At 39.0% G+C, this 984184-nt stretch overlaps 1 protein-coding gene and 2 non-coding genes across 8 annotated transcripts; 2 read left to right on the top strand and 1 right to left on the bottom strand.

Annotated features, from left to right (window-relative positions):
* The first annotated feature begins 113604 nt into the window (after positions 1–113604).
* Positions 113605–982892, top strand: ADAMTSL1 (ADAMTS like 1). Of its 6 annotated transcripts, none has more exons than XM_017660032.3 (30): positions 113605–114097; positions 353314–353433; positions 653273–653400; positions 669938–669983; positions 702309–702545; positions 738030–738156; positions 750866–750940; positions 754811–754968; positions 763974–764085; positions 767097–767235; positions 779748–779798; positions 784149–784353; positions 785638–785785; positions 788250–788334; positions 804782–805083; positions 810792–810921; positions 856824–857034; positions 870871–871050; positions 876095–876248; positions 877112–878237; positions 896250–896377; positions 913140–913268; positions 921190–921369; positions 925213–925347; positions 965891–966103; positions 967401–967581; positions 969856–970063; positions 978223–978335; positions 979139–979359; positions 980946–982892. In XM_017660032.3, exons 1-30 carry the CDS (start codon positions 114011–114013, stop codon positions 981050–981052), a joined length of 5436 nt encoding a protein of 1811 aa, XP_017515521.3. In that variant the 5' UTR covers positions 113605–114010; the 3' UTR covers positions 981053–982892. The 6 variants fall into 6 exon arrangements, with proteins under 6 accessions (XP_017515521.3, XP_017515524.3, XP_073084550.1 ...); XM_073228449.1 differs by lacking the exons at positions 113605–114097; positions 353314–353433 and adding exons at positions 623138–623204; positions 623474–623670; XM_017660035.3 differs by lacking the exon at positions 779748–779798.
* On the bottom strand, positions 474645–474751 carry LOC140848100 (U6 spliceosomal RNA). The gene has a single exon (XR_012128650.1). It is a non-coding gene; the product is annotated as a U6 spliceosomal RNA (small nuclear RNA).
* Positions 523711–523816, top strand: LOC118972428 (U6 spliceosomal RNA). Its single transcript, XR_005061406.1, has one exon. It is a non-coding gene; the product is annotated as a U6 spliceosomal RNA (small nuclear RNA).
* Positions 982893–984184: the final 1292 nt, after the last annotated feature.

The following is a 984184-nucleotide window of genomic DNA, read 5'->3' as shown; positions in this document are numbered from 1 at the left end:
ATGCACCTTTCTACTGGTCAAGTTCTCCCTTCCCTGCACGTTGCTGGGGATTGTTCAAGTTATGAAAAGATTAAGACTTCATTTTATAAATGAGTTCACACCACCACCTCCCTTTTTCTCTTAAAAATGTGGCATTTTATATAGTTTTTGATGCAGGTTAACTAGAGGGTCTGAAATCTTGAACACGGGGAGATTCTAGGCCTTAAACTCAGCATTTGTTTAAGTGCATGAAGACTTTGAATGGCCCTTGTCCACACATCTGGAGAGGGTCATTGACTTAACTTTCCAAAAATGATCACTTCATTCTTCTGACCTGAAGGACAACAGACTCTTCAGAAGGAACATCTATTTCGCAGAGTTGATTGGCTTTCTGGGTGAGAAAGTCAAATCAAAGTTACATGTTTGAGGCTATGATGACCAACATCAGACTAAGGATGTGTAGTGACTAAATCCAACTGATGGTCAAACACTAAGACAGTGTGACATCACATTTTCCAGGTAACATTAAATCAGTGAAACTCTTATATGGTGCCTATGCCATGTTTAAAAATCTCTCCAGCAAGTATAGTCATGAGAAGCATATCATCATGACATTTCTATTGAGGAGGTGCTTTTACATCTGAAAGAATACAAAACTTTTCTTTCACCTTCCCTTCACATCAATTTATGGAGAAGAGGAAGCTTATCTGGGTTAAAAAAGTGCCATAATTAGACAAGTATTTGTAGGAGTAGAATTTCTGGTGGGCAGATAAATGAATGATGAACAACATTAATTAAGTGCATATTATGTGCCAGGAACAGTGCTAAACATTTTACTTAGATGGTTTCTCACAATTCCTCAGTTAGTTAAGAACAGCCCAGTTAGAGAAGAATTATTGTTGATCTGTCATAGACTGTTCAGGCTGCTATAACAAAAATACCAGAGTGGGTGACATAAACAACAGAAATTTATTTCTTGTAGTTCTGGAGGCTGGGGACCCCATGCTCAGTGTCCTGGCAGCTTTGGTCTCTGGCGAGGACCACTTCCTCATTTGTACATGGCTCTCCTCTCCCTGTGCCCAATGGCAAAAGGGATGAAAGGACTCGGGAGTCTCTCTTATCAGGGCACTAATCCCATTCATGAGGCCTCCACCCTCATGATCTAATCATTTTCCAAAAGTCCTCCTTCTAATGCCATCACATTGAAACTTTGGATTTCAACATGTGAATTTGGCGGGGGAGCACAAGCATTCAGTCCATAATAATCCCCACCTTACTGCGGAGGAAATGGAGGCCATTTATCTGGAGCGCATCTTGTGAGCCAGGAACTGTCTTAGGCATCTTGCTTGTATTATTTCACATAATCTCTTAGATGACCCTGAGATAGATTATTAGAAATCCCCACTTTATGTGTGAGGAAACTGAGGCCCAGAGATTTAACAATTTCCTTAAGATCATGCAATAGTGAGTAGTAGAGCTGGCATTTGATACATAGTCAACCCTCTTAAAGGGCTCTTTTGTTCTTGGTATTGTTTCAGCATCTTAGAATCTATCTCCTGCATGACAATATGTAAGCTGTGTTTGGGAGGAAAGAAACATCATCTTAGAAATCCATACAAAACAACGATGGGCTTCAAGGCAAAAGAAGCAAGAAAAGGCACCTGTCCTGGCGTCTCCCAGCCCAGCCAGAGTCCTTGTGACCCCACGGTGGCTGGGAGCTCACCCTAGGGATGCCGAGGGGGCCCTGTGGGGAGCCCTGGTTCTAGATTTAGGTCTCACTGGCAATTTCCATGCAGCAAGTGCTTTCAAAGCCCGTGTCTTCCAGAAAGCCTGCACCACTTCTTGCTTCTGACAGGCTATTATTATTGGTAATGACAGTTTATAACTGAGCAATGTTTTGGAATAAGTGCTGTCTCTTTTTTGGCTTAGTGTTAAGGCAACTATAAAACAAGAGAACCCAGCATGAGCATCAGGGGGGCGTAGTGGAAAGACCACCAGGTGGGGACCTAGATGACAAGAGCTTGCATGTCACTTGTTTTCTTTGGCTCTTCATTTCCTCAACTGAAATGCTGTGTTAGGCCAGACCCAGCGGCCCAGTCAGAATCTCTGGGGTTTGATGCTGAAATCCTCCATAGATGCTCCATGGGTGAGAGGCAATCCTGAGGACCACCTACTGAAAGGAGTGAGGTCGGTGTCCCCCAGCCTCCCTAAAGTTGCTTCCAGACCACATCTCTTCACCCTCCTGGAACCACCCTCTCCCTGCCCCTGCCTTGAGGCTCATGCTGTCCGGCCCTGCCCATCTTTACTGTTCCTGTCCCTCACCACCCACCACATTTACTGCCAACTTTGACAGGTGGCTCAGAGACTTCCTTTCTAGGGTCTCATTGTCATCCTGGTTATTTTCACTGTCTGCATGAGTAGCCAGCCCGACTTCCTAGCCTCTCACTTCCCTGGTTTTTTCACATCCATTGATCTTCATTTCTCCTCCACTGCCACCACCCAGCACTGCACTGCCTCACGGATCTTGAACTACAGAGATTTTGCAGTCTACTGTCTTCCTGCTGCCCTGGTCTCCTGCTCTAACCAGTCGTGCACCAGTTCCCTTGTCTCCTTTGCCCCCCTTGTCTTTCTGCTGTGTCTTTGCCAGCATCCCATCCCATCCCAACTCATGATGCATCCAACTGTGTGTTCTCTTCTTTCCTGCCCTTGGGCTGCCAACCCGCTGGAGGAAATCACACAGTAGTGCAGATGCATGCCATCACAATGTGTGTTTTCTAACTCCAGCCAAGAACCTAACAGTGCCTAGCAATACCTCCACATTCTCCTGCCTGTATTACAACAGCTGTTTTGGACTTGTACCGCAGTCCTCACAGTATCTGTCTCTCCACTCTGCCATCTCTATCTCTTTTAGTAGACAGCCTCTCCAGTAAGCTGGAAAAAAATTCTTAAATTCCTGCCTTCCCCCTCCCGCCAACTGTTAATTTAGCAATACCCAGTAGGAGAGACTTTTTCCTCTTGTGAACGATTCATTTCTCCACCTGAATTTTGGATTCTACCCCCTGTGACAATAATTTATTGTAATTTTAATTTGTCCTTGCCTGTGTTCCTCACCTATCCCTACACCCATCACCCCTGGCCTCAGAGATGGTTTGTGGCAACGTGAAAAACAGAGACTGCTAGAAATCTTGTTCTTTGTAAATGTCCAAGCTATTGAAGGAGGGAGACAGGTAGAGAAGGGCTGGCAGGCAAGAAGAGAAGAGAATGATTTCCTGTATGTCAGAAGGGGCCTGGAAGTAGGGGAGATGGGAATTCCCACCAGCGATGGTGGCAGTGTCCTGGGGAATACTAGGCCATCTTTGTGATAAATGTAAGAATGCTGATTCCCAGGCCTATGCACTCACAGTCTCCCTCAAAGCAGATTGGGCTTTGCGAGCTTGAGGAGTGAGCGTCCCTGTGCTAACCACTGTGGTTAACAACCAGAGTGACCATCCAGGTGTTTTGAGACTGTGCTAGGATCCTTACATGCTCCTTGGGAAATGGGAGAGCCCCAATATTGGTGATGGCTTAATTTTCCACCCAAGAGTTAGTTTGCTTTAGAAGAAACTGTGATCTGAAGTGGTTTGCAAAGTTTATGCCTGCAACTCTCCTTGAAACCTCAGGGACCTCAACCCTTCTTCCATGCCTCTCTGCCCACCCTCCTCTGCTGGGTCTTTTCCCTCAATATATAAGTACACTCAAACCTCCACATTTTGAAAAGATGCTTTTCTCTGGGCCCCATGCCTTCCCCAACTATTGTTCCATCTATCTCATTCTTTTTATAGCCATTTTCTTGAAAGAAACATCTACTTGGGTCATATGCTTTCCATCTGTTCAGCGTCGCTGACTCTGGCTTCTTCCCTCAGCACTGCACAGAACCACTTTAGTTAAGGTCACCAAGGGCACCCTTTTCTGACCCTGTGTCACTTACCTTCCCTGATGTGGGTATTCTCCTGGAACCTTTCTGATCCTGTCTCACTTACCTTCTCTGCTGTAGGAGGTCTCCTGGGGCCCTCTCTGTTGTAGGATGTCTCCCAGGCCCTTCTCCACTGTAGGATGTCTCCCGGGCCCTTCTCCGCTGTAGGAGGACTCCTGGGGCCCTCTCTGTTGTAGGATGTCTCCCGGGCCCTTCTCCGCTGTAGGAGGACTCCTGGGGCCCTCTCTGTTGTAGGAGGTCTCCTGGGCCCTTCTCCACTGTAGGAGGTTTCCTGGGACCCTCTCTGCTGTAGTTGGTTTCCCGGGGCCCTCTCCGCTGTAGGAGGTCTCCTGGGGCCTTCTCCGCTGTAGGAGGTCTCCCAGGGCCCTCTCCACTATAGGAGGACTCCCGGGGCCCTCTCTGTTGTAGGACGTCCCCCAGGCCCTTCTCTGCTGTAGGAGGTCTCCCAGGGCCCTCTCCGCTGTAGGACATCTCCCGGGGCCTTCTCCGCTGTAGGAGGTCTCCCGGGGCCCTCTCCACTGTAGGAGGACTCCCGGGGCCCTCTCTGTTGTAGAACGTCTCCCGGGCCCTTCTCTGCTGTAGGAAGTCTCCTGGGCCTTCTCATCTGTAGGAGGTCTCCCGGGGCCCTCTCCACTGTAGGGTCGTCTCCCAGGCCCTTCTCTGCTGTAGGACATCTCCCAGGCCCTTCTCTGCTGTAGGACGTCTCCTGGGCCCTTCTCTGCTATAGGACGTCTCCCAGGGCCCTCTCCACTGTAGGAGGACTCCCGGAGCCTTCTCTGCTGTAGGACGTCACCTGGGACCTTTCTGTTTCTTTGCCATTGGAAACACTTCATTTTCTTTGCTTTATCCCTTTTCCATTTCTTAGAATCAAAGGGAAGAGGAGTTAGCCAGAAACGTTTTACTGTTTCTAGAATGTGGATTTTCTTCCTGTCTGCCTCTGAGTGTTGGTCATCGTGAAGTCTCTTCCCTGATTCTCTTCTCTTGTCCCTTTTACTCTACATGTGCTCCAAAAAAGTCATGCTCTCTAGTTCCATGGCTTCAATTATATTTCCATGTGGTATGTTAAAAGTCTTTATCTTAAATCCAGATTTTCTGAACTTCCAATATAAAATAGAGCTGTTCCATGACTCCACTTGGCTCCTCAAAACCGGTGTGTCCCAAACACAATTCATCATCTCCATCCCATCCCTGACCTCCTTCTCCTAGATTCTGTATATCAAGGAATGACTTATCCATCTTCCTCTACCCAAGCCCCAAATTTGGGATTCGCTCTTGACTCCTCCCTTCATCCCATCTTTTAGTTCCCTCATGAATGACCAAATCCTGTTTTATTTTTTAAAGTTTTAAAACTATCTCCCTGTGCTCCATTGTTAGAAGTTTAGAGGTCAGGCCTTAATCTGGGCCTGCTGTCCCATCCACACTTAAATGTTTATGAGTATCCTAAGAGGCTTTCTGATCTCTTCCATTCATTATCTGCTTGTTATCAACCTAATCTTTATGAAATACAAATTTCATTTTGTTACAGCCTTCTTAAAACCTTCCACTACCTTCAGGTCATAGGATCAGAGCTTTATCAATGAGTGAGCTTTGGCTCTCAGTAACAGAATATATAACCTTGAGTGCATTAAGCGATAATGGTTATTTTTTCTCTCAAAGTAAGTCTAGAGATGTGTGGTCCCAGGGATGGCTCAGCGGCTCTGTAATGTCATCAAGGACAGCCATCCTCACTGTGTTGGTGATGCCCCTCCTCGTAGCCACTAGATGGTTGCAGCAGCTGTGAGGATCGCATCTTTATGGGACTAGTAAAGCAGCAGCCTGAGAGCGGTGGGCTCCCTTCCTTGGCATCTCCTCCTTTATCACGGAAGACATGGTATCTCACCATCTCTCCGGCACATGACCTCTTACATCTCATTGGCCAGGACTGGGTCACATGGCTATCTCTGGCCAAAGAGAAGTTAGGAAAATCAGTGTCTGGTACTTTCTGCTACCAAGATGAAAGCAGACCAGCAAAGAAGAACAGATCAGGGAATGGCTCGTGAGTAGGCAAACGAGTAATTGTCACAGCTTTGAACTCCTAGAGCTCTTAAATATATTCTCTCTCACCTGCTTGCCTCTGTATCTCTGGATGCATCATCTGGAGTATAACTGCCTTGTACATCACCCTCCCTTCATCTGGCTGAGTCCTACTCCTTTTTTGAATAGCTGAGACATCACCCCAAACCCCTGCCTGATGGATTATATGTCTATCTTGTGTTCTAGATTGCTTCATTTATCCGGCTCTGTTGTAATTTCAAACTTATGTTCCCATTAGTTATAGTCAACCCTCTTGAAAACTGGGAGTGAGTCCTTTCCCCTATTATAGCTGTAGTCCGTTTTCTTGAAAGGACTGAAAGATTTTTTAATAATCCTTTTTTGGATTTGAATATAAAGCTGCTCCCTCTGATTTTTTCCTTCATGGCTTTTAGCTGCCAATAGCCAGTAGAGGGCACTCTGGCCTTTGACTAGAGTGCCCTTTTGAAGTAGTTTGAATTTTTTAGCATTAAGCTTGCTTTTATTTTTATTTTCCCCAAAAGAGGTACTGATTTTGGGTTTCTTAATCAAATCTGAAATCATGCATTAGTTATTTAAAATTAGATTTTGTTTGTCTAATGCGTCCATGGAATATATTGAGGTCATTCAGAGTTACAGCATACCTTCACTTGATCTTCTGAAGTTTATTGCTAGAATGAAGCACACCCTAAAGTTCCCTATTTAGGCAGAGTTAGTGCAGCTGTTGAATTCTTGACAGTAGCTGAAGTGGTCTGAAGACCATAATCTAGTGTCTTGAAAATGTGCTAACCTTTCACCAGCTCCAAAGCCCACTCCATCCTCTCATTGTGGGAAATCACTTTGGCTAGGTTGACCTGGGGTGGTTTTGATAAGTTGTAAGAGTGAAGAAGAATGTTATTTCAGGACTGGAGGAAGAATGAGTCTGGGTTAGGAAGTGAGGATAGTGTATCATTCATTCATTCAGCCTTTCATGCATTTAGTAAATATTTGAGAACCTACTATATAGTGTGCCTGACATTACTCTAGTCACTGGGAGCAGCAGTAAATGAAACAAATTAAATTTTCAACCTCATAGAACTTACATTCCAGGGAGGAAGATAAACAAAGAAACAAATACATAACAAGATATCAGGAAAAATCCCATGCTGGGGGAAGTATGCTAAAGGATTGGGGGTGGGGGGTGCTGTTTTAGGTACATGCTATAGAGGGAAGAACCTTCTAGAAAGAGGGTTCAACAGGTGCAGAGCGTCTAAAGTAGAAGAGTGCCTGGGGTGTCCAAGGGATTGAAAAGAGGCCAAAGGAGCTGAAGCAGTGTTGTGAGGGGAAGACGACAGGAGAAAAGGTTGGAAAAGTAGCAGAGTTGAGTAGGGAGGACCTGGGAGGGCCTGCTGAGGAATGGAATTTTTTCTTGGTGTGATGAGAAGGCATGGGAGGGGAGGGCTAACTGTGGAAGCAGAGACAGCCCCAGGAGATTGTTGCAGAGGCCAAGATGAAGGAGAGCTGGTGGCTGGACCACAGGGGCAGGGACAGAGGTGCCATCGAGGGGTCAAAAGGACTTTAGAGACAGAGTGGGATTTGCAATGGGTAGATTAGATGAAATGGTGTGTAAGATTGAGAGAGTTGCTAAATCCAAGGTCTCATTTTTCCCTTTCTTTTCTGAGGATGCAATTTAAACTGAGGCCAAAGTAGTCACGCAGCTTCAGCTCTTGTGCCCCAGAACCAAGCCAGGCACCCATCTGTCATTAACAGTGAGGATCTCCAGGATCACAGCTAGGGGGCTTCCTGTGTCGTTCTATGACTGACAGCAGTCTGTGTCAGATCTGGATGATCTGTGTCAAAGTAGGACCAGGGGCTTAACCGTGGTGGCCTCTGTTTCTCCATACTCTGCTTTTGCCCTTTTATCTGAAAGCAGCGTTTCATTTGGTAGCTGAAGCAAACCACCTTTTTAATGTTCATCTCTATAACCCAAGACAGAACATTTTCTATCCCCTCTGAAAAAGCAATGAAACCTCAGTGTGTCATTTGTCATTATATGAAAACAGGTCATGGTGGATTCTAATACTTTCAGGTCCTGTGTGTGTGATTCAGAGCTGTCACAAAGTGGCACTTGCAGAGCCTTGCGGGCGAGGCCTCCTCAGGCCTAGGTAACAGAGCTAATCAGAATAGAGGACAAATCCAGTCATTTTTCCAACAACTTGCAGTTTATAGAAATGAACCTTATTAAAACAATACCAATAACTTGGACAGAATAACAGCATAGTAGCTCATAATGAAAAAGCCCCATCTTTAAATGTTCCCGTATCTCTCATCTTCTCTGCAGCTCCTATCTCCCCAATTCCCCCAACATGAGCCTCTTAATTGCCCTCACCAATCCTGCCCAATCATTTTCTATTTTTACCTGCACAGTGATGCAGTGATCTTTCTAAATCACAACTTTGATTGTGCCACTCTCCCAACAAAAAAAAATTGTCTACAGAATCCATCCAGAACTTTAAGTTCTTATAATGTGGGCCCAATTTACCTCTACATTTGCATCTTCTTCCCCCATCTTTTCAACCCTGTATTCTGTTGCCACTGGCCAGGCTCAAGCTTCCTTTAGTAAGATGTAAATTCAAGCCTTTGCTTTTCTCTGTGCTGTTCCTTCTGCCTGGAATGCTCTTCTGTGTTTCCCTGGAAATGCCATCCTGGTCCTCCCATGCTAAGCTCAAAGAACTTCCTCTGTAAGATCTTACACGGTTCCCTCAGGACAGGTCCTCTTGGTGCTGCCACAGCAATTTTAAAACCTCATGTGCCTCTATTACAGTCCCAATGCTACTAACCAAACTACCATTTGTTAGGGGCTTTCTGTGTGCCAGGGACTCCTAGAAGCCCTTTTCCTTTGCAGTAATGTGAATGTATGTCTCACATGTGAGACTGCTTGAGGATCAAGTTTTGTTTACATTCTGCAACCTTACAGCATTTAGTAATGTACCAGAGGCATAGTAGATGATTATGAATTGTCCATTGATTAAAGACCCAAAGATTTTGGTTTGATTTCGTTGGAGGCACCTCCTGATGACTGTAAAGATTCCTGTGAGATTCTGTAAGACTTCCTTATAAGAATTCAGAAAACATTAAAATATGTCCCTTTTCACTGGGATAAGGTTTGAGAAATGCCTCACTTTATAAACTATGAGTTGCCATTTACCCCAGGAGGAAAACCAAGTCACCCCTTTCTCCTATTAAGAGCATTTCCAACTTTCTGGCATTAATTGTAGATTTAACATGTTTTGGATAATAAGATGAAATGTAATCAAGTTACCCAATGTGTTCTCTTCACATGTGTGCTAAATAAATAATTCCATTATTGTCTTCCCCTTCTCCCTTGTGCCATTTAAAATGTTTTAGAAATTCTGGTATAAAAATAGAGAGCAAGTGAAAAACATTCCCTTTACTCTGAAGACTTTAAGGGTTACCAGGAGTTTCTAAACAGTTTGCCAGAATTAAAATGCCACAAATACAGGGAATTGTTTGGATTTAGTTTCCCTGTCATGATGCTTTTGGACCCAGAAGAATGGAACACCTGCAAATACCTGCTTTTCTGGTCACTGCAGGGGGAAGAGGTTAATCTAAATGCCTATCCTGGGAACTTGGCTGTGAAGGAATATTCTTTTCCTGAGAGAAAGAAAAGGCGAATAATGCAGCATGGAAGTAGTTAGATGATAGACTAATTGATAGATGTGTAGTTAGAACCTTTGAGACCTGGTTTAAGTCTCTTAAACAATGTAAGGAGACCAAACTTAATGTTTGTATAGGGGTGGAAAATTTTTCCCTTATTTTCTTCTAAGTTCTTTGGCTGGTCTAATAATTAAATTGATATAAGACAGATTTACCAGGAGAAAAACAAACTTCATACATATGGGAGCCCCATAAAAAATATAAAACCCAAAAGGCAGCCAGGTAATTGGGGTTTATGTAATATCCCTATTTAAGGAAAGGAATAGGGGTTTGAAAATACAACGAGGAAGAAGGCCTTTCACAGGAAGGCATGGGAAGTTAAGTAAACAAAGGTTGTGCTGTTATGCCAGTAAGTTTCTGAAGTAAAAAAGGTATCTCTGAGAATAGCTCCCTTCCTGGTACAGGCCCCCTTCCCAATGTAAATGTAGGCAGTTGAAGTGGGGGTAAAGAGTTTTCTTGAATCTGTTGGGTTTTGACTGCCTTCAGCTGAAAATAATCCCATGCCAATGTGACATATTTTGGGTGAAAGATTCTGCTCCCATTTACCTGCCTCTGAGATGAGTGCCCTGAATATGCAGAGGTATCTTATTAAGAACCAAAGTGGTATGATCTAGTTCAGGGTCAGAGGGAAAAGTAATTTTTATTGTAAAACTAGGTAGCGCCATTCAGATGTCTTCAAAACAAACCCCGAGAAGCTTGGACCTAAATTCCGCAGATGGGAAACTAAAATATCAGCAGGGCATGTTCCTATCCTGGAGCCGAATAAAGAGCCACAAATACTGGTTTGGTGAAGCCCTCCCCATCAACTCCAGAAAAGGAAAAATAGTGGAGGAAGGGAATCAGCAGCAGCTACCAGAGAACGTCCACTCGCAGGCACGCAGAGAGCCCTGTTAATGGAATTGGGAGAACCTCAATGGCCTCTCGGTGAAGTGAAGCTTGTGGCTAACCTGAGATGAGAGGGAACTTCAGGCAGCTTGGATTTCCACTCATTTTACTGAGTGTCCAAAGGAAGCTGGAGTTCGGCTTTTTATTTAAGGATTATTTCTTATTTAAGCATAAGAAATGTAGAAAACACTGAAAAACTTATCCGTAAGGTGGGCTGCCCATTAGGCCCAGACATAGTTCACATTGACCGATCTGGTGTGTGTATGCATTGCGGGAAGGCATAGCTTAAAAGCATTTCCCTGCAGCTCTTGCTATGTTGTACTGTGTGTTGTTCTCCTGTCCTTTTTGCCAGATTGTGAGCTTTTTAGGGAGAAAGAAGCAAGCACTATTCATTCTTGTACCTCTACAACCAAACTCAGAACCTGAACTACCAGCGGATCAACAAGTTCTGATCAACAACTGGTGAATGAATGAATTTATTAATGAATTGGTGAGTGAATGGATGAGGATATGGGTTGGCACTCTCTGTCCCTGAAGCCTGACTCCACATTTTGCTTTCTAAAAAGTATTTCAGTTATAGCTGAGAAAATTGATCTCTAGCACAGTCCTTTGCATTTTAAAGGTTCAGGATTGAGAACAATTGCTTAACTATGTAGATGGGGCTGGAAAGGACTGGTTACTGACAGGCCCCAGCAGTGACAGGGCCCTTTGCACAAAGCAGACTTTTTTTTTACTCCTCCTCTGGATGCTCCCTGAAGACCCAGCCACACTTCCCGTGGCTCTGACAGTGGGCTGAAACACCACCCGTAACCAAGTGAAGAAACCTGGCATCTCTGTTACCTTTACTGCCTTAATCTTTGGGTGAAAAACTTCTGCTCAGCCTTGCAGCCTTGCAGCCCTGCATGTAGTCTTGCTGATCATCACAAGGAATTTTGCTCATGGCTAATGATTGATGCAACCAGCCCCTTACCCAAAATTCGCCTGCCTGAGGAGATAAAGTAGTACAAAAATGATGATTGGATTGTCCTTGAATATGTCAAGGACTTACAGGAACATAATGGCCAGGCCATATCAATGAAATGGCTAGAGTCAACTAACCAAGAACAAGAAGTTTCACAACTGTCCTCAGACCCTTGCTGATGTCTAAATGTCTGAGTCCATCATCACCTCCTGAACAGATACCCCACTGGATTCCTCCTTTCCTAATATAAAAGCTTGAAATGAATGCTAAGTTAAGGTGGCTGTTTGGAACATGAGTGTGCCATATTGGTCTGCTGGCTTTCTGAATAAAGTCGATTTCCTTGCCCCAACATCTTGTCTCTTGATTTATTGGCATGTTGTGCAGTGAGTGGCACGAGCTTGGACTCGGTAACATACCCACTTCTAACGCAGCTCTTTCATCCAGTAGCTCATGTGATTTTCAGGCTCTGGGACTGGGTGGGCCAAAGGGAGCTGTAAGGAATGCATGTACGGGGTCACCTGCAACAACCCCCTTGTGAAACCATAGCAGATGAAGCAAGTTACTAGTGTATTTTTTTGTTTTATTTTTGTTAGTTTGTTTTGCTTGGTTTTCTTAAAGATTGTTATCATCATCACCTCAAAACACCTGCATGGGCAATTTAGGTTTCAGATAAACAAACTGCAAATAGAGACAAGCACATAAGAGTATTCAAGAACAGGAAGTTGGTGGAAATAACTTTTACTCTCGACCTAATCTCTGTGTGGATGGATACCAAATGAAGAGAGCTTGGGAGACATTTTTTCATGATGAGCATCTTTGTGTTTCATGAGGAACTTGGGGATAACTTACCCTAAAGATGGGCTATCGAGAATCCCTGAATGAGAATTGTTAGCAAAAAAAATCTACTATTGTTTCTAGAATAATTATAAATTAGTTGACAAGTTTTTGTGACTCCAAAATGATGAGAACATTTTACCATGCTACAGTTATTCTAGCATGTGCTAGGTTGGAATTTTTCATCACTTTACAATTATCCCTCTATGCTAAATTGCTCTAGAAGTAATTAGATTTAATTATGGGATTAAAATTTCTCTAAGGTTTGCAGGTCTCTAACATTTAAGCTTCTGTAAGACACAATAGTAACTGCATCTTCTGGAATGAGATTTCTAGGTGGCTCAGAACCTTATTGCTCCAGCCTCTAACCCCACTGGAACCTGGGGAAGAGAGGCTGAAGGCAGGCCCAGGGCATGCTGGGACCTAACATGGTGTCTGACTTAGCCACCTTCTGGACTCATAGGGTCTCTCTTGCCTGTAGTGTGCTAGCCTAAGTAAGGTTCAGCTTTCCAAAAGAAGGGGAGATGTCCTCAGCTCCATTTTCTCCAGTCCACACTGAAATCTCAAGTCTCTGAAGCTTACCCTTAAGGCAGAGGAAGGACAAGCCCAAGAAAGAGTATTCCAGGAAAGAGAAGGGACCAAATGCTGCAGGAAGATTTCTAAACAAGAGAACCTCATTCCCCAGAACCAAACTAAACCAAACCAACAAACAAAACACCAGAAAACAAACCAAAAAAAAACAACAACAAAAACCAAAAAACAAAAGCCAATTGTGTTTTCATGTAAGACTTCTTCACACACAGTCTTGTTCCTGGGCTTATTTTTATGTAAGTGGAGAAATGATTCATGTCATTTGATCAATTCTATCCAAAGTTAGTGTTGTATTCATGATGGATTTTATAGTCTTTGAATTAAATTCTGCTTTATAGGAGTCAGATAATTATATGGAAACAGCCAAATGTTGTTTCATAGTTATTAAAGCAGTGAACATGTGTTAAACATGTTTTTTACTGTAGCTACCCAAACCTGGCTAATCATTAGGAACACTTGTGGAACTTTCAGTTTGGCCCTTATAAATCTATGTTTTTCAAACTTACCAGGGCTTTCTGATGATTGGCCGGGTTTGGGAATACACTGTGCCATTCTATGCCACCTCACCCAGTAGGTGTTCTGTTTATCCTCATATTTTAAGTGCCTTTCTCTGTTCTTCTTCTAAATCCCAACTATTCTTTAGGCCCAGTTCATGTCTCTTATTTTTGATAAGACCTTCTCTGAATACCTGATCAAGCAAAGTACTCTCTATTATCTGAATAGTCAATCTATTTCTCACCCTATATACTTAGTTATCTTTCGAGGTGTATAATGTGGTTCCCCCAGACCTGGAAACAGTCAAATGTTCTAAGGTCACCAAGAGATTAAAGGCCATGTGAACCAATGCTCAATGATGCTGTTTTTTTAAAGCAGAATTCCAAACCAAAATTGATCGTTAAATACTTAAACTTTGAGCCTACTTAGAAATTTGTCTGTTGCTAAAGGTAACATGAAATTACAGTGAAATTGATGGTCTAAATGGCAATGATGGGGCTTCTTTTACAATAGAAACCTTCCAAGCCTAAGGCTGGTAATATTGAAAGGGACTGTAGGCTCTTTCTGTACAGATCTCAAAGATAAGCCAGTCTCTGGGATAGCTAAGTGGACCAAGGGATTTGAGAATGTCCATATTGAAGTTCTTACATGAGGTAGAATAATGCTCTCAGTCCTCCCTGTGTGTGGCTCCCATATGCATGCATTTCAGTTACCAAAATTAAGTTAAATAACACCAGTCCTACAAAAATATGATTTGAATTTCATTACCATAGTATACTAACTATGAATAATGGCATAATAACACAATTTGCTCCTAGCTCTTCAGGCAACAGCTATGTAAATAGCATTCACACATCATGATCAGTAACTAATCATGTCATTTATTTTGAAGTCTGCATTTATTTTCAATAACTGATCAGTACACATCTGTTTTTTAGTTTGCACAGTCAACAAAGCATGTAGTTGTGTTATCTTCTCATTGCCCAGTGATAAACCCACATAACATTTTGCAAAAATGGAGAACTGAAGAGGGAACTGGCCAAGAAAAATGCAAGGGTAACAAAACAATGAAAAATGATAACCCTGGAAGTGAAATTTGAATCAAACACAAACGGAGTCACAAAAGAATTGTTGTCTGTGGGAATGTTGACCCTGCTGCTGTTCGAGGGATTCTAAATATGCAGCTGGAGGCACTTGGGGAAGGGGAAATCATGGATCTGTGTTAAAGAAGAGTGGTCGTGACAGAAAGAATGAAGATGCCCCAGAGGAAATGGGAACAGCTGAAAAAGAACGTCACCTTAACGGAACTCTTGGAGATATTTCATGACACTGAAAGTGCACAGGATAAAATATTGAAAGTAGAATGTAGCACAGACAGGAGCATGACAGTTCAGCAACACATAAACAATGCTTGTTCTGTATCATAGAGAGCAGACACTGCTCCAACTACCCTTGACAGGTTTCTTTTCTTTCTTTCTTTTTTTTTTTACAAACAAAACATTTTAATTTTCAATATTTCTAATGTACCAAATATATATTAGTTTTATGATTTCCATTTCCCTATCCATTTCTAACCAACAATAGGAGCATTTTTAACATTTTGACAAAAAAAGTTTTAAAGGTCACAGAATAATTGTAGTTTTCCCCCATTTATTATTAAGATCACTTCACACAATTTCAGTCCTGTGGTCATTTTTACACTCTTGTGCTGTCATGCAAAGTGAGGACTGCCTGTATTAATTCAAAATCCAAAGTGTATAAATCCACTCTACCAATCTCTGTCTTCTAAATGATGTATGTGAACAATTTCTTAGCTAATGTTAGGCCTTAAACCCACCATTTGTTCTGTTTTTCTGTTCTAATTTTTCTTGCCTTCTTGTGAGTTACTTTAACAATTTTTAGAAACCTATTTTTATTTGTCATTTTTACTTATTATCTGTAGTGTTTCTGAGTCTATCACTTTTATATTACTTTTTTATTGACTACTTCAAGTATTTATATATCTATATTTGCACAGTCTACTGTTGTCAACATTTTACCAGTTAGAATGAAGCATAGAAAACTTATCACACTTTATGTCCCTTTGCCCTCTTCTATTTAAAGTACAATTGTCTTTAATAAATAATAAATTTTAAAAGTTCCTTTATATTTATTGAGAACCAAATCAGAGTCTTGTAATGTTGGCTTCACTGTCAAACATAATTTAGAAAACTTAGGAGAACAAGTAGTTTACCTGTATTTTTGCTCTTTTTCTTGCTTAATGATGTTCTAAGACTCCTTTTATCATTTTTTCTCTGTTTAGAGGAGGGAGACATGGATGTCACTGACAGGTGGGGTGGAGATCCAGGTTCTCCAGTTGGGCTCGCGTGACACCTGGTGGGGGGGTGACTCCTCGTTCCTGCAGGGTGGTGGGGCGGGGAGGGCTCAGGACCCCCACTAAGCCTCCACTGATCTCACCCCCAGTGCCCCTTCATGACTCTCATCTCGAGGTTCCTAGCCTGTCTTCTGTTCAGTCTTCTTATTATTTCTTTTATATATAATGTCCAAGATTTTGAACTGTACTTAATAGAAAGAATAAAGAAAAAATGTCTACTCCATCAAGACAGGTGTGGAAATCCTAGAAAATATTTTTAATGCAACGATAATGAAAATATGTCAACATTTGTGAGATGCAGTTCAAGTAGTATTTAGTGGGAAATATGTCTCTAAAACCTTACATTATAAAATGAAACATTCAATAATTGGTGATCTAAACCTCCACCTTAGAAAGATAGAAAAAGAATAATAAATTAAACTCAAAGTAACAAGAAAAAGGAAGTAATAAAGAGCACAATAAATGAACTACAGAAGAGAAAAAATAGACAATACTGAAACCAACAGAAATTTCTTTGACAAGACCAACAAAATTGAAGAAACTCTAGCTAGATTGATCAAGAAGAAAAGATGTAAATTACCAATACAGCCAATTCTGATGTAACACTTGTTTTGAAGTATGAATCTTTTCCCAGTGAGATTGGTATACTAGGTAGCACTTTGAATAAAATGCACACTCTTGTACATGATTCTGTAACGAGGAAGCACTAGGTGAAGGCAGAAAAGTACACACAGCTGAACCGAGACACCTAGGAATACACAGTGCGCACCTGTGCACACCTCAGACTTCTACCAGCTACCTCATTTCACCACGTGTGTGACAGGCCACCACTATCCATCTTTGGTGAAGGAACTTTCTATCCAATTTTAGGTAACCCTATTTCCGTCACTTCATAGTAACTTACAAGCTGCAGCCTTTCTGATGATCACTTCCACAAGCAAGCTCTGGGTCTATTTTTCAAGGTAAAGTGTCATCTGTGTTGCAGTACCTATGTATTTCTTAACCATTTGACATATGTAAAACTGCTCCTGTTTTTAGAGGATTCGTATCTTTTTTGTCATTATTCATCATTGATAGAGTTTTGGAATGTTACACCCTTTCCTTATTTTCCCCATATTGTGGTTTTTATAATGTAATTTTGCATAGCATAGTGGTGTTTATATATGTAGCATTATAGGGATACTGACTGTACTTGCCTAAGTGATGAAATTCAGTGTCCCAAATGGTACAACCAGACATTATGTGCCTCCTGCTATACTGCAGTATGAACTACACAGAATCACATATGAAGACTTCCTACCAAAAATCTTGAACCTGAATCTAATCAAGTCTTTACATCTAACCTCCAGTGTAAAGAAAATCAGGGGAGAGAGAAGTAAGTTAAATGACACCGCAAGGAAACGATTAGATAAATGTAAAATGTTACAGTCAACCAGATAGTTGGCCTGTTCTGATTGAATCCTATTTTGCAGAAACTAACTAAAAAATACAATTTTGGCATCACTGGGGCAGTTTACTAGAGATGGGGTATTATGTGATGTTATAGAATTATTGTTCATTTTAAAAGTAATAATATTATTGCCCTTAAATCCCACAATGTCCTTATTTTGGGGATATGAAAACTTGAGTATTTAGAAGTAAAGTGTCCTGAGGTCTGTAATTCTTTTAAAATGGTTCAGCAATTTATATATGTGTGTCTATATTCCATATACATATGTGTACACATGCATATATACACACATATATGCATACATATATGTATATGGAAATACTTATGAAAATTTAAGAAAGCAAATTTGGCAAAATGTTATGGATCTTCTTTATACTAGTCTTTATTTTTGTATGTTTGGCATTTTTCATATTTTGTATTTTTATAATTTTACAAAACTGACATGTAAGAGGAATTAAAATATTTTCACCTGCTCATTTTTATAGAAACTTCATGGCTTCAGGGGTCCCCTTAGGTCTCAGGGTCAATTTATCCTGCCTCCACCAAGTGGACACGTTCCACTCTGTCATTGCTCTGGTGTCTTCTGTTATAAAAGCACTCAGCTGAGGCAGCCAGGATGTAAGGTTCTCATTGTATTCCCTTGTTTAGCCCCAGGGAAATTTAGCTTAACTTTCTCTCTGTGAAAAGGAGCAATCAGATCAGAGCAAAATCTGGAGAAGTAAATGAAGTAGTGTTTAATAATCACAGGAGAAGATACAATGTTCTAGAAGGTTGGGACTTAGGGAAAAGTCCTTTATGCCTTTAGCAGACTTTAGCACTGACAGCAGCTCAAGGGGGAAAGGCAGAGCCTGGAGAATGATTCTGCAATGTGTATGCCTCAATCCTGCTTTCAAAACTGGGCACAGCTAGTCTCTCTCCCAACTCCTTGAGGACTCAGATCTGCTGAATCTGAGCCAGGCCTGAAGGAAATAGATACCTGAGCATACCAGACATAGGGGGACAGCTCATGTGTGCTATTGCAGAAATCTCAGAGATGAAGGGCATGGGGGAGGGGGATCCAGGGAAGAGGTAAGGGTATTTGGGGTATTTTTTGCGTTTTATTTCTCCTTTTATTTTTCACTGGAAGGGGTGATTAACTGTAGTGCATCCAGAAATAGTTTAAGGCTAAACATAGCATAGCTGGCAGAGGTTGTTATAAAATAGAACTTGGGTGTGGGAATGCTGCCTCTTAGCCGTAATCCTTCCTCTGGGTAAAGCAATGTCAATGCTGTGAACTCAAACTGAGGTCAAGCTTGAAAACTGAATACAAGATCTCATCTCTTTAATTCAGGGGGAAAAGTTCATTCTCATGGATGTGCAAGCTATCTAAAGCCAGAGGGGCCTTTTCTTTAATAACCACATCTTTTTGAAAAATGGAAGAGACCACTATATTCAGATGATTTTGTTTGGATTCTTGATTTAATGAGTGAGGGCTATACAAGTGATTTATCCAGGCTCACAAAGCTAGTTGGTGGTGCAGGTAAGAATAGTTTAGCTTAAACTGTTTCTGGATGCACTACACCTACAATTAATCACCTCTCCAGTGAAAAAATAAAGGAGAAATAAAATGCAAAATTCAGGGCTCTTCTCACTAGAGTATTTCTCACTATAAATTTCTCCCAATTTGGTATTTTTTCACTAGATTATGAAGACTAAACATGAACACAAATAGAATATGACTAAAACTCTGTTGACATTGTACATTGGCCTAATCAAAACCTTGTAAAACTTTAATTAGGTTCTTGGAAATGGGGATAAGAGAGTAGTTAGAGAGACACAAACTGCAAAATAATCACAGCCTCTGGTTAGAAGCAGGGGTTGCCCTTGTGGTGGTTTAATCTCAAGGGATGCTCTGAGATGATTCCAGGTGTTCCATCTGAAGAGCTACCTGGGCATTGAATGTGTGGGTGCCTGTGTGGGGCTAGAGAACCAGTATCTCTTGGCTGCATTATGGAATTAGATGAAGAACCATTAGGAAGTAGAAAATGTGGCTCTGTGGACCCTCACTGAGTACAGGTAGAAGAAATCTTTTCTAGTCTCCAGTCTTAATCCTGTCCATTCTGCCTGTGATTCCATGAAACCTTCTTTTTCCCACCCAGTAGGATTGAAAAATTCTTATTTATTTATTTAAACTTAAAGTTAAAATAAAATAACTTTTATTTTGAAATAATTTTAGACATACACAAAGTTTGCAAAAAATTTTGAAGGATTCCCATATACCCTACACCCAGATACCCAACATGTTAACATTTTGCTGATTTGATTCATCATTCTTTCAGAATCATTGGAAGTACATTGAAGATATAATGCTTCTTTATGCCTATATTCTTCAGTGTATATTTCTTGAAACAAGGACATTCTTTTATACAACTACAGTAGTTATCAAAACCAGGAAATTAATATTCATGCAGCTATTATTTAATATACAGACATTCACATTTCATCAGTTGTTACCCTGCTTTATTTATCACAGAAGAAAGAGTTTTCTGGTGGAGGATCCAAATCTAGGTTCACATGATACAGTTAGTTGTCATGTTTCTATATTCTCCTTCAAGTTCCTCAGTCTTTGTTGTGACCTAGGTATTTTTGAAGATTACTGGCCAGCTAATTTGTAGAATTGTTTTTCATTTTTGGTTTACCTAATGTTTCCACATGATTAGAATCAGCTTATATCTTTTTGGAAGTAGTATCACAGAAATCATGATGTGCTTTTCTCAGTGCATCATCTCAAAAGGGAAATATCTGTATATATACCTGTATTGCTCATTGTAGGTTATGTTAGCTTTGACTTGCATGACATGTTGTCTATGAAGTTCCTATGCTTTAAAGTAACTTTTTTTTCATTTGTAATTAGTAAGAGTTTTGTGGAAGATAATTCCATACTATCTAAAAATCCTGTTTCTTATCAAACTTTCACCCATTGGTTTTTCTCATCTTGGTGATGTTTGCATACAATTATTGCTGTGGTTGTTGCTAATCATAATTGTTTTCTTAACTCCTATCATTCCTCCCACATTTATTTCCATCATTTCTTCTATATCTATTAGTTGCCCTTCTACTGCAATGGAAGAAATTTCTCTCCTTTCTCATCTATTTATTTATCTATCTATCTATCTATCTATCTATCTATCTATCTATCTATCTATTTATCTATCTATCTATCTATCTATCATCTATCTATCTATCTATCTATCTATCTATCTATCTATCTATCTATCTGTCTGTCTGTCTATCATCTATCATCTATTTATGTGTTTACAGAAGGACAGACCCACAGATTCTTACTATATTCTGTGGGTTATAATCCGTACTATCAATCTTTATTTTGAGGCTCAGGTTGTTCCAGATTGGATCTCTGTAAGCTGGCTCCTTATCCTTTTGCTGTGCCCCAAATTCTTTTAGTACATCTCTACTTTCTGGCCCAGCAAGATGTTCCAGGCTCATCTCGTACTTACCCAGCTCTCTGCCTGAAATCAGCCATTTCTTCAAAAGACTGATTCCTTTCAGTGAAGAATAGTATTTAGGATCTAATAAGATCTGGGTGTTAAGTTCATGTGTTTGTACTGGGATGTGACAAATGACACTTTTACAAGCACTGCTTTTATTATCTCACTTCTGTGAAACTTCCTGGGCTTTTCTACTCGATAAGACTCAGGCTCCACTTTTCCAGTCCTAGGCTGGTCCCCGTGCTGCCTCCTGTCTTCTAGGAAGAAGCCCCAGTCTGCTGTTCTCATGTTCATAGTAACATCTCTCTTCCCCACGGCCCCAAGGTTGAATGCAAGCTTCCCAGAGCCCTTATTTCCAACCAATTACTATAGGAATAACCATACATTCTGAATCAAACCTAAAAATTGTAACATAGTACCTCCCAAACTTAAATACGCGTAGGGGTAGAATGGAACAGGTATTTGAAATCAGGGAAGTCCTAGAAATTGTATCCATCAACCAGCACAAAAACCTCACTCTCCTTTAAATAGGGACACAGACATGAAGGAACAAAACAGGTAAATGTGGGTAGAGCTCAACATTTCCAAACATTGCTCATGTACCTGTAGCCAATTCCTTAGTCTATGTTTCCCAGCCTTTTTGCTGAGAAGGTTCAGAGGGGGTCTCTAGCTCTTATGCCTGTGTAATTCCTGGTAGTAGAGCTCATAAATCCTTCTCTCTCTCTCATCCTGGATATTTCAGGACTGAATTAGGCCCCTGTTAAAACACTTGCTCTCCATACAATTTCCCACATGCTCTAAATATCACCCCTCCAAAATAAGACCAAATACAGTGAGTGGCTGTGCACGGGAAAAATAACCAACATCACATATATGTGTCATTTTCCCAGCCCTGAAAGTTTTCCCTGGCCAAGTCTGGCATTTTTATTATGTCTTAGAGTTGTGTTTTGTTATCATTTCATTGGAAAACACATGTCTTTGTTTAAAAAAGTTTGTTAGTTGATGCCAGTTGTATATCCTGAACCATCTTCCTGGAGTGATTATAGTTTTCATCTCAGAAACCATGGCCTTTTCTAGTGCATGAGAAGCAGAAGCACAGAGGAAGCTTGTCAGAGCTGACTCCCAGCTCAGGGTTTGATTTCAGTGTGATTTTAGCAAGTCACGTACCTAGTGTACCATGCTCACTGCTGCCTCTAGAAACTGGAGGCGCCTAGAAGGTCTCACACTCACAGGTACTTAGTTGGTCATTTCTACCCACAACTCATTATCCAGAATTAAACACATGACTTCACCCAACCACAAAACGTTTCAAGAAGTATTGTGTTGCCATGTATCCAGAATGGGAAAATACCAGGAGAGTTGGCAAGAAGATTAATGACAATTAAATACCTTATAAATGGTTGTATTTTATAATTAATCAGCAATGTATTACTTTATTGGTGGTAGGTAAAATAGTAGTGCTTTTTATAAGATGTGGCCTCTTAGATGCTATGAAATATGGTAGCTTTTATAAAGAGTATCAGACTATTAACAGTATTCCTTCCTAGTCCTCCAAATGCAAAGGGGTAAAAACCAGAGTCTGTGGATATAACAACATTTATAGCCAATAAATTAATCCAGAAGCTCATGGGATATCTTTGCAGGAGCTGCTGCACTGAGGCTGTGCCATTTGCATGTGTATAGGAGGAGATGAGACCTTGGCCACCACAGATGTTTCACCCTCTCTCCTTGTCCTGTATTCTTCCCTCCATCTTGTGCCCATTGTACTGCTGCCTGGACCCAAAGTCTTTCTGTCAAACGTTAAATGGATGCAGGTCTGAGCACAGGTGGTCTTGGATCCCCTGCCATGACTACTGTTTTCCTTGGGACCCTGGACACCACGCCATGTCCACTAGAGTAAATTAGCCTTATTTCATGCAGGAACTGCACTTGGACCGACACTTGGGATTTAGGTATGACTGACTACCAGCTCATGAGCCATGGTGCTATTCCGAGGCAGCTCCTCTGGCAGTCTGCAGCCCTGGCTGGTATTGGCATCTGCACCCAAAGCTAGATTCCCACCCAGCTAACTCCCAGGAATGTCCCCCCTTCACTGTACAACCTACTGTACTCTAGCAGCAAATACTCTCACCAGCCAGCAAAATGTCCTTTTTCGGGGCACCACATGGTGCTGCTGAGGAGGCTGTGTTTCTTCTGCTCCAGACTGTTCGTCAGCTTCTCCTAGGGGAGAGGGCACACAAAAAAGGCTGTCCTATTGTCTGTGAAGCTTAAACACCATGCAAGGCCTAGCAATTACTCTCTGAACAAATCCCTTACTCTCCCTGCACATGCACCACAAACATTCCTGTCCTTGCACATCAGCCTCCATCTGTGCTAAGCTGTCTGAAACTACCCATTTGCTGACACTCCAGCCCTCTCACACCTCATCTCTTTACATGGTCTTTTATTTAGCATATCTGCTGCACTTTGCTTTATCCAGCCGATTCTTATGCATTGTTCAATCAATGTCAGGGCAAAAGCAGCCACCTCTGGAACCCCATCCCTGATTTCTGCAGGCTTTCTGCCCTCCTATCCTCCTAAGCCCCACCAAATTTCAGGCACACCTACATCAATCTAATCATTTTATCATATTGCAGTTGCATATTTCTGTCTCTTTGCTGTGAGTCCCTTGAGGGTATGACCTTGCATGTCTTTGTATTGGACTCTAGCACAAAGCCTGGCACATTTTAGAGCTCAGTAAGTGTTAAATGGGTGCAGGTCTGTGGTAGTCACCAGGCATGCACACTTGAAGGCTCTAACAGAGTCCTCTCACTGCAGGTGGGAGTGATGCCAGTGGTTGAAGTAGAACAAATGAGAGATGGAAGAGGGCATTTTTTAATAGGGTTATTTGCTTTTTTTGGTGTTGAGGTGAGTGAGTTCTTTATATATTTTGGATGTAAATCCCTTGTCAGATATGTCAATGCCTTTTTGTTCTGCTGATAGTGTCCTTACTGTACATTTAGAATAGATGGACCTAAACCCATTTGTTGCCCTCTAAACCCATTTGTTCATTTTTTATTTTGTTTCTCTTGCACGAGGAGATGCATTCAGGAAAAAGTTGCTCATGTTTATATTCAAGAGATTTTTGCCTATGTTTTCTTCTAAGAGTTTTATGGTTTCATTGACTTACATTCAGGTCTTTGTTCCATGTATGGGGTTAGACAATAATCCAGTTTCATTCTCTTTCATATAGCTCTACAGTTTTGCCAACACCAGCTGTTGAAGAGGCTGTCATTTCCCCATTGTCTGTCCATGGCTCCTTTATCATATATTAGTTGACCATATGTGGTGGGGTTTATATCTGGGCTTGCTAGTCTGTTCCATTGGTCTATGGGTGTGTTATTGTGCCAGTACCAAATTGTCTTGATTACTGTGGCTTTGTAGTATAGCTTGAAGTTGGGGAGCATAATCCACCCACTTTATTCTTCCTTCTCAGGACTGCTTTGGCTATTCGGTGTCTTTTGTGGTTCCATATGAATTTTAGAACTATTTGCTCTAGTTCATTGAAAAATGCTGTTGGTATTTTGATAAGGATTGCATTGAATCTGTAGATTGCTTTAGGTAGGATGGCCATTTTGACAATATTAATTCTTCCTATCCATGAGCATGGGATGTGTTTCCATTTATTGGTATCTTCTTTAATTTCTCTCATGAGTACCTTGTAGTTTTCAGAGTATAAGTCTTTCACTGCCTTGGTTAGGTTTATTCCTAGGTATTTTATTCTTTTTGATGCTATTGTGAATGGAATTGTTTTCTTGATTTCTCTTTTTGCTAGTTCATCATTAGTATATAGGAATGCAACAGAGTTCTGTGTATTAATTTTGTATCCTGCAACTTTGCTGAATTCAGATATTAGATCAAGTAGTTCTAGAGTGGATTCTTTATGGTTTTTTATGTACAATATCATGTCATCTGCAAACAGGGATAGTTTAACTTCTTCCTTGCTAATCTGAATGCCTCTTATTTCTTTGTGTTGTCTGATTGCTGTGGCTTGGACCTCCAGTACTATGTTGAATAAAAGTGGAGAGAGTGGGCATCCTTCTCTTGTTCCTGATCTTAAAGGAAAAGCTTTCAGCTTCTCACCATTACGTATAATGTTGGTTGTGGGTTTGTCATATATGTCCTTTATTATGTTGAGGTACTTGCCCTCTAAACCAATTTTGTTGAGAGTTTTTATCATGAATGGATGTTGAATTTTGTCAAATGCTTTTTCAGCATCTGTGGAGATGATCATGTGGTTTTTGTCCTTCTTTTGTTGATGTGGTGGATGATGTTGATGGATTTTCAAATGTTGTACCATCCTTGCATCTGTGGGATGAATCCCACTTGATCGTGATAGATGATCTTTCTGATATATTTTTGAATTCAGTTTGCTAATATTTTGTTGAGTATTTTTGCATCTATGTGCATCAGAGATATTGGTCTATAATTTTCTTTTTTTGTGGTGTCTTTGCCTGGTTTTGGTATTAGAGTGATGCTGGCCTCATAGAATGAGTTTGGGAGTATTCCCTCCTACTTTTTGGAAAACTCTAAGGAGGATAGGTATTAGGTCTTAACTAAATGTTTGATAAAATTTAGCAGTGAGACCATCTGTTCCAGAGGTTTTGTTCTTAGGTAGTTTTTTGATTACCAATCCAATTTCCTTGCTGGTAATTGGACTATTCAGATTTTTTGTTTTTTCCTGGGTCAGCTTTGGAAGATTGTATTTTTCTAGAAAGTTGTCCATTTCTTCTAGGTTATCCAGTTTGTTAGCATATAATTTTTCATAGTATTCTCTCATAATTCTTTGTATTTCTGTGGTTTCTGTAGTGATTTTTCCTTTCTAATTTCTGATTCTCTTTATGTGTGTAAACTCCTTTTTTCTTGATTAAGTCTGGCTAGGGGTTTATCTATTTTGTTTATTTTCTCAAAGAACCAGCTCCTGCTTTCATTGATTCTTTCTATTGTTTTATTCTTGATTTTATTTAATTCTGCTCTAATATTTATTATGTCCCTCCTTCTACTGACTTTGGGCCTCATTTGTTCTTTTTTTAGTTTCGTTAATTATGAGTTTAGACTTTTCATTTGGGATTGTTCTTCTTTCCTGAGGTAGGCCTGTATTGCAATATACTTCCTTCTTAACACAGTCTTTGCTGTTTCCCACAGATTTTGTGGTGTTGAAGTATTGTTGTCATTTGTCTCCATATATTGCTTGATCTCTGTTTTTATTTGGTCATTGATCCATTGATTATTTAGGATCATGTTATTAAGCCTCCATGTGTTTGTGGGCTTTTTCATTTTCTTTGTGTAATTTATTTCTGGTTTCATGCCTTTGTGATTTGAGAAACTGGTTGGTACAATTTCAATCTTTTTGAATTTACTAAGGTTCTTTTTTGTGGCCTAGTATATGATGTATTCTAAAAATGTTCCGTGTGCACTTGAGAAGAATGTGTATCCTGTTGCTTTTGGATGGAGTGTTCTATAGATGTCCGTTAGGTCCATCTGTTCTAATACATTGTTCAGTGCCTCTGTCTCCTTACTTATTTTCTGTCTGGTTGATCTGTCCTTTGGAGTGAGTGGCGTGTTGAAGTCTCCTAAAATGAATGCATTGCATTCTTTTTCCCCCTTTAATTCTTTTAGTATTTGTTTCACATATGTAGGTAATCCTGTGTTGGGTGCATAGATATTTATAATAGTTATATCCTCTTGTTGGACTGACCCCTTTATCATTATGTAATGTCCTTCTTTGTCTCCTGTGACTTTCTTTGTTTTGAAGTCTATTTTGTCTGATACAAGTACTGGAACTCCTGCTTTTTTCTCCCTATTAGTTACATGAAATATCTTTTTCCATCCTTTTAGTTTCGGTCTGTATGTCTTTGGGTTTGAAGTGAGTCTCTTGTAGGCAGCATACAGATGGGTCTTGTTTTTTTATCCATTCAGTGACTCTATGTCCTTTGATTGGTGCATTGAGACCATTTACATTTAGAGTGATTATCAATAGGTATGTACTTATTGCCACTGCAGGCTTTAGATTTGTGCTTACCAAAGGTTCAGGGATAATTCCCTTCCTATCTAACAGTCTAACTTAACTCACTTAGTATGCTTTTACAAGCACAACCTAAAGGTTCTTTTTTCCCCTTTTTTCTTCCTCCTCCATTCTTTATATGTTAGGTATCATATTCTGTACTCTTTGTCTATCCCTTGATTGACTTTGGGGGTAGTTGATTTGATTTTTCATCTGCTTAGTAATTAATTGTTCTACTTTGCTGTGGTTTTATTTCTCCTGGTGACAGCTATTTAGCCTTAGGAAGACTTTCATCTCTAAAAGTCCCTCCAAAATGTACTGCAGAGGTGGTTTGTGGGAGGTAAATCATCTCAGCTTTTGCTTATCTGAAAATTATTTAATCCCTCCTTCAAATTTAAATGATAACTTTGCCAGGTAGAGTATTCTTGGTTTGAGGCCCTTCTGTATCATTGAATTAAGTATACATGTCAGTTCCTTTTGGCCTCTAAGGTTTCTGTTGAGAAATCTGATGATAGCCTGATGGGTTTTCCTTTGTATGTGATTTTTTTTCTCTCTCTAGCTGCTTTTAAAAGTCTGTCTTTTTCCTTGATCTTTCCATTTTAATTATTATGTCTTGGTGTTGTCTTCCTTGGGTCCCTTGTGTTGGGAGATCTGTGCACCTCCATGGCCTGAGAGACTATCTCCTTCCACAGACTGGGGAAATTTTCAGTAATTACCTCCTTAATGATGCTTTCTATCCCTTTTTCTCTCTTCTTCTTCTGGTACCCCTATAATATGAATATTGTTCCATTTGGATTGGTCACACAGTTCTCTCAATATTCTTTCATTCTTAGAGATCCTTTTTTCTCTCTGTGCCTCAGCTTCTTTGTATTCTTCTTCTCTAATTTCTATTCCATTTACCGTCTCTTCTACTACATATAATCTGCTTTTGAATCCCTCCATTGTATGTTTCATTTCAGATATGGAATTTCTTAATGATTGAATCTCCATCTTAAATTCATCCTTGAGTTCTTGAATATTTTTCTGTACCTCCATAACCATGTTTAGGATTTTTATTTTGAACTCATTTTCAGGAAGATTAGTGAGTTCAGTTTCATTTGGCTCTTTTTCTGAGGTTTGTGAGATTTTGGTCTGAACTAGGTTTCTTTGATGTTTGATATTTCTATGTGGCACAATCTAGTGCCCACAAACTCTAGTCTCTGGAGCTGCTCAGCCCCTGGAGTGATGTCAGGGGTCACAGGGGAGCGGTGCTGGTGACTGGGGTAAGGAAAGAGCGATTTCCTGTTTCCTGGCTGCAGTGCCTCTCTCCACTGTTAGAACCAGTGGGCCGAGCACACAGGTGTAAGCCTTTGTGCTTTGTGTCTGTAGCTGTTGTAGGTGGGGCCTTCCTCTGGCTGGCCTGACCCCAGGGCATTTACTGCTGGATTATGAGCTGGTTCCAGCAGGCCAGGAGGAAAGTGCAGCAGGCTGCATGTCACAGTGGGTTGCCTTGGAGCTGAGTAGCCAGCCAGGGGCATGGAGAGCCTAAAGTTCCTCAAAGTTCCCAACCTACTGGGCAGAGCATGCCCAGACAACCTTTTCTACCTATCCCTTCTCCTGTGCAGCAAGCTCCATGCAATCCCTGCCCCTTCAGCAGCCCTCTTGCTGCTAGAAAGCCTCTCAGACTGCCCACCTTACCTTTGTCCGAGAGCAGCTGGATGTGGATCCTTGTCCTCCACAAACAGCTGTACTCTCAGTCTCTTAAGTATTCTGTCTGTCTTAGCTTTCCATCACCATTAATCTCCAGAGCACCACACAGTGTAGGTTTCTGCTTGCAAAGAAAATCTCCAGGGGTAGGTGTTCAGCAGTCCCAAGCTTCCACCCCCTCCCCGCTCCATTTCTCTTCCTCCTGCCGATGAGCTGGGGTGGGGGAAGGGCCTGGGTCCCGCCAGATCAAGGCTTTGGTATGTTACCTTGTTTCATGAGGTCTGCTCTGTTCTCCAGGTGTATGCAGTCTGGTGCAGCCTTCTTTCCTGTTGCTGTTTTAGGATTAGTTTCATTAACTATATTTTCATAGTATATGTAGTTTTGGGAGGAGTTCTCTGTCTCACTTCTCACACTGCCATCTTGAATCGATCTCCCTGGATTTTAGCTATTTAAAAACATTTTATTTGTCTTTGTTTTATTTTTTATTGGTTGATTTAGGGATTAAAATATTCATCCTAACTAATCATAGTCTACCATGAATTAATCTATATACCATTTCATATACAACTAAAGATCTTTAACAGTATACTTCCATTTACCTCCTTTCTTTTGTGCTGTTGTTAGATTACATTCCACTTTTATGTATATTATAAACCATTCACTACATTGCTTTAATTTGTACTTTATACATATAATTATGTGAGCACTTTTACTACATAGACACAGATCCATCTTCAGCTCAAGAATATTTTCTTCTGTGACTTATTTAATTATGTTTAATGATGGGCTCACCTCTACCTCTCTCCCCCTCTCCTTTTTTTCCTTTTGGAACTCATTCTTCTCAGGTTGAATAAATTATCTAAGCCTTTTATGTTTTACTTCACAGCTTTATCTTTTTGCATTGTTGCTTGGTTCTTTAAAACATTTCTTCTATTTGTCTGACTTGTGATTTTAATTTCAGTGGTGATTATTTTGTCCATTAACTTATTGGCTTTATTAATTCTAAATCATGTTTTTTCAGTACTGAGAGCCATCATTGTGTTCTCCTGGAATCTCTTTAATGATCTTTTCCTGCCCTGTTTGTTGTTGCCCGCCACTCCCCCACCCCCACACACAGCTTAGTTTCCCTTAGGGCTTGGCCAGACTATTCTGCTTGTTCTCCCACTCTCTGACTGCCAGACACCCACGTGTGTAATTGTTGTATGACTTGATGGTCTGCTCACTTAATCTCAGGTTCAGCTGTTGATGTACTTTAAGTGGGATTGTCCCATGAGTGACAGAAATCCTGGTGGTCTCTGCTCCTTTGAATTAGTTGTGGAACAATAGGTACTTTATCATCCTCTACTGAGGTGTCAGCATTGGGAAGAAGCCTTTCTGTTTCTTAGTCAACTTGAGTTTTCCTACCTTAGGAGGAGAGAGAAGAAATCCCCCTTTTCCAGCTCCTCCTAAGCATCTCAGGAACAGGAGCCCAGATACACTTACTCAGGCCTGGTTAACCTTCCCTTGGAAATGTTATTGGAGTTAGGGGTGGGGGCCCATGGAGCTCAGTATACTAAATTCTTCTCCTGGATCTGTATGTTCTAATCCTTGATCTTGAGGTCTCCAGCAGTGTTTCCATGTTCTCACCTTGCTCAAGTGGAAAAAGTTCTGCACATGTAATGATCTCCACCTTTACATTGTCAAGTGCGGCCATGACAGTGCTTGGCTCAGAAGTAGCTAGATTGGAATGAAGACATTCAGGATAAAGTCAAGCTGTCATCCTTCCAGAATTTTCTCCTCTAAGAACTATTAAACAAAAGAAAACTGACCAGAGACTGCCAAGGTAACCATCACATTCTCCATTGAGTGGTATGTGAAGCAATGTGATATAAAGTGGAAGCTTTGGGGTTATCCTGCCCTGGGTTGGAATCTCAGTTATGCCATATATTCATAGTAGGCTAGTTATTTAGAGTCTGTGAGTTTCACTTTCCCCCTCTGCAAAATAAGGAAGATGAGAGCTATTTTATAAAATTACAAAATTAAAATCTGATAATACATAAAAGCTCTTATTACATGCAGGTGATACCTTGTAAATCCCTTCTTCTTTTATTTAAACCTCTTTTGGTTAATGTTCTATCTTCATGCCTCCTTCATGAGCTGATAGACATGTCTCATAGCGCAGAACAAGGGCACCCACAGGATCTCAGTTCAAGCCCAAGTTTTCCTGTTTCAGCATTTTCCCAGTTGTATGGCTATGCAATACTCCAATGTGTTCTTGTACCATATACAGCAGTGCACCACACCCAGGATGTCCCGAAATAGGAAAAAGGGATATTTTATGTAGAAGCAGGATTTGAAGTAGAGAAAGTATATTTCTTAAAGCCCAGAAGTTAGCTCTGTAGACTAGTAATATGTAAAAGTGAAGCTGTGTAAGGACAAAGGTAGGACTATAAGGGTGAAAACAAATGGAAGATGAATTGGGACTGTTAAAAGGAGAGGGACAAGGATAGGTATTGAGAGAGGGAGAGAGCCTGGAATCAAGGAAGGGAATGTGGATCTGAGCTGCCTTCCTCTTTACAGGCCCTTTAGACTATGCATGTGCCTCACAGATAGGCCACAGCACCCGTTCCCTATGCACTGCACACAGACAGAGGAGACTGCCAGCTGATGGCAGCTTTCCTGTAAACTACAGTCTCCACACAGTTGACACAGCCTACATGCCTGCACGACCCATAAGGCCACCTGCAAACTAATTAGAAGTATCTTCCACTCAGGGCTCGCTTTCCTTTGTCCCAAATACTCATATTCTGTCCTGCTCCTCATATTTATTCAGTATTCTGTTTTAGCTCTGCTTCTGACCTTGGTGTTCATTGACTGAATTTGGTTTCCATGTCTTGGTTCTATTGCTTGCTAAGGAGGATTAAAGTCATCTCTCCCTTTAGCTCCTGGTGGTAACCCCATCCCCGCTTTAGCACCTGCTCTTGGAGTATAGGTTGCCCATCAATCTGGCCACTAAATTAAGTCTTCCTTTTTAGTATGCCTGATTATACCTCCCCTGTCATTCCATGACTTGAAAATGTCCTTGTTTTAAAGTCTATTTTTTTCCAAAAGACACTTCCTTTATTGTCTTTATTCCACCAGAACTATGATAATGATTACCTTAGCAGCTGCTTTTTAAAATTAATCACTTATGTGTACCATTCATTATTTATAGCACTTAGAAAAATAATATTCTCTCATGTAATCAGAAATTTCTCAATAAGATTAGCTAATCTATTAGTGTGAGTGAATAAAAAGAGGTCAGAGGATGTCGATGGGAGATGAAAAAGAAGTTGTAAGAAGAGGCTGACGATTCATGTCCTCTAGGGTAGCCAGTGTTATTAGGTTAGAGAGTTGGTTAAATTTCACCACAGCTAAGTTTCTTTTACACAGTATTTTGCTTAAGGAAGGCAAAATTAAGGGCTGGGGAAAAGCTTTTCTCTTACCATTTTCTGTTTATTAATATATAAACAGTTCTCCTAGCTAAGAGGCTAGGTTTACTAAAAATCCAAGTTGTTCAAAATGCAATTTGCCTTAAAAATATCTTGGGTACTTCAAATTAATAAGCTAAGCTTCCACCATAGGTGACTAGGAAAAAAAGGTGAATTAAACTCAAAAGCAAGTAGAAGGTGGGAAATTAAAGATTAGAGCAGATACTAATTAAATGAAAAACAAAAACAAAAATAGTTGCAAGCAATAAAAACGAAAGTTGATTCTCTCAAAAGATCAACAAAATTAAAGCTTTGTTTGGACTAGTGGTTCTAAACCAGAGATAATTTTGCCCTCTGGGGGACACTTTTCAATGTCTCAAGAGATTTTTGTCATGCCTTGATGTGTGTGTGAACACACACAGGCTATTGACATCTAGCAGGTAGAGACCACAGATGCTGATGAACATCCTACAAAGCATGACAACCCTTCCATAATAAAAACTATTGGGCCCAAATATCAATAGTGCTAATGTTGAGAAACCGTATGTAGTCTGACCAACAAAAAAAGAAGAAACAAACTACCAAAATCAGGAATGAAAGAGGAGACACTGCTACCAACCTTACAGAAATTAAAAGGATTATAAGGGCACAGTATGAATAACTTTATGCTACAAATTAGACAATTTAGATGAAATAGGAAGATTCACAGAAAGACACAAATTAATGAAACTGACTGGAGAAGAGATAGAAAATCTGAATAGGCCCATAACAAATAAAAAATCTGATGAGTAATTGAAAATCTTTCCTCAAAGAAAAACCTAGCTCAGCTGTCTACTGATGAATTCTAGAAAACATTCACTGGAAAAATAACACAAATTCTTCAAAAACTCTTCCATAAAATGTAGGAGAGAACACTTCCCAATGGATTCCATGAGGCTAATATTACCCTAATGCCCCAGCCAGACAAAAGCATTACAAGAGAAAACTATGGATCAATATTTCTACTGAGTCTAGACAAAATACTATTCATGAGTCCAGACAAAATACTCTACAAAATATCAGCAAAATGAATCCATCTACATATAAAAAGGATTATACACCATGACCAAGTAGGATTTCTCTCAGGAATACAAGATTAGATTAATACCTCAAAATCAATGTAGTAACACATTAACAAATAACATGAAAAAAGGACAAAACTCACATGATCTTCTCAAAAGATGCACAAAAAGCATTTGATAAAATCTAACGTTAAGTCATGATAAAAACTTTCAATAAACTACAAATGGAGAAGAATTTTCTCAACCTGATAAAGGGATTCTGTAAGTATTCTATGGCTAACATCATACTTATTGGTGAAAGACTGATGGCATTTCTCTCTAAAATTGGGAGAAAGGCTACATATTGTGTTATCCCACTTATATAAAATGTCCAGAGAAGTAAATCTACAAAGTGGATTAATGTTAGCCTATGGTAGGAAGGGGGAATGACTGAAAATGGGCACAAAGAATCTTTATAGGATGTTGAGAATGTTCCAGAATTGGATCATGGTAATGGTTTTACAACTCTGTATATTTAATGAAAATTATTGACTATTACAATTAATATGGGTGGATTTTATGGTATCTAATTTACATTCAACAAAGCTCTTAAAATATCTCCATGTGGGCTGTGGTATGTGTATGTACATGTACATGGGAACAGCCATCTGAATTTTTGAGGTCTGGGCCCTACTCATGGCCTGATGATCTAATTAGCTGTCAGTCCTAGATAGAATTACTTGATCATTCCAAGTCTCGGTTTCTTCATCTATAAACTGAAGGGGAAGGCTGTTTCCAGGGTTTCTTCCAAGTCTTCTAACATCACGTGCACTTGGATACTTTCATGTGAATTGTGGCTCATGGGTCAGGTAACTAAGGATTAGATGTTAGGCTTCAGAGAAACATGTTCCTCCCTGCTTTAGAGAGCAAGAGACTGTTAGGATGAGAGAACCTCATGGAGATTAATTAGGACTAGGTTACCTAACGGGCATCCTGTGAGTGAGAACACTGACAAATTAAATTGTTCAAGCCCAGCCAATTACTTAAGTAGCCCAACTGGGACGAGAATGCACTCACCTGGCCCAAGTCAGTGTCCTTGCTCAAGAGAAAACCAGTGACCCCTCCCAGGGAAAAGCTGTCCTTTTATATTCTTTACTAGTAGTTGGAGGGGAGGATGCTTGGAGGACGAGTAGGCAAGAAAGGACTCAAGTGCCTGTATGTGTAGGGTATATCTTCATGCAGGTGATAAGGGTCTGAGTCTGAGTATGGTGGGAAATGGGTTACTAAATACATATCCAGTATTTTCCTTGCACAACTGTAAACATACACTTCTCTTTTCTAACCGTCTTTTCCCACTTGTCTCCCTATCACTGAGCAAAATCACAATAAGCATCAGCTTCCAGGAAAACCCCTATTTATTATTCAACAGATATTTCATTCCTACAAAAGCCAAACAAAAAGTAATCATATAAAAGTCAAAGTATAATAAACTCCTTGTAAATTCATGGCCTGATTTCATGGGTCCCACCCTGTTTTGTTTCTGGCTGTGAGGATATGAATCCAGATTTATTTCTCTCTCCCCTTTCATCATTTATTGATTTCTTACTGCTTCTCACCCCCACGCTAGAGATCTCAGAGCATGAATTAGGGTGCCAATCTGTCTGCCACTTGCAGTCAGAAACATATGTGTTGTAAATTAAGTTCCCTGAATCTAGAAAATTTGGAAAGTTTATGTTTGACTATCAGGCTAATAAAAATCCTAATACTCATGACTAATGGTAAGAATAGCTGCCATTTACTAAACACTATGTGGCAAGCAGAATGTGAAACTCCTTTGTATTAAAGCATTACTTTTCAAAACAACCTTATTGGATAGGAACTGTTACCTCCATTTCTTGATGAAGCAACTGAAGCTCAGAGAAGTTAAAGAGAGTGTTCAGGGTCATATGAAATAATTAGGTAAGGCCTCCAAATCTGTGTGCAGAGCTGAGCTTTTAATGTAGCCATTGCACCACGCTTCCTCCGAATCCCATTTCCTCTGAACCCAGTTTCATCGATTGCTCAAATTCCTCTGACATACCACCTTCACATCCATCTTTAGTATGGCAAGAAACTCACTACCACTGGAGCACCCCATTCCTTATTTGGGTGATTTTCTGCAGCCTATATCCAATATTTTTCCTGGAACTTCTTCACAAGTCAAACCACATGAATGCCTTTCAAATTCAAAAAACAGAAAATTTCAACAAGCATCATGTCTCTTTGCCCCTTCAGCGCCCCACTCCCCACTGCCAAATAGTCCCCGTTCTTGAAGAGTCTTGGTGTGGCAGGGTTTTGCACCTCCCTTTGCCTGGTGCCTCTCCTTCGGACATGCCCAGGTTCTCACTACTCCCTCTTAAAATGTGGTGTGGAACCCACAGCACAGAAGGGAACAGTAGGTAGCATCATCTTCCTCTTTTTAGTTCCTATACTTCTTTTAATGCTGCCTATGCCTTGTTTAGTTTTTGGTGGTCACATGATTTGGTTAACGACTTTGAAAAATCCATTTTCCTCTCTACATGGTTCAAATAAAATAGATTTAGAAATCACAGCTGAGCACATAGTTCAGGCTTCAAGAAATACTTGTTAAATGACCTTATTCATTCATTTCATCTAATTTCAGATTAATTGATTGCCTCTATGTCTATTTCCACTAAGGCTTGCTGCTGATTTTATTCCTTGATCTCATATTCCAAATTTGGCCAAGGATTTTTGCTGGTCCTTTTAAAGAATGTGCTTCCCCTCAGAGGAAGAAGAAACAAACAGATGCTTCTTGTTATGAAGAGCCTGGCTGAGCCATGTGGCTGAGCTGAAGGGGACACATCCTCTGTGCTCATTCCTCTCCTGACTGATCACCAACTATGTAACTGACCACTGAAGATGTTGAACAACTCTGTCTGCTCCAAGTTTAGCCTTGATGTTGTTGAGCAGCAAAAATGTCTCTGTGTCAATGGCTAAAATTACCTTGTCAGGCTTTCTCTCCACCCCTGGCCTGTGTTCTCCATCATTTGTTTACTTGTAGTGGGAAGAGATCATTTTCCAAAGTGGGCCAAAAGCAGATAGATTCAACTCTACCCCCTGTTGAGGCATAATACTTTTAAAAATCTGCCTGGGGACTCACATTAGTTCTGGATGCTATGCTTTCCTGTCACTTGGGTGGAGGGTTTGTCCCTAGCATAAATACTGATGGAGATATGAATTATTACTGCCTATCCGGTTTTTAACCAGTGCTTAAAGTTGAGTTCTAAAGCCCCACAAAGACTTAAAAAAGAAAAGCAACATGCTTGCCAATTTCTGTGATTCTTGAAGCAGTAGGGTCCTTGCTGCTGCCCTTAAGTTGTAGGACCATTCCCCCAGGCAGGCCCCTGTCCTGCAATTCTACCTGAAAGCAACTTAATCTGTGTTTGAGGTTGTTGCCTTCTTCCCAACCATTGGTGCAGAAGGCGGTTCAGTGACTTGAAATCTGAGCGGGGCCTGGCGTGCCTGATTTTTAACATATGTCTAAAGCATGTATTTAGCTGTCATGGAAAGATCTGACAGTTTATGGGAGAGGTGCTGTGTACAAAGGACCAGCAGTGGGCATTTCCAGCACACACCCACTTGGAGCATGCTGTGATCTGAGCTTCTCCTTTCCCCAGAGCCAAACCAACCACTGTCATTAAAAAGAAAAAAAAAGAAAAACCATTTACAAGGCACTAGAAAAAGTCATGACTATAATTTTATTTTGGGGACGTACTGCAAGGACATTGATGCAGGTAGGAACAAGTAACCATAAACAAGTGTGCTCATGAAAAGTTAAGCTTTTCTTTCTTGGATTAAAATAGTATAGGGAATGTTTGATTCTAGCCATTGCTAGCCATCGTAGAACTGACTGAATTTCTTAGCCCTGTGATTTTTCATTTATTGAGCTGCATCTAGGCTTGCCTCCTGAAACACTTCCTCCTGCCCTCACTGAACACAAGCATCCTTTAAACACAGGGCATTTCACTTTATTATCTGATTCAGTCTTTGCAAATATTCTGCAAAGTAGGCATTATTAGCCTCTTTTACAGATGGGAAAAATGAAGCTCAAAGAGGATAATGCTCTGCTCCTAAACCACACAGCTAGTGAGCAGGAGAGTTGACACAGTGGCAAAGCATCTGATAGAGTCTGTGGTCTTCATCTCTAAAGCCCATGTTCTTAACCACTATCCCCTACTGCTTCCACTGGGCCTTCTTAGCCCTTTGCCTATCCCTGTTCCCCCCTACCCCCACCCCCTGCCATCCACATTATGTGTTAGGGCTGTCCCAAATCACCTATTGTTACTGCCAGGGAAATGAATTGTCAAGCTCAAAAAAAATACCTTACCATTTTCTCTGACAAAGGACAGGCCCTACCAGGGGAGGGATGCTCACCCAGTCTCACCGGCCATCATCATGCCAGGACCTACCCAGCCTTCAGAGGACTCCAGCCCCAATTTGCCATCTGACCACAACTGCATAGAGAGACCTCAAGTGAGGACTGCCCATCTGAGCCCATCAACCCCCAGAACCATGAGAAAGAAACTAAATTGTTGTTTAAAGCCACAAAGTACTGGGAAGTTTGTTATATAACACAAGACAACCAGAATTCTACAATTAGTGGTTTAATATTCTTTCTAATTTACTCAGTCTCTCATAGTACCTAGCAGCTAATGCAAAAATAGCTCCAACCTCCTGTACACACACACACAAAAAAAAAAAAACTCAAAAAGGTTCCAAACCCTCAGAGGACCACTAGACACTCAATTAAATTTTGTTGTCGTTAAAGGGCAGTGAGTAGAGTTTTGAAAAAATTCATTATCAACCTTTTACTCCGATGTTGTCATAATGTAACAAAACAAGTGCTGTCTGGGAAGGGAAGGGGAGAGAGGATTGTCAAAGCTTCATTACATTTATGTAGTTCATTACATGACATTTATACTTCTGACATATCCAACGTGCCTTTGAATTTGATTTTCCAAATGATTTACTGGGACTGCTAAAGAATATTTCACATTATGAAGGAAAGCAGGGTGTAAATTCTCAGAATGACCAGATGGGTCAACAGCAGAGAAAAATGAGAGTGGAAATCATATTTTACAGATGTAGATGTTTCCTATATGTGCAAATACTTTTTATGTGCCAGGGGCTATCAATGAATCATCTCATTTGATTCTCAAACATCTAAGGGAATTGTACTTCTCTCCATTTTAGAGATGGGAAAACTGATGCAGAAAAGTTATAATTTGAAGGTAGCTGGAGGAGCCAATATTTGAACCTCAGTCTGATTCCGATGTTTGTTCTCTTTTCACTTTTTAGAGTCAAAATCCCACAGCCAGCCAAGGAGGCTTCACTATGGATGTCAAAGCAATGTGAATGGAATCTTCACTGCCTCCCTCTGCCCTATTCTTTGACTTCTCTCCAGGAGTATATGGCCATCATTGAACCAAATGTGTGCCTCATGGGTAAGAGCTGGTGCTACATGCGGTTGCCTCTGTATCCAGGTCTAGGATGCCATGTCCTGCCCTGGGGGAGACAGCTGCCTGTTAGTCTTGGTGCCCCCTGGGTGGACACCACTCAGGCTCACATCTCTTGTTTGATCATTCAGAGCAGAGTCCTAGATGGCCTTGCCTCTTCATTCACAGAGAAAATAGAGGCTTTTGCATGGGGACCCTGGTCTTTCTGGTGCCACTAATCTCCATCCCCTCCCACCCCACCACCCACTTACTCATCTTAGCAGAAAAGTCCCCATCGCAGCTTAGATGTAGTCATATACCTCTCCTTATTTATTTCTCCATACCTAGACTAGAATTTCTCACAAATCCCCCTTTTCCTCTAATAGTGACACATACTTCTTTTGCTACTTCAAAATAACTCAGTCATTGTTTTAAATATGGTCAATCTCAAATTTAATTATTTCGATTCAATCTAACTTCCTGGTGGCTTTCCCTGCCCAGGGGAGATGCTCTTGTCCTTGTGTTGTCCTTTGTTCTTCACTGAGTGTTGCTCTGCTGTCCTGTGTCCCCAGGCCATGGCCTTGACCTCAGTGCTTTCTGCGACTTTTCCTAAAGCCTGTGTGGTTGGTGGTGCGTGGATCTCCCCTTGGGCCCCACTCCACCCTGCAGCCTAGCCCCACCTTGGCTTGGTGAGTTAGTGACCCTGACACTCAACACTGTCCTCATTCAGTCCTCATGATTGTCACCTCTCCCTGAGCATCCTGATACTTTGGCTGGCATGGTGCTTCCTTCTCCTGTGGAAAATGCAGTGATCATTAGTGTTGCTCACCAAATATCTCTGAATTATGCCTTCTGGGCCTTTTATGGGTGGCTGGGACCATGTGATTCATTTGGCCAATTAGCAAAAATGAAATGATTCAAGGTAAATGTCTCATTGTCTGGGCAAGAGCACCTCAAATCCTCTTTCGTCTGCCAGAACAACTATCTGTATCCAAAAATGCCGTTGCTCCATCACCCTGGGTCCCTGAGTCTCCAAGATGGGCAGACTCCCTGCCAACTAGTGATGGTCATGTAGGCCATACAAAAAAATAATAATTTGTCAAGTTTGTTGGACTTCAGAGCAATTTGTTATAAGAATTTTTTTGCACATTTTTATCCATGCCTCACTGGAGGTCATGAATACATTTAGGGTGAGGAGAAAAGAGCCATTTCAGGCTTTCTCAGCCTAGTATACCACTGGAGATGCCATATTCTCTCTACTCCAGCTGCCCTGTGGTGCCTGAGGCCCTCTGTGAAGTACTTCACCTCCCTAAGCCTACATGGGCATTTCCCACTCTGTTTCCATCCCTCACCTGGTGCTGACCTTCAGGAGTGATGTGCAGAGTAGGCCCACCTGCAGGCTTCACTCCCTTAATCCTCCCTAAGGCTTCCTCTTAGCCAAGGAAGGGTCTTCCCCTGCTTCCTGTGTGATAGGAAAAGTTACTCTGACATCATATCCTGCTTCCTTCCTCAGGCTTCCTCCTGCCACTGCATGGCTGACTGATTTTATAGGCTTATGCTTGCATCTTCCAGCCCAGGCTTTTTCCTTTCAACAAGCCCTGGTCCTTACAAATCAAAACACAGCCTTCAGGCTTACCTTAGCCAAGGATTTGAGGTGCTCTATTTTGAAACTGAAAGCTGAGTTTTTCCACTGAGGACAGTGAGTGTCAAAAGCCATCTCTGCTGCCTGGCAAGTAAAGGAAGAGAAATAGAAAAGACATTTAAAAAATAAACCATTACTCAGCGTTGCAACCTCCTGCCCATCACACACCCACACCTGCTCCTGTCTTCTCCCCTTTTGGCAGAGCTCTGGTCCCATGCCTGCAGTCTCTCCCTCTTCACTGCTTCTGTGCCCTCAACATTCCATTATTATGTTTTCCCTGTTAAAATAATTAAACAAGGAGGCCAATTAGACTGAGGTGCTTCTAATGCGTTAGCATCCTACATAAACAAACCAACACCTTTGCCTGTAGTGCCTCAAGGTTAAGAAGTCAAATCCTAAGGACAGCCACACACGAAGAGCCAGCGAGGCTTTCTGAAGTAAGGCAACTGCTTATGCTACAGCCAATCAGATAATTTCCCTGCTTTGCTTCTGTGCCCTCCCCAGGGAAGTCATGCCCCAGCTCCTGTCAGTGGAGCACTCCTAAGCACTTCCAGTCTGCTGCTTCCCAATGTGAACAGATTTTTGCTCAAATAAACTCTTAAAGTTTTTAATATGCCTCATTTTACCTTTGAACATCTCTCTCAAAACAAACTTACTCAGCAAAATTCCCTGCCTAATTGTATGTCCATGTCTCTCTCTGTCCCTGGGGAATGTCTTGAAAGAGGGGCATACTCGCCATCCACGACCCCCAAGTCCTTGCATTTTGGCATCAGAATCCGGGGGCTATGTTCCGCCTCGTCTCTCTTGGCCTCGGAGGATTTGCTCTCATTACCTGCTGGCCTCCTAAAGCTCTCTGCTCTCCTGGCCTAGTGCTTCTGACTTTCCTTCCCCTTCTCTGGCCATTTCTCAGCTCCCTACGGTGCTCCTCCACCCTGACCTGCTTTTGTGGGGGCTGCTGCCTGGTTCTGTCTGTGGCTCTCTTTCTACTTCATCCTCCCCCGAGGACTTAGAGGCCCCTTTGCACTGCCGTGCAGCTCTTTAGAAGTCCTTTGCTCTGCTCCTCTGGGACTTGGCCCTGAGAACCCATGCCTCCTCAGCCCTGGATGAAAGCAGAGTGCAGGGCAGGCACTCCTCGTCCGGGAAGTGCCACACCTCCTGTCACTCTTCGGTGACAGTGGGGGCTGCTGGCATGGGTTTGAGGTGCTCTGGGAGGCCTCCTTTGACCCTAAGCACACCTCTGATCCTGTCTTTTCCATCCCAGTTTCTTGCAGGACTAAATGTAGAGTCTCTCTCGTCCACTCCCTGATGGTAACAGTCCTGCTGTTGCCAGAACTCAAGAGTTCTCCAGCCCAACACACACAGGATGTTCTGCTCTGAGGTCTCAAGCATTTCTTTCAAACAGAGACATATAAAACTTCCCTGGGCATGGGGGTTGGGGCAGAATATTACCTCAGTTAGGCCTTATCCCAGAACACAGCACTGCCTTCAGCAGAGGCTGGCATGGCTGATGACAACCTCTGTGTAGGGAAGGGAGTCTTCCTGACAGCACCAGCTCTAGCCTCAGAACCTTTGCACTGGCAGTTCCCTCTGTTGGGAATACCCTTTCCCTTCCTTTCTCCACTTTCTGCAGGTGTCTGCTCAAGGTTCACCTTCTCTGACCACTCTGTGTTACCCAGCAGCTCTCCACCACTCTCCATCCTCTTACCTGCTGACTCCACCCCCTGCCCCTGCCTTTTTTTCTTAGTAATTATCACCATCTGGCACATTTTAATCTATTTGTCTATTGCCCTCTCTCTATAGGAATGTAACCTCCCCCAGAGCAGAGATTTCATAGCCTTGTTAGGGACCATTTCTCTAGTGTCCAAGAGAGGGGAAACACATGTTTGTTAAATGCATGAAGGAAGGAGGGCCTGAGTGAATCATGATATCTCTTCCCAGGTAATTTGGAACTGTACATTTTCAACTGTCCTAGATAAACCAAGCCACAAATTTAGGATTAACCCTCAGCTCTATCCTCTCCCCAACGTTCGTTATTATTCCGTTCTACTTGTTGTATATCTCTGTGTGTAACCCCCACATCTCCACCCTTATTTCCAAATCCATATCATTTTTTATCAAGTTGCAGCCACAGCCTCAGGCCTGTTCTCTTTGACTTTGTTTCCTTACAATCCGAACCGGCCTTCCTACTGTGGGCAGAGGGTGTGGCACACACAGAGCAGCAAATGGCACTCCTGAGAGTAAAAGACATCAAAACCTTCTCATTCCTTCCAGGGTAAACCCACCTCCTTTCACACAGCACACCTAGCTCTGGGGATCTGGTTGACACTTAACTTTGTAGTGTATCTCCGGCAGTTTTCCCCTGAACTTGTGCTCTACCCCCGGCTCCTCAATTCTCCACACCCAGCCAACCCCCTTCACCTGGTTCACTAACCAGGACTTTCCAGACAGAGGACAGTGTGGATTGGGAGGGGCCGTTCTGAGCAGAGAGTCTTTACAGACTCCATAGCACACCCACCAACAAGCACCACCCAGCCCTGGCTTCCTTCTACCTCACTTCCCGCTCTGTGTTCAAAGAGGGCCCTGTGCTTCCCCTTGCCAGCTGTGGCATTATAACATTTCATTTTAGTTGTCTGCTTATTGCTCTTTCTCACCCATCAGACCAAGTTCCTACAGTCATGGTCTTTTTTTGTATCATTTGTACACTCAGTCTCAAAGGGAGACCTGTATATGGTGGGCAAAGATGATCCATGAATATAATTTTAATGAACACATTTATTTTATTTATATAAACTGAAAGGAAAATACAGTAATCTTTTAAAAAGAAAAAAAAGTTACTTAAAAATTACCCTTCTTCCTAATAAAACAATTTCAAATTTTTCATATCTCTGGTATATCAAATTTAACATACCAGAGTTAGCAGTATTACTGAAGGTATTATTTTGTATTTTTGTACATAATTGCCTTTAAAAGGGAATACAGGAAATATAACTCATCATTCTGAAAGAAATCATCAACATAATTGCACAGGCATTTAATTTTTGGACTTTGAAGACTGCGGTGTGCTTAGCGTGTTCCTGGTGCAGGTGTGCAGCCAACAGGGCAGCCCTTTCTGTGGGCCACCTTCCCAGCACCCCTTCTCCTGCCCCAGGGTTGACAGCACTTAGGAACGGAAGTGGTTGTACAGTCTCCAGGGTCTGTTTAATCTTTGGTCTAGTTATTGAATTTGCCAAAAAGGAGGCCAATTAGTTCCAGGTGTGATGCTGGGGTCTCTGATGTGGAACTTCCCTGCTGGGAAGTTGGCTCACACCTGCCTACAAATGGCCCCAGCATCATTACCAAGCCTTTCTCTTGCCTATGGGCTAGGAAGAAAATTATATTCACTTGCTCTGTTTCAGAGTCAGTGTCCCATATCTCCTGGAGCATCAGGTATATATTTGGTAAACTTTATTCCATAATTTGAGAATTTGATGCTATTTAGGGGCCTACAAGTTACAAGCAAGAAATAACTTTCTGAAAGAGTAGATCTTAAAAAGCACAGTTTTATTGAAAAAAAGCATTTCCCTTTCACCACTTCAAAAAAAGACATCTGTGTTGATAAAGTAGTTCTTGCCCCTTGTTCATGGTGTGGCTCTTTTTATCCATATGGGTGATTTTTCCCCAGGGATAATGATGTAACAGTTTCATTCTCCACAAAGGAGCATAAAGTAAAAACCGTGCTGAATTTCACATGCTGTGAAACCCCTTGCTTAATGCTTTCCAGTGGAGAACACTCATCTTATACACCCCTGCAATGTTCCCAATTACAGTGTTCCTTTTTCCAGCCCCTGGGAAAACCAATTTCACTATTAGTTTCACACACTTATGGATCCATGTTTTCATTCTTAACCAAGAATCATGGCAAATTCTCAGCAGCTGATGTATATATGGGGAACTAACATTGTTCATTCTCTAAAAGCTCCCTGGAGTATCAAATGTATCATGAATTCATGGGGGCAAGAAGGCAGCCCCAATTCTCTGAATGCCTGTGTCTCACTGTTCATTCCTCCAACTCCTGCCAGGCCTTCAGTCCCTGTGGTTTAAACAGAGGCCTGTGACCTCGGACTTGAACTTTGGGGAGATTGTCCCCACCCAAATATAAAAAGCATCTATAAGAAGAACATGAGGATTTGATTAGGAAATGTGTTCAGGAGGTTGGACGGCTATGTACAAAGAAATATACTCTCCTTCTTATATGGTGTATAAAACCATTGAATAATGTATGGTTGGTTAAGAAATATTGGAATTCTGTAGAGTAAAATATGAACTCTTCAAAATGGAAACAGGGAAAGCATCTTATTTGTAGCACTAGAGTCTCACTTAAAAATCAAACACATTTAAGAGTAGAATCAGGAGAGTGTATATTTTCTGCTCCATAAAGATCACAATTATGAAGCAGGTATCAATCTTTTATAATGTCAAGATGAACTCCAATTACTGGAGCTCTTGTAAGACAGATATTTTCATAACACTAAGAAGTGACCGTGTGAGTCTGAGACCACAGTCTTATGTAGGCATACCTCAGAAATAGTGCAAGTTGGTTCAGGAAGTCCAATAAAGTGAATCAAATGAATTCTTTGGTTTCCTAGTGCATATAAAAGTTATGTACACACTGTAGTCAATCAAATGTGCAATAGAATTATGTATAAAAAAATGCACATACCTTAATTAAGAAATATTCTTAAAAATGCTAACCATCATCTGAACTTTCAGCAAGTCATAATCTTTTTGCTGGTGGAGGGTATTGCCTCCATGTGATGACTTTTTATTTTTCTTTTGATATCATTAATATACAGTTACATGAACAACATTGTGATTACTAGATTCCCCCCATTATCAAGTCCCCACCACATACCCCATTACAGTCACTGTCCATCAGCATAGTAAGATGCTATAGAATCACTACTTGTCTTCTCTGTGCTATACTGCCTTCCCGTGCCCCCCTGCTACACTATGTGTGCTAATCATAATGTCCCTTATTCCGCTTCTCCCTCCCTTCCCACTCAGCCCCCTACCCCCAGTCCCTTTCCTTTTGGCAACAGTTAGTCCATTCTTGGGTACTGTGAGTCTGCTGCTGTTTTGTTCCTTTAGATTTTGCTTTGTTCTTAGGCCCAACAGATGAGTGAAATCATTGATACTTGTCTTTCTCCACCTGACTTATTTCACTGAGCATAATACCCTCTAGCTCCATCTATGTTGTTGCAAATGGTAGAATTGGTTTTCTTCTTATGGCTGAGTAATACTCCATTGTGTATATGTACCACATCTTCTTTATCCATTCATCTACTGATGGACACTTAGGTTGCATCCATTTCTTGGCTATTGTAAAATAGTGCTGTGATAAACAGAGGTGATATGTCTTTTTGAAACTGGGCTCCTGCATTCTTAGGGTATATTCTTAGGAGTGCAATTCCTGGGTTAAATGGTATTTCTATTTTGAGTTTTTTGAGAAACCTCCATACTGCTTCCCACATGGTTGAACTACTTTTACATTCCCACCAGCGGTGTAGGAGGGTTCCCCTTACTCCGCATACTTGTCAGCATTTGTTGTTCCTATTCTTTTCTATGTTGGCCATTCTAACTGCTGTGAGGTGATATCTCATTGTGGTTTTAATTTGCATTTCCCTAATAATTAGCAATATGAAGCATCTTTTCATGTGCCTGTTGGCCACCTGAATTTCTTCTTTGGAGAATTGTCTGTTCATATCCTCCAGGTGTTGAGGCATATAAGTTCTTTATATATTTTGGATGTTAACCCCTTGTCAGAAATGTCATTTACAAATACATTCTCTCATACTGTAGGATGCCTTTTTGTTCTGCTGATAGTGTCCTTTGCTGTACAGAAGCTTTTTAGCATGATGTAGTCCCATTCATTCATTTTTTATTTTGTTTCCCTTTTCCAAGGAGATGTGCTCAGGAAAAAGTTGCTCATGTTTATATTCAAGAGATTTTTGCTTATGTTTTTTTCTAAGAGTTTTATGGTTTTGAGACTTACATTCAGGTCTTTGATCCATTTTGAGTTTACTTTTGTGTATGGGGTTGGACAATGATCCAGTTTCATTCTCTTACATGTAGCTGTCCAGTTTTGCCAACACCAGTTGCTGAAGAGGCTATCATTTCCCCATTGTATATCCATGGCTAATATATTAATATATATATAAATATATATATATATATATATATTAATTGACCATATGTACTTGGGTTAATATATGGACTGTCTATTCTCTTCCACTGGTCTATGGGTCTGTTCTTGTGCCAGTACCAAATTGTCTTGATTACTGTGGCTTTGTAGTACAGCTTGAAGTCAGAGAGCATAATTCCCCCCACTTTATTCTTCCTTCTCAGGATTACTTTGGCTATTTGGGGTCTTTTGTGGTTCCATATGAATTTTAGAACTATTTACTCTAGTTCGTTGAAGAATGCTATTGATATTTTGATAGGGTTTGCACTGACTCTGTAGATTGCTTTATGCAGGATGACCATTTTGACAATATTAATTTTTCCTATCCATGAGCATGGGGTGTATTTCCATTTATTGGTATCTTCTTTAATTTCTCCCATGAGTGTCTTATAGTTTTCAGAGTATAGGTCTTTCACTTCCTTGGTTAGGTTCATTCCTAGGTATTTTTTTTTAATGAAATTGTGAATGGAATTGTTTTCCTGATTTCTCTTTCTGCTAGTTCATTGTTAGTGTATAGGAATGCCACAGATTTCTGTGTGTTAATTTTGTATCCTGCAACTTTGCTGAATTCAGATATTAGGTTTAGTAGTTTTGGAGTGGATTCTTTAGGGTTTTTTATGTACAATATCATGTCATCTGCAAACAGGACAGTTTAACTTCTTCCTTGCCAATCTGGATGCCTTTTATTTCTTTGTGTTGTCTCATTGCAGTGGCTAGGACCTCCAATACTATGTTGAATAGAAGTGGGGAGAGTGGGCATCCTTTTCTTTTTCCCAATCTTAAAGGAAAAGCGTTCAGCTTCTCACCATTAAGTACAATGTTGGCTGTGGGTTTGTCATATATGTCCTTTATTATGTTGAGGTACTTGCCCTCTTACCTATTTTGTTGAGAGTTTTTATCATGAATGGATGTTAAATTTTGTCAGATGCTTTTTTAGCATCTATGGAGATGATCATGTGGTTTTTGTCCTTCCTTTTGTTGATGTGGTGGATAATGTTGATAGATTTTCGAATGTTGTATCATCCTTGCATTCCTGGGAAGAATCCCACTTGATCGTGATGGATGATATTTCTGATGTATTTTTGAATTCAGTTTGCTAATATTTTGTTGAGTATTTTGGCATGTATGTTCATCAGGGATATTGGTCTCTAATTTTCTTTTTTTTGTGGTCTTTGCCTGGTTTTGGTATTAGAGTGATGCTGGCCTCATAGAATGAGTTTGGAAGTATTCCATCCTCTTCTACTTTTTGGAAAACTTTAAGGAGAATGGGTATTAAGTCTTCACTAAATGTTCTTTAAAATTCAGCAGTGAAACCATCTGGTTCAGGGTTTTTGTTCTTAGGTAGTTTTTTGATTACCAATTCAATTTCCTTGCAGGTAATTGGTCTGTTCAGATTTTCTGTTCTCCTGGGTCAGCCTTGGAAGGTTGTATTTTTCTAGAAAGTTTTCCATTTCTTCTAGGTTATCCAGTTTGTTAACCATATAATTTTTCATAGTATTCTCTCATAATTCTTTGTATTTCTGTGGTGTCTGTAGTGATTTTTCCTTTCTCATTTATGATTCTCTTTATGTGTGTAGACTCTTTTTTTCTTGATAAGTCTGGCTAGGGGTTTATCTATTTTGTCTATTTTCTCAAAGAACCAGCTCCTGCTTTCATTGATTCTTTTTATTGTTTTAATCTTCTCAATTTTATTTATTTCTGCTCTCATCTTTATTACATGTGATGACTTTTGACTGGTCAGGGTGGTAGTTGCTGAAGGTTGGGGTGGCTGTGGCAATTTACTAAAATTAGACAGCAATACAGTTTGCTGCATGGATTGATTCTTCCTTTCATGAGTGGTTTCTCTATAGCATTTCATGCTGTTTGATAGCATTTTACCCAGAGTAGAACTTCTTTCAAGGTTGGAGTCAGTCCTCCCAAATCTCGCTAGTGCTTTTTCACCTAAGTTAATGTAATATTCTAAATGGTTTATTCTTATTTCTACAATCTTCACAGCATCTTTACCAGAAGTAGCTTCTATCTCAAGAAACCACTTTCTTTGTACATCTGTAAGAAGCAATTCCTTATCTGCTAAAATTTTATCATGAGATTGTAGCAATTACAATATAATAATAGAAAAAGTTTGAAACATAACAAAGATAACCTAAATGTGATACAGAAATGTGAAGTGAGCAAATGCTGTTGGACAAATGTGCGTGTATACACACACACACACACACACACACACACACACACAGAGAAACTTAAAGGTAGTGGATAATACCTTGTGATGAGTTGCTAAATAAAATATATGGACTTCTGCTTCAAGATTAAATTTATTTAGGAAAGTTAGCATTTGGTTCTCTGTAAACTTAGATGGCACTAGTCCTAACTGATATAATAAAAATTTTTTATCTAGAAGTTACTGGGATTAACAGCATATGTCATAGATAATCAATATACCTCTGAACCCATACGAATGCTGGGAAGGAAAGGATCTGAAATAATGAGGAGAGAGTTGCTATGCAATAGTTCTTTCAAAGACATTTAAAACCTTGTAACTATAACTCATTTCATTCTTTATACATAATTTAGCCACAAACCATTTTGATAATTGACATTGAGAAAAGATTTAAAATCAGTGGTAAGATACATTTCAACAATCTTCCATCTGACAAAAGAAGACCTTCATTTCAGTTGGTATGGGTTAGTGATTTTGGAAACTTTACCCCTGGTTATGAATAGCAAGGAAAAGAGTGAGACCTATTATTATGGGAAGTTGCCAATGTTTATATCACAACTACTTATATTGAGCATATCACATGCATCAGATTCTTTTGGAATGAGGTGGAACACAGACACAATTTAAGAACACAGGCATAATTGAACAAAGATTTTTGTTTCAAACACCTAAAATCAGTTTTCAGAAAATACTCCTTTCTGATAATACTTCTAGATGTCTACTTATTTATTAGCTTTGTTTTCTTAGGAACTTTTTTTTTTCTTTTCTACAACCTTTCCTATTTTAGCTGAATTAAAAACAACAACCTTACTTGTTTGGGAAATGTGATATGCTATAGTGATTCCCTGCAGGAATACAGAGAATGTCCCCAGTAGTTAAGCAGGAAGACATGTCATCTGGGGCATGTAAATCCTCCATGGACAATTTTGAATATGTGTGTATTTGAGCAGATGTTCCCTTCATTTGAAATGGTCCTATGAGTAATGTACTGGTAGAAAGCAAAGGTGTTTTCAAAATTTTATACACATTGATGAGTCATCCTGCATGAATCATGCACGTATACTTTTAAGTCTCAGGAAAGATCTTGAAATTATTAGATTTATCCTGCATTATGTATACTTGTTAGCCCAGAAGGATTTTCTCAGCTTCAGTTGAAATCGGTGATTGCCTTTTGTTCTTTCCACTTTATTAACATCTTTCCTTTTTCCTTTTGCTGTGCTGTTGTTGCTTTTCTTTTCTTCCTTCTCCCTTCTCTCTAAACAGTTGTCTGGCTGGCTGTGGTATCCCACTGGCCATAAATCCTCTTGTTGGCCTCCTTGAATATCCTGCTCACTCCCCTCTCCAATATTTCAGACCCTTCCCCAGCATTCTCCTGGTCTGCAGAGCACTTGGCTTGTTGGAGAGGAAGACAAAATGTCCTTCTCTTTGTTTTGGAGGTAAACTGAGAATAGACGTCCAGCAAATTGTTCTCACTCTCAACCTCTTCATCATCAGCTATGAACATCTTCTTTCCAAAAGCAAAAATAATAGTCCATAACCTGGCAGGTACACTATCTTCTAGGTTGAGATCACAGTTTTAGAATTCAACGCTAATGTGGCAAAGCAATACTTTTGAGTTATTAACCAATGACTTTTCTGCTATCTTCCTTTAGTTAATTTTTCCCCTCTTCCCTCACTGCTGTTCAACAAGCAGACAGCCTGAGAGGAGGGATGCAGTAGGATTGAAAGCTTCCATGGGGTTGTGTGTGCCAAACACCTAAGCACATTAACAAGATTAGGCTAGGTGCCTCTGAGATAGAGAAGGAGCCTCATTCGGGAGTCTTGGATGGTAATAAGCTGATATCTGCTCCAAGAAACCGAATGGCTTCCTTTCTCCCAGTGTCCTTAGGCAAGAAAATATTCCCAAGAGTTAGGGTGGGACTGGAGACGGAGGGGTGTTATTACCAGAGCTCTGGAGGCTGCTGATCTGTGCTCAGGGCTGGGAGCAAGAGGGGACTCGGGCCTCACATTCTTATTGCCTGTGCTTAGCTTCATGTTCTCTAGAGGCCAACTTGGCCTCATTTCCTACTTCTGGAGTAGAGGTCCCAGGAACCTGTCAGGACACCAGAGAGGGAATCCTTCCTTTACTCATTTAGGCAGGCAGTGCCACATTGAGCCTCACTGACAGCTGTGTGGTGTGCTTCACATGTGGAGGGAAGAGGAGGAGAAAGCCACCAGCCTGCATGGGCCATGTAGTCATGAACACGGTCTGTGGCAAGACGACCAGCATAGTGAGATGAGTTGAGGATCAGATGTTACCACTTTCTCCAGTGTAGATCCTCTCCTGTGACGTTGGTACATGTTCCTGAAATTATGGGAGCCTGAGGAAGAAATTAAATTTTGTTGAAGAACAAAGTTAACAAATTAAAAAAAGAAAATTCTAAATAGTAGGTGAGACATACATATACTTATTACCTTCAAGTTTGGCATTTTGTTGCAATTTTACAACAGTGACTTTAATTTATAAAAGTGATTAGTCCTTATTATAAAAGAAAATAAAGAAAACCCCACATTGTACTAAATATACCATACCTTAGAGATAACCTACACTGATGGATATATTTCTATGGGTAGTCATAGATAAAAGGTTAGATAGATATAAATCATCTTATTAAAGTGGGATATATTATATATGCTAATTTAAACAAGGACAATACTTACCTTTAAATCAATTTAATACAGGAAAAAGAATACTGAAGCAAAACTATACCTCACAAAATTATTTCTTTACCATATGAGATACTAGTTTGTATCAGATTCCTTGCAAGTTAAGGGGGAAATAAGGAGGAGGTTTCAATTTTTATGTTTTGTTTATAATACCTTTTGATTTTAGAGTTTCAGTTGGTCTGATAGAAAAGATAAGATTAGTGCTTTTGCACTTCCTCTCACTTCCTATTTTCCCAAGTCCCAAATTTAGTTTAAGTTGGTCTCAGGGACTTTGGGTTTGGCGAAGTGACCTGCTTTGGCCAATGAATGGTGATGGAACATGACACTTGCCTCTTCTAAGCCAAATGTTTTAATGCGAATGTGTGCTTTGACTTGAGACGTCTTGCATTAGCCCTCCGCAGTGACAGCAGCATGTTCTAAAGAGGGGCTACTTTCAATCTGTTTCCTGTGAAGAGAAACCGTGAGATGAACCCATCAGAGCTCCAGCTGATTCACAGCCCTTACCTAATGTGAGCGAGGGACACATGCTTGCTGTTACAAGCCAGGAGGTTATTGAGTTTGTTTTTTACAGCACCAAACACAGTAATTATTTTTAGCTTTATATATTTATATTCTGTCCTATAAACACTCCAGTTATTTAGAATTAGTTTTACATTTACATGGATTTAGCGTTTAGCACCAATTCTTTTGCTAGGGGTTGTCTATTTCTGGATTTGTTTTTGTTCATCTTTTGATTAGCTAGATTTTTATCATCAAGTAGTTTTTTTTTAGAAGAGTTCATGATGGCCATATTCTGTGTATTTTCAAGTTTGTGAATACCTTCTTGTGGCCCTTCTCTACTTGAATACCCACTTTGCTAGGTATAATATTCTTGTATTATAATTTCTTTACCTTAGAGTTTTGAAAATAATGTCAAAAGAATTAGAACAGTAAGTTAAAAGATGCTGTGAAAACATCCGGAGGCCAGGCTGATATTTGTTCCCTCATAAGTAACTTTTACTTTTGCTTGATTACTTGATACATTTTTTTGTTCATTTATTTGAAGTTCAGTAAAAAAACATAACAAAACAGGATTATCTCTAAGTGGATCACTATATATAAATTTTTTTCAGGTTCTTTTCTATATCCAGGTTTTTCATTTCATGGAAACTTTCCTTTATTGAAGTTTGAATTTTTTTTTCTGTTTCATTTGGATTCTCTACTTTAAGACACTCAGTTATCTACATAATGAATTATTGCCTTTTACATTTTAATAATTATTTTTAAATTGTAAAATATGCATAATACAAAATGTACTATTTTATCCATTTTTAAGTGTTCGGTTCAGTGGCACTAAGTACATTCACATTGTTGTACAACCATAACCATCATCTATCCCCAGAACTTTTTCATCTTGCAAGACTGCAGCTCTCTACCCATAAACAGTAACTCCCTGTTTCCTTCTCCAGTTGCTCCTGGCAATCATCATGTGCTCTCTGTCTCTCTGAATTTGAATGCTCTAGGTACGTCTAGAAGCGGACCCATACTGTATTTTGTCTTTTTGTGACTGGCTTATTTTGCTTAGCGCAATGTCCTCAGAGTTCATCCATGATGTAACATGTGTCAGAATTTCCTTTTTCAGCTTAAAACTATTCCATTGTCTGTATATACCACATTTTGTTTATCTACTCATCTGTCAATGAACATTGGTTGCTTCCATCTTTTGGTTATTCTGCATAAGGCTGCTATGAACACAAATACACTATGTATACAAATATCTGTTCAAGTCCCTGCTTTCAATTCTTTTGAGTATATACTCAGAAGTGGTATTGTTCGATCATATGGTGGTTTAAAAATTTTTTTAAAACAATTACCATATCATTTTCTACATCACCTTTACCATTTTACATTTCTACTGATTCGTACAGATTCCATAATCACCATGTTCTTGTTAACACTTGTTTTCTGGTTTTGTTTGTTTTTATGATAGCCATCTGAATGGGCATGAAGTAGTGGATCATTTCTTGATTTATTCTGTCTGTATACCATCTCTTCTTTATTTGCTGCAATCTCTGTCATTCTCATCTATATTTATTATGAATATTTCAGATCTTTGTTTCATTAATGAAACAAATACCTGTTTTTTTGGGTTTTTTTGTTTTGTTTTTTGCTATTAACTTATTAAACTGGTTATGCTCCTGTTTAGGCAATCCATTAATTCCTTTAGCTTTGCAGCATGTGTTTTCAACCCCTTCAGTAGTTTTATGACCTTCCTTTATAGAATTTAGATATTTAAAAAATGTTGTATCTCAGAGATTTCCAAGGAGTAGCGTTCCATCTCTTCTGACGGATTTTCTTTCAGACTAGGCTCACCTGTTGTCTTTTGCCTGTGATGCTCCTTTGGTTCTTTGCTTTCTCCTTTTTTCCTAGTGTGTTTGTATAGCTGCCATCCACTTCTCTTCTTGTTTATATTTAACCATAGTACAGGCACCTCTAACTAGTCTCTTTGTCCTGACGTGTTATGAGTACAGAGTCCTTCCAACCTTCCTTCTTTTCCCAAACCTACTTTTCTTTCTGTCTTCACCTGGAATTTGAGGGATAAGTGTAGATTTCTGTTCATTTTTCTGTAGCCTGAAGGCATTGAAGTTTGGAGGAAGGGTTAAATTAGCTGGGGGCTGAGCGCAATCTTTATCAAAGGACGTGAATTTTCCTTGTTTTAAGAGTCATTAAATGCCACATGAGGGAGCCCATTTCTTCAGGAATATGCCCCAATCCCATTGCTTTTGGTTGTTCCCCCAGTCAGCTCAGATCCCAAGCAGCACTTTTGGCCTGGAGCTAAGGTCTTTCAGGCATATAGGAGCTTCTACCCTTGAAGACATTTCCCTGAGCTGCTCTCTCCCACAATTTGCTTCTGTTCAAACTGGTAAATATTTCTGTGAAATACTGAATTTTGTCAATTATTCTTCCTTTAGTATAATTTCTGGAAGGGTGGGTTAGAAGGCAAGCCACAAAGAAATCATTGGTTGTCTTTCTTTAACATTTTATAACATTCATGTCATGAGACTTACCCTTTTTTCCTTTTTTTGGCTGTTCTGGTTTGTTCATCTGTTTATTAACTTTTAATTCATTTTTTTTAGACACCAAAAGAATATAATAGGTGGCTTTTGAACATCATTGTAATCAGGATTTGTTCTGCTGTCTTTTCCTGAAATCCAACATACCATTTGAATTTCTGCCCCTAGGCCATGAAGAGACTCCTGCCCTCTAAGGAGAAGCATGCTGTGGTTCTTAAGCATCGAGGGTATGTTGGTTTAGAACATGTGTCAGGCACACTGACATTATGTTTTTCACTTACTGTGCATTTTGGTAATGCCTCGTAACTTCTCCACCAGTGGATTTTAGAGGGGCCTGTTTTTTTCATTTTAAATGCTAACCTCTTGGGCTGGGCTTGATGTGGATCATGAGAAGACCTTTTACCTTCTATGATATCTGAAATGCCAGTTTTCTCTTGAATTCTATTGAGGGAGACAGTTGAAAAGAGAACATCAGGGGCTGGAGAGGATCTAGGCTGAGGAGCTGGAGAGGTTGGGGCAATCAATTCACTGGCTGAGGAGAGGGGCTGCTGCCCCACAAGGCTGTCAGCGGGAAAGGAGCTGTGGGAGGACATGCAGCGGCTCCAGGTTGGGAGGAGTGGGCCCAAGCTCAAGTCTCTGCTGGCCCATGCTGTTTTACTTGTCCACCTGCCTTCTCTTCGTCTTGAGTCTACCTCTTTCCTGTATGCTTCAGCTCTGCTCAGTCCAGGTCCAGTTCTATGAGGAACTAACACAGCAGTGTATGCTGCAGAAGGAGAACAAGTAGCTTTTGAACATCACTGCATCATTCCAGGTGTCTGTGATTTTACACTCACTTTCATCAGTTACTTTAGCCACTTTGCAGGCCTTGTTTTAGTCTCTTAAATGGCTTAAGATGTTTGGATTTGTATGCCTTACAAAAAAGAAAAAGGACTCTTGACTCACAGAAGAGTTCATGCATTTACCACTAAAATACCACAAATGCCAGAGAGAGATAACACCATAATGTTCACACTAATCTGGGGTGAAATGTTAACAATCTTTTCTGATATGAGAAAAATCATAGTAAACCTGGATGATCTACCATGTCTGAATTATCTACACCTTTTGGGTTCATAAACAAGTAAATTGTGAACATGTGGGAAAACACTCAGAGTCCTAAGAATTCACATAGAGCCCTGGGCAAGGGAACAGTCCCAGAACATGGCTTGCTCTGCTGGTGTTAGCTGGGCTCACCCGATTTGTATCCATCAGATCCGGCCTTCTGGGGATGCCTTTCAGAGGTCCCCTCATCACTTCACTTGGCTGCGTTTGAGACTTTCCCCTGGATGACCTGGGTGACTGCACAGGCACCATTGTGTTAGTTTTCCCTGCTGAAGACTGATTCTGCCACAAACTTGAATTTCAGTGGCATTCTTGCCTCTCTGTGGTAGGGGCCTGGAGGTCCCTGATGGGTGCTTAAGATCAGTAAGAAAAAGGGCTTTGGATGTTCACCTGTTTCTGTGCTTTATGAGAATTCTCCCCGGCAGCTCTGGTGGCCTGGTCAGGTTTTCAAGGGCTTCCAGTCACACAGCATCATTTTGTATCTGAGGCTCCTTTTTCTTAAAAAGTAGTTTTGTGTCATGCCAGGTGCCATCAGCAAGATCATGGCTCTGAGTCCATGTTCACTCTGTACTCTTTTGGTCTCATCAGTAAGTGAGTAGCTCATCTTACTGTGCATAATATTTCCAAGTAAATATATTTTATTTGAAAGGATAGAGGTAGGATAAGGTCAAGACTTGAAGTCTGGACCCATTCTCCCTGTGATTCTAATTATTATTATTATTGTAATAAAATAATGAAAATCCCAAGCTAGGATTTAAACCCATTGAGTAAGGCTGTATGAGGATTAATTTGAAATAATATATGTAAAGCACATAGGTTAGTTTATGAAACATAGTAAGTGTTCAATAGTAAAAATAAATATGGATTCTTAGAAAGTCACTGTAAAAAATGCAGGTGTCTGTATGCCCACATATATTTATTAGTTGTTTTAATCACTTGCACAAGTTAACCAACATCAAACCTGTGTAGATTTTCTAAACCAATTATGTAGGCATTTTTCAACAATTCATAGGAAATAACTATAATAATACTATATAGGAGATAAAATATATATTATTATTACATATTATAATATGTAATTATGCATTATTATATATTAATAAGTTGAATAAACTATACAATATATTAATATATAAATGAAAATATTCTGCATTTATAGTACTAATTATTTTAGATATTATAGCTGGTTTATGGAGCTCTGTCTGTATACTAGTTATTACACAAAGCACTTGACAAATGTGATCTCACTTAATCCTGCATGAGCAGTTGGTGCTACTGATATTCCTGCTTTCCAGATGAGGGAATAAACTCACCTGTGTGTGTGTGTGTGTGTGTGTGTGTGTGTGTGTGTGTGTGTGTGTGTGTGTGTGTGTGTGTGTGTGTGTGCCATAAGTATTTTCCCTGTACTCACAGAGCTACTAATTTAACAAGGCAGGATTTGAACCCGGGTGTGTTGGGGTCCAAAGCTAGTGTTCTTATTCTCTAAGCACCAGTGTTCCTCTCGCTAGTGACTTGCTTGGCTGTTCCCTAGGCTGCTGCCTACAAGCTCTCTACCCCTCCAAAGGGCTTTGATGTTGACTATAACCCCAAGTGTTTTCCTTATTCCTCTCCACAGCTCTGCATGGTAACTACTAACATCCTCCTGTTATGGTCAAGGAAGAAGAGGCTCAGGGAGATGAAATTACACCACTCTTTAGGTGGCAGACCAGAACTGACCACGAGTCTAACTCCCGATTTTTCATCTTCTGTCTTCTTCCCCAGACCCATGCCCACACCCCCACCACTAACCCACCGACCTGGGAACCTCTCCCCCATGCACGCAGCAGGACAGCTGCCAGGCGCGGCCACCCCGACAGCCCTTCCTTCTGGTCATACCTATGCTCCAGTCTCATTGAAAGGGAAGGGGAACACCCGAAGAGTCAGCCGCGTGGCTTTCTCAGGAAGCCTGCCTCTGACCCTCTGCTCTAGCCCAGCCCTGCTGAGATAATGGGGCCTAGAAGCCTCACTGCTGGGGGCAGGGCCAGCCTGCTGGGGTCTGATTGCTAATGTTTGTTACGGTTCTGACATGGGTGTTACTGTCTTAGCACTTCATCTATTTCTTTTTAGATGGTCAGTGGTGAAGATTTTCATCCTTGTCTTTGGGTTAACCTCAAATAAAAAGAAAGTTAACAAGTACCAAACATGTTTGGGAGGATTTCAACCCCAATTAAGTGTATATTTAGCACAATTTGATTTGTAGGAGAGGCATACTAAGGAATTCAGAGAAAATCGTATCTAACATGAAACCAGGGACTAAATTTAGATGCTTAGCTACATGGAATGTGAGGTTGCCCTCCCAGGAACACAGCTATTCCCACAAATTCTTAGAGGCTGCTTATAGGCTCTCTAGATATTCATTGACATCTACCAATTTTTTTTCCCTATCAACTTATGAAAATAGGAATCACCCCTTAGCTGTTAAGAGAACCGTTGTAAGGTGCTGCTGTCTACCTCCTTGACAAAAATCTGATGCATCAGTGCAAAATTAATCTCCCATTATTGCATACCCTCAATTCTGTCTGGGCCTGGGGAAACCAACATAGGCCTGGTCTCAATGTACCTAAGGTCCACTAATTAAAAAGGTGTGTGTGTCAGTCCTAGTCATCCTGTTTACATACCAAGTTGTTTCTTTATATTCTCCCTCTCCTGCCATGAACCTTTTATATAATATTCACCAAGGTAAATGACAACCTCACCCGCTACTCATTTTTCCCTCCAGTCAGTTGCACTGAACAGCATAGTGTTTTTGGAGGGGACATAGTTCTGTCCACATTCTTTTAAAACTCTTTTTTGCATAATTAACAATATCTATTGAATTCACTACATAGTACTGTCTTGAACTATTTTAGTGATTGTCAATTTTTTAAAATTTCTAATACAGATTGAAACTCTGCGCTTCACTCTTCACTCTAATGGTAGTTAGTCTCTGTCTTACCTGTTCATCAGCTATTTCCTCTTATTGTTGGTTCATCACTTTAGCCAATTATTAAAGAGTGTTTTTCTTCTCTACATTTTCCTACTGAGAATGAGAAAGAGTTTTCTTAAATTTTCTTCTGGTTATTATAATAAGTCATCTTCAAATTTTGACTCATCCTGTAAGTCTTTAGAACTAGGATCTTTTTTCTTTGGCATTTTTATAGGCCTGGTCTTAGTATTTTTCTCCTCTTTCCTAATTTTTTTTTTTCTTGTAAGTGCAAATATATTTTGAGGGATCCTATGGCAGGGGGGTGAGTATCAGTAGGCATCATTAGAGAATCTTTTGAATAAATTAGCAGATACAATCACCATTTCTGCAGTTGCTAGCTTTTGTAGAAAGAATACACATACACTATAAATACACAACTGAAAATTAATGGTAAGCAAGTATTGTTTCCATTTTTGTTGCTATATGGAAGTTATTACAAATACTAATTTTCCTTTACCTAAAAGAGATTATCTCTTACATAAGTGGCTGTGACAAAGGAAACTACATATGCATGGACCATTATCTGTCTTGGCCATCACTGTATCTCCAGTACTGAGCACAGTTTCTTGTACATAGTAGGAGATAAATACCTGTTCATCGAATTAAAAGATGACTACTGGCTTTATCTGATCTTTCTCTTTGTATTCTGTGTCAAATACTGAAAAGTGGGTATCATTTTTTACGCTTGCAGTAAAAAAGGTTATGAAACAGACCATAATAACAGTAGTGGGATCTAGGGACAATTAAACATCAAAATAGGCATTTATGCTATACAATGGGATTCTGGTTAATGGTTTCATTTCTTTTTTTTTTTTTCTTTGTGAGGGCATCTCTCATATTTATTGATCAAATGGTTGTTAACAACAATAAAATTCTGTATAGGGGAGTCAATGCTCAATGCACAATCATTAATCCATCTCAAGCCTAATTCTCATCAGTCTCCAATCTTCTGAAGCATAACGAACAAGTTCTTACATGCTGAACGAATTCTTACATAGTGAATAAGTTCTTACATGGTGAAGAGTACAAGGGCAGTCATCACAGAAACTCTGTTTTGATCACGCATTATGAACTACAAACAATCAGGTCAAATATGAATATTTGTTTGATTTTTATACTTGATTTATATGTGGATCCAACATTTCTCCCTTTATTATTATTATTTTTATTTTTAATAAAATGCTGAAGTGGTAGGTAGATGCAAGATAAAGGTAGAAAACATAGTTTAGTGTTGTAAGAGAGCAATTGTAGATGATCAGGTGTGGGCTTGTAGACTATGTGTTAATCCGAGCTAGACAAGGGCAATAAAACATCCACGGATGCAGAAGATTTCTCTCAAAACAGGGAGGGTGAGGTTCTAAGCTTCACGACTGTTGATTCCCAATTTCTCACCTGATGGCCCCCCTGCGACTGTGCCTGTCTTAGGTTGTTCCTCCCTTGAGGAATCTTACCTGTCTCTGGTTAACCAGTCATCTTCCAGGGCCATACAGGGAAATGTAAAGTTGGTAAGTGAGAGAGAAGCCTTATTGTTTGAAAAGGTTGCTTTTTACTTCTTTGGATATTTATACCCTGTGGCTTCTATGCCCAGCATTTGTCTTGAGGTATCTTTACCACTTAGAGGAATTATGATACTTGGTAAATTTGGTATGAGGCACGAATTCTATTTAAGGGTTGTAATTAGGAAGGAAAAAGAAAAGCTATAGAGGTAGCAGATGGAAGAAAACATGGGAGGATTGATTATTTCTTTGACATATCTTCTTGTAGAGTACCTTAAGCATGTATAGGTTTTAAACTGCTACCTAAATTGTGCACACATATTAACATAATAGGAATACAGTTACATAAACAAAGCAGATCTATAATTAACAGCCATCTCCAGTGAAGCCAAGAAAACCAGTTAGGCACCCTAGGCATTTGTGAAAATTTGTCTATGATATAATGGATATTGTCCAACTGTACTTGAACAGTCTGAGAGAAATCAGACAAATTAAAGCAACCCATTTCTGGGAACTGTTCACATCCCATATGTTCTTTTAACCGTAGATAGTCTGTAGTCATAAGATTTTGGAGCGCTACAACTTGCACTTCTCCTAGTTCTTGGTTGAGTTCCAACAGTATAGATCCAGTCAAATTTGTTATTTTACTGTATGCACAGGCCATCTTAGATATCTCCTTCATTCCAATGGCAAGTCCAGGAAATGGTGGGATGGATGCAGTTACAACTGCAGCATCACCTGGATCTTTGTGGAGGTTTTTTGATGATCATCTTCTGGTATGAGTCTTCCAGAGAGTGCTGATGTTGGAAGTTCTTCTTCATATCGTATCTTAGTTCATTTTCTGGGTAGCCAAATTAGGCTTTGATCTTCTGTATAAAAACAAACAGACCCTTTGCCCACACTTTGACATGCCCTTTATACCATTGTGTAGAACTCATTGGAGGTCACCACACAGGAACTGCTTTTTTTTTTAATTAAGAGAAAGGTATATTATCAGAAAAGTATACCTCCATAGCCGATCATCTGACACCCTTTAAGTGACCAAAATTAAGGATATTTAAAGCATGCGTAAATCTTTGATTTACCATTAGTTTTATCCTATCAAGGAGTAATCCCCCTTTTCTTTCTTTCTGTCTTTCTTTTTTTTTCCTAATCTTTAATCTACACTTACATGAAGAATACTATGTTTACTAGGCTCTCCCCTATACCAGATCCCCCTATAAACCACATTACAGTCACTGTCCATCAGCGTAGCAAAATGTTGTAGAATCACTACTTGTCTTCTCTGTGTTGTACAGCCCTCCCCTTTCTCCCTCCCCCCCATGCATGCTAATCTTAATACCCCCTTTCTTCTTCCCCACCCTTATCCCTCACTGCCCACACATCCTCCCCAGTCCCTTTCCCTTTGGTACCTGTTAGTCCATTTTTGGGTTCCGTAATTCCGCTGCTGTTTTGTTCCTTCAGTTTTTCCTTTGTTCTTATACTCCTCAGATGAGTGAAATCATTTGGTATTTCTCTTTCTCTGCTGGGCTTATTTCACAGAGCATAATACCCTCCAGCTCCATCCATGTTGCTGCAAATGGTAGGATTTTCCCTCTTCTTATGGCTGAGTAGTATTCCATTGTGTATATGTACCACATCTTCTTTATCCATTCATCTACTGATGGACATTTAGGTTGCTTCCAATTCTTGGCTATTGTAAATAGTGCTGCAATAAACATAGGGGTGCATCTGTCTTTCTCAAACTTGATTGCTGCGTTCTTAGGGTAAATTCCTAGGAGTGGAATTCCTGGGTCAAATGGTAGGTCTGTTTTGATCATTTTGATGAACCTCCATACTGCTTTCCACAATGGTTGAACTAATTTACATTCTCACCAGCAGTGTAGGAGGGTTCCCCTTTCTCCACAGCCTCACCAATATTTGTTGTTGTTTGTCTTTTGGATGGCAGCCATCCTTACTGGTGTGAGGTGATACCTCATTGTAGTTTTAATTTTCATTTCTCTGATAATTAGTGATGTGGAGCATCTTTTCATGTGTCTGTTGGCCATCTATATTTCTTTTTTAGAGAACTGTCTGTTCACTTCCTCTGCCCATTTTTTAATTGGGTTATTTGTTTTTTGTTTGTTGAGGCGTGCGAGCTCTTTATATATTCTGGACGTCAAGCCTTTATCGGATCTGTCATTTTCAAATATATTCTCCCATACTGTAGGGTTCCTTTTTTGTTCTATTGATGGTGTCTTTTGCTGTACAGAAGCTTTTCAGCTTAATGTAGTCCCACTTGTTCATTTTTGCTCTTGTTTTCCTTGCCCGGGGAGATATGTTCACGAAAAGGTCACTCATGTTTATGTCTAAGAGGTTTTTGCCTATGTTTTTTTCCAAGAGTTTAAAGGTTTCATGACTTACATTCAGGTCTTTGATCCATTTTGAGTTTACTTTTGTATATGGGGTTAGACAATGGTCCAGTTCCATTCTCCTACATGTAGCTGTCCAGTTTTGCCAGCACCATCTGTTGAAGAGACTGTCATTTTGCCATTGTATGTCCATGGCTCCTTTATCAAATATTAATTGACCATATATGTTTGGGTTAATTTCTGGAGTCTCTAATCTGTTCCACTGGTCTGTGGCTCTGTTCTTTTGTCAGTACCAAATTGTCTTGATTACTATGGCTTTGTAGTAGAGCTGGAAGTTGGGGAGTGAGATCCCCCCTACTTTATTCTTCTTTTTCAGGATTGCTTTGGGTATTCGGGGTCTTTGGTGTTTCCATATGAGTTTTTGAATTATTTGCTCCAGTTCATTGAAGAATGTTGCTGGTAATTTGAGAGGGATTGCATCAAATCTGTATATTGCTTTGGGCAGGATGGCCATTTTGACTATATTAATTCTTCCTAGCCATGAGCATGGGATGAGTTTCCATTTGTTAGTGTCCCCTTTAATTTCTCTTAAGAGTGACTTGTAGTTTTCAGGGTAAAGGTCTTTCACTTCTTTGGTTAGGTTTATTCCTAGGTATTTTATTCTTTTTGATGCAATTGTGAATGGAATTGTTTTCCTGATTTCTCTTTCTGTTGGTTCATTGTTAGTGTATAGGAAAGCTACAGATTTCTGTGTGTTAATTTTGTATACTGCAACTCTCCTGTATTCTGATATCAGTTCTAGTAGTTTTGGAGTGGAGTCTTTAGGGTTTTTTTATGTACAATATCATATCATCTGCAAATAGTCACAGTTTAACTTCTTCTTTACCAATCTGGATTCCTTGTATTTCTTTGTTTTGTCTGATTGCCATGGCTAGGACCTCCAGTACTATCTTAAATAACAGTGGGGAGAGTGCGCATCCCTGTCTGGTTCCCGATCTCAGAGGAAATGCTTTCAGCTTCTCGCTGTTCAGTATAATGTTGGCTGTGGGTTTATCATATATGGCCTTTATTATGTTGAGGTACTTGCCCTCTATTTCCATTTTGCTGAGAGTTTTTATCATGAATGGATGTTGAACTTTGTCAAATGCTTTTTCAGCATCTATGGAGATGATCATGTGGTTTTTGTCTTTCTTTTTGTTGATGTGGTGGATGATGTTGATGGATTTTCGAATGTTGTACCATCCTTGCATCCCTGGGATGAACCCCACTTGGTCATGGTGTATGATCCTTTTGATATACTGTTGAATTCTGTTTGCTAATATTTTATTGAGTATTTTTGCATCTACATTTATCAGGGATATTGGTCTGTAATTTTCTTTTTTGGTGGGGTCTTTGCCTGGTTTTGGTATTAGGGTGATGTTGGCTTCATAGAATGAGTTTGGGAATACTCCCTCCTGTTCTATTTTTTGGAACACTTTAAGGAGAATGGGTATTATGTCTTCTCTGTGTGTCTGATAAAATTCCGAGGTAAATCCGTCCGGCCCTGGGTTTTGTTCTTGGGTAGTTTTTTGATTACCGTTTCAATTTCTTTGTTCGTGATTGGTTTGTTTAACTTTTGTGTTTCTTCCTTGGTCAGTCTTGGGAGGTTGTATTTTTCTAGGAAGTTGTCCATTTCTTCTAGGTTTTCCAGCTTGTTGGCATACAGGTTTTCATAGTAGTCTTTAATAATTCTTTGCATTTCTGTGGAGTCTGTTGTGATTATTCTGTTCTCATTTCTGATTCTGTTGATTTGTGTTGATTCTCTTAATAAGTTTGGCTAGAGGCTTATCTATTTTGTTTATTTTCTCAAAGAACCAGCTCTTGGTTTCGTTGATTTTTGCTATTGTTTTATTCTTCTCAATTTTGTTTATTTCTTCTCTGATCTTTATTATGTCCCTCCTTCTGCTGACTTCAGGCCTCACGTGTTCTTCTTTTTCCAGTTTTGATAATTTTGACGTTAGACTATTCATTTGGGATTGTTCTTCCTTCTTCAAGTGTGCCTGGATTGCTATATACTTTCCTTTTAAGACTGCTTTCACTGCGTCCCACAGAAGTTGGGGCTTTGTGTTATTGTTGTCATTTGTTTCTATATGTTCCTTGATCTCTATTTTAATTTGTTCATTGATTCATTGATTATTTAGGAGCATATTGTTAAGCCTCCATGTGTTTGTGAGCCTTTTTGTTTTCTTTGTAGAATTTATTTCTAGTTTTATACCTTTGTGGTCTGAAAAATTGGTTGGTAGAATTTCAATGTTTTGGAATTTACTGAGGCCCATTTTGTGAGCTACTATGTGGTCTATTCTGGAGAATGTTCCATGTGCACTTGAGAAGAATGTATTTCCTGTTGCTTTTGGATGTAGATTTCTATAGATGTCTATTAGGTCCATCTGTTCTAGTGTGTTGTTCAGTGCCTGTGTGTCCTTACTTATTTTCTGCCTGGTGGATCTATCCTTCAGGGTGAGTGGCGTGTTGAAGTCTCCTAAAATGAATGCATTGCAGTCTATTTCCCTCTTTAGTTCTGTTAGTATTTGTTTCACATATGCTGGTGCTCCTGTGTTGGGTGCATATATATTTAGAATGGTTATATCCTCTAGTTGGACTTTGCCCTTTATCATTATGTAGTGTCCTTCTGTATCTCTTGTTACTTTCTTTGTTTTGAGGTCTATTTTGTCTGATATTAGTACTGCAACCCCTGCTTTCTTCTCACTGTTGTTTGCCTGAAATATGTTTTTCCATCCCTTGACTTTTAGTCTGTGCCTGTCTTTGGGTTTGAGGTGAGTTTCTTGTAAGCAGCATATAGATGGGTCTTGCTTTTTTATCCATTCTATTACTCTGTTTCTTTTGATTGGTGCATTAAGTCCATTTACATTTAGGGTGACTATTGAGAGATATGTACTTATTGCCATTGCAGGCTTTAGATTCATGGTTACCAAAGGTTCAAGGTTAGCCTCTTTAGTATCTTACTGCCTAACTTAGCTCGCTTATTGAGCTGTTATATACACTGTCTGGAGATTCTTTTCTTCTCTCCCTTCTTATTCCTCCTCCTCCATTCTTCATATGTTGTGTTTTGTTCTTTGCTCTTTTTAGGAGTGCTCCCATCTAGAGCAGTCCCTGTAAGATGCCCTTTAGAGGTGGTTTGTGGGAAGCAAATTCCCTCAGCTTTTGCTTATCTGGGAATTGTTTAATCCCACCATCATATTTAAATGATAGTCATGCTGGATACAGTATCCTTGGTTCAAGGCCCTTCTGCTTCATTGCATTAAATATATCATGCCATTCTCTTCTGGCCTGTAGGGTTTCTGTCGAGAAGTCTGATGTTAGCCTGATGGGTTTTCCTTTATAGGTGACCTTTTTCTCTCTAGCTGCCTTTAAAACTCTTTCCTTGTCCTTGATCCTTGCCATTTTAATTATTATGTGTCTTGGTGTTGTCCTCCTTGGATCCTTTCTGTTGGGGGTTCTGTGTAGTTCCGTGGTCTGTTCAATTATTTTCTCCCCCAGTTTGGGGAATTTTCAGCAATTATTTCTTCAAAGAGACTTTCTATCCCTTTTCCTCTCTCTTCTTCTTCTGGTACCCCTATAATCTGATATTATTCCTTTTGGATTGGTCACATAGTTCTCTTAGTATTGTTTCTTTCCTGGAGATCCTTTTATCTCTCTCTATGTCAGCTTCTATATGTTCCTGTTCTCTGGCTTCTATTCCTTCAATGGCCTCTTGCATCTTATCCATTCTGCTTATAAATCCTTCCAGGGTTTGTTTCACTTCTGTGATCTCCTTCCTGACATCGGTGATCTCGCTCCGGACTTCATCCCATCGCTCTTGCATTTTTCTCTGCATCTCCGTCAGCATGTTGATGATTTTTATTTTGAATTCTTTTTCAGGAGGACTGGTTAGGTCTGTCTCCTTCTCAGGTGTTGTCTCTGTGATCTTTGTCTGCCTGTAGTTTTGCCTTTTCATGGTGATAGAGATAGTTTGCAGAGCTGGTACGAGTGACAGCTGGAAGAGCTTTCCTTCTTGTTGGTTTGTGACCTTCCTCTCCTGGGAGAACAGCGACCTCCAGTGACTTGTGCTTGGCAGCTGTGCACAGACAGGGCTTCTGCTTCCTGCCCAGTTGCTATGGAGTTTATCTCCACTGTTGCTGTGGGCGTGACCTGGCTTGGGTTGCCCCTCCAAAATGATGGGGCCCTATTGGAGGGGGAGCAGCCGGTAGGCTATTTATCTCCGTAAGGGGCCTCTGTGCTCCCTGTTGCCCAGGGGGTTAGAGTCCCCGGAGATCCCCAGATTCCCTGTCTCTGGGCTAAGTGTCCTGTCCTGCCCCTTTAAGACTTCCAAAAAGCACTCTCTAAACTAAAACAACAACAGCAACAACAATAGAAAAAAAAAACTAAATAAATAATTTAAAAAAAAAAAAAGGAAAAACGCACGATTTTCTTTGTCCTCTGGCGCCAGTCTCAGGCACCCGCTCACCGGTCTTGCTCTCCTGTTTCCCTAGTATTAGGGTCCCTGTCCCTTTAAGGCTTCCAAAAAGCACTCGCCAAAAAAAAAAAAAAAATTCCGCTCCTGTTTCTTTGTTGTCCGGCGTCGGCGTCAGGCACCCGCTCATCGGTCCTGCCGCTCTGTTTCCCTACTATCCAGGACCCCACGCATGCACTGTGCCTGCGCTCTGGTCCGGATGGCTGGGGCTGGGTGTTCAGCAGTCCTGGGCTCTCTCTCCCTCCTTGCTGACTCCTCTCCACCTCCCAGGGGCTGGGGGGAGGGGTGCTTGGGTCCCGCCGGGCTGCAGCTTGTATCTTACCCCCTTCATGAGGCGCTGGGTTCTCGCCAGTGTGGATGTGGTCCGGATGTTGTCCTGTGTCCTCTGGTCTCTATTTTAGGAAGAGTTGTCTTTGTTATTTTTTCATAGATAAATGTGGTTTTGGGAGGAGATTTCTGCTGCTTTACTCATGCCGCCATCTTGGCTCCGCCTCCCCTCTTTTCTTATTTTTTAAGAAGGGGAGATAAATCCTTTCCCAAAGGCAAAATTTATTGGTTGTCTTAATCTCATTCTTCAAATGAGCAGCTGAGCAGCAGGTTCACATGCATAGCTTCTAGACCCATTCTTAAATTCTGAGCTGAGAAAGCTCAAGTATTTGTTAGACTAACATTTCCTTATATCCTATGCCTACCTCCGGATGCTGACCCTGATAGAAATCATACAGGGCTCTCATTCCTAATCTGTGGTGCTCCTGGGACTGCTGCTGGAAAACAACCCTGCCTGTTATGTTTTACTGTAGGGAATTGCACCTTCCGTGCATTTTCTGGGGATTCTTATCTATAACTGGGTATAGGAAAAACAGATATGGGCTAGGATAAAAAGTGGACAGACAATGGCATCAGTCCTGAAGACTGTCAGCCACATAGAGAGATGGCTGCAGTTATCCTGGTAGCAGGTATCTTGCATTTCTGAGCCAGGGTATCTTCCATTTCAGATACCAAGAAGAAGCAGGGATTTCTTACCTGCCTCCCATCAGCTTTCAGGGTGGGAGGGGGAATGTAGCCATATTTCTGGTGGTTCTCACATAAGGGGTCATGGACTGTGTTTTTCATACCATTTTGCCAGTCTTATATTTAATGGCAATTGATTCTAGATTCTGAAAATAGGTTAGTTAATTCCAGTTTTGGTGATGGTAAAAGTTTGCATTTTATCTGTGTTTTTATAAATACTCTGTTGAACTTCTGGGAGAGATTGAATAAGGGCCTCTAAGCCAGATGCCATTTTAAACCCAGCTTTCTCCCAGTCTTCATTTCTTGAAAGTCAAAAGCCTTTTAGTCTAAAATATGGCTATGTTGATATCCTTGTAGATAAAGCATCATGTACCTGACAGGAAAGAAAGGTCTATTCAGCTGGGACTAGTTCTCTAAGGCAGGGAGACTTCTAATGGAGGAAGAGGTTTCCTGTAACAAAGTTTCTCATTGTCTGGGGAGAGCACATTGACAGAAGGTCTACATTGATGAAGCCATCTGATCTCTTAACCCATTCACTTTATGTGGAGAAGTTCTGTAAGTTATAATGACCTAATAGCAGAGCTTAGAAACACCTGAATGAAAAAGCCATACAATCCTAAGAGCAGATTGTATTCATCTTGCTCAGGGGTCAGTTACCATGGGATGTGGGCCAAGGGCCAATTTTCCTGTCTCTCCAGAGGATTGGCACTGCAGTTCATGTCGAGCTTGTGCATCCAGCCCTCTGTGACTTCATTACAAGGGGACACCTCCCACAGGCGGGATGGGAGGACGAGCACCTTCCTTAGTCACACGCCTGTTGACAGAGCCTTTGCTGCAGGGGAACAGCATGTGGACAAATGTTTGGCATCGGAACAGGGCTTGGTCTCCAACAGTGGAGCTGCTGAAGCCAGCAGAGCCCTGCAGCCAGCAGCGTCCTCACAGCTTGCTCTGCAAATCCCGAATCCAACACTTGTCAGTCTAGACTCTGTTTGATGGATTGCCCTGCATACTGGTGATTTCGTTTAAGGGCCTCAGGATGAGTTCAGTCGGGTGGAATAGAAAGATAATGTGCGAGTGTGCTCACGGCTGTTGTCCAGCTTCTCTTTCACCAGAACTCAACAGCTCTGAACCTGATCCTCTGTAGTTGTAGGAGAACAGCACAACCGGGAGGAAGGATCATATGAAAAGTTTAAAATATCTTTAAAAGTCATTTTGCTGATGTCACAGACTAGTTTTTAAATGTGTCTAAGTAATTAGGTGTTGGGTTTGTGCTAATGAGAAGGCAGTGGTCATCTATCTGGTCACTGGTACTCCATCATCTACACAACTCCCAGTAAAGAGTTCATTACGAGTATCTGTTGATTAGACCTCGTCGGGGTTGGCATTGAGATTGTGTGACCAATAACTAAAACAGTGTCCTCACAGGAAGCCTTTGTAGGAGCAAGGAAGTGTATGCTTGTTTCTGTGTTATGGATTCAAAAAGTAGAGATGCTCTCAGTTATCCAGAGTCTGGATGTCAGCCTTGTGAACTGCCGAAGAGCTTGTCATTTTCCCATCTTTTCTGTTTTATATCCATCTTACTTCCCTGCTCCACACTGAAAATGAGGAAGAGAAGGGAAAACCCACAATCAAATTCTTAAATTTCTCTCACCAAGGGCTAGGTCCCCAAATGGCATTTGCCTCCCATCTCTCCCTGGAGTCTGAGCCCTGTGCTGACAAGACAGGAAAAGAAGAAACCAAGAATCCTGTCCATGTTGTCCCCTACTTGGGGCAACCAGGTTACTTCACGTGGTTCTGGAATTTTCCCTGGTGTCATTTGAGCTCCTCTGGTGAGACTTAGACTCTTGATTGGTCTCAAAATCTTGAGGCCATGCTTTAGCAACTGTCAAAAGTCAGGGTTTTCTCTGGTAACAACCAACCTCAAAATCTCAATTACTTACTATAATAAACACTCACTCCTTACTCATACTTCTCACATTAGCTGCAATTCTGCTCGGCTGGAATTGCCTACAGGCTGCAGGTTGGGTCGCTGTCTGTCCCATGTATCTTCTCATTCTACAATCCAGGCTGAAGGAACAGCCACTACCGGTGGCAGGTTGTTCTTTGGAGGAGGGAGAAGATCAGAGGAGTGAGAGAAATCCCACCTCCTTGGAGCCTCTGCTCCAAACTGGATCACTGATGCCAAAGATATTTCTCATTCATATTCCACTTTAATGAGGCCAAGTACAAGATCAGTGGGATGGAAAGGTATATATTGCCCACTAGGAAGTATGGGCAAATCAACTGGAAAATGGATGTTCTTACAGGGACAGAGCAAAAAGTTGAAAATGCTAATTCTCTTCTACCACACCAACCAAATAATGGCCTGAAAAAAAATTCACCACAACTCACACCAATTTTACTAGATGTCCTCAGTTCATAGGTAATAATATCAACAGTATAGTACCTATTTCAATCATGGCCTCATTTAACTTAATTTTCCTAAGGAGCTAGAAGAGAGTTCTTTTATTACTCCTCATTCCTAACCTCTCCATCAAATAAGGTATGCATAGTAGAAGACACATTCATAAGATTATAGAAGATTTATTTTCTCTCTTCAGTTGAGTGTGTAGTGGAAATAGCCTGGGATCTGTTTTCATTCAGACATGAGTTTCAATCCAACCTAGGAACTAAATAGCTGAGAATCATCTTGGGCAATTTATTAAGCTTTCCCACTCTCCATTTTTCTAGCAAAGAGGACAAAATACCTTCCTTACTGAATTGCTCCGAGATTAAATAAGATGACATATAAATTACTTAGTATGTCTCTTATAAATATTTATTTCCTTTCCCTTCTAAATTTCACCCGCCATCCAAGGTAAATTTTAAATGACAGTGCCTTCCTTAAACCCACCTATAATTTCCTCTTGAATTAAATGAGCCCCCTGTCCTCTGAACTTCTATAGTTCTTAGCGGAGGGATCCATGAACTGTCCTGCATTCATGAATGGATTTCAGGAATTTCATGGACCACCCCACTTTTTTGGAATCAACAGGAATTTTTGTGTGTACGAACCTTATGCGTATTTCTGGAGAGAGACCACATAGCCTTCCTCTGAACTTCAGAGAGCTCCTAGACCCAGAAGAGGTTCTGAACTGTGTTACTAGATGAACTGGATAACTCAACTCTCCTGATATACCACCTTGTACAGTGGGTGTTACTTCAAGTGATTGGCCCTCTTTCTCCATCTTAATGAACTTCTTGAGGGGGAGCAAATATAATTTTCATGGCTCATGTATATTCTACAACTTCAAGTGCAGGCTGAACACTTGGTGAGAATTCAAGAAATATTTGTTGATTAATTACTCAGGTAAGGGTTTAAAAAATACCACTACTACCACTGCAGTGAATCCAAAAAGTCAAACATTTAACAGCAATGCTAAAATCACATAGAGATAAAGATCATTGAAAGCAAAAGCAAACAAAAACTTTGGTGGTAGCAGAGTTTGTGTGTGGACTCATTCTGCAGTGCAAAACATTGCATCAATTGTGACTGAAGCACATCTCCTTGCAGATTGAAACTGATGTCCTTGCTTCATTTCCTAAAAGAAATGTGGACTACTTTAGTAATTATGAGTGTGGCTACAGGTTATTGCTGGGAGAGGGAGGCTGTTGGAGAAAGGGACATTTTGACAGTATGTTGGAATGTTACATAGTCCTTAGAGAACTCTTGGCTCTTTTTGCAAAAAGGGCCTCTCCTAATCCATAGGTTGATGTTTGGGCCACACACAATCTGAGAAGAAAGGAAGAAAATAAGAAATAAAGATATATATTTGAGCTTTTCTTCTTTGGGAAGCAAAACAAATATAGGGTTGAGAACATTAACCAGAACCATAAGTACCACCCAAAGATATTTCTCAGAAAGTTTCTAAACATTTAAGATCCTTCACCCAGTAAGCTTGGAGGACAAACAATGGTCAGGAAACTCTTCACAGAAGACATAAGCATGCTGTTAAAAGTCAGGGAGCCCTCGCTGGTCTCTGGTTCCTTATGAGTTATGACTTCCAAGATTCACAGCTTTGATTCCCCAAGATCTGCATGATAATTTTAGAGGACATCATCCTCAAGGACAGTGTGGCCATAGAATTCACAAGACATACTCTCGACATAAAAATTCGCAAGCACACGTTTTCACAAGTCAATCCTGTAACACATTCAGAGGGCCAGATTTCGTATGCCTAGCAACAATCTTATTTTTTGTGTGTTTTATCCTTCTTTTCAGCTTCCTTGCAAGGCTTTAGGGAATTAGCAGGACTTACCACCAATTGGATTGCAGAGCTTTTTGGCCCACAGTAAGGCTTGCTATCATCAGGTATGTAAAATCTTGCCCAGTGTAGTCAGAAGTTAAAACCAAACCATCATAAACCTGCAGGACTTATGACCCTGAAAACCTTGGGGGAGTTTCCTGGACCAGACCTCAATGGAACTTTGCCCAAAACCCCAAATGGGAAATATACACGAACTGATTCTGTGCAGTGTGAAGGCTGAGGCAGCAGCAGATGCAGTGATAGATTAGTAGACATTTAATCTGAGGTTAGGGGTTTAGAGGAGTCAGTCTTCCTCAGTCCCTCCTCTCTCTCTGTTGGTGTTAATAGTCCAGAGTATGGGTTTAATGGTAATGGGCATTTTTCTTTTGTGACACAAATATCTAAGCCAATTAGAAAGTCATTCCATAAAGAGAAGAAGTGCCAGTGGGACACCATTATATGGTGTGGCTGAGATTTGGATTGGAGGAAAAGGAAAGAACATAGGTAGTTTAATAGTTATTTGATGATAAAAAATAAATAACATCACATTTTAAAGTCTATAGATATCACTGATTTTAAGAAAGTCTGCTGACGTACAAACTTACAGAATCAGTGAATTAGGGACTATTGTTTACATTATAAAATTTCTTTGCTTTTTGCTTTAGTTTCCATAAATGATAACTTTCCTGGTTATGTTTAACACATAGTTGATTTGTCAGCACCCAGTGGGTATGCTTCTTTTCAGTAGTCAACGTATTGTGAAAAGCAAGATACTTTGCATAAGTATTAGAGCAAAAAGATGCCATGTTGGAAAATACTTAGGACATAAACACAAAGTTCTTGGCCACAGTTTATGAGGGAGAGAGTTATAGGCTGTTTTGAGAAAAGCTGAAAAAGCAGACCCATGTGACTGAGTTTGTGAATCTGATGTCTGGTGTGTAGGCATGAGGAGGTATTTTGATCACAGAAATCATGTAGCTACACACCCCAAACAGGAAAATCCAGGTGAGGTCTAACCTGCAGGGTTTAGCACTCTTGGTTATATTCCGTATCAGATTCTACATTCCACCAGAGCTTAAGCAAAAAACAAAAACAAACAATTCTTAGATTACAAATCCCTAAAGGAGCATCAGAAACCCCTTTTAGATAAACAATTTGCCTAACAATGTTGAGTTTCTTGCAGTTTGGTATTTCTAATACCACACCCTTACCCTGACTTCTAGATATTTTAAGTCATTGGACTTGTCAGAGGCTCTAAGTATCAGCATTTGCAACCAAAGATTTCTATATTCTCTTCCTATGTTAATGAATATGGAAGTAAATATATTGGCAAGTGTGGTGGGTCTTCCAGAAGAACTAGAAGCAGTGAAAGCTTCTCCCCTAGGCTTTGGGATACTGCCCACTGATCTGTCTAATAAAGGAAGGTTGGCTGCCTCAGGGCCTGCAAACTACCTGATATTTTTTCCTTCTGGAACTTTTTCTTCTCATCTCTGAGAAGTGCTCTGGAAGGCATTAAGGGGAATGGAAAACAAAACAAAAACCTAGGATTTGGAAATATGCTGTGTTAGAGTGACAGTGAGAATTCAGGGTGCTCTGTCTAGTTCAGAGTGCAGATCCAGATTTCAACTGCTGCTGGCTGTGTCTAAGATCTTCAAGTGTTTGGGCTACCTTGCCCTTTAAGATGTAGTACAATTGGTTTGAACCTCATGAAATATACAGTGTTATTTCTCTGTCTTTACTAGTATATCTAGAGGTTCTTGGTGGTGATGATGAATAGTGATGGTGGGGAGTAGGGGTGTGTGTGGTTGTGGCAGTAAGGCTTTCTCTTACTGAGCTCTGACCTGATTTTTACATGTAGTGAATTCTCTGGGTCCTCCTGGATTTTTCTTCTGTACCTTTGCAGCACCATGTCATCCCACGGGCACAATCCTGATCCCCCTTTATCCAAAGTGCACTGACCCAAGACTGTACCGGGCAGTCTTCACTAAAGGTTTGAAACTAGAATTGCACAATATAAAAATCCAAGATGGAAACTTCACATTCGTCTTCTTAAGTATTGAGGCAATTTCTGAAACCAGAACTTCCCTCTTTCATGGTGTTCTCTGCCTCCAACTCATTCCTCATTCTTTCCCCGCCTCTCCAGCTCATTTATTCCTTATTGCCTTCTCCTCAAATTCCTATTCCTTTGTATGTAGAGATCCTCTTAGCTCACTGTATGTCTTAATTCATACCTATCTCAGTTTATCCTTAACTTCATTCCCAGATAAACCCATTAAGTCTGAACAAAGATGGTTCTATCCCTCAAAGGAATTCATTACTTACCAGGAGTTAAATAACTATGTTTGATGAATTCTCACTTCACATCAATGCCTCAGTGTACACCTGTCACTCACTCCGTTAACAGAAGTACCATCTGAGTACTTTAAACTCTTATCCACTCCCTCTGGGCACCTAAGAAACAGTGTCCCTTTTTCATTAAACTGCATCAGCCTTGAACATGGAATCACAGAGGCCCTGGGCCTTTACCTGCTCAAACTCACTCCCCTTTTGTGTGAAAGCTAATTGGGAAGAATACTTAGGCTATTCTTCTTTTTTTTGTTAAGGTATCATTGATATACAATCTTACAAAGGTTTCACATAAACGACATTGTGGTTACTACATTCCCCCCTATTAACAAGTCCCCACCACAGGCCTCATTACAGTCACTGTTCATCAGTGTAGTAAGATGCTATAATCACTACTTGTCTTCTCTGTGCTATACTTCACAGGCTCTTCTTTTCAACACTTTACCTAAAATCTCCTGGTGGTTTCAAGAGACTCCTACTCTCCAGCCCTTTTAGCTTCACATTCCTACCCTTACCATTCCCAAAACTGGGGGCCAGACACTCTTCTGAGAACTGCCACTGTTCTCACCCCAGATGTGACTGTTGTCTTTCTGCAGTGGACCATCTCCAGGGATGACACCTCTTTTAGAGCACTACAAGATAGCTTTAATTCCTCCCAAACACCTTTACTTTCACTAAAGGTAGGCTTTAAAGGGCTGTTTGTAGGTCCATTTGTTTGTATATCCTTTGTGATTAAGGGTTTAAATGTCAAAATCAGGCACAGTATTTTCTTCTGTGCTAATATGTGTTCCTTTGGACAGCTTTTTGAAAAAGTAAACTCGTTTGATGCACATTGAAATTTTATTGCAGCATGACTACCCTCCATTTACACCCCATCTCACTCTACCCCATGACCTGTGCAAGTGATGTCAGGAATATCCTAGCAGCTACAGTATTCACACTGACAGCCTTATCAACACACACTGTGATGTTCAGACTTGAATGGGCATGTAAACAGTGGAACCCTAGGAAACATTGAGACAAAAAGGTTTCTGCAGCACACTTCCATAGTTCTCCAACACCTTCCTGGCCTTCTACTGAATTAATATTGGGCTAATAAGCTTTTGATATTAAGGCTAAGTAAGTATTGCATTCTGTCAATCATTTGTCTTGACTTTTGCTGATTACTGTCCTTTGCTTAGACCCGGAGGTTTTCACTTTGCATGGTTTGCTCTTTGTCCTTCAGAATTGCTCCTGCTAATGAATGAGTCATCCCATGAATCTGTGGGCATCGGTCACCTTGCCGCTTCCAACTTTTTCTGAACTTTTGCCTTTTGTTTCCATTGTCATCATAGCCTTTTATTATTGGCACTTTCAAAGCTCACAGTGCCTTCGTACTCATCAAAAATGAAGCACTTAATAGGAATAATGGAAATAGAAGCATTCACAAATATGGGCTAACACACCAAATGATGGTTGAACTTAGAATGACCAGCATGACCAATGAGAGCATCTGTGGTGGTAGGTAGAGTTCATAGTCTTTTACTATATTGTGTATCACTTTGTTTATGATTTTTTTTTAAAGTACTGAAGTTGAACATTGGTATGTCTGTATATTTCCCTTGCTATTTAGGAGTTCATGCTAGGCTCCCCAGGGGCTGGGTCATAGTGTAATGCCAGCCTGTGGTACATAATCACCATACTGAATTGAATCTCTGTTCTAAGGTAGACTCAGTAATCCTATGCCTCAGTGCAGCTAGTCTGTTTCGTAGGGGTCTCCTCTGAGGTGCTGGCAAGGTTTGCTCTGCCTTTCTTTGTTTTAGAGTCACTCTTTGTTCAAGAGTGGGGCTGAAGGAAAGGAGGTGGAATGACCATTATCAGTATTTCTGCCAGAATTCCCCTCACTGGTCTTCCAGGAGGTCTAGATGCCATTATGCAGATGACTTTCCTGGTGGCCAAATCCTGAATCCCAGACTTCCCAAGTTAAATTCTCCAATTAAGTTCTTCATCATGATCCTCGCTAAAGTAATATGAATTAATGTCAGGACTTTCAACCAAAGTTTTCCCTCTATTCCTCTCTATATTAGCCAGTTCCTGGTGCTGAAATATAATAACTGAAGATTCGGTGAAACTTTGCTGTTTCACTGCTTCTCTGTCCCAGGGAATCACAGAGAGGGTGGGCGGGGGAGGAGCTTGATGTGCTCCCAGAGCCGAACCCTGGCTCCGGCTGCTGGATACACTCAAAGACCTTGAAAGAGCACTGCTCCACTAATTTTATAGGATTTTGCCCTATAACTTAACCCAAAAGATGCCAAGACTTTGCAATAAATGGTTACCCTGGAAACTCAAGGAAACCCAGGGTAAACCCAAAGTATGAAATCATTGTTTAGAATGTCCCTGGCCTACTATTTCTAATTCTTGGTTAACACTTTTTGGAAAGGCTCTCTGTTGCTGAGGAGGAGGCCTGAAACTGCACATGCTTCATAAACAAATGAGAAGTCAAACTGCTTCCGAGCAGACCCAACCTAACAGGCAATGGGCCCTGCTTTGAATTTCATCAAAATGCCTCATTTTCTTAGAATGCCTTATCAAATAAAATGCAAACCTCTGCCTGTCTCTCTTGTGTACTCTCAGTCTGACACCCACTAACATCCTTTGTTTTTCAGTTTTAAAGGTGTTACATGCACATTTGTTAGACTCATTTTGTTCTAGGAATTACTTGCTACTTTTTTTACTTATCACATCTGTTCTTCCTTGTTTTCTCTCCTTCTTTTGGATTAATTGAGAATTTTTTTGGCCACTGTTGGCTTAAAAGATTATTGGGCTGATCTTGTTGATTTAGTTTTTAGTGGTTGCTCTAGGTTATAGGCTCCTCCTTAACTTTTCACATTGTATTTAAAAATACTATACCATTTCTTGTATAATGAAAGGAATTTATAATAATCTATTTTCATTTCTATCATCCTATTGTTTGTTGGGTTCATACAAGTCATAAACCCATATATTACTATTATTTTTGCTTTAAATATACATATGTTATTAACTCCATAATGTATTGCTAGTAGTTCTGCTTTATCTCTTAAGTAAAACCAAAATGGAAAAGTTTTAAATATCTATGTCCTTACATTGGTGGTGAGCTTCATTCCTCCAGAAAGAAACTGGGCGATCCCAGTTTCTTTCTGTTATCATTTTGCTTGCTCTTAAAGAATTTCTTTTAACAAATCATATTATCAGATTGCCTAAAAATGAATTCTTTCAGAATTTTGGTTTCTTTGAAAAATTCTTGATTTTTTTCCTTTCAAAAAAATGAAAGACATTTTTGCTGGATTTAGAATTTTAGGTTATTAGCCCTGTTTCAACCCCTACTCCCAACAATCCCCTTCAATACTTTAAAGATGTTCTGTTATCTTCTGGCTCATATAGTTAATGACAAGAAATCTATTCCATTTTTTTACCCTAGTTCTACTTAAGTAATGTGTCTTCAGAAATTTGATTTTTACATGCTGTGATGAAGGTTCCTTTTTGTTGTTTGTTTTTCTCCACCTCTCTGGTTTTTAATCCTTCTTTGGGCTAACTGAGCTTTGTGTATCATCAAATTTCAGCCATTACTTCTTCTAATATTCTGACATTTATCTCTTAATCCTTCTGAAATTCCAAATAAACATTAGACAACTTGCTATTATCTCCCAGATTACTAAGATATGTTCATTTTTTTAGTCTTTTTTTCCCCCTTTCTGTTTTATTTGGATAATTTTTTTTTAGTGTGTCTTCAATTGCACTGATCTTTTCATTTGGAGTATCTAATACTTTTCATTCAGATCTTGTGGTGTTTTTTATTCCAGAAATTCCATTTATTTCATTTTCCTATCTTTCACTTACATCCCCACTCTGTTCATTTGTTTTGTTAAATACTTGAATGTAGTTAAAATAGCTTTTAAAATGTCCTTGATTGCAGTTTCATTATCTCTATCATTTATTAGTCTGTTTCAATTGAAAAATTCTTATCTTGGTTATGGGTCACATTTTCCTGCTTCTTGTGATGTCCAATAATTTTTGTTATATTGCTGGACTTTGTGAATCTTACATTATTAGGGTCTAGATTTTTTTCTTTTTGTCATCCTTTAAAGAATTTTAACTTTTCCTCTGGTGTTCAGTACAGTTTGCTGCTCATTTTGAACATTTTGAGACTTTGAGACTTCTAAAAACTTTCCTTAGGGCAGTTCTAGATTTTCCTATACTTTAGGAATATTTTAGCTCTCTCCTAAGGGGGTTCTGCTGAACACCTGAAGTGATTGACAAGACTCACCCACTTGTATGGTCAGAAACAGAACACCTCCCAGCTCTGTGTGAGCTCTGTGAACCATTCAGTCCAAAGCTCCTAGGGTGCTACTTGCCTAGACTCCTGGATTTTTACCCTATTCATACAGAGCTCTTAGCATTCAGCTAGACTCAAGGGGACCCCTATGAAAAATTTTAAGCTATTTTTTTTCATAGGTCCCAGCACCCGGTATTTTGCACTGTAACTTCCAGTTACCTCAGTCTGCCAGAAATCAGATATTGTCTCCTAAACTTAGCAAGTCTGCCATGCTCTGCTTGGGACCCCTATCCTCCTATGGTCTGCAGTATGCCTCCACACAGAAGGCAAGCATGATTGTAGAAATTGTTTCTCTTCTCTCGGATCAGAATCCTCCTGCATGCATTGAACAATGACTGAAAAGAGCTGTTGCATTCCCCCACCCCACCCCCTGTTTTCTAATTATCTATTTGGGGAAGGTAAATCAAATCTTTGTTACTTCCTCGTGGATGGAAGTAGACCTTCTCAAACAAATCTTTTTATAGTCAATTTGTTCGAATCAGTATCAAAAGAAGGATCACATATTATATATGGAGGTTTTGTCCCTAAAAATCTCTTTTCTATAACTCATCCCTTCTCCTTTTTTTTTTCCATGCCATTGATTTCTTAGACACACTGGGGAGTTGTACTGGGAAATTCTGGATTTGGCTGATTTCTTCCTTGTGTTGTCATTTAACTTGTCCCTCTACTCCTGAAGATCTGTAGTTAGATATAGAGGTTCAATAACTTACATGAAATTCTTTAGGCTATGTACTTCATAGGTGCTGTGTACACTCCTAATGCAGTACAGCATGGGGCAAACTTTTGGTACTGCAGAGATTGATCATTGAGTTCAGATATGACCAATCCAATCCCTATTATAAATTCTACAAATCAAAATTCTCGTTTAACTAATAGTTTTGGCATTTATTTGTGATATTTAACATTACTTCATTAGGATTATAAATCATAATTTTAAAATTCTATCATCTGTTATGGATTTCATTAGCTAGAACTATATAGCAGCTGCTTCTCAATGAAATTTCTTAATGTTCTGACATTTTAAGGAGTATCAAGTTGGAATTTTGCAAGGGGTATTCACAGGAAAGGACAAATATGGTGTTATATAAACTAAACCATTGTTTTTGAATTTTAATAAGTTAGGACTGTTCCAAGTATTCAAAGGAAATCACATAATTTTTCTGTTTCTACTTGTCATCACCTAGCATCTTTGCAGATGATACTGGGGGCAATACTGAACCACAGTATCATATTTTAAAACTCTCTGTAAAAGTAGAAAAATAATGGTTCTTCAAACTGGAAGTCCCCCTGTTTTTATTGATGAGAAAAATGAAGCTCAGAGAGGTTAAGTGAAGTAGAATAAAGTACTGGTGAACGCAAAGGCTCTGATATCATTATAGACTTGTTTATTATGACTCCATAATTGACTACCTGTGTGACCTTAGGACATTACTTAACCTCTTAAGTCTTAAGTTTTCTCATTTGGGTTACATGATGGCTAAATGGAGTAAGACATGATAAGCTTCTAATGCAGCCTTGAAATATCTTAGCCTCTTATAACAGCAAAGTTATTACTTAAAATGTATTTAATAGATAGCTATACAGTGTCCTGTTCCTGGAACTATGCTACATACCAGATACAATTTTTGTGGAATGCAGAATAATGGTCCCTCCAAAGACATCCACATCCTAACCTTCAGAACCTGTGAATATGTTACCTTAAAGGGCAAAGGAGACTTTGCTGCTGTCAGAGTTTAGGCTCTTAAGACAAGGAGATTATCCAGGTGGACTCCGTGTAGGCACAAGTATCCTTTATCACTGCAAGAGGGAGGTAGGAGAGCCAGATTCCAGAGGGAGATGTGATGATGGAAGCAGAGGTTGGAGTGATGTGGTCATGTGCAAAACGATTGTGGCAGCTTTCAGAAGCTGGAAAAGGCAAGGAACAGATCCTCCCCTAGAGCCTCCAGCAGGAACACTGCTTTACTGACACCATGATTTTAGCCCTGTAAGACCTATTTCTGACCCTTGACCTCCAGAAATGTAAATAGTAGATTTGTGTTTCTTTAAGCCACCAAGTCTTCAGTTATTTGTGCAGCAGTGATAGGAAATGACCATGATTTTAAAGAAGACATAGTCCCCATCTTCAAGGACACTGTTATTACTTCCTAACCATTCTCAATTGGCCTGTGTTAATCCTTCTCAATTCAGTGGTCTTTGTGCTACCTTAGTATTTCCCAGGAATTGAACCATCACCATCATGCCTTTTATTATAGCTTCATATCCCCTGACACCAACCACACTTGTAACTCTGAGGGTTAGCATAAGGTTACTTACCATGCTGTTATTGGCTTCAGCCTCTTCTCAGCAAATATGCTGGTCAAAATCACAAGTTTGATATACTAATTATACTTTCTGAATATGCATTAAGATATGTCTATATCCACTAAAGTTATTCTCCGTAACCCCCACCCTGAAATTATATTGCAAACTATCAGAGATGCTCATCAGTATTTTGGCACACCAAGCCATACTCTATTCAGCACTTAGGAATTTCTTATCTTGGAGCTTTTTGTTAGGAACTGTAGCTCACTTCAATGAGGTGTGGGTTAACTAGCATGACTACTAACCAGCAGAGCAGCAATGTTGTAAAGATGCCAGGAACTCGGTTCCTTGCTGATCTATGATGTTATTAGGCATTGCTCTTTAATAAACTCTCCTGAGAGCTTGTAGATATGTGTAATTTGGAAAAGGAGCCTAGTGCCTTGAACTGTTTTGAACACTCCCTCACTTGGGCAGCCCCTCTCAGTCACTGCTTGCTAATTCTTTTCTTGAATGAAGAACATTAAGAAAAAAAAAAACTTAAAAAAGAGATCTTATGTCAGCATTGAAACTCCTGGAATTTGGTGTTGATTTAGGTAAACTTGCCAAATTCTTGCATGTCCTAAATAAAACGATGAGCTAGAGAGACTGGATAAGACACAGCCCAGTTGAATACATGACACAAATCCTCTCCAAATTTCCTGCATTTATAGGAGTGAGTTGGAACCGCATGCAGAAGGCTATATAGATTGCAGCTTCAGCAATTACACAGCTGATCAGACCAAGCCTAACTGAATTTGGCATGGCTTTGAGGGCTGTGGTTTTCTTATTTTTTTCCCTTCCTTTCGGGTAAGACATTCTCAGACAGTCTCTCAACTGTATATGCCACACTTACTTTTCCCCCTCAGGGACACGGGCCTCTCTTCTCCCTTGGCCCTAATGTCTTCCGTAGGGACTGCAGCAGTGAGGAGGACATTATCTGGCCCCATCCTGCCCCTCTTAGTCTAGTTTAGCAGAAAGAAAACAAGAACAGAGAACCTGGATTAAATGCCTAGCTGGGGCACATATGCACAGTGTCACCTTTAACAAAATCCCAAACTTTTGTGAGTCTTTTTCCTTATCTATAAAATGGCAATGATAACCTAAAATGTTAGTAATTCAAATAAAATTATGCTCTGAACAAAGGACAAATTTTTGTGAAAGCAATTTGTAAACTAGTGTCTCTCTTTGCTCTATAGTTGCCTTTAAACACACTGTCCTCCGGCATCTCTTTAGACAAACATCCTAATTAGGAATTCTTTCATTCTCACAGATGTAGGGTAGAGTGGGGTATGTAGTGAGGTCCAGCTTGAAACCCTTAAATATTTTCACATGTTCATTGAATCGCCATCATCTGGCCACTGCTTACCTCTATAACTTTATTTCCTTTTGGCTTATATCTTTTTAGCCACACTGGCTTCTGATATTGTTAACATCATTTCCATTTCATAGCCTTTACAGTACATGCCTGCTTTGACTAGAAGTCTCTTCCTACTTCACAGCTGGCTCCTTGCTCCCTCAGGACTGGGCTTACACTGCACCTTCTCAGAGACCCTTAGTGCTTTAACTAAAGGGATTGTCTTGCTTCATAATTCTTTATCACAGTAGTCTATATTTTCTTCATATTGTTGATCATAAACTGTAATTAATCTGCATGTCAATTTGGTGGCCAGTTTACTGTGTGTTGTCAATAAAATGTAGGCTCCATGAGGGCAGGCACCATTTTTTTCCTCTTTAGATGTAAAGAATAAAACTCAACAAGGTAGTCATTCATTCTGGCAAAGCATGTTGGTGCTTTGTTTAGGGCTGTAAGGCTGTGGTGGGGGTCAGGTGAGCATTCCCCTGGGCTTCTGTTCAGAAGGATGCAGTCCTCTAGGCAATAAGGCTAATACTTCCTTCTCCCTCAGTACCTTCAGCATCTAGCATACAGCCTGGCACGTGGTTGGACCTTAGTATGTTTTGGTTTGGAAAACCTGTGTTTTTTGTGTGAAACCTGTCTGTTTTCTGAAACGGACTTGTGGGTGGACACACGGCTGCTCGTGATCCAAGAGAGCTGGTAGCTCATGTTGGCCTCTCTACCCACCTCAGCATCTCAACCTTTGATGACATGACATTCCTGGAAATGCCTTCCTCTTCTCCTTCCCCTCACCCACCAGCTTGTACCAACCAAATCCCTCTGAGTTTGTTAACAAAAAGTAGGGGCTTTCCCATTTCTATACTACTTGTTAAAGGAAACACTTATGAGAACTTGTTAAAAATAAAAATAATTGATAACACTCATAATAGGATAAATTAAAACAGAGCATTAAAATAGGCATTAGGCACTATTCCAAGAGTTTTGCATATTAGTATTTGCATATTAACTCCTATGATCCTTACAATAACTCCATGAGGTAGGTTACAATTATTTCTTCCATTTAATAGTTGAGGAAAGTGAGATATTGAAGGGCTGAGGAACTTGTCAGTGACACAGCTGGGACATGAGCCTGGTCAGTCTGGTTCAAAGGACTCAGCTTAGCTGCTCAGCTGTCAACATTGGAATCCTTAACCACAGATCTTCGCGGCCTTTCATTAGCCCAAATGGCAGAGTCTCTAATTAATTGTTTAATGTTTTATTATGTAAGTAATACATGAAATAAATTCTTCTGTAAAGCAGTTAATGCATCCACATAAAGTAAAAGTCCCACTTTGACCTCCTTTCATAACTTGACTGCTTCTCTCTTTTCCAGGGGTAGCCATTATACCCAATTCTGTGTATGTCCTTCCACCCACTGAGGCTCCTGCCTAACATGAGCCAACCTTCTCACACACAACTACAAAGACTATCTCTCTGTCCTGGAGGCAGCAAACTGCAGTCCAGCTAGTGCATGCATGCAGAGGTAAGTCACAATGCCAAGGCCCTTGGCAGCCACTGTCTCCGATGATGTTTGTCCCTGAGTCCAAACTATTTGACAAATGATTAGCTAAATGATCAATTTAGATACCATATATAAATAGAAAAGAATAAGGCAGAAACATTAAGTATATTGTCAATCTTTGTATACTTGAGCAGCATACACAAACTTACAGGTGGTTGTTAAACACCCTATTTCTATAACTGGTTATAAGGCTTTGGCTGGTATTTTGAGTTTAAAGGAAATTATACACTAAAATAACATTCTGGAAGGCAGTCCTTGGAAACTTTTCAGGTCTGTAATGAAAATATTAAGGAATCAATTGCTTGATCAAGGAGCTAACTTATTTTCTTTCAAAGTACTTTCATGTCTTCCTGGAAATTAACTTGTTTTACCTTAGCCTCCCTTGGGAAGTACTTTAATTTGAATCCTAAAGTCATCATTTTGTCTAGGTTAATAGACTGGAGAGTCACTAATCTTTTTATTATCTTAGGACCGGATCAACAAAACCTCGGTGATTGCCCCACGGTGTGTGTGGTCATTTCCAAGCCTCACTCAGAAAGAAGGCAGAACCAAGCTGACACAGGAGGTTCTCCCTCCCCTGATATGGGGGTAGACTTAAGAAGTTGAACTCCATGTCCGTGGGGCTAATAAATCAAAGTTGGGAATGGGATGAGCATTTAATAAAGACACAGAATCCAAATGGTGATGACTTCCTTTCCAATTATAAATGAAAACCTGGGAGAATGACTCAAGCTGGCTGTATATATACAGCTGTCTGGAATTGTTTTATTAATTACCTATAGACACTTGAATATGATACCATATATTAGTAATATTAGTATATGTAAAATACATATGTAAAGAAGCAGTTTATAAGATACAACCTTGGACTTAAAAATATGTATAATCCAATAGTCTATGGAATCTGCAACTTAGCCAAAAAGGTGAAGATAGCACTTGAATATAATTTTTAAACATTTACTGAGCTCATTTTCCATTCTGATCATGAACTGTTTATATACACAAAATAACATGTTACAACATGATTACACAAAAAACTCCCAGAGTGTCCCCACAACACAGATGTTGCCACATAACTCTGTAATGAAGGGTAATATTGTAGGATAAAGTCTTGGTGAAAGTATTCTTGTTTGTTTTCTCATGAGGACAGAATAACTATGGAATGTATATAACGTTATTATAAGACCACATGTGCTGCAGTGACTTGGCACAAGGCAGCTGGCTTACAGGTGCTCTGGCAAGTCATACCGGGAAGGCTTCTTTCCTTTTGTATTTCTAATAACATGTGCATGAAATTATTTTAATGTGTTTTTTGTGCTGGGGTAGATACTGTAAGTATTCCCTTTGGGCTGAGCAGTTTGTTTTTGAATGGGGTTTTCGGAAACAGGTGACAGTCTTTCTTTCTTAAGAGGATTCTTTGTTATGAATTGTATTAGGGGCTGTTAGCTGGAGGAGCTCTCTTTTCGTCTCTGTCAAAATTGAGGAAAAGAAACTTAATGACAAAATGAACCAAAAAATTACCTTAGAAAAGACAGCTTCAGCAATGCAGCTCTAGAAGGATTTCAGGCCAAGGCAAGAGGGTCATAAACGATTAGCAAAAACTTTTATAAGCAAAGAGGCAATTATGCACATTCTTAATAGCCTTTATGCAGAAGTGTCCCAATGTTTGTTTTTGAATCAGATGGTCACGGCTTTTACTGCAGGAATGCAATCAGCCTGTAGGGAAGAGGACAGCCTGTACGATTCAGCCCAAGCAGAGCTTCAGATGTATGAGAAGGCATTTGCCTTACCTAGATGCTGCACTGTTCTGGGGGGATGAGTCTGCTTGGAACTTGGCCATCTAAGGGCTGTTCTTTTAGCATGTGCAATGAAGAGAGGAGGGAGGAAAAAAATAGCCACCCATACAACCGAGCTGAAATAAAACTGTTCTTCATTAGATTCTGAGCATTCCTCCATTGTGCATTCTCGCTGGTTGATGTAAAGTTGTTTGGGTGTGGGAAGCCATACCATGAAGCACAGGAAATAGCTTAAATCTTTGGAAATGTTTTTAAGGTTAAATAAATGGGGAAATGACTATAGTTAAAGTTGCCGACCACTTTAAAAGTAATTTTTACTGGCAGGTATTTGTTAATTGTCAGTGTTTCTCTGAAAACATCCACAACCGAGTTATACTGGTATAGCCTGCCCCCTGGGTACAGGAGATGCTTTTTAGTGAGGCTGTGGATGTCCACTGATTTCTCTCAGACTTGACTCAGACTTAGGCAATCTTCTGGGAGTCAGTAAGTTAAGTATGGTTGACTGATCTGATAGTGTGACAGGGATTTCTTTATAGATGATGACAAGCAGATGAGATTTTAGGGGTTTTGCCTTCAGTAAAGCCAACAAACACATGTGTAAGCTGCTTTGATGGAAATGTTACACCTGTTTCGTCAACTGTTCGGATATGATGGCTGCAAGGAAATTACGGGTTGTTGGTTTTGATGACAAAATATGAATTCAATTCAAGACAGAAAGTGAAAACTCATTGGCTAAAAATGCTTGAAAAGTTGTACTATTCTCTGAGACAGAGTAGCCAACATGATTATTTGGCCTAAAAGCAGCAGTTTATATGTGATCCTCATGACCACCAACTGTTGATGGTGGAAATCTGGGAAAACCAGGCTTCTTGACTTCTTGTTTCTCTTCCATTTCTGTAATTTCCTCCCACTTAACTGCTTGATCTCCAAAGAATAAGGCAGGGAAGGTAAAAGGAATTAATTTTAACACCCTTTTGTTATAGGTCAGAGTCTTAGCCATATGTCATTATTATGGTTTACATATCATATAATATTATAACTATGTTAGTGTTTCTGTTAGTTCCTCCAGTCTATTAATTCCTTAAGGCACTATATCATGTTCAAATTTCTATTCCCAGCACCTAGAAGATTGCTTATAAATAGCAGGCTCTTAATGAATGATTGTTGAATAAGTAAATAAATGATAAAAGGTCAACATAATATTTAGATAATGGGCAGGTGGTTATGTCATCCTATTACTATGTCTAATTATGCTTTAACAAAACAGTTTTGGATATAATTAACATATCATAAAATTTACTTTTTCAAAAATGTAAAATTCAGTGGGTTTTAGTATATTCAGTGTTGTGCAACTTCCACCACTCTCTAATTTTAGAAAATTTTCATCATCTCAAAAAGAAACTCTGTGATCATTAGTGTTCATTTTCCATATGCTCCTGCCCTCAGGCCCTTGCAACCACTAGTTTACTTTTTTGTCTCTATGCATTTGCCTATTATGGATATTTCATAAAATTAGAATCACGTGATATGTGGCCTTTGGTGTCTGATTCCTAACAGTCAGTATGTTTTCAGGGTTTATCCATATTGTACCATGAATCAATACTTCATTCCTTTTTATGGCTGAAAAATATACCATTGTATAGATATACCAAACTGTGAATCTGTTCATTCATCAATTCATGGACATTCTGGTTGTTTCCACTTTGTGTCTATTATGGATAATGCTGCTATAAACATTCATGTACAAGTTTTTTGTGGGCATATGTTTTCAGTTCTTAGGTATATATCTAAGAATAGAATTACTGGTATAAAATGTAATACGTTCCTTAATTTTTGAGGAACTCCAAAACGGCCTTCTAAAGTAGCTGCATTGTTTCACAGTCCCACAGTGCATAAAAGTTTGATTTTTTCCACATCCTCATCAACACTTGTTATTATCTGTCTTTTTTTTTTTTAATTTTAGCCATCCTAGTGTGTGTGAAGTGTTTTCTCATTGTGGCTTTGATTTATATTTCCCTGGTCACTAATGATATTGTGCACTTTTTCATGTACTTATTGGATATTTATATACCTTCTTTGGAGAAATGTTTATATGAATCCTTTTGCCTATTTTAGTTTTTTAATTTTTAATTATTTTTTACTGTGGCACATATAATGCACAAATCTCAGTATATAGCTCAATGAATTTTGACGTGTGTATACTCCTGTAACCATCACCCAGATCAAGATATCAAGCACATTCTCACTATTTTTTTCCCCTTCACCTATTTCACCCAGCCCTCCACTCCCATTCCTTATGGCAACCACTAGTCTGAGTCTATTTGTTTTGCTTGTTTGTTTATTTTGTTTTTGAGGTTCCACATAAAAGCAAAATCATACAGTACTTGTCTTTCTCTGACTTATTTCACTTAGCATAATACTCTCTGGTCCATCTGTGTTGTGACACATGGCAAGATGTCATTCATTTATGGTTGGGTAATATTCCCTTGTATATACATGCTACATCTCCTTTATCCATTCATCTATTTATGCTTTGCCCATTTTTAAACTGAGTTATTGTTCCTTTGTTTAGTCCTAAGATTTGTTTATGTATTCTTAATACAAATCCTTATCTGATATATTATTTTAAAATATTTTTTCCCAGTCTATAGGTTTATTTTTTACTTTCTTGATAGCATCCTTTGAAGCACAGAAGTTTTTTATTTTGATGAAGTCCAGTGTATCTAGGTTTTCCTTTGGTTGTTTATGCTTTAGTTGTCATATCTAAGAAACTACTGCCTAATTCAAGGTCACAAAGATTGCACCTATCTTTTGTTCTAAGACTTGTATAGTTTTATCTGTTAGATTTAGTTCTGTAATCCATTTTGAGTTAATATCGTATTTGGTATGAGGTAGGGGTCTAACTTAATTCTTTTACACATGGTTATCCACTTGTTTAAGTATGCTTTTAGCACAAAGTGAATATATCAGCAGAAGTTGAATGGTGTTTGAGAACATAATAAAACCTCAATATTTCAGATGGCACTACACTAAAAGCTAATGATAATTTGGATATTGGCTTTTAGTGTTAGTTACAAAGAAAGGCTTTACCAAACAAATTATTAATAGGAGAATTTCAGAGAGGAATGTTATTACACTTAGAAAATTCTTCTGAATATCCATAAACTGCATCCAGCCACTCTCAAAAGTTATTTATAATATTTATATTGCTTTCTTTTAAAAAAAATCATTGAACACTTGGGTTAGTTGGGCTCTCCAAGTGGCAAAGAACAGACATGTTCATCATTAGCCTTAATTAAAAAGGAGTTTATTGGAATGAATCTGTAAAGCTATCAGAATCTAAGTCTGGTGCCCACATCCTTAAGTGGGGTCTCTGTTATTTAGTTCTAGTCTGAGAAAGAATATAATATAATAAGATATAAAGCCATGTGGGAAGGAGATTAGCACCCCATGGCAGAATGTTCTTTTCCTTTGGATAATTCATCCTGAGACCAGAGTGCCTTAATGGTCATCCTCTTCTCCATATTCAGGAATAAAGGCATTCCTGTTCCAGCAATGGAAATTAAGTGCAGAAGGTAAGCAGGACTTACACCTTAGAAGGTGTGTGCTTCATGAGAAGGGAAAGTGATAAAGAAACCAAGCGCTGCAGAGTGAGTCCGAGGGAGCAGCTCTCTCTCTACCTTGCCCAGGGAGTCCCATGTGGAACACTCTGGAAGGCTGGAACAAGGGTCCCAGATTGTAGAAAGAATAAGAGCACCAGACCAGACTTCTCCCCACATTCCTAGCTTTGTACAGGTTCGATTTTATTGTGTGATGCTGGAGTAAAAAATCACAAGTACAGATTGGTCTCTTTGCCTGTGCACACACAGAGAGAGCATGTGAGGATAGCAAGGAGATGGCTGAAGACAAGCCAGAAAGAGAAGTCTCACCAGAAACTATGATGACACCTTGAAAATGGTCTTCTAGCTCCAGAATTGTGAGAAAAGGTATCTCTGTTGTTTAAGCCACCAATATATGGGATTTTGTTGTGACAGCTGCAGCTGACTAATAGATAGAGTGAAGCAAATGTTGACAGGGTCAATCTAACTATCTCTAATGCTGAACTCAGTTTTTTTGTCCTAGTTCTATATGAAATGAACTTATTTAAGTGCTTACTTAATGTTTACTGGCAATCTTTAACAAACTGGGACAAACTCCATAAGGGGAGGACTCTTCCAGACATGCAGTAAACAAACACTGTTTACTGAGCAAATGCATAGATGATGAAATAATTTTGGTACACTTTTGTGAATAAGAACATAGGAGATGTTTTCCATAAATATTAATATTTGACCCAGTTGATCATTCTCTTCTCATGATGCTTTCTACATTTGGCTTTTAGGGGCCGTGTGCTCCTGGTTTAATCTCTTATCTTAAGGGCTGCTCCATCACCATCTTTACTAGCTCTTTTACTAGCTCCTCTTGTATCTGGATGTAAAAGTCTGAGCTTCCTGTCTCAGACCTGTGCCCCTATGTCTTCTGATGGAAGATGAAGCATTGAGTACTGATCAAGAGCACCAATTCTTGAACCACATTGCCTCAGTTCAAATTCTGGCTCCACTACATATGTATATGTAGAACACGTATACCTGCTGCCAAGTTCACTTCTCACATCCAAAAAGAACTTCTGATTTCTTTCCACCATCCTACATTTTCCTTTCCTCCTCTCAGAAAGTTGCTCTGGCCTAAAAATTATGTAGTAGCCTGTGTTTGGGCAAGTGCGTTAACGTCTCTGTGCTTCAGTATTCTTATTTGTGAAATGGGGATTGCAGGTGCCTCAAAGTATTGTTGTGAGAGTTAGATGGATGATAAGTATAAACCACTTACGATGATGCCTGGCAGAATGGACTTAGCAAATATTAACTACAAGAATTTTTTATATTAATATTTTTTGTCCTCTATGATCTTTCTCCAGATGATTTTATCCAATCCCATTACTTTAATTCCCTGAACTGCCTCAGAGCTCTGGCCTCATATAAACATCGTGTGGCAGGCAGGATTCTAAGATGCCCCTAAGATTCCTGTCCCCTGGTGTACATACCCTCTCTAATCTCCCCTCCTTGAGTATAGGTGGATCCAGAGAATATGATGTGACACTGTTATTAAGATGCTAATTAGTCGACTTGGAGATAATCAAAAGGGAGATGATCTTGAGTGGGCCTGACCTAATCAGGTGAGCCATTAAAAGAAGGTGAAGCATCAGAGACACTCTGCTGCTGGCCTGTAAGAAAGCAAACAGTTATGGTGTGACCGACGGCTGGGAGCCACATGGCAAGGACCTGAGCACAGCCGCTAGGGCTGAGAGAAATCCCTGACTGACAGCCAGCAAGAAGATGGGAACTTCAGTCATAACAGCTGCAAGGAAATGAATTCTGCCAGCAACCAGTGAGCTTGGAAGAGAATCCCAAGCCTTGGATGAGACTCACAGCCCTGGCTGACACCTTGATTTCATCCTAGTGAGACCCGGAGCAAATGGCCCAACTAGCCTGTCACTGGAATTCTGATTTGCAGAAACTGAGAGATGACAAATGGGTATTGGTAAACTGCTAAATTTGAGGTAATTCATTACACAGCAATAGAAAACACATATACCTGTGCCAAGTTCACTTCTCTACATCACTGTGAAGGAAGAACCTCACACTTCTCACATCTAAAAAGAACTTTTGATTTCTTTCCACCATCCTACATTTTCCTTTCCTCCTCTCAGTAAGTTGCTCTGGCCTAAAAATTAGAATGGTCCTTGATGTTTCTCCTCACCTTAGACCACACATACAACTCATTAGCAAATCTGATGGTGTCTGTCATCAAAATATATCCTGGCCACTTCTCACCACCCCACCGGCTGCCACCCTGGTCCAAGCCACCTCCATCATTTGCCTAAACCTCTGCACTAGCACCAGCTGCTTGCCACAGTCCATGCAGTTACCCTATCACTGCAGGCACTGGGAGTGCCGCAGTGTGAATCACGCTCTGTGCGGGATGCCTCAGTAACTTCATGACACTCAGAATAAGATCCAGACTTCTTACCATGACCTCAAGGCCCTGCATGATTTGGTACCTGGCTCTCTCTCTCATCTCATTTCCACCACTATCCTTTCCCCTCTTTGTGCTCCAGCTACATAGGCCATTCAGTTTTTCCTCTATGATGCCAACCAATCTTGTATTCCAGGACCTTTTTAAGTCTTTTCCCTTTGCCTGGGACAAAACATTCCACCCCATATCTTCCATTACTCCTTCTCACACTTCACTAAGGGTTCTGCCCAAAGGTTACCTCCTCTAGCAGCCTTCCCTGGTTGCCCTAGCTAAAAACCCACTTCCCCATCACTTCCTGTTTGTCCTCATTGCACTTAGCACCCCTGGCATTGGTATATGTGGTGTGTTCTTTCTCTATTGCCTTGTTCGTTTATTCCCTGTCTCCACTATTAAACATAAGTTCTATCAGGACAAGGACTTTGACTTGATCATCACTCAATCTCAGGTTTTATAACACTGTCTGGCATATTAAGTAGGCACTTAAATAACCTTTACTGATTAAGAGTAAAGAGAAATATTTGATAAGTTGACACTAAGAGCAGAGCTGAAGCTTTTGTGTTTTCTAAGCAAGTTCTGATCATGATAACTGTTAAAAACAGGAGTTGAGAAAATACATTTATTGAATTGAGAAATATTTATGCTATCAAATTACATGGTGTTTTAGAGAAGTTTAGTACTATTAAAACAATATGGACATTGCTGATGCCATTTTTGCTGATATAAGGTCATAGGGATTAAACTCCAAGGAATAATATTGCTCTCATGATGGCCTCTTTTTATTTTGGCAAGGAAGAGCTGATTTCAGTAATCCAATGCTGAAATCTAAACCCTAGCCCTGATAAAGACAGACATGAAAATAGGGCTGTGTTGAGACCATGTCCTCTGTCAAATACAGACTGCCTTAATCAATAGTAAACAGAGCTAAAAATATCCAAAATATATGTGACATGGAAAATGGAGTTGTTTAGAGCTCATCTCATATTTTAAATATCTGGATGGATCACAAGTTCGAAGTATCAGCACAACAAATAGATGCCATTACAATGAAGTTTGAAATATTGGAAAGTTTTTCCCAGTATAAAAAGGACCTAAGTAATATCAGTTTTTAAGTTTAAATTTCCAGGTTTAAAATTATCACTTCACATGTAGATACATATTCCTTCCTTTTCTTCCTTTTCACAATGGAACTTAATTTAAAGACACTGGTAAATAGTCTCCACTAATCAGTATCTTCCCTGCAGTGTTGAATATGGCATATTGATTACAAAGAAAGCTAGCACAATATGGTGTGCTCCTTTCCGTCGGACAGCTTAGATTTCTACTCGTTCTAAACTAGCATATCTGCTCAAATGATGCATTTACTTCTTTTTCTCTAGGAGATCAACTCCTTGCCAACTTGAGACTTTTTAAACAATACAAATATTGTTTAATTTATAAAAGGAATGTTTGTGGTAATTTGGAATGGTTTCATTAAGCAAATCAAATTCAACTTCCCTCTAAATTATCACCAAAAGAGTACAATGCAATTATTTATTTAAGGTTTAAAATGGATATGAAAATATTTGTTTACTAAAAAGGGCCTTTTTTGAGCTCCAGTCAAGTATGGAAGCATGCTGTGAATTAAAAATCTGATCTGGTAAAGTGACACATAAATATTTTAGCAGGAATTTTGGTCCTAATGCCCAGGAGATGGCTGTAAATCTGTCTGTAACACAAAGCCCTCAGTCTTTTGACAACTTCAGAGAGCCAACTATTTGGGTATTAAAAACTCCTGCCCAGATTATTGTTAATGCTAATCCTGAGGGAATTACTTAATAAGTATGATTTTTATCCCTTTTATAATGTCATAGCTGTATGGCTGTTATATTGCATGTCTTCAGTCTGACAGGATTCTGCCTTTTTCCATTGTGCACATGGACAGAAATTATGGTCTGTTTCTTGTCAAGGTGAGTTTAGTGCTAGTTGAATGAACATTATAAAATAATAATTTTTTTAAGTGAATGTCAGTGTTGTGTCCAAATCCTAAAAAATAAAAAATAAAAAAAATCCTACATTTTATTTAGACAAAGAGACAGGACAATATATTTAAAATTAAAAAAAAATCTGTGTTGACCAGAAACAGACTCAGGTCAAATAAGCAAGTGGTTAAAGGACTCAGGTGTGTAAGAGCATTCTAAATTGCACTCACACCACACATTAGCAGGTGCTCTAGGAGGAGGGAAAGCGTGGACTTTTAGGCACTAACAGGCTGGGATGAAATGTTCACAAATAGACCAACAGAGGATGACTAACATTCTCCCCTCATCACTTCCCTATTATTTTCTCAGTGATCTTCATACTACTTCTGAGAAGGGTTAGAGGTGTTTACTTCCATTTGACAAAATAAAGACACTGATGCAAGGAGAGACCCAAAGATTTTCCACATGTCACCATAAAAGCTGAGGTAGGAAAATGGCAGCAGAATCCAGATTTCAAGACTCCCTAAATACTGCTAGGTCTACAGTGGTGGCATAATCCATTAAATTTCAAGTTTGAAATTAAATATCTTTACCTATCCAAATAGAAACAAACAGGCACCCTGGGATTATGCTGCCCTCTTTTATGAGAAGGACCTTTTCTTGTTTTACCTTTTACAGGGAACCTGGAGAGCCTTCTTTATGGAATTTGATTTTTAATTATATAAATTGTTCACTTTTAGAATTAAAATTTGCGCATTTGGGCAGGTTAGCAGGCAATGTAGATTGCTAGAGTACTACTACATGCACCTGTGGTTATTCAGACCCTTGTCTTCACACTTGGTGACCGATTGCACTGCTCTCAGCATACAGAACACTCGCAGCTCCTCCAGTCATTCCTCTTAAGGCATTTCTAAGCTTAAGACATTTCACTGGTGGTTTATTACAAAATGCCACATCTCAACTAGTAAAGCTGGCCATCAGGACTCCCCACTAACTTTACCACCCTACATTCTCACTCATTTATTCAGTTAATATTCACTGGTTATCTATGTCACATATGAGGCACACTACATTAGCCCCCGCCCCACCCTTACCCAAAGCCATGTAAATTATCATCTTTTATCTCTTGAGGAACTCACACTTTAATAAAGGGAGACTAAATAACTATTTGACAATGAAACAAGTTAATTAATGCATTGGAGGGTGTAATGAGAAGACTGTGTCTAAACAAAGAATAAAAACAGGAAATAGATAATTATCTAAAGAAATTTATAATATTGAAGGGAAAAAGGATTTGGAAAAAGATTGAGCTGTAAGGCTATTCATTACAGGCTTGTTTATTATAGAAAAGAATAAAAATGTATGGTAAGCAATTGTCCTAGAATGGGCTATGGGTTAAATAATTGTGGTACATTCACAGATTGGAATACTTAGGCCATTTGAAATGTATTGTTCCTAACCTCTTTCCAGCCTCTCTAGGAGTGAGATGGAATCTTCCTCTACCACTACTGCTTGGTTCTCCACAAGGTGCAGCACACAGAGTGCCTGATGATGGAGATCTGTGGGAGCTCTTCCCAGCATGCATAGCAGAGCCTTCCAAAACGCCCACGAGCTTTCTGGAAGTTATAGTCTGGTTGGTAGAGATGTACTTAAGAGGAACAAGGATAGTTCCTCAATTTTGTGTTTGGACTAGGCTTTAGAGTGGACTGACAGTGAAAAACAGAAGAAGGGCTCTCTTATGGGCCCCTAGGTAGGCATAGCATGATTATCCTCCCATCATTTGCTTAAGTGGAAATTCTTTTCAAATTCTGGCAATAGCTTGATTGATAGTACTATTTTTCACCATAATCATTGCTCTTCACCTTTTTAAAAAAGCTTCTGAATCATTGTAGGTACTTTAGAGGGAGGTTCAGGAGAGCTTTTTTAGGACCCATGCCAGCAGTATTTAAAACCCACTGTTTTATTTGACTTGTATGATTAAAAACAATTCCTTCAGGATGGACACCAATTCTCCACTTTGCCGTAGTTTCTACCACTTCCCACTTTTTCAGAGTGACTTATTCATTTATTCAGATTACCTTCCTGGCCATTGAAGCTGTCTGTGGTTGCCATCCCTGTTTTACAGCTGTAACAGTAATGGGGAAAAAAATCACTTGGACAGGTATATTATGCTACTATCAGGGATTTCTAACATTTCCAACTTGGAAATCAATAGGAACCAACAATAAATTCATATGGGGAAACTTTAATGAATCCTAGCATTTTCCACTCATTTCTAGATACAGGGAGGGAAATGTTTTAGTACTTGTAAAGTCTGACTTTAGTCCTTGAATGGGAGGAAGGAATGTGAGGCCTAACAAAATTGATGTACGAAAGGACTAGGAAATGCAAACTATATAAGAGTGATATGTAATGGGAATCCTGCCAAGTAATAAAGCATTTGCCTTTTAAGCCAGGCACTGAGCCCAAATCAACTAGCTGAATCCTTCATGGTTCAGATCCTCCTTGTTTTCTTTCTAACTCTCCATCTTGCTAGTCAACTCCGATGTTTTCCAAACATTTCGAAACTGGAATGTTATCTCAGAAAGAGAGGGATTTCCTCTGGGCAGCCACCCTGATCTTGGAAAGAGACAAGATTTTAGATTTTACACCCTCTTCCTGGAAAGCCCATTTCAGATTCTTCTCTCATAGGCTATGGAAATGCAGATGCCAGTAAGGAAGATGTACACCTTCCCAGCATTCAGCAGAATCCCTGTGAAAACCCTTCTGGTTTCACTTGGGAGAATTCTTAGTAGAATCAGAAAAGATTCATTTTATCATTCATTAAACATATGATCAAGGTTGATCAGATAACCCATTTTTATCCAAATTGCTAATCTGTAAAATTTCAAAAATATTAAAATGGAGAAGGGAGATTCTGAGACATTGTTTAAAACAAAAAAACACAATGATTGGGATTTTTCAGTGTTAGGTAGGACCTGGGAGTCTGCACTCTTGACAGGCGCCTTAGGTAATTCTGATGCAGATGGCCCATAGACTACACCATGAGAAGCACCAAGACTTTATGTACATGTGCAATGTATCTGTAAACTTTTCACTGTGAACTTATGATTATTCTTGATTATGAGGAAACTGGGTAATACAAATCTTCTAATAATTCAGACTTCTCATTTAGCTATAGATTCCCACATTTCCCCAAATCTCCATACCCTAACAAAACTCTTCACTGAGATAAGGAAGAGAAGTAAATGCTATTGATCATCCACGCATCAACTGGATAATCCATCCAAGTTCACTATTGAGATACAGTTAGATTTCTTCTTTGGGTATTAAAGTTTCAAGGGCACAAAAATTTGCTGATGGAAAAATCAGTTTATTGAAATGTGACTTCAGTATTTCATCAATGGAAAACAAACACAAGAAAGTGATTGGAAACGTGGGCTTATTTGTTGCAAAAGTAGAATAACAGCAAGAAATATGTTACTTCTAATGAAATTTGAGGATTACAGTGGATTATGTAAAATCACTTACAGAAATGTAAATATACAGTTGCCAAATTGGCCAGAGTATTTCAAGATCACATCACTTGCATCAGTCAATGCAAAATAAAACTGCATCCTAAATGTATGTATGTTAAAATCTTATAACATTACCTTTATCAAGATCAATAAGGACTGGAGTTTTGAATATATATAATGTTAATATGGTATGGGTTTTAATTAATAGGCATTTCTTTGAAGATTTTCCTCAGTTTGTGTATTTATTTTGTTTTAGGTCTTGATTGAATTCAAGAGGAAAACGAACTTCTGTTAAAACGTTATGTGGAAGTATTTAGGAAAGTGCAAATGTTGCATAAATGAACAAATTCCTGAAATAATTCACAATTTTTACCCTTGTAAGTACCCCTATAAGCCTCATACCTTATTTTCTCAAATAAGTCTAGAGTTCACTTAAGATGACTGTTAGTAGGGGGCTTTATAATCTGATAAGACTTAGAGACTTTGAAAAGATTCCAGATATTGTTCTATCAATGACTAAAGTAATGTGTCATTGTTTGCACTGCCAACACCATAATTTGCTCATGTAGCTCGATGAATATATTCATGTACTCAAAGTAGCAGTATATGAGGCATAAGGATTTTAGAAGGTGTTGTTTGCTCTGTATATTTGCCCACAGATTTCTTTCTTTCCCTTTGGAAAGGATGAAATAAGGCACAAATATCATTTACTGCCAAAGTAGTTTTTATATATTATAGCTAGATAAATTAAGATTGGCAGTTTAATTCTAGTATGTTTCTTCCATAAACTTATTTTCATCTAACAGAATAATGGAAAAGCTTAAAAGCAAAAATAAAATTGAGTCTGTCCTTTTCCCCAGAATAAAAGCACTTAAACATTTAGATTTATCATATTTCTGTGATATACTTTCTAATCAACTTACTTTCTTACACAACTAAAAGATTATAGCTAGAGTTTATCTTCTAAGTTTAATGACTTTCAGAGTTCCTGTGATTCTCATCTCTCTCCATTTTTCTCTCCTCCCCTCCATCCATTCCTTCAATGAATGTGAATAAGCACATTTTATGTGCCAGGCACTCTTCTAAGCACTGGAGATGCAAATGAGAAGATAAAATTCTTGCTCTCAGGGACTTACAGACTAGTTGGGGTTAAAAGAAGTAAACAAACAATTACACTGTAGTGTGTTATGAGCAGGATTATAGAAACAGCATAGGAGGGGAAGTGTGAGTTGAGAGGAAGCATTTGCAATCATCTAACCTAGTCTTGGGAGGTCGAATAAGGTTTCCTGGCTTTTGTTAATTTAAAGCCATTTCAGTCTTTTAATTCCAAATGGCATCATCATCCCTTGGTCATTATACGGATATTTAGTTTCCTGTAAGTTGCTGTGAGCTTCTGAAAGGATTTTGCACATATGGCAGCTACCATGCAATTTATCTTTAACAGCTATTTTATTATGCCAGTAAGATTTGGGGCTTTATTTGGTGTAGCAGTTACTATTACCCATCCCTTGGTCCTTACTTAGGTCGGTTGTGGGATCTTCATATATGCCTCTGAGGCTGAACCCTGTGGAAATCCCTGACGAAGCCCGAAACACGTCTTCCCTCCTCTCTGGTACTGGCACCTTGGTGAAGGTAACAATTTCCATGTTTTATTTAATTTAGCTTCTTCAAACTTCAATGTTGAAATTTCCTCCTGTGTCTCTTTGTACATCTTGTCTAACATTTGAAAAGTTTAAATGTACAATTTAAAGAGGAAAATATCCATTCAAGAAATTTTGATGCAAGAGGTAGATACTATGAATCACAATGAAAGTTTCTTATTTATATTACTGTATCATTTTCTGCTGATAATGAAGTGCTAATAACCTGAAGGCATATGTGATAAAATTACATGAGTAGGATAAAATACAACTATGAAACTTTTCTGAATTTTGTCAAGGCCTGTAGTACTTTGTCTATGCAACTAGTTGTTTTCTTTCTTTTTTTCCCTCCAAGATGGGCACTGTAATTTATCAGGTTTCATGACTGCCTGAAAGTTGAGAGCCAAATTTCTGGCTGTAGCTCTTTAAGGAATGTGCATTTGTATTAACTTCATCCCTGGCATCATTTTAAGGCCATATCCATATTTTTCTTTCTCATCTATTTTTTTTCAAATGGAAATATCTTTATTGTTTTATTCAATTATGAAGTCAACTCTTGCTCCAAGTAACAATGTTCATACAATATTGTTAACCAAAATAGAACCTGAAATCTGCCCCTGTAATTCTAGGGGGAAAATATTTTCCCAACCAGGGGCAAATTACCTTTGAAGCCAAAATCAGTCAAAGGGAGAAATAAAGTGGGAGAAGCCATTTCTTCCTTGCATGTAGTTGCCCACTTTTGCTTGCCCACGTCTCTTGTGACCTGACTGCAAAAAGGGACCCCACCCAACCTCTCTGTTCCAGATATGCCCTCGATCCCCCTTATAATTACCTATTGATATAGAGATGGAAACTTCTCTCCACCCCTTGGAAACACCTATTGATATGGAGATAAACTAAGACCAGGTGAGAGATTCTGGAAATATTGCAATTTTACTCACAACCCATCCCTTCAGAAATCTCACCTCACAATCTACTTAGTCCCCATCTTCTGCAATGGCCCCTCTGCAAGAAAACTGAAGCACTGCAGCCAAACTAATAACATACAATAAATAACAGCAATAAAATCACAATCCTTAAGCCAGAGGATTCAGCTAGGTTCAATGTCCTATGCAGATTAAGTCCATAGCTCACCCATTCCACAAGTGACCAGTGGCTGAATGGGTAGGGAGATCACATGGCAGCTGCAGCCAGGGGGAGGGTCCGGGCCACAGGGGCTGCAGAAGAAAAATAACCTTAAGGGTGATAGGATACATGTTTTAATAACACCAGCACAGGCAAATCTTGTCCATCAGGTGGGATGCATGCAAGAGAGTGGTCCTGTGATAGGACAGTGGCAAGAATGATATCTCATCCTGCCATCTCTGTGGGAGTTACAGATGGCTCAATATATAGGGATATGGGAGGCACATGCACTGGCCATAGAGATAAAACAAAACTTCTCCATAAGATGCTCTTACCTCCTGGACATTTTGGGTACACTACCATGATCTTTGGGAGCCATTCTGCTCCCAAAGGAATACACATGAGGCTAGCTTCCATGACTTTCCCCAAGGTACCAGAAGGGCCAGCCATCACTGGTCCATGTGTTTAAATGTCCAGGGCCATGTCCATTTAACAGTATCTCCAGGGTTTAATGCAGTAGGGGCTGGCAGCAGGATGTTGCTCTGTTGGCCATATCCTGGCTTCAATAACTCCTCTTTGGTTTGCCCATACAGTTGAATAGGAGAGGCAGCAATGTGTGTTAGCATGTCCACAGGGCACAAGGCTCCTTTTCAGGGCTTCTCATTCAAACGCCGTAGCACTGTACATAAGTGAACTGACCAGCCCTGTAGACTATTAGTGTCTGACATCAGGCCAGATTTCAACAAACTGCTGTACTTTTATATCATGCCTGTCCCAGTAGGGTTATATGATACATGAAGTTATATGAAACTTCTACTTTATTCCTAATTGCTGCACCCATTCTTGTAATACATGTCTAGTAAAGTGGGTGCCTTGATTGCTCTCAATCACCTGCGGCTGACCATAGGCTGCAAAAAGATGCTCTAGGTCCTTTTTGGTTGTTTGCTGATATGTATGATGTACAGGAAAAGCAATCAAGAGTCCAGTAGCTATGTCCACACAAGTCATGGCATACCGATTTACTTCTGATATGGGCAGAGGCCCAGTATAATCTATCTGTCACCTGACAAGGGGTATCGGCCCCTCTTCTACTGTCCCATGTTGCTGCATATATGCCCTTGCTCCCCCTTGTAATTACCTATTGCTGCAGGACTCCATGTAAGTCCCTCTTAGAGCAACACAAGGCACTCCTGGGCTCTGCTGACTTCTTCAAAGGTCATTGGCAAGCTCCAACAACGGGCTACAGTCCATACTGTCTTTTCCCCTGTGTGTAACAAATGCTGATGTAGCCATTGGGCTACATCAGTGGCAGGCTTTCTTTGTAACCAATTCACCTGGGCCAATGTGTCTGCTTCATCATTCCCTGGGGATGCCAAAGCAAATGGCCAGTCACATGATATATGGTAGCAGTCTTAGTCTGACCAGAGGCCCATAGGTTTTGCCACAACTCTTGCCCCCAAAGGGGCGAGTGACCAACCATCCAGTTGGCATGGTACCACATCGGTAGTCACAGGGTCAAGCCCTAATTGATGGCCCAGCTATCAGTGCAGACAACAATAAGGGAGGGCCCCTGGGTGATCACAAGCCATACTGCCCACAACTCAGCCCATTGGCTGCTCTTCCCCTCTCCATCCTCCATCCGTATTGTCTCAGTCTTAGGATGGAAAGCCACAGTCCTCCACTTCAGGGGCTGCCCATGACTGGAGATGTCTGTATACCAAGGATCTTCAGGTATAGGGGCTTTTCCCTCCTGATAAGGACTCTCAGCTACCAATGGCTCAAAAGCAAGTTCTTTCTGCTTTCCACTGGTATAGGTCACTGGCCCCAATAAGCAATGGAGTTCTCCATTTAATGGGCTAGCAGAGAGAGCACTACACTGCTGTAAATATGTGCCCCATTTGGCCAGTGTAGGTGTTTGTGCAATGCCACTCCATGGCCTTTGGGTCCAGTCTCTCACCCACCCTGTGATGAGATAGGTGGTTATTATATTAGTCAGAGCTGTTGCAGTCAGTAATGGGCTCTGTTGCCAGCACTGTGTGGTACACAGCAGCTGGTTACTTCTCTATCAGGGTGTACCAGACCTCTGCTCCTTTCTATAGTTGTGGACAGAATCCAAGAGATTGGAGTGTCTGTTTAGGGTGCTGCTAAAAAGCCCCATACATAACCATCTTTGGCTGTAGGAGCATCTAGCCCACAGGGCCTTGAGGAGTCCATTACACTCAAGGGCTGTACAGCCTTGACTCCTTGCTTAGCAGCAGTAAAAGCAGTTGCACATATTTCATCCCAGTCCCACCTGATGCCCTTTCATACCAACCCATATAAGGGCTTCAGAATTTGTACCAAGTGCGGGATAAACACTATACAGTAGCCTCAAAGACCCAACAACTCTTGTAATACTGTCAGGGGTAGGGAAAGCCTGGACCTTGTCTATAACTGCTTCTAGGATAACTAGTTTTACCCCACCAGAAAACCCCCAAGAACTTTGAGACAAACCAGGTCCCTGAACCTTGGTGCTGTTCACAGCCCATCCTTTCTCTTATAGATGTTGCAGCAGTCTAGGAACTGCCCCCTTTAAATCTGCAAGAGAAGCAGATGTGAGCATAATATCATCAGTGTAATGATACAGCCACACCATTTGTGGTTCCTTCCACATGGCCTAGTCCTGGGCTATGAGTCCATGACAAATGATGGGACTGTGGAAGTGTACCTGTGGAAGAACAGTGAAAGTCTATTGCCATCCTTCCCATGTAAAGGCAAACTGTTCCTGACTTTCCTGTGCTATGTCAGTAGAGAAGAAGGCATTAGCAAGGTCCACAACATAATGATACATCCCTAGTTCATGACTGAGGGTGCTCTAATGGCTGTTACAGAGGGAACAGCAGCATGCAAAAGGGGTGTGAGTTATTCAATTCCCTGTAATCCACAGTCATGGGCCAGGAGCTACCCAGCTTCTTCATGACCACACTGAGGAATTACAAGGACTATGAGTGGGCTTTATGACGCCCACCTTCTCCAACTCCTGTAGAGTTTCTCCAACTTCCTTGTATCCCCCAGGCAATTTATATTGCTTAGTATTTGTAACCCACCGAGGTACAGGTAGAGCTACAGGCAGGTGCTTAACATATCCCTTCAGAAATGCCTTTACCACATGGTACTATCAGTCTGAACTCCCCTGCAGTGCTCTGTAACCACAGGTCCTGCAGGATATCTACCCCCAAAATATATTGAGGGATGGGAGAAATGTACACAGTATACTCGTTTGATGGTAAACACCCTATCCCCACTGGGATTTGGGCTTACTTCACTCTAATTGCTTTACCCCATAGCCATTTATCACAGCAGAGGTCCTAGGAAAATGCTCAGGGTTGCCATAAATCAAAGAACATTTGGCTCCTGTGTCCACCAGTGCCAGGACACATTGTACCTTCACAGGGGACCAATGAATTGGTAATTCTGCATGTGGCCTCTGGTCCCTACCATGCCTCCCAAGGTGAGATGACAATACCCAATCATCCTCCTGTGGGGTGAGGGCCCAGAAAAAGCCTGATTACTGTCTCCCAGGAAATCTTGCAGGGACACATGCCAGACATGGGGCTTTGCCTCCCACTTCCGTGTCCTGGACCTTAGCAGCTGGAACTGCTGCTCTGGCTTTAATTGGTGCCACAATTCTAAAAAGATCCTGTTGGGTTGCCGATCACTAACCTGGTCTTTATCAAGTCAACCCACATTTGGGTCCTTGAGAACTTCACGGGACCCTTTGCACCTCTCCTTTCAGTTGTAGCCCATACTTCCTTCCATGCTCTTATTGTTTCAACCTCCCCTAGATCTGTTAAAGTACATGTAGCCTCACTTATGGGTTGCCCTATTTGAGGGGACAAAAATTGTCACTAGAGACCCAAAGAGAGATGTGGGAGTTGTATGCAGCACCAGATTTCTCATTCCTACAGTGAACAACTCCTCATCGAGGCCCTGGGGGTTCATATTATAGATGGTATTTTTCATGCCCAGCTCCCATAGCACCTGCTAGAGCTCCGCATATGTTTTCTAGCTAGTGGGTAAGTATGGTAAATCATCCTGATTAGGCCAAACTACCCTGATGGCTGCTGTTAGCCAATCCAGAAGTGCCTGATTCCCTGAGGTGTGATGGGCACTTTGGAACTGCTGCTGGAGGGAAAAACAATATTTCCCACCTCCATATCCCAAAGACACAAAAGCTGTGTAGGCAGAGGTTCCTACAGCTTCTGCCCAAACCGGATGCTCATGTCCACCAGCTCATCCTGTGCATAGGGGTGGAGCATGGAGTGCTCCACAATCTGGGGAGGGCACCACCCCTCCCCCTGAGGAGCCCATGGTTATTGCATTTTTATTTTCTTAATTACAATTGGGTAGGCCTTTAATACAGGAGAGACTGGTGCCTTAGGCAGTGGGCTCGGCAACAGTTTAGCCCTCCACCCCACCCCCTCATCCTCTCCCAACATCTCCTCTACCATCTCCAGGGCTGAAGGCATTGCTCTTTCCTCCCCCTCCCCCGTGACCTCCTGCAATGCAGATCCTCCTGCTGCCTCCTCCCTTTCTGCTAACATATCTTCTAGGAGCATGACCTGTCTTCTCAATAACTGTCTCTCTTTCTTAGGTCATTTTCCAGTTACTCTAAGTGATGCCAAATTGTGTCTCTCTCCTTGATAACCCTTTCAACATCCCACAATCCCGGCTGCTACACTGTGACTCAGGGCCTCTAAGCAATCTTCTGTCTCATGGAGGGATAATTCCACAGCTTCCTGTGTCTCCACCCTTCTGTAATTTTGGGGATGGCCCCAACCCTCTAGGAGGTGCTTTACCCTAGACCAATTCCCCATGAGGGGTTCCCCCATTGGAAGCCCCATGGATAGGGAGCTCCCAGGTAAAGCCACACCCCTCACCACTGCAACCACTGGGGCCTCCCCACCATCCACGGGGTCTTCTGGGTATCTCCCCACCATGTGTAGGGGCAGCCTGCCTAAGAGTCGCACCCATGAAGACAGATTTTGTATTCAGAGGTCCTGCTGACTACTGCCAGGTATAATTCTGAGGAAAAAATACATTCCTGGCCCAGGGCAAATTACCTTTGTAGAAGAAATCAGTCAAAGGGAGAAATTAAGTAGGAGAAACTTGTTTATTGCTTACAAACAGTCACACACTTCTGTTCGCCTGTGCCTCTCAATCATGATCCGGCTGCAAAAAGGGACACCACCCTATCTCTCCAGTCCAGATATTCCCTTGCTTCCCCTTGTAATCACCTACTGATATGGAGATGGACTACTTCTCTCTACCCCTTGGAAACACCCATTGATTCGGAAATGCACTAAGGCCCAGCAAGAGATTCTGGAAATATTAAAATTTTACCAACACCCCCAAATCCCTTTCTGACTCTTATCCCCTGAGAATATTAATTTTCTCACCTATATTTAGATATCTTAACGTATTTTTAAACATGTATGTTTATAAGCTGCCTTAAAGTTTTCTGGAACATAGCAGTGTACCACTACTTAAAAAAATATAAAATAACAGGCCCCAAATGGAGTCACATGTACTAAGCCCCACATCAACAAACCAGGACTTAATACCTAACCTGATTGCAGTTACATCATCTCCTAAGAATGTAACCATTAATCAGTCAATCTGGAATTACCTGGTTAGCACCAGTGAGATATCTGCATGTTAGGCAACCCCTACCACCTTCCCCTAAAGGAAAGTGACCTTGCCTGAAACGATCCATACTTTTCTGGAAATAATTTCCTTGCCCTGCTTCCTTCTGCCATTTTGTACAGCTACTCAGAGCTCCTTTCTAACTGCTGAGATAGGATGCCGCTTGATCCATGAATCATTAAATAAGCCTAATTAATTCTTCAAATTTACTCAGTTGAATTTTGCTTCTTAACACTACTAAATAATGAAAAAAAGTTTGCTTTTTTTTTGAATATGAAAAATAATGAAAAAATATTGCTTCACAATTTACAAAGTACTTCTACAAGCTTTGCTCATTTAATCTTATAAGCAAAGATAAGTATTTTCTAAAACATGTTTATTTTATTATTGCCCCAAATCTCATTGATTTGGCTGAATTTCAATTTTTCTCCAGTGCTTTTTTCTTTCTTTTCTTTTGGCCAGTACATCCAGTTCAGAAAAAACTAAGTCATGCTCCAAAGTTTATGTTCATTCTTCCTAGGGAGTAATGCCATCATATACAGGTGCATCCTAGAAGAGGGAGGGCAATGTATGAGAATATGTAGGCAGTAGAACAGGTCAAAGTATATCAGTCATTAATTGGGGGTCAAAAGTGACAATTGCCTTCAAATTATGTTTCATATTGCAATTTGTTTTAGTTCTGATTGAACTAAGTTTTTAATGAGAAGCAAACAAAATCCTGTGTCCCTGTGTATTTATTCTTATGGTGTGATTTTTTTTCAGAGCTATCCAGGGACTCCGTGTTAATTTTTCTAGCAAAACTAAAGGGAATTGTGTCCATATATACATTGATATTTCTTTCAGAATGAACCAAAGAGAGGTATAACTTATACCACTGCCTTCTATAGATACCTGTAGGGAAACTGAGGATAACTTAGTTCAAAAGAAAAAGGGTCCGTTTTCCTTTAGTTTGGACATTGATTTCAAATAAAAGAGAAAAGATGAGAGTTTCTGGTTATAGCCAATATCCAGCCATGAGCAACAACTGAAAAGGGGAATGTTGCTTATTGCACAGATGGAAAGTACTTTGCTTTTGTTGTGTTTGCTGGAGTGAACCAGCTCCTGGGACTTATTTTGGAGGTCTTGGGATACAGTCGAGGATTTTGAGATGCTGCTTGTGGAATAAGTACTGTATTTTATCTGTTAGCTTTTTAGCATGCCTAGTGTGCCTGGGGGCATGCAGAATGGTAAGAAATGCTGTGCTGGCTGATATTGTAATGAAGCAAAACATACCAAAACACATGAAATACTTGGATTTAAAAATAGTATTCTTTTATACAAGAACAAACTCCTCTAATGAAATGTTGATTTAGTTAACTACCTACTAAACCACTAGTACTTTCTATGTAATCGATTTAAGTTAAATCTCCAAATCTGTAGTATCAGCACTTTAGAGAATTAAGGATTCTGATCCTTGACATTCTCTGATGGGGGCTTTAGGAAGCTGGTCATAAATACAGAATCAGTGTTTGTTTATCACAGTGCCTATCTATGGATGTGGTATGCACTCGAGTAAGTGTTTAGTGTAGTTCATCAAACACATGCCGAGTGCCTGCTGTTTGGTAGGTGTTGCAAATACAAAAATAACTACAAACACGCTGCAGGGAAAGATACCATGCTTCCAAAATAATGAAATAATGGAGAATGAATATTTTCAAGATAAACATTTCTTTCATAAATGTATTTTGCAAAATTTAATTGTTCATTTGAAAGAACAGGGATCATGTATTTTACTTCTTTTATGTATTTTCATAATGGCTCGTACAAAATAGACACAGAATATTACTGTTGACAGACTCACTGACTTGTGGAAAATTATTACCAAGTTCAGGTAAACTGTTTCTGAGGTGTTCAGAGAAGATGAGAAGATGAGCAGATTTAATATGTCTGTTTATAAATTGTTGATTCCTTTGTAATTTGTTGTCCTTTGCTATATTATTTGGACAAAACCTTCAACACATGGAGAAAGAATGACAATATTTTTGAAAAGGTTATTATAAGATTTTCTGTGTGATAAAACCACACCCAATGGGCCTCACCCAGAGAAGCTTATATATGTTATTAGATTCAGGAATGTTAAGTGTGTTAGATTTGGTCCCTGTTGGGCGGTCATATGACGCAAACGGTGACTCTGAAGTAAAGCCATAATATATGGTTTAACCTCTTAACAGTTTGTGATGTCATTTTTTTTATGTGGTAAGAAAAACAAATGCTGTCACATTTTATATTTGAGACTCCCGCAAGCCAACATCAAGAGATTAAGTATGCACATTACTAACACACTATCATGAATGCAGTTAGATGGATGCCAGGAAATCACTGTGACCTCAAACAGTCCTCAGTAACTCAGTGTTATAGAATGGAAAGATAAGTCTGCTGATAAGTTATAACGCTCATGAGATACTGTGTTTTCCCCTTAGAAGGAAGCAGAGGTAATTTGAAATATTTTGATCTGATTGTTTATTCATATAACTATGTTTATGTAGTTTCAGCCCACCTTTATGCTTATAATTTACAAATCCAGAAATACAGTAGCTAAAATTAAATAAAAATATGTATCTTCATATAAAAGACAAAATTAGAACAGGGCCTAAATTAGGGCAGCAAGTAAGTAAAACTGTTGGTTTCCAGGGTTTACTTTCCTGAAATATGGTTTTGAGTCATTTCTGTGAGATATAAACATACTACTTTGTTTCCTATCATTTCTCATATTAGGCACATAATTTAACAGTTTGTAATAGTTGAAGCCACATGTCTCTATGGACTGGAATATTGTTGAAACAGCTTCACTCAAGTGAGGAGACTTTCACCTGTATAATTCAGGTATGTATATTTTCTTTGAACGAAGTGTGTGACATTCAGCTTGTCAAAAGTGAACATTTTGCTTGACTGAACAGCTTTGCTCTGTGTTTTGCTTGTCTACCGAGGCAAATAAAGGCTGACAAGAAGGGCATTTCCAGCTAGTTAAATACCAATAAGGGAGGGAAGCAGGATTTGAGCCAGTTATCCCTTCTTGCTGAACATTTTATAACATACATGATATAATGTACTAACTATAAATAATTCCGATAAATCTTAACTATGGGTAACAGAATGTGTACCTCCACATTCCACCTGTTTTGTTTAATAAAAAAGTGTAATTTGTATTGTGGTGGATGTTCTATATATATTACTTACTTGATTTACTTGATTATTTACTTTTCATTTTTTCCTTATTGGGGACACCTCAAGGTGATGATGAGGAACATAACTGACTCTGTAGCAAACTTCACTATACATTTTAAAAGGAAAAGTTGTTGGAATGTTTTATTATCTATTAAAGAATTATATAGCCTATGGATTTTTATTTGGCATTTGCCTAGGAATTCATATAATTAGCAGTTTCCCATTCTCTGTCCATTGATTTAGTCAGTCAGCCAGTTTTTGTTTTTTCTTTCTTTATGTCCCGAGGACTTCCGTAAGTACTAGGAAAAAGGTCAATAGCTTATAATGTCTGGTTTCAAGGAGCTTGCAGTTTGGGTTCTATTTGGCAGTTTAGTTTCCAGGTCAGCTCACTGACAGATGTGAAGTACTAATTCATCCATCTATTAATTCAACAAGTTTTGATATTTGTCAAACATGATGTGCCAGGCGTTTGGACTGGGTTGGCACTGGAACCACAAGAGTGAACTGCTCCTACAGAATTTACAGCCTAGTGGGAGAGAGAAAGACACATTTTGGTCAATTAATCACATTAATAAAATTACAATTAGAAATTGGAATAAATTCTCAAAAGGAAAATAACCTACATGCACAAGTGCAGATAAATAAGGAATCCAACCCAGAAGTGGTAACGAGTTAACTAGGTAAGGGGGCCACTCATACAAAAGACATGTTTCTGGAAGGAGTGTGCCAACGTCTGAGGAGCACCCGGAAGGGAAGAGTGGCTGACCGTGCCTCATGGCTTTGGGGGGGTGGGTGGAAAGAGGACCAACCTTCATTCACTGGATGTGACAGCAAGGAGGGGAGTGGTGACTGGAGCAGGTTCTATGTCTGTAGAGGGATGGTGGCTGAATTCTGACTGGAATGGGTTAAAGATTAAATAGGAAGGAAGGAAGGAAGGCAATAGGAATATAAATAAAACCTTCAAGAAGTATGGTTATAAAGGAAAGATGTGGGGGGACTGAAGGAGAGTTATTCATTTCTTTATACATGGGAGAGGCTGGAGCATGTTTGAATACTGAAAGATAGGATAGAGTTTACAGGGGGTTGTTGAGTACACAGTAGAGATGGGAAGCCTTGTAGTAAGTTTCCTTACTGGTTGAAGGTCTTGCTAGATTAGATCCAGAGTACTGGAGGGACTGTCCTTAGAGAAAACAAAGGAGATGATGATTGCAGTTTTAAGTCAATTTGGTGGGTGGGAAAAGGTAAGGACCATTCAGCTGATTTGGTTTTCTCTGAAAAGTTGGGGCTTTGCATATCTGTTGAAGGGGACAGAGGTAAAGTTGCTGGAGGGTTGGAGAAAGTTTCAAACAGTCATTGTGGGGAATGCAGTGCTGTGAGTGAGTGGACCAGGAGGCTTGATGGGCAGTGTGAGAGCCCATTTGAGGTTGTTGATGATGATGCTATGGTAACAGTTATCTTTTCCATTCTGTGGCTCTACCCCGCAGTGTTTGGCTCCTGTAGGGCAGGTACTGAGAAAATAGACAACTGAGTTTGAGGTGAGGTATGAAGAAAAGACTCGGGGACAAGGGAGGGTAGAGTATTAGGAAGAGTGTTTAATGAATAAATAAAGTGATTGGTAAAAAAGGACAGGAAGCGAGGGCTGAAGAAAGAATAGGACTTTGTAAACAGTCCATGGAGCAGAAGTGCACTGAGCAGGTCAAGCCAGTGTGAGGTATTCTAATGTTTCATGGAAGTGCTCTTTGAGAGGTCTGATTTGTGAAGCCCAAACACATCTGCTGCAAGTCTCATTGAAAGGGCTTGGGGTCCAGAGGAAAGACTCTGCCAAGACTGGGACTGGGGTGAGATTGAGAGCCATCAGTGGGGGCTGGGGTCTTCTGATGCTCCATGTGGATTCTAGTACCTGAGGATTATGACATGTCTTAGACCTTGTGTCACACTGAGTTTGTTAAGATGTTAAGTAAAGACATGTTTTAAAGCATCCTCCCTATATCCCTATATCATGCAACATCAAGGAAACTTCATCTTCAGTGGATCTTCTTCCATTCCATTCAGTTATTTCTTAAAGTACCAGTGATGCATATTGATTGGAAAGTAGTAGAAGAACCTATAGATGTTTAAGCAAACAATGAACAGTTAACAGATTCAGACTATTTGCTGACATTTGAGTCTGGTGTCAAGGATCTGAAGTTGGACCTCCAGTATGGAGATGCTCTAAGGAGGTGCCATCTTCTCACATAGAACAAATAATGCTTTCCTTCTCCTGGCTGGCTTTCCAAACACTAACTGTGTTCTCAAGTAGCTAGAGCACATCTCCAGTAATGGATGCCTTCATCAACTTGTGGCTGGTTTACAGCAGCATCTTCTTAGCTGGTCTCTCTCTTTTTGCACTTTCTACCTCTTTCTACTTACACATAACTGCTTTGTTAATTAGCTTTACATTGCTATTTTCTTTTGCTACCTCATAGTTCAAGGAACAGAAGCTCACTTTTTCTTTACCACACTGAGGTAGGAATAAGTTCATCTACCTCTTAAGTGTGTTACATTGGACAGGTTGCTTAATTTTCCTCTGCCTTAGTTTCTGTCTCATTTAAAAATAAAATCATGGCTATTGATCTAGATGGGCAAGGTCTTTGGGGTTTAGAATATATACTTGGTCTAGAGTTCCCTTCCAATCCTGAGATTCTGTTACTGTATTCTCCTCCAGGGTGTGGTTCCAATCTTGGTAGTATAGCCATTGAGCTTCAGGATTCTCATATGCCATGTTGAGATAATCTGCACCTGTCTTGAGGGTTATTTCAAGATTCAATTCAGTTAATGTTGCCTAGCACTGCCACCTGGTGCCCCAATGGGGGTTCCCTTCTTTCCTCCAGCCTGGTTCTTTAGATTCCCCCACCCCACCATTTTAGGACCCCCCTCCACCACCACCACCACCACCACCACCACCACCACCATCACCACCACCAACACGCACAGCCTTGCCTTTTGTTGCTCAACTCTGTGGCTCAAACATCCTAGCAAGACAATCCATTTGCAGTCTACATAGGAACACTTTCCTATTTCCAGCCTCTATGGTCTTTGTTATTATTTTTGTTATTATTATCTTACCTTTTCCTCTTAACCAATTCAAGTTGAAAACCTGGCCTAAAACCACTTAAAAAAAAATCTTTAGACATTTTGACCTTCCAGCTTTGACTTGCTGGGATTCTGGGCTATAAGGAAGACTTCTTGCCACTTCAGATTTTTCCTTTCATTTTGGGAACTTAAATACACACAATGAGTAAACAGATGAATTCTGAACAGCAGCTCCTTTACCATATACAAGAACAAAATCCCCCTATTCTGGACACAAAGACTCAGGATGGTATATGTAACATTCACTCCCTGTAGGCATTTTTGCCCTGACTGTGCCTCTCTTTGTCAGCAGTTCACGTCTGGTCTGTTTATGCAATTAATATGGGCAAGCTCCGAGTCTGTGTAGATCACTGATGGGTTACAACGTTTGGGCACAGTGTTTGGCTTTAGGAATACATGGACTGAATGAATGGTTGCTAGGAAGTATGGCAGCGTCTTCATTTTATGCTGGGCTCATCTCAATGCGCACACGTGGGAACTTCACAGAAGTTATTTCGCGAGCGCTATGCTATGCTGAGTCCTCGTATCATACAGAGTTTACTGAAGTAGGGCCAGCTCCCCGCCTCTGCTAGTTTCACTGCCAAAGTTCGAGAGGGGTGGAGTGCCTGGGAGAAGGAGCGCGGGGGTAGGGTGGGGTGGCGGAGGGAGAGGGGGGAGCGTTGCTTTTTTAGATGCTTTGAGAGACTGGCTTTGGAGTGCTAGGTTTTCAGGAAGAATTGAGCCTGGTTCCCAGCGGCAAAGAACTCCGTAAGGGCACGAAGTATGCTTTCTGTTACAGAGAACTCAAGTCCAGTGGGTAGGAGCGTAGTCCACAAGAGAGAAGGGAGCACCTGGTGTGCCCCCAGAAACCCGCTGGCACAAGAAGGCAAGTGAAGTCAGTCCCACTGAGCCCATTTCCTGGGCTTCCTATGCATGACGCCGGTTGCTGGATCACTGCGCCCTCACCTAGCTGTCGTGGGTCTGTGCTACTGTCGAGTGAAGTCCTCTTTCCCCAAACTTACGTTGCAAAACAAACTAATTCCACGGAAGAATCTCTTTGCGCACAGAGCGAATGGGTCCCCACGGACAGAAAAACACACCATAATGTACATTTCTACCCTACTGTGTAGGCTCAGGACTTACTTAATCTTTGCCCCTTCGCACACGCACAAACGCTTCCCCAGTCCCTGGAGGGTATTGCATGGTTCCCAGGGCAGCTGCAGCGCACGCAGCCTCGAGCTCCAGGGAAAGCGCGCAGGGAATGGCTCTGAGGACGCTTCCCGGAAAGCGCCAGCGTCCAGGGCGAGCCTATCCTTTTGCATCCCGCAATCTCCCAGGACAGGCAGGGTGGCATTCCGAACGCGAGGAAGGTGTGCATTGCGACATCCTCCCTTTAAAAAGAATAAATAAATAGAAGCCAGCGCCTAGCTCCGCACCGGGCTCCCGAAGAGCGCACGGCAGTCGCTGCCGGGGCGGCTGGGTGTCTGGGCTCCCCGCCTTCGCTGTGCTGACACAAGAGGGGAGGAGCGGGAGCCGGAGGGGGTGCTGAGTGGGGGAGAGGTTGGAGCGCGAAGCATCCCGAGCCAAGACAAGCAGCACATTCACAAATAACGCTCCCACCCCCAGCGCACGCGCTCCCATTCAAAGCAGCGGGCCTCCGCGGGCGCAGGGCGGCTCCGACGACGCACGGCCGGCCCCAGCGCAGCCCCGCCGCAGGCGCACGCCGCGAGGCCGCCCGCCGCCTGCCTCCGCCAAGCCGTGGCCGCCCGCGCGGGAGGCGGCCACCGCTTCCAGGGACGGGTTTCCCTCGGGACTCCCCTTGCACCCCGCCGTGGGACCATGGCACGGCTGACTGTGCCCTGGCGCTCGGGGCTCCTGGCCCGAATCCTCGGCGGCACCTGGTATCTGCTGTACGTCGTCGGACAGGTAGGGCAGTCTGCGCGTCTGTGTCCCTCCCCCTCCCGGTCTTAAAGTCTGTGTTACGGCGGGGAGCTTAGTAGCTTGGGGCGCGCCCTCTCCGGGCAGCGTCTGTCCTGGGATTGCGCTGCCACCCGAGCTGGGACAGGTGGCTCGAAGTTGGGGCTACGGCGGCCTCTCGCGGTGAGCTCCGGGCTGGAGAGGTCAAACCCTGCACCGAGTGTCAGCCCTGCCTCCTGGGGCCCCGCTTTCCTCGGGGCCCGGGTCCTGCCTCCAGCTGGACAGGGTCCGGGGGAGGAAAGGGCGCCTGAGTCAGGGTGCGGCCTTCTCCCACGGAGCCCACGTCCCCGGGCCCTTAGGGACAGCCCCGGAGCCCTTTCTCTCCTTGGAGGAGGCTCTGGCGACACTGGGAGGCTCGGGGGCTGGGACGCGCCTCCTCACTCCGGTCCTTCCCCAGAACCAGTGAACTTCTGACATCGTCACCTAGGTCACTGCCTCCAAGTGTCGGGGGCGGAGCGTTGTACGGGGTACGGAGCCCGGATACCAGGTGGGATCCCCAGGTACCTCTGCGGTGGAGCAAAGGAGGTTCTGGCCGGTGCGCGTGGACCCGGCCTCACCATGCCCCCTGTGAATGCCCCCAGGGTTTCCTCCGAGATGGAAGGGTGGTACGAAGAACGGGGACTTCTCAGTGGAGGCTCACGCCCCGGGGCGAAGCAGAAGGACCCTGGGAGAGTGTCTTATTCACAGTTGGCTTGACTATGGCTTGTCACTGAAAAGACCCTGAAGGGAGCTGTTTAGGGAAGGGGGCGGGGGCCAGTCAAACCCATGATACATGTGGTGTCCTTGGCATTTACGCTTTCCAGAGTCAACTAACTTTTGATTAAAACTCAAGATTTAGGCAGTTTGTACATAATTTGGCCTACACAGATTTGCTTTTCACAGGATTACTTGGGTAATCTGGGAAAATGCCCAAATACTCTTGGCGGGAATTATGGCCAGATAGCCTCCTTTTCCTCTGTTTTGCTTATGGAGACTTGTCCAAATCGGGGGATGTCCTTCCCTTTCTTTTACTTAACGTTTTGAAACTTGTTTTCAGATCCCTGTTTTAATGGTCATTTTGATGGAGGTTGTGCCCTTTTACAGGCTGAGCGAGGACCAAGAATGATGGCTAAGAAGGGCCTAGAGCTATTATATATAACTTGAGGAGCAGGGACTACCCTAATAAGTGACAGAAATACTCAATAGAGAGCACCTGCTTAGACTGGAGATTGAAAACCATTTCAAGAGCTTGTCTTAACAATCAGCAAGTTTGATTGCCAATATGCTTTGCTCCATGGCAGGGCTTCTCAGAGATGGCTGTGCATTAGGATTGCCTAAAGGAGCTCTTGAAACTCCTCCTGCTGGGGCCACACCCCAGCTGGATTGCATCAGAATCCTTGGGGCCGTGGGGGTGAGGCCAGGCATCACAATTTATAAAACTCCCAGGTGATTCCATTTTGCAGCTGGGTGGAAAACCATGGTGTAAAAAACGGGACTGCCTTATAGAAATGACCTGTTCCTATAGAATCATGACCCCAAAAAGAAAATTAAAGGAGAACACTAAAGAGGGCCTAAGATACAGGCTCGGTAGAGAGTCTTAACATGTAGCTTCCAGTCCTGGCTCTGTCTCTAACTAACTGTGTCATTTTGGTCAAGGCCCTTAACCTTCCATTTCCTCGTCTGTAAAAAGAGGGTGTTGGTTTGTGTTCTCAAAGGGACTGCAAGCTCCAACAACACCAGGCAGGTTGACAACAAACCAAAATCAAGACAGAACTCCTTATTTTTAAATAATCACAGGGTTAGAAATTTTACTTCATCCTTGAGATGTTGGCAAAATACCTGGTAATATTTGAATCCAGCAAAGATGCTGAAGAAGATGTGAAGATGCATAAATGTGGTTTCTTAGGCTTGTGGGTTTCTTTTTTAAACATTTTTGTTTTGTTTGTTTCTTACTTTACCACTCTGCCTGTTGAGAGACCTATTCCAAGCCATTTGGTGCCTTGTGGACACTCAGAACAAACTTTATTTTTCCTAGTATTACACACCTGTTCTTCCTTGCTCCACTCTGGATGAAGGTGATGAACGCAGATTTGAGCTGTGTGTGCGTGTGTGTTGGAAGTGGTTTATTAATTCCAATGACTTTTTCTTGTTCCACTTGGCAGGGCTGCTCTGCACTTGTGAGAAGCCTGACTAAACTTGTCACGGAAGGGAGAGCAAGGAGTTTAAAGATGGGTTCTGTATGCTGGTGGAATGCCATACACTCAAGAGTTATCTTAGTCGGGTGTTGGTCGGAAGCAGCTGGTCTTGCAATACTGTTTAATGTCCTCACTGTTTTAAATTGAACCACCTGGGTGTTATATCTAATCAGCAAATTAAACACGAGAAATTTGAGGATAAGTAATATCAAGAAGAAATCATTCTATAATAGCCTGTGCCAAATAATTTGAACATTGTTTGGAATTCATACATTCTTTAAACTGTTTTTAAATCAAAGCACTCAGTACACAAAGGCTTGACTACCAGAGTATCAGATCTTTTGTATATATTGTAGCCAGAGTAAAAGTAGAGTCTGTTCAAGAGTTTCTGTCTGCACAAACTGAATTACACCTGAACTGTATTCTCCAAGTCCAAAGAACAGTTTTAATACAGAAAATTATCTGGAAACACCAGCATTTCTCTGTTTTCCTCACTGAAATTCTTTCATGGGTTATTTCCCTTTCCTTCTGTTCTGACTGAATTACCCTCCTCAACTGGGAAGAGTCTTTTCTTTTTCTGTGCAACTTGAAGGTAGCTCACTCTTAGGGTTCTTATGAAACTGATTACTGATATCAGTTTCATTTCATCAGTTCAGCCCAAATTCATCCCATTGCCCAAACTGCTCCCAGGTAAGGAAGTACATGATTAACAGTCCTAAGCACTAGGGGTTATCAACTACTTAATGATTTCTACAACCCACATGTAGCAATCCACTGTACAAACAAGGTTATTGGAGAAAGTTGTGGCTAGAATCCGTTTGTGGCACAAATCCAGTACTATTGCTTAAAAATGTCACTTGGTGGCAATTCGGATCCTTGTGGTGGTATAACAGTGATAGCTTGTGGATAAAATGAGAGTTCCTGTGGCCAGAATTCTCACTTGGCCCTGGTTGACTAGCTTACTGCACAGCTGTGGGCAAATTGACTCTATATAAAGAGCTCCGCCCAGTGCTCTGAGCACAACACGGTGGCAGAGCTGCAGGAGAGCAGAGCAGAGGCTGGGGTGGTGGCAGTGCCAAGGACAGAGGCCCAGAGGATGGCTGTGTGGGATGGCTGTTCAGAGAAGCCCAGAGTACAGCTGTGCAGACAGAGGGACCCAGAAGCAGAGACTGGGATGCTGCATGCAGACTCACTCTGAGTGAATGGGATTTTAGTGACTGACCTGCCACCTGGAAATAAAGTTGGGTATAACCCTTTCACCCCAAGAACGTTTTCCTGTCATTTTCTTTGGTCACACTGAATCCATAGCAAACTTGCCCAGGGCTGAAACCCATTGGCAAGACAATTGGTGTAGTCAGCAGGATTCATTGTTGACCAAGGAAAAAGACAGGCTGCCCTTATGGGAAGGGTACTTCAGCGGGCTGCCCCTGTGAATGGAGAGACAGTGGGTCATCCCCCAATGGGTGTGTGGTCTGAGGTGGCATGCCTCCTAGAGGACTGGGCCCCACCCCAGGACAGGAGGCAAGTGGAGGTGACACCTGAGGCAGAAGGGGGTGGCCCTTGGTATAGTAAGCAGATCCTTTGAGAAGCAGAGTGCCCATGAGGCAGCGGGGACTGTGAGTCGGCTGCTTCTCACAGTATTAAAAAGTCTATAGAGGAGACCCAAGAAATGGTGGCACGAGAACACCAGCTGCAAACTTATGTGGGTTCCCTGAGGAAGGAGATGGCATTGATGTGGGAGGAGGCGGCACGAGAGTGCCGGCAGCAAGGTGCCATTGGAGGTGAGACAGCAGTGCTGCCAGGTGTTCTGAAGGAGGAAGAGGCCATCAAGGAAAAAGACAAAATCCTGAGGGAAGCACAGGCAGAGGTGGCACAGAGAACGTCAGCAGCAAAGCATTGAGCTGAAGGTAAGAGAGCTTCTGAAGACTGAGCTGACATAGTTGCTAGGCACTGTAGCAGAGGAGGCACTTGGGGGAGTGGAGAGAAAGGTGCCATCAGCCCCAGAAATGGAGGATCTGGGGAAGGATGAAGGGGTGGTGCTGGAGGCACTGGTATCTTCTGTATTGAAAGCACACCCAGTGGTTGTAAAGAAAATAAAGACCCAGCAGCTGAAAGTTTTCCCAAGGAGAGGAGCAGCCCCCTCCCCAGGTTGTGGAGCACTCTATGGTCCACCCCTATACTCAGGCTGAGCCGGTGGCTGTAGGACTTAGGGGTGGATGGAATTGTTCTTTCGGAATCAGAGATGGGAAAGTTGTCTTCCCTGACAGTGCAGTCCGCCTTGAGGCAGCGAAAATGTGAGGCGTACAGTAGCTGAAGCAATGAGAACCCACAAAGAAATAAGACCTGTTACTCCAGGAGGAATTTGAGGGGCCCTGTGAGGTTACAAGGACCCAGATGTGGGCTGATGTGATATAGGCAGGAGTAGATGGAAGGAAATTAGATGGGAAGCCAAATAGGACCTTACTGGAGCTATGGCAACAACTGGAATCAGAGCAGCAGTTCCAGTCATTAAGAGTAAAGAGGCAGAGGTCAGAGACAGAGCCAATAGTCTGGCCTGTGTGTCTGCAAGACTTTTTGCTGGAGAGGCTGGAGAACAATGTTCGAGCTTCCTTCACAGGGACCACTGCAGAGGACTAAAAGCACATAGATTGAGAGGAGAGAATCCTGGAGGGGTGGAGTGTGGATAAAATGAGAGTCCCTGTGGCCAGGATTCTCACCAGGCCCTGGTTGACTAGCTCACTGCACACCTGTGGGCAATACATGGCTGTTGACTCTATATAAAGAGCTCCGCCCAGTGTTCTGGGTGTGACATGGTGGCAGGGCTGCAGGAGAGCAGAGCAGAGGCTGGAGAGGTGGCAGCGCCAAGGACAGAGGCCCAGAGGACGGCTGTGTGGACAGAGGGTCCCAGAGGCAGAGACCGGCTTGCTGCATGCAGGCTCACTCTGAGTGAATGGGATTTTAGTGACTCATCTGCCATGTGGAAATAAAGTTGGTTATAAACCTTTCACCCTAAGAACGTTTTGCTGTCAATTTTCTTTGGTCACATTGAATCCACAGTGAACTTCCCCGGGGCTGAAACCCATTGGCAAGACAGAGCTCATTCAAACATCAAGATTGAATATTTTCATTTCCTAAGGTATTTTTAACTGCATCCTTGTTAGGAATTCAGTAATGAAGTAAATAGTTACAAGGTGCCTAGAAAGAATTTGTGCCTTATGGTCACCTGATCTTCAACTGAACACCTTGAGGAAAAGATGACTCTTGTCTCTTTTGTTATCCTCTTGTATATTCTTGCTTTTGTTTTACTTTTATTTTCATTTTTACCATAAGAACTCTGCATGGTTTAAAAAAACAAACACTACTAAGGGCTTATAAAGAAACAGCAACTTCTTGTTCTACTTCTCCTAATCTGATATCCTACAGCCCAAAGGCAGCCATTCTTGTTTATTGTAAAGTATCTTGAGATATAATTGACATATAATAAACTGCACATATTTAAAGTGTGAGATTTGGTGAGTTTGGGCGTACGTGTCCACCCATGACACCATCATGGCAGAGCTCCCTCACTTCCCTTTGCAGTCCCTTCCTGCCACCCTTTCCTGACCCTAACATCACCAAGACAACAGCAATCTACTTTCTGTCACTATAGATTATTTGGGGTTTTCTAGAATTCTACGTAAGTAGAATGATACAGTATGTACCCTTCCCACCCCTGTTTTGATCTGGCTTTCTTTTTATTGCTCAGTATGATTATTTTGTGATTATGCTACAGCATGTATCAATAATTCTTTACTTTATATTCCTGAGTAGTATTACATTGTATGGCTATACCACAGTTTGTTGTCCATCGACATTCACCTATTGATGGGCAGTGTTTTTTCCAGCTTTGGCTTTTACAGATTAGGTTGTTATGAAGAATAGTGCACATGTCTTTATATGGATATGTGGTTTCATCCATCTTAAATGCTGGGAAAGGAATAGCTGTGTCATTGGTAGGTGTATGTTTAAATTTTTAAGAAATGGTCAATTTTTCAGAAGGTTGGATCATTTTACATTCTTACTAGCAGTTTGTAGTGTAGAGTTCCAGTTGTTCTGCATCCTTGTCAACACCTGGTGAGGTCAGCCTTTTTTATATTAGCCATGTAGATAGGTATAGTAGCTTCCCTGGGTTTTAATTGTGGTTCCCTAATAATTAATGGTGATGAACATTTTTTTGTGGGTTTATTTAGATTCCATATACATCTTTGGCAAAATTTCTATTAAAATATTTTGCCCATTTTTTTACTGGGTTGTTTGTTTTCTTATTATTGTGTTTTGAAGTTCTTTATATATTCTAGCTATACATCTTTTATTAGATGCATCATTTACAAATATTTTCTCTCAGTCTGTGGCTTGTCTTCATTTTCTTGACAGTGTCTTGATGGCAGAAGTTTTTAATTTTGATGAAGTCATTACATTGTTTCTTGGTAGATGGTGTTTTTGCTCTGGTTTGTAGGAAATGTTATTTGCCTAACCCAAGATCACAGAGGTTTTCTTCTAGAAATTTGATAGTATTATATTTTACATTTAGTCTACTTTTATTTCAAGTTACTTTTTGTATTTGATGAAGGCTCTGGATTAAAATTCATTTTTTTGCCTATGGACAGTCAGTTGTTCTAGCATGACGTTTTCAAAAGTCTATCCTTCCACTGAATTGCCTTTGCACCATTGTCAAAAATCAGTTGTTCATACATGTGTATGTTTATTTTGGGGTTCTCTATTCTATTCCAGTGAACTGTATGTCTTGTTTTGCCAGTACCACACTGCCTTTAGTACTATAGTTTTATGGTAAGTGTTTAACTCAGGAAGTGTGATTCCTCCAAATTTATCCTTCATTTTCAAAGACACTGAGTTGACTACCCCATGAGAATTTCAGGTTGCCAATTAAAAAAAAATACATGCAGGGATATGATTGGGAGTGTTTTAATTTTGAGAAAATTAACCTCTCAACAATATTAAATTTCAAGACCTGTGAGTTTCATGATCATATTCAGGGATAAACCCCATCACTGTTTAGGACTTCTTTAACTTCTCTAAGCAATATTTGGTAATTTTCAGTGTATAGGTCTTGCATATTTTTGTCAGATTTATACTAAGTATTTCACATTTTTGATGTTCCTTTAAATGGCACTGTTTTTAAAAATTTCTGATTTTTCCTTGTTAGTATATAAAAACACAACTGATTTTTGTATATTTTTCTTATTTTCTGCAACTATCCTGAACTCACTTATTAGTTGTAGTAGTAGTTTTTTGGTATATTCCATTGAATTTTCTACACATATGACCATGTCATACAAATAAAGACAGTTTTTCTTTACCCATCTGGCAACTTATTTCTTTTTCCTGTTTAATAACACTGACTAGAATCTATAGTACAAGGTTAAGTAGAAGTGGTGAACAGATATCCTTGCTTTGTTCCTGATCTTAGGGAAAAATAATTTGATGTTTCACCATTAAGTATGATGCTAGGTGTGGGTGTTTGTAGATGCTTTTTGCCAGATTAAGGAAGTTCTTTTTATTCTTCACTTGATAGTTTTTATCAGAAATGGATGTTGGATATTTGTCAAATTCTTTTTCTGCATCTAGTTATTAGATGACTTTTCCTTCTTTGTTACTACAGTGCATTACATTAATTAATTTTTGAATGTTAAATCCGCCTTACATTCCTAGGATAAACTTTATTTGGTGATAATATTTTACCTTATTTTTTTATATTATTGGATTTGATTTACTAAATTTTGATGTGAATTTTCATGTCTGTGTCCATGAAGGATATTTGTCTTTAATTTTCTTCTCTTGCAATGTCCTTGTCTGGTTTTAGTATCAAGGTAATATTGGCCTTACAGAATAAGTTGAGAAATATTTCTTTACAGTTTCCTGGAAGTTTGTGTTTAATTTTTTTCATTTAATGTTTGGTAGAATTTACCAGTGAAACCATCTGTATCTGGAGTTGGCTTAGTGTAAAGATTTTTAAATAACTATAAATTTAAAAATTACTGAGTGGATATACGGCAATTCAGTTTATCTATTTCATCTTGAGTTAGCTTTAGTCATTTGTGTCTTTCATGAATATGTCTATTTCATCTAGGTTGTTGAATTTTCTGGTATAAATTAGTTTATAGTGGCCTTTGTTACCTTTTTAGCATTATTAGAACATGTATTTTTCATTCCTGTTTTTTCCTGATCAGTCTGCTTAGTGGTTTATCAAAGTTATTCTCAAAGAACCAGCTTTTGATTTCATGGATTTTCTCAAGTTGCTTTTTATTTCATTCATTTCTTCTCTCATCTTTTTTATTTTCTTTCTTTTACTATTTTGAATTTCATTTGGTCTTATTTTTCTAGTCTGTTAGTGGAGATACTAAGGTCATTAGTTTGATACTTTTACATTTTCAAACATAGGTATTTACTGGTACATATTTTTTCTCAGTGTTGTGAACTAACCATTAGTGTGTTTTGCTAATTTTCACTGTATAGGTCTTGCATAAGTGTGTTTTCATTTTTATTTGGTTCAAAATACATTATTTCCCTTAAATTTCCTCTTTGACCCATGGTGTTTTTGAAATGAGTTGTTTAGTTGCTAAGTATTTGGAAATTTTGCATATATCTCTGTGTTCTTGATCCTAATTTAATTCCACTGGGGTCAGACAACATGCTTTATATAACTTGAATTCTTTAAAATTTATTTACACTTGTTTTATGGCCCAAAATATGTTCTTGTAAATGTTTTATGTGTATTTGTAAATAATTAAACTTTATATAAATGTGTGTCTTCTAAAGTTTCCTGATCCGTCTAACTGTTGATGGGTGGATTATTCTATAAATGTCAATTAGGTCAGGTTAATTGAGAGTATTGTTAAAATTTTCTGTATCTTTACTGATTTTCTTGTACTTTTGGTGTCAATTATTGAGAGAGGGATACTGTAGTCTCCATTTACTGTTGTGGATTTGTCTATTTCTCCATGCAGTCCTATCAGACTATGCTTTATTTTGAAACTGTTATTGCATGCATAAGGATTTAGACTTGGTGTCTTTTTTGGTGTATTGACCTATTTGTCATATTAAATAACCTCTATCCCTAGTAATAGTCAAAGTCTACTTTGTGGCTATATTAATGTTAGGTGAGTTTTTAATTCTTGGAGATTTTTAAAAATGTTACCTCCATAGTTCTTACAGTATACATTTGATGTAATTTATTCTATTAAATTTTCCATTATGGTGTGATTTCCTATTCTCTTTTGCATTTTACTTTGTCATTCTTTCATGATCTTTTATTGCATTTTAAAGATCAATGGTCAGTATTAGTATATTGTAATGGCTACAATGTGCCAGGTAGTATATTATTCTACTTTTTCTAATTTATTTCCTTTTTAAAAAAACAGCTTCATTGAGATATGATTCTCATATAAAATTCAACCATTTCAAGTGCACAATCCAGTGGATTTATTTTATTCACAGAAAAGTGCCTTTATTACCATAGTCAATTTTAGTAATTTTTGGTACCTCAAAAGAACCTTTTTACCCTTTAGCTATTATACCCATACTTTCTCCTCACTCCCTCCCAACTCTTAATCTGTTTTCTTTCTCTATAGAGTTCCCTGTCCTGGATTTTCGTATGAGTGGAATCGTATAACCTGTTGACTTTTGGGATTGACTTCTTCCACTTAGCATGTTTTCAAGGTTCATCCAAGTTACATCAGTACTTCATTCCTTTATGGCTGAGTAATATTTCATTGCATGAATATACCACAGTCAGTCATCCATTTGTCTGTGAGTGGACATTTAAGTTGTTTCCACCTTTTGGCTATTATGACTATAATGCTGCAAATAAACATTCATGTGTAAGCTTTTGTGTAGACAAAAGTTTTCATTTTCCTTAGAAAACTATTTTAGGCTTTGTAGGCTATGTAGTCTCTGTCACTACTACTCAGCTCTGTAACATGAAAGCAATTTTGACAATATGTAAATGAAAACTGGCTGTATTCCAGTAAACTATTTACAAAACATGGTAGTAGTCCAGATTTGGCTGATGGGCATAGTTTGCCTACCTCAGAACCAGTTTCATGATGCCATGCTGGGGTGTGGGTTATTTAAATTCAGCATGCTAGGTTCTTCATGGACCTTCAGTAGATCTATGTCCTTCAGTCTGGGAAATATTGGTTTTCATCTGGCTTTGATAATTTCCTTGCCAGCATTGTATGTGTCTGCTTTTTGTGAAATTCCTTTAGTTGTTAAGCCTCCTGGATTGACCATCTTCTCGTCTTTATTGTTATCTTTTTGTTATACATTCTAGAATATTTTCTTTATTTTGTTTTTCAACAGAGTCATCTTTAGATAAGTTTTCAACCAGCATTCCTGGTTGCATCCAACATCTCACCTTTTGCTGCACCAGGTGCCTTCAAGTCTGAAGCCTTTCTAAAGTTTTACAGGCCAAATGGTCTTGCTTCTCATCATTCTGTCCCTCTGCAGGCACACTTCCATTAAGTCAGTTACCATTCCTTCACCAGTTTTTCATAATCCAAAAATTTGTTGGCATCTTTTGTCTGTTGTTGTCTCCTTTCCAGTTCTCTTGTCATCTTTATTTATTTAGTGTCATTTTAGCAGACATTTGGGAGTAAGTGGAGCAAATACGGCATTCAATCTGCCATGTTTGACTGGAAATTAGTACTATTTATTCTCTTTATTTCTATTTTTCCTGTCCTGATTCATCTCCAAATACAATTATAACTCATTCTGTTTATTATGCACACTTTTCAGAGACTCAAACTTTTTGTTTTCCAGTGTTAGTAAGACTTTGGTCAGTAAGACACAGACTTGAGGTCTAAAGATACTGGACTTGCTGAACTTCCCCGCAACTGAGAGTCAGATTTTTGTCAAGGAAGGAAATCCATGCTTACCAACTGCCTGCTAGTTGGCAGACACAATAATAGGTACTCCCTATTTTTATGTTTGTTTTAATCTTTCAGTAACTCTTTACTTCTCATTCCTTGCTTAAGTAAACATAATCTAACCTATTTGCTTACAATACAGCACAGAAATATTGTTTTACACATTCTGATGTTTGGAAACAGTTTTATGAGAGAACATGGAGTTAACGATGTAAATATCTGGCATTAAAATATCATGTGTTATTAAAATTTATTCTTTAAAGCATGATTGGGTTCAGGTTTTTTTGTGGTGGAAATGGGGATGAGGTCAAATGAATGGGGAAATAGTTTTAAATAGTAATATTATATCAGTTTTAATACATTAATTTGCACTGGGATGATCATTAAGAAGAGAAGTTTTGGGGGTGATGGAGTGGGAAGTACAGGAGCAACATATTTCTTTTCAGCTTTGCTCACGACTGTAGGATTATAGAGCTGGAAAGAGCCTTAGAAATTCTTTAGTTTTATGGTTCATGAACTTCTTATGCATAAGTCAGTTTGGCTGAATTGCCTAAATTACAAAGGTTAGCACAGATTAAGAGCTGTGCAGCTAAACCTGGACTGCTTTTAAATGCGGAATCCTGGGCCTCACTCTCCGAGATTCTGATTCAGTAGGAGAAGTATTGGGTCCTAGGAATCTCCCATTTGTTACAGCTACACCTTCCCCTTCACCCACATATCCACAGTGGAGTCAGACCTAGTTGGATCAAGGACCACATTTCAGGAAACTGATTTTCTCTGTCCTGTTTAGGATAGGAGAAACAGCGTCCTAGGAAATTGAGTGACATGTCCTAGTTTGTTAGCGGGAGAGGTAGGAGTGGACCACAGGTCTCATAACTTTTTTCAATGATTTTTCCCACCAGAGCATACACTATTATTTTAGTGTCTAGTTACATCATGAGCTAAAGATATGAACCACCAGCTTCAAGTATCTTTATTTGTAGTAACCTCAGTTTTTTTATAAATGGTTTTCAGATGTTTGGGAATAGCTTTAGCTCTCAGTCACTGCCTGCAGCTGAGGAATGATGGTGGGGGAAGGGGAAGGAAACCCTCCATCCTTACCCCTTGCATAACCTGTTAGAAACTGGCTTCTGTGTATTTTCTCCCCAAGTCATCATGCCCCTGGAAGATTAACAGATCCTTATTTAGAAAACCGTCCAAAGCATCCAGGAACTTGACACTTGCTGAGAGGGAGAGTACGTGCTGCTGAACACCTTCCCTACCCAAGTGTGATGTAGCAACTGTTGCTACGTTCTTGGAGGACAGGAAAGAAATGTTTCATGTGCCTATTATTTAGGATGTTCTCCCCATCTTTATCACAAACCAGCCAAACAAAATATACACACACACTCTACTGAGTCATCCACAGCCTATGATGTAGTACTACATGAGGAAAGGAAAGAGGCTTTCTTTATTGCTAAGAGTCATTGTTAAACATCTTGTACATTTTATGAAGAATGATTGTGAACTTTCAGATATTACTCAAAGGTGCTTTCTCCCCCTTTCTTACTATTAAAGACTATCTATTTGCTCATATTCAGCTATGTAAGCTGAAATTCAACTTCTCATCCTATTGGTCCTTTTAAAATTCTGTATTAGTCAGCACGGGCTGGATTTTGCTGTGGTAACAAACAAGCCCAAATCACAGTGGCTTCACACAAAGGTTTTTCTCCCCATCAGTCTCCATGTTCAGTGTGGGTTGTCAGGAGGGCTTGGCTCACTGTGCACCCAAGAATCCTTGCTGAGAGCAACTCCATCTCAACTTCTACCCTTCCACAGTAGCCAGGACAGGGAGAGGAGACTGCGGCTCTGCCTTCCACTGGCAACTAAACACTTCTACTCAAAGTGACAGATATCATTTCTACTCACATTTTACTGGCCAAATTAAATCAAGAGGGTTAAAATGTAATGTTATCATGAACCCAGAATTTTTTTTTATTGCTTTGGTTTCAACCTCATTCACTTTTCCAAATTTTCTGACTTCCAAGATGTTGCCTGAACATTATGTTTTCTGATTATGTTTGTGAACAGAGGTTCTCTGACATTAGTTTAAAAATATTTAAATTTATCTGTGCCTTATCTTTAAATTGAAACATTATAATCATAAAATGTGCATAACCAAAGATTTGCCATCTTAACTTTTTGAGTGTAGAGTCCAGTAGTAAGCACCTTCACCCTGTTATGCAGCCAATCTCCAGAACACTTTTCATCTTGTATAAAAGAGAAGCAACACCTTCAGGCCTGTAATTTGCTATTTGGGAGGCCCAGGAGTTATTTAAATTTGGACTTATAGGCTCAACTTCAAGAATCTTGTGCCAGTTGTTGCAATAAAAGCTAAGCAATACTTTCAACCAAATTAACAGTGCCAGTGGGTTCTGGTGTTAGTCGTGTATGTAACCTGCAAATCTTGACATTTTTCATGATAGGCGTCAATATGTGGTTAGGACATTATTTGCCTTCTAAAAATTTGAGAGCATGGCGAAAAGAAATATCATTTTCTTCCTTCTTGTACATTGGACTCAAATACTATATGAAGGGAGGGCACATATGAATTAGCATATAAAGTGCAGCCATGCAAACTAATTGCATAGATAGTGTAGATCAGTGAAGGGAAAGGGTAGAATTTTGGGAACAGTATTGAAATTTGGATCTCTACAAAAAAGGACCTGGGCTATATGATTTTGGTGGATTAATACCAATTAACCATAACTTTTGAAATGAAGAGGGGTTTCTATTCTTTTCTAATATGAAAACTTTTTAAACAAGGAAAAATATTAAAAACTCTCATGGAACTTTTAGAAATGTTCATCAGATTGTGGCACTCCCTTGCCTGACACCTTTAGTGGATTCCTGTTGCCTTTACACCAGTATCTGAGTCTTTTTTCATTGTTGCTTCCCTTTTCAGACATTGTTAGACATTTTCCCTAAATCCACCTCTACCCCTATGAAATTTTGATGCTATAAAGTATCTGTTTGCATGTTCTGGGGTCTATTGGGTGGGGGGAGGTCTCAAACCATTGTATTATCCTCAAACCATTGCTATGAGGAGGTGTCTTCTCCCCCAAGAACCAAGTTTTCACCCCCATCAGAGGCATCATGGCGCCCCTTGAGGAAGTATGGTTTACACTAAGATTGAAGATCCTTACCAGTGTTCAAGGCCTGGTGGGCTCCTTCCGCTGCCTCACTCTTCACATTCCTGCCCGTCTCCCCCCTCATCCCTCTGCTTCCCCTTGCTCATCACTGTCCCACCGCCGGCCTCCTTGTAGTTCCTCAAGGGGATCTAGCTTGTTTCTACTTCAGTGTTTTTGCACATGTTGTTGTCTTTGCTGGAGAGCATGCTCTTATTTTTAATTAATCAGCTGATGCTCATCCATCTGTTATCTGGTTTAAATATCACTTCCACAAAAGACCCTGTCCCTCCAGCTCCTCTTGCCCCAGTCTTTAGATCTCTTCTAACCCTCACAATGTCCAGTTTCCTTCAAGCACTAGTAATTTGTAATGATACACTTATTTGTACTTTGATGTCTACCCTTCCTAACCTATTGTAAACTTTTGAGGCCAGCAATTGACTTATATCCTCTGTATATGTCACATCTAGCTCAGTGCCTGAAATTATTGAAAAAAGAGTGTTTTTGAGAAAATACACAGTGACAATAAACTGCTCTGAATTTGTTGCTTTTTAAATATATATACCCTCATATTGTGTTCTTACCAAAATAAAAAATAAAATAAAATGAATGTATACCTTATTAATCATAACAGCACCTATGTACAGGTATTATAATTAAGGACACACTAGGTGCTATCACTGTAAAACCAAAAGAGTTTGTTTTGTTCACATGAAGTCCAGTTGAGAGGGCTGACATGGGGGTAGGTGATCTGTTCCAAGCTGTCATTCAGGGACTGGACTGATGGAGGTGGTGCTGTCTTAAGGCATGGCTTCCACGATTACCCTCGTGCCTGCATCTGGATAACAGGGCAGGGCAAAGAGAATGTTGGGAATTGCTTGGGAGCCATTTTTCTTGGGGGTAATCTTGGGAAAGGCATGCATCACTTCTGCCCACATCTATTTTTTGCATTCCCGACTGGACTGACATCTCCAGTAGGATCCCAGTCCCTGATATCCCACCACAATAACTCACATGGCCACACCTGCTAGCCAGCAAGGTGGGCAAGACAGCTGTGAACTCAGAGGAGCTGTAGCCTTTGCTACAATACACTTGGAAAGTCACACATATGTGTGCCGGTGTGTAGTTGATGTCTAGATGTATGTGGGTTTGCAAATCCCACTCAGCAACTTAAGGGCCCTTGAGTTCAAGACCCAGAGAATAAAAACCACTAAAGATAGGAAGATGTGAATTTATTTTAGGAGAGGTTTTTGTTTCCTCCTTCATTTTCAAAATTATAAGGTGAAAGATGTTAGATGGGTGGAGAGGGGAATGGGCTGTGGATTAGAAATGTACTATATACATCTAACTGAACATAGCTATTGCCCTACAAATGCTTATTTTCCTAGGCTCTTGTGTAGCTGTGTTCAATTTGGGCAGAATTAGCATCTTGTCAGCTGAATGTGAGCCCTAGTAGGGTTTTAGCTGGGCTTTTGGCAGTATTGTCCTTAATAAAATGGAGCCTTTTTACCAATGGACTGTTCTCAGTTCCCAAATCACCTGATAGGTTCTTTTCTTTTGATGAACTACAAAGAAAAAGTAGTTTTCCATCCCATGGGGCTGCTAATAAAATAGTGTCTGTTTAAAGAAGAAGAAGAAAAAATAAGGCCTATTGCATGTCTGGTTCATAATACCACAGGCAGTTGTAATTGATCTAGGAAATCATGATACTGTACTTTTATCTGGGCCAAAGCTTACCTGGCCATCCTTCAGGTTTGCCATTTTTCCCGATGCCATGACATGGGAGTGGAAATATGAGCCGGGCATTTCTTTTGTTTACAGTTGGTGAGCCTCTCTCAACTCCTATCCTTAGGAGAAAGAAAGAACTCAGAGCATGGTGGCTGAGGCGGACTGCTGAGTTACTTCTGTTTTGTTGTGTTGAGGAGCTTTTGAGATTTGCCCTGTTCTTTTCTCTTCTGCCATCCACCTAATTCTATAACCTAGGTACTCCTTTGGAAAAGCTGGGAGGAAAAAAACAGCATTTGGAGACCAACTATATGCTCCAAGTAGAACACTGTTGTACGTTTTGAATTCTGAAATTCCAAATAGGTTAATTGGCAAACTGAATCTTTTAAAACATTTTCCACCTTCCTCTTCCAGCAATTTTGTTTTTTTCCTATTGCATCAGGTGTATCCTTTCAGATCAGTGGTGCCCTGCTGTCTCTGCTTCTGATGAAGCTGGGAAGTATGTGACTGACATTATCAGAAAGTCGTGGCAGTTGTGAACATGACCCCGAAAGCAGGCTGGTGCGGTCACACCAGCATCATTCGTGGTGCCTTAGTGGGATTAGGAGTTCATGCTGAAGTTCCAGTCAGGGCCAGAGCTGGACAAGGGACCTCCCAAGTCCAAGGATCTAGACAGAACTGCACAGGGTGGTGACTTGCAGCAAGTTGGAGGACAGTCATCTGTGTATTATGAAGAATGGTCTTAGGTAGAGCTAGAGAACACTGTAAAAGCTGTGAGGAAACAGCTCCGTGGACCCCTGCAACAGTAGGACTGTTTGTTACATTCCTTCTGGACCTGCCTGTGAAGAACTTTAGGGGTCCTTGTGTTTGGCAACATGCCATTTCCTGCTGGATTGTGTGCTGGGTCTCTCCCTGAGTAGAGGGGGGCTGTCGAGAGGAGTGCGACTGAGTGGGAATCCAGGAGCCTGTCAGCCAACCAGGAGTTCAAGCAGTGCTTCTTTCTTACAGCTGGATTTGATTTGTTTTTAGCTGCTGCTGTCAATGAGTCAAAAGCAGCATCTGCCGAAAGCTGGGTTGGCACTTCCCAGACCCCCTGCCCCCTTTCCACCGCTTGCTCCAAAGAGGGCCCAGGGGCTGAAGCAGATAAACCTGAATGTTGGGCATGTGGTTCTTTGAGGCCATTTTGAAGGAAAATGATTGACTTTGACGTTGAGTGACTTGTCAATGACAATTTACAGCTCTTATGTTTTTTGTGTATTGGTTGCTTTTGTTTCAGTTAGAAGGTGTTCAGGGGTAAGCTTGGTTTTGGTTGAAGTAGAGTTCTAGCTCTGAATTTAAAGGCTCATTAGATTTTTGGGTGATTTCTCAAGTTGAGACTTTGAAACAGTTGACAAGAAGCCCTTCCACTAAACTTACTTTATTCATTTTGTAAGTCTTTTCTCTGTTGGGTGGGTTCCCTTTAGTGCAGGCTATCTCAGAAAATGTTTTCATTTTGAATAGTATGATCTAAGCAATCAGGTTATTACAGCATGCTAGTCTCCATGTTTTGTTTTTTGAAAACAAATATAAAGTGTAAACTCTTTGGAATTTATTCAGGAATCCGTAATCTGGGTAACTCCTCTTGTACTGTGACCTAATATGTGATCTTTTCCCCACATTGTAGGACACTTTTCTTAAAGTAGCATGACTTCTGGATTTGATCTGTCACTTTCTTCAGAGTAATTAAATTATATATTTAAAACCTTCAAGGAAAGGACTAGGTCCCCTGAATCTAGGGCCTTCCCAAAGTGCCCAGCCCAAGCCCCAGCTGATACTCTTTGGTTAAGTTGTATGTGTTTCATTTGGCTGTTGAAATAAATTACCACCAACTAAGTGGTTTAAAAGAAAAATTGATTCTCTCACACTGCTGGAGGCCGGAAACCTGAAATCAAGGTGTCAGAAGCCATGGTCCCTCAGAGGCTCTGGGGGAGAATCTGGCCTTCGCCTCTGCCAGCTGTGGTTGCCAGCCTTCTTTGGTATCCTTGGCTTGTGGCTGCATGGCTCCAGTCGTCACCTCGGTCTTCATGTCACCTGTTCCACCAAATGTGTCAGACCTCTCTGCATCTCTCTTGTGATGGCATTTAGGACTCACCTGGATAATCTAGGATAAGACCCTCATCTCAAAATCCTGAACTTAGTCATATCTGCAAAGATCCTTTCCCAAGCCATTATCAGACTTCCACATCCGTGTATCCTTTCTGCATAACCATGTGGCCAGTCATTGGATCTTCATCTAAAGCCCTCACCCTCAAGGATATTTCTTGCTCTTTTATTTTTTTGTGGGCTCTTTACTTCAAGTCACTTCTGTTTTGATATTCTTTTGTTTATTCTTTTGCCTTCAGGATAGCAAGTTATTTGCGGTGAAAATGGCTTTCACTTCAGTGGGAATCATTCTGGCCTTGGCAGTCTGTTGTCAGTAGTGAGTTTTATGTGCTGTTTGGCGCTGAGGGCAAGACATTGAAGCTGTTATGCCTGAAATCAATGAAAAGCTGAGTGTGGTGTTCAGAGCAGGCTTACTGTGCATGTATAGGTTAGATTGCATCAAAGTCTTGTCATCAACAATAAATGTAATTCCCCCCCTAATCTCAATCATTTTAGTCTCTAAGCTTTCTCTTATCTTCCACACTTACTTCCTCTGGAATTCTCAGCGCCCATTCTTCAGCCCCCTGGATCCCGCATGTGCTCACTCCTGCCACCTTCTCCCCCCGCGCCTCGCTCACCTTACTCCTCCTTGGCTCCCTGTGGCAGCTCCCACTTTCTTTCCTTTCTTTCCTCGTCTCTCTGTTCCACTGATGACTAAACAGTCAGCCAGATCCACCACACCTCTGCAGTTGCTTGTCATGGTGTTAAATTCATGATCGCTGTCCTCAAGTGGGCCCGCAGGCTGCTCAGGGTCAGGCTCTGTCTCCCTAGGCCATGCACTCTCCTGTTACCTCAAGTAAACATTTGGTTTCTTTCCTCTGATTAAACCTGACAGTTTCTTCCCTGTCCCCAGTCACAGGTTCTTCTTTAATTGGAAAAATAGAATCTGTCAGAAGAAAACATCTACATTCCGTCACCTACCTGCCTCTGGTTCCCGTGTTCTGACTTCTCTCCAGTTCTGATGGGTGAACCATCCATTATAACAGAAGCCAGTCTTTCTACTTGATGTCCAGGATCTTGTCCCTATTTGCCTATCCTAGGATATCCATCTAATAATTCTGCCTTTCTTTTCTGCCTGCTATTTTTTGTTGTTCTTTTTTTTTAAGCTCATGTACTGGTCTTTCCCTGGCAGCCCAAAAGCATACTGTTATTTCTGCCACCTTAAAAATTTTCTCCTGATACTTCTTGCCTCTTCATTTATGACTCCATTTTCCACTTTCTTGTACAGTAAAACTTTGAAAGAGTTGCATATATTTGCTCTATTTTTAATTATCTCTTGAATGCATTGTAGCCAAGCTTTCACACCATTGCTCCTTTGAAACGTTTTTTTTTTTTATTAAGGCCATCAATAGCCTTCAGAACACCACATCCAGTGGATAGTTCTCAGTCTTTATTTTACTTATCATCTTAACACTTAACACCACTGAGCGTGCCCTCGTCCCACACAGTCTTCCGTCTCCTGGCCTCTGGGACACCGTGTTCACCCCTTCTCCTACCTTGTGGGCCTACTCCCCTTTGGTCTCCCCTGCTTCCCAAGAGGCAGTTCGTGGACTCTGTTTTTTTCCACATTTATTTGGTAATCTCACTCAGTTTCAGAACTTACTGACTAATTAGACTCTGATATCCAGACTTACATCTGCAACCCAGAACTTTTCCAAATGCCACCCTCATGTATTCACTACCTAGTTAGCATTCCTACATGGATATTTAATAAGCATCTCAAACATAACATATAAAGCTAAACTCCTGACCCTCAACCTCCCCACCCCCACCAAAATTACAAAATAAACATACTGCTTCTCCTGTAGACACACCCATCTCATTGAAAGTCAACTCAGTTCTCCCATTTGCTCAGGCTAAAACATTGGGGTTGTCCTTGACCCCTGTTTTCATCACACCACACAAACCTCACCTAGCAATGCTCTGAACTCCTCTCTGTAGGTGCAGAAAAAAAATCACTTCTTCTCTCTTTAATGTCACCATCTTGGTTCAAATGGTCTATCTTTTGCCTGGATTTTTGGAAAAGTGCTATCCAATAGGCCTCAGCCTCTGCTCCTGCCTACCTTTAGTCTCTTCTCAGTACAGCATCCCGTTAATCTCATTAACCTCAGTCAGGTCATGGTACTCCTCCACTGATACCTTCCAGTGCTTTCCCATATCCTGAAGAATAAGTGCTAAAACTTTAAAATGCCCTAAAAAAACTTCTAATGCCTAAAAATACGGCCACCTCTCTGATCTTATTTTCTGCCCTCCTCCTTACTTACTATGCTCCAGCTGCGTTGGCCTTCGTGCTGTTCCTTGAACATGCCAGGCATGCTCCAAGCTCCTATCTCAAGGCTTTGTATTTAGCTTTTTACAAAAACAAAACAAACAAAAATGGTGTCTTTATGCTTTTTCTACTTTGGTGATATGGGGACAATATGTATGCATATGTGGATTTTCTAAGCATAATTTCCTTGCTGTTTACTAAATGAAAGTTATTTTTATGTGAAATGATTTTACACATAAGACCCTTGTGCTTTTATGTTATTTTACAGACTTGTTATCTGTCCCCTTTGGACCCCTACAAAATAGTTGAAATCCTCATTTTCTTATGCATTTCTTTAACCTTGTGGCACATTCTTAATTATGATTCATTATTGTTGTATGCTCAGTACTCATTGGCACCATGTATATAGAAGAAGACTGACAGTCCACCTAACATAAGTAGTTCATAGATAAGAAGAGCCCTGCTTACGACCAAGTCTTGTCGTATCCAGGCCCGATGAGAGGAAGTATGCAGGCTGGGTCCTGGCTCAACCATGTAATTGGCAGTGTGACCTCAGAGAAACCCCTGTAACCACTGAGAGCCTTTGTTTCCCATCTGTGAAGGCAAAGAGGCTGAACCAGTTGATCTCTGAGGCCCTCTTTAGCCCTAACCATCTGTGAATGTGGACAGGGGCACCATTAAGCTATAAATGCCTACTAGATTATATTGACTTCTCTCCCCTGCCTTACCTACTTTCTTTGCCAGGTTTCATGTTAAATTTTTCCACCCATCAGGAACACCAGAGTCAAAGGACTTACAGGCAGGTACCAGCCCTGCTGACTGCCAAATATCCCTGCAACCTAGCCCCTGCCCGCATGGACAGGTTTTTGCTAAAACTTGGCCAGCTTAAGTCCCCTTCCACAAATAAACTTTAAAGTACTCCCTTGAAGAGTGAGAAGCTGCCAGTGGTACTGGCAGTGAGTTTTATAATTATTTTTTGATGTTTTCCATGTGACTTTTGGTCTGACAGCAGGGTGTTTGGTTGGGTTATACTGACGGGTTTCCTACAGACATGGTTCACACCTGCTGGCCGTGTGGAAGACTATGGTAAGGGAGTTGCTCATTTTCTGGCCCTCTGCTAGCCTGGGTACACATGGACAGCTATCCCTGCAGCTGCCAGCATGGCCAGCCTGTCTGCCTTTGTTTGTGCCTCACACACGGCAGCTGCGGAGAGTGTGCGCTACTCCACTCAGACCTGCCGCAGCAGCCTTGGCATGCATTTCCCGGCTACTGGGGGGTTGGTGATGAAGGATGACCCCAGAAGTGCGCCACTGTAGGGCCTACCCTGGTTGGTCCTATCTTTAATCCTCACAATGGCCCCTCCAGGGGAGGCTTATCTCCCTGTTCAGATGATGAAAGTGACCTAAATGTTAATTAGCAACCAGCAGAGGGTTGAACCAAATTAGAACCCAGACCTCTCTGACTTCACAGTGCATGTTCCCTGTGTTGCTCTGCCCTGCCTCTTGGATATAGTCAGTGCTAAACTCAGATCCCTTGTTGTTAATTAGATTTTGATGGGTTGATCGAGAACCTAGATCTCAATTCTGAATCACTGTTTTGTGAACAAAAGGAATTCCTCTTTTTGAACAACTTAAAAACTTTTGAAATACTAATGCTTTATAGGTTGGGGATCTTGGCTTCTTTGTTGATTTAAGTTCCATTTTTTTGATCATTACTCAGGCACCTCTTCCAATAAAAAATTAAGATAATTGAAGTTAGTCGAAAATTGGTCTATGACTCGTGGGCTGTAGTTTCCTCATTTCTCTCTTAAAATAACAAAGCATTACCTCTACCAGCAAAATTATACAAATAAAAATTAGGGAAAGGGGAAGACTAGTGCTTCTTTTAAAACAATGGATCTTGAGGCTTGAAACAAAATGATAATGCTTTACAATTCATATCTATTTAATTGTGACATGGTACACCTGCTTGCTTTGAAGAGCAGTAATAGAAGTTTAAGGTGGGGGGAAGATGATGTGGACACCCAATAACGCTTCTCTGGTGATATCCTGATGAGTTAAGCATAAATGAATAAGAAACAGATGGACTTCTTTCTCCCTTGAAATACACATGGGTTTAAGAACCAAGGGAAAGTGTGCTTGAAAAAAATGTTCTTTGTTAAAGCCCAAACATTTGAATTATAATTTAAGATTCTCCTAGGTTCCAGCAGGTAGTTGTGTGCATTCATCTCGGATGCAGACAGGGTGTGTGCATAAGCTGAGCTCTGAAACTATTCTGTGGAGCTGCTGTCAGGGAGGTGTGACAGTCCTGTAAAATGACATAAGGCACAAGGGCCTTATGTGCAAACTCATTTCACATGGCTTCTTGAGTATTGAGTAACATGAATTTCATGTAATTTGATTCTTGAAAATTTCATAACATTTACCTCAGTCTTTATGTGTGAAAGTGGAAACAGTTTCAAAGGGATACTTCCAGGTGCTATGCTGGGCATCTTCTTCACTTTCCATCCTTCTGCCAAGGGTGGAGTATCATCTCCATGACCTTGTGCTTAATTGATTTTCCTTCAGTTTCCTTGGTTCATTGTTTCAGATTCGATTGAAGCTGGTATTCCCCAAATTTGTTCCACTAGCTGCAGGGGTTCCCATGGACTTCTACTTCACATCGACTTTACTGTAAACTGTAAACTGCAAAAAGTGTCAATTGGATATCAGGAAATCCCCCTCACCAAACAGACGCTGAGTACTAGAACAGATCACCAAGTCATCTTATTCTCGCAAGGTCCTTTGTTGTTGACTGGCTTACCTTGTTGTAGAATCTATGATTTGAGAAACTGTGGGAATGGTGACCTTTTGATTTTGAGAGCAAATTTTTCCAAATTATGAAGATACTAACTGAGCAGATCTGCTGCTTTTCTTGATATTTCTGGCTGGGTGTGTTACTACCATCTTAAGCTAGAAATGGAGAAGATGCTTTGTTTTGTTTTTTTTTTTGAAAATCATTGAAGAGCTGCTCTGCCTAATGCCTTTGTCTCTGTTAGGAGGGAAAATATCCCTTATGCTGTCAATCTGAACTATGAAATCTTTTCTTTTCTTTCTCACAAATACCCATCAGTTTTCCCACTTCTACTCTCCCTTTGCATAGCTTGGTAGCTGTTGCATAAGTTTTGTCATCTGGTTATACAAAGACTGCCCTACTTCTCTAGAAAATTCTTCATCTCCAAACCATTTTTATTTAGTTTCTTACTTCATCCCTTCCCTTTTGCTAGTCAACTAGTTCTTTTAGCATAAATTTGTTATTTCTGAACCTTGCAAAGCCTTTCTTCATTAAACTCTTTTTAAAAAACTCCTACCGTCAGCATCAGATTTCCAGTTTGTTTCTTTGTTTTTAATCAAATTAGTTTTCTTTTTGGGTCCCTTTCATTCTTTTTCTTACTTACTATGTTCTATGCCATCTCCAGTGCCTAAAATACTGACATTTCCACCTCATCAGTGTCTTTTCATCTCATTAAAAATCTTCAAGATTCTCTTTAAAAATAATGTGTACTTGGCTGGTAACAATGATGTATGCCTGTGATATATAAATTCCATCTCAAGAAAGCTTTAGTTCATTAATGAAAGAGTGATTATAGTGATCATAGTGAATCTTGCTGGGATTTTGTTTTTTTCAGCTGGTGTTTGATATTCTGCGCCATTCATTCATTTCCTTAGAGCCCATATATTGAACACACACCATATTCCCATATTATTTTAAATACTAGGGATAAAAATAAGAATAATATGTTACCCTGCCCTCTGAAAGTTTATACTCAGAGGAAGGCGGGCATACATAAACTATATTACAGTATACTGTATCTACTATGATGAATGTTTTAACAAAGTCTTGTGGGATGTGGAGGAGGAAATAATAAAGTCAGCTCAAGAAAGGGAGGACATCACTGAGAAAAATCACATTGGACTTGAGTCTTGACTGAGTGGTGGAATGGGGAGACCCAGGATATTGCAAGAGGCATGTAAGCGTGAAAAGAAGGGTGTGTTGGAGGAGGGACAAAGAATAAAACAATAAGTGGGGTTAAAATGTGGAGTGTGGTAGGACTAGTTTGTGGTATAAAACAAAAGGCAGAGTAGTAGTTTAGACCAGATTTGTGAAAACTCTTTAAACCTTGATAAGGAGTTTGACTTTAGTCCAGAGTTCTTAGAGGTTGATTCATGCTGTGTGTGTGTGTGTGTGTGTGTGTTAGCATAATGCAATGATCTAGTTTGTTTTTAAGATTGTAATCCTTGTACCATTATGGAGGATGGATTTGAGAAGTGAAAAGATTCAACTGGGATATGAGTTGGCATAAGTATTCCAAGGATCTGGGTGAAAGATAATGAGGCCTTGAGTTGTGGCAGTAGGAGGGAAAGGACAGAATAGCAGATAGAAATCAGGGGCCAAGTACAAAGGGAGAGGCAGCTGATGACTCTAAGAGATACATAGCTTGTGGGGATGGTGATGCAGGTTACAGAGATAAGAATACAGGAAGGAAAGCTAATTTGGTGCAGCTATAAAGAGTTTATTTAGTTGTTTACTTGGTTAATAGGCTGGGAGGCATCTAAGTAAATCCGGGTAGGCATTTGGAAATGCAGGATGGGTATGAAAAAGAGGGAGTTTGCCTTACAAATAGCAACTTATCATGTCCTTAGACTTCCATCTCCTGAACAATGGTACTTTACATATACACTTAAATAATACTGATTATACCCACCTTACTCTTTTCCCTTGGCCATTTTCAAATTTTCTTGATAAATTGTTCCATTAATATCTCTTCTGTGGCTCCAGATTTTGATGTTGGTTCTTTTTTTTTTTTAATAGTTGTTATTCTTGGCTTCAACTTCAGACCTTTGGAAACGATAACAATTTCCTTTCTATGTGCCATTTTGAAGTTGCAGTTCTTTGCCAACCATGTTTTTTTGTGTATCATAAAAGAGAAGCCAAGCATATTTCTCTTGGCTTCAACATTTCAGACAGGTGATTTCACAGCTGTTGTCTATTGAAAATCTTCCCATTATTCTCCTTATCACATTGAGCAAAATGGAAACTAGCAAGGTCTGTAATTTTTAGTTTGTAGTTATAAAAGTTAATGGTTTGGTTCCCAAAGCAGCCAGTGTTGTAGTTAGCCAATGTTACTTCAAAAGGCTTCAAGCATTACTATAGCTTTTGAATACTCATAATTAATCTATCTATCTTTTAGTTGATGCAGTCACCAAGAGACATCCCATCACTGGGGAGAATATCCTATATGCTACTATCAAACACATGTCAGACCTCACTTTTCAAAGATGTGGAGCTTTGAGTGTAGAGTCAGTAATAATATTAACAGCTAGTATGTGACATGTAAATGTTTGTTTATTTAAAAATATATTGCCTTATGAATGTTATTCTCATCTATATGAAGTATATAATAGGCAAATTCAAAGAGATGGGAAGAACAGAGATTAACTAGGAGGCTGGAGTAATGGAAGTTATTTTTTAATGGGTACTGAGTTTCTCTTAGGACAAAGAAGTTCTGGGAATGAATAGTGATGATGGTTATACAACATTGTGAATGCGCTTAATAGCACTGAATTATGCAGTTATAAATATTGCCTTGTAGTCTCTAAATTATAAATATACATCGTAAAATTGCCTACCAAGTGTGGTTCAAATTATCCATCAAATTATTGTAAAAATTTCCTAGTTATTTCTGGATGCTTAGAAATTGTTGACGCAATCTTCTCTTTGACAGAAGATGTCTTAGTCTGAGCTCTGATGTAACACAAAGAAACTGTTTTAAACTCTTTCAAGTTCTCCATCACTGATGAGCAATCAGGCCCCTAGTGCTGGTGCTTTGTTATAACTCAAGGAGACTGACTGATGCTCACCATGTGACCTGGGAAGACTCTGTGCCTTGACTTGTACCAAAAAAGCTACTACCAACCTTCTCATTGTAACCCCTCACGCACCCCTCACACACATGCCCTGTGCTGCCATCACCAAGGTGGTTTCAGCAGCCATTGGAAGTAACTCACATCTGTGCTGGCACCACTCCAAGGTCTGTTACCTGCTCCCATGGTGGCCACTGGATGACATAATTAGGTAGTTTGTAGTCTCAATAAATATAGGATTTCTTTTTACCAACTGGTATGAAAGTACTTCAGTATTTTTACCATCGGTATATATGATATGAATGTCAGCACTGGTTACTTACTGCAGTGTGATTTATATAAGAGAATTTACAAGAACAGTGTTCACTATTATAATGGTTTAGTCCTTAGAGCTTAATGTTTTATACCTGGACTTGACCTGGATTGCATGTTGAACTTTTGGATTTTGGGGAGTTCAGAGGTATTGCTACTGATAATGAAATGGAGTAAAAGACCATTCTTACTTCATCACAGGTTTGTACAGAGATAAATGTTTTTTTAAATTCCTAAATACTCCTCTCCTATCCCTCATGGGATGGTAGCAGAATATCCTTGCTATGTTACCTTGTCCCATCTGCACATGGATGTATTCCTTTTGCCTCTATTCTGCATGAATAAGAATAGCTTATAAGTTATGTGTTTGAATCATTTTCAGAATATGAAAATGCAGTGAAAGCTCTTCAAGTCATTTCCAAGAAAACTTCATGGTTCCACAAGTGCAGATTCTTATTTGTACAATTGCGTTAAACTTTACTGGCATCTGTAGCTCCGGAAGTAATGTGGTTCCCTGCCCGGGGCAAATTCCTTATGAATCTGGTGAAACCAAAGGAAGACAAGGGAAAGGGCAGATCGGTAGGAAGGGTTTTATTGCTCTTAGCTCAGTCTCTTGCTTGTCTGCACTAGCCAGCCCACACTCTGTCCATGTTGCTGCAGCACATGCCCTCTTCCCCTGTCCACCCCTTCCAGGAGAAACTCTGTGGGTGGGTCCCTGGTGACTGGCTGGCACCAGACTGATTAGGTACCAGGAATGGAGGGGAGGAGAGAATAGCCATTTTCCCTCCACCCCTTGCCCCCCACCACAGGCTCTGCTGTGGTAAACATCCATTGGTATGTAAATGGCCCCTTATCTGCCCACCACTATGGAAGTCAGGCAGAAATTCTGGGTGGAAATTTCCATTTACCCCGCCCCCCAGCATCTTTTAGAAAATCTGGTTCTACCACAAATGACTTTTGCATGTGTTTATAATTCTTTGTACTGAAAGACAAACTCATGGTTGTATGTGAACAAGAAGAGTGGAACCAAGTGGCATCACTAACTTATTAACTACTTGTTCAAATCACTTGTGCGAACAGCCAGATCAACACGGTTCTAATTAATGATACTTACAATTTACTGAGCAAGGCATTATGTTAGGCTTTTTCTATAAGTTATTGCTAGAGGGATCATAAGATTTAATGTTCAAATAAATGAACTTCTGTGAGTGAAAGTTGGCAGTAAAAAATTATAATGATAGATTTCTGAAAAACATTAATCAACAGATTGGCTTTATTATATACAAAATAGTGCTATTTAAAAATAATTTTGTAGAACAATTCTAAGAAATAAGAACAGTGCATATTAAAATGTAAAAGTTTCTTTATATTGATTCTCTTAATACTAAAACCAACAAAGGCAGAATAATTATAACATGTATACATAATTTAAACTATTACCTTGCCATTCATTTCTCTGATAATATATCTAGTATTCTTCTGAAAATTGTACTTTCAAGATATGGTTTATATATAAACAGTTGCCTGCAAACTTTTGTTCGATTAATACATTTGAAACTATTGTGTCCTTCAAATGTCTCTTCTCTGTAGATCTTAATATTTTTGATAGAAAAAATACTTTGTCAGCTGGTTTTTAGGTACCTGTTGAGTCAGAGAACATTCTGGTAAATAAAAATATTCTCATTTCCATAGCTTTCCATAATGATATGTAGAATTATTTCAGCTTCAATAAGCTTATCATTTTTGAGTCTCCAGTTAGAAAACTTTTCTTTCACAAATATTTTCACAAGACAAAATTCATCAAATAACTTGCCTTTATTTATGATCCTTTTTAATGTTTTGCTAAATTTAGATGCTGTGAAATTTGAGGTCTTGTGTATTTTTTCATTATACAAATGCAAATTTTCCTATTAAAGATAGGAATTCTAGAATTCCATCAAAAGATTCTTCCCTCCAGCTGAGCTAATGCAGAGGGCGAATGGAGAATTTAAAATGAAATCTTGTACACTATTTGAGAAGATCTTATTTAATTCTATCAGTTGCTACCTTGCTTTTTTGGGAATTAATTCCAATGTCTTCCTGTTTGAAAGCTTTGATTTTATAATTGCAATTAGCTAAAAGCTTCAAAAGCTTAAGTGTTTTGGCATTTCATTGACTGGTACTTTGATAACTACATATTAAAGATTTCTGATGGATTTTGAGCAGGATGCAATAAAATTTAGAGGATTTGTTTATAAAAATAAGCCAGTGCATTGTACAATACTGATACTAGGTTTGATTTCAGAACACTCGCAGAACTAATTCATAAATATGATTGATAGAGAACAAGGAGAGAAGACACATACTGCCATGCAGAAGCATGTGTAAGCATTGACTTGCCATCAAAATATTGTTTCTAGTAGCTTTAACTGTGTGTGTGTGTGTATATACATATATAAGCTATTTAACTATATAGTTACTTAATTATAAAACTACATACTATGCATTATATGTTTGTGTATAAAATAAAATATCTATAAAACTATACATATATGTATGTATGCATACACGTATACTGTAACTATATATTTAAATTATTTTATATTTATAAATATTCTTTATATATATATATTCTGTATATAAATGTACCTTATATGTGTGCATATATATAAATATAAACCTAAAAATTACAAGGCATTGACCTTATAACAGACACACACATGCACACACACACATTACAGTTGGTAATTTTATACCTACAGTTATGTTTTCATTAGTTGACTATCACAGTTTGGACATAATTTTTAATTATGTCAAGTATATTTCTGTACTATGCATTTTTTAAACACATTTTTTGATTGGAATAAAATTGATACACAATATTATATTGGCTTCAGATGTACAACATAGTGATGTGACAATTATATCCATTGCTAGATGCTCACCATTGTAAGTATAGTTCCCTGTGACCAAACCAAGATATTACAATATTATTGGATATATTCTATATGTTGTACTTCCATTCTTATGATTAACTTATTTTACAATTTGCAGTTTGTACTCTTTATTCCCCTTTACCTGTTTCACTCATCACCCCACCCCCTCCCTATGGTAACCAACTGTTTTCTATAGTTATAGATCTGCTTCTTTTTTGTTAGTTTTGTTTTTTTAGATTACACATAAGAGAATTCAGATTGTATTTGTCTTTCTCTGCCTGGCTTCTTTCACTTAGCACGACATCCTCTAGGTCCATCCATGCTGTTGCAAATGGCAAACTTTTCTTCTTTTTTATGGTTGAGTAATATTCCAAGGTATGTATGTACCACATCTTCTTTATCCATTCATCTATTGATGGGCACTTGGGTTGTTTCCATATCTTTGCTATTGTAACAATGCTGCAATGAACATTGATGTGCATATAATTTTTTGAATTCATTTTCTTTGGTTAAAATGATTTTGTTTTGTTTGGGTAAATTTCCAGAAATGGAATTGCTGGGTCATGTGGTATTTCTATTTTTAGTTCTTTGAGGAACCTCCATGTTGTTTTCCACAGTGTTGGGCCAATTAACATTCCCACCAACAGTGTAGGAGAGTTCCCATTTTTCCACATCCTTACCAACACTTGTTATTTCTTGTCTTTTGGATTGTAGTAATTCTGACTGGTACGAGGTGATAACCTCATTGTGGTTTTGCATTTCCTTGATGATTAGTGATATTGAGCATCTTTTCATGTGTCTGTTGGCCTCTATGTCTTCTTGAAAAATGTTTATCCAGATCCTCTGCCCATTTTTAATTGGATTATTTGTGGCTTTGGTATTGAGTTTTATGAGTTCTTTATATATTTTAGATACTAACCTCTTATCAGAAATATTGTTTGAAAATATATTTTCCCATATAGTGGGTTGCCTTTTTGTCTTGTTGAGGTTTCCTTTGCTATGCAGGAGATGTTTAGTTTGGTATAGTCCCACTTTTTAATTTTTGTTTCTGTTTCCCTTGCCTATGGAGACGTATCCTTAAATAAATATTTTATGTTGATGTTATGAGATTCTTGCCTGTTTTCTTTTAAGAGTTTTATGGTTTCATATCTTAGGTTTTGGTCTTTAATTTATTTAAAGTTTACTTTTGTGTATGATGTAAGATAGTGATCTAGTTTCATTCTCTTACATGTAGCTGTCCAGTTTTCCCAACACCATTTAATGAAGAGGCTGTGTTTTCACCACTGTGTATTCTTGCCTTATTTGTCATATTTTAATTGATCATATATATGTAAATTTATTTCTGGTCTCTCTTTTCTGTTACATTGATTTATGGGTCTAGTCTTGTGCCAGTAACATACTGTTTTAATCACTGTAGCTTTGTATTATAGCTTGAAACCAGGGAGCATGATATCTCCAGCTTTGTTCTTCTTTCTCAAGATTGCTTTGGCTATTCAGAGTCTTAGTGATTCCATATAAATTTTAAGATTATTTGCTCTAGTTCATGGAAAAATGTGATTGGTATTTTGTAGAGATTTCATTAAATCTGTAAATTGCTTTGGGAGGGATAGTCATTTTGATAATATTAATTCTCCCTATCCATGAACATAGGATAGATTTCCATTTATTTGTGTCTTCTTTGGTTTCTTTCATCAGCTATGTTATAGCTGCTAATTTGCCCCTTCAGCTGAGGAGATGGAAAGGGTGTGTACAATTCAGATATTTGTGAAATGTGTGTCGGAAATAAAGGCTAAGTAGTCCTACTGGTGAGCATACTGAGGGTACTTTGAACATTCTTGTTAACAGTGGTTTCATCATTTATTGTCAAATTATCACAACAATCAAGATAATGAACATATCCATAACCATGCAAAACTTTCCTTATGCCCCTTTATAATCACCCTTTGTTGACCTTTTCACCTTCCCCTAAGCCCACACAAGGCAACTACATTGATCTGCTTTCTATAACTATAGATTAGTTTGTATTTTCTAGGGTTTCATATAAATGGTATCATACAGTATATATTTCTTTGTCTCTTTTGTTCATTCAGAGTAATTGTTTTAAGATCCATCCCTATTATGCATATCAGTACTTGATTCCTTTGTGTTGCTCAGGAATATTCCATTATATAGATATATCACAATTTGTTTAACCATTCACCTTCTTTTGGGCATCTGGGTTGTTTCCAGTGTTTGGTTATTTTGCAAATAAAACTGAACTCTTGAGCATGAGGGTTTCACATACTAATCGATAAAAACATGGCAGAAACTCAAAGTACAAAGTGATTTATTGCAATATTAGAAGTAACTGGAAACTAGTTAATCCATGGTGGTTTAATTTAATGCTAATGTTAATAAAAATATTTTAAAATCAGAAACAGCAACAATAGAACAAATGTTAAATTAGATAGAATGCTAGGACAATAGGTTTAAACCATGACTGTAATGTAATCCTCTCTACAAGGTTGGCATCATTATGCCCATTTCAAATAAGAGGAAACTGAGGTTCAGGCAGTTGAAGCACCTTATTCAGGATCACATAACTAGTTAGAAACATCTGTATGATTCCAAACCCTTGTCCTACTATCAATCACTGCCATTCTAGTATCTGGCAACTTTAAGTATATGATGAAGGTAGAAAGTTAAAGACTATGTATCTGAGCTCTTCATTCATATTTGTATTTAAAAAAGTATTTAAAATATACATACATATAGAATCTTTATATTGGGACAAGAAGGTTGTATGAGAGGTTAAGTTATGATCTCTCAGGGAGGGCATCTTTGGTCTTGGAGAACTGCTGTACAAGTGGGGAAGGTGTTCAACCTGGGATAGAGATAGCAGGTGAGAGCCAAGCTTCAGTGTAAAAGGCCTGAGTGAATGGATAGAGAGTGCTTGCTGTAACAGTTGCCTGGCAGGTACTGACAGGAAGGTCCATTGGTCAAAGAAAAACAAATTTGATTATTTGTACTATTAAGCAGGGCTTTGAATGAGAGTGAAGGTCTCTATTCATACTTCAATGGGAGAGCATCCTCAGGTCCTAAGTGGGGGGCTGGCTAACTTTTTTGTTTTTTCCTTTTATTAATCAACATATTGTAACATTTTAAGATCCTTATTCATTTGTTTGGAGATAATGCTATAAAAATATTTATGTACCTACCACCTAGAATTAATGTGCATTATGTTTTACCACATTTCTTCTTAGTTTATTAAATAACTAAATATTACTGACAGCGAAGTACTCTTTGAACCTAATTTTTCCTTATCCCAAACTCCCCCAGAAGCAACTGCTATCATGAATTTCATGGGTCTCCTTACATTCCCCCTTTCCTACTGTTAGCCACACATTTATGTAAATTTTACATACTACACTGCATGAAACAACTTGTTACTACTTTATGCCACACTATTCTTTGTGATCCAGTCATATCCACACATGGAGATCAAGTCATGAATTTTAATGACTGCTTAATGTTTCCATTATATGAATATATCAGAGTTGATGGATTTCTCTGTTGATAAACATATGTGCTGATATAATTGAGAGTCACAATAAAAAACAGATGGCACACATGCTGGGTAACTGAGGAGAATTTAACAAACGGTCTGTTTACAACTATGTGGGAAAGGTTTCAGAATACGCCGAGGGAGGATGTATTATCTCAAAAGATGCAACAGTGCACCTGTTACTAACCCTATGCCTGACACAGTGCTGTTCTTCCCAGAGAGAGAGAGAGCTGTCTAGAGAGGCCTGACATAAGTTGCAGCCCTCTGCCTCCTGTGACCCTCAAAAAGAGAGGAGAGTAAATACCTTGACTGCATTCTCTTCCCTCCTTCTGACTTCCTGTTGGAATTCTCCATTGGATGTTCTCAGCTGGAAGACAGGTCAAGGGAGTCATTGCTCTAGCCCTTAAAGAATTGCTTCCCAAGATACAGCGTCATGGAGAAGGGTGGGTTTTGGATCTGGAAGGGTGGAGTAGAGATATGGAGCACACCATTGTTTCACATACTTTGCAGCTATACTCAATACTTGAGGGGCCATTTTTGTCATGATCCATATCCACCTGCCCAGAATTTCTCCAGGGTATGTGTGCACCAGTGGAGTTGCTTAATCTTAGGATTGTAGATTTTTCACTGTATATATGTTGCCATGTTGTCCTCCAGAGTGGTTGTATTCTCTCCAGGTCTGCGTGGGAGTTCCTTTTCCCATGTCCTCACCAGCACTTGACATTTTATATTTGCCAAAATGATGAGTTTGAAATGCTATCACAGCCTGGATTTTAACATACTTTTTCCTGTTTATTAATTTGGGCAGAAATGAAATTTTTATATTACGTCTTTCCTTTTTTTAATTTGGTACTGTACCTTTCAACTTAATCAGGTCTTCTTGCCTTTCATTCAAGTTTTGTCATTTTCTCAGAAAGTCTTCTTTATCATTGGTTGGATTTCTCTATAATTGCCTCATTATCATTATGTAAACTCAATTACTTAAGAAGCTTGTAAGGACACAAAGGGTCTGGGGTATTAGAAAGACTTAAATTTCATCCTATAGTTTTCCAGAATGGTTTAATTTGAAAAAAGGTCATTATAATTGTATGACATTTTTTGATTGAATAAACAGTCTCCAAACATAGTTATTCATAAAAATCTAAGGGAGCACAACATTGTACGACTGGTTGAGGCATGGCAAGACGCTGTACTCAGTCACTGAAATTGTCCCTCAGTGTGCCCGTGAAGTGTTTGCTCTCTTGCACAAGTAAGGGGTTAGATCCTATAAATAGGGGAAGTAGAAGGCAAGGTTTTAGTCTAAGTTAACAACCCTAAGTGCTAGAAGGGAAAAAACATTAAACACAGTTAGGTCTGTTTAGGGTTTTCACTTGAAATGGAAATCACTCTCTACAGGAAAGGTTCATGTTTCCCCTAAACTTCCTGAATTCCCATTCCTCCCAGTTCAGCTGTTTGATGGTCCTGGACCTGGAGTCTGTCAATCCAAAGGTGAAAAGGTACTGGGCTGCTCTTGAACTCCTAAGGCACCTTAGGAAGTGTAACAGCAGTATCTAGCTTGCAACACAGGGGTTAGGTGCACATGGATGTGGATCCAGTTAAAAGTAATGAGGAATAAAATAAAAAATACATATGCACATGTGTATGTATGAATATTTTATGTCATATATAGGTGATATCATGTAGACAGAAAGTTATAGAAAGATTGAATCTGCCACCTTGCACATATACATGCCATGACTTTCTTTTAAAAACGCAGATGAGCCTGCTTCTCATATAACTGAAGCCTGTTCCTTGTGGCCCTGGGTTCTGATAACCTTTCAAGTTGATGAGTCACCGAAGTGTCTCATTCCTTCCTGGGACCTAGGATAGGAGACTCTGACCATCAGCAGAAAGGAAGGAGCGCTTTCACTTCCTTAATTTGCTTGTTTTGCTGAGGCATGAATCTTGAAAATTAAGGTTGTGTTTATAATGTCTTGGGGCTTATTTTAAGTTTCTTTATTCAATTTTTAAATTAGGAAACTTTTTCTTTAGTTTGAAAGCTTTCAAAGGAGAAAAGAATTCTAAAAATATTTGCTGAAATTCTTAAAAACGACAACTAAATACCATGGAAAAATCTGAATTATTTCATTTTATTTAATTCAAATATGCACAGTTACTAATACAAGTCAAATGTTTTATTTAAGAGAAATTTGCATTTTTCAAGAATATATTTCACCTATAATGCTTTTTGAAGTGGTTTAACCTTCCTTGGAGACACATGCCTTTGCTGTTCTGCAGAGAGATGGCCTAAATCTCATAATCAATTAACCTCCATATAAGAAATAGTTTGAGCACTGAATTCTGATCTCGTTGGTTTGGCTATACTTCTTGGTACAAATGCTAACAGTAATATTGATAGACGATTGGTAGAATTGATAGAATTGACAATGTTGTTGGCAGTGTGCTCTTCTTTTGCCCTATAGCAATTAGAAACTCTAATGATGTTTTACGTTATTTAAACAACAACAACAACAAAAGAATTGAAGATAGCAAAGAACGTTCCAAAGTAAATCACCTCATGGTAGGTGACTGGCTTTGGTAGGTTTGTCTGCTGGCAGGCCTGCCAGTCTACGGGAGGGCACAGAGGACGCAGTTTTCCTGCACTCTTCCTCCACTGGGACTGCTGCAAACCTTCTCTGTGTCACCGTGGGAGGGCTGTTGCCTTTCCCTTGGTTTGGACATGAAAATTAAATATTGAGTTCATTGCTTTTCCTTTTCTCATTGGCTTGCAATAATTAAAATCATAGTACTTTGGTGCCACTAACATGTACACTAATTGTTGCACTTAATTGTTACCACTAACATGTACACTACAATAGCATAGCTGTCAGATGATCCAGAATGTATATTTCCTATATTTTCAAGAAAATGCAGAGTGAAAATAGTGCTCTAGTGTTCTTAAAATTAGTATTAGAATGGAATTCAAAGATGGAGATTTATATGCACATAAACACATACATATGCATGTATATTAACATGTGTATGCATATATAAAAATTAATGAAATGTTTCAGAGATTTTCTTAGACCCACACACCCTCAGTTTGAGAAACACTACTGGAGAATCAGTGTAGACAAGCCCATTGTAATCTCCTTGAATTCTGCCTTCCACCTACTTCTGCTTTCCAGGTCTTGCCATTGCTGGTCTTTCACCCAGTGTTTGCAGTATTGCAGAACAGCACGCCTTAGACTCTGCAGGTACGACCCCCAGGACGAGGCTGCCATCAATGGCCTTAGAGCTTTTGGGGCTTTCTCATGTTCTCCACTGCTTCTGCCACTGCTCTATTGCCAGCCTAATTTTTGTCTCTCCATAGGTTCATCTCCAATGTTTGGGGAATCAGTAATGCAGAATTGACCTTTGTTCCCCACTGTAGCAGATGAATAATGTCCCCCCATATTCATGTCTACCTAGAACCTCAGGATGTGACCTTATTTGGAAATAAAATTAAGAGGCTGTCACACTGAATTAGGGTGGGTCCTAAATCCAGTGACTAATGTCCTTATAAGTAAAGTAGACAGAAGAGGCACAGAGAAGATGGTCATGGGAAGGAGGAGGCAGAGACTGAAGTGATGCAGCTATAAGCTAAGGAGCACCACAGGTTGCTGGGAGCCACTAGGAGCTAGGGAGAGGCAAGGAAGGATCCTCGCCAGATGGGTGAGGAAGTATGGCCCTGGCAACACCTTAATTTCAGACTTCTAGCCTGCAGGACTGTGAGAGAATACATTTCTGCTGGTTTATGCCTCCCTGTTACGGCAGCCGTAGGAAGCTAATACCTACAAAAATAGATTGATCTTCCTGTCTCCATTTACTCCAACTGCTGTTCTTTCTAGTCTTTTTCCAAGTGTCTCTTCTTCCTTGTGTCTCAAGTCATTTCACCTCCTTCTAGTCCAACTCCACTGTATAAGAAGGAATGGGTAAGTTTTAGCCATACAGTGCAAGCCTTCCTTGCATACAAAACCTGCTTTCTAGTTCCTAGTAATAGTAGTATAGACAATAGAGCCACAATAAATAGTGTTAAGATTTGTTTTTCCACTAGACACTCAGATGAGATAGTGGGCAAAGAAACAACTTGCAGAATAGTCCCTCCATCTTGGGAAATACTTAGCAGTCTTGTTTATTAAAGGCTCAAGTTTTGTGATCAAGTTCATCTCATTAATTTTTGTTACAGGAAGATTATTTTAGCTGACATTTTTTCTTCCATGTAAAATTCATGGAGTGCTAACAATGTCTCATCTTTATCCTGAGCCAAAATAATTTGCTTTTCCCTAAATGAACAATGGCTCATTAATTGGGCCCTGGGCAAATGTTCTTTTCCTGTATTTGTCCTTAATTACATTAATTAGCTGCAATTTCTATGGCCTTGTATGTTCTGTGCATAGCACATTCCAAGGCAGTTCAAGTAAGGTGATTTCAAAATTGGATTTATGTATCAAAACCTAAGACCCAAAACCAAACCAAAAGCCACATTCCTTCCACACCAGTGGGAAGGAAAGCAAGCCTTAAAAGTTACATTTGAGGACATGTGAGATTTTTGCCTGATATAAAAATGTGTATTATTATAAAAAGATAACACTATTAAATTCCATGAGAAATTTGGGTTTGTCATAATTCCAGGCAGTAGTTGAGAAAACCCATATCAGTTTGATACTAAGACTGTTATACTTTAAATCAGGGCTAAAGCAAATTCTGACTGGGCAAAAATTTAAATTTTTAATTTTATCAGAACCCTAAAAATATTGAATTGAGTGCCTCACAAATATTTTCAGATTTTAGAAACTTCCTGAATCAATATCAGTTTTTGATCTGTGAGAATATTAAAATAATTAGTACTATAGTGCATTAAAATATTTTTAAGTGACAACATAAGTTCTATACATATTTTAAAATGTGAAAAGGTACTTGAAAGGATTGCTAAGTATCTTGAATATGTTTAAGTTCTCAAAGAGGGTAAAGGAAAAGTACAATTTGGGCTATGATTTTGCCATTTAGACTTTTAATTATATGATTAATGTCATTTTTCATTTAGTATATGACTTAATGTCATAGTTTTTTCTCAGCTCCTAACGTCAGCATCTGCTGCTTTTAGCTTTTCTGTATAATTATATAATTGATACTGTAGAAATAGGTGATAATGATAACCCCTCTTTTCCTACCCACTACTTTACTATTTGAAATACATCACAGTTATGGTCAAGTTTTTTCTTTTCTGCATTTTCTTCTTTCTTCTCCCATGACCCATGTATCCCATGTATCTTATGCTAGAGCATGACTTTCTCAGTTTGGGTTTCCAAGTCTGATCTGACTTATTCATAAAATGGGTCTTTGACTTTCTGCTAACAGTGGTTTGGGCACTTTCTGGTCTATTACAGGAGTCCCTGGGACAGAGAATAGGGTAATTTTAGCTGTGCCAGAGAACCTGAAGTTCTACAGTGCCTCAAACAAGATATAAAAGTCCAAAGTCGATTTCTCTTTTTCATCAAACATTGATGGTCCAGGCTGGTTATATTTTAAATCATGGCTTCATGATCCCCGGCCCCCTCTTTCTTGCATCTCCATTGTATTTTCTTCCATAACAGTTTTCTGATTTAGTCCATCATGGCTGCTCCAGCGCCACTATCATGGTTATATTCCTTCTGGCAAGAAGTGAAGAAAGAAATACAGGAGGGCATGCCTCTCCTATGGTGGGCACTGTCTGGAAGTTTTATGTATCATATCTGCTTGTATCTTACTGGTCAAAACCTAGTCATATGAACACATCTAACTTGAGGAAGACTGGGAAATGTAGTCATATTCCAGGAAGCTATTTGCCCAGTTAAATACTTGGGGTTCTATTCTTGTGGGAGAAAGGGAGAAGGAATACAAGGAATAACTAGCAGTCTTGGTCACAGTTATAGAAAGAAATGCCAAGATACCTAAGGGAAAGTCTTGAACTCTGCCATTGACTTCATGACCTTCTGAAAGATACTTGCTCTGCATCTCCATTTCTAAATCATCATTAGTTTTATAAACATTTATTGATCTCTCCTTTGTGCACAGCACCGTCCTCATCATGGAGTAGATAGGAAAGCACGTAACATTGCCTTTTTTCCTCAAGAACTAATAATCTACCAGATAAGAAAGAGGTTCGTTTCCCTCCTTCCCTGTGCTCATCTCACACTTTAACATCTGACCCGGAGATGCATCACCACCTCCACCTTCACTTCACTGGCCTCCTTCGTGCTTCACAGAGCTTTCATTGCCATTCTGCTGTAGGAGCTTGTACAGCATGTGGCAAGTGGTAAATGCAGAATGAGCAGGAGCTGTGGCAGGTCTCTGGACTGTTCACCCCTTTTCCTTTCCTGATCCTAAAGCAACATGATTCTGGTTCACTCACCGAAGTCTTTACTAAGTTAACATAAATCTGGAGACAAATAGTTTAGTCAGTCTAGAAACTGATTTTAAAGTATACCTTAAACCATTTACTTCTGTGTGTATTTGAATTACACTTGAAATTCAGAATTTTCATGCAACTTAGCATAATGCATCAAAAGGGCCTTGGAGTCCTTTGTTCTTAGGTATGTACTTGGGCTCTGCCAGTTTCTTACTATGAGAACTTGGATGAGTTTTCAGTTTCTCTGAGCTTCTGTTTTTTTTCTTCTTTTTAATGGGTAGAATAACTTTTCATGAATGTTGTGACTGCTTATAAGGAGACAGTGAAGGGTGGTGGTGAACTACTTGCCATTTGTTGTTTTTGTTTCAACAGTTTTAAAATGATTACTTTAAGTCTGCTTGTTTGGTTTTGGCTTCAGATGAGTTTTGATCTGGAGCCCCTTGTCATTGTGGGGCGTCAGTGGTGGGAAGAAGCACACTGAGAATCTTCTCTCTCTGCCTGTGGCCCTTTAATCTGGAATCCAGTCCCATTTCTGCTCAGTCTCAGGGAGTTTAGGGTGGAGCAGCAGGGGTGTGGTTACCCCAGCTCTAGCTCATCTTCAGAACCCAAGAATCTGGGTTCCTATTCAGGACTCCCTGGGGGTAGAGTATGTGTCTAATGTAGAATTCCCATGCTAATTCTAGAAATACAATAACTTACTCTATACAGAACTTTATCATATAAGGACATATTCCTTTGCAGCAGGGAGATTGGTAATCTTTACTGTAAAGATGACAAAATCTGAGTTTTGTAGAGGTTAAATGAGCTATCCAGAGGTCACAAAACAACTAGAGAGCAGAGCTGGGGCATAGATCCAGTTGTCCTAATTCCCAGTCCCACTTTATTAGGTGTCTTGATCTTCTCCCAGCAGACCAGGGTGAAAGCTGAAAGACCAGGCAAGGTCTCACCAGCCTTAGCTGGTATCTGAAGGGCTGTCCTGAGACCACACTCCAGGATTGGGTGGGCAAGAGAAGCTTAGCACAGAAATTTACTCTTCACTGTGAATATACTTCACTGTGTGTATCACAAGATGCCTTCTGAATACTTTCCTGTTGATCTTTTTACATTTTTCATCTTCTTGATCTTTTGTTCAATATCAAGTGTTATGATTTTTGTCTGTGGAAATAAGCCCAGGCTAGAATTAACTCTGACATTTCCCATCTCAGTGCTATGCTTTGCCTTATACTTCTAATATGAAAGGAAAAATCCAGGACCAGCTTTTGTATGTGTGAAGAAAACCTCCTATGAAGTATGTTACCTAAATCATTAATGGCTGTAACTGTGACACAGCAGAAAAATATGAGGTCCTGGCGCAAGCAGTGCTTAAAGTTCAGAAATTCCAAGTTCTAGATCTGCTTATGATACCCTTTTTGGAGGTTCCTTGAACCAATTACACAGTTTCTCTCATATGATATTTTTAAAATTATGATTTCTGATATAGTTATATATTTCCAATTTTCAAGTATGTTTTCATCTATTTTTCTTAAGAAACATGTTTAAGATTTTTTCCTTTGGAGACAATCTTGCACAGCATGTAGCTATTTCATTGGCTCAACAGTGACGTCATACTCAAAGTACACAGCCCTGTTGCCAAGTTTCCTGGTGAGGTAATTGTCAGTTGGTATTTAAGAACCCACATCAATTGAAACTATTTCTCATGATGTCACCCTGTCAGGGCAGTGGTCCAGAAGATATGACTCCCTTTGACCTTCAGGGCACAGAAATGTGCAATCAGCTACCTTTGGGCAATATGCCCTTGAGATAAGTAAATGAGATTAAAAGGTCCGTTTGAACAATTCATTAATGTACTTTGACATTTTTTATTTATGATGATTTTCCCAATTCTATCTGGTTCCCTTTCTGAGGATGATGTTTTTTGTGCCTTTTATTATGAAAAATTTCAAACATGTGGAAGAGTCAAACATACAGAACAGTACTATGAGAATCCATATACCTTTGCATAGATCCTACAAATAACATTTTGTTGGGTTTGCTTTATCACATTTATTCATCTATCCCTCTGTATGGATGGGGATTTTAAGCATCATTATATACTAAAGAAGGCTAACTATTGGACTGTACACATTTGGTACTTTTAAGGGGAAAATTAGAGTATGGTTACTTCCTTGAAGAAGTGCTTCAAGAAGATGCTTCATTGCAAAAGAGTGATTTCAAGATAATCATTGTACAAGTAATGAAATAACAGTATTGAAATTGGGTTTGAAGGTGAAAAAAATTCAATATGAAAAAATAATAGGGAATAAAAAAAATGAATACATTTTTAGGAAGTTCTTATACTCTGATGTCTGCGCGTTCTTAATTAATTGTAAAGGGACAGACATTCAATTCGGGAAGTGTGGGTCCTAGTGGCTTCCTGCTTTTTATAAGGGTCACCTCATTATGTAACATCAGGTAGTCCAGATGGAGATCAAATTGAAAGACACTAAAACTGTTATAGCCTTTTATTCTTCTGGCCTAACAGAATTCTTTGTTAGTAGATCCCTTCAATTTTATTGTTGAACGATTCCCAGGAATAACAGAATTTTATACCCTGGCTTCTCTTTTTCCTACTTGAGAGCCAAATTTTTTAAAAAAGAAATCCTCAATTGTAGCTGGAATATTCTGTTGGCACCCACTTTCCAGTTCCCTTTAGTTATTTAGTTATGCCTTTGACATACTAACAGATTTATATCCCACAAATTATTATTTTTTAGTTTAGTGGAACACATAGCATAAAAATTAGACAAACTTTTATAATGCATGGTGAAAAATTTTTTTGATAAGGAAACTGAGGGAAGCATGCCCCCCTTGACCACCCTGGTCTTTGAAAATTAATACAAAAACTTACAAGATTACTTATTAGTGACACATTATATGGAAAAATAGCTCTTTCTGGTTAGTAAAAATAAATTTGTTGGTCCCTGGATGTAAAATTATGTGGTCTGGGTAGTTTTAGTTAAAAACGGCCACCATCTTGTTCAGAAGCTAGGTCATCTCTGTGTCCTCCTTTCTTCAATTTTTTTTTGCCTGTGACTTTGAAATTGTTTACTAGAACAATATATTCTCCAAACTCCAAAGTCAGTGTTCTATATTGTATGATTCCATTTATATAGCATTCTTGAAATCATAAAATTATCGAGATGGAGAACAGATTAGTGGCTGCCAGAAGTTAGAGGGAGAGAAAGAGGCAGGAGAGAGTGTGATTATAAAAAGGGCCACGCAAGTGATCCTTGTATGGTGACGGCACTCTTCTGTGTCTTGGCATGTACATACATGAACATACACATATGACAAAATTGTATAAAACAGATACACATGCAAATGAGTATAAGTAACACTGGAAATATAAGGTAGGTAGATTGTATCAATATCCTGGTTATGATGTGGTACTGTTTTTGTGTGAGATGTTACCATTAAGATAACTGGGTGGGATATCCCTGTGTTATTGTTTTACAACTGCATGTGAATCTATAATCTAAAATTAAAAGTTTAAAAATGTTTATTTAATCATTTTCTCTTTGGGGAAATAATTCTTTTGTTTAAAAACAGAATTCAAGCCCTCATTTCATCTAGTTTTTTTTCCATGTAGCATTTTTACAATTACGATGACATATATTGGATAACTTTGAAATGAATTGGAATCCCAAGAAAAGTAAGACTTAATTTTTTTTAAACCTCATGGTAATTTTTATTTTCTACATATTTTCTGACATCTATTTCATTAGGATAGTCTCAGTTTTTTTCCAATGAACATTTTACAGGAAAAAATAATTTTATACCAGAATAAAAGGGAATAATTTACTAAAAAGAAGAAATATGATGTAACCAAAATTGAGCATATTTTATGCTTTATATCTTCAGAGAATATACTTACATTAAATATAGATGTATTATTTATAAACCATAAGGGCATGCGTATTGATTTCTCATTGATTACATGCTGAATTTCTGGTGTTGTGGAATAAAAATGTTCCATCAATGTTAATTACTAGCTGATGTGCTCTTTATAGACTGATAAGAAAATAATCACACCATTTATTATTTTATCTAGTTACAGGAGACAAAGCAAACCAACGGAGTTCTGGTGAAGATTGCTAAGGCATCCTTAAAGAAAATTCCATTATGTATGTGTGATAAATTGGGATATCGAAAGCTTTGATAATTTCTATGACTAAAAGGAAATAATTTTCAGAATTTCAATTCAGTGGGGCAGAATAACTGATTCTGTAAGAGGTTGGAGGCCCTAAGGGCACGAAGTAGTCCTCCAAGTCCATGTGGTTGACTGTCTCCAGGCTATGGGAATGTTAGGCAGCTCTGGGCGGCTCAGAACTCTGCATCCCAGTCCTCTGGGTGACTTGATCCTCCATCCGAAGTAAAGCCAAGCAGCTTTTTTTCGCTGATGACTGCACATCTACTAGCCAGGGACTGCTGCCTGTCTAATCACTGTGTCGTCTTTGCTTTGTTTTCTTTGGCCAAATTTTGAACTAGTGAAAAGGAGCAAATTAATCTCCTATTACTGAGTATCAGTTCAGTGATAAGAGTGATAAATTCAGTATAACAAGAAAAGCTGTTTGTTCACTGTTGCAAGTCTAAAGCATACACATTTTAGGAATGCAGAGGCCCACAAAGAGTTTGTAGGATAGATCCAGATCAAGATGGGTTGAGGGTACATTTTGAATATATGAAATGAAGAGCTCAAGGCATAGTTCTTGCTTTAAGGAGACAAGTCCATAGGGAAGACTGAGAAGCAATAGTAAACATAATCAGAAACAGGTCAGAGTGCTCTGCTAGAAGTTTGTTCATTCATTAATTTTTTGTTTTGAACTTTTTACTGTAAAATAGAACATACATACAGAAAACAAATACACGTTTAATTAATTATAATTGATTAATTATAGGCTACTCAGGCTACTCAGAAGCCTGTTTCATGTGCCACATTCCAGTCACAAATCCTTCCTTTCTGTATATTCTGCCTTTTATACTTTTTCTTTCCTGTGTTTTTCTTTTTCTAGTTTTATCAATGAAATGTGATTGTGTAAAATGTGCATCTATAGATAATATAGTTTAATCTTGCCTTTTAAAAAATATATGCCTTTTAGTGTTCTATCTGTAAATCCTGCAATCCCCATCTTATCTCTTTCTTTTGCTTATAATTTTCCATTGTAGAATGAGGCCCATTTGACCAGTATTGCTTCCCTCATTTGTGTTTTGTTGACTCTCCACTCCTGGTGTAGTTCAGTGTGGTCCTCTGTCCTGGTATTTCTGCAAATTGGCCACTAGACCCAGAGATTGGATCAGACTCTAGTTCCATCTTTAAGGCAAGACTTCATCACTTGTAACACATAATTCCTTGTGATTTTAGCAAATGTCTTGTTTTGTGATTTTAGCAAATGTTAATGCTTAATGCTTATATCTCTTCATCCACTGAAGGTTCCAAGTAATGATATTCTAGCATTTCTGTCTTTCATTTATTAGTTGGATTACTTTTTAAAGAAATATTTCCATTCACCCTGTTGTTGATTACATAATGGTGTAGTTCATGTAAGAAAAAATTATGTGTCTAATATTTCCTTTTACTTAGTAATTGCCAAGGTAATGACTTAGTTCTCTATCAACTTTTGAAATTAACTAACATTTTCAAATATCATTATTAACTCATGGACTTAAAGGAATGTGGCTTCCAAGCCACTGATGTTTTTATTACTGAAGTTCAACTTGATTGAATTCAGATATCTCTCTAAAAGCCATAATTACTTTTTATAAGAATGGTTTTTCAGGACCATAACATGACATTAAGGAAGTTTATTGTTACTGGGTCGATCATCGTCTTCAGGGCTTTCCGTAGACACAGGTGGCAAACAAAGAAATAAAACACATGTTCACATTCATTCCTAGAATTAAAATTTGTAGGAACTCCTGATATATACCGTTTCAAGGCTTTTGATACTTCTTGTCAGATTTCTTTCCAGACAGTTTATAGCCATTTATATTCCTACTGCTGCATTATCTCTAACTTTATGGTTAACTAGTTTGCTAATCCAATTTGCCATGATTTCTTATTATTATGTTCTTAATTTAGATTAATCTCTAAATTGCTTAGTATGTGTGTGATTCTTTAAAGATGGGCAATAACAGCAATAATAATAATAATAACATGAGTACCTGCTGTGAGTCAGGAGCTCTATATAGCACTTCACATATAGTTCTCAAAGTCACCCAGTTAGGTAAACATTTTTAAATTAATTTTCTAGATAATGAAAATGAGATACAGGGAAGTTAAGTAGATTATAAATTTATATTTGGATTTTCAGTTTCTGTATCTTCATACTTTATATGATTTAGTTTGCATTTTTATCTTAGCTTTTTCTTTATAGATTTCTGTTCTGAATTCACAGAGGTCTTTTTGTGTCCAGTTGAGGACATCAGCTGGTTTTCTAAATACTCTTTTTGTTTCTGTAGTAAGTAATTTTTGAATGTACACATTTTCTACAGTTTCTCCAGATGTTGCCTAAATTTGTTTTCCCCAGGTTTTTTTTTTTTCCTGTTTATTCACCATGGGACAATGAAAAATCTATCCAGACTTGGTATTTTCCAACAGACTGGGTGTGTAGCCTGCTCTTGGCCTTGCTCGCTGACCACTTGTGAAGTGTCAGAGCTCATTTTCTGTTACACAGCTGGAAAGCAAGTCTCTGTGCACTGCTTCCACTTCCACTGCAAGCTTTCTTGAACAGACATTTGTCTAATGTAACTTTAGTTTGAGGAGGAATCTCATTTCTCTTCCCAATTCTCTGAAACTGAACCAATTGGTTACAGCAAAGACTACAAATCTTAGTGTGTCCTGGGCCATCCTGTCTTTTTCCTCCATCATTCCATAGTAGTATACATTTTGGTTCTACACCTCACAGAATGCATGTGCCACTAGCAGTTCCCATCCGTTTTCTGGCGTGTGTGTGTGTGTGTGTGTGTGTGTGTGATCTTTCTTTGTATTTTCTTCCTGTGTATTGCAGTTTGTAAATACATGTTGAAAGAGAAGAACTGAGAGGATGGGATGAGAACAGAATGCTGGACATTGCTCACTCATGTTTCAGAGGTGTGCCTGCCCAATTTTCTGGTTAGTTCAAATGCCCAGCCAAAAACTAGGCAAAGTGGGGCAGATGAAATTGTATCCCTGTGTTCACTCAGATTGGTGAGTGTGCTTTGATAAAGCAGGCATTGGCTACTGATGCTTGAGTCTTAGTTTACCTCCATTAGCAATGTAGTTAGTAGAATTTTCTCCTAGATTCTGGTATTGTGTGTTTCTCATTTACTGGAGATGGTTTGACTTCATCTATTTTTGGATCTTTAAAGAGATTTTAGTGTAATGTTGGAAGGGCTATGTTATATACTAGCTAGCACCATGCCATTTTCAAACCAAGATCCAATGAGTTTTGATTATCAGTTATTTTTTAACGATGTTTGGAAGACTTCTAATATCTTGTCAATCCTTTAAATGCAAAATAATGTATAACTAGCTGAATGACATTCCATATAGGCTTTTGTTTCTATCCAGGTATTGCCAGTACCACCTTTTAATTGCATTGACCCATAATATATTTCTGATGTGCTTCACTAGTTCTTCTTTTGAGACCTCTTTTTGAATCCTGCTTTGGGAGTTCTGTATGATAAAACTTTGTTCTTCCTCCCAAAGCTTCAGACACTTACCTCCTGATTGAATTATATACTCACTGTCTAGAATATTTTTCTTTACATATATATATTAAGCCTAATTTTGATAATTTGCATAGATACTAACTGCATAAATATCAAAAAACAGATAGAATAGAAATGGAGTGCTTGCTAGATTGTCAGTTAGAATCAGATTTCTGTCTCCTATTGGGAGAAGAAAGCTTTTTAGAAAATAGGAAGGAAGTGTAATACTAGAGAATGATATTTCTTGGGCGATTTTTATCCTTCCTCAGCAAGGAAGACAATGTGGCAGTGATTCCTGGAAAAGTAAGTGAGGCTGAGTTATGAGGACGGAAGCTCTTTGAGAGAGGAGGCTGACTTTGCCTCCAGGAGGTCTCTGGTTTCAGACACTTCTTTCAGCCATATTCTAACAAACAAAAAGGAATTATAGTCAGTAAATCAGCACCCTTTAGGATTTAAGATCTTAAGGCAGTACTACTCTTTTTTTTTTTTTTTTTACACATCGTACCTTTTTATCAGAGCTAAGAAAATGGACATGAAATTCTGTTGAGTATTAAATGTTGTTTAATCAGAAGATCAGAAGAAATATTTGAGTGGTGTACTAAATGAAGTAGAACATCTACTTGTAGTTAAAAGCATACATATTGTCTATAAGTTATTAAATTATTCTTAAAGAGTGTTTTAAATAGGCTGGATATAGACAATTTTAAGTCAAATATTTGTAATTAACAAAGTAAAAAATAATTTTTTAAAGGAGGAAGGTATTTTAGCCATATGTAAACTTCTGTTGGTGTTACAAGTCCATATTACACGCTATATTAAAAATCTATAATGAAATTCTTTGTAAAAGTGAAATGAAAATAATTCACAGAGCACAGTGCTAACATGAAAAGTCACAATGTACTGGTATATGAAATCATGTCCATGCTTTACCCCATGAACAACTTACATAATCTTAGATAAAACCCACTAGGGCCTCAGTTTTGTTTGTTGAATTAAAGACACATCGCATAAATTCTTACTTTTGAAAAGATAATATAGCGTATTATGTTTTGTTACACTATTATAAAGTGCTTGGAGTGGACATACATTTATTTAAAATAGAAAATTGTTAGATTTCTATTTCCTCAAATGCCCTTTTTAATTCCTTCTGGTTAGGAATGTCATATAAATTCAAGAACTTGCTTAGGGTATCCACAGAATAGGTAAACATAATTAAAGAACATGGAGCACTCTTGCTTATATAATGAAATACAGGCTTAGGAGAACATGTGTAAACAAAGGACATACAACTGGGATTTTCATGGAGACAGTGTGAGAATATTTTATGTATATGTGGCTTCATACACAAAGATGTAGCGATATGGCATTATCCTATGCGATATTGTACAAGTCCAATAAACATTAGGTCCTCTTGAAAATTTATTTTCTTAGCCAAAAGGAGGAATATGTTAAAGGAAGACCTGTTTGCCACATTTCACATGTTCTAGAAATGGTTTACATGCAGAGTCAATGACAAGGCAACATATTTCTCAGAAGTAATCAGGCCAGGCTGGCTTTAGCTGTTGATTTACATCAATGGGTTCTGAGGCCCCCTGGGGTTTAACTTGGCTTCATTGTTAAATGTCTCTGTATCTGGTGCTGGTGCCTCTTTTTTTTAAAATTTAGATTCAAGTCCTTCCTGACCTTTTACCTACCTATCTAGCTAGAGAAACAATCAATCAGGACAATCATAGGTCACAGTAGTAGCCTCATGCTGGACCTGTGGGCTCATCTGTTACCTGTCATCAGTTCTTGGCTAATCTTCAAGTAATGTATTCAGATGCCTGCTGTACATTTCCATTTGGGTTTTGAGACTGATTTTTCTTAATTAATGTGACCTTATCATCTTTCCACAGCTCCCATTGTAGACCATCAGTGTTCTTACTTCAGTTATTCCACCATTTATCCAGTTAAAAAAAATCATGGGAGCTATTTTAGACTCTTCCTGCATGGACCCATTACATCTTATCAACAAGACTTTAACCATCCCCTCCACTCTACCCTGTTTGTTAGTGCTTACTCAGAACATGGCCATATCCTCCTTCCATGGTCAAATGATTCACACAAGCATCTATGCCATTTTCCTCTTTAAAATCCTTCAGTGGCTCACTACTGTCCTTAGGGTGAAATCAAAACCCTTGGGCATGGAGTACATGCCTCATGGTGACCTGTCCTGAGCCTTCTGGACAACCTCTCCTCTGTCTTCATCACCTTTAACTCTATGCTTTGGTGATTCTGAGCTGTGTAGATGTTCAGGCTCCCATACCGGCCTCTCTTCTGTGCTGTATACACAGAATGACAGTCCCTTTCTTCACTAAACATGCTCCTCTGACCCTTCAAGTCTCAGCTCATCCATTATCTCCCATGAGATGTCCCTGGCTCCACTCCCCACTACCCCGTAGACTGGATGAGGGGCTTTTGTGCTCCATTAATGCATGGCACCTACTCCTGTCTTGGCAGTGGCATGAGTGTAACTCTGCACTCACCAAAAATCTGCTTATGTGTCTTTCCCATGAAACTCCATGGTGTTTGAGAATTGAAATCAAGTCTGATGTGTCCTGGACAGTTCCTAAAGCATGGAAAATCTTAAATTGAATTATATATACAATTATAAAATGTCATGCTTTAATTAATAAATGTTTCCCTAAACATTGGCATATATATATGCTGTTTAGTAAATTTAGTTATTGGTACATGTGTATGTGTTTATATGCATACACATAAATAGCTAATTCTGTTTATATACCAAGACTTTGATTTTTGAAATACAGCTTTAATGCTGTGTTGTATGTTTTGTGAGGAGCAGTCAGGTATGAGAAAGTGAACTGTACCATCAGAATGTAATTTTCTTCATTTTTTTTTTTTTGGATAGGGTTAAGGTGCAAAAAATGTAGTTGAACAAACTGCCAAGTATCCTTCGAACATTAGAACAACCTTCTTCCTAGAGTCAGCATTTGGCTTTGAAGAATAGTTCCTTGTCTTCTCATCTGACAAGAGCAAATTCCTTAGGCTCTCCAAACTAGTGAACAGTTTTGTGACTAAAATTTGTTTTGGCTTGTTAGTCTCCAGATGCCTGATAACTATCAATGCTCATTTAATTCTGATTTTAAAGGCTTTTAAAGCTAGGATACACACAGCCATAGCTAATTAAAAGTCTTAGGAGTCTTAGAATTGGTTCATAATTTAATTACCTTATGGGTATAAAATAAAAAAACTTAATCCACAAAATACTTATGTTATTACTAGAAAGGTAAATATGTACAGTATATGACTTTATTAAAGTTAATTTTTCCATGTCAACAGCTGCTTTTAAATTGTGGCCAACTTTAAGTAGCTCTACAAATTTAACTAAATGGAGTTTTTATTCAATTTTACTTTATTAAATATACTTATGTTTTAGTGGTTCTTCTGCTGGCTTACTTGAATGTGCCTATCCAAAAGATACATTTTTTAACTGCTTAAATGTGACCATTGATCAATCAGGAAGAAATCATCCTTTGTGTTGCTTATTTTTTTTTTAAGAAAGCCGATTTAAAGCATACTATCTGTGTATTTTCCTTTTGGAATTCTAACCAGAACTAGGTTACACCTTCTCCCTATATCCTCAATATCTTTCTGTTCTGTCTTCCATCTTTTTGTTTCTCTATGCCATATTCTAGGCAGATTTTTGTCTTTTTCCTTTTTTATCTTCCAGTTCACTAATTCTTCTGTTACCAAACATAGCCATTGAATTTTAAATTTGATCACTGTATTTTCAATTTCTATCACTTACACTTGACTTATTTTCAAATTGTCACTTTTTATGATTCCCAGTTCCCTGGAGGTATTTTCAAGCTTGTCACTTATTTCACTAACGTGCCATTAAAAGTTATTGTGATGATTTTTGTATCTAAAGCCTCTATAGGGACCTTACTGCTTGTTGTTTGACTGGTTCTTGTCCATGTTATTTTGCTTCCCATGTGCCTCAGTTATTTCACTGCTTGCTTATCATCAGCCTTGGAAATTGTGTGAGCCCTCTTAATGGTCTAGGATGAATGTGCCCTTTTCAGAGATGTTCTGTATTTTCTTCTGCCAGGTACTTGGGGGTACTACCTTTAGAAGGCACCACTGTGTATGGTTGAGGTTCCCTGGCCCACTGGGTACCACCTGGTTCCACTCAAGGTGCAGATCTACTCAAGGCCCGGTCTGTGCCCACACATGCTTAGAAACAGGCTCTTTTGATCCTTTGTCTTCTGTGCTTTGGACCCAGGCATTCTTCTCTTTAGTCTCTGGAAGCTAATGAGGGATAGGGCAGAGCTTAGTTCTCGGTCTTTTACCATAGGGTATAGCTATTGGGTATCTATTTAATGTGGGAGACTTGGTCTTTATTTCTGCAAGTTAGGAAACAAAGGCTCAAGGGTAAGGTATAAGTGAATGCCCTTGGGGCAAAAATGACTAGAAGCTCCTAAAAAAGAGAAAAATCACAATTCATGGATAAATTGCACTACTTACATTTGCTTTGCTTATAACTATATATTTGTCAGCTTCTGGTTTTACACATTCATTACTGACACCAAATGACATTAGTTTTGTGATGATGCCATGAAAGTCATATAGCATTCAGTCAGATAATTTAAATGTCTATAAGTGGTGGCTCTGCCAGACAGGAAGACTGAATAGAATTAAGAATAAAATCACACAGGGACTACACTAGCAAACTGAGTGTGCAGAACTGCAGACTCCATTCAAATGGCAGAATCAGCTGACATGTAACCCGTCTATAAGGCCATTCTATTTGTGGGGAATGAAATATTTAAAGGGACTCACTTGTCTTAAGTTTCGATACATTCAGCCTTACCGCCAGCCCCCAGAACTCCATCATAATCAACAGTTCTCTTATTGCCATTAAGATAATTAAATCAGTTATTGTCTGGATTGGTATAATTATTTCCTTCAAACAAAGGTTCTCAATCCTGACTTGCTTATTTCCATCATCTGAACCACTTTGGGGAAAAAAGAATCCCTTGAGATTCTGAGTTAAGTGGGTTGGATTGACATTAGACTTTAGTCATTTTTTTTTCTTTAAAGAATCCTAGGTGATTTTAGTGTGTAGACAGGATTGAGAACCCTTTTCCTTATTGGGTGTTTCCTTTAACCCTTAAAAGCTTAGCATTAAGTATAAGGAAATAAATGCATTGTATTAAAATGTTGCATTGTGTTTGAGAGTAAGCTCTGTATGTGGTTGGTTACTATTTAAAATTTTTAAGAGAATTCAATGTTATTGACTAACCTTGTAAATACATTTTAAATTATGTACTCAGTTTTAGGACTTGGGATTTTAAAATTAAAATGTATTAAGGTAATTTGGCTGTATATGTAGACAGAATTGGACTGTTAAAGAACTTGAGAGGCCGTATTTATGTCTAATTGACTAGATTTATTAGGATTAATAACCAAGGAACATTTTGTTTGTTGGTCTTTTGAAGTTTTTGAAGAGAAAACTCCACATATTAAATTTCAAAGTGTAGTTTGAAATGTTTAGGGGGCTTAATTATCTAACTTTGTAAATGGGACCACATGACACCACATGTTAAATCATCCCTTGAAGATGATTGTAAAATATACATTACTTGTTTTATAAACAGATAATAGGATTTATAAATTCAATATAAGTGCTTTAGTAATACTAGAAATTTTAATTTATAATTTTAGTTAATTGAATATTGTTTTCAAGGTTGCCACAGATGGTCTATTTTTGTTGTTTAAGAACCACTCAAGAATACCAAAAACTTATATTAACAATTGCTGGGTCCCATTGATTTTTCTATTTCCTTTGCAGAAATGAAAACATTTTATTTTCCTATTTATAAAAGTGACACATAATTCAGAGGGCAAAAAGATGGAAGGAATGAAGTAAAACTCACAGTCACAGTGCCTCAGTTACAGTTGTTAGCAGTTTGATGTGTCCTTTTGAGTGCCTGGTTGGCTGACTGATGGGTTTAATCTGTGTATCTTTATCTGTCAGTCATCTATCTGTTAGTACAATTGACCCTTGAACTGACTTATAGGTACTGACCCCCATGCAGTTGAAAATCTGTGTATGATTTTTGAGTTCCTATAAACTTAAGTATTAATAGATTACTATTGACTGGAAGCCTTACCAGTAACATAAATAGTTGATGAACACGTATTTTGTATGTTATATGTATCATATACTGTATTCCTACAGTAAACGAGAGAAAAAAGAATGTTTTTTCACATCATCACAAATCTCAAAAAGATTTCCAATATATTTATTGAAAAAAATCCACATAAAAGTGGACACATGCAATTCAAACCCATGTTGTTCAAGGATTAACCATATTTGATTAAATGTGATAATACCTCGTCTTGTTTTACAATCTTCTTTTTCCTTTTGGATATGCTCTTTTGGACATTTGTCTTTATAAATTTTAACTATAGGGATTGCATTGCATTCATTATTGGGATTTAGCATCATTTATGTGAGCAGTGTACCAATTAGTAAGTTATTTGCAAACTTTCCATTATAAACATTACTGTGAGGTACACACTTGATTTTTTACCTTTAGGCAATAGTGTGATGATCTCCAAAGGATTCATTTCTAAAAGTAGAATCTGTTCTATGAGTTATGAATTTTTGGATGTCAGATTGCTCTCCAGAAGTGTCCTGGGCCTGCAAGAGTTGGAGAAATAACCTGTCTTTTGATGGCAGTTAAGTATTTCCAGATAAATTTTTTCCTCCTTTTGAAATGAGTTTGTGGCTGTATTGTTGTTCTGATTTAGGCTGTGCCTTACTTGTGGGAGTTTGGAGGCCTGGGTAGAAATCTAGCCTCAGCACCAAATACCTTTCTTATTTAAATAAAATAAATACTCAGTTTCTTATGCCATAAAGTGAAGATAATAACATTTACCTTAAACCATTTTTGTGGGAGAATGATTTTGTGAAAGTAGCTACAATGGAGCCTAACACACAGAAAAAGCTCAGTATGTATTTATTTTTTCTTTACTTGAACAAGATGAGAATTCAATTAGTTCCTCCTAGTTCCATCACTGAACGGAATGAGAGATTGGCTACAATTTTCAGCTGTTGCCTGAGACTTCACTCTGACATTTCATTCTCTTTCCCAGTACCTGATATTTACTAAAATTTGAATGAAATGAAGTAATCACTCTCTACTACAGAAGTTTCTTACATGTCTTTTCATGATTGAATTACATTTCCCTAACATTCAAACTTCCTTTGAAAATGTAACTAGCAAAAGCATTTAAAAGAGTTATGACAGTGTCTCTTTTCCTACTCATAAAGTTTACATAGGCAGATTTAACTACAAGGAAAATAAAATCTTGAAAAACACTTTATAGTTCTGAGTATTACACAAAGAGGTATTTGGGCTAAGATATAAAGGTAAGAGTTCATTTGCAATATGTAAGACAAAGAGGAAGTGGATTGACTGAGTGCAGAAATGTTTTGCCTTGCGGAGTTTGAGTGGATACAACTTAGTGAAAATAATTCTTCCTCTGAGCAACTTTGCATGATTGCATAATTGAACATGGGATCCTACAACTTTAAATATCACATAGGAAGCAAGTTTAGTGAGATCATATAGTTCAGTTCTTCTATTTTATATGTAAGCAAAATGAGACTCAGAAAAGTTCTAATGTATATTTGATTTGTTTAAAAAGAAACCCTTGGTGTTTTTGTTAGAATGAATTATAGACACCAACTTCTTCATTTTATGCAAGAGGAAATTGGTAACTGGAGAATCTGGAATGTGTTGGTGATAAACCAGAGTCTAAGCCTAAGATTCTTACTCTAGTGTTCCTCTTAGCACTGATCAATACATATGCTGAATGGGCAAGAATAATAAATGGTTTTATTTATCAGCCTGAAACTTTTCTATATGTGAAGGAAAATTCAATCCATTTAAATAGGAAATCAATTGGCTAACAAAAAACAGTCAACTGTTTGCACACAGTTTTGTTGATCCTTGTTTACTTCTTGGAGGCTCTGAGTTTATAAGTGTGGAAAGGTTTTCAGGCATGTATTTTAAGGAATATTAGAGCACCAGTCCCATGTTCCCAAGTGTTTCTACTTAAGGCAAATTGGTCATTAGAAGACACATTCCTTTAACTGCTAAGCTGGAGCAACGATTATCCTTAAGAACTTAGCTGCCAGCCCTCTCTTGTAGTCTATGTAAAGGCTGAAACCACTCATTCAGCCCAGTTGTCCACATGGTAGAAGTCTAGGAGTTTTGGAAGAGAAACTCAAAAGAAACAGTTCTGAGTACATACCCAAGTAAGAAGCAGTGGACTTAAGCTGAAAACTCAGTGTGAACAAATATCAGAAAGTAAGAACGATCTGTTATCCACAGTTATTGCATAAATAAATGTTCTTAAGTCTTCTCCATTTTCTCTCACTTGCATTTGTCAAAGATAAGATGCATGTCTGAGTTAAGACTATGTTGAATTTAAAGAGGTCAGATGAAGAGATCCACTTAAAATTCTGCTTACTGTCCTTTAGGAGGTTTGAGGTTTCAGGTAAGCCCTACCCCTTTGCCCACTCTAGCAAATGCTAACCAAGAGCATGGCATTGCAGCACAATAACTTATTTCAAACTCCAGGTGTGTATGAAGTACCAGTATTTGGCCTTAAAAAAATTTATTACAGATGTCTGGAACTGAAGACTGTTGACTAGGTGCAAACATTACCTCATACTCCATTTGACACTAGCACAGTTGGGGGCAGATTATAAAGGTAAAAAAACTGTGTTAAAATGTAAACGTGTGTTATTTCTTCAGCAAATTGGGTTTTCTTGTTATAGCCATTTCAGTGTTTTATGAGTCAGATAATAGAAATCCTGAAATTAGGTACAGATTTACAGCTTGTTAGGGGTGCAGTTCCCACTGATCCCTCAAATATTTTATACTCATGGTTTCTTCATGGACTTAAGAGGACTATGTCATGTGTCTTTTTAAATTTTTTTATTAAGGTCAATGTTGTGGTTACAACATTCACCCTTATTATCAAGTCCCCCCACACCCTATTGCAGTCACTGTCCATCAGCACAGTAAGCTGCTATAGAATCACTGCTTGTCTTCTCTGTGCTATTCTGCCTTCCCCGTGAGCCACCTACATTATGTGTGCTAATCATAATGCTCCTCAATCCCCTTCTTTCTCCCTCCCCACCCCTCCTTACCCCACCTTCCCTTTGGAAATCGCTCGGTCCTTTTTGGAGTCTGTGTCTGCTGCTGTTCTGTTCCTTCAGTTTTGCTTTGTTGTTAAACTCCACAGATGAGTGAAATAATTTGGTACTTGTCTGTCTCCGCCTGGCTTATTTGACTGAGTGTAATACCCTCTAGCTCCATCCATGTTGCAAATGGTAGGATTTGTTTTCTTCTTATGGCTGAATACTATTTCATTGGGTATATGTACACATCTTCTTTATCCATTCATCTACTGATGGATGCTAGGTTGCTTCTGTGTCTTGGCTATTGTAAATACTGCTGCAATAAACATAGGGGTGCATATGTCTTTTTCAAACTGGGCTGCTGCATTCTTAGGGTAAATTCCTAGGAGTGGAATTCCTGGGTCAAATGGTATTTCTATTTTTAGTTTTTTGAGGAACCTCCATACTGCTTTCCATAGTAGTTTAACTAATTTACATTCCCACCAGCAGTGTAGAAGTGTTCCCTTTTCTCCACATCCTTGCCAGCATTAGTTGTTCCTCATCTTTGGATGTTGGCCATCCTAACTGGCATGAGGTGATATCTCATTGTGGTTTTAATTTGTATTTCCCTGATAATTAGCAATGTGGAGCATCTTTTCATGTGCCTGTTGGCCATCTGAATATCTTCTTTGGAGAAATGTCTGTTCATATCGTCTGCCCATTTTTTAATTGGGGTATTTGCTTTTTGGGTGTTGAGGTGTGAGCTCTTTTTACACATTTCGGATGTTAACCCCTTGTTGTCATTTATCAATATATTCTCCCATACGGTAGGATGACTTTTTGTTCTACTGATGGTGTCCTTTGCTGTACAGAAGCTTTTTAGTTTGATGTAGTCCCATTTGTTCATTTTGCCTTTGTCTCCCTTGCCTAAGGAGATGTGTTCAGGAAAAATTTGCTCATGTTTATATGTGTCTTTTAAAGTTTTCAGAGTCTTTGTAAATTTTGATGACAGATAAAAGATTGCCTGACATTGAGAGATCTAAAGCAATGGCAGTGGTGGGTTCACCAGGACAGCATACACAGACTGCTGTTTCTATCATTGTGCTCATATTGTGTTTTCCCATCCTGACGGTAGGTCCCCAGATGGTAAACACTATTTGTAATTATTTTGCATCCTATAGCGTCAGAGCACAGAGAACTCAATACCATTTGATAATTCTCAGCAACAAAAAGTGGCTAAAGGAAATTAAATGTCACAGAAATCTGACCTTATTGTCATATTACATAGGTTGAAAATGACATGCGTATCTGATCTGTACAGCTAAAGCTAAGAGGATTTAAAAGAAATATTAATGGATGAGGGAGGTGCTTGGAATATTTGGATCATTTTGGAGTTGTAGACTTAGAGATTGTAATGCTTTTTATTTTGGCCAAGGGAACCACCTGAAATGTGCCTGTAGAATCATCTAGTAATGAAAGAATTGATTAACCATCATATCCTTGTAGAAGTCAGCCAGCAGCATGCTTATGATGGTTCCAAATGCCCGGCTCTTGCTTTGGAGCCATTGCAATCATTTCCTGCCTGTCTTCCAGAGGTCAGCAGAATCAAGTTCCCTAATGTGTTGCTTGACTATTGGAGTCAAGTGCAGACTCAGTCATCAGGAGTTGAGACAAGTGGCTCTTCAAAGAGCTCCTATATTCTTGTTAGTCTCTGTGATAACCCAGGCTATGCATCCTTGCTTTTGCAGAGAGCCCATCCCAGGATCCCAGCTTATTTTGCATCTTTCTTTCAGTTATACAGGTTATGACAAATGTGTTTTGGTCCACTAAAATAGTCATTGCAAAAGTGTACTCTTAATTCAGTTCTGTAATTTCTAATTCACATTGTCTGGTGTTGATCGTCAGTTCATTATTCTGACATCTGTGTCTGTGTTTCATCTTGGAAGCCATGTACAGTTGTAACTGGGAGTTGGCAGGTGGAAGAAAAGACTAAGTAAAGCTTTATTGGCATTGTTTTATTCCTCAAGATTCCTTTTAGAAAGTGAAAGAAGAAATATTGACTAACTAGGGAGGACTGGCATGTTAAAGCCTGTTAAAGGTGTGACCTGTTTCTGAGTTTATATGTTGCTCTCTGTTGATATCAATGTCATTGACAATTATAACAGAGGATTTCACATTTGTATCCCAATAATTATTCTTTCCCACAATGAACAAATCCAGTTCATGCAGATTTAGAGATCAGAAGGCCCTTGAATTAATATATTGTAAGTTTCCTTAGGGGTTATTACACTGATGTGAAAAATCAGATGTGTTCACACCATTCCATGTGTTGCTAGTTGTGTAATTTTTTTATATGAAATCCCTCATCAGTCATTTAAAAAAACAGTTTATTGGAGGAGGTAGCCCAAGAGTACCATCACTTTTAAGTGAAGTATTTGACTTCACCTGCCAAGGGTAGCCAATTTGATAGGAAATTCTGTTAAGGATTTAACCTCTGCTGGCATCAGCATGCATATGTTAACTGCTTTCAATTATCAGTGAGATCTTCGCCTTTTTTCAGAGGAAGAGAATTTATGTTGACAGTACAGATTAGCATTATGATTTGGGTTTTTATTATAAATAATGATTTTTGTTTTATATGAATAATGGTAAAACATTTTATCTTAGTCTACTTCAGTGTTTCTCCATTTGTTTTATCAAACAAATACTTGTTTGAAATACTTAAAATAAAGATTTGTTTTTTCAAGCAAAAAATGAGCTCCTTATTTATTTTGTCACAGATAAGGAGCTTACTTTTAGAAATTATTTTTCCTAATTGCTCTCCCTTTCCCTTAAATGAAATTAAATAAAAAAGAGGAAGATTTTGTGGGGCAGGATTTTGCACACACCTGCAAGACTCCATTTTCACTCTCTTGGGTATGATATGCCCCTTATTAAAAATGCATGGTGTATTTGAACTTATGTACAATTAAATAATTCTTAAAATTTTCTTATCCATTATAAAACAAATTAATGTTCATTGCAGAAAAATCAGAATACAAAACAAAGAGAACATAAAACCCATCTGTAAGCTCACCTACCCAGACATAGTCATTGATGACTCTTTGATGTACACTTGCAAATCTTTGTCTTGATATGTTGTTTGTTTAGCATTTTAGACCAAGAGAAAAATAGATTGTGCCACATATAATGTCCTTGCTTTATTCAATTGATATCTTTGGACACCTTTTCAGGCCAAAGGTAGACTTGCACAACATCATTTTTACTGACTGAATGCTTCATTGCTTTGCCATAATTTATTTCACCAATACCCTATTTTTGATATTTTGGTTATTTAAAAATCATTGCATTGGTGAAAAAATCATTTAAAAAGTGACTGTACTTTCCTTGTAACTAAGATTTTTGGCACATAAATTCCTTAAAAATTTTCAGAAGCAGAATTAAAAGCCAGGCACACTTCAAAGACTTTTTGCAAAAATCTTACACCAGTTTACATTCCCACCAGCATTAATTGTAAATGTTCATTTTCTCTCAACTTAACCAATAAAAAGTATTATCACATTTTAAAATATTTGCCACTTTGAAAAGCAAAGCACTTGTTTTAGTAGGTATTCTTTTATTTCTAGAAAGAGTGGTAGTATGTCAACATTTTTTTCATGTTTCTTTGCTGTTCGTATTTTGTTTAGCTTTTTTCTAAACTAAAAAATGAGCATCTGACTTTCTTTGGTATTCAGGTATACAAGGTCAGTGTAAAAAATCATGATGTGAAAGTAATTCCTGAGGATAAGTTTACATTATTGCAAAACAAATATTTGTTTTTAAGATGAAGATATGTTAAAAGAAAACTCAAGATTATTTAAACAGAACCTTTCTTGGGACAAGAGAATATTAGGTGGACCGAGCAAGAATGACCTTCAGACTTAGGGTTTATTAAAATAAGTAATGTTTTTTGAAGTAGAGATGTCTTGTAAATTACTAACATGGCATAGAGAAATTATCTTTGGTCACATGTTAATGGGCTTACTTTTTATGTGACAAATTTGACCTTTTGAAGAGTTGGAGAAATAGTTCTGCTGCTTGGGAGATTTTGTATATGACCATTTACATAATTTAATTCATGTCATTGATCTTCAAGAGTTTACATATTTTTATCATTGGGATTTTCATAGTCCTTTTCATTTTGTTTTTGTTCAATTTATTGACTCAGTGAATTAAGTCAATTTATTGCTACAAAATAGCAACTAATTGATGCTAAGAGACTTAGTGGCCATTACTTCACAAGAGGAACCTCAAGAATTATGATTCTTTCTCACATTTTTTGCAGTAGATTTATGTATCAAAATCTATCCTTGCACACATTTCATTGGCCACACCTTGAGATGAGCTCATTATACTTCCAGTTAACTTAACTTCCAATTAACATTTAATTATTAAGCCCCTTTTTCAACAAGGAGAACCCAGAAAGTCAGATGATGTTTTTTAAGTGAAATATTGAGAAATGCTTATTTTTAAGCTGAGCCATGTCTGTGGATAATACTGTTTTGTTTTTGAAATGACATGCTGTCAAATGGCTGATGGCATTATTTCTGTCCAAAACTATGACATCAGTTCTCCACTGTTTGGCATATTAAATATTAGTTACACCAATTTGAGCAGGTAGGAAGGTTGTAGGTAGAAAGATGCAGGCTCTTAATCTATGGTTAGGATCCTTTTATTAAAAATCTCAGTAACAAAGCAGATTATAATACATTAAAATGAAGGAAATGTTAACTTTTGACAGAAAATCCCAAATACTTGCTTAGCTTCATTAAACCTTTTGCTAAGATATGGTCCTAAAATATAGTCAAGGTTTTATATGAAATTTACATGTGGATGTACTTTATCCCAGACACTGTACTGGGAGTTGAATATATCTTATCCTCACAACATTAGACTAATACCCCTGTTCAAAATATGAGGAAACAAGTTCAGAAGGGTTAATACCTTCCCAGCTTAATCTACACGCTTTGTGAGTGTTCTGGAAGCAGTGTTGATGTCATTGCAATTCTTTCCCTTTCCATGACCATCTGTGTAAACATGCAGAAATGCAACATTCTCATAAGAGCAATGATAAACATCACATGGTCATATATGTAGGCAAAGGGTCTGAAAAATGCCCGGAAAAGGGGTTCTAAGCGTCTGACCAAGTCAGGGATAATGGAGTGATCACCTCGGGGCTTAACAATTTACTGGGATCCCAGTCGCAACTACCTTAATCTTTTCTCAGATGTTGAAAAAGCCATCTTTTAAGGGGTGAATGGTTAGGGCATAGCTCCTATCTCCCAGATTCCCCTCTGGTTGGCTTCTGTTTGAGTAATACCCATTTCCTACTGCAATGCCTGAGTTCCTTAATAAGGATATAAGTAGCAACTTGAAAATCTTTGATTTTACTAATAGGATTTCATTCTTATATGAAAGTTGAGAAAATGTTCATCAGCTCCTACTGAGTTTTGCAGTTGACTTCCCCTGCACGCACATACATACTTGTATGACTTCTGCTAGTTAGCCTCACATGGTAAGAAAGTCTGAACCTGGGCTGTATTGAAAGGGAAGAAGACTACATTTGTTAAGTCCTTCTCCTGTGCCAGGTGCTTTCATATTCTCGTACTTCTCAGAGTTTGTGATTAAACTGTTTCACATGTGTGTTTGCCTTTCATGTTGTAACTCCTGGGGCAAAATACCTTTGAAACTGAAATCAGTCAAAGGGAGAAATAAAGTTGGAGAAACCCATTTATTGCTTACAAGCAATTGTCCACTTCTGCTCACCTGGGTCTCTCTCCACCCAGCTGCAAAAGGGGCCCCACCCAACCTCTTAGGTCCAGATATGTCCTCGCTTGCCCTTGTAATTACCTATTGATATGGAGATGGACTACTTCTCTCTACCCCTTGGAAACACCTATTGATACGGAGATGTGCTAAGGACAGGTGAGAGATTCTGGAAATACTGCAATTTTACACACACATGTAACTTCATTTACTAAGCGATATGTAGTGTAATGAATAATTGAGCCTATTCATGACTGTTTCTTGCTTACACTTGGAGATGTTTCTTGGGGAATACAGACAGGTCTCTACAACGCCAATTCCTGTGCATCACCTCCTTGTCCCCCCACCACCTGCCATTTCTTCCCTTTGGGATGGAGCCCCTCCAGCCACCATGGGCTCTATGCTTGATCTCTCACCCCTGGAGAGGTCCAGGAAGTGTGATGCCTTTGCTGCCCAGGTTCTTATCCTACTAACTGAAGTTTATTCTTGCCACTTCTATGGCATGAGACCCTGCTAGCTCACAGGATGTACAGGTGGGCATAGAAAGCAGCAAGAAAGACCCCTTTCCTTTTAAGGGGTGAATGGTTAGGGCATAGCTCTTATCTCCCAGATTCCCCTCTGGTTGGCTCCTGTTTGAGTAATGCCTTGTGTAGGGCTTTCCCTCCCTGGTTGCCTACCAGAGAGCCCTGTGGAGAGACTGGGGGTGGGGGGGCAGGGTAATGGCTGGAGGAGGCGCCTTTCCTGGTGGCCAGCAGCCTGTGGAAATTTATCCCCATTTGCTGTGTTGTCTGTAATGCTTGTTTGTTTTAGAAGTGGGTGCCTTCTAGTATTTTGTTGCTTGTATAATATACTTAATGTCATTCATATTATTTAATCTCAGCTATCCCTTTTTTAAAAATGATTTAAAAAGTATCATAGAAGTTTGTACTAACTTTGTTTCTTTTCTGAAAATTGCTTGTACTTGGTCTCTCTAACCTGTAGGAGGTAGATATTACTGTCCCATCTCTTATGATGAGAAGAATGGGGGTCACATAACTGGGGGTGAAGGCAAGATTAAAATGCAGGTTTGTGTAATTCCAAAAGTGTTACTCATTGCTTTGTGCTGCTATCCCACATTATACATGATCCTTTACTGAATTTGAAAATTAAACTGAGTGGAGAATAGTAGATGGGGAGAGAGGGATATTCATCTATGTGAATTTACATATGATGCTAAAGTTACTAAAGTGAATAGCCAGCTTACGGGTTGTAAGTAACATACTCCATCCCAATGCTGTATTCAAAAGATGACAGAGGTGATAATACATTCTTACTAGCTTGGGATTTACTTCTCTAAAGATTTATACAGCTACTCTTCATGGAAAGGAAGGAAGATCATAAAAATGCTGGTAGGTTATCTTGTCGGGTGGAGTAAGAATTATGAAATCATGCAGAAGGGTGTAGCACACATCTGGCCTTTTATGAAGTTAGGGGAAAGTGTGACATTCATTCATATTCAACAAGTTAAGTTACATATTTGGTCATGACTTTTTTCTCTTTTATTTTAAAGGTTTTTCTCCATGTGTGTTTCCTAAGAATCAATGGGTGCCCCTAATGGCCTGGTCGAAGTAATGGCTGAAGTTCATGCCTTTCAGATTGTCCATTAATAATACAATAGGTGCCTCTCTCAGCTTGCAGAATTCTATTCAAATAAAAATTCTTCAGCTATTGGAATTGTGTTCATATTCATATCTATTGGCCATATTTTTCCATTTTGGGGCAGCCTGTGCCAATTTAATGAAAAGGGACAGTATTCCATCACTGTCAGTAATTTCAGCTTGGTCACTATTAGTTTTTCTCTGAGTTTTCTTGCAGGACTTACTTACATAGTTATGTTGTTAATGGGGGCAATTTGGGGGTGGTTGATCCTTGAAGTTTTTCTAAATCAGAGTGCTATTTGATTCTCACTTTATTAATGAACTTGCCTATTATATTATGCAAAAGTTTGTTTCTTCAGCATTTTCAAATTTCTGCTGTCCTGAACTTCATGACTCAAGTTGTGCACCCACATTTTCTGGGATTTAGATATGCCTTTGTTGAAGAATGTTGAGTTTAAGATATTCCTTAATATCTGGATCTCCATATTAGTAGGAATCATCCCTCCTTGTTGTACTTACCTTTGTATATTTTATGAGCATTCAGCGAGGACTACAGAAACCAACTTATGTTTGGATAAAGTGGGTTTTTTTGGGGGGGTTTCCTTTTTTTAGACTCATAGTGTGACTTTGCTGTGTTTTCTCTCATCAGAGATTATTTCTCCACCTCAGGAAAAGTAGCCCTTTAAAATAAAAAGTTGTCATTTTATGTGGTTGACAGGAGTGATACTTAAAATATTTAGCCATTGGTTCGCCAAAGGCACTGACTGTTCTGAGCAGTCACTCTGGCCAACAGCAAGGGGCAGGGGCTGTCAGCAGCTGCGGTGGTTGTTTCCCTGCACAAGGAGTGGTTGCTGGTTGGGGATATATGTGAAGCATCTGCATCAAATAACTTTCCTGTCTTCTTGCTTTTTACTAACTATGCAATTAGCATAGATATAGAAAATGTTGGTGGAGAAACTATCCCAATAGTCATTGAATGTGATTATGATGAAAGAGCAATTGGAAAATAGCTTCTATGTCATTTTCATGTGGCCCTGTGATAATTAGATGGTTCAGTATAATTAAAAAATGCATTTATTAGATTTTTGGTGCATTCAGTTCTACTTTTTTTCCATCTTCTGTGAGTACAACACACTTAACAAATATAAATTTGTAGCGCTTGTACATAATGTATGAGAGTTAACTATCCTGTATTTAAGATGAAGTTAACAAAGCAGAGAGATTAAATTTGAATGCTGTCAGTTTAGTGGTAAATTTACGGTCAAGGCTCAAAAGAGACTGTTCATTTGCAGTCTTCATGTTCCTCTGAAATCCAGGCATGGGCTCTTTTAGGTAGACTGAAATGTTTATTTAAACATTTTAAAGTGATTTATTAAAGCAGATGCATCAATATTTTTTGTATGCATGTAAAATCCTTGAGAAATTATACATTTATAAAGGAAATAGATGAGACTTTGCCATTTACAGACCAAAATTCCCTTCAGCTAAAACTATACTTGGAGAAAGAGATTCACCATTTTTAAAGAGAATGTCATCTGTTTATGTTTATTTCTTATTCTAGGAATTTCTTCTGACAGAATGTGTTGCTTAGCATTACCTAGGGAATCATGAGCTTTTCTCCCTCCATTGTCTTCCTTACTTTGACAAAGAAATGGAGCAGAAGTTCAGGGCTCGCAGTATCTTTTTTTCAGCCATGCTTTGTAGTAGTACTTACATCTCCCTTTCCTTAAGCTGTGATACCCAGCTTCTTTCCAACACTTTCTTTCTGAAGGTCAAGGAAAGAGGAGGTGGTCACACCATAGTCACGTTACCCTGCTAGGTCTGGCCAGGGGATGGAAAATCCTATTTCTGATGGAAAGTAGAAAGATGTTCTTTGACTATCTTTGAATATCCGTTTTGATCACATATATGCTACCAAGAAAAATGCTGCATTATCTCTGTTGGCAAAAGATGGGCCGCTAGTGAAGTGCAAGGCAGATAGGTTGAAGTGAAGAATTAAAACGGACTGAAAGACTCAATAAAGAGGAAGTTGAATTTTTGGACAAAAGGAAGTTAAGTGCCTTAATACTACAGTGATTTCAGAAAACATTTTATTTTGGATTAATTTGGAATAGTTTGGTCTGCAGGAAAGACTGAAGATAAAATGTTAATGATCTTGAGCTTATTATTTTAAAAATTAATTTAATTCTTTTTCCCACTAATTCCTTGTCAAATTACTTCTTCACAGAAGGTGTTCAAGAAAAGCTTTGCCAAGATTGCTTAACTTAATAGAAGGAATACATGTATAATTGAAAGTATGTATGTATCATAGGAGTTAGAATGTAAAAACTGAAATACACTATGTTAGGTAGGGTATAGATGATCCAGACTTAAATCCTGGCTCTCCCCCTCCTGGACTTTGAGGACTGACTTAGTCTATTTCTGCCCCAGTTTCCTCATCTCTAAAATCACATAGTATGTGTAGCTAATTCACAGTGCTGAGGTGAGGGGTAATGTAATCCAAGTGCCTGAGAAGAGCGGCCAGCTCAAAGTGCTCAAAAATGTCAGTTGTTACCAGGTGAACATCAGTCTTTTCACACTGCTCATGGGTAAACTTCTGTCTCATCACTATTAGGTGATCACACTCTAAATCACCATGCCCAGAGTGTTTGTACGGGTTTTTGTTTGGTTTTGTGACAGAATCTTCTGCGAGCTTCCCCTTGTGTTTAGTCCTGCTCCCACCCCACCCGCTGCAGCCCCTGAGCCTCGTTAAGGGACCCAGCACTGTATTGATGATGGTGAGGAGGACAGACTTTGGCTTGTTTTTCACTTGATTGCTTTTACTTCCCTGGCACGCAAACCAAGATGTTAGACAAGATGGGTTTGGGGATAGCAGAGACCCTTTTAGTGGGAGGTGAAGATGATACTGATTGCGCCACAATGTTAGTTTCAGTTCAAGTAACTACCTCTTTTGTTACTTTTTGAGAATGAGCACAGAGGTGAAGATTAAACACAGGGATCATTGGGCAAGGAGGAATGCATTCTTGGAGAATTTTATAGTACACTGTGCTTTAGTTTAGAAAGTTCATCAAAATGCCACCTAATAGTCTCAAAGTTATGGGTATTGTTTTCTATATTGAATCCCAAGTGCTGTCAGCTGCTTGCTACTTTTTTCACCCCGCATTTTCTGTTCCTTTATCTCCCTCACTTGCGTACCCCATTTTCTCTGCTTTATCCTTCTAGGTCTTTGTGTCTGTATCTCACTCCCTGTACTCCCTTCTTACCTCCACCCCCTGTTGCACTTTTTCATGGTAAATAAAATAATTGTGTGGTGTAAGCTCACCAGGGTAATGTGGCATTGGCTTTTGCGTATCTTTTTGGTAACATAAGCCAATATAAGTGAATATTCTCTTCTTTATAAACAATGTACACATAATTCCACTTAACTAGAAATAGCTTAGGGTGCTTTTGAATTTAACCTTCTTGCTACTTCAGATAAAGAACCTACACAAGCTTTCATTTGAGCAGGCATTTTGCCTAAAAATTGACCCTTTGATAGTGAGCTTTTCAGGGCAGTTCTGCATTCCACTGGTGCCATTAGCCTTTAGTATGCATGTTGAAAAGTAGCATACAGAGTTGGATTTATCCCAATCAGTTTAGAGTCTAGCTGAAACTTGCACCGAGAATAAATGGAAAAAAAAAAGTCAAGCCAATTGGTTTAAAAAATAAGCTCCCCAAATAAAATTTGAAGTTTTTGGTTAAGGACCTTTCTTGCATTTTGATATTAACTGTAACAGACTAGGATGTTGGTTATAATTTTACAGATCTCAGCTATCTTTTGAACAAAGAAGGAACTGACACTGGTTGTGATGAAGAACTACTGTGTCGTATATATGGGTGGGAGGATACATATGTGTCATATTATAGATGAGAACATTTGTCCTTCCTCAATACTCTAGGCAGGAAATTAATTCCTTGGAAATCTTATTTACACATATGTGGTAATGTTTATTACTTGTTAATTCTATGTAAGTGGCTTGACTTTTATTAGAGACAAGTATCTGTTTGAAAAGAAAAGTATTTCTCAGAAGAGTCCCCAAATGAGGACATCACCACTCGGTGATGTGGGTGTTTCACCAAGCCTCATGTACAAGTGCTGCCTCTTGAATTAACACATAGGACAGTTCTGCACAAAAAAAGTAAAAAAGCACTAATATCTCTCTTGAAGAGTTGTTTTGAAGATCAGACATGTAATACATGGCATATGCTAGCATTTCACAAATGGCAACATTGTTTTAAGGAAACAGATTTTTTTCATAAAGATGGGACCCATGGGAATATCACATCTGTCCTACTGGACCTCTTGTCCTCAAGCTCCTGATACCCCGAATTAGCTGCTGCCTCCAACTACTGTCCCCTTCTGAAAATGCCATACTGACAGCTGTGCCTTAATGTTACCGGGAATGACTGGCACCACTGTATTCTCCATTAATAAAAATGAAAATAGTATTCACCATTAATAAAAATTGGGCCATTCTCTGTTAACAAAAACTAGATTAGTTAGGCATCTCACATAGTCCTAGCCTTGCTATTATTAGCAGCCTAAAAAAAGCCAGTTTAACCTAATAAGTGGAAGCAGACATGTTAAAAGTATACATATTTAGCATATCCACATATGCTTACAAACATATATCCACACATACTTACATTTGTGGAAATTCAAGCACCATGTCATTCATTAATGGAAACCAATCTCTCAGAGAAGGCAAGGCATAGTACTAAAAAGGAAAGTAGTGAAAATAAGAGAAGATGAGAATAATACGATCAGCATAAATATGTAAGGAAATGAAGAGTCAGGTGACAGGTGGGTAGCAGAGCTAGGTACGCAGGGAACAGGCTGCAGAAACACAAGTGGCTTGTCAGCAAAGTCACCCTGGGCTGCTGGCCCATGATACCAAGAATGTCTAGGAATGCTAATAGACTTGCAGGTAAAACTATATTAATTGAGAGGCCTTGCTTGAGAGGAAGAAAGCAGTATCTTCTCATGCTGTGTGGATTTCAGTAGTATCAGGGTATTTTGTGTTATATATTTTTTTCTTTTAATAATAATCTAATATTACTGGGTCATCTGGGGAAGGAAATAGCTTGGAAAAGAAACTTTTAGTAAAGGGGAAAAGTTTTAGAAAGTCAGACTATGGAATGGATTGGTGGGTTCTTTATAAGTATTTAATTTCCTGTCTGAGAGGTAGGAATTAAGGAATTACCTATCTGACTTTGTGTCTTAAGAGTGAGGTGACCTCTCAAGCTATTTGCTGTGACCTCTGCTCCTTTCCTGCCTGTTTTATCTCCTGGATGGCTAGAATAATCGGAGAGGAGACAACAGAGAGCAAGCATATGTTCAATACAAAGGCCTTGTGAAATCTGTGAGCCTGCTGTGCATCAAGTTGATGTAATTCATTTATTTTTTTACAGTGGTGATGATACACTTTTTCCTCTGGATGACAAATTACAGAGCACATCTGAAAAGCCCTCTCTTTGGGGAAACATTCTGCCTCTTTTTTGTTTTTTGCATAGTATCTTTATTATGTATAATGAATTAAAAAAAGCATTGTCTAAAAAGCCCTAAAAAGAAAAAAAAAAGATAAAAGAAGTAGATATGAATATATGAATATAGTAATGAGCACAAATACACATGCACTAAACGTAGCATTTAACTAGGAGAAACAGTCCTTTTAAAGTTTTTGCAACTGTCTAAAATATGAATTACAGCATAGTCCTATTGTGTTTTCACTATGTTGGAATTAGAGTCTAGAAAGAGCTAAGTTTAGGAGTAGGAACCACAGTGAAAGTGTATCTCTGTAGGATCAAATTGGTTAGCAGCAAACTGTGATGCCTGCCTAAGTACACCAAGAGAATAGTTTTATTTTCCTCAAAGAATATTTTTTAAAATTAATTAATGATTTGTTTTTATTTTGGTATCATTAATATAAAATCACATGAGCAACATTGTGGTAACTAGATTACCCCCATTATCAAGTCCCTACAAAGAATATTTTTAATAGTCATTACTAAGAGTTTTGGTAGTCATTGTAGATATTCATTATATTTGCAATGGGAAAGATTTTCCACTGATGTTTTAATGTTATGATATATTGATACTTGTCTTCAAGCTGCCCAGCAGTCCTCATCATCTTTGATTTCTCAGTGTCTTCCTTAGACAACTATTTACCTGTCTCCTAAGAACCTCTAAAAACCCTCCCCTCCCATAATTTTCTTCTTCTTTAAATAAAAATTGAGGGACCAGCCTAACCACCCTCATCTACTTTTTCCTGTAGTTTGACCTCTCTCTCCTGTGGATCCAGAACCAGAGGAAGGGGAAGGGCATGTCTCCTCTGAGCCAAGCCCCCTAGTTAACTGCAACTGATAGCCTCTGTCTTCCTGCCCCAGGTGTTTTCCCATGTTCACCATCTTTCTTTGTAGCATATGTGTTTCCTTCCAAACCTTCATGCTTCTAGGAATTTATTGGTCCTTTTTAACTTGGGAAAAACATTCCTTTGATTCAAATACTCATTCATCATCATTCATTTGGTGAACATTTGCTGAATATCTATGTATCTCTTAATGTTGGTTGTTTGCAAGCCACAGAAACAGACTTTGGTTACCTTGAACAAAGAAGGAATGTGTTGGAAGGCTATGAGGCAACCCACAAATGGACAGAAAAGTTAAGGATCTGACTTTGGAGATGACATTGGCAGCAGCAGTTCAGGAGAATCCATGTGGCAGACTAAAGAAAAATCTCTTCTGGGATGAATTAATTCTAATCACCCTCAGCCTCTGTATTAATGTTTCCCAAAATTTAAATTTCAGAGAGTGACTGTCTGATTGGCTTGGATCTCAGTTCCATCCCTGGACGTGAGTGAGAAGGGCTGGATCGACAGTCTCTCTGGGACTGCACCCCCAGTGGGGAGGGATAGTTTCGAGATGTTTATGGCCAGGAGGAAGGAAATGGGTATCAGTAAGGCAGAAACCATGGCTAGCCCTCCAGTATGTCAGGCAGCCACCATGCTGGTACTTAGAACAGAAAGACAAAAAAAACCTAACACCTACTAAAAGGAAAATAATGTGAAAGTAGTAGAATTGAATGTGAATTTGCAATAATGAGTCCAAAGATAAGAAGATTCTGTTCACATATCATACATAGGAGAAATAGTCCCTTTTCAAAGATGAAGGAAGACGACTGCCAAAACATTCAATTATGGCCCCATCACACTGTTTTGTCTCAGTGAGAAGACGAGAAACTGGAACTTGTCCACGATGAATAAGATAGCACCTGACCTCAGGGAACTTATTGTCAATGGGGAGTCCAGTGCAGAAAGAGGTAATTTTTAGAAAATGTAGAAAACTACTGATGTAGGGACACTGAGATGCACCTAATGTTAGAATGGGCTGATTCTGAGGACGTTTCCTGGAAGAAACAGCTGTAATTTAAGATCACCTCATCTGTGGTAGATGGAATGGTGCAGTGGTGGGAAGAGCACCTCTAGGAAGAGAGAATAGCCAGAGGAAAGGAAGTGAGGTGAGAAACAATTTTTAAAAAGAACTTTAGTTGTGTGGAGAAATGACTTGAAGGAGCAGAGGCTGGAGGTAGAGTCTTTGGAGTAGAGTCAAAACAATCAAGGAACATGCTAGAGAGGACCAGTGGGGTGAGCAGTGGGAAATGCCTGCTGGTGTTGGAGGGCAAGGAGCTAGTGGTGAACTCCAAAAGGGCAACTGGAGTGGAGCAGGGCAGGTGGCAACCAGTAGTGACCGAGGGAGGAGTGAATTGGAAGTCAGGAAGTCAGCTGGAAATGGAAGCTACTGTGCAGAGAAGTGTAGGTTAGAAGGAACAAAAGCAGATGGGCTCATAGCTGGAGAGGATTGGAGTGAAGGCTGTATTTTTATGCACTGCAAGGATGAAGTCAGAGAAGAAAAGATAGACAACACAGAGGGAGAGTGAACTTACAGACCAGAGGAACAGGAAGGAATGTTGACCTTAAATAGAAGACATGACTTATCCTCCAGTATTGGAAATTAGGACATAAGAATAGGTATCAGTATATGGAAATCTGTGGGTAAGAGGATGAGGATGTTGAGGGGGGATTTTATGAATAGCCTCAATATGAGACTAGATATATGTTGGAATTTAAATAAAAATGGGTTCAAATTATAGTTCCACAGTGTAATAGCTGGGTGACCTTTGGAAAGCTTCTTAACCATTCTGAGCCTCAGTTTCCCCACCTATAGAATGGAGACATTAAAGAACCTAACTCAAAGGACTGTGACAAAATTAAAACACAGAATTGTCCCTGACATCCAGGAAGTACTTAATAATTAATTAAGTATCTCTTATTATTAGCAAAAGTATATATGAAAGTATTACTGAGTTATTTTATAATATATGTGATCTCATATTTAAGAGAGGCTCTGGAGTGAGTCCCAGCTGTGCCAGTTATAAGCTGTGTGACCTTGAGGATGATCATAGTATCTACCCTACAGGGTTACTGTGAAGATTAAATAATTCATATAAAACACTCAGTGAAGATGCTCCAAGTGTTAACTGTACTAGTATTTTAATTTTTATTCAATATCCAAAACAGTACTCTTCAGCATAAATTGTTACCTCTAGCTTGTAAGGGGGTCCTTAAAGTACAGAAAGGTTAAATGACTTACCCAGAACCAGGTAACTACCCAATGACAGAGCTGGACTGAAACCCAGATTCCCTGTGTCTCACATTTTATTCACTTGGCATTAGCTTTGACTTTGACCCAATGTGTACCTTTCACCTTTAGCACCTGTTTACCTGTATTCTCAATTGCTCACCATCGCATACTCTGGAGAGTTCATCTTGACTGTTAGCCTCCAAGCTCATCCCTGAGTCTAGGCAACCAACTCTATGTCCTGCCTTTGTGATCTGCTACTCCAGCTCCAGCTACTGGCACTCTTTATGTATTGAAGAATCATGAGGGTAAATATACATTTGATTTACCCAAAGATGGTTCTACAAGTGTGCGGTGGAGGTCAGAAATAGAGGATACCACTATGCCTACAAATACCAAAGGTTACATTTATTTTTGTAATGAAATGTAGTTTAAGAAATCTGCCCTGGCCAGTCCCAAAGATGCTGCACATCTGTGCTTCTTCTGCCTACACACGCCTGCATTTCTTTCTCTTTGGCAAGGCCAGTTGCTTTACTGCAGTCCAAGTCAGCACATTGGAAACACCCAAAGACTTACCATGTGAATTGTGGTATGGATGCTTGATGATAAAAGTCTGACCCTATTTCTGCTCTTTTAGAAGATCTTATGGGAATCTCAGTTCCAAATGTTACATAATATCATGACCTTTCTTTGAGGTATCACGGTGTGGCAGAAAGATGTACTTAAGCATCAGCATCCGGAGTATTTCTAACTACCTTTGTTCTTCCTAACAGGATTAGGAGACAGAATGGACCTTCTGTGCAATCCAACTTTACCATGTGAAATAAAATGTATGTAAAAGAAAATGAAATCTATGTAAAAAGCAGATTCTCTGTATTTAGAGATGAGGTTCTTTGGGGTCAGGTTTTATTTAATTTAAATACACTTAGGTTTTACATTCAAAATATATTCCCACTTCATGGCCTTAAGGAGTCAAACATTAAAATTGAAAGAAGAATTCCAATAGCATTTTAAATCAATTAAGCTGCAGAATGTCAATATTTGGTCACCTAAAAAGAAAATATTTCTTTTAATGAGTGTTAATATAATCACTAATATGCCAAAGGAAGGGTTCATAGGGACCATTGAATTCACTAATGTTTTTAAAAAGGGCAATTTTAGTTCAGCTGCTGAAGAAAATGTTTTATTTCAATTAAGAATAAAAGGGTTTTGTATACAAATGAAATGATTCTACAAAATGGGAAGGACTTGGAGTGAGTGGGAAAAAACCCCTAAGGATCAGAAATGTTAAGTGGGGAATGTGAAGGAAGGATGAGAGTGACAGAAAGCGGGGCGCTGTCTGAAGAAGGGGTCAGATCCTTGGCTGTTTCTACAGGCTGCTAGTTGGAAGCCTCCTCTGTATGTGGTAGAGGGCTTCTCACAGGTGGCCCAGGGCCACCTCATACATTTACGTGAACCTCACTAAACACAGGCTGAGGGAGCAGAGGAGGGGATCTGTACATGCCAAAGGGAGGGTGGACAAATGTGCAGAGGTAAACCACACATGTGCCGCATGAAAGGTTTCCATTTCACTGTTATCTCAAACCCACTGGATGGATACCAGTTTTAAGCCAGATTTACAACCCGGAAGTCTAGGATTCTTTGATATCCCTTCTATCATTAGTAGGAAATTTCTATGTTCATCAGTCTCAGAGGGACTATAAAATGGTACCTCTGATGGATTACATGCTGTGACTAAGTATTAGAATTTGGTCATTAAATTTTCTCAGAAAATGAGGGAAATTCAGTATCATTTGTTAGAACATTGAAACAATAGGTTTTACAAAGTGTTGACTAGAGGGAAACTAAATAGAAACCTGGGGGCCAAAAAGGTGAAGAGATGTAACAAATGGAACCAACTGTCTAAAAAGATCTAGTAAGATGATTAATTTACTCAGCATATATTATTAAAGCACCTACTGTGTGCTAAGCATTGTGCTGGGTTCTTCATATACATTGGCAAGTAAGATAAGCATAGACCCTGACCTCATGGAACATACAGACAAATACATAGTGACAGTGAAGTTTGACCTGTGTACTGATGGAAGATGGCACTGTTATGAGGCCAAACTGAGCTTACCGTGTATCATGGACAGCTTCAAGAGATGCAGCTCTTCTTAACTGATAACTGAATGGGAAGAGATAGCCAGGCAATACCAGCATACGTGGGAAGTTGACCAGCTGAGACCTGGAGATGACCCCAAAGACCTGCACAACTCACTAGAGAAGCTGCAAGAAGGTAGATCATGGCTGAAGAAGGAAGCGAAGGATGAGAAGTAGTATTTACTGAGTACCCACTTTGAGCCATGTGCTTTACATACATGATCATACTTAATGTTCAATAAAGCAGATTTACTTTAATATTATGGATGAAGAAAGAAGTTGAGGGTAAATAGGTGACTTGGCCAAGGATACACAGCTTAGTATAATACCAGCCGTATCTGGAACATAGCTTCAAATATTGCTGTTCCTCAGCCTGTGCTTCTACTGGACTACCCTGTCTCCTCCGGATTTAAGGAAACAATAACCTATTCCATGAAGATGACTATTTAAGTGACAGGCCAAATAGGCCTTAGCCTTTAAGTAATACCAAATCTTTCCCATAAAAAGGTTTCATGTGGTGCATGGCCACTCAACAAATGAGTGGTAGGTCATATTGGAAGCCAAATGGTCTTAGTTTTCTGGCATCTTCAGTATTATCACCTCATCTTTAGGTGAATTTACCAAATCCAGATCAAACTGCCTCTTCTTGTATTCTCTTAGCTGCCATGCAAAACTCATTGCTTCCTGCTCTGTTCATCTTGTGACTATAGGACTTTTTTGTATTATATTACTTTTGCTATGTATCTTTATAATATATATAAATATAATTATACATATGAATAATATATAAAATATATATAATACAAGTATATATTAAACAGGCCTCTGTCTTATATGGGTCATGAAATCTGTCTCACAGGACTTGAAAGAGTGTGTGAGATCAAGAATATGTAAATTTCTAGTCCTACTGTAAACTACATGCTACAGTAAAGTACAGTCTATATCAGGGGTGACGTGATAAAGGTTGAATGACCACCTCATAGGAAAAAAGATTGCTAATCTCTAGCATTTGTCGATTTCCATAGTGTAAATGCTCCCTGGATTTCAAACTGCCAATATGATATCACTGACAGTAGACTTGGGAAGGGATATGCCAGAACATTCCATTATCTAGTTTTTTCACTGTACACATGCACTAGATCTAAATAACCACAAAAGCATGGAAATATGGTAAGATAATTAGGAAGTACTGTGGTTTGAGTGTTTGTTACCTTGAATTTCAGTATAATGTAATTGCTAGTTTATACAACTTGACTTTTAATAATTTCTGTGTTTAATTATTGGCTCACAAAATTAATCAGCTCATTGCAACACACTACTGAATCATGAGTGTTTGAGGCAGTCAACATTTTGTGTTCCTTTTTGTGCTTTCCATGCTTAATATATGGCCTGGAACTCAAATATTTGGTACATTAATAAATAATAAAAAGATGAACAAGTGCAAATGTGAAACAGTCACTGCTGCATATGAAAAAAGACCTTAGATGTACCCCATCACCTCACTCGGCCTCAGTTTCTATAAGGCAGGGAGTTGGGTGATTTTGACTAACCTAAGGCTCTCACACATTACATGTTTCTAATGACTTAGGAGCAAATTCTGTGATTATGTCAACTCTCTTCTTGGCTGTATGCTTACATTGTGATGACATCGTTACGACTACCTCATTTAGGACTTAGGCACTAAATGAACGGGAGGTTCAGAACTTTATCCTGAACAGAAATGAAGATTACTTATTTTGCTTTGGTTTACTATTCAGTCATTAGAATATTTGTCTAGATTTGCTGTAACAAGGCATTGGCATGTGCTCTTACACATTTGGATTTAATGAAAAAATCTGATTGTTTCTTTCAGTGATAGAAAAAAGAAAAACAGAGAAATTCCTCATTTTCAAATGCTTAGTAAAGTTTAAATGCTAACTTTTGGAGCTGTGGGTTTAAGATGAATTTTACCTATCATTTTCTTTGAAGGGGAGATCAGAATAAACACTAAAGATAAAGTCTTTAACATAGTTTAAGTCATGTTCCTGAAACTCATCTGATCCTAGAACCCCTTTCCCCTGCGAGATACAGCAACATCTCACAGAAAACACTACTCTTGATGGTTCTTTCTGACAACTGGCCATGAATTGGACCAGAAAAAAAAAATGGCTTTACTATTTCTTTACATATGTTAAATAATCCATAATTTTGAAGTTTCATGTTTGCAATTATTAATTTAGAATTCTACCTTTCCAGGTGTCATATTGTCAAGTTCCTTAACCTGATCTGTAGGAAAAATTAAGAAGGAATGTTGTATTAGCGTAACTTCAGAGTAAAGGTAGAAAGACTAAGACATTTTCCTCTTCCACATTTCCTGAAGATACCCAGTCTAATCTGCCGCCTCAGTCATCTAATTTGTAAAGTGAGATGGATTAGATAGGCCCCAGAATCTGTGACTTATTTATGCCATTAGCCTATGTGTAAGCACTGCACAGGGAGCGCTGGCAGCGGGAGGATTATGGTACTAAAACCTTGAGAACATTCTCGGAAGTGAAGGGGAAGCCAGAGAGGAGTTTAATTAAGCTACATGTTCTGATGTTGAATGTTGACACACTCAACTGTGCTTAGGTCCAAGAGAGTTCAAAACAATTTTCTCCTGGGAGAATAGACTTGATTTACATGGGACTCTTTCATTAAATTCAGTGAAGCCTGTAAAACTTGTTAATGAAGGAAAATTATGAAGTATGCTGGTTCAGTTTACTTGCTCTTTCCATAATTATTTGGCCTCAGACCATCTGAACACAGAATCTAAAGTAAAAAGATTTCAGAGAATTAACCCCTCATTCTTCAGCTTAAAATGCAAAGAAGGGTGTTTTGCTCTTATCAGAAAGATTAAGAAGATGTGGTAAAGCTGTATTTCATTGTAAGATATTTAGATTATGTTTTACATGAGATTTTAACATATTTTTAAATATCTCTCTAGAGATTTTCAACTTTTCTGAGGTAAGTTACTGCTGTCTCAACCCTTAGAAAACAGGTCTAGAAGAGTTGTTTAACTGGGCAATGAAATGGTGAAATTAAGACTTTGCTGGTCAGGAATTTGAGATTTTTATGTTGCCCCTCCAATCCATTCTGTACTTTGCAGTCAAAGTGATCAATATTATCATGAAAATCTATGTAAAGCCTTTCTTAAAGCCCTTTAAAGGGGTCCCAGTGCCTTAGCATAAGCTACACACTCCTTAGTAAGTCTGGGAGGCCCTGCATGATGTCTCTGCCACTCTCATCTTGAACACATTAGGATGAACTTTATTTTGGTTACTGGTTATTCCATGGTATCAACAACCCCAATTCTCACGAAGTTAGCACAACACAGGTTACTCAGGCGCCAAGACCAAGTGGTTAGCACTGGGAATCTGCTCACTGTAGTCTACTCTCGGACTCAGGCAGCCTGAACATCTCCACGTTGAATGTTTCTTGTCCTCCCAGAGGGAAAAAGCTCTGGAGGGTCCCACATCTGCATGTAGGAGCTTTGGCCTGTAAGTGACATTTTGCTCACTACTTCTGTCCATAACTAATCACAAGGTATCATCTAACTGCAAGAAAGCTGGAGAGACAATCCTGCTATGTGCCAGAGGAAAGAGGGGACTGGGCGCTGGAGAGCAGCCCTGACTGCCCCAAGCTTTGCGTCTGTTGCTGTTTACGCTCCCCTACAATCTACACTCCAGAGTCAGTAAAGCACCATTCATGCAGTTATGCATGTCCTTCATCATGACACAAGGTATGTTCACTCAGATCACCCATGCAATTTCCTCATTCATTCCTCTCCCTCCCTCCTTCTCCACTTTGCACCAGAGCCTAGAATATTCTTCCTTTTCTTCCCTTCCTCTCCCTCTTCCCTCTTTGTTTACAACTCAGTTTTACCATCACCTTGTTGAGGAGGCTTCTCTGTTTCCACCCCACAAAGCTGGCTTTTCAGTCCTTCCTATGGTCTCTCTAACGTAAACAGTAACACACTGCATTGTACCACTCCGAGACGGTGATGGATACATAAGCATGTACAAGTCACTCTTGTGCTCAGGGTACCTTGCATGATACATGGAAGAATGTCAATTAATAAGCACTTAATCACTATTTGCTGCTTGAGTGAATTAGCTACAAGAGATTGTTATAGTGAAGAATTTAGCATTATTATGGATCTGAGAAATTCCTTGTCCTATGGTTTTCAGAATACTGCTTTAGTTAAAAATTATGCAACTGTAGGTCTGTTGGTTTTACTTGATGAGAACAATTCAGAGAATGAATTTTAGCTTTCCAAGTGGCTGTGATTATAACTAGCTACTGATGCTAGAGGTGTTGGAAATAGGGCTTAACAACATTAAGACTGAATTTAAATTCAAAGTAAAATATTCTAACTCAATGGCCCTTATAAAAATTAAGCAAATTGTCACCAATTAATTCTACTTGTATTTAGAATCCAGCCTTGAAAATACATGGACTGAAAATATGTCAATTTTCTTTAAATACATTATTTTCTTTCTCTGAACATTTAGAAAATAGAATAGAGGAAGAAATAATATAAACATTTTTTTTACTTATAACAACAATCTTCAAGAAATTTCTAAACTGTTTTCAATTACATGGGAAATTTATACTCAAAATAAGAATAATTCTCTTTCTCATTCCACAGTTGATACTGTGTATGGTTAAATTACCTGGGGGACAGCTGAAAGCATCAACCACTATACACAGTCCTGGCTTTCAAATTCTGTCCCCTAATTTTGCCAAGTTTCTCAGATGAAGTTCAAGCAGCTCTCAGAATTAACACAATGGTTAAGGCAGATTCTTTAAGAATAAGCATTAAGGATTAGTTCTGAGCCTTATGTAGAAAACCTGCCAGTAAAACTAAGGGGATAATAGCTTCTAAGCAGAACAAATTCTGACTATACACATACACATGTACGTAAGTACTTATATATACATTATATTACATGCTTTAAAGTCTAGAGATTCTTACTAGAATATTAAACACCAGGGAAAATCATTTTATGGAAAAAGAACATATCCAGATAAAGGATTAAACAGCAAATAGTTTAATTCTGTTCAATGCTTAGCCAGTAAGGACCTGTACTGATTTCCTTCAGAGCCAGAACTTGGAGAGATTTATAGTGAGCTACAGTTAGTTATTTCTGACCCTAAAACTTAACATCTGTGAAAGGATAGGTATCAATTCCATGGGACGCTGGGGAAGAGGAAACCACAGTATTTTCAGTGCTGCTTCTCTGCTTCCTTAACCCAGGAAGTGCTACAACCCTCAATGACATATGCAGGGAGCTAGCTTAGCCAAATAGGGTTCCCAGGCCTCCATGTGCTCCATTTGGTCAGCGTAATCCTAGACCTACGGGTATTCTTTCCATAATTACCAAACCCAAATACCACTTTGCAATGTACCCAAATATTTTTCAGCTTTATATGTCATATATATATAATGCACAGTTAACATTGTTCATGAGTTTTATGCAATTGCTGTATCTTGATATACATTTACTTTAGTGGGCCACATTTGTTTAGATTATTGTGATTTCTTTAGGTAGTCAGTTTCTCAAACATGTCATGAAAATTATGAAATTTTTCATAACAGTTTCAGGTATCTTATGAATGGTAAAAACATTGTAAGAATAATAATGACAAAAATTATTAAAAAATAGCATGAAAGTGCTGAAAGTTCTTAAAACTTTATAGAGAGCCTAGAACTGATGTTTGATATTGGGACAACATAGATACAAGTCAGAAAAGATCTTTCCCAACTATGAAATTGAGTTGAAGGTAATCTGAGATCTAATACTTATAAAAAATGTCAGCTGAACTTTTGTTTAAATTATTATCATAATATAATAATCTCAGTCAAGTATTATCTATGGATTTTAACAGAAAAAATGTTCAGCAACTTAGACTCTTCCTGAGCCATGGAGTGGGCCAGGCAAACAACTCTTACACCTAGAGGTTGCAATGGAGTATTTATCCTCTGGAAAGGGAGAAGGAGATCACTCTCATGCCCATGAGATGAGGATGGAAGAGGGCAGGTAGCTGCCCCCAGTGTTGGAACTTAGGTTCTCAGTTAGAGAAGACACGTCTTGTTGAGTACACTGGCTCAAGAAATCTGCCTTCTTCCTCTCAAGTCTTTTGCTAGATGCATCTGAGCCTGCCAGAGTTCAGGGTCTATTTAAAGCCTTCAGATAGGGAATATATATGACAAAGCATTTAAAACTCAGTTTTAGAGCTCAAAGAAATGGTAAAGATCACTGAACCTCTTTGATTTTGCAGATGGGAAACCTGAGGCCAAAGGGGTTGTGTGACTTGCCCAAGCTCATACAACGACTGAGCAACACAAGAGCCAGACTTCAGGCTTCTCGCCCAGTATACTTCTCATGACACAGGCAACATGTGAGTCATCTGGAGAAGGAAGCCTAGAGTTAGGAGGGTGGGGCAACCGGTGAAGAGAGACTTAGGTATGTGGCTTTGGCACAGTGCTCCCTCTGAGACAAAGAAGCCATTCTTGAGCAAATGTCCACAGTGTTAGCACTAAAAAATCCAAAATACACACTGGGATCTTTAGCTGTCAGAGTGAGAAGGTTCCTATCTAGAGAAAGAAACAAATTTGTCCTGGCAAGGGTCTGAACATTGCAGGGGCTCTTGTGGAACCACAGGTATCCTTGCCCAGGCTTGTTTGAGAGGACCCCATCATGGAAGGGTTTCCCCAAGAGCTCTGACCCGCGGACCCACGGCTACTAAGAAGGTGGCTTCTACCAGATGGCTCCCATCTGACCACCAAGTCAGAACTGCCTTTATGAAAAGGCTGCCACTTTCCAGGGTTTCTGGCATGTACATTCCAAACAGAATCAAGAACATCTGGAGAACTTGGAACCAGAATCAAGCTTAGGTCATGGCCTCTAGGCAAGCAATCAGCAAACTGAGTCACTGAAATCTCTCTTTTCTGAAGCATTAGCTGTAGGTCAGGACACAGCACTGAGGCAAGCCCATGTCCATAGTCAACTTCTCTCCATCCGTGTCCCTGGATGCACTTGTGCTGGAGCCCAAGGCCTTGGGAACATGGCCTCCCAACCAAGGAATTTAAAAGCATGAGGAAAGAGAATAGTCATGGATTGTGGGGGTGCTGAGATGGGTGGCAGAAGACCCGACCCTTGAGCCCTTCTGAGTACCTGTGGTGGGTTTTATGAGGGAAGATGTGGGGTGTAGGCTTCTCCCATGAGACTGAGAGACCTCTGGGGAGTTTTGATCCTCTGTAACATCTTCCACAGTTAACTGAATAAGTGTCACCAAGTGGGGTCTTTGTCTTTCTCACTCCTCCATGTATTTTCTCTGCCTAGAAAGAAAGGAAAAAAAGAATGACAGGAAAGTTGATGTGCATAGTAGAATTTTACTCTGAAATGGCATTTGTAGGAAAGTACCTTTACAGTTAGGACTGGAATTCAAGACTGTTCTCTGTTTTTGAGCTCCCCACTGCCACCATCATTTACTGACACAGCAGTTACATTTTACATATTACTTTGTAATTTTCCATGTTCTTGTTTCTGTTAGTTACCTTTAGATTCTAAGTACCTTAAGAGCTTTCGTGATCCATTCATCCTGTCCCCTCAGCACCTGGAATTGTACTTATTGGAAGACTAGAAGTAGTGATTCTCACTAATCAATAATTGCCAAAAATGACTGTAATTACAATAACAATTATACATGTGCAGCATTTTATATGTAGTGTGCAAAGCACTTTCATATATATTTTACTATTTCAAACTTTGACTACGCTCTTAAAGCAGAAGAGTGAAGGTGTTCTTTGAGAAAGTTAAACCTCCCATGGAAGCACCTGCCTGGGGGTTTGCAGCTGACATCTGGTGGAACTCCGATTCCTCCGATTATCATTAGGTCTTCCAACTCCAGATCAGATGCTTTTTAAATGCAGGAGGATATCTGGATTTCAGAACAGTGTGTTCATCAGACCACAGAGTGATCAAGATTGCTAAATTTATACGTATACATTGTGAGAAATGGAGGTGTGTACAGTCTTGAGTGTTTAAGTAAAATTTCAGAGCAACACATTTTGTAAATTTTTAAATGAAGGAGCTTTATAATGGTGAAGAACCAATTCAAAAAACCAAACAATAATACAAATATCAAAGGGACTCTAAAACATTAAATGAGGAAATTCTTGAGTAAACCATTAGTTTTTCAATTCCTGTTTTTGGTGCCACAAGCAATTATGTGTCTCTTCATATCACTTCACTTTAATTTTCCCACCTGAAAAATGGCATAGAACCAACTGGTGCCTCTGTCACATTGTGTCTTAGTGCATTCAGGCTGCTATAACAAAAATACCTTAGGCTGGGTGACTTACACAACAAACATTTGTTTCTCACAGTTTTGGGAGGCTAGGATGTCCAAATCAAGGTGCCAGGAGATTTGGTGTCTGGTGAGAACCCTGGTTCATAATGGCCATCTTCCCATTGTGCCATCACTTGGCAGAAGGCATGAGAGCACTCTCTGGAGTCTCTTTTATAAGAGTACTAATCCCATTCATGAGGGGTCCAGCTCTGTGACCTGATCACTGCCTAACGGCTCATCTCCTAAAACCATCACATTGAGGGTTAGGAGTTCGACATTTGGATTTTGAGGGGACACAGATAATCAGTCCATAACACTTCCCATAACAAAATTCCATGCTTCTGTTATTCTAATTAAAAGGCTTGGAAGGTTGTCACTCAGTTGTAGAAATGAGTGGGGTGACTTCTCCAATCTGAAACTTCAGAGTTACTGAGATGCTGCTAGTTAGGACTCAACAGTTAAAATTCTGCATGTACAAATGCTTAAAAATCAGAAAACAAGGTTTGAGAGGTCACTTTTCATGAGTCCATAACTATGGGAAAATAGAGAAACTGGGGGGCATGTCCTTCAAAGGTTTGAAATTTATGCCCCTGGAAAATTTTCTTATGCCATCTTCCACAGACTATCATCAGTCTAGGACATGGTCAAGCACATTTGGTCAAACTGCACTGAAGATAGTACTCTGCAAATATGAAGTTCATTAGAGACACCTCTGCACATCCTATTTATGCCGTCGCCCCTTCTCAGCTCTAGGACCTGAGCACTGCCACTTGAGGATCACATCAAGGATGCCATTTCTAAGCAGGACCAGCACTACATTGGCAAGATGTGCTGCTAATAAATCACATTCAGAGCCTGAAATACACATATGAAAATTCAGTACTGTTTCATTAACTTCATGGAAGGGATTGACAGTCATATCAAAGCATAATTTGGAAATAGAAGCCTTGATTGTCTAGGAAATATAAGCATAACAGGGGCTCTTATTCATGCACAGAATTTCCTAAAGGGCATCTATTTAAATCCTCTGGTGAGAATTCAGAACCTGGAATTATACCAATAAAATATTAAAATAGTGTAGTGAAAATGAATTCACTAAGGGCTTATACCTGATATATTAAAAATTCAACACTTTTCATGCAAGCCAGGTGTTTGTGAAAGGCCCAGAAAATTGCAGGCTGAAATCTTAATGTGACCATCTCTGTATGCAAAATCATAATAACTAACTGTAGGTTTCAAAGCAAAGTTGTTGATGCTGAGGATCACGTTGGATCCGTGGAAACTGCTTGCAGAGGAACACAGAGGCTAAGGCAGTGGAGGCTGATAACATCTAGGGTCTCAGTCATCTGAGTGGTGTCTGCTGTTGCACCTGAATACATCAGAACTGTCTTCTCCATTCCAGAGTCATTTCTAGAAGTGTATGGAGCTGCTGGAAAAATCTATCAATCTGTAAAGCCTTCCATTGTCTGTTAATATTTTTAATGACTAAAACTCAAGGAGGGTGAACTTCAAGAAAAACCATGATAAAATTAGAGTGTAGGTATCAGGAAAAGCCTGTAGGTTATAATGGAAAAATATTGATAAGAGAAGTAGCCTACATTGAATGTTTACTGCAGAAATATGCTGAAATGTTAATGTGCACAACATCCACATGGGTTGGTATTAATTTTCTGAGTTTACAGAATTCAGGAACTAAGACTGGGAGAAAAGCAGCAGCTTGCTCTAGTGCACATGCCAGTGAGCTGAAGAGTCACAGTTGGAATGCACGTGTGTCTGTGCTCATGTTCTCTCTCTCTCTTTCCTTGCTGGGGGCGGAGGAAATCTAACCAAAGGATTGTAAATAACCTGAGCAAGTTCCTAGAGGAAAATGGAGAAGTTACATCATTAGGATGATCTCATTTCATATGCTGATGGCAGTTGAATTAAATGTTAGGTTCTAGCTATTAAAAGCCCTGTTTTCCTCCTATTCATAGGCTGCCTCGGGGTCTCCTGAAGCTTGGAGATTAACCATGGAGCAGAGGCAATTTTGATCCTAGAGCACATTTTATTTAGTGCTGTTTACTACAAACTGCTGGTGGCCCAAGGACTCACTCGGCACACATTATTGCTGTGAGTTGCCCCATGACGCAGAAAGATGGATATTATTCCCACTTTACAGTTACAAAAGAGTCTCAAGTAGCAAGTTTTAGTAATATTCCTAGTATCCTGTGCTTGGTAAGTGGCAGGATAAGAACTAAGGATGCTGATTCGGAGACTTTTCCTGTAGGACAGGAGTCATCTCATCCCAGGCTACTCATTAGGAACACCTATGACTTCAAAAAGTAAAAATACCTGGGTCCCTCCCTGAACCAGCCAAATTAGAATACCAAGATGAGGGACGACACGGACCTCAGTATTTTCCAAAGCTTTATAAGAGATTCTAAGTGATTTTAATTGAGAATTATTGCCTTACATAGCCACCGATCAAGTTATCCTGTGGAGCACAATAACCTCATAATCTCTTAAGAAAACACAGTGGCTAAGTGATGATGATGATTATTATTTTTAGTTATTATGACAGAACTAATCCCTTCTGCATAGCCTTCAATGCTAGGTTTGTGAAAGTTGATACAATCTACTAAATTCTTCAAGGATTTGAATAGACAGGAATTTTCCTGATAGTTGTAAACGTAAGAGGACAGTCAGGAGAGGTCTAGTGAATGCCCATCCATTTTGACAGTTGCTTCGTTTCTCTAGTAGCAATAGAAATGGAATTTATAACTATTTTATTCAGGGCTCATGTCTCTGTGAATACCAGAGTACCTGGACCCCAGGAGGGCTTGCAAGAGCCTTTGGTGGACTGAGAAGCGAGTCCTTGGCATTGTCCTGACCTCTTGCTTCAGTGGGCCCATAATCTTGATGTCAGTAGTCAGGTAATTTTTTTCCAGTATCAGTCTTCCTTCAACAAGCTAATGGTTGATGTGGCATGGGATGGTATAAACTCTATTATACTTGAGACTCAGAGAATCATAGAATGAAGGGTCCTTATTGTTATTGGGCAGGTGCATCTAGGGAGGTCTCTCCCTGTGCACCAGGTGAAATCTCAACCTGGATAGGGGAGGGTTCTTGACTCAGATCAAGAAAGAATTCTTGAACACGTTCGACAAGTGTTGGTAAGGAAGGAATTCATTAAAGTGAGAGTAGCAGTGAATGCAACAGTGGTGCGCGTAGCAGAGAGCAAGGAGGAACAGAGGGAGGAAAGGGAAGCTCATTGAACTCCTGCTCAGCACAAGGCAGAACCCACCAACTCTGAAAGCCGGGGTCCCTTGGTGTCCAGTGTCCACTTGAATCTGCATGGCATGGGAACAAAGCCCCTGCCACCCCAGGATTTGGGGGAGCCACACAGGACTGGATGGAGTGATATTATATTCTGACAACTTCCCAAAGCAAAGAAAGGAGATTTTGGGGCAGGCTGCTAAAGAGCATGACTGTGCGGCTGCAGTCCCGTCCAGGTCACCCAGGTGATGGGAACTGGCAGGCCCAAATCAGAGCTCTCAGTAGCCCTTCCCTACTTGTCTAAAGTAGAACAGAGAAAGTGAAGACTTGTGCTTAAGTCTAGAAAAATGGAATGAAATAGCAATGTAACAAGATGCTTACCAATGGGAAAAGGGGGTCTCATTAATCTCCCAGGAGGCTTGGAAGAGCACAGAGACAAACTGCAGTAAGTTGAGCATCGAGAAGGCTTTATTTAAGGCAAAGCACACACTCAAAGAAAGGGGAGTGTGGGCAAACTCAGAGAGGAGGTGTGCTTAAAAGGTTTAGGACTCTGTCCTTTAAGAATCTCAAAATAGGGCAAAGGGCCAGGGGCGGGTGTAGGCCTGACATGTGGTCTTATGATGTCTGTCTCCAGTGAGAAACATTATGTTATTATCCATGGTCAGTCCTCTAGATATTCTGTAAGACAAACGTAACACAAGGAATCTCTTGATCCTGTTCTTCTCCAAGATAGTGGTTACCCTCAAACAATGAAAACATATCATTTAGGACTGCTCACCCTGCCCTAAGATGGGGGTGGTTGTTGATTGATTACCATAAAGTGTGCTGGGAATCTTCCCTCCTGACTTCCTGGTTTTTAAAATAGAATCTTAGCCTTAACACAGAGCCCCTCCTGTTCTTACTATACTGTTTATAGCTCAGTGTTTTTCATCATAGCCAGGAAAATTAATCATGATGCTTGTCCTATGTCACTGCTGTACCCCACTATGGGTAAATAATTTCCCCCAACAACATTTGCAAGGTTTGTGACTGCAGAGACTATTATGTATACAGTATTTCTTCTATTTCTTTCTTCCCACCCAACCCTCTTCCCAACTCTAGACACAATAAATAATTATGGAGTGGAATATAAATTCTGGTATAAAACTATTCCAGAAGTAACAGACTCAGTTGTGTTTTTTAAAGATTGCTTGAGATGATTATCATGCATCCCATAAAGGTGACACGTAAAAAAAAAAAAGGAATGCTTTGTGTTGCTAATTATGATGTTAAATTTAACTTCAAATTGGTGGATGGCAGCAGAATGTGGTCTTTGAGTTTAAATTATTGGTATTCTGTGTCAAGTTTAAAGCTAGTATACTCAAACTGTGGAAGCTGGTTTGTAGTAGAGTTTGCAACTGAAATGATGAAAAATATTTTTTTCTGGAAATCAAATAACAAATTGGAGGATATAATAATGTGCACATTTGCATATGACTGGATGGATGGCAGGTACCTAGTATATTTACCCTTATTCCATTCTCCTGGGCCCCTTGAAGACATTATTAATTGATCATGATATTTTACCTCCTCTTTTTCTGGTTAAGCACAGGCATGAACTCAAACATTTTCAATATTGTGACCCATGTAGTGACTACCAATAGATCAAATTTGGCATGAAAGATAAAACTTATTTTCCATCTCTATCATAGCAGGGTACAGTTTATAAATGATATTTATGCCCATTATCTTGCTGATACTGCTTTTTGCAAAATTAAAAGCCCTATTAAATATATGGTGGGGAAGCTTATATAAAAGATAGCTGAGCTTCTCCTATTCATTTTGAAGGATAGGTAAATATTGCAACCTGTTGTGTTTTTGAATATGCGTCCATGTTCCTAGATCCAGCAGGGGGAGTACCCTGCTTTTTTAGACCTTGCTTTTAACACCTGCTTACTTTCAGTGCTGACAGTTTATTTTCTAATCCCCCCAAATTGGAGGAGCCAGTTGGGAAAAATCACATTCAGTTGTTTTAGACTATCAAGGAAATTAGAGCTCAGTCCCCCACAACTCATGGAGTCCCATTTGTGGCACCTCTTGCTCTTCTCTTGGATTCCGCACCCGAGCCACATGCCGTTAGTTCTAAGGACGTGGGCAGCCAGCATTCTTGTTGGAAATCCTTTCTTTATAACTGAACATGGGATCATGATCAACTTTTCTCTTGAGTCTAACAGGTTACATGATATCCCTGTGTACTGGCTAGGTTTCAACCCAGGTAATTATATCCAACTTCCCAAATTCCATCTTAGCTTATATGGTTCTCTTTCTTTACTTGCCCCCATGAAACCTGTATTGGCAAGGAGAGATTGTGGCATTCCTACAGGGGCAGGCTGCCTTTTCCTGGCAAGTGAACTAATGCCCGTTTGCTAAATGGCATCATACCTGTCAGATCAGCGTACAAGTGATGGTATGCTTTATAATATAAGGAATAACAATCTCTTTGTTGCCCTCAAAATTGTGCTTAATATCAAGCATTGTAAAAATTAAAATTAAAAAACCCTACATATACAAAGAAGAAAATGCAGAGACTGTATGTGGCCTGCAAAACCTAAAATATTTACTAACTTGACTTTTACAGAATGAGTTTTCTGAGTGCTGCTTAAGGTGACCATAATAATCGTAGTAGTAATAGGATGCCTGTTGTACACCTGAAACCAATTGTATATCAACTGTATTTCAATTTAAAAAAATAGTAGTAGTATGAATAAAAGCCCACTTATGTAGCAGTCAACTGTGTAACATTTAAGCATTCTTTATGTTTTTACTCAGTTAATCTTCATAGAAACTATGAGATAGTGTGGTAGGCTGCCCGTAAGACTGTCTCCAATATTCCCTACTTACGGCCTTCATGTCCTTATAGGATTTTTTCCCATTTAGTATGGGCTGTATTTAGAGGCTCCCTTCTAATGAATAGTGTTTTCCTTCTAATAGAATATGGCAGGGGATATAGAATATGATGATGGGTTATTATTGAGATTACATTATGAAAGACTGTGGCTTCCTTTTTGAATTTTCTTTTGGGCTCTCATACCCTTCCTTCTTCCTCTCCTTCTCTCTCTCCTTGTCCCTCTCCCTCTGACTGATCATATACCATGTAGAGATGCCCATGTAGAAAGAGACTGAAGTCTGCCACTTAACCCTCTGCATGAGCCAATTCCTCCCTCCTCACCCCAGTTGAGCCATCAGTTGAGACCACAGCCCCAGCCAACAATTTGACAAGGAGAACTTGAGGCACAGGCAGCCAGCAGCCAGCTATGTTGCATACAGATTCCTGATCTACAGAAACTGAGATAAAAAATGCTGTTTAAAATGTTAAGTTTTGGGGTAAATTGATAGGTATCAACAGATAAATACAGGTTCTGGCACCTAGAAGTAGAAGTATTGCCATAACAAATACATAAAAAGTGAGAGTGGCTTTGGAATCAGGTAGTGGCAGAAGCTAGAAAGATGTAACAGTTTTAGGAGAATGTTAGTGAAAGCTTAAAGTACTTTGAACACATTCTTCATAGAACTGGAGCCTTTGAGGATACTGAGGGTGAGAAATTGAAGGAAAGTGAAGAATACTGGAGGAAGGGGAAGTCTTATTTAGTGGCAGAACTGTGGCCTGCAGGTGTGTGAAAAATAGAAAATGTGGCTAATGGACTGGCTGATTTACAAGCAAAATGTTGAAGATGCTGCCTCACTACTTCTTGATAACAGTAAACTGTGAGAGGGGAGAAATAAATTGAGAAACAGGAGCCAAGACTTGATGGCTTTGAAACTTTTCAGTCTCTATAAATAGAAAATGATGCTAAAATTAAGAAATGGCTTCTAAGCAAAGATCAAATATAGGGCACAGTCAGGAAAACATGAAGATGAAGCTGAATGACTGTATATTTTTTGTTATGCCCACAGAAAAATAAGAAATAGTGCCTCAGCATTCTCTTTAGCCATACAAAGGCTATTTAAAGCAATTGAGGGTGTATCTCACACTTCCTCTCAGTTTATCAATAGGGCCTCCAGGAAATTTAAAGCTGTTGTCTCTTAGCCATCTCAGCAGGCACCCAAGGTAGAGAAGGACTAATTTGGAAGAGATTTTTAGGTGTGGCTTTTGTCTAGTGGAGTGAACTCAAGCAGATTCACAGGAGACTCACTAAGGTTTCATAATAGTTACACATGCAGAGACGTAAAAGTAACAGAGGGGGACAGAAGGCAGAGAGAATAAATGCCTTGGGATGCCCAGAATACTGTCAGGAAGCAGGCTGGGAGAGTTGTTTAGCTGCAAATATGTACTACTTTTCATTAACATAAGGAAAGATGACTCAGAGACTAGAGCCAAAAGTCCCAAGGATGTAGCTAAGAGCCATGGAGAATTATTTCTCCAGCCTTGAGAATTAATCAGGGAACTCTCAACATTTTCCTGGCTAGATTTAGAATTCCTTGGACCAGTGACTCCCTTGTGCTTCCCATTTACCCCCATTTGTACAGGAATGTGTATTATGGTTATGCTGTGCTTGTCTCACCTTTGGATTTTGGGTATATATGGAGCAGGGAAAAGTTTTTAGTGTTAGTCTAGAATCTGCATTTGACAGGCTCTACTCAGGAACTATATGTGAGGAGAATCATCTGCATTTGGACCTGATTTAGATAATAAGATTATAGACTTGAGTTGATGCTGTTATTGGGTGAAACTTTTGGGACCCTTGACGGAGGTAAGTGAATTTTCCATGTGGTAAGGATGTCAATCACTGAGGGGCAGAGAGAGGACCGTGATAGGCAGCTTCTAAAATAGTTCCAATCTATTGGCATTCATGCCATTGAGTGTGAACAAGATTTAGTTACTCATCAACTTTATTAACAAATAGAATATTGCAGAAATGATGGGGTGTCACTTGCAGTTATAAGTTATAAAAGATTGTGGATTCTCTCCCAGGTACTCTCCTCTTATTCTCTTTTGCATTGCTTGTTCTGGGGAAAGCCAGCTATCATGAGGAAGTCCCATGTAGAGGGACTGAGGCTTGCCAGCAACCATGTGAGTGAGTCTGGAAGCAAATCTTCCCTCACACTGGGCAAGCCTTCAGATGAGGTCATAGCCAAGGCCAACAGTTTGACTGCTGAGCTAGGGCCTAAGTTAATTGCACCTGGATTGCTGACAAAAAGAAATTGTGAGAAAATAAATGTTTATAGTTTTTAACTGCTACGTTTTGGGATAATTTGTTATATATCAATAAATAACTAATACAGATGGGTGTAATTGTTATCCAGATTTTATAGAAAAAAATTGTAATATCTGAACCTGTCCAATGCCAAACCACTGAAGAGGGGGGAGTTCAGATTTGAACCCAGGCATACTGGCTTATATGCATTTTGAATCACAATGATCATAAAAAGACTGAAGTAAAGTAGATGAGAATGGGAATTCATTAAATGAATGAATTGGGAGCATAAGCATTGAGCCCCGTTGCTGGTGTGTGTATGGGTGTGTAAGCACCAAAATTCAGTGACTGTGAGCATATCTGAAAAACAGGGAGGATCCTTTTGGGAACTTGGTCTGTTGTCAGGGGGTGCTGGGTACAGCATATATTTTTAAAATGGCCCATTTTTTTCAAATATTACTTACCAAAAGTTGAGTATAGCATTCTGCTTCAACCTGGGGATTACTGAAACAGCTTTTGGCCTTAAACACTGAAAATTTAGGGAGAATATGTGGAAGTAAGCTTAAAACAATAGGATAAGTCCTATAGCCAAGTTCCCCCTCCATCAATGTTTATAACTTTGTAAGTGTTATGAATAAGATGTGGATGTCCAACTACTAATTCAGTTAACTTTTTGGCACATGCAAAGGATGATTGTTGTGATGTCATGACTTTCCTAGAAAAGGAAGTCAGTTACATTAATCACTTCTGTGTTTAAACTGATACCTTTAAAAGAGTTTAATAGACTTTATTTTTTAGGGCAGTTCTCGATTCACAGCAAAATTGAATGGAACGTAGAGATCTCCCTTATATTCCCTGCCACCCCTCACTGCCCCCTCAAAGCACTCAACTAATACCTTTTAAAAGCAAAGTTGAATTACCATGTTCTCACTAAGAAATCTCCAATGGGTACCATTACATATTAGTAATTTAGTCAAATCATCAGGTATTAATATGCCAGGGAAACATATATTCTCTTTGGTTCAGGGCTCCAATAAACTGCTAGGTGGTAATTTTAATTTGAAGAATTTAACAGACCTCACTATGTTTATTTGCATGTTCTTCATATTTCCTTTTTTTTGTACAAAATGTCACCAGGATTCCAAGATTCTGTAGACACTTCTCAATAAATAATTACAGAACTTCACTTAACTTCTCTTCTTCTGTGGGGTTTGAGGTGGGAGTGGCAGGGGCCCTGGGATGTGGAGTAAGGGGTATATGACTTTCAGCTATGGGAGGCTGTTGCTGTAAGACGTCTGTGTTATATTAAAGACATCTGTCAGCTGTCAGTGTATTTTCCTGGGTTCCTTAGAGTAAGTGTTGACTGACATAGAACGGACCTCTTGAAATGTGTATGCACCTTGCTGTTGCTCCTGAGACATCATTTTGGATTGCTTGCATCAGCTACTGGTGACTGAGTGAGCAAAGCATCCATGACTTGGAAAATCATTTGCACTGTAGCATTTTCAAAGCCATGATCATACCAAGGAGAAAGATACAGATGCTCCTTGGCAGTATAGCTTCAATGCAGCTTTTGTTCCCAAACTGCCTAGTGATCAGGGAATAGGTCCAGTGCCACTCAGAAGGGAGTCTGTACATGTCACCTTTGAGCTGATTAAAAATGCAAATGCTCGAGGCCCATCCAGGTATAGAGTCTCTAGGGTTAACCCAGCAAGCTCTGCCTTGCCTGGGATTGCTGCACACATTAAGTTTGAGAAGTACACTTATGAACTTGTGCTATAGGTTTGATTAACATTGTCACGGTTCCGAAATCTGAAATACAGGTTTCCCCCACTATTGGAAAGTAGAGCTTTCCTATGAGACCTTTTGTAAACTGAAATGGTGTAAAGCAAAGAGTATGACAGCCCCATGTTAGTGTGGTAACGATTTCCTTTTTGAATTTCTTTTGGTCAGTGCAAACGGGTACTAATGCAGGCCTTTTGTAAAAGCGAAGTAACCTACTGTGAGCTTTTGGATAGCTGACAGATACCTGAGTACAGTTTTAGCCCTTCTGGCAAGAGTTACTTTGTTCACAATAAATTTCTGTTTTAACACCTCATTTTTTTTCTTCTGTGTAGTAGTGCCATTTGAAATGCAGTTTGCAAGAACTCATTTTAAAAGGGGAAAATGCCTTAACAAGTTGATTCTATATAACTCTGTTTTTCCCTGTGGATTCTGCTATGATTTCTTTTTGGCTATCTAGAGATTAACTTTTCATTTGAAAATGCGGTTAAAAACGTGGTTAAATATACTGATTGTAACAGCATCAGAATTTAAAATTGTGGCTAGAACTACAGTGTCTATTCTTAAATTCCTTCTTTACAAAACAAGTGATTGTTGTCATGGTTCCATGGAATAAGCATAAACTTTGAGTGCCGTTAGAAAACAATTATTAGCAAGCTTTAATAACCCTTTATTATAGATAAAAAGTTATTTAGTTGTGTAACTTTCTCAGAAGACACTATTTAAAAGAAGATAGATATCTCTTAATCTATCTGGGGGTCTTCTCATTAATTGTCAGTTGAACTGTGCCAGGAAATTATTCTGCCTTTTATATACTATTTTAAGCGTATTGCAGATGGGGAGCTTCACGTCGAGGCTGGAACATTCTTAATCTTTCCTGTCTCTTCCAAACAAGAAGATAATAAACATTTCTGACAAAATGTAATCAGAAACTGGTCTTGTAGTTAATGAACGGGTAAGGGGTGGCCGTCAGGGTTTATGAAGGATGTTCATAGCACATGCTCACTGGCTTAGACCTAAAGCTTCATGGAAGTGGTGATAAAAGGCATTGGGACCGGGGTCGGGGGAGACCATGGATTAGAGCCAGGAAGATTCTACATGACTGTAGGAACCACAGTGCTCACTCTTCTCTCATTTTGCACTGGTAATATTTCAGAGTCTTGGATGTGTCTAAACCGTCCATCCGGCACTGATCACCACCTTGGAGGGCTAGGTTTGGTTCCACACCTTCTTTGTGGCCTTGCAAGAAAGACCAGCATAAAGTAGGAGGAAAAAATCTGAGGTTAAATTTGGGTTTGGGTACTACTTTTGCCTCCGAGTGCCCTTAGGAAAGTCATGGATATGCAGACGGCTGTCTGGAACGGATACCATGCTTAGGCCCGGGCAGGAGGCAAGAACTTTTGTCCTGCTTTCCTCCCTTAAGAGCAGTCCCATCACCAAGAACTGAAGCTTTGTTCTTTGACACTGGCACTACCATAGCACACCATCTTTGCCTCCCGATGCCACATCTCCTCTCAGGCCAGGGTGGGGGATACCTAAATCCTGCAGTAATTCTTGCTACTTTCACACTTCCTTCAGGTTGTCGCATAAATGAAACAATGTTCTTTTTTTTTATTTGAAGAAGAGGATGTGATTGAAGCTGAATGTGTGCTGAATCTGAGTTGTGTGTCTTACAAATCTTGTGAATTTCAGGTGTGTTCCATAGAAACAAGTGCTTATTTACTAAGGGAAACTATAAAACAAAGGCAGTTTTTAAAAAGCTAACAGACTATATGTAGCTTTCTAAAATATATGTAGAAGCATAATTTATATGTTAAGTTGATTTATGTGTTATAATGTATATATAATGTATAACATGATTTCTATGTTAAATATGAAAGATATGTTAAATTATTTCCCACTGTGAACATGAACCAGAATTGTCTTCTCTATTAGTATTTACTCTGAACATATTTTTTGAGCACCTACTATTTGCCCATTTTGGTTCTGGGACTACCATGCGAGATTTGGTGCCTGCCCTCTTGGGTGGGTAGCAATTGATCGAGGTCACCAGCTCCCAATCTCCCTTCCTATTCCCCTTCCCTGGTCCTCTCTCCCTCTCTTTGTGTTCTTAACACTTTTTGTGTGAGTCAGTCAGTGGTGTGACTGGTTTGGAAGTCATTCCAAAATGGCTACTTCTTGAAATTATTACTTACCGTCATGGATTTCTAGATCTCTATGTCAGGATAATTTACTATGCATATATAAAGTAGCAATTTACCTGAGATAATGACTCTCAAATTGTAGGATACATTAGAATCACCCAGAAGGCTTGTTAGACCACAGACTGCTGGGTCCCACTCCCAGAGTACCTGATCTAATAGGTTTGGGGAGGGGCTCAAGGATTTGCATTTCTAATAACTTTCCAGCTGATGTTGCTGGTACTGGGATTGCACTTTGTGAACCATTGACTGAGGACATTGTTTCAGGGGGAGACTTTGTTAATGTCTTTCTTTGTGGAATAAAGAAAAAAATAACTTGTGGTAGGATATTTTCTGGGGATGAAAGACCAGATGGGGTTAAGAACCCCAAGATCATCTACTTTCTCCAGACTGCCCTTAATCTCCAGGAAATTCCCTGTATCGGCTCATTAACACATAAATTTGCATTCCTGTTGATGGAGCCGGGGTGGCTGTTGGCTTTGGGATTTTATTTTCAAATTTCCCATTTGGGTGGTATTGGAATAGTATCATAGCATATCATCTCCCCAGATTTCCCCAGCTGTGTGGATTGTGGCCATATGTGCATAATATTCTGGTTTAGAACACTTGTGTGCTTTTTTTGTTTCTTTGTGTAAAAATTCCAAATAACTGCACGTATGTCTCTTCAAAGACCATTTTAATAATTTGCAATGAAAGCAGACAGGAAATGTGCTAAATGATCTGAACATTCAAATATGTAGTAATGTCAGGAGAAAGTCATTCAGTAAAATTTAATTAAGGAATCTCAACTTATTAAACTGTCATGTTCAGAAAGAAAAATGAGAATAGGTGTTCTATTTTTAAATACTGAGATATTCAACTAAAATACTTTTTCCTTTGTAAGTATTTCCTAAAGGTCTTTCCTCCCTTCCTTTCTTCTTTTCTGTTTTAAATTATCATTTTGTGTTTGACTGCATCTTAATTAATCAACTACTTTAATATAGTTTACTGCTTAATTTTTTATTGGTAAAAATGGGACAATAGCATTCTTTGTCATGAAAATTGTAAATGTTTGGTCATAAAACAAAGGGAAAAGAGTGTTTTACATTTGTATGAATATTATGCTTTCTTTTTCTTGACCCTAATAGTTTGTGAGAAATAGATCTCTCCATTCTCCATTTGACCCCTCCATCAAGGACAATCATTAATTACTTTTCAAAATTAGTGAATAATTTTCTTTCAGATTAAGTTAGTACACTTTTCATGAGCTAGGCAATGGTTTGTAGGAAGGTAGATTCAGTCTTACGATAACACTTTAATGATAAGAATCACTTACCAAAGATTAGCAAGTGGTGTAAATATAATTTTGGCACATTATTTCCACATCTTTTCAAAGCTTTTAGTTGTCCAAAGGCTGCTTCAAATGGAGATATGCATCCGTGAAGAAAAAAAAGAGGGTTTAAGGAAGACCACCTATCTTGCCTGTTTCCTGGTTAGAAAGCTAGAAGTACGACTCCAGTGGTAGCCATCTACTGAAACAGAAATGGAAACAAGCTCTCAATGTGCTAATCAGTTTTGAACTTTGAGACAACCAAGTCTCATTTGTAGTCCACAATTAGCTCTTACTCGCACCATCTGTTGATCTTAGGTCCAAATTTGCACTTTGCATCTTTTCGCCTACCATTTGCACCTTTTAAGAACATCCATTAGCCTTAAGTTCCTTGAAGGGGAGAGACTACCTTTGACATGCGTCTGTCTGCCCCATGTAACACAGCATCATAGGTGTTGACTATGATTTTATTGGTTATTTTCATCTTTTCACTTTAACACTGACTATCACAAAGTCTTCCTTTCCAACTCATGTTTTGTCTATGTTCTCACTCCTTGCATTCTCCTTCCCTCCTTGCCTCTCTCGGACAGAGGACAGAAATCAAATCTCAGAGCTCTTACTCAAACAAACTGGTTCTCTGTAGTACTTTAATCTCTTGCCTCTTCAGTTGCTTCTGTATTTTTTTTTTTTCTCTTAACCTACTTTTTCTCTTTCTCACCTAAGAAACAGCTACAGAAACTTACTCTTGGAGTTAACACTCTTATTCACCCTTTTCTCTACCAACCTTCTGGAGAAAATAGTCTCGACTTTATTGTCATCTGTCCATTCATTTCGTGACCCTCTTGCCCCTCAGCATCTGCCACATGGCTCACTGAAACTACTCTTTAAAACCTTACTCTTGAGTTTCTAATTCCTAAACTGGACCCCTTAAGTCACCTTCCTGTCTCCCTTCAAACTCTTTTCTCCTGGCTTCTTGGGCACAGTGCCATCTGGACCCCACTCCATCTGTATGGACCCTTCCAGCCCTTATTTCATTGTCCCTGCTTCTTTCTGGTATTTAAATGTGAATATACTCCAAGATTTTGTCTTTTGTCCTAGCCACTTAGGTTTCTTTCTACTCTTTCTCCTGTTTATTACATCTGCTTCCATGATTCAACTTTCACTTGTATATAAGTAACTCCTACATCTTTATCTTAATCCCACAATTTTCTACCAAGCTTTGGTTCCATATATCTCTCTGACTCCTAGAAATACCTATTTGGGTTTCTCACCAGGAGGTATGTATATAAATATAAACTCACCATCTTCTTTCTCTTCCCTCAAACTGATTTTGCCTTTGACTTCTATACATCTGTGAAGAAGATGATCATTCCTTGAGTGTTCTTGGCTCAAAACCTCAGCACTGTCTTTGACGACTTCCTCTCCTTCTCCATCCAGATCCTGTCCTGGCGGCTCTTCCTCGGCTACTCATGCCTTCACATCCACTCATGCTCTTTCCGCCCTGCCTCCATCCCTCCTTGACTCAGACTTGAGCTATTGCTACCGAGACTACCTTGATGGTTCCATTTCTGATTTTCTCTATATTCTACCTACCTGAGCCATCTAAGACACCTACCCATCTGAAGACTTCTAGTCTTATTTTCCTAAACAACACAAAATTTGTATACTTGGCTATTCTGAAAATGTCAGTTTCTCCTCATGTCCTAACAAGTAAGTTTTAAACTCTTTGGTCCAGTAATCAGAATGTTCTAGTCGTAACTTGTCAGTCCTATGATACGTAATCCATATCGTGTTCTATCCATGTGCACTGTTACCGTTTTCTCAGTGACCTCTCAGTTTACCCAGACTGTATAGGATGTTTTTTTATAGGGGACTATAGTAATTAAAATTATTTTTGCAATTAAAACCATTAACATTTTATCAAAGAATAATATATTCTTAAATTAGTGTGTCATTAAACAAGGGCTATGCAAGAAGAGGACTTAAAAATTCCCTAAGCTGCTCCTCTACTTTCAGGTTCTACACTTAGATGAAAGGAGAAAAATGATATGCCTCAACTGAGCGGGGCCTATCCTTGGCTCTTGGCAGCCAAGTGGCATTGCAGAAAGGCCATATTCTGTCCCTGTACTGTAGGATTACAACAGCAGGAATGGGTATTGGGAAGAAATGTGGTAGCATAATTTATCCTGAAGAAAGCAGTCCATTTGCTTTGTCTGGTATGTCCAGTTATTTGTATGGCTTGCTTCCTCACCACCTTGTCAAGTCTACTCAAATGGCTGTGGAGGCCTGCTGAGATCATCTTATTTAAAATTACAGCGTCTTTCCCTTGGACACTCTGATTCCCTTTAAGCCTGCACTATTGTTTCCCCATAGTACACCCCACCTTCTAACATTCCTTATCATTTACTTGTTTGTTGTATTCAGTGTCTACTGTTTCTACTAGTAGTTCAGCTTTATGAGGACAGGTACATTGACTATTTTATTCTGGTAATTCTCCTAGAAGGATGACTGACCCTAGTAGGTGCTCAGTGAACATACGTTGAATCAAAGAAGAAATTAACTTCTTCAACAAATAATTGTGTTATGCCAAGTGCATGCCAAGAACTGTGCTGATTATGGGGGCTGATGGTGGAAAACTAAACAAGCATGGTCCTTCCCTTGCCTACCTTACTGTCTAGTCAAGAAAACCTACACCAAAGTTAGAGTGAAATAAGGTGAGTGCTCTGCTCTGAGAACACTGAATTACACAAGGGATCTCGATAGGACATCAGCGAGGGCTTCACTGAACAAATTATGACCGAGCTGATACCTGAGGATGAAATAGGAGTTGGCCAAGTGAAGAAAGATTTTAGAAGAAGGAGGAGGTCTCTTCAGGCATGGTTTAAAACATTCCTAGTTCAAGGAATTTTAAGAAGTAAAATGGCTGGACTGTAGGAAGTAGAAGAAAAGCTAATGCTAGAAAGAGAAGCAGGTAAGTTCGGAGAGGTCTTTTCAGGTCCTTCTAAGGAGTTTGCACTCTTCTCAAAGGCCAGAGATGTCTCAGTACACACTCCATCACCCCATTTAATGCAAATCCATTTCAGAGTGTGAATGTCTTGCAGTTGACTTTGCTCTTCAGTGGACTGGAGAAATACTTTGTGAAGAAGCATGCACTTGGTCAAAGTAATTCTAGGTATAAAATCACATTTTTATTTTTAGCATTTGTAGCTGTAGAGCAGTCACAGTTCTGACCATGGTATGTTTGGCTTGGCATTAGCCAACAGCTTGTTGCTTAAATAATAATCACATCTTGCTTAAAACAGCATCGTACAATTTTACTTCATTCTCCAGGGTAATCAGATCAGTGACATATATTGGGAAACTAAAGAAAAAATTTTAGGAGATATCAGATATCTTTCCTGGTAATGACCTACTGTGATATAGGTCTCCTCTAATTAATTGTGTGTTAAAATTCTGCTTTCAATATGTAGGCCAAAGCCCAGACCATATTATTGACATGGGTAGAGCTTTGTTTTCATCTTTCTCTTAATTCTCTGTTTTTTTAGGGTTCCCTATGGACATATTAGTGTCCTTCTGCAACTTTCTGGTTACCTAGAGGGACATTCTACCTTATATTGTATGTGCACACACACACACCCTTATTAATACAGTGTTAGTGATTTTTCACTCCACCTATCTGTGAACCTACATATACTAATGCTAATGAACCTACAGCCTAACCCTCCTCTGTCCCATCCCTTTTGGGTCTTCCTAGGTGATTTGTTAACTAATCTCTAACAACACTTATTCATTCTAATGCCTTTATGACTACTACACTTTTCGGAAGTATTTGTGTTGCAAATGGTGAAGGGTTGAACCTTCAAACTTCAAGCGGCCATGTTGGAGAGAAATCTTGCTTCTGAAGGGAAACTAAGCATACAAGGTGGGACTTGTGGGCCCTTTAATTTGACCCTTAGATGTCTAATACTCGGTCTTTATCTAAGACCTGTCAGTTTCCACAGAATCTGTCTTGATGATAAAATGTCACAAGGGCTTTACTGTCTCCTGAGTGTTTGTGGCAGACTGCCCTATTTTGGGTGGAAACTACTTAGCAGTAGAGGGTAAAACATCAGTGTTAAAGGTAGAAAATCTCTGGTTCCTGATAGTCACAGAAATTGATATGTTGCCAAACTTCCTGGAGGCTTGCTTATTTTTCCTCCTTTTCTGAAATGTACTCCTTCCACAAAATATTAAATAAATATTAAATGAATATCAAAGTATTTCAAAACTACAAGTGCATACAGATAGGAGTTGGTATTTAAATGCTTTCTTTCAGAGTTTTAAACATTTTATTTGTGTACGATTTTGGGTGGCTTCTCAAATGAACAATTCCAATCTATTACATCTCAAATACTGATGTATGTAATAAAGTTTAAAAGGTTTATATTTTTCTTTATTTAACCAGAACTCTGTTACAACTTCTTACTTGACTGAAGTAAAATTGTCCCATATAAGAGAAATGCATCCTCTCCAAATAGAATGTGCAGAAATAGCATCTGAAAATTTATTACAGAAACAAAACAAATGGCGCTCAACTAAAATAGGCATGTTCTCCAGGAAAAATGTCTCTCGCCAGCCTCAGCATTATGACTCTACTTTTGGATTTGTCTGGTCTGTCATATATACCAAGAATATAAAGTATTTTAGAGTGATGCAATATTTTATTTTAGTGGTCATGACATGTGAAATCCAAGGGCACCCAAGAGAGTGTGATTCAAAATCTGGCCCAACAAGAAGCAGTATCCACGGGCATCAGTGACCTGACCTGACCCAACCCCTGAGCTGCCGCCCTTGTGGCCATTAATCATGCCTACCCCTCCCTGGAAGTGTCGGCCGCACCTCTGTCATCAGGTGGACCATCTGCTCATGCTGCTTGCCTGTGTGAGCCTGGTTGTTCATTCCAGAATAGCTATTAATGGGACAACAGTTTGGGGACATTTCAAAGTGGCATTTTTGTCTGTCACTGTTCCCTGGGCCTCTGGGGATCTTAGAATAGTCCATTTTCCATGTACTCCAAAGCCAAAACCAAAATTAAAACCAAAACCATTCCTGCCAGCATTTCAATTAATTAGGAAACCAAGAAGGCCCTTATCTCCCTGAAAGATCAACTTAGAAAGACTTTTTTCACATCACATAAGTCTGATTCCAGAAGTCTTCAACGCATTGGTAATCATAATAGCTTTAACCTGATGGCAATTTAATATTTATCTTAACCTGTAACTTTTATATCTGGTATCTTGCCTACAGGATTTCAAAGGAGGGCTAGGGAGAAGACAGAGAACAGAGAAAGCAGCTGGGTGGGGCAGCAGGACCTGGGGGAAAGACAACTAACTGGCTTGGACGCTGCCTGACATGGGTTTGAATCCCAGCTCCACTAGTTCCCAGCTGTCTGACTTAAGTTACCACTAACTTTTCACATGGAGCTTTGGATTAGATAATGAACATTAAACACCTAATAATGAGGTTCAGAATACATGTTAGTTACACTTCTCCATAGAACAAAAACGTTCTGGAGAGAGCATTGCCTAAAATTTACTGATACCAGAACTTCCCACATAGCTGGTCAGATTTCTGACAGCAATTACCAGTGACAAAGCTGTGAACATGTAAATCAGATAAGGAATGGGGTGGATCACCTGCTAAATAAACTCATGCACTTCTCACCATAGAATAACAAAACATTAGCCCTAGAGCATAACCAGAAATTTGTGAAAAGAAATTGAAGTCCCAGGACTTTGGGAATCACAGCAACAAGGACTGGCTGGCACTGGCTGAGAAAGAACCTTACAGGAAAAAAAGACACTAAATTTCTGGGTCATTATTTTAGGAACAAATTGCGTTACTAACCTCAACAGAATGGTTATCTTGTGCCGTAAAGAGAAGACCGAATTATGTTTGGTCTATATATATATCATTATATAATACCATGAAGTCATTAAGATTTGGACATACAGTTATCTTTATTTGGAAAATGTCACCATGGGGAACCTCACATTGACAGATTGATGGGCTATTACTGTATTTTATTTTTAATGACAATCAGTATCTTCCTATAGGTTATTTTTGAAAGTAATTCCTCCAAAGAATCATAGTAGGTCAATAGAGTTTTCTGATAATTTTGGTGGGCTCAAGAATTAGTGTGAGTATATTATTATTTTTTTGATCTCTTATTATAGGATGGAGGTTCTTTCTGTAGAACAAACATTTATCACAAGGAGCTTTTCTTCTTACACTACATAGAGCGAACTGAGTTTGTTTCCAAGGCTGTTACTGGAGGAATTTGAAAAATTTAGATTAAGAAAACTATCAAGTTAACTCTAGGGAGATATGGACACAAAAACACCTCCCCCCAAAATAAACTTGATTGTTTCATCCCATTTCTCTTAATGACTAACATACATCAAGTGGTGTTGTTAAAATTAGGATTTTTAGGATGCCCATTTAAAAAAATCAACTTTATTCCTGAGTCAGGATAAAGATGAGGGAAGGAAGGCAGGTTGATTGTGAGGATGTTTGTATATTTAACTAGCTAATCAGATGTATAAACCTGGGAATTTTTCTCTTTAGGCATATGCTACTATATATTGCTATGATAAAAAATATATATATGTAACGGTGGGGTTACCATAGATCCTTGTTTCCTCAGGACAGCCCTTATTTATGTGTTATGTCTTATTTATGTGTTATTTTTTATGTGTTATTTTTTCTGGCATAGTATTTATCCAGTTTTTATTTTATTTTCTTATTTATTATCATTAAAGTTATTTAAAAAAATAAACGAAGTTGGGTTCTACCATAGTCTATTTTGCAGTGAGCAGAGCTCTCCCCTTAAATTGTGACTCAATTTGAAAGACACTAGTGATGACTTCTTTTCCCCATCCCTTTTTAGAAGCAAGGTAACAGCCCTTCTCTTTCAATGAGGAAATGCTCTCTGATTAAAAACAAGCTCTCTTGGATGTGAGGAGATAGGGAGAGCTAATTGCTTCTGGTTGCTAAGTTGTGGTGGAAGAATCTTGATACTGCTGTCCCTGCTGGCCACTTGGTTTTCCAGCTAGTTGGGCTGTGGCCCAAGCATGCAAAATGCACAGACCCTTCAGGCCACCAGTGTGCAGTGCCAGTGGCAAACAGAGTAAATTATACATGAGGAGTAATGAAATATGTGTGGGAGAAAGAGGTTGAGTAATCCTGTATTAGCACACATAGAGAGTGATCTGAATACATCTGCTGTCATGATTTGGTCATTTACTATACAGTACAAATCTATACCTAAGTATTTGCTTTATCCAGATTGTCAGAATTATTTCAGTTATCAGAGAAAGCTCTTACAACCCAAATGGTTCACTGTTTCAACTCTTATTTGGTTTATATTTCTTCCTGGAGCCAGGTGAAATGAAAAGTCAATTTGGGGGGAAGATAAGATTCACCAAAGCCTGGAGATGTAATTTCTATTTTGTTGTCAAAGGAGAGCCCAATAAGATATCTCAAAAGTCCAAGGCTCAGTTTAAGTTAACTGTTGTGCTATTGTTCTGTAACACTTTTATTAAAAATATTTCAATAAACCTATTTGGCCCCAGTGAGCTTTAAGTGTAGTGTAATGAAAATACATTTCTCAAGTAATTGATAATGAATGGGAAACATAGAAGAAAATGCTTATTGACATTTACCATCCACTAGGGGGGCTGCAGTGTTATCAGTAACCATAAGAAAACCAAAGGCAGAAATCTGCTGCAGGAGCATCAGAAGCGATTTCGGAAACTACTGGTTATGTTAAGATGATTTAGCACATAAAGCTGCAGAAAGTGCTTCTACCATTACTCTGTGAAGCCTGCCCTGAATTAGTTAAGCTCATTTACTTCAAATTTCTTTTGCAAAAAGTGAAGCAGGAAGAGTTGTTAATGTGTTAATTTCATTAGCAGGAAAAGAATTTTGCAAATATTAAATGGTACAAATTTTATATCAATGTCATCAGCTGCTTCAAATACAAAACTCAATTAAGCTAATTTCAGTAATGGTTTGATTATTTCCATTCAGTTTGTGGAATAAAGATAAACATTTGGAAGTGAATTCTGTAGAAGATAAAACACTTGACACTATTTTTAATGCTGTTGTAGATTCAATTAAAAATTTAAACATGATGAGATTATTCTCTACCATAATTATACATTTACACATGTTGGTGGAGGACTGAATCATCTTTAAAATGGCCTTGAAATTAAACCTATAGAACAAAAATTACTCAGAATTGGTTGGGTGTGCATATAAGTCACAATTATGTTCAAAACAAGCAGATATTATACAATTGTGATATTCTCCAAATTGATAGGGAAATTATAACTTGCAAGATTTATAAAAAGTTTGTATATCCAGAGTCAGAATAACTCACAAAGTCAGCTGATGTTTAATATAAAAATAAAATAAAACGCTTCAGCGTGGTAGCACATGATCTCTTTGCTATTCACAAATCAGATTTTAGGAATGTTTGCAACTTTGATGAAGCTCTTTGCATGTCAACTTTCCAGTCCTATAATCACACTGAAAATTTTTATAACAGTATTCTAAATTTTGGTTACATTTTGTTCAAAATCAGTGAGGTGAAATCTTTGAGTAAATTTTTCAATACATGAAATGTGTGAATTTTTACCTATACAGTTTTACTGAATTGAAATTGCAGGAAAACTAAAGAGAAAATGCTTACAAACAGTAAGAAATTAGAATGTCCTTCCATACATATGGGATATACTGAAAATACTAAGCCATGAAAGCTTAAATATGTACAAATTGTAAATCAGAAATAGTTATAGTTCATATGCAAAAGTCTACCTATATTGATTTAGGGAAAATTGCCTAATATAGAAAATACTCTTTTAAACATTTTATTTTTTAAATTATTTTTGTATTGAGGTACATACAATAAAATGCAGAAATCTTAGTGTACAGCTTGATGAATGTTGGCATGTGTATAGTTATGTTTCACATGTAACCTTAACCAGATAAAGATAGCAAACATTCCTGCTAATATTTTCCCCCTTCACCTACTTTACCTATCTCTCCAGTCCCTTCTGTATGGCAATACCAGTCTGTTCTGTTCTCTGTGTCTGTGAGTCTATTTCTGTTTTGTTTGTTTGGTCTTTTTTTAATATACCATGTATAAGTGAAATATTTGTCTTTGAATTATTTCACTTAACATAATACCATCTAGGTCCATCCATATTATTGCAAATGGCAAGATTTCATTCTTTTTTGTGGCTGATTAATATTCCATTTTATATATGTACCATGTCTTCTTCATCCATTCATCTGTTTATGAACACTTAGGTCTCTTCCATATTTTGGCTATTGAGAATAATGCTATAATAAACATAGGGGTGCATATATTTTTTCAAATTAGTGATTTTGTTTTCTTTGGGTAATTTCCCAGAAGTAGAATTGCTGGGTCATATAGTATTTCTGTTTTTAGTTTTTTGAGAAAACTCTGTACTGCTTTCCATAGTTGCTGCACCAATTTGCAATTCCACCATCACCATATGAGAGTTCTCTCTTCTCCACCTTCCTGTCAGCACTCGTTATTTCTTCTCCAATTAGCCATTCTGATTGATATGAGAGGACATTTCATTGTGGTTTTGATTTGTGTTTCCATGATGATTACTGATGAGGAACATCTTTCCATGTGTCTATTGGCCATCTGTAAGTCTTCTTTGGAAAAATGCCTACCCAGATCCTCTGCCCATTTTTCAGTTGGATTGTTTTGGTGTTCAGTTTTATGAATTCTTTATATATTTTGGATATTAGCCCCTAATTGGATATATTATTTGCAAATGTATTCTCTTATACAGTAGATTGACTTTTTGTTTTGTTATATTCCTTTTGTGTAGAAGCTTTTTAGTTTGATGTAGTCCTACTTGTTTATTTTTGCTTTTGTTTCCCTTGCCTGAAGAGATACCCAGAAAGAAAAACTAATGCTGATGTTCAAGAGTTTACAATCCTTGTTTTCTTCTAGGAATGTTATGGTTTCAGATCTTATGCTTAGGTCTTCAATCCATTTTGAGTTTATTTTTGTGTACGGTATCAGACAGTGATCCAGTCTTATCTTTTTGCATGTAGCTGTCCAGTTTTTCCAACACCATTTATTGAAGGGACTGTCTTTTCTCTATTGTATATTCTTTTATTTTTTGTCATATATTAATTGCACATGTAGGCATGGGTTTATATCTGGGCTCTTTGTTCTGTTCCATTGATCTATATATCTGTTTTTGTGACAGCACCATACTATTTTTATTACTGTAGCTTTGTAGTATAGTTTGGAACCAGGATGCATAATATCCCCAGTTTTGTTTTTCCTGGTCAAGATTGCTTGGTCTATTTGAGTTTATTTGTGGTTCCATACAAATTTTAGGATTATTTGCTCTAGTTCAGTGAAAAATATCATTGGTATTTTGATAGGGATTGCACTGAATCTGTAAATTGCTTTGGGAAGTATGGCTATTTTAACAATATTGATTCTTCCTATCTATGGCATGGAATAGCATTCCATTTATTTGTGTTTTCTTCAATTTCTTTCATCTACAGTGAATAAGTGTCTAGTGACAATAGTAACTAAAAGCAATAGGATTCTAGTTATGACTGAGCTTAACAAAAATAATGAATTCTTACCAGAGGAAATTTTAAAATAACATTTACTGAGCATTCAATATGTTGTAGAAACCAGTCATGGACTATCTCATTAAATCCTCTGACAGTTCTCTAAAATGAGGTAAAATGATCTCTTTTTTAGATGAAGACATGAGGGTTGAGAAATCAAGTCATTTATTCAAGATCATCACTAATATGTGGGATCTGAAACCAGATTTGCTTGATAAGAAAGCACCCCCAATTAATTACTGCCCTCTACTGCCTCTGTGTAGTTAGTATTACATCGAGAGATATCAGAGAAAGTTCTAACCCTAGAGGTTCATTGTGACAGTCTTTATTTAGTTTGTGTTTCTTTCTGGAAGCCAGTTGAAATGGAAAGTTATATTTTGGGGAGATTAGACTCATGAAAACTTCTATTTAGATGTCAGAGTGTATCTAAAGGCACTCCTAATAAGATATCCTTAAAAGTTTTGCAGCTCAGTTTAAGCATAGCTAATATGTAATACATGGGTGAGATTGTGAGTGACTTCATTCCAAGTTTGTGGTGTCCAAGGCCTCTTTAATTTCAGAAATCTGCCAGCCAGGAAAAACCCACAGGGGAACCCACGGAAATGTTCTGTGGTAAGGTGAGTGGTTGAACCCAACATTCATAGCTGGGTAATTAAATGAGGATTCCTTCTGTAAGGCAAAAAGAATCAGGAAACAAGAACATTTACAATCTAGAAAACATGAATGGGTAAAACCGTGTGATATAGGCTGGTCTTTTCCAGACATGTCATATATTGGAATACCTAGGACACTTAAAGTAGTATATATTCATATGCCCCACTGGGGAGGAATTGTGTTTGATTTCTGGTAGTGGGATCCATGTATATTTTTAAGAGCTTCCAAGATGATTCTTTTATCAGCCAGATTTGGGAACTATTAGGCCAGAATGCTCTCAAGGAATAGGAGGCTACTATACTTTGGTACATTGGAAAAAAATTATCCTGGGAAAGTAGTCAAGTTCCTTAAAAAATAGAAGTATATATTTTTAGGCAAGTTTAGAACAGAGAGACTTTCTGGAATAAATAGACAGTTCAAATTATTTTATGTGTTCTGCTAGTAAAAGCAAAAGATAATTGGATATATAAGAATAATTCCAGATTTTAGTGAATTTTCCTAATACTACACTTGGATGATAGATAAGAAAAAAATATAACTTAGAAATGGTGAATAATTTTACTGGCACCAATGCAAAAATAACCTGATGGCCACCCTCTTCCTTCACCTAGTGCCTAGTGAATTTTTACAACTGTACATGCCTATCCTCACATATGCAACCCCTCCCACCCAGTAACTTATTTTTTATCATTTCCTATTTGTCACCCTTGGGAACCACTGTTATCATCATGATCAACAGCAAATATTTATTAGGCACCTGCTATGTGTAGGCTATTGCATGAGATACAAAAATAGGGCTAAGTCATTTCCTGTAGAGCATGGTCTTTGATCTAGTTTGGGACAGAGGGCATTCACCAAGACCAAGTGCCAAGTGGCTATGGATCAAACAGATGGTCAGAAAAAAAAGACATGGCAAAGGACTATGCAGATGCTATGTGGAGTAGCTGGGGCTCAAGTCGGGCTTTGAAGGAAATACCAGGACTTAAGTTCATAGAAATGAAGAGGGTGTTCAGCAAAAGCCAGAGGTAGAGAAGTTTATGGTTCTCTATAGAACAGGAAACAGACCAGGTGGTAGGGTGGTTTGCTTGTTTTTCTTAAGAGGTAGGATTTGAGCTAATAGTTTAAGACTGGGCTTTATAGATTTTGACTAATGTTTTGGTGCAGAGAGTTTAAGGTGGAAGAAAATATTAATTTATTTGGATGATTGGATTGTTTTTTATTTCTTCACCACTTCCTTTAACATCATATTACAAGTCGTATAAAGATTAGAAGATAAGGAAGATGGAATAAATTAGAGTTCAATCTGCCAAGCTAAGTCAAGGTGTCCAGTGGTCTTTCTCCAATTCTGTAATCATAGAACCGGGGCATGTAAGGGGCATTTAGGAATGTATTAAATCCCTTCATTTTACATTGTCTGAATTTAAATCAACTCAGAAAGTTATTAGCAGAGTCATGCCTAGAACAGAGATTGACTTGCTCCCATTTCAAAGGTCTTTCCTCTGCAAAATGTGGCTTTCTTCAACTATGCAATTGTAACTCTGGGGGGAATTTACGTTCCCAGCCCAGGGCAAATTACCTTTGAAGCCAAAATCAGTCAAAGGGAGAAATAAAATGGCAGAAATCTGTTTATTGCTTACAAGCAGTCGTCTACTTCTGCTCGCCCATGTCTCTGTGACTTGGCTGCAAAAAGGGACCCCACCCGACCTCTCTGGTCCAAATATGGCCTTGCTTCCCCATGATATGAAGGTGCACTACTTCTCTCCACCCCTTGGAAACACCTGTTGATATGGAGATGCACTAAGGCCAGGTGAGAGATTCTGGAAATATTGCAATTTAGCCATAGCAGTATTAGAACATTTTATTGTTTTTTCAATTCTGACTATTTAGAAAGATGCCAGCTCATTTTTACTTATTAGATTTCATTCTTTATTTTGAATATAAAGCAGTGAGAGTAGAAGTAAGACCATTACTATGATGTGAGATACCAGATTCTTCTGCAGTGTCTGTCTTCTGCCAGTTTACAGAACCTTAGTTAAGTTCTGGGACCCCTGTGGGCCTGGAGTTCCTCATCATCAAAGAAAGGAGGTTACATTAGAAGCACATTAAAGTACTGTAAACATTTATTTGTTCTGAATTTAATATTTTTTAAGGTTAGAAGTGTCATTTGCAAGAGAGTTGGACCGTATCACAACTGAGTATATACAGTCAGAGAATTGCAAGATTTATTCTCTTGCTAGATGTATACTGATGTGGTGCATTGTTCTATTCCTTGTCAAGTATTTCTTAAATCAGCAGTTGGAGTTGGCATTAGTGAATGGGACACTGATGAGTGTAGCTCTGAAATCTTAACACAAAGAAAGTGATTTTGCCTTCTTTTGCTGACTCTAGGCAAATTCAGCAAGAAAGAAAAAATCTTCAGAAATGGTTTTGACTAAAACTTGGCATTTTGCTTTAAGTCTGTCCACAATGATACCCATTCATGATCAATGAATGCTTATTAAATTAGATGAATGGGTAAGTCTCAGAGGGAATTTCATTGCCCAAATACAAAAGCGTTGCTCTTCCATAGAAATTCTCACATGTAGTGATAGGTTGTAGCTTTCTACAGTGAGTTTAACTCTATTTTACCCTCATACATTGTAGTCATCATTTTCCATGGATCAGCCTATCTAACTTTATATTTCTTAAACCTTGGATTTTCTTCTTTAGTTTGCCTGGTTCTTTCCTTTCGTGTGTCCTGAGACTTGGCTGGCACCTTTATTTTCTAGACATTCATCTGGCATCTTTATTTTCTTTGTGATATTGATATAGGTAAGTTCATATATGTCAATATTTTCATCTCAGTCAACAACTGTGGAACCAAAAAGATCTCTGCTCTAAAGAGAAGAAAAAAGAAAAAGATATCGGAGAAGCCACTTGTAATTAAAATAGGGAGTGTTAATACTTCAGTGGGGGAAGATATCTGTTCGTAGCCATAATGCAGAGAATCATCTTATTCCACAGTGGATTTTTAAGGAAATGGCAAGTTGAGGCTAAATTATGGGAGGCACACAGATAAAGGAAATGTACTAGTTAAAAGTTAAGATACAGATTTGGCTGCCATAATGAAGAGATTATGAAACAATAGTGGCTTAACTAAGCAATTTATTTATGTCTTAAGAGTTAGGCTAGATAGTTCCAGGGTTCTGTGGTAGCCCCAGAAGCTAGAGGGACACAAGCTTCTTCTGTCTTGTTGACTTGCCGTGCTCAATGCATGGCTTCTATTTAGTGGTTCAGGATGCTGTTCCTGCTCTGGCCATCACATCCGCAGTCAGCAGGAGGAAGGAAAAGAAAGAGGCAAGCGAGCTCACTCCTATTAAGGACATGGCCCAAAGTTGCACCATCACTTCTCTTCTCATCTAATTGCTTAAAACCTAGTAATGTGGTCACATCTCACTGCCAGGGTAGGTAGGATATATAGTTTACCAGCCCATTATGACTCTTACATTTGGGCTATTCTTGAACAAAAGTTTATTTTTTCATCAACCCACTTTTTGTTTTTTTGTAGTCTGTACAGTCTTTTTGTGATCCCTTCCTGCCCATGTTTTCTTTATATGAAAATGTATGAGTACATAGATTTCATGATGATTTTTATGATTATACTTCATTTTACAAAGAGATAAAGGTTTATTTCCAATTGGTTTTATGCACATTATAACTACTATATACTGAAGCAAAAATGACATTTGGTAAAAACTAAGGAAATCCTAATAAAGTATGGACGTTCACTCATAATAACATATAGATATTGGTTCATTAATTGTACAAACATACCTTGTTAATTTAAGATGTTAATAATAGAGGAAATTCAGTGTGTGGTATATGTGAATTCTGTCTTCACAATTTTTCTGTTATTCTAAACCTTTCTAAAATATTTATTTGAAAAAGGAGATTTTATGAATGGTTGTGGTTTGAAAAACAGGAAATGTCTATAGCAGACATCCTCAGTGCCCACCTTCCACCTACCAGCCTTGTTCATCCATCTACTCTCTTCCATGTCATCATGTGCTTAAAGACTAGTTCAGCAGCAGAGGGTAGATCCTGTGTATCGGTTTCCTAGGGCTGCTGCAACAAAGTGCCACAAATTGGATGGCTTAACTAAGTTATTCTCTGACAGTTTAGGAGGCCAGTAGTCCAAGATGAAGGGGTCAGCAGGATTGGTTCCTTCCTGAGGGAGACTCCATTCCATGCCTCTCTCCTAGCTTCTGAGAGTTGCTGGTGATCTCTGATGCTCCTTGACTTGTAGCTGTATCCCCCCAATCTCTGCCTCTATCTCCGTTTACCACCTTCTCTGTGTCTCTTCTTTCCCCCTCCTTTCTCTTATAAGGGCACCAGTCATTGGATTTAGGTCCACCCTAAATCCAGTTACTAAAATTAATACTAATTTTAGTATTAGTTGCAGTATTTAGATAAATACCAAAATCCAATACTTAAATTAATAGTAGTAGCCAGTGATCTGTTTCAGCCTCTACTAGTGATCATTTCATCATGGGAATTTATCACAGTTCTGGCCAAAAGATGAACAGAAAAGTTGGGGGTTTTCTAGGAAAGAAAACGTAGGGAAGGTTTTATTGCTTTTAAAACATAATAGAGGTTAAAACAGCCCCCCTTCTTTCTTAGGCCATGAATATGTTGCTATGTCCAGATATAATGACTGGAATTACACAGCCATTTTATGATCATGTGGGGATCTTGTCCAATGGTAAAACCATTATATGGGTAAAGGCAGAGCCAAGAGTGACAAAGAAACAGAGCTAGAGCCTTGATGAAAATATACCTGAAATTTTCTATTTTTAGACTTATTCTTTAGGGCAAAAATGTCTTTATTGTTATAAGGCATTTGTCACTTGCATCCAAAGGAAGTGCAATAGATATATTATCTATGTTTACATATCTCTTTAAAGAAAATTTAGTGGTCTCCATCATCTAATGGAAAATTTTAGATGATGTTTGATTTTTTTCACAGCCAGGCATGAAATTCAATGAAAATTAAATTATATGGAGTTTACATCTCTTTATATAGAAATCATAAAATATTCTGTTTACATTATTAAAATTAAAGTAAAAATATTGTCTTTTAAGCATTGGCTTGTAGATTTTAATGTAACAAATGCTTTAAGTTGACTTTTCAACTTTTTAAGTGGATAATCCTTTCTAAAAGCAAATATGCAGACCGGTAAACCACCTTACTTTAGTTTTCATCTATCTATATCAAATTACTAAATACAGTTGGGTTGAAAGTCAGTAATCTACTTTCCAAAAGTATTCCTGGGACTTGCAGCTAAAAGACAGTGGAGTAGAAAGGCAAATTAGAACCTCCTCCCACATACACATCAAGAAAGCAATATAGCAAAAACAACTACCCGTGAAAATGACCTGAAGACTGCACAGACCATCTACACTTAGTCTTGCAGATTTTCTATTTTTAGACTTATGTTTCCATAGCAGATCTCCACTGGCAGGTGTGCAGAGTTCCTGAGTACTTATCCCCTCCCCGCTCTATTCCTCTCCCTCCTGCTTGTGAGCTGGGTTGGAGGAAGGGCTTGGGTCCTGATCTATGGTTTCTCTGCCATTTTACCCTTCTCCCTGTGGTCTTCTCTTCTTCTAAAGTGGAGCACTCTAGGAGGCTGAAACTAGTCACTGGTGGAGGTCAGGCATGCTCTGTCAGTCCCACTGAGATCCAGCACAGAGGCAGCAGTGTGAAAGATTTACCAGTAGCAGGAAGGATACAAGAGGGGCCAGGGTTGGATGGAGTGCTCTCTGCAAGAGAAAGGGCAGGTAGACAATGCTTCCCCAGCCCTCCCTCAGTCCAACTGGTTTGGCATTTACAGGAGCCAGCCCCAAATGCTCCATCCCCCGTGCTGGTGGCTCAGCCCTCAGGCACTTCTTTGTGCACCCACCTGCCTACCCACCTTGCCTGTGCAGCCCAGCAGCAGTCAGATTTTGCTGTCTGGCAGGCAGAGGGAGGCTTTCTTAGCTTTCCTGGCCCTCTTTCAGCCCAACTGGGGAGGTGCCTGTGAGAGTCAGCTCCAAATGCTCCTTCTTGCTTACTGGTGGCCCAGCCCTGTGCAGTGCTACCTGTGCACCTGCCCTGCTCACCACACCAGTCCAGCGGTGTGGTCATTGCTGCAGGGCAGGAAGAGGGTGGCCCCACCCACAATGATCCCAGCAGAAGCACAACTGCATGGCCCACAAAGGGCCTCAGCTTACAGGATCAATCAGTGCTTGAAGACTGGCAGAAACACGGACCCCCCCACAACACTTTCTGCAGAAGCACTGTTGCATGGCTCACAAAAGGCCTCTGCTGAGAGAGATCATCAGATAGGAAGATAGGCAGAAAGGCAGTCCTGCCCACTGCCCACCAACAGCAACTGCAGATCTGCTGCAAAGGAGAACCAGGCACAGGTGAGCAAAGAGCCTTGAGCTTCTCATTTCCACAGGCCATCTTCTTCATAAAGCCATTAATCTCTCGGCCAGGAGGCATAGTGGATCTAATGCAAATGAAGAACACAGAAACATAGACAAAATGAGGCAAAGTAATATGTTCCAAACAAAAGAAAAGGATAAGACACAAGAAAGAGGGCTAAATGGAATAGAAATCACCTATCTTCTTGATAAAGATTTCAAAATAACAGTCAGAAATGTGCTCACTGATCTGCAGAAAAGTATTGACAATCTCAGGGAGGACTTCAAGAAAGAGAGAAGAGCTGTAAAAGAGTGACTCAGAGCCAAAGAATACAGTAACTGAAATGAAATGCACAATGGAGGGAATAATAGATTGCTGCAAGTAAACGAGACAATCAGTGAGATGGAAATTAGGGAAAGAAAATCAATGAAGCTGAGGAACAGAGCAAAAAAAGAATCTAGAAATGAGAGGATGCTTAAGAGAGCTGTGTGACAACTACAAATGACATATAATAGTACCCAAATAATATGGGTACTAGAAGGAGAAGAGAAAGATGAAGGAGTAGAAAGTCTCTTTGAAGAAATAATTGTTGAAAACTTCCCCAATCTGGGGAAGGAAATAGATCCTGGAAGCTCAGAGAGCTCCTATAAAAAGGAATCCCAGAAAGACAGCACCAAGATATATAATACTTAAAATGGAAGATTAAGGATAAAGAGAGGGTATTGAGAGTAGCTAGAGAAAGGCAAAAAATTACAAGGGTAACCCCAAAGGGCTATCAGCAGATTTCTCAGCAAAAACTTTTACAGGCAAGAATGGAGTAGCATGAAATACTTAATGTATTGAAACAGAAGTGCCTTCAACCAAGAATCCTCTACCCAACAAGGTTACCATTCAAAATTGAAGGAGAGATTAAAAGTTTCTCAGATAAATTAAAGTTAAAAGAATTCATCACTAAACTGGCTTTACAGGATATAGTAAAGGGACTTCTGTAGATGGAAATGTTCTTAGGCCTAAATAGCTTTCAGCAGTGAAAGTAAATCCACAGTAAAGTTAATTGGCCAATTAATTACCAAGCAAGTATGAAATTAAAACAAAAGCAAAATCAACTATTTACAAAATCAGTCAAGGAATGCACAAAAAATGCAGATTAAGACATCTAATACATAAAGTGTGGAGGAGGAAGAAGAATAAAATGTACTTTCAAGCTGTGTTTGAAATAGAGCAGCCATCAACTTAATATAGATTGTTATGTATTTAGGAACCTATCTATGATCCTTGTGGTAGCCACAAGCCTAAAGCCTACAGAGATACACAAAAAAATTTTTAGAAAAGAAAACCTATCACAACACTAAACAAAACCATCAAATTATAAGGGAAGAGCATAAGAGAAGAAGAATGGGTCAGAGAGTAGTTACAAAACAACCAGAAAACAGTTAACAAAATGGTAGTAAGTACATACCTATCAATAATTACCTTAAATGTAAATGGACTGAATGCTCCCATCAGAAGACACAGGGTGGTAGATGAAGACCCATCTGTACGCTGCCTACAAGAGACTTATTTCAGACCTAAAGACATACATAGACTGAAAGTGAAGGGTTGGAAAAAGCTATTTCATGCAAACAATAGAAAAAAGCAGGAGTAGCAGTACTTGTATCAGACAAAATAGATTTCAAAACAAATAAGGTAATGAGACAAAGGACATTACATAATGATAAAGGAATCAGTCCAACAAAAGGATATACAATTATAAATATCTATGTACCCAACATAGGAGCACCTAAATATATAAAACGAATACCAACAGAACTAATGGGAGAAATAGGGACTTCAACACACCACTCACATGAATGAGCAGATAAATCAGACAGAAAATAAATAAGGAAACAGAGGTACTCAAAAACACACTTGATCAGATGAACTTAACAGATATATATAGAACATTACACCCCAAAACAGCAGGATACCTATTTTTCTAGGGGCAAATGGAAAATTCTCTGAATAAATCATATACTAGGACACAGAAAGAGCCTCAGTAAATTCAGAAAGATTGAAATTTTATCAAGCATCTTTTCGGGTCACAATGGTATGAAACTAGAAAATTATATAAGGAAAACAGAAATACCCATGGAGGTTAAACAATATGCTTCTAAATAATCAGTGGATCAATGAATAAATCAGAAGAAATCAAGCAATACATGAGACAATTGAAAACAAAAATAGAACAGTTCAAAATATGTGAGATGCCACAAAAGCAGTTCTAAGACAGAAGTACATACAATGCAGGCCTACCTCAAGAAAAAAGAACAATCCCAATTACATAGTCTAAACTCACAACTAAAGGAACTAGAAAAAGAACAAATGAAACCCAAAATTAGTGGAAGGTGAGACATAAAAAAAGATCAGAGCAGAAATAAAAAAAATAGAGAAGAATAAAACAATAGAAAAAAATCAATTAAACCAATGTTCTTTGAGAAGATAAACAAAATAGACAAACCCCTAGCCAGACTTATCAGCAAAAAAAAAGCACACAAATAAACAAAATCAGAAATGAAGGAATAATCACAATGGATACCAGAGAAATACAAAAAAATGATTAGAGAATTTTGTGAAAAATTATATGCCAATAAATTGAACAACATAGAAGAAATGGACAACTTTCTAGAAAACTACAAACTTCCAAAACTGACCCAGGAACAAACTGAAAATCTGAACAGACCAATTATCAGTAACAAAACTGAATTGGTAATCAAAAACTCCCAAAAAACTAAAGTTCATAACCAGATGGCTTCACAGCTGAATTCTGCCAAACATTTAAAGAGCTAATATCCATCCTTCTTAAAGTATTCCAAAAAATTGAAGAGGAGGGAACACTTCCAAACTCATTCTGTGAGGCCAGTATCAGTCTAATACCAAAACCAGACAAAGACACTACAAAAAAAAAAATTAGAGACCAATATCCCTGATAAACATAGATGCAAAAATCCTCAACAAAATATTAACAAACCAAATTCAAAAGTACATAAAAAAATCATCCATCATGACTAAGTGTGATTTATTCCAGGAACTCAAGGATGGTATAATATTAATAAATCAATCAATGTAATATACCACATGCACAAAAAGGATAAAAACCATATGACTATATGATCATCTTAATGGATGCTAAAACCACTTTATAAAATTCAACACCCATTCATGATAAAAACTCTCAACAAAATAGGTATAAAGGAAATATACCTTAACATAATAAAGCCCATACACAACAAACCCACAGCTAACATCATGCTCAGTGGTAAAAAACTGAAAGCTTGTCCTTTAAGATCAGGAACAAGACAAGGATGTCCACTCTCACTGCTTTTATTCAACACAGCACTGGAGGTCCTAGCCATGGAAATAAGACAAGATAAAAAGGTAAAAAGCTTCCAAACTGGTAAGGAAGAAGTAAAACTGTCACTATTTGCAGATGACATGATACTATATAGAGAAATTCCTGAAGACTCCACCAAAAAACTATTAGAAATAGTAACTGGATCCAGCAAAATTTCAGGATACAAAATTAGTATGCAGAAATCTATTGCATTCCTATATATTAACAAAAAACTAGCAGGAAATCAGGAAAACAATTCACTTTACAATTGTATCAGGAAGAATGAAAAACCTAGGAATATAAACCTAACCAAGGATGTGAAAGACCTGTACTCTGAAAACTCTGAAACACTGATGAGAGAAATTAAAGAGACACAAATAAATCAAAATCTACCCCATGCTCATGGATAGGAAGAATTAATAGTGTCAAAATGGCTATCTTTCCCAAAGCAATTCACAGATTCAATGCGACCTATCAAAATATCAATGGCATTTTTCAATGAACTAGAGAAAATATTTCTAAAATTCATATGGAACCACGAAAGGCCCTGAATAGCCAAAGCAATCCTGAGAAAGAAGAACAAAGCTGGGGTTATTATGCTCCTTGGCTTCAAGCATACTACAAAACTATAGTTACCAAAATAGTATGGTACTGGCACAAGAATAAATCAGTATTATAAAATAGCCCAGATATAAACCCACTGATATATGGTCAATTAATATATGATAAAAGAGCTATGCTTATAGAATGGGGAAAAGACAGTCTCTTCAGTAACTGGTTTTGGGAAAACTGGACAGTTTATGCAAGAGAATGAAACTGGTGTGCTGTCTAACTCCATATACAGATGTAAACTTAAAATGGATTGAAGTCCTAAATGTAAGACATGAAACCATGAAACTCTTAGAAGAAAACATGGTCAAAAATCTCTAGAACATAAGCATTAGAAATTTTTTTCTGGACACATCTCCCTGGGCAAGGAAAACAGAAACAAAAATGAACCAGTGGGACTACATCAGACTAAAAAGCTTCAGTATGGCAAATGACACTCAATGGAACAAAAAGGCAACCTGTGGTATGGGAGAACATATTTATAAATGATTTATCCAATGAGAAGATAACATCCAAAATATATAAAGAACTCATATGCCTCAACACCAAAAAAAGTAAATAGATAATAAACTGATTTAAAAATGGGCAGAGGACCTGAATAGAAGAAGAAATACAGATGGCCAAAAGGCACATGAAAAGATGTTCCACATTGCTAGTCATTAGGGAAATGAAAATCAAAACAACAGTGAGGTATCACCTCATACCAGTCAGAATGGCCACTATTCAAAAGAAAAGAAAGAGTAAGGTAGGTGAGGATCTGGAAAAAAGGAAACTCTCCTACGCTGTTGGTGGGAATGTAAATTGGTGCAGCCACTGTGGAAAGCAGTATGGAGGTTTCTCAAAAAACTAAAAATAGAAAAACCATTTGACCTGGTAATTCTACTTCTAGGAATTTACCCAAAGAAAACAAAATCCCTGATTCCAAAAGATATATGCACCCCTATGTTTATTTCCACATTATTTACAATCACTAAGATATGGAAGCAATCAAAATATCCATCAACAGATGAATGGCTAAAGAAGTGGTGCATGTGCACAATGGAATATTATTCAACCATAAAAAAGAAGAAGGCTGCCAATTGCGACAACATGGATGGACCTAGAGGGGATTATGTTAAGTGAAATTAGCCAGGCAGAGAAAAACAAATACCATATGATTTCACTTATTTGTGGAATCTAAAAATAAAACAAAATGAACAAAATAGAAGTAGATTCATAGACACTGAGAAGTGACTGGTGGTTACCATTGGGTAGGGGTTGGTGTAGGTGAGGGGAGAGGGTGACGGGAGATAAAGAGGCACAAAAATTCTCAATCATAATATAACTTGGTCATGGGGATGGTAGTACAGCATGGAGAATAGAGCTAGTGATTCTGTAACATCTTCCTATGTTGACAGATAGTAACTGCACTAGTTGCAGTGAGGATTTAATAATGTGGGTAACTGTTGAACCACTGTGGTATATACTTGAAACTAATATAAGACTGTATATCAACTATACTTCAATTTAACAAAAGAGTACTCCCACATGAGAAGACTTTTTAAAATTTCATTATTTTGTAAAGGATTCCAGCATCAATTCATATGACAAATCTCTATATTAGTACAGTTGCTTCCATATTAGAATCATTTCCTTATTTCATCAAAATAGACTCTGTGAAATAATACTGGAGATTGAAATATGTTTTTTTCTAAGTTAGACTATTGCAGAAAAGTGCTGTGGAAGTCTAGACTTTTGTAAATCTTCTGATTTTCAGACTGATTTTACTTTATTTCTATTTTAGCTTCGGGCCATTTATTTTTCATTAGTGATTTTATTGATGTTATGTACTGGTTTTATTTATTACTTATTTATTGGTGTGACCTTTTCATTATTTTCACTCTTATAGAAGCCCAGAGGAAGATCTAAAGGGACAGACAGTGCCACAGGTGGCCCAGGTTGGGGGCCCAAGTTACCTGAGTGTGAGGGGAAGAGTGAAGTGAGAGCTTCATGACCATGGCAGAATGATTGGGCACCATGCTTCCATGTCAAAAAGCTTGTGTTAGTAAAGTAAATCCTTTTGTAATTCTCACACTGGTAATATGACGATTGCACATCAATTGTGATGTGACATTCCTTTTTACCCAATGGGACTTTATCACTTCACTTGATCCCTAAAATATAAGACTATGAAGGCTATCATTGACTGTGTGACTCTAGGCTGGAAGCTGGTGGAGCACATGGGAAGGGGGTCATCAGTGAAGGGAAAGGTAGGAAGACTTGGAACATTTGGCCAGCAGTACGTCCCAAAGGGCCATTTCAGTAGCATGTGTCCTCTTGGGCTGCGTGGCTTCAGCTCCAGAATTGAGTTTTCCCGGGAGAGAGAGAAAGATGCAAGAATAAAAACAACTTTTAGAATTTTTTTTTTATACAGAGAACCCCTGAATTAAGTGGGCCTTTTCAAATACAGTTAGGTTTTCATTTAAGTATTTTATACTTAAATGGTACATGGCTATCAAAACCCTATCCATATTGTATAGCATAAATGGTATAAATAATATAGATGAGAATTTTTTGTTTTGAAGCTTTGGAAAGAAGAGTGTGTCAGAATTTTGATTCACATCTATTTGCTAAGACAACTATCCTATTTCTCTCCCTGGCAGAGAGCAAGTCCAGTAGCCCTTTACCTCCATCTTTTGGATATCATTATTATACTCAATTGTTTCAGGCAGTGAGTCAGTCAGTCAACAAGTATTTACTTAACATTTGTATTTGCAGACATGGCCCTTGCCTGTGTGGAGTTTACAGTCTAGATCAGAAAGCATTGGCATGGAAGTGAATACATATGCCACACTACATAAATGTCCTGTGGGAAAAGAACAAGATGCTGGGCAAGAGAATAACATGGTACTTACTTAGGTTGAGTGGACATGTGAGGCTTTCCTGAGGTGTTGACTTTTAAGCTGAACTTTAAAGGATGAGTAAGAGTTGTCCCAGTGGAGATGGAGGGGAAGGGGAATGTTCCACGCAGAGGACCCAGTATGTGCAAAAAAGAAAAACCCAATGGGCAGACCAGTTTGCTGGTATTTAGAGATTTGGGGTCAGAATAATAGCCTAGACTTCGGTTTGGTCTGTGCTCGGCAGCTCTGTGAGTTCAGTCAGGCTGACTGCCTTCCCCATGTCTCAGTTGCTTCATCTGAAACATGAGGCCAGTGATACACCTTTGCTGTATTGTACTGGGGATGAAAGATGACCACATAAAGCAATTGTGTGTAGTCAAAACTATATTAGTGTCATTATAATTATTTTTGCTAACAAGGAGTCTTTATGTCATTTTGTAGTTAACCCAGTTGTGTTTTGTACTTTGGGGTGGGGTCACATTTTGGAAGTCAGAGCAGTAAGTCCTCTGTACATTTTAAAAACGATTAAAACAAACCAAAGTAAAATCATCTTCACAGCTCTGTCATGCCTACCACCTTTTCAGGAGCTCATAGGTTTGAATGTGGGAATCTTACTGAATGAGAAATGGGTTATCTTTCTTCAAATATATCTATTTCTTCAATTTGTCAAGTAAATTTTAAGAAAACTTCTTGTTTCTTTGATTCTTGCCTTAGAATACTGGGTCAAAATTAAAACCCATAAAGCTAAGGGAACCCCACATGTGCAATTCTGTTCTTACCTATCTGTGGGGAAGTGGGATCTCAGAGCTGCAGGCCTGTCCCCGGCGTGCACAGGCTCACTCACCTTCATGGGGGTGGGTCTTAGGTTGGGCCCATGCCGCAGGGTCAGCACTGCTTTGATGAGTAGAGTCTCTGCTCCAGATTTTGTCCTAGATCTTCTAATGAGACAAAGAAGGCAGGGGAGGAGGCAACATGTACTTCACTGCTCCTTACATTGTACTTTTATTTTCTCAAAAAGAGTCCTCTTGGGAGTTAAAGCTTTTCATGCTCATTCACAATGTAGAGATGAATCTGAGTCCAGAAATTATAAGAAAATTGGTTCAGTATGTTTCATACGTGACACTATCTTTCTTCATTTTTAAAAACATATATTTTCTGATTTCACAAAAATTTGTATATTGTAGTAATCATGTAAGGTACTCCACCTTCTGTCAACTCTCCTTTTCTCATTCTGAATATATTTCTTTGAATATATATGTATACATTTCTTGGACTTGCTTGTCCACGTGTTTTTGTTACCAAGAAAAAAACAAAATAGAAATCATGAAGGCCATTATAATTATCCATCATTCTAATGCTGCCTTCATTTATTAGTTCTCTGAACCAGTATTTACTGAACGCTTACAATGTACCAGGCTCTGAGCAGACTTCAAGGATAAAGTATGGGTAAGACTCCGATTACTCTGGTCTGTATCCTGGAGGCCATAACAGTTATCAGACAGTGTTTTTTGAAGTGGGAGTATCTTTTGATTTTTCTCTTTAACTGTTGGTGTTGAGCTTTCGCTTTTTATGACATTATGTTCAGTATTCTGGTGGTGTTAAAAGTGTGGAATGATGGCATACCACTCATCTTTTTCCACAGTGTTTTGGTAGCCTGATAGCTCCAGACGTTCAAGAGCACAGACACTTATTTATAACAGAAATTATTTGTCCACATCATTTATGTAGCATATTTATCTGATTATGCAAGATATTTATATATATAGACACAGATGTATCTTATATATGTATGTATGTGTGTATACATTGTGTATGTCTGTACAACACATACACATTATAGAAAATTGAGGAACTATGAAAAAATCCAAAGAATAAAGTTACTTGCAATCCAACCTCCAAGAGTTAACCTCTATTAATATTTGGATTATGGTCTTCCATGTTTTATTCCATACATATGTAGTATATATGTGTTGAGGAGTGGAACTAATATTTATTGAGTCTTACATTCAAGGTGCCATTATTCTAGGTATATGTTTTCTCATTGAATTATCCCAACTTACCTTGGAGCAGGAAAATGTGCTATATCCAGCATGAAGTTCAGGGGACTTGGACTTTCCCATGCTCTCTCAGCTATTAGGTAGAAGAGCTGGGGTTGCACACACATGAATATTTTTAAAAACCCTTTTGATTTAAGCTGACTTTTCATTATCTAGATAGTTCCTTGTATATCCAGATGCTTGGCAGGGTGAAGATAAAATTAAGAATTGAGGGCCTTATGGTAGTGAGGTGGGGGTAACAGCTGCTTTGTAATTTGTCAATTTTTTCTTTGCTTCCTTTTACTGAAAGAAGCATTTTTAACAAACCAAATCCTTCTATAGAAATAACAACTGGTCCAGATGTTACTTGGAACTTCTTACAAAGTACTGCAGGACATTTATTTTGACATTGGTGCATGTGCCTGGTGCCATCTGGTACTGCTGGGAGAAGGGGATGGATTTCTCGTGAGTAAGGCTTCCTGCCCCAGTGAGGAGGAGTCTGTGCAGGGTGACCTGTCTCTTCCAGTGTGAGGACTCAGATGCCTGCAGGACTGTGCGTCCTGGGAACAGACGGTGGCATGCACAGTCTCAACTGTCTTCCTAAATAGCAGGGTAAAATGGCAAGACCTGGTATCTCAACCAAAATACTAAAGTAGAAACAGTGTTCTTTTTAGCACCTATTCACACTCAGTTTAGTAAAAGCAGTTATATCTCTTTTCTTATAATCTGAGTTGTAAAATATAAGACTCTGGGCCTCATAATCACAGGCTGGTTTTATTGCTTCTGTTTTCAAAGCCCTTGTTTATAATCATTGTATTTGTATTACTTTTCCTCCAGGTGTAAGTGCTGTCACACCCCTGTCAAAGGAAGTGTGTAAAAGTAGGTAGGGTCAATCTCTTTGTGCTTTTGTGGATTAAAGCTTCCTCATGGAAGTATAAAGGCTCATCTAAAAACCCTTCTATAAACTTCTATAAGCCCCTAAGACCTACTTGAATGATGATACATTAAATGTTTAATGTACATACAGAGACAAAAGTGATTTCCGCTTTTCCAGGGTTCCTTTCTAAAATGCCACAAAGTCTTTCAAAGTCACAACCATTAGGAATCCTAGATGCAGCTTCATCCATGTGTCACCTGACTGCCAGGTTGTCACGCCTTAGAGAGTGCTGCGCATCACATCACCCAGTCCACACATGCCTCTGGCCCTTGAAAATATTCATGACAGGAAAGAATAACAAGGTAAATTAGGATGGAGTCCTGGCTTTGGTTTTGCCCTGCCAAGATGTTACAAGTCTAAGTCACTCTTTGCCATCCTGTCAAGGTTTAGTATTCAAGATCCTAGCCTGAAGCCTTTGTGAGGGTAACTAGATATTAACTCTGCTTTCATGTTTAGTTCTTAAAGAGTTTAACAGTGTACTCATGAATTTGAATTGCTACTACTGCAACCAATAATATTTGAAATTCTACTGTCTGAGCTATTAACTGGTAACCACGGCAAAAGCACTTACCCAGGGTCAGCTCGTCCAGATGGACCGCAGGCCTCGGCTATGCATGTCACCCTGCAAGGGCAGAGGCACCTTCAGGAACTGGTAGATATTTAGGAGGGGTGACATTTTTTTCCTCTCAGGAAGAGCAAAAACCTTTTCTCCTCATTTGCCTTTCTCTTAAAATTTCGATATTATAGAACAGACTCTTACACTAAAAAAAAAAAAAAAAAAAAAAAAAAAACCTAACACCCCCTCAACCCCACCGGTTTTTTCAAAGTTGTAAAATAAATGTTGATATAGAATGGGAAGTTTTAGTGAAGAAATCCGAGTGTCTGTCCTTAGGAACATGGAGCCGGGGCTGGATCCGTCTGTGCGCAGCAGCCTGGCAGGAGCGTGTTTCGGGTCCCTGGTGCTGGCGCTGGCCCCGCCAGGGCTGCCGATAGCAGCGGCCGAGGTTCATAGGACCCCAGACCGGCCGAGAGCTCGGAGTGCTTCCACCTTGGGAGGGTGACCAGCTGGCTCCTCCTCTCGTGTTCTCAGTACAAACCACACCCGGGGAGTGTCTCATTTGTTGGCAAAGTATATTTATGCGGGAGGCAGGGAGAGAAAGAAGAGGCAATAAAAAGAGACTTAGATAGTGGAAAACTGAAAATCTCAACATAGCAAACAGTCCAGAGCATGGCAGCCGGCCAAGAGGAGGACCCTTCCTGTGTGAACACACGTCTACTCGCTGAGCCCCCTCCAGGTGGACGTATAGCAGGGAAACGTCCCGCTGCATTTCAGTAAGCACGTTCTCTCGGCCCCACAGAGGAAGCCCTGCTGGGTTCTGCCTGGCCTTCCTGGGCCCACTGCCATTCTTGTCTCGCTCTTTAGTTCCCTCTCTTTCACCTTTAACTGGTCTCCCGATACATGCGTCTGGAAGGCTGGGGCCTAACCCAGACCGCCATTATTTTTCGATGTGCCTGGTTTTCCCTTTCATCAACCAGGAATCTCTCACAGTGGAACAACCTTAAGGGGTATCTGGAAATATCCAGGGAAATATCCACTCCCCTTGTTCTTGTGGAGAACTTTCATATCCATTAAAGCAGAGACACTCCCATCTCCTCCCCACCAGTAGGCGGCTGGTGGCCTCTGAAGAACACAGTCTTATTGAGAGTTGAGGAGGTCACAGACTTTGCATTCTCCACCTACAGAATCACTCTACATCTAGTTTTCATGAATGTGAAACTGATGTACAGTGTTGGTTCAGAGGATTTTTTTCCTCTGTAATGAGAAATCTAGAAATATAATGGGGACATAACTATTTCCCTGTCTGCATCATTTTTAGGCAATTGGTTATGTGGTAATACTCTAAGGAATGGTTTTACAAACCATTTACAAACTATCATGCATGAGGGGTTGATTAATGATTGTGCATTGAGTCCCCTATACAGAATTTTATTGTTGTTAACAACCATTTGATCAATAAATATGAGAGATGCCCTCTCAAAAACAAAAACAAAAACAAAAAAAACTATCATGTATGAAGAAATGCTTTTTAATAAAGTACAAAGATCATTCTGGTCTCCCAACATAATGGTTAGAAGCATATTCCTAAAATGGCTGTGAAGATCCAGGGAAAGTTGTCTGCAGATGGATTTGCAAATTTCCTTACCTGAACTAAGGAGTATTTTTGATTCATGCATTCAAAACAAGGGAGTAATCATGTAAGCAAATCTGGTATCTAGTTCCTAGACAGAGCGGTTTTTGTGATGTTTGAAATAAGAATTCAACTGTGGCCTGGCCATGGTCTATAGATGCTGAGTCATGTAGGCCCAGTCAGAAATCATGTCTCACTGCCACCACCACGTTCTCAGAGCTCCAGCCCTACCTGCTGACCCCACCAAGTTCCTGTCTGCCTCAGGTCCTTTACACTTGCTGTTTCTTTGTCCTTCAAAGTCTTCCCAGCCACTCTGTATCTGCTGAATTCTTCCTTATTCTTTCAGATTCAGTTTTAAAGTCATGTTTTCAAGCTGGCCATCTTTGAGCCCCAGGACTTGTTTAGATCTCCTACATTATCCATCTTAATTTCTTACAGTATTGTTCTTCAGCGCTTACCCATGAAAACATGGGCAAATGGAAAGTTGTTTTCCATTGTCTCCCTGTCTGGCTACAAGTTATAAGGTCCCAAAAACCTGCTTCCTTGTTCGTCTCCAGCACCCAGCTCAGAGTCACATACATAGAACAAAGGACCTACATAAATATTTGCTGAATGAATAGTAGAAGAATGGATAGTTGAAACAATGGGTGATTGGAAGAACAGATGAAATAGATAGAAGAATGGATGAAAAAATGCAAGAGTGGTTAGTATAGTAATCCAGGATAATCTTTTTGTTTCTACCCAATTAGTAGTCTGAGCCCAATCACCTTAAACCTGCGATCAGATGAGCTTTCCCATCCCTAGATACCAAATAGATTTATATTCTGGATACCTGAAAATAACATTCCCATAAAGAGAAGAGACCAGATGGGCACAGTGTCTACTCCTTGAAATCTTTGTTTAATTTCTAACAGCTCTATTTACTTTAGTCATTGTCCAATCATAAGATTAACGATTGAAGAGAAAATACTACATCTCGTTGGTGTGTATGCCATTTGTTACATTTCAGCATATAACACTCCAACACTATGAATATGGTGTACATGATCCTTTTTCGATGACTGTAACTATAAATGAGGATTTGGGGATGAATGGACTTTTACTGGTACAATATAAATATTGACATTGCTCACACAAGGAAAAGCTATGTAAAATCCCACACCTTTGACCCATGAAATGGGTCTCACTGGTTCTTGCCACAGCAGAGAACTTGCTTTGTCCTTATGTTGTGAATGCACATTGAGATGTTATTAAAACATCTTTTTCTGTACATCTATTGTATTTCTACACCATTTTATTTTATGAATAAGCCACGGAGGAACGTTTGTCTCTCATAAATCTTTTACAAGAATAATTCCGGCAAAAGAAACCACAGTTTTAAATTTCTGACGAATAACTCTGCCAGCCCCACGTGAGCTTCCAAGTTGAAAGCTTGCACTACTTGGAAATTTTATGGAGATTCCTGCATTTTAGCTTTGGGATGAGCTTTGCCAATGATAAAAACATGTTCTTATTTAAGTCTTAGGAATACTGTGGCATTTAACGTTTACTTGAGATTACTTGGCTAATTTGTCCCTGTCCCTCTTGCCCTCCTTTGCTTCCTTCTTTCTCAGATATCATCAGTTTTCCTTTAAACTCTGTGCTTCATTAGTTTCAGGGGTATCACAAACACAAATTTCTGGTTTCAAATGTAAAACTTATCACATAGTTTCCTCTGAGTAAGTTAATTTTCCTACAGGACTGTTAGCTTCTTGCAAAGATGGGATGCAGGTCACCGTTGATCTCAGTGCTGGAACAATGACTGGTATAGGACATTCAGTAAGGCCCATAGGGTCATTTTACAGATTATCTGAATTACACACAACAGAAACTGAACAGACTTGCAACAAACATTCACAAGAGCTCACACATGGGAAGTCACTGTAAACACAAATACTTGTCTCAGGTTAAAGAACAAGCTAAACTGAGTATCTCTTTTCTGTTGAGTCATTTATGGTACTAATTTTGTGTTGCAGATTTCATAGAATTTTGAAATGTGTATAAAACTGCCACCTATTAATATGAAAAAATGGTGCTGTGGAAGCAAGCATATTCAAACCTAGGAACATTTTGACATATATGTCATGTATTAGTGCACAGTTTATAGTATGACTTTGATAGGCTTTAGCAGAACATGAAATTTTTTCTCACAGACACTGATAAAGAAGTGAATAGTTTTATGCACAGATATGCACAAACATGACATTAGGTTCAAGAACTAAGTATAAAAGCAAGTACAAGGTCTACATTTGAATGATTATTCTTGACCTTGTAAAATCTTACCCAGAGATGTTTGTGTATCCCATGTTTTTATACTTTCCAAGTCATAAAAGTGAATTTCTACCTCACCTCATTAATTTTGAAACATTACAGTTTGGAATTAAATAAAAATACAGAATTTGGCTTGATTTTTCAGCCTGTGTTATAAATCTTACTTTGGTACCATTTTAAGTTCTCTTTATTGCATTTGTTTTCCTCCTAACTCAAAAGTCCTTAACAAACTTTCCTTAAAAAAAGTGTATTTTATTTGCTGAATAGGTAATTTGACCACATGGCATAAAATTTAAGAGCTACAAAAGAATATATATTGATAAGTCTCTTTTCCTCTGTTGTCCCCCAGCCACTCTGTTTAGCTTCTTGGAATTACTTACTACTGGCTATGACTCCAGTATCTTTCCAGAGTTGGTTTATGCCTACATATGCTCACTCGCACACACACACACACACACACACACACACACACACACACACACACACACAGTTTATGTGTGTATTTTTATAAATGCAGGTGGTAGCATCTCCTTTTGCTTTAGAGTATATGTCTAATCACTTCTTTAACCTGAGACAAGTATTTGTGTTTATAGTGACTTCCCATGTGTGAGCTCTTGTGAATGTTTGTTGCAAGTCTGTTCAGTTTCTGTTGTGTGTAATTCAGATAATCTGTAAAATGACCCTATCGGCCAAAAAAACCTGCCATATATTTTGCTTTCTTCATTTCAAAAATGTATAAGAATCTGGCTTCTGTCCACTGAGGGTCATAGTGGCTGTGAATACCCTTATGAAACAGCTTCAGCTTCTGACATGTTGGGCAAGACCAGACATAAGACTATTTTAGTAAGCTGCCTATAGAAATCTGGCAAAGAAACAAGAAATGGCTATCATTTATTTCTTATATATTCTGCCTCCTTAAAAAATATGTACTTTACTTTTGCATGGACATGTCTATTGTACTGATTTTAGTCAGGTTAACATGCTAATTCTCACCACCCCTACTTTTAGAAATTCTCAGATCCTCTGTTTATGTGCATAGAATCCTTGCTGGACCAGAAAATGTCAGGGTGGAAACCATATTTTTTCCCCCTCCTTTTTATTTCTTCCCACAGAATTTAAAAAGGCACTATGTCCTGTAACTAAGAAAGTGATTCAAACTGAACTAGAGGATTAATAGTGGGAGCTAGAGGTTAATATTGGAATAATAATTCTGTGACTCAAATTCCTTTGCACTGTGGTTCTTAGTGTCACGTATCCTAAGAATGGACTTCTTCCTTTTTTTTTTGCTCGTTCAGAAAATCCAAGTTCTGTACCTCCTAGGCAGGGAGTGGGAATAAAAGAGGAAAGAGCAATGACTTATTTTCAGAAAATAATGATATCAGACCAAATCTAAATAGTTGTATTTAACTAGCTATGTGACATTAGACAAGTCACGTAGCATCTCTGATGGTAGCATTATCAGCTACTATGAGCAGAAGAGGGATAGTCAGGTGTTTATGAAATGCTTTTGTGGTTAAAGTTGAGTAGATTTACTTTCATGCAGTCTTCATTTGCTTCCCATTGATTTCTCATTTTTTCTGATGTCTAGTTACATGTATTTGTTTGTACCACAAATCATGGTGGTCTCAGTTTTTACTAGTGGTACTAGTAACACTATGTCTGGCTGTATTACAGAATTGCTATGAGATCAAACCAGGGTAATATATGTGAGACTGGCTCTATCAACTACAAAGCGCTGTGCAGATGTAAAATAGTATATTGTTTCCTTGCACGTGGCCTGGAACTGCATCGTGTGAACCAACCCTGTTTTCTCACTAAGGATCAGGTGAGCTGGCCCCGGACAAGCTGGAGTTGTGCTCCATGCACCATGCTCAGTTTGAAAAGGATATTTTTTCATTCTTTGAGAAAGGAATTTGTCTGAAATTGGTGTCATATCATTTGAAAACATCTTCTAGTTTCTGGTCTCTACAGATCATTCCTCTTTGTATTTCAGAGATCAGTTCATGGTCAGTCTCGCTTAGTCTGTGCAATAGATGGAAGGTACTAACAGTGTGGGAGTCCCTGATGATAGAAATGCTTTGAATCACCAAATGGTAATTTTTCTTCAGTTTCCAGCTGAACAATGACTGATCATTCATGCACAGAATCTGAATAACAGTAAAAGGCTACACAGTATTTGCTTTAGCATTTACCAGGGAATAGGACAGAGAAGTACAAGTTGCAATTCAGTGAGTTGGGGCCAGCTACAAACTACACACAGCTTAGGGGCTCCTTTGTACTCAAAGGCAGATTTATAAAAACAGGGAAGAATGGGAATTTTATGATCCACAGAGGTTCCCTAAAGAAGCATGGCTAAGATAGGCCTAGAGAAGCTGGTAATTTAGGATATTGCAAAGTATTTCATTTTTATTTTCTGAATATTTCAACCAAATGACTTCGTTTCTGGAATATTTCAGGTTTATAACATTTTTGCCTAAATGCAAAAATGTCATGATTGTCTTGTGTATGAATATTGGAGAATATGCTCATTTTATATGAGTCTGTTCAGATAAAGGCAACTCTGATTTAGCAATTAAAATCATCAAGTTACTGAATATTAAAATAGCTTGCAGAGTATCACAGAATATATTTGAATGCTCTTATTAAATTATTGAGAAAATAACAAATTAGGTATAATATAAATATGATAGAATAAAAATGAAAAATATATGAAGGAAGTTGTACAATAATCAATTATGCTTTTATTCAGCAAATACTTATTAAAACATTTACCATGTATAAGCTATCTAATAAATGTTGGCCATGTACTTTTAATTGTAAATGATTTAAAGAAGAAAATCAGAAACTTATAAGAGAAATAAGAAATCATTTTGAACAGTCTGAGTAAGGAGAAGAGTCACAACATAAATATTTGGAATTAGGGAATTATGCAAGATTCTAAAAATGTATAGTGCCTAATTGAATAATTTAATTTTATTAAATTCAGTCTGTGGGCTTTAGGGATGACATTGAAAAACTTATAATATCTTTAAAGATTCAGCTTTTAAAATTTTTTCTTCAGTTTTGTACTATGATTTGTGTCCAGATACTCTAATGAAATTTCCATTAACAGATACTTGTTAACAGTATTTCCTCCTTGGTTTTGCTGACTTCCTTAATTTCATATCATCTTGTTCCCTAGGTTGTTGAAAAGAAAAGTATTTTGCATGGCCCATTATGCCAAGAAAAAATTCACTTTATTAAACACCCTCAAGTAATATACTGTATTCCTATTATATTTCATATTTTAAAAAACAAGCTGGTGTCTACCCTTTTATTTTGGAATAGTTAATGAAGGGAAGACTTTAGTAACCAGGAGGAAAATACTATATAATGAAATGAATGAATAACTTAAATATATTTTCTCTGTTCCCTAAACATGTTTATGAAATACTCATTTTCTGTCTTGGAAGAGGCCACAGGGAAACAAAGTGTTCAAAACAGGGGTAATTCGGAGCTCTTTTTCTGTTACTGGAGTCAGTGCAGGGGAAAGCCGCGTTGAGTGGAGCGTGTCAGCACGGTGTGGACATTAACCAGGAGAGAACAGTAATCCTGTCATTGGGCCGCAGGGAAGAGCTTGGGGATAACCCACACGGATTGCATCCTGTGATTTCATTCACTTAGGTAAAATAACTAGAAGAACTAAACTAGAATCTTCTTTTGAATATCTGCCCACACATAACATTTTTGGGCTGAGTGGTTTGGTTGTCAGAAAACATCCTTTTTTCTCACAGCTTCTGTCCCTTGTTGCTGCAGAGGTTTGACCCTGAACCTCTCTTACAAGCTGGTGTTCTACCCCAGACCCAGGGCCCCACTTTCCATCCTGGTTCAGAATCAGCAGTCATAGGAGTCACATTTTATTCCTTCACTGCCTCCCTTCTCTCCATTTATGGCATCATGTGTATTTTTATGAATCCCTTCCCTTTTCCAAAGTTAAAAGAAAGAAGTAGGTAAACACAGATGCTCTTGCTATAACTCCATATGGAAACCCACTTTCTAAATGAACAAGTTGTAGATCTGGGAAGTGCACTGAGCTGTCTGGCTTGAGCTATTTCCCCTGGGAATGTGCAGCTGGATGGGATTCTTAATTCAAAAGAGCAGAGGAGAAGGGTATATGTGTTGGGGGCAGGAGTGCATGCAGTGGAATGATCAATGTAGTCAGTAGGGACATAGAAGGAAAATCTGCAAAATGTTAATCTCCTCCATTCCAAATGATTCTCAGACTATCCGATGTAAGTTTACAGTAGCATTCTAGAGACACTTGGAATTTGAGGAGTCAAGTTTAGATGAACTTCCTGGCTGTTTCTTTCATTGTTCACAATTTAGGAGTCCTATTTCATCAGAATTAATTCCAAAAGGCTATCTGTAGGAATATAAAGTCAAAGTCCTATTACTACTTTCTTGATCCATAGTTACTATATTTACTTTTAAAAATGCAATATATTAATACAGATATAAGGTTTTTTAGAGCAGAGACTCTCTCCCTTTTTATATGTCCTGTAGCATAAGCCTAATACAGTGAACACTCATGAATGGATAAATGGGTCAGTGAAAGAATTATGATACATGACCTAAAAATAATGATCAGATTGCTCAAAATCCCATTGGCTTCCTTGTGTCTTTTAATTTATAGATTCATATCCTTTTTTTTTTGAGGAGGAGGTTTGTAAATGCTTTGTAAATGTGTTTTCAAATTATATATACATATGTTTGAAAACTTTGTAGACATTAGTTTAGGTAGATTAATATTTTCTGGAGATACTCTTGAGTTATGAAGTTGGAAAGGAATACCAAATAGGATTGTTGCTCATTCCCAACTGAATGACACTAGTACTTAAAGATTGATTCATAAAATAATATTTACTGTAGATTTTGTTTGGTAGGTTCAGAATAAATCTGGGAAAAAGATGTTTGATAAAGATATGGATTTTTAGTAAATATATTTGAAGCAATTCAGTACCATTGGGAAAACAATTTCAAATTTCCAAGAGCCTCTGTGCAGCTGGGAAAGTAAATTCATATAAAACCTTTTTCACAGCTAACTCCCAAACATGAAGTTATGTCTTATCCAGAGGGACAGAGTCCCATCTCTGTTGAGCTGTGCCTGCAAGGATTTCCTGCACATAGAGATGGAATAGTATTGCCTTTGCTGGCAGTTTCTAATCTCAAAGTAAGGAGACTGCATGTCTCTAAGAATTTGGTTTGTCATCTTTAATTACAAGTGGGTTAGCCCATGGTGCTTTGTCACACCCTTCTCAAACTTTAGTCATTTGTATACCTGCTTTATAATTATTGCTATTTTCATGTACTATTATAATTTTGATGCATTTCATTGAATTAGCTCATTTGGTAATTTAGTCAATTGAGAAGCAGTCTTTTATTACTACCATAAATGGAAAATCAGTGACACAGGCCACAGATCAAAGGTAACTGTAAAAATGCACACAAAGAAAACAAAATAATGTCATTAAATTCTGTTCTGTTGTCTGTCCATATCTCTCTGTGCTTGGGGTCTGCTTGCATTTTGTTAAGTGGGAGATTATCAACTGTTGGAGAGAAGTTAAAAATAGGCTTCACTTAATCAGAATGATTGAAGAGATGAGAAGAGCAATAAATTTATGACAGTGTGATATTATTTAAAACAGGGTTGCTATGTTATTTCAAATCCTCTTGCATTTTCTTTAAAACAATTAGAATATACCTGCAATCCTAGGTACCATCAGAAGTGAGGCATCCCAGGTTTGGGGAAACACTGCATTTTAATTAATCAAGGATAAAAAAGACTTCAGCACAGAAATGGAGGCAGCAATAACAAACTTACTGCGTGATATTTCTCATATTGCTAGGATGCTAGCATGATCTGGTAACTAGTTTTGAGTTACATAAGGAAAGATAGTTGTAAATGTTCATAAATTTAAGATTCGGAAGGTAGGATTATTTAACCTGGTTAAATTTAAGGTGGCTTTAAAATACCTAAAATAATGGTTATGTTTTTATCACTTTGTGTATCTGTACTCCAACTCTTTTGAAAATAATATATGATACTTTTATATAATATGTACCTGTATGTACAGAATGTGTATAATTATTAAAAGACTAACTACTGAAATACTATTCCTATATTTTTAGGTAACTGATGACTATTCTCAGTAGATGTTTTGTTGAAATATTTTGTTCTAGTTTGTCTAGTTTCAACTTCAACAGCAATTTGTGGAGAGATAAAAAAGTATATATATGGCTGTGAGGTCCTAATAAGGATAGATGCAGAGGGTTCAATAAACAAGCTATTAGATTAGAGACCAAAGTGGTGAACAGACAGGCAGACTCATTAGATTGCATCCCGGCTTTTCCATTTATTATCCATGTAATGTTGGTCAAATTTCTTAGTCTTTTTGTGCCTTTTTTTCTCACTGGTAAGGTGACAATAATTTTATTTATTTATTTACTTTTGTTTTACTTTCAAAATTAATACAGATGGCATATAAAACAACACCTGGCATGCAGTCAGAATTCAAAAATATTAGCTGAAGTTACTACTGCCTTTTTGCCATAATACAAGATAAGAAATCTGAAATCCTAAAATGCCACACAATTACATTGAAAGCATAATCATTATCATCTCACTGTCATATTTTAGTGAGTAGAAGCAGTGGGCAATTCAGTTAAAGATGAAAAACTCCTGATTTTGAGAATTACCACCATGCTACTTCCAGTTTTCTTGCAAGCATTATATAATGCGAAGGGGGGATGATTCACAGTAAGGCTGGAGTACTTCTCGGCACATGGAGCTGTCAGCAGTGCTAAGCTTTACAACAGCAGTAGGACATAGGAACTTGGAGAGCCGAGTCTGGAGGCATGCCACTGCAGTGGTTAAAAGCTTGTAAAATAAGATCTGTGGAGGAAGGCTAAAGAATTGTGGATTGTTTACCCTGGAAAAGAAAAGACTTAAGAGTGATTTAATGATGTTATTGAAGTGTAAGAGGGTCCTTTTTTAGCATCTCGTGGTAAGCTCTTCTGTAGCTCTCCTGAGATCCAGAAGGGAGGAGGTGGGCTGACAGTGCAGCATGAAGGATTTAGGGTAGGTAAGAAAAACTTTTCAACAGGGGATTTTTTAATAATTTGAAAGGGAGCCTGTATAAGTTCTTTTCTGGAGTTTTAAAAAATAACCATGTGAAGTGGTTTGGTCTGGTCCTGCCTTGAGTCATAATGGTGAGCATGTTGCTGGAGAAGGTACCTCCTGCAAATGAGTAAAGGGCTAGCCCACCCGGCTGTCCAAAGTAGGAACTTTATTGAATTAACAACTCTTACCATCAGTGAGAATGTGAATAACTCCAAATAGTCAAGCCCACAGGGAAGGGTGCAACCCAGGTTTAGTAAGTAGAAACAAAAGCATATCAGTCCTGAAGTCCAAGACTCTCAGCTCCAGCCATGACTGTGTGTCCCCCAGATCCTCCTGTAAGTTTTCCATATTGTGAACCTAGAAATTTAATATATTTAACACATTTTTGCTGAACACCCTCAATATAGTAGTAACTATGCTAAGTTAGAAAGATGTAAAAAAACGTAGGGTATATGTTTTGCCTTCAAGAAGCTCACACTCTAGGTAAGGCAGCATGGAAAAGAATAATTACAGTGCAGCAGTCTCACTGTAGGAGAGTTTTGCTCTAGGATCCTAGAGGAGAGTGTCGAACTTGGTCTCGTTGGGTCATGGAAGTTTCCAGTGGATGTGGCTGGCCCTAGATATAAATATTTAGAGATGATTTGGATTTGCTAGATGGATTTAAAAACAAAAGAACAAAATTGAAGGAGACTGGGCATAGGGAACAGCATGAGCAAATTCCGGATGGTATAAGGAAGAATGGATTGCTTAGGTAGTTAACGGTGTGTCTAGGACTGCTCTAGCAGTATGGTAGCCACTAGACACATGTAGCTGTGGAGCACTTGAAATGCAGTATCTGAATTAAGATTTACTTTAAGGGTAGCATACGCATAAGATTCCAAAGACTCCACACAAAAGGAACATACATCATTATTTTTTATTTATTGCATGTTGAAATGATAGTATTTCAGGCATATTGAGTCCAAGAAAATATTTCATTAAAACTCCTTTCACCTATTTCATTTTACTTTTTATAAAATGTGGTTAATAAGAAAATTTAGATTACATATATGGTTCATGTTGGTGGTTTGCATTATATTTCTGTCAGAATACCGTGGTCTAGAATATAAAGTTCTGGAAGAAGTGAGGCAAGCTGTGGGAGATGAATCTGGAGAAAGTATTCATGGATCAGATTACTGTAGAGTAGTAGATTTAGAATTTTTTTTTTGCAATCCAGGAAAGTACATAATATGCTGCAACCTATTACATACATACATGTGCACAAAACACACCAAAACATGCAAAAACTGAAACAAACATTCACAGATCTACCCTCTGCTTTGCAAATACACTCTATGATAGTGTCTTTCCAATTATGTTTCATAGTCTTTTAGTGCCAGTTGAAAGCCATTAACTTGATTTCAAAATTCACTATTCCACTAACAGGTCATAATGTACAGTTTTTAAAACTCTATCCACTAATCTGGGCTTTATCCTTTAGTAGCTAAACTATTTTTTTTCAATTCTTTGATATTATTGGATTTATCTTTGGGATCTGTTGATACGTGTAAGAAGTGAGCAAATGACCAAAATCCAGATACGGAGTTGAAGCCATAATAACACTCCGTGAGAAAGATCAGGAAGCTCTGAACTATAGCTATAGCAAGTGGTGAAGAGAAGATAATCAGTAAAAAGGTGGTGAAGAAAAAGGCAAAAGCCAGTTAGAAGGTATATTAGTGGGATTTGGTGAGTGATTGGATGTGGGAGGACAGAGCATAGGAGTCTATAGCTGAGTCTTTGTTTCCTGATTTGAGTACTGAGATGGAGGCAGAGTCACTTGTAGTGATAAAGACAGAGCCAGTTTGGGGAAGGTAAGGAATTCAGGTTTGAACATATTGATTGGAGATGTCTGCGTAACTCCCAGAGTGAACCACTGAGCGAAGTCATCAGTGTTGAGCTTAGATGTGGGACAGCAGGTGTAAATGGGACAGCCCAAGGACGGTGTGTGGAGTGCAAAGCGCCTGGTGAAGAGGACTGAATTCTGAGAAGGAAATATGAATGTAGGAAAAGCCAAAAGAGCCAAAAAAAAAAAAAAAGGGACAGGAGAGGAGAGCATGCTCTAGTGAAGCCAACAGAGGAGGGAGTCTAGAACAAGTGGGCAGCTAGTCATTCTACAGAGAGTCTGGTGCTGGGAAAGGTTGGTTGACTTAGTCTAGGAAGCTGTTCATAAGAGACACTTCCATGGAGGCCTAGCAGGCACTGCACTGGTTGGAAAATATAAAAGAACAGAGATGATAGATTTTTAAACAGTTTTTCTGGAATTTTGGCTGGGGTGGGCATGTGAGATTAAGGATAGGGAAGAGAGAGGCAAGAAATAGAAAGGCATGAATAAGTGAATGAATGGTAGAAAGTGGAGGATGCAACTTTCAGCCAGTGTTTTGCCATTACATTTATTGTTTGTTTTTTATTTTAAGGAGGGAGAGATTTGCTTGGCCTTATGAGCTAAGCTAAATGAGCCAATGGAGTGGGAAATGTGAAGATGAAATTGTGGGTGACGAAAATAAAACAGAGCCCCTCAGGAGACAGAGGCATCTTACAGTTAAACCAAAAGCCATGGCCTGAAGAGTGCAGGGGCAGGACTGGACGAGGTGGCTGAGGAGAAGGGAATGTTGTGGGGATGCGTGATGAATTCTCAGCAGAATCAGAGCCCCTCCCCGCCCCCCGCACTGGGGATCAGGCACTCCCTACTGCTCGTGGGTTAGGTACAGAGTGGGGGCCCTTCCTCAGCCACACCCCTCAGTGGAGGCCCAGGACAGGGAGGAAGGGTGGTGGGTTGGTTCAGGGTAGTCATGCCAGAGCTGCAGAACCTGAGCTAGGCTAGACGGGACAAGGACAGCATAGCAGGAAGAGAGTAGGGGTCAGAGGGCTAGGACCTTAGTGAGGTCAAAGATCAAGTGTGTTTAGAATAAAGGAGGAAGAGGACAGAGGGAGAGGAGATCGCAGACAGGGCTTGAGGTTTTAGATCAGTTTTCTGAGATAGAGGTTTTGTGGAGAATGGCGATCTATTCATGGTGATGATAATTCCCCAAAAACAAATGAGCAGGGGGTAGAACTACTTTGTTGCTGCTGTTATTGGATGTTCTCAGGTGTAAAATATTTAAAAATTTGGTTCTCTGGAGAATATCCATGTGAGCTCTTTAGAATTTGTTTGGATAACAAAGAGGTGTGTGTGTGTGTGTGTGTGTGTGTGTGTATGTATAGACATGTGCACATGCACTTCATTGTGTCCAGATACTTGGAATGACGGGGGTCCCCGTCTTACATGAAAGGAACTCTGTGAGGAAGAAATAGTTAAGGGAACTGTATTTCAGGGTTCACTTAAAAAATTAGTAAGCTGTTATGTTATTTTTACAAACTCTCAAATGTGACAAATACTTTGTAAATGTATTTGATATGATAAAAATGCAAGGAATGCTAATATACTCAGAGGGCAGTGATGATAAATCTTGTGGCAGGTTCAATGGAAATGACATTTGTACTGGCATTCTGCTATTATCCTTGCACCTAGCAGAGCACAAATGAAGCATGTGAAGGGAATACATTATCAAGAAGTTTTCCTGTGTCAAGATATTTCCTCAAATAAGTAGATTAACTGTTGTGAGCAGTACCTCAGAGTACAGCCAATGAATTATTTGATATACTGTGTGTTCCAGGATGACTCAGTCTGGTGAGTGTGGGTGTTGGTGCTGGAGAGATCTGGTGAAGGATGCTAAATAATGAGATTCATCAGCATTACTTCTTATGTGCCCCTTGCTAGAACACGATCCTCAACTTCATCCCCATTTGAGAAAAGAGGACTCTGAGTTCTATTTTAATATAGAACAAGTCTAACAGTTCCAAACCCTTGACAGTGCCAGAAACCTTCTAAGGCTCTTAGCTGTTCTGGAAACTTTAGAACAAGAATATTGTCCTTCATGTGGCCAAGCTTGGGCTTTCTGGGTGGTCCAATAGCCATGGGCCTTGGGGATCCCACTTTTGGACTGTATTTGTCTGTTTTGTTTTTCAGGGAAATGATGGTTGCAAAAGCAAAAAATGGACAGATTGAGGGCCTCTCTGAATATTTTTCATTACTTGCAGTGGCAACTGGTGGTTTTATGTTTCTTAACTACTGTAATGCAAAGCATAACATCATTTCATGTGATAGGCCCATTGCTGGATGGGTAACAAGAAGAATAAAGTAAATGTGACCCTCACTGTGAGTCACAGTAGAGCAAGCTGAGCCTGGAGAGTGTTACAGTGTTAGATCACTTGCGCACATCCTGTAGAGTTTCCTGGATTTATAACTGCAGATCTTGACCCATTCTGCAAACCTGAGAGTTTGCTAGGACACTGGGGGAGCTGTATATAGGAACTCAGCTATAGTGTGTTTTGCTTTTGTTTTTAAAGAAGAGCTGTTGTTTTCTATCTTAACAAGTACTGTGCCTTAAACAGTGGTATTGCCAAAGAGTAGTTGTCAGCAGATATTTCAAAGTCAGCATCTTAGACCACCTGTATTTTTTATCAAGATGTGTATAAGGTCCACTTATCCATAAAGGGTTGGGAGCTATTGGCTGATGATGTTTAGTGTCTACTGGGGGCTGAGAAGGGTGATGAATTTAGTCTTCCAGGAAGTGATGTGCAAAACCATCCTCTGGCTCAGACAGCATCTCTTCTCTTTTCCAAAGACAAAATGATAATTTTCCTTTCCAGGGAAGATTGTAACTGTTACCCATTTCTAGCTTAGGGGCAACATTAAGGATATTTTGTGGGATGTTCAGTTTGTTTGGTCCGTTTAGGAGCCGAGGTACTGGAGAGGATGTGTAGAGAGTTTCCTCAGGTGGATTGATAGACTTGCCAACTTGCCACATGTTGTCTCCACCAGTGAAGTGTGCTTCAGGTCATGACATTCTGAAAAGCACAGAATGGGCACACTGTGCCTGTCACCACAATTCCCTTTCTCCCAAATGCCAGGGTTCCTTGGAATTCATGGATTAATTGTACCCACTCTCTACTCTTGAAGGTAACCCCAAAGTCCATGACATGCAGCAATTTGTAACTTGAGTTGTGTGCCCTGTGAGGAGAGGGCTGCGTGGAGACGAATGGTCCAGCCCAGGTGGGTGCCCAGCCTGTAAGCATCTACATCTCAGCTGGTTTTGCCGTCTTCTATTTAGTCACATGAACTCTTGTGAAGAGCTGCTCTGTAAGTCAGTCTAAGTGACATTAAACAACCATTAGGATCTAAAGCGGTCATGTGTATGTTTTATTTGTATCTATGTACTTGCAGAGGAAATTACATGTCAGAGAAGTATTTGCAATTGGGGCAGTGGTGACGGCCTGTAGACAGGGCCATTGTGTATGCCCACAGGCAGTGTGGTGCTGAGGAATCGGAACTCTTTCTTGAGTGAAAATAGGAATACTTTCACCCAAAATTAAATCATGCTGTTATATTTGTAAAATGTGCATGTATTTTCCATACCCATAACACTGTACTGAGATGAGAGACACATGGTATACTTGAAGGACCCCTGCCTGGCAAGGAAGGAAAAGCGATGGGTTCTGAGTCCCAGATGACCTTGAGGAAGTCACCTGGCTTCTAGGCCGTGGCTGTCATCATTTGCTGAATAAGGTAGTTTTAATTATAACTTCAGAATATACTTGGGGACTAGGTATTCTAGTCAGAATCCTGAAGCCCTATTTTAGGTTAATGCCTTAAAAGATGGCTTTGCAGTGAGATCACCAGCCTGTTTTATGCCTGGCTCATAAAACTGAGTTTCTTGCATTAACAGGTGAGGATGCAGGAGGAAGGAGGTTCATTTATTTTTCAGTGAATGGTCTAAGTTGTTAGGTTCATTTCTCATTTCTTGGAGCATCTCAGAATTCCCTGTTCTTTGAGCTTTGGGGACAGGTGATTAAAAATCAAGCCCCTCTGCTCTGATATGGGTCTTAAGTGTCCAGCAGCTGCCATGTGCCCCATCTGCTCATATGACAGGCAACTCGGACTCTCCTTTGGCTTAAAAAAAAAGCTTTGGAGCTTCTAAGGTCATTTCCTTTTATAAAACTACAAACAGTGCAGGAAGCAGCATCCCAGGCCTCCATATGCTGCTAAAGGTTGCTGTGCTTGGGATGGAGAGGTCTGCAAATAGATGTCACATAAGCAGAGGGCAGGGTCTGTTTTCAGGTGGTCGCGGGAGAGAGGGCTCGCCAGCCCTTGTGGGAGGTGGGTGCAGGGGCCTGTTGGCTTTTTGGAGGCCTTGACTAGGTGTGCTCTGGAGTTCCTCCCTGGAGGGAGGTGAGCTCTGCTGCTCGCCTTACCTGAAAGCTCAGAAATCCCACGGGTTCTCCATGGGCCTGCTGTGTTTGTGCAAAACAGATTCGAGTGGGGAGACAGCTTCCTCTGTAAGCCTCCTTTTGGGTCTCACTTTGGCTGTTTTTTTTTCTTTGGCAAATGTATTCATTTCTCTTTGTGTTCTCCATCTTCTAAAAGTGATCATACTCAGCCAGGCAGAACAAACATATTTAATGTGCATTTCTTATTTCCCTGCCTCCCTTCTCCCTTGTCACTCCCCTCCTACCTTCCCTTCATTCTTCTATCCATCCTTTCCTTTTTTTATAAAAGTTCTGTGAGGGAAAGTAAACTCTTTCCTTTTGGGCCCTGATGCAAATTTCTTTATTATAATGGTAACTGACGTTTGTATAATTTCTTATTCTAATGAAAATATTGCAGTAGCTGTTACTCAACTTATTAAAACTCCTGTGATGTGAATAAGTATGTATAGGACACTTGTATGCATTTTTAAAAACTAAGCACCTAACTTGAGGTCACAGTCAATCTCCAAACGTTTCATTTGAAGCAAAAACTATGGCCATTTAACCTGTGTGGGAGCCGCAAAGGATTCTCAGGACCCGTTCCATCCTACCCTGCTCCCCCTCCTGAAACTATAGTTTGATTACTATGTAATAAAACAGGTTTAATGTGTATAGTTTAAGGAAGTCAGTTTCAGTATAAAGGTTTTATGAAAGTCAAGTACATCACCTTACAGCACATCAAAATCATTTAATTTTGGCATATACTCTGCTGCCTACACTGATTTATCCAAGAAAGAAAACAGTTTCATTTGTAAAGGATGAAAAGGCAAAATCATAGCCAATATCAGGAAATGGATTAGGGAAAGGAGCAACATTTTTGGCCCTTTGCCCACCCTGGGAGGGCTGTGTGACCCTCCCAGGGGGCTGCAGCTCCTTAGAGCTGACCTAGCCTTGGGGGCTTTTCCAGGCTGAGGGCAGCCTGTGCATGTTAAAAGTGCTGACTGGATATTTATTGATAAGCTATTAATTAAGTCCTAAGAACTCCAAACTGACATTCCATCCATCCGAATTCTAGAGGAAGTAGTATAGTGTCTACACAAATAAACTGAGCTAAGTAATGAGCAGCTAAAAAGCTTGTACTTTTTAAACATCCCCTCAAGTTGAATAACCAATTCAATAATAAGGATATCAGTTTTTCTCTTTTTTTAGGCTGCCATTTGGTTTTCCTAAACAGTGAAGCATTAAATAATTGTCGTTTCCTCAAATGCTTTCAAACAAAGGCCTATTCCTATTGTTTGGCCTTTATTTGATATCTTACCCTTCCCTTGTGTGGATAGCTGAGCCCTAATAAAATCATTTTTCAACATAGGAAATACTTGCAAAGTGTTATGAAATTTAGGTCATGGCCCTGTTGATGATGGGCTCTCAGAGTAAGACCTCATTCTGAACATACTATCGAGATCCTTCTGTAGACCAGGTATTTTCCTCCTTGTTGGATGGACACAGGTAAACAACACTGACATGGCTCCTATCTTCAAGGTGCTTAAAGCTTGTAGGAGAAGGTAATGTAGGCATGTTTACAAATAGCTGTAAGCACTACAGCAGAAATAAAAGGCAAGGACACAGTGATAAAAAAAAATGCAGTGACTCCTGGGATGATCAGAAAAGGACTCTCTGAGGAGTGGAGCGTGGAGCATTAGGCTGAGTCTTAAAAATGAATCAGAAGCAGCCCGTGTTTGGATGGAGTGCTTTGAAGTGTGTTCCAGTCAAAACAGAACATTTCAAGGTCTCTTTGAGGCATGTACAGACGATGACATTTGGCCAGTGTGGCTGCATCGCATGAACAAGGCTCTGGAGCTAATGGCTGGAGGACAGAACTTGCCTGAGTGAACTGAGAGCTTTCCTGTGTGTGCACAGGAGTTGGAAATGATACGTTCATTGCTGGCCTATCACTTTTGATAACCTGGAATGTGGGTTGTGGAGAACAGGAAGACAATAGGCGGGACATGATTAGGCTTTTGCTGCAGTCAGGAGAGCAGTTTGATGGCAGTAGCAATGGAGATGAACAGTTCAAGATACACTTGGAATCACCATGTGGGCAATGAAGAAAGAGAAGGAATACAGAATGACTTCCAGGTTCCTAGTGTATTAAATGGAGGTGACATTTACTGAGGTGGAAAGTGTAAAAGAGAAGCAGTCTGGGAGGAGGTGGAGGGTAGAGATTTAGTGATCTATTTTGGACAAAGTGGAATTTCACATGCCCATGAAATGTTCAAGTGGGAAGAAGTGGTTGGATATAAAAACCTAAACTTCCCAAGAGAGATTTGGACTGGAAATATAAATGTGGTAGTTATCAATATGCAGACAGCATTTAAAGCCACAAAGAGAAAGAGAGGGCAGAGAGCAAATATATGAAGGCCCAAGGGCAAGCCCCGAACTCTCCCACATTAAGAGGTCAAGTAGAAGAAGAGGGGGTTGCAAAGGTGACTGAGAAGCAGCAGCCAGAGAGTGAGGAAAACCAGAACAGAGTGATACTGTGGAAGTCAGGAGTAGAAAGTGTTTTGAAAGTAGAGAGGAACTGGTAATATTGAGATAGTTGAGTCTCATGACCAAAAAAAAAAGTCCCTTGAATTTAACAATTTGGCAGGTGAACTTGTTGAGCAGTTTCAAAGAAGGGACTGGTGAGCCACAGCCACAGTGGAGTGGCGGAGGAATAAATGGGAGGTGGAGAAGAATAGACATCAAGTAACTGCTACCTATCTGAGAAGATGGGTGAAGAAAAGCCAAGAAATGGAAAAATAGCTGCGATGTCATGTGAGACCCAAGGAAGATTTAAAAAATATGTGTTTGTCTTCAGTTTGTGAATGTATAGATAAACTATGGTATATCCAGATGGTGGAATATTTTTTTTAAAAAGGTGTCAAGCCATGAAAAGACTTGGAGAGATCTTAAACGCATATTACTACATGAGCCAATTTGAGAAGGCTACATACTGTATGATTCCAACTATATGCTCTTCTAGAAAAGGCAAAACTATGGAGACAACAAAAAGATTAGTGGAAAGGAGTGGAGTGGGAGATGGGGGGAGAGATGAGTAGGTGGAGCATAGGATTTTTAGGTATTGAAAATACCCATACTGTTATAAGGATGGATATATGTCACTGTGCATTTGTCTCAATCCATAGGAAGTGCAACACCAAGAATGGACCTTAGGCAACTATGGACTTAGGTGACTGTGATGTGTCAGTGTAGGTTCATCCTTGGTACAAATGTACCATTTTGGTGAGTGACGTCAATAAGGGGAGAGGCTATGCAATGTGTAGGGATAGAGGGTATGTGGGAAATCTCCATACCTTAATTTTATTGTAAACCTGAAAATGCTCTAAAATAAAGCCCTGAAAAATGTGTGTGTGCTGGTAGAATGAATAGGTTGGAAAGGCTGCTGATGGGAGAAGGGGCTAATCCAAGGAGGTGAGACGGGTGGAAGGGGATTAGCCTTTTACAGAAGAGTCATCCTGGAATGTAGCAGAAGATGTGGCTGATATAGGCATTTTCATGGGTGAGAAGTTAGAACATCACCATCCTGGAGTTTCTGGTGTCTCAGTGAAGTATGGGATGTGCTCATCTAAGAGTGAGGTGGTGGGAAGTGATGGAGCTACGTAGGAGATCCGAACTGAGAGAGGAGGTATAAAAGTCATACAGGGGAGCAGTGGGAGAGCAAACCTACTGGAGAACTGCAAAGAGCCGCGCTGTGGGCTGCACCAAGAGCTCACACAGGGCTTGCGAGCACGCAGTCAAAGCAAGACCAGTACAAGCAGTGTATTTACAAGCATGATCATGATATAGAATATGGATACATTTAGATTTTTTCAATCTGTTTTTTCTTGCCCATTGTCCCTTTTTTAGTCATACAGTGGGGGAAGTTTTATCTCTGCCACAGATAGAAATCTCTTGACAGTCCTTATGTCTCCTAGTGAATAGAAGGCCCTACAGGTATTGTAAATTAAAAACACTCTAGGTTCAGAAATTAGAATGTTCAATTGTACATATTTGTCAGTACTTTAGCCTTAATCGTCATCCAAAGTAAGACTTCTTTTCTCCCCATCCCTCATTTGTTCCCACTCCTGGGGCTTCCTGACTGTCAGGTTCATGCAGGGTTGATGCTCAGGGAGAGAGGAGACGAAAGGAGGTACAGAGTATTAAGTGATTTGCTCAAATAGTAGGAATGGACTTGAATGTAGATTTTCTGGTTCCAAATTGTTCATTTCTACCCTGTAGTCATCCTGTCATTTATCCTGGACAGCAATGCCCATCTAGACGGTAAAAGTTGTATTTTGAATTAAGAAAAAAAAACACACACACTTCTCTCTTATTATTATATTGTCAGCCCTAAAAATATTTTAACTTGAACTTAAAAATATTAATATTTTAAGCATTGGTAAGTCAATTTTTATTAATGAGTATCTGGTTATATAATAACTACATTTAAACCAAAAGGTATTTTTAGTTGTGTGTTTCAGGTAGAGATTACTTGAGATGTTTAACTGACCTTTCTCCTGGAAGAAAGAAAACATTGTATAGCTTATTAATATTTCTGCAACTTGTGACTTTGAGTTGTGGAGGACTTTGGCAAGTCCAGCCTATCAGAATTAGTAGGCAGAGAATGAATGTGGTCCTAGGGTGGAAAACTTCTCTTTTAATTCTGAAGACTCCTGAGATGCCAGCCAATCTAGTTCTTAAACTGTGTGCTCCCAGATATATTTATTACTGATTTTTCTACCTTTAGTCATATTTTAATGTGAAAGAGTATCTTTTTCAAGCTTGTAACACAAATAATTGTTTTCCATTGTTTTTTTTTCCTGCCTTACATTACTCTCACTTTATAAAACATTCCCAATCTTTAAGAATTGCCATCCCACAACTGACCTTGCACACAAGAGGACTCAGTAGTCCTATTAAACATTTAACAAGGCTTCATGAAAATTGTGTGCAGGTGGATCAGAGCAAACCTCCTTAAAAATCAATATATCTGAATGACATGTGTGTGTATTTTCAGAGACTCAGGGCATTTGTTACTTGGTCAAGGCTATCTTCTTGAAGAAACTGAGATCAGGCACAGAATTTTTAAAATGAGCAAGTAACTTTCTCATTTTGTTTTCACCAAGCCAAAGAACAAAAGTAGAATCCCTGATTTTTGTTTGTTCACATTTTTAATGCAATTTTAATAGTTTGGTTTCTTTAAAGATTATGACACAAGTATATGTTAAGTGTGTCTGCATCATTTTAACCACTTGTATTAATATAATGAAGAAAAGCTATATATCTGTGAAAATACAAGAGTATGCTTCTCATGGATAATCTAAACTCTTTAGATGCATTTTTGGCATAAGTACAAGGTTAAGATTATCAAAGAGTCTTTATTATGGTAAAGGTTATGAATTGGTAGCTTAATGTGTATTAAACTGCTCTTTGTTATGATATGGATCATTCTTTTGGAGTACATTCATTGGAGTAATTTTTTTTAATGAAAGACATGAGTAAGCACATTTTCAACTACAGCTATTTATAATGTTAAATATTGAATTCATAATTTTTAGGACAGCAGGCTTATAGAGAGCATAACAATACCTTTATTTTGTCTAATAACATACAGAGCACAAAGAGGGTGAAACTAAATATGTGCCCATATTAAATTTTGAAAGGGTAGAAAACGTCAACTAAGGTGGAGATTTGCATTTTGATCTCTTCTTGTTCCTAGACTACTCCCTCATTTTTAGGTGCTTACGGACACCTAAAGAGACTGTCTTGCACATGTCCCTTTTTAACCTCCCCAAACCAGCTGGCGCCCCCAAGCTGTCCACAAATCCCTGCACCTCTGACCTGTCTCCTGCTGTGTACTCAGATGTTGAGTTTATTCCTCTGCAGTCCCTCTTTTAGCTGATGTGAGAGAGATGGCAGAAGAAGGAGCAGCTGAAAAAAGGAAGAGGTAAAGAGAAAGGAGTTAAAGAGGCTCAGGGAACCAGTTAGAGTGTCTGGCTTCTATTATCTAAAATCCTTAAGTGACGAAGGACATGAGAAAATGTGATGAGGGGTAGAAACACCCATAATTAAAGTGAAAACCAGTGGGACCAATTGCAAATGAAAATGGTATGTCAGGAGCTTGGACTCTGAAATAACTCTAAGCAAAATATTATTAGATGAGGGTTGAATAAATGGAGAAATTAAAAGCATGCCTTTGCTACAGCAATGTTATAGCCCGGCATGTGGAACATAAGACTTGAGACCAATAAAGTCTCAAAAAAAAAAAAACTATTTTTTGAGGATTTGGGGCCAAACATGAAATTTTATACCTTTAAGTTTGACTACTATTCAAGTCAATCCATGAGTCTTTAGGACCACTGAAACAGTGATAGTCTGAGGAACATAAGAGAATTGGAAAAAACAGTGGTTAAGTGTAGGTTCAGGTACTCTAAAAGCGGGTTTTTCTTATATAGCTTCAGGTCTCAAGGTTAGAACTGTAATGCTGAAATACTCATCTGACATTGGCTAAAGTCATTGAAGAAGAAAGTTACTGTGTTAGGAAATCTCTCATTGCCAATGAGACTAGGTTTTTCTAGATAAAAATGCCCATAAGCTTGACTATTGGCATACATCACCCAAGAAAAATCTATGTCTGGTTTTAATGTTGATATTTAGCCTTTGGCTAGGTTCAAATGCTGTAGGTAATTTCAGGCTTAAACCCCTGCTTGTGTAAAGCTCTGAAAAATCTCAGAGCACTTAAGAGTTCTATGAAAGACAGACCTGCAGTCATCTGGAATTCTAATTCCAAACCTGGTACAACCAGGGCTCTTTATGAGGAACAATTTGCTTTTTTGTGCTTGCTATTCAGAATTGTGTGAATAACCTTGTCCACAAGACATTCATTTTAAACAATGGTTCTGGATATTCTGCATAACTTATAAATATCATTCCTGACATTAATGTTAGCTTATCCCCCCACTCTTGATGAATTCTTGCTCTAATCCTAAAATTTGGGTTGTTTCTTCTTTTTTTTCAGGGTTTACTATCTTAGAAAATCCTTTGCCCCAATTCTCATTTCTATAGACCTAGACCAAGACAGCAGTCCTGCATTCTCTGTACCCAGAGAACTCTGGATAGGATTCAGTAAAGATGAAATAAAACATTCTGAAAAATAAGAAGGCTGATTAAAATATTCACAATGAAAATCATACTTGCTTTTGATTCTTAAGAAGGACACTTCCCCGTGTCCCAGGTAAATAAGCTTTCCTAATTCCCAAGCCATTTCACAGAGTGAACTCCAATATCTGGCCTTAGCTAAACCCAAGACTCTTATCTCGGGGCACTGCCTCCCATAGAGATTAGGTGACTGTGGTCTGCTCTTTGTTGTCAGATTAGGAGGTGATGATGGAATTCTCCTAACATCTCTTTAGTGTTCAATTCATAGTCACATCTGAAGCTGTGAAGAAAACCAATTATAACCTACAACTCAGGCTGCCTGCCTGCCTCCCTCCCCACTTTCCTTCCTCTCTCATCCTGCCTTCCTTTCTTCCTTCCTTATGTCAAACACTATTCTAGGTATTGGAGACAAATAAGGAACAAAACAGACAAAAATCATTACCATCATGTAACTTATGCTACAGTGGGGTCGGGCAGAATACAGTCCTGTCAGGTGATGCTAAGTGTGAGGGGTGAAAATAAAGCAAACGAGGGGGATAAGGAATGAAGGACTGCAATTTTATACAGGGTCCTTAGGTAAGACTCTACTACTAATCTGATGTTGGAGCAAATCGTGTGGGCAGCCAGAACAGTGTTCAAATTGGGGAAACTCCAAGTGTCCATGTGCTGAGCCAGGGGTGCTGCTATGTTCGAGAAAGAGCAAGGAGGCAGTGAGCCTGGAGGGGAAGGAGAGAGGAAATTAACAGGACACATGTTGAGAGAAGGCTGGATTATATAGGAACTTGTAGACTTCTTTTTACTCTGAATTAGATGAGAAGCTTCTGGAAACTATAGAGGAATTAATGCCCAGATTGCCTGGGTTTGAATCCCAGCTTTGCCACTTACGGGCTCTGTGATCTGGGGCACTTGGCCTTTCTGTTGCCTCCTCTGTAAACAGGGATGATACCAGAACCTTCTTCACAGAGTTGTGATAATGAAATGACTTAATATGAGTGAGGCACTGTGCACAGTGCTGGCTACATGATACACATTACATGCGTGTTAACTGGCTGGTTGGCCACTGGAAGGCTCAGGGCTTTTGCCCTAAGCCAATTTTCATTTGCCAAAAGGCAGGAAGGATATGTGAGAAGCAATTAAAAAAGAAATCAGAATTTCTGTTTTTAGACATGCTAATTTTGATGTGCCTATCGGTCATCTATCAAATAAAAAGAGTGGCATTGACTAGACAGTTTGTTCTTAGTTACGGGGCCAAGCAGGCATCAGATGGTCCAGAATGAAGGGAGCACAGACCTCCCCACAGAAGACCACAGAATAGAGGGGGAAGTGCTCAGGCATTTGGCAATCGTAATTACGGTAAAACAGAATGACTAATAACTTGAATTTTATTGCCTGTGCGTGATATAGGGGAATTCATAATAAATAAAGAAGCAAAATAGAAAGCCAAAATTGATTCCTTTTAAGAGCCATCACATAATCCTAAACCTCCGTAAAAGTTAGAATAGAATCTCCCAAATGCTGCCTCTCTGAATTTCACAGCTGTGGTAACTACATTCTTCTACCTTCTAATTTACTGCCATAAAAATAAAACAAATACTATTAAACAGTAAGATGAGAACTGTACATTCTGATACACAGCAGGGTAAGCACAGTCTTAAGTGATTGGTAACTGTTGTTTGGTAAATTGATTTATGTGTACTTTAGAAGACATTTAAATGATTTTATATGACAAGGATGGTTCTAGCTGATTAAAGTACTGCTTGTGACAATTTCTGTAAAAAGTTGGGCGTTGGACCTTCATTAGAGATGCCTAAGTTGTGTTGTAATTTTTCAGATCTGTTGACTTTGTCTTATTCATTTGATATCAAGCACTTAGAAAAATAGTGAACATTTCTTCTTTTTCTACCTTTTCCAGATTCAGGACTTAAGATTTTGATGGCTTACATTTGTTGATTTCTTGCCATTTTAAGAATACTCAAATATTAGCCTATTATGTAGCTCCATAATCAACTCTTTTTTTTTTTTTTTGTGAAGCCATCTCCCAATCAAAATTCTCATGGGGCTGAGTTAATTTTGTTATTAGACATTTCATTCTTGCTTTGCCTGGCTTGCATTAGATAGTCACTTTGTTGTATGAACTTTATGTATTTTTTCATTTATTTTTCTCATTTACCACACAGTGTAGTTAATTTTACTCATAACCTCTTTGCACTCCCTCCCTGAATACTTTTAAAAAAGGGGGGTTTTCAGCCAGAAATTTTTCATGCTTAATTTCATCTTAAAGCACTATCTTCTGGAAAGTTTTAATAAAACAAATTTAGCAACGAGTGTATTTTATAGAGGAAAATAATCTTTCCACTTTAAAGAAATTAAGTTTTATGCATGGATAATTCTTGAATTAATGAACTATAGATTGGGCATATCCATGTGTTTAGGTAGATTTTAGTGAGGAATTCTGGGTTACTCAAAGTAGAATAATATGAAAGTAGTGAGTCCTACAAATCAACCTTAACTTTAAAAAATTTAAAAAAAATTTACCTATCTCTTTATGTACTTTCTTGTTAATAGGTCAAGAGTCATGCTGCTATGTAGTTTCAGGTCATTTCTGTCATTTCATGTTAGAAAATTTTGAATGTTTAAACTAGTAGACATGTTTGAGTAGGATATAGAGAGTTACATAGCAATTTAACAGAGGTCGTTTTGGGGTAGGTGAGATAATGGATATTTAAGTAATGTGCTTGACAGTGTATTCTGATTTTCCTGTAAAAAAAGAATAGTATAAATTTTACTTTTAAGTGGAAGAAACAAAGCAAATCATGTCAGTGTCATGTCTTATTTCCAGATGTTCTTGGTCTTTTGCAATAAGAAGCTGTAGAAAATATCAATAGTGTCAGCTATTGTCTGTCCTTCAGGATGGAATAGAAGGTGGCTGGTCATCTTAGGGGGGCTTCAGTGAAATAACAATCATCTATACATAATATCTTTAGGTCCTGTTATTTAAATAAAACAACTAGCCTATAGAAATTAAAGTTAATACAGTTAGGAAGTTTTTACAGTGTTTTTTACATTTGTTAGCACTTTGATCTTCAGTTTGAATGCTTGGTCATTAAAAATTACTTGTTCATACCTATTAGCATGCTGTTATTTTTAAAAAAGAAAAGTGTTGGCAAGGATGTGGAAAAATTGGAACCCTTGTGAATTGCTGGTGGGAACGTAAAAGGATGCAGCTTCTTCAGAAAATTGTATGGCAGGTCATCAAAAACATAAGCATATATGGTCTAACAATTCCACTTCTGGTCATATATCTAAAAGAATGGAAAGCAAGGACTCAAATAGATAATTGTTCACCAATGTCCACAGCAGCATAAGTCATTAGTAGCCAAAAGGCAGAGCCAACCCAGTGTTCACTGAGGGATGAATAGATAAAGAAATATGGTATAAACAGTACAATGGGCTATTATTCAGCTTTAAAAGGGCAGAAAATTCTGGAGCATGCTTTAACATGGGTGAACTTTGAAGACATTATGCTAAGCGAATAAGCCAGTCACAAAAGCACAAATACTATATGACTCCATTTATGTGAGGTACCCAGAGTAATCAAACTCATAGAGACAGAGAATAGAGTGGTGGTTGCCAGAGCTTGGGGGATAAGGGAATAGAGGTTAGTGCTTAATGGGCACAGAGGTTCAGTTGGGAGAAATGAAAAGAATTCTGGAAATGGATGGTGTGGTGGTTGCCTAAAAGATCTGTACACTTAAAAGTGGCTAAAATGACAAATTTTATGATATGTGTATTTAACCAGGATAAAAAAATACTTGTAAAATAAAACCTACTCCACTGTACTCTAGCTTGACATTTAAAACCCTTTCCAGCTTTATATTGACCTTCTTTCCTGCATGTCCTTGGGATATGAAGACGTTTTTGCTGCTGTTTCTCATCACCACCCTACCCTTCTCTGCATGTGCACATCTGGAATGGCTTTATGTTACTTCCCTACCTCTCACCTACCCTTCCAGGTTCTGCTCAAGACCACCTTCTCCATTAGCTTTTCTCTCCGACTGGAGAGAATCTCTTGTTAAGTTGGTAGCATTCTCTCTATATCTATACCTAACATCAAAATAGCCAGTCTGTTATTGTATATAACTGTCAACAATTATCCCCACTTTTCTGTTTATATTATTAATTTCTTTGGTATCAGGCATAATTTTCCATTTTAAAAATGGTTGCTTCTGTAATGTTCAGATGGTGTCTTACCTATCTTATTGTTGTTAATGTTACCTATCTTTTGCAAAGGGTCATACTTTAGCGCCATGAAAAGAAGTATTTGAATTAATAAACCTACCTAGAACCTTGAATTCTACTACTGCCTCTGGCTGTGCCTCTTAGATGAATGCATCATTAAACTTCTCTCATCCTGAGGTTTTTATCTCTGTGAAATCAGAATGTTCTTTTACTAGGAGAATAAGCTGTAGTATCATTAGACATTGTTTAAGATACTATTTAAGACATTAGAGAATCAAAGATATTTTGATCTTGATCTCAGCTTTGTCATTAATTAGCTGTGCAAATATTGTCCAAGTTGCTTAATTTTCTTCACACTCAGTTTCTTCATTTTCAAATGAGTATAGCTGACATAATAAGCTACAGAATAATGTGGTTAACAGTGGTTTGTAAATACAATGTGCCATAAAAAGGTAAAGGAACGTTATGATTATTAAGGTACAGCCCCATCAATCTAAAGCATAATGCTGTGAGTGGTGTGAATAGTGAGTGCTGGAGAGGTCAAAAGTAAACCGTAAATGTCCAAGAAAACCTTTTTTATTTTAAGAATCTAATGAAGTTCTTTCCTAAGTGAGTTCTTTGGGAATGGTCTGTGTCAATTTCTAATCCTAATTTTTTATTTCACCTGGTATTCTGTTCATCTATAGATATTTCTAAGATAACTCTTTCCCAGTCAAGCTGGGATTACCTAGGAAAAGAATCATTCAGAAATGTTTACAGGGCATTATCTTGGCGTGAGGCTTAGCTCTAGAGACTGCAGTATAAATCAGACATTGGCTTTGCCTCATGGGTATCCCAGGGGAGTTGGGGAGGACCGGCACGTGAAGAGACAATTACATTTCAATGTAATTCATTCTCGAATCCATTTAGGCACCCAAGGCTGTGAAAGCACAGGAGAGAGAGATTATCTCCTTGGGGAAGGCAAGGAAGTCTTCAAAGAAGTGACATTTATGTTGGTTCATAAAGGATGGTTCTCATAGTATGAGGAACCTTGTCAAACCAATGACAGTGTCGTGTCTTCCCATGCAGAGAAAATGACTTAAAGAACAGAGTTGACTAAAGGAGTGTGTGTGTGTGTGTGTGTGTGTGTGTGTGTGTGTGTGTGTGCGCGCGCGCATTTGTTTCAAAGTCAAACATGAAAAATTTGGGGATTATCTGCTCTCTTTGCTGTATACCCACTGCTACTTTTTTCTTAATGTGGATAATTGAAAACTGACTCTAATGTCATAGGAGCTTTTAGAATCAGCTTGTATGCCTGGTATTTGCACTTTAGGTTTTCCCAGTCTTTCGCCAGTGCTCATGGTCCACGTGGCTCCTAATAAGGAATTTTTCCTTTGCTCTAGAATCCCCAGTTCCACCTCCCACAAAGATAGTCTACTCAGGATACCTTGGGGCCACCAACAGAATAGCAAGTTGCCAAAATAAATGTTTTCCATCAAGATTTCACACTTGAACTTAATGAAATAGACATTTTCCAAACTGTTTCTTTAGAGCTGAGTTTTTCTTTAAGATTTGTAATGAAAATATTTCATGACCTGTTGACATATTCATATGGTGATTTTCAAAAAGCAGATTTCGTTTACAAAATGGACTTGGCAACAAGGAAGAATATTTGGGAAGTTGAACAAGGCCGTTGACAGGGAAAATTAAGGCTGAATCATAACTGAAATTGTTTTGCAGCTGTGCCATTTTTTAAGACTGACCAATGGGACAGAGTTTATAGAGGTCTTGTGGTAATAATGCTGTGATTGGCAGCTAATGACCATTCAAAATGGAACTGCATAGGTAGTAGCTGACAAGTACAGAATAATTCGTTCCTGAACTGATATTTCTTGGTAAATGCTAAAGGAGAAATTATGCCATTTAGAAGAAAGATAGTAAAGAAAAAATTCTGTAGTATTTTTCAAAGTAGCAGATTAAAATCAGAGAATTTTCTTTGTATTCTCCATTCTGTAGTATCTTTTTTTTAAATCTCATTCAGTTTGCTCTTTTGCTGGTTAAACTTATTGACTAACAGATGTCTAATTTTAATTTATTATTGCAATGCAGTTTTGAGTAGAATTATTCTGTACTCACTCCAGTAGTTGAAAATTAGCAGGGAAGGATCAAATTCAGATGACAAGGCAGCTTTGGAAATAGTTCTAAGAATTCATCAGTTCCAACTATTCTTTTAGGTTTAAGAAATTTATATTAGATCTATTCTCATTTTTCTAAGTTTCTACTCCCCATAACAGTAGGGTGAAAGGATATAAGAAAAATAAAAACGTTGTTACTTGGAGTTCTCTAGTGATAGATATTACTATAAAAACTAGGAAATTCTTTAGGAACTGAGAGACACATCTAAAGTTTTTAAGCCATTTCTGAAAATGATATCCAATGACTCAACAGAGTGTGGTTTTTGAGGTTTGGTTTTAGAAGCAAATAAAATAACTTTTCAGTGAGGAAGATATCATAGAGGGCTTCTTGGAGAAAGCGGCATTTGAAGAAGGCTTTAAGTAGGGAAAGTACTGCTGGGTGATGATGGGGTTCACTGGGGGCAGAAATATGCATTGTTCAATGGGACGACTTCAAGAGGAAAGGAAGAGAGGTAATTCTGTCATGCAGAGGGGTTGGAAAGGTAAGAGGTCCCAGATGGAATTTTAGATTTGAAAAGTTGATGTAGTATTTTATTCTGTCAGACACTGGGAAAACACTGAAAAGTAGTTCTCATTGAATGATGTACACAGAGTAGGTTTCAGAAGTTAGAAACTGAGGCCAAGAAACCTTTGAGTAATAGCTACCACTTCTGATTGCCTATCAAATGCCACTCACTCTGATACAAAATTTTTGTGCATTTATTTTAAACCCTTTAAAGCCTAGAGAGATTAGATCTCTATTTTATGGTTACTCAGCCCATAGGCAACAAGCTGAGAATAGCCAGCTTTACCTCATTCCATCACCATGACTTGACCTCCCAATACTACCACTGTGTGGGCTACTTAGTTGTGGGATTGGTTTTATCGTTCTTTGTCTGCTTCCTTCCTTCTTCCTCCATACGCACTTCATTGGCACATCTTATTTTTTGTCCACCTGATTGTTTTCCAGTTCTATTGAGATATAATTGACATATGATATTGTGCAAGTTTAAGATTTATAACATGATGGTGTGATTCATGTGTATATTGTGCAATGATTACCATGATAAGGCTAACATCCCTACCACCCCACATAACTACCTTTTTTTCCTGTGATGAGAACATTTAAGATCCACGCTTTTAACAAATTTCAAGTATTTAGTACAGTATTGTTAACTGTCATCACTCTGCTGTGCATTACATTTCCAGAATTAATTAATCTTATAACTGGAAGTTCGTATCCTTTGACCAGTATCTTCCCGTTTTCCCCACTCCCTAGACCCTGGCAAACACCATTCTACCCTCTACTTGTATGAATTCAGCTGTTTTAAATTCCATATATAGGTGAGACGGCACGGTGTTTGTCTCTCTTTGTCTGACTGACTTCACTCTGCATAAAGCTTCCCACGTCCATCCATGTTGTCACAAATGGCAGGATTTCTTCCTTTTTGTGACTTATAATAATAAGTCCATTGTGTTTATTTTCTTCAACCACTCATTTCTGATGGACACAGGCTTTTTCATGTCTTGGTTGTTGTAAATAATGCTGCAATGAACATGAGAGTGCAGATATCTCTTTAGGACAGTAAATTAATTTCTACCATGCTGGACCACATGGTAGTTCTATTTTTAATTATTTGAGGCACCCCATACTGTTACAGTAGCTGCACCAATTTACATTTCCACCAACTGTGCACAAGGGTTCCCTTTTTCGCCACATCCTTGCCAACACTTTTTATCCCCTGGCTTTTTGATAGTATCCATTCTGATGGGTATAAAGTGATAAATACATCACTGTGATTTTGATTTGCATTTTCCTAATGATTAGTGATGTTGAGCACATTCTTGTGTACCTGTTGGCCATTTGTATATCTTCTTTGAAAAATGTCTGTTCAAATCTTTTGCCCATTTTCAGTTTTTTGTTTTTTTTGCCTTTGAGTTGTATGAGTTCCTTGTATATTTTGAATATCACCACTTTGTCACATATGTGGTTGACAAATATCTTCTCCCATTCCATAGGTTGCCTTTTCATTTTGTTGTTTCTTTCGATGTGCGGAAGCCTTTTAGTTCAATATAGTCTCACTTTTTTATTTTTGCTTGTGTTTTTGGTATCATATCCAAAAAATTGTTGCCAAGACCAATGTCAAAAAGATTTTCCCCTGTGTTTTATTCTTGGAGTTTTATGGTTTTAGGTATTACATTTAAATCTTTAATCCATTTTGAGTGAATTTTTGTGAGTGCTGTAAGATAAGGATCCAACTTCATTCTTTTGCATGTGAAGTTGCTATTTATTGAAGGTATAATCCTTTCCCCATTTAGTATTCTTGGCTCTCTTGTCCCATATTAGTTGACCATATATGTGAAGGGTTATTTCTGGGCTCTCAATTCTATTCTATTAGTCTGTGTGTCTGTTTTATGCCAGTGCCACACTGTTTTGATTACTAGAGGATTGTAATTTATTTTGTAATAAAAAAATGTGATGGCTTCAGCTTTGTTCCTTTTCAGGATTGCTTTGGCTATTCAGTGCCTTCTGTGTTTCCATTCCAAATTTTAGAATTCCTTTTCTATTTCTGTGAAAAATGCCATTGGAATTTTGAAAGGGATTGCATTGAATCTATAGATGGCCTTGGGTAGTATGGACATTTTAACAATATAACTTATTCTGATCATCAACATGGATTATCCTTCTATTTCTCTGTGTATTTTTCTGTTTCTTTTATCAGGTGTCTTATAGTTTTCAGTATACAGGTTTTTGACCTCCCAGGTTTAATTGATTCCTAGATATTTTATAGTTTTTGGTTCTATCATAATAAAATTATTTTCTTAATTTATTTTTCAGATAGTTTATTGTTAGTGCATGGAAATGCAACTGACTTTTTTTTTAAATTAAGGTATCACTGATATGCACTTTTCTGAAGGTATCACATGAAAACCGTTGTGGTCACTACACTCACCCATATTATCAAGTCCCCGAAACAAACCCCATTGCAGTCACTGTCCATCAGCATAGTAAGATGCCATAGAGTCACTACTTGTCTTCTCTGTGCTATACTGCCTTCACTGTGACCATCCTACCTTATGTGTACTAATCATAACACCCCTTAATCCCCCTTTCCTCCCTCCCCACCTTCCCTCCTCACCCCCTTTCCATTTGGTAACCCCTAGTCTCTTCCAGGAGTCTGTGAGTCTGCTGCTGTTTTGTTCCTTTAGTTTTGCATTGTTGTTATACTCCGCAAATGAGTTATATCATTTGTACTTGTCTTTCTCCACATGGCTTATTTCACTGGGCATAATACCCTCCAGCTCCATCCATGTTGGTACAAATGGTAGGATTTTTTTTATTCTTACGGCTGAATAATATCCCATTGTGTATATGTACCACATCTTCTTTATCCATTCATCTGTTGATGGACACTTAGGTTGCTTCCATGTCTTGGCTGTTATAAATACGCCTCCAATAAACATAGGGATGAATATGTCTTTTTGAATCTGTTATCTTCTTTTCTTCAGGTGAATTCCTTGTAATGGAATTACTGGGTCAAATGGTATTTCCATTTTTAGTTTTTGAGGAGCATCGGTATTGCTTTCCACAATGGTTGAACTAATTTACATTCCAGCAGTGTAGGAGGGTTCCCCCTTTCTCCGCATCATTGCCAGCTTATGTTGTTCCTTGTCTTTTCGATGTGGGCTATCCTAACTGGTGTGAGGTGATATCTCATTGTGGTCTTAATTTGAATTTCCCTGATAATTAGCAATGAGGAGTATCTTTTCATGTGCCCATGGGTCATCTGAATTTCTTCTTCGGAGAAGTGTCTGTTTATATCATCCACTCATTTTTTAATAAGGTTATTTGCTTTTTGGGTGTTGAGGCATGTGAGTTCTTCACATATTTTAGATGTTAATCCCTTATCATATATATCATTTACAAATATATTCTCCAATATGGTAGGATGTCTTTTTGTTCTACTGATGGTGTCCTTTGCTTGTTATTTTGATGCAGTCCCATTTGTTCATTTTTGCTTTTGTTCCCCTTGCTCAAGCAGATGTGTTCAGAAAAAAGTTGCTCATGTTTATATTCAAGAGATTTTTGTCTAATTGTAGTAGAGTTTGAAATTGGGGAGTTTAATACCCCCAGGTTTATTCTTCCTTCTCATGATTGCTTTAGCTATTCAGGGTCTTTTGTGGTTCCATGTGAATTTTAGAACTATTTGCTCTAGTTTGTTGAAAAATGCTGTTGGTATTTTGGTAGGGATCGCATTGAATCTGTAATTGCTTTAGTCAGGATGGCCATTTTGACAATATTAATTCTTCCTATCCATGAGCACAGGATATATTTCGATTTATTGGTGTCTTCTTTAATTTCTCTCATGAACGTCTTGTAGTTTTCAGGGTATGTCTTTCACCTTCTTAGGTTTATTCCTAGGTATTTTATTCTTTTTTATGCAATATTGAATGGAATTGTTTCCCTGATTTCTTTTTCTTCTAGTTCATCAGTAGTGTATAGGAATGCAACGGATTTCTGTGTATTTATTTTATATCCTGCAACTTTGCTGAATTTAGCTATTACTTCTACTAGTTTTGGGGTAGATTCTTTTGGGTTTTTATGTACAATATCATGTCATCTGCAAAAAGGGACAGTTTAACATCTTCCTTGCCAATCTGGATAACCTTTTATTTCTTTGTGTTGTCTGATTGCCATGGCTGGGACCTTCAGAACTATATTGAATAACAGTGGGGAGAGTGGGCATCCTTGTCTTGTTCCCAATCTTAAAGGAAAAGCTTTCAGCTTCTCACTGTTAAGTATGATGTTGGCTGTGGGTTTGTCATATATGGCCTTTATTGTGTTGAGTTACTTGCCCTCTGTACCCATTTTGTTGAGAGTTTTTATCATGAAAGGGTGTTGAATTTTATCAAATGCTTTTTCAGCATCTATGGAGATGATCATGTGGTTTTTGTCCTTTTTGTTGATGTGGTGGATGATGTTGATGGATTTTCGAATGTTTTACCAACCTTGCTTCTGTGGCATAAATCCTACCTGATCATGATGGATGATCTTTTTGATGTATTTTTGAATTTGGTTTGCTAATACTTTGTTCAGTAGTTTTGCATCTATGTTCATCAGGGATATTTGTCTATAATTTTCTTTTTTTATGGTGTCTTTGCCTGGTTTTGGTGTTAGAGTGATGCTGGCTTCATTGAATGAGTTTGGAAGTATTCCCTCCTCTTCTGATTTTTGGAAAACTTTGAGGATGGGTATTAGGTCTTCACCAAGTGTTTGATAAAATTCAGTGGTGAAGCCATCTGGTCCAAGGGTTTTATTCTTAGGTAGCTTTTTGATTACCAATTCACTTTCATTGCTGGTAACTGGTTTGTTCAGATTTTCTGTTTCTTCCTTGGTCAGTCTTGGAAGGTTGTATTTTTCTAGAAAGTTATCCATTTCTTCCAGGTTATCAAATTTGTTAGCATGTAATTTTTTAAGTATTCTGTAATAATTCCTTGTAATTCTATGTAATTCTAGGTGTCTGTAGTGATTTTTCCATACTCATTTCTGATTCTGTGTATGTGTGCAGACTCTCTTTTTTTTGTTGATATGTCTGTCTAGGGGTTATCTATTTTCTTTATTTTATGAAAGAACCAGCTCCTGCTTCTATTTATTCTTTCTATTGTTTTATTCTTTTTTATTTTATTTATTTATGCTCTAATCTTTATTATATCCCTCCTTCTACTGACTTTGTGCCCTTTTGTTCTTCTTTTTCTAGTTTTGTTGATTGTGAGTTTAGACTGTTCATATGGAATTGTTCATTCCTGAGGGAGGCCTGTATTGCAATATACTTCCCTCTTAGAATAACCTTCGCTGCGTCCCACAGATTTTGCAGTGTTAAGTTTTTGTTGTCATTTTTCCCTTATATTGCTTGATCTCTGTTTTTATTTGGTCATTGATCCATTGATTTTTTTAGGAGCATGTTGTTAAGCCTTCATGGGTTTGTGGGCATTTTTGTTTACTTTGCATAATTTATTTCTAATTTCATACCTTTGTGGTCTTAGAAGCTGGTTGGTACAATTTCCATCCTTCTGAATTTACTGAGGTTCTTTTTGTGACCTAGTAGTATATGATCTATTCTTGAAAATGTTCCCTGTGTACTTGAGAAGAATGTGTTGTGCACTTGGGTGGAGTGTTCTGTGGATGTCTGTTAGGTCCATCTCTTCTAATGTGTTGTTCAGTGCCTCTTTCTTGTTACTTATTTTCTGTCTGGTTGATCTGTTCTTTGGAGTGAGTGGTGTGTTGAAGTCTACTAAAATGAATGCATTACATTCTATTTCCCCCTTCAATTCTGTTAGTATTTGTTTCACATATGTAGGGGTTCCTATGTTGGGTGCGTAGATATTTATAATGGTTATATCCTCTTGTTAGACTGACCCCTTTATCATTATGTAATATCCTTCTTTGTCTCTTGTTACTTTCTTTGTTTTGAAGTCCATTTTGTCTGATACAAGTACTGCAACTCCTGCTTTTTTCTCCCTGTTAGTTGCATGAAACATCTTTTTTCATCCCTTTACTTTCAGTCTGTTTATGTCTTTGGGTTTGAAGTGAGTCTTTTGTAGGCAGCATATAGAAGGGTCTTTTTTTTTATCCATTCAGTGACTCTATTTCTTTTGATTGATGCATTCAGATTATTTACATTTAGGGTGATTTTCAACAGGTATTTACTTACTGCCATCGCAGAATTTGGATTCATGGTTACCAAAGGTTAAAGGGTAACTTTTTTACTATCTAACAGTCTAACTTAACTCACTTAGTATGCTATAACAAACACAATCTAAAGGTTCTTTTTTTTCCCCTCCTTTTTTCTTCCTCCTCCATTCATTGTATATTAGGTATCATATTATGTACTCTTTATCTATCCCTTGACTGACTTTGGGGGTAGTTGACTTAATTTTTCAGTTGCTTAGTAATTAATTGGTATACTTTATTTACTGTGGTTTTACTTTCTCTGGTGACAGCTATTAAGCCTTAGGAACACTTCCATCTAGAGCATTTCCTTTAAAATATACTGTAGAGACAGTTTGTGGTAGGTAAATTCTTTCAACTTTTGCTTATCTGGAAATTGTTTAATCCCTCCTTCAAATTTAAATGATAATATTGCTGGATACAGTATTCTTGGTTAAAGGCCTGTCTGTTTTATTGCATTAAATATATCATGCTACTACTCTCTTCTGGCCTGTAAGGTTTCTGTTGAGAAGTCTGATGATAGCCTGATGGGTTTTCCTTTGTAGGTGATCTTTTTTCTCTCTCTGGCTGCCTTTAATACTCTGTTCTTGTCTTTGATCTTTGCCATTTTAATTATTATATGTCTTGGTATTATCTTCCTTGGGTCCCTTGTGTTGGGAGATCTGTGCACCTCCATGGCCTGAGAGGCTATCTCCTTCCCCAGATTGGGGAAGTTTTCAGCAATTACCTCCTCAGAGTCACTTTCTATCCCTTTTTCTCTCTCTTCTTCTTCTGGTACCCAAATGTGATGTGAGTATTGTTCTGTTTGGATTGGTCACACAGTCTCAATATTCTTTCATTCATAGAGATACTTTTTTTCTCTCTGTGTCTCAGCTTCTTTGTATTCCTGTTCTCTAATTTCTATTTCATTTACCATCTCCTCTACTTCACCTAATTTGCTTTAAAATCCCTCCATTTTATGTTTCATTTCAGATACTGTATTTTTCAAAGTTTTGTATCTCATTCTTGAATTCCTCTCTGGGGTCTGGAATATTTTTCAATAGCCTTAATGAGCTTGTTTATGATTCTTTTTAAAATCTCTTTCAGGAAATTTGGTGAGTTCAGTTTCACTTGGCCCTCTTTCTGCTGTTTGTGGGAATTTGGTTTGAACCGGGTTCCTTTGACATTTCATATTTATAGGTGGTACTCTCTAGTGCCCAGAAGCTCTAGTCTCTGGAGCTGCCTATATCCTGGTGTGATGGTGGGGGTTGTAGGCGAGCAGTGTTGGTGCCTGCCAGGAGGAAAGAGATATTTCTTGCTTCCCAGCTGCAGTGCCTGACTCTACTGCCAGGGCCAGTGGACCGAGCATGCAGTGAGGAGCCTCTATGCTATGCACTTGTAGCTGCCATAGGTGGGGCCACCCTCTGGTTCATCTGTTACAATGATGGGGCAGCCATGTTGTGAGAAGGACCAGGAGGAAGGAGCAGCAGGTTACATATTGCAGTGGGAGGCCTCATTGCTGCATTACCAGCCAGGAGGATTGAGTGCCTGAAGTTCCTGAAAGTTCCCAACCTGCTGGGATGAGTGAACCAGGACAATTCTGTCCACCTGTCCTTTCTCCTGAGCAGCAAGCTCTGTGCATTCCTTGCCCCCTTAGCAGTCCTCTTGCTGTTGGGAAGTCTCTCATAGTGTCTGCCTTTCTTTTGTCCCCAAGCAGCTGGTTGTGGTATCTGTTCTCCACAAGTGGCTGTATTCTCAGTCTCTCCAAGTATTCTGTCTGTCTAAGCTTTCCAAGCCCACTAATTCCAGAGCACCATGTAATGTAGGTTCTTTCTACCAGAGTAGATCTTTAGGGCTGGGTGTTCAACAGTCCTAGGCCTCCACCCCCTCCCTGCTCCATTTCTCTTCCTCCTGCCAGTGAGCTAAGGTAAGGGGAGGGCTTGGGTCCTGCTGGATCACAGCTTTGGGACGTTACCCTTTTCCATGAGGTCTGCTGTGTTCTCCAAGTGTAGGCAGTTTGCTGCAGCCTTCTTTCCTGTTGGTCTTTCAGGATTAGTTGTATTTGCTATATTTTCATATTATATGTGGTTCTGGGACAGGGTTTCAGTGTTACTTCTCATGCCACCATCTTTAAGCCAATCAAAATGCAACTGATTTTTGCATATTGATTTTTATCCTGCAACTTTACTGTATTTATTTTAACAGTTTTTTCTCATTTGATGGAGTCCTTAGGGTCTTCTATATATAATAATATCATGTCATCTGCAAATAAAGACACTTCTATCTCTTCCTTTCTACTTTACATGCCTTTTACTGATTTTTCTTGCCTAATTGCTCTGTCTAGGACTTCCAGTACTATGTTGAATAAATATGGTGAGAGTGGATATTTTTGTCTTGTTCCAGATATTGGAAGAATAACTATTAACTTTTCACCATTGAGTATGATGTTAGCTTTGTGTTTGTCACTAATGGCCTTTCTTTTGTTGAGGTAAATTCATTATATGCCCGATTTGTTTAGAGTGTTAATCATGAGGGGATAGTAAATTTTATCAAATGTTTTTTCTTTATCCATTGAGATGATCATATGATAATTTCATTCCTTTTAATGTAGTGTATCACATTTATTGATTTTCATGTTGAGTCATCTTTGCATTTCCAGAGATAAACCCACTTGATCATGCTATATGATCTTTTATTGTGCCATTAAATGAGTTTGCTAGCATTTTGTTGAGCATTTTTGCATCTACAATTATCAAGGATGTTGGCATACCTGTTGTTTTCTTTTCTTGTGTCTTTGTCTGGCTTTAGCATCAGGGCTTGTAAATGAGTTTGGGAGTGTTATGGCCTTTTCAGTTTTTTGGAAGAGTTTGAGGAGGAGTGACATTAACTCTTCTTTAAATGTTTGTTAGAATTCACCAGTGAAGCCATCTAGTCTTGGGTTTTCTTTGTTGGGAGGTTTTGATAACTCATTCAATCTCCTTACTTGTTACTGGTCTGTTCAGATTTTCTGTTTCTTCATGATTCAGTATTGCTGGTTGTATGTTTCTAGGAATTTATTAATTTCTTCTAAGTTATCCAATTTCTCACCATATAGTTGTTCACAATTGTGTCTTATGATCCTTTGTATTTTTGTGTTATCAATTGCATTGTCTCTCTTTCATTTCTGATTTTATTCAAGTCTTCTCTCTTGCTCATGGGAACAATAGTATCCAAGGTTTTAAATAATTATCTTTTCCTGAAGTGAAATTTATATGAAGTGTGCACAGTAAAAATTCACTTTAATGGGTTTTTGAAAAATATATATATATATATATATATTGTATAACCACCAACCAAATCAAGGTTAGAACATTTTTGTTCATTCCAGAAACTTCCCACGTGCCCCTTCCCAATTATTTCCTCATTACTCCTGCTCTGAATAACTGCTCATTTGATTTCTATCACAATTGGTTAGCTTTACCAGTTCCACTCCTTTGTATAAGTGGAATAATATCTTATGTGCTCCTTTTGCGTCAGCTTCTTTTACTCAGAATGTTTTTAAATCAACTTTGTTGAGGTATAATGTACATAAAATAAAAGGCAACCAATTTAAGTTACACATTTTGATGATTTTTGACAAGTGTATACACCCATATATCAGATATACTATCAATATATACATTTGCATCATCAAAAAATATCCCCTTGTCCTCCTTCCTAGTCAGTTACCTATCACTACCACAAGCAAACACTGATATTCTGTGTCACTCTAGATTAGATTTGTCTTTTCTAGAATTTCATATAAATGGTATCATATGATATGTACTCTTTGGGGTCTGGCTTCTTGGTATAGCATAGCATTTTTGAACATTGTATGTATCAGTATTGATGTGTAGCATTTCATTGTAGGCATATATTACAATTTGTTGATCCATTCACTTGTTAATAGATATTTGTATTGTTTCTAGTTTTTTGGTTATTATCAGTAACACTGCTATAAACTATAGTGTATAATATTTTAGTAGTCATGTGTTTTAATTTCTGGGTAAATACTTAAGAATAGAATTACTATGTCTTATGACATCTGTGTATTTAACTTTATAAGAAACTTCTAGGTTATTTTTCAAGATGATTATACCAATTTACTTCTCAACCAGAAATTTATGAAAGTTTTGTCTCTATGACCTTGCTAATACTTTATGTGCTCTTTCAAATTTTAACCAGTCTAATAAATGTGTTTTGGTATTATCACTGTGGTTTTAATGACATTTTCCTGATTAATGATGTTGACTGATAATAATAATATCACTAATAATGATGAATTAATGTTGATTTTTTGCATGAATTTTTACCATCATAAATTTTTTTTGGTGAACCTTTTACAGACTCTTTAAATTTAGTTTTTGTCTTCCTATCAGTAGTTATAAGAATTCTTTACATATTCTGGTTATAGTCTTTCATCAAACATGCTTTTACAGGTTTTTTTCCTTTTACGGTTAGTACTTTCTTTGTGTACTGAGAAATCTGCATTCTCCCAAGGTGGTGAAGAATTTCTCCTATATTTTTCCCTGAAGTTTCATAGTTTTAGCTTTTAGCTTTAGTTCTGTGATCCACTTTGGATTAATATTCTGTTTATGTGGGAAAGTAGAGATGGAGGGTTTTTTTTTTCTCCAGACTGATACCTAATTTTTATAGCAACACTTATTATAAAGATGATCCAATCTCCTTAATGGATTAGTGCCTTTGTCAAAAATTGTGTGGGTCATTTCTGGAATCTATTTTGTTCTATTTATTAATGTTTGTCTTTATTGTAGCACCACAATGACTAGATTGATATCATTTTATACTAAGTCTTGAAACCAGATAGTGTATATCCTTCAACTTTGTTCTTCCCCTTACAAAATGATTTTGACTATTGTAAGTCCTTTGCATTTTCATACAAGGTTTAGAATCTGCTTGTCAATTTATGCAGAGGCCTTGCTGAGATTATAATTGGAATTGTGTTGAATTTATTGATCAATTTAGAGGGAAAGGAAATCTTACCACATTTGGTTTTCCAATTCATGTTTGTGATATATCTGTCCTTTAATTGAGATTTTCTTTAATTACTTATAGCATTATGTTGTAGTTTTCAGTGTAGATAACTTGGATATTTTTTGATACATTTATTCCTTGTTATTTATCATTTTTGACACTATTGTAAGTGGTATTGTACTTTAAATTGAATTTTTCCAGATGCTGTTGCTAGTCTAGAGATATGTAGTTGATTTGTGTATTGTGACCCTGTATCATACAACTTTGCTGAGTTAACTTATTAAACCTAAGTTTGTTTTTATAGATTTCCTACTATTATTTATGTAGAAAATGATGTTATCTGCAAACAGTGACAGTTTAACAACTTCTTTTCCTATCTTTGAGCCTTTTATTTCTGTATCTTGCCCTATTACATTGGTTAGGACCTCCAGAGTACAATGTTCATTATTACTGGGGAGAGTAAATATTCTTGCTTTGTTCTTTATCTCAGAGAAAAGCAGTGTTTCATCAAGTATGACATTAGTTGTTGTGTTCTTTGTAGATTTATCAGGCTAGAGGAAGTTTCTATCTATTCCTAGTTTGCTGAGATACTTTTTAACTGAGATAATTTTTAACTATGTAAATTGATTTTGTGCATTCCTGAGAAAACCTTATTTGGTGATTATGTATTGTCCATTTTACATATAGCTGAATTGTATTGCTGATTTTTTGGTGATATTTTGCAATAACATTCATGAGAGAATTGGTCTGTAAATTTGAGTTTTTGTAATATCTGTTAGGTTTTGATATGAGGGTTTTCTTACTCTCAGAAAATAAGTTAACATACAACCCCTCCTCTGTTTTCTGGAAGAAATTTATGTAAAATTATATAAAATTTAAGATTTGATCAAATTTACCAGTAATAATCTGGACCTGGAGTGTTTCAGGAGAGCTCTTTGGTTATGAATTTAATTTCTTTAGTAGACAGGACTGTTGATATTTTTTAAGTATTTTGTGTTTTCTCCCTTTCTTCATTAACCTTGCTAGGGCTCATTAATTTTACTAATATTTTCAAGTAATCCACTCTGTATTTTGTTATATTCCTTTAAATTGTTTTCCATTTAATAAACTTTTGCTCTAATCTTTATATTTTCTTTCTTCCTTATTTTGGTGACAGTTAATTTTATTTCTAGCTTTTAAAGACAGACTCTTAAAAATTAACAAAGAGGTCATTGATTTTAAACTTCCTTTCCTAATATAAGTATTTAAAGCAGTATTTATTCTATACAGTTTTAGCTGTGTCTTATAAGTCTTGATAGTTTCCATTTTCATTAATTTTGAAGTAAGTCCAATGTCCCTTGTGAATTCTTCTTTGACTCATGATAGACGTGTGTTAATTTTAAGATGTTTGAACATTTTCTAGGTATCTTATTTTTAGATTTCTAATTTAATCCTGTAGTGATCAGAGAATACATGAATATTCATTTTAGTACTCAGCATGTGGTTTATCATGGTGTACTTTCCTGGGCAAACCTCATATGGTCTCTCTATGCACAGGTACAATCTAGCCCTTGGCCAAGAACTAAAGAGGGAAGCACCCATACCACCCACACATAAATCCACAGAATTCTGGGCATCTTCTTTGTGTCTGGTATTCTCCCCTACAGATTTCAGCCTATTTAGCTACGTTGAACTCTGATCCATGCCTTCTAGTCTCCGCAAGACCACAGTGCTCAGTTGGTACTCTGGCTCACTGACGTGTAACAGGTAATTCAGAAATGTCCCTATGCAAAGAATCACATCAATCCTGGGGCTCACTTTGTAAGTTTCCTTTCTTTCAAGGATCACAGTTTTGTGATATCTGTTGATAAATGTTTGAAAATAGTTACCTTATATATTTTGTTCAGCTTTATCAATTATGGTGGGAGGACTAATTCATGAATTCCATCATACCTGGAAATAAAAGTCCATTCCATGACTCCATGAATTCTGGCATGTTGACAACAGTTTTTTTCTGTGCAATTTATATTTGGAAATCAGTTTTGCAGGATATGAAATTCTTGGCTCCCATTTTCTGTTCTTGAGTATTTAAATATGTTACTCCATTTTCTTCTGGCATAATGTGTTGCTCTTCAAAAAGGTCTGATGATAATCTGATTTTCTTTCCCAATTAAGTCATTGGCTGTTTTTGCTTCAGTGCTAAATGGACTTTTTTAAAACTTAAAGTCCAATAATTTTACTAGAATATGTCTTCATTGTGGTTATTCTGGAGATAAATATTCTTCAGTATGGGGTATGTTATTTCAATAGGAATTTTCCATTATTTTCTGGAACTTCTTTTTAAAGCAGTTTTAGTCTTTTTTTTTCATTCTCTTGTAGTTTTCTTCAGGGACTCATATTAACTGCATCTTCAGTTTTCTTGCCTATCTTCATTATTTGTCACTTTCTCTTGAATCCTTTTTCTTTTTCCCTTCCTTTTTCATTTTTAAAGTTCCCTCCTGTTCATTTTCCATACATATTAAGGCATCATCATTTATTATCATATTTTTGTGTTTTTCCTAATTTAGTTTCATTTCTGATGCAGCTTTTCTTATATTTCTAGTTTTAATTCTGGTTTATGTTATCGTTTATGTATTATACCATTTTCTTAATATGCTTAAATTTAGTGAAATTTAGCCTACTTAAATAGGTAGTCTTGTTAGTGAAATGGAATATTACAGATTTAAACTCTTGTGTGGATACGTCTTCCAGGCATATTTTCTTTGTAGGAGTCTCATTTAGTTCCTTTATCCCTTTTTTGCTTTCAATAATTTTTCATGGGATTCGACACAGTATTTTTATGTTACTCATTTTTATGTGAAATTTTTTTTCCCTGAACTTTTAGAAGGAGCATCAGGGCAGTTTTTCTAACTTCACAGAGCTCCATTTTTTGTTTTTTTTTTTAATGCTCTATTAAAAAGTATGGCAAAAGTACAAGTGAAAGACTGAAGTTTTAATGAGACATCAGGCCTAGTGAAACATTATTACATAGATGTAATAGCTGAGATGTTTGGGATGGATGAGATCCCCAAAGGAACAAGTGAAAATGACAGAAGTCCCAAAACAGGAAACATTGAAAATCTACACTTTTGGCAAAAGCAGAAGAAAGGGAGGAAGGAAGAAAAGGAAGGAAAGGAAGGAAGGAAGGAATAAAAGAAAGAAATGAAACCTAGAGTTAAGGAGAGAAATGGTTTGGTGCCTTGACAGTTAAGAGAAAGTTATAACTAAAAAGACATGGCAGCAGGATTAAAGGACATAAAACAAGTTAGTAAAATTAGGGCTGAGTAAAATCACTGGTACTGTTGATTAGGGGAGGTGAGAGTGGCAAATGAGAAACACTCATTTGACTAGTTTAGGAATGGAGAAAACAGTGGAGGAGTTAGCATGAATGATAGAGTTAAACAAAGCCTTTATTCAAAGGTGGTTGCAATCTGATTATGTCTGAAAGCCAGGAGGAAAAAATCTGTTAAGAAAAAATGAAGATGCTAAAGAGAGAAGGTAAATGGTATGCAAAGGAACTTTGAGAAAATTAAGGGGAATTTCTTCCTCTGAAATAGAAAGTAAAGAAGAAATACATAAGGACAGATTTTCAGTTAAGAAGGCCAATGAACATTTTGAAAGATGCTTAATCTAAAAATAAAAATTAAAAAAATGGCAGCTTGCTTTCTGAAATTGCCTGGCTCTGTTCCCTTCCTCCACTTTTTTCTGTACATTCTCTTTCCTTCATCTTTGTTTTCCTCTTCCTGTTCAGTTTTGATTCCACTTCCAGTAGTTCCTCTTCCATGTAGGGCCCTATATCGGCAGGGAGTCCGGGCTGTTCAGTTCTGACGTTCATGTGGGCAGACTCCTCCACGTCCTTAAGGCTCTGCCAAGGGTCCTTTGTGTTCACTGATGAGTGGATTAACCAAACCCTTCTCAGCTTCTCTTCTGTTCTGAAGTTGGCCTGCCAGTATTTTACAGTAAGTACCTGTTGGATATTTTGAGATTATTCTCTTCTCTGGTGTTTCAAATACCCATTTTTTTCTATCTCCCCCACAGGTACTGATACCATGCCAGTTTGGCTTATAGCTGGGGACTCATGCAAATACTCTCGCTGTGTATGTTTATGTGATTTCTTTTCCTCTCCCTTCCTTCCTTGCTTTCTTTCTTCTTTCCTTCTATCTAGATGTGAGGTCTTTTTAAGCCCACGATGGTTTCTGCCATCTTTCTAGATTTCCTACGTTATTTAAAAATGAATTCTAACTGAAGTCAAATACAGAGGAATGCCTTAAATGTGCACTACGTTTTTTGAAAAGTTTGAGAACTAGTTGCCCTATGTAATATAATCCCATCAAAATACCTGCTAGTGGAGCCACTTCTCAGGGCTCTTGTTCCCTGGTCCAGCATAAGTTCAGGGAAGGAGAATCACAGTGAAGTTGGATGTAAGGGCAGAGGACAGAGGTCTAAGAGATGGCAAAGATAAGGGAGATAGACAGTTATTATAGGTAGGAGTGAATGAATGTGTTATATTCAAGTAAGAAGGCATAGTTGAAAATCTGCTCTATCAGAAAACAAAAGGAAGAACTAGATGGGCCCTAGCTCTTGTGCTCATATGATTGGCTATATTTCCGACTCAAGATCAGAGGATGAAGTTCCTTGTCTCGCACTGGTGTTTTTTCCTGGTAAGAATTTTGGTTCTATGTATAGGTTAGATAGTGGTGATAAAGATGCACATAAGCAAAGACTTACTGTATTTAAGGCAGGGACAGAAATTTTCATTTAAGATCAAAATATATAGGAGTTTATTTTTTGTTCCTTTTGCATTGTTCATTGAGTGCTTTTGGGGAAAAGTGCTACTTCATCATAGTTCCAAAAAACATATCATTTTAAAAATATACTAAAGAAACTACTAACAAGAATGCCATTCTAAATCCATATGCATATAATTTGCCACCTTCTAACGATTTTTTCATACATTCAGATGTTTTTCTCAAGTGTCTGTGTATATGTTTTGATATAAAAGTCTTGAAATTCATTTATTTATGAAAATACTATTTACAAGTACCTCAGATAAAGACATGCTGTGTCTGGTCTTTTCTACATGTATCATATACAAACTTGGCAGATCCTAAATGCTTCAGAAAGGTATCAATGTGGGAAAGGGCTATTGGTTCAGTTAGTTAGTGGTCACATATACATGAAGAAAACAGAGTTTTCAGAGAAAATCAGAGAGTAAGAAGTGAGCAATGGCTTAGATAATGAATAAGATTTGACCAGCAACATATGGAAGTAGGGAATGAAGAAAGAACAGAGGGTACCATCCAGCAGAAGGGGTCGGCTTGGGCAAAGGTACTAAGAGGAAAGCATAGAGTGTACTCAGGTAATACAAAATAAACCAGTTTGGCTAGATTATTTGACGTGTCTGAGGAAGTTGTGAGAATTAGCTGAGAAAGGCTACACATACTATCAAGGGGTGAAAGGCATCCTTTTAAGAAGTATTTTTGTAGAGAAAGGGATCCTTCAAAAGTTTTCAAATAACCCATTTTTGTGATTAGAGGTAGAGGATGACTATGTGGAGGGTGGATCAGAGAGGAGAGGGTGCAGAGGTAAGGAGCCCACAGGTATGAGACCTTTGGGCTTGATTGTGACAAAGTTGGTTGGCTTTGTTTAAATTTGAACTGATGCCCTTCATTCTTAGACTTCTCTCTTCTCTATGCACATGTACACAAGTCACTTTTGTGTCTGAAAAGTAGACTGTTCAGTGAGAAATGGTTTCTCTATATTCCTGGGCCATTTCATAATAAGCAGAGATGCCAAACATTTTCAGGATAAAGAGACCATTAATGATATGTAACAAAGTAGATTGCAAAAAGTCAGGAACATACTTTTTTTCATTGAAAATTAAAGACATCTGTGCTTTTCATTGTAAATATTTTATATGCTTAAGACTAGGTTAACTGATGATTTTAGGGACAATTTGCAGTAAAATATATGGCTGTTTAAGCTTATTACATGCTACATATATTTTAAAAATTGGAGTTGGATACCTATAACTATGTTCTCTCAAGAGATGATAATCTTAGGATTTTTATGATGTCAAGAACATGAATGTATTTTAAGAACTAATCAAAGGAAGAGATTAGAGCTAAACTTTTTTCTCTTTCCCCTCAGGCCAGCACTATGAATTTCTGAAAAATAGGTACAAGATCATCTCAGGTTCCTATGGCAATAGGACTATACTCTGCTTGTTGAACAGTTTTAAAGTGTAAGGATTGCATATTTCAGGCTTGCCAGCTATGAAGTATCTGTCATTTTAGGTTTATAGTGGCATTTGACTGCCTGCTGTAAGAAAAGCAGCAAAAAGGAAAATGTTGTTTGAGATGTAGGCAATTTTTTGAAATGAAATTGAGATCCTTTAATCTACCTTCCATGGACTCACACATAAGAATTTAAGAGCTGGAAAGAGCACTAGCTATCTTCTAGGCCGGTGTTCTGTGTATGTGCCCTGTAGAACACTAGTCCCATTTCTGTGGACATGGCTGCATGTAACACCCCTCACCCTGGAGATTTACACCCATACTAGCATACTGAAGGCTCTGGGACATTCCTAGTGATGAAGCCAGTTTGACTTTTTATAAAACCACTTTCTCAAAAGTATTTATCAAGTTATGTATGTCTGCATGAGCACATGTGTGTGTGCATTCAGCAAATTAACATACTGTGGAACTCATGTTATTTAGAATATGCTTTGGGAAAGTAATTGTTCAATATCTTCATTTTATAGGAAACTGAGACCTAGGAAGATGTATTCACTTTCTGCAGGTCACATAGCTCTTGACAGAGCTAGAGATCGTATTTCCCAATCCCATATTGCCACTTCTCTTTTTAGTGATCTTATTATCGGTAGGTAATATACCATTAGCACTGTTGTAATATCCTTTTCCTTTTTTCCCTAGTTACTATAAATTTCCCTTTCAATGAAAAACTTTTCACTGAAATAGAAGGAGGAAGTCAGGGATGAGAAACTCAATCCTAATTATAAAGCCTCTAACTTGATTCTACAGTACTTTGCACTGAAGAAGATAGTGTCTTGAGCATCTCTATTTTGAGTCTTTCCATGATCTGTCCTCTTCCAACTACCACCTGTGCTTCCTGAATGCTGCATGTGACCATAGTTGAGGCATTGGATTGCCTCTTTAATTGCTGAAATGTAATTATTCATGCCTTGCATATTCCTTTTGCATATCACCAGTACTCTATGTGTTCTTTATCTTCCAATGCCTATTTGTCATTTATCACTTACATGATTCTTCAGACTAAAAGTGAACAGGAGTAAAGTAAGGCAAATTAGACTTAAAAGGTGAATTAGGGTATATTCAGCACCTGTGCCCCTAAGAATTATAATTTGGGGGAAAGAGATCAAGGTTGTATGTTAAAATGAATAAATAAAAAAAAAATAAAGCCTGTAAAAATAATCCACAGTAGAGAGTGAAAGGAGAGATGCAAACTGTGAGTCAGAAACTCAGTTCTGCTCTAGGTTTTACCCATTGTTAGGTGCGTAAATTTGTTCAGGTCACTTAACCTCTCTTATCTTGGTTATCCCATCTGGAAAATGAATGAATTGAACTAACCTTTCTGACCCCCCCTGCCCCCTGCCCCCAGCTCTAACTTTCTGAGTCTCTGGTCTGCAAGTGTTAGTTATCCATGACTTGATCACTGTGGATAATCAAGATTTGGCTGCACTTGTTCAGACTGACAGCATCTTGATGGAATGACTTGGAAAGAGAAGGAAGAGCAGAATCTCTGTTCATGTTTTCACAACCTTCCAAATTACGTATTTTATTTAATTTAATATTGAAAAATTAATATCACCTTATTGTTTTGATAGAGCTTGTTTAAGCCTGTCATTTTATAAGACACCATCTTCTTAATTTTTGGAGGGTCTGGCCTTAGAAAAATATGGCTCTGTAAAGAATATTAGTGTACTGGAGAAATCTCATAGCAACAAGAAAGCAGAAAGAAAACTGGCCTCCCAAAGAGTTCTTTGGAGACCTTACCCATAATGCCAAATGCAATAAAAGACATTTGCTGTTTCCATGGGGAAGATGTTGTAGGAAGATACAACCCATTAGAATGTAAACACAGACATAATTCTATTTAGGTTAGTGACATCTTATATGGCATAGCCATTTTTCCCTTTGGGGAGACACACTCACTGACAAATTAGTTAAGTAATCTCCCTGGAGAGCAGGGCAAAAAACACAGGCTCTCTGGACCATGTCAGGATTGTGAAAATTAGAGAACTCATCAAACAAATTGGCTGAGGGACAGGTTTGGTTATAGTGGTGGGATGCTCAGTTCTGTAACCAAACTCACACTCAACTCTGCAACATCAGTCAGGAGGTTCTTTATTCTCTGTACAGATATTTCTTATCTTTGAACTGGTAGGGTGACTCTCATCACCTTCTTTCTTTCCTGGGAGCTTCGTGCAGTGCTAGTTCAAGGCCCTCCAATTCGTCACTAGGCAGGCCAGTGATAAAAAGCATGTGCTTGCAAGAAAGTGGGATCATACTGCTTAAGGCAGCATCTTGCTTTAGCCCCTTCACTCCACATCTTGTTCTCCCAGCTTCTCAATGAAAGCAGCTAACTAGGAGAGAGAGAGAGCCTCACATGAATAGACATTTGTTTTCACATACAATGCTAAACTGGGATTGCTGGCCCAGGCTGTTTTGCATCAGCAGATGCTTTAAGAATGCAGTGAAAACATCTTATAAAGTGAAAACCTATCATTTGTAAAGCTGCAAAGAGAGAGCTTTGTTTGCCCACACAGCATTTCTCAATGAAACCCCTGAGGCCATGAGTTTTTCAGGACAAGTTTCAACTCTGCTTAGTGCACATTTATTGTGCTAAGGAGAAAAGGCCCAAATAAGCAGGGCATACTATTGTGAATCTTGTAAAGACTGCATGAGTTTAAGATCTCTGTCTGTCTGTCTTTGAACTAGAGCCAATTCACAATTACCTGTGATCAAAAAAGACAGAGTGTAGACAAATTAAAGTGGAATCCAGATAATCTCTTCTTGACATTGAAATTGCCACCCTCACCTTCTCTTGTTTAGTTATTTGCAACAGAGCAGCTTGCAAGTAGCAACAATTGTACATTTGAGTTTTTGGATGAGGTTCTATTCAACAGGAAAGAGAGTCTAAGTTTTGATAGTAAGAATGGGCCTCAATGTCCAGTCTAAATATAATCAAATAGGCTATGTATTGGTAGGACAATTTTTTGTAAGAGAAGATCTTACAAAGGGCTTGTAATACCCACATTAAATCTTTCTTGATTGACTAATGAGAATAGATTGTAGACTACATAGGTTTGGGATTTTTAAATGCAACTTCTTGCAGTCATTTGGAAACAGAATTTCATTTTTGTTCATTATTCTTCTGCATTACCTATTCTTTTGTTCTCCTCTTCTTCTATATTCTATTAACTCCACTCCTAAACCTACACCTGCAGTGCCACACCCATCACAGGAGTATAGAAAGGCTAGATTAGATATTGTAAGTTACTTTATTGATTTAGAGGTAGAATTGATCCACATACAAGGCTATGATCATTCTTATGATCTTCATGATCTGTGAATGGATGGCTCCTAATCTAGCAATTTTACATTGATTGTCTCCATGTGTATAGATTTTGCAACTTCCAGGGTCTTAATGCAGATTTTAATGACATTAGTACTAATTTTCCTCTAACTCCTGCAATAGAAGCATTGCCTCACATGCATGAAGGTGAAACAAAACTTCCTGGATGGGAATCCACAGTGAGAGACACTGTTAAATGAGAATAATATTTTGCTCTGGTGCCAAACATGGCAGGTATTTGAGCAAAAGGGTTCTGAAGTTCTAGATGAAAGTGGAAATAACATGATTTTTAGAGCTGAATCTGAGAAGAGAAGAATATAGACTCAAAAAAAATTAAAAATAAAAAGAGAAGTAACAGGGGACTTGAAAATATGCAAAAACAAAACCAAAAAAAAAACAAAAACCTTTTTTAAACAATGATCCATTTCCTGGAGCTTCAGACCAGAAAGATTCATAAGGGCCAGAATGTGTTTCATGTGCTGCCTTTTCCCCTAAACGTTATATCATCACTGTGACTGTGATTCCAGTTGCCTGCCATAAGACATCACCTAGAAGGCAGTTATATAACCTGGTAGGGATTAGAAAGGTAGGCCAGCAGGTGTTAAATGCTGAGCAAGGAGTGAGTCTGGACTAGCCCAGCTGGTCACGCCCACAGGCACCAAGCCCCTAGTTTAGTTTCCTGCTACCAAACCACTGATTTCCACTGGGCAAATAGAATAAAATGATACCAGAATAATCCTGTTTCTAAAACATAAAAGGAGTGGCTTTATACATCATCATTTAGGTCTTTATTAGACTAGAGCAAAGAGGATTTCCAGGGCTGCGTCTGAAGAAAGAATTTGTGGTGTTTACATTCCTCCAAGACCCAAGACTCTTAAATTTGAGAGAATTGGGCAAAAAAGTATTCATATTAAGTCTTAAAGACAAGAATTTTGAGAATGGCAATCTTAAGGATTTTTGGAGGCCAGATCATGGAGAATGTTAAAGTAATAGATATTGGCTTGTATTGAGTAAACAGGAGGTTACAGAGCCTATGGAGTTCTATTCCAGCTTCTTGCATTTACTTAAAAAGAAAACAACTGTATCCTTAACATCAAGGATGAAATTCAGAGCTGTTTTTAATTTTATGCCTAGAATCTATCTGCATCTTACTAAGTAAAACTCAGTCAATGGGATGAACCACTTAATAACCTTGGTCATGGACCTTGGGTGAGAGGGTTATCTAGATTTTTCTTATTTTTCATTGTATAATTATTTTTCTCTTGAAGTGAAATTGTTTTCACTATTAAAATAAAAATTGTAAGACTCATTTGCAGTTGAATTCACCAGTGTTACTCATGACTGCCTTGGTAACAGTGTACAGGGGGAGAGGAGATGCACTTTACTATTTTCTTTGCCAGTGGCATAGAATTACTAAAAGTGTGGGGTTGTAATGAATTGATAGGCATTATCCAGTCCTGCAGTCTTTCACAAGCTGTCATCAATTTCATGAATGATTTAAGAGAAAGTATGGAAGGCTCTTCTCAGCCACATATGTAGATACTAGAAGTTTAGGACTCTTTAGGACTCTGAATACAAGATTTTTTAGACAAATTTCTATCCCTCATCTAATGGGTAGTTTGTTGGAAGGACTAAATTCTCATTGTAATCTTTCCTCCCTCACTTTGACATCTGTTTATTCCTATGTCTTATATCTTCTTTGTAAAGATATTGGGGATTCTGCAGATGTGCAGTGGGCTCTGGTGCTCTATAAGGCACTGCCAGGCACCACTCAAACATTCAGATGTTTCTGTCACACAGCAGATCATCCAGGAAGAGTCTGCACCCTGTGCACCTTAGCCCAGGTCACAACTGACTGCCGCTTCCTTGGGACATATGCTTGGCCAGGGTGGGGATGTTCTGAAGAAGGTACGCGCCCCACACAATGTATCAGCTTACTGTCTTCTGTTACACAACTTCTGCTTAGGACTCATGCATTTCCTCTTTCTGGAAGATAAATTTAAGGCATAGCCAGGTGATCTCTTGACCATGTCTTTAAAATTTAGAGAATATGGAAAAAAAGGACAACCTTGCCTTGGAACTGGAGTCCCGGGGACAAACAGATCCATGATAGTAACAATAAAACAGGCATCTGTGGTTTATACTGGTAATCTTTATGCCCCTCGTTACCAAAAACATGTAGCTTAATTCTCAGACCCTGTGAGCCCAGGTCTCTGAACTCTAAGCTGTCGACAGCATTGTGCCACTCTTGCAAATGAATAGTGCTTGGGAGTGATTTATAGTTACATTCCTGCAGCCACTGCCCTGTCACATGAAACCAAAAAAGCAGAGAGAGGGACAGACTGATGCCATATTTTCTTTCATTAGCAGTATTACCTTTCACAGCTCTGTGCAAATTAGTTTGTTTTATGAATGGAGTAGAGAGTGATCTAGAAGAGAGGAGGAGGAATACAGACAAGGGAGGAAGTTAACCTGCTTCCTTTGTCCAACCACCCAACAGACAAGGAGCCCTGGCTTCCAGACACCTTTCTCTGTGCATTAATGCTTTGCTTTCCTCTTTCCCTAAAGACCACTTAAAGGGTTACTAAATTTTCCTTGAGCTGCATTCTCCCCATTGGTGCCGGAGGGCTCCATTTCTATGAATCTTCTCCATAAGCATCTGTTGTTTGTTTCTGACCTGGATCTGAGGGCAGTTGGTTCTAGAGTGTCCAGTTCTCAGCTCTCAGGCCTCTCATGGCTGGGTGAGGCTTATTTATGGTCAGTCAGTCTTCTTCAATTCATATTGATTCCAGGTAGGTCAGGGGATCCTCAAGAAGCAACTGGTTCTGAAAACTGGTCCAGAGAATACTTGGATAGGGAAGGTATAGGACTAAGGAGTCATAGAGAATCTTTGAGAATTCAGGCTACCAGGGTCTAGGACTAAAATCAAGATCCTCAGTTCAGGGGATGAAGCCTGCAGATGGATGGTCTCCTGGTACCTCCTTCCTTTACACTGTTCTTTGAAACAGACACAACTCTCAACTGAGACATCGTAAGCCAGAAGCTTTTAGGGGTCCAGATTTGAGGCAAACATTCATTGTGTCTCTCTCTCTTTTTTTTTTTCTTTCCAGGAAAATACTGGTAGGATGGAATTTCAACAACAGCCGTATTTTTCATGAGGACTCTTGAGACTAAATGGAAATAGGCCCTTTTTGCTTGTTAGGAAATGCCACCAATTTACACAAATATAATTTAGCTGGACTCCAGAGTCTAGATTCTCTTTGTCCACTCATAGATGATAGTTAAGGATCAAACTGAATCTAGCCACACATGAACAGTATATGTTAATCCACCCCACCCCTATCAGTTGACTTGGGTGGGGAGCAGATATTGAAATTTGGTGGGTGATCAACTTTGTATAACAAACTTAGATGAAGGAAACACCCCTCTCATCTACCTCTAATCTGGTTTTAATTGATGTGAGGAAAGTTGTAATAGTTTCATTCTCTAAAAAGATGCTCTTTCCATGTGCTCATTTTTCAGAGTCAAGTACAGAAATACTTTTCTTTAAGCTTCCCTTGCTAAAAATAACAGCAAGAAAATTGATCTCTTTGATATTTTAATGTGATTGAAGAATTTTCTCCATCCTAAGTCATGGCTAAGTTCTTATAACTGATTAACTATAGTATCATTTATATATATATATATGTATATACCAATTTTTGTATGACAGGAGTTATTTTATATATCAAAAGTTTATATTGAAGCTAGACACATTGAATTGCAATTTGTTTTAATATCCAAAACTAAAAATAATTTTAGCAGTGGGCAAAATACCAGATGTGTTTTGTCAGTCTCTTTTTCACTTAATGTCTAAACCTTTATGTATTTAAGGAAATTTTTATCCATGTGTTTCTCATTTATTTACACTTAACCCATCAGTGTGTTTACTATGAGTTATTTGATGTCCAAGGAGGCTTTTTAACCATTTTGTGTGCTTATTTTATGTGCCTTTGAAATGGGAAGTTATTTTATGCCTAAAAAGCACACTGTGCAAAGCCTATTATTATCATTGTCAACAAGTATTTATCCCTAAAATTTCAAAAATGATCTAAAAATCTGAACATTTCTGAATAGTTTAAGACTCATCAACACTGTCCTTTGAAACAGACACAACTCTCAACTGAGACATCTGTTCTCTGCAGAGAATCTTGTGTGTTCAGGGACTTTTATAGTTATATGCAGCCTTGTATAAAGAAAGAATTGGGGGTCATGGTCTTCATAAGGATCTATGTCAAGTGTTGACCGCCCAGAAGGAAACACACTGGCTCTTGCATGCAGCATTTCCCTGATATCGTTGAGCCCACCTCACCAGAACCATGCATCTCCAAATGTGCTCATCTTAGTTTGCTTGGGCCCCATAGCAAAATACCACAGACTAAATGGCTTCAACAACAGAAATTTATTCCTCACAGTTCTGGGGGCTGGAATGTGCAAGATCAAGGTAGGGCAGCGTTGATTTCTGGCGTGGACTTTTCCTGGCTTGAGGAGAGCTGCCTTTTCACTGTGTCCTAACATGGTAGGGAGAGAGAAAGTAGGAGCTGTCTGGTACCTCTTCTTATATGGACACTAATCCTATTGGAAAAGAGGGTGTTGCCGCCCCCTCCTCTCTCCCACCACCTGAGCATTTATGACCTTGTTTGACCTAAATTACCTCCATAAAGATTCTATTTCCAAGTACAGTCACATTGGTGGTTGAGAGATTCCACATATCAATTTGGAGGTGCAGTGTGAGGGGAAACAAACATTCAGCCCTGAGCAGTGGTCAGTGGTTAGAAGAAAAGAAAGGAAGAACGAAAGAGATCTTTTTAGGTATCTAATCAATGAGTTTTTATCAAGAAAATATCTGATATTTTATCAAGAAAATATTTCTCCAAAAGGTGCCTTCTCACCTGTGCCCTCATAGCCCTCAGTGTCACAGAGCAACAGCCACATGTTGGGCACATCTGTGTCATCATGCTGGGGTAGCAGTCAGTCGTCCAGGCAGTCAGCATGCCTCTGAGGGGGTTCACGGTCAGTGTGCCTCGGGCACTCTGATAAGTCCTGTGAATGGGAAGATGGGTCACGTGTACTCCTTGCGAAGCTCAGGTCGGCAGGGGACTGACAGGGACAGGGCTGTAGATGCTCCTGAGGTCTTGCCCATTCTTGCCTTGGCCTACTTGCATCAGCCCACATGCAAGTATAATTTGGAACTGCAGAGGAGTTAATGTCCCTGAGGGGCCGCACACCATCAATAGGGACATGGTGCTTTGGCTTCCACACCATCCGATGTGATGGTTCTGAGATAAGTTCCACAGAGTTTCTCCGAGAGATTTTAGGGGCACTGAGACCCAGCTCCCCATAGCAGGCATCTACTCATTCACACACCCCTTACTGGGTTTCTTTCCTTGTCTCACTTGTCCTCATCTGTGCTTCCTGAGATCATTCCCCAGCATCCGAGTTTCTCTCTGGGAGAAACCTAAGCGAAAGCCCACAGAAAACCAGGAGTTGCAGTACAGTGACATGAGCTGTAACAGCAGTGTGCACAGTAGAAGGAGGCAGTACCAGAACACCAAGCAGTTACTTCTTTTGGTAGCAGTTTGCAGGGAATTTACTGGCTCAGAGCAACACTCCCCACATTCCCCCTATAGGGTAAGGCAGGGGGACCATCAATTCACTGCCGTGTCCCTAGAGCCTAGCAAATGTCTGGCATATTAGTTTAACATATATTTGTTGAAGGGATGTCCTTCTTTGACAGATAGAAAACTGAAGTTTAGAAGGGTACTATACTTGTGAGGTCAGTGTTCTAATGTTTAGTTCTGGCTCTCCCCCCAGCTGACTCTCAAAGGGCAGAGAGTTAACTGGAAGGTTATGAGGGTCAGGAAGTGCTGTGGTATGTACTAAAGCTGAGTTCTGAGCAACTATAGTATCCTGGGAAAACAAAGTCATTTAAGTATGACTGTGTTGGAGAAGGTGAATCTTCACTGGAAAAGCCAAGATGCAGGCGTTTGGTAATGGGAATACAGGCTGAGCCATGCTAAGCACTTGGGCTCTCACTGACTGGTGATGCAGGTGGTGGTAAGGAATTATGGGAAGAGTTTTGTTGGGGAAAAATATATGATTATGTCTTAGAAAGAACACGTTCTAAGTTTTTTTCTTCTGCAGTGAGTAGGACAGATGGGCTTGGGCAAGATTGGAGATAAGAGGATGGATTTCAATTATGTCGAGGAAAGTGAATTAACAGGATTGACAGTGAGATGTATTGGTGAGGGGGAGGGAAGAGTCAAGGCTCATGTCCTGGTGTGAGCAACAGGCTGACGCCTATTCCTGAGACAGAACAGGTAGGAAGTAGTCGCATGAGAGGTTATAGATCTCAAGGGATGCATGGAGCATCTACATGAGGATGTTTGGGTTCTAGAAAGAGAGATTTTGGTTGGAAATATGGATCTGAAAAGTCATCAGCACATGGGTGGTAGTTTGAAGCCATGGAAATTAATGGAAAAAACGAACATTTAAATAGTGCTTACTATATGCCAATCACTATTTTGAGTACTTAAAAATATTAACTGTAAGTATTAAGTATATTTAATATTAAGAATATTAGTATTAGGTATTAAGTGAGTAAACTATTTTGTACTTAACTGTTCAGATACTACATATTAACTTAGTATCTAACTCAACAACCTTATGAGGGTAGGTACTGTTACTCCATTTTGTAGATGAGGAAACTTAGGCACAAAGAAGTTAAGTGACTTTCTCAAAGTCATACAGCTAGTGGCTGGTGGGGCTAGGAGCACTCAGTTGACTGAACAGAGAAGGGAAAGACAAGAGTTCTAACTGCAGGGAATGGAACAGGAGCTTGAGATTGATTAAGATCAATAGGGAGCAGCAAGAGAGATAAGAGAAGTAGCAGGAAAAAGGCAGAATCTTGGAAGATCAAAAAGGAAAAGGCTTTACACGATCACATGCCACTGAGAGATCCAGGAACAAGAAGGCTAAGAGGTACCCATTGGGTTTCACATGGAGAAGAGTCACTGGTGACAGAAGTTTTAATCAAATTCAAGTTGGCCATTCAACCTAATACTCCCCAGGCCCAGGGAAAGTATGGGCAGAGCTCTAAAAACCAAACGGTTTAACCAAACTAGAAGACTTGATTCTAGAGAATGAGTTTGACTTGACAGGTTTGCGTTGCAGCTATTGTTGAGAAAATTTAAAACGAGCCAAACTTTCTGGAGGTGGACCTGCCCTGATGCCAGACTGGGCAAGCCTCAGGCAGCAAGAATGCTAAAGAAGGAAGGGAAGAGGGAGGAAGGGAAGACCTGAATGTAAAACAGCAAAACCTGAAAATTAAAGAAGATTCTCTCTTAAGGAATGTTCTCAAAATTATTATTCTTGAGACCCAAATTCTTTGCTTTTGGTATTGCTCATATGTGAAGAAATAAGTGTTACATCAGACTCTGGAGCTCCAGATATCAAGAATAAAAGAAGATTCATGTTAAATCCCTTGCTGATGGATATTGGCGGCCTACAAGAAACATGTGGGAGAAAGTTCTCAAGCTTAGAGTACAAGCGGAATGACTTTCACACATGCAGGAGAAAGCACGCCCAAAGCCAGTGGTGAAGGCTGAAGGGGATGTGGGTGTTTGACATCAGTGTAGGCATGCCTGGTGAGGTGGAGGCAGTGCTTTCCCTGGGCCTGTTGTAAGCTAGGTCGGGGGTGTTTGGACACAAGCTGCTGTGGCCAGCTTTCTCCATAAGATATTTTTGCTGATAGTTGTCAATGATAATTGAATCAATTGGGGGTGTTTGCCTGGAAAGAGTCTCTACTTTCATTCTGACTTGCCAGGTTTTAAAGCATGAAGCTTTAAGTCGGTCAGCTGAAATTAGTTTATGAGTTGCTAGAAATCCCTAGACAGACTTCCATCAATTCAGAACATCACGGACAAGCCTGTATATGCAGTGGGCTTTGAGTTATTCATGAAATCCTATTGAACATCTTTTTTGCATTAATTTAGTGATATTTCTCACTGACGTCAAGGTGATGAAAAATAACACTAAACCTTACTTGGCTGGCCATGGGGAACCTGGAACCCCACCAGGCATGCTGCAGGCAATTTCTAAAAGGCAGGCAGGGAGACCCGGCATGCCTCAGAAACTACCTCAGAGAGGAGCTTTAGAGAAGAACAAGTCTACAATTATGGGAATAAAACTCAAAAATACTTAATAGCTGCCAGAAGTTTCTGAGAAGTTATAAAAAATACGGAAAACATGCACAAATGGCAGAAGTAAGCACAAGGAGGTACACTTTAAAAGAGAAAAATCAGCACTTGTAACAAACATGTCTATGGGTTTCACTGTTTTGGGTACTTTTCTAATGACTTTATCAGTATTAATTAATATTCTTGACAACCCTTAGAAAGTAGGTACTGTGATTATCCTCACTTTACAGACAGTGCTGGAATGGCACAGAGAGGTTAAGTGGCTTGCTTATGGTACTCACACAGCTGGTACTGAGGTGGGATTTAATCTTAGGCAGTCAGCTCCAGCGTCCAGGCATACCGCCACTGTGTATGCTCTGACTTACAAAGGAAAGCAAAGGAAACATTTCCTTTCAAGACTCTAAACATTTTATGTCTAATAATACTCAGAATGACTTTCCCACATGATAGCTTCTCCTTGATTCTTGTTTTATTACAATGTACCTTATAAAACTGTTTGTTTTTTTGGTATTATGGAAGTAGCCATCTATCACACCATACTGGAACGCTTAGAGGAAACAGAGACACAATGTTGGTAATCTTAAAGAGTGGGGTGATGTTGGTCACCTTCTCTGTGTAGTTGAAAACTTGACTCCAGCAGATGTTGAAAGATTATAAATAGGAATAATTTCCACTGCATAAACTGTGAGCACAGACATTTCTGGGTAATTTATGGACAGCATAGTTCTAATAGATTGTCTTCAGAGGATCAGTAGCTTCTACAAATTATGAGAAGCAGAATATAAGAGGGTGGTAACTTCTGCAAAGGATTTTTCTCTTGAGACATACATTTCTTAGAATGAAATCACTGTATTTGCATCAGTTATGTTGATTATTTCAAGCAAGTTTTGTGTTTCTCATTAACTCAACAAGATAACTACACCTCCACATTCACTGCAGCATTATTTACAATAGCCAAGACATAGAAATAGCCTAAGTGTTCACTGATGGATGAATGGATAAAGAAATTGTGGAGTATATATATACGCATACACACACATACACACACTCACATGTGCGCGCACACACACACACACACACACTGGAATATTATTCAGCCACAAAGAAGAATAAAATCTTGTTGTTTGTGATAACATTGATGGACTTTGACAGCATTATGCTAAGTGAGATAAGCCAGGGAAAGACAAAAACCATCTGATCTCATTTATATGTGGAATTTAAAACAAAAACAAAAAACTCAAATGCATAGAGAAAGAGACCAGTCTTGTGGTTACTGGAGGCAAGGATTGGGGAAGGGGAAACTGGAGGAGCAAAAGGTACAAACTTAGAATCATAAGATAAATAAGTACTAGGGGTGTAATGCACACCATGATGACTATAGGTAATAGTGCTGTGTGATGTATAGGAAAGTTACTAAGAGAGTAAATCCTAAGTTCTCATCATGAGGAGAAAATTTTTTGCCCTCATTCTTTTCTTCTTTCTGTTTATTGTGTGTAAATGAGAAGATGGATGTTAGCTGAGCCTACTGTGGCAGTCACCTCATGATACACATAAGCCAAAGCATCATGCTATATGTCCTGAACTTATACAGTTGGCATATAGTAACTATTTCTCAAGAAAACTGGGAAGAAAATGAAAAATATTTGTGTTTCTGACATAAAGACTCTTGGTTACTGAGTTTTCATTTTGCATAAATATCTGTCCATCTGATTGAAACGTTGCTTGGCAATGAGGTTCTTCACTTGTTATCATGAAGTCTCCCTATTAGTTTTTCAGCCAATAGGTCTCCCAAGAATCTTGTGGTTCATTTTGAAGGGGACTTTCCCTTTATGTAGTAGATGTGTTACATAATAGTCAAGATAGTCCATCTTAATTAAAATATCCTATCTCCAGTCACAACTTGTCAGACTCATATTCAACTGTCTATTCTGTTATCTTCATTTGGCCTTCTTCTAATTGATAGCTAAAATTATGATATCTAAGATGACTGTCCATCCACCTGCACCTCCCCCGTCTTACCTGAAGGGACCTCTATTCTTCAAACTTCTGACGCCAAAAACTTCAGAGGCATCTTGACTTCTTTCTGTTTCTCATACTCCTCATCCAATCCTGCCGTGAATATTGTCTCTACCTTCTGCCTATGTCCAGTATCCAATCTATCCTTATTCTACCTCAAACTATCACATATTTTGAACCACCATGTGCTTCTACTGGGATTGCCACAAGGGTCTGCTAGTGGTCTCTGCACTCCTCTTGTCCTTCCACAGCAGCCAAAGTGATTCAGTAAAAATCAGGTGACCTGTCACTGTTCTAAAAACCCTGTAGTAGGTCCTCTTTGGAGTGAAGGTCGAGTCCTTTGAACAGCATCTGTTGCCTCCTCTCGGGCCACTCTCTCCCTCTCTGGGTCTCTACTTGCTGCTGCTCCCCATACATCAGGTACACTCTCCCCTGGGGTCTTTGCAGCGGTTCTTTCCACCGACTGGCAAGCTCTTCTTCCAGATGCCCCATGACAGATTCCTTCAGCCTCTTAAATCTGACCTGAAATGTCACTTTCTTGATAAGGATTGCCCTGGCCACCTTGTTTATAATGGGATTCCCAGTCCCACCAACTCCTTGGCCCCTTCTCTTTTCCCACAGCACTTGTCACTAAACAGATGGCAGAATTCACTTATTAGAGTGTCTGTCTTCCTTGACTAGAGTATGTTTCTCAGGGGCAGGGATCTTTGCTTTGTCCACTGAAACATCCTAAATGTCTAGAAGAGCATCTGACATGGAGCAGACACTCAATATTTGTTGATTAAACAAAATAATTAACTTAAAAATAGGTGTTATATTGGACCTCACTAATAAAACCAACGTTGACTATCTTGCTTCTTCATTGACCCCATGGTTAGCCACATGAGTGTCACATTTTGTGCTAGCTATACATTCCACTTTAACATTTGACTATTTAAAACTTCACATTCTTTAAACCTCCATTTAATACATCTGTTTACATCACGGTCCTAAAAATAGCCTCCATGTTTTAATTAAGCCCATCATGAAAATATCATTATCTAAAACACAAAAATAAACTCCTAGAGAAACATCTGGCAGGTAGGGCTAGGTTTGTTATCATTTCTTGAGTTTCCTAAATTGTCTTTCTATTCTGAGAATCAAAAAAAGGATCTCTTGTCTCTTGATTAAAATAAAAAAAGAGCCATTGCCACTTTTCAAAAATGGAGATGATGGACAACAATTCTGGTACAGTCACTGATTTTTATCAAAGAGCAGATTTGCTGCGAGGGGATTCCAGCCTTGCCTAAGGAGATATACACTGGAAGCAGAGGACCCAGTGTGAAATCTTCTATTTTGATTTAAGATGCTGAGTAATAAACAGTCCTTGAAGCTACCGGTATCCAAGGACACAGACGTAGTGTTTTCCACCTTGTTTAAATGTTCAGTTTAGGCAACATATGGCAGCTGGACTCCATCCTGTTGTTAGGAACATCCCTAAATGAAAGTGCCTGGTCATCACTCATGAGCCGATTGGTATGCTTAGAAAAGTGGGCCAGCCAGCTTTTAGTCTGGGATGGCCTTTAATGGGGGAGAGGGAGAAAACTTTGGAGCTAAGAGGCAGAAAACAAAGGTAAACATAGAAACAGCATGGTCGAGTGTCAAAAATCACAAAATGCAGATGGGGCAATTTTATCTTTTATTACATAGCAGTTAAGATTAGGTGGGACTTAAAAAGCTGCAATGTCATTTGCACAGTCAGTTTAACACAGAGGGGAGGCAATTACTCATAAGCCTCTCTATGCACATATGCCTTTATTCAAAATTGTAGTTAATTTGAAGGTACCACTATTCCCAAGCTGTCTAGAATCCCTGTATTTCTTAACTAAGAGAGTAAATGCTATAAAGCATGTCACTTGCACTTTGCCAGTCCATGATTTTTGAATGCATGGTATTGTAGTGTACTAAACACACTTGTCATTAATGAGGACTGGGATAGAGGTGTTGAGAGCATGGACTCTGGAGCCACACTGGCTCCTCACCTAACTGGCTGTGTGACGTCAAACAAGTTACTCAACCTACAATTTCTTCATCTGTAAAGTGGGAATAATCATTTCACCTACTTCATGAATTATTGAAAATGGCAAGAGTTAATATATAAAAAGGGGTCAGCTGGGTAATAGTAAATATTTTGTAAGCTCTTGCTTTAATTCAAATGAATAATTATTGTCATCATACTGCTCTTACTTTTGATGTAGGTTAGATGTTATCATTTGTACCTAGGAATTTGTTCTTGCCTTTTTTAGGTAACTTTAGCATAAAACTGTAAAAATCACTCCAAGGAAGGAAAACAGACAAGGTGGACTGCTGTTTCCTAGTTCTTTAAGTCACTGTTTGCTTTCTGCAGAAGGCCAGGCCAGGAGGCTGAACTGGGAGCCTGTGCAGTGATAATGTTGCCAGGTGTGGTGTTCAGGGCATGTGTGCACAAGAAAGGGCTGGCTTCCCTCTTACCCTCTTCCAACATTGCTCTGTGAACAGAAACAGAAAGAGATTGACAAGACATTCTAAACCACTATGCAGTGTGTTCTTTTAACTATGAAGACCAGAACATCATATTAGGAAAATCTCATGAGTTCTAGAAATAGAACAGTTTTCTATACACACACACATATATATATGATATATATATATATATCATTTTTGCCCAAGTATTTATTATCTATTTTTAAGTATGTACTCCTAAATTTGGTACTTTAAAACAACAAACTTTTATGAACTCAAAGTTTCTGAGGGTCAAGAATCCATGAGTAGCTTAGTTAGGTGATTCTGCATCAGATTCTCTCAAAGGTTGTAGCCAAGATGGGGGCTGGAGCTGTCATCATCCCGAAACTCGATGGGGCTTAGGGTTCCCTCTCCAAGTTCATGCACGTGGCTCTTAGCAGGCAGACGCAGCTCCTCACCCTGTGGGCCTCTCCGTAGGACTGCTCGCACCTGCTCACGCACAGTGGCTGGTTCCTGCCAGAGCGAGAGTCCCAGGGTGCCTGTGAGAAAGCCCACAACAGAAGCCACTCTGTCTCTGTGATGTGATCTCAGAGGTGACATAGCATCAATTTCACTCAATTCCGTTGATCATATACCAGCTCTGGTGTGATACGGGAGGGAACAATAAGAGATTAAGTACCAGAGGTGGGGAATCACTGGGGGTTTATCTTGGAGGCTGGCTGCTGCAGCCATACTTAACTTTTCAAGATGAATTTATGTCTCCTTTTTAGAATGGGGCTATAGCCATAGAAGAATCTGAATTAAAACTGAAATAATCAAAGTTCTGTCTAAAAGCATGTATTCTCCATTAAGCATTGTCATTTTGTCTATATAGGCATAAGATTACTATATCTGTACACACACACACACACACACATTAGAAATGCAGACTATTACCCTGCTCGACATATTGAATGAGAAATTTTACATTTTAATCATTTTATATTTTAAACAAACTCTCAGATAGTTCTTATGTGCATTATGTTTGAGAAACACCAGGGTAGGTTTTAAACATTTTAAATCTTGAAACCTAATATCTTGAAAATTAATGGAGCTAACAAAATTACCTGTTAATATTTGATACTAACACTCTCTATTCTCTCTGTCCTTCTCCCTCCCATGATTTCTTTCCTACTCTACACAGAAATACAGTCTGGTTCTCCAGAATGTGGAAGCCGACCAAAGCTTTTCTTTTTTTCCCTCACACACACAAAAAATAGGTGGAGTACTGCAATGACATTTCAAAAAAACATGTTTTGAGATAAAGTTTGTTTTTATTGATGGCAGATGGGAATAGACTTCCAAAGGATACAGTTGGCTCTAGGAAAAAGAAATAGTTTTGAAAATCATCGACTGGTATTTGCAAAATGTCATTAGGGACTTTCTTTTCCCCTCGCCTAAAACAAATACAGACAATTCTACATAAAGAGAAAGCCTGTGTGTAAAATTTAGCCATGTGTTTGAAATGGTTCCATTTTTATTAGACAGTTTGAAGTACCATGACAGTTGTGCAGACAAAAAAACTCAAGCTAATTTGTTTTTGTGGTATTAATGAACTTGTATTGGTCATGTTGGCATTGGAATTAATACCCACCCACTATTTCATTACAGGATCAGTCCCAAGAGAGGAAACCTTGAACTAAAAACAGTTATGCAGCCTGCAGCTTATTAAACTGTTAAAATATATTTTTCTCTGATTACAAAAGTAATACAAATTCATTGTAGAACATTTGAGAAATATGAGAAAACTATAAGGAAAATAAGTTACTTGAAATCCCACTGACAGAGAACCACTTTTAAAAGAGAGATTTTTATTTTGACCTTTTCCTTATAGTCATTTTCTATGGTATGCCCCTTATGTATGTACATCATATTGATGTCCTGCCCATACATATCATATAAGAAGGAAATGTGTGAGACACTGGCTATCAGGAAAACAACAAGTAAAGCTAAAGTATATTTTTTCCATGTTAACCAGACTTCCAAAACTGTGGCATTTCCTGCCATCTATACACTGTCAGACTGACTTTGCACATGATGTTTACAACAGTTACCACTCTTAGAACTCTCTAGGACATTTTGATCACCTCAGAAAGAAACTCCATGCCAATTAACCATCATTCCCCTTTTGCTTCCTCTCCCTAGCCCCATGTAACCATTAACCTACTGTCTGTCTCTAGGGATTTCCTCTTCTGTTAATTTTGTATTAATAGAAGCATATGATATGTAGTCTTTTGTGTCAGGTTCCTTTCACCTAGCATAATGTTTTCAAGGTTCCTCCATATTGTATTATTAATCAATACTTCATTCTTTTTATGGCTGAGTAGTATACCATTATATGGACAGACCATGGTGCATACAATCAGGAGTTCATAGACATGTTGATTGTTACCACTTTTGGGCTGCTTTATAAATAATAATGTTGTGAACATATGTGTACAAGTTCTGGTATGGACATAATTCTTTTGTGTATATGTGTAGAAATATAAGTACTAGTCATATTTAGCTCCATATTTAAATAGACTTCATGTTTAGCTCTTTATGAAACTACCAAATTGTTTTCTTTCCAAAGTGGCTTCACAATTTTGCACTTCACTAGTAGTGTATGAAGTTCCTATTTGTCCACATTCTTGCCAAGACTTGATATTATCAGTCTTTTTATTTTAGCCATTCTATTGGGTATGAAGTGGTATCTCTTCATGGTTTTGATTTTCATTTTCCTAATGACTGATGATGTTGAGCATCTTTCTGTGTGCTTATTGGCTATTTGTATTTTTTCATTGGAAAAATATCTATTCAAATCTTTTGCCTGATTTTATTGCAGTGTTGTAATAGGTTTTTATTCTGAATACTAGGCCTAGTCGGATACATGATTTGCAAAATTTTATTTTGTTCTGTGGGTTGTCTTTTCACTTTGTTAATAATGTCTTTTGTGCAAATATTTTTAATTATGATGAAGTCCCATTGAATATGCCTGAAATATTGTAGCATGTGGATGATATGTATATGTACACACATGTACCTAAAATTTAAAGAAATTTAAAGTCATACTTGAACAGGCCTTTTAAAAAGGTAATTATTTGAATAGAATTTCTGAGTGCTCAAGAAGTGTTTTTTCAGAGGAAAAAAAACTGAAAGCCATTTTAAGGCGAGGCATACTTGACTCATTTGCAACAGAAAAGGCAATTTAGTAAGTGCAAACATTTCTTAGTGCTTTCAAAAAATTGTTTCTGATCCTAAGTTCTTTCTCCAAATATTCTCTCCTTTGAATATTATTAAGGGAAATTCTAGTGTCCAATATCCAATAAGCACTGTTGAACTCATGATAGAATATAGATTTTCTTCTTTTTTGTGAATCTTTTGGAGGAACTCATTCACCCAGTTTGATATTGCTTGGAGAAGAAAATCTTATGCTTTTGGTCCCATCTCTTGTTGTTAAAAAAAAATTAATGGAAGTACAGTTTATTATTTATTTATGCTTTTGGTGTCATATATGTTAAATCATTGCCTAATCCAAAGTCATGAAGATTTACACCTATGTTTTCTTCTAAGAGTTTTATAGTTTAGGTCTTCAGTCCATTTTGAATTATATTTTCTATATGATATGGTAGGGGTCCAAGTTCATTCTTTTGCATGTGGGTATTCAGTTGTCCAAATACCATTCGTAGAAATGACTAGTTTTACTGCATTTCATTGTCTTGGTGCTTTTTTGAAAATCCGTAAATGTAAGGGGCTTTTCTCTGTTGAATCTTTTCTTTACACTGTTGGCAGTGATAATTTTAAACTATAGATGTGATCATGTTTTTCTGCTACTGAAACATCTTCGATGGCTTCTATGGATTATAAGAAAAAGATTTTATCTGGCCTACGCTGTGTCCTAGGAAGGGCGAGGGCTGTAGAACAGGCTGAGTTAGTTTGAATCTGGCTCTGCCTTTTATTAAAAGTGTGACTTGGGACAAATTAATCACAACTAGAGTATGAACCTCACACTGGCAGGGACCTTGCCTGAGTTGCTCACCATCAAAAGCCCAGCATCATCACAGAGCCCAACATATTGCCAACATTAGCAAAATATTTATCGAATGGTGAGTAAATCTCAGTTTCCTGATCTACAAAATGGAGATTATTATAACTATTTCAAAGGGTTCTGAGCCATGTTAAATTACATAAGACACCCCAGTGATCTTTTTAAAATGTTTTCTTAAATATAAAATGCTGCCAGAAAAGTATGCAGATCATAACTGTGATTAATTAAAGTGAACACTCTTGCATAGCCACCACCCAGATCAAGCACTCCAGAATCTTCTGCACAAACCCCTTCTTATCACTGCTTCTATCCCTCTTGCCTATATATAGCCAGCTCCTTTTAAGATTTGGTTCCAGCATTACCTTCCTCCTAGAGGTCTCTTTTGAGCTTTCCATTTGGGGCTCAGTGTCTTCCTGTATGTTTCCAAAGCCCCTTTGGCAGAGTCTTTATCACACTGTACTGTAGCCATCTGCTTACTTGTCTGCCTGCCTTCCTTACTGTTGCATCTACCACATGTAGCAGAGTACCCGCCACTTGTAGTAGGCCTTCAGTGATCTCTTGGGGACTGAAATCCGCTGATGTCGTTTTCAGCCCGTGGAGACAAAAACTATTTAACTTCAAGCAATTATTATAATATTTTAGAAAACTTGAAGCAACAGCCATTTGGCTTCACAACATAGAAATGGGAGAAAACTGAGTAAACTAATGATTTGGGTAAATCTAATATTAGGCAGTTATCTGAACAGCTCTACTTGGGTAGTAATTAGTTATTTTTGAATCTGTGAAAAATCTGGTTATGGTTATGCCTGTGGATGCGAAGAGCGTGTTGAAAACCAAAATTGCAACAAATAGTTGCAGTGTGAGAAGATAGAGGGAGTTTCCTCCACAAGACATTTCAGTTTATCATCAGCAGCCTGCATGATGGCCACCAGTCTGCCTTTTGCCAGCATGGGTGGGGAAAAAGTGACAAGGGCGTGCTTCTAAACTGTGTCCACCAAGAGGCAGTGCAGCTAGCAGGGAGGCATCTCTGAGTTGTAAAGACAGCCTGTCAGCGTGTAAATTTCAGGACTCGTTGTTAAAAATGTTTGACACACGGCACAGCTGTCAGAGTTTTGAGCCAGGCAGGGGTAAGCTAGTGGGAAAGATGGGGAGGCAGGCAGACCAATTGGACTTGAAGAGAAGCCCTTGTTGCTGGTAGAAAGAAAGCAGGTGATAAAGCCATTTTCCTTCATAGCACAGGGAAATCACTTTGTGGCTCACTATCTAGGCTGCCAGATGGATAGCACTCTACTACATCCCTGAGAAGGCATTTTCTGATGTAATAGCAATGTAGAGTGGGTGTGGGTGTGTGTGAATGGAGTGGGAGTGGATGAGGAAAAAATTAAAGGGATTCTGTTAACAAATGGAGTGTGTGTGGTTGTGTGGATGGGGTGGGGGCAGGGGGCACACACAGGTACACATGCATGCACATACTTTAATAGCAGCAGATTACAAACATTTTCACCAGAGCCAAAATGTTCCTCGAGCCTGGTGGGCTTGAAAAGTAATACATCCAGTTTAGTTGCTTGGCATGCTGCATATGGAAATTTTTCACGTTTTGTCATCCTTGTTTTAAGGAGGGTTTGCTGTCAGTGCTGAGGAGCTTAGCGACTTGGGACTGGGTGGGGGAAAAGAGAGGTGCTTGTCAGTCTGGCTGTATGCAGAGTAGAAAATGGTCAGCAGGAAACTTACCATGATCTCAGAAGTGCTGCTTAGAGCAAAGACCCCAGGCTACCACCGTAACATCATCTCTTTTTCCCACAAAGGAGTCTTGAGTGTGTCTCCTTCATGTTTCTAGGGCAATAGAGTGGCAGTGCCCTGTCTTAAGATTGGGCCTTCACCTTTGTTTAGAAGAGGTCTCTGCAAATAGATTAGGGCTTAAGTAGGTGATCAGTTTTAGATGTTTTTGATTAAGAGGTGACAAGTTGCCTGATGGTTGCTGAGTTTTCTGTAAAGTTTTGGTCTCTTACATGACTAGTACATAAAGTTGGCAAGTGGTTTGTGTATTGGGAGAGTTTTAGGTAGAAAGACATCTGAGCATACAAAGTTTCAAGTACAGTTTAAACTTTGGGGGAATTCTATTAGACTATGATTTTGGTGGGATGTGATCAGGAAAATCAGAAAATTATCTTAGATTTCCTCCTAAGCTATTAATGGGCTCCCAGGGTATTGAGATTTGCATTTATAAACACAGCAGCAATGATAGTACTCTTGAATATCTCCTGTGCTGGTAGGAACAGCTCAAGTTAAACAAATTTGAACTAAATCACTGAATATAATACATGAGTCACTATCTGTGATGAAATAGAGAATCATTAGAATTCTACAAATTTAGCAATTCGACTATGAATAAAAAGTAAGGATTTCTCTTCCTTTCTTTCACCCTGCCATGTCCCTCCATCCCAATCCCTATTCTCCTTTTCCTATATCGCCCCAGCAAATAAAGAAAGTAAGTATTTAGGCTAGAGGATAACTCTAACATACAGATAACCCTAATAAACAGCACCAAAAAGAAGGTAACTATAAAAGGCTTTTGTGGATCTTATTTAAAAAATACCAAGGTAATCATCAGAGAAATGCAAATTAAAACCACAATGAGATATCACCTCACACCAGTTAGGATGGCCAACATCCAAAAGACAAACAACAACAAATGCTGGTGAGGATGCTGAGAAAGGGGAACCCTCCTACACTGCTCGTGGGAATGTAAATTAGTTCAACCATTGTGGAAAGCAATATGGAGGTTCCTTAAAAAACTCAAAATAGAAATACCATTTGACCCAGGAATTCCACTCCTAGGAATTTACCCTAAGAATGCAGGATCCCAGATTCAAAAAGACATATGCACCCCTATGTTTATTGCAGCACTATTTATGATAGTCAAGAAATGGAAGCAACCTAAGTGTCCATCAGTTGATGAATGGATAAATAAGATGTGGTACATATACACAGTGGAATATTAGTCAGCCATAAGAAGAAAACAAATCCTACCATATACAACAACATGGATGGAGCTAGAGGGTATTATGCTCAGTGAAATAAGCTGGGGGGAGAAAGACAAGTACCAAATGATTTCACTCATCTGTGGAGTATAACAACAAAGCAAAAACTGAAGGAACAAAACAGCAGCAGACTCACAGAACCCAAGAATGTACTAACAGTTACCCAAGGGAAAGGGACTGGGGAGAATAGAGAGGAAGGGAGTGATAAGGGGATTAAGGGGCATTACAATTAGCGCACATAATGTAGGGGGGCATGGGGTAGGCAGTATAGCACAGAGAAGATAGTGACTCTGTAGCATCTTACTGTGCTGACAGTGACTGTAATGGGGTATGTGGTGGGGACTTGATAATGGGGGGAATCTAGTAACCACCCTGTTGCTCATGTGATTGTATATTAATGATACCATAATAAAAAATAATACCAAGGTATAAAGTGATTTCCTTTTAAAAAGGAAGCTGTATTTTGCATGCATTGCAATAAAACAGAGATAATCTAAAAAGTCTTTTCAAAAACAGACAATAAATATATTAATAAGTGTCTCCCTATTGTTTTTTCTCTAATAATATATATAGAAATTTCTTTTAGTAACACATTATTTTGCCAGTGCATAATCTGTTTTATATCTACATATATAGGGAAGAATGAAGAACTCTGGTCAGTCCAGCATAGTATTTTTATTAAAGTAGACAAGAGATCTACCTGCTAAATAAATCTTTCCCTCTGAACACAAGACTTACTAATGTTAAACTGTGAAAACCTAAAAGCATCTTGAAAGCAAATGTGCATCCTGGAAATTCATCTTATCACAGGAGTGAGGTTCAGAATCACAGACTGATAGAGCTGAAGGAGAATTTGTAAGCATTTTGACACTACACCCCTTTTAAAAACGAAAATATTGTAGTCCAGAGGGGATGAAGGCTCATCCTAGGTCACTTGGTGTGTTGGGACATAGTTGGGACTGGAGACAATTTTCCTGGAACTCAAGGCACCCATGGAGACCTTCTGTGTTCACCTTCTTTCTTTCCTCATTATCTTTTCAATCTCATCCCTTTACCATAGGTATAGATCTTTCATTTATATCAGTTCATAGATGAAAGGTGGGTCTACAAGCAGTAAGACATAAGAATGGATACGTTTTTTAGACTTTTATATTTTTATTGTTATATTTACAGTAAAAAAGCAAAATATTAAGCACATCGTAAACTGAAAAACAGTTGTCCTCCCTTTAACACCAGGTTTTTGTGAGGGAAAAAACACCAGGTTTTTTTTTTTTTTTTCCACTGTGGAGTTCCTTTTCAACCCTGAGATTCTGTAATTCTAAGTCAGAGCTGCAGAGTGGCTAGAGACTGGGATATTTGCTGTATGTGCCAAACAGGAAGCAGTTTGAGGTCAAGAAAGCTTTCCTGATCTCCAGGGAAACAAGGAGAGGAAGGGAGTGTTTAACTAGGGAGATGCTTCCAGCAACTGGTTCTTATCTGCAGTCCTTACTCCAAGTTGCCCGTTGCTGGACCACATTGGCCCCTTTTGGCCCCGCACACTGGAGTCTGGCAAGGCAAAGTGTTCCTGAGCTGGAGGGGCAGGCACCTCCACCCAGCCCCAGGGCACCAGCTCAGACACAGGAGGGAGGCCCCCACCTCCTGTGGAATTTCCAGCCTCCTGCTAACCCCTCGCTGGCTCAGTAACCTCCACAGCTTCCCTCTCTCCCTGTCCCACAGGCCTTCCTCTGACTCCTCAGTATATCTTTACCTTGTGTCACATTTTCTCAGAGGGCAGGAAGTGCCATGGCCATCAAGCCATCTTCTTGAAATGGCAAAAGGAGGTTCAAGGAGAACAAAAATAAATTAATATTTAACAAGTGCTGCTACTTTTATTTTGCAGCTTTTTTTTCCTTGGTCCTTTTAACCAGTTGTCACGCTGCTGTTTCTTATGAAAGCCTGACCAATTGTATATACACATTCGTCATGCCCCACTGGGTGGAATCCAGTTGGCAGGGGCTGGAATAGAGTGTTCATTCAGTTGTCAAATGAGGGTCAAGACTTTGACAGGCCCGACTGCATGATTTCCTCCATTTCATGATTTATCTTTACAGAGAGACGCTAGCACGTTTTTAAAAGACGCTGATTAAGTATTTTAGATGGGCAGGAAAGATATGTTATGAAAAGTATTTAGAGAAGATTAGGAATACAGACTGCGAAAGAAGATAGAAAACCAAGCATTATCCCCAGACACGTAGAAGCATTTCTCTTCTAACGCACAGTGGCCTCCTCCAACTCCCTTAGGGTATAATGAATAATCGGTTTCCCTTCTCCAGGCTTAGACCATGAGCAGAGACAGCCCAAGCAAGGACAGTCTCCTGTGGCTTGGCAACTTATGTCTCTATCATCTTTTCTGGACTTTCTTGAAAACTAGTTGCCATTCCTGGCTTGTGGTTTTACTCAGCTCCATCAGAAACTAAAACCTGGCTGGCCTGGAGGCCTCAAAAGCATGTTAAGAGGCCAGAGACTGTCCCCAAGGTGTAACCAATCACAGAACTAGAAAAGGGAGCTTGTCCTGGCACCCTGCTGTCCTTGGGAGAGGCCCCATTTGGCTTGAAATCCTGTGTTCTGTCCACAACACCTCTACCTAAAACATAAGTGTCGGTGTCACTAGCTATCTTTGGGTCTTATTTATTTTGACAAAGTTATTTAAGGAAGTTTTGATAAGTTATTTTAACTTTTCTCCCCACATCTTATGGAATAGTAGGTCATTTGGGGATTCTCTGGGAATGAAATCCAAAGTTATACCAGCATTTCTATGGGAAATTTGTCTCTGAATAATATTGTTTTAAGTAAAGCTGACCTGTCCAAGAACATGAGCACAGCATCACTGAACTGAAGGCTGTGTGAGGGCTGAGGGGTCCTGAGGCAGAGGTGTGGCGACTGTTTGTGAAGGCTTCTTGGGAGCGGTCAGCCTAGTGATGCAGGAATCCAGGGACTCAGAGGATTAGTAGAAATGAGGCAGGAAGTTCTTTTCTGAGCTTTCGCTTTGAGCTTCCAAGTTCATTCTTGAAGCTCGCCCTCCTAGTCCTTCGTCATAGACCTTTGGGGACCTCTCATCTCTCCTTGTCCCTCACAGACCCTGTAGATTGTGGCTAGTCTTCAGAATAACTGTTGCCTCTCTCATCCTTTCCTCAGGCATCATTTCCAAGGAGTGTATGTTCTTACTTAAATGTAGGGTGATCCTCCCAAATAAAAAAAATCAAGTAGAAAGACCACTGGACTGGGCTTCAGAAAGCTTAGTTCATTCTCTGGCCGACGTTGTAGGAGCCACTGCACTTCCCTAAGGCTTGGCTTCTCCATCTGCCAACACAGCTGAGATCAAGTGACCCTAGTGAGTTCTTCAGAAGCACAGTGAAAACACCTAACTTTAAAATTCTATTTTGTAGCATCAGTGATGATTTTGGAATTTATAAAATCATTTCTGATTATCACCCATGCTCTGGTCTGCGTTTCCATCTCCTGAAGGTCAGTCATTTTTCCTGACGTGCGCCTCCAGCCCCCAAGTGCCAAATGCCCATGTCGGGATCATCGTCCTCACCAACACGGTGTCCCAGCTCACTCCCTATTTTCTGAGAGCGCTCTCCCCCGCACCCAGGCCTGAGTCTTCACGGTCTCTTGTCATCCATCGTTTATCATCGGTATCCTGTCAGTGATCTCATCTGCCATGTTTTCTTTTAAGATACCTCATGTGTTTGTGTTTATTTCTTCCTGTCTAATAAGGATGTGTGTGAGTGGCATGGCAGAGGGGGGTAAAATGTACATAATACAAAATTTATGGTCTTAACCTGCTTAAGTATACAATTTATTGTCATTCAGTGTACCACATAGTCTGCAGCCATTACCACTATCCATCTCTAGAACTTTTCTATCATCCCAAACTGAAACTCTGTTTCCATTAAACAATATCTTCATGTCTACTCTTAAATGGAATGTGAGAATATCTTATAATGTCAGAACTAAATAAATTTCTTCAAGATTATCTACCACAATCCTTTACCTAACAAGGTAATGTAAGGTAACCACAGCCCCAATGGATCGAACAGTGTACTCACCAGGCCTTCATTCTCCTACTCCTGGATTGCGTTATTACTCTGCTAGGTGGCTTTGCAGCTTCAACTCCAACTTCCCATCTGTTGCATATATTACTTTGAGCTAAATCTACTTATTGTACCCTTTTTTCCTTTCCCTCTATGCTCCGAAACTGGAAGATTCACAGTTATACCTCACTCAGACATCAGTTTCTCACCATTTGTGTTACATATCTTCTACTTTCTCAGGTTGATGTCCCATCTAGGCCTCCACCCCCATACTTTTCCTTGGTGGTTATAACACACTTATTTTTCTGTTTCTCTGTGATTTAGACAGGTTCAGGAACTTGCCCAGGATTATACAGCTAGGGTTCAGATTCTCTCCCAGGTTGAGCCCATACCTCATGTGATACAGTGAGGTAGTGACTAAGACCAGCAGTGAGGGGCCCACCCAGTCAGCTTAGCTCTAGCTCCAGGTGGCGAGTCCAGCTCGGCTCACTGTTCCTTCTCTACCTTTTGCCTTAACAATCATAACTACCAGCATTACTGAGCTGTGTGGGCCAATGTCTGGACTAACCCTTTACATAAGTTACTGTGCTGAGTTCTCATATTTATCTCCTTTTTACAAATCCATCAACTAAATATTAGACTATTGATTTTCAATCCTGGATGCACATTTAAATCATTAGGTGTTATTAAAAATAACTGATGTTCAGGCTTCACCCATTAAGCTTTTGATTCTGTTGGTCAAGAATGAGACCCTGAAGCAGTATAACTTAGTCAAAGTCTTACAGCCAGTAAAGGCTGAAACCTGCACTCATTCTGGCTTCAGAACCCAAGCTTTCCTCCAGGGTCTCAGCCCTAGTTGTGGATCAGAATCACCTGTGAATCCATAAAAATTACATAGGAGATACCTATAATACTGAAAAATTTCACATTTTAATATTATAAGAGATATCTTATGGTATTAAAGGTAAGAGATATTAAAAAACAAGCAAATAAACAAAAATAACTCCTTAGAGGACCAACAGTCAACAATAATTGAGAACATAGCCTTAGCCATGATGCAATATTATATCTCTTTGGGTCTGATTCAGCAAATGCACTACTTCTTCAGCCATTACTAAAAAGGCATTTGTGAGCAGGGTGTTTTTCAAAGAGTGTTGGGAGACAATGGAGTAACAGTAACAGTATAATATTGTTGAATATTAAGGAATGAAAATAGGACATGCAATTCTTCAAGTAACCTACAATTGCAAGCCATTATTTGAAATAAACTTCCATTAAGCCATATCTTTGTAAGTCTGAGTTGACACAATGCAGTTCTCATCATTTGATAGGAATTCCACATATGGAAGTAAGTATCCATTGTGAAAGGAAGTAGGAGTATGCCCACAAGGGTTTCAGTGTGAGGCTTGTGACTGCTCTGGGTGCAAAGCTGACAAGCGCATCCGTGTACTGCTACTTATTTGACCTTCTACAGAGGCAAGTTTGTTGCTCTGCATCACGGGCACTGTTTGATTATTAATGTCATTAAGCTGACATCTTGGGAGTGAAGCCATTATCCTATTTTGGCTTCAGATTCAATTCTGGTTATTGACAAATGGTGGGATGGAAGCAGAGACTGACTTTGCTTCAAGAAAAAGGCCCTAAGAATATGTCTCTCAGGGCCCTGTAGAAAGTGCAGTTATATAATTTGTTGAGATGACTTAAGTGGTAATTATCCTAATGTTTGACATTTACAGATTCTTCCCACAGTACTAGACATTTAACTTAGCACACATTTGACACTGAATAAGTGCTGTTCTATGTAATATACTCAAAACTTGCCAGTGGGCGTGGTGGCTTTTTCCTTAAGGTAAACAAACAGCCTGAGATTTACCAAAGCTGCTATAGACTACAGGAAAGCAAGTTCACTAGAGAAATGAAAATTAAGGCCACACATCTTGAATAGTCCTTTGATCTTCAAAACAGGAAACAGAATGGCAGGGTTTACTGTGGAGACAGACACCTTCTGCAGCAGTGACAGCAAGGCCATCAGCCAACACAGGAAGGTTACTGGGAACAGCCAGAATCACTAAACGTGTCACAGTCACACCTTCAGAAACTGTAGGAGAGGCAGTGTCCATACAGAATCCCACCAACATGCCATCTAGTTGATTACCCTGGTCACTTCACTTAGGAGAAAGTCGTAACCAGATGCGGAAGCAATGCAGTTCTTGCCTTTCCTCCTGTCATCGTTGGTAATGCCTGGTTTTCCTCTGGGGCACGTTCTACCTGTTTATTGTCTGCTCAGATGGGCTATTTCTATATTGTTAATTGCAGACATCTCAGTTGAAGCTGGCCTGCACATTCACCTCCATATATGGAAGCTGCTGTAGTCCAGTGAGGGAAGGAGTGCGGGAGGGAAAGAGGTCACAGGGGCATCATTACAGTAGAGCACTTGATCTATACTGTTCATTCAGATCGAGTTTTCAAGAATAAACCTCAACACACAAGCAGTATTTACTAACATTTATGAGACTGTCAGGAAAGCAACTATTGTAGAATATAACCAGAGATGCAAAATGTAAAATGCCTTTGAAAAAATTCAGTTACTATGAACTGTATTGCAGGGAAAGAAGCAGGGAGGTGCTCACCAGTAAGACTCTTATTAAAACAATAAGAACAAGCAAATATTTGAAATCTGCTACCAGTCAGATGGTTGAAAGTAAACATAATTTTCACACTGAATAGTGAATATTTAAATAAGGTGCTACAGCTTAAAGCATGTACTGCTTATTAACAGCACTTTTTTCCACTGAGGGGCAAAGAGAACACTTAATCATTGCTTATAAAGTGTAAGATATATTTCAGCTTTGTCCACACTTCTAAGTTTCAACTTGTCATGTGCCCGTCTGCAGATTGTTGACATGTGTTTGCTTTGCCTTGATTCTTTTGCAACCTCACAGTAGATAAGAGAATTGATCCCATGCAGGGAGCTGCCGCAGCTGGGAGATAGTAACAGTGTGCCTCTTCTCTGCCTCTCCTGCGTTCTCTTCTCCCACCACTGCCATCACTACCTCTGTCCCTCCAGCTCTGGCTTTGTGTAGCACTGTCTTGCCAATGGGTTTCAGCCCTGGGCAAGTTCACTATGGATTCAATGTGACCAAAGGAATGACAGTAGAATGTTCTTGGGGTGAAAGGGTTATACCCAACTGTATTTCCACGGTGGCGGGTCAGTCACTAAAATCCCATTCACTCAGAGTGAGTCTGCATGCAGCAACCCGGTCTCTGACTCTGGGCCTCTCTGCCTGCACAGTTGTCCTGCACAGCCATCCTCTGGGCCACTGTCCTCAGTGCTGCCACCACTCCAGCCTCTACTCTGCTCTCCTGCAGCCTTGCAGCCTGCCACCTTGTCGCCCAGAGTACTGGGCAGAGCTTTTTATATAGAGTCAGTAGCAACATATTGCCCACACATGGGCAGTGAGCCAGCCAACCGGGGCCAGGTGAGAATCCTCGCCACAAGGACTTTCATTTTATCCAACTAGCACTTTGTTAGATTTTACAGGAAATGTTACAGAATGAGACTATCAAGAAAGCAACTACTATGGAATATATGACCAGAGATTCGTGAGGTGAAATGTCTTTGAAAAAGTTTATTTTATGAACAACTATGTTGCTAGAAGGAAGGAGGGCAGAGCTCGCTAGCTGGAAGGTGGACAGTTACTGCATCATTTACACATCATAAATGTAAATTCTCTTATAGAGAGTGAACTTTCACAGATATATCCAACAGGAGAGGAGCAGGCTCAGACACTCAGCAGGAAATGGAGGCCTGGTGACTCTGAGCAAGGGAGGGAAGGTGTGCATACCTTGAACTAACCTAGTACATTTCTAAAAGATTATCTGCAGAGTATTGTGGGGAAGTTGGGGTTCCTATGGCCAGGATCCTCACTGAACTTAAACCACCTGATGATGTAATTGGCCTGTTGCTGGGCTGCCGCTTCCACACCTGTAGGCAATAAACTATTACTGCACTATATAGAGAGCTCGGCCCAGTGCTCTGGGTGGAGGCAGAGACGCTAGAGCTCGATCTACCCGGAGAACAAGCTGGTTAATAAACCCTTTCACCCCAAGAACGTTTTGCTGTCAATTCCTTTGGTCACACTGAATCCATAGTGAACTTACCCAGGGCTGAAACCCATTGGCAAGACAGTATGATGATATATTACATTGGAAAGGGGTCATCATGTTTGTCCATTGAAATGTTAAGGATGCATTGTTCTGTTAAGACTTCCACTTCTTTAACTATGGACATGTAGTGTTCTCTTCCAGCAGTGGGGCTGGTTTCATCATCACAGCTCAAAATTGTGATGAGCTCCCTGTGTCCAGGTGAGGCTATAGTAAGGGCTTTATATAAAGTACCCCTCACAAACAGTCCCTGAGAGACACAGCATTTCTCTCATTTAAAATGAGAAATCCAAGGTGCAGATTAGTCCATTTATTTGCCCACATGATCATGTCACTAAGATGTCCAGAGACAAAATTCAAACTGTCTTACTCCATAAGCTATGCCCTCCACTGCCTCCCTCTCAGTAATATAATACTGATATAGACAAGGGTAGGAAGAATATTCACAAAACTCAGTATGTCAAGTAAGTTGCACAAGGGTGCACTCTAGAATCCCTGGGGAGGCTTATTAAAAATGAAGATTCAAAGGCCTACCCTTAGGTTGATAAAGGAGATGAGAGGCATGCCTTGGGAGTCAGGTCATAATTGTTCTCAGGTGATTCTAATGTAGGCAGTCACCATGTTCAGGAACCCCTGCATGAGATGATATGTGTAAGCAAAGTGCATTTGGGCCAGAGGAGGCTGCACTCTCTACAAACACCATATTCAAAAGGGATATGACCTGAATATTGAAAACAGCCCCTGACATGATAGTATGTTAGGAGAGGCAGGTTGGTAAGCCAGAGTGCGCAGGTAAAGCTCTGTATTAGAATGATGCCAATAGGCCCAGGAGAGAAGGACTATCCCAAGTCAGCAAAGGCTTCTCAGAGGGGATAACAGTTCAGTGGGACTTTGCATGGTCTCTACAAAGAGAAGAAAAAGAAGAAATGGCCTTCCAGGAGGGCCGTAAGAGCAGTCTGTAAGGCAGAAACAGCGATGTGGGTAGCAGCTTGGAGGCACAGCTGTGCTTGGCTTGTGCACTGTGGGAGAGGTGAGGACTTGTAGTAAGCGGCAGCCACTGGCATATTTAAACAGGGCAGCGGAGGATGAGGGCTGTGTTTGAAAAAGACCCCCGTGGCTGAAGTGTGGGTCTGGCTGACAGAAAGTGAGTTTGGAGGGAGCTGCAGCTGGAGGTGGGTGGGTAGGCTAAGCTGTAGTCACAGTGCAGCAGGGAAAGGGGCAGGACGAGAGAAGGGCAGGCGGAGAGAAGGGCAGGGGTGACTCCACTCATCTGAGGGAACATCAGAGAAAGAGAACAAACTGAATGTGGTGACACAGATGAGAAAACGGAGGGGTCAGTGATGAGACTGGAATTTCTAGATCATTCAGGCAATGGCAGGAGCCCAGGCTTCTGGGCAAATAGCTCTTATTGCTGGAGATGCTTAGTCTAATCCTAGGTTTACTTTCTATTTATTGGCACAGTCTACCATTTTAAATAGAAAATAAATGTGAGTTTGAAGGTAAATTTAAAAAAAATTTATTGAAATAATTATTACATTTATAAAGATGTGCTTTATTATTTTATTCATACTAATTTGAGACAGGTCAAACAAAGCCTTCGGTCTTCAATATACATCTTTGGCAAGCACACTGGATCTTTAAATAAATTTTTTTTTAATGTTTTCTGATAGACTAATATTGAAAGCCCAATCTCCATTAGTCCCAGTGGCCAAACTTAAATCTCTTAACATGTAAGTCTTTCTGTAGTTGCTTTCCAGTAATAAAGTAGGTGATGGAATTTTTAAGAAAACATTTCATGGCTCTGCAATAGATGGATTTTTCCACTGGGGTTTATATAATGACTTTGGAAAAAGCTAAAACAATGTATAAAATAAAACCCTGTGGAAGAAAAAAAATTATAAGGAATTCCCACCTGAAATGATGGAATGCCTATAGTTGTACAGTTCTGTATTTTGTTTCACTATCTGTTTAAGAATTAAAGGACCCTCTTAATAACCAGAAGTTCCATTTTAAAGCATTTTATTCTAGAGTGCTAAGAATTCCATTGGTGGAGAGCAATAACTTTTTCCAAATGTGGAGAGAAAAATTTTCAAAGGAAAGGCACCTTTGGCCTAAGACTCAACCAAGTGAATACAGTCAGAAGGATTGTGCTTATTGGGTAATTATGGAATGCCTATAGTCAAGACAAGCAACACATATGAAATCACAATTTTTCCCATTGCTGTTGGGCTACTAAAGTTTGAAATTTGAATTCTACATTAGAAAATTTCAAAAATATATCCTGCATTTTTTCCTCTAAATCAAGATGTGATCCCTCATTTTTTTCTAATGACCTTCAGCCAATCACAAAAGATTTTTATCTTCTGTTTCCAGAGGTTCCTGGAATTTTTTTAGGCTCTAGAAGTTTAGGAGATGCTAATGAGCTCATATTCAAACAGGCTAACTAAAGTACACAGTATTTTGAGTCAGGCATTGTAATTGGGAGAAATATCTAAATGGCATTCATCCATTCATGTACCAACTATTTACAGGTGCATTTTTTGTATAAGGCATTGTAATCAGTGAGACAGAGCTTGATGAATCAAGCCCTGGCCTATTCTTAAGGAATCAGCAATCTAATAGGGAAGTTAGCTGTAGACAAAAATGACCAAAATACAAAGTAAAAAGAGCTCAGACCATAAGAGGCATACAAGGGAAGCAAGAAAAATGTCTAAGATTTTAGAAAAGCTTTTGTTTTCTGTACCCTCTGTGTTGGGGGTCCCCAAGAGTATCCTCATGTTCAGGTATTTGCTACAACTCACAGGACTCAGCATGTGGTTACTCATGGCTATGGTACAAAGTAAAATCGACAGTGGGAAAGGGACTGTATGTGGCAAAATCCAGAGGAAACCAGGAGCAAGCTTCCAAGAGTCCTCGCTCCCAATGGAGTCACACACGATGAGCCGAATTCCTTCAGCAACAAGTTGTGAAAATGTGTGAAATGTATCAGGGAAACCCAGTAGATTCTCAGCCTTAAAGAATTAAGGGAAAGGGGTGCTTGTCACAGGCACCTCTGTCTAGCATATTCTAGAATTCCAGACTCCCAAAAGGAAAGCTCCTAGCATTCAACATAAATGACATTGTTTGTACAAAGACTTGGGGCACAGTGAGCTGCTCTTTATCAGTTCTGATGGGAACATTCCCCCAAATCCAAGTTCCCAGATGCCAGCCAAAGATTAGTCTTCTAAGCAGACCTTTTGAAGGATAGCAGTGTTTCAGCTGGTAGATTAATGATTTTCTGTGCACCATCAAAAAATTATCTAAAAAAAAAGCAGTAATGGAAAAAAAGGTCCCAGAATAATTATCTTATAATTAATAGAGCTGCCCCAAATTGGGCTTACTTGGAATGCATTCAAAAGGAGGCAGAGTTCCATGTAACCACTTAATTCATCTATTTGTTTATGTGTCCATATACTGTATGGTGAGCTCTGAGTAAAGGAGTGAAAACCACTTGTCTCTTTAAATGCCATGTGAGTTAGCACGCTTGTGTCAGAAGAGATTTCATCTGGACAGTTACAAGTTTTCACTGAGTGACTGGGGCCAGTCACGGTGCTCGGTGCTGGCAGCATGAACCAGTCATGGCAGGCTCCTGACCTCACGGAGCTCACAAGTTGGCACTCTCCACGTCCTGAATCCCAGCTCCCTGATGCTCAGCTCAGTCAGCAAAAGAGCAGAGGAGGAAGGTTTGGGTTTTGCATCAGGTAGGGGGGGACATGGGCCCTGGGACAGCTATGCCTGTACATCCTAGGAATATCTAGGCTGGGGAAGAAGGCTCTAACAAAACTGCTCTGGACTCCATCAGTCTGCTGTGGGTGCCCTGGAACACCATCCCAGCCTTTCTAGGACACAGCTTTTGACCTGAGGTTAAAGCAGTTAAGACAAATACCAGTCTCACAGTTGGAGAAGATGAGAGCTCTTCACTCCAGTTCAAGTAGCCAACTATAGGCAGCACAGTGGTGCCCAGCATCCCAGCCACACAGGCGTGGCCAGCACCTCCTCCAGGGAGCCCTCCATCTCCAGATTGGTGGCCTTCTCTTTGTGGAGGCCCCTTTCACTGGACTGGAGAAGTATTTGCTGACATGCCACTGTGGGCCAGTTCCTCACAACAGCTACCCAAACAGCATCTCTGGCGCATCGGATGTCCCCACAGCTCTCTGTCACCGTATCTTTCACCAGCAGGTGTTACTGAACAAGGAATTACTACTATTACAAACTCAGGAAACTGGCTGGATGCTACGTCCCAACAAACCACTGTGCAGCTGGGGATGAGTGACTTTACCTTTCTGTGTAGCCATCCTCTCACTGAGAAAAGAGGATAGTATTTCTTAGGGCTGTGTCCAGATTTAAGTGAAACAACGTGTTTATGTCACTTTGCATGGCCTCTGTTATATAATAAGCAACCTCAATTAATAGCTTACTAAATCTCCCTGTCTTTGGCTTTGCTAATAATGAACAAAGAAGAAGCCAGTGGATCAGGAAACAGTGAAATTAAGCCAGGTTATTCTTCCTCTAATGGTATATGTTCTCTCCCATTGCAATTTCTTCAATTTTCTTGCTGCTGCTTTAAAACTTTGAAAAACCTCTCTTGCAACAAATTCCCATTCCCCTCCTGTGATCTACATGGACAGTGCATATTTCAAGTCTTCCCTGTAGAAGCTGAAGAGTAGACTTGGGTGAGGGGGTTACACCTCTGGTTTCTCAGCTGAAGTTTTTCTGGAAATCTGAATCTGGCCATTGGAATTTATCTTTTTTATTCTGGACTGGAACTGCAGAGATATCCATGGTGCACGTCTAGCAAACCCATGGAGAAATCTTGGGATGGCTGCATTATAGGATGTATCTTTTCTCTCTTTTCTAGACTGAAGCTAGAATTAGGATGCTCTCTTATGACACAGTCCAGCCTTCGATCCAGCAGACTGCTAGAGTTGTTTTCTGCCCCTCTTGCTGCCAAGAAGCCATCTATTCCATGACAAGGGGCACTGACAAATGGCTTTTTCTGGTTAATTTCTCTTGCACTGGTTCTTTACATAACCTTAAGAAGCAACTTGTTGTTCAGTGGGGATGGCGGGAGAGCAAGTACTAAGTCAGAAAGCCGGACTGGTAATGTTCTGTGAGGCTGCATGCACGGTTACCTTGGATAAAATAATTAAATAACAAACTGATGCGACTTGCTTTTGGTTTATCCTGGCTCCACAAGTTTATTTCTATATGAAAGTTTTGTTTCTTCCCCATGATTTTTGAAAAGTTGAAGACTTCTCAAACACCGCTGGGAATGCAGTCCAAAAGAAGCGTGACTCAAGAGGAAGAGGAGGCGGGTTGAGAATTGGGAATTATGGGTTGTGTTTAGAGTAGCTATTGATTCAACCTCGGAGCAAGTGACTTAACCTCTGTTCTCAGGAACTCTTCCCCACCTTTTGTGTAATAATTCTTGACTAACAGATGTTTTAACAACAACATAAAAGTTGGTAAGACAAGTGACTGGCTCCATAGTGCTTGGCCCTGTCCACAAGCACGCTCAGAACCATCAGACCTTATAAGCAATGACATAACAGGACCGAAAGCCCATTCTGGAATTTTCAAACTTCGTAAATCTGTGCTCTTTTGCAGAGCACTGTTCTTCTCTCTCAGAAAACTGTGAGCAGAAGGAGTGATCTTCTGTGCTTTGCTCTGACTTGTCTCTTCTTCAGATTCCTTCCTGTAACACAAACAAATACCAGTAAACACTTCATGAGTGTCTTTTATATGCCCTGTGGCCCTCTACTAGCTTCACACTAGTGAAGCCATTCCAGCCACATTTACAACTTAGGATGTAGAGGCAGCCAAGGAATCTGAGGCAGAGGGAAGATAAATAACTTGCCAAAGTTGCTCAGCAAGCAAGAGGCAGAGCTAGGATTTGATACCAGGAAGCTTGGCCTCAATGCACTTACCTGTGACATTGTGCTGCATTATCAAAAATAAGGGTTGCAACAGGAAACCACAGCAGGGTCACACCACAAAGTCACCTTCCCACCAATGACCAAGGCCATAGTGTATAAGAGTATGAGCAGCTACTGGAATTGGAATGAGACAGGCATGAATTCAAATCCTGACCCAGCCAGTGTTAATCCTAATCTCTGAGTTTCAGTTTTCTAGTCTGTAAAGTTGGGTGACTAAAGATTAAATGAACTAGGGTACATGCAGCACTAGTCAGTGTTCTGGAATGCAGGAGGAGCACAGGAAATACTAGCTGAGATGAGGAGGATGGTCTGCACGTGACAGTGACACTAGCCGTGACTGGGCAGTACAGAGCCTGGGTAAAGTAGGGCTGATTAGAGTTGATTGAGCTTGCTGTCAAAGGGTTTAACCACCAGCCACTCTCTACTGCCATCTAGGACAATGGGGCCAGAGCCACAAGGACACACTGATTGTTTTAATACTCCCCATTGGCACGTCTGTGCAAGGGGAGAGAACAGAGGAACCCGGGGACCGCGGGAGCAAGGTCCCTTCTCCTTCACTTAGCAATTACTTCTGAGCCCGGGTCAGCGGACTCTCACTGAAGGATTTTAGAGAGCAGGTTTGCTGTTTCTCTCCATCCCGAGTACATCTTCCTTTCCCACAGTCAGTAGCTTGGACTTCACTTTATCTTTTATGGTGGTCGGGGGTTGGGGCTGGCGAGCTGGGACATTGTTGCTTAGCAGCGAATCTCAGAGCTGCTGTGTGCTTTTGTGTTTTTTTCAAGCCAGGGTTTTTGTCACTCTGTCCGATGGAATCATATTGGCGTTCCTCCCTGTCAGGACCCCGTGGGTCAAGTATAGGCGTGTGTGTGCTTTATGGAAGGGTCCCCGTTCTCGCCTGGTGCCCGTTCAAGAGGATTGCTGCTGGTTTTGTTTAACAGACACTTCACGCTGCAAATTCTCAAGTGCAAATCACCTTTTGTTTCTTTTATCCCTGGCAATAATGAAGGGCTGAACTGGAGCTTAAGTAATTCTTTCAATGAACACATTAAACAGATTCTTGCATTATAGATGTTAGAGGAACGCAAATAATCTGCACAAAGCCACATTTCCTTCACAAAGTTTTAAAAGAAGTGAGTGAACTGCCATTGAGGGAACAATTAATTTTGTTTCTGTAGGAAAATGGGGAGGGGGGTGATGAAATATGTTTCAAGACTTTCGAAAAGATTGCTGGTGGGAACATTTAACAACTGAGTTAAACATTCCCTGGGGAAAGAGAGTGCTATTTGGATCTGGGTTTCTATGGCAGTTTCTTATTATCTTCAGAGCTGCCGAAGAATAGAATTCCTCCTGCATTTGAGAGCTACAACTTAACTACAGAAACAAATTCTGAGAATGGCATTTCTGTAGAGGCTTTGGAAGCCACTCAACATGTCATAATATTGTATATATTTCTTTATGGCTGTTTGCTCTTGAAATCTTTTCTCCTATTCCAGTGCTGCTTCCATCCTTCCTACTGTTTTCTTACTCCCCAGATACCTTTCCATTATTGACTTCAACTTCTAATTGAATTACAACTAATTCTTGCAAATTTATTAGCTTGTTTAGAAAGAGAATTTGAAAACTTCCTCTTAAATCAAAGAATTAAGACTTATGGGAATGAAATACATGACACAGAACCATCTAGCTTGGACCTGGTCCCTTGATATCGTATATTTAGTTGGTGCTGCTTCCGAGATGTCACGCTGAGGATGTTCTCTGTGTTTAAAAATGATGGGACTTTGGTGGCATTGCAGGGAAATAACTCTGGCTTAGTATGATGTTGAAGGTATTTTCCCCCTAAAGTTGGAGCTGTCAGGAGGTCACAGACTGCTGCCAAGGAGCAACCCATAGATAATAGGGGTGTCCCAACAGCAGCTGTGAGGGCTACTTTCAAGTGGGGAGGTAGTGAGCTTCATTCTAGCTAAGCGTCTACAGTCCTATGTTGCAACCTGGTCATTCTAACAACTGAAGTGATGAAACAACTCTCAGTGGTACATATATGTTCAAAGTGGACTGTTGAAGACAGGAAAGACTCCAAAAGCAAAAGTAAGAAGCCGTAAGGGTACAGTAGTAACAGAAGAGGTGAGCCTTCTTGAATAAGACTGTAGGTATTACACACTGGGCACAGTTACCACCAGCACTGTTTTTGGTTTTTTGAAGACCATGCAGTGGTTGACTTTAGTAAATTACTACATTACTCAGTTTCTTTGTAAATGGCTCACATTAATGATTCCTAGTATATATAAATTTAGTATACAAACTAGCATCTTTTCAGCATGCTTCAATAGCATACTGGTTATATAGACAGGTAAATTGTCTCATGTTGAAATTATTAGCCCTACTTAATGCCTTAAATGAGGGGCGGGGAAGAGAAACTGAAAGAGTGAGACAGAGAGACACTGAGAGAGAGATTCTGATTTGGATCTCCCTGTATATATTTATATACAGGGATACTTTCTAAAGAAAAGGTTGTCATTTCAAAGCTTCTGGTCTTGTAAAGTACTCCCATGTTTTTTGTTTTACAATCATCTTTATTCCTCCATTTCTATTCCCTTCTGCAATGACTTAATACTTTTTAAGAAATGCTTTCTGGAAGTTTAACTGTGAGGACAAATACTCTGATTTCTTTGTATGGTAATTCCCCTATTGCCATATGTTGCAGAACAAAACAAGAAAAACCCTGAAGGACAAAGGTGTTTTTTACAAACTCAAATGCATTTTTTCAAGGTCTAGAATACACTTTCCCCCCCAGTTCTATTGAGAAATAAATGACATACAACAGTGTATAAGTTTAAGGCATATACTGTGATGGTTTCATTTATATATTTTGTGGAATGATTGCCACAATAGGTTCAGCCTAACATCCATGTTATCATTCTCGTTCATCTTTTCATCTTCTCATGTATACAGTAAAAAGAAAGGAAAATAATGTTTTCCTTGTGATAAAAACTCTTAGCATTTACTCTCTTAACAATTTTCATATATATTGTACAGCAGTGTTAGCTATAGTCATCATGCTGACCATTATATCCCTAGTACTTTGTTATAACTGGAAGTATGTAACTTGCCATCTCCTTCCTCCAATTCCGCCCCTCCCCCACCTCTAGTAACAAGTTGGATCTCTTTTTCTATAATTTTTTTTATTAGATTCCACATATAAATGAGATCATAAAATATTTGTCTGTCTTTGACCTTACTTAGCAAGACACCTTCAGAGTCCATCCAGTTTGTTCCAAATGGTAGGATTGACTCACTTTTTTATGGTTGAATATTTCATCATGGATGTATAACACGACTTATTTATTCACTCATCCATCAGTGGGCACTTACGTTGTATCCATGTTTTGGATATTTTAAGTAAAGCTCTTATGAGCATGGAGATACAGGTATCTTTTTGAGTTAGAATTTTCATTTCCTGTGGATATATTGCCAGAAGTGGAATAGCTAGATCATATGGAAGTTCTAGTTTTAATTTTGGAGGGAATCCTTCATACTGTTTCCCATAGTGATTATACTAATTTGCATTCCCATCAGTAGTACACAAGGGTTCCCTTTCTCCATATTAACACCAGCATTTACCTCATCTTTTTGATGATGGCCATTCTAACAGGCAAGAGGTCAAAGGTATTTTAATTATCGGGTTGGTTAGTTTTATTCATTATGCCATTAATGACAATGGATAGCTTACAATGATCCATTCATTCTACTGATATTAATTAATATTACCAATATTGCATGCTTATGATGGAACAACTGGATATCCATATGCAGCAAGATGAACTCAGACTCAGACCTCACATCTTTCATGAAAATTAACTTAAAAGTGGGTCACTGACCTACATGTAAAGTGCAAAACTATAAAACTTCTAGACTACAACATACAAGGAAACCTATGTGGTCTTGTGTTTGGTGTAGAGTTTTTAGATATAACATGAAAAGCGTGATCCATTTAAGAAAAATACTATAAGCTAGATTTTATTAAAATGAAAAGCTGCTGTTCTGCAAAAGACACTGCTAAGAGAATGAAAAAACAAGTCACAGACTGGGAGAAAGAATTTATAAAACACATACCTGAGGAGGGACTTATATATAAAATATGCAAAAGCATTTAAAACTCAACACTAAGATAACAAATGGGCAAAAGCCCTGATTAGACACCTTAGCAATGAAGATATAAATGGCAAATAAGCATATGAAAAGATGTTCAAAATTATTTATCATTGGGGAAATGCAAATTAAAACCAGCGAGCTACCACTATACACCTATTAGAATGGCTGCCATCCCAAAACCTGAAAATACCAATTGCTGATGAGGAAGCAAAGCAACAGGAACTCTCATTGTTCTTGGGAATGCAAAATATCACAGCAACTTTGAAAGACCATTTCTTACAAAGCTAAACAGAGTCTTACCATCTGATCCAGCCATCATGCTCCTAGGTATTTACCCAACCAATTAGAAAATTCATGTCCACACAAAAGCATGCAGGTGAATGTTGATAGCAGCTTTCTTCCAGTCATCAAAACTGTCCTTCAGCAGGTGAATATGTCCTTCAATAGATGGGTAGAAAATTATTCAGCAGTAGAGGAAAGAAGCCATCAAGCCATGCAGAAACATCAGTGAATCTTAGATGCATATTGCCAAATGAAAGGAGTCAGTCTGAAAAGGCTACGTATTGTTATGATTCCAATTTTATGGCATTCTCCAAAAGGCAAAACTATAAAGATAGCACACAGATCAGTGTTTGCCACGGGTTTAGGAGGAGGGGGTGGGTTGATTAGGTGAAGCACAGGGGATATTTTAGGGTGGTATATTCTGTATGATTCTATCATGGGGGGAACATTACACTAAGAACGGAGATGTTTTGAGAGCATGCCCTCTACAAAGTGTTGTGTGCTCAAAATATCTTTCTTGAACATTTTTGTCTGCAGTGAATGTGGTAATGTGCTGTTATAAAGAATAGACAGGATTCAAGGGCTTAGGGGACTTTCATTTTATATTCTCTATATGCTTCTATATTATTGAGGACAATGTATAAGAATGTATTTATATATATTATATATATGTAAACATAAAATGTATTTTGTGGCTTTTTATGGTGATTTTGTACATATACAAAGAAATCTCTAAGAAGTTGCCACCCTGTGTTTCCCCTTTCTCCTTTTGTTTTCTCATTTTTTGAGGGCTGGCATCTTATCTCTGGATTGTTTGCAGCTTCTAGCCGTGTTTTTCATGTCCTTAAGAGCTCAGGAATATTTACTTAAATGAGTTTTGCGACTTAATTTCTAAGAAAACACAGTCCAGGATTCAAATTCCAACTCTCAACTGGGCAAGGTATGTAATGTCTCTGAAACTTAGTTCCTTTAACTGTAAAATAAAAATAATACTGAATGTGCCCTGCTAACTCAGGAGGATTTGAAAAGACTCTACCAAAGAACAGTTTGACCAATTTCTGATGTAAGTTAGGAATCCAGTAAATAACCTGGAAGAATGTAATGGCTACAAATTGATAAAAAGAGAAGCTAAGTATTTTAATAAGGAAAAAAAAGGCTTAGTAATGAGAACAAGGAAGTTGGAAGGTGATACAGTGTGGAGGTGGGATGCTAATTGTTCAGCACCTGTTGGACATAGTCTTAGTTTCCATCAGCCCCTTCACTGCTTGAGACTGAGTTGCAACCAGTCTGTCTGCATTATGGTGGAATGGGCATAATCGCTGGGGACCCCTCTTCCTAGCTGCTGTTGACACAGGTGTAGGTACCCAAGAAGTGGGTATGCTCGCCCTTTTATAGGTCTCATTTTCACATGTGCCCAGCCAGTGGGACAGGACTTTCCATAGAGTCTTGCACACAGAGTGGAGGCTCAATTGCTATTTTCTGATTGATCTTTCCCTGAGATTGTTATGATTCCCTGAGATTGTTCCAAAAGACCAAGGCAGTCAAAGAAATTGTTATCCAGAGGCTGTTCCCTTCATGAATTGGACTTAGGCGTACACGTTAGCAGGCCTGAGAATGAGCATGAGTGGTTTGCAGTTCTCAGACCACATGCCATTTTTCTTGGAGAGAGCACCCTGTTCCACTGTTTCCTTCAGATCCAAGGCTATGGTATCTCCACATAGCACAGACTTCTTTCTTCGTGGCATTTTGGCATCTTGTTACTATTGCACTTTAAGGAAATGCAAATTAAAACCAATGAGATACCACCACACACATACCTACCACGGTTACCTCCCATTCTCCTTCTACCAGACTGTAAGATCATGAAGGCCAGAAACCATATATATTTTTGTATCCACCCCCTCCAGCACCTGGCACAACTCTTACAATATAGTAGAAGCTAAATAATTATTTGTTAAAATAAAATAATGTAATAAAGGACCAAAAGCTGCCTCATCAAAGTAAAGGAGTCTTAAAAACCTTAGAAACATAGTAATGTTGTGACAACAGAAAACCTGACAGACTTCTAGAATTTAAAAACGTAGCTTTGGATGTGGAAGGAGTGGGCTTTTTGAAACTGAAGGGGGAAAAACTCACATTTTTTCTTGTTTACATAGTACAAACAAATGGAACATCTTATTTTCAGTTTGAGTTAGAAAAAGAATGTTTATTTAACATTGTCACTTATACTTCACTGGCAGAAAAAAAAATGATTAAAAGAGTGCAGGAATTTATTTGGTAGTTATAAACTAGAAATATCTTTCAAAGTCAAGATTAGATAATAAAGTTGAGTCAACTAGGAATTTGAAAAAATAAAACATGCAACATTTATTAAGGGTGAACAAAATGTTTGAAGAATCCATGAATTCTGTTTCGGAAAGACAAGAAGAACAAGTCATGCAGTTCTAAGGAATTGTACCTTTAATAAGTAAATAAATATATTATTTTACTTTTCTCACTTCTCCCAGGGTATTGATAACAGTTGATGATTAGGTTCAGGCAATGAGGCCATAAAAATGAATAGGCAGGCCCTTCAAATGACTCATTAGCTAATCCTTCATTATTATCCATTTTGTAATGGGTGACACATTTAACACATTGAGTAATATGCTCAGGGGGCATATTTAAATGAAAGAGTTTGGTGAAGCAATTTTTAAAATATGAAAATATTTTTATTAGTGGCAAATCTGCTCAAATTCCCTTTGATTAAATATAATATAGGATCTAACTCTATATGTAATATGTGTTTACATTATAGAGATTTTCTTCATCTAGTCCCACTTTAATGTTTGTTTTAACCTCTACAAGGAAAAATCTTTTATGCTTTTCTCATTTGGACTTCCGTTTTATGATTAGCAGCATGTTCTCCACTAGGAAGTGGTAAAGGAGTGATGAGAATTTTAAGGGGCTTATGCTGTAGACAAATACATCGAATACCAATTCAGCAAACCTTGGAGACTAGTTCCTCTGGACCAGGAAACTCTGCTTGGGTAGGGGAGACTGGAACCAGACTCCTGTCTCAAGGAGTTCATGGTCCAGTGGGGAGACACTTGCCAAAATAGAGTTGAGCTGAGTAGGAGTTAGCCAGTAGACTTTGATAGGTGAGCATAAAAGGCAGATGGAACTGCAAGTATATAGGCATAAAGGAGTAGGTGATCATGGTGTGTTTGGACAGGCACGAGCCAGTCAGTATTGCTGGAGCATTAAGAGCAAAGAAGGAAACGACTGGAGAAGAGGCTGCAGTGGTAAGTAGAGGACCAATGGAAAAAGGCTTTGGGGGCCTTGAAAAGGAGGTTGGGCTGTATTCTGTAGAACCTGGCCAATGAATGTGGTTGTGTCAAGGAATGTGATAAGAACGCAGAATCTCAGGCTCCAACCCTAATTCAGAACCCATATGACAAAGAGACCCCCTGTGGGCTCACGTCTACCTTAGAATTTGAGGGACTGTGTGTAGAAGGTAGAGTTGTTGAAGCATGTCATGCCACAAGGAGACACAATTGGAACCGTGTTTTAGAAAGTGCATGCCAGCAGCAGTGCAGGTGTTGGTCTGGAGAAGGGCTGATTAGAAACAGAGACTGCTGAGAAGGGTGCTGCAGTGGCCCAGGACACAGCCAACCCAGCCTGGAGACGCCGAGGCCAAGCAGCAAAGACATTCAAAACACAGCAGTGTCAGAATGTGGCGAGCAGTGGAATGTAGGAGGAAGATTAAAGACAGATTCTAGGCAGACGAGAACGTTTCTGGCACGGGCCACACTGGAAGGTGGAGTGCCAGCGTAGATGAAGTTGGCCGGAAGAGGAGCTTACTTGGAAGTGGGGGACACAGTGATGAATCCTCTTTGAAATATTCAACTGAAAGCAGTGGTGGGACATTTGGAAGGTGATGCTAAATAGGTAACTGAATGCATGTATCTGGAGTTTGGGCTAGAGAAACGTACAGTTGACCCTTGAACAACTTGAATTTGAACTGCATGAATCACTAATACACAGAATTTTTTCAATAAGTATATTGGAAAAATTTTTGGAGGTTAGTGACAGTTTGAAAAATCATTTTCTTTTCTCTAGCTTAATTGTAAGAATATAGTATATAATAAGTACATAACATACAAAATATGTGTTAACTGTTTGTATTATCAGTAAGACTTCTGGTAAGGCTATTAGTAGTTAAGTTCTTGAGGAGTCAAAAGTTTATATGGACTTTCAACTGCATGGGGGTCATTCTCTGGCCCCCATATTGTTTCCAGTTTTAAAACAGACACCCATGTCCATAGATGAAGGACACCAGATGCGTCCTTCATCTATGGACCTTCCCAACCGGGACAGGAGCACAACTGGCCTCTGAAGGATGTGGCACCTGCCCCAACTATAGCTTATCGGTGCTATCTGAATCCACTGGTCATAGCAAAGAATTCCAGGAATACCTGGTAGGATGACAAAATTGGTGTAAAGATGGAGCAGCAGAGAACACTAGCATTTAAGGAGTGAGCAGATGAATATCAAACCATGGGGAAGATTTGGAAGAACTTGAAGGTTGTGGGGTCATAGAAAGGAAAGCAGAAGAGAGTTTCAAGCAGGAGAGAGTGGCCAGCTAGGTTATGATTCACGGATATAAGATGAAGACTGAAAAATGCCTATAACTAGGAAGTCATTGATGACAGCTAGAGAAACTTCAGTTGATGACTTATGTCTAGAAAACTGGCTTAGAGGAAGGAAACATGTTGGATACTATATGTGAGAGCACAGAGTCAAGAAGCATACTCTTGACTTAAATATGAAGACATGAACACAGAAAAATAGCCAACTGGAGATATATAATGATAATATGTGGAGGCTTGGGGTGGAGAGAGCTAATGACTAATGGAGCAAGATCCCTATAGGAGCATTAGTGTATGGAATTCAGAGTACAGGTGGAGGAGATTTGCCTTAGCCAGGAGGAAACTCATGTTAATGTGTGAGACCAAGGGAAGCATGAGAACAGGGATGTGTAATTTGGAGAAGGCAGTCATTTTTAGGTTATTCACACCTAAGGGACTTATTTTTATTTTTATTTTTTGCAAAATAGGAAACCACATTCACATAGAAGGGAAATGGCTAATAGAAATAGGAGCTCCAAAGGAGGATGAAGGAAAAAGCTGACCAGGACTGGAATTGGGAGGTGAGGGGCATAGCACTTAAAATCACTCTGCTCAGATTCTTTTGGTCTAGAAAATGTATTGCGGTAGTTTCTGCATTATCTTGTCCACCTATTTAATGAATAACTAGATTCTAGTGTGTGTGTAAATTATCCATCACCTGTGATTCAAATGCATGATCAAAGAAGTCATTATTCATTTGCCCCAGAACCAGAAAGTACTCCAGAGATGCAAAAACAAACAAAAAGACCATTTCATGACTGTGGTGTAGGGCAAAGTAAATGTCACCACCAATTGCTGAACATCTATTCTATGGCTGTTATTAGAGAGGAGGTGGAGAATGAGAGCAGAAATAATAGCAGTAATTTAGTTACCCACAGAATCTCGAAGTTGTATAAATGCTTTCTTCAGGTCCTGTGTGAATACTTACAGTGTGAGAGTCTTCATTACTTAGTAAGTAGTCAACTGCATGCTCAAGACATCATATTTAAATTGTTTGAAAAGTTTATTTTATAAGGATGAAATGAGGCTGAATTCCACTTCCCTGAAACTAGATGTGCCAAATTTATTTTCATTCAACAAATATTGTGCACATACTAAGTTTATGGTATTGTTCTTGGACTTTCAAGATGATCAATAAGTCAGTTTCTGACCTTGATATTGTTGCAGACTAGTAGGGAAAGTAAGATGAGTTCCCAAATGACCACAGAAGAGATGAAAATACATGTTATTAGAGATAATCTGCTGTACTTTTTTGTTTAAAAATTAGGTGCCAGGACTCATATCTCAATAAATTATGACATGTGTCTACTACACCCCCTCCCCAATCCTGTTTACATTGGAATGTCCACATGTTTTTCCAGCCAAGTGAATCAGTCAAGATGGAAATATTAACTTCCTTGACTGGACATACTCTGCTAGCTCATACTGTCAAAAAAAAATCCCTGGTAGTAATTATACTACCAAACTGTTTGCATAGTACTTTATAGTTTTACAGATCACTTTTTATATGTTAACCCATGTAATTGTCACAACTCTGTAAAGCAAATAGTGATGTTCTCCCCCATTTACACATGGAGGACCTAAGACTCAATTTGAGTAATTTACTCAAATCACACAGCAGGGAAGAGGTGAGCCAAGACTCCAGGTCTCGTGACTTCAGATCTCAACCAGAAAAGCAGGACCTCTGTTTATTCAGTGGCGGAGAAATTACAGGTGCTTAGAGATGATGATGAGGATGCATAGAAGAGGCCTCTAAGGACTGATACAATTTCAGTCTGAGGAGATGGAAGGAGGTCATTCCAGGCAGAGGGCAAGGCAAATTTCAAAGTATAGATAGGCAGTGCAGGACATGCTCATGCAAGAGCCATGTTCCATGTATGGGTTTGGGAATCATCTGTCCAGAAGAGAGGGCTGACTCACTAAGAGCTAATAAGAATCCCAGGCCAAGAAACAAGAGAGAGGAAAAGATGCCCATGGACAGAGCCCTGGGATCACTTATGGTTTGTGGGTGAGAGACATAAAAAAGAACAAATGAGAAACCAAAGGAATAACCAGAGAGTTAGGATCATTTCCAATTACTACAGAAACCGAGGGGCAGAGACGTTTGAGAGAGAGCACATGAGTGGCAGGGATGACCACTGAGGACAGGTGGGTGAAAGACCAGCCCTGGTGAACTAGCCTAGAGTGCAGCACTGAACACAGAAGTGAGAAGCAGGTGGGTGGGGCGAACATGGAGGTCACACGTGGGAGAGGAAGACTGAGGCAAGTTTAGCTTCATCTCTCAGAAGACACTGGAGACAGCTTCTGCATCTTCCCATCCTTCCCTTTGTCAGGCAGAATGCCCTTCATTAATTCAGCCGATTGTCACGTGCCTTCCAGGGAGTCGCTGTTGTATTTCTTTGGGAACTGTTGTTGTCAGTCGTCCTTCTTAAAGTTTAACATCTAGAAACTAACTGTTCCTCATGTTTATGGTCAGTTAAGCACAGAGTAGAAGAAAGCTGTCATATGTTTTATATCCTACACTGCGTAACTACCAGCAGCCCACATTTAAATGAGCCACATTTTACTGCTGATGCACTGGGCTTGCCATCAGTTCTGATTCCACGTCATCCATATCCTGCGCTTGCCAACTATTTGGGGAGATAACCCGAACAGGGAAGAGGGACACTGGAGCCATGGGGTGCAGAGGCCGCGGGACTGGCATCTGGAAATCTACAGTTTAGTCTGGACTTTGACACATTAAATATATGCTCTTGGGAAAGTCAGTTTATTTCTCTCTGGGTTTCAGAGGGAGCTAAATTGGATGATTTCTAAGCCTCTTTCTGGCTTAAAAAGTTCTGAAATTAATAACTGATAACCAAAAAAGGCCTAACTTCCTACTCACACATTCATAGAACTCAACCCTGTGCCAGCCATTACTAAAATTTCAGCATGTAGTGGCAAACAGGACAGATAGGGTTCTGATTTGTGGAGCTTCAGGTCTCACGGTGATGTTTGGAGGCTGATAAGTCCTTGGTTAAATGCCAGGATGGATGAGTGAGGAGCAAATCATTACCTGCCAAAAGGTGTGTGGAAGGGCAGTCGCACTGAGGATTTTCAAAATACGAAACGAAGAACAAAGTCTGTACATTTGGAATTAGACCAAGAAGTAATCACTTGATGTTATTCCATAGCTATTAAAATTGTGTGTGGAATAATACAGTGAACAAGAGACTAGAAAAATATGGCACTGAAACATTTTCCAAGGACCTAGTATTTATGGTAACTACAGTCACTTATGTTGAGGGAGAAGATGTTAATAATGACACCATCCATAATACGGCATCATTATCTGGCTTTGATGTTATCTACCCTTAATGTGATAGTGAAGCATTTAAGAAAATTCTAGCAGCAAGCAATCTTGAAATTTATAGAATAAGATGCAAAATCAGAGTGGCCTACTAAAGTGCCATTTTTTTTTTCTCTTGGAATGTCAGTTGGAGGTCAACACAGGAAAATCTTAAAATTCCACTTCTCAATAGATATGGACAACCTAGAAGGAAAACCACCCTGCCTTGTGTGCTGAAAGCGAACATGAGATATAAGGATGAAGTTTCCCTTCACCCTTCAACCTATTCTACCATGGTATTTCAGTTACCTATTGCTATGTAATCAGTTAACCCCAAACTTAGTGGTTTAAAGCAGTAAGTGTGTTATTACCTGTCATAATTTTGTGGGTTGACTAGGTGCTACTGAATATTTCTTCTACTCCATCAGGTATCAGCTGGGGTTGCACCCATCTGGGAGTTTAGCGGGACTAGACTGTCCAGGATGGTTTAGTCACATATCTGGTATCTGAGCAGGGACATGTAGAAGCCTGGATTCATTTGGGGCACTGGAACATCTGATCCTCTCTATGCATAGTCTTAGGACCTTCTCCACTGCACTTTACCTCTCCACTTGGTTGGTTCATTTAGACTTTCTAGCTGGGTGCCTGGAATTCATATTTGACCCAGGACTCCCTGAAACACAAAAATGAATGCTGCTAGGCCTTAACACTTAGACCATTAACTGCCATCATGCCATTTCCACTTTATTCTATTGGTTAAAGTGAGTCACAGGGCTGATTCAGATGTAGTAGTATGTTGTAGGGAGTTAACTGTGGACATCAGTGCTGGGGGGCTGGTTCTATCAGGGACATTTTGGAAGGCAGTTACTACCTGTGATCACTTGATAAGTATTAAAAACGGATATCAGAATCAAGGACTAGACCCAGTTTAATATGGCCTGCATCTATTGAACACATTTTCTATAGATTAGAAAAGAAAATAAGAAAATTTGCTGACTTTCTATTAACTTTTCTTATAGTATAAACCTAAATGTGGATTTTGAAAATTGGCAGTAAAAAATTATTTGTAATAATTTCATGTTCAAGAGGAAAGGCAGGGTAGCTTGTGTATGTAAATATGTGTACATATGTATACACAGACACACACGTGTGTGTGTGTTTGAATAATTGATTATCTGAAGGCTATTCCATTCAAAGATTTATAAAAAATTCACATTAATATCAATAGCTTATGTGACTTTTGTCTTACCTTTCACTGTCAGCCTTTCAGATCCTTGCAAGCCCTTCTCCTTTCAGGCTGCTTCCATGAGCTGTATGTATGAACAACTACTGGTTCATTTTCTTCCTCTCCTGTTTCAGCCTTTATGGTGATCCCCACTGCCAAGGCCTCCATGCTCAGGAAGCTGGGGGGAGGCACCAGGTCCCTGCCTGCAGTGATCACAGCTGATCTGCTTCCTGCCACAACCCCCCTTTTCTCCTGGTTGCCCCATCCCCAGAGAGGGTGCTGTTGTCAACCCTGGGAGAGCCACTGGCCTTGCTGGGCACTCTTAGTCGTCTGTAACACTGGTGTTCCAAGACTTGAGGGGCTAGAGCTTCCACCTGGTGAATTGGAAAGCCTGTTTCCATGCTATTAGAGGAGGTTTTAGCACCGTGACTCTTTTTTCTTTTTTACTTAAAGTCTCCCTCCACTGAGTGAAAGTAGAGTAATAGCCACTATGCTGAATGTAAATTGCTCTTCTTTGTTTTGATATCCAAGGTTCTGAGACTAGACCAAGCTGGGATGAATTCTCTCCCAAGAGGCCCCTCCATCCCTCATCTATCAGACATGCCTAGGTCTCACAATTTAGGGTCACACTGGGATTTCTGCTACTCACACAAACACTTACACACATATATACACTGATAACATAACTACATATACAAGTGCTTTCAGTTTCTTACAAAAATCATGTTCTTTACTGGGAACAGCATATTATTAATAAAAAAGAGTGATGAAGAAATAATGCACAAATATATTCAACATTCTACTTCTCTTTCCCCAAGAAATACATGGACTGAATTTCAGAAATAACTGGGAGTTGAGAGACAGAAACATTTTGAAGAACCAGCTGCCATCTGTGTGAAGTACACAGAATGACAGAAATGGGTGAGGAAGAAAGAGTAGACATTTAAGAATGTTTGCTATGCATTAAGTATAAACCTCCCCATTATTTGAGCATTTTCTTGAGATGCTGAGTAAATACTTGAAATTCTTTAAATTGCATATGCAATTTAAATTCTGATAAACATTTCTCCCAATTTTGTGTTAACATTTGTTAGTCTGGGGTATGTGTGTGTAGGGGGAGAGGGCATCATGAACTCACACATATCTGCATTAAACTACTGATACTATTAAAGCACTCTGCATCATATTGAGTTTTGAATATTTTTTTAAAGAGGAAATACATTTGCATGAGTCCAAACTGTCCTATCTTTTTTCTCAGAAATATTGGGATGTGTTGGAGAGACTTCTAGCCAGGCATAGGAGAAACCTAGAATTCATGACAGAGTGAAATCTAACTTGCCCACAGAATGATTTAACTTATTGCCTTAACTCTTTTATATGTTTTTAATGCCATTGAGCCAACTGAATACAGTGAGTATCTGAGGTACATCTGCATTTTTCAGTAGTAGGATGAAGAGGCTTGCTAGATGAGGAGTGAACAGGAGTCTGGGTGAGAATCATGGGGGCAGAATAAGAGCTATCTCTTATCCACCAGTTCTAATCATTGTTTCCGAGTACTAGAAAGAATTAACCAAGATATCAATGCAGAGAGAGTAGAGAGAAGATCACAGTGTTCACACCATTTCTTTGGCATCATCGAAACTATGTAGCCTTTTTGATAAAGATGAGGATGGTGAATCAGAAACATTAGGTCTAGTCCCATAGTACTCAGGTTAAAAGAAGAAGAGAAGCTGTATTAGTTTAAGTCCAGAAGCAATTGCCAAGACAGGATTAGGAATGTGAGAGATTCATTGGGGAAAACAGTGAGGTAGGCAGAAGAGGCCAGAAGAGCCATCAGACTACAACTCAAGCCAGCCCTGGTGAAGGGGAGAGAGGAAACAGTGAGGTTGAATAGGGAGAGTCTCAGACCACAGGGCAGCGCTAAGGAAAGTTTGGCCGGGCAACGAGGAGTCCTTGAGCAGAAGGCACCCACCAGAGGATCTCTGTATCACTCAGGGAAGAACCTGCTTTGGTATCTCTGTCTTGCTCTGGGAATAGCCCAAGGACAAGAAGGAAGTGAACTCAGAGTACATGTGGGGCCATTTGTCATTTTAAGCTCTCTGTAGCAGGACATCTGAGTGGCACTTCTTTGTGGCCACCAAAGGAATTAATGTAAACTAAGCAAGGGTAAGGAAAGAAGCTCCTGCCCTAATTAATCTTCATTTTGATTCAGAATAGGAGAAATACTGTAACTTCCAATTCCCTCTTAGCTAAGCAATTCATTTTAGAAAAGCCTAGATAATAATGTTGATTTCTATAAATGCTTGCCAAGCATACAACCAAGAAAGATTAATTTGTACCACTGCATGTGTATGTACACATCTTTATGTTCTTCCATTTTATTCTTCATCTTTAACTGCACAACTCTGTCCCTTAATTCTTGGCATTAATAAGTGTTACATTTTGCATGTAATATTTAAAACATACACAAACACACAAGCGATTTTAAGACCTCGTCTGTCTCTCCTTGTCATTAGAAGATGTGACAGTAATGTGCCCATTGAGAGCACAGAGAATGCCCCCTTTCTGTTTGATATTTCATTGTTTAAACGTAGATCTGAATCACAGTTGTTACCAGCTTTCTGAAGCCAAGTGTCTTCAGAACTTTGGAAAGTGTACTCTGTTCCTCTCTCGATAGGAATGGGGTGTGATGTGTCTTAAAATGTTTGAAGAACATAAGGAAGGAAGAAGGGAATTGACTATGAATTTTGGTAAAGTTGCTGCTTCCTTGAGTTATTTGGATGTTTTGTCATCTTATAAATGGCAAAGGCAGTATCTCAAAAGCCATGATTTCTCTACCCTATGCCTAAGAAGGTGGTTTAGGTTCCCTGTCATCTGAAAGAAAAGAGCTTGGTGACGAGGGTGTCCAAGTTTCTGCATGGGCACGTCACTGCTCACGTGACAATGGCACGGTTACCCGGAGATTCGGTTCTCACTGTGCACAGCGCAGACCCTTTCCTAGAATTCCCTTTACTGCTGCCTTACACATTGTTCTCTCAGGGCCAAGGTCCGCATGTTTTCGTTTGTTCACTTTTTCTTTTCTCCCTCTTTTTTTTTTTTTTTAAGAATCCTTGTCCTTATCAAATGATTTCACTCATCTGTGGAGCATAAGAACAAAGCAAAAACTGAGGAAACAAAACAGCAGCAGACTCACAGAACCCATGAATGGACTAACAGTTGCCAAAGGGAAAGGGACTTGGGGGGTGGGCAGGAAGGGAGGGATAAGGGGGAAAAGGGGCATTACTATTAGCACACATAATGTAGAGGGGCACAGCACAGAGAAGACAAGTAGTGACTCTATAGCATCTTACTACACTGATGGACAGTGACTGTAATGGGGTTTGTGGTGGGGACTTGATAATGGGGAGAAGCTAGTAAACACAATGTTGCTCATTAATTATATATTTAATGATACTGAAAAAAAAAGAATCCTTGTCTTGTCAAAGTAGATATCTATCTACCTTAATGTAGATATTTTTAAGCATAACTTTTCTCTCCCCAGAAAAGGTTATTTTGTTAGGGTAATGGAGTTCCTTTTCATTGACATTCTGGGACAGACCTTTAAATTCCACTACATCTGGTCACCTAGTCTCAAACCCATATTGTAGCTCTTTCTCCAAATCAGACCTGAACGAAGCAGGAACATCTGTACCAAAAATTAAGAGGCCCAGCTGAACATTTTGGACCGGCATGTTCCATCTCACTTCTTTCTGCTCTAACCTTTTAACAATTATCTTTATAATCCTTAGAAACAGTAATTAAAGTTGGTAAAAGAACAAACAGAATACTGAAATGTTTTTAAGTTCCAAATACCGGGTATATAAATGTCAGTGGCTTAAATATGGCTATACGAATGTTTTTACTAACCGTCCCCCCACCCCCCACTGATCTTCTTGGGGGTCATGATCAGCCTTTCCTTCCAGGAGTATAACGTTCTGATCAACTCGCATACTTGGCAGCCATTCACTGGGGACGCCTGAAGCTACTCCAAGACTCTTTTTCTTTTCCCAGACAAGCCTGCTCTAGCGGGAGGTATGGGTAGGCATATTGACATCATAAAGTATCTGTCCAAAAAAATTAAGTCACCCTCCCCTGCTCAGTGCAACAACCAAAAATACTTTCAAAGATAAGCAGGTGGTTTTCTAAGTGGACCCTTTCAACAATGAAATCGGATTATTCAGTGACACTGTCTCTCTGCTCTCGGTAAAGATTTGTGAATGTGTAGAGACAAAGTTATTGATTCTCATACATGATGAGCTAATTGGCCTCTTCTGGTTGGTAACCATGAGTTTGGAGATGTTTGGAAATAATATTTTGATACATATTCTTGGAAACTTCTGAAATATTCCTTCTGCATTATAATGAGGAAATTTTTTTACTAAGATTATATGCTCATAATTTTTTCCTATCTTTACAATTGAATTAATGCTCACTCATTTCCTCCTCTTACTACACTATAATAATCCAACTAGGAATGAGGTTTATTGAGATTAAGGGAATGGGACCCATTGAAGTAGTTTGGATTTTTTTTATAACATGTTTGTCCATTAAAAGACTGCTCCCAGGAAAAGGCTATCAAATGGTTAATTTCCTTCCAAAAATCAGAGACCCTTATTTATTACTAATCTACTATTATCAAGCAAACTCAATTTGTTATGAAATTTCAGGACCTTTAATAAAGTTAAAAAGACCTATATTTATTTTTATTTAGAACCTACTTCCTAGTGAATTTAGTCCCAAAATTTCCTTTGACTTTTCTCATTTTTGGCTGAACATATCAACATTTTAAGGGCTGTGATAGGATGCTTATCCTTTGGCTCAGTTTCCTTCAAACCAGAAGTTACTTACACTTTTACATTGGGAACAGATTTTCTCTGCCTTCCCTTGGTCTCTGAGTCCCTTTGATGCTCAGGATCAGATAGTAATGCTATTGGGAGGCAGGGCTGTCTGGGCTCTTTGGTCTCATAAAAGTTCTCATCATTTTCTCCTATTACTTAGTAACAATGCTCAGAGCTGGAGCTAGAGATTTTTTTGGCTCCAGGCAAACTTTCTGTTCAGTTATTGATTCAGTAAACATGTGAGTGTCCCCCTTGTGCCAGGAACTCATAACCCTGGCACAAATCATTCCACCATCCATTGGTATTTAAATATAGGTGTGTATCCAGGTAACATGCTAGCCTATTAAGTTGTTTTTTATTCTAATCTGATGAGAATTTGCAGCTCCACTAACTTAATTCTTAATAAACTGTGAACCAAAATATGGGTATAAGTAGGCTTTGCAAAATCCTTGTGGAAAAAAAATTTAACAGTGTGGTTTTCAGTGCTACACATTGTAAGTAATATTGAAACCTAGATCATACCCATGGGACATAAGCTTGGCTATATTTCAGTTTTCACAGAAAAATTAAATGAAGAAAGAACAATAATATTTTGAGGGCATGTGTGTACATTTAAATTTCCATTATTTTTATTTACCTTTCTCCTAGCCTGAGAGTAAATCCCCTCTCTCAGAGTTATAAGAACATTATAGCCACTTGGAAGCTCTGTTTATAATGTACTTTCATCATCAGTATTACAGTTTTCATAGAAATAATGTTTCTTCCTTAATGATGATTGAGATTCCAGACTTGTATTATTCAGCGACTTTTGTTTTTAGTTTTAAACTACCTTTAACTACTCATTCCCTCTAATAGAGTATAGAAGAGAGAGTTATTTGAAAGACTCCCTTGTTTCCTGTATTTACCTATATCCCTTCATAAAATCACTAGTGGTTGATTGTTCAGCCCCATTAGAGAGAACATATACCACAGCAATAAATTGCTTCCATGCCTGAATCTAATGAGATTCTATTCTGGGAGCTGATATTTCTACATTCGTGGGTTCTCTAAGGAGCACTTTGGTGTGCCAGTGATGAGAAAGAGGAGTCACTGTTTGAAGCAGAAAATCAGACTGCAATTGGAGAAGCTATCTTCATTACAGGGCACAAATTCTAGCCCATGGAAGTCTGCATGCTTCCTGAAGAGTAGTCCTTTGGAGTCCAGAAATCCTGCAGAAACAGCTAGGTGTCTCAGTAGTTATTGCTCATTTCTTGCCCTATTCCTGTGGGAAATATCCAGATTCAAGTCCAGCAGAGACTTGAGTTTTTAAGAGATACTGTTTCTGGTCCTTAATCCTAACATAGCCTCTGGCCATGTACAAAATATCTTCACTTCTCACATTTCTGTTTTCCCAACTGCAAAACTAACACCACTGAACCATAAAATACAATGGAGTACTGGTTTTGATGCATTTTTATGATATGCTAGCTACCTTATAACTGCAGGGGGAGTTTTGACATATCAAATGCAAAGTAACCATATTTTCCAAACCAAAACCTGGTCTGACTAAGGGAAATAGAATTTTAAAAATTTGAGTTGTCTTAAAATTTTCAGATTTCAGTCAACATTTAGCTGAATTCAGGGACTGTGGGTTAATGGCCCAATGAGCCATAGTCTCTGTTCTCAAGGACCTAGTTGTTATAAACTGGAAATAATGCTGTCATAATGTGTTTTCATAGAAAATCAATAAGAGGAATCCTGAAAATGATGAAAATCAGTATAAGTTTGGATTCTCCTTGTTAATTGTTTCTGTTAGCATAAATGGGCCATTAGAAATGGATCCATTTCCATGTTAAATATCAATGATCCCCAAGGTTCTTATCCCAGCTCTCTTATATCTTCTCATTCTCCCTACTTCCCCTTGGCAAGCTCCTTCATGCCAAGCACCATCTCATGCCAACAGTTATATATCATCTCCAGACCAGTCTGTTTCCTGTGCATGAGGCTCCGATTTCTTTGCCCAGAGAACCTCAGACTCCACTTCTCTGGCCCCAACTCCTCATTTAATCCATAAATCTGCTCCTCCTCTTTTATTTCCTATTTTGCCAAAAGTACTACTATCCACTGTGCTCTTCTGCTCAAATCCAGGCTAAAAATACAGACATAACCTGAGACTTACCCCTACATTTAGTTGCCCACCAAATCATATGATTCTTTCCTTCCCCACCAGCTCCTTTGGTCTTTCTAAGTTCTCACCTGAATAAGTGCAATGGTCTGAAATTGGTCACGCATTCTCCAGTCTCACCTCCTGAGAGCCACCAGAACACACTTCCAAACTCCTGAGTCCAGGTCACACTTGGCCTGCTACATCTTTCAGTGGCCATAGTTCATAAACTGGCCCCTGCTCACTGTACAAATTGTGTTCCCTTCCCTTGCTCTCACATAGTCCATGCTCCTGCCTGTCTCCATTACTTAAAACACACCAAACAAAACAAGATATCTCAAGCATCATGCCTTTCCCCAGGCTGTTCCCTCTTCCTGGAACAAGAATCTCCCATTCCCCTTTCCTATTCTCCTTGTCCAGCTGGTAACTTCCCACTCTTCCCTTAAATACACTTGAAAGTCTTTCATAATCCTTTCTGAGAGAGTTAATCACCCTTGTGTATTTTTGTAGCATTCTGTGCTCACCTAGAATTTTTCATTTTAATTAATATTAATCACAGTAGGTTAACTGTAGTAACAAATACACTCTAAAATGGATAATGGTTGAAACACAGTAGACTGTTACTTCTTGATCATGTTACAGTATAAGGTAAATAAAAAGGTCATGGACTGGCCTTTCTGCATGCAAGTCAGGTTAATGGTGCCTCTGCCACCTTTAACAACTGACTCCAAGATTTTCCTGAGGCTATCTCCATTCCAAACAGATGTGAGAGCAAAAGAGCATAGAGGAGGGAATATGGGAGATTTTTATGGGCTGGGCTTGGTATATCACCTATTACTTCCATCGGTTAAAACACTGTCTTGACCACCTTAACTGCAAAGGAGGTTTGGAAATGTACTCTCAGTGTTTACCAACAGTAAAGAGAAGGTGGTGTGTTTGGTGAGCATCTAGAAGTCTTTGTAATATCTATATACTCATAAGAATGCCTGTGTCCTAAAAGGAAGAGATATGTCATATAGTGAAGCTCCTGCCACTCAATAGTGCTTGCGTAATATGTATACATATGAATGAATGAACGAGTGATGAGTGAAAGTACTACTTTAAATTTAAATAAGAATTTTAAAAATAGCTTGAAATAGAACTCTAAGACTTATATACCTATGCATTGTTATGTATATTTATATATTTATGTATCTCCTTCATTGTAACAGTATTGCTAAAACACACAGAATATAATTATTATCCATGGCTGATAGGTACAGATATTCAAAACTAACTTAATATTGACCAAATTAATTTGGATCTTTTAAATTGCCTAATTAGAAAAGTGTTCATAGACAGAAATTAAACTAGAAACAGATATGCACAAGATATCCATACGGGGAAAATGGTTATAATTATATTCATCTAACTTGTATATTCTTATCTGTCTCAGGATTAAATTTAATTTTAGCTTAATTCAGACCTTCTGTGTTGGTATCACATAAAAGTCTTTGCTAAGTTGAGCATCCTGGGGAGAATTTTAAGACTTACAGAATGTCAGCATTCTTTGGAAATACAAAGAGGCACAAACTCTAAAACAAATACACAGTTATGATTGAGAATTAAAATATAAACCAAGTGGATAAAGTGTTTGCTGGTGGCCCCTCATTTTTGTAGTACTAGGGAGTATTCAGTCTTTATATTTGACATCTCACTGTCTCTTTTGGAGGATGTTTCAGTTGTTTTTGTCTATTTCTTTAATCAGTTTAACAAAATACATTTTTCACAGGCACAGAAGTTCCTATAAATAAAATGCACCTAAGCTTACTAGACTTCTCTTCAGACTTTAGCTCTTAAGGACTGTGGCATTGTTTGACTAAAGGTGTCCACCATTTTGAATAATTGAGTTAGGATTTAAAATAGTGTAGGATTTTTTTTTGATATCATTTATCTACAATTACAGAAAGAACGTTATGTTTACTAGGTTCCCCCCTACACCAAGTCCCCCCCACATACCCCTTCACAGTCACTGTCCATCTGTGTAGTAAGATGCTGTAAAATCACTACTTGTCTTCTCTGCGTTGCGCAGCCCTCCCCGTGTCCCCCACGCACTATACATGCTAATCGTAATGCCCTCTTTCTTTTTTCCCTGCCCTTATCCCTTCCTTCCCACCCATCGTCCCCAGTCCCTTTCCCTTTGGTAACTATTAGTCCATTCTTGGGTTCTGTGATTCTGCTGCTGTTTTGTTCCTTCAGTTTTCCTTTGTTCTTATACTCCACAGATGAGTGAGATCATTTGGTACTTGTCCTTCTCTGCTTGGCTTATTTCACTGAGCATAATACCCTCTAGCTCCATCCATGTTGTTGCGAATGGTAGGATCTGTTTTTTTCTTATGGTTGCATAATATTCCATTGTGTATATGTACCACCTCTTCTTTATCCATTCATCTACTGATGGACATTTAGGTTGCTTCCGTTTCTTGGCTACTGTAAAACAGTGCAGCGATAAACACAGGGGTGCATCTGTCTTTTTCAAACTGGAGTGCTGCATTCTTAGGGTAAATTCCTAGAAGTGGAATTCCTGGGTCAAATGGTATTTCTATTTTGAGCATTTTGAGGAACCTCCATACTTCTTTCCACAATGGTTGAACTAATTTACATTCCCACCAGGAGTGTAGGAGGGTTCCCCTTTCTCCACAACCTCGCCAACATTTGTTGTTGTTTGTCCTTTCGATGATGGCGATCCTTACTGGTGTGAGGTGATATCTCATTGTGGTTTTAATTTGCATTTCTCTGATGATTAGCGATGTGGAGCATCTTTTCATGTGCCTGTTGGCCATCTGGATTTCTTCTTTAGAGAACTGTCTATTCAGCTCCTCTGCCCATTTTTTAATTGGATTATTTGCTTTTTGTTTGTTGAGGCGTGTGAGCTCTTTATATATTTTGGATGTCAATCCTTTATCGGATCTGTCATTTATGAATATGTTCTCCCATACTGTAGGATACCTTTTTGTTCTATTGATGGTGTCCTCCTTTGCTGTACAGAAGCTTTTTAACTTGATATAGTCCCACTTGTTCATTTTTGCCTTTGTTTCCCTTGCCTGGGGAGATATGTTTATGAAGAAGTCACTTATGTTTATGTCCATGAGATTTTTGCCTATGTTTTTTTCTAAGAGTTTTATGGTTTCATGACTTACATTCTGGTCTTTGATCCATTTGGAGTTTACTTTTGTGTATGGGGTTAGACAGTGATCCAGTTTCATTCTCTTACATGTAGCTGTCCAGTTTTGCCAGCACCATCTGTTGAAGAGACTGTCATTTCCCCATTGTATGTCCATGACTCCTTTATCATATATTAATTGGCCATATATGTTTAGGTTAATGTCTGGAGTCTCTATTCTGTTCCACTGGTCTGTGGCTCTGTTCTTGTGCCAGTACCAGATTGTCTTGATTACTGTGGCTTTGTAGTAGACCTTGATGTTGGGGAGCGAGATCCCCCCCCCCCCGCCACTTTATTCTTCCTTCTCAGGATTGCTTTGGCTATTCGGGGTCTTTGACAGTTCCATATGAATTTTTGAACTATTTGCTCCAGTTCATTGAAGAATGCTGTTGGTAATTTGATAGGGATTGCATCGAATCTGTATATTGCTTTGGACAGGATGGCCATTTTGACGATATTAATTCTTCCTAGCAAGGAGCATGGGATGAGTTTCCATTTGCTAGTGACCTCTTTAATTTCTCTTAAGAGTGTCTTATAGTTTTCAGGGTATAGGTCTTTCACTTCCTTGGTTAGGTTTATTCCTAGGTATTTTATTCTTTTTGATGCTATTGTGAATGGAATTGTTTTCCTGATTTCTCTTTCTATTAGTTCATTGTTAGTGTATAGGAAAGCTACAGATTTCTGTGTGTTAATTTTATATCCTGCTACTTTGCTGAATTCCGATATTAGTTCTAGTAGTTTTGCAGTGGAGTCTTTAGGGTTTTTTATGTACAATATCATGTCATCTACAAATAGTGACAGTTTGACTTCTTCTTTACCAATCTGGATTCCTTGTATTTCTTTGTTTTGTCTGATTGCTATGGCTAGGACCTCCAGTACCATGTCTAATGACAGTGGGGATAGTGGGCATCCCTGTCTTGTTTCCGTTCTCAGAAGAAAAGCTTTCAGCCTCTTGCTGTTCAGTATAATGTTAGCTGTGGGTTTATCATATATGGCCTTTATTATGTTGAGGTACTTGCCCTCTATGCCCATTTTGTTGAGAGTTTTTATCATAAATGGATGTTGAATTTTGTCAAATGCTTTTTCAGCATCTATGGAGATGATAATGTGGTTTTTGTCCTTCTTTTTGTTGTTGTGGTGGATGATGTAATGGATTTTCGAATGTTGTACCATCCTTGCATCCCTGGGATGAATCCCACTTGGTCATGGTGTATGATCCTTTTGATGTATTTTTGAATTCAGTTTGCTAATATTCTGTTGAGTATTTTTGCATCTACGTTCATCAGGGTATTGGTCTGTAGTTTTCTTTTTTGGTGGGGTCTTTGCCTGGTTTTGGTATTAGGGTGATGTTGGCTTCATAGAATGAGTTTGGGAGTATTCCATCCTCTTCTATTTTTTGGAAAACTTTAAGGAGAATGGGTGTTATGTCTTCTCTGTATGTTTGATAAAATTCCGAGGTAAATCCATCTGGCCCGGGGGTTTTGTTTTTGGGTAGTTTTTGATTACCGATTCAATTTCATTGCTGGTAATTGGTCTCTTTAGATTTTCTTAGTGTAGGAATTTTTGTAACTGATTCTTAAATTGAGATTTAGTAGCAATCAGTATTCACTGGTCCCTCTGAAAACAATAAAGTTAAAATGCATTAATTCTAGGTCACTTTCCTGATCTTTTTCAAAATGTAAGTTATACCAGTGCAGCTATTCGTAGTCTAGAACTTGAGCTGTGAATGGTCCTGAATACCAAACTCATCAATTTGGCATGCACCCAGAAGTTAAGTAGGAATCACTGAATGCTTCCAAACCGGAAGTTATATGGGCAAGAAGTGTGTTTAGCTATAGGCTCAAGGAATGACTGGCACTAATGAGAAAAGAACTAAGAGAAATATAATTTCAAGTGTAACAGGAATATGTTCATCTAGCCAGAAGGATACATTTCCAAGAATTAGTCTTTGCAATTCTATCTCTGCTTCTTTAGTACTGGTTAATTCTTACAGAACTCAGTGTAGGAGAAGAAACAAGATAACCTCTCATTGCACCCAGCCTCTTGATGATTATATCAGTTTTCTGCTGCTGACATAACAAATTAGCACAGATTTAATGACTGACAACAATACAAAAGTATTATTTCACAATTTCTGTAGGTCAGAAGTCTGGCAAGGCATGGCTGGATTTTCTGCTTGGTCTCACTGGACTAAAATCAAAGTATTAGCCATAATGTAATTCTTCTCTAGGATGAGGGGTGTCTTCCAAGTGAACTCGTTTTCTTCTCATGCTCACCTTGTGTCTACTCCATCTTCATGACAGCAAGGGCAGGTCAAGTCTTTGCCAGACCTTCAGCCTCCTCCAGTTCCTCTTCTGCCCTCAGCCCAGAGAGTGGTCTGTTTTAAGGTCTCCAGTGATTACCTTTGTCCCATCTGAATAATCCTGGATACTAACCCTATGTTGAATTCAACTATAATTAAACTTCATTATATCTGCAAAGTCCCTTTTTTCCATGTTAAGCAATATGTTTGCAGATATGACACTAGGGAGTGAAGGGGCCCAAGATTCTGTCCACCACAATGCTGTTGACTGTACTGTACAACGACAGAGGTCATTTACCTGTAGACATTGGAAAACTATACTCCTTTCCAGGAAGACTTAGAGTTTAAAATGATTTTCATTTATTATGAACTATTGCAGACATCCAAGAAGGTAAATATAACATGATGAACACCCATGAATCTCTTAATGATACTACCAATACCATAAAAAGGTATAAAATTCAAAACACATAAAAGTTGAAAAGTTAAACCAATACAAAGATAATATAAAACCCATGACAGATATAATAAATATGATCAAAGAACTTCATGTATGTTAAAAGCTTAGATTTTTACTTGTTCCTTTAACAGAATGTGCTTTTGATGATAATAATGGCTGTTATTTATTGAATGCTTACTACATGTAAGTTGGTTTACAAAATACTTTACATATATTACCTCCTATCTTGTCAGCAATCCAATAATGCTGATATCATTCCTGTGTTAAGATAAGTGAACTGAAGCTCAGAGAAGTAGTGGGAGGCCTGGGTGAAGTGATTATTTCTTAAATTCATAGACATTACTTAACAGTATGGCCTTAACCAGAGGAGGTTTGAGTAGCTCAGTAGCACAATAAGATGATGAAAAGGATTTTAGAGTCAGACCTGTATTTGAGTACTGATTTCAACACTTACTGACTTGGCAAATTCCTGAAACTCTTCTGCCTCCAGTTCCTAATTTGTAAAGTGTGGCTAATAACAGACACCTCCTCGGGCTGGTGCAAGATAAAATGTGTAAAGAAGCTGGTATGTGATAAACTCTAGATAAAAGCTCTCCAATGCCAACCTCTAGAGCAGCTAAAGTGCATGTGGTTCTAATGCATGTGGATGACTCAGGAAGTCAGTTCTGAGCTCTGGCCAGCTCATACCTAGTAGGTAATTAACAGGACATCAGGAATCCACCAAGGTGCTCAGATCAATGGCAGTAGGGATTGATCCCTGAGAGGCTAAGAAACCCCAAGTAGCACATACATATGTAGAGCCCAGTGGAATAAGTTTGGGAGCCTGACCCTGATGGACCTGGCCTCAAAGATAATTTATAATCACTGAATTTTGGCATTGTACACCAGGCAATTAACAGGTGCCAACTTATTAGGGGAATTTCCTGGCATCCATTCAAGAAGCCACATTCCAGAATGTTCTAGTGGCTCTCATATTAATATGTATTTGCGTGGGTTGTTTTTGATTGCTCTAATCAGACTTGAAATGAATCCAAGAGGTTTCTGCAACTCTGGGACATTAAATCCTTATTGCCCCCTCCATCCAGGCTCTGTCTGAAGGCTTAATTCACTATCTTATCTCTCTAGGCATGTGGAGACCAAAGCCAGGGGGCTGTTTTCCTGCGGGAATTTACACTGGTTCGAAGAGAAAACCTTCATGAAGATTTCCTGACTGATCTCTTGAATAGTCACAAAACTGAAGATGCGGTACAGTGCCTCTTTTATTTATTCTTAGAAACACAGTTCATTGCTAATTCTGACTTGTGGTGGTGGTTGGTTTTAGCAAATCTGAAGAGGTTTGGATGGTATTTTCTCATCCGTGAGAAGCAGAAGGAAGTGGAGCGATAGGACAGTAGGCAGATTGTATGGGGCAACTTTCTGACTTCTCCTGTGTTTGGCAAGCTTCAGACATTCTACTTGAGTGTTAGAGTTTGTTTGGGGCACAGCATGTGGGGGATTCACACTGAAATAACTGATGTTTTGCCAGCAAGTCTGAACATGAAATGGTAATAATTAAATGAGTGAAGAAAAAAAGGACATTTATATGTAAAGCCCAAATTGTTTTATGAGTCAATGGAAATTCCACCATCTCCAATCCTGGCTTCTTTGTGGATATTTTTACTTCAAAGTGTTAGTCATATTTATTTTATAAATGTTTGTTTCTCTGGTGGTGGTTTTGAAAAAAAAATCTAGAAAATGAGCACTCAAATGAAAACAAGTAGTATAGTTGACTGGACATGTCAAGACGCAAGTACCTCTCTATTTGAAAATCAAGCTTTGATTTGCAGTTTGTATTTTATGTGAGAGTTCTAAATGTGGCTCTTCACAAGGTGATGACCTTGTGCTCAGAAGTACTTACAGTGAAGTTAGAGGATGCTAAATGCATGAGCCAGTGGTTTTCTTTCCTAATTATACAATGGTAGGATCCCAGAAAATAATGCCTTAGAATACCTCCAAAGCAAATAAAGTGGCTTTATTTCTGTCTCCTCTACCCTGCCTCCTCACAGCCCTTTCTCAAAAGGGTGGTCTGGGCATATTTATCTTGTAAACCTCTCTTTGAGACATGGAGTAAATTAGTTCCCTCAATAACCACTCACAACCTCTTACTGTTTTTCTTCTTTCCATCTTCTCTCTGACGGACATGCACATCTTTCTCAAAGTGTGTGTCCCAGCTTGGGCAGGAATAGTGGTGAAGTTTCTCATGAACACTAAAATTCATTTTCAAATGGTTCATATATATATATATACATATATATATATATTTTTTTCTCAGTAAACTCTGAAAATGCAGAGCTTACCTTTTAAACTTTTATTGTTTGCTCAAGGCTTTTTTTGTGATCTGTGGTGCACTCACATTGCCGTGTAAGTTTTATTACTTCTGCCTGTGAATAGTATCTTGTAATTATATGTTGATTTTGTTCCATTTGATGTTATGCAGACTCTGAAATGCCTTAGCTCATTTTGGATTCAGTTTATGCAAAGTCCTAGAAGAGCTGCTATATGCATACTATATGTAAACTTTATAAGTAAGTCTTATTATTATGTAATCTTCACCATAAATCTAATTGAATAATATGAATTGATTATGAACATAATGAAACTGTCATAGTGGGCCATAAAAAGCAATTTTTGTCACTTAACAAGCATTGAAGGGTGCATTAACATTTTTATTACATGGTAATGCATTGATTTATGCAATAATGAAATGTGTGCATGCTGCTGAATTTTCTCAAGCCTACTGAGGTGGTAAGTAATTGAGGGGCTGGAAGCATTTAACCTGCTTAAATAACCTACCAATGCAAATTGTCACAACTGGGATTGGACAAGAAAATGTGAGGGAAAAGATCAAAGCTTCCTAAATACAAGAAGCTAACTCAGTCTCCTAATAAGCTTATGAAATTCTAATAATTTATTTGGAAGGTATGTGTCTCTGAGGACTTCATTTGGCCCATAGGATATAAAAGTTTTGAAGTGTAACTTCACTTTCTAAATAGACATTTAAAGATGAGTCATTGCAATCTCTATGTTTGTCTAAGGGGAAGGGTTCACACCTGAGTTGTTACTTGTATGAACAGCCAGAAAAGGCAAACTCCTTTTGTGCCCCTTATATACGAGTGTCTGTTACGTTGGGAGGAAGCTCTGCAGCACAGTGCGAGAAACATCAACAAGAAACCTTCCTGGTGTAGGTCACAAAAACCACTTCACAGAGGCAGGTGAGTGAGAGAGGGAAATTGGTTGAGCAACATAATCTGGTTGTATAATTCTATCTGCTTCCAAGTAGGTCCTCCCTTGTGGAGCGCAGTGGTATTTATACACATACTTCACTTCCCCTGCCCAGTTAGTAGCTCTGCTCCATCAGGTTGAGATCCAAATTGATTCTCACCCCCACCCCAGCAACTAGCCCTGCACTTGCACATGATAAACACTCAGTTGTGTTGTTTGTTAACGGAGGAAGTCCACCATGACTATTCTCTATTGCCCTGTTAGCATTTTTTTACTAAAAACACTGTGAGAATTCCACCAAAGACTGCATGAAAAAGGCCTTATAAATATGAAAATCCTTCTAAATGCAAAGTATTATTGTTAAAATGATACGAATGCCTTCAGTTCTTAATAAGGTGATGAAAGAATATTTGGGATTTTCTTCCATGATGTCCTTTCAAGCCAGCATATAGGTCTATAATAAAGTGAATTCAGGGATGGTTTTCTCCCAGAAATTTAACAGTTGTGGAAGTAACACATTTACCCCCAGTACGTGTAACATTTTGGACAGAAGTAGCATGAACTGTAGGAAACACCTCATCACACCTCTGGGTAAAATAATTGCTCTCCTCTTTTTAGTTCTTTAATTTTTATTCTCTCATACCCATTCTTAATCTTTTCAAATAATCTCTGAAAACTTTAACAGCCTGATTTATCCTATTTGTGGAACTCTTTCACCTAAAAGCTTAAATTATTTCAGTCATTTTTGACCCGTAAGTGACACTTTCTCAACTCCGGCTTTTTGGCACGAATTGACTTTTACGTTGACTTAGAAAAACTTTCTAGTTAGCTTCCTCTCAGAGGGCTAATTCCATTGACCACATATTTTGAAAAGCAGTCTAAGGGAGCCATTTGTCCAGAATCCACAGCAGGCATCTAAACTTCTAATCATTGCCTGAAACTGCATGTGTGTGATTTTGTGTTGTTTGCGGAAAAAGGATATTTGTCCAAGGCTGTTACTCATTATTGGAAGAGCCGAGAAGCACCATGTTGGCTCTGGTTGTCAGCTGGATTCAAAATTAGGATAATAATTAATATGAAATTCATTACAGAACAGGATTTTCTTTGATATGTGAAACCGCATTTGCCTGTAGCTTTGGGATTCGCAAAGCTGTTATTTAAGCCGCTATTGTACCTTAATAGAAAAGAAATGTTACTTAAATCATATATTAGTTAATAATAATTTATTTTCAAATGAATCTTAATTTTATTGCCTTTGAAAGTTAAGTCTTCCTTTTAGTGACTGATAAAGTAGAGGTGTCTTTTGTGGAGCAGAGGTGAGCTTTCAGGAGGAGATCCTCAGAAATGCCTATCTTTAATGACTGTGTGTGGACAAACAAGGATTTGTTTTTAAGGTCAAGTCGGTAATTCTCTGAAGCTCAACTGAAAAAAAAATGCAATTTATGAAAAATGATTTTGCTTTAAAGTGAATTATTTTCTCTCCCTCAGTTTGGTGGGGGTACAAGAAGGAGAGAGTATTATTTCTATGAACTGAACAATCAGTTTGACCTGGTACATAATACACTTACGTAAAATGGAATGTAACTGTTTCCATATGTTGTCAAGGTGTTCACCAACCACCCAGCCCTGCCAAGGAAAGGGAATATTAGAATTTAACTGCTGACATCTGAAGATAATCACTTAATGTGCTTCATCATACTTCTAAGCTGGCTACTATTGTAAAGTATTTAGTGGACGTAAATATAAAGAAGTAGCAATGTGTCAAGGGCATTTAAGTTACCAAAGAATAACTCAGACTCACCCTGTTGCTCTCTTATTACATCTTCCCACTTGAATTTGTTTAACACACTCTTGACAGAATTGCCTTTTCCCAAAACAAAATTTGATCTATTTGTTCCCCACAAATGTTTGTGGAATAAAGATAAGAACAAACTAACATTTCATGGCAATGTACATGTGCTCAAAACTGCTTATGGCTTCCTTCATAAAGCCTTACTGATCAGCGACTTTATTTTTTCTTAACTGATTTTATACAAAGGAAAAATATGTAGTGATATTGAAGAAGCCAGATGTTTAAAAGTGGTAGTGCATTCCAACTCAGTCTTTCATGTTGTGGCACATTTGTTAGCATAACTTGGATTGGCTACTGAAATTCCTCCTTGGGAAGAGATGCTGAGATAAGATTAGGTTTGATTTCTAGTATATTTGCTACTTTGAGTTATATAAGATGGACATCATGAAGTAAAAAATCAGAACACCCCACAAAGTATATATAATATGTCACCTTGTGAGGGTTTTCAAATGTTTTTCTTTGCCTCTGCTTGCAACACTTACCTGATGCATCATGACTCTACCAGTCATGAACTACTAAAAAAATACCTTAAGTTTGGCATACAAATATTTTATATAACTTCACCTTTCTGATTATTTTTGTTATTCTAAACTAATACTCTACATCATTTCTAGATTTCTGTGAGGACAGAAAAAGCTTGAAAAAGGCCATAAATGCATTAAGCACTTTCCTAAGGGACTTAACGCAAATCCCTCAACAGCCTGAGATGGGCAATAGTAGCTCAGTTTTGCAATAGTAACAACCAATTGTAAATGCAGCTTTTGAAAGATATCACTCATAATTGCAATAAACCTGTAAGAACTTAGGTCTGAAAAAAGCTATACAACCTGAATGGCCTATCTGTGAATGACTCAAAGATAAAAGAGTTCATTACCAGTGTGTTACTTACTTGTGTACATATAAAGTCAATGGAACCAGTAACTGATTGCATGTAAGAAAAGCAAAACAGGATTTAGAGACAAGAAAGAGAAAAGGCGGGAGAGAAAAAAACTGCAGAATGTTTGCAGTAGTCAACTGTGTTTTAAAATTTTTGTTGTTTGAAATTGTAAACTACTGGCTAGCTGGTAACTACCAAAGGGGCCAGTCTTCTACCTTAAGCAATGAACTAAGTCATCAGAGAAAACGATTTGTCGTCTGTGGATTCTCTAGGAAAACTAGAAGTTCAAGTGTGTGTGAACATGCGATAGACTTTCTCGGTACTATGCTCAGTCAAGTTTCTGTTAGTGCCTCCATTATGTCAGGGCTACATCATTTCCCTTATTTATCAAAATTTCTCAGGATAAAATCATAAAGCTTTACTGAAGGATTAAAAATTACTTTAAAAATGAAGAGAGATACAGTGTTTATGAATGAGAAGTCTTTGTATCTTAAGGATACCATTTTCCCCACAAATTATCTATGTATCTAGTATAAGCAGAATAACTTTGAAGGAAGAAAGAGATGGGGCCAGTATTAAGAAGTATTACAAATTCTGACCAGTTCTCTAATACCAATATTAAGAGTTATTTATTACACAGTTGTAAGAATTAAAATTGTGTGACATTAGGACATAGGAAGACAAATAGACCAACAGAGATGAGTAGAAAAGACCCTATTTAGACACACATAAAAGGGAACTTGGTATATGACAGAGGTAATGTTAAAATTATTGGGAAAATGTTTAAAAACTTCATGGACAAAGTAAAAAGACATGATACAAACTAGGAGACATTTTTGCAATGTATAAAACTGGCAAAAAATAGTATCTATGATACATAAAGTACTCCTAGAGATTGTTTAAGAAAGAAAAATGGCCTGGGGATAGGGAGGTGGTGGGGGAGGAATGGATCAGCAGAAAGAGACGTGGATGGCTAATATTCTTTAAAAACATGTTCCACCTTACTAGTCATTGGGGATTTACAAGTTATAACAAGGATATGGCATTTGATGCCCGTCAGACTGGCAAAAAAGTGAAAAGAACTGACAAAGGCAAGTGTCAGTGAAGCAGAAAGGTAATACTCCTGTATTCTGTTGGCATACAAATTGGTTATAACCATTTTAAATAGCAACTTTCCAATGTCTATAAAGTTGAATATATACATGTCCTAAACCTCACCACTTTCAGAATCTACCCCAGAAAGCACTCAAGACATATATTCAATGAAGGATTGAATGCTCTTGCCTAAAATTCAAGGAAAATGTTAAATATCCTTCAGAAAGTAAATGGATGAATCATCTGTGGTTTATTCATACAATAAAATACTACAGAAGCAATTCAAATAACTAGATCTACATGTATGAATACGGATAAGTCTCAAAAATACAATGTTCAGGGGAAAATGATGCCATTTTATAATATACCATTTATATCCATTGTGATATCATATATTTATTAACTACTTAGAGAAAATGCTTATGTATAAAAACAGGGGTGGAAAAATATGCTCCAACTTTGTAATATTGGTTACCTGCTGGATAGGGAGAGAAGAAGGGGAATTGGATTAGGGTGTGCACAGTACACTTCAACTATATCTGGAATATTTTTTAAAATAATACAGTAAAATGATAATAAATGTTTGGAATGGCTAATGGCTACAAAAAAGTTTATTATTCACTGCACTTTTTAAGATTGAAATATTTTAATATACATGTATAATAAAACCTTCAGAATAATGTCTGGCAAATAATCTGCACAAAATGAATGTAGTTTTTATTAGCAGTGGTTGAACTGGCAAATCACAGAAACATAAAGTGACAAAGCTCAGTTCCCAGGACATACTGTATACACTGTTCACATTTTTGACTCACGGTATAATTGAGGAGTAGTCAAATCCATGACCACAGAGCCCAAGACCACGGGGCCTCCTATCAGTTCATGAACTGCAACTCTAGTAAATAATGTCATGGTGATGAATCTCAGTATTAAGAAGAAGGACTAATTTTTTACACTTGACCTTTGGAATTAACTGAAAAAACCATTATGCTTTAAGGAAAAAAAAGGATTTATTTCTTATCAAGTTCTAATTTCCTTACAGCTTATACAGTTCCTATCTGCTGTTTATGAGATGTCCACCATTTGCAAGGATTCTGCCATCTACTCCAAACAACAAATAGATATCAAGATTAACTGGAATTAATAATATCTGAAGCATTAAAAATCCTAATTCTCATATAGGGAGATTTTAAGATCAAATAAGCATACACACACACACACACACACACACACACACACACACACACACACACAAATCCTGTTAAAAATATTTAACATCAGTAAGAAAAACATAACGTGTGAATTTTAGGGCTCTTTCAACACATTTTCAGGTTTCACTTAGGTCCTTTCCAAAGAGAATTTTGTCAGTAGTGGTGAAATTTTAATATTAAATAAATTCTGCTTAGGCATGAACTCCAACATTTTTCCTCTAAGTTAGCTTTCAAATTCCTGAGATAGTCTCCACTTACAGTTATCCTAAAGTAAACTAGCATACTTTGAGATGAATGTCAAATATCTTTGGTAAAAGTTATAATGCAAGGAGCTATTTGCTGCTTAACTGGATCTTTCCTAATAAGCATAAACTAATTCCACAGACTGGGATTTAAATGACATCTCAGAATAATCACCTGGGGCACCAAAGAATAATTTAATGCTTCCTTAATATAAAGAGCTATTTCATCTCATGGAAAGACAAATAACTTTCAAAGGAGTTCCATAGTTGTTTATAAGGTAGTGCTGAAACTTTCAGCCTGTGTGACGAGCTTAAATGCCTGTCCTAAGAGGCCTTTTATACTTGGTCATGCATGGAAGCACTGCCCATCAGTAGTTGGAGTCAGGGACTAAGGAGTGGTTCCTGACTCCTCTAGTGGCTGGACAAGGTCATTTGGCACCAGATGTCTGCATACAGAGGAGCTGAGTAGAATCTGAGAGGTCAGGGGACAGCCTAATGGAATCATGTGACTGAGAGTCCAAATTCTGTCACCTGAATATAAGAAAATAGAAGAGAGTACGACAGGTTGTGGGTAGGGGCAAAATGTCCCTTCAAATACAGCACTTTTTCTTACAGTTTATTTGTTTAATCTTTTAATATGGACAGACATGACTTTTTTTTTTAGAGCAGGTGTTACTTCAGAATAGGTAGAAACTTAAGCCTTAAACTGACATAATTGGGCTGACCATTTGAAGTAAAACGTTGAAAAGACATTCTTTATTAGCATGATGTTACTAAACAGAGGTAATCCTAACTGTTGATTTAAAAATTCTGTATACCATTTTACTTTTGTTAATAGTAACTCTTAAATAAGAAGGACATTGCCATATTTTTATTCAGTTTTTAAAATAACAGCTTTATTACTCAATGGAAACTTTTGAGAAGGAACACATTTTAGTTTTCCTTTGTGGTAGAAATTTAATTTCAACTTGATTTTGACAAAGAGGAAATCAATTCTAAAAAAGACAAAGATTTGTATTACTTAATATATATATATAACTTCAAGAGAAAATATTTTTATCTACAAATAAATTGTTTTACCAAAATAAACAATGTAGGGTTTGATTAAAAGTGTCACTTAGCAGAGCCTAAAACCCAGGGAGAGGGTATGTTGTCAGGTTGAGGCTTCATTTCTGTCTGGCTGTAGGACTTCAGGCAAGTCATATAATTTGCTGAGCCTTGTTTTCCTGGCTTTTAAAATGAACATTTTATGTATGATTTTACAGCTCTAAAATACTGATTTTCATATCATAGATTTAACAGAAACTTTATATTCCTTATACTTGCTACTTGATGAAATTTTCTGATTTCTACTGAAGTTATTTGTTGTGTCAAAATCAATCATGTGTTTCTGGAATCAGGTCTTCCTACCTATCGTAGACTCACATTTCTGCCCAGTTCTCTGCAAACACCAATTGGCTGCCCTTCCATTTTATCTGTCCCTTTACTAACATAATATTCTTACAGCTCCACATTACCCTTCATACAATGAGTACGTGTACATCAAAGCCAATTTACATGTTCTAGAAAGTCAGGTTCCTCAAACACAGTTTAATGTCAGAACGCCTTAGCATGGCACCTACTTAACTCTTCCAACAACATTCATTTAGACCTTCTTCACTCCAGCTTGCTGAGACCATGCTTTGTTCCCACATGAAATTATCCACTCAGTGTTTTGCTTGCAGGGCCTTTTCTGCCTGGAATGTCTTTCCTCTTCTCTCAACCTTCCTTTATTTATCTAACCCAGTCTCACCTGTTCCAGGGAGCTGGCCCCCAGGCTGATCCTCAGGGTGGGCTAGTTTCTCTGAACCCCTGTAGCATTTACTGTCTTTGCTCATGGAACCAGCTGGTGCTCTGCTTTTCTCAGGCTGCCTCGAAGACCCTGCAGAGTTGTAGAGAATCCTTGACCCAGGCCTCAGGGTCGTCCACTACAGGCTCTTCATGGATCTCAGAGGGCAGAATATGATGGAGGGACCTCAGTGGCAGTGGGGAGGAACAAGTCAGGTGAAGGTTTGGCTAGAGGTACAGTAGGGTACATACAAGGCAGTCAGACTATTCAGACTAGGAGTTAATTCTGGGATCCTGTTCCTAGAATGTTGCCCATTTGTTGTAGCATCCCTCCTACTTCACGTCTTCATTTATCTTTTCATACATATAGACCATCTGGCCTTGAAATCTTATAAGCAAGGACTATGTTTTACAGTATTTTGTTTTCCCACACACAAAATATAATCTCAGGCAGAGTAATAATAACATAGTAACTATAAAAATATCAGCAGTGGTACTGAGAATGCTCCTGCCGTACCAGGTGCTGCCCAAGGGACTTTGCACACATACCTCATTAATCCCAGGAAAAGAGTGATAGTCTCTCCTAAGAGATGAAGAAATGAAAAAGAAAAGTAACTTTTCCAAGGTCACAAAACTGATCTGTCACTTAAATGATGAAAATGATGCATATTTCAAGAATACTGATTTATCCCACCAACCATTTACTGAGCACCTGCTATATTCCACACACTAGTCTAGGTACTACCAAGGATGTGAGGAGTTAAACATTTTTATATATAAATATCTCTGCTCTCTAGAAGTTTAGGCTATTAACATTTTAATTCTAACGGTCAAAATGTTTTTGTTTTTAGGTAAGCTCACCAGGGTAATCGCAGAGTGCTTAGATTCAAGTATCATTTTAAGGCACCTCATCCTTTTAATAGGAAAGTCTTCAGAAATAGCACTTGATTTATTTTGTTTTCTTTAAAGGGTTGAACTTGACTATATCTGAAGTAGGTTTGAAGGAGCTGCTCAACGCAAAATTTAAGTGGATTTAATTTTAGTCTGCTGTTAGATTCCCATATAGAGTTATTGCTTTGCACACTCCATTGCCCTTTAATGGATTTGAGTGTGGATGTACATGCGTACAGACGGCTGCTTGCCCCTCCAGTTTAAAAGTATAATTTAGTAGATTGATTTGAAAGTATGACCAGTTACCATTGCTGGTTAGTGTTTCAAGTTTCTATGGGGACTATTGATCTTCATGATTACATATGCCCCGAAGTATGAATGTGTGAGTGGGTGTGGAGAATATATGTAGAAACTAAGTGAAACAAGTTGCTGAAATCAATGGTGTTATGTGCTGGACTCCAATTTGGCATAATTCTTGTGAAGAACAGAAAAACTGGCCTTAGCTTTTCAAGTACTTCACCTTCTTGGCAACTCAAAATATATATGACACTGAAGGGAATATGGTGCAAAGGTAGTGTCATTTAGTGTTAAGTCCACTGTATGTGACCGAAATCTTTCAAATAGTGGCACAAACATAAGACATTTGTTTCTCTCCTATGTGAAAGTTTTCCAGAAATAGAAATTTCAGGGTATGTATTCCAGGGACCCAGGCTCATTCTATTTTTCTCCCAAATCAGCCTAGCCTCTGACTCCAATTGTCAATCATACCTGGTGACCCCAAAAGGCCACTAGAGCTCTGGCCTTCGCACTCATTTCCTAGGCAGTGGGATAGTGGAAAGGACAAACAATGATGTGGTCATAGAGAATAAAGCATAACCCAGCTGGCTCATAAGGGCTTTCCTAGAAGCTGTTGATTAGTATTTCCTTTAACAGCTCATTAGCAAGGGCTGATACCTATGTGCATGGGAACCTGGGCCTTGCAGTCTTTATGCTAGACAGCCATATACTTAGCTTAAGGAAGAAGGGAGCATAAATTTTGGACTGAGGAGCTAACAGTCTCTCCCACAGTGATATACTAGGTGAAACAAAAATTGAACAAATCCCCAGAGTTTGTGTATCGAACTCAAAATTCATTTCCCAGTGGCTTCAAGAGGTTTGCGGGTGATAAAATTGTTCTGGATTTAGATAGCAATGATAGTTGCACAATATACTAAGAACCACAGATGTTTATGCTTTATAAGTGTGGATTCATGGTATGTGAATTACATCTGAATTAAAAAAAAAACCAACTCTGTAGTCTACAAAGTTTCAGTCTAAGAGGAGAGGAAAAAATGCAAAGATCTTTAGTTCCCAGAATGTAAGGAAGGTGGCTCAAAAGAGAGAACAAAAGGTATCACAACCTATTTCTGCAGGTCTCTTCTGTGTATGGAGAACTGCCCCTCTGCCTGGTGTTGGAGGATGAGGGAAATGCTGGAGTGTTAGAGCAGGTGGTAGTGGCAGTGACGGCACTGGGCATAGCAGCCACCAGTTAGCATCTCTCAGATTCTGACTAAATTCGTTAAATATATGATCATCATAATGGCAAATGCTTCAGGTAATAACAAGATAATCTTAAGGGAAACTGTATCACATATTGGTTAACTGACTTGTCCACATCATACCCTGTGTATATTGCAGAGCCTGATTTCAAATCCAACAGCCTGGCTCTGCAGTCCCTAGTCCTGACTGCTACACTACACTTCAAAGCTTTCTCTTGCTTGCTCTCAGAAGGTATCTCTCTAATTGGGAGAAAAAGTCATCTTCTTTCTTGGTTTTTGTAATATACTTAAAACTAAATTTGATTATAGTTATTCATGTGATTTTAGGACGTAGGACTGGACATCTTCTGTCTCCTGGTTGCCTCATTCATTTTCCTACTAAAATGCTATCCCAGAGTAATTAGGAACCTGAGGTCGATTATCAAACACCACACACACACACGCACACACACACACACACACACCCCCGAGGCAGTTGACCTCAGGCTTGCTTTTAATTAGCTGTTTAAAGCGCAGATTTCTTTTGTCGAGCCTAATGCAAGGCAAAAAGACAACATTCTTTCATTCATTTTTCTCCTTCCAGATGATTCCATATCGTCCTGGTAAGTGTATGGCTTGTTTTTGACAGACATAGCATCTTTTTGAAAAATTGAAGTTGTTTGTAGTTTTCTGACCATTTAGGGTATGGATATTTATTGCACTCTTGTTGCTATAATTAAACAGTACATGTGAGCCAGAGAGTTTGTCAAGGCAGTCAAATCTCGGGCAGCCCTACCTTAGAGCAGAAATATTCTCCTTCAAAATGTAGGTCCATGGAGCTGTTCTGTAAGTAATCAGTGTACATGGGTTGCACAGCATACATTAAAACTCAGAAGAATTTACATTTTCATAGAAGTACAAATTTGAATTTCCTTTTTAGACAGGTGCTGCTTTATACCTATGAGAATAGGTTGTTTTTATGTACTTAAGGCATATCTGATTCTAAACCATCATTTTACTTACTCTGTGAGTATGTTAGGGCAAGATTAGGACAAAATTTATCCAAATATCTTAGTTGCAAAACTAAAAATAACATGTATGGACATGTGATCTCAATGGAGATAGAATGAAAAGGTGGTTTTAATGGGAAGACAGTAAGAATCCTTACCCAGCTTCTTAAAGTCTACTGAATATCCATTATCTCCAAAGAAAAAGGACTGTTATTGTACACTTCTAAAACCATTTTTAAAAATCTGTATTTCAAAATGATTTTGAATTTTGCCTGAGTAGGTACACAGATGTGTAAAGGTGACGCTCACATGCACAGGTATGCAAAAGACTGATTTCGGTTCATTTTTGTAATCTAACTTAATTTCTGTTTTACACTATCCCCTCCCCATTTGTCCAGATGCAGGAAGCTAATTTAGTCCTGTCTAGGTAAATTTAGTCCAAGTTAGTGGTTTGGGTACAGGATTGTCTGTTGTATAGCCCCTGCCCCCCATTTAAGCATGTATAAATGTCATGGCAGAAAAGAGGGAAAAGGTCCATAGTTCTAACCTGGCCTCTCACTCAAGGTGTTGTGCAGCCCACTGGTTCTTGTTACAGATGAGTCTTGTAGCCACTCAAAAGGACTTGAGGTGGAGAGAAGGCTGCTTGGACTTGGACCTCCTGCCAGTGCTGACAGAGCCTGGATTCTTGGGCTAACCTCTCTGCCAAGGAGCAGCCTCACGCATCAGATACTGGTGGGAAGCGTCTAGGCCTTGTCCACCTGGCCGAGCATTCTCAGTGGCGACCATTCTGGCAGACAGGACACCATTTTCTCTTTCTCTGGTGATCCCTGGGTTCCACTGGAATCCATAGGTGTTTTAGGTGTATTCTAGAACCTAGAGGAAACCAGAGCTGAGGGTATGAACATATGAGTGATGGTCTCTTTCAGTCCTAGATCCATATGTCATGCCACCATTTCCATTCTGGCCCCCAGCGTGGCATGAAGGACTTTTCTCAGAAGCCTGGTATCTCCTACCACTAAGACAAAGTGGCAACGTCTTTTCTTCTTTAAGATTCCCAGACTTAAAACTTAGGGACACACTCTTCCCTTTTTCCCAAGCAAGACTCTTTCTGGTGGGCGAGAAGGGCATATGGTTTTCAGACATGTCTATCTTGCCCTCTCTCCATGCCCTACTTCCTCAGCTTCTATAGAAAGTTATTTTCATGAGGTAGTTGGGAGGAGAGTGCATGGGGAAAAAAAGGTATGCTAGATCACATCTGTTATTGAATATTTAATTTTTAACCTGTATCTCAGCATTTGAATTTAGGATTCTGGAATTCAACATCTTTGTTCTCTGGCCTGATTTGATATTCTCTCACTTGGGATGAATGATGACTCCCCCATATCCCATGGAGCAACATTTAGTAAATTACATAAAAATGAATAATCCAGCATGTATTTACAAATTGGATGGCTTTGGGCATGATTTCATTGTTCCAGTTACAATTTTGAAGATTTCTGTACTGCTAAACTTACTATTACTTTCAGTTTGCACCATGGAATTAACATTTTATGTAGTTGTAATAAGCACACACTAATTAAATACCGTGACTGGGGGAAAATGTTTTAATTGTTATTTAAAATAAGAGAGAATGTTTTCCAGATAGGACTTGGTCATAGAATGAACTTGTGCTGTTGCTTGCTGTCCGCATGCTGTCTAAACGAGGGATTATTTTCATCAAGCAACAAATAATTCCCAAGTGTACCAAATGTTGACAGAAGTGACAAGCATTTGACTTTCTTTGAATGAATTCCAAAATTCATTCTACTTGCTGCATTTATTTCTTGTTCTACAAATAACCAATCAAAACAAGTCTATAGTGTGCTAGCAACTTTAGTCGAAAATAGTTATGCACTAAATATGATGCCTATGACTGCTACCTCATGGTACCAAGAAGGCATAGGCATCTGACCTTTTAAAGTCTGGAAGAAGAAACTAATTTAGACAAGTTCCAGAACTGGTGGGTATAGTGCAGGAGATACCAGTGTTGGTCAAGTTTATCTGGGATTATTCAAGCATTTCCTACACAGAACCTTTCTGAGAATTTTTTTTAATTACCACTATCAAAATATGCCATAGGCGGTCAAATAACACAGGGCTTAAGAGGATAAACTTCCAATTTTCCAGGAGATAGAGAAAAAGGAAGATGTATACTTTGCCTGTTATCTTGGGAATTTCACTATAGCAAATGCCTAGTCCTGACCGGCTGTGGGGTTAGGTAGTCTTTAGTAACTAAAGTAGCCAGAGGTAGATTCAACCTACTTAATAACAAACTGTTTTGATGTAGGAATTGACCAGCATTTTCACAACCTATCTAGTGAAGGAAAATTACAGGCAGCAATGTTATTCCTTGAAAGTGATGACCTCTTGCTTGAGAACTCATTCATATATCTAAATATCACATATTAAATAGCCTGGACTATCCAGAACATGGTCAAGATTCAGACATTATAGTTAATTCAGAAAGGTCCTTTGGTCTCTTGTTTTTGGGTGTATTAGACTAATTTTATATTTGATGCTCAGTAGATTAATTAGTATGACTAGTAAGTTTTAAGGTAGCCTCCATGATCCCCACCTCCTGGTGTACCTGTAGTACCTTCCTTTTGAGTTTGGGCAGGACCCGTGACATACTCCTAATCAATAGATGTGGCAAAAGTGATCCTATGTCATTCCTGTGATTATGTTACATAAGATTCCATCTTGCTGGAAGACTTACTTGAGAGTCTTGCTCTCCTTCCTGCTGGCTTTTAAGAAACGAGCTATCATGAGTCCTACAGACAAAGGAAATGAATCCTTCAAACAACCTATAACTTCATAAGGGGACCCTTCCTCAAATGAACTGCCAGATGAGAACCCAGCCCTGGATGGCACTTCGCTGCCTTACAGAAGATCCTGCTAAGCCAAGCTCAAACCCCTGATCCATAGAAACTCTGAAAGAAGCATGTGTTGTTTTTAGCCTTTAAGTTTATGGTAGTTTGTTATGCAGCAATAGCAAACTAACACAATTGGTTTCATAGTTATAAAAGGGATTGCTACTTGAAACGGATATTGATAGCAACAAGAAACAACTGACAAGGAGACAAAAGATATGAGACCATAAAAGATATAGGATATAAGAACAAAAAACATGAACTAAAAAAAAAAAAATCAGATCATTGTCTGAACCAATTTAGCATACAAACCAGTAGCCTTTTACACCTGTAGAATCTGTGAAAGCATAGTTGAACAATTAAATGGTATTCATAATTACTGAGTCCACAAGCAGCAGATATATCATGTAAAATACATCCTATACAAGATGGCAGAAATCTGTATAATACAGTTGTAAAAAAATCTCATAATCATTGACATAGCACTGAATGTGTTTGACCATGGATCTTGGAATTATTTGAGAACTTGATATTTATCCTAGGATTTATTCAAAGAAATCATAATATAAGTAAATATTTGTGATCAAAGAGTTACATGGGCCTTTTTCACAATGTGATATGTCAGAGTGCTTACAGAATCTAGAGTGAGAATTTTAAGTTATAAATAAAACTTGAGCTGAAAATTCAAATCTCCACTTACTTCCAGGTAGCCTGTGAACAGCTTGGCCTCTGTTGCTAAGCAGGAAACATACCTGGAATTGGAAACAATAAATAATGACTAATAATGGTAGTGGGCTGGAGGCTGGCTTTTCCTTGGGCAAATAGGGTATGAGAGAGAGAGAGGTTCTTTGATCTAGGAAGGAAGCTAGTAAGGAAAACAACTTGCATGCACTGCTTATTTTCAAAGTGAAAACTTGAAGTCCATTTAGATAACTGTGCCATAAATCTGCATGAAGTATATTTTTCAGGGTGAAGTGAGAATCTTCTCTGCATCCCATGAGTTTGCAGTAGGCAGAGATCATGTGAGTAAATGTTGGAAATGTCCTGAATTCTGCAGAAATCCGAAGCCCGGTAATCTAGTTACAGCTCAAACACATACTAGTCACATCACCTGCCTTTAACAGACTGTAGGAAAATTTTGTTGCAATAATTTTTGTGAAGGTGCTGATAAAAAAAAAGAAGCTGTCTAACATGTTTATGAAATCCATACGATGAAGAGTTTTGAGGAATCTCTTTATGTGATTTGGGTGTGGAATTGCATTTCACATGATAAAGGACTTTTCATTGTAGCTAATCATTTGATGTTCTTGGTTATCCCAGGAGGTGGGTATTATCATTATGTGCCTCTTATGGCTGTGTAGAACACACACATTAATCATTATTGAAGGATGGAGTTGCCCAGTGTCCTGTAACTGATGAACGGTGGAACTGGGCACACAACCAAAGCCTGTCAACGATATCCCACATCTAATTCTGGAATATTTCAATGGAAAGATATCACTTACATATAAACAGAAGTAATCATCTCTTCAGAGAAAAGGTACTGCTGAGTCACCACACTGCCTTCTCACTCCAGCAACGGGAATGGTCATGTTCCCAGTTACTGGCTCACATGTGATGCAGCAATGCACTCCCGGGCCTGACTCCACGTGGACTGAGTTCTAGGTCAGCAGGAAAGCCTTCATCACCCTCTCTCTAGTAACTCTGCTAAGCGGAGTCCATTCCTCACAGAAGATGGTAAAAACATGGTCTTTATCCTTGCCCCTAGAGCCTGGAAACTAATTAGCTCACAATTAAGTATTATTACTCTAAGAAAAACTGTATTCATTTCTAAACAAAAAAACAGAAGTTTAAATAAACATGACCTGTCAATACATTTCATATAGGGGATTATTCATTATTTAAATTATTTATTTATCTGAAGGGTTTAAATATGTAAATATAATAATAAGATTGTACAAAAATGCATATAATGTCCTTACTTCGGGTAAAAAAGAAAAAGAAAAATTTAAATACATGTGTATGTTTATATAAAAGCAGGAGAAACATGAAAGAGGCAGCTAGATTATTCTCAGGTACATGAGAAAAGTTGGAACTTAAGTGACTTCTTTATATATATATATATGGATTTTTTTCATTTGGAACGAGGATCAAATAATAATTTTGTAATTTAAAATTACTCAACAAATAAGCTAATAAGGAAGAAGGATGGAAAGAAAGAAAAGGAAGGAAAATGAGTAATCATTCTCATAGCTGACACGGACCTCATTTGCTAACTCATAGCCGTTATCTTGTTTGTCATTGTGAAAGAAATAATATATTGTCATATTAGCGTATTTATCCTGTACCTTCATAAATGTGTTTAAATGCAATTTATACATTTCCTGTGATATCTTTTGCTTATATCACTGAAATTTAACAACACGACACTTTGATATCGTAGAGTGTGTGAAATGTATGAAAAAAGCCATTTAATCATTCCTTCTTGCAGCTAGGTGCAGGGGAGCACAGGATCAACACAGTACGATCCTGACCTTGAAAAATAAAAAAGACCTAGGATTGCTCACAGTCTATTTAACAGAGATAGTAAATAGTTGGCTCTCCTACCACCTGCCGTTTCCCAGGTAGAAAGCTCTAATTGTGTTACTCTCGGCTGCTGAGTCAGAGCATCCTTTTCTGCCTTAGGCACAAGCAGTCATTAGGAATGGGTGGCCTTCGGCATTCACTCTGTAGTGGAATTGAACACTTCTTGGGAATTTGAAGGCTATGAAGCCTTTCTATTTGCCTTGTTACTTGTGTTTTCTCATTGGCGCATGAAAACATGAACTATGCAAGTGACCTTCCGTGAGAAGGTATCTGCAACATGATAACTGTCTTCCAAATAGCTTCTCAAGTTTCTTTTTTTTTTTTGCACACCTGTTTTGTGGACTTTTAAACTCTCTGAAAACTGCTGTGTGTGGAAGATGAATTTGCTTTAAGTGGATGAGAAAAGGGGGCAAATGGGGGAAAATCAGTGGAAGGCAACTTATGAAGAATTTTAAGACTTATTTTTAAGGGGAAATGGTGCAATAATTAGAGCTGCCCATAAGGTGTGAGTTCTTTTTTTGCCAAAGCTATTCTAATAGATTCTAGTGACAAATTGCAGAGATATTGTAGAGGAGATTTATGGATTACCCCTCCTTGGGGCTTGCACTGTATCTTGTGCACACACTCTATGGTTTCTTTATTTCATTGTTTTTGTAGTTATTAATCTGTTTATCTACTATTATGTGATGATGATTAATTCATCAAAAACTGTTATAAGCTTGACTGTCCTTAAGTGCAATTAACATGTTTTTAATTTATTATTCACAATAAAAGTATGAAGCAGACATGAGCCCTATTTGACAGTGAGGAAACTGAGGCGCAGGCAAGCGAAGTAACTTGTTAGGTCATTATGGCAGCCACTTTGCACTCTTTACCACTGCACAGTATGGTTTCCTAAGACAATTAGTGGCTGAGTGATGCTTGGATGAGAATGGTAATAAGCTTGAGTAAGTGGGAAAAGCTGTCTCATAAGTAAATCATTTCTATTTCCCACCAGCTAATTGGAGACAGGCGCTAAGAGGAAGGAATTAGTTCCACTCCACAGTTGCCAGGCCGAGCCATGTATTTACTGCCTCCGACAGAGGTCCGGGGTGAGAAGCACAAGAACGTTGTTCTAATAGAGATCTAGAGGAAATTGCTCTTGAATCAACCATGAATAGCCATTGTGAAAATTTACTTGATATAATTTTGTTAACTTATAAGGCACAATTATTAGATAAACTTGCCACTGTAATTCACAAAGCAGCAAACTTCCCAACTGATCTAAGCTATGCTCTATAGTCGGCCAGGTAATGTCTGTGTAAGATTTTTCTCAAAATAACTTCCAACCAAATCAGTCTTTGTATCAAGCCAGGTCCTACCTACATCTTTGTATACTACTCCAGAGGGCAGACTTGAATGCTTTTTTGTTCCAATTTCATTTTTAAAATCAATGAAACAAAAAGTACAATACAGTTCAAAATACAATTACCCTTCTCATTCCCCATACACCCAGATTCCTGTGACTGTAAAATAGAAGCCTGATGTAAAATAATTTCCATCAGGGATTAACTCTTTTAGCTCCCAGAATTATACATGAGTTCTACTTTGTTACAGAACTGTTTGGCAAGATAAGGACTTTTTTTTTAACTTCTCAAGTTTCTTTTTTTTTTTTTTCATGCCTGTTTTGTGGACTTTTAAACTCTCTGAAAACTTCCCTCTAAAAGGGTTTGTACTCTCTATCAAGTATTATTCAAGAAATCATTCTCAACAGCTAAGTCAATAAACATATTAGCCTATGTGTTGCATTTAAACTGGGCTGTTAACTGGCTGCATTTTGGCAGTGTGCCCAATTAAAAGCTGTTATAATGAATCTATCTACAGCAGGAATAAGCCCAGTCAGGTTTCAAGTGAAATGTGTGTTTTTGTACAAGTGACCTCTGAGGGGATCCCACACTGCAAATTGTATAATGGGACACAATAGTCCCAGAAGCTCAGAAATTCAGGAGAATGAAGTGCAGCACAGTCTTCCAGCTATGGCATTTATTAATCAGAATGTTTTAATGTCCACTTTTGCTTTTAAATTCCAGTGAATAAGACAGCTTGTTTTCATAAGGATATCATGATGTCTATGTGTACTTTAAGTGGAATGTATGAGTGAGTAACGCTTGTCCAACCAACTCCTTTTAATTCTTGATCATTTAAATGGAAAATCCATCTAAGCTGACTTTATTCCATGGAAGTCAGTTTTCAGTGAGGGAGATTAGAAAGTGTCACTGTGACCAGCACACTCTTGCCCCTTAAGCAAAGGGCTGTTGCTATGCTTGCCTTTATTTTGTTAATTAGGGTGGCTATTTCGACCAAATTTCCAGCCAGGCTTTTATTGATTGTTCCCAAACATGGAGGGAATTCATCTATTTACAAGATAAGAATTAATTCCCAGTCCTATGTGTAGAGACAGCTTTCTCCAGATTTAAACTTACTAAATAAACATGAGTGGGTCCTGCTCAAGAATTACAATTATTTGAAATGTTATCATATGAATTTTTATTGCATATTAATTTTTCAAATCAGCCTATTTGGTTTTCCCTAACTCACCTCTTTGGTTTAACAAACTGCTCCTCCTCAGTGTCCATAAATTCTGTGGTAAGACTAGGAAAAAAAGTTCTAACCACCCCCCCCCCCCCCCCGCCGTGCCACGGGGTGGCACTCTGTCTTTGCCATTCAGAATAATGGGTTTTGCTCTAACACACCCCTAGGGCAAATGAGCCGGTTTCTTGTTAACCTGCCTGCAGGTGTCAAAATAATCCAAATTTCTACATGAAATCTAGGATGATGTTACAAATAAGCAGATGAAAATTATCCTCTTCTAATAGTTTTTACAGTGGTAAAGGGAACAGGAGAAGACTCCAAAAGAAATATTTAGGTCATATATTTCTACTGGAAGGTGCCAGTTGGGTACTGGTTTCAATGTGGAATGCTTATGAACTGGCCTTGGGTGGCTGCCTGCCAGGCAGTCAACTGGCCTGACGGATGGGGGTGAGGGGAAAAAGAAATTAGCTTATGTGCTTTTCCCTCCCCTTCGTGTACTCTCCGAAAATTGCTAGGAGGAGCTTCTGTTCTTGCCTCAGAGTTCCAGAGTCTTTCTTGCCAGGCCCTTGTTACTCTTCAAGGCTGAGGAGAACATGCCTGTTCTGATTAGGAGGCCCAGACAGCATAGCTTGGAGACTGGTGGCATCTCTGACAAGAGAGAGCACCCATACTAGGGTACTGTTTTCCTTAATCCCTGGAGACACAGACTTCAGTAAAGGAGCCTGGCAGGTTGAGCCCAGAGCCTGGAGACAGTCTCTAGTTGCCTAGGACAGTGTCTCTTAACTGAGCATCAGAACCCTGAGTTCAAACAAGCTGTAGCAGGAAGGCTTCATCATTGACTAATTACCAGCTTAAAATTCAGTTGCCAGCACTGAGACCCAACTTCCATGAATTTCCAGGCCTGCTTATTAAGATGTCACTTAAGACTGCAAATAATTGTGGTAACTGGCATCCATTCCTAGAGGACTTTGTGAAGCTTCTTGTTCCAGAGACTAGTCCTATTTTATTTCTTGAATATTTTATTTTGCTCATATTCTCTCTCCATTTCTTGAAGTTATACTACAACATTTGAAGGGAGGCTTCAAAAGAAAAGAGCTATAAAGGGAAGTCTTAGGATCTTGCAATGGAAACTTTATTATTACTTTAGTCATAATTGCCTAGCTGCCTCCATAATTAATGCAATTAAGATCTACTTTTGATGAAGGAAACTTGGAATTAGGGTGATGTTTGTTATTGATGGCATAGTCTTTCCTGAAAGTGGTATATTTTTAATGGTCATTTAAATTTTCTCATCCTGCTCTCTTTGTGCTTGAAATAATTAAGTCTGTTTAAATTTCCTCATAGGAATACTTGGATTCCTAGTCACTGTCTTTTCTGCTCTTACAATGACTTATTCTGTTTCATCCTGCAAAAAAAAAAATTCAGTAATGGTGTTTCTATAACCCTCTTTCTTCAGACTTTGTTATTGAAAATGCCACCACTTGGAGCAAATCAAGAAGGCTAAATTTCAAATGGAGTCATTCTCTGACCTGAGCAAGAACTGCTTATATTTCAGTTTCTTCAAATGCACTAAAGAAATATTATCAAGTTGACTGAATTAAGATCATTAACAGATCAGATGTAATACAACTTGCACATATCACAGGGAGGGACAGAAAGTTATCCCACCATGTGTGTCTGATGCTTATAAGAGTATTAAGCTTGTTGAATCCTTTTCTGATTGAATTTTCATAATGATATTTGGAGGAAAGGAATAAGATTTTGGAAGCTATAAGATCCTTCAGTGCTCTTCCATGGCACATGATAGGGACCTGTGGTTCCTGGAGAAGACATTTCTAGATTCCTTTGATTGTATAATATGTGCATCACTTTGCAAACGTTCAGTGTTGCATTTTTACTAGACTAAGGAAACATTTAGAATACTGTCTTGAAGAACTGATACAGAAGAAAATATGAAACAAATAAAAATACAAATAAAAAAACCAAACAGAAGTGTATGGTTTTTAAAGAAAGGAGGAAAAGCTTGACCAACTTTGAACATTTATAGAACTCTATCCCCAAAAGATTTTACTTATTTAATATACATTTATTGAGCAGCTTTCACGGCATGCACTGTACTAAACACAAACTTTCAAAGTTGATTATTCCTGCTTTCTATAGTTCCTGTTTTAGTTTTATGTGTAACATAAAATAGAAATTATCTAACCATGAAAATGAAAGATGTAAAGAATATTTAGACAAAATGTGCTGAAGAAATTAAAATAAGAGTAAGATCGGTGGCCTACTCTTGTACCAGATCTGGATTGCCTTTCTCAAGATTTTAGGTTGGGCAAAATAAATAAGGCTACAGTTGTTTAGGTTTTCTATTCCTTTCAGAACACATTCCCAGCAGATTCAAACTATTTTCAAGGTTGTAGTTGAACCTCAAGAATCACTATAGATTTGTTATGTCATAAGATGACAATGGTTCTACATAATTTAAAATGGTTTTAAAAAGGTGCTCGGATGAGTTGAAGAAAGATGACTAGGAACTGGTAGCCTCCTAACCTCCGGTGGGTTAGAATTAATGAGGAAGAATCATGTAGAAGCAATGTGACAGCCGACAGCATGAGGGCACGTGGTAACATAGCAATGCAGGATGAAGGAGCGTCTGTCAACAGGATGAGACACAGCAGGGGCGGTGGTGCCTTCTATGAAACTGAGCTGCTGTGGGAACCTTCTGCCTTGGATGAAAGCTCTCTCCTATTTCCAACGCTCCACTCCTTTTCTCTGCTTTACCTATTAGATTTCAGGTATTTCTATAATGTCCAAATCTGGATGTGAGGAACTAAAAGAAAGAGGGGCCAAAATATAGAAAAGTTAATGGAGAAATGGCAAGAAAAACAGAATTGCAATTTGCCATGCACATCAAAAGAGAAGGAACTGGCGTATTTGGACAGCCCTCTTGCAACAGCTTATACAACTTTCCCACCATTGATTGAGCCAGCTCTTCTTTGCCATAATCTAGGGGTTTTTCGGGAGGACTTAATATCCCTCTCCTTTCCTTCCAGCTCCTTATGGTTTCAATCCTTGTATTAAAATAGTTTGCATTCACAGAACTTTTATCACCTTCCTTCTGTAAGGATGGACAATATGCTTAATAATCTCTTACTGTGTCCCCTTTGTTGAATAGCACTGCATTTAATAGTATTTGGTGGCTAGTTATTGCAGCGGACCATAACACCAGCCATAATTACAGCAGAGAAGAGCTATTGGATTTGACTAGGGAAAATGTGATTGATAAACCTAGTGACACTAGAGCAATAGTGAAGTTGTAATTGGAAGAAATTAAGGTGTTAAGGAGTGAAGTCTGTGGGGAGAATAAAGACCACTCTTGAATTTAGGTACTGAAGTGATGGCCTGAGGTTCTTCCGTAGGTTGAGGGAGAAAGCATTGCTACCTCTTCAAAATGCCCAAGTTAAAAACACAGGGAAGACTACTGACCAGTTAGTCCTGTTTTAATAATAGTAGTACCTATAAATTGTGAGGATTAATTTAAATACGTATAAACACTTAATATGGTGCCTAGCATATGCACTCAATGAGAGTGAGCTGTTATTATTTTTATTATTTTATAGTGTTTATTTTTGGAAGGGGGAGGTTTTAGCCACCCATGTCCATTATCAAGGAATAAAACACATAGTCAGCATACTTGAGTTCAGCAGCTCTTCACCGTGGAAGTAGTTCTGCCCCCTAGTAGCCTGGGCCTAGTCGCTCTGTAGTCAGACTGGTCAGCATTCAGGTGTCCAGATGGCGATGTCTGCAGAGCTGCCTCTCCACAGAGCTCTGCCTTGGGTGGTAAGGATCAACACTGCTTCAGGGATGGGGTGGAGGGGTGGCTTCCGTGTGCCGGGCTGCATGCCAGCCATGTCACTTTCATGATTTCATGTCATCCTCCTGACAACCTAGAAAGCAGGTCATCATAGCCTTCTTTTAGGGATGAGGAACTAGGGTCAAAGGGCCGAGTGCCTTTGCTAGTAGGTGACAGGACTAGAAACACACACGAGTTGTCTGACTCCAAGTCTCATGCTGCTTCTAAGGACATAGCTGAAAGTTTTAAAAAAGGCCCTAAAGAAATAACGAAGAAGCAGTCTAATGGAGACATTTCTCTTGGTGAAATGTTTTCTCTGGCCGTATAATCTCAGAAGAGCTGGTACACGTTGATCTTTATTTGATAGTTAAATCCATCACTGTAAGACAATTCACGTACAAGCAAATGCTATGAGCCATTAGCCTTATTCGTAATGGGCCCAAGACATTAGCTTCACACTTGAAAACTTGTTTATCTCAATGCTCTTTTAAGTTATTTATGTTTTTTTTTTGCTAAAATGGAAGTCATATGTTCAGTTGGTAAGATGTTAAACAAATTGTTAATTAGATGTCAATATAGAGTGATTTTCTCTATACATTTCCCTCTTTATTCTTGGAAACTATTTTAGCTGATTCACATTGTCCCATGAAAAGTTAAAACCACATTTTTGAACCTTAGGAGAAAAAAACATTTCATGTATCACTTTCCGCTTTCTGTTTAGGGCCAGTCAGGGAAGTTTATGTGTTTTAGGACATCGAACGTAACATGCCCCGGGTGCAAGTTTTGTAACAAAACTCAAATCCCAGGGCCTTCGCCATTCATCTGCAGCAGAGAGCTTTAGTTCAGTTATGTCTTGTATGAAGTTAGAGACTTCTCCAGGTTTCCATTCCTCTTGCTACATACCGCCTCCCACGATAAATCCACTTGGCTGAGAAACAGATGCGCTACTAACAGGAATAACTTAAGAAATAACATGAGTTTATTTGCATTTTAAGATGTGTGTGTGTGTGTGTGTGTGTGTGTTATCCTTTGCCTCATTATAAAAGACAAATTCCTGAAGTTAGAGTTCTGGGAAACTAAACTCAGAGATATTAATGAAACAATATATTCAAGTTCAGTTGTAGAAACTATCAAAGCCAACCAAACTGAGTAGATGGACCTCCTTGGAGATTCCTGAATAAAATCATATGAAAACCAACTTTGTAGGGCAGGGATGCAGAAATCTGAGATTATAGAAATATCTGCATGAGTGATTCAGAGATGCCTTTGCTAAATCTTGTTACAAAACATTAGCATATGTTTAACTTCAGTTTCTTCAGTGGTCAAAACCTCTAATTACTTCTCTTAAAAAGTCTATAGATATCACTGAAATATTGGACAGTGTTTATATAACAAATGTTAATTTTATGCTGGGAAGGTATCTTTCTTAAAAAATAATGATCAGAAACTCCTGAAAGTTACACTAAGGAAAACAAGCCCATATGCTTTTCTTGATTTGCACTGTCATTTAACCATAACAAACAGGATATTGTACCCATCACCTGACTTTATATGATGGGTTACAGTAATTGTTCACTGCAAAATTACCATCCCTTTCATGCTTTTGCTCTTCCGGGAAACAGTACCACATGTAAATAAATGTAAGTTAATGGAGTACTGCTTCAGGGCACAGTTTCCAAATGAGTTATGCTTATGTTGAAAATAAGTTTAATATATACAAAAACAATCACACATCTCTTCTTCGCCTTCATAGAAGAGCTAACTAAGGAGGAGCAGTCGCGATGTTCTTTTGCAATGTACTTGTCTTGTTTTCCAGAGTTAAACATGGTAGCCCTCAAAAACCACTTGATTTGCATGAATCAGAAACAAAATTATGCTACTTTCAATACTGTAGTTCTAGTCTTCACTCTGCTGATCTTTTGCAACACTGAGAGACTTCATCAAGCTATGAAAAATTCAATATGAAAAAATCCCTGATTGTATGCCTCTGAAAATCCATCTGTGTTGCTTAGTATACTATAACTTAAGATATCAGGGTTTTTTTTTCTTTTTAACTGAAAGCATAGACAGTTTATCAAACAGTGTTTTGGACTTTGAAGAAAGAAATTGATTTCCCACAGAGAGTGAAATTTGGTCCAGAAATGAATTCAGCACATTGGCTTTGTTAAGGAAATACTTGGCTGTATCCATTTGGGAATCTCTTTGAGCAATAAATTGGATGATTTAGGTATGTACCTTCTAGAATGTCTACTGGATTGGATGATGTTGAGTTATCTCTGATTAAGGGGAGCATGCTTCGTTATGCTAAATTGTTTTCATCATTATTCATTTTTTAGCTGCTTTCATGTATTCTCCTGATATTCTCTCATTAATAACAAAAGTCAACTTGGATTTTGCCAGACATTTTTGGAAGGCTCCTAAGAACATTCCTGTCTCACTTTTTCTCCGCCCCACCTTCCCTCCTACAGGCTATAGAGTGTCATGTCTTTAGAAGGAGCAATGGACTCCAGAAGTTTTTGTCTTGTTTTATTGAGATAAGAGCAGAAATTTAAGGGACTAGCTCAAGGCTTTGTATATATAGCAGCCAAATAATAGGAAGTATACCATCTGCCTCTGCTCTCTGGTCTCGTTTTCACAGCATAATATGTAAGAGTAAGAATAAGGGGTTTGGGATCTGGAAGACCCCAGTTTGAATTCTGGTTCTGCAACAATTGCCTAGATGCCTTTGGATGTGTTATCAAACCTGTTAACCTGTAGTTTCTCTATCTGAAAAATAGGAATAATAATGTCCATATTATTTTTTTGCCTTGAGAATTCATTGTGGAAAATACAGATGAATCACTTAGTAATACAAGACATGTATTAATTCAGGGAAAGGGAATTTTTCCTTCTTTTAAAACGTCATACATTGAATTGTTATACTTTCTAAACAGGCTTTTCATGAGAAAACCATTTAGTATGATTTGCTATTACCATATTACTCAGGCTTGTTGTGATTACTCAGGTTACAGTTGTTGAGTAATTTACAGTGATTGTTCCAATGATGAAATAAAGTGGGTTATAAATAAAGCCCATACATTTCCAGGCAAATGTGAAGTTATAGAGGAAAAACATGAGTGTAGATTCATAAAGAACTGCTTTAAGATTCTGTTTTTAACATATTAAAGCTGTGTGACCCAGAGACATTTAATTAAGCATGTTCCCTGGTTTCTTGAGAGAAAAACAAAAACAAAAGTAAAACTCAAAGAATTGTTTTAAACAAGATATACCTTCATATTTGAGTGTTTGGGCCTTCATATAGAATTAAATTAATGTTAATGTCCTTTTGGTACCTCCCCTCGATCTTCAGTGGAGCAGTTTACAAAGCAGATCCCTGAAACAGCTAGTTATCTTTGAAGATGGTCCTATCATTGCACTTCATCTGTTGCTTTAATTCTGTCTGCCCACTGGATCATGTTCTGTCTCTCAAATCTCCCTTCATGCTCAACCTGCAGATAGTGCCTCATCTGTCAAGAGCCAGGCGAAGGCTTTCCTGACTGCCGGTGAAATGGATGGTTCCTCTTCTATGCCTCTGCCACACCCTGAACACACCTCTGTCTTAACTCTTGTATCACTTTTGTCTCCTTCTTCATTTGTGCATATATTTTCCTCTTTAAGGCTAAATGCACCTCTTGGAGGCCAGGATCAAGTCTTTGTTTTTGTGTCTTCAGTGCTTGGCACAAACTAGACATTCAGTCTTTTGTTGAGTGGGTGGATGGGTGGATAAGATAAATAAACAAATTGTCAGGTAAATGATCTCAAAAGCTCTTTCTAGAGTGCCTAGAAATCAGCTAGGTGAAACCAGGGAAGTGGCCCTCCAGTAGGAATGGTTATATGCAAATGCAATTTTCCTTGAAATCTGGGGCTGTCGAGATCTTCATGTCAGGTAGCCCCTCTTCCAGCTCTCTCCTGACCAGGGTATGTCCAAGTTCAGACTTTGATTCCAAAGCTGCCCATGAATCCCACAAGGCCATACCCAGTGCTTGCTCTACACCGGAAGGACCATGAGCTCTGCAGGAGGCCCTGTGTTGCAGGCTGCACCTTGGTGCACCAGCTGCACCGCGGCCCTCAGATGCCTATAGCAGATGCCGGGAGGGTGGGGGAGAGACTGCATTCACTTGCCGCTCTTTCTTCCTATACATGAGTTCCCAGCTGCACCAAGGGATGCCATTGGTGCTCTCCCCAAATCCCTTTGAAGATGGGCAAGTTGGTTTGACAAAGGCATACAGGCTAAATGTTTTCTGTGATAATTAATGAATACAGGACTTATGTAATGGGGGCATTTGGGTAGTATAAAAAGGAAGGTCATTGTAACAGAAAGCCTAGGCTCAAGATAGATATTGGATTGGAACAGACATTTGAGCACTGGAATTCCTAAAACATAAGATCTTAGAGTTGAGCCCTTAAGAGATTAAAACATATTTGATTATATATTTATGCACATACACATGTATTCAAAAATGATTTGAGGCAGCTCACAAGCTCACATATAATAAGACAGAAAAATATAAAATATTAGAAAACCAAAGTTAGGGGAAATACTGGCTACACTGAAGGGTAAACCTGGAGGAAATGGGGATGAAGTTCTGTAGGCTACGGGGTTGGAGTGGTTAGTGCAGGTGTTGTGTCAGATCTGATCGAAGCTTCACAGACAGACATTGTCAGTGAAAATCTGGTCAGAAAGGAGTCTTTGCCCAATATTTCTTTGTTCGAAATAGAGTTGAGAGGGAAAGACCTTTGTGTTCTCCACAGTTGTCACACTAGCAAAAGAAATACTGAGAACTGATTTGGGGGGAGACAGGAAGAAGGGAAAAAGCAGTGTAATTTACTGCACTATTCTATAGACATAAACCCAAGACTCTCACAACCTGTCATCTTGAGCTCAGCACTAAGGACCATCTCTGTCTTTTAGTAAGAACATATAACTATATTAATAATACTATTTAATGTCTACTGGGGCTAACTGCTCTTTGAATTTCTTGTGAATTCCTTAAACAGCCCTATGTGATGGATACAGTATGCACTTGAGAAAATTGAGAGATCCAGTGACTTCCATGCCTAGGTAGATAGATCTGTAAGACTGCTAAGCCTCCCTGCTCACCATCAAACCATGTTGCTTCCACATAGACCCATCTGAATCTCTAAAGAGTGATTTGCCAGAAGCCTTCTATTGCTCCGCATGAACCACACATTTACAAGTGAGGACAGTCTGTTGGCCATGGTAAAGCGAATGGTGTCCAAAGCCAGCAATCTGATTGCTCTGGACGATAACTCCAACATAGGACTTGAGAGGCACCATCTGTTTGGACTTGTTTGTTACAGAATAAGCTTGTGAGAACATCTCTGTTCATTTTTACCCACTATATATTGTGGCTCTGGTGGGGAGGAATGACTGTAGTTGGGTTGGTATTGGAATTGGGCATTATCACAGGTAAAATGCCACAGGCACAGTTACACCACAATCATCTTTTGTAAGGCTCCCAAAGGCTAAGGAGAGTAGAACCAAACCCACGGCCGAGCTGCCAGCATGAGCTGTGGACCTGCCTTGTATCTCATCACAGGGCTCTCTTCCAGGGAGAGATCAAGCCCAGCCGTTTTGCTAATGAGATCTGAGAGAATTATGGCCTAGGGTAGCATATAAACACTGATTTTACTCTTTTAAAACAATTAAACAGCCATCAAAAGACTTTAGGCATCAGTTATAATTATATACACTATAATGTTCTTAGAAATACAGTTTACCAGTTTAATTGATCTCAGAATTAAGAAAGGTGAAAATGAAAACACACACTGATTTTGTAGGATATGCATTTACAGTTCTCAGAATTTGTATTTCCAAAACAAACATCTTTTATTTTTATTATTTTTAAATAAATATAGTAATAGATTTACGTCCTCCCTTTGTCTCTCAAAAAAATATTGCAGTGTGTCTTACATTTTACCTCTATTAGATGATTTTTCATTAATTCTTTTTAAAAAATTTAATAAAGTTCTTAAGATAGTATTAACTATATTACCTATGGTGCACATTACATCCCCATGAGTTATTTACTTGTAATTGGAAGTTTGTAACTCTTAAGTCCCTTCACATGTTTTTCCCACCCCCAACCCCTCCCCACGCTGGTAACCAACAGTCTGTTTCCTGTATATAGTAGTATGTTTCTGTTTTGTTTTGTTTGTTCATTTGTTTTTTTAGATTCCACATGTAAGTGAAATCATATAGATTTGTCTTTGTCTGGCTTACTTCACTTAGCATAATACCCTCTAGTTTCACCCATGTTGTATATGGCAAGATTTCATTCTCTTTTATGGCTGAGCAACATTCTGTTGGATATATATACCACATCCTCATTGTTGGCTATTGTAAATAATGCTGCATGAACATAGGGGTGCATATGCTCTTCAAATTGGTGTTTCTGTTTTCTTCAGACAAATACCCAGAATTGGGGCTGGTAGTTCTATTTTTAATTTTTGAGGAAACTCCATACTGTTTTCCAGAGTGGCTGCACCAATTTACATTGCCACTAGAATGTAAAGTCTAAAAAAGTGGTTCAGTTTCATTCTTTGGCATGTAACTGTCCAGTTTTCCTAACACCATTTTTTGAAGAGCATGTCTTTTCCCCTTTGTATATTCTTGTCTCCTTTGTCATAGATTAATTGGCCATTTATGTATAGGTTTACTTCTGGGTTCTCTATTCCATTGATCTGTGTGTCTTTTTTTATGCTAGCATCATACTGTTTGATTAGTTGATCTTTGTAGTATAATTTGAAATCAGGTAGCATGATCCCTCTAGCTTTGTTCTTCTTTCTCAAGATTGCTTTGGCTTTTTGGGGTCTTTTGTGGTTCCATACAAACTTTAGGATTTTTTGTTTTAGTTCTTTGAAAAACATTATTGTTATTTTTATGAGGCTTGCACTGAATTTGTAGATTGCTTTGGGTGGTATGGAGATTGTAAGAATATTAATTCTAATCCCGAGTAAAGAGTATCTTCCCATTTATTTGCATTGGTTTCAATTTCTTTCATCAATGATTTATAGTTTTCAGAGTACAGTTCTTTCACTTCCTTGGTTAAATAATTGGGAGCTTAATATTTATATAAACCTTGAAAAGTCTGAGGCACAGAGAGTTCAGGAAACATGATCAAGATCTTAGAGGGGAAAAAACAGAGCCAGGTTCTCTGGTAAAGACCCTGTTCTCTCCATACTGTATGTTCTTCTCCCCCGTGAATTCATTCACATTTTCTGGAGCAAGTTACTAGCGTTCTCTTCAGAAATCATAGTCTTGTGCGATTGTTGATCAGGAGGCTTCTTCACAAAAGCCAAGCTCTCAAATTTTTACATGAAAACTTCCCAGCATTAGTTTTGTGATATCTTATTGTTCACTAAGGATCATCTTTTCATTGCGGACGCCAAAAGTTGGAACCTCTGGCCAGGAAGGTATCCATTAGAAGCTGATATACTTTTGGTCCTTGACCCCTGCCTTCTTTGATTTGAGGCATTGCTAGGTACACTTTTTGACTTACTTTCTCGGAGCTGTGCAGGTGACTGACATGGAGCCAGTTTGCTGTGTGTCCTGGAGCATGTTTGCTGGCTGAGTCCTGTAGTGCCCTCTTTCCTCCTATCTCAGATTTCTCTCCTCCTCAAGCTGCTGCTCTTTAATGAGGCTTTCAGTAAAACCCTTTTTCTTTGTTTTCTTTTGATTTCACTGAGGCTGAGTTATTATATTTTCTAATTATTGTTGTCCCTCCCATGTTTATGCCTCAAAACACTCTGTGAAGACTTCCAGCCCTGCCTTCATCATATCGTGTCAGAATGATGTTTATTTTACCAGCACCTCCCTTGAAGTTGCTTTATCCACTCCCATATCCCCAGCTTGCAGGCTTTAAAAATATCTATTTGTCAAGTCAGTCAAGAATATAAAATCCTTAAACACAGAATGTATTTACTGATTTTGCATCCTAACTTTTCCTTAGATAGTGCTTGGCTATCTTAGGTAGTAATTTGGAGTATATCCCTAATGAATCCAGAAATCTTTTGACTTGGCCAAAATTGATATTAATCTTATAGGTGACGAACCAGGGAGGGAAGGGAAATAAAAGGGAGGGAAAAGAAGAAAGTCATAGGAGGAGAGAGGAAAAAGGAGGAAAGGTGAGGAAAAAAGGTATAAAATATGGCAAGAATATGACTATAACACCACTAGTTACCAATTGTGGAGTTCTTACTATGTTATTTGTCCGACAGTGTACTTGGTAGTGCTGTAGCCCTTTCAGCGCTCTCATTCCCTGTGAGAGACAAGTACTCTTCTACGGCTGAAAAAACTAAGGAACTGCCTCAAATCACCCAGCTAGTCAGTAACCGAACTGAGATTAGAATTCAGGTCTATTTGGCTAAATAATGGTGGCTTTTGACTAGTTCAGTACTTCTCTCTTCAACAGTAACTAGTGTGTGCCTACGTACGCATCACACGGGGGCCCTGCATAATATTAATACTGCATGATGCTGCCACGGGAGAGGATAAACAGTTAAACTCTTTAATGCTGATGAGAGGTGATTTTACAGTCTGGTGCTAGTCATTTTAACATGCCTTGAAAGTAGGTGTTTCACTCTGACCTCAATTCTATTTTTGCTTTCCTGTTTGTCATCCTCTTAGAGAATTTGTATTTAGCTTATGTATTTGTGTAAGGAGTCTCAGGTCATTATGAAATAATACCGAATATAAAACAAAATAGAATAAATTTGGTTTCTTCCAGGATAAAACAAGATAAGATAAGTCAGTATGGCATGCCTTGGCCTTAGGAGGAAGGAAGCACTGTCTGATGTCATGGGCACAGTGTGGAATCAGCCAACACCTGTGAGCCAGTTGAATGTTGGTTTTACAACTTGCATGTGTCTTTGGATAAAGTAGCTCCTCAGAGTCTCACTTATTAAATGGAGGCAATGATGTGTATTTTTGTAAGGAATACAAAAATTGCTGCAAACACTTAGCACAGGGTTTTATATCTGTTTTACTGAGCAGGTGCTCAATAAGTGGCAGCTGTTATTCTTTACAACAAATTGAACTGTAAAAGATGTAACTTCTTGAAATACAATATGTAATTATTACCTCACATTACAAAGAGGCTATGAATCCCAAATGGCAGAATTTCTCCTTGCCCCTGGATAGGATACTATGAGATTGCTCAGTAAAATGTAGAGAAGGGAGCTCCCTGCCCCCTGGTGGCAGGATTCCTGAGGTGATGCTGGAAGTTCTCTTTTGCTGGGTGGCAGGGATCAGGGGGCAGGGGGTTGCACCTGCAGCCCATGGATCATCAGATACATGACAATCAGCAAGTGTCCCACAGTCCACCCCACCCTCAGGGTCAGTGTGTTATTTTGCTAAGATGAAATATGGAGAATTTTATTTACTATGTGCCAGATACTGTCTTAGTGCTTCATAAATAATATAATCCTATGACAAGCTATGAGATAGGTGATTTATTATCCCAAATTAATAGCTGGTGAAACAGGCACCAGAGGTTAAATCACTTGAGTAAGATCACATAGCCAGTAAGTGTTAGAGTTGGGACTTTAATCCAGGCAGGATGAATTGTTTTCATTGCAACAATGAATAACATACCGTAATAATTTTTATTTCACTTGGACAGGTTATGTTCAGAGAGTAAAACATGTAAATTGGTAACACAAGATTTTGATGGATGTCTAACTTTGCCTCTGTGGCCACAAGGTGATATCTAACTTTTGTTTCTACACCTATAAAAAGGGATGATAAAAACAAATGATCTTGTGAGGATGTGAGAGAGATAATGTACTCAAAGATGTTTTGTGAATTGTGTGATATGTTATATAAAGAGAAGTATTACTGCTTATGACGTAGGTTTATCATATGCCAAGATATGGGCATGTATGTCTGTTTATGTTGCAAATTCAAATCTGCATTGTATAAACTTGTAGGAACATTGTACAAGTTAATTTTTCCCCCTTTTTGAAGTGTTTGTTATGTTTGCTTACAGTTAAAAAAAATCTTTGAGATAAAAATACATACAAAATTAATTCATTCCAGTCAGAATTGATTGTGATGATTGAAAGAAGCCACTTGGGTTTATTATAATGTATTATGATATCATCATTAGAACCTTCAATATTGGTCTGCTAAGTATGGCACATTGATGCATTTTATGTTCTGAAATGTGTCGTATAATGCCTTTTTGTTACAGAATCCATACCTACTACTCAGACGTATGTGAACACTCACTTGAGACCTGTTGTAAATATTTACACCCCAGAACCAAAACTAAACTCTGCTCGAACTCTGTGTCCAAATTTAGTAAATGGAATTTGATTTTATAAAACTATAGGGGTGCCCTGATTAGCTTAATTAATCTAAATAAGCCACCTGAATCCAACTGAATTATCTTAGCTATTCTAACTAATAAGTTTGTGATCTTTAAGAAATGCAAGTTTTAGCTTTCTTGAAGTGACTTTTCTCATTGAAAGGTATCCTTGTTTATTCAAACACTCTTCCAAGTAGTTGCCTTTTGCTGGATAATACTGACTTTTCTATTACTTCCTCTTTGCTCTATTCAAGTGACAGATCATAATGGACAATGAGTTCTTTTTTGTTAGGTGGTCCTTTTGATGGGAGCTATGCAGGACACATGCCAGCTTGTGTATAAACAATGGAAAAAATGTAACTCTCCCCTGAAGCATCCCTCTGAACCTGTGTCAGGTTCCCTAGGCTGTGGATCCTAGCAATGGCTGTGTCTTGCCAGTTCAGATTACATGGAAGGAACATGTATTGGTTCCCACACGTTATATTTATGTTTATGCATTTCTTTAAAACCAGGTGCTTTATGAGTGCTATGCTGCAACCTCATGTTAAACTTATAAAAAGGGCCTTCTTTCTGTTGCCTTCCTTTTCTTCCCTTCATCAGCCTCTTTCTCTTAGTATAACCACAACTAGATCACATCAGTCCTCAAGAATGGGCACATGTGCTTTCCAACTAGCCAGTGCTCCATTTTCTTTCTTTCCTCCTGTGGGGAAAATGGAAGTTCCTATGGCCAGGATCCTCACCTGACCCTAAACTGCTTGATGATATAGTTGGCCTGCTGCTAGGCTACTGCTTCCACACCCTAGGCAATAAGCTATTACTGACTGAGTCACTATATGAAGAGCTCTGCTCAGCGCTCTGGGTGGAGGCAGAGATGCGGGGGTGGATTACTGACCTGCAGACTGATGGATGCAGACATGGTTCTAGTACTGGACCTAGCACTGAGAATAAAGCTGGGTATAAACCCTTTTACCCCAAGAGTGTTCGGTTGTCATTTCTTGGTCTCACCAAATCCATAGTGAGCTTGCCCAGGGCTGAAATCCTCAGGCAAGACACCTTCTTTCCCTTCTATTTGGGCATAATTTTTTTAAAGATAAAAATCATGACTCATACAATATAAAATAAACACATATCATAGATTTTATATGACTTATTAGAAGAACCTGTAAAATGCTACAACTGGTTTAAAAGAGACCTCAGAGAATACATACACAGAGGCAATCAGGAATGCTGCGATGAACTTAATAGATGCAAAGCTAGACATTACTCATCAGTTAAAATTCAATTGCCCATTCACTAAAACCATTTACATTTCTGTAGATAACAAGCATTTGCATTACCATCAGTTTTTTATAATTTACAGAGTTGAAACTATTCAGCCGGTGAACTTCTCTGATGACCCAGAAGGGACACTAGACAGGACACCTTGTAGTCTTTTTGCTCATCTTAAAGTCTTCACACTGTCTCCTGACACTGTTCCTTAAATATGAATTGAGTGCCTGGCCAGGCATGCTGTACCAATCAATGACAGAAGTAAAACCTGCCACTGTAAGAGTTTAAATTGGAAATCAAGGGAGTAACAGATAAACAGAAACGATATTTAATTACACATTGTGACAAGTGGTGTAAAGGAAAGGTGAAGTGCAGAATGAGAGATTATAACAAGAGGAGTGGCAAGAAATGTCTGAGGAATTGATATTTAAGACATTTTTAGGATGAAACAGAAAAACATCCCAGCTTCACAGACAAAACCAAGTTGAATGAATTCCTACGCTAGCCTCTAAACCCTGGAATACTGTTTGATAGTTCCAAATCTTCTTACTTCCAGTGCTTTTTAAAAATATATTTTTTAACTTTTTAATTGAAATATAGTTGGTGTGCAATATTAAATTGGTTTCAGGTGTACCACAGTGATTCAGCAGTTATATATATTACTAAATGTTCACAACAAATGTAGTTGCTGTCTTTCAACATACAAAGATACTAAAATATTACTGGCTGTATTTCCTATGCCATACTCTTCATCCCTGTGACTAATTTATTTTATATTTGGGTATATGTGACTTTTCATCTCCTTCACCTATGTCACCCATTGCCCCCCACCACCTCCTCTATGACAACTAACCATCTGTTCTCTGTGTTTATGAGTCTATTTCTGGTTTGTTTGTTCATTTGTTTTTTAGATTCTACACATAAGTGAAATCATATGGCATTTGTCTTCATCTGTCTGACTTATTTCACTGAACATTATACCTTCTAGATTCATTCAGGTTGTCACAAATGGCAAGATTTCTTTTTTATGACTTAGTAATATTCCATGGTATACATGTACCACTTCTTCTTTATCCATTCATCTATCAGGGAATGCTTATACTGATATTAGGTTGTTTTCATATCTTAGACCTTGTAAATAATGCTGTGATAAACATAGGGGTGCATTTATCTCTTCAGATTAGCAATTTTGTTTTCATTGGGTTAATTCCCAGAATTACTGGATCAGATGGTATTTCTATTTCTAGTTTTTGAGACACTTCCATACCGTTCCCCATAGTGGCTGAACCAGTTTACATTCCTACCAGCAGTGTACGAGGGTTTCCTTTTCTCCACATCCTCATCAGCACTTGTTATTTCTTGTCTTTTGATAACAGCCACTCTAACAGGTATGAAGTGATATCTCATCGTTTTGATTTCCATTTCCCTGGTGATTAGTGATGTTCAACAATCTTGTGTCTGTTGGCCATCTGTATGTCTTATTTGGAAAGATGTTTGTTCAGGTCCTCTGCCCATTTCTTCATTAGGTTATTTGTTGTTTGGTATTGAATCATGTATTCTTTATATATTTTGGATATTAGCCCTTTACCACATATAACATTTGTAGGTATCTTCTCCCATTTAGTAGGTTGCATTTTCATTTTGTTGATGGCTTCCTTGGCTGTGCAGAGCTTTTTAGTTTGATGTCATCCCATTTGTTTATTTTTGCTCTTATTTCCCTTGCCTTGGAGACATAACCACAAAAAATATTACTAATTTTTATGTTCAAGAGTGTGCTGTCTGTATTTTCTTCTAGGTATAATCCTCACATGCTCAAAGGGCTACGAAGGATATCATCATCAACTATGAAGTTCTATAGTTCAGATATACACTAAGAGAACTGAAAGATGTTCATTATATAACTGCAGATCTGTGTCCTTTTGCTAGGTCATGTGGCCTCTAGGGTGCTGTAAGTTAATATTTTCATATATCCTACAAATAGGACAGTCATTGTGTTTTTATATTTTTGGCTTGTTAAGTGTAAAGACTTAAAGTGCACCACAATTTTGGCATATTCTTTTCTCGTTGTTTCATTTTTGAAAATAGATTGGGAGCTTAAATAAATAGAAGTGGGTGGGGCCACTGTCTACCTCCTAACAGGATAACTGTAGGCATTGTTGTTGAATGAGTGAGTGAGTGAGTGAGTGAGTGAATGCTCCATAGGTCACATTAGTCTGATGTTGGGCAGGAGGTAAGGATTAGGGCAAGAATAAAGAAACATTATTAGTAATAATTTCCACCTTTTACTTTTATGATAACATATCTGTGTGCTGAGACCATGATTTGACCTCATGGACCTATGTTTCCTGTGTGATGTGACTAAGTTCCATGTATGCCCAAGATTTTAAACTTAGTATAGTTTATGTTTGGCAAATGCATCTATGACTAGCTGTGTTGACCAGCCAAGAAAAAAACTTCATGGAAGTAATATTTTACCTTTCAGTTTCATCAAAAAGCAGGTTCATCCTGATGGTCTTCAAGAAGACTGGATTGATCAGCCTAAAGTGTAATTTAAAAAGTTGTATTATAATCACCCAATACAATGTTCTCTTTGCAATTTTATACGCAATTGCAAATACATATATGCAAATTGACATCAGTCCTTTTAAAAAACGCTTTCATATCAAATGTATAAGAAGCTACTAAATTATACATTTCCTATAATGCATAGTTAGCATTTGCATTGTCTTCCGTCCAAAGACAAGACAACTTCTAGCTCTGGAATGAGTTTCGCCTTCACCTTTGTGGTGTGGACGATGTCCCTTAGGCAATGAATGCTGAAGTGGGAAGTCAAAAAAAAAAAGTTTTCACGTCAGTCATAACACTAAAAGAATATGGGACAGAATGACATCTCAAAGTCATATTTCCATTTTGCCTTTTTTATGTAATTGTCAGCTATGGTCCTATGTGCAAATTACCTTCCCTTAGAGATGTTATTATAATGGAATCTACTGTATTTATGCTCACAGTATTTTGAATGTCAACTCAGCCTAACTTTAAATAATACAGCGTGTGTGACCATTTGCAAATGTTTGTAAAGGTATATGAGTATTTGATATTTTAGCAGAAATTCCCTCACATACACACACACCCTCCACACCTAACATTCACTAATCTTCATGACTTGAACCGAGGAACTGTAAGCTACAAGCTCTGTTCTTGCCCCTTCACTCTTCCTGGAATCTAATTAGTGTCTTTTTCACCTGGTTAGACTATGGACTATTATATTGCTGGAGCTTGAGAGAGTCTCGTTCTCTCTCATTTTGAGTTCAGGCAAAACACACTAAAAGGTTCGTGATTCATTGGAGCCGCGCTGGTAAGGGACATTTTCAGGGACAGAATTAGATTTTACTTTCTGTGGGTAAGACGTTGTGTGTTCCTGCTGAGAAAGCTTGAAGTTGCAAACTGCCAGCGCCCTCTAGTGTTGTTTTCACTTCGGAACTGCGAAAGCTGGAGCTTTTGCTCTGATGAGAAAATGCTGAAAAGGAGATTCAGGCTGGATCTGTTGGGTCCAGTGACTTGACAAGAACGTGTAAAGATGTATTTTTACTTTCTTCTATTCCATATCTGAAACTAGAAAGTGAGGACATTCTCTGCCTATTTTTTGTGGAGTTCTAATGAGTAAAACAGTCTTCATTACGTCTCTTGCAGGAACTTGCAGGTTTTCAAGATAGCATATATGGAACAAGGAAGTTGTATCTGAGAGGCTAAAGACAGAATCTTGGTCCAAAGAAATGTGATCATAATTTTAAAATTTTAATGTATGTAATATATTTAGATAATGTTATACGTAGTTAGCTTTTACTGATCTAGAGGATAATTATCCATGGTCCCATTTTCACCCCATATTTTCTTTTCTCTTTCTAACAACCATATTCCCTCTACCGTGTCCATCAGTCAACCCAGAATCATATTTACAAAGCACATTTAAAATTTTATTTTTTAAATGAAATATAAAGAGCATAGTAATACTACATGTTAGCATAAAACATATTCCACAGTCAAGTATGATTTATTTTCAATAGCTTATTTGAAATTACTTAGAGTATTTGTTATGAGGAGGTGAAGGTTCTAATGTGCTCACAGCCCTGACATTTGTTTGGAACAGTTCAGAGATCATATGTACCATGGTGTTTGGATCTGTCTGAAAATGGAGTATCTTGATGAAACAAACACTTACCAAAATTCACCTTTTAGCCAGTTTGGACATCTGATGCCTGGCATTGCCAACTCAATGTTATTAAAATATTTAGATTAAATGTAGAAAAGATACACTAGAACAGCTACATGACACTACAAAAGATCCATAAATGAAGAGTGACTCATGGTCTTTTGAAGAAATGAATTTTGAATTTGTGCTATCCATAGCCATTTAGTGTGAACTATTGCTTGTTATTAATAATAATGCAGAAGTTTTATTTCATAAAAACCCAGAAATATCAAAGTTTGATTACATCATTTGATAAAAGACTTAAAAATATTTTTGAACATTTTAGAGAAAATGGCTTTACTGAATAAAAAGAAACTGAAAAGCAGTGCAACAAAAGTGGCATTCTAGTATATGTCATAGATACTCTAAGGGGGAATATTTTTATATATGTAACCCTGACACTATTTTCTATAAACATTATTTTCTGGCTCCCATAAATCAAGGGATAGTGTGGATTGAAAGATTTTAACAAATTGAGCAATCTACTCCTATTTATTAAGTTTTCTTTATAATAAGTTAGTCTTGAAAAACTTGAAAGAATACCTAAATGCTTTATGGACTTAGATTATTGCTTCTAGGGATAGTGGAAATTGAGCATGAGAGGTGGTTTGAATGATAAAATTAAAATACTGTTACATGTTCTTTAAAAATGAAAAATTATCATTTGTGATTCCATTATAGCATTTGAACAGTAATATGTAAAACTAATGCATCCTTTTAAAATTAGTTTTACTTTAAGAATTTCGTTGACAATTCCAATAGTTATTGCCTCAGCAAAAATAAGTTTGTTTCAATTAAAATGAATGGAAAATTATAAGAACAACAACAACTGAAGAAAGATGATCTAATTTAGCATTATTGTCAATATAAGAACATTTATGTGAAAATCTAAACCTTAATAATGATTATTTTACAGAAATGAAGGCAAGGACAATAAAATTTTATGAAATAAACATATAATATCTATGAATTTTGTATGTGTTTATGACTCATCTACACATTGCTGGCCTATCAAGGGAACCCTGAGACAAACACATTAGTTATCTTTGATATCTCACTGACTATCATTCATAAAAAAACCATAGCTCTCCACCTTTTTCACTTTTGTTGTCATGGAGGCTTATTCATCAAGGTGGGAAGATAGAATATTTTAAATATATTTAATTGATAAATTGATTTTTTGAGCTTGACTTGCAACCTTTTAACTATTTAGATTTGTGGTGTGGGAGAGCCCCCCTGTGTCCCCTTGTTCCTGCTCTTGAGAATGCTAGGGCTGACCTGCAGAGAGAGCTTCTGGGTGTGACCCCAAGGCTGGGCAGCTGCACCTGGTGTCACCAGAAGTCTGGTTCACAGTCATCCACGTGAGTCAGCTGCCTCAAGAGCAAGACAGACACCTCAGGTCAGCTTTACCAGTTCACTGCCTGGTAGGGCTGTGAACCCGCTTCTTCCTAACCGAGGAGACCATCATGAGAGCAGAGTTGAGATTTCAAACCTTCATCTATACAAGGAAAGATTCTGGGATGAAGTCCTGTGATAGCCCATCTTATAACACCACCACTTCTGGTAAACATCCTAGTTATATTTAAACACATTTTTCAATGAATTCCATTGATTAATTTAACCACAGTATGTCTTTCATAAGAGGATCCTCAGTGCAACATTAAAAAATTACTAGGCTTGTACAGAGTGAAAAATGATATGCAACTTTTGTTCTTCCTTTTCAGGACTCTTTACACATCCTCAGGTGTGTCCTGTTTAGAGAGAAAGGTTGACTGTAATCTGAGATTGGAACACAGCATGAGGTGTAGTCATATATAATGTTTCATTTTAAACAATTTGCAGGTAGAGATGGAAATAAAATCTCTGCCAGGTTAGCTGTTGACTGGGTGGCTTTCATCATGACTAATTCTTTTACACTTGCACTGATGCCTCCAAAAGAAACATAGAGTATCAACAGGAGAAGAACTTAGCACAGACCTTAGGAGAGTAAACAACTTAGGGTTGGCAGTAACAGCAGGCTCGCTCTGACAGGTAGGCCCGTAAGCCAAGGCAGTAAAGCCAGAACAAGCCAGCACGTCCCCAAACTGGTTTGGGCACACAGCAGCACCTTACTTACACCCTTGGGTGATAATCCTGAATGCCATCCCTTTATAAATTTTTTTCTTTTATTTCAAGAAGACACACATTTCATAATTTTCTTCCTTTTTCCACTACCATCTTCCCCACCCTTGTGGTGAATGAATCCAGATTTTAAATTTTTTTATTTTCAATTTTTTTAAATTAAAATACAAGGTCATGTACTATAACATGAGAGTTAAGAGCAAGCAAGGTTAAAATCCTGGCTTTATGCCTTACTAACTGTGTACCCTAGCCTTTCTTGAGCTCAGCTTTCTCACCTGTAGGGTGGCAGTACTATGAGTACTGTGAGTACCACCTCCTTTCATTGTCGAGAATTGAGATAGGGCTGTGGGGAAAACAAATAAAAGGCCAAGCAGAGAATAACAGACACTTTCTCTAGGAAGGTGATCAGGGAAGACTCTTGGGAAACAATATTCTATCTGGGCCCTAAAGGAAGAGAGAAGGGATCAGTTACAACATCTGTCCTGAGAGGCGTCCAGATCAAGTTGCCTGGTTTTTTTAGTAAGAAAGTTTGTCATGGAGCTCCTCGGTATTGACAGCTATTAAGGTACTTTCACATACTGTATCTGGGCTCTTTGTTCTTCATAACAATCCTGTGAAGCTTAGATGAGGAAAGTGAGGCGCAGAGTTCATTGTTTTGCTCTTGTGTTGTTTCCACAACACCTCATGACCCCTCCTGGAGCGCCCCCTCGTCCCTCTCCTCCCTGTCTCTCACTTTAGAAATCTTGGGGTCTTGTAGTTTCTTTCCTGTGTTTTGGAAGCAGTGCAGTGAAGGATCCTATGGCCTTTTCCTTTCAAAAGACTTAATTGCTCCCCATCTCCTTACTGCTTACCATTCCATATCTCTGAGGAGATATGTGAACAGTGTGGGCATGACTGGTGATGTCTAAAATGTAGTTTGGGTTCATACATATTCAACTCTTGCCCTTGACTAATCATCTCTCCTGTTCACTCCAAGGGCCATTTGCACCTGACCCTTTGGTCATGCCCCATGGTCTTACCAGGATGGGCACTGGGAAATATGAGGTTTCCAGAAAATACGGCCAATGGCTGAGTTCTTCACCACAGACAGAGCTTGCCCTTGATTTAGATACAAGAAAGTTTTCTTTCCTCTGTGGGAAGTACATGCAACGCTGAGAGGCATGTAGAGACACCCAACTTCAGGGGGATATAATTTCTAATAGCTAGAATTTTAAGTTCTTTTTAGCAACTAACATAGTAAAATCATAATCAGCTGTGTAATTGAAGTGGGAGAAAGAAAAATAAAAAATAAGAAATCTGGACTCCTTCCCGACATTTTCAAAATGCTTCCTTAGGGTAAGTGGAAACCAAATGCTCTTAAATAGTCTCTCCAGCTATACCTATCTTACAATTAGTCATGTTCATAATTGAATCATAGGCTGAAGATCCAAATCTTATAAAAGAGATTTACTCTCATTTTTTCTGACATACCCAACACAACAGAAGATACAGTTAAGTCCTACCAAGTGTTAGTACTTTCTTTTAACCTGATTTATCTGGTATCACCACTTAAAGAGGCATTTCATTTAATTTTGAATATTAAATCCATGCTATTTAGCTGATAATTTTTATTATAAATATTTTTCTGCCACAAATCTATTTACTACTTGTTAGTTCTTTATGATAATATTGTTTCTGCATTTTTTTTAAAAAAGGTTCAAATGTTACAGAATGATGTGAAATGAAAGGTGCAGCTAATCAAAGCAGAGACTTTCTTTGATTAGAAATGATGGTGGTAGTCTTTATATATGTTTATTGATCATTTCTGTTTCCTTTTTTGTTGATTGTTTGACTCCTTTGCCGAGTTTTCTATTAGGCTGATTGTCTTTGTCCTATTGATTCGCACGCACTCTTTATATATTCTGGACACTAATCATTTGAAGATATCTTCTTTAGGCTGTGGCTTACTTTTATTTTTGTCTTTATTTTTATCTTTGTAGCATTTGATTATAAAATTTTAATAGATTCAAATTGTCTATTCTGTTATAACACCTGCTTTTAAATCTTATTTAAAATACCCTTATCTATTTTGATTTATAAAGATATTCTTTATTTTCTTCCAAAATTTTAAAGTAATATTTTTACATTTAGATGTTAATTACTCTAGACTCTAATGAGTAATTTGAAATAAAGATCCAATTTTATCTTTCCTAATATGGATTACTCATCCTCCCATCTTCCTGTCCATGTTGATTTGTAATGCTACATCTGTCAAAAATCAGATCCATATATATTCTCTATTTATTTCCACTACTCTATTGGTTTTTACGTGTGCCAGTATTATACTACCTTAATTGCTATGGGCTTTTTGAGTCCTGCCTTTTTTTTTTTTTTCAGTATTTTTTCTCAAACCTCTTCCATCTCATTACTGTTAAGCATGGATTAGATTTGACTTTTTAAGTCCTATAAAAATATCCTTTGGTATTAGTATAGCCTTGGCTTTATCGATCAATATATGCATAGTTTGGGTCTTTATGATATGTTTTTATCCTCCTAATATATGTAGCCAGTTAATTAAAATAATTTTCTTTTACTTAAGTTGTCTAATTTTTCCTAAAATAACTTCAAATTCTTTGTTAGCTTTATGTCAAGGTTCTTTATAATTATAGTGCCATTATAAAGATACCTTCTTCAAATTAAATATTTTACTTGTTTGCTGGTAAATAGGAACACAATGTTGTTTTGCTGGCCTTGTATCTAGCAGTCTTTTCTTCTGTGCAGTTGCTTGGATTTTCTGTCTGCCTTAACCTGTCTTTCAGATTTTTCTCCTCCTGCTTGACTATCCATAGAACTTATCCACAGCTGTGACAGCACAGTGACTACGGCCCAAGATACTCTTAGGGTTCATGAAAATATTTTAGTTTTAATGTATTTTGAGTAAGAAAAAATGAATGATAATTATGAATAATAATCATGAAACTAACCTGCATATATTTAGCTTTACACTAACCAAATTATAAAATATAAATTTTAATGTTTTAATGGCAGAAGGGGCCCATAAATGCGAAAGTGCCTGGGATCATGAAAGTTATAATGCATCCCTGTTTGTGTACATGACTTGTAGCCCAATGAGATTCCTCACTGTTCCGTTAAAACCTTTCCTGTTTATTTTCATCACTGTTTTTCTCTTCACCTTGAAGTCATATCCAGACTTAACCCGACCAGTTTTCCCTTAAGTTATTTTTCTCTGTACTACCCAGAATTCACTACATTGTGCTTTATCTCCCATTGTGGCTACAGAGAATATGCTGCCAGTTTAATGGCCATGCCTTTATAAATAACCTGTCTTTTGTCTTCTTTTAAGTCCTCTTTTTGTTGCTATTGCTCTGCAGTCTCTCTGGGATGTATCTAGGCATAAATTTCATTTTCTTGTTTTTGTGTGTGTGTTTATTTTTAAATTTTAATTGTGGTTTATGCAATGAAATTCACACATCTTAAGCAATGAAATACTCACATCTGTATAGCTTGATGCATTTTGACATGTGTATACACTCATGTAACCATAACCCAAATCAAGATACCAAATATTATCACTAGTATTTTTCCCTTTTACCTCTTTCACCCACCTGCCCTCCCTCCACCTCAGGCAACCACCAGTCTGTTCTTTGTGTCTGTGAGTCTTTTTCTGGTTGGTTGGTTTGTTCATTTATCTTGCTTTTTAGATTCCACATATAAGTGAAATCATATGATATTTGCCTTTTTCCATCTGGCTTATTTCACTTCGAAAAATGCCATCAAGGTCCATCCATTTGTCACAAATGAGAATATTTCATTCTTTTTATGGCTGGGTAATATTCCATTGTATATATGTACCACATCTTTTTTTACCCATCCATCTATAGATGGATATTTTGGTTTCTTCCATATCTTGGTTATTGTAAATAATGTTCCAGTAAACATAGGAGTGCATATTTTCTGAGAAACCTCCATACTGCTTTCCATAGTGGCTGCATCAGTTTACATTCCCACCAGCAGAGTTCCCTTTTCTCCACACCCTTGCCAACACTTGTTATTTCTTGTCTTGTTGATATTAGCCATTCTGACTGGTGTGAGGTGGTATCTCAATGTGTTTTGACTTGTGTTTCCTGATGATTAGTGATGTTGAGCAATCTTTTCATTTGTCTATTGACCATCTGTATATCTTATTTAGAAAAATGTCCATTCAGGTTGTCTGTCCATTTCCAATTCAGGCTATTTTTTGTTTGTGTATATTGAGTTACGTGTTCTTTATATATTTTGGATATTAGTCTTTTATCAGATATATCTTTTGCAAATATCTTCTCCCATTTAGTAAATTGTCTTTTCATTTTGTTGATGGCTTCCTTGACTGTGCAGAAGCTTTTTAGTTTGATGTCATCCCATTTGTTTATTTTTACTTTTGTTTCCATGGCCTGGGAAGACATATCCAGACAGAAATTGCTAGTGCCGGTGTTCAAGAATATTCTACCTATGTTTTCTCCTAGGAGTTTTATGCTTTTAGGTCACATTATGTATGCCTGTAATCCATCTTGTGTCTATTTTTATGTATGGCATAGGATGGTGATCCAGTTTCATACTTTTCCACGTACTGTCTAGTTTTCCCAACAGCATTTATTAAGGAGACTGTCTTCTCATTTATTCTTTGTGCAATTTTTTGAACTTCCAAAATTTAAAGATTGCTATCTGTTATAAATTCTGGAAAATTTCCAAGTAATTTATCTTCAAAACTTTCCTTTACCCTATAGTATATCTACAATTTCCTTTAAGAACTATGACGATATAGGTCAAAAATTTTCATTTTGTTTTCCATGTTTCTTTACCTTATTTTTGTTTCTTTTTGCTGCATTTGCTTTAATATACTTAGGTCTCTGTTTCAGTTCACTAATTCTATCCTCAATAGTGTCTAATCTGCTCTTTAATCTGTAATCTATGTTTTTAAATGTTTATACCTTTAATCCCTAGAAATTCTGCTTGGTTACTTCTCAAATATACATGATCAATTATGAAAGTATCTGTTACTTAATACTTCCAATAATTTAATTTGATTCCTTTAAATATATTATGCCTATTTTATATTTTGTGTCTGAAAATTCTCATATATGCAGTGTATCTAGCTCTAGTTCAATGCATATTATTTCTACTGCCTCTTACTTGTGGAAGCTTGTTTCCTCATGGGTTCAGTGATTTTTTTCCATTGTGCATTCACTTTCATTTGAATTTATCTGTAGGAAATTTTTGAAGCCTAGGTTTAGAACATGTTCCTTTATAGAGGTTTTGTGTTTGTTTCTGATAGACAGTTAGGAACATTACTAACACAGGACTTTTTGTATTAATTTTTTTAACACATAGGTATTGTTAATCCAGACACCAAACCAATATGAATAAAAAACCTACATCCATTTTTCCACTTTTCCAGAGGTAAGGCTGAGATTGCAATATATCCTACCCACTCCTCAGAAGGGATTTTTCCTAGTTCATCTGTTGAGCAAGTTGCCATCTGTTACATGAGATTCTCCAGTTATCCAATTAATTTTCCTAAGGCCTCTGGCTTGGCCTTCTCTTCCCAGAATGAATAGCTCAGAAAACAAACAAATAAGCAAACAACAACAAGAACAACATACACATACACACAAGCTCAAGGCTATCAGCAGATACCTACATAGCAAATATTAACTGCAGAACTCATTTACTTCCCTTAATTTGTACTTTCTGAAGTTTCTGGTTTCTGGGTATTCCCCCCCCGCCAGCCCTTTTTTTTAAGGCAGGGGAGCCAAGCAATTAAAAATGTTTTGTTTCATATGTATTTGTCTAATATTTTCAAGTCTGTGCTCCTAGGAGGATATCTCTGACTATTAAGTCTACCAAATTGTTGGGACCCTACCCTTTAAGTAGAACTACTGAACATTAATCTTTTTTGTGTGAATTCTTGGTTATCAGTATCAACAACAGTTATTGTATTGCATCAAATACAGTGAGACACCCAGCACATAGTAAATGCACAGTAAATTATGTTGGATAAATAATACTCTCAAGGTTGGTTTATTTATATAAAACTACTTTCCCCTGTATTATATCATCCCAAATTTCTATGATTATCAATTTAAATAAAATGCTCTTAGTATTTTTTCTCCCTCTTAATCATCAAGCTTCCTTCCTTGTACTTGCACCTATAAGAACACTCTGCTCTCTGACTCTAACATTTACCAATCTTACCTCATGTTATTCTACTTATAAAAGTAATGTTTTGAAAATAAAATAGGTTGTACTTGAAATCCCATCTTCAAGAGATTATCACCATTTATACTCTGATTCCTCTAGTCTTTTGGTTTGTATGTGCCCCATCTACCTATGACTGACCTCTTGGACCAGCAAAAGGGGAGGGAGAGTTCTTCTGCAGCACGCTGGAGGGGTTGCTCAGCACTCTTGTCAACTGACAAAGGGCCAGGGAGACGGTGCGTGTGCCCTTTCTGAAACTATGGTTCTTCCCCGAAAACAATGCTAATGAAAGAACTAGGAGAATAACTAAATTAAACAACTGCATTATTTATCGTCATAGAATATATTAGTCAGTAGGAAAAAAAAACTCTAAGTCGAGAGAAGACTGTTATATTGGCAGACTCAAAAGCACTTTCTATATTTAACTGAAATCCTCCAGTTTCATTCCATAATTCTTTGTAGTGTATATAATCTTCTCTAAGTAGGCTACCTAGGGCACTAGTGGCCAGTCATCCAATTGCTGCCTCATTTGCATATGGTTTTTCTCACTATAATACTATTACCATAAGTGAGAGTACGTCACATGTATGTCGCCTTCCTACTATGGGATACTGGACATAGTTGAGATTTCACTATACTGGAAATCTTATAACCTACTTTTTTCATTTAACAAGATATGACATAAGACTTATCCATGTAACTGTTTAAACAAAAATATACTTTTCTGTCATATTGGTGTTCTACAATTTATTTTCCATTCTTTTTCTGTTGAAGATTTTCCCAATTTTTTACCATTTCAGTTACCTTATTATGAACATCTTCATGCATAAAGCTTTTTTTCCAATCTTTTTAAAGGACATAAAACTACTCCTATAAACTCATTGCTGCTTATAAACTGCCCTTGAATAGGAAGTAAACCTATTTACTTTTTAGAAGTAAACCTAAGTTAAAATAGGCTCTAAGGGAAAATTAAATCCATGGACTCTGTGACATTCTGATGTCAGAAAAGTTGTGTGTATGTGTGTGTGTTTCCTGCTTCCAGGCCAGTCCAGAGGGTGAGTTTTGCCTAATAAATGCCTTCCCGAAAAAAAAAAATCCGCTAACGCTGTAGACCTGGTCAAAGGCAAAGGACATTTTGTAGCTCAAATTGTTAATGTGGTTTGGAAGAAGCATAGACACCAAGTAAAACCTCATTAACAGAGATCCCATTAGGTTATTATTTACATATTACTATGCTAGGTAAAAAAAAAAAGTATTTGTCCTGACAAATATGGAAATAAATAATGTGAGTAAGCATTTTTAAAACCTGGTGTTTGCAAAAAACACATATTTAATATTTATCCATTATATATATCTTTGTTAAAATTTTCCATGCAACTCCTTGTTAGCACATTTTGAATTATTCTCTGTATTTAAAAGCAATAGAATCATGTATTTCTAGAATATTAAAAAATGCTGAGCTATTATCCATTCAGATGATCCTCAATTATTCTAGTTACTGAATTTTTATAATAGCATAGTGGAAATATTTCTTTATTCTGAAATACTTTTAATAATGCTGAGGTAATTAGTGCAGAAAAGAAAAAAATTGAGGTGGCTCCTGGGCAGTGAAAATTAAATATGATTTATGGAATAATTATTTAATTATCTAATTATAATAATTATTCCACTTGTGGAATAATTATTATTTTGCTCTGCTTAATTAAAATCCCTAGATACTTATCTTACTTTATTCTTGCCTGGGGTATATATTAAAATATGTATTTGTGAATTGAAGGAATGTATTTCAGTTCTCTTTATGTCTGATTAATCTTCTTTCTCTTTTACTCTCTGTAACTATTTGCTACCCCAGATAGGTGGGTGCATATTTCATAGTAAAGCTTATATTTTGAGAGTAAAGGTTTATATACGGTAGGCACATAGCTGTTTTCTCTCATTGTGCATGCCTTCTATAAAGAGAGTGGCAGAGAGCTGCAAGTAGCAGAGAGCTAAAGAGCATCATTTTTGAGGCAACTTTATCTTTAAAGTGTTTAGTAGTGTTTCTGCTCTTGGAAATATGTTTAGACCCTTCACCCTGGTGGACTGTCTCCGTCAAATCCACTCATCCTCTTGCCTTTCTGTTACTGGCCTCGCCACTTTCCTGGTTACTGGTTTGAAATGACAGTTATTTTCCTGACTTCCCCTTCTCTCCGCATTCTGTCTGGCTCAGTTCTCATAGATTCTCTTTCTTTCATAACTCTTCCGTTCACCCTCTTTATACATTCTAGCAGCCTAAGGATCTTTGACTTCTGATCATCTTTCCTGGATGGTTGCAATTATATCCTAGTTTGTTTTTTAATTTGCTGAACCTTCCCCCTCCTTCTAGATATTTTCATCCTTATTCTTTCTCCTTGTGGCTCTAGTCATGTCATCCCCCTGCTCGTAAGTCTTCACTGCCCTTCTTTTGACCTCAGCATAGCATTTGAGGCTTTCCTCATTCTTCTTTCAAGATTTATCTCCTCTTGCTCACTTAATCCCTAGAGCCAACTTACCCACCAAGTGTGATAGAACAGTGCCTAGGGCCCAAGATACTTTTAGGAGTTGGTGAAAATATTTTCATTTTAATATATTTTAAAACCAGGAGATAAAAATGAATATAATAATAATGATTAATAATCATGAATCTAGCTTGAATATATTTAGCTTTAACCAACTGAGTTGTAAAATATAAATTTTAATATGTTTTAATGGCTGAGGGTCTGCAAATGCAAAAGTGCATAGGGCCCATGAAAGTTGTATTGTATCCCTGTTTGCGTATGTAAATTCCAGTCTGATTAGATTTTTCACTGTTCTTTACACACCTTTCCTGCTTCCCCCCTCCTTTTTTTTTATCGCTGGTGTTCTTTCCACCTAGGAGTTGTACCCAGACTTAACCCATCCAGTTTTTCCTAAGAAAATTGCACCTGTACTTCAAAACACAAATAACTATTTTTCCTTCATGTTCCCTAATCTCTCATCTATTTTATATTCTAAATCAATTCTGCATTGTCAGCCATTTTTTAATTCAGCAATTATTTATTGAACACTTACTTTGTGTCAGGCTGTAGGCTCTGTGGAGTCCAAGAGGAATCAAATACCTGATTCCCTATGAATTATTATCTTAGTGGGAGCAGAAAGACAGGAAAGTAAATAATTATTAGCCAATCATCTGATAGTGCTATAGTAAAGGTGCGTTCATGGTGTTGAACTGTAGATTTTTGTCTGTACATTGTAAATTGACTGGAGTTGATTGATTTGCATGGAGATGGTCCTTAACTTAGAAACAAGATGGGTTTCAAATTATTTTTAAGTCCATACTTCACTTACATATTTAATCTGATCCTATGCAAGGTAGCCATCTATCCCATGAATGGCCAGGAAATATGCCTGTACATTGAAATCTCTGTTTCTTTTTCATGCTGGAGTTTTTACTTAAAATACTCCTTAGGTCTTTTACTTCCTATTAAAGGCTTAAATTGAAAGCCTCTTTGAAACCTTCCCTAACACCCAGGTAACACTAATTACTCCATCTCCTCTATTCGCATAGTATGTTAAATGGCATGTATTATAATACAGTACATCATAATTGTTTCAGAATGAGGAAGAAAAAGGTATGGTTGGTAGCTCCTTGAGGAAACTGTGTCTTCCTTCATTCTTAATATTAAGATGCTCAAGCTGTATTTATTAAATTGCTGAAAGAATAATAAGGTCAATTGTTTAGAATTTGGAGTGTATTTTTCTATTTCATCATAGAAACATATTATACAATGAGTTAGCTCTTCCAATCTAGCTTACGAATAGCTAACCAATAGCTGAAATATAAATCCAGTAGTCCTCCACCTAATTACCATGGATTGCTTAATAATGTTTCTCTATAGAAGTTATTTAAAATGTCAGTGAAGGTTACAAGAAATCTTTTTTTCCATAGAAATTGGCTATTGTCTTCAGTGCTTGCTGGCTGGTGGAAGTAAGAGGAAAGTCTTACAGACCTTAAGGTTTGATAATAGTACCTGTGTGGCCTGGATTCTATATTCTAGAAAGGTTCACCATAGGCACATGTCTAAAAGGACCAGAACTGGCACCTTGAGAAGGAGGAAATGGTGAAATATAATCCTGTCATAATCCTGTTATTTACAAAAAATCTCATCCACACTGCCACCCCTACCCCACCACACCAACTGATCAAGGCAAAGGCCAAGTTCGCTAACGCTGCTTGAATTTGTGTTCTCATATAAAGGTAAACTCCACTCCTTTCATTCTTATATTTCTCCCAGGAAACAGATATATGATTGGAATTGAGTAGTTTCATCTTTTTGTTGTTTTTCTGTGCTTCCCCTAAGGTTAAACCATCTGCTTTAAACAGCAAGCATTTGCCTCCTTACTGGATTACTACTTCCTTGATCTCAGCATTACGAATAAAGTCTTTAAAGTGTTCTTAGCACATTTTTTTTGCAAATCTTAGTGATTCTTTTGTGCTTTAGATCCATGTTTGTTTTACATATTCAACCTCGATTATATATCCCTTCTTTCATCATAGAGATGTGCCTTTTGTATGTAAATTCACCACTGCCTCCCTAGACAATATGTGGTGGTTGTCACCACCAGTAGTGCTATCACTCATGACAGACCTATCAGATGCCAGTGCTTTGCCAAGCGTTCCACATTATCATCTCATTTAATCCTTAATTTCCCTCCAAGCCTTCCCTGATTCCCCCATCTGCTTTATTTATTTGTTTTTATTGATACATAATTGACATATATTAGTCTCAGGTGTACAACATAAGGATTCATTATTTGTATATATTGTGAACGAAAAGCACAAGAAGTCTAGCTAACACTTATCATATTTAGTTACAATTTTTTTCCTTAGAACTTTTAAGATTTACTCTCTCAGCAACTTTCAAATATACCATACAGTATTATTAAATACATTTACCATGCTGTACATTTATTCCCAGGACTTATTTATTTTATAACTGGAAGTTTATACTTTTGACTTCCTCATCTGCTGTATATTCATCCAAAAGCACTTATAATAATATTCTGCATTGTCATCTGCCTTTAGAAAGTCTTTCAGATCTTAAGACTTAAGTGACCTGGATCTCAAACTCCAGAGAGATTGGTTATAGGCTTGTGAGGATAGAAGGACTAGAACTAACTCCAGGGGCTTAGGCAGGAGTAACTGATGGAGACCAGCCCTGCTTGGTGGCTCACACCCCATCCTCCTTCTCCATGTCAAGAGCTAATCCTGTCATCCTGAGCAAAACTGCCCACAGACGGTTAGGTCTCTGGAGAGTCCAGAATGACAGCTAGAAGTTGACTGGGAGAAGAATAGAGAAAGAGCCCCCTGGGCCAAGAAACAATGTAAGGTCTGGAACCCAGAGAGATAACGGCATACGTGGGGAACTGCCCTCATATGACTGGAATGTAGAATTCAAAAGGAAAAACAGTGCTCAGGAAATATGAATATATGAGTATGAATAATTGAACATATGAATGAGACTGAAGAGAGAAGATGTACCATGAAATCCTCCTTCTTAAACTCTAGAAAGGAGTTTTTGCAAGAGGGAATCCATAGAGCCATGTGCTATGAAATGCTGTCTGTAGACTGGAAAGATAATATAGAATGTCTCACACATATACATAGTAACATTTTTTCATTTTTTATTATCATTAATAAAACACAAATTCAAATAAAAGGATTGCTGAACTTGTGAGAGCTTTTTGTCATAAATTTTTAGGCAGTAGATGTTAAAATTACATCCTTCCTCCTGCGAGTGACTGGAAATACACTTTGCATTTCATGAGAGTTGAAAGGCTGAAATGTATTAGTCTGTTGAGGTCATTTCCTTCCATTCCTAGTTCATTGAGAATCCTTATGATGAAAGGGTGTGGATTTTTGTCAAGGGCTATTCCTGCATCAACTGAGATGATCATGCAGTTTTTCTCCCCTCACTCTGTTAATGTGGTGTATCTCATCCATTGATTTTTATGTGTTGGTGAAATTCACTAATCTGGAACACACCTTCATGTCTCAATAGGCTCATTCTTTCCTATTCTCCAACCGGGCATCATTTATCAATTTTGTTTATGAACTCTCTGTTTAATATACCACTTCCTTTCTTGAACGTCCTCTTCAGACTGGGCCAAGCCTGCTCACACCGGACTTCCCAGCAGGAGCTCTGTCTTCCTTGATGTGTAACTTGGAAACCCCAGGCAATTTTGCTGCTTTTCCTTCAGAGGAACTACTTGGAAACTACCATTGCCCACTCCGCTTGTGTGTACCCTTTGGTACCAAACCTTCCGGGCATGGTCTGTATTCTCGATTTATGTGCCAGCTCCTCTCTTTCTCTCTCTTAGTGTCATTTTAGTCAGGCTTTCACCCCCATTATTCCACCAAAACTATCCTTGTTAAGGTCCCCGGTGGTTTCCACATTGTCAGACTCCACAGCCAGTTTTAGGCCCGCGTGTTCTGTGGCCTGGCAGGAGCATTTGGCCAGCTGACAAATAAGCCTCTGTCCTTGGAATCCTTTTGCACTTGGCCTCTAGGACAGTGCATCCCTTGGTTTCCCTCCTTCCCCTCTGGCTGTTTCTTCTAACCTACTTTTGCTTGTTCTTTCTCATATCCAGGACTCAGAACTTAGATGGTTTCTTTATGTATATTCGTGCCTTGGGGAATCTCAGCTAGTCTCGTGTCTTTGAATATGATAAGTACACTGAAATTCCTAACCTTTCACTCTGCTCTGAGCCTTTCCCCTGAACTCCAGACTGTATATTCAGTTGCCTCCCTGATAGCCCATTGCATATCTACTTGAGATCTCCAACTGGAATGAACTCCTGACCTCTCTCCATGCCAGTTTGTGGCTACTCTGTCCTTCCAGTTACTCAGGCCAAAAATCTTCAATTCATCTTTGATTCTTCTGGGCCAGGCTTACTACAAATCTTACTGGTTCTACCTTCAAAATATTTCCTGTGTCTTGCTCTTTACCCACATCACCACCACCTGGTCTAAGCCAACATCACCTTTGCCAGGATGATATAGCCTGCTAACTGGTCTCCAAGCTTCCACTGTCGTATTTCCCCCTAAAGCTTGTTCTCAGTACCACAGCCAGAACGTAACAAAGTGATGTCAAACACAAGTGAAATCATGTCACCTCGCAGCTCTCTGTTTCACTCAAAATAAAAGCCAAAGTTGGAGCACTGGCAATAGGGCCCTTCAGGGGTTTGTCCCCTGTTTCCTCCCTGGCCTTTTTCACCACCTTTCTGCCCCAAATACCTCCCATGGGTAACCCAGGGTTTCTTTGCTATTCCATAATTTTGCCTGCCTGGTTGTTTACACTTCCTGTTCCCTTTACTTGGACTGCTCTTCCCCAGAGAGCCACAGAGTTAGTTTGCCCACTTGCCCAATTCACGCTTTCTTTGGTGAGTCACCTTGTAGGTAAGGCCTTTTCTGACCACCACATTTAAATTGCAACTTCCCGTCCTGGACTGCAGCTCTCCATCTCCTTTCCTTGTTTAATATTTCTCCATTTGCCATTCCTGTCTCATTTTCTCAGTTATCGTATTTATTCCATGAAGGTACTGTGTATGTCTATTTCTTTCACTGCTGTATATGTAGGGCCCAGAAAAGTTCCCCATGCATAGCCGAAGCTCACTAAATATTTGTAGAATGAATGAATGAATGAATGAATGAATGAATGAATGAAAGGAAGGAAGGAAGGAAGGGAGGGAGGGAGGGAGGGAGGAAGGGAGAGAGTAGATACCTGTAGTCAGACCTCTAGGGTTTGACTCATTCACATTCCTTCTATTTCCACTCTGAATCATCCTGCCAATAGAATGTTTGGGTCACCAAACTTGTCTTTCTGAATGTACATGGCAGCAGTGTTATTATCTTAATAATGTTTGGCATCTTTATTTAGAGATATAGCATCTTGCTCAAGTGTACAGTAGAAACTGTTAGGAAAGCCACTTTGGTTTCAGAGAAAAACTGTTCATATTTCAGTATATTAATAGATTTTTATAAACATAATATTTTCATCTCTTCTGGGAGGTTTTGGTAGCATACAGATTAGATGAGAGGAGATAATAATAACTAAATTCTTTATGACATTTTATAGTTCACTGAAGACAAATGTAGGGCAGGCATTACCACTGTCACCTCTATTTCTTATCCAAGGAATCTCTGTGAGGTTTCTGTTTGTTAAACACAGAGCTACCTGGTCAATGCTGAAATTAAAACAATAGCTTCAGATTGCAGAAACCATGTGTTCTACAGAATAAGATAACAAGAACCTCCTTAGATTGAAGCTGAGAAAGAGGTTTACTTACCCAGAGGGCACTATATACTTTTTATCATAAATTCACTGTTCCATGTTTTAACATGAAATAAAAATTCTTTCTTAACATCATCACGAAATTGGCAAGTACAGAAACAGGATTAACAAAATTTAAATAACCTCCAACTCCATCAGTGAAAAGTAATAACGATAAACACTTTTGTGGATTTTATCTTTTTTATTTGTATGTATTCTATGATTTATTTATATAAAATTAGGATCAGGCTATGAGTAAACATTTTTATGGTGCTTTTCATGAGAATTGAAAGACACCATACTTACTGATTCATTGATTCATTCAATAAATTGGGCACCTGCTTTATACCAGACAATTTTCTAAGCACTAGGCCTGTGTCAGTGAATGAAAGGGCTCATTCTTTTCCCTCTAGAATCTTACAAAATTGAGAGGTGAGACGACAGCAAACAAGTAAAGAGAAAGAGCATTATAAAACATGAAAACTGCTATGAAGTAAATGAACAGGAGTCAATAAGAGAGGACAAAGAGCATTTGAAAATCTTACTAGAAGGGGTGAAGAGCGCACTCCCGACAGAGGAAACAGCACAGGAGACTGAGAAAGGCCAGCAGGGCCCTGGGTGACCCAAGGGAGGGACAGCAGTGTGCCACGGAGCAGGGAGTGGATTTTATTCCAAAATCTAGAAGTCCTTGAGATATGGTAAGAATGGGAATGATAGTCCCTGAATGTTTTTGAAACTGCATTCTAGCTGGTATGTGGAAAATTGATTGTGAAGGGTGGAAGAGGAAGTAAGAAGACCACAAAGGCACGAATTACCTGGAATCTGCTGGGGGGCAAGGCAGATGGAGAGAAGGGGACAGAGCTGAGAAATAGCTCACAGGTGGAAAGGCTGAGACTTGTTAAGGATCGGATGTGGAGAGTGTGAGTGAGAAAAAAGGACGGAATCCAGGATGCCTCCTACATTTCTGGCATTAACAAGTGGGTGTCTGGTAGACGGGTGGTGGCATTTACTGAATTGGGGAAGTCTGGGAGGAAAACGAGTTGGCAGAGGAAGGAGCGTGTGAGGAGGTGTGAAATGAATCAGTTGAGCCTGAAACCTGTTAAGTCCGAGATATCTGGGAGACATCCAGGCAGAGAGGTCAGAGAGGCGGTTGGACGGCGGTAGCTGAAAATAGAAGTAGAAAGGGAGGAAGCTGACGGTTCTGAGCATCTGCAATCCTAGATCCTGTGCATATGGTGTTTGATACTCCTCAGAGCCTTGAGAGATAAGTGAACCTGTTCCAGAAAGAAGCTGAGATCAGAGTGCTTGGCTTCCCTTGCCCTAACTGGTAGTAGTTTAAGTGCCAGGGTCGGACTTGAATCCAGAAGCCACTGTTTCCACTCTTCCATGATTGACAGTTGTTCTCGTTTGACTAACATTTAGCTGAGCTAGAATTAGCTAGATGTGCATTCCACTAACCATGTTTTAGTAGTGTTTAAGAATATAGCAGTATGTATGTTTGCTTAGTACAGCAGATTTCAGAATGTCTACCTGTGAATGATTTAGAAACAGATTAGTCCTCCGGCAGTCTCACCACTGCACTTCCAAGTCTTGTATTAAAGGTGTCCAATACTTGCCACAATAGCTTAAATACCATATTTGCCAGGGAGCCTTCTTTAAGATCAATGTTTCATTTTAAAATAGTTTTAGATTTATGAAAATATGGCAAAATTAGCATGGAAAGTTCCCATATACCCCACACCAAGATTCCCCTGTGGCGGACACTTCATGTTGCTAGGGCACATTTGTCACAAATAGGAACCAACATTTGTCCGTTATTATTCATTGTAAACATTATTCAGATTTCACTAGTTTCCCCCAGTCTTTTTCCTGGGCAGGCTCCCATCCAGAGTTCCTCCTTGTATTCAGTCATCCCACCTCCTTAGGTTCCTCTTGGCTCTGATGGATTCTCAGACTTCCCTTGTTTTTCATGACCTTGACAGTTTTGAGGGATCCTAGTCAGGTATTTTGTAGAATTTCTGCAATTTGGGTTTGTCTGGTGTTTTTATGATGGTGAGACTGGTGTTGGGGTTCTTGGGAGGAGGACCACAGAGGGAAACACCCTCCTCTGTGGTCTTCTGTTAATTATTTGAAGAGTTAGTGGAGGCATCTGGCTCGGCATATCCTCATGATATTAACCTTACTCACTTGACAGGGTGGTGGTAGCCAGATCGCTCCACTGTAAAGTTCCCACCCACCTCTCATGAGGCATATTTTAATTGTCTTAGGTTTTCTTCATGTGCTTCTGGAGCTGACATGTTGCACCTACTCACATATTAGCTGTAATAATTAACAGAATATTGAGTACTTGCCAAGTACCAGGCATTGGGCTAAGGGGTTACTTTGAAATAACCCCACATGGAGTATTAACATTTCCATTTTGTGTCTGAGGAAAAAAGCGTATCCATGATGAGAGAGGTACCCTAACCTGACCACAGTTGCACAGCTGTCAAGTCCAGGCAGTGTGACTGCCCATCTTTCAGGGATGGAGCTGACCCCTCACTCTGCCTCCTGCATTGATCTCAGCAGAGCCCAAGACAACAGAAAGGCCAAGCAGAAAGCCCGAAAGACTCTCCTGTCCCTTTGCTGGGGATTTCTCCCCATCTTTGGGGAAGTCTTTAGGCATTAGTTCTCTGTTCCTTCCCTTTTATTATTTGTTGCTCATGACCACATTGCTAGAAACTAAGGAAAAGTACCTTCCTGGCAGGGGCGATGGTACTTTTGCCAGTTTCTACTCTTAGAAAAGAGGTCCAGAGTCTTTACTGTGGTCTATTCTGATTCTAATGGAAATGATTTTTTTGAAGCCCCCACAGCCTTTGCTGCCTTTCTATTTATATTGTGTGTAGCTACATCTGTACATGTCAGATTCTAAGACCCAGTTGAGTATCTCTGAATCAAAAGGCTCATACTACTCACAGCAAATGCTATTTCAGTCTTAGCAGTATGCCGACCTACTTCCCTTAAGTGTGATAATAATGGAAAATGTGTGTTTGCACTTTTCATTAAAGTTGGGGAGAAATTTCATCCAATTGTAATTTTTAGGTTGCTAAAAAAAATGAGAAGCTACAATCTGTCTACTAAATCCAGTATCTATTCATATAGCCAAGAGTAGATCTACATGGTTAATTTATTTCAGAAGCACAGAAATTAAATTAAAATTTGATTTATTTTCAGGAGACTATGAAGAAAAATATACATCTCAGTCAGATATATTCTTTTGGAAAATGTGAAATGCAATGCAAACATCGATAATCTTGACATTTCAGTACTATTCAGTTTCCCATCATGTAATACATCTTTTCTCTTGAGTCATAAAGGATATGGTTCAGAAAAACTTTCAAACTTATGTGCATCTACAACTAATCAATGTGAAAATTTTCATAGTTTACTCCAATGTGAGCGGCAGAATCTTCACACAGGTAATCTGACTCTGTTCTACCCATTTTTAAGCTGCCTAATAAATAGGAACATTTTTATGTCTGCACATGAAAGCAGATCTATATTACAAACAAATACCACCTTATGTCAGTCTTTAATCTTATACTCCTCAGATTTCCAACAAGGTGTGTCAGGTATGTTCCACTTGGGAGACAGTGAGCCTTCCTATATGGGAGATGGGTCACCTGCCCATTTACACCCCTGGAATTAGCGCCTTTTGCCCTGTATCACTTCAGACACAAGTGGAGGCATCTGGCTTGGCATATCTGTTTACTAGCTCACGAGGGGGTGACATGACCGTGGTGATTACAGACAAGTGTGGGAAGGATGGATTTACTTCATGTTGGCATTTTTAGATCTATTTGTATCTACACTCTGTTATTTTCTCACTGTGCTATTATCCCGTGCCCTACTGTTCACCTGAGTTGCTTTTGGCATTTTGGCAAGTGTTTGGTGTACTTTATATAAATATTATGGATAAAGCACTTGGAGCTCTCCAGAGGAAAATCACTATATGTAAATCTAATAAATCTAAGATGTCCTCCTGTACAGAAACCTAATGTAGACCGCCTCTGAGATACACATACTTGATTTACTTCTATGTCAAATAAGTGAAATGTAGGTATTTAGAAAAACTTAAGTAATCAACTTAAACCTTTTAGTTGCACCCGACTGCATTTGAAAAGATTTTGTAAACCCAATAAACTGCTCTATTCCATTTTAAATGGAGCATCAATACTAAATGGCTTATTGTTTCTTCAATTATTTTTTTTATTTTAAGCTCTGTATTGGATGCATCATTTGATAAGACAATGCAAAAGTAAGCATAATTGTTCTGCTAAAAGTCATGATTGTTTTTTTCATTCGTTCTTGGAAACTACCCGTGTACTAGACCATAAGCCAGGCGCCCTGGAACATACATGAAAAAAGATAAACTCAGAGATTTAGCCGTTGCTCATGCTGTTATCGCCCTCTAGAGGCCAAAGGAAGGAGCTTCAATCATCTTCCCTGAAGAACATTTTATCTGGGTTCTAAATACTTCTTTGAAGAAAGCCACTTTCCATGTACAATTCTGATTTAGAGTCAGAGGCCTAGGAGATGTTGACTATAACCCTCCATGGGGATAATTGCCGCATTGTTTTCTTTTAAGAGATCTTAAATGGGTAAGTTTTAGGATTGTGTGGAAATAGTCTTTTAGGAGATAGTCAAGATACTTATATTTAATTTCGAAATGTGGTTAATTGCAATGGAGAAGAATAAGAATTAGGAGCCCAGCTTACACTGGCAGTGATTCCATCTTCTGTTGTTGGCAGTTAGTGAGTGATTTCTGTCAAGAATTAAAAAGTCAACTGTGTTAGTTTCAGTTGACTAAAAACAAACACAAACCAACAAACCAGTGTTCCTTAATTATTTCAAATTATTTGACCAGTTCTGAAACACAAACAAGTTATCAGGAAACAATATTGATAAACCAATTTTTTTGCAACACTTGCAACACAGCACCTACGGGGTCGGAAGACAGGCAGTTTGAACGACACCACTTTGCACAGCCAGCACAGTGGAAGGAGTGGGCACAGGGCCATGCCTGGTGCAAATCGTGCCTGTGCACTCCAGCTGTTATGCCATCTCTCTGAGAGTGTGTTTATTCCTCTGTAAAGTGGGGATAGAGTAGATTGTTAGGCATATTAGATGAGATAGCACAGTGCTTCGCTTGTAATAGGTACCAAAAGACGAGTAATTCACTTTGCCATCCCTTCTCTATTATTATAGAAAGAAGAATAAAGAAAAACAGCAGTATAACTCTGTAGTAAAGAGACCCAAGGGGAAGGTGGGCAAAAAGCCCCTTAATTGTTTTGTGATTACCAGTGTCCAGTGAGAAGCTGGTGTTTGGAGAGCAGTTATAATTCCCACAAGTGATAGAAAACATCTGTTCTGATATACTTGGTTTATCAATATTGTTTCCTGATAACTTGTTTGTGTTTCAGAACTGGTCAAATAATTTGAAATAATTAAGGAACACTGGTTGGTTTGTTTGTGTTTGTTTTTAGTCCACTGAAACTAACACAGTTGACTTTTTAATTCTTGACAGAAATCACTTCAGATAGGAATAAACCTCAATATTCCAAGGTAAAGGGCACATAGAGGAATATTCTGATTAAATTTAGGGGAATATTTAGAACACTGATCATGAATTGGTAATAATGTGTTTTTTAATAGATGAGTATGTTCTCCAGAGGAGCCGAACAATTAAGATAAAGTTGGTTAAGGCTGCCTAAAGCCCTAATGGACAAAGTCGTGATTCCAATAGTAAGATTTTAAGAACACCAGCTATTACCTCTTTTTTCTTTCATCTCTCCAACCAAAGTATAAGAGTTATTTCATTAGAGAGTGATTCCCAGAATTTGTCTCTTTTTAGCATAGGCTAAAAATTCAACAATAAGCCAACAGTAGTGGGCATTATTGAACTAATTTACTGTAATGTATGTAGTGTTGGTAAGGATTTTTCCAATTCATTTCCTTGTATGAAATGAGATTGGGATTGGAAGTGGTACCAAAGAGAAACAGATCAAAAGAGATAAAACCTTCAGGATATCAAATTCAGAGTGAGTTGTAGAGCAACAGAGTGGATTTCCTGTAATCTTGTCTGTTTTTACTGTAAAAATGTTGCAAATAATTTACCTTAATTATGCTTAATGAGGTAGCTACTAGGTTATGTTTTTATTGTCAGGGAACTTTATTTTTACTGTGAGTAAAAATAATCTTTAATTCCAATACTTTTTGTAAATAGAAAATATTTGGGTAAAGAAGAGAAGCCCTTATTCTATATTGTTTTAATTAAGCAGTGTTTGAAATACTTTTTAAGTTACAAATTTTTATTTACATCACCTCCCCTTTGAGAGCTATATAACAGTTTTGCTGGCATGAGTGTGTGTGTAGTTACTTATATTGAGATAAGCTGGTAAAGTAAATGCAGTGGTGATAGACCATAGATATATTGAATGTCATTCTTTTTTCACTCTAATTTATTATTTAATATGCAGACAACATATCAATATCATGTACATTCCACAAAAGTTGAATAAAGTAGTCTGCATTTCCCCCCCTTTGGAGCCTCTGTCCTGCATGCTTGAGGTAGCCAGACTCACTCAGCTGTGTCCGAGGGTGCAGGCTGACCAGTGGATATAGTCCAGTCAGCCTGAGCCAAACTGAATGACCAGCATTTTGTGTAGCCAGAATAAGAAACCATTAGAGAATGGTATTTCCAGTGATTAGTAAATATGTTGCCCATTTTCTTATAGCTTCTACATCTAAAGTGCAATCATATTCCTTCTTTCCAGAAAAATGCCAGATATATGTATATATATATTCAACTTCTGAGATGATTCTCTCTTTCCCTCTTCTTCCAATGTTGATCAACCTTAACTTAAATGTTCCTCACACTTCTGATAAGTAAGAGAGAAAAATCAGTTTTCTTCCATGTACTGATTTATAGCTTTCTGCAGCACTGTTTTGAGAAAAATCCAGAGGTTGTATATGGGAAAGAGTGCCCTGATCAGCTGTTAATGTTTACTGGGAGTGTGGAAGGGAAAACGTCAGCCTCTCTGGCATAGATTATTCCATGAGTTTCCTAATTGGTCTCTTCAGTTCTAGGCTCTTCCTCATTCCACTTCAACTGTACAACATTATGATTATCTCCCTTAAGTGTGGCTATACTGGCTCACCATTGTCTACCACATTAAGTACAAACTCCCTAGCCTGGAACCCAGGGTTCTTATATTCTTAAGTTCCAACCTCCATAGCCTTCTCCAGCTTTTTGATCCCTCTGCTGCAGCCAAATTCAATTATCCATCCTCCCCCAAGCATTCTCTATACCTCCCGGCTTCCTCCTCTCTACCCCAAATAAGTGATCCTTCACCTTTCCACCTCAACCTTCAAACACGAACTCATGTATCATTTCTTTCCTGAAACTATTCCTGATCTCCCCACCTCTCCGGATTTTCTCTCATTTCTAAATCCCTGTGGTACATTATAACTTTCTGATGCAAACAGGCAGCACGGATGAATGATGTGCTGGGTAAGGATCAGATCACCCAGGGGCTCATCTGCTCTTTCCTGCAGAGTCATGCCCTCCCTTCTCTCAGCCCAGCTCAGCTCACTTGCACTTCCCTTTCCACTGGGCTGTGCAAGCTCCGTCCCCCAGGAACTGTGCCTGAGCCCGACCCTGCTTCCTCAGAGTCCACACAGAGGCTTGAGTAGTTTATTGTGTGTTGGCATTGGAGTGAACTGTCACAACTATTCTAAAATAATGTTATGTATTGCTTTTTATTTGCATTTCACTTAGATGTTCTGAAATGGAGCTTATATCTGGCAAAAAGCCTGACCATCAGGGTGGGGGTGAAAAGTTGAGGTCAGGTGAACTCCTGCATAGCAGGGCTTGGATCAGGGAGTTTTCAGCAGGGAAGCAAATAGCCTTAAACCATATGGAAAGCTGAAATCCAAAACATCGTCAAGGGAGCCTAGCGTAGTAGCCTCCAATGGAAATATAATGCAAGTCACACATGTAATTTGAAATTTTCTGGTTGACATATTTTTAAAATGTAAATAGTAACAGGTGAAATCAATTGTAGTAGATTTTACTTAACCTAGTATAATAAAAATATCATTTTGGCTTTTAATCAATGTACAAAAGTATTAATGAGATACTTTATATTCTTTTTATTATAGTAAATCTTAGAAATCCAGTGTGTATGTCACACTTTCAGCCCATCTCCATTTGAACTACCCACGTTTCAGGTGCTCCACAGCCCCTTGTGGCTTATGGTGACCTCACTGGGCAGTGCAGGTCTAGAGTGCTGCCCGACCAAAGGTACCACAGGCATATATCTCACCTTGTGCTTCAGTTTATTGTTCTCGCAGATAAGGTGTTTTCTCAGATCAAAGGTTTGTGGCGACCCTGCATTGAGTAAGACCATCAGTCCAGTAGCATTTGCTCCCTTTGTGTCTCTGAGTCACATTTTGGTAATTCTTGCAATATATAAAACCTTTGTATTATTACTATATTGGTTATGGTGATCTGTGGTCAGTGATCTTTGATGTTACTAATGTAATTGTTTGGGGGATCCACGAACTGAGCCCACACGATGTGAACTTAATAACTGTTGTGCAGTGTTCTGACTGCCCCACCCGCCAGTCATTTCCTCATCTCTCTCCCTCTCCTTGCTCCTCCCTACTCCCCGAGACAACACTGTTGAAATGAGACCAATTAATAACCCTACAGTGGCCTCGAAGCATTCAGTGAAAGAGTCAGACATCTCTCACTTTAAATCAAAAGCTACAAGTGATGAAGCTTAATGAGAAAGGCATGTCAAAAGCTGAGACAGGCTAAAAGCTAGGCCTTTTGCACCGAATAGTTAACCAAGTTGTGAGGGCAAAGGTACAGTTCTCGAAAAAAATTAAAAGTGCTACTCCAGGGAACACATGAATGGTAAGTAAGTAAAACAACCTTATTGCTGATATGCAGAAAGTTTTAGTGGTCCGGAGAGAAGATCAAACCAGCCACAACATTTTCTTCCACCAAAGCCTCATCCATAGCAAGGCCCTAAGTGTAATCCTGTGAAGACTGAGAGAGGTGAGGAAGCTGCGGAAGGAAAGTTTGAAGCTAAGAGCAGAGGTTGGTTCATGAGTTGCAGGAAGCGGTTTCCATAACAGAAAAGTGCAGGTGAAGCAGCAGGAGCTGATGTAGAAGCTGCAGCAAGTCATCCAGAAGGTCTGGCTCAGATAAGTCATGGAGCTGGCTGCACTAAACAACAGATTTTCCAAGTAGACAAAGCAGCCTTCTATTAGAAAAGGATGACACGTAGAACTTCTATAGCTAGAGAAGTCACAGCCTGGCTTCAAAGTTTCAAAGGACAGGCTAACTCTTTTGTTAAGGGCTAATGCAGCTGGTGACGTTAAGTTGAAGCCAGTGCTCATTGGCCATTCTAAAACCCGTAGGGCCCTGGAGATTATGCCAAATCCACTCTGTCTGTGTTCTATACATGGAACAAGAAAGCCTGAATGACAGCATATCTGTTTGCAACATGTTCACTGAATATTTTAAGCCCACTGTTGAGACTTACTGCTCAGAAAAAAAAGATTCCTTTCAAAATATGACTGCTCATTGACAATGCACCTGGTCACCCAAGAGCCCTGATGGAGATGGGCAAAGAGATTAATGTTGTTTTCAAACTTCCTAACATATCCATTCTGCAGCCCTTGGATCAAGGAGTAATTTCAACTTTCAAGTCTTCTTACATAAGAAATACATTCTGTAAGTCTCTAGCTGTCATAGATAGTGGTTCCTCAGGTGGACTTGAAAAGTAAATGGAAAATCTCCTGGAAAGGATTCACCATTCTAGTGCCATTAAGAACATTCATGATGCATGGGAGCAGATCAAAATATTGACATTAATAGGAATTTTGAAAAAATCAATTCTATCCCTCGTGGATGACTTTGAGAGATTCAAGACTTCAGTGGAAGAAATGACTGCAGTTGTGGTAGAAATAACAAGAGAACTAGAATTAGAAATGGAGCCTGAAGATATGACTGAATTGCTACAATCTTGTGATAAAACTTTAACAAATGAAGAATTGCTTCTTGTGCATGAATAAAGAAAGCAGGTTTTTGAGGTGGAATCTGCCCTTGGTGAAGATGCTGTGAAGATTGTTGAAATGGCAACAAAGGATTTAGAATATTACATAAACTTAGCTGATAAAGCTGTGGTATGGTTTGAGAGGATTGACTCAAATTTTGCAAGAAGTTCTGCTGTGGGTAAATGCTTCCAAGCAGAATCACATGGTATGGAGAAATCATTCATGAAAGGAAGAGTCAACTGATGTGGTAGACTTCACTGTTGCCTTAATTTAATAGATCATGGCAGCCACCCCTACCTTCAGCAACGGCCACCCAGATCAATGAGCAGCCATCAACATGGAGGCAAAACCCCCACCAGCAAAAAATATGGCTGCTAAAAGCTCAGATGAAGATTAACATTTTTTAGCAACAATGTATTTTTTAATTAAGATGTACACTGGGTTTTTTTAAAACATAAGCTATTGCACACCTAGCAGACTATAGTATAGTGTAAACATAATTTTTATATGCACTGGGAGACCCACAAATTCATTTGATTCACTTTATTGCCATGTTCTCTTTATTGCAGTGGTCTGGAACTAAACCTGCAGTATCTCTGAGGTGTGTCTGTATAGGTTTAAACAGAGACAGTGGAGTTCAAATGAAGAATCCAGGAATCATGGGGATGAGCAACATTGGGCCAGGATTTAACCAGTGTCCCATTTAGGAAGTCAGGGTAGGAGAAGTGAGTAGGGCTTCACAGGCTCCACTTTAGTATTTGTGTATGAGTTTATTCCAGAATTGACATAGGAGCACATAAGCAGCTCATTCAAATTTTGAGAGCCAAGAAACAAAATCTACCCCAAGCACTGATTCCAAAGTCTCAGGCTTATTATGATTGCTACAATTCCTACCTTTTGCTGGAAGGTTAAGCAAATTCAGTAAGTGATCATTTAAGGGTCTGGGGGAACTTAAAGGATATTCACAAAGGAATTTGGCCAATGTTTGGTTGGCTGGTTGAATTTTAAAGGATTTATCTTCTTGCTTAAATCACGTAATTTGGTTCGGATATATATTTATATATGACTATCAGTGAGATAAAGGGAAAAGAAATCTCATAAGGGAAATGAAAAAATAAAATCTTCATATTTCCTAAGGAACATCCCTTTTTCTCTCCTATCCTCTCCGCAGGGGAGTGAGTGATGTAACCTCCTAGAAGACAGACCATATCTGCTTTGTTCTCCACTGAGTGCCTACGACCTAGAATAGTGTCTGGCACAAATAAGAGCACAGCCTTTTTGTTTACATTTTTAATTTTTTGTCACTGAAGGAATGAAATTACAGAACAAAGGATATGATCTGAAGTTCTTAGACCACATTTTGAGTAGCAGCACAATTTACCACTGTGTTTTTTAAATTTAAATTGAGCATCTGCAAGCAAAATTTCATTTCTTTCTCATCCTTGGACCTCAGTTAGCCCCTGTTTTAGAATCCTGAGTGTCACCATTTTTTTTTTCGGTCTACAGTGAAGTCTTCAAATCTTTTTAGAGAAATGAACAGAAACTTTTGTTCTTTAAAGATTGGCAAATTGTTGCTATTACCATAAATTAAAATACATTTCACTCCTGTGTCCCTCAATTGGTTGCTGTGGATAAATTACAGATGCAAATTAGACACAGATTTTGCCCTAGGGGAAACTATAAACAATCAGGAAATTAATTTTTTTTAATAATCATGTCACCCTACAGCCATCTGGTGTATATTTAAAGTAATGTAATTTCTACTCTTGCTTGATGATATTGATGTTATGTAGCAAATATATTGCCATTTTGAAGAATAATTGGGTTAATTTCTGCATGTAATCCAACAGTGATTTAATCTTTCATTCTGTGTGAACCACAATAAATCCTGAATTAGTTCCATTTTTAGAAAAGTCAAAGAAAAAAAGGGTACACTGAATGGCCAATGTGTATTAGTATATGAAATCAGAAAATGATTTTAACATATGCTCATCTAGGAGGCTGGTCTAAGCGTATCCAAATAAGAGGAAGATGAAACATCAGGTAAAAGAAAAATGATATCTAAACAGGATAATAATGATAATTGTTACAATTTATGTTGTGTGGTTACCTATGTCAGGTACATGATACCAAGGAGAATTTATCTTATTTAATTTTTATAGCAGTGCTCTAAGTTATGTCATTTTTCTCTTTTTAAAGATAAGGCAAGCGAATCCGAGAGAAACTAAATTACTTACCTGCAATTTGACAACTCCAAAATGATGCAACTGACATGCACAGCTAGGTCTCTCACTACTTTTCCACCTATTTTAATATGTGAGGTGTAGTGGGAACACACACACACACACACGTACGACCATCACACTTTGCCACCACCATCAACCACATGAAAATTAAGATAATTCAGCAAGTTCAATGTAACAGATATATTGGTGTGGATGGGAGACTTTCTGAGTGGTTAACTCTGCAGGACAATACATGCATAGCTCTTTCTAAAGGCCAACAATTAGGGACATCTTACCTAGGCCTCGGTTAGCCTTAGGAGAGGTCATGAGCCCAGAAATTTTCTAGAGAATTTAGGTGTATCTTTCTGTTATAAGATCAAATAGTTTTAATCAGATTTCATCATAATCTCAAAGGATACATGGTGATCAAAAGTTGAAAAATAGCTGTGTTAACGAATGTAAAGAATGGGGAATGTTGGCAGGCATGAGATACATATTGTATAACATTTTCTTTATAAGTAATAGGATATAATATCCATTCTCCCATGTTCTAATATTTATAGTAACTGGTAATAGCAACTGTAGCATTGACAGCTAAAGCAGTTATCCACCTATGGCATTTATCAAATGTGTCTGGTAGCCTAGTGAGAAGTAGGATATAATCATCGTCTTATTTACCTACATTTTGAAGAAACTGGAGCAAAATGTCACTCATCAATTCTTTTCAACAATATTGCATTCATTTGTTCATCAAATGTATATCGAGTGCTGAATTTGGAGGTGTTTGGGACATAACAGTACCACTGGAGTTCCCTCTTGTGTGGAGTTTACCCTGAGAGAAGGGGTGGGTAGGAGAAGCCAGCATCTAACACTTCGTGGCGGGAAGTGCAAAATGAAAATTGAACAAGTGGAGTTCAGAGTCTGATGGTGAACGATGGTTGTCAAGGTGATGTCCGAGCAGAGACCTGAAGGAAGAGGGGCAGGACAGTGAGGATGGCGAGCACAGGCGTGGGAGGAGGCCTGTGTGGCGGTCGTGAGGGGAAGAGGGGCTGGACTGGGGTAAGATAATGCAGATCAGTGAGAAGAGCGGAACCCGCAGGGCCCTGCCGCTTGCTAAGAAATGTGGATTTTATATTAAGAAAGGAAGGCGATGGTGTGTTCTCTGCAGAAGAGCAACTTGACCTGACAAGGTAGTAATTTTATTTTTCTTTTCCATAGATTGGGGAATATATTCCAAAGCTGATTTTCTCATAAGTGTATTCATTTTCAAAGCTTTCTCATTTGTATACTGGCTGAGTACATTTTGGCTACATGTAAGAAACTCCCTTATTTAGGCTTTATTTTAAATTTGAGGGATGCAACTTTGAAAATCTCTAGATGCCATGATTTCAGTATTTTCAAAAGTAACAAATCTGAGCACTCACGCTGCTCCCTATGGATGGAGTGCAACATGAAAGCTATCATTGTAACAGCTGGGAGGGCAGAGGCTAGCATGTGCCCACTTCCTTCTTTCTGAAAGCAACATCAGGCAGTCATAGATGCTGGACCATGGCTTACGTAGTATGTGCAAAGGCTGGCTTCCCACATTTGCTGTTCTAGGCTTCTGCACTGCGAGCAGTAGGCCAGGTGTATCCAACCAGTCCAGGAACCTCAGAGCAATTTCCAAAACACTGTTCTATCTTATATTCAGAAATACTAAGTCTGAACAGTAAGGAATGGCCTGAGTCTGACAGTGTTGATCATTGGTACAAAAAAGGAATTGAGTAGCTCACAGTAGTGACCTTTAGTATAAAAGAGGAATGAATGGCAAGCAAACTTTTTAATTGATGCAAAGGAAAAGAGAGAGAGTAAATCAGTAGTATGTAAATACCTCAGTCAAAAGATTCTGGAGCCCCAACAAGGCCTGGGCCCTTTCAACTTTGTTAGGTTCCTGAGCTGCAGCAAACATATCCTCCAGCAGGGGGCCTCATAACCCTGCGTTGGTCTGTAGGCCTTCTCAGACAAAGCGGGACTCATTCCCTCCCCATCGCTCTTTTGCTCTGTGTGTCTCTCTTCCCTCCAGTTTCTTTGTCTCTGCCTCTCTCTTTCAGTATCTCCCTCTTATGGAGAAACAGATCTGTTAAGAATGTTATGTGTATGCATTTTTTCCTACATGGTTGTGTAATTCTCAGTATTTGAAAAAGAAAACAAAATACTATGTGATACAACAAGGAAACATCATCAATATGTTACGTTTACATACACAGTCCTGAACATTTATGTCATCAGGTTGGGGATAGTTTCAAAACAGACTGAGACATAATAGACTATTAAGAGAAACCTCGGGTGTTTTGAGGAATAGAGTCTTGGCCCCCTGGGGAGGCTGATTGTGCCAGAGAGCCTTACTTTATACCCCTTCATGTCCAGACATGGAGCCAGGAAGCCAGCTGAGTGATTGTTTTATTACTCCTAAGGTATGAGCAGTTAGTTGTAAGCAAAAAAATAGGAATGATGCGGTATAGATAGGACTCTGTAAAAATATTGCTGTTTGCTCAGATCACAAACACACATTCCAGACTTGCCAAGTGGAAATGAACAGCTTACAAAAGCATTTTTAAACTGTTTGATCCTCGGTTTATTTCCTGGATCTACAGAAAGGTGTGGTCACTTCTGCCAGTGTGTCTTTTGAATTTAATACAAAATGCTTCAAACCTACAGAATAATATATAGAGAGAGACACTACAAATACCAATGTGCCCATCCCTAAATTTAGCAAATCCTAGCATTTTGCCATATTTGCTTTAGGATTTTTCTTTTTTAATAGGTCAAGGGTTCAAGAAAAAAATTAGGCTAATGTAGCCTACTGCTAATACTTCATGCTAGTTAGAAGATTTCATATTCAGTGGAAATTCTTATGTGGTATTGCAAAGCATTGTGACTGAAGGATAATCAAAAAATGATAGTTCTTGAAAACCCTAAGGATACCTAGGTCTCAAGGCTCCTCATGTTACCCTTAACCAAAAGCCAAAACCAAAATGAATGCCTCAGAAATGATTAGACTGAAATGTTCTTTGGAAGGAAGAGTTCAGGGCAGAGAGTTTGGCCTGGACTCAGTGATTGACGAGGTTGTGATTCACAGCCATGGATGGAATTCTCTCAGCAGCAGTGGCTGAGCTATTTGGAATCCTCGATGGAGTCCCCGATTGAATCGTGTATTGTGAGGCTTCTCAAAAATACACATTCCTTGGAAGTAAAACAGGAAACCTATATTTATCTACATTAAAGCCTTATTATCCAATCTCCTGCCCCATTGTATAGAAGTGTGAAATAGTCATGAAGCAGAAAAGTGTTATCAGTTGAGCTTATAAAAATTACTATTCAGATTCTCTGTAACTGGAAGAGAACAGAGTATCTGACAAATGGCATAACTGTCCAGTGTTTGCTCTGTTCAGATCTCCTACTGGGATGTGTGGGGGGGGACACTGAATGCCTGTCCCTGTCCCCCTCTTCAGGAGGGGTTGGGAGGGCACCTGTGAGGGCACAGTTCACTTGGAATCCCCGGGGACTAGGCAGGTAGGAATATTGTTGTTCTGGTGCCCAGTGAGAGCCTGGAGCAGAAGAAAAGATTGTCCTTTCCCAAGTCAGAGTAAAAGCAGCCTTAGAAACTACTTCTGAACCCTAGGAAGCCTGGGGGTTCCTCCCCTCAAGGAGGATCCTACCCTATGCAGTTGCTCCACGTGACCCAGGAAGGCCTGCTCCGTGCCCAGAGGTGATTCCTGCTGGAGGCAGAAGTGTTCACAGGCCTTGCTCTTAGGAAAAGGGGGCTGCTTGTTCTGGGGAGGCTGGGTAGCTGAGGGCTGGATCCCTAGGGCACCACCCCCGCCACCCCCGCCTACAAAGGGCTGTCCGTTTGTGAAGTGTTTCACTGACAGATAGTAAGGGAAGAAGCTGCTGTCTTCCACCCCTGGCTGGGTGTCTGCTGTTCCACAGACTTTAGAATCCTGAGCTGTGTGACGGCTGAAGGAGTGCAGAGTCAGGTGAGGATGATGACAACTCCCAAAAGAGAAGCTCATCTTGAGAGGGAACCCATTTTAGGACAGCAGGTTTCAATGGAGCAGCAGTGATGGGAGAAACAGGAGAGAACCTGAGCTAAAAATGGCACAGAACTGTCAGAAAGATGTGATTAGGGCACAAAAATTAAATTCCAAAGCCAAAAAAGTTCATCATTAAAAATTAATAAATAACCTGATTAGGAGAATGATTATTGCAGAGAACTGAATTTGTGATATGGAAGACCCAGGGTAGAAGTACCCCAAGATGCAGGGAAGGCATAAGGAAGTTAGAGTCATAAGATAGGAGACTTGGAGAGCATATTTAGGAGACGTAACATGCAATAATAGAAGTTCTGATTCAGCAAATGGGGGTAGAAGAAAGAAGATAGTTAATAATAGAAACAAAGTTTTCCTAAGCAGAAGAACATTTTGAGTCTCTAGACTACATTTTGAGTTTCTAGTTTATCAAATCATTAAAGAAGATATATATTTGACACTTCCTAGTAATTTTCTGAACTCCAAGAAAAGTGCAAAAAAATCTTACAATCTTCCAGACAGAAATTACAGGTTATTAACAAAAGATGCATTTCTGTATATAGGGAAGGGAATTTTTTAAGTGTTTATCCCTTTAAAATCATTGTTTAAATTGAGTTCATTTTCTAGTACAATATCAGTTCGGTTTCTGTTTTGTTTATTTTCAGGAAGGGACCTGATAAAATTATTTCAAGGTTCACACAAAGGTGTGAGAAGAGCCAAGGAAACAATAAGAGAAGAATAGTGTGGGGAACCTTGCCTTCCTGGACATCAGACGTTTCTATAAAGCTACTGAAAACCAAATAGGATAGAATTGACACAGAGACATCAGCACAACATCACAGGTGTCCAAAGAGATACAAACATATGTGAGAAAATACTTTTGACAAAGATGGCATTGCAGTTCAGTGGGAAAAATTTGGTTCAGTTAGACAAGACTGAATAGCATTGATGACATAATTGGCCGTCCAACACAGGAGAAAACAAAGCCCAATGTCAGTCCATGTTAGAAAGTGAATTCCAGATCAGTAAAAGGTATAAATATAAAATATAAAATAATAAAGACATTAGGAAAAAACTCCTAGCAAGACAGGAAACCATGAAGCCAAAAGAAAAAATATATTAAACTGTGTAACTTTTTAAATGGGATGTTACAAGATACTATAAAAGAAAAAAATAGGAGGCTGGGAAGGAAAGTTTCAATGCATATGAAAGAACAAGGGCTAATGTTAAAAGAATTTCTAGAATTTCTTAAAATGACTATAACCCAATAGAAAAATGGGCAAAGAATATGGAGGTGGAATCCAAATAGTCTGTTGATATGCACATGCTCCAACCTCATTTATCATTCATAGAAGAAATGCAAATTAAATAAAAAATGAAAATAGTTAAACATCTATCCCCCTGACAAAACTTTAAGTTATCTATTGCTGGTAAGAATGTTAGGAAATGGGCAGTCTTACACATTGCTGGTTGGATATTCACTTGTCACCATCTTTGAACAGTATCTTGTAATATCAGAGAAAATTCAAAATACACATGTACTTTGACTAAGCTGTCCAACTTTGGAGAATCTCTGGAAAGTAAGTATCAGGAGGTAAAGATGTATGTTACAGATAAGTTGCCTCAGTATCTCCTAGGGCCCTAAACTGGAAACAAAATCATTTTTCACTGTCAGGGAAACACTAGAATTAGTCTCCTCCATGCTATGTAACGCTGGACAGCTATGAGAAAAACTCTTATTGATTTCTGCCAATTCAGAGGGGTATCCATGATGTAGTGATGAAAACCAAGTTGCAGATAGTACATTTCATTTCCAAAAAATTAAACCTGGCATATGCCTGCCTATATATGAGTGTCCCTTTAGGTATAGAGAGAGTAGTGGAAGGATTGACATTGAATGCTAACATTAAAAGGGGACTCTGGGTGGATGGAGATGACTCACTTTCTTTTCTACCTCTTCTGATGGTTTGACTAGTAAGAATGACCATGTGTTAGCTTAGTAATGAAAAATAACAAGAAATTTTAAAAAAGATTTGTCCAGTATTTTCAAAGACAATATAAAAAGCTAAGTTTCTCTTTCTTATCTGAAATCAGAGCTAAAACTCTTGCTTTCTCCATTACAACGGAAACAGTCATTGATTTCTTTCTAAATCCCTAGAACAGAAGTGGCTTATCCCCCGACCCCCAAAAGAAGTGTATTGTCAACTACCTGGGCTGTTATCTCTGGTTTCTCTGTGGTAATTCCAAAGAAAACGTCTATTTTCAGAGGCTGCCAAACCTCTCTGCAGTTAGGGCTCCAATTTTCTCAACATGGTTCCAGCTGTGCCCTTGTTTCTAGCCAGAACTGTGATTCAGAACTTTCATTTTAACCTTATTTTATGCTTTAAAAACTGCTAACTGAGGGGAGCAATCCCAAAATTTCCACAAAACTCTCCCCTGTAAGCAAGCATTCCAGTAGAATCTCACCTTCAAGCAGAACATTAGGGGAAGGGTTGCAGTTGTAGTTCATAGGTGGTGGAATGTGGCGAGCGCCAGTATGCAGAGTGGCACCCCTGTCTTCTAGGTCAGTGTTCATACACAATTTTTCAAACACATTACCATTCACATCTTGGTTCTTAGTTAACAAAATTATGCACCAGTCCATGGGTGTACAGGGTGATCCCCCCTATACCCTTCCCCTGTGGACCCTATGTAGTGTCATCGCATCTGGGAGGCAGCACATCCCAGACTGAGCGCTCAAGCCCTGGAGTCAGACTCCTTACCTCAGCTACCCTCGAAAGCTCTGTGGTCTTAGGCTCGCTTTCCTTCCCAGTAAAATGAGATAGATACTAATGCCTCCATCCTGGGTTTGCTCTGAGACAATCTCTGTAACATTCTTGGTGGATAGTATATTAGTCATCCTCATCCTCATTATCGCTACTAGAAGGCTAATATTCATTGAGAAGTAGTCAGCTTTTCTTTTACTAGTATCTTAAGCAGCCATATCTGTGAGCCTACCCTGGGCACTCTTGGACTTGGAATAAGGCAAAAGTAAGGAAGGAAGGAAATGTGAGAGCTGCATTTTATAATCTGTCAGCATGGCTCATTTTAAAAACAAAAACAAAACACTGGGAAGATATAGTGTTAGTAGCTATATATGACAAGAAACAGAAAGCTTCATCTGCTGTACTGATTTACTCTTTAATAAATTTAAGTCCTATACAAAGAAACTAAATTGACCACATCATCTAGAGCAAGAATTAGCTCCCCTTATCCTGCTCCCAGAGTCCCAATTTTTGAAAGCCAACTCACTTTCACCTGATAATGTATAGGCATATTTGCATCTGTATTCCAAGCGTAACCTTGCTATATTTGCAAGTCTGCATTGATCTTCATTGTGATGGTAAAAATTGTTATTAAAATGCTTCACTGAAAGTTCATATTCCTGACTTGTATTTATTTTTCTTTTTAATAAAAGCTCATATTGTTTGAAGTTTTGTTTGAAATTGTATTAACAAATCCAAGCTTTTGGTGTTTTTGTTTTCTGGCAATCTAGGGATGAAAACTGGAAGGTCCCATCTGTCGGCACGTCTGTGGACTATGAGAACTGTGACTGAACTCAGAGGGCACTAGGGGGTGCTGCTACATTCTTTTTCCCTGTGACAGGCGTGTCAGCGTTAGCTAGCATCTTTAAGCTTAGAGCATGGTGTGTGTATGCACATACTTAGACAAAAAGAATGAGGCATTCAGAGTAAAAACAGATGAAACTCTCAGCAGGTTTCACATGTCAGTACTTAATTTCTGCAGAGTCAGAAAGAAGGCTTTGTTTTTTTGGCTCTACTCCTTTGACTAACTACTTATGTTAACTTCTAGAAAAGCTTTGAGCTTCTCTGTGAAAGCTCTTCTGTGAATCCCCAGTGCATTTAGCATTTCCTATGTAATGAGAAATAGGCCTTTACATTACAGGATATGTATGAATAAAGGTGTGAAATATGAACCAATCATAAATACTGTGGTTTCCTCTCTAAGGGAAATATCTATGTTTGCAAATCCAGAGACAGGTGAAAATAAGGACTTCGTCTTTTCATACTCTTATTAAGTCTTTTTTATTTGGATGCAATTCATCGTCCTGTCACAATCCCACTGTCTACCTACTCACTCTCTCCCACCTTCCTGTCTCTTTCCTGATCCCCAGCAGACCCTTGGTAAGCCTTACCACCAACCCTGTTTGCCAGAAGACCCATGGAGTCTGTTTGACAACAAATCTGAGAAGGAAAGATTATAATCTGTTTCTAAATCCACTTGTGGTCTTGTTCCTCAGATGCCACTGACTTTTACTTCGTCAAAGGGCTCTGTTTTTTATGTTTCGTGTCTGGATGACTGTAACATTACCTTTGGCAGTTCCTTGTTCCCTACCCTAAAATGCTCTTCCAACCAAAAAGTGTGATATCTTTTGCTCTTATCATAAGATTCTATTACTTAAAACCTCCCTCATGACACTATACTTCTCTGAGCATTGTCTACAGGCAGCACCTTTGAATTGATGGTCCTGTTCCCTTTCGGCCTTCCCCAGCTTCTGTGAAACTTCATAAATGGCCTTAAGGATGGCTTTGTTGTGCTGTGACAAAGTCAAAGGGCATCATCATGCAGGCTGGGTGGTTTGGCTGAGCATGACAAGTCTGATAAAGATGAGAGATCTAGGCAGGCAGTAGGTTGGTTGTGCTAAGAAAGAGCAACTTGGACCCTTGAGATCTTGGCAGGGTTTCTAGGAGTTCTCAGAGATAGGATTTAAATACTGAATGCAGAGAAAGGAAGCTGAGTGCAAGGTCTGCTGGGCCCTAAGGTTGGAGTATATAGTTGCTTGAGGAGGCTTCCAAAAATACATTGTAGACCTTTTCTGTCTAAAACAGTATTCTAGGTGTTGGGTGTTGACATGAAAAGGAAACAGGTACAGAAATGAATAGAACATGGTCCCTGACTTCCAAGGAGTTAACCCAGTGGGGAAGACCAGAGAGTCAGTGCAGTAGGAGGAGAGGGGCAGGGGGGCTTACAGCTATTTCTGGAAGCTACTAGCCTCAAGCAGGGTTACTTCTAGCCCCTGGATTCCCTGCTTACACAGGCACCGGATGAGCTAGTGGTTGCCCAGCAACAACAGTAATATACAGCCCAGCACTGTGATGGTGACATCCCCCTGTCAGCACTGCATATTCCCTGGGAATACTTTCTTTGATTCATTTTCCCCAGAAATTTCATTAAGCCATGTTCAAAGTAAAGGAGCTAAACCCTCACTGACTTTTAATGATCTTCTGCTCTTATACTTTATCTGCCAGAGAAGTCCCAGGAACAGCTGTGCCCCTGACTCAACCTTTCTTATAGATTTTATGAGATTGCCTTTTTTATTCATTTAAAAATCATTTCTTGATACCTGCAAGTTATTTAGAAATTTACCCACAAAATAGGCTTGACTGACAGACAGGTAAAAGCTTGGGTAGAGGATATACAGGTATAAGATATGTCAAATATAATAAACTATTAAGTTTAGAAGGTAGGTGTTAGGTATAATGATATTCACAATGTGACTTTTTTCAACTTTTTTGAACATTTAAAATTTTTCATAACGACATCTTAGAAAAAAATAATTTCTTAATTCTTTCATTTATCAAGAGCACCTTGCTGTGCACAAAAGTGGATCCAAAAAAGATAATTCAAAAGGCAAGAAATTCCATCTACAGCATCTCACTACACTGATGGACAGTGACTGCAATGGGGCGTGAGGGGGACTGAGTAACATGGGTGAATGTTGTAACCACAGCGTTGCTCAAATGAAACCTTCATAAGATTGTATATCAATGATACCTTAATAAAAAAAAAAAAGGCAAGAAGTTCCACAGAAAACCAAACAACTCAATTCAAAAATGGGCAATAGACTTGAATAGACATTTCTTTTTAAAAGATATGCAAATGGCCAATAAGCCCATGAAAAGATGTTCTACATCATTAGCCACTAGAGAAATGCAGAGCAAAATCTCAATGAGGCACAACTTCACATTCACTGTGATGGATCTTGTCCAAAGTAATAATAATAATCATAATAATATCACAAGTTTTGGTGAATATGTGGAGAAATTGGAACCCTCATGCACTGCTGGTGGGCAAATAAAGTCATACAGCTACTACAGAAAATAGTTTAGCAGTTTCTCAAAAAGTTAGACATAGAATTACTGTGGGATCCAGCTGTTCCCCTCCTAGGTATATACCCAAAAGAACTGGAAGCAGGGACTCAGAGAGGTACTTGTGCATCCACACCCACAGCATTGTTATCCACAATAGCCAGAAGGGGAAAACAACCCAAGTGTCCATCAACAGATGGATGGGTAAATAAGATGTGGTATATAAGTACAAAGAGAGATTTTTTGGACAGAAAAAGGAATGAAATTCTGGTACATGTCACAATGTACACGAATTAAAACATGCTAAGTAAAATAAGCCCAATATTAAAGGAGAAATGTGATTCTACTGGTATGGGTTACCTAGATTAGCCAAATTCAGAGAGACAGAAAGTAGAATCAAGGGTACCAGGGATTGGGTAGAGGGAAGGAGAGTTATTGATTAAAAGGTACAGAGTTTCTGTTTCGGGTGATGAAAATTCCTGGAAATGGAGAGTGGAGATGGTTGTACAACACTGCGAATGAATATACTTAATGCAGTTGAATTGCACACTAAAAAATCGTTAAAGTTGTAAATTTTATATACACTTAAGAATTTTTTAAAAAATAAGTTACTTTCCCAAACAAAATGTATACCTAAAAAAAAATGAAAGAGCAAGTCAGAGTGCTATTATGCAAAATGAGGTAAATGAGAAAGAAAAGAAGATGGAGACAACAAAAGAACTCTGGAGGAGGTAGGTCCTGCACCAGATATCCAAGCAAAAGAACAGGGTTGGGAAATACAGGGAGAGTTTGCCAGATACGCTTTTCATCTGCAGCTTTCCCAGCATTCTTTGTTCTTCCCTTAATCTGCCCATCCTTGCCTCTTGCCATCCAAGGTGTAGGTCCCACTTGACAAAGACAAGAACATTCATGTGTGGCCTGCCCGGATCTCCATCCACCTTCTTTAGGACCGTGGCTATCCAGTCATCCCCTCCTGCGTCATCAGTCTCTCCCTGGATCCTGGGATCTCCCGTAGCTACACAAGTGTGTTCAGACTGCTCTACCAAATCAACCAGCCCACAAAGCCTGCCATCCTTCCTGGTCCACTCCCCATCTGCTTGTCTCTCATCTCTCTCCTTCCTTCCTAGCCAGCATCTTCACTTGCCTTCCACACTTCCTTCACTTTTACGCAGCCCTTAACCTGTTGTGTTATGGTTTCTCTCTTGATCATCCAGTGGAATAACTCTTGCCCAGGTCAACAATGACCTTCATCTTACTACGTTCAGTGAACACTTCTCTGTCCTGATCAGAATTGCCGAGAACAGTCAACACAATTGATGACTCCCTTCTGGAAATACTCTCTGCCATTGGCTTCTAGGAAGTGGCCTGTATTTTACTCTGTCTTCATTGCTCCCTTTTATTTTCTGCATGTTCCTCTTGACTCATTATATCCTCTCCTCTCTATATCCACTTCCCCCCCTGCACATAGCTTAAAATACCATCCACACACCTACCAAAGTTAGAGTCCCAGCCCAAACTGCTTAAGAACATGAGGCCCTATAGCCTAACTGCCTTCTACCCATCTCTGTTTAAAATACTCAGCTAGTGTGTTCCCTTCATGCCACATACAAGGCTCTGAGTGAGCACAGGCTTCCCCCCGCCGACGTTCTCGCCACACTCTCTGGGTTTCCCAGGCCCTTTCTGATTCCCAAATGTACCAAACTCATTTTCTTTGTAAATGGAGTCTCATAACAGTTAACCTACAGAGTTTTCGTAAGAGGAAATAAAACAATATGTGAAACACTTAGAGTACTGGGAACTGCTGCAGTCACTCTTATCTTTGCCGTGAGTTTGCATGCTGGCCCACTTAGATGAAGAAAGCAGAACAATTAACTTCGATCAGATTCATGCCTGCAGTTGTGTTCTAGTCACTGAGAGAACCGGATATCTTTGATCACTCCTTGGCATTTCCAACTCCTTCAAGGCGTTGAACATACTTCTTTGATAATACCGCCTCTGGAAATCTTCGATATTAGTTTTTAATCTGCCTTTTAAAATTGAGAAAACTGAGGCTGGCAGTTTGGTTATCAAAGGGATCAGTCAATTCAGGGCACATAGTCACACCATTATGCATTGTTCAGCCTCGGGTAGAGCTTTAATTCCATTTCAGCTTTCCAGCTAGCAATGCTGGCATTGTGCAGACACCACCATAGATGCTAAAAATGGTGACTGGTCCACTAAAGTCCCCTGCTGAGCTTTCCACCCACTGAACAAGATTCCTTACTCTTTTATGAAGGACAAAGCAAGAATGTTTCAAGTACCAAACCGTCTGGCAGTCTTCAATGGCACAAAAAACAACTGTTTGTCTAGCAAAATATGTTCCAGAACTAGGAGCCTATAAAGATTATTGCCTTCTTTTTAGTCCCCAAAATATTCCTCAGGCATGACTCCTCAGCTTTCTGCAGTATGGCACCCAGAAGGGAGAAGGCTTTCTCCTCTTTCCGTGTGACGTTCTCAACTTCGTCATTATCTTGCGCAGCCCGGGCCCCTCCCGGTGCCTGCTCATGGGCCCTGCATCCTCCCCGCCGCCGCGGAGAGAGCAAACCCGGCGTGCGGGCCCTCCCTGCGGGTGCCGCGGCCTTGGCACTGCCCCGGCTGCCAGTCTGGTTGCCTCTTTGCTGCCTTTGGAAGCCTGCGCTGTCTCTGTGGCTTTTGGGGTCGTTTCCACCCGCCAGTGTGGTCCCTCTCAGAGGCACTGACGTGCCAGACCAGCCTATTTGAATTGGTGCCAGGCCACTTACAGGGGAGGTGAAGCCAAATCCCATATATTTAAAAGTGTAATACTTTGCTTGTCCACCTCGCTCCTGTCTCCTGAAGTCATTAGTTGTGGTCTTACTTTACTGTTAAAACACTCTTCTTTGTTTCATTTCTCTCGGCTCTGGCTATTTTCAGCTCTGTATATTTAGCAAGCTGTATGTAGGTAGAGATTCTGCTGTTCTGCTTAAGTCTCTTTATTTTTTCTTTCTTTGTGTGTGTGTGTGTGTGTGTGTGTGTGTGTGTGTGTGTGTGCATCCTAAGGAAAGAAAATGTGTTTCTTATTAAATGGGGTGAAAGGGGGAGGAAGAAGATAGAAAGAGCCGATGTTTGACTAGAATAGAAAGTACGAAACTAATGGCAGCCTGCCCGTTTACACAGGAGTAGGGAGAAGCCCATTTATATGGCCACGGGACAGATGTCGTTCTGACCTTGAATCACCTCAGTTGTCTGAGAGATACCTTTGTCATCTTTTGGCTTGGCATATTTTAAGATCTTTAGAATGTCACAGGAATTCTTTTGCTTCATGTTACGTTTGAGGCTTTGCAAAGATGGAGCCTAATTGTACAAGGTAAGGCAGATAAATAATAACATTTCCATTCCGCAGCTGAATTAGGGAAGTTAAGTGATTTTCCTGAAATCCCTCAGGAAGCTGGAGACACATCTAGGCATACGACATGTGAGTTCTGAGGCTCGGGCCTTTCACCCGTGGCCACATCTCCCTGTCTCTGTTTACTCTAGAATTCCACACATATGTTGGTCAAGTAAATATTTGGTTCTGGGGCGATTTGGGGTGGAACAATCTTCTAACCTTTGCCAGTTAAAGGTGCTGGATTAACGGTGCTTTGACGGAAGTCTGCTATTGATGGAGCTGTAGCTGCAGCTTGAAGAGCAGCTGTCCCAGCTCCACAGGACCTAGACTGTAGTCCTAATACAACACATATTTGCTGCAAGCAAAATGTAATTCTTATATGAGCTGGCATTTGTATAGTAAGCCTTTTCTAGAGGCACCCTACATCAGGAATGGAACTCAGAGCACAAAGAAAATACCCTTCAAAAGGTGATAATAAAACAGCTTGCCAACAGTGGGTAAATGTGAATGCTCCACGAAGAAAACATGGGTTAGTAAGTCCCTTTAAAACCTATGAACCTATGAAGCTCATCCTCTGAAAAATATGTGAATTTCCCATCTTACTGAAAGATTAAAAAATATATGGGACATGCCAGAAATTATAAAAAGTGAGGATTTTATTAATGTAGTGCATGATAGATAGAATTGAGCAAACCCAACAGCTTCACCTTAGATGGGTCTTTCCAGAGCTAGGGTCACATATGACACCTACAAATGTTTTAAGAGCCTGGTAAGAAACAAAAAAAAGTAGTGACTAATGGATTTTAAAGGTGCTGGGAACTGTGTTAGGGAGTGGTGGAGGCTGGGGACTGGAGCACCAATGTCTGCCCACAGATCTAAGCAATGCTTTTCAGGCAGGATTATAGGCACAGTGTGGTCAGATTGTCTGTGGTCAGGTTGTTGAAGAGAACATAGAAATCCAGGTTGTTATGTAAAAAAAAAAAAAAAAATCCCAATTTTTAAATGTTAGAAACTATTTTTTTAAAATTTATAACATTGTGTTGGCCAAAGACAGCATATTCTGCAAGACATATTCAATGAACAGACTGCCAGTGAATTTCATTTTACTCATGGAGGTGATGATTTATGTGATGAAATACGGGAGCTTCTAGGGGGAGTTCGTAGGGAACCAGGAGAGGAATGGGATGGTTTTGTACATGCCAGAGATTCACATATGACACCTACAAAAGCAGTATATTGATTCACAAATAGGAAGTCTACCAAAAATATTTCAATAGAAGAAAAAAAGGAAACCTAAATTCCAGACTCAGTGCCTCCTCCTGCTCCTTGAACATGCCAGGTCTGTCCAACCTCAGGGCCTTTCCTCTTGCTATTCCTTCCTCCTGGATGCTCTGCTGCCAGGAATCTGCATTCCTTGCTCTCTCAGTTCATTCACAACTTTCCTTAAGACTCACCTCCTTGAAGAGGCTGCCCTGACCATCTCATCTGAATTTCACCACCACCCGCCCAGCACCAAAACTTTATACCTTTCTTCCTGACTCACTTCTTCTCTTGAATACTTACTGCTAGCACATGATTTTACTTACTCATCCTTTGTTGTCTCTTTATCCCATTACATGAAGCCAGGGGCTGTTGTCTCTTTTGTTCTGTAGCATTAGTGGGTTCTTAGTAATATTTATTGAATGGTTGAATAAATAAGCTGTAACAAAACATTCAATATAATGTGTACACTCTGTGAATATGATATGTTCACTTAATAATCTGCTCAGATAAAATTTTTACTACTAATCTTTTCAGAAAACCAAAAAGAATATACTAGCTGGTATATTTATACAAGCAATGATGAATTTTTGCAAAAATGCCTTTTAAAGTAATCTAAATTAGAATGTTTTCACATACATAGTGTGCAATTCTAAAAGGAAGGAGGACACTTAAATGTTTAAGAAAATGAGAAAACTGTGTTAAACTGCAACTTATCATTGTAAATATTTGTATATGGCACAGGACCACTCATTTCACCTGAACCATAGCCATCACCCAAAATGAAAAGTCATACTGTGAAATTTAGAAGTGGCTGCTATCCACAGGACTCTATAGAGCTCACTGTGTTTTTAGAACAATATTTTTTATATTAAACTGAAATAATTTAAATTTAAAATAAAAATAATTGGAAGTTAAACGATATACTAATTTTATCATTTTAAAAACATTCAAATTAAAAAAGAACAGCCTAGCTTGTAAAATTATTCTTATTAGGCATTGACAACCCGGAGAAGTAATTTACTAGGACAGCGGGAGCCCCTGTTGTCTCTAGCTGTGTACTTCTAATTGTCTTGCCTTCTGCCTAGAAAACATTATTTTATCATCTGTACTTTTTTGCTAGCATAACTTTTTCACTTATGTAAATTGTGGTTTGGTGGGAAGGAAGTTACAGCAAGGGGCTAGGTCTGGTGACCTTAGTAAGGATTACCATGACCTTAATAAGAAACCATGCTTCTCAGACCAAAAACAGCTCTGTGGGATGATCCACGGGAAACGAATGACTAACCAAACTGATTTAAATAGACAGAGATGGATATGCATATCCATTCATAATAAACAATGATACCTCTTGAGTTCCTGGTGTCATATAAACTGTCAAGTGAAGGTTGGGCACTCTCTCCCTATGGGAGAGCTCTAGGAATACTGAAACAAGAATCAGTAGTTTTGTTTGTTGAATTTTTACAAGTATCAAACCAGAACAGAAGAATTCAGGTGTCTCTAGAGGGTCACCCTCAGGGAGGAAGACCTGCATGCACCTCCTTCACCACATGATGATCTCGCTTCAGGGGCCATAATGATGAACCCTGTTGGCCAACACTGAGTAAACACAGCCATCCTTTGGCTCTCTTTGGAATTTTTCCATTTCTGTGCTTCACCTCACTGGTTCTTTTTTTTTCTTAAACCTTTCTCTGGACAAGTGGAATACAGTTAATTAGTCTTGAGCTTGCCAAATTGCAGTCACTCATTGAGATGACTACCCCTAGGGCCTCCTCTTTGGAACTGGGGTGCCTCTAATCCTGTCAGTTCCTCAGCTGCAGGCACTGCACAGCCAGGGTGAGCTTGCTCAGGTATAAGAGGGACTGCAGGTGACAGGATCTTGCCACTGCTACATTTGACTGGACTTGTGTGTGCTGTGCCCAAAGAATAGCAATGGCATCTAGCTGGTCTACCATACAGGACCTTGCAACATCATTTTATAATACTCTTATCCCAACTACATTGGACTATTTTGAATCATGTCTGGGCTCCCAAGGCCAAGTTAGGTGCAGTATCATTTGGGGACTATTTTCAGAGGCAATATAGTCAGTCATGCAGTGATTTCTTACCTCATAGTATGGGTATCAGCCAAGTGCAGTTCCAGATGGTATTTTAAAGGTAACGTTTTGAGCTTTTATCTTTTACAGTTCTTACAGGTGAGAGAGCTGGTAAACAGAAGACCTGAATCTTGCAAGTGGCTAAATTGAATTCAGGTTAGCTCATACTCAAAAATTTATCAGAAACATGTTTTTCTTGCCACTAGAAGAGGGGACAAATGGCAGGAAATGTAAAATTTGTGCATTAGCATGCTTCAGCGCATGGCTTACAGAAATGAACCTGCCATTGTATTCAGGCTCACAGGAGTCCTTAGTTAAGAGGCAAGTGCTCTATGAAACTAAAGAAAGAACAGACAAAATTCAATATACAAATGTGCTAAATGTAAAGAACTAAATTCCTGAGCCATCTTTATAAGTATGGTTTTTAATATTAAGTTGACAAAAGTAGCAGGACATTAAGTTATGAATTATAAGTACTTATGCCTTTCTCACACTGCTCAAAGGCTATCTATATTCTCTTCTTAGAAAAGATGCTGAGTCTAGAAGCCAAAATAATTTTCTTGTAGTATCTTTGGTACATGAATTCCTCTTTGAATGAAAGATTCCTTAGAAGTTGTTTTACCCTGAGTTCTACTTTCTTATAATCTTAGACATATCTCTAAGTAAACTCTGGGATCAATTTTATTTTTAAACATTTAGACCTAGCAATTTCTAAGGTGCACTTTAAAAATAAATGTGCAGATTTTAAAAATTTAAGTATTGTTCTAGGAACTTCATTTAAATAGGAAAGATATTTTTTTAATTAAAATAATCCCAAAATATGGACCTTCTGTTGGTATAACTTGACACATAAAATTATGTGTCTTTTAGCATAAGCTTTGAAAGCTGAAATATTATGGTCAACATTTAAAATACAATTTACTAGCTGCCTTTGGTTACTGTGTTTATTTCAATATCTCTGATTTCCTCCTATCTATATTCAAGACTTCAGAGTTGAAGTTCACTGGTATATGTGTTGATTATAACAGTATAACTTGTGAACAAAATAATCTCCTTTTGATGTGTATTAGTCCAAAGATCACTTTTTCCCTCTGCTAGTTTCTTCCTACTTGGATTTAGTCAGTTTTAAATTACAAAAATTACAGCAGCTGCACAAAAATACACATGATGAGGTTTTAGAACTGCTCTTTTATGTCATTTGGTAAGGTATTAGTCATTTAAAAACATTTAGGGGAAAAAGGAGGAGGGGACATTGACAAGAAGGCTCTGATACACTTGTGAAGCTTTCCTGTCCACTCTGGGCTGACAATGCCTCCATTCATTTCTCTAGTCCCTGGGGAATGTGTTCTTCCTTCTAGGAGAATTGGGTTAGTCAGAGAGAAAAAGGAAGAGAGAAGGGCAGGAGATTCCTCTCTAAATCACGTTAATACCTTATCAGCTGACAGACCAGCTCATTGCCAGTGTGCACTTTTAAAGAAGGAAAGCTGAAATAGGTTCTTTCTAAACAGCACAGGGTGATTCCTTTGCTAGTAAGATCTTTCATCAGTTTTTTGGCACTGAAAAACAAGGCAATTGGGTGATAGTTCATTGAATATTTTCTTATTTTTTTTCCTTCTATGGTGTATAAAATTGAATGTCTACTCCTTCAAAAACTGAACAATAAGCTAACCTTTCAGTAACATATAAAATTTCAAAAGACCCTATTGGAAGAAGACTGTTTTTCATTATACTTCTGTAGTTCTGAGATTCTGTATAAAGCATTTAGGATATCCTAGTCTGTCTATATTATCATATAGTTATAGGAAATGAAGAAAATCAGATGTTAAGACATTTTTGATCAACATTTATATAGCAGTGATAAATAATCCTTGTGGTGTGGAAAATATGCTATAAAGAAGGAGATATTATGATATGATATGACAAATTAAAATTTGTAGACTCTTGCTTTCTAATTATTTATATAAATATCATATCTCTCCAGCTATATTGTACATTGCTTAAGAAAAGGGGTCACTTCATTTTTATATCTTCAGGGAACTTAGCATAAAGCTTCTATGTCGGAAGTGCTCAATAAACATGTACCAAAGGGAGGAATAATACTATAGGATCCCTCTGCTTGAATTTCTTGAGTCCTTCTCTATCAGTCCTTCAAATAAACTTGAAATTTGGAGTTCTGTGAAAATACATAAAACATCAAATAAAATACCTGACAAATACCAGTAAAGAACACCTGAGGCAGAATGTGTAATGGTTTTCTCAGAACAGATAAATGTGGTCTCATCATTGATATATTTGGCAATAGTTTTCCTTTAAAACACATAAACCAATTAGAGCTTAATCATTTTAGTCACTAATTGGCTTTGCAAAATGTCTTTTATTCTTTTATAACTAGCCTACTTGAAAACGTGATGAACCATAAGGACCTTTTCCTTGGAAAGGAGTACGGACAAGCCCCTTGTAGTTTTGTTTGGGTGCCATTCAAAGCCAAACATTAAACCTTTCCCAAAACTTGAAACAAATGTAAGTGCTGCCACAAACCAAAGTGAGAGCCTCTGAGGAGAGATTGTTTCCACTTCCTCTTTTTAGTTTTTTATTTGTGAATCCCAACTGTGTAATTTATCAAGATGTATCCTGCTTTCTCATGGCCATGCTACTCGCTCTGTCCAGTGAATCTCAGGGCCTGGGATTTTGGAACAGTGCTTTGGGGAGGCTTATATTCTGATGCCGTCTATATAGGACTCCTTCCAATGAGAGGCCGGAAGGACTTCCAAGGGGGCAGGTCAACTGGAATCCTAAAATCTATAAAGATAGGATTATTTTATTATCTTTCCCTAGCCCAAAAGACTTTGTTGGGGAGCTGAATCTCTAATAAGGTCCTTATAGGATGACACTTGTATGGAATGAATGCCTCCTGAGAAATGTAAGTATTAATCTAGAATAATTGACTCCTAGGTAAGCTTTACTAATGGTTCCATCATATCCAGTTGGCCTATTGCTTTTATGGGGACTTTTATCCAAAAAATTAGACCTAATGACCTAAAATATATATATACTTTTTAGAGGTGCCAAAGGGGAAGATAGCTGACGATCAAGAGTTTCATGTGCCCCTTCCACAATGTTGAGTTGTCACAGAAAAGTAACTGTCCAGGCAGGGACCACATTTTCTAGCCTCCTAGCATCTAATTAGGGTACTGTGACTGGTTCTAGTGAAAGGAAATATGAGTGGAAGTGATATATGTCATTCTGGGAAGTGCTGAAGAGGCAGATGTATCTTCTCCACAGTCTCTTCCCCTATTCTACAAGGGGGTGTAACTACAATATCAAAGAACCCTGGGTTTCAGAATGACCACGTGGTGTGTGGGTGGAAGGCTACCCACTGGGAGCATCTACATTGGTCTGTGCCATGAGCAAGACACAGCATCTAGAATCACTTTAACAAACCAGGGGGGAAGATACAAATGTCCCAAACAATGGTTATTGTAAGATGGAATGTTTTTTTCCTATTCTCTATGCTAAAAGTTAAAGGTTTGTACAAGTGAAAGCATCTTTTGAGATTTATATTGAAACTGCAGGACTTGGAGACAGAGAAGGCACAAACATTCCCAGAATGCGAGCCTGTCCTAGACCATGGTTTCTCTAGACATTATGAAGGCCATCTTAGATGCTCACCTCTCTTTAATCTACATGAACTTCTCCTATCTGTTTTTCCCACCCAATTCCCATCTCTTCCATGAAGCATTCAGGTATCACTGAATGAATCATTCCTTTCTCTGAGTTCATAACAATTAAAATCTGTAAAAGCCTTTACACTGCCTCATCTGGCTCGTGAGTGCACTCACATTGTTACATTATTTTTAATGAGTAAATGCATCATTTGTTTCAAATGTAAGGTATTGGAGAGAGAGAAATAACTTTAAAAAAATGGGAAAAGGACACTGGAAATGGACAAACTTATCCTTTTGTCTATTTGATGATCTCAAGGGGGAAGAAAGGTTCCAGGATATATGCCTGCTGTCTAACTGACCTCCATCGTAGAACACTTTCCATGTTCTATCCTAGAAGGGTATAGCTGTTGCTGAGCCTTCTACTTTCCCACAAAAATTAAGACATTTATTTAGAAGCATAGAAGTGGGAAACTGGTCAGGAGTAGTGCAGGTAGCTCTAGTAATTTTGGCTATGCAGGCCCTGATCACAGTCATCTTTTGAATTTGAGGGTGTGTTTTTAGCTAATTTAGTCCTTGGCATCATTCTTTTTTCACCAATAAGAGTGTCAGTTGCAGTACCATTCGGATGGCAAGTTTTATGTGTTGATCCCACCTGATAGTTGAAACCAGATTCATTCCACCCACAGTGCCAGCCATGTAGTAAACCCCATCTAGTTCCTTGGATAGGACCTGCTTTTCAATGGACAAAATGTAATGTGAAGGCTCTACATCCTGTTAGCCAGCTCTGAGTGATTAGTGCTCCACAGTTGAGTATCAAATGTCTGCATTTATCATACCAGCTCTTAATCATTGTCAACTGTGCAGAAAGACCCTTAGAGGTTTTTATATTCACTAAAATCAGGAAATTCTCAGGTATGTTTTTCTCCACAAGGTAAGCCATGCCCCTTGCATGCACACATTGCAAATCATAATTTGAAAGACCCATTTGACATTTAGGCTTACATAATTTTGGAAGGTGAGTCCAAGAGGAAGCCATAGAGGAGAAATTTTGAATGAAGGTTTTTAGATATTTCACACTTGAATTGCAAAAGCAAGAACTACAATTCTCTTCCATGCAGTTTAGTCCAATTATTTCAAGTAATTATGGAAAAGCTTAAATCATTAACCCTGTCTTTAGACATGGTTTATTAGAGGTATTTTTTAAAATGTGCATGATATCCACTGCTTTTTCTTCTTACACATTAAGCTTCAAATTAATGTGGTACAAATGCAGCATTATTCAGTTGTCTAGTTCTTTATGTAGCATGAAATAAACAGTACAAAAGCTCATGTGGGCAATCTGAGCTAGTATTTCTTTTCCCCAAATAAGTAACAGCTACTCATCTAGATTCTTTTCAATTATAGAAATTGATGATATCTTCATGGAAGTTTAGTTTAAAAGGAGTTCTAGATGAATTAAAAAGAATTCTACAGTGTTTGAGTTACTTAACAAGACAACAGAAATGAGCAAAATGAAAGTTTGTTCTTGATACAGAAATTATGCCAATGGACAGAAAAAAGTCTGAAAAATTTCAGCACCAAGGTTAATTTTTATTATATAATGAATGCATAAAAACAGGGTTTGGAAAAGATGTGATTTTCAGCTGCTTTTCTAGTATAATTCTGCAATAACAACGAAAACTAAACTGAGTGAAATTGTTGCAAAGGAAGGAGACTATCATAAAAGATAGTAAGTAGGTTTACCCACCATTTATTATATCAATCTGTTTGCAGAGCTGCAGTTGAGATTGTGTTAGCACTTCCATTATAAGCCTGTACTTTGAGGAATTTGGAATGTGGCCAATAAAGGATCATTCTGAACCAAAAGTTGGCACAGAAAGTTTCCTCCCGTGAGCAAAAATTGTTTTCATTATTTCTTCTTCATCGTCTTCTTTTTTCCCCTCTTTACAAAATACCATAAAATTTCATCTGGTTGCTTTTAAACTTGAATATCTAAAATAAAAGTTAAGTATAAGAGAGCCAACCCAGTGATTTGAAGACAATACATCTTTTGTCCATCTGGGCAGAATTTGTATTTGGCATTTTATATGAAGGAACCAAATACCATTCAGTTGGGAGTATTTAGAGAAAGAGTAAAAACTAATATCAAATGGCCCCTTAGTCATTGCCTCTGATAATGAACTTAAAATTAATGAATTGAGGGTGAAAGAGAGCTTATTCATTTATTCCCATTATTGTGCACATGACCTTGTAACTATTTATACAAACTGTTCTTCACAGCACTCTGGCATAGTTTCATACCCATTTATCTTACACTTTTATAGATGTGCAATTTACATATGATAAAATCAACCTATTTTAAGTATGCAGTTCTATGATTTTGGTAAGTGTATATAGTTGTCCAACTATTACCAACCATAATCAAGTTTAAGAAAAAATTCCATCACAGTGAAAAGTTCTCTTGTTGCACTTGGCAGTCCTTTTCCATCCCTAGCCCCACCTCAGCCCCAGGCAATGACTGATCTTTCTTTCAGTATAAATATGCCTTTTATAGAATTTTAAATAAATAGAATGAGAGGATATGTCATTTCTTGTGTCTATATCTGAATTCTTTCCTATAGCATAATGTTCTTGAGGGTCCCTTATAGTCTTGGACATCCAAGTAGTCCATGCTTTTTACTGCTGAGAAGTTCTCCATTGCACGGGTACACCTGTTTGTTAATCCATTCAGGAGTCATGGGCATTTGAGGCTCCTTCCAGTTTGGGACTATTATTGGTAAAACTGCTATACATATTTGAGTAGAGGTCTTTTTTTAGGTGTGTTTTCATTTCTCATGGATAAACACCTCGAAGTTGCTGGGTCTTACGATGAGTTTATTTTTAACTCTATATGGAACTGCTAAACTGTTTTCCAAGGTAGACATGCCATGTGGCATTTCCAACAATGTATTGAGAGTTCTGGTTCTGCACATGCTCACTAACAGTCTTTTTCTTTGAGCTATTCTTGTGGGTATGTACACATATCTCACTGTGTTTATTGGCCATTTGTATATGTTCTTTGGTGATTTTTATTTTCAAATCTATTTTCCCTCTGACTTTCTTTTTGGGCATTGGTGTTTTATTATTGAGCTGGAAAATTCCATTATACATTTTGGAAAAGAGATTTTTGTCAGATACATACTTAATAGATGTTTTCTACCAATATGTGGTTTGCCGTGTCATTTTATTAATGGTATTTTTTGATAAGCAAAATTTTCTAAGTTTAAAGTCTAATATATAAATATTTTTTCTTTAATGGCTCATTTGTTTTTGTGTCCTTAATTCTTTGCCAAACCCAAGGTCTCTATGATTTTTTTCTGGGTTTTCCTTTAGAAGTTTTATGATTTTACTTGTTAGGTTTGGGTCTCTGGTCCACTTCAAGTTAACTTTTATGGTGTGAGGTAAGGATTTAAGTTTACTTTTTCCCATGTGGAAATACAGTTATTTTAGCAGCATTAATTAAAAAGCTTATCCTCTCAACATTAAATTTGGCACCTTTCTCAATAAACATTTCATATATGAAGTCAAGTATGAGTCTTTTTTTCTTGACCTTAATTTTTGTTCCATTGATCTATATGTAAGTCCTTCTAAAACTACACTGACATAATTACGGTAGCTTTATAATCAGTGTTTAAATCAGGAAATATAAGTTGTCTGACTCTGTTCTTCTTTTATTTTTTATTTATTTTTATTGAGGTATAGCTGACATACAACATGTGGGTTTTAGGTGTACAGCATAATGAATCAACAATTATATAACTATGAAATGCCCACCATGATAAATGTAATTATCAGTTATCACCACACAAATATTTTACAGTCTTATTGACTATATTCCTTATGCTGTACTTTCATTACCTTGAGTTATTTATTTTATAATTAAAAGTTTGTACCTCTTTATCCCTTTCATCTATTTTTTCCCATTCCTCCACTGCCCTCCCTTATGGCAACCACCAGTTTATTCTCTCAGTTTGAGTCTGTTTGTGTTTTGTGTGTTTGTTCTATTTTTAGATTACATGTATAAGTGAAATCATACGACATTTGTTTTTCTCTGACTTATTTCAGTTAGCATAATACCTTCTGGGTCCATCCATGTTGTTACAAGTGGCAAGATTTTATTCGTTATGGCTAAGTAATATTCCATTGTATATATGTACCATGTCTTCATCTATCCATCTGTTGATGGACACATAGGTTACTTCCATATCTTGGTTATTGTAAATAATGTGCAATAAACATAGGGGTGTACATATCTTTTTGAATTTCTGTTCTTTTTAAAAATGATTTTGGCTTTGCTAATATTCTAAGTCTCCACATAAATTTTAGAGTTGGCCTATCTATTTCTACAAAAAAAAGGCCTGCTGAAATTCAATTTGTATTGCATTATATCTGTAGATCAGTTTGGCAAGAATTGCTATCTGAACAATATTGAGTCTTCTAACCTATGAATATGGTATATCTACTTAGGCCTTCTTCATCTCATCAAAGATTAATAGATTTCAGTGTTCAGGCCTTATACATCATTTGTTAAATTTATTCATAAGTGTTTTATTTGATGGTATTATAAATTTATTTTTAAATTTTATTATCAGATCAATCTTTGCTACTGAGTAAAAATAGAATTGTTCATCAATGCTGTATCTTGTGATCTTGCTGAATTCATTTACTAGTTCTAGTAGGTTTTTGTTGGATTCTTAGATTTTCTAATACAAGCATTTATATTAGATTTATATTATATATTTTTTTATCTATTAAATAAATTTCCCTATAGGCACTGTTTTAGCTGAATCCCACAGATTTTGATGTGATGTTTTATACTTTGTCAATTTAATATGTGTTCTTATTTCTTCTTTGACCTGTAGGTTATTTTGAATTGTGGGAAATACATGGAAATTTCCCAGATTTATTTCTGTTACTGATTTCTACTAAATTCTGTTGTTGGAGAACATAACTTCAGCTCTTTTAAATATATTCAGGCTTGTTTTATGACATAGCATATGCTCTCTGCTGGTAAATGTTCCATGTGCACTTGAAAAGAATATCTATTTGTTGTTACATGGAGTTCTCTGTAGATGTTAATTAGATCAGGTAGTTAATAGAGTTTAAAAACCTGTAGTTTCATGGACTTTATTTGTCCTAACAACTGTTTATAGAGAATTGAAATCTTCAACTATAGTTGTTGACTTGTGTATTTTAGTTTTCAATTCGATTTTTACTGTATTTGTTTTGGATATCTATTTTCAGGTAATTAAATATATATAATTGGTTTATCTTGGGTGACCCTTTTATCATTATAACATGTTCCTCTTTTCTCTAGCAGCCTCTTCTTGACTTAAACTCTATGTGGTCCAATATTATTTTAGCCTCTCCAGCTATTTTGTGCTTATACTTTATGTAATACATTTTCCTATCCTTTACTTAAAGCCTATCTTGTTATATATTTAAAGTTTCTGTTTTAGACAATATTATATACTTGGATCTTTATTTTTAAAATCCAGTCAGACATTCTCTACTTTTGGTTGGGATATTTAAATATTTAGTCAATTCACATTTTAATGTTATTATGGGTATGATTAGAGTTAAATATTGGCATTTTGCTGTTCTCTCTTACTGTTTATACCTCCTCATTGTTATATATCAAACAAATACTTTTAGTATGCCATTTTTACTATATTTCTTTGATTTAGTTCTTGTGATTGTTCTAGGAATTATAAATAACATTCTTCCCTTACCATAATCTGCTTGAGGTTAACTGAGTTCTGTTAAAATATAGGAACTCTGAATCAGTGTACTCTTTTCTACACTTTGTGTTATTTTTGTTATTTTATTACATCTATATAAGTAATAAATCCAAAAATATGGTGTTACAATTAGTAGTTTAAAGAATAATGTATCTTTTAAAGTAATTAAAAGAAGCAAATACACACATAAATATACATATACATATGTACACACACACATTTCTGGTGCTCTTCATTCTTACTTGTGAGTCTAAGGTACAGTCTGTTGTCATTTCTTTCCATTTTGAAAAATCCCTTAAACATTTCTCATAGCACTGGTCTGATAGTAACAAAATCTCTTATCTCAGATTGTCTATATTTCACCTTTCTCTTTCTATGATAGATTCAATGAATACAGAACTCCTGGCTGACAGTTGTTTTATTCTTTCTCTTTATGGAAATATCATTGATGTACAATCTTATATTAGTTTCAAGCTACTACACGGTGGTTCAACAGCTACCCATATTATTAAATCCTCACCCCATTAGTACAGTTACTATCTGTAAGACAGTTGTTTTATTCTTAAGCAATTTGAGTATGTAATACCAATGTCTTCGGCCTCTTATGTCTGATAAAGAGTGAGTGGCTTGTCATTTCATTTTTCTTTGTATGTAATATGTTGTTCTTTCCTTGATGCTTATAAGTACTCTTTAATTTCACTTTCAGCATTTTAACTAAGATGTCAAACTAAGATGTTTTTCATTGATTGGTCCTACTTGTGTTTTGTTGAGCATCTTAGTTAATAATAATAATTAGCAGTTAATGTTGGTTACTTTAACTATCTGCTTAATATCAGTTGATTTAATTAGTTCATTTAATTTATTGCTCTTAATCAATATTATTTAACAAATTTGGTAAGTTTTAGACTATCCCTTTTCAATATTTTCTGACTATTTTTTTATCTCTTCTTATTTTGAGATTCCTATAATATACATATTGGAATACTTCAGGTTTATGTTCATTATTCTTGAATTTATTTTCTCTGTGTTCTTCAAGTTGAATACTTTATACCACTCTATCATCAAGTTTACTGATTATTTTTTCTTTTAAAATCTTTTAATAAGCCCATTTAGTTTTAGGTTATGGTGTCTATTAGATTTTTTTATAATTTCTATTTATTTGTTGGCATTCTCTGTGTTTGTTCATTAACAGTATATTTTTTAATCATTTGAGCATATTTTTTTTAGTCTTTTAATATACTTTTAATAGCTGATTTAAAGTTTTGGTAAATTCAACATATGAGCCAGCTTGGAGTCAGTTTCTAGTGAGTATTTTTTTTCAATGAGTATGAATCTTTATAATTTTTTTAAATATCTAGTAATTTTTCATTGAAATGTGGACATTGTAGATAATATGCTGTAGCAATTTTGAATTCTATTTTGTATTAAGAGGGCAGTATTGGTGGTAGTTTTTATTTGTAGGTAATTAAATTTTCTGGATTGAAATATTTCTGAAGTGAAACCTGTCTCCCAAGGATGTGGACTCTCACCACTTTCATTCAGTGTAGTAGTGGAAATCCCTGCCATAGCAATCAGACAAGGAAAAGATGTTAAAGTCATCTAAATTGGTAAGGAAGAAGTTAAACTGTCACTATTTGTAGATGACCTTATATTATACATAGAAAACACTTAAGAATCCACAAAAAACTACTAGAACTAGTTACTGAATTCAGCAAAGTTTCAGGATGCAAAATTAATAGACAGAAATGTGTTGCAGTCCTATATACTAACAATGAACTAGCAGAAAGAGAAAGCAGGATAACAACTCCATTTATAGTAGCATCAGAAAGAATAAAATACCTAAGAATAAACCTAACCAAGGAGGTTAAAGACCTGTACTCTGAAAACTATAAGACACTGATGAAAGAAATTGAAGAAGACACAACTAAATGGAAATCTATCCCATGCTCATGCATAGGAAGAATTAATATTGTCAAAATGGCCATTGTACCCAAAGCAATTTATAGGTTTAGTACAATCCCTATCAAAATACTGATGGCATTTTTCAATGAACTGGCACAAATGATTCTAAAATTTATATGGAATACAGAAGACCCCAAATAGCCAAAGCTATCATGAGAAAAAGAAAAAAACTGGAGGTATCATGCTCCCTCTCTTCTAGCTATGCTACAAAGCTACAGTAATGAAAACAGTATGGTACTTGTACAAGAAAAGACACATATATCAATGGAACAGAAAAGTGAGTCCAGAAATAAACCCACACATATATCATCAATTAATACATGACAAAGGAGGCAAGAGTGTACAATGGAGAAAAGACAGCCTCTTCAATAAATGGTGTGTTGGGAAAACTGGACAGCTACATGCAATAGAATGAAACTAGATTACTCCCTAACACCATTCACAAAAGTAAACTCAAAATGGATTAAAGACCTAAATATAAGACACAAAACCATAAAACTCTTAGAAGGAAACAGGCAAAAATCTCATGAACATAAGCATGAGTAATTTTTTTCTGTACACATCTGGCTGGGAAAAAAAAAGCAAAAATAAACAAGTGAATCTAAATCAAATGAAAAAGCTTCCGTACAGCAAAGGAAGCCAAACAAAAGGGCAACATACTGTATGAGAAAATATATTCATAAATGATACATCCAATAAGGGGTTAACATCCAAAAAATATGAAGAACTCATGCAAATCAACATAAAAAAATTAAAAAATAGGCAGAGGACCTGAATAGACATTTTTCCAGAGAAGACATACAGGTGACTAACAGGCACGTGAAAAGAAGCTCCACATTTCTTATCAGCAGGGAAATGCACATCAAAACCATAATGAGATATCACTTCACACAAGTCAGAATGGCCACAATCTAAAAAACAAGAAACAACAAGCACTGGTGAGGATGTGAGAAAAGGAAACCCTCCTACACTGTAGGTGTGAATATAAATTAGTGCAGCCACTGTGGAATGCAATATGGAGATTCCTCAAAAAAACTGAAAATAGAAATACCATATGATCCAGTAATTCCACTCTAGGAATTTTCCCAAAGAAAACAAAATATCTAATTTGAAAGATATGTGTACTCCTATGTTTATTGCTGCATTATTTACAATAGCCAAGATATGGCAGCACCCAAAGTGTCTATCAAAAGATGAATGGATAAAGAAGGGGTACATATAAATGGTGGATATTATTAAGCCATAAAAAAAGAAATCCTTCCATTTACAACACTATGGATAGACCTAGAGGGTATGTTCTAAGTGAAATAAGCCAGGTAGAGAAAGACAAAAATAGTATTTCACTTATTTGTGGACTCTTAAAAACAAAACAAAACAAAATGAACAAAACAGCAGTAGACTCATAGACACTGAGAAGGGACTGGTGGTTACCATGGGAGAGGGGTTGAGGTAGTTGGGTTGGGAGGGTAAGCGGGATAAAGGGACACAAAAATTCTCAATCATAATATAAGTTGGTCATAGGAATGGTAGTATAGTGTGGAGAATATAGACAGTGATTCTGTAGCATCTTCCTATGCCGGCAGATAGTAACAGCACTAGTGGGGGGTGAGGATTTAGTAACAGTAGTAACTGTTGAACCAATGTGTTGTATATTTGAAACCAATATAAGACAGTATATCAACTATGCTTTAGTTAAAAGAAAATAAGCAAAAAAGAAAAAGATGTTCTATTATTCATCCAAAGATAGAAATTCTGCCATTTGCAACAACATTGATGATCCTAGATGGTATTATGCCAAGTGCAATAACTCAGGTGGAGAAAGACAAATGCCATTTTTTATCAATTATTTCATTTATATGTGGAATCTAAAAACAAAACAAAATAAATAAAACAGCAATAGACTGACAGACACTGAGAAGAGATTTGTGGTTACCATGGGGGAGGGTTTGAGGTGGGTGAGTGAAATAGGTGAAGGGGATAAAGAGGTCTCAATCACATTATAAATTAGTCACAGGGATGAAAGTACAGTATAGAGAATATAGTCAGTAGTTCTGTAACATCTTTCTATGTTGACAGTAACTACACTAGTTGGGGTAAGGATTTAATAATGTATATAACTGTTGAATCACTATGTTGTGATTTGATCCTTGAAACCAATATAATACTGTATAGCAACTATACTTCAATGAAAAATATATTTAACAAAAGAAATCTGTCTCCCTTGTGATGTGTAGATGCTGATACCTCTGCTTGGTTTCTTTTTTTCCTACTTCATTTTTTTTTAGTATGACTTCCTCAGCATCTCCCTGGCACCTGTGTAATTTAGTGGCCAGCCAACCAATAATTGGGCATGGGCTATGCTCATACAGTCAAGCCAACAAAGTTTCTATTATTGTTATTAAACTGTGGGTAAGGGACACAATCAATGGTACAACATATTCTTGTCCTCAGGCTTTCAATTTTTATCAGACATTTATAGGTTAGCAGTCAGCCAGACATGTATGTATAATTTATTACCAGAGCACTTCTATAGCTCTCCCACTTCAAGAATCCCCTCTCCATTGAATTTCTAGTTGCTCTGCCACCTGCCCCAACTCAATTCCACCATCTTCAACTGGTAAATCTGTGTATTTTTGTGTCCCAAACTTGAAGGAAATGGGAACACTTTCAAGTCAGAAGGTAATCACTAGTCCCTACACAAATAGAGTAGTAGTTTTACATGAATAAACACTTACAGACTGTTGCCAGCTTTTGGCTACTTCCAAAATATTCTGCAGTGGCTGTTTTGAATCACTTCATTCAGTTTTATACTTGTTTTCCACTAAGAAAAATTGTCCGGTTCATTGAACTGCCTATTCCCAGAGGTTGGACTTATACCTATTTGATAATGTGAAGTAAAAATAAACTTATCCTTCCTTGTTATCAGTAGAAAATTATAAGAGAAAAACTGAAAGAAAAATACCTACTGTTGGATGAGGATGTAGGTAAACAGACACTGTGGTAGATGATTTTGGAAAACTTTCTGAATGGTATTTTGGCTATAACCTTGGAAAGATAAATACCCTTTGTTCCAATCTTTAAATTAAAAATTGACCTAGCTATTCTACTTCTAGGAATTATCCTAAAGGATAATTAGAAATGTGACCAAAATTAAAACTACACACATACTCACTGAAGTAGTACTTACAACAGGAAAAGTGGAAGGAATCCAAATGTCCAACAATAGGTTTTCAGCTTATCTGTAAGATGAAACACTATGTAAGTAATTGTAAAGAGTAGTAGGTAAACTAGGCTCAACTTTTTGAAGTTCATATAGATACATTTTAAAAACTCTGAAAGATACATATGAAAGGTTATTGTAGCTATTGAGTTTAGGTGTCATTTTTGCTATTGTACTTCAAATATGTTTCATAGTTATTTCCTGGAACATGATTGATTTATATATAAAGAAATGTGATGGCATCACAGCTCTGCAATGAGCCTTATGGTTGTTTAATGTTATTAAATAATATATTTAAATAGATTCACTGCTTGATTTGCCTGCTGAATTAGGGATTATGGATAGTCTCATCCTTGAAAGTCACTCTGGCAGAGGCTGGCTTTTCCAGTGCTACAGGAGGGCAGAGAAGGTGGGAAGAGTAAGATGGCAAAGTTATGATATCAGTAGCCAAGAGGAGGCCTGCATTCCCACCACTTGATGTGTGAGTTCACTGTAGATTATATGGATATCAAAGACAGCTAGGGTTGAGTTACCTGAAAGTATCCCTTCCCCTTGCCCTCTCGAGGGTACTAGCCATAGTGGAGGCTTGGGATAGGGTAAGAAAGAGGTCAAGCCTAAGATGGATCTCATACAGGGGCTATGAAGCAAAAGGGCACAACAGGGCCTTCCCCCAAACCATTACACATGCTCCACAAAAGGACTAAGATTCAGAGGCCAACCCAATGGCTAAAGCTATGCTATTCAGTGCTAGACCCAGAAATGAAGACAACTGAGTCACTGAGGGCAGTGTTTCCTTTTCATCCTCCTCTGTGGAGTGTTAAGGGCCTGGGGTCAAAAGTTAATTTGTGAATCAGGTGAGAGATCAGATTTTACCCAAATCATCTAGCTGAGACTGTAGGGGAAGGAAAAGGAGAACACAGAGCTTAGAATTAAATAGGACACTCACATTCTAGAATGAATGAGATTAAATTCTAAGAACTAGAATGAAGCACCATACCAAGTGGTAGGAGTTACTGGAAAATTAAAACTGATTTCAAATTTATACCGGAACAAGTCAAGACCCTTCAGTATCAAGTGGTTCCTCAGGTAGCAGAAACTAGCTTACAAACTAGAAGCTATTGTGCTATCATTTCATTTATCTGGTCAACAAATATTTACTAAGCACCTAGATATGCCAGGCACTGTTCTAGGTGAAGACATAGCCACATATATGGCTCTTAGAGACTGTCCTTCTCAACTTGCTGTCTTAAAATATCTACTCTGGCCCCAAAGAGCTTGAAGCATTTCAGAAACACCTGATAGAGACTTCCTGTTTCCTGACTTTATACTCACAACTGAGAAATCTGTCTGATGGATTCTTGCCACTGATAATGAAGACCAAAAGACAGACCTCACCATCCTCTCACACATAGATATGCAGACACTTCGATCTCTAAGGGAATCTCTTTAAATTCTATTTCACAGTCTAAAGCACATACCTCTAGATACTAACAATGACCTTAGCTCTAAGGTGAGACACTGCCCCTTCACACAGGGATGTACCTTTACTCTTTACAGCCAATTAGTATTGATCATATGGATCTTGCATCCATATTTCAAGGATCACATATATAAGGTATGTATCAGGTAGGTGGTGGGCCCAGGGAAACTGGAACAAATCAAAGAAAGCACTAAAGGATGAGACTCAGCAGCACGGTGTGGTCTGCCCTTGATGGACCAGCCTGGGTCAAGCCAGTGTCAGACACAGGAAGATTACCCAAGTGAGGAACTGGTCATGTGATAAATGGAATATTAATCCAAAGAAAGACCTGTATTTAGATCATCAGTTCCTAAAGGAAGCTTCACATAACTCCCTAAGAACCATTAATTTAAAAGTTCAAACCAAGTTCAGATACTGGGCAGGGCTAGAGCAGGTGAAGAGTAGATAATCAGCAAAAGCCTGACCAAGCTTGCTGTATTGGGGCCTATAGAGAATTCCCTGGAAGAAGTAGAGTATACAGCATTATGATCAAATCATAGCAAGATTCAAGGCCAGTCATGGTTGTTGAGGAATTGGAGGTGTCAGGATTAGAATAATTCTGGATTAAATAGATTCAGAATACCGGGTAAAGAAGAGAAAGCATACTTATTGAGGGAGTTCTAAGTGCCAGACTTTCCCTCCTAAGCCATCTTATTTCTCTCTCAGCAACTCTGTGAAGAAGGTGATATCTTCCTTCTTCACATCCTTCCTCAAACATGGCACAACAGTGTGCCAAACTTTCTTTAGGGGTGAGCAAATTGAGGCCCAGATTGATTAATAACTAGTGAAAAGTCACACAGCCAGAAAATTCTAGAGCCTGGAAGAGAATTTAGGTCTTTCTGACCCTAGTGTCAATTTTTCCTACTTGCTTATTATGCAAAAGGTGAAAACAGGAAATAACTATCCCATGGATTCCTATTCTGTGTGGATGCAAATAGCATTTAGAAACTGGGACCAGACCCCACTCACAGTGGACAGATTCATAGAATTACATGGTCAGGAGGTAGGCAGCTTATTCTAGTCATGTTATGTCACCAGCCTTAGAGAATGAACACAGTTTCTACCACTGGAGTAAATAAAACTTAATTTTAAAAAAAAAGCTGCAAGATGAATTTGGTTGACAAGTTATAGTTTACAGCAGTTGACAGTAGTTTATAGTCTCCTAGTCTAGAAAACATATAGTGTCTACCATAGTGGAGGCAGAAGCGTTTAATACCTAGGGACCTGTTAACTCATGAAATCATAATTGATTAGGCAGGCTGCCATCATCTTTTATTATTTATTTTTTGCACTTTTGGGTTTTTATATTTTTTATGGAATAAAGTTGGTATACAATATTATGTAAGTTTCAGGTATACAACATAGTGACTTGATAATTACATGCTAATTAAGTGCTCACCACAGTAAGTGTAGTTTCCCCCTGTTACCATACCAAGATGTTACAATATTATTGGTTATATTCTCTGTTGTCCTTTCATTCCTATGACTAATTTATTTTATGATTTGAAGTTTATACCTCTTTATCCACTTTACCTATTTCACCCATCCCCCTACACTGCCTCCCCTATGGTGACCAACAGCCTGTTGCCAGTATTTATGGGTCTATTTCTTTTCTTGTTTGTTTTTTGATTCCAGATACAAGTGAAATCATATGGTATTGTCTTCATCTGACTTGTTTTGCTTAGGATGATATCCTCTAGATCCATTCATGTTGTCTCAAATGGCAAAGACTTGTTTCTTTTAATGGCTGAGTAATATTCCATGGTATACATGTCCCACATCTTCTTTAGCCATTTATCTGTCAGTTGGCACTTGGGTTGCTTCCATATCTTGTCTAATGTAAATAATGCTAGGTAGCCATCATCTTAAAAAGAAGGTTTCATGTGCTGTGGGACTCCTGGGAACCAGAGAAACCCAGGGGCCTGGCTCAGAGGAAAACACTGAAAGGCACACATCAAGGGCTCTGTGACTAAGAACATGAACTCTGCGAACCCCACATTTTTTCTCAGGCTGTGCCAGTGTGAGCAAATGAAGAGTCCTGGGAAAAATCAGATACTGAGAACCTCATGTGGAATTTGGTCTGTCTTCTCCTTTGTAGGGTTGTAATATGAATTCTGGCCCATATCAAAGGAGGATTAACTTCTGCTTAACTGGTTTTTGTCAGGATGCATTACCTTCTTCCCAGAGAGTGGGCCTTAGTTCTAGATACTGCAAGAGTTACTTATATAGACTATATAACTGAAGGATTTGTAAGTACTAAATAAGGAATACAGTGCTTCTATTTGGCCAAAAATGGGTTGGTGGTGGAGCTGAGGAGGAGGTGATATATTGTAATAGCCATATTAAACTGTACTAAACTTGAAATAAAAGGGAAAATATTTCTTTAAAGCTAATAGGAAAAATCAGTTACCAGACTCAAAACTATGAATCTAGGTTGTCATCCAGCTGCATGAGCTTATAGGGAGAGTTCCTGTGCTGAGGTTTTCATTATAAAACACAGAGGCATTATTGGGATTAAATGAACCAATATGAATAAAATACCTGTAATTGCCAACCTGAAATTTCATGCCAAAAATCATCTGAATCCCAGGTTGATGTGGAGTGGCTTTTCTCAAAGTTCAAAAAGAATCCACTTTGTTAGAGGAGTGGGATATTTAACAGGATTGCGTTTATAAACTTGGATTCTTCAGGTTTCCTCTGATATTAGAAACAGAAGAAAAGGGAAGTTCTTCCTTGAATTGTTTTCCCTGAATCTACTTATTGTAACCCTTTGGTATGATAAAAAATAACAGAAGCAGTGCCCAGCCCCTGGGGCTGTAAGGCAAGATCCTACCAGGCTCTGATGGCCAAGTTGGGAGTCAGCGGGACTCTCCACCCAGGTTGCGTACCTTTGTCTAATTCATCGGCCAGACGGGTTACCTTTCCCACATCTGCACAAAGGAGCCATGTATTCTAGTGGTGACTGTGCCTGGTAGCGCTTCTGGGTCCATCTTGGACTTGCTGGGAAGGGAGAAGGCTGTGATAATACTTGAACTTTTTCTAGTGAAACCTCCCAGAAACAGTCAGCAGGACCCAGTGGGTGTTCTGAACTGAGCTCTGCACCCACATCCCAAGGGCATAACTTTGAAAAATGAAATCACATGATAAATAAGACCCAATGGGAAACTCATGAGAGGAGAAAGCTGACTGAGCAAAAGCTTTACTGGAATCCCCATGGTTGTAAGAGGAGCAGGAAGGTCAGCCATGCTTCTTCTCATTTGCCTGTATTAGATTTCTGTGCCCTTCTCTTCCCTTCTTTTCTCTTCCCTCCTCCCTCTTCTCCTTTCCTCTCATCAGTACCGAGATCAGCTTAGATCACAGCATTTGGTTGACTTTCCCTCTCTCCCCTCCCCCTCCCGTTCTCAGGCACTTGCTCCCATAGTTCCCCTTGCTACATGTGCACGTCATGCTCCGGTTTCAGTAAAGCTTTATAGTGTTTTCATAAACTGTCAACCTATGTGCTGTACTATATATATCATGGTCACAATACAAATGGGTCACACAGCTTTATAATCCAAAGTGATGAGTGCATTAATTGTGGCAATGAGGCCACATGTCCGTAAATCATTAACTTTATTGAGAGGGCCCAGGAGAGGGGGCACCAGATTGCCAAAGGAGAGGGCAAAATGAATAGCCCTAAAATTGGATCCAAGGATGAAGGCTTTGGCCTGCAACCATTGTTTTTAGTCACTTTTGTGTCTTCATCCCTTTTTAAAATAGCATAAATATCATCTTCTCTGTCCATATGCATATACACAACATTTTGCAAGCAATTTAAAGAGTTCATGTACATCCTCCAAGCCCCTCCATGGATTTGAGGTTAAAAATGATTGAGTGTGATGAATCTATAATGATTTATACACCATATATTAACATCAAAATAGGGACAGATTGTTAAAAATGTAATAACAACAAGGAAAAAATATACTTTATCATGGGGAGTTATGTCACTTATCACCTCAATTAAATGATTAAACTTAGCATCACTAACAGTGGGCTTGGCATTATGTGTCCCCTGTTAATGATGCAATGTAAACTTAAATGAATAGCCAAAACTATCTACCTTACATCTAAACAAGCCTTTAGACCTAATTTTTAGTTGACAGGAAACTATAGGAAATAAACAAGTTAAATGATATTTATCTGAAGGAAACAATTTAGACCAATTCAAAATGAGAAACATTCTGAAAGACAGCTAGTTTGGTCTTTTGAGAAAGAGAAGATCTTTAAAAACCAAACAAATAAACAAAGCAGCTGTGAACACTGTTCTAGAGTAAAAGAAACTGTAGGAACATTACAGCCAAATGCAAATATGAATCTTAATTGTATCCTGTTTCAAATAAACAAGCTATAAAAAATACTTGAATAACAACAAAAATTTAATACGAGCTAGGTTCTAGATGATATGGGGGAATTATAGTCATTTTCCTTAGGTTGATAATGGTATTTAATATATATTATATAACTTGATGTGTGTGTGTGTGTGTGTGTGTGTGTGTGTGTGTGTGTGTGTGTGTGTGTGTATTTAACCAATGCATAGGTGGTATACATATAAATTAGGCACATATGGCAAAATCTTAATATTGTACTGTAGCATTCTTTCAATTTTTCTTTGACATCTTTAAAATAAAATGAGAAAAAATGAATTAAATGTAATTTTTTTTTCAGAAGTAATTGCATAAGAAGTTTTGGTTCTTAATCACATATTATATCAACTTAAAATTTTTTTCTAGACTATCTGGTTCTGAATCGTTCACAGAAGCAAGACTGAGCATCTGGTTCAGGTCATCCTTGACCAAGAAATCATAGGGAAGCTCTCTGTTTCTCTCCTTCATACTGGAAGTGAATGTGATTAAGAATATGTACCATTAATGCTAAAAATGCAGCATTGCTTCAGGGGACTTTGCATCTCAGATGCTTAAATAATGCTTTCTGGAAAATGTTAAAGTTGAGTCTTTTTTAAAAGAAAACATACCAGAACTGCCACTGGCCAGCACCTCTACCACCACCACCAAACTTCACTGATGCAATAAAAGGAGATACACAGAAGTTAAGGAAATGTTATCACCTGAGATCATATTTTCCAACTGGAAACCATTGAAAAATAACAAAGTTGGACTTAAAGAGTCACGATTTGCCGGCATCCCCAGGTCTAATTAAGTCAGTGCATATTATCTCATGTCCCGTCCGGTGCAGTGCTATGTAATGCTACAGATTACTGGGGATTGCCAAGGATTTACTGCACAGTATTAAATTGTATAGATAATGGCTTTTGGCATTTTTGTTAGAAGGGACTGGTTTCAATATGCAGTAAGGCAACATTGTTTTACTCTCAATGGTTAGTTCATCACTGGCTTTTTTCTTGTTCTTTTTTTAAGTCCTGAAAATAGCTTACCAAAGATTTGTCATTTCCTGCCTGGAGAAGGTTCTGGGGTATTTGTGTTTTTATAAATATCAGATGTGTAATCTCAGACATGAACTTATTATAACTAGCCCCAAGGCATCAGGAACTGCAAGTTGCCACATGAAAATTAAAGGGGTCAGATTCAAAGGGGATGTGTGTCAAAAGGCTCTGGAAAATGGCATGAGCTTAATAAGCCTTCCTCAGATGAACCTGTGATTGCTGTGGAACTTGCCATCTGTCTTTTGCTGTTGGTTAGACTCCCATATACATTTTATAGCCACCACCCCCCCGTAGTGAACAGGGTCCTCTGGGTGCAATTGGAAGAAAAATATATTAAGTTGGCTCTTCTTAACTGAAGGGGAAAGGAGAGAAGTGTTTAAATGACTTACTATCTCTTGGGCTCTATATGCTACATTAAAAAATATTGTACCCAGTATTTCAGAAGTGGGCACCCTTTGAACCTCCAGCAAAAGTCTTTTGGGGGTGATTTGGTATCCTTTTGGAGCAGGGGACTTGATGCTATTGTTTTATTGACAGCATTTATCATTCAGCCCCACTTTCCTATTTTACCTTTTTGCTTTAACATGGATTGATAAAGTTGCATCATAAAAACAGACCTGCAGGTTTGAATTAGTCTCCATTTAGCTTCCCCATTTTTTCTCAATTGGAGCCTGCTACAACTAGGTGCAGGTTCTCTGTGCTAGGATATATTCCTGAGGGAGTAAACAGAAAGGGTCTACCTACTGGGATAAGGGTGGTGATTAGAATAAAAAGAAAACTCTCAAGAGTCTAGAATTAAGGCAACTGGTTGGAGAACAGCAATTACATACACACAGGAGAGACCAAATACCCAACGTGCCAATGACCAGTGGAAAGCTAAAGAAAAGTGGTCATGAGTCACTGAGAGAAAGAGATTCTTCTTTTTTAATTGGAAGGGACACCAGAAAACAAAATCAAATGACAGTAAGGGGTCATGTTAAAATCAAAGGAGTGGAGACCCACTCTGAATCCAATAGCAGTAACCACAGGGCATCAGGCACGGAATTTTGATTCAGAAGTATGATCTCTGGCCTGGGTAGGTCAGCTCAGAAGATTAGACCAAAGAGGGGCATATGTGTGTGTGTGTGTGTGTGTGTGTGTGTGTGTTTATTTACATAACTAACCTTTATTAAGTGCTTACTGTGTGCAGGGTCTGAGCACATGCTTTGTGATCATTTAACCATTTAGTCTTCGGAATCATCTTATGAAGCAAGCACGCTAAGTAATCTCATTTTCCAAGTGAAAAAAAAAATCAAGACTAGGGGTAAGCAGTTTGCTTAGTCACAGATTTAGGGTCAGCCCAGGACTATAATAATAGCTGCTGTTTCTACCAGGCAATATGTATACTTACCTCATTTAGTCCTTCCAATAATGCTTGATGTAAGTATAATATTATCACCATTTTACAGGTAAGGAAAATGAGGATTAGAGGAGTTAGGTAAGTTTCCTGAGATTCTGCAGCTAGTAAGCATGAGAGCCAGAATTCACACCAAGAAAGCCTGATTACCATGCCTGGCCTCTGAGCTGCCACACTATTCTCCCTCTTTATATAGTTTTTACTGTTATATATTTAAGCTTTTCTATCCTCAATGTCCATCTGTATCTTCTCCATTGGTAGAGAAAATGGCTTAGGGAAAAAAATTTGATAGCTATAAAATTAATTGGGTTTTAACTAAATGCCGTAAAACAACTACTGTCGTCAATTGGAATGGTAGTTGATGTTACCACAAATATAAAGATATTAATAGTTTTTGTTATTGTTTAGAACTGAACTCTAGGAGCTCTGACCTCCACAAATGAGAAGAGGGATCTCAGGGACAGAACATAAGAAACTGGCTTATTTCTGAGTCCTTCCATGTTCTTTGTGGGACCAGGGTACACACTCACTATTTCCAAACCAGAATTCTTAGCTTGTACCAGAATTGGCTGCAAAACCGAGACTGGCAACCCTGGGTGATGGATCAGAGTCTGAGTGTGAAGGTTCCCCAAGGGTCAAAGAGGACTGGAAGCTGCAAAGTCAGACCTGCAGCCCCATAGCCAGGTCAGTGGGAGCCAGAGGGTAACAGAAATCTGGAACCAGTGACATGGGGAAGAAAAAGATCCACACCAAAGCATACTATCTGCTGAAATTTTGAAATGCCAGGGAAACTGGGGCAATGCTAAAGTGTCCCAGAAATCTAGGAACCAGAATCACATCAGTCTTCTCACTAGCAGCATTGGACTAGAAGAGAGTAGAACAAGGCTTTCCACGTTCTGAGTGAGAATGGTTTCCAAGGCCTCTATTACCAGGCGTATGCCACAAAAACAAGCCACAGATCCAGTGAGCTGATGACCCACTATGGGTAAAAGCACAATAAATTTTCAAGATAAAGGAAAAAAGAAGTCCCAGTATGACAGCTAGATAGCAAGTGTAAAGCACCCAGCCCAGATTAGAACAGAATAAGTGTGGGATTCCTGAGAGAAACTTGAAGAAATTAAACCCAGAACTATCTGACAGGGGCTATGTAGGAAATTATGTTGAGAGGCATTTTACAGATGTTTGGGATGAATTAGTTTGAGTTTTAAAAGTTTTTGAATAGTGAAAAAGTTGGACAATTATTTTAGTGAAGGTGAAAAAATTATAGAAGAAAAAATATAATCAAGTCACTACTTGATTCTATAGTCTTATTATTTTTTTTGTAGTTATGATCACAAAGGCCTCAGATTTATATCCCAAAGGAAAAATATGGAAGAATGTATTCATTTGCAAACAGTTCAGGTTGTATCATCTTTAAAGTTTCAGTGGAATCCCATTTCATGGAAGCTTGTCAAAAGTTCTGTCATCATGTGACCTTTCCCTTTTCTGGGTTCCTGTTGTACTTCAACCATTCCAGTGGTTCTCCATTCCACAGGGGAGGGGAGGGGAGGGCTGGGGCCAAGGAAGGAGAGAGAGCTCAGCCTGCTGGTGAGGGTTATCAGGTCACCTGTGGAGCATTTTCAAATATAATATGGCCTCAATGAGATACTGATGTTGTTCCACGAAGATACTCCCCAACTCCAGTAAGACCCTGTTTTGTTGAGGCATTCCCATTGTAACTGATGAAAGCCTTTCATATTCCTTTAGTACTCTGGGGTTGAAAAATATTGAGAGTCATTGCATATGACTTATCCCTTCATTCTGTGGGTTTCCTATTTAGATGTATGGGTATTTCTTTTCTCATATCTTTAGGTGTTGCCTTTGCAACAAACCTGTAAAGTACTTGAGGTCCCACCCTCCTAATGCTCTGGTGCTAAGCACAGTGCTAGGTGCCGCAGGTACACAACAAATATTTGCTGGTTGATTTTAATAGGATTTCACCTCTTTTATTTGCTTGTGGCTGATAACAGCTAACTGCACACCTAACAGTCTGATTAGGTGTTTACTTTGTTGTCTTTTAATGTCTTTGTTTCAAGTTTCTTACTAATAGTTAAGGATGATTTAGATTTATAGGCATCTTTTACAGTCCTGTGCTTGGAAAATTTATAACAAGAAAATGCTCTTTGAAACAAGGCAATTTAATATTTAACTTTAAAATCTTAGCAAAGACTTTTGAATTTTGGTTCTCATTTTTGTAATTGAGTGCATATTGTGTGTATTAAGGAGACAGATTCAAGTTAATGAACACCTTGGGCACAAAGTTAACTATCATTTCCATGAAGGAAAGTTCAACTGAAAGGGGTTATTTTATATGTAAGGACAGATACATTGAAACTTACAATTTTGTCTGTTCATCAAATATCTTCAAACAATTAATAAAGGCAGAAAATGGGAAGTGTCCAGCATGGTCTGGGTAGTACATAGGCACTTATTCACAGAAAATAATAAAATAGATGCTGAATACCAAGTTTGACATTTAAAGAAATCAAGAATCAGTTAAGGAGTGTTCATGTATAAGTAAAAAACTGAAGATTAAAAAACGTGCTAATTTCTTCTCTTAAGAGAGCTGCCAAATTATACCCCACATTGAATTGCTTACCTCAGGGACCTTTCTCCAAACTTTCACTCTTCTCAGGACGGAGAACTTGTCTGGCTTCCCAGCCTCCACCAGGAAGTGATAAAGGCCTTCTTTCCCTAATAAGCCACCCCGACCCCCACCCCCCACCTTCCCAGTTTGGGATGCTCTACAGTGAACTGGGAGCATGGGCAATTCCATTCTGCAGCACACGCAACGGGGGTCTGTTGCACTCAGTTCAGACCCCGGCCCCCCGCAGGCTTCTCCAGCTACCAGGAAGGTCAACAGGGTCCCCGAGGAAGTTTCACGTTTAAGCGCTTCCGTGTACTTGCTGAAACGTCCAGCTAGGGGCGCAAGAGAGCCCTGCGGGAAAGGGGAAGGCAAGAAGAGCAGTCAGAAGGGGAAGAGAGGGCCCCAAGAAAAGGCAGTTATGTGGGTGCGAAAGAGCTGACATTGCTGAAACCAAAGAGAATAAAGAACAGTCCTGTCTAATGAGGAGAATGGTGACATTTTTATGACCATTAATGGATTTAGCAGCAAGATTTCACTTTTTAATAATCATGGAGTCCATTTGCAATTTTGACCTGGGCTTGGAATGGCCTGCTTTCCTCTCCACCCCCTGCTAAGCTGTCTTCCTTTCATCCTACAGCCTCTGAGTTCTTCCTTCCTCTGCCAGGCCTTCTCTGGTAGACCCGTGGGGAGGTGACAGCTCCCTTCCCACAGCTCTCTACCCGTTTAGACAGTTACATTGCTCCACGCCAATAAAATGCATTTAACCTTTGCCTGCTGGGGATGTAAATCTTTCAGGGTCCATTTCTATATCAGTTTAATATTTTTATTTTCCTGTCTCGATGTCCTCTACATGTCCATCAGTGTTGTAAAACAGTGGCTTTTAAACTTTTTTTCTGTTACAGGACACTTTGTTCAAATTCATTCTCACATAGACCCCTGTGTTTTTATAAAGCAACATGAACCTGGGGTTCTTTGATGTGAAGGTGGAAAGAAGGGAGTCTGCACACTGGCCCACTTCTCCACTTCCACCCCTACCTCCAGCAAGCCCTGGGGGGCCTCAAGGAGCAAAGCTTGGTAAAAGCTACATTTTTAAAAAAGAAAAACTTGTGCGCCCCTGAACGCTGGAAATGTCTATTTTATTTCCTCTCTACTGTGCCCCTGATGGTTGGTCATGTGATACTGAAATAGGGGAACCTCAGTTGAAATTTCAAATCAATAATCCTTTTCAAAGGATACAGGCTCCACTTTATCTTGTACGATTAGTAAGGCAAAGGATTTTCTCAAAAAATCTTACAAGTACAAAAAAAATACAAGCAGTTTGCGTACTTACACTGAGGGAATAAACTACTTCAAACATTGTTGGTGCTGTGAGCATAGACCTGCTTGGTAACACACAGCCTAAACTTGTATTTTGAGGACTCTTTTGTATGCTAATTATAATTATGTTTTTCTAATGAGTAGTATGATTCCAAAAAAGATTCATCTCTGTTACATGTACAGGTTTTAGGAATATTCTATAATTCATATTTTCATTCATTCAAAATGACTTTCTCATATGTCTGAAATAGTTTTACTGTTAATTATTTTTATAAGAAAGATGCAGAAAAATGTTTCTCTTTAATACCTCATAAGTTATATACTTAAAAAATACCCTCCAGAGCATTATGGTTTTATTACTGTCTTCACCTTGGAGGAGAGCTGTTTGAATCAGTTAGCATTTCAGTGTGTTTCCAATACAGAGTATCAAATGAGTCTCAAATGAGGTAACATACCTCATGAGATCAATGAGATAACAAGCTATCACGGTGCCTGGAAATAGTGGGTGCTTGCTAAGTGGTATCTCCTGGCCTTCCTTCCCTTCAGACCCAACCTGACTCTACCATGTTTATTCAGTGTGGATTGGACCCTCAGGGCTTTCCCAGATCTGAATTGCTAAATTACCTGACGAGTTAAGAATTGGTCTGAAGTCCCAGGAAGGCTCCAGACCATAGAATCCTAATGGAATCCCATGTGGAATCACTCACTGCAGATACCATATTAATAGAGTCCTGTTCTCAGGACCCTCACAGTACAGTGGGAAGGTAGACATGAGAACATTTATAGTTGTGTCACTAGGGCTGCCATAAAGGGGTCCCCTTCCTACATTGGGCTAGAACTGTGGCCTCATGGCCAAGAAGGCACATGGCAACTGGGCGAGTCAGCACTGTGCAACCCAGAGACCAGAGACAGAACAGAATGTGGAGAGGCACAGAGACTCACATACTGATAAAATATCTGTTACATACTGTTCTGCCCTATGGATAAAACAGCATTTGAAACAGAGTTTCAGTTCCTGGTAGCTCACATGCTGGTAGAACCAGAGAAAGTACAGTGCTTGGGTACTGACAAATGGCGTATTGTAAATGAGGAGAAGAGGGGAAGATGAGGCTGGTAATACAGCTTGGTTCCCATCTGTAGAGTCTTGAAGGAAGGACAAACTTAAGAATCTGAACTTTAACCTGTAAGGTGGTACCAGGGTTTGTTGACCAGTTTAGTCTCTGGAGGGCAGGATTGACGATGACTTCCTGTGGATGAAATTAAAACCACATGGTATGTCTGAAGTTTAACAGTATTTATCCTTTTGCTTGAGCAAAAGTCCATGAGCTGATTTCATGTCCTCTGTTGGATAGGTATTAAAATGCTACACCATTGCATATAAGAGGATTTAAAGAGAAAAATTAAAGTGAGAATAGGAATTAAAGGAAATGGCTGCAAAGTTGTGGCCTTGTGAATTGGCCTTGGATTTGAACCTGAATTCCTATTGCCTGCCAGTGGCTTGGAGTGTGCACATGGCTTCACCTGAGGTAGCCAGATGGATAACAGCAAATGCTAGGCCAAGATGTTCCCACTGGGTACTTTAAACTTTCCTGGAGCAACACAAGGCTTCTGTGCAAAGCCTGAAAATGTGTAATTTGGGAACCCATTTTTCACCCGCAGTTTGAAAACAGGAATCAAATCTGTTGACTCTTGTTGGCCAGCCCCCACCCCAGCCTGCCCCTGCCACAGCCTCTCGCACTGTCTTAAGGTTCCTTGAAAGTGCCCCACATACAACTTTCTGCAGAATGATTGATTTTTTTTTTATGGCAGTCACTCTACTACTTTAGCCTCCAGTGGAAAGTGTTTTTAATGAGATTTATATGAGCAATGGGCTACTCTGGACACCACCCAACAAAGCATGCACTTCTATTCTTTAAAGTACTAATAAAGGGCCTGGAGTCATTCACACTGCCTTTAACCAAAGGCTTAGATTGAAAGTATGGTCTGCCGCAGCAGACATAGTTAAGGATCTCGTTTTATGAAGATTTGCCCTATGACTACCAGTGGCTCTCAAATTTTTGCATGGTAATTTGTGCATGAGAATCACATGGGAACTTTTTAAAATAAGGATTGCTGGGTTGCACTCCCAGAAATTCTGATTCAGTGGGTCTGGGGCAGGGCCCCAGAATTTGCATTTTTCATAAATTCTCAGGTAATGCTGATGCATCCCATGGACAGCATTTTGAAAACCATTCATCTTGTATTTCAAATTTACCTGACCTACTGAAAACAGAATCTTCAAGGGAGGGGCCCTCAGATGCTGATCCCCCACCGAGTGAGTTATGTGATCATGTTGGAAACTTTTCTTAGCATTCATTCAGAGTAATGAATCTCGATGTTGCATGCATATTAGAATCACTTGGAGATGTTTTCAAAGTACTGATCTCTGGGTCATACTCCCAAAGATTCTGATTCAACTGGTGAAGTTAAAAAATAGGCATCTGTGTTTTTAAAAAGCCTCCAGGTATTCTTCATGTGCAGCCAGGATCTGGCTGCTAGAAGGCCTTTAGCACCCTCTACCAGACTATTAACTTAGGCATCCAGCCAGATACCCTCCTGAAGAAGTCTTTCACCTCCACTGTGAGGCAGGGTGAATTTCTTCTCCTCTGCAGAATCAACAATTCCACCTAGATAGTTAGCACACATTGGCAACAATGGGGGACTTAACCAGTGTGTCCTGTGCAAATGTTGCAAACTTCTAGAGAACAGACACTGGGTCTGAATTTTCTTTGCCTCCCTATGTCTGGAGAAAAGAATTCAGTCCGCTTTAAAGGAATGAGACAAACTTTTGTTTTCTGTGATACCTCCTGCATTAGAGCAGAGGGCGTATCTGACTCTCTCTTACCTGCCCTGGACATTGGACATGTTACTCAACCTCACTGAGCCTCTGTTTCCTTCTCTGTAAAATGGACACCTTTGGGGTAGTTATGAAGTCTAGATGAGTGTAAGCACATCTCATGACGTAAGGCACGTAGTAAGTGATTTGGTCAGTGTTGGCTATTTTTCCATTTTTCCCATTCACATGGGTGAGTTTATGTTCTCCAATATTATCACTGCCAAACTAGGTCATAGTTCATTCCTACCTAGTATTAGACAGTGGCCCCAAAGTGTCTTTATGGATGGTCATACCTATTTTCTCATTCTTAAATTTTTACAGTAATAGTTCTAAAAGTGTGGTCTGGACTGGCAACATTTACGTCACCTGGGAACTTGTTAGAATGCAAATTCTTGGGTGCAACACCAGATGTACTGAATCGGAAACTCGGAATTAGTCCCTTTCATCTATGTTTCCACAAGCCCTTCATGTGATCTTGATATACACTGGAGTCTGAGAAACACTGACTTGAAGACTCTCTGCTTTAAAAACACTTTTAGCGGTCTGCTACACATCCCTAAGTTTATCTGAACCACTGGTTCCCAACCACGGGCAAGAAGGATGGCACCTCGTTCCCACAGTGGTGTATCAGATCTCCAGGGGGCATATAGGATTTGAGAAAGTGATTCTGAGATTCGCATTCTCTGAAATTCCTTAGAAGCCATGTTCTCTGTAGTTTTTTTTTTTAAGCCATAATTTTGGAAGTGATTCAGATTCAGTCAACTTTAACTGAAAGAATATCATATGCCAAGCTCTATGCTGAGTGCTTTTGCATGTAAAATATTATTTAATGCATACATTCATAACTTTATCACTGACACTTTACAAATAAAGAAACTGAAGGTAAGGCAATATAAGTAACATGTCTTTGGTCACACAGTTAATAATGATAAGGCTGGGATTTAACCTCATTCCATTTTTAATCACTTGGAAACCTCCCTTTCAATTATTATATTTATATTTTCTACTACTTTATGTGCCCAGTCTACTTATCTTGGGAATGGATTTCTTTAAATGTAAAATAATCTCAATCAATTTAATCATCTTGCTGTTATCAATAATTTTGCTATGAACTACAGCAGTAATATTTCTCCAGCTTTAAAACAAAGGCAGAAGGATGAATTTCCAATTTTGGTAATAGTTGACACTCCTAAAAGTAACTAAATCTCAACAAATATTTAAAAGATCAAGTTTTGAAGGCAATAGAAAAAGACAAAAAGCTGGCAGAAACTGGAGAGGATTTGACCCTTAAAGAAGAGAACTGAATTTGCCCAGATGTACAACTGTCCATTTCATACAGGACAACTGCTGAAAGGAAAGCAGAAGTCTCACCAGCATGGAAGCTGGGGTTGGCGGGATAATACACTCCCATCTTAAGATAGTCACATTCTGATCACCTGAAGCTGTCAACATGTTACCTTCATGGCAAATGGGACTTTGTAGATGTGATTAAGAATATGGGTCTTGAGGTGAACAGATTATCCCTAATTATCCAGGTTGGCCCTATCTAATTACCTGAACCCTTAAAAGCAGAGAAGCTTTTTCAGCTGAAGCCAGAGAAATACAGGAGGAGAGGCAGGAGAGATCTGAAGTGTTAGAGGCTTTGAACTGCTCTTGCTGGCTTTGAAGGTGGAGGAAGGGGGCCATAAACCAAGGAATGCTGTGGCTTCTAGAAGCTGAGAAGAGCCCTCAATTGACAGCCAACAAAGAAAGAAACACCTTGGTCTACAATTGCAAGGAACTGAATTCTGCCAACACCCTGAATAAGGAAACTGATTCTCCCTGAAACTCCCCAGAGGGAGTGAAGCCCTGTCAATGGGATACTTTTGGCCTTGTGAGTATCTTAGCAGAGGAACAGCTAAGCCATGCTCTTACCAGAATATCTGAAATATAGAGCTGTGAGATACGAAGTTGTATTGTTCTAAGCCAGTGTTTGTAATAATTTGTTACGGCAGCATTAGAAAACTGATACTAAAGAAAATGTATAAATATCTTTAAATTCCTGAAAGAAAAACAAGTCCACATAGAGCTCTATATCCAACAAAAATAACTTCCATAAATGAAAGTGAAAGAAACGTTTTTCAGATAAATGAGAGCTGAGATAATTTGATGCCAGCAGACTTACACTATAAAAAGAAAAGCTAAAAGAAGTTCTTCAGGATGTAGGGAAATGAAAACAGGTAGAATTCTATCTAGATCCAGAGGAAGAAATGAGGAGCCCCAGAAATGGTAAGATTTATTTTTTAAATTTATGTAAATTTTTATCTGATTTTTAATGCAAAATTCCAGTGTATTATGAGATTTGTAATATAAGTCAGTGGAAATTATATAAAAACATCACAGAGAATGGGAGAGGTTAATGTAATTGTATAGTTGCAAAATACTTATATTTCATGTAAAGTACAATATTCTAAGTAGACTTTGATAAATCAAGGATGTATATGTATAGTAATCTCTAAAGCCATACAAAAGATATAGCTAAAAAGCCTTTAGAGAAATTGAAATGGAATACTAAAAAGTAGGTATATATCCAAAGAAAGCAAGAAAATAGGGCAAGAGATGAGACAAATAGAAAACAAATACCAAAATAGTGGACTTAAATAAAATATATCAATAATTACATTAATTTTAACTGACTAAATCCAAATCAGTAGAATGAATTAAAAGCAACTAATGTAGGTTCGTGAATTGTAACAAATGTATCACTCTGGTGAGGGCTGTTAATCATGGGGAAGACTGCATTATGCATAGAGGCAAGGAGTATATGAGATATCTCTGTACCTTCAGCTCAATTTTGCTGTGAAATATGACTCTGTTTGTGTCCTACAAGGTACATCAAGACAAAAGGTATTACTGGAGACAAATAAAAACACACCATAATGATTTTTTAAAAAGCTAATAAAACAAAAGAATCATAAATGTAAATGAACCTAATACCAAATCTTAATGATATATGAAGCCCAAACTGACATATAAAAAAGAGTAGATAAATCTATAAACAAGGTTGAAATCTTTCATATCTTTCTGTTAGTATTTCATAGAATAACTGAACAAACAATAAATAACCCAAGGATATATAAGATTTGATCAGCACTATCAATCACACATTTAAGGAAAAAGTAATATCAATTTTACATGAAATCCTTCAGAAAATAAAAGAGATATCAGAATGTTTTTTCTCCCTGATTTCATTGAGAAATAATACATCACTGTGTAAGTTAAAGGCTTATAGCATCATGGGTTGATTTACATGTATTGTGAAATGCTTACCACAATAGGTTCAGCCAACATCCAACTTTCATTATAGATACAATGAGAAGAAAAGAAAGAAAAGATAAAAGGGGAAAAAAAATTCTCCTTGTGCAAAATTGAACTTTTGAGATTTACACTCAATGACTTTCCTGTATATCACATAGTAGTGTTAGCTATAGACAAAATAGTGTATATCTCATTCCTAGTACTTGATCTATTTTATAGCTTAAAGTCTGTACCTTTTGATAACCTTTCTCCAGTTCCCCCTTCTCCCACTCCCCAACCTCTGGTAACCACTGCACATTCTCCTTTTTTATGAGTTTGTCTTTTTTGTTTCAGTTTGGGTTAGTTTAGTTTGTTTTTTTATATTCCACATATAAATGAGATCATACAATATTTGTCTTTCTTGATTTACTTCCCTTAGTATAATATGTTCAAGGGTCCACCTTGAACATGGCTGAATAATATTCACTTACATATATGTGTGTGTGTGTGTATCTGTGTGTGTATATATGTGTGTGTGTGTGTGTGTGTGTGTGTGTGTATCCTACAACCTCTTTACCCATTCATCTATCAACAGATACTTAGGTTGTTTCCATGTCTTGGCTATTGTAAAAAAATGCTGCTATGAATATGGGGGTGCAGATATCTGTTTAGTTGATGTATTTTGTTGGCTTTGAATGTATTCCCAGAAGTAGAATTGCTGGATCATATGGTCATTCTATTTTTGATTTCTTAAGGATCTTCCATACTGTTTTCCGCAGTGGCTGTACCAATGCAATTCCACCAACGATGTAGAAGGGCTCCCTTTTCCCCACATTTACACCAGCATTTGCTGACTCTTGTCTTTTTAGTGATGACCACTCTAATAAGCATGAGGTGATATCCCATTGTGGTTCTAATTTGCATTTCCTAATGACTAGTGATGTTAGGTATTTTTTCATGTACCTGTCAGCCTTTTATATATCTTCTTTGAAGGAATGTCTATTCAGATCCTTTGCCCATTTTTTAATTGGGTTATTTGCTTTATACTATTGAATTGTATGAATTCTTTATGTATTTTGTACTTTAACCCCTTATCAGGTATATGGTTTACAAATATTTTTTCCCATGCTATAAGTTGTTATTTTTACTTTGTTGACAGTTTCTTTTGCAATACAGAAGCTTTTTAGTTTGATGTAGTCTCACTTATTTATTTTTTATTCTGTTGCTTGTGCTTTAAGTGTCATATCCAAAAAATCATTACCTAGGCATGTCAAGGAGCTTTATTCCCATCTTTTCTTCTATGAGTTTCATTATTTTCAGTGTTACATTTAAGTCTTTAATCTGTTTAAAATTAATTTTTGTGAGTGATATAGGTAGGGGTCCAGTTTCGTCCCTTCACATGTGACTCTCCAATTATCTCAAGAGGTAATTGACAGGACTGTCTTTTCTCCATTGAGTATTCTTGATTCCCTTGTCCAGTATCTATATATACTTGGGTTTATTTCTGGGCTCTCAATTCTGTTCCATTTGTCAGTTTCTCTATTTTTTTTTGATCAATTAAAAATGTTTATTAATCAAGATGGTCTATATTATTAGCATTCAATTACAAAAAACTCAAAATTGTATGGATGTTTTTACTTGCATATATCACTAAAATACTATACAGTGCACATAAATTACACCTTTAATTATGCTTTCAAAAAAATAAAAACAAAAAATTATAAATGGTGCTTTCAAATCATATAGTAAAAGACTTTGGGTCCCAGACAGGATTTCCAAGCAAATTTTGTTATATTTCCTTTTCTGTAGACTTAAAAAAGTTTACCTCTTCACAAATTTGCATGCCATCCTTGTGCAGGCACCATGCTAATCATCTCTGTATAGTTCCAGTTTTAGTGTATGTGCTGCTGAAGCAAGCACACTTAAAACTTTTTTTTTGAGAGGGCATCTCTCATATTTATTGATCAAATGGTTGTTAACAACAATAAAATTCTGTATAGGGGACTCAATGCACAATCATTAATCAACCCCAAGCCTAATTCTCAACAGTCTCCAATCTTCTGAAGCATAACTAACAAGTTCTTACATGGTGAACAAGTTCTTCTATAGTGAATAAATTCTTACATGGTGAACAGTGCAAGGGCAGTCATATCACAGAGATTTATGCCCTGTGGCTTCTATGCCCAGCATTGGTCTTGAGGAATCTTTACAATTGGAAGAATTATGATACTCGGTAATTTTCGATATGAGGCACAAATTCTACTAAAGGATTGTAATTAGGAAGGAAGAAGAAAAGCTTTAGAAGTAGCAGACGGAAGAAAACATGGTAAGATTGATTAATTCTTTGACATAACTTCTTGTAGAGTAACATAACATGTATAGGTTTTAATAAACTACTAATTAAATTGCGTACACACATTAACAGAATAGGAATACAGCTACATAACAAAAGCAGACCTACAATTACCAGCCATATCCAGTGAAACCAAGAAAACCAGTTAGGTACCCTAGGCATTTGTGAAAACTTATCAATAATATGATGGATATAATCTAACTGAATTTGAACAGTTTGAGAAAAATCAGACAAATTAAAACAACACATTCCTGGGAACTGTTCACATCCCATATGTTCTTTTAACAGTAGATAGTCTATAGTCGCACAATTTTGGAGCACTGCAACTTGCACTTCTCCTAATTCTTGGTTGAATTCAGACAATATAGTTCCAGTCAAATTTGTTGTTTTACTGTATGCACAGGCCAGCTTAGGTATCTCCTTCTTCATTTCAATGGCAAGTCCAGGAACCAGTGGGATGAATGCAGCTACAACTGCAACAGCGCCAGGAGCTTTGTTGAAGTTTTCTGATGATCATCTTCTGGAATGACTCTTCCAGAGGATGTTGATGTTGGAAGTTCTTCTTCGCATCGTATCTTAATTTATTTTCTGGGTAGCCAAATTGGGCTTTGATCCTCTGTATAAACACAAACAAAGCCTTTTCCCACACTTTGATATGACCTTTATACCATTGTGAAGAACCTATTGGAGACCACCACACAGGAACTGCTCTTTTTTTTTCAAGAGAAAGAAATATTATCAGAAAAATGTTTCTCTATTTTTATGCCAGTACCATACTGTTTTGATGACTAGCTTTATAGTATAGCTTGAAATCTAGAAGTATGAACCTCCTGCTTTGTTCTTCTTGGGCTGTTTGGGGTCTTTCATGGTTCCATATAGACTTTAGAAGTGTTTTTTCTATTTCTATAAAAATTGATGTTGGAATCTTGATAGGGATTGTACTGAATCTATTGATGCCTTTTGGTAATATTGACATTTAACAATACTAATTTTTCCAATCCATGAACACAGGATACCTTTCCATTTATTTGTGTCCTCAGTTTCTTTCATTAGTGTCTTGTAGTTTTCAAAGTGGAAATCTTTTACCTCCTTATTTAAATTTATTCCTAAGCATTTTATTATTTTTAATGCCATTGGAAATAGGATTGATTTTTCCTTCTTTTCTGATAATTTATGGTTAGTATATAGAAACACTAACGATTTTGTGTGTTACTTCATTTTCTGCAGCTTTACTGAACATTGATTGGGTCTAACAGTTTTCTTTTTTTTGCTTTAGTCTTTAGGATTTTTCTATTTTAAAAACCACATAATTTGCAAACAAAGACACATTCACTTCTTCCTTTCTAATTCTAATTCCTCTTACTGCTTTTTCTTGGCTAATTGTTCTAGCTAGAACTTCCAGAACTATGATCTTAGAGGAAAAGCTTTCAGTATTTCACCATTGAGTATGATGTTAGCTGTAGGTTTTCAAATATGGCCTTCGTTAGGTTGAGTCCCTTCTATGCCAAAAAAAATTAAAAAGTTTTTTGTTAAAAGTGTTCATCATGAGTAGATGTTGAGTTTTGTCAAATGTTTTTTCTGTCTCTATTGAGATGATCATATGATTCTTTTCTTTCATTCTATTAATGTGATGTTGAGCCATCCTTACATCCTAGGAATAAATCCCATTTTAATCATAGTAAGTGATCCTTTTAATGCGCTGCTAGTAAATTAATGAAAGCTACAGAGCCAGTTTTGCAGATCAGAGCTCTATTTTCCATATACTGACCTCTTTATGGTAGTTGACTATGTCCCAGAATGTATTTTTCCTAATGTGAAACTTTTGTGTAAGAAGGTCTCTAATATAGGGATATCTGCCATTATGTAAGTGAAATATGACCTGTTGCTTGCAGTCAGGTTTAAGTGCAACATCAACCTTAAACAACAAAAAAAATTGAGTTGGTTTTTTTCCAAAAGCTTTAGTTTTGCCAATGCAAAGGACAGTAAAAGAGCCAACAAAATTATGTGTTTAAGATCTCTTTAGCAAACAAGGAATGGCTGTTTGATTTGCAGTGGACAGGAAACTTAGGAAAATCTGATAACATCTTCAAATTATTGATCCTCCACTTTTACTGAGTTTCACAGTAGGTCATTTTTAATTACATGCAGCTTCTTTCTAAAAGACATTGACACTCCTATTTCTGTAATAACTGAGCAAAAACCTTTGCTCTTCTGTATTGCATTTTACAAAATCAACTGAAACTTAAATGGAATTGGACTTATGGGTGTTTGGCATGATGTCATAGTGTGGTTGTGTTATTCTTGACTTAAATGACCTGTTTTAAAGAATGAACTGAAGAGACCTGTTAATGACCTATGTAGAGTCAGACCCTGTGGACATACTTTCTTTTTATATTTTGGGGATTTAGAAACTGACCCTCCACTTTAAAGCTGGGGAATGTGGGGTCTTTCTTTGGCAGAATCAAAAGTCCATACTAAGGAGCAGACTGGCAGCAAGGGGTTTCAAAAGCCACATGATGAGACAGAAATAGGCAACAAATATATTTTAGATTCCCAGTTCTTGCTTCAGTATTTTTAATGTTTGTCTTGTTAGGCAAGTGGATTATAGTCCGTTGATGTGAGTACCCTTGGGATAATGTTAAAATCATTATAAAGGTCCTGACCTTGAGATTAAAAGATAAGGGAAAAGAATTACATTTTGGGTTCAAGTAACACAAAAGCAATCCAATTAGGAAAATACATGTTAGGAAGAAATATAACTTGCTTACCAATCTAACCTAGTTGGCTTCTCATTTATTCATTCAATAAGTATTTTTAGCATGGTTTTACATTGTGGGAGTTAAAAGATATTTAAGATGATTTTGTTTTAAAATGACATACAGTCTAGATATAAGATATACCCACTAGAAAACTTGAATCAAATCAGTATGAGACTCTTAACAGAATACATCTGTAAAAGGGGTGTTAAAGTCAATAAATGTGCAAAAGATCATCATTAATTAAGATAATCTTGCAAAATTTGAGAAAGAAACTGAATATCAAGGAAGAATTGAACCTTGTTTTTAACAAGTGCTTGGTTGGGTATCATTTAGCCAGTTAACCAATGTGTTAGTTTTCACTACTGTAGAGAGGACATGTGTGCGCTCAGGAGGCTCTAATGAGCTATGATTCTTATTGTGAATGTATATATTTCCCCACCAGAGTTACTTATTATAACTCTGATCACAATGTATTATAATGAGTTACTTTCCTATTTGTCTCTCTTTCTCTATTCTGTGACCCTGAGGACATTAATTGTGACTTATTAACCAACATTTATTAGGCTCTTACTGTATACCAGGTATTATTTTGAGTTTCAATTACTTTCCATTTATTAGTCCTCCTAATAACATGATAACATGGATATTTTCCACATCTTTACAGATGAGGAAACTGAGGTATGGAAAGGTTAAGAAACATACCCAGAAGGTATATGTGGCAGACCTGAAATATGAGAACACATGTTAATTCCTACAGTGTACCTCATCTTAGCATCATTAGTGCCTAAAATAATGGCCAACACAGTATCACTGGCTAGATGAACAAATGGAGGATGAGTCGTATCTATAATTGTAAATTTTTCTGGAAAGGTATGTCAGGATGCATGCAAACATTGATGGAGCAACTCCAGAAAGAGTTGTTTCACCCTGAAGGACACAGAGATGTCCCCCAGAAAGGGCAGTGTGTCCCAGTGCATGGATACCCTTAGGCTTTCAGTGCCCCTGTTCCCTCCTATAGCTACAGCCTACTTTATAGCATGCATAATTTTCTACTCAGATCTCTTTATGTGAAATAGAAACCTCTCAGATTTGCTCAAGTGTTAAGTTTAATGTAGAAAATTTACTGGGAGTGGAGGACAGATCAGAGAATGGGATATGGCCCAAGCAGTCCCCTAAAATGCGTGTGTCACAATCAAGTAGAACTTATATGTTTAAACTCTATAAAGTATCTGTCATTAAAGGATTTATTTATTTATTCTCATAAGAAGCTAAACAGTACTCAAAATGAAGGTAGTGCTTAAAACTCCTCATTGAAACATGCAGTGGCCTGTCTTTATCAGCCATATTCATCTATTCATGTACCCAAAGGACTTTGGTGCAGACCAAAGCTTTGTGCTTTTCTCTTTAATGTACAGTTGGTTCATTCATTTATTCATTTCCTTGTTTATGTGCACATTCATTCATTTGGAAACCTCACTCTTCTTTGCTTCCTCTTGCCATGAATGGCACTGGGGCAGGGGGTGCACAGTGGTGAGTAGACAGGCTCAGGTCATGACCTCTTAGAGTTTATAGTGTCAATATATAAACATATGTCTTAGTGAATATATGTACATCTCACATGTAATTCTTAGGCACTTAATTACTGAGTCCAGCTTGCTCATCTATATAACAGGGCTAAAAACTGGCCTGGCCTTTCTTACATGACGAAATGAGGCTTAATGTATATGAAATCCCCTTTTTAAGTATAAAAACTGAACTTAGAAATAGAATGCTCTTATTTTGTCCATTAACAGTAGTAGGTAATGATGGCAGCTGGAGCGGTTGACTGTTTCACAGGTTTTAGGAGATGGTCTGGTGTAGTTCAAGGATGGTTTTTTTGAAGACTGACATCTGAGCTTGAATTCAGACATCAGTCATGTCTCCCTGGGCCCCAATTTCCTCATCTCCAAGAGAAGGAAAATCATGCCTGCTTTGCAGTGTATTTTTGAGGTCCAGAGAGAGTTTGTAAACCACATTACACTGTTGAGTCTTCGATAAATGCTGGCTGGTATTGTCTGAATCCTGAAGTATTCAGGAATTATGTGTTAGGACTCTGAGCTTTCCTAGGTATCCTCTTTCTTTCTACCGCACCCCCTTCCCAATGGCCATGCCATTTCCTGCATCTGCCTAGCCAGCCTTTGGCCTGACAGCCACCCACTGCAGCTCCAGGGGTCAGGTGCAGGTGTGCCTCCCCAGTTCTATTCCCCACTCCACTGGGAGCCTTGTTGGTTTCACCAATGAAAACCAGTGTCCCTCACCCATCCCCTCAGGGTCCTCTTCCTGTGTGGGTGCTCGATGCCTAATGTTATCTATCATCCCAGGGATGAATGCTACTGACCCATTTGTTGAGCACTAAATGCATGCCACGTATTTTATCCTTATATAATATTTTTGCCAGGCAAACACTTTTTTCCACTTTAAGGACAGATGGAATATTATCCCAAGTTCACACAGTAGAAAGTGGTGAAAACTGGAATCTGAACATTTTCCATTGAATCCTATGTCCGGTGACTCCCTACAGACAAGGTAAATCCCACTTACCAAGAAATACAATCATTGGGTGTAGCGCTAAACCAGCAAATTGTTAGGGGACTACATTTTAAGAAATGTATGTCCTTCCTAGAAGGAAGTTCTAGGAAAATCACTGATTAACCAATATTTATTAAGCACTGTTTGCAGGCCTGTGACTGTCCTAGATTTTATCATACAAAGACATACATAAGCATGATATTGCCCAAAGGCGTTCATATAAGTGAGGAAGGGGAAGTAAGGGAACAGGAGGGTGAATATGAACACAAGGAAGAAATAATTAGTTCAGTCTGGATCAGGGATGACAACGTCAGGGCACATTTTTCATGTACGTTCTGGTAGAGCATGTTCACAGGCAGAGAAAGGAGGAGAGGTGCATAAAAGACAAACAGCATGATGACGTGACAAAGATATGAGAATATAGGAATTATTCAAAGGGACTCCAAGGAGGAACCTGGCTAGAAAGATTCAAGAGGAAGGAGAGATGAGACTAAGGAAGTATGTTGGGGTAAGACAAGATGATAGAAATGTCTTTGCTGCTGTCCTAAAGCACAGCGTTAGCACTAAAGCATTTGGATTTGGGCTTACAATTGCTGAGCAACCATAAAAAGCCTGCCTTTTGAAATGATGACTTTTGTGATAGACATGTTAACTAACTTTACTGTGGTAATCATTTCACAATATATATGCAAATCAAATTATCATATTGCACAACTGAAACTTAGATAATGTTACATGTCAGCTATATTTCAATAAGTTTGGGAAAAGATAAAAAAATAAAACGACTCTGTATAAGCATCATTCAACTGCATAGTGTTGCCTTAGGGTTTGTTTTTTTTTCTTTTTTAAACATGTTCAGGGTTTTATTTATTTATGGAGATTTTATTTATTTATTTATTTATTTATTTATTTATTTATTTATTTATTTATTTATTTATTATTAAGGTATTATTGATATACACTCTTAGCCTTAGGGTTTCTGAGGTCAGATCATGCCTTCCTCCTGGATTTGCCATAGGTAAAAGCTTAGTATGACCCAGTCAGAATGAACGAATAGGCCTTGGTCCTGAACCATGGCTTGGCTTATAATCTACTACACGTGGTGATAAGGAATATGGGCCCAAGGACCCATGAACATATGAATGACTTATTGAGGTCCTATGCTAATTTTAAGTATGACACAGAAGTTGAACTAGCCATTAAAGCAGGTCCTGGAAGAAAACCAAGGAAACCCCATTTGCCACAAGACCCCACACTTTCTCCTCCACTGCCCTCTTTCCTTTCCATCATGAGTTCTATTTTAAGCCCTAACTTCCCTAAATCAGATGCTAGAATTGTAGGAGCTAAGCATCAGTAGCTCTGGCATGGCTTGGAATCTTCCTCAATCCAGCAATGGAACTAAAATGAAATTAAAATTATGGAAAGGGCAGATGCAGTATCTTATATCACTTTTATTACATTATATTTTAGCAGCTGAGACAGGAGGGGAGAATGTTATAGAATCAGCTTGCTGCAGTCTCGTCTATAATTATATTTTTCCTTGATAAGGCATTGGCAAGGAGCCCACCAAAATATTGATGCGAAACTTGATCTCCCAGTGCTAGGGAATTTCTCCAGGCCTGGGATTGAGACTGAGAGGTTTTGGAAGTGTTTGGCAGCTGCAGTAAATTCAGGAGCTGGAGGCAAAGAACAATTCCTCTAGCACAAGCCCAAGGTCAATATATTATATAACTACAAAAGACACACTCCTCACTTGGCTTTTATATCTTGATTGGATCTCATCCTACATAGGTGTAAACACACACTTTCCACAATATTTGGAGAAAAGGGTGGGAGTCTTATAAGTATTTAGGGATGAGTGTGTTACTTATAGAGATGCTGAATCTGAAGTTCTCCAAAAACAAGTGGCAGTAAAAACTGTGTGCCCCATGCTGTCACATATTTTGAGTTTTGTTCTCCCTTGCTATCTTTTTTATAAGTACAGTCCACTTTTTTTTATTCAAAAAAGGTATTTGCTGCAGTATGGGCATACATCATGGGCAGAGTTTGCTGAGGAGCTACACATTTGTAAGTCAAGTTATTTTAAATTAGAGCCCAAACAGTTATTTCTGCAGTCAAAGCTAAAAGGCGTAGTATGCTCTGGCCCATCACAATACAGAGTTCAATGTGACTCTATCAGGAGGCTGCTGGCAAAGCTAAGAGAGCATAGGCTTAGGAGCCAGATGCACCTGAGTTAAAAATCCTGACTGTGGCACTTACGAGCTGCATGAACTTAGTGAGGATCTGACTCCCTTTTGTCATCTTTGAGAATGTGAGCAATAAAATGGGGTTACCTACCTGAAACGCCCAACTGTGGTTGCTACCTAGCAGGAGTTCAATAATACATTCTTTTCCCTTCCCTTACTTTGTCTTTCCACCTCAGAATGTAATTGTGCAGGAGTGGGCAGAATGCCAGGAAATTTACCTCACAGATTACCTGGCAATGAAGGGATCTTCTTTTTAAATGGCTTCAGGTGTGAATTTTTAATGTTGCCATCTGTTTATACCATGCTACTTTTGCAAAAATGATTTTCAAATAAGACAGATGCAGCAAGCTTGATAAAATGACAGCAGAGAGAAAAGATAAGGCAACAGGGAACAAATATTCTAACCCATTTGCTTTAACTGAATACAGTATTTGGCCAGGGAAATTCCTTACAAATCTCCGTTATGTGTTGCTTGCATTATAAGAAAAAAGGAAAGATGACAGTCCATCAATGAAGACAGAGTTTTGCCTGCTAGTCAAACCAAGTTCTTATCTAGGTAATTTATTGGGACTATTTAGTGGCACATTGATTTTAATATGATAGGTGATATTCTTAATTTCTACCCCTGAGACTGCAGCTAGTACAGTAGACCTGGTCAAGGCAGCTGGACCTTAGATCAGAGGCCTTGTCTCTAAGAATCAACTAGCTTCCTAGCCATCCCAGGGAAGATGCTGTGGTAGAGTGGACATTTCCTAGGCTTTGAAGTGGAACCAGCTCTGCTACCTACTACCCCATGAAGCCTTCATGTTTGCTTAAGCTCTTTACATCAATGTAAAAAGGGGATAATGAAACCTACATCTTGGACTGTTAGCAAGCATTTAATGAAAAAAATATATGAAAAGAAAAGGAAATGTGCCTACACGATCTGCCTCTGGTCCCAGAAGTGCCATGGCATTCGTTTCCTAAGCATAATACAAATTTGTATTGTAAATCCCTGATGAAGGTTCCATGCATCCTTTTGTTGGCGATCCCATGCACAAGAAATGCCTGTGAGCACTCACCTCCTTAACAAATATTTGGACACGTGGGCCCACCCACACCCCCACACAGGAGTGGCCCTTGTATATTACTTCATGGATATGAAAAAATCACACACAGAAACTATTTCTATCCTGTCTGTCTACAGTGCTGTTGTTTCCACTGTAATTCTGAAATTACATCCTGCACACTGGCTAGTTTGTATATTTGAAATTCTTAGTCCTAATAGTGGTATTATCTTGTCAATTTGTTTTGGTTTTTTTTCAACATTTGACATACTTACAAATCATTTTCTAAATAAGCCAATCCATCGAGCTAATTTATGTATTTCTTCCAAATTCATATAGTAGACAAAGTAATCTTTAACAAACAGAGTCTGATATCAATTTAGGTCACAAGACGGAGGCTTGGAAAGAACAGAAATGCAATAGAATTATATGAGTTCTCTCTTTTATTTAGTTTTTATTTATTCTTATTTTATTTTTATTTAATGTTACTACTGCTAAGTGTTCTTTTCTCCAATTCTTTATTTAGAATATTTTCTGTTGTTCCATTAACCAAGACAAATCCTTGTGCATGTAACCAATTAATACTCTTCAAGAATTATTTGTATATAATATATAATAAAAGGTCTCGATCATTTAGATTGTTTAATAACCTGAAAGCTGTATAATACCTTGTGAAAAGATGTCAGCCTCTCAGTGTAATGACAATCAAAGGAGTAACTGCCATAATAGACCCATGAAAACAAGAAATCTTATCCATGGGGCTATAGTTCTGATGTGAAAGGAGCCACATATTTACATACTTGGATTTCTTATATGGAACATCTTCCTAATGTTGTTAGGTTAAGACAGGCTACTACAGCACAGTGAAAATATTCTAAGCAGATATTCAGCTCATTTTGCCCTGGTTTTATATTTGCTAACAACCTACTGGCCACTGATAAATTCCAAACTGGGGAGGCAATGTATTTCAGTCTTCATAATAGACTTGCCATACATTGTAACCTATTGTAACTCTGGGGAAAAATCCTGGGGCAAAATACCTTTGAACAGAAATCAGTCAAAGCAAGAAATAATTACCTACAGATATGGAGATGGCTACTTCTCTCCACCCCTTGGAAACACGTTTGATATGGAGATGCACTAAGGCCAGGTGAGAGATTCTGGAAATTTTGCAATTTGACCTATACAGAGGTGTTATGTAGGTTTGGTTAATATAGCCAAATTCTCTGAAGATAGATGACCCCATAATAAAGGGACCCTCCCAAGGCACTTCACATGTTGAAAAGCCCAAATCAAAAAAATCTTAATATTTATTCACAAACATCATTAAATAACTTCATACCTTTGCCATTTTAGAACCAGTAATTCCAAAAACAAACCTTCAAAAATGAAAATCTGAACTATTTATGCTGTCCTTATAAAGTGTTATTAAAAATAGGTTAATGCTGTTAAGCTTCCAAACTATTTGGAGGCACTGCCATATTTAAAAGGTTTTCTTTTCTTTTTAATACTTTCAAACTTTCATGGAGTAACAGAATAGTTGACGATGTGAAGGTTTGCCTAATTGAATTTGGGAAGTCATAGAAATTTTTCCCCAAAGAGGAAAGTAAATTCTGGCCCCCTGATTTTAGCATTTACTCATAGTAGGAATGAGAAAGTTAACTATACATCTGTAGTCTGTAGGGAAACTAATCAACATAGCATTAATGAGAGGGGCTCTGAACAAGTCTCTAAAACAGTCTTATGAGTAAATAAATTCAGCTTTTATTATATTATGCATAGCAGAATTAACTGAAATTTAACAATTTGCCTAAACCTTATACCAAAACTTATGCCATACAGTTGAAATAAATCCTGGTGAAATGCCTAAAGTGCTTGTGTTCCAGGTATCTGGATCTAGGCGAGAGCTTAGAATTGCCTTTGGAGAGGTATTGTTTTCTCTGTAATTGGGCTATAAGAAATCTTAGGCAGTTTGTAAGGATTAATCATGATTTTTAATTATTTTGCTTTTAGGGGGAAGTCATAATTTCACATTTTACTACAGGCACCATTTACCACAGGCACATGAATAGATCAAAGGTGAAATGTGGAAAAAAAACAAATATGGTGTGGATATTTGAAATTACTCAAGAAAGATTCTTAGATATTACAATTTTTCTTCAAAAATTGTAATAAAATTACTCTAGAATTGTCAGAACAGTACAATATTCAAGAATTTATTTGTAGGGCTAAATATTTAAAAGTAGAACCCTGTGGTTTATATAAAATTCTACAGATGATACAGTCTTTTACATCATGGCATTTTTAATTTTTAATGTAGTCCAACATCAGGTTTTTTTTGTTATCATTAATCTACAATTACATGAAGAATATTATGTTTACTAGGGTCCCCCCTTCACCAAGTTCTCCCCACAAACCCCATTACACTCACTGTCCAGCAGCATAGTAAGATGTTGTAGAATCACTACTTGTCTTCTCTGTGTTGCAAAGCCCTCCCCATGCCCCCCCCACATTACACATGCTAATCATAATGCCCCCTTTATTTTTCCCCACCCTTATCCCTCCCTTCCCTCCCACTCTCCCCAGTCCCTTTCCCTTTGGTAACTGTTAGTCCATTCTTGGGTTCTGTGGTTCTGCTGCTGTTTTGTTCCTTCAGTTTTTCTTTGTTCTTATACTCCACATATGAGTGAAATCATTTGGTATTTGTCTTTCTCCGCCTGGTTTATTTCACGGAGCATAATACCCTCTAGCTCCATCCATGTTGTTGCAAATGGTAGGATTTGTTTTCTTCTTATGGCTGAATAGTACTCCATTGTGTATATGTACCACATCTTCTTTATCCATTCATCTACTGATGGACACTTAGGTTGCTTCCATTTCTTGACTATTGTAAGTAGTGCTGTGATAAACATAGGGGTGCATCTGTCTTTTTCAAACTGGGCTGCTGCATTCTTAGGGTAAATTCCTAAAAGTGGAATTCCTGGGTCAAAAGGTATTTCTAATTTAAACTTTTTGAGGAACCTCCATACTGCTTTCCACAATGGTTGAACTAATTTACATTCCCACCAGCAGTGTAGGAGGGTTCCCCTTTCTCCACAACCTTGCCAACATTTGTTGTTGTCTGTCTTTTGGATGGTAGCCATCCTTACTGGTGTGAGGTGATATCTCATTGTGATTTTAATTTGCATTTCTCTGATAACTAGTGATGTGGAGCATCTTTTCATGTGTCTGTTGGCCATCTGAATTTCTTCTTTGGAGAACTGTCTGTTTAGCTCCTCTGCCCATTTTTTAATTGGATTATTTGCTTTTTGTTTGTTGAGGTGTGTAAGCTCCTTATATATTTTGGATGTCAACCCTTTATCGGATCTGTCATTTATGAATATACTCTCCCATACTGTAGGATACCTTTTTGTTCTGTTGATGGTGTTCTTTGCTGTACAGAAGCTTTTCAGCTTGATGTAATCCCACTTGTTCATTTTTTGCTTTTGTTTCCCTTGCCCGGGGAGATATGTTCAAGAAGAGGTCACTAATGTTTATGCCCAAGAGATTTTTGCCTATGTTTTTTTTCTAAGAGTTTTATGGTTTCATGACTTACATTCAAGTCTTTGATCCATTTCGAATTTACTTTTGTGTATGGGGTTAGACAGTGATCCAGTTTCATTCTCTTATATGTAGCTGTCCAGTTTTGCCAGCACCATCTGTTGAAGAGACTGTCATTTCCCCATTGTATGTCCATGGCTCCTTTATCGTATATTAATTGGCCATATATATTTGGGTTAATGTCTGGAGTCTCTATTCTGTTCCACTGGTCTGTGGCTCTGTTCTTGTGCCAGTACCAAATTGTCTTGATTACTGCGGCTTTGTAGTAGAGTTTGAAGTTGGGGAGTGAGATCCCCCCCCCGCCACTTTATTCTTCCTTCTCAGGATTGCTTGGGCTATTCGGGGTCTTTGGTGTTTCCATATGCATTTTGAACTATTTGTTCCAGTTCGTTGAAGAATGCTGTTGGTAATTTGATAGGGATTGCATCAAATCTGTATATTGCTTTTGGCAGGATGGCCATTTTGATGATATTAATTCTTCCTAGCCAAGAGCATGGGATGAGTTTCCATTTGTTAGTGTCCTCTATAATTTCTCTTAAGAGTGTCTTATAGTTTTCAGGTTATAGGTCTTTCACTTCCTTGGTTAGGTTTATTCCTAGGTATTTTATCCTTTTTGATGCTATGGTGAATGGAATTGTTTTCCTGATTTCTCTTTCTATTGGTTCATTGTTAGTGTATAGGACAGCCACAGATTTCTGTGTGTTAATTTTGTATCCTGCAAGTTTGCTGTATTCCGATATCAGTTCTAGTAGTTTTGGAATGGAGTCTTTAGGGTTTTTTATGTACAATATCATGTCATCTGCAAATAGTGACAGTGTAACTTCTTCTTTTCCAATCTGGATTCCTTGTATTTCTTTGTTTTGTCTAATTGCCATGGCTAGGACCTCCAGTACTATGTTAAATAACAGTGGGGAAAGTGGGCATCCCTGTCTTGTTCCTGATCTCAGAGGAAAAATTTGCAGTTTCTCACTGTTCAGTATGATGTTGGCTGTGGGTTTATCATATATGGCCTTTATTATATTGAGGTACCTGCCCTCTGTACTCATTTTGTTGAGAGTTTTTATCATGAATGTATGTTGAATTTTGTCGAATGCTTTTTCAGCATCTATGGAGATGATCATGTGGTTTTTGTCCTTCTTTTTGTTTATGTGGCGGATGATGTTAATGGATTTTCAAATGTGGTACCATCCTTGCATCCCTGGGATGAATCCCACTTGGTCAGGGTGTATGATCCTTTTGATATATTTTTGAATTCGGTTTGCTAATATTTTGTCTAGTATTTTTGAATCTACATTCATCAGGGATATTGGTCTGTAATTTTCTTTTTTGGTGGGGTCTTTGCCTGGTTTTGGTATTAGGGTGATGTTGGCTTCATAGAATGAGTTTGGGAGTATTCCCTCCTCTTCTTCTTTTTGGAAAACTTTAAGGAGAATGGATAGTATGTCTGTATGTCTGATAAAATTCCGAGGTAAATCCATCTGGCCTGGGGGTTTTGTTCTTGGGTAGTTCTTTGATTACCACTTCAATTTCTTTGCTCATAATAGGTTTGTCTAATTTTGGGGTTTCTTCCTTGGTCAGTCTTGGAAGGTTATATTTTTCTAGAAAGTTGTCCATTTCTTCTAGGTTTTCCAGCTTCTTAGCATATAGGTTTTCATACTATTCTCTAATAATTCTTTGTATTTCTGTGGGATCTGTCATGATTTTTCCTTTCTCGTTTCTGATTCTGTTCATGTGTGTTCATTCTCTTTATCTCTTAAAAATTTGGCTAGAGGCTTATCTATTTTGTTTATTTTCTCAAAGAACCAGTTCTTGGTTTCATTGATTTTTTCTATTGTTTTTTTCTTCTCAATTTTATTTATTTCTTCTCTGATCTTTATTATGTCCCTCCTTCTGCTGATTTTAGGCCTCATTTGTTCTTCTTTTTCCAATTTCCATAATTGCAACATTAGACTATTCATCTGGGATTTTTCTTCCTTCTTGAGGTATGCCTGGATTGCTATATACTTTCCTCTTAAGACTGTTTTTGCTGCATCCCACAGAAGTTGGGGCTTTGTGTTGTTGTTGTCATTTGTTTCCATATATTGCTTGATCTCTACTTTAATTTGGTCATTGATCCACTGATTATTTAGGAGCATGTTGTTAAGCCTCCATGTGTTTTTGAGCCTTTTTGCTTTATTTGTACAATTTATTTCTAGTTTTATACCTTTATGGTCTGAAAAGTTGGTTGGTAGGATTTCAGTTTTTTTGAATTTACTGAGGCTCTTTTTGTAGCCTAGTATGTGGTCTATTCTGGAGAATGTTCCATGTACACTTGAGAAGAATGTATATCCTGTTGCTTTTTGATGTAGAGTTCTATAGATGTCTATCAGATCCATCTGTTCTAGTGTGTTGTTCAGTGCCTCTGTGTCCTTACTTATTTTCTGTCCGGTGAATTTATCCTTTGGAGTGAGTGGCGTGTTGAAATCTCCTAAAATGAATGCATTGCATTCTATTTCCTCCTTTAGTTCTGTTAGTATTTGTTTCACATATGCTGGTGTTCCTGTGTTGAGTGCGTATATATTTATAATGGTTATATCCTCTTGTTGGACTGAGCCTTTTATCATTATGTAATGTCCTTCTTTATCTCTTGTTACTTTCTTTGTTTTGAAGTCTATTTTGTCTGATACTAGTACTGCAACACCTGCTTTTTTCTCCCTGTTGTTTGCATGAAGTATCTTTTTCCATCCCTTGACTTCTAGTCTGTACATGTCTTTGGATTTGAGGTGAGTCTCTTGTAAGCAGCATATAGATAGGTCTTGCTTTTTTATCCATTCTATTACTCTGTCTTTTGATTGGTGCATTCAGTCCATTTACATTTACGGTGATTATTAAAAGATATGTACTTATTGTCATTGCAGGCTTTAGATTTGTGGTTACCAAATGTTCAAGGTTAGCTTCTTTACTATCTTACTGTCTAACTTAACTCCCATATTGAGCTATTATAAACTGGTGACTCTTTCTCTCCCTTCTTATTCCTCCTCCTCCATTCTTTATATGTTGGTTGTTTTATTCTGTGTTTCTTTTGCATTTCAATTAACTGATTTTGTGGGTCATTGATTTTATTTTTTGCCTATAGTTAGTATTTGGTTGTTCTGCTTTCTTTGCTGTTTTTATTTTCTCTGGTGACATCTATTTAGTTTTAGGAGTGCTCCCATCTAGAGCAGTCCCTCTAAGATACCCTGTAGAGGTGGTCTGTGGGAGGCAAATATCCTCAACTTTTGCTTATCTGGGAATTGTTTAATCCTTCCTTCATATTTAAATGATAATTGTGGTGGATACAGTATTCTTGGTTCAAGGCCCTTCTGTTTCATTGCATTGACTATATCATGCCATTGTCTTCTGGCCTGTAATGTTTCTGTTGAGAAGTCTGATGATAGCCTGATGGGTTTTCCTTTGTAGGTGACCTTTTTCCTCTCTCTAGCTGCTTTTAAAACTTTGTTCTTGTCCATGATCTTTGCCATTTTAATTATTATGTGTCTTTGTGTTGTCCTCTTTGGGTCCCTTCTGTTGGGAGATCTGTGTACTTCTGTCATCTGAGCGATTATTTCCTCCCCCAGTTTGGGGAAATTTTCAGCAATTATTTCTTCAATTACATTTTCTATCCCTTTTTTCTCTCTCTTCTTCTGTTACCCCTATAATGCAGATATTGTTCCTTCTGGATTGATCACACAGTTCTCTTAATATTGTTTCATTCCTGGAGATCCTTTTATATTTCTCTGCATCAGCTTCTCTGTGTTCCTGGTCTCTGATTTCCATTCCATTAACGGCCTCTTGCACCTCATCCAGTCTGCTCTTAAATCCTTCTAGAAATTGTTTCATTTCTGTAATCTCCTTCCGGACTTCATCCCTTAGCTCTTGCATATTTCTCTGAAGATCCATCAGCATGGTTATGACCTTTATTTTGAATTCTTTTTCAGGAATATTGGTTAGGTCTATCTCCTTCTCACAGGTTTTCTCTGTTATTTTCATCTGGATCAAATTATTCTGCCTTTTCATGGTGATAGAGGTAGTTGTGGGGAGCTGGTACATGTGTCTCCTGGGAGAACATCCCTTTTTGCTGGCTCATGGCCTTCCTATCCTGGGAGAGCAGTGACCCCTAGCGGCTTGTGCTGAGCCGCTGTGCCCAGATGGGGTTTCTGATTCTTGCCCAGTTGCTGTGTAAGGAGCTCTGCCCGGTTGCTGTGGGCATGGCCTCTGCCGCTCTTGTGGAGTTGCGCCGGAGGGGGAATGGGTGGGAGGCTGTTTATCACCATGAGGGGTGTCTGAGCTGCACTGCCACCCAGGGGGTTGGTGCACCCGGAGTTCCCTGGGATTCCCAGTTACTGGCCTGATTGCACCTGGGCACTTCCATCCAGCTGTGAGGCCCCTGTCCCTTTCAGATTTTCAAAGGGCACTCGCTTTTCTTCATCCCCAGGGTGCTGGCTGCAGGGACCCACTCACAGGGCTTACTGTCCTGTTTCCCTGTTATCCAGGACACCATGCACTGTGTGTCTACACTCTGGTGCTGATGGCTAGCGCTGGGTATTTAGCAGTCCTGGGCTCCCTCTCCCTCCCCACTCTGACTCCTCTCCTCCCACCAGGGACTTGGGGTGAGGGGCGCTCGAGTCCCGCAGGGCTGTGGCTTGTATCTTACCCCCTTCGTGAGGCGCTGGTTTCTCGCAGGTGTAGATGTAGTCTGGCTGTTGTCCTGTGTCTTCTGGTCTCTCTTTTGGGAATAGTTGTATTTGTTGTATTTTCAAAAATATATATAGTTTTGGGAGGAGATTTCCGCTGCTCTACTCATGCAGCCATGTTGGCTCTGCCCCCAACATCTATTTTTATAGATAGATGAAGTGATTAGATCAGACTTGCAAGTTAATGCAAACATCAGACTAGATTCTAGACTTCTGTCTTTGGTTACTCATAAACAAACATATGGTCCTGTTTATAGAGTTGTCCATCTTGTTAGGAATGTGTAGAAACAGAAGAAACTCTAATAATGTCAAGATAACACCACTTACATAAACCTCACTGTATGCCAGGTACTGGTCCAAGCTCTTTATTTTATGAACTCATCTTGTGAGTTACTACAATAGGTTATTATCTCCATTATTTCTCCCCTATAGTATCCTCATTTTATGGATAAGGAAACTGGGACACAGAGAGTATATTGTTAACTTAAGGTCTGCTAGAAGGTGGAAAAATCAGGATTTGGATCCAGCCAGCAAATCTTAAGAGTCTGCAGTATTCTTAACAGCCATGCTATAGTCAACGTTTAGAATCTTTGTGTTATAGGATGAATATATTTCACAAATAGATTTTAGTATGGTGCTAATCACTGGTGCTGCAGTTCATGGACTAGCCAGCCTTTGGGTGATCTGCTGTGGCTATGTCTTAGAGGCAACTGAGGACTTAATCCTGAAGAGTGGTAGAAATGCTAGTAGAAAAAAAGCTGTGGTAGAAATGAACTTTGGGAAGTAGTCAAACTCCTTCCTAGCCAAGTGGGGAGGTGGACTCCCCCTGAACTGGGTTCCAAGAGCTCTGAACACAGTGGGCAAGCCTGGATGGTTTTGAGGATGGACAAAGATGAAAGGGCACAAGATAAAAATGATTCTTCAGGATACTGAGGTGCAGTGCTGAAACCATACAACTTTGTAATTATTTTCTCTATAATGCATAGTCAGCTGCCTTAGCTGGGCCCTCAGTGACTAGGGCTACCTAGTCACTCTTCTACTTCCCCTTGTTGGCTTTCTCTTCCTGGTGTTCCACAGTGAATACTCTGTTCTTTTTCTGACTCCTTACATGATTTGCAAGGCTCTTCATGAGCTGGTTCCCACTCATCTCTCCCTCTCATTGTCAATACTCCTCTCTCAGGCTCTATGGTCCAGCCATACTCAGAAAACTTCCCATCCTTGAAAGTTGTGTTAGGTCTCTTTTTACCTTAGTTTTGCTTATGTTCTTCCCTTTGCCTTTGCAACACTCTTACACATACTATTCATGTTCCTCTCATTTATTCTTCAGGTTCCAGATTCCAAACACTTTCCTTTGGTGAGCACTTTCCTTCCACATTCAGAAAAAATGTCTCTCCCTAAGCCTTTTGACTTCTTGTGTGATAGCACTTAGCACGCTGTTATAACTGCTGATATCATACTTCAATTGAATGATTTATAAATATTTAATAAATACTTAGTTACATAACATATATTTTGTCCTCTCATTCTTTTAGAAATCAAGTCAATTAAATTTGTCACCCATTACCTTAGAAAATAAGCCTAAATCAATTATAGCTTTGTATAAATTTACCCTGTATTTCAATCGGCCTCAATGAGTGTTTCCCCACTGCTTGTACAGATATAAAACAAGGTATACCAAAGACAGAAAGAGACAAAGAGCTGAACTAAGTGTGCATGAAAGCCAAGATTATGTTGAATGAAAAACCATCTGTAGTTATGAAGGGATTAATTAGGTAATACATTTGGTTGATGTCCATTTTGCTTCAATTAATAGTTATTGGGCATAACTCCATATGGCACTATGTTCTCTCTGTGGGGAACTTGTTAGTGTGAAATACGTATTTGTGACAAAATAATGAGTTAGGTAGATACCATGCTGTCATGCTAGTCCCCTTGCTTCCCAAGCCCAATCCTATTCCTGTTCCTCCATTCCTAAGGAAGTTGTCTCACCCCAGTATCTATACATAGGGCTGGTCTCCACTGCAAAGATGAGAGAGAATAAGGCAAAGGCCAATGAAATTACAAGCTAATTATAACTTGGGAAAATTGTGATTATTTTTTTCTTGGTCTTCCTTTGAGCAATTTTCATAACTTCTTTAGGCAGTGTATAGATCATACCTTTTAATTCTTATCTCATGACTTTAATGTTTAGAAAGTTTCAGATACATTTCACAGATATCACCTCAAGTGGTAGTAACATTAAGGTAATGGAAATGACAAAGAAGAATCAGAGTAGCATGGCAATAGGGACCGCAAGGAGTGTGCATTAATTTTTGTAGCGCATCTCATCTTAGCTGCTTCCCTCTGACTTAGATATTCAAATTAGAAAATACCACACAACATTTAACTTATTAAATTATATGCATATACTTTAAACTTTTAGCCTTGGCCTTTTTCTCTTTTCACCTTTAACAATCTCACTATGATCAATGGATCAATGACCAAATAAAAACAGAGATCAAGCAATATATGGAGACAAATGAAAACAACAGCTCAACAAACCAACTTCTGTGGGATGCAGCAAAGGCAGTTCTAAGAGGAAAGTATATAGCAATGCAGGCTTTTCTCAAGAAAGAAAAACAATCCCAAATGAGCAGTCTAAACTCACAATTAATGAATCTAGAAAAAGAAGAACAAGTAAGGCCCAAAGTCAGTAGGAGGGACATAATTAAGATCAAAGAAGAAATAAATAAAATTCAGAAGAATGAAGCAGTAGAATAAATTAATGAAACCAGGAGCTGGTTCTTTGAGAAAATAAACAAAATAGATAACCCCATAGCCAGACTTATCAATAAAAAAAGAGAGTCTATACACATAAACAGAATTAGAAATGAGAAAGGAAAAAGCAATGTGGACACCACAAAAATACAAAGAATTATTAGAGAATACTATGAAAAAATTATATGCTAAAAATTCAATAATCTGGAAGAAATGGACAACTTGCCAGAAAAATACAACCTTCCCAGACTGACTCAGGAACAAACAGAAAACCTGAATAGACCAATTACCAGCACTGAAGTTGAATTTATAATAAAAAAACTACCCAAGAACAAAATTCCCAGACCAGATGGCTTCACCACTGAATTTTATCAAACATTTAGTGAAGACCTAATACTCATCCTCCTTCAAGTTTTCCAAAAAGTAGAAAAGGAGGGAATACTCCCAAACTCATTCTACAAGGCCAGAATCACTCTAATACCAAAACCAGGCAGACACCACAGAAAAGAAAATTACAGACCAATATCCCTGATGAACATAGATGCAAAAATACTCAACAAAATATTAGCAAACCGAATTCAAAAATACATCAAAAAGATCATCCATCATGATCCAGGGGGATTTATTCCAGGGATGAAAGGAGGGTACAAGATTTGAAAATACATCAACATCATCCACATCAACAAAAAGTAGGACAAAAATCAAATGATCGTCTTCATAGATGCTGAAAAAGCATTTGACGAAATTCAATATCCATTCATGATAAAAACTCTCAACAAAATGAGTATAGAGGGCAGGTACCTCAACATAATAAAGGCCATATATGACAAACCCACAGCCAACATCATACATAACAGCAAAAAGCTGAAAGCTTTTCCTTTAAGATCAGGAACGAGCCAAGGATACCTACTCTCCCCACTTTTATTCATCATAGTACTGGAGGTCCTAACCATAGCAATCAGACAACACAAAGAAATAAAAGGCATCCAGATGGGTAAGGAAGAAGTTATACTGTCACTGTTTGCAGATGACATGATATTGTACATAAAAAAACTTAAATAATCCACCCCAAAACTACTAGAACTAATAACTGAATTCAGCAAATTGCAGGATACAAAATCAATACATAGAAATCTGTTGCATTCCTATATACTAACAATGAACTAGCAAAAAGAGAAATCAGGACAATTCCATTCACAATTGCATCGAAAAGAATAAAATACCTCTGAATAAACCTAATGAAGAGGTGAAAGACCTATACCCTGAAAACTACAAGACACTCATGAGAGAAATTAAAGAAGACACCAATAAATGGAAATACATCTCATGTTCATGGATAGGAAGAATTAATATTGTCAAAGTGGCCATCCTGCCTAAAGCAATCTACAGACTCAGTGCAATCCCTATCAAAATACCAGTAGCATTCTTCATTGAAAGAGAGCAAATAGTTCTAAAATTCATATGGAACCACAAAAGATGGAGGATATAAACAGACACTTCTCCAAAGAAGAAATTCTGATGGCCAACAGACACATGAAAAGATGTTCCTCATCGCTAATTATTGGGGAAATGCAAATTAAAATCACAATGAGATACCACCACACGCCAGTCAGGATGGTGAACATCGAAAAGACTAGGAACAACATATGCTGGTGATGATGTGGAGAAAGGGGAATCTTCCTACACTGCTGGTGGGAATGTAAACTAGTTCAGCCATTGTGGGAAGCAATCTGGAGTTTCCTCAAAAAACTAAAAATAGAAATACCATTTGACCCGGGAATTCCACTCCTGGTAATTTGCCAGAAGAAAACAAGGTCGCAGATTCAAAAAGACATATGCAGCCCTATGTTTATTGCAGCACTATTTCGAATAGCGAAGATATGGAAGCAGCCTAAGTGCCCATCATTAGATGAATGGATAAAGAAGATGTTGTACATATATACAATGGAATTCAGCCATAAAAGGAAAACAAATCCTACCATTTGCAACAACATGGATGGCACTAGAGGATGTAATGCTGAGTGAAATAAGCCAGGCAGAGAAAGACAAGTAGCAAATGATTTCACTCATTTGTGGAGTATAACAACAAAGCCAAACTGAGGGAACAAAACAGCGGCAGACTCACAGACTCCAAAAAGAGACTAGTGGTTACCAAAGGGAAGAGGGGTGGGGAGATAGGGAGAAGGGGATTAAGGAAGGGGTATTATGATTAGTACACATAACGTTAGGAGGCTCACGGGAAAGGCAGTACAGCACAAATACAAGTAGTGGCTCTCTAGCATCTTACTATGCTGATGGACAGTGAGTGCAATAGGATATGTGGGGGTGACTTGTTAATATGGGTGCATGCAGTAACCACAATGTTGCTCATGTGAAACCTTCATAAGATTGTATATCAATGATACCTTAATAGAAAAAAACCTCCCTATGGTTTAGTAAGACATTTGTGCAGTGAGGAGGAGGCAAACAATGCCAGTCCTGCCCAGCCATCATCTCACCCAAGTGGTTCTGTGTGTTTGGAGAAGCTGAGAACTTTGAAAATGTTTGTACTGACGTTTTTTTCTGGGTCCTCATTTGCTTCAAGTTAAAATACTTAAAATCATCCCAAGCCTTGACATACAAAAATACCAGGATTGAGAAAGGCAGAGCTTGAGAGAAAGGGTTACTTTGTTTCCAGATTTTCTATCCCTGGGACTGTATCCAATATCAACTGAGGATCACATCTCTCTGAGTTTAGAAGGAAAGGGACTCAAGACAGATTCCATCCCAGGCTTCTGATTTCCCAGTTTCTCCCTATCAACAAGCCCTAGCATTAATACTTCTTACAATATGGCCACTGGAGAACAGATAATAAGCTACACTTTCATTTCAGTGGAAGTGAGCATAATTCTCACTAGCCTAACAACATTTTTCATTGTTTAAAAAAAATTCTTCTTTAATATCAACTGGGTGGACAATTTTGTAGGTCTGATGGATTTTAGTTCTCTTTTAGGAAAGCTTCCCCCATCTAAATGTTTTAAGAATATTTCTCCCCCTTTCATTTTTCAAACCTGATCCTAAGCCTTAATGCTTTGCTTTCCTTTTCCTTTTTTTTTCTTCTCTCCTTTGCATGTTAATATCTAAAAATGAGGTTTCCTACTTCTCCGTCTGAACCCTAGCTGTGATCAATGAAGTGAGTATCAATTACAAGCACTCATCCAGCAGGAGCCAGTTTGGCTTCCAATCAGCCTGCCTTGGTAAACCAGGAGAAGATATAATCCTGATTGATTACTCCCAAAGAATATATTTGTGTCACTGGTAGTCACTGCAATTGATCTAATACAGTTCTTAATTCTAAAAACTCTTTTGGATTTTTACCTTCTCACATGTCTATGCCACAGGTAAAGAGTTTGGATGAAGAATGAGGAGATGAAAGCTTATTTCAGAATTTGTACAGTAGTGAACAGCTAACACCATCTGAGATCCTTAAGCTTCTTAGAATGTGGCTTAGAAGATGTAATAAACTGTGATGGATTTGATCTGGCCCAGGAGCCCTGTGCATGTTAACTTGAGAAAATTCCACTTATTGACTCTTTGACTCTAATGCAGGTACTCCAAGCACAATCTATCACTAAAACAGCTTTACTTCTGAAGAATGTGATAGGCATGTTCACTCTCCAGGGAAGCAAGGTTCATAATAACCTGTATGGGAGTCCCTCCTGCAGTCCAGCATGTTTCTTGGTGGAATACAACTTTATTTCTTCATCTTTAGTACAGAGTACTAAATTCTCATTTTTCCCTCAGAATTACTTCATCTATTTTAAGGAAACATTGAACAATTCTCTTAAAGCATGTCTGTGCACCCTAGAGCCCATTCATGTCTTGAGAATGGAAAATGTCCTGACCCCTAAAGTTTAGGATCCACCCCCCAACACACACAAACTGAAATTCTTTTGTGCAACTAAAATATCTTAGGCTGTAACAATGTATTTTTCATTTGTACTCTGCATCCCCCTCATAATTACTCTGTAAATCCTCAAAGGAGTAATCTAACTTTTGACTTCTGCTGTTTAAGAAAACTTTAATTATTTCCATTGACAACTTCTGGGTCATGCCTGTATATGTCTTTTAAATTTGGGAACTTTCAAGTACACAATGAGCATGTGAGATTCACAAATAGGTTTGTTATTGGTGATGATAGAATAAACTTTGGCATTCCATATGGAGGGGACCAATCCTGAGAACTTGGGGTGACAAGCAATGGGGACTTGTTGAACCCCAGATTTCCCTGTGGCCTTTAACACTGATACTAGAGTAGTGAGGTAAAATCCTGGGGAGGACACAAGTGGGTCCACAAGGCTGGGTAAATACATGAGCAGTGGGGTGTAGGGGTGAGCACTGCATCAGCAGCAGCAGGTGCTAAGTCTAAGCACAACACATACTTGAAAACTAACATCCAAGACTTGGTCTGAGTTCAGAGCCTGGGGGGTTCTGGGGGAAGCTCAGCAGGAGAGTTTGGAAGCTCTCTTTTCATCCTGAGGGAACTGTTTATGCAAAGTTCTTCTCTGGAGGGCCTCCCTTGAAGGCTGATGGATATGGATATGTCTCTGCTAAGCTCAAAGGCATGGTTCTGGGTTCTGAAGACCTGATGAGAGTGGCCAGGTGACTCAGACCTCCTCCTGTGCCTGGAGGTTCATCTGATCCACTCAGACACAGTGCTGCACCTGCAATGCTACCCTGACCTTGCTCCCTGTGTGGGTCCAGGGCATGGTAAAGAATATTCACAGGTCATACAGCATATTGACTGTTGCCTAAACAAGGACACACAAGTTAATGACCCAGCATCTCAGAGGAAGAGTTGCTGCCTCCACAGCAGCTACCATTGGGTGCCACATTGCAGGTGCATTCATCACTATGCAGAACCCTGAGCTGCAGAACTGACCCCCTCCCCATAAACTCAAGTGGCAAGTCATACCTCAGATCAGTGATGAGGACAGGACAAGGAAACCCCCCACCACCACCACTGCATGTTCATCCAAAAAGAATTTAAAAAGTCAGGGACTTCAGACCACTTGATGGCAATGGGCCTGGCCCTCTCACTCTGCTCCTACTATAGTTGTCCTCTCCTGGATCCACCCAGTGTCCAGTCACTTCTAACATATACCTCCCCTTTGCTTCTTTCACACTATACCTCCATTAGTCTTCTACTTCTTGGAGGTTCTTGTTTACTTTCTCTAATATAACAAATACATCTGTAGTGTTATGTTACTATGTGCCATATACTGGATTAAGTTCTTTACAAACATTATTTCCTGCATTTAAGAGGGCATCCTATTGTAACCCAACTTACAAATGAGTTTGTCCTGGCTTGTGGTCCTGCATGTTCCTGGGCACAGCATATGGCCTGTGCACTGGGGACCCAGCCAGGCATATCAGCACTGTCAGTACCCTGTCAGCGTCTTCGTCAAAGCAGGGCTGGACTGTGACCATTGTATAGCTGCAAAAGAACTTCAGCTTTTGGAGCTGGGCAGTTTGGGTTTGCATCGCTGGTCTACCACTTACCGGTTGAGTGACTCTACGCAGGTTAAGTTTTCTCATCTATATAATGGGAATAATATCTAGCTCAGAGGGTTAATGAGGGGTTAGAGATCACACAGGGAACATTTTAGCGCAGTGCCTGGAACAGTTGGCATCTAGGACGTGACAGCTGCTGATGCTTCCTCTGCCTTCCGCTAGGAGTATAGACACATGTTCCGCTTGATGACACTGCACCCAGCAGAAGCTTCACTGAAGTGTCCTTAGATTTCAGCTAGTTGTATTCCCTCTTTTTTGAATGAGGACACTGAAGCCCAGAAAGCTTTAGATTTCTTGAAGTCATCTAACTAATTAACAAGAGAAGTGATAAAGAACTTCCTGATTCCTGAGTCTTTACCTCCTGCTTTATCTCCTGCAGATGTACTTGAGGGGCTCCATCTAGCACAGACGGAGTCCCAGACTGTAGATGATCTGTCAGAACACGGAGGCCTAGCACATTATTCTACTTCCATTCATTTGCAGTAGAAGCAACTCCCCATCTCTGATCTCTCCCTTCAGTTTCCTCAAATAAGAAAGCTATTGTTCAGAGGCACACACAGAGCCCCTGCTGCCACCGCCTCCATGAGCTCTTGACTCCGTTCTTCTCAGCTCTGTAGACGGCCGTCTTGGTTAAAACGGAAACATTGCTCAGAAGACATGCCTCTTCTGTCTTTCCCCCACTATTTCTGTAAGTGGTCAACCCCTCTTCTAGAGCAGTAAGGTACATTCAATAGAACATATTACTTTAGCTTGTATCACATGTATTCTCTCCTGATAATTTAGAGATTGAAATTTACATCTAAGAGACAGGAAAACATTCCTGGGTGCAGGGTCGAAGTTGAACTATCTGATGTCTCTGGTAGCAGGAATTTGGTTTTGGTAATATTGTTACCATATGGATGGATGTGTACTATTGAAAACTGGGATGAGAATTCCAGGGCATTTTACCAAGACCACCAAGATGATGAATGACATATTAGAGTCTAAGAAACTAAATCGAAAAAGAATTTCACATTTTAAGTTGGAGTATCATGTCAAAATGAAAACCTTATTATACATAAAAATAAAATACATCCATGCATAGGAACAAAACCTCTTTAGCTCTGGGAAGGATCTACATGACACCAACATAATAGTAAGAATGTTCCAGAATTATTTAAAAAAAAACAAAGCATCAGCATAGCTGTCACCATCTTTGTTCCTTTCTTCCTCTACCACATAGCCCTGCTCTTTTTCTTCCTCTAAAGGAAAATTGGTCATCCTAGCCTGGAAATGTTGAACTATTTGGGGGTTTTCAGGCCTTTTTGCTCATGATATTTATCACTGGGACCACTCATTGGTGAGCTGGACCCATCATACTCTGAGTGGCTTTTTCTTTCAAGCCCTGCTTTGTTTTAAGTTAGGTGTTGAATGCAGCATCAAAGGTAGGCAAGCAGACATTCAGAGGCAGATGTGGGCACATTCCCAAAAGCTCAGTGCCAAAGGCCTTGTGTTTCTTAACAGAGGTGACCTGGAAAGACTCCAAAAACAAGATGAAAAATATAAAGTTGAATTTAGTTAAAGAGAAGGAGAAAGGAAAGCATTGAAAGCTTGAACCTGTTAACTTGAAAAGTTGAGTCCTGGCCTTTTAAAAGCTTCCTTCCAAAACAGACCTGTGTTAGTTTAATCTCTGGCCAATAGTAGATTTAAATTGAGCTTCTCACACTTATTAATCTTTTCAGGAGTGAAAATGGCCATTGTTGCTAGTAGGGGACTGATTTAGTATTTTCGGTTTTAATGGACTTGTACTTATGTGGATGGTTAAAACAGAGACCATTGTGATTATTTTATTCATGGGTCCCTAGCCAAACAGCCTGGCAGTAGAGCACAGTGATTGGGGCCAGCACGCAGAGTCGGTCAGACCCGAACACACCTTCCAGGGCTGCCACTTGGCGATGTAGCATGGAGGGCACATTATTAATATCTCTTAACAAAACTTCACTGTCATCTTCTATAAAATGGGAATGTTTTTGTGACAAGTAAGCAAATGAATGCAAATTGTAATGCTTGCTATACAGCAAATAAGTTCCATATGTCACGGACACGTAAGTTGCATATCTTTAGAAAGATCTGAAAGTAATGTCAAGTCCAACTGCTTTCTTTATTTTATACTTGGAAAAACCAGGATAAAGTGGGATGCTTCCCCTGATATCAGTCCTGTGGCCCGTAAGTTGCAGAGCCATGAGAACCCAGCGTCTTTGTCTTCTCTGCATTGAAGCCACTCTGTATAATTATAAAAGGCTGTTTTAAATGCAATTATTATAAAGTAATTATTTGTAGCTATATAAAAATGCAGTGGTACATATATTATAACAGATCTGTAAAATAAAAACCATCCTGTTAAGCATATATTATTTGCAAGTCATTCTACTAGATCCTTACATTATTACCTAATTTAATCCTCTTAGTGGCATTGAACAGTAAGTATTACTATTGCCACCTGTTTTTTGTAGTTGAGGAAAGCTAGGCACAGAGAGTTTCAATAATTTGCCACAGTCCTACACTTACCACTGGTGGAGACAGGACGTGGATTCAGGAGCAGCTCTCACAGCCTCCACACTCACTGCACTTCAGTACTTGTCCCAAGTAAATGAGAGACACATGAGTGGTAATCACTGCTGTCTCCATAGACAACTAGAAATGCAAGACCACAATGCAAAGGGCAGTAAGCTTGGACAGCCACACAATGTATGGATTTATTTAAATGCTTGCCCAGTGTGTACAGGTAGTTGTTGCTCATAAGCTACACCCAGAGCTGCAGACCCTGAGCCATTCACTGTGTTGACTTTAAGAGGAGAATTGCTGCCCACAGCCTCCTTGGTGTGTTTAGCTTTCAGGACACGGGGCCCCCATTTAGTCTGAGAGAAGTTTTCTAACTTTCCTTGAGCCCAGACCTCTGAAGACAAAAAAGCACAATGTGGGTGTTAGCCTGCAGGAACCTGGACCCTGGCACAACCAGAAATGGAAAATACCCCCAACTAGTTGGAAGAGGGGGGAGCATATTTGAAAAGTGTTTTAACTAGTGTGGCAAATGGTCCGTCACACAAGCTTCTCTCCCAGTTTATTTTGATACATCCCCACCTGGTCCCCAGGTGTGTGAGAACCACAGAATGCAGTTCATGCTGCTTCTGTGGACCAGACTTGTATGGTAGAAGCCAGACTGCACACCTTGGAACAATAGCTTTATTCTTTCAGGTGCCTGAAGAGAGAGGTCTGAGTGTAGAAGGAGCTGCTGCTAAGAAAGGCAAGGGAAGAAAAGGAGAAAGAAAGAAAAAAGAAAGAAATGGTGTACTTGAGGGAATTTGGGCCCAAGGAAAAAATTCATAATGTAGAAAGAAATCCCACTGGAAAAATGTGAATCCAGTCCTATCCTCCCAACCTGTACTTCATGCCTGAAATAAATGTCAAGGTGAATTGGCCGCATATTAGAAAGGAGAGGAGCAGGGAGAAGACCTTTTTCTTAGAAAACCCAGGAATTTAAGTCTAGAAATACATAACAGTTGCCAGAATGGAAAGTTGGGAGTGTTCTTGATTCCACATATGGATTTGTAGGAATAAGGAAAGCCCTAAAGGGTTTGATTTGGCATTAATTATCTTACATTGGAAACCATCACAACAAAATGGCAAATTTTGGAATTTCTGCTTTTCCTTCACCTGAAGAAGGTGTATGTTTTACTTTGGCCAGACAGAGACCTCACATTATTAGAGACATGAGTAAATTGGAAAGAATAGTTTTCCACCTCTCTTTTATGGAATTGGCAGGAAAACTTTACTAGTCTCAAGGCAAAATGCAGTCTGTGATATTTTCAAATTTTTCTATAAGGAGAAAAGGTGGTGAGAACTTCATAGAATTTTGTCTGAGGAGAATTGGAAGAGTACTATATATATATATATATATATATATATATATATATATATATATATATATATATACACACACACACAGAAATATTAATTTTTATATATATGAGATTAAATTTCTTATTTTTTATTTTTAGCAATAAGGAAACAAGTTGTATCTCACATTCATGGGATGAGACTTGTTAGTCTATCTGTAACTTCACTCTTTTGAAATTACTAAAATAGTCAAAAGACATTAAATAACAAGCAGCCTGCCCCAAAACAGATTTTCTGGTTTGAAACAAATGCCTGCATCTAGATTAATAAGGTGACATAAGACACTACATCATCTGGCAGAAGAAGATTTAAAGCAGGTCAGGTTCCTTGGGAGGAGAGAAAAATAACTTTAAAGATGAAAGACCAGAAAAAAATAAATCTGTGTGTGGCTCTATTTTGTAAAAGAAAAATTTGCCAAAGGTGTTCAAGCTGCATAGTTTTCTTAAAGTTTCAATGTTTCACTTGCAAGGTGTGATGGGTCATATATTTGACCAGAAGAGGAACACATAAATAAGAACTTTTTAAAAAATCATTAGTGTTTGATTCTAAGGGTATTGGTAAATGTGAAGAGAGAAGGTGCACCTAATAATGCCTATTCTCAAGCTGAAGTAAGGGGTTGTTGGCATGTAATAATAGCACATTACACTTTTAAAATATAATTATAAATACTTAGTAAGTTTAGAACCAAAGGGGAGGGCAGACCTCCCAGAAAGCTTAAACAGAGGTCAGACCTTCTGGTTCTGAGACTAGTAATGGGTCTGCTGGATAAGACCTACTTAATCTGCGGCTCAGTCACATCTGAAGAGGAGTATTTGCTAAAGTTATTGTCCTTAAAAAATATGTATGCTGATCTTCCTGACACCACATTCTTTGAAAGAGCTAACATGTATTGGGTAACTTTGTCTCAAGAAAATTAGATTTTTTTGAAGAAAAATTTATATAAAATCCTTTTGCATTTCACTTGGTAGTCAGGGCCCAAAGACAATAATTTCAAACATCAAGGATCATCTAGTTGTTCAATTATAACCACTGTGTATTTATAGCTGCTTTGAGAGCTGGGAGAAATAATAGATGGGATTACTTGTCCTAGCACTTATGGAGTTGGCAGCATTTAATAACTGTTCTCATTTAGTGTTATGGGAAGAAAACTGAACATGGGATCTACCCTCATAACAAATTTTTAGGTGCATAATACATTATTGTTGTCTATTGATACCATATTGTACAGCAAATCTGTAAAGCTTATTCATCCTGCCAACTGAAGCTTAATGCCCATTGATCAGTAACTCCTCATTTCCCCCTCCCCTAGCCTCTGGCAACCATCATTCCAGTCTTTGATTCTATGAATTTGGCTATTTTAAGTACTGCATGTAAGTGAAATTATGCAATACTTGTCTTTCTGGGACTGGCTTATTTCACTTAGTGTCGTGTCCTCAAGGTTCATCCATGTTGTTGCATATTTCAATATTTCCTTCTTCTCAAGGTTAAATAGTAAGTATTCTATTGTATGTACATCCTACATATTCTTTATCCATGCATCTGTTGATGGATGTTTAGGTTGTTTCTACATCTTAGCTTTTGTGAATAGTGCTACAGTGAACGTGGGAATGCTAATGTCTCTGAGATTTTTATTTCAATCCTTTTGGAAAAATACCCAGAAGTGGTATTGCTGGATCAGATGCCAGTTTATTTCAAATTTTTTTAGGAATCTCTATACTGTTTTCCATAGCAACTCCACCATTTGCATTCCCATAGTGTACAAGAGTTCCAATTTCTCCACATCCTTGTCAACACTTGTCTTTTATTTTGTTTTGTTTTTGGTAACAGCTGTCCTAACAGGGGTGAGTTGGTGTCTCATTGTGGTTTTGCTTTGCATTTCTGATGATTAGTGATGTTAAGCATCTTTTCATATACCTGTTAGTTAGTTGTGTGTAGAAATGTCTATTCAAATCCTTAGCCAATTTTTTTAATCAGGTCGTTATCTTTTTGTCATTGAGTTGTAGGAATTCCTTACATATTTTGGAGATTAAAATATATTCTATAATTTTAATAACATTGTAATTATTAATTAATTATATATTAAATATAAAATATATAAACACAATCAATTAAAATAAATATATATTTATATATAAGTATATAAATATACTGATTATGGAATCATTAATAATTATAATATGATTATTTAAAATTATTACTATTTTATAAAATGTATTTTGGAGATTAAAACCCTCATCAGATAGATATATGATTTGAAAATATTTTCTTGCATTCCATAGGTTGCCTTTATACTCTCTTGATTGTTCCCCATGCTGTGCAGCTTTCTCATTTGGTGTACTCCCATTTCTTTATTCTTTCCTTATTGCTTGTACTTTTGGTGACATACCCATGATATCATTGCCAAGACCAATGTCACAAAGCTTTCCCCCATATTTTTTTCTGAGTTTTACAATTTTGGGTCTTATGTTTAAATCTTTAATCTATTTTGAGTTGACTTTTGTGTATGGTATTAAAAAGGTCAAATTTCATTCTTTTTCAGGGGGATACCCAGTTTTCCCAGAACATTTGTTAAAGAGATTAACCTTATCAATATTACTTTAAATGTAAATGGATTAAACTCCCCCATCAAAAGACATAGAGTGACTGAGTGGATAAAAAAATGAGACTCAAATTTTTTTCCTTAATATAAAGTTGAAATTATAAAATCAGTTTATTCTCTTTATCCTTATTTTAAAATAGTTGTATTTTCTACATTACTATCTTTAGTGCATCTTTGAATAAAGAAACAAATAGCATACTGTAGAAATTGATGTTAATAGCAATTTCTTTTAATATTGTAAGAAATGTGGGAAATGAAAATGTACAGTGAACTTTATGAGATTGAAATCTTACCATGTGGGAGAAATGTTTCAAAAGGTAGATACTGTAAAATTTTGACATTATTTGTGAGTATTCAGTTTATAAGGATATTGTTCTATTTTTTCCTTCTACCCATATCATAGATTAATATCCAGAGAACATGTGCCGATTCAGGTGATTCCTCAGCTTTATGGTCCTAGCATTGTCCACATGGTATGTAACTGTTATTAAATATTACCATTACAGCCTCTGCCTTCCCCCTGGACTGCCAGTTTTTCCAGGTTAGGGATTGTGTTTGAATTTTCTTTATATCTAGTAGTTAGGATAACTGTATGTGTAAGTGTTCATATCCCTTTGTTTTTGTACTTCAGTAATATTCAATTTGCTAACCTTAATAAAAAAGGTACTACTCCATATTAAGCAGTTTCAACTTATTCCCATAGGAAACCATCAAAAGTTATTTTATTTTTTATTAGTAATAAATATACAGGGTACAAGAAATAAAAGCTTCAAAGAGCATACAGGAAAAAAATAAGTATTCACCTCTATCCCTCCGTCACCTAGCTTCTCTAAAAGGATGCAATACCTCTGTTGGATATCTTATTTCTTATGAATATCTCCCAGATATATTCTATATGTATATAAGCAAATACATATATTTGGCAGGGCATGACAACCCACCACCATAGGCCTTAATGCAGTGAGAAAGAAAATATGGCAAGCTAAAAAATATCCTTATACAGTTGTGGGCACAGACCCTCGAGTATTAGCATCATGTGTCCATCAGGAACCCCCAGAAAAGTAAGTTCACTTTTCTGGGTTCCTCTGATGTAATGATATCTCACTCCATGTGGCCATCCTTGACACAAAATATCAGGCATGCATATATAGGAGAACAGGGAGGCATAGAGGAACTCAACTCATTTGTATTCTTACCTCATAGATATCTTTTGCAGTGTTCCTTTATCACAGAGGTAAAAATAGTAGTCATAGTAATATGGATAATAGTTACATAGTACTTACTATGTCTCAGATATGATTTAAAGTATTTACTTTTTCTTAACTTATTTAAATTAAAGTCAATCTTAAACTTGAACTCAGGTGTTCTTTCCTTTAGTGATTAAATCTGCAGCAGACGAGGGTCTAATATAGCTTGCTATTAGGAATTTACCCCCAAGTGCACAGGATTGATAGGTTTACACACTTTCAGGTAAATTCATGGCCTTGCATAATTGTTCAGTGAGGATAAGGGGATGTTGTTTGGTCTAATCCACCAAGTTAGGTTAGGATGAGCGGTTAGGATGAGCAAGGCATGCCCTCAGTTATAAAGCTATCACTTATCTGACTTGGAATTTAATTATTTCTTGGGTTAAATTTAACTAGGAAGGTTGCCCATAAATTCTTATATTTCTCCACCAGGGGGCAATGGAAAGTCACAGTCATAGCTTCTATTCTCACAGGTTATAAGGCATAACCCAGTGGTTGCCATCTTGTGTGTGTGTGTGTGTGTGTGTGTGTGTGTGTGTGTATATAAAATTTAATCTTTTCCTCCAAAATGAGACTATCCTTATTATTTCTTCTGATTGTGAAAGTAATATATGCCTATTGTAGAAAAAACTTAGAAGATGCAATCAAAAGAAATACTTTACAAGAGTCATAACCTTACAAAAACAGAAATCACTGTTAACAGTTTAAGGTATATCCTTTCAGACCTTTTCCTACACATATATATAACTATAAATATTGATTTTTTTTCAGAAATAGGATCATATTCTGCATCCTTTTCCTTCCACAGTACATCATGTATATCTGTTCCTGTTATAAATACATATTTACATCACCTTTTAAAATGGTTGTATAGTATTCCATTGTATAGATATACCGTAATTTAATCATCAATAGATATACTGTTAGATATAGAGGTTTTACTAGTATAAATGTTACTACACATACTTCTCTATCTGCATCTCTGGTTGTTTTATATGTATTTGGTTAAGTTATTAGGCAGATTCTTTAACAGCTGCTAACCACATATCCCATAAGTAAATTTGTATATTCATGAGAAGAGATACTTTAGAAACTCTGATGCTATGATGAATGGTCACTTCTTTTTATTTTAAATAAGAATCCATTCCTCCTGACAGAACATGATCATTGATATGTTGTAAAGTCAAGATTGTATTATTCCTTTCTCCTTTTTTGAAGAGAAATAGGATAAAAAGTATTGCTAGTGCAAAGAGGAAGCAACACAGATATAGAAGGTGGGTGTGGTGTGTCTCATATGATATGGGTTATAAATAGATATTTAGGGTAGGGAAATAGACAAAGCACTTTGACATTGCCCCACTCTCCATGCTTGGTTCTATAGAAGCCCCAGAAGACCAGGTCTGGAAATCCCTGAGTTCAGAGGCCAGGCCTGGAAGACCCCCCCCTGAGGAGGCCCCCGAATCCTGCTGTCCCATCTCTGGGTGTCTTCTCTGTTTGTGATATGGTAGCACTTTGCCACTTTTCTCAGGTAGTGTCATAAAAATGAACCAAACCCTAGCTATTTGAAGATCCTTGAACTTCTAAGAGCAATTTCTTATGGTATAAAGGGTAATATGAAATATGTATGTATATATGTATTTTTAATTTTTATAAAAATTCTAAAATAGATTAGTCAGTTGACATAATATGTCTCAATACGCATATTTTAGAAGTGCTGGTGAAACATTAAGCTGGCTTAAAAATTGGTGGTGGTGTTTTCATCCATCTCAGTTGTCATTCCATAGCAATAAAGATTCCTAAAATCATAAAAACTCTTTTGAAATGAAAATGAGAGTATGTTTCTAAAGCTATTTTGATATGTTTTTGTAGGTAAGGAAAGATACTGATAAGTAATATGTATAGTACCCAAAGCTTCATTTTATTTCAGTCTATGAATATTCCCAAAAAGGGAGGGTGTTCCTGAGCTTGTTCAATAAATGTTGGAGTTTCCACTGTCAGCTCACATTGTAGCACCAGACTTTAAAAGGGTTGTTTAGATTAAGCTTAATTTCTTTTATTTTCCCTAACTACGCTAAGTAAGGATTCCTATAAAAAAATTCTATTATCTCTTTCCTAAAAATTTCATTTGTCTACTCAATGTGTGCTTTCTTTTAAAAAAAAAATCTGTATTTCATTTTGCACTACTTTCCAGAAGGTGTTAAAATGAATCAATAAAGTGGACACATACCAGAATTTGTAAGTGAGGAATAAACTCTGTTGTCAGAGAGATAAGGTAGCAAGAGGGGATCTAAGTAGATGAAGAGTTTAGTACAAGCTACTAAATGGCCTCAAGGAGAAAGAAATATATGTAGCCCATTAATTCATGTTCTAAAAAGCATAAAAGTTTTCTCATACTTTTCACATTGCATACATCTGTGCTGAGATCTACTCTGAGTTTAAAAATCCAGCACTCCCAACACAACTTGCCCTGGTGCTTCTTGAAACAGTATCTTAGTAATATTTACATGGAACTCTTTGAATACATATTAAACAACATTGTCAAGGCTGAGAGACCTTAAATTTGTTATTGACCCCATCTCCCAAGCTTATATATATGTCAGCCACACCAGGGCATTTTCTTTCTGAATTTACAAAAAGTTAAAGAAATACTTTTTAATAGAAAAATATCTTGTATTAACAAGACCCTGGAATGTATGCCTTAATCAGAAACCTCCTTTGGAGGCTCTTGATTGGAAATATAAGTAGGGTTGCCCAGAACAAAGTATTTTTATTTCAATTAATTCAGAAGATTTCTGTTGAGAGAACTGAAAGTTTTGATTAAGAGCTTTAATTAAAAATATGTTGAGGTCCAACACTTTGTAATCCCTTTGATAGAAGCATTATTAACATATTCCATTTTACTTCAACAGAAAATTTAAAAGGGATAAGGACTGAGTTCCCATGGCCCAGGGACTCCCAGAGGGCAAGTAGTTCTAGATGAGGGTTTTGCTAATCAGAGAATACCTCAAGTGCTTCCTAGAGTTCTTTGGAGTATTTTGTAACCAGAGATTAGCTTTGAGTGTTCCCATGACATTCCTGGATTTTTATTTTTTTAGGTATTTCAAGTTTCCGTAAGGATAATATTTAAGGATATGAATCTAATTCCTCCTTCTTCATCTGAATTGTATTCTTTAGCTATGTATTTGGTCCTAAGCATAGTCAAATGTAATGCCAGAAGCTCAGTAGTCTAAGTATTGCCAGCTACAAGGTAGAATATGTATTTCATTTGTTTTTCCATAACCTAGGAAAACATGAAATGAAGGAGTTGTCATTACAATCTTGTAATCTTCATCTACAAATTTATTATTCTAATGGAATGATGCTACTATCATACAGACTCTACATGCTCCCCACTCCCAAACCCTACTCCCCTCTCTATGAATTAGACTCCAAAGGAGAATGTGTTTCATTTTATTTCATTGTTGCTCAGTCTAAAGCTCCGTCTCATCCTGCTTTCCAAGAAAACTATATTGAATAGTGAATGAAAGCATTAGGCTTTGGACTAAATAGTCCTAAAGAGTCCAAATCCTGGCTCTGCCATTTATTAGACATAAAACTTTGGTCAAATCAGTTCATCAGTTTCCTCATCTGTACAGGAAGGATAAAAATAGCACATTTAGGATTGGTGTGAAAATTAAATAAGATGTGCATTAGGTATGTTGTAGTGCCTGGCATAAGGAAGAGCTTAATGAATGTTAGTTAACCCAAAACTCCTTTTCCCACACACTGAAGTATAGAATATAGAGGAAATGGCAGTTAACTTCAGTGGTGTTTCTGTTCTTTGTTCCCACTATGAGATAATTAGGACTATTAAGAATATTTTCTTGCAATTTTTTACAGTATGAAATTCAATTTTTTCTAGTGCATTCACAGTGTTGGGTAACCATCACCACTAACTAATGCCAGAACATTTTCACCATCCTAAAAAGAAACCTTGTAACTGTAAGCAGTCACTGTCAATTTCTCCCCTCCTCAATTCCCTGGCAATCTCTAATCTACTTTCTGTATCTCTGGGTTTGCCTCTTCTGGATTTCATATAAATGGAATCATACAATAGGTTACATCTGGTCTTTTTCATTTAGCATAATGATCACAAGGTTCATCCATGTTATAACATGTATCACCACTTCATTTCTTTTTTTTTTTTTTTTTTTTTTTTTTTTTTGATAGCTTATGCTTCCTTTAATCACATCATGATCCTTTATGACAGTTTCAAAATACGAAACCACATCCCAACACACTGCCATCACTTCAGGAAAAAGAAAACAAAACCCATAAATTTTAATACAGCACAATGAATGCATTTTTCAAATGGAACACAAATTCTAAAGAACATTACTATTATAATAGTATATATATATATATATATATATATATTTTTTTTTTTTTTTGGAAAAAAACCATAATTAATCTACAAAACCATCTTTAACAAGCTAATTTAACCAAGGTATGTTTTTTTTTTTTTTTTTTTTTGAGAGGGCATCTCTCATATTTATTGATCAAATGGTTGTTAACAACAATAAAATTCAGTATAGGGGGGTCAATGCTCAATGTACAATCATTAATCCATCTCAAGCCTAATTCTCGTCAGTCTCCAATCTTCTGAAGCATAAAGAACAAGTTCTTACATGGTGAACGAATTCTTACATAGTGAATAAATTCTTACATGGTGAACAGTACAAGGGCAGTCATCACAGAAACTTTCGGTTTTGATCACGCATCATGAACTATAAACAATCAGGTCAAATATGAATATTCGTTTGATTTTTGTACTTGATTTATATGTGGATCCCACATTTCTCCTATTATTATTATTATTTTTATTTTTAATAAAATGCTGAAGTGGTAGGTAGATGCAAGATAAAGGTAGAAAACACAGTTTAGTGCTGTAAGAAGGCAAATATAGATGATCAGATGATCAGGTGTGTGCCTATGGACTAAGTATTAATCCAGGCTAGACAAGGGCAGCAAGACATCCACGGATGCAGAAGATTTCTCTCAAAGCAGGGGGGGTGAGGTTCTGAGCCTCACCTCTGTTGATCCCCAAATTCTCACCTGATGGCCCCCCTGCGACTGTGCCTGTCTTAGGTTGTTCCTCCCTTGAGGAATCTTACCCGTCTCTGGCTAACCAGTCATCCTCCGGGGCCATACAGGGAAATGTAAAGTTGGTAAGTGAGAGAGAAGCCATATTGTTTGCAAAGGTTAGCTTTTTACTTCTTTGCAGATTTATGCCCTGTGGCTTCTATGCCCAGCACTTGTCTCGAGGTATCTTTACCACCTGGAGGAATTATGATACTCGGTAAATTCGATATGAGGCACGAACTCTATTTAAGGTTTGTAATTAGGAAGGAAGAAGAAAAGCTATAGATGTAGCATATGAAGGAAACTTGGGAGGATTGATTATTTCTTTGACATATCTTCTTGTATAGTACCTTAAGTATGTATAGGTTTTAAACTACTAACTAATTTGCACACACATATTAACATAATAGGAATACGGTGACATAAACAAAGCAAATCTATAATTGCCAGCCATCTCCAGTGAAGCCAAGAAAACCATTTAGGCACCCTAGGCATTTGTGAAAATTTATCTATGATATGATGGATATTGTCCAACTGTACTTGAACCATCAGACAAATTAAAGCAGCCCATTTCTGGGATCTGTTCACATCCCATATGTTCCTTTAACCATAGATAGTCTATAGTCATGAGATTTTGGGGTGCTACAACTTGCACCCCTCCCAACTCCTGGTTGAGTTCCAACAGTACAGATCCAGTCAAATTCGTTGTCTCACTGTATGCACATGCCAGCCTAGACATCTCCCTCCTCCTTCTTATGGCGAGTCCAGGAGATGGTGGGCTGGATGCAGCCACAACCGCAGCATCGTCCGGATCCCTGTGGAGGCTTTTTGATGATCATCCCCCGGCCCGAGTCCTCCAGAGAGTGCTGATGCCGGAAGCTCCTCCTCATATCGTATCTTAGTTCATTCTCTGGGTATCCAAGCTAGGCCTTGATCTTCTGCGTAGAAACAAACAGACCCTTTGCCCACACTTTGACATGCCCTCTATACCACTGTGCAGAACTCATTGGAGGTCAGCACACAGTAACTGCTTTTTTTTTTTTTTTTTTTAATTAAGAGAAAGGAATATTATCAGAAAAGAGTACCTCCATAGCTGATCATCTGACACCCTTTAAGTGATCAACATTAAGGATATTTAAAGCATGCGTTGATCTTTGATTTACCAATAGTTTTATCCTGTTAAGGAGTAATCCCCCTTTTCTTTCTTTCTTTCTTTTTTTTTTTTTTTAAATTTTTAATCTACACTTACCTGAAGAATACTATGTTTACTATGCTCTCCCCTATATCAGGTCCCCCCTAACAACCACATTACGGTTACTGTCCATCAGCTTAGCAAAATGTGGTAGAGTCACTACTTGTCCTCTCTGTGTTGTGCAGCCCACCCTCCCCTTTCTCCCTCCCCCCCATGCATGCTAATCTTAATACCCCCCTTCTTCTTCCCCCCCCTTATCCCTCCCTGCCCACCCATCCTCCCCAGTTCCTTTCCCTTTGGTACCTGTTAGTCCATTTTTGGGTTCTGTAATTCTGCTGCTGTTTTGTTCCTTCAGTTTTTCCTTTGTTCCTATACTCCTCAGATGAGTGAAATCATTTGGTATTTCTCTTTCTCCGCTTGGCTTATTTCACTGAGCATAATACTCTCCAGCTCCATCCATGTTGCTGCAAATGGTTGGATTTTTCCACTTCTTATGGCTGAGTAGTATTCCATTGTGTATATGTACCACATCTTCTTTATCCATTCATCTACAGATGGACATTTAGGTTGCTTCCAATTCTTGGCTATTGTAAATAGTGCTGCGATAAACATAGGAGTGCATCTGTCTTTCTCAAACTTGATTGCTGCGTTCTTAGGGTAAATTCCTAGGAGTGGAATTCCTGGGTCAAATGGTAGGTCTGTTTTGAGCATTTTGATGCACCTCCATACTGCTTTCCACAATGGTTGAACTAATTTACATTCCCACCAGCAGTGTAGGAGGGTTCCCCTTTCTCCACAGCCTCGCCAACATTTGTTGTTGTTTGTCTTTTGGATGGCAGCTATCCTTACTGGTGTGAGGTGATACCTCATTGTAGTTTTAATTTGCATTTCTCTGATAATTAGCGATGTGGAGCATCTTTTCATGTGTCTCTTGGCCATCTGTATTTCTTTTTTGGAGAACTGTCTGTTCAGTTCCTCTGCCCATTTTTTAATTGGGTTATTTGTTTTTTGTTTGTTGAGGCGTGTGAGCTCTTTATATATTCTGGACGTCAAGCCTTTATCAGATCTGTCATTTTCAAATATATTCTCCCATACTGTAGGGTTCCTTTTTGTTCTATTGATGGTGTCTTTCACTGTACAGAAGCTTTTCAGCTTAATGTAGTCCCACTTGCTCATTTTTGCTGTTGTTTTCCTTGCCCGGGGAGATATGTTCAAGAAGAGATCACTCATGTTTATATCTAAGAGGTTTTTGCCTATGTTTTTTTCCAAGAGTTTAATGGTTTCGTGACTTACATTCAGGTCTTTGATCCATTTTGAGTTTACCTTTGTATATGGGGTTAGACAATGGTCCAGTTTCATTCTCCTACATGTAGCTGTCCAGTTTTGCCAGCACCATCTGTTGAAGAGACTGTCATTTTGCCATTGTATGTCCATGGCTCCTTTATCAAATATTAATTGACCATATATGTTTGGGTTAATTTCTGGGGTCTCTAATCTGTTCCACTTGTCTGTGGCTCTGTTCTTGTGCCAGTACCAAATTGTCTTGATTACTATGGCTTTGTAGTAGAGCTTGAAGTTGGGGAGTGAGATCCCCCCTACTTTATTCTTCTTTTTTAGGATTGCTTTGGCTATTCGGGGTCTTTGGTGTTTCCATATGAATTTTTGAATTATTTGTTCCAATTCATTGAAGAATGTTGCTGGTAATTTGAGAGGGATTGCATCAAATTTGTATATTGCTTTTGGCAGGATGGCCATTTTGACGATATTAATTCTTCCTAGCCATGAGCATGGGATGAGTTTCCATTTATTAGTGTCCCCTTTAATTTCTCTTAAGAGTGACTTGTAGTTTTCAGAGTATAAGTCTTTCACTTCCTTGGTTAGGTTTATTCCTAGGTATTTTATTCTTTTTGATGCAATGGTGAATGGAATTGTTTTCCTGATTTCTCTTTCTATTGATTCGTTGTTAGTGTATAGGAAAGCTACAGATTTCTGTGTGTTGATTTTGTATCCTGCAACTTTGCTGTATTCCGATATCAGTTCTAGTAGTTTTGGAGTGGAGTCTTTAGGGTTTTTTATGTACAGTATCATATCATCTGCAAATAGTGACAGTTTAACTTCTTCTTTACCAATCTGGATTCCTTGTATTTCTTTGTTTTGTCTGATTGCCGTGGCTAGGACCTCCAGTACTATGTTAAATAACAGTGGGGAGAGTGGGCATCCCTGTCTGGTTCCCGATCTCAGTGGAAATGCTTTCAGCTTCTCGCTGTTCAGTATAATGCTGGCTGTGGGTTTATCATATATGGCCTTTATTATGTTGAGGTACTTGCCCTCTATTCCCATTTTGCTGAGAGTTTTTATCATGAATGGATGTTGAATTTTGTCAAATGCTTTTTCAGCATCTATGGAGATGATCATGTGGTTTTTGTCTTTCTTTTTGTTGATGTGGTGGATGATGTTGATGGATTTGCGAATGTTGTACCATCCTTGCATCCCTGGGATGAACCCCACTTGGTCATGGTGTATGATCCTTTTGATATACTGTTGAATTCTGTTTGCTAATATTTTATTGAGTATTTTTGCATCTACATTCATCAGGGATATTGGTCTGTAATTTTCTTTTTTGGTGGGGTCTTTTCCTGGTTTTGGTATTAGGGTGATGTTGGCTTCATAGAATGAGTTTGGGAGTATTCCCTCTTCTTCTATTTTGTGGAACACTTTAAGGAGAATGGGTATTATGTCTTCTCTGTGTGTCTGATAAAATTCCGAGGTAAATCCGTCCGGCCCCGGGGTTTTGTTCTTGGGTAGTTTTTTGATTACTGTTTCAATTTCTTTGCTTGTAATTGGTTTGTTTAACTTTTGTGTTTCTTCCTTGGTCAGTCTTGGGAGGTTGTATTTTTCTAGGAAGTTGTCCATTTCTTCTAGGTTTTCCAGCTTGTTGGCATATAGGTTTTCATAGTAGTCTTTAATAATTCTTTGTATTTCTGTGGAGTCTGTCATGATTTTTCCATTCTCATTTCTGATTATGTTGATTTGTGTTGACTCTCTTTTTCTCTTAATAAGTTGGGCTAGAGGCTTATCTATTTTGTTTATTTTCTCAAAGAACCAGCTCTTGGTTTCGTTGATTTTTGCTATTGTTTTATTCTTCTCAATTTTGTTTATTTCTTCTCTGATCTTTATTATGTCCCTCCTTCTGCTGACTTTAGGCCTCATTTGTTCTTCTTTTTCCAGTTTTAATAGTTGTGATGTTAGACTATTCATTTGGGATTGTTCTTCCTTCTTCAAGTGTGCCTGGATTGCTATATACTTTCCTCTTAAGACTGCTTTCGCTGCATCCCACAGAAGTTGGGGCTTAGTGTTGTTGTTGTCATTTGTTTCTATATATTCCTTGATCTCTATTTTGATTTGTTCATTGATCCATTGATTATTTAGTAGCATGTTGTTAAGCCTCCATGTGTTTGTGAGCCTTTTTGTTTTCTTTGTAGAATTTATTTCTACTTTCATACCTTTGTGGTCTGAAAAATTGGTTGGTAGAATTTCAATATTGTGGAATTTACTGAGGCTCTTTTTGTGAGCTAGTATGTGGTCTATTCTGGAGAATGTTCCATGTGCACTTGAGAAGAATGTATATCCTGTTGCTTTTGGATGTAAAGTTCTATAGATGTCTATTAGGTCCATCTGTTCTAGTGTGTTGTTCAGTGCCTGTGTGTCTTTACTTATTTTCTGCCCGGTGGATCTATCCTTTGGGGTGAGTGGTGTGTTGAAGTCTCCTACAATGAATGCATTGCAGTCTATTTCCCTCTTTAGTTCTGTTAGTATTTGCTTCACATATGCTGGTGCTCCTGTATTGGGTGCATATATATTTAGAATGGTTATATCCTCTTGTTGGACTAAGCCCTTTATCATTATGTAGTGGCCTTCTTTATCTCTTGTTACTTTCTTTGTTTTGAAGTCTATTTTGTCTGATATTAGTACTGCAACCCCTGCTTTCTTCTCACTGTTGTTTGCCTGAAATATGTTTTTCCATCCCTTGACTTTTAGTCTATGCTTGTCTTTGGGTTTAAGGTGAGTTTCTTGTAAGCAGCATATAGATGGGTCTTGCTTTTTTATCCATTCTATTACTCTATGTCTTTTGATTGGTGCATTAAGTCCATTTACATTTAGGGTGACTATTGAAAGATATGTACTTATTGCCATTGCAGGCTTTAGATTCGTGGTTACCAAAGGTTCAAGGTTAGCTTCTTTAGTATCTTACTGCCTAACTTAGCTCGCTTATTGAGCTGTTATATACACTGTCTGGAGAGTCTTTTCTTCTCTCCCTTCTTATTCCTCCTCCTCCATTCTTCATATGTTGTGTGTTTTGTTCTGTGCTCTTTTTAGGGGTGCTCCCATCTAGAGCAGTCCCTGTAGGATGCCCTGTAGAGGTGGTTTGTGGGAAGCAAATTCCCTCAGCTTTTGCTTGTCTGGGAATTGTTTGATCCCACCATCATATTTAAATGATAGTCGTGCTGGATACAGTATCCTTGGTTCAAGGCCCTTCTGTTTCATTGCATTAAGTATATCATGCCATTCTCTTCTGGCCTGTAGGGTTTCTGTTGAGAAGTCTGATGTTAGCCTGATTGGTTTTCCTTTATAGGTGACCTTTTTCTCTCTAGCTGCCTTTAAAACTCTTTCCTTGTCCTTGATCCTTGCCATTTTAATTATTATGTGTCTTGGTGTTGTCTTCCTTGGATCCTTTCTGTTGGGGGTTCTGTATAATTCCATGGTCTGTTCGATTATTTCCTCCCCCAGTTTGGGGAAGTTTTCAGCAATTATTTCTTCAAAGACACTTTCTATCCCTTTTCCTCTTTCTTCCTCTTCTGGTATCCCTATAATACGAATGTTTTTCCTTTTGTATTGGTCACATATTTCTCTTAGTGTTGTTTCATTCCTGGAGATCCTTTTATCTCTCTCTATGTCAGCTTCTATACGTTCCTGTTCTCTGGCTTCTATTCCTTCAATGGCCTCTTGCATCTTATCCATTCTGCTTATAAATCCTTCCAGGGATTGTTTCACTTCTGTGATCTCTTTCCTGACATCTGTGATCTCCTTCCGGACTTCATCCCACTGCTCTTGCATTTTTCTCTGCATCTCATCCCATTGCTCTTGCATTTTTTTCTGCATCTCTGTCAGCATGTTCATGATTTTTATTTTGAATTCTTTTTCAGGAAGACTAGTTAGGTCTGTCTCCTTCTCAGGTGTTGTCTCTGTGATCTTTGTCTGCCTGTAGTTTTGCCTTTTCATGGTGATAGAGATAGTTTGCAGAGCTGGTACAAGTGACCGCTGGAAGAGCTTCCCTTCTTGTTGGTTTGTAGCCTTTTCCTGGGAGAATAGCGACCTCTAGTGGCTTGTGCTGGGCAGCTGTGCGCAGACAGGGCTTCTGCTTCCTGCCCAGTTGCTTTGGGGTTTATCTCCGCTGTTGCTGTGGGCTTGGCCTGGCTGGGGCTGTTCCTCCAAAATGGTGGAGCCCCGTTGGAGGGGGAGCAGCCAGGAGACTATTTATCTCCGTAAGGGGCCTCTGTGCTCCCTGCTGCCCAGGGGGTTAGAGTGCCCAGAGATCCCCAGATTCCCTGCTTCTGGTCTAAGTGACCTGTCCTGCCCCTTTAAGATTTCCAAAAAGCACTCTCCAAACCAAAACAACAGCAGCAACAATGAGAGAGGGAACAGAAACAAAGAGAAAAAAAAAAGGGAAAAAAAAGGAAAAAACAAGCGATTTTTTTTTTTTTTTTTTTTTTTGTCCTCAGGTGCCGGTCCCAGGCACCCGCTCACTGGTCCTGCTGCCCTGTCTCCCTAGCACCAGGGTCCCTGTCCTTTCAAGGCTTCCAAAAAGCACCCACCCACCGGTCCCGCAGGGAAGGAACGCTCAATATTCTTTGTCCTCAGGCACTGGTCCCAGGCACCCGCTCACCAGTCCCGCCGCCCTGCCTCCCCAGCACCGGGGTCCCTGTCCCTTCAAGGCTTCCAAAAAGCACTTGGCAAAAAGAGAGAAAAAAAGGGGAAAAACGCGCGATTTCTTCCGTCCTCAGGTGCTGGTCTCAGGCACCCACCCACCGGTCCCACAGGGAAAAATGCGGGATATTCTTTGTCCTCAGGTGCTGGTCCCAGGCACCCGCTCACCAGTCCCGCCGCCCTGCCTCCCTAGCACTGGGGTCCCTGTCCCTTTTAGGCTTCCAAAAAGCACTCGCAGAAAAGAGAAAAAAAAAAGGGGAAAAACGCGCGATTTCCTCTGTCCTCAAGTGCTGGTCTCAGGCACCCGCCCACCGGTCCCGCAGGGAAAAACGGGGGATATTCTTTGTCCTCAGGCGCCGGTCCCAGCCACCCGCTCACCAGTCCCGCCACCGTGCCTCCCTAGCACTGGGGTCCCCGTCCCTTCAAGGCTTCCAAAAAGCGCTCACCAAAAAGAGAAAAAAAAAAAAAAAGGGGAAAAACGCGCGACCTCCTCCGTCCTCAGGCACCGGTCTCAGGCACCCGCCCCCAGGTCTCGCAGGGAGAAACGCGGGATATTCTTTGTCCTCCGGCGCCGTTCCCAGGCACCTCCTCACCGGTCCCGCCACCCTGCCTCCCCAGCAACGGGGGCCCGTCCCTCTAAGGCTTCCAAAAAGCGCTCGCCAAAAAAAAAAAAAAAAAACCGCTCCAGTTTCTCTCCACCCGCCGGGAGCCGGGGGGAGGGGCGCTCGGGTCCCGCCGGGCTGGGGCTTGTATCTTACCCCCTTCACAAGGCGCTGGGTTCTTGCAGGTGTGGATGTGGTCTGGATGTTGTCCTGTGTCCTGTGGTCTCTATTTTAGGAAGATTTTTCTTTGTTATATTTTCATAGCTCTATGTGTTTTTGGGAGGAGATTTCCACTGCTCTACTCACGCCGCCATCTTGGCTCCGCCCTCACACTTCATTTCTTTTTATACCTGAGTAATATTCCATTGTGTGCATATACTATGTTTATTTTTCCATTGTCATTTGATGGACATTTGAATTGTTTCCATGTCTTGACTATTATGAATAATGCTGGTATAAACATTTATGTATAAAAGTTTTTGTGTGGGCATGTTTTCAATTAGAACCATTAAGAATTTGCTTTCCAATATCACATGCTGAGTAGTAAAGATTATTGTAATTGTCTGAAGCAGGCATTCAGAGTCAAAGGGGGGTGTTTTAAGTGTCTGTGACTTCAGAAAGTTTGATCCCTTTCCCCCTTTTTGGAGTATATGCCACAACAGATGTACTGTCATGCTCTTAATCAGTAAACCTTAGTAAATTTCAACTCAACGATTTCATTTTTATAGCAACTATATACAATGATATGGCACACAGACAAACATACATACACGCAGCCCCTAAGCTGTAGTGACTTTTCTAATACAAAATAATCGTGGTCCTGGCTGAATTTTTAAAAGAGTGTTGCATGTGAAGATATCCACTTCCCACCATCTGGGCCCTTTCTGATTCCTTCATTCCCCATCTCTTCCATTCCTCCCCTCCAAGATTCCAATGCTCTCCTAAGAATGTTTGGCCTCCCACATCTTCAATGAAAAGTTTCATGATTAAATCATTCACTGGGCATTTATGGCTAAACAATGTGCTTCTTTCCCAGAGATAATCCTAAATAGAGGAGAACAGAGAGCAGTAGACAAAGGACAATGCTTAACACAAAAGGTGATTACTAATGATGGTATTTTACAAACCAGAAAGATATGTAAATTAGGGTCCTTATTGGTGTTCATAGCTTTTTATCAGGGAGGTGACTATACACTATGCTTCTTGTGCACCACAACTGTGTTTTCAAATCTTTTCCCACCTTTTCGGTGCCTTTAGCCATTTTGATCATGTCTGATATGGCTTAAGCAAAATTCATGCTATTTTAACCTTTCTAAGGTTCCTCATTAAAATGTTGGCCAGAGGTCCCCACTCAGCAGGATCATTATCTGCCCCCCATCCCGCTAACACACATACCTTGCTTTGACATTCAGATACACTTGGGCTCAAGTCTTTTATGTAACCTTGAAAAAGTTACTTAACTTCTCTGAGCCTCAGTTTCCTCACCTCTAAAGCAGTCACAGTGATAATGTAAATAGTGCAGAATCATTGTGAGGATTAGAGATGAAAGCATCTGGCAGAGTTTCTAGCACATAATTAGTGCTCAGTAAACAGTAACCTTTATTAGTGCTGGTATTCCCAGTGAGGGGAAGCCAGAAAGTGGTGTCCGAGGCCCTACCTGTCCATGGATGGCTCATGTGTCTGGTGTAGCTTTGCTCAGAGACAGTCTGCCTTCCCCATCCCCAAGCAGCTTTCTCTGTCTGCTTATTACCCTCTATGGCTTTATCTGCAGACTGAACTGAGTTGAATTTAAAGCAAAGTTGAAATAATAGTAAATTAAAGACATATGATCTAGGAGCTACACAAAATATGTTAAGGGACTGAGAAGCTGATTTCACGAGTTCAGTCATGGTTTCTATGTAGCAGGTTGCAGGGAATCATAAACCTAAGTTCTAGTCTGGTTCTGCCATTTTCTAGGTACAAGAGCCTGAGCAAGATACTTTAACTCTCTGATCTTCTGTAGTAAGAAAGAACTAATGGTATTAGCACTAACTACTCCATGTCTTGGGGAAATAAATGAGAAACTTTATATTAATTGTGAGCAAAGGGAGACAACTGTAAAATTAGCAGAAAGATTTTGATTATCCCAGTGGCTGGGGGGATTTAATTACTGGCTAATTAAGGGTATAGGAACAGGGACACTCAACACTCTGCAATGTGGGGGTCCCATGCAACAAACAACTTTCCCAGCCAAAATGCCAATAACATTGCTATTGAGAAAGTTTGCACCATATGAATATACTTTGCAAAATCCAACATCTACCATGAAAAAGTCACATAATGCCCACTGATTAATGCATGGATTTGAGTGGCAGGCGATGGGTTTCCCTTTCCTTTGTTGTGTGACTCACAAGTCTTGGGCATAATCTTAACCTTTTTATTTTCCCTTAGAAAAATGGGCAAGAAAATACCTTGTTTTTTAATTTCCCATATTCTGCTTCTGTGCTAACAAATAAATAAATGACCTTAATTTGAGTAAGTCTCAGGAATTAACAATAGCTAAGAAACATCTCAGAAAAATAGTGATCAGATTCATGAAATGAAGCTTCTTCAATGTGTTTTGAGTGCTCACTTCAGCAGCACACATACTAAAATTGGAATGACACAGAGAAGATTAGCATGGCCCCTGTGCAAGCACACAGGCAAATTCCTGAAGTGTTCCATATTTTGAAGGATAAAGAAGTGTAATAACTCAATTATAATGGAAATAAGTCATGGGGATGAAAATGCAGCATACAGAATATAGTCAATACTGTAATGTCTTTCTATGTTGACAGATAATAACTACACTAATTGGGATGAGCATTTAATAATGTAGATAACTATTGAATCACTATGTTGTATACTTGAAACCAATATTGTATATCAACTATACCTAAATAAAAATCAATAAATAAATGGACTTATGCAATGGGGGAAAAAATGCATTTTGAGCCATTTGGAATGAAGGAGTTTCATAAAATACAAGATGGTATTGTTTTTCCCCTGAATGGAGGTGACTCATACTGTCAACATGTCTGTATTTTACAGCAGTATGCGAATGGCACAAGAAGAAACAAAACTATTTTAAAGTTTCTAGGGTTCTTTTCCAATAAATGTATTTTTCTATTATAAAAAATATTAAAGTCACATTATAAAAAATTGGAAAATAGAGAAAAGAACAGAGAAATCATCTATAATCATTCCACTCCCAAAATAACCACTGTTAAAATGTTGATGTTCCTCTTAATGTTTTTTTACTTGGTATAGTCTCAATTTTTCACCAAGAGTTTTTTCACTGAACATCATATCTAATATTTACATGATTCCTTTTGAAATTAGAGGTTATTCTCTGATTAATATCTTTGAGGCTGCAGGCTTTTGAGGAATGTATTGTAGTTTCTTCCATTTAAATGACTTAGAAATTAACAATGTGTTGCTCCTTGAAGCAAATAATAAGGGAAATTAAATTTCTCAGCATCTAGAATTGTTTATGTTATATTCCAAAGCCACTTCTTTTTTCCAACCTTTAATCCCCTAGAGTACTTCAAGGAACATAAGTCTGAAAAGCAACATCAAACTGATTTAGATTTCGTGCAAAGAATATTGTAGTGCTGGATTCAGATATTTTTGTGAGCAAATAAAAGCTCCAGAGACTTTGTAGCTTAGCGAATAAAGGGTTGGCCTCCAACCAAACCCAACTAAATGATTTTGGTGGTCTCAGCTGAGTTTCCAGCAAGTTTTAGCCTGCATTACAAATTCATCATGCACAATTATGTGCAATTTGGCACAATTTTCCAATCCCTGCTTAGGAGAGGCCTTCAGTTTGGGGCTGAAGGGAAGAATAAAATACCTCTTATGTCTAAAGGAAACAGTTGTCTTAGGTCAAAGGTTGTGGTGCATCTGGAAGAGGGTGAGGTAGAAGCATTGTCAAGCACAAAGAATGTAGGGATAAGGGGGTACTGGATGTCCACTGTGCTTATCATTTGAAATTCCCCACTCTAAGAGTCTTCTTTCAAACAAAAGATGTTGATAATTCCAACACTGATGGGCACATGGACTCTTTTCCACTGATAATTGGCACAGGTGAGTAAGATGTATGAAAATTTCCTATTCACCTAACATGGGAATGCAATGAACAATGCAAAATCAGTTTAGAAGGTAGTTGGGAAAAAATTCACAAACTTGATGAGGTGCCTAATAAGTTGGAACAAGTATACTATGAATCTCCAGAAATCGCAAATATTTCTAGTATTGCAGTAATGCAAAATAATTGTTTGATTGAACAGAGGCCAACTCAGGAAATGAAAATTCTAGCAATTAACTTTTTTTCCATGGTGCACTCCTCTAACATTCCATATATTCAATTGGATATGTTTTAATTATTTGGAAAGAGCTGTGCTTAACAGCAAAATGTTCCTTACTTTGTGTTCTAGTTCTTAAAGAGTTGGCATATTCCTGGCAAACTCATCATGTCTAAGACTAAATAGTTAGCTTCCTGAACAAATAATCATGATCCATAATCAGAGATTGGGCTGTGCCTGTCCATCCAATGTCATTCATTAGCTGGGTCTGAGTGGGGGAGATAAACCCAGCCTGGAAGTTATGCTATTGATAAATCGATATTTCCTTCTCTGAATGAGGCCTGCATCAGTATAACCAAAAACTCAGACTAGAGTTTGTTGGTAGTTGGACATAACCTGAAATAACTCCTGTTGATTGCATTATCAGTAATTACAGCTTAAATAATGGAAACCAACAAACTGTTAAGATGAGTAAAGCAATCCAACTAAGCAGCCAAAGGAAAATAACTTAAATAAGCATGACGTTGACATTTCAACTCATATTCCAAGAAACTCTGGCATGGGTATCAAACATCTTGTCTTCCTAATTAAGAACTAAAGGACTAACGCTAAACAGGGGGTCATAGGTCAATAATGGGACTTCCTCTACTCAGCTTAATATCTGAAAATGGTATTGGAGACAAATCAGGTGATTATGGGACTCACCCACCCAGAGATCCCAAAGCATTTGGTTGAGTGGGAGGTCCAGCCATCTTACTGAGGAAAGTCAGTGCCCTTCCTGTCCAGATGAGGTGTTACTGAAGGACTCCCACCACTCCCACATCTCACTGCTCAGGCATCCCACCACAGATTGTTGGCAATGGCTACTGCAATTCTTCTGAGGTTTCTCATAAGTAAACGATCATAAACCCAGTTATGTAGGCAATCTACTCTCTTATTTGCCTGATCTAAGATGACATATATGTATATGTGTGTGTGTGTATGTATATATATATCTTCATTTATATATGGGAATTAATTAATTCTTTGGGAAGCATCATAGAAAGATCCTAGGCCTAGAAATCAGATTAACATTTTTTGATTTGCCTCTTCCAAGCTGTGTGATCTTAAATTAAATTATTTCAGATTTTGTGGTTTTGCTTATTCATTTGTAAAATAGGAATAGATAATGCTTCATGTTTTTAGTAAGGAATGCTTATAAACCGCGTAACACAGAACTTAGCTACAATGTTTACATGACTACAGTTATTACAAGTGATCTTTAAAGTCTTGTTGCAGTACTTGTAGCAAATGTGTGTTATAGGCAAGGCAGTACGTACCAAGTCCCCTGATTAATGCTTGAGGAATGAGAAAGTCAGAGCTGACAGCTCTTCCTTTCTTATATGCCACGCATCCAACTAATACCTAGCTGCATGGATCAAGAGCAAATGAGAAAGGCAAATTAAAGGAAGAAAAGGAAATATTTAAAAAACAAAATAAAGAGATTGCAGGGTGTCCTCAGGAAACCACAGAGAGAGGAGAAGTAGAATTAAAACCACTGAAAATAGTGAAAGCACCGTCCTTTCTAAAACGTAGTAGTCCAGACATCCTAGATATGATGGAACACTTGAAGATACTAAAATATTGAAATCACATTTTTACAGCATGTCTGAGCTGGAATTAAAAGAAAAGAATCTTTAGAAGCTAAAAATGAGAAAAAAACGTGAATCCAGAGAGGAAAGCATGGGCTGGAGTCAACTGCCAAGCCCTGATGGTCATACATTTAGGACAAGAGACATTTAGGTCATACAGGGAAGAGCAAGAGATGAGAGTCTACACTTTATCACAAATCTGAGAACCCATGATGGTAGTACCTTCAGTGGGAAAAACAACTTCACAGGGACATCTTAAGTCTCCTTATTTTTACCTTGACTCTGAATAGAATGAGGAAAGAGTTCTTTCTAACATGTCTACTTACAAGCACAAGTATGAGGCCCCAAATAAAACTCAAGTGACAAATTAGGTTAAAGTGGGTCTGTGCTGATAATGCCCCAGGAGTCAAGGCAAGCCCAAATTTTTTCTCAAAGAATAAAGTGTAATCTCTGACCTTAAAGAATCTCTGACTCCAAAGAATTTTGAGTTCATAGTCTAAGCTCGCTAAACCCATGTATGTCTCCATGAAGTATAATAAGCAAAAGCAACAAACTATGTAAACAGACCCTTAAAACCTACAGATATTGGAATTATCAGATACAGAATAACATGCCCATATTTCATAATGTTAGGCACTGACATATACCCCCAGGAGATATGTACAAAAATATTAATTGCAGCAATTTTCTTAATAGCTCCAAACTAGAATCAATCTAAATTTTCCATCAACAGTAGACTAAATAAGTGTGGTATATTTATTGAATGGAATTCTTTCCATCAGAGCCCCTAAAATTAATGAATTTTAGATATGTTTATCAATATGGTTATAAATCAAAAACATTGAGGAATAAAGGCAAGTCAAAGTATAGAAAGTCCTGGAGAGGGCTTTAAGCCTGAGATGAGGTACAGAGGTATTCATTTTTAAACTTCATTCATATCGCACATGCACGTTGTATACATTCCTTGGATGCATGATAATCTCACAAAAAATATGCAAACAGCAATTAGAAGTAAGTGTCAAGAGGGAACAAGATTTATCTAGGCTGAGTTAGAGGAAGAATTTGAGAGTCTTGAAGTGGAAATGGAAAGTGAATTTGAGAGAGAAATAGGGGGTTTATTTAGTTTTCTAAATTACTGTGTATTTTGAGTATAATTTCCATTTGGCATTTTTCTCAAGAGATAGTAACAATAATGTAATCTACTTTTTACTTATTGGATGCCAGAGTGAAGTTTCTTTGAAGGCAACCAAGCAAGAAACAAGGCAGTTTAAATTTTATATGGGTTGTACCTTTTCTTTTTTCTATTTGTTTGAATAAATTTTTCATGGCAGGAAAATATTGTACCTCCATCAGCTGTTTAGCTATGTATCTATGCCTGAAGTTATCACAATGCTCCCCCATTTCAACATGTTCCTTTTTTGTTAATTCCATTTCTGTTCTCTCTCCTCATTCGTCCCTTTTACTATAATCCTCATTCATATGTACATTCTAAGTATCATCATGTACTATTTCCTCATTTCTAAGACACACAGGTTTTTCATATTATAACTTCAGAAAGTTGGAGGCATTGCATAATTAGCACATACTTTAATTGCAGTATAATATTTTATCCTCTAAAAAATCCCTTTCTATTGAAATATAGTTGATATGAAAAATTACATTGTTTTTCTAAAACATGGTGATTGCACAATTATATGTATTACTGAATGTTCACCATGATAAATGTAGTTACCATCTGTCAACATACAAAGATATTGCAGTATTATTGACCCCTAATTTATTTTATAATTAAAAGTTTGTACCTCTTTATCCCCTTCACCTATTTCACCCATACTCCAGTCCCCCCTTTCCTATGGCAGCTATTGTCTGTAAAACCCCTCTGTTTTTAAATTGATGGTGTGTCTCTTAAATCAACCTTTTAGAGGAAAAATATCAGAAAATCAATATTTAGTCCAATTTTATTGTCTAATCCAAGTGTGGGCAAATACATTTCCCCTTCCCTGGATTCACCAGGTATTAAAATGGTAACTTTCTTCATATAAGCAGCCCTTACTATTTGACATTTTTCCCATTAATCCTCTATTGAGTCTGCTCAGAAAAATCTATATCTCTTCACCTAACAAAGTAATCTGCTCATTTAAAGGCTTCTACCAATGTCCAAAGGCAACAAACAAGGGCAACAACCAAAAAAATTGGGATATAATAATTAGCCTATAACATATAAACATAGGGTTTGGTTTAAAAGAAACATATCTATGGTCCCCAGGAATGCATGAAGTTCAAGCTTTTCCATTTATAATGAACCATAATGATTTAGTTATTGGAATTAAATTAATTTGGGTAAATGAATCTCTCAAATATTAGAAGATGAAATTTTTTTCAGAGAGAAACCATTATAGGATGGAAAGAAATGGAACTTGACATGAAGAAACCTACCTGGGTCCAAGCCTTAGGGTTGCCATTTACTAGCTGTGAAACTCTGGGGAAGCTATAGTATCTGAGACTGTTTTTTATTCTCTAATAAGAATATTTTTAAACACTAACAATTTGATGAACAGCTACAAGTTGTTCCAAGTGTTGTCTATGTAAAGTGCTTAAGTAAGCACTTAACTCCTAATCCTCAAAATAACCCTATGAATTAGGTACTCTTATTATCCCCAATTTAAACAGAGTGAGAAAACTGAGGCACAAAGAGTGTAACTAATTATACAGAGTTGCACATTTAATGTTAGAGCCAGGTTTGGAATCCAGGCAATGATGGGTGGAAGGAAGGAAGGAAGGATTGATGGATGGATTGTTGGATGGATGGATGGATGGATGGGTGGATGGATGGATGGGTGAGCAGGCAAGCAGGCATAGATATGAAGTTAAGGCATAAAATGTATTACATGCATTCCTGCCTCACAGATACCAGACAACAGTGAATCTTTTATGACACTACAGGACTGTCCCCATGAGCTCATGCTACAACACAATGCTGTGTCACAGCCATGCTTCAATAGTAGCAAAATGGGAAGGGCCTGCTGATCCCAGGCTGTCTGCTGTGGTGCTGGAGTGCATCCTTATAGACACCTGCAGTCCATGAACAGGGGAAAGAACAATGGAAGTCATATTTGTTGCATAAGCACAACACATCTGGCAGTGTAACCATTTTTTTCCAAAATTTATTGAGGCAGATTTTATTATTACCATTTTATACAGGAAGAAATTGAAACTCAGAAAATTTAAGAGATTTGCCCAATGTCCCACAACTCTTAGATGGTCAAGGCAGGATTAGAGTGCAGAATTAGCTGCCTCCAAGGTTTGTCTGTGCTCTTTATGCGCATGTGCTGTCTTCTGTGGTGAGGTTGAGCCTGTGGATGGAAGGTGAAATTCTGGATGGGTGTGTTTGATTCAATTAAAGATCAGTGTATAAATCCATGCTGTGGTCATTTCAATTACACTCATAAGACAGATACAGTAAAATTGTGGACTTCAAGGAAGATAAAAAAAATAATGACTATTGAGACCTTAGGGTAGTACTATTTGGTCCAAGATTTTTCTAGGAAAAGCACAAAACAGTTCACTAATGGCTCACACTGATGGGTATTTTTTTGTCATTTGCTCTTGATTAACTTTGTTTATACCCAAAACAAGGATTCTATTCTATAGTTGCTTATCTTTAGTTGGAAAAAAAATGTCTAAATATGACTATGAGAGGATCTGGAGCTATGTAATATTATAGGATAATTTATAAACTGACCGATTCACTGTAATTTATACAGAAAAGTGATTTTTGCCAAATTTAGTATTTTTTAAAGGAGGGTTCAGATTTTAGGTAAAGTTCATACTCTTTTCACCAGATAATAGCTTGAATAAGACTGCCACTTACTATTCATGAGATCTTGTGTAAGATAAGTAGCCTGACTCAACCTTACTTTTCTTATCTGTTAAGTGGATATAATGATTATATCTATGTCATAAAGTTGTATTAAATTATATAAGTCATGTGCCTCATACATGCTTAAGGCTTAGTAAATGATAGTAGCTCATATTCATATTGATAAGGTTAATAACAAATTGCTATAGCTTTCATTTTATTATCACTGGGCATCTAAGCAGTTATTTCCTTTTTTAGGTTGTGTGTGTGTGTGTGTGTGTGTGTGTGTGTGTTTCACACATAAATAAAGGTGTGTTATAGAGCATCTTTATTTTAAAGAGAACACAGCACTTTCACATTGAATCCTGCAATGCCCATGAGGTAGGTTCAATTGTCTAACTGAGTGTAGATGGAGACTGAAGACATTGTCCTTGTTTTTTTTTAAGGTGGAGAAACTGAGGTAAAGTAATCTTAAATGATTATGTCAAGTCATGATGTTAACATGTGAGTTGAGGGAAGCACATAGATGGAAATATTTTAGCTAGAGTCATTTTTAATAGATGTATCCAGGTTGGTACAAAATACTACATTGGAAACCATTGCTTAAGAGAGTAAATGCTTTTTATAGGTATCCCATGTTGACCTTCACATTTAATTCTATTTTATTGGCTACATTTGGGCAACAACCTTCCAAAATTTAGAAAATAATTTCTTGCATTAAGCAGTACATTTCTCAGGTAGAATAAGATCCTTGGCTTTGCAATGTTCTTGAGTTTTTATTCCTGTTCTGATGCTTTGTATTTTGAGCTGTGTATGTGTATTTGCATTATCCATTCTGACCTTGTTCAAGATCTTGGTTTAGGTTTACTTCTTGATATAAAACTCAGCATAGCTATCATACATTCCATCATTAGAATAATACTTTAGGATTATATACCAAATGTCTTTCTCCTACAGTTGGTATTTTAATAAGGGTGGAGTGCATCTGAAACTTATATCACATTGCAAACTGCATATATTGCCAAACCTTAAAAACACACTAGGCACAAGAAGGAGGTTTTTCTTTTTATTAGAATCTGATATTATCTGAGTTGTTACTCTTAGGTTTACTAGGTATTTTTATTTGCTTTATAAATACATGTTCACTAAAGCATGATAATTTTATTATTGTGATATGTTTATGTAGTTCTTCCAACATATATTGTTAAGCACAAAAAGATAGTAAAGTTATATTAAACAGTGTTTTAGAATCGTGAAATACATGACATTATAAAGTTAATCAACTTTTTTGATATGCTGTTGTAAATTTTAGAAAATGTACTTCACAATCACAAATAAATGTGAGCATTAGGGTGTTAGAAGGCAAATCTTATTCCAGTTTAGAATCACTCTCTGGAGCCAGATTCAGTTTGGATGAAAGCCAGAACTTAGAGGGTAGATGTGTTACATAAATGAACTAAGTTCCTCCCCAAAAATGGCTCACAGCTCAGCTCTGATGTTAGGTCGCTAAACAGCCTCACCATCAAGCACCACAGTGGGGATGATGAGGCTCTAGGTAATTCTAAGATGAGCAGAATTATATATATATATTACAGACAATGGGAATTTTTAATCAGTGCAAGAGTAGGTCTGCACAACAAAGCAACTGAAAAACTAGTAGAGAATCTTTTAACCACACTTCCCCAGTGACGGATTTAGAAAGCAAAAGCTAGGAGTTTGGAAGGAGCAGAATAAATTTTGTCTGCTATACAGCATCTAAAACAAGAGGGAATGCATAACTAAATAAACTGTAAACTTGAAAATGGCACTTCTCAGGACTAAGTAATGCCAGCAAGAAAACCACTAAATGTCATCACCAAGGTTTAGAAAAGGAGAAAAGAGAATAGGGAAAGATGCTAATGGATAATCAGAAGGATAACTGCATGCCAGGGCTCAGACTCTTTTGGAATAATAACATTGTGTGTGTGAATAGCATTTGCAGCTTAAAACCCTATAAAGTGTCTCTTTTGATTGCCCTGATCACCTTATGCTAAGTAGAGCAGGAATCATCTATATTTTGTAGTTGATAAAAAAAAACTAAGGGACAAAGAGGGGATACAGGCTGGCCCATGTTCTTAGTAGTGGATTTGAACTGCAATCTTCAGACCCCTAGTCCAAGACCCTTTCCATTACCACACATCCAAATTCCAAATTTCACAAGTCTCATTTTCCTATATTTAATATGTGTTCCCCAACATTATAAAAACACATAATTATTAAACTCTATCATCAAGATCCTTTGGTTTGGCTCATAATTGAAGGGTTTACTCCCATCTATTACAGATACAATACAATATGGAAGGGTTTGGTTACACATGGGTCTCTCTAAACTATATGCTTTCTGTGTACACAACCACATCCTGATTCCAGATTAAAATACTGGACAAATCATAATAAAATCATAACCATAGGAAAAATAACAAAATAGGACAAGGTCGCACAGACTATGGAAGCATCTCACTTGCTTATTCACAGTGCTTGCTTGGGAGGCACATCATAAATAAGAGCCTACCCTCCTAAAGTGAGAGGAGGTGAGGCTCGCCACAGAATCCTCAGGAGACTCTTTCTCTTCTAGAACTTGCTACTTTGATTTCCAAGATTATAGGATTAAATTGGATTATTTCTAGAACCCCTTCCCATCCAACTCTAGGATTCAATTACTCTTTGTTGAGCCTCCCAGAACCAAAAAATATGATCATTAATCATTATGCCACAAAATGACCTCTGAATTAACTGTCTCAGCTGCCATGTATTGAGAATTTACTCTAAACTGAACACTGGCCAAAGAACTTTTCATTTTCCTGTGGAGTCTGGAATTTAACCTGGTATATACATGCAAAAACAAAAACAAAAAAAACATTGCATCACCTTGTAAAATTATTTAATCTTGATAATAAGTCCTTAATTCTGCGGGACAGTTTATGGGGAAATTTATACGTAACCTTATCATGTTCTAGTCACCGTATTTCAGCTGACAACACTCCAATATTCTCCACTCCTTTTCTTCCCAAAATAGTTTCTTGAATACAGGGTGGTTTAGCTCTCTGCCTTTGGGGGGTCAGCAGAGGGGTCAGGAATCTGCAAGCTGATTCTTGGGCTCCCACTGTTCCGTATGATAATCTTCTATTAACCACCTCAGCACTGCCAAAAGGGGGTCTTCTAGAACCAACGGAGAATTTGGAGGTTTAAATTCAGCATCCCCCCAATTCCATAACATAGCTACATGTGCATGGATACCCTAACCAAGAATTCCATCCCTGTGCTGATGAAATGAGGTAAGCAAGATATCCCCTAATACCCTGAAGGCTGCTGGGGTAACCTTGCCAGCATCATGACACTTAGTTTGCATTGTACTCCCTGAGTGGTGCGAGCATGACCCTTCCCTGGCAGAAAGCACCACCTTTCTCCCTTTCTTTCTCTTCTGAATAAAAGAGTGATAGGAGGAGGCTATAAAGATTGTTTTTGTTTACTCCTATCTGTTGGCCCAGCAGTATCTGTGTAAGGCCAAAAATTAAAGGAGAAGGGACCTGCTTTTGGTTCTGCCTTTTGCCTGAGGAATAAGTCTTCAACCGAATTAAAATACACACACTGTTATTTGAGGACTAAAGGAAATACTGTATATGAAGCTCCGGTGTGTAGCACATAGTAAACACTCAATAAATGGTAACTATTTTGAGCTGTATTTTCAAAAGTATAATGAAAGTGAGCAAGTAGAAACTTTGAATAAAGAAATCTTTCAAGTATCTTGGCAAGATAGCCAAAGAGGAATGTAGGATTGAAATGACTATTAAGATTTTACTTAATGTGTTTTGCTTTTGAGGATGGGGAGATAGAACTTTATTGAAGCCACATCTTACTGACATTTTTCTGGTTTTGTGTCACACTAAAAGAAGCACATCCAAACAAAAAAATGTGTCTTTACTGACATATTTTTCATGATTCTAAAGCACTTTCTCATCAGTCCCTCAGGAACTATCACATTTCTCACTTACCCTGCTCTGCGGAACAAACTCCTACTTTACCTCCAGGCTGAAGACTTGGTCCCCCTCTCCCTTCTCTCCTCTCCCCATTCTTTATTATGTATATTACTTTCATCTCTTATTCAGTGAGTCCTTCCTTCCTCTTCCTCTTGAGCCCTGTCATCCTCTAACTAGATGCATTGATTTTTTTTTTTCATCACAAAAGCCAGTAGGATCAAGACATGACTGACGAAGAAAAGTTTTGGGAAGGATGGGATTTAGAGTCCAGGTGTAGGAATTAGCTTTGGGTTGTGGGAACTTGATCCTCTAAGACTGGAGAGAAGCAACAAGTAAGAGGGGTGGCAGATGCTCCAGAAAGATCAGGAACTTCAAAGAGCTCCTGACCAATACCTTTATTTTTTTCTGTGAATGAAGAAGCAGGGTTATCTTCTGAGTTGTAAGGATGGTGGTCACTGAACTGTGGGGCTTAATGGGGAAGAGTTGGAATAACAGGACAGCCATGGATAGCACGGAAGAGGAAGCTGACGGGGGTGCTGAGGAATCTACAGGCTGCCTTGAAAGTCCAGGAATAGGAAAAGGGAAAATTTTACTTATAAGGGATAAGAAGATAAGAACATAGAAAATTATGGGAGAAAGGCAAGAAAAGAAAGTATGTCATGGAACAAAAAAACGGCAAGATTATTACGAGGAGGTGTAAAGGTGAATGAGGAAATGAGCAGCATTTTCCATATTTGTATTCTTGGGCCATTTCCTTTACTCCATCATCCCATTGGAGATTAAGTGCTTTCATTAAAGTCTCCTTTCCTGTTTTCCCTTTCCAGGGGCGTAAAGAAATAAAGCACATACTGAATGGGATAGCTGAATTTGGGAGTACTCCAAGGCTGTTAAAATAAGAAATATTGGCTATTTCCCTACTTTCTCATTTTTCTCCTTCCCTCTTTATCCTTGCTGTATCCTTTCCTTTCTATGTTCTTATTTCTTCATCTACTGTATCTGTTTTATTATTTATTTCTGTAACAGCCTTTCCTCCATTTATTCAACCCCTAAGCATCTCTTTTTCCTTGAATTTGTTAGTATAAGAATTAGAAAGAAGAATATGGGGAAGAAAGATTACCAAAATTTATAAGATACTGACTAAATGTGAAATTAGAAGTTTTAGAATAAATGCACAATTTATAAAACAGAAAGAGGATGTACAATACAATGAACAGAAGATTAATATAAAAATAAAAAATGTTAAGGAAATGAATAAATGAGAGAATTAAGGAATATGTAGACTTTATGTGGAGATTCTAAGGCCAATTTGGCGTTTGTATCCCTTCCCTCTACCCCCTGTTAATAGCCCTAGTAGTTATTTTTGAGTTATAAATAATTTTTTACTTGACTTTACTCTTCTGGTCATCCCTTCTGGGAAAAGAACATTAAAAGTTGCTACTTTTTTACATTAGGCAAAGGGCAGTTCAATGAAAAACTCGGGGAAGGAAGAAAGTGCACATTTTCACAAATAAACTTCCAAGTGACTCAGTCAGTCTGGAGAGTTCACATTTTATATACTAGCGTTTCATTTTTTTTTTAAAGTTCTCATGTTTTTCTCATTAAGGCAAAATTCACCTCCATTTCTATCCATCCTATTTTCCTCACTTATTAAAGTGCTTCAGGTGAACTCATATCACAAACAATGCAGCCTGAGCCATTGCAAAATGGAGCAAGAAGAGTTGCTCATTTCCACAAAGGAGAGCCCTTTATTCTGAAACGCATCCCAATCAGACCTGATGGAAAACCCATGCGGATAGCACATAGTTGCGGCAGCTCCCGCTCCTTTGTCCTATAAGGTGTGCTAGAATATTTAAGTATGTATTTGGGTTTCCCTTATTTTCTCTAGACCATTCAGTTCTCCTCCTGGCTGAAATCATGCAAATGAAATGCATTTGAATGGGTGCAAATAATTGGAGTGAAATAATAATGTTCATATGTTTCACTTAAACAATGAAAGCTTCCACTGAGCTTAAAATGCTTAAACTCTCTCAACTGCTTGGCCCTCAGGCTACCGGCTGACCCAGGCAAAGCAGACCTCCTTCATATACGTGGTTTTACTATGTGGAAAGGATAGAGAAGACATTTACTGATCTATAAATTGTTATTTGGTTTTGTCTAGTCATCCTTTCCCTCTGTTTAAATATTTGTTTTGTTCCTGCATTGAAAAATTAATAGTTCTTTGTGTGGGTTTTTTTTTTCAAGGTACAATAGAAGTGTCTGTAATAGCTCAGAATTGCTGAGTGCCTATTCTGTGCCATGTAGTTTTGGATGTTTTATATTTAGTGTTTTGAGCAACTCTCTGAGGCAGATAATATTAGGCCTATTTTATAAATTATGAAGCTGGGGCTTGGAAAAGTTAAGGTTCTTACTCAAGGTCTCATACCTGTTTGGAGTAGAGCACATTTGAAGCAGGACAGTATGATTCCTCTGCATCCTGCTGTCTCTCGAGGCGGTGTAATCCCACATTGCTGGGTGATGGTGGGAGAACAGAGCTGGAGAAAGAATGTTCTTCACCTGAAGAAGGAAAAATTTTCTTTCACAGAGAATGAGAAGTTTCCTTTAATGAAATGTATGCAGAAATCTGGAATTTACACTTGATGAAGGGCCATGGTGTCATTAGCTGTGTAAAGAGGTAGGGAAAGGAATTGAGCCCATTTTTAATACTGTGTATCACTAAGAACTTATTTAAAGCAGGGGAGGGGAGAATTGGACTTCAGTTCTTCCATTCTTCTGGTGCAGTAGTTCACCATGATCAGCCAGGATCATTTTAATGACAGCCGAAGGATGAAGGAGAAAGCATCCATGTTTGCTCCTTTTACTTAAAATGCAGTGGTTTCCTTTTTTTTCCCTTCCACAGCCTGTAAAGTACTCTTTCTAGACAGCTCAATGAAATGTTCTCCCTGTACCATATCTTGGCTCCTTTCTACAGGCTTCTGTTTTTCTAATGACTGGTGGTGTACAAAGGTAATAAAGTATATTCGTGTCGCAGATTCTCAGCCTGCTGCTGGAGAAAGGTGACAGGTGGCAGGTAGCTTGCTCTTCCTTGCAGAGTAAAACTAAGAACTTTCCATGATTAGGTATGTTTCCTAGGCTGACACATACAAAAGATTAGCTCATGTTCAGAGATCTGTGAAGTCTTTAAGAAGCTAGTGAAGATGTCTTCCTGGTGTGAACTCCAGGAATGCTCATATTACTCCATTGGTAAGCATCCAGCTTCATATTAGTCTTACCACGTGTGATTTTCTAATTCAGAATTGCTTGGAAATTTTCATTTTGCCAGAATCCTGGCGGGAGAGAGGACTCTAAAACTTGGGACTAAATTTAGCCCACTTTCCCTTTCAACGGTGGTTAAAATGACTTTTTCCTTTTCTTTTTTTTTAATAGCAAGAACTGCTTTATATTGGGAAGAGTGGGAAGTATGTTTGTTTTGGAGACCCTCTACAGGCACACAGACTTAGAGTACAGAGAGGAAAGCCATGTCGGTATCTCCAAAGAAACAAAGGAGCCATAAAACGCAGAGCCTGTTTAGGGGTATGTTAATGGCTGAAAGGAGACCAGTGCTTCAGGATATATCCTGACTGTGTGTGAGACTGGCTTATGAGCAACATCAAAATGTATTTTTGTGGTTTCCTCAAAATCACTACCTAGCCCTGATGCACACCTAGTGGGAAGAGATCCCCACTAAAAAAAGTCTGAGTGATGATGAACGATTCTCATAAAAACAGAGGTCTGCTGGGCCGGCCTTCTATATAGGCTGGACTTCCAAAGAATGGTCGCAGCCAAATAGAAGGATGGCAAATACACAGAAGGAACAAGTGGAAAGTGCAGTGGGTGTGCACAGCAGCAGGACATCAGCAATACAACATAGCTGAGGGTGAATGCAGAATAACAACACTGTGCTCTTTCCTTAAATGAGGTAGAAAGAGACAGACTCGGTTCCATTTCTGGCCCCACCACCTACAAACTGTGCCTGAGGGAAGTTAGTCAAATAACACTGAGGTGAAAGGAGCCTCCCTCACCTGTTAATACATCTGTTACAGGCTTGTGGGATTTGTGTGTATGGGTATGTATTAAAAGCGGTAACTTGCACTAAGATACAAATGCAGTGGGTATTTTTAAAATGAAAAATGTTCCTGTTCTCCCACCCTGGTCTTGCCCTTGCTCTGCAGGCAGCTTGCTGTACAAACTGCCTTCGGCTGTACAGAGAGTGGTGGGGAGGGCTGATGAACCACCCTAGAACAAAGACTTGTACTTTGAGTACCTTAAACCCTTGAAGTGCTGACTCACTTGCAGGAGCTAGGCCCAGGAGGACAGGTGCTGCTCTAACTTCGGGGCTATCAGCTGACTGCGGAGATCCCTCAAGCCAGCCTAGACTAGAACTGCCCAGCTGACTCAGAATCATTAGAAAAATTGCAAAAGTGTGAGTTATCTTTAAGCCCCTGAGTCTCAGGGTCATCCATCACTGAGCAATATATAACAGCTGCAGGACTTTGGAATAGTGGAGCTGCCCTGACTGTCCCATCTGACTGAGGCTGAGTCTTATATTAGTAAAAGACTTGTCCCAGAAGCAGTTTTAAATTTAAAGGCTCTGCTGCCCCTGGAAGGGACATATGTCAGTAGCTCCTGCTCCCACCAGCAAGGGGAACTTATGATGAGGCTGAGCTCAGGTATAGAGCTACAAAGACAATTCACATTCCCAGACTTGTGAATATCTTTAAAAGGGAATTTAAAACAGTGCTCCTCAAACCTTGGTAGCCATGTGAATCGTCTGGTTAAATGCACATTCTGCTTCTGTAGGTCTAGATCTCTAGATCAAGCTTCAGATTCTACATATCTAATGAGTTACCAGGTGATGGGCATCCTACTGCCCTGTGGACCACACCTAGAGTAGCCAGGCTTTACATGACCAAATGCTTGGTACCTGATCATGGGTGATGATACTCAACAACTGGGAGCTCTGCCCTGCCTCAGTGTCTTCTTCCCTTTCACGAGCCATTCCCAGGAAGTCTTATATGAAGATATTTGACTGCAGAAATTCCCTCATGTCCGCTGGGACCGTGTTATCTCTGCTACTGTGACCTGTTTCTCCCTTCCTCCCCTGAAGTCTCTAGTCTCATTAGCACATCTGCCGTCCACGGAACTGCTTAGATCTATCTCTGTTGTCCTTCTAGTCAAACCCAATGGGATTATTTTTTTTCTGGTTTACCCTCTCCTTAACATTTCCCCTCTATTAGTCATGACTGGCCACTTCTTTGCTCTTGAAATGGTCTCCTCATTCTGCTTATACATCTCCCAGATGTGTTCATTACTCTTTCCTCATCTTCTACTATCTCCTATTCCCTTCCTACACTCCTTCTAAACATTTTACAAAGAACTACTCTGTGTATATCTTCTTAATCTACGCTTTGGGCCTTTATTTCCCAATGTTTTTGTCTACTCAGCGAGAAGCATTCATTGACTCCTCCTATTGTGCCTGACTCACCAGGAATACAGATATAAACCCTGTCCTCTAGGAGCACACGGTCAAATGGGGACAGGCTACAGGCAAAATCTGGAGGGGCAGGGCATTTAAATGATACTATTACGGAGATTCTGGGTTATTTTTCTCTTTTACCCACCATAGAAAATACAAATCCATAACTTTTCTACCTAAGTGCTTCCTTGGAATTGAACTGTTACTAACATTTCTTGGACAGTTTCCTGGGCCTCTGGCTTTATCATCTACCCAGATTCCACATTAGCCTCCAAGATGTAGTGTTGCCAGACATCAATCTAGGGTAGCTATGGCTCATTCTATGGTGAATGAATCAAGTGTCTCCTCTGTAAGTGATGAGAAATTTACTTTTCTATGTGTTTAAGAGATTTTGCTTTACTTTTATGTTACTTCTTGAATACACTTCGAATAATACCTTAGTAACAGTGAACTTTTTAAAAGTCTTATGTTTATTTACCTTTCATTTGCAGAATATGTTAGAATAAAGAGTAAAGCTTCTCTCTCACCCTTCCTTTTACAATACCTTTTCCATACAAGAGTCCCAAATGCTTTTAGTAATGTTACCTGTAAAATGAATGTTAAGTTTTAACTTTCATTATAAAAAGGTAATTATTCACCTTCAAAACTTTAGCCCTCTTGTTAAAAAGCACAGAATTAATTTTTAAACCCTTGATACATGATGAATTGTGGTTTTCCCTACTCTGGTAGTATTTGGCTGACATTTCACTTTATGCTTCTCACACTTATAGTCCCAAACTAGCAACACATGGTGCAGGAAGGGAGTTATAGGCAATTGGTGGCAGGATTTGTTTTAAATGATGTGAGAATGTCAGTTACTCATTCTTGTTTCCCAAGTAGCTTTCTCCCACCTACATTCTCTCTATTCCAAGCTGAAATGATAATAATAATTTTATGACAACACATAAATGCCAGTAAAGTCAAAGAATGTATAATAAAACAAGTATCTGAAAATCATTAATTCATAATATCTGTGCTTAACTATTATTTTTTTAAAAATCAGTGAATATGCTTATTTTAGTTCTGCTTTCCTCACTGCTTTAGGAATAGTCTTTTAGGAGTCCCTGTCTAAATGGTTGTTCAATAAAGAGTGCTAAAAATATTGCAGAGTTGAAAATACATTGTTGGCTGACAGAAAATGATCACTAATTCTACCATTGCAAAGTAATGACAACAAAATGACAAATTTCTGAGTCTTGAACCTTTGATTTGACATGGTTTTGCATTGAGCCCTCTGTGATTTCTAACCCCTGATGGTTAGTGGGGAGGTAGCTACTGGAGCCATGCATAATTAGGCACTATGTCACATTAAAGAGCCAGAATTATTTCCCTTTTTCAAGGTGGTGGTGTGCCTCCCAACACATTTGCTATCAGACTTCATGCAAAATTTTAAAATACTTCTCTCATCTTAGAGAATCTTTAGGGTTCCCTTGTTAATAAGGGGCCTCTCTTTTCCTTTTCTCTTCCTTTTTTTGTTTCTCTCATTCCTTTTTTTCCTTTCTTTGCTTGATGCATGTTTACCTGAGCTCTTTCAGTAATTTTGTCTATCTGAAATTGCCTTTATTTTGTATATGCTTAATAATCTGATCCAATTCAACATTTCTTCTTCACTTTGTGGCATTTTACTTTAAATTATAGTGTATTCTGCATACAGTCATTTATTTCCTTTTAATATATACTTCCCTTTTTAACATTTCAGGATGAAATGGTAAGCTGACCTGACAGGATTTCTTCACTATTCTGCATTTCTTCTCAATGATCTTCATCACTTATTCTTGAGTATGATTAGCTGAATTTCTTTAAAATAGTGTTTTTTAGTACTCATATTCCTTTCTTTTAATCCCAAATTCCTTCCACTGCATACTCAAATATTCTTTGCTTTCATGGACAAAATTCAAGGTGTCAAGAAGTGCAATTTGTTGGTACACATCCAAGGTCTTACAGATGATGTGTAGGATGTATACTTATTGATGTGAAAAGGATGTTCAGGAAATGTTGTTGCATGAAGAAATACTTGTCTAAAATCAGCATATACATTGGGATCTCATTTGTATGTATTTATACAGAACATGTAACAAATTTCACATTTTGAATATAACATCTAAAAGAACACCCTCTAAGGATAGAGAACATAAAAGATAATTTTATTGTGAAATATTTTAACATATAAAATGTTTAGAGAAAGCATAAAATAAATAAACAATGTAATAGTCACACACCTGTGTTCCCATTTGCCAAGTTTCTCAGTCTAAGTATTTCACTGTATTTTCTAGACACACATTTTAAAAGATATATAGCAGTGATACCATTTAAGTCGCCAGTACAGCCTTTCTGTGTCTCACTGCCCTTCCTTCCTTACCTGGGCTATCATGATCCTGAAGGTAGTGTTGATCACTTTCGTCATGTTTCTAAGTTATTACTCAAATTTTAGGCATGCACAGGTCATATATAGTATTGAACATTTTAAATTTTATTTACATTGTTTCACTTAGTACATAACATTACATGACTTGCTTTTTTCCTCTTAAATTCATCTTTTAGATTTATTCATATAGACACTTATAATTCTAGTCCATTTGTTTTCATTCCAGTATAATCTAACATATGAATATATATTAATGATTTAAAGTTTTCCTGCTGATATGCATTTGGCTTGTTTGCAGTATTTTTTGGTTCTATACATTGCAAATAAAACTTAAATTCCCATAGGTACTTTATCTTTTTATTATGAGTTTTTTTATTTAATTACATTATGACCAGAGACCATTATCTGTATGATAATGATTCTTTAGATTTTCTCTGGGTCTTATTCCATGGTCACTTTTATGACTATTCAGGATAGGCTTGAAAAGGGTCTATTCACAGACTATAAGTTAGGTGAGGGATATGAAATGGATTTTCACATTTTTTCTCTCATAATATTTTTGTTTTATCTATCAGCTAATGACAACGTTTTCATTTTTTCTCCTAAATTTCTCAATTTCCTCTTCTAATTCTGGAAATTTTTGCTTTATGTATTTTGAAGCTCTATTATTAGGTACATAAATATCCAGAATTGCTATGCTTTTCTTATGAAGCGCTTGTGCATTTTTTCATATGCCATAATCTTTGTCATGCCCACTATACATTTTGCTTCAAGTGTAGTTTTAATATTTAATATAAATAGCCCTGTTTTATTTTGGATAATATTTGCCAGCTAGTTTTTCATCTCTGTACTTTCAATCTTTCTCCACCCTTGAGTTTCACATATGTTTCTTATAAATGGATATTGGAATTTTCCTATTTTTTAATTAATAATATCCGTGTATTTAATAAATAAATCTAGTATGTTTACAATTATTTTTAGTAATGACTTATTTAGTAATGACTTATCTATTTTTAAATTCTTAATTTGTGCTTTATGTTTAATAGATTTTTCTTTGGCTTTTTTTTTTTTTTTGCTTCCTAACATTTTCTTTCTCTGTATTTTCACTATTATCCTTTTTTTCCCCCCTCTACTGGCTTGGAACTTAAATATTCTATTTCAGTTTTTTGCTGAGTAATATGAAACTTTAACTCCTATATCTGATTTCAGTAAAATTAACCAATATTTCCAAACTTTCCCCAAGCAATACAAAGCACTTGGAGTTCTCTTGACCCCAATCACCTCTACTTTTCTTTTTTTTAAGAAACTGAGCAGAGTTTCAAATTCTTTACTTAATTACTGAAGTATAAAGACCTCCTCAAGGCTATATATGGGTCATTTGAATAAATTATTCAAAGGATTGCTTTCTCTGTTTCTTCTAGAAGATGTAAACTGGTTATATATGTAACCCAATTTCAATCCAGTCACCAAATTAAAAATTTGTATTGAACATCAAATATATTTCTAGAATTGAAGCAAGTATGCTGAGGTATGTAAAGAGGTGCCCCTCTAGTTGCATCTTCTGTCTATCAAAATAGCTATTTTAAATCCTAATGACTGAAATCATTTCACCCAGACTTGGTTCAGCCAATGACGTCGTAATTCTTGTGAGGAACCTTGAGCTCCACCCTTCTCATGGCTCCACCTACATCCTAGATCCTGAGTATGAGAGATTCATATGCAATAAGTAGAGATAAAACTTTGACAACCCCACTCATAGAAAAAGATATTTCACATTATACATTCTCATCAATATATTAACTTCTGTACACTGGAATTAGTGTTTATTAAGTACTTTACAAATACAGATATGGATGAGCATGTTATTAGAATAGAAAGTAAATGCCATAAGGAGAAAAAATTAAAATTGTGATCTTATATTAAATAGTTTCTAAGAGCATTTATTTAGAGACAAAAGTAGTTGAAGACTCCCACAGAAAGGCACAGATTGCTTCTTCAGAGCAAGAGCACTAATCTTACAGTCATGTGTAGTTTATATTGTTCCAGAAAGGGATTTTAAAAAAGAATATAAAGGAAAATATGCAGTGAGATAAAATAAATTATGAATAAGTACTAGGTAATGAAGCTTGGGTAAGTTAAAGATTGAAATAAGAGTATTTAAGCCAGAATTTAACAAAATATCTGCCACAATGTCCTCTATATTTATTAGAGGTGTGATACAAATGTGGCTCTAGCAGCTAATGCAAAGGGGAGGGATCATTATATAATCCATAGTGTCCATGAGATTAAAAAACATCGTTCAGGTAAAACCATTTCTGGCACAGAGACTAGGAAGTAATGTTTTCCTCTGGGTAATCATGAAGCACTGAAATGTAGCACACAATAACCTGGACAACTAGCACGGTAAATCTACCACAAGATGCACAGGCATTTTCAGTGTAGACAAGTGGTTGTTTAAATCAACAAAGGCAGTTTGTGGTATTGAGTTCTAAAGTGATCTGAATTTGTTGGACTATTCTGCAGGCACCCTAACCTTCCTTTCTCTCAGGCAGCCTTGGTTTATGATGTGCACGGCAGTCAGCATGAGATTATTTACCCCACCGTGAGCTTCTGGAATGCAGCTAGTCGTCCAGGTTAATGATCGTGCAGAACCGCAGGCTGTAACAATCAGCAGCACGGGAGCTGGCCAACATCCTCTCAGAAGTGTTGACAAACTCCCAACAAGAACCCCTAAGGGGACGTCTTCTCATTTCCCCATGGAAGAAAACCAAAATACCTGTATTCAGGACCAGCGTTTTCTCAGGATGCAAGTTGGAGCTCACTTTATCACACAGATAAATATATGAAAACCTCAAAAAATTTGCAGTGAATCATCCATAGAATTTTAACCTTTACTAATGTATGCAAGCCTGTCCAAGAAAGCTCTCCAAGATAAACAGGATTGTATAATGTATGCTGAGATAGCTGGAGGTGTTAATTTGTTTATGTTTGTTAACTATAGGCCTGATGTTGGGGTCATCTAGTGGAAGTGACTGCTTTGGCTGTAAAATGCATAACCTCCATGACCCTTCCTTCCTGGAATTCATGAGTGACTTGGATCCCTGTCACTCCACATCTTTTCCAAGTAATAACAGCCAAACCATGCCCTATAGGTGAGGATCACATTGATTTTGTTGGATCTGAAACATGGTGGATACTTCTGATATTTAGACTCTTCTTTCTTTATTTCCCTTTCAAAACTCATATTTTAAAATCTATTTCTTTGCCATTTCAAATTTTAAAAACCTTTTTGATAAAATTCTTATCAAAATTCTCAGAGGAAAAAAAATATTTATTGGGCATAATATCCTTGTTACCCCAGTTTGTTAAATTTTCTAAACTGTATTGTGTTTAATTACTCTAGAATTCCATTGTTAAACTTATAAATACTGAGCAAGATGTTAGAGTGTAGTTGGTAGGTCTTTTTTTTTCTGTAGAGATCCTGAGTATAGTTTTCTTAACTCCCTGTGAAAGAGTATTTTTGCATGATTCAGTGTTAACCTTTCATTTACACTTGGATGAAGAAAATGTTTTACTGGGGCACCTCTTAACAAGATATTCCTTTCACATATCATGGTAATGATTAATGACCCCTCAAGTGAGGTACCCCATAAGGCAAATGGAAAGCCCTTCACTGTGTGCATGCTGGAAATGGCTGCTGAAAACTTGCATCACACCAGTTTTACTAGGAACTTTGATTTCATGGCCCTTTTTAGAGAAGTGCATAATCTCTTCAAGAAAGTTTGAAACTCCAACTCTATTTTTCCTCAGCAAAAGTAGAACTTTTATCTTAAAATATTTACTTCCCCCCCAAACTTAAATACCCACATGACTTTACTCAAATTTCCAGTAAGAAAAGTCATCTTTGGATGGCATGGATGAGAGTGTTTGGAAATGTGCTGTAAGACAACCGTATTAACAAGTCAGATGTAAATACCTGAAGAGTGGGCTTCTCTGGCCATCACATTTATTGGCACAGCAATGACTCATATGCTTAACACTTAATGCCTTTTCCAAAATCAACATATGGGAGTACATTTCTGTCCTAAAGACCAATTTTCTAAAGTTCTTAAAAAGAAGCTTTAATTAGAAAGGGAGTGTTGGTGTGGTTCAGCGGAACAGACAGTGACTGGAGACTCCTCAGACGATTTTGGTTCAAGTCCTAGATCAACTACCTTCTAGCTTATTTTGGACAAGTCACCTAAATTCTCTGAGTCTTAGTTTCTTTATCTGTTAAAAATATAATTAGTGATACTGGTCTCACTATCTTGCAGTATTGTGAGGACAAAAGCAATGTAAAGTGTGTGAAAACATTGAAGCTACCCATGCCATCAATATGTTGCTTCAGGAGCAATAGTCTGTAAAGTGGCACTCTACTAGCCCAGCTTTGTGGTAGGAGAAAAAAGAACACTGTAGTAGGTACTTAGAAAACTTTCTCTGCTCTGGGACTTAGCATACAAACAGTGCCCTCTTAGCTCTGACTTTCAAACGAGTATTGCTTCACTTAACCCTATCCCTGGGTGTGGCGTAGCTTGCCCTGCTAAAACTGCTCTGTTCACTTCCTTGATTTTGCTTGGTATGCTGACAAGTTTTCCATGCTGATGGCCCTTATCTTCATCTCTGCTTTTCACTAGCTTTTTTGAAAGTTCTGTCATTGGCCCTGCATTCAGCTTCCATTCCAGGCTTCTTGTGTTTACATGTTCAAGTTACAACAGAGCCTCAATAAAAAGTATTAGACCAATTGAATTAAGCAATCGTGTATAACTTGTAGAATGATGAAAAAAATCACTTTTACATGTTTTTAATTTTAAAGGATACTGTAAATTTATATAATAAATACATAATCCTCTGCCTGACATTATGGGTCAAATATCAGTCTTCTTTCTTTTTTTCACTTATCTGCTCCTCGGTGCCTGACTTCTTCCTTTTTCCAGTAGAAAATCAGTAAGAAAAGAAAATCTGTCTCTTCCAGTCTTAGGTTGTACCACAGCTTGTTCACATGCTAACCGAGGCAAAAAGATTTTTTACCTTTATCTACATGTGACTACTCAATTCAGGAAAATATTTACCGAGCCCTTGTCATATTCCATGCATAATGCTATTTGCAAGGGACACTTGTATTCCCTCAAAGAGTACTTGCAGTCTACTTGTAGAAAGGGTTTTTGCTTTGAGTGTTCCCCTCTGTTGAATGAAAGAAAGAATGGGAGATTAAGCAAGGAATTAAGCAAAGTTTACTGCAACTCACAAAGTCTATGAGTCTGTGATGCACATACATGATATAATTATTGCAGATTATACACACATATAATGTGCTTTTTATTTTTTACTAGAACTCTAATGTGGACACTTATAAAAGTGCTGTTGGTTTTGCATTCTACTTACTTGCCTGTGAATGTATTACTTCCTCTACTAGTTCAGGAGGGGTCATGATGGCTTGAACCTGGCAGGGATTAAAGGGCAGGCAGAGTAGTAATAGGGTGACCACCCATCCCAGTTTGCCTGGGACTCAGCCAGTTTTAGAACTAAAAGTCCCACATCTTGGGGATCTCCTAAATTCTGGGCAAACTGGGATGATCATCTGGATCGTATTTCTCCTTGTACCTTGCATCATTCAAATTTAGTAAAGATATTAGAGAAGACAGTGTGGTAGCCACCAAGGTTGACTCCCAACATCCATTTCACTTCAGTAATCGCTCACCTTTTTGCCAATGTCTGCTTAGGGGCGGGAAAGTCTAAACAAATTTGGGTCAAGGAGATGTTAAGAGAAGTTTGCTAGGGGGCTTCTGGAAATGGCAATTTCTTACTTTTAAGAGAGAAACATAGAGAGTCAGTCTCTCTCTCTCTCTCTGTCTCTGTCTCTGTCTCTGTCTCTCTCTGTCTCTGTCTCTCTCTCTCTCTCTCTTTCTCTCTCCCCTGTTAAATGTCCCGGTGTCCTTGGCTACCATCTCACAACTTCAAAGGGAACAAACTTGGAATCAAGCCAGCAGTGTCAATAGAAAAATAAAAGAACATAGGATCCTTGGTGCTATTGTTGAGTTGTCAAATAAACCAACTCTGCAGCCCAACCTATCTCTCTACCTGTTAGGTAAACAAGTAAATGTCCTAATGTGTAACCAGTTTAAATCAGATTTCTGGTTTGTTTTTTTCAGCAGAAGGAATTGCAGATGATGCACATATGTATGTGAAAGTCATAAAGCCTTTAATTGATGTCTGTCCTGATGGGGTGAAAAATTTAGCCCATTGTAAGGAAATGATTATGCAGGGGATGCAGAGACATACAAAGGTGATTGCTTCAACTTTAAATGTACAACTGGGAAAGAGAATTGTTTTTAAAAAGGAGAGGAAGGTGAAACAATATAATGAACCACTGAACAATAAAAAGCTCTCAAAGCTTGTAAATGTGGAACTAAGATCCCTGACTCCAATAGCAGACCCTCTATCCATGGAAACTTTTTTTGGTCCCTGTGGGGAAAATGAGAGTTCCTATGGCCAGGATCCTCACCTGAACCTACATTACTTGATGATGTAATTGGCCTACTGCTAGGGTAATGCTTCCACACTCACAGACAATGAGCTATTACTGACTGAGTCACTATATAAAGAGCTCTGCCCAGTACTCTGGGCAGAGGGAGAGATGAGGTGGATTAGGGGCCTGCAGACTGCTTGTGATTCTAGTGTTTGATCGACTGCCATGAGAGTAAAGCTGTGTATAAACCCTTTTACCCCAAGAATGTTTTGTTGTCATTTCTCGGTCTCACTGAATCCATAGTGAACTTGCCTGGGGCTGAAACCCTCAGGCAAGACAGTCCCATACCTCAGTAAGTTCCTTTTCACTTTTCAGATATTATTTGTTGACTGGATATAATATCCTTGACATTAGAAGTATAAGACCAGATCAAAAAGGATAGAAATATAAATGAAGAGACTTTTCTCTCTCTCTCTCTCTCTCTCTCTCTCTCTCTCTCTCTCTCTCTCTCACACACACACACACACACACACACACACACTGAAAGAATGACATTTATTATAAACAGTTCTGCTTTAAACTTATCACAGATAGTCCATTTCATATTCTCAAGTTACTAACATAGTGGCCCTGAGTGTAAGTAATAGAAGGTTGATTAGAAATTCAACATGAAGTTAATTATTCATTCTGTATCTCAAGATTACATTTATCACAAAGGCATACCAACTCAAAAAATAATTACCAAATCTCCATTTTTAGACAACATTCTGAAGTAAAAGAAAGCATTCTTTGCATTATGCTATTATATGGAACACTTAATCAGCTTTTTTGCCAAGAGAGAACCTCCCATTATGTTAAGTTATAAATAGGGCTGTGGGGAAAATATCTGCAAACTGAAAGGATATGGACCTGTGTCTGTTGACTTTGGTTGTTTCATGAAGTGTTACAAAGTCAGCATTCGTCAGAAAGAGTAACCCACAAAGGTGCTTGGAAACCTTGGTTTTAAGGAATTCTGTTTACCACTTAATCTAAGGTTTGATATACCATCTTGGTAAATAGTGCATTTTTCAGGGCACTATTTACTGAGCTTCCTCTCCCCTGCCCCCTTCACTCCTGCTTAATCCTTCAGCTGTGTCCAGGTGTGTGAGTATAGCAGCTTTCCTGCATTATGTCAGGGAAAAGCAAAAGTTAAGATTTGTAAACTGCATTTCAAAACACCCCTCATAGGAGGCCAGATTGAATTTACTTAGGTTTAAAAAAATCAAGTATATGTTCAACCAGTAGTGGCTTTAAGTCCTACTTTTTCTACTAGAGATAAAGAAATGAAAATACATGAGTATTGGTTGTTGCTAGGCCAGATCTTGACCTAAAGTGTATAGCATTCAGGATAGAATTAATTTCCCATGCTTTATTCAGAAATCTCATCCATTGAGGAATGGGATCCTTTAATTACAGGACTGGTGGATTACACCTACTCCTCTCCAATGAACGACTTTGGAGGTGCACTTTACATGACATAATGGAAACTGACCCATTTTCTGACAGGCCATTTATTTGGCAAAAATGAATAAGTGGATGGTTGGAGAGTCAATGTAGAATCACTTCTGGAGTCTCTGGAGCAGCCCTAGACCAACTTACATCATGAATTGGGTTCATCTCAAGTGACACTTCTTAACTGCAAGTGAGCAGAGTGCTCTGAGTTTAGCTTATCTAGAGCTGAAGAATGCTGTGAAGGGTAATTTAACTAGTCCTGATTCAGCCTGGTTTACAGAGGACACATTTTAGTTTCCTAGGGTCTGTGACACAGATGCCTGTTGAATGAGTGGTATGCTAGAAACTAAACTAAAATTTTTAATTGTGCCATTTTTCTGTGAAGGTGATCTGTATATCAAAGAGAAAATGCAAGATCCCAATATACTGTCTTCTGCTTTCCAGATGTTGCTGAAATGACTCCCTTTCATACTGGCTTTGCTCTAGAAGGGAACCTCTGATGTTAATCAGCATTCCAAATAGGCCATTGAGGCTGAGAATTCCTAAGGCTGCATCTTGCCTCTGAGGAGGCCTTTCATAACTCATCTGCTGTAATCCATGAGGCAGACAGGATTGTACTCCATCTAATCCTGAAAGCACTCCTGTTCTCTTCATTAAGCTGCTGGACTGCCTCTCAGGTGTTCCTGCCTTTGCAAAATCCCAGGTGATGCTCAAACAGTTGGTGTTCATGGCTGGGAAAATTGAGCTCACTAGAAGTGTTCCAGAGGTTGGTGGAATCCTGGAATATAGGGATTAGTCCCTAGTCTAACCCAACACAAAATTAGATTCTGGCTTAGATAGAGGAAGTTTGCTGTGACTTCTTAAAACTTAAATCTCTTTATGCTTCAGTTTTTAGTTTCACATCAACATTGTTCAGTGCAAATGAATACAAACCTTTACCTAAAAACTGTGTCCCTACACAAGAATATACCTTTGTTTTGCCATGATGATCTTAATTGGCAACTTTTAATCACTCACATGTTTCCAACCCTGTTTTAGTTTATTCACTTTGTCATTTTTAAACTGAGGGCATCAGAACTCTGCCCAGCTCTGAAAAAGGATTCTAAGATGTGCACGTATTGGTTCTATATGCACCACACCTATCTTAGTATTGATCTAGCTCTAACAGAACCCCTGACGACGATTTCTATTCTTCACACCACACCATTCACTGTGATCCTGGGATCGCTTATGTTTCAAACCATATGCATAAATTAGATATTATCACTAGGTTCAGGTTTGTTTAGAATTCTTATCCAGTGCTTACTTCCCTTCTCTCCCCACACTTGTATTCTTATCCTTAAGTGGTGTTCTTGAAAGATTTCCCAGTGGTCTATGAAATTAACGTATGAATGTAGCCTGAACTGAGAATGCCTTGCTTCCTTTCCATTATGATATTATCATCCCAAAAGGAAACTCTGCCTTTTGGTATTACTCTTTACAGGGAAAAAAAAAAGGACAAATTCTCTGAGCTTCATTAAGTATCATATTTCTTGAATCCATGATGCCTTGATGAAAGATGCACCATTATTATTTTATGTGCAACCCAAAAAGAGAAAAGTTCAAGGTAGGGAATCTAGTAAGAATATAGTCTGATAATATAAGAGGACCTAATAATGTAAGAGAGCTTACTGCACATGAGGGCTACATTCTTAACTATATGAGTAAAGGAAGACAAATAAACAAAACTACCATTTTGGAAATAGTGGAAAACTTGCATTTCTCAGTATCAGCACTGAGTAGAGGGAGTAAAAATGTCTCCCTGATTATCTGAACCAAAACCCATTATAAACACAAGTTTGCAGTCTGAATTCACAAAAATGATTGTAAGTTGATATCGGATTTATAAGACATATCTCAATTTCAGAGATGTTTGAAATGTGAGGAAAAAAAGTTTTAGAATTTTTGAAAGGAATGAATTTAAATTATTTAGAGGTTTGTGTTGTTCACATGTTGGCCTATATTTTCTTAACTTCCTAAAAGGTTTGGATAAGCATATATACCTCATTGTTCTACTTCAAATGGGATTTCCAGATGTCTTAAGGTTATTTATCACTGGATAAAACTCTCTGGGTTCAACTTGATGTTTTCTTCTAGCCTCCTTAAGATGGAACATTTTAGAGGCTGACGTCCATAATGAAGTGTCTACATTTTAAAGACCCGTGGAGCAAGCAATATTGTCTTGCTCAAGGCAGTGCACATCAAGATGCAATTGTCAGATGTAAAATGACACTAAAAATATGCTCAACCTAACAGCTGACTTTATGGTATTGGTTTTCAACACTTTCCATCAGATACACAATAGACTCTCATCTTATTAAATTTCTCAAACTAAGTGGAGTCAGCCTTCTTATTCACATTGAATGGTTGACTTTCAAGAAATACCCTGATGCTTCATGTGACATATGTGCAGTTGAATTATTTTGCTACTAACCCTTATGTCCTCCCATGGTGTCAAAAAAAGATAATGTCCTTCTGATAAAATAGAAGTATGAGATTACATTGAGTTAAAATTTACACTAAGAATGACCTGAACACTTTTATATTCATCAGACACTAGATAAATGCAAATTTTTCTCTACTTTGACCTAGATCAGGGTTTTCTACTCTGGATTAACATTAGAGATTAACATTAATTAAATTTAGAAAATTCTGCACACTCTGTTACCCTCTTAAAAAGTCACAGTCCACAAGTTGAGTAGTAAATGCTGTGAGAAGCACTGCAGGCCCTGACAGAATGAAACCTCATCATCTTTTCCCCGTCACGTTACCATGAACCTATGTCTTTCACATAAAGTTTGTTCTCACTCTGCATTGCACAGTTTAAGATGCTGAGCTAGATCACAATTATTCTTTTGACTTTATTAGCAAGGACTAGAGAGATAAGAAAGAGGCAGCTGGGATGGGACGTTATGGGCTATTTTAATGGGAAAGCACTGAAGGGTATTAGATAAGGGAGTGATTAATCTGGTATGCCATAGGGAAAAAGAAACCAAATCCTTTTCATCAGTAAGGAGTTCATTCCTTCATTTATTCACTCTCAACAAATTTTTAATGAGTGTCTATTTTATGCCAGACATTGTGTTAGATGCTGAAGAGTGAGGCTCAAATGATAGAGTAGATGGTCAAATGTAACCTTGATAAAGTGATGGTCATCCCCAAGGCTGGAATCTTAAGATAACATGTTGGAAAAATGTCCTCATTGGGAAATTCAATACAACACACACTGGCTGGAGTACCGCTCACTGGCTCTATAGCTATTCCTTCCCAGAGATACGGAGGTGGATCCAGTAGGTTCTGGGCTGCTGGGGACCTTACAAGCTTGTGGATGGAGCCACATCTGTTTGGTACAGTATGTCAGAAACATTTGTAGAGCAAGAACTGAAGAAAGCACAACAGTCTTTTCTTTGCCCTGAAATAATTCCTAAACTTAAGGATTAAAGGATACTATGAATTTCTCTAGCTCCATTATCCAATTACAGGAATTGATCTAATATTTTTTAAGTCCCCATTCTAGAATATTAGTAGGCCACAGCTTTACAAAATAATTTATTTTTTAATCAAAGGTTATATAAAATCATAAAAACATTTAAAAATGAACTACGGAGCTGGCTTGCTCCATGACAGAGAGACCAAGGTTTCCTACGGTTGTCTTGGTTGCTGAGATTCCCATTTCTATTCCAGTGCACATAGGTTCTTAAAATAAGCTCCCTTATTATAGGAGGTAACTTGGAAAGGGTCCCTGTTTATGCAATAAAAAGCACAGTTAACAATGACACAAAAAAATCTAATTGGATGCACTGTAAGTTAATAGAGATCAATAAATTCTATCTTATATTTTCCATTAAAATGTATGATGTATTTATAATTGTATATAGAATATGTTTCTAACAGGTGAATTTCCATTTTGACTTAGTCAATGAAAACTAAATCCTCAGCTTAAAAATTTTATGTCTAATGAATGGAAAATTTTTCCACAGACCAGCTTCTGGTTCTATATATTCCAAATGTTGTTTCTACTCATTAGACACATACTTCTGGTGTTATGTACACATACTTCTGGTGTTATGTGCCCCTTACATCAGGGTAAATCTCAGTAGAACCTCTGGCCCTGCACTTTTGTGTCATGACATTGGGTGAGTCAATACTGGGTAGTGGGAATATTTCTGGAAGCCATTTGTATACCAGGACAGCTAGCAATAAGTGAACTTTAAACAACATAAATGCACCTCACTAAAGACAAACTGAATCTACCCCAATTTCAACTTCCCCTTACCTGGCTCTCAAAAATGTTCTTGATCACTCCATTGAAATTTGACCAGACAGAAAGTATAATGAAGAGGAATTGGAAGTGGAGAGAGAAAGCAGGCTTAACCAATTGTGGTTTAATTATTGTATTTCTGCAATAATTTGTGAAACTTATGGTCCTGTGAACACATAGATAGGGCCCCTCCCACAGTCTTGGGAGGGCCTCATGTAGTTGAGTTTGAAGCTTAAACTTAGGGGTGCGTTTTCCTACATACAAATCGAACAATAATAGTATCATACACGGCAGTAGTAGTAGTATAACTCCATTTAGGTTCCTGGACCGATTCCAAATGTGTGTAAGTATGTGGGAGGGGGTCTTCCCACCCATAACACCAAGTAATTCTGGAACACCAACAGAGTGTTGAGAGCTCAACTCGATTTTGACACTATCTGCCCAGAGACAGCACCAGATTCCCCAGGTTAAGGGGTCTGTCCTACAAGACTGCCTTCTACCCCCAACTCCAGATGCCAGATGGAAGCCCCAGGCAGTTCTGACCTACAGGCTACAGGTTCCCACAGCCTCCCCCTTAGGTTCAATTAATTTGTTAGAGCAGCTCACAGAACTCAAGAAAACACTTACATTTACCAATAAAGGATACTGTACAGGAATACAAGTGAACAGCCAGATGCGGAGAGACACAGGGCAAGGTCCCAAATAAAGGAGCTTCTATCCTCGTGGAGCTCGGGGCCTGGCTCAGTGGCACATGGAGACGATCCGGTTCCCCAAGCATAGAAGCTCTCTCTGACTGAGAAGCAGGACCCAACAAAGCATAGAGTGATAACCTTTTCTCAGGGGTTTTGTGAGGACTTCATTGCATAGTCATGATTGACTAAATTATTGACCATTGGCTGATCCAGCCTCCAGCCCTGCCCTTGGGTGGTTCAAAAGTCTCTCTCATTCACATGACAAAACACCCATTTCATCTTTAAGACTCTGCAGTGCTTTCAGGAACTGTGGATGAAGATCAGATACACCTGGGAAATATGTATTTCTTATGACTCATTATATTGCAACTTCATTAACTTTCATTTTTTTATTTCCAATAGATTCAGGCCTTTTTCTATTGCATGTCTTCCTCTTACGGTTTCTGTTGACTCACATGGAGCCCAGTTCTACCTTCTAAATTTTTTTATTGCAGCCTTTCAGCTTAATCTCTCACTGCTGACTTCTTTTCCCTCCAGAAGTAGTTGCTTTTGATGCCAGTACCAATGCCTCAAACAGGTGCTTATGACAGGAGTAGGGGAGAGTAGGGGGCAGTATCCCATGCTCTGAACAGGACTGCCCCCAAGCATCACCAGGTGCTAACATCAGGAACATAGGAAAGCAGGTCAAGAAACTAGCCCAGCTAGGTGGTGAGACGTGCCCCTCCTGGTTAATGGTGGAGCAAGCACAATTAAAGGAATACCACCGCTTGATTACTATGTTTCTCAGTTTTTCCATCACATTAAACCCTTTTCATCAGGATATTTTTGATATATTACCTTTAAAACGATAAATATAATACCACTGACCTTGGCTGTGCTTCTGGGGGCTTCTCTTTAATGAAAGTCATGGGATAATAATTCTCACATACAGGGGCTTGGGGACAAGCAGGATCCATGACTGGCATTTCTAGTACAAGTAAATATTTAAGTAAATGTGCATATATAATGTAGGATATTTCATTTTGCAGAGTGAGTTATATATAAATGAACGCAGAATTATTGTGTGCCATCTGGTAATACATGAAAGTTCATTGTCTTCTTACTCTTCTTGTTCCTGGGGGTCATCCCCCAGATCTTTGCCTCCACCCAGGTCTTCCCCCGCTGAGCTTCCCATGAAACTATCCAGATGACCAGTTTGTCTAAAGCCATATTTATTCCAGATCTGCTTTTGCTCCATTATTTATTTTTGCCGTGAATACCACCACTTGTCTTCCATACCAGCTGCCCAGGACAAAAAAGGAGCCCTTTATACTTGACTGGTATGGTACCCTTCTCATTGAACTGGTCAATAATAGTTATCAGTTCTAAGTTTGAATGTCTCTCAAATACACCCACTTTTCTCCATCTCACCTCTGCTATCATTAAGGTGACCCTCATCATTTCATGATGAATTAAAGCATTTTTAGCCCTGTAAATGGCCACTCTTCCATCCATCTTACCTCCCCTGTTTCTGGTCTAAATCTTTTAAAATTACTGTCTAAGTCATCTCTATAAACCACTAATCTTTTCTTGTCTCTCTACTGCTTAGGATTTCTCAGGATGAAGTTTAATTTTTAGTTATCCCCCTGATACCTTTTACCAACTTTCCCCAGCCATTCTTAACCCTTTTCAGTCCATTAAACATGTCATGCTCTTTCTTCTCCCTAGATCATTGTTTCATTTGTTTACCCCCTCCTGAAACACCCTTCTGGCCTTCATTACCCAGCTTGGGTCACTCCTTTCAGAAAGCCTACCCTGACTGCAGACCCCACCCAGCATTCTGAATTAGAGCTTCCCAACCTGCCCGTGCCAACCAGTACTGTGACTGTCAATGGACATTTACAGGATGCTAGTGTTTGTACTTGATACACATTCTTTTATTTAATCCTCACAAAATGTTATGAGGTTGACTTCATTAATTTTCCCATTTTACAGAGGAAACTAGGGCTTAGCGAAGTTAATGAACTTGCCCACATTGACATTGCTAATAAGTAATAAGTGGCAGAGCTATGATTTTAGCCTGGATTTATCAAATGGAGTCCAAAGGTAATGCTGTTAGTGTCATCCTCAGTGCTGCCCATGCATCTCACTTTCTTGTAATAATCTTTCTTTAAAAAATTGTATAATAGACTTTATTTTTTAGAACAGTTTTAGGCTCATAGCAAAATAGAGAGGAAGGTGTAGCGATTTCCCATCAACCCTCTGCCTTCACAGAAGTGTGACCACCCCCAATATCAACATTTCCCACCAGAGTGATACCTTTGTTACAATTAGTAAACCTACACTGGTGCATCATCATCACCCAGATTTCATTCACCATTTTATTTACCTCAGGGTTCACTCTTGATGGTGTACATTCTGTGCATTTGGACACGTTTAGTGATGTATTTACCGTTATACTATCATACAGAATAGTTTCACTGCCATGAAAATCCTGTGCTCCATCTACCCATTCCTCCCACTCCCTAATCCTGGCTCACAGTAATCTTTTTACTGTCTCCACAACTTTGCCTTTTCCAGAATGTCATATAGTTGTGATCAAATAGTACATAGCCTTTTAAGATCAGCTTCTTTCACTTAGTAATGTGCATTTACATTTCACTATGTCTTTTCAATGTTTGACTGCTCATTTCTTTTTAGTACTAAATAATGCTCTGTTGTCTGGATATACCACAGTTTATCCATTCACCTCCTGAAGGACATTTGGGTTGCTTCCAAGTTTTGACAATCATGAATAAAGCTGCTATAAAAACCCATGTTAGGTTTTTGTGTGGTTATAAGTCTTCATTTCCTTTAGATAAATAAATACCAAGGAGCATGACAGCTGGATTGTATGGCAAGAGTATGTTGACTTTTATAAGAAGTTGCCAAACTTTCTTCCAAAGTAGCTATACCATTTTGCATTCCTACCAGCAATAAATGATAGTTTGTGTTACTCCACATTGTAGCCATTCTAATAGATGTATATTAGTATCTCATTTAATATGTCTCATTTCCCTAATGATATATGATATGAAGCATCTTTTCATATGCTCTTTTGCCTTTTGTATATCATCTTTGGTGAGGTATCTGCTAATGTTACCCATTTCTTAATTGGGTGTTCATTTTCCTATTGAATTTTAAGAGTTCTTTGTATGTTTTGGATAAAGTCCTTTATTAGATATGTCTTTTGCAAGTATTTTCTCCCAGTCCATGGCTTGTCTTTTCATTCTCTTGAAGGTATTTTTAACAGAGCAGAAGTTTTTAGTTTCAATGAAGTCCAACTTATCAATTCTTCCTTTGCTGTCATATCTAAAATGTCATCATTAAACCCAAGGTCCTCTAGATTTTCTCCTGTTATCTTCTAGGAATTTAATAGTTCAATCTTTGTGAAGGATCTTGTAACTCCTGGGGAAAATCCTGAGGCAAAATACCTTTGAAACCAAAATCAGTCAAATGGAGAAATAAAGTTTAGGAAACCCATTTATTTCTTACAAGCTGTCTTCCTGTCTCTCTCTTGACCAGGCTACAAACGAAGAGAGAGCTCCACCCAACCTCTCCAGTCCAGAAACCCTTTCAGGCCCTTGTAATTACCTATTGATATGCAGATGGATAATTTTTCCACCCCTTGGAAACACCTATCAATATGCAGATGCACTAAAGCCAGGCAAGAGATTCTGAAAATATTGCACTTTTACCCACAGGTCTGTGTCTAGATTCAATTTTTTTGCTTGTGGATATCCAGTTGTTCCATCACCACTTTTGAAGAAACTATCTTTGCTCCACCTTCGCTTCTTTGTCAAAGATCAGTTGACTGTATTTATGTGGGTCTTTTTCTGAGTTCTCTATTCTGTTACATTGATCTGTTTGTTTAAACTTTCACCAATGCCATACTGAGCTTTTGACCTAAATCATGTTCCTTTTCTCTGAAAAACTTTATAAATTCCCTGAATTTTTGTTTGCCGCAGAAAGTGTTTATTTCTCCTTTATTTTGAAGGGTACAATATTCTGGTTAGTACCTTTTTCTCTCAAGACTTTTAAGGTCTTTTTTTTTTTTGCTCCACTCTCTTCTTGCTTGCATGGTCTGAGGAGAAGTCTGATGTAATTCTAATCTTTGCTCCTCTCTAGGTAAGGTATTGTTTTCCTCTGGCTTCTTTCAGGATTTTCCCTTTACCTTTGATTTTCTGCAGTGTAAATGTGATATGCCTAGGTGTAGTTGCTGTGGGGTTTTTTGATTTGTTCTATGTTTACCTTGCCTGGTGTTCTCTGAGCTTCCTGGGTCTATGGTTTGGTGTGTGACAATTTGAGGGAAATCATTGGTCATTATTGCCTCAAATACTACTTCACTTCCTTTTTCTTCTTCTTCTCCTTCTGGTATTCCTATTACACATGTGTTACATCTTTTGTAGTTCTCCCACATTTAATATTCTCTTCTGGTATTTTCTCAGTGTTTTTTCTCTTTGCTTTTCAGTGTTGGCAGTTTCTTTTGAGATGTCCTCAAGCTTGATTCTTTTCTCAGCCATAGCTAGTCTACTAATAAGCTTGTCCAAGACATTGTTTACTTCTGTTTCAGAGTGTTTGATCTCCAGCATTTTTTTATTTGTAAGAATTTCCATCTCTATGCTTACAGTGCCTATTTTTGTATGCTGATTACTGTGTCTATTATAGATCTTAGCATATTAATCATAGTTGTTGTAAATTCATGGTCTCATAATTCTAGTATTGCTGCCATATCTTGTCTGGTTCTGATACTTACTGTGTCTTCAAACTGTGTTTTATCTTATTTTTGCCTTTTAGTATGCCCTGTAATATTTTTTTGGAAGATAGATATGATGTTCTGGGTAAAAAGGACTACTGTAAATAGGCCTTTTAGTAATGTGGTAGTAAGATGCAAGGGAGAGGAAGCATTCAATGGTCTGATGATTACATCTCAGTCTTTTAGTGAGCCCGTGTCTCTGGACTGTGCACTTCATAAGTGCTTCTTTGTCCTCCCCCACTTCGTGGAACAGGATGGTTAGAGTCTGCTGGAATTGAGTATTTCCCTTTTTCCAAGTCAGTTAGGCTTTGATAAAACCCCAGCCTGTTGGGTTCTGGCTGAACAGTTTCTCTTGAGGGCAGACCTTGTTAAGAAGAACAGAGTGCTCTGCAATATTTCAAAGTGGCTTTTTTACCCCACTGGCTGCCAGAAGCATGCAATTTTTCTCTGCTAGTCACTGTGAGAACCTGATTAAACTTCTAGAGGTAAAACCCACAAAAGTGTGAGGGCCACCCTGTGACTAGGTCCTCTTGGACTTCTTGACTCTCAGAGTTGTTCACACAAAGCCTCTAGGAATTCATCAATGGCAGGTTAAGTTTTCTTACTGGACACTGGTTCCCATGGATGTTTCTGCTTGTGAATTTCTGCCGCAGTAAGTTGTGATTTTCTGGATCCACCTGTCTGTCTCTTCGATCTAGGGGACAGCAGTTTGCCCTATGACTGTACTTCTCTTACAGATTAACAAGGGTTGTGGATTTCTCAGTTGGCTTAGTACTCCACATGTGAGGTTGGAGAGACAACTTGCAAACACCTTACTCTGAGCCAGTCCCTCAAGGGAAGGGAACTTGCCTAATTTTCTGTGTCTCAGCAGCACCTAACACAGAGCCTAACACATTGACAGCTGTCACTAGAAATGTGCTTAGTGCCTGAGTGGTGAACATAAGTGAATTAAGGACTTCAGCATTTTAATGACATTGATTTATTAGACATAGGGTTCTGTACTAGAAGCAATTTTGTCTCTTTTTACCACACTGTCCCCTCCATCTCAGATTTCTGTGTCCCAGTCAACTGGCACAATCTTGCCATTGAGCTGCTTCTGACATTTTACTTCCTTTACCTGAAGTTTAAGAACAGGTCTTAGATTACTGAAAAATATTTTTAATTAATATTTTTATTTTGCTATTTTACATGTATTAACTTTGGGTGGTTTTCTTCTGGGGAAAGGATGGTTATAATATATGAGCCTTTCATGTAAAAATAAACTTCCCGGGAATTTCTTAAATATAGCTCCACATCAAAAGATCAATAGCAAGAAATAAAGATGAGGTTATGGCCTCTCTTCCATCATTTTATGGCTTACAATAAAATAATGCTATATAATTTTCATAAGGGTGAGGTTATTTATTCTGTCTTTTCTAATAGGAACATCTTTCAAGAATATTACTCTCCACCATAGTCCATTTTCTCTAAATCTAAATCATCAAACTTTTATTTTAAGTATCTGAGATAGATTTGTGCTTTTTTTATAGTGGTCATTATTTTACAGAAACTTTTTATCTTTTTGTCTCATTGTTCATTGGTGCGATTAACTCCTGAATACTTCCAAAGCCCTTTCTCCTTTGTACCACCAAACAGTGGGATATAATTATAGCAGTTAATGGTTGTGAAGATTTTATGAATATTGGAATCTGAAAAGCATCATTCTCCCATAGCTCAAAGAATGGAGATTTAATGTGTTTCTGGCTGCTTGAACCCGCAGGAACGCAGGTCTAAATCATCTCAGAGTTTTGTTCACTGGGCTCCTGTCAGCCTCTGAGGAGGTGCCCTGTTAGTCTTGGTTTCTGTCAGAACAGCCAGATGATGAATTCACCCAGGTTTTCCTTTTCAGCTCCATTTCTCTCTAGCCACCTAAGTGTCTTTTAACAAATAGTCTGAGCATCTTAATCAGTTTTTCTCCTCTCTAGACCCCAATCCTGTCAGGACCCTGGCATTGTGCCGAGTGGAGGAAAAATTAGTAAATTTCCATATAAGCTCATCAGTGGGCTTTCCATTAGATTTCTAGGTGCCGCCGCTGCAGTGGCTAAGTCTCCCATTACAGGAGCTAAACAAGTAGGTGTTTTCAGCATCCCCGACTCCCTGGCAGGGAAAACGATTACCCGCCTCCGTATTCCATTTCCCCCTTTCAGACTGTCTCTCACTGCTCCTCATGCCCCACTCCCCATCCTCTTTGATTCCTGTTCTTCCCTCTCTCCCTCTGGCCCCTGGATTCAGTCTGCCATCAAGTCTTGCCAGCAGCTCTCTTGACTAGACTCTCCTGGCTTCTCCCTCCTCCTTTATTTCCAGAACTCAACTTACTTCCCACCTGGTCCCTAAGTACCTCCAGGATTTGCCTCCCTACAGCCTTGTGACACTAGTCCTAAGGCTCATCTTGCATTGCTGTCTTTTTCTCACAATGCCTATCATACAATTCCAACTATATTCAAACAGTGACAGAAAAAATTTTTTTTCTGAAGGCAAAGAATCACTTGACTTTCCAGTCACATCAACTACAGTAAACCCCTTCTATGTACTGCCCTGCAGCGTCTGTTCCTCACCCTCAACACAGCTTCTGTGTTTTCTCCATTTGCATAGACAGGCAGCAACTCAGTTGTCTCCAAACCTTGAAGCTCATGGGAGGATGGAAATGGATGATGCTAATGATACCACAGGGAGATCAGGCAGCAGATTGCGTGGGTACTTTTCTTACCTCTATGAACATCTACAATTTAAATTCCAGAATTAACTGTACAAATGTGGCCTTGGACCACCCTGTATGTTGGGATTACAGATTCTAGTCAGACCAAGCAGCAGCTGAGCTGAGAGGGGAAGATCCTTCTCACATCAGGGGGAAAGGTCATGTCACCCTGTGTTCCTGCAAGTATTCCCTTTGGAGAGAAGAAAGGGAAAACTTGGAAAAATAGTAGGATGGGAAAAACAGTTCCATATGGCTCAATTTTACTTAAAAATAGCACAATAGTACCAGTTATTTTGAAAATCTTCTAGCACTGACTAAAATTTCACAAGACAGTGTACATATTAAGATAAAAGAGAAGTTAAAGCAGAGGTGAATGCAAAATCATGTCAGTTAATGAAATCTGGGGAGTATTCCTTTTTGTCTGACCATTTTATGGCTCTGAATAGCTTGGTTTGTTTCTATTTCTTTCTGAAAAGCAACTCTTTTTGGAAAATATTTCACTTTCTCTATAGGATTATAAGCAGATAAGTTACTCCACTAATTTATCATAAAGATTTTTAAACCTGGTTGTTTAGCTCTTGTTGGGAATGTTAAGTCTTGAACAAATTATATATCCATTATTAAATTGGCCAGACATGCATATTGAAAACAATCCAATCATGTCTTAGATATTCTTCCCAAACACATCTGTTCTTCGCCAATTCATGAAGGTTTAGGTCTGAAGAGCAACCCCATTTTCCATGTCAGAAAGCATGACAAAGAAGTAATGCAGCCTTTGGTGAAGAAAACTCTGTTCAAAATATAATCATCAGAAAAGTAAAATGGCATGGCTCATCGTTATAAGGGACTTTTCCTTCCTCCATGGAAAAATACTCATCTCTTTGTATTAATTAATAAGCTCTAACCAATTCAAGGAGTCAAAGTTGTTAACACCCATATCCGTTGTATTTTACTCAAGCTGCTCAATTATATTTTGCCCCAGTATATGTGCCTAGAACCCTGGGAACGGAGAACGAAGCTTGGGTTTGTGTCCTTAGTCTGCCATTTAACAAATGTGTACTTGTGGTAAAGGTTCATTTTTTTCTCATTTGTAAAATAGGAATCATAATGGTACTTACTTCTCAGGGAGGCTGTGAGAGTTGAATTTATTAAGGAATGTAAAAAGCAGATTTAAAACAACAGCAAAGATGTATTCATTCACACAACAAACATATTTGACATATTTATCAAGCTCCTACTTAGTATCAAGCTTTGTCCTAAAAAGTGGGACTATAAAAATGGCACTTTGACTATGCAGAGTCATTTAAATTCAAACATTTAAATAAGATATTTAATTAAGTTGTATATAAGTTCAGAAAGAGCAGACAAAAAAACTCAAACCTTCCTGGGGGAGTGGGAAAGAGCTTCAGAGAGGAGATAAGCATTTGGGCTAACTTGAAAGAGGAGTAAAATTTTGCCAAATGAACAAGCAGTGGGAATTGATCTAGGAAGAAGAAAGAGAATGTGTGCAGACACAAAAACAGGGGGGAATGTGGTGCATATATAATCTGGAGCTGAGGGAAAAGAGCTGAGCTGGAAAGATAGATTTAGGTGTTCTCATCACAGGAAGCAGTTGAATCTAGGACAGAACAAGAGGAAATGAAAGCTAAGGACTGTTTCAGAGGGCAAAAGAATATGAAACCCATGGTGGAAAATGAGAAGTAGCTGCTAGAGAAGTAGAAGGAAAACTGGAGGAAAGTAATTTAGGAAGTACTGAAGAGATAGATGTGGAAGCATTACTGCAGTGTTTGTAATGGTGTGAATGTCACAAAGGTGTGAAAGGGAAGTCAGAAAGTAAAAATAGTAAGTTATTTGCTCTCCTTTGGTTGAGAATAGGGAAAGAAGGATGGGGTCCTTGTCAGAAAAAAGTAACCAAGGTGTCAAGGGTGTTAGCGAATGCCAACTATTTCCAGCAGCGAGACTATGAAAAGAGGGAGCTGTGTGGGGTTGTAACTAGGGAAGACAGAACTGTTGTAGGGAACATTAAAGTTCAGTAGAAAAGACTGAAACATGGTTATATTTTACATATGTATATGGTTTATATATGTACGTAATTTAGAAAATTTTATTAAGTTGTTACAAAATACATCTTTGTGGCTTTACTAAAATGTGAGTCTGCTTATCACAGGATATGGCCGAAAAAAAGTTCTAGAAATAAGAGTAATTTTCTTTAAGTGAAAGCCAGGATGGAAAGCTATATATTCTTTCATTTAAGTAATATACTGAGCATCTATTATGTGCCAGTCACTGCACAAGGTCCTGGTGATACCATGTGGGCAAAGTAACCATGGTCCCTGCCATGCTAGAACTTAGTCTGATGGAGGGGGAGGACACCAAAGAAAAATTGTTATAGAAATAGTTACTGAAACATAATTGCATTCAATTCTTTCCTAGATATGCTGCCTTGCTTTTCCATCTTTCAGTTTTCTAATATTACAATTATTCCCATTACTATCCACAAATCTTTTAATTTTATTTAAACAAGCATTTATTGGCATCAAATGTCATGCAATCAACTAGGCATAAGAGGAAGAAGGATTTGGAAGGCGTACATTCTGCCATGATGAGGCTTATAGCTAATTGTGCAAACTGGACCTAAACCTATCAAGAGTAACTATAATAAAGGATCACATATAATAAGTTTAAATAGGGATAAAATTCTTTTTATAGGAGTACTACAATACACATGAAACATTTTAAATTGCTTTTTTTAGTTAATTAAGATGCCATTAAGTTAGAACTATAAGGGATCCTAATGATCAAGTAGTATGTTAATTAATTTCATAGATGAAAAAACTAAGAGTGTGAGAAATGAGGGACTTGCCTAAGATCCTACAAACCTAACAAAAAAATATTGCAAGTCTCATCAAATACTTCTGGTTTTGTGTTATGCATCCATTAATCTGTAGATTAACAGGACGATGTCTATGATACAGGGTTAAATTATTTTATTACCAATTCCCTGCAATATTCCAGTCCAAACATGGTTGGTTGGTTTTTTTTCTCAATACCTGTGGTATCCAATTTGGAGATTTTCTAAGTAGACAGGGATAACCTACAAAAATATGTAATGAGAATTTGTTCCTTGATCTCCAATTCCTGTATCTTGCTTCTTTTACTTTTCAAATTGTACTGGCTAGAATATACATTATAATGGAGTACTGACAGTATCCTCATTTTCATCCTGAGTGTAAGTACAGTATTTTAAGTATTTTAATAATGAGTTTGATAGTATACATTTTTATTGCTGCCATTTATTACATTAAGCAATTTTCCTTCTACCCTAGTTGAAGTATTTTATTATAAATAACTGTCAAATTTATAAAAATTAATTAAATTTATTAAAATGTAAATTAAATAATTCCCAGATCTAGTGAGATACCTGAATCTTTTTATCTATACATGTATTAAGTTACATTGGTAGACTTCCTAATGTTCAACCTTAAAATTTTTTTATCAATTCAACTTGATTATTACCATATGGTCTCTTTGGAGTTTTGGCTTTATTCTCATAATTGTCAAATATACACTAAAAAAGAGAAAGCAGTAAAATATATCCTAATGTTATCATCACCTAGGTTTAAAAATTATAATTATTTTGCTATTCTTGCTTTACCTATTCCTCTCTTAACTCCAATTTGTTTTTCAGGGGGGATCATTTAAAAGCAAATCTCAGACATCATGTCTCTTCACCATAAATATTTCAATAAGCATCATTAATTGATAAGGTATTGTTAAAATATATAACAACCATCTCACTATTGCATCCAACAAAATTAATGGGAATTCCTTAATATAATATAATATAATACCTATTTTATATTCCCATTGCCCAGAGAGTCTTAAATATATCTTTTTACCTTATCACATTCCCCAGCAAATCTTATCTAAACAAGATCCATACATTGCAAATTATATACCATGATTATAACTCTAAAGTTTTCTTTATAACAGTTCCACCTACATGATCCCTTTTTTTTCCCATGACATTGATTTGTTGGGGCATTTGGGGTATTTGTCTAAGAATGTTCTGCATCTGCATTTGACTGATGGCTTCTTTGTGGTGGCACTTCAGTTACTCTTCTAGGCTCCACTTTTCCTGTTAACTAAAGTTCAGATTTAGAAGCATTATTGAATTTAAGTTTGATTTCTTCATCAGGGATTCTTCATAGGTGGTGCTGTGTCCTTCCTGTTCCATCACATTGTGAGGTACAAAATATCTGATTGTCCCGCACTTAGTGCCACTAACATTGCCCAGTGGGTCCAGGTGGGGTTAGCCTAATCCTCCATTGTAAAGGTCTCCATCATCACTTATTAATGGTTTTAGCAGCCATCCATGGTTACTACCCATATGTATTGTTTCATTTGGGGTTGTAAAATAATAGTGATGTAATATTCAATTTTGCCTTTGTTAACTGAATTTTTTTTCATAGAACTTTCTCTCATCAACCTTTTAGGTACAAGGAAATAGAGTTCACACAATAAAGTCAGCATAAATGCTTCACTCCCTCCCTTTATCAATTCTCATACTATGAGTTTTTTTGTCTTAGCAATCACCAGTGATGACCAAAAGGCAGGATTGTTTTTGGTTTGGTGTTTTTAGTATCATTATGGTTTTCTGGATATTATATTTTTTGTGTTTTAGTCCAATATAGTTATTGTTTTCATTCTCAAATTGTCCCATACTATGCCAGTGGAAGCCACATTTTATCCTGTGCCCTTTGATATAATTCTACTCACCTTTACAAGCCTCTTTACTTTCTGACAAAATAAGACTTAAACTTCTTTATTTCCTTCATGAGATTTGGAATTAGCAATTCTTCTAGAAACTTTATTTCTTTTATTTTATTGGGCGAGATTTGTTAATATATTGTATGTGACTTTTGCATCTCTATTCAAAGTGAAATTGGACCTTTACACACATACCTGCACATAAACACACATACACTGCCTTGTCTTGTTTGGTTATGATTTAGTAGCCTCACCTAAAATCTAAGGAGTGATTTCTCTTTTTTTCCATACTCTGAAAGAATTTGTATAAGAATGTAATTTTTTGTTCCTTAAGTATTTAGTGTATTTACTTCATAAACCTTCTTAGGATGGGGATTTCTTTGTGAAAATATGCTTACTTACTCATTCCATTTCTTTAATAGTTTATCATCAGCTTAACTGTGATTTAAATAAAAGGAGTGGTTTATAATATTTTCCATCACATTTTTAGATGTTTCCTATTGGGAGAGTTATCTCAGCACATCTGGTACAATATACTGACATGAATTTTTTTTTAAGTGAGGCAAAGATGGAAGAAAAAATTTCAATTACCCCAGAACCTAACTCTTCATTCCATTTTATTATTGAATTGTTGTGGCTTGAAAGTATGGTTGTAAAGACTCTTTCCTCACTCAACTTCCCATCCATTTTTCTTGCTCTCCATCAGAGCAGAATTACTCAAGACATGTTTATGGGCTTTCCTACAGAGCTTTAAAATAGAAGTTAGGCCACAGTATGATATCCTGGCTCAATTTTGTTTCTCAGATACCAGTTAAAAAAAAGAAAGAAAGAAAATGGCACAATTCTGTCTAGCCAACTAAATCATTATTAAAATTACAGAATCTGAGTTGTTGGAGCATTATTGTGAGTGGCAAAAAAAGCAAAAGGAGTCGCCCATTGATCCTGGAGAGTGAGATAGTGGGTACTGTTAAAATTTTAAATTGTTTCTGCAAAAGATATTTCTCAGCAGTTGACTGTTTAAGTATTAGTGCAATAAAGTTTCTGAAGCTTGTATCATAAAATTCTGTCACCTCATTAATTTTAAATTTTAATTCTTCCGAAGAGGTTTATGCCTCAAATTAAATCAGAGATGTCACATAAAATATGTTGACTGATGCATTTATCAACATCTGTAATATATAGAATGCTGTCTTTATTGATTGGTTCTAAAGAGTTTACCATAGTAGAAACACACTTTGAATAAAACAAGAATGTCTTCATTATATTTAGATAAAAGGTTATGTATTTTTTCAACATAAACAGCTTCTGTTAAACATTTTTACAAAAAATAAGGGCTTCCATCTATTTTTCCACTCCAAGATGGAGTAATTTACTCTCATCTCAGAGGCAAATTTACTCTCATGCCTGAAACAACCTAAAACAGACAAAGTCTATAAAACAACAGTTCTCAAGACACTGGCTGTCATTGAAGGACAGTGACTTTGCAATGATGGGAAACAGTTTGGATGGGCCCCATGATTGCTCCAGCTTACCTCCTTGAGACAGTTTCTAGGCTGCGGGGCAAAGAGTGAAGACTGGGAAAAACCTGGTAAATTCCCTGAGTTGAGAAGATGACCTTTGAATTGGGGAAACCAAGACCTTGTTCATAAGAGAGAGTACCAGCAAGAAGAAAACTGCACAGAGGAAAAAAACAGAGACCTGCAGAAGGTCCCCTCTGACTGTCCAGCAAAAGAAGGATCAATGCATGCATGTGAGAAAATTACTCACTGGCAGGAAAAGAATTCCCCGAGAATATTAGAGAGAATACCCAAAACTCACAGAAAGTGAAAAAAATGCCTATTCCCATAAGCCAAACTCGAATACTTCCCAATCTGCAGTGCTTTGAGTGAAGCACTAGAAGCAGTACTGCAGTATTAGGGCATAAATGGCCCTAGTCTAAGCACATCTCTGACTACAAGTAATTTAAATGCAACCTAGAACAAAGTTTAAGAATGTTTACACAAACACAAAAATGTCCATTACCCAACAATGTAAAAGTCACAATGTCTGGCATCTGATCAAAACTAAGCAGCTATGGGGAAAAAGGAAAAAGTAGAAGTCATGAAAGATAAACAAAATCAATCAATCAATCAATCAAAACCAACCCAGAGTTGACACAGATGTTAGAATTAACAGAAAAAGACATTAAAACAGCTTATGCGATTGTATTTCATGTGCTCAAAAGTGAAGTAGAGACATGAAAGATACAACAAAAGAACTAAATCAAATATGCAATTGTATTTCATGTGCTCAAAAGTAAAGACATGGAAGATATAACAAAAGAACTAAATCAAATATCTAAAGATAAAAACTGTAATATCTAAGATAAAAGATCTAGATGAGATTAACAACATATTAGATTTTGTGAGGAAAACGGTCAATTTAAAGATTTATTAATAGGAATATCCAAAATGAAATTCATAGAAATATAGAATTTAAAAATTCTGATGATAAAGCATCAGTGAAACCACTTCAAGTGGCCTAATACACATGTGGTTTGAGTTCCTGAAGATGGGTATTGGTCGAGAGAAAATACTATTTGAAGAAATGTCAAGAAATTTTCCAAATTCCAGTTTAAAAAACAAACAAATAAACCTCACATATCCAAGAATTCCAACAAACCCCAAACATAAAAAACATGAAGGAAGCTACACCAAGAGACATAATAATCAATTTACTCAAAATCAGAGATAAACAGAAAAAGGTAAATGCAGTCAGAGAAAATGACATGTTTTGAATAGAGAGGCAAAGGTAAATATGCTAGTAGATTTTTCACTGGAAGCAGTATATACAAGATAACAGTGGAGCAATATTTTTAAAGTACTGAAAAGTTTTTAAGTGTCAGTCTTGGTCTCCATATTATCTCCAGCATAATATCATTCACAAATGTATGGCAAGAAAAGCTTTTTCAGATATGAAAGCTGAAAGAATTCATCACTAGTAGACTCACACTAAAATCAAGAAGAATAAAAATTATGCCAAATAGAAAATGTAGAGCTTCACAAAGGAATAAAGAGTGGTAGAAATGGTAACTTCATGGATAAATACAAATGCTTTCTCTTATTATTTAAATGTCTGTAAAAGATAATTTACTAAACAAACAGTATAATGTGGGGGTTATAACATGGGTAAAAGTAAAATATATGTTAACAATAACACAAAAGTCAAGAAGAGAAAAACAAGACTACATTATTGTAAGGTTCCTATACTATATGAGAACTAGTGTTATAACATTTGATGACCAACTGCAAGAAGTAAAAGATGTGTACTATAAACCCTAATGCAAACGCTAAAATAAAAGAATTATCACTAAGTCAATAAAGGAGGTGGTATTAGTAATAAGTATTACTAACAATTACTAAACTAACAACGGAGATGAAATAAAAATATGAAAACACTCATTCAAAAAGACAGAAAAATGGGAAAAAGGGGAACAAAGAACTGATGAGGCAAACATAAAATAAATAGCAGATTATAAAATTAAAATTAACCATAATAATATAAAATGTAAAAGGTCTAAACACACTAATTAAAAACAATTTATCAATTTGGATAAAAAAGCATAACCCAACCATGTGCTTTCTACAAGAAGTATACTTTAAATATAAAAACACAAATAGGTTTAAGGTAAAAAGATAGAAAAAGACATACCTTGTTAACATTAATCAAAAGAAAGCTGGAGGGGCTATATTTATATCAGATTTCACAAGAAGAAATATTACCAGGAATAAAGAATGTTGTTTCTTAATGATAAAAGTGTTACTTCATTAGGAGGCCATAATAATCCTAATAATTCATGTAATTAAAGAAATCTTCAAAATGCATGAAGCAAAACCTAGTTAAAATTACAGGAGACATAGACAAATCCAAAATTATAGTCAGATTTAAATATCCCTCCTTCAATAACTGATAGAACAAGTAAACAGAAAATCAACAGGATATAGAAGACTTGAATAACACAGTCAACTAATTTGACCTAATCAACATTTGTAGAATACTCCATCAGAATACACAGTCTTTTCAAATGTAGATGGAACAATTACCAAAATAGGCCATATTCTGTACCATACAACAAGTCTCAATAAATATAAAATGATTCAAGTCATATAAAGTATGTTTTCTAATTAGTGTGGAATTAAATTAGAAAATAATTACAGAAGAATCTCTACAGAATACTCAGAATGCTTGAAAATGAAATAACCATTGCTATGTAAACCATGGATCAAGGAAGAAATTAAGGGAAATTACAAAATATTTTTAAAAGAAATGAAAACACAACTTAAGTAAATTTATGGGATGACACTAATGCATTATTTGGGAGGAGAAATATAGTATAAAATGCAGATGTTAGAAAAGAACTAAGTAGAAATATGTACAAAAAGCATGTGTTAGAAAAGAAGAAAGGTCTTAAATCAATTACCTCAGCTTCCACTTTCAACTAGAAACTAGAAAATTAAGACTAAATGAAACCTCAAGAAAGCAAAAGAAAAATAGTAAAGATCACACCAGAAATTAATTTAAACAAAGAATGGAGAAAAATCAATAAAAATGGAAGGTGGTTTTTAGTATTGGCAAAGAAAAAGAGAAGGAAGATTTAAATTACCAAATCAGAATGATAGGTGGGATTTTACTACACATTGCACAGAAATTAAAAGAATAGGGGAATACTATAAACAACTGTGCTCATCTAAATTCAACAACAGAGATGAAACTCCTAGAAAACCATAAACAACCAAAACTCACCCCTGATGAAATAGATAAACTGTGTAGTCCTGTAACTATTAAATAAATGGAATTTGTAGTTAAAATACTGTCAAAAAGGAATTTCCAGACCCAGATGGGATAACGGAATTTTTCTACCAAGCATTTAAAGAAGAAAAATACTAATTATACAAAAATCTCTTCCAGTAGATAGAAAAGGAGAGAAAATTTCCCAATTCATTTTATGAAGCCATTTTGATACCAAAACTAGACAAAGAGAGTAAAATAAAAATTAAAAAAAACACTGGTGAACACAAATATCTTCAACAAAATATTACCAAATCAAATTCAGCAATATAGAAAAAGAATAATACAATATAACCAAATACATCTTATCCTGGAAATGCAAGACTTATTTTTTAAATTGCTCAATGCAATCTTCTCCCTTATATTTAAAGAATAAAGACTGTCAATTAATACAGAAAAAGTAATTAAAAATTCAACATTCATTCATGATAGATTTTTCTCATCAAATTAGGAATAAAGGGGAATGTCTACCTGATAAAGGGTATTAAAAAAATCTGTAGGTAATATCATACTTAATGTGAAAAACTGAAGCTTTTTCCCTACTCTTGGGAATAAGGCAAGAATGTCCATTCTCTCCACTCATATTCAGCATGGTACTGGCATTCCTAGCCAGTGCAATAAAGCAAGAAAATGAAATGTAAAAGCATGCAGATTTGAAAGCGAGCAGTAAAACTATCTCTATTTGAAGAACACCCAGTTATAATAATCTATGTAGAAAATCCTATAGAATCTACCAAAAAAACCCTCTTAGACATTTAAATGAGCTTAGCAAGATCATAGGATATAAAACGATTATACAAAAATTAATAGTATTTCTGTATACTAGCCATGTAAAGATGGAAACTGAAATTAAAGACCAGTAATATTTTTAAATAGGGATAAAGTGGAAGAAAAATTAAATAGGGCTAAATTAATTAAACATGTCCAGCATCTGTTTGCTAAAAACTAAAAAATGCTGATGAAAGAAGTCAAATAAGACTGAAATAGATGGAGAGACATACCTTTTTCATGTACTTGAATACTTAACATAGTAAATGATCTACAGATTTTATGTAATTCCAGTCAGAATCCAAGGAGGATTGGTTGAATATATGGACAGGCTGAATATAAAATGTATAAAAGGAAGTAGAACAGCTGAAACAATTTGGAAAAGAAGAAAAGTTGGAAGAATTAGCTGGTTTTAATATTTACTATAAAGCTGTGGTAATCAAGAGAGTGTGGAATAGCAAAGAGATACATAGATCAATGGAACAGAATACAGAGTCCAGAATTAGATTCATACAAATATGGCCAATGAATTTTTTTTTTACAAAATTTCAGAGCAATTCAATGGAGCAAGAATAACATTCTGAACATATTCTGTTGAAAAAGATTGGACATTATATGCAAAAAAACCCCACAATCTAAACCTTGTATCTCATACAAAATTAATTCAAATGGATCATATAATTCAGTGTAAAATGTAGAACTATAAAACTTTTAAAAGAAAACATAGAAAATCCTTGTGACCTCAGATTAGACATGATACCAAAAGCATAATATTTTTTTAAATGATTAATAAATTTTTCTTTAAATTCAAATATATTGCTCTTACAAGTACACTTACTGTATAACCCAGCAGTCCTACTTCTGGTTACTCTAAAGAAATAGAAACTTATATCTGCACAAAAACATACACAGGAATATTTATAGCAGCTCTATTAATAATCACCCAAAATTGCCCAAGATACATTCAACAGAGGAATGGATAAACAAATGGTGATACATCTATACCATGGAATACTACTCAGCAATAAAAAAGAGACAAACTACTGATTCATACAACTTTGATGGGTATCAAAGGCATCATTATTCTGAGTTAAAGAAGCCAGTCTAAAAAAGTTATACACTGTATTCTCCTATTTATTACCTGTTCTTAAAAAAACAAAATCATAGTGTAGAGGAACAGATTGGTGGTTACCAGGGGTTAGGAGTAGGGGTGGAATTTGACTATAATTGGATAGCATAAGGGACTTTTAGGAGGATGAAAAAACTGTTCTGTATCCTTAATGTCATGCTGGCTATACAAATCTATACATGTATTAAAACTCATGGAACTGTAAACCAAAAAGTAATTCTTATTGCAAGATAATTTAAAACATATTTTTTAATTAAAATAAAAAATAACTCAAATCTCCTTCTTAGGTAACCCCTACTAATAGATTCCCCCCTATGAATGTATTATATGCACATTTTTTAAAAAGGTGTTGAGGAAGAAGTCAGACTGGGAATTGGGACCTTACCAGTAGAAGTAAAATCTGAAGCTTTATAAAAAGGTGAGCACACCTGGAGGAGGAAATATGTAAATGGGTCACACATTACTGATTTCCTTTCCTGATCCCCTCTCTAACTCCCAGTCATCTTTTGGCTGGGCTGGGTGGGAAATGTGTCTGTACCTATTTTATTGAGTATTGAATATTATGAGTACAGATTACCACTGATAATAGAAAGAGCACAAACTTTGCAGTCCTAGGTTTGAATCCTGGCCTTACCACTTACTAGCTATATGATATTGGACAACTTTCTTAACCTTTCAGAGCTGGTTTTCTCCACCTTTAAGAATAGAATGATAACTTGTAAGACTTTTGCAATAGCACAAATGATGTATGTAATAAAATAACTGTTCAATAAATGCTGTTTATTACAAGTATTGCACAGTCATTCAAATGCAATATTCTATTTACCAATGAGATATTACTTCATTATGAAAGTAGACCATTACATATGGTCAAGGATTTAAGAATATAATATTTGCAAGATGTTTCTTTCATCAGAATTTGCTACGTAACAGTAGCAGAGTAATTAACTAAATGCTAGAACTGGTGATAGGTTTGTGATACAGAATTAAGTATAATAATCATGGCTTTTTAAATGTTATACTGCCTATATCTGTTCAACAATGTTATAAAATTGGCAACTTATAACTGCATCCGGCTCATCTCCATTTCATTTCTCCCTGGTCTCCTATAAACTCTCCCTGGTGGCCTTCTTAAGTTACAAGTGCTGTATATTCTGGCTTTTGAAGGAAATCCTTTTCTTTTTTTTTTTCTAATGAAATCTTATACATACATAAGCAACCTTAACCATTAGAAAGTATATTTAGGATATTTTCCATTTTTTTAGTTTTGGTGCAGTCCTTAAAGTTGTCAGTCACATCTAAACAGTCTCTGGGATCTGATTGTCTAGCATCTCCTGCAAGTTCCTCACACACATGACTGAATCTGCTCTTCTGCTTCAGGAAATATATATTGGCTTCTCTCTGAATAATGTTAAGCCAGGTTTCTATGGCATCCAGACACATCCTCTCTGTGGTATTTATGTGGTTTCTTTATCATCCCACTTTAATAACATAAGCCATGATCTTGCCCCTGCTTCCCTGAGCCTCCTGACTCAGCCTGTGTAAGCTGTGTGCAGCTCCTCCTGCCGCACTGCATGTGCAATGTGCCCCCTTCCCCCTCTGTGCCGTATCCCATCTTGCCCTACTACAAACAGTATCTTTCTCTGTCTAGTCTTCACAAAAGACACACCTGAGTCATCCTCTGGGAAGCCTTCCTGGGTGTTCACGAAAGGATGTGGATCTTTCATCCTCTCTTGTTCCAATAGCATCTGGTATGGCCTCTGTCATAACCCTTATCATATTGTGGGTAGCAGGTGGCTTTCTTGTCTATCTTCTCTTCCCTAAGGATAACTTTATTGCAGCTAAGACTTTACCTTGCTTCTTTTTGCATTTCCCAAACTTTTGCCGGTGTCTTGCCCAGAACAGATAAGAAATGCTACTGAATGACCTAATGAAATACCTTGCTGTGTAACCTCAGGGTTGACAAGAACACTGAGTTATTAAGTAGTGTTACTTATAAATCTGAAAGATCCAATTTGTATCTTCCAGACTTTGGTGCGTCCTGTGTGTAAGACCTTTGTATAGGATATAAAAACTCATTCGTGTTGTGGTAGCCAATTTTAGTTTCTCTCTCTTTCCTGGAAATCTCTTTAATTAAATTTCCAAGTTCTTTTTCTAGTGACCTAAAGGCCCCAAGGGATTACATGTGTAGGAACTAACCTGGCTTTGAGCCTAAAAACGGTTTATTGCTTCAGGGAGAGAAATTACTTTCTGGACAATTTAAACTGGATTTTCTTTCTGTATATGTTTTAGATAATAATGGAAAAAATTATAAATCAACCAGAACGTAGGAAAGAGGGCTTTAAATTTGTTGTATGGCATAGGTCACCCATATAGGAAATGTGCATTTTAAGAGATGCCAACAAAGAATTGATTACCTTGTAGTTTCTGGTCCACTTGATACCCCCTTAGATTTTCACTTCCAGCTCCCTTAATAACTGAATGTGTAAACATAAGCACTCAATCTCCTTCTTTCTTTGACATTTCTTGAAAATAAAAGTTGCTTACATAGCATTATTTATTCATTTAACAAACCTTAATTGAGAACCTGTTAGAGGTAAGGCACTTGGAGGGTTACAGTCTTTTAAGGACAAGGTAGTTACAATTGGCAAGATAAGAAACATTTATAAAACAAAATAAAAATGGTATATGCCATATTGGAAGTACAGGTATGTGCTTTTAGAGGTCAGAGCAGGGGAAGGTACATTTGCTTGAACTGCGTTATAGAATATTGAATGTTAAAAACAAATTGTCTCACAAAATAAGTAAGAAAGGCATGTCTTATTGACTATGTAGGGATAAAATAGGATGGTTTCCATGGCCTTTTGAAGAAATTTGAAGATTTACAATGTATATATTTATCTTCACTTATCTTCAATCCTAAATTTCATATCTTCGGTTTTCTATTATAGGGTTAAGATAAACATATCCTTTAATAGCATTTATCCTCCAAGTCTGTATCCCACAGGCTAATGGGTGCAGTTTTGGTATGTTGATAATGGTTCTGAGAAAAGGGCAAAAATGTAGCTCAACATGAGAACATTTGAGCTACTTATTCAAAGATATGCCAAATTTAACCTCAAAGAAATTATTACTTCATTGGTATCTCTGAATGTCTTCTAAAATAAGATCAATTTCCCTCAGTCTGGGATGTTTTAGATATGGCCTTGCTTAATGGTGAGGGAGTGAACAAGAGCTGAGCTATTAATGACCTTGCATTTCCAAGCTCTCTGCTGACCTTCCCGGCCAATCAAAGCACCAGCAAATGAGGCTGGAAGACAATTGCCCTGTTGAACTCATGCTATGAGAAAATGCATGCAGTTCCCAGCAACACATTCAATGAAGACTCTTGGCTACATGCTGTGCTGGAAAGATGAATCTTGTTCAGTCTTTGTGATAGCACTCATAGCTTAGTGGGGCAGTAATAAGCATTTATTACCATAAATCAGACATAATTTAATAAGCTCACAAGATATATGAAATAATTACTGTGGAGTAGATAATTCTCTAGGCCAGCTTGCACAGAAATGATGGCATTTGATAATATTGGATAATAAACCTTAAATTTAGAAAAACAGAAGAATCAAAATAAGCATATGTAAGAGGAGGAAATCCCTACCTATGTATTGTCCTGTTTATTACAATGAACTAAGATGATTCACTCAGTCACAATCCTGAAAGAGGTGTTGTAGACTATTTTTCTGGTGGTGGTTGTCACTGAGACATTCAGACACACCTACCCAGGCTCACCGGTGGCTGGTATGAGCCCATTTTCAAGCAGAATTTTGAGATTTGTGAAATGTTCTGGAGCCACCCTTTCTGATCCACTGTGCACTTCCACACTGTCATGATATTTGGAACTCCATCTCTCAAAGAGTATTCCTTGGTCTTGACGTCTTATCCAAATACCCCTCAGAAAGTATTTGGTTGACTACCTGTGGCTTAGATATTTAGTTGGCAACTGCCTGAAAACAAAGCTGAATTATTAAAAGAATTGCAACCTTTCAGAACACTACTGAAAGTAATGAGAAGAGGGATGGAGTGGAAATTAGGAATTAATATATCTGTTTTACAATTTTGCTGTAGCAGTTCACATGTATGCTCTCACATGCGCATACTCTTCTTATCTAAAAAAAGAATTGTAACATGATTAGAGTTATGGGAGTTTCCATACTAAAGTGAAACAACCTGGGTAAGATGTATAAAATGCACCATTCAACCTTCTCACTGCCATTCCTTAAGCAAATTTGCTACTCTATCTAAGAGTTCTCTTTTGCCAACACTCCTCCCAGAAATATACCCTTAGACAAGCACAGGACATTTATTAATCCTCAAATATTGTTAAAATAACGAAGAGAATTTCCAAGTTCTGAGAGAATTTGGTGGGGAAAAAAAACAAAATAGCTTCTTACTTTACTGTAACCCTGACACTGGTTGAGTATAGTTGTTAGTTGTGCAGCAGTATTTCTTTGTGAACTAAAAAAGAAAACTTTATGTATTTTAAATTAAAAAGGGGTGTTTTGCGGGCAGTAGGTGTTATTACTGGAAGTGGAGACCTTCAATGTAAAATTTTCCAGAAAAATTCTTAGAGATAGCTTAATCTTCAACACTGAATGTAGGATGCATGTATTTTTCCCCCTAAAACATTCAGTTGGTTCCATTAATGGTGTGACTGCAGAAATCCTAATTAGAATTCTTTGGTGAAGGGGCACTGACCCCTAAAGTTCTCAGAATTATAAATAGATCAGATGAGATAGCCTCGTTCATGGCACTGGTTAAGAACAAAAGCCTAGGGTTAGGAGGGATCCTTGCCAAGGAATTCTGTCCATTGGCCGCCTATGATCCACACAGGAAATCTCCATGACTCAGGACAGTGGGGAGCTGGGGTAGAGGAAGACTTGTTAATAGTAACTTTCCATTTTGCATTCAAGTTATTTCTCCTTCCTAAGAAATGCCTGCATTTTCAACTTCCCTTAAGTTAGATTGGCAAGTAATCCCCTAAGTATATGAAAAGACCATTTCAAAAGACTCAGTATTTCTTTTGCATCTTGGTACTCAGCTCTTAACTTCCTGGTGGTAATTGTTGGAAATTATTTACTACTAATAGCTATTACTTATTGATTGCTTACTATGTTTAGGAGTTTTTTTAAGCTTTTTAAACACAGTTTCTGCTTCTGAGGTAATAACATCTTAAATGATGATAGTTTAGGTAACCTGCCAAGGGCTACAGAGTTAGTTAATGCAGGTATGCATAACTCTGAGTGCAGGGGTCCCACTCAACCACAAAGTCACACTGTAACCTGTGAGGAAACTGAGACTCAGAGATGTTTCCACCTGCCCAAGGTCACTCAGTTAGCTGGATCCATACTCAGGCCCACAAGCAGAGCCTGCACACTTCCAAAACGTCAGTGTCTGTAGTCCGGAAGAGTAGACCCAGCCTCTAAGCAAATGAAGAATAGGCAACAGCTTATCTCTATTTTTTCCAAGGAAGGCTATTCCTTAATGAATCAGGTTATCATTACAGAAGATTTTATTACTAAGCTTGGAGAATTGTAATATCTTGGGAACATTTTTATCACTTGATGTATTTTTCTCATATAACCCCTTGTTCTGAGTAATTACAGATCTCTTGAAAGACTTTAAGCCAATGGCTATATTGATGCCTCTGTGATTATTGTACCCAAATAGTGTTTTCTTCCACCTACTGGTCTAGGCATCAAAGATGTATTTTGAAGCAAACTGGAAGAACTAGGAATTAAATAAATCTAGCTAAAACTCTGTGCACAGAATCTTTACTTAAGAATGGCTCTGTAATTATCAGCTTTGGTCAGTTTAGATTTATATTAACTGAGTTGCTCAGTTGCTGAATAGGGATATATTCAGTTAGATATGCTGTCAGCAGATGCTTCCATGGGTCATTCTAGGGATAATCCCTGCATTTGCGGAATGAAAACAATTTGATAAGTATCAAAAGTAGGTAACCCTGCGATTTTATAGATGATGTTGCTAAAATACTGGGAAGGTGATATTTCTATCAAAGCAAATAATAAAGTCGGCATAAATAGACATTAAGTGGTAGAAAAATTTGATCATCTACAGCAAAAAGAAATGTGATTTTTAAAATTTCCATAATTTTGTGCCTGTCATCTTACAAACCTGCTGCTTTCAGAGCAATTGAACTTAAACGAGAGTAGCTAACTGCCTTTGCCCACATTCTTTTCTTGCTCTCTTAAAAGGTGAGACTTTCGTGCCCAGACAGGAGCCTAAGACCTGCCTTGAGGCTCGAAGCTTCAAAAAATAGGCACAAAGACCTCCAGGTTCCACTTTCTGAAACCTTTCAATTAGCTACACTGTTATGTGTAAGCCTGTGGCTCTGTGCTGATTCTCCTTTCTAAAGCAGGGGTAGGGCCTGCCATGCCATCAAAATGAATTCAGAGATGATGGGTGCCACTCAGGACCCTCTCACTTCCCATGATGTGTTCAAGAGGATATAGTGTGTGCTTAGTACATGGCAAAGAGCAAAGTCCCCATCCTTCTTCTGTGCCCAGTCTAGGTCTCTGATGTCTGATGGTGCCAAGTGTCGCAGTACCGGAGCTGTCAGGCAATTTGCCACCCTCCTTCTCTACCTACCCTGCTACCTCACCCTCTAACTATGTTATTGCATGAGGGTTCCCTTTTGTTTTCAACAACTTATAGTCATCCAAGCATGGTAAAGCAATTTCAGATCATTATATAATTTTTCCACAAAATTCAGCTGCCCTTTATAAAATCTGTATGTACCTGGCATTGTACTAGGCACTAAAGAGAATACAAAAGGTAGGTAACATGGTCCCTGAAGATTGCAGGGATTTCTCTTGTTTGTGGAAAAAAAAACATACATATACAACAATTGCAGGGCATCTTAAGTCAGAACACAAAGAGTACCATGAAAATAAGAGAAGGTAATTTATGCTACATTAAAAAATGAGGCAATATACATGATTTTTGACCATTTTAATTTGATTTTTCTTTAATGTGCATAAATAAAAAGCCTCAGTTCTTTTGAATGCCTTCTTTCTTACTCATTCTGATCTTTAGCGTGTAATCCATAAAAGACTATTGCTCCCTCCATAAATCTTCTTTAATTCAAAGCATAACTCTCAGAGCTCAAAAACTGAGCAGATTAGCTATTGCTGCTCCTCAGTGAAATTGTCGGTGTATAAACACCTCCCTTGAGTCACAACTACAGTTGGTGTAAAAATAAATCAGAAGTCAGCTATAAGTTCCAATGATTTATCAATGAGTTTTTTAATGGTGTATGTCTGAATTATAGTATTTTTGCAGACCCCACCACCAATTGCTATTTTGGTTAGTTCATAACATTTATAGAGTTTATGTGTATACATAAATATACATACACATATATGTGTATTTGCATCTATAAATTTTACATTTCATAATGGCATGTTCTTTGCCCCTAGATCAGCTACACTATTTTTGGAAACATTACTCTCTTTACTTAGAAATCATAACCTCTTGGTCAATCTAAATATGACTTCATAACTTTTATAGCTTTTACCCCCATGCTTTTGCAAAACCTTATTGTGATTGCAAAAGAGCTCTGTGTAGTTAAGATAAAAAAAAAAGTGATTTTTCACAAGAAGCCCTAAAAAATGCCTTGGGTTTCTGTTTGCTGTTTGGATCCTAATTTAACTGATATGTTTGGGTGGCAGTGTGTGAGCAGAAAATCCAAGAGGCTGTATAAGGAACATTTATATGTGAAACTGAAATCTTGACTCCATTGCTTCTCCAGCCACTAATTAAATTAAAGTTGAATCACCCAGAACAACACTTTCAGGAGTCTCTCTATCCTGGAAAAAAGATTAACATTAGCTTAAAATGCAGAACATCATTAATTTTATTCATTAGGCATAAGTAATTCTTCTACTAATTCATCATTCCCCTTTAGGGGAAGGAGATCTAAAAGTTTTGTTTCTGTTTTTAAAACACAAAGGTTCTTTTTTTTCCATTAAATAAAATTAATCTGTTGTAGTTTTAAGCAGAGCATTTAAGAATTTCATATAAAAATCCTGGAGATCTTGTTGAAAGGTACATACTGATTCAGAAGGTCTGGAGTAGGGCCTGAGATTCTGCATTCTTAACAATCACCACGTGATGTGTCCCTACTGCTGGACTGTAGACAACATTCTAAACAGCAAGATTTCCAAGTATCATATACATGTATTATTGCAAAGCTTCATCAATAGCATTGTTTTTCTGTGAATCACAATGGCTTCCTAGAGTATGTTTGTCTAAGTTCTCATTCCAGTGCCAAGTTCAGCATTTCTTACTCTTTGCATTGCTTATGGCAGAAGTTGCCAAGTCCAGAGGAATGTACCAATAAACCTTCTTAGTGAATTGGAACTGATCATGTTTTGAGCTTTCCGTGTGTGTTTGTCCAGACTTTGAAACTGTTCTAGCTAATGTAGAAAATGAAAACATGCTTTAGATATATACATTAAAGTGAGCTCAGTGCAACACCTAGTCTCATCCCAAACTGATCTCTATTTCCCTTACCCCCAGGCATCACAGAACTGAAAGCAGCTCTGTGAAGTCCTGTCTACCTGGGATCCTGAGACAAGGCCAATCCATCCTCCTTCAGCTGCTCTAGTCCCCAGAAAACCCCTTGCACCAGGCAGAAACCCCTAACAGGAAATAAATTGTGCATCTCAGGGAGGGAAATAAATGTTTGCTGAACTTGTGTGAGAGGGTTAAGAACATGATGTCACTTGTACCATCAACCAATACTTACAAGTGCTTTAGCTGGGGTGGGGAGTGGGTTAAAATGATTAGCCCTATAATGATTTAGCCATAAATTATCTATACAGATATAAAATAGCAGGTCGATTGGGTCATGTGACTGTTGTATATTTTAGGTTCCCACAGAGATGAGGGCAAAATAGTGCCAAACAGTCCAAGTGGGCTTACTAATCATCAAATGCCAGACAGACTAAGCACTGAATGCCAGACAGACTGTGTGGACTGGACATGCAGAATAATTGTGGGATGTACTCTACTAGGTGTATTTCACACCTCTGCCACCAGCCCCTGGTCACCCGCTGAACAATATCAAGTAAAATTTAATCAAGACAGGCTTAAGGGACAAGCTCAGGTTTAGAAATGCCCCACTGGTGTTTCTACTTGTTGAGATGTTGAGTTTGCTAGTCCAGAATACAAGTGTGAAGGAGTGCTGCTTAGATGATTTTCAAGTCTGGTGCTGTCAGAAGCAAATCCCATGAAATATGCCATTTATGAAAGATGCTAAAAGTGTTATCAGCATTGCTCACTATTCCCAAGTCTCTTCTGGACTAACCTTGTGCATGTTCATTAAGAGATAATCATGAATATCCTCTGAGATGTTAAAGACCCAGATTCCTGAGCTTGGAACAAATTTCTCTGGTTATAAGAATTTGTATACATAGGACACTATACTAGAAATATCAAATCTTAGAGTTGGAAGTGACATTAGAGGTCATTAAGTCCAAACTTGCACTCAAAACCGGAATCTTCTCTGCCATATCTATTGGCAGATGGTCATCCAGCCTCTTCCTGAAATTTCCAGGCATGGGAAACACAACACTTTTTGAGATAATCCATCCCCTAATGACAGATGCCAGTGTTGAAACATTCTCCCTAGAACAGAGTCCAAATGTGCTTTCTGTAATTTCTACCAATTGTTCCAAATTGTGCTACATGGAACCACAGAGGAAAACCTTCCACCTTCTTCCATCTTGACGAAGAAAATCTCTCAGCTGCCCCAAAGTCTTCTGTGCTGCACCTTAATACCACTGGTTCCTCCATCCTTTCTTCCCAGGACTAACCCTTACCCACCCAGATGAGCAGATTATCAACATCCTAAAAGTGTGATATCCAGAACTGAACCTAGTAATAAAGTGATGAAATCAGTGCTGATACAGCAGAATTACTGTGTTCATACACTGGAGTTTTATTCATGCGACATAAAATTGTAAATTTTTTTCCACTAGGCACATGAGTCTGCTGACTTTTACTAAGTTTGTGGAAAACTAAAAACCCACACACTTCCACATGAACAATAAATAGCCAAACACTGGTCTCTTCCTCATTTGGTATTGGGTGATAGATTTTTTTCCCTTCATCTGAATTCAATCTAACATATATCCCTTGAAGGAGGCCAGTTCAGTAACTTTGGTCTATTGTTGTTCTAGTTGATCAAGATTTTTTTTTAGCTACTCATCTTGGCTGGGATACAAACACAGATTACATAAAAAATATCCTCCATGTCTTTAATCGGATCATAGCTGAAGATGCCGAAGATGGCCAAGTCTTTCACTTCTCTCTTTATACTGGCATTAATTTAGTAGTTTCACTAGACCTAGCAGAAAGCCTGGTACATAGTAATTGCCCAATAAATGTTCAATTGAATGCACATGTTTTGCTTCAGCTAGAACCCTATGTGGTTCATATTGTTCTGTCTATCACCAAAGAGTATCAAATGCTTTGCTAAAATCAAGCATGGTCATATAATACAAATGAGCACTAGATTGAGTAAGCAGACCCAGATTCTAGTACTTGCTTTCTGTGGACCTCAGATAACCTTTTTTAGTTTGTGTTTCCACTTTGTTTTTAAATAAGAATTACTATTATCTGCCCTGGTAACCATACAATTATTCTAAAAAGCAAATGTGATAATATAGGTGAAGGTAGTTTATCAATTACCAAGTTGCAACTGCACAAATGTCAGGGCTCATAGTTATATCATCCCTCTGATCTAGTCAGTCTCATATTGCTAGTAAAAATAAGTAAGATTTGTTTAATATCACTTGTCCTAAATGAAGCCATGCTGGATGCTAGTGATTATCACTTTATTTTTCTATATGCTCACAAAGGACCCTCAGATATGGTAATTCCAGATCTGAAACTAGCTGCTATTTTATGCTTGAGTCTAAATCTAATTCTAAAGCTTTTCTTCTTATGAATCCTCCGCTGATTTCATTCCTTTTCTTAAAAAACAGATGGTGTGGCTGACAACTAGTGTGTGTATGAAATTGCTAAAGCAGTATGAAGTGGAGCGCCCTATTTCACATCTCTGCTAATGCTAATCGTCTGCAGTGTTTTCATGTTGTGGTTTTAGGTCTTAAAACTAATGCCAGTACCTTTAATTGTGGGTTTGGTGTCTTCAGATACCAGCAGATACCCTACTTCTTTGTTTCCAATTTTGACTTAGCTTTTAAGACCTTACCTGTACTGGAAAATTTCATTTTAGTTTGCATTTGTTTACTCAAAACATGCAACATTGGCTAGTAGACCAGAAGATTCAAATAAAATGTTTTCATCTTTTTCATCCACTGTGGGCACACATACTACTTTTAATCTTTAAAATAAGTTTGTCTAGATTTTTTAAAGCAATAAACCCCTTACTGATTTTGTTTTAAAAATAAGAGGAAAGTACAAATCATGCAAAATGAGAATAGCTGGATAGGCCCTCGTAGGCCCTACCATACTGACTACAACTAATAAACAAAACCCAAAAGTCTTCATTTGTATAATTCCATCACTTAAATGTTGTGAACCATTTTAATGACCTTCAACTGGTTCTTTTCTTAATGCATTTTTAATAAAAGTATAGTTGATATACAATATATTAGTTTCCAGTATACAATGCAGTGGTTCAACAGTTATAAACATTATTAAATTATCTCCTCAACTAGTGCACCCCACCTGTCAATATAGAAAGATGTCACAGAACCATTGACATATATTACATTTTTAATGCCATGCTTCCCTCCCTGTGACCAACTTATATTATGATTGAAATTTTTGTGTCCCTTTATTCCCCTCACCCTCCCTACCCACCCACCCTAGCCCCTTACCCATGGTAACCACCAGTTACTTCTCGGTGTCTATGAGTCTACAGCTGTTTTGTTCCTTCTGTTTTGCTTTGTTCTTAGATTCCACATATAAGTGAAATCATATGGTATTTGTCTTTCTCCACTTGGTTTATTTCACTTAGCATAATACCCCTTAGGTCCATCCATGTTGTTGAAAATGGCAGGATTTCTTTCTTTTTATGACTTAATTATATTCCATTGTGTATATGCACTACCTCTTCTTTATCCTGTCATCTATTGATGGACACTTAGGTTGCTTCCATATCTTGACTATTGTAAATAATGCAGCAATAAACATGGAGTCATTATAACTTTTTGAATCAGAGATTGTTTTCTTCTAGGGAATTCCTAGAAGTGGAGTTCTGGGTCATATGGTATTTCTAATTCAGTTTTTTCAGGAACCTCCATACTACTTTCCATAGTTGTTTCTTAATACAGACTGTTGAAAGCTCATGATAATCCAAATGGTATCAATATTTGTATTTGTCTCCCCTGAAAGGACGAACACTTTTGTGAAATGAAAAAATATAACGGAATTATTCCTTACTCCCTCTAGCCTGGACTGGAGAGTTTTACCCCAGGACTATAATAAAAATTATTGGAATTTCTCAGGGACTGCAATGAATTGATTTCATTGAATACTGCCATTTAAAAAAAGTATTTTGAACTTCCTTGATGGGGCTGAAATTAGGGAAACCAAATCACTTTTAATAGGCCTGATCTGGATGTATGTCCAGATGGTGATATACCTCAGAAAAAACTGGGCAACCACTCGTACAGGTCAAATTAAAGGCACAATTTGAAAAGGAAGTCATGATTTTATAACCAGTTTTATATAAATCCCAGAGATCTGAACAGAAAACTCAGTTTATTCATACAAAGCTAATTAAGCCTAAAAACTGGCTAAACTCTAAACTACACACTTAACAATAGAGTAGGAGAATTTTCAAATAGTTCCACAAGTTTCAACAGAGTAACTCGTAAAACTCTAACAGACCTGGTCCATAATTTGTGTATGTCCTGACTTATAGAACATGAAATTTCCACTGGATTCAACATAGAATGTGTCCACATAATGCTTTGCTTTTTAGGAGGATATTAATTGCAAATCTCATATCTTTCCACCAATCCAAAGAACTTTTCAGAAACTATAAGTTATAGTGCCTCACATAGGTTGGTTATGATAACAAGTTGTCTGGCAAGGAAACGCTGAACCTTTATGTAACTTTTCCAACTCAGGAAAGGTAGTTGGTAGGTCATAGCTTCAGCAACTTCGAAAAGAAAAATCATAAGGAGGGGTACATGTTTATATTTAGCTCCACTCTTTGTTCCATTTTCAAGACAGACCTATTAAGAGGTTTTCAAAATTCCCTTGTTTAAGAGTTTAGTGTCATAAAAGCTTTAGGCAGGGTCCTTTAAGTCCATTTCCATGGAAAAACCAGGACACCATTATAAATTGGTAAAGAAGAAATGATATTGTTCCCAGAAACCCAAGCACATGTCCCTCCATGTCCCACCCCCAAAACAACAGAAGTGAAAAGTCAATACTGGCAAATTTTTATGAACACCTACTATGGACCAGGAACTAGTCTACAATAAAGAACAAGAAGACAAGATTCCCGGATTTCATGGAGCCTATATCCTATTTGAGAAGGAGGATGGGAAAGACAAGAACAGATTATTGTAAGAAGAAAGCAAAATGTTCATTAGCGATAACATTTTTGATAGAAACAAAACAGGGTGGTGTGATGAAGAGCCAGGGAAGTTCCTGTAGATTGAGGGAGCAGTCCAAAAATTCTGTGATGGGTGGCTCACCCAGTCCATTCTCTAGCCTGAAGACAGAGTGAGATTTTAGAAATGCAGTTGCTTGATTTCACTCCCACCCTGACTCAAATAGCTTTCCTTTGCCATCAGGCCCAAGTCTACATCCTTCATATGACCCACTGACCCTGCTACATCTGTGTGTGCCCGCCCCTCCCAGTGCACCTCCTACCCTGCCTCAGTTTGCTGTCAGCGCTCCAGTCAGTAGTCAGCATTGTCTACACAATCTTGGTCACAGCTGAAATCTTGCATCTGCCTGCCTCCGACTGGTATCTGAGTTCAGTCGTAGACTGGGAACTCCCTGGAGACAGGCTGCACCTGGTTTTGCTCACCACTCTATCACCAGAACCCGGCTCAGCTTCTGGTGCGTGATAGGTGCTACATACACATTTTGAAATGTATGAATGCACTGGCAGAGTAAAGTGGGGATCTCAGATCTCACAGCACAGTACTTCCCGATACCAGTCAGCAGCATGACCATACAGTCTAGGGATTCCTTTTAAATAATGGTTAAAAACTGTTGATTGCTCACTCAGCTGAGGTACATTGGGTGCATATTGTGTGCACAGACCTGCGCTAGATACTTTGGGAAATTAAAGATGAAAATGCATAGCGTCTGCTCTTATGGAATTAGATAGTAATTATTCTTTTCATATGTGAGATAACCCCAGGGTAGCTTGTAGCAAGTATTCAATTATTTATCCAACTAAAAAATGTGTCAGGCACTGCTCTACAGTGTCCTGACTTTACAGTGTTATGGTCTAATGGGGAAACCAGTCTTAGTCAAATAATCACACAAATATGAAGCTGTCACTGTGGCATGTGCTGTGAAGGAAAGCACTGCTGTGAGGCTGTCCAGTAGGACTGCGGAGTGGGGATCTGATACGTTTGGTTCACTAGGAGAATCGTAGTCCAGGGAAGGTTTCTGAGGAAGAGAAACCCAAACAGAGGTAGAAGTCCGCTGCACCCTGAGAAGAGGTTTATAGGGCAAGGACAGAGAGCAAAGAGGAATGTGTTAATAATATTTGACCTTCTACTTTAAAGAAGGGGTAGAAATTTTAAAACAGACAACCCTGGATAAGTTCAGAGGGCAGGCCAAAGAAGTGGTAAGAACAAGATGTAGCAGGAATAGAATCTGGGGAGCCTTGGAGTGGAGCGTTTGCAGTGGTCTGGAGTGGTCGCAAGTCTGAAGGAGATTAGTGGGAAGTAAGGGCTGAAAGAGAAGCTGAAGAAAATTGTGCAGGCCCTGAAGTGCTAAGAGAGGGATCCAGGGCTTGAGGTAGGAGGTGGTATACAGCTGGCCTCGCCCCTTCCATCTTCTCCATACTTGGCTGCAGCCAGCATAAGAGAAAGACATGGCCGGGGATCATACCCCACCCCAGCTCCTCAAGTTCATTCTTCCCTTAATATTTTGCTCTTTCTCCAGTGCCATCATCTTTCTTGCCTTTGGCTGTTGCACCTCAACTCAGGTCTTTTCTGCTCAGGAGACCCTTGGAGTTGTGTCTTTCTTTAACTTCCTCCTCCTTGTCTCTTTATCTCCACAGACAAGCCTCTTTGAGCAGGTAGTCTGCACTGACTCTCTCCAGTTCCCCATATTGCTCTGTAACACTTCAACCCGCTGCCAGCCCTCTTCTACACTACTGCTCCCTTACATTGCTCCTGCCCAGGTTACTCGGAGTTCACCTCCTGGCTGTTCAGCACATGTTTTGCAGCCCGTATTTTACCATGCCTCTTCACTGCTGGCAACTCCTTCTCCTGGAAACTTCCTTTTCAGAACTACCTCTCTTCTATTTTCCAGCCATCCTCATGGTATCCTTTTCCTCTAAGCATGCTCCTGTGCAGTGTTCCCTGGAACGGACTGTGGGGTAGAGTTACCTGCAGAATGTTTTGGGGGAAGAACCCTCAGGAGATACACTGTAAGGAGAACGGAAGGCAGGAGTGGTCAGAGGGAAAAGCTGGCCCACAGTGAGGCTGCACCCAAGCCTAAGGTGAGCTTGAGAGCTGGAACAACCCTTCAGCTTGCCCCAAATTGAAACCAGGGCAGGCCTTTGTAAGTGTGCATCAGCCAGGCATTGGCTGTGGCCCCCCCCACCCAATCTGGGAGAGAGGTGCTCCTGGGCCAGGCAATTGCTTGTGGCTGAGAGGGACTTGCACTGAGGGGCACTGGCTATTATGGGGACTTAACACCCTGCATATCATAATGAACTCACCACCTCCCCTCCAACCTCCTCACAAACCAACTTCTTAACTCCCCATCTTTTTAAATGGCAGCAGCAGATCACCAACTGGGTTGCTGGTGCCAGAAATGTTCTCCCTTTCCTTCTGTCCCATTTCCAAATAGTCACCACATGCTATAAACTTTACCTTATTAATGTCATTGCATCCATCCCCTTCTCTCCATTTCTGCTGCAGTCACTTGGGTTCAGACCTCCTGTCCCTCCCATTTCTCCCAGCGAGGACCTCTTCTTCCTGTCCTGTTTGACAGCAGTCTACCCCCTGTTTTATTCACAGCTTAAAATCCTTTAACTGCCTTCTCACTGCTGCAGCGCAAAGTCTTTAGGATGTCAGGAAGGCCTTTCCTGATCTGCCCGCCCGGCCCTTCCCTCCCTTTCTGACTTCTTGGATACTTGCTCTTAGCTAAGGCTTTCCAGAGTCTGACTTGTGAACGCAATTCTTGAGAGTTGAGAAAGGCAATCCAACACTAGACACATTGTATTTGAAGTGATTTCTTTTCAGAAACAAAGCCCTTGGCCCAGAACAGTGATGAGCAAGTCATATCATTAAATACCAGTGTTAATCCCAGGTGGTCACATGACCTTTGGAGCTGCCCAGCCTCGGCCAGAAGACAGCTCTTTCCTGGGCTAATGGGAGACTGAATGTTGCCGCTAAATGCTTATTGAGCATGACTTATGCACCCAGCTGTTAACACTGTTACACACGTGGCACCAAGAACAAGGCGCCATTCCCCGGGCACTTACACAGCCCTGCTTTCTGATCCGGGCAGCTCGCTGGGGTGGGAGGGACAGGAGCAGGGTCAGCGCCAAGTCGGCGAGGGCAGCGGGCACTCCTGGCATCGTGTGCCTGGTGGTGGTACGCTGCGTCTTATTTGTTCTCCGGGTCAGGATAACATCAAGCAGAATGTGAATTCTCTTCATTGGTGTTATGTGAAAAGAAAGCATCCATTGCACATTTCTGGTCTTAATCCTGGGTGGAGAAAGGAGGTGGAGAGAGAACTAGAACACGGATGACAGGAGAAATGGAGAGAGAGAGTGTGTGTGTATCACCCCCAAACTTTTTAATTTCGAAAAACAGCTTCTGGTGGAAACAGAATACCTCTCTGAAAAATGCGTGCCAAGTTATGGGTGAAAAGTAGCGGACTCCCCTTTTGATCTTTTGCAAGGAACCCAACACGGCCAGGGCAGCCACCCCCACAGACAGCTGAACCCCAGTCTGGAAGCCCCTCCGGAGGGAGGGATGTTTTCTTTTGGTGTCAGCAGAACCTGACGGCAGTGTTTTAGAACCACGGCACGCTCCGCCTTCTCCCCTCCAGCTCCAAACCCCGCGTTTCGAGCCTGTCCCTTCCGAGCCGCCTCTCGCATTCGCTTTCTTCTAAAGCTCCCCAGTGTCACCCCAGAGGGGGCTGCAGCACCGCCGGCTTCCTCCTCGCCGCCCCCACGGCTGTTGCTGGCTGCGAGTCCCTGGCCGGCTCCAGCTCCTGGGCAGCCAACGGCGACCCCGCGCGCTGCTCACCCAGCAGACGGCCGGAGCAGGGAGACTGCACGCGGGCCCCGCCTCGACCCCGCGGCCCCCAGGCCGCAGTCCCGGGCCGGGGGCGCGCCTCACCCGCGTGCCCGGCCCGCCGGCTCCCGGCGCCCCTCCCCCGTTCGCCAGCGCTCCCGGCTGTCTGTGACGGGGAGCTGGCGGGTCTCTCTTCTTTTTTCTTTTTAAATGGATCCATATCAGTTTTCTGCCAAGTTTCTTTTGGAAGCTCCCCGGGCATTGCGTTCTGAAAGCGTTTTAATAAATACAGTGCATTCTTCACTAGGTCACGGCCAGCCTCCCTGCTGGGAACCCGCAAGTCAGGCATTGGCAACTAACATGTCCCCTGAACAGTGTGCTCACCTCTGGTGCCTTTGTCTTCGTTTTCTCTTAAAGATATATTCCAGCAAGAGCAGTAAAGAATATATAACTTCCTAAAGGCTGAATTTGCTGTTATTCTTTGCTGAAGATACCGGTTTCTAGAAACATATGGCAGATATAAGGAAATGAGAATGCCATCATAATAGCTAACTTAAAAAAAATTGAACACTTACACTGTACTTCGTTCACAGCTATATCCTCAGACTCTCAAGTAGTACCTGGCTCCCAGAGGCTCAATCAGTACTCACGGAATGAATGCCAGGCAATATGCTAAACACTTTACATTATTACTAACCCATCTCATCTCCATGCAGTCCTATCATTTGATATATAATGAATTGGAAATGTAGAGAGGATAGTTAGCATGCATAAGCTCATATAAGAAGAAAGCAATTGATCTTTTGACCTGCTGTGTAGTTTAAGTTGAGGCCCTCAAGTCACTACAGGACACTGCTTCATACCATCCAGTAATTTATTTGTACTTGATTTTAAGTCTTCCCCCAAATCCTGAGATACCTTCTCTCAAGCATTGGCTAGCTAGCCACTGCACATCAGGCTTAGAATTCTCTTGTTTAAAATGTTCTCAAGTAGCCTTCCTCCCATTATACTTGTTATTATGCTTTTACATATACAGGTAGTTCTACTCTAGTGTGATTGGCATTTCTGAAAAATCTTGCATCCTGGGAACACACCCTAAAACTAATAGGATTTGTAAGAAAATCAGGGCAGGCCACTCAACACCCTTGGAACTTTGTGAGCAGAACATCCACACACAAAAAATAACAAACCTATAAAAACACTAGCACCGTTTAAAAGGTGTGTTAGATTCCTGTCAAATACTACTATAAATATAGGACTTACCTTTAAAAAAAAAAGTAAAAGTAGCTGAATGGAAGGGGGAGATGAGGAAGGGTGGAGGTTGCTGAGTAATGTAGAGAAGGACAAAATGTACCAAGATGAAGAAGCAGTAGCAAGCACTTCCCAGCAGAGCATGTGCCCCTGTTGGCAAGAGGAGGAGATGGAGTGAAATGCATGGGGCCCAGAACAGCAGCCCTCCACAGCTGTCCAAGGGCAGGTGCGTTATCACACGTGACGCACAGCAAGGCTTGGGGAAATCGTGTATCAACCAGCCAGCCTCCTCAGGATTCTGTCATCATTCCCCCACCAATCACATACGCACTTCTGTGTGATACAGGAACATTTGTTAGGACACAACTCTTCCTCCCCAAGAGAGGGTAAATAATGAGCGGAACAAAGGATATAGCTTATTTTTTTCCATATCACCAGTGCTTAACAATTTCCATATTCCCAGTCCTGGTATTTACTACTGTTTCAAAACATGTTAGTTTGCATATTCTTCTCTCATCAAAGAATCGTGTACATATACCTGTTACTATTATATTATTATAAAACTGTATATGGATATTGCACAAATAAATATTTGGGTCCTTGTTTCAGATGGAATACAGGAGTTAGCTGTAATATGTCTTTCCTACATACCTTTTAGCTTCATTATTTTAGGTACAATATTACTTAGAAGAAATGTTTAAACCAGGACAGGATGTATTCCATATCAGCACTAAAGATTACTTAGTGTTAAAAAAAATGCAGTTTGATTTTTAAGTCATTGTCAATCCATCCATTCATCCATTCATTCAACAAGTACCTGCTATGGACTAGACACCATGCTGAGAATTAGGATAACAGTGATCAGTCTAACAGGCTTCCTTGATAAAAAATAGTTCAGGTTAAATTTTTGGGTAAGTCAAAGTGGCACTTTACTTTTTGTAAACAATAGACTATTTACAAATGTTTATCTCTTTATTTTAAAGTCAAATATTTCTCTCTTACTTTATTCTTAGGCTTTCCTAAAAATTGACCAAAATTTAACATGCACACCACCTTGAAGAGATGATCATGTTTTAGAAATTTTTTTCCAGTGATCATTATTGAGAAGTGAAAGCAAGAGATGGGGAAAATCAAAAGGAATTTTGTTTTATTTTTATTTACCAGAATATCAGGCATTTCTGGATATCAAAATCTTTTGATTAAACAATTAATATTTTGGCATTATGTCTTCCTGGAGACCATTCAAAGACCATATTATAAGCAGTAATTTATCAAGATAAGCAATAATTATCACCCAAGATAAGCAGTGTTTTATCATGAACAATTAGGAAAATATTGGCACACTATTTAGCTCTAAAAAGGAAGGGGGTACTGACCATGCTACATGGATGAACCCTGAAAACATTATGCTAAATGAAAGACATCAAACATAAAAGGCAAAATATTATGTGATTCCATTTGTAGTTAATGTCCAGGATAGGCAAATCCATAGGAACAAAAAGATTAATGGATGTCAAAGGCTCGGGAGAAGGAGGAATAATTACCCTTGTGCATAAGGCTTCTTTTTGGGGTGATGGAAGTTTTTTGGAATTAGATGGTGGTGATAGTTGTAGAACTTTGTGAAACATGGTCAAAACTACTGAATTGTGCACTTTAAAAGAGTGAATTTTATGGTATGCAAATTATATCTCAGTTTTAAAAAAAGAAAAGAAAATGCTGACTCCACTCATTCTTCTAATAGCTGAAGCTCTGTGGGGAAATCCAGACTAGCGAGAGATTCATGTGGGCTGGCAAGTATTAGTTCTTAGTCACAAGGCTGCTACACATGTCTTAACTTCTAATCAGTTTTAAAATAAGGACTTCAGATACAGTATTTTCCTTCTTTTGGGGATAGACAGGAAGATCTGGGAAATTCACCATGGACTGTTATGAGAAGGAAAAGAATTCACTACAGAAAATACAAACAAAGCTAAAGCCTCATGTGTAATGTCAGGAGATGAAGAATGGCATGATGCCTCTTCAAAGGCCTGCTGAGTTTGTAAAAGGAATCCATTTTCTTTTCTATAATAAGAGATTCTAGAAGATAAAAAACGTCAGATATGTGTGTCCCTGGAGTCTTAAGAGTGTAATGATCTCAGCCTGGGAGGGATAAGATTTTGAAATGCAGTTTCTCCAAACAGTTGAACATAAAGTTTTAACCTATGTTACCTGGAACAAAAGGTCCTCAGTTCAATTTTTAAGTAGATTTTTTTTGGTATTACACAAGTATGAAATATTTAAAAGGCAAAAAATATGATAATGTTAATGCTAAATAAAAATTAAATCCAGTAAATGGCTATTTTGGAATGGCTGAACAATTATGGATATTATGCTAATCTGTACACCAATTATAAATAAAGTTTTGTCTGTAGGAAAAGAGCTGCTTGCTTCTCGTTGTACCCTTGAGTATTAAAAGTGTCCTTCTTTAACACCCTTCATACATAGAACTCAAAACCTTCTGAAGACATAAGGTGGAGCCTTCTTCTAAAAGAACCATTATATCAAAAAGCTTGGTTTAAGTTTTAGAGGGAATGTTACACCTGTTAGGATGTGTAATAAATGTTTATTTTTATCTACAAAGCAGACTTTGGGCTTTAATCTTCATGTAGTACAATTTCCAAAGTTGGAGGAAAATATGAGAAGACAAGTATAACTTGCCATTCTCTGAAATTTTGCCATATTTTTTTTAAAGGCTTGTCATATCTTCTGTGGAGATTTTCAAAGCAAGTTATTAAAGTTCAAATTTGGGGGACACTGTCTTTGCAAGTGACTCCAAACATCATTAGCTCAACTGAATGAATGTTTTGTGCTCTCTCAAAAGGGAGAAACAATCCTCTATCTAGTTACCTTTAACATGTATTAAATCTCCCAAATATGCTAGTTATTTGTTTTTACAGTTTCAGAGGAGGAGCTTAACTACAGGATTCCAAAATGGGCCTAATGATTTACCTCCAGTTGCTGTGATAAGGGAGAGAACCTGACAGTTTATTCTTTTCCCTTTAAACTTTTTAATAAGATGGAGCTCTGACAGGCGCTTTGCTATCACGTATGAGTGTGATAATGCAATAGAGCGCCACCTAGTGGCACGGTAGTCGTCCGGTTGCGCTGTGGACCGGGGGAGAGCCCAGCTGCGGAAAAGCAATAGGAATTGAGTTTCTCCTAGGCCTTCTACTGTACCTGCCGCAAGTCAGCACAGCACCTAATTTTATGGAACTAAACGGTGTTTCCTGCTCCCTGCATGGCAGCCCCTCGCCAGCCAGGGCTGGTGTTAAACAGTGTCTTTACAAGCCTGTGCTTGCCATTTCTAACCTTGCCATCGCCACTGCCATCTGCTTAAAATGAAGGCTTTTGGGGGCCTGGATATACCTCTTTCCATACAGGGCTTTGAAAATCTGGCCTTTGATGTATTTTATAGGAATAAGGAAACATATATTAAAGTCAGCCCTGCTCTACACATGAGGCTACATAACTGAGTCAATACTACAGCTGTAATTTCCTCTTCAATTCTGGGGGAGCTTAACTGTTCTAGCCTTCCTGTTGTTGATGACATCATAGGAAGTCACATATGAGCTGACAACTTTTGGTGATCTACCTGAGGTTATATTGTCTTTGTCTCTCTCTTTCAGCATGTAATGAATTCCAGTGCCTATACAAGTGTTAAGGAATTTCCTGCAAAAGAAAATTGGGCCTTCGTCAAAGTAGACTGAAAGGCAAAGCCAGTAAAATATTCTTTCCAGGGGTTTATCTTCTGCTCCATAATCAGCCATGGAGGTTATAGGTATAGAACTCATTCAGGGTTGGAAGATGCACTGGAGGGAATATTTGTAAACAGACGAAAGCTGGAGATTATAGAATCAATAATGTCTTCCTAAATTAGTTTGGGGTGAATCAAAGGTCTGGCTAATTTGAAGTTCTTTTCAGCCTAGATGTATATTTATTTTTTAGTTTCTTGGTAAGGTATGGAGAGATATGCTCTACACTTGTGGCCCAGCTCATGAATTCAGCGTGCATGGCTTACAGCTCCATGTCCACAGCAAGGGGAACTACTGTCTTAGAGGTGAAAAGCTAAGACTTTTCTGTATATATTTTTAAATATTGTGTCTTTTGCTTTTCTTTAAGTAATTGTAAAAGGAGAATGGATGCAGGTGAAAATGGTGGTTTGAGGAGGGCCAACTGATACACAGGGTGGACAAATATCCTTAAAACTTCCATCCAAGTGTAAAAATGTCTTTAATGTCTTCCTCCTACTAATTAAAGAAAAAGTGTGCATCTTACCAAAGGACTAATAATATCAGCAACCACTAATTTTAGCAAGCACTTTCTTTGTGCCAGGCGCTTTGCTCTATCCTTTACAGGTTGTTTAATTTTCTCCCAATAATCCAGGAGGATGGGTTTAATGATTAATGTCATTTTAGAGAAGAAACTAAAATTCAGAGTTTAGGAAAATTGTTTAAGGTCAAATAGAATGTTCTGAATCCAGGATTCAAACCCAGCCAGTTGGACTCCAAAGTACAAGTTCTTAAACACTTTGCTACTCTTCAATAAAATAGATGTACAAACTCATTTTCCTTGAAGGAGATGGTTTCTTCTCAAGATTGAAATTCTTATGGGATTCTTCTGACAGTGATAACCAGATTTTCTCTTCACTGGCTCAGTTTGGTGGTTCCTTAAAGTACAAACTTTGGATCCAAAGCTCACAAATCTTTCACTGCCATTAAGCATCAAATATATATTTTATCCTCTGGGAAAAAATAAGATCATTGATAAAGAATGCTTCGACATGCTTCTTTAATATGCAAAATGAAAAAATTGAATGTTGGATTTGATAATATGAAATCTTCATTGTTCATGCTTAAATATAAAAGGTTGCCCTGTGGTACTTTTTAAAATCACCAGTATAGGTAAAATAGTTCTTCAACATTCCATTATTTACAAAGTAAATAGTCATCTTTGGTATTTGCTTTATTATAAGGTTTCAAAGTTTCATCATTCCATTTCATTGATGGGAAAACTGAAGACAGAAAATTTGCTATAAACAAAAAGTTTACCAAATGATGTCATAAAAGAAAATACTAACCAAGACTCTGTACAAAATACTGAAAATATTTGACACTCTGCTTGATTGATATCATGAAAATTTTTTGCATCAGTTGCATTTTTATAAAATATCTTTACTGAGCTTTCTTTGCATGTCTATAGAAAGTTCAGTATTTTTCAAAACCTGATTATTCATCAGAATAATCAACAATGCACTAGAATAAGGAGTCAATGCTTACTATACACATAATACAGTATCAAATACTTTTTAGACTTTATTATGTTTAATCCTTAGAGTAACCTTATGATATAGGTGTTATTTTCCTTATTTAGAGAAGAAACTGTAGTTTGGGAGATTAATAACTTGCTTGAGATCGTACAGCCAGGAAGTGATAGAGTCAGAATTTGATTTCAGATCTGACTCTAGAGCCTAGAACTTTTCCTTCTGTTGTACAACACTCACATTGCCCAATTGTGTGAGCGCCTCTACCAGGAAGGCAGAAGTTTTACAAATACCCTTTGAAGTAGAGACAGGAAAAAAGCAACTCCAAAGTGATCTGTTAGGATTGAAGTTCCAGAAACTCTACATGTGGACTTAAGTCTAAGACCAAAACTAAATCTCACTCCCAAATTCTCAGTGGTACATCCTGGGGTGTGGAAATGCTGATGGAACTATCAGTCTGGATTCATGCTAGTGTACATGATTTTCTCAGAATTTAAGATATGGACTGAAAATGTTCTGTACTCAGGTTTATTTTTTGTTCTTTAAAAATGTAAAAATAAACTGGTATGGGACTTAGAAGTGGCTTAAAATTAGTCAAAGTCTACCAAATTACAAAAAGTATTCATCTCAAAGTCAAAGAGCAAAGATACAGATGCAGACAGTCTGAACTGACATGTTCACTGTAATGTGAATCTGCAGAAACTAAATAGTAGGCCAAATGGGTCCATCTCAATTCTGAACAATTATTTAAAACTAGTTGAGTTGCACAAGGCAGGTTGGTTCCAGAACTAAATAGAATCAGCAATGTCTGTACCATGTATCTAAATATAGATAAAATGCATCTGGATACAAACATTTATTTCCAATAACACATGTCATCTAAAAAATAGCACTCTTGATGTTTGGGGGCAATAGTGTTTGTCTTAGAGCCAACTTAGGCCTACTCTGAACTTTACCAAAGAGAAGGCTTCATTCCAAAAGAACCTTAAGAAGACTTCATTGTAAGATGATGTCCCGTAAAAGGTAGTCACCAGGATGGACTAACGGCAGTCTTGAGGGGCCAAAGTTGCTTTAATGTTGACATGACTTTAAAAAAATTTTTTAACAAAACTTTGCCTTTTCTGGAAAAGGTGAGGCAATCACAAGATCTGGGCCACAAATCACTATGCTGATTGTTTACATAGTTTTTAACTAGTTTGGAACAATGGTAATAGAGTGTGTTTTGAACTCTGTTTACCACAAGGAACAAAAATCAAAATAAATATTCAGTTGGCTTCATAATGAAGCAAATATTTTCTGTATTATGTAGTAATAAAAGTCAGCATGCACTGTAAATAAAGTTTGCTCAAGGGCTCTGTGACAAAAATCCAACTGTCGAGTAACAGCCAGAATTCTAAAACAGAGTAAAGACAGCTGAGAAATTAGTCCCAATCCCTGAAGCCGAATGTTACAGCGAGTTTGGTTTGGTTCTCTTTTATTTTGGAGAAAAGGGAAAGTGTAAAGCACCGGTAGGTTTGGCTTCATGCCTGTGGTGTCATTACTCATTGAAATAATGGGGGAAATGACTGCCAAACCTATAGGGAGGAGGGAGGAGGGAGACGCCACGCAGACCTCAGCTCAGTATTTAAAAGAAAGGGGGAAAAATAGAATCAATGAAAGAAAGAAAAGCAATGGCATTATCCTAAGGATCGTTAACAGAGGAATCAGGGCGTTTTACCTGATGCAAAACAAAATGTTCCATAATTTTAAGTGTACGTTTGGGGGCTCAGGAGGACTTGGAGTCGATGTGCCCTTGTGGAGCTCTTTGCTAGACCCTCTCTGAATGTCTCTCTGTTCATTCTCTCTAGAAACAGAGAGCCTTCCTCCAAGTCTGACACAGCTTTCTGCCAGCTGAGTGTGCGTCTTTTCTGTGTGCATGCACCTCGGGGGCCTGACGAGGGCAGCTTTTTGAATGCACAAGAGCTCACACTTTGATGTATAAAAAACTGCAGGTGTCGCGTACACATGGTTGTGCATTTGTGGGATGTGAGTGTTTCAGGTTGGTTTATAGGTTTCAGTCCAAAGCTTTCAAAACTTTGGAAAACGCTTTTCAGGACCTCAACAAAACAAGAGGTTTTGCGTGCACTCTCTCCCTCTTTCATCCCCTCTCCCTCTCTTGCAAAATATTTGACCAATAAACAAGAGAGAACAAAAATCAATTAATAAACAAAACCCCAAGCCTCAATAATAAATCCTTTTATAGATTTCTGAATACCCAGTTAAGAATCACTCAGAGTGTTTTGTTCTTTTATGATGCTTTTGTCGAGCTGCCCAGGAAGAATGTCAAGACTGAGCGCTGGAGAAAGGACCTGGGCATGGACAGTTAAGGGTCTGCAGCCAGCCAGTGTGGGAAGGACACAGGGCACTGAATGAGCTAGTCATCCACTCAGTGTCCAGAGAAAATTACTGCTGTTGTAACCAAAAACTGAGAGGCCAGAAAACTAGAACAATGAGACCAGGGCCAAATGTCACAATTGCCAGGGAGAAAAGGGAAAGAATGATAAAGGTCATGACCTATCTTTCAAATTTTTTAAACTAACTGAAAGAATTTAGAAAAATTATCTGCACATTTCTAAGTTAATATGTAGAATTTGTGAACATAAGTTAAAATTTACAAAGGATATAATATCCGAGAATTATGAAGATAATTTTAGATGTTTCCATTGGAATCTTAATCCTGTACCGATTCGCTCATAATTATCCATTTAAAATATATACTGGACATTTATTTCATTTTTTTCTCTTTGAACACATATTATCTTGTGCAGTACATTTCATGACTCAAATTTCCCCCTTACTACAAAACAAAAAGGAACCAAAAGTATGATCACCAATACTCATATTTTCTACAAAAAGAAAATATGTATATAAAATGATATTTAATCTTTAAATTTTCTTTGATCACAGGTCTCTAAGCTTTGAAAAAAAGTTTTTCTGGGTGGTGCTGTTTCAGTTATCACTACTCAAACAATAAAACAAATAATACAAATTTTTATAAGTAACATACTTTATTGAAAATGTTTCTCTAAATAAAATTTACGGGGCTTTCTTTTTCCCCAAGTAGTCCCTCTATCAGGGGACAAAACATTATTTATTGCCAGAATAAGACAGGGTTACTCATAAATCCTATTTCTGATGTTCACACTTGTTCATGTCAGTAAAGAACATTGATAAAAGGAATGAATTTGTGAGTTAAAGGAAGGAATTTTATAATAATGTAACTCAGTTCCTTGAACTCCTTTGGAGTTATAAGACAAAAATCCCTTATTGATCAAGCCATCAAAACTAACATTAAATATCAAGCCATCAAAACTAACATTTAATAGCTTATCACCTAACAATTCAATTATATCATTTAAAAGCAAAGAATTACAAATGGCTTCACCAGCAAAATGATTTGTGACATAAGCTTTAGAGCCATTACCTTCTCAGTTTCTGCTTGACCAAGACTTATCAAATGTCTATTAATTATACCTGTTGCTCTTTGTCGTAAAGGCACCTTGCTTAACGTAATATATTCAGGAAGAATTAGGAAATTGAAATATAGTTAATATATCTTTTCCAATACAATGCATATTTTGATAAAATGTTATTACTGCATCCCATGTTTTAAGTACATTTTTATCAAAGCCTTGTAATTACAAACACACATCTGATAAAGGATTTCTATTGAAAATATATAAGTACTTCTCACAACTCAGCAATAAAAGAAAACAACACTAAACAACAAAAGATATAAACAGACACTTCACTGGAGAATAGATACAGGTGGTGGATTGACACATGAAAATATATTCAACATCCTTAGTCAATAGGGAAATGCATATTAGAACCATAATGATGGAGTATTTTATACCCAGCAGAATAGCTAACATTTTTTAAACTGACAATACCAAGTGTTGACAAAAATGCAGAGAAACTGAAACTCTCTTACATTATTTTGGGAATGCAAAGTAAGATAACCACTTTGTAAACAGTTTGGCAGTTGCTTCTATTATGTCAAATTTGTTCTTACCATAAAATCCAGAAATCCCATTCCTAGGTGTCTACAAGGGATGAAAATATATATCCAGGCAATTATATGTACAAGAATGTTAGTGCCAGCTTTACTCATAATCACCAAAAACTGAAACAATCCAAATGTCCATCAACCAGGAATAGATAACAAATTATATTACATCCATACATTGGATGTATATTCAATGGTAAAAAGTAGGGAGAAGACTCACTTCAAAGGGACACGAGGGAGCTTCATGGGGTTATGGAAATAGTTCTATATCTTGAGTATCATGATGGTTATATAACTATGTATGTTTGTCATGGACTCATCTACCTAAATTGGGTAGATTTTACTCTATACAAATTATATCTGATGTTTTTTTAAAAAAAACATTTTGTAGATGTAGACTTAAATCACTCAATAAATGGAAAAATATTTCCCATATAACTTAGTCAGCAAAGTCAGTCAGAAAAAGCCAAACTTCATTTTTTAGTGGAAATGGATAGATTAATTTTTAGCTAGAAGAAAACCATATCATTTTTAATTCTAAAAAGACAGATCAATACATATATTCATTCATACATACATACATATACATGTACATACCATAAAGATCTCCCTGTGACCTGGATAAAGGAAATTGATATCCTTTAGTATTCCTTACCAAATTCTCTTTGCTTTGATCTCACTGGATGCCCTCTGGATCACCAAACCCATCTATGTGAAAGGAGTTCAAAGACCTTAGGTTCAGAGCCCCGTTTTAAAGTTTAAAGAAAGAGACCCAAAATGCTTGCCCTCTGAACTGATTCCTTCTTTGTCAGTGGTTGGGGAATGCAAGAGGCAATATGGCTGAATGAAATTTGTCCTCACTCCCATTGGCCACTCTGAAAAACATCTGGATTCAGAATACTTTTACAGAGACCAAAATATCCTGTTTCTAAAGCCACTTTTTGTTTTTACAGAATATTGCATGAAACAGGGAAAAGCAGAAACTCTACTGTGGGTTTATGGTGCCTTCATTAAAGAGACTTCACTGAAACCAATATTTTCAATCATTCTTTTGTGTGATGCCCCTAGTTTTATGCCCTGGGGTAATAAGCCAATGTAAGTTTCCAATACATTTGAAAAGTCCAAGAAGTATGCTCTGAAAAGGGGACTGGGATAGGCAGCCACCAGCACTTTTTAGTGGAAATGGATAGATTAATTTTTAGCTAGAAGAAAACCATATCATTTTTAATTCTAAAAAGACAGATCAATACATATATTCATTCATACATACATACATATACAGCGTTTTCATTCTCCTGCAGTTCAGTTTTAGGGGAACATACGTATGGAAGTTGAGTACATGGAACTGCTTCCCCCCAAAATAATCATGTTTGCATATTCCTTGGAAAGGCTTTGTATTTTCATGGGTGCCTTCCTGGGATACCTTAATAGGTACCTCAATATAAAGAACACACTTGTGCATCGATTTTTATGGTAGGAGAACCACACATGATAACTGGCTGTCGTATCAATATCTATTATCTATATCTATCTATTTATCTGTCTTTTAACCTCACACATCATCAGTTCAGAGATGATTTTATGCCTGTAATACCTGTTTGATTTTATACCTGGACAATGAAGTACAGCTTTACCTGTCTAAATGACGTTCTTTATTTGTACCTATGTTATGATGATTATGAGTGAGTAGAAAAGAGGAATTATATTGCTGAAACCATTGTTTGGGCAACTTTCAGAAAAGCTGTTGCCACTTATTATATTCTAGTTTAAAATTTGTATGACTCAAACAGCTCTTGTGCAAATAAATGTATTTATCTAGCTTCCCCAAAAAATGAAACCTTAAAAATTTCTGTTCTGTTTGGTATTAATTTACTGTATCTGAACTCATCATTTCATTGTTTACAATTCTTCAAGTCTGTAAAGGATGGAGACCAATGACTTGATGAAAAACATCTCAAATATGTAATGGGAATGCATACCTATCACTCTCAGTTATTATTCTGACAACTCACACTTAACATTTTTTGCTACCAGACCAGAATTCCAGAGAACAAAGTTCTAATCCCATTTTACCTCTCATTATTTCTCATTGTCAGTTTTACTACTAGTTTGTACTCTTACTCATCCTTTTTAATAATGGAGCCAGAACTAAAGGAAATTTAAGATTTCATTATGTTTTATAAATAATTATTCATATAAAAGATGAAATGATTACTGATGATCAGATAAGAAAAATGATTGCAGACTTATGCACAATCAACCACATTTGTACATTTGTGTATTCAAAGATGCACATGAGTTTTGTGGGCCTCATAAACTTTTTACCTTTTGTTTTTGCTTCAAACGTGAAAGAGAAAACAAACTATAGAACTTTGTGTTTTACCTGTTTCATGAATGCTGCAATTTTCCCCCTTTGCACAATTACAGAGAGTAGATGTATATGGATATCTATATGCCCAATTGATTATGATTTTTATTACATCACTTCCTGGGGATCTCTGAAATTTATGCTATATTGAAAACTGTTTAATCCATCAAGTTAAAATTACTGTTCATTGCAAAGTAAGCTTTAGGTATGAGAAATTTAATATGGAACCTGATAGTCTCCTACTTATTAACATTATGATTTCTTTCAGTGTTTTACTGCTTGCTTATAAATACATTTTTTGTTGAAACAGAATAGTGCATTCATAGTCACGATTGTATACAGGTACAAGCTGTTCACTTTTCTTAAACATTTGGAAGAAATACAAACAAAAAACATATGTTTTGAATATTCGACAGAATACCTTTCTCCCATTTGCTCATGTGTTGCAAACATTTTTTAAGCTGGTACTATTCCCAAGGAGTACCACTTACCCTCCAGTTTATGACAAGTATCCCTATGTATATTCATAAATGCATTTTTCTCTTAAATGTAATTTTTTAAACCTAATATTAGTCTCCTAATCTTTTCCTTTTTAATCTTTAGAGCAGTCATACATGCAAGTCTCAAAGTCTCCTAAGCAGCTTGTAAGATACTAGGCAAATTTAAGAGGCATCTAATCCACTCTCTATCTTCAGTTGGAATGTTCTTCAATTGATCAGAAGAGGTGGGAATACAATTGGTTTTTAAAAAGCAGTGATTTTTTTTAAGCATAGACTCAAGTGGCCAATCCTCTTTTCAGCAAAAAAAATGTACATGTATACATATACCCACAAAATTTTACACTGAATTTGACAAGGATCATCAAAGCCATCTATGTGAAAGGAGTTCGAAGACCTTAGGTTCAGAGACCCATTTTAAAGTTTAAAGAAAGAGACCCAAAATGCTTGCTAGGTAACTCACTCTGTTTTGGATAATTTATAATCCAAAAATTCTTCTCTCTCACTAAAAGCCCTCCCTTTTCAACGTGTCCTCTTCATAGAGGTCACGGAGAACAGTTACCATTACCTTTCATGTTCTTGAAGGCCGTATTAAGCCACCCCTTGGATGTGTTCTCACCAAGATAAATAATCGCAGCTAAATAATTCCAGTTTGGCTATACCTCTTCTCAGAGGCCCTGTTATTCAATTCTTGATTATCTTTGTTGACTTCCTCTGAACAGTCTTCAAGTTTTCCGTACTCCTCTGAGATGATCAAGCCTGTCGTTATTACTCGGACTGTAGCAAAGCTCTGCCTAAATGACCTTGGTGCTATTCAGTGTGATGAGTGCACCCTTTTCCTGCCATGTTGCAAATCCTGAGCTAACAAGTTGATGTAAATTTCATAAGCGGTCCTTTGATTGCTTGGTCTACTAGATTTTCCTTTTTGGATACATAATCTCATAATCTCTTCCAACCAGCCACCAAGGTTATGAGCTGCACTGTGCAGCTGTGCCATTTCCAGAACTCCAGTCGCATTGTTAACATTCTGCCTAAGAATTAAGTGAGGCCCTTCCCTTAGTATTTAAGGGATTCATTTAAAATAAAATATGAAAAATCTTGATCACCTAGATTTCTTTTTTTTCTGTTAACATATCTCTTTCTCATTTTCAAGGTAGGAGATTTTTTAATAACACCTATCTAAATACTAGTGCTCACACCTACTTGCTTTAGTCTCCCTGGAAACTCTGGCTACCTCCTTATTCACTGAGATATTTGTTTAAAGGTCACCCAACTCCACCATGAGGTTACTTCTGTTTTCTGTTTTTCATAGCACCTACCACTGTCTGAAATTACCCTGCTTATTTGTCCAATTTTTTCCCATATCTTTCCCTCTGACTAGAGAAGGTACCACAAAATCAGGGATCTTGTCTAGCTATTTTCATTCATTCCTGTAGCATCTAGAATAGTCCCTGACATATGCCAGCCCCCAAGTAAATGTATATATTTGTGAGTATGTTTTATTAAAAGCAACCAACTCATCCCCTACATATCACACTTCAAAATCTTAAACTCTATGTCTTTATGAAAAAAAATACATTTTTCATACACTCTATGGACATAATTACTTATTAGGTCAGAGTGCTGTGGACTGTCCAGTTATTGAACTAACTTTAAGGCTTTACTTTAAAAAAACACCAAAAAATCTTTTGATAAGTAAAAGGAGATGGAAAAACTGAATCATCAGTTAAAGTAAAATCAAATTACAGAATAAAAAGTTTTATAGACATGCACCAAGAAGAGAGGACTTTCTGTCTGAGGTGTTTCCACTTCTAGAATATGACTCCTGTCCTCCAGAAGCCATTACTGGTTCTGAGAAATCCCTTAGACAGAAATGCAGGATGCCAAAGGAGAAACAGGAGGTGGAGAAAGCTACAGTGCCTTTCCTTTCCCTTCAGGATGAAAAAAGAATTCCTAGTTGTACTTTTCTGTGTGCATGCCTCAATAAGAAGTTTAAAGCAAATCCCCTGGCTAGCCTACATTCTGTCATAGCTCACGTACAATCACAGTTAGGCACAGCTGACATCCACCTTTCACCAGGGATGGAACAGGGGATGTGCCTGTGTCTCCAGTCAGATCCATTAGATTGAAGAGTCTGGGTTTAGTGATTTTAGCTTCTGGTGTTCATAATTAAAGGGCGAGTTTGGTGCTCATTCCTTGAGGAAAGAAACCTTTCCATTCACACCCTACTTAATTTCTGCAATTGCATAGGATGCCCATGAGATCTTCAGGATTTCATAGAATTAATTATAGAGTCTGAAAGGACTTTGAAAGTATGTTTTCATTTAAACCAATAGTTTTCAAAGTTTTTTGAATGTGTTCCACAAGAAGAAATATATTGTGCATGGTGACCTAGAAACACACACACATGTATTCTTGAATTAAAACTTTCATTGAAGGATACTTATCCCTACTATATGAGACTCACTATTTTCTTTTCTACTCTGAACTATTTCTTTCTCTTATTTTTAATGCTGGTTGTTACACACTAAATTGATTTCATGACCTATTAGTGGATCACTACCCACAGTTGAAAACTGATGCTTTAACCATTCCACAGAGTGGGGAATGTGTGACCTGAGTGCTTTACCTAGTTTTGCCCTAACTTTCCATGATATTTAGTGTCTTCTCTCATTGGGACACCAATCCCCAAACTTGATTATGGTTCATGTTAGGCTTTCCTTGGCTTTTTTAACAAGATTTCTAGAACATCCTTAAAAGAAAAAGTCTAAGCTAATATACCGTGAACAGGACTTGAGCCAGAATATGCTGACTCCACGAGGAGTCTCTACCCAATGACAATGAAAATTCTAAGTTACAAAGACACTACTTCCCCATGGATAATTTTTTTTTAATCCAGAGTCATACAATTTTTTTTAGAAGAGACTTTATCAGATCTAGTCCAGCCCTCTGATTATAAGACAAAAATATCCCCATGCGCATTGTGAGGAGTTCAGAGCACGAGTCCTGTTCCTTTATCAACAATATTTTAAAAAACAGTATTTGCTGTCATGATCCAACATAGTTAAAACAAACAGAATTTTTATGTTTTAAGAAATAACAGAGGACTAAAGTTCTTCAGTAGTATACAAATGTTGGAAATATTATAATATCTTAAAGGGGGGAAAGTTGTTATCTTAGCTCTATTTTTTAGAAGTTGCCATAATAACTGAATTTTGGAGCCTGGATTTTCCATTATTTAGATATGCAACAAATATTATTTGGGAACCTATTATCTGTTCTCAAGCAAGTGATATTGTAGTAAGGATAAAATACTTGTATTTTATATTAGAAATTATATTATCCAGGAAATAATACATCATAAGCAATGTGTATTTCATTGGTCAGACTTTATTGTTTTTTCACTGGACATACTTGATCTACTTCTCAGGATCCTAGTTTCTTGGCATGGACCTAGACCTTTGACTTCAAGTCCTCTGTAGTGCTCAGGACCCTACCTTACTAGTTATTTTATTCATTAATTTAATAAATACTTATTGAATACCTTAGATCTGTTGAGCACTATTCTAGACACTGGAGTTCACAGAAGTGAACAGGAAGATTAAGTCTCTGCACTCTGGAAATTTACTTTTCAAAGGGAACCATTAGGAACAGAAAATCCCCCTCAGGCTTAGTTAATCACACACTTTGGGATAGTATTGAACTATGTCAAATTTTACAAAACCTGATTCCCAGATCTCCAACAGCACTAACCAGATGTGTGTTTAAGAAGTTGTATTCATTAGGTTATTTAAAATTTTTTGAACTCGTTACCTCACATTGCTGGGTGTTTAGACATGCATGTATGATTCTTCCCATTTGATTTTAACCCCTACAAGTATAATATTATTAAGGAACAATAATAGACAAAGAAACAGGAGGGAAGACAGGGATAGAAGAAATGTGGGAGGAAGGCAGGCTGCAGGGGAAGAAAATATCCTCAGAATGGAGAAGCTAGTATAAGATTCAAGATTTGCCGGTAACATTTTCAGTCATGACTAGACATTATAATGAGAAAGCCTACTAGTGCCCGCAACTTGAAGAGTTGAATATAGCAGATGTGGGGAAACTGTTGGCACGCTCTTCCCAGAATTGCATTGTTTTGATGTTCTGACTCAAGTCTTAAGTATGATATTTCAGGATCAGCTAAGCCACAGAGCAACCACACCCTATTCTTGGCAAAAATATATATCATATTACTTACCAAGAAGGACACAATGGAAAGCTTTTTAAAATAATAAATAAACAACGTATCTTATTTATAAATCTTGTCAAGATTTTCAAGAACTTGCCTAGCTCTGTGGCAAAACCCCATTTGTTTGCTGTACACAATGCAGCCTACGGAGAAACCACTTGAACAGCAAGTTCCTTTTCAATTTCAACTTCTGCAACCCTAACTAAGGCGGGGTGCTATCCTCTTTAGTGGTAAAAGCAGAGCCAGATTTTATGGTTGGAGAGAATCCAGGCACTCAAAGTGAAGCAGACAGTTGTGAAGAATTATTTACGGCAGCTTTTGTGATGACTGTATTGTACTCTGATTTAACGGGAGGAAAATGAAACCTGAAGCAGAGTGAATTCAGTTTCCAAATTTTACTAGATGTACATGCAGGTTTTATACCAGGGTATCTACCCCCAGCTTCTTTTCATGGCTTTCATTCTTTGCAAAAGTAAGTTCTCCCGTGAACAGACCTGTGAAAATACTACATTGGGTCACCCACAGGAAGTCCCCAGGATAACACTGTGGATGTCCACAGAGCAGCACTGTTCTACTATAAAACACACATTGGATGGCATCCCTGTCTAAGGTACACAAATCCACATTTCAGTGGAAAAGACCCCTTCAAAATTTTGAAGGGGAAATAATTACAGAAACCCAGTGGGAATGTAAATTGGTGTGGTCACTGGGGAAAACAGTATGGAATTTTCTCCAAAAACTAAAATAGAAATACCATACAACCCAGCAGTTCCACTTCTGGGAATTTATTGAAAGCAAACAAAATCACTACTGCAAAAAGATGTATGCAACTTATGTTCATTGCAGCATTATTTACAACAGTGAAGAAATGGAAGAAACCCAAATACCCATCAGTAAATGAATGGGTAAAGAAGATGTGGTGCATAGACACAATGAAATATTACTTAGCCATAAAAAAGAAGGCAATCTTGCCATTTGTGACAACATGTTTGGACCTAGAGGGCATTATGCTAAACAAACAAGTCAGCTAAAGATGAATACTATATGATGTCACCTATATGTGGAATCTAAAAAAACAAACAAACAGAAAAAGAAATAGACCCACAGATATAGAAAACAGACTGTTGGTTACCACAAAGAGGGAGATGAGGAGATGGGTAAAGCAGTTGAAGGGAGTGAAGTGGTACAAACTGCAAATTGTTAAATAAGTTAGTAACAGAAATGGAAATACAGCATATACAATATAACCAATAATATTATAACATCATGGTATGGTAACAGGGGAAACTACACTTAACTATGGCAAGCATTTAGTAATGTATATAATTACTGGGCCACTATTTTGAACATACATTTTGTTTATATAGTGAAACAGTATAATTTTACATATCAACTTTATTCCAATTAAAAAATAGTTATAGAAGACTAAAGCAAATGGCACCACAGATTACTTTTTCTGACTTTTCATAAAAACATAATATTGACCATGTAAAGATATTAAAACATTGTCATTTGCCAAGGAAAATTAAGTACATGTCCCCAATCTAATTTTTAGTTAAGTGTAACTTACAAAGCAAGTCTTGATTATTTTCCCACATCTCATCTTCAAAGGGAATACTGTGAATCCAAGCAAGTTGAGTAATTAAAGAGTAAGCAAAATCTTATCTTGTTAAGAAACATAATACATACATTTACAGCTTTTAATAAGTATCAGTGTCAAATTTTATTACATATCAGATTTTAGCAGATATTAAAATTATTGGTAGGAAAATTTCATGTACATCATCTTTTTCTTTTTAATTTAGTAAGCAAACTGTGGCATTATGGTTCTATCATTATGAATAGACTGCCCAGTATATCATTTCATTCGTTTGTAAGGTACATGTAGATGAAGTTCCCTTGCCTTTTTATTTAGCCTACTCAATATCTTTTATTATTAAACTGCTATCACAGAATAAAATTTAAAAAGGAAATGAAACCACATTCACTTTCAAAGCAGTAAACTATTTGCCCTAACCTAACAGAGAAGGGAGAGAGAGGAGGGAGAAATACAACAGGATGATGAACCACAGTAGTGGTTTTTGAGGAAGCAGGCCAGAAAGGGAGTAGCCACACAGAAATAACATTTGGCTTCCTTGGTCTACTGATCAACAATTGAGAAATAAATATATTTATAAATAAAAAAGATTTATACATGCATACATATATACATGTAAATACAATGTTCATGTGTGTTTAAAGCATATAGAATTATAAATTATATATGTGTGTGTGTATGTGTACAAAGTATTAAAAAAAGTGATATGCTGATTATCCACTACCCAGCTTAAGAAATTGAGTGTTACCAATGTCTTTTCTGTTTAGAAATGAGTTTATTCATTCAACAAATATTTATTGAGCACTTACTGTGTGCTAGATCTGTGCAACGTACTAGGTTACAGTGGTTAACAAAACTGAGGTGGCTCTGCCTTAGGGAGTTTACCATCTAATAAGGTGGAGACATTAAATATGTAATCACACAAATAAATATATAAACAAATACAAATGAATTATAACTATGCACCATGATGGATTCTGTGCAAAGCATTATAAACAAACACTAGGAAAGGCCAGTTTAGACAGACAGAAGCCAGAAGGCCTTTCTGAGGAACTTTTAAGATGAGACATGACGAACCCTTAGAATATAATCAGTAGAAGAATGAGGGGGAGAAAATTCCACACAACAGGAAGAGTGAGTCCAAAGGCCCAAGGGCACAGCCTCATTCACATTTAAATTGAGAGAAACAAATCCAATCTACAGATGTGAAAACTTAGTCCATAGAAATACCTTGCTATTATTTGCTTGCCTTTTGAGTGAGGATGACATTATTGACATAACATTGGTAAACCTTGTGTTTGTATTATTTTTAACTTATAAGAAAGTTAGTGATGAGACATGGTTCGTCATATCCATTATTACATTGAGTTCCACAATTATTCAGCACAAGGATTAGGAATTCACATCAGGAGATTTCATTGGGATTGTTTTACATAGATAAATTATTTTTTATATTGTTTTTTCTCTTCTTTAACTTTTTTATTATAGTAAATATACATCACCATTTAAAAATTTGCCATTTTAATCATTTTTAAAAGTATAGTTCTGTGTCAATAAATACAAATTATCATGTATTCATTATCACTAACCTCTTCAGTACTCTTTCATCTTCCCCACCTGAAATTTTGTACCCATTAAGCATCAACTCCCTATTCCCCCTCCCCTTGTGTTTGTATTATTTTTAACTTATAAGAAAGTTAGTGATGAGACATGGTTCGTCATATCCATTATTACATTGAGTTCCACAATTATTCAGCACAAGGGTTAGGAATTCACATCAGGAGATAAAACATTCAATTTCACCCACAAGCTTCTACGAATGACCCTTCTACTTTGTCTCTATGAATCTGAGCAACTACCTCATATAAATGGAATCATACATATTTTCAAGGTTCATCCATGTTGTAGCATGTGTCAGAAGGTCCTTCCTTTTTGAAGGCTGCATAATATTCTGGTGTGTGTGTGTGTGTGTGTGTGTGTGTGTGTGTGTGTGTGTGTGTGTATGTGCACGCACGCACACCACATTTCACTTATCTATTCATCCATCAGACACTTGGGTTTCTCCTACTTTTTGGCTATTATGAATAATGTTGCTGTGAACATGGGTGTACAAATATTCATTTAGAGTCTTTGTTTTCATTTTTGTCGGGGTATACCCAGAAGTGGCATTGTTGGATCATATGGTAATTCTATGTTTAATTTTTTGAGGAATCAAACTTCTACTTTTATAATTCAGATATTGGGCAAGCACTTTATTAGACTCTTACTGTGTGCCAGGTAATCAGGTCACAAGTTGGGAATGAAAAGGGAAGACACAAACACTGCCTTCAAGGCTTACAGTCTGATGTTTGAGTAGTTTGTTGTTTTTCTTTCTCTTGATGGTAGTAACGATTTGCAGTTGGTTCATTAACTTTCCTTCTCAGGCTTCTTGAGACAAGTCATATATTCATACAATGTATGGCAAAATTGCCCTCATGATTCCAAGCTTTGCTGACTTGAGACTTTGAGCAACCTAGTCAACTAGACCCAGATGGAAACAGTCCATTGTCCCATATGACAGGTGACTCAGGACATTGTCAACCCCTCCCCTATATATGTGATCTGTAATCATAGCTTGAAGAGAAAGTAATTTCAGCAGAAATGAAATCAGAAATTTGATTAATGGAACCTGTGCAAATGAAATTATATTGTTATATGAATTCTACAAAGATATTAAATTTGATTATGGGAGAACTAATTTTTCCACTTGAATGGCATTATATCAATGGAAATAACATGTAGGGAAGAATAATCCAGTTTGAATAAATTTTCTTAAAGAACCTCTAAGTTTCTACACATAAGACAACAAAATGTGAACCTTAGAAAGGGTAGCAAAACCTTGGAAAGTTTAGTAGATGATGACAGCAACAAAAATGAATTTGGTTAACATAAGGAAAAAGAAAAACAGTGTTTTCATCAGCATGAAATCACTCTTATTCCACCACCTCCTTCAGAGTGCTTCATAGATGGCTTGTTTTCTAAAATCACAATGTTTTATTTTATATGTTTCTATGTCACCTTCTTCCGCACAAAGGAAAAGGTTATTTAGAGTAAATTGCTATTCAAAAAAGACCAAGCCACTTATATCTGAAATAACAAAATGTGAAAATCAAGGAAGAATGAGAGGATTTTTTAATCTTTAGTCTGAGGAAAGATTTAGCCATTGAATGCAAATTTTTGTTCTGAGCTTCTTAGTAGCCAAAGTAAAGATGGAAACTCAGGAGTTATATAGCTCTCATTATTTAAAAAATAAAACATTCCAATCTGTCAAAGACATACTTTTTAGTATCTGACCATTATGTTCTGAGAATTTGTCATAGGGATTCTTATATGACTGAGCTAGTTAAACAAAATTGTCCTAGGTAATTTTACAAGATCTCAGGAGTATTCCACATAAGTACATTTCTATATTGGCCATTAGTCAAAGCCAGGGGCATCGTGTTATTCACAGATATATTAAGGCAATTTTGTCAGAGATTAGTATGCAATGGGCCAGGCTTGTAGGTTTCTGATCGTCTAAACTGTTAGAGGAATATATAGCTTGGCCTATTTATTGAATAGCTTTCCACTTCCCTGTGACCCATGTATTATGTTAAAATGTACATGTTGTATTAAACACATTTCTTTCTCTCATAAAAGTCTAGAGGAGCCCTGTGATATTCCAGAGTCTCAGGCAGCCATGGCCCTTTTTTGGTGTATAGTATCTACTTCAAGGTTACCTTATGAACCAATATGGCTGTTCCAGTTTTATATCATCATTCCAGCCACAAAAAGGAGGAAAGGGTGAAGCAGGGTATCCCCCTCTTTTTGGGGACATCACCTGGAATTGTACCCACTATCTTCCCTTACTTCCTCAGGGAGAACTTGGTCACACATAGCTGCAAGACAGGCTAGGAAATGTTCTCTTCTGGGTGGCCATGTATGTTTGTTACCAAAGCAGAAAAATAATAACAGATAATGGAAGGCAGCTAATATTTCTGCCCCATGTATATCATTTTTTAAGTGTTTTCCTTTAAAATGGAGGCATGAGTTTAAAAGCCAAGCTGTTGAGAGCAATAGTAAATGCATATGATGATAGTAAACATTCTACTTACAAGTCCATGCTGACGTTGACATTTTTATCCCAATCCAAATGATGGAAAAGTGAGGGGGTGTAAAGGGAGAAGTGAGAGGTGTAACAGGGACAAAATGAAGGTAAATAACCAAACACCAAAGCTTTCAGCTAGGCCTATGTGACCATCTGGGCAAGGATGTACTTCTCTAAAGTAGACCACGACACAGACATGCTCCTTGGACCTTCCTGCCTCTTTATTTTGCACACCCGAGACATGTCCGCACATGTATTCCTCCTGGAAGTATGTGCAGTAAACTTAGTTGCCTGGCCTTAAATGCAAGAAACCTCAAGCCCAGGACTTGTGCCCCTTCCCACTGTTTCCAACGGCTTTTGTGACTGGCTCCCACCCTATGATCATATCTAAGGAGGGTTCTCCCCTTTATTCTTGGAATACTATACTTTCTATAACTACTAGTTTCTCTGCTGGGAAACCAAAATTGTATTTAAACTTCTAGGAAACACACATGTAAAAATGATAAATCTCTGGATTCTTTTACCTATGCCTCCCAATTGCACAACATATTTCCCTCTCAGGACACCTGCATATTGGCAATGTTTTTGTTGTTGTTAACCTGTATTCAATTCTCTGTTGTTACCCTGTATAACTTTTTTCCCTTTTTGCCCTACTTACCAAGTTCCAAATTCCTTCATGAGATTCTTTTCAAAAGAAAAGTCCACCACATTGTCAAGAATGAAAGATAAAACATTCAATTTCACCCACAAATTCTATGTCCTTTCAGAAACTTAAAAAATAAACTATACCATGAATTATTATTATAGGTTCTTTTTCAGTATTTCATTATTTGATAGTTTTCAATATTTCTTTGACAGTGTTTATAATTGTGATATGAGATAATCTTTCTAACTTAACAGAGAAACCATTCATCTAGTTGGTGTTAGCAAATATAACCAACATGTAACATGAATAAAACTTACGACTTCGCAGTGATGTATTTTAGTTTAGAGGAAGAGTGCTCTGATTTTCCATGCTTTAATTGCTATTCTGAAATTCAAACTTTATTTCAATTTTAAGCTACATTTTTCCTCAGTTCTCAGAGACCATCTTTTCTAATTCTCCTGCTTGTTTTTTGTTCTCTGTTGTTTTTTTCCTGCTGCCACATCTGTAGACATAGATATGGTCATCAACTCACAAGTTAAGTAACAGGTATTTATCTAACACCAATTATGTACAAGGGTTGGTGGAGGAGCTGACATTTGAGCTAAATTATAAGTTAAAAAGGATTTTAGCAAGACAGAAATGGGAGGAAGGATCTTCCAGGATGAAGGGACAGTATGAGCAAATACTCTGGAGTGGAAGAGCTTGCAGTAGGGGGCAATATCACGTAGTGCCGTTGGGCTGGAGCACGACTTTCTATTACCCTGGAACTGGAAGTTGATCAGTGATGCCAAGCTAAGGAATTTGGTTTTTGCATTTTTAGCCCACTCTCTCTGTATTGTCTATAAATCTGTTAACACCCCTTCACCTTATTGTCTGGCTCTGGTATAATTATTTTATCTGCGGAGAGTGATGTCATGGAAATAGTACTAAACTAAGAATCAAGTGCCTTGGTTTTATATATTACACTTGGGTTTCATACATAAATATTACAACCATAATTCAAACCTCAGTGATTAAATTGGTATCTCCCTATGTCAAAAAAGCTACAAAAGACAGTTTATCTGTTGCCAGAATTCTCTATTTATCCTGCCTTGTATACAGTAGGCACTCAGTAAGTGTTTCTTGAATCTAATTTAGTAACAAACCTCTGAGACCTGTGACACAATACCAGCAATGTGGAAAAAGGAAGAATGAGGAACACTGGTTTGGGGGCGGGGAGCAATTCTATTTTCCCAGGGCAGCTCCAAGCTCTGCAAGTTTGTTTTTTCAGTGAGGGACAGTTCTAGCACTAGACCCTAAATTATGATAATGATTTTTTTCCGAGAATTTTTTTAGGATTTTCAAACACATAGAAAAGTTGACAGACATGTACAGTGGGCACTCATATGCCCACCACCTAGCACAGTGATGATTTATTGATCTTTATTACATTGTACAGGCTCTGAGGCAGACTCTGCAAACCCCTCATGCCACTGCCCACAACCGCCTTGCAGTGCGGAACAATACTTTCATCATTTAACAGCCTAAAACAAAAACAAACAAAAACCGGGCTCAGAGTCTCTCAGCAATTTATTTCCTTAAAGCCCTCCAGTAGTAGGTAGGACAGCTAGGGTTTGAACTCTCTGGCTCCTAAATCTGGATTCTTTCCACTATCCCAAGCAGCCTCAAGAATCCCTCTCTGCCACTGGCTAGGGTCCCAGATTCTAACCAAGTACCTACAGAGTGAGCAGCCCTGAATTAAGCATTCTAGGCAATAGGAAGAAATGTAAGCTGAGGCTCTTAGTGCTTCCCAGGCAACCAAAGATGAGAGAATGAATCAAATCAAATTTTAAAATTTGTTGAGTTCCTTCCATATGTAACGTGTAGTGCTAGACATTTTGTAGGGAGAGATCACTGAGTATGTAATCTGAGACTGTGGGACAAAGAATATTTTTAAAACCTGTTTTCCCTTTTAAACAGACTGAAACTGTGGGTCAGGGTGAGACAAAGCCAGGGCCTCACATATTCCTGTTTTTGTCTCTGCTTCCTGGGTCCTCATCTGCAAAGCCTTTTCCCTTTTCCTCTCTGAAAGCCTCTGTATATCTCAAAGTCTATGTCAATTTCTTTTTCTCCCATTGGATATTCATCACTGAGTCCTCAAATGCACAATGACCTCTCCCTTCAGTGAGCCCCTGCAGTCCTCTGCTATACAGAGAAGCAGCAGAGCCTAGTGGTCAGGCACAGATGTCCCCAAGGTCTTGGTCCTTCCCCTTTCTGCATATGAGATCTTGGAAAAGTATTTAATTCTCTGGGTCTCAGCTGCTCTGTTGAAGGGGATACGTTGGTCAAGGATTCTTCTGCAGAGTGCAGCATTTACTCTTGCTAATTTAAGCAGAAAGTGTGATATTAATGGGTATTCATTAACTCACAGAAAATTGAAATTGCCAACAAATAAAGGATATAATTTGAGCTATCTGAAGACTCCTATGCAACTCTACAACAACCTATCTGCTGCTCTTCCATAACCAGGAAGTCACTTGCTGAGTGGAAATGCAAGGGCTGCAAAGAGGCTGCCCACCTTCTCTGTTCCAGCTAATAAACTACTTGCCCCAAGCCTGCCTCTGGACTGCCACAAAGGTAGCAACTGATTCTCATGGCTGTAGACAAACTGCATTGCTCTGTGGCTATTTTTATAGGCAGAGAGAGCAAAATGTGGTCTCAGCCTCACTTCCTCCTTCCAGATCTTATGGGAGTGCTTCTGAGTAACCCAATCTAAACTACACCCAGCACCTTAGCTGAAAGGGAGTCTGGGAAATGTAGTTTCTGGGTTTCTGGCCTCTGTGATTCAGGAAGACACTGGTGGAAATGAATGTTGACTGCTAATCCACCATGAATCACATCCATCTGAGAAGAACAAGTGTGCTACTCCACAAGGTGGTTGTAAGGATTAATGAAATAGTAAGTATAAAGTACTTAGAATAGTGCTTGGCACATGGGAGACTCTCCATAAATGTAGCTGTTTTCATCAGTCAACTTCGCAGAGAGTTGTCCAGAAAAAAGTCAAATTACCTTAGATATAGTAGCACCAAATTCCCACCTGCTAATAAGTAACTGATGAACCCACTTATCACATAAGAATACCAGTTTCATCATCTATAAACTGAGGCTCATAATCACTCTGTGGTGTAGAACTTCTGTGCATCTCACATTAGCTTATATGTGAAAAGTGGTTTGAAAATTGTAGCAAAGGCTCCAATTACTTTGGCATTAAATAGATATTAGGTGAATTAGAGAGCTACAGACTCCACCACAAATTCCAGCCCTGCCCCTGAGAATAGCAGTCAGCTTCCTATAGTTTCACCTTATTCATCCTCACACCATTTTTTCCTCTCTTTAATTTTCAGAATTAGCCAGGGAAATCAAACTGCTCCCGCACATGCCCATGAGGGTGGTAAGGCGCAGGCACTGCCATCACCACCCCCTCCCCACCCGCCTGGCTAGTGCTCCCTAGCCCGAGCACTTGCCAGAAGACCCTCTGCCCTCTCAGCGCCAAGCACTGCGACTGGAGGGCCCTGCGAGGAGGCTCAACCTCAGGAGTAGACAGGTGGCTCTGGCATGAACACTGTAACGCATTCTCCCCTGGGAGAGAAATTCCACACGTTTAGCTCACTCTTTCCTGCCATAAAGCACACTGAATGTTAACAGCTTGCTTCTGTCCAAGCTGGTGTTTTTAAAATTAAGTATTGTTAAATCCATACCATTTGGAAAGATGCTTCAGACAGCCCTGACACTCTCTCCCTTGCCTATGCTTTCCTTTCCCTGCTATATTGTGCAGGCAGCTGGGAAGTGGCATTATAGTATGGCAGCCACCACCGCCGCCCAGACGCTAGCAGACGGCTTTAATTTAGACACCTGAAGAGGAAAACGGAGCTCGGCCAATGCCCAGCTCCGATGCCATAGGGGCCTTTCCCAGGCTGCTGCTGTTAGTATGGATCTAGCTTACTTAGGGTTTTATGTTGTTTTTCCTTGGCACTGAAAAAGGTCTTAGAAATGACAAAGTTGGGAGACAAAGAAGCTATAGATTAAAATAAGAGATTTCCCATTGTCAGGTAACAGACACCCACAATAAAACCTGGTAGCCTGCCTTCTGCTCCCTTACTTTCTCTATAAACACCCCCTGCAAGCAGCATGACACCACAGCCAGCATCTGAAAGTGTGTGCGTGTACACATATATACACATACATGTACATGTGTGTGTATATATGTATACTCCCATGTATACACATCTATATGTGTGTGTATATATATGTTTGTGTGTGTGTGTATATATATATATGTAAATGAGATGAAAGTGATTTAGAGTGAGAAGACCTGATTCAAAGGCCAGTTCTAGCCAGTGGGACCTGAGGTAAATCTCTTATCTTCTCTGGGCCTCAGTTTCTACATATATAAAATGGGGTGAGTACTCAACCAGCTTCACAGAGTTGGTCATACAGACCAAAGGAGATTGTGGGTGTGAAATCATTTTGAAAACCTTGAAGGTACCACATAAATTTTGCAGTATTAGCTCATCCCCAAAACTGACCTCAATCCCCCTAACCCTGCTTGAGTTTGTTCTCCTTTTTCTGGAGTTACAGTCAGCTTGGTGTTTGGCCTGTGCTGTGTAGTGCTTCACTGTACAATTGCTTTTGCTAGTTACTCTGGGCATTTCCAACAGGAAAGGAGATGCGACAAGCATAGGGACCAAAGGCGTGAGATGTTGTGGTGGGCATCCTGCAGGAATTCAACAAATGTTTGAGGGCTTCACTTTAAGATATTGTACTACTCTTCCATGACTTCACTGAGGTGACTATCTTGCCATACATTGGCATGTCCATCAACCCTTGAAAGCAGAAATCTCTGACTCAAAATATCCAGACAGCTGTTATTTCCAAAGCAGGAAGAAATCTAGACTAGCATACTGGTGGCTACCAGTTTTTCTCTGAACATGACAATTTTCTTTCTCTTCTTCTGCTTATGGTATTATATCATTACCATTGTTGCTACTATTCCTTCTCCCACCTCCTGTTCTCTTCGGATCTACCTAACAAGTGATGGTTATGTGTGAAGAGGCAGGAAAGAGCGCTAAGTAACATACTCTATTTTAAAGAACTACTTAAAACTCTTTAGCTAATGACTCTCATGAAAGAAAAAAACCCTGTAACTGAAAACTCTAATTTGTGAGAGAGACATTTAACATAGCTTTATGAATAGAAGTTTATTCCATCAGTTCTCTTTTTTTAATATGAGGATTTCAGATAACACTAGTTAAGCATTCTTACATCTACTCGTGAATACTCTTGAGCTTATGATCAGTAGCAAGTTTTTGAGAGATTTGTAAAACTGATCTTTCTGCAACGGAAAATCAAACCTAAAGAATAAGATTCTTTGTTGTGGATATGTAGTTTCCAGTCTCCCAGCTGAGGAAAAAGGTAGATCCTTGTATGCAGTGACTTTCCTAACATGTTGAAAATGGGAATTTTAAAGCCCTTCTGTCTTTAATTGGTATACCAAATGAAGTAAGTAACCTGACATTGAACAACCTGCTTTCCTTCACCTTTCTGAAAAGCAACCCAGCAGGTATGTACATAGGCAGACCTGCCTGTATTCACATGCCTATAATGGCATGATCCGTATTTGTGTGTTTTCTGCCTCTTGTCAGTGTTTCTATTAATGAAAAGAAAGAACATTACTTCTAAATGCCTTCTACCTTCACCATAGATTTTTCTGGACTATCAGGAGATCTACAAAGGAAAACTTCCTGGTGACACACACCTATGGAAATGGAAGGCCAGGTTTGCTGTTTCATTCTTTCAAAAAACTCAACGATTTCCTTAGCAGATAAGGAGAAAGACATCCTTGTTTGACACTTGACACTTTCTAAAGCTGTAATAAAATCCTCCTCTGGTAGAGTCAAGTTTGCTTGCTGGTAGGATAACCGGACTCAGAAGCTTCCTGACCTTCCCTTTGCTGTCGCTGGCCTTGTTGGCATTTCATTGCTCATTAGCACTTCCTTCAGGGCTGACTGGATCTAGAAGGTCAATTCCTGGTCCAACCCTCTTGCCACAGTAGAAGGGAAAGGAGGTAAATTTCCCTTCAGCCTTTCCTGCTGTCTTATAGCAGCTCCGGTAAAGTACGTGATAAGGAGGAGCCTGAAACTGTTGGTTAAAAGGTTTTAGGATTAACTGAGGACTTAATTCATCCTTTCTTTCCCTGACCCACTGAAGCAGATAGCTGAGAGTTGGCGGTGTGTCAAAACCAAGCTGTTCCTCAACCTCAAATTTCATCTCCACTCATCCCAGAGTCTTTGTTAAAGGGCTTCTTTTTAAACTAGGGGATCGAAATTTCTGATTGTGCCATTAGTGTAGTACACTTGGATGTTTTCAACTGTCACTTTACAAGGAGGCAACTTACTTTATATCCCCCAGACCAAGTCATTAATACACATTGTAACTTCTGCCGTTATTTAGGTTTAGTGAGGAGCTCTCAAACACTTACATAGTCTCTCCTTTCCAAGCCAAGGGGGAAAAGAAAGAGGAACTTTATGGGAGAGGAAAAAAGCAGTTGTACAGAACACATTTAAAGGGCATGTTAAGTCAGTTTTGTCTATGGTTCTTTCCCTTTATGGCATATGTTATGTATTGACAGGGATTAAGTTTCTCTGCTGAATGGAACAATACAGAGTCACAGGGAGCTACTGTACCTCACAGAGCAACAGGCAGCAGCACAGGCAAGTGGCATGTAGAAATGCCTCTCACAAAGACTAACCAGGTCAGTGCAAAACACAGGGCTTTGCTTCATCTCTTGCAGTTCTGCATCTTTGGCATTTCTCTTCTCGCTCTGCTGCGTGCTCTGCTCTCCTTTCTCTCTCCTCCTTTCCCCCCTTTTTCTGCTAGCACTGTTACACTTTCTCTGTCCCCCTGGCTTTGTTATTCAGCATGTCTGATTAGCAGGAGCCTGATTGGCTGGCTGCCTGCTCCGAGAGAGATTCCATTCAGCTTACCCCCCACCCGTCCACCCACCCACCCACCCTCGGTCAGGAAATGTGAGCGGAGCTGATGGAAGCTGATAGTCAGGGCTGGAGTGTTAGCACCAGTACTGGATGTGACAGCAGGCAGAGGAGCACTGAGCAGCTTATTCACTGTCTGATTCGGATTCCGGCAAGGATTCAAGCATGGAATGCTGCCGTCGGGCACCTTCTGGCACACCGCTCCTCTTTCTGGCTTTCCTGCTCCTGGTAAATGCCTTTTCATTTCAATATGTTGCCATTGTCATTTAGTCTGGGTGCTGTTGCGGTGCTGTGTGTGTGTGTGTATCTTCAAATGCCAGGTAAAATAATTTACATAATTTTTAAAAACTTCCTTCCAAACTTTAACCCTAATTTCCCAAGCAGAATAAAGTCTGCATAAGTTTGTGGGATTCGTTAGAGGTATATAATAAGATTGAGACACCAACTTTGGGGTATACTGCATAGAGCTTGTGAGTTGAGGACTGTATAAATGGTGGTGTGTGTGCTTGGAATTTGGGGAATAGTCGTCCTGAAATCACACTCACTCACTGTGGTGCTTCTGAAGTTTTGTGGAGGATGGGCTGTGAGGGGCTTTCCCCCACCGCTTTTTGTGAATTCTTCTCCCTCTGTGCACATGTACTCCTGTACTCCGGGACCAGGTGAAAGAGAGAATGAGAGCCTCTTTGCAGCCAACCCAGATTATAGCTCATAATTACTGCAAATCATCTATGGATACAAGTTAATGCTAGTATTTATGCATTGAGGATTATGTTCTTTGATCTCAGATCTGCTTTTGAAGAAAAAGAAAATGCTGACTTTTTGTTCGGCTGCTTTCCACCTTCACAGTGATAAGATGCTCTGCTCTTGAACATCAGCACACACTGCATTTTTGACTCAAAGTAAATGTTCCGTTGTGACTCATACTTGGTTTTATGGGCAGAAAATGAACATTTACTGTCCAAAAAATATCCACACTCAAAATATTAATAGCAATGCACATTTTTTTAAACCAGAGTATTCTGGGCAGGCAGCTTAGTAAGCCTCATATGAAGGTTTGATTCCAATATTTGCACAAGATATCCAAACAAGCATGATTGTAGCTCTCCCTGTCACATTTATGGCATGCCACCCCTTCCTCAGAAGGTGACAAGGCAAGAAAGGAACAAGGCAAAAACACGATGAAGATATAGGTTGCATTGATTTGTTGATGGTGAGGAAAGCTTTGTTCTGATTACACAAATTTGATCTGTGCTATCATTTTGAAGAAGGGAAGCAAGCCATTTGGTACAAATTGGAAAACTCCGGGACAATTCATCAGATAAGAGTAATCAGACAGTGTTTAAAATATTTTATACATTCCCACTTCTTATTTGCATCACTGTGGCCAAGAAATCATAATGCTGTTGCAAATGTTGTAAATACAGAAAGCGATTTTCAAGCTTTCATAGAAATTTAAAGGCAAACTGAATTTTAAGCATGAATGGACTGTAAATTTTAGCTGTTCGAGGAGTATGAAAAGCACAATGTTTAGGTGTGCCTTATGACTAGTGGAGCAAGCAGTTTATGAAAGGTGTCTCATTTTTTCCATATGGGACGTGTCACTAATATACACACCATTATTTTGCCTGTCTTTCCTGCTTTGTGATTTTAAAAAAGTGTGTGCTATTTTCCCATCTAATTGCAGCATAAGGCAAATCACCAGTACACATTACTTTTTTGGTATCTTCATATGGAAATATGATCTCACTATACTTTGGAAAAACTTTTCCATTCAGGAATAGATTGTTCTGCTACCCATTTGGCAAATGCATTATGTCCTCCTTTGATACCTTGAATATTCATATGTGTATTTGAGCATATAATTAGGGAGGAAAAAAGTGTTTGCTTAATTCAGATTTATAATAATTATAATAATTGTATTATGAGGATAAAATGAAGTTAAACCCAAGTTTGTTTTGGCCTATATTTGAATGATTTGGGTTTCTAAAGTGATGCTAGAAAAGAAGGTGAACTGACTGGTGAGCACCAAGATGGAGCCCTGTGCAGTGTAATAGCACATGTAATATGCCACGTATGGTGTGTATGAGTGTGCCAAACCCAAGGCTGGTTGTTTGAAAAACATTATAAGGAATCCTCGCAGTAACTTTGCAAATAAGGCGTTTTAAAACCCATTTTACAGATAAGGAAACAATGAAGCCAAAGGTCAAATAATGGAGAGAAAATGTCTGTTTTGTACTATGTCTGTAAAATGTTTAGCAATGATGGAACAATGGCATAGGTTAGCCAGTAGTCTTTGTGGGAGTTATTTTAGGTTTCTTGCATCATCTTGGCTATTAAAGACATGTACAGTATTACAGGCATTTGTTTTACTTACTCATTACCCTCCCCCTTCAGCTCTGCAGCCAAAATTAAATGATTGCCCTAAGAGAAAGTGACTTTAGCCTCTTCACTAGTTGACTTAGAACTAGAAGTGTGATGTTGTCCTGCTCAACCTTCAGTCTGGACAGAGAAATTGAACTGGATGGCTTATTTTTCTTATAATTCTTTCACATATTATGAATGTCTGTCTACTCTTAGAATTAATATAAGAAGTTGTTAAAGATCCCTTTAACATAATTGGAACATACCCCTTTGCTTAGCAGCAAGAGCCCTTTTCTACTTCAAAACAGCCTTCATCTCACTGGTAGCTAAATCATCTGTATAATGATGTGGTTCTTAAGTGGGTACAGATATCGAATATTGTTCACCCTTAGTTTTGTCAAAGTCCTTTCCCCTTCAAGTATTATTCCTGACAGAATAAGGTTCCTGTGTCTTTTGTATCTATTTTAGGTTACCACCCATATTTTCATGCAAAGCTTACACATCATAGCCTTCTTTTTCACTCTGGGCAGTTGTCCTGATCAAGAGATTTCATCCTGATATTCAGGTCAAATTAAGCCACATAACCCAACTTTCCCCATCTTCCTACCCTGCTCCCCTTTTTCATTCTCCTTCCTTTGTCCCAATTGTTTAGCTCCAAAGGAATGTGGCAAAACCATGACCGGCCATTGACATATGTGTCCATCCAAATTTGAAGTCAAATCACTTCTTGTCAGAAAGGCATTTAATCAAATTTGCATTTGCTTTTTGTTTCTTTTAAGTGGTTTTAAGCTCTTTCGCCTGCTATTGTGGGAGGTGCAAGAGTAACACTCAGAATTATAATAAAGTACATGTGTTTTCCTGTTGAATTTCTTTTTCTTCTCTGCGCTAATTTATACATGGAAAGTAGTCAAACACAATAGCCCATTCCTTTCAGTCTCTCTGGCCCTCTCCTCCACTATTATCTAAGTAGATCTATCTTGGATGGCGAGAAGCACCATTAGCTTGTGGAATGAATGTTAAATCCCTTATTCACTGTGGCCTGCTCCAATAAGTGGTATGTGTGTGTGTGTCTGGGTGCACAAGGGCCTTTCTCTAACTGTTCACTCTACATCTATTTATTATTCTCATGCCTAGATTGTCCTTAAATCAAGCTTCAGATATTGCATGTAAATCTGCAGAGCATATGAGATATTTATTTAAACATTATTTTCTTCAATTCTCTTTTGAAATTTCTTGTCTAGACATGGTCAGCTACAGTTTTGTTTTCTCAGGCTCCTGTTTTTAGTGTTTTGGTCAGCTCAGGACCATTTTCTGGCCCCTGTTACTGTTTTCATGTGAACCACGTCTGTCGCTTCGTATATGTTGAGAGAAGTATGTCCAATAGTGGTCACTAGTGAACTACAAAAGAATCCTGTTACACCAGGAAAGTTTTTACTTGAGAGACTACATGGATATGGAAGACTTATGAAAGAAAAAAAGGGAATGTATTTGTTCATGCATTTATGCAAGTGTTAATAAGTGGTGATTCCCCTTTACCAGTACATATGAACAAAGTGCAAAGCAGTCAGACTTAGCATCTGCACAAAGTTTGTTCTTATATCCTAATGACAAAATTAAACTCAAAATTTGTGCAACTTTTATCAGCAAAGAGTAGTTAACCCCTGTACATGTTACTCATTTTTTTAAAAATCACAGTTAATATTGGTGAATTTGCATAGGAATTATGTTTAGATGAGACATAGTCTGATGTTTTAGTTCTCCCCTTTATTGTTGTTTAATCAAAATATAATTTTAAACTCTTTCAGGAAAAGCACTGCCCTCTGCAGTTCTGCGTGTCCTGTATCACCTGGTAGAGTGCCTTACATATACAGGTACCATAACTGCTTGTGAAGCAAATTAAGAAAGGAAAGGACTTACCAAGACTAACACATGGTTCTCTTTCTCCACACATTCTGTGTTTCCCAACTTGATATGTATGGTCCAGCTTCTTAGGTCAAGTGACAGCTCTCTTTTAGTTTGTCTGTTTCAAGTTCCAGGTCTGTTTAAGTTTCTCACATCTCACCATTCAAGTTTCATTCTACCTTTCCCTCATTATGCACATTCTACCATTTCTTGTGGTCTCCTGAGTAGAGTGACCCAGAAGTGACCTCTTCCTAGTATGAGGACCATAGTCTTTTCATGAGTGAGAGCATTCCTTGAATCATCATGCATAGTCTACTGGTTAAGTGTGTTGAGATAATCACAGGAAAATATGTCTAAATCAAGTGGTACCATCTAGCTGACTTTACTAATTTTCTTCTAGAGAGCTGGCATCAAACTTGGTGTTTTCACCAGAATGAGACAAATTCATGTCATTTCTGACTACATCATAAAAAAAAAAACATACCATGTGGTTGATTTTTGGCTTGATTGGCAGTACTGGCTCATGAGCAGCTTAGGACTGGCATACCAGAGATGATGTAAGTTCTAAAGGATCCTAATTGAAATAGGCCAGCACAGCTGTGTGGGGAGCCTGCCTGCTAACTGGGGTAAGCTGTTGCTATCAACCCCTTCTTTCCATGAGCTCAAAAATAAATGACTAAATCTCCCCAGTTCCCGAACTTCAAGATTAAAACCTACATTGAATAAAGCTCAACTGTTCTGGTTTCCCCTCATAGGGCCTCTGCTGATGGGAGCACCCAGCATGTAGGTCAATTAGAAATTTTTGGTCATGTCAGGATGTCCCCATCGCAGCAGTCTGCAGCCAGTAGTGACCTCTGGCTTTTTATTTGTTGTATTTCCAGAGGCTCAGTATTTATAAGTCAGTTTGAATGTTTTCCTGTTTTTACTAATGGCCTCTATTTCAGTCATAGACATATATCTTTTCTCATTAACTATTCCAACCTTCTTCAAAAGAAATACTATAATTTCTGTGTTTACCTACCCCACCTCCCAAACTCTACCAATGTGTAGCTCTACACGTGTAGTAAGCATTTAGTAATTGTTTGTCAGAGGCAATAATGAAGAAATGTAATCTCTACAATATTTTTAAATGAATTTCTTTGAGTTCTTGTGCTTCCTTGCATTTATTTCTGTCATTGTACTTCCTACTGTGTTTACAATTCTGTCTACTCCATGAAACTGTAACAGCAGGAGTGACTTGTTCTTCCTACCTCCATCAGAATGCCTGGTAATTAGGTCTCAATACATGTTGTTGAATGAATGAATAAATGGATGAACAAGAAGGACTTGGCAAGAAATGATGAAATGAGGGTAAAGTACAAGTAAGAAGGGAAAATGTGAATATCCATTTCACATGTGAAACATGTCACTAATTCTGGTTTTGGTACGATCAAGTCAACAACCTAGTAAATTCTAAAGAGACGACATATATTTTGTTTTTCCTCTCTCTCTCTTAAACCCGTATCTCCACACACTGAACAACAATGGAACAACAATCCCTTTTGCTGTTGTTAATTATAATGAATTTTTCATGTTTCATATCTTCTTAAATCCATTTAGTCTCAAGTATATTACGAAATTTGTCCTCAGGGGAAAAAAATGACATTTGCATTAGTCACAGTTCTATAAAACTGGAAGGTAGTTGTAAACTCTTATTTTAGCAGGGGTAATGCTATAGATTCACCAAGACTCATTTCTTTTTACTACTGGATGCAAAGATAAACAATATTTCCCAGCTTTCTCTGAGATTGGATGGTGCAATGTGAATGAGTTCCAGTCAGTGGAATACAGTTAGAAGTGATATGTGGCACTAATATTTCCCATATAATCCTCCAGGCACCAAGGACTCTCTCTTTACTTGTCTGCTGGGTGCAGAGAATACAGTAAGAAGGATAAAGCTCTAGGGAATGGCAGAGCCACCAAGTGGAAAGCCAGGTCCCTGAATGACTACATGGAGCAGAGCCCTCATCTCCACTCTCACAGAATTACATTTGTAAGCATTCATTTAAACACAAGCAAGAAATAAACCTCTGTTGTGTGAAAACACCAAGATTTAGGAGAAAGTGTTGTTTGTTATACTGAAAACATTTTAAAATAAGATATGCTTCAAATTTAGATGCTATTCCTGTTACTATTGCGTGTAAGTACAAAACTCCACTTTCCATTTATTATATGGGAAAATTGAAATAAGCAGATGCCATGTCATCCTAATGGTGGTTTAATCTTTGTAGTTTGCCACTTATTACCTAGAGTGTGCTAAGTATTGAGGGGTATGTGTCATCACTGCAGGAAAAATAGGAAAATGGGTCCCTGTTCATTTTTCAAACACAGAATCCAGGAGTAAGTGAAGCAGTAAGAAATGAGAAAAAAGAACCAAGGAAGGCATGGTTGTGGTAGAGAGAATCTCCTGGAGGAGAGCAGGACCAACGAACCCAGCCAAGGACACAGAACCACACAGACCCAAGAGTAAAGGAAACAGAGAGACTGAGAAACTCCAGAAGATGACACTGGGGCTGCCCTAAAGCCACAATGTCAGCAAATAAATGAGTGAAAAAGTGTCAGAGAAAGAAGAAGCTCATAAATGCAAAGAAGACAAATGTTTCGCACAGCAGCATATAAAGTGGAACACACTTCTGGAGTGTAATAGGTCTCAACTATCTTTGATACCTTTTTCTTAGAGGTGTCCAAGGTGTCATGAAAGAGCACTGGCTCTGGAGTATAAGCATCAAGACTATAGGTCCGATTCCACCTCTAAGATCTTGGCCTAGTCGTATAACTCACTTTAGCTTTTGTCTCCTCAGCAACACGCTGTTGCCCATCCCACCTAACTCTTCAGGACACCATGGAAAGCAAATGCAGCATTAGATGTCAAGGTGTCTTGTACACTCCAAAGTAGTATCAAACTTCAAGTGATTACTTTCATTCATGTGAAAATTATTTATCTGTCACCAACTGTATACCCAACACAGAGTCAAGCTCCAGGGAAGATGGATTAAGATACAGCCCTTGCAATGAGGAGCTCAGTAGTTTGTTGGACATTTTGTTGTCAAGTGTTTTAAGTTTTCAAAAAAACTGTTCTGTAGGAAATAGTTCTGTAATGAACATTATTATGTTCAATTGCCCTAGAAGCAGGCACATCTTGAAAGTAACTCTGTTTCACCTGCTGAGATCCTGTTTAATCTTATCCATGTGTAACTGTAAATCATGGCATCCCACAGGTTATTAATGTATTATCTTGGTGGATGTTATCAGTCAATATTAGACTGCAAACATTAAATTTTTTTCAATTTCCATAGTTCAGAATATCAATTTGTGCAGCAGAACACACTAGAACAGTTTCTTAGTTAAGACAAATTCTTTGGGGAAAGCTTTTCTCAAAGCAAATTCTTATTATTGTGAGAACTAGCATTAATTTTGTGTGACCGATCATATCTAGAGTGCTTTCATCTGCCTGCTGCCATTGGGGCATCAAGCTGGCAAACGTCTGCCCTCTCTAGCGTCCACTACCTCATGCTTCCTCTGCAATGACCAAAGAATCTATGCACAAATCAAGCATATTCCATTTGGAATTGTATTTCTCTAAGAGCAGTTGCCACAGGAGGTTGGATCTCCCTTTCTCACTGGATTTTTCTCTAGAATTCTTATTAAAATAATTACAACAAACCCAAAAAGATCTTGTGCATGGAAAGGGGAATAGTTGAAATAAAGGGACTAGCAGAAAAATCATGCATGTGAGCATACACCATTTATAATAAAGGAGATTTATTCCACTTCAGAGGCAAGAAATTGCAGAACTCTAATAGTTTCACCACCTGTGAATTATTTGGGTGCACCTCATAAGCGGGCTCTTTCTTCTATTTGTTTAAAGAAATAAGTGGTATGTTCGCCAATTCTACACTACATTAATTTTCACAGGGTTTCCATTTTCGTCTTCATTGCTTTTTCAGATTTTTTTCCAAAGCTTCTGCCATTCTCTAACTAAAGCTTTGGGTATTTTCCCCTTCATTTTTTGTCCGGGGACTTTCTCTATTCTAGTCTGTTGGCATAAATGTTGGGACAAAGGAGAGAAGGCATGTGATAACCTAAGACATCCTGACATAAATTCTAAGAGCACTAAAGAAATGAGACAGGAAATTATGAGCAACCTGTAATAAATTCAAACTGTCCAATAAAATAAATATACCTCACTTTGTTCCCATAGTAAGTTATGGTAGAGTGTCCAATTTCTCAGTCTACTTTGCCGGCTGTAATCTCAGTCACCACTTGAAGTCTGCCAGAGTATTGTTCAAATATTGTACTTCATCAAGAGAACCCAAAATGAAACAGGGTAATGGAAACAATAAGAACTCCTACTGTTCAGGTGCTAAAGTGAGATTTGGAGGAAAGCTTTTTAGAAATAGTCTCTTTTTTCATTATAGTTATTATAACCATTTGTCATTGAGCCCTGATATAATTTTCCTGATGTGCCACACACTTTTGTTTTCACTCTGGGTCTTGTAGCTGGTCTGAGATAACAAACATGCTTGGAACTTACTGTCACAGAGTTAGTTAAATTGACATTTGGATTCACAGGACATAGATTCATAGTGTTTTAAAACTAAAAGAAATCTCTGCAATAGTGTAAAACGTGACCTCAGTTGACTGGGATCTCTTTGAAACCAGGAGTTTGGTTTTATTTTGTCTTGAGGATCTTTGCATCTGCAGCACTGGGCAGTGAGTTTGATATATACAAAGTATTCAGCATGAGTTTGTTGTTTGAATAAATGAATTCATCTCTTCCAGCTCTTTCATTTTTCAGATAATCGAATTTAACCTACAAGTTTTTGCAAAGAGATTTGAGACATATTTTCCAGAACACCTCAGAGGTGGATCCAGATTCTGGAATCTGGAATCTCTTTCCTTTGAATTCATACCCCCTTGAGAAAAAGTTCATTCTCTTTGTATTCTACTGTATGGCCTCTAAGGACCTTTAAATAAGAGCCAGCCAAGCTGGCCATGGTAGAGAGGGGTTGAAATGTTGAACTGTTACAGGCAGCATAAACCAAGGAACTGGTGAAGCTGCTGGAAAATCATCCTGAGTTAAAACTCAAGGATCATTGTTGGTTTTTCACCTAGTAAGAAGAGACTGAGACTGTAAAGCTTGTCTCTCACCCAAGACCTGTGTCATAGCAATAAGCTTCATTTCTCTTGCTCTCCATATCCATGGAGAATGTAAAATACTTGATGATGTATATGTGAAAATAACTTCATGTGGGACTTTGCACAGTGCAGGTCTTCAAGTCATGAAGTGTTAACTTCCTTCCCTTCCCCTCAATGCAAAATAACATATTCATTGTGAGCCTGCTGTTTACCTGGCTCTCTGCTAATATTGTGTTTACTGTGATGAACAAAACAGACATGGTCCTAAAGATGGGTCTTTCCACACATAATATCAGAAAGGATTTAAGCTGGAGAGTGGGGAGGACAGGGATTAATGAGCCCATACTTTCCATTGGTTTCATGTTGCTGTCATGATATTATTTTCTTTAAACTGTATATTTAACTATTGCTGATGTAAGAGGGTCTTTGCCTAAAGAAATAGACACATCAACTCATTATTTATAGTGATTTTAGAAAGAATGTGTTAGAAAAACTCTGAAACTCTAAAAATTTATATTTAAAGTCACTTGAGTTATGCCTTTTTTTCCTGGAATCCTCTTTTTTAGTAATATTGAAACCTAAGCTTAATAAGTATATTACTTTGTCTTTGTTTGTTGATATGTAAACACCTGTCTCTTCATTTTAGAACTATGCTTATATAGTGAAACCTTTAAAACAGTCCCTCATTTAAGTGAATAAAAGGCCAATCAGTGGCATATAGAACACTAATGACAGTAGGTTTTTGCTCTGTGGAAACTATTTGCAGGCAGGAACTTTGTGAATCCTTGGGCATCACCCTGAAGACCAGTTAGCATGTACTCAGCTTTCTCCTAGGAGGAGTTCTGGTTTTCCAACACCTCCCATGTCCCAGTTACTAACCCCAGCCTACTCTAGTCCAAGGCAGACATTCTTACCTCTGGTGGTTCCACTTTGCTAACTTCAGTTTGGCAGAGCTGGTACTCCTGTCAGTGGGACTGTTTTGGCTCTAGACTCGAAGGTCTTGATGTTAAGAAACCCATCCTACTGATTATGTCTGTTTTAGATTTCCATGTAATTGGAAGAAGTGATTCTCAAACTTGGGGATTTCATAAACTATCAATATTTCACAAGTAAATTAAGGGTATATTTGCAGGCAGGTAGGAAGTAGTATGGAAAACAGTGTTTCTAGGGTTCTGTTTTGTTGAGCAAGGAAATTAAATCAACCTCTGTCACCTTAGTCAAATAAATGAAGAGAGAGTGCTTGCTTCAATGCAAGAACCATTTTACCTACATCTAATTCTCAAATTCTCATATCTTATGATATAGTCGTGATTACTTTTCCCATTTTACAGATGAGAAAATTGGGGCAGAGGGAGATTATATAGCATGCTTCAAGTCACTCAGTCAGTAGTGGCAGAGTACAGATTTGAAGGCGGAGTTCATTCTTGTACCAACTCTGCCATTTGGTTTTACAGGTGCAAGTTTACATGAATTAACCAAAAGTTCCAAGTGCAAGATTTCAGAAGAAAACCTAACTAAACACAGTTAGCTTTTTGGAAAACTAACCAGTGTCCTTATTTTTGTCTTTACTTGTTCTTTGTATCAGTGCAAACTTTGTTGTGGCCTGACCTGCTTAATGCCCAACACTTTCCTTGGGTCACAAAGATAAACAAGACAGTCATAGCCCCCAGGAAACTCACAGACTCCAAATAAGCTTTAAAGAAATAACCCAGAGGCCAGGGTGGTGGGGGATCAAGGGTGTTGCTATGGCACCAAGGAACAGGACAAGGAAGCTGGCATTTATTGTCAGTGGTGTCCCAGGCTCCATACTAGGCAGAGAATAACTCAGCGTTGAGGTGGGTCAGTGAGGATGACACGAACGAGAACACCTGAGGTGAGGCTCACAGGATTGTGGTAGCTTGCCAGGTAGACATGGGAGGACGGGCATTCCAGCAGAGGGGCCTGCATGTGCAGAGGCTCAGAGGAAGGAAAAGGAAGGTGAACAACAGGATGGGCGAGTAGATCCCAGCGGCCGGAGCATGGCCAGCCCAGGCAGGGCCCTGCATGCCACACCTAGGAGCTTTGACCCATGTTTGTGTTTTAGAAAGACAGCTGTGGTGTCCGCATACAGTGGAGAGACCTGGCAAATGGAGGCCAGAAGTCTAGCTAGGAGACTGTCGCTCCCTTCCTGGTAAAGCCCATGAAGGCCGCAGCAGCACTGGGAAAGAAAAGAAAGGCTCCATTTGCATGGCTGCACAGTCAGGTGCAGGAAAAAACCCCATGGCCTCCCTTCACCTCACGTCTCGAGGCTTCCAAAGCTCCTAAAGCGGAGCTGGGGGCTCAGGCTCTCCGGCCCCACTTTGGAGATGGCCTGTAGCCTGGCACCGAGGCGGTTCTCAGTGTGTGCTCACTCGGTGTGTGACAGAGGGAATCATTTTCCTCAAGGCCTCCCTGTTCAGAATTGTGACCAGTTATCAGAGTTTTCTTTTCCCCAAATTATGGAAGGCCTTCTGAAACAACAAGTGCATCAATCCCCTAAAAAGTTAAGAACTTAGTATCACCCTCTCAGGAAAGAGTGAATTCAGGCCCAATCTCTCTGAAGAGACTGCCGCACTGTGGTGACTTAACCCTTTATTTACTCCGAGTAAAGAGAGGCTCTTTCAAAGAGGGCACTCTAAGTCTCTCTGAAAGCTTTGTGACCCGAGCACAACACAAAGCCCATAATGTGGAGTTGTTTTGGTACCTTGGGTGATCACTGCAGTCAGAAACTGCGGGATTTTCCTGTGTGTGGTTATTTATCTGTTTTCTCACCAAACAGTGTCATTCAACTCTGCAGATTCTCGTCACAGCTATGATCTTTCCATGGGAAGCCAGCAAATATCTTTGTCCTAATTTTTGCAGCTCTCCACATTATCTAATATGGGATCCACATGTGGCATCCCTTTGAAAGCTGCTGAAACTCCAGTAAAAAATGCAGCATTAAGGGTCTAAATTTATCTGCCCTGATTAAGTGTTAACTGCTGTGGTGTCCAGAAAACAATCAAGCTCTATCTGAAATTCACAAATTCATCATTTTGTACAAAAAAAAAAAAAAGCAACTGAAAAAAATAACCCACAAGTTTTATAAAAGAAAGTGTGAGTGAACTGTCACATAAATTCTTCATAATTTTTTCTTTATGAATACAATTGCTAAGTCATCAGATTTTTAATCAGGCATTGGAATCCTGTGGGTATAAAATTTCTTCTCCTAATTATGAATAGTCTCCCATGTGCACACAGTTCTTCATTCAGTAATAATACAAATCTGATTATAGTTTGGCCTCACCTCATAGAGTAGATTTGCTTTGGAATAGCATCAAACAGGTGTTTGTTTTAAATCATATGGTCCTTCTGATTTTCATTCTGATTTTGGACATCTACCACTTTTACTCCTTCCTCCTTCTCCAAAACTGACTGCAAAAACATAACAACCTGTTCAGACTTAGCAAAGGGGGAAAAAAATGTGATTTTTTTCAATTTCCTCCTATGTGCCAAGCATGGTGCTATTCTCAGAGAAGCCTTACTACAGCCCATTTCACAGAAAGAAATCTGAATACTGAAGCCTCAAGAATCTCTCTACTCTTAGCATATGTTTATTCAATTCTTATAGCAGACAAATCATACTAAAATAGGCAGTACGGACCATTTTTCCATGTTGTTGGAACTGTTACTTGGACTCTTGTCAGCAGGAGACTCCCCAGGGTGCTGAGGGTTTGCGACAGTTTCAGAACCAAGTTCATTAGAGTTCACTGTGTGTACCATATTTCATCGATCCTAAGACACACAATTCTGTTCTGATTTTAAAAACATGGGTGCATCTCATAACTGATGCACAATTTAATGTGTAGCTTTTCTATGGGCACAGCTTGATGAGTAACTTTGTACATTCTTCATGGTATGTAAAATAATAATGTGACTTCGATCTATGGCATGTTGGACGGAATACTGTATCAAGGTTTTTCCAATAGTAGCTAATGGGAGCAAAGCTAGGCTTGAGATTCAGATGCAGAAACAGGGCTGCAGACCCCTCCCTGCTCTGTCCTCCCATTCACCATGCTCTGATGCCAGCAGCTCCTGAGTTTGCCTTGCCAATCTGAGATATTGAGAGTTTGTCCATTGAGCTTACCTCACTTCTGTTCTATTGCACACCAAGGTCAACACCCTCTTGAATAGAACCTCGCTGTTTAATCTGTATGTGCCTCAGTGGCTGATCTGTAAGCAATACACTGTAATGCAGTAGTTCCCAACTGACAGTCAGTATCACAATCAGCTGAGCACCTATTAAAACGATGAAGGCCTGGCTCCTCCTGTCTCCACGAGCCTGGGCCCCTGTGCGTGTTCTTGGATCCCCAGGTGATTCTGATAGTGGCCAATATGAGACATGCTGATGTGGTTGTTACCAGCAGGAACTCGAGCTTGGGATTAAATCCTTGCTCCACCAGTGTAACTTTTATTTTCTGTGTTTCCTTGTCTGTAAAACAGGGATCAACAATAGCATCTACCTCAAAGGATTATTGTGACGTTTAATGAAACGATTCATGCAATATACTTAGCACAGTAACAGACACATAGCAAGTGCCCAATAAACCTCAGTTGTTATGACTGCCTTCCTACAGGCTGAAATTTCCCTATCACATTCCTAGAAACCAATCTCTTAACTTTTCCTGGATTCAAGGCAGCTCACAGTTTTGCCTAGTAACTAAAGTCTCCTCTGCAAAGAAAAGAGCTGAGAAAAAATCTGGGATTCCTTTTTACTTTTGGGTGGAGTGGGGAAAGGGGGTTCTGGGGCCCGTTGAAGCCAGGGAGTCTAAAACAAAAAAGGATAAAGGTTGTTTTAAGAAAGTCATCCTGTGAATTCACTGGTAAATGCTTGTCTAAATCAGAATTCTAACCCTCCTCGGTATCAAAATCATGGTAGGAACTTGGAATTGAAATTTTTTTGAGTAGCCACCAGCTTCCTTCCCTAAGAGATTCAGTTTCAATTGACTTGGGGTGGGACCCACACACTGGCAGTTTTCTCTTGAGTTCCCAGGTAATTTAAACATGTAGCCAGAGTTGACAACCACTGATTTAAGCAAATATTGTAAAGGTTCTAAACACACCTTACCTCTTAGGCAATTTGTCTCTTACCTTTGAAGATGCTTTATAGAACCCTCTCCACCTCAAAATCAAAACAAAACAACTTAGGAGCCCCTTTTTCCTAAATAAGGATACTGTACCAGCTTGAAGAACTCATGTAGTTTATATAAATGCATTTTATAAATTGTAAATACATGTGTGTGCCATGTGAGAGAGAGGAGAGTATGATGCATAATATAAAGAGAATTCTCCTGTTATGTCGTGTGACGTGCACAAAGGGACCTGGAGCTCTTCCAGTAAATAGGGTGTAGTGTAAGCCAAAGTATCATCTACCAGCCCTTTGATTGTATAAACTTTTTATCTGAAAACAGGAACCATGAACATTTTGGACAAGATAGAAATTAGAACCTTCCTGATTCTGATTTGAACAAACAAAACAAAACATAATCTGAAGATATCCAGTCTTTAGCATATACTAGTCATCTAATCTTTACTTTCCTCCTTCTGGATGGCCATTGTGTTAGATTAAATATTTGGTCTTATTTCCCATTGCCTTCCTCAGACAGCCAGGTTTAATTCCTTTCCAGATGACTGATTTACTCTTATCCATCCTTATCCTACTTGCTTAATTAGACATACAGAGATTCTAAATTCCTCTTATCTCTTGGGGAAGTGGTTATAAAGTGTATTTCTCTCTTCTTTTTACAGCAATTCTCCATCTCCCAACCTTAGTAATCCTTTTTCCTAAAATGCCCATAAACCTGCTGTGTAAGTACTTTGTAAAACTCCAGTCAGGCCATGCCCTGCTCAAAAGACTTCATTGGCTTCAGCTGTTGGTCTGCTCAAGGACTAATCCCTCAGCATCTCAGGCCACAATTCCAACCTCATCTACTGCTGTTCTGACTCTGAGAGTCCAGCAGCAGAGGAAGAGACCTGCCCAAAGCTGGAAGCAGACCAGGCCACCAGTTGTGTATCATGTCGATGATGTTAATTAAGAGTTCAATTTATGGCACCAGCAGATGGAACGGAAAAGAGGGAACAGAAGATATGTTACCAAAGCAAAATGTGTAACACAGGCAATTGTTTAGGTATGTGTGTGGATGGATGGGGCGGGGTGGGGTGAAATGGAGGACAGAGAGGTGGAGGGATAGGAAATATGTTACAGAAACGTTTATATCTTTAAATGTGCTAAGACGAAGGACTTTTAAAGATTGGGGACCCCAATATTGAGTTTGGTTTGAACACGTTGAGATTAGGTACTAACAAGGCATTCAGGGAAGTGCAACTAGAAGCCTGGAGATTGAGGTGGAGAAGATTTTGCCTGTTGTCTACCAAGAGAGGACAGTTGAAGTGAGGGAGAGTGGACGAGCTCAGCGGGAAAGCAGAGGGAAGAGCTGGCCCCAAGGGAAAAACCCTGCGGCTGCTGGTGTTTACCAGCAAGGATGAGTACCGAAAGGCGGGGCAGGAACAGGCCGGTTGTCTGTCGCTGCCAGAGAAGCCACAGGCTGGGCCAGAGCACAGCCCTCAGCAAGGTCTGAGGGAAGGTCATAGGATGTGGCGAATTAGGGATCCTGCCGAATTTTAGAGGAGCCACGTCACTCGGGGTGGGGCAGCAGCCAGCTTGCAAAGGGTTAAGGAATTTGAGAAAGTGGGTGCAGTGGGTGTAGATGAGCCTTTCAAGAAGTTGAGAAGTGAGAGGGAAGGAAGCAGGAGACAGTTTAACTCTCACCGCTGACAAAGTGGAAAGGAAATGCAGGGAAGCACGAAGCAGGAGCCGAGATAAAAGTGAGCTTGCTTTTAATAAAAAGAAGAGAAAGTGCTTTTGTCTTATAGCTCAAAAATGCTGATAGCGGCCGTCTGTGAAATTGATTTCTGAGGCCCCGTACCAGGGACAGAGAGGCCATGAGGCAAATGGGGTAGTAAACCATGATTTAGCACCTTCACGTTCTCTGCTTATTACAAAACAGGCTTTAAAAAAGATGCCTGTGGTGTGCCTCAGCAATCTTGATATTGTCCATGGCCAAGATCCATTTTAATGCATTCCTGAGGCATTTTAATGATTATAAAATTACAGTGACCTCAATCTATTCACTTTTCACATTGCTAAATATGTTAAATGCAATGCATATAAATATTCCTATCATTAACTAATAGTGATGCAGAAGAAAAAATTATTCTCACTGAAAACAAAAAGGTGACAGACTCAATATTCTTGCCCACTGACAGCAAAATTTGAATTTTATGAATTCTCAGAGAAACAGTATTTGCTTCTCTTTTATCAAGCATTGAGTCAGAGAAAGGCTCAGAAGAATCACAAAAAATGTATTGTTTCATAATAAACATTTAATAAGTGGGTTTTCTCATGGCTTCTTGACATTATCATTTAATTTACAAACAAATGGAAGACTATGACTTCCATATGTACAATACTGAATAATATTTTTCAATTATGATTTTAAAATGCTAACAGTACAGGGAATTTAGCCAGTTCAAAAATAGACTTTTCATGAACTTGACCCTGAGAGAGGAAGAGATGATTGGTATATTTCTCTAATCACCAATTTTATTTTCCATCTCAAAACCAGTAGATCTGTTTACAGATAATAATGATAAACTATAATTGACTGAGAAAGACAAGTCTTTTTAGAAAACAAAAGACGTGCAATGATTTAAAGTAAGGAATTTACACTATAATCTGCTCTGCACAATATTAGTGAAAAAAACTATAGGCTGTTAGGTTTGCAAAATAAATATCATTTAACTAGAGAATGCTTGCCCTGATTGCTGTAGTTACAACAAAAACTATACCAGGCAAGAGCAGTTGACTATCAATTGTTATTGATAAAGGACTAAACATACTGAAAATATATCTGTAAATCTAAATACTTTTAAAAAGTTGTGAATTGTACCAGTAGAGAACTGCAGTAACATAGTTCTGAGACAAACTATGTCATGAAAATTATTGATAGACATTATTATAGTAGAAACATCAGAAGAAAAAAATATTACTCTGTAACACTTGGATAGGAAATAAGTTAATACAAAAAGTAAAAAACAGCAAATGAAGCTAACTTTTATCTCACCATTTGGAAAAGTTTTGCTTTATCTGTATTTACTGATTTGCAAAGAATTAAATAGAACACATTTAGTAATAAAATGTGCAGAGTATAATTTAGCATTTTTTTCTTCAAAAGGCACTTTAGGATTTCATAGAGGTACTGCATGCTGCTAAATGTATTACCAAAAAAAAAAAAAATGGTCCCAAATAGAGATTCTGTTTCAAGAATTACTTTTTAATAAAAACAATTATTTTAACTAAAGCATAGGATCATTGCTATTAGAATTTCATTTAGCAATTGGACTGGTCAACACTTTCATATTTTAGCACTTTTATTTTTTCAGTAATCTTTACAACAACCTCATGAGCTAAATCAAGCAAATGTTCATGTCCCATTTTACAGGTTAGAAAATTGGTCTGTAAATATGCTGAAATGAGATAGGCTAATTTAGGATCATAGACATTTTTATGGCTAATGATGTCCTAGAAAGTATCTGTCCAAAATTCCTTCTTGTGGAAGTGAGTAAACGGATGCCTGGAGAACTAAGTAGCCCAAAATACCACTATGGAAAAGGCAAAGTATCTGAAAAAGAGCATAATGACCAAGTCCTAACCCCCAGCCAGTGTCCCTGTTCAGAAATTTTTTACCATCAATATTATCCATGTCCATTCTCAGAAACATTTTATTTATTTTTTCTACCCATTTCACCTACCTTCCTATTTCCTGCCCTATGAAACAAAAAGAAAAAAAATCAGTTAAATATTAAATATCCCCTGAATGTCATTCTCCTTACCAAGCCCCACATTAGCCATTAGGCAGAATATCACAGTCCCTAGCTTTAATGGCTCATAGCAATATTTTACCTCTATTAATTTTTTTCAACATCAGAGCTCTATGATTTGAATTTTTAGATTTATTTTTGCATGGAATCCAATGGAATATATTCTCCCCAGTCTAGAATCCTTACTTTAGAACTTCTATCAAAACTTGTTTCTATCAAGTAATTTTTCCTGATTAATTCTCTTCAACATTAAGGTTTTCTGTGCTTTATGGTTATATATTCTGTGCTAATTTTTGCCTTCATGGAAGTATGATTTAATCAAATATTCTTTACTGTTTTATTGGTAGAGCCTATGCTTTTAATTAAGTCAGGACCCCTAACCCACCGACTTTGTTTCCTCATATTCCCAGCACACTCATCTCCACAAAGCACTGCTTCCCAAGTACTGCGGAAGGACTGACTAGGGTTTACTAGCAGTGAAGACTCTGGCCGACAGTCATCTAGGAGTTGGGTTAGGCTAGATGCAGGCAAGATGTGACAGGTTAATCAGTTTTCTGCTACAAACATTTTTGTTTAAATTTAAAGTTGGCATAAAGAGACAAGTGAATAAGCAGAAATATGACTGTCTTTTTCTTTCATGGGTTAGATTAATTTTTTTCTTCTTTGATTCCATTGCTTATCTGCAGCTTCTGCTTATATATAAATATTCCCCCACTATCTCCCCCACTCCCATCTTTAGAGAATCTGAAAGTATATGAATAAGTGTGAAAGCTGACAGCCATTGTGATTTAGATGCTCACCTACAACTTGTCCTAGCCTGCCTTGTGTTAATTATTCATTTGATGAATATGCACTGAGACTGATTACATATCTGGTGCTCTATAAGGCACTGGGGGTACAAAGACATAGTCATCTTCACCAAGGGCCTCAAGAAACACACAGTCCATGCCTGGGGATAGATGCATAAACAAGTAACTACAGTACAGTGGCTGACAAATGCTAAACCAGTCATGTGTATGAAGTCCTGGCAAGATGCTCACAAGACAGAGGGGAGGCAGTGACTGATTGCATCTGGAGACTAGAGACCATTTCATTAGATGATGGTGTTGGAGCTGCATCTTAAAGCAGCAGCAGGAGTCCACAAGGTGAAGAAAGTAAAAAGATGCAAGGAAGATGGAGAGGAGGGAAGTGTAGGCAGCAGCAAGATCATGGACAGAGTATCAAGAGAGCCCCCGTCAGCCTGTCTGAGCAGCAGTGCCCAGTCACTGGAGTGTAGAGGACATGAGTTACCAGGAATAGCAGAAGTAAGTCTAGAACATTGACTTAGGGCCAGGTTAGGAAGGGTGTTGTCTGCCATACTAATAATTTGGAATTTGTACTATACCCAGTGGTTCTTAACCTCTTTTGGAGAATCTGACAAAAGCTATGAGTTCTCTTTCCAGAAATATAATAACACATGCCCAAAATATTGCATACAGTTTCTGAATCTTCATAGCCCATCTGGAATCCATTACTAGATACCACCAGCTCTAGACAGTGGAGCCAAAGAATATCTTTTACCAGGGAGGGAACAGTTTAGCTCTAGATTCTAGAAAGACAACTGACAGCATTGTGGAGGACAGACTGGTGGAAGGAAAAGCTGAAGGTCAAAAAATCAGAAAGGAAGCCTGTTGCAAAGTGCCAGGCACAAAATACTAGAACCAGAATTAAGACAGTGAAAGTTGGGGTAGAGAGGGTGGAATTGGAAGAGAGAGGCATTTCAGAAATGGAATTGATAAGACTTAGTGTCTGATTAAATGTACAAGATGTTGAACAGTCAAATATTTGTTTTTGTTTATCTTACTTCCTCACTAAATTATAAATCCTCTCAAAGATGTTGCTCCACCAGGCTGGGCTCAAGGGAGTGAGCAGGAGTAGAAAAATAGCGTGCAGGATGAGAATTTAACATTCAAGAGAAAGTTAACAAGTTCCTCTATAAGCCAAGAGGCAGAGACTATGGGGTAATAAGCTCTGGAGCTGATGGGAAATTGCTAGTAGACATAGAATCAAAGAGGGAACTGTTGGAAATGGTAAATCCGGAATGGAAACCATCACTTGCTGGTTGCCATCTCTGCCTTACTTACAAAGCTCCCTGGCCCCAGAGCATCTAGTCGGGTGTAGATGCTAAAGAAATCTGTTGATTATTGGCATAAAACTGCGTTAAACAATTACGATGCTTTTGGATTTCTGGGATGTTTGGTTGCTTTGCTTTACATTGATGGAAAAGTATTACCAGGACCCTAAGTAGACCCTCAGAATGATGTACTGCCCAACTGCAAAACTTGCAAAACTGTGCTAATTATTCAAGCTGCTACCAATAACTATAGGCTAAAACTAGAGGGAAATGTTATCTATGGAAGATAAAGACATATGGTGATTGAAAGAGCTAGTGCTTTTTGAAACATGCATCTGAGTTACAGGTGCAGTGTTTTTTTACATCATCCATCTCCTAGTGTGTAATAGGGGGTTGGTGGTACATATATGAGCTGGAGAAAAGAAGGAAGTCCCAGAACTTAAAACCACTTGGAAATTTCAAGTAATGCAATCTTCCTCTCTCTCCCTTGACCTACTCTACCCTCTTCTTTTCTCTCCATCCACCCTACGCCACCTCCTGGCTTATCCCATGCCCTGTGTATGTTTTTGAGAAACAAATGACAGGTAAGCAAGTGATCTAGAATTTAAAGCAAAGCATTTCACCATCTATTAAATATTTGTCTAAATCTCATATTTTATTCTAATCATGCATAGTGACTGTTTCCATGGTAACTGTAGGAAGCTCCTAATCCCTGCCCTTGAAGAATTTGCAATTGGGAAGATAATTGTTATGTAACATGATGATTCTAAATAGCTACAAAAACTTGTTTAAAATTTATTCTGTATTAAGTCTTACAAATTGATCACACATAGATGGAACATCAAATAATTGCAGATTAAGTAAAATATTGAGATAGAGTTTATTCTGCTTTTTCTAGGTAAAGATAATTTCATGGAAGCAAAAGTAGAAACAAAAATATAGAAAAGAAGAACATATAATGATGAGTCAGGGAGAATGTTTAGATTTCAGTTCCAAGCATTCATTCCATAATAGCTGAATGGCACTTGAGAGGGGCAGCACCTGATCATGAGCACAGGAATAGAGCCCCAATTCCACCCAGATTCCCTTTGGAGCTTCGTGCAGAACCATGACAGCCAATTTTTTTCTTGGCTCAGATGGCGCTATGGTCAAACGAAGAAGAATTAGGTTAAGTTCTGATAAAACCACAGTCTTGGTAAAAGGCACGAAGTTAACTGGTGTGGTTTTTTTTTTTTTTTACAGCTTCTCTATTATCAATTATAATTAGGATTTTTGTTCATCAAACTGAGGCATATTAACTTTCCAGTTTCCTTTCCTCAACAAGTCACAAAGTGAGCTTTTTCTCTGTCAGGAATTCTTTCTCCACAATTCCAAACTCCAGCATGTGCTTTACAGAGCCTCAGATACTTCGTTAGTTCTACAGATGTTCTGTAAATGCATTTCAGCAGAATTTGCCAGGGCTGCAGAAAGTATCTATGGCTGATGGGAGTCACAGTTTGGACAGGGCTCTAGTTAGGCTGGATGGAAATGGAAACTGAAACTTCTAACTGGCTCACCAGGCAGTCAGGAATTCACAAAAAAGAGCAGAGAAGGAATTTCATTTGCAGGGTGTTTCAAACATGCCTGTTTTGAGGAGTGCAGGGGTGTGGAAGCCCCAGGAGACGATACTCCACTATTTTATCTGGTGCTTGGGCTACATATTATTCCCACCAGAGATTTTTCCTTTCTAAGTATAGAAAAAACAGCCATTAAGAAGAGAAGCTTCATGTTTAGAACCCCAGGTAGCACAACTTCAGTTTCACACCTGAGGTAAAATAGTAAAATATCCCTATGGTACAAGGGACAGGGAGGCCATGACTGTCAGCACAAGCATGGGAACAAATGATTTTGTTTTTTAATTACTACAGCTTGTTTCTGCAGGATACAATTCTCCTATTGTCCAGTTTTCCTTTGTGAAAGAAGTGGAATGACTGGTTTCAGCCTTCTATTCCTAATTGAGCAGCCCCTGAGTTCAAGAGTTTGGCTTTTATAGTTGTTATTATAAAGCAAATTATACAGTGGAAAAAGAAAACCAGACTGACAGGGTTTTTCTAGTAGAAAATCTCTTTAAATCTTCCAGACTCTATATATAGAGAGAGGGAGTCTGGAAGATTATAGTGTGGAAGATTAATATGTAAATATGTACACATACATATTTATGTATATATGTCTATATGCACATGCATACGCACACACATACACAGACACACACAGGTTTCCATCCAAACTTCAAGTTTGAAATCTCTATCAGGAAGAATGCATAATAATATTTATATTAATATTCTATCAATGTTACAAAGCAGAGCATCTCTGTTTGCTAAGTTTATGCTCTGAAAGGAATAGAAACTGACAGTACCAGAATATTTTACTATGCCTGTGCCTGAGATAAGCTGACTCAAAATACTCAGTGACCAGTTGCAGATTTCTTCAACACTAATCTTTGCTCATATCAGCAATTATGGATTTTAATTCAACTGGCTGTGAAATTGTGTTGTGGTGGCACTTTGCAAAACAGCCAGAAGTTTCTCAGCAGTTTCCTAGATGAGCTGTAATCTAGCCTTGTCCTTGGATAGAACACAAAAAAAATCAAGTTATCATAGTTCTGAAATAAAAATCTTACTGAAGCATTTGACGTTGAGCAGAGTCAGGTTTTCGTTTCCTAAAAAGTAATGAAGTTGTCTTAAATCCATCTCCAAGTTGTTATTCCCGGACTGAGAAAAAAATCTGAGGACAAAATGATTTCTTCAAAAGAAAGGCAACATTAGTTGTTTTTCTATTTAAAAAATTCATGTACTGATAAATGGGAAAAAAGGTCAAAATTGACCAGCACAAAAGATAGTTAGAGAGGGTTTAAAACCTGGCTCCACCAGATACTAGCTGTGTGATTTGTGGGTGGGTATATTTGTGGCATGAATGGAAAGGTGAAATAATTAACACTAAAACACCAAAGACTCTACCAAATGTTCTCTCAGTTAATGTTCACAGTCACTCAAGTAAGAAAAATATTAATGTTCCCATTTTACAAATGAAAAAACTCTGGCTCAAAGAGATAGGCAGTGTGCCCAAGTTAAGTTTACTGGTATATGATTAGTAAAGTTGCCTGACTCATAAGTCTGTGCTCCTTCTCCTGCACCATGATACACAGGGTTCAACTTCTCTGAGCCTCCCATTTTCTTATTTATGACATAGGAAAAAAATCTCCAACCTGACATGGATCATTGTGAAGATTAAATATGATAATTTGTGTAAATTCTAGCATACTTCCTGGCACATGCGTACTTAATAAATCCCAGCGTTTTCCACCAATCCTCCAGGCTGAGGAGCAGTTAGGTGACCTCACAAGAATGTGAAAGGGGTATACTTGTGTGCGTGCATGCATAGGCACAATGGGGAAAAAAAGGAAGACAGGTACCCAAGAGTCCTTCCTTAGCCTGGACAGCTTTTATACCCTGTTACAGAATTGACTTTTCTCCTCAGTAGCAGGGGACAGGCTTCATGCAGTGGCCTCTGAAAGATTGTGCACTATGTCACTGGCAGTTCATCATATCCCCCAGCAGTGCAGTGGTGATAAGAACCAGATGATTGGAATTTCCTAAGCAAAGCCAGCAGCAAATATCTGGGAAGGTACATGCCTCAGTATCCACACATTCTGCTCCTTAAGAAAGTGCATCAGAAATGGGCTTTTACAAGAGCCCAGTAACTGCTTACTGTCAGTAAGCTCTCCAGAGCAGGGAATCCCAACCCCTGCCATGTACAGTTGGTGGCAGAAGCACTATTCCAAGTTGTTAAAGAAGCCAAGGATTAGATAAGATTTTATAGAGACCCACTGTGTATAGGGGAGCTAAAAATGGAATCTGCAGGTTTATTTCCAAAGCTTGGTATGTGGACAGGATGTTTCTGAGTATAGATTTCTCCCCTTTGCAGAGCATAGGCACACCACAGGATAAATGGTTCTCTCATCACTGGAGGAGTTGTCCGTCCTTGTAATTTAGAAGTGTGTGACATCCATTTCATGCAGTCACATACGTAGCTCCAGATGGCTTGAGCTAAATGCTGTCTGTCTGGGAGGAGAGGAAAACCAGAGACTCAGGTGCCTTCTTGCTGATCTTGAAATAGTAAGAACAGCTCTTTGCCTCATCACATAACCCATTGTCCTACTTTTGAAGATCTGTTGATGTCTGAAATACTTTGTTATACTATTACTTCATCTATTACATGACTTCAATTTTACAAAACCCTATCATCCATTTCCTTGACACCTACTTTCATTTTCATTTAGTCCTATTGTATAGCTTGACCTCTCGTTACAACATTTGGAAAAAATATTTTCCAAGTACACTGCATAGGTATGTGTCTATGAGCAAATATAACTCTAGAGTCTTTGTTGCTGATTTGTGCTTCCCCCTATAACATCTACTGTAAGTCCTTCATAAGCTGTCCAGGTTCCAGTGAAAGAGGTTTCTGGACAAAGTGATACATAGGTCACTCTAAGGTTAAGTGTCCATTGGGCAGTAAGATGCTGGGAAAGAAAACTATTGCTTCATGTGATCAAAGTATTTAACTACTGTGGTTGTCAGGCTCAATGCTGTTCACCTGAGACCTGGTTGCTGCATTTGGCTCTGAAACCAACCATGAAGCTCTCAGATGAAAACCAAGCTTAGATAAGCCAATCCTGCAGAGGAAATGACACCATTCTGAGGTTGATGGGTGGAGAGAAGATCCTCTAATCTTCTGATAATCCTAGGAGGTATATAATGATCTATGGCCACCATCTATATTCCATGCAGTTTGCTTTGACTGGGGCTTGGAGCCTCTTAACTGACCAAGAGCAATGGATGGAAGGGACAGAGGAGCTGATTGCTGACTCAAGCAAGTAGTTGATTTAGGAGTCATCATCAGTGCTACATTCAAAGATTTAGAAATACCTAGACTTTTTAAATTACTCAGGGAAGTATTCAATTTTCATAGAACCAAGATTTTCTTCTCTCAGTGTTCACTGGACATCTGAAATGCTGGCTCAAAAGAAGTGTTCATCATCATTCTAACCCATCTAATGACTATAAAGTAAAATAAGTGCTACAATAAGAATGAAATTTGTAACAGGCTTTTTGTTCAAGTTCAATATCAGATGCAGTTTTGACCTTTTCTGATAAGTCTACAGGTGAATATTTATGTGTGCTTCAGTGGCTGAGCATCCTTGCTCTCTCACTATTTAATAAAGCTCTAGAACCAAGAACCCCATGTTGCCTTGATTAGAGATTGATTTTATGAATTATAAAAATCAGGCTTTGGAGCTCTGTAAATACTTCTTTTAGAAATGACAGGCTTTGAGGTACCCAGTGTGTTTCTGTTACCTATTCTCTGCACATTTGATAAGAGCCTCAAAGTACAGACAGATCATATCACCAGGCAGACGCAGTGGAGCAGGTGGCTGGGAGGTTCTGCTGTGGGAAAGTCAGGATTTTCAGGGAGATGGTAACCTTAAGTGTGCAGTGTCTCAACTAAGCTCAGCAGGAAAAAACACGGGTACTTTCCCAGGGTACCTCCTATAACCTCTCAGAGCACATACATGTTTATAAGTTGCTGTTAATAATAAATAATGCTGGTAATAGCAAATGCTTATATAGTGTTTATTGAGACCCTATTAGCTTTTAAAAATGTTTATGCATATATTTTTATTGTAATAAAATATACATAGTATAAAATTTACCATTTTCACCATTTTAAGTGTATTGTTCAGTGGCATTAAGCACATTCACACTGTTGTGTAACCATTGCCACCATCCCTCTCCAGAATTATTTTCATCTTCCTAAAGCGAAACTCTGTCTCAATTCAATAAATGCTAACTCCCCATTCCCCCTCTGTCCCATGGTAGTTACCATTCTTCTCTCTGTTTCTATGAATTCAACTACTCTTGAGTACCTTGTATTAGTGGAATCACAGCCCTATTTGTGTCTTTATGACTAGCTTGTTTCTCTTCACCTAATGTTATCAAGGTTCATACACGTTGTAGCATGTGTCAGAATTTCCCTCTTTTCCAGACTGAGTACTATCCTATTGTATGTATACACCACATTTTGTTTATTCATTCACTGATGGATATTTGTTTTTCTTCTGCCTTATGTACTTCGTATATATGAATTGTGATATAATGAGTTATAAGAAATACATATTTGGTCGTTCATCTGACCAAATATATATTTCCCAGGTATATTTGGTCTTCATCCACAGTTCCTGAAAACACTTTGAAGTCTTAAAGGTGAAACAGGTGTTTTGTCATGTGAATGAGAGACTTTTGGACCCCACCCAAGGGCAGGGCTGGAGGCTGGATCAGCCAGTGGCCAATGATTTAGTCAGTCATGCCTATGCAGTGAAGCCCTCACAAAACCTGTGAGAAGAGCGCTCTCACTTGGCTCTGCTCCACCTGTTCTGCTCATTTGGATCCTACTTCTCGGTGGGAGAGAGCCTCTGTGCTTGGGGAACCGGATTGCCTCCACATGCCACCGAGCCAGGCCCTGAGCTCCACGAGGACAGGAGCTCCTTTATTTGGGACCTTGCCCTGTGTCTCTCCTTACCTGGCTGTTCACTTGTATCCATTAAGGTATCCTTTATTAAACGTGTTTTCCTGAGTTCTGTGAGCTGCTATAGGAAATTAATCGAACCTAAGGGGGAGCTTGTGGAAATCACCAATCTATAGCTGGTCAGAAGCACAGGTAACTGCCTCGGGCTTGCAACTGGTGTCTGGAGTTGGGGGTGGAGGGCAGTCTTGTAGGACCAAGCCCTTAACCTGGGGTATCTGGTGCTGTCTCTGGGCAGATAATGTCAAAATTGAGTTGAGTTCTCAACACTGTTGGTGTTTGAGAATTGCTTGGTGTAAGTATGTGTGGGAAGACCACCTCCCACATATTTATACACATTGGAATTAGATCCGGATACCCAAATGAAGTTACACTATTACTGCTGTGTATATTGTTACTGTTATACATATATACAAATACACCATTGCATTTGGTATTGCAAGAATGGGAATTGCAGAATTATTTTAATCCTCACAATGACTCAACGATGTAGGTCATCTTTATTATCACCGTTTCATGACTAGAAAACAGACCATTAAGAGGTCACCGCAAGGAAGCTCTGGAACCAGTATTCCACCCCAGGCTTAGGTCCACCAGCTCTGCTCTTAACCACTATCTTATGAGAGTCCCTTTCCAATGATTTAAGAATCTAAATAAAGTATGCACCAGTTAGAGAATCCTTGATACAACACTTTGAGGCCTGGTTTGTGACTTGACATGACAGGTTTTTAAAAGGGCCAAGGAGTAGTCAGTTTGACAACTCGGCACCATAGCAACTGATTTCTAAAGAAACCCTTCACTGCAAAATAAATCATTTTCTAGGGCAAGAGGATGTTTTCTTTTCTGGGGGCCCCTCCTGCTTGGATGATACAACCTTGAATGTAACTAAGTAGGGCATGAGAAAGTAATTAAAGATTAAAATAATAGCCATAACACAACAGCAACAACAATAATGACAGCTGCCATTTGTAGAGCCTACAACCTGCTCGTTACTTCCATCACCTCTAGTCCTCAAGATGCTTTGTATGAGGCAACCCCCTTCTGGCCTCCGTGGCCCGCTCTTTCCCAGTTACCACACTGCCTCCGCTCTCTCTTCTGAGAGAAAGCTGGGGCTGAAATTGTCATATTGCCTAACATACATATTTTATGGTGTGTTTTCTGAGAATACAATTTTTAAATATTAACATTTGTCACATGTACGTCTTTGACATGAGAAGATACCACCTTTAACATTTAACATACTCGATTTATTCAGTAAAATAATTTGGCCACAATTTACATTTGTTCTTAGTAGAAATGTTGCCCTGTACTGAACTGTGTCCGCCCACCAGAAATCAGACCAGTTCTATCCCTGATGTGATGGCATTTGGAGGCAGAGCCTTCAGGAGGTAATTAGGTTTAGGTGAGGTCGTGAGGGTGGGACTCTCCTGACGGGTTAGTGCCATTATAAGGAGAGACACTAGAGAGTTGCTCTCTCTTCTCTCTCTGAGCTCACACAATGTAGACGATCTGTGAACACACAGTAAGGCAGCCTTCTGCAACCCCAGGGGAAAGCTCTCACCAAGAGCCTCCCATGCTGGCTCCCTAGACTTCCAGCTTCCAGAAGTATGAGAAAATCAGTTTCTCTTGCTTCAGTCAACTAATCTGGTATTTTGTTAGGGCAGCCTGAGCAGACCTACAACTATGTATGCATATAGGTGTATGCTGTGCATGTGTATTCTCAATTTATAATAACATAATTATGGGTAATATTTTTTAGTGCTTTACTTTGAAACAAGCCTTAGGCTTAGTTAAATAAACTAAGTTAAATAAACTAAGCCTCGGGCTTGTTTCAGAATAAAGCACTAAGAAATATTACCCAAAATATATATATATATATTGTATGTGTGTGTGCCTGCATTTATAGTGGCATGGTTATAATATTGTCCCCATTTTATAGAGAGGAAAACTGTAGTACAGGCGGGTGGGAAGTTAATTGTTCAAGGACCCACAGTAAAAACCAGAATCCGTACCCAAACCCAGACAGTTTCTAACTCCAGAGCCTGTTTTATTAACTATGGCTCAAATTCTATGTTTGTCTCTCCTAAGAAGTGTGAAGTACAGCACGGGTGCCTCTGCATAGTGACATTCCTTAGAGTAAATGCAGATTTCGTTAGGAGGCCTGTCAAGAACAAGCAAATCTTTCTGTCAGGAGGCAATCCCTGCATTACTAAAGTTACTTCATGCAGTTATTCCAACAAGTCTGAAATCTGGAAATGACATTGCTTTATTTAAAAAATTGTCAATTGTATAAAATGTCAGATTTTGGAAAGTGGTGCTGGTATGCACATGTCGAGCTTCTGAGAGCAGAAGCATCTCTGAGTGTGGTTTCTCTCTTTTCATCAAGACATGACAAGTAGACTCATGAACCCGGCCCAAATTGTGCCTTCAGTATAATTTTTCTTTCTCTAAACCAGATTCCCATTTCTGGCCCCCTTTTTCATGTGCTGCATTAGTGCAATCTCTTGCTGCTTTCAGTCATGGCCCAGGGTCCCTTAACTCAAATACCCCCACTTCCCCACATATACACATTATTAAATTGGAAAGAATGTGAGAATCTGATGCATGTTTTTATCCCCAGCAAGGCCACCATGTGTGGACATACAGACCACCCATACTTTAGGACACTTGTTTCCTGGTTGGATAGGGACATAATCATGACTGTGCTTTCCTTTCTCACAGAGCTCCAGGACAGCACGCTCCGAGGAGGACTGGGACAGCCTGTGGGATGCCTGGGGCCCGTGGAGCGAGTGCTCACGCACCTGCGGTGGAGGGGCCTCCTACTCACTGAGACGCTGCCTCAGCAGCAAGTAAGTCCTGCACGCCCGGGGCCAGGCTTTGTAAGGTGCAGAGGCAGCAGGTCCAAGTATACTTTGTGGCTGGGGTCATGCAGAGCATTTTGTTGCACACACAAATCCAGATGAAAGAGTGGAAGGAAAGCACAAAGAATTAAATATGTGCATCTCCACCTAGGTATTTATAGTCATATATGATAAGAAATATAGGATTATTTCATTTACCAAGCATATATGATCTGTTTTCATGTTATAACTGGAAGGAGCATATATTGTTAGAATAGATCTAGTATCTTTAGCTTCAAAATATACTGTATTTTTTGTATCATCTTGACAATGATGATAATAAAAATAATATTAACAGAGAAGTTAATTGTTCAAGGACCCACAGTAAAAACCAGAATCCATACCCAAACCCAGACAGTTTCTATCTCCAGTGCCTGTTTTATTAACTATGGCTCAAATATTGGATTCCAATGTTACCAAGTATTTTGTAAATGCATGATATATTGGTTTAGTTTTTTAGATGTTATAATAGTCCCTAAGTTTATTCAGTTCAATGAATGATGGATTTTGAATATATTGAGATTTGGAAAATAGAAGCTGCATTGGGAGTTGGAGCATGAATAGCGAGACCAATGATGGAGATAGAAGAGAGCGCCTAATGGCTTACAAGCAGAAAGGAAAAAGCCCAAGGCCTCAGAATGGAAAGTCTTTACTTAGAATAATAATAATTCAAAACTGCTTCTTGAACTGTGTGGTCTCTGACTAGATTTTTCTCCAAACTATAAAATATAAAGTACCATGGTAATATTTTTTAATGAAAGATTTTATTTGACAATGAAAAGTGTTATATGTGGCAAGTAAGAGGTTTGATCAAAATTACTATATATTATAAAACATGAACCAGAAGAAGAAAAAAAAATTTACATCTGCTGACCCTTTTAGACTCTTCATAAGTTGTAGAAAGTACTGAGATGTGAGTTTAGGAAAATGTCAATTTATTCTAATGAATGAGAATTCCTTAAAATCAGGGTCCAAATCTTGTTCCTTTCTGTATTCCCCCCAGGCCTGAACTGGGTCTGACAGATATTAGGAGCTCAATTATTGTTTCTTCACTGAATCCATAAGTTAACGCAAACCATTTTAGTTCCGGAGGGGTCCCAGTGGAAATGACTTACCCGGAAAAACATGACCAAAGGGCATGTCTTGTAAGAAACCAGATCAGTTCCACTATTTAGCCATTCCTGTATTGGGGTCTGCAGTGAGGACGGATCCATAAGATTGCATTTACAAGTGAGTTTGTTATTGGAGGCCAGCTTCATATCATACCAGATTCCTGAGCTGATTAGAAAAAAATAGACCTTTCATCCTTCATGATTCACCTGTGGTCTTCATCTTGAATATCAAAAACTCCCTAAATCTGCACTACACAAGGCTACATGGTGCTGGCACTCTGAGGCATAACTGATAGTAAACATACATCAGTAAAGCCAAATGTACACACAGGGAATGTTCCTGTTGTGTACATTTCTCAAATTAGCTTGCTTGATTTTTCTATAGGGCTGAGCCAAAACATGTGTCTCACAAAGCTAGTAAGAATGTATGGGAACTTTCATATTGGCTTAGTGATGTGAATGTTACATTGTGAGAATCTTGTACTGAGCAAGAGATGAGAAACAACTTAAGGAATAAATTAAAATCACAAGTAAAATTCTGTCATTTGGCAATTCATCAAATACTGATGCTGCATGAAACTCACAAGTACTATTTTTGTCACCTAGTAAATTAAGACTCCAGTTGTTAGCATTTTATTGAGACACTATAGAAGATACTGGTTGTCATCTACTTATAACAAATTAGAAAAAGTAGAATGTAAATTTTAAAATTATAAACATATAGACCGTACATCCCTATTTGACTGTCAAATATTGAAACAATACATTCAGTAAACTCATCCTGGGCTGGATAGGAAGTGGAAAAAAAAAAATGGAGAGGGAATAGATCATCTACTCCTTAGGGATTTGAAGAAGGGAGTGAAAAGTTTCCAAACCTGGCATTTCCAAACCAGTAAGAACATAAAGAAATATTAAAAGAACAGACTGAAATGACTGAATCAACCCATGTGTTGTCTGCCTCAGGAAAACCAGAATCAGTACAGTTCACCATAAACTCACCTCACAACACAAGCCCTATTGAAGAATGGTGTCAGAATATATGCTGGGCCATAGATAAGTGGTCCTGTCAGGACTGTTTTTTTAATAAGGTGCACATTGGCCAAAGTAAGTCACCTGGCCAAGCTCAAAATCCAAGTGGGAGAGCAAAAATGTTATGTGGAAAAGCATGCATTTGTAGGGAGAGTGAGGAATTGGGACTATTTTTATAATCCACCATGGATGGTCTTCCATGGCTTTCTTGTTCATTTTCTGTGGCTAATGAACTTAATGGTTTTCTCTTACCTCTCTACTCTAGATTTAGACATCTGAACTCAATTCAGTCACTCTTATACTCTTTGGAAAGATCAGAGGTTACAAATGAATAGGTCTGTAGAGGCCCAGCAGGTAACCAGAACATGTGTTGTAGTCTAATGGTAAGCATGCAAATTCTGCCCAAACAAATCCCATCCTACTGCTGAATTAATCACCAGGCCAATTTTCCAGCCCTGGTGATGTGATCTTAGAAGTTGCTTTTGGGTAACCTAAAGAATAGCACTGTGAGGGGAGCTAAAGTACTCAGATGTTGTGGAATCAATAAATACTATTCTATTTCTGAAGTGAAATATGTTCCCTGATGGATTGGGAGCTTATGAAGAGGCTTGGTTAACCTTCTGAGTAGAGAACATTTTCTCTGAGTGGTCTTTTGAAGATTGCATGGGAAAAAAAGCAGTGGAGGTGAAGCGGAGTGAAAATATAAAGCCTTGAATATAAAATCCTTCATTCTTAATTGGCAGTGCTCCGTGCTGTGGGGAAGAGCCTGGCCCAGCCAGATAGATACTGAGCAGAATCCTTTCTTTGGCTTCTCCCCCCTCCTTTTTCTAGGCTTATAGAAAGTAAGCAGCTCTTGATTCTCTCAATTTCTGATATTGTAACACTGATAATCGCCTTTACCTGAAGTCCTGCTTTGAACCATAATGCAAGGCACAGTATAAACATTTTCAATAACACTTACTACGATTGTATCAGGTTTCTTGGAGTAAATGATAATGTAACTGTTGCTAGTCTTGTATCACCAAGTAGTACACAATGTCTGCTTTCATTTACTTTTTTAAACTAGAAAACAAACTATACCCCTTGTACTTGATGTTGGTTCTTTATTTTATTTCAAGTGAATTTAAAAGTATACCAATTACTTTGAGAAGCTGCTGCTTCGTTCTCTCCAATTCTCCACCCCCACCCACTAAATACTCAGAAATAATATATTTAACAAATGTATTTTTCTGAACTATACTTCTGTGTTGTTCAGTGGAAACTACCCTTCTTCAAACTGAGTTACTTAAGCAGATATTTTTTAATTTGATACTAAAGATCTGCCTCTGAGAGCTTTTAGATTTGTCTTCAGCCAGTGAATTTAGCTTTAGCTTTGCCCATAAGGAGTTCCAGAAGCATAAGGCACTCAGGCATACTGTGTATAATGTCATATGTACCATTGCATTAGGTCTTGACAAGACCAAGGTCAAAGGGACAAACTGCAGCTCATTTGAGACAGCAGTGAATCCACGGAGTGCCAAGTGTGCCATTGACCTTTGTACAGGTGGCTGAAGCATATTTAAAAGTTGTTTATGACCTTTTACATTTTCTGAAATGCCAAATTAATCTCCAAATTAGTTCACAGTATGGATTAATATATTACTACCATAAGTTAATTCATATATTAAGCATATGAATGTTTTGTTTGATTCCAACTGGCTTAATAAAGGCCTTGTCAACTTCACGTATATCCAAATAGCAAAATACGGCTTACTTATAAAAGATGAAAGCATTTTTTAAAAGGTAACTTTTGAATTGAATTTTTGAGTTGAAGAAAATGTTTTTGAGCTGAAATAAAATTATTAGTTGAGGAAGAGATAAAATCATCACACTGTGGAGGTGCCTAAAAAAAGTAAGATTATGATATTATTCCAAGGGGATATGGCTGCCAGAATGTTGTCAATATCAACACAGAAAAATTAAAATAAATAGCCCCAAGGAGTCTTATCTCACAGGAGTGGGGAAGTTCATTCAAGATTGTCATTTCATAATAATTGTGGTGAGGGAAAGCAAGCTAACTCCTCTGATTTTTAAATTAAAAACATAATTTTTCTCCCAGACAAATACTGATATTTACAGTAATATAAGCTTGAGTTAGCAACTAAAAATTCTATATCACTTAATAATGAATACCAAAAGAAAAATTTTAATGTTTAAATTTGGTTTCTTAAACAAATATTTTTTCTTTTAAAATTATCTCATGTCTATCATAACATCCAATTAAGGTTCACAGGACTTGTTTTAAGAAGTTTTAGAACTCAGCTCAAGAGAGCCCCAAAGCAAGATTTATGTTATTCATCTAGTGTTTTATGTTATTTGCCTTGTTTTCTTTGGAAATGTTTAAGGTTTTGTTTAAAAGAAAGATACACGAGTCTAGAGTGGGTCTGACTACTCATGTCATTTATATGAGCTGGTCTTTTCTATTGTGTTAGAGATTTCACATATTAGGATATATGCTTAAGAGTTTGTGGTTGCCTTCCTTTTACCTTTTGGGTCAAAGCCTAGTCTAAATGTATTACCAAGACTTCTAATATTCTAGGTAATATATGATGGATGTTTTGTTCCAAGATCAGATCAGATCTCCTTTCAGGAGGAGAATGCACTAAGGCCAGTGATGGAATGTCGGGACCAATTTATGGCCCACAAACCCATTTGTTGGAATAAAAGATAGTTGGAAATGTGTTTGGTGTCCATAACCTTTACTAGACATATAAGGGAACTGTAACTCTTAGCTGTCTTTTTCTATTTATTTAAAAATTCCTTATTTGGTTAGTTTAGTAGCCTTTCTGAAGTTTTTTTTCTCCTTAATTTTAACTACTTAATTGAGATACTTTTGACATGTAAAAATTATATGTATTTAAGGGGTACAACTTGATGTTTTGAAATATGTATTCATTCTGAAAATATCACCACAATCAAGCTAAATAACTTATCCAACACCTCTGCATAGTTACTATGTGTTGAGGAGATTTAAGATCTATCCTTTTAGCAAATTTCAAGAATATATGCAGTATTGTTAATTACTGTCACCATGCTGTACAGTAGCTCTCCAGAGCTTAAGATCTGTTAAGATTAAATAATACTACATTTTACACCTCTTCTACATTGTCTTTATCCATTTATCAGCAGACATTTATGTTGTTTCCTTGTCTTGGTTATTATGAATAATGCTGTGCAGATAGCTCTTCAAGATTCAGGTTTCACTTCTTTTGGATATATATCACCAAAGGAAAGATTGGATATTGCTGAATCATATAGTTATTATATTTTCAATTTTTTAAGGAACTTCTACAGGTTTCCCATAATAGCTTTACCAATTTACATTCCCACTGGTAGTGTACAAAGGCTCCCTTCTCTCTACATCTCTACGTGTTGTCTTTTGTCTTTTTGATAATAGCCGTTCTAACAGGTATGAGATGATATATCATCATGGCTTTGATTTGCATTTTGCTAATGATTAGTGAATTGAGCACCTTCTCATGTATCTGAGAGCCCTTTCTATGTCTTCTTTTGAGAAATATCTTCTCAAATCCTTTGCCCATTTTTTAATTGGATTATTTGTTTTTTACAATTAAGTTGTAGGAGTTTCTTATATTTGTTGGCTATTAACCTGTTATCAAATATAGGTTTGTAAATTTTTTTTCCATATCATGGATTGCCTTTTCACTCTGTTGATTGTTTCCTTTGCTACACAGAAGCTTTTTAGTTTAATCTAGTTTCCCTTGTCTATTCTTGCTTTGGTTGCCTGGACTTTTGGTGTCATGACCAAAAAATCATCGCCAAGACCAATATCAAGGTTTTTCCTTTTTTTCTTCTAATAGTGTTACAGTTTTAGGACTTACAGTAAGTTTCATCATTTTGAGTTGATTTTTGTTTTTAATGTGAAATAAGGGTCCAGTTTCATTCGTCTGCATGTGTATCCAGTGTCCCTAACATCATTTATTGAAAAGACTATCCTTTCCACAGTGTGAATTATTGGCACTTGCTAGATATAACTAAGTATAAAAAGTGCAAAGGACAATCATCTGCTATTGATAATTTACCAAATTTACCAAATTAAGATTCTACTGATCATACTGAGTTTCTACTGATGAGAGTTGCAAGATATTTTAAGGAGAGAATTTTCCCCAGTCCTGTAAATAGATAATATATCTGTAGCAGTGGTTCTTAATGTGAGTTGTACTTTAGAATCACCCATAAATCTTTGAAACAAAAACAATACAAATATCTGGGCCACACTGAACACCAATTAAATTAGAATCTCTTGGGCTGGTGCCCTGACATCGATAATTTTTTAAAAGCTCTCCAACTGATTTTAATGTGTATCTAGCATTATAACTGCTGCTCTCTTGGAGGGGATGAAAGTGAAATGATGAAGTTTGTCCCTACCTCTCTGGAAATTTAGAGATTGGTGTAATGCAAAATGAAGGGATTTTTCTGATAAAGATATTTTTTTATGTTTGACTTCCTCATTCAAGTTTCTGTGCAATAACCCTGCAGCATGAAAGGAAAGTAATGGTCACCAGCATGTCAGGACATAAAACTGGTGATTGCCTCCATACCTCTGTGAGCCAAGAGAGTAACTTTCCTGAGTAGTTACACAGTTGTCCAGTATTTAGCCTTGCCAAAAGTGGCAAATGGACTAAATGATTTCTGAAATTTTATTCTATCCCATTATTAAGGCTATAAGTATGACCCTTTGAGCCTCCAGGTTGTTAGTGAATGACTAAGTTAATGCCCAGTGACTGGGGAGTTTTATATAAATTCTCCAGGATCTATTTCACCTTAAATTCATTAAATTTCTTATCCACACAGTAGAGGTTAACGTTCCACTTTCAATTCAGCATCTATCATTCCCCCGCTCCCCCTAAAAAAAGAAAAGCTTCCTAATGGTACTTGAAGTCTGTTATTTCCTTTGTTTGTGCCCAATACATATGGTAGAGAAGAGTTTATTTAACACTGTTTTGCTTAGTTTCAATCACTTAAGGGTGGGAGTGGGGTGCTGTGTAAAGGGGAGGGGGGAAATGGGAAGGAAGGGCTGAAGAAAGAAAAAAGAGACATTGAAATTAAAGGGACAAGAGATATTCAAAGCAAAAAAAGAGAATATCATACACTGGGAGGGGGATTCTTTACCTGGGGGCAGAAAGAATAAGTATGGGATGTGAAGTAACCTCATATTTATGTGTGATCATCTACCGAAGCCCATAACTACATACGCCCACCTCAAATCGCTGCAGAGCTGATCGCCACATCTTGCTTTGGAGTAGGTCTCTCTGGTCACGATAGATGTCATTTCCTGGTGGGAGAGAGTCACGTTTGGTAACCTGGCTCTCATCACAATGTGTTTCATTGCCTCAGAGAGAACCTTAATCCTATTTTGTGGATTGTACCTTCATTTTTTTAAATCAAACTACTAATTTTAAATCTTGACCCCCCTGTTTTCTAGCTGTGTGACACTGGCCTGGGTTTTTGGTTTCTCTGGGGATTAAGTTTGCTTGTCTATGATGTTAAGTGGGCAGTGCCTGGAACAGAAAATATGTTCAATAAATATTTATATTAAATGAATATCTAAGGCACCCATCAACTCTAAAATTGAATGTGTGAACCTGAGAAAGAGCCTTTCTCCCCCACATATGCAGTTAGAACCCATTTTGCTGATAGATAGGAAGAGGAACAAAAGCTGCTTTAATATGATGGTTTGGAAGAAAAATATTGTTATTCTCTAGGCCCCCATTTTGCAGTGGACATTTGGATGATATGGGCAGATTGAAGAAATGCTTTTTTCTCTAGCCAAAATAATTCATAAATTCCCAGCTCCAGGGTTGTACCGTGTGAGGTTGTGAGAGTCCTAGAGTTTCATAATATACATTTTCCTCATGGGGAAGATGGAAAAGTGGGAACTGATGTTGCTAAAACACGTTTGTTTTTATTCACATTCTTTTGCCTCTTTTGGCTACTGAGCAAATGTAAGATCATTTGCAAACCTTATGGTTTGTGTGTATGTATTATAAAGTGCATGTCCTTCCTGCTGGTGTAGCTCAAGCCAAAGGCAGCAATATCCCTGGCCTCCACCTCGCTCTGTCTTTCAGAGGGAACAAATGCATTGCAGTGACAGATACAACTTGGAGTAAATATGTGAAAATAAACATGTCCACAAAAAAGAGCCAAAGTTTCTGTCCTTTGGTAGCTATTCAGTTTCCTTTTAAACTTTTCATCTTTGGTTTATTATAGAAAGATTTTAATCAGGTTTCAGGGTTCAAAAATCAGAGCAAATATTACACCAAAAGTTCTACATGCCCTGAAATTATCCTTATAATATTTTCCTTCTGTTCTAGTCCTTCCCTCTACCCTTTCCTCCTTTTTTTACCCACCATCCTTCCCTCCCTTCCCTTTCTCTTTCCCTCCTTCCTGCTCTTCTCTCCCTATTTTCTTTTCTCAATGCTTATGAAGTACTAATAATACACCAGGCACTTTGCTAGGCTATGGGGCTCAGAGATAAAGCACATAGACTGCAGGGGAGAAAAACAAATAAAGAAACAAAAATAGGTCTTTGAAAAGTGAAGAGTCCTCAGTAGCTACAGAAGTGTGTGCCAGTCCTTTAAAATGCTGGCTACTTTGCTGTCTCTCTTCCTCTTCTGTGCCCTCTGCCTACAATGTTCCCCCCATGTCCACACCCAACTATCAAAATGCTAAATGTTATTTAAAGTTACTTTCTCCTGTGGTCGCCCTTAGTCTCACTTTGCTATGTTTGTAAGGCATTTTGTTTGTACCACTTTGAATCACCTGTTCGTAGTCTGCTTATGCTATGGTATGTATGGCACTGTCCCCCACTATACCATCAGCTATGGGCACGGGCTTTATCTTACTTTTATTTATATCTTCCTGCCTTGCACATAGTAGGTCCCCAATCAATGTTGGATGAGTTTACTGAATAGAATATTATTGTAGTCAGAAACCTGACGTGGTACTTTGGAAAACAGGAAGGAGTAGTAAGGAAGGGCTGTTTCTGGAATTCTCCTTTCTCCCATCACTCTCTTCGGACTCACATAGCCCATACAGGACATCCCACCTAAGATATAGCCTTCATAAGTTACGTCCTGCTCATCAACCTGTCCCTTTGATTCCTCTGTACTTAGTATCCAGACCATGTGCATTAGCCATTGACTCTGCATTACACGTTGTGTGTTCTCTTTGGACTGATGTGGATTTTTTTTTCCTAACTAGATTATAACTTTGATAAGGGTCAGAAATGTCATCCTTTTTGTACTTTTCACGATTCCTTGCTTGGCACTGGTTCAGATTGGATGCTCAAAAAACATCTAAGTGACTGCAAATCAGAAAGCATATACAAAAAAGCCCGTTAACTGGAGAGCCCTGCACGAGGGTTCGTTTTCACTTCAGACTGCCTATTGTGCAGTCTCCGTGGATTGTCTGAACAACATGCCCAGAGCAGTGCTGGCTTCATTGGAAGCTGGGCATGATCGTTATGGTTTACACTGTCATGATACCTGCTTTTTTGTTTTTTGATTACATAACACACTTATTTTCATAACCTCAGCCCATATCTGTGAGAACTTGACGCTTTGTTGTAGAGTGTCTGTCTTTGAAGTACGGGCAGAGATATGTAAAATAATACTTGTTTGAAAAAAAATTGGCAGGTATTTTTCTAGTTGTAATTTAGAACACACAAAACACTCATAATAGCAAGTAAACCAATTTGAAACTCATAGGACAAACTCCAAAATTCAGCCTGTAATATCCTCACGTAAGTCTCACTCTTCAGCCTCTTAGCTCAAGAATCTATGGAAGAACAGAGAAGGGTTCCTTAGTTCCCTATGGTAATAGAAGATCAAATAATCAGAGGGGATGTCTTGTTAGAATGTTTTCCTCAAACCTACATCATTTCCATTTATATTGAATTTGGTCTCCACTTTAAGCTTTACTCTCTTTGTATATATAAATCAGGGTCCCAAGCTGGCACAGCACACAGAATGTTTTTATAATGAGAGATTAGCATAGAGCAGAAGTGTTGAATTATAAAACTAAGGTTACAAAAACATGTTACCTATGCCAAAGAAACACTTTTAAATCCAGGCCTCAATTTATGGAACCATTTTTTAAACTGGGCCTCTGCCACCCCCTATTCTGTTCAAAATTGCTTTGAAAATGCAACTTTAAGGCTGACTCTTCTTTTGGCTCCTTAGGCTATTTTAGGGCCTCTGGCAGATCGAGAAGAGCTAGTGTGACACCAGAGCTGTCTGTTCCCAGCCAGCTCACCTACTGATGGATGACACCTGGCAGTATGCCTCCTTGTTGTTTGTTGTGTTATTACAACAGAAAGCATTTTCAAAAGCTTCATTTATCAAAGTGTCATAATAATTTGGCTTGTATATCTATCTACCCAGAAAAAAATAAATAAATCTCTCCCTTAGCACTAATCTGTTTGAGCCTCACAATGCATGCATGCAGAAGAGACTGTGCAAAATGAATAGGCATCCTGCGTGGGATTCAGGCACTTTTCAACGAAATGCTTAAGGGAAGAGATAATTTTTAATGTATGCATTTGAAAGTCCCACAGCACCAAAAACCAGTCTCCTTGTTTCAAAGGTACTTTACACGAGTGGCCCTGTGCGCTGGGGAAGCCTTATTCCTAGAGTTCTGGTAACTTTGTCTAGTGAAGGAGATTTAACCTCAAGTGAGAAAAACTGAAGTTTGCCACAAAGAAGGTCAAAGACACCTTTTAATGTTTAAGCTCAGTTTTTCATAGGCAAGTGTTACCAGATTAAACATTACTTGTTACGGAGAATTTGAGAAGCAGCTTTCTTATTGTTTGAGATTGCTGGTTGGGAACACGTGGCTGTGTGTGGTGGGGGTAAAAGTCAGCAGGGAATTCAAAGTCATTGTTCTAAGTAACTGTGCATATTCATTAAATATTTGTTAAAAAGTACTTCTAATCTTTTAACATTAATAAAGTAATCACTAGAGATGCATATACTAGAACACCCCCAATTACTTAGAGATACTATATAATATGCAATATAAGCATGGTTATCTACAGATATTTTTTGAAATATAATTGGCATATGACATGTAAGTTTTAAGTTTACGAACATTGTGTTAATTTAAGGTGTTGATTTGATACCTTTACATATCAACAATATGATTGCTACTTTAGCTAACACCTCTATCACATCACATAATTATCACTTCTCTTTTGTGGTGGGAACAATTAAGATCTAGCTTCTTAGCAACTTTGAAGATAATAATTCAGTATTGCTGTCTACAGTGACTATGCTGTGCATAGATCTCTAGGGCTTATTTTTCTACTAGCTGAAAGTTTGTACCCTTAAACAACATCTCCCCAATTCCCCCAGATCCCAGGCCCTGGTAACCACCATTCTACTTTGTTTTTACATAGATACTTTTTGATAAAAGGACAGTGTTCAACTGACTCCTGTTGTGGGAACCAAGTGCCACACAAATGTTTCCACATGAATAGGCTCCTTCTGATGGTCATGAAAGATACTCTAATTTAGAATTAAATGACAGCTGTTTTAAGCATGGAAGAAAATGGAGAGCCTTAAAGAATGACTTTTTTAAGTGCAAGAGCTAAGGGGAAGATGAGCACATGGGACTTAAGAAACCCACAGGGATGGTGTGTCACCTCCTTTCCCTGCCCCTGCATGGCAAGCCCGGCACTAACCTCTGGCGCCCGGACTTCAGTGGCAGCCCCTGTGTTTTCAGCATCCAGTTTGACCCATGGATGAGGACAGTATGCATCTGAGGATAACTTTACACACAGGGCCTAGAGGTTCAGATGACTTCCTTTTTAATAGCTAAGTTGATGAGTATCAAGTGTTTTTTAGTGAAAGAACCTCTCACAATAATGTGTTTGTGGGAAATGAAAAGCAGCCCAACAGTGCATTTGCACTGATCTCTCTCAGGTGTTCTCAGAATTTGTTATTCCCCTTGAAGTCTTTGTAAAAAGCCCCAGAAATGTAGAAGTGTTTTAACTGGGTCCTTGGGGCCACCGTCTTGCAATGGCTCCGGTGGGTTCTGAAATGCTCCCTTGAAGGGAGGGCGGAAAACAGTGCGCCAGTGCTACATGCAATCCTGGCTGTGGCTGTAAATCTGCTTGTCTTGTCTAATCCATGCTCACTTTAGGACCCACAGTCTGAAGGACCCAGAGTCCCTCCAGCTTGAATTGCTGACATAGTTTTATGTCTGTTCTCTTGTAAAGAGATCATAGTTTCCTTTTAGATGACTGAAAAAAGAGAGAGGTATAAGCAGAGGGATTGTCCAGTTTTAGAATTCTTTGTACATGAGTCCACATGTGAAAGGCAGGAGGTAGTCTAAGAAATACAGTAACCTGTTCTTCCTGAACAGCACTCTTTGCTTTTTGGAAATCGAAGGCAAAGCTTCTTGAGCCTAATACAAGTGCAGTTGTATTAGGTTTTCAATACATGGTTATCAGATTTTCTTGAAACTGTTCACTGACACTGAGGGTGAATCTGGTTATGTCACCAGAAGGATCTATTTGCTTAGAAAAGAGATGAGAATTTTAAGGTGAAAACTGATGTATTTCACACAACCTTTTTTTATTCCTAATAAGAGATAAGTTGAATATGCCTCTTTTTAAAAACATTATATAAGTAGGGGGGACGAAGGAAGAAAACAACAGCCAACAGATTGCTAAAGCCTGGAAAGAGAGCTTTTAATAGCAGTTCTTTTCTTCTAAAGCTGCTAAATTATGATAATTGAAACTAAGATAATATCAGGATTTTAGGAACTGGAAGAGTGTGGATGGTTTGTTATGTGTTGATGAGAGACCAATAAACTATGTCTCAAGTCTATGCTAATCTCGTTGTAAGTGAATTAAAGTCTGAATAATTCACAAATAATAGCTTGTGATTGAGGTGATTTCCATTTTTGAGAGAAGGAATTAAGTCAAAATTAATAAGTGACTGGCTAAGAGTAAACTGCTGAAATAAATTAGGGACTTTCTGTACAAATTTGGTTTGCAGTGTATTTTAATTTTTATATTTTGTTCTTTCATACTTAAACTAGTTTTCTGAGTCCTTACTTGGGATTACTTAGCTCACTATAAGCATAGACCTGTAACTGTTTCATAGTTTTCAGGGAGAGGATGCATTACCTTAAACCATCTGTTATCAGTAGTCTCTAACTTTCCTCAGAAACCATTTTGGACCAAAATTTTGATGTTTGTTTTCATTTCCAGAGGTGAATTTTATTTTGTTTAAATGTGAAAGAAACCATTCAGCTGTTTTACATTAGCAAACTATTTAAAAAGTAAAATAAAATATTTTTTTATTGCTTGTTTCTCAGATGAGGCTTTTCTGCCTAGATAAATGCCTTGTATGAAGAAATTCACACTTAGCAAGACTTAAATCCTTGTGGTGAGATAGTCACTTCATTACTTAAGTAAAATTTATATTCAGATTTAATAAATTTGATCTTTTAGAAAATATAAGTTTCTCTGCACACAAGTTATTTCACATTACATTTTATTGATGAGTTTGCTCTCTTGGAGATGTTCCAAATGTACAATGTATGTGTAGGTATCCTTTACTTATGAGAAGTGGATTTACCAGAATTGAGAAGCAGCTGATAAATTGATATAGTAAAACAAGCTACAGTTAATTTACAGGCCAACTCCCTCCCAGCTGCCCAGATTTAATCTAGTGTTAGTACTTTACACATCTTAAGCACATCTTGTTCCATTTTAAATTGCTTTATATGCTTTGGAGTTAGATAAATCTAGCTCCCAATCCCTGTTTCTCTCTTTTCTGTGGATATGTCTTTAAGCCTCCTTATCTCTCTCAGCCTCAGTGTTCTCACTTATTAACTGGGAATAATAAGACCTTGCAGAGTTGTTGAAAGATTAGAGATAAAGTATATGGAATATCTAACACTGGGCCAGATACCTACGATATATTGAGTATAAGTATGTTATAGGCTATCATTATATCATAGAGGCTAGGATTATTGTGGTACCCACAATTTGATAACACCTATCAATAATGAGGACTTTTCCAAACTCCTAATTCAGAATTTGTTTCCATTATTCCTTTCAGGGAGATAAGGTTAGGAAAAGAAAGTAAAAGGAGATTAAGGTCTTAGTTATTAACACCAGAGTTCACTTCTTTAAAGCAAGAAGTCATCACTGTATCTCCTCTGTTTTTAAACCTTCAGTGGTTCCCTTTGCCTATTGCCAAGTTCAAAATTAGAAGGTATGTCTCTCATCTTCTACAATTACCAACTTAAACCCAAAACTCCAACAAAACAGAACTGGTTGAAATTTTGCAAAGACACCAGATCTTTTTATACCTCTATGCCTTATATGAAAAGAGGACTCTGGTTTCAAAGCAGGCACTCTTAACTATTACACTATGCCATATATATACTTGGTATTTCAAAATTGAAAAGTATAGCACACTCAGCCTCAATCATTTCTAAATGGCACACTACCAAAAGCCTCTGGGTTGTAGAATTCATTACCTTGTAAATTTTCCGTCAATCAGAGCCTCACTCTCATCCTTTTAGACTGAGAAACTGATATTTTTCAGCCATCATACAAAGAACAGATCATTCTCTTGGAGGTGGACTCACAATGACTTGGCTCACAAAATCGATGTTTTAAACTAGAATGCCAGTTTATTAATGTACAGTGAAGAATAAAACTGTCTTATCACATAGACTAGAAACCCATGTCAGCATGTTCAGGATATTCAACCTCTTGGCAGTCATGAAAAACCAAATCCTCCTGGCAAGTTGCTTGGTCAACATGGCATCATAACAGGCGGTTTCCCTGGGATGAGCAGCACCTCATTTGTATCAGTTAGATTGGCATAAGGCATCTATGTTGTGATAGCAACAGCCCTGCAAATGGGACCTGAGGCTTGAATGTCATTGGCCTTTTGCCTGGGACATTGCAAGGCTGGTCTCTGACAACAGTCTACCTCTGTCATTCTCTTTTCTGTGATTCTAGTACCTGGCCAGCCTTCTTTTCCTTTGCCACATTCTACTGTTAATGCATATTCATATAGTCAATCTTTGTACAGTCAGGTTTCAGGCCTGGGACCTTTCTATCTCTTTAAGATAGCCTCTGTGTAACTTAGGAATGTACCTAGAATTCTATAACTATGAGTTACTAGTATAATCATTCTCTCATAATTTCATATTGTATTTTTACTTGTTTTATAAAAGGTGTGACTTATTTTGAAAAGAGCAATGTTGTTATTTTAAGTGTCATTATTCAGTGTTTAATCAAAAGTTGTTTTTTCTCAAAAGATTCAGTAAAATAGAAACTCCCATGATGGTGGTAGTATGTAATGGTACAAACTTTATGAAATGCAGTTTGGCTGTACTTATCAAGAGCCTTATAAAAGTTCACTCCCATTAGTCCAGCAGTTCCCCTTCTTGATATTTTTCTATCCTAAAGACACAGTCAGAAACTTGGAAAAACATATGCATGGACATGGTTTATCACACTATTCCTTATCAAACCCCAAATTGGAAATTACTTAAATGACAAGTAATAGAATGATTGTACAAATTATATCATTTGATGGAATAGTATGTAGCTCTCAAAATGATGTCTTTAATGTTATTTAATAATGTGGCAAAGTGCCTCCAAAAAATTTTAAGGGAAAAAACCAAACTACAAAATTGTGTAAATGATGTGATTTCCTCCACATGCAAGAAATCAATCAATCAAAATAATGAGTGATTATCTTTAGATAAAACAACTAACTACAGGGAATGTTTTTTGCAGGAGGTAATCATTCTTTTCCAAAACCTCTGCAATGAGCATTTTTTAGAACTAAAAATAATGCTAAGAATTATGAGTTTTCATACCCTTAGATGTGTAATTTTAAAAGACACTGAATATTAAGTCCAATTATTTGTCATATTCAAGATGTAAGTTTTTATTGAAATCTCTTCAGCTGTATACCATAAATAATTAAGACAGGATTCACATATTTTAAATAAACCTTGCATTAATATTTGTTTGAATGAGCACTAACCATTCATGCTTATTACTTTGAGCTCCTTTGAAGCAAAATGAATGCTTAGTTTAAACCCTCATGGCGAAACTGATTTACATGAACCAGTCTTTAGATCTGTCCAATGTTATGTTTGACAGTGACTTCTCTACGAACATAGAAGAAAAGAGCAGCTCTTACAGTAGTATTAAGGGATAATTGTTTTTATCAGAAAATAATTCAAATTTTGAGCCTTTCTCAGGTAGTAATGAGGTTCTTCTTTTTCTTTTTGTGACCTAGGAGCTGTGAAGGAAGAAATATCCGGTACAGAACCTGCAGTAATGTGGTAAGTAATGAGGGCATGATGGTGATGATATATTTTTTTTCGCACTTAATAATGCTGAGCAGTTTTATGTATCCTGAGCAGGAAAGCAGTCAATTAGTGTTTCACTAAGAGCTATTTGTCTTAATCTATACTGATTATCCAACCTTAAAAAATAGGTGTTTTTAATGTTCCTCAACATAGATTTTTAATCATTTGTTCAGATTGAAACTAAGTAGACTATTTCAGAACAAAGACACTGTATTTGCTCTATGCTTTCTGACTTTTCCTATCTAGGTCTCTTGAGAATGAGGAAGAGGAATGATAAAAGGGTAACCACTTGGGGTTTCATGAAATAAATGTTAGTTAATCAAACTCAGATTTGACAAATTCATTCATTCAACAAATTCGCTTCAATGCCAACTCTGTGTGAGGCACCATGCTAGTACAAGGATAAATAACATGTGGTCACTGTCTTAAATGTGTGACATAGTAAGGGATGTAGAGCAAGAAGACAGATGTGCACCTAACTTCTTTCCAGGGCAAAATATGACAATGCTATAAGAAAGGGATAAAGTTCTTTGTGGATTGAAAATGGAGAGCTCTCTGAAAGGTCTTCAAGGAGAAAGGTCATTTGAAGTGGGGCTTAGAGGACTAGGACAGCTGCGATTTGCCCAGACTGGGCATGAGGAACTGAAAGTCAGACCAAGGGGAGGAAACATACTAGGCAACTTGGTGGCAGGAATGTGTTCTGCATATGAATGTGGGTAGAACTGTGTTTATCAGTACTCAAAAGGAGAATTGCAAGATATTTTGAGGTTATACCATGAGCAGATTTGAATGTTAGCCTTCCAAGTTGATGTTATCTCAGTGAATAGTGGGGGTTTCTAGGGGTTTGGGAATGAAAGTATGATATTGTAGAGTTTCACTTGAGGAAGATGAATTCTGTGGTGATGTGAGAGATGCTTTGGAACAGGAAATGGATGGGGAGCAAGAAGTAATGAGGGCTTCAACCAGGAGGAAATAGATACCAGAGAAGTCAGAGTCACTTTGCAAGACCTAACAATTGAAATTAGAGTGATAGGCTGAAATGAAAATAAAGGCTTATGCATATTTAGAGCTCTTGCACTGCTGAATCCCTCTAGAAGAGATGCTCTTTTTTCAATATGTTCATGATTGACATTTTCCTTAGAAGGATTCTAGTCTCAGCTCAAATGTCACTTCCTCAAAAAGGTTTCCTTAACCACCTTATCTAATGTGGTTGTCCCAGTTTTCAACTCCATCCCTCAATATTGTCAATCTTTCTTTCTTGATAGCACTTTTACTTTCTTTATGGCACTAATCTTTACCAAAATGTATCTTATTTGATTTCTTGTCTACAATGTAAATTCCATGACGTTAGGAGCCTCCTTCACTTAGTCTTTTTAGATCCAATGTCTAGACCTGTTGACTTATACATACTAAGCACACTATTTATTGAATGTAAAATGAGTTCTTAGGCTTCTGGAAAAATATGGTGAATGCCATAACCAGAAGTAAGAAAGTCGGGAGGAGATTTGGGAGCGGAAAATGATCAGTTTGATTTAGGGACACCACTGAGTTTGACATTCAGGCTGGACTTGGAGGTGGTATATTCAGCTGTGCAACAGACAGTTGATCTCAGGAAAGAGATCGAGGCTCAATCCATAAAAACCAAAGGAGAAATAGAAAATTTGGAAGCCATCTGTAGAGCATACAGAATCATGAGAAAAGGGAACCTCAGAACTTTGGTAATATCTATATTCAGATAGAGAAACATAGTGCCAGGTAAACCATAAAAGGCAATATAAGAGAAGTAGCAGAAGAAATAAGAGAGAATTCTTATAAATGTTTGTTTGGGTGAATGTTGCCAATAGGTTGAAGACTGAAAAAAGGCCAGTAGGGGAGGAATTTCTATAGTGTATTAGTAACTCAATCAAGAGCACAGTGGGTAAACAATATAAATGAGGAAATGGAGTCAATGGGTATAAGCTATTCTTATTAAGTGTTAACAGAGCCATCTCACCATTTATGGAGTCACAGAAGGGTGGATGGGTTGACTCTCCACAGGGAGAGGCCCTTGAGAGGTAAGTTGATCTACAGGGAGAGATGACATGAGGAGGTGAGGGTATACTGGATGCCACTGGTCCAAAAGGAGATGGTGAGTCACAAGAAGAGGAATCTTGATAAGGGAAAATGCCATATACTTGATTCTTACAAAACAGAAAAAAGGAACGATGACTATATAGAAAGATTTTGAAGAAAACTTGAGGCTGCTCAGAATGAATGAGCTCGAGCTTCTCTGTAAAAGCTACAAGATTTTTCCAACTATATTTCTAAGTCATCTACTGAAAGTAAAGGAGATGAGTTGAACTTTGAAAAGTGAGCATGAAGGCCTAGAAGAGCCACTGGGGAAAAGGAGTAAAAGGCAGAAAAGCAAAATAAAAGAATTTTAGGATGGCAAAGAGGACTTGGCTGAAGTTGGAGAGCTTGATCTTACGGAGAATGCGGTCAGCAGAGTGTTAGGACTTAGTCCAGCAACACTAAGATGCACTGAAGAGGGTATAGAGAAAGTGGATGTTGCAGGTGCCCCACAGCCAGAGTATAGATGGCATGAGAGAGACTAAAATGAGTGAAAAGTATATATTCTTAAGTACTTGACCAGGGAGAATGTAAGGGACTAGAAGGCTCAGTAATTGGGAATGAGAGTAATGGCTCACTGAAAAGTTTTGCCTAGTTCATTTCTCTATTTCCATTCAGTTCATAGCCACATAGTTCAACTGTCAATTGATTAGAAGGATCAAATAACTGAGTTCTCTAATTTTCAAAGAATGGTACTGTCAGTTTGTTTTTGAAAAAAATTGGAATGGTATGAAAAACATTTGGATGGAAATATACTTCAGCTCTTTGGTTTTCTTTACTATGTAGTATATATATCAGGTTTTTTTTTTAAAACATACCATAATATTATTAAAGAAGTTAATTTCATTCTTTTTCTTTTTACCTTTTGAAATAGTGGTAAGGATCCAAACTATCCTAAGGAGATAAATGCCTACAGCATCATGAGCAGATGTCTGTCTACCCTTTCCTTAAAGCACTTAAGACACAGCCCACAATTTCCTTGTATTACCAGCATTTTCACAGACAGATTGCAGGCTGAAACTCTGACCTAATAATATGTAAAATCCATAGCATCATACAAGCCAACTTTTTACAGCTTGTAGAATCAACTGACACTGAGTTTTTATGAGAAACTAGAGTCTTCAAATAATTTAAGCTGTTCTTTTTTTTCCCTGGCTTTAGGCCATGACAGAAGCAACATTGCCAAAAAAACAAAAAAACCTCATAAGAAAGGATTTTTTCATAATCACATTCCAGTTTTTCAATCTAAGAAGTTCAGAACTAGTCAGGTATATATGCCCTTTTACATTCGTGTTTTGGAAAAACATGACGGTCTCTTGTTAGGTTAGCCTCCAGGGCCACTGGTTAATCCCTGATAGCCAACCAGGGCTCTTCTGAACCACTTCTTCTCCAAAGCTGCGCCCTTTTTGTCTGTTTTTTGTAGGCACTACGTACAGAATTTCTTTGTGTTCTTGTTCCCCAAGGCTAAAAAGAAAATGTCTCCCCAGTTTCCCAATTTTTCTGGGTTGCCTGAAAAATCAGTTCACATAGTTTTAAGGTTTTATAGTGAATCACGCTACAGAGTATGTCAATAAAGTTAAGGTTCCATAATGTTTGCATAGTTCTTTTAGTAGTGTACCTTCTAGTACTCTTTCTAGCTGGCCCAAGTAGACTATTTTCATGCCTGAGAACTTTTCCATATTATAGTCCCTATACTTTTCAAGGGAAGTGGCAAGGCCCTCTTCTGGAAGGAAAGACTAAAGCTGCTATTGGGAGAAACGTAGGTGTGAGCTAGCCAACCATTCAGGTGAGGCATTTAGGTCTCAGATCTGCCCTGGGGCCCCTCCAAAAGGTTTTCTTAGGTTATTCAGGTTTATTCAAATCAAACTTCAAGTCTAAACCCCTTGATCTTAATTAGGCATTTTAAATTGACTTGCAAAGTGTTGAGACTAATGCTGTGTTGCTTACAAACTACTTCTTTATCACTATCTTAATCTTCACAAGAATTGAGGTCTAGGAGACAGTGCCCACAATTAGCAACATAATAGGCCAAGGTAGCTGCGGTCCCTGGTGGTGCTCTTAAATTCTCTATAAGATTTTATAGCTCCACTGCCAACACTTTACTTAAAAAAAAATCTATAAAGTTAGGAAGTCATATTTCCATATCTCTTTTAGAACTCTTAAGAGAGGTGAATGGGCAGGATTTCTGTGCTAAGATGTTTCATAAGGACCATTTCTGATTCTTTCACCACTACACCCTGTTCCTAGCACGAAATGTTTAACACCATGCTACTGAAACTGTGTGCCAGGGAACACAGAAAACTCACAGAGCTGCCATGGATATTTTGAATATTCAAGGGAAACATCACAATACTTGACATCTGTTAGACACTATGCAAACTAGTGGATAGTGCTATTATGTTCCTATCTATGGTGTCTTATTTTTGCAAATTTTATGAATAAGACCAAGCCCTAATTCTCCTGAAGCTTTGATAAGGAGCAAGTACTGGGGGAAAACCAATGCAGGGCAGAAAGTGCAAGTGGCATTGTCCAATCAGATTTCATACTTTAAGAAGTGCAGGGCCCAACAGGTGCATACAGACCATTGATAAATAAACCTCATTATTTATGAATAAAATAAAATATTTTTCTTTCAAGTTATGTGTACTTTTTTACAAATCGCTACTAAGTTAAAAGGACACAAATACCTATTAAGTTGCTTGGACCTAACTACTTAATAAATGGAACTGTCAGGTATTCCTTTGGGCCTGGGATGCCATAAAAAAAATCACCACAACATTAAAGGGGCTGTAAATAGATAAATTTAGCCCCCTCTATCACAGGGTAGGCACTCGACACATAGGATGGACTAATGAATGACATCCTAAATAAGGTCATATTTGAGCTGAGCCTTTCAAAATGGTAGGAAATTTTCCAGCCTACAGTGAGAGACACTGTTAGGAAAAATGGGAATGGAATTCATTCAACAATTTCTATATGACCTACTAGGTTCCAGGCACTTGTTCTAGGCACCAGGGTATAATATTACAGGAAAAGATAGGGCCCTGTTCTCATATAGCTTATTCGCTAGTGGGTAAGCAAGTAAGACAGTTTCAAATAGTGAAAGATACTGAAGGAAATAAAGCAGGATAATGGTATAGAGAGTGGCCCGGAGGAGGCCACTCTATTTGGGGGTGGTCACACAGTTCTCTCTGAGGTGACTCTGAGGCCCAGTTAATGTGTGCGAATGGCAAGCCCTGAGGAAACCCAACTTGTTTTGGGTCCTTGCGGGTCAGTACCGTACAAGATATATTGTAGGAAAAGCGGCGTTCATCTGTGCTGAAGAGTCAGCACTTACCCTGAAAGGTTGTTTCCTCAGGGGCATTCCCGGCCGTTCACTAGGGGTTGCAGGCATCTCTCCAAAAGAGGACCAGAAGGCGGGCAGACACCTGGGTTGCCCTAACCATCCCGTTCTGTGCATTTCTCTTCTCCCCAGCCCAGGGCCAGTCAGCCTCAGACTGAAACGTATGAAAGGCAGTGGAGGGATTTCTTAACCTCTGGTGACCAGTCTCTTAACTGGGAAAGAAAATATGAGGAGAAGAATGTTGGCTTCTTCTTAATTAATATTCTAAACCCCACCTACTTATGGGGGCTTCCTGCAGGCACCCGGGCATTCCGTGTGGTTCTCCCCAAGGCTGACTCACTCTCTCCAGCAGTGAACAAAGAAGTGTGCTTCCTACGAGGTCCATTCATGCTTGCCTCCCTACTGGCCCATCCAGCTGACAAGCAGGAACTTCCCTGATAGTACAGTCTTCACTGGGAAGGAGAGGGCTCTCATTTTAAAGTCTAAGAGGGCATGTCTTTTTCCAAGTAAATGAATTAGGACTTCATTTTGTAACTTAATATAACAAAATTGGGACCAGGCTCTTCTACCTTTAGATTCCACATGCATTTTGTATCTTAATTGTCTCTGAGAGGCCAGCAAGATGGATGGGTAGAAAGATGGGAGAATGATTTGAAGGACACACTCTTTATTGTTCAGTCCTGTGGACACTGAGCACCGAGCACACAATGTGTAGCGGAAGGGACATAAGCTGTTCTGAGTCCTGAGGCTGCCACTTAGTAATTATGTGTTGGGGAACAATCTTTGTTAACCCCTCCGTTTTCTTATGTGTAAAAATACCCTTCTTACATATGTACAAAGAATTTTTGTTAATACAGTGTTTACAGTAGTTTAAAAATTGATAACAAATAGAAGAGGGCTGGTTAAATAAATTGTGGTGTATCCTTGCCATGGAACACTCTACAATTGCTAAAAAGAATAAAGTGGATCTCTATAAACCTATAAAGATCTTCCAAGGCATATTTAGTGTGAAGAAAGGCAAATTGTGGAGTTATGTCTTTAATATGATCTCAGTCAGTTTAAAAAAATCCACAAACGGAAGTCTGTCTGGGTGGGTGGCATATCACAAAGTCCTGGAGGACACATCAAACTGATCACAGTAATCGTGTGACACAGAGAGAGATTCTGAATGACCTAAAAGGCATTTTCCTTTTTTTAAAATTACATATACTTTTGTAGTGTTTCATATTTTTTATAATTAACATGTACTCCTCTATTAGTGGCATAAGTTTTTAAAATACATAAAATGAGGTTGAGATAAAAATACTTTAAAAGTCATTAAATAAATATTTATTTTTGAAACACTGAAGAAAAATGCCACCTCACAGGTTTTTTGGAGGATCACTTGAGAAAATATCTGAAAAACACTCGGCATGGTGCCTACTCAGTGATACTGGCTCTGCCCTCCCTCGATCCCTGTGTTTAATTTCCCCTTTCTATGACAAACTACTGTTTTCCGGAGAACACCCTGTTTAAAAAGTTAAAATTAGATCACCTTCAATGTTGGAAGGTTGGTTTTACTGTGTGGCATCATAGAGAACTTCTGATTATTTTGCCAAATAATAGGTTCCAGTTATTCTGGCACAGGAACACTGGCTCACCTGTGGCAAGAGTACAGACTTATTACGCCCTTCCTTTGGATGAACTATAGAAAAACAGGCTTTCTGTCTGATGCCCAGGCCTCAGGCTGGACAGTTAGGTGTCTGGCAGCTTTAATGCATGGCTGTTCTCTGGCCAAATACTGGGTTGGAATTGCTGTATATGCTCAGAGATGTATCCCAGGGGACCAGTCAGTGTCCCCACTAAGGAGCCTGACTTACCCCAAGGTCAGAATGGTGCTGCATGGCCGCTGAACTGCCCACAGGGCTCTGTGGTTTGTGAGTGTGTGTGTTTCCCTTTCAGCACTGAGCATCGCTGTTGCTGAAATGAAAGGATGTTCTGTAGGGAACACATGTTCAAAAACATCCTAATTTCCCTGACTTCAGCCACGGTTCTTTCTGTTTATTCTGAAATTAGGTAACAAAGGGAAATAATATTTAGGAAGTGAAAAGTGACAAATGACCTTTATTGCTTCTCTGAGGACCGAGCCCCTGTCCCACGTAGCACAGCATAATGGTACCTAAGCTTTGACCATCTTGCAAATGGATTAATCTCTAAAGGCAAGAACATCGCATGCCATGTGGATAACTAGAGGTTGGTTTTGGTTCAAAACAAATCATTTCTTTTCCAATAGTTTAACACTGAGCCTTTAGAATAATGGTTGAGCATATTTGCAACACTTACTCTGGGAGAAAAAAAAAATCACATATTATGACTAACTGTTTTATCATTTGTGGCATAAAGAAATAAACATTTTTTTAATGATTCACAGATTCCCTTGTTTGGAGGATCTGGTGGATGTAGATCTCTGTGCAGGGCTGGCTGCCAGGCGGCCAGCCAAGTTTGTTTAGGATTTTCCCTCCCAGTGGGTTGGCTTTTCTGCTTCCCTTCTCCCCTAGTCCTCCTCCTGAAGGCTGCACACATTTCTTTTTCTTTTTAAAGGCTTTTTCTGACATGTCTGACATGTCGCTCCTCAGCCTCTCCACTTTGCCTTTCTCCTTAAAGTGCTCTGAGTTTCTCCTCCTCCACTTCACTGGGGGGAGTGGTGTGATACGGCCATGACTCCGTGCGAGGGCACAGCCTCGGGAGCTCTGTTGCTTACTCACTTGGTGCCCGGGCACTCTTCAACTTCCCCCAGCCTCAGTCTCCTTGACCATGAAGTGGAAGTAAGTGTAATAGTCACTCTACAGTATTTCTTTGTAGGAATCAGTGCAATAATGTAAACACATGGGAGATGCTCAGTGAATTTTAGTTCTTCCTTCCATCTTAATTTGGCAAAGATAAGTAAGGGATGGTCTTCCAGAAGAGCTAAATTCCCCAGCTCAGGACAATTTCACCCATGCCTGCAACTGAAGGTAATGAAGATGTCCAGATTGTTGGGGAATGTATAAAAGGAAATATATTGATACCACTGAACTTGTGCTCATTGGCATCCTTTAGGTATATTTAAAAGGCCATGGGGATTTTTTCCCCCTAGGTTGACCATGGTTTTCTCTAGGCCAGCAAAATCATCCCATAGAAACTGCTAGAGAGAGTATTGGCAATGCTTGTAAATGGCCTTTGAGTGCTATGAACTGGCCTTCCTGCACTGAAGACTCACCTGTTCCAGTGCACACATGTAAAGTTGACTGATAGGAAATCGAAGTGCCTCATGCAACAGCTCTGTTCATTTCTTGTGGATTGATAACTAACGTCCAGCCACTGCTTCACTAAGGAGAAGTATGAACATTCCTGTTAGTATGGTTGGGAATACCTACTTGGTCATCCAGAACTTGTTTCCTTCAACATTGTTGTGATCAATTGCCATACTGAAACTCTCTGAAGAACAACTTGAGCTAGTCCTGTAGCGAATGTGGGTCTTGTTATTAATGGTACAGTACTGGCTTGATAAATTTTTGAAGGAAAGAAAATTTCTTCATCAGTTTAACCACTGAAGAGGATTAAAGGATGAGTCCATAATTTCCTAGAGTGCTGGGGCTTAATTAGATTGAGAAAAGCTGAAGAGAGCCCCATCTCCCAGGTAGCTCCATGACTTTAGGCTACCAGCTTTCCCCTCTATGTGCCATCATCCTCCTTACTGAAAATGACAAGAACACTGATCCTGTACCTCAGAGAGGTCCTGGCAAAGTCACAGACCTCGAGAATGTCAGGAAAGAACTTGTAGTTGGGGGACATCTGCCCCCTGTGGGGCAGGCATGGTGTTGACAACTTTTCAGTCCCTAATACATTTAATTCTCACAACCTCGTTGAAAAGTCTTACCCTGATTTTACAGACAAAGAGCTTTGAACATTGAAAGAAGACATGACATACTTTATCTTGGCCAGCACTAAGGCACAGTGCTGTGAGGTCTGTATAATGCCGAAGCCCATGCTCACTTCACTGTAACACAGGAGGGGTAGGGATGGTGTAGACTAACTCATTTAGCAAATAACAAAACTGAGCCAAAACAGAAAGTTTAAGGCTCGAGCATTCTCATAACATATGCTTTTTCTTTTTGAAGGAAAGATGTACTCAAGTAAGTTTACTATAGCAATTATAATTCTTCAAGGCTAGAAGTAGATGAACTGCTGAGACTTTTAAATCTGAAAATCAAATACAGCAGGAAAGGCAAATCCAAGAATCCTTGCTGAAAGTACCCCCAAAATCTCTCCCCTTTGAGCTTCCCACCTGTCAAGAGGCTATAAATTTATTGAGTCAATACTCTTCAAAATCTGCTTTACCAAGTCCTCATTTCTGAATTGCCTGAGATGTAGGCTGGCCTCTGGTGACCCAGCTAGAAGCTTGCAGAGGGGATTTGACAGTGACTTAGAAAGAAATTACTACTGCAGGTCTTCCTTGGCTGAGTGCCCCATGGAATGAAACCAGACAAGCTGCCATGCATAGATTGCTAACGTGTAAATACTTGTCTCTGCTCAGCCTGGTTTCCATGAGACTGGAAATGATAAGAGGCATCAGGTCTTCCGATTAACACCAAACTGTGTTGAAACTCAAGCAGCCTAAACTCCCATGTGTCTCTGCTCTGAGAGATCGCTCACAGACCTTTGTGCTGAGTCTCAGGAGCTAGGCTCCTTATTGAATTAGTTAACTCTCTTTTGTTCTGTGTTGCACTTCTAGGAATCCTGCCTTCATATGTTTTTCTTAGCTTTTTAAACATTGTCTTCCTTTTCACAGGAAATTGTGAAGTATCAAAAAGGTGATTTTTGAGGTTTGGCCCTATTTTTCTTTATAATCTTACTATGAACAGAAGCTACTCATGGCTCTTAGAGTGTATTTAGTGTGGGTGTCAAATTCCACTTAGAGTTTTGAGTGAAATACAGTCATCATAGAAGAAAGAGGGAAGAGGCATGCTTTTGGTACCTTTTCCTTTGAATTTTCAGTTAGTAAATATGCTTCAGAAATTACTCAACATCAGTATGCTATCACTTCTCATCCTCATTTCCCCAAGCTATATAGTCACTATAAAAACTCTTTCCCTCCCCAGAGTTTTAAAATGTTATATCACTGTATTTCTCAAAATGTACTTTATAAATTTTTATCTTTTCTTTTTCTTCCTTTAAAATATTACTGGGAATCACTTACTTTAAACTGTTTCAGATAATGGAAGTAATTTAGACAAACCTCTCAATCCTTATAGACCTGTAATTTGGAAAACAGTTTTCAAATAACTTTGTGCAGAGCCACCTTAACATCACTGCTGGGTGATAAAGGCTAAGCAGCCATGTTTCAGGGCACATGACCCTCTTTCATCCAGAATAGCTCTGTTTTTACCTGCCTTATTGATTAGTATCCTATGTAAGATTCTTTGGGGGCAGAGATTCAAGATGGTGGCATGAGAGGTGAGATGGAGAATTCCTCCCAAAACCACAAATAGTATGAAAATATAGTTAATTGCTACAACTAACCCTAAAACAGCAACAAGAAAGAAGGCTGAACCAGACTGCACACAGATCTCACCAACACAGGATAACTACAAAAGCCTTTACTCAGCGGGACCCAAGCCCTTCCCCCATCCCAGCTCACCAGCAGGAGGAAGAGAAATGGAGTGGGGGAGGGGGTGGAAGCCTAGAACTGCTGAACACCGAGCTCTGGAGGTCTGCTTTGGGAGCAGAAACCTACACTGTGCAGTGCTCTGGACGTTGGGGAGCACAGACAGGTGGAGTGCTTGAGAGACAGATTCCAGCCATTTGTGGAGGACGGAGATCCACACCCAGCTGCTCTGGGACAAGGGAAAGGCATGCGGTTTGAGAGGCTTCCTAGCAGTGAGAGGGCTGCTGAAGGAGTGGGGTTTGCATGGAGCTTGCTGCATGGGGGAGGGGAGAGCTGGACAAGGTTGTCTGGGTGAGCTCTGCCCAGCTGTTTGGGAACTTTGAGGAGCTTCAAGCACCCCATCCCCCTGGCTACCTACTCAGCTCCAAGGCCCCCCACTGTGACACGCAGCCTACCGCGCCTTCTTCCTAGCCTGCCAGTACTGGTTGGCAAACCGACAATCACTGTACTGGCACCAGGCCAGCCAGAAGGAGACTCAGCCTTCAACAGCTAGAGATGCAAAGCACAGAGGCTTACACCTGTGTGCTTGGCCCACTGGCTCTGACACTAGAGACAGGCACTGCAGTAGGGAATTAGGAAACAGATCTTTCCTCCCCCCAGGCACCAGCTCCACTCCCCTATGACCCCCAGCCTCACTATAGGGGCTGAGCAGCTCCAGAGACTGGAGCTTCTGGGCACTAGTGGGTACCACACAGAATCATGAAATGTCAAAAGAACATGGTTCAGACAAAAATCTCACAAACTCCAGAAAAAGGACCTAATGAAACTGAACTCACCAATATGCCTGAAAGACAGTACAAAATAAAAATCATAAACATGCTTATGGAGATACAGAAAAATATTCAAGAATTCAGAAACGAATTTAAATTGTAGATTCAATCATTAAGAAATTCCATATCTGAAATGAAACATACAATGGAGAGACTTAAAAGCAGATTAGATGTAGTAGAAGAGACAGTAAATGGAATAGAAATTAGAGAAGAGGAATGCAAAGAAACTGAGGCACAAAGAGAAAAAGAACCAATAAGAATGAGAGAATATTAAGAGAACTGTGTGACCAATTCAAATGGAACAATATTCATATTATAGGGGTACCAGAAGAAGAAGAAGAGAGAAAAAGGGATAGAAAGCATCATTAAGGAAGTAATTACTGAAAACTTCCCCAGTCTGGGGAAGGAGATAGTCTCTCAGGCCATGGAGGTGCACAGATCTCCCAACACAAGGAACCCAAGGAAGACAACATCAAGACATATAATAATTAAAATGGCAAAGATCAAGGATAAAGACAGACTTTTAAAAGCAGCTAGAGGGAGAAAAAAGATCACATACAAAGGAAAACCCATCAGGCTATCATCAGACTTCTCAACAGAAACCTTATAGGCCAGAGGGAGTGGCATGATATATTTACTGCAAGGAAGCAGAAGGGCCTTGAACCAAAAATACTATACCTGGAAAGGTTATCATTTAAATTTGAAGGAGAGATTAAACAATTTTCAGATAATAAACAGTTGAGAGAATTTACCTTCCACAACCCACCTCTACAGTGCATTTTGTAGGGACACCTATAGATGGAAGTATTCCTAAGGAAAAATAGATGTCACCCAAGGGATAGACAAAGAGCACAGAATATGATTCATAAAATACAAAGAATGGAAGAGGAAGAAAAAGGAGGGGGGTGGAGAGAAGAAACTTTAGGTTGTGTTTGTAATAGCACACAAAGTGAGTTAAATTAGACTGTAAGATAGTAAGGAATTACCCCTGAACCTTTGGTAACCACAAATCTAAAGCCTACAATGGCAATAAGTAAATACCTGCTGATAACCACCCTAAATGTAAATGGTCTGAATGCACCAATCGAAAGACATAGAGTCACTGAATGGATGAAAAAACAAGACCCGTCTATATGCTGCCTACAAGAGACTCACTTCAAACCCAAAGACATACACAGACTGAAAGTAAAGGGATGGAAACAGATATTTCAAGCAACTAACAGGGAGAAAAAAGCAGGAGTTACAGTACTTGTATCAGACAATATAGACTTCAAAACAAAGAAAGTCACAAGAGACAAAGAAGGACATTACATAATGATAAAGGGGTCAGTCCAACAAGAGGATATAACTATTATAAATATCTATGCACCCAACACAGGATCACCTACATATGTGAAACAAATACTAAAAGAATTAAAGGGGGAAATAGAATAAAATGCATTCATTTTAGGAGACTTCAGCACAACACTAACGCCAAAGGACAGATCAACCAGACAGAAAATAAGTAAAGAGACAGAGTCACTGAACAATGTATTAGAACAGATGCAACTAATGGACATCTACAGAACACTCCATCCAAAAGCAATAGGATACATGTTCTTCTCAAGTGCACATGGAACATTTTCAAGAATAGATCATATATTAGGCCACAAAAAGAGCCTCAGTAAACTAAAAAAGATTGAAATTATACCAACCAGTTTCTCAGATCACAAAGGTATGAAAGTAGAAATAAATTGCACAAAGAAAATGAAAAAGCCCACAAACACATGGAGGCTTAATAACGTGCTCCTAAATAATCAATGGATCAATGATCAAATAAAAACAGAGATCAAGCAATATATGGAGACAAATGACAACAGTAATTCAACACCACAAAATCTCTGGGATTCAGTGAAGGCCGTGCTAAGAGGGAAATATATTGCAATACAGGCATATCTCAGGAAAGAAGAACAATCCCAAATGAACAGTCTAAATTCACAATTAATGAAAATAGAAAAAGAAGAACAAATGAGGCCCAAAGTCAGTAGAAGGAGGGACCTAATAAAGATTAAAGCAGAAATAAATAAAATTGAGAAGAATAAAACAATAGAAAGAATCAATGAAAGCAGGAGCTAGGTCTTTGAGAAAATAAACAAAATAGATAAACCCCTAGCCAGACTAATTAAGAAAAAAAAGAGAGTCTACACACATAAACAGAATCAGAAATGAGAAAGGAAAAATCACCATGGACACAACAGAAATACAAAGAATTATGAGAGAAATACTTTGAAAAATTACATGGTAACAAACTGGATAACCTAGAAGAAATGGACAACTTTCTAGAAAAATAAAACCTTCCACAGCAGACCCAGGAAGAAACAGAAAGTCTGAATAGACCAATTACCAGCAAAGAAATTGATTTGGTAATAAAAAAGCTACCAAAGAAAAAAGCCCTTGTACCAGATCATTTCACTGATGAATTTTATCAAACATTTAGTGAAGACCTAATTCCCATTCTCCTTAAAGTTTTCCAAAAAGTAGAAGAGGTGGGAATACTCCCAAACTCATTCTACAAGGCCAACGTCACTCTAATACCAAAACCAGGCAAAAACACCACAAAAAAAAAGAAAATTACAGACCAATAAATATCCCTGATGACCACAGATGCAAAAATACTCAACAAAATATTAGCAAACTGAATTCAAAAATTTATCAAAAGGATCATCCATCATGATCAAGTGGGATTCATCCCAGGGATGCAAGGATGGTACAACATTCAAAAAGTCCATCAACATCATCCATGACATCAGCAAAAAGATGGATAAAAACCACATGATCATCTCCATAGATGCTGAAAAACCATTTGACAAAATTCAACATCCATTCATGATAAAAACTCTCAACAAAATGGGTATAGAGGGCAAGTACCTCAACATACTAAAGGCCATATATGACAAACCCACAGCCGACATTATACTTAACAGGGAGAAGCTGAAAGCTTTTCCTTTAAGATCAGGAACAAGACAAGGAAGCCCACTCTCCCCACTTTTATTCAACATAGTTCTGGAGATCCAAGCCATGGCAATCAGACAACACAAAAAAATAAAAGGCATCCAGATTGGCAAGGAAGAAGTCAAACTGTCTCTGTTTGCAGATGACATAATATTGTACATAGAAAACCCTAAGCAATCCACTCAAAAACTACTACATCTAATGTATGAATTCAGTGAAGGTGCAGGATACAAAATTAATACACAGAAATCTGTGGCATTCCTATAAACTAACAATGAACTAGCAGAAAGAGAAATCAGGAAAAAAATTCCATTCACAGTTGCATCAAAAAGAATAAAATACGTAGGAATAAACCTAGGAAGTGAAAGGCCTATACTCTGAAAACATCAAGACACTCATGAGAGAAATTAAAGAAGGTACCAATAAATGGAAACACATCCCATACTCATGGATAGGAAGAATTAATATTGTCAAAATGGTCCTCCTGCCTAAAACAATCTACAGATTCAATGCAATTCCGATCAATATACCAACAGCATTCTTCAACAAACTAAAGAATATCATTCTAAAATTCATATGGACCCACAAAAGACCCCAAATAGGCAAAACAATCATGAGAAGGAAAAATAAAGGTGGGTGGATTATGCTCTCCAACTTCAAGCTCTTCCACAAAACTACAGTAATCAGGACAATGGGGCAGAAGAACAGACCCATAGACCAATGGAACAGACTAGAGAGCCCTGACATAAACCCAGCCATACATGGTCAAGTAATATATGATGAAGGAGTGATGAACATGCAGTGGAGAAATGACAGCCTCTTCAACAGCTGGTGTTGGCAAAACTGGACAACTACATGCAAGAGAATGAAACTGGATTATTGCTTAACACCATACACAAAAGTAAACTCAAAATGGATCAAAGACTTGAATGTAAGTCATGAAACCATAAAACTCTTAGAAGACAACATAGGCAAAAATCTCTTGAATATAAGCATGAGCAACTTCTTCCTGAATACTTCTCCTTGTGCAAGGGAAACAAAACCAAAAATGAACTCATGGGACTACATCAAACTAAAATGTTTCTGTACAGCAAAGGACACTATCACAGAACAAAAAGGCATCCTACAGTGTGGTAGAATATATTTGTAAATGACACATCCAACAAGGGGTTAACATCCAAAATATATAAAGATCTCACACACCTCAACACCCAAGAAGGAAATAACCCAATCAATAAATGGGCAGAGGATATGAAGAGACAGTTCTCCAAAGAAGAAATTCACATGGCCAAAGGACACATCAAAAGATGCTCCACATCACTAATGATCAGGGGAATGCAAATTAAAACCACAATGCGATATCACCTCACACCAGTAAGGATGGCCAGCATCAAACAGACTAAGAACAACAAATGTTAGCAAGGTTGTGGAGAAAGGGAAACCCTCCTACACTGCTGGTGGGAATGTAAATTAGTTCAACTGTTGTGGAAAGCAACATGGAGATTCCTCAAAAAACTTAAAATAGAAATACCATTTGACCCAGTAATCCCACTCCTTGGAATTTACCCAAAGAATATATATGTTCTCAGAGTCAAAAAGACATATGCGCCCCTATGTTTATCACAGCACTATTTACAATAGCCAAGAAATGGAAGCAATCTAAGTGTCCATCAGTAGATGAATGGATAAAGAAGAGGTGGTACATATACAAAATGGAATATTATTCAGCCATAAGAAAGAAACAAATCCTACCATTTGGAACAGACAACATAGATGGACCTGGAAGATACTATGCTCAGTGAAATAAGCCAGGCAGAGAAAGACAAGTACCAAATAATTTCCCTCATTTGTAGAATATAACAATGAAGCAAAACTGAAGTAACAAAATAGCAGCAGACTCACAGACTCCAAGAAGGGACTAGTGGTTACCAAAAGGGAGGGGTGTGAGAGGATGGGTAGGGAGGGAGCGAGAAGGGGATAGAGGGATATTATGTTTAGTACACATGGTGTGGGGGATCACGGGGAGAACAGTGTAGCACAGAGAAGGCAAATAGTGATCTGGGGCATCTTACTGCACTGATGGACAGTGACTGCATTGGCATATGGGTGGGGACTTGATAACATGGGTAAATGTAGTAACCACATTGTTTTTTCATATGAAGCCTTCTAAAGGGTGTATTTCAATAATACTATAATAAAAAAAGTTTTTTAAAAATAAACAGTAAGACCCCAAATAGCCAAAGCAATCCTGAGAAGGAAGAATAAAGCGGGGTATTTACACTCCCTGACTTCAAGCTCTACTACAAAGCCACGGTATCAAGACAATTTGGTTCTGACACAAGAACAGACCCATAGACCAATCAACAGACTAGAGAGCCCAGATATAAACCCAAGCATATGTGGTCAATTAATATATGATAAAGGAGCCATGGATATACAATGTAGAAATGACAGCCTCTTCAACAGCTGGTATTGGCAAAACCGGACAGCTACATTTAAGAGAATGAAACTGGATTATTGTCTAATCCCATACACAAAAGTAAACTCAAAATGGATCAAAGACTTCAATGTAAGTCATGAAACCATAAAACTCTTAGAAAAAACATAGGCAAAAGTCTCTTGGACATAAACATGAATAACTTCTTCATGAACATATCTCCCTGGGCAATGGAAACAAAAGCAAAAATGAACAAGTGGGACTATATCAAACTAAAAAGCTTCTGTACAGCAAGGGACACCATCAGTAGAACAAAAAGACATTCTACAGTATGGGAAAATATATTCATAAATGACATATCCGATAAGGGGCTGACATCCAAAATATATAAAGAGCTCATACACCTCAACAAACAAAAAGCAAATAATCCAATTAAAAAATGGGCAGAGGATCTGAACAGGCACTTCTCCAGAGAAGAAATTCAGATGGGCAACAAGCTCATGAAAAGATGCTCCACATCACCAATCATCAGAGAAATGAAAATTAAAATCACAATGAGATATCAGCTCACACCAGTTAGGATGGCCAGCATCAAAAAGACTAAGAACAACAAATGTTGGCAAGGTTGTGGAGAAAGGGGAACCCTCCTACACTGCTGGTGGGAATGTAAATTAGTTCAACCATTGTGGAAAGAAGTAAGGAGATTTCTCAGAAAACTAAAAATAAAAATACCATTTGACCCAGGAATTCCACTCCTCGGAATTTACCCTAAGAATGCAGCAGCCCAGTTTGAAAAAGACATATGAACCCCTATGTTTACCACAGCACTATTTACAATAGCCAAGAAATGGAAGCAACCTAAGTGTCCATCAGTAGATGAATGGATAAAGAAGATGTTGTACATATACACAGTGGAATGGTATTCAGCCATAAGAAGAAAACAAATCCTACCATTTGCAACAACATGGATAGAGCTAAGAGGGTATTATCCTCAGTGAAATAAGCCAGGTGGAGAAAGACAAATACCAAACGATTTCACTCATTTGGAGCATAAGAACAAAGAAAAAACTGAAGGAACAAAACAGCAGGAGACTCACAGAACCCAAGAATGGACTAACATTTACCAAAGGGAAAGGGACTACCATTTACCAAGGGGAAAATGGGTGGGAAGGGAGGGATAAGGGAGAAAAAGGGGTATTATGATTAGCACACATAATGTAGCAGGGGACGGATACAGGGAAGGCAGTACAACACAGAGAAGACAAGTAGTGTTTCTATAGCATCTTACTACGCTGATGGACAGTGACTGTAATGGGGTATGTGGTGGGGACTTGATAATAGGGAGAGTCTAGTAATCCTAATATTGCTCATGTAAGTATACATTAATAATATCAAAAAAAGTTAAAAAAAACAGTAAATGAGGGAGAAAAGCTGGACAGAAGTGAAGTAATAGATGGATAAAGAAAAGCAACTATTAGAAATTTACAATAAAAGAACATAGTAACTGAAATAAAAACCTCAATAGATAAGACAAATTGTTGACTGGGCACACAGAATTAGTGACTTTGAAGATCACAGTTCACAGTTATAAATTTACCCAAATACAGCTCAAATTCCACAGATACATATGAAAAAGCCCATAAGGGACATAGAGAGTGGATAAAAGGTTCTCTACACATGCATGTAATAGGAGTTTCCAAAGAAGAGAAAGAGAGGAATGACTTTTAGAATATTCCAGAAAGGAAAACAGATTTGAGTCTTCATACTAGAATTACAATGTGTCAAGAGAGTTTACTACTCAGAGACTTTCACTAAAATAATTATTACAAGATATATTGCAGAAAGAAAAAGGTGGACCCTAGGAAAGGCGGGCATGTAAGGAAGTGATGAGCGCAAAAGCATGTGAGAACGTGGCTGTATGTTATGTTGCTGCCCTTCACTAATGTCGCTGGTTCTCTTCCTAATGAGCACGTGGAAGTATTGAGTGTTAGGCATGTCCATACGACTACTTTGAGTTGAAATGATGTATGTTATGTTCAGGGGGAAGCAACGAAGTGTCCATTTCAGTGGTCTCCATGCTCTCTTTTCCATGCCTTTGTAGTAGTGACCAAGGAGACCATGTGTTCCTAAACCTTGCTTCTCAAAGGGTGCTTCGGGTACCAGCAGCGTCACCTAGATTCAGGTGAGAACTGGAGAATCTCAGGTTCCATTCCAGGCTTGCAGAATCAGAATCATCATTTTAACAAGATCATCAGATGCCTCTCATCTGTACATTAAAGTTTGAGAGGCACTGTTCTATCAGACAGTACATCCTCTCTCAGTCTGGGTCACTGAGCCACCCTATATTTTAAATGTGTTTTTCAAATCTCTTACTTCTTCAATGATTTTTTTTTAACCTGCTTGAGAGAGGATATTTTAAGTGTTCTGTTTTACTGGTTAATTTTCTAATTTCACTTTGTGGTGTGTTTGGACTATTTTGAACCTGTCTCATTGGATAGATATATATTTTAATCTATATAGATAGATACATATCTGTAGATATATATAATTTTATCTGCCTGGGGAATTTAAGCTTTCTTCATAATGTAGTGACCATCTTTATCAATAGTAATGCTTTTGCCTTAAAATCTGTTTTGTCTGAAACTAGTATAGCTAATCCACCCTTCATTTGGTTAGATTTGCCTCATATATCTTTTTCCATTCTTTTACTTTCAACATTTCTCTATGCTTAAGTTTGTGAATATCCAGAGTAAACATTTTTAATTGCAATCTGATTGTTTTTGTTTTAATCTATTTGCCTTCACTATGATTCTGATAAAATTGGAATTATTCCTACCATCTCCTTTTGTAATGTTTGTCCTGCTTTTCCAGTATTTTTTCCTTTCCCCTGCCTTCTTTGAATTATTGAGACTCTTTCATTATTATTTTTTACATCTTTCCCTCTACTGGTTTTACAATTATGCACCTATTTCTATTCTTTTAGTGGCTAGTCTACTTTTTAATACACATACTTAAAACTAAAGTTTAGTAGTAGCTATATGTGCATATCAAACAATCCAAGCCTCATAAAACATTTTAACTCTAATTACCATCCTACAATTTATGTGCTTTAGTTATCATTTTAGCCCTATTCTTATTAATCCCACAGATTAGATACTTTACATAGTCAATGTTTATTTAGATATACTTGGAAATTTTCTATTTTGTTTGTTTGCTGTTCTTTCTTAGATCATAGATCTTCAAGTCTCTTTTTTATTTCTGCCTGGAATACATTCAACAGAAGTTTTTTTAGTGAGGGTTCAATGGAAATAAGTGCTCTTGTTTTTGTTGTTGTTTGCATAAAATATCTGTATTTAGTTCTCTTGAAGGTTAACTTTACTGTGAAAATAATTATAGGTTAACAGTAATCTTCTCTCTACACTTTGAAGATTGTCTGCTGACTTCTAATTTCCACTCTAAGTGCTCTTCCATTGTCTTTTCTCTCTTAGTTCTTTTATGATTTTATCTATCATTGGCATTCTGCAGTTAGCTATGGTCTGTGTAGGAACAGATCACTTATTTTTACTGTTTGATTTTCATTTGACTTTCTGGTTCTGGGATTTATATTTTAATTATTTTGGAAATGTTTCAAAAATTATTTTCTCTGTATCATCCAGATTTTTGAACAACAGTTCGTGTTTTCTATATCTGCGTCTCTGTGCTACATTTTATATTATTTCTTCAACGCTTCATTTAGTACTATGTCTTCCTTACTGTGTCTAAAATTATTTTTAATCTATCTACTGAGTTTCTGAAGACACATATTTTTCATTTGCCTGTTCAATTAGGTTCTTTTAAAAATATACATGATCATGCTTGTCTTTTGGTTACAATTTCAACATCCTTTTTAAAAATGTCCTTAAGCACGTTAAGTTTTATGTTGTATTCTGTGTCTAATAATTTAACTACATGAATTCTCTGTATTTTCTTAATTCAATCCTTAACAGACACTCTGTGCCAGACTCATATTGGTCCCTAAGTAAACCAAGAATGCAATACAGTGTGCTAAGTCAAGGGATGGAGGTATGTCCAGGGTGCTGTAGCACCCAGAGGGAGTGGGCTCACACAAGCCGAGGATAGGGAGCTGTCAGAGATGACCAGGAAATGATACTTAAGCTCTAAGGAGTTGGCTAGGTGAATAAGGGGAGACTGCATTGGATAGTGTCAGCCAGAGGAACACGGCATCGAGAGAATGGCAAATGTTCTGATTAAAGTGTGGGGTGGACAGGGACAAAGGAGGAAAACTGAGGCTATGGAACAGCAAAGCCAAGTCAGCTCCCACAGAAACCTGCTTAGGTATTTGTTGCATTGCCACACCGTATAGAACAGAGTAAAAAGACTGAGAGGGTTCTAAATAATACTGATGACTCACAGGATGGGAAGCGTTTCTGGCAACGCTTTACCTTCACTACCTTGTCCAGCTTCTGTCTTAAAGGAAAACAAAATAGGAAGAGGGGTTGCCTCTGTCTAAAAATTATCCCCCAATTTTAGCTGCCATTCTTCCTGTAATCTTATCTGTAGAATAAAAGTTTGACTCATCACCTCAATGCCTATCTTCCCTCTTTAACTGTAAGCATCCTGCAGGCAGGAAGTACTTCTGACTCTCACCTCAGCCTAATGTTTGGCAAATGTCTCTATGTTTTTTTAACATACATAATTAACAGTTGTTGGGAGTGATTAAATAGAAAACGTTATTATCTATTCAAAATTTACTCCAGATGAGCTCAATCAGTTTGTGTTCCTTTTCACTCTTACCTAGCACAGCCCACTGACAGCAGTAGACATTATATAGGAAAAAGAAAGGAAAATCACCTTTGCAGCAAAGCTCTCTTTAAGATGAGGCTGGTGCTCAGAAACTTAGATTTCAAAGAACAACCTAAAAACACTGGGTTTTAGGGATCAGAAAATATATTTCTGTATTATTATTATTATTATTGTTTTCTTAAAATATGTCCATGGTCCAAGATCAACAGACTAAGAAGTATGAGCACATATGAACAATCTTGAGTGTTGTCATCCATTAAACTTCTAACCCAGCAAATTTGGCACATGACACTGTTTGATTAGACTCATATGTTAAGACACTCATGTAAGTCATTTTAATTTAAATTAGGTTTAAACAAGTAAATAAAGTAGTTCTAGAGGCAGCAAAGCAATTAGAAAGGCAAAACTGGATGAAACAAGCATAAGCTCGGGTTCGCCTGGAACCATGAATGGCCCTCCCCTCTGTGGCGCTGGTAGGGTCAGTAACCCCGTACATTCGTTGAGTGCTTACTATGTGCCAGTACTGATTCAAACATTTCACGTGTATTAACTTAGTTGTGCCCCATTTTTGTCCATAGAGCCACCATATGACAGTGCCAGCCATCTTTAAGCCGGGGCAAATACTAAGACCCTAGGGACAGACTGACCCCTTTCTTTGGTTGAGGAGCTGATTCCTTCCTCTGTGTTCTGAAAATAGTGCCCCGCAGACCAATTTCTGGCTGCATATTGGAAGCTAGTGAGAGAGAAGCATTACAGGAGCAGTGAGGGACCCGTCCCCTCTTGCAGGGGAAAGAGGAGGTTTGGGAGGTGGAAAGAGAAGGCAGAGGTATGCCTAGTGATAGTGTGTAACTTCTGGGCCCTGAGTAAAGGAGAAAGGGTAAAATGAAGGAGATTTAGACAGCGAAGTGGGAAAAGATAGCAAACACTTTGTAGATCCCTTTTGACCAGAGTGCCTGGGGTAAAAGGAAGGGTGGACTCCTTGCTCTGGTCATGTCAGGGAAGCCTCTACTCCACCCTACAGTAAACTATGCTTCCACCAACCTCTGGAAGGGCCTCCCGCCACCAGGGCCTGCTGCCTGCATCCCCTCAAAAGGAAGCTCCCTGCTCTGCTTCCTTTCTCTTGCTCACTGCTGTGTTCTGGTTCTGCGGCCATCAGATTTTTCTGAGATGATTACCCTTTAAGCTGGTCTCCTGGTGTTCCCATGAGTATCCTCAAATATACAGGCAGGAGTTTTGACATTTGGTAAAGTATGGTCACCCATAATCCAACGTCCAGAAACCTGAGGATGCTTCTTTTACAGAATCCATTAATTTAGTATTAACCATGAATTTGGATGTCCAGAGTAGGAATTCTCATCTAGAAATTAGAAAGAGACTATGGAAGGAAGAAGAAAAGCATCTCAATCGCTGTACCCATATAGTCCTATCCCATTCCCCTCATTCCAAAGTCTATAAGGACAGACCCAGCTAATCTTCACAGGGACCATGGCCAGTCTGAGAACACCTTGTTTCATCTCTTTGGAAAGTGTGACACGACAGAGAGAGTACCTCCTGTCTCTTGCCAGGATTTAGTGGTCTGGGTTAGAGTCTCCCATCCAGAGAGGACCCTGGAAGAGAGCAGACTCTATCCTGTTCCAGTGATTGGAAAATAGATACCTTTCTCCTTCACCCACAGACCTGGAACTTTCCCCAACCAGGAAGGCCTCCACTCCTAGTACCGTACTTCTGTGTACTGGCTAGGTAGTCATTCAGATAAAAGCATGACCTCAGCTTTGCAGGAGCTGACCAAGGAGAACCTTGTGCTGTGTGCTCAAAATCTTACCTAAAGAATTCCCAGAGGTATCGTAAGCCATTCCTGGTGCTGTATTACAAGCCTGGAGAAAGGAGCATTGATTACAGGCAGTGCCAGGAAAACAGCTGAAAGCCAAATGGAGTTGGCTTCAGATGGTTTGCTATAGACCGGGAGGGGGACAAGGTGAAGAGAGGGTGCTGGGTCTCCTTTGAATTGTCTCACCTGCTATTTATCTTTGAATTGCTCTAGACAGTATCTTTTTGCATTTTTCTTTTGTGACTAGCATAAGCCCTCTGTGCTCCAGGAAACAACTTCAGGCTCTGTATTTGCTCCTTTATACCAAGCTTTATTACCCTTTCCTTCTTATAAATAGAACCGTAATGAAATTGTTATGCAACAGGCCCAACAAATAGTAACAGTTTAAGTATTTATGTGCTAAAATGTTTCCCTTATACTAGCCCTTCCTTTAATCTGACTCCCTACCACAAATATTCTGGTAAATATGGTCTGGGGAAAAAAAAAACACCTGTGTAATTGTGTACTTATGAAATGAAATTGTATGCTGTGTCCAAAAAAGTTGACAAATTACCACTTCAGATATACTAATTTGGAGGAGGGGAGGGAGGAACATTTTTTTTAGACTGTAATAAAAAGTAGTAAAGAGGCAGAAATGCTGATTTAAGAAAAGATACTGCTAAATTGGAGCTAATTCAAAGAAAGGGACTAAAAATAATAAAATGCCTCAAGGAATGGATATTTTCAAAATTGAGAGAATTTAAGAGTCTAACATGACAAACTACAACCAGTCCTACAAATACCTCTGAGGATTGGATTCCAAAAGTCTGCATTGTTCAAAGGAGAAAAAATAAAAGCACTGAAATAAAAGCTACCCAAAGGGGGGAAAAATGAACTTTTAAAACTAAGTGTTTTCAATGTTTTTACTTAGATCAGCTCTCAGATGCCTGGAGACATTAAAAGCTAGGCAGGCAAAGCATTTATTTTCAGATAACAAGCTCTAATAGAGTAAGTAGGGTAGGGCCAACAATTTATCATATCATACATTTTGAGTATTTTATGTCTGGACCTGAATAAATCCATTGGAATGAATGATGTAGAACCGTTTAATGTACCTGTAGCCAGTGTTCACTTAGTAGGCACAGAGTGGGGCATACCCTAAGCCTGAATAAATTAGAGTTCTGTATCATTTTACAGGGTCACAAATCTGTAAACATGTTATTTATTATGAAAGGAGAATAAAGAAAATTTGTCTATCTTTTACACCAGGGAAAAAAGATAACAAAAACAAAGACTTTAAATATATCTTGGATGCATGAAAATATGGTATCTGAAGAAAGTCGGTTAGCATTTTCAAAAAGGAGGAAAAATGAGCCAAGAATGGCTTTTACCTACTGCGGTAGCACCCTCCAAAATCGATCCCATTTTCTGTGCTTTGCGCTCCTCGTGATGTGTTAGAGATTTAAATATTATGCTCTTGAAATACAGTAGAATTGTCTCCATCCAGACTGTCTAGACAGGGCAGGGACTATGTCTGTTTAATTTCATTTTACATAGCAGCTAGCAGTCTTTTACAAATAAATGCTTTTGATGATGGTGTTGATGTTAGTATAAGCAGGTGGCCAAAACTGGGATAAAGCTTGATAACTTAACATGAGCACTTTATAGCACATGCCTGCAACACTGAGTGTTATAAAATTTACAAATGTCTGGCTATTTATTGAATAATAAATCATTTTAGCTCATTTTTTGTTTCTTACTATTTCCCTGTTACCTCTGTTTACATGGAGGAGAAAATGTCTATCTGCTAACTCAGAGAGCAGGCACGAATCCCTACTCAATTTTCCTAGTGTATAAAATGTACAAGCATTCTTGCAAATGCATATTTAAGGTAAGAAAGAAGAAAAATTAGGTATTTTATCAGTTGGAAAGCTGTCAAGATTTAGATTTCCTTTAAGATTTAAGAAGACAGAATTGGAGTTTCTACAGTTAAAAATCACGACCTCCGTTTCATTTTTTTTATGTGTTAGTCATTCATTCTTTCAACAAATATTTGAGTACCTGTATGTAACAGCAAGGCAAATGTCCCTGTCCTCTGGGAGCTTACACTTTTGTGGGAGGATACAGAAAATTAAAAATGAGCATAATAAATAAGTAAATTCCATGGTATTCTTAAATATAATTAAGTGTGATTGGAAAAAAAAGGAAAAGTTAAAAAGGTAAAGGGAAATCCATAGTGGGAGTGGATGTTGCATTTTTGCATAAAGTAATCACGGTAGGTCTCATTAAGCAGGTGATATCTGAGCAAAACCTTGATGGAAGTAAGGTAAACTGCTTGGACTCTGTGCAAAAGAAAATTCCAGGCAGAGGGGATAGATAATGCATATGTCTTAAAATAAGAGTATTCCTGGAGTGTTCAAAGGCAGCCGGGAATCCAGTGCGGCTAGAACCAAGTAAATAAAGAAGACAGTAAGAAGTGAATGGACCAAATCTTTACCTCTATCTGAGATGAGGATTTTGATCTTTAATCTGAGTGGAGTAGGGTGCCATTGCATAGCTGTAACAGAAACATGACACAATGTTCTTTATGCTTTAATAAGATCATTCTGGATGCTATGTTCACCAAAGTCTCTAGGTCAGCAAGAGCAGAAGAAAAGACCAGTTAAGAGACTGTCATGGGTAATTCAGGCAGCATGATGTTCGCTTGGACTAGGTTGTGGTCAGATTCTGCATACTTTATGTAGGACCAGCCTCTCCTGATGGGCTTTCTTGGGAGTCAAGGATGACTCTGACGTAGTGGTTCTCAAAGTATGGTCACCAAACCAGCAACATTGGAATCATTGGGAAATTTGTTAGGAATGCAGATTCTTGGTCCTACCCCTAGATCTACTGAATCAGAAACTGGAGAGTGGTGCCACAGAATTCTTATATTTTTAATAAGCCCTTCAGGTTATTCTGTTGCAACTCAAGTTTGAGAACCACTGCCTTAAAATTTTGGATCTGAAAACAATGGAGTGCACATTGACTGAGATAGGAAGGGCCACAGAAGAAATAGATTTTTTGGAAAAGGGAAGGATCAGGGTTGGAGATGAAAAGTTCATGCTGTCTTAGACATCCAGACGGTGAGGAAGTAGTTGTATATACAAGTCTGGAGTTCAGGAGAAGGGGATCTGAGTTGGAAATAAAAACTGAAATATTGATTATGTTTCTGAGAACAAAGGATCACATTAGATTGGATTGCATCAGTGGATATTTACTCTTTAGTGGATTCATCTTTATTTTGAATAAAAGAAGCAGAAAGCCAAGTAACAGAGAAACACATATATGAAAGTGGCAGTCCGCCATCTACTTAAGTGTACTAAGTGATCTGAGAGCTTGAGGGAGTATATTTTCCAGAGCCTCCATCCATTTATTGTAGAGGAACCTTTTATGGTAGTCTTTTCCTATTTTACCATCAGTACACTGAGGACTCCTAGTATTTTGAGGGTTAAACTTAGAACTAATAAGATTTTCTGCAGTCACCAAGCAGCTAATAAATTTCTACATGTTTTGATCATGCAGTGACAATCCAGAATTGCTGGAGGATAGAGATGTCTTCCTAAGCAATTCTAATTTTGGATTCTTGCATAGTAACTTTTATGGAGGGTGAAAGATTTAGGTCAGATTGAAGGGGAGATAAAAGATTTAGATAACAGTTGCAAGATAAGGAAATGCAGTGAGAAGGATAGATTTCTTCAGTTACTGCAGTTCATGTGTCACCTAAATATAATTTCCAGTGTTTTCTTGATACTATCAGGTATTAATATCGACTGTATAAATAAAGCCATAGAATCAAAATATGGAGTCTACACCATGACACTCATATAATAAATTTAGCGCAACAGCAAAATTAGCAGAACAGGCCAACCAATTATGAGTACGTCCCTTTTCTAGAAGGACGTCCCTTTTCTAGAAGGAAAAGATCATCTTTAAAAAGAGAGAAAATGAAGAGGTAATGCTTGTCCTGACCCTGAATCTATATCCTGTATATTTTTCAAAACCATTTTAAAGGCCTGTCAGATGCTACCACCTTAGCTGCTAAGATATCATCTTTTACATTTCACCCAGTGAGCAAACTCTGGAAAGCCTGACCCTCCTTTGTCCCACAGTATAATCTGACCCCCCTGTCATCATCAGGGGACATCTGGGATCCACCTTATCTTTCCCACTGGCTAGTTGATTAACCAGGAAGTGTTCTGAATTGGAATCATGTATGGCAGAACTCCACAGACTGTATGAATTATAATGGGAACAAATAAAAGGTCAGATACTGTGTTTTAATGAAGAAAACTCTGACACTGTTAGGATTGAGTGCCTAAAAACTGGAGAAAGAAACTATTATATTTTATTAGTGGCTAAATACAGTAATTCATGGGATCATCTATTTTAAATATATTTTTTTCAGAGCAAGGAAATCCTAGCTCAGTAATCTGACAGAGAGTTGTCAATCCTCAGATATATTACAGTTAGTTGAAAATAGAAGGCCAGGGAAAGCATTAGATTGTTCTCTCTTGCTCTGTTTCTATTGATGGTGTTTCTGGAAACATATATGAGAGACTGAAAATTTGGGGATCTTTAGTTCAAATAATCACTAGACTTTTCAGTAATTTTAATGGTCCTCATCATTACTACCTATAAGCCAAGTGCAGTGCAGAAATATATAAATAATAATCCATTTGCTTTCTTCTTTATTTTAAATTGAAAACTCTTGATTCCTACCACTAAGGTTTTATGAAAGCAGAAATCTCACTATGCATATTCAGTACATTCTACATTCCATTTACCCTAAGGGAAATGGCCTTTTATGGTCTGGACTGATGACTTGTGATATCATAAAGCAGCATCAGCATATCTGAAGCAGATATTTCAAAAGTGATGCCCAGGATAAGATGCTAAATGTTTCCCCAAAGGGCATCAGTTTCTAAATCTGACTTTTAGGTGGACCAGGAATCATAGTGGTTTCATGACCAAATTGTAGCTAAAATCTAAAAGTTTTGTGCATGATGCATCTCTATACAAGTAAGTTATACTGCTGTAATTATTGTTATGATACTTTTGGGATAAGAGACGATGATTACTTTGCTTGAGTTTCCACTAAGGCAGCTGGGTCATCCCAGATGCATCAGGGGTTCACTGAGTGTCTTGAACTGTTTGAGATGTTTTGGGTTCAACAAAAGAAGCTTTTGCCAAATCCTTCTTCCCTTAATTTTTAAACATGTGTATTTCAAGGGAAATTTGATTCATGTGTTTCTGATTCATTTACACTTAAATCATCAAAATGTTATTTTGTAAAAGCTATCTGATGTCCAAGAAGCTTTCTGAACCTCTTTTTTAAGTCTTCTTAAGTCCTTTTTCTTAAAACAGGAAGTCGCCTTTTGCCAAGTGCAAATACACTCAAACATTAAAAAGGTTCAAGTTCAGTTTCCAACTCTGAACTCAAGGTTTTAAGTGCATTCTCAATTTAGCAAAATATATTTTCCCAACCCCACAGAAAATAGAGGCAGAAGAAAGACAGTAGTGATGAAAGTGAGTAAAGGTATTTACAACCATTGCTATTCTTAGAGATATTTCTCCAGTTATGTAAGTTCATAAAACCTGTAACAGGTGATTTTGCAGCTATTGGATACAAGTAAATTGCAAACAAGAACAACTGTCTGCTTGTTAATTCTCTATGTTGTGTCTAAATAGGTTCACTGTTTTTGTCATAGAAAAGAAAACCTAAGTCTCAATATTTTAACTAAAATTTTTACTAATTTTGCCTTTGATGGCTTTTGAGTCTTATTTTAGCAAAGAAGAGAAAACTGAACACATTATGAGAAGGGACTCATAAGAGACTTTGTAGGAGTTTATGTCTGAGATGATGTAACATCAATTTTAAAATGTAATTAGCACCCTTTTCTTAGAATTGCGTTAAGTACAGGAAATTATCTCTGGTTCCTACCAGGAGGGCTCTTATTTATATATTACCCTTATAATTTTGATGCAGAAGTGATTCAGACTGACCCTAGAAATCCCTTATAGCTAGTTCCCTTTATTTATAGAAAAAGGAGGTGAAAGTAATTATGGTGATGGGGATTCAGGGGGACTTTCTAAACAATTTCCTCATTGTTCTGCTTTACTGAGAGTCCACTTCAGTATTTCTACTGAGTAATCAAAGGATTGACAGGTGTTATGCAACTGAAAACACTTTATTTAAACATTATTAATTAAACCATCAGTTTCTGTGGAGATTCCCATGGATTGGCCACCAGGACTATCTGTAGATCATATAAAGCTGGTTTTATTAAATTTCCTAAACAAGGGAGAGCAGTACCTTGACCATCTTTCTAAATGTCCCAAATGTAGGAATTTAGGGAAGAGAATGGGTAGCGTTGGGAGGCTGTGGTAAGCCATGGTTATTTCAGGACAGAAGCTAGGAAGTGAGGTCTAAGCAGAGACTGGTAGGATTGGTAAACTAGGCAAGTTGTGGTCTTGCCTTTAGAATGTGAGTCCACAAAGAATTAATATTAAATCAGTTTGTTTTTGCTCTTCAATCACATGGTCTGAAAGAATCTGGTGTTAAAACATTGAAGTTCAGATAGTTTGTGTTGCCATCATACAATTTACCTGTCTTGAGATTCACAGTGTAATTTTACAGGTTATGGTTTATTTCTCATAGCAAATAAGTAAGTATCACAACAAAGTAAAACACACACTTATTGATTGGTTGACCTTTAAAAAATTTACACTGTAATATATCATTTAAGAAATTAATAAGTAATGAATTTTAATGATACTTTTTTAAGACAATATTCAAGATCACTTAAGCCTCCTTGGATACCTATGTTACAGAAATTCTTTTCCTTTAATACTGTTTTATTTATCTGCTAAGAGTAAAATGCCTCTGAGATTTTATATTGTAGTTTAAGCTACTTTTTGTTCATCCTAAATAAGGATTTACTTGTTTACACCCCATCTTGACTAGGAAGAATTTATGCTTCCCCAAATATTAGAGCATTAAGCTTAAGAAGAGTCAGGAATTCCATTTTATAAAATAGAGAAATTCTGTTCTCACAATGCTTATTTAAATGTAAAGAGATTTTCAGAGAAAGGGACCTTGATAACTCTCAAAAATGATCATATAGTAGTATATGTACTTCAAAAGGCCACATGCAAATCTCTATTTAAGATTAAAAAAATTATAATAAAAACTTCAACAGATGGATATTCTACAATCTCCCATAGTCAATCCTAATCTGAACATAGGTAGAATAATTTAGACATATTAAAAAGCCTTTTCAAGGGATCAGTGATATTTGTCTTTTTTAAGTTGAATATCATTTGCTTACACTGAAGTTTATCAGTTATTGGAGAATAGCCATTGCTAGTTACAGTTTTAATCTTTATAAAATAAACATTTTAAAGAGTCTTGTTTCCTACTGGTGTCTGCCAATATTCTTTAAAGTTCAAATCCAAATAATCTTTTTCTCCTCAGTGGCTTCATTAAATAACATAGTAATAGCTACCATGTACAGCTTCCTTATGCCAGTTTTTGGCTGATATAAGCTCATTAAATTCTCCCAGTGACCTTGAGGGTTGAGTATTATGATTGCCTCTGTTCTAAACATAAGGAAACCAAGGCTCAGAGACCCACCCTTTTGCAGGCACACTCCCATCTGATGAGGAAGTCTATACCTTTCCACACGGCCATGCTGCCTTCAACTTAAGAAATTTAGGTGTAAATCCTGTTTTCCCTTTTTTGTTCCACAGGTTTAATTCTAGATGCCATGCAGCCTAAGTTTTAGGAAAAAAAAAAAAACATGCAAAGAATGCTATAAAAATATTTTAATGAAATTATCATAACTTTTGTTCCTACTTACTAAAGTTTTGCCATAGTTTTTGGTATCATAACAAAAGCACTATTGCTTTGCAACTAACGCTCTGACTTTATACCAAGTTCTACTTAAGTTAAAAGAGAAACAAGTGGCATTAGACTGTGGTGGAAGCAGAATCCATGAATCAGTCAACATCTTTCAGAAAATATATTTCAGGGTGGTTACTTTCCCAGCTAATATCATTCACACCTATCTCAAACTGGCTTCTTTCCCATATAACTTAAGTCAGAAAATATATTTCAAGGTGAATACTTTGAAATCTCTACTTTTCAAGAGCTAAATAATCACATGACCTCTCAGATAATATGGGAAGATCCGTCAGCAATGGCCACAATATCTGCTCTGTTTTCTAGCACCTTGACAGACCACAGAGCTGCTCCAGTTTCCTGTTCAGGCTGCCCTCATAACCTGTGTGTGTCCTTCCTGCTTTCTTCTCCAGGACTGCCCACCAGAAGCAGGTGATTTCCGAGCTCAGCAGTGCTCAGCCCATAATGATGTCCAGCACCACGGCCAGTTTTATGAATGGCTTCCTGTGTCTAATGACCCTGAAAACCCGTGTTCACTCAAGTGCCAGGCCAAAGGGACAGCCTTGGTTGTTGAACTAGCGCCTAAAGTCTTAGATGGGACTCGTTGCTACACAGAATCTTTGGATATGTGCATCAGTGGTTTATGCCAAGTAAGTAATGGCTTCTTTTCCGTCTATTTTTCCAGAGTTTTGGTGTCTATGTGTAAATAGTTTGTATAGTCCTGCTATCCAGATCACTCACTGTTACCTTTCCTAGAGTTTATAAATGATGAAAGAATTCAAATTCCTGAATATGTCTCACTTTTATAGTAGACTCTGAAATTACCTCTACCTTGTTTGTCCCTAAAGTATTTGTGTGTGTGTGTGTGTATAGGTGGAGACATTGATTTTCATTTACTTATAGCTTCAGACTCACTTGAGTGTGATTAAGTCTCCAATATCCAAGTAAATTGTAGGGGAATTTACTGCTCTTTTATTGTAACATTCATTTTGTTGAAAGTTCAGACAAACCATAGAGAAAAGCATGGCAGTGTCAGCTAGGTCAGATTTCAGCCAAGCAAGACTTTAAAACAGAGATAGCAAAGAAGTTTGATTTTTTCTGATCAATTTATCAACATCTACTTTGAGTGGGGAGTTAGTAAGATGAGGGAGAGTTAGCCTGTTTGCCATATATTTGCCATCTTTATTTGGAAGTCTACTTTTTGGATTAAGATGACCAGCCCTGTTTTTGGAGCCAGCAGTTGCTGTACTTTCCTGTGTACTGTCCTTGACCTATACTTTATATTGTATACAGTAGACATTTTGAGAATCTTTGCCTCTTTCAGGAAGATATTGGTTATAATTTTTCTCTCTTCAGAATCTCTAGTATCACAACTCGCAACGTAAGAATAAACATAAAATATGCTTTGATAATTTGTTATTTCCAATTCACATGTTTATCTAAAACTCAAATCTACATTCAGATCTAAAAGAAATAACTCATGTGAATTGCTGCAAAAGATGTGTCTTGCAAGGGTTCATGTATACGAGAGGGAGACAGACATTCTAAACTTTTAGTAAGTCTCAAATCTGAGAGAGGGGTAGTGTGGCATGTCCAAGCCCTTCTTAGAGAGGAGGGTGGAGATGATGTGTACCATATCTGAAAGTTTCTTTGTATACAAGAGATAGAAGAACTTTAGATATAAATTTGAATATACAATCTTACTATTTTTAAGCTAAGAAAGGCCTAGGAGACTAATCAACATCCTTAAAAAACACTGTATTTGAACTTGTGATGTTTGAAGTTTACTGCTTTCTCAGGGCTTCTCAGTGGTGTTGAAATGAAATCATGGAATCTGCAAACACTTTGTCAATAATAGAGAATTCTAAAGCCAGTGGATCCAGAAAAGGGGCTTATGTTATAGGCGTGGCTAGTAAAATAATAATAAATCCTTATGTGCGTTTACTGTTTGACTAAAGCAAGACAGATCTCCATTTTGCAAATGAGAAAACTGAGGACCAGAGAAGTTATATGATTTTCTGAAAGTTATGTGGCCGGTCACAGCAGAAATGGGACTAAATTCCAGGTCTCCTGATATCTCAGTTCAAAGCTGTTTGAATTACATTATACAGATAAATGAACCAAATAAAAGTCAGGCCAGCAGATTAGGTTTTGTTTGTTTGTGCTGCATGGGGGGGTTCAGCATGGTGTCTTCTCTTCCTAGGCTAATCCTCCAACTAGCCCCAGGCACCTTGGCAAATGAAAGGAAATCCTTTCTCAGTGGTGAGAGAATACATTTTATATACAGTGAATGTGGAGTGATAGTGCTGAACTTTTGGGTACAAGTATAAGCATGCCTCCTTAACTGAGATTCATATGTGTAACTTAGATTTGGGGGCAAATGTAAGTTATAGGATATCTGAAAAGAATTATAACTGGTCAGCAGAAATTATGATCAGCTATTGCTTTTTTCTTCATTTATTTGTCTTGTTAGAGGTAACAGTGTAGTAAAGGAGATGGAAAAGCTAAGATTGTGTTAGATACTAACAAGTAGTACAGCTGGAGAGCAAGGTACCCCCCCCCCCAGGTAAACGGGAAGAAAGAGGAGGTAGTTTGGGAGAAGAATGTGGAGGCTCGAAGGGCAGCAGGACTATGGTAATCAGTGGGTGGCCAAGAAAGAGTTTTAGTGGAGAGAAGACATAATCATAGTTATTCTTCAGAAAGATGAATATAATCCTGCAACTGTAAGATGCTTGAGATGGAAGGTCCTAGAGGCAAGGAGACCAGCTGAAAAGGAGGCTCTTCGAGCAGCTGAGGTGAGGGTAGTGTGAGCCTGGGCTAGGCAGTGGCAGCAGGAACAAAAAGAAAACTAAGTCTGAAACCTAAGTCTGAAAGGAGGTTTTCATTTTTATTGTAACTGTAACAGAGGGCAGAAAGCAATTAATCAAATTAATCATGCTCAAGAGATCAAAACTACTTCTTAATATGAATATATAATAGATACAATTCTGGATCATTGCTGCTGTTACCACATAGCCTGTGTTTCCATGATTAGAACCTACTTGAGTTTTATAAAAGGAAGGAAGACATAGAGGCTAGCAGGGTCACAGAAGAAGAAAGATGGAGCACTTAAATGCAGTATATGTTTTTTCAGAAGAACAAGGGTAAGTCAGTCACCACCAGAAAAGCACTCACTGCTATCTTAGTTTAATAAATTCCATTCTACTTAGAAAAAAATTCCTTTATTTACATTACATCTGCATACTAGTGATTAGTATTTTCAGTCTTTTCTAAGACACGAGAAAAGGCCAGATTTTCATAATTTTTAAAACAATGTCAAAAATTTTAATGCTAACTTAAAGGTGAAGTTTTTATAAATAGCTTCTCCCATATTTCCTAAAAAAAAAAAAAAAAAGTCATCTCCGCTGCCCTATAACCTCCTCTCTTCCATCTTGACTGCATTTTTTAAAATTTATTTTTGCCTCATTATAACTTTTTGGTAAGCTGCCTCAGATATTTTTGATGCTAGGAAGATATAAATTATAAACTATTAAGAAGTGAATATCTAGCTTTGGACATAACTTTGCCTTGGTAGGAAATGACAGCATAACTCAGAAATTTGTCATTGATAAATACCAGTTATTTCAGTAATGCCTGTTGACTACTCAGTTAAGAGCCACTTCCTCAAAACTGTTCAGGTCTTTAACCAAAAGCTATGGAGTATTAGACTTTTAGAGCCAGGAGATACTTTTGCAATTCATGTATATTGCTATCTCACAGAGGAGGAAACAAGAGACCTGGACACTGTCCCAAGGGTATGAATGAGGAGGTTATCTGTATTCATTGTGAATTTGCTACAGGAAAATTCTAGAATCATCGCTTTTTATGATAGATACCTTCTTCTTATTCAGTAATATTAGAGCATCATACAAGGCAGTATATTTATTCTAGTATAGTAGTAGATATTAATAATAAAAATAAAATAGATTCCATTTTTGAATGACTATCATATCTAGGCACTTTAAATGTATTTTTCTAATATTTACAACTCTATAATTTATTAGGCAGCATTATCTTCACATCACAAATGAAGAACTGAGGCTCAGGTAGATTACGGGACTTGCCCAGAGACACCCAGTTCTGTCTGACTCCAGAGCTCCTATTCCTTCTGGTGAGGCTGGTTGAACAGAGCCAGGTACCATTTGATGTCGAGTAGTGGTCCCCAAACTAGGCTGCAGGCTAGAATCACTTGGAGAGCTCTTAAAAAATATAACTCTTTTTCAGATTTATTTGTTCTCTGTATATAGAATACTCTCTTTATGACCCTATTGCTTGGCCAGATTTATGAACAACTTCTAGATTAGAAAACAGAGAAGATTTAAAGTCAAAAGACATGGGAATGTGGCTCTTTAATGACCTGTGTGATCTGACCAAGTTTCTTAACCTTCCTAAATTCTGTTTTCCAATCTGTAGAAAAATAAGATTGTCTCACAGACCATAGAGCACCAGGCAAGATAATTCATGTGGAAATACTTAACAAACTGTAAAGGGCTGTGGAAATATAGAGTACCCTGAACATTTTGAATTGTAGAATATATTGAGGTAGTTGTCCCCTGTATGGGATTTTTACCCTAGAACAATTCAAAAAGTTTATAAGATGAGATAAAGTAATCATCTTCTTATTCTGCTAAGAACATTAAAGAAGAAAAGGAGACTCCTTTATCATGTAATTTCACCACCATTAATTCATAATTGAAATGTCAATAACAAGGAAGGAGTAAGAATCTGATTTTGGAATCAAGGACAATCCTTTAAGTTGAATACAGTTTCCCTAAGAGAAAGTGACTGGCCTGTATGTATTTCTCTCTTTTTCTCCAGAGCACCCAAGTAGTCGCTAACAGTGCTTCACAGATCAGCATTTGGAAAGCACTGCCTTTCCATCATCTAGTCCAGCCCTAAGAACTAGTGCCTCCAGGTTGTGTAATTTTCCCAGGATCTTACCCCCAGTTAATGGCAGGCTAGAGGTCAGAAAATGTCAGTGTGTATCAACATTTTTAGACTATGCACCCTGCAGTACTGCTTCCGCATATCCCACAGGCCACAACTTTGTTCAGCTTTAACTCTGTCATTTACATATGAAAATGAGTCTCTTTTCAAATCACTTTCTCCCTTTTCCCTCTACCCTACAATCTGATAACTGTCCCCAGCAGGTCATTGTGTTGGTGTCTCTCCTCACCTTGCATGTCAGGCTGAGAAATAACTGCAATTTCATTTGCTCATTGTCATTCTAGACTAGATGAAGTTAAAGATGAGATTGAGCTAGGGAGGCAGTTGCTACAGTATGGATAGTTAGGGGCAAAGGCACTAGGCTCAGACAACATGGCTTGAATCTCCACCACTCATTGGTATGTGACTTTGAGCAAGTTCTCCTACGTACCTCAGTTTCCTCATCTGCAAAATGAGGCTAATATTTGAGACTACCTGATTGGGTTGCTATGAGGATTAATTACTCAAATGCATTTGAAGTGCTTACTATGAACTTGATAAAGACTAGCTTATGGTGATAGTCAAAGTAGTAGCCAAATCACTTCTTGTCGATGACTTTCCTCTTTTTGAGTGCATCGTTTTTGTGGTTATACATATAAAAGATGATACATCCCAGCAAATGAACAGACGTGTTAATTCCCTATTGCAGCCTTCTTTTGCTAATAGCCCCATGTTGTACCATTATCAACTCCTGGTCCAGGGAAGTGAATTGCATCCTGTACAGAATTAATGAGCCATTACAAATAGGATCAGCTTTATTAGTACTGCTGTTATTCATTTATTTTCATTATCCAAATTACCCCATTTATATTTGTTGTAAAACACAATGTGGGTTTCTGCTTTAAATAGGTATTTTAAAAGAGCATAAATTTACATAGAACATGTGCTGTGATTAAAAATAATTTCGAGGTTATTTTGAAGTCAAATGCAGAAAAGTGTGCTTTATTTTTATAATTAATGAAATTCATCAGTTGGCACCAAATATACATATATCAAAAAGACAAAGTATGATTATAAACCAGCTATTTTGTAATGAATCTGTATATTTATAAATTTGCTTGTTGCTATATCAAAATATAAGGCACTTCAAAAAAGGAAAAGGAATTTATTTCAAGTAGTGCCTTATATAACATTGTTTAAAAATGAATAATACAATAAAGAAATGCTATAAATTGGAACATGGGGTTTTGACACCTATACTGTGGCAACATTAAAATGAACCATACTTCTAACAAAGAAGTTCTTTTCATTTTTAATAATTCCTGTGGTGAGTAGTTGGAAATGAATTAACTAGGATGATTATTTCTCCATCTCTGTCTGTGACCTAAGTCACTAGTATCAAATGTCTACCAGTCATTCTAAAGATGGTGATGTCAGAAAAAAAGGAGCTGGCTGTTTTTCCTTCTGTGTTTTGTAACCTAATTCCACTTGGAAGCATGGCATTTCTTAAAAGATTTAATGCATAATCTTTCTTCCCTTTGCATGATACGGTAAGGATGAACTGAGCTAACTTGCTACTTGCTAGTTATATTTGCAAATCATTACTTTCTGAGCATTTTCTGTTCTCTCAAGAATCTGCCGTATATTAGGTACTGAGGATACAAAGTTGAGTAAGATCTCTTCCCAGGGGTGGTACCGTCCTAGAGGTAGTATGAAAAATGCAGTCATTAAAAAAAAATGTATTTGTTTAACAAATACAGACTGAAGCATTAACAGTGTGTGTGCTCCAAACTGGAAATACATGAAAGGACAGAAAAAACAGTCCCTGCATGTATACTCTGATGGGAGATATGACAAGTATACAGGAAAGTATACTATTACCACTGTATGACGTTTCTCTCACTGATTACAAGAGTACTCTAATCACTGCACTACTCTCCTCACTGTAAACAGGATTATCTTTTTAAAATATAGATTTGACTCATTTCTTACTGCTTGAATCATTTCGGTCACACTCTTTGGCTTCTGAGTAAAGAAAGCCCAAAGTTCTTTACATAGTGGGTTTCTTTACTGGATAGTTTAAAACAACAGCAATTCATTCCCACACCATTCTGGAGGCTATGAATCCAAAACCAGTGTGTTGTCAGAGCCATGCTTCCTCTGAGGCTCTGACTAGAACCTTTCTTTGCCTCGTCCTAGCTTCTCGTGGTGGCCATCAGTCCCTGCCTCTATCTTCAGGTGGCCATCTCCCTCTCCATCTTTGTTTCCATGTGGCATTCTCCTTCTGGAGTCTCTGTTTTCTCTTCCTATAAGAACGACAGGGATACTAGTTTAGGACCCATTCTAGTTGAACATGACCTCATCTTAACTTGCTTATATCTTATTTATCTTAATTATACCCTATTTCCAAATAAGATCATATTCACAGGTATTGAGGATTAGAATGTCAACATATCTTCTTAGGAAACAATATTCAACCCACAAGAGCCTACATCCCTGTTTATTTGTACATAGTACAAATACACACATACACATGTATGTATATATTTGAATGATGTGTAGGAACCATAGTGGGAGCAATTTAGACTGTGATAAACAGGAGGAATTTTTAACAAAGACATGGAAATCAAGGAATTCTCAGAAGGAGAAAGCCAAAAAGACCTAACCAGTACCTAGAATTGAAGGAGAATGAAGAGATGAAAGGCTAACAAAGATGGCAGGGCTTATGTCACAAGGAGATGTGTAAGTTACATTAAGAAGGTTTGGGATTTGTGGTATTGAGGACAAAACAGTACCCTTGAAATAATTCAAGCAGATGAAAGATAAGGGAAATGTGTGTTTCAGAAAGTGTACTCTATCTGCAGTGATGACAATGGGTTGGAAGGGGCAAAAAATGGTAATGGATGGAAAGGAGAGATTTTTTAAAAAATCAGGAGATAGAATATGTGGACTTGGTAATTGAGATGTATAAGAGGAGAGAAAAACTGAGAGCCAAAGATGTGCCCAGGTTTCTAGTTTGAGCAAAGTGTGATGCTTCCATTCACTGGGATGTAGCAGGAGAAGGGTCAGACATTGGTTTGGGGCAGTGGTGAAGGATGAGAGGGTAATATATGTACACTGATATTCAGTCAGTAAATTGCATCCTTTCTTTTTCCCTCTTACATGTGTTTAATTGAAAGGTGTGTTTCCATTAAATTTGTATAATCACAGGCCTATTTACGTATGATTAAATATTGGTTAAGTAAAACTTCTCTGTAACCATGTACCAGTTAGATAACAAGTCAACTTAAATGTTTGTCTCTTTTAGGAAAAACCGAAGACAAATTGATGCATAGTGTTTTGAAATTCCTTGAGGTGTCATCTCTTTTTACAGAGCTAAGAGAGAAAGAAAGTAACATTCCCTCCATACTCATTCATTTCATAATAGTCCCTTCCCGCCAACCAAGTTCAGTACTTTGTTTCTCCATGTATCTTGTCTACTCATGGGAAGAGTTACTCCACTATATCTGAATTTCCATTTGACAATCAATTTGTAAGGTGCAGAGCCTTTCTATAGCTTTCATAGAAAAACATTTTGGAAAGTTATATATATTGAATTTTTCCTTTGAAATTCAGCATGGACTTGGAAAGACAAAATCGTTGATTTTGTTTTCCCAAAGAGATTCAGTGAAATAGATTCAGTGAAGACAGAGTTTATCCAATGTAGAAAATTTTTCAAATTTCATCCTTTTCAGTGCTGTATAGTTTGCAGAGTGTACTACGCATATCACCACATGCCTCTTGTGCCAATTCTTTGGGATATCTTTATTGCTTTTATTTTATAAATGAGGAGATTGAGGCTCATAGAAGGTCATACAACTAGAAAAAGGCAAAGCTACAGTTCAAATCCTGTTATTTCTATTCTATATTACCCTTTCCTCTGGGAAAAGACATTTTAACAATGAAGCACAGTATCCATAAGCCCACCTCTTTGTTAATGGGGGTATAACTGACTAGCACAGGTAAACTATGGCTGAGTAATTCTGTGTTCCATTAAATGAAAGCTCCACCAGTGTCTGGCAACTTTCTCGATTCATCCTCTAATGCTGTGTCTCATGATTTATTTTTCAGGCCACTTCTTTGTGGAAATACTGAATGTGCCAGGTTTTACCTAATCATCTTGAAGAGTGTCTCAGCATAGCTAGTAACTACAAAGTTTGAGATTCCCCAAGACCACCCTCACTTCTAACACTGATTTCAAGTTCAGGATCTCCAAGACTGTCCCTAGGTTTGATAATTCACTAGGACTCAGAACTCACTAAAAGCTTTATATTCAAAGTTACAGTTTATTACAGCAAAGGGAAACTGATTAAAATCAGACCAGGGAAGAAATGCATAAAACAGATCCAGAAAAGTTCAAGTGCAGACCTTCTAGTTGGCCTCATGGAGTACAGCTGTGTCGATGTGCTTAGTACTCCCAGCAATAATATGACAACGTACATGGAGTATGGCCAGCCAGGGAAACTCACCCAAGTCTTGGTGTCCAAAGTTTTTATTGAGACTTGATCACATAGACATGGTTGACCACTTGAACAGCTGACCTTAATCTCCAGACCCTCTAGAGATTGAGCTGATGTCATGTGGCCACATAACATTGTTAGCATTAGACTATCTGGCATGGCCCAAGGCCCCCAGACAAATAAAGACACTTACTGGTCAGGAAATTATAAGGCCTGAGAGAGTAACACCCAGGAGCCATGGGCAAAAGCCAGACTTCTCTTCAGGCAGTTTATCCTTTACTACACAATGACTTTCAGAGCTATTCATTCATGTAATAAATATTTAATGCTTACTATTGGTCACTAGGTTTTCCACTGAGGTATACAGCAGTGCACAGGACTCAAGCCCTCCCCTCAAGGAGCCCAAAGCCTAAACTTTCTGCAGCAATCATAGCTAAATAAATTAATATGTCCTATTTTCCCCCATGTATTGTTTCTAACTTTGGAGAATTACTTCATAAGAGAACTCCATAAGAATTACATCTTATATACGCCATATAGCCGTTTGTGTATGTGTGTCTGTGTGTGTCTTGAAATGTGCAGAATGGTACATTCTTTGGAACACAGTCTAGCAGTGCCTCAAAGGTATATACTCAAAAGAAATGAAAGCTTCCACTCCTAGGTATATACTGAAAAGAAATGAAAGTTTATGTTCACACACACAAAAAAACAGTTCTCAGATGTTTATAGCAGCAGTATTCATAATAGCCAAAAAGTGGAAACAACACAAATGTTCATCAAGTGATGAATAAAATGTGAAATATCTATACTATGGAATATGATTCCACAATAAAAAGGAATAAAGTGCTAATACATACTTTAACATGAATGAACCCTCAAAACAAGGTGCTAAGTGAGAGAAGCCAGGCACAAAAGGCTACATGTTCTATGACTCCATTTATATGAAATATACAGAATAGGCATATCTGTGGAGACAACAGGTAAATTAGTGGTTGCCTGGGGCTGTGGGTTGGAGTGAAATGGGGAGTGGCTGATAATAAGCATGCAGTTTCTTTTGTGGGTGATTAAAATGTTCTAAACCAATTTTGGTGATAGTTTTGCAATTGTATGAATGTATTCAAACTATTGAATTGTATACTTCAAGTGGGTTAATTTTATGGTAAGTGACATATCTCAAGAAAGATGTTTTTAAACTGTATTACAAAGATTCAAAAGTCTCGTCTAAATCAAAAGATTGCATTGGCTTTGAGAGCAACTGGACCTTATTCTCAGAGTTGATGTGACTAAATCCACTGGTCTAGATGGATGTCCCCATCATTAATTATTGTGCCAGGTCCTTTCTGACCCTAAGTATTTGTATGTATTCAAACTGATTTAGAAGCCAGCACAGATCTTCAATGGAGTATATGCTGAATGAATGGGTAGTAATATCAGGCCAGAAGTTGAACATCTTTTTCTTTTTTTTCTTTAAGGGAAATAAATTTAGGTTTGATAAGTTCTTTTCCCTAGTATAGTAAATTCTCAACAAAGCATTATTCATTTAGCTACATGATATATCAATCTGCTACTTCATTCACTGAGTGATTTCATAGAAGACAGTTTTGAAACTAAAAAGGGCATTTGAAATCTTGCAGTTTAATTAATCCTTCCAATTTATACTGGAGATGTCTGAGGTTCAAATAGGTGCAATCAAGTTTTTAAGTAGGGCTGCTATGTGGTCCTGAATAGGCTCTATGGGGATATGAAAGTAAATGTCATGATCTCTGTCTTCAAGAAACTCACAGTATTAGAGTGATGAGGCTCAATCACAAATAACTATAATCAGCAGCAGCATGAGATGGGAGAAAGGGCTTGAGTTTTGGATCATCAGATATAAATTTGACATCTGACTTCTAAACTTACTATTTATGTGATCATGGACTAATTTATTAGTTTTTTAAGCCACATTTTTGTCTGTAAAAATAGAGATAACACGTATGTGCCAGTCACTGTGCTATACATAAGTATTTTACATATGTTACCTCCTTTAATCCTCACAGGAACACATTTGGATTATATTGCTCCCATTTTCATAGAGAAGGAAAATGAGGCTTAGTTAAATATTGTTGATTCATTCATTCAATGAGTATTTGTTGAATCTACTAATGCTAGGCATTATGCAAAACACTAGGAATGCACTGTAAGTACAGCGTGCGGCAGGAGCAGAGAGGAGGTGCTCCTAGGCAGAGCCATGTCATTTGGCTTTGCAGAGGTTGAAACTGTCCAGCTCTCAGGTTGCGCTCTTCCTGGTGCTCAAGTCCTTCAGTGACACTCCCCAGGGGAGCTCATATTACTTCTCATCTCTTGCATCTGATTTTCTCTTGTTTTCTTTGTCTTATATAAATTTTCATGTCCATCTAGCTAGTTACATTGAAACCTCCTTACTGGCAGACCCATATTACTCATCTTTTGTTTCTTTATATCAAGTTGCTCAGTATAAGATTGTTGCATGATGGATCAACAGATCAATAAATCTCTCTACTGACTATTTTCGTCTCTTGATGACAGATCACTCTCTAAATCACATAAATTATTCATCCTAAATGTCTTTTTTTATCTTTTAATTTATTTGGGCTTTGCACTCATTTCCTTCAGGCTGTGAAACAAAGCCCATTTAAGTGACTAAATTTTTTTGTTTTATGATACTAGGCCAGAAATAATTTAAAATTTGGTGTCTCCTGCCATCCATTCTTTATGGACCATGGCTTAGGAGATGGCCAAGATCTACTCAGAACCTTCTCCATCAAGGTAACTGTTGGTTTATTTAGTATATCAACTAGATTCTCTGAATGAACTCTCATTGCTGAAACCATTAGATCTTTTCTGGGATTAAACTCACAAAATGCAGGGATTCCAAAGGCCATAAATATCAATCAGGATTTCAGTGTGATGTAGTATCCTTTCCAGTTATATACTAGAAAATAGGTCTGGAGACTGTTTTCTCCTAAAGGGTATTCTATGATTAAATTAGATGATCTTCATACATATTTTTAATTAGTTTAGCTCTCTCCATAATTAATGATTATCAAGTTTCAGGTCATAAAATATCCAAAAACTAGTCTTCCCAGAAACTTGAAAATGCAAGGTTTTATATGAGAAATTTGAAACACTTGAAACTTTGCCTTAGGTTTAAAAAATAGAGTTTAAATTAAAATAGTAAATGAGAAAGATTTTTTTTAATTGGGTGCCTCAGCACACTTGGTATAATTGTTTACGAATATTAAAAATCAAATCCAAATATGAAAGGTAATTAGTAAGTTAATTGTACATTAGCTGATTGGCATATTTGCAAGGAAATATCAAGTTAGGTAAAGGCATAATTTTTTTTTAATGTTGTAGCTACTTTAATTGTCAAAATCCTTAATAAAAACAATTTAAAGCATCAGGTACCTTCCAAATTTTGAGCCATGAACATAATTTTACCCAAGTTTTAGCATACTCATGATTGCCAAAGACTGTCCTGGAACATTCCTAAGGAAGGGGCACTTGCCAGCTTCAGGAAAATCCACTGAAAGCATCTAAAATTAGTGTAATAAACCCCACCTGTCCTTTCTATTGCCTCTGGTTAGACTACCCTGAGGAGCTCAAATCAAGAAGGATCAAAGTGTTTTTGCTGTGGGCTGACTACCTATGATTCAAGAGAACACTTAAGAATCTGAGAAATCTAGAGAAAAAGGCAATAAAAGATCTGTGTGGTTAATAGAACACAGAGGCCAAGACAAATTCAGAAGCCTAGGGAGATATTTGGAACCTCTTTGCAAAGCTAATCACAAAACAATGGCTTTGAAAGGGAACTTGGAGATCACCAGCTATGTCTCTTCATTTTATTCCTGAGGACACTGAGCCTTGGAGCAGGCATGTGACTTAGCCAAGGTTTCTCAACTAACAAGTAGCACTTCCAAGAAGACTCAGACCCAGATCTTCTGGCTCCAGGTCCCGGGCTCCTTAATCTATATTAAGTACAAATGCTTTTTTGTATGTATGTTTTTAAGAACTTCTAAGAGTTTAAGATATTTTCTTTTGATTTGGATTATTTATTCGTTGTTAGTCTTTTTTCACCATAACTAAGTGCATTTCAGTCCCCAAGCTAAATTTCCCTCCTTTGCAGCCGAATTATCACAGAACATTCCATTCACTTAAAAATAGTTGTAGTATAAAAGAAAATAAAAGGGGAAAACCTTGCCAACAATAAACATTCTAAAAAACTTAATGCAAACCACTTCCTTTCCTTCAGAAATGCCAGGTTCAAACCTACTGCACCTGCAAACTGTAGCAATCACACAGCAGCCAGGACCTGGTGGCTAGTCCAGTGTGCCCTAGGTTTGCACTTGTACTTGAGAACTACCTTACTTTCTTTGCCAGCAGAATTACAGGTGACTTAAAGAAACAAACAGGTATTTCAGGGAAAGAAGTGGGAAGTAGGGAAGCCTGGGTCAAACTCAACATTAAAATGAATGAAGACAGCCAGTGTTTTGTTTTGTTTTGTTTTCCCATGTTCTCAGCTATAATGCATTACTGTCCTCCTCTCTGCCCCCTAAGGTTCTCCTGGTGGGGAAGGAATTCTTCTCATTGAGCGTCTCTCAGCTTCTAAGGCAGAAACTTCAGTATCACTATTGGTTGACAGAAAGACATGTTAATTTGTTCATTCATCCAGCCACACAACAGTCTTTTATTGAGTAACACATTTGCAATATAATGTCTGTGCAGCCATTTCCACTCTTGACTTTTTATGTGACCTGAGATGGAAGAGTTTTTTTTTTTTCCTTTCAAATAGGGGTAGCAAGGATATACTTTGCTTGGGTAAAGGTTACCATGTGGCTAGTCAAGGCAAAAACACACTCAATCGTGCAGCCTGTGCAGTTCTTCTGACGCCTGCTGCTTTTTCCTTCACCAAGATGTGCCCTGTGGTAGGCATGCATGGCGCATGCCGAGGGGTAAGTGCCTGGAAGAGGGCTGGATCCCACCAGGGCAGACGAACACTGAGTCTCTTCATTCATGGGCTCTTTTTATAGTCCAGAGAAATATTTTTATACTTATTTAAAACATGCTCTCCTAGGCGGTGGGTATGTAGAATGGTTTCATCAAGGCTCTGTAGGTCCAGCCCCCTATTTTTCCAGATATTCTTCATGTTTCTTTCTATCATTTGGAGTATAGGTTTTAACTTTCTCCCCAGGTGATTTTCATGGCTCTAAAGCAGGAGTTGCACCCTAGCAACAGTCCAGCCAAATATATCCCATTGACAACTTTTGTTGAGTGCACATAATATGATTTTATAAAATCTGAATTAATTGCCTGTATATACATATGGTATTTCTGATAAATATCCAGATTCACAACATATCCTTTACAAACTCAGATCTGCAGCATTTGGTCTACACTCCAAATGGCAAGTATTTGATACAGCTGAATAGTTGCTGCAGTCTTGAGATGGTGTGAACACAGCCTGAACTTTGTAGCCATTTGCCTTTCTGACCCTTCCCCAAAGGATAGGTAGGCTAGGTATTTCTAAGGGCAAGATAGTATTTCTGAGCACTATCTATACCAGATACTGAGCCAAGCACTCGACATGCCATTTAAACCTCATGAGAACCTCACTGGCCGCCCCAAAGGTTCATCTGCTTGCCCAAGGTCATACGGCCTCGGAGTGGCTGAGTTAGGAATGAACTTAGATCTGTCATACTCAAAAGCCTGTGCTTTTCATTTTATCACACCACCTCTCAGAATCATACCTCCCTCCCAAACAACCCTCTCTGAATTTAGACCTATAAGGATCTATGTTGGATGCTAAGAATTGAGGACTCCATGGCCACTGGTTTTCCAGTTTCTATTAGGAAGAGGAGAAAGGAGGAGCTTGATTATCACCGGCAATGCTTCTCTGCTCTGATTTATCCTCCAGCTGAGGAACAGCCCTAGGTGGTAATGCATAGAGCCACTCCCTGGGTAAAAACAACTCTTGTGAAAACTTGTTCTAAGTCAGTTTGGAGCCACTTTAAATACTTTAAATAGAGCATTTGAATATCAGGTAAGGAGCAAGTGTCCAAATTTTTTAAAACCTTTAGATATGAAAATACAAAATCTTAACCAGAGCTGATGATTATTTCAAAAGGAAAAAATGACATTTCTTATTCTTAGAATTCTACGTATTATTTAAGTTATCCTCCTTTCCCTTGATTCCACCCTTCTACCATTTTTAAAGCCTCCTGCTTTTCAAATCCAGAATATTGTAGATTTGCTCTTGGTTTCCTTTGGCATTATTCTCCTTCACTTCTGTTCTCCTGGATTTCTCAAAACCTTAAACTAAAACTCCTTCGGTTTTCACATACTTCTTTCAAAAATGCTGGGAATATATATATCAGCAAAGTTTCCTGCTATACATTTAGCTCCAGGGTAGAAAACTAGATGCCCCTCACAATAAAATACATATGCTCTGTGCTAAGATTCTTTTGGTTACAAGTAATCGAAATGTGCTCTGTTCAGCCTAAATTCAAAAAGGGGGGATTATGGAAGGATAGAGATCAGTGACAGAACATCAACTATTTGTTTAGAAAACACTTACTGGGTGACTAAAATCAAAATGCAAGCTGAAGAGTCTGTCTTCAGGAAGCTTAGGAACTAGGGCAGCTTTGAGGTCCTCAGCTATAGAGGTGCACAGAGTTGGTAAAAGATAACTCCCCCTCAACTGCCTCCTGTCTCTTTCTGTCTTCAGTCAGATTTCATATCCCCAGGAAGACAATCGGCCTAGTCTCAGAATCTCTACCATTGAACAAATTACCCACGGCCAGGGGATGGAGTAACTAACACAGTCATAGCCCCTGGAGATTTATGGGTGCTCTGTGTGACTACGGACATGCTGCAGTCTGTAACTTTTAATTTTCTTGTATATTTATTTCTAAATACATGCTTCAGTCTACATAAGTAGACAGAAGGCTCTTATAACTTTAAAAAGTTCAGAAATTTTGTTATTTAGAGATTCAGTCTGAGAAACATCCCAGATATTTTTCTGGGATGTTTAGTAATAGGAAATAATTTATTAAGACAGTAATTTTTAAGTTGCATTAAACTTCTACCACCTTCATGGTTCTTAGTAATTGTAACATGGCACTGCTGAGTGGGCTCATGCATAAGAAATGTGTTGCAGGTTAATAAATGGATAGGATTTCACTACTGCCTGTTACCTAGAAGGGTAGTTACAGCTTGAGTCCTTCTCCTGTTCCCTGGACAGTGAGATGCATCCTTCATCCTTTGGTGGATGAATTTCATGGGCTGGAAATGCTCAGAATTTAATACAGAGAGGCAAGCCATGGAAAACCTCTGCCTTGGTTCATACTTAAAATCTTTTTGTACTGGGACAAGAAGAACCTTCTGGTGCAAATATGAGCCTCCTCTCTTCTTCAGCCAAAAGTTCACCAAGGTTCAAACAGTGTCTTAATGGATTCCAGCAAGATTTTTGTGGGGCTGTAAGAAAGAAGTTTCTGGTTTGCAGCCTGGAGGAATGTGTACCAGCACTGGAGTCAGGACCCACCTGGATTCAAGCCGTGGGCCAGCCTCCTAGTCTGCTTCCGATTTGAGGGTGGGGGGGACACTTGGCAGTCTGCCTTTATTGTTCCAAAGTATTCTGCCATTCTTTAATTCACAGCTCACATCTCACCTCCTCCATCAACCCTTCCCAGGCTGATGAGAAACCAGTCCAGTCCCATGTGTACCCCAAATCTAGTATAGAAGACCCTTGTATTCTTCCATTCAAACAGAAACAGACAGTTCTCAGTTGTCTGCATTGATGAAGGAGTACATTCCTATAGATAATCTGTTACGTAGTCTGTCAAGACTTTTCTTCCTCATCAAGAGGTATATGACACATGAAGTCAAGTAAGTCAGACACTGAGAAGTGGCCAGACTGGAAGGCAGGCTAAGAGCACAACCAGTTTGTTGTGGTGGTGAATCTCTGAATTTCTAGGGCCTACTCTTTGAATAATTCCATTTTTTTTTCTTATTGTAGATCAGTGGATGTCTTCTGAAAGGGAAAATTAAGTTATTTAATAATGAATAATATTTTTGAAGAACAGCAAAGAATGATTTTTAAAAATACATTTTAGCCTCCCCTTTCTTTCCTTTTTCAGTTCTTCAACTTTTACCATTATATTTGTTGTTATAATGGTAGTAGCAGCTGCTCCCATCAGTAAACTTTAAGAGTTTTATATTCTTAGGGTCCTCACAACTTTTAGAGGTGTAATCGATACTATTTTGCAGAATAAACCAAGGCATGTGGAGCTTTGGCAGCATGGACAAAGTCATGCAGCTAACAACATAGCGGCATTCACATGGAGAACCTTCCAGCTCCAAAGCTGGTACACTCAACTGTACTCTACTATACTATTCTGTACTATACTGTACTGTACTATGTTATACTGTACTGTACTATAACATACTATGTATGCTGTACCACACTGTACTACACTTTACTGTGCAGTACCATACTATACTGTATTACACCATACTTTACCATAATATACCATACTGTACTGTGCTATACCACACTATACCATACTATACTACACTGTACTGTACTGTACAGTGCCATACTATACTGTACTAGACCATACTGCACTATATTGTACTATACCATATGATACTATACTATTATACACTATGCCTTACTGTACTATACTGTGCTGTACTGTACTATATTATACTGTACTGTGCTGTGTCATACCCTCCTGTACTGACCTGTACTACAGTTCACCATACAGTACTATACCATACTATACTGTAGTGTACTCTGCTACTGGCTACACTGTGTTATACTGTACTATACTAACTGTACTTGCTATATTGTACTGTTATACTGTACTATGCTGTGCTGTATTATGCTATATTATATGGTCCTATATTTTCCATCTGTATGTTAATTATTTGTGTCAGTTGCTTTTCTACTTCCTATTGTAAACATTTTTATTGTAGTTAATATGTATAACATGAAATTTATCATTTTACCAATTTTTAGGAATATAGTTAACTGGCATTAAGTATATACAGTGTTTTGTAACCATCACCATTATCCATCTCTGGAACTGTTCCATCTTCCCAAACTGAAATTCCATGCCGGTTAAGCAGTAAGTCCCCATCTCCCCCCTTCTCAGCCCCTGGTTGCTCTCTTTCTGCTTTCTGTCTCTATGAATTTGACTGTTTTGGTACCTCATGTAATTGAAATCCTTTGGCATCTTGTTTATTTTACTTAACATAATGTCTTCAGGGCTCATCCCTGATGTATCATGTCAGAGTTTATTCTTTTTTATTTATCGCCATGAGGGGCCTCAGAGCTGCGCTGCCCCCCAGAGGGTTAGAGCCCTCGGAGTTCCCTGGGATTCCCAGCTGGTGGGCTGAGTGTGCTGGAACACTTCCATCCAGCTGTGAGGTCCCTGTCCCTCTAAGACTTTCAAAAAGCACTCGCTTTTCTTTTGTCCCAGGGGCGCTGGCTGCAGGGACCCACTCACAGATTTTACTGTTCTGTTTCCCTAATATCCAGCACACCATGCACTGTGTGTCTGTGCTCCCGGTGCGAATGACTAGGGCTGGGTATTTAGAGTTTATTCTTTTTTGTAGCTTGACTAATATTCCATTATATGAACTATTAAAGATAAACTGCGGCATATTAAAAATTTTAAGCATTTATCAATTAGAATGCAGAAGCATTAAACTGGACATGGTTAGGAGTGCTCTGACCTCAAGAGCTGAGGGAAAGACTTATTTAAAGATAAAGTGCAGAAGCAAAGGAAGGAAATGATCTGATTGGCTAGAGCTTAAAGCCTAGTTGGCTGGCTGTGACTGGTTGTCCTTAGCATTTTGATTTTGCCAACTTGAGGCAATTACAGGCTTAGATTTTGGGTTGCTTATGGAGGCCACCTTGGCATTAGAGCCACATCAGTGTAACAGCCTCCTTGTTTGATGAATTTAACAGTATAGACCACATTTTGTTATCTGCTCATCTGTTGATGGACATGGGGTGTCTCCACCTTTTGCCTATTGTGAGTAATACCTCTATGAACATGGGCCTGCAAATACCTGTTCAAGTCCTTGCTTTCAATTCTTTTAGGTGTTTACCCAAAACTGGAGTTGCTGGATCATGTGGTAATTCTATGTTTAAATTTTTGAGGAATCTCCATGCTGCTTTCCCCAGCAGCTGCACCAGCTTGGCCTCCCACTCTTGCACCCATACCTCTGGCTCAGAAAGCTCTCTAAAGCATGGCTGTGACTTTTTCACTCCTCTGTCCTTTAACAGCTAGTACAATGCAATACCCATAAAGGATGTTGAGTAAAGGACTTGCTCATTGTAATGGAGATCAAGACGCTGACACTTGCTCAGCTTCTCTAGGCTATTTACAAATGTTTGGGCATGGAATTCCTGTAGCCCGTATTCTACCCTACCTTTTCTTCCTCTGCTGCTCCCAAGCTCAGAGAATGGCTATGAAAATAGTGAGATGCTGTCTGCAGGAGAGAAATAAATGTATAGTTGTGCCTCTTTGCATACCAATGAGGTGTTTCAGAGTGTAGCAGCTGCTGGAAATGTGGGTGTTGATTTATGATAGCAAGTACATGTTTTGGCAGGCTGGGAGTCCACATCTGCAATTTAAATGACTACTTAGAAAATAGAGCCTATTTTCCTTAATATCTAGTTAAGCCCAATGGCTGCTTTATAGTTGAGAAAGCAGTTAGGTTTAAAACCAAGTTCTAATCCCACTGCAAAAGAAGTTAACACTTGTGGGACTATCAGGTAAGTACTTGGTGCAGGAATGGAAGCTTGATAGTATACACATTTTAAAGTAAAGTGTGATTACCTTCAGCAGTGGATTCTGCCTTCACTTTAGGAAATTTGAACAGAAATGTCATGGACTGCTTTTGGTTCAGGCATGGAGACGGAATTGCATCTTCAAGAGTACACGTGGGATGCAAGTTTCTCACATAAATCTTCCCAGAGTCCTTATTTTGTACTTACATCAGCACTGCTACTGTCATCTTGAATATTTTTAGAGCCAATCTTCCTGCTTTTTGGAATTGTGTGAGGTTCCCAAATAAAAACAGCTATGAAAAGACCCTGTTCATATACTTTCTAAATGTTTTTATTTTACCTTTGACAGAAAGGATCAGAGCTGAGTGTAAAAGTGCTCTGATATTGCACCTTTTTGCTTCAAACCTTGGCCCTTGACCTTGGCCTAGCTTGGGTGGGGGAAGCAGAGGCAGGTACTATGTGGGTGGACCTTGTGTTCAAGTCAACACGCTGCCGTAGAACTGACAGTGTGCCATTCTAGGTTTTCTTCTTCCTGACGCTACGTGGGACAAATCAGAAGTTCACACAGAGGTCATCCTCACTGGCCATTGGCAGGGTTTGTAAGGTCTCTGCCGGGTTAGGCTGTCCAGATGGGAACTGAGTTTGCACTGAGTTCAGTTTGTTTCCATTTTCTTGCTCCTAACGCCTCCCTCTCCTCTGTCATGCCAACTGCTACTGGAGATGTTTTCCCTCTATTTAAGGTAATCACCAACTTACTGCTGAAGCCAAACTACTGACAAGCAGTGGAAATACAGTTGCTGGGGGCTTATTTTCATATGACTGGAATCTTTCTGGGAAGTTGTCTCCCAAGATATTGCCCTTCTGGAGCCTCTTGTCCTCTTGCGTTTCCTTAGTTGGGTGCTAAGGAACAAACTTGGTGAACAAGATTGATACATGGTGGGCTAGGTTTTGAAGAGAATGATACAAACAGCCCTCAAAAATGATTTCTTTAAACAATTTTTTCTCAGAGCTGCTGTGTAATATGGCACTGCTCTACTCTTTTGAATAGCACACTGTTGACTTAAAAGTCCTCTGGTGTATTAGGCAACCCAGTGTAATAAGAATGATGGATTAGAAAAGGATTGGGATCCCAATTCTGGCATTTTCTAGGTAGGAAATTTAGGAGGTTGCTTTAGTGTGTCATCTGTGGAGTCACTGAGTTTGTACAGGCTTTGTGAATGCTGCAAAACACTGCTACTACCTCCCCCATAAGTGGGGCTTCCTAAGAACTCTGATTCCTTCCCCTTCAGTACTTAGTTGGTATTGTCTCTTTGTCACATCAGATTTGATAAGGGAGACTCACCATTGCAACAGTTTACAATTTCCTAGTGTAATTCCCGCTCTCAGAGTGAATGTGGCTGACAGTATTTATTTCCTATTGTCCTGCCAACTCAGACACAACTGCCCCCCACTAACTACAAAACAGATAGGCTTCGTGGACTACAGTTGGGAAGACCGCACCTCAGTGAGACAAGCGACCACTTTAGGGAAATCCATGTGTCTTTCCTCTTGACACTTTTTTTTTTTTAGAAAGAATTAGAAAACCAAGGTTGAAAATCATCAGAGAACTCAATGCCCAGATGTTCTGGGGAGCCCCATGTTCATAAAAATTCTCATGCTGATCCTAGCAAATGCGTTTTCATCTACACTGTGATATATATCCCAGTGATTTCTTATAGTACACCTGCACCTAGACAAAATAGTTGAACTTTATAAATAGTGGAATTTTAATGTAGAAAAATAGCATGAAGACTAGGTCACAAATAGGCAAAGGATCCACTAGAAATGACAACACTTGGACATCTTAAAATGAATGGTTAAATCATGTTTTCTAGCAAACGTGGTGTTCAACAGACCCAGCCTTGTATTTTGGGGACCTTTCTGTTTAGAGTCACATACATATATTAATAGGGACATACTGCTTATTTTTAAAATACAAAGCAGTTATTTCAAATTACATGCCTTGTACATAATACATGTGCAAGAAAAGTTACTTGATTTAGTATAGCCAAATTATGCATGATTGTTGCATGAATCACAAAAATTTCTTCTCTTCTTTGCTCCTAGTCTGCCAGGAAGTAATAAGGTGAGGACACTGAAGCAAGTGATTTGGGCTCTTTTAGAGAGAAGAAGACAGCACATTTATAAGCTTTCTGTGTTAACTTTTATCAGGTAATTTTAGAAAACTGACCAAAAACCATTTATAAATACTATAAAAACTTGAATTTTAAAATATTTCTACATTTAAATGGGAATTTAATTGTGTTCTTGAATTAGACATATGTTGAGTGTTGAATTCTGTCAGATTTGAAATGTAGTTACAGCTGGTTCTAAATTAAGACTACGCGAGGAAAGAATAAGAAATCATTTTTATATATGTGAATGGGTGGCTAGTGGAATTTTCTTAATCTTTCTGAATGGGAAAAATGTATGTAATCATTCTCTTTTATTTCAGGAACTTTGAGTGAATTTGTTTTTGTGTAAAATGAAAGAAGCAGCAGTTCATTTTGCCACTGTCAATATTGCAGTGACTCAGCAGAATATCATTGATTATCTACCCACAGCCTAGAGTGTTTGGAAGGGTACTCGCGCTGAGAGCTGTTATCGGCCTTCTTCCAGCCCTATCTTGTCACCGCACCCAGCAGCTATCCTTTCTTCTGGCTCAGGAAGTGTTCGGTCCATTAAAAATCAGCCAGTTCGCTTTTCTCTTAGGACTGTGTAACTGCAGTTTGACTGGTTTACTGCTAATTCTGATTAATAAGCAATCCAAATTCCCAGTTTCTGGAAGGCTACTTAAAAAAGAAAAATTAACTGATTTGTTTTGGGCTCATGCATTCAGATTCAAGCCGTCTTCCCCATTAAAATAAAAAGATTTTGGATATTCCCTGTTTGAGATGGATTTGTGGAGTACTCACTCTCTTTCATTAAATTCAGCTGTTAATGACAACGCACTGACATGGGTGCAGGCTCCCTGCAGGAAACAGGACCCTAAGTTTCTCCTGCAGCTCGTGAAAATAGATCCTTCCCCAGAATGTCTTTGAGAAATCTGTATTTTGTGTTGACAGATACAGTTAGGGATTGGTACTTGCTTTACACATATTTGAAAGTGGCCCTGAATTAACTCTGGGTTAGTGGTCTAGAACTGGAGAGCTAAGGACAGATATTTTAAGAATCCTAAGCATGTCCCTCTCATTTGAGTAGGCTGCAGAGATCATTTGCTACTCCACGGCAATTCCAGGGAGGTGTATTTTTTGTTTTTCATTTCAAACATAATCTTTAAAATATCCTTTTAAAAAAAACTTAAAATAGCTCTTTTAAAGAGTCATCCAGACTTACTGCTATTTCATTGGCTGCTTTAGCAGGGCAGAGGGAAGTTAAAAATTCTCCAGTGAAATTCCATCTGCTCTCCCCACTAAAGGCCCCTATTTCTTCTCCACGACTGGGGTTGTGATCTTACTTCATATGTGCTGTTGCCCAGTGCAGAGGAACTGAAATGGAACTGTGCTTTTTTTGCAAACATGACCCTGAACCTAGAACTGTGGGACTGGTTTACATGCGCTCTGGTCACCAAGGCACCCTTTACAGCTTGAGACACACTTTCACAAATAGGAGCAAATATACATTATGCATCCCCTCAAAGTAATTTAGCTCATGTGGTCTGATAATTATGGGATTATAAATTAGAAGATTTGAAAATAGAATTGTCCCAGAATTTCCAGGATATGTGGTCAGAGCTGTTAATATGCTAGGCCCTGTACTAGATCTTTTTTTATATAAGCTATCACATCAAATCCTTACAAACACATATATGAAGTAGACCTGATTATCCTCCTATAACTCACAACAGAACTGAATCTCATACCGAGAGTGTGTGATAGTCTAGTAAGTAGTGCTGAACATCACATCCAAGATGAGTTGCTTGTTCCTCCCACATGTCCTGCTGCCTCTTTCATGGCCCAGGGCTACACAGCACTTAGATTCGTGGTGTAAGTAATGCTGTTCCAGAGTGAGAAGTGGCCTGGGAAGTGAATGTGTAGATAAAATGCTGATATGGGACACTGTGATCTGGTTGGTCATAAGTGCAACACTTTCAGAGGGGAAAGAAAATACTTTAAGCAACTCTTCAGACTCATGGTGGAATTGAGGATCACGTCATAGCTCTGTTTGTTCTGCGACAGTAAAAATATCTTTTTTTATAAATAAAAGTTCAGTATCCCATCCAAATATTTTGTGATATGACTTATTCCTCTGTGAATAATCTTAGATTAACAACTTCTAGTTTCTCAAGCTGCCCTGAAATTTTCTGCCTTGTGCGGGCATGGAGCCATATGGGATATAAGTTTATAGTTTATTTTACAGATGATTTTTTTACCTAAATTCCATTTTGATCAATTTGCTGTGGCTTTACCCTGAGTCATAAAGGGCAGGAGAGAAACCAGTAAAAGGAAAATAAATAACTATATTAATTGAGGACATCTTGGACTGACTTTAAGTCAGAATACTAGTAGCACCATCCAGAAGCTCCAAATTAGTGTAAAACAGTATGTTTAAAAGTGACTAGGAAATGACCTGAGAACCAGGGGATGGTGGAGGCCCTCCTGACTTGGAGAACTGAGACACTTGAACAGTTATAACAGAAGGAGAACTATTTGGGGAGACAGGTATGTCCCTCTGTACCTTTCATTTCTCTTTATCTCTAGCCTTGGCACACACACACAGACATCAGCATGTTTACTGCTTTTGAAATACTGACCTCAGCATATCCAGACACATAAATGAGAGGTTCACTGCATTCAGAATTTTTCTGAATTATGGCCCATATTTGAAATTTTGAACTCTTTGTACATTTTCAGAACATTTCCCAGTTCTCAGGTATATGAGTGAGTTCTAACCATCATAACAGAATGAACAGACACATTCCAGCAAGATCCATGTTTGTACGAGGGCGGAAGACCAGCTGCTATCCTTTCTTCTCAACAAAGACTCTTGTGTTTGAACAGAAACTGGGTACTGTATGCCCAGGAGCAGAAGGGAATCCGAGCAGTGATGTCAGAGTATACCTTGATGTCACCACTATTCACAAAGAATTACAGTTAATGCCATGTGAAGTGGGGCCAAATTCAACACTTTCCCTCTTGGGTACTTCACAGTCTAGGAGGCAGAAGCAAGGCCAGAGGTCAGGCCTTTGTATAATTTTGTTTCACATTCTCCAGACACCCTAATTTTGGAAGCAGGGGAGGAAGAAGACAGCCTGTTAAAAAAAATTCCCCTGGCCATGTGTTGAGAATGAATGCTAATGTCTGCATGCACAAATGTCCATACTAGGTTAATTCTTAGGATTTCTGCTAAAGACTACTAGACAAACAAATTTAACTAAAAAAAATATGCAAAAAAATTCAGATGTTTTTAGCAATGAATTCACACAAGAATTTGGCCGAGACCCTGAAATAAATAAGAAAGGAACAAAAGTAATCAGACTAGGAGCACCCTAGAAATTTAATAGAGCTTGGAAAAAAGGGTGTTTATCCATCCATTAGATGGGTTGATTCCTGATCTTAAGAAAGGCAGCACTAGAGAAACTCTTTAAAATGTTTGTAATTTAATAAGTTCACTGCTCTATCACCTATTTCATATCCCTAACATTGTCATTTCCATTCTCTTTCATTTACTTAATAATATAAGGGAAAGCATCATAAAACCAGTGACGATCCCCCAGCACCACTAGAACTGCAGGATAAAGAGGCTAATAAGGAGCACAGGAAAATACCAATAGCTCCAACCATAAAAATAGAAATAAACCCCTTAAAAAACAGCACCTGGGTAAATCTCATCCCACTAAAACCAGGTCCTCCTTTAGACTTTAACAGTGGTGGTCAAAGTCCCTACCCTTTGATGGGGTTGGGGCAGGTAGGTTGGAGAAGGGCCGTGGCTCTGTCCCAGCCAGACAAGCATCCAAAGCACTAATGCTCACACAGCATAGGGGAAGTCAGGCCAGGGCTAAAGGCCCTTTAGGAGGAGCCAAGTGTCAAGTGCTGGGGAGATAGAGTACAAAGGAGTCTCCAGGTCCAGAGTTGGTGTCTGAGCTAAGGTGTGAAGCCTCTCACTGTACCTGGTGGAAAAAGAGGTCAGAGGGAGAGTCACTCAAAAATAATAAGCATTCATAAACCAAGAAGATTTGGAGTAATGGATAAAGAACTAGAGACATAGTAGGCAAAGTGATGAGCGGAAATTAAACTCTTAGATTACAGTGCTATAAAATGCATCCATAGAGATCTCCTTTTTGACAGAGAGCTCTTTATTGGTCTTTGGAACTAGTGGCAGAGTGTTTACATGGTGGAAGCCATTATTAAGTTCTGGGATAAGGAGGAAAATTCTTCAAAACCATAATATATCCCTGTCCCCTGTGGCCTTGCTTATATGTGGAATTCATCCATTAATTCAAAAAATTTTTATTAGTTACTTGTGATTATTAGACAACTATGGCCTTACGATGTTACATTGTAGTAGGAGAGAGAAAATAAACAATAAAATTAATAAATAAAATAAAACTATATAATACTGTGAAATACATACCATAGAATCGAAAGAAAACATGGGACAGGGTTGAGAACTTGGGTCTGGGAAGGAATGCAGTTGTTCAGCATTTTGTCAAAGTAGGCTTTGCTGAGAGGGTGAAAGTTCCCAGCACAAGCTTAAAGGAGGCAAGAAAGCTGCTGTAGAGGTGCCTGGGGAAGAAGGTTCTGTCAAAGGCAACCAGCAGTGCCATCCGACGAGGAGACAGTACTTGGGTTTGTTTGAGGAACAAAAGTAGAGTGAGCCAGAGGCAGATGAGGTCACAGAAGTAACTCAGTTGGATGATAGAGGACCTTGTGGACCATTGTAAGGACCAGTAAATCGAAAGGAAATTGAGTAATCCTACTAGGGATTGGTAAACCCAGAAGAGAGACCAGCATGTATTGGGAGGATACCTTGAGAAAATCTTTGTCTGGAGAAAAGGGCATTAGTGCCCTCACATAATTTTCTTTCCACATTGTGGTGTATTACAGTGCAGGAGAGCTGCACTTCATCCTCTTAGCCCAGTGACTACAGGTACCAATATTTCCCTGTGGCATGTGTTGTGTGCCTGCTGAACCAAAGCAACTCATTTTTGCTTAAATCAACTTAACTGCTCCCTCAAGAAAGAAATCCTGCCCATTGAAGGTACACTTTCAAAGTTATTGAATGTAAAAACCTTACCTTTTTCTGGTGTTCAATCTTAGTACTAAGAGCTGTAGGCTGGTGTTGCTTTTGGCAACAAAGTATAGGTGACAGAAACATCTTTGTGCTTCCCAGCCTTTCACTGCCTTTCTAACTCCAAGAGGAACACAATACGTCATAGAAGAGAGGGATCACTGGTCAGTGACATAGTGCTGTTCAATGTGGACTTCACCTCTGGCTACACCAATGCCTAGTAATGTCGTCTTGGCCAAGTAGTCCAGCCTTTCTGAGTCTCAGAATTATTTTTGTAAAATGGACATAATTTTAGCTAATTTTTAGGGATATTAGAAGAATTAAGTAATTTTAACTAGACATATTGTGGTCATTTCACAATATATACAAATATTGAATCATTATTACATTGTATACTAATTGTATATAACTACATTGTATATAATCTTATATAATGTTAGATGTCAATTATATCTCTATTAAAAAAAGAATTAGGTGAGAAGATATATATTGTACCTAACTATAACAAGTGTTTGGCAAACACCAGTTTACTTTCCCTTCTTTAGGTGGCTTTCCCTTCTGTCTTTCTCCTCCCCCAGACCCCTATTGACCTTAGTGATCTTGCTCCTTTCTGTTCTCACCTATTTTGAGGAAATGATCTGATTAAACCCATTCACCCTAGATTGGGACCATACCTACTCCTTATGTGTATTCCCACAGCACCTTAATGGCCAGCAGCATGCCTTCAGCGCACTTTATTTGGTTTAGTTTAAGTATAATCAGCAACTTCATGTATTACTCCTCCCAAGGGCATTTGAACAACAAACAAAGGACTATACCAAAGGTACCCAACTTTCTACCACAAAGGGGTCCTGTATTATTTTTTCCTATGGGCCTTGCGTTTTGGAAGTTTCCGTCTACTCAAAACACTGCATGTATTAAGTGATCATTTGTTTTCCTGTTTTATGACTTAAAGACCTAAATACATTAAAAAAATAAATGCAATAAAGTCAGGATTCAGGCGATTTGTATAATGAGATGGTTTGAGTTTTGTGGTTTTATTGTAGGTAAATATATTTCCATTAGCCTTTTGGAAATACTGCACATAGCTCATGGGCCACTATTAGCACCTTTGCGAATAACCAGTGGTCCTGTTCTCCTAATGGAGAGGTGGGAAACACAAGGTTAGGTGGGAATGGTACCTTCCCATTTACTTCCTATGTGTTTCCAAATCACACAGTGCAGATGAAGCTGTCCATCCCTGTGCATCTTGTTCTGTGTGTCTTGTTCTGGTGGTAGTGATCTTGATAAGACCATTCAGCCTTGTTATCACCATTCACCAGTGCCATAAAAATTGTATATGTCTTTCCATGGTTCATAGGCATTATAACCTATAGTCAGAAATCTCAAATTGGAATGTTGTTTTTGTTAATTACCGACTATGTTATCTTGGAGAAGTTATTTATCATCTCTGAACCCCAGTGTTATAATTTGAACTTGAAATCATTCAAACTCTAAGAGAATGTTAATCTTAAAAGAAATATTTGTGGAGAATTATCTAAGAGATAGTTCACTTCTCTGATGCTGGAATAGTAAATTGGCTTCGTCCCCTCAAGTGACAGCCATCATCTATCAGATTTGGCCTCTAGAGCACAGTGTCATAGAGGATCTGGGGCTGCATAAAATCTCAGTGGAAAGGACTACAGCTGATTAAGCAATGTCTGCAGTGAGACCTGGCAGGAAAAGTAGCTGTACATGTGCCATAGTTTTGCTAGTCCAGCCCTAAGATTAAGCCTGACCATTACAATGCTCTCTACCTGGATGATTTGTTTGGGCTTCTTAAAATTTGCCCTTACCAAATGTTCCCTGACCATTAGGGTTCAGCCAAGGTAAGGTTATGGAAGAGCCAGTTCTTCAAAACTTCTTGTACTTATTTGCTCACATATTAGCAAGACATTGTTACATGGTATTGTCTTTCAAAAAAGTCATGGCAGATATATGTCTAGGATTTCTGTACTTTGAGTAATTATGGTTTTCCTAAACCAGTTTGTCATTTCATTCATTACATAAATATTTGTTGAACATCTACTACAAGGAACACATTGTCCTATACATTTCCTAAAAGACCAGTCAATGTTGTGACCCTGGTAATTGTGCATGGTTTCCTCTTTTCTAGGAAGCTCACATCCAGATATGTGACCACCATCTGGCTAATGTATAGGACTTCACAGCGTGCATTCTGTACATTTGTCTCACTTCTGACTTTCACTTATCTTTATTACCCTTATTTTCTCTTTACCCCATCTTCCCATTTTTTTTTTATTTTGTTATCAGTATGTATATGTTACAAATATTTTTATAAAAAGGTAAAGCATAAACCAATCAATATCTAAGTCTTCTGACAATAAGGTTGGAGATATACTATCTTTCCTTTTAACATAAATAATAAATGAGTTATAATGTGTATAAGGGCACATTCTTCCCCATAAAGTTCTATCTGAATTAAATAATTATAAATAAGAGCAGCTGTGAGCAGATTTGCAGAGTATAGTTTTCCATATTTGTCTTTCCCTGTGCTGAAAATAAAGGGATTTAAAAGTTTCTTACTTCATGGTATTGGATCAAGAAAAGCTTGACATCACTGGCTCAGTATTTGATGCTAGAAATTGAGATCCTTATGGGAAACCATTTGAAATGTGGCCAGTGTGAACCCATCTAAGCATGTCAGTCTGGGGCTGGTATCTGCTTAGTGTTTATTTACATTCTCCAAATTATTCACTGGTGGTAATATTTCTCCTGTGGCTCCTAGAGAAGACACTTTTAAATATATATTTCAGTCATATGTTCTGCCTATTCACTTGCTACCAGCTCTGTAAAGTGAAGGAAGAAACTTCTATCAGCACATACTGTAGCCCTAGTGCCGAAATCTGCATGATGTGCTCAAAGCCTGTGAGCCAACTTGTTTGGATATTGTCATCCTAGTTTTTTTGTTTAGGGTGGATTTCCCCCTCTCTAGTCCTGAAGGCAAATGAAGTAAAAGCACAGTGTTAAGTGTGTATGTTTTATTTAAAAATAGGACAGAGGATTGCATGTCTGTATTCATACATTCAAGATAGAAAGGCAAAAGTTGATGACCCGCTAATGGTGTTTAAACAACAAAACATCTCCGGGCTTTTCACCTTTTATGTAACCTGAGATAAAGTTTTGTGTCAAAAAAGACAACCCCGTGCAATCATTTTTGGATGAGGAGGCTAGATGCTTAGATTGAGCCGACACCTGGTAGCAAAACACTAATAAGCTGCAGTGGGCAAAATATTCAGTTAGTGTTCCACCCTTTATAAAAAATTCCATGTAGTTGCCAAAGCTATGAGTGGTCATTATCTCACTTTAATGTTTTATCCAGAATGGGGTGTGTCTGGCAGAATGGGGTATGTCTGGGAAGTCAGTGACCTAAACATAGCCTTCCATGAGATTTCACTAATAATGAATGAAGGTGCACTCAGGAAAGAGTCTCTTAAAAGTACTAGCCTGGTACAGTAATTCTTGTTCACGCATCAGGGCAAACATTTAGGTTTGGCCTCTAGTTCTCATTATCGTCTGTCTACACAGACTTCTCTGTGTACACAGATATAAACCAGCACACATAAACATGCACACTCATATGCACATTTTTGTATACATGTGTGTCATCAGTGACTGCAGTCTGAGGTTACCTTTCTGTAACCTATAATAGAATTATTAGCAAACCATTATGATTGTTATCTGTTTCATTGATTCACCAGCATTTACTGTGCATTGCAAATGTCAAATACTGTGCCACACAACAGAAATACAAAGATTCATAAAGCCTGGGATCTCAAAAAGCCTGTTATCCAGTGTGGAAAAAGACATGTTAATAGATTAAACTCAATGTTAGTTATACAAGTCTTTGAATTTGGTGTATATAAAAGAAATCTCCAAGTGATAGTGGTTTCAGCACACAAAGGATTTACTCTCATACAAGAAAAAAGTCAAGATGTAATTAATCCAGATGGGGTTCCAGAACCAGGCTCTTTCTGTCTTTCTGCTCTGGCATATTTAGAGCAAGGCTTGTTCTCTCACAACTGTGTCATTTTTCAAGGTAGTAAGTGAAGCCAACAGGAAAGAAGGAAGGCAGAAGGCAGAATGAACCTTTCCCAGCTAAGGCAGCTTCCTTAAAGTAGCCTTCCAGAAGTCCCCCACACCACTTCCACTTTAATCCACTGATCACAACTTGGTCACAGAGCCAGTGAGACATACGCTCTTTTAACTACCTCAAATAAAATTGGAGTTCTGTTACTGAGAAAATGAGGAAAGATGGATATTGGGTGCTAACCAGTCATCTCTGCCACATGGAATTATGAACAAATGGTTGAGGAAGCATAAAACAATAAAGCCATTAACGGTGCAATCTAGAAAAGACTTTTCTGAGAAGAAGACTCTTAATTTGTGATTTGAAGGATGAATAGGAGTTTGCCAAATAAAGATTAGGAAAGAATACTCCAGGCAGAAGTAATAGCCCATGCAAATACACAGGGGCATCTGCCATTATATCTGCCAGTTAAACCCATTTCTGTATCCCTCTTTATTTTTTCTGTTATTAATGGTAGCTCTTAAAGTAATAGTTTAACTAATTTTCAGTTACTCTAACAGTGTCAAGCTCAACATATTGAGATAAGTCAACAATGATTTTCCTGATACAACTGCCAACAATTTTCCTCTTGAATCAAAATAAGAACATTTTATTTGACGATAAAGTATTCCACATTTTAAAAATAAGTGAGTTAGAATATTTTGGCATCTTAATAAAGAATTGATACAGAGGGGGGAAGAAACAGTTTTATCAGGAAGATGTTTGTCTTTTTGATTCCCAAGTTAAACAAAGCCCAGTTAGAACAGACTTGATTTCTATCCTGGGGTCCATGTACCCACAATGAGTGCTAAGTTGGTGGTCTGATCACGTTAGCCTTAGAGTATTTAGTCACCCTCTATTTAGTTATTCCTTATATGACTGTTAACTTTGGATCTGTGTAGTTGGATTATTCTTTCCTTAAAACAGTTTTGGAGCCATAGAAATCTTTAGGATTAGAGGGAGATTGTCTTGATTATCTCCTTTTGGACTCCTTTAGAGATATTACAGCCCATTAAAAATTTTTCAGAGAAAGTTAAATACTTTCAGAAACCTAAAGTTTCTTTAATTTAAGGAGCACACTCGTTAGGTTTGAGACAACTGAGAGTGTAAATTCCCGTACCTACTGCCCATCATCTTTCTACATTTTTTAGTATCTTGTAATATTAAGGTCATCTCTTTCTAACCCCATACAACAACTGTAGAGTTGATGATTCTTTGAATACTGCCTAAATGAAGATTGCCATTTTCTCAAAGCATTCAACTCTACTAAGGTAATCAGATGGGTTTGTTGTCCGGCAGTTGTGTAGGTACAGAAGGAAGTCATTAACGTGAGAGTAGTAGTGAATGGCAGCAGCCATGCAGGCTGTAGAGAGCAAGGAAGAGCCGAGGGAGGAAAGGGAAGCACATTGAACTCCTGCTCGGCATGGGGCAGATCCCTCGCCAACTCCTGAAGCCAGGGTCACCTGGTGTCCAGTGTCCACTTGAATCTGCACAGCATGGGAACTAAGTCCCTACCACCCAAGGATTTGAGGGAGCTGCAGAGCGCTGGATGGAGTGAGATTATGTTCTGAGAATTTCCCAAAGGCAAAGAAGGGAGATTTTCAGGCAGGCTACTAAAGAGCATGATCATACAACTGCAGTCCTGTCTGAATCACCCAGGCAATGGGAACTTGCAAGCCCAAATCAGAGATCTCAGTAGCCCTGCTCTACTTGTCTAAAATAGAACAGAGAGAGTAAAGACTAGTGCTTAAATCTAGAAAATTGAATGAGGTAGCGAAGCAACAAAGATGCCTACCACTGGGAAAAGGGGGTCTCTTATTAATCTCCTGAGAGGCTTAGAAATATAAAGAGACAAAATGCAGTAAGTTGAACATCAAGAAGGCTTTATTTAAGGCAAAGTACACACTCAAAGAAAGGGGAGTGTGGGTAGCCTCAGAGAGGATTCACACTTAAATCTTATGATTTGTATCTTTTAAGGATTTAAAGAATGGGGCAAAAGGCCAGGGAATCATAGGCTTCATATATGGTCTCATGTCTTTCTCCAGTGAGAGGCATTATGTCACTATTCATAGTCAGTCTTCTAGATACTCTGTAAGATAAACCTAACACATGGAATTTCTTGATCCTGTTCTTCTCCAAGATAGCGGTTACCCTCAAGCAGTAGAAACATAATTTAGGACTGCTCACCCTGCCTTAAGATAGGGTTGGTTGTTGGCTAATTACCATAAATATGTTAGGAATCTTACCTCCTAACTCCCTGGTTTTTAAAATGGAACCAGCCTTAAGATGGAGTCCCTCCTATTGTTACTATACTATTTATATCTCAGCATTTTTCATCATAGACAGGAAAAATTAATCATAATGCTTGTCCTATGTCTTTGCTCTACCTCAGTTTAGTTTTCTGATACTTTGGGAGCTGGTTTTCTGTTTTTGCTTTTGTCTTTTTGCCGACTTTGTTTTTTGATTACTTTCTAATTAGTATCTAGGCATGACTAAACTACGAGGTAAATCTCTCAGCAACCTCCTCTTTTTCTATATAATTCTGATTCCTCATTCATATCTTGGCTCAAAAGACCTCTCTGCCCTCTCTAACCAGATCAAATTCTCCATATTTTATGTTTTCATAAAATGATTATCATTTTACATTTCTTGGGTATGATGACTTGAATAATATGTGCCTCTACCACTAGATTCTAAGTCCCATGAAGCTGGGCCCTTATGTGCTTAAACTCACCATTAAATTTTGCTCCTAGCATAGCACCTTGCCCCTAGAAGATCTTGATCATTGTTGGCTAAATAATTAAGTGATTTTTTTAAAGTTACTTCTGCTTAAAATATGAGTAAATGCAGAGTTGTTCAGCTCATGTGTGGGTTCATCCACAGATAAGAATTTTGAAAATATTAACTTTCCTGCAGTTTCATGGAGACAAATCAAAGTGTTAGGCCAGCATGTACTGAAGTGACCTCACTGCTGCCTCTGAGCCTGTTGAGGAAAACTGCAGCCTGCCACAGTGAACCCCTAGGGATGGAAGCAACCCACCTTTGTTCTCCACTTAAGAGCTGGGCATTATGTTATTCTGATATCTTTGCATTTCAAACAATGTGCAATTGTTGAAGGAGTTTTTGCTTTGTCATCTATTTTAAAAGATGCCTGTGTGCTCTTAATGAAAAAATACACATTACCACAATTAAAAATACAGCACATACATAACACCATGCTAAATAGTTATATTTTTCCAAAACTTTGCCCACACATGTGTTGGCAATTATTAATTAAATGTACAAAAAGGAAAAGAAGCCTCAAGGAAAGTTCATATTAACAACTGGATTTTGGAAACAGAACAAATTGTGGGCACTTTGTCAAGATAAGCCCCTTCAAATGTCATTACAGTTCTCATTTTACTTTGTCAAAGACAGCAGTTGAAGCCATTTGGGAGTGGATTAAGTCTTTTCATATTAGGCCTAACTAGAACTCAGAGGTACAGCCTGCTAGAGCTTGGATTCAAATTTTTTTAACTTGAACATTGAGAAGTAAAAAGTACAAATAGGTATCTGATAAAGGCTTGTGATTTTGTTAAGCCTGTTTGGATAAGCATAAATATTTTGTTAGACATATTTAGAACTCAGCTTATTATCTATGTGACCTTAGCAAGATTCATGGCCTCAGCTATAAAATGGGGGTATCTTCTGTAATTGTTTTGAGAATTAACTAGATATTTGTATTGTGCCTAGTACAGGACAGGGCCAGGCAAAAAGCAGGGTCTCAGTGTTGTTTTATCTCTGCTGCCTTCCAAGTCAACCCTCTGCTCCCTCCACACACACAAATGCTAACCTTGTTACTGTTGGCTGATTCTGTGATTCTGTTTCTCTTTGCTTAGCTGAAGTGCTAGCTAGAAAAGAGCTATTTTCATTATTCAGCAAATACTTATCAAGGGCCTATGCTTGCCAAGCACTGTTCTAGTTGCTGGGAATACATCAGTGAACCCAACATACAAAGCTCCTTCCCTTATTCTGCTTACAGTCTAAGGAACATATGGAACATGAAAAGTGTCCATAAAATCTTTCCTGTTACAACTACCTTATGATTGCATTTTTTATGATTTGAATGAATCATAATTATTGACAGTGGAAATTCCTTTTGAATTAAGGTTCTATACTATCAGCAGTTCAGAATCTCCCTCTTTCCCTCACCTTCTCCCCATGCCTGCCTCCTCCTTCTCTCTCTCTCACCCATCCTTCTGTTTGTATATTTGAACTGTAAGAACATTTTTACCTATGCTACATTTTTTTCTTCCTTAGCTTGCTTCAAACTCCAGCTGAATTCAGTCCCCTCCATGGAAACCGTGTTTTATACCTCCTCAAGGATGAAAGGAGGGTCTTTCGGGGGGGTCTCACAGTGGATCCTTCTGGCAGGCACCTGGTTGAATTACACATCTCTCTTTCCTGTTAGATTGTTGGCTGCGATCACCAGCTGGGAAGCACCGTCAAGGAAGATAACTGTGGTGTCTGCAGCGGAGATGGGTCCACCTGCAGGCTGGTCCGAGGGCAGTATAAGTCCCAGCTCCCCGCAACCAAATGTAAGACTCTACAGAGATGGGCCAGCCTCTGGGTTTGCCGGCTGGCTCGCCTCCTCTTGCTTAGCTCTGGCTCTCTCAGCAGCTGGGGAATAACAACTCCAGCAAAATGAAGACACATCTGAAAATATGTGGGAAGTTTCATATTCTTGCTTTGTGGGTTAGTTTAGGTAGAACAAGTCAGGTCACCCATGGCAACCGCAAAAAAGAGACCTTTCCTTTTGGGGCAAAGCACAAGTGATCCAGATATGGATCTAGGTATGCTCTATTTCTAAACATAGGCATGCAGTTTGCTGGCTAACATGAAGACAGACTGCATCACGGCCTCTGATGTGCCTGGTGGAATATAGCAGGGAGGGTGGGCAGATCAGAACGGTCACTCCTGCCACTGTGAAATCACCTCGTCTTACTTTATACAGTGACCTTTGATCAGTACCAATCACAGTTTCTTATAGAATTAATAGTAAGCAATGCTTATGTAAAGCCATTTATTGACTTTTGTGTCCTAATCTCTCTATACCAGCACAACAAATATGTGCTCACTATACATGTATGTACTGGGAACTTTACATCATCATCTTATTTATCTTTATAAATATGTATATGTAAAATATAAATATATAACATATAAAATATTAAAAGGTACTGTTCATACCCATGTTACAAATGAGATAACCAAGGCCTAAACAGATTATACGACATGCTCAGAAAGTCATACAACCATATAGTAGTAGGGCCAAGATTTGAGCCCAGAGCCTGATTCCGGAGCCTAAACACTTACTCGTTCTTCTGGACAGTCCCATAACCTTGCTGACTGTTGCCATAGGACATTTGTAAAGCAGTTGGATGGATCAAGGCAAGGAACCATAGGCATCTGCCCAGCTGGATCCTACTGGGGTGGATGGTTTAAGTTCTTAGAATACTTAGGCCAACAACAGAGTCACATAGCAATCCAGATCATTTTCTGGTACACTGTCCTCTGTAACAGCCACTGTTCTAGGTACTGAGAAAGATACAGATAGAAATGAGACAGACTTGTACTCAAGGACATGCATTATTTTTTTAGAATAATTTGACCTTGCTTGGTATATTGTCTCCAGATTTTGCTATTACCCAAAATCCTTCAATAGATCTTTGATTATCTCTTTGCCAATGTCTCCCCTCGCATGGGAAATGAGAATAAATACGTTTACTGAATGTTGTTCTGTTCTCTTGTTGACTAGCTGAAGGAAAACAACTGACATATGGGGGGCTGTGGCTTTAAACAGACATGTAGGTCAAGAGAAAGGCAGTGTGCAAAAGATCTGTTCAAAGAAGTCAGGAAAAGGCAGCTTACCGAAAGGACTAGACGCTAGGGAAGCAGACGGGGCAGGGAGAAAGACTAGGGACTTTTAAACACATGAAACATTGAAGAGGCCATCTTAGGGAACTCTCCACATTCTGACACCCCTGTAAGCAGTGAAAAATGGGATTCTTAATAAAAGAAATGACTCCAGCAGAAAGAATGAAGAATGAGAAAAGTTAGACATTGACAGAGTACATTCAGGTGAGGGTTTTTTTTCTTTTCATCTATTGGTAGCTTCTTCTATATGATGAAAAATTAGAGAATTTAGAAGATGGGGACCAGAGAAGGATAAAGGCATAATTCTTTTGTAAATCCCTGAAATCATAATGGGATATTTGGAAAGAAAAGTTTGGACTTAAAAGGTCACATTTATAGAATTCTGTAGGGAACAATAGAAGAGCTAAAGTCTTTCTAATTATTTGTGTCATAAAATCGAACCAGAGCCTTTTATCTAGGAATCTAGGTGTTTCTGTTAGGCACACAGAGATGGCATGCATTTGGGCAGTAACTGCTGTGTGGCACATGCTGAGGTGTTCACTGTGAATCCTCTGTTATCTGCACCCCTGTCCCCACTCTTCTCGCTCTCATAGAGGAGCCTGGACACTGTATGGACAGATATTCCTCCTCCCTCCTGTAAGGGGGTGATCAGGGACCTTTGGGGCCTGAATCCCTGGAACACTAGCGGAGAAACTCTAAAGGAACAAACCAAAGCAAACTGAGAGCCATAAGTCATCTCCAGGCCTGCACATAGATACCTCAATGAAAAATATCTTTCTTTACAACCAAGAGTAGGTAAATTATATAAGACACAACCTGATGATTATCTATAACAACCAAATGCAATTGATTCATTTACTTTAGCACTGACGATGCCTCATGACAAAATGATTTATCAATAAAGCCTAGCATATGCATGCACCTCACCACAATTTATAGCAGATGCTGAACAAACTGCCTCATTTATGTTTTCTCCACCCCAGAAGAGCCTTCCACTCTGTGCTTACAGACTGTGAGGTGACCCACAGGCAGGGGAAGATCAGGCTGTTCTGCGGGGCCCAGTGCGCTGGCCAGGTGAGCAGTTCTCCACCCGTGAAAGCCTAGAGGAGCTCTGCCAGGTCTCTCCTGTGCTCTGCCAAAAGGCACTGTAAGCCAGCCACATGCTCATTTCGAACTCCTAGTGCTTGGATTCCCCACATTGAAGTCATTTTCTTCTGAACTTACATCCAACTTTTTTCCCTTATGTTATCAAGCCTTGGGGGAACATAGAAAAAAACAGAAGAGTGGAGAAAGACTAAGGTATAAAGTGCCAGAGGAAAAAGAGAAGTAGAAGGAACTAATCCAAAGGCTACCATTTGCTGGCAGATAAAAAAGAAACCATCTTTGTATTAAAAGATACTATAATTGCCTAATGTAAATAGAGATAAGAAGAAGAGTTAGTTTAAGACACGTTTTCCCCTATTTAAAGAAAAAGTCTGTCCACTGATAGGATTCAGTCTTTCCATTTTTCCTGATCACTTCTCAAATTCTCCAACCCAACAAAGAAAGGATCAAATTTAGCTAACATTAACTTACTTTTGATTCTAGAAATTAAAGGCTTATATTCTCATACATTTTATTGGCTTGTACCATATTATGTATTTTCCAAGTATACTCAGAATACACGTAGAGCTGAAGCCAGCCTATCTATTATCAATTTGATGTCTCCAGTTTGCAAACCTATCATATGTACCTATGTGTTTTGAAATCACTTGGGTATCCTAAAGTACTCTCTCCACCTCCCTTGAGTGGTAAGAGCTGGAAAAACTAATTTATATCAAGATAAAATGAAGCACTTAATACCTGGCTTTGCGTCTCAGACTGTGGCTTATGCTGATTTATAATGGCTATAGGATTTATTCCTGGACCATCATTTTGGCTTAGTGGTCTTGAGGTAAAGTATGTTTATAATAAAGTGCAGGTCTATATATTATAGAGTGAAAAATACATATGAATTTTAGAAGAAATTTCCCCCTTGCACCTGAATTCAGGCTATATTCACAAGCCACTCAATCATTCATTTATTCAACAGCAATTCATTTGTTTATTCATTCAACAGCAAATATGTACTAGACACCTGCCATGTGCTGAGGAACCAGTTTAAGTGCTAGAAACATAGGAAAGAGCAGAACAGACAAAAATCCATTTTTCTTGTGGGGCTTACATGCTAGTATGAAGGACAGACAGAAAAACAGATGAAACAAATAACTAAATAAAAAAATACGTATGTCATGTAGTGTAGGATTCATGAAAAAAAGTAAAGCAGGAGAGAACAGGAAATAGAGATAGGCTACCAGCCAAGGGTGTTGGAGGCGAGTTGCAATGTGGAGGGTTAGTAAGAAAAGGACTCATTGATAAGATGGCATTGGAGCTAGGATCTGAGGAACCATGCAATAGTCAGGGGAAAGAGAATTCTGTGCGTAAATAAAAGCAAGTGCAAAGGCCTGAGGTAGTTATATTCTAAACATATTTCTTGAAGGGCAAAGAAATGTGACTGAAGTCATATGAGTTTAAAGAAGAGTAGAGGAAATGATGAAGGCAGGAGGGTTGTAAGGTGGTGTGAAGGATGGCACAGGGGTTGTAGGACTTTGAAAGGACTTTGGCTTTTAGTCAGAATAAGTTGAGAAGTCATAGGAGGATTTTGAGCAGAGGAATGACTTGATTTGCTTTTTAGAAGGATCATTCTATCTATTATGTTAAGAATAGACTATAATTGGTCCAACTGTGGAAGTAAGAAAGGCAGTCAGGAGGCTGTTACAGTAAGCCAAGCCAGGAGTGATGATGGCTTGGACCATGGTAGTCATAGTACAGGTGACGAGAAATGATCTGGTTCTGGATACACTGCACTTCATTAGATCTAAGAGATCATGACTAAGAGATGTACCATTAACAAAGAAAAAAGATGCCATTGAAATTAAGAAGCTATGACATAATGCCTTCTTAAGGCTTTTACTTCTGAACATGTAGGGTTTTCACTTGACTGTTCTTAAAAGGCCTATAAATTTAGATACATATCTTTTTACCATATGTTACTCTTATGTATACAAAAAAGAAAGCGAAATTGAAATAAAATCTTTTTCTTCAACTTATTAGTCATTTTGGACTCAATGTCCACATTTCATAGGACTACTTGTGATATGACATTTTTAAAAGAAGCCAAAAAGGTATGAGATGCATTGGTACTATGTTTTTTTCAACAGCTTTGTTGAGGTGTGAATGCTGTACAGTTAATAGGGCATTTAAAGTGTATACTTTGGTGAGTTTTTACATATACATACACCTATGAAACCATCGCCATGATCAAGATCATGAATATATGCATCATCCCAAAAGCTTTTTGTGCCCTTATAATACTTCCCTTCTGCTTTCTCCCATCCCTATCCCCTGGCAGCATAATCTTCTATTACTTTATTGTATACACTCTTTTCCATCTGACTTCACTCTTTCAGCATAATTATTTTGAGCTCATTGATGTTGTAGCATATATCAGTAGTTCATTTTATTTTGTTGTTGTGTAGTAATTCCCCTGTGTGGACATACCACAATTTGTTTATCCATCACCTGTTGAGGGATATTTGAGTTAGTTCCACTTTGGAGCTCTTACAAATAAAGCTTCTATGAACATTCAAGTGCATTTTTTGTATAGACATATGCTTTGATTTTCTTGAGTAAATTTCTGGGACTAAAATGGCTAGATGATATGAAAGGTGTATGTTTAACATTTTAAGATATTGCTAAACTATTTTCCAGCAATTAGTGGCATACTGTTTTGTATTCTACCAGTAATGTATGATATCATACACCTTGCCATCACTTGATATTGTCAGTATGTTTTAATTTAGCCATTCTAATTGTTGCATAGTAGTATTTCATCATTATTTTAATTTGCATTTTCTAATGGCTAATAATGTCGAACGTCTTTTCTTGTTGTTTAATTTCCAGTTGCTGCTGTATCAGATTGTTGCAAACTTAGTGACTTAAAACAAAACACTTACTATTTTACAGTTCTGGAGGGTGAGAAGTCTGAAATGAGTTTTTCTGGACTACAATTACAGTGATAGAGGGCTGTGCTCCTTCTGGAATCTCTAGAGGATAATCCACTTTCTTTATTTTGATTTTCCAGCTTCTGTAAGCTCTCTACATTCATTGGCATTCTCAGAACCAAGAGAGCATCTTTAGATCTCTGATTCTAGTCCCCTCTCTGCCCCTCTTCCACTTTAAAGAGCTCTCATCATTATATTAGGTCTACCCAGATAATCCAAAATAATATTTTTATTTTAAAATTAGTTGATTAGCAATCTTAATTTCCTCTCTCCATGTAACAGAACATATTCATAATTTCTGAGGCTTAGGACATGGACATCTTTCATGGTGCCAGGGGATAAAATTATTCTGTTTACTCTACAGTGCTTGCTTATTCTTTGATGTAGTGTAGGTTCAAATCATTTGCCCAGTTTTTAAATGAGTTGCCTGGTTTCCTACTTTGGAGTTTTGAGAGTTTTCTTTAGCTATTTTAGGTAGAAGTCCTTTGTTGGATATGTGATTTGAAAATATTTTCTCTCACTGGGTAATTTTTTCTCCCAAAATCACTTAATATTATTTTTCACAGAGCAAAAGTTTTAAATTTTGATGAAAACTAATTTATCAATTTTTCTTGCATGAATTGTATGCTTAACATTATGTCCAAGAACTCCCTGCCTAATCCCAAGTCACAAATTTTCTCTTATGTTTTCTTGTTTTCTTCTCTAAGAGTGTTATAGTTTTATATTTACTTTTTTATCTATCATCTTTTTTCACCTTAATTTCTGTATAAGGCATAAGATTTATTTATAACTAGGCTATTGTTTTTTTCTTGTATAAGAATGTCCAGCACCATTTGTTGGAAAGATGACCTTTTCTCCCTTGAATTGACTTGAAATCTTTACTGGCCATTTTTGCATGAGTCTCTTTCTGGACTCTCTCTTCTTATTTATGTGTTGATCCCTTCATCAATACCACATTGTCCTGGTTACTATGGCTACAAAGTAAGTCTTAAAATCATGTACTGTGATTCCTCCAACTTTATCACCATTTCAAACTTATTTTGGCTATTCTATCCTAATTCTTTTGCCTTTCCATATACGTTTTACAGTCTGCCTTTCCAATCTACAAAAACAATCTTACTGAGATTTTGATTAGAATTACATTAATTAGATTGAGTTGGAGGAAATTGACATTTTACTATATCAAGTCATTTAACCTATGAGCAATTCAGGCCTTTTTATGTATTTAGGTCTTCTTTGATTTCTTTCATCAGCCTTTGTTAGTTTTCTGCATACATATCCTATATATTTAAGTTAGATTTATATCTTTTTCACATTTTTGTCCTAATGCAAATGGCATTTCATTTTTTATTTCAATCCCAATTGCATGTTGCTGTTTCATTTTTGTATGTTGGCCATGTATTTTGCAAGTTTGCTAAACTCATTAGTCCTGAGAGTTTTTGGACTTCTACATAAACAATCATGTTGTTCACAAATAAGGATGCTTTTATATCTTCCTTTTCAGTTTGTAAACCACTGACTTATTTTTATGGCCATATTGCACTGGCAAGCATATCCAATACAGTGTTGAACAGAAATGGTGAGAGTAAATATCCTTACCTCATCCCCAGTCGTAAGGAGGAAAGCATCCCATTTCTCACCATTGAGTATGATGTTAGCTATAAGGGATTTTATTTTGTATATATCCTTATCACATTGAGAAAGTAGTTTTGTCTTCCTGAGAGTTACTATCATGAATGGATATTGAATTTTGTCATGTTTTTTCTGCCTCAACTTATAAGATCATGTGGCTTTTCTTCCTTAGATTTTTATTGTGATGGATAACTTTTTTACATTTCAAATAACTAAACAGCCTCGCTTTCCTGGGATAAACTCTAATTGGTCTTGGTACATTCTTCTTAATTACTGAATTTGATTTGCCAGTATTTTGTTTGAGGGTTTTACATCTATGTTTATGAGAGATAGCTGTCCACAGTATCATTTTCTTATACCATCATTGCATTTGGTATCTGTATAACACTGGCCTCCTACAATGAGTTGGGAAGTGATGCCTCCTCTTCTGTTTTCTGGGAGAGATTGTGTAGAACTGATGTTATTTCTTCTTTAAATGCTTGGTAGTATTCATCAGTGAAATTCTCTAGGCCTTGGGCATTTCTTTTTTTTGCACTTTAACTTTTTGAACATGTTGAATAAAGTCATAGTATATATTTTAATGTCTATCCTGTGTTTTGACTGATTGATTTTTTTCTCTTCAATATAGGCTGTATATTTTAGTTTCTTTGCAATGCCTGGTAATTTTTGACCTGATTCCAGACATTGCAAATTTTGTCTTGTTAGATACTAGATATCTTTGTATTCCTGTAAATGTTCTTGAGTTCTGCTCTGGAAGCAGTTAAGTTACTTGGAATAAGTTGGATCTTTTTGGATCTTAAAATTTGGCAGGATCAAAGTCATGTTTGGACTAGAACTAATTGTGCCTTGCTACCGAAGCAAGACCCTTCTGAGTTCTCAGTGTCCCATGAATTATGAAGTTTTCCAACCTGGATATCGAAAGAAAATGCTGTTCCCATCCCTATATGCATGCCTGATACCAGTCCCTATAATTCTTTTGTGTGGTTCTTTCCCCATAGTTTGTTTCTTCATATGCTTGTTGAATGGTATGACTACGCTGCTGGAAACCTAAAGGGAACACTTTTTTTTTCTAATATAAAAGAATATATTATTAGCATATCATGTAAATATTTTCTCCATATTGTGTAAATATTTTTCCTAGTTTTATTGAGAAAAATCAACATATACCACTGTATGTTTAAGGTGTACAGCATGATGGGTAGATGCTCTTAATTATGCAGCATTCTCTCTGGGTGGCTCTCTCCTCTGGTAATCTGTCCTTCAGACTCTATTTGGATCTTCTCAGATTCTTGGCTTTGTCTCCTCGACTCAGGGAACCCACTGGGCTCTGTCTGAGTTCCTGCCCTCTGAGTCACAGCCTGGAAAGCCTTGAACGCAGTAAGCTGGGGCAGTGTTCAGGCTCACCAACTCTGTTTCCTGACTCTCAAGGGGTCACTGCCCTTCTTTCCACAGCATCCAGGGTCTTAAAAGCCCCAGTTTCACATAGCTTTTTCTGACTGTGTGACTGTCTCAAGCAGATTAAGTCTGGGCCCTGTTACTCCATCTTAGCCAGAAGCAGAAGTTCTGATGCCAGGCTCCTCAGTCAGGTTTACAGTTATGCAGAGCTAGCTGGCTCTTGACTCCCACTTTGGAAATGTTGTTATCCCTCATCTCCCTACAACCCCCACAGCTATTTGGTCCCAAGAAGTTAAATAAATGTGTTCCACTAGTATCTTGGAATCTCCTCCCAAGCTACTGACCCCCATTTTGCAAGTTTGATACTGGCCATTTTGGTGTTAGCAGTGTACAGGCAAAGATAACTATGACAGGATTACTGCTGCAGTGAAAGAGAAGATAGTGCACCATTGACTGTGGGATGCATTCTGATTTCATAATATTAAAATGTGGAAGATTGTTTCTCTTAGAACCAAAGAAATACGTATTTTGACTCTAGTGACAATAGGACTTTCTAACTGATTAGATATAAAGAGGAAGTTAAGGATAGCTCCACAGATTCTGGCCTAGGCAGCTGCAAGGATGAAGTTCCCCAGATGTGAAAGAGGGGCCCATCTTGTTTGGCTTGTCCAGTATACAATCTTCATTTGCAATTACTGATACCCTCACGGGGAGAGGAGCGGAGTATTTGAAAATCTCGAATGTTCAGCTTCACCTTATTTTGTTGGGTATATTTTTGAAGTAATAAAGTTGCCATGAAGATTAAAAATATACTATTAAAACCTGCTCAAGACTAGCAGACTATTTTTATATATGGCCTGTATTCACAATGGCCCTTCCATTCAAAAAAAAAATTAAGCATCTATTCCATAGGTGTAGAAGGAAGAGTACTTTAAAACATGAACACATCAGTAGGTCTAACAAGAAGACATACTGAGGTCTCAGAATAGGAAATCCTGTCTTTTCAAAGATTATCATTGTCACTTTCCTTTGATAGATACATCAGTGAATGACTCAGAAAAATCCACATATTACAAGATTTTTTAAAGAATCTAAAATGTTCTATAGAAAATGTGAAATACACATGTAGCTATACAGTTTTTGAGGAAATATTTTAGGTACAATCATTAAGAACAATTTTCTTAGGAGAAATTTGGAACCTATGTATGTGACAGACTTTATGATGCCCATGAAAAGCTTATCCATTTAACTAAGAAAGAGGTGTTCTGGTCTCTGAAGTGGATCTTTTAAAATTGTGGATTAATAACCTAGAGATATGTCCTGAAGATGGGCATCATGGTTCTGTCCACAAAGCCAGAATAGATTAGGGCAGATGCACTTGATCACAGACCAGTGTGCCTCTGTGGGAAAAAGCACCCGGAGGAATGTGCAGCATGGTGGGAGAAGAAACAGCCACCTGCCTCGCCAGGCATATCCATTGAATTAACCACTGAGGAGGCAGGTAATAAATCCAGACGGCTGGCACATTCTTGGATGTCTTAGGCACTGCACTGTGCACAGTTCTGTACTAGATGTCAGGTACAAGAATACCCCAACCTATCCCTAATCATTGAGAGTTTATCACCAAGTGAGGCAATTGTTAATGTATATACAGCTCAAAAACTGGCTTTTTATCTACATGCATAAGATGAATTTTTTTTCCTATCTTTTTTTTTGTCAAGTTAAAAGCACCTTTCCTTAAAGTATATTTCGAGCTGTATCAGCTGGTGCTAACAGATGACACATAAGAAACAATTTCCCTGGGTAAACACTTTGGGGATAGTGCTGGATTTAATGGGTAAAATGGGTTTCTTTGGTTCAGAGCTTCAAAGAAACTAATGTACTTTAAGAATTTCTGTGAGCAGGGGATAGCATGTGGCATTTTCCCATACATTTTATCTTGGGTACCTTTTTCTGGGACCATCTTGTAGGGTGGGTGCTTTGCTTGACTTTGTTACTAAATCTCTGGTACCTAGCATGGAGCCTGACACTAGGAGACACTCAAAAAGTATTTGTGTAATAAAGTCATGAATTTGCTGATGGCCTGATGACCTGCCAGTTTTCTGTGAGCCCTTTACAGACCCATAGACGAACCATTGACTCTTCCTACCTCTAATCAGTGTGTGGCTGACTGTTCAGATTTGCCCCAGCCTGAGTTGCTGCCTATTTCCCTTTGACTAGGCAAGTGCAGAGGGGTATCAGGAGACATTCCATTCTTGCATGTCTACTCTTTCCTACCCTCTTCCCCCAACAAGCATCTACTTTCCTCCCCATCTTCCTCAGGGAGCATACAAAGGTTACTGCAGCAGCCAAGAGCTAGGGTTAATGCCCCAGCATGCAGAACAAGAGGGAGGCCGCCTGAGCAGTGTGTGGGTCAGAAAACGGCTGCTGAGCAAGGCAGGACCGAACAGAAAGCTCCCCTTTTACTTGCACTTTACTTGACCTGTGAATAAACAAAGACTTCTATTTCCAGAAATCCCATTGTTTTAACTGCTTTGAGTTTCTTCTGTAAACTTAAAAATCCATGTCTTTATGCAAGGCATTTAAAGCTCTGTGGGGCCAGTCTGAACATTTTTTGTTCCTTTTCTATGTTCCCCCTTATGTGTTTTGTTGTTATATGCCACATACCCTCAGCTCTCTGAAATTCAGCCTTTTCTTCAATAATGTATGACATTAAAAACAGCCAGAAGGTTGTACTGTGAGTAGAATATTCAATATTGTAGAGAACTTGATAAATGTAACTACTTTAAGGAAGGAATTGAAAGCCTATGATTCTTCTTTCTCATTCAGCTGGCTATGTGCTAGGTGCCTTGGGACATTAAAAACATAATAAAAATAGTTTTTCAGTGCCTGTCCTAAAGAAAATTTGGAATATAGGAAGGAAAATAGTATTTACAAAATACTTCTTGTGTTTCAGGCTATTATACATCCATGTATTGGTATCAACATTTATACTCATATCTATATCTCTTCACAACATTATGAGATGAATGTTGTTTACTCTGTTTACAAATGAGAAAACTAAGAATCAGAGATATTAGGGGATTTAAGATTATTTTTGAAACTAAATTCTCCCAAAGACAGGATGATAACGTTAAGATTCAGAGAAATTGAGTACCTTTTGGGATTCTTTCTTTAAAACTAAATTCTTCCAATGTTAGGAGGGTAATGTATAATATTAGAAAGATATGTGTGAAACAGAATTCCATAAGGCTTCCAAATATGCTGGTGAATTCTAAAACAGTTGCCTTTTCCTAGTCTCCTGGAATGCCCTCCTGTTCTTGGATCTTGGGCTTCTCATTATATTTGTCAGAAAGCTTCATTTCTTCATCATAAAATCATAAAATGGGGGTGATAGTGTCCTCTTTCCTGTGTTACGAGTTTTGGGTAAAGGCATAAACAGTATAACATAAGTGAAAGTGAAACTCTCTAGTGCCATGTAAATATATGGCAGTGCTGTCACGAATGGTGTTCTAAATAAGAATGCCTGTGATGTGTTTGGAGTGCATGCAAAGAACTCAAAACCTTTTTTAACTGTAGATTTCGAGACTGCTTCCAATGAATTGAGGCTCAATTTGCAAGTAGAGTTTAAAGTAATCCATTCCTAAGTGATCTATGATTCAGCCAATGTTGTTTTTCATTTTCAAAACAGGGTGTGGGGGGGAATATTAATAGCCTTATATGGGTCACTTGCTATATATAGTATTAGGTGTATTATTAAGGCTGTTAAAGAATTGGAAGGCATGATTTCTGCCTTTGAGAGGTTTAAAGAACAAATGAATTTATGTTCTTCTATTCTTATCCAACCTATTTTGGATGGTCCAGATACTGATATCAAAAAGCTATCCTTGGAACATTATAATTTATTTTCCTTCTGTAATTCAGCACAGTTGCTCTAATTCTAGAGAAATTTGGCACTTAAGACCAGGGTTTAATATCAGAAATAAAAACTTACAAACACATTTTTTCAATATATCAAAATGTATACTTATTTTTTAAAGGGCCAGCTCCCCCATGTATTAACCAGTGACCAGCTTTTGAGCATATTTTATTTTGAGGAAAGTGGAAATTTTTATTCCCAAACATTGGCATTCATGTTTTCAAATACATAAAAAGGACTGTCATCTGGGGGAGTATGTCTGTCAGTGCGTTTATGTAGGAGGCAATCGGTGATTTTATGGCAAAGGATGTGATTTTAAGACTTTGCTTTGTCTCTCTCCAGTGGATGATACCGTGGTTGCTGTTCCTTATGGAAGCAGGCATATCCGCCTTGTCTTAAAAGGACCTGATCACTTATGTAAGTAAACTCAGTTGTTTTCCTTTGGAAATTGGGAAATTTTGTCATTATTTATTTTTTGTTCCCACAAGAGATTAAAATACAGTAGAAATCTCTCTACTCTATCATAATAAGATATTGTGAGTGCTTTTGTTCATCTTTTGGGCTGCCTGATGAGATAGCAGAAACCTCAGTGGTAATTAACCTCTAACCACAGCCATCCTGAAAAATACAAAATAGATGCTCCCAATAGGCTGCTCATGACTTAAGCACATGTTTACACTTTTGTGGATATTATTTCTCATCCGTTCTCTTCTACCACCCCAATCAGTCTCAGTCCTTTTCTTGCCTTGCCTCTCCTTTTTCTTCCTCCCAACCAGCCCTCCTTCACCTCCATTCTTTCTCTTTTTCTTCTTACTCTCATGTTTCATTACCTTATCAGTTCAGAGAACATAGAAACACCAAACAACTTTAACCCTGTGGCTGGCATTCTAAGGAAACCATTGTGGTATAATTAAGCATTGCTTTTATTAATGACAATACAAGGCCCCCATATCTTGAAGACAGCTACTGGGACTCAGGACTGAAGGGTAATAATCATACCCCAAACATCAAAGAGTAGCATGGTCCCACCAGAATTTGCACAAGAACTGATCTGCAGCCATGACAAGGCAGCAGGACACAGCTACATCTTTTTTTTATTTCAATTAGTGCCATTTAGATGTAGACCTGTAAATTATAAGCAGAGAATCATAGGCTGTAAAGCAGGGAGGGGGAATAAAAGGATATGCCAGTATTTTAGGTAAAATTCAGTTTCACAGAAAGGCTTCACTTCATTTGGTCCCTTGTGCATTTCTGATCTCCTACACTGTGATTGTTCCTGGATTCCTAAAGAACCATTTATCATCTTCTGCACTTTCTCCCCTCCTACTCACATGCCTATGAAACCAATTTAGGTAGCAAGCATTATCTTTTGGCAACTGGATTATGAATGGAATCATTCCAGAAAGACAAACAAGAGAGAGACAAATTGGAGCCTGTAAAAGGTCAGATAGCCTACTGTAGGCTTTCTAAAAATAAATACATTTCACAGGAGGGTCATGTGAAGTAAAGGAATAAGTAAGGTACAGTTCACATAAAGCCAGAAGATGCTGATAAGTCACCTTATATGGATCCAAGTTCTTTCCTAACCCTGAAAAACCCCCAAAACTGTGGTGCTCCCATGTCAAGGATGATATATGTGTGTACACTATTACCATCCCAATGATTTGTTCTTCCCTCTGAGAACTGGACAGAGGTAACTGCTGGTGTAACAACCCCACTCAAAAAAACAGTATTTTTCTGAGCAGTGACAGGCTGAACTAAAACATCCAGGCCACGATCATCAGTAAGTGGGGGATTAACTCCTCACTGAAGAAAGAAAAACCCAAAGGAATAGATTTTTAAGAGGAAAATGTATTTTTATAAATATATTAACCTTCCAGATTTCCTAATTATTTGATCTCTATGAAACCAAACACTGGCCTTGTTTGGTTTAATTCTTACAAGAATTTGATGGGCAAAGCAGCAAGATGATATTCATAAATGGTGAACAGCAAAATAGAACCTGCTTTTTTGTCCCAAACAGACATAATGTTAATAACATGTGTAATTAGGAAGTTTTTGTTTTGTTTTTTTATTTGGAATATAATTCAGCAAAATAAATGTGTGCAGGGATCAACAGTGGTGAGGCTTAGAACCTAACCCCCCCTGTTTTGAGAGAAATCTTCTGCATCCGTGGATGTTTTAAGGCCCTTGTCTAGCTCGGATTAACACATAGTCTACAGGCACACACCTGATCTTCTACAATTGCTCTCTTACAACACTAAACTATGTTTTCTACCTTTATCTTGCATCTACCTACCACTTCAGCATTTTATTAAAAATAAAAATAATAATAATAATAAAGGGAGAAATGTGGGATCCACATAGAAATCAAGTATAAAAATCAAACGAATATTCATATCTGACCTGATTGTTTATAATTCATAATGCGTGATCAAAACCGAAAGTTTCTGTGATGAATGCCCTTGTACTGTTCACCATGTAAGAACTCATTCACTATGTAAGAATTCGTTCACCATGTAAGAACTTGTTCGTTATGCTTCAGAAGATTGGAGACTGACGAGCATTAGGCTTGAGATGGATTAATGATTGTGCATTGAGCATTGCCCCCCCATACAGAATTTTATTGTTGTTAACAACCATTTGATCAATAAATATGAGAGATGCCCTCTCAAAAAATAAAAAATAAATAAAAATAAATAAATGTGTGCATAAGTGGCACCCTGTTTCTCTTGCGACCCTTTTGCCATTTACTCCCAGAAGCTGGTCCAGTGTGGAGTCAACCTTACATATTTAGGACCAAACCAGAAGACTGAGCGGGTGGTCCAGCCCCAGCTTATCTTTAACCAGAAGTACCTTGAGAAGTACAGCTGGGAGGCCTGGTGATAAAATTGATTCAGATGCTCAGATCAGACTTAGATCTCTAAGGTTTTTCCAAAACTAAGCTAATTTATGTCCTGGAGACATTTTCACCAGTTAGTGCAAATATGTGTAAGACAGCTTGAGGGATGAAGGCAAGAGGAAGGAGAAGGTGTTGGTGCTTTCCTCTCATGACTGTCTCCCCCCTGCAGTGTTCCCCTGGTGGGCCTTGTGTTCTTCTCTGAGATCCTTTCTGCGCAGGGGGTGAAGCCTGAACTACTGCAGAAGAGTTGCTGCTACAGACTTCATGCGGGTCACGGGCATTCGGGTGGACACTCCCTACCTGCTGGTGTTCCTTAGAGTGGCCAACTTGGAGTAGACAATATCTAGAATAATTTAGTAATCAGTACTTTCATACCTCCAGAGACCTTGAAATTCTCCCAGAAGTCTCTGAAATATATGAGAGGGGGCATTCTGATTGACTGTGGGATAGGAAACCCAGAGCCCCACCAAGCACCTTGTTTTTCTGCTGAAGAACCACAGCCAAAACCAAGGGTTCTTGTGAAAGTGTCTTGAGAAACCGTTAGCATTAGCCGATATCTTACTTCATGCAGAGGGCAACACTCTAAATCACTTTTCAATCACATGAGAATTTAATCTGCTCTGAAATACACATCATAATTACCATCATTCCCAGCATGCTCTGGTTTCTTGCAACAAAAAAATGCTCATTAGGCTTTCTTGTTGGCCAAATTAAGATGGGAATGTTCCAGGAATCAAGAAGTTCTCTCTGTCTTAAACACTTACAAAGTATCTCATACATGCAAAATAGTGAATTAAGTACCAAAAAGGATTTTTAAAAGAGAACTAGAAAAGATACGTTGTTAGTTCTCTGTCTTTAAGTCACTATAGTTTCCTCGTTGTGAGAAATAGCACATATGCAACAAGAAAGCAGCAAGTATATATAAATACAAGGTAATGTGTGAATATAAAATCACTCAAGTCCTGAGGGAACTCAGAGATGCACCCTGGATCTCATAGATTAAAAGGAAAACTTTTGAAGGCATTCTAGACTGAGGGCCATAAAGACTGAAATCAGTAAGATATGTATGGGTGATGGTTTAGTTAAAGGAATAGAATTGTGATAAAGGGGGGGGGTACCCAAACAAGGTGTTCCAGGGAGTCAAAGATTTTTTTCACAGAGAGCCTTGAATGCTTGGTTGATGAGCTTTAAAATAATCAGTCACTTGTGTGATCCAAATGCACCTATGTATTTTGTTTATATCAGAATTTCAACTGTGCCAACTCTAGAAAGAATGATACTTCTCCTTATGTAGCTCTAGACTCTGCTGCATAAAGTGTGCTTGCATGTAGTCTATGGTGCCCTGGGAATATCTTTCTCTCTTCTTCATGTGTTTGATTACGTAGATCTGGAAACCAAAACCCTCCAGGGGGCTAAAGGTGAAAACAGCCTCAACTCTACAGGCACCTTTCTTATGGACAATTCTAGTGTGGACTTCCAGAAATTTCCAGACAAAGAAATACTGAGAATGGCTGGACCACTCACAGCAGATTTCATTGTCAAGGTGAGCCCACTTAGGTACCTTGTTTTTGAGCCAAATCCAAACTGATGTTGCTTATAATCGCCTGAAGAGAGAGAGAGAGACTTTAGGCTTTGACATAGATGTGGAAGGCCTGTTATGCAGGAAATGTTTAATTCAAGGATGTTGAACTACATTGGACTTAATGAGAACATTTGATAATTTCAAGGCCCTAGGAAAATCCTTATGTGTGTGTGTGTGTGTGTGTGTGTATACACACACACACACACACACACACACACACACACATATGATTTAATATAAAGACTCAAATGCTAACATCATTAGCGGGGAAATATAAGCTGTTTTTTAACAAGTTAGGATACAGTCATTGACTCATGCAAGGTGTCCTCAGTCAAAGAGAAAGATAATCTAATGATCCATAGGCTTGGTCATGATTCTAACTGCAAGTTCTGTTTTCTCTTATACTGGCAACAAGACTAAGTTGTTTCCTTCTATCGGAGCTTTCCTACTCTCAAGGTAATATAAAACACATTGCTGGAAGCAACATATACATTCTGTAGGAAAAATGTACACACCAGAAGAATGTTTGGGAATTACAATAAAATAAAACATATTTTTCCTTCAGTAGGTCAGAAGGACATGAAGGATTTCAGCTGTAAAGCTGTAAACTTGTAATGTGTCCAGGACTCCATAAATTTTTCATCATGGGACCTGGAGCCAGAGGACCTTTGATTTAAGCTAAGGCTTGATGACCCCATGGCAGCTGGGAGTAAGAATGCATAGGAAAATGTGACAGACAGTGAGGTTGGACAGAAGACAGGTTCCAGAGCACTGTTCTCTGTCTCTGTCTGCATGGTAGCTCTTCTTCATCCAGGCCAGATGCCAGGCCACATGAATGTGAACAGGAAGCCACAAACCATCAGAGATAGCCCACAATAGAAATGATGCTATAGGTACTTAAATAATTTAAAAATGCAGATATAATAAAAAATTGAGAAATGTCTTTACTTTTTTGAAACCCTTGGAGTACTGTTGAGTAAACCATGTATACTGATTTCCCTAGTGATCTTGCAAGAGTTAATATACATACTGAAAATATAGAATTGGATTCAAGTATGTTATTCACATTTGAATATTTCACAGCATTGTGGACTACATTTCATATAGCCGGCTGCCTTCTGCAGATCACCACTTGCACAAGTTCAATATGTCAAAAACTACATTTGTCTAGCCCAGAAACTGATTTTATCTTCTTCATTTCTTATTTCATGTAATAATATATTATTTACCCAAGTCAAAACCTTTGACTCACACCAATTTCACCTTCTCCCATATACATTAAACTTTGCAATTCTCTCTCCCTACCATCTCTCAAGGTGTTTCTTTCTTCTCCATCTTTGCTGCCACTGCCTTAATTCAAACCATTGTATTTCCCACCTGAATTAATACCATGGACTCTGAATTAGTTTCCCAGCCTCTGATCCATTGAACATGTTGCCTTCAGAGTGTTTTTTAAAACAATAAACTTCCCTCTTCATGGTCCTTCACTGTCCATCACCTCGACTCATTGCTCTGAGGTTTAAATGCAAATCCATACCACAGCATCTTACTCTCAACCATCTGCATTCTAAATTTCCAATCACGCTTTTGACTTTTAGCCTCTTCTTTCACGGGTCCTCAACATCTTGTGCACTCACTGACATTACTTTTGCATCATGCTGTGCCCTCTGACGTCAGTGCTCTGATCTTTCCTTCCTCCATTCTCTTCACTAACTCATCCTTGTTCTTTAGGACTTTCCCCTTCCAGAAGCATGTTGTCACTTGACCCCAGATTCCTGTCTACATTACATCTCCCCATAGGTAATCTTTTGGGCAAGTGCAGAATTGTATCTGTCCTCATACCTCCATAAGAAATCCCAAAAAGCACTAACAAGTGTTGGATGAATAAAGGACTTTTGCCACATGGTGATTATGGAAGGTGGACAGATGCTGGTATCTTCATTTTGCTGCAAGGAAACTGGGCTCCAGGGGAGCTGGTGACATGACATGCCCACACTCACAATGATGATAAGCCAGGACCAAAATCACTTCTCCTTACCTCTGCCCAGAAGTCTTTTTGGTATTTTATGCCACTATATTTCTTCCTCTATGTATAAATATACATATTTAAGAAAAAACATACTTTAAAGAAGTTTTTGATAATTTCCTGGGTACCTAGAATCTGTAAATATCTTCATTCAAAATAAGCTACACTATCACTCTAGTGATTTTTGCTTTCTACATCCTCTTTGGTAATCTAACTTCAGGTTATAATGTTTTTTTTAGAAAACATCACAAATCAAATAACCATAACATTATCCTAAGACAGATTATATAATTTTTTTTAATCAGCTCACTTAAACTTGAAAGTGAACCTGATAATTTTAAAAGATGTATAAAAAACAGAAGAAAAATACTGCTTTCCCAATGATGCATCATATAGTGAAGCAACTTTTCCATCTCTAATTTCCCTGGGAAATAGCTGAAGATGAAAGAATATCATCTGATTATTCATCATCTTTCATGATATAGGTGTTTAGAAATTATACACATAGTTTGTAATTCAGTTTTTACTATCATCCAAAGCAGAGTCTCTTTTGCAATATGCATTGAATTAATCAATGTCTTCCTTCTAATATGAAACACAAAAGAATCAGAATAGTCATTTGTCAACATCTCCATGGAATTTTATTGCCCAAATAGCATATTTTTGCCTATTTAAAAGGAAAAGACTTTTTTTTTTGTTTTTTATAAAAGGAAGATAGTCTCACAGTGAGAATTACTGAATATTGCCATTGGTTCCGAAAAAATATTTTGAAATCTCCTTTTCTGGTTCCTTTAAAAACTGGGCTAAATTCTCATCTTGCTTCCTAGGAAAGAATTTCTTCCAAAAATTTAAACTTGATATGCTGGCTGTACATACATTTCCGGCAATGCTAGTGTCCACTGGTAGAAAGGATAAGCACTCTCAATTTGGTATGTTTTCCTGCTTACTGGGTATATGACTTGGGGGTTAATTTACCTCCTTGAGCCTATTTACTTGTTAGAAAAATGGTAATAAAAATTCCCCTTAACAGTGTCTTTGTGAGGAATTGAGTGAGAGAGTGTGTATAGAAGCAAACAAACCAAATTACCTCCTTTCCATCTTTTTGAAATGCTTTAACTTCAGGTGCAACATACCACAGTACTCTGCCCAATGGCAGAAAGCTGCTTCTCTGAAGATGGTCAGAGGCTGCTCCATTTACAAGTGGTATACCTAAGAATAATTTAGCAGGTGTAGCTACTAAGACAAATGGATGAAAGCAGACCTGCTATGACATATCATCACATCAGTTGTTAGGGTGATTGGCCATTAGTTGGAGACCAGCTGGCTTGGTATCCACTTCCTCCCTTCTTTGTCATGTGCATTTTTCTGAAGCTGCAGCCCCAGTAAAAGATAATGACCTTCCCAGGTAGAAGAGGATCTTTTTCTGTCATAGCCCATCCTTTATTAGCACTTCCCACTTAGCTCTACTTCCTAAAGCAGCTAAGGCATATCTATTCATGTTTGGTCTGCGCCCCTTTAAAAATTTTAAGAAACCGTGTTACAAAGAGAGAAAAGTGATTAATGAGTACCTAAGCCACCAAAGTAGCAGAAATACACAGCAGAATAGTAAACGATAAGCCTACTCAGAGCTATGAACACTGACTCACAATTCATGCACCAATAACTAGAGAACAATTACTCCCTACAGTGGATAATTTACTAAATGGGTTACATTTTTATAGTAGGGGAATTTGGTTAGGAAGATTGGCATCATCCCCATTATGGCCTAAGTAGTGTATCTGAGTACTCGAGGGAATAGAAAGGTCATGATTTCCATTTGCATCAGTTAGAGTATTAGGCATAGATGACATAAGGAACATAGGAAACATCCAAGGCTCACAAATTACCCTTTTCCCAACTGAAAAGATATAGGGTTAAATTCTAGACAGCCTTGAACTTAACCCTACATATAATTCAGCACCCAAAAAACTTTTTATTATGAGAGGAAAAAATAGGAGGAGCCTCTGGAGAGGAATCATACATACAAAGTTCTGGGAATTCACTTCATCAATTAAATTTATAGAACTTCATCAATTAAATGTATATCCTTCTTTTAGGAGATGCTTGATGCATGCGGCAGGCTGACTTTTAAACCTCTCCTTGCTCATAATGTCATTTGAGAAATAAATACTGGGTAGGACATTTTGAAATAGTGATGTATATCATTAAGTACTAAAATAAAATGAACAGCTAGTAAATGCTGTAGACACATCAGGCGACTGTGATCAGAAAGCCTGTGTGGGATTTGCACAGCCAGTGAATCTTAGGTAGGACCAGGATAATCCATTCTTTTCTCCACTATAGGCTGAGTGTTGGCAAATGGTTAATCCTGGGTTGGTTTTGCTCTGCCACCCAGCCTGCTCCAAGATGGCCACTCGATACCAGTCAACTTGTGCTCATACAATGGCAAAATCATTGTTGTAAAACAAACATTCTTTAGAGGGAAATTTTTAATTAGCTGCAGGAAAGAAAAGAAACATGTAATAAATAGTTTTCCTACCCAACTTTTAGAAGTAGTGATTCCCCCAATAAATATGTTCCTGTGTGCTAGTAGATTCTGAGAGTTTAGAACTGAGCTAATTAAATACACTGTTGGGTTTCTTGTTGGGTTCCCACATTATTTCACCAGTCGTACAGCTAGGTTAAGGAGCAGGATCAGAGCACCAACTCCTCGCCTTTCTCTCACACTCAGAGTGGTGGACCCCTGATGTACTGTCAGGTGAGGACTGTGGTAATGATGCTGCTTCTTTTCATGAACTTTGTCAATATTTTATCAAAGAGCAATGATCAGTAACATCTTTAAGAAAAGTGGCAGATATATGTAAAAAGATGATAACTACTCAAAACCTGTCACAAATATTATAGTTTGCAATTCTATAAGTAATTTAAAGAACTACAATTAGTACATAAAACATTTGTTCATTCACTTTTCCATTTACTCAGCAATTATTTAGACACTACAATGTGCCAAACATGGTAAATGATACTGAAGAAAGAGTGGAAAGCAAGATAAATGGTAGCTACCTTTCTGGAGTTTACAGGGTATGGAGGAGAAAGGCACTAACATAACAATTGCATCAATATGAGGTGTAGTTGACCCTTGAACAACACATGGGTTGAGGATGCCAATCCCCCCATGCAGCCAGAAATCCATGTATGAGTTTTAACTCCTCAAAATATCAACTACTAATAGCCTACTTGTGACCAGAAGCCTTCCTGATAACATAATCAATTAACATGTATTTATTTTGTGTATGTTTATATACTATATTCTTACAATAAAATAAGCTAGAAAAAGAAAATGTTTTTTCAAATTGTTGCAAATTCTCCCAAATTTTTCCAGTGTATTTATTGAAAAATAGCCATGTATTAGTGTACCCATGAAGTTCTAAATTGTATTGTTCAAGGTCAACTGAACAACATGTAAATACGTTAAGTGCTATTAGGCAGATGTTGTAATTTTCGCACATTTTTGAAAGCCCAAAAAAAGCATTCATTATCACCATCAACTACCAGAACAGCCCCAAACTGAATATATAGACTGAGGCATTTAATAAACAGATCCACCTCTCCCCATTGTTCCCTCCCTAGCAGACATACTGATTTATTTCCACCATTTCCAAGCCCTCCCATATCATGCCATCCCCAGCTGCCCTGACAGTAGTGTGACTGTGGCAAATACCACTGTGGATCCCTGCTCAGAGGGTCTCTAGTGGGTCCACCCACAGCTCCTTTGTCCACCTCTCATCAGGCCAGAGCAACAACTCAGTAGCAGCCATGGTGGGAAGGAGTCCCAGACTACCAGCCCCTTTGCTAGCCTATCCAGGGCAAACACTTCCACATCAGTGAGAGAAAGGAACATAGGAAACATCCAAGGCTCACAAATTACCCTTTGCCCAACTGAAAAGAAAGAAGTGTGACATTTCATAGTGCTTCATCTGGGAGAGTCTTTCCATACTTGATAACTTTCATGTGTTTGAAATTTCTCCTTGATTCCTTTGATTTTACATGGACTTTCAACATCATCCATCCATTACCCACACACCCATTTGGACTGCCCTGCAGCTCTACAGTGGCCGTACAATTAATTGCTATGGAAAGTGAACAGTGTTTGTCTTCTCCTTTCCTTTCAGTGTGAGAAATCATTATATTGAGTTAGAAATGCTAATCCATTGTAACCGTAGGAAGAAAAGCTTGGTTCAGAATATTCTTTTTCTTTATTAACTTAAGGAGGCCAAAATTACATATGCCAGATGTGTTTTGCTCCCTAAAACAAAATTCTAATACATCAAACTGAAGCTTTCAACATACTCCTGAGAACTAGGAACTAATGCTTGAGGATTTAGGGTTTATGAAGCTCTAGAGCTAATGATAACAAGGGGTCCAGCAGCCCAGAATTAATAAAACCAGAAAAAAAGGAATATGGCAGCCCATCTCTGCAAGCAACAATTCAACGTCAAAGATGGACATCAGGTTAATCTCTCCTTTTTATTTGAAACACTCTTTTCTCCTTTGAAATTAAAATTTAATACACTAAAAGAGATGTATTGTTAGTGTTGTGAGGATACAGGCATTTATCTTTAGCAGTACCTGATCTTACAATAGTTTTAAAATCAGATTTAATACCAATATCATGTACCCTGCACACAGTAGGGGTATAATAAATGCTGGTTGTTGTGGTAATTGTTACTATTAAAGACAGAAGGTGACTATAGAGAAAAGAGCAGCAGGAATGTCATTGGTGTAGAAGGAATAAAACAAGAGATGACGTGGATACAAGCAAGATTTGGATACATAGTGATCACTTTTCTATTTGCAATGCCAGTGTCCCTTGTTCGCTTCTAGTCTCTTTCAAATCCAGACATACGGTCTCAGCAGTTATGATCATTATACATGCATTTCATCAAACTCACTGAGAATGATACGCTTTCTAAGCTGCTTGCTTTCTTTCCTTCAACATGGTGTTTGCTGACCACCACCCTTTTAACCCCAAAACCTGCAGGCATTCATCCCTCACTGTCAGGGCAGAAGGGGTTTTATTGGGAACTTTCAGGGAGCTGAGAAAAGGACCTGCTCTGTCTTTTGCCTTCTTTAATCAGATCAGAAGATGAGACCAGACACTGTACAGATATTCTAGAACAAGGTTTCTCCAAGTGTTTGATGTTATATCCTTCTCATTTTGATTTTTCCTTCATCTAGGACTTAATGTAGTTCTAGCATCTCGAGAGAGACCCCTGTAAACCAACCCACCTCTCTGGGTCTAAATAAATTTACTGGTCTTTTGTTTTTTCATAGAGCATGTGTTCAAATGAGGGCCCTCTCCTAATAGCTTTCCAGCATGTTAACTGCACATCCCAAGGGAGTGATAGGCTTTGGCTTTTGTGAGCTTAAAAAGAAAAAAATCCAAAAAAATGTGAATAATACCACATCCCTAAGCAAGCAATTAAGCATCCTGTATCTGACACATAAGACTGAAAAATACTAATTTGTAGGCCAGGCCATGCTCCCCTTTTGTGAAAGACCCTGTACTGACTGCTTCAGCTGGTTTTGCTTTATAGTTGGGAGTTGCCTCACTGTTTATTCTCACTAGAAAAGACCTCAGTGTTCCATGGGTCAGAATCCTAGACAACATGAAATATTCTGTAGCTTTACTCTCTTTCTTCTTTCTTCTTTCCATCTCTTCCAAATTTCTGAGGAACCTTTCCATATTCCCATCTGAATTCCAAAAACTGATCTATGGTTTAGTACTATACCTGTTTCCTCAATGGTCCTATTTTCCTCTGCCCGTTTAATGTTTAATCCAGTTGTTAAACTCAGAAGCAGAAAAATAAGGCTATCATTTAAAAACTCTGAAGGCTAAGCCGCCCATTGATCCTACATAAAGAGTAGCTGGGACAGTGTAAGGCTTGAAAACATTCAAGACTGGGCCACAGGATGCAGATGACCCGATACTTCTCTAACACTGACATAGGTAAGAGGAGGTTCTCCCAGTTGTCCAAGGGACTTCCTTTAGTTTAATAAAAGGTCCCAACCTTGCCCAGCTGCCTGCATGTTATATGACAGGTCATCCTGTCTTCATGAAATGAAGGCGTTGCTCCTGTTAGGTACTTTTTCCTTATCTTTCACTTTGAGTACATTTTCTCCACCTTGTGCTCTTAAGAAGCATTAAAGAATTATTGCCTTACATCCTCCTCCCTTTTAAAAACAAAGGAGTTGTGATTTCCCTAAGTATGTGTTTTATTTGAAGTTATTTGCTTTTTGATATGTGCAAGTTGTTGCTTTTTAAATTTGGTTCTTGGAGTATCTGCCCTGGAATTGCCTGAATCTCTGGGCAGGAGCCCAGGAATTTGCATTTTAGCAAGCTTCCCGTTGGTAACGTTGGTAACTTTGCATATTAAAATATGAATCGTTAAATTGCCAGGAAACTCCTTGTATGTCTCCGAATGGGCAGAGTTGTTTAATTCTTTATTTTTTTTTCTCTTAACCAAAGACAGTGTCTTTCATTTTCTATAGTGTATGGCATTTATGATTTTCTTAGAAAAAATTGTGTATTTATGAACCTACATGTAAAAATCCACATAAAGCTCCCTGTTATACCAGAGAGGTTGGAAATAAAGGAAGGAATGGAATAAGTAGCCTGGGCAAAGATCCTACTGCATCACAGTTAAGACATCACTTTGGCAACAGAGCTGAGAAAGTGCTAGTGATGGGCCATGCAAGGGCCAGTAGCTGGTCAGTTGGTAAGATAGCTACTACCTCTGTACACTTCTCTCCCAATACAGTCCTGCATACAGTCTAAGGCCATCAGTACTACCACACCATCCTTATCCAAAGTTGCAAGAGTCTGAGAAAACACCATCCTGCCACCCTAGTGTCCCTGCTTTGCTATTGTCTCCTGCAGATTCACAACGTGGGGCTCACTAACAGTACAGTCCAGTTCATTTTCTATCAGCCGATCATCCATCGATGGAAGGAGACGGATTTCTTTCCTTGCTCAGCAACCTGTGGAGGAGGTAATGGTATCCACTTGGGCTAAGAACTACTGGCTTCTATGAGGGAAGAGTCAGGTAATCTAAGCACAGAGTCATGTTAGCTGGAAGAAATTCGGTGCTGTGATGGATCGGAGCCTTTGTTCTGCCTGAGACCAAATCCTGAAGCCCTCCTGTGAGACAGGTCCCTTGGTCTAGATGCCCCATGAACATTTTGTGTCTTAGGGTCCCATCAGAGGAAATGGTCTTAACTCCTTTCCTTGATTCCGTGGAAGGCCAGGACCAGAAATATCAGAGCTTGGCAAAGTCTTGGTCTTGAGGCGATTCTGTTCTTTTGAGACTCAACTGTCATCTGGTTGAACTGAACTTATTTGTTCAGGAATTAAGCAGAGAGTGTGTGCCTGGCCTACTACATAGCATGATGTGTGTGTGCAAAAAGAATCAGATTAACTTAATTAGAGGAAATAGATAATTACCAGAAAAAAGAAGTCACTGCCCTGTAGACTTAGGCTCAGGTATTTTTTGGCATGACCCCATCATTCATGTAGTGAAAGGAATGCCACTTGCTGTATCATTAAAACACACCTCTCCTGAAAATCACCGAATGAGCTGCTATCTCTGCTCCATCGCATCTGTAACATGGATGGCATTTTGTGTTACTGGAAAAGTCTCCTGCCCCCACCATTTCTGCTCTTGGTAATTATCATAATTCCTCTGAATTATTTCATAATTTATCCATATGCCTATAGAAGATTATTTCCTTCATTTAAACTTTTCTATTATAATGTAATAAATAGCTTAATACCTAAGTATTTTTCTCCTTCAAATTATTTACTTGGAATAAATTCTCAAGAGTAAGTTGCAAAATTTTTGTGGCTATTGGCATATGTTACCAAAATTCTTTCCAGAAGGGTAATAGGCAGTGTATGAATATTTGTTTCATTGCCAACCCAGCCAGTATTTGTGGGTTATCATTTTTTTTAATTTTACTAATTTAATAGTAAATTATACTGCTACTCCTTTAAAAATTAGCACATCAAATAAATTCTAGCTCCAGTTTCATGGAAGCCTGTTCATTGGCTGGCTTTAAGTGGCTAATCCATGTAGGTATGAGTAGATTATTTCAACAAGGGAAAAGAAGGATGGCACTTCAAAATGGAGACAAATGATTATCCAATAATTTTTATAAAACAAGAAGAACATGATATAATTAACCTTCAGCTGTGTTATCTACATCTGCATAGTGTGAACCAACCCCTGAAAAAAGAGGTGCTATGGAGCAATGTTAGATAAAGCAGTTAGTCAAAAATACCATCTACTGCTTTAACTTGATTGCTAAGTATTCAAAACCATTTCAAACATTTCAGTAAAATGTGTTTCCAGTTGCTGTGTCTGTCCTGAATAGAAAATTACTTTCAAAATTAACTGCCAATTACTTTGAGGTTTCATGGGAATATGCTATTGTGAAACTTTAGAAAACAGTTATCTGACAATTTTGGCCATTTATTTCATTTTTTCAAAACTTTGATTTCACACACTCTAGAACAGTTTCATAGCATCATTTTTAAGTTGACAAGTTATGACTTTTAAAAATCAGAATCTCAGATTTATAATTTATGTATTGCTATACCCACATTTTACAGTATGCTAAATTCTGTCCTTGAGTGAAAACGATTATATGGAAAATCATAAAATGATCAGCTTGTCATGAAATTATCTGCTTTAGAGTATAATGTAATTGAAAAATAAAAGTATGTTTACTTACATAAAATAACATTTTGCTCTTTGATTTTCTTATAAAACACAAAATTTAATGGCATATGTGTTCTTACCCGTTACTTTCCATGCTTTTCATCTTTACAGTAGAATTGTTTTAAGGTCTTTTTTAGGTCTTAAATGAACAATTAATTTTTGTGGGTGGTCTGAGAACACAGCTTCAGGCCAGGAAATCTAGTTTATAAGCCTCCTTCTGATTTCCTAACATCTTTTGCAAGTCTTTTAACCACTCTAAATCTGACCTTCTAACACATATTTAGCAATAGCAACATTCAACCACCTGCCAGGGAGAATACACTTTGGAGGTTGGTTCAACTTGCAATGGTACAAAAACCTAATTCTAAAAAATTATCGGTGTACAAGAATCTAAGTCTTCACCACCACCACCCCAGAAATCCATAGGACAAGAACGAGGCAGGCAGAAAAGGTAAAACACATTATAAACAGAATTAAGTATTATTTAGCAACATTTTTTTAAAAAAGGATGCTCTGAACAGTGGAAAATTGTGCATAGAATAAAAAGTATTGGCTAGAGACTTAATTTAAAGAGAAATGACAAAGGATTTTAAGTCAAAATTGCAACAGTAGAAAAACAATGAATAATGAGGTGTGGTTTTTTGGTTCTGGGGTTTTTTTTAGTTCTGTGGAAATTCCTGGTGGCTACTTTTAGGACCTTAATCATCCACTTACTCAGCTTAACCAATTCAGTTTAAGCAAAAAGTAATGTTCCCAGGCAGCTGGAAGGTCTGAGACATATATGTATATATTTTTTATTTATATATATCCTGTGCTATATTCCCATTGACCAAGGAGAAGAGTGTTGGGATTTATTTTATTATTTTTTCTATTTGGGAGTTTATTCCCCTTGGTTCCCCAAGGAGGCAGTTTGTATCTTTGCATGAGATGGTTGATAAATAAAATACTGATGATCTGTTTTGGATACAGAAATCTGTGTCAGCCTTTAAATTATACAGAGCACATTAATAAGGATAGTTCTTATGACAAGAGTTTCATAATCTGGCAATGCCCTTACGTAGTTCAAGCCCTATGATGTAATTTAATTAAAATTCGAGTGGAAAAACACAGCATTTGAGGCCCACAAAAATTAGTGAGCCTTCCATTTATCTGCCTTTTGTCCTGGAACTGACTGGAGCATTGGGGAACAATTTCCATTAATGTGACATAGCAAAAAGCATAAAGAAATGTACTGTGATGATATGTACATTTAAACTTGCTTGGATGGTTTGGTACTACTGCAGGTTACCAGCTAACATCGGCTGAATGTTACGATCTTCGGAGCAACCGCGTGGTTGCTGATCAGTACTGTCACTATTACCCAGAGAACATCAAACCCAAACCCAAACTTCAGGAGTGCAACTTGGATCCTTGTCCAGCCAGGTCAGTCAAATTTACTAGTTCTCTCGTCATAAACATAGATCAAGTTCCAAATAAGCTTCTTAAGTTAAAAAAATTTTTAGTTAAAAATGAGTAAGTATTGTTGTCCAGTGCCCATGACTAGCCATGTGTTATTAGTCCCCTGCCCCTTGCTCTTGCCGCTATGTGAGCCATCTTGGGGTCTGTGGATTTTCCATTTGTAAAGTTGCAGATGAAAAACCCTCCCCAGTCATTTTCTTTTCTGAGTTCTTTTTATTCTGTATGTTTCTCCTCTTAAGAAAGTCCAGGCCAGTGGACCTCAACAAATGTGACGGCACAGTGTTCTCAGGATTGTTTCCATTTTTGCTCTCACCTGATCAGTGACATGATCAGAGCAGACCATGTTTCAAGGTCACAGCTGACCCACTTTAGCCTGTGGTGGTCCTCACTTATTGACTAGAACCAAAATCAATCTTAGAGCAGTTTTGCATTTGAACAAACTCAGCCTTGGGTACAGAGACAGCAGGACTTATTTCCAACAGTCAGATTTTTTGAAAGGTCTTTATCGTTAGGAGCTTTGAAGAGACACTTCACACTTTTCAGCTATCATTGTTGGCCTTTCGGAACCATAAGTGGCCCTCAATTATTAGTGGGATCAAGAAGCAGACAGAGGAAGGAAATAGCCCAGATGATGAGTAATCCCAGAAGTGCAGGTCGGGGATCTTTTTCATGGGTGTAACTTTTGCCCCTATCATTGTAACACTTCCTAGTAAATCTCTGTTAGCTTACTCATCCTCAGCATAGGAGAGAATATAAGAAAACTCATCTACAAAACTAATCACAAAGACCGAAAGATAAAGAATCCTTTTCCAAGCTCCTTGAACTTGAGAAACACCTCAATATTATTTTTAAAATCATTGCCAATTAACTGTATATGCATAAAATGAAACTTTGAATAGTTAAAATACTATATGAGCAATGTGAATGAAAATCTTTCTATCTTTGAATTGTAGGCAATACAATTTAGTTTTTGTTTTCTGCTGCTAACTTCTTAAGGTTTATTTCCTTGTACTCTTTCTGCCTCATATTCATGAATTCTAAATTCTGTATGTGAGGTGAAATTGCCTATTGTATACCTAGTTCATAAAAATGAACTTAGAATAACACATTTTCATTAAAGAAACATAAATAATACTTTATAATTACATAATTTAAGTGAGGTTTAATTTAGCTTCAATTATAAAATAATGTATTAAAAATTGGGTATGGTATATAAAACTGAGTTGTTAAAATTTTGCTTGGATTTCTTTGTTTTATTACTATTAAGGGTATGAAGCATTTTTAGCCAAAATAATTATAACTTACACATTTCAACCCTATTTTAAAATTATTCTACTTATTATACATCTTTTCCATATCTTTACAAGGGAAATAAGGATGTGAAGAGCATAGTTATCCCAACTCAGACAAGTCAGCTCAATCATAGAAACACTTCGAAAGTCTTATACACGCTTCCATGAAAATTTTTCTGTGTACTTCTAGAAGAAATGAGGGATTCACTTCCACAACTACAGAAAACTTTTCCCCACTGGGAAAAAACTTCAATGAAGAGATAGCCATGTAAGACAGTTCAAAACAAAAACATTTTATTGTCCGTTTTAAGAAAATGTTTATGATTAGAAAAAAATGGGTAAATTTTTTCTGGCTTCTGATTTTCACCTGTCTCTCTTTTAGAGTAATATTGGTGGCCTGTTCCTTATTATCCAAAAGCAAAGGTCATTGCACATGGAAATAAGTTTGCCTGTGAAATTTATGCTGTTCCTGCATCCTATGCTATTTTGAAACATCTAATACAGCATATGGATAAATGTTGGGACAGGTGGCTACTCAAAAAATAAATAAAGGTGAGAAAAGGAGGAAAAAATAAGTTAGAGGCAAATATCAGGAAGCCTCTTTTTTATTGCAATAGTAATAGAACAAAGCTGTGCAAATTAAGACTGAGCAGTAGGAGAGGTTTACGAGGAAAGTGCTTTAGGAAATACAGATAGGCTGCTCTAAGGTTAAGATACTTCTGGATTGCTGTGAAATTCATTGAACTGATTTGCATACCTGGGATCAAAGCACCCTTTCTGAATTCCAAGAGAATATAAGAAGTTATGGTCTAAGAAAAGCAGATAAAGAGACTCTAAAAAATAAGTCAGCCCTCCCCATCACGCATAGCAAAATCAAAGCCTCAAGGGACTGTTTTCTAACAACAGATTTAACTGTCCAGTAGTAAAATCAAGAGTGACACAATGACATTAAACCAATGTTTCTGTGTCTAAAATTAGAAACCCCCCAAAGCAAAAACATAGGCATTCTTAATGTAATAAAGTCATATACTTTTGAATTTGAAAAGAAATTTATTTTACCTAGGCATTGAGATATTTGTTCACTCTACTTATTTAGACTAGAATTTTGGTCCAATTAGATAGTATTTGATAGCAACATTCCATTCAGATAGCCAAGTTTATTCCCTGTCAAGACTGGAAAGTACTATGGACAAAAAAAATGGGCACTAAATAATTAAGTTTGTGAACAAAAGTTTGTTGTTTTACCCTTCTAGGACTCAGTTTTCTCATCCACAAAATAGATATGAGAGGGATGGTTGTTACATTAATGGTTTTCAGATGGTGCCTACAGAACCCTGTTATTCCACAGGGTTGCTTCATTAAATTTCATTTTATATATTTTGAAGTATATTTAAGCAACAATTCACAAAGAGTATATATTCCAACATGTTAAACTAATCTTATTCAATCTAAGCTAAATTGTAAGAATTGTTGTAACTGTCTTAAAAATGTTAATACAACCAAAGTAAATACTTTTTGCCCTCATTAGTAAGTTCCGTGATTATATCTGTTTAATTTGGAAAAATTAATTTCCTGAGATTGCAAGGTGAACTGTAAAAACTCTCACTCTTAGCAACTACTTCTCTCTGACAATAAGAAATTTTTTATTACTACACATCTAAAACTAAAACCAGTAAGAAATAAATTAGGTGTGACCACCCTTAGCCACAATCCTAGGTATCCATTTTTTTTCTGGTTACCAAAATAGCCTGACTCTTCTCATTAATGTGCTTTATAATAGGTGAGTATTTATTTGAACTAATGAACTCACTTAAATGACATCACTCATGTCGCTCACCAACACCATCTGCTGGCTTCCATGGTTATAGATTGGTTCATCTAATGATTTGGGGGACTAAAGAGATTGTTGATATCCAGCCCATTTTTCAAAATAATTTTTTATATTGTATAGCTTTTTCTCATACTTAATGCTACCTTAGAAATGTTTGAGTTAAGAAGCTGTAACAAAAACAATAAAACTCACTAATAGTGTTAAGTGCCCGCAAATAACCACTGTTAATGTTTTTGCTGTATCTCTTTCCAGCCTTGTCTATAGCTCATAACATAGATGAGATGCTACTGCACACAGCAGATGCTTGGCACTCAGTGGTACAGCATTCTTGGTTTCCACTTTTCTAAAGCAAGCCTGAAATGTCTTGGCGCACAGGAACGTGGCATTTTGCTAAGATAGGAACTTGAGTCCCCTATCCTGGAGCAACAGTCAAACATAGCTGGCTACCAAAAGTTCCATCCCCAGAGAGCTTTGTTGCTCTCTGCTGGTGTCATTTGTACAGTCATTTTTAAGAAAGTGATAGAATATTTTGTTTCCTAGTCAAAAATGGTCTCAAAAAGGAAGCTAATGGTAATGGTATGGAATAGAAAGTGATGTTAACAGTTTAATGACTTTTAGCTAAAATTAAGAATGTTTCTCACTGGTGACTCAGAGCGATGACATTGCTAATCCCATCATATGCTCTATAGACAGTAGAGTCTGCGTTCTGGTGGCAGTCCAGCTTGGGCTCTCCCACAAGTCCAGAGGCATGCTCCTCCTGTACATCAGGGATTTGCCGCATGAGCTTTTTCTGCTTCATTCATTTAACACTATAGTATGAACCCTTCCCCAAATAATAGCTAAGACACCTGGAATCTAATCAAATGTCAAATTGTCTCTTGTGCCTGCCATGCATAATCATAGTTTCTGTCTTACGCCAGGGGAATTTTTTTTTTTAATGCACTGTCTGCTGGTTTTAGCAATGGTGTATGTCATTCATCTTTGCCTCTTGGGTGAAGGGTGAAGTCTATCGTGTGGCCAGAAAGCCTCAAAATATTTGTCTATGGTGCAGCAGCAACGAAAAAGGCATAGGTTTAGTTCAGCTAATAAGCCCCTTATGTTGTCAGAGTGGTTTTGAATGTAAACTGTGCTACATTTGGCCTTACATGTCTCAGTCTATGAGATTATTAAGGCTGTTAAGGCTGTCTGGGGAAACTGTGTAAGACATAGTTTGTGAGAAGATCAGAGAACCACCTTTTCAGATTTTTCTGGCACAGAACTCTGAGTTCCTCTCCAAGACAGTAATGAAGGTGGCTTAAATTGGCAAAGGCTGGACGAGTGAAAGAAGCTCTCACTCATCACACTATCATAGTCACGATCATTAGTAAAAATGACCTGTTTCTAGCTGAAACTGCATCCAGATTCCCACTTCACTCAAGGAATTCACAGTCCCAAGCAAATGCCCAAACTTGCATGCCCCAAGGGGCAGTTCTTGGTGAGTGCCAATGGACTACTTTTTATTTTGGCCGGCTCCATTTAATTTGACAACAAATCATATAAGTCATCCCTGGCCATGGAGCAAGTTGTGAACAAAACCTCAGAATTGAATCCCAATGCATCTTTAAAGAAATGACCTGCATCATGTGAGGCAGTGTGTACAGTGAGCATATCAAAACCTGGTCACTGACTAACTAGTCCAAAGGCCATACAGCCTGGTCGTTAGGAAGGAGTTTGGAGCAAAAGAGCCTGGCTTGTGATCCTGGCTCTGCTGCTTGATGGTTGAGTGCCTTGGGCAAAGTGCTTGTCCTCACTAAGCCTCAGTCTTTTCATCCTGTGAACCGAGGAGAGTAACAGTACTTCCCTCATAGAGTCGTCATGAGAAATAAATGTGTTACACATACATTTAAGGAGCTTAGCAGAGTGTCTGATGCATGACAAGTACTCAGAGAGTGTGAGTTGCTGCAGCTATCGTGACTAAGATCACAGTTATGATAGTGTTGATGCTACCTCAGAGAAACTCCTAAACTCTCAAGAAATCTGCTTCTTCCTTCATGAAAGGAAAAGAGGGAAGTCTAGAGTCATACATGGGTCCAGAAATGTAGCTCTCCATTTGTTGTTTTAACAAAAGGAGATGCAAATTCCTAGGAAATATCTTCATGAAAGAAAAGCACATTTACCAAATTTGTTCAATAGAATGCCCATAAGAAATTAAGATAATCAGCAACTCCTGAAATCCCAATGTACTTGTCTAATAATCCCCACTAAGCCTCCTGTGAGACATTGCTATTTACATGGAATTCATACCATCTCCAAAAATAGGAGAACTCTGTGTAAGGACTACAAAATGGTTGGCTTGGTTTGCAGTTTGAGTATAAGGAAATGTTTTCCTAATCAGAGAGGTCTTTTTGCTTTGTTACAATAGGTAAATCATTTAGAAAAGTAACAACTTGTTTTCATTTGTCAACCTCATTTAAAATGTACTGCTTTGTGCAGCTTATGAGTAAGCAATAAGGCCACCATAAAATCCCATTTCCACTTTCATGCATTATTTATAATGAGATAAATAAAGCAAGGTTCTGGTATTTTTAGAATTTTAGAATTTTTCTAAATATGCATGGCCATACCCTTCCCAAGTTTATGGACATACTACACATGGCCAGACAATCGGCTATGACTCAGTTATTAGGGCTGTTCCATTCTTCCACCAAGAAAACACATCACTAATAATATTGATAACTTCTTATATTACATTTCAAACTCTTCAAAAGTATAATTTTTTAAATTTAATTCTTTTAATTAACTTGTGAGTCAGAAGCATTATCATCCTCCTCATTTTTTATCCCAATCTACTAGTTTGACTTTCCTAGGTAAGTAACTTCATTACTTAACTTTTCTAGGCCTGAATCTTGCCGTCCGTAAAATGAGTATAATATTCCTGTCAGAAAGTAGGCATGAGAATTAAATGAGATAATGCATGTAAAGCTCTTATCAAGGTACCAAGCACCCAACAAAGGTCGGCTATTATCACATGATAAATTCAGAGCCAAACCTGTATGATGACTTGTCTGATGTTGCTTCTATTTGAAGTTTATAAAGTGCTTCCACATCCATGATCTCAATTTAGTTTTACAATCCCTTAGAGGCTAGGAGGACAGAGATTGTCACTGTTATTTACAGATGAAACAACTGAAGCCTGAGGAGATTCAGTGACCTGCCCCACATTAGGGTGAGCAAAAGAAAGCAGGGTGATGTTTCCAGTTCCCTATGTGACATAAACTCCCTACACTACATAACACTCAGTAACTTGGCCCCGGGTGCAACCATGTGCCATCATATCCACAGGTACGCTTGTTCTTCACGATGCTGTCAGCACCCTGTGAGATCTGGTTTAAACCCTACATAGGCCCTCACTGCCAACCCAGAACTGCCAATCATATCAATGGAAAGTTTTGTGCCCTGGATCTTTGAATTGACCACATACCCAGGCTAATTAAGCAAGCCTCTTATATATAAGCATACATACTGACATTTCCTTGAACCAAACAATGACCAAATCACTTGGAACAGTACAGGAAGAGAGAAACAAAGCCCAATAAAATATTAGTCCCACTTTTTGAAAAGCAGTTTGTAAAATTGCATTCATTAATACAAGAATCCATAGAAATACAGATGTGAGGAAATTTAATATTTTGGGTCAAATGATCAAAAACTCTCCAGTAGTTGGTTTCATAGCAGAAAATGAGTATGTGCTTTAAAAATGTTTTCAAAGCAGGACAATGAAGTGGGGTTCTTTTGGTTTCAAAAGGTAAATGAATGTTGCCTAGAAAGTACAATGGTTTTAAAAAAATTGTGACATGTTTACAGAATATCTTCTCATTGGCTGGATCTCAACTTGCTCTTTGAATAATACACAACTGTACTGTGTTTCATGAAGTCACCAAATGTTACAGTTGGAGAGATTCTGAGATGATCACCTAGTTCATTGGTTTTCAATCTCTGGTCTGCAGAGCTCTGAGCTCTGCCCTCTGCAGTCTAGAACAGACACAGGTAAAATAGAGCTCCATGAGATGGGATTCCAGGGACCCATTCTTACTTCATCCTACAACTCCTAATTTCATCCCTACTTAGATTTTGCAGAAGACCAAAGCAGAAGTCCAAAGGTAACACACTCAAGGTCACACAGAAAGAGAGTGGTGGAGAGAAGACATGGTTTTCCATCTCCCAACTGTTCAGGGCATCCTTTTTCTCATTATACCATGATTCTTTGTCTCTGCCACTCATGAAAAAGCAAATGCTTGCATCTCTTCCAACTTTTTATTACTTCTCTCCTGCCCCATTCTAAACTGCTGCTTAGGAAACAGTTTCTGTCACCCTGGAGTTGTCAAGAGAAGATGAATTACCCTCTTCTGTGCCAGAAATCCTTCCACTACCACCAATTTCATCATTTTTTTATTGAGTACCTACCTTGTGCCAAGTTCTGTGGCTGGTACCATGGCAGAGGCCAAGAAGGGCCAGCTGGAGTCTGGGCCCCAGCACTGCGCAATGGGAGCCATACAGTTACAAAGCAGCATGATATGTGAAAGACACATGAGACAGAAAGGGAAGAAAAAAAATTTTTTAAAGCTGTCCTGCCCATTTCTGGGAGATACCCAGTGGAAGACATCTAGGGTTAAGCCAAGCAGGCTAGAAGCATGGTCGCCATTAAGCTGTCCTTTCTCTGCCTCAGATTGCCCCTCAGCTCTGCCTGCCAGAGCAGCCTTCCTAACCTGCCATGCTCCCCTCCAGCACAGTCCATTCCCCCACACAGATGGCAGGGCTACACAGGGCAAGGAGTGGGATGAAAGATGTGCTCAGCGAGCAGCAGATTGTTTAGGGGTCTCTCCAACCTTGATTTGCTTCTGGTGTTTACTTTAATTCTGAATGGAGGTTGTTCTGCTTGCTTTTGTGTCTGCACACTGATGGCATGATTTCACTGAATAAATATTCACTAATTGCCTCTGTGTAGGGCTCTGTGTTCAGAACCAATATGGATTGTAAAGAACCAATATGGATTCTGTCCCATGGTGTTACACAGAAGAAAACTTAAACATAGTTAAAAGAGATGAGAGGAGTTAGTGCTTCAGAAGAAGAGAGAATTTCTGCTTAGATGTTGAGAGGGCAAATTAGAACAGGCTTTCAGAGAAGTAGCACTTGATTAAGAAATTTCATTGAGCATTAGGAGAGCCACTTTAAGACTTCTGAATTGGAAATTAAAACGGTGGTTGCTCTGACAGCAATGAGGGGCAATGCCCGCAGGCAGATCTGTTGGGAGCTTTCTGCAAAAGGAGCAGCGTGTCCACATCAGGAGGAGATGTACGTGGCAGACATTGCAACTAGAATAGCTGAGTGCCTGTGGGGACTTGGGAAAGAGAAGAAGCAGAGGTGTCCCATGTCATCCAGCCTGGGAGGGTGGCAGCTCTCTGCATAGTAACGATCACAGGAGGAGGCAGCTTTGCAGGGGAAGACAATGAATTGTCTGGTGGCGCTCAGCTTGACAAACCTAGAGCATATCCAGCTGTCAGGAAGTCAGAAATGAAGCTCTGCAGCCCAGAAAAGAAGCAAGAGGTCGTGAGAGATTCACTAAAAGGGAAAGTTCAAATCATGAAACGGACTCCTTATGGTTCATTTCCATGTAAAAAGAACCCAGAACCCTATAAATTGGTTGCCCCTGGGGTTTGTTAAGTTAGGATTTTTCTTGGAGGGAGAGATTTATCACAACATGTAAATTCCACAACTGAGTAGTATGAGCCTAAATATGGACTGATTTTTAAACTCACGGATATTGTTCTAAAAGTAACTTCAAGATGATTTTAAGACAAAGAATAACCTTTAAGCGACACTGGGATTTGAGGTAGTGGCTTAATGTCATCCATTTATATCATATTGCCAAATATTTCTTATACTTCCTCAGACTTAAGTTTTGTCTTGCTTGAATGGTCTTATTTCTGTGACTATGCATTACTGAAAACTTAGAAAACAGAAACATAAAAAGAAGAAAGCAAAAACACCCAAGAATCCAAACACCAGGAACTGACAACTGTTTTTGGTCTTTTTCTAATATGTGTATTTCATATATTTATTTATTTATTTATATTTGTATTTATATTTCATACACATATATGGACTTCATGAAAATGGTTGTACAGATGATAATAGACATGTGAATTTTCTTAGTGTTGTGGATCACATGTATATTCTATTTTGTATTAAATTTTTTTCAGTTGACATTTGAATATTTTCCATGTCATTAAAAATGTTTCAAAAGGCTTCATGTTTATGTATTGCCCAATATTTCACTACATGAGCCTGTCATAACATGGAAGCATTCTCCTGTCATTGGACCATTCAGCAAGATGTAGACTTTAAGAGCATGGGGTGCAATGTCTGTCTTCTGCTTACACCACCTGAGTCCAGAATGACCACTTGCTCATCCTTATCTTTCTACCTTCTGACATTGGGGATTTTCAATGGAGTCAGGTCACTGCCCAGTGTAAGTGAATGAGAGCTCAGAATAGGTGAGGCATGGAGAACAAGAGGTTCTTCCCCAAAACTGTTTCTTATATCTCCCCTTTGTGATCATTTTTAAAATTACCTTTGCCCTTTTGTCACTCCACACATATTCAGATGCATGTCTGCAAACGTGCGCGCACACACACACACACACATCCAAATCAAGACCTAAACAAGGGAAGAATATCTTAAAATCCCTAAGTGACATCCTTTTTCATCATTCTTCAATATGTATACCGTTGCCTAAGAAAAAGACCAAGTGTGTTAAAAGTAAGCAATAGGAAGTGAAGTTTAGGCAACATTGCCTGCCCCTGTGTGACAGTGTGGTGAAAGGCCAGGACCATACCAGGAAGCCCAAGAGAGAGCTGAGCCCATGTACACGGATACACATTAGCAGGACTGGACAGAGCACCATTGTTTTGGTATCTTTCTGTTTTCACAGGTGCCATAGAGTCATGTTATGGGTCTTCACCATGAGCCATGCCATAGAAAGAAATACAGCTTTAGTTTGGCTGAACCCAAGTTTAGAACTCCTTGTTCAAACAGAAACATTTTCTAAATCAGTCCAAAGCAAAGCCCAACATCTTGAATTCTATACATACACTCCCGCTTTTATTCCCCTTCTTCTCTTCTAGCCTGTCTCCTCCAATATTACTGCCTCCATTTTACATATCATCAGCTAATAAATCAGTTGGCAGAGAAAACAGTGATCTACAACAGTTCATTCTAATGTTGAGGATGACAAGTTATAGCTATAAATTTTTTCAGGAGAGAAGGCAATGATATGCACTCCTGCATTTATAAATTGATGGAGACCTGAGTAAAGATACTAGGGTTGGCTAAAATAGAACTGTGAAGTCAATTTGATTTATTTCCTAATTAATTACTATTATATGTATGTCCAAAATTATCAGAAGAACTTCGGAAGTTTGGAATTCTTTCAGGCATAGTTCTTTTAGAAAGAAAATTCCCCTAATTACTCAGTATAATAATTCTTGGAAAGAGAGCACATGATTCTAACAAAAGACAGGGTTGGCCCTTCACATATGATTTCTTGTCTGTCTAAAGAAAGCAGAAAATAATAGGAAGTTCCTCTAACTTGGAAAAACAGCGAGAAAAGTTTAAGGTCAATATTCATTCCCTTCTTGTGTTAGAGCTGTGGGATTTTGAGTGTCCTTTGAGCATCCTCAAAAGGCAGCAGCCAGTTTCACGAACATTGTTATGTAAGGGTAATATACATACATATATCATGAAAACTTAGTCATACAAATAAATATAGAAACCTTATTCATCTAAGATAAATAAGGTAAATTAATATCCCAATGGTTGTCCCCTCTGTGAACAGAAATCTATCTTCATAGCATGTTTTCCCATTTTCTTTAAAATTTAATTTTCCCTTATAGATCTCCTTACCTTTCAATAATTTCTTCAGCAACTACTGTCTTTATCATTCCCTCTTTCCTCCCTGCCCATCATGATCTCCTGTCAATGCTATCTTTTTATCTTTCTGATCCACAGTATGCCCAGTTCACTCTTTCCATCCAGAAGCTTTGGTTTGCTAACCATATAAAAAGAACATATATCATCTTATATCAGAGGATGGGAGGATCAAAATAAAAATATTTATTTACTTAAATGTAAATAAGAACATTTATATTGACTACAGACACATAAATATATATCCATTCATCCAAGAATACATACAGAATACATGAGTTTCTTCAGTATTAAAAAGGGGGATTTCCTATCATTCATCAGTTGTAAAATAAGTGTCTTCTGCTCCTGCCCTGCCATGCTGTGCTCCAGGGTGACATCCATGTATTGAGCTCTCTCTGTTTCCCACTCTTGATGGAGGGTCTGTTGTGATAGCCCTTTTATCCAAGACACCCATGAGTCATAAATCTTTCACAAGGCAGGGGGCTCAGTAAGAAGAAAGTTTTGTCAATTAGAGACTTAAGTTGAAATCAGTCAGGTAGGTTAGTGTAGTTTATTGAATCTTAAGACCTCTGGGGACTTCCATACAAGCCATAATATCATTTTTTGCAAATCCATTAGCCAAAGAGCCTATAATGTCATTTCTTACAGCTTCTTTAGGCTCTATCTCTAAATCTCATAGGTTTCTCCAGGTACTAGGTGTGCTAACCAAGCTAACTGCTAGTTAACATTATATCACATCTTATAGACCACAAAAAAGATCTTTTATATTTATTATCTCATTTTAACTGCCCTACCTTTATTTTGGTGGGAAACTTGCTTTTGTTGATAGTTCCTCTTCATTTTATAAAATAACCAAGTGGCTGCTTTCCAGGTATTTCTAACATCCTTAAATCTGCCAAGAGAAGAAATCTATATTCTAATGCAGATTACATAGGATTGTCAATTCCCAGATATATACTCTTATATCTAATTCATCAGAAGTGAGACAGTAACTATAATTGTTAGGTGAGCACCTAGAAGTAACATTAGTAATGATGATAATAATGACCTCATATAGGATGTATAACTTGAAGCATTAAAGAACAGGTATAAGGTTATCGTGTCATAGTTCATGACGAGGTGCCAAGTTTTCTTGCCACCACCCTATCCGGGTGGTATTTCCTGCTCCATCAGAACTAATTATAGTAAATGGTGCCCTTTCAAAGAACTTGACCCATCCTAAAACATATACTAACATAAGATATTGAATTGTTTCAGTATTGTGTTTCAGAGACTATTTATTGATGTTGTTTTGCATTTGTCTGAAAAATTGTATAATGTAATCATTTAGTGTTTATTTTATTGTGTGTACCTTCTACTCAGAGGGTTGGCATTATTGTTCCTAACAGTGGCGGATACAAGCAGATCATGCCTTATGACCTCTACCATCCCCTTCCTCGGTACGTAAATCAATCATCCTGATGCTAGAAGTAGTAAATCAGTCTTCTGCCTCTTATATATATACATATATATATATATGTAGATTTTGTGGGTCTTTTTGTAAAAATAAGATGGTAGGTAATATACTTTGCAATCCATCCTGAGCTCTGCTTTTGAATAATCCTGGCCCGCTCAGACTGTAAGCTTGCCATTCAAAAACCATTTTAAGATAGGATCATATTAAATTAGAGTGGACGCAGTAATTCACTCTGATTGGAAACAGTGTATGGGGTTTATGTTTTGTCTTTCTTTCACTCCCTTTGTCCTTTTCTCTGTTTCCTCTGCAATAGGACTCTACTCATTATAAAGCACTGTTGCTGTTAACCAAACAGTGCCGAAGTATTATCTCAACACCACAAATGTGGAATTCCAGATGTAGTATGGCTCTGTATAGGGGCTTTAAATATCCTCATTTTGTTCCAAAGAAATTATAATTAAATGCCAAAAGGCAGCTTTTTCATATCTTTATTGTTCAGAACATTCAAGGGGACATTTTTTTCCAAAACATAAAATTCCATGCACTGTGCTGCTTTTTTAAAGTACAGTATTTTTTAAAGTTAGAAAATATAATGGTAGTGAGGAACTTTGAAAAGAACATGCTCTCTTTATTAATATGCTCATATGAAAACTGGAGAAGCTGAAAAAAGCTAGCCACTGAGTGTGTTGTCTGCCACTCTGGAAACAGTTCCCCAGATAAAAGAAATTGTTTGATGTAACCCTTGTGCTAAGAGAGACCTTTGCTGTATTCTCTTTGCTCATTTGGATTTCAGTGAGTCAGCTGCTCTTTAGAGCCCAGGATTTAAATCAGATCACAAATAGTTAAAATAATCCATGGCAGTTTGCTCAGTCTCAAAGTAAACAAATCCCAGAGAATAATTTTATTCTGAACTATAAAAGAAAGCAATGTTTGATTGAAAATCCATAAATAATGCATTCAAATCTAAATAGAGACCCTTGAGGTCATCTCGTCCAGCCCTCCTTCCCATGGCCCAATGATGCTTCCTTCTCCCTCCCCTCCCCAACAGTCATACTTACACACCACACATGTACAAACATGTATTCACACATGTATATACACCTATATGTATGTATTTATATAACACATATACACTAATGCAAGTTGTCATCCAACATCTACTTAAATACTTGCAGTGACTAGCAGAGAACTCACTTTTTACCATTTCAATGGTAACATGTAGAGAGGGGCATTTGATTTACACTATATATCTTTGTTTATCATTTTTTGGACTTCTTCCACTAAAAGGTTACCTCATTAATCAGCTCCCTCCCACTTTCCTATGACTATGTTGATAAAGATGATAAATGACTTTAGAATGCTATTCATGTATCATTTTGCTGATTTATCCAGAACCAAACTTATATATTAAATTCTTCTTGAAAAAAAGCAGAATGAAAATATTAAAAAATGAATTTAACTGAACCCAGATTTTATTTTATCTCAATTCCTGTATCTGCAAAATAATTATCCATAGGACACATGTATCTGTTTGTGTGAAGGCCATCAATTTCAATATAAAGGCAAAGCAGGACTTCAGGGGTACAACATCAAGTCTGTTTTTCCTGTAAGGGCACTCCTAAGTTTCTCTCATTCTACGGTCTCTTATTTATATTTCTCTGGTATGACTAATGCCTTCCTTAGATCAAACTTAATTTCTTATATATTCAGACTTCCTCCCAATGCCTGAAGTCCAGTATTCTGAATCATAGAGTGAATACGCTTCCTCAGTGTTTCTTTGAACCCTCTCCTGTGTACACATTGGCCTGTCCATTCATCACAGTGGGAAAGGACAATCAGTACACAGACTGTGTTTCTTACCCCATGCACTTGTTACTGAACTAACTATAAAGTTAGATATTCTGCTTTATTGAGAAAGTCTCCATAAATGGAAGGTATTTCTACAAGTAATGTCTTCATTTCATAAGAAGAATTGAGACTCAAAAATGGTTCTCAGTTGGCAGCTACCTAGTGATCAAGACAGAAGACTTTACTTATTGAGATTATTTAAAGGGGTTTAAGACCACAAATAAAAGACACATTAATGAATTTTTAGATTGTGTTTTCTTGCATTCAGTCTTTTGCTATAACACATACCTGAACATGATATAAGAATGTAGTCTCATGAATTATATTTAATTCAAACTAATAATATACAACTTTTCCACATCATTCTTAATTCTGAGACTTTCTTAAACACACTGTGAGTGTTTAAAAAATTAAAAGCTAATGGTGTTAAAAAATATATGATTTATAAACTTACTTATTATTTTTTCAGGGCAAGATTCTTGGATATGCTTTTTCTTTTCCAAGAACTTACCAGGTCCCTGTTTTAAGATATCCTAAATGATGCCCTCTCAAAACTTCACATTATACTTTTTTTAAAGCTCCTAGACATGTTTTGCTTTGAAATCCCACATAACCTTAGTATTGTTTAAAGATTCACATGATAATTTTTCACATATACAGCTGTAGTTACATGCTGCAAACAGACTATAAATTCTTAGAATAATATTAGCATCATTTTTTTTCTGTGATCACTGACATTGAAAAGGATACTTATTGCTATTTATGAAATTACGCTATGCATCAGGTCCAAGTGTTGAGACAGAAATTAATCACTCTCTCTTTAGAAGGGTCAAGTGTAGCAATGTTCGAGTACCAATTAAGAAAATGTGCTCTTTTTATGGCATCTTAATGGTCTAAGAGATTAAATGTACATTCAGAAACATATTCCCACTTCACTGCCGAATCAAATCCAGTGCAAATATGTACTTACATATTCAGCCCAATTTCAGTCTGAACAGACCTGTTACCACCTCCAGACCAGAGATTTACATGGAAACAAATGAGAGCTGGTCTTACCTTTTGGGAAAAGAAACTCTCTACAGAGCTGTTTCATTCTCTTGAAAGGATCAGAAGGCCTCAGTTTCCCCACACTAACATTTTCTTATGTGTCTCTTGGGGAAACATGGATAGGAAAATATTGTATTTGGCAGCATGTTTAGGCTGTTGGCAGTGGAAATAATAGTTGTTGCCTAGACTTGAACAATATAGGGAAAATGTGGAGAAAATTCTCTATAACTGGGAAATATACATTATCCAGTCTTATGCACAAGAGAAGTCAGGCTCACAATGTACATGAAATCCTACTTATAGAATAATTAATGTCTCCACGGTATGCCTGTGCAACATTTTTAAATCTAACTATTCAAGTGGATCGACTTGGTGACATTTTGGTTTTCGCTTATTAAAATTATCTTTCTCATAATTCTCAGAGAAATCTTAAAAGTTCCTTAGCAGTCCTCATCAACAAGCAAGAATAGATACAAGAAAGACTAGGTAGTCCCAATGTTTCTATTCTTAAAAATTCTACATTACCTAAATCTATATGAGCAGAGAAGAGAATCAGGCAAAGATATCTCTCGGCATATGGTCCCAGATACTTCAGAGCTGTCTAGAGATCTGAAAAATAAATAGAATTCTCTTAAATGTTATTGACAATATTGTTATTTTCTCTCTCGGTTAATTGTATTTCTAGATGCCAATGCCATCAGCCTTCTAACCGAAACCAAACTTCTTCACAATTCCAGGATTTCTCAATGAGTAGATAATGCCTTTAATAACACCTTTGCTTCTTAGTGTAATAATGGCATGGTTTGAACATCAGAATTGTGTTGAGTTCATGTAGTCCCAAAGTTACTGATTGTAGGTGATTGTAGAAACAAGTGAGAAAGTGTTGGTTTATTTTGACCTTTCAAGAGGAGTTTCTCATGTCAAAGTATCCAGAAGCTAAGAAAGTGTTGCACTGAAAATAAAAAGTATCAGCCCAGGTACAAACTATTAGTGTTAATGGATTAAGCAATTTTAGTCTTGACATAGGTTCTTAACGGGATTTAACAAATATGTCTAATATTGTATATGCAGAATACATGTTTATAAGATATAAAATAACATAAGTATTATACACACCCAGAGAATAATACTGAACCTAGAAAGGAGGACAGCCCTCTGGAGCAGGTTACGCACAGCACAGATTTCCTTATGCACAGCTCTCAAACAGTCATTTCTTACATTTGTGTAGAGCTGTAAGGATTACAGGGCACTTTTGACAATGTGGAGTCCTTCTCTCTTACTCAGCAGATTTCAGGCAATAAATGGCTTTGGTTCTCTTGACCACAGCCTCTCAGAATCCAACTGCCCCAATAGGCCCTGGGAACCGGGTTGGTCAAAAGATCGCTGAGGAGATTGACAATGTGCATGTCTGCCCTGATGACTCCCCTTGCTTCTGTAGGTGGGACGCCACCCCGTGGACTGCGTGCTCCTCCTCGTGTGGGGGGGGCATCCAGAGCCGGGCAGTTTCCTGTGTGGAGGAGGACATCCAGGGGCATGTCACCTCCGTGGAAGAGTGGAAGTGCATGTACACCCCTAAGAAGCCCATCGTGCAGCCCTGCAACATTTTTCACTGCCCTAAATGGCTGGCACAGGAGTGGTCTCCGGTAACTGGGCCTTCTTTCTTTGTTCGTTAGGAGAGTAAGTCCACTCTTCCCTCTCATCATAGTGACCTCGCCAGCTATCCCGTGTGCTCCCCACTTCTCCTCTTGAGGTGTCTAGGGCCAACTAGTTTAGCTCCTGGAGTAGACATGCCCCGAATCCAGCATAGCCAAAAATAATAAAAATCTATGAATAAAGCATACATTTTTTTTTCAAGTAACTTCAAGAAGCCTGTATCACTCCCCATAATGTTCCCTCAGTAGCAAGGGAAGGCAAATGTCTGTCATGAGTAAATGAGGTGAATAACTGATCCTGAATCACTAAAAGCTGCTCTGACTGAACTAGCAGACCAAAAGTTTGGTTTCATTTTTTATTTATTATACTTTGTCTATATCCAAAAAGGGTCAGAGTAGATTGAAATTTAAAATGTATAATTTCATTTTTACTATAATTAAATTGAAAAAAGGATGAAATGAAAGCAGCAAAATAATTGGAATGAAGCAGGATAATTAAAACCAAAATATTTTAGATGTTAGGGAAGCTGCGGCAGCAGCTTAAAAATAAAAGGTTATTTTGGGTTTCCTAGCTGTTAATGCAAAAAGGTTTGAAATGGCAAAGGAGAGAGAAAGAGGAGATAAACCATTGTCCCCCAGCCACAGAGATGGCAAGAGACTATTCGGTGAGCTATGTGCTTTGTGGCAGCAGATCAGAGCTAATGACATTTCTATCTATCCATATGCTCCCAGGCATGTTGGACCACCAGAGGTGCTGTCTACATCTAGCCATTGAATCAGTTCCTTTAAACATTTTTTCCATGTCAGTATAATCAACTGGATCAGCCACGCTGCAATACAAATTAGCTATGACGTTAGTTTAAAAAACTGCTCATGTCCACGTGGGAGCTAGCATTTCCCATATTCTAGACCTAGCAGTCATTAGCAAAGTGACAAAATAAAATTAAACTGCCATATTGGTAGTCAAATTTGAGCACACTCTACAATTACTCTTCTCCTTCTTTTTGCTGCTTGGTTTGGGACTTGCACACAGTGGTTACTTAAGGGATGCTGACTGAGTAATAACCTAAAGCTAAGAAAAAGAGTGATATAATTTCTCACCAGCCTCAGCCTAAATACCAAGTAGAACACAGATCCCATGATGGGTAAGAAGTGGTGTAAATCTACCAGGAGTCCTTGTATAAAAGCAGCCCTTGAAAGGTCTTAGGTGGGAAATGAAAAGAAGTAAACAAGGCTTTGCCTATGAGTCTCCTTTCTCTTGCATTCTCCTTCCAGTGCACGGTGACATGTGGCCAGGGCCTTCGATATCGTGTGGTCCTCTGCATTGACTACCGAGGAATGCACACAGGAGGCTGTAGCCCAAAAGCCAAGCCCCACATAAAAGAGGAATGCATCATACCCACTCCCTGCTATAAACCCAAAGGTAACTTGGTGGATCTTTTCATTGTTACATGCATTCGGGTGCTGTTTTAAACTCCTTGAAATATTTTTAAGTATCCTGAATGTTCTTATTAACTATTCTTTGTAACTTAGACTCTACTAAATGGACTTAACTCTTTTTAACAGTCTTTCAGACAGTTTTGCTTGCAAATTGTTATTAAGCACTCCATTTTGTAGAATCCTCTCACAGGTCATAAAGTTGTTTGAAGGTTATTGCTGAAAAATATCAGATATTGCTGCCTGAAAGGAGATACTGAGATATTGTAGAAATAGTTGTATAATTTACTACCCACATTTCTTGCTGTTAGAAACAATGCTGTTAGAATCCAAGAGTGTCTACTTTGCTAAGCACAAAGTACACTGGGAAGTCTCTTACTTCAAACTGATGAAACAGAAAACTGTTGCTTTTTATACTGAAAATTAAAACATTAATACGAGGGTAGATTTCAGAATCATGATTTGAAATGAAAAACTGGAATAAATCAAAATTTAATAGGTACTGCAAATAATTTATAAAAAGTAAATTTCAGAAAAGTTCTACATAGTGATCAAGATTTATTATAATTACATGGGATCTCTCAGATTAGCATGAAACTAACCTGACTTCTTTGCTAATATTGTTAGTCTGTGTCATTGAAATAGAAAGTTCCAAAGTCACAAATCATTTGGAAGAACTTACTATAAGCTTCTTCCTATTTATAATATTAAATATCATTCCTATTTGTAATTTCTTTCATTAAGCCATTACATTTCTCTGAAAATTAGCTGCATTGTAGCTCTTTATTAAACTATAGGTGACTCTTGGTGGGATTGAATGGCATTATGAAATTCAAATTCATGATATAAAAGTAAACCAAAAAAATAAAAACATCCCAGAAATCCTGATTAATTGTATCAATACATCTCTCTCTAAGCCTCAGTTTCCTCATCGGTAAAATAGGGATAATAATAAGAACCAGCTCAGATAATAATAAAATAGAGATAATAATAATAATAAGCACCTCAGAGATCATATGAGGATTAAATGAGATATAATGCAAATAGGATGTTTAGTTCACTGCCTGGCTAATAGTAAATTTTCCACAAATGTAATCTTCAACTCTTGACTATCATTAGCATCCTCAAATATGGGAGGAGTGGCTTCTAGTACATCTGATGGGATTTGGTTCAAATAGACAGCAAAGTATTACAAGCTTACTATTAGTGTCGAGCTGAGGGCCGCAGAGAGCTCGCACTGTCAGGGATGGCACTGTTGACTGAGTCATTTGGTTGGGAGAAGTGGACTAGTTGTAAAGTGATGTATGTATAAAGACCGTGTTGCTGCATTTGAATTGTTAGTAAACCCTTGTGGCTTCAGCAGTTTTATATTTCTTACTTGCTTTGTTTTCTGACTATTAGCAATTGCTGCACATAAGGACAAGCAGTGATGTCCCCAACTTAAAAGAGTCAATTATTTATTAGCTCTGTCTTTATCAAGCCACTTCAGAGAAAGGAAAATAGTTTGTGGTTAACTATCAATAATAAAATCTTGATTTTCACAACTGAGTAGTGAGTGTGGCTCTCTAAACATCATTAAAATGTCCTATAATTTGACGACATATGCATATATGAACATATTTCTTTCATCTTTACAATTATGTGCTATAAAATGGTGAGGGAGCTTCACTGGCTCATACTATAAAGGCAAATATTTAAATGACCCCAATAAATATGTCAGAATGGGAATCTTGGCAGTTACTTCTATAGGAGCAGTTAAAGCCTCCCTCTTTCTTTTTCTCCTCCACAATATTTTTTTCCAGGAAATAATTAGGAAGCTTGTTCTGAATTGTTTGACCAAAGCTAGATAAACAGGTGAAACAAGTCAATTTATGGGGTTTGGACCCTGAGTTGCTATTCAGTTGTCAGAGAGCTTTGGGATGGTATTGAATGAGTCAGATATCTAGAGCAATGACTTAACGAATTTCAGAGTACCAGGTTTGTTTGTTTTTGACAATACGGCATAGATCACCCTTAGCCAAAAGAAAAAAGAAAAAAAAGTTAGAATTTATGAAAGTATCACAATATAACTTATTTGTGTTTATTTTAAAAGGGAAGTATTACCAAATCTTTCCCAAAGGAAGTAGTGAAAGATACTTTGATGACTCTTTATACCCACATTGAGCTAGTGCTCCTGTGATTATGACTTTCATAATAACAAGATTTGCCTTTGCTCTTCAACATAAAAAAGAGGAAGCATATACACAGAGACTAGTATCATTAAATATTTTTAAATCTGATTCTTTTTTTATATGACCATCATCAGAGGCAGAAGTTTACCTGTTTGCATTTATCAGTGTAGTTTCTAGGTAGTACAAAATCAAGAACTGGTAAGGAGAAAAAGTAATTCCCCTCAAATCCCAAATTGGGTCTAACCTCTTCTCTTTCATGTGCATTCACTTAATTCTCAGAGAAACTTCCAGTAGAGGCCAAGCTGCCATGGTATAAAGAAGCTCAGGAGCTAGAAGAAGGAGCTGCTGTGTCCGAAGAACCTTCGTAAGTTTTGAAACCACAAGTCATTTTGCTTTGGAAGCTGATTGGTTTAAATAAAGCAGTGTCTCACTGGCTTTCTTGAGTTGTGAGCTAATCTAATCTTCTTACCAAGAGCAAGATGATGCTTTGGGACAGTCAGGTTAGATATCTATCAATTTCAAAGTGCTTCTCAAACTTAGGATCACCCCTCTAAATACTTTTCAATTTGGAAGTAGGTAAATGAAGGTATAGCACTTACCAACTTCTCCAAAACCTGACCTCCCCTTTTCCAAGAAGCCAAAGTGAAAAGGCCCAGGGGCATCTGGTGATATAACATAGATTGGTGTGAAAGTCTGAGCAGCTCTTCACACTCCTTATCTCCCAGCTCTGCAATATAGCCATTCACAGAAAATAAAGGGTAAGTAAAACCCTTTATCTGATACCTAAGTATCTGAGGGCAAGGGACATTTACTACCTTTTCTTTTCCCTTTCTTACTGGGATTGATATCAGATGGACACCAGGTCTTTGCTACACTCAATCATGCCCCATACCCACTCACTCTTATCAAGGCCATGAAATTTAAGACCATGAGGCCCAGATTTCCCAGATGCTTCAGAAGAGGAAATGAGAGACTAATGTTGATTGATTGGCTGGTTGATAGATAGCTGTATATTGATTCTACTAGAAAACACCAATGGGTATATCTACTGCATCATTTTAAAAATAAGGGAAAGCACTCTATTAATGAATTTCATTTGTGACCAAAGCTATTTCTAAGATTGATGATTTTCTACATTAATTTGTTTAATACAAGTATGAGGCTCTGTGTTGGGCGTGCGTATGTAGGACGAGTTACCTGTTATCCACCCTCCATGAGCTCACAGTCTAACATGTAAGATATGACATGGTTTCCAAATTTCATCCCATAGTTTAAATTTTGCTAGACATATAAGTTAACATGGTAATATATATATATATCAAAAAACAATTTAGAATTTTCTCAGATTCATCCTTTTTTAATCTAAATCTGGTATGATTTGCAAGAACACAAATTGTGTTCCTGAATCACCCCTTCAACAGCAAGAGATTAGGAAAGAAATCGAGAATGCAGAATGGTACAGGGACCAAAGTTCATTTGGAAAGAAACTATGCGCAGTCACTTGGTTTCACAAAGAAATGGCTCCTACACTTCTTACATAAAAGGACAATGAGCGAACATAAATTATTTCTTCACTACAAAGTTCCTACAGCAACTTTGTCTACTTCTTTGAGGAAAGCCCATAAGAAAAAGCAACTAGTCATTGTGGACCTTTAGAGGAAAGGAAGTGACTAAAGATCACAGCACAACTTTTACATGAATATATGAAGTCTTAAAATTTTTTGTTTCTCTCCTACCAGTACCTGGCTTGACAGGCCTTCTTTCTGCTGGAGAGGAAGTAAGCAGTTCATTTTAGGAAAAGTATTAACTTTTTAATCCACTAAGGTCCTATTTAAGACACAGAAAGATGCCATGTATTTGGAGCTAGTTATTCCTTCTATGTATTCTCAGGTTAAATATGCTTAAAACCAGATATGTATTATTTTAAATAAATTAACTCTGCTCTTCTGTAGCTGTACTTTGTCATTTGGACTCAAGCATAATCCTCTATATAATTTTGCATTATGACTAATGTTAAATAATGTAACCAAGTTGAAATTGAGTCAAAACATCTTACATCAATAATTAAACATCTTCCGCATTATTAGATACGTTTCAAGCAAGAGATTTAAGTGGAGTTTAATGCTTCTACAGAAGCATTACATAGACCGTGGTCAACCATATTTTGTAATGAGTGTTTTCTACTAAAAGTCTGATTAAGATGCACTGTTTAACTTTAATCTTAATAAAATCCCTAAAGTAGTTAAACATATAGTTTTAGTCATTGAAACTATAGCCACATATTAGATTATTAAATTTTACTCTTGATGTAATGGAATTGCCATCTTGGCATGATTAATCTGAGCTGAAGTGGATTGTAATTGGAGTGCTGGTGCCGGGTAAAGGAAATGTATACTATTATGCTCAGAACAATAATTACTTTTATACCACAATGAAATAAATGACAGCTGTAGAATAATGTAATGAAAGGTATATAGTTTCCTCATTTTAATACACTTTACATGTTTAGTGCCCTGAGCCCTAGGAAAGGTGCTACATGTCACATTATTTTTGTATTGATTTTGAATTTTAAAAACATAATTTTTCATGGTCTTCTTTCTTTTTTTAAACCACACAGACTAGTTTCTAAATGTATGTAGCAGTCTATAATTACTCTCTACAGTATAATGAAAAAATGATATATTGTCAGCAAGTCTTTCCTTCCCCCTACCAAAGAGACTGACATTGCTTAAATTAAATGGTAACGTTTAGAAGCTGTGGTTGTCCCTTCTGAACTGGTACAGAGAAGCAGGAGCAGGGGTCCACACTATTGTCTCTTGCTTTGGCTCTAGCTGACATGGAGAGTTCGGTAGCAAAACAGCAAATATCAGTTATTTTCCCTTATGTAAAATGAAAGTATCACCAGCCTGTCTCATTAATTAATATAGGACGATCAGCAGCCACAAGTCTTCAGCATGTGGAGATACTGTTATTGAATATACGATACTTTTGGTAACCCCAAGACGAAAAAAAAATAGTTGGTTAGCATTCTGGCCAAAAACATGTTTGTAAGCAACCACTCTAAGATATGTTTAGAAGAAAACTATGATTGAAGTTATAGTTTAACTGCCAAGAATAATTAAAACTTTATAGAATGAGAGCATATACCAATGTTGTTGTCCCACTAAATGAAATGCCATGCAGAAGACATAAATAAAGATATCAGTCTCACAGAACAGCTGAAATAAGTATCAAGATTCATTCACATTACGGTAATGTCTTTCGTATATTGAGATTCATTTTATAAAGCTGCAGCTGCATTCAGAAAGACTTTCAGACATTGTTCTTTTCTTGGCAACAGACTGGTTTATTCATGATGTATTTGATTCACATGGGACAAAGGTAGGACTTAAGATGAATATATTTTCTTGATATAAAAAATGATTTCCTGACCTATTTGTTGGAGTCATACCCTCTCAGCTGATTTTTCTCTGGTGGTCATGGTTCGTCTTGAACCAGGCACATGTTTTGATCAGGTTTCCTTGACAAACAAAAGCAGGAATCTTTAAGCAGAGTATTTTTGTGTCTCTCCATTGGACTGAACATGGACAGACCAAAATAAAGTGATGTGGGGCTTTAGCCACAGAAGCTGATCAAGCACACATGGTCTTATAAATAAATACAGTAAAGTGAGCTTGCTGTGGAGGAATCCATAGAAATCTCTACTACCCAATTAACACAGAAGGAACTGTGGTTAGAGATAGACTTATACAAACAATAAGATTTTGGGAGACATGGATTTTTCTGAGGGTAACAACAGTGCCTTTCTAGCACTAGAAAGGGGAAAATGGAAAAATGACTGGTGGAATTCTCTTCTGCTCTTATTAGAACTATATGTTTTTGAATTTGCCTCCAGCTGATGAGAGTAATGTTAGGTTTTAAACACATCATTTAAATGACAGATTGAGCCCAGATGGTTTCTTCTACGGACAAATAAAAGGGAAGAGCTTTCTAGGTATTTTTTAAATCCTCAGAATTTTAGTTTACTTGGTGAGGGATCCAAACTCAAATATGGTAGTACAATTATATTCATTAATCAGGTAGAAGCTAAAGAAATGACTGACTTGATTTCCCATCTCCTATTTTTATACCTTAATTTCAGTCTTCGTTGAGTGTCTGCATACACATCACAACCACCTCAAGCCAATACACATTACAACCACTTCAACAACTTCATTTCTTGACCAAAACTGATACTAGGGTGATCAGTAGGCCACATAAAGATAGCTGGTCTACTGTTGCTGTACAGGAAGTTACTCAGCTGGCCACCTTAGAAAGCCCAATCAAATTCAGCACAGAAAGGATATTATTCATTTCTTTGACTCCTTCTGGCCACTAATAGGCCATCCAGTGCCCTAGAAGATATATCCTTTCAGGGAGGCATGGGTAAGAGAAAGGTATGGCCTGGGTGCCCATATGTTCTGCCTTCCTCTTTCCAGACTTTCTGCTCTCTGATCAAGTCATCTCAGAGAGAGGAAGTAAGGACTAACTGGACATCTAGGGAAGCCAGTTTGCTCCCAGATTTATTTCAGTGACCAGGAATCCTGCTTGGATGGCTCAGACAAAGCAACAGGAGATAGGTGATTCCTTTGGGCACTATGTGACCAACACAGCCATTTTAACCAGCCATCCCTCCATAAAACCCTGGGACACACCAGGTGGAGAACCTTAAGAGTGCCTTCCTCTTCAACGGTAGGATTGGGTGGTCCTATGCCTTGATCTTGCATTTAAAATATCTTGAGTTAACAGCTTTACTACATGGTTTAGAAAAACATTTTTGTGCTTCAACACAATACCTGGCCTTAAATATATTGCCATAAATAATCTTGGTGTGAGCCATTTAAAAAAGGAAGAAGATTAAGGAAAAGCAAAGCAGGCAGAAGGCAGAAGTAATATCTGGATGCCAGATGGCATCAGCTTAGAGATGGGGTTGATTCAATAAGAGAAGCAAAGAGAAATTCCTGTCATGCATCTGTGTGAACGGAACCCACAAGGAATTAGATACAGAAAGGAAAGCCAATAAGAGTCACCATGGAGACCCTGCAGTCATGAAATGCCTTGTTTACCTTGTTAGAAATAGGATTTAAATACATAATATTTAAGCATACATTTACATTAGTCCATATTTATATCCACTAGGTTGTCTGAGAATGTGGATGGCTTAACTCAGTCGTTAAGAATGATGTGAATTCATTTTTTTTAAGTGGCTAGAAATGTTAATTGTGTGACATGTGTTTTTATATTTTCCCCCAAAGAATATTTAGGGAATCAAACATCAGTAATGGATCCAGATAGTTTTGCTGTTTATATCCTCAATACAAAATGCCTGAATTACAGTCTCTTTGTGAATCTCAGGCCACAGAAAATCAAAGAAATATCTTACATTGGTGGATATAGATATGTATGTGTGTGTATGTACACACAGATATATTTCTTAAGAGTCAAGAGTCATCTCACCTAAGATTGAGAAATTTTAACACTATTTGCAGATCATTAAGCCAACATAAAAGGTGTTCAAGCAGAACAAGGTTGAGCATTAGAATTGCAGGATAAAAAAGTACAAAAGCCTTTGATTTTGAGAATTAGTACAAGGCAGAGCTGAAGCCTCACACTGGCCACGCTTTGTCCCTGTAACTTTTGTGACCTCTCTTTTCCAGCTCCTTCCTTTCTGCTCCCCATCTACCCAAGTCATTACATCCTCTGCAACAGCAGAATGATTTGTGTAAGTTCTCTGGCTGATTATGTACTTCAGACAACAATGAAGAGTCACTGGACCTGCTAAGTTTTCATGCCTCTTAATGAAAGAAGCTAAATGTGCTCATAAGTCGTCTGCTCCATGCCATGCTTTGTATCAGGAGTAGTTACTATAAAAATAAACCCAGTAGTCCTTGCCCTCAAGAAACCTTGAGTGTGTTCTTCTCACAGAAATGATAGAACTGTAACAAAATGCTGAATATTGGCCAATTATCCACAGACTGAACAAATGAGCTAGCTTTTTTTAAGTAATGCCATTTGATATCCGGGATACACAGCATGGTAGTGTTATTGATTTAAAAAGGTATGTAGGAGAATTATTTATTGAATTCCCAAATTCTCTCCACTGCCATATGTTTCTCCAAGCTAAATTATCAGAATAGTTATGCTAGTATATGGTAATTCACAAATGCGAGAAATAAATGAAAGAGTGTGATATATTATACACTGAAAGATTTGTTGGGGGATGTTAAGGCGATGTAGATATAACTGAAGTTTGGCAGATTGTGATAGAATTTGAATCTGACTGGGACTCCAAACTAGTACTCGGGGAAAGATTACTGGATCATTTTGTATAGCAAATGATCAGCTATTGTATATCAGTATATGCACCTCAGTGATTCCTGTCTATATGTTGAAAACAGGCTATAGGAACCACAGATGATTTCCTAAAATTTGAATTGTTTTTCAGACAGTCATGCTGCCAACTATGTGAGTTGATGAGGGGTGAGTCTGTCTGTGTGTGTGCTCAAACAAGGGTACAGCCTTGCTGGGATCAAAGTAAAACGCAGTTTAATTATCAATCACACTTCCATACAGAGCAGCAATGTACACAGTGCTGAAAAGTGTGGTCTCCTGTGACAGACTGCCTAGCTGTTGATCTTGGATCCCCCACAAGCAGCAGAGGACCCTGGGCAAGTCACTTACCCTTATAGGCTGCAATTCCCTCATTTGTAACATGAGCATAATCATGGTACATACAGCATAGAGTTATGTGAGGAGTAAGTTAACACATGCACAATCACTAACATGCAGGAAGCTGTCTGTATGTGTTAACTGTCTTATGATTGGGCCTTTTCCAGCATCATTCATCTTCCTAGACAATGTGTAAGAGAGTAAAAATGTACAACAGTCACTCATTTACAAATGGAGAAGTCAAGGCAGAAGTTGTATTTGTCTTATATGCATTGTACCTAATGGAATGGGAGTGAGAAGTACTATTTAACTCAAAATTCAGGCACTGGTTCCCCAGCTAACACCACCTCCCTGCCTCTCTGCTATACTCTGAGTCTCTTTGAAGACTCACTTGTAAGCATCACACTTTGACTTTAGCGCAGAGTTGATCCCGAGGGACAAAGTTTAGTTACCCTTATTTGAATAAAAAGGGATCTATAGAGAATGCCAAAGTTAATCAGAAAAGTTTAGAAAATGCTTGGGTGGACAAGCATCCTCTCTCAACAATGCGTTAAATTCAGCTGACCCCCATAGATTGCCCCCAGAATGTGCCAAGAAAATTCAATACAAATTCAAGAGAGAAGACAGAGTCATTTTTATGTAGTCACCAAAAAAACCTTTATTGCAAACCAAGAAGTTCTAAATTTGTCAGCCCTTCCTATAGTCCCCACTTATTGCCCATTCTGTAGCTACTTTCAGAAAGCTAAATCTGAACCGTTGCTCTGCTGAGCCCTAGAGAGTGACAAAGACAAATTAATGGGATCTGTGTGAGCCAAAATAAAGCATGGACCCTGTCACCACCAATATATGTTAAGTCCATTAAGGTCGTTTTTAATGACTAAACTTTTCGTTGGGAAGCTTTGCTAGACTTGCTGAATTAAAGGAAAGAAACCTTTACAAAACTGCAAGATAAATGGATTTCACTCCACATAAAGAACAAACAGCTCGTGGAAAGTGTTCTGAGTTTATAATATTGTAGATTTTTATCAAAATCAGGAAAGATGATCTGCATTAAAAACTATATCATAGGACTAAGCTGAGAACTACAAATGCATTAATAGCACTGGAAACTATAATGGCATTTTAGTGCCTGGGACGTAGCTTTTTAAACAATCAGACTAGCCTCAAGGAAACCCTAATCTTTAAATCACGTTCTATCTAATAGATCAGAAAAGCAATGAGAGAGAAACATGCTCTGAAGCAAGTGTCATACCCTCATTTTTCATTTGTAAAGAGAATGATCTGGTCCCATTTATATCTGCTACATACAGGTAGTGGCTCATCTTCTCTTTTTCCCTAAACTCTGTGCATGTGGAATGTATCAAATACACAGAAGCTTTCTTTGGGCTCCTCTAACCTAGAAACAAGTCCAGAATGCTCCAGAGCCCTTCAGTGTTGGGTACCTGCTGGTAGGATAAGGCCTTGGCAGACCTGAGGCACATATAAACTACTGAAGGCAGCCACTGGCTTAAAGCCTAAAGATCCTTTCTTCTATACAGTAGCCTTTTTATTGACACTAAATGAAGTGTGATAGACACAGAATTTTAACTTGCCTCAAGCTACATGATAACCCAAGACCCCTTCAAGATGAAATGAGGCCAGCACACACTGCTTAAGTTCAACTATGGGAAATATAAAATGAATAACAGCCACTATAGCTAAGTTTGGACACAAAAACTTTTTAAAAGACCAAAAGGAACTCCTACAGCCAGAGAAGGTTTTTGTTTCCTCATGCCAATGCCTGGAACTGGGAGACATGATTTAATTTCTTTGCGTTATGAGGCTATTGCCTCTTTATCTAGCTTGGTTTCAGTCTTTGGGCTCAAATCAAGCCCAGTACCAAGTCACTTATAACATCAACTCTTACCCTCCTATTTATCCATTTATTTATTCATTTGTAAACATATTTGAGTGTCTGGAATGCAAAGTTCTGCCTTCATAGAGGTTTGGTCTACTGAGGGAACCAATTAATACATAAAAAATTCATACTTGATTTTCAAAAACAGAGAACTGCTATGAGAAAATGAAGAGGTGCTCTAAGAGAGCCTGACGGGACCCCAGTAGGTCTGGGTGCCAGGGAAGCCTTCTTTGAGAGGCACGTGTCAGCTGAGCCCCGAAGGATGAGTGGAAATTATTCTGCTCTGAGAGAGGGAGGAGGGTCACCCAGGGAGTGACCCAGAGATGCCGAGACTTTCAGACAAGAAGGAATTACACACACTGCAGGAAGACAGGAGGTAAGGATGGAGAATGGCAGGATGTAACCTTTAAGGAGTTTGGCTTTTTTCTGGATCTAGAGGGAAACAACTGAAAGCTTTACATTTTAAGATTCCCCTGGCTACAAGTGAAGAATGGATTGGTAAGGGTTAACAGAGAAAAAAAAACAGACCAGTGGCTTTTGTGATAGTCCAGGAGAGAGAGAGAGTAGCTGCAGTGATCATGGCTTGTGTGCAGCCTCAGAGCCAGTACGGTCAGGTGATGAAGAGCATGGTTCCTGGAGTAGACGGCCACAGTTTGAATCCTGACTCTGCTGTTTATTTAGCAGCATGACCTTGGAAATCTCTGTGTCTCGATTTTAGCATTTGAAAATCAGTATGAAAGTAGTACTGTTAAAATATAACTTTCAAAGAAGTAAAATCATGACTCATATAAATATACAATGAGCACCTATCAACTTCTTTCTTTTGACTCATGCATTATTGAGAGGACCAGTAAGATGCTAAAACTAGTTCAAACAAGAATTGGAATCAGAAAAGTTTTTATTTTCTACCAAATTATTTGCATTAACATGAACAGGAAAAAATTCCATCACTTTGGACAAGGACCATTTGTACCATCACTCACAAGGAAATTTCTATCTGTACAGAGTTGCAAAATCAATTAGCTGATGACAAAGACTCACACGTCCATAGAATAGCCAACTCCTGAAAGTCAGCAGGGCAATGCCAGCACTCCACTGGAAGGGCAACCAATCATCTCTTTTGCCCATTTCACAATGTTTATACCAATACTTACCTCCTAACAATATATAGTTAAAAGATAGAAAGGCTTAAAATGCATCAGAAAGCATGAGCAACTGTTACTATTTTTGTCATTGTTGCAACTATTTTTATAACAAGGTGGTATGGATGGAGAGCTGTAAATGAGTTTTAGAAATATTTTTGAGGGAGAATTAATAGAATTTGGGAATCATGTGGAAGTAGTTGGAAAATGAGGGGCCACAAATAACTCCTGAATTTTTACTTGAGCAATTATATGGCCATTAGAATCATTTCCTGGGATGGAGAAGATTGGAAGAGCAATAGGACACTGAGGGAAATCAAAAGCTCCATTTTTGACATTTTCAGCTGCAGATGCCTTTGAAATATCAAAGGAAAAATGTCAAGCTGGAGAGAGAGCAATGGGTAGTGGTGACAAGCACTTGAAACCTTGCTAACTGTGTGACTGACTTACACTTAAGTTTCGTCACCTATATATTAAGTGAAGATAATAATAGTTCTTATCTCAATCAGGTTGTTAAAAAAAGATTTAACACCTTTTATGTTTAAAGTACTTAGAATAGTGTGTGGCACCTAAAAAGCCCTTAATAAGTTTTTGGTAGATGAATTATATTAAACTAGTGTTCACTCCTTTCCAAGAGTAAATGGCTCTCTATCCCAAATCTTACCAAAGAAAGTTTGGTTATAAAACTCAGGAAAAGAAGTCTAAAGATTAAATACTCAGAGGCTGCCCACACATCGGTAGTGTTTGAAACCAAGAATCACTGAAGGACACATCAGAAAACAGCAGCAATCTGAGCTCCCAGGCGCTGCCGCATTTAGAGTTTGAGGGGAGGAAAAGCAAGTCACCAGAAAAGGAAAGAAATCCAAGAGAGGTTAGTGTCCTGTAGGCCCAGAGGAGAGCGTGATTCCAGAAGAAAGGCATTGCCCGGTGTGTTGGATGCTGTTGGGAACAAGAGAGCTGAGGACTGGCTTTGTGGGAAGGGAGGCAAGTTAGGGCCAGCGCTCTTAGAAACCGTTTATTAACTGTCCTCCCACCAGCTTTTTTCTCACTGTTTCAGAAGCACAACCTCCTAAGGGTCAACAGCATCCCTCCTTTAGTGAGTGAGACCCCTTCTAATGTCTTGTCTGGAACCATGTCAGAGAAGGTCAGAACTACAAGACGAGCTTGACGGAGTCCTCAGACAGGAGGTCCTATGCCCTCAAAGAGCCTGGTAGTCTGTCTCAGAACTTTGAGAGAACTCTGATCCCCCACAGTATTTCCTTCTAGTGTGAAGTCTCCTTGGAAGGAAAACGTGGTCATTAATACAGTCAGCTTTTCTTCCCCACTTGTAGACCTGAGCATTTCATCAAGAAAGTCCTGAGGGCATTCTTGCAGAAGCCAGCTGCCTCTCAAAGAACCCAAAAGGGCATCATTATCATGAGAAAATGAAGTCTACTACTTGGAAAATGCCACGGAGTATCGTTCTCTCAGCACTGCCTTTAAGTGCATTTCGGAACTGTGTCCGTCCTTCACGTTTATTTATTTATTACTGCTTAGGGGCATGAAGTGGGACTGTCACTGAAGTTTGTTTTCCCAGTAGTTATGTTGGTGGCTGCATCATAATTGTCATTTGTTTTATTATTTTAATCTCTAGGATTCATTCTATTCTTGGTTGTGATCATTCTTTCTCATGGGGCACTTTACAGGGCTAAAGAACCTCACAATCCAGACATGATACTTAAGGATCTGAGGAACCTATTAAAAAAAAAAGAGTGGTGCTGTCAGCTGTTTTTGGGGTGGTGTCCTGGACCCCTTTGAAGAATTTTGCTCAGAGACTTCAATATGAGTTGCATAACTAGCATGAATTATTTGCAGCTCCAGAGAGCTGTAAGCTAACAACAGCAGTTGAGAAATATTTTCATAATTCCACATTCAGATCAAGTATCCTTGACTAAAATCTTTCACAATAAGTTAGGTTCTCATTTATTTGGAATGATTTAGGTGTGGTTCTGAGTGAATGTAGAGGCATATTTTGGAAAAGTGTTCTCCCAAAACTTTAATGCTTGAGCTGTATTTTTAAATAATCATTTTAAGGTTGTCTTGCTATTATGGGTTTTACAAGGAATTCTAAAATTTCTAAGTAATTCAGTTAAAGAGCTGCCTTCCTTTGGAGCATTCCAAAGTTTTTGTTTGTTTACTTATTCTGAAGAGTTTTACAAAATCTTCCCTTTTTAATTTGAGGGACATTAAGTAACTAAAAAGTTTTTCATGAAGCCTTTGATCCCATTGTAAAATTGAGACTTAGATGAAAGAAGGTGTTTCTTGTTCCCTTTTCCAATTTTCTTCCCACCCAGCAGCAATTTTTTTCTCATATATCCAAATGCCAAAATGCCCAGCTTTCATTTAGGTAACTGTACCTTTTCCTAAATGTCTCAAGGATTGCCCAGAACCAGGAGAACAACCAACTTTTTAAAGCCAAAGAAAAAAAGGACTAGAGAAAGAAAGATTGGATCAAAACTTAGATGAGGCAGGATGGACTAATATCTTACCAATAACACCTGGTGATTTTTGACCCCCAATGACATATTTATGCAGAAGACTTTCTGGTTAATCTAGGGTAGGGTAGAATTACTTATACGATATTTTATTTTTCCAGATCCCTCTATGGCCATTAGCTAAATGATAAAATTTTAGAAAGAGGAAAATGCATGATTCTCATGCAAATATAAAATGAACATCTTTCAAAGACTTTATTTACCTCATTAATTAATGAGGGAATCAGGAAGATGTTACAACCAATTCCAAAGGAAAGTTCAAGAACCATGCATGTTTAGGCAAATAAGAAGGCTGCATTGAATTTACAATGAGATGCAAAATGGGTCTTTCCAAAGGACAGGAATCAATTGCATTCCTTAGACACAATCTGCATTTCTGTGGGCAAGAATCATTTGCATTATCCATTTTCTGCAGTTTATAGAGTGGCAAAATAGCTCACAGTCAATGAAAGATTGCAATAACTAGGAAGGATGCCCTTACCAGGATACCCAGTAATCTTTTGGGTTCATTTTAGTCTTTCATAATATTTTTTTCCTACACTGTTTGGTTCATTCCCTCCACCCTTTCCCCTGTCACTCTCACACACAAACGTACTCCAAAACAAAGAGGGAACAGAAATCCACAGCCCCTATCAACTTATAACTCAGATGTAATAAAATTGAAAAGTAAACCAAAATTAAGTATTTCTGATGTGATTTCCTGAAAGTTTCAGTTTGCATTTTTAAACTAGAGAATGAGGCTCTAAGAATAAGATTTGTTCTTATTTTGAATATATAAGTATATATTATATAGTCTACACATATAATATATACCTTATGAACAAGATTACTCTTATTTTGAATAATCCCAATGAATTTTTAAACAAAAATGTGTATGAGAAAGGAGGAAAAAGGAAAATAAGGGGCAAAAAGGTAAAGTTAAATATCTTAGTTACAGACCATGTGTGCATTAAACTAGAGCCTACCTGTGGCTAATGTCTGCAGTGACATGAAACTAATTAACCAATAGTGAATTGTTTCTGTTGAGCATTATTATTAATGAAGTGATTGTTTTTATTGTTTCAGTCTATGCTTCTGACTCCATAATAGCCACAAATAAACTAAACCACTGTGGGATTTTACAAGTGTATTTGATTATTACTCTTTTCTGTTTCATAAAAGGACTATAGTATTAACTCTAATTAAAGGATCAGCTTTTTGTTAATGAACAATTAATTTTGTAAATCGGAGACCAGACAGATACATATTATTTGCCTTCTTACAAAAAATTCTTAGAGATAGGAAGATTTTCTGAAGTTCAAATCCATCTTTTAAAGAACTCTCTTATCCCGTTCTTCCCATCTAGGGCTGCTACAAAAAAAAATTGAAAATTACTCAAACTTCAATAATAAGAACTTTTTCAGTGCACATTTGTGCATCAAAATATTTTTTTAAACCTACTGACTCCATTTTAAAGGTCCCACTTTAAAGGTTCTAACTCAGCAAGTACTATTCAAATTGAGTCTTTTAAACCTTATGCTTAAACCTCCTGGCTCACTTGCCTGCCCTCTCACTGACCTTGCTTTCTCCCACTTGTGGCCAGAAAGCTCAAGTTAGTCAGTACAGAGCTGGGAGATGGAGGGATGTGGGGAAAAGTTTCATATGAAAAACAGATACTATTCATTTGGCTATTTGCACTATTAGATATTTTTCTTTTGAAATATAATCTCCTGCTTTCAACAAGAGAGAATATGCTGTATCATGCAGCGTATGCACTAGAGAAATGAAGATGACTGCCAAAAGACAGCACCACTTAAAAGGCAAATTGTTTTTAATTGGTGTGAACTTGATGAAGACCTAAGAATAGTGGGTTGGGAGATAAGCCCGTAAGGCTATTTGACATTTGATAAGACTCTCACTTGGGAAACATAAAGTAGAAGTTTATTGTTTTTGCTATTAACCCTAAGTGTCCACATAGTCACACACACACACACACACACACACACACACACACACACACACACACACACACACACACACACTTCATTTTGATGCTGCTTAAAAAAACACAAGTTTCAACCATTGCAACAGTTCATGGGGCTTCAGTAGCTTCCTTTCTGCTCTGTGTGCTTTTGTTGTATCTTGCTCACAGTAGAAAGAGATCAAATGCAAAGTGATGGATAGTATAAGCAAGGAGAACTGAAGGTTTTGTTTTGTGCATCCTTTATATTCTAGATTTCATCTGAGACTCACTTTGGGAGATAAAGCATAAGCAAATCAATTTAGCTACTTGTCATTCTTATAAGCTTATATATGTGGGAAAAGATGGAACCTAAGATCTAAAATCAGCTTGGAGATATTTATGATCTCAGTGTGCCTGGTATCTCCACTAAACATCCTATAGAAGAAGTTGGAACACAACAGCCCAGAGGCGAAATTCAGACCCTTCCACCAGTCTTCCCATCCCCATTCCCCATTAAGTTTTACTGGAACACTGCGGCATGCACCTGTTTGCACCTTGCCTCTGAATGTTTTCACAGTAGGTTGGCAGAGCTGAGAGGTTGGAACAACAGAGACCCACAAACATAGCCCACATAATAGAAAATATCTTCTATCTGACCCTTTACAGAGAAAGCCAGCTGATCCTTGTTCTCTTCTAATGGTCATTGAGAGTTATTATTGGAGAATAACAATAACCTTTCCAACATAGGAAAAGCTGATGCGGCACAATTCTTTTTGAGCTCTTGTCATTTTTTTTTTCTTTTTGAAAACAAAATTCACCAGCACATTATTAAAGAAGCATTATTCATCATGTTATTACCAAAGTTGGCAGACTTATTTGCTTTTGGTTTTTTTCTTTAATATTCAAAGGAATTTAGTATACATTTTCTTTTATGTATATACCTGGATCGTAAAACTCAGTGCTCATATTTTGTCATGATTCTTGTTCCAGAAGCTAGGCAGACCTATGAGAATGTGTGATAAGAGGGATAAAATTATTTTGATTGCAGATTTTGCTTTTATATTTCTAGAAAGCTCCTATAGGTAGCATGATTTAAACAGGAGACTTTTTAATCTTTGAGGATGCTGTTTTCCCCCACGTTCCCTACGTGCCAGAAGATGGAATCAATAATTCAGAAATAAGAGAGGGAGGTGACCTTGTGATGAAACTTTCTTACAAATAATTTTGGGTGGCCCTTCCTTCCTATCCAGGTTGTATGTGACCTTCATTCCGTCCTAGGAGATGGATCTGCAAAAGTAGCAAGCATGGGGTCCTTGCTGAAGGGACTCCTTCCATGCCTCCTGACATTATGAGCTGCTTGGGGGTACATGTGGCTCTCCCACCAGATCCCCGGGCTCCGCACACAGCCCAGGCTCAGGCCTGAGAAGCACCCTTATTGAGCAACTTCCAGTTTGAAAACTTGAATTGGTTTCATGTTAGAATTTCAGTTGCCTTAAACTGGATATGAACCATTTGCGCTTGCTAGAACTTCATGCTACAACTATCTTATCAGTTCTTCCCTTTTCTGCCAAAGTCAAGGTTAAGGAGCCAGACTTGCATGCCACCTCAGCATGACTCTGTGTGAGAAAGCAGTAGCGTCGTGGAAAAATAAAATTTTTATTCCAAAATTCTTCCTCCAGATTATTATCCTAACTTTTTGAAAATGAGAGTGGTTCCCTCCAGGTTTTGTCCCTAGGCCCCTCTCAAGGTCATTGCAATTATGGCCATTGTTGATTAGTGGGAGGGGGGAAAAAAGCCTTGTTTTGGAATTTGAATAGTGTCCTACATTCTAGAGAAACTCATAGAAAAACTAGGTTCTCACTAGTGTGGCTTCTCTTGGGGGGTGGAAGCTCCTAAACAGACATATGAATGCAGAACCTCTCATTTACGGTGACATGCCTGTGGATTTAAATTTGTAGCACAGCTTTTCTCCATGATATAAAAAGGACCGTAGTCCAGACTAATTCAAAGAATGTGTGAGGCACAAGACTTTGCTCCATTCTTGGAAACTTACAAAAAAAAAACCTCTTTCCACATATAAATAAATCTTGGGAAGCACATAGAGCAGAAAAGCAAAGAAAGTTACAGAATATGAGATCCAGACTAAAAAAAATACTTCCTTAAATATCTCCAAGGGCTTATTTTGTTATAGTTTTAATATCAGTATTAGTCTGCTGTAAGAATAGCCAGCATCTTGCAGGAGGCACAAGTGCTGGGATTCTTGAGCGAGTGAGAAGAAACCACCAATCCCCTGCTCTGAAGAGCTGCCTCTGTGGGTGCAAAGCAGAGAGAAAGCAGGTGGCCTGTGGCTGGAATGCCTTGCAGCTGGGAGTTCATATGACACTCACAAAGAAACCAATCCAGAAAGAGTGGCAAATGAGTTTGTGAACTAAAGCGAAGCGCCCATCGCAGGACAGGGCGGCAGAGCCCTGAGCACCTCCTGTGACAGCACTGAACTGTGGGGCAGGTGCTATGCGGCCCCTCGCAAACCCCACCATCTCCCATCTGGGGCTCCTCATCCTGCCCTTTTGTTTGCTTGCTGACTGCAGGTTCATCCCTGAGGCCTGGTCAGCCTGCACCGTGACCTGTGGCCTGGGGACCCAGGTGCGAACAGTCAGGTGCCAGGTGCTCCTGTCTTTCTCTCAGTCGGTGGCTGACCTGCCTGTTGACGAATGTGAAGGGCCCAAGCCGGCATCCCAGCGTTCCTGTTACACAGGACCGTGCAACGGGGAAGTTCCCGAGTTCCACCCAGAAGAGACACAGGGCCTCTTTGGCAGCCTGCAGGATTTTGATGAGCTGTATGACTGGGAGTATGAGGGCTTCACCAAGTGCTCCGAGTCTTGTGGAGGAGGTAAGAAGCGGGGCTCTGGCACAGATCCCCACCATCTTTGTGTCCTTTTCTGTATCCGCTCTCCCTGTGTCATGTGACTGCCTCTAGTCCAGGAATGATAAGCAGGGGAGAGGGGAGGAAGCTGTTCTCAATGTAAAGCACACTGAATGAAACACAGATGTATTTCTCTTTGGGCTTGAGTGGCTCTCAGACTGTCAGCTGTGAGTGGCCAGCACAGCTAATGCTTTTACTTTCAGTTGTCATTCTGATATTTCACAATATATCCTAGCATTTCTGACTGAGAAACACAGTTGACACTGACTTGGCAATGCTCTCAACATCCAGTTTTATTTATCTATGCCCTTGCCTCAGTGCATGTGGTGGGGACCAAGACCCAAAATGACAAAACATTCTGCTGTTCCCAAGAAGAGGTTGTAGTCCCTCTGATTTACTAGTTGATTTTCCAAAGTCATATCTAGTCACAAAGGGGAAGGGTGTATTAAATGGCAGTTAACACACTGGTTACCTGGAACCGGAGAGAAATTTAAAGTCTGAAGCCACCGCCATTTCACAGATGAGAAAACTAAGGTACAAAGAAGCTGAGCGACTTGTTCAAAATCACACAGATAGTGAGTGACAGCCTGGACTAGGCCTTCTATTTATTTATTTCTGTCTAGAGTATTTCCATCATCCCACACTTCTTTAAGCACTTAGAGAATTCCTGAAGCTTTCTCATTGTGAATATTATTGAACTAATGTTAAGTATTTCCATGTATGTTGGTTGACCTGGTTCTGTTAGATATATTCTATGGTGATATCAGGGCCAGTGGCTCTTTATTTTAGGTGTTACAAATGGGATTGTAGTGAGAGACAAAGACATTGAAGTCAATTCTTCAAGATTATGATCTTTCTTACCACTATAGGGAATACATTAAATTCGTACTGCCACTGTCTCCAAACCCTACTCCCAAGAGAGATTGTGATAGGTGAGGACATGCTGGCTGGTTTTCTGCCAGATCCTTCTTACTGGCTGTCAGTAACCCCTTTTGGCACATTAAGGTTCTTTATTCCCAGTTAAGTTTCTTACTTCATCAGTATAAAGAAATATTAAAATTATTTCCCAGAAATCTTCTCTAAACCATGACTTTCAGAAAGGCATCTTTTGTCCTTATTTAGAATGTTAAGAGCAAATGTGCCCAAATTATTCTCACGTAGTTGAGAAGCAATGAATAGTGGAACAAGTACTAGCAAAGAATTGACTTCTCCATCAGGTCTTTTAGTAAGTGTTTAATAGTTTTGACCATGAGGTTCTTGTTTGTTTCTAAGTCTTCCAATTTCAAACCATGGAATTCTAAAGTGTTTTAATGGAGAGCCCTGTTATTTTAAAACCTAAAATTTTCCATGTGATTCTGGGAGAGTTTCCTGGAACTCAGCTGATGTATGTTCTTATGGTGTTGTCCACACACATGGAGGACGTCTTTTCTTCCAAGCTTAACAAGGGAGAAGTGTTAAATAAGCTATGGTGATCTCTGAGCCCAGACAGGAGCTGAGAGGTCAGGTGGAAAGGTCACAGCCAGTGGCTACAGTTGCCTCTTTCCATTATAATGAATGACTCAAAAGTTCAGATGGTATGTGTTTATCCTCAATTTCCATGATCACCTGAACTGAATAATCATTATCTCTAGTCTAAAATAAATGCACTTAGAAAAAAAAATATTTATGGTTCTCAGTTATAAGTCAAACCTGGAAGTTTATGAGCAGATGGAAAATACAGACTCAGTAATGAAATATATAAATAACCAGATATGTTTATCTTTAAGATTCTGACCATTCTGCTGATCAACCAAGGGTATAAAATTCAAAGCATAAAGAGTATGTGGAATGTTTTTAATTTAAAATGTTTTCAGAAGACACTGATTTGGAAATCAGATTTAGATGTGTGCTATACAATTGATCTCTACCTGTTGGAATTCAGCATCATTGCATAACATAAATTGTACATCCTCTATATCCAAGATAGGGTAAAGCTGCTGAAATGTCTTAGGTCTTTAACTGTCAGCAACTGTGCACACTTACATACAGGTATGTCCCTGTGCCAAGAGAATATATTTATGCCTAAAATGATAGAGTTAAAAATTCCAAAGTGTTGAAAATACACCAGGGTTATAAGGTCCATGTGATGCCTGTACACACTAAAAAATTATTTTGCTCTATGGGACATGTATATTTTCAAGTAAGTGTTTGGCAGTCACACTTAATTGCTATATCAACTTTGATCTTTCACCAAAATATAACCCACAAGGTCATATATAATTTTAATCATCCTGACTGAAGCCAATCAAAAATGTGCAGGATTAACAGATTTTATATCAATTTTGGGTTGTAAGGCTGGTCAGCCTAATTTTATTGTCTTTGCAATCTCCAGAGATGAAATTGGACAGACACAGAAGTAACCTGTCACCTAGCAGAGGTAGTGGGCAGAAGGAACTGTTAGCGATGTAGGCTGTAGTGGTGGCTGCATTTCCCCATGCTGTTGTCAACTATCATGCAACAATTATGCTGTTCTCGGATATATAAACACAGAAAAATTCCATTTTCTGGAAGACTGAAAGGGACCCTAACCTGTTCAGATACGTGTCCTGTGTCACACTATCATCTCCTTGTTATGTTTTAATTTCCCACATGTGAACTAATAGGTGTGGCAAGGAGAGTGGATTTGAACCCGAACACCTTTATTCCATTGAACTCCTAGGTGGTAAAAATCAATATTAAAATCAAGCCAAAGGAAAACTTGAAATCTACTTCAGAAGGAAGGAAAGGTGAAGTCTTGTACCTATTGCTCTTTTCTGAATCCTCTCTCCTTTTGCTCCTGTCAAGAACAAAACTCAAAGTCATAAAGTACTGTACTTTAAACATGTACTCTGTGTTAGTTAAAAATTTCCTTCTAAGTGCATATAGTAGCCTGTTTGGAAAAAGCACAAACTTGGGGAGGCTAACTTTTCACATCCTGGCCTGACTCCCCAGGGCCAACTATCCTGTGAACTCACAGGTGAAATACTCACACTGCCTCTCTCTTCCAACCTCTCACCGCCCCATTCCAGGCAGTGCCCTCACTCCGTGTCCCTTCCTCCAGCCATCCCATCCCCACCTCCCCTTAGCCTAAATTGCCCTATGTCTAGCCCTGCCCTTTAGACTTGTCATGCCACAAAAATGTATTGTGTGTTGACCGCAGGGCTGGTCCCAGATACTCCTTAATTATCGCACCACTCTGTCCTCAGTCAGCCCCCACCACTCAGGCCCCACCTAGGAATGCTGAGGCAACCAGCCCCTATGGCCATAGACATTTAACGCACAGCATTGCAGAGGCCAAATACATTTGTTTTACAATATTTTAGATCAGAATTTAGTAACTCAAGAATGCTTCCTTATCTCTGCACTCACTCACCCCAAAAGTGATTTTTATCTTGAGCTAGGGTTATTGGTCTGGGGTCAGGTAAATTTGTGTTCCACATAGCTAAAAGAAGACACTACTGAGGTGCTTTGAGTCTTCAGCACTTGCTGCACTTGTTCCTTGCACTCCTAAAAGAATGCACATAATATAAACAAGGAGCTCACAAGTCCTCACTCATACACCTGAAGCACTTTAAGTAAGGTTAACGACAAGCCCTGTGGTCACTTCCTGCCTCAGATCACCAACCCAGCTTCATAAGGTGTTCAGTAGCTGCATAGGGCAAAAATTCATTTTATTTTAGAGCAACACTTAGAATCTCTTGGCTTTAAACAGTCAGTGAATTTAAAATGTAATTTCTAACATAATCACCACTCTCGATTCTGTATGGAGTAATCAGCTTCATCCAGCCCCTTGTCGTCCCTACCTTAATAATGCCAGACTATTCCAGTGGGAAGTATCTGTGATGATATCAGCAATTCATGTGAAATGTTTTGCTTTATCATTATACCATGAAATTCAAATGGCTCATCCCAGCTGCAACCAAGAGAACACCGCCCTATAGTCAACATTACGGGATATGGTGGAGTGACTTGAATATCTAGTACAAATCTCAAATGTTCCACCCTGAACTGGCCACGGTATGTTTAAGTGAAATTGTGAAGCTCATAGAAAGCTTAGAAAAAAAGGAAAATTATATTCCTGGCCACAGGGTAAATATTGCGACTAATTTTTTAAATGTTTGACTTATCAGACTTACTAAGAAGAAAGAAAGGAACTCGGGTTCTGGCTTTAACATGCCACTTCTTATATGATGGTCTCACTGAGTGAACTGTCTCAGTAAGTGCAACATCACCTTAGGAAGCATTAGCCTGTTGGTCGGGGTGATGAGTTCTTGGAGAAACATCAAGGAGATAAGAGGGAAGCAGCAGTTCTAATAAGCAAAGTGTCAGCTGTCCTAGATTAGTTCCTAATTGACAAAGCAAGGCAGAAAATAAAAACAAATGTGTATGTAATTTATATATAAAACTAATTACACAGACTGTCACATACTCTACTACAACTGTATACAAATATTTGACTACAGATAGATATCTTTAGACGTGCACATCTGTATATACATAGGTAGCTATGTATGACTGAAAGCATATTATCCAGAATGACCTGTCTCGCCTCTTCCTTACACTGACCTCTGCTGAAATTATCCCAGACAAATGTCTAGGCTATTCCTGAAGCTCTCCAGCAGATACAACAGCCTCCTAGTACTTTTAAATGTTAATGCTGTCAGTCACTAAAGCACAGCCTCACCATTTATCAACTGTATGACATGAGCAAAACTTCCCACCATTCCATGCCTCTGTTTTATTGTCTGTAAACTGGGGAAAATAGTGCTTACCTCATGGAATTGTTGAGAGGATTAAATGATACATGTCAAGCTCTACCTTGGTACCAGGCTGATAATACACAACCTATGGCTTTTGACTATTGTTCTAAGTGTGGGCATCAGAATCAAATGCCTGGCCATTACCTTACAGCTACATGTTTCCTTGCTCCATGAGAGTCCCCGTTAGGGATCCCATACGCCACGTTGGAAGACCTGCCAAGTGACCTTGCACCCGTCGCTGCTCAAACCCTCATTTCACTAGCACTACATCAGCAGGTGTCAGTGGGAACACTGTTTCCCATGAATGTAAGGATATTGTTTTCCATGGATGTAGTCCTTGTGCATCTTGTTCTCTTTCTTTGTTCCAACTTCCAAAGTTGCCCTAAATCATGAAAAAAAATGAACCAGAACCAAAAGAAAACCAACAGACTGGAGTGAGGGATGCAAGGCCCCAGGAGAAAAGCAGCATACAGAATGTTGGGTATTAAAATGTGGCTCATGGCATCCCTTCCAAATATGATGATCTGTTGGTTAAAATGTAACATGTGGAGGTCTTGGCCATTTTCTCTTGTCACCCTGCCCTCTTTCTGCATTAAATAATCACTTTTCAGCATTGGCAGCTACTGAGCTTGGTGGCATCTTTAAAAGCACTTCAGTGGTACTGGTGGCAGCCTCCCCTCCTTGAGGGAGCTGCCCTCCCCATGGGGCACGAGCTTTTGAGTACTTTCTCCCACAGCCAGCAGGGCTTGACAAGATGGGCAGTCCTGGACTTTAAACTGCCGTCTGTAACAGGCAGCGAGAGTCCTACTGATCCCAGAGACCTCCCACCACTGCCTTGTCTACACTTCATCACCGCACACATGCCCACTCTGGCCTGACAGCGTGATTTGCACACAGGTCTCCAGGAGGCTGTGGTGAGCTGCCTGAACAAACAGACGCGGGAGCCTGCTGAGGAGAACCTGTGCGTGACCAGCCGCCGGCCCCCGCAGCTACTGAAATCCTGCAGCTTGGACCCCTGCCCATCAAGGTAAGGGGCTTGCTGCCTGCCTGCTACCCAGGGGCCTATTCAGGGCTGGGTGTGTCTGAGCATGGGCAAGACCAGAACACTTATTGTTACCAATGTTTTGAAAAGCAATTAACATGAGTTCAAACTTTTAGTCAAATCCACTTAAATTTAATTGAAACCAGGGCCTTGGAATTCTAGCCCAGTGGTCATGCTCGGGGTCCAGAAGGCTCCGTGCACTGAAACAAGCCCCGTGGCATGGCTGGTGTGTCCACGTGCCACACTGCTGCTTTCTCCTGGAGGCAACAAGAACTGACCACACTTCCTGGTCTTTACCACCTTTTAGCCTGTGTCTCATGCCCTCACACCACAGTAATCGATTGGCATGTGGATCGCAGGGGATAAGGAACTGAAGCATCTCGGTAGTAGAACTGATCCACTGTGAAATCTATATGCACACAGCATGCAGACTCATTATAGCATGCTCAGGGTACGTGTGTCATCCCACATGCACAAAATCAATTAGAGCATTTCATTGTTTAGCCCTGCCTGGGTCTAATTATTGCCCAACCTTGAATCTTACATAATCAGTCCAATCACTGCTTCATTCCACATTATTTTATGGTGTCTTGAGACTTGCTTTCAGATACTTCTTTGGAGCGAATCTCTGTAGAAGTTAAACCATCTCATCTATGATTCTGGTTTCAAAGGGAGATGTTTAAAGAACCAAATTCAGAGTTCCAAGCCAGATGATGGGGTGAAGAACATGACTGGACATGGACATATCCTAGATGCAAAGGGGAATGCTGTTTCTGAATATTTCATCTCTTTCTTCTTTTTGTAGAGTAGCATGTAAACAGCAGTGTGTTGCCTTTAGGAATTAACAGTGTTTTACTGGTCAAGCTGAGGTGGCTTGTCTGACTCCTCTGCCAGCTAGATGCCTTTCTCTGGGACTTACAGATTACAGGCCTCCTCAGATCAGATTGTGGCACACTCTCACGGTGACACTGCCAGAGTTGTCCCATGTACTGATCTGCATGGTGGGCCTGGCTTCCCCTCTCAGATGTAGAAGTGAGGAGGACCACTCACATTCTCCAAGGCAACCAGAAAATCAAATGCTGCTTGGAGCAGAACCCAACCCATGAGAACAGCAGCCAGTAAAACAGAGTCACGGGCTGGATCCAGTGCATGGAATCCTGAGAAACATCTTTTCTGTGCCTGTCCAACCTGGTCCTACATCTCTGTCCTAACCTCACAGTTCTCCAGTTGAGTGAACCTAAGACCTAACTGCATGGGCAAGGGATACAAACCCCTTCTATTTGACTGCATTCTCCCCTCAGAGGAAAAAGCAGAGTGCTTTTAGCATGGACAGCTTGCAAGAGCCCCAAGGCTGGCTTCTCATCCAAACTCTGTCACCTACTAGCTGTGTGGCACTGGGCAAGATGTCTGCCTTTTCTGTTTCCACATTTACAGAATGACCCAGCTGTACACACATGCCATGACTCTTCATTACACTGTAGGCAGAAGCATTAGACCACCAGGGCTGCTTTTGTGCACTGGTAATTGGGATAATTTCTGTTCTGCTTATTTACCATCACTTTAAAAACAAATCTAAGTGTCTTTCTCACCACATTCTAGTGCTGCAATGGTATCCAAATGCTGTGATGAGCTGAGGCAATGCAAGTACCTGGGACTAGCTGAAAATCTTCTGGGATTTGCAGCTGCTAAACCCGTCCCTTCCTGGGGCAGCAAGAGTAATAGGACTCAAGATGTTACTCCCCACCCTCAAGTACTATGGCTAAATTAGATAAGCTAAATTCACTCTCCGCCCTTTTTATTGACTCCTGGGAAAGGACTCTTGTGAGGCTTAAGTTCATTGCATTTACTTCAGATAAACTCAGTGCTTTGATTTTCCACCAAGCAATCGTCAGACTGACAGGCAAGTCATCTCTACTGGGCTCAACCAGGCATTTCTTGGGCCAACCATACACCGCTGAGCATTTGTAGATTGCTGTTAATTAAAACAACAAAGAGGGCCAAAGTACAGTGGCCTGATATGACTCACTCTCCTCATCTCCCATTAAAGAGCCAAAGCACATTTTCATCTTAGAAGTGAGGAATGTATGGAGGGGCCTTTCCTTTAGAATATTTCAGTATAATATCAGGGGGGGGAAAAAATCTCTTTTTGAAGGTTGATGTAGGATGTATATGGAAAAGGAAATGTGTTTGGTAGAGGCATAATGGGTGCTGTTTTCCCAAGCACCTTCTGTTCAGTTGGGAATAATTTAAATCATTAATTCACAGTTCTTACTGCTCATGAACCAAGGTTCCCTGCACATTTTTGGGTGTCCTCTGATGGACCCCGAGTTTCTGTACACTGATTTTTGGGCTCTTGGTCTATGCTGATTTCCATATGTTAAAAAAAATTAGTAATTTTTGTGAGACATACAGAAATGATATTTCTAGTCTTTGTCACTGAGCTTATATCTCTGAGAGGCGGTGCTGGTTAAGAGTAGCTTTCTCAGTTTGCCAGTCCTATGCCAGTTAGGAAGTTGTTTTTCTCTTGTATGTGATCAGAGTTATCAGATCACACGGAGAATACCAAAGTCCCTGGAGGCTGTGTCCTATCAAAGCAGCCTTTCTAACATTAAATCTACCTCCTCCTGACTGACTCTGTGTGAATGGCAGAGCTGGTATCAGAAGCACACATCCAACTTTCACCAGGTTTAGGCAGAGACGTTCTCAGACCTAGCTATCCACAGCAGGAAGGTGTGTTGTCAAGCTGGAGGTATTCTGATTGTTCCAATTCACCTATGCACATGTGTGTGTGTGTGTGCATGCAAGCCCACAGATGCCTGCATATTTTTTTAGGGCACATAAAAAAAACAGTGGTTTTCCATTGAGGAGAACTAGATTTTCAAGTCCTTGCTGTCAGCTTTATGTCTCAATCCTCCTCTCGATTCACATAGTGCCTGGCATATTATCTGACACATAGCAGGTGGTTGTTAAGTGTCTATTGAATAAATAAGCATAAAGGACTAAGGCCAAACTGAAGTAGTGATGTTTAGGCTCAGTGATTAATGATAGCTGAAAAGCCCTAAATGCTATTTCTGCTCTGCATCCCCCTTATCCCTTCTCTCCCACCCACCAGATGGTGCTGAAAATGCCATTATTAGAGTCCCTCTCTTAGGCTTTAAATAACAGTTTGAAATTTAAATAGGCAAGGAGTAGCCCTTTACATTAGCAGCCACAATTGGCAAAAGATGCTCAAAATAAGAATGGGGCAAGCTTTACTAGAAGGGGAGTAGACGCAGTGGGAGTGGGTGAGCTGTTAGCATTACCCAGGGAGTTGATTGTCGGGAGAGATGGAAGGTAGCACATGGAGGATAGGTGTTAATCCTTAACAACCTTGCCTGAAATTGGCCAGAAGAAATTAGGACCTTTTTGCTTATGAACTGACAATGAGGATTTTGCATCAAAGTTGATAGCAAAGAAGTTATCATTACAAGGAAGAAAAATCACTTTAGGCACCTTTACCACCATCTGAGTCATCTGGGTCTGGGAGCCCCACCACCTTGCCCACCTCCACTGGTGGGTTAGACAAGCTTAAGTGAGGAGTGTCCAAAAAGGAGCTAAGATCAGTTATTAGCAGAGAAGTCAGCCTCCTGTTCCCAATAAGAAAGCTTCCTGAGCATTACAATCATACAAGTAATGCACAAAAATTCTTTCTTTAAAAGTGAGGCCTAGCAGAAGTAATCAAGACAGACAGATACATGCTCTACTTTCCCCACCATGCTCTATAGTTCCACTCAATTCTTCTCCCCAGAGATAATCACTATTAATGGCTTGGTACATAACTTTCCAGTCTTTTTTTTAGGAATTTATATACATATATGATCATATTAAAATATACAAGACTTTCTTCCCTCTGTAATTGGGATCATATTGTGTATATTGCTCGGGAACTTGATCTTTTGCTGAATAATATAGCCTACAGGTCTTCCCCACCCCCTGAGACCACCAATATAAAAACCAGAGGATTTAGACCTGTGTTCAAATTCTGCCAGTCATGTTTAGCTATGTGACCTTCAAGAAATCATATACTTTCGGGGTCCTCAGATTCCTGAGCTCTAAAATAGGATCCTGGTGGGCACTCAGAAAAATTCCCTTTTTCCCCCTTTCACTTCTTGGTGAGAAATCCTTTAAGTTTGAAATGAAACAGAATTTTTTGTATTCAAGACTTAACTCAGATTTGATTAGATTTTCTCTCTCATTCAACCAAGTCTTAATAATTAAGCTTTCCTGACCGTCTCCCTGGTTTATACTAGCGATGACATGAACAGCCCAAGGAAAGCCAGAAAACACTACCTTAAAAGAAAAAAAAAAGGAGTATGACTGTTATTAATTATAAGCATTTGATAGCTTGGCCAGTGTGTGTTGAAAAGATTTGGTAAACGGACATGGAGGAGGGGAAAGAAGTAAGCAATGAAAGCCAGATGGCTGAGAATGAAGGAAATTCCAGGCAATTTCTGCAGCTTTGTTCTAACATACTTTTTAAACTAAACTTTTATTTCTGTGCAACAGAGAACAGCTGAGTGGTGCAGAATAGATAAACATTGAAGGGGGAAAAAAAGCCCTTAATTCCAGGAACAGTGCCTGGTTTCTGCCCCTAGCCCCAACCCCAATCACTTCTCTCAGACTTAGGGTGGCTTCTCGAACCGGCAAGAACTATAAAATAAGTTTGAGAATTCCAGTTTGAGACAAGAGAGTTAAGAAAAACGTCGTAGAGGTCACAGAGTGTCCTCTTTAAAAGCAAATTTCAGAATGCCTATTTCATGGTACGCTAACAAAATCCATGCGTACTCGCAGCAAATGATTTCCAATTTCTAATTTTCTTCTATATTAGCCTGAAATGGCTGGAGCAGAAGGTGTTGTCCTTTTACACAACCATGTTTTAATTTGCTTTCTGGTGGAGCTTTCACAGCTTTGCAGGCACCTTCCCTTTGACAACTTGTTTTAAGGGTTACTGTTTCAACATGCTCTCTAAATATTAGTTTATCTGCTGCTGTGTTCCCAAAGTTTCCATACACTGCCTTTGGCTCTGTCCACACTAACCGTTAAAAAGCGTGCCAGAGCTCACTGGCGTCCATAGAAATTGAGTCCAGATTTGGAGGCCATTTTTGGGTGCTTTTGGAGAGCTAATGTTATTACTATGGTCATCCTCCTTGGTAAATCCAAATGCATAATCACACTGTCTTTCCCTTTCTTCCCCTGATAGACAAGTTACAACAGAGGAACCTGCCAAGACCTGTTTCTTAACTTTGGGACCTGATTGGCCCAGTGGCAGGCTCTGTTATTTCTCTACCCAGGAATGTGTTGGCCCAGTGATGAGAATTGTTCCCAGCAGCATTTTGACATCAACAAGGGTAAATGTCACATGTATGCTGGCTTTAGGGCTTCAATCTTCATTTCTCTTAAAGACCGCCCTTCCCATGTCACCTGTTATATCAACCTTGAACCTCTGGGAAATGAGCTTTGATGTTATTAAAAATTGCTTTGCATGCATAGATTTAATTGTTACATGAATCTAGAGTAAAAAACTCAAGGGATTGAATCTATCATCCTGTCATGTCCCCTGAAAGCACAAATGACTTGTTCTGAAAAGACAGAATCAGCTTTAGGAAAATCCATTCAATTAAGCTCTGAGAGGGACATGTCCCTGTTCTCTTGACATCTCTGTAATTAGATAGTGCCTTAGACCACATAATTCTGCTAGGGCTCTGGGGAAGTCCTATATAGACCACTGATTGAAGATAACCTTCTGCACAAAATAGTAGGGTAGAAAGTGTTTTATATCTCAATTCAGTAAAAAATGAAAGTGCACTGGGCATCTTCAGGTGCAGCAGTCTGCTTGTATTTGGTCCTCAAACATAACTAGAAGACAAAGACACAACCCTATTCTAAAGGAGTTATAGTTACCAGTTAGTGGAGGAAGATTTCAAAGCAGTAACTGCGGTGAATGAGGCAGGCACAGGCTTCAGTGGGAGCATGAGACTGATGGAAGGCTTCCTGGAGGAGGTGATATGATGCCTGTGCTGAATTGTTAAGGCATAAGTAAGGGCTTCCCAGGGGAAGAAGAGAGAAAAGAGATGTTGCAGGCAGAAGGCAAAGCATGAACACAAAGGAAAGGACAAGAAATGGAAGCTAGTGTTAGCTGGTGAGTAGGGGCCAGATCCAGGATAGACCAGTATGGTAAGTGGAGGTGTTTGGAGTTTATGTCCTATAGGCAGTGGAGAGCCCCTGAAAGGAGTTAAACAGGAGAGTGAAACAGAATCACTTAGAGAAAGATGACTCTGGCTGCTCATGCCATGGAGCTGAAGAGCTAATGGTCACTAGCTTTTATATTATAGGTAGCTTACACTTTTTCTCATGTAGAGTCACAAATAAATAGTGTGTTGTGTGAGATCTACACCATTATGTTTTCATTAAATAAACAAGGACCCCTTGTCCTAGGGCTGTTAGCATTATGCATGCCCCCAGTATGTTGTGGACTCAGCCAGTCCACCTGGCAGGAAGAGAGAACCCAAGTACGGGCATCACAAAGGCCATAAAAAGGTGCAGCTGGATGCCCCCCAAGGCCCTTCCAGGTCTAACATTCAGTGACTCTCTGAACGTAATGATAATTATCTGCAGAATGGAAGCTTCTCAGGAAAAAGAAAAAGTGAATTCTATGAGGGAAATACCTTGAATTAAATTTAAGTCCTTAAGACAGAGCACTGCTATTAGTCCCAAAACAGGAACTGGCTTGAACTATAAATTAAGCAGCCATGACAAGTCTACAGGGAGTAAGATGTACATTTCTATAAGAAAGATTCAGGCAAGGGCACTCAGCAGCAAGGAGGGTGAAACACTGAAACCATGGCCATTTTTATAATACCTTAGTGGTGTTTGTCCTTGTGTACAAGGTCCAAAGTATTCTGCATCCCCCAATTTAGAATTGTATAGTGACCTTTAAGATAACTAGAATTTCTCTTCTTTCAACCTCATTGAACAAATATGTATTGAAGGTCTACTTTGTGCCAGGCATTGTGCTGGGGATGCAGTGATGAATAAACCCACTCTGTTCCTTGGAACAGGTAGCCAGAGTTTGGGGAATGGTCCTGGAGAAGCTATTACATTTTTTATCTTGGATCTTTAAGTGCTGCCCTTCTAAAGATAATTATTAAACTAAACAATGTCCGGCACACTTCACCACTTGAAGAGCTGTCATATCTGTACCAGCCATCAATCCCATTGCTCATAAGCACCATGGGGTGGAACTATCACCACCCGATAGCTTTCTGCTCTGGATATGGTGTTGAAACATTGGCGTTTTGCAGTTCAAAAGCCCTGCAGCTTACAGTCAGTCAAAAGTAGAGTATAGACTCCCAAAGTAAATCTTTTTTTTTTTGCCTTTCACTATAATCCAGTGTTTGTAAAGACCTGAAGTAGTAATTTAAGGGCAAGCAATGATTTGGCTGTAGCTTCAAAATGAGAATTATTACTGCCTAAGTGTACCCAATGCCTTCTTTGGAAATTGTGAAGGAAGGCCTTATGCTCAATTTGAGATGAAGAACTTTTCTGTGACCATAGTGTTAGAAATCTGTTCTGTGACTTTGTTCCTTATACTGGGAAAACAAAGGAGTAGGAAAAAGACATAAAAAAAAGAGGTGTTTTTAAGCCACATAAAAATAAAGAAGTGAAAAAGAGAGTGCACTGATTTGTGCCCAATAAACCAAAGGATGCAGTTCAGAAACAGTTCATCCTTCTAAATACTTCCTGTCATGGTGCCGGCGCAAGGGCAGGCAGGCCTTAGCTTATCCGCCATGGCTACAGAAAGATCTGTCAGAGATCAGAGCCCGCCAACTACTGCTGTCCTGCCTGTGGTGAATCAGTGTGCCCCCTTCGATCTTATCTTTAACATTCCTTCGTTCTCTTCGTTATTTTGTCTAGTTATCTTTACCAGGGCTGCAGGGAATTTGGTGGTGTATTCGGGACATAAGAAGCCTAGGATGATTATCATTGGATTAATACAGCTCCCGGACCCACCAGATGCTCACTGCCTTCTCATGGGGCTTCTAATTTCACTCATGGAGTGACTTGTCCTTAAGGCCAAGACAGGCGCGGACACAGGCCATAGGCTGCGTGCTGGAACAGCTAAGCTGGCGTGTTCTAACTGCTGCTGGTGATGCTCGTTCCTGGGCGGGTGGGCAGAGCTGCTTCCTGGCTGGCCAGGATAAACACAGCCTGACACTGACCCCACCACTCCCACTCACAATCATACTAAGTACCAAAGTCATGGTCCGCATGGCTCTGCGAGAGACAGAGCCCATTATCATCTCAGCATAATTTTTTTTGTCAGACGTCATATTTTTCATAATCAGAATCTTAGCAACAATCAGGAGAAGGATGACTTCAGGACAGGAACCAAAAGGAGATGTGGCAATGCCATAGCTGAATATTCCCCACTGGGGACAGGAAAGCTACCTGGGAAAAGGGAGAAGATGTGGGTTTTGAAGTCAGACAAATGTGGACTCCCTCATTTGCTTTGTGGTCTTATGCTGGCCATTTCAACCTCCCTAAGACTCAGTTGTCCTGAACTGTAAAACAAACAAACAAAAATTGTCCATACCACAGAGGGGAGATTGTAAGGACGATCATGTATATAAAACACTCAACCAATTCCTACCTCATATAATAGATGCTCAAAAAAATAGAGGTCCACCATCCTTCTGAGTTCCCTATGCAGAAAACCATATGGTATAAAAAGACCTTCCTGTTCTTTATGGCCATTGCAGTTTATTGCTAAAATTTCCTGAACCAGCTAGTATGGGAGCAGAGTAAATGGGAAAGTGTAGGTAGAACCCAATTTCAGGGCAGTCTCTCAGGAAGTTCTAGAAAAGGAAGCAAAGCAGCTGGTTCTCACAGATTCCACCACACCTGCAAAGGGTAGCAGTTGCTGAGCTAATCCATTCGACTTTCACACCTAATCTAATAGGTGTGTTTTTTTAAGAACAGTAGTAAGGTGGTGAAGTGGGAATAGGAGAGACAGAGTCTAAATATTCCTGAAAAGTTAAATCTCCTGTGTGACACGATTGAAGGAAGTGAGGCCAGTGGGCATGTAAGGTGTGAGTCCTGGAAATGAACAGCTGTGTCCTAATGGTCAGAAAAGCCTGTGGTAAGTCAGAAAGAAATCGGAAAGCTTCTATAAATAATTATGTTATTCCTAGCCACTTGTCAACTCAAATACTTTTGGGAGACGGGAGGAAAGGGAAGAAGAAGGAAATGAAAGTAAGAGGAAAGGAGAGAGAAGAGGTCAGGTTTAACCCAGGGCATGTTGCCCCCACATCCTTGCTAACTGTCACAGGCCATCTTTCAGCAAGGTAGGGTTTCCCTAGTAGCTTCCATTTATTGGGGGCTTATAATATGCCAGGCACTGTCCTCATTACTTTACATTATTTTGTTTAATCTTCCCCACAGTTTGAATGAGTATTTACTATTCTAACTTTACAGTTGAGGAAATAGTTTTTAGAGGAATCATGTAACTAGTGAGTGGCAGGTTCAGATTTGGAACAAGGTATGTTTAATTCCAAGGTCATTACTAAACAGCTATGGTTCAGTATTTGCCTCTATCAATGATATTTATAAATCCTCCTTTTCTTCTTCCCTCTCTGTCCCTCCATCCCTCCATCCATCTTTCCCCCATCCTGTTCTAGGCACTCAGCTCTAAGCACGGGAATTATCACAGTAAAAAGAACCAGCCGTTCCTAGCCCCAAAATAGCTTATGACCTAGTGAAGATCACAAACAAGTTAACAGGCTCTTCTTTTTTTTATCTCCAGCAGAAAATCTTCATGTCATACTCTCAGTTGTCAAGGGTAGAACTAGACTTTGATGAAAGCTAGTGCTTGAGGGATAGTGACATATTGTTAGAGCCCACTCTGCTCAGGGCAAAGCCAGTTCACTGCAGGAAATGAACCTGTGAACAGAGACACTGAATAGAACTAGAGTGAATGGCTTCAAACCCAGCATGGAGTCATTGGACAAAGCACAGAGTTCCTAAGCAAACATTTTTATAAAGAAATACAAAGTCAACCAGAGAGGTGCAGCCTGGGCCCACAAATCCGGAAGACACTGCTGACTGTCTTGGGGCTGTGCATCTTTGCTCTGCCACTGCTAACAACCACTGACTTAGTTTATGCTTAGCTGATGGCCTGTTCATGTAAATTATCAACACCATTGCCTTCTTACACGCGCGCGCACACACACACACACACACACACACACACACACACTTTTCCTTCTCTTTCCCCAGTTTCCCCAGTGCAGCCCTGAGTCTTTGCCTCCTTTTCTGTGCTGTTCTCTTCTCTCTTTCTAGTGCATCTTTCCTCTCTTCCCCAGACTTAATCCTAATTACTTTGCTGTCTGACTACTCAAATTCCCCGGTGGCCACTTGTGCAGGGCTCCAATTCTTTCAACCCTTTTCTCCCACTCCCTCCCCCATTCATTCAGTTCAACTCAACTAAGAAAGCAAAACTACCTAATTCACACTAAGATGTATGTGACTGCTCCTAACTCCTTCATTCCAGCTGTAAGAGCATGGCTTGGGAGTCATACAAATCTGGGATAAAATCCAGATCACAACACTTGCTCATCAGCCTTAGGCTGATGGGTTTAACTTTTCATAGCTTCAATTTCTTCATCTTTGATTCATTGATATTTGTTGTGAGGATATGTATGTTTTGTGCTCTGCATGGTATCTAGCTCATATTACACACTCAGTAAATAACAGGTGTTAGCTGTGTTTTTTTATGTATCTCTGTAAGAAGTTGGAGGATGTGGGTGGTTTGTCTGCCTTTAAGGGAACTGGGGCTCTCATCTTTTGTCCTGAAGGAGGAGGGACCAGCTCTGGTACAGAGGAGAAGGGCTGCCCAGTCTAAACCAAGAATGCCTGGCCCCTGATTATCTCCTGTATGCTCTAACCCCTGAGGAGTCGGCATTTTCTGCTGGTTAAGGGAAAATCCAGCCTAGTTCAGCCAACGTTTATTAAATTCTTGCTGTGTTTTAGGCTCTGAAGAAATGAATAAGCCTAACACATGGACCCTGGTTGGAGGCACTAACAGCTTATCGGGATGCCAGGCCACAAACATTACATTACAATGCACAGTCACAAGGGCCTTAGTAGACGAATGAATGACTGTCTTCTGGGAGCACTGAGATGAATCACCTGATCCAGATCAGGAAAGGTGACCACTGAGCTGAATCTCTTGTTCTTATAGATGTCAAAGTATTTTTTCCTAAAATTGTAATTCAAACATGTTATTGATATACTATGTAGATATTCCCCACAAGGTCCCAATTCAGGCATTTCAAAATTCAGCTTTGTGTCCTGCCTTCTGTCACCTTTCAGTCTTCCATATGAGCCTAAAAATGCTTAATTATAAGAGGATCTCTGATGGCTCTCAATTAACTACCAGGGAGCTGATAACATTTATGTCCCAGAACCACATAATGGAATGATGATTATGCCAACTATTTTAAATGGGCCAATTAATCTATTGCCAGTTTATTGGCTCTCCATCCCTAAGGGCAATGTTGGAACTTGAAGCCTGAGCATTTGTCTGTATATTCCATGTCCTCTCAAAGATACTATGCCACCCTCAGATAGTTCTGATGGCTCAGGAGATTCAGAGAAGAACCCAGAGGGCAATGTATTTGTGGTGCATCTTGCAGCACGGGTAGGTGAAGAATTACGGAAAACAGAAGGACCCCTGATTCTTACAGCCCCAACACCCTGCCATTTCCCTCTGATGTAAACTCAAGGTCGTGAGCTCTTGGCTTAGACAGTTTTGCAAAGTTCTCTGAGTTCTGTGAAACTTGGTGTTGCGTAAACACAAAACACTGACTTATTATTCCCTCTTTCTTCTTCTAAGTCACTGCTTCATCTCTTGCCATGTGAGCTATTTCAGAGGGTTGGTTTTCAGGGCCCTGCTTTCTAATCAGCCCTCCAAATCCTTGCTTACTGTGTAGATGTCATTGAAAGATCTTCTCAGCTCCCAGAGACAGCAATATTACAGAGAAATCTCAGTTTGGGAACTGACACTCCAGCTGTTTAGAAGTGTAAGGAGTGAACAAAAAGGAAATTTATACTCTGGCCTTGGTAAAACTCCACAACCCAAACATGGACCTCTTCTTTATTAGAGTCACAAGTGTAGTGAGAGGACTCTGTAGATCCCTGCTGACTATGCCTTGGTAAAACTCCACAACCCAAACATGGACCTCTTCTTTATTAGAGTCACAAGTGTAGTGAGAGGACTCTGTAGATCCCTGCTGACTATGTCTAGGATGCTCTTTGAGAAACTGCATCAAAGTTCTTAATGATAGAAAATGAAGCTAATGCATTGCTGATCCATTTACAAGGGGGATTTCCTGGAATTTAAAAGAAAAAAACCTCTGTGGGTGGTCTTTGGCCCACTCCACCCCCACAATACTTCTCCTGCCTCAACTCCTTTCCCAGACTAATAAGCCAGCAAAATCAAAGATGGTAATAACCAGAGCTTGTACAATTTCAAGTCTCATCAAGCTATGGAAAATCACAGAAGGAAACTGTTATGAAAAAGGTATTTATTGATGTAAAACCCCCCACAACCAGACAGATACTATTTATCAATGCTCTTTTGTGAGGAAAATGGTGCCAGAACTCTGATGGGAGGGAGAGACTGATAGTGGAGCCAGATCTTCCTTACAAGATGTACCCCACTGTCAAGCTCAATTTTGTAGCATTTTTTTTGCACTAATAGGCCGTTTGTGTGCACTTGGAGGAGACAGTAAGATGACAGTTTGGGAGCCAGAGAAGCTTCCACTTCTCTTGTCTTCATTCTGTTACCTGCTCGACACTTCCACGGGTCTTCTGAAAGCACATCCCAAGTGCACCTACAAACACGTTATGCAAAAATGGGCACTGTCATGCACTTCATCTTTAATTTGATGGAGGTTGACTATCTAACTGACCCACAGTGGAGTGAAGTGAAACCACATGTGGGCTGGATTGACCCTCCTTTGATCTAGAAAGAAAAGTGTTGTTTTCCAGCTCACCCTTGCCTACTTAACGCCTCCAGGAGGGTAATTCTGCAGAACAAGGTTGGCAAGAAATGGACTGCTTTTCTCCACACGTGGTCTTGCCACAGCTGTGTATCTCTAGAAAGTGGGCCTATGGCTTGAATTCCTTTCCCTTAACATATGGAAAGGGACTATGTTGAAATCGTATGTACGTGGTTATGATATCTTGCTGCATCTTTTAATCATCACATGTATAAAATTCCCTTTCCATTGCCTCTCTGGGCACAGGTAAACTCTAAATGTAAGCCTATCCCAACATTTATGCCAGTTCCATAATTGCTTAATTATTTGCTACTTATTGCATTTGAGACCCCAGACCCTCCTCTATGGACAAACTAGTGTCTGAAATGAATGGGTTTTCTGAGCATCAAATGTAGCCATTTATTTACAAAGAACTCTCTCTACCTGCGAAGCCAATTTAAAAGGTGAAGCATAGGGTGTGGATTTCCACTCTGAATCCCTACACGCATGCCTGTGCTCATGGCAGATAATGCTGATGGTTCAAGAGGCTTGACTGTGAGTCCATACTCTTTAAGTACTGTTGGGAATCCCTATTTGTTGGGGCAATGATTTTGAAAAACGGTTACTGGAAGCTGGGTTCTTTCACCTCTGGTGGTTGAAGGATTGTAGTCACAGGAAGAACTTGTTGGACATTGAATTCTTATCACTTCCCAGTCGGCTCACTCAGAACTGTTAGCACCATTTCTACCAAAATACCACAGGGCTTCATTCTTTACACTCTAAAAAGCCAGAGAGCAGCAAGGAGCTTAGCTGACAGACTTGTCTAGAATCTAGAACTTTGACAAATAAGCCTCCCTCAGTGACTGGGGTTATAGAATCCCAGAATGCAATGTGGGCCAATTCTCTCATTTATCAGTGAAGAACAAGAGGCCAGTGGTATTAAGTGAGTTGCCCAAGTGATCATGGCTAGCAGAGCTTGAGCTAAAGCCTGAAAAATGTTTCCCAACTTTGAGCTCAGTGTTTATCACAAACAGGTAGACTCCAAAACTTGTATAATGAATCGGAATTTAGGATCTAGAGCCAGACTCCTTGTTCTGGCTCTGCCACTTATCAACTGTGTGTCCTTGACCAAGTCCTTAACCCCTCTCTGTCCTTGGCTCATTATGTGTAAGGTGAGGATGAAATGAAACCTACCTCAGCAGATTACTGAATTATCACTTATGTCAGTGCCTAGTTATTGAAGAGTAGGTTCTATATAAAAGTTTTCCAGGGCTGCAGATGCACTAAGAGCTGGAATTGGGTGACAGAATAGGAGACCCAGCTGGTCAAAGGTGGACACAGCATACTCTTAACTAGGATAAGAAAGGATTTTCTTACCAAACTACTGAAAGAAGTTTTTATTCTTTCTCAACACCTCATTAACACTATAGAATCTGATTGAATATTTGACATATTAAAAAGATACCAGTTGCCCCAGGTAGAAATCTTTTATCTTTCTGAAGATATGCATATTTATTTTTAAAAATTCTTTACTTTTTGAGAGTGAAGAGTAGAGGGTAAAAGGTCAAGTGGGACATAAAAGGGAAAGAAAGAAAATAGCCACATTTGTAGGGCATGAAAATTTTTCTAGTTATTTAATATGAGTGAATGATAGTCAAGAACTCAGAGTTCACTTGACCTCCATGTGGCAGGGAGTAGAAACCCTCTCCATGGGTTTTTGTGGCAGTCATATGGGTACCAATTCTCATTCAGAATTTAGTTACTGTGTTACCCCACTCTTTTTCTTTTTCCAACTGGAAAAATGGATAATATGCTCTGAGGATCAGAGGGCAGCTAGAAAGTTCTCTGTGGCCTGGGGAATGTTGGGCTGCATGAAGCTGAACTGTTAATTATTGTAAGTGTGTGACAAAGCAAGTGAAATTGAATAGCAAAATAGTTCCTCAATTTGGGTGTAGTAATGGCAATAATTCCAAAGAACCATCAACAGGCAACAACTATAACAAGAAAGAGAGCCCATTCTTCTTATTCGACTCTCTTGTGTATGACAAATAATATTGTCACAACAATGGCCACAGTTCTAAAGATGGCAGCTACCATGTGGTATTTTGCTCCAGCACCTGTGCCAGCTAGAGGCCAGCAGGTCAGAGCTCCGGGGGCAGATCACTTAGAAATGAATCCTGGATCTCTCACTGGCTAGATATGAGACCTTGATCACACTACTTCAGTTCACCCATATATAAAATGGCATAATAATGCTACCTGTTTCTTAGGTGGCCATGGGGATTAAGTCAATTAGTACATTTAAAGTTCTTACAGTAGAACTTAGCACCTAACAAGCATCCCATTGCTACTGGAAGCTATTATTGTAGTTGTCCCATTTTCAGGAAAAGACGTTGACATTCAAAATGGGTAACTTGTCCAAAGTTACAACACAAGTGGAAGTAGATCCCAACCCTGTTCAGCTGGAATCAAAGTTTGGTTCATTCTAATTCTTTGATGTCGTGCTCCTGTGTCTCCTGCTTGATGAACATAACTCAGAGATTTAGGGCATTTAACTCATCAGTGCTATTCAGATCCAAGGGATAACAATATGAGCAATAAACGAGCATCATGGATAATCAGAAACAAATGAGGGATTTAATAAGTCAATATAAATCCTAATACGAGGATTTGAATTTATTCTTACTTTAGCCTGATAATAATAGTCCCTTAACCCACCCCAAGATAACAAAACATCAAAGAGTAAAACATACATTCTACTTGAAGAGATCTTTGAACCTAACTTGAAAAATACTTGTCAGTCATTTTTGTGTGGTCAAATATGAAAACATTTGTGAAAGGCCTCACTCTTCCTGCTCAAGTAAACACCCTTGAGAGGGCCTGGGCTCCTGCTCTCCATGTCCTGTGGATAGAATATCTGTGGGAATAGAAAAATTCCTGATCTGCGAAGAGCAAGTGCTGACTGTAGGGGTGTGTGTGTGTGTGTGTGTGTGTGTGTGTGTGTGTGGAACATCTGTGGGAATAGAAAAATTCCTGATCTGCGAAGAGCAAGCGCTGACTGTAGGGGTGTGTGTGTGTGTGTGTGTGTGTGTGTGTGTGTGTGTGTAACATCTGTGGGAATAGAAAAATTCCTGATCTGCAAAGAGCAAGCGCTGACTGTAGGGGGGTGTGTGTGTGTGTGTATGTGTGTGTGTGTGTGTGTGTGTGTGTGGAACATCTGTGGGAATAGAAAAATTCCTGATCTGCAAAGAGCAAGCGCTGACTGTAGGGGTGTGTGTGTGTGTGTGTGTGTGTGTGTGTGTGTGTGTGTGTGTATAGCATCTGTGGGAATAACATCTGTGGGAATAGAAAAATTCCTGATCTGCAAAGAGCAAGCGCTGACTGTAGGGGTGTGTGTGTGTGTGTGTGTGTGTGTGTGTGTGGAACATCTGTGGGAATAGAAAAATTCCTGATCTGCGAAGAGCAAGCGCTGACTGTAGGGTGTGTGTGTGTGTGTGTGTGTGTGTGGAACATCTGTGGGAATAGAAAAATTCCTGATCTGCAAAGAGCAAGCGCTGACTGTAGGGGTGTGTGTGTGTGTGTGTGTGTGTGTGTGTGTGTGTGTGTGTGTGTGGAACATCTGTGGGAATAGAAAAATTCCTGATCTGCAAAGAGCAAGCGCTGACTGTAGGGGTGTGTGTGTGTGTGTGTGTGTGTGTGTGTGTGTGTGTGTGTGTGTAGAACATCTGTGGGAATAGAAAAATTCCTAATCTGCGAAGAGCAAGCGCTGACTGTAGCTGTGTGCGTGTGTGTGCGTGTGTGTGCGTGTGCGTGCACGCACGTGCGCATGCATACTCTGGACACCGAGACAGGGAGCTCTCTCCAGGGGAAATGGCTCTATCTTTTGTTTCCCTCTGCCACACTGGGTTTTAATTGAATTTATGGTCTGACTAAACACAATAGAGGGCCCGTTTAAAGCACTGAGTAACCCTGTGTCAGGGGCCTGCTGGAATCCTCGCCCAGGCCTGATACCCCTGGAATGGACAGAAAGGGACATGTGGGCACCCAGCCCTCAGCAGCCGGGGCAGGGAGCACACAGTGTCCCAGAGGCCGAGAGTTAGACCTACCATGAGCTATGTCCTGAGGCTTTGGCTGCCCACAGGGCCTCTGGGTCCCAGGCTCCCTTACCCACCCCATGATTACACCAAAGACAGAGACTGGAGTTTTCTAAGGACTTACTGAGCTTTCTGTTCAGTATTCTTTGTAGCCCCAAGATGGAAATAGAGAATCAGAGTGCCCCAAATGCATCCTGCTTCCTTAGACCTCATTCTGCCTGTAATACCTTTTCTTTACTTCTGCCTTTGCCTGGCCATCTCCTACTCACCCTTCAAGACTCAGCGCAGACATCACCAGCCCCAGGAAGCTCCCATGACTCCCTCTTTCCTCTTGACTCTCAGAAGGGCTTTCTGAACCCCTCGGACTTACCTGTCTCATAGACTAAACTCTGAGCCCCGTGGAAATAGGGTCTATGTCTGTCTTGTTTACTTTTCTGTTCATACACATGGAGTCTAGCCACAATACTAGTTGAATGAATTGCACATGTTATGGTGCCTTGTGGTTGTCTGTGAAAGCCCTTAAGATCAAGAAATTTTTTAAATCTCTGTGTCCCCATCATTCAACATAATGTACGTTGCATAGTAGGTTTCAATAAATGAATGCATGGCTGTAGGCACACATACATACATGAATGGCCAAATTCCTGGGTAGAAGTAAAAATTAAGTCTAAAAGACTGCACAAAACAATCAATGATGAAAAGAAGGAGGAGGCATAATTTTACAGGAGGTAATAGAGTCATATCTGCAGATCCTGGCATGAAGGACTGACTTTCCCAGGCATTTCACTTACAGAGAAAACACATGAGTACAAATGTCTGAAAAGGTTTTTGCCTACAACATAAATGAATGCATTACACATTAAAAATAGCTCAAGAGAATGAACTCAAGGGTGTGTATTGGTTTTCTAGGACTACTATAACAAAGTGCCACATACTGGATATCACAGAAGAGCAGACATTTATTCTCTCACAGTTTTGAAGGATAAAAACCTGAAACCAAGGTGTTGGCAGGGCCACGCTCTTGCTGAAACCTGTAGGGGAGAGATCCCTCCTTGCCTCTTTCCAGTTTCAGGTAGTTAGGGCAGTCTTTGGTGTTCATTGGCTTAGAGATGTATCCCTCTAATCCCTGGTCTTCATATGGTCATTTTCCCTCTCTGTGTCTGTGTCCAAATACCCTCTTTTGAATAAGGACACCTGTCATATTGGATTGGGACTCATCCTAATGACCTCACCTTAATTTGATTATCTCTACAAAGCCTTCTTTCCAAAGCAGATCACATTCTGAGGAATTGGCAATTAGGAATTCAACATATCTTTTGGAGAGGAGGACATTTTTAGCCCATTGCAGGGAGAGTGTTTGAGTAAGAAATAACACCTGCAAATCACCCAATGGACAGAGCTCTTGATTTGATAGATGCTTGACAATTCCTTTAACCCCAAAATGTTTGATCCCAAATCTTAAAAGCCTTATATTCTACTTGGGATGATAGCTAGAGAAAAATACTGAAGCAAACAGAATTGTGTAAATAAAATAGTCTAGCTGGCTTTGGACAGCTGTGTGGTCAGTATTGTACAGTTCAAACGAGGGCCAAGTGATAGTGATTTCAATAGGACTGCAAAGACGGTTTGGTTGATAATGGGTTGGGATAGTGAGCGAAACCTTCCCAGATGAAGGGCTTGAATCAGACCTTGAGGTAGGAACATGGAGAGCATTCTAGGCAGGAGAAGTTGGAAGTAAATTCATAGATGTGAAAAAGAAAAATGGTATGTTGAAAAGCCAACAAATGGTCAAGCCTGGCACTCAGTCCATTTGAGGGAGGTAATTCTGGAAAAAGAAGGGAGCTCATTTTATGGAAGACATACAGTGAGGATGCTAGTCAAGTAAGATGATACAGAGAAAAACTGGAATAAAAAAACAAAAGATGGTTAGGAGAAAAAGAAAAACAACAGATGCCACTTGTGTTTATGATCTAAGTAATTCCTTCTTTGATCTGGACCACAATGGCAACAACTATTTTTAATAGGAAATTTCCCTCTAGTATCCTAAGTAACCAACTAAAAATCCCGAACTGCTGAGGGCAAAAGTGATCTTGCAGGTCATTGAACCTACTAATCTGTTTATCAGAAAACTATATCTGAATTGTCACAGGCAGCAGAAATTCTCTCTCATTTTAATGTACTAATGAAGACAAGGTGATCAGAGAATGTGAAGCAGAATTTAGAAGTATTAATTAAATCAAGCTGCATGTAGGTAGACAGGCCCGTGGGTATTTCTTGGACAAGGGAATGTCATAGAAAATCTTAAGGGGCGTAGGAGGGGAGGCTGAAGATACTCTTTACAACTGGGCCTGGTTTTGGTGCCACCCTGCTGTTTGATATGCTTTGTGAAGGAAGTAGGCTTACAGCAAATATGATGCTTGCAATAAGATAGTAAATGTATTTGCTGCAAGTGCCATTTTTTTTCAAGATCTATTCATTAATCTTTTTAAAGCAGAGAAGACCTGACAGGAGTCATTTGCAGTGTTGGTAACCTTAATTTACTTTTTCATTTAGAAATGTGTGGCTAAAACAGTCACTCTGGCCACACTGTTCTCCAGTGAAAATGAGTGCTTTGACATCTTAGGTGTTTAGTATTGTATCTGTAAATATATTTCATGGAGCCAAACCTCATGTGAAGCCAGCTGACTTCCAAGAGAAGCATGGTTCTGTCTTCTGTTTCTGAGCCTTGCAAGCTACCCTTTTATAGAAAGCTCTGATTCTCCTGGTGCTAGTTATTGTATGTGCTTTTGGTTAATTTTTGGCCTTCAAACTTATTTTTACTGTAATATATAATGTTTCCTTTGATCTTTTCATTTGTTTTTCCTAGGCCCCTTGAGTTTTCTTAATACAGAGGTTGTATGTGAGGGTAGCAAACCCATCTGCTATGGAGTAGCTGCCTTTCTAATTCTGTCTGTCTTGCCCTCTGTGAACCTTCATGTTTCCCTCCTCCATCCTTATGGCTTAGCAGGGTAGAAGGGGTCACCTGAGTTCCCTTCCCAACTTTGGGGAAATCACTTGTTTCTCTGAACCTCTGCTTGCTTGCCTGTAACAGGGAGATAGGAATGCCTGCTTTGCTTACATCAGGATTAGGAGGATCCAAGAAGATAGCATAGATGAACGACCTGGTGAATTGCAGTCACATAAATGCAAGTGGTTATAGGCGCTGCACTGCCTGCCTTCTTAAATTCTGCAGTACTCATGGTTCAGCCAAATAATTTAACAGTTAGCTCATTACTATGACCTGACATCGCTTGCCATGTCTCCTGGGCGTTCGTGCATTCTCCCCAGGTCGAAGGTAGTGCACACGTTTCCTGCTTCAGTGTCTGTCACAAGGCTGAGCCGTGGATGCTTAAATGATAAGTTAATGTGGGCAGGTCACAAATGTCCTTTTCCTCAGCCTCTGTAACTGATGGCAACTTTGTCTGACTCACTCCAGGAAGAATTTTCAGTCTACCCATTTAACCTTCATCGTCGCAACAGTCATCCATGCACGAAAACAAATATTTACTGAGTATCTAGTAGTAACAATCTGCATTAGCTAGTGTTTATAGAGCCCTTAATCTGTGCCAGGCACTGTGCTTAAGCCCTATAAATAGATGTTTCCATTTAAACATCCTAACTACCCTTTGAAGTGGGTAATCCTGTTATTCCCTTTTTAAATATGAGTCGATTGCTAAGTAACTTAGGGTTATGCAGTTAGACGGTGGTAGGGGACAGTCCAGTCACAGATGATCCAGTGCTGCAGCCCATGCTCTGCTCCGTTACGCTCCCTGGGCATCTGTGATGTGCCAGACATTGTGGTAGGTGTTGCAGTGCACAATCCAGTGAGACAGACAGACTAACAACCACAGTGTGACGAAGGCAAGCTTGCTGCCATTAGGAGGGAAGAGACAGTAGCCTGCTGCAGAGGGAAAGTCTAGCCCGGCCTCGTGGGAGGGCTGTCAGAAGTGTTCAGGGAGGGGAGTGGTGTTTAGGATCTGGCCTGAGAGGCCGAGGAGTCGGCCAGCCAGAGTAGACGGGTACTCTGCTGGGTACTCGGCAAAACTGACTATAGCAGTAACCTGAGATGAAACCAGAAGATACGTTCAGACTTCTTTGTGAAGCACATTAGAAACAAGCCAAGGATTTAAACCTTAGCTTGTGGGTATCAGGAAACCAATAGATTATTTTTAAGCCTTTATTTTGGAATGATTTCAGCTTTAAAAAAATGTTGCAAAATAGTACACAGAGCTCCCTTATACCAGTCCCCCCCATTCCAGGGTTCTTAACATTTTGGGACCATTTGAGAATAATTTCAGGTGATATTCCATTGTGTCTTAACACTTCTGTGTTTATTACCTAAGTTCAAGAATGCTCTTGAAAATAACCATAGTGTAACCAACAAAATCAAGAAATGACATTAATTCAGTATCACTATCACATCCATTCAAATTTTGCCAGTTGTCCCAACAATGTCCTTTATATGTCCAAGATCTAGTCTAGGGTTACATGTTGCATTTGGTTGTCATTTCTTTTTAGATTCCTTCCATCTGGAACAGTCTTTCCTTGTCTTTCATATCCCTTTTTTTCCTTGGAAGAGTACAGGCCTGTTTGTAAAATGTCACTCCTTGTAGATTGGCTTTATTTCCTTATGATTTTTGGATTTTTGACAGAAATGCCACCAAGGTATACTGTGTAGTTATTAGTCCCTTGTATCTGGAGACGATGAATTGATGTTGTGTCCCACTCATTACCAATGATGTTAACTCATTACTTGGTTAAAATGATGTCAGTAAGGTTTTCCACTGTAAAATTAACAAGCGTGTTGCAGTTAATAGTAACAAAAAAGTATTGTTATGGGTAGATAATCTGAGACTAAAGAAATACCCTGTTCCTTCCTCATCAACTTTTCACCTATTATTTATAGATGATTTTTGCTTGAATCAATAATTATTACTGTTGTGGGTATTACTCTACCCCTCGAGGTTCTTCCAGCTGGTTTAAAAACCAAATTGACACAAGACAGATTAACAGGAGAAGAAAAACATAGCTTAATTATGTATGTATGGGGAAGCCATAGATATGAGTTCCAAGGAATGTCAGGGAGAATGAGGTCTATATGTCATCCTGAACCCGGGAGAAGGGGCAGAGGGCTGAGACTTCAAAGGGAAAGGGAAGTAATTCACAGAAATATGGAAAGGGTAAATGTTTGAGAAACAAAATTTTGGTTTGATGGCCTCACAGAAACTATGAGGGGCACAAAGAGGAGTTTTAACAGACTCAGCCACATCCCTCCCTGCCTACCTCACCTAGTTCACCCTATAATACAGCTGCCTAGGGTGATATACCTGGGGTGCGAGCTCTCCTCCAGGAATACTTCCTCCATCTACATTCTTGTGATGCAGTTGTGGGGTGGGAGGTCAAAATTTCTTTCTGAGTCTTTTGGGCCTTGATTGTTCCCAACTCTGGAATAATCTGCATGTCACAATGACTCATCTTGTGCCAGCCTGCCCTTGGTCTCTAAACTGTAGTTGACAAATAGTAACTTTCTAAATTCTGTCATTCCTTCTAGGTTATAAATAGGCACTCTCCTATCAAGTAGATATTTCTCTTCTTATTTATTCCTTTGTTTAATTTTACTTTCTGTGTTAAAATTCCTTACTGTCAAATACTCCTAGACATGGTCAGTGGAAGCACCTTCAAATTGGTCCCTGTGTCCTTCTGACATATACCCCATCATTTTTTAAGCACTTCCCAGTTCCAAGCCCACTTTTCATTTTTTTTTTTTTTCGGTATCATTAATCTACAATTACATGAGGAACATTATGTTTACTAGACTCCCCCATCACAAAGTCCCCCGCAACATAACCCATTACAGTCACTGTCCATCAGTGTAGTAAGATGCTGTAGAATCACTACTTGTCTTCACTGTGTTGCACAGCCCTCCCCATGACCCCTCCCTACATTATGTCAGCTAATAGTAATGCGCCCCCCTTTTTTTCCCCCCATCCCTCCCTTCCCACCCATCTTCCCCAGTCCCTTTCCCTTTCGTAACTGTTAGTCCATTCTTGGGTTCTGTGATTCTGCTGCTGTTTTGGTCCTTCAGTTTTTTTTCTTTGTTCTTATACTCCACACAGATGAGCGAAATCATTTGATACTTGTCTTTTTCTGCCTGACTTATGTCACTGAGCATAATACCCTCTAGCTCCATCCATGTTGTTGCAAATTGTAGGATTTGTTTTCTTGTTATGGCTGAATATTCCATTGTGTATATGCACCACATCTTCTGTATCCATTCATCTACTGATGGACACTTAGGTTGCTTCCATTTCTTGGCTATTGTAAATAGTTCTGCGATAAACATAGGGGTGCATATGTCATTTTCAAACTGGGCTGCTACATTCTTAGGGCAAATTCCTAGGAGTGGAATTCCTGGGTCAAATGTTGTTTCTGTTTTTAGTTTTTTGAGGAACCTCCTTACTGCTTTCCACAATGGTTGAACTAATTTACATTCCCACCAGAAGTGTAGGAGGGTTCCCCTTTCTCCACAACCTTGCCAACATTTGTTGTTGTTTGTCTTTGGATGGTGGTGATCCTTACTGGTGTGAGGTGATATCTCATTGTGATTTTAATTTACATTTCTCTGATGATTAGCGATGTGGAACATCTTTTCATGTACCTGTTGGCCATCTAAAATTCTTCTTTGGAGAAGTGGCTGTTCAGATCCTGTGCCCATTTTTTAATTGGATTATTTGCTTTTTGTTTGTTGAGGTGTGTGAGCTCTTTATATATTTTGGATGTCAACCCTTTATCAGATCTGTCATTTATGAATATATTCTCCCATACTGTAGGATGCCTTTTTGTTCTATTGATAGTGTCCTTTGCTGTACAGAAACTTTTTAGTTTGATATAGTACCACTTGTTCATTTTTGCTTTTGTTTCCCTTGCCCGGGGAGATGTGTTCATGAAGAAGTTGCTCATGTTTATGTCCATGAGATTTTTGCCTATGTTTTTTTCTAAGAGTTTTATGGTTTCATGACTTACATTCAGGTCTTTGATCCATTTCAAATTTACTTTTGGGTATGGAGTTAGACAACGATCCAGTTTCATTCTCTTACCTGTAGCTGTCCAGTTTTGCCAACACCAGCTGTTCAAGAGGCTGTCATTTCCAATGCTCCTTTATCATATATTAATTAACCATATATGTTTGGGTTAATATATGGACTCTCTATTCTGTTCCACTGGTCTGTGGGTCTTTTCTTGTACCAGTACCAAATTGTCTTGATTACTGTGGCTTTGTAGTAGAGCTTGAAGTTGGGAAGCAAGATCCCCCCTACTTTATTCTTCCTTCTCACGATTGCTTTGGCTATTTGGGGTCTTTTGTGGTTCCATATGAATTTTAAAACTATTTGTTCCAGTTTGCTGAAGAATGCTGTTGGTATTTTAACAGGGATTGCATTGAATCTGTAGATTGCTTTAGGCAAGATGACTATTTTGACGATATTAATTCTTCCAACCCAAGAGCATGGGATGAGTTTCCATTTGTTACTGTCCTCTTTAATTTCTCTGATGAGTGTCTTGTAGTTTTCACAGTATAGGTCTTTCACTGCCTTGGTTAGGTTTATTCCTAGGTATTTTATTCTTTTTGATGCAATGTGAATGGAATTGTTTCCTGATTTCTCTTTCTGCTAGTTCATTGTTAGTGTATAGGAAAGCAACCGATTTCTGGGCATTAATTTTGTCTCCTGCAACTTTGCTGAATTCAGATATTAGTTCTAGTAGTTTTGGAGTGGAGTCTTTAGGGTTTTTTATGTACAATATCATGTCATCTGAAAATAGTGACAGTTTAATTTCTTCTTTACCAGTCTGGATGCCTTGTATCTCTTTGTTTTGTCTGATTGCCATGGCTAGGACCTCCAGTACTATGTTGCATAACAATGGGGAGAGTGGGCATCCATGTCTTGTTCCCAATCCTAGAGGAAAATCTTTCAGCTTCTCACTGTTAAGTATGATGTTGGCTGTGGGTTTGTTATATATGGCCTTTATTATGTTGAGGTTCTTGCCCTCTATACCCATTTTGTTGAGAGTTTTTCTCATGAATGGATGTTGAATTTTGTTGAATGTTTTTTCAGCGTCTATGGAGATGATCGTGTGGTTCTTGTCCTTCTTTTTGTTGATGTGGTAGATAGTGTTGATGGATTTTTGAATGTTGTACCATCCATGCATCCCTGAGATGAATCCCACTTGGTCATGGTGTATGATCCTCTTGATGTATTTTTGAATTTGGTTTGCTAATATTTTGTTGAGTATTTTTGCATCTGTGTTCATCAGGGATATTGGTCTGTAATTTTCTTTTTTGGTAGGGTCTTTGCCTGGTTTTGGTATTAGAGTGATGCTGGCTTCATAGAATGAGTTTGGAAGTATTCCCTCCTTTTCTATTTTTTGGAAAACTTTAAGGAGGATGGGTATTATGTCTTCTCTATATGTCTGATAAAATGCAGTGGTGAATCCATCTGGCTCAGGAGTTTTGTTCTTGGGTACTTTTTTGATTACCGATTCAATTTTGTTGCCGGTAATTGGTCTGTTTAGATTTTCTGTTTCTTCCTTGATCAGTCTTGCAAGGTTGTATTTTTCTAGAAAGTTGTCCATTTCTTCTAGGTTTTCCAGCTTGTTAGCATATAGATTTTCTTAGTCATCTCTAATAATTCTTTGTATTTCTGTGGGTTCCATCGTGATTTTTTGTTTCTCATTTCTGATCCTGTTTATGTGTGTAGATTCTTTTTCTATTAAGAAATCTGGCTAGGGGCTAATCTATTTTGTTTATTTCCTCAGAGAACCAGCTCTTGGTTTCATTGATTTTTTCTATTGTTTTATTCTTTTCAATTTTATTTATTTCTTCTCTGATCTTTATTATGTCCCTCCTTCTGCTGACTTTTGGCCTCATTTGTTCTTCTTTCTCTAGTTTCAGTAGTTGTGACTTTAGACTATTCATTTGGGATTGTTCTTCCTTCTTTAAATATGTCTGGATTGCTGTATACGTTCCTCTTAGAACTGCCTTCTCTGCATCCCACAGAAGTTGGAGTTTTCTGCTGTTGTTATCATTTGTCTCCATATATTGCTTGATCTCCATTTTAATTTCATCATTGATCCATTGATTATTTAGGAGCATGTTATCAAGCCTCCATGTGTTTGTGAGCCTTCTGTTTTCTTTGTACAGTTTATTTCTAGTTTTATACCTTTGTGGTCTGAGAAGTTGGTTGGTAGAATTTCAATCTTTTTGAATTTACTGAGGCTCTTTTTGTGGCCTAGTGTGTGGTCTATTCTGGAGAATGTTCCATGTGCACTTGAGAAGAATGTGTATCCTGCTGCTTTTGGGTGTAGAGTTCTGTAGATGTCTATCAGGTTCATCTGTTCTAGAGTGTTGTTTGGTGCCTCTGTGTCCTTACTTATTTTCTGTCTAGTGGATCTGTCCTTTGGAGTGGTGTGTTGAAGTCTCCTAGAATGAATGCATTGCATTCTATTTCCTCCTTTAATTCTGTTAGTATTTGTTTCACATATGTCTGTGCTCCTGTATTGGGTGCATATATATTTATAATGGTTATATCCTCTTGTGGGATTGACCCCTTTATTATTATGTAATGTCCTTCTTTATCTCTTGTTACTTTCTTTGTTTTGAAGTCTATTTTGTCTGATACAAGTACTGCAACAACTGCTCTTTTCTCCCTGTTGTTTGCATGGAATATCTTTTCCATCCCTTGACTTTTAGTCTGTACATGTGTTCAGATTTGAGTTGAGTCTCTTTTAAGCAGCATATAGATGGGTCTTGCTTTTTATCCATTCTGTTACTCTGTGTCTTTTGATTGGTGCATTCAGTCCATTTACATTTAGGGTGATTATTGAAAGATATGTACTTATTGTCATGCAGGCTTTAGGTTTGTGGTTACCAGAGGTTCAAGTGTAGCTTCTTTACTATCTGTCTAACTTAACTTGCTTATTAAGCTATTATAAACACAGTGTGATGATTCTTTATTTCTCTCCCTTCTTATTCTTCTTCCTCCATTCTTTATATGTTAGGTGTTTTATTCTGTACTCTTTTGTGTTTCCTTTGACTGCTTTTGCGAATAGTTAATTTTATTTTTTGCCTTTATTTAGTATTTGGTCAGTCTGCTTTCTTTGGTGTGATTTTATTTTCTCTGCTGACATCTATTTAGCCTTAGGAGTGCTTCCATCTAGAGCAGTCCCTTTAAAATACCCTGTAGAGGTGGTTAGTGGGAGGCAAATTCCCACAACTTTTGCTTCTCTGGGAATTTTTTAATCCTTCCTTCATATTTAAATGATAGTCGTGCTGGATACAGTATTCTTGGTTCAAGGCCCTTCTGTTTCATTGCATTAAATATATCATGCCTTTCTCTTCTGGACTGTAAGGTTTCTGTTGAGAAGTCTGATGATAGCCTGATGGGTTTTCCTTTGTAGGTAATCTTTTTTCTCTCTCTGCCTCCCTTTAATACTCTGTCCTTGTCTTTGATTGTTGCCATTTTAATTATTATGTGTCTTGGTGTTGTCCTCCTTGGGTCCCTTGTGTTGGGAGATCTGTGGGCTTCCATGGTCTGAGAGAGTATTTCCTCCCCCAGTTTGGGGAAGTTTTCAGCAATTATTTCTTCAAAGACACTTTCTATCCCTTTGTCTCTCCCTTCCTCTTCTGGTACACCTGTAATGTGACTATTGTTCCGTTTGGATTGGTCACACAGTTCTCTTAATATTGTTTCATTTCTGGAGATCCTTTTATCTCTCTTTGCCTCAGCTTCTCTGTATTCCTGTTCTCTGATTTCTATTCCATTAACAGTCTCTTGCACCTCATCCAATCTGCTCTTGTCCTTCCAGAGATTGTTTCATTTCTGTAATCTCCCTCCTGACTTCATCCCTTAGCTCTTGCATATTTCTCTGCAGATCCATAAGCATGGTATGACCTTTATTTTGAATTCTTTTTCAGGAAGATTGGTTATATCTATCTCCCCAGTTCTTCTCTTGGGGGTTGTCTGGGTGATTCTTGTCTGGACCAAATTCTTATGCCTATTCATGGTGATAGAGGTAGTCATAGGCAAGTGGCATGTGTGTCAGCTGGGAAAACAAAGTCCCTTCCTGCTTGCTGGTCATCTTGCCCTTCTCAGCTGCCTGTGTTGGTTACCGCACACTGGGAGCAGCCTCCAGATTAATCCCCTGAGCTGCCATGGGCAGAGCGACCCTCAGGGTAGCCCAGAGCCCTGCGGGGAGTGGCAGGTGCCCCGGGTGTGCTCTCCTGTGAGAACAGTGTCCCTTCATGCCTTGCCCCAGCTTCCTTTGTCTGTGCCAGGCAGCTGTACACCAGCAGCCCTTGGGTCTATCCTGGGTAGCTGAATGCTGGGAGGATTCTCTGGGTGGTTGCTGTGGGTGGGGCCACTCTCCGGCTGCTATGCCCTGTGGTGGGGCAGTGCCATCCAGGAGGAATGAATGGCAGGCTGCATATCACCATTAGGGGCTTCCAAGCTGTGTTGCCACCCAGGAGGTTAGGGCGCCTAAGTTCCTTGGGATTCCCAGCCTGCTGGGCTGAGTGTGCCAGGATGATTCCATCCAGCTATTAAGTCTCTGTCCCTTTAAGACTTTTGAGAAGCACTCACTTTTCTTTTGTCCCAGGGGAGCCGGCCGTGGGGACCTGCTTGTAGATTTTACTTTTCCATTTCTCTAATATCCAGTACACCATGCAATGTGTGTCTGTGCTCCCAGTGAAGATTACTAGGACTGGTTATTTAGCAGTCCTGTGCGTCCACTCCCTCCCCACACTGACTCCTTTCCTACTGCTGGTGATCTGGTGTGGGTGGGGTTCTTGGGTCCCGCCGGGTTGCGGCTTTGTGTCTTACTGCCTTTGTGAGATGCTGAGTTCACGCAGATGTAGATGTAGCCTGACTGTTGTACTGTGTCCTCTGGTCTCTCTGTTAGGCATAATTGTATTTGTTGTATTTTCAAAAATATATGTGGTTTTGGGAGGAGATTTCCACTGCCCTATTCATGCTGCCATCTTGGCCCCACTTTCATTTTCACTGTCCCCACCTGAGTCATTTCTGTAGGAACTGTTTCCTTAGTGGAGAATAGTATTTAGAACCCAAGATCTGGGTACTTGATGTGCTCAATGGTACTCGGACATCATTGTTTCCAGGCCTCTCAGTAGAGAGAGCTAAGAAATATTGTGTACCTATCTGTATATCTATACAAAGTTAATTATATCTGTTGATACATCTGCCTGCCTAGATTTTCTGTCTATTAAAAAGCATGAGTTCACACTTTATATCAATCCAGTTCAACAAGGCTTATTCTAGTCTCCCTACTTTCTGTATTTGTAACTCCCTCTCTGACAATAAGGAATCTGGTTCCCATTATCCTTCATGTATTTATTTATGTATCTCTTCAACCGTCCCTAAATGTTGGGTTCCCAGCTATCCTGGCCTAGTGGTGAGCCTAGTCGCATGCCAGTGGCCCACCCCCCACCAAGCTTCAGGCTAAAAAGTTCAGTCCCTACAAAAGGGAGGAAGGAAGAGTCATTTAGAAAGTTCAGCTCCAGCCATGTAGAACCCCCACATCTGCACTGGGTATGCTGAGCCAGACCTGAGTGCTGGACATGTTATGGGCTCTGTTTGTTCTCTTTGGTTCTTGGCCCCACAGCAACAAAGAATTGAAAGCCAGAAACACAATAGTGTAGCAGAGTAAAAGTTTTATTTGAATACACTCCAAGGCAGGAGTGGGCTAGTCAAAGTAGACAAAGGCCCTGAACTTTTAGGGGAGGGTCTATTTATCATGTCCTAGCTGGGAGGCACCTGTTTGATTGACAGTGTGAAGTTATTTTGTTGCAGCGGGGACAAGAACAGAGAACAAACTCTGTCCCTGCAGTAACAATCTGATTAGCAGTTCTAGTTATAGACCCATTCCTCTTGATGGGCATGTCTTTTCCCAAAATTCCCACAGAAAAGCCCACAGCAGGGGTTGAGAGGGGCAAAATTGCCATTTTATTTTAATGAGATGATGATGAGGTGTGGTTTGGGTAGGTCTTAGTTTTGTTGGGTTGCACCTGTGTGACCTGGTTGGGACTTGTTTGGCCTGGTCCCCATTGGCAAGAAGTTATCTCCCTGCAGAGCTTTTTTGTCTTTAAGCGAGACTCCCTAACTGGGAACCTCATCTCTCCCTTCCCCAGCTCTCATGTCTATCTTAATAAGTAACACACATATTGGTACCACCCCTCTATAATCTCAGCTCAGACTCCTGTGGAGTTTGTTAATCAGAAGAAGTAAAATGACCAGATGTACATTTTGGAAGCATCAGGCTGTGGATAAATTGGAACCTGGGAGATGGAGAGAGAAATTGGGATCCCTTTGTAATAGTCCAAAGACCTTAAAGTGGGACAGGGCCCTAAGCAGCATCCCAGTGGGTAGAGTTCTCTTCACCCTACCTTAGGCTTTCTCAATCTGGCCATGCTCCATGGTCTCTAATTTATTATTGCCTCATTGCTGTCTACCTTCTGACCTCAGGGGCATTCTAAAGAAAATAAATATCTTGAAAAGTTTTTGTAAAAAATCACAGGAGAGAAAGGTTGAGCAGAAACGTCAAGTTGGAGAATTACAAGTTTAAAGAATGCTTCTAAAAAACAACTGAAATTTACAATGTTTTGCCTCCCCAGAATAATGGCATTTTAAAATCTCGAGTAAAGAAGCAATGCCTACGCCGTTAGAAACTATGTATATTTATATCAGGAATAGACAGTGAGTTGCTGGAGGCAACAGCCATTACCTTCTCTGAAAGAGTAGGGGAGAAACACCTGGGCAACACCCAGAATGAGCCCTAGTCCAGAGGCAGGCAAAAATTCCTCCTTTTGTATAGCTAATACAAACACAAGCTGCTAAGAAGCTCCAACCCCATGGGGCCTTGATTGCCCACATTATCTCCAATGGCCACCTTTACAAAAAACAAATATGCCCTTGGGAGGACCATCCTTGCTCTTCTGGCTGCCAAGTGCCTTTACTCTTTACTGAAATAATAACTGCAAGTGTATTCATAACCCTGGGTGGCTTCAGGGTGTCTGTTTCTATTATTTAGGAACAAATCTGTCATTTTGTCATTTGGCATTTTCTGAAGTTACAGGCACCAGGGATCCTTGAAGTTGCAATCTCAGATCTACTTTGTATTGTGATAGTCATCATCCTGACGCTAAGAGGCACGCAGCAACCAGGCTGCATGGATTTGAGTCCTGATTCTATTGTTTACTAGCTGTGTGACTTCAAATGAGTTACTTAAGCTCTCAGAGACTCTTATTATGTCACCCTGTACAATGAGGGAACTCACAGTACCTTGTTCATAGGGTTGATATAAGTAATAAATGAGTTCATGTATGTATCCCACATCTAGTTATGCAATTAGAGAGTGGTGAGCTTAGCTCTGAGTCCTGCTAAGACCTCTGTGAAAGAGGCTGGGGTGATGCAGAGATGGGATTTATAAATCCATAGTGCTGGCCTCTGTGATAAGGAACAGACCCATTCTCAGAGCCCAGGTATCAAAGTCATGGTAGTCTTGGATATGCTGAAGGTGGCATTGATGTCTGTGAGACCAGGCAGGAGGCACTCTGGACCATAACTAATCATGTAACTCCTCCAGGCTTCAGCTCCTTGTTGTTAAGGAACAATAACAGCTAATCATAGTTCCTATTAGACAGGGCTTGGGAGAGGATTTTAAGAGACAGTGCATTTAAGGCAACTAACACAGTACCAGTACATTGTAAGCTTTGTGTAAGTGTTAGAATTTCAACTATTATTGGTGATAATGTGTGATGTTAGCTAAATTGTTGACATATCATGGCTTATTTGTCATGGCTAAGGGTCTCTGCCAGCCCAAGGCCAGCAGCTGACCAGATCCAGGCAGAGTCACTGAACCATAATCCAGTAAGACAGACTTGGGGCAGATCTCCAGCATCCTCAGGAAAACAAAGTGGGAATTGAGAAACCAAAGCTAAAATCTAAAGTCCAATTATAAAGAAAAGCCAACACAAGTATACCTGATGCTAGGCAGAAGGCAGGAAAATTAATTCCAGTCTTAGCGGGTGAGAGGTAACCCTCTTGTCTCCTGCCTGCTCCTCCCAAAAGCTGGGATTCTGCTTTTTAAGGAGTTTTGAGAATGGGATAAAGGTAAATGTTGGGGAGCATAGGCTTGTCAGGCAGTCTCATGATGTTTATCTCCGGTGACAGGCAATATGTCATTGTCTATAGCCAATCCTCTAGGTAATTGTAAGACAAACCTGTTGTTCCTCTCTAATATAGTGGCCACTCCCAAGTATTGGGAACACATCAGTTAAGACTTCTTGCAGTCCCTCCTGTTCTTATTATGCTAATCTCAGCACTTTTAGGAAAATCAATTATGCTTGTCCCTTGTCTCTGCGTATCTCACCTGCGTTAGCTAGGGCAGGTCTCAAAGTCAGCCCAGATTTAGAGCATGTGGAATAAACTCACATTGCAAAGGGCATTAATTCTGTGAGTTCTTTCTGGCTCTCTGGCTTTATCTGATTAACTCCCTGAGTTCTTGGTGGGCTTCACCCTCTTTTCATCCCACTCATATCTGTCTTTCTGCCTAACATAAATATTTACACCAAGTGGAATGAGCTCTATAAAGGCACCATATCAATTCAGATCAGGTATTGTCATCAAATAGTTTGCAGCACACTGAAGAAAACTTTGTGGTATTCAGAGCTTTTGGGACTTTGAAATTGGTGGTGGCAGTTGGTTAGTGGACCCAGCTGAGGTGGTTGACCATCTGAGTGACTAATCGAAAGGTGTACACAGTTCACTGGGGCTCCACGAAGACTGAGTCAGCTCGTATTTACTGAGCATCAGCTATGCTAGGCACTGAAGTTACAGTGGTATATTGGTTTCCTAGGGCTGCTGCAACTCAGTAACACAAATGAAGAGGCTTAAAACAACAGAAATGTACTCTCTTACAATTCTGAAGGCAGAAATGAAGGTGTCAGCAGAGCCACGCTCCTGATACCTATGAGGGAGAATACTTCCTAGCCTCTTCTGGCTGGTGTTTGGTGGCAATCCTTGGCATCCTTGGCTTATAGATGCATCCCTCTAATTGCTGTATCTGTCATTGCATGGCATTCTCCCTGGATGTCTCTCTCTCTCTTCTTATGAGGACAACAGTATTGGATTAAGCGCCCACCTTATTCTAGGATGACCTCACCTTAAGTAATTATATCTGCAGTGACCCTCTTTCCAAATAAGATCACACTGTTAGTTGGTGGGGGTTAGAACTCTGACATATCTTTTGGGGGGATATAATTCAACCCATAACAAGTAGTAAATCAAAATAGGCATAGCTCCATGCTCTCATCAAAGTAACAGTCAAGCAGGGCTATCAAATTATAGGTACACTGAGCATGGCAAAAGAAACAATCAAAACAGTAAAAAGACAAAACAGGGCAAAAAAAGTTGCAAATCATAAGTCTGATAAAGAACTAATGTCCAAGATATAAAAGGAACTCCTACAACTCAATAGTTTAAAAAAGCCCTAAAAACCCAATTTAAATGTGGGCTAAATATTTGAATAGGTATTCCTCCAAAGAAGACATGTCAATGGAACAGATATATGAAAAATACTCAACAGCACTAATCGTCAGGAAATGCAAATCAAGACCATAATAAGATATCATCTCACACTTGTCAGGATGGATGTTATCCAAAAAAAAAAAAACAAAAAACCATACAACTGTTGGTGAGGATGTGGAGAAATTGAAACCCTATACACTGTTGGTAGGAATGCAAAATGGTATAGCCGCTGTGGAAAACAGTATAATGGTTCCTCCAAAAAGTAAAAATAGAATTACCATATGATTTACCAATCCCACTTATAGGTATTTATCCAAAAGAATTGAAGTAAAGATCTCAAGGTATATCAACACTCCCATGTTCACTGCACCACTCATATTCACAGTAGCCAAGATGTTAGACAACCTAAATGCCTATGGACAGATGAATGGATAGAGACAATGTGGTATGTACATGTGCTGGAATATTATTCAGCCATTAAAAAGGTGGAAATTCTGAAATATGTGACAATATGGGTGAGCCTTACGAGTAGTATACTAAGTGAAATAAGCCAGTTACAGAAGGACAAATACTACAAGATTCCACATATATGAGATACTAAATCTGCCAAGTTCATAGAATCAAAAAATGGATAGTGGTCACTAAGGGCTACAGGGAGAGAAAATGAGGAGGCACTAATCAACTGGCGTAAAGTTTCAGTTAAGCAGATGAATACGTTCTAGAGATCTATACAACAGTGTACCTATAGTCAACAATACCGTATTGCATGCTTAAAATTGTGTTGAGAAGGTAGAGCTCACATTGTATTTTTACCATAATAAAATTGAAAACAAAAAAGTGTTGAGAATTTCCAAAAGCAGGAGGGGTATTAATGGCACTATATAGGAGGAAATTTTTACCCAGTTGAGGGCTTCCTCCCTGAAGAAGGAACATTATCAATGAAGATGAAAAGATGAGTAGAAGCCAGGTAAAGCGGGTGAAGAAGTATTGATGCTCTCACCCTCTCATGCCCAGGCCAGAGCTCCTATCCCCCTTAGCACTGGGCACATGTGGAAACCTGGTCTAGAATCCCAGCAAAGGCTGGTAAATACCTCACAGGCTGCCAGCCACAATCAGTCTTGCCCCATGCAGCTTCCCCTGCCTACAGTCCCTCCCTCAGAAACAGCCAGAGGGCACAGGATGCAGAGGGGGTGACTATCAGCAGCCAGCCAGACCAAAGAATGAGGCTCAAAATTGCTGAGGAGAAATAGGGGGAAGAATCTCTCTGTTCCCTTTTTTGGTCTAAATTGATTCAAATACTTTCTACACAGAATCAGCAAAGTGCTTAACACAGATAGCTTTTGTTGACCTCCTTCCTTGAGAATGTATGTGCTTTTATCATGGTTAAATATGATATGTCTGCTTTGTGAGTTTCTCTGAGCAGCATCGAAGTGGCTGTAAAAAAGGCCTCTGCTTGAGGGTCCCAGTGACTGAGTTTCTGCCACAGGCTGGGGCAGGAGTGTGAGCTGTGGAGCTGTAGAGCCCATACTATGACCAGTTTTAACCTAGAAGTAGCATTCACTGTGTAGGCAGCTCCCTCGTGAAGCATACATAGAGTGGTTATTAGCAGTGGTGTGGCAGTTGGATTTTGTTTTACACCCACAATATTTTAGTATTTCACTTAGAAGTGGGGGGAAATAACCTTTTTTGAAGCACTGCAAACATAGACAAAAGAGCACAAATCCTCCATATACCTCCATATGTAGCTTGGGAGTTTTTCGCAAAGTGGATCCAGATCTAGCACCCAGATCAAGGTAACATCCCAGAAGCCCTCCTCTTTGTACCTCTCTTCTAGTAAATACCCACTAGGGGTAACCACCATCCTGACTTCTAAGACCATAGATTACTTTTGGGTTCTTGAGCTTGAGCTTTGTATAAATGAAATCACAATATGAATTTTTGCACTTATGGTTTTCTTCACTCAATTTTATGTTTGTGACATTCATCCATGTTGCTTGTTTTTATAGTTTATTCTCATTGTTTTATGGTATTCTATGAATATATCATAATGTTTTATCCATCCAACTGCTCATGGACACCTAGGCTGTTTCCCATCTGTGCTATTATGAATGAATAGCACTGCCTTGAATATTTTTATATATGTCTTTTGATGAACATAGACACATTTTGGGGGGAGAGTATTTACTTGTATTAATTGTCTATTGTTGCATAACAAATCTCCCCAAAACCTCATATCTCATAACAAAAATAAACATTGCCTCTCACTGTTCAAGGAGTGAAGAATGTGAGAACAGCTTGGAAAGGTAGTTCTCATCATGGTCTCTCATGAAGTTGTAGTCATCTGATGGTGAGACTGGGTCGGTTGGATTTGCTTTCAAGGTAGTTCACTCACACAATTGATATCTTGGTGAGCAGCTTCAGTTCCTTTGTGTGTGGACTTCCCTGAAGACTGTCTAAGTGTCCTCATGATATGATGGCTGGCTTCCCCAGAGTGAGCAGTCCGAGAGAGAAAGCCAAGGGGAAGTTATATCCTTTTTATGACTTAGCCTTAGAAGTCACACAGCATCAGTCTGTCTCATTCAGTTCATTACCAGTGAGCCAGTAAGTTCAGTCCGTGTTCAAGACTGTCTGTAAAAGGGAGGAGGGGCCAAGAATCTGTGGATAGATTGTTAAACCAATAACCTCACAACATTTTGAAGCTTGGAATTAACCTAAGCTAGTGATCTAAAAATAAGTTTATAGAAATTCACATAATGTTCTAAAATAAATACAGGCAACCCAGCCTCTCCTCTTCTACTCATTTAAAATTTTATGAATGTTTATGTGACAATTTTCAAGGTGTTTCCTGGAGACAACATGGTACAACAGTACAAAGGCTTTGGAGCCAGACACAGCAAAGTTTAAATCCTGGATTCACTACTTACTAATTATGGGTATTTGGAAAGTCAGCCTCTTGGATTCTCAATTGTAAAACGGGGAAAATCAACAGAGCCCATCTTATGTTGTTCTGGAGGTAATAAAATGAGATAATGTGTGCAAAGTGCCCACTATGATTTTAGGTGCCTTCCATTTGCTTGATTATAAAGTATTAACCGCATATATTAACTATCTAGCAGGTGCTGTGATGATCACTTTGAGTGATATAAAACTGACTCAGACCAGGCCTTATCTCTAGGAGTTGTACACTTCAATGGATCCCTTGACAAGTAGAATAGCTAGAATACAATTGAGAAAATAATCACTGTCTGGAGCAGGTATGGACACAATCCTTTAAATATGGATGAAATTTGGGTACATAAACCTAGAAGACATTTTTGAAGGACAAAGAAGGGACAAAAAGTATTCCAAAGCAGGAGTTAACAGCTCGAGTAAAGGTAGAACTAGAAAACGGTGTCATGAGTTGAGAATAACAAAGTAATTCACTACACGTATGACTTAAACATAGGGGAGATGAAAGGAGGTAGTGGAAATAGGGGTTGGTAAGGTAGTTACGTATAAGAAAGAGATTGAAAGAGTTTTATAGTCTGACAAAAAAACATTAAGGCCACAGATTTTTAAACCAATTTTCAGGGCTACTTACAAAACTAAGGCAGGCCTGGCTGCTGAAGGATCGACTTGCCCTGCTTTTCTTGGCTAACTCCTATTTGTAGAGTTTTTGTGCCTCCCGTTGTAAACAGAACTTTCCAAAACTGATCGTTAAAGAACACTCTGACTCTAAGCCCAAGCACCTGAGCCTTTTCCTCATTGTTACCATTTTAGAGGCATCATCAACAGGGAAATGCAGTGGGATTGTTTTTACAGGCCCTTCACTTAAAACAAATGTACTTCTCAAGACCTGGCCATTGGAATGGCCAATCCATGCACTTAGCTCCTCTCTGTGTGTTTGACTTCTACTTCCAGATAATTTTTTTTTTTTTTTTTTTTTTGAGAGGGCATCTCTCATATTTATTGATCAAATGGTTGTTAACAACAATAAAATTCAGTATAGGGGGGTCAATGCTCAATGTACAATCATTAATCCATCTCAAGCCTAATTCTCGTCAGTCTCCAATCTTCTGAAGCATAACGAACAAGTTCTTACATGGTGAACGAATTCTTACAGAGTGAATAAATTCTTACATGGTGAACAGTACAAGGGCATTCATCACAGAAACTTTCGGTTTTGATCATGCAATATGACCTATCGTATCTTAGTTCATTTTCTGGGTATCCAAGCTAGGCCTTGATCTTCTGCATAGAAACAAACAGACCCTTTGCCCACACTTTGACATGCCCTCTATACCACTGTGCAGAACTCATTGGAGGTCAGCACACAGTAACTGCTTTTTTTTTTTTTTTTTTTTTTTTAATTAAGAGAAAGGAATATTATCAGAAAAGAGTACCTCCATAGCTGATCATCTGACACCCTTTAAGTGATCAACATTAAGGATATTTAAAGCATGCGTTGATCTTTGATTTACCAATAGTTTTATCCTGTTAAGGAGTAATCCCCCTTTTCTTTCTTTCTTTCTTTTTTTTTTTTTAATTTTTAATCTACACTTACCTGAAGAATACTATGTTTACTATGCTCTCCCCTATATCAGGTCCCCCCTAACAACCACATTACGGTTACTGTCCATCAGCTTAGCAAAATGTGGTAGAGTCACTACTTGTCCTCTCTGTGTTGTGCAGCCCACCCTCCCCTTTCTCCCTCCCCCCATGCATGCTAATCTTAATACCCCCCTTCTTCTTCCCCCCCCTTATCCCTCCCTGCCCACCCATCCTCCCCAGTTCCTTTCCCTTTGGTACCTGTTAGTCCATTTTTGGGTTCTGTAATTCTGCTGCTGTTTTGTTCCTTCAGTTTTTCCTTTGTTCCTATACTCCTCAGATGAGTGAAATCATTTGGTATTTCTCTTTCTCCGCTTGGCTTATTTCACTGAGCATAATACTCTCCAGCTCCATCCATGTTGCTGCAAATGGTTGGATTTTTCCACTTCTTATGGCTGAGTAGTATTCCATTGTGTATATGTACCACATCTTCTTTATCCATTCATCTACAGATGGACATTTAGGTTGCTTCCAATTCTTGGCTATTGTAAATAGTGCTGCGATAAACATAGGGGTGCATCTGTCTTTCCCAAACTTGATTGCTGCGTTCTTAGGGTAAATTCCTAGGAGTGGAATTCCTGGGTCAAATGGTAGGTCTGTTTTGAGCATTTTGATGCACCTCCATACTGCTTTCCACAATGGTTGAACTAATTTACATTCCCACCAGCAGTGTAGGAGGGTTCCCCTCTCTCCACAGCCTCGCCAACATTTGTTGTTGTTTGTCTTTTGGATGGCAGCCATCCCCACTGGTGTGAGGTGATACCTCATTGTAGTTTTAATTTGCATTTCTCTGATAATTAGCGATGTGGAGCATCTTTTCATGTGTCTCTTGGCCATCTGTATTTCTTTTTTGGAGAACTGTCTGTTCAGTTCCTCTGCCCATTTTTTAATTGGGTTATTTGTTTTTTGTTTGTTGAGGCATGTGAGCTCTTTATATATTCTGGACGTCAAGCCTTTATCAGATCTGTCATTTTCAAATATATTCTCCCATACTGTAGGGTTCCTTTTTGTTCTATTGATGGTGTCTTTCGCTGTACAGAAGCTTTTCAGCTTAATGTAGTCCCACTTGCTCATTTTTGCTGTTGTTTTCCTTGCCCGGGGAGATATGTTCAAGAAGAGATCACTCATGTTTATGTCTAAGAGGTTTTTGCCTATGTTTTTTTCCAAGAGTTTAATGGTTTCGTGACTTACATTCAGGTCTTTGATCCATTTTGAGTTTACCTTTGTATACGGGGTTAGACAATGGTCCAGTTTCATTCTCCTACATGTAGCTGTCCAGTTTTGCCAGCACAATCTGTTGAAGAGACTGTCATTTTGCCATTGTATGTCCATGGGTCCTTTATCAAATATTAATTGACCATATATGTTTGGGTTAATTTCTGGGGTCTCTAATCTGTTCCACTGGTCTGTGGCTCTGTTCTTGTGCCAGTACCAAATTGTCTTGATTACTATGGCTTTGTAGTAGAGCTTGAAGTTGGGGAGTGAGATCCCCCCTACTTTATTCTTCTTTTTCAGGATTGCTTTGGCTATTTGGGGTCTTTGGTGTTTCCATATGAATTTTTGAATTATTTGTTCTAATTCATTGAAGAATGTTGCTGGTAATTTGAGAGGGATTGCATCAAATTTGTATATTGCTTTCGGCAGGATGGCCATTTTGACGATATTAATTCTTCCTAGCCATGAGCATGGGATGAGTTTCCATTTGTTAGTGTCCCCTTTAATTTCTCTTAAGAGTGACTTGTAGTTTTCAGAGTATAAGTCTTTCACTTCTTTGGTTAGGTTTATTCCTAGGTATTTTATTCTTTTTGATGCAATGGTGAATGGAATTGTTTTCCTGATTTCTCTTTCTATTGATTCGTTGTTAGTGTATAGGAAAGCTACAGATTTCTGTGTGTTGATTTTGTATCCTGCAACTTTGCTGTATTCCGATATCAGTTCTAGTAGTTTTGGAGTGGAGTCTTTAGGGTTTTTTATGTACAGTATCATATCATCTGCAAATAGTGACAGTTTAACTTCTTCTTTACCAATCTGGATTCCTTGTATTTCTTTGTTTTGTCTGATTGCCGTGGCTAGGACCTCCAGTACTATGTTAAATAACAGTGGGGAGAGTGGGCATCCCTGTCTGGTTCCCGATCTCAGTGGAAATGCTTTCAGCTTCTCGCTGTTCAGTATAATGCTGGCTGTGGGTTTATCATATATGGCCTTTATTATGTTGAGGTACTTGCCCTCTATTCCCATTTTGCTGAGAGTTTTTATCATGAATGGATGTTGAATTTTGTCAAATGCTTTTTCAGCATCTATGGAGATGATCATGTGGTTTTTGTCTTTCTTTTTGTTGATGTGGTGGATGATGTTGATGGATTTTCGAATGTTGTACCATCCTTGCATCCCTGGGATGAACCCCACTTGGTCATGGTGTATGATCCTTTTGATATACTGTTGAATTCTGTTTGCTAATATTTTATTGAGTATTTTTGCATCTACATTCATCAGGGATATTGGTCTGTAATTTTCTTTTTTGGTGGGGTCTTTTCCTGGTTTTGGTATTAGGGTGATGTTGGCTTCATAGAATGAGTTTGGGAGTATTCCCTCTTCTTCTATTTTGTGGAACACTTTAAGGAGAATGGGTATTATGTCTTCTCTGTGTGTCTGATAAAATTCCGAGGTAAATCCGTCCGGCCCCGGGGTTTTGTTCTTGGGTAGTTTTTTGATTACTGTTTCAATTTCTTTGCTTGTAATTGGTTTGTTTAACTTTTGTGTTTCTTCCTTGGTCAGTCTTGGGAGGTTGTATTTTTCTAGGAAGTTGTCCATTTCTTCTAGGTTTTCCAGCTTGTTGGCATATAGGTTTTCATAGTAGTCTTTAATAATTCTTTGTATTTCTGTGGAGTCTGTCGTGATTTTTCCATTCTCATTTCTGATTATGTTGATTTGTGTTGACTCTCTTTTTCTCTTAATAAGTTGGGCTAGAGGCTTATCTATTTTGTTTATTTTCTCAAAGAACCAGCTCTTGGTTTCATTGATTTTTGCTATTGTTTTATTCTTCTCAATTTTGTTTATTTCTTCTCTGATCTTTATTATGTCCCTCCTTCTGCTGACTTTAGGCCTCATTTGTTCTTCTTTTTCCAGTTTTAATAATTGTGATGTTAGACTATTCATTTGGGATTGTTCTTCCTTCTTCAAGTGTGCCTGGATTGCTATATACTTTCCTCTTAAGACTGCTTTCGCTGCATCCCACAGAAGTTGGGGCTTAGTGTTGTTGTTGTCATTTGTTTCTATATATTCCTTGATCTCTATTTTGATTTGTTCATTGATCCATTGATTATTTAGTAGCATGTTGTTAAGCCTCCATGTGTTTGTGAGCCTTTTTGTTTTCTTTGTAGAATTTATTTCTACTTTCATACCTTTGTGGTCTGAAAAATTGGTTGGTAGAATTTCAATATTGTGGAATTTACTGAGGCTCTTTTTGTGAGCTAGTATGTGGTCTATTCTGGAGAATGTTCCATGTGCACTTGAGAAGAATGTATATCCTGTTGCTTTTGGATGTAAAGTTCTATAGATGTCTATTAGGTCCATCTGTTCTAGTGTGTTGTTCAGTGCCTGTGTGTCTTTACTTATTTTCTGCCCGGTGGATCTATCCTTTGGGGTGAGTGGTGTGTTGAAGTCTCCTACAATGAATGCATTGCAGTCTATTTCCCTCTTTAGTTCTGTTAGTATTTGCTTCACATATGCTGGTGCTCCTGTATTGGGTGCATATATATTTAGAATGGTTATATCCTCTTTTTGGACTAAGCCCTTTATCATTATGTAGTGGCCTTCTTTATCTCTTGTTACTTTCTTTGTTTTGAAGTCTATTTTGTCTGATATTAGTACTGCAACCCCTGCTTTCTTCTCACTGTTGTTTGCCTGAAATATGTTTTTCCATCCCTTGACTTTTAGTCTATGCTTATCTTTGGGTTTAAGGTGAGTTTCTTGTAAGCAGCATATAGATGGGTCTTGCTTTTTTATCCATTCTATTACTCTATGTCTTTTGATTGGTGCATTAAGTCCATTTACATTTAGGGTGACTATTGAAAGATATGTACTTATTGCCATTGCAGGCTTTAGATTCGTGGTTACCAAAGGTTCAAGGTTAGCTTCTTTAGTATCTTACTGCCTAACTTAGCTCGCTTATTGAGCTGTTATATACACTGTCTGGAGAGTCTTTTCTTCTCTCTCTTCTTATTCCTCCTCCTCCATTCTTCATATGTTGTGTGTTTTGTTCTGTGCTCTTTTTAGGGGTGCTCCCATCTAGAGCAGTCCCTGTAGGATGCCCTGTAGAGGTGGTTTGTGGGAAGCAAATTCCCTCAGCTTTTGCTTGTCTGGGAATTGTTTGATCCCACCATCATATTTAAATGATAGTCGTGCTGGATACAGTATCCTTGGTTCAAGGCCCTTCTGTTTCATTGCATTAAGTATATCATGCCATTCTCTTCTGGCCTGTAGGGTTTCTGTTGAGAAGTCTGATGTTAGCCTGATTGGTTTTCCTTTATAGGTGACCTTTTTCTCTCTAGCTGCCTTTAAAACTCTTTCCTTGTCCTTGATCCTTGCCATTTTAATTATTATGTGTCTTGGTGTTGTCCTCCTTGGATCCTTTCTGTTGGGGGTTCTGTATAATTCCATGGTCTGTTCGATTATTTCCTCCCCCAGTTTGGGGAAGTTTTCAGCAATTATTTCTTCAAAGACACTTTCTATCCCTTTTCCTCTTTCTTCCTCTTCTGGTATCCCTATAATACGAATGTTTTTCCTTTTGTATTGGTCACATATTTCTCTTAGTGTTGTTTCATTCCTGGAGATCCTTTTATCTCTCTCTATGTCAGCTTCTATACGTTCCTGTTCTCTGGCTTCTATTCCTTCAATGGCCTCTTGCATCTTATCCATTCTGCTTATAAATCCTTCCAGGGATTGTTTCACTTCTGTGATCTCTTTCCTGACATCTGTGATCTCCTTCCGGACTTCATCCCACTGCTCTTGCATTTTTCTCTGCATCTCATCCCACTGCTCTTGCATTTTTCTCTGCATCTCATCCCATTGCTCTTGCATTTTTTTCTGCATCTCTGTCAGCATGTTCATGATTTTTATTTTGAATTCTTTTTCAGGAGGACTAGTTAGGTCTGTCTCCTTCTCAGGTGTTGTCTCTGTGATCTTTGTCTGCCTGTAGTTTTGCCTTTTCATGGTGATAGAGATAGTTTGCAGAGCTGGTACAAGTGACCGCTGGAAGAGCTTCCCTTCTTGTTGGTTTGTAGCCTTTTCCTGGGAGAATAGCGACCTCTAGTGGCTTGTGCTGGGCAGCTGTGCACAGACAGGGCTTCTGCTTCCTGCCCAGTTGCTTTGGGGTTTATCTCCGCTGTTGCTGTGGGCTTAGCCTGGCTGGGGCTGTTCCTCCAAAATGGTGGAGCCCCGTTGGAGGGGAAGCAGCCAGGAGACTATTTATCTCCGTAAGGGGCCTCTGTGCTCCCTGCTGCCCAGGGGGTTAGAGTGCCCAGAGATCCCCAGATTCCCTGCTTCTGGTCTAAGTGACCTGTCCTGCCCCTTTAAGATTTCCAAAAAGCACTCTCCAAACCAAAACAACAGCAGCAACAATGAGAGAGGGAACAGAAAGAAAGAGAAAAAAAAAAGGAAAAAAAAGGAAAAAACAAGCGATTTTTTTTTTTTTTTTCTCCTCAGGTGCCGGTCCCAGGCACCCGCTCACTGGTCCTGCTGCCCTGTCTCCCTAGCACCAGGGTCCCTGTCCTTTCAAGGCTTCCAAAAAGCACCCACCCACCGGTCCCGCAGGGAAGGAACGCTGAATATTCTTTGTCCTCAGGCACTGGTCCCACGCACCCGCTCACCAGTCCCGCCGCCCTGCCTCCCTAGCACCGGGGTCCCTGTCCCTTCAAGGCTTCCAAAAAGCACTCGGCAAAAAGAGAGAAAAAAAAGGGGAAAAACGCGCGATTTCTTCCGTCCTCAGGTGCTGGTCTCAGGCACCCACCCACCGGTCCCACAGGGAAAAATGCGGGATATTCTTTGTCCTCAGGTGCCGGTCCCAGGCACCCGCTCACCAGTCCCGCCGCCCTGCCTCCCTAGCACCGGGGTCCCTGTCCCTTTTAGGCTTCCAAAAAGCACTCGCAGAAAAGAGAAAAAAAAAAAGGGGAAAAACGCGCGATTTCCTCTGTCCTCAAGTGCCAGTCTCAGGCACCCGCCCACCGGTCCCGCAGGGAAAAACGGGGGATATTCTTTGTCCTCAGGCGCCGGTCCCAGCCACCCGCTCACCAGTCCCGCCACCGTGCCTCCCTAGCACTGTGGTCCCCGTCCCTTCAAGGCTTCCAAAAAGCGCTCGCCAAAAAGAGAAAAAAAAAAAAAAAAGGGGAAAAACGCGCGACCTCCTCCGTCCTCAGGCACCGGTCTCAGGCACCCGCCCCCAGGTCTCACAGGGAGAAACGCGGGATATTCTTTGTCCTCCGGCGCCGTTCCCAGGCACCTCCTCACCGGTCCCGCCACCCTGCCTCCCCAGCAACGGGGGCCCGTCCCTCTAAGGCTTCCAAAAAGCGCTCGCCAAAAAAAAAGAAAAAAAAAAAAAAAAAAAAAAAAACCGCTCCGGTTTCTCTCCACCCGCCGGGAGCCGGGGGGAGGGGCGCTCGGGTCCCGCCGGGCTGGGGCTTGTATCTTACCCCCTTCACAAGGCGCTGGATTCTTGCAGGTGTGGATGTGGTCTGGATGTTGTCCTGTGTCCTGTGGTCTCTATTTTAGGAAGATTTTTCTTTGTTATATTTTCATAGCTCTATGTGTTTTTGGGAGGAGATTTCCACTGCTCTACTCACGCCGCCATCTTGGCTCCGCCTTCCCAGATAATTTTTAAAAAGGCATTCTCTCCACTTATTTCTCCTCAAGAAGACTGATCTATTTAGCAACCTTCACTTTTGTTACATTCTCCAGTCTCAAGCAGTGATGATATTTATACATAAGACAGAGACATTTCTGTGGTATGATGGAAGTTTGAAGGAAGTTGGAGCCAACAACCTTTCATTTTAAAGCCCAAGAAAAACAAGCACAAATTTCTGTCTTGCAAAGGAGGACAGCTGGAGAGATTAGCAGGAAGACTTCTTCTAGACCCACTATTGCATATGTGCTACTTAGAGCCTTTATGTGCTCAAACCTATGTTTTATCAAGCATACCCCCTTATTTTTATGGTTAATTTATTTCATCAAAATAGACATGGTTGTGACCACCCTTGGTGATTTTGTGGGTAAAAACTGGCTGTTCCATTTTATCACCCTCTTTCTTTATTCTAAATGAATTCTAGAGTATGAAGGAGAGGATGGGTTCTAGTCTTGGGAAAGAATTCCTAGCCAGTCTTGTGCTGTAACTTGCCACATCCCCAGGTAGGTGTTTTCACTCCACTAGTAGCAGTTGACTCCATGATCTTCCCTGCACAGGATCTCAGGGTGTCTCCTCTTCCTCTCTGATTTCTCCCCAGGTGGGAAATTGGCAGATGGAGTCCATGTAGTCTCACCTGCGGGGTCGGCCTCCAGACCAGAGACGTCTTCTGCTCTCACCTACTTTCCAGAGAGACGAATGAGACAGTAATCCTAGCAGATGAACTATGTCACCAGCCCAAGCCCAGCGCAGTGCAAGCTTGTAACCGCTTCAACTGCCCCCCAGCCTGGTACCCTGCACAATGGCAGCCGGTGAGTTTGCAGGTTACTCCATATTGGGGTTTGTGTTTGCAGTTGTGATTCAGGACAGGAGACATTCTCTCTGCATGGTTTTGTCACATTAACGGAATGTCCAAGGCCTGCCCATCTCTCTCTTCTCAGCACTCCCCCCAACCTTATTCAAATCCAGATGTGTTCATTATAAATATTGTGCTTTTTTCCACATCCAATGAACTCCAGAAACAGTCTGTTAATCTGAGTATATTCATGACACAGTTTTCACCAAACTAAGAAAAAACTTTTAACATAAGGACAGTATAGTAGGTTTTCCATATCACTAAATTTGCTCTGAATTTGTGCCCTTTCTAGTTTTTTGCTGTTAAGAATTCTAAGAGGTGAACATAGTAGGTAATGCCTTTCCTTTTTTTTTTAAACGAAGTAACTTAGCAAAATAGAAGGTTAGAAGTACAGTCAATTCTAGACTTTCTTTAATTATCCTGATGCTGTGAATTTCAAATATCTGGTTACTATTATTTTACCATAGGAGCTGGCAAACTGCTGCCCAAAGCCAAATAAGGCGAGTCATTGTAAATAAAGTTTTATTGGAACACAGCTACACCCATTCTTTTATGTATTGTTTATGGCTGCTTCTACTACAAGGGTAGAACTGCGTGGTTTTGACAGAGACTATATGTATGGCCCATAAAACCTGAAATACTTACTCTGTCCTTTTACAGAAAAGCTTTGCTGACCCCAATCTAAAGCATACATTACAATAATATAAACACAATTATTCTATCATAATATCCTATCTAAAATTAATATATATCTACCGATGTTTAGTTAATATTTTTGCATGCTTTTAAAAAATACAGAATGATTTTAGATTATTTGTATAGAATCTTATTTTTTAATTTCCTCCCTGCTGGACTATCAAACATAGCTTTAAAGCTGGTCACAAAATGTAAACCTGAAAGGTGCGGGGTTGGGGGAAGCATACATCCTAGTTTCACTGAACCAGTTTTTCATTTTCAAAAATGTCCCAATTAGAATGATAAGTGTTATGGTCATCCAGCTGAGAAGGAGAGAGCATAGCAGCTTGCATGACCCTTGTCTTCATGCTGCAGAGGGGCTGCCATCTCTAGGTCATCGTGTATCTTCCATGCTTTTTCACAAACCATTGGCAGAGCCCCTTCCTGCTCCCTGCCTTTCTTGGGGCTGTGATTTAGTAGCTCAGAGAATCAAAGAATAATCAGTGAGCAAAATACTAAAGTATAAAGCATCTGGGAATAGATGTTGACCATGTATTTCCCTTTAGCGCTTAAATATATATGGCTAAGTTCATAAATTCTGTGCTACTGTGTGATGGTTTGTGGAAGTCAAGAAGATGCTATATATTTTGAATGCCTATGTACCAGTGTTCTGCAAAGAAATATTATTATAACACAATTGTCATAATAATTGAAGTAGATCCTCATAATAATCCAATGAAAAGTAGGTCTTATTATCTTCACTTTAGCTGTGAGGTTCCTACAGGTAGCAGATTTAGGGTTGGCCATCAACCCAGTGTTATGTGTTCCTTGTCACTATAACCCATTGTCAGAGACTACTCTGGCTGAAAAGACCCTCAGGGATTATCTGTGCGCCCCCTTGTTTCACACATGATATAAATGTGACCTTGATGTGTCCTTGCTCAAACTCATAAAGCCTGGTCCAGAACCAAGGTCTCTTGATTTCCAGTGCATTTGCACTGTAATCTTTAAGTAGAATGACTCCATGACTTCCAACTATACCACCAACTCCTGCCAACCCTGAGAAAAGACCAGAAATAACCCAAATCAATCTCCCCTATTATATTAAGTCCCTGTATTATTAACTTGTATTGCTATTAGTTCTGTATTGTGAGTTCTGAATAAAATGTTTGTTTTGAATGACAAAATGAATGAATAGATCAAGATACTCCCTAACAAATCCTGAAAATTCTGACTTTAATCTTACCAATATGTTTGTTTTATGGCTATAGGTCCTAAAATTGACCTACTAGTGAATCTCAGTGAACACCAACCTCTTTTCAGTAGCCACACATGCTACTGAAAAATGGCAGTGACCCAGGCTCTTTCTTCAGTTTTTAGAGCACATCAGTATACATAACCTTTTTCAGTAAGTTGCTACCACCACCACCCCCACACGCAGTGTACCTACTGAAACACTGGATTGCCAAAGAGTTGATTATTTGTCCATTTCCCACCTACCATAGGCCTATTAAGACAGGAATTTATTTTGAAAACTTTCTTTTTCCTTCCATTAGAGAGAATTGGGGGTGAGTCTGATTTAAGTCCATTTTTCAGATCTTTGAAGTCTGTCCAGTGAGCCACTCAGTACATACTTTTAAGACTTTTAAAAAGTATCTTCTTTCCTATCCAATACATAATAACTGTGAAAATATATGCAAACATAGTTAAAAATAAAGAATGTAGAAAGTGAAAGCCACCGATAATTCTGTCCTCTAGAGAAAACCCTGTTAAGTGCTTAAGCATCTGTGCAAAGAATCCTTGGTTATTTTTAGAAATCTCTCTAAATCTAGAGGAAACAATAAACTGTTCTTTATTTCCTAGAATCCTTCTTCCATTAAGCTTTGTTAGGTGAAATCAGCTATTACTGACTCTTTGTTAAAAGAAAGTCGTCATTTATGCCACATGGTGGAATAAGAGTAATATCAGTGACTCCAAGCTAATTGGCTATTGTCTTAGGACTCCAGTTAGTTGAGACACCAGCTGCTGATTATCTGTTTGCCTGGTGAGCCCTCTGGTTCCTTGGCCATCCTTGTTGGGACAAGGATCCTACCGTGCACTCATGTGATCTTTTCCATTTAGTTGCTTGCATCTAATAGAGGACAGTGTTGAAGTCTCTGATCCTTCAACTACAGCCTACAGTTGTTTTTTTTTATATGATGGGGGAGCACATGCTTCATTCAAAGGGATGCATAACAAACTGATGGACATTGGCCTGTTTTAAGGTAGAAACTCCCCTCTTCGCCATTTGAACACTGGGCTACCACTGAAATCATCCATATGTTTTTCATCCTGGAAGGAAAGAACATAAATTACATGAATTGTCATTTCCCAGGTAGGAAATGCCACCTCCTTGGTCCTTTGTGGAATATTTGCCAGACAAATAGCAAATAGCCAATGTTTACGCATTCAGCAAGTTTGGAAAGGACTATCAGGGAATCCAAGTATTTATGCTAAAACTTTATTTCAGAAACAAACAAAAATATAGCAAAACTCTAATTTTAGCTTTAGTTTAGGAGTCCTTTATTTCAGTTCTAACTCTAAATACTATACCCCTTGGTTTTCATATCTGGTTTTGTGTGAAGGACTCATTTAATTTTTACCTTTAATATTTCATTGGTTTGTGTTTAGTGGCTTTTGAAACACATATTTAATGGATTGGTCTTCTGAATTTTCTCTAATTTATTAAACATATACAGCGGCATCATCTGTGGTGTTGGCTATGCATTACTTTGTATACCTCACAAGGGATCTTTTCACAGTGTATGTTACAGCACCATGATTGGGAACCACTGTTACGTATGCCATAAGTCAGTCCGAGACACCTTGATCATGGCAGTCTTCTGCTAAGATTTTTCTCAGGGACCCTCTACTGCCATACAGTAAGGCCTGGTGGCCTCATCAGCAGCCTTCATTCCCCTGCACTTCTGCCCCATCCATCTCCAGTCACTTCTCCCTGCCCTGCTTGCATGTTCCTGTTGGCCGTGCCCACATGCAGTTCCCCTCCCTTCTGCTTGTCAAATGGGGTAGGAACCCTGCCTCTTCTGCCAGGACCCTCTCTTACCCTCCCCCATGGGAGTTACACGGTGCTCATGGTCAGTCTGCTCACTTAGCAGTCACAGACCACCATACCTGGACAGGCACTTTCGCATGACTTCTGCCTTAGACCAGAAGATCAGTCCTGGTGGAGACCAGGTCTCAGTGAGACTCCCTAGTACACAGTGCAGATATGTGAAGCATAGAGGATGCTGCTGAAAATGTACATGGCCCATCTGCCAGTCCATTTATGGAGCACTTGCTACACTTCAGGAACTCCTTCCCTTTTTAAGGATAGCAGCACTTACTGTGTATCAAGCACAGTTCTAGGTGCTTTCCATATTTACCTCTTTAATCCTCACTGGCCTATGTGATGGTTACTACTATTATCCCATTTCACAGATGAGTAGCTGTGAGGCTAACATGAATTTAACTTAATGTAGAACTCATTCTACCTCTCTGGCATTTTCTCTTTTAATCCCTACAGAAACACTATGAGGAAACAAAGCTCAGGGAGGTTGTGCTTGCCTGGGTCACTTAGCCAGTAAATGGAAAAGTGGTCTATATGCTTCGAACCTCTTCTTTTTTTCACTGTGCAATGAAGCTTTCCCAAGACCTTATCATTTGTTGTAAAGTATTAAATTGTGAGGAAATCTGATAACAGCTCTAAAACCAGCAGTTTACATAAAACCCAATATATGTGGCCTTATTCAGGGCAGTTAATCTGTGTGTGTTTCCTATTGCTGCTGTAACAAATTACCCCACCTTTAGGGTTTAACACAGCTTAAATTTACTATCATATAGCTCCGAAGAACAGAAGTCTGAAATCGTCTCAGTGGGCTAAACTCAGAACAGTCCTGTGTTCTTTCTGGAAGCTCTAGGAAAGAATCTACTCCCTTGCCTCTTCCAGTTTCTAGAGGCTGCTAGCTTCCTTGGCTCCTGGTCCCTTCTGATTTTGTCCTTACATCTTCTGTCTCTGATCTTCCTGCCTCCCTTACAAAGACCATTGTGACTATGTCAAGCACACTTGGATAATCCAGGTAATCTCTCCACCTCAGCATGCTTAACTTATCACATCTTCAAAGTCTCTTTTACTGTGTAAGGTAACATATTTATAGGTCCTGGTGATTAGGACATAGATGTCTTTGGGGTCACTTCTCAGGCTACTACAATGTGCTGTATTGTGGGCCAAGCATTAGTCTCTCCTCGCACAAGGCCCTTGATATTCAAAATCAGCCTTGTACCTCCCCTCTCCCTGCCACTATCTGTGAGCTTTGTATGCATCAATCTTCTTTCTGTATTCATTTTTATTCTAAAGAACAAAAGAGCAATGAGAAATGTGCTAGAAGGTTTAGTTGAATTAGACAGTCCACTCTGAAGCATAATTTATATTTCTCTATATTGCATATGTTTTATGTTCAGGATTGTGTCCATCCAACTGTATACACATATTGCACACATCTGTGCAGAAATTGAAACAATCACCATAGCCTCTATTTTCCCCCTTGCTTAAAACTAAAATATGTGGCCATTTCCCTATTAACATTTATTTTTAATAGGGTTAAATTTAAAATGCCTATAGTTTAGCTGTGTAAAAAGGTATATGAGAGATGAGTCCCTGCTGGTAATATTAAGAAAAAATAATTTTAATGACAACTATAAATGCTTGAGAATTAAATTTTTATATTCTAGATTTAAACACAGAAAAGAATGACTTTGGTCTGGATTAGACGGCTGAGTTCTGGCAGGAAGAGTCAATTCAGTCATCAGTTTTGTTATATTCCAGTGACTAGAATACAAGTCCTCATAAACTAGATACCATGGTTATTTAAAATGTATCTGGGGAGAAAAATAGAAATCTATTAGGATGCCTGTCTCATTTTTAGTTGAGTATTTCATGAGGAAATGGACACTGATCTTACCTTTAGAAGCAAAAAGAAATGTGAGCAAAACAGATCAGATGTCACATGAGCAGTATTTTTGTTTTTATTTGCAGAAATAATTGCTTTTATTCTTTGTAATTGCTCTGAATTTTAGGGGATGTGCAACCCCATACTTCGCATCATAACAGGAATACTGAACACAAAAATACTGTATGCCACTTGTATTTCCAGGATTCAGAAAGTTTAGTTGATATTAAATGAACAAGGTAATTCCAATCCACAAAATGGTTGGGATGGAAATTCTGTTCTCATTTAGTGATTTTTTTGTGTGTGTGAGATTCCAGTCCTCATTTTCTTTGTTTCGCTGAGCCCTAATTTTGGCTCAGTTTTGACAAATGTCATATAACAAGCACTGCATTTGAACCTCTGAATCTCAAATTCCAAAGGTCTAACACCAAGTTCAGTAATATAACTACCTGCCTCCTTCCCCAGAAAACCCAGTCTTCCTTGGTGGGTCTTCCAGTGTGAGTGATGTCACCAGCTAGCCTGTTCTAGCTGGAAACTGGAGCCATCTCAGCCTCAGTTGTCCCTCACACTCAGTCAACATCCAAGTCCTGTTGACTCTATCTCCTGCATCTCCCCACTGCCTCCTAACCCTCCCACTGCCTGGGGTCCAGCCCTCCCAACTCACCAAACCATCACCAACAGCCTTGTGCTGGCTATGTCACTTAATTCTCATCCAGAGTTTCCCAACCTGGTATCAATGGTTCTGCACCACAAGCCTGCAGTCAAGCCTTTAAAGTATTAATATACACTGAGAACCTCCAGTAGGGGTATGGTACACAGTGTTATTTAGACTTATTTGACCAGGAAACCTTTTTTCCATGGCACGCCTCTTACTATCTCACAGGGCAATACTCTTTGGAATCCAGTGGCTTTTGTTGCCTGAATCATTTTCTACAAATTGCGTCATTACCCCCTACCTTAAACCCTTAATGACACCCCGTGGTCTTAGGATTATGTCCAGATATGTCCAACTTCCTTCACTGTCTTCCCTTCATCAGGCTTCTTAGCCTCCTTTCTGACTATACTTCTCCATAAACTCTATGCTCTACCTTCTCAGGACTCCTCATAGAGGTTTGAACATGCCATGTTCTTTTGCACCCTGGTTCTGTGGGCACATCAGCTAACTCTGCCAGCACTCCTTGTCTCCCTGGGCACACCCTCACATGTCACCTCCCCTGCAGAGCCTTCTCCAATTTTTCTATAAAGGGTTAGTTTCATTCTTCTCTGTATTTCTTCTTTGGTAGTAATTTTTTATAAAGTTTTATAATTTTTCTCCCTGATTGGACTGCAAACACCTGAGGGAGAGTAACCATTTTTTAGTCATCTTAAATCCCCAGCGCCTAGTACAATGCCTAGTACAATGTACTCAATAAATGTTTGATGAAAGAGTGAATGAGTGAATGAAGAAATCAATGAAATGAGTTAGAAACTATAAGTAGAACACATTATGTTAAAATTGGAAAGTTGACCTTACAAGGCTGTGGACTTTTGTGTTGAGCTCAGTAATATCACTTGAGATACCAAAGAAATAACTCAGCTCTCAGTAAATTTTTGTGTTGGCCTCAGTAATATGACTTGAGATACTGAGGAAATGAACTCAGTTCTCAGTAGATTAAACTACCAAGATGAAATTAAAAGTGTCAATACAGGTAGAATTTATGAATGTGCTGATTATGGGAAAATTTTAAAAATACAGACTACTTAGGCCATTGCATTTTTGTATAGTAACATAACCATTAAACATTCCCTTTATTGTATATTTTTTAATTTTCTTATAAACTAATGGATCTATGACTTTATATTATGAAATATGTATGCCAGGAGCATAAGCAATATAAATACTCTTTTTGGTTATTTATTCTGTATATAGCATATATTTTAGAATAATACTTCTTACCATAGATCTACCTCTTCATAGCACAATATTATTTTAAATGACAATTCTTAAAGGCATACATTTTTCATTTAGTTATATTAGATTTCTCTTGCTGTCTCATTTTAAAATTTCTTGTCTTTGCATTCTGCCTCTCTCTTCAGAACCATCAGCCTCAACAGGTAATCTCAACATGTTCACAAAGTCATCACAGAGGTTGGAACCTTTATTAATTTGAAATTTCATCTTTAATTTTTAAAAATTTCTGAAGACTTTTTTATCACTGTAAACACATCAGTGAAACTTTTTGAGCAAAAATGAGACAAGCATTTAAGAGCAAAATCCATGACAATATTAACTTCACTGGATGGTTGTCTACCAGCCATACTAGCCCAGGCAGGTCAGAGTCCCCAGCCCAGCATTCCTGGCTGAAACCCACTGCTGCCTGACTTAGAAGCTGCTTCTGGCTAATGACAGAACAGCCTGATAAAAGGTGGATGTTCACTCCCTGTATGGCCCTGGAAGATGACTGGTTAGCCAGACGGGTAAGATTCCTCAAGGGAGGAACAACCTAAGACAGGCACAGTCGCAGGGGGGCCATCAGGTGAGAAATTGGGGATCAACAGTGGTGAGGCTTAGAACCTCACCCCCTCCCCCCGTTTTGAGAGAAATCTGCGTCCGTGGATGTTTTAAGGCCCTTGTCTAGCTTGGATTAGCACATAGTCTACAGGCACACACCTGATCATCTATAATTGCTCTCTTACAACACTAAACTATGTTTTCTACCTTATCTTGCATCTACCTACCACTTCAGCATTTTATTAAAAATAAAAATAATAATAATAATAAAGGGAGAAATGTGGGATCCACATATAAATCAAGTATAAAAATCAAACCAATATTCATATTTGACCTGATTCTTTATAATTCATAATGTGTGATCAAAACCGAAAGTTTCTGTGATGAATGCCCTTGTACTGTTCACCATGTAAGAACTTATTCACTATGTAAGAATTCGTTCACCATGTAAGAACTTGTTCATTATGCTTCAGAAGATTGGAGACTGACGAGCATTAGGCTTGAGATGGATTAATGATTGTGCATTGAGCATTGACCCCCTCTATACAGAATTTTATTGTTGTTAACAACCATTTGATCAATAAATATGAGAGATGCCCTCTCAAAAAAAAAAAAAGGTGGATGTTCAGCCCATCAGCTGGATGTTTGTTTTACATCCTTTAAACATCTGGATTTGGGGCTCTTTTGTTTATCCAATCATCAATTCAACAAACATTTATGAAGTGCATGCTCTTTGCCAGATGCTGCATGAGGCACTGGGGAATAAAAAGATGAATACATTCTCTTTCCTCAAAAGATGTATAATCCTGTGTGCATGCAGGGAGGCAGAGGAAAAGAGCAGGCACATAAATAACTAGCCCTTCGAGGAGGCATGCAGCACCTTTCCAGGTCAAGGCGGGGTGCCAGGTGACTCATTTGCCATGAAGTGAGGGGGTTAGATGAGGCTTTTGTGAAATGGCCTTTGAGCTAGGCCTGCAGAAATGTCTTGGAAGTTTCAGGATAGACGAAGAAGTGAAGGGCATTGCTCACAGAGTGAATAACATTATCAGAGGCCTGGGCAGAGAAGACATCAGTGTGCCCAGTGAAGGGCATGTGGTCGCCTGTCGCTGAAGTACCAGCCCAAAGCAGGCCAGGAAGGCGTGTGGTTGGGAAGCTCACCATGGGGTAGAGCGTCAGGACTCTGAGACTGTCCTCAGGAGTCTGCACTTTAACTTCTGGATATTGAAAAAGTCCTAAAAGCTTTCTGTGTAGATCAGACTTCAAAATAATAAACTGAATTTTTAAGGATCTTTTTGCAGTTGTTCGATCACCATATTGTTGCAGACTGTATAGTGTTGGGGGGATCATCTGCAGGTCTGTCCTTTAAATCAGGTCCTATCTGCAAAGTGATAACCCAGCTATGTTATTCTGAGCGGTCACACTCTAGCACAATTTTGTTATATCTCCACCCTTAAAACAAGACCAATTATTTTCATCATCTACTTCCTCAATTTGAAAGAGAGAAAATTAACCTTCATTTTTCCTTGTTGCCACATTCACTAAGAAGCTTGAGCAGCTTGAGTCTGAGAAATGGTCTTATTCAGCTACTTGTTTATTTTTGGAACATTTATCCAGACTGAATGGAAGCCCATATGCCTTAGAAGATATTTTTAAAAAGAAAATTTCAGCCAGCAGGCATTGAAGAGGTCTACAAATCCAGCATCACTAGTGCTGTGCCTAAAGTGTAGCCACCAGGTAACAGAAACTTCAAGAGCATGTTCTTTGTGCCTAACAAACTAAATAGGACATAGGACCATGGGGAATCTGACTATGAATTATAATTGAAGGATTAGAAGAAAAGTGGTTTGATGTCATTTTGAGGTTTAGGGGATGAATTTTCTTAATTAGCCATTTATTTCTTACATAGAAAAATATACTGCATTTTCACTGCAGTATATATATATATATATATATATATATATATATATATATATATTTATGGATCATACCGAAAGTCACATACCTCCAGCATCAGTTATAAAATGTCACTCTGTTATTTAACTCCTACCCTGACCACTTCTTTCTGAGAAACAAACAAATCTTCAATTTTAAAAGAAAAAAATTGGGGGACACATTTAAGTCAAGATGCCTGTTTGCATTTAAGTGGCCATGTGCAGTAGCCATCGGGGAAAGTCAGAGCTTAAGATTTAAACTTTTGACTCATCAGCATAAACTTGTTTGTTTGTTTTCAGACAATTATGTCTTGAACAAAATTATGTTTAGTTCACCGAAGAATTCTAATAATGCATAGAATAGAAAGAATGGTGAAGAATACAGTCCCTAAATTTGGCAAATCCTTAGGAATCAGTAATCCACATGTTAGTCTTCTAGTTATAAAAGAATTCTGAAGGAGGGCTTAACTGTAATAAAAGGTATAATTAATCTGATGAAGGAATAACTGGTTGGTTAGAGATGAGAATTCAACAGAAGAGAAGGCTAAACCTGAGAAATCATGCAAAAAGACTGTAAATCCAAATTTAAAGCCGTAGTTTTAACAAAAAGGGCTTATTCTAAGTAAATGGAATTCTTAGCCTCTGATTTAAATGTATCCCAACCACCAACTTCAATTCAGTTCCACAATTATTGAGGATTTACATTCACAGGAGGCACTGTGCTAGGCAGTGTGGATATAAAATGTATTAGAGAAGTAAAATCCTTTAAGAGTCTATTGAACTGCTGCTAAACAAGAACTAAGTTAAATGTTTGTTTTGCTTCTTCCATAATTGAAAAAGCCAGGGAGACACCAAAGTGAGCCACAGAAGCCAAAGGCCTAGGCCACTCACAACTTGAATCACTAGCACAAAGGCCATAGACTTTTTCTGTAATTAATGCTAAATGACATGCTAGACAAGCCCTTGGAAGGAACTGTTTGGATCTGTGATGAGGCTAGAGAGGTGAAGGGACTCAGCTAAGGCCACACAGGACTAAGAACTGGTGTACTTCCATTCTGTGCCATGTTCACCAGCCCCTACCAACCACATGTTCTAGGCTGGGTTGATAGAGCTCAAGGATGTGCTCAAGCTCAGCTTCTCTTTCCTGTGCTTGGAGGAACCCCTCTCTGACTACTGTTTCACACTGAGGGCCTTAGGCCTCATAAACCCCAGGCCTGCCAAGGGCCTGGTGTCACCCTGTCCCCACTGGAGGGTGGCACTTTACAATTCAATCCTCAGCCTCCACTCTGTGATCATCCCTGATGGTCAGGAGCTGGCCCACGATCCAGGTTGGGGACCAACATTCTCAAATAATTCATCTGTGTTGTGGTCCAGGAAACATGTTCTCCCTAGAGCCTTTGATTTCTGAGCCAAAGGCTACACTTGAACACAGACAGCTTCTAGGCTATGCCAGGAAGCTGAGTGTGTAAGTAGACTATACTAGATAAACTGTAAAGTGGGGACACGATCTACTCATAGGGTGATTTCACCTTTATCATTAGCCTTCTTTTAGGAAGAGTTTTATTTGTTGTATTTTCAAAAATATATATGGTTTTGGGAGGAGATTTCCACTGCTCTACTCATGCTGCCATCTTGGCTCCGCCTCATCATTAACCTTTTATTTAGTAAATAGGCAGTTGAATCCAGCCATACGAAATGTTTTTCCTGTGGGACTCAATAAGTTTATTCTCATTCCAAAATTTTTTAATTTAAAATGCAAATAAAGGTTCCTCGCTACTGGTTTGGATGGTTTGAAAAGCTCTAGGTAGTGTTAAAAGCCCTAGGTGGACACAGTTGATAGCTTTTCTAACTTCATTATCCAGGAGCAGTGTGACCTCAAGCCATGGACAACTGCAGGCAAAGGGCATGTTTGTGCAAGTGGAGTCCAGACCCCATGGGATCTCTCAGAGGCCTCTCTGTATCCTGTGTTTTTCTCCACAGTTATTTTACTCCCATTTGAAATGGTGGAGGGGCTTTGTTTGTAGAGATGATTGTCAATCCTGGTTGACAACCTAGAAATTTAAAAAAAAAATTTTTTTTTTTAATTTAAAAATTGGATGCCTGGGACCCACCTCCCGTAGTTTCTGACTTGACAGATCTAGATGGTGCCTAGGCCCAGAGACTTTTTAAAAGCTTCCCAGTGATCTTAAAGTGCATCCAGGGTTGGGACCACTGAGTAAGAGGGTGACAGCAGGGCCACAGTAGCATTCTGACTATACTCATGGACACTGTATTACCATCCCAGCCTGGACTGTGGGCACAAATCCTTCTTGCATTCTGAGTAGGGCCCCCTGAGCCCAGATCCCCAGGAGTTCTGAGAGGCCACTGCTACAGCAGGAGCAGCAACTTTAGCACAACCTCTCAGGCTCTGTCAGCCAAGCCTGACTTTTCAGAGAGCCCAAGGACAGCAGCTTAAAGAAAGGGGGCTATTCTTGAAGGAAACAGAGCCTTTGAATTTTTACAGTAAAATATCCCCAGCACAGAGTAGTCATCTGTTGACAGACTAGGTAGGGATAGATCTGACTGAAGATGACAGAAAACTCAGTCACAAGTGGCTTAAATGAAAGCAAATAGTATTTCTCTCTCGTATAAACAAACACGGGTCATCCAGGGGCTAGCATGGTGGCATCACCACGAGGAAGATAGGTCGCTTCCAACTTTTTGCCCAGCACTGTCCAAGATGGAAGGCTGAATTGTAGACATCATGTTCATATTCTAGCCATCAAGGAGGAGAAAGGAAAGGGGAAAATGCTGCACTCTCTGTAGTCATTTCCTGAAAGTTGTGCACAAACCTTTCTGTGTATATCTCGTTGGCCAGCATAGTCACATCACCACATCTACCCTCAAGGGAGATTGGCAGATACGGTCTGTATGCTGAAAAGCCATGTGCCCAGCTAGAAACTGGGGTTCCTTAGCTATTGCATGGGAGGAGACAAACACTTGGGATAACAGCCAATATAGTCTGTGCCCCAGGAAGCCTCCCTCCCTGCTCGTGCAACAGCATTGTAACTATTAAGTTACATGTAAACAATGTGTTTGATTGGGGTCCCACTGAAAACCACTGAAGGATGCTATTTTTAATGTATTCCAAATTTCAGTGGTTCTTGTTCCCACTGCCCTGGGAAATCACCAATCCTACCAAAAAAGAGTGTTCCAGGGGAGTTCTCCAGGTCTCAGAACTAATGCCTCTCCAATAGGGTAGAGTGGATGTTTACACACTTAAAGAGCAAAAGGGCTGCCTTCTCTGCAGATTAATTCCTCCAGATTTACACTGATGGCTGGAGCTCACTCTTGTTCATTCTGGAAGCAGCACAGATGATTTTCCCTGGATCATAAATATGTTTAACACTCTATTATACTAACCTTTTAAACCACTTATCTTGGGTGGCTGCAAATCATAGGTCAGGAGCAACTTTCTAAGATTTAAAGGCCCTTGAAATTCCTGGATGCTCTGGTTAAATACTTGAGATTAAGTGCAGAGGGTGTAGATCTTGCTACAAAAATCATTTCAAGGAGAGGAAGTGAAATCCCTTGGGCTCTTTCCTGGTTTTTCTTCTTTTTCTATTTTTTTCCCCCACTCTTTATTCAGCCACTGTTAAGGTTATAATCAGTAAGCAGTGAGTCAAACACACCACTGTCCTATGTCAGGTGACCTTCTCTTCCATCCCCAGTGCTCCAGGACATGTGGAGGGGGCATCCAGAAGCGTGAGGTTCTTTGCAAACAACGCATGGCTGATGGCAGCTTCCTGGAGCTTCCTGAGACATTCTGTTCAGCCTCAAAACTGGCCTCCCAGCAAGCCTGCAGGAAAAATGACTGTCCTAGCGAGTGGCTTCTCTCTGACTGGACTGAGGTATGTACACTTTCCAGAAGGAGATTATAAAAGAGGCATAAGGAGGAAAAGAAGGCCCCCCGAACTTATGCACACAGAAGGTGAGAACAGAACAAAATGATCCTCCTAAAATTATGGAGCAGTATTTTTGTAGCCATTTATACCAAAGAGGGTAACTAGCTTTTCACTAGGCTGCAGGGACATGAGTTAAGCAGCTAGCCCTTACTCGACAACTGGAAGCATGGAACTGTAAACGGGATCCTCATGGAACAAAACCAGGCTTCATTCGTGCTTTTGAGGCCCAGGATTCTTCTCAGAACACTGGGTTCTTCTCCCTCTCTCTCTACACTGCCTTCCTGACCTCCCTGCACCTCCTACTCCCAGATGTTTCTAGTCTCTAGTCAGGAAGGGCAAAGCCTCTCTAGTTCTTCTCTTCCAAGTTACTGGACAATAAGGAACATGATTTATTAGGAAAAGAAGGCCAAGGAAATCCTGTCAGTTTCCTGGCTCCAAAACTTCAACAACTTCCCAGCAAGAAAACTTGATTTCCCCTGTTGCCTTTCATTTGGGGAGATGATTGCCTCAGCCCTCCCCATTCCTGACTTCCCTCCTAGGTTAGGACTATACCCCCAACTGACCTGCTTTTCTCAGTAATTCCTACTCTAACACTTAGTTAATTCATTTGCACCCAGCTTCAACTTGTTTTCAGCCCCCACTCCTTTGACTTCTCTACAACTCCCCCAGCTTCACAAGCCTGCATGTCTTCCGCAGAGAAGTTCCCCTGCAAAAACATTGCCTCACCAGCAGAGTTAGCCAAGAACAGGATCACCAGGTCTGAAAGTGAAAATCTCCATGTCAAACCCAAATGCAAGATTCTCCTTTTCCCTGCACAGAGCACATGAGTTGGCCTTACGAGCCCATTGCCTCCTTGGTACTGATGCGCGGCTCCCAGGAGGGAGCTGCAGCTGGCTGGCTGAAATGCCTCACACAGACACCTGCTTCCACAGAGAGGAAGGCTGCCTCTGAAAATTACAATGTCACCACATTCAACCTAGGTTCTTAGAATTCTTGGCCATATTTTATGAACCCAGAGAGAGTTCCATCTGATGGCACCTGCTCAGGTCATTGCCATGGAAAGTCAACCATAGGCTGACTTACATACTTACATACTTATCATTGGTTTTGTATCTTGCCAGTCAAATTGCCTTCCAGTAGTATCTCACCCCAAATGTCTCAGAACAGAAGGGGGATTATTTTTCATATTTTAGAAACAGTTTCATTCCAACAGGTTAAAAGATCAAAAGTGTGTAGAGTAAGTATGTGTGTAGGTTTCTGCGCATGTATAAACATGTTAGAATTTTCCATGGATTGTTGATTCAGGGTGTGGTATTACATACGAAAAAATCTAAACAAAAATAGCAGTGCAGGAGAAAGCACTGATGTATTTGAGAAGTGAGCGGAAGATGAAGAGCTCCTGCCGGGCACATTCTGTAAAAGGCATTACTCTCCTAAGTCTATAGGTGATAGTCTGCCATCAGCGGGATGCTCAGAAAGGGACTTGTGTGTATCATAATTGTCCCCTCAGGCCCCTGAGTGTGTGGCCTCTGAGCATATAGGTCTACAGAGAATTCAGAAAAAGTTCTTTTCAGCTTGCACATTTGAAGGAGTGCCTTTGTGATTAGGAACTAAAGACAGGACACGGCTGAACTGAGATCCCATGTGTCCCCTTAAGTAATGCAGACCTTAAGAAAAGCATCTCAGGTAGTTGAGAATTCAAACTCGAAGATAGACAAACTTAGGTTCTAATCCTGACTCTGCCACTTACTGGCTGTATAACCTTGGGCTACTTACTTAAGCTTTCTGGACCTCAGTTTGCACATCTGAATATTGGAGATAATAATAGTGACCACTTATGTGGTTACTTGGAGGCTTAAATTACATGATGCATATAAAGTACTCTGTGCCCAGTAGAAGTTGCCCCTGATTACTGCTATGATTCTTTTTCATCCCTGCTCATTGTCAGAAAGGCAGGAAATAAAAGCAAGCACCTACCTTGACTGGCTGGACTCAGGGTCATGGCCTAGGCCTCCCACAGGCTTTGCCAGTCTTCTTCGGGGGAGGAAGTTACGTTTGAGGAACTAGGAAGAGTTTAGCCCTTATCCAAGGAATGTTTTTAAGTTCTGAGTTTTCTGGGTTGATGAATGGAAATTCCAAACGCTGGGGAGGGACTTGGAATGGTGGGAAATAACCACCAATTCACTGGGATTAAATTCAAACTGGTGCCATAAAGAAGTGCTCCTGGGGGCGTTCAGAGAGGCTGCGGTTGGCCCTCTCACCCCAACAGCCCTTCCCCTGGCCCTCTGGCTGAGATGAGACGTGCATTCCACACCCCCCACACCACTCCCTGTGGGGAAAGGAAGGCTTGGATGATCTATGGGTGTTTTTCATCCTCAGCTATCTGGGCTCAATCTTATGGTTACTGCACAGAATCCCTCAGAGACAGAATTAAGCCAAAGTTTTAGACACTTCAAATAAAATTACTTTCAGATTCTATTCTGAGAATGAGACCTCTCAAAGGCCTTACTTTTTTTCTTTTATAGAAACCCTTGCATCTCCTGAAAGAGTTGGCTATTAAATATTTCCAAATCCCATTTTTACGGAAGTTGTTCTCCCCCCAAAAAAAATAGAAGAAACGAATATCACGGTTGTCAATTTTAGAACCAGAGGGAACAGAAGATGCTACAGCCTAATTGTTCTTTTAAAAATTAAAAGCACAGAACCCTTTTCTCAAGTGCAATGTTATTATGAAAGCAAAACTCTAAAACAGATAAAATCAGAGCCATTTTGATTGGAGTGTCACTAGGGGTCCCAGTTCTCTAACGCTGGGGTCTCCAGATCACCAGAGAAGCCCCTGAACCACTTCTCAGCATGGCTACAGAACATGGTTTGGAAATCCCTCCTCCAGCTTAGTTTCCCTGTTTTAGAGAGGTGGAAGTCAAGCCTAGAGAAAGAATTGACTTAAATCATAACCCCATCTTCTGACACACTGTCTATTTTTCTACTTGGCAGCACTAAAATGACCATGCTTTGGAAATTTCCCAGCTCTTTACCTCCACCCCACCTGATCCCTGGATTTGGCACTGTCATTTACAATAAACTAAGGGATGGGTGGAATATAGAATCCATGGTCATCAGGGAACAAAAGCATTGGGTTTGATTCTCTTCTCTGTTTTTTGCATCTTAAATGTTTTTCAGGGTGCTGTATATCATAGCACTTTGCATGGAATAGTTCATTTCAATGGACTAGCATATAAAACTTGAAACTGGAAGATAGTATTTTTTTTTTGGTTTTTACTGTTATTTTTCAAATTACCATAGCACATTGCCATGACCCTTGTTCAAGCCTTTATCATCTCAAGCCTGGACTACTGTAGCAACCTCCTCAACTGATATCCCAGCCTGCCATCCATCTCCTACTCCTGTTCCTCCTGGACACTATTGCCAGATTAACCTTCTCAAAACACCTCTTTCATCATTTCACCCCTCCCTTCAATGGCTCCTCTTTGCCTTATGGGCCAATTCCAAACCTCCTGCCTGAAAATTAAGTCTCCGACATCTGGCTCCAACCTACCTCTAGCTCCTGACACTCTCAACCTGGTCCCTCCATTCAGTCAACCTAGTTTAGCTCTGTCCCCCGGTCTGCCTCAGACATACGCACTGAACTCTTCTACCTCTGTTCTGAATGCTCCGCTGCCTCCCGTGCTTATCCCAGGTTCTCTGCACCCATCCGGTTTCTACCCATCTTCAAGACGTTGGCCAGGAAATCACTGGTGCACCATAAGCATTCAACAACTGTTAGCATTAATTTTACAATACTTCACTTACCTTTTAGTTTTACAGTTTTACTACATTCTTTTTTTACTATTTAATTCTTTAAACAGATTTGTTGAAGCATAACTTACATACTATAAAATTCAACTTAGTGTAATGTTTTTAAGGTTTATCCATAGTGTAGCACACATCAGAATAACATTCTTTTCCATGGTGGAATTATATTTCATTATACAGATATACCATATTTTAGGTCCTCACCAGTTAATGGACATTTGAGTTGTTTCCACTTTCTGCCCATTATGAATAATGCTGCTATGAACACTCACATACAAGTCTTTGTGTGGATATATGTCTTCATTTCTTTTGGGTTGATAGATACCAAGGAGTAAAATTATGAGCTCATATGGTAATATATGTTTAACTTCTTAGGAAACTATCATACTGTTTTCCAAGAGTACTGTACAATTTTCACACCAGCAATATAGGAAGGCTGTAATTTTCCCACATCATCACTTAAAATAATAACTTATTATTGCCTTTTTTATAATAGCCATTCTAATGGATATGAAGTGGTATCTTATTGTGACTCCTTTCTATTTCTCTAATATACTATTTCATGTTAACAGTGTCTTTTGACTTATTTCCCCATTTGTTGACAGCACCCTGAGGTTAGGAACCATCTTGAACATCTTTTTTCCATAGTATCTAGCACCCCACCCCAGATAAAGTAGATGCATAACAATTATCTGATGCTTGACCTTAAAATATTATAATTCATGTATGAAGGAAGGAGAAAGGAATTAGTATTAACTCAGTGTCACTTCTGTGCATGAAATTTAAAATGTATTATTTTGCTTAATGTCCAGCCTTACAAAAGAAGTATAAGACGTAGAAACAGACCCAGAGAGTTTATGTAACTGCTAACTAGTGAAATGCCAAACTGGGATTTGAACTCAAGACTCTATGTCTATAAAGCCAAGGCCATGTAAGTAAAAACAGGCAAAATATCTACAGGAAACCTTACAGTAGAAAATCTTAAGAGTAGAATGCAGCTACAATATGGATGTTTTCACACATTGTTACCTAATTAATGTTTCTCTCTTTCTCCTAGTGGCTACTCCTTTTCCAAGCCACTTTTCTCATGTTTTGGTGAGTTTGAGAGCCTACACAACAACCAGTTAGCCTCTAGTTCTCTACATTTATATGCATTTGGCCTTTCTTTCCTCACCAGTGCTCCACGAGCTGCGGGGAAGGTACCCAGACTCGAAGTGCCATTTGTCGGAAGGTGCTAAAAACCGGGGTCTCAGCTATTGTCAATTCCTCCCTGTGCCCTCCCCTGCTATTCTCTTCATCCATCAGGCCCTGTATGCTGGCAACCTGTGCAAGTGAGTATTTCAGAGCTCTGGGGCTGGGGAAATGGAACCCACACAAAAGCAGCCATAGCCACTCAGCACTCCCTAAACCCAAGACCAGTGGGAGACTGTCAGTCAGTAAAGCCCAAGGAGGGCAGCAGGCTGGGGAGCTCGGCTGGAGATGGAAAAGGAATCTCAATTACACGTAGCCAGGCAGAATTCTCTTCTCTGCTGCAAAAACAGTTTGCAGGGGATAGAGCAAAGTTCACTTGCTGGCATACAGAGATCTGGAAGCTGGAGTCAGATATTACTAATGAAGTCTAATGTTATCCACTCTGGGGTTTTAAACTACTCTAAGCAGATTTGTTACGTTTAATATTAAGCCCTAGAGTTGTAACACTTCTGGGCTCTTCTCCCTGTGTACACTAGGGCCCTGGTGCTCTGCAGGACCCAAAGGGTAAACATTTGAAAGGGAGGCATTTTCTTTCCCTTTGTCCTCTGCCTCTATTTATAATGCTTTTTTTTTTCTTTAGTCCTTTCAATGAGAGAAACTTCCTTTCCCCTGGAATCCCCCTCCATCTAGAACCCTGAATCTCAGCTTCTAGGCAGAGTCCCAGCAGGGTGAAAGCAGGTTGTCCCAGTGCACCTCATTAGTTCTCCAGTTAGTTATGGCAGCAGCTTGATGGTCCACAGCTGGTAGCCAGTTCCTCCCTATAAATATTAGGGGTAAATGAAGGCCTTAGCCAAAATAAACTCTGAAGCATGTTCTTTACCTCTTCCCTTGTCCCTCACTGTCTTTCTCTTGGCCCTCTCTTCCCTGTCTTTGTCACTGCATCCCACTCGGTTTTTCTCTGCTCTTCTCTTTCTCCATCTGTCTGGCTTCCCTTTCATTTTAGGGCCCGGGCGCCCATCCACAAAGCACAGCCCTCACATTGCGGCTGCCAGGAAGATATACATCCAGACCCGCAGGCAGAGGAAGCTGCACTTCGTTGTGGGGGGATTCGCATACCTGCTCCCCAAGACTGCAGTGGTGCTGCGCTGCCCGACAAGGCGCTTCCGCAAGCCCCTCATCACGTGGGAGAAAGACGGCCAACACCTGATCAGCTCCGCCCACGTCACCGTGGCCCCTTTTGGCTACCTAAAGATTCACCGCCTCAAGCCCTCCGATGCGGGCATCTACACCTGCTCTGCAGGACCAGCCCAGGAGCAGTTTGTGATTAAGCTTATTGGAGGCAACCAGAAGCTCGTGGCTCGGCCCTTGAGCCTGAGGAACGAGGAAGAGGCCCTCACAGTGAGGAAGGCCAACCCAAAAGAGGCCCTGCAGACCCACAAACACCAGAATGGCATCTTCTCAAACGGCAGCAAACCTGAGAAGCGAGGCCTCACTGCTGACCTGGGGAGCCGCTATGATGACCTTGTGTCTCGGCTGCTGGAGCAGGGCGGCTGGCCCAGGGAGCTCCTCGCCTCGTGGGAAGTCCAGGACTCCACGGAAAGAAACACCTCCTCTGAGGAGGACCAGAATGCTGAGCAGGCGCTTCTGCACCTGCCTTTCACCATGGTGACGGAGCAGAAGCGCCTGGATGACATTCTCAGGAACCTCTCACAGCAGCCCGAGGAGCTCCGCGACGTCTATAGAAAGCACCTGGTGGCCCAGCTGGCCCAGGAGATCTTCCGCAGCCATCTTGAGCAGCAAGACGTGCTTCTCAAGCCGTCTGAGCGGAGGATTCCCCCTGTGGCCCTTGCTCCTCATAAACATGTGTCTAGCTTCAGCAGCTCTGTCCGGACCTTGTCCTCTGTGGAGGCCATGGGTGGCTCTCGACGGCCTCACCGCAAGCCCACCATCTTGCGGAAGATCTCAGCTGCCCAGCAGCTCTCAGCTTCCGAGGTGGTCACCCACCTTGGGCAGAGTGTGGCCCTGGCCAGCGGGACGCTGAGCGTGCTTCTGCATTGTGAGGCTGTAGGTAACCCAAGACCTACCATCAGCTGGGCCAGGAATGGAGAAGAAGTTCAGTTCAGCAGCAGGTAAATCTTGGCAGCTACTACCTGGTCTAGCAAGGGATTGGGGCAAGGGGCCACATCTTGCCCCAAGATGCCCTATGCACTCTTACTTCAAGGTGTTCCCAAAGATAGGGCTTAGAGCACTGGGCCTCAGGGATCCCACTGTGGATCTCAAGCCATCTCTTAGCTCTGATAGACTGCTGCAGCAAAGAAAAGGTATTTAATTTCTCTGAACTGTATGCTCTCCTCTTTATAAGGTGAATGACAATGTCTTTACACCCCAATCCCTGTAGGATCCCAAAGATTAATGAGTAGTCTCTGGATAGCTTTGAACTTTTGGCGGAAAGATACCATTCTAAGCCAAGGTACTATTACGTTCCCACTTTGTGAGATGAACCATTGAAAAGCTTATACGCCAGAATACTATCTCCATATGTGTGGTCTCCCAGCACTGGAGGGAGACTGCAGCCAGCAACTGCTGTTCCCCTTGGGTGAGCCTGTCCTCTGTCTGGGCTGGAACAAGGCTATTCCAGAAAGCTTTTATTCCCCATGAGACCTATATCACTTATCCTAATATTTCTTGGTGTCACTGTTTTTGAATGTGTCATTACTAGGATGACAGCATGTATTACTTACTCGTTTTCTTGGACCTTGGCCATTCATAATGTAAAATCAATAGCAGCAGTAGAAATAATCAGAAGCATATTTTTTAATGCTACCTACGTGCCCAGCACTGTACCATGCTTTCTACATACATTCTCTTTTAATCTTTACAGTAACCCTGACAACAGTGAGAGCTGGCATTGAGTTTTGACTATCTGCCAGGCATGTGTAAGCTCTTTATGTCATTTATCTCACCAAATTCTAGTAATAGCCCTGGGAAGTGAGTACAATTCTTATCCACATTTTACAGAAGAGAAAACAACATCTAGTAACTTGCTAAAGATCATATTTATAAGGTGGCAGAGCCAAGATATGTGACAAAAATAAGGCAACCAATGGAAAAATCATATACTATGGATGAGAGGAACCTTTAAGGTCCCCCAGTCCAGAGTCATTTTTATTTTCTCTGAATCCACTTTGAATGGCCTTTTCATTAAATATACTTCTAAATGCTATTATTCAGCTAATCATCTTCTCTAGCCTTGCTACCTTTAGGTATAGGAAGGAACGAAGCCAGGATTTATTGTGCCAGGCAGTATGCCAGGCTTATTTATATGTAAGCGCATTTGTTACTCTAACAAGTCAGTCCACAAGATTGACACTACCATCCAGTCTCACATAGAAAATCGAGGTTCAGCACCTCACCCAACAACATACTTTAGTGAGAGCTGGAACAAGGGTTCAATATCAAGTTTATTTTATTCCAAAGTGTAGTTTTGTCTACTCCTCTGAGACTTGGTGAACAGACGTGGCTTTGTTCAACCTTTTGGCCCACATCTTTTGTGCCTTTGAGATGTCAATCATATTGCCACTCAACCTTAGTACTTACAGACCAAATAGCTTTAATAGCAATACTAAGTATTTTTTCTGTGCCTTCTTACTATATGCCAGACTCTGTGCTCAATGCTTTAAAGGCATTGTCTTGTTTAATCTTCCCCAAATCCCTATGGAGTAAGTACTATTAGTGATACCACATCAATGGTAAGAAAGCTGAGGCACAGATGTTAGACCCACACAGAATGTGGGCAGCATGCACTGAGAGCCCATGACGGTAAGCTCCCCTCTCATTTGCTTCTTGGGCCTCGTAGGATCATACTTTTCTTGATCAGCTTAGTAGTCATGATTCTTACAATTCTTTCTATAAATCTTTATAACAAATTTTTGGGTCAGGCAGAAGTTGCAGTAAATCCCCTCAAAGGCCGTTGAATCACTGAGAGGAAACCCCGGTGTCAGGCCCCCTTTATAATGGGTACAGGCCAAACAGGGTGCCCAGGCAGGTGGTACACTGGAACTCACCTCTGTCAGTGCACCTCTCATACCCACTGAACCCAAACCATGCCATCCTCTCCATTAGCCAGTTTCTCAAGTGTAAGTACCATTTTATTCATATCCCCTGGTCCTACTGCCCAGGAATGGAACTAATGGTATTGAAGACAGTAGCTATTGACTGTGTGAGGGAAAATGTGAGAATTAACATTTCTTGACTAACTACATACCCTGTGCCCTGTGCTAGCAACCTTCATAGCCATCATTTCAGAGTCCACCACAAGGCATAACATATGAGCTGCTTCAGAGAGGAGGACCTTGACAGTGTTAGATAGCTAGTCAAAGGTAGAATCCAGATGGCAGATTTAAACCCAGTTCTGTCTAACTTGAGCCCATGCATTTTGAGTGAATGAGTGAGTTCATGCTTCCATGCATCTGTACTTCACTAGGAATGCCAAGCGGCCTCAGGATTCTTGCAGTTTTCTACCAGTGATTTCCAGGGACTCTTCCCTTGGACAGTACCTACTTGTAAAAACTGTAGAGCAAAACAGGCTGTTGGGAAGGGGGAGGGGAGTCCTAAGACCTGGGCCTGCAGGGAGAGCACTGAGGTCATGGCTTACTCAGAGGTTCTGACAGCTTCCTCAAGTGCTAGACATTGTTTGTGAAATCCAAGGATCACAGACCATCTAGGTCACCTGTAGGAAAGATGTGGAAGGAGTTAGAGGACTTAGGGCTTCAGGCTGACCTTGCCTGTCACTTTTCCTGGCCTTAGTCCCTTCATTTCAGAAGTAAAGGAATTGTACCAGATCATCCCTGTAGATCCCTCTACCTCCTTCACTCATTTACAAAAGGCCACAGAGTTCAAAACCCATATGTTGGTGGGAGTGGTGCAAGCCTTGAGCATAGGAACTTCAAAATGTGTTGCGCAAGTTGTTTCAGAGTGCTCCACCAAACAGGGCTACACTGATTACATGAGTTTGGGATGTGTTCACTTAAAGCTAAACAGATGTATTTACTGCTGGATTTTATTTCTATTTTTTTAATATAGTGCTTGATTTTTTTCCTTTTTTATTATGAAAGCAATAAAGGGGCTATGAAATTCAAATAATACCTGAATCTATAAAATAAAAATGCAAGTCTCCCTCATCCCCCAGTCTTATCCCCCAGAGTCTGTCACTCTTAATAATTTGGTATACATCCTTTTGGAATTTTTATGTATTTGATTGTGTTATATATAAAACACATATACACACATAGGCTTTGATTTTTTTAATGGGATATTACTCATGCTTAGCAATTTGATTTGGTTTCTGCTCAACAACATGTCTAGAAGATATTTCATTATATTTGTAGACATCTGTATCACCATTTTTAATATCTGATTACTATTCCTGAGTGCATTTAAATATCCTCCAAATGAAAATTATTTTGGCTTCTCCTTTTTTTTTTTAACTCCCTTGAGCATTCCAACATGTGCAGTGACCTTCCAAGTAGACAATATAATGTGCAGTATTTCCCAAGTATTTCTTTGATCAATGAACAGTCTTTTGAGTGTGCTCAGGAATAGGTTCAGCAGAATCTTGCTAGGAAACGACACATGACCACCAGGTGCTAAAGATACTAAAGGGGCTGGACCTAGGGCAGCAGAAGGCAAATCCTGGATCTTCAGCCACCAGGACTTTGGCATGAGTGTAGGTGAGGAGGAACATTAAGAGGGAGAGCACGTGAAGGGCATGGGCAAACAGTTTTACAGTTTTTACTACTGTCAAGATTTTTCGAGATCATTACAAAGCTTTGTAATGCAAGTTAATGGCACACAATAGGGGAAGATAAGAGATTTCTGTTTCTGTTCTCTGACATTGTAGTTTTTCCATTCTACCTAGTTAGCCACTAAGAAATACGACTGAAGCTTAATTTTCTGTACAGTTTTCCAAGTCCCATCTGAGAAAAGAAAGTAAATGTATGTGCACAGAGCTCACAGGAGGCACAGAGCTGCCACTGGGATTGCTTTGCTCTGGGCTGTTGGTGACCTCCTTTCTGTTGGGTTTTATTGTTTGTCATCATTACTGTATCTGGAAGAAGCTTGTTAATTCTCAGAAGTGCTGAAATGCTCAGTGTTAAGAGTTCAGTCAGTCTGTTTTTGCTTAGTACCCAAATCCATCCTTCTGGAAAAACCTGCGAGATCCAGGTGGTTATTGGTCTGTAGGACTTTGCAAAGTATTCACATGTGTTGAAGTACATTCTCAGTAGCCTGAGCCAGCAAGACAGGTCAAAGGAGGAAGAAGTGCCTGAGAGAAGTCTATTCTTTCTTTGGCTTTTAAATATGCCAAATCTTGATTTGAAAGAAAGAAATCACATGAAAGAATCACTATCGATGCAGATGCAATTATATCTCATCACATAGAAATGAAGTCATGTGATTCTTAGAAGCTCATGTCAACTTAAGCAATAGTTTACAGAATGTCTCTGATTTTACTATGGCAGACTGTTCATCATAGTTCCTGCTGCTTCCTTTATTTCACAAACGTTCCCATGCTTACTCAGAGCCAGACCCTATGTTAGATACTGGGCATGGAGGAAAAGAAGACTCATTCCTTATCAGTGAAACTCAAAGGCTAGTTGGGAAGCCAGAGAAGAAAATGCAGGGTTTTAAGTACTGCAAGAGGGGTATTGATATTTATTCATTTCATAAGTATTTATTAATCTACCTGTTATATGCCAGATGCATACCTAGTCACTGGAAATGCTATTTTAAATGAAACAGAAGTCTGTATTCACTTGCAAGTCACATGTATTTTGAGTCCTCAAATTTCTGCAGTGGAAAGGCCTTTCAGATCACTGTAGCTAAAAAAGCATCCCACATCACCTTCTATCCCTTTAACTCTGCTGTTTTGAGCACAGAATTTTATCATCTGATATATTATATACTTATTTGTTGACGGCCTGTCCATAAGGGCAGGGACTTTTTTAATGCTGTATTCCTAGTGCTGGGAATAGTGCCTGGCACCCAGTAATGACTAAGTGAATGCATTAATAAGTGGATGAGCAAGACAAACAGAAAAATACACAAGAAAAATATCAGGTGATAATAAGTTTGGGCAGGAGATTAAAAGAGGTGTTTGATAGGAGTGATTTGGTGACCACTTGAGATGGGTACGCTGAGGAGGTTACCTGTAAGCCAAGATCCAAACGATGACCAATGTCCAGCAGTATGGCGCCAGGAGGAACAGCACTCCTGGACAGGGGAAAGCAGTCCAAGACCCCCAGAGTAAAGACAAGTGGTCTTTACTTCCAAAAGAAGTTCATAAGTTCATTTGGTGGGACTGGCAAGAGAAGGGGTTTGGGTTTTAGTCTGAGTATCACAGGGAGATTTTCGAGGATATTAGGCAAGAAAATTATCTAATTTCTATTTGTATAGACTCACAGTGGCTATTCTGTGGCCAGTGGATTGTAGAGGAGCCTGAGTGGAAGCTGGGAGGATAGGAAGGGGTCCTTTGCAATCATCCCTTCAACTCCACAAATGCATATTGGCATGAGATAGTGACAGGCACCAGGCAGTGAGACAGTAAACAAGGAAAGGCCACTGCTCTCCAGAAACTAAGAAACACTGAAGTGCTGGTGTAGAATAAAATAACTTCAGCCACAAGTTTGTTTTAAATACCAGTGGGGAGAATGCTTCTCTTAAAATGTCTATGCTTTTAAAAGTGGATAGAGGAGGAGTTCCCAAATTCAGTGTGCATAATAATCACCAAAAACTTCTTAGAAATGCAGGTTCCCACATCCTATCCCAGAAGTTCCTTCTGCAAGATTTCATAATTTGCATTTTAACCAGCACCACAGGTGATTCTGAAGCCAGAGGTTCAAGGACCACATTCAAGAAGAGAAGCACTCAGAAACAGAGAGGAACCTCAGAGTAAAATTACCCACTTGCTAGTTAAAAATTTTGGTGGAGGTAGACAGAATTCCATGCTAAAATGACACTGAGGAATTCCAATCACTCTCCCATCCTACCTTCCTTCCTAGACTCCCATCAGCCCATGTACTAGCATGTGGGTTAGATTTAGTTCACCCCAGGCCTTGGATTTGAGCGAGACCACAAACTGCCTGTGTGTGAAGGGAGCAGACATGATGGAAATGGACACATTCCAAACCTGCCAGTTTTCTGGAAAAGTCTGGCCAGGCTAGAGGTTAAAATAACTAAATATGGCCACTGGTTCAGCCTGAGAACAAAGAAGTAGGCTGGACTTTCCAGCACAGCCATCTGGGTCAATCAGAAAGTTCTTTTCAGAGGGCTTGTATGCAGCTTGATTTTGAAAACAAGAGAACTCTGCCTCATTTTCTTTTCACTTTCATTACCTGAATCCTTTCAGCTTGTGTGCCTCGAAGTTGACTGGTTTCAACATTTTGCTGCTCTGCAAAGTCTGTCAGAAGTACCATAGCCTCACTTCAAGGGTCTAGTATACTAATGGTACCTGAGTGGTTTATAAACCTTAATATTATTACAGCCCCAAAGTAGCCAGCTTACGTCCCAGAAATACTTGGCACATAGAAGGCTATCTTAAGTACCCTTCAAGGTTGTTACAAGTTTTTAAAGTCCTACCTGATATATCTACTCAGTTTATTATAGAGTTGGCCTCTATTTACTCACCTCATATTCTAAAGCTGCATGCAGTATACACTTCTCTTGGAAAAAACCCATCCCTACCAAAAGAAGTTATTTCTTGTTTGTCCAAAAGAAGAAAGTTGTCTCTCAAAACATTCCTTATCTAATCTGAGCTCTCAGCAGCACCATACACAGGCTAAGCACATCTTCCTAAAAACACTTTTGTGCTACTTTAGAAACCACACACACTTGGATTACTTCCTGCTTCTCTGGTTAGTCTTTCTCAGTTGTCTTTGTGGACTCCTCCTCCTCTATTCCACTCTTAGCTACCCTCTTGGGAGTTTCAGTCTGTATACACTGTGAGTCCCAAGGCTCCAGCATTCTGCATATGATGAGGATTCTCATGTATCTAGCACCAGCCCAAATCTCTTCTGGCTCATATGTATCACTGTCTGCTGGACATCCTGCCCCACAAATAGACCAACTCTATACACCTAAAATAAACTCCTGAATCCCTAGTTCAGTAAAGTACCACCATCCATCTAGCTTCCCAAGCCAAAATATTTCTAGATTGTTCTAGCCTCCCCAGTGGCTCTTTTTTTTAATTGAAGTATAGTTGATATAAAATATTATATTGGTTTCAAGCATGCAACAGCGATTCAACAGTTATCTACATTATTAAATATTCACCCCCAACTAATATAGTTTCTGTCAACATGAAATGATGTTACAGTATTATTGACTATATTTTCTATGCTGTTCTTACATCCCCATGACTAATTTATATTATGATTGAGATATTGTGCCTCTTTATCCCCTCCACCTGTTTCACCCACCCACCCCAACCCCTCCCCCATGGTAACCACCAATCTCTTCTCAGTGTCTATGAGCCTGTTTCTGTTTTGTTCATTTGTTTTTTTTTTTCGATTCTACATATAAGTGAAATCATAAGGTATTTGTCTTTCTCTTCCCGACTTACTTCATTTCGTATAATACCCTCAGTGGTTTTTTTACTCTTCTCGCATTTCTCTGTTCTCACTCCCTCTACCTTGGTAACCTTTATCAGCTCTAGATGATTGCAACAGCCTCCTAACTCTATGTCTGCCTTCTCTAGACCAGGGATTGACAAATTACTGCCAGTTGCTTTTGTGTTTTTTTTAAGGGTTATTAAGAATGGTTTTTAAAGAGTTATTAAGAGAGCTATTGAAACTGAGCCTAGAGCTATTAGGATAACTTGCTCAGACTTAGTAAGTGGTAGAGCTGGGACTTGAACCCAACATGACCCCTTCACAACCCATGTAGTACCCTGTACATAACACTCGATCTACTAAAAACATTCCTTATCTAATCTGAGCTCTCATCAGTGTTCTACCCTACCACCATATATTAGAACTATTTTTTTTTCTACATTACCTTCCAGATTTTGGTAATCTTCCTCAAGGGCAGATATTTAAGAGTGTATGTTATTTTCTCAACAATTCCAAGAACATAACAGATACTCAAGAGATGAAAAACTGATAAAAGAAGGAAGGAAAGCAGAAGTGAAGGTAGAAAGGGAAGAAGGATGTATGGATGCCCATGATTACGAGGGAGGTTTCCTATTTGCTGGAGACTGTGGTCTGCATGGTTGTGCATAACCTGGATTTCTCATGCGCAGTTATGGCAGTTTGAAGGTGGTGCCAGCTCCCAACTAAACATTTCTGCTTTGCCCGTGTGTTCTCCACTAGAGAAGTTTCAGGAAACTCCAGTCAAGATGCCATGGCACACAACTATCATATTTGAAAAGCATACCCGTAGAGAGTAAATAAATACTTCGGGGCATCCTATCTCCTATCACATCCAGACCAGTAGAGAAATCATCATCGTTGCTCATGTTTACTGAGCGCTTGCCTTGAGCTGGGGACTCTTCCAAGTGTTTTACGGGTGCTCATTAATTCTTACAATATTGCTTTGAGGTTCCTAACCCAGTTTTACAAATGGTGAAATTGAAGCACAAAGACATTAGATTAACTTGCTCGGAGCTTTACACTTAGTAAGGAGTGGAGCTGGGATTGGAACCAAGCTGTCTGGCTCCAGGGACTATTTTTTTTACTAATTTTAACCCCAGTTGAATACATGAATTTGCTGTTGTTTTTAAAAGAAGCCATTGGGGTCAGCTAGATCTTGCATAAATTAGCATTCACTCTTCTAGCCACCTGGCTTCCAAACTATGAGGCTTTTGTCTTTTTTTTTGGCATGTGTTTTAGGGAGAGCCTTTACTTCTATTGGCAGCTCTACCTTTACATATACATACCCAGCTATAAAAATGCACAATGCTAGGCTCATATTAGGCAGTCAGTAGGCACTGTAATAGTTACATCAGTGTTTGTGTCTCTCACTGTGTATGTTTACAGTGTTGATGGCCTTTGCATGTGTGTATTTGGAGACCTAGACCACAAGCAAGAAGCTAAACTGTTCCTTGTGTTTTAGTTACTCTGTATAAACACTGGCTACTTACTGGGTCTTCCTACTCTTCACCACATTTTGAGTTAAGATTCAGGCAAAAGCTAACTGCAGTTTGCATCTGGACGAGGTGCCACACTTGAAGAACCTCATGCATAACTCTTTCCCACATCTAATACCAGGAGGCTCACACAAGATGGCCAAATACATGCTGAGTGTTCTTACATCTAAATCCAACTCCAGAAACAATACCTGTAAAGCTGCTGCTGGTTTCCTTACAGAAAAGAAAAGTCAGATTCTCCAAAATTGGCACTGGAGGTTAGATTACCAGATTGGGAAGGAAAGCTGGATAAAGATTGGAGTTTTTCCTGCCAGAAAGATCTAAATACTGCTGACAGCCCCACACTAGCAGGGTGTCCCTGCTTGCTATTCAACACTCTTGGTCTAAGAGTGAGCCAATAGTCACAGGCTGATATAAGTCTTAAAGCATTTAAACAATACCTTCCTAAAGGTTATGGGATATTTTGAAAGGAATGAAGGTGAACATAAAGAACTGGATACTTTGAGGAAAATACTGATTCCTTTTTTAGGGGTGAAGTGGCTCATAGGTGGTGTTCCAGCTTCATGGAATCCTAGAGAAAGGGCTAATGCCAGGAGAGAAGTTTCTGCCTTTTAATTCTTAAGCCCCTGTTTCCTTTCTATACTGAGTCTGCCTGATACATGCTAGTCATTTCTGGCCACAGCCTTGGTCAAGAGGAGCGACCTGATGACACATCAGCTAACAGAGGGCAGCCCACAGCAGCAGCGGGACAGCAGGGCGAGAACCAGAGCCACTTGGGCTCCGATTCCAGTTCTGCTACTTAGTATCCGTGAGGCTCCACTTTAACCTATCTGATTTTCTCATTAGTTAAATTGAAATCATCATACTTGCCCTTAAGAAAAGCAAGGGTTTAAAGAACAGAAATGATATCTGTAAAGTGCTTGGCATAGAAGGGATACTTGTCTGTCAGTATCTTTAATCACTGGCATTTAAATATAGGGCCAATATATCACACCGTCTTCCAGGACATCACAAAATAAGGAGCTTTGCTCTTATCTTGAAGAACACTTAAGCAGTTGTTCAAAAAGTTGAGACAGAAGGGTATCTAGGAAAGCACAGTGTAATGGAGAATTATCAGCCTAACTCCAGGCAATAGGAGAGGATGCTTATACTCTACTGACATTTTTTCTATCATCTCTGACCTGGTAGGAAAGAGAAATCTATATGCTTATTCTCAGGCAGTTTTGGACAACATTCCAAAGTGGTGTTGAATAGCAGATGCATTAAGGAGTGTTTGGAAGGCTTTAGCTTGGGCAATACAGAGTATCCTCAGATGGAAACTTCTCAGAATGAAATAGAGAATATAATGAGAAATGCCTCCAGAATCAATTTCAGAACCACAGTTTGGAATAATGCTATATATGAAAGTCACAAGCACATGAAATGCAATTTCCAAGTTTGCAGAGAATGTAAAAACTGTAGGCACGGCAGACAGGAATCAAAGAAGAAACCAGTTTCGGTTTGGTTTGGCTTGTTGCCTTTACAGAACTAAAGGAAATGGGGGTGACAAATGTTTTTCCCAGTTGAAAGTGTAAGAATAGGAGTGAGAGAAAAGGGGGCCATCCCAATAAGTACTTAAGCCTCAGGAAAAAAAATAAGTTGAAGGTCAGTCAAAGTTCAGAGAAATGACCAGCATGAATGAGGCAGCAGAGAGCGTTGGAGGACATAAGACAGTGACAGCCAGGTGGCACAGGTGGCCTAAATGAGTCTTAGAATCTGGCACTGTCTGCTCCCTGAAAGGCTAAAGGAGTCTGAAAAGATTCCCCCATCAGTTAGTTTTTTTCTTCCTAGAAAAGTATCCTAGCAAATGGCAGAGTTTTCAAAAAGTAGTTAATATTTTTGTATAAAGAAGGAAAGCACTAAAACAAACCAGAAATGAACATTCTTACATGTTCTAGATCATGGTCAGCAAACTTTTCTGTTAAGGGCCAGATAGTAAATATTTTAGGCTTTGCACTAAAATATCTCTGTCCCAACCATTTAATTCCTCCATGGTAGCATGAAAACAACCATAGAAAGTACTTAAACTGGTGTGGCAGGGTTTCCAATTAAACTTTATATACAAAAGCAGGTGACAACTGACTGGAATTTGATGGTCCCTATTCCAGATAAATAGGAAATACAATCAGAGTTATTTCACACAGTGGTTCGTAGTTTGAAATGCATTACCTAGGCAGATAGAATGACATATATTAGGAAATTCAAGACTTCGTGAATTTCTGAAGAGAAAGAAACTGAAGGGTTTGGCAAAAAGTAGGGACAGGGTTAAGAATGTGTGGTCAGGTGGCCTTTCCCATTCCAAAAATATTTTCTGTACTTCCACCTGGAGCAATAATAAAGCTTCCAGGATTAAATAACTTTTAGTTGGCAATTACATTAAAAACAGCAAAGGTTAAGAAAAGTTACCCTAGCCAAATGGTGATATGAAACTTCACAAACTTTCAATCTGTTCCCCAAAATACCTGTACAAAATAAAACTCTCCCTTGCAAGTCTCCAGACTACTATAATTTTTGGTTTCAGAAAAAAATTCTTGCTCACAGAGTCCAGCTTCAAGCTGTTTAAAATCTCGAATATTCTTGTTAGTGATTGTCCATTTCCCTGAGTAACAACAAACCTTGGCACAAATTACCCCCCAACAAAAATAAGGCCAAACCACATGCCTTCCAGTTATTTTTAATCCAGAATATTCTTGTTAGTGATTGTCCATTTCCCAGAGTAACTACAAACCTTGGCACAAATTACACCCACCCCCATCCCACCACCACCACCACCAAAAATTAAGCCAAACCACATGCCTTGCTATTAGACTCCAGCGGATGCCTGGATATGGTCAGTGTTTTAAAATCAGGGGTCATTCTCCATCCCTGATTCCACCGTGCACTAGCTAAGCAAGTTACTTCTCTGAACTTCTGCTTCCTCTCCCAAATGAGATAAAATTATCAGTCTAATAACGTAATAGAATAAAATTATAAAATTACATCAAATTAATATACTTGCCTAATAAACATCGATTCCTACTCTCCCTATGTGGTTGATTTGATGTCCTAATCTAAGGAATTCCTAGGCAGGAAAAAAAAAATCTGCATTTCAGCCTAAAGAAAAGCCCTCAACATCTCCTCCTAGGAGTTTGGAGCTGATGTTCTTTGCACAGCTGCCTTTAACTTTGCTCGTTTGCTTCTAAGCCCACTTTTTTTCCAACTATCATTCTTTTAGTCTCATTATTTATATGCTTCTTTTGCAATTGCAGGATACTGGCTTGTTTTAAGTGTTCTAGGATTTCAGTATTGGGTTAATAGCATTAAAACAGTTATGGAAATAAGTAGCTGTCCTTATTCAGAGATTCCTGAGTCAAGAATAAAATTGAGGCAGTTTCCAACCCAATGTACCATGTGTCCTCCATCTCCTGCACCTCCTCTGCATCCCCAGAGCTCCCACTGAGGTAAAGGCACCACGGCTCACTCCGTTCTCACACACAGCTACCCCTTGCTCCCTCTGCAGAGACCTGTTGGCCAGGTTTTTCCTTGACAGCCCTATATTTCAGTCATATCCCCATGCAAAGCAGTTCCTCCCAACATCCAGAATACTTAGGCTCAGGCATGAAGAGTTAATAAGGGTGACGGTGATGTCAAGCACAGTAAAACAGTAGCAGTAACCTGCGCTTGCAGTTTTTACCATGTTAGGCACTTTTCTGTGTTCTTTCAATACCTGAGCTCATGTGAAATATTCACGAAACGCTAGATAGGTGCTATACTTCTCCTGATTCTGTATATAAATGCACTGTGTCACTAAGAAGTTAAGTAAAATGCTTGCTGGAGGTTACAAAGTTACAGAGCCAGGGTTGGAACCCAGGCCACAGGCCTCCGGAGTCTGGCTCTAACCACTGTGCGATATGGTCAGGATGGCCATTTTCTGCTCCATTACTCTGAAAGTGACCAAACAAGTACTTATGGAGCATGCCAGCACTCTGCTGAATACTGGAGAGGGAACTGTGAAAGAAATAAGTGTCCCAGTCCTTCAAGTATTAGTTTACATCCTAACTGAAGGACCAAGACATTCTAGAGTGAAATGGGCTTTGTAATACAAGCTCAAGCTTATATCAACTCTGGAAGATCAGAAAAGGGAGGGAGGGATTCTTGTGGACCATGGTCACACAGGAGGTAGAACTTCTTAAGAAATAGGAAGAAATTGGAAGGATAGACAGGAAGAAGAAAAACATCGATTCAGCCCCAAGTTAACCACAAGGAGAGTCAAAGAGGCCATTTCAACAGACAAGTTTTTGTTGAGATGTGGGGCAGGTACATCAAAAGTTGAGGAAGATTCTGTTCTAAAGAGAAAGGATATACCTATCATTTCCAGCTTCCAGTCCTGTGTTGAGGCCCAAGATGGGTTTAAGGATACTTGCTTGTCACCATGGGAAATACGTCACGGCCCACCTAACAGATGGGTGTTTCTGTGTGCAGAGCTTGGAAATTCTCTCTGACACCTGGAAATTCCAAGGAGGAATTCCAAGATGGTAACATAAGTTACCACCCACTGTATCATTAAAAAAACAGACAGACAACTAATTTACTAGATGCATCTGGTGTTTAGGCTGATGCCTTTTTCTTTAGAAAACAGTTAAGAATGGGCCTATATACTCCTTTATTTGATCCTCCTAAAACCTCCCTGGCATCAGTATTATCCTCAATTTGGAGAAAGAACTTAGAGGTTCACAGAGTTGAAAGGCTTCTCCAAGACCACCATATGACTCCATGTCTCGACTGGAATTTGGAAGCCTCCCCCTCCACTGTAGCTTCACACGTTCATGGAGGTCATATTGGGAGATGACCTGTCCAAGGTAGTGATGTTCACAGCTGAGCCAAGGACTTGGAAGGCACTGGGATACTGCCCTTTTCATAGCATTGCCAGAGACTCTCCATTCAACACCCAGAGCTGCCTCCTCTCCAGATAAGAGTGCACAGTCCTCACTGTGCTACAAATGCAGAGGAGATGGCTTCGCCTTTGGAGCTTCTACTTGTAGGACTGGCCCACGAGCACTTTGTCCATATGCCACTCTCATGGATGACAAGGGTTTTACCTGTATAACTGAAACAGGTATTGTACTCTTCCAATAGCTCCTTATTAATTGGTAGAACGCTTGAGAAGACATGTTGTCACAAAGAAATTTACAAGTAAAGGCCACCTGGAAAGCCTTCATTTTATGGTTAAAATTATGACCAGAGAAAGAAAGCAGTAAGTTTTAGACCCATAGGCCAAAAGGGAAGTGGGCTGTGGATATGGGAGAAAAGCAGCAAGTATTAACATACTTAATATGACCACAGGTTCCATTTGCTATGTAGGTGTTAATTCGGCCCCATTCCAAGTCCCCTCATCCTCCGGTTCTCTAAATTCCAAACTCCAGAAAATCTTTCTGGTTTTGCTTGGAAAGCAGCACTATGTTTCTGTGCCCGTGCAATCTAAAACAGACCTGTCAAATCTGAAACCTAAATACAAGCTGACAGAAATCAGCTACTAACATATTAAGTTAAATTAATAGAGTAGATGCCTGAAATACAGAGAAAATGGGTTGGGTTTTTTTTCCAGGAATCTCTCTCCCTAGATGCCAGGCTTGATGGAGAGACTAGAACAAACCTCCGTTTTCACAGCATGCCCTCTCCTTTGCTTTGTCATGTTTCCTAGAGAGCCCTGCCTGGAAACCCTCTCCAGAACTATTGCACCCCCTAGTGGCACCCTCCAAATCCCCAGCTAGCAATTCTATGGGCATATTCAAGACAAGATTAATTGAAAAAAAAAGTGCTGGACCAAGAAATCCTATTTCAGATCCTGACACTGCCACCAAATAACTGTGCGGCCCCTTGAGTTCAGTTTGAACTAAAGAGTTCACTTTTACTAATATAAATCAATTCTGAGTATATGCAATGAATGACAAATTCAGATTTTGTCCCATGTAAGTTTTGTCTTAAGACAATATTTAAGACTATTTATGTGAAAGCAGCTACTTTAGCTTCTCTATCTTTGCATACACACTTTATAGGACAAAAAAATATATACAAATGCTGAAGCTTAAGGTCTAGATTTGTTCCTTTCCATTTTCACTGTTCCCATCCTAGTTCAGACCCCTACGACTCTGTGCCTGGTGTGATGCATCTCCTCCCTTCTCCTCACCAACTCTGTGGAAATTCTTTTCTCAGCTTCAGACTTGGGCAGAAAGCATGAAAGAGGGACAGGTGCAGCTATGAAAACTAACTCCACTTAAAAAAATAAAAAAATAGATGGTTCAGGCCCAGTATGGGAGTGGAGTTTACACCCTCTGTATGAGGCCAGGCAGGTGCAGTAGTTTTATGAGAAAAAAAAATATGAATATGGAGATGTAATGAATTGGGGGGAAATTAGCAGACCTCATGCCCCTCTCCCTGCCTTCCTCACAATCTTTTCATTGCCCCTCAGTTCCTCATATTTTGTTCTCTGCTCAGAGTGTCCAGTAATACCAATGAAGGGTCATTGGAAACACAAAAACGTGGTCTGGAAATTCCTTACTTTCTCATTCCAACAGTTACCTCTGCTGGGTAGGGAAACATTTCAATTGGGTCTTAGAAGTTGGTAAGCTGAAATATAGGAAGATGAAGGGATTTTCCAACGGCAATTGCTTAAATCATAGCAGGATCAAAATAAAGTTCATCAGACCTGTCTTCTAACCTCTGCTCTGAATGTTCAATTCAAGAACCCTTTCTGTAGGGAAGAGAGAGGGCCAGTTTTAGGGAGGCAGATATTCCAATGGACTTGGGAATTAACAAATTTTAATCCCTGCCTTTTGAGTGTGGCAAAACTGAATAATGATTAACTACATTCAGTCATCCTAAGGAGTCAATTCTATTGAAATTGGACTAAGCCTGCTTTCATTATTCCTGTTTGGAAATTGTGATGGAGGCTTACATGCTCCTGGGACATTATAAAGTTTTAAATCATAAAATCAATTTTTAATTTTTTTAGTGAAAGACAGCCTGAACACCTGAAGAGATTTAGCAAGCATAGAATGTTTCCCCTGTTAGAATTCCTTTAGGAAACAGTGACAGTACTACCTAAAATATTATAAGGCTTACCAAAGATGCAAGTAAGTTGTATAGTCATCATTCTCTTATTAACTTCTTTGAAATAAACTAACATGTAATTAGTTGACATTGAGAAAAAGCACGTAACACTTGGTGGATGAGTGAATGATTAAGCGGATGAGTTCTTTGACCATCTCTGTCTTCTCTCACAAAGCTTCAGCTCTAGTTCAGTGCCACAAAAGCTTGACTGTCCTCAGTAATAGCAGTGATGGTTTGGAATGGCACTGGAGCAGACATAAACCATCCAGTGTCCTTCCCCATTTTTACCATGACTGCCCATAGGTAACTAGATTGAAGACTGATGTAAGCCTTGCTCCTCCTCTTTCCTACCTTTCCTTGAGGAGGTTAGAATAAGCAATGCAACCGGGCCAAGGCCCAGAACAGTGGAGGAGGCCAGATTCATTGCCAGAATGGTCACCCACCTCAGGATGATTCAGAGCTGACAAGAGGTGGTGTCAAACTGCAAATACCACAGAGTCTGGAGAGGATCCAGCAAGAGAAATGGTGAAAAAAGAAAAGAATTGCATAGTAGGGAGAACGTGTTTGATGGAAAGTAGATCTGACCCCTCACCTTAATTTCATGACCAAGTCTTAGAGTCCTCCTAAACTTTTCATGCTTTTTTTACCCCCTTTCCTGAAAAATGACCCATTACCAGCTTGCCTCCTCTAGATGGATGCTAACATGATATTAAATGAACCGTTCTTTTGGTGTTTTGAAATTAGGGAGGTGGAAATAATCACAAAGATGGAAATGATTGACTCTAAGAACCCAAAAGCCACCTCTAAGTCATTTAGGTATGCTGTGGAATGATTTACCAGCCTCAGGCCCTGCCAGATCCATGCACTGGTTCTCTGAGTTTCCCATCCTGTTCCCCCCACCATCCTTCCAGAATCCCACATCCACATTCCAGTTATCATCAGCTTCACCAAGTCACCAAGACAGTGGCTGCACAGGTCATCATTAGTCATTAATCTGTTTAACTGCCATGATGTAGCAGGTAGTTCTTAGATATGGCATAAATCTAGAAAAGAATAAATAATAGATTGAGATTGGAGTGGGTTTTGAAGCTTATGGCAGGCACTCACAATTTGATTCTTGTAATTCTTTTCAGGTAAAACAAAGTGTCTGAACTAGGTGGTGATTATTCTGTAATTCTCTGCCATTGTTCTGAAGGGCAGGCTTTGCCTTCATTATACTGGGTAAATCCAACGGAAGGTGTTCTGCCAAGTACTGTGGAAAATACAATGATAAGCTCTGAGGTTTATGCCTCAGAATGTTTACAGATTAATAGAACTAATAGATGTATATATGGCTTCCTAGAATTGAGAGGTAGTTACACATCAAGATCCTTTCATCAATATTTGCTTCTTGGCTTCCTGTTACCCACTTCCAAGCCTTTACAAATGCCTTTCTCCATATCTGGAAGCCCTGCCTACTTTTCTACATCCAGCCATGCCCCGTTCTTTCTCTCTACCTTTGCCTTTTCCTTAATAAGCCTTCACCCAATCCATCTGCACCATTCATTGTAGCATCTCCTTCCACCCATTTCTGATGTGTATACTCTATGTATTCAGTGCACATATGCTGTCTGTTCTGATAGTATTTAGATCAAGTAATCAACAAGCTTCATAAGCAACCAAAAACCTCCTTACTTGAGGTTGCTGTTAGAATCACACCAATCAAAGTGGCAAGAGAGCCTGGATTCCTGAGTGTCGTTGTGGCTGGTTTGTCTCTGTTGTTCAAACAGGGTTCTGAATGTCCCCCTATGTTCCTTCCTGCATTACCAATACTAAATGCCAGAAAGGAGTCAACTGGCCTGACCAGGTCTGCATTTCTCTTTTGTTGCTCCAGGATTCTCCTACAGCCAGATGATTCCTTACAGATCCTGGCACCAGTGGAAGCTGATGTGGGTTTCTACACTTGCAATGCCACAAATGCCTTGGGATATGACTCTGTCTCCATTGCTGTCACATTAGCAGGTAACATGAAAATCCTTGTTCAGTTCAATTCAGAAGCCATTATGCAGTGGGTGCCTACAATGTGCCAAGTAGGCCCAGGAACACATAGATAAATGAGATCCATACTCCTGCCTTTAGGAAGTTTATAATCTATATTTACAATTAATGGAGGTAAAGTACAATATGAAGTAGAACGAAATAAGTACCATAACTGATAACCAAAGACTGTGCAAGGACATTTCATTCCATCAGGGTGGCTTTAGAGTTGATATGAGCAGATTTTGATCAGCAGATGAGATGGGGGAAATATTCCAGGCAGAAAGAATAACATGAGCAAAGGAGATGTGTACAAGTAATAAGCATGTTGGGGGAACATGAATCATGACCTAAGACCATTGAATGCTCTTTTGGGATCCTGGCATTTCTCCTTGTTACACCTTGCAATGAAGACTTTAAGACCCATGGGTAACTGGAATTATGTGGTCATGGTTTGGAGCAGGAGTGTTCTCTCTGATTCTGTTTTATTTCAACCTCTTACTCTAATGCACCTGCCAACACTTTGCCTTTATCCATAGAGGTTATGCAAAACATTCTACACATGTGAATGACTTAAGAAAATTGCAGTTCAGAGTACAATGTCTCCCAAAGTTGTGGTCTTGATGTAACGTACTCTTACAAAACCTCTCTTAAATAGGACAGATACTTGCCTTTGAAACTAAAAAAGACCATAGATACCAACTGGACCAGTGCCCTCGTTTCTCAGAGGCCAGGCAACCTGATGTCACACAGCCACTCAGCTAGCAGGGGAGAGGAGGGACCTAAGGTCTCCTAACGCCCAGTTTATTGTTCCCTCCACTTCCCTGCTGATCCTACCAAAACAGGATCCTTTTTCTCAGATCGGGGCCACGCAATCTCTTTGGCAGTATGTTGCATGTGTTCATATTTATTCTTTTCAGTCGCTGCCCCCATCAGATGATTCAGTAGATGCTGGAAAAGCCAGCATCACCCCACACTGACCTCATCAGTCCATGCTGGGATTATGTTGTCACACACTTCTCCAGTCACACATGCTACTCCCTTGCATATCTGTTCAGCAACAGTATTTCTGCCCCCATGACCTAAGGCTGATCTGAAAAAGGACCTTCAGCAGGAGGCTTTGCTGGGAAGATGAAAGTCAACATGAATAAGGCAAGCTAAGAGGCCCTGGGGTGGATTAAAGACTGATATTATTAATGCCTATTTTCTCATGAATAGAACATTTGCTTTTCTCCTAATGTATTCCAGTCACAATCTTTATTCCCCTCTTTGTACAGAGTCCAGATGCTCAGCACCACCCCTGTTAAATCTCTTCTGCCCTCCACCCTCCAACCTGCCTTAGCAAAGGCACTGCTGACGTTCTTCCAGTTGCTGGCAAATAGTGGCTCTTAAAGGATTAGCTCTCTTGTTTATATTTATCCAGATGCGGTTCAGTTCTGTCCGAGTCCAAATACCCTTTGTTCACCTGAATTTACTATGGTTAATTGGAAACTGTCTGGAATTAAGCAAAGCAATGGTGACATCAGGTTTGTCTTCAGCTCTTTGAAGAGTAGCTGCTCGAGGCTGCCAAAGGTTCAAAGCCAGGGAAGAAAAAACAGCCTAAGAGGCACCAGGGGACAGGAGGAAGGGGGCTGATGGATGAAGTGGATCGCAAACACCACTCCTCGGGCTTAGGGAGCTGCTTCCTTGGGCTTCAGTGCTGGGGTTTGTTCCGGTCTGCTGGCGAATCTGTCCAACAGGCCTTTTAAAAGTTAAGACCCAAATGTGTATGTTGCCTTAAGATTGCGTTTGTCCTTACCTAGGCTTTTCATCTATACCTATGCCAGTGTCAACACACAGCATTAAGGGGCTCACAAGCTACTGCTCTGAGCATACCCTCTGCCAAGTATTATGGACATTTAGCAAGCAATAAAGCCTGCATTTTGTGCCCCAAAAGGCCTATAGACTAGTAAAGGCAATAGATATACATGGAACTACCTAGAATTGAGAGATAATTACAAGTTCCTTCAAATGTATGCTTTAAGGTCCTATGTAGTAGCATTTAAGATAAAGCCCAAATATACCCTAAATATGGGGGTGAGGAATGGTGTCAAGCATTTCTAAATCTGATTACCAATTACACTGCTTAATTAGCTATGAAATCTTGAACAAAGTGTGTATCTTCATTGAGTCTCTGTTTTCATCTGTTAAAATGAAATTACTAATATTTTATGAAGGGTGTTGTGAGGTTAAGATTGCACGTGTGAAAAAGCACTTAGCCCAGTGCCAGGCACATAGTTAACACCCAATAAATGTTTCCTTTTCTACCTCTACCTCTTCTAAAATGAAACACATCCTAAGAGCAATTCTAAAATGTGTAAAACATTAGCTCAACTTTGCTGCCATGTATTTTTCCCTGTAAGTCTTCATACTGAAAGTTTTCAAGTATGGACTTCGTCACTGATTCAGCTCACTTGCAATGAGACTCTTGGTAAACCTCAGTGCTTCTGTACTTCTGAAGACATGGCAGAGAGTGTGCCTTGACCTCAATGTGAATGTAGACTGAAAGGGGAAAAAAATTACTTTGAGGCTCAAGATACTCAGGTGATTCCATGCTTTGTCAGGCAGGCCTGGACTTCGGTCTAGCCAGTGCACCTGAGCTGCCAACTGCAGGGAAATGTATCCCTAACAATCGACAAGAGCAGGCAGAGCACCGGCAGTTAAGCCTGGGGGCGCTGGAGCCTCATGGTCTGGATTTGAATCCTGGTTCTGTCACTTCCTCAAGCTCTATAACCTTGAGCAAATTCTTTACATTCTCCAACTCAGTTTCTTCATTTGTAAATGGTGATAAAAATCATGCTTGACTCAGGGAGTTCTTGTGGAGATTAAATGCATCCATTCATATAAAATATTTACAACTGTGCCTGCATATAGCAAGCCCTCAATATTTGTTAGCTATTGTTATTATTACTGTAATGATCATGCATAAAACAAAAGCCAAGTTATTTTACAGTAGGGGAGACTCCTTTTCAGAGACCAGAATGCTCACAGTTCCTCATTCTCAGTGTCAGCTGGGGAAGCTGAGTTAGCCCTCTGAAAGGGCTGCAGTGCCTGCATTCAGAGCAAGGGAGGTGGCTTGTGGTAAGGAATCTTTCACATGGACACAGGAAGGGAGGCCCGATGAACTCTCCCTGGCCTACAACCAGCCCTTTTCTGCTGAGTTGTCCCATCCTCTGGATTGAGTGTGTTGCCTATCCACTCCTCAGATTCATTTCAGGGCCATTACTACTCTCCACACAATTTTTCCTTAAACATATAGTTTAGTTTTAGACATACTATTATAGCCAAATCTTCCTAGCTCTACCCTCTTTGAGTCTGTAAAATATTGTCTATAGTATCCTTTTGCTTCTCTCCAAATTCATCCTTTATGTGTTGGTTTTATTTTTTAAGACTCAGAGATTTGAGAGCCCTTTGCAGGTGCCTCTCAGCATGGAGATGGTCAGTATTTCCCTGCCTACATCCCTGATTCAGGAAACTCACAGCCATGTAAACTCAAAGGCACAAAATTTCTTCCTGTCCTAACTTGACTTCATCGAATGCCCGTTTCACTACTCTGAATGTAGATAAGAGTAGAAAACAATGGAAGGGGGTAAGGGGGAGTATAAGAATATCACTGAAATGTCACATACCTAACATTCTGAAGTACTGATTACTTTGTATCAGGTATAAGCAGGGCCAGGTAAAGGAGAGTGTCTGGTGTACACAAAGATAGGCGCAAAGATGCGTGATCCATTTAACTAGTCAGATTCAGTGCTCAGCTAAGTTGCTCAGAAACCTTCCAGACCCAAATGGTGTAGACAGTGTTCTGAAGAAAAGCAGTAGCAGTCATTTCCTGGTGAACTCTTTCAGCCTGGATCAGCAGTTAGCTCTACTTACCAATGCAGATGAGGCCTGTCCAGGTGTAGACTGTGAATGAGGTCAGAGCCATAAGGGAAACATTTTTGGTTGTCACCGATTTTATAAGATCACAAAAGAGATACTGTAAGGCCTGCCTGACAACTTCAGTGGAAGATGAGCAGATGAGGGCCCAGGGGTGAGCATATCTTTCATTGGTGAGCTCATCCAAAGTTTTCACAGGACAGGAAAGACAGAAAATATTTCTCCTTTCCTGGCATGTTTTTCTGCTTTTTTATGAGTTGAATAGCTGACACATATTGTGTCTAATAAAGAGATCATAGAAAATCAAATAAAAGGCAGTTTTGAAATTCTTCTCTCTCTGCCCCCTCCCCATCATGACTTAGTAACTACGATAGAAGCAGCTTTGTAGGCTTTTCATAGTGTAAGCCATTTCACATTGGCATTTCTGAGTTTTTCGGTCAGCAGTTCTGTTAACCGAAGGAGGGATGTTACTGTATAGTTAGAATCAGGGCCTTGGCCCCGGTGGCAGAGACTGACAAAGGAAGGTTTGCTCTGAAGGTAGACAAGTTGGCTGTGTTCCCGATGGCTCCTGAAAAAGAGGGGAATGGCCATTGATTAGTTCTAGCTGCTGTTAAGGGCCCTTATTATCTGATAGACTACTGAGTAACCAAGGTCCTTAAATTTTCCTCAAGATGCACAGATGGGTAGAATGCCCACTAAAGCATCCTAGGTTATAACACTGAGTTAAAATGAGTAGGAGTATAGTGGGAGAATCTAACTCACTCTGCTCCTCAGCAGGCTAAAGGAAACAAACAAGAAAGCACAAATGATCCAAGTAACCATCTCAGATCCTGAAACTGCAAAATCCCACATCTACCAAAAGGAACGAGAGAAGAGGGGGTGGGCAGACAGGTGGGCTCTACTGTATTGCTGGGAAGCTATTTCTCAGAGAGGCTGTAGTACCCTGTGGCTGTAGCAGGTATGGAGTTTGTTGTCTAGGATTCTGCAGGGGAATAAGCAAAAGAAATTATGACAGCACCACTTGCTGCCTTAGTCCTCTGAGGAATCAACAACTTCATCTGAGTAATTAGAAGAGGTAATGGCAATAACCTGACGCACGAACTTGACAAAAACTCTCTTTAGGGAATGATAATGAAAACAAGGGTGGAGAGGGAAGCCAGACAGCCTGGGAATGTTCAGGAAAGGGCAGTCTAAGTCCTGCCTGCTTCCTGTGGTCTGAAGGGCCCTGCAAAATTTTACTGAAAGCACAGCAACCAAAAAGAATAAATAGCAAAGGCAAAGAAACTCCAATTCCTTCTGATTTCTTGTGCAAGAAAATCATTAGTCACAGTGTTGACTCTGAATCATCAAAAGTAAAAAAGTTTAAATCAGACCAGAACTTTTTTTTTCAGTTTTACTGAGGCATAATTTACATGCCATAAATTCACCCATTGTAAGTATCCAATTCATTGATTATTTCAGCCAAGTTTCCAAGTCATGTAACCATCACTAAGACCCAAGATGATGATTTTAAAATTTTTATTGAGGTATAATTTACATACTACACAATTCAGACATTTACACTGCACAATTCAATGGCTTTTAGAACATTCAGTTATGCATCCATCACCACACTCAATTTTAGAGTTTTTTCATTATCCCAAAAATAAACTCCATACCTCTTAGCCATTGCTACCCAATCCTCCCATTTCCCAAGCTCTAGGCAACGTCTAATATACTGTCTCCATTGATCTGCCTATTCTAGACCTTCTATATAAATGGAATCGTAAAATACGTGGTTACTGACTTTGTTACTGACTTCTTTCACTTTGCATGATTTTTTCAAAGTCCATCCATGTTATAGCATGTATCAACACTCCAGTCCTTTTGAATGGTGGAATGTCCATTATATGGACATACCACATTTTATTCGTCCATCTGTCAGCTGGATGGTATTTGGGTTGTTTCCACTTTTTGGCTGTTACAAATAATGCTGCAGTGAACACTCACATGCCAGATTTTGTGTGAACATGTTTTTTCTTTCCTTTGGGGATGGGTATCTAAAAGTAGAATTGCTGGGTCATTTGGCACATTTGTTTTTAACTTTTTAAGAAACTGCCAACTATGTTTCAAAGTGGCTGCACAATTTTACGTTTCCGCCAGCAATGTATGAGAGTTCCAGTTTCTCCACATCTTCACCAAGCCTAGCTATTATCTTTTTTGTTATAGCCATACTCATGGATGGGAAGTGATATTTCACAGTGATTTTAATTTATATTTCCCTAATGATTAACAATGTCAAGCATCTTTTTTTGTGTACTTATTAGTCATTTACATATTATAGTGATAACTTTATTAAAAACAACAAAAAAAGATAATCTTACAGTTCTGTAAATCCAAAGTCTGGTAGAGTCTCACCATGATAAATCGAGATGTCATTGGGCTGCATTCCTTTCTGAAAGCTCTCAGGGAGAATGCTTTTCATGCTCATTTAGGGTTTTGGCAGAATTTAGTTCCTTGTGACCTAGGATCATGGTCCCTGTTTTCTTGCTGACTGTAAACTGAGTGCCAGTCTCAGCTACTAAAGGCTGCTGTATTCCCTGGCTCTTGGCCCCCTCCTCCCCTTCAAAGCTAGAAATGGTGGACTGAGTCTTTCTCCTGTTACCTCTCTCTGACAAAGTGTTCTGTCTCCCTCTTCTGATTTTAAGAGCTCATCTGATTAGACTGGGTCCACTTAAAAAATCTAGGATAATCTCCCTATTTTAGGGATAGCTTGTTAGCAACCTTAATTATATCTGTAACCTTAGTTCCCTTTTGCCATGTCATGTAACATAGGCACAGATTCCAAGGATTAAGATGTAGACATCTTTGGAGAGCCATTATTCTGCCTATCACACCCTGTCTGAAGGGCACAGTTTGTTTTCAACCAACGCTTGCCAAATAAAAATGCAAATCTAATATTGATAGACCTTCCGATTTTTTCCAGATAAGTCAAACCCAAACACATACACGTACACCTATTTTAATCTCTCCTCTTTTAACTGAGCCCAACCAATTCAGTTTTTTGAAGATTATTTTCAGGCTGAACATGTCTGTGCTGTGAACATAGCCTAGAGGCTACCAGTACCCTCTGGTTAAATCTTCCATTTTCTGACTCTCTGATCATGTACTATACCTCATTTCCCAGGATAGTTTCAGAGTATTATTTAAAGTTCAGTAATTTATTTTATTAGGTTACACTAACTGAAACCATGTCATGATTTGGATGGGAGAGAAACATTTATTTTTTACTATTTCTAAAAAGGAAGCTTACTGTAATAATAAGATTCTAGGGAAAGCATTTGCCTCATTATGAAATTTAGAAGGAGACATAGAACTATAAACCTGTGTCCTTATACACTGGGCAGTTTTAAAGAGATGTACACTTGGGTCTCTTTTAGACTAAGATTTCTATGAATCTCTTACAAATGAAGTACAGCAGTCCCCACCCACCCTTGCCAGCTATACACTGCCCTTACCTGAAATTCTAGCATTTACAAATATACTTCCTTTTTCCTTGGGAGATAAGACAACTAGATAGCAAAGAAAAATAGCTTTTGCAATGACGTCTTGGAAAAATAACAGATGAAAGGAAAAATTCTCAGAGGACCGTGAGGAAAGCAGGGTGCAGAGTTAATGAGAAGGTCAGATGCTCACTCAGGAGGCAGGAGGTGGGGGTGAGGGAGACCTTGCAAGAGAGACAGCAGGACAGGAAGGAGTTAAAAACTCCTGAGCTATAAAATGTGAAAGGTGTTTGAAAGGAGAACCAGACTACAAAAGAAATTTAATATGACTATTATCTGTAACAAAGCAACCCTTGTTGAAATTGCCAGATACCCAGATACTTCCTGAAAAGTTTCTGGATAGCAAAGGATGGTTAACTGGACCTTGACAGTATCCATCATTACTAATTTCAGATATACAAGATGTTGGTATTTAAAAGGGCTTCCATGGGATGAGACTGATCATGGTCCCTTAAAATTTATTTAACTCAAGAGGTCTTGTCTTCTCCACCTGGGAATTCTCATTTCAGGGTATTCACCAGACTTAACTCCCATGGCCCTTGTGAGAGACCTATGGTGAATGCAGAGAAAGCAGAGGCTAGCATGTTCTTAAGGCATTGCTTTGATACTCTCACCTTTTACAAGTCATTATCCATTGATTAAATCTGAATTAAATGTAATTTCCTTAGTTTTAGCTATTGAAGGTATGTGAAATTTATAATCCCTCATTGCTTTATATTCAAGTATCTTAATTAGTGGGTGTCACTCTCTTTCTCACTTTCTCTTGACTAGAGATTTGGGCCCCTGTGGATATCCCTGTGGATATCCTACTGTTTTCTAGAACAGGGTTGGGGGGCATTACCAGTAAGTCAGCCAGGTATATATTGTTTGACAGCTTCTCTGGAAGTAGATGCTTTCTGGGGTATCCAGTAAAATCAGCCTTGATGTAACTTTTAAGCTCTTATCTGTCCAGATACCAATACCAGTTTGGGGACAATCCACCATGTTTTAATTACTACTACTTCTAATTATCCTGAAATCTTCACAGTTCTTCAAAATGAAGCAGTTTAGTTCTTCTCACTAATGGATTTGTTCCCTCTCCTCTTTCCTTCCTTTTTCCTCTTTCTTTAAACTTCTGTGTATTTTAACAGAAATACTGCCAATGATAGCTAACATTTATTTAAGCCTCATGCTGTGCTAAGGAATCATTCTAACACCTTCACATGCACTAATGTACCTAATCCTCTCAGAGCCACAGAAGAAGAAAACCAAGGCACAACAAGATTAAATAACTTGCTAAAGGTCATTCAGCTACTAAGTGATGGAGTCCAGGCCCCCGACTCAGGCTGCCACCTCTCAGGCCCACTATGCCCTTACCCACAGCAGGCATCACTAGTTTATCCTACATTTTTGCTGCTCAGTCCTCATGAATGTAAACCAGAATCCATACCTGAGCAGAACTCTAGGAAGTACTGCCAATAGCCAGCATAGGCTTCAGAATCTCAAACCTATTTGCATTTATGCATCCTTTCTGGAACTCTCAAGCGACCTCCAAACTTGCCTCCTGTAGTCCTTGTTTCTGTCACCGCCCTGTATCCCAGTCATCCTCGACACGTCTTCCCATTCTCCCTGCTGATGAGTGCCCATGCGTGCATCCTAGCCCAGACTGCCATGAGGTAAAGAGTGAGAATCTGTAGACATTGAAGTACAGTTTATTTTTGATGGCTAAGGATAGTGAACAACCATCTTCAAATGACATTTGTAATTCATAATGTTAGAAGAATTAAAAGAAGACCCATTTGACTCTTTCAATATGTCAACAAATCTCATTAAATCTGGATGAATTAGTATTTCTAAGTATCATAAATAAAATCACAAATATATGATGGCTAAACTATGATAAATTATTTCTTGCTCACATAAAGTCTAAATCAAATTATTGCACAAGAGAGTTTCTGTGGTTTGGGTCAAGAAATGGCACACTTCCGCTCACATTCCATCTGCTAGAACTCAGTACCTTGCCCATACCTAATTGCAGAGAGGCTGGGAAATGACCTAGCTGTGTAGCTAGGAAAAAGAAAAGGGTTTAGTTAGGAGTAAATCAGCCTCTGCCATGGCTTCTAAAATGGAAGGCGTCATGCTGTTGAAAACGAAGTTAATGTTAGCACAGGCCTGGACTTCAGCCCTGAGAAAAAGTTATTCACAATGCTCTCTGTTCTTGGCTGCACTCAAAAAACAAACCTTCCATCTCCTCTGGCTCCTCTTTCAATCACCTTTATACTGGGCCAAAGATATTTTTCAAGCATATAAATTCAGATTTTTTCCCATTGGGTTTTGATTTTACCCAGAGTCACACATGAGGGAAAGAGGCATGAGCCAGAGCCCAGCTATGCACAGGAATGTATTTCCCGCAGTAACTCCTGGGGTTCCTCATTTGCCCCTGCCTCCCTCCATCATTCGTCCTGCAGGAGCAGGACATTGTCTGGTGGGCTGAATACACTGGCTGTGGAGGCATCGCGAGGTGGCACTCCTTCACACTGCTGGCTGCCAACCCGGGAGATTTAGCCACAGCCCGGGTTCACCAGTTGTACTGAGCCCTTGTACTCAGGCCCTCTTTGGGCTGCCCTATTTACTACTGAGGTTCCATGTTACTTCTAAGAGGAATCATAATCCGAATACTAAGGGCTATGCTGAAATCTGAAGGAACTGAGCAAAATTGATTCACTTAACGCTTCTGTTTCTGTGTCTGCCTCTCTCGGAGGGACTTGATTCCTCATATTAGGCCTGATAAATTGAACAGCTTGCCTTTGTTTCTGTTCTTTTGTTTTTCTTAAATGTACACAGACAAAAAACTAGGCATAATTTCCTTCTGTGCATTCAACTGTAACGCAATTTACAGATTAAATGAAAGAGTAATCTCTAAACCCTATCAGTTTCCATAAATGAGCACTAAGTGACTGGATGATGCTGACCCTGGCTGCTTGCAATATGTACATTGACCTGATGGCTGAGGCGCAGCGCACATACTGCAGAAGGTCTGTGATCACGGGTGAGCTCTCTTGGCATGTTCTTCTGTTTTGCCTATAGTGAGAGCCTTCTGATATAGCGTGCCAGGGCCTTTTTCTAGGATTCTCTTAGCACAAACATACAACCTGTCATTTCACTCCCTCTCTGCATCTTGTTTTCTTCCTAGCCAACTTCTGTAATTAAAGGAGCATTTGTAAGCTGAACGTAACCACACACGGATACAGACTTGGCAGCACACAGCAGCGCTCACTCACTAAGGTGTTCACCCGGGTGACCTCAATAGGCTTCCCTCACTGTTATGCTTTTAACTGGCCATTAAAGACCTCCAAGTTAAAATTTTTGAATAGAGAACTAGCAGTGGCCTCTCAAAAGAAATCTCCTCAGCTTTTACCAGGAATCAGATAAATCAGTTAAAGGAAAACTCAGAATATAATTTGTTCATTATCAAACCTGGCTGTGTATCAGAAGCACTGAGGAACTCCTTACAAATTGAGATTACAGGTTCCCTCCCAGAACAGACAACTTTATCAGAAGATTGAAATTCTGTCCCTGGAGAAGCCTTTGGGTCTACGTACTGGGATGGCATGGTTATGCCCCCTGGAGGAATCTGTCTCCTTGGCAACCATGATTGAGTGAATAAAAAGGCACCAAAAACGATTTCATGTTCACCTTGCTCTTGGGGTAGGAAGGACCTTAGAATCCCAAGTCAAAATCATGGCCCTGTCTGCTGGTTTTAAACCACCTGAGATTCAGGTTTGGTAGGTCGGGGAGTGAAAGTCAATAATATATACAAGCTTGTTCTAACAGTTGTAAGAGGGTTGGTGGTTTAAGAAACATTGTTTTCATTATACCTTTCTACTGATTATAAATACTTGGATACCTTTGAGTTTTAACAATGGATCATGAAGGTAATAAGAATGTTAAGTAACCTGTGTTAAGAACAGCGCCTCTAGTGATAGAACAGAAGGCCATTACTTTTCAGAAAAAGCTCCATACAATTAATTAAGGGCTGGATTTAATTCAGTGACATTTGAATTTTATAGCTATACACTTGCAGCTGTAAAAACCACCTCTATTATTAAAATTCCTATAGGAAAAACAACTTGGTAATTGTGAGTCTAACACTCTCTAGTCCCTAACCTGCTTTCCCCACTGGCACAGTTGTTTTTATTGCACAGTGAGACAACTATTGTATTATAGCAGGACAGATTACGTTTTTAACAAATGTCCTGGGATTTCTGAGGCAGCCAGTCTACAGACAAGAATTTGAGATCCCCTGTGACAAGCACTGGACTCCATGTGAAAAATCCAAGGTCCGGTTTAGCCCCACTGCTTGCTTGCTCGGAGGCCTTGGGCAAACCATGGAGCCTTTCGCAGCCTGTTCCCTGTCTATATAAAAGTAGAAGTCGCTTACCTATCTTTCAGGGTTGTGAAAGCAAATTCAAATAAAGCACACAGCACACAATATGCACACATACATCCACTTACTAGAAATTTATTGAGGATTCACCATATGCCAGGACTTCATGGTAGAAATAAAGAAGAAAGGAAAAGAGATGAGAGGTTACATTATGAGGGGTGGGGGCAGCAAACACCCAGATAAATAAGATAAATTTTCTGCTTATGAGGAAAGGTAAGTGGGTGGTGAGATCATAGTGACTGGCAGGGGAGTGAAGGGGTACATGCTGTAGATGGGGTGGTAGGAAAAGTCCCACTAAAAGCTGTTATTTGCACAGGAACATAGATGATCAGAAGAAAATAGCCATGCAGAAGTCCATAGGTGGAGAACGTCAGGGTGAAGGAAGAGCCAGGGCAGCTGTGCTGAGGTTCTGGAGGAGAGGAGGGAAGGCCAGTGTGTCTGGACAGTGACTGATGGAGAGTGTGGCTTCAGGGACAGATGCACAGTGGGCCCTGAACAGGTAGGGATGCTTGGGCATGAAAAGAAGCTCGAAATTTTGTTCTAATTGCACTAAAAAAAGCACTGGATGATCTAAGCTGAGGAGTTACATGATATGATTCATGTTTTAGGAAGATCGCTCTGGCTGTCATGAGAAGAGCAGAAGCCAGGGCACCAGTTGGGCTGTGCGGCCATCTGGCCAGAGGGGACAACAGCATTGGGTCATAGCCACAGACAGGCGGCTAAGCTTTGGGGTGTGTTTAGAGTTAGAGCCTGGAGCATCTTCTGGGAAGGAGGCAAGGTAAATATGCCAGTATTAATTCCATGTCATCCCAGCTGCATTCTCCTACTGTCACCCTGCATTAGTCTCAGAAACCATCCTGGTACAAAACCGCCCACCTTCTCCTCAGGTCCTATCTATGGAATACAGGTGAAATAAGGGAAAGGCCCCCAAACACTCAAAACAAATATGGGAAGCCTATGCTCATATCCAAAGGTGAGCTCCTCAGAACTTTCCTCAGTTTCTGCCCTTAACCATAGCTCTGATGAGCTTCATATGATGCCTAGAAGGCAGTTAAAAGGGGAGAGGAGAAGCAAGTGGGACAGCTTCTAACATGAGGATGTGTGAACCAGTGCAAGCAGGAAAAAGGGTAAATAGAAGAGGGAGAAGACAAAATGTATTAAAAAATAACAAGTATAAGACTCTAGTGGGCATTGTTGAATGATGGTTTTCTTCACAGTGAATAAAGGCACAGAAGAGTGAATACCATTACAGAGTGTCCTGCCTGTAAAATGGTTAAACCAAAATTAAATCTATTTGACTTAAAAAAAATTAAGCGTTAGGTATATGAAAATGATTTCATGTGAACCCTCATTTCCTTAAGGTGCTCAGTAAATGAATCTTCTCTATTTTGTGTTCATTATGAAGTGCTGATGTTTATTCCCAGCTGATGAAAGCATATTAAAATGTAATGTACACAGAACTTCCACTTTCAAGAAGATGTCATAGACATTCTTTTCCCCACTCCTCCCGCTGAATATGACTGAAATCCACGGATAGTATGTACAAAACCAATGTAAGAAGACTGAAAAGTGGAGAGGAACAAGCAAACTGGCTCGAGACCTTGAGAGCGGAGGAACAACACAGTCATCACTTTGCCTCCTGAAATCCAAAATTTGGAGCTGAGGAAGCTGGCTGCCAGAAAATGGGAACAGAAAAGGTGCCCCAAATAAAGACTGCTCCCTCTAGCCAAAAGAGCAGCCTAGCAAGGCAACACTTTTGGAAAACCCCGCTGGGCTCCAAGTACCACAGAGAACACTGTGGTCCATCGGCACCCACATGAGCAAAGGCTGAGTGGGGAACCTACACTCCACCTCATCAGACAGAAACGAGGCCCTTGAATACACCTTGGCTGCGATATCAGAGAAGACAGTCTTTATCCTCACCGGGGCCTGATGTGGGGAGCAGATGGGGAGCCTGGGATTCCAGCCTCCCCCTGCCCTACCCGCCTAGCCCTTGTGTCTGGGGTCATGGCAGAGACGGCCCTCTGAGAGCCAGGACTTTCACCCAGCACCCAGTGGTAATGAGGCCCCTCCCGTGGCAGGGTCAGGGGACACCATGTGGGGAGCCAGAAGCCCCACCCCTGCCCAGCAGTGATGAGGTGCATGGGTGGCAAAGGAGGCCAAGAGGAGAACCTGAATTTCTACTTCCACTAGGTCGTAACAAGGTGGCACCTCCCTGTTCCCCACCTCAGAGGTTTCAGAGAAAGCAGACTAAAACAGAAGTTTAAAATAAGACCCAGAGTTGTGTAACATAGTATAAAAATGTCCAATTTTCAACTGAAAATCACTCATCATACCAAAAACCCACTTTCAGCACTCTTACTCAACATTCTTACTCAATTCCAGCCCTCTTATTCAAGTGCTAGAAGGTCTATCCAGGGAAATAATGCAAGAAAAGGAAATAAAAAGCATACAGATTCAGAAGGAAAAAATAAAACTATTTGCAGATGAAATGATCAGCTCCTCAGAAAATACGAAGGAATCTACAAAAAAAGTCCTTGAACTAATATGTAAGTTTAGCAAGGTCACAGGTTATGCTAAAGTCAAGTATTATATTATTGTATTGTATTGTATTGTATGTATTGTATTGTATTATATGCTAAAGTCAAATATATACTATATATTTATAGTATATATATATAATAAATATATTATATATATATATTATATATATATACACTAGCAATGAATACTGAAATTGAAAATACTGTGTCATTTAAGATCCCTAAAAAATAATAATAATAATAAGGTATAAATATACAAAATGCATAAGGACTAACATGCTGGGAACTACAAAACTCTGATGAACCAAATTAAGGAGACACAACTAAGTAGACCTGCAGTGTTCGTGCATTGGAATATTCAACACAGTTAAAGATGTCAGTTCTCCCCAAATTGATTTACAGATTTAATGAAATTCCTACCAAAATACCAGCAAGATTTTACCATTGTAGACAAGATTATTGTACAATCTACATAGAATATATGTAGAACAGCAAAAAAAACCTAGAATAGCAAATAAGAATAAAGTGGGAAGAATCAGCCTACCCAGTTTCAAAATTAAGTATATAGCTACAATAATTAAGCCTGTGAGGTATTGGTACAGGGATGCATAGATCAGTGGAACAAAACAGAGAACCCAGAAATCCACAAAAATATGCCCAACTGATTTTCACAAAGGTACAAAAACAATTTCATGGAGGAAATCTTGTTCAATATGTGGTGATGGTGCAATACCACATCAATAGGCAGAAAACAAGTGATATTTGACAAAAGTCTTTCTCCTGATACAAAAATTAATGTAAAGTGTATCAAAGGCTTATTACATGTAAAACCTTTAGAAAAAAACATAGGAGAAAATCTTCAGGACCTAGGTTTAGGTAAATAGTTCTTACCTTTAGCATCAAAAGCATGAGGCATGAAAGGAAAACTGGGCTTCATGAAAGTTAAACTTTTGCCCTGTGAAAGATCCTGTTAAGAAGGTGAAAAGAAAAGCCGGGAGAAAGTCTTTACAAACCACCTATCTGACAAGGGACTAGTATCTGAAATATAAAGAACTGTCAAAATGCAACAGCAAATGAAGTAAACAATCCAACTAGAAAAATATTCAAAGGACATGAAGAGACATTTCACCCAAGAGAATATAAAGATGGCAAGTAAGTACATGAAAAGATATTCAATATCATTAGCCATTAGGGAAACACAAATTAAAGTCACAATGAGATATCACAACAGGCCTACCAGGATGGATAAAATTAAAAACTAATGATAACACCAAATGTTGGCAAGGATGCAGAGAAACTGGATCACTCATACATTACTGGTAGGAATGTGAAGTGACACAGCAATTCTGGAAAACAGTTGGAACAGTTTCTTTAAAAATGAAAACATTCAGCTACCATGTGACCTAGCAATTGCATTCCTGGGCATTTATCCCAGAGACATGAGGCTTATATTCATACAGAAACATGTACAGGCATGTCTCTAGCAGCTTTATTGGAATAGACAAAATCTGGAAGCAACCCAGATGCCCCAACAAGTGAAGAACTAAACTATAGTGCCTCCATACCATGGGATACTAATCAGCCTTAAAAAGGAACAAACTATTGTTTGATACACACTATTGCATATTGATTCATGCATCCATGGTGCCATGTGATGCCTAGAAGAATCTCCAGATATTTTCCTGAGTGGAAAAGAGTCAATCAAAAAAGGTTGCATACTGTATGATTCCATTTATAGAATGTTCTTGAAATGACCAAATTAACAGAAATGGAGAACAGATTAGTGATTGTCAAAGGATTCACGTGGGTTGCAGGCAGCAGGTGATGGCAGTGTTCTTTAGCTTAGCTTTCTCAATGTCAGTCTTCTGGCTATGGTGTTTTACTCTAGTTCTGTAGCATATTACCATAGCAGAGACTGAGTAGAGGGTACACAGGATTGCTTTGTGTTATTTCTTACAAGCACATGTAAACTACAATTATCTCAAAGTAAAAAGTTTTATATAAAAACAGCTCTTAAAAATAGAATGTACAGGATTATTTGTTAATTTGGTAACATGCACAAATCATCCCATCTTGTTGGATACCATGCTCTATCCTCTGATTCTTCAATCCTTATTCTTTTTCTGACAAGGCTATGGTGTGTAGATGGGTGGACAGTTTTTCTAGTGTGCAATTACAATTTTTTTTCAAAGGAAAACATGGTTAGTCGAGAAGGCCTGGGTACAGCAGTCATTCATTGTTGGCTATCCCGTGTTTCAAATAATACCCCAGGCCTACAGCCACCATCTAGTACCATCTCACATTCCTTCTTGTCTTAGGAAAGCCACTAGTGAAAACATCACGAGTGACTGTGATCAACACCGAGGAGCCTGCCATCACAGTGGATGTAGGGAGCACCGTCAAAACAGTGCACGGAGTGAATGTGACAATCAACTGCCAAGTCGCAGGTGAGAAATTTATTTCTGTGTTCATTCATTTGTTCAAATACTAATGGAACCCTGTGCTAGGTTTGGGGACACAAAGATAAATACAAATTCTGCTCTTTTGGATTCAAGGCTAGTAGGAAAGTTAAGGCATGAACCTTAGTCACTCTGAAAGTGCAAAGTGCTACAGAGGAGGGAAGATTAAATCTGACTGGGACACATGAGGTAGAAGAGGTGATTTTTTTATCTCAGCCTTGCACACTGATAGAATGTGAACATGCAAAGGTGGGGACAAAAGGTGTTTCAGGTAGACAGAAGAATGTGAAAACTTCGTGAAAGTCGGAAAGCCTCAAGACTGTAAGGGACAGTGTATACTTTGGTCTGGCTGGAAGCCAGAGTGCTTCACCTATAATAGGTGGGTTGCACCTATACCAACGGAGACTTTGAATGGCCAAGGAGTTCAGACAAAGGCAGATAGAGAGTGACTTTAACAAGCTATGCTTCCAGAAGAGTAAGCCACTAGCAGTGCATAAAATGGATTGAGGAGCAGAAATACTGGGACAGAGAGGCTAGTCAAGAAGCAGCAGGATTCATAGTAGAGTAGAGGAGAGGTAATGCAGGCTGAGGGCAGTGGCTCCAAAAGGGCAGGAGCAGAGGAACATGAGAAAGCCGGCAGTGGTGAGACCCACAGGAACCAGACACTTACTCACCTCAGAAGTGGGTGGGAGTCATAAACCCCAGTAGCCAGTGCTGTTAGGTTGTGATACAGACATTGCCCTTGGGTTGGTCTTGCAAATTCGGGGGACTATCAGGACCAGAAAGTCACAGGGAAGTGGCAGAGCAGTGGACAGTAGGAGTGTTACTATGCTCTCTGTAAGGTATTTACCTCCAGGTAAAAAACAAGGACACCAGCTCGGAGCTGAGCAATGCCCAGCTGCTGACTGTCCCTTCCTATGGACCGCTGGTTTGTGCCATCCACCCTTAGGGTTTTCACTCCCACCGTGTGAAGAAGAAATGAATGGCTCTTGTTCTGGGCCCAGCCAAGTCTCCCATTTCTATCCTCATCAGATACGCCCTACCTTAACCCACCCAAATCCAGGTTCCCCGTCATCCCCTGCCTGCGGAGCCGACAGCCAGTAGCACCTCCTGCTCTGGGTGATTCTTCATCTTATATCTCAGCCCTGTCAACAGAGGGTTTACCTTCACTTGTGATTTATAAGCCCAGAGAACTCATTTAGAATAAGTAGGAGGAATATGTTGATAAGTAGAACATGTTGTTTCCAAAGAACAGCCAGGTCTGGTTTTCTCTGAAATATTCTGATAGCTCCAGGAAACCAGAAATATAAATCCATCTCTGTCATCGTACATTAGCTGCTTTTTTTTTTTTGTAAAGCTTCCCTTGGCCTGTGCATGCAACCTCATCAGTGAAACCCTCTAGAACTAAATCCCTTCAAGTCCTTTTCTCCCAGGTAGGGAATAAGACAAGAGCTCTGCCAGGGCTTCCCATGAAGAGCTGCCCTCCGTGCAAGGACTGATGGCAGAGGGAGGGGAGGGAGGGGAGGGAGGGCCCTAGGGTACAGAGCTGCCCCACCCCCCACCGATCACTGTGACACATGCCTCAGAGATGGAGCACTGACTGGAGGTATAGTGGAGCATGTTGAGAGCTGGTGTTGGTAGGAGTAAGAGAATGGGGAGCAAAGGGCAGCAGAGCAAGGAACTGGGCATTTAAAGGAGATTGAGAGAACCAGAACCCAGGAGGGGTAGTGTTCACCACGGGGAGCCTGGATGTTAAACCAGCTTCGGCCAACTCTCCCATGCTGCCTGGGGCTTCTTCTCCCGCCTTCACCAGGAGACTCGCTCTTGGTAACCTTGTAGTGGGATCATAGGTTTTGTGTCTGGTTTTTGCCTGGCTGTGCACATTACCGTCTTTATTTTTATTTTTATTCATAGTATTCATTTGTATTGATTATGGTTAACTAAAATAAATGTGTATATCTGTCATTATGCCTTTATTAAGTAAGATATTTATTCAGAGGGTTGGAAAGAGACCTGCTTTTGATTACACAGCTGGTCTGTGAATTTACTGGACAAAGAAATCATCCTTGAGCTGGGTCTGCAGTCAAAATACTGACAGCTGTAATGCTAAATGTCAGAAGGACCTACTTTGCTGCTACAAAGGGCTCTGTGGTTCTTCTATGGCATAATTTTAATGCTGTATTATAGTCTATTTCAAGAATACTACATAACTTACATAGAGTAACTCCTGGCCTTACATGTTTAAGTTGTTAGCAGTTTTTCATTAAATAGCTTTGCACTATATGCTTTCATCTTGTAAAATGCAGCTTTACAAATTCTTCCCAATCCTTAAGCATAAAAAAATACTAAGTAATGAGTATAGTATGATGAGGCTTTTTCTTGAAAAGTGATCCAATCCACTGTTCCACTCCCATATTTGTTCTCTATTTGAAAAGAGTTCAGAAAACTGAGTAGGAGATAAAGCACTGGGGGAGGAGAAGTGTTTTAGTCACTGGGAATAGAAGGTGCAAAGGGCCTGTGGTAGAAAGAGCATGCTGCATCTAAAGGAGTGAAATATGGCTGGTGTGACTATAGTATAGAGAACAGAGAAGAATGCATGTCATATGGCTAAGGGGGTGTAGGAGAGTAGGCAGCAGCAGCTAGATGTTACACACTGTCATAGATTGTGGCACAATTTGGGATTTTATCCTAATGGCAAGGGAAGCTTTTGAAGGACTTACTTAGGAAATAAAATTTCCAGGACTAGAGATGCAGAAAAAGAGTTGAGGAATCACTGATGGGCAGTATATTAGGGTAGACTCCGGTAACAAACAGACCCCCAGCCTTATAATAGATCAAACCAATAAAAGTTTATTATTGTTCACCTAAGCACCCAAGGAGTCTTCCTGGCCAGCTGCCCCATACAGTCATTCAGGGTCACTAAATGCTGGTGACTCTGTTACCTTTTGAGGTCTCCCTGGGGGGGGTGTCTCAAGCCTGTCATCCAGAAGAGGAGAAAAACAATATATGAAGGATGGCTGGGAAGGCATTTAAGGGCCACACCTGGAAGTGGCACACATTGCTACTTCTCACATTCCCTTATCACACGGCCACTCACAACTATAAGAGATGTTGGGCAGTGTAACCTAGATGGGTACCCAGGAAAAGAAGAAAACAGGTGTGGTAAAGAGAGTCAGTGTCTGGCACAGTCAGTATGGAGAAATGTGGAAAACTAAAAACCTCCTTTCCACCCTTCCATGGTTCTTTAGAATAATTGCCGAGGCTGCTGTATCCTTTCCTTGTCTTGCACCAAGTCATTGAAAAAGCTTCTAAAACATACCACATCAAGGTGCACCTTTCAGTGGATGCCCCACTTCAAGATGTTGAGAAGCTGCCGTGGTGCAAGCGGTCTTCCAAATACAACAAGTGACCTAGTTAACAAGAATATCCTGGCTTGGATTTTAAAAAGAATCTTATAACATATCACCCTACATGGCACTCAATAGAGATTAAAGGCACTAATCCTTATAATCATATCAGGTTTACAACCCATTATGACCAGACTTACTTATTGATCCTTTCAAGCAACAGGGAGAGCATTGTGTTGTTGATAAGATATACCACCAAGGGGAAAAAGGAAAAGCAAGTTTTTTTTCCCTTCCCTTTTTTTAGACACAGATCATACCAGGGAGTGCAGAACAGGCAGCCTATCCAAGTAACTTGTCAACAACTTAGCTTTGGACTTTGTTCTGTGGTAGAGTGTATTTTCTGTCATTTCTCAGACATTTCTTTCTGTAGAATGTGCTGTCACATCACAACAGGCTAGAAAGGAAAAAAATTCCCCCACAACCTGACCAAGCTTCTCAATAGGAAGAGAACTAACAAAACCAGCACACATGGACTCTGGAAACCTCCTTCCTAACACCAATCTTGGTGTCGCAATTATAGCAGAAAAGTTAGTTCTGCAAGTGGAAAGCATTTAAGGATTTGACAGTTCAGAAACAATAGTGCATCTGTTCAGATCTTTTCTGAAGAAACAGAGAAACAGTCCGACATAATGGCAGGTAGTGTCACTCACCTGTCAAGGTGGGGACCTGTGGCACCACTTGTAAGAGTTTGGATCCCCACCCTGCCATTCGCAGGTCACTGACCGACGCTGGGGTGAGGTGGAGGGGAAAACAGGCTCTGACCTGGGTTACCTGTCAGGGACCCAAACTAATGTCACTATAGGCAGATGTCTTACTTTATTTGAGTTCCACTTTTCTCATCAGTAAAATGGAATTTATAATAGTGCCTAATAGGATCATTGTGAAAAATGTGATTGTGTTTATAAAATGTTTGGTTTACTGCAAATGTTCTTTATCCCTCTAACATATTCCAGATATTTCGTGTAGGTCCTGACCATGGTGCACTCCCAATGCTCAGGTACTCTGAACAGGTATTAGGCATGTGCACCTGGCTTACACAGGGGCTGGTGACCTTTTCTAAAGCGTCATTGTCATCTCCTGAGAGAAAAAGAAAAAGGAGCTCTGTGATGCCTCATTTATTTTTCCTGTTCCCTTATTCCATCTTTGTTTGTAATAATGTCAGAGCCAGTCTTGGAAGGATTATAAAGATACTGAAGCATCTTTTTGGTATCATTCTCTGCCTAAGGACCACAGTCCCAGGCAGGAAGCCCTTAAAATGACACCAGCAACAGCTCCTTCATTGGCAAGTTCATGACGCAGGTCTGTGCCTGAGTGACACTGAGTGAGGTTTGCTAATAAATATATTAAAGACCATTTCCTACATAATTCCCTAAGCACTGCTGCCACTTTCATTGTTCCAGTTTCACAGAGACTGGAGGTAACTTCCTTCTACCCTTTACTATCCTGAACATTTCCATTTCTCCCACGAACCCCTCCTCCCCTCACCTGAAGAATTCAGCCCTTTTGGTAAACACCCTGATTTCACGAGGGCGTAAGGCAAAGAGTGGTGGAGAGAACGAAAAAAGCTTGCAGCCACTTCTGGGGAGATGAGAAACGGCTCCCAGGTCTCTCTCCATCCCTGGGTCCTCCCCCTTTGCCCCCTCCTCCTCTTACCTACCACCCCCATTGCCTTTCTTCTCTCCGCGGAGCCTCTGCCTCTGGCTGCCCTCCAGGAGGAGCACAGGCCCTGACTGGAGGCTGCACTGCTGAGTGGCAGGGGGTCTTGCACAGGACTGTCTGAGCTACCCAGGGGGGCGCAGCACAATTGTTGGCCCCACGATCGCAGAGAGTGTTCACTGAGTCATCATGCTTTTTTTGGCAAACCTGGAAGCCCGTAGAGTCCAATCTCTTACTCTGCCTCACTTGTTTGGAACAGACTTAGTTCCCACTAGGGACGGTGTGCTGCTGCCCACAGCCCTCCTCCAAGGAGCGTGCCAGTGAGAAGCGCTGCATGTGAGCAGTTCTTAAAGGGAACTAGTTGTCGAAAATGGTTTGTAAGATCTCATTTTCCCTTTAGCTTTCAGTGTAGAAATGGCTAGTATTTTCTTCAACTTGCTTTTCAGAGGCTTTGTCCTGAATGCTGCGGGGCTTTTTTGTTTTTTTTTTTAAACACGTGAAAAGTGAGTGAAAACTGTGTTTCACTTTGCCAGGGTCTAGAGTCCAAGCTGGCATGGCTGGGCAGCATGATGCTCTTGCTCTCCCTAGTGGTGCTGCTATGAAAATCAGCCTCTCACCTGCATCTCTTCTCCAGGTGAACGTAGACACCGAGTCAGCCTGGCTCCCCTTGCGCACGGGAGCATCAGGTATCAGGGTGTGTGCCTCTCCCTCATGTGACGAGGATGTGGTATCCAAGCCACCCAGCCCCTTTTGGCAGCCCTGCCTCCTCTTTCCAGCCAGTCTGCTGGTTCCTAGTGATGCTCACTGAACTAGACCAGAGAGTCACTCCTCCATTCACCCTGACAGGAGAAAGGGCCCACAGATTGACAGGACACTTTGGCCACCACCTTAGGTCACTGCTCCAGGCCTGAAAACCCCATCTGAGGCAGCAGAGCACCCAGGACACCAGTGAATCCACACAAGATGGCTTCGTATTAGCGAGAAAGCATGAGACCACCTTCCCCGACCCCACTTTCCCCCTCTGGGATCTCGGGAACAGCAAGTGCCATGAGAGGGGCCATGATGGGGGCTCTTGAGCTGGGTGGGGCAGAATGGGCTGCTGCCAACTTTTGTTCATCGAATTCAAGGACAAGTAACAGGTGCACAGGTAACCCCTGAGGACATCTGATGCTCAACAGCAGGCTACCCATTAAGGGCAGCACTTCCCTTGCCCCACAGGCAAAATCAGCCCCAATTCAGGGGAAGCACAGGACTAACGGTCTGGCTCTTTGACTATTCTGTCTTTGACCACATTTACCAGGATTGGACATCCTAAACATGCCCTGGCTACATGGCCAAGAGTTCAACGAGTGAACTTTGTGAGCTGGGTCAGCAGGCTGAGTGGTGCGAGGGATTGAGCTCTCTGCTCCGGGGAGACCTGTGAATAGATGCCATAGACTTTGTCTCCCTGCTCAGAGCTCAGCCTCAAGCCAAGCCTCCTATGCAGACCCTCTTGGAAGGCTTGTCCTGCACTGGGGCCTGCTTACCAGCACGTCAACCAAACCAGAGAGAAACGTCCTAATGAATGAAGGCTGATCCTTTGTCTTAGTCTACTCAGGCTGCTATTACAAAGTACCAGCGACTGAGTGGCTTAAGTGACAGAAATCTATTTTTCATAGTTCTCAAGGCTGAGAAGTCTGAGACCAAGGTGCCAGCCCATTCAGTTCTTGCTGAGAGCTCTTTTCCTGCCTTACATATGGCTGTCTTCCCAATGTGTCTCCTCATGATGGAAAGGGGATTAGCTCTGTGGTCTCTCCTTAAAAGGCACTACTCCTGTCACAAGGACTCTACCCTCAGGATCTCATTAAATCTCCAAATTCCATCACACTGTAGGTGGTTAGGACCTGGACATTTTCCCGGGGTGGTGGGAGAGACACACATTCAATCCAGAGAACCCCTAGAGGGCGAGCCCGCCTTCCAGAGACAGGCATCCTGTCCTGACCCACATGCACCCGCTCTCCTCAGCTCGCTCTCCCCTGAACAATTAACTCGGATTGAACCAAGTACTTTGTTTCTGTCTCTTTTTCTGTGGTGCAGCTGACCATAGTTTCATGTTCTCTTGTTCTAAGAAAACACATAGGCTTCAAAAAATACAGGCTTGTTCTCTACGTATAGAGTCAGCTCTGGTAAGGGTCTAGCTGCTTTCGTTTGTCTGGGTCATAATGTATTGACATTTTGTAGCTCTTTTTATTGAATGGTAATACCTCTACAGAAAGGTGCACCTATAAAGGTGCACCCCCAGGTCAAGAACAGAGAATATCAGCAGCCAAGGCCCTGTTCCCCTTCTCAGTCACAACCCCTCCCCATTTTTCCCATCCCTTCAGAGGAACCACCACCCTGACAACTAACAGCAGAGACTTGATGTTACCAGTTCTGGGGTTTTATTTACAAAAAACGAAATCAGCATGCAGTCTTGTGTGGCTTTGCTTACTCAACATGGGGCTTGTTTCACGTAGCTCTCAGCTATTCATTTTCATTGATGTGTAGATCTGGTTCTTAGGTTTTTATGTTTTCACCAAAGAATTGGGGTACCTTCCTTCCACCTTGGCAAGTGCACTTTACCAGCTGCCTGCTTTCTTTTCCTTTTCCTCTCTCCTCCTGCCTCATCAGCACAAGTTTTAAAAGACAAAAGATCTCAAGACAACTGGAGGTTGGAGGCATTATTTAGTTTGGCCAAAGGACAGTAGCAGACGCCCAGGCAGATGCTTCCTGCAAAGCAGCTGCTGAGAGGGCCTGCCAAGGGACTATAAATGCCTCCAGGGTCACCTGAATGTGTTTGGCCATGAGTTTATTTTTTTTCTTCCTAGGTGTGCCTGAAGCTGAAGTCACTTGGTTCAGGAATAGAAGCAAACTGGGCTCCGCTCACCATCTCCACGAGGGCTCCTTGCTTCTCAGCAATGTGTCCTCCTCAGATCAGGGCCTTTACTCCTGCAGGGCAGCCAATGTCCATGGAGAGCTGACCGAGAACACCCAGCTACTGCTCCTAGGTAAACAGCTCAACGCTGGCTGTCCTGGTGGACCCTGTTGGGGTCACTGTCTAACCCATCCTCCACCTCCTCTTCCTTTGAGCCATTAGACACATAAAGGTAAAATCAATATCCCTTCCCTTCTCCCCATCTTAGGTCCTTCCAATAAATAGGACACAGAATCAGGCAGACATCCTGAACCCAGAACTCTGGCTCTGCCACTTACTGTGTGACCTTGGGCAAGTTACTTAACCTTGCTAAGCCTTAGATACCAGTTGCTGTGTGGAAACTACACAGGGCAGGTATCAAATAGAGGTAACAGAAGTAAAGCAGTTATTCTTAACTCCTCCTTTGTTAATGATTTCTTTGAGAATCAGATGAAAACTATACATTACCCCCTCCATGCATGCAAAATTTCTCATATAATTTCAGGAAGTTCATAATCTAATCCACCTAATGTCCACACGTGTACCCCCCCATCTGAGTTTATTCAGGCTACTATACTATAACAAAATAACACAAACTGGATAGATTATAAACAAATGTGTTTCTCATACTTCTAGAGGCTGAAGTCCAGAATCAGGGTGCCAGCCTGGATGGGTTCTGGTGAAGGCCCTCTACTGGGCTGCAAATTCCTGACATCTTGCTGTGTCCTCATATGGCCAAAGGAATGAGCCAGTTCTCTCCAGTCTTTTTCATATGGGGACTGATCCCATTTGAGGGCTCTGTCCTCAAGACCTCATCACCTCCCAAAGGCCCCACCACCTAATATTATCACTGTGGTGGGTTAGGATTTCAATGTATGAATTTCAGGGGTACAAAACATTCAGACTCTAGCACCCCCAACACAACCCCAGATGAAAGGGTCTAACACAGTTGACTCTTTAAGTAAATAGATATCTGAAAATAACAAATGGTGGGACACCATCGAGCCCTTGTTCCTGCCCAGTGCTGGACTTGGCCACGTTGCGAGCTCTAAACCCTCTTGTCCCAAAGAATCCTCTGCTTACCTTCCCCACAGAGTCCAGGAGTTGGTAGAATGGAGTAAAACAGCTTAGTTTTGTCATTTTTTTTTTTTAAAAAAAGCAATTACTAGAGCACTAATGCTAGTTTTTTCACAAAGAGAGCGTTATCTATCCAAGGAAAAAAAGGGAAAGGATGAGAAATATGAATAATTACACACCACACACAAATTACACATTCATACATTATGGGCTTCCTCAGGGAAGAATAAACTTTATGCTGTATTTTCACACCCCAAATTGATGATATACCAAAGCAGAGGGTCTCTCGCCCCTGGCCACTCAGATTTCAGAAAGGCCCAGGTGGGTTTTCATCTCACCAGTGCCTGTATAAGCCTCCAGCCACCTTAGGAAGCCACAGAAAATCAGCTCAATGAAGGATGGCATTTGTGTTGTGTTGGGTTTCATCCGGCTGAGCTGCTGGTCTGGAGCCCGGGCTCAGAGGCTGTGGCCCCACACTGAGCTGCGGTGCTTACTGTGGGTTTTTCCTCCCTAATAAACCGTCCTTGTTGCCTCTACTAACAGAGATGAAAGCATGTGGCTGCTACCGTAGCTTTGCCAATGAGGCGTGTGTGTTCTGTGAGCCAGTTCCTGCGGCGTTCCAGCTCTGATATGGTGTAGCTGTGAACTCGGAGCTTGAAAAGCATACTGTCTTTCCATTCTGACCAAACCTGATGGAGGAAAAATTGTTATTTAGACTCAAGTTTAGGGCTTTTCTTAATCAGAAGTGTTGGCTTATTAGTCAAGTTTGTTGGTATTTATACGTACTTTATGACCATATAAGTGATGTCTCTCTGTTAAGATACCAATGTCGTGGCTTAATTTTTAAACTAGTAATTTTATGTATAAAAATGAGGCTTCATGCTGCATTCTGTGACTTAACCTGTAGCATGGAGACTTGAAAGGTAATGAGACAGACTTTCATTCATTCATTGGAATAGCCATTGGATGACTATTCATTCATGTTGTCTCTAAGTCCCATGGAGAGCTTTAGGACAAGAATAGGTGACCTCTGTTCTTGCAGAATTTTTGGTTTCCCTAGGAGAATCAAAGGGGTGTACACCAAAGAAGAAAATTATGATAGAAGCTGTCAGGACAGTAGGAGGGGCCAACATTCAGCCCAAAGAGATCCAGTGGTTTTGAAGATGGGACATGACCTTCCCTTTTGGCTTTTAGTAAGTAAGCAAAGGCTTCCTGAGTTTTACTATTCTTGAAAGAATATTTAATGGCAACGTTGAGGGAACATAGTGTCCCTCAATACTCAATTCAGTATTCTCAAAGGAATATTAAAAAGGGTGGCACGAAGAGAGACTAGGTTTGAGTAAACTGCCACCATCAATTCCTCAAGTCATGGAATTTCAGAGTTAGAATAAGATCTTGAAAATGATGAGGTTTCTACATATGCTATACTTAGAATTTAGAGGCAATACTTAATGAATATCCCTCCAAAGGCTATATGAATAAATGAATGAAAGTCTGTCTCATTACATTTCAAGTCTCCATGCTGCACGTTAAGTCACAGAACTTGGCATGAAAGCTCGTGATCATTTTTATAGATGAGGAAACTAAGGCTCAGAGGGATTAAGTGACTTGCCCAAGTTTGTGAATGACAGAGCCACAGCTCAAACTGAGGGTGCCTAACCCAAACACTGTGTTTTTACTCTATACCATATAAAGAATATATTTAAATTATGTAATATATGTAATATATATGTTTTTGTAATTTTTAAATTATTTTATATATGTAAGAATTTCAAGCTCATCATTGTTTTCTGTATGCAATGGTCTTCCACAGTTCAGGCAGAGTAAACAGAAGGTATGTTTCTGAAATAGACTGGCACCATCATGACTTCTTTGCCATCCCTAACAAGTACCTAAAACAAGGTGACAAACACATAGTAGGCCTTCACTGAACACTATTGAAATGACCATCAATTACAAGAGCAACACATTTGCTTCTCTTTCTACACCAAGTGCTCTGGGCACAAGAAGGTGGGAGTTGGTCTTAGGAGCGTGAGTCGCACTGTTGAAGCAGGAGCTGCAGGAAGAGAAGGAGCAGGGTTCTGCTGCTTTTCCAGGAGAATCTGGCCTCATACCACTACTAGCTTCAGTAGGTGCTTGACTCTTTACCTGTGCAGTGGAAGTGGTAAGCAAGCCACTGTATTTCCCATTTGTGTCACTTTAAGTTCTGGTTAACTGTGACCGCTGATGACTTCAGCTCTCTTTATGAGATCTTGAATGACAAACCATCACTGTCCTGCTTTCTGGGCCCTACTTGGGCATTAAACTCCAGACCACAAAGCAAATTAGCTTATCAACTTCATCAACAGGCCTTTTTCTTCATAGAAAAAGCCATTCATAAGCTCCTTTTAAGTAAGAAATTCCTGCGGTGTATCTCTATCTGTGGGGACAATAATAAAGTGCTCTAAAGAATGTTATAATGAAAAAAGAAATGAGAACTATTTAACACGGGACTTGGCATATAGTCAATTCTGAAGAAGTGTTGGCTTTTTTAAAGTGTTTTTATAATATGGTTTGATTTACCTACACAGTTACAGGGACCCAATACGACTGTGGTAGAAAGTGGTATACAGTAAGGAACACTGCAAATCAACAGGCCTGATTCTTATTACTGACCTTACTGTTTCAGGCATCGAATATTAAGTCTGAAATTCAGATGCACCTTGAAAGGCACACCTTCACTATAGGGAAAAAATGTTAAAAGGCAATAATAGTAATGCCTGCCTTACACACAGACACATTTATAGGCATGCCCACGTCTTCTGACCTTCATACAGCCTTTAACTTTAAGCTGCCTGATGCACCATCTGCCTCCCTGCAGATCCTCCTCAGGTTCCCACACAGCTAGAAGACATCAGGGCCCTGCTTTCAGCTACTGGACCAAACCTTCCTTCAGTGCTGACATCTCCTCTGGGAACACAGCTGGTCCTGGATCCTGGGAATTCTGCTCTCCTTGGTGAGTCCAACCCTCTGGAACATTGGGCAGAATTCCAGAGCTGGACAGAATTTATGGATGGGTGACTGCTTGCAGGTGGGGGGTTGCCAACAGGAAATCACTAAACTGTCTACAGAATCTAGACTCACCAGTGGAAACTTGGCTGACTTTCCATATGAGGTGAGTGTCGTTCTTAGTCTGGACTCTAGCTTATCTAGATTCCAATGTGGCTCCCTTCTGAATCCTCTTGGGCTGATGCCACATTCCAGATCCTCTATCAGACTGACTTGCTGAACAGTGAGTAAAGAATGAGCAGTTAAGCATAGCTCCTGTGTCTCCTCTCCCCTCACCATCCACACCGAGTGCTCTGCTGTGACGTCCTCCCACCGCAACTAGAGCTGTAATCCGCTTTCAAGGATAAAGCTGAAAGACCGCAATCCCCCAAAAGCCAGAGAATTCTCGTTAGGCTAGCCTTCTGTGGGTAGGGCTTGACACCAATCCAGGTGGATGCCTCAAAGCCAGTGTTTAAATAACTTCACTAAGTACAACTTTGCTGGCACCTGTCTTCGGGCATCTTCATAAATTATTGCCCACATAGATGATGCCCTCAGGTAGCAGAGAGAAGTGCAAGGAATCCATGCTCTGGAACCTCACACCAGAATCACGGAGATGCTGGAGAAACCTCTACATTCCCATCGTGACCTCTGGAGATGATCAAAGTGGAGGAGAGTTATTCTTCTGCCTTCAAAGGCCTGGAAAAAAAAAAACAGGCCTACAAAAATGGAGGAAATTTTCATGCTACTTCTTTGCGGCCCCAAATGTTGGTAGAATTACTCCTGTGCCTCAAAATAGAAAGTTTCTCTATTCACCTCCCCACCAACCAGCAAGGAATGGGAGGCCACTGGGATCCCAATCCTACTGGCGATGACTTATCAACATGGCCACAAGGACTGGTATCTTTAAGATTATAGCACAGAAAGATTACCTTCAGTTTTCATCATCTGAAATTAGAAAGAATGCTTATAGTGTATGAACATATGGGGAAAGCTGCTGATTTCTCTATTTCTGATATGATCTTAAAAATAAGATGCACATATAGTTATGGGTAGCCCTATTCTGTTCCCCTGTAACTTAGTTCCCTATAAGTCTGTTCCCCACAAGCTTGGCTCTGCGTTTTTCCACATCACATTGATCAGAATTCACAGACTTTCCAAAAGATTTTTTTAATTTGTCATATAAATGGTAAACGTATTCCTGATTAGATGTGTGCATTTTAAGTTTCTATTCTAGACTCTTCACTATGAGAAACAGTCATAACTGTTAATATTAGCCCGGTCACTAGCAGGCTGTGCAGCAGGTATTTATTTTCAAGTTCAGTAATTCTTGGGTCATTCAGATGCAATCCAGCATGCTGGAAAAGTTACCATCTCATATTTTTCTGTAAGAGCTTTACTTTCTTCCTTTATTCTGGAATAATGTTTTGTCTTATTTTAGCCACAGGCAATAAGAATTTATTGTGCTATTGTGCTTTCTGCTACTGCATTCCATTGCTAGCTTATGGTACTTTTTTACCTTAGAATGGTTTTAAATCTAACAGTGAAGAGACACGTTAAGCCCCTTTTCACATCCAGGCTGCTCCATTTGAGTAAGGCAGTGAATCAACACCCATGAAGTCCCTGAATGTAAGTCAAGGGCGAAATGGCTTCTAGCCGTGAATGTCGGTGTCTTGCCAGCACAGCAGAACTAGGAGAGATCTGTGTGGAACTGTGGAGGTGAGCTAGGAAATGATGTGAAGTATCAGGATTCTGGGAAGTGGGTCCTTTGAAACACACCAGGGCCTTGCTGTGATGCTCTGGAGCTGAGCCCTGAAGGATGCATGGGGGCCAATCAGGTACTCAAGGTGAAGAAGATAGCATGAGCCCAAAATGGAAATCTGTAGGGTATGTATCAATGTCTATTCAGAAATAGCGATAAAATATCACTGCTTTAAAACTGGTGATGGGCTGTAAACTGGGATAGAAAATAGGCCACCAAGAGGAGCAAGCTGCAGCCAGAGCTTATCTGCCCAGGTCTGGCTTGGACCCTCACCCAAGAATTCTAATACCTTCCTCTGTCTTGAGCCCCGCAGCTGCTGACTCTTCCTGATCTGTTAGTTGCTCCCACTGGGACCAGCTCCCATCCCTGCTCCTATTGGTGGTCCTGCTAGACCAGAGTGTTGTGTTCAGAGTACAAGAAATCGGTCAGGGAAGTGATTCTGTGTCAGGTGGCTGAGAACTTAGAATGGTATATCATATCAAACTGTGGAGGACCTTGATTATTAGACCAAGAAAGAAAAACTATGTGGGAAATGGGGACAGACCTGTAGAGGGTTTTTACGGAGTAGAATGATGTAGTGAAAGTGACCTTTGAACAAATTAATCTGACATTCTGTAAGGATAATCAGTAGTGGGAGTGATGTAATAAAGAAATTAATTTGAGAGTAAAAGGTGTACTAGACCAGTGCAGAAATATGTGGCAGAGGTACTGCCGACTACCCCTGCCACAGCCAAGCATCCCTAATCAGTCCCAAAGGTCTTTCTCATTCAGCCCAGGTGCTGCCTTGGAATTCATTTTTATAATCCCACCAAGCATGGTGGCAGTTGATATGTAGGATGACAGCCACTTGCCAACCCCCTTGTAGCCAATAAATGGCAAGAGTCCTGTGTATGTATTTCTCCCACCTACAACGTCAGTTGGCTGCAACAAATTCAGGGAACTTCATGGTTCTGTGCACAGGAACAGTAACTCATAGACCTTGATTCTCATATTTTCAGAAGCAGAAGGGAAGAAGGGAGATTTGAGGTTTTTAAAGCCATATATCAAGCTAACTCTTCTCTGTTAAGTCTAAAGTGTTGAGATTCCCAGTAGGTGAGTCTATTCCAGAAATGGCTGTTTGTTGTCTGACACTCTGGCATTGACTTTACTTCAAGCCACTGCTGCAACTTTCAAGAAGGAATATTGACTAGACAGCACATGCATGGGCCTATGTGGGCTTCACTTTCTATAACTATAAATGAAGACTTTGGATTAGAAAGTCCCTTGTTGCCCATACTCTTTATTATATGACATACGCATGAAATGCACCCAGTGTAGGTTCAGCCATGCAGAGTGGACCCACCCGGACATGACCTGTGGTCCCAGGCAAGACTGGTGCTGGTTCTCTTTGTCCTTGTTTCAGAGCCATCCTTTCTGCATGAAGGCCTGAACTATGCTAGCGGCTCTGCAGGACAAGCCTCCAGCTGGTGCATTCCAAGTCCAGTTACTAGGGCTCTATTTTTAGAGCAGCAGCATCTCAGGCCTCCCCTCACACCTACACTTTATTGCAGCCTTCTGTTAAATTTAGGGGGGACTACTAAGGCCCAAAACTAATATTTCTCACACCATCATTTATTGGGCATTAGCATTGATATTACTTGAAGAATAACTTTTATTGGAGTTTTATTATGAAAGTAATACATCTTCACTGTAGAACAATTTTTAAAAGAAGCAAAAAGAGGAAAATGAAAATTTTGTGTAATTACCTAGCCCAGAGATAACCAGTACAAATATCTTTTTCCTAAGCATTAATATAAATATCATTATACATATATTTTGTCTAAAATGAAATCATACTCTATATACTACTTGTAACTTTTTCACTGAATGATACATAACAATCTTCTTTCCATATTTCTAAATGTTCTTCTACAGTTTTGTTTTTGAGAGCTGCTTTGGTAGGAGGTACCATATCTTATTCAACCAATTCTCTAATATTGAATTTTTAGATTCTTTGCAATCTTTTGCTGACATGAAAACATAGATGAATATTTTTATTCCTAAATCCTTGTGTACATTTCTGTTTATGTACAGCAATTTCTGGAATTGGAATTATTGTGTCATAAGTTTTGTATATTTTAGGGTTTTGCTATAATATAGTTGTCAAATTGCCCTCCAGAAAAGTTTTACCCATTCATGTGTCCACCAACACTAGAGAATTCCCACTTCCATAAAATTATCAACACTAGATAAGACCGAGAGTTTTTACATCTACCATTTTAATTGGTGAATACACAATAGTAAAAAATATACAAAAAAATAGTATTTTTTTAATTTTCATTATGATTTTCAATAATTTATATGCTTAATGTTTATCAGTTATTTACATTTATTTATAAGTTACCTGCTCCTATTTTATTGATTTGTAAGATACAATACATATTTATGTGTTTAACATATTTGACATATACATCGTTTAACAGCTTTATCAAGAGTTAACATATAATGAGTAACATATAAAGTCTAAAATTTTGATATATGTATATACCTATGAAACTATCACCATATTCAGCAGCATGAACATTTTAACCATCCCCTAAAGTTACTTCCTGCCCCTTTATGGTCATTCCTTCACATCCCTGCCCCCGTCCAGCTCCCACCCCAGGCAGGCACTGATCTGCTGTCAGTACAGATTAGATTGGATTTCTTGAATTTTCTATAAAAAGAGTTATACTTTTGTGGGATTTAGCTTCTTTCACTAAGGGTAATTACTTCAATGCTCATCTATATCGTAACATGCATCTATAATGCATTCCTTTTTTGATTAATGTTCTGTTGTACAGATATACTACAGTTTGATAACTCACCTGTCGAGGGACAGAATGGTCATTTCCCATTTCTGGTTATTACAAGTGAAGCTGCTATACACATTCATGTACTTAACCTTCATATGAACACCTGCATTTCATTGCTCTTGATTAAACATCTACAAGTGCAATGGCTGGATCATATGATAGGTATACATTAAACATTTTAAGAAACAGCCAAACTGTTTTCCAAAGTGGCTGTACTACTTTAGATTCTCACCAGCAATGTCTGACAGTTCTAGTTTCTCCACATCCTCACCAACACTTGCTGTAGTCAGCCTTTTTTAACCTCAAATATTCTACTAGGTATGTAGTGGTTTTTCTTTGTTCTAATTTGTATTTTCCTAATCACTAAGTGTTCAGCCTCTTCTCATGTGCTTATTTGCCATCCTATTTCTTCTTTGGTGAAGTATCTATTCAATGTTTTGCCCTGGTTTTTTTTGATTGGGTTATTATTGAGTTTTCAGAGTTCTTTATATATTTTGGATACAAGTCTTTTATCAGATATATAAATTTCCAAATATTTTGTCCTAGTCAGCAGCTATCATTTCAGTGTCTTTCAAAGAGCAGAAGATTTTACTTTTGATGAAGTTCAACTTTTTTCTTTTATAGTTGGTTCTTTTGTTGTTGTATTTAAGAAATTTTTCCTACTTCAAAGTCTCAAATATTTTCTCCCATATTCTAGAAGTTTTATAGTTTTAGATTTTACAGTTAGGTCTATCATCTATTTTGAGCTCATTTTTACATATGGTGTGACTTACATATTGAAGTTCATTTTTTTGCATATGAATCCCAACTTGTTCCACTGCCATTTGTTGAAAAGAATATTCTTTTTTCAACTGAATTACCTTTGCACCTTTGTGGAAAATCAGTTGTCCTAGTAGGTGTGGGTATATCTCTAAACTCTCTATTCTGTTTCAGTAATATATTTGTCTCTTTACACCAATACCACATTCTACCCAGTGCCCTATGAATCATGATGTTTTCCAATCTGGCTGGTGGGAACAGATACTATTCCCTATCCAGTATGATCACCAGAAACTGGTACCTCAAATTCTTTCCCTTTTCCCTTCCTCAGGTAGTTCTTCACATGCACAGACTGATCTGCATTGTGCTGAAGACTCAAGGGAGCATCTTCTCTAAATTTCTGGAAACCATTCATTCATTTACTTTCTCTCTCTCTCTGCAGTTCTCTCCTCGCCGATACTATGTCCTGTGAACCCTAGCCACCTTGGTCTCCCTGTGCTTTCAGGTCCCTCTTCTGAACTCAGAGAGGCCACTGAGCTCCACCTGGGCTTCCCTATGCAGCAGCCTGGAAACACTCTCATGGCGTACACTCTAGCATGTGGGCTCGCCTCGTTTTGTTCCCCATTTCTTGGGAATCAGTGTCCTTCATTGCCTGATGTCTAGTGTCTTGCAAACCATTGCTTCATATATTTTGTTCATTTTTTAAATTATTTTAGGCAGGAAGGTAAGTTCAGTGTCTGTTATTCCATCTGGATCAGAATGGACATATATATGCAAGATGTATATGTATAAATATGTGTATATGTGTATATATGTGTGAATATGAATATAAACACAAACATACATATGACCTGTATGTCTTAAGTATTTCCTCAACCAAGCAGATACCCAAATTTGATAATCATGTTCTAGAATTATTACATAGATTCTTTTAAGAGATAATGTCTTCCTGGGTTGGCAAACTATGGCCCATGGGCCAAATTTAGTTCATTTGTTTTTGTAAAGTCTTTTTGGCAGGCATCCACAACCGATTTATTTACCTATATATCATCTATGCCTTCTTTCACACCGTAATAGCAGAGATGAGTGCTTGCAACAGAAACCATATGTCCATAACTTAAAATATTTCCTTTGTGGCCCTTTACAGCAAATGTTTGCTCACCACTGACCTAGTGCACCCACCTGATTATGTAGAAAAGATACCAAGGTCTGTGGTGGTATCACACATCTCCTGTTTGCCATAGGAAGTCCACTGTCTTTCCACTGTATCACTCTGTCCTGTAGCCTGTCACTGAGCTCGGCTTTCTCCATGAATTAAAAGAGCCTGAGATAAACAAACATAACTTATAGTAGAGATCTTCCTCAGGAAGGTCAGGAGACACAGAACACTACCTTAGAAAGGCCCTGGATTTTTCTCAGAATGAGAGGACCTCAGTTGCCACCAGTAATAAAGTATATACCTATATATGGCTTGAGAAAAGCAGTTTAGTGTCTTTTCTCAACACATCTTATTTAGGTGCAGAACCTGTCAGAATGTCTTACAGAATATATGCATACGGTTTGCTCTGTCCCCTATATTTGGTCCCAGCCTCTCCCTCATGAGTGAGCAAGCTGGGATGCTCCAGTCAGAAGAACTCCTTGTCATCTCTGCTGGAAGCTCATGTCATGCTAGCCCCATAGAGAGCCAAACAGCACAAGCCTTTTCTCATGCCTGGTGATTTGCCAAGAGGAGAAGGATTCAGGCATTCAAACCTGGGTTTACAGAGTAGGTTTTCCATAAAGAAGTCATTTGGCCTGGCCCATCTCCCTAGCCAGGGGCTGAAGGTCACAGCCACACGTGCAGCAGCCTATCCGCAGCATTGGCACACTCCCAGGGCCCTGCACACGAAACAGCCCTACTTCCCCAAACCCCTCCAGCCCTGGAGAAACCAGGCAGTGAGGCCAGGGCCCACACACTGCTATGGGTGGTGATGCTTTCTTCTGATTGCCTGAGGCAGGCGGCTCACGCGTTTTCTTCGCCACTTATTTAGCATGCTGAGAATTGTAGAGCCTGGCTGGCATGAGATGCGATTCTGAATGTCTCTGCTAAGTGCAGTTATCTTATTGTTAACCCAAAATGTCGTACTGAAAGGAAAAAACTGATTTCTTTCTCCCAGGGCTGAAGTTGGGATCAGGCCACGCCTACAAATCCTATCATAGACAAGGGCACTGTGGCTGGAATGTAGGCAACCCAGGCCTGGGGCCCAAGGGGAGCTCACAGTCACTGTTCACATGTGAAATCCTCAAGGAAGGAGGGTCTATCAGAAAGCAGTTGAGTAAATATTAATGTCAAAGTTGTAAGCCTTGGTAAGGGGCCTAAGAAAGCAGTATCTCCAAGGTCAATTTACTCGTTCAATAAATATTTGCTGAATGCCTGTTATGTGCCAGGCCCTGTGCAAGGGCCAGGGGTACATGGTTAATATGACAGACAAACTGAGCCCTCATTCATTCATTCAGAAAAAATTTATTGGCCACTTACTATGTACTAAGCACCAATCTAGATACTGAGGGTACAATAATGAGCAAATAGATTAATGTACCTACCCTTGTGCAGTTTGAATTCCAGGGGCGCAGTTCAAATCTCGTGGGGAAAGTAATTCAAGAAACAGGACTATGATTATGATACCACCAGGAAGAACCGGGTGCTTTGGGGTCATGTGACAGGACAGCACCCTGATTTGAGACCCAGGCAAGGTTTCCCTGTGGAGGGAAGACTGAACTGAGTGACCCTTGGGAGAGTGGGTGGAAGTAATCCAAGTGAAGAGAGGGCATGCCGGGCAGAGTATTTCCAGAGGAGCGAGTGGAGGTTCTGAAGCAAGAAAACCTAAAACAGTTGAGGAGTTGTCAGAGTGATAACTAAGGGGAGGGTGACCTGGGACCATGCTCGAGAGAGAAGTGGGATGGGAGCGAGTGCTGGCGCTCTGCAAGCCATGGGAAGACCTGCCCACTTAGCACCAAGTGCCATGATTTAAAGGCAGGAGAGACCCATCAGCTGACTTGTGCTTTTAAAAGCTTGTCTGGCTCTGTGCAGAGGATGGAGTCCAGGGGAAGAGCCTACATAGGGACGTGGTTACAGTACTCCAGGTAAGACATGACCATGGCTGAGACAGGAGAGAATGGAGAGAAGTGAATGAATTCAGGGATATGTAGGAAGTAGTATCAACAGGACTTGGTAAACAGATTAACATCAGAAGGGAGAGACAATCCATATGACAGTAGGTTCTCAAAAGCATCTGATTTTTTAGGCTTTTCTCACTGAAACTCATGTACCTCCTATGTGATGATGGCACATTTCAGGCCTTGACTCAAGACATGATGCTGAAATCAAATGGAGAACTACGTAGGTGTGCAACTGCAAAAAGTGTAACTACGGAAGGGTAGTCCAAGGCTGCTGCTGTTCAATCCTGACTTAGTTCCTTAACACACACCCATTCAGTCCCCACTAGAATTCAGTCCCCACTAGATGCTAGGTCCTAAGCCGTATTCCCAGCCGTGAAGGAGCTCAGTAGTAGTAGGAGAAACAGGAAAGTCAGTAACATGTGAGGAAAGCTCTGAAGAATTGCAGCAAAAGAGAGAGGGAGCAGAGGAGGGAGGACTCATTTCTTTGGCAAAGGGGAAACCAGAGAGGGCTTCACAGAGGAACTGTTCAAGCTCAGCCTTGAGAGGTGGGTAAAAACAGCCTCAGCGCGGATGCAGCAATGCACACTTTCAAGTCCCTCCTATGTTCTGGGCCCATCAAAAGTAGGGGTGCAGCAGAGAACAAACCAGATGAAAATCCTTTCTCTCATACAGCTTTTTGTGGTAGGGGAAAGAGAAAATAAACATAAGAAAGTAAATAACATAGTACATTAGAAGTGAGGATGGATTCTAAGTGATGTTGAACTAAAAATAAGACAGGGTAGAAAGAAGCAGCAACTTTAAATTCTATGGTCAAGATAGGGTCACTGAGAAAGTAGCCTTGAGCCAAGACTAGAACACGAGCTGCTGTGCTCTGCGGGTGTCTGGGGCAAGAGGAGAAAGAGCTTCCCAGGGGGTGGAAGGGCCTGTGGGGAGTGCTGGGGGCAGGGGCGGGCCTGGTGTGCTCAGCAGAGGGGCCCACATAGTGAGGGGGCAGTGGAGTCTTCAGGGCTGTGAGGAAGAAGGAAAGTCAGAGAGGCAACAAGGCGGAGGGCAAATTGCATAAGGCCTTGTAAATGGTCATGTTAAAAGAACAGTGAGAGAAAAATCTATGAATGCCCAAATTTATAAACCGACACGATATTGCATTGAGCATCACGGGCTTTTCCAGGATTAGGCAAGGGCAGGCAGAAGTGATTTCTTTTATTGAAAACCATGTGGCCAACTAAATGTTATACAGCTGACTCTAGTAAAACAGAAGTTTATCAGGCTGGCTCTGGTGCAAGCCAATATTGCTGGCTTAATTTGACTCACATGTGCTGGGCACCTGCTGCATCTACCTGGCACTGAGCAGGGCTTCAACAGGTACGTGCCTGGTCATTCCTTCATCCAGGAAGAGATTCCCAATTGCACAATAGAGTTACTGGAAGTTAAAAAAACAAAAAATCCACACAGCAATGTTTCACCCTACACCAATTAAGATAGAGTCTCTGGAAATGGGACTAGGCATCAGTACTTTAAAAAATCAATTCTCAGAGCTCGAATGGACTTCCCCATCTCCTTCTACCCATGTAGAGGCTGGTATGGGAAAATGGTATGTTTTCTCATTGAGAATATTTTAGCCTGGTATTTAAGGCCCTTTGCTATTCAGACCTAAGCACTACCTCCATCCTTCCATCATATTTCTGTCTCATATAATACCTCCATTCCAAGCAAAGTTTTCCCTACTAACTGCCATAGCCCTGAGCCTTCCTTGCTTGGAACACCCTCTCTACCCGACCCTCACTAACGAAACCCTAGAAGTCCTCAAGGCACTGTCTGAGTTCTGTGAAGCCTCTTGCAGTGCTCCTCCTGGACTGACCTCACCATGCTGACCTCCTGAGGTCAGCTATTACAGACCAGGGTTTGGCAGGCTTTTTCTGTAAAAGGCCAGATAGGAAACACTTTAGGCATTGAGGACCGTAAGGTCTTTGTTGCAAAGACTCGACTCTGCAGTTGAGTAAAGCAGCCACAGACAATAAGCAAGTGAATGGGTGTGTCTGCGTCCCACAAAACAGAAACCGGGCTAGGTTTGTCAACCGCTCCTCTAAACCAATGATGTGCCACTTACCCTACCACACCTTGCATCATTAAAGATATTTCCCATCTGCCATGTCTCCCAGCTAGATTCAGGATCCTGGGGAGAGAAGAGGCTGCCTAAATATTTCAGGTGATTTGAAACAGGACTAGGTAGCGGGCTCTTGTCTTAGAAGACCTCTTAAGTCATTTCCAGCTCTCATTTCTGTCCTAATTGTACCTTTATCATCTGTCCCACATACTTCCACCCTGACCCCACCCTGTACACTTCCTGATTCTTCTGGTACAGACTAGATTATGCATTTCCTGAGCCCAATTATGAGGAAATTCATAAAGCAACAGTAAGTACCGAGGCCACGTCTGTTGGGAAGCCACTTTCATATGGTAGTTTGGGAGACTAAGCATTACTACTTCCTCTCTAAAGAGAGTTGTGGGAACAGCACATTCTGATGGTCACAGATTAGGTGACAACCCACAGTGAGGGTCCACCGCATCAGAAACTGCAGGTGTGCCAAGGAAAGTGATGCCGAGGAAGGGCTAAAGAAAAACCTGAAGGAGGCCAGCATGCTTCAGGGGGAGAAGGAAAGGAATTTTCCTGACCCTTTACAAAGAGACATGAGTTAGCATCCATTTCCTCATTTATATTGTAAGCCTGAGGTTTTATGGCACAAGGAAAATGCTTTTGATTTCCTATAACTTTGCCCACAAAGAGAATATGCTTTGCTATGAAGAAAGGTCAGCATTTTGTGGTTATTTATGGCACATGTTTATGCACTTTTGTCCTTTTTTAAAAAATAAAATTCAGAGTACAGAATAGAGACCCTGTAGAGACTGCAGGAAGTTCTATAGCACAGAGAGTGTAAAACTAGATCAGTATTCAGAGGGCATTTAAAGGAAGCCACAGGAAGGAGTAGAGCAGTTCTTTGGACTGTGTGAACATTCACAAATTTAAAGACACCAGACCATAAGTGACACTGAAAATAATCGGACACAGAAAGCAAGGCAGTAAATCTCCCTGTCTAGCCACTGTTCCAACCCACAGCAAGCATCCAGGCACAGGTTTTTTTTTGTTTGTTTTTTTTTTTGAGAGGGCATCTCTCATATTTATTGATCAAATGGTTGTTAACAACAATAAAATTCAGTATAGGGGGGTCAATGCTCAATGTACAATCATTAATCCATCTCAAGCCTAATTCTCGTCAGTCTCCAATCTTCTGAAGCATAACGAACAAGTTCTTACATGGTGAACGAATTCTTACATAGTGAATAAATTCTTACATGGTGAACAGTACAAGGGCATTCATCACAGAGACTTTCGGTTTTGATCATGCAATATGACCTATAAACAATCAGGTCAAATATGAATATTCGTTTGATTTTTGTACTTGATTTATATGTTGATCCCACATTTCTCCTATTATTATTATTATTTTTATTTTTAATAAAATGCTGAAGTGGTAGGTAGATGCAAGATAAAGGTAGAAAACATAGTTTAGTGCTGTAAGAAGGCAAATGTAGATGATCAGATGATCAGGTGTGTGCCTATGGACTAAGTATTAATCCAGGCTAGACAAGGGCAGCAAGACATCCACGGATGCAGAAGATTTCTCTCAAAGCAGGGGGGGTGAGGTTCTGAGCCTCACCTCTGTTGATCCCCAAATTCTCACCTGATGGCCCCCCTGCGACTGTAGGCACAGGTTTATTTTAAGACTCAAATAGTTAGGAAATGGGGACCTTGAGAAACTCAGTCACACTTGCCCCTGCCCTTTCCCAGCACCAGGATACAATTCCCAGGCCCATCTGCCCTCCCTACCATGTTTAACAGAATGATGTAAATGAATTGGATGTCCCTGAAATAGACAGGTATCAAAAGTCCATCACTGGGAAAATGAGGAACTCTACTCTTTCACTAATAAATCCTTCCCTGAGCCAGCTCTTGAAAATTTCCACTCTGGTTCTCTGCCCCCCTGGTTGTCCATGTGGTGCTGAAGGCAGTTTTACAGCAGCCCCAGGGCCTAGAGGCAGATGGCAGAAGGGAAGACAGGATCAAAATGTACTGCTTCCTGCCTCCGTTCCCAGCCCACCCTGTAGAGGAGAGAGAACAGGGGTACCTCCAGATCCTCAGCACCTGCCTTCTCGTTTACAAGTAATGATCCGAGTATACCGAGGCTGCTACAACAAATGCCACAGAATGGGTGGCTTAGAAACAACAGAAATTTGTTTCTCACAGTTCCCGAAGCGAGAAGGCCAGGATCATGGCTCCAGTCTGGCAGCAGGCTAGTGAACTCCCTCCTCCTGGTTTGCAGGCAGTAGCGTCTCACCGTGTCCTCAAAGCAGAAAGGGCCGGGGATCTCTGCGAGGTCTCTTTTACAAGAACACTAACCTATTCGGGAGGCTCCACCCTTACGACCTACCGAAGGCCACATGTCCTAATACCACCAGATCAGGCATTAGGAAGTCAACATAGGAATTCAGGGGGGACACTTAACATTCAGACCATAGCAATAATGCCATCTCACACAGTTCATTATACTAAGGGTTAAGTGAAATGTGTGCAGCCTGCCCAGTTTAGTGCTTGCTACAAAGTGGATGCTAATACATGTTAACTTCTTGCCTCTATCCCTTCCTTCCCTACTGAGTCTGTGAACCAGGAAGTCCCTTCTCTTCACCGTTGTCTGCCACAGATCTTCCTATAGGGTCAGAACTTGTGGCCACTGCGAGTGTAACTTACTGGCTGAAAATCACTTGGGAGACAAGTGCCTTCTTGAAGGGTTCACTCTACACCTGGTTCTGGGTAGAAGAGGAGAAGCACAAAGTGTGTCCCCTGACATCAAGGAACTTCTTATTTCATTAGAGAGAAAATACAGAAGAAACAGTGAGAAAGCTGTGTGATAGAGAAGGAAGGAGGGTGAAAAGAGAGCACCACATGGCTGCTCTGTGAACTTGTAGTAAAAGACCAAGGCTTCGGTCCTGTCCTAGACATTCTGTTCCCTTCTGTCCGCCTAAGTCCCATACTGTCTGCTGGGGCCCTTCACGTGCACATTATAGTGTGCACGGCAGCGTGGCTGGGAGCATAGGCTCTGGAGCCAGGGTGCCTGGCTCTGCCACGTGCTGACAGCTGCATGTCCTGGAGCAAGTTCTGGGTGGTCTCTCTGCCTCTCATGTAAAGTGGAAGCTATGAGTGCATATACCTGCGGGTGGTGTGGGGGTTAAAGGGAGTAAGCAAGGTAACATGTGTAAAGTGCCTAGAGTGATGCCTTGGCACACAGTAAGTGCTCACTTAACGTTAGCAATGATTCCAGCAGTACATGTTCTTGACCCAGCCTGCCCCTTCTTGAAGTGGACAAACCAGGAAACATAAGAAGGCTCTTGGGATACCGTTATATACTGAAAGTTGCTAAAAAAGTAAATCTTAAATGTTCTTACCACAAAAAAGAAGTGAGGTGATGGAGGTGTTAGCTGTGGTGGTAATCATTTTGCAATAAATAAGTGTATCAAAGCAATTCCTTGCACCCTTACACTTATACAGTGTTATATGTCAATTGTATCTCAATAAAGCTGGAAAAGGAAAAATAAAAAAAAAAGAATGCCCTTGGGGGCTGGGTGCCAGAGGCAGGGATAAACAAGCTAGATTCAGGCCTCATCAACCTATCTTTTCATTAACTTACCCATTTTATGCTATTTATGTTTCCTGTGTATATTTGCTAGTTACTTTAGTATACTTTTTAGTCAAGTACCCTTTGACAATTCCAGCCTATCTTAGATCAATTAAGGAAGAAAAAGGAGGAGGCTTCTGCACACTACTGGACCAAAAGGATGAAAGCAGCATGAACTTTGGAACAGGAGTTGAACCGTCATCAAGTCACATGACCTTCATGAGTCTTCCTTTCTCATGAGTAAAATGGTTGATAACCTGTCAAGACTGATTTGTGAGTCCAGTGAGATTAAATTTGTAAAAACATTTTGTGAACGCTAAGGCACTCTGTAACAGGCACTGCCTTATTCCTGGGGCAAGAAGCAGGGATGGCAGCAAAGGCAGGATTTCCTGAACCCCAAGGAGAAGGCAGAGTCTCAGAGCAGATTCTGGACCACTCGTGAAGCCCCACTTCTAGCTAAGAGCAGCTTCTATTGTTCCTCCTTGTTTCATACTAGAATATAGATTGCATTGTCAATTTTTTAAGAGACCTTGGGAGAGAATGCTGACTGTCCTGGAGAGTGTGCCTCATAAAATACAGAAAACTCACAACATCTGAGTAGACTTCATAGGGAAATGGGATCTAAGCAAGCACCATAAATGATATATTGGATTAGACAGGCCAGCAAGGAACACAGGTGTGAATTAGACATCCTTTCGTGAGAGTCAGGGAGTTATATAAAACAGGACAAGATCCAGTTCCACATCCAGGGCTTGGCCTATGGAGTCCAAATGCCTGGACTCACTTGGTGTTTTGTGTATATGATGACTAGTAATGAAATCAAAACTCAGGCAGGGTCTTGTCTGTGGTCAATTCCTAGGGCCACTTGTAGGGGGTTACAATCTTCCACCTTGTCATGTGTTAGACCATGCTACATCCAGAAAATGTTTGGAAAAGTTGAGTGTGGCAAACATTGTGGAAATCAAGTTTATTTAACCTCTTACCAGAATTAGTTCAGTTTCTTCTGTCTTTCATGAAGCAGGAGAATTGCTACCCAATTTTTGCTTTATGGTACCTTTTTGTTTTTTGGATAAGAGTTTTGAAGTCATACCTCTCTCTCTGTCTCTGTCTCTCTCTGTCTTTCTCTCTCTCTCACACACACACACCTTAGCTTCCTTTCCATGTTGTGCATGGGTGTTGGCATTGACATTATAACTTTAGGCCTTAAGACCTCCAGAGTTTAAAAAATATTTTAATTGTACCTGGCTCTTGAAAGGTAAAAAAAAAAGAGGAAGATATGATTTTCTTTGGGGCATCAGTTTGAATATTCTTTTGTGTGTCAGAAAGTACCTTCCAGATACACAAACTGGGAACACTGGTTGCCTGTGGAGAGGAACCAGGTAGTTGGAGAAAAGATGTGAGTAGGAGACTTTCATAGCATTCCCTTTTGTCATCTTTTAAATTCTGAATCAAGTGTGTGTATTAACTATTCAAAAATAAATGAATAAAATCTGGATCAGAAACCTAGCTCAATCCCGCAAATATTTCTTGAACCCTTACCATATGCCAGAACTCCATGGCACTACAGCTTGGTTAATAGTCTGGGTGTCCCATTCCACAGAAATGTAGGGCTAACCACTTGGGAAAACACCCTGCCTTTGTTGGGAGTGGGGGTGAAGTTTGTTCCCCTTGGTTCTTGTTCCCACCACAACAAAGAACTGAAGGGCAGAGACACAGTAGTGAAGCAGAATGAAAGTTTTATTTGAATAAACTCCAAAGGAGAAGCAAGCTAGGTCAAGGTAGACAAAGGCAGGTTCACTTGAATAAAGCAGAGAAGAAGAAAAAACAGAGGGAGGAAAGGGAAGCTCACTGAACTACTGCTCAGCATAGGGCATAATCCCTGACAACTCCTAAAGCCTGTGTCACCTGGCGTCCAGTGTCTGCTAGAATATGTACAGTGTGGGGACTAAGACTCTACCATCCCAGGATTTGGGGCTGCTGCAGAGCACTGGCTGGAGTGAGATTATGTTCTGAGAACTTCCTAAAGGCAAAGAAAGGAGATTTTCAGGCAGGCCACTAAGGGGCATGATCATACACCTAAAGTCCCATCCGGGTCACCCAGACAACAAGAACTTGCAAGCCCATATCAAAGCCCTCAGTAGCCCCTCCTTAGTTATCTGAAGTAAGACAGAGAGAATGACCCAGAGAGGAGGTGCACTTAAGGGTTTGGGGTCTAAGGTTTTATAGGGCTTTTTGGGTAAGAATCAGCATAAGACATGATGTATACAGGTGATTTATAATTCCTTTGGAGTTTTGTCTTAAGAATAGGGTTATTCAGGTGACTATGTTGGTCTAGATCCTGGCATTCTTTGTCCATATAGGTTTATTTACACTTCAGGGGTCTGTCTCCTGCCCTGGTTATCAAGTTACTTGATTAGGGGCTGGAGGAAGAGGGAAAAACTGCATATAGATTAAGTTAAAAAATAAGCTGGGCCTTTTTTGCAGGCTAAGTAGACTTTACAGTCACATGATTTAATTGATATAATGAAGACACGGGCTGCACTCAGATACTTTTCTTTATCTGGGGAATATCTGGATAGTCTAAGTTACTCTTAGCCTTCGGAACTTCAACTAATTAACTCATTAATTCTGTGAGTCCTTTCTGGCTCTCTAGTTTTATCTGGTTAGCTTTTTGCATCCCTTTTAGTGGGCCTTCCTGGCCTATTCTCCCTCCACCTGCTCATATCTATTTTTCTGCCTAACACGTTTACAGGTGGAAAGGAGAGCAGGGGAGTGAGCCAGCATCATATTTCGGCACCCTTCAGACCCCAGTAAGGAACACACTGGTATAGTTGGATTTTTTTGTTTCAAAGTTTTCATGAGCATTCTGGGAGAAACATTATGCCAGGACATCCCCATGCTAGGATTTCAGGTAACATTCCTGAAAATTAAAAAGGATTTGCACTGTTCTTGAAAACCTGTACAGCTTGGTTGACCATCTGCTGTTGGCTATCCTATATAGTCTATCAAAGCAAATCTTAGAAAGTAGATTGGACCAGAGGCAAATTAGGCCAAAGGAAAAAATGATAATACTAATATTTATACTCTTACTCTAGAAATATAACCTATTAATATATCTATATCTGTTTAAAAGCTCAAATTCCCTTTTATCCTTCACTATGAATACTTTATCTCTGAAAGGTATGCAGAAATACAAGTTACATTCCATAAACATCATTCTGTCAAGAATCTTTTTATGTGAAAATCCATTATATTACAGAATCTTCCATTTGTCTGTTGGCAATGCCTGCTCAGAAATAATGAGCTCCCTTGTAGCTTCTGTTGCTGAGGAAATTAAGACCAAAAATTCACTCACGGCCCTTTCTGCAGCATGGCAGCGACCATTGTATCTAATGTGTGACTCTTTGAAATGGTATCAAGATAGATAAGCCAGCATAAGCCTGTGCGTCTGTTGTCCTGCCAGCTTCCTGAGCCCAGAAAAAGAATTCAGGCCCAGAAGAGAATGACCACAGTGTTTCTACATGCACAATAGAGACTGAACCTCCTCTTAATTCTTCTTGTAATCCTGCTGTTCTCAACTTTAATGAACTTTGGCGGCATCTCAGATTCTTGCTCAAAGCCAAGGGTTCAGAGACCAACTCATCAGTTCAGAAATGCATATCAGGGAGATAGAAAGGGCCTCAAAATTTTGCTGAACACTTTTCTCCTAAGCACACTGAAATGATTCCTAAAATAGTATCATTTCAGAAAGAAAAAGTATAAAAATTCAAATTACAGGTAAAATAAAAACTTTTGTTAAGTAGTTTTTACAGAGCTTTACATATAAGCTTTTTTTATTTAATAAACCAAAAAACATCCTGTTCCATGACTTTTGAAAGATTCTCCCTCCTTTTCTACCCAGCTTCTCTGAAAATGTGTCTTCTCTACCCATTAATGTTACAGACAACTCAAAGTCTGTAACTTAATAACTTTGTTTATTCAAATGCTGATTATTTCTTTTCAACTCTTTAAAAATACTTAAAATCTGATTAAACATAATGTGACATGAAACTAACAGCTGCATTTGCTGAGCCAGCAGAAGTTTTGCAGCTTTGGATGGTCACCAGCTCCCCCATCTTCCATATCCTGAGGTCTTGGAGGAGAGCGGTTTCCCTTTCCTTTCACATGTTGTTTTATTTCTTGATTTGGCATAAGAATTTCTTTTTTCATTACCATACTTTTATTTTTAAATAATCTCAATTCTACAGAAAAGGTAGTATAAGGCAAAGAACATTTTCTACTGGACCTGTTTGATAGTGAGTTGATGACATGGTACCCCATCACTCCAGTGTATTTTTCCTTTAAGTTTTGACAGTTGTCCCAGTGATGGCAAAACAATTAGACCCGAATCACACACTGCATTTAGTCGTCATGTCTTTTAAGTCTTCTTCAATCTGTAACAGTTTCTCAGGCTTCGCTTGTTTTTTGTGACCTTGACCATTTTGAAGATGATGGGCCTATTACGTTAAAACCGGCCCCTAAATTTGGATTCGTCTCATGTTCCTCATGATTAGATCCAAGCTGCGCTTCTTTGGCACAAACACTGCAGAAGTGGCGCTGGACTCTTCTCATTGCGACAGATCACATGATCATGACTTGCCCTTGTGCCGTTACAGTTGATGTTAATTCCAGTGACTTGATAAGGTGGTATCTGCCAGGTTTCTCCATTCTAAAATAATTCATTCTCCCTTCCTTATAATATGTACTTGGTGAAGAGGTACATTGTGACTATGGTATATGTCCTGTTCCCATTGAACTTTCAGTTTATTCATTTTTTTATTTATGTCTGCATGGACACAAGGATTCCTGTCTTATCAAATAGGCTATCATCTATTGCTGTCCTGTTTTATTTTGATGTAATAAATTTCCCAGATTCAGACAATGAGAGCCCCCTTAAGATGACCCCTGTATACTCTAACATATCCATATCATTCTTTGAAAATGTCACTACTCTGTGGCTCAATTTGAACTTTATCGGGCTCCAGTTTTAGAGAATGGCATTTAGAAACTGACCTCAGTATCAGATCTGTTCACTGATATTGGAGTGTCACTACTCTCGGGCCTTCTTTAGTGCACAAATGTAAAGAATAGCTATATATGCACAAACATGCATACATACACACAAAAACATACCTGCAGTATGTCTATATTTATCTGTATATTAGGACCCATAAGTCCTCCCTTGTATCTCCAGTTCTTATCCGACACCACAGGATTTTTTCTCTTTTTCATCCTGTCAATACGTGAAATTCTCTGGCTCCCACTATCCTTAATATATTTACTTATTTAATCAAGTCCTCTCTCTATAACCTATCTCCTGTCACCACAACCTCTGCTTGCACTCACATGCAGTCCCTATTCTACTCGGGTTCTGACACCCCTCACCTGGCTGTCACAGGGACCCTCCAGGCATCTACCTGTTTGCCCTGCTCAGGCACACTGCCCCACTCTGGTCTACCATGGCTCCCCCTCCTCCTGATGAATGCTGTCTTCTTTGGCTTCACCTACTGGCTTTAAACTGAATTGTTAAAAGAAAGGAAAAGGAAAATAATTGCTGGTGTCGAATTTCTAAACAGAAACTAAACTGCTGCCAAAATTAGAAGCTAGAGAGCAAAACAGATAGAGAATGCAAGGAGTGGGCTCCGGACATGCCCAGCCTGAATACTCTGCAACAGAAAGGTCTGGTTGGACAGGTCACTGATGACTGCCACTAGGCCAGGCATTTTTTTTTATATCATTAATATACAATTACATGAGCAACACTGTAATTACTAGATTCCACCATTATCAAGTCCCCACCACATACCCCATTACAGTCACTGTCCATCAGCATAGTAAGATGCTATAGAATCACTACTTATCTTCTCTGTGCTATACTGCCTTCCCTGTGCCCCCTCTACATTATGTGTGCTAATCATAATGCCCCTTATTCCCCTTCTCCCACCCTTTCCCCCCACCCTCCGCACCCCCAGTCCCTTTCCCTTTGGCAACTGTTAGTCCATTCTTGCATTCTGTGAGTCTGCTGCTGTTTTGTTCCTTCAGTTTTTGTTTTGTTCTTATGCTCCACAGATGAGTGAAATCATCTTGTACTTGTCTTTCTCCACCTGGCTTATTTCACGGAGTATAATACCCTCTAGCTCCATCCATGTTGTTGCAAATCATAGGATTTGTTTTCTTCTTATGGCTGAATAATACTCCATTGTGTATATGTACCACACCTTCTTTATCCATTCATCTACTGATGGACACTTGGGTTGCCTCCATTTCTTGGCTATTGTAAATAGTGCTGCAATAAACATAGGGCTGCATATGTCTTTTGGAAACTAGGCTCCTGCATTCTTAGGGTGAACTCCATACAGCTTTCCACAATGGTTGAATTAGTTTACATTCCCACCAGCAGTGTAGGAGGGTTCCCCTTTCTCTGCATCCTCGCCAGCATTTGTTGTTCTAGGCTTTTCAATGTTGGCCATCCTAACTGGCATGAGGTGATATCTCATTGTGGTTTTAATTTGCATTTCCCAGATAATTAGCGATGTGGAGCATCTTTTCATGTGCCTGTTGGCCATCTGAATTTCTTCTTTGGAGAATTGTCTATTCATATCCTCCACCCATTTTTTAATAGGGTTATTTGCTTTTTGGGTGTTGAGGTGTATGAGTTCTTTATATATTTTAGATGTTAATCCCTTGTCAGATATGTCATTTACAAATATATTCTCCCATACTGTATGATGCCTTTTTGTTCTATTGATGGTGTCCTTTGCTGTACAGAAGCTTTTTAGCATTATATACCATTTGTTTGTTTTTTATTTTGTTTCCCTTGTCCAAGGAGATGCATTCAGGAAAAAGTTGCTCATGTTTATATTCAAGAGATTTTTGCCTATGTTTTCTTCTAAGAGTTTTATCATTTCATGACTTACATTCAGGTCTTTGATCCACTTTGAGTTTACTTTTGTGTATGGGGTTAGACAATAATCCAGTTTCATTCTCTTACATGTAACTGTCCATTTTTGCCAACACCAGCTGTTGAAGAGGCTGTCATTTCCCCATTGTATATCCATGGCTCCTTTATCATGTATTAATTGACCATATGTGCTTGGGTTAATATCTTGACTCTCTATTCTGTTCCACTAGTCTGTGGGTCTGTTCTTGTGCCAGTACCAAATTGTCTTGATTACTGTGGCTTTGTAGTAGAGCTTGGAGTCAGGGAGCATAATTCCCCCTGCTTTATTCTTCCTTCTCAGGATTGCTTTGGCTATTTGCGTTCTTTTGTGGTTCCATATGAATTTTAGCACTATTTGCTCTAGTTCATTGAAGAATGCTGTTGGTATTTTGATAGGGATTGCATTGAATCTGTGGATTGCTTTAGGCAGGATGGCCATTTTGACAATATTAATTCTTCCTATCCATGAGCATGGGATGTGTTTCCATTTATTGGTATCTTCTTTAACTTCTCTCATGAGTCTCTTGTAGTTTTCAGGGTATAGGTCTTACACTTCCTTGGTTAGGTTTATTCCTAGGTGTTTTATTCTTTTTGATACAATTGTGAATGGAATTGTTTTCCTGATTTCTCTTTTTGCTAGTTCATCACTAGTGTATAGGAATGCAACAAATTTCTGTGTGTAATTTTGTATCCCGCAACTTTGCTGAATTCAGATATTAAATTTAGTAGTTTTGGAGTGGATTCTTTAGGGGTTTTAATGTACAATATCATGTCATCTGCAAACAGGGACAGTTTAACTTCTTCCTTGCCAATCTGGATGCCTTTTATTTCTTTGTGTTGTCTAATTGCCATGGTGAGGACCTCCAGAAATATGTTGAATAAAAGTGGGAAGAGTGGGCATCTTTGTCTTGTTCCCGATTTTAAAGGGAAAGCTTTCAGCTTCTTGCTGTTAAGTATAATGTTGGCTGTGGGTTTGTCATATATGTAGGCCAGGCACGTTTTATGTCAAATCTTAGGTGGCCATAGGGGTACTGTGACGGTCTATGTTTCTGACCTTGTATGAGAGAATGGTATCACTGGAACCCCTTCCACTGGTGCTCTCTAGCCCAGGTGTTCTGAACCTGGGGACCATGAACTTTGGGGACTCTAGAAGCCCCAGGTATATGCAAAGATGTGCTTTTCTCTGGTGAACCCACAAGTTTCTTCAGATTCTCAAGATTCTTCAGAGCCAAAATCCAGCAACATGAACTATTTGCTATACAGAAAAACATTAAAAACAGATTCAGTCTTACTAGTAATGAAGAGCTGAAATAAAAATATTTGTTGAATAAGTAAAGATGAAAAATATGTATGAAATCTGTATTAATTTCTTATTGCTGCTGTAACAAGTTACTACAAATTTCATGGCTTAAAACATAAATTTATTTTCTTGGAGTTGTGGAGGTTGGACGTTTGAAACAGTTCCTATTGGCCCAAAGCTGGGTTGACCAAGCTGTGCTTCTCTAGAATCCCTAAGGGAATCCCATTTCCTTGCCTTTCCAGCATTTTCCAGAAGCTACCTACATTCTTTGGTCCTTCTTCCATCTTTAAGGCTGACAGCTAGTGTCATTTTCACATCTGTCTCTGACTCTGACCCTCTGCCCTCCCTATTATGGGGACCCTTGTGATTATTTGGGGCCCACCTGGATAATCAAGGATCATCTCCATCTCAAGATCCTTTCTTAGTCACATCTGAAAGTCTCTGGTCATGTAAAGTAATATATTCATAGGTTTCAGGGATTTGAATATGGATATCATTGGGGGCAGGGCATTATTCTGCCTACCAACCACAGTATCCAAGAATTCATTGACATGTACAATTATGTATTGTTGCCCAAAACATAAATTAGTATAACACTTCTGGTGGACAGTTTGGAAAATATTTCCAAATGTATCTCTATTTGTGGGCTGCTCAATATTTTTAAATGATATACTCCTTGACCCAGTAATGTCACCTCAGTTGTGTAACCTAAGGATATACTTGGATACAGAGATGTATATACTAAGAAAGTCACCATTCCATAGTTTATATTAGCAAAAAATTGGAAACCATGTAATTATTTAATCAATTCTTTATAAATAGAGAATTGATTAAAGTTCTAATACCTTCATGTATAAAATCTTGAGCAATTTAAGAAGACATGTAGATTTATGTTCATTAAGGAGACTATCCAAGATTCATCAATGTATCCAGTGATATATGTGCATATGTATAAATAGAAGGAACAATATTCATAGTGGTTGGGATTGTTTTATTTTTTCTGAACTTCTTATCTATAATGAACATTCATTAGCATTTTTTTAAAACAACAAGTTGAACCTATAACTTAGCAAAGAAAGTATTGAATTCGTTTTCTCTCTCACAAAAATGGCAATTGTCTTTGGAGGTAAAAATACATCTTGCCCAGACATTTAGTGGTTTTATAACACTGTGTGTTCTCAGTGTACAGAAACACTAATGATCTCGTACCCTAGACCAGGGGTTGGCCCTTGGGCTAAGTCTAGATTACCATCTATTTGTGAATAGTTTTAGTTGGGTACAGCCACACCCGTGTCATTCCTGTTTCATTTCTTTATTGTCTATGACTGCTTTTAAGTCACAGCAGCAGAGCTGAGTAGTTGTGACAGAGACCACACTGCCCACAAAGTCTAAAATATTTACTATATGGCCTTTTACAAAAAAAAAGTTGGCCAATTCCTGCTCTAGACATTTTTACCAACAATGATGAAAACCTTTCCACTGTTTAGTTTTCAAGAAATTATTTTGACAAACCAAGAGCAGTATTTATGCACTTTATTATAAACCCTTTTCCATATCACCCCTGCAAAATCATAATCCAAAAATGCATATTGCAGGGAAAATCTCATTACTCTAGGGAAAAGTTCTTTCCTTCTCTATTTTCTGGAATTTCCCAGCATTTGTCTTTAGAAACTCCTAGAAGGAAAACTCTAGTGAAATGCTAATTGTACATCTTAATGTGTAGGGTATGTACCTGACAGGTTACTGAAAAACCCACAGCCTCCCCGACACTGCATCCTTGCCCCACCCAAGCCCCAAGTGTGGACGTCTGTGCTTTCCCCTCTCTCTCCTGTCCTTGGAACGAATGCCTTTAAGAAGTTCAGTGGGGATGTTAGTTCTCAATTCCATCACTTATACAGAGATGAGGTCAACATCTATGTTTCAAAATGCATTTTCTATTCTAGACCCTCTGCCTTCACCTGATGTGAGGGTTTGGAGAATGGTAACACCCCAAAAGAATGAATTTGATCAGGAAGTTATCTGTTCGAGGCAGAATACCATGTGCTCTGCGTCCCCAAGGGCTGGCTTGCCAGGAACCCAGGTGTGCTCCAGGCACCGCACTGGCTTTAGGTCCTCTAAGTCCAGGTGACTCTTTCAAAGGTCGGACCCCAGAGATCTGAACCTACTACCTCTCCCTTGCCTTTGGGGAGCCCACTAAATGTTCTAAGCGAGTCTCTGGACCCGACATATAGGACCACAGCATATCTGGGAATGGAACAAAAAGATTAGGATCCAAAAATTTAATGCCAGAAATACGTGTTTCAAGACAAAGAGCAGGCATCGGCACAGCTATTCTCAGATTGTCAGCTGCATGTCATCTTGCTTCAGTGGTCTTTCCAGGCAGGGTGATGGGTTTCTGACCTCCTCTTCATAGGATATCTCTATTTGTGGGCTGCTCACAGACCACACACTCCTCAGGCTTGGCTGCCAAAGGCCAGACATCACCTGCCAGAACATACTGCTACCCCAGCAGAAGCCTCATTATTACCCAGCACTGTCCTTACAAAGACCACCTCTCCTCACTCTTCCTCCTCCTCCATCTGCGTGGCTCACAGCCCTACTTCAGCTCGCCTGCGTAACTCTCCCCTTATTCACTTCACTCACGTTGCTTATTATCTTTACTTTGCTGAGAAGTTTCTGGAGCCTCCAGACCCAGGAGACTGAGAGGGGAGTGATCAGTTCGGGCTCCCCTCCTGCTCACGCTGGAATCCCTCGTCAGCTCCTTCCCGACTTGCCGCTGAGCGCTGTGGCACACCCAGTGAGGCCTCCCAGGATGCCTGCTGTGAATATTAGCCATCCTTCATATCCACTGCTGTTCTGTGGCTTCAGTTCAGCAGAAGAAAACCGAAATGGGGTGTGTATGGGGCTGTGAGCAAAGGCTCTTCTTTTGTGCCTATGGGTTCTTCTTTCTTTGCAAAGGCTCTGGCTCATAACCAGAGCCAAACCTAGGCTGAGTTCATGAAGGCATGTTGCCTCTGAGCTGCTGCTGGCTTCTGTTTTTCCCCCAGCCTGATGTGGGTATTTTCTTGCTTGCCCCCCACTGGCCAGAGTGAGGGGCTGAGGATGGCTGTATTATTCAAGGAAAGCGAATACTCTGAACGCCTGTGGCTTCTACTCTGCAGTTTTTTGTTTCCTTCTCCCAGCAGTAGCACCTCTTCTTACAGAGCACTTCTTGAAGTCCTGAAACATTCTCCCATTGCAAACCAAATGTGAAACATCAGTCTCTTTCTTGGAGAATCTACACTTGGTAGATGTCACTCATTGACATACACAGAGATGGGAGTTCTGAACTGGGACCCTTCTCAAAAATATGGTATGGTCCAAATCGGATCCACTTGTGGGGTTCATTAAAAGGCCATCTCCTCAGTGGATTGAAACCCCTTCCTCAGCTCCAGGCAGCCTGCAGCCAGGCCTCCTCTGGGGTCATCCCAGTCTTCCTTCCTGCCCGCCAGCTAGCACCTGCCAGCAGCCTGAGGGTAGAGTCAAGCAGGGACTTATAAACCCAGAAATTTGAAACTTTAAAAAAATGCTGATGTGTTTTTAAAGGTGTGCTTTATGCCAAGAGCCTGCTGTCAGAGAAGGACACATGGGAACTCTGTATTATCCACTTGAGATAGCTTCAATCCCAATCAACACTACTGTGAATATAAAGAAATTGGACCCATTTCCTAAAGCCCCCTTCCCCAGGAGGTGGCCCAGGCAACCCTGGGTAAGCATGTTATTTAGCACTGCCAGACTTTAACTCAGACAATACAATCCTGTTTTCATAGCCAAGACTGTATATGCACGGACAACATAAGTGGCACCTCACCCTCCTTACCTGTAAGGGAATAACCAGGTTCTAAGATACAGATGAGGGTAATAACCGAGCAGTACCCAAATCATTTGCAGAAGGTAAGGCCGTAACCAAGTCATGAATCTGGATGCAGCTACTCTCCCTGCTGAGAAGTATATCAGGTTCTTGCACCAGATGCCCAGGAGCTTGGAGACATTAGCAAACCCCTGCCAGTGGAAACCCAAAGCTTGCCCTAGGGGTAAAAAGACATTTGGGGAATGGAAAATGGGCTTCTATAGCTGCTTTTTTCCAGGAATGTTTTAAAGTTAGTTTTCTTTGGGCAAATGTACATGGGAATAGTCTTGGCCTCGTTATTTGACCAGCTTTTTGGGAGGTCCCAGCAATCAGTGTGAAAATTACAGTTGTGTGTCTTCTCCCTCAGCCTTCTGAGGTCCGGCTGACAAATGGGGAGTAAGGAACTGAGTTTTTTCCGTTGTGAATTAATCATGTCTCTCGGCCTGCTGCCTGGTGCCAGTTCCCACTCATTCTATGCCACTTTAGAAACCATCTCCATCGCCCAAGAAAATGCCAAACCTGAGAGGAGAGGGAGCCAGAAAGGCAGGGAGGCCACTTCCCTGCTTGGTCCAGTCACCCCATGACCTGAGAGTGAGGCCAGGACACCCTACACCCTGCACAGAATGGAGATCCCTCCATCAGTTTCAATGGATGAGTGTTTTCCAGTTATGTAAAATTAAATTGAGGGCAGGACTCCCAGACCGACTACACCAAGTGCCAAGTTTCATCCCAACACACATCATTTTTACAGTAAGCTTTAACTCAGTGAAAAATACAGGATTATAATGGAAATGCTGGCAGGCCTGGAGCCAGCTCATGAGGTAACTGTGCCACGTCTTTGATATTTTTACACAGCATGTCCTAATCTGCCACAGCTTTCTTTCCATTTAGATAGCAGCTAAATAAGTGAAAACCTCCAGAGCACTACTTTTTTCTCCTCTTTTAGACTCTATCCCCATTTTCAAAGCTTTCGTCCTTAAGATCCTCATTCAGCCCATTTACATTTTTTGCCCTGTACTGTTCATCAAGCCCAGCTGCCTTTTTCTGAGCTATTTGGGTGAAAAGGGAGGAGAGGAGGGAGAAAATGAACTCTGAACTCTGGCCTTCTGTCCTTTAAGGCTAAGAGCGCATGAAAATGAACTCTGCCTGTGTGCTTCACTTAGGTGACAGCTAACGACTGCCTGGGTCTGCTTGATCTACTCTGCAAAGGAGCCCATATATTCTCAGCAGGCCGGAAATCCTGCTGTTCTGTGGCCCTTCAGTTCAACAAAAATGATGAGTAATGACTGTGATGAGTTCAGAGATTTTTTTCTCGACAGGTGCCTCAAAGGCAGCTCGGTGCCCCCACCTTTAGGGTGAGCCAGCATTGCCCAGAGGATGCCAGGAAGTGGAGATCAGGGCCACCAGGGCCTCCCATTTTCTTCCCCTATGTTTTCCTCATCTGTTGAATCAGGCTGTTCCCCTGAGTAAGGCTATTTTGGTTACAGAAACCAACGTGAAATGGGAGACAAAGGTGAAGAAAGTCAATGAGGTCAATGTGACTTAATTAGGCATGTCAACTAGTGGCAGGTAACAGCTAAACTGACTCCCAGAGGATGCAATTTCATATATAATTTGATTTTCTTAATGTGCACATCTCCCTCTTTCTAAATTTTTATCACTCTCCATTTAATGTGTTTTTTTAAAAAAAAAAAGGTGAAACTAGCAGACAAAACCCTCATACATATGTGAATCATACCTGACTGACTCAATTTAGAGCCACAGTGGAGCTAGGAATGGAGGCCTAAAGGCAATATTTTCTTTCACTGGTAAAGAAGGGTTGATAGGGAGAAGCTTTTTGCTGCCAGAACTCTCATTACTCAGTCAGCCTTCCCAAGCACTGCTTCCTCTTCAGACACCTAACCAACTCAAGACCCATAGTAACTGAGTTCCAAGGAAAGTGCACTGTCATTCTCTGCTGGCTGTTTCCTGTGGTAGGCATTGACCTTGGGAGGATGCAAATGGCCAATACTGATGTAGCTGGGAGGGAAACAGAGAGAGAGAGATGCTAGGCTGAGCACGAAAGACTGTTAATGTCCTCTGGAAGCAAAGGAGATCAGGGAGTGGTTCCTTATATGGCCTCTGCAGTGGTGTGGAACGCATTAGCTCAGGGTTCTGGTGTACTTGTAACTGGCATACACGGAGATTGCTCACCTTCAAAAAATGACTGATACTTTTTTACTTTAACAAATGAGAAATGTCCGTGACAGAAAGGAACCCTTGTTACAAGCCAGGTTTTTTCATTAGCGGTGAAACATGAATAATTATTCACTGGGAACATATACTGTGGTAATTCATGTTAGATTCCTTATTTTAATTATTGCTGTGGCAAACCTCAGAGATCACTGGGTACGCATAGAGACAGGCACATAAATATGTACATAAAAGCACAAAGGCCTGTACTACATGGGTACAGAGGATATCAATTCTGAGTACAAAGTAAGTTTTTAAGAGTATAAACTATGTACTCCGTTAAAGGCATTGAAGGACAGATTAGGGATGGAAAAGGCAAGTGACTGGCAATTTTGTTCATTTATTTTAGTTATGATTAGTTTCTTTGGGTCTTTAATTTCCTTTTACTGTTAAAAATAGGCTTTGCTAAGAGTATTTTTAGTCCAAGAATGGGCACTAACACTTAGGAGAAATATTCTTTATGATCACTGTCCAGATGTAAAGAAAAATACAATAACCTGTATAGCAGATGGTCACTGCCTCAGTAAGGAAAGAATATTTGGAGTTGTCAGGATGTACATTCAGCAACCTGTAACAAAGACCCAAAGTAGTAGTCAGCAAGACAGGAGTATTCCGGAGGAAGACAGTGACATTCTAGACATGGTCTGGCCACCGACCATGTCACCTAGGGACCCAGGCAAAATGTCTTTAAAGTCCTGGAGTATTGCACTTATCCACCGAGGCCAAGCTGGTTTGCTCCACAGAAACATTCTCAATAGCAGGATAGAGGAAGGGGGAAGAAGAGCAAGTTCATTTATTTTAAAGACATGTCCCAGGAGTCATACACATCACCCTCTCTCTCATTTCACCAAGTGTAATTACATGGCCCACACCTCATTGCAAGAGAGGATGGGAAATGTCTCCATTCCGGGCAGCTGTGTACCTAACTGAAATTCTGTGGTTCCTATGCTCTAAGGAGGAGAGGATAGCTAAGAGAGAATAACAAGCAGTTTCTGCCATACAGGGCCACCAAACTACAGTTGTTGGAATCAGGAGTGACAGAAGTACAAATGAAAGTGATCTCTGGCTTCAACAGAGCTGAATGGATAAAGGTGAACCTACCAGCAGAAACTTGTAAATTAGGCAGATTATAAAATATTTGAGCTAACATCTGCAGAGAGCAGGCTAGAACAGCAAATTTTCTTAACTTGTGAAACCTTATAAAAAAAAAAGCATAAAGCTGAATAAGCAGAATATATGAAAAGCAACTGTTTGGCCCCCGAGTCATTCATGATAATGATTACACAATACAAGCATGTTTTTGCCTTTGTATTATGGATAATGGCATATATATACAAAGTAAACAGAACAACATAATGAACCCCCATGCACTTACACCCAGCCTCAATAAACAACATTCTGCCATTTGTATTTTATTTGTATTTCCACCTGTTTCACAGCCCCTCCCTAATATACTATTCTTTAAGGTAATTTACATACATTAAAATGTACAAACCCTAACCATACTTTTTTGACAGAGACACCCATGTAACTATATCCTATCTAATATATGCTTGATCACGTAATGTTTTGTTTTCCAGTCTTTTTTCTCTTTGGTTCATTCTAGCCAATTTCTATTACACATCTCCAATTTCACAAATCTTTTTTCTGTGGTATTTAATCTTCTACAAGTCTAGTGAATTTTTCCTTTCATAAAATACATATTTCATTTTTAGAATTTCATTTACTTTTATAACTTCCATTTTCTTCCTCACTGTGTGCATGTTTTCCTTTAAATACTTAACATTTTTAATATGCTGTTTTAATATCCTTGCCTACTAACACCATCATTCCTATAATATCTAAGTGTGTTTCCACTGGCTAATTTTTGTCTTGGTTTTGAGTTGTATTTTCATGCTTCTTGACTTATCAAATAATATTTGACTGAAAGCCAGACAGTAAGTTTTATATCATTAGTATCTGGATTTTGTTGTCTTCTGGAGATTGTTGGATTTTCTTCTGTTAAGCAGTTAACTAATTCAAAGCTTAGTTTTATTTTTTTTGAGGCTTGATTTTAAGCTTGGTTAGGGCAGCTCTAGAGTAGCCTTTACTCCAGGGCCCTTTTGGGATGTCTCTACCGAATGCCCTAGATGATCAACTGGTTTGTTCCACTTCGGCTGCTCAGAAGTGGAAGGTCTCCGAGCTGTTTCTGAGCTTTGGGAAAAAGTAAGTTCACATCTCCCTGGTTGTCTTTGCTCAGTCTTACACAGTTTCACCCTATGCATTATATCTTCAATTGGGCAAAGATTCAGGATGAATTTATGCAGATTTTGGAGCTCTTTTATGTATCACCGTCATCTCCGGAATTCTCAACAACTTCCAACAGCGTCAGCCTCCTTGAACTCTGTTCTTTGTCTCATGCATTGATCCAGACGGCTGTGCTCTGCTTGTGATAGTTCTCTGTTGTGGGTTTGTTACCAGAGAGTGGACTGTGGAATTCCTTGGTTCTTGTCTTCTCAAAGGAAAGAATTCAGTCAAGACACCCAATAGAGAGTTAAAGCTGCAAAGGGTTTTTTTATTTAACAAAGCAAAAGGAAAGTATGCTTCAAAGACCAAGGAGCGGGCTGTCCCTGAGGTGGGTAGTAGCCCTTCAGGTGTTACATTTTATCTTTTTATGGGGGATTATCTGGTTTCCTTCCTCCTATTTTTTCATTCTCACACCATCCTTTGGATCTGCCTTGGTTCCTCCCCTTCAACCTCTTTGCACAAGTTCATGTTCATCTCTTTTCCCATGAGGGCCTAAGGGAAACCCAAGGTGTGGCCAAAACCCCAATGTAAATGATACTACAATGGTCTCTGCATTATTAGTGGACAAGGCTTTCCTTAAATGCACATGATCCAAAACTGGGAAAGTTCCTATGACCCATATCTTTTGCTTATCAGTTTGTGCTGAACCACAAAAGGAGTTGGTCTAAGGGAAACAGGGTGGTCTCTGTGCAGAGACAGGGTGGACACACTGGGTAGTCTGCCACCCTTCTTTCTCCTCTCCTATTCTCGTCTATCTGTCTACTCTAACAGGTTGAATTGTGTCCCTAACAAAAGATGTGGAAATTCCTAAAATTCAGTACCTGTGAATGTGACTGTACTTGGAAATAGATGCTTTGCAGATGATCGTGTTGAGATGAGATGATTAGGGTGGACACAAATCTAAAAGGACTGGTGTCCTTACAAAAAGGGGATATTTGGACACAGACATTCACTCAAGGGAGAACTCTGTATGACCATGAAAACAGACTAGAGTGATGTGTCTACAAGTCAGGGAACACTGAAGATTGCCAGCAAGCCACCAGAAGCGAGGAGACAGGGTTCGAATGGGTTATTCCTCACAGCCCTCAGAAGGAAATAGCACTGCTAACACTTCTGCCCTCCAGAACTGTGAGACAGTTTGTAGTACTTTGTTACTGCAACCATAGGAAACTCATACACCCTCCATTCTTTACAATTCAGAATGTGCCTCCAGGAAGGAAGCCAGGAAATTCACAGGGCTCACTTACTCTGTTTTCCATCTTTCAGGGATCACAGTCCTCTCCTGTCCCTTTGCCTAATGTCTTGAAAACAGTGTCCAGCTTTCTGGTTGTTTATGGCAGGAGAGTAAACCCAGTTCTTGTTACTCCATCATGGCTTTCAGGATTTTTCTTTAGCTACTAATTTCAACAGTTTGATTGTGATGTGCCTCAGTGGTTTATTAACCTTATTGGAACATCATGGTTTTCTCAAAATATGGAAGGTTTGGATGTTATTTTTTCCAGTATGTTTTGTATCTCATTTTCTCCTGTCCATCTTGGTCTACAATTACATCTATATTAGACCTTTTAATATTTTCTGACAGGTCCATGAAGCTCTGTTTATTTTCCTTCAATTTTTCTCCCCTCTGGTCTTCACATTGGATGATTCTGAACTATCTTCAAGTTCACTTCAAGTTCTCCTGCCATCTCTAATTTTCCATTGAATTTTTCATATTTTTATACATTTCAGTTCTGAAATTTGCCTTTATAGTTGCTACTTCTCTGCTGAGATATGCTGTCTGTTTATTTATTAATCATATTTGTATATTTTCCTTAAAGTCCTTCAGCATATTTATAATAGTTGCTTTAAAGTCCTGTGCAATCATTGAAACATTTGCATCTCAGGACTGATGCAATCTCAGTTTCTCTTGAGTATGGGTCACACTTCTTTATCTTTAGTGGTTTTTTACTGTATCTGAACATTATAAATGATGTATTGTAGAGATTCTGGATTCTGTTATGTTCCTCTGAACTGTGTTTATTCTTGTTCTAACAGGCAGTTAATTTGACTGGTCTCAAATTCCAAGCTCCATCTTCCCTGCAGTGGGCACCAAGTGAACACTCCATTCTGTTCTTTCAACCTCTATCTGCTGTTTCTCTGCTGGGTCACCTGGAGTTTGCCTACTAAGAATCTGGGCAGGATTTATGTAGATTATGAGGTTTATTACCTCTGTGACTCTTCCAGGATTTTCCCCCTTAAATTTCCAGCTTTTCTAACAGCCACTAGACTCTCTTCTAACATCCCAAGCCAATAAAGTTATAAATTTTACAGCTCCCTGAGTCACATGGGCATTGAGGAATTTCCTCAGGCAGAAAGCTGGCAAATCATACCTGTTGCAGTTTCTGAGTTTCTAGAATAAACCCCCTTCCTTTTTCTGCCACTGCTTTTGGTCACTCTTCAGTGCTTTCAAAAAGTTATTGTTTCATGGGGTATTTAGGGGGCATGGGGGGGCGGTGCATAGATTTTATGATTGTTACCTGCACTAAGGTTAGTCCAACCAAGTTATTCACCATTAGTGGAAGCTAGAATCCCCAGTCAGGTTTTAAGAGTTTTCTGGTCATGATCTACTCTGTTCCTGTTTTGCAACATTTGAGGTATTCCTATTCACCCTCTTCTTTAATCCTTTATCTGCTTAATAACCCAGTTGTTCAAGATCAGTTGTTCATGAGAGGTAAATTCTTAAATTAGATAAATAAATATACATGATACTGAATGAGAAGTTTTAATCATACACTTTTATTTCCAATTATATTAACTTAGAATTTTTGATCATTCAAACATGAGTTAGAACGAAGTTACCTATACCTAATTGGGGATGGAGGGCTTATGTAAAAAATGTTCAATTATTTTCATTAATTCTTATTAGGTCACTTATTTTCTAACAACTTGTTTAACTCTTTCCTTTCTAGATTTCTGTGTCACAGTCTCAGTTTTCCTTCTCTCTCTCTGACCATTTCTTCTCAGACCCCTTTAATACCCCCTCTTCCTTCTTCAGTCGCTGCATGGTAGAGTTCCCTGCTGTTTTGTCCCGAGGCCTGATCCCTGGAAGACTTCAAGGAGATCAGTTCCCAAAATCTATGTCTCTAGTTCTTACCTCTGACTTAACTTCCATTTTTATCTTTTTCATCTTGATGGATTTTTCTATCCTGTGGTTCCATCACAACCTCTAAAGTCAATATGCTTAAAAATAAACTTCTCTCCAGGGGTGGGGATAAGGAATAGCTTCTCTTCCTGACCTCCCTGCTTCTGTTAATTGTCACACTAGTGTACCAATCTCTTTAGCTTCTCCTCTTTGCCTCCATCCCTCCCCTCCTCACTTCTGGATAGAACTATGCAAATATGTTTCATTGTTTGTCCACATCTAAACTGATATCCTAGACTCTTCTTTGTCTCAAGCTAGTGCATCTTGCAAAGAACCACCTTAATGATCTTTCTAAAGCCAGCCTAGAGCATATCATTCCTTCTCTTCAGAAACCTGCAGGGGCTCCCAAAAGACTAGATTCTAGTCATCAAGACCCTCCCCATTGCAACTCCCAGCCACCATGCCAGCCTTTCCATATTCCAGTCAAGTCAACTGGTCTTTTTTTTTTTCATCCACATCACCAGTTTTCTCATCTTTGCACCTGTGCTCACACTGTTTCTTCTATACTGCCCTCCCCTGCCTCCTTTCTATCCCTGATCTCTGCTTATCTTAATCCTAACTAACCTCCATTTATAATATCTCTTCCATGAGTCCTTTCTTTGGCATAGTTTCACTACACATTGATCTGAGCAATATGGATTGAATAAGCTTATTTAACCCTTGGCATTTGACTCTCTGGGGGAGGAAGAAAGAAGGGTGAGGATGATAAATTAGAGATGATGTTCAGAAATCTTGGAACCTAAAAGCATCTTAAAGATCATCTAATTCAGTAGTTCCCATTGGTGAAGTCTTCTTATGCAAAAACCCAGTATAGAATCCTGCTGTGACTGAAATGGGGGTAGGCCCTAACGCCCCACCCCCTCTCAAAGTCCCCTCCCCGGGTACCTCTGCAGACCCCTAAGGTCTAAGAGAACATCAATTTGGAAATCAATAAGTGAAAAGCTATCATTTATTGTTTATAAAACTGAAGCCAGAAAACCCTCTTTGAATCGACAGTTCTCTTCAAGAGTCATGAATCTGTGTAACTGTTTGAAAATAACAAAATTGCTTTTCTTTTTAAAACATTCTACAAAACCTGTCTTCACCCTGACAGGCCTCAGAATAAAAGGCATTACTAGGAAGGCAGTCACTCAGATATCTGTCTTAGCTGCTGCTCCTCACAGGGCTTCCTCAAGTTGAGAGTCGGGAACTCCACATCAGTTGCAGCCTTTGGGCCTGCCCTGGGACGGACCTCTCCCCTCTTCTTTTCCACACTAGGAGCACCAGGCTGAAAGGCGCTGGGAACATGTACAAGACCCAAGGCCCAAATGGCCCAAGGGAGGTGTCCTGGCTGCTCACCAAGGCCTCTGATTCCAAGAAGGAGGGAGGACTTTGAATGTAATTGTTATTCAGATGCACCTCTTAGCTAAGATTCCTGGCTCCTAGATGAGTAACATCGTCAGCCACAGAAAATAGCATGAGGTGCCTGAACACTCTCAGAAAATCCTAATGGGGTTAGAACAATGGGGGTTAAGCTAAATATGAGAGATGCCATGGCCAAATGTCTCGTTTCCTTGAGAATAGAAAGGTTCTTATTTATCAACTTAGACTATCAGCCTCCTCAGGGCTGTGTCCCCACTGACCAAACAGAGTAATTCATGGAACCAGAATCTCAATAGTGTAAGGCACCTTTTTCTTCTTCAAAGGCCGATGTGATAGGGAGACATATATTTGCCCATTTAAGTCAACCTGAAAAGCTGTACTTGTTTCCACCTTCAGTTTTTAAATCATACTCTTTGAATAGATAAATATACAGTTTTCCTGCCTCATATTAGAAAATGAAATCAGCAGCTGACTCCAGACTGCATTTGGACTAGACAGGATGGGTTGCTGCTATACCAAGAGATCCCAGTGGACTGATTGCTATACCCCTCCCCCTCAAGGTCATTCACACCCCCATTTCCTAACAGGATAATAATGGCACCAGTACATTATTACATAGAGATGCATGGATGCCACCAGGAACATGCAGGAAACAGCTCTTCCTGAGTATCTGAATAAAAAGATACAAGTCAGGTGAGAGATGTATCAGGTAGAAACTCTGCCTTACCCCATGCCTTGGATCCATAGGCCAAGAACTGCTGGAAGCCCCCACTCCCTATCCCTAGGTGTTTCCAGTTAGCTATAACCAAAAAACAAAAAACAAAAAATCTACATTTTTAAAATCCCCAAGACTCCATGACTTAAAATAACAATCATGTATTCTTAACTGATCTTACTCATTTATTCTGACTAACCTCAACTTAACCCGGCTTGGATGACTCGGCCTTTCTCCACATTCCTCTCACCCTCCTCTGGATCATCGGCAAGTCCAGGCATGTTCCTCTACTGGTGATGGCAAAGGCATCAGAGCAAGCAGAAGCTCACAGGTCTCTGGAGGTCTAGGTCTGGAACTGGTACACCACCACATCGGCCTCATTTCTTCTTTTGTGGCAAAATACACATAAAATTTACCATTTGAACCATTTTTTAAGTTACATTCACATTGTTGTGTAACCATCACACTTTCCCTCTCCAGAACTTTATCATCATCCCAAACTGAAATTCTGTATCCATTAAATAATAACTTCCCATTCTCCCCTTCCCCTAGCAGGCCCCATTCTAGTTTCTGCTTCTGTGTGTTAGGCTGGAGAAAGGAAAAACATGGACATGCAAACAGAACAGAGAGATGCCATAGGGGGAGAACAGACCAGACCCCAAAGTCCGTGCCATATATGGAAAGGGGACAGCTCTCCCTGAATTCCATCCTCATGTGCCAACTAAGACCCGGATGTCAGCCTCCTCCCTCTTGGAAAGAAAAACGTTTCTAGTTGTCTATTATATCACCTTTAGCCAATCATACCTCTCCACACCCCCTAGGATAGCTTGCCCACTCCTCCCCCTCCTAATCCCTTATAAACCCCCCACCTCCCTAACTGGGCGTGACTTCTCTGGCCTGTGACAAAAAGGCCATAGAACCTCACCCGGGGGTATTTAAATAAATTACCTGTCCCTTTGTTGCCTCTCTTTGCCTGCTTATTCCGGCTAGAATTTATCTTACATAGTAAATTTCACTACACTAGGTACCTCATATAAGTGGCAACATACAATACTTGGCCTTTTGTGTCTGACTTCTTTCATTTAATGTTTCTAAGATTCATCCGTGTTGTCACATGTATCAGAATTTCATTCCTTTTTAAAGATGAGTAATATCCATCACACAAATATACCACATTTTGTCATTCATCCATCCATGTTCATTTGCATTGTTTTCACCTTTTTTGCTCTTGTTACCAGAGACAGGTCCTTGGTCTCATCAGAAGAAAGAATTTAAGAATGGGCACAGAAGCAGTTGAGTTTTAGGGATTTATTTGGAGAATAAGAGTTTAAAAAAAAGCACGAGTACGTGTCTGCAAGTTGAGCATGGGCAGGCGCAGAGGGGGTTGCCTCCAAGAAACTATAGGGAGCCTTTTTATATAAAGGAAGATGAATATTTACTAAGTGGGGATAGGCTTCAAAGGGAACAGGCAGGGTCTTCTAGGGCTTGCCCCACCCTCACATTGGGCAGGGGAGTTTCTGGCTATACTTGGTTCTCATTGGAACTGTCATGGAAAGGGGAGGCATAATGATGAAGACGCATGACTTTTTCTATGTTGATGAATGTATAATTATTTTGGGGTAAAGTTTGGGTCAACTTTTCCTCCATGTTGGAACCAGCTGGTCCAGTTTACCCATTTTTTATTTTGTTGCCTGTGCATTTAATACCATATCCAAGAAACCACCGCCAAATCCAGTATAGTGAAGCTTCTGCTCTATGCTTTATTTTAAGAGTTTTATATTTTAACTCTATGTTTATTAAGTCTTTGATTCATTTTGAGTTAATTGTTTTATATGGTGTGCATTTAATACCATATCCAAGAAACCACCGCCAAATCCAGTATAGTGAAGCTTCTGCTCTATGCTTTATTTTAAGAGTTTTATATTTTAACTCTATGTTTATTAAGTCTTTGATTCATTTTGAGTTAATTGTTTTATATGGTATAAGGTAAGGATTCAACTTCATTTTTACATGTGGATATATAGTTTTTCCAGCAGTAGCTGTTGAAAAGTCTACCTTTCCCCATTAAAATGGTCTTGGCATCTATATTGATTATTTTGAGGCTCTCTGTTCTATACATTGGTCTGTATGTCTTTATACCAGTACTATACTGTTTTAATTACTGTAGCTTTGAAATAAATTTTGAAATCAGGAAGTATGAAGCTTCCAACATTGTTCTTTTTCAAGACTGTTTTCACTATTCAGGGTCCTAAAATTCCACATGAATTTTAGGATGGATTTTTCTATTCCGCAAAACAAGAGTCATTGGGATTTGGATAGTGATTACATTGAATGTGTAGTTCACTTTGAGGAGTATTGACATCTAAAAATATTAAGTCTTCCAATCCATGAATATGAGATACCTTTCCATTTACTTATGGTTTAATTTCTTCTAGCAACATTTTTTAGTTTTCAATGTATGTATCTTTCACCTCCTTGGTTAAATTTATTCTCAAGTATTTTGTTCTTTTTGATAATGTTGTAAATGGAATTTTTTTCTTAATTACTTTTTCAGATTGTTTGCTGTTAGTGTAACATATGACTTGTTTTATTGGCCAAAGTAGTCACATGGCCAAATCCAAAGTCATGGGAGGGCACTGCAAAGTTAGATGGCAAAGTGAGTCAGTACAGAGAGGAGTAAAGAACTGGGTCCTGTAAGAACTACATCCCACCCTGAGCTTTGTAGTTCCTATAATATAATAGTATTTTTCCAGGCCCTTCTTCAAAGTAGTCTGCTCTACCTGCTTCAACCTATACAAATTATAGTGAAAACTGGGGTGGGGAGGGAAGGCAAGGGAATAAAAGAATGGAGCAAAGGAAGGAGATAACAAGGTGCTTAGGCAAATTGCAAGCACCCAGCTTAACAAGTAGCAGGTGTGGGTGGAAGAACACATGGCAAGGAATCAAAAAACCTACCACCTGATCTTGGGAATGACTCTTAACATCTCTGGAACTCAGTTTCCTCCTCTGTAGTAGGCCAGGTGATCTCTAAGGGCCTTCCCTGTGTTAACACTGTCCTATACAAATTCTAACACTGTTGCTCTTAGTATAGAAACCAAGCTAATATTAATTTTAAAATTCCCTCTCTGTACAGATCCATAGACACAACATCCTTGCAGGTGGCCATCTTTATGTCTCATAGATCTCATCATTTCTGCCTTATGTATGTTTTATTAGTGTGCTTTTTTAAAATCCTGTACCAGTTAAGATCTCCTTTCAAGAGAAAAGATAGTCTTAACTGTCCCTAGAACAGTATGCACCAAATCGGTATTTTTTCTAACTGAACTGAGGGAAAATCTACAGTATCTTTTTTTTTTATTGAAATATAGTTGACATAGTATATTTTCAGGTGCATGGCACAGTCATTCAGCAATTTATACATAATATGAATTGCTCACCATAAGTATAGCTACCATCTGTCATCACACACAGTTATTATAATATTGACAATACTCTGTATTTTGTACTTTCAGTATCTGTAATTTTGAATGATGTATCATCTGTTTTAAACAATTTTCTGTAAAACCTAAGTTGCTGGAGACAAAAAATAGCAAATTAAACAAATACTCTAAAGAAAATGAGCTTTCCCTCACAGTTGCAGTCAGTTTATTTTACTAATTCTTTTCTACAAAAGCTTGAGTAGGTACAATATCTCATTTAATATTTTAGAATTTTAATGTATCAAACTATGTTCCTTGACTATAGAGATAAGTATAATATTATATGTGCCCAATGGAGGTTTGGTAAGAGTTGTCAGAAGGCTCAAGTTCTTGATTTAAAGAGAAATGAGATCAGTGTTTAAAAAATTGTTTTTCTACTCTTTGGCTTGTAAATCACATAAAGAGTAAAATGGAAGCAGATATTAGACTTTTACCAATTGAAGTTTGGTTCTTAACTATTACCATATAGTATGTATTTTTTCAGCTCATTGCATTTGAAATATTTCAGTATAAAATTGATATAGGAACTAATTCACTTGAGAAAATGTTCAATGAGTAAATATTAATTGCTTCATTTTTTTAAGGTTAGTATAGGAACATAGAAATAAGCACTTTGTGTTCTCCCAGAATTTTTACTCAATTGAAATAAATAATAGTCACCTTCCTAGAATCTCAGGGAATAAAAACGTCCTGTTTGCTTGGGAGTGACAAGCATGAGAAAAATGTCATGGATAAGGCTACACTGTATGATAGCCTCTAGAGCCACAGAGACAGTAAAACAGCTCATCAGGTATGTGTCCCTCTTGGCTTTACCAATCAATGGCTTACCTCTCCTCTCCTCCTAGGCTGTCCAATCAAGGGTCACCCTACCCCCAATATCACCTGGTTCCATGGTGGCCAGCCAGTTGCCACTGTCACAGGACTGAAGCATCGTATCTTGGCAGCTGGACAGATTCTCCAAGTTGCAAATCTCAGTGGTGGGTCTCAAAGAGAATTCAGCTGCCTTGCTCAGAATGAGGCAGGGACGCTCATGCAGAAGGCCTCTTTAGTGATCCAAGGTAAGAAAACCTACAGGCTTTGGGTGCCTGACTCATTTTTTGAATAAGAGAGCCTACCTAGGAATCTAATTCTCTAGTAAAACAAAGTGCCTTCTGATCTCCAACAGTTCCTAGAGCATGAACACTAAAACTGAACCATGTTTCCATACAATGAGGCCCTTCAGAAATGCCACCAGGCCCCATTTCAGCAGAACCTGGGAAAGTTAGTGCTGTGTTCATTACAGGCCCTTCTGCTCATAATGTTGGGGCTTCTTAAAACCAGGGAAACACCACCATATATCAAAGTCGAATGTGTTTCCTTTATGCTAGTTTAATTAGGAAGGTCATGCATGCATGCACATACATATGCCTGCAAAGTCACCTCTTAGGAAAATGCAAGTTTTCTCTGTTGGATTGGTTGAAAAATACCTCTTGATCTGAGCGGCTGAGTTATTGTTTCCAGCCTTGGAAACTCGGGGCTGGTACTGGTACCTGCTGATCATCCTGAAGAGTCTTCAGCTGCAGTCACCTGCTGAATGCCTTCCAGGCTCACTTCCTGTAGCCCTGTCAGAGAGCAGACTGAGAAGCCTGTGTGGCTCATGCACAAACCTTGCAGAACACAGGCAGGTCAGAAAGCCCTTGGGAGGGGCCTGGCATTAGCTGCACCAAGAAGGAGAGCCCAAAACAGTAGGAGAGGAGCCTGAACTGGCCTTGTTACAGAAACTAAGTGGGGCTTTTGAGTTTTCCATAGGTTAGTCTACCTGTGGCCTGTGGGCGATAGTTTTAGGAAAAGCAAACTTCTGCATATATTCAAAAATCAAGGATTCTGTGGGGACGGACAGAATTTTATGCCAACATAGCACATAAGGTGGGAGATTATTCTGAGAACACAGGTTTTCTCCTTGAACATCCTCCCTGTCATTTGGCTTTCCAGACAGGAAAGTACATGTTCCATTTTCTTGCCAGTCCACCATTCTCTGCTGCAAGCTGGAAGCCAGTGCCTATCTGCAAGATTTGTAATACATATCTTTGCAAATAAGCACTCACAATTGACCAGCCCACAGTTACTCAGCAGCTTTCCTACCAGTGAGTCCCAAGCCCCCAAATAGAAAATTCAAAGAAATTGCCTTTCTTACTGACATCATGGTCTCACATAAAAGAGAACTCTCTGATGGGGCTATTTCTTTGGTGGTGTCTTACATGACCCACCTTGAACATGTACTTTTAAATGATTGTTAAGTATCTGATATTTTTACATCTCCTTGCTGAGAAGTGAAGTCACTTTCTTCTTTCACCTCTGATCCTCCTCCTGTGACAGATTACTGGTGGTCCGTGGACCGACTGGTGACCTGCTCAGCCTCCTGTGGAAGCAGGGGTGTGCAGCAGCCCCACCTGAGGTGTCTCCTGAACAGCACTGAGGTCAGCCCTGCTCACTGCGCAGGGAAAGTGCGCCCTGCTATGCAGCCCATTGCCTGCAACCGGAGAGACTGCCCTTCACGGTGAGTGGCAGATGCCCAGTCCTCAGGCTGTAGCCCCTGGGGTAATGGACGGGCTTAGAGCTAGCACCAGCCTGGCACCGTGAGCCCACGGGGACTCGCTAGGCCCTGAAATGCCCCTTTACTACCTATCTGTGGACTTTCATACACTGTGAGGCAACAGCTTGTGTTTTGCCAGCTGAGGCATAAGGAGCAGCTGAAACGAGGAGAGACTCAATGAAATATGAAGCACACTCATTAATATCAGCAGTTTGACTTGCTGACGGGAAGGTTTCCATAGGAATGATTAATGTCCTTTTATACCCTTCCTGAACCGTAACATAGTCCGTACCTCTCTTTTCTCAACCCCCCCCCCATTTTTGCTCCTGAAAAAGTGCTGAAATGTATATTTGGAAGTAAAAGTTGGTTGAAATGCAGGCCTGACATTCACCAGGGATATGAGAGACTGGAAGACTCCCCTTGCCAAGCTTTTTGAAATGAAGAAGAGGTCTTGGACATGCCAGGGACTTTTTGATTTGCTGTGCTGATGGTCAGAGTCAATCAGCCTCATTTACTTCTGCAGATGAAATAAGGGCTGTGTCTGCTTCAGTCTCAGCGCACCCAGGAGCTTTCAGAATCCTCTGGCCTGCTTCCTCTGAGGCTCTGCCCCTCTGGGGAGGAAATCTGCATGCAGTCATCGCTCTCCAGGGCAAATAGAGCAGAGAAGTTCCACCAAACTACAGAAGTCAAGATACTGATTCAGGAGGAATTTGCTCCATATCCCAGCCACTTGCCTCTCCTGACAGCCAGCTCAGCACCACTAGCTTAGGAAGTGGCCACAGGTTCACCTTCACCTGGTTTTTCCCACCAGGCTGCTTGGGCACTTCAGAGCCTTCTTTGAATACAAGCATCACCCTGGTCATCTTCTTAATAGTACTGGGAAGTCCCGCTGTGGCCCAGGTAACCATTTCATTTAGACAATGTTTTTTTCTCAGACAGTAAAACCAAAGACTTTTTCTAGATCAAATGAAATGGCTGGAGAGCAACACATCTTTTCTCAGTATTTTCCTCAAACTGTCCCCACTTCCCCCTCCTCTTTGAGAATTATCCCAGGGTACAACCATGCAGAGAAAAGCCCCACGTGCTTGTATGTGGGTGGAGGGTTTCAGAGTGTTTCCCAGCTTCCAGCATGGCTTTGTGAGAAAGGCCATGTGTGACAGTCTGGCTTCTGAGGGTCTCAACTGTAGGTGGAACCTAACATTCTGAGAATAAGTACTTTCACCATGCCTGCAGTCCTCTAAGAGGCAGAAGACCTATGGATTATGACTCATGGAGGTGGGAAATTGCTCCAGAAATCTGGAAGGAACTTTGCATGTTTCCGAGGAATTAAAATCAAATGAGATATGGGTTAAAGTGAGGTAGAAAATACAGAAGGTACTAGGAGATAAAACACTGACTTACGTGAGAACCAGATTGCCTTCTGGGTCAGGAGGCAAGACAGTTTGGATCTGATTTCCCCAGGAAAAAGTCCCTCTTTGGCCACATACCTGGATGCCTTAGAAAGTACCAGAACTGCAGTGCCTGTAACTAACTAAGGGACTGTCCTCCCAGTGTTCCATCAGCAAGTTCATAGTTTTTTGGGCCAATGTTAAGCTGAGGCAACTGACCTTCAGAATACTCTTTCAAGATGCACCTTTTTAGTAAATTTCCAAATGGTATTAGTTTTCTGTAGCTGCAGTAACCGATTACCACAAGCCTGGTCGCTTAAAACAACAGCAGTTGATTCTGTTATTCTCTCACAGTTTTGGAGGTCAGAGGTCTGAAGTCAGGTACCGGCACGGCTGCCACCACCACACCACCCCCACAGGCTCTGGGGGAGTCTGTGCCTCAGCCCTGCAGCTTCTGGCTCCTTCACTCCCTCCCCTGCCTCTGTGGTCACACTGCCTCTTCTGTGTTGATGCTCCCTTTGCCATTCTCTTATTAGGACACATCAGTGATGGCATTAAAGGCCTACCCAGATAATGACGATAATCTCATCTCAAAATGCTTAATTATATCTGCAAAGACCCTTTGTCCAAACAAGGTAACATTTACAAGTTCCAGGGATCTGCCACAGACTATCATTAGGGGGCTGTTTTTCAGCCTTCCACTCCAAGTATATATTGTTGTGAAGAGGACATTGGCCCCCAGTTTGCAGCCATGTAGTGAGCACAGGGACTCCTCTGAGAGAACAAGGCGCCATGCCTCCCCCCAAGGCCTGACCCTTTGCAGCTGCGCTGACTCTCTTCCCCCTCCCAGGTGGATGGTGACCTCCTGGTCCGCCTGCACCCGGAGCTGCGGCGGCGGTGTCCAGACCCGCCGCGTGACTTGTCAGAAGCTGAAAGCCTCTGGGATCTCCACTCCTGTGTCCAATGACATGTGCATGCAGCTTGCCAAGCGGCCAGTGGACACCCAGGCCTGTAACCAACAGCTCTGTGTGGAGTGGGCCTTCTCCAGCTGGGGCCAGGTGAGAGGGTTTTATTTGAAAGATAAATCTGAAGGTGTGAACCCTGACAGGACAGGAATTAAAAGGCCACCAGTGCTATATTCTCTGTGATGACTGACCTTTTAATCAACTGACCCTGCCCAATATCCTTCCTAAATATTGATTTCCCTTCCCACTGAGGTCTTCCCTTTCTCAGATCATTGTCACACAGTGTCCCCCTTCAGATTAATTTTCTGTGAGGTCCCCTCTTCTCCCTGGCTAGGCTGATGAGATCCATGTGGAGACTGTACTGTTGTTCTGAGCCAGGGGTTCTCAGCTGGGTTGTATGGTTAGAATCACTGGTGGAACTTCCTTAAAAGACCAAAATCTAGTTTGTATCTCCCAGAGATTCTAAAAGTCAATTGTCCAGGGATGCAGTCCAAGCATATGAGCAAGATTCAGAAACTCCCCGGGTGCTCTGATGTGCAGCCAGGGCAGAGAACCACTGTTCGAAGGCGAGAAGGTTGAAACCTAGCTGGGTCACTTTCAAAAGCTACTGGGACCCTACTGAGCATTTAGGAGGTACCTGTCGGGACTGATAATCAGCCGGCACTCACCGACTGTGCAGTAGCAACTACTGTGGTTTGCTGGAGGTTAGTGTGAACTGGTTAGGATGACCATTCTGGTTGCTCAGGCATACTTTCTCACTGGTCAAGTGTCTGAACAGACCATTAAGCTTGGCATGCTGGGACACTGCCAGACAACTACAAGGCTCTTAATTCTTTGGGTAAGTGTATGAACTAATGTTCCTGAATGGCTGGGGGGAAGTTAGCCTGTTCGACGACGTGGCCATCTACATATTACTATATTCATGTTCCTCCATCCCCACCCTGAGGCATGCTCTTTGGGAAACAAACAGTCACTTGGAATATCCTAAACTAACACACTGGCCATCTCTAATTAGGATCAACTGTTATTTGGGGTAAATGTGCCCACAGCATTGATTTGAAATGCATAAGCCATTTATGCCCCAGGTGAGTCCAGGGATAAAGCTCAAGGCCAGCCTACCAGCATACTCAGCCCCAGGCTCCTTGGGGCCTCAACCACTCCATCCCCCATTTCCACTGACCTAATATATGTGCTTTGTAATCAAGGAGGTATGAGCCCCTGGCTTGCTCCCACACCTGGGGATATCCTCTTTCTCTTACCTGGAAAAGCCCCTCTCATGCAGCCCCAGGCAGCTCAGCCCCGAGGCCCTCAAGGCTTATTAGCAGTTTGTGAAATTACAAGTGGAACAGATCTGGCTGCACCTGGGAGATGTTTCTGCATTGTATCACTGAGGTGCCTCAAGGGGACATACAGTGAACATTGATCATTCTCAGTGATTATTTTTCCTTAAAGAGAGAAAAAGCAGTCTCTCACCCCTTTCTTCTAAACACTCTAGGCAAGTATTTCTCAAGCTTTAATGTGGAACTTGTTAAAAATGAAAATTCTGATATGGCAGATCTCAACTAGAGCTTTGGATACTGATGGTTTTTATTGAGGTATAATTGAAATATATACCATATGATAAGATATTTGTGTACATTGAGAAGTGCTCATCACATGAGTAGAGTAACAACAAATTTTTTCCCGTGATGAAAACTTTTAAATATGCAATAGAGTATTATTTACTATAGTCATCATGCTGTACATGATAGCTCCATGACTTATTTATTTTGTGACTGTAAGTTGGTACTTTAGAACCCTCTCCCCCGTATCATTTCACACCCTGGCAACCACCAATCTCTTCTCTGATCTATCTTATTTTCTGGGTTTTTTTTTTTAGATTCCATATATAAGGAAAATCATACAGTATTTTTCTTTGTCTGACTTATTACACTTACAGCGATACCCCTAAGGACCATATATGTCACAGATGGCAAAATTGCATCTTTTATGACTAACATAAGATTCCATTGTGTGTGTATGTACATGCATACACATGGGCAGCAGTCACAAAACTCAGGGCTCCTGGTTAGTATATAAGCCCTTCTCTAGGTGATGCCTGCAAGCTGGAGTGAGGCAGGAGGGGAACAGCTCCACAGTCCACTAGGTGTAGACTGGGGATCCTCAGGCTACTGTCTGTGCAGTGCTATGGATCTTGGAAATATAAGCCCAGGTGGCCACCAGGCAATCAAGGGGTGTCCCCTGGGTGGCAGCCACAATGACTGGGGCACCAGACACATGTAGAAGCTCCTAGGAAATACTGGTGCTCTGGAGCATGGCAGAGGGACAGTATAAAGATAGCACCTGCCAGTCTCCATCCCTGGAAAGTGTTCCAGCAGGCTCCTAAATGTGCATGTGAAATTAGATGCCTGCCCCCTGTAATGTACAGGCTGGCAATGTAATAGAAGCAGGTGAGCCTCCTTTACTTTAAGTCTGGGTGTGATCAGCTTCCTCTGGACCCTTCAAAGCTGTCTCCCTGATCACTGCAATCTTGTGGGTCTCAGATGTGAGCCCCATTGCTTTTCAGAGTTAGATGTGTATATTTTATCACAATAATTTTAAAAACTAGAACTCCCAGTTAGTGTCAAGGGGGTACTTTTTTCCATTTTTTTCTAACCCTGGGTCTTTGTGAACAATTGTATCACACTGGGGCCTTTCAGAGCCTATCTATCTTCTGAGTTCACACCTTCGAGCACCACTTGGTCATACAAACAGATGTGGTTGGTGAGACTGGTACACTCAGTCACAACAGGAGCAGTAACCTGCTTTGGACGTAGTTGCCTTACCCAGAGGAGTATTTTTACCTTCAATCTTTCTTCTTCAGTGCTTCTTAACCTTTGAGCAGCTGATGAAATCTGGAGCCTTGTGGTAGAAAAATATCAAAAAGCCCAAGATTTGGGGTTCTGGTTAATGATGGTGATGTAGGAAAATCCTGAACTCACCTCCTCCCATGGACAATTTCCTTTAAAGACCTAAAGGTTGGCTAAGTGATGACTTATACATAGAAGCAGGTAGGAGAGGCTGGGACACAAACTCTAGCCCTAGCACTATGACCCACAACCAAAGCTCAAAACCCAGACTCTACCCCAAAGAACAAAAGTTCACATTCAGCACCTAAACTTTTAAGGCCAACTCCTGAAGGACCCATGTGCTCAGTCGTACCCACTTTAGGGCCCAGAGGAAGCCAGTCACACCCAGACTTAAAGGAGACTCACCTTCTTATATCACAGTATCAGCCTGTATATTACAGGGCAGGCATCTAATTTCACATGCATATCTGGAAGCCTGCTGGTACACTCTCCAGGGATGGACACTGGTGGGTACCATCTTTACACTGTCCCTCTGCTGAGCACCAGTATCTCCCAGAAGGAAAGAGATGCTTCTACATGTGTCTGGTGCCCACCAGGGCTTGCATTCCCAGAATCCATGGCACTGCAGCAATTGGAGAGATGGTTCTTGGTAGGCTGCCACCTGCACATAGAGCACCCTGAAGCACACTCCCCCCGCCCACCAACCCCCAGTGCCCCTTTGCTTGTCTGGAACTTTAGCCTGTGGGGCATGCTTCAGGCTTGGCACATCCTTAACTACTGTGAACATTGGACAAACACAAAGGTTTGAGAGTTGGGGAAGGGTTGGACATCAATGGTTCATCTGCTACATGAAGCCACTCCTTCAAGACAGCAAGAGGTAGTTGTTTCATTTACAGTACAGAAGCCAACATGGAGTCAAGAAAAATGAAGAGGCAGAGGAATACATTCTAAATGAAAGAACAGGATAAAACCTCAGAAAAAAATAGCATTAAAAACAGCAAAAAAAAGCAATGTCCAAAGGAACTGAATCCCCATAACATTATGAGCAGATTTTTCATCAGAAACTGCAGGCTGGAAGGGAGTGGCACAATATATCCAAAGTGCTAAGACAAAAATTTTAATATAATACTCAGAAAAGTTACCACCTAGAATTAAAGGAGAGAGAAACATTTTCTAGACATGCAAAAGCTAAAGGAGTTCATTACAATTAAACCAGACAAAATAGATTTTTTTAAAGTCTGTAATAAGAGACAAAGATTGGCATTACCTAATAATACAGTCAATCCTACCAGAGGCTATAACATATGTAAATATTTAGGTATACCTATGTAGGGTGCATAAATATACAAAGTAAATATTAACAGACCTGAAAAGGGGTAATAGATTGTAATATAATAATATTAGGGAAAGTTAATAACCCACTTATGTCAATGGATAGATCATCCAGACAATATCAATGAGAAAAACATCAACCTTAAATAGACCAGATGGACTTAGCAAATATATACGGGGCATTCCCCAGGATAGATCACATGTTAAGACACAAAATAAGTCTCAATAAATTTAAAAAGATTAAAACCACATCAGCATTTTTTAACACAAATATATGAAACATAAAAAGATAACTGGAAAATTCACAAATATGTGGAGCTTAAACAACATGCCATGCTTGTCAACAACCAATGGATCAAAAAAGAAAATATACCTTGAGATAAATGAAAATGGAAATACAACATACCAAAATTTGTGGGATGCAGCAAAAGCAGCTCTGAGAGGGAAATTCATAGTGATAAATGCCTACATCAAGAAACAAGAACAATCTCAAACAACCAACTTAACCCTACACATCAAGGAACTAGAAAAAGAACAGAGCACAAGGTTAGTAGAAGGAAGGAAACAACAAATATAAGATCAGAGTGGAAATAAAGATCAGTGAAACTTAAGAGCTGGTTCTAAGACAAACAAAACTGATAAAGCATTTAGCTAGACTCACCAAGAAAAGAAAAAGGACTCAAAATTAGAAATGGAAGAGGAGACATTAAAACTGATACCACAGAAATACAAATGATCATATGAGACTACCATGAAGAATTTATATGCCAACAAATTGGACAACCTAGAAGAAATAGGTAAATTCGTGGACATATAAAACTCCTCATGATGAAATAGAAAATCTGAACAGACTGATTACTAGTAAGGAGATTGAGTCAGTAATCAAAAACTTCCCAACAAACAAAAATCGAGGACTAGATGGCTTCACTGATGAATTTCACTAAACATTCAAAGAAGAAATAATGCCATCCTTCCCAAACCATTCCAAAAAAGTAGAAGAGAGGGAATGCTTCCAAACTCATTTCATGCAGCCAGCCTTTTACCATCACACCAAAACCAGACAAGGATGCCACAATAAAAGATTACAGCCCAATGTCCCTGAAGAACATAGAATTTTAAAAATCTTCAACAAAATATTAGCAAACCAAATTGAACAATACATTGAAATGATCATAAGCCATGACCAAGTAGGAGTTATTCCAGTGACATAAAGGGTGGTTCAACATCTGCAAATCAATGTAGTATGCCACATTAACAAAATGAAAAATAAAAATCATGCAGATGCAGAAGAAGCATTTGACAAAATTCAATATCCATTTATGATAAAAACTCAAATAACTGGATGTAGAGAGAACATACCTCAACATAATAAAGGCCATCTATGACAAGCCCACAGCTAACCTTATACTCTGTGCTGAAAACCTGAAAGCCTTTCCTAAGATCTGGAACAAGACAGGGATGCCTCTTCTCACCACTTTTATTCAACATAATATTGGAAGTCCTAGCCAGAGAAATTAGGCAAGAAAAATAAATAAAAACATACAAATTCAGAAGAAAAAGACTATCTGCAGATGACATTATATATTTAAAAAACCCTAAAGACACATTGAAAAATTGGTAGAACTAATTTAGTAAAGTTGTACATTGCAAAATCAATACATAAAAATCTGTTGCATTTCTATATACAATAATGAATTATCAGAAATTTTTTAAATTCCATTTATACTTGTATCAAAAAGAGAAAAATACCTAGGAATAAATGTAATGAAAGAAGTGAAAGACCTGTCCACTGAAAACTGTAAGACATTAATGAAAGAAGTTGAAGAAACATATGAAAAGGTATTCCATGCTTATGGATTGAAAATATTGTTAAAATGTCCATACTATCCAAAGCAATATACAGATTCAATGTAATGCTATCAAAATTCCAAAAGCATTTTTCACAAAAATAGAATATGTATAGAACCACAAAAGATCCCCAAAAGCCAAAATAATCTTCTGAAAGAACAAAAAAGATGGATGCATAATGCTCCCTAATTTCAAACTATATTACAAAGCTACAATAACCAAAATAGTATGGTTTGGCATAAAATAGACACAAAGATCAGTGGAACAGAAGAGAGCCCAGAAATAAACTCACACACATATAGTCAATTAATTTATGAAAAATGAGCCAAGAATATAGGGAAAAGATAGTCTCTCAGTAAATGGTGTTGGGATTACCAGACAGCCATATGCAAAAGAGTGAGATTGGACCACTACCCTACACCATACACAGAAATTAACTTAAAATGTTTGAAGTTAAGACCTAAAACCCTAAAACTCCTAGAAGAAGCTTCTTGCTTTTGGCATCAGATTCAAAATATCATCAACAAGATGTTAAAGGCAACACAAACAAAAATAAACAAATGGGACAGCATAAAACTAAAAATATCTGCACATCAAAGGAAACCACCCACAAAATGAAAAGGCAACCTGCATGGGAGAAAATATTTACAATCATAGCTGATAAGGGGCTAATATCCAAACTATATAAAGAACTTATACAACTCAAGAGCCAAAGAAACACTCCAATTCAAAATGGGGCAGAGTATCTGAAAAGATATTTTTCCAAAGATGACATACAGGGGCCAATAGGTACATAAAAAGATCCTCAACATCGCTAATCATGAGGAAAATACAAATCAAAACCACAATGAGCTATCACCTCACACCTGTTAGAATGGCTATTATCAAAAAGAAACAAGCATTGGCAAGGATGTGGAGAAAAGGGAACCCTTGTACCCTGTTGGTGGGAATGTAACTTGGTGCAGCCAATATGGAAAACAGTATAGGGGTTCCTCAAAAAATTTAAAATTTAACTATCATATGTTCCAGCAGTTCCACTTCTGGGTACTTATCCAAAGAAATAAAAAACACTAACTCTAGCAGATAATCTGCACCCCATGTTCACTGCAGCATTATTTACAATAGCCAAGATAAGGAAACAACCTTAAGTGTCCATCATTGGATGAATGGATAAAGAAGATGTGATATGTGTACACACATACACACACACACATGCAGTGGAATATTTAGCCATAAAAAAGAATGAAATTTTACCATTGGCAACAATATATGTGCACCTTGAGGCATTATGCTAAGTCAAACAAAGAAAAATACTATGTGATCTATGTGATCTCACTTATATGTAGAATCTAATAATAAAGACAAGATGGTGTGGGGTTGACGGAGTAGCAATGAGTGATGGGGGTCAAAAGGAAAATTCTTTCAAAAACACAGAATTTCTACTTACAATTTTAAGGAGCAGGTCCCTCTGAATCCCCGTTGGAGACCAAAGATCCCTAAGCTAAAAGCCTTGTTCTAAAATGACTTCCAAGGGATGTCTGTCCTTCGTCTACTCAAATAGCAGATACCCGCTAAGGTCCTGCTGTTTTTGTATTTTCCAGACACTGTTGTTGTTGGTAGGGCTATTTACTGTCTAGCTCTGCCAGCTCTAAAGCTTAACAATCTCCATGCACGCATAGCAAGAGAATATGAGCAGGGACTAACTATACATACCTAAGTCTACTTTTGTTCTGCTGTCCTGGGTTTAATGTGGAGAAAATGAAGCCAAGAAAAGGGAAAAAATGATGGACTTGGTTATGTGGATGAAATTTAGCAAGAAAACAATAAACCAGATTACCCTCTGGCCTGAAAGGAGGGCAGGGCCTCATTTAGAGGCCTTCAGCTCTAAAGCTTACCACCACATTCCGAGTACATTGTGCCAAGAAACCTTTCATATGGTTAACCTGGGAGCGAGCTGACATTCTCTGACCAGCTCTACACTACCATTAGCTGTTTGCTCGCAGAATGCTACAGACCATAAGAAAGCTTACATTCCACCATGGAACAAAGAAAAGAAAAGGTGCCAGTGAATGTCCTTTGGTTGGCCCAAAGTGGGCCAGCTAAATGATCTGAGGCCTCAAACAAGGCCCTGCACAAGGATCCTGTGTCTCATGCAACCTCAGCATTGCAGCCTCCCCCGTGACTTGGCTAACACTATGTATGCCACGTTTTTCTGCTTCCCAGTGCAATGGGCCTTGCATTGGGCCTCACCTAGCTGTACAGCACAGACAAGTCTTCTGCCAGACACGGGGGGATGGTCTCACCTTGCCATCAGAGCAGTGCAGTGCCCTTCCAAGGTAAGAGAAAGCCACGGACCTCCTTCCTCCAAACCCTGTCCCAACAGCACAGAAAGATGCTAAATGGACATTTCTCCTCCACCTTCCCACAGTCAGACACCCTCCCCTTTCCCCTCCAGTCTCCCTAGGCCACTGCCCTCCCCAGAGGTAGATGGCTCAGTGGTAGCCTTGTCCTTAGCTAATAGGCCAGGCAGGCTTTCCTCTTTTGGAGATGAAGGGGGCAGAGGGTGCTCTTCCTCTAATAGCAAGAGGCCTGGTAGCACAAGAGAAGTGCATGAGTCCCAGGGTGGGCAGAAAGTGAGGTCCACAAAGTGGCCACCAGTCTTCAGAGGTTCCACCAGCTCCTCACTCTTACTGACCTCCCTCTAGAAGTTATGCTGAGATGAGGGCCCTTGTCCCTCAGTCTCAAACTATCATTCCTATCCAGCCCCCAACCCCTGTCATACTTCCTTGTAGATGTCCCCATTGGGTGAGGGCTCATTACCCCCACCCTTAAGATACCAGCTGAGACCAGTTCTGGGTTCTGGCTCTGTCACCCCCCACCCTAGATAGAGCTCATTCTGCAGTCATGCAGTGACACAGACATTGTAGAGATGAGCAGACAGAGGTCTATTTAGCGAAAGTGGCCTTCGGAGATCTTCTGAGATCTTACACCCAACTCAGGAACAGAGCAGAGATCAGGACCCAAATCTGAGAGCACTGGAAGCTCTTAAGGAGTTGCCCAGCATTCTTGGGTTTGCACATCCACCCCAGATCTGGCCCTGACAGAGGTAAATCCTAACCCTGCCATCTTCCTCCTGCAGGCCTGTGAGCACCCAGAACTGCTGGTCAGAAGCCTGCAATGTACACTGGAGGGTCAGCCTGTGGACCCTGTGCACAGCGACCTGTGGCAACTATGGCTTCCAGTCCCGGCATGTGGAATGTGTACACGTCCGCACCAACAAGGCGGTACCTGATCACCTGTGCTCCTGGGGGTCCCGGCCCGCCAACTGGCAGCGCTGCAACATCACTCCGTGTGAAAACAGTATGTGCCCCCCACCGCCCTGACAGCCTCCTACAAATACCCACAGGGCAGCGGGCAGAGGGAAGTCCCTGGGCCTGAGCCAGAGCACAGGATCAGGCTTCCCAAGGGCTGTGAGCTGGGCCATGAGTTGGATGTTTGCAGAGGGGCACATAGTTGCAAAAGGAATAGCGTGCGTGTTACACTTTCCCTACATCAGAAAGCAGTAAAAAAGGCATCCTGGGAGACCTCGTACAAGCAAGCAAAGATGTGTGCATGTGTCCAGGCTAGGAAAGATGGCTGGTGTTCCCCCACAGGCCCCATCCTGGTCCTGAGCAACCCAGGTGCTGTTGGCCAAGTGCAGGCTGAAATCAGATTCCAGCTTACTTGCAATAGTGTGGCTGGTACCCAGAGGGGACAACTGCACAATGGCTCTTGGCCAGGCCACTGAGGAGAATGCAGTGTTCCCACTAAAGCAGCAGAGTGCCTCCCACTCAGCTGGCCCCATGCCCATCATGGCTCTGCTTCCCACACACCACCGCCTGCTGACACCTCCTGCTTCCCAGCCCTGTGGTCACCCACCTTAGCTGTGCAAGAACCCGTGCCTGGGGATCTCAGACTCACTCACTCCCTCCTTCCTCAAGTCTGGAGCTTCCTCAGGCCAACACCAGCATTTGTATCCTAGTTAGATGGGGATTTATTTTCCTTCCCCTGGACCCAAAACAAATCGCAGGTGCTTCCCCACAGGGAAGATGACAAAACAAGAGGCAAACAGGGAATTTTTAAATGTTGCAGTGCAATTTCCCCCCAAACAGGGCCTCACTGAGCATCAGACTCCCAGTGCTGAGGCAGATGCCCTATAGGCAAGTGGTGCCATTGCTTTCTATACACTGGGAGGGAGGACCTCCATTCTCCCATGGGGTGCTGGCCCATCTTTGTGGCAACGGGTCACCAGTCTCAGTACCAACGTTCAGCGAAAGTGGTTCAGACCTACTGTCTTCATCACAAAGGTCTACAACCCAAATCAGCACCTGTATTTCAGAACCATCTAATCTCTACCGACACTGAACTGGAAAGCCACATGCTCTAGGCATGGCGGGGCACGGAGTAGAGAGGCGTAGGTGGAGAACACAGGACAGTGAGGCCCACAGGGAAAGGAGTGCTCGTGTTCTAGCTGGCGGTGCCAGCCATAGGGCCTCACCTGCATGCTACTTCAAAGCAGAGCAGAATTTCATCCTCCTGGAACCATCTCCAGGAGCAGAGTCACTTGCTAGAATACCACAGGGGAGGGCAGGCTTGCCTAGGAGGTGGGGCAGTCCCAGGGAGAGGGTGAGGTCGAGCACCCTCAGGAAGGAAGAGAGCTATCCCAAAGACAGCGGAGTGGGCCTAGGGCTGGGCCTGGCACCACCCCCACTGTGGGCAGCCTCGGGGGCAAGTGCCTGAGCCCTTCTGGAGCGAGGCGAGCCCAGAGTGCTGGGCAGTGGCGGCCCCTTCAGCATGGGATCAGGTGTCTGAGGCAGACCCCAGAAGATACCCGATGGCCTCAGCCCTTTGCTCTGTCTCACTTCTCCTTTCTGTCCCATTTCCCCACCCCTCCACTCCTCCCCCAGTGGAGTGCAGGGATACCACCAGGTACTGCGAGAACGCGAAACAGCTGAAACTCTGCCAGCTCAGTCAGTACAAATCTCGCTGCTGTGGAACTTGTGGCGAAGCGTGAAGACAGGGCATGGGAAAGAACTCTACCCTGGCTACACAAAGGACTCATGCGGCCCCCTGGGACAGAACTTAAGCTTTCTTCATTTTATTTATTTATTTACCCCTCCCCACCTCCATCCCCCCAACACACACCCTCCTCCAACCTCCCCCACCCCCAACAGGAGGACCTCAGCATGTCTTCCCTTCGGTTAGCTAGAGGACAAATGTTGGGGACCAACAGGGACCGGGGTCTAAAGGAGGTTGCAGAGCAGATGGGGCCAGACAACAGGAGCTCTCCTGCAGAGCCGGCTCTCTGCTGACCCTGGGTCCCAAAGAGACCTTGGAAGAGGCAAGCACAGCCCCTGAGGACAGCAGGGAGCCAGAGCCAGCAGCACTTGCAAGAGACGCAAGGGCAGCATGCCAGAGGGTTGTGAAGCATAGGGACGGACTTTGGACAGCCAGCTGCATGTCTGTGGGCAGTGCACTGTGAACTCAGGCGGGTGCTGCCCCCGCGTCTCTGCCTCTGTCCCTGGGCCTGGAGAGAGCAGGCAGGGATGGGGAGGACACTGGGCAGAGGTGGACCCAGCCCAGAACTCAGCTCTTCCAGCGGGGCGCACAGAGCTGCGAGAACTCAAAACACAGATATGTAGAGGTGGAGGCAACAATCCAAGCAGGCCTACGGCGCACATGAAGCAGTGAACTAAGTAGGGAGGGAGGGGACACAAGCTAAAGGAAGTCTTTGCGTGGCCCTCAGCAAAGAAGCAGAGGTAGACACAGGAGGAGTGAGCAGGCAGGAGGCTCCCCTGAGGGCCTCTGGGCCCCGGACCTGCATGCCTGGCACTCTCTAGGCTCAGCGTCAGGGCTGGGGAGCTCAGAGCTCTGCTGCCCTTCCAGAGGGGACCACACTGCATAGTAGGTGATGTGCCCTCATGAGATGAAGTAGAGTTCCCAGTCCCCATGCCATAACAGCAAACTTTCTGCCTATACAGTCAGGCCACCCTGGGCATCTCTATCCAAATCAAGAGTCCACCAACCCACTACTGGTGTGGGCCGGGGGCATTTTGAGCATGAATAGACTGGGTTTTCTGCTTATGTGGCCTTTGCTGCTCCTTATAGGCCAGAGACTGGGGTCAGTTTGCCAGAGTATCCATCAGGTAACAGCAATTGCTTCCTTGCAGAGCTGGCACAGGGTGGGCCCTTCCCAGAGCAGTGAGAGCTGCAGGCATATTTAGGCAGCAGGTTGGGGAAGGATGATTGGGCAGGTGGCAGAGCCAAGGGATAACTGAAGCTTCCAGGATGGTCCTCAAAGGCATTTCAGCCCATTCCCCACTATGCACAATGAAAGACGAAGAACACTATAGTTTTAATATACACCAGTTTGGCTAAGTGGTGGGCAAAGTGCACACACAGTCCAGTAACACTGGTTAGCCAAAGTAAAATGGCTGCAGCAAAGTCAAGTGTCAAAATAGAAACTTTGGGGCTATTTGGCAAATTGCTCATTCCATAGAGTGCCTTTGGGCAAGTGATTGTGGCCACCTCTGCCTGAGTGACCACCACTTACTGACCTGGGTGGGGTGGCCAGAGTCACTTACCCCTCAGATAAATCCACCCCTTACATACAGACTTGGGAAATGCCACTCAGCCCAGGGCCGCCACTGACATCACAGCTGCATTTTCCAGTCAGCCCAGAAGTAAATGCTGGGCAGGGAGACAGTATTGAACTGTATCTTGCCCAGATGAGCTTTGGACGGTTCAGGTGGGTCTCTTTCCTCCTCACCACAATAATGGGCTCTAAAAAATCATGTTAACTAAAAATCAGTGTAATGTTTATTTAAATAAAAGAGAATGTTTCTATGTCTGTATATCTTTTGTGAATATTTATTAGGATTTCTTGTATAAAAAAGTGCAATATTAATAATTGTACACTGTCATCCAAACAAAATATTTGGGGGGCTGTTTATTAACTTCCTGCAGATGTGTTCCTGTAAACTAAATGGTAATTATTATTGTAATTGTTCCTATTTTTAATAGAACCTGATGTTTAACTCTGGATCTATTCACTGTGTATAGAATACATTGTAAAAGCTAATGTGGGGTGACTGAGCAATAAGAAGGGATTCATTTGTGACACAAGAGTTATGCATGGAATGAAGAGGACAGACTCCATACTACTAATGATGTGGTTCAATAGATATTGAAACCCAGTGGCCAATATTTTCACATTTTCTAACAAGCAGGTGTCCTCCGGCTCCACCACGTGTCAGATTGTAGCAGTTGGAGGTGGGTTTCAGTGTGAGTTTGGAGGACCTAGGTTTGGGGTGGAAACAGCATGCTCCTTGCATGAGATGAATGTACATTTACTGTTTGTTCTGTGAATTGTGACTCAGCAGCACCACAAGATTATTAGGGCTGCTGAATAATGTGGAAGGAGGCACTTGCTCCTCTAAAACACAAAACTGTATTTATATTTTTTGTACAGATAAATACAGCCTATTTATTTTAATCTTGTCATTTGAGTCTCTATTAAGCTCAGCTTTCCCACCTTGTTTTGTGCAGGCGTGAGGGTGGTTCCCAGCCACTTATGTGTGTGTTTGGGTAAAGTGGGAGAATTACAATGTTCACCTGTGCATGGGAAGCTGGGGGCCCATGACTGGAAAGGCCGGCTCTGGAAATGAACCCAGAAAAGCTACGTTTGTAGAGGAACACATATTCAGGCTTCGTGCTGGCCTTGACAACCCTCTCCTTTATGACCCTCAGTTGTGGGAAGGTGGAAGCCACAGTACCTCCAGGAAGGAAAGCAAGCATGGGCAGCTGTGGGGGTAAGGTGCAGACTTTAGCCGCAGGAGTAGCCTCAGTCCAGGCTGTGCACAGTATGAAGTAGCTCTGTGCTAGTGTACACTAGCATAGTGTGTACACTACATAGGGTGCACACTATGAGTAGGCCCTGACATTTATGGAGCATTACTATATTTAATCCTTACATGAGCCCTATGATTATCTCCATGTATATATGGGTAGAGAGAGGCCCAGAGAAACCCCAGGTCACCCAACAGGTATAATATGGATTCAAACTCAAGTCAGTCTAGCTTTTTAGCCTGAGTCTTGCTCTTCCCCACTGTGCTGTGCGTGGCTCCCCTGGGTGAGAGCTGACCAT

The sequence above is a fragment of the Manis javanica genome, chromosome 2 (assembly GCF_040802235.1).
Source record: "Manis javanica isolate MJ-LG chromosome 2, MJ_LKY, whole genome shotgun sequence".
In the NCBI taxonomy this organism is placed as follows: domain Eukaryota; kingdom Metazoa; phylum Chordata; class Mammalia; order Pholidota; family Manidae; genus Manis; species Manis javanica.
Note: the sequence above shows the minus strand (reverse complement) of the source record. Positions and strands in the feature narration are given on the sequence as shown.

Coding starts and splice junctions, on each gene's coding strand:
- ADAMTSL1 (XM_017660032.3), top strand. CDS start 114,011: ATGGCACGGCTGACTGTGCCCTGGCGCTCGGGGCTCCTGGCCCGAATC. Junction 967,582..969,855: donor CGGAGAGACTGCCCTTCACG/GTGAGTGGCAGA, acceptor TCCCCCTCCCAG/GTGGATGGTGACCTCCTGGT. Junction 978,336..979,138: donor CAGTGCAGTGCCCTTCCAAG/GTAAGAGAAAGC, acceptor TTCCTCCTGCAG/GCCTGTGAGCACCCAGAACT.